Source organism: Symphalangus syndactylus, chromosome 5 (assembly GCF_028878055.3).
Source record: "Symphalangus syndactylus isolate Jambi chromosome 5, NHGRI_mSymSyn1-v2.1_pri, whole genome shotgun sequence".
Lineage (NCBI taxonomy): Eukaryota > Metazoa > Chordata > Mammalia > Primates > Hylobatidae > Symphalangus > Symphalangus syndactylus.
Genome location: NC_072427.2, coordinates 21,567,047 through 22,709,449, shown reverse-complemented (window position 1 = coordinate 22,709,449; position 1,142,403 = coordinate 21,567,047). Strand labels below are relative to the sequence as shown.

The following is a 1,142,403-nucleotide window of genomic DNA, read 5'->3' as shown; positions in this document are numbered from 1 at the left end:
TAAACTGGAAAATATGTATTGGAGAAGGATGTCAGGCAGCCCGGAGATTCACAGGAGGGGTGTAGGGAACAAGGTGGAGGGGATGAGCAGGAATTAGGAATCTGAGCACTGAGATCCACAGGGTGTCCAGGAATAGCTTGATTGGGATGTGCTGGCTCTGCCACTGAACACTGGTCATGGCTGCCAGAATGAAGGCTGCCCTTTCAGGCAGTCACTCCAGCTGCAAAGTAGCAAGGGCAGGATCTGATTGGTGGATTCACTCCATGGCAGATTTCCCCACTATAGGAAGAAGCTTCAGAGGTTAGGCAGCCAAATTATATATATATATATTATATCATATATATAATATACACATTCTTTAATAGATATCATGTTAGAGAATATATAATATATATTACAGAATATATATAAAAATAATATATATGAGCAACAACAAATGCCCATTAAAGTGTATTTGGGTATCCTTAATCTCTTATGTCTTTTATTTATTTTTATAAAACTATAAATTTTCCTCCTGAGTATGGCTTTGGTTTCATACCTTGTTTTCGTGAATAATATGGATCTCCTATTTTCTAAATAAAACTTGTCATTACAGTTCTGAGTTCCTCTTTGATCCAAATGTTATTCAGGACAATTTTTTAAAAAGCTTTTCTAGGCCGGGCATGGTGGCTCACACCTATAATCCCAGCACTTTGGGAAGCCGAGGCGGGCAGATCACGAGTTCAGGAGATCAAGACCATCCTGGCTAACATGGTGAAACCCCGTCTCTACTAAAAAATACAAAAAATTAGCCAGGCATGGTGGCGGGCACCTGTAATCCCAGCTACTCGGGAGGCTGAGGCAGGAGAATGGTGTGAACCTGGAAGGCGGAGCTTGTAGTGAGCCGAGATCGCACCACCACACTCCAGCCTGGGCGACAGAGTGAGACTCGTTCTCAAAAAAAAAAAAATACAAAAATTAGCTTGGCATGGTGGTGCACGCCTGTAGTCCCAGCTACTCTGGAGGCTGAGGTAGGAGAATCGCTTGAACCCAGGAGGTGTATGTTGCAGTGAGCCGAGATCATGCCACTGCACTCTAGCCTGGGCGACAGAGTGAGACTCTGTCTAAAAAAAAACAAACAAACAACAACAACAACAGCATAAAACCTTTTCTAGGTGGTTTGATTTTAAAAAATTTATTCTATGTTAAATTCTAGACTTGTGATACTATCGTCAAATAACATGTGTTGAAAGGTTTTTTTTAAACATAGCCTGTTATGTTTCATTGTAGACACATATCATAGAGGCTTGAAATACTGTTCATTTTTCCATTTCTAATGTACAGTTTTTTAGTTCATCTGTAACAAAAGTGTGTATTCTACACAGCTTCTAGCTCAGAGGAAGATTTCCAAGTCATGCTAGCTGGAGCCCCCTTGGCCAGCTCAAGGCTTTCCCCTTCACATCACCATCACCCTTCAATCTCTAAGGGCCCACAGCTGTTCTGTTTAGGGAAGGGGGGTACAAGTGTATACAAGTGTCCTGGACTGTTTGACAGATTTGTCTACATATGGAATGAAATTGATGGGGACTGGGAAGTGTCCTGAGGCACTGACACACATCCCTCTGAACTGAAGGATTTTGGGGCATTTGGTGGTCTTCACAAGTCAATGACAAGAGGGACACTGTGGTTGTCTCTGGCACTCTGCCAGATGGCCCATGTTCTGGCAGAGGTTTGAGTGTTCTCTTATGCTCTTTTTCTTTTTTAATTTTCTTTTTTTTGGAGATGGAGTCTCGCTCTGTTGCCCAGGCTGGAGTGAGGTGGCACAAACTTGGCTCACTGCAACCTCCACCTCCTGGGTTCAGGTGATTCTCCTGCCTCAGCCTCCCAAGTAGCTGAGACTACAGGCATGCGCCACCATGCTCAGCTAATTTTTTTTGTATTTTAGTACAGACGGGGTTTTCCTGAGCTGAGGCAATCAGCCCACCTCAGCCCCCCAAAGTGCTGGGATTACAGGCGTGAACCACTGCTCCTGGCCTATGCTCTTTTTCTTGTGGTCCTTGACTCACCTCCTTTCCCTTTTCTGGTCCACAGAGCGCTATGCTAGTGAGTACTGACATTTATCTGTCTTATGCCTAGGCCAGCTTTTGAGTCTAATGAGTATTTGCATTCCTTGTATCTGGTTCTGTAGCGAGTGACTCATATCTATCTGGAGGGCAGAGTCAGGGGGCAGAAGAATTCTGGTTAGGGATTAGAAGGGGAGGGAAGCATGCTTATTAATATTCAAAATTCCCATCATATATCTCATAAATCAGGTCTGAGCATGTTCGAATGCTCTGTGTTCCAATATTTTTCTACTTTATTCGTCAAAGATAGAGAGGTACTATATTCTACTCTACAATCTCTTGCTACAATTGTGATTAGGTCTGTTGCATCTTATATTTGGGACTTTTGCTCTAAACATTTCAGTGCTATGGTATTCTGTTCATAGGTATTTATTATTGTCATATCTTCCTTGTCAATTTTTTCTTTTATCTGTAGAAAAAAACATATTTTGTCCTACTTACAGCTTTTTGCCTTCTATGTTACTTTGCCACGTACCCATATTTGTATCCTTACTTTTTGTGTATATGTGCTTCTTATGTCTTAATTGGTGCTTTACTTTTGGCCTTTCATTTTGTTGTAGACACGTGCTCTTATAAACAGAATAAAATTTAATTTTGTTTCTGGACCAAAATATGTTTGCCTTTTCCTAGAGAGATTTAAGCATTTATATTTATTACAAAAAGAAAAATATTGTCATTGTGTGGTACGTTATTATTTTTCTTCTATGTAGTTCCTTTTTGGGTTTTGTTTTGGTTTTTGTTGTTGTTATTGTTGTTGTTGTTGTTGTTCTGAGACAGAGTCTTGCTCTGTTACCCAGGCTCTGGAGTGCAATAGCACAATCGTGGCTCACTGAAGCCACAACCTGGGCTGAGGTGATCCTCCCACCTCTCTCTCCCAGGTAGCTGGGACTACAGGCACATGCCACCACACCAAGCTGATTTTTTTATTTTTTGTACAATGGGGTCTCACTATGTTGCCCAGGCTGGTCGCAAACTCCTGGGCCCAAGTGATTCTCCTGCCTTGGCCTCCCAAAATGTTGAGATTATAGGCATAAGCCATCATGCCCAGCCATTGTTCTTTCTTCTATCATTATTATCTATCTATTACTCAGATTTTCTTTGCTTTTTCTTCCTCTTTGCTTTTGGAAATTATTCATCTAATTTTTACTCAATGAGTGATTACCACTGACCTAAAATATATTTGAATTTATATTCTCTATCAGCATCAATAATTAAGCACTTTATGGAAGCCACGGCATGACTAGAATGAGCCATGGTCAGAGCACATCCACTAGGGCCACCTCATCACCTCCTTCTACTCAGATCGCCTCCTGCTCCATATGAGAACCCTCAGGCAGAGACCAGAATGGGCCCAGTACCTTCTGTCTGAAACAGCAAATGAACCGGGGGAGACTAGGGTGCAGAGTGTTGGTTTTAAGACACAGGGGCAAAGATGGAGTGAAGGCAATTTAAAAACAAGTTTTGAGATAAAAGAATTATGAAATTGTTTTAAATTCAAAATATTTTCATAAGTATATATTTTCTATTATACAATAACATTTAAAGAAAATTTGGAAATTATCAAAAAGTAAAAGGGTGGAAAAACTACCTTTGGAATCATATTTGAAACAATTACTCTTAATATTTTGGTATATTTTTTCTTGTAGAGTATTTTTCCTGTAAAATTTAAGCATAACAGTGACATAACTATGTGTACTATATTTTCTTTGTTCTCTTAGTTCACTGAGCATTTCCTATATTGTCTGGTCTTCACACACAACATTTTAATGACAACTTAAACCATTGTAGATATATCAAATTATATTTGATTATTTTCCATTAATACACATTTAAATGTTCTCACCTCCCATATTTTTCCTGATTTAAATAATGCCGCATTAAACATCTTTTTCCATATTAAAGTTTTCTTTCTATATTTAGGAATGGGCTTTCCTTAAGATGGACTCCACTCTGAAATGTAAAATTAGTGCATCAAAGAATTCGAACAATTCTAAATACTATATATATATATAAAATGCAGTTTTCATTGCTCCCATGATACACAGTTATTAAAGAAACATCTTTAAAAAAAAAAAAAGGCCAGGAGGAGGAGAAAGGAGGCAAAGAAACATGGATATGGGATTTGTGTCTTCCACTTGCCTTGAATTGAATTTAATGTCATTAAAAACTTCATTGGCCAGGCGCAATGGCTCACGCCTGTAATCCCAGCGCATTTTGGGAAGCCAATGCGGGTGGATCACTTGAGGACACGAGTTGGAGACTAGCCTGGGCAACATGGCAAAACCCCTGGGCGACAGAGCGAGACTCCGTCTCAAAAATTAGCCGGGCGTGGTGGTGCACACCTGTAGTCCCAGCTACTCACGAGGCTGAGGTGGGAGAATCGTTTGAACCTGGGAGGCGGCGGTTGCAGTGAGCTGAGATTGCGCTACTGCACTCCAGCCTTGGCGACAGAGTGAAACCTGTCTCAAAAAAGAAAAACCACAAAAACAACAACAACAACTCATCAACCTGTAGCCTAATACAAGCTCCAGATTGCAGTGCCTGGCAGACCTCAGAGAGCCAAGTTCAAATACTGATGCCTTCTATTAACCTTAAAATGTTAGCTTAACCATGACCTCCCTACTTCTAGCTTTCTCTTTCTCTTTTTTTCCTAAAAAAAAAAAAAAAATCTCTTACCCAAACTTTATTCTCAGGAGGCCTCCTGGGTTACTTGTGCATGAAAGGGTGGGGCTTTGGCCCACTAACTGCATTGCAGTTGTGCAGTGTGCCAAGTATTTAGATAAACCAGATCTAGAAGCATTATTTCTCAGTTGAATTCCCTCACATACCTGGCTGCAGCAGAAAGCTGAAAGCACAGATACTGTTTTTGCTTTCCTTGTAACTTCATAGGTGGTTTTTTTTTCCCCCACATCTGGAAAAGATGTGTGCCCACCAATGAGGTAATAGCAGACATGATGAATCCCAGATGTTGAACATGGCAATTTGCCTTGAACTCACAAGATCACAACTGGGAACAAATGTATAGATTTTCTTTGCTTATTGTTTTACATGAAGCTGAGGGAAAATCAATTGACAGTTAAGAAAAGGCCAGAAAGACTTTTCATTTTAAAATGTAGAGGAAAAATCTGAAGTATTTTTATTTGTTTAAAAATGAGGATGCGGCAGGGCACGGTGGCTCACGCTTGTAATCCCAGCACTTTGGGAGGCCCAGGCGGGCGGATCACGAGGTCAGGAGATTCAGACCACGGTGAAACCCTGTCTCTACTAAAAATACAAAAAAATTAGCCGGGCGTGGTGGCGGGCGCCTGTAGTCCCAGCTACTCGGAGAGGCTGAGGCAGGAGAATGGCGTGAACCCGGGAGGCGGAGCTTGCAGTGAGCCGAGATCGCGCCACTGCACTCCAGCCTGGGTGACAGAGCGAGACTCCGTCTCAAAAAAAAAAAAAAAAAAAATGAGAATGGGTCCGGGCGTAGCGGCTCCCCCCTGTAGTCCCAGCACTTTGGGAGGCCGAGGCAGGCCAATCACTTGAAGCCAGGAGTTCGAGACCACCCTGGCTAAATAGCGAAATGCTGTCTCTACTAAAAAATACAATTAGTTGGATGAGGCCGGGCGCGGTGGCTCACCTTTGTAATCCCAGCACTTTGGGAGGCCGAGGCAGGCGGATCACGAGGTCAGGAGATTGAGACCATCCTGGCTAATAAGGTGAAACCCCGTCTCTACTAAAAATACAAAAATTAGCCAGGAGTGTTGGCAAACGCCTGTAGTCACAGCTACTTGGGAGGCTGAGGCGTGAACCCTCAGCCTTGAGGAGAATGGCGTGAACCCGGGAGGCGGAGCTTGCAGTGAGCCGAGATCGCGCCTCTGCACTCCAGCCTGGGCGACAGAGCGAGACTCCGTCTCAAAAAAAAATAAATAAATAAATAAAATAAAATAAAATAAAATACAATTAGTTGGGTGTGTGGGTGTGGTGGCACTTGCCTGTAAACCTAGCTTCTTGGGAGGCTGAGGCACGAGAATCACTTGAACCCAGGGCAGAGGTTACAGTGAGCTGAGATGGCACCACTGCACTCCAGCCTGGGTGACAGAGCGAGACTCTGTCTCAAAAAAAAAAAAAAAAAAAAAAAAGGATGGGGTAGAGAGCACACTGCACAAGTGCTATGCATCTCAATAGTAAAGGCAAAAGGGAATTAATGCAGGTCATAGTTATCTACAATGCTTGACTCTGCTTTTCCGGAACCTATCAACAAACATTCAGTTAGAATTCTGGGCCATGCTGTAACTCCATTTAGTTTTTGTTAATTACATAGGTACCATTTTACATTTCCATATTTTACCCCAGAGGATTTATTTTTCACTTCTACTAAAGAGATGCATAAAAGTTTGTGTTGGGGATGAGGAATTAGCCGAGCGACGCAGATGGCGTTCATAAACCCCTGCTGCCACCTTGTGGTGTTGCTGAGAAGCGACAGAGGTAAGCCTTTCTGAACCATGAGTCCGTAGCGGTTAGTTTCATGTCATTTACTTCTAACTTTTAAAAAAGCACACTAACATCTTGAGTCTTGACACAACAGCTCATTTTAATGGTGTGGCATGCAAAAATGTTGCCACAGAAATTTTCAGTTCTTACTGGAAGAATCTGAAGAAGAGCTGTCCCATCGCTATGGCATTAGCCATATAGGTAGAAGAACACATAGAAAATGGTGTCATGCTACCAGAGGAAGAATTCCGAGAAAAAGGAAGTGGCCACTAGAGTCAATGGTTGCAACAGCAGCCCCCGGCCAGGCGCGGTGGCTCCCGCCTGTAATCCAGCACTTTGGGAGGCCAAGGCAGGAGGATCACTTGAGCCCAGGAGTTCAAGGCAGGAGTGAGCTATGACTGTGCTCCAGCCTGGGCAACGGAGAGAGACTCTGTCTCTAAAAATCGACAAAAACAATAAAAAGCACACAATGCCATCATTTTCTATCTATTCCCTCTACTCACTTTATTCCCTTCCATAGCACTTTATCTACCTGATATTTTAGTATATATGTATATATATATATATATACACATACATATATATGTTTTAGATTGTCATTTATCTCCCACTACCAGAGTGAGTGAAAGCACTATTAAGCAGTGCTGCCCAATAGAACTTTCTATGATGATGGAAATGTTCTCTATCTGTGCTGTCCAATACTGGCAACCACTACCCAACTGTGGCTATCAATCACTGAAAAGTTGACAATGGACGCTTTCGTTTTGAATTTAATTTTAATTAATTAAAATTTAAATAGCTACACGTGGCTAGTGCTACTGTGTTGGACAACGCAGCTTTAGAAGGGCAAGAGAATTAATCTGCTTTATTTACTGCAGCCTCCCAATACCAGAGAATAGCTGGAGTCCTAGAGCTGCTCAATAAACATAAATATTCAGTTAATGAATAAATAAATAACCATGAATAGAACAGACGAGCACCTAAAGTAATGTACCACATTTAACATGAAGTTGGGGGTGATGATTAAAGAGGAGTGGTGGTAAAAGTAGGTGGTGTTGAAGGGCCAAGAAAATGTGAGAGGTCATTGTCATGCTGTGCATTCAGGGGGATGTGAGCAGTGGTCCTGCTAGTACTGACCTCCATGGAACAGTGTGTTTGCTCTGCAGCCAGAGGTTGCACTAACAGCTGAGAATCCTGCCGTGATGGTCAGCAGCGGAGGGAGCACAGGAAATAGGGTCTTCTCGTGGGGACATCTGGCCAGGTGTCCACAGCAGCTGTCACAAAAGACAGGAAGTTCCCATCTAATGTGGCCTTGTCCCTGATCTTGTGGGAGCCCTGGCCCCTTAAGAGCACTATGAGATTGATAACAATGTCCTCACAGGTGTTGTAGGACCCAAGGAAGCTCTGTTAAATGCACGAGACATTTAATTAGTAGCATTATTACCTATGGCTTGATCCTTTCCTGTTCACTGGTCAGGGTTACATAGAAATCTGTGGCCTTCATTGGCCATGGGAGATTGCTGCCCTAGATCCCATAGGTCCAAGCTTGCTTAAACTCCTCTACCTGTCTACTCCAGGCACCAACTGGGACTAATGCTTTAACTGTGCCAATTGTCCCCATTCCCCTTTGAGAAAAAATGTCAAATTCTTTTTATAAAATATGCTAAATGAATGCATTGAAGATACCAATCATCAAGACTCAGAGGCAATAGTTATGGAATTGTATTTTACTAAATTATTCTAAGAAAATCCAGAAAGAATGACACATTTAATTTTAAGGCCAAAATGTTTGCTGGGCCACTAAAAAGTGTGCTTTTTCCACCCATTTTTCTATGAGTCGTAGAAAAAAAATAAATCCCCAGATTGACTTTATATTTCTCTTTTCAACTGTCCTTATGAAAAGAAATTGTGGTTCCCTTTTAGTGTAAGATGCTGCTGCATTTGCAAATGTAGCAGCAATGTACTTAGCATCTGGTATTTCAAGAATCTCCCCCTTGTGTTATGTGTGCCTCTAATCATACAAGAAAAGTTTAGGCAGTGTCTATCCCTGAGATGATTTGTATTTTAGTGAGTCTATTGCTATTAGGATTATGGTCTATAGGGGGCAGTGAGGGACCTGAAAGTGAAACAGCGGCGCTTTAAAATGCACACTGTCCAGGGTGATTCCGTCGCTCTCTAAAGCAGTGCTTTACAATCTTTAATGTGCACGTGGATCCCCTGGGGCACTGGTTAGAATGCAGGTTCTGATTCCCTGGGTCTGCACGAGGGCCCAAGGCCTGAGCCTCTGCATTTCCACCAAGCTCCAAGGTGATGTCAGTGCTGCTGGTCCGGGACCACAGTTAGTAGCAAGGCTGTACGTGGCAAGTCCCCATCAGTCTCACAGAGACCCAGGATGCAGTTTTTCTACTTAACACACCTTCGTTACATGAATAGTGAACATGCACAGCCAACAGCTCCTGAGTTCGATAAATTGAGTGGATGGAAAATAGCTGAGTACCAGATATGTCTTTCCCTTGGCCATGGGGATGGCACTTTCTCTCTTCTGGGTTAGCATCTCTGCTGGTAAACTTTAGAGGCTGATATCATCATCACTCTGGCCCTGGTGAGTATAAAATTCTGAGCCTGATTTTGCCAGATTTTGTCCAAGGAATAGAATATGCCCCAACCCATGAAGCACAGAACTAGTTGCCTACAGCCACCTTCCATAGCCCAGGCCATAGGAGGCCCCTGGATATGCGAGGGGAAAGAATTCACAGTGTGCACAGAACATGCCAGGCCCACAGTGCACTGTCATGGCCACTCTTTGAGATATGCATGACCAAGTCAGGGATGAGGAGACAGAGCTTGGAAAGATGAACTGTTACACAACAAAATGTGATTGACTCGCCTCGCAGGCTGTGGCTACAGAAGCCCGCACATTGGCCTGGAGAGAACCAGGACCTGGGTGCACTTGACTATTCCTTGTTCTAAAGCACACTAGGTTTCATTCATTGGTTCATTTATTTGACACATATTTATTAAGCACCTAAGAGTGTCTGGCCTTGTGCTGGGAGCCAAGTCAGTAGAGATGAAGGTTTTTATTCTATAGAAGCTCACATTTGAAACACATGGGCAGGTTTCCATAAAGTGTCCCATGTGGTCTTAGGAAAAGCAGGAGTCTAGAGAAGTGGCTGGAGTCTAGTGAGTCCCTGCCTCTGACTCCTTCAAGCGCTTTTTCCTGACCGGAGAAATGCAAGACTATTCATTTGGTATTACATGGTGTGTATTTGGAGACTGGATTACTTTGTGCCTTAATGTGATCTTTATTTCACCGTAGTGACGGATGGCTTTATTCTCCTCCCTACCAGATCCCGAGCTGGAAGATTTGGCTTAGTAAGCCTGTGTTAGACCCACTGGCACGGTTCCATCCTTGTGGCTTTGCCTGACTCCTGACCCTTTCTTGCCCACTCCCACGGGGGAAGGAGAGCCAGTGCAGCTGAAGTGATGGAGGACTTTCAGGGTGCCGACGCACACACTCCGCACCCAGCCTCCTTGTGCTCTGCCAGCTCACTCTGATCAAGCTTCTGGAAGACAAAGTTTACCTTGCCCGCTTCTGTACACACACACACCCCCCAGCTAGTACAGAACCTGACAAACTCTGCCCACACACAAAACAATTTTTGAGAAGCCATTGAATGACTTAAAAATCTTACCCATGGGTTTGCAGAGCAGGAAGGGACTGACTTTAAAGTTCATTTTGTTTTGGGCAAAACTGATGTAAGCTGTTAGAAATAAGGATACTGTTTACCCCTTAGGAGAGGCAGTCCTGACAGGAACGGGTCACAATGAAGCCATAGGTGCCGCTAATATTGAGTTCTCAGTCTGTGTGCACACGAGGGTTAATTCTGTGAGTCCGTTGAGTCCTATTCTTAAAATATGTGCACTTTTCTATATGCATGAAGAAACTACATTAAGTTCATAGCTTTTGACTACATCTAGCAGCAAGTTTTAAAAGAGGAATTAAATAATAATGCTTAAATCAATGACAATGCACAAATGCAGGGAATTTTCTCCTTTGCAGGTCCATCACTTCTGTTTAAAAACAAAACAAATCACCAATCACCTAATCCTGGCCACCCCGGTGCAATACATTTAAGGCTCAAAACTTCAAAAACAACCCGTCCTCTCCTGTTTTCCATTCTACTTTTGCCCTTCCCCCGACTGACACTTGTTGGGATGACCTCACCTGATTTCTATATAGAAAATTGTGTCCAGCTGGTGTTAGTTCCCTCCAGCCCCCTCATCTCCACTTGAATGTGATTCTGGGAACCTGCGTTTTCCTCTCATACTTCCTTCTGATTGTGAGGAAAAGGACCCCCATCTCCTCTTCTCTCTGCAGCTCACTTCCAGGAAAGTTTGGCCCTCACACATCCCCCTAGGAGGGGAGCATGCCCGCCCTAAGGCAGCAAATGCTGGATGTTCCAGACCTGGCCCCAACTCATTTTCCAAGTTCTTCAATTTCAGGAAAATAATTTGAGGCTCTTCTCTACCTTTGAAGGACATTGGTAGGGTTGTCTCCTGGGATCTGTGAGTTTATCTTTTATACAATCTTGACCCTTTGATTTTTGTCTTACATTTTCTTGATTTCCCAATATGGGGCCTAATTTTAAGTTCTGGAAGTTTGGATGTTCAGGCTCTTGCAAATAATTTGATTGAATGGACTGAAACACTCGAGTTTCCCTGAATACCTCAAACTTCTTAACTCTCTAAACTGGGTACTTTGGTTATATAGTCTCAGAGTCCAAGGTCCAGCTCTTGTTTTTCTGTTCTTCACAAGACCCAGATAAAGTGTGTAGGAGAGAAGTACCAGGTGCCACCCGATCTGGGTCCCGACTTGCTGGAGGGCCCTGGAGAAGCTGTTTGCGTAAAAACCAAAGCATCCATTCCCTTAATGACACATTGTTCTAAAATTTACAGCTGTATGATCTATTCTAGTTCACATGTGACATGAGATTCCCACAGGCATTTAACCTAGGGAGTGAAGTGTAAGTGTGCTTCCTTGAGTAGGCACCTTGTTCAGTGCACAACCCACGCTTTTGGAGATTTGGGGTAACTTTTGATGTCTTTCTGATTCCTCTACTTTTGATCATATCAATAACTATTTTTTAGCCAATCCTTCTAAGGGTACTTCAACTTTATTTTCATGTCTCTAGTACATATTTAACAAATTTCTAGAATTTATATCCAATATATCAGATGTATGTCTTTGAAGTGTCTTATTTCCACTTTGCTGCCTAAAAATTGATTTTATAGAACTCGGTACACCATAGGAAGCTATTAAGCAAATCGTGGCATACAGAGGGTTAATACCAAATTAATGAGGCTGCCCAGATAGAATGAAAAAAGGCAAGAGCTATAACACAAGTTCTTTCAGCTCCTTTGCACTTTTATTTATTTATTTGTGTACCTTTAAAAACAAAGAATTAGGGATCATAAAATTCTAATTGATACATCCAACATTATTTGCTTAAATTTAAAAAATATTTTTGTAATTTTTTTCCCTCCTCCATTTTCTTCCTAGAGCCCACCCCCTCCAGGCTAAGATAATTGAACAAGATGCTCATAATATTACCCAAGTCTTAGAAGAAGACAGACACTCTTCAGGATAATAAAACACAGGAGATATGCCAACAGCACAAGATATCTGATATATTTTAGGTAATCCACCTGGAGACCAGATGACCATAATGGCCTTTTTCCATCCCACCAGCAGGATCTGAGGCTCCCTTTACCCTGTCTCCAGCAACGGATCTGGACAAAACAGGAAAATCCACTCCAAAGGGCTAATCCACAGATTGACAATGCATAGCCAGGGCCAGGGCCCAGGGAAAAGATGAGGGGTAAAAGGGCTGAGAGCAAGAGATGGGACGGAAGAGATCCAAGGGCATCTCTTTCTGCTTCTGCACTGACAGAGTCATTGTGGACTGCGAGCACAAGTGGAAGAGATACTGAGAAGACAGAGAAAGACGATTGACTATAAAGCGTGCCCCCAAACTTGGAATAAGGCCTACTACTCAGAAATGGTACATGGGGATGAGCCGAATAGACTATTCCTTAACCACTCCTTTTACTCCAAATACAATCATGACAAAACAACACTTTGGTTAATAATGGACCACATATGCAATGGTGGTCCCATAAGATTTTAATACTGTTTTTGTTTCTTTGCTGCTTGTTTGTTTTTAAAGACAAGATCTCACTCTGTTACTCAGGCTGGAATGCAGTGATGTGATCATAGCTCGCTGCAGCCTCTAACTCCTGGGCTGCAGCGATCTGCCCACCTTATCTCCCAATAAGTAGCTAGGATTACAGGTGCAAGCCACCACACTCAGCTAATTTTTTAAAATATTTTTGCAGAGATGGGGTTTCGCTATGTTGCCCGGGCTGGTCTCAAATTCCTGGCCTCAAACGATCCTCCTGTCTTGCCTCCCAAAGCACTGGGATTATAGGTATAAGTCACTGCACCAAGGCCTAATACTGTATTTTTAGTGTAGCTTATTTATGTGTAGATACACGAATATTTACCATTGTGTTATAATTGCCTACAATATTCAATACAGTAACATACTGTACAGGTCTGTAGCCTAGGAACAATAGGCCACACTATATAGGCTAGGTGTATAGTAGACTAGACCATTTAGGTTTGTGCACGTATGAAGTTTGCATGATGATGAAATCACCTCATGATGCATTTCTCAGAACCTATCCCGATTGTTAATTAAGCATGACTTTAGACCGATTCTATCACTTGAACAATGAAGTTAAGAATTGACTGAAGGAAGTTTTCTCTTAACCAAGGCAGATGGAACACACATGTTTACCTCCACCTCTTCCCAAAACCTCATAGAAGGACACTAAAGGAATAAGAAGGAGAATAAGAGAAATGACAGACTAGAGATGTCAATCAAATTTGGGAAAATGTAAAGCAATTGTATGAATGGTACCAACTTAGCTGTGAAAGCAGAAATCTGACTGCCTTCAGGGGGAGAGAAACTGGTAAAAAGAAACTGACTCCCAGCCCAGAAGCCTGAGAAGTTTCAGGAATTGAGACACAAGCACTTGAAAAGGGAGAGGACAGGACGGGTTAAGCAGTGCGAGTGAGTCCCTAAAAGCAGAACTCACTCCAGGAGGGCTGTCTGTAACGGAAAATCAGGAAACTCGGATGTTACTTAAGTGTGTGTGACAGCATCAGAAATGTGTAAGAGTTGTTTCAGAATGTTTGGGGTGGAATCAGTGATAATTAATGTCTATAAAACTCAGTAAATAAAAAGTAAGACAATTATTTAAAATGGTATAAGTTAAATAAAATCATAATACATGCTCTAGCTATGAACAGTATTTTCATAATCACAATGACAATACAAAATCTTCACTCGACAAAAAAATGTGATATAGGCTGGGAGCAGTAGCTCATGCCTGTAATCCCAGCACTTTGGGAGGCCAAGGTGGGCAGATCACCTGAGGTCAGAAGTTCCAGACCAGCCTGGCCAACATGGTGAAACCTCGTCTGTACTAAAAACACAAAAAGTGAGCCAGGCGTGGTGGCAGGCACCTGTAGTCCCAGCTACTCGGGAGGTTGAGGCAGGAGAATCACTTGAACTCAGGAGGTGTAGGTTGCAGTGAGCCGAGACAGCACCACTGCACTCCAGCGTGGGCGACAGAGTGAGACTCCGTCTCAAAAAAAAAGTGATCTAACTACATTGAGAGGACGGGGAGAGGGAATGTATGGTGGTTTAGAAAGCATAATAGAATTTCAATCGTAAAGTCAATAGATGATTTCTAAAATTTCAAAAATCATAAGCAGTAGTATAAACACGTTGTGTAGAAATATCAAGATTTTAAAAAGAGAGACAGAAGAAAAACTTAGAAGAGTTTAAAGCATTTCTTCTGAGTGGTGAAGATGGGAAGCAGAAACTGAGGCTCCAGGAGACTAGAGTAGAGGACTGCCTACTTTCCTATAAGTCACTCAGTATCATTTGTCTTTTAAAATTATGCCCATATATTGCTTTGGTCAGAATTAAATTACCTTTTAAAAGGGAATTTGTTAGACTTTTTTTTTAATGAAGTGTGTGTGCACATGCGTGTGTGCTTTTGGTTGAGAAAGAATTAGACCACCACTTTGCTGCTCCTAATCACCAGCAGGTATGTGGAATTCTTCAGGGTATAAGAGGGGGATTGGAAGAGACCACAACATGTGACCAGCCTAGCAGCAGACCAGTAAGACTGATTTGGTCTGCCGGCTACTCCTTCCTTTCCTCTAACTTAAAGTGCATAGCTGCCTAGAATTAGAGAGCTGTGACACAGGGTCTAGATATATTTGTTTGAATTCCATGCAACTGAGCCAAGAGGTACCTGCTTTGGAAGCTAAACAGATTGGTTCTCAGGGATGAAAATAGCCCCAAGACATGTTGCATGTAGGGAGAAAAGATTATTTAGAGCTAGCAGTGGTATCTGTGCTAGAGCTACTGAAAGGGCACCTGGTTTGAGAATAGATGTGTCAATTGAGGACTGGGATCACACCTTATTTTGCAACATGGAAGATGCTTCCCACACAGGCCTCCCAGAACACATGCAAGAGGAAGTAGCCCATAGAAACTAGTGGGTACAGCTTCATTGTAGGGTGCAATTGTTTTTTAAAAGTTGAGCCAACTTTTAGAGGGATGGCAAATCTATAAACAAAATTGAGCTGGCTTTCCACATTTGCTGGTGTAGTGACTAAGTGGGCTTCTTGGGTGCTTAATTAGTGTTTACACAGTATTTTGTTCATCCTTATTTTTAACCCATATATATATATCCTTGTTTTAAAGTGAGTTTCTTATAGATAACATACAATTTGTTCTTCCTTTTTAAAATTCAATCTGACAATATCTTTTAGTTGGAGTGCTTAGACCATTTACATTTAATGTAATCATTAATAAGGTTGGGTTTAAATCTACCATATTTCTATTTGTTTTCTATTTTTCCCATTTGTTCTTCATTCCCTTTTTCCTCTTTTTCCATCTTCATTTGTGTTATTACTTTTTAGGATTCCATTTCATTTCAACAATTGGCTTGTCAACTATAGCTTTTTGTTGTGTTTTGTTTTAGTAGCTGCTTTGGATTTATAATATTCATCTTTAACAGCATCACGGTGTACCTACAAATAATATTCTACCACTTCACATATTATGTATGAAACTTACCACAGTGAACTTCTATTTTTCCCTCCCATCCTTCGTGTTCTTCTTTTCTTTTTGTCTATATATATCATAAACTACATAATATACTTTATTTTATTTGCTTTAAACAGTCAATTATACTCAAAATAAATTTTTTAATGAAAAAGTGTATCTTTTTTTTTTTTTTTTTTTTGAGATGGAGTCTCGCTCTGTCGCCCAGGCTGGAGTGCAGTAGTAGCACGATCTCGGCTCACTGCAAGCTCGCCTCACTGCAAGCTCACGCCATTCTCCTGCCTCAGCCTCCCGAGTAGCCAGGACTATAGGTGCCCACCACCACACCTGGCTAATTTTTTGTATTTTCAGTAGAAATGGGGTTTCACCATGTTAGCCAGGATGGTCTTGATCTCCTGACCTCATGATCCACCCACCTCGGCTTCCCAAAGGGCTGGGATTACAGGGGTGAGCCACTGCGCCTGGCTGTGTATCTTATACTTACCCATGTTTACCATTTCCAGTGCTCTTTTTTCTTTTTCTTTTGTCCAAGTCTCAATTTCCATCTGGTGTTATTTTCCTTCTGTCTAAAAAAATTCCTGTTATATCTTTTGTGGTGCAGGTCTACTGGCAATGAATTATCTCATCTTTTTTGTGGGAAAAAATTTTATTCCACACTTATTTTTGAAAGATATCTTCAGTGGATATAAAATTCTAGGTTGACAGATTTCTTTCAGCACTTGAAACAAGCCATTCCATTTTCTTCTGGCTTGTGTATTTTATAACCGGTAATCTACAATTTTTCTTCTCCTAGCTTTGTTCCCTTGTTTGCAGTGTTCCTTTAATTTCTGGGGATCTTTTGAATTTTTTTAATCCCTCATTTTCAGCAATTTTACTCTGATGTTCCTTACTGTAGTTTTCTTTGTCCTTTTGGGGGTTTGCTGAGTGTATTAGCTCAACAATATACCATAGATTGGTGGCTTAAATGAAAGACATGTATTTCTCCCTGTTCTAGAGGCTGGGAAGTTCAAGACCCAAGGTGCTGGTATATTTCGTTCCTGGTGAGGGCCCTCTCCCTCATTTGCAGATAGCTAACTTCTTGCTGTGTTTTCACATTGAAGATAGAGAGACATAGAGAGAGAATGAAAGAGAGGCTACACATGAGAGAAAGCAAGCCCACTCTGGTCTCTCTCTTCTTATAAGGACACTAACCCCATCACGAGGGGCCCACCCTCATGAACACACCTAAACCTAATTATCTCCCAAAGGCCTCCACCTCCAAATGCCATCACATTAGGGGTTAGGGCTTCAGTACATTCACATTCACATTCACACAGAACACATTCAGTACATAACACAAAACCTCTTGGATGTGTGTTTATGTTTTTAAATAAATTTGGAAAACTTGGGACATTATTGCTTCAAATGTTTTTTATTCCCTCTCCCTTTCTGCAACTCCTATTACACAGTTCTCACAGGCTTTTTCTCAATGCGGTTGTGTCTGCCTTCTAGTAGAGTGATTTTTTTCTTAGAATCATTTACTGAGTTTTCTGCACTATTTTTTTTTTCAATATTGTGGTGAGTTTTCCTTCCCCATTTTTTTCCATTTTTTTTTTTTTTTTTTCAGATCGAGTCCCACTCCGTCACCCAGGCAGAGTGCAATGGCGCGATCTCAGCTCACTGCAACCTCTGACTCCCAGGTTCAAGCGATTCTCCTGCCTCAGCCTCCCAAGTAGCTGGGATTACAGGAGTGTGCCACCACACTTGACTAATTTTTTTGTATTTTTAGTAGAAACAGGGTTTCACTATGTTGGCCAGGGTGGTCTCGAACTCCTGACCTAAGGTAATCTACCCACTTTGATCTCCCAAAGTGCTGGGAGTGCAGATGTGAGCTACTGCACCCGGCCTTTTCAAAATATTTTAATGAGAAGCCAGTAGAGGCTGCATTGGGAATTGCTGACCAGATATTAATTTTGAACCAGAAGTTACCATCTTGCAGCCAGGCACAGTGGCTCACGCTTATAATCCCAACACTTTGGGAGGCCGAGGCAGGCACGTTATTTGAGGTCAGGAGTTTGAGACCAGCCTGGCTGACATGGCGAAACCCCGTCTCTACCTAAAAAAAGGAAAATTAGCTGGGCATGGTGGCACACGCCTGTAGTCCCAGCTACTCCAAGGCTGAGGCAGAAGAATTGGCTAAATCTGAGAGGCAGAGGTTGCAGTGAGCCGAGATTGTGCCACTGCACTCCAGCCTGGGTGACAGAGTGAGACTCCTTCTCAAAAAAAAGTTACTACCTGCATTTTTTATTATTTTTAAAATTTCTATCTCATTTCCAACAATTATTTAATGCATGGACTTCTATAATTTACTTCTTCATTGCAATTACACCATTTACTTATGTAAAAATATGTTTCTTGTTCCATTACAATTTTTTTTTTTTGAGACGGAGTGTCGCTCTGTCGCCCAGGCTGGAGTGCAGTGGCACAATCTAGGCTCACTACAACCTCCGCCTCCTGGGTTCACGCCATTCTCCTGCCTTAGCCTCCCGAGTAGCTGGGACTACAGGCATGTGCCACCACACCCAGCTAATTTTTTGTATTTTTAGTAGAGACGAGGTTTCAGAGTTAGCCAGGATGGTCTCAATCTCCTGACCTCATGACTCGCCCACCTCAGCCTCCCAAAGTGCTGGGATTACAGGCATGAGCCACCGCGCCCAGACTAATTTTACCATCTTGTTCTCTGCTTTTTACCTGCTAAGCTTCTTTATTGTTTCTTGAAATGCTCATTTCCCTCGAGTTCCATGTTTTTCTTCCTTCTCTGCTTGCTCCTTCTTAGTCTCATTCACAAGCTCCTCTTTCTCTATCCATTCCTAAAATATTGGGATTTCTCAGGATGCTTCCTTGGCTCTTTTCACTGTATATTCTTATTATTTGGAAACATCTCGTCTATTTCTTGGACCTTAATTATTATTTATATACTGTTCACTCCAAAATCTATATGTCTGGTTGTGATAATAGGCAAGTTACTTAAATCTCTCGTTCTGTTTCTTTGTCTGTAAATTGGAGGTACTATCTCATGGGGACATAGTAAGAATTAAGAGAATTAACAAAATACTCAAATTCATACCTAGCTCTTAATAAGCACTACATGAGCGTTAGGCATGATTAATATTGTTGTTGTTGTCATAGCTCTGAGCGATCTCCTGAGCTGTAATTTACGTGTGCGAGAGTGCTGTATATCACTAATTGGATGTTTCATAAGCATCTCAAACCCAACATGTCTGTTAATGACCTCATCATCTTCTCTCCCAAACTTGATTCTATTTCAGTAAATGTCACTGTCTGGCTGCCCAAACCAGAAACATGGTTTTCGCCATGACTGCCACATATAAAAAGCCATAACTACAGTGAGTCTGCCCTACTTTGTACACTTTCCTGTGTGTGCACACATGTACGTATGCACACATATGTGTAAATGTGTATGAACAGTAGGCAGCTTTTCATACATATAAATTGAGTGAGGGGCCTCGGGTGGTGGAAATTATATTAGACAGTTGGAAAGAGGCATGTTCAGCAAATGGGAAGTCGTTTAGAGGCAGAGAGCTGAGTAGAAAGTTCAGGATCAGGTTGAGGGGATTATAATTCAGGTAGGAGGAGGGGACTGTGATCCTTTAACCTGGTCCAGTCTTGGTCTATTGTTATGCTAATGTAGTTGCATCTACTGTAGCCTCATTTGGGTGAGTCTGGCAGTGTCAGCTGTTTAGTAGGTACTGCTTGGAGACGGGATTTGATCCATGGAAAAGGAATCAATAAAGTAAAAAAAGAAAAAAAAATGGGATTAAGCACCTAAGTGAGGAGACAAACATCTAGATGACTTTCAAAGTACTGTTGGAAGAAGCTCTCTGACTAAAATCTGCAAGGCTGGACCAGCCACCTATGTGGTAGGTTGTGTGGACTGTGTCTCTAGACTGAGAGCTCGCAGTGCTGTGAGCAGATGACTGTGGGAGAGGGTACTGGCCCTCGTGCCTCCGAGGGCCCAAGACTGTGATGTCCCATATGAAGAGTGAATGAAGGCCGGACACTGGTTTAATGCACCCATTCAGATGTGTAACAGTTCTCAGAAGACTCAGAGAAAATGGTAAGGACACTAAAATTTTAGAATGGAATAGAAAAATCTGACACCTAGAAACAATTTTCTGAGTTGGCACTGTTCTTTCCCTATGCTATGCCCATTTATTTCTTGTCTCAGTAATTCATCAAGACCTGCTTGTCCCATTCCAAGTGATTTCTGTCATCCCCCTAAGAGTTTAGTCATATAGGACTGCATTTGGGCAACGGCACAGTCAATTGCTTTTCTATTAAGGATGTGAGCATCCTTACTTACATGTGCACACACGGACATGCCAAAAATACCAAACTCATTAAGCCCAATTAGCACGATCCCTAAGGCGCACACACATGGTCACCTTACAGGTTTGGGTGGATCATCCATTTCCTCCCGTGAGTTTTCCTGCCTCCCTGCTCTACCTGTCATAACAGTCGCTGTGGCCTGTTCATTTCCCAGTGTGCCTTACAGGAAACTGTTTGACCCGCACGGTCTTAGAAAATTTTGTTGCCCATAGTGTGCTGCGTCTTCCTGAAGAAGGCAGCAATGTCCCAGCACAAATTCAAGTCCTCAAAGAGGGAAACATTCACAAGGATTTGATTAGATGATTTTATTAGATAAAACTTTGCCCAATATGAAGTCTCCTCCCAATTTCATACATGTCCCAAATCCCTTAACAATGAACCAGATCCCATGAGCCAAACAAAGAACCAGGAGTGTTTAATTCACCTAATTTTCTTCCTTAACATTCCATGGCAGATGTACCTATCAGGCTTCCTGCAATGTTTTGCTGTACCTGCAACCCTACAACCTGATAGAGGCCTTATTAATTCAGCCTCTGAATTAATAGGACAACGAGGACAATTCAGATCAACCCGATTATCTAGGCAGAGAAAAACCACTCTGTGAACAACCACCATTGGCTTTCAGAGGGAATACCAGACCTCTCCCAAGAAAGGGGGCCCACTTCAAATATTTACTGTCTCATTGTGGAACCCAATAGGATTTGCTTCAATTCTGAGTAATCCTCCTTTAAGATCCCCTGCACCAGGTGGATGATGGTGTCTTAGTTTTGTCTCCATAGTTCACACATCCATGGGAAGCAGATTAGATGAGTGAGAAATACTCATTTTTCCCATCAAGTATGCTCGCCCCTGCCTCCCAGTAGAGCTAAGAAATGATTTGAAAGATGGAGATTGGAAAGCATTGCAGGCAGAAGTAGAGCATGTGCAAAGGCCCTGTGGCAGAAAAGTCCACAGAGCTGAAGGGAAATCAGCGGCCTGGGCCACAAAGTCAGAGGAGGCATGGTGTGAAATGAGGCTGGAGCAGTAGATGGAACCAGACAGTGTGGGTCCTGTTAAAGACTTGGGTCTGAACGCAAAATATAAAGGGAAATCATTGAAAAATTGTAAAGCAGTAAGCAGAGGAGTGGCCTGATCCTATTGGCAGCTTCTGTGGAGGAACTCTGGGATGGAGAACAGATTGGAGGGGCGCTGGTGTGAAGGCAACGTTTCAGACATTAGGGTGGGTGAGTTGAGCCAGGGCAGTCTGGGAGGTAGAGAGAAGTGGACGGATTCCAGAGACAGTCTCAGGTAGAAGTGACAGAATTTGGTGATGGATTGAATGAAGGAAAGGGGGTGTCAGCCATGATTCCTCACCCCTGAGGCTGCCAAGAGCTTAGCTCAGCTTTTCTCCTTCTCAGCTGCCTTTTCTGGAACATGCAGATCCTCCAAAGGGAAAAGTAGCCCCAGATGCTAAGCTCATATTTCAGGTGTTCCTTTGCCTCCAAGATCTCAGCTCTATCATTTTTCACTGCTTTTTGGGGGGTCTCCGATGCCTCAAGAAAACTTTAGTCCAGTTTTTCTAGTTGTCTATGGGAGAGGTTTGGCCTAAGTTGCCTGGCCTGTCCTTAGCTGGAATGGAAGATGCAGCCTATGTGGTAGTCTATGTCCAGCTCAGCGACTCCCTCTCTCCCTCTCCTTCCACGCCCTCACAGAAATTACTGAGCTCTGAGGGTCACGAGACACAAATCCTTGCCCAGACCCTACCACTCGCCTTCCCCAATCTTCCCCATGATCCTGGGCACGCGTGTCCCCTCCCCACTGTGAGCCTGTTTTCCCACGTGGTGTCTTCTTCCAATGCCTCGTGGCGTGAGGTGGGATGCAAGTACACTGTGATGTTTGTTTGGGGTGATGTGACCCACAATCTGTCAGACCCCTGTGTGAGCCACGTTCTGTAGTCTCTGCCACTGGCTCTGACTCCAGAGACTGAAGCCGGTCAGGCTCTATGGAAACTTTGAGGCAGCCACTCCACACAGTCTGATGTTCCCGGAGTCCCTTCCAGCCTCACAGTGGCAGATCCAGGTTTCATGGACCTGAAGCTTATATAACTTGAGAAAGTTATATCTCTTACATGTCTTTAAGAAAAAGAATACTACAGGACAAATACAAAGTCAGGTATAAAAGTGAATAGTTGGAAAAGCAAATGTCAACAATTCAAATTTAAGAGCTCATACATATCTGGATTAATCTAGGTTCAGACAGAAGGCACAATTCACAAAGGGATTTGGACAGGTAAAATTTAATATGAAGAGAATGATTAACTACTAAAGGGTAAAGAGAACACTAAAGAACACAGGGATCATGGTTAAAGGGCACAGCCATGACCTCCAGAGCTGAGAGTACTCATGGAAAAAAACAAATTTGGAAGAACCCCTCCAGGGCTGAGATTCAGACCTTGATAGAGAGTGCTGTGGGTGTGGCCCACTGATTGGTGTTGAAGTTTGCTGAGGTGTCACAGGCCCAGTCAGGCAAACAGTAAAACCACCTGCTGAAGTGTGCACTAGACTTGCTGGGAAGCCACCCACAGTGGGTACTGGGAGGTTGCCTATCAGGGTACTAGGGTACCCTGGTACCACCCTCACAGACACACTCAGGAACAACACCTTGCACCTTCAGTCCAATCAAGACGACTCAATATTAACCATCACAAGTCTACCCCTTGTCAACCCTGTCAGAATTCACTGGAAGCTACCCGCTGGGATGTCCCTGAAACTTGCTGGGGTAAGCACCATGGGGTGTGGCCAAAAGCCCCAGAAACAAGAAAATAAGAAAATGCACCAGAAACAGGAAGAGAAGCTCCTTTGTCCTCCAGTGTCCTTTCAGCGTCCTTCTCTGGCAAAACTCCACATTATGCCAGCTGGTAAGGGAGCCACGTTAACAGGGTCTGGTTCCAGGATCATAAGGCCGAACAAACAAGGGTGGGTGAGAGCTGAGAGGCAATAAACTGACAACTGAAACAAATGCAAACCAAAATCACAGTGAGATAACCTCACGCCTGGTGGGATGGCTACTATCAAAAAATCGAAAAATAAAGATAGCAAGTGATGGGTGAAGATGTGGAGACAATGGAACCCTCACACACTGTTGGTGGGAATGTAAATTAGTATAGCCATTATGGAAAACAGTATTGAGGGTCCTCCAAAAATTAAAAGTAGAACTACCACGTGACCCAGCAATCCCACTTTTAGATATAAATCCAAAGGAAATACAATCATGATCTCAAAAGATACCTGCACTTCCATGTCCATCGGAGCATTATGCACAATACCTAAGACGTGGAATCAGGCTATGTGCCCCTCAGTGGATGAACAGATAAAGAAATTGGGAGGCCGAGGTGGGCGGATCACTTGAGGTCAGGAGTTTAATACCACCCTTGCCAACATGGCAAAACCCCGTCTCTACTAAAAATACAAAAATTAGCCAGGCATTATGGCAGGCACCTGTAGTCCCAGCTAGTCAGGAGGCTGAGGCAGGAGAATTGCTTGAAGCCGGGAGGCGGAGGTTGCAGTGAGCCAAGATCATGCCACTGCACTCCAGCCTGGGCGAGAGAGCAAGACCCCATCTCAAAAAAAAAAAAAAAAAAAAAAGAAGGAAATCCTGCCTTTTGCAACAACATGGATGAAGCTGGAGGACATTATGCTAAGTGAAATAAGCCAGACAGAGAGGGACAAATACTGCCTGATCTCACTTATATGTGGAATTTTTTTTTAAGTCAAATAAAAAAAACAGAGTAGGATGGTGGTTACTAGAGGCTGGGGGAAAAGGTGTTGGTCAAAGGGTACAAACTTTCCCTTATAAGATCGTTAAGTTCTGGAGATCTAATGCCCAGCATGGTGACTACAGTTAATATTGTATACTTGAAATTTGCTGGCCAGGCATGGTGGCTCACGTCTGTAATCCCAGCACTTTGGGAGGCCGAGGCAGGCAGATCACCTGAGGTCAAGGGTTCGAGACTAGCCTGACAAATATGGTGAAACTCCGTCTCTACTAAAAATACAAAAATTAGCTGGGCGTGGTGGCAGACACTTGTAATCCCAGCTGCTTGGGAGGCTGAGGCAGGAGAATCACTTGAAGCCGGGTGGCAGAGGTTGCAGTGACCCAAGATTGCACCACTGCACTCCAGCCTGGGCGATGAAGCGAGACTCCGTCTCAAAAAAAAAAAAAGAAATTTGCTAAGAGAGTAATCTCAAGTGTTCTCACCACATGCTCAAAAAGGTAACTATGTGAGGTACTTGATATGTTAATTAGCTTGACTGTGTTAATCATTTCACGATGATATGTGTATATCAAAACATCACCATTTTGTTTTTTGGGTTTTTTTTGTTTGTTTTTTTGGGTTTTTTTTGAGACGGAGTGTTGCTCTGTCGCCAGGCTGGAGTGCAGTGGCATGATCTTGGCTCACTGCAACCTCCTCCTCCTGGGTTCAAGTGATTCTCCTGCCTCAGCCTCCCAAGTAGCTGGGATTACAGGTGCCTGGCACCACACTCAACTAATTTTTGTATTTTTAGTAGAGACGGGGTTTCACTATGTTGGCCAGGATGGTCTTGATCTCTTGACCTTGTGATCCACCTGCATTGGACTCCCAAAGTGCTAGGATTACAGGTGTGAGCCACCGTGCCCAGCCGATAATGAGCTTTTTTTTCATATGTTTGTTGGCTGCATAAATGTCTTCTTTTGAGGATTGTCTGTTACACTTTTTGCCCACTTTTTGATGGAGTTATTTGTTTTTTTCTTGTAAATTTGTTTAAATTCCTTGTAGATTCTGGATATTAGACCTTTGTCAGATGGGTAGATTGCAAAAATTTTCTCCCAATCTATAAGTTGCCTGAAAGACATGCACATAAGAAACAGTACAAGGTCATCAGGTGATAGGCTCCTAATTTCTTTTAAAAAGATCCAAAAATGAATTTGTACAGAATAGGGGCTTTTCACTCACTTTGGGCTTTTATACCTCTCAGAAAGAATAATGTGAGAAGTAGGATAGTCTCTTACTTAAAAGTAAAAGATCACTATTTTTGGTTGTCTGAGATTCGGAGACATTTTTCTTTGTTCAGGCAAATCCCTCTCACCCTTCCTCCTTATGAGGGCACCAGCACCATCCCTGACTAAGTACCTTAGTGGTCTCTGAGCGTCATTTGTTTGTGCAAGTACAGGAGCCAAGATACTGGAAAATGACTTTAAAAACTCTTCTGTGGTACCAAGAAACTCACACAAACTCACAGATTGTATAGAAGAGCGTGTGTCTTGAAGCAGGGTTGGGTGAGGGTGAAGAATGAGAAGAGAAAGGGGCCTGCAGTGGGCGTGGAGAGATGGCAACAAGGTTGATAATACTTGGTGACATGTTAACCAAAACAGCATGGTACTGGTACTAAAACAGACATATAAACCAAAGGAAGAGAACAGAAACCTCAGAAATAACTCCACACATTTACAACCATCTGATCTTCAACACCCCTGACAAAAACAAGCAATGGGGAAAGGATTCCCTATTTAATAAATGGTTCTGGGAAAACTGGCTAGCCATATGCCAAAAACTGAAACCAGACCCCTTCCTTACACCTTTTACAAAAATTAACTCAAGATGGATTAAAGACTTAAATGTAAAACCCAAAACCATAAAAACCCTAGAAGAAAATCAGGCAATACCATTCAGGACACAGGCATGGGCAAAGACTTCATGACAAAAACACCAAAATCAATTGCAACAAGAGCTAAAATTGACAAATGGGATCTAATTAAACTAAAGAGCTTCTGCACAGCAAAAGAAACTACCATCAGAGTGATCACATTACGCTTAAGGAGCAGTTTGAGAAGTGAGGCAGCCTCTTGGGATAAACATCTAGACCCCTCTCCCAAGGGACTATTTGAGAGGCAACAGCAGTCACCACAACTCCAGCTGGTTATTTATTTTTAAGGACACGGTTTCACGAACATAAAGTCATATCACATAGAGATATTTTTATCTTCTTTCATCAACCATATCACTTCTTTCAAACATAAAATAAGTTTTGAAACAGGTACGACTGTGGTCATAATCAATATTTCTCCCCGAGCTAAGCCTACTTCAGAGAACAGTGCATATTGGCAGGTTCTGCTCATATCTGACAATGCCAGACAGCAAAGCAGGAGGGCAACGAATGATTTTTCCAGGCTCGGTTCCCACCCTCACCCCAACCCATCCCCCATTACAGGATCTGCATTCTGGGCCGCTCTCACTTGGATGGAAAACTGGAAAAGTTTGGCATGTTGCTAACTATGTTGTTATTCATGGTCCATCCTCCACCCACCCACCCCCGCCAGCTTTCCTATAGGTTCCTGGGTATAAAACAGCACTTATGGGTACCGAAAGTTTAGGGACTTTTTAAAAAGTTACTCTTAGTGTGGGCTTGGGGACAGGGAATAGGGGGAGCATCCATCCCATGGAGAGGGAAACAAGGCCCATAGAAGTTTACTTGCTTCAGCCAAGTCTCTCCCTGCCACCTGGTATTCTCAGGTCCAGCTATGCCAATCTCCCTACATTCTCTGACATCTTATTTATATTTATATTTTTTCCTCTATCACAAGAGAGAACTCAACTATCACTCAAAATCCAGACGCAATTTTAAAAATAATTAATTATAATTTTACAATTACTTTTTTAAATTGTATGATTTAAAAAAAAAAAAAGACAAACTGGGCTAGGCACAGTGGCTCACGCCTGTAATCCCAGCACTTTGGGAGGCCAAGGCGGGCGGATCATGAGGTCAGGAGATTGAGACCATCCTGGCTAACACGGTGAAACCCCGTCTCTACTAAAAAATACAAAAAAATTAGCTGGGCGTGGTGGTGGGCGCCTGTAGTCCCAGCTACTCGGGAGGCTGAGGCAGGAGAATGGCATGAACCCGGGAGGCGGAGCTTGCAGTGAGCCAAGATCGCGCCACTGCACTCCAGCCTGGGCGACAGAGCGAGACTCTGTCTCAAAAAAAAAAAAAGACAAACTGGAAAAATATTTGCAATTTTTATTACAGACAATGGGCTTCTATTCCTAATATATTGAGACCCTAAAAATTCTACATACCAACAATATCTAAATAGTAATATACTAAGAAAAAAAATACCACTTGCAGCAGCCACTGGTGCCTTGGAGCGCCAGAGAAAGGCTGGGGAACAGGTGGAGGTGGGAGAATCCGTGCGCTATGCTTTACCGCTGGGCCTTTGTCCTGGGCTGAACTGTGCCCACCTTTCCCCCAAATTCATATGTTGAAGATCTAACCTCCAGTACCTCAGAAAATGACTGTATTTAGGATAGTGTCCTTAAGGAGTTAACTAAGTTTAAATGAGGTTACTAGGATGTGTCCTAATCCAATATGACTGATGTCCTTCTGAGAAGAAGAAACTTGGACATTCACATGCACAGAGGGAAGACCATGTGAAGACTCAGGGAGAAGGCAGCCCTCTGCAAGCCATGCAGACAGGCCTCAGGAGAAACCAGCCCTACCAACACCTGCAGCGCAGACTTCAGCTTGGAGGACTGTGAGAAAATAAATTTCCGTTGTTTTAGGCCGCCCACACTGTGGTACTTTGTGATGGCAGTCCAGGTAAACAAATAGAGTCCTGAAGTAGCCCTGTTTGACCTAAAGAATCACATAAGAGGCTGGGCGCGGTGGCTCACGCCTGTAATCTCAGCACTTTGGGAGGCCCAGGCGGGTGGATCACCTGAGATGGGGAGTTCGAGACCAGCCTGACCACCACGGAGAAACCCCATCTCTACTAAAAATACAAAAAACTAGCCAGGCGTGGTGGTGCATGCCTGTAATCCCAGCTACTCAGGAAGCTGAGGTGGGAGAATAGCTTGAACCTAGGAGGCGGAGGTTGCAGTGAGCCAAGATCACACCACTGCACTCCAGCCTGGGGAACAGGAGCAAAACTCCGTCTTGGAACAACAACAACAACAACAACAACAACCACATCACACAAGACTCTCTCTCATCTTCTATCTTCATGTCTCCCACTTGTTGGCTTTCCTGGGAACATGGCCACTGGCAGATTTTGTGTCCCAAAAAAGGGTTCTGGTAGGTCCAACATAGGTCGAATCTCCATTGATTGACCAATCGCTTGAAAGGTGTTGTTGAATGATTGACTCAGGTTGGGTAAAATGCCCACTCTCTACCAATCAAAGGTGCTACCTGCCACTGACACTCAACTTGCTACTTTAAAGCAAGCCAGAGGCCGGGCATGGTGTCTGTAATCCCAGCACTTTGGGAGGCCGAGGTGGGCGGATCACGAGGTCAGGAGATCAAGACCATCCTGGCTAACACGGTGAAACCCTGTCTCTACTAAAAACACACAAAAAAAATTAGCTGGGCATGGTGGCAGGTGCCTCTGGTCCCAGCTACTCAGGAGGCTGAGGAAGGAGAATGGCATCAACCCAGGAGGCGGAGCTTTCAGTGAGCCGAGATCACGTCACTGCACTCCAGCCTGGGTGACAGAGCGAGACTCCGTCTCAAAAAAAAAAAAAAAAAAAAAAAAAGGCAGAGTTCCCACCTGACATTTGCTACTCTCTGACCTTCCAAAGTGCCACCCTGAGCAGAGCCACTTACATGAACAGGTGAGAGAGTCAATGACCAGTGGACTCTGGAAATCCAGAAAGACATACAAGGTCCCAAAATGTCCCCCTTGACCACAACTATTCACTATGTCTCAAATATACTCTTGGCATGTTGCTTTTTAGAGCATCTCCTGCTATGCACCTTCTTTTAAAACACACACACTCCTGGTAGTGGTTGCAGGAGGAACTAAATGTTACTATGTTATTAATTTCTTGGTTGCCTTCTTTTTTCTTTGTAGGAGAATCAGAGAGTCCTAGAGACTGTGGGGAAAGTCCAAGCAAAAGGGAAGTGAGGTGCAAGAGTTTCACAAACTTAAAACTTTCATTGGACTACCTCTGCCTTTGAGCAGGAAAAGTTCCAGGAAAGGACTTTTTCAGGTAAAATACAGAGTCATCATCAATATGTGGACTTCTCATTTGAAATGGCACCTTAATCTAGGAGTCCTGATGTATTCCTAGATTTATAAAAAGCAAAATTCACAAGTTCTTTATAATTTTGCCTCTCTTGATACTGTAATTTAACTATGTTCCCCAAAAGAAAAAGCCAAAGAAATATCACAATATACAGCTTCTATCTCCTACCACCAATTTAAAGTTGGGTACAAAAGCCCTATCTTTCCCAGATCACCAGCTTTTAGAAGTTTCTCGATTTCAAGGTTTTATTTGTAACAAGTGGCAGCCAACTTCATGTGGCCTGGTCATCCACTAGGATGCAGCTGTGGAAAGCAGGCTGAGAATGGACCTAAACCTAAATGGTGATCAAGTCCCAGGAGAGCAACTTGGGCAAATGATGGCAAAGAGGGTGACGGGAGTGGGCAAGGGGTGGGGTCAAAGGAACTGGGGCTAAGAATTTGAGAAAACGAGGCCGGTATGGCAGGGACTCCCTTCTGCACCTGGCCCTGGCTAAAGTTGTGTGCTGAAGTGATTTGGCAGTGCTTCTAAAAATGTCTCCATGGATCCCCTGGTGGCTTCTCATTCTCCTGGTTGACTTATTTAAAATATAGATTCCTGAGCTACCCCTCATCCAGAGCCACCTTCCCCAACCAGACTCACTGAATCCAAATCTGTAGGGTCAGGGCTCAAATAAAAGCATTGTCACAGCACCCCCACAATGATTTTTATGTATGCAAATTTTTAGAACTTTCCTGAAGTAGAGGTTTGCACTTTCAGAGAATGTAAGTAGATGTACCTAGGTAGAGGGGTAGTCTTGATATCAAAACAGCAATCAAGAGAAATATTTTTCCAACTTAGCAGAGCTGGAAAATCTTGCCCATGAACCCCTGTTTCATGCCCAAAACTTAGCTTTTCCAAGCTCCCCATTCCTGGTCTCCTGGTATTCCTGCCCAAGGCTCAGCTTGACTCCTGCATTCTAGACATGAGGTGGGAAGTCCTCAGATTCTCCTCCCACAACTACATAGGGACTTAGAGCAAGGTCACTCCTCCTGGAAGACCGGCCTAGCATGAGGTATTCCTATGCCAACTCTGGGCTGTTTGCTCCAGCTTGTTGAGTGGGTTATGTGGTTATTTTGACTCCCATTCTGTGTGTATTTCTGCTGGTGCAGGGGAACTGACTCCCTGGCCTCAATTGCTGCCTTTTGGAATTCTTTTCACCTGAACCATGTCGGGAAACTATTCTTTGCCTGGCTGGATATTTGCTTGAGACTCCATCCAACCAGCCTCATCCTAAGTGCCTATCAAGTGTGAAACCTAGTACTTAGTAGTTGCTCAATCAAAATGTGTGGGAAGGATGGGTGCAGGAATGGGCAGATGCATGGATAGATGGATGAATTGATGGATGGGTTGATGGGATGAATTGACAGATGTGTTGCCCCTTCCCTTCTAACTAGCCCCTTTGCCCACCAGATGGGGAGATGGCACTGATCTAAGGTGAAGTCACAAGACCACAGCTCTGTATTAGTAATGCTGTCATTCTTGGGCAGCCTCTGGTAAACCACTTCCATTAGGGCAACAAGAACAGCTATGTAACTTTAGACCACCAGCCTGTGACTCCAGATGATGGAGATAACGGCTGTCAACCCCCAGATCCAGGCTATTCCTTTGGGTGGCTTACAGGGCCCATATTCAATAACAAATTGATCCCCTCTATGCTTCACTTTGATACCTTGAAACATGGCCTCATTCTGAGGCTCATTATGTAGCCAAATTGAAACTTTAGATCTTTCCACATGAAAAAAAAATCACTGCAGTTGCAAACATTAAGCATTTGAAGGAAACCAACCACACACTTACTCAAAAGAGCTATGTCTCAGCTCCTCCATCTGCAAAACTAGGCCCAGTCCCCAGATCCCTCAGGATGAACCAGCAGCTCCCAATGCCAGGAAAGTGCTTCAACAACATCAGGTGAGCTGTACAAATGAGAGGTAATTTGACAAGTCAGCCAGCACAGAGCAGCCAGTCAAGTCAATGCAGAGTGCGCTAATGCACTTAAAAGCCCAGAAGCAAGCCCAGGCTGAGTAATAATGGCCTAAACACCACCAGGGATTTCCCAAGTCTAATTTCCAGCCCTGATGGCATGGTGTTCCATCTCCATTGGGCTAATTAGGGCCCGGTGGAGACAGAATCTGACAGAGAGGCTCACCCTGGCCTTGGTCTAGATTTATGGGGAAGAGAAGTTGCCAAGAAGGTAAATTAGACATCAATGGGGCTTCCCCCAGGATGACAAGGTCTCGGGGGCATTAAGACTGTGAGATTGGAAGTGACTATAGATCGATGCTATGCAGAGAGACTGGGAGGTGTGGGGGTTAGCGTAAGGGCTTTCCCGTTTGCTAACCATGTGGTCCTGGTCCACGTCACCATTCAAATCCTTAGTTCCTTCATCTGTAACATATAGCTGATGTTACCTAACTCAAAAGATCGTTGTGAAAAATGAAATATATATAAAATGGTAGTATTGGGTCTGGCACAGAATGACTACCCAATCAATGGTGGTTATTTTTAGATTGTGTTGTTGTTGATATGTTCTACTGCAGTGAAATAGTCACACAATTGATCAGCTCTGAGAAGTGAAGATCTGTTTATCATTCAGACCTAAAGACTCAGCCTAGTCCTGAATGGGACATATGCTACTCTGGGGAAGACATATTTACATAGGATGTATCTGTCTACGATGGCCACTTTTTTCATCAGCTTCCTAAAATAACCAGCCTCTTCAGCCAGAATTTAGGCCATTTATCTCTCCTCCAAGCATTCCATAATATCAGCTCTGGATGCTTCTCCCCATTTCTAAGCATCCCTTTCCCACCAGTGCCATGAGCCACATTGGGCCAACAGCTAGGAGAGCCAGGTCCTATGCTGCCTCCAAGTACAGAGGAGCCCACGCCTCTCTCCTCATCATCCTTATTGCCAAATTTTCCCAGAATCAGCGTATATACCTAATATCCCTGTTTCTGATCCTCTGCTCTTATCCAGCTGCTGGAGGTTGGAGTTATAATTTTCAGCTCAACGGAAGTAGAGCAAAGAACTTTCTACTGACTACAGCTGTCCAACATATATAGACATATATATACATACCTACATGCATATATGCATTGCAAGAGAGAAAGTCAAAGGGTCAAAGTCTGTAAGCTTGATGTAACTCAAGCTTACATCAACTTCATACATTAGAAGTCATTATTATTAGGATTTTAATTCCTCCTCAAATTAATCTATAGATTAATATCAATCAAAATCCCAAAGGACATTTTTGTGGAAACAGATGGGGTAATAATAAAATATATGCAGAAATGCAAGGACCTAGAGTAGTTAAACCAACCCTGAAAAAGAAGAACAAAGGTTTGAACCCAGAAGACAGAGGTTGCAGTGAGCTGAGATTGCGCCACTGCCCTCCAGCCTGGGCAACACGAGACTCTGTCTCAAAAAAAAGAACAGCTTTAGGACACACACTACCTGATTTCAAATTTTACTATAAAGCTACAGGACTCAAGATAATGTGGTAGTTGTGCAATAACGGAAAAATAGGTTAATGGAAGAGAACAGAGTCCATAAATAGGCCCACAAATACAAAGACAATTGATTTTCAACCAAGGCACCAAGGTAATTCAATGAAGGCAAAGAAAGTCTTTCAATAAATGGAGCTGAAACAATGGGATAAACGTACAGAAAAACATATGAGCCTTGACCTCTATTGTAGACCACACATAAAATTAAATTGAGATTGATTATAGCTCTAAATATAAAAGCTGAAGCCACCAAGCTTTTAGGATTAAAAAAAATAGGTAAAGATTTCCTAGAACGGACACATAAAGCACTAAACATAAAAGGAAATTTTGATAAACTGGACAGCATTGAAATCAAACTAATCTGCTTATCAAAAGACACCATTGATCAAGACCAGCCTGGCCAACATGGCAAAACCCCTTCTCTACAAAAATACAAAAATTAGCCAGGCATGGTGGCGGGCACTTATAATCCCAGCTACTTGGGAGGCTGAGGCAGGAGCATTGCTTGAACCCAGGAGGCGGAAGTTGCAGTGAGCTGAGATTGTACTACTGTACTCTAGCCTGGGTGACAGAGTGAGACTCTGCCTCAAAAAAAGAAAAAAGAAAAAAAAAAGACACCATTGAGAAAATGAAATGAAAAGGAGAATATATGTATTGTAATTATTTTTCTCCACTGTATTGTAACTATTTTTCCGAGAAATGGTTACGACACATATATTTAACAAAAGACTTATATTCAGAATATATAAAGAAATCCTATAAATCTGTAGTGAAAAGGCAAACAACCCAATTAAAAACGGCAAAAGATTGAACAGACAGGCTGGGCACGGTGGCTCACACCTGTAATCCCAGCACTTTGGGAAGCCAAGATGGGCAGATCATGAGGTCAAGAGATCAAGACCACCATGGCCAAAGTGGTGAAACCCGGTCTCTACTAAAAAAAAAAAAAATACAAAAATTAACTGGGCGTGGTGGTGCATGCCTGTAGTCCTAGCTACTCAGGAGGCTGAGGCACAAGAATCACTTGAACCTGGGAGGCAGAGTTTGCAGTGAGCTGAGATCACACCACTGCACTCCAGCCTGGTGACAGAGTGAGACTCTATCTCAAAAAAAAAAAAAATTGAACAGACATTTCATAAAAGAAGATATGCAAATGACCACTAAGCACGTGAAAAGATGCTCAGCATCATTTTTCATCAGAGAAATGCAGTGACAGTCATCATGAGATAACATCGCACATCCACCAGCATGGCTACAGTGAAAACCATTTACAACTGCCGAATTTTGGCAAGAATGTGGAGCAGCCTGAACTCTCATCCATTGTGGGTAGGAAGATAAAAGGAAACAACTACTTTAAAACTGGTTTGGCAGTTTCTTATCATGTTAAACATACAACCATTCTATGACGTGCTAGGTATTTACTCAAGAAAAGTAAAAACATATTTCCTTAAAGAGATTTGTATGTGAATGTTTATAGCAACTTTATTTCAATAGCCAAAACAATCAAATGTCCATCAATAGGAGAATGGATAAGCCGAATTGTAATATATTTACATAATGGGCTATGTCTTGGTAATAAAAATGAATGTAACAACTGATACATGCCATAACATGGCTGAATCTCAAAAATATTATTTTGCATAAACAAAGCCAGATGCTAAAGAGCACATACTATATTTTCCATTTATATGAAGTTCAAGAACAGGCATAAACAGGTGGGGTGCAATGACTCATGCCTATAATCCCAGCACTTTGGTAAGCCAAGGTGGGAGGATTGCTGGAGGCCAGGAGTTCGAAACCAGCCTAGCCAACATAGCAAGATCCTGTCTCTACAAAAATTTTTAAAATTATCTGAACACAGTGGTGTGTTCCTGTAGTCCCAGCTATTCGGGAGGATGAGATGGGAGGATCACTTGGGCCCAGGAATTCGAGCTTACAGTACAGTCTCTATACAAAAATAGAAGAGACATGATTAATCTGTGGTGATAGAATTCAGAACAGTAATACCCTTGAGGCACAGGAATTTACTAAAAGGAGGCATGAGGGAACTTTATGGGCTGATAGAAATATTTTATTTATGTCTTGATTGTATGATAGTTACATGGGTATAGCATTGATCAAATCTCATCAATTTTGCTGTATGTAAATTTTACCTAGCAAAGAAAAAGACCCTTAAACACATATTTAATTCTAATTAGCAGGTTGGCTTTTTCACAATGGGATATGTTAGCAATTCAGAAGCTACTTTCTGAATTCTAGGCTGGAGAAAATTAGTAAATTTATGAGGAAAATGGAAGCCAGATTTCTCACTGCTGAAGAGAGTTACAAATATGGAAAGGGAAATCCCAGAATAAATCTTGTAGTGTTGGGTTGGAATAGAGGTATCAGTATGAATGATCTATACTATATGCCTTTTAATTTATAGATATAAATACAGAGCTAGAGATTGGTAGGTAGGTAGGTAGGTAGGTAGGTAGGTAGATAGGTAGATAGGAGAGGGGGAGAGAGAGAGAGAGAGAAATAATGGCTCCTTGGAGAAAGGGCTAATTTCAGGGATGGGGCAGGGAAAGTGCAATATGGACCTGAAACATCTTGTTTCAACAGAAAAGACTGATGTGTTCTAAATATGATGGGAACATGTCTAAAGGACACAGGAGCCTACCTGAAGAGGCTCCCACTGGCCAAATCTTAAACAACTTGGGAATCAAACTAAATAATTATGAGGAAACAATTTGAGCATCAGATTGGATGAGTTATTGCCCACTGAATAAAATAAGAACCCACAAGTCCACTCTGATTTAAATATATACACACAGACAGTGTTTCCTTACACATAGAGGAAATAATAAACATGGAAGGAAAGACAGAGCTTTAAAATTATCAATGGATGCTGGAATTATTGGGTAGGAGTTTGATAAGTAACAGGATATTTACATAATCTCAAAATATCTCCGCTAAATTACTAATCACAAAAGGAAAATAATAACTTTAGGAAAAAAAATTTGGTAGACACCTGCTTAACAAAGTGGTCAAAGTTAACATCATGAATACTGGGACAAACTGACATCATGTTATGATACACAGACAGTGACACAGCATCATACTGTGGCGTGTCTGCCAAAAATGAAAAAACCTGGATCCAGTCACAAGGAAACAGCAAACAAACTTCAATGGAAGAATATTCTGCAGAATAACTGACCTCTACCTTTCAAAAATGTCGAAGTCACAAAAAGCAGAAAAGACAGAGGAACTGTTATAGATTACAGAAACTAAAGATTTGTGACAACTAAGTGCAAAGAATGATTCTGGATTAGATTCAGGACCAGAAAAGAATAACTACAAAGGACATAGTTGGGACAATTGACAAAAGTGAAGGCGGACTGTGGATTGATAGATAATTTTGTATCACTGTTAAACTTCCCTATTGTTATCACTATATTATGATCATTAAGAAAGTGTCCTGGTTCTTAGGAAATACATGCTGAAGCATTTAGGAATAAAGAAGCCAGTGTGTCTGCTACTCACTCTCAAATGGTTAAAATAATAATAGTAATAAGCATATATACGATACATATATGAGAGAGAGTGATTAAGCAAATGGGTGCAATATACAAACTGTTGGTGAATCTAAAGTATATACAGGAGTTCTTTGTACTACATTTGCAACTTCTCTGAAAATTTGAAATTATATAAAAATAAAAAGTTTTTTAAATTAGTTCTTTTGACTCTGGATTCTTCGTACTTACAGCAAGAATGAATTTTTTTTTTTTTTTACTCCATTCCCATACCTCCAAACTCATGGGGGAAAAAATAAAGAAAAGAGGTGATCTTTGATGAGTCCAAGCTGTCCAAGTCTATGAATCTAGATAGAGACAAGAGATCCTGCAGAGAGCTGCCATGTATCTCAACACATGAGAATCTCCACCTGGGTCTCTCGGGAAGCAGAATCTGAGACAGCATTGAAAATACAGGACCTTGGTAGGGTGCGGTGGCTCACGCCTATAATCCCAGCACTTTGGGAGGCCAGGGTGGGTGGATCACGAGGTCAGGAGATCGAGACCATCCTGGCTAACACGGTGAAACCCTGTCTCTACTAAAAATACAAAAAAAAATTAGCTGGGCATGGTGGCGGGCGCCTGTAGTCCCAGCTATTCGGGAGGCTGAGGCAGGAGAATGGCGTGAACCCAGGAGACAGAGCTTGCAGTGAGCGGAGATTGTGCCACTGCACTCCAGCCTTGGCTAGAGAGCGAGACTCCGTCTCAAAAAAAAAAAAAAAAAAAAGAAAAGAAAAGAAAATACAGGACCTTTATTGGGGAGTGTTTTATAGGAATCATCACCTGGGGAAGAGGAGAAAAGGGAGCAGGACAGGGCAGAGAAGGGAATTGAACTGTAATGCTGTCTTGACAAAGGCCTCATTTCTACCCACAGGGATCTCTGGAGTTGGGATGGCCCTTCAGAGATGTCCTGAGTTCAGGCGAGGGGGCTGGACTTTTTATTTGTTTGTTTATTTATTAAAGAGACTGAGTCTTGTTCTGTTGCCCAGGCTGGAGTGCAGTGGTGATCATAGCTCACTGCAGCCTCAAATTCCTGGGCTCCAGGGATCCTCCCACCTCAGCCTCCCCAGCAGCTGAGACTACAGGTGAGTGCCACCACACTTGACTAATTTGTTTTGTTGTTGTTGTTGTTGTTGTTTTGGTTTTTATTGTTTGTTTGTTTTGAGATGGAGTCTCGCACTGTCACCCAGGCTGGGGTGCAGTGGCATGATCTCAGCTCACTGCAAGGTCTGCCTTCCAGGTTCACGCCATTCTCCTGCCTCAGCCTCTCAAGTAGCTGGGACTACAGGCACCCGACACCATGCCTGGCTAATTTTTTGTATTTTTAGTAGAGATGGGATTTCACCATGTTAGCCAGGGTGGTCTCGATCTCCTAACCTCGTGATCCGCCCGCCTCAGCCTCCCAAAGTGCTAGGATTACAGGCATGAGCCACCACGCCTGGCCGTTTATTATTATTATTTGTAAAGCTGGGGGTTAGGGGGTGCCTACCATATTGCTGAAACTGATCTTGAACTCCTGGCCTCAAGTGATCCTCCTGTCACGGCGTCCCAAAGTGCTGGGATTACAGGTGTAAGCCATTGGGCCCAGCTGGGGCTGGACTTTTATATCCCTGCATCAACCACCCATTGGATACAAGCTTCCCTAGGAAGAAGGCATGACCCTGGGCATCGCAACTCTCTCCAGACAAGGCAATTCAAAGAAAGCTGACAGCTGAGGGCTGCTTGCCAGCAGCACTCCTAGCCACTGGACAAATAAGTCCTTTAGTCCTGAGCAGGGATCTGGATGTCCATTATAATGTGTTTTTTAGAACCTCGGAATGAGCAGAGTATATATTCTCCCAAAAGTAACTGTCATCCTTGTGAAAAGGTCCTTTGGGATAGAGGTGGAGGTCCAGCGGGTTCTAGTTCAATGCCATGGGCCATTTCTATATTCTAAGTTGATGATGCGGCCAACAGGAAGAGGAAGGTAATAGAGGAAAGCAGGATGAAGGGAGATGGGGGACAGTGATGGTCGGATCACAACAGAGGGAGACTAGGACTTAAAGGACTGTTCATTAGCAACCACAGACTCCTGAATGCTGATAGCTGGGGGGAGAATTACCCCAAGGGCAAAAAAAAATTAAATGAGAGAAAATTGGAGACCCTAAAACTTTCTACTATATTTTGGTAGTTAGATAACCACATTCAAAGACAAAGATGAAACATAAACAGGATCGTTGCATAAAAAATGCAAAGTAAATCACAATAGAAATTATCCAAAGACATAGGGGAAGAGTTTCTACAAACAGTCTTCCATTATCTCAATAAAATTATGGGACAACATGATTTCTCCAAAAAGAAAGAAACTGAAGAGAAGAGATGCAACAGACAGAAGCATCTCCCAAGGTGGAGATGACAAGACAACAAAGAAAGATGAAAAATGAGCTGCAGACCTTGGGAAAGAAATGAAAAAAAAATTACAGGGCCATGTAATTTTGGCTGAAATGTGGTAGAGTTCATGTGGATACATTTAAGGAAATCATCCAAAATGAAACAGAAAAAATAAAGATATTTAAAATTATTGCAGAAATATAGATATGGAAAGCAAAGGAAATCAAACATGTAACTAATCTGATGTTCCTAAAAAAGAGAACAGAACAAAACCAAGATATCAAAGAAACTTTTTACCTGCATTGAATACATAAATCTTGAGATGCAAAGACCCCCCCGCCCCAAGGGAAGAAAATGATACAGAATGACTAATACCAAGACATACCCGGGTGAAGAGAATAAACTTGAATTGTAAAGAAAGAATCTTGGCCGGGCACGGTAGCTCACGCATGTAATCTCAGCACTTTGGGAGGCCGAGGCGGGCGGATCATGAGGTCAGGAAATTGAGACCATCCTGGCTAACACAGTGAAACCGCGTCTCTACTAAAAATACAAAAAATTAGCCGGGCCTGGTGGCACACGCCTGCAGTCCCAGTTACTTGGGAGGCTGAGGCAGGAGAATCGCTTGAACCAGGGAGGCTGAGGTTGCAGTGAGCCGAGATTGCGCCACTGCACTCCAGGCTGGGTGACAGAGCGAGAGTCGGTCTCAAAAAAAAAAAAAAAAAAAAAAAGAATCTTATGGGCATCCAGATGGCAAAAGCCAATCATAAACATGGATGGATACAGGAAGTCATGCTGTCCCAGTATTGATGATGTTAACTTATGATCACTTTGTTAAGAAGGTGTCTACCAACTTTTTTTCCTGTAAAGTTATTATTTTCCCCAGAAACACTTTTTGAGAAATGTCCACAAAAGTGTAGAGAAAATAAAAGGTTAGTAACGAAGTTTATAACCAGCCAGAATGTCCTGTAAATAAAAAAGTAAAAGAGCAACATTCTCAAGTATGCAAGCAAAAACTTAGGAATTATAATACCCAGGAGATGAGTCAAAAGAAGCAACCCAGGAATAGAAAAATAAGTTGAGAGGATTGATGTTGAGCATCGAAATCATTTAAATAATAGTAACTAGTTAACATTTATTGACCACTTATGTGCTAAGCATTGTTTTGAGCTTTATAGGTACTAAAACATTTAATCTTTACATTAACTCCATAACGTAGATACAATAACACCATCTTGCACAACTCCAGTGGATACCATTGATCCAGACAGAGGGAGTTGTTTGCCATGTTTGGTTTTAGGGTTGGGGTTTTAGGTTTGTTGGTAAATAGAAAGGAACAAGCCAAGGCAGGAGAAGGAACAAGAGAAGTTACAGAAAACAGAATCGTTAGAACAAATCCTCAGGAAAGACCCAATTCAGAAGCAGGTGTGAGAACAGACTTAGGAAGATGCAGATACATTTCCAAGCTAAGCAGGAAAGTGAATATAAAGCACTTTTAAATAGCAGGCAAGGAAATCAGACAGTGGATTCACGGACATCTAAAAGCTTAAAAATATGTTTGAATTGAGACAAAATTCTCAGCCGTTCCAAATCCTAGTTCATTTTGTGACTTGTGAACATAGGTGAGTTTCTTTCACATGGTACAGAAGACACAGTAAGGAGCTAGACATGCCAGAGGTGGTGTGGGGTGAGGCCCTGACACTTGTTGGCCAAGAGTGGGCTTGTCACAAGTCCTGGCTGGGCTCCCAAACCCCACGCAGAGCAGTGAGCCTTTCCAACATCACAACCCAGCGAGCAACTTGTCTTGGAGTCAGGACAATGTAGTAGCTCAGCTCTTGTCACTTTCCAGTCTGCCTTTGAACCTGAATCTGAGGGATTGGCAGCAGCCCATGTAGACTGACAACAACATTCTTCATGTTTTACTAATACATTTTTCTCTATTACTTTCTTGTATATTCAAGATTCTCAAAACTAATTGATTTTATCAGAGCCAGGTAGCAACAAAAAGTGGGACTGAGGGGAACAACATAATTCAGTCACAGTGACTGCCTGAGGTTCCAGGCTTTTCTTCGCACTTGGTACTGGCAAGTTTTACAGCAGGAACACAGCTTCCCTCCCTCTTCCTTAACAGGGCCCTCCTTCATGCTGTGGGGTACACATCCTATTTCAAGGAGTTGTGGATTTCGGTCCCTTTTAAAATCTTTCATACCATTTTCTTCTTATGCCAGGGCTTCTTAACCCTAGCACTAATGACATCTTGGGCTGGATAATCTTTTTTTTCTTTTTTAGACAGAGTCTTGCTCTGTCGCCCAGGCTGGAGTGCAGTGGCCTGATCTCAGCTCACTGCAAGCTCCGCCTCCCGGGTTCACGCCATTCTCCTGACTCAGCTTCCCAAGTAGCGGGGACTACAGGTGCCCGCCACCACACCTGGCTAATTTTTTGTATTTTTAGTAGAGACGGGGTTTCACTGTGTTAGCCAGGATGGTCTCGATCTCCTGACCTCGTGATCCGCCCGCCTGGGCCTCCCAAAGTGCTGGGATTATAGGTGTGAGCCACCACGCTCGGCCTGGGCTGGATAATGTTTCGTTGTGGCTGAGAGTGGAAGAGGTTCTGTCCATTATAGAATGTTTAGAAGCATCCCTAGCTTCTACCCACTAGATACAAGCAGCACCTCAAATCCCACCAGTTATGACAACCAAAAATATCTCTAGATAGTGCCAGATATCCCCTCGGGGCAAAGTTGCCTCTGGTTGAGTACCACCATCTTAAACTGAAATCTTACAAAACATTTTAAACATTTTGTAACTGTTACACACTCTATAGCCAGGCTATTTACTCCCAAGTCAAAGCTTTTGTAAAAACCTGGGGATGAGGTGTAATCCCAATGTTCAACTGTCTCCCTAAGCATCTACCCATCTCTCTGTATTTGCAAATTACAATGCTCATTGATCCTTCCTTTTATAGATTCCATTATCCATTCATATTTTGACTCTAAGAGATGTTTGCTCGAATCGTGTCTGCTGTGTCTAATGGTCTCAGTAATTGAAAAGCTTCCTGCCAGCAGGCATTTCCCACTATTGACCGTGGTGCTCTGGAAAATGTATGCTGCTCTTCCAAGAGTATAGTTGGGTTCCCCACTCCATTCCAAAGCTTCAGGTGTCATCTTTTCTACAAACAATGTAATTGGGCATTGAGAGTTTGTATTCACTTTTTGGAATTTTAGTCTCATGGAGATGCTGAGCAGACAGTTCCTCATGCTGCAGCTCCAGGATAGAAGAAGCAGCAGCAAGGGGATTTCTGGATTGAAAGTAACAGAAAAAGATTATTACCCTTTCTCTGCCTTCTCCTATCCATTCCAAATGGGTTTTCTTTTCTTTTCTTTCTTTTTTTTTTTTTTTTTGGAGATGGAGTCTCACTCTGTCACCCAGGCTGGAGTGCAGTGTTGCGATCTTGGCTCACTGCAATTTCTGCTCCTGGGTTCAAGAGATTCTCCTGCCTCAGCCTCCTGAGTAGATGGGATTACAGGCATGCGCCACCATACCCGGCTAATTTTTTGTATCTTTAGTAGAGATGGGGTTTCACCATGTTGGCCAGTCTGGTCTCGAACTCCTGACCTCGTGATCTGCCCGTCTTGGCCTCCCAAAGTGCTGGGACTACAGGCGTGAGCCACCATGCCCGGCCTAGCCTTTCTATTTTCTTACCCCGTCTACCAGCAGTGAAAATAATGGAAATAAGGCGCCTATTTGTGGATAAAGGAGAGAAATTCTGGGAGAGTAGTTTAATCAGTCTCTTCATTCCCAGAACTGGTACTGACAGCCAAAAGGGAAGAACTGGGAGGAAGCAGATGTTGTTTTCCAGGAAGGATGGTCTGGGTGAAGAGCCGGTACAGGGCAGGATGGGGGTCTACTGGCACAGTCTTGGCAGGCAGCACCTGGGGTCCAGAGCAGACAGGTTGTGCGGGAGGGCAGTGGACCCAGGGAACCACATCCAGCATGGCCCTTCCTCAGCCACATGCAGCAGCTTGAGCTGGAGTGGAGGAGACAGGTGGATGTGTCAGACGCAGACTCTCAGACATCTCAGGCTTACAAGGTCTGTCCTAAATAGTTAGTCCAACCTCTGGCTCAACACCTGCATCTTATCCCAGCACTTATTGAGCATGTCCATCATTACAGGTCCTTTGTTGAGCACGTTTTCTCCCTTGGAAAGAAAACAGCCCTGCCAAATTGTGAAAAATAAAACACACACAGAGAAGACTTATTTTTATTCTGCTGTGAAGGTACACCCAGCAATATGATTTTTAAAAATGATTATGTGTGGACAAGTAGTATACTGCCTTTATTCAAAGGCTGCTTTAAAACCCAGAGATCAGTGCGGTCGCTCATGCTTGTAATCCCAGGACTTTGGGAGACCAAGGCGGGCAGATCACCAGGTCAGGAGTTTAAGACGAGCCTGGCCAATATGGTGAAACCCTCACTCTACTAAAGATACAAAAATTAGCTGGGCATGGTGGCACGCGCCTGTAATCCCAGCTACTCGGGTGACTGAGGCAGAAGAATCACTTGAAACTGGCACTTGAACCCAGGAGGCGAAGGTTGCAGTGAGCTGAGATTGGGCCACTGTACTCTAGCCTGGGCGACAGAGCAAGACTCCATCTAAAAAAAAAAAAAAAAAACCCAGAGCTCTATATCCTCTTTGGTTTTTGAATGTGGAAGTGTTTTCTTTCTTCTGTAGACATCTAAAAAGGTAAGATCCTCTGGCCGAAAAATTTCCACACATAATGCTATACTTCTAAATGGATTTATGAAAAGCCTCAGAACGTTTGCTTTCTTGCTGCTGCTAAAAGCTGCTGTCTATGATGTCTCTGCCCTGCAAAAAATGTGGGGTTTTATTTTAAAATTAGATCCTCTGGTTAATTTAAAGATTATGCCAAGTGTATGTTCCAAATCCCCTCATTCCATCTGACCTGCAGGAACACATCTGCTCCGTGTTTGCCCCACCCCGACTTCTGACGGTGGCATATGTCTGATTCCTTTGATTAAAGAGAAGCGTTTGTTAGAATGTCATGTACAGTATATCAAAGGAGATCAGGCACCCGTCTGCAAGTCAGATGACAAAAGGAGTGATCAGGACGGGTATGGCTAAGCAGACGCTGTGAAGAGCCAGCTCAGGGGAATGAGTCATAATTTGGAAAAGTGTTTGTTAACGATGGTTTTGGTAATAATCACGCACAAGTCCTAGGGTCTGCAATGTTCAGTAGAGCAAAGTAATTTCCCAAACATCCATCTGTCCCAGGTACAGAACTCCAACCAAATTGTAGAACAAGCATGGCAAGGGAGATTCCACAACATTTGGCAATAATTTTCGAAACTGAGGTTTGTCCAGCTGTTCGGTAGATGGATCTAGATTAAGAAAGTGCCTTACCTTTAATCAAAGCATGATGAAAAGCTTTGTTTCTGAACAGCAAGGCTGCCTGAGAACATCATTTCCTTTGTATTCTAAAGAAAATATACATTTTCTATATATTTTTTAAATTTCTATAGTAATTGGCTTCCACACTGGCCTATCACTCTGACTTTCTGTATCTCATGGGATGTGTGCTGTCCACCTTGGTGCTGAGAGATGAGAACAGAAATAATGCTTCCTGGCCAGGCATGGTGGCTCACACCTGTAATCCCATCAATTTGGGAGGCTGAGGTGGGCGGATCACCTGAGGTCAGGAGTTCGAGACCAGCCTGGCCAACATGGTGAAACCCTGTCTCTACTAAAAATACAAAAATTAGCCAGGTATGGTGGTGGGTCCCTGTAATCCCAGCTACTCGGGAGGCTGAGGCAAGAGAATCTCTTGAACCCGGCAGGCGGAGGTTGCAGTGAGCCGAGATCGCACCATTGCACTCCAGCCTGGGCAACAAGAGCAAAACTCCATCTAAAAAAAAAGAAATAATGCTTCCTGCACAGAGCTACTTTTAGGACTGCTAAATCCTCTCTACTCAAAGTGTGAGATTCTAAGTTTCCTGTGGAAACTTGTTAGAAATGCAGAATCTTGGGCCTCACCCCAGATCAACTGAATAAAAACCCACATTTTTTTTTTTTTTTTTTGAGACGGAGTCTCGCCCTGTCACCCAGCCTGGAGTGTAGTGGCATGATCTCGGCTCACTGCAAGCTCCGCCTCCCGGGTTCACGCCATTCTCCTGCCTCAGCCTCCCGAGTAGCTGGGACTACAGGTGCCTGCCACCATGCCCGGCTAATTTTTTGTAGTTTTAGTAGAGACGGGGTTTCACCATATTGCCCAGGATGGTCTCGATCTCCTGACCTCGTGACCCGCCCACCTCGGCCTCCCAAAGTGCTGGGATTACAGGCGTGAGCCACTGCGCCCACCCGAAAACCCACATTTTAACAAAAGGTCAGCTTTGTAGGTCCCAAGATTGGACCTTTTCAGATATTCTTTACTTTTCGTGGCCTGATCTTTTTCATTAGAGGAAATGATTTTCTGCCATTTATTAAAAATACAAATCAAGTACTTTGTGAACTGTTTTTGTGTGCCACTCTTTTTTCAAAACATGCTTAGTAAGTGACTAATGACCAGGTGCAGTGACTCCCGTCTGTAATCCCAGCACTTTGGGAGGTGGAGGCCGAAGGATCACTTGAGGCCAGGAGTTTAAGACCAGCCTGGGCAAACTATCAAGACCACATCTCAAAAAAAATTAAAAAATAGCTGGTGTGGTGGCATGCACCTGTAATTCTAGCTACTCAGGAGGCCAAAGTGGGAGGATCTCTTGAGCCCAGGAGGTCAAGGCTGCAGTAAGCCATGATCACACTATTGCACTCGAACCTGGGTAATAGAGTGAGACTTCATCTCCAAAAAAACAAAATAAATATAAAGCAGGTATTTCGTGAACTGTTTTTGTGTGGCACTCTTTTTTCAAAACATATTTAGAAAAGGACTAGTATGTGTCGAACCCAATACTAGAGGTTGGGATGAAACAATGACTGTAAAAGAATCTGCCCCTGGGAACTTCAATTCTACTACAATTGATGTATTTTAGAGAAAGCCTTTTTTTTTCTCTCTGAGACTTTAGGGTCACATATCTCTTCTAATGCTTCTGTGTCCTCTCTGTTTCCTGGTGGGCCATCTTTTAACAAACAGTGTCGCAGAGTGGAGAGTGGCTGGGGTTCATGGCTGTCTGTCCTTGGCCCTTTGGGAGAGCTCCTCCGTGCCCCATGGGTGCTGGCTGCAGCTGCTCCCTTTCACACCTGAAGCTGGGGGCAAGTTTCCTGTTCTTCGTTCTCTGCAGGCCCCCATCCCAATTCTCTAGGCAACTCGAAGATCCTCAACCCAGCACGGCTAGGGAGAAATGCTCCCTTGCACGTATGAATATTGTTTTCAGAATATCAGGGAGAAAAAGCAGAATGCTCTTCTGGGGCTTAAGTCCTGCCTGTGCATAAAGCAGCAAGGAAGCTCTAAGGGTAGATTTTAGGGGTCTCCTTTATCTTAGCCCTGGCATCCTCTACTGAAGAGAACAGTCTTACCCTCCCACCTCCCCTTTCTTTGGCAGGGGCAGCCATTTACATGCTGTGGGAAAGCCAGAGGCAAGGCACCGCTAGGAGGGAAATGGTTAGTCCTGCTGGCAAAGCAGTGAGCTAGGGGCCGTCGGTGGGGGACCAGCCAAGGCTGTTTCTCACTTAGGGTTTTTTTTACACTAAAAGGCACAGAGGAATTCTCTGTTAATCCAGCCCCATTGGAGTTGTATTCAGTACCAACTCCTCCCAGGTTCTGACACATGCTTAATTCTTATCCCGAGTTCCTGAAGCTGATGGAGATTTTGTTCTATTTATAAATCTTCATGGATATTTAATAGAAATATGGGAGAGAGAGCCCAGGTGTTTTTACTTTACTCCATCCGTTTTTACAAAATCAAGGGACTGCCTCTAAAGAAAATAAACAAATAAATATTGATAAAAAGCACTTATTTAACACTTTAAAGAGTGTCTGCTTTAAAACAAAAGCCAAAATTACGTTAAATGGCAAAAAGCTAGAAGTAGTCCCTCTAGGCAAAGGAACAAAACAGAGATTCTCTACTTCCTTCCTTCATTCTTTTCTTCCTCTTCAACAGTTATTGAGCATCTACTGGCTCCCAGATGCTAAGTGCTGGGATACAAAGTCATATAAAAATGATGCCTGCTCCCAAGGAGTTTACTATCTACCAGTTACCATTGTCATCCATTTAGGAAATTTCTTCTGATGCAATAAGCATTAAACCTGGGAGACCAGATTTAAGACAAAGCTTTCAGAGAGGGAGAAGTCAGAGTATAAGGATAGCAAGAAGCACCGTTCTTCGTTTCTTCACCAAGCCACTGGATCGAGCCAGCCCTGAAGCCCACCATACTACTGCCGGTCTTCAGAAGTCAAATAATCCCTTTATTGTTTGGGCTACTTTCAGTTGAGTTTTTTGTTTCTCGACCTTGAACAAAACCTATACACAGGGGATTTCTTTCCTGGAAAAGAGACAGGGCTAATTGACCTCTGAGGACACTTCCTACCTCCAAACATTTCACAGGCAAGTTAAACATCCCCATCAAAGATCACGCCTGGGCAAACAAATTACATATTTTACTCTAAATTCAAGAAGCTAAAACGGATACTCAGACCCTGTGGGCTTTCCGAGTGCTTTCTCCTCAAATAAATATGTGTTGCTTAAAGGATTAAATACAGTCTGGGGAGCAGATAGAAGGAAGAAGAGGCTTGGCTAAGGCCTCTGAGATTCGATAGTTAACAATACACTTAATTTGCCCAGTGTTTGACACTGTCATAGCAATGCCCCATTTGCTTATAAATTTTGTCTTGTTTGGCAGCAGCAGCCCTGCTGTTTCTCAGACACGTCAGTATCCCGGCCATAAATGATTAAGGTCTCAGAAAACCTAGGGTCTACCTTTCCCTTAAATCCCTTCAGGTGACTTCCCAGTGTTGTAGGCAGCCTCCCCATCACGTGTATTTTGCACACAGGGTTCATGCCAGAGCCCTACAGCGGACTAAAAGAATGTTAAGTTCTGAGACTCAAGATAACAGTTTTGTTTGTTTGTTTGTTTTTGAGATGGAGTTTCGCTCTGTCGCCCAGGTTGGAGTGCAGTGGCACGATCTCAGCTCACTGCAATCTCCACCTCCCAGGTTCAAGTGATTCTCCTGCCTCAACCTCCCAAGTGGCTGGGACTACAGGCGCCCGCAACCACGCCCAGCTAATTTTTTGTATGTTAGTAGAGACAGGGTTTCACCATGTTGGCCAGGATGGTCTCGATCTCCTGACCTCGTGATCCACTCACCTCGGCCTCCCAAAGTGCTGGGATTACGGGCGTGAGCCACAGTGCCCGGCCTATTTTTAAAATAAATAAAAATAAGTGAAAACGTGATTGCCCACATGAATATTTTCCCTCCATCTTGGTTCTTTTATCTTCTCTGGCTGAGAGAGTGAACTGAATCCTGAACCTGAATTTCAACCTAAGTATGCTCGTTATAGTTCCCAAAATGCCAATGCCAGGTCCTGTTTCTTCCAGAGCATGGAGGTGGAAAGGAATTTGTCTCCCCCCTTCTCCCTTCCTTCCTTCCTTCCTTCCTTCCTTCCTTCCTTCCTTCCTTCCTTCCTCCCTCCCTCCCTTCCTTCTCTCTCCTTCCTTCCTTCCTTTCTCCCTCTCTCTCTCTTTCTTTCTTTCTTCATTTCTTTCTTTCCTCTTTCTTTTTGAGACAGGGTCTTGCTCTGTTCCCCAGGCTGGAGTACACTGGTGCAATCATGGCTCACTGTAGGCTTCACCTCCTGGGCTCAAGCAATCCTCCCTCCTCAGGCTCCGGAGTAGCTAGGACTACAGCCATGCACCACCACGCCTGGCTTTTTTTTTTTTTTTTTTTTTTTTTTGAGAGAGAGAGAGATGAGGTCTCACTATATTATCCAGGCTGTCATGAACTCCTGGCCTCAAGTGATCCTCCTGCCTCAGCCTCCCAAAGTGCTAGGATTATAGGCATGAGCCACCAGGCCTGGCCGAATTTTTTCTCACCAGAAAGAATTCAGGGGGGTCCTGTGGGGATCCTGGGATTAACAGAAGGCTTCGGGAAAAACAGTAGGGAAGATGTCAACACAACTTCAGCAAACTCCATACTTCCTAAACCCATACTTGCACACTGGGACCTGAGGAGGGGGTCCTTGGAGCCTCCAGAAGGTTCCTCTGAGATGGGAGTGCTTCTGTAGCAAGCTAAAAAAGAGCTGACAGGCCGGTATTAGACCACAGCCTGTAGGCCCCTTGGTTCTTTCTGGGAAGATGAAAGATGGAGGAGAAGCTCAGATCATCAAGAATGGTGGAGCAGGCCAGGCACGGTGGCTCAGGCCTGTAATCCCAGCACTTTGGGAGGCCAAAGTGGGCGGATCATGAGGTCAGGAGTTGGAGACCAGCCTGACCAACATGGTGAAACCACGTCTCTACTGAAAATACAAAAATTAGGCGGGTGTGGTGGCGTGAGCCTGTAATCCTAGCTATTCAGGAAGCTGAGGCGGGAGAATCGCTTGAACCCAGGAGGCAGAGGTTGCAGTGAGCCGAGATCGTGCCTTTGCACTCCAGCCTGGGTGACAGAGCGAGACTCCATCTCAAAAAAAAAAAAAAAAAAAAAAAAGAATGGTGGAGCTCAGGGCTGGCAGGCTTCAAGAGAAGCCATTTACTGTCCCCTATGTGGCTCCAGTCACACATCCCTGCCTGACAACCCCAAGACCCCCTTTCTTCATACAGCCTCAAACTGGTGGGCATCTGAATATAGTTACAGAGTGGTGACAGTCTGCTCCTAGGCAAAGGCTGGGATCATTCCTCCTGAAAGCATGTTTCAGACAAGCCTCAGCCTCATCCCCATCTTCCTCCCCTATTCTATAACCAAAGCTATCTGGAATCTAATGGCTTTGCATGATGCTTAGCACACTTTGAAGGGCTCGGAAATGCCAGCCACTGTTGCTGTTGTGTATATGTCCTTGCCAGCTGTACCAATACAAAGTGTTGAGGGTCACCAAGGACCTACTTGCACATGGATGGTTTTTCCCAAGCATGAAGCCTTGACATCTGTCGGTCATCTTCAACTCCCTTCACACTTCCATAGACAACAAATCACCAAAATGCAGATTTGCAAAAGGACCCAAAGATAACAATGTGAGCAAGCCCTTTCCAAGGTCTCTGTGCTATTCCCACCCCTGGTCAGCAGGTACCCCTGCCTTGACCTGGTGACTCTCATGGAAGGGAACTGCAGTTTGTCCCTGCAGAGCCCGGGGTCCCATGTCTATTCCCTTCTCAGAAGACTCTATTCAGGGACCATATCTTGTTCCCCTCTCTGGCAGCTGCTGTGCCAGGGGAGTGGCTGCCTCTAGTGCCAGCCATCACTCTGCTGCTGTAGGAACTTGGGCTCTGCTGCCAAATGCTAAGGTGGGACTAGCTGGGAATCTGCCTGCGGCCAGGGAAGAACTATTCCACACCTTCGGTCCCTCCAGAGAGCCACCATCTAATGCCTGTGGTCCACCGGGCAGTGAGGACACACCGTAGAGCAGAGGCTGCATCCTCAGCCAAAACGAGTTTGGGCCCTAGGAGACCGATATGAATACTGAAACATCTGCCTCAGGTATCGACTCCCTTGTACCTGAGCTGAGGGAGGGCTGCAGAGGCACAGATGATCCAGAATTGTGGATAAAGGATAGAACTTCTGTGTGGTGATAATGTGTGTTTGCCCTATGCTGAAATTGTATATGCCCTGGAAATTCGCTTCAGATATAACGTTGGAGCATGGAACCAACGTCTCCACGTTTTCTATCCAGCCTCCCCACTGCCTTCCAAGCAAAGGGATAGAGAAAGAGGGTGCACATTGATCCTTGTGTTCTAAGATGTCTCCACCTGCACTTGAGTTAGAGAAGTTGATTTAGCACCCAAAACTTTAAGTGCATGTCCTACAGGTTTTAGGGGGATCCATAAATGATAGTCTCTTTTTCTCTCACAAGTACAGAACCAGCTGATAAATATAAGACAGATGAAACAGGTGGATAGAGATTTAACCCATCAGCTTTATGATTGAAAAACGAATTGGAGAATGTGTCTTTAGATTCATGGCTGGAAGGGCTTAACAGCACTCCCCATATATACCCATCCATGTGGCCCCTGGCCAGACTTTGGGACCACCCATGCAGGGAACATTCAGGTCAGGAACAGACACCTCATCCAGGATGGCAACTTAGTACCTGTCTTAGGTGAGAAGGAAGGAGACAGGCAGAGCTTTTGATAGATTAGTTCCTTCCCATTGAGAAATGTGGACCAATATATGTCAGCCTCCAATCAGATAACTCACTGCACCCTCAAGGACAAAGTAGGGGGTGGGGCTAGAGGCTGAGAGTGTCCCTCTAAGGCAAGTCCCTGAAAACATGAGGCAGGGGAAAGGAGGGCCCTCACCAAACACACGTGAAAGCCAGGTTTGCCTTATAAGCTGACAGAGAATTATAATGATTCTTCCAATAACAGCTGTTAACATTTAGAAAGTCAGAGGAGTCTGTGGTCAAATGCTGTTATTCTGCTGTCAGATATGGGCAGAGCAGGTCATGGGGCAGAAGAGCTGAGTTACCCCTGGCACTACCTGATAGAGAGTTCATCTTTTTCCTTTGCACACCATTCAGCTCTAAGGTCATTACCCAAAGCCAGGGCAGCTGTGGCTGAGCCTAGGTTGGGAGCACAGAAAGATCTTATCTCTATGAGCACCTGCCTAGCCACCCTCCCGACTCTTCACTAAGTATGCATGGAGCCCTTTGGCAAGCACTGCCTTTGCCTGATAAACTCATCCTCATCCTTCAGTCTCAGCTCATTAGCTCATTGGTTACTTTCTCAGGGAGGCTGTCTCCTGACACCCTTACCCGGCCTCCTCAAGCCTTTGCTATCCACTGCCATAGAACTATGTTCCTCTCCTTTAGAACATTTATTTGGGATGTGGTTTTGTGTTTGCTGGTGTGATTCTTTGGTCAGTTTCTCTCAGCCCCAGTAGGCTATCAACGTTGGGAGGATAGGGACCATGCTTGGTTTTGCATTCTGTTTTAGCCCTATCAGAGTTCTTGGCACATACAATAGGCTCAAATAGTTGTGGAACAGTTGAATAAGTGAAGAAGTGAATGATTTACTACCAGACCAGAGAATGGAGATAAAACCAGTCTGTTAAAACACAGCAAGACTGGAAAGAATGACACAGAGGAATGGTCAAGAGCATGGGCTCTCAAGGCACTACCGGGATTCAAATCTCAGTTTTCAGCCAAGATTAGTAGTGGAAGCTTAGGCAAATTCCAAAACGTGGCCTCAGTTTCCTTTCCTAGTATCTGAGGAAAATCACGGGGCCCTCTTTATAGGATTGTAGTGAGGGTGAACCACACATAAAGTGGTTAAAACACACTCTCCCAGCACAGAGTAAACAGTAAACACTGGTGAATATTGTTCTTCAAGGAGGGAAGCGTGATAGTGGGCAGGTGGAAGTTGAGAAATTTCCAATAGAACTTCTTTTTTTTTTTTCCCTCAAGAAGAAGGTGAGGTTATCTGTGGGTGATGGGGGAGATGAAAGAGATGGAGAAGGAGAATTGAAATGACTATAAGGAGATTGGGAAACGGAGCTTCAGGGCCAAGTTGAAGGCCCAAGGGAGGCTGAAGACCATGAATTTGGAGCAAGACCAACCAGTGGAAATGAATTTCCCCAGCAGCTCTCAGAACCAGAGAGAAGAAGCAGAAAAAGGGACTGGGGTTTCATAGAGTAGAAATCTCAGAATTAAAAACGGGGCAGAGACAGGATATTGGCAAGAAGCAGGATCTGGTACACTTAAGAATTTAGTGTATGATAAAGGTGACATTTCAAATAAGAAAGTAAAAGATTATTCAATAAATAATAGTGAAGCCATTGGGTAACTCCTTTAAGAAAAGGTAAAAGTAGATTTTTGCCTAATATAGCATACCAAAATAAATTATAGATAAATTAGAGTTGAAAATGGAAGGAAAGAAGGAAGAAAACGAAACAAACTGTAGATGACAATTTATATGACCTTGGAATGGGGAAGGCTTCCCAAGCACAACAGCCAATTCAGAAACCATAAATTAATACATTAATATGACTAAAGAAAATCAAAAGCCTCTGTATGCCAAAAAGCTATGAAAATTAATTCTTAGAGGACAAACTGGGAAAAACATTTGAATGTGAATGAGCAAAACTGGATTTGTAGCTTCAATATATAAAGTTTCCTTTCTAATCAATAAGAGATGAAAGCACAAATGGAAAAATAGACAAAGGACATGCATAGGCATACATTAAGGAGGAAATGAAAATAGTTAATAAACATAAAAAATCAAGGAAATATTAATCAAAACAATCATATCTTAAATCTTTGGAAAAAGGATTGAGTGCTCAACAAATAATGTTGAAAAACTCGGCCAAACTTTTAAAAAGCATTAAATTAAGTCCTTATCTATGTCAGACATCAAAATAAATATAAGAAAAATTAAAAGTTTAGGCCAGACAGAGTGGCTCATGCCTGTAATCCCAGCACTTTGGGAGGCCGAGGCAAGCGGATTACTCGAGCCTAGGAGTTCAAGATCAGCCTGGTCAACATGGCGAAACCCCATCTCTGCCAAAAATACAAAAAACTACTGGGGCATGGTGGTGCGTGCCTGTAATCCCAGCTACTCAGTAGGTTGAGGCATGAGAATCACTTGAACCTGGGAGGCGAAGGTTGCGGTGAGCTGAGATTGCACCACTGCACTCCAGCCTGGGCGACAGAGCAAGACTCAGTCTCAAAAAAAAAAAAGAAAGAGAAAAAATAAAAGTTTAAATGTAAATGAAAAAATTATAAAAATGAAAGGAGAATTGAACCTTGAGGACATTATGCTAAGTGAAATAAGCCAGTCACAAAATACAGTATTCCACTTCTATGAGGTACATAGAGTAATCAAAATCATAGAGACAAAAAGTAGAACAATAGTTGCCAATAGCTAGAGTCAGAGAGGAATGGGGAATTACTGTTTAATGGGTGTAGAGTTTTGGTTCTACAAGATGAAAAGGGTTATAAAGATGGTTGCACAACATTACGAATGAACCTAATATCACTGACTGTACACTTAAAAATAGTTAAGATGGGCTGGGAGCTGTGGCTCACGTTTGTAATCCCAGCACTTTGGAAGGCCGAGGCAGGTGATCAGGAGGTCAGGAGTTCAAGACCAGCCTAACCAATGAGGTGAAACCCTGTCTCTACTAAAAATACAAAAATTAGCTGGACGTGGTGGTGCACACATATAGTCCCAGCTACTCAGGAGGCTGAGGCAGGAGAATCGCTTAAATCTGGGAGGCAGAGGTTGCAGTGAGCTGAGATCGTGCCACTGCACTCCAGCCTGGGCAACAGAGTGAGACTCCGTCTCAAAAAAAAAAAAAAAAAAAAAAAAAAAAAAGGTTAACATGGTAGACTTTATATTACATGCATTTTACCACAATAAAAAACATTTGGGAAAATAAATGGAGGTGGAATGGAAAATTATGTTCTTATATTCTTGATATAGAGGAAACCTTTCTTGAAGTAAGTTGATGTAAAGTTGATAATCTTGACTACATAAAAATGTAAAGCTTCTATAAGGCAAAAGAGTGTTTAAAGTTAAAAGACAAATAGGGATAAAGTCTTCATGACATGACAAGCAAGGGGATAACATTATTATATAAACAGCTCCTAAAAATTAATAAGAAAAAACTGAACACACCTAGTAGTAAATGCCCAGTGTCTGGTCAGCATAATAAACAATGTTATCAACAGTTAATTTACAGACTAAGAAATGAAAATAGTGAAAAGATATTTTACTTACCCTTACTAATAATCAAATAAATGGGAATTTAAACAATTAAAGAGTAGCATTTTCTACTTTCAAATCGACAGAAAGTTAAAAAGATGGAGAATACCAAATTTGGGTGAGGGTGTGGAGAAATAGGCATTCTCATCCTTTGTAGGTGAGGGTAGAGATTAAAATAATCTTCCTGGAGGGCAATTTGCCAACATATTTTAAAAACCTTAAAAATGTGCATACGATTTTACCTGTGACCAGCAATTATCTTCCTTGGAACTTATCCTAAGAAATTCATCGGTCGGGCGCGGTGGCTCACGCTTGTAATCCCAGCACTTTGGGAGGCCGAGGCGGGCGGATCACGAGGTCAGGAGATCGAGACCACGGTGAAACCTCGTCTCTACTAAAAAATACAAAAAATTAGCCGGGCGTGGTGGCGGGCGCCTGTAGTCCCAGCTACTCGGAGGGGCTGAGGCAGGAGAATGGCGTGAAGCGGCGGGGCGGAGCTTGCAGTGAGCCGAGATTGCGCCACTGCACTCCAGCGTGGGCGACAGAGGGAGACTGCGTCTCAAAAAAATAAAAATAAAAAAAATTCATCATGTATGCATGCGTAGATTTGTTTTTTTGTTTTTTTGTTTTTTTTTTTTGAGACGGAGTCTCGCTCTGTCACCCAGGCTGGAGTGCAGTGGCGCAATCTCGGCTCACCGCAAGCTCCGCCTCCCAGGTTCACGCCATTCTCCTGCCTCAGCCCCTCCGAGTAGCTGGGACTACAGGCGCCCGCCACCACGCCCGGCTAATTTTTTGTATTTTTAGTAGAGACAGGGTTTCACCATGGTCTCGATCTCCTGACCTCGTGATCCGCCTGCCTCCGCCTCCCAAAGTGCTGGGATTACAAGCGTGAGTCACCGCGCCCGACCCGTAGATTTGTTTATGGATAACAGTTGTAAGCAAGCTTAATGTCCAATAGCAGGATTGGTTAAATGATTTTTGGCAGACTTATAGGAAGGAATACTAAACTACCGTTAAAAAATAGTGTAAAAGAAAATTTACTGCCACGTGAAAAGATTCATGATATATTCTTACATGGATAAAGTAAATTGCAAAACAATATGTGTAACATTTAATGTAAAAGAGTGGTTACCTCTGGGGAGCCAGTTGTTTTTACTTTCTTTTTGCATTTTTTTTACATTGTCCATTTTTTTAATAAACAAATACTGATTTGTAATCAAAAGATACATAGTAAATGGTTTTTGTTTGTTTGTTATTTGTTTTTCGAGATGGAGTCTCGCTCTGTCGCCCAGGCTAGAGTGCAGTGGCGTGATCTTGGCTCACTGCAACCTCCTCCTTCCCGGGTTCAAGCGATTCTCCTGCCTCAGCCTCCTGAGTAGCTGGGATTAGAGGTGCTGCCACCACACCCAGCTAATTTTTGTATTTTTGGTAAAGACAGGGTTTCACCATATTGGTCAGGCTGGTCTTGAACTCCTGACCTCAGGTGATCCACCTGCCTCGGCCTCCCAAAGTGCTGGGATTACAGGCGTGAGCCACCGTGCCCGGCCGCTATTTTAAAAATTATTGTTTGGAGATACAAACATTTAAGAAATAAAACGTCATATTCTAAAATACTCCAGTTCTCTAAGATCTCTCCAACCTGTGGGTATAAATGGAGACACATTATGAGTCATCATTCCTGTTTCGATATCTCTGGACCCATTTGCTGAGCTATTCTTCCTAGTTCCCTCAAAACCTCCTCATCGAGTTACTTCTAGGAGGAGAGTTGGGGTATCACGCTCGCCTTCTTGCGCTCCATCCCTGTCCAGGTCTGCTGCTGTGAAGCCACTTGAGGGCGCCTCCCCACTGTGACTGTGACACTGTGACCAAAGGGACCTGCCCAGACAGGATGCATGCCTGGGGACACTCTCTCTCAGCTCCAAATAGCAAGCTAAGGCACCTGGTGTCCTCACCTGCTGAGCCCCTGCCAGAAGTAAGGAGATGTCCCCCTGTCCCACTTTGGTCACACGTTGACACTTGGACTCCATTATCCCCCAGAATCCTACCACCTCCCCAAACATTCCTCCCACTCTTGTCTTCAGCCCTTCTCTTGATCAACCAAACACAAGGGTGCTGAAGTCCAGCCCCATCAGAGCCTCCTGTTTTTGAGACTTTCTTAGCCTCCCTCTTGCCCCGACCCCTACCTCCCATACTGGCTTAAGACCCCTCTGTCCTGTAGCCAGAAAAGACATGGCACAAGCACTAGGAAAAATCATATGATTAGTCTCTCCCAGTTTAACAGTGGACAAAGGTTTATTGCACTCCTACTGTGTGCAGAGAACGTTGGACATGGGGATGAGCACACCCGCAGGAACTTCCACCCAGCTCACAACCCAGCAGGGAGGGGTTTGTGTCACATTCATCATCTGACTGGGGAGAGACAGAGTTTGTGGTGAATACCCACATTCTTAGCCTAAGATTCACCTGCTAATTGCATCTTCTAATGTTGTCCAAGTTTTGCTAGGTGACACCTCCTCACTCCAAGGAAGCTGTGCCTTCCTTAGGGTAGCCCCCAGGGCACCTTGTTGCCAACAGGCCTCAGTTTCCCTAGAGATCTCGGTTCCTACACTAACTGCCAAGCACTGGAAGGGTGGAACCAAGATGGGGCACAGTGGGGCCAGTGCTCAGGAAAGCAGTCTCCTCTGGGGCAGAGAAAGCCCGCCAGAGAACATGCCCGCCGACCTGAGCTCCCTTTCGGCCATTGATGAGGAAACCTGTCCCACGTCTGCGGCAGCGATGAGGCCTGGAGGGCAGGGCCTGGCGCTGCCTGGCAATGAGCGTCCCAGGTATTTGGTGAGTCCGGGAGCCCAAGGACTGGGCATAGGGTGGGGCCCGTCTCCAGTCAGCGTTGAAGGGACAGGAAATTCCTATTGGCAGGATGACCTCATGCTGACAGTGCTAGGGCGCGGCCGACAGGGGTTAATCTCTGAGACGCAGTGCCTTGTCCCAGGACAGGGCCCAGGCCACCGCCCGCGGATTCCTCAGAGGAGGGTGCGAGGAGCGTCTTTGGAGGCTTGGAAGCTTAAATTACTTGCAGACTCCAGAGCACGGATCCCTTTCATTCGGGCCACCGCTCATCCAACCCCTTCTTCCATGCCCTCGTGTTAGGTTTTGGGGCTCTCCTGCAGGTGCCTAGGGAAACTCGGATCCCGCACCCCACAGGGCTGTAAAACCAGCTACTTCCCGTGCAGCCCAAGTTCCGCAGGGCTTGGAGGCAAGGTGGGTTCCCTCTGCTGGTGCACTCCCTGTCCTTGCCTCGGACCAGGCGGTTCCCCGTAACTCAGGAGTCCGCGATCAGGACTTGCTCAGCGCGGGAACGTCCCCTGCAAGACTGGGGACTGCGGCCGGGACACTTGGGCCAGGGCCAAGGGCGGGGTTGCGCGGTCTCCACGCTTGGCTTGGCCTGGGCCGCGCAGTCGGTGGTGTTGCCAGGTACTCCTAGAATCGCCCCGCGAGTGGTAGGCGAGAAGGTGCGGGTGGGGACGAGACGTGGTAGGGGAGCCTTCTGGAAAAGGCGGTCGTGTCTCAAGTCCCGCCCCCTCCCCCCACCACTCCCAGGTGCAGGTGGTGTGTGTGCCTCAGTGCAGACCGGCCCAGGCCTGTCAGGACAAGAATCTCCCTCCTCTTCACCCCCACTCCGTTCCCCAGTCCTCCTTGGTCCCTCCCCTTCCCAGTGAGATGAGAGAAGCCACTGGGCACTAAGCATCCATCGGGGGTGAATTGGGGGGCAGGGCGCAAAACAAGAGGCTTCCTTTCTCAAGTTGGGCTTAGAGAGCGCTACAGTTGCTGTGGGCTTCCATTCCATGTTTGTGATCTCTACTGGTATGCGACATGAATGCAACGATAGACAGATGGGCCGAAGGATGGATGGATAGACTGATGCCCTGACTGTCCTCCCTGCCTCCAGTCCAGGTCTGAAGAGGTTGGGAAGCAGCCTCCCCATCTCTTCCAGTCCTGGAAGGGAAGAGGAGCCAGGAGCAAATTCTCTGACTCCCCCCAGAGCATGTAGGAGGGGCGGAGGTGGAGTGAAAGGTGACCTGACCTGGCAGAGGGAGGTAGTAAAAGCACTCTTGCTCTTCCAGGAAGGCAGCTGAGAACTTCCAGTCACAGAAAAATGGGAAATGGAGCATGGAGTGTCTCAGACTAGAGAAGGAACCCTGGGGAGGTTGATGCTTGGGCAGAGGTGTTAGGGGGAGGTGAATTTTAAGCCTTTAGACTTTGTCCGTTTAGTACTTGCTTTTATTTATGGTTCCTTAGATGCTTAACCTGAGTGATGTCTGTAAAAGATGTAACTCTTCTAAGCAATGAGGAAAAATAGGGAAGGAAACAGTGACTGAGATCTAAGCAAAACGCCTGGAGAAAGCAAATAGGCCCAGCACTTGCCTGCAGTTTCCTGAGGCTTTGTTCACTGCTGTGTCTTCAGCAACTAGAACAGTGCCTGGCACATAAAAGACCCCCAGTAGCTATTTGTTGAATGAATGAATGAGAAGGGAGGAGAACCTCCAGACCCACCTGTTTCCATCTCTCAGCAGAGTCACCATCTTGCTGTGAGCCAGTCCCTGACTCAGCCTGGCTCTCTGCCAGGAGTCACTCCTTCTCATCCCCTTGGCCATTAATAGGAGGTTGCAGTGAACGCCACTGCAGTCCAGCCTGGGCAACAGAGTGAGACTCCGTCTCAAAAATAAATAAATAAATAAATAAATAAATAAATAAATAAATAAAACTCCACCGATGGCTGCCATGCAGCAGGAATGGCAGGTGGTGGGGCAGATACTGTGAGTCAGACAGAATCTCTGCCCTCTGGGCATTCCTCGTTCAGTGGGGAAAATGGACAAGAGACAGATGTCAACAGTGGGGTGAATTGTGTGGGTAGAGTATGTGCATGCCTGCACAGGGGGACATAAGTGACAGGGGCTGTGTAAGCCCAAGGAGACCTCACCCAGTACTTAGGAGCAGGACTTTGTGAGTTCCGGGCAGATCCAGGCTTGAATGCCAGCTCCACCCTGGTATAACATCGGGCAAGTTACTTAAGCTACACTTCATTTCTTGTCTACCAAATGGACACGATGCCCTCTTCACAATCTGGTGTGATATGAAATTGATATAATACATGCTAAATGCTCAGCCAGGGCCAGATACTGAATGTTAGTGATTCTTGTTAAGGTAGCATTCTTGTTAAGGTATTAAAGAGAAGGTGACATGGCTTAAAGGAGGACAAGGAGCAAAAAAGAGAGTAACTTGGTGACTCTAAGTGAAGTTAGGGTAACTAAGCATGCCTGTAGAAGGAGAAAAGCTAAGAGAAAGGAGGGAAAGAGAAAATTCCCTCCGAGGGAAAGAGAAACAGAAAGAGAAAATGTCTGATGAGAAGAGTAGGCTTGGGTTTCATGGGATGAGATGGAAAGGAACCTACCAGGAAAAGAATAAGAATTAATGGGACCTGTCCAGAGCCCAGTTATTAGGCTGAAAATCTAATATTTTAATGAGCCACTCAACAGTGTTCTAGTTAGGAGTGAGAGCTAAGAAGGCAAATAATGGGGCTAGTCTGAAAGTGGAGCTGAACGGGAGGTGCTGGAGGAGGAGACAGGCCTAAGAGAGAATCCTCGGTGTGTTGTTAAACAGATTGACCACCAATCCAAGGACTTGGCACAGAGCCTGGCATGTAGTAGTGATCCCATAAATATTTATTGATGCATGCATAAAGGAATACACGAGATAAACCTATTCTCTACAAAACCATTGAAGACAGATGTAGGGGACTCTGATCATTGTCTACTAGATCTGTTTGCTAACAGAAGGACCGACCCCAGTGCCTCGACCTCAGGACAAGCACCATGGTTGGCATAAAACATTTAGAGTAATGCTGTTCTCTTTTGTTTTGGTCAATGAGACATAAAGGAATTTTGGAGCCCAGCCCTCCGTCAAAAGACATGGGTTTTTTTGTGTCTACTCTCTCCTTCCACCTTGGGCCATTAGTGCAAAATATGATACCTGAAGCTTCAGCAGCCTTGTTGCAACCACAGAGAGACAAGCAATGGACAAAAATCCAATGTGCTGGGAATGGGACAGTATAGAAACAGAAAGACCAAGGGTCCTCGACGGCACGGATGAGCTGCACCAGTCCTGGCACCACCTAGCTTTAGACTTCTTGTTAAGTAAACGATAAATGTCATTTTTGATTAGGCCATTGGTGAGTTAACTGTTACTTCCAGCTGAACACATCCTAACTGATACAATGGGCAGGGCCACCGTGTTATATAATTCCTGTGGTAATCTATATGGAAGTACCCCAAGAGTTGTGTAGAATGGCCTCTTGTCAACTGGTGATGACTGATAGCCTGGGAATAGGACCTTAAGGTTTTGAGGACTTTGAAAAGTGGGTTTATAAGAACGCAGAAGACAACACTTCAAGCTCCGAGGTTCCCAGGATTTTCTCTCCTGGGGATTTTCACCACCTCTATTCCTGGGCCCTCCCTCGCCCACTCACCGCCTACAGTTTCTACAGTTCAGCCAAAGAATTAGGAAGTCAATCATCTTCCTTTGCCTTGAACCTGCAGTCTTCACTAATGACTCTCTAGAGTCTCCATAACTTACTTTGGGGAGGTACCCCTCCCCTTCCACATGGAGAAAGGCAGGCACAGCCCATGCAGACCATACTCCCCTTATGGCTAGCAACCTTCTCGTGGCTCCTTCTGCTGAGGGGTGGAGGAGGAGGTAGTCTCCGGGAGCAGGATTGGTCCTTGCATGTCCCAAGATTAGTGGCCACCCTTGCTGGCAGCCCCCTGGATTCACTCAAGATTGAGCTGCTTATTAACTGCAATTCCAAGACAACAGGAAAATCCCTGTCTCTCATCCTCTTATTGTCTTGATTAGTTATGTTTTGTACCTGTGGGTACATATTCAGAGTCACACTGGCTGCATGTTCAGCTTTCTCTCCCTACCAGATTAGAAAACTTGCAAGTTGGTGGTGCAACCATACAATATTTAATGACTATTTTAGTACTTGGGGTCAGATTTCTCTTCTGTATATATGCACCATGGGTCTCCTAACCCCACTTTAAAAAATTACTGTCCTACTGATCATTTTAGTCTAACTTTGGAATGGCTGTGGACTCTACGTGTGTGTGTGTGTGGTGGAAAAGTACTTTTGGATTGTCTTAATTTTGTGAAGGACTAAAGTCTCCAGGGACCCTAGACCAGCCCAGATGAACAATGTAGTTCCAGTAGGAGGAACTGAAATCCTAACCACAAAGTAATTCTCCTGGACCTCCTTGTCCTCACTTGTTCCTTTCCTGTAGCATGTAGAAAGCTACCTTGTGGGCCTGGCGCAGTGGTTCATGCCTGTAATCCCAGCACTTTGGGAGGCTGAGGCAGGAAGGTCACTTGAGGTCAGGAGTTCAAGACCAGCCTGGCCAACATGGTGAAACCCCATCTCTACTAAAAATACAAAAAAATTAGCCAGGCATGGTGGTGCATGCCTATAGTCCCAGCTACTCGGGAGGCTGAGGCAGGGGGATCACTTGAACTTCGGAGGTGGAGGTTGCAGTAAGCTGAGATCGCACCACTGCACTCCAGCCTCCTGGGCAAAAGAGTAAGAAACTCTGTCTAAAAAAAAAAAGAAGAAGAAAAAGAAAAAGAAAGCTACCTTGCTGGCACAGGCCAAACCACCATTGCATCATCAGGACCCAGCACAGTGACAGGCACCCAGCAGGTCCTCAATAAATATTTAAGGAACATATCAATGTTGACATCAAGCTTATTCAGCAGTGTCAGAATCTGTGGTTAAAATCCCTTGCTTTTCCTAGAGAGTATATTAACGATAGCTAATAATGTCATAGATAGAACATCCTTTGCCTAAGATACATAGAGATTAATTATTTAAGTCCATATAAATAACTACAATCAAGTAGGGAAGGAGTTGAAAGGCATCATTACGATATTTCAGATGGAAGTCACTGTTGATCTGGGAGAGGGGCAGTTTCAGGAGGACTATTGAGAGAGGAGATCAGATCTCTGTGGGTTGGGAGACAAATGGGGAACCAGAAGCTTAGAGAATCCAGGACAGACAAGTCTTTGAAGATGCTTCATTGTGAAGGGAGAAAGGGAGCAGATTTCTCAGGGCATCTGGCATTTTTCTAATGCCCTTCTCTTCCATTCCTTCCCCTACCTGGCATCTGAAACAATAGAAGTCAAGTCAGCTTAACAAAATGCACCCAGAAATATCACCCTGGGCCGGCCTCCTCACCCTACCTGACCCCCAACAGAAGGAAGACAGCGTAGCAAAACATCATGCTTTGTATGAAGATTCAAGTCTTCTGAAAGTTTCCTCTTTCCTCCCTTCAAAAAGTCCTACCTGGTCATTGCCTCAGAAACAAAAGAGCAAGTAGTATTTTCCCTTTTAGTCCAAAAACCCCTGGAGAACCTGACGGTAGTTACAGAAGGGGAACTGCCTATAATATGCAGATGCACAAAATATTACATCTATCAAACAGGGCTCAGACAAATCCCTGACCTCAGGGCTAGGAATCACGACTCTCGAACTACTGCAAGAAAGAGGGTGCCCTAAATACATATTGTCTGGAAGATTCTGAAGAAACCTCCTTCATTGCTCAAAGAAAGCCCATGGAAGGAAGCTTTATGAAATTCACAAATTTACTCTGCTTCCCTTGTTAAATCCATAAGGACTCCCTAGGGGAGGGAAAAGTTTAGGAACTGGTTCTCAATCAGGCACAGGTGTGACTAGGCTCAGCTCCACCCCATCTCCTGAAACGTGGGTGGAGATGATGCAGGATTTCGTCTGGCCCCCCAGCTCTGAACACTGTCTGCTCCACTGGCTAAAAGGAGGCTGCCAGTCTGGCAGGGAAGCCAGGAAAGGGGGCTTTGGCTCTGGAGCAACAGCATGCCTGCAGGTGGAGAGTCAGCATTACGCAGGGGTCCTGGGGCCAAGTATACTGGCACCCCCCAGGAGAAGGGGATATGACCACACCTTCATCCCTCTAAGCTACACCTTCACTGAGTCTTTGTACCTGCAAAGTCTTTGTACCAGGCTGAGGGTAGCCCAGGAACTCAGCTTTGTTTACCTGAAGATTATTTTTTTCCCCTCCAGTAGTTTTACTTCTGTCTCCTCTTTAAGCTAAAGTTTTCAGGTCCTTGGGTAGCTTTTTGGAGGCTTCTGTACAAATGTTTTTGACAGTGAAAGCTACCCGTAACATCTTGAATTAGAAATGTATATTTTTAAATCCCTAATTGGTTCAATACCAATATGGAGAGACACACAGAGACACTCTGCTAAGTGGGACCTTTACTACTGGAACGTGGAATTTAATACGTTCATCATTTAAATCATTAAATTCTCACCAAAACATGCAAAGCAGCAATAGATTCTGTTAACCAGTCATTTTTCCTGATCCTGGAACAGCCCGGCTCTGAGCCTGAAAAGGTCTGCTGCTGTGACTTCCCCCTTGTTCAGGGAGACGGTGTCATAAGGTGGTCTTAAAGTGCAGGTTGACCTTTGCTGAGTCCAAGCTCCAACACCCCGAGGTAGGAGTTCCTGGAAGTCACCTCCCCTCTCTGAGGCACAGTGTGATGGAAAGGACAGCATCCAGCTTGCAATACTGGATGAATTAAATCAGACACAATCTACCACACACCCACCACAGTGCCTAGCATTTCAATAAGGGTGCTAAGTAGATGTGATTTCTCTGTAAGCTAGAAGGGGTTCTGTAGGAGTGCTGGACCACACACGAGGCTGGCTCAGGCATGCTTTTGCATTTGTGAGGCAGAGACAGCAGATGGCACAGCGCAGGGCAAGGCAGGGCAGACACGTGGTTCTAGTGGGTTAGCAGCAGGCAGCTCCCCTTGCTGAATCTCGGATCTCTATGTGGTTTGTGAAGGGACTGAGGCAGGAGGGGGAGGCTAGGGCGGAATTGTAAGAGCTTTGCCTTCAGCAACTAAAGAAAGGACACCTCAATTAGAAAGAACTGTCTGGAATGTAGAAAGGTCAGGAACTTTGGGGGAAAGTAGTCGAGTCATTTTGGAATTTATAGTTGAAGCAAGTGCAGCCTGGGTTGGGTAGGGGAGGTTTCTGAGTGAAGCATAACTAGGCTTGAATCCTAGCTTGACCAGTTAGCTGAGGGAGGGTGAGGGTCAGTTGCCTCATTGGAGGAGTGAGAATAATAACACCTACCCTGGGGACTGTGATGAGATTATGCAGGCAAGGCACCTTGCTCAGTAGCACCTATCACTCTCGGGCAACAGTAGGTCAGGAATCCCTCGGGTCAGGAAAGCAGAATGCCAAACACTTTGGAGAAAACACGGGTTTAACCATGGCTTTACCTAAGGGAAAATATTTCTTGAAAAAGGAAATACTGGAGGTAACATTTTGAATAATGCAAGTTAGTACCAAGTTAGGAAAGCCATATGGGAAGTTCTTTCATTAGCTCAGGTATTAAAAGCCCATGTCCCACAGATGGAAGGAGGTCACATTTCTTCTTCTTTGCCACTCTCCCATCTTCCAACTTGCCCTCTACCCTGCTTCCCCATTCAACTACCATCCCACCTCTCCCCCTACCTTGTTCAGTGACATTTATTCAGTGTCTACACTGTCTACACTCACCTGCCACTTAATCCCACCTCAACCAATCCGCCCACTCCCCCACCCCTCTAAGGCTGCCCTTGCCAAGGTCACACAAGGACCCACAGCCTCTCCATACATACTTCTTACCATCTCTGGCCTGGGCAGCATTTCTGTTCAGTTCAGAAAACATTTATTATATACCTGCCCTGTTCAGGGCACAGGAAATACTCAAGTGACTGTCTTCCTCTTTCTTTTGTTTTGTTTTTTGTTTTTTTTTTTTGAGATGGAGTCTTGCTCTGTCACCTAGGCTGGAGTGCAGTAGCACGATCTCGGCTCATTGCAACCTCTGCCTCCTGGGGTTCAAGCGATTCTCCTGCCTCAGCCTCCTGAGTAGCTGGGATTACAAGCACCCGCCATCAGGCATGGCTAATTTTTGTATTTTCTTGTAGAGATGGGGTTTCACCATGTCAGCTAGGCTGGTCTTGAACTCCTGACCTCAGGTGATCCACGCGCCTCAGCCTCCCAAAGGGCTGGGATTATAGGCATGAGCCACCGCGCCCGGCCCACTTCCTTTTTCTTAAAATTCCCTTGACTCTTGACTTTTACAGCACTTTCCTTTCTTCCTCCCGTCTCTTCTGCAGGTTCATCTTGCCCAGTCACTCTTTAAGTGGACTTCCATCTTGACTCCCTTCTAATCCCAGTTAACAGATTCTTTCCAAGAAAGTTCACCATCAAATCCAGCCCAGATCTCTCTACTCAGCTGTTGACCTTCATTTCCTGCTTCCAAGGGACATTTTCAACTGAGATCCAGGGCACCTCAGATTCCACTTATCCAATTTCACAGGCCCGCTGGTCTCACCACACTCTCTCATAGGTTTGGTGGGTTTTAGAGCTATTTTCCTAAGACCTAGGAGACCTAGGGCAATCTCCTGTTCTCTGCTCCCCGTTCCCCAGCCTCCCAGCCCCCTTGCCTGCTGCCCCTGCTGTCTGGAACAGGCTTCCTCCCTCTTAAACTGGCTCCTATTTTCCATCCTCTCGGGCCTCCTCGTGGAAGGCCCCTCAAAATTAGCTGGTTGACTTGTTAGAAATGAAGGTTTCTTAGGACCCACCTCGAACATCTTTTCAAATTTTGAGAGGGAAGGCCCTGTTTGTACATTTTTACGAAGCTCCCCAGGTAATGACAATGCCCTCTCAAGTTGAGAACAAGAGAAAAAAGAGAGGATACATTCTAGATGAATTACAAGCACCAGTGGGTAGGATTTAACAATTGTCTGGATACAGAATGTGAGGGAGAGGGAAGAAAGAGAAGTCCTCCAGAATTTGAGGCTGGGAGAATGACATACCAGTGAGTGAACTATAGGAGCCCTAAAATGATTTTTTGTGGGTGAAGACATTAAATTCGGTTGTTTTACCTTCAGTTTGCCACGCTAAGGAGACCTGAGTAGAAAATGAATGAAAAACATTGCCAAGGTCCTTTCTGAAATTACTCGTGTAAATTCAAAACTATCTTTTATTGTTTTCCTTCGTCTAATGTTAAAACCCAAGTTGTAAACCCAAATGAAGGGATAATACAAATGATCTTAAAGTAGACAGATCTGTGTCAGTGTTGACTAGCAAAACGGGAGAATACCTGGAATTGAATTAAAGCATGAGCTGTAAAAGAAGCTGCTTAATTAGAGCTCAAACTTATCAGCACATCTCTTTCTCTAAGTATTTTCTAAAACAATTATCCTAATTTATGTTTTTGAATTACAAAAGGAATAGGTACCCCTGAACTCTCACCTGCCACTTGCCAAAAAAAATTAAGTCTTCTTGGAGAGTCTGTTGAAAATGGTGTCTTGTATTGGCACAGATGTTTATTTGTATTTTAAAATAAGACAACACAATGTATTGATAAAGTCTACCTCTACAGAATCAATGCCATGGTCATTGAAATGCAAGATTAAGGAAAAAGTGTGTTTCCTAATTGTTTATACTATAAAGTTACTCCATTGAAATCTGAACCCTAAAATTATAGTTCAGTCTTAACACGATCTAGCAATATAGAAAATTATAACTGAATACAAGGTTTAAAGTTACAAAAGAGAATTAGAAATATAGCAACTGAAGCACTGATGATTAAAGAAAACTCTATTGTAAAGACCCAGCACTGAGTGTTTTATGTTAACATTTGTTATTTCAAGACTTGTGCTTTTATAGATATGAAAGTATTTAAATTTGCTGTTATATTCTTTATGGCCTTAAATCAGCAAAGCTTCTCCATGACCAGAACCAAATGTTATTTTCTAAAGGAAAGAGCTGCAGGATCAGGGAAGTGTCAAGCAATTCATCAGAAGGAGGAGGACAAGAAGCCAAGACAAGCCTTGACTCTTTAGGGCATAGTGGGTACTTAACCCTTTATCATAAAATATAAACACTCTTTTTTTTGAGATGGAGTCTCGCTCTGTCGCCCAGGCTGGAGTGCAGTGGCACAATCTCGGCTCACTGCAAGCTCCTCCTCCCGGGTTCACACCATTCTCCTGCCTCAGCCTCCCGAGTAGCTGGGACTACAGGCGCCTGCCACCATGCCCAGCTAATTTTTTGTATTTTTAGTAGAGATGGGGTTTCACTGTGTTAGCCAGGATGGTCTCGATCTCCTGACCTCGTGATCCACCTGCCTCTGCCTCTCAAAGTGCTGAGATTACAGGCGTGAGCCACCGCGCCCGGCCATAGACGCTTTTTTTAATGGAAAGAACATTTTCTGAATTCATATTTTCTTCTCAGTTTAAAGAGAATTTGAAGTCCTAAATTCAAGTTTAATAACCAGAGATAGAACAGATCATTAGAGCTAGCAATCAATTGCAGGGTCCTCCTTTACAGATGAGAGTGTGGGATGGGGCAACAGTGAGCCTAGGTCAGTGGCAGAGCTAGGAGCACCTCCCTGGGGTCCCAGTGCCCTCCCGCATGTGAGCTCCCCCATGTGAGGCCGTCATTTGGAGCCTTCTACTTCCACGCATCCTTTTTTGTTTTTTGAGACAGTCTCTCTCTTTTGCCCAGGCTGGAGTGCAGTGGCACGATCTCGGCTCACTGCAACCTTTGCCTCCCAGATTCAAGTGATTCTTCTACCTCAGCCTCCTGAGTAGCTGGGATTACAGGCATGTACCACCACGCCCAGCTAATTTTTGTATTTTTAGTACAGATGGGGTTTCACCATGTTGGTCAGGCTGGTCTCGAACTCCTGAGCTCAGGCAATCTGCCTGCCTTGGCCTCCCAAAGTGCTAGGATTACAGGAATGAGCCACCACGCCCGGCCTCCACGCATACCTTTAAACTGAACAAAGGCAGTGCTTCTCATTCTTAAGGTCTCCAATGGACACCATCAGAATTAACGTTAACATGTCCAAATCCTGGAAATAAAATATAGATGGTAAATTTTATAATGCTCAATCAAAATTTTAATTTTTTAAAGCTAAAACATTCATCTCATGACTGAACAATTTTCATTTTGAAAAGTTCAGTTGTGTATGTGTGAGTTCATGATGTCATAATGGAGATTGGGTTCAATTCAATAAAGAGATATGAAACACCTATGTATTGGCCCCATTCTAGAGACGGTGGAGGGCAGAGAGAAATGACATGGAACTAACCTTAAGGAATGCACCATCTAGCCAGGAGACAGACATACAGCCAAATATGTAAGACAGTGGGATAACTCTAGCGGAACAGTTGTCTGCTGGAACCAGCTAGCCAGAGCCCATCTCTGCAGTGAGTGTGCATCTCTTCCCAAGTCTGCTTTTAGCATCTTCACATTCATGGCTTGAAGGTGGCCATGGTGGGAGTATTTACACCACAGAAATCAGCAAATGCTATGCATCAGAGCTCTAGGAAGGCCAATTACGAAACACAAGCATACGACTGGATAGAAGGCGTCAGAGAAAAGGCGAGTTTTGCAGAATGGAAATCTCAGTTTGGTGAGAGCTTTGGATGCAGGAGTAGGCAGTAAGACGAAGGGATGCCAGCTAGAAGGGATACATATATAGAGGCATAGCATGCTTAGGAAAAAAAAGTAGATAAGTGGCTCTCAAACTTAAATGTCCATCAACATCACCTGCAGGACTTGTTAAAACACAAATTGCTGGGCCCTGCCCCCCAGATTTTCTGGTTTAATAAATCTGGGGTAGGGCCTGAGGATTTGCATTTCTAACAAGTTCTCAGGTGATACTAATACTGCTGGTTTGGGGCCCCCACTTTAAGAATCAACAGAAGTAGATGATGGAATACTCCATGCCATGCCAAAAAAAAAAAAAAAAAAAAGAACCTGGGATTTCCTCTAGCTCCTCACCTTTTAAAATGTGTTCCAGGGGCCAGCAGCATCAGCATTTCCGGGAGCTTATTATAAAAGCAGACTCTCAGGCCCCCACCTTCAGACCTGTTGACTCAGAATCTACAGTTTAACAAGATCTCCAGGTGATCGTTATGTGTGTAAAAGTTTGATAAGCACTGCTCTATCTAGCCCACTGGTTCCCAGCCCGGGCCTGCACATTAGAATCCCCTGGAGAGGCTTTTCAAAAGTACTTGTGCCCGGGTGCCACTGTAATGCACTTGATTTAGGATGGAGCCAGGGCATGGGTATGGTTTCAGAGCTCCCCAGGTGATTGTAATGTGCAACCAGGGCTGAGAACCACCGCTATAGGTGTCACCCTCAGTTAAGAGAAGAGCTCCCCATCAGGGCACTGTTTTGAACATTCTGTGATGGAAGTTTGAAAGAGCAGCCAAAAGCTGCAAAGCTATCACTGCCTGCTGAGAACAGAACTGGAGCAGGGGCAGGCAGATTACTCTCTTTCATGCTTCTCCCCTCTCACCTCACAAATCTCTCTTCCTTTTGCTTGCCTTTGACCTCCTATTCTTTCAGTTTCTCTTTTGCTCTCCTTTAATGATATATAATATTAGTTAATTTAAAAATTGGTTATATAACTATATATTAATTATATAGTAGTTAATATAAAAACACTTTCCACATGAGCGTATCATTTTAGTATGTAAAACACTGAAATGTATATAGTCGACCCTTGAACAACATGTCCACTTATAGGCAGATTTTCTCCTGCCTCTGCCACCCCTGAGACAGCAAGGCCAACCCCTTCTCTTCCTCCTCCTCCTCAGCCTACTCAACGTGAAGATGGTGAGGATGAAGGCCTGCCTTTATGATGATCCACTTCCACTTAATGAACAGTAAATATATTTTCTCTTCCTTATGATTTTCTTAATAACATTTCATTTTCTCTAGCTTACTTTATTGTAAAAATATGGTATATGATACATATAACACACATCATATGTGTTAATCCACTGTTTCTGTTATCAGGCTTCAGGTCAACAGTAGTTAAGTTTTGGGAGAGTCAAAGATTAAACCTGAATTTTCAACTGCATGGGAGTAGGTGTCTCTAACCCACAAGTTGTTCAAGGGTCAACTGTATTTAGTTGTTGTTTTTTTTTTTTTTTTGAGACGGAGTCTCGCTCTGTCGCCCAGGCTGGAGTGCAGTGGCGCGATCTCAGCTCACTGCAAGCTCCGCCTCCTGGGTTCACGCCATTCTCCTGCCTCAGCCTCCGGAGTAGCTGGGACTACAGGCGCCCGCCACCGCGCCCGACTAATTTTTTGTATTTTTAGTAGAGACGGGGTTTCACCGTGGTCTCGATCTCCTGACGTCGTGATCCACCCGCCTCGGCCTCCCAAAGTGCTGGGATTACAGGCGTGAGCCACCGCGCCCGGCCTGTATTTAGTTTTAACATATGGAATGTTATTAGATAATATGAAAAGGAGATAGCTTAAAAGCCCTTGTATTCTGAAAGCTACATGGCTTTCATGTGCCATTTTAATAACAAGTAAATTGAATGTTTTGGATTTCTGTCTCTAAAACGAAACCAAAACAACTACTAATTGAGATGCTTTGTATTTGCATATGGCCATTGACAGACCCGCCCCCCGCCCCCAGCCCCAGAAACACACCTCAGAATTTGACCCTAATCGAAGTTCTCACCCTATTTTAGGGCACATGTCTATGCAGTGTGTACTACGAGAGCACACTTAGTGCAGTTAGATTATGTAGTCTTCTGGGACAGTTTGGCCATTCTAAGGGGCTTCGCCATACAATAAAAGCCATTAGCACTGAACTTCAAAGACATTAGGCTAAGTGAAAGAAGGCAGACACAAAAGACTACCTATTGTATGATTCCATTTGTATAAAATGCCCAGAAAAGTCATATCTATAGAGACAGAAGGTAAATTAGCGGTCACCTGGGGTGGGAGAGAGAAATAACTGCAAATGGACACTGCGGGTTTTTGGTGGGGGGAGGGGATAGAAATGTTCTAAAATTAGATTATTCCTATTGTGACGCAATTCTATAAATATATTCAAAAACTATATAATTGTACTGGTAAAATAGATGCATTCATTGATATGTAAATTATACCTCAATAAAGCTACTTAAAAATAGCAAATAACTAAAAAATTAGCACTAAATATTTCTCCACCTTAAAATAAGTTCTTTCACCCTCGTCCTTTTCTAGTAATATCCGGTGAAGAGGAAGGAGCAAAATGGTTTTAAGGCAGACTCACTTATTTAAGAGAAGTATATATTCCCATTGCCGGTGGTTTGATACCATTTTTATTTGCTTTCAAGTACTCTTGAGGTCTGGCAAGGCAAGGAAAGGAGGGAGAAGGGGGAAAAAAGGAGGAAAGTTTGAAAAGAAATAAAAGCTATCGAACTTTTTTTTTTTTTTTTTGAGACGGAGTTTCGCTCTCGAACCTGGGAGGCGGACGTTTTTAAAAACAGCTGCCTGGGGAAGCGACCGGACGCAGGGGAAGGCTGCGCTGCCGGAAAGGGTTAACCCCGCGGGCGCCGACATCTGGCAGGAGCGAGGGCGTTGGCAGAGCCCGGTCCGCCCGTACCAGTCTGTACAGGGGAGCTGTCCCGCCTGCTGATTTATCATTCCCTAATGTCACGGGGATGGGATGTTGAAATTGTGGCTAGAATGTGAAATACGAAAAACACGAAGATTATGATTTAGCGTCTGGGGAAGATCAGCGTTAGCCTACAGAACAGCTTGTAAACGGGAGGCATCCTTGGCCCTCGCCTGTGGTTTTTGACTCCAACACTCAAGCTGGGGATCTGGGCGGGCAGAGCGTTCTTGGGTTAGAGCAGACAGAGGCAAAAGTGGAATTAATAAGAGCAAGACCACTTCTGTGCTGCTATGGGGATAGTGCGGGCGAGCGCCAGGAGGACCAAAGTAAATTTTAATTAAACAGAGACCTGATGTTGAAGGATAAATAAAACAACGTGGGGTGTAAACAGCTTAAATCAGGGATTCAAATGACACCTGCGGGTGTCTAGACATGAGGTTCATCCTGATAATTTATAGTCTCGGAGAAGATGCAGATGAGTAGGATAATATCTGCAAATTTTGCTCCTTAAAAGAAGTAATAGCTTGAATTTTAAGGAGGTACTAAATAAGGGAACTAAGTGGGAGAATGATTTTAACAGTTATCCGTGGAGGAAAAGGGGTTAGCAAAGAAACACAAAACTACATGTGTGTAAATCTTGCATTAAAAAAAGTAAAAGATTAATGCTTTGTGTGATTTCTTTCTTCCCTCCTAGGATTTACATAGTGTGTTGAAGTTTTTCTTTTCTTTCTTTTTTTTTTTTTTTTTTTTTTTTTTTTTTGCATTTCCACCTTTCAGCATGCCCCTATTTAAGGGAAAAATGCAGTTTCCACATTGTTTGTTGGTTATCAAAATAAGCGCTGACAACCGTTCCCTCAATGCTTACGGTTTGTTTTAATTACTTCCTGTCATACCAAATGCATCTACCATATGGATTTTAACAATTGGCCTCAAGACATGGGCGTGCTGCGTTGAAAGTTAAACAGGACAGCTTGACTACTGAATCTTGAGGTTCATTCATTTATTCATTTATTTATTCATCCAGAAAAACTGCTGCCCCAGGCACTGTACAGAAATGAACAAGTCTGCCTGCCTTCACAAAGCATGCTGTCTGCTCAATGGGATGATATGAAAAGTGTGTGTGTCTGTGTGTCTGTGTGTGTTTGTAGCTGGTAGCCAGCTAGAGTACTGAGTCCATTTTGCAACAATAGGCGGAAATATATATAAAGGAGTTATTTTTCTGTCCAGCAATATCGGGCAGTGGAACTTTGCCAGAAGTCAGTATTTCAGATAACTGAGGATAATCATTCTTAAGAACCAATCAAAAATTGTAAAAGAATGTTTGCTGGGAATCATTCTAAAATATAGCACTTACTCCTCTGCCTTCCTTTTATTTGGTCATGATGACCCTTGACTACAGTTGCTTTGATACAGGGAGTCAGGGGCCTGGGAGGTTTTTGTTTACTTGTGTGTTTATTGTATGTCACAGTTTCATCCTTATTGCTGTGTGATTTGGGGCCATTAACCTTGCTAATTGTGCTTCTTCATCTATAAAAGGAGGGGGTGTACTTCACTAGAAGTTACTTAAAGGCCTGTTCTAGTTTTGATGTTTGTTGCTTACCTTGTGCCATCAGTAAAGTCCCAGTGCCTTTACACCGTGGAAGGTATCGCGCTCCTTTGGAAAATGCCCCTAGTATGTGATGACATGGGACCCTTGTTAGGATCAAGGCTTTGCTTGTTAGAATTGTGTCCAAGGTACCTGTAAACATGTTCTGAGGGAGGCTGTGTGAAGCTCTTGGAGGTTTCCAGGTCATGAACTTGACAGCCGTTGTGAACTTGTTAGGATGCTCACAGGCTTTTTTTGTTTGTCTGTTTCTCTCGCTCCTATTTATTTATTTGGCTTATTTTTGCTTTCAGTCATAGTCTGGAAAATTGAGGTCACTTTAAACCATATCTCTAGATAAATGGAGTATAACTACACATATACACCTTCCAATTGTGCTATTACGAGGCAGAGGGAAATTTTTCCTACTGTGCATCTCTAAATTTCCAGAACAATGGCACAAAATACATTCCACTTTTCTGTGCATCAATTTAAGTTAACTTCTTCTCTAAAACTGCTATCAAGGAATTCAGCAAACATTTACTAAGTAGGCACCTTCTCTGCTCCAGCCCTGGGAGAGTTGCTGAAAATAGATGAAAAGCCTGGTCCCTAACAGGGTGAAGTTCCCTGGTATATGCAGCTCACTGGCATAATGTCATGACACAGCCCTGCACGGCCCGCTGGTCTCACCACACTCTCTCATGGGTTTGTAATTCAGATGCATTTGTATGTTTTGCCCCAGATAAAGACCTAAAGAGTGCAAGTGAAACCCCAGTGTTCTGTTAAAATAGAAAATATGTTTAATGTTGCCTATATTTATGCCTTCTCCAGATATTTTATAATTAAAGGGTTATTGTTATTTGCTATCATAACAATATGATATAATTCATGATTATTGTGGAAATTTTGGAAAATACAGAAAACTTGAAAAAAGGGAATAAAAATCTGCATGAGTTGCCCCCTTAGAGGCAACTACTGGCAACATTCTGGCCTATTTCCTTCAGGTCTATATTCTTACTTACTGAGGCACTGTGCTAGTGACACTGCAATGAATGACTGCATCCTCCTCTCAGAGCTCACAGCTTAGAGACCTTGTGTTAAGTGTGATGACCTGGAAGTACAAAAAGTAAGTAGGACGGACTTGACCTCGGGGCACTTCCATGGACTCTGGGTTTAGGAAAGGGTTTCCAGAGGGAGAGACATTTAAGTTGAGACCTCAGGGCACTTCCATGGACTCTGGGTTTAGGGAAGGGTTTTTAATTGAGGGAGGGACATTTAAATTGATACCTAAAGAATCAAGGGAAGTTGTCCAGGAGATGTGAAGGGTGGCAATGGGGGGAAGGTGTGAGTGAAACGTGGCTTTGGGGTGACTGGAGGGCAGAGGGCAGGGGCCTCCAGGAGGAGGAGTGATAAGAGATGGTGCTGCGGAGGTAAGCCAGGCCCCAGGCTTATCAACCAGTTATTAATATTCTGTAGCAACAACTTTGGGTCCTGAGTCTTTCTGGTTTTATTTCATTTTAGATTCTGCACTTCATACCATAGCATAAGCTTGTTTCATAATAATATAAATTATTTTAATGGATATATAATATTCCCTCAATGGATGAGGCATCATTGACTTAACTGTGCCCCTTTTGTTGAAGATGAATCTACCAAGAATTTAAAACAAAAAAAAGAGTCTTTTTTTTTTTTTGCTTCACATTCCACTCCCCTTGTAGTTCTCCATGGTCTCCAGGTAATGGTAAAACTGGAACATTCTAAGCAAGATAGATATATTCATGCTCGTACCCCAAATCAGAATTTCGACCATCAACCAGAATCCACTGCCTCATGATTCCTGGCAGCAGCTTTCAAATTCCCTTCCAGAAGTAGAATCAACACAGCTTTCATTTCTTCCTCTAAGCAGCCCACTCCTGCATCCAAAGAAAGATAAATGCACAGAACCAGTTTCTAGGTAGTACCAAGTCCCCTCTTCCTTCCTCCACTGGTCTCCCCCTCCTCCCCTTACTCTAAAAAAAAAAAACAAAAAAACTAGGATCAGAATCAATTGACAAAATATCAACCTTTTATTAAATAAAACACTTTAGAAGAAAGAATCATCGCAGACAAAAATCGTGTATGACGAAACACACTCTTTCATCCCTCTTAACCCAGGAAAGTTACGAGCACTCATTCATACCTTCATTCATTCGTTTATTCAACAAGTACTTATTTGGTGTTAGGCCACCCTCTGAGTATAGAGTAAGGGCCAAAACCAACCTGGCTGCTGCCTTGCAGACCCTACAGCTGAGAAAGGAGTCTGACATTCCACAAATAAACGTATCGGCAAGCATTTTATGACCTATGGTGGTAGGTGGTGCTATGAAGGTAAACAGATGTGAAGGAAAAAGCATAGCAAATCTAAGGAACTGGAAGGAGGCTGTGGCTGTGCACAATGAGAGAGTGGAAGAATGTTGTCAAATGAGCCAGAGAAGTTTTCTCAATTTTTTTCCTCTTTCTCCTTAGGATAGCCATAGAACGTCTTATGGGAGATGGAGTATTTCTGCCCATTTGGAAACTAAAAGGTTCATCTTCAGATTGGGTGGGCTTGGCAGTGGGGCAGGGGAACACTTCATGTCACCTTCGATTCCTTCAGCCTCCTATTTCCTTTGGTCTTTAAGGCCCTGAGGGTCAGTAGCCTGGTTATGAAGGCAGCTCTCAGGAAAATTAAAATACTAAAAGCACACATGAATGAAGAAGTTCTGTTTATGTAGGTGCCATTTATGTACAGCTCATTGATTTCCCTTCTGTTGGTTGTTCTTAAAAAGTATCTTGTGAAGATAGAATGTTAGTGTAAGCACAGTTGTTAATATTAATGTTATATTTGTATTAGTTTGTTCTCATGCTGCTATAAGCTGCTATAAGGACAGGCCCGAGACAAACCCGGGTAATTTGTAAAGAAAAGAGGTTTAATTGACTCACAGTTCTGCATGGCTGGGGAGGCCTCAGGAAACTTTCAGTCATGGCAGAATGCACCTCTTCACAGGACAGCAGGAGAGAGAATGAGAGCAGAATGAAGGGGGAAGCCCCTTATAAAACCATTGATCTCATGAGAACTCGGTTACTATCATGAGAACTTGGTTACTATCATGAGAACAGCATCAGGGAAACTGCCTCCATGATTCAATTACCTCCCACAGGGTCCCACCCATGACATGTGGGGGATTATGGGATTACAATTCAAGATGAGATTTGGATGGGGACACAAAGCTGAATCATATCAATATCCAACACCTGCAGATTCGCAGAGAAGTAAGATTACCTTTAGACTGTATTATTGATGTACTCTGCCTAACCAAAGCAGTTGGAACTCTTTTGGTTACAAGTGATAGAAAACCCAGCTCAAGTTGGATTAAGCAAAGAGGGAATTTGCTGGCTCATGTGACTGGATAGTCCTGGGCTAGGGTTAAGTGTCAGGCGCAACTTAATGTGGGGGTCAAACGATATTATTACTACTCAGCACAGCTCTGTTCTTCCCATGTGTTGACTGTTCTCAGACAGTATCTCCCCTCGGGGTCAGAAGGCAGCTGCTGCAGCTCAGCTTTAAATCCCGTAGTGAAAAGGGAGCTGAAGACAACCACTGCCCACCCCGGGAGCTGAGGGGTGGAAGGAAATCCACCCAGTGCATATGGCTGAGGGTGACGGAGGCAAGGGCCCTGCAGAAAATGCAAAGTATTGAACTTTTTTTTTTTTTTTTTGAGATGGAGTCTCGCTCTGCCGCCCAGGCTGCCGCCCAGGCTGGAGTGCAGTGGCGCCCAGCTCACTGCAAGCTCCGCCTCCCGGGTTCACGCCATTCTCCTGGCTCAGCCTCCCGAGTAGCTGAGACTACAGGCGCCCGCCACCACGCCCGGCTAATTTTTTGTAGTGTTTTGGTAGAGACGGGGTTTCACAGTGTTGCCAGGATGGTCTCGAGCTCCTGACCTCGTGATCCGCCCACCTTGGCCTCCCAAAGTGCTGGGATTACAGGCGTGAGCCACAGCGCCCGGCTTGAACTTTTCTTTTTAAGAAGAAAGGTAAATCCATCTAAGAGTCCTCCTGCCCCCTAAACAAAAAAATCACTATACTTAAAACCTAAAGTTTGATAGAACCCATTTATGTTACTTGATAGAAGAGAAACTCAGAGAATGGGCCTTTGTTACTTTCTCAGGAAGCTGAGTTACAAGTTGAATGTGGGCATCCTCCTTTCATTTTGTACCATTTATTTTCAACCTAACAGAATTTCCTTGAAATGTTCTGATATTTGCTGGGCACCCTTACCCAGCTACCAGTACCAATCCAGACTTACCTTATTTTTATGTATCTCTTATCATTTCATTTAGACTGGGAGGAAGGGCCATGTCACCCTAAAAACTGAGTCTACCATTTTTCGTTCATTCAACTTTGAAACACAGCTTGTCTTCCTGTTTGCAGTTGTGAGGGAGCGAAAAATGTAACATTGTTTGCAAAACGTTTCAAATACTGGAGACTCAGTAACATCCCATTTCTGGCAACACCTAGGGGAAAGGAGGAAGCAGTAATGAGCAAAACCCTTCTGGGGAAAAGAGCACAGGAGATGAAGTGTGAGTCGTTACTCCTTGGTGATGCAGGGTCCAAGCAAGTCAGGGCTTCTGAGGGAGGCTGCTGCCAAGGGCTCTGACTTGCCTGCCCCGTGGGCCAAGGCTTGCCTTAGCCACAATAGTTTACTATGCCCAGACAAAAAAGGAAATTCATGAACAGAGAGCATGTCAAGTGTATGGCCACTGCCAAGAAAGAGAGCCAGAATCTCCTGGTCGGGCTTCTCCTTGGCCTTTCCACTTTCACGAGGGTGGAGCCAGGCCAGGTGAACCAACCTGAGCACCTCTGGTACAAGCCTGCAGCTTGCTTGGGAAAGTGAGTGCTTGCAAGGGCTGCTTATGGCTCCTCAGCCTGAATGAGGATGCCCATTTTCACAGAGCTGTGTGTATGCTGTGAGTCTGCCCATCCAGGTTTGCGGGCAGAAGACATGTATGCCTTCTTTGGAGGGTGTGGAGGCTGGACGTGGCTTTCTCCAAACTGTTTTACCTTATTTTTTCCTGTGATGCCCGTCTGCATAGCATCTGCCCTTTCAAGTCAAGAGGCTTGCTGGAGAAGATACTGAGGGGCCACATAACGAGGGTGGAGCCACACAGTGTCACTTAGAGCTTAAGGACAGTCAGCACCTCTGGGCTTAGACTAGATAGAACCCATTTGTGTGATATGACAGAAGAGAAACTGATGGTATAGAAGGTCTTTGCTACTTTCTCAGGAAGTTGAGCATCTTCCTTTCCTTTCTTGCCAAATTCAACTTAATTTATGAATTTGGCTGAGCCTGACCCCTTACCATACCTTGCCCACTTTCAGGCAGACCATGCACCAACATGGGGAGGCAGGCACTGGAATACAGAAATGTTTGCTGAGGCCGTTTGATGTGCAGGAACATCCAAAGGATAAGCTTGGGGCCCTGATTCCTTTGCTAACTAGGTGGGTGGCATTAGGTGACTTTCTTTCCCTCTATGGGCCACATTCTCTTCAATAGTAAAATACGTAATGGTCAAAATGATTTTCATGGCCTGTATAATTCTGACATGCTAAGATAGGAGACTGCATAAAAACTCACAGTTACCTAAATCACCATTCTAAGAGGAAACAGGAAAATGTGGCACCACTGGAAGTTCTCTTTCTCCCCCCAGGGCCATTGCACAATGCTGGAAGTGATGTCTGTCTCCCATGATAGAGTGAGCACCTCCCTGATGGGGCTGGGCATGGCATGGGGCTGCACATCAGCATGGAGGCCTGGGCTCTCTTTGTACTAGCAAAACACCCAAGGTTCACTTGGATTCAGGGACCATCCCTAACCTGTGGGAGGTACCACATGGAAGACAGAGAGATATAGAAAATACAGTCTCCACCCTCAGGATTTCTAGCTAATCTGAGCTTCTTCTAGTTATTCAATGCTTCTCCTTTTTCTTGTTTACTTCTAAGCTTTACACATGCTGTGGTCTCAGCCTGAAATGCTCTCTTTGTTGCCCTGTTACTAGGACTGCTATGTACAGCTGTGCAAGTTTCATGCTGCATAATTCTAGGTCTATTTACATAAATGTATATGGTGCCCTCAGAGATGTGCAGTGTACAACTTATACAACTGCACAGCATGGCTCTAACTGCCACCTCCACCCCATTTCCCCTATCTGGGTGTAGCTCATACTCATCTGTTTTCAGCTTAGTTATTACCTTTCATTTCCTTCTGACCATCTTCGTTTCTTCCTTCTCTCCCTCTCTCTTCCTGTCTCTCACATTTGTTGACCACCTACTTTGTGCCAGGACCTGTGCTAGGAGCTGGGTATACAACTGTAATAAAGAGAGTCCCTGCTCTTGTGAAACATTTATATTGTTCTTCTTCCAGGAAGCCTTCCCTGACTGCACCCATAATTGTATCAGGTGCCTGCTGACTGACCAATGAACAGCTCTCACCTGTGGACCTTGTGCCCTAGAATATAGGGCCTCTGGTCTGAAGGAAATCTGAGGGTAGGAGGGGTTGGGGGAGACTGAGCTGCAGCTCCATTCCTTCCAGTTTCCTGTCCTTAGGAGTGCCCTGGGGCATTTATGAAGCTCATTAGTAAAGTATCAATTAATGTGGGGCCCAGAGCGTGGCTTCTTCCTGCCAGGGAGGCCACAAAGTTCCAGAACGTCCCAGGCAGGAATGGGGCACCACCCAGGCCTGCCTCCTGGGGCTGCAAAACAATCCCTAATGAGTCCTCTCCAGGGGAGGGTGAAGTCACCTGCAAGGAGGCAGCTGAGCCGAGGGTGTTCCCCAGGAGGCTTAAAATAGCCGGGCTCCCTCCACAAATGCCTTCCCAACACTGTTTAGGATGGCGAATGCCAGGAAACTAATGAATCTGAGCTTAGTGAATTAATTGTTGATGAAATAATGTGAATAGTGTGCTTCCTGTTCATCAGTCTCTACAGAAATTAATTAGCCCCACTTGGCAGCAAACAGGATCGAATTTTCAACTTAATTTATGAATTTGGCCAAACTTTCTATGGGAAGTCTTGCCTGGAGGACCTTCCATGGCTGCTTCATGTCCCAACAGGCCTTGCCTTTCATAGAAGACATGATTGCTTTAAGAGAGTCCCAACCAGAGAAGAGGACGGTGGAGGAGGGAAGAGGGGAAGGTACGAATGAACAGAGGCTTTGATTGTGAGGCTCCAGCCAGACCCACGCTTCCTCCTGCCTTCCTGCCTCAACCCTCCCCGGTGGACCCCTCACCAGATGAAGGTCTGTTAGCTGAGCTGGGGGATGATGACTCAGAGCAACGGGGCTGACTTTCAGGCAAGGCCTGAGTTTGGTTTTAATTATGCTGTGCTGTGTGCATGAACTAAAATTGCAGGATGATGTGAAAGAAAAATAAATCTAATGAGAAGTATATTTTTTGGACTATTTTTAAATTGAGTTTGGGGGCGGGGGGCATCTTCTTGGGTCTGGAGAGACTAATGTGAGGAATCGGCTCCTATGGGTCATGAATTAGGGCCTTGATCCTATATGCCCCTGAGTGGAACCCAGAAGAGCTGCTGGCTCTCGTGAGTGAGCAGTCAGCTTTTGTCACCATGCAGGTCAGGCTCTCTGACTGTGTTCAGGAATCCCAATCAGACATCTCTGCTGGGCAGTCGAGAATCCTATGTAGGCCGGGCGCGGTGGCTCACACCTGTAATCCCAGCACTTTGGGAGGCTGAGGCGGATGGATCACCTGAGGTCAGGGGTTCGAGACCAGCCTGGCCAATGTGGTGAAACCCCGTCTCTACTAAAAATACAAAAATTAGCTGGGCGTGGTGGCGGGCGCCTGTAATCCCAGCTACTCAGGGGGGCCGAGGCAGGAGAATTGCTTGAACTCAGGAGGCGGAGGCTACAGTGAGCCCAGATTGCACCATCGCACTCCAGCCTGGGGGATAAGAGCAAGACTTCGTCTCAAAAAAAAAAAGAAAAAAATCCTATGTAAACCACCACTAAGCAGTGACTCCAACCTCTCCAGTGTTGGAAACACTTATGTGACAGAGTGTGTGAATGCCTGTCTGTGTGGTGTACATGCTTTTCCTTTTTCTTTTTTTTTTTTTTTTTTTTTTTTGACGGGATCTCACTCTGTCCCCCAGGCTGGAATGCAGTGGCATAATTACGGCTCATTACAGCCTCAACCTCCCAGGCTGAAGCAATCCTCTCACCTCAGCCTCCTGAAAAACTGGGACCATAGGGATGTGCCACCATGCCCTGCTAATTTTCAAATTTTTTGTAGAGACAAGGTCTTGCTACGTTGCCCAAGCTGGTCTTGAACTCCTGAGCTCAAGCAGTTCTCCCACCTTGGCCTCCCAATGTGCTGAGGTTACAGGCATAAGCCACTCCACCCAGCCAGCACATACTTTTTTATGTTCCAAAAACACTAGTTTTATCATGGAAAGCCTGTGAACCACTGAGTGAAAATAGGAGGGAAAGGAATGATGGAATGTGTTCTAATCTAACCAAAAAGTTCTCACCAGCCTCAAGAGTCAGGATGTGTTCCTACTACTTAGAATCATTTCCACTACTTAGAATTATTCAGTAATTCTGCCAGGCGCGGTGGCCCACGCCTGTAATCCCAGCACTTTGGGAGGCCAAGACAGGCAGATCACGAGGTCAGGAGATTGAGACCATCCTGGCTAACACAGTGAAACCCCGTCTCTACTAAAAACACAAAAAAATTAGCCAGGTGTGGTGGCGGGCGCCTATAGTCCCAGCTACTCAGGAGGCTGAGGCAGGAGAATGGCGTGAACCCAGGAGGCGGAGCTTGCAGTGAGCCAAGATCGTACCACTGCACTCCAACCTGGGCAACAGAGTGAGACTCTGTCTCAAAAAAAAAAAAAAAAAAAGAATTATTCAGTAATTCAGCCATTCATTAAGCCTTGAGGATACAGCAGGGAATGTGCCCATGAAGCTTAGAGTTATTATGAACACAGATATAAGCTTTCAGTTCTGGTTTTCCTATTCTATTAAAACTTAGGCACACATACCCCTGATTCTAAAATTTTTTTAAAGGTAACACCCCCACAAAACCAATAAATACTAGATAATGGGATATATTGGAAAAAGAACAGGATGTAGGGATAGGCTGGCTCTTCCACCTACTAGCTATGTGACCTTGGACAATTTATTTACCTTGTTCTTTGGCAAAATGTTCTTTCTTTCTTTCTTTCTTTTTTTTTTTTTAACAGAGTCTCGCTCTGTCGCCCAGGCTGGAGTGCAGTGGTGCGATCTCGGCTCACTGCAAGCTCTGCCTCCCTGGTTCACACCATTCTCCTGCCTCAGCCTCCCGAGTAGCTGGGACTACAGGTGCCTGCCACCACGCCCGGCTAATTTTTTTTGTGTTTTCAGTAGAGACGGGGTTTCACCATGTTAGTCAGGATGATCTCGATCTCCTGACCTCGTGATCCACCCACCTCAGCCTCCCAAAGTACTGGGATTACAGGCATGAGCCACCACACCAGGCTTACAAAATGTTCTTAATACCACTTAACTGTAAAGTCACGAGGATCAAACAGGATCCTAACTGAAACTGACTGCTTTCTTAGACCAAGGTTACCATAGTTTTCTTGCAAAGGGCCACAGAGTAAATATGTTATACTTGGTAGTCCTGTTGCAACTATTCAGCTTCACTGTTACAGCATAAAAGCAGCCATAATACATACACACCATGGAATACTATGCAGCCATTAAAAAGAACGAGATAATGTCCTTTGCAGGGACATGGATGGAGCTGGAGGTCATTATCCTTAGCAAACTAACGCAGGAACAGAAAACCATGTGGTAGCATGTTCTCACTTATAAGTGAGAGCCAAATGATAAGAACACAAGGACACAACAGAGGGGAACAAGACACACTGGGGCCTATCAGAGGGTGGAGGGTGGGAGGAGGGAGAGGATCAGGAAAAATAACTAATGGGAACTAGGTTTAATACCTGGGTGATGAAATAACTGTAAAACAAACCCCCGTGACGCAAGTTTACCTGTGTACCCCGAATTTAAAAGTTAAAAAAAATTATAAAAATAAAAGCAGCCATAGAAAATACATAAATGAATAAGTATGGCTGTGTTCCAATAAAACTTTATTTATGGATGCTGAAAAAAAACTTTATCATGGGCTGCATTAATGAACTCTAAGTTCTATATTAGTTTCTGGGGTTTTTTTTTTGGGTTTTTGTTTTGAGATGAAGTCTCACTCTGTCGCCCAGGCTGGAGTGCAGTGGCACGATCTTGGCTCACTGCAACCTCCGCCTTCTAGGTTCAAGTGATTCTTCTGCCTCAGCCTCCCGAGTAGCTGGGACTACAGGCTTGTGCCACCACACCCGGCTAATTTTTGTATTTTTTTAGTAGAGACGAGGTTTCACCATATTGGCCAGGCTGGTCTCGAACTCCTGACCTCGTGATCCGCCCGCCTCAACCTCCCAAAGTGCTGGGATTACAGGCGTGAGCCACTGGCCCGGCCTAGTTTCTCTTTTTTAATGAAATGCACACTGCCTGACATACATGTACATCATGATTATCTCTCTCACATGCATGGCTATTTAAATTTGTATCTGTACAGATGCCCTCAATTTAATCCAAAAAGATTATCTACTAAAGGGAGACAGAATTAGCAACGTTTCATGAAAGATAAGGAACAGGAGGAAGCCTATTTGCTCATGACTTTGATGATTTGTAGGTGCCCTTGGGTCCCCGAGAGGAATCTCCTTGCAGGAAATTTGATTCTTACTGAGAACTCAAACCTAGATGCAAGGAAGGACTCGCCTGGGTACCCAGATCTGCTGCCATGGTCAGAAAAAGCATATATTAAATGGAGCGTGCTGGAACCGGAGTAGGTGCCTACCTCCTTCCTGTAGGCGTTTGCAGCTGCAACCAGACTACCCTTCCCTTTAGGAATTTGTGATGTTATTACCAGCTCACTCTATGACCTCAGGCTGTGTCTGCCCTTTGTTTACCTTTGTTCTCAAACTGCCAGGTATATAATTCCATGGTTCCCTCAGGTAGCTTCTTGGGAGAAAGTAGATTGCATAAACAAAGGTGTGTATAGCCACCATGGGAGTTGGAGCGCCTAGGCAAAGCATTTGATGTGCTAAAGGAACCAAAGCATGGTCTTCCTTCAGCCCAACTTCCCAGCTAAATTGACAAGTCACTGTTCTGCAACAAATGTCCTTTACTTTCTTTCCCCACCCTCATCCCCATTCCCATGCCTTTACCCACTCAGGGCCTGTTGCCTGAACCTCCATTCCCTGCCTTCTCAGATGAAATGCCTTTCAGGCCCAGCTCACATGCTACCTCAACTCCATGAGGGCTGCCTCTATGGTATTCTCTCGAGGTAATTTCTTTCTCCTTTCTGGCACTACATCACTCTTGAAATGCAGCCATTTGCATACTGTCTCACCTACAAATTGCAAAGTCCTCACGAGAAAGACTGTGCATTCTTAATCTTCTTTGTCCTCTATTGTCTTAACACTGAAGAACTCTGTCTTATTTGTTCTGTCTACATCACCCTGGGAATATTTGAGGACAAATTACTGTTTATAGAATATGATGAAATTTAATGAAAGAGGTCTTAATGTTAAGTCTGATTGTGCTGAATATCTAAATATTTTTCTTGACTGAAAGCAAACAAGCAGAGTGATTCCCTTTAGTGCCCTATCGCCCAGAAATGCGAATTAGTAATGTTTCTCTGTCTTCCCTCCCTCCTTCCTCATTCTTTCTGCTATTTACATATTACTCCAGCATAGAAAATGGAGACCAGGAGTTGACAATAAGAGCCCAGAGACCAGGGTTCAAATCCCAGCAGCTATGTCTCTTACTAGCTGAGTGATCCTGCACAAGCCATTTAATTTGCCTGGGCTTCAGTTTTTGCACTGTAAATAATGCCATCTGTCTTGCCTATCTCCAGAATGGCTGTGAAAGTTAAGTGAGATGGTATACATGCAGGTACTTTAAAACGGTGCAGTGTTTTCACTGTGTAAAAATCATTGAGCTGTATAGTTAAAACGTGGATGTATATTATATTTTAGTGAAAGCTTCTTTTTTTTTTTTGAGACGGAGTCTCACTCTGTCACCCAGGCTGCAGGCTGGAGTGCAGTGGCACGATATCGGCTCACTGCAAGAGCCGCTTCCCGGGTTCACACCATTCTCCTGCCTCAGCCTCCCGAGTAGCTGGGACTAAAGGCGCCCGCCACCAAGCCCGGCTAATTTTTTGTATATTTTTTAGTAGAGACAGGGTTCCACCGTGTTAGCCAGGATGATCTCGATATCCTGACCTCGTGATCCGCCCGTCTCGGCCTCCCAAAGTGCTGGGATTACAGACATGAACCACCGTGCCTGGCCAGTGAACGGTTTTTTATAGGACTTTGTTCAGACATTTTCAGTTGCGTGGCTATTAAACTGATTGCTGAAGAAAAAGGTGAAAGAATGATTTAAAGTTAGCTTTCAGTCATTAATAGTCTTGAATAGATATTGAGTTTATATGGGAACTAGCCATTTCACTGTACTGAGACAACTCCACATTTTGTTAATTATTACTTCATAAATAAATCTCAGTGTTTTAATTTTACCCTATTCAAATACAATAGAACTACCTTTTGGTAATCTGGGAACTTGTATTTGAAGTCCAATTTAGGAGCTCTTTGTGGAAAAGTATATGATAGAGTAAAGCATGATTTATTATGTTACTCATAAATTTTGTCTTTAAAATAATGCCTGGGATAGACGAGCTATTATAATTGTTTGATTTTTGTTTGTTTACTGCTATATACTCAGTGCTTTGTACGGTGCCTGAAAAACTGTCCCCATTTATTTGAGAACTAAGGGGTACCCAGAACCCGGGACTTTCAGTGTTAAAAGCTGGAAAAGTCCTGGGCAAACTAAGATGATTGGCACATGGAAGATGCTGATATATTCGTGAAAGGAAAGGAGGGAGGAAGGAAGGCAGGCAAGAAATTGGTGAATAAATTTTGGTACTATAGAACCCTCCTTTCCTTGAAATTTTCTAGAACTATATGTCATGTGTGCATATTTTAAATGTTTTAGTACTCATATTTAAAAGCCACTATGCTGCACTTTAAACACCATTACCTGGTAAAATGCCCTCAACAAAGTGGTTACTGTTTGGCAAATATTCCACGGCTAGGACCACAGGCAGATGTAGAGATGTGGAAGCTACACACTTTAAACCCAATTGTCCCAATTCTTTTCTCCTGACTTAAGGATTTAAGTACTTAAAAAAAAATTATAAACCAGAGAGAAGACGCCCATGGAGACTTTACTGTATCCATGGACAATTAAATTCTAAATGCAGAGTTTTGAGTTTGATGTTGTTCTCCTGGTTAAAGGCATGTAGGGCTGGAAGAGACCTCAGAAACCCCTCCAGCCCCTTCTATTACCAAAGGGTAAAGTGAGTCCAGGGTGGGCCAGTGCTGGCCCAGGTCCCCTTGGCAAGTTGGTGGCAAGGCTGGGCTAGGAAGATCCTCTGTTTTTCTCTGTAGGGTGCATAGCACATCCCCATATTGCCTCTTCCTTTGATTTTCACTGCACTTGTTCTCCTTGCCTTCAGCCTATGGCACTTTGGATCAAATTATGAAATCACTTGTCAGATTTGAGGATTTCCTGTGCTTCCAGGGCCATGCACACCTACTTCTATTTCAAAACTAGTTGCTCTTACCTAACCCAGCCTCCTAAAAACTCTCCAAAAAATTGGGTACTGTACAGGTCTAATGAGGGTGCCTGAGAATAAGCAATCTAAAAGCATTTTATCCATTAATCTCCAGTGACCAGATGTGGGTTTCTACTCCTAATTTGGGGGTAAACACTGATGAATGGGGTCCTACAAATGGGCTGCCTTCTGAACCTGTGAATTTGATATGACTGTGAAGAGGAACAAATGAAAGTGGAGTGAATATACAGAACAGAGGTGAGAACCAAGCACAATAGAAGAAAGATTAACATAGCAAAACCAACAAGTCTCAAGACAAGAAGATAATAAGCTCAAAATTACAACACAAGTAATGAAATAGTGGACACCACTGTTATGGACTGAAAGTACGTGTCCCCCTAAAATGTATTATGTTGAAGCCCTAACCACCAATGTGTATTTGGAGATGGGGATTTGGGGGAGGTAATTAGGTTTAGATGAGGTCATGAGGGTGGGATCCCAAAGATGGAATTAGTGTCCTCAGAAGAAAATGAAGGGAGGCCAGAGCACCCTCCTTCTCTGCCATGTGAGAACACAGTGAGAACTGTCTGGCTGTAAGCTAGGAAAACAGCCAGACTTTGATCTTGGACTTTCTAGCTTTCAATACTGTGAGAAAATAAAATTTTGTTGTTGAAGCCAATCCACCTGTGGTATTTTCTTACGGCAGCACAAGCAGACAGATGCAACCATATACACAATTCTTCCAACACCCTGGCCTCTTAGCTCCTTGACTTCTTATTCCCTGTGACCCTGCATTCTAGCCTACCTAATCACCCACTGCTATCTAAATCACCTGGACTAGGGACTCGCCACCTTGACTGCACATCAGACTCACCTAGAAAGTCTAAAACTCAACACCTGGACATCACCACAGCCCATTGGAATCAAAGTATTTCACAGGGTGGGGCCTGTTATTTAAAAGTTCCCTGGGTGATTCTAGTGTGTGGCCATGATTGAAAACCACTGCAATCACACTCAAGCAAGTTCAAATCAATAAAATGACAACCTTATATAAAATTAGGCAAAGAAGCTGGCGTGGTGACTCACACCTGTAACCCCAGCACTTTGGGAGGCTGAGGCAAGAGGATCGCTTGAGCCCAGGAGTTCAAGACCACCCTGGGCAACATAGTGGATCCCCATCTCTACAAAAACATACAAAAATTAGCCAAATGTGGTGGTGTGCACCTGTAGTCCCAGCTGACTACACTCAGCCAAGTGAGGTTGAGGTGAGAGGATCACCTGAGCCTGGGAGGATGCGGCTGCAGCGAGCTCTGATCTCACCACTGCACTCCAGTCTGGGCAACAGAGCGAGACCCTGCCTCAAAAAATAAAAATAAATTAAAAATTAAAAATAAGCAAAGAATATAAACAAGGAATTTAGAGAAGAAATGCAAATGGTTAATAAATGTGTGGGGAAATGTTAATGTTTAACCTCAATAGTGATCAGGGAAGTGTAACATTAAATATATATATAGATTTTATATTTCATATATAAATATATACATTTTATAAATATATGTAATATATTGTGCCATTTTAATAATGCAAAAGCCTAGTAATTGTAGCAAGTTCAATAATTGTGGTACATCCACATAATGAAAAATTATTCAGCTACTGATAGAAGGGAGTATAATTGTATGTATTGCCATGAAAGATACAATATATATCTATACACACATGTATCATATGAGGAATAAAGCAAATCACAGAATAATGTTTCGTATAATCTTACTTTTTTTTTTTTTAGAGATGGGGGGGTCTCACTATATTGCCCAGGCTAAACTCGAACTCTTGGGCTCAAGCGATCCTCCTGCCTCAGGCTCCTGAGTAGCTGGGACTACAGGCACATGCCACCAAGCCCAGCTAATCCCATTCTTGGTTAAAAAATGCTCTCATTACATGCGGAGAGACACATAGACTTATATAAGCGTAGAAGACTGTCTTAAAAATCCTTTAATAGTAATTACCTTTAGGGAGTTGGAAAGGAAAGTGGGGACTTTCACATTTTGCTTTGTATTTTGTGACTGTTTTTACAATAAACAAGCATACGCTATTTTTGTAGTGTAAATAGTCTGCTGTGAGCACAAACAGAAGCTTTACAAAGAAAAGCTTTCTGTGCCAGAAGGTTGGGGCCGTTTCAAGGCCATCTTTTTACCATAATTTACCCTTAAAAAAATAATCTTTTGGCCGGGCGCGGTGGCTCACGCCTGTAATCCCAGCACTTTGGGAGGCCGAGGCAGGCGGATCACGAGGTCAGGAGATCGAGACCATCCCAGCTAACACGGTGAAACCCTGTCTCTACTAAAAATACAAAAAATTAGCCTGACGTGGTGGCAGGCGCCAGTAGTCCCAGCTACTCGGGAGGCTGAGGCAGGAGAATGACGTGAACCTGGGAGGCGGAGCTTGTAGTGAGCTGAGATTTCGCCACTGCAAAAAAAAATTAATAAATAATCTTTCAGGAAATCTCACAGATAAGAAAATTTTGGGAAAGGTGTTGTTTTCTCCAAATTCCTTTTTAGAATTCTCCTCATTTGGAAAATACTGCTGTACAGGTAGGTGATTTGTTCCTGGTATAGAAATTCCCAACCTGGATATTTTGCCATTGATGTTTCTGTTATGGGGATGTGAGGAGAGTCCTCCATTGCTAAAGATTGAGGAGGAAAATCAGACTGTAAATGTGTCATGAACTGGGAAGAAATGTATGAATGCCACAGAGCTGGAGGCTTATGTTCAAAGCATAAGGTTTCTGTCAGAAAAAATAAGGAGGCTGGGCGTGGTGGCTCACGCCTGTAATCCCAGCACTTTGGGAGGCCCAGGCAGGCAGATCACGAGGCCAGGAGATCGAGACCATCCTGGCCAACATGGTGAAACCCCGGCAACAAAGTGAGACTCTGTCTCAAAAAAATAAAAAAAGGAGAATGTAGAAATGGTGCTGGGGAAGTAAATAGGTTTCATCTCACAAACACATACAATCTGTGAATTGTGATGCCTGGGACTCAGGTTGGGAAGGCTTTAAGGCCATATTGTGGCTCAACTGTAAAGTCCTCAAGATCAACTGGTAATTTCTGCCATGGACACAGGAAGGGACAATGGGGATAACACATGTAGTATAGTACTCATGGGAAAAAAAGCAAGAATTAAGAATGATGAAAGTTTACCTTTAGGGTGAAAGATGCAGTGCTGATTCCTTTTATTTATTTTTATTTTCTATTTTTTTTTGAGATGGGGTCTCACTCTGTTGCCCAGGCTGGAGTGCAATGGCATGATCTTGGCTCACTGCAGCTTCTGCCTCCCAGATTCAAGCCATTCTCCTGCCTCAGCCTCCCAAGTAGCTGGGATTACAGGTGTGCACCACCACACCTGGCTAATTTTTGTATTTTTACTAGAGACAAGGTTTTACCATGTTAGCCAGGCTAGTCTCGAACTCCTGACCTCAGGCAATCCGCTTGCCTCCGCCTCCCAAAGTGCTGGGATTACAGGCATGAGCCACCACGCCCGGCCTGATTCCTTTTAAATTTTGCTCCATAAAGAACAAATAAATGACACTCTGCTATCATAACTCAACAGTTCAGAACTGTAATTGACAGTAATCAAATGACTTCTCTGTGCTCCACATCTAGCATAATGGTGTAATGCTGAGATTTGAGTTCTTGAAACAGCCACATGCAACTTAAGAATGATGATCTGAGTTCATATTTAATTTTAGTTCTCTTAATAAAGAGGTATTCAGAAGTTCTCATTAACCGGCTGATGAAAATGTTCATGGTTCTCTGTGCCAATTTAAGCAATAAATATTTATTTTTACTGAGTCCAAATTGCAAAAGAAAGGAAAGGATAGGAATGGAACCCCAGAGAGGAGGAGCTGATGGTCTGGAATAGGTACAGAAGTTCCCTACTTAAAAAAGATTTTCCATATGCTCTACACCAGTTAGATTAATCCAGCTGAAAATTCAAAAGCCCTCAGAGTCAAACCTCATTCCAGGCAGTTGTTTGCTGATGTCAGCACTCGGAGAAGAGGAATTTTGATTGGGCAAAGAAGTAAGAAAGACTTTAACCTCACTTGGCCACCTTTGCCACCACTGTTCTCCATTCCTCTCCATTCCCCTACATGCTAAGCATGCCTTGCTTGCTTCCTTGACACTTGATGCTCTCACAGGCTTCCACATTGCGACACGTGCGTTTCCCTCTGCCTAGAACGATCTTCTCTACTAACAATTTCTATTCACTTAACTTCTCAGCAAAGTCTTGCCTGATTCCCCCAAATATGAAGGACAGTTAAGAAGGAGAATACTTACTTTGTTTTCCCCTAAAGTTTTTTTGCACTGTCTCCCAGGTCCTTTTGGAATAACACAAGTAGCTTATGTGCAAGGAACACTTAGCACTCCCTTGAGGGCGCAAGCCACTCAAGAGCAAGAGCATATCCTCATCCTCATTTCCTTACGATGCTTGGTGTGGTTTAGTGCAATAATCATAGACTCTTTTGCTGTGTGGGCACTCTAAAATATATTCTCAGCAAATGCAAAGAGCCAGCTATGGTTTGGTTTTTCTGCAATATAAGAATTTACAAGGGGAAAAAGAGTGACAAATTTAACTGTATGGGGGAAAAGCTTTGAGAAATAAAATAACATAGATTTAAAAGGAAAGCCTTTTTTTTTTTGAGACAGAGCCTCGCTGTGTCGCCCAGGCTGGAGTGCAGTGGCCCGATCTCAGCTCACTGCAAGCTCCGCCTCCCGGGTTCATGCCATTCTCCTGCCTCAGCCTCCCGAGTAGCTGGGACTACAGGCGCCTGCCACCATGCCCAGCTAATTTTTTATATTTTTAGTAGAGACGGGGTTTCACCTTTTAGCCAGGATGATCTCGATCTCCTGACCTCGTTATCCGCCTGCCTCGGCCTCCCAAAGTGCTGGGATTACAGGCAAGAGCCACCGTGACTGGCCTAAGGAAAGCCATTTTTAAGTATTTATGATAGACTCAATTTTAAAAATAAAGACTGGTCAAATACGCAGGCAAGTTACTGAGTAAATAGAAGTTTCAAGACAAGTATATAAGACAATTCAGGCTGTGTGATATAGCTATTAAAATTAGGATTACATAGACTAATAGAATGTTATATATATATAATTTTTTTATTTTTGAGACGAAGTCTCTCTCTGTCACCAGGCAGGAGTGCAGTGGCGTAATCTCAGCTCATTGCAACCTCCACCTCCCAGGTTCAAGCAATTGTCCTACCTCAGCCTCCCGAGTAGCTGGAAGTACAGGTGTGTGTCACCACGCCCGGCTAATTTTTGTATTTTTTATAGAGACAGGGTTTCACCATGTTGGCCAGGATGGTCTCAAACTCCCGACCTCAAGTGATCTGCCCACCTCCGCCTCCCAAATTGCTGGGATTACAGGCGTGAGCCACCGTGCCTGGCCTGATAGAATATTTCTATGAAGCGATGTTAAGGGAAATAATACATTAATTATGGCACCATAGATAGAATTTATGCATGAACAAAGGGCATATTATAAAAGTACATACCCCAAAATAAAAATAAAAACAGAGGTGTGTTTTTATTTAGAAGAATGAGATCATGGGTTATTAACTGCTTCTTTATTACTGTTGTTGGTATAATAAATAAAATTGGGGAGGAGGAACACAAGGTGAAAAATCTCACTGAATGAATTAACAGTTAATCATATCTGTGGTGTGGGCTCTTAGTTGAACCTTGTAAAGAAGGTATTTCTTTCCACTGGGGGGTCAACTTACTCTTAATTTTTTGAATTTTAAATTCTTACATATTTTTTAAAGACATAAAAATTCTCTGAAAAAGGATTTTCACTTCCAGCAAGGGGAGACCTGCTTAAAACTGGGTAATAGTAAGGAAAATAAAACTGTTTGAAGTTGTGCAAGAGCCACATGGGCAGTGAACCTGAGGGGCCAAGATCCCGGAGAGGAGGGAGACACAGACTAGCAAGCCTGCTGGAGGCACCACTCTTGCTCTTGTCAACTCTAAGGCAACAGCTGAGAGACTGGGCACTAGGTACTGCACAGAAAGCTGTGAAGGAACAACTGAGAAGCTGGGTAGAGCTTACTGCAGTCTCATACAGCTGGGAGGAGTAAATATTCAGGACCACCAGGAAGAAACGGCCATGCATGGTAAACACTCAGGATTTCATTTGAAGCCCCTGAAGAACGGAGACTCTAGGAATAAAGGAGACTTGGAAGTAGGCTAGTACTCACTAAGACAAGAGCCCAGCCTTGCCTCATGGTAAAAGATACTAGCACGCTTCTTGTAGTAGTAACTGATAGAATAAGTAGACAAAACATAAGTAACAATATGGGAAGATTTTAACAAACTCGATCTGATTACACACACACTTTATCTAATAAATGCAGAATGCACATTCTTTTTTAAATTTTCATTTGAGATTCAGGGGGTACATGTGCAGTGTCTTACAAGGGCATATACTTATGCTGTACTGATCTCATCACCCATATAGTGAACCCATTAGTACCTGATAGAAAGTTCTTCAGCCTTTGCCCCACTTCCCTACCTCCCCTCTTTTGGAGTCTCCAGTGTCCGTTGTTCCCATCTTTACGTTCGTGTGTACCCAATGTTTAGCTCCCACTTATAAGTGAGAGCATATGATATTTGGTCTTCTGTTTCTATGTTAATTTGCTTAGGATAATGACCTCTAGCTGCATCCATGCTACTGCAAAGCACATAATCTCATTCTTTTGTATGGCTGCTTAGTATTCCATGGTGTGTATCTACCACATTCTCTTTATCCAATCCACTGTTGATGAGCACCTAGGTTGATTTCATGTCTTTGCTATTGTCTATAGCAAATCCACATTCTTTTCAAGTGTACATGGGAACACTTTTCCAAAATTGACCATATAATGTTGGTTCAAAAAAAAATTTATTTTTGAGACAGAGTCTCGCTCTGTTGCCCAGGCTGGAGTGCAGTGGTGCAATATTGGCTCACTGCAGCCTCTGCCTCCTGAGTTCCAGTGATTCTCATGCCTCAGCCTCCCAAGTAGCTGGGATTACAGGCGCACATCACCTTGCCTGGCTAATTTTTGTATTTTTAGTAGAGACAGAGTTTCACCATGTTGGCCAGGCTGGTCTCAAACTCCTGACCTCAAGTGATCTGACCGCCAAGGCCTCCCAAAGTGCTGGGATTACAGGCGTGAGCCACCGCACCCGGTAGGTTCAAAAATTAAGTCTCAACAAATTCCAGCATTTTGGGGTATGTCTTTTGTTTTTTGTTTTGAGATAGGGTCTTACTCTGTCACCCAGGCTGGAGTGCAGTGGTACAGTCATGGTTCACTGCAGCCTCAACCTCCCAAGTTCAAGTGACCTTCCCACCTCAGCCTCCTGAGTAGTTGGGACTACAAGTGCATGCCACTACACCCAGCTAATTTGTTTTTATTTTTTGTAGAGACGGGGGTCTCCCTATGTTGCCTAGGTTGGTCTTGAACTCCTGGGCTCAAGTGATCCTCCCACCTCGGCCTCCCAAAGTGCTGGGATTACAGGCATAAGCCACCACACCCTACCCAGAGCGTTGAAATTATACAGGACATGTTCTAAGATCACAGTAAAAATTACTTATAGATTAGTATCAAAAACATAACTTTTTAAAATTCCCAAATGTTTGGACATTAAGTAATATACGTCTAAATAACCTATAGGCCAAAGAAGAACCACAGTGGAAACTGTAAAATAATTTGAATTAAATGATAATAAGTATATGACATCACAATGTGTGGGATGCAGCTAAAGCTAGGCTTAGAAGGAAATTTATGACTTTAAATGCATATATTAGAAAAACAGAGGTCTGGCCAGGTGCGGTGGCTCACGCCTGTACTCCCAGCACTTTGGGAGGCTGAGACGGGCAGATCACGAGGTCAGGAGATCGAGACCATCCTGGCTAACACGGTGAAACCCTGTCTCTACTAAAAATATAAAAAAATTAGCCGGGTGTAGTGATGGGCGCCTGTAGTCGGGAGGCTGAGGCAAGAGAATGGTGTGAACTCAGGAGGTGGAGCTTGCAGTGAGCTGAGATCGCACCACTGTACTCCAGCCTGGGCGACAGAACAAGACTCCGTCTCAAAAAAAAAAGAAAAAGTAGAAGGAAGGAAATGATGAAAATAAGAGCAGAAATTAATGAAGTAAAGAAACAAAGAACAGTTGAGAGATCAAATAACCAAAAGTTAAGTCTATACAAAGAACAATAAAATTGATAAATCTGTGGCAAGATTAATCAAGAAGAAAGAAGGCACAAATAAATCAATATCCGGAATGAAAAAGGATACATCACTGTAGTTGTCACAGGCATGAAAATTCTCAACAAGGGAATCTCTCAATCTAATGATATAAAATAATGATGCTAAATTTGAAAACATTTTAAATAGAAATAAAAATGGTAGAATTACTTGAAGACCTCAACAGCTTTTTTTTTCTGTTTTAAGATGGGAGCCTAGATATGTAAATATTACTTCATTAACCCTGGCTTAATAAGGTACTCAATATACTTCTCACGGCATTTAATATCTGGTAAACCAGGGACATCAGCAGTTAGACTTCAGAAAAGATTAAAAATTCCAAAAATTATACAGTATATAAGCCCAAAAAGCTCGAGAGCCTCTTATCTGGACCTCACCTTTAAGGTCGACTATACCTGAAAATATTCAGGAAGAGACTGTGGCACCCCAAATTTCCTCAATCACCAATTAAACTGTCAGTATAGCCTTGTAAATTTTTGTACATATTTCTGGTGATAGCTTAAATAGCATTAAATCTTTGCTGTGCTATGTGACTAATTTTGAACACCTCTGCAATTAAAACATAAAATGGAGCACGATGTTTTGATTTATAACCATTGTAAGGGTACTTGTCACTGATTATCGTTCAAATTTTTGTTAACCACCTCATGACATTAGGCATTACAGTTTACAATCACGCTGTTCATCAAAATGTTTAACTTGACGGGACAGTAAAGCCCTTTAGATCAGTAACCATCCCTTGAATATTTTAAAAACTCACCTTTTGAGTACAAAAAGCTAAATCAATTCCCTTTTAGCTCTGTGCTTTTCAGCATAGGGGTCCTCTTCTGAATAAAACAATAAATAAACTGAGGTAAAAAATAGCTGAGCAGTATGGTGTGTTCATGCTCGGTGTGCCACAGTAAGAACCTGACAATCAATTTTAGTTCTGATATGTAATTATCGTAGTTCTAAATGTAACTGAGAAAACTTGGGTAGGTCCCTTCCCCTGCTGGGCCTCAGTTTCCTCATCTGAGAGACCTGACAGGAACGTTCCAGGTGATCTTTGAGGGAGGGGTCTACCTAAGCTCAACATCAGGGGCACATCCCCTCTTAGTGGGGAAAGCAGTGGAGACTCACTCCCTAAGGCTGGCCCCCAGGAAAACGTGCTCCCATAGGTATCTTGCTAGCCCTAGAGTTAGGTGGGCAGACTGGGGGATGTGAAAACAAAGGCCCCTCTTCCTTGTATTTAAATACCCTGATGTGCAGCAATGTCTTCAGGTGACTCTAAAGCCTCCTCACCCCTACTCCATTTATCTACTTCAGAGTATGAGGAGTCAGCTTGTCCCATTGTCTTAAGGGCCCTTATATTAGGGTTCTCCGGAGAAATGGGACATATAGAATGTGTAGAGAGTCTGAGAGATTTATTTATTTATTTTTATTTTTATTTATTTATTATTTTTTTGAGACGGAGTTTCACTCTTGTTGCCCAGACTGGAGTGCAGTGGCACAATCTCGGCTTACTGCAACCCCTGCGTCCCAGGTTCAAGTGATTCTCGTGCCTCAGCCTCCCGAGTAGCTGGGATGACAAGCACGCACCACCATCCCTGGCTAATTTTTGTATTTTTAGTAGAGACGGGGTTTCACCTTGTTGGCCAGGCTTGTCTTGAACTCCTGACCTCAGGTGATCTGCCCGGCTCGGCCTCCCAAAGTGCTGGGATTACAGGCATGAGCCACCATGCCCGGCTGAGAGATTTATTTTAAGGAAAAATAAATCTCATGGATTATGGAAGATGGCAAGTCCAAAATCTGCAGGATGGACCAGCAGCTAGAGACTGAGGGAGGAGCTGATGTTGGAGTTGAAGTCAGAAGTCCATCTGCTGACAGAATTCCTTCTTGCTTGTGGGAGGTCAGTCTTTGTTCTGCTGAGGCCTTCAACTGATTGGATGAGGCCCACCCATATTATGGAGGGTAGCCTGCTTTACTCAAAGTCCATTAATTTAAATGTTAATCTCACCCCACAAAAAAAATACCCTCACAGAAACATCCACAATAATGTTTGACTAACTACCTGGGCACCATGGCCCAACCAAATTCACATAAAACTAACCATCACAAGTCTACCTCTTCTCAACTTGGCACCGACACACATTTCCTTAAATCATACTTAATCTCCAAATAAAGATAGTAAAAGGTCATACTTCTACCTAACATGATACAACTATCCTGCATACAATCAAAGAGGCACCAACCCTTTCCCCAGAAGAGGATGCAAACTCCTTGAGTGATGTTTACTCTTCTCTTTGATATCCTATAACTTAAATACTATGATGGAAAGCTAACAATACTTAAATTCTGTGATATAAAGTCAATACATCTTATGTTACATGATCAAAGAATAAGAGGAAGAAAGAAAGATATTTGTACACACACATAAACATATAACAAAATGAGGAGGAAATGCTTATAACAATTACGGTCCTCCGTTCTGTAACTGACCACATGGTCACAGCTGGTATTTATAACAACCTTCTTCCACTACTCATTCCATATTCCCTTTACCCTCGGCAAGCACCTCAGCTGGTCATGGTTCTTTACCTGGTGATGGTGACTTAAACTTTCATTCCTCAAAGTTCTGAGCCATGAGTAGTCCTGCCTGGATTGGGTTTTTGTACGAATGTTCCTGGCTTTATAATGGGGCTCAATTTACAATGGCTTATCTGCATATAGTCCCGTGGCAAGTTGAGGAAAGCACTGAATACCTATTGCTTTGCATGGTAAAGTCTAAAAGTCATAAGTCGAACCATCATAAGTCAGAGACTAACTGTAATTTTCTATTGACTTTAATCACAGAGCATGCTAATACTAAGACATGCTGTAAGGAATCTTATGTATTCCAGACATACTCTTCCTTACCTCCATTATGGAGTAGCAGTCCAATCTCTCCTTTGTAGTCAGGATCAATCACCTCCACAAGCACAGTAACTTTCTTCGCCTGTTAATTTAGAGGTCTGAGAAGCCCAAAGTGGCCAGGTGGCAGTCTTAACTTCTCATTGAATGGGATCATTGCTGTCTCCTGGTGGAAGTATTCCTCCGCTTAGACGTAAGACATTTAGGCTAGCAGAGCAAAAAGTCACAGGGACAAAGGAAAAATTTTGTTCATGGGTCACTAGGGGTGACAGTAACTGGTGCCACTCTCATTTCCACCTCTTGATTTCTGGACCTGCGATTCCTGGCTATGGGAGAAACAGTACTAATAGTGGACACTGATTCTGAGCATATACAGCTTCCTGGAGAAACTTGCCCCAGCCCAACAAGGTAATGTCACCTACCTGGCTCTGTGACTGAGTGTTCTAAAGGCCATTCCACCATCCTATCAATCCAGCTGCTTCAGGATGGCGTGGAACATGGTAAAACCAGTGAATTCCACAAGCATGGGGCTCATCACCACACTTCATTCAAGTGAAGCAAGTTCCTCAATCTCACAGTTGTGCTGTGTGTAATACTATGATGTTGGATAAAGCATCCTATAAGTTCACGGATGGTATTTTGGCAGAAGTATTGCATGCAGTGGAAGGCAAATCCATATTCAGAGTAAGAGTCTATTCCATTAAGGATGAAATGTTGGCCTTTCCATGATGGAAGGAGTCCAGTGTAATCAACCAGCTGCCAGGTAGCTGGCTGGTCACCCCAGAGAGTGGTGCCATATCAAGGAGTCAGTGTTGGTTTATTCTGCTGGCAGCTTGAGCACTCAGTGGTGGCTCTAGGCAGGTTGGCCTTGCTGAATGAAAGTCGTCGTTGCTGAGCCCATGCATAACCTTCATCCTTGTCACCATGGCCACTTCATTCAGGAGCCACTGGGCAATGACAGAAGGGGCTAAGGAAAGAGGCTGACTGATAGCCACAGACAAGTCATCTTAGCCACTTGATGATCAAAATCCTCAGCTGAGGCCACCCTTCGATAGGCATTAATATAGAATACAAATATCTTCATATTTTTTGCTCATTCATAGAGGTCTATCCACATACTTCTTCCCCAAATTTTCTTGTCACCAGTTTTCTAATCATGTTCCTTCCAAGTTCCTATCAAGCCAAACCATGGCCACAGCCATGAATCAGTATAGAATCGCATGTCCGACCATTCTTCCTTTTTTTTTTTTTTTTGAGACGGAGTCTTGCTCTGTCGCCCAGGCTGGAGTGCAGTGGCACAATCTTGGCTCACTGCAAGCTCCGCCTTCCGGGTTCACGCCATTCTCCTGCCTCAGCCTCTCTGAGTAGCTGGGACTACAGGCGCCCGCCACCACGCCCGGCTAATTTTTTGTATTTTTAGTAGAGACGGGGTTTCACCGTGGTCTCAATCTCCTGACCTCGTGATCTGCCCGCCTCGGCCTCCCAAAGTGCTGGGATTACAAGCATGAGCCACCGCGCCCGGCGACCATTCCTCCTTTCAACCACAGTGAACGACCAGGTACATCACTCAAAGTTATGCCCACTGGGAGGACTTCCCTCCATCACTGTCCTTCAGGGATGATTCAGAAAGGGACAGGCACACAAGGCCCACCCTATTCCAGCGCCTGATTACTTCTCCAGCATCACCTGTTATCATTGGCCCCTGAAATTCCCTGCTGGAGTCCCCAGAGACACTTCCTCTTTCCAGACTTTGCCATGTTCTTTAGTAACTCTAGGCCTTCATCTATTCATTTATTCATTGATTCATTTGTTCATATGTTCAGTTAGTGTGCATCATTGGTGGGAGGACAACTTGGTCTTCACAGAAAAAATGTGTTAAATAAGTCAGTACATCAACAAACAATGACTGGTGAAATAGGGAATGTGCTGGGACAGGGGAACAAATACCTAATCTATGGGGTCAGAAAAGACCTCCCTGAAGAGGAGACATTTAAACTGAGATCTGAAGAATGTGTAGGCATCAGCCAGGTGAAAAGAATCAGAAGGATGTTTTGCCAGAGGAGGCAGGACGTATGAAATTCTGGAAGTCAGAGTCACTGTGATGAAGCTCCAAAAACCAAAATGAGCGCAGCAAAACTTGAGTAGAAAATGTCAGGCCGGGAGCGGTGGCTCACGCTTGTAATCCCAGCACTTTGGGAGGCCGAGGCGGGCGGATCACGAGGTCAGGAGATCGAGACCACGGTGAAACCCCGTCTCTACTAAAAATACAAAAAATTAGCCGAGCATGGTGGCGGGCGCCTGTAGTCCCAGCTACTCGGAGAGGCTGAGGCAGGAGAATGGCGTGAACCCGGGAGGCGGAGCTTGCAGTGAGCCGAGATCGCGCGCGCCACTGCACTCCAGCCTGGGCGACAGAGCGAGACTCCGTCTCAAAAAAAAAAAAAAAAGAAAATGCCAGGGAAGAACAGTAACAACTGTGGCTTAAGAGGTGCGTAGGGCCAGGCCCTACAGCCTTGTAAGCCATCCTGAGCCGTTTCAGAAGCTATTGAAGAGCATTCAGTGGAGGGGATTGACATAGATTTGCATTTTAGAAAGATCATTCAGACATGTAGCAGGGAATATGCATTGGAGGAGGAGAAGGAAGAGGAGGACAAACAATGGAATAGGGAGACATGAGACATCTGGAAGCTGATATAATATTCTAGCCAATCCAGGCGCGGTGGCTCACGCCTGTAATCCCAGCACTTTGGGAGGCCTAGGCTGGCGGATCACGAGGTCAGGAGTTAGAGAGCAGCCTGGCCAACATGGCGAAACCCCGTCTCTACTAAAAATACAAAATTAGCTTGGTGTGGTGGCACACGCCTGAAGTCCCAGCTACTCCGGAGGCTGAAGCAGTAGAATCGCTTGAACCCAGGAGGCGAAGATTGCAGTGAGCCGAGACCGCGCCATTGCACTCCAGCCTGGGCAACAAAGCGAGACTCCGTCTAAAAACAAAAAAATTCTAGCCAAGAGATAATAGAGGCCTGGGAGATATGGATAAATTTTAAAGATATTTAGTAGGAGACATACAAAAACTCGATGAATGATTAGATGTGGAGGCTTGGGGTCATGCAGGAATATTTCTAGGTTTCTGGTTTAGGCAACTGGCTGAAGAGTGAGTCTCTTGCTACTGAGGTGTTCACTGTTTATTCCCAGAGCCTGGGAAGTATTTATTAAGAGAATCAATGAACGAATGGAAGAATACCGACAATCATTTTCAAAGGAGATGAAATGATGTGTTCAGTTTTGGACGTGGTGGGCTTAAGGAATCTGTGGGATATCTGAGTGGAGAAATGTCCATGAGACCATTGTATCTGCAGGTCTGAGCTCTGGAGAGAAGCTTTGGGCACAGCCTTCGCAGTGCTATGCCCTGTGTAGAGTGGGAATAACAGTCCCTCCTCTGCTTCAGATCCCCATGAGAATCAAATGAGGGAAGACGACAGTGGTGCTCTGAAAATAGCCATATGTTGGAGGAAAGGTTTAGGCTTAGAACCAGCCAAACCTGATTTTAATCTGCACTTATCTGTTTATGAGCTGTGCATCCTTGGGTAAGTCAATTAACATCTCTGAGCCTTGGGTTTTCATCCACAAAATGGAGTAGATATCACTTCTCTCCTAAGGTTACCATGAAGCTTAGGTTAACTAAGCTTCCTTTGAATCTAGTGTTATGTAAAGGCTCAAAATGGTGTCATCACAATTACTGTTTTGCAATGTGTAATAATGTCCTTAGTCCTGTCCTTTTTAATTATTTTGAGGAGTTGTAACTTTGAGTCTATCTATCCTCCACCCACTCAAAATGTCACATGCACCTCTGTTTCAACAATCTTCTTACCTTTCTCCCTCATATCATAGCTCTACCCTGTGTCTTCTTCCATAGGCCAACTAGACCAAAAATGGTAACATGTATGTGAGCTTCATATTGACATCCTCCATGAGGAAGAGATTCAAAGCTAAGGTTCTAAAGTCAAAAGAACTTGCTTCAAACACCCAACTTCACCACTTGTAGGTGGGTGACCTTGGGCACATCATTTAAACTCTCTAAAACTCGGTTTCCTTGTCTGTAAAATGAAAATAATAACAGTGCTTACCTCACAGCTCATAGGAAGAAACAGAGAAGGCTAAGAAAATGTGGCACATATACACCATGGAATACTATGCAGCCATAAAAAAGGATGAGTTCGTGTCCTTTGTAGGGACATGGATGAAGCTGGAAACCATCATTCTGAGGAAACTATCACAAGGACAGAAAACCAAACACCACATGTTCTCACTCATAGGTGGGAACTGAACAATGAGAACACTTGGACACAGGAAGGGGAACATCACACACCAGGGCCTGTCGTGGGGTGGGGGCATGGGGGAGGGATAGCATTAGGAGATATACCTAATGTAAATGACGAGTTAATGGGTGCAGCACACCAACATGGCACATAGATACACATGTAACAAACCTGCAGGTTGTGCACATGTACCCTAGAACTTAAAGTATAATGATAATAATAATAGAAGAAAAGAAAGTGGCTCACCAAGGAGTCTCAACTCATTGAAGGTGAATATTGTTTTATCTGTATTAGCCTGTTCTCACACTGCTAATAAAGACATACCTGAGACTAGGTAATTTATAAAGGAAAGAGGTTTAATTGACTCACAGTTCCACATGGCTGGGGAGGCCTCACAATCATGATGGAAGGCAGAGGAGCAAAGTCACGTCTTGAATGGCAGCAGGCAAGCAGAAGAGAGTATGTGCAGGGGAACTCCCCTTCATGAAGCCATCAGATCTCGTGAGACTTATACAGTATCACGGGAATGGCAGGGAAAGACCCACCCTCATGATTCAGTTACCTCCCACCAAGTCCCTCCCATGACATCTGGGAATTATGGGAGCTACATTTCAATATTTGGGTGGGGACACAGCCAAAGCACATATCAGTATCTAAAACCTGCCACTAATTATGTTCCATCAAACCCCTTTCCTGTTAGATAGTAGCACCCTTAATGATATTTCATTCTGGTTCTATAACTTCTTGGCCATTTTTTGCTTTCTCATTTTTATTGTTGTTGTTTTTGTTTTAAGTAGCCTTATTTCAATCCTTTGGATTAATTCTTATTCAATGAAAACCTACATATTCTGAAAGCTGGCTGCCTGGATTGGAATCCTGGCTCTGCCACTTACTAGCTGAGAGCTTTGGGCATGTTACTTAACCTCTGTGCCCCAGTTTCCTCATCTGTAAAATGGGGATACTGATAGTTGCTACCTCATAGGAACACTGCCAGGGTTAAAGGGTCAATATGATTAAGGTGCTTAGAAGAATGCCAGGCACACGAAGTAAGTGCTATGAAAGTTTTGCTATTAGTATACCAAACTCGAAGTCCTCGTCCTCTTCGCCAGGCAAGATTAGACCTGGGCTTTGTCTACTTACAGTTCTGGTGTTCGCTTCCATCATCCTTTCTTCTCCCTCAGTATTACCAGAATAAGGCCAACATTGGGGCCTGCAGGAAGAAGTAAAAGAGAGTTGTTGTCCCATTTGACCCAGCAAGGAGACATTCTCTCCTATCCAGCAGTAATGCACTATGCATGGGCTTGATGCTGACCAGTGGTGCTTCTGATAAGCCCTCTAAGGAGAGCCCCCTCCTGTGTACCTCCCATAGCCATTGATGGTCCTTTTATACTCTTGGCTTATATCTTCCCGCCACAGCTCACGGCATCCTGCTACATGCCTCAGATGTTCCACTGAGTAGTGGTCACAGGCTCCCAAACTCACCTATCCTTGGTAGCAAACTATTATGCCCATTGGCATATGCAGAATCAATTTTATGTCCCAGCTGGGACTGAAACTCCAGGCTAGGGGACAGGAAGATGGGTCTTGCCCTCTCTCTACCCACAGCCCTCACCAAAAAATATCTCACCCCAGGGCTGTTCACCCACACCCTGGACACTGCTGCATCAGACTGAATTAAAGGCTCACTGCTTCTTGAACAAGCAAGGAGTGTATAAAACTCATATCCTGCCAACTAGACAAGGGTTTCCCAGAGGGCTGCCTCCCTTGGCTTAAAAAAGGGAAGCAGCTCCCTTGGCTCCCCCAATAGGCCAGATCTGTCTTCCTCCAGGCCTTTCCTTACAGCCAGCATTGCGGGGTTGGGGCTGGTGGAGTGATGCCCACACATTCTAAAAAAGTGGTTCCCCCAGTAGCCCCATGCCACAGTTCCCTGACGCTAGAAAGTAGGGTCCTTGGCTGGGTGCGGTTGCTCACGCCTGTAATCCCAGCACTTTGGGAGGCAGAGGCGGGTGGATCACCTGAGGTCAGGAGTTCCAGACCAGCCTGGCCAACATGGTGAAACCCCATCTCTACTAATACAAAAATTAGCCGGGTGTGGTGGCGCATGCCTGTAATCCCAGCTACTTGGGAGGCTGAGACAGGAGAATTGCTTTAACACAGAAGGCGGAGGTTGCAGTGAGCCACACTCCAGCCTTTGCAACAAGCGTGAAACTCCATCTCAAAGAAAGAAAGAAAGAAGAAAGAAAGAAAGAAAGAGAAAGAAAGAGAGAAAGAAAGAGAGAAAGAAAGAGAGAAAGAAAGAAAGAAAGTAGGGTCCTTGATCCCTTTCTTAGTTGCAGGCTTTGGTTACCAATTTAGGTACATGACATACAACACCATCCTGTGACATATAATTTTTTTTAAAAAAGAATTTGCACATTGTTTTCAAAGCATATTTGAATGAGTAAATGAATGAAAACCAGTCATATTATAAACCCAGATTATAAATATAATAATAAAGTCATAAATTGACAAAAATAATAAACTATTATAAATATGATCATTGTATAAATAATATTTAAAGGCCAGGCGTGGTGGCTCACGCCTATAATCCCAGCACTTTGGGAGGCCAAAGTGGGCAGATCACAAGGTCGAGAGATGGAGACCATCCTGGCCAATATGGTGAAACCCTGTCTCTACTAAAAATACAAAAATTACCCGGGCATGGTGGCGCACACCTGTAGTCCCAGCTACTCGGAGGCTGAGGCAGGAGAATCACTTGAATCTGGGAAGCAGAGGTTGCAATGAGCCGAGATCGTGCCACTGAACTCCAGCCTGGTGACAGAGTGAAACTCCATCTCAAAAAAAAAAAAAAAAAAAAAAAGAACTTATTCATGTAGCCAAACACCACCTGTTCCCAAAAAACCTATTGAAATAAAAAATAAATTAAAGAAAAAAAGATATCAGAGTCTCTGAAATAGCTAGTTTTTAAACATTTTTAAGATCTTCCTATGGTCAGGTAATTGATGAATTTATAAATGTCACATGACTGAAAAGAATATGAAATCTCTGATAAAGTCAAAATGTTTCTTTCATATAATTATTAGTCCAAATTTTTTATTTGTATTAATTTAAATCCTCTTCAGTGCTGTCCAATAAAGCCACATGTTATTTTAAATTTTCTAGTAGCTACTTTAAGAAATGTAAAAATAAACTGGTAAGATTAATTTTAATAGATTTAACTCATATCTAAAGTATATTTTCAACATGTAATCAATATTTTAAAATATTAATGAGACATTTTACTTTATTTTTTCATACCAAGTCTTCGAAATCCAATGTATGTTTTACAACTTAGAGCACATTTCAATTCGGACTAGCCATATCTGAATGGTCAATAACCTAGTGACTATGTGGCTAGTAACTACTATATTGGACAGTGCACCTCCAAATCCTTGGTTGTTTTTTTTCTACTTGTGCTTTCTTTATATATTTTGAAGCTGTGTACAAAAGTTCATGGATGGACAAGAACAAAACAAAAAAATTATTCTTTGACCATTAATTCTTTAGGCTTTGAATTCATTTTCATCTCATATTAATATTGGCACAACTGTTTCTTGGTGCTAGCACTTCCCGAGTTAATATATACTTTTTGTTTTCTTTTTTTCTTTCTTTTTTTTTAGATGGAGTCTTACTCTGTCGCCCAGGCTGGAGTGCAGTGGTGTGATCCAGGCTCACTACAACCTCCACCTCCCGGGTTCAAGCGATTCTCCTGCCTCAGCCTCCTGAGTAGTGTGGAGCACCCCACCACAACGCCCAGCTAATTTTTGTACTTCTGGTAGAGACGGGGTTTCACCATGTTGGCCAGGCTGTTCTCGAACTCCTGACCTCAGCTGATCTACCTGCCACAGTGCTGGGATTACAGGCATGAGGCACCACACCCAGCCAATATATACATTTTCCACTCCTTTATTCTGCAACTTTCTGTCACTTTTTAAAAATGTGTGTCCCTTTTAAACAACATACAACTGCATTTTGTTTTGTTACCCAGAGAGTTGCTATGTTTTAATGGAAATATTCACCAAATTATATTGATTCTAAATAGTGGTATATTTGGACTTGTTTTGTTCATACACTTGTACTTTTTATTTACTGTGCTTTCTTATTATTTCTTTTCTTTTTTTCCATTCCTTACTTTTGTTGGATAAATCAAGGGTTTAGGTGTTCTGATTTTTTTTTCTCTTTTGGCAGTTTAACAATGACATATCCTATTTCTGTTCTTCCAGTAGTTACTGTCACGTGTGTCCGTGAGAAGAGAGTCCACCAAACAGGCTTTGTGTGAGCAACAAGGCTGTTTATTTCACCTGGGTGCAGGCGGGCTAAGTCTGAAAAAGGAGTCAGCAAAGGGTGGTGGGATTATCATTAGTTCTTATAGGTTTGGGATAGGCATACAAAGTACATTCTCAAGGGCGGGGAGAATATTACAAAGTACCTTCTTAAGGGTGGGGGAGAATATTACAAAGTACTTTCTTTTTTTTTTTTTTTTTTTTTTGGAAACGGAGTCTCGCTCTGTCGCCCAGGCTGGGCTGGAGTGCAGTGGCGCAATCTCGGCTCACTGCAAGCTCCGCCTCCCGGGTTCACGCCATTCTCCTGCCTCAGCCTCTCCGAGTAGCTGGGACTACAGGCGCCCGCCATCACACCCGGCTAATTTTTTGTATTTTTAGTAGAGACGGGGTCTCACCGTGGTCTCCATCTCCTGACCTCGTGATCCGCCCGCCTCGGCCTCCCAAAGTGCTGGGATTACAACCGTGAGCCACCGCGCCTGGCCTAAAGTACTTTCTTAAGGGCTGGGGAGAATATATCATATCAGCTAGGGTGGGGCGGGAACAAATCACAATGGTGGCATGTCATCAGTTCAGGCTATTTTCACTTCTTTTGTGGATCTTCAGTCGCTTCAGGCCATCTGGATGTATACGGGCAGGTCACAGGGGATATGATGGCTTAGCTTGGGCTCAGAGGCCTGACAGTTACCTTTTTTTCAGCAAAGAAAGCAAATAGTTTTATGTCCAATTATATGTGACTGTCAGTTGATATGATATGTGACTGTCAGTTGATAACTACTTATTTTATCCTCTTTTGTTATTGTTATCTTTAATTTTAACTAATTTTAAGTTACACATATATTTTCTCCCTGTGAAAAAAAAATAAAACATTACAGATTTAGTCAAATTCCTCCTTGACTACATCCCCAGTACAAGTCCCTTCTCAAGAAGTAATGGCTATATGTAAGTTTAAAATATATTTTATGACTGTATATGTACATGTACACATGTATGTATGAGTGTATGTGTGAATGTATGTATATACACACATATACGTACATATGTGTGTGTATATCCATCCACCAAATGAAAGATTTTCTGTAACTTCATTTCTAGGAATTTATCATGAAGAAATAGTTGAATAAGTTGGCAAATATAGATATAAAAGAACGTTTCATAACCACATTGTAAAATATTTTTATATGCTAAATATTCACTAACAGGGGAATGGTTAAATAAATTGTGGTATATTCAAATATTACATCAAAAATGATATAATATATTCTTAAATCCATTGACATAAAAAGATGACTAAATATATTCTCAAATTTTAAAAATTCAAGTTACAAACACACACACTCATGTGCATACCATCAAAAGGATATTCACCAAAATATAGTAATACAGTGATTACTTCTGACAGCTAAGATTCCAAGTGAGTTTTTACTTTCATATTCTTTTTTTTCTTTTTGAGACTGAGTCTCGCTCTGTCGCCCAAGCTGGAGTGCAGTGGCACGATCTCGGCTCACTGCAACCTCCACCTCCTGGGTTCCAGCAATTCTCCTGCCTCAGCCTCCCGAGTAGCTGGGATTACAGGCACCCACCACCACACCCAGCTAATTTTTGTATTTTTGGTAGAGAGGGGGTTTCACCATGTTGGCCAGGCTGGTCTCGAACTCCAGACCTTAAGTGATCCGCCCACCTCAGCCTCCTAAAGTGCTGGGATTACAGGTGTGAGCCATCGGCGCCCGGCCTGCTTTCTTCTTTAATATTTTATACTGATCAAATTGTCTAAAATGAGCATATATACATGTTATACTCAAAAAAATTTGTAAAAACCTCATTCCCTTCCTTCCAAAAAAATCTTAAATAAAATATAGAAAGACGAAAGAAAGAAAGAAAAAGAAAGAAACAGAACGAGAAAGAGAAAGAAAAGAAAAGAAAAGAAAAGGGAGGAAGGAAGGAAGGAAGGAAGAGAGGGAGGGAGGGAAGGAGGGAAACTCCCCAAGGCCACACAGCTGTAAGTGCCACAGCGTGAGTGCAAACCCAGGAAGGCTGGCTTCACAGATCATGCCCTTAATGGCTGCACTACTATTCAGAAGCAGTGATCCAGTAAACATTTAGCTTCCTATGTAGGGCTTTGCCATTTTTATTCCAAATTCAGGGGCAGATTATGAAGCCAAACCCTGGAGGACAGAGACTCTGAGCTCAGCAGCAAACAATGCCCTCAGGCAAAAGAAATAAGGCACAGTTCTCCCTGGATGAACATACTGAAGCAGACATGGCATCACTTCCTCTAAGAACATCTTTTCTGCCCATCTCCTCCTTGTCAGTTCTTCCATCAGGAAAATGGGCACATATTAATACAATGTGCACCCATGGCAATAGATGCAAGAGCTAATTAGTGCCTGAAACGCATGTCAAGATTCTCTGCTAGAGGTGCTATAATAAGGGCAAAGTATTCTCATATAAATTCCAGTTTTGCATCCTGTGGCCTGTTCCTCTCTGGGCAGGAGGTGGTGCCCTGTCTTGTTGAGATCTGATCTCTAAATGCAACCATGTGTTTTCTTTCATCCAAATGACTGTGCTCATCTCAGGAGCAGCCTTTAATTTTCTTCTTGGAACCGACGACCATCCTTACTTACAGCAACAAAAGGTCCCCAGGACGGTGAGGTAAGATTTGAATTAAGATACCTTGGCATATTCCACTCCACAGCAATTAACAGGCAACAGGTTTTTAGCAGCACCCACTCTCTTCAGAGCAGCTACCTTTTGTCTTAAGAATCCCTGTCTATCATGTTATCAAGTTGTCCTGATTAAGCAGCCCCCAGTGGCTGGCTCTCTGCAAGGTGGTAAACCAAGTAAATGTCACGGATGGGACCTCTTCCTCCAAGGGCCCACCCTTATGGGATAGCCATGGGGTTATCCGCCTGGCTCCACATTGGTGACTTCAAGTACAGCCATGGCCACATGATTCGGAGGGGATGGCTATCCAGTTGGCCCATGATCCAGTTTCTTCCTTACTCTCATCTGCCACTTGGCCACTGTTGTTCATTAGCATCTCTCCCAGGAGTAGAGGAGAAAAAGGAAAGGAGAGCCAATATTTGCTTGTCCATCTGGCTCCCCATCAGCAACTCTGGTAAGTGTGTAATCTGATGGAACCATGGTCCAAGGTAGAATTTGGACTCTTTCCCTCACCCTGCCCCTTGTCAGGCATGTGAACTCCTGTTATGGCTTCAAGTCCCAGCCTTCTCTCAGGCCCCCAGGCAGTCAGAAGTTAGTCACTCCCTCCCTGGCTCCTGGAGACCCTCTCCAGGACTTGAGAACACTCATCACATTGTGTAGTAATTATCAGGGCCCTCGTCTGTCTACCATTGGATGGGAGCTCCGCGAGGTTGGAGCTGCATTCTTTCATCAGCTTAAGTCCCAGAGATTCTAGGCCCAGTGCTTGGCCATGACTGGAGTGTAAGAAATGTATGTTGAGTGCACAAGTAAACCTAAATGGCCCTTCTTTACCATTTTCTCAGAAAATCAAGAGTTAATACTCCAAGGGATTTTATTTTATTTTTTATTTTTTACTTGTTTGTCTGTTGCTTTTAAGAAAACAACATCTCAGGATTTCTGGAGACAGGCAGGGTGTTTTAACAAAATGATTCATCTCATTTATTAAGTGAACATTTTTTGACTTTCTGTGAGTACTGGGCACTATCTTTGGTGCTGGGGAAGCAAAACAGACAAAAACCTGCCTTGGGGTACTAACATACGAGTGGTGATATTTTTTCTCAGGTACTGGCATTCCTCCATAGTTTCCTACCTTATATTTACCTCTCTAGCCCTTTTCCCTGAAGACAACAAACCATCTAACCGGTTTCCACCAAATAAACAAAATAACCAGGGTACAACTATAAAATAAATACATATGTAAAATAGTAGGCTCCCCTTTTGGAGCTTTCAGTGCCCCCCCGCCAAATCCATGCTGTCAACTAAGGAGCTTTTTAGGAGACAAGGTGTCAGAGGAAGGCAGCAACCTCGAAGTGCAGGGAGAGCAGACAGTAGGACAGTGAGTGAGACCTTCCCCGAGCTCTGATCACCTCATTAGACACAATGGCAGCCAAAGATGGTTGGGGTCACCCAAGGAAAGACGGGGCACTGCCCTCATCCCATGCCCTTCAGGGTTCAGGCTTCCAGAGCCTGGACATCTCCACTTGTACTCCCTGGAATGTGGAGACAGGGGCCTCCCTCACTGCAGTCCAGATGGAAGCTGATCTCTGAGAGGCCACTCATGGTGAGTGAGTGAGGCCTCACAGCCAGGCGGTGAGGTTGAGCTGAAAGAAGAAAATTTCCTAAAAGTAAAACCCAGACCTTCACTGGGCACGGTGGCTCATGCCTGTAATCCCAGCACTTTGGGAGGCCGAGGTGGGCGGATCATCTGAGGTTGGGAGTTCGAGACCACTCTGACCAACATGGAGAAACCCCCATCTCTACTAAAAATACAAAATTAGCCAGGCGTGGTGGCACATGCCTGTAATCCCAGCTACTCGGGAGGCTGAGGCAGGAGAATCGCTTGAACCCAGGAGGCGGAGGTTGCGGTGAGCCGAGATGGCACCATTGCACTCCAGCCTGGGCAACAAGAGCAAAACTCCATCTCAAAAAAAAAAGAAAACAAAACAAAAACAAAACCCAGACCTTCTTGAAGACTACTCTGAGATCTTAAAACGCACATGCATACAGAGAGGGGGAAGAGGGGCTGTGTATATTGTCTAGGGAGGACAACAAAAAGAAGACCTGGCAGTGGAGATGGAGGAAATAGACAGGTTGAGGAAATAGGAATGGGAACTGTGTTCTAATAGTCAGGGTTCTCCAGAGAAACAGAACCAATAGTGTGTTGGGAGTGTGTGGGTACATTAAGAGATTTAAAGAATCGTCTCACGTGATTGTGGGGGCTGGCAAGTCTGAAATCTGTAGGGCAGGCTGGCAGGCTGGCAACTACAGTAAGTTTCTGTGTTACAGTGTTGAGGCAGAACTCCTTTATCTCTGGGAAATCTGTCTTTACTCTTAAGGCTTTCAACTGATTGAATGAGGGTACCCAGATTATTGAAGGCAATCTCCTCTACTTAAAGTCAACTAATTGTAGATGTGAAGCATATCTACGCTAGCGTTTGACCAAACAAGTGGGCACCATAGCCTAGCCATGCTGATACATAAAATTTAACCATCACATGTGAAAATTAAGTGAAGTCCTATGGGTATTAACAGCATGAAAAGAGTCTTGGGATGATGACAGTGAGGAAACTGAAACTTGTAGATAGGGACCCATGGGACAGGGGTGGGGAGCATGAGAAAAGGTTAACTATAAGCTCCTCACTTTGCAGATTAGCTGAAACTGTAAAAGGATTTATTCAGTCCATTGCACCTAGGTGATCAGGGAAGCTCCTCCTAGGCTGGCATCTTGCCTCTAGCTCCGTGTCTGAATCCAGCGTGCAGAGCCTGGTTTTGAGTGGGGAGGCAGAACAGGAGAATAAACCACCTTTGATTCTGCCTGAGTCAGGTCTTTAAAGGGAAGATCATTTAGTTTATCTAAAGAGCTGTGAATTCCCACAGCCTTAGGCAGACTCATTCCAGTGTAAGCACAAAAACAAATTCTAAAGCCAAGTAAATGACTGGTGATGAGCCACAGGTATGTATTATCATGACCATTGCTTTACCCTGTGAATTTTCTCTGTGAAGGGAGGGGAATCCACCCCAAAAATATGAGATTTAGACAACTTTTTGGTGACTGTTTTTAGTGCTTGGTACTGAAATGGTGACTGGCAGACAGGTCAATGCACACAGTGTACTGCTGATGACCTAAAGGAAAGAGATACATTATGCATGACAGTTTCTCTGCTGCTTGCAGTTCTAAGGATCAGCTTTTAAGCAACCAGGGCTATGATTATATAAAGGAAGATCTTTGGGTAGACACGAAGGCCATAGTTTTTGATGAGGTGAAGTGATGACTGAAGTCGATTTGACTTTCCCAGCATCTAGGTAGAAGGAGAACATGTGTGTGTGTCTTTGCCAAAAATGGCAGCCTAACAAGTCTATCGAGGGTGTCCTCATGCAGTATCAGTGAATTCTGCACAGGCTGGGAGGTCTGCAGATGAAAGCACTGTGGAGTAGAGCCCTCCATGGCCTGGTTTCTGAGCAATTGGTGTGAACAAATGCTAAGAAATATTTCCACATCTACCCAACCATATTTGCCCATGAAAACTACATACCATGACTTCTGCCTCAGTACAATATTTGCTGCTATTGGCCAACCAAGGGGTCGTGTGTATGTATAGGCTGCCCTGGGGTGTCTCTGTCCTTGTCTCTTCATCCATGTGTCTTTCTCTGAACGACATTATGTGTGGTTGCCTGCTTCCTCTCAAACACACAGAAGTGTGTGTGTGTGTGCATGCACTTGTGAGCAAGTAGGCATACACATTTCCTTCTCTTTAATCAGAGCAGGTAGGATTCTTGCAAAGTCTGTCTCAGTCAGTTTAGAATATTGGGACAAATTCTACACTCAGATCTTTCTGTAAAGGGGAGGGGCAGGTGGAGGCCTTGGAGGCTTACCAAGGGGCACAGAGGCAGCATGGGCTCCAGGCAGCATGGGCTCCAGGACACAAAACTCAGTCACTAAACAGTTTTTCCCAAACAGCCTACCATGCAGTTGCATTTGAGATTATTCAAAATAACATGGAGCAAAAAGGCACTGCACCCATGTTCCCTGGCAGCTCATTGAGGTCTCTTGACACACTGCTGGGTACAGGAAGGGGCGTTTCTGCCACTCCATGTAGTTTAAGCACAGATGTTCCAGGCAGCCTCAGAATCAAGCTGACACATCCCACAGCATGACAACTATGGCGCGAGGTTCTCAGGAAGGGCTGAGTGTGAGCATTAAGTCACTGAGCTCTGTTACTGTTTAACCAGCCTCAGCCTGCGTCGTGGTGACACACATCTGCTGACTGGACGCATCAGTGCATCGCGCTGTAGGCTGACTGGTGGGCCATGCTTGAAAGACTCCTGGCATGTGCCCCTGCCTGCATTCTTCACTCCTGACTGAAAGCATATGCTCTACACAATTGGGACAGTGTTAGCATGTGGGTCCGAGGCAGCTTCCTACACATCTGGCTTAGGCTGGTTGAATCGCTTCCCCTGGGAGGGTGGCTTCCAGCTCTGTGACATCTGGCCAGTGGCAGGAAGTGTCTAGATTCATCCCAGAGTGAATTTTATCTCCACATGCTTTTCCAATTTCATCAGGGCCTCCTTGCTACATTCCAAATGACATGTCCACATTTGCCATGGACAAGAATGACAGATGGAGAAATATAATCTTTGACCCTTAAAAGTCGGTTACGTTTTATAAGATAAGAGCTTGGGCACAAAAGGTATTATAGGAGAGAACCCCAGAGACAGCTTGAAATATCACATAAGTTATACATGATTTAGCTTTTGGAAATAAAAGCACCTACCCAAACTGCTGGCATAGCAAAGCAATGAAAACAGCATTTAAAATTTTTTTCTTTTTTTATTGAGGCATAACTTACATAAGAGTAAAATGCACAAATCTCAAGTGTGCCCCTTGATGACTTTTTGATTTTTACACATGCACATACCCAAGAAGCCACCACCCAGACCAAGGTTTAGGACATTTCCAGCGCTCCAGAGTCTCCCTTATTCCCCTCCCTTCACGGTGGACAGCCCACCTGCAAAGGTTCTTACTGTTCTGGTCTCTATCACCATAGAGGCATTTTTATTTTGGAATCTTACTGGTTCAACAGATATCTCATCATAACACTCTGTAAACTTCCATGCACTTGCATGAAAAGTCAAGTTTCAGATGAAAAGGTTTTGTAACACTCTATGCTCCAGCATGTGGCCATCTTCTCTTCCTATATCCAGTGTTTCACAATTGAAGAAGAACCTATTCCTGGAGGAAAACTTTTTTTGTCTTTAGCTATGAGGGAGAATTCTGGATTTGTTCTTGTTTCTGAAGCCCATCAGTATCTTGCAGCTGTGTTCATGCATTTGTAAATGTATAGCCACATGCCTTTAGGTCTCCCCTCTTTGAAGGACACCCAGGCCCCAGGCCAAGAACCCCAGCTCTCAGCCTTGCTCTGCCTCTTCCTGGGTCTTACACCCAACCAGGAATGAGGCCCTCGTTGCAGCTTGCTCTTCAGTAAAAAAAAAAAAAAAACGCTTAGTCAGACCCAAAGCTAGTTGCTGCAGGCCCCATTTGGTCCTCAGGAAATACCAAGAGAAAAGGCTGCAGGAGAGAGGATTAAACCCTTCTAAGTGTTCGGATACTGTATATCTAACTTCAGCAGCTGTTTCATTAGATTCAGTGGGCAAAGCTCCCCACTTTGCCTGACCAGCTGCTCTCTCTCAGAAATCCCCATTGTTGCAAGGAACTGACTTGAGGTATACTCATCTTAGCAACACGGACACACCTTTTCTGGGGGATTAGCCTCTTTGCCACTCTTCTTTTGTTTTTAGATGTGAAAGCAACCACTGGGAAGGATTTGGGTTGAGTTTTGGGGGGCAGGGGAAGGGGGCCTTACCCACAGGAAGGAGGCAGTGCTGATGGAAGAGACCTGAAGAAGGAATCTCCACGGAACCAGGACTGCTTCTGCCCAAGTACAGCACTGATGCTCAATGGGACCCTGGATAGGCCACAGTTTCTCCACCCCCAGTTCTCCATCTGTAAAATGCGGTGCTTAAGTGAGACCAGGCTATTGTATAAAAAGACTAAATGCAGAGCTCTTTGGCTTAGAGTAGGGAGTGTGGGTTTTTGTACTTCCACTGTGTGTTTAGCACTTCCAGGAGGACTTAGGCAACATGGGACTCAATAGATAACCAAAAATTCCTACAAATAGGAGGGAGAGGGCATGCTTTGCCATGTGTGAAAAGGGTAGACTTTTCCTTCTTGGTGGTCACTGTCCACACATGCCAACTGCCAGCAGAATGACTTTCCAGAGCCTTGTAGTATTTCAGGGGCTGGTCTTTTGGTAAGACAAGAACATCCCAGAGAGAGAACATTCAGGGATGTTCCTTGTTGCTGTATCATGGGATCTTTACTCTCAGACCAGGGCCTTGCCAGCATGCCAGTCTACATAACGGGCTCTGGTCACTGAGCAGAGGCTATCTTGTTTAGAAATCTACTGAGACAGAACTTTGTCAGAATTTTAAAGGCAGCAGAAAGAATTACTCCATTTGGTCTTTTTATCTATCAGGCTGCTCTTATCCAAGCACTTCATATTACTGAGAATTAAATTCATCTTGTAAAATGTGCCCCATTTTTGCAGCTTCCAGAATGATTAATCCTATTTATATATATATGTGCTATAATGCAAATACTCTACAACATAGTGGGTTCTGATGTTCACATCCATTTTTGCCCCCACTGAGGCTCTCAGCTGTATGTGGAAGGAGAATTCTCTCACATGCTGGTTGCATCTTGTTCTGTCATTGTCTTGAGTTTATATCATCCCCATGTCCTCTTCTGGCCCTATGCCATGCCACATTCCACATGGATAATGAGAAAGTACCCCTCATGGTTGTTCACTGCTTTCACATCAATAGCAAGGGGCTCTATCTGTCTATCCATAATTGCTCAGAGTTTACACTCTAAGCACATCTTCATCAACACAATTGATATAGCTCTGGGTAGACCCATACATAATGGCTATTGTGCACATGCCACGAGTTCTGGTATGCACAATGCAAAATGTCCACTACATGGCTCCATCAGTGCTCTGTCTTTGTGCCATTCACTTCTTGCCCATAAACACTTGCTTCATTCAGCAGTCCACATCTCTGATCACCACTGTGACCATGAGGGAGGTTTTACAGCATCTGTTTTTTTGGTGAAGGGAACTATTTCCAGGCTGAGAACAACTTGAAAATATCACCCCCACCGTGCAGATATCATCAACTTTACCAAGCTTCCTGTGGCAAACATTCCCAGGAATTTGTTGCTTAACCATTTCACAACCACCCTCTGTGGGCTGCAGTACTATATAAGATCATTTGGAATTGGTCTGTTTCGGACCATCCTTCATTTACTTTCATCCTCAGTGGTGTGGGACAGTGACTTACACATAGAATTGATATTCAATGGATGAATGAATGAACTTAGCATCTTTTAACTTAAATCAAGTCTCAATTTCAGATGGTGTTAGTGAAAAATAAAGCTGCATCTGAAGTTAGGTTTATTTACTGTAAAAAAAAACCGCCATGCTCTTTAACAATGGGGATGTTGGTGGGAAGAGTGCTGGATGACGACTTGTTTTTAATTCCTCTGATATTCATCAAATCCTTTTAATGAAGTGGGCTATTTATAGATAATGCCAACCTCTGTGACTTTTCTCATTTCCACTTCATCCCCAATTCTGAGTGTCTACTTATGTCTATTATCCAGGACCCACCCTCCAGGAACCCCTCCTTGATCTCCCTGAACTCCCCTCATCAAGGCTTCTCCTCGACTTTTATGGCATTCTGCCCTACATCCCAGCCCCCGGGGGTCCTTGCCCTTTCCGCTTGCTATGCTATGAGAAAACTCCTGGAGAAGAGGGCAGGGTTCAGAGCTTTGCACACCATGGGCAGTCAGTGAACAAGCAGGAATGAGTGGTTCCAATGGGAAGCATTTCGTGCTGCCTTTTAGTAGAAGTAATTCAGATTAGCTACTGGAAACATTTATTTAAATTATTTTTACGACATTCTGTTTCTTCTTTTCCATATTGGAAAAGTAAACCATAGAAGATAATCTGCATATTTGTTTGTCAATCTTTGGACGTACCTATCTTAAAACTTATTTTTATGTGTTCCTAGTTGAACTATTTGTAATAGGCCAAAACTGGAAACCATCCAAATGCCCATCACTAGTAGAATGGATAATAAGTAAACTGTAGGATTTCACACAATAGAATAACTGCCCCTGTAAGGCAATTATAATGAGCAATCTACAATTACATGCAACAATTTGGATACATCTCATAAACACAATGTTGAATAAAAGAAGCCAGGAACAAAAGAGTATGATTCCAGTTATTCCATTAAGGAATAAAACAGGCAAAGCTCTTTGCTGCTAGAGGTCAAGATACCCTTTGCAAGGGTAATGACTGGAAGGGGACCTGAGGGGAGTTTCTGGGTGTAATAGTGAATTTTTTCTTGATTTGTGTTCTGGCTACACAAATTTTCAGTTTGTAAAGACTTGTTGTATGTAACACTTATGATATGAGTACATCTCTCTGAGAAGATCTCTGCCACATACACTGTCTCTGGAGAGATCTTGGCCTGGGTCCTTCTTTCCAGATAGATGTCAAGAACCAAAAGGTGTCAGGACTCAAACTCTGCCAAAATGGCACTGTATCCATGTGTTATCTATTGCTGTGTAACAAATTACCCAAACGCAGTGTTCTAAAATAGCAAACATTTATTATCTCATAGTTTCAGTTGGTCAGGAATTTGGGAGTGACTTAGCTGTGTAGCTCTGGCTCAGAATCGTGCATGAGATTGCAGTCAAGGCACTGACGAGGGTTACAGTTATCTGAAGACTTAACAGGGCATGTGGAATCCACTTCCAACAGGACTCATTCACATGGTCAATGGCAGGAGGCCTCAGTTGTTCACCATGTGGATCTCTCCATATGGCTGCTTGAGGGCTCTCACAACATGGCAGCCGGCTCCCCCCAGAACAAGTGAGAAGGAGCACAAGGAAGAGCCACAATGTCTTTGATGAGTTAGTCTCAGAAGCTATACACCATCTTTAATACCATATTCTATTCATTAGAAACAGGTCACTAAGTCTAGCTCACCCTCAAGGGAAGGGAATTAAGGTCTACCTTTTGAAGCGGAAAAAGTATCAAAGAATTTGTGGACATATTTTTAAAACCACCAAAATCCACCCTCTGACCACAAATTATTTACATTCTTCCCATATGTAAAAGATACTCAACATCTTCCAAGGCCACCAAAAGTCTCATCCCATTCAAGCATCAGCTGTAAGTCCAAATCCCATCATTTACATCAAGTCTAGATGCAAATGAGGGTCCTCAGTTGTAGTTCCTTAAGTACAGCTATTTGGGTACAAATCCTCTCAATCCGAAGACCTGTGAACTACAGATACAGCTATCTGCACCCCCATCCACACACACCCAACATATGATGGTGGGACAAACATGGACACCCACTAGAGAAGCTCCTGTTCAAAAGGGGGTAAAACAGGAGGCATGCAGAAGTTACTGGTCTGTAGCAGTTCTGAAATCCAGATGGGCAAATGTTGGAAATTCCTTGATTAGGATTCAGTTCTATTGCTGCTCAATGGGGATTTTCACGACTTTTGGCTCCATCCTCTGGACTCTTGGTCCCACCCTCTGGTTTTCCTTCCTTTTTCATGAGAAGTAACCTATGTTTGCAGCTGCATAGTTATCTCAGCTTGCTTCTCACCAACAGAATTCTTGGAGTCTAAAAGCCTCTTTTTATTTTGTACTGTCTCTGTCCCTTTCAGTCCAAGTGTGATTTTTAAACCAAAATGCAGTAGAAGCGATGACATAGCTCCTGAATCTGAGATGGAGGAACCTCTCTCCTGAGACACAGGCCTCTGATGTGAATGTACCACTCCATTTCAAAATGGCATCTGACCACCACACCCCAATGCACCCTCTCTTGACTTGTCACTAACATGCCCATGAAACATGGGAAGAGACTTTTTCAAAAAATTCACAGTGTTGAAAACAAAGACAATAAAAAGACAAAACCTTGGAATAACAGATATTAGACATGGCAGACAAAGAAGAAATTGTATAACCTTACTTTAATTTTCAGCTCATGGAACGATCTGGCTTTGCTTCTCAAAACAGAATCTAACAAAAAGAGAAGAAAGATATATTTGTACCTTCTTTATCATCACCAGAAAACCAGGAAGCTAGCCCTCCACCTATGTTGGGCACTGTCCAGTAAGGGCTCTTCTGCCTTTGCACACATGCGTGCACACACACACACACCATCCAGTACAACTATCTCTGCACACTCATACAGATATGGATGACCCTGGCAGTAAGGGTACCGGCACAGGATGACACATATTATAAGTCCGGAGATGTGATTTCCACAAGTGAGGCAATGGAGACAAAAGAACCCTGGTAAAGGCCGGGCGCGGTGGCTCACGCCTGTAATCCCAGCACTTTGGGAGGCCGAGGCAGGTGGATCACAAGGTCAAGAGATCGAGACCACCCTGGCTAACATGGGGAAACCCCGTCTCTACTAAAAATACAAAAAAAAAAAAAATTAGCCAGGCATTGTGGAGGGTGCCTGTAGTCCCAGTTACTCGGGAGGCTGAGGCAGGAGAATGGCGTGAACCCGGGAGGCGGAGCTTGCAGTGAGGCGAGATTGGGCCACTGTACTCCAGCCTGGGTGACAGAGCAAGACTCCGTCTCAAAAAAAAAAAAAAAAAAAAAAAAAGAACCCTGGTAGAGGTGCATACTGCGAATTGCAGTTTTTCTACTCTGTAGTAATTCAGAGTTTGAAAGAAAATTAAGAGCACAAGAACAGGGAAATTATGATAGGCCCTAAAACTAGCTAAAATAGAGAAACTTATAAATAAAATAAAATTGGATAGAATCTATGTCTTAAAAAATAATAATCTAGATCTAAAACTCCACACTGAGTTCGTAAACAAGAGAGATAGAGGCAAGGATATTTTAAAATATCAGTTAACTATTGACCCTAACAATAAAAAAAAAAAAAAGTGTGGGTAAAGGAAGACTTCAAGAAGGCTTTAACAACTTATAAAATTAGAACATGGATATATGTTCCAAAACACTAGACTTCAGCCAGAAGAATTAATAAACCTAGGAAAAAAACAGGACAGTGTTAAAGAAGTGTAATAAGGTATATCAGTGGTTCTCAAAAAGTTGTGCATCAGAGTCACCTAGAAGCCTGATTAAAACAGATGGCTGAGCCCAGGCCCACAGGTCATATAATTCAGTAGGTCTGGAGTGAGACCTGAAATTGGTAGTACTAACAAGTTCTGAGCTGATGCTAAAGGTCAGACCACACTTTAAGAATCACTGAGATACACTATGCCCCACTAGAACGTGTATTATAAAATTACAATAATTGATGAATGGATAAACAAAATACATCCATACAATGGAAACTATAAAAGGAACAAAATATTGATTCATTCTACAGCACTGATGAACCTTGAAAACATTATGCTAAATGAAAGAAGCCAGACACAAAAGGCCACATATTGTATAATTTCATTCACATGAAATACCCAGAATAGGCAAATCCCAGAAAGCAGATTTGTGGTTTTCAAGAGCTGGGGGTGGGGGGAATGAGGAGTGATACTAATGGGCGTGGGGTTTCTTTGTGGGGCAACGAAAATGTTTTGGAATTAGATAGTGGTGATGGTTGAACAACCTTGTGAATATACTAAAAACTACCAAATTCTACACTTTAAAATGGAAATTTTTATGGTATAGGAATTAGATCTCAATTTTAAAATGTACCCATACAGATTACCAGAAAAAATATAAGGTAGCTCGCTATATATTCTTGGTGCAACTAAAGATTGGAAATAAAAAGGAAAAGAATATAGATTAGACTCCATGTGTTCAAAACAACTTAGAACAAAATTAAAATGTAAATAGTAAACAAAACAATATTTGCAACAAATATGGCAGCATTAATAACCGGACTCTTTCAGAGTTTACAAATAAATAGGTACAAAAGAAAGAGACTAACCCCTCCACAGAAAAAACAAACTAAGGACATGAATGGTAGTTCTTAAAGCTAAAATATACATGGCTAGAAAACATATGTCATTTTATTTGTTAAAATTTCAATAGCTTTAGGGATACAAATGGTTTTTGGTTACATGGATAAAATGTATGGTGGTGAAGTCTGGGCTTTCAGTGCACCCATCACTTGAACAGTGTACACTGGTACCCAACAGATAATTTTTCATCCCTCACTGCCTTTCCACCCTCCCCCCTCTGAGTCTCCAATGTCCATTATACCACCCCATATTTTAAATATTCAATCTAGTTAGCTATCAAAATATAAATTAAACTGGGCCAGGCACAGTGGTTCGCACCTGTAATCCCAGCACTTTAGGAGACTGAGGCAGGAGGACTGCTGGAGGCCATGAGTTTGAGATCAGCCTGGGCAACATAGCAAGAACCCATCCCTACAAAAAATTTTAAATAAATTAGCCAAGCATGCTGACCTGCACCTGTAGCCCCAGCTACTAGGGAGGCTGAGTCATGAGGATCGCTTCAGTCCAGGAGTTTGAGGCTGTAGTGAGCCACTGCACTCTAGCCTGGATGACACAGCAAGACCCTGCCTGAAAAAATAATATGTTAAACTAAGATACTATTTTGCCTAATAGGTTGGCAAAGAATTAAAAATATATATATTTCATAGGTGAGAGGTTCAATGGTCCAGACTTCGAGGCAGACAATCTGGCAACATGCATCTGAAACCTTAAAGTGTGCATATAGCCTTTGACTCTGCAATACCACTTACATGAATTTCTACTAAGGAAATTGTTAAGGATATGTCCCAATAATCATCCTCCAGGTGGCTGATGGACAACCCTGTTGAAGATTTCAAAAATCAGAAAGGAGCTGTGTGTTAAACAATAAGAGTTGTGTTAAAAGATGGTCCATCTAGTAAATAAAGTATTATCCAGTCATTAAAAATGTTGTTGATTAATATCTATTGCCATGGAAGGATGTTCATGATATATTGTTAAGTAGAAATAGAGGTAAGAAAATAGTAAATGCAGGCCGGGTGTGGTGGCTCACACCCGTAATCCCAGCACTTTGGGAGGCCAAGGAGGGTGGGTCACGAGGTCAGGAGATTGAGACCATCCTGGCTAACACAGTGAAACCCCATCTCTACTAAAAATACAAAAAATTAGCCGGGCGTGGTGGTGGCCGCCTGTAGTCCCAGCCACTGGAGAGGCTGAGGCAGGAGAATGGTGTGAACCCAGGAGGTGGAGCTTGCAGTGAGCAGAGATCACGCCACTGCACTCCAGGCTGGGCGACCGAGCAAGGCTCCATGCATCTCAAAAAAAAAAAAAAAAGAAAAGAAAAGAAAATAGTAAACGCAGTGCGAGCCAGCTTTTGTCATAAAAGCTGTATATGGGATGTAAAAGATCCAGAGGGCAGTACACTTAGGCATCACAGAGGGTGTCTCTGGATAACGAGAGTAGGATGAGTTTTTCTTCTTTTAAGCTGTTTTTTTCTGCAAGCACTACATAGAGCTTTTGTAATACAGAAGCAATTACTTTCACTTTTTAAAGGAATGGAACATCAAATTGAGGTGGATACTCCATTTTGTGGGATGACACTGATGCACAGAAAATGGAGACCAGGAGCAATGCTGCAAACCACACAAGAAAATACGGATGGCCTTAGGAGTCCCATTCCTTCTGCTTTATTCCTACAGTAACAGCCCATGATTCTGCCAGCCAAAGATGCTCTGCTCCTGGGAAAACTTGTCAACTTTAAGGAAAAGATGCTAAAGAGTTATCATGTGTTCTTAGAGAGACTTCTGTTTCTTTGGATAGAATTTAGAGACCCAAAATCACTGAGCAAAGGAGTGGATAACAGTATCAAATTTGAGCAGTTTAATGAGACTCAATTTCCACTAACAACAGCAGCTAACATTTATTCATCACTTACTACTCGCCAAATATTTCATATATATCAACTCATATATATAATCCTCATCACAACATATAAGCTAGGTACTGTTACTATCCCTGTCTTAGAATGAGAAACTGAGACACAAAGAGATTAAGTAACTTGCCCAAGCTCACAAGATTCAAATCTAAGCATTCTGGCTGTAGAGTCTTTTTAGAATCTCTCTTTTTTTTTTTTTTTTTTTTGAGATGGAATTTCGCTCTTGTTGCCCAGGCTGGAGTGCAATGGCACGATCTTGGCTCACCGCAACCTCTGCCTCCCAGGCTCAAGCGATTCTCCTGCCACAGCCTCCCAAGTAGCTGGGATTACAGGCATGTGCCACCACGCCTGGCTAATTTTTTTTTGTATTTTTAGTAGAGACAGGGTTACTCCATGTTGGTCAGGATGGTCTCAAACTCCCAACCTCAGGTGATCCGCCCACCTCAGCCTCCCAAAGTGCTGGGATTACAGGTGTGAGCCACCGCGCCTGACCTAGTATCTCTTTAACCACAACTCTAGACTTCTGGGTTCAAACATCTTGCCATTATAATTTGGGCAAGCTTCTTTGCTTCCTCAAGGACTCTTCCTGATTGCCTAGAGAAATATCCTGCATCATCTCTAATCTATCTGCTCCTGATCCTGGAAATATGGGATTCCTTGGATCTTTGTCTTCTTCACTATCCCCTAATCCCATTGCCCCATGGGTTCACATCTGAGGAGCAAGATCGGGTTGGGAACCACTGGGCTTTTGGGATGATGAACCTTCACAGGACAGTATCCTGGCAGGGGGAGAGGGGGTATCAGAATTTGCAGATAAAGTCCCCAGTCTCTCTCATCACCTGCAACATGCTGGACACACTGAGAATCAGAGCCCATTATAAACCCCAAGCTGGTCTTGAATTTTCAGTTTTGTCTGAACTTTCAGAAAGTAAATTCATTCCATGACAATGTTGGGGGAGCATGGGAGCAGCCCACCTGGGTTGCAGGGAGTAAGAGGCTGCGTTGTCCTGTAGAGAATTTAAAAACAATAAAAGAGCTAACTAAAAGTCTCTCTGCTTTTTATTATCTCCACGCACCAATTCTGAATAATATTAGCAATAAAAGACCACTTCTACCGACCCTTCCCATCTTGGTACACTATGACTTTCATTTTTAGCTTTTCTTTTGTCCTACCATTTTGTTAGTCTGACCATCAACCCCCAATACCCTCATTCTTCACTGGAGTTCTTGGTATCTGAAGTGATGAATGAAGAGAATACAAGTCTTTATTTGGGAGGAAGAAAGAGGAGTGGTCTTTAAAGCCCATGTCTGCCCTCTTTTCTCCCCACAGAGGTGTCTGGGAAAGAGGAGCTGGGAAACCAGAAATGGGGCCCAACTTCTGTCTTTTCCCTGAGGGCAGACATTGTCCCCAAACTTGGAGTGAGGCTCATGCTGGGAAAGGGAGTGTCTCTGAGGCCCAGCCCTGATGTCCCAGCTTTTCTAAAACTTTCCCTGTGCCCCAAGGCAGAGTTAGTCACTTCCTTCCCCTGCTCCCACAGCACTTTGTACATACACCCCTTTGTTGGAGCACTGGGCACATTGAGCATTTTTTTTTTTTTTTTTTTTTGAGACAGAGTCTCGCTGTCGCCCAGGCTGGAGTGCAGTGGCGCGATCTCGGCTCACTGCAGGCTCCGTCCCCCGGGGTTCACACCATTCTCCTGCCTCAGCCTCCTGAGTAGCTGGGACTACAGGCGCCCATCACCTCGCCCGGCTAATTTTTTGTATTTTTAGTAGAGATGGGGTTTCACTGTGTTAGCCAGGATGGTCTCGATCTCCTGACCTCCTGATCCGCCCGCCCTGGCCTCCCAAAGTGCTGGGATTACAGGCGTGAGCCACCGCACCCAGCCAACATTGAGCACTCTTAGATCGCCCCACTCTCCAGGGAGCTCCCTGAGGGCAGGAACTTACGTGTTCATCTTTGTTCCCTGGTTCTGACACACAGCAGATGCTCAAAAATGTTCAGTTGGATAGAAAATGCAATCACAGGCCAGGTGCGGTGGCTCATGCCTGTAATCCCAATACTTTGGGAGACTGAGGTGGGCGGATCACAAGGTCAGGAGATGGAGACCATCCTGGCTAACATGGTGAAACTCCATCTCTACTAAAAATACAACAAATTAGCTGGGCATGGTGTCACACGCCTGTAATCCCAGCTACTCAGGAGGCTGAGGCAGGAGAATCGCTTCAACCTGGGAGGCGGAGGTTGCAGTGAGCCAAGATTGCACCACTGCACTCCAGCCTGGGCAACAGAGCGAGACTCCGTCTCCAAAAAAAATAAATAAATAATGAAAAAGAAAAAGAAAATGCAATCATACACTGTATCCATCTTCCCTCATGAAACCCTGCCTGCTATCAGCTCATGATAAATATGTTCCAGAGTGAGGCATCATTCATTCATTCATTTATTCCACTTATACTTGTTTCTTCTTATGTAACTATCATTATAGTAAATTGCTTTTTACTGTTATTGATCTGAGTGATTTCATTTGTTAAAGATAGTAATTTGCAAACTGATAGAGGAGTAGCAATTCAATGCAAAATGAGTAAGTTTCCGGAAAGAAATTCAGAAATTACAGAAGGGAAGTTGATGATACTAATTTGCCCTGTAGGGACTATGGAGACCTGCAGAGGAAATGGAAGAGGAAATGGAGTTTGGATCATCCTCACCCAGGAGCAAAATCTGATGGGAACTGTTGTGACCCTGTGATAAGGACTTTGTTGAAGTCTCAGTGCAGTAAGAGAATTACTTACTAATAACGGGTGGGGATGAGCTGGGAGGAAAATGTGACAGGACTCGTTCAGCCTTGTCCAGGCCACACCCAGTTTAGTCAACGACTTCTGAACCCTAAAGACATTAAAGGAACACAGTGGAGGTTGTACTTGGGACAAGTGGCAGGTAGTCAAGCGAGAGGCTTAAAAATAAAAATACCACCCTGCTCCTGCAGAGGAATGAATGCAATCCTCTTTACCCAGTAAAAAACACCCCATGCTGCTGCAAAGATTGTCTTGAAAAGAGAGCCATCCTGAAGAACATTTGATGGTTTTGCTTAAAGAATGAGCAGCTGACCTGATCTACTTCCTTTCCTTTAAACAGAAGAACTTGTACAATACTTCAACAATAAACATGTCAGCAATAATCACTGTGAAAAACTTTTTGCCAAGATGAAATTCAAACCTTCATAGGCATGTGCTGTGGTAGCATTCAAAAATATATTTTCTAGGTATCTGAAAAGAAATGTAAAAGCATGTAAAATAAGTACACAAAAGCCAATTAACAATAGCATCTGGGGGAAAGAGAATGGAATGTAGGGGAAATCCTTGGGAAGCACACAGCTGATAGCTTCAGCAGCATTTCCTGAGCTTTGGCTTTGACCTATTCTGAGAACCTTCCGGGGCCTCTCAGGCAATATTACCACAGACAGGGTTTGCAAACCAATGGCTCATGGGCCAAATCCAGCTCACAGCTGTGTTTCATTTGGCTGGAACAGTGAATTCACTTTTTAAAAAATGTTTTTAATTGATATATAATCGTTTTACATATTTTGGGGGTACATGTAGTGAATTCATTTTTTTAAGTTGAAAATCTTTAAATAAGACATGTGCTTTCCAGTTTACCACAGTCTTCCCTGCTCCCAATTGTGTGACACTAACTCATCCACATGACCTGCCAGACCCTTGTGGGCATCTAGGACTGTGACCCCTCCATGCCCTAGACTCTGGTTCTCAAACTTGACTGCCCACTGGAATCATCCACAGGAGCTGTGGGAAATACCCATGTCTGGGTCTCAACCCTGAGATCTTGATATAACTCACCAGGAGTGCAGCTTGGGCAGCAGGAATTTTAAAAGCTCTCCAGGTGATTCTAATGTGCAGCAAAATGTAAGAATCATTACCCTCGAGAAAGGAAACTAGCTGAAAATCTATGACCCCAGGGTGTGTTCCACAAGGCACACTTTTCTCCAAATTAGCTGTTTCTCTTTACCTGACGCTAGGCCACACGGACAATGGAAGGGGCACCTACCTCACCAAGACCCTCACATTCAATCTACCCTGATGGACTCCAGGCCAAACTCCCCAAACTATCCCTGGTGATTTGGGAGATAATGATCCCTTTTGAAATGATGGGTTAGGGCCATTTTCTAGAGCTTTTAGTAGTTGACAGGTGATTTGGCCACAAGCACAGAGTCAATCATCTTGTATTAGGCATGAGGCGCCTTTTCATTTGATTCATATTAGATTTATAACAACATCATGAAGAAGGTATTACTCTCCCATTTTATAGATGGGAAAATGGTGACACTTAGCTCTGGGGCTATAAAAGCTTTATCGTACACTCAATAAGTCAGGCTATGGTTGAGTTTATTTCAATAAACATTTGGTGGCTCTTACGAAGCCTGTGGAGAGCTACATCCCAGAACAGCCCTGACAATTGTTTACAGCCAGCATGTGCTCTGATTGGTCAGTTCCTGTGTCACACTGGACAGTAAATACTTGAATTTAGAGTCATTGGACTTGTATTAGGCACCAGACAGTTTTATCATGTCTTTTACAACTAAAGTGATAAGATGTGGTCCCAGTGCTTCAAGGCTCAGGCATCGAAGGGGAAACAGACACTGAAAACCTTGCAATAGGATGTAATGCATCATAGAAAAAGATGGAAACTGACTGGGTGCGGTGGCTCACACCTGTAATCCCAGCACTATGGGAGGCCGAGGTGGGCGGATCACCTGAGGTCAGGAGTTCCAGACCAGCCTGACCATCATGGAGAAACCTCGATTCTACTAAAAATACAAAAAAATTAGCCGGGTGTGGTGGCACATGCCTGTAATCCCAGCTACTGGGGAGGCTGAGGCAGGAGAATCGCTTGAGCCTGGGAGGCAGAGGTTGCGGTGAACCAAGATCGTGCCATTGCACTCCAGCCTGGGCACAAGAGTGAAACTCCATCTCAGAAAAGAAGGAAGGAAGGAAGGAAGGAAGGAAGGAAGGAAGGAAGGAAGGAAGGAAGGAAACTGAGTGTTACGAGAGCATCAAGCATCTATCTCTACCTCTGCAACACCAAAGAAGGCTCCACACAGCAAGAGATATTTAGATCTACATCTTGAAGGATGAGTAAGAGTTTCTCAGGCAGAGAAGTGGGTAGGTGGGTGAAGGTACTTGCTGAGCAAAGGCACGGAGGTACACCAATGCACAGCACGTTAGGAAAACTTGGCTTGGAGTCAGGAAAAGAAGATTCCCTTGAAGGTCAGTTTATCCTGCTTATCTATAAACTTAATGGTTCCGAATGGCCTTAATTATTTTTTCAGTATTTGGACCGTCAGGCCTGTTGTAGGTGAGTTTCCCAGCTGCAGAGATAGAACTCACTATTGTGGCAACATCCCTAGTCTTTTACCGAGCACCTTTCCCCTTTCATATAGCATTCCAGAAATCTGAAAGTGTCCCTTATCTCTAGCAGAAAGTAATCTATTTTTCTCTCCCACTACAGTCAAGAGTACAATGGCATTGCCAATTATCTTATATTAGCTGATGCCAATGGCAGCATTATTTTTTTAAAAAATCATAGGAAGACATGGAAATCTCAGAAAAGGAACACACAATGTAACACTAATACTTTGGATATTTTTTTTTTTTTCTTTTAAGATGGAGTCTCGCTCTGTCACCCAGGCTGGAGTGCAGTGGTGCTATCTCGGCTCACTGCAAGCTCCACGTCCCAGGTTCACGCTATTCTCCTGCCTCAGCCTCCCGAGTAGCTGGGACTACAGGCACCTGCCACCACACCCAGCTAATTTTTTTTTTTTTTTTTTTTTTTTTTTTGTATTTTTAGTAGAGATGGGTTTTACCGTGTTAGCCAGGATGGTCTCGATCCTGACCTCGTGACCTGCTCGCCTCGGCCTCCCAAAGTGCTGGGATTACAGGCGTGAGCCACTGTGCCTGGCCTGGATATTCCTTTAAAATTGTCTTGAGACGACTATAATCTGTCATTCCACTAACACATTAGTGTCTGTAATTCCTCTTAGCATGTCTTTTAAAATCCATCCTTTGTACCTTACTGTGGACATCTTTTTTAATGCTATGGAATACAGAAATTGTGGATTTTTAATATTCAGACTTAGTGAATTATCTAAATGAGCTCACAAAAGGCTTTCATTTGATCTAATTATGGTTACACCTTCCAATGCATCATCAGAAGTAGCATTGTCCAAGATCAGCCAAGACGTCTGTGCATGAGCCTGCTCTCCCCTTTTCACGTGCATGTGTTTTAGCCTGGAGTGATGTACATGACTTTGATATTCTTCAATATTTTCAAGCGGGAAGGTCTGTACAAGATTAATTACAAACTTAGGGCCTAGTGTAACCCAGTCTCTCATTATCATTAATGAACCTCTTCTTCTGTACTAAGAAGAGACCTCTAATTGGGTTTATTTCTTAGAGTAGGTATAAAGGTATCCCTCAGAAGTTTACTGTGATGATCCATTATGTGAAGTCAACCTGCTAATCTATGCAAACTGGAGGATCCACTGAGAATAATAATTTTTTGTCACATTAGTCTGTTGGGGGAAGCCACAATGAAAATCTACTGCATCATAATATATACTTGGTTCATTAATCTGTAAGTAGAACTTGGCTTTAAATAATTCATGATAATAGCCCTTAATATACTAGTTTACTGTGGCATATTTTGTATCAGTAATGGAGATCTCCATCCTTTAAGAACATATTACAATTCTCCACTATTAAATCTTCCCTGAGAGGTGGGGTAAGAGCCTGACCAGGACTTTCATGGGAATGTCATGTTTGCAGCATAATAATCAAGCTTTACTGTTCTGAAGAGACTTTCATCCTAAGGATCTCAAAGCACTTTATGAGCCTTCATTAGTGCCAGGAATACCCTGAAGGCACCAGGGTTTTACTATCTTCATTTTATAGGTGAAGAAACAAGACCGGCTGATGAAGTGACTTGCCCAAGGTCACATAACCTATCAAAAGGACATCTTGGAGGGCACAGGTAGATTTAAGTGGTGACTGTTTTTCTTCAGCCTTACAAGACACTATTCATGTGTCTTTTGAGCTAGAGAACCATGGCCATGACTTTCAATGTTTAGGTGATCTTCATCCATCCTCAATCCCCTTAATAGGCCCTCAGTGCCTGCTGAAGGGAGGAATAAACCATAGTCTTACTGGTGCTTCCAAGTCAAAAAAATTCCTTATTAGTTACTCAAAATCTTTTATTTGAAATTTCTCTCCCACTATTTATGGCTTGTGGAAGACTCTTGTGAAGTATGCTAAATATGCCACTGCTATCACTTTCACATTTGCACTCTCTAAGAAGAATGGAGTGTTTGGGAATGCTTATTCTTAAGAAAAGCGATTTCCATCTCCCATACATATTACTATAGGATTGTAATAAAGGACTTTTACTTGTTATATTCTGCTGTTGCATTGGAAAGTTCTAAATAATTAAGTAGTAGGTTTCTCCTTATAAATCTGGCTCTTCTTTCTAAACCCTCAAGCTTCAAGAAAATTGAGGAGCTTTTTAAAAATTACTTTTTATTGCTGGTGACATCTATAATATGGGTCCTACTTTGAGGTGGGGGAGGGGATCTTTTTTGTTTGTTTTGCTTTAAATGTGTGTATTTGATCCCAGCTCAGCTTTACATTTAAACATTTTAAAAGTGCATGCACTCCCAATTGTGTGGAATGCCAGGAAACGAGTTCATTCTGCGAGGAATGAGCTTTCAGCTCTGTCCTTTGTGACAGATTCCAGAGCGTCTCTACCTTAAGGCAGGCGGGTCACCGGGCAGCTTCAGTGACCCCCTCCTAACCTGTACCAGGCTGCCGGCAAGCACTCCTGTCAGCTCTGTTTACTCTGGCAAGACTGATGGCATCCAGGTGGATTTCCCAACCCCTGTGCCTCCTCATTCTCCGCCCCCACTTCTCCTCTCCAGCCCACGACCATGGCTGCATTTGCCAATGGAATAGTTAGGCAGTGAGTTGCTGTGCAAAACTCCCATCTGTGAAAGCAGCTTTTCTCCTGAGTTAAATCACTTGCTTTGCATCTAATGTGTGTAGGGCCTCCACCTGATCCCCTCCTATCCCCATCACCACCCTGAAGTGTCCTCTGAGCTTTAGGAAAATGTGTCCTGGTGCTTGTTACTGCTCCTGCATTTCCCTAGATGAAGTCACTCGCCTGGGAGGGCTGTGCTGTTAGGCAGATAATCCTGTTAAGCATCTGGAGGGCCTGGTCAGGAGATGTTCAGCTCAAGAATGTCAGAAGTAGATAGAATGGTGCTGGAGGTGGGCTCCAGGGGCAGTGCTGAGGGTAAACAGGCTGCTTCCCTTCTGGACATCAGCCTCGGGTCTGCCAGCTCCCCATCGCCAGCGATAAGCTGCTGACCATAAGGAATCGTGATTAGTGGATGACTGTTAACATGTTAAGCTAGACCCTCGAATGTGGCACTAAGCCCTAGAGACTCAGACATGAGTAAGACACGGTTCCCAGGTAATGTGTGTGGAGGTGGGGGAGGAGGCGGTGAAGTGAAAGGGCAAGGTAGCAAGGAAATGATGTGTTGCGGAATCCAGAAAGGGGATGATCCCCGAGGAGTGGAGGGGCTAACTGAAGGAACAAAAGTGATCAAGGCCTGGGGAGAATGGGGGTGTTCTGGACAGGAGAAATTACACAAGCAAAGGTGCTGAGGTGGGAACATGCTGTGTTCAGGGAAAAACAGGGGGAGGGATATGGCTGGTGCAAGAGTTCACACGGGGGAGTAACGGAAGAGTAACTCTGGAGCCAGGGTAGGGCCACATGAAAGGGCCTCAAGTGCCAGGCAGAGAGGTTATTCAGCAAGCAAAACTAAAAAAAAAAAAAAAAAAAAAGAAGTTCTAGAAGAACTAGCCAGGAAGGTGGGAGGGTGACATGATCCAGGTGGTGTTCTAGAAAAATTAATCTGGCATTAGCTAGAGACTGAAAGCAGGAAGCTGTTTGACTGTGGTAACCCACATAGGGCTTGACATGGGCTGGGCAGTGGCTGCTTAACTTATTCGTGGTTCCCCTTGCTGTCTAGTGCGTCCTTCAGCCCCTACCCTCTATACCCTTCTGTGGCTAACTTCATTCATTCCTTAGGTCTTGGCTGAAATGCCACTTCCTCAGGGGAGCCCTCTCTGACTGACCCCAGATATATTCCTACAGAAGCCCACTTGCTTTCTCATAATACCCCATTGTGTTGTTTTGTGTTTAAAAAAAAATCATAATCTAAAATTTACCATCTTAAACATTTCTAAGTGTAGTTCAGTAGTGTTAACTGTATTCACATTTTTGTGCAACCAATCTCCAGAACTCCTTCATCTACACCCATTAAAGCACAACTGCTCATCTCCCCCTCCCTCTAAGCCTCTGGCAGCCATCATTCTACTTTCTCTCCCTACGAATTTGATTACTCTAGGGACTCATATAGTATTTTTTGTTTTTTTTTTTGAGACGGAGTCTCGCTGTCGCCCAGGCTGGAGTGCAGTGGCGCGATTTCGGCTCACTGCAGGCTCCGCCCCCCAGGATTCACGCCATTCTCCTGCCTCAGCCTCCCGAGTAGCTGGGACTACAGGCGCCCGCCACCTCGCCCGGCTAATTTTTTGTATTTTTAGTAGAGATGGGGTTTCACTGTGTTGGCCAGGATGGTCTCGATCTCCTGATCTCGTGATCCGCCTGCCTCGGCCTCCCAAAGTGCTGGGATTACAGGTGTGAGCCACCATGCCTGGCCTAGTATTTGTTTTTTCATGGGTGACTTATTTCACATAGTTCAATGTCCTCAAGGTTCATTAATCTTCAGCATATGACAGGATTTCCTTCCTTTTTAAGGCTGAATAATATTTTGCGGTATGTATATACCACATTTTGTTTATCCATTCATCTGTCAAAGGACATTTGCAGACTTTTTTTTTAAATAAAACAAACTGCTAGATAGAACAGAACAGAATTAAAACATCAGAGTACCTTCTTGTAATAAGGATAAATATTGAGAGGGGGAGTCACTTGTCAGAACTCCAATATAATAAGATTAGCAAAATAGGGAACACATTTTATATCATATACCCAGAATTTAGGGACACAAACCAATTCCTTTTTCTATCCTGTATATAGTGCAAGTATCAAGGCAGGTATTGATGAACTTATACGTCTAACTCTTCTTACCTTAAACTGCCACAGTAGAAAATGAAAGTGAATTGAGGAGTGAAAAGTACTATTTCTCCTGGCCACATTTTCCCAGGCATTTTTCATTCTGTGACATTCGCATCCTGGCTAGGTAGGCCCAGTCCTCTTAGCTGTATGACTCTAGAGGCTCTCCGAATCAGAATGCAGTTCTCTGTTACTCAGCTTCATTGACCACTGAAGTCTGGGCTTAATTTCTAATATGAGCCCCAAAGTTCTTTCTTTCCCAATGCGCTTCTGATCTGTGCCCCCAGCATCTTATGTTAAACCTTGGACTGGCATCCCATTAGAGGAAGGGGTCTAAGACAACTCTCTGAAAAGTTTTTACCTTGCAGCTACAAGTATTTAATACATAAGCATGAGGGAGGACACACACATTCATACATACACACACAGAGGCAGACACGCATACAGCCTGGGGCCTGTGAAGCAAAGAGGAGACGTTGCAACTATTCCTTGGTGACTGTGGGAGGGAAAAGAGAAGATATGGGTGACCATCACCTCAAATCTTTCTTCTAGTCGTCGGCAGAGACGTCATTCTTCCCCACCCCACTCCTATACTACCACCTTGTTCTGGCTGTTACACATATGTTACACTGGACACAGAATAACACAAATGTGCACTGAGGTCCAGAGCCTTTCTGGGTGCAGAGGAAGCCTCTGCTAACCTATTTCTAGCACACTTGATTGGCCCTAGGCCATGGTACTGCACTGGTCCAGGAGCAAAGTCATCAATAAACATCTCTGCCTGAGAGACTCAACCAAATCTGTATAAACAAGAACTGTGAGCTTGAAATAACGTACACTGGTAGTTGTTTAATATAATGGTCACATCCCTGGACATACAGCCACAGTTCAAAGATTCATAAGGCATTTAAGTTTGTATCTAAGCAGTGGTTGGGAGGATAATGTATAATATGATTATGCTAATTTTCAATGCAGATAATAGAAAAGTCAAAATTAAAGAATTATATCTAATGCTTATTGTAAGTGAATGCTCAAATTGTTACTGGAAATCAGAACATCTTATTGAAATGTAGAGACACTGAAGATATGAAATTGATACTGAAATTTTAATATAAATTATGCATGGAAGCAGGAGTTAGTCAAAGCTGAGTTGTTTCTACTTTGAGCCCCTCTCCAACTCTAAACACATGACAGTGATAGATAAAATGTAGAAATAGAATACTAAAAATTTATAGCCATGCTTGAAAGGAAAATAAGCACCTCCATGGACTAGAAACTTATGAGAAATGTAAGCTTATAAGTGGTAAGCAGAGTTGGTAGGTTGAAAATTACTGCATGAGAGATGGAGAATTGAAGCCAGGATTATTGCAGAACTGCACAGATCCAAACACTGGGCAATGAGATGACTTTTCTCTAGTCCTGGACGTAAGGTGAACTTTTCCCCATCTCCGTAGGTATGTTACTTTTTAAGAAACCATAGGTTCCGGTGGCACGCTTAGTATTTTTTTTCAGGCTTAATTAGTAGGTAAGAATGTCCCACCTTAATCTCAATTTTATGTGGTTATCTTGGGTCTGGTCCCTACTCTTGCATGAAGTTCTAAATCAATAATCAGTAGGTGAATTCATTCCAGTGAAATGGCAATAATACAGCTCTCTAAAAATGACATTAAAATACCATTTTAAGGACTTCAAAAAAAAGTGAAATAACATTCATAAAAGAATAAAAAGTTATGAAACAAAACAGGCAGAAATTACATAACAGAAATATGAAAAATAATTTATAATAAATCTTAGAAGTAAAAAAAATTCCTTGATGTAAAAAATAATTGGGTCTAATGGACACAAAAAGAAAAGTAGCGGGAGATAGTACCAGAAATTTTCCAGAATTTAGCACAGAAAAATAAAGATAAAAAATAACCAGCAGCAGTTCAGAAACCCAGGTGATGGGTAGAGAAGTTTCAGCATATGTCAAGAACAGTCTGGAGTAAGAGGGTAGAGATAATAAGGGAGAGTAATAGTTAAATAACTTTTGGCTGATAATTTTTCCTAATATCGTATAAGCACACCAAATGCCAATCAGAATAATCAAAATAAGCCATTCCTAAACATATCATTATAAAACTGCAGAAAACCAAGGATATAGAGAAAAACAATAAAGCTATGTAAGAGGCAAGACAGACTACTGGCAACAGAACAATGGTTAGACCAAGAGCAGAGCACTCATCAACAATATCAGAAACCAGATTTTTTTTTTTTTTTTGAGACACAGTCTCACTCTGTCACCCAGGCTGGAGTGCAGTGGCGTGGTCTTGGCTCACTGTAACATCTACCTCCCGGGTTCAAGTGATTCTCGTGCCTCAACCTCCCAAGTAGCTGGGACCACAGGCGTGTGCCACCACGCCCAGCTAATTTTTGTATTTTTAGTACAGACAGGGTTTCACCATGTTGGCCAGGCTGGTGTCGAACTCCTGACCTCGTGACCCACCAGCCTCGGCCTCCCAAAGTGCTGGGATTACAGGCATAATCCACATCCGGCCTGGAAGAATTTTAATGGAAGAATTGTCTTCATCAGTGTGCTGAAGAAAAAATACCATCGGCCAGGTACGGTGACTCACGCTTGTAATGTGAGAACAAAATAAAAAGCTACTCAGATTTATAAAGTCTAAGGGCATTTGTCATTCGCAGATCCTCACTGAAAAGACTACTAAAGGATTTACTTCAGCAAGAAGAAAAGTAAGCCCAGAGGAATGGAATAGGATGCAAGGAAAGACAGAAAGCCCCAAATAAGAAAAAATATATTGATAGATTAACTATTGACTGTACATTTGGACCTGATGTTACCTGAAGAACCATAAGAAAAAAGGTGAAACATGAGCCAAAACGAAGAAATAATTCATCAGCATTATTAAGAAAGAACTTGGTATGCTCTAGATTCTCTTTGCTCAGCCATGCGGCAGAGAGATGAGTGACCTGCATCTATTGATTGATATACTCTAGTCTTATTCCCAGAAAGATTTAGGTTAGCTAACCTGCGACTATTCCTGGTCTGTCCTTCATTTTCAGAACCAAGTGCTTCCTAGGGGAGTCACTGGCAGCTTTTAATTGAACCTTTGGCACTAGTCCCAGGGAGAGCTCTCCATGTGGATGAGGGTTCATTTTTTTTTTTCCAACAATCCAGTCCCTCAAGTCTTCCAGACAAATACAGTAAAGACTGCAAAAAAAATGCAAAGGAAAAGGGAGCATGGGATATATGAAAAAATTTTACAGCATTAAAGAACATGTAAGACTTCCCCAAAGGAAAATTTTCCTCCTAAAGTAGGTTAACCTGAAGATAAACCTGCTTTATGTTTCAATGAGATACAGGAATTCATCACATCAATCAACGAACAGGTCAGCATAAAAGGAGAATGCAACAAAATTATATCCATAATAGCTGGAATTGGGTCTCCATAAAAAGCAGAATTAAAACTACAGAAAATCTTTTCATCCAAATAAATGATAGTGTCAAGAGTGTTATACCAAACACAAAATAAGTCAACAAAATATTTTAAAAGGAACAAAAGAAGACAATAGATATGAAGAACAGGACACTGACCTGATAGCCAACCTGTGGATAAAACATTCCTGATAAAGAGAAACAAATGGTTAAGACTTAATTATCAAAGTTTTCAGAATTAGGGGTCTGGAGGGGGAACCCTGATATTAGAAATCAAGAGGACTTACTTTATCTGAGATAAGAGCAATAAAAAGGGAACAATATTAATATAAATTCTGGTGAATTCTATAACCCAAGAGATAAAAATACACCTGTAAGTTGATAAGAGTTTGGGGAGGGTGAACAAGGATTTAAGATCAGTCTTGCTGCCTTATATATCTCTTCTGAAACTGTCAATGAAACTATTAGTTGGTAAGTTATGATTAAAAAGAAATAGTGATCGTCACTGATATTAAGTTTCAGAAATAAGTATAAAATGCTCATAATGTTTTTACAAGTAACAGGGAAAGAGTATAATTGGTGTCTAAAATAATTAATACAGATATTGGAATAAAAGGAAAATGACTTTGAAAGAATAGAGACAGGAAGTTTTCTACTGTGGTTTGCAGCATCTGAGATGGCTCCCAATGATTCCTTCCTCCTGATGTTCACCCTTTGTGAAATCTCCCCTGCAGGGTGGGCTGGACCTACACTGTCTTCTAGCAAATAAAATACAGCAAAAGTGATGGGATGTCACTTCTGAGATTTGGTTACAAAAATATTCTGGTTTCCATCTTGCTCACCACCTCTTGCACTCTCTTGCTTGAGCTCTCACTTGCTCTCTCTTTTTGTATCTCTTCCTGCTTTCTCTCTTGCTTGCTCTAAGCACTGCCATGTTGTGAGCTCCCCCCTGGATAGACCCATGTAACAAGAAGCTGATACCTCTGGCAAACAGCCAGCCAGAACCTGATGCCTTCCTGCCAACAGCCATGTGAGTGAGCTTGGAAGTGGATCTTCTGACGCTGCCAACAGCCACATGAGTGAACTTGGAAGCAAATCCTCTCCTTGTTGAGCCTTGAGAAGACTGCAGCCCCAGCCAACACCTTGATTGCTGACTTACTAGCGACCCTGGACCAGAGGACCCAGCAAAGCCACATCCCAAGAGATAATAAATGTTTGTTGTTTTAAGCCACTCAGTTTTAGGATAATTTGTTACACAGCAACATATAACTAAAATACCTATTATCTGATTATATTTTAAATTTTAGAAAAATGGGGAGAGGGACAAAAAGTAGAGGGAAGCCCTGAAGGGCACAATATTTCTTTTTTCCGTGAAAGTGAGCCGAAAGATACCAGTTTTGATTAAGAACAGAACGAAAACTGTCTAAGATGTTTTAAGAAAATTATTACTAGGTTAGCAATATGGCGATTGGCTTCCAAATGTCTAAAAGTAAACAGAATATATTGCATATGCCAGCATGAAAATAGAAAAGAAACGCTGAGAGAACAAGTACTAAAATCTCTGAAGTCAGAGCAAGTGAAACAATTAGGCCAGGTACCAAGGAATCTCAGGTTAGTTTTAAAAAGAGGATCCAATGATATTTACTTATTTGATGAGCAAATAACTATTGAGTGACCACTGAGCTAACTGTGGTAAACAAGTCTGATTCAATCTGATGGAAATACAAACAAGCTATTATAACACAGAATAGTAAGTGCAACAAGAGGGAAGTACAGGACAAATGAAAAGTTGATCAATATAACTTTTCCTATCTTAGTATTTTTAACCCCTTTTGTTTTAGACCACGCTTGTCCCACATGTGGCCAGGACGGCTTTGAATGCGGCCCAACACAAATTCATAAATTTTCTGGAAACATTATGAGACATTCTGCCTCTTTTTTTTTTAGTTTATCAGCTATCGTTAATGTAAGTGTATTTTATGTGTGGCCCAAGACAATTCTTCTTCCAATGTGGCCCAGGGAAGCCAAAAGATTGGACACCCCTGTTTTAGATTATGTCCATATCAGCACCCCACTTCCAGGGAGCCTTCCAAGATTCCTAAGCCCTAACTATAAAACACACACACACATACACACACAGATGACTGCAGTGAAAGATTTTAATTCATTGTTATTGGGCTGTGTCAGATTAAGTAGAGTATGTACCAAAAAAGAATTAGAGAACATGAATAAAATAATTTTAAGGTACAATTAATAAATTATACTTTATTACTTTATGAACAAGAACTTATATTTTTAAATAAGACTCTCTCAATAAATTCAAACAAGTAGAAATTATATTGGTCATAATTTCTGATATGTAATAAAGAGAAATCATAAAGCTTAAGACAAAAAAGTCATTAAAAGATTGAAAAGCCTTATATGACATCTGGTTCAAAAAAAAATAATAAAGATATTTTAGAAAAAATTATTACGGAAACATTACATAAGCAAATATAGGAAATGTGGTTAAAGATATACTCAAAATTGAATTTATGAAGTGATTTTTTAAAAATAACTTAGCATTCAATTTAAACTTCTAGAAATAGAACACAAAAGAAATCCTAAGAAAATAAGAGTAGGGAAATAATAAAGATAAAAGAAGCAGACTTGTTGAGAGAACAAATAAAACAAGCAATATAGTAGCCCATCTAAGAGAAAAGAAGGAAGCAAAATTAGAATTGAGAAAATTGATATAACAGTAGCTACAATGTCTTTTTTTTTCTTTTTTTTGAGACGGAGTCTCACTCTGTCACCCAGGCTGGAGTGCATAGCGCGATCTCAGCTCACTGCAACCTCCACCTTGCGGGTTCAAGCAATTCTCCTGCCTCAGCCTCCTGAGTAGCTGGGACCACAGGTGCATGCCACCACACCCAGCTAATTTTTTGTATTTTTAACAGAGACACGGTTTCACTGTGTTATCCAGGATGTTCTTGATCTCCTGACCTTGTGATCCACCTGCCTCGGCCTCCCAAAGTGCTGGGATTACAGGCGTGAGCCACCACGCCCGGCCTTAGAATATCTCTTTAAGTTGGTATATAATTATGAATTTTGAGTTTTGAATTTAAAAATAGCAATTAGGTGATCATTTCTCCCTAAAAATAAAATAATGAAAGTATAAGAAACAGAAAATGTGGAAAAGTGTAATAGAGGAAAACAAACAGAAAAAAAAAACTATTAAAAAAATTAAAAACCCTCTATCCCCACTACCAGTATCAGGAATCCAGGTGAGCGCTGTCAAATCTTAGAGAAAGATAATTTCCATGTTTTAAAAACTTTGCCATAGCACTGGGAAAATGGGAGATGCCAAATGATTTTACAAATTAAACATGTCAGTGGACTCCAGGCTTCTTTGACTTACATATACACTTGATTATAGACCAATTTCACTTATAAATACGGACACGAAAACCTCAAGTAGGATAGAATTCCACAGGACATTAGAAGGAAAGTCTACAAGTCAGTCTTTGAACAATCTTTTCTTGAACAACTATTATTGGGCACAGATGATACACTGAGCACTATGTTAAACCCTGGGAAATAACAAATTAGTAAGATATGGTCCTTGCCCTCAAGGAGTTCAGATTCTAATGGAGAGGGGACACATAAAAGAACAATTAAAATAGTTAAACGCAAATGAAATCTATTCAGAGTACAGCCACGGACTGGAGTCACGTAGCCCATGAAGGAAAGATAAAACAGGGGTCTATTAGCAAAGACTTCTTGAGAACAGTGTGTTTGAACTAAGTTTAAAGGAGGAACAGGAATTAGCTAAAAGCCAAGTGCAGGGAGCATTGTTCCACCTCAGCAGGTGAGGCTATTGCCAGTAGAGGAGATAGGAGTAAAAGCATGGAGGCAAGAGATTGTTTAGCGCTTACAAAGAACTATTAAGTGTTCACTGACTATAGGCCTAGGACTGTGCCTGTTTTTCATATTGTGCTCATAGGATCTAAACCAATGCCCAGCACCTAGATTTATGGATCATCAGTTATGGTTGAAATCATGCAACAAATGAGGTATCAAGACAGCGTATGAAGTATTTTTTAAAAAAAGAAAAGAAAAAGGTAGCTGAAGATAGAACCTGAGCCTGAGGAACACGAAAAGAGCAAGTGGAGGAAGAGGAGGCCATTAAGGTAATGGAAAATGTCCAGTGAGAGAGAAATGAGGAGAACCAGGAGGCTAGGAGTCATGGAAATCAGGGAAGAAGTCCCCAGAGACTAGTACAGCAGAGAGGGGCAGTGCAAACAGCTGAAGATCGCCTATTAGATTAGAAATTGGGGAATCTAGGCATCAAGGATAGACTACTTCCAGGCTGGGCGTGGTGGCTCACGGCTGTAATCCCAGCACTTTGGGAGGCCTAGGCAGGCAGATCCCTTGAGGTCAGGAGTTCGAGACCAGCCTGGGCAACATGGTGAGACCCCCCCCCCCCCGCTGCCCCCCACGTCTCTACTAAAAATACAAAAAATTAGCCGGGTGTGGTGGAGTGCGCCTGTAGTCCAAGCTACTCGGGAGGCTGAGGCAGGAAAATTGCTTGAACCCAGGAAATGGAGGTTGCAGTAAGCCGAGATGGCGCCATTGCACTCCAGCAAGGGTGACAGACGGAGACTCTGTTTTAAAAAAAAAAAAAAAAAAAAAAAAAGGGGGTATATAGACTATTTCCAGAAGGTTAGCCAAGAAGAGATAGAGAGGTTAAAGGAATGTTGTTTCTTATTTTTAGGATTGCTTCAGTTATCTGCTTCTGCCCAGCAAACCACCCGGAAGCATACGACTTTTTAAAACAAAGATTTATTATTTCTCAGAATCCAATCAATTAACTAAGTAGCTTTTCTTCTGGTCTCTCCTTTGGTCACTATTCAGACTACCTTTAGCTGGTAGGCCAACTGTTTGGGCTAGTTGGGACTCGAGGTTTCTCTCCATGTGCTCTCAGAACCTTCCTCTCAAAGTGGTCTCTCACGCTCTGGAGCCGATTCCACATGGCCATTCTCTCCATTAGGACAGCCTGGACCTCTCACAACATGGTGGCTGGGCTCCAAAGGGAATAATCCAGGAGAGATAAGCTCAGTGTGCAAGCAATTACTAAGCTTCTAATGGTAGCATACTTGCTAATGACCATTAGCCAAAGCAAATTACATGATCACGGCTAGAGTCTACACAGGAAGGAACACAGGGATGAAGTGCAGGGGGATGGTTGTTTATCCTTTTAATTGTCCACTATATAAGGGTATTTTAGAATTTAAAATGTTTATAGGCTAAGGAACTAATTGAAAGGGAGATGCTGAATGCACAATAAAGAGAGGCTATTACTAAAAGGGTCCCAAAAGGTATGGTGGATGGGCGAGTGAGGGGGATGAACACCATCCTCTGAGCCTGGTGGAAGAGAGATTTAAAATGGGTTATGTATGTATTTCAGTTTAATCACTGAGGGGAACAGAAAAGGGAGTTGTTCATGGAAATGTAGCCCTGGGGTAAAGACTTGGAATTTGTGGTAACACCAATTCTGCCATCATTTTGCTTCTCCATCAATACTCAAGTGTGCATGTTGAGGCTGAAAAGGCTGATTACAGCATTGATCCAGGTTTAGAATTTGGTTGGTGGGTGCTGCAGAAGGATAATGGTGCCAGGAATCATGGGTTACTGGAAAGGGTAATTTGATAGAAAATCCAGGAATTGGGTGCAGTAGCACATGCCTGTAGTCCCAGATACTCAAGAGGCTGAAGGGCAGGAAGATGAGACCACAGCCCCAGATGAGGAGAGAACAATGAGATGTTGGCAAACTGGCTAGAATAACACTACAGGACCAGCTTCCTTGGATGTGCCTTGAAAAGACATGCGGTGTATTTCCAATAAGTAAATCCCTCTAGGCATTGAGTGCAGGAGTTCAAATCCAGCCTGGGCAACTTAGCGATTCCATCTCTAAACAAACAAAAATGAATGTTGTTAAAAAATATAAAATAAAATTCAGGAATTAATAAAGGTTGAAGGGGGTGGAGTGTTCTAAGCCAATTCTCAATGACTGCAGTGAATGATGGAAAGTATCCAGGAAGTGACAGTGCTGCTGAAGGGCTGCTCATGAGTACAAGGACTGGGTCCATTGTATCCCCAGATGCAAGTACAGTGCACATAGAATATGCTCAATATTAGGCCAGGCAAGGTGGCTCATGCCTGTAATCCCAGCACTTTGGGAGGCCAAGGTGGACTAATCACTTGAGGTCAGGAGTTTGAGACCAGCCTGGCCAACATGGTGAAACCCCGTCTCTACTAAAAAATACAAAGAAATTAGCCCAGCATGGTGGAGCACACCTGTAGTCCCAGCTACACGAGAGGCTGAGGCAGGAGAATCGCTTGAACCCAGGAGGCAGAGGTTGCAGTGAGCTGAGATTGTGCCACTGCACTCCAGCCTGGGCGACAGAGGGAGACTCCATCTCAAAAAAATAAATAAACAAAAATAAAAATACAAAAATTAACCGGCATGGTGGTGCACACCTACAGTCCCAGCTACTTGGGAGGCTGAGGCACGAGAATCACTTGAATCTGGGAGGTGGAGGCTACAGTGAGCCGAGATTGCGCGACTGCACTCCAGCCTGGACAACAAAGGAAGACTACGTTTAAAAAAAAAAAAAAAAAAAAAAAAAGTCTGGGCGTGGTGGCTTTCACCTGTAATCCCAGTGCTTTGAGAGGCTGAGGTGAGCAGATCATGAGGTCAGGAGATTGAGACCATCCTGGCTAACATGGTGAAACTCCTTCTCTACTAAAAATACAAAAATTAGCAGGGCGTGGTGGCAGGCGCCTGTAGTCCCAGCTACTTGGGAGGCTGAGGCAGGAGAATGGTGTGAACCCAGGAGGCGGAGCTTGCAGTGAGCCGAGATTGTGCCACTGCACTCCAGCCTGCGTGACAGAGCGAGACTCCATCTCAAAAAGAAAAAAGAAAAAAAAGATGCTGTTCAATATTAGTAATAATTTGTGGAATAAACAAATAACTTTAATTCATCTCCCTCATTTTACAGATGAGAACACTGAGGCCCCCAAAAGGGTAAATGTATTGTTCAGTCACCAAAGCTAGTGTACACCTAGCCAAGGCTTCCTACTTCCTTACAAAACCATACCCAATGTGGAAGTCTTTCTCAACATTCCCAGAGGCAGCTCATTATTTTATTATCTCACAACCATTTAAGTGGCATTTGTCATTGTTTGGATGAAATATCTTTGAATGAATACAGTTGAATGAATAAAGGGAGTGATTAAAATCTTCCTTGAGGCCTAGAGGGATTTACTTATTGGAAATACACCACATGTCTTTTCAAGGCACATCCAAGGACTCTGGTCCTGTAGCGTTATTCTAGCCAGTTTGCCAACATCTCATTGTTCTCTCCTCTTCTGGTACTGTGGTCTCATTTTCTTTTAAGACTCAGAAAATCGGGAAGAAACACAAACACACACACACACATTATCAGCTATCTACCCATAGTCACTATGGATTTTTCCAGACTCCCTAGGATTAAAGAAATTAATGAACTTTCAGCTGAATAGGACAGAGGCTTTTAAAACCTTACCAACTACTATCCTTAAAGAAAAATGGAAACATCTCCCCCAGAGGCTATTGTCAGTTATGGAATTCAACTTAAGGAGGAAGGTGGTGACATGCTCCTCTTTCCCACTGGACCAAAATTTCAAAGCTTCAAATGTGTGGTAAATCCAACCAAAGATAAAGATTTGCAGGTGTTTTTTGCATAAAAGCAAGAAGGGCAGATGTATCTGAAACGTGCTTCTAACCAAATACGACATCTGCAATCCATTAGGGGTGTCCTGATGAAGGAAAGTGAGAGGAGAGGTTCAGGCAGAAAGCCTGCTCTGTACAAACACCAGCCTGAGGATGTGTCCAACCCTGTCAGAATCTCAGGACACCAAGGTCCTAAAAGAGGTGACCATTCTGGGGCAAACTTACATTTTTGCCAAATAACCCAGTTCCTCTTCTTTCTTGCCTTCTATCAAGTTATCTTTGAAATGCCAGTGCCTTCTCTTTACTCAAGTACACCTACATGTTTTAGTATTTAAGACTTGGCAGCCACCTCAGATAAAGAGAACACTCCCTGCTTTGAGTGTGCAGACCTTCCTTTCCCAGCACTCACGGAGAGCGATCTGTGTCCTGATTCAGCTATTTACACTCCCACAGAATAAAGCAGAATTGTCACCACGAACATTACTTGCAGGTTACTCAGTGGTTGTTATACGCCTGTCCTGGACTCCCAAGAAAAGCCACTTTTATTAAAGTGTTTGTAGCAAAGCATGTTGCAAAACATCCATGGCTGTGAAAATGACTCCAAGGTATGTGATTCCTAGAATGGACATTCAGAAGGACCCTCAATTTTGTTCATGTATAGGATCCATGGTCAGGACTTGCTTCAGACCTCCCTTTGCATGTCTTACATTGAGCTTCAGCAACTGGGCTCAAATTAAACATAGCGTGTAATTGGAGTGCTCCTTAAATGAATTCACTCAATGAGCATACCAAGTCTGTTTCCTGTATAATGTCTCTTACTTGCTTACTGGCCTTTTGATAAACCATTAGAGATGGAGCATTTTGTTAATTACTAAACTCCTGGTGACAGACAAAACTGGCCTGTTAAAACTTGTGCTGTAATTTGAGGATTAAAAGCCACACCTCTGGGAAACATCAGTATCAAAACTGATTTGATGTTGGAGACAAGGCGTAGAAGCCACAGTTTGACAAAGTAGATTTCCAAGCACAGTTAGCAATTACATTTTTAGAAGTCTTCTATTACGCCATTTACAAGAAGGTACTTTTAAGGATCTACAAGTCAGGAATATGTGTTTAAATCTCTTCATTTATAAATGTATAGGTAAAGCCCACATTTAAGAAGCACCTACAGTGCACAGAAGAGCACTGTGCTAGATACAGCAAAAATCAGCAGTTCCTGGGCCGGGTCCGGTGGCTCATGCCTATAATCCCAGCACTTTGGGAGGCCGAGGCAGGCAGATCACTTGAGGCCAGGAGTTAAAGACCAGCCTGGGCAACATGGTGAAACCCCATTTCTACTAAAAACACAAAAATTAGCTGAGCGTGGTGGCACACACCTGTAATCTCAGCTACATGGGAGGCTGAGGCATGAGAATCGCTTGAACCCAGGAGGCAGAGGTTGCAGTGAGCCAAGATCACACCACGGCACTCCAGCCTGGGTGACAGATCAAGACTCTGTCTTGAATAAAAAAGGCCGGGCACGGTGGCTCATGCCTGTAATCCCAGCACCCAGCACTTTGGGAGGCCGAGTGGGCAGATCACAAGGTCAGGAGTTCAAGACCAGCCTGGCCAACACGGTGAAACCCTATCTATACTAAAAATACAAAAATTGGCCGGGTGTGGTGCTAGGTGCCTGTAATCCCAGCTACTCCAGAGGCTGAGGTAGAATTACTTGAACCTGGGATGCAGAGGTCGCAGTGAGCCCAGATCACGCCACCGCACTCCAGCCTGGGTGACAGAGCAAGACTCTGTCTTGGAAAAAAAAAAAAAACCACAGTCCCTAACCTCCTAAATTTCATAATCCAATGAAGAAAATGTTATTAAAAAATCAAAGTATGTGGTCAGTGCATTTCTGGAAAATATTTTACTTAACAGTAAGGAAAAAACTAATGATTACAGCATCAATGTACTTTTTTTTTTTTTTTGAGACGGAGTCTCACTCTGTCGCCCAGGCTGGAGTGCAGTGGCGCAATCTCGGCTCACTGCAAGCTCCGCCTCCCGGGTTCACGCCATTCTCCTGCCTCAGCCTCTCCGAGTAGCTGGGACCACAGGCGCCTGCCACCACGCCCAACTAATTTTTTTTGTATTTTTAGTAGAGACGGGGTTTCACCGTGGTCTCGATCTCCTGACCTCGTGATCCGCCCGCCTCGGCCTCCCAAAGTGCTGGGATTACAAGCGTGAGCCACCGCGCCCGGCCGCATCAATGTACTTTGATTGGAAAAATCTCTTCACTTGACCCAGGGTTTGTGGATTGAAGGTCTGTGTCAGGAGGTTCTCTCCTAATCCTCCATCACCAATGTCATCTAAAAGTGCAAATAATGAACAAAGACTGTTATGACAGAGAACAGTTGGTATTTCACTTATCCTTCATCCAGAATAATCTTCCAGTAAAACTGAAAGTAAGTTTCTATATCAGTTGAGAAGCTTTCTCTTAAAAATAAGAAAAAAACCCATCTCAAACTGGCTTAAGTGACAAAAGTGATTTAATTTTTCACAGATCCATGAAGGCCAAAGGCTTCAGGGGTGAATCAGAGCTCCAGCTGAATTCCTCTATAACTCTCTCAGCTCTCATCTCCACATGTCAGCTCTATTCCCAGCCCGATTTACCTTTATTATTCACAAGATGCCAGGAACAACAGGGATTACATGTTATCCTTTTTCACCCCTATGGGAAAAAAAGAACTTGGCATTTCATGCCCATCAAACAAAAGTTCTGAGCTTTAAGCTGACTGGACGACCTGGAACCAATTCCTGTGCCCAGGAAAATACCTTGGTGCTGATTGGTTTAGGCATGGGTCACCTGAGCCAATCACCTATGGGACTGGGGTTGATTACCCAGAGAACATGGCTGCTACACTGTGGAGAAGGAATAAAAGGAAGGGTGAAGAGGCCAGTTACACATCACACTGCCTGCTATAATCTTTTTTCATGCACAGCCTGGATTGCTAATTATTTTTTTATTCAATATCAGACATAAACTCTATAAAGGGGAATCTGTTTTCTATAAAATTTCTAAGTCAGACATTTAAAGATGGTTTTACTTTTTCAAAAACAACAAAATGGGTAACTCAAATTTTTTTTGCAGAGTTCTCTCTTCCCTTAATATACAAAAATTATCCCCCTAAAAATGTTTTTGCCATTTGATATCAGTGAGAATGATTCAAAATTTGTCCTATAGCCCATCTTTCCTAACCCTTTTATCCTCAGTTTCCAAAAGCGATATGACCTACCAAATATATCCTCCTTCACCTTGGATAATGGATCATTAAATCTGCAGAAGACACCATGTTCCAAGGCATAATGAACTTTAAAAGTTTTCTGATATATGTTCACCAGCCTCCCAAAACCCATCCAAGCAGGACCTGTCCTGCCTCATGAAACTCACCCCAAATTCACCAACTCAATCTGTAAAGTGCCTAGTTTAAGGAATTTTCAACAACTAAGTATTTCTTCCACACGTGTAGTACTAAATCAGAGATGTCCAATCTTTTGGCTTCCCTGGACCACATTGGAAGAAGAATTGTCTTGGGCCACACATCAAATACACTAACACTAATGATAGCTGATGAGCAAAAAAACAAAACAAAAAACAAAAAAACTCGTAATGTTTTAAGAAAGTTTAAGAATTTAAACTTTGAATGTTGGGCTGCATTCAAAGTTGTCCTGGACCACATGTGGCCCACAGAACTTAGATTGGACAAGTTTGTTCTAAACAAAGTGTCCAGAGATAAGTTAACCTGTGGTATTTTCTTCCCACTGCCTTGGTGATGAAAGAATGAGTTGTCTGGAAGGCAAGCCATCGCCTTCTTGTGACTGTTGCTGACTGTTTAAAAGCCATGGACAACAGCCTAAATGAGAAGCTAACCTCACACACCCCAGACATACCAAAGCAATGGTAGCCAAACTTTCAATATTTGTTCCAAGCATTCCACTTGAAAAAATCATTGTAAGCCTTCAACTTGTCTGTTTCAGAAATGAGAATTTTCTGGTTGCAGAAGATGCCACTGAGGCTCACAAGTTGCATCACTGGCAGCCACATTCAGGCAAGCAGTAATTACGAATCAGGCCTGGGTTTGTTTTCACTTTGGAATTTACTACTGTATTTATCACTTCCTCACTGACACCAACTCCCACCACCCCCTTGAGATTTGGCAATCTTTGGCAAAACCCAAAATGCCAAGCACAGTGCATTCGCCTCTGTGTAGCATGACCTGCAGGGTATTTTGCTCCCTTCAACCCCAGGCCTTGTGTGAGAGATTGAGGAACAGCAACAACTTTTTGCCACCAAAACCCTGGGCCACATTTGGGATGGCCTCTTGTCCTCTCCCTCAAAAGGGAGCAGCCCTGGAGCTGAAGAGGGGAAATTGTTGACACCTGTGCCAGGTTTGTGGCAGGCCAGCCTGTCCCCCAGCAGACAGCTGCGTGGGGGGGCCAGTTTGGCCCAAGTGCTGCTTAGTCAGGCTCTAACACCGAGCCAAGCTGCAGATGTGCCCAGACCTGCCGCCACCAGGTGTCTGTCTCTGGGCCGGGAGGTGACGGCACAAAGGTGACTCTTGCCTCCTGCTGTTTCCTGACACCTCAGAGGAATGTGGAGGACTCAGGAGAGGACACCGCAGAAGGCCACCGACAGGGCCACTGCTCTCTGCCCACCCTGCTATTTCAAAAGCCTTTGCCTGCCCTGCCCCTTTGGCCCTCACCCTGTCTTTCTGCCAACAGCCCCAGGGCTGGCTCCTCCTCCAGGATGCTGGTGGGCTCAAGTGAGAGGCGGCTACCTCCTCAGGCAGATTACCTGCTTGCCTGACCTGCTGTAGTATCGTGACATTCCCACTGTTAGTGCCCAAACCTCTACAGCTAAAAGGTGTTTTTTTTTTTCTAATATGATTTCCATGATTAAAAATATTCTTTAAAATTTTTTTCAAGCTCATCTGTCCCCACTGGGGAAAAACTGCTTGTGAGATTTAGTTTCCTAAGAAGAGGCTATTCTGTATTTAACAGAATTATTTATTGACAACCAGACGGGGTCTTCTAGGGTGTCAATATTAGAAAGGTTTACCTGCCCATTTGCGGACTTCAGATCCAACACAAAAAGGTTGTGTCTAATCTCAGTGTGTTTTTCGAGAATTCCATTTAAAACTTAGGGAGGTTATAAGCTGTTTTCCATCAGGAGTGATGTTCACGCTACAAATATTTATTGCACATCTATTATGTGCTACAATCCCAGGCCTCAAGAAGACATTACTATATAGCAGAGTGTGGAAATGAATAGCACATTGGCCAGATTCAGCTCGCAAACATTTTCTTTGACTCATACTGTATTTATCAAAAATTTGAATGAGTTGCCAACTTTTAAACATCAGAACATTTACAGCTTCTCTTGAAAACTCAAGAAATCTGGCAAAACTGAGCCCACATTCCTGGCTGATGACAAGTAGAGTAACTACTGCCCACTTCAGACAGGCACTGGCTCTGGGTTCACATGGCCCCCCACCTCCCCACTTCCCCCTGACTCAGCCTGCCCAGCCCCTCAGCATTTGTCATTGATTCTCAGGATGGAGAGTGACAACACATTCACTCTGGGAAATGCCTCAGTCAGAGACACAGCAACCCAATCAAGCTGTGCATCTCAGAAGAGCTGATTCTTACCTCCTTATCATCAGGTCACAAAGATTTCATTATTTTGTATCTTCTCAATCTTTCCAATTTTTAATAAAGCTTCTTTTAGTCCTTGATAATGTAAAGTTAGGGAAGACAGTCTATTTTTACCACTTGCCAAGACAAGGAACTTACCACAAAAGAAAATGGCAAGGTTGAAACATAGAAGCAAAACGTGAGGACTTTGCAAGAGCAGGACGGGCTCTCAGAGATGCTCTCATTTGCCAGATGAAAAAGGTGAGGTCTAGAGAAGGGAAAGGCCATGCCAGACCCCACTGGTAACCCGTAGGAAAATAGGAAGATGGTCTGGGTAGTCTTTAGCCAGCCAGTACCACACTCCTGTCTACAGGCACAGGTGGTTTCTCTGTTCCTGTTTCTACTTACATTTCCAAGGAATGGCAGAGAAGCCCATCAGACCTCAGAAATAAATTTGAGGACTGATTTCAGAGGTCACATGGTACTATTAGGTACATGATTTAAAATGAACCTGCAAAAGATTAATTAGTAATTTTTATCTCGACCTACTGATTCCCTATATGTCGGTCTAAATTGTCATATTTGAAAAAAATGTATCTGTCGATCCCAACGGTACATGTTGGAAGAGGCAGCTTGTTTTCATGTTTTCAAATTATGTACTGCCAGAACCCTTCTTGTGTTTGTAGCTAGGAATAGAGTTACACAGTTGATTCTGATATTTGTTGCTAGCAGAAAGTTTTACTAAAACACATATAATTTAGTTGCAATTAATCTAAAGATAATGACCAAAACCTTCAATTGGACAGATTAAAGTTATTTAAGTGGGCCACCGCCTGGGATATAGACATTGTGGTGTATTTACAATAGGCATAGGTGGCATTCAGTAATATTGTAATCAAGGATCTCTCTTGGTTATAATATTATTGTAGGTAACAAATTTACGTTAATCCAAAAATTGGTTTTAGATGCAGCAGAAAGGAAAGGGGGTAAGGGTTTGCAGAACAGAGACTATTTTATTTAGTCCTACCAATCTGGCCTGAGACAGGCTTTCATATCTGCTTTTATAGAGAAGGAAAGAGGGGCCAAGAAAGCTGACTTCCTCAGCCAGTTTCCAGTTGCTAGGAATGAGCTATCCCCGGGTCACTCTGACTGCAAAACCAGAGGTTTATCTGCTACCGTATCTCATAGCACAGAAGCCACTAAGATGAGTAACGACCAAAGGAGTTAAGACAAGCACACATCACAACTAGGCTACAGAATGCAACTGGCACGATGAAAGCAGCAGAAAATAGCGCCTGGGGGTCACAACAGGGCAAAAGCACATCGAGTGGAGGCCTGGTGGATCAGGGAAGGTTTTTGAGATGTGGTGACATTCCAGAAAGTCCTTGAAAGATGCACTGTGTTACAACAAACAGAGAAGGAGGTGCTAGAAGAAAGGCCTCAATACAGGGGCACGGAGGAATGAGAGGTAACCAGTTTAGATGCGGAATGAAGCTAGCAAAGCTACACCATGAAGTTAGCCACGTGAAAAAAAAAAAAAAATGAATCTCCCCCTAAGGCGAGGTCCATCACGTGAGGCCAGGAGACTTCAAGCCTACAACGAAAGGCGCCACACATCAGGCCCAGGACACTCACCTGTGTGTCCACCCCGGGAGAGGCAGCAGGACCCGCTGGACCCCAGGACGCCCAGACAGCCACACTTTCTTCCTCGTACACTCTGTTCCCTCCTTTCCCTTCTGTTCCCCTCAGAAGCCTTCCACCTGCCTGTGCCTTCCATAGCCACAACCAGGCACACTCTGGGTGGCTGAGGGCAACTCATTTCATCTTCCTTTTCCTCTCAGAGAGGGAAGGAAGAGCTTTGCTTCCTTTTCAAGGATCGCCACCAGCAGCAAGGCAGGTGGAAGAAACTGGGGAAAGAGGAAGCAGGACCCCCGCCGCCCCGCCAAGTCTAGCCTTTACAGACTCCTTTTAAGAAGCTGTAGAGGCTGGGAGAGGCCTGCCCTGCCCCGGGGCAGCAGAAACCAGGGCGCCGCTGCAGCAGCTGTGGGCGATCTCCGTCAGCTCCTGGGCTCCAGGATTGTGCGGCCTCAGCCCCTCCGCGTCTGCTCTCGGGGCCACCACCTCCAGTTGGCTTCTCCAGGGCACTTCATTTCATTCCGTCCCTAGCATCCAGTAAGACGCGAAAAACTTAATCCCATTTTACAACTGAAGCCACTGAGGCCCAGAGAGCAAAGCCATTTGTCCTGGGAAAGTGGTCAAGCTGGGACTTTAACTCTTCAGACCACCCAAGGGAAGGTGTGTGTGTGGGGGGGGGCGGTGGGGGGGCTTGAGTTCTTAAGAAAACCTCCTGGCGACCCCCTTTTTCCACATCCCAGGACGCTCGTCCCGCACTTTCTCAGGAATGAGGTTTCTGCAGGCGAGGGCGGCGCTGCTTTCTTCCTCGGCGGCAGTGAGACCCCGAGGACGCCCCAGGGTAGGAGGGGAGGCCGAATCATCTCCTGAGAAGAGCGCCAGAGAACTTCAGAGCGTTTCGCCCTTCCCCAGGAGAGGCAAACACCGACACGTCTGTGTCTTTTACCAACAAGTGCCTTCAAGCCCGGCGGGGGCAGACACCTCCGCGCCGGCCGCCGGCGAGGTCTCCGCGGTCTGCGGGGGCCACGGCCTCGCCTCAGCTGCGCTGACTTAGGGCGTTATCCGGTCCCCGGGCGGGAGGCGGCCTCCCGGGCGGCGCAGCAGCGCCCGCAGCGTGGGGCGACCAGGCGGTGGGCGGTGGGCGGAGGGGGAGGGGCGGAGGGGCGTCCCCGGGGCACAGGGGGCGGGCGTGCGGGCACACGCGGTGCGCGGCGGGGGCGGCCATCGTGCGGCGCAGCCTGGGCGCTTGGGGAGCCGCCCACTTCGCCGGGTCGCGCCCCGACGGCCGGAGCGTGGATGCGGCGGCGCCCGCCGAGCCGGGGCGGACGCGGGGCGGCCCGGGCCGGGGAGACGCGCCGGCAGCCCCGGCACCGCAGCGGTCGCAGGATGGCCGAGGTAAGCGCGGCGCCCTCCGCGGGCGCGGGGACTCTCTGTGCGCGGGGCAGGCGGCTCGGGACGCCGCTAGGCTCCGGCTCCCGTGGGTACCTGAGGGCCACCTCCCGAGGGCCACCTCCCGCGGGCCAGCTGGCTACCTGCACGGCAGCGCGGCCCCGAGGCGCCGCGGGAGGGACCGTGTTCTCCGGTCGGGAGAGTGGGGGGGGCGCTGGGACCCGTCCCCGCCCGACGTCCCGGAGCCGGCAAACGGTCTCGGCGCCGGGGCAGCGGGCGCGTCGGAGGTGTCGGCGGGCGAGGCTGTGGAAATCGGCGGCGGCACTCGGCGGGTACCCTACACGCCACTCCCCGCCGCCCACACCCCAGACTTCGAAAGCCCAGGACGTTAGGACTTGCTGTTTCCACCTGTGGGGGTCCACCCCCTTTTTTTTTTTTTTCTTTTACCTCAGAATTTGTGAAACAGCTGATATTTCACACCGGTCGCCTTTCTCCCCGGGGATTGTTTCTCTGCAGAACGGGGCGCGCGGCAGCCTCCGGTCACTCTGAGGAGAACTGCGGAGACGGGCGGGTGGCCGTGAGGAGGCTCCCGTCCACTGCGGGACAAATCTTTTGTAGAGTAACAACAACAACAAAAAACAAACTTAAAAAACCCACAAGAACAAAAAAACCCACGACTGAAAATCGCTATTTAGACAGGTCCGGTCCGAAAGCGTACGGGACATAGACCGAGCGTTGACCGTGTGCGGGGCACATTTGACCAGCTTCACTGCGGACCGTGGAGTCCTTGTCGCGGCTCTGCGCGAGGTGGCCCGTCTTTCAGAAAGCGCTGGGACGGGGCTAAGGCGCCTGGGCTCCGGAGTGGAAGCCGGGCCGAGCCGCGTCCGCCGCCCCGAGGTTTCCCTGGATTGACAGGAAGTGGGCCTGGGCTGCGGAGCCCGCGGCTGCGCCCGCCGCTGCGCCCGCCGCTGCCTGCAGGGGTTTGCAGGGATTTGCATGGGAAGCGCCGGCACGGGAAGCCCCCGGCCCCCCGACTTCGAGCTCCTTTAACAGTCCCGCCCAGCCTGGCCTCGGGACCTGGGAGCGCGTGGCTCGCCCGTCTCGGGAGCGCCCCGTCGGTTCCGTGCTGGGAGCCGGGCGGCGGCGGCGAGGCTGGGGGCCGCGGGCGGAGGAAGAGGAGGCCGCTGCGGGGTCTCCCGCTGCTCCTCCGGAGCCGCCGCCCAGACCCGGAGCCCCGCCGCCGCCTGGCTTTGCCTGAGCTCCTCAGGATTTGTCAGCCAGATGTGACAAGATTGTGGCGAGGCGAGTGAAGGAGATCTGATATTAATCAGCGCTTAGCTCCGAGCCAAACTTTCTCAAATGCGGTGTAGAAACATGTTCTTCTCATTTAAGGCATCTCTTTGTGGCTGCGGGGCTGCCACTGCTCCGAGTCTGACAGTTAAGTGGAATGCCATCTCCCAGCCTTAATTTTGTGAGTGAAGTTGTGTGCGGTTGGGGGGTGTGGGACATCAGACGCTCGGGGGTTCGGTAACGTCCCCTGGTTTTATGGCTGTGCTCGCCGCAGTCCTCTGAAGGCCAGGGCATTTAAATCGGCCCAGACGCCTGGTCTCAGCCAGGCCTCTGCTGTTAACACTTAAGGGGCCTAAAAGAGGCCCCACCGGTGTCCTGGGAATCCCTGTCAGAGAGAGAGAGGGAGAGAGAGAGAGAGAGTGTGTGTGTGTGTGTGTGTTTGTGTGTATGAGGGAGAGAGAACGTGTTTCTGCATAGGACCACAGAGCAGATGTAGCAATAATTTTTAAAAAAATACATTCTTTTCATCAAAGCGACAAGATTTTGGCTTGACAGTAAGTGAATTGAAAAACAGCATTTGGCAGATTTTTTTTTATTCGCTGTTTATTGTTTTAATTTGCTATTCGATTTTATGGTATCTCTTCTAAGATTCTAAGAGTCTTCGACCCTGAGTTTGCAAATACGTGTTTATATATTGAAACTTTTGTTCAGTGATGGATACACTGACTCTCTTTTCAGTGATCCCTTCCCAGATTCGTTGATACATATTATTAAAACCTTGTTAAAATAGTTTGTCAAAATAAAATTTTGTACATCATATAAAAGAACATTACTTCAGATGTTCCAAATTATACTGGATTTGATTTGCTCTTTAAAGAGGTGTGAAAAGATAGCTTCCCCTTTTGTGATGATGAATTTTGAGAAATAACTTTATTCTTTTTGGCATACTTTCAGATGGTTAAAACGAATAAGATACGAGTCATCGTTTGATTTCTCATCTAATAAGTTTGCTAACTAATTTCACTAAGAAACTATTACTATTTCAAGTCAACTGTTGGTTGAACGTGTTCCTGTTGTAGTTAAATGCTGAGAAGAGGTGGTGAAATCTTCACCTAGCACACATGCTGCTCACACTTTGGGAACTCGTAATTATTATGTTCAGGCATCTGCATAATTTAATTTGAATATCATCTGTACCTATAGTGTCCTTTCAGGCTAGTAAGGATTTAGGGACATTCTCCTCCTTCAGAAAGTGGTTAAAGTTCTTTGGCCATTGATATCTACAGTGATCTGTTTGCTGTGGTTATAATTCACATTAGAAATATTGACTAACATGAAGTAATTGCCTTGGAAGCATGAAATTTACTAGAGGGCTATTTTATTTTTTATTGCATCTCCCCCACGTAGCAGTTAGGCCTGCATCCCAGGCCCATGCCCACTTTCTGTACCTCAAGATCATCAGGTTGGAAAGACGATCCAACCCGACAGATGAGAGAGAAAAGCCATACAGGTTTCCCTGTGGAACAAAATAATTGTCCCTAAGTACACATTTGTCATTTATGAATGCCTAGGGATAAGTATAAACAGAGGAACATTTTAAAAGTTCAATTTGTCAGTAAAATTAAACTGCAGCTTATGGAGTGGGGGGCAAAAGTGTCTTTTAGCTTCTGTATGTGGCTTTAGAAGTAATTTTGATGTGGCCATTAAAAGGGATGCCCTGAAGGTTCCACAGGGTAAATTACTTACAGGAGTGTGCTTCACCCCAGGGTGAATTTTCTCCTCTACAGCTGTCACTTAGAGTGGGTTACTTTTGTCAGAAGCTGTCCTTTTTAGAACTGAAAATACCTTAGCTAAGGTAAAATCTCAATGATGAGCCACCCATCTTTTTGGTATCTAAAATCAAGATTTAGGGAGTTGGTACTTTTAATTACCTAATTCCAAGTGTTCTACTGCAGTTTTTGTTTCTTTATTTTTGATGACTTCTCTGAGAGATGTTAAAGATAACTGGATTCTGCTCAAAAGAAGCATCTGGAAAGCATTTCTTTTTCCTTTTAAACTGGTTTCCACCTGAAAACCTTATTTCTGCATATCTTGTCATCCTTTGAAGTCCTTTTCCTAATTCTGGAAATTCCAAGATTCCATTGTGGCACCATTTCTCCGCACAGACCCATGCCTATTTTAGCCAAAGAAGGTGGGTATAAACAGAGAACAGACTTGTTTCTCCAGGGTCCAATTTGGGGCCTTCTCAAACCTCACATAGTTAGTTATAGGCAAACAGACTGTCACTCTTGCCGTCCACACATGGACTCATTATTATAAACCAGCCTAACAAATCACAGGAGGACTCTGCCTTGGGGATAATTTCATTCAACTAATGTGAAACAAAAGAGAGATGGAGAAGTAAAATGTGAGGGTCAGGCCAAACAGCCCTGTCCATAGGGAAATAGTTGCCTCAGGTAAACTCTTAATTCAGGGTTCTAACATTTTTTCATATAGTTAGATTAGTTTGATTGTCTCCTCCTACAGATTATTTGTGTGATCCTACCAAATACTCAAACCTCAAATTTTTTTTCTAGCTGTACATCAGCTTCCGGAAGTGTTGTCCTTGTTCTGTAGTCCTCTAATTGTTTCTTGCATTATTCATTATGAAGGTAAAATTTTTATACTGTCAACTCTTAGCATTTCATGATACTTCACGCTGAATTTGAAGAAAGGGATCAGGATGGCATAATTAACTAAGTTTGATCTTTTCTTTTTAAAAACTTAGTTTCGAAAACCTAGTTCTCAATGAATCCCCAAAAGAATGTTTTACAAAATTTTACTTAGAAATGTTCACAATTTCGTCTTTATTTTGTATCAGCAGCAGTAGTGAAGTTGCATTGCTTATGTAACTTAGGTAAAATTACGCTAAAGTGTGTGTTTTGCTCTGTATTTTTTTCCTCAGGCTGATTCAACTATGTTCGGAAAGTTCCCTTTACATGCAATTAATATCTTTTGGTTTTTTGTTATCAAAGGTTTCTAAAGATTACCTCTGAGGTTTCCCAAATTTAGGTTATAAAGGAAAAAATATATCCATATAATTTACATTTCTGTACAGTTCTTAAATTTTTTTAAAGAAGAAATATTTGGCTTGGCTTTTAAGGTAATGTTTGCATGTTTTTCAGCTATTTCATATATTTTCAGTTTTTGAAACTAATAATTTTAAGAAAAAAAGCACAGACATTAAATTATTTTGGCACAGAGTTTATACTTTGATTCATAGACATCAAAAGAACAAGTATTTTCCCCATCACTGTCTTTGAACTAAGCAGCTAGAGAACACTACAAATGTGTCATGCATACTTTAAACTCACAGGCAGACTCAGCCCAATATCTGTCACTTGAAGGAGCTCTACCTCCCACCTGCCCTTTCTCTGCCAGACCCTTCTCCATGCCCTCAGTCTTCTTTGGTCTCTCATTTCATCCTCATACTTGCAGTGAGAAACCAGATTTTGTCCATTCTCCTTTAGTGTTGTGTTTATATTGCAAATGCTGACTACCTGGTTTCTGAGGCTCCCCACATCCCCTTTTAACCATGCTTGTGGTAAACAGTGCCTCCCCATTGTTTAGAAAGCTAATGATCCTATGAACCCAATAAAGAGACTCCTAGCTGCTCATCTGGACAGCCCAGGCCCACCTTATGTTGTCTTTCAAGGTAGGTCTCACTGCCCATAACAGAGACCTGTGCTCTGTGGCCCAGGCTCCTTGGCCTGACACATATGTACATGATAAGCTTTACTTTGTACCTAGGCTTGTGTTATTTCTTGCATGCACTGATGAGAGCATGCCTTCTTCCGGGAGGAAGCCCTCTCTGGCCTCTCTGTACAACCTTGACTTCTTCATTTCTCCTATCTCACTCAAACTATTTAATTTGGGGGAGAGTAGGAGTTTGACTTATTTTTTTCACTTTTTATTATAGAAGATTTCAAACAATCAAAATTAGAATGAAACTTGGTAATGTGTGCTTGGGGTTTCAACAGTTACCAACTTTGGGCCAGTCTCATTTCATCTGTATTTCCTACCCATTCCCCCCATCATAACCAACGCTAGATTACTTTAAAGCAAATCCTAGGCATTATATAATTTCATTCATATATTACAGTATGAAGCTCTAAAATACAAAGGCTCTTTTTTTAAAAAACCAGGGCAATATACCATATAGCACCTAAAAAATTAACAATAACTGTAATGTCATTAAATTTCTAATTGGCATTCAAATTTCTTTGATTACCTGATAAACTTTATATTACAGTTGGTTTCTTCAAATCAGGATTCAAGTAAGGTCCATACATTGTCTTTTTTAATATATAGGTTCATACTTTACTTTTTTCCTTGCAATTTATTTATTGAAAAAGCTGGGTCATTTATCCTGTAGAGTGCTCCCTGGTCTGAATTTCAATGATTATTTCCTTGTAGTATCATTTAAACATTCCTGTATCTCCTGTATATTCTTAAATTGAAGTTGAGTAAGAGGCTTGATCCAATTCAGGTTTGAACTTTTTTGTCAAGAACACCAGATGTGTGGTGGTATGTATCCTTCAGTCCAGAGGCAAATGGCCTCCTATTTTTCATTAGGAGTTGTGGAATGGTGATACTCTAGTTCTTCATTTATTTGATCCACATTCAGAGAGAATCTTTGTCTCATCAATGATTTTTTTACCCTGAAATACAGGTTATATAGCAAAGGATACATACTTGATTTTTTTCCTTTACCAATTTTCAGAATAGTTAGTTGGTTTCCTAGCATTTTCTAAAAGTGGCCAATGAGTTTTGTTTGTTTTGAGTATATTTTGAATTCCTAGATTTTAACACAGTGAATGACTCATGCTAATTTTTGACAAATCATATTCTCTACTCTGCTGTTTTTGACCAACCCAGTTGTGTGATTTTTCTTGCAGTCATACAAGTCTTCCCTAGTGTCAGACACTGGGAATTACTCATCTTTGTATCTCTATGAAGCTCCGCATGGTTATCAAGTATATGGTAGATGCTTTAGAAACAAACAAATAAAAACCTTGTTAAATAAATGATTATCATTTTCTTAAACTATTAGTGGAAGATGATAGCATGATGTGTTGAGTGTCTGCCCCATGTGTGTTTCTCAAGGTCAGCTAGAGTCCGACACTCTCACCTGCAGATAAGCTGCCTCACATTAAAGGACTTGGTGGGTTTCACCTCTGTTCTTCCCGGTTGTCCTTATTACTTATTTGGCAAAGGGTGATACTATTTTTCAGAATCCTAGTTGTACCTCTGTGGGTTTGCATATGTAAGAAAAACAATGGGAAACTTGAAAAAGTGGAAGAAGTGAGTGGAAAGTGAGAGGTGGGAAGGTAAGGAGAAAAAAAAAAATCCAGTTCTAATAAGGAAAGTGAGAAGTGCAGAGGCGGAGCAGCTCCAAAGAGCAGTGGGGTAGAGAATTAACTCCCACCCTTGAATGGTGCAGTTTCCTAAACCAGGAAGGCTAGCTCTGCAGCCACAGAAAGAGTAAGAATGACAATTTCACAACACGTTAAGTGAAGCCAGGCTCTCCACCTAGACACCAAAGGTACCCCAGCTGCTTTAAAAGATGTCTTGTTTTATGTGTCCTGATTGGCAGTTTTTGATGTGCACGTTAGCAACAATTATCTATATTCAACATTTAAAAAGTACTACTTAGAAAAAACTGGCCAGGCGCGGTGGCTCACGCCTGTAATCCCAGCACTTTGGGAGGCCGAAGTGGGCAGATCATGAGGTCAGGAGATAGAGACCATCCTGACTAACATGGTGAAACCCCATCTCTACTAAAAATACAAAAAATTAGCCGGGTGTGGTGGCGTACGTCTGTAGTCCCAGCTACTCAGGAGGCTGAGGCAGGAGAATCACTTGAACCTGGGAGGCAGAGGTTGTAGTGAGCCAAGATCCCACCACAGCACTCCAGCCTGGGCGACAGAGCCAGACTGTCTCCAAAAAAGAAGAAAACTGAATCAGGAGTTCAAGACCAGCCTAAGCAACATAGTGAGACCCCCCCGCCCCCCGTCTCTAGAAAAACATTTTTTTTTTTAATTAGCTGGTTATGGTGGCATGCGCCTATATGGGGTTTGGGAGGGCGAATAAAGTGGGTGGATCCCTTGAGCCAGGGAGGTAGAGACTGCTGTGAACAGTGATCACTGTCTTCCAGCCTGGGTGACAGAACAAGACCCTGTCTCAAAAAAAGAAAATCCTGAAGCATGTTTATTGTAAAGCTTGGTGGCTGTTAAAAAGTGATTTGTGGTTTGCCAGACTGGGTTTTTTAATTTCAAGTTGAAGAGTTACGATTTTTTCCACTGAGAATCTGGCATAGCCTTAGAATCTCACACGTAAGAGAGGACCACACACTCTAAACTTAACTTCGGTAATCTCTGCTGGTGAGTCATTTTCCACGTGGTTTTTACATGGCCCTCTCCATAGTCAGCTGGAAGATCAATGTGTAAACTAGGAACTGCATTTGGCTGCAAATTAAAAGAATTCCTAAATAATAGTTGCTACCCTTTCTTCTCAGCCATCCTTAGGGCATGACCTCGGTGTTGCCTCATAGTCACAAAATGGTATCTGAGCTCCTGCCATCAGGTTCTTGTTCCAAAAAAGAGGAAGAGGGAAAGGCAGACAGGTCTTACAGTAGAGTCAGCTGCTATTTATGAGGAGTTTTCTACAATACTTCACCCAGCAATTTGTATTGTATACCATTGGTCAGTACTTAAGTCACCTCACCACCGAGACTTGGAAATTAAAGTTCTTTTTACTAAGGCATATTGGGGAAAAAGATAACTGGGGGAAAAAGATTAATAATCAGTAAGCATAGTACAGTTCTCTCATTGATTTGTTCAATCATTCGTTTACTTTCTCAAATAATACCAATGGAGGGCTTACCAAGTAACAGGCCCAGTGCTAGGTGTTGGTTTGGAGTTTTAGTTGTTTCATTGCCTCTTGCAGGAATGATTCATTGTGAAGCAACTTTTATAGGGGCTTTTTACCTTAGATATTTTTGGTAGCTCTGTGCAGAGTCGGACCACCAGGGCCCAGAAGACCGAAGAACTTGCTTGCTGTGGGTCTGGCAGCAGTAACAGTCTCACTGTTTTGATTGATCGCTTCAGCTCCCCATCTGTGTATCCACATTAATATGCCTAACAGGCCTCTGAGGTAGGCAGGAGTGGGTTTCCAGCCCATGTGATAGCCAAAGGCACCAAGGCATGGAGCTGAAGCTTTTACATGGCTTAAATGGAAGTAAGACATAGGTTGAGGCCAATCCTAGGTTTTACTACCTCTCAGTGAAAGGTGCTCAGTGAGGTGAAGGGGAAGGAGCTCCCCCACCCTGCAGCCAGAGATATCTTTTTAACAGGGAGATTATATTCATTTCATACATTAAAAAAAAAAAAAAAAAAGACTTACTGTTAAAATCCAGACTCCTTCACCTGCCCCACAAGGTCCTATGCAGAGTGGTCTCTGACACCTCTCTTATTCCCATTTTCTGCTAATAACCTCACCAACTTCACTCCAGCTACATTGGCCCCTTAACTGTTTCCTGAACACCCATCTCTATTGTGCCTCAGAGCCTTTGCACTTGCTATGCCTTCTCCCTTAAATACTTCCTCTCTCTCCAGTCTGCACATGACCAACTCCTTGACATGCCTTGGGACTCAATTCACATGTTACCTCCTCCAAGGCTCTTGATGATGACTCAATGTAAAACATTCTTACTCCTGTCTCTATCCCTCCATGCCACCCAGTTAAATCATTAGCATAGCTTTCTTCTTAGTTCTTTTTTTTTTTTTTTTTTTTTTTGATACGGAGTCTCTGTCGCCCAGGCTGGAGTGCAGTGGCACAATCTCGTCTCACTGCAGCCTCCGCCTCCCGGGTTCAAGCAATTCTCCTGCCTCAGCTTCCCAAGTAGCTGGGATTATGGGCATGTGCCACCACGCCTGGCTAATTTTTATATTTTTAGTAGAGATGGGGTTTTGCCATGTTGGCCAGTCTGGAGCCGAACCCCTGACTTTAGGTTCCCTGCCTTGGCCTTCCAAAGTGCTGGGATTACAGGCGTGAGCCACTGCGCCCGGCCTCTTCTTTGTTCTTTCATAACACTTGCCTTACTCTGAAATGTTACTGTTTGTTGTTCATTTCCTGTCTCTGCCCTCAGAATATAAGCTCCTGAAGGTAGGGACCTCATCAGTTTTGTTCAACATTTTAATCTGTAGAATTTAGAACAATGCCTGGCTCATAAATGCTCAGTAAATACTTATTCAATGAATGAAATGTCTTTACTGTGTGGAACTTTAATGTCCTCATCCGCAGAATGTGTATGATAATACCTAACTCTGAAAGTGGTTGTAGGAATTAAATGAAACTATAACTGTAGTTAGCACCAAATACTGATATTTCAAGGCATAATCCTCCCCTAGTATCCAAATTTGAGACCATCCCGGTAGCCTGTAAGTTCTTCACCTTCCTCATCTATAAAATGGGGATAGTAATACCTAATCTCCCCGGGTAGTTGTGAGAAAGAAATGAAATAATACTTGTACACTGATTAGTACAGTTCGCACATGTAATAAATGCTCAATAAGGCTCACCAACTGTGTGACCCTGGGCATGTTACAAATCTTCCATAAGTTTAAGTTTCTGAGAATAATTCTCCCCTCACAGTACTGTAGTGAGGTTTAAAATAGATCACATGTTAAACCATGTTAAAAAGCAGATGCTGGAAGGGTGGCTAATCTACCTACCATTGAACTCAGCCTTGTCCGGTAGAGCTTTCTGTGATGATGGAAATGTTCTATATCTCCACTGTCCAGTAGAGTAGCCACTACCTACATGTTGCTACTATGCACCTGAAATGTGGCTAGTGTGACCAAGGGGCTGAATTTTACATTTTTTTTATTTATTTCTTTTGAGATGGAGTCTCACTCTGCCACCCAGGCTGGAGTGCAGTGGCGCGATCTCAGCTCACTGCAAGCTCCGCCTCCCAGGTTCACACCATTCTCCTGGCTCAGCCTCCCCAGTAGCTGGGACTACAGGTGCCTGCCACCACGCCCGGCAAATTTTTTGTGTTTTTTAGTAGAGACGGGGTTTTGCCGTGTTAGCCAGGATGGTCTCAATCTCCTGACCTTGTGATCCGCCCGCGGTCTCAATCTCCTGACCTTGTGATCCGCCCGCCTCGGCCTCCCAAAGTGCGGGATTACAGGCGTGAGCCACCTTGCCTGGCCATTTGATTTGATTTTAATTAACACAAATGACTCCCGTCAAAGGGCCAGTGCTGTGAATCTGGGAACCCCAAAATTCCCTCTTCCCCTTACCAGTTAGTCCCCCAGGAATATACCCCTGGGTTTGTCTTCAGTGAAATGAAAGTATATGCACATACGAGAGATGAAAACAGCCTTGAACTAAACAGTTTTTATTCTGAGCTCAATTCAAATCCCATGAGAGGCCTACTCTGTCCGGCACTGAATATCTATGTATATACCCAACTATGTGCCTAGCCTGACCACTGCCAGGAATTCAACTCAGCATCTCCTGACAAGAGGCCTGTGGTAGCATCTCCTCAAGCCAAAGGTAGAACAGGGTGTCCGAGAGATGAAGTGGGTCCAGGAGCCTGCCTAAAAACTAGGTCATAACTTTCTATCCCAAGACTGCAAAACCCAAACTTCCATCACATACTAGGTGTGTCAGTAGTTTTTAGATAAATGAGAAAACGATAGTTACAAAAAAGCAAACCAAGATTTTGAATGTTGATTTGTAGCACATCAGTGATTAATAACAATTCTGAAAATAGTCTGATTAAGATGAGTGCGTTAAAAAGCAATAACCGTGTCTTGATGAGTTCAGAATGTTGTAAACATCTGCTTTATGTTTCTGAAGAATGGAACAAGAATGGATTCCAAAGGCTATATACATTTTAAGAGTTTTCCGTTTTGATTTACATGAGTACTTTTTGTCCTGTAATTAGAATATTTTCGTTTAATTTCATTTTAGAAGTTTTCATTTATCTTTAGATAATGGTGCTGTAATTTTACTATGTCGTGGAGTTCTAAGATGGGTGGAAAAACCCAAGGGCCTTGATATTGGAAGTTTTCTTAGACACTGTAATTAGCTTTTTTAGTTCATAAATAATTCCTCTGAGATTTATTTCTATAGATGTTTAATGAGCTTTATTAAGCCTTATTCAAATGGGCCCATGGAGAACCACAAGAATATTTCTCATAAAGCTGCATTCATTCATTGAATTATAGACAAAATTATTTAAAATTGTCCCGAAACTGAAGCTAAAATTGTCCCCAAACTAAAACTATAGGCCCCAAATGTCCATGGGGGTGGTATAGGCCCCCCCCAAGGGCATTTGGCAGTGTCTGGAGACATTTTTGGTGGTCACAACTGAAGGGTAGGGTGTAACTGGCATCTGGTTTGTAGCAGTCAGGGATGCCGACCAGACGTCATACATACAGAACAGCCCCTCACTACAAAGCATTATCCAGCCAAAATGTCAGTAGTGCCAAAGTTGAGAAAACCTGACCTAGGTGACAAGAGATGCAAAAAATAAGTTTCAGTATTAATCTATGAAATGTGCTTGGAATTGTTCCCTCTATGATTTTGCTGTGCTGAACCTGAGACAGTCACCTGTTTTCCTGGGTTGCATGAACCTTTTGAGCAGAGTCGTCAGGAAGCATGTGCTTAAGGACATCTCTACTTCTGGTTAAAGCAGGTCTTATTTTCCAAATAAGCAAAATGTGAATTTACGCATATAATTCCAACATCTTGTTTTTAAAGAGTGAATGGGGCCTGGTGCAGTGGCTCACACCTGTAATGCCAGCACTTTGGGAGGCCGAGGCAGATGGATCATCTAAGGTCAGGAGTTCGAGACCAGCCTGGCCAACATGACAAAACCCGTCTCTACTAAAAATACAAAAAAAAAAAAAAAAAAAGCCAGGTGTGGTGGTGCATGCCTGTAATACCAACTACTCAGGAGGCTGAGGCACAAGAATCACTTGAACCTGGGAGGTGGAGGTTGCACTGAGCCAAGATTGTGCCACTGCACTCCAGCCTGGCCAATGGAATGAGACTCCGTCTCAAAATAAATAAAAATTTTAAAAAAGGAATGGCATTTTGAGGGATATAATCCAAAATAAGAACTTTTCTCCCTTTTAAAATTTTTCTGTAAAATGGTCATATTTATAGAATCAAGAATCAAGATTGTGAAATATTTCAGAGGTTTAGTACTGAGTGTACTGGTGCTATTGAGAATGTAGCAATAATTGGTTCATCCGTGAGCTGATGTTCAGAGGGTTGCAGCCAAGTTTGAGGTGCTGGACAACGTTTTAGGTGTATTACAAACTAAGTTAATCGTGCCTTTTAGAATTTTTGTTTTGACAATGTGTAATGTAAATTCAACCATCACTCACTTGTATCCTTTAACTTACATTCAAGGTAACTGTATAATTATGTATATAGGTATACTTACATAGATGTATACTGTTCATGTATTTAATACATTTGTATGTGTATATGCAAGTAGAAACTCTGTAACCAAAAAGTAAAATAATTTCTGTCATTAGAACAGTGTTTCTTGATTTTTTTCATTAACCTCCACACCTAAGGAGATTTTAGACATTTTTTCCTAATTGTGCCTCTCCAAAGAAATTTTAGTATGACACCATTGCGATATAGGTTTATGTATGTATGTACATCTGTATTTATACATAGAGTAATTCTTTCACCCCCCCCAAGACCAATTTTTATTCCTTTGGGGATGATAGCATCACCCTTGAGAATCCATGCATTATTAAAGTGAGTGTTAATCACATGGAGTTCTTTGTATTATACTGTACAGTTTACAAGAGCAAAACCTTTTCTCCCACATCTCCTGTTTTTTGGTAGCCTCTTGAATGGATTAGGTAATGCTGTTGCTATTTACTGTACACCTCAGTTATAAACAGCCCTATTCCGCATCACCTGAAAATGCCTAGCTGCAGCTGTGTTCAAACCCATTCTAGTCCAAAATAAATCGTAGAAGATAGTCAAATCATGAAAAATTTAACCTGTATTTAAGCAGGGTCACTGGTTTTTTTATTTTGTTTTTTGAGGCAGAGTCTTGCTCTGTTTCCCAGGCTGCAACCCCTACCTCCCAGGTTCAAGCGATTCTCCTGTCTCAGCCTCCTGAGTAGCTGGGTCTACAGGTGCATGCCACCATACCTGGCTAATTTTTGTATTTTTGGTAGAGACAGGGTTTCACTATGTTGGACAGACTGGTCTTGAACTCCTGACCTCAGGTGATCTGCCCACCTCGGCTTCCCAGAATGCTAGGATTACAGGCGTGAGCCACTGCGCCCAATCTGTGTTTTAATAACATTTTTATTGAGATGTAATTGACATACCATGACATTAACTTACAGAGTGTACAGTTGAGTGGCTTTCAGTATATTCAGAGTTGTGCAGCTATCACTGCTATCTAATTTTAGAACATTTTCATCACCTCAAAAAGAAACCGTGGTCAAAATTTGAAACTTCTGTGCTTCAAAGGATACCATCAAGAAAGCGAAGATAACCCAAGGATGGGAGAAAGTGTATGCAAATCATATATCTGGTAATGCACGTGTATCTAAAATATATAAGGGTCTTGTATAACTCAATACTAAAAAGGTAAACAACCCAATTTAAAAATAGGCAAAAGATCTGAAGAGACATGTCTCCAGGGAAGACATACAAATGGCCAATGAGCACATGAAGAGATGCTGAGCACCATTCGCCATCAGGGGAATGCAAATGAAAACCACAGTGAGATCCCACCCACAGTCACTAGGATGGCTCTAATCAAAAAGACAGACAATAACAAGTGTTGACAAGGATGTGGAGAAATTGGAACCCTCATACGTTGCTGGTGAGAATGTAAAATGATACAGCTGCTGGCCAGGCGCGGTGGCTCATGCTTGTAATCCCAGCACTTTGGGAGGCCAAGGCAGGCAGATCATGAGGTCAGGAGATCGAGACCACGGTGAAACCCCATCTCTACTAAAAATACAAAAAAATTAGCCGGGCGTGGTGGCGGGCGCCTGTAGTCCAAGCTACTCGGAGAGGCTGAGGCGGGAGAATGGTGTGAACCCAGGAGGCGGAGCTTGCAGTGAGCCGAGATTGTGCCACTGCACTCCAGCTTGGGCGACAGAGCGAGACTCCGTCTCAAAAAACAAACAAACAAAAAAAGATACAGCTGCTTCGGAAAAGTTTGGCGGTTTCTTTTTTTTTTATTATTATTATTATACTTTAGGTTTTAGGGTACATGTGCACAATGTGCAGGTTTGTTACATATGTATCCATGTGCCACGTTGATTTCCTGCACTCATTAACTCGTCATTTAGCATTAGGTATATCTCCTAATGCTGTCCCTCCCCCCTCCCCCAACCCCACAACAGTCCCCGGAGTGTGATGTTCCCCTTCCTGTGTCCATGAGTTCTCATTGTTCAATTCCCACCTATGAGTGAGAACATGCGGTGTTTGGTTTTTTGTCCTTGTGATAGTTTACTGAGAATGATGTTTTCCAGTTTCATCCATGTCCCTACAAAGGACATGAACTCATCATTTTTTATGGCTGCATAGTATTCCATGGTGTATATGTGCCACATTTTCTTAATCCAGTCTATTGTTGTTGGACATTTGGGTTGGTTCCAACTCTTTGCTATTGTGAATAGTGCCGCAATAAACATACGTGTGCATGTGTCTTTATAGCAGCATGATTTATAGTTCTTTGGGTATATACCCAGTAATGGGATGGCTGGGTCAAATGGTATTTCTAGTTCTAGATCCCTGAGGAATCACCACACTGACTTCCACAATGGTTGAACTAGTTTACAGTCCCACCAACAGTGTAAAAGTGTTCCTATTTCTCCACATCCTCTCCAGCACCTGTTGTTTCCTGATTTTTTAATGATGGCCATTCTAACTGGTGTGAGATGGTATCTCACTAAACCACTGCTCAATGAAATAAAAGAGGATACAAACAAATGGAAGAACATTCCATGCTCATGGGTTGGAAGAATCAATATCGTGAAAATGGCCATACTGCCCAAGGTAATTTATAGATTCAATGCCATCCCCATCAAGCTACCAATGACTTTCTTCACAGAATTGGAAAAAACTACTTTAAAGTTCATATGGAACCAAAAAAGAGCCCGCATCGCCAAGTCAATCCTAAGCCAAAAGAACAAAGCTGGAGGCATCACGCTACCTGACTTCAAACTATACTACAAGGCTACAGTAACCAAAACAGCATGGTACTGGTACCACAACAGAGACATAGATCAATGGAACAGAACAGAGCCCTCAGAAATGATGCCGCATATCTACAACTGTCTGATCTTTGACAAACCTGACGAAAACAAGAAATGGGGAAAGGATTCCCTATTTAATAAATGGTCCTGGGAAAACTGGCTAGCCATATGTAGAAAGCTGAAACTGGATCCCTTCCTTACACCTTATACAAAAATTAATTCAAGATGTATTAAAGACTTAAATGTTAGACCTAAAACCATTAAAATCCTACAAGAAAACCTAGGCAATACCATTCAGGACATAGGCGTGGGCAAGGACTTCATATCTAAAACACCAAAAGCAATGGCAACGAAAGCCAAAATTGACAAATGGGATCTAATTAAACTAAAGAGCTTCTGCACAGCAAAAGAAACTACCATCAGAGTGAACAGGCAACCTACAGAATGGGAGAAAATTTTTGCAACCTACTCATCTGACAAAGGGCTAATATCCAGAATGTACAATGAACTCAAACAAATTTACAAGAAAAAAACAAACAACTCCATCAAAAAGTGGGCAAAGGACATGAACAGACACTTCTCAAAAGAAGACATTTATGCAGCCAAAAAACACATGAAAAAATGCTCATCATCACTGGCCATCAGAGAAAGGCAGTTTCTTAAAACATTAAACAAGAGTTACTATGCAATCCAGTAGTTCTACTCCTAGGACTATACCCAAGAGAAATGAAAACGTGTCTACCATATTCTTGTACATGTTCCTTTTGGGGAAGATGAAAATGTTCCAAAATTAGATTGTGATGATGGTTGCATAACTGTGAATATGCTAAAAATCATTGAATTGTACACTTTAAATGGGTGAGTTATATGATATGTGTGAATTGTATCTCAATAAAGCTGTTTTTCTCAAAGATGAAAACAAACCAAACAAGAACACACTCCAACTACTTCCCACTAGCAGTGACTTCTTATCCATACCCTCCTCTCCACAGCCCCAGGTAATTACTAATCTGGTTTCTGCCTTTATCAATTGGCCTGTTCTTGACATTTCATGTAAATGGAATCATACAGTCTGTGACTTTTGTGCCTGGCTTCTCTCACTTAGTACATAATATTTTCAAAGTTCATCCATGTTGCAGCATGTATCAGTATTTCATTACTTTTTATTGTTCAGTAGTATTCAATTGAGTGGATATATCACATTTTGTTGATCTGTTTGGATGTTGGGGTTGTCTCTACTTTTTGGCTATTGTGAATAATCTGCTATGAACATTCATATACAAGTTTTTGTAGACATGTTTTTGGTTATTTTGGGTATATACCTAGGAGTGGAATTTCTGGGTCATATAGTAACTCTGTGTTTAACTTTTTGAGGAACTGCCAGAATGTTTTCCAAAGTGGCTGTACCATTTTACAATCCCACCAGCAACCAATTTTTAAGTGGAGACTGACCATATACTCCTTAAAATGAATTTCCCAAGTCTTCAGCTAGATTCTCCTTTCCCTCTCCCCCATGCAGGGCCACATAGTCCCTCAATTGGCAGATTAGAGGTTTAAACCTTAATTGTAAGGCTTTTTTATCCCTCCTCCAGATGCGCTTGTGCGCGCGCACACACACACACGCACTTCCCAGTTTCAAGACTTGTGAATCATACAAATTCTACTCCGCAGCTCTTCCCAGGAACCTCACTGACAAAGCTGCTTTGAGGGCTTTTTCTGTTTAATAATAGATTATATTCTTCAGGACTGTACCTCCTTTGAGAAACTCATCTTAAAAATATACGTGAAGCTTTGTGGGTTTTGTTGTTGTTTTTGTTTTTTTGAGAGGGAGTCTCACTCTGTCGCCCAGGCTGGAGTGCAGCGGTGCAGTCTCGGCTCACTGCAACCTCAGCCTCCCGGGTTTAAGCGATTCTTCTGCCTTAGCCTCCCAAGTAGCTGGGACTACAGGCATGTGCCACCACACCTGGCTAATTTTTGTATTTTTAGTAGAGACAAGGTTTCACCATATTGGCCAGGCTGGTCTTGAACTCCTGACTTCGTGGTCCACCCACCTTGGCCTCCCAAAGTGCTGGGATTACAGGTGTGAGCCACCACGCTCAGACAAAGCTTTGTTTTTAATACTAGAACTTTGTTGGACATGTACATCTCTATTTTCAATTTCAGCTATATTTTTGTACACTCTATACCCCCACATAAAACATGGCACCATAACATGCAAGGGGCATTGACGCAAGGCTTGTTCAGCCTGTGTCTGTCTCTGACAGTCACATAGTTCAGTGAGTGGCATCAGGGAATCATCCTCAGTGTAGTCAGCTGTTACATGTTCTCAAATCTTATTTGTATTTTCAGCTTCTACCATATCTGTGGGTGGGGGGAAATAAATTTTATATGTAGATTACTCTCAGTTCAGATTATTCTCCCTTTTACTTGTTCCAAGACAGCTTCTGTATACTTCCCAGGGTTGCTGCTTTGGTCAACTTAGAAATTTGGTGAAAATATGTTTACCCTTTCTATGACCTTAATAACAGTGCAGGAGATTTCATTCTAACCCATAATCTTTTCTTATAAAAAGTTCTGATGTTTAAACTCATTCTTGAATGTGGAATATCTGTGTAATGTCTTCACGGTCTCCAGGTGCAGGGGTGGCTGCTCATCTTTCCAGAGTACAATATACACCTCTGGGTCTGGCACACAGTGAGCACATATTGCTCAATAAATGCTGCCGAATGGAGGAATATGTTTTGTTTGAAATACAATGAATGTTTCACACATCACTTACATGCTCCACATACCTGTTTTCTCCTCTTTTTCAGGCTATCAGCTGTACTCTGAACTGTACTTGCCAAAGTTTCAAACCCGGGAAAATAAACCACCGTCAGTGTGACCAATGCAAGCATGGATGGGTGGCCCACGGTAACTTTATTTTTCACCCTCTCTTGGCCTGTAGTGTTACCTCTAAGTAACTTAGAGTTATTCAGGAACTGATTTAGTATCTTAAGAATGACAACTAACTAGTAAACTAGTAAGTTACTAGCATGTCCCAGGTAATAGGCTAAGATTCAAAGAGTCTTGAATCTTAACTACTCTATATGGGAAGTGTCTTATTAACCTCATTCTAAAGATGTAGAAACTAGTGCTTCAGTGCTATCGTTCTATAATGATAGAAGTGTTCTGTTCTATCTAATACAGCCTCTAGGCTAGAATTGCCAGATAAAATATAGAACGCTCAGTTAAATTTGAATTTCACATAAACAACAGATAATTTTTTAGCCTAGGTATATCCCAATGAATATTTTTAGTATATTTATATCACACCCATTCATTGTATATCTCAAATTTACATTTGGATTTAACTGGGCATCTTTTTTTATTTGCCAAATCTGACAACTCTACAGTAGTCACTTGTGGCTACTGAGTACTTGAAATGTGACTAGTGTAACTGAGGAATGGAGTTTTAAATTTTGTTTAATTTTAATTTAATCTAAATGTAAATAGCCATATGTGACTGATGGCTATTACACTGGGCAGTGTGGCCTTAGGGGGGTTAATTTGTCAAGCCCCACAACTAGAAAATGTCAAGCCCCACAACTAATGCTCAAACTCAGATCTCTCAGATTCCCAAACCCAGATTCTTTACCCCCAGACTCTGTGCTTCCTGATTAGCTATTCTCTTGATTATGCACCTCCCACCTCAGTTTTTACCCCTTTTCCTTATTCCTTCCTTGTTTGTGACTATTCTCTCCTTAGCGAGGCCACGAGAAAGGGAGAAAAGTCTCAGGCTAGTTCATTTATTTTAGAAGTTCCTGTAAATAATTTGAAGTTTCATAGCTATTAAGGTATTTAATCATTTGTATATTCATGTATTTTCTGTGGAATAAATAACCAAGAATTAGTCCTAACCTACTTTTTTTTTGCAGTGTTTCTCTTACAATTAGAACTTTTCAAAATGACATTTCCTCAATTTGATTTTTCAGCTCTAAGTAAGCTAAGGATCCCCCCCATGTATCCAACAAGCCAGGTGGAGATTGTCCAGTCCAATGTAGTGTTTGATATTAGCAGCCTCATGCTCTATGGGACCCAGGCCATCCCCATTCGCCTAAAAATCCTACTGGACCGGCTATTCAGTGTGTTGAAGCAAGATGAGGTTCTCCAGATCCTCCATGCCTTGGACTGGACACTTCAGGATTATATCCGTGGATACGTACTGCAGGTACAGTAAACATGAACATTGTCCTCCTAGGGTGTTTTCTGAAATTTGTGCCCATATAACTGACATAACCCAGTTACCTCCCAATGCTACAGCCCTTGGTGGCCATCTTTCCCTTTAATACTTCTTTTCTAATGGCCTAAGCCCCTACCTCATGTTCTTGGGAGGAGTCCAAGGCTTTCCTCCAAGATATCTATGAAGCTTTAGGAGCATTACATATTCTCTGATTTGGCTTTTACTAAACTACCTCTTCCACAATAAACCATTTGCCCCATTTCAGATGCTCCCTCCATGTCTTTCATTAGTCCCAAACTACTTACTGACACAAGATGCAGTCTGTATCAGATTTTACTGAGAGTTTGGGATTGAGAAAGGGAACTTACATGAACCACACAGCAAACAACTTACAATTTCATAGCACACCTTCCTGTTCTTTAAAGCCTTCTGCCATCTCACTGATGTTCTTCCTTCCTAGGCTCTATTTTTATGATATTTCTGTGTTCATGTATGCATTTGCTCATTCTCAATCTCTCTCTCTCTCTCTCTGTCTCTCTCTCTCTCTATATATATATATGTATGTGTATATGTGTGTGTGTGTGTGTGTGTGTGTATATATATATATACATATATATGTCTCCCTCCTTCCCTCCCTCCCTCCCCACACCCCAGTTTTCTTTTGGCATCTTCATATATTCTCTTCTTTTCTCCAGTATTCCAAGCCCTTCATCCTCTCTGTCCTCTTTATTTTGCAGAGTAGTTTACCTCTGTTCCCAGATTATGCTGAGTGTGTAGGCTTCATGTTTCATTTCCAAAGAGGCTATCAAGGTGTTTCTAGAAGCAAAGAACATGTTTCCTGAGATGAAGCATCATTCCTTTAAGATATGAAACAGCTACAGCATTATATTTTCTTGCCATTACGCCAGAAAATGTCAAAGTTTGGTAAAAATTTCAATGAAATGGGAGGCGAACATATTTCCAAGACCAACAATAGATGTCAGTCTTACTGAGGTAGGCCATGTAATTAAAATGAACACTAAAAACAATTTTATAGACTCAGACCCTCTCCCAATAATCTTAAGCTTAGGCATATTATCCCCATTTTCCAGTCAAAAAACCAGAGGCTTAGAGTGCCTCAAAATCATGCTGAAAGTCATTTCACTAGTATGTGGCAGACCCAGAATTTGTACTCACTTCTTTTTAACTCAAAAGACCATAATCTTTCCCTGTAAAAATGTTTGCTCACCTCTAGTGCAGGACGCCCAGCAGACTAGAAACAACTGTTTATGTAGAGTAGCATTATGATCTTATGTTATGACATAGATCAATATTTAATGATCCTAATAATCTTGCTTTCTAGTGTTAGGATTAAAAATATGGAATCAATTACCTTGAACCTCTAGTGCATGAAAAATTTATGATGTTACATTCTTCATCATCTTCAAAACTCTTACATGCACTGTGAAAAATCTCAGTAGGCCATCAAATACATGTTCTGTGATAAAATATTTATTGTAGTTTTGGGAAAAGTTAGGCCTTGCTAGAGTTTGAAAGATCTCCAACACTCCCGTGTAATTACAGCCCTGCTTTGTGAATGTGCGCAGTAAATCAATACAAGTTCATTTGTTTTCTGATGTTAGTTGCTTAGGAAGATTATTAAACTTGCAGCAAATGAATACTTGAGCTGTATCTAGGCCTGATTGTTCCATCTATTCTCTTTAGATAAAGAAGCTACTATTGTTCAAATGATACATATTTTAATTTTAGCAGGGAAAATTATTATGTCTAATGCTAGACAAGCAATTGGTCTGAAATGAGGTAAAAAATAATCACTACATTTACCTGACTTCAGCTTGAGTAATATGATTTTATTTGTCTCTTTTGCACCAATTGTAGGACTACTGCTAATATTTGTGCAGCTTATGTTCTGCACAAAGCTTCTGGCCTGGGAGAATAGGGTGAGCAGGGACTAAATTCCCCAAAGCCCTGCATTCATCTTTTCCCTATATGCACAAAAGTATCCCATAGTCTAGTGGACTACATTTTTAGAGGAAAGGGTAAGGAGTTGTAAATTGATCACACTTTTAACATCTGGTTTGGGTTTAGGATGCATCAGGAAAGGTGTTGGATCACTGGAGCATCATGACCAGTGAGGAAGAAATGGCCACCTTGCAGCAGTTCCTTCGTTTTGGAGAGACCAAATCTATAGTTGAACTCATGGCAATTCAAGAGAAAGAAGAGCAATCCATCGTCATACCACCTTCCACAGCAAATGTAGATATCAGGGCTTTCATCGAGAGCTGCAGCCACAGGAGTTCTAGCCTCCCCACTCCTGTGGACAAAGGAAACCCCAGCAGTATACACCCCTTTGAGAACCTCATAAGCAACATGACTTTCATGCTGCCTTTCCAGTTCTTCAACCCTCTGCCTCCTGCACTGATAGGGTCATTGCCCGAACAATACATGTTGGAGCAGGGTCATGACCAAAGTCAGGACCCCAAACAGGAAGTCCATGGGCCCTTCCCTGACAGCAGCTTCTTAACTTCCAGTTCCACACCATTTCAGGTTGAAAAAGATCAGTGTTTAAACTGTCCAGATGCTATTACTAAAAAAGAAGACAGCACCCATTTAAGTGACTCCAGCTCATACAACATTGTCACTAAGTTTGAAAGGACACAGTTATCCCCTGAGGCCAAAGTGAAGCCTGAGAGGAATAGCCTTGGTACAAAGAAGGGCCGGGTGTTCTGCACTGCATGTGAGAAGACCTTCTATGACAAAGGCACCCTCAAAATCCACTACAATGCCGTCCACTTGAAGATCAAGCATAAGTGCACCATCGAAGGGTGTAACATGGTGTTCAGCTCCCTAAGGAGCCGGAATCGCCATAGTGCCAACCCCAACCCTCGGCTGCACATGCCGATGAACAGAAATAACCGGGACAAAGACCTCAGGAACAGCCTGAACCTGGCCAGCTCTGAGAACTACAAGTGCCCAGGTTTCACAGTGACGTCCCCAGACTGTAGGCCTCCTCCCAGCTACCCTGGTTCAGGAGAGGATTCCAAAGGCCAACCAGCCTTCCCAAATATTGGGCAAAATGGTGTGCTTTTTCCCAACCTAAAGACAGTCCAGCCAGTCCTTCCTTTCTACCGCAGTCCAGCCACACCTGCCGAGGTAGCAAACACGCCTGGGATACTGCCTTCCCTCCCACTGTTGTCCTCTTCAATCCCAGAACAGCTCATTTCAAACGAAATGCCATTTGACGCCCTTCCCAAGAAGAAATCCAGGAAGTCCAGTATGCCTATCAAAATAGAGAAAGAAGCTGTGGAAATAGCTAATGAGAAAAGACACAGCCTCAGCTCAGATGAAGACATGCCCCTACAGGTGGTCAGTGAAGATGAGCAGGAGGCCTGCAGTCCTCGGTCACACAGAGTATCTGAGGAGCAGCATGTACAGTCAGGAGGCTTAGGGAAGCCTTTCCCTGAAGGGGAGAGGCCCTGCCATCGTGAATCAGTAATTGAGTCCAGTGGAGCCATCAGCCGAACCCCTGAGCAGGCCACACACAATTCAGAGAGGGAGACTGAGCAGACACCAGCGTTGATCCTGGTGCCAAGGGAGGTCGAGGATGATGGCCATGAACACTACTTCACACCTGGGATGGAACCCCAAGTTCCTTTTTCTGACTACATGGAACTGCAGCAGCGCCTGCTGGCTGGGGGACTCTTCAGTGCTTTATCCAACAGGGGAATGGCTTTTCCTTGTCTTGAAGATTCTAAAGAACTGGAGCACATGGGTCAGCATGCATTAGCAAGGCAGATAGAAGAAAATCGCTTCCACTGTGACATCTGCAAGAAGACCTTTAAAAATGCTTGCAGTGTGAAAATGCATCACAAGAATATGCATGTCAAAGAAATGCACACATGCACAGTGGAGGGCTGTAATGCTACCTTTCCCTCCCGCAGGAGCAGAGACAGGTAAGGCATCTTTAGGCAATCATTTTTTCTAAGGCAGTGGCTCCTCAAGTTTAACATCATCAGAATCACCCGGAGAATTGTTAAAACACAGACTTCTGGGCCCCACCCTAGAATTTCCACTTTATTAGATCTAGGGTGAGGCCTGGGATTTGGCATTTTTAACAAGTTCCCAGATGATGCTGATGTTACTATTCTGGGGGCCACAGTTTGAGAAACACTGTTGTATGAATTTTCATATTTCAACTTTCATGAATACAAGTTCCCAGATGATGCTGATGTTACTATTCTGGGGGCTACAGTTTGAGAAACTATTCTATGAATTTTCATATTTCAACATTCATGAATTTTTACTTCCAAAAACCTAACCTAATTTGGCTGCAAAACCTGACCTGAAGTGATGTGAGGCTACTTGTAATCTTCTTTAATCTCCTTTTGTGTGGATTTATAAATACATATGTAGTACAAATAGTAATGGATTTATTATAGAGCATTAACAATGTTTCATTATATGCATTATTCTGCCTGTCTGAAGTCTGAGAAATTCTGAACTCAGAAACACATCCGGCCCCAAGGGTGTGGGATAAGAAATCATGAACTACAGCTGGGCGCGGTGGCTCATCCCTGTAATCCCAGCACTTTGGGAGGCCAAGGCGGGCAGATCACAAGATCAAGAGATCGAGACCATCCTGGCCAACATGGTGAAACCCTGTCTCTACTAAAAATACAAAAATTAGTTGGGCGTGGTGGCGTGCGCCTGTAGTCATGCCCCAGCCACTGGGGAGGCAGAGGCAGCAGAATTGTTTGAACCCGAGAGGTGGAGATTGCAGTCAGCTGAGATCATGCCACTGCACTCCAGCCTAGCGACAGAGCGAGACTCCGTCTCAAAAAAAAAAAAAAAAAGAAATCATGAACTAGTTGTCAAATTAGCAGGTTGAGTAAAGCGTAAACAACTATTTGAATAAGAGTGAGAAGGGAGCTTTTTAAATAGCCACTATAGCGTCCCAAAACGTGACTCATTTTCATTTGATAATATGAAATCCATAGAATAAAATATTTTCCTTTATTTCTAGTTACCCAGCTACATTTGAAAGGAAGAATCACTGCTTGATTGAAGATTTTTTAAATATTAAGATATAAAAGAATAAAGGTGATTGGCAGGTTGTTTCAGGGACTGTGATTTCTGGTTGAAAGATCCTGAGTTTTCATGACACACACACACAGGCAAACTGTTTACAAAGTCCCCCGCTATAGAGCATATCTCATCACCGTGGGGATAGCACTGGTGTTACTGTCTTGCTTGTGCTTTTCTTCATGAACTTGAGTCACTTAACCACTCTTCAGGTCACCTTCCTCCCCAGCCTATAAAAGGAAGAGCAAGCATACCAAAAGATGGCCCCAGGAGGCTTATGGAAAAGATCAGCTGCCTGATGAAATGGAATATGATAAATGTTAAATGGTACACTGAATATTAAAATGCTACATCTGCAGAAACAAGCTTGACTTGAAGCAGTTCAGCACCACCACTTGGTCCAAGTTGTAATGCCTAATTTGTTAAGAGGGTAAAAATGTACAGACTCCCACACACATTCCTGGACAGGGCTCATAAGAACATACTCATTGTCTTCAGCAAAGAGGATAGAGCACAGGAGATATTAGTTAAATGTTTATATTAAATCAGTGTTTCTAGTGATAGGATGTTGAACCAAACCACCAAGGTACCCTAATTAGTGAACTAGTCCTTCTCCTTCAGCCTCCAAGAGGAGGAGTGTTTGTTCATGAATAAGCTGTTGTTATAGAGACAGTCATGTTGGTCATATTATCTTTGATATTTATGATACTGTTCTACAATATCTACTAAATTAGAAGACATATTGGATTCAAGATACTTTTTCATTTGATATTTATTTTTTCATAGATTTAATATTTCCTTATGTTCTGACCCATTTGTATTAATAGATCCGAGCCTTCCCCCACCACAACAGGAAAGCATCTTGCGTTATAAATTAAAACCGCTAATTAGTCTGGAACTTGAAATGCATTTTACCTAGAATCTATGATTTAAGTTACAGTATTTTAAATTTGACTTTGTGGGCAGGCCCAGACCTGACACCATTTCTCTCAGTCAGAGATTGAGAACCACATTCCTGTAGGGACATTTAACTTCTCTTTGAGCCACTGCTACTGCCAGCAACAGTTACCAAGACCCATCAGGAAGGGACTGGGACAACACCCTGGATGCTTATTTACCCAGTGAATATTAAGAACTGTCTATGTTAGGTGCTGGGGACATAATCCCTGCCCACAGAGGCCTTCTGTAGTGGAGGAGACAGACCAGAAACAGGCAATTACAGTTGAATATGATTACTAATGCAGTGAAGGAAATGTAGGCCGTTGTGGGCACATGGGAGGGCACCTTGAGAAGTTAAGGAAAGCTTCCTGGAAGAAGGGATATGTCTACAACAGTAACTCTGAAACGTTTTGGTCTTATAACCCCTTTACAAATACTTAAAACCTAAGGTTACTCAAGAGCTTTTCTCTATTTGGGTTATATCTATCAAAATTTATCATATTAGAAATTAAAAACTTAAAAATTGTAAAACTTTAAATTATATATTAACATATGTTTATGAAAAAAAACCTACATTTTCCAAAGCAAAAATTCAGTGAGATGAGTGGCTTTGTTTTACATTTTTGTAAATCTCACTAATGTCTGACTTCGTAGAAGACAGCTAGATTCTCGTATCTGCTTCTGCATATGCTCTGTTGCAAAATTGTATCAAGTAGCCTCTGAAAAACTCCACTGTTCACTCATGAGACAATGAAAGTGAAAAAGGCAAATAATATCTTAGTATTATGAAACTTTGACTTCAGGAACCCCCCGAAAGGGCCTCAGAGATCACTAGGGGTGCTCAGACCACACTTTGAGAACCACTGTTCTCAACTAATCAAAATAGAAGCCAAGAGGAAGAGTTGGAGGAGAGAGGTAGAGGTTGTAGGGTTGAAGGGAAGAGATGGAGACATGGGCAGTGAGTACAGGATTAGCAGAGTCCTAGAAACCAAAGCCTGGCACATGATCCAGAGGGTTTTTACAGTTGTAGTAGTTAGTGGTCTTAGGGGACATGGCACCTCAGGAAATGTATCTAACCCTCTAAGGCTTGAGAGGAGCAAGAGAGCCCACAAGTTAGCCATTAGTATGCATGGAATACTCAGGAGTTGAGTATGAGGCCCAGAGGTTTGCTTTGTTCCAGTAGGGACCTTTCTTTACAAGGTTCCAATAAAAGTGTTTGTCTTTCTTTTTAACTACTTGTATGTACTGGAACCTGTACATCAACCCAGTGTCTGGTTTTCTGTCGGCACATACCAGCCCCTTCAACCCAGAATGCTGACATAATCACAGGGCAGAGCTGGAGTTAAGAAGGGCTGCTTGCAAAGTGGGTGATCTGGGAGTATAATTCTGATTATGTCCAGAAAATATGTGTAAGGGAGTAGAAGACAGAAGTTGAACAGTAAATTTTGTACATTTTATAAAACATGATTAAGCTTCCCACACACATTGTCTTTGGGGATTTAAAAAGTTCAATTCTTAGTTATTTTGGTGAAGGTGTTTTCCCAACTTGACTCTGCCATACATTCTGATATGTATATGTATTGGGGGAGTGTTTTCTCTATTTGGAATAATTCTCCTATCACCTTTAAGATTGTAAGCCCCTTGGTAAGGACTTTGCTTGTCAAAAGTTAGCAGAGGATTTCTGAGGAAGACCAACATTGATTTACAAGTTACTTCCAAATGATAACATATGACTAAAAGGCATGTGTCATAATGGATACTCATGATCTGTCCTTCGAGAGTAATCATTGGGTAGAAGATTGGTGGTATGCTTATTCTGCTGCATTTGCAAAACTTCTGTCTGGTATAGGATAGTGAAACGTTACAAATATGAACTAAACTACATACACACACAATTCTAGCCAATCGGATTCTCAACCACACTTTTAGAATTTTTGGGATGAAGTGTATGTCAATGCTGTAGACCAGTGCTATCCAATAGAAATACGAAGCAAGCTTCATATGAAATTTTAAATATTATAGCCACTGTAAAAAAGTAAAAAAGCAGATGCAGTAAAATTTAATAACATTTAATCTCAGTATATCCAAAATATTATCCTTTCAACATATGATACTAGCCACATTTCAGGTGTTCAGTATCCATATATGGCTAGTGGCTGTCATTGGACAGTGCAGCCCCAGAAGGTAATGTTTCCTGATTTCATTGAAATCAAGTCCTCTTCTTAGTTCCTTATAGTTTGTGACCAGTTTTCTCCTGGGATCTCCTGGTTCCAGTGTCCTAGTTAAACTGGTCTAGTTGATGTAGTCTAGCCATTCTGGGAGACAGACCAGAAATAGGCAATTACAGTTGAATGTGATGACTTCTACAATGGGGGAAGTGCTGCTGTGGGCACATGGGAGGGCACCATGAGAAGTTTAGGAAAGCTTCCTGGAAGAAGGGGTATGTCTAAACCAGTAGCTCTGAAACAGTGAGCTCATTTACAGAAAGGACATGAGGTACAGAAAGTACATCAAACAGACAATGGAAATCAAAGAAGACTACATATTCTCAGTTTCCAGACTGTCAGCTTTCCTGGTGAACACTGACTTCTGACAAGCAATGAACAACAGTGGGTCCGTATCCACCAGACAGGTGTTACATCCCATGGGGGCCTACCCCCTTATCATCGGTGCTCCCATACCACATGTTTTTCCTGGTATCTACCAAGTCTCTCCACTCAGAATGATGACTGTTTCTAAAACAGCCCAACCCATTACTAACCATCTTTTCACTCTTATAGACACAGCTCAAACCTAAACCTCCACCAAAAAGCATTGAGCCAAGAAGCATTGGAGAGCAGTGAAGATCATTTCCGTGCAGCTTACCTTCTGAAAGATGTGGCTCAGGAAGCCTATCAGGATGTGGCTTTTACACAGCAAGCCTCCCAGACATCTGTCATCTTCAAAGGAACAAGTCGAATGGGCAGTCTGGTTTACCCAATAACCCAAGTCCATAGTGCCAGCCTGGAGAGCTACAACTCTGGCCCCTTGAGCGAGGGCACCATCCTGGATTTGAGCACTACCTCGAGCATGAAGTCAGAGAGTAGCAGCCATTCTTCCTGGGACTCTGACGGGGTGAGTGAGGAAGGCACTGTGCTTATGGAGGACAGTGATGGGAACTGTGAAGGGTCGAGCCTTGTCCCTGGGGAAGATGAGTACCCCATCTGTGTCCTGATGGAGAAGGCTGACCAGAGCCTTGCTAGCCTGCCTTCTGGGTTGCCCATAACCTGTCATCTCTGCCAAAAGACATACAGTAACAAGGGGACCTTTAGGGCCCACTACAAAACTGTACACCTCCGGCAGCTCCACAAATGCAAAGTACCAGGCTGCAACACCATGTTTTCGTCTGTTCGCAGTCGAAACAGACACAGCCAGAATCCCAACCTGCACAAAAGCCTGGCCTCATCTCCAAGTCACCTCCAGTAACAAGATGGCAAACCAAGTATGCTCAGATAAGCTTTTTTCATAATTCAGGAATAAGGTAGTCCATAGAAATGTTTCTGTTTCATATCATTTGGGACGAGTCAGGCAAAAGTATTTGATTTGACTTTATAGTTTTCCACAGCACAATGAGCAAAAGACAAAACCTTGTGGGAAGATGACACTGGGGCAGCCCATCCTATTTTTCTTAGCCCAAGAGGTCTTTCACTGATACAAGGAAAACTTGCAGAAATGCAGTTTTTCCCAGATTTGTTTACATGTTACCTGGGACAGATCCAGGTCTGCAGATCGACACCAGTGGGCCCAGGACCTGGGGGTGGCTTTAAATGAGGCTTGCAGTGTTAAGGGTCTTGGATCAGAAGGGTCCTGGGGAAGAAGACTCACTGTGGACAAGATACCAGTCCCTAAGATAGCATTTTCAGTTCCTTCTTCAATTAGTTTGAAATCCAGACCTGAGTTTGGAAGACTGACTTTTTAAGACCATCCCTGTGTTTGGAGTGGATAATTGTCCCTCCCCTCAGCCCTGCGCCAAAGGTCTCATATGTTACCCCAGGGAGTTTTCAGAGGATTGGGTTGGCCTCTAACATGTTCCTTGTTAATTCTTGTTCTGTAACATGCATTCAAGTAGCTAGGGGAAAAATATCTCATGCACTTAAATAACAGTCTTCAATTTAATTTAAAAATATTTCAATAATATTTAATTTGTGCTTATGTGGTGTTTGGTGTTGAGTGCAGATATTGCACTGTGTCACCTCTGGATCTCTGCTCAGAAGCTGAACAAGTGATGACCTAAATGTCAAAATCACCACTCATTTTCATTTGGTGAACTTCAAAGTCTGTTCTTTTTGGTCACCTGTGGAATGAATGCAAGCATGATTTTGGCAGGAACATTTGTACATATTCTGCCATAGATAATGTGGTTCTGATGGTTGTTGTGTATTTTCAGTATCACTGGATCCCTCAGTCTTCACCCTTTTATAAATGTATAAGATTAGGATGAACTTTTGAATTTACTTGGAAAAAAAGTAGGACATTATTGCCATATTGTATGTCTTAATATTTAACTTATTCTGAAATATATTCCACACTGTTACATACATTTTCCATTGTAGAAAGGAAGTTCAGTCAGTCCTGTGGAATGAAACCATCTCCTGAAATTCAGCATTTGCAGTATTCTAAAAGCCTGTGTAGGTACAAGGACATTGATTTTGTATTCAGAATTCAAGTTAACTATCTTTTAAATTCGTGGTTGATGTAAGTAATAAAAAACATTCTTAAAGAAAGTTGAGGGTTATAAGAAGATATTATTTCTGTGGTCTAAAGGTTAAAAAAAAAAGCCAACAACCTATTACCAATTATTTCAACTTCTTTTCGTTTTAATAAATGTGACAACTTAAAACTTGTTTCTATTTAAAGTGAGATGTATCTTTCAACTGTTTAGTTACTCAGCTGTTTAATATTCCAGTTTTCCCAAAGTGAAAAGATTTGTATACAAATATTTTCTATGATTTAATAAAAATATATGGCACACCTTTTGTTTGAAAAGGCAAACATTTGTAAAAATGGTTTTGTCATATGGGCTGCGTTTTGTACAAGTGTATATCCTTATGCACACACACAGAGATGCATTATGAATCTGACAGAGCTGAAAAACCCTGGAGGGTGGGGGAGAGTTTGGTGGACAGGGAAGAGTGTCAGTAACTACTGACACATCAAACAAAAATTGCAGAAATTAATGAGTTCAAAAAGAAATGAAGTGGTTACTTCATTGGGAGGAGGATTTGGCTGTGCTGATCTTTTATCAAGAAAAATACAGCCCGGGCCCGGTGGCTTACGCCCGTAATCCAGCACTTTGGGAGGCCAAGGCGGGCAGATTACCTGACGTCAGGAGTTCGAGACTAGCCTGGCCAACCCTGTCTCTACTAAATATACAAAAAATTAGCTGGGCACAGTGGTGCATTCCTGTAATCCCAGCTACTTGGGAGGCTGAGGCATGAGAATCACTTGAACCCGGGAGGCAGAGGTTGCAGTGAGCTGAGATCGCGCCACTGCACTTTTGCCTGGCAACAGAGCAAGACTCTATCTCAAAACAAAAAGTGATTTAAAAAAAAAATACAGTGCTATCAAAGAGAAGTCTCCAAATGCTCCAAATAGAGTGCAGTGAAAAAATTTAAGCCTTTTCTTAAAAATGCAGGTTTTAAAAAAAAACAGATTTTTGTAACTTAATTTTTTCACCTTTTTTTCTACTCTTCCAATATATAGATAGGAGTATGATCCTATCTAATCCAGCCCCACTCTCGGTTGATGTTCTTGCTTCATATTTAACTGGGATAAAAGTTATCAGAGGGAAATTAAACACATCTACCATCATCTGTACTGTTCTCCCCCTACTCTAAGCCCTATCTCCTTTCTGAATGATTGCAGTTGCCTCTTAACTGATCTGTTGTTTCCATTCATACATTCTACAATGGCCAAAGTGGTCCTTCTAAGATGTACATCAGATGATGTAGTGCCTCATCTCAAAACCATCCAGTGGTTTCCCTTAACAGTTAGTATAAAATCCAGTCTCCCAAGGCCTACAGCTTTGTCATTTGGAAGCTTCCCACCCCTGCTACTTCTCCATCCGCTTTTCCCACTAGTCTCCTTACATTTTATCTGTTACCAGCTTTATCTTCCTTCTCCCACAGTTCTTCTAAAACCACTTTGCAAGATCCCACCCCACCAACTCTCCATATTAACAGTAGCTGGCCTCACTTCCTAGTCTCGGATAATTGAGAGACCTCCTCCCCCACTGCCCACCACCTCCTTTTCGGTTTGTGTATAATGACACCCATCTTAATGTGGTCACATCTGCCTCAACCTCCTGAAAATCCACCTCATGCCTGGTGGGCCGTTCACAGTAAGCTGCAAACATCTCTATGAGAAAGTTACTAGGATCCCACCACCACCCATTTTGCTGTCACATCCAGACCCATCATGATCTCCCTGGGCTCAACACCTGTCATTGAGGGATCTGAAATTCCCTGACTCAGCCTTTCTGGTTTTATCCACTTGTGCCTATAGGGGGCTGTGTTTGGGTCCTGCATGATGCCGATGCCAACAGGGCTAAATGTGCATGGATTTTATTAAGATAAATTACTTAGAGATAAAATGGCCAGGCGGGGCGCAGTGGCTCACGCCTGTAATCCCAGCACTTTGGGAGGCCGAGGCAGGTGAATCACGAAGTCAGGAGATCGAGACCATCCTGGCTAACATGGTGAAACCCCGTCTCTACTAAAAATACAAAAAAATTAGCTGGGTGTGGTGGCAGGTGCCTGTAGTCCCAGCTACTCGGGAGGCTGAGGCAGGAGAATGGCATGAACCCGGGAGGCAGAGCTTGCAATGAGCTGAGATCGCGCTACTGCACTCCAGCCTAGGTGACAGAGCGAGACTCCGTCTAAACAACAACAACAAAAATCATATATATATATATAGAGAGAGAGAGAGAGACAGAGAGAGCGCCAAGGAAAGCTGGGAGAGCCAGCCTGTGCAACACAGTTTTGGCTCTCAGTGAAGGGGAGAGGGAGGGAAGGTCAGGTGAAAGTATCCAAAGCTGACACAGTCTGAGGAAGTTCAGGAAGGCCATAAGGAGCCCTTGAGCCAAGGTCAACCATCAGAGCAGTCCTGCGTCTCCGGGGAATGGGTTCCCTGCAATTATATTCCTGCCATGATCAGTCATTGGCTTTGAACAGCCCATGGGAAGGGTGCCACAGAGCAAATGTTAACAGTGGATTTCAGAGTATAGTAGGGGGAGCCCTTGGCCAAATCTTACTTTTCTAAAGCCCCTATGTGCTGTTCAAGGTGCATTCAAACCAATACTTAGCTTTTCTCTGGACTCAAAAGTTTCCCTATTCTTTCTGAAGCCTGATGCCCTCACTTCACCCCTTTAGCTGCCTCAAGGGTGTGGTGCCAGCCCTTCTTTCCCATTCATTATCAAACTCATCCTTTCCATCTCTCTAGGATGGCTCCATCTCTCTAGTCTATGACATTTGCAGATCTCTCTCATCTTAATGATTAAAAGAAAAAGACAGCCTTCTGGACCCTGATCACTGATCCCTTCTAGTGATATTCTCTCCTCCTCCTTCTACAGCCAAGGACCTTAGAATAGCAGATTTTGCCTCTCCCCTAATCACTGCACTCTTGTTTCTTCCCCTTACCCGTTAGGGCCCCTTACCATTTAGGAAACCAAGGTTCCCAGTGACTTTCTGATGGCCACATCCAAAAGGACACATTTGGTTCTTTCGTGTCCCCTAGTCTTGTTCTTGACCTTTTCCTCTCCTCACTCTCATGCTTTCTCCTAGGTTGTCGCATTCATTCCCATGACTTTACTGTCTGTAGGCTGGTGCCTCCTAAGTCTACCCCTCCAACAGAGTCCCTCCAGAGCTGCACTCCTGACTAGCAAATACCTGCTGGATATCACAGAATAATCCACAGCATCTCCAGCCCAACTTGTCCCAAACTCAGTTTGTCATTTCACCACCAATCAACCATTTTCCTCCTGTTTCCTTGGATTGAAGAATGGTGCCACCACCCACCCAGCCAACCCAAACTAAAAAACCAGGGTCAATACCAGGTACGGTTAAGAGCATGGCTCTTCAGGTCCAACCCTCCCCCACGCTGGGGTCAAACCTTGGCTACTCCACATACTAAATGAGTGGCCTTGTCCAAGTCACAGCTTTCTGGGTCTCAGTTTCTTCGTCTGTATAATGAGGATAAAAACAACGCCTGCAATCCCAGCACTTTGGGATGCGGAGGCAGGCGGAACGCTTGAGGCCAGGAGTTTGAGACCAGCCTGGCCAACATAGTGAAACCCTGTCTCTACTAAAAATACAAAATTAGCCGGGTGTGGTGGCACACGTCTGTAGTCCCAGCTACTCAGGAGGCTGAGGTACAAGAATCACTTGAACCCCGGAGGCAAAGGCCACAGTGAGCCGAGGTCACACCGCTGCACTCCAGCCTGGACAACAGTGCAAGATTCTGTCTCAAAAATCAAACAAACAAACAAAAACAGTCTCACCCCTCCCCCCAAAAAGAAAAGGTACTGATCAGAATTAAAACACCCATACAACAATAACAAAATAGTCTGTACTTTAGTGGTTTGTGATGAGGCTCAAATGACAAGGTGTTTATGAAGCACTTAATGCCTGGAACATAAGCACTCAACAGATGTCAACTACAATGTCTTCATCATCATCATCATCATCATCATCACTATCCTAGGCTTCTTTTATTTCATTCCCAATAGCCAGCAATCAGTTGCCAAATCCCAAGTCTACCTACCAAAAAACACTCTAAAATTTTACCCCTTTTCATGTGCGTAATCAATGTTAGTTCAACAAGACGATCCTCTCCTTCTTTCTCTTCCTTCTCTAAGGCTATCTCAGCAGCCTTTTGACTTACTCTCAAATCCATCCTTCGGATGACATCCCCATGGGGTTCTACAGTAACAGAAGATCCTTCATGACCGTGCCTGGCCTTGGCAAGGTCCTTCATGACTATGCCTGGCCTCGGCAGGCTGACCCCAGCCCTTGTTCCACAGTCTCAGAGCTGGTCAGCTGCCTATGGCCATGCGTGTATTGCTGGCTCTGCGGGAGCTGCCTTTCCAGTCTCTGACCCACTAACCCTTGAGCTTCCCCTTGAGCCTCAGCTCAGGTATCGTCCAGGAAGCCTCTTTTCACTCCTTCCCCCACAGTGCTGGGCGAGCCTATGGCACCATGTGGTCGAGGTTTGCTTACAGACTCGCTTTACCACCGCCCCCCAACCTCATTTGCAGTCCTACTGTCAGCACTCCCCCATCAACAAGGGGCTTTACCCATGGCCTCCAATTTTCAATCAACAGATCTAACAAGAACCCACCTACTATGTGCCTAGCACTGTTAATCTATGGTGGTAAGTATAATATACACTGTCCCTGCCCTTGTCCACAAGGCTCTGAAAATGTATTTACACCCTACCCTAGCAAGGGAACAAGAATATACGGGCATAGATATGGCAGATTGTCTATTTTAGGTTGTCTTTTTCCTGAGCGACCTAATTCACTCACATCCTGATTTTGCCTGATTTCTTAAAATCTACTTCTATTAGAAAAGTTTATAAGCCACTGATTCTTTTTTTCCTTTATGATAAAATTTGCATAACATAAAATTTACCATTTTAACCATTTTAAAGTGTACAGTTCAGTGACATTTAGTCCATTCACAATGTTGTGCAACCATCACCTCTATCTAGTTAAAAAGCATTCCATCACCCCAAAATAAAACCCTGTACCCATTAAGCAGTTTTCCCCTAGCAGCAGCCCCTAGCAACCACTAATCTACTTTCTGCTTCTATGGATTTGCTTATTCTTGATATTTCCTGTAAGTGGAATCATAAAAGCCAGCCTTTTGCAACTGGCTTCTTTTACTTAGTATAATGTTTTCAAGCTTCATTCCAGTTGTAACATATCATTCCTTCTTATTGCTAAATAGTATTTCATCATGTGGATATGACATATCCATTTTAATTTGTTTATCCATTCATCAGCCAATGGACATTGGATAGTTTCCATTTTTTGGCTATTATGAATAATGCTGCTATGAACATTCATGTACAAGTTTTTGTGTGGACATATGTTTTCAATTCACCTGGGTATATACCTAGGAGTGGAATTGCTGGATCATATGGTAACTGTGTGTTTGACTTTTTGAGAAACTGCTAGACTGTTTTCCTAAGGTCACTGATTCTTAAATATAGCTACACATTGGAATCACCTGGGCAACCTTTAGGACGTGCTATTTCCTATGTCCTACCCTCGGAGGTTCTGATGTAATTGGTCTACTTTGTGGCCTGGGAAGGGGGAGTTTCAAAGTTCCCCAGGTGATTTTCCCCAGTCTGGGTTGAGAATTTCTGATATAGACGAAGGGGACTCAGAGGTGCTGTTTGCATCAGTAACTCATGAATCTGCCCTCTGAAGTCAGTGTTTTTAGATCTGTTTGATTGTGAGAATTTTCTGGGACACTTAATAAAAATACATATTCTGGGCAGGTGCAGTGGCTCATGCTTGTAATCCCAGCACTTTGGGAGGCCAAGACTGGAGGATTGCTTGAGCCTAGGAGTTTGAGACCATCCTGGGCAACATAGCGAGACCTCATCTCTACAAATAATAAAATTAGCTGGGCATGGTGGCACATGCCCGTAGTCCCAGCCACTCAGGAGGCTGAGGTAGGAGAATCACTTGAGCCTGGGAGGTTGAGGCTGCAGTGAGCCATGATCACACCACTGCACTTCAGCCTGGGCAACAGAGTGAGACCGTCTCAAAACAAAAAAACAAAAAAACCAAAAAAACAGAAAAAAAAACCTAGGCCCTTCTTCTGGAAATGTCCTAAGTAGAGGGTCTCAGAAGGGTACTGGGAATCTGAAGGTTCAACATACACTTCAGGTGTATTTTATGATCTGGCAAATTTTGAAGCAATATCTTAGATCCTCCTTGTTTCTTAAAATGTGGGCCCTGACCAGTATTGTCAGTATCACCTGGAGCTTGTAAGCAATGCAAATTCTAACAACTAAATCAGAACCTGCATTTTAACAATTCTGCAGTGACTGTAAGCACATTAATAACTTAGAAGCACAGTGTTAGACTACCAACCTCAAGCAGTATAGTCCCCAAACAAGCGGTTCTCATACTTGAGCATGCCTTAGATTCTCCAAAAGGCTCATTAAAACACAAGTTGCTCCCAGAGCTTCTGATAAAGAAGGTCTGAGGTGGGGCCCAAGAATTTCCATCTGTAATAAATCCCTGGTGGTGATGATGTGCCACACTGTGGACTACACTTTGAGAATTTCTGGTCCCTCGTCTGGACCACAGTTTCTCAAACTTGGCACTGTTGACATTTTTGGACCAGATCATTCTTGTAGGGAATTTTCCTGTGTTTTGTAGGATGTTCAGCTGCTTCCCTGGTCTCTCTACCCACTAAAATGCCATAGCACCCCCAAAATTATGACAACCAAAAATGTCTCCGCACATTGTCAAATATTCCCTGATGCGAGTGGGTGACAAAATAGCCCCCAGTTGAGAATCACTGGTCTAGACTCTTGTTAAAAGGGAAAAGTCCTGCTACTCATTCTGTTCATGGTGAGAAAAGACTCAGTCCCTCACTTGGGCAGCCTCTCTCAGCCTCTCCTCCCACCTCTTCCGATGCTGGGGCATCTACAGGGGAGCTTGAGACCCCTGAGGGAAAACCCCTTTGGACCAGAATTTCCTCATCTGGGGAAATGAGAGCCTGTTCTCAGCTCCCTGGCAATTGCGGGGCTAGAAGAGAAGTGTCTGACTGAGTCTCTGGACACCAGCTGTGCATTCCTGAGCAGGTAGCCCAGGCTGTCACCCCCCTTCTCACCCACAACTCTTTTTTTTTCTTTATTTGTCGGTTCACACTGCCTCCACGTTTATCTATTGAAATGTGTGGGTTGTTCACTGTCCCTGTGCTTCTATCTACTTATTGAAATGTGTGCATGGTGGTTCACAGTGTCTCAAAATCTACATACTTATTGAAATGTGTGGTTGGCTCATTGTGTTTCAACGTCTTTTGCTCTTTATTCTGCAAGATATGCTCTGGCTGATCATTAAAGCCAGATTAGTCAGGAAACTTTAAAAGCAGCCACAGACAAACTGTTTAAAGAACAGAATGCCTATTGGTCACCTGATTCTTTTAAAACTACACCCTAGAAATCTGTGTGATTGGGAATTTTAATTAGTTTGAATGGCTATACTTATGTTCTTTGCTGAGAGCTAAGACTACTGAAAAAAAAAATTTTTTTTTTAAAGGAGCTTCCTAGCTTTCCAATCTTTGAGTCTGGTTAGCATTTCAGATTGTTAGGAAATAGTGCCCTCTGCTGGAATTACTTGGTTATTGCAATAGGCATTGTGGAGTCCTTTCAGACACCTCCGAGACGTATTGTATTTGGAAAGTCCCCTGGTGACCCCATGTACGTCTTCCAGTTACAAGGCTAGCTGAAAACAGGACATATTTTCTGAATAGTCTTAATCCTGCTTCCAGGAATTGAGTGCCTCAGCCTAGAACATTGGTTTGGAGTAGGTTTCCCACGGAAGCCTGCAACTCCCCAGTTTGGCATTTGCCTTCCCGGAGAAGAAGCTGAATCCAGAGCCCCTCCGGCTCACCAGCCACCCTACACGCGGAGGACTGATGTGGTGGAAAGAACACGTTTGGGGACTCCAGGGTCCTGGCTTCAGCTTCCACCTCTGCATATCCCTAGCTGTGGGGCCTTAAACGTCTCTAATGCTGGAGCCCTCATTTCTCCATCTGTAAAACTGCCGTTTCAGACTGTACTTTGAGGGATTCTAGGGAACCTCACAGGTGCCTCACAGGCCATTCTGGTGGGAGAGCTAAAGAGGAGATAAGAAGTAGCTTGGACAGCTCCCAAGCACCACACGAGCTCATTCCACTTCTATCTGGTTTCATGTACATTTAATATTTTGTTTTGTGTTCTGCTGCTAAAAAAGACAGAGTTTTCTTTTGAAAACCATGCAGTAGGTGACCTCTAAAATTCTTCCAGCACTTTCTCTGATTCCTACCCTGAGTGTTTCTGTGAGGAGGTGTGTCTGTGTGTTAAGTTGCTCTAACCTGCACCACCCTGCCCTGCTTTTTGAGCCAAGTTAAGAAGAATGGTAAGGGCTGAGGGTGTTCTCTGTCTTCTTCTTCCTGAAGAGCATCCAGCCCAAAGTAAATGTTCAGTATGTGTGATAAAAATGGCTCCTTCAAATTTATAGCCCTAAATGCCCACATCAAAAAGTTAGAAAAATCTCAAATTAACAACCTGACATCACAACTGAAAGAACTAGAGAAGCGAGAGCAAACCAACCTCAGAGCTAGCAGAAGACAAGAAATAACCAAAATCAGAGCTGAACTGAAGGAGACTGAGACATGAAAAACCATTCAAAAGATCAACGAATCCAGGAGCTGGTTTTTTGAAAAAATTAATATGGTAGACTGCTAGCTAGACTAAGAAACAAGAAAAGAAAGAACAACCAAGTAAACTTTGTCATTTACAGAAATACAAATAACCATCAGAGACTACTATGAACACCTCAATGCAAACAAACTAGAAAAATCTAGAAGTAATGAAGAGATTCCTGGACATATACACCCTCCATAGCTGAAACAGGAAGAAATTGAATCCCTGAATAGACCAATAACAAGTTCCAAAATTAAATCAGTAATAGGTAGCCTGCCAACCAAAAAAACCCCAAGGCTAGACAGATTCACAGCTGAATTCTACCAGATGTACAAAAAAGAGCTGGTACCATTCCTGCTGAAACTATTCCAAAAAATTGAGGAGGAGGGACTCCTCCCTAACTCATTCTGTGAGACCAGAATCATCCTGATACCCAAACCTTGTAGACACAACAAAAAAGAAAACTTCAGGCCAATATCCTTGGTGAACATTGATGCAAAAATCACCAACAAAATACTAGCAAACCAAATCCAGCAGCACATCAAAAAGCTTATCCACCACAATCAAGTAGGTTTTATCCCTGGGATGCAAGTTTGGTTCAAAATATGCAAATCAATAAATATGATTCATCACATAAACAGAACTAAAGACAAAAACCACATGATTGTCTCAATAAATGCAGAAAAGCCTCAATAAAATTCAACATCCCTTCATGTTAAAAACTCTGAACAAACTGGATATTGAAGAAACATACCTCAAAATAATAAGAGCCAACTATGACAAACCCACAGCCAACATCACACTGAATGGGCAAAATCTGGAAGCATTCATCTTGAAAACTGGCTCAAGACAAGGATGCCTTCCCTTTGCATTCCTATTCAACATAATATTGAAAGTCCTGGCCAGAGTAATCAGGCAAGAGAAAGAAATAAAGGGCATCCAGATAGCAAGAGAGGAAGTCAAACTATCCCTATTTGTGGGCAACATGATTCTATATCTAGAAAACCCCACTCGGCCCAAAAGCTCCTTGGACTGATAAACAACTTCAGCAAAGTCTCAGGATACAAAATCAATGTGCAAAAATCACCAGCATTCCTATACACCAATAACAGTCAAGCTGAGAGCCAAATCAGAAATGCAATCCCATTCACAATTGTCACTAAAAGAATAAAATACCTAGGAATACAGCTAACCAGGGAGGTAAAAGATCTCTACAAAGGGAATTCTAAAACATTGCTCAAAGAAATCAGAGATGACACAAACACACGGAAAAAATTCCATGCTCATGGACAGGAAGAATCGATATAATTAAAATGGCTATACTGCCCAAGGCAATTTACAGATTCAGTGCTATCCCTACCAAACTACCAATGATACTCTTCACACAACTAGAAAAACTATTTTAAAATTCATGTGGAACCAAAACAGACCCTGAATCGCCAAGGCAATCCTAAGCAAAAAGAACAAAGCTGTAGGCATCATGCTACCCAACTTCAAAGTATACTACAGGGCTACAGTAACCAAAACAGCATGGTGTTGGCACAAAGCCAGACACATAAGACCAATGCAACAGAATAGAGAGCTCATAAATAAGACCACACACCTACAACCATCTGATCCTCAACAAAACTGATAAAAACAAGCAATGAGGAAGATTTCCTTATTCAACAAATGGTGCTGGGAGAACTGCTAGCCATAAGCAGAAGATTGAAACTGGACCCCTTTCTTATATCATACACAAAATCAACTCAAGATTGATTAAAGACTTAAATGTAAAACCTAAAACTATCAAAACCCTAGAAGACAACCTAGGCAATACCATTCTGGACATAGAAACTGGCAAAGATTTCATAATAAACATGCCAAAACCAATTGCAACAAAAGCAAAAATTGACAAATGGGACCTAATTAAGCTAAGGAGTTTCTGTATAGCAAAAGAAACTATCAACAGAGTAAGCAGAAAACCTACAGAATGGGAGAACGTATTTGCAAACTATTCCTCTGACAAAGGTCTAATATCCAGCTCTATAAGCAGCTTAAACAAATTTACAAGAAAAAAAAATCCCATTAAAAAGTGGGCAAAGAACACTAACAGGCACTTCTCAAAAGAAGACATACATGTGGCTGACAAGCATAAGACAAAAAGCTCAACATCACTGATCATTAGAGAAATGCAAATCAAAACCACAATGAGATACCATCTCATAACAGTCAGAATGGCTATTTTTAAAAAGTCAAAAAATAACAGATGCTGGCAAGGTTGCAGAGAAAAGAGAATGCTTATACACTGTTGGTGAGAGTATAAATTAGTTCAACCATTGTGGAAAACAGTGCAGTGATTCCTCAAAGAGCTAAAAACAGAACTACCATTCAACCCAGCAATTCTATTACTGGGTATATACTCAAAGGAATATAAATCGTTCTATCATAAAGACACTTGCACGCATATGTTCATTGCAGCACTAGTCACTATAGCAAAGACATGGAATCAACCTAAATGCCCATCAATGATAGACTGGATAAAGAAAATATGATACCTATACACCATGGAATACTATGCAGCCATAAAAAATAATGAGATCATGTCCTTTGCAGCAACATGGATGGAGCTAGAGGCCATTATCCTTAGCAAACTAATGCAGAAACAGAAAACCAAATACCACATGTTCTCACTCATAAGTGGAAGCTAAATGATGAGAACATGTGGGCACAAAGAAGGGAAAAACAACAGACATAGGCCCTATCTGAGGGTGGATATTGGGAGGAGGAAGAGAATCAGAAAAAAATAACTATTGGGTACTAGGCTTAGTACCTATAGCTAACTTTATTATAAGAATACAGTGTCTAATATATGTAACATACAAAATATGTGTTTAACAACTGTTTATGTTATCTGTAAGTCCTCTGGTCAATTGTAGGCCATTAGTAGTTAAGTTCTGGGGGAGTCAAAAGTTACATGTGAATTTTCCATGGTGTGGAAGGGGTCAGTGCCCCTAGCCCCTGTGTTGTTTAGGGGTCAACTCTACTTCTTGTTGCTTAATCTTCTATTCTAGACATCACCTTTTTCTTCCTACTTGAAAAAATAAGGATTTAAGTCTGCTGTTTATAGACAATAACTTTCTTTAGAAAGTTATCACTATGCCTATTGAAATTCTTTAATTGAATCAATAGTAGCTGCTGGAAAAATCCAATTGTCTTAGTCACGAAAGACCCAAACCTCAATGTTAAATACCTGAGAGGCTTCCAAGCAAAAAGTTCAGGGATAAACTGAGCCAACTCCACTGTTTCATTACTAATAATAAACTATGTCGATTAATAAGTCCTTGTAGTCTTGAAAAGCACCATATAGTTTATATACAGATCATTTAATGCAGTTAATTTTCACATCAGCCCTGCAAGGGCAGCTCTGTTTTACAGGTCAGGAAGGAACATAACTGGGAGAGTTCCCAGGCTTAGTGTTTCTCCTGCTATACCACATCTCCTCTGGGCTCAGAAAAAAACGACACACAGGAAGTGAGAGCCCTCAGCTGTCTGCTCTTTCAGCTTTCAGAACCAATCCCTACTGTCCTTTCCTCCTTCGCTCTCCACTCTCCCTCTTCCTGAGCTGGGTCAATGGACCAAAACGTGGAGGCTTGCCTGAGTTTCTGGGTGAGCAGTTCTCCTTGGCTGGTTGGTCATGGGCATTCTACCCAGCCAGGTGCTCTTACTCAGCTCCATTTTCATTGCCCACAGCTTGGACACCACTCGGTTCTTCCAAAGCTAGTCAAGTGAGGACTCTGCTGGCCACTGACAGGGACAGCCTGAGGTCAGGATGTGCAGTAGGGTGTACCCTGAATAGTTTCCTGAAGGACAGGGAGAAAAAGCTATTGCACAATGCCTGAGTAAAAAAATAAACACGTAGAATAGTATGACTTTTGTTAAAGAAGGAAGGAGCTTCTCTGACCCAATATCCAAGCCACCAGAGTAGAGATCTAAGGATATGAAGAAGTCTTAGCTTTTCCTAAATATTGGGAATTTTTTCCTGAATGCAAAAGTAATACAAACTAATTGGAGGTAGGGCAGGGAGAGGTGCATGGAAACAGTAAAAGACAAAGATAAAAAAAAAGATCACTCTAATGCTACCACCCTGCCAGCATCCTTCCATCTTCCTCCTTTCTTTTGTTAAAAGAAAAAAAGTGTTTGTTTAATCATCTACTTTTCATTTTTATCTAAGTAACATATGCACATAATTTTTAAAGTCAACTAGCACCAAAAAGCTTTTACAATAACTAGAATTCCCTGACCCCCACTGCCTCCCTGCCTCAGTATAAATTAAGTTTATAATTGTATGCATTTATAGGGAACAAAGTGATGTTATGATTTATGAATACAAAGTGGAATAATTAAATAAGGCTAATTAACATATTCATCACCTAAAATACTTATAAGGTTTTATAGTGAGAACATTTGAAATTTACTCTCCTAGTAATTTTGAAATGTGCAAAACACTTAACTATATTCACCATGCTATGCAATAGATCTCAAAAAAAAAAAAACCTCATTCCTCTTGTCTAATTGAGATTTCGTACCCTTTGACCATCATTTCTCCATTTTCCCCTTACCCCACTACTTGGAGTTATGCTTGATTCCACAGCTTGCCCATTGTGGACAGTGCTACAATGACAATGGAAGTCCAGACATCTCTTCAACAAACTGATTTCAAGTATTTTAAGTAAATACCAATAAGTGGGATTGCTGGATCATATAGTAATTCCATTTTTAGTTTTTTGCAGAGCATCTATATAGTTTTCTATAATGGCTGTACTAATTTACATCCCCACCAACAATGTACAAGAGTCCCTTTTCTCCACATCCTCACCAACACTTGTTATTTTTTGTCTTTTTTATAATAGTCATTCTGACAGGTGTGAAATATCATGTTGTGGTTTTAATTTGCATTTCCCTAGTGATTAGCAATATCAAGCATTTTTTCATATACTCTTGGGCATTTGTATGCCTTCTTTTGAGAAATGTCTGTTTAAGTCCCTTGACCATTTTTAAATTATTTTGTTTGTTTGTTTTCTTGCTATTGAGTTGTTTGAGTCCCTTATATATTTTGTATATTAACCCCTTATCAGATATGTGGCTTGAAAATATTTTCTCCCACTCTGTAGGTTGTCTCTTCACACTGTCAATTGTTTCGTTAGCTGTGCAGAAGCTTCTTAATTTGATATAATCCCATTGTCTATTTTTGCTTTTGTTGCCTGCCCTTTCGAGGCCAAATTCAAAATATAATTGGCCAGACCAATGTTGTATAGTTTTCCCTCTATGTTTTCTTTCAGTAGTTTTACAGTTTCTGATCTTATGTTTCAATTCTTTATTCCATTTTGAGTTGATTTTCATACATGGTGTGAGATAAGGATCCAATTTCATTCTTCTGCATATGGATTTCAAGTTTTCTAAAACCATTTATCGAAGACTATCCTTTTCCAGTTGTGCATTCTTGGCAACTTTATTCAAAATCAATTGACTATACATGCATAAGTTCATTTCTGGGCTCTTTATTCTATTGCATTGGTTGATATGCCTATTTTTTGCCAGTACCATACTGTTTTAATTGCTATGGCTCTGTAGTATAGTTTTCAATTGGGTAGTGTGACACCTCTCCAGCATTGTTCTTTTTGTGCATGATTTTCTTGACTATTCAGGGGGTTTTGTGGTCCCATATGAATTTTAGGATTGCTATTTTTGTTTCTATGAAAACTGACATTGGAATGTTGATAGAGATTGAATTGAATCTGTAGATTGCTTTGGGTAGCATGGATATTTGAACAATATTAATTCTTCCACTGAATGAACACAGGATATCTTTCTATTTATTTATGTATACCTCAATTTCTTTTTCCTTTTTTTTGAGACAGAATCTCACTCTGTCGCCAGGCTGGAGTGCAGTGGCGCAATCTTGGCTAACTTCAACCTCTGCCTCCTGGATTCAAGCAATTCTACTGCCTCAGCCTCCCCAGTGGATGGGACTACAGGCGTGTGCCACCATGCAACCAAGAATACTTTACTCAGCAAATGTGTCTTTCAGAAATGAGGGAGAAATAAAAACTTTCCCAGACAAACAAAATCTAAGAGAGTTCATCACTACTAGACCTATAAATTGTCAAGGGATACAAATTACAAAATGATGTAAACTCTGACATTGAAAACAAAATATGTTTGTATGGGAGTAAAAGTAATTCATAAGCATACCCATATATAAGTTACAAGGGAATAAAGAAGCATATATTGGATATATCTAAAATATTTTATTCTGTTATCGGGGGAACCAGCCCCCAATATTTCAACATAGGTTCTTTCTATTTTCCCTAAGTGTCGGCCAGTCTGAGAAATAAAGAGAAAGATTACAAAGAGAGGAATTTTACAGCTGGGCCTCCGGGGGTGACATCACATATTGGTAGGTCCGTGATGTCCACCTGAGCCGCAAAACCAGCAGGTTTTTATTAAGGACTTTAAAAGGGGAGGGGGTGTATGGACAAGGAGTAGGTCACAAAGATCTCATGCTTTATAGGGCAATAAAGATCACAAGGCAAAAGGCAAAGCAAAGATCACAAGGCAAAGGCAAAATTAGAATTACTGATGAGGGTCTATGTTCAGCTGTGCACATATTGTCTTGATAAAAATCTTAAACAACAGAAAACAGGGTTTGAGAGCAGAGAACCGGTCTGACCTCAAATTCACAAGGGCAGGATTTTTTCCCCACCCTAATAAGCCTGAGGGTACTGCAGAAGACCAGGGCATATTTCAGTCCTTATCTCAACTGCATAAGACAGACACTCCCAGAGCAGCTGTTTATAGACCTCCCCCGAGGAATGCATTCCTTCCCCAGGGTATTAATTATTAATATTCTTTGCTGGGAAAAGAATTCAGCGATATCTCTCCTACTTGCACGTCCGTTTACAGGCTCTCTACAAGAAAAAAAATATGGCTCTATTCTGCCTGACCCCACAGGCAGTCAGACCTTTGGTTGTCTTCCCTTGTTCCCTAAAATCGCTGTTATTCTGTTCGTTTTCAAGGTGCACTGATTTCATATTGTTCAAACACCCATGTTTTACAATCAGATTTCATATTGTTCAAACACACATGTTCTACAATCAATTCATACAATAGTGGTCCTGAGGTGATGTACATTCTCAACTTATGAAGATAACAGGAGTAAGAGATTAAAGTAAAGACAGGCATAAGAAATTATGAGTATTATTTGGGAACTGATAAATGTCCATGAAATCTTTACAATTTATGTTCAGAGACTGCAGTAAAGACAGGTGTAAGAAACTATGACAGTACTAATTTTGGGAACGGATAAACGTCTATGAAATCTTCACAATTTATGTTCCTTTGCTGTGGCTCCAGCCAGTCCCTCCATCTGGGTCTCTGACTTTCTGCAATAGTTAGTGGTCTGGATCACCTTTTTTTTTTTTTTTTTTTTTTTTGAGATGGAATCTCACTCTGTCACCCAGGCTGGAGTGCAGTGGCGAGATCTCGGCTCACTGCAAGATTTGCCTCCTGAGTTCATGCCATTCTCCTGGGTCAGCCTCCTGAGTAGCTGGGACTACAGGCACCCACCAACATGCCTGGCTGATTTTTTGTATTTTTAGTAGAGATGGGGTTTCACCATGTTAATCAGGATGGTCTCGATCCCCTGACCTCGTGGAACATTACTTTTAAAAGCCAGTTGGCAGCTGGGCACAGTGGCTCATGTCTGTAATCCCAGCACTTTGGAAGGCCAAGGCAGGCGAATTGCCTGAGGTCAGGAGTTCAAGACAAGCCTGGCCAACATGGCGAAACCCCATCTCTACTAAAAATACAAAAAATAGCCAGGCATGGTGGCGGGCACCAGTAATCCCAGCTACTCGGGAAGCTAAGGCAGCAGAATCTCTTGAGCCAAGGAGACAGAGGTTGCAGTGAGCCAAGATCACGCCACTGCACTCCAGCATGGATACCAGAGCAAGACTATCAAAAAAAAAAAAAAAAAAAAGCCAGTTGGCGAGAGAATCTGGGAAATCTAGTTTGCAGAGACCAGCCCCAGTATCACATAGCAAAGCATAGAAAGGGGAATTTGAAGCTAAGAAACAATAGGTAAATAACTGGAACAGTTCTCTCTACTAAGCATTCATACACACTCTTCTGCTCATATTTTAAATTTCCAAGAAAAATAACAACTCCACGCCTCCACCTATCAAGACACAACCAAAGAACAACAAAGAAGTTCTCATCCTCTTCCCTGGAAAAGTAATATGCAAACTCATAACAGTCCCCATATCCATCTCTGTGTGATGCTACTTTCTCTTCTAGTTTAGTTGGAATCCCATGAGAATCATTTGGAACCTAATGACTAACAGTAACCCTTATCTAAAAAACAAGGGAGAAGTAGGGAGGAAAAATAATATATACAGATGTATATGTATATATCAAGCAAGGAAAAAATATACATAGCTGCTTCACCCCATTTCTGTACATGGTACTGAAGCTGTAGTTGTTATATAGAGCTTCCTATCTCACTGTACATTTCAGCCCCCTTTATCCTCAGCCAGTATCTCAACTGACCCAGATTCTTTGGAGTAGCCCAAACCTTCATTCTTGAAAGGTCTGATCTCCACTTGTCTACATTTAGTTTTTCATTAGCTTTTTCTCTACTGGACATGGTACTAAGAGGTACCCTAGAGAATCTACTGAGCTTTATTATGTATTAGCAACTAAATTCCCCTATGTAATTGGGATTACTCCAGCCAATACAATAACCTCCTTTGCCTGTTACTTGAGAGACATACAAAGTCCAAAATGGCCAATGGTAGTCCCAACTCATAAATAAAAAATGTAAATCAATTATGTTCCCTCATGGAAGCATTCCTCCCTGGAGAACTAGACTTCTAAGCCAGCAGAACCTTATCAAAGATAGGAAATAAAAATTCTGTGAGTGGGGCATTAGGGTATGCTCCCACTTCTACACCTTCGTCCCCAGACTTGAGTATTCTGGCTGTGGAAAAAATAGCACATATGTTGATTACTGGTTAAACACACACACACACACACACACACACACACACCATGTAGAATATATCCCAAACGTAAAGTGTTGTCTTCCGATTTATACTGTAATTGTCTTTGGTAGGCTATTTCACTGTTCTCTCAGGCCATTGGTTTCTGGGTGCTTGGTATGTGGTACAACCAGTAAATGACATGGGCATGAGCCTCGGTGACTCTTCTATTTCTGTAAAATGAATTATTTAGTCAGAAGTGATGTATGAAATACTTTGATGATGAATAAAGCATTCCATAAGTCTAGGGAGGATGGTGCTATCAGCATTGCAGACAGAAAAGATTAAGTCCATGTCCATATAATAATTGATTATTCAATGGGAACAAATTATCACCCACTCCACATTGGGGATCAGCACTGGTCTGTGCTGCTGGGAGGTGAGACATGTAGCAATGGTTGCTGGACCATCTTTGGTGAGGGAAAGTCTATGCTGTTATGCCCATCCCTGCCATCATGGCCACTTTGAACATGAGCAATTGAGCAAACATTGGGTGGGAAAGGGGCTGGCTAACCTCCTCAGAGCATGTCTTCCTGTCTACATGATTATTCTATAGTAGGTGCCCTTGGTGAACATCCACATTGGACACAAATATCCTCACACTCTGTGCACTTTTACATAGATCCATCCCCATATCTCTTCCCTAGATCCCTTATCACTGATTTGTCAATCTTATTTTTTCCAATGTCCCTGACCAACTGACCAATTCTTTAACCCCTGTCCATGGGCCAATACAGATTCTCTCCTCTGAGTATTTCACATTGACCCAGTTGCCAGTGAAATGGACTGCTTGAAGTTCTGCTAGGTGAGACAATTTCTCTTCAACACTGTCTTTCAGGAATCCTTCTGAGGTTGTAATGCTACAGCAGTTTACTTCCTGTTCGTACAAGTATCATTAGGTTTCAGTTTTTCTTCCTAAGCCGATTGGTAATAAGGAATTCACCAGCAAATTATAAGACTACATAGAGGGAGAGGAACAGCGAAGCAGGAGTAGGTGTCATATGTCATTTCTTTGTGCCTTCAGGTTTGCTTAATTTTGATCCCTATTATACATTTTTTTTTTTTTTTTGAGACGGAGTCTCACTGTGTCACCCAGCCTGGAGTGCGGTGGCGCGATCTCGGCTCACTGCAAGCTCTGGCTCCTGGGTTCATGCCATTCTCCTGCCCCAGCCTCCCGAGTCGCTGGGACTACAGGTGCCCGCCACCACGCCCGGCTAATTTTTTGTGTTTTTAGTACAGACAGGGTTTCACCGTGTTAGCCAGGATGGTCTCGATCTCCTGACCTTGTGATCTGCCCACCTCGGCCTCCCAAAGTGCTGGGATTACAGGCATGAGCCACCGCACCCGGCCTATACAATTTCTGTTTAATTAATAATTGCTGCTGTGAATGCTCACCCTTATTGCTTAATTAATCAGATAACACCTAGTTCATAAGAGGAAACTAAGATTACATGGTCACTTGATGTTCCATGGTTAAACAATCTAGCTTTACAGGAACCCCGTAAGAGCTAGTTCTCAACTGGAGAATGGGGCATGACTTTGCTTTCAAATCCTAGAGACCTGCTCTGTTATTCTCCTTCAGGGCTTTTCAGGAGGCCTCACTGAACATCTTTGTGCCATAAACCTATCAAGTACATCTGGCACATAAGGTCCAAGTAGCAAAATAGCTCGTCACTACAGCTTGGACCTAATGCCGAGATTTTTTGTGTTTGGAGACCCCTTCAAAACTGTCAAGGTACTGAGTTGGGGCACACTCAAATATACCATACATTGACCTCCAGAAGCAAGTCAAGCATTAAAAAGGAAACCTCTTTTTTAATGGTAGAAAGTGCAATTAGAGTAATATGTCAAGCCCTTTTAGAAGAGATATTCCAACATGCTTTAGGCCCATGAACTTCCAAAAACCTCTCTAAGTCCCTGAATTTGTGTGGTTTTTATCTCCCACCTTTTGGCACACATGTGTCTTAATATGACATCTAAGATACTAGCTACTTCCTGGTCATCAGAACCAGTCATCATTGTATCATTGATGTAGTGGGCTATTTTTTTTTTTTTTTTTTTGAGACGGAGACTCACTCTGTCACCCAGGCTGGACTGCAGTGGCGTGATCTCGGCTGACCGCAACCTCCACCTCCTGGGTTCAAGCGATTCTCCTGCCTCAGCCTCCCGAGTAGCTGGGATTACAGGCATATGCCATCATGCCCAGCTAATTTTTTTATTTTTAGTACAGACGGGGTTTCACTGTGTTGGTAAGACTGGTCTCGAACCCCTGACCTCAGGTGATCCACCCACCTCGGCCTCCCAAAGTGCTAGGATTACAGGTGCAAGCCACCGTGCCCAGCCTTATTTTGATTTTCTATAAAATGTTAAGACAACCATGATTTCTACTGATTAGGTGATGGTAGAGAGCAGGAGAGTTGACATGGCCTTGAAGCAAATGACGGTGTACCATTATTTCTGCTAGGTGAACACAAACTGCTTCAGGTGACTTTGCAAATTGATACAAAAATAAAAGCATATGTTACATTAATACTAAGTATGAGAAACTGAGTTGATTTGCTCCAGAAAGGATATTAGATCTGGAACGGCAATTGGCAACTTCACCTGATTAAGCATATGAGAATCCAGTATTTTTTTCCAAGATCAAACCACCTTCTCTTGCAGGCCAAACCAGCAAGGTAAATGGGGATGCAATATCTTTTAAATCTTTGATGATGGCATGACCTCTGAAATTCCTCCAGAGATGCTTTTAGTTTACATCCTGGTAGGGAAGGAAAGTTCCAAGGTCTTCTTCCAGTTGGCTTTTCCTGTCATAATAGTCCTCACTCAGTAGATCAGAGGGCCAATGTAGAGATTCTTACAGTTGCTGAATAGGCCTATTTCAATTATACATTCAAGAATTGTGTAAATAACCTAATTTTCTGTTAATTTTAGAATGTATTATTGAACAAAACACAACTCATGTGTCTAAAATGTCTCCGAAAGGTTGAAAGTCAAAGTATGGGCATAGACATAGTAGGCAAATGACAACATAAAGAATACCATCCTGGATGTGCACAGTGGCTCACGCCTGTAATCCTGGCACTTTGGGAAGCTGAGGTGGGTGGATCACCTGAGGTCAGGAGTTCGAGACCAGCCTGGTCAACATAGTGAAACCTCGTCTCTACTAAAAACACAAAAATTAGCCAGGTGAGGTGGCTCACACCTGTAATCCCAGCTACTTGGGAGGCTGATGCAGGAGAATCACTTGAACCTGGGAGGCGGAGATTGCAGCAAGCTGAGATCGCACCACTGCACTCCAGCCTGGGCAACAGAGCAAGACTCTGTCTGAAAAAAAAAAAAAAAAAAAAAAAAAAGGAAGAAAGAAAGAATACAGTCCTTAGTGCCCAGATTGTGATCTCTATATACCTTCACCCACTAAAAAGAATCAGGGCTTCTAGGATAAATGACTGATTCCACATCTGGGACAAGAAAATTAAAAGATGAATCTGAAACATCTGGTACCAGAAAGCAAAGAATGTCCAAAGACTACTATGATTGTCATGTCAAAAAGACTCATGATATAACTTGAAAGAGCACCCAAAGACCAAATATGGGACAATTTTGGTAGCAATTTAAAATGATTGTTTCCACTTGTTGACTGATGGGCATTTGGGTTGGTTCCACAATTTTGGAATTGCAAATTGTGCTGCTATAAACATACGTGTGCAGGTATATTTTTTGTATAATGGCTTCTTTTCCTCTGGGTAGATACCCAGTAGTGGGATTGCTGGATCAAATGGTAGTTCTATTTTCAGTTCTTTTAGGAATCTCCACACTGTTTTCCATAGTGGCTGTACTAGTTTACATTCCCACCAGCAGTGTAGAAGTGTTCCCTGATCACTGCACCCACACCAACATCTACCGTTTTTTGATCTTTTTATTATGGCCATTCTTGGAGGAGTTAAGTGGTATCGCATTATGGTTTGATTTGCATTTCCCTGATCATGAGTGATGTTGAGCATTTTTTCATATGTTTATTGGCCATTTGTATATCTTCTTTTGAGAATTGTCTATTCATGTCCTTAGCCCAATTTTTGATGGAACTGTTTATTTTTTTCTTACTGATTTGTTTGAGTTCCTTGTAGATTCTGGATATTAGTCTTTTGCCAGATGTATAGATTGTGAAGATTTTCTCCCACTCTGTGGGTTGTCTGTTTACTCTGCTGACTGTTCATTTTGCCATGCAAAAGCGCTTTAGTTTAATTAAGTCCCAACTATTTATCTTTGTTTTTATTGCATTTGCTTTTGGGTTCTTGGTCATGAAATCCTTGCCTAAGCCTGTGGTATATATATATATATACACACACACACACACACACACACACATATATATACACACCATACATATAGTATATGGTATATATATAGTATAGCATATATACAGTATAGTGTATATATATACTATATACCATATATATATACACCATATATAACACATATATGATGGAATACTACTCAGCCATAAAAAGGAATGAATTAATGGCATTTCAGCAACCTGAATGAGACTGGAGACTATTATTCTAAGTGAAGTAACTCAAGAATAGAAAATCAAACATCGTATGTTCTCACTGATATGTGGGAGCTAAGCTATGAGGACGCAAAGCATAAGAATGATACAATGGACTTTGGGGACTTGGGGAGAAGGGTGAGAGGAGCAAAGGATAAAAGACTACAACTAGGGTGCAGTGTACACTGCTCAGCTGATGCATGAATCAAAATCTCACAAATTATCACTAAAAAACTTACACATGTAAACAAATACCACTTGAATCCCAATAACCTATTAAAAAAAAGATGACTCAAAAAGTAATTCATTCTGATAAAAAAATAAATAAAAATGATGATTTCAATGGATTGAAATATATCATTCTAAATCCATGCATTCCTATAATAACACAACAAAAGAAAAAGAGAGAAATTAGTAGTTATCTTTGGTGAATACTAGAGAATCAACTCATTATTTTGCAATTATTATTATTATTATTATTTGAAATAGAGTTTCACTCTTGTTGCCCAGGCTGGAGTGCAATGGCACAATCTCGACTCACTGCAACCTCTGCCTCCTGAGTTCAAGTGATTCTCCTGCCTCAGCCTCGCAAGTAGCTGGGATTACAGGCATGCGCCACCATGCCCAGCTAATTTTGTATTTTTAGTAGAGACAGGGTTTCACTATGTTGGTCAGGCTGGTCTCGAACTCCTGACCTCATGTGATCCACCTGCTTCAACCTCCCAAAGTGCTGGGATTACAGGCGTGAGCCACCACACCCAGCCTGCCATTTTAAATAAATGGAAAAAATCAACCATTTATTCTGACTTTCCTACATGAATGGCACCTTGGGGTAACCAAATAGTTGATTAGGAGTTTTTTTTTCTTATAGAAGTATTTCAGTTTACAAATGAAGAAGTAATTATAGGATATAATAGTGTATATTTTGTAACCCATAATGAATTAATGGATCTATTAAAATGAGATATTAAACATCAAAAATCAGATAAATAGACATTTTATGCTGATTGATGGAAGTACATAACGCCACCTATGAAGTATTCTTGCCAAAATCTTAAACTTGAATCTGATCAAGCTTCTCTAGATATAAATACTAGGGACTGGGGAACACATTAAAGAACACCATGGGGATAAACTCTTCAAAATCAAGGCAATGGGAAACTGCAGAGAAATAATCTGATCTCTGACAAATGCATTGCAAGGAAAAGAAATACATGAAGTGGAAAGCCTATAGTTTAAATTACATAATTACTAGGTATGGGCTTTATCTGGCTCATGATTTGAATGAAAAGACCATTAACAAATTTATAAAATAATTAGGTGAATTTGAACTCTGGCTATTTTACTGAATGATATTAGGGAATTATTGTCAATTTTAAGGATGATAATGGTATTGTAGTTATTGTTAAGGGTCTTTATCTTTTAGAGATACACACTGAAATATTTACAGATGAAATTATATAATATCAGGGATTTGCTTCAAAGTAACCTAGGTATAAAGGATGTGTACAGAATACAAACAAGATTGGCCAACTGTTGATATTTGCTAAAACTGTATAATACAATGTATATCCATTATACTTGTTTCTTTTCATATTTTTGCACGTTTGAAAATTTCCATAATAAAAATCTTTAAAAACTTAGCCAAAAGAATACAAGGATAGTAATATTAAAATTGGGTAAGGTTAAATTAGATTTTAAAAGTAGTTTGCAAAACAGGGAGAGACTTTAAAATGTTAAAGGAAACAATCCACAGTGAAGTAATAGCAGTCATGAATCTTTCTGCAATAAATAAAATTCATAAGACAAAACTGCAGAAAATAATAAGAAGAAATTGCCAAAAACATAATAGCAGTAAGAGACTGTAAGTCATTTACTCTGCACATGACAGACACAATAGACAAAAAATAAGTAGGCCTATAAAGGCTCTGAATTATATAATCAATAAGGTTGAATTCTATATCCTGAGCATAGTGAATAATTTCTTTTTTTTCTTTTTTTATTAATTTTTTTTGCACACAAAACAATAAACATTTTCTAAAAATACATACAAACAAAAAGATGCATATCAAACATATTAGGAAGGTTGCACATGGGAAGATGGGAAATAGAAATGGGGGATGGGAATTAAAGAAAATAAATGAGAGAGGGACTTTGTATGGATCAATGATAATAACTCAATCCTCTATTTGACTAAGGAGAAGGAAGAGGAAGAAAAAGCAAGTGGGATAAAGGATCAGAAAGGGAGGAAAATAGAAAAAATTAGAGTATGACTCCAGGGTAGACCTGTTTTGTTGTCGCTGGGTTGGTTGGTTGGTTTGTCTGTTGTATTTTTCATATGTTTCGCCATGTTGGCCAGGCTGGTCTCGAACTCCTAGCCTCAAGTGATCAACCCGCCTCGGCCTCCCAGAGTGCTGGGACTACAGGTGTGAGCCACCACATCCAGCCCCCACATTGCGTCTGGCCTCCGTGGTAGACCTCCCAGATGGGGCGGCCGGGCAGAGGCGCTCCCCACATCCCAGACGGGGCGGCCAGGCAGAGGCGCTCCTCACTTCCCAGATGGGGCGGCCGGGCAGAGACGCTCCTCACTTCCTAGACGGGGTGGCCGGGCAGAGGCGCTCCTCACTTCCCAGACGGGGCGGCTGGGCAGAGGTGCTCCTCACATCCCAGACGATGGGCGGCCGGGCAGAGGCGCTCCTCACTTCCCAGACAATGCGCGGCCGGGCAGAGGCGCTCCTCACTTCCCAGACGGGGCGGCCGGGCAGAGCCGCTCCTCACTTCCTAGACGGGGTGGCGGCCGGGCAGAGGCGCTCCTCACTTCCCAGACGGGGCGGCTGGGCAAAGGCGCTCCTCACATCCCAGACGATGGGCGGCTGGGCAGAGGCGCTCCTCACATCCCAGATGATGGGCGGCCGGGCAGAGGCGCTCCTCACATCCCAGACGGGGCAGCCGGGCAGAGGCGCTCCTCACTTCCCAGACGGGGCAGCCGGGCAGGGGCGCTCCTCACTTCCCATATGGGGCGGCCGGGCAGAGGCGCTCCTCACTTCCCAGACAGGGCGGCGGGGCAGAGGCGCTTCTCACATCCCAGACGGTGCACGGCCGGGCAGAGGCGCTCCTCACTTCCCAGAAGGGGTAGCCAGGCAGAGGAGCTCCTCACTTCCCAGACGGGGCAGCCGGCAGAGGCGCTCCTCACTTCCTAGATGGGGTGGTGGCCGGGCAGAGGCGCTCCTCACATCCCAGACGATGGGTGGCCGGGCAGAGGCGCTCCTCACTTCCCAGACGGGGCGGCCGGGCAGAGGCGCTCCTCACTTCCCAGACGCATAGTGAATAATTTCAAGTACCAAAACATTTATAAAAATCAATGTTTTGTAAGGCCATAAAGACAACCTACATAAATTCCAAAATGTAGAATAAAATCTGACTCCATTGTGTTTTAATAATACAGTAAAACTAAAAATTAGGATCCAAAACAAAACAATCTTACACATTGCTGATAGAAATATAAAATGATTACAGCCACTGTGCAATATAGCTTGGCAGTTCTCTTTTTTTTTTTTTTTTTTTTTGAGACACAGTCTTGCTGTGTCGCCCAGGCTGGAGTGCAGTGGTGCAATCTTGGCTCACTGCAACCTCTGCCTCTCAGGTTCAAGCAATTCTCTTACCTTAGCCTCCTGAGTAGCTAGGACTACAGGTGCGTGCCACCACACCTGGCTAATTTTTGTATTTTTAGTAGAGACAGGGTTTCATCGGATTAGCCAGGATGGTCTCCATCTCCTGACCTCATGATCCGCCCACCTCGGCCTCCCAAAGTGCTGGTATTACAGGTGTGAACCACCGTGCCCAGCCAGCTTGGAAGTTCTTAATAAGGTAAGAATGTATCTATCACACGACCCAAACATTTCCCTTTTAGGGATTTGCCAAATAGAAAAAAAAGCACATGTCCATGCAAAGATTTATATAGAAATATTCATAGCAGCTTTATTTGTAATAACCAAAAACTAGATACCACCCTAAGTCCTTCAGCAGCTGAATGGATAAGCAAATTGTGGCATATTTGTACAATGGAATACAGCTCAGCAATGAAAAAAAATGAATGATGGATACACAGAACAACATGAATGAATCTCAAAATAATTATGTCGAGTAAAAGAAGCCAGACAAAAAGAGTACGTATTGTATGATTCCATTTACATGAAATCCTAAAAAATGCAAACTAATCTATAGTCACCGAGTAGATCAGTACTTGCTTGGGGAACTGGTGATTACAAAGCAGTATAGAAACTTTTGTGTATTATGAATATATCACCATCTTGACTATGTTGGTGCTTTCTTAGTTACATACATCCGTCAAAACTTATCAAATTCTATACCTTAAATATGTACAGTTTGTTGAATGTCAGTTATACCCGGTTTTTAAAAATCCTAGGAATAAAGTGAATATATAGGACCTATATAAGCTAAGCATATATCTATCATATGGATGTAAATAAATAAAATCTTTAAAACCTATCAAAAAACAGCATAAAATATGGCAAGGTGTAGTGGCTCATGCCTGTAATCCCAGCACTTTGGGAAGCCGAGGTGGGCAGAGTTGGAGACCAGCCTGGCCAACACGGCAAAACCCATCTCTACTAAAAACAGAAAAATTAGCCAGGTGTGGTGGTGGGTGCCTATAATCCCAGCTACTCAGGAAGTTAAGGTGGGAGGATTGCTTGAGCCCAAGAGGCGGAGGTTGCAGTGAACTGAGATCATGTTACTGCACTCCAGCCTGGGTGACAGAGTGAGAATCTGTCTCCAAAAAAAAAAAAAAGAAAGAAAGAAAAGAAAAAAAAAACTTAAAATAGACATGAACCAATACAAAGACAGATTTAATCTTAGATAGAGATGCTCAATTTCATAAATTTGGTGCAATAAAAAATCAATGAATATTGATTCACTTTTTTACTTAAGTTGAAAATAATTGCAAAATTATTCTAAAAAAAAACACATGAAAATGTCCCAGATATCCAGAAATAGAAGAGTAACACTGGTACAGGAATAGATAAATCAATGGAGGAGAATCAAGAGTACAGAAATAAACCCAAGAATAGACAGGAATCTGGGATATGATAAACAGTATTTCAGATCAGTGGGGAGATGACTTAATAATTGAAATTGTATAATGGCCTAACTATTGGAAAGTAGAGGAGTTACATCCACACACTCTCACCACCAAAAAACAATTCCAAAGAAATCAAAACTTGTATTTAAAGATGAAACTATCAAAGTACTACAACTAAACGTGGAGCGGGGGAGATTCCAAGATGGCCAAACAGGAAGAGCTCCAGTCTGCAGCTCCCAGCATGAGTGACGTAGAAGACCGGTGATTTCTGCATTTCCAACTGAGGTACCAGGTTCCTCTCACTGGGGATTGTCAGACAGTGGGTGCAGCCCACGGAGCAGGGTGGGGCATCCCCTCACCCAGGAAGCACAGGGGGTGGGGGAATTCCCTTTCCTAGCCAAGGGAAGCTGTGACAGACAGTACCTGGAAAATCAGGACACTCCCACCCTAATACTGCACTTTTCCAGCGGTCTTAGCAAACGGCACACCAGGAGATTATATCCCGCACCTGGCTCAGAGGGTTCCACGCCCACGGAGCCTCACTCACTGCTAGCACAGCAGTCTGAGATTGAACTGCAAAGTGGCAGCAAGGCTGGGGGAGGGGCGTCCGCCATTGCTGAGGCTTCAGTAGGTAAACAAAGCGGCCGGGAAGCTCGAACTCGGTGGAGCCCACTGCAGCTCAAGGAAGCCTGTCTTCCTCTGTAGACTCCACCTCTGGGGGCAGGGCATAGAGGAACAAAAGGCAGCAGAAACTTCTGCAGACTTAAATGTCCCTGTCTGACAGCTTTGAAGACAGTAGTGGTTCTCCAAGCACAGAGGTTGAGATCTGAGAACGGACAGACTGCCTCCTCAAGTGGGTCCCTGACCCGCGAGTAGCCTAACCGGGAGACACCTCCCAGTAGAGGCCGACTAATACCTCACACGGCTGGGTGCCCCTCTGAGATGAAGCTTCCAGAGGAATGAACATTCTAAAAATTCTAAAAATCAGAGCACCTCTTCTCCTCCAAAGAAACGCAGCTCCTTGCCAGCAACAGAACAAAGCTGGACAGAGAATGACTTTGAGAAGTTGAGAGAAGAAGGCTTCAGATGATCAAACTTCCCCGAGCTAAAGGAGGATGTTTGAACCCATCGCAAAGAAGCTAAAAACCTTGAAAAAAGATTAGATGAATGGCTAACTAGAATAACCAGTGTAGAGAAGTCCTTAAATGACCTGATGGAGCTGAAAACCATGGGCACGAGAACTACATGACACATGCACAAGCTTCAGTAGCCGATTCAATCAAGTGGAAGAGAGGGTATCAGTGATTGAAGATCAAATGAATGAAATGAAGTGAGAAGAGAAGCTTAGAGAAAAAAGAGTGAAAAGCAACGAGCAAAGCCTCCAAGAAATATGGGACTATATGAAAAGACCAAATCTACGTCTGATTGGTGTACCTGAAAGTGATGGGGAGAATGGAACCAAGTTGGAAAACACTCTGCGGGATATTATCCAGGAGAACTTGCCCAACCTAGCAAGGCAGGCCAACATTCAAGTTCAGGAAATACAGAGAATGCCACAAAGATACTCCTCGAGAAGAGCAACTCCGAGACACATAATTGTCAGATTCACCAAAGTTGAAATGAAGGAAAAAATGTTAAGGGCAGCCAGAGAGAAAGGTCGGGTTACCCACAAAGGGAAGCCCATCAGACCAACAGCGGATCTCTCAGCAGAAACTCTACAAGCCAGAAGAGAGTGGGGGCCGATATTCAACTTTCTTAAAGAAAAGAATTTTCAACCCAGAATTTCATATCCAGCCAAACTAAGCTTCATAAGTGAAGGAGAAATAAAATCCTTTACAGACAAGCAAATGCTGAGAGATTTTGTCACCACCAGGCCTGCCTTAAAAGAGCTCCTGAAGGAAGCACTAAACATGGAAAGGGACAACCAGTACCAGCCACTGCAAAAACATGCCAAATTGTAAAGATCTTCGATGCTAGGAAGAAACTGCATCAACTGACGAGTAAAATAACCAGCTAACATCATAATGACAGAATCAAATTCACACATAACAATGTTAACCTTAAATGTAAATGGGCTAAATGCTCCAATTAAAAGACACAGACTGGCAAATTGGGTAAAGAGTCAAGACCCATCAGTGTGCTATATTCGAGAGACCCATCTCACATGCAGAGACACACATAGGCTCAAAATAAAGGGATGGAGGAAGATCTACCAAGCAAATGCACAACAAAAAAAAAGCAGGGGTTGCAATCCTAGTCTCTGATAAAACAGCCTCAAACTCCTGAGCTCAAGTGATCCTTCTACCTCAGCTTCCCAAGTAGCTGGGAACACAGGCGTACATCACCACACCTGGTTATTTTTTTTTAATTTTTCATAGAGACAGGGTCTCACTATATTGCCCAGGATGGTCTCAAACTCCTAGGCTCAAGTGATCTTCCCACCTTGGCCTCCCAGGGTGCTGGGACTACAGATGTAAGCCACTGCACCCAGCCGAAATCTATCTCTTTAGGAGCTTTAGGACTGTTCACATTTCTCTTTCTTCTTATGTCAATTTAGTTAAGATGTGTTTTCTTGGGATATTGTCCATTTCATGTATATTTTCAAATGAAACTTAAAATTTTTAATGAAACTCAAAACTTAGAATTATCCACAACGGCCTTTTTGTTATTTTAAATATTTCTAAGATTTGAAATGATGTGCCCTTTTTCACCCTTCATATTTGTTATGTGTGCTTTCTGTACTTCTTTTGATCAGACTTGACAGAGGCTTGTCCAGTTTATTTTTTTTTATAAACCAACTTTGGGCATTTTTGATTCTGTCTTTGAAATATTTTTATTGTTTATTAATTTCTGCTCTTCATTCTTTCCTTCTCCTTTGTGAGGTTTAACTTTCTGTTCTTCATCCTTTTTTTCTAATATATGTATTTATGATTCCCTAAACAGCTTTAGCTCATCCCTCAAGTTTAGATACATTGTGTTCCAAATATTCACTTTTTAAAGCTACACACAAATTGTATTTAAGATCAATTTATTATTTTTTCCTTTTTTTAATTTTAGTTTTAGGGGTACCTGTGCAGGGTTTTTTTCACATGGATATATTGTATGATTCTGAAGTTTGGGATTCAATTGAACCTGATATCCAAATAGTGAACATAGTACCCAATAGGTAGTTTTTCACCCCTTGCCCTGTTCCCTCCCTTCCCCGTTTTCCAGTCCCCGGTGTCTATTTCTCCCATCTTTATGCCTGTGTGTACCTAATGTTTAACTCCTACTTACAAGTGAGAATTTATGGTATTTGATTTTCTGTTTCTGCATTAATTCACTTAGGATAATGGCCTCCAGCTACATTCATGTTGCTGTAAACAACATAATTTTGTTCTTTTTTATGGTTCCATAGTATCATAGTATTCCATGTATATGTATCATATTTTCTTTATCCAATCTACTGTTGATGGTGACCTAGGTTGATTCTATGCCTTTACTGTTGTGTATACTGCTGCGATAAACATGAAAGTGCAGGTATCTTTTTGGTAGAATGATTTATTTTCCTTTGGGTACATACCCAGTGAAGAGATTGCTGAATTAAATGGTAGTTCTATTTTTAGTTATTTGAGGAATCTCCAAATTGCTTTCCACAGGGGATGGACTAACTTATAGTCCCACCTATAAGCATTCCCTTTTCTCTGCAACGTTGCCAACATCTACTGTTTTTTGACTTTTTAATAACAGCCATTCTGACTGGTGTGATATAGTGTCTCATTGTGGTTTTGGTTTGCATTTCTCTGATGACTAGTGATGGTAAGCATTGTTTCATATGTTTCTGGCCTCATGTCTTTTTTTGAGACATGTCCTTTGCCCATTTTTTAATGGAGTTGTTTTTTTCTTGTTGAATTGTTTAAGTTCTCTATAGACTCTGGATATTAGACCTTTGTCAGATGCATAGTTCATGAATATTTTCTCCATTCTATAGGTGTCTGTTTCCTCTGTTGATAGCTTCTTTTCCTGTGCAGAAGCTCTTTAGTTTAATTAGGTCCCATTTGTCAAATTTTTTGTTTTTACTGCATTTGCTTTTGAGGACTTAGTTATAAATTATTTGCCAAGGCCAATGTCCAGAATGGTAGTTCCTAGGTTTTCTTCTAGGATTTTTATAGTTTTAGGTCTTACATTTAAGTCTTTAATCCATCTTGAATTAATTTTTGTATACAGTGAGAGGTAGGGGTCGACTTTCATTCTTCTGCATATGGTTAGCCAGTTTCCCCAGTACCATTTATTGAATAGGGTGTCCTTTCCCCATTGTTTATTTTTGTTGACTTTGTCAAAGATCAGTTGGTTGTAGGTGTGTGATCTTATTTCTGTGTTCTCTGTTCTGTTTAACTGGTGTATGTTTCTATTTTTTGTACCAGCACAATGGTGCTTTTGTTACTGTAGACTTGTAGCATTGTTTGAAGTCAGGTAATGTGATGCCTCTGGCTTTGTTCTTCTTTCTTTTCTTGAGACGGAGTCTTGCTCTGTCACCAGGTTGGAGTGCAGTGGCGCAATCTTGGCTCACTGCAACCTCCGCCTCCTGGGTTCAAGCGATTCTCCTGCCTCAGCCTCCCGAGTAGCTGGGACTACAGGTGCACGCCACCACACCCGGCTATTTTTTTTTGTATTTTTAGTAGAGACGGGGTTTCACTGTGTTAGCCAGGATGGTCTCAAACTCCTGACCTTGTGATCTGCCCGCCTTGGCCTCCCAAAGTGCTGGAATTACAGGTGTGAGCCACCACGCCCGGCCTTGTTCTTTTTTCTTAGGATGCTTTGGCTGCAATATTATTCAATTCAAAATCTATTTTAATTCCCATTGTGATTTCTTCCTTGACTCATAGGTTACCTTAAGTTAGGCAATAAATATATTTGTTTAATTTCCAAATATCTGGGAATTTCCTAGTTTTCTTTTTTCTTTCTTTTCTTTTTTTTTTTTTTTTTTTTTGAGATGGAGTCTTGCTTTGCTGCCCAGGCTGGAGTGCAGTGGCACGATCTCAGCTCACTGCAACCTCCGCCTCCTGGGTTCAAGAGATTCTCCTGCCTCAGCCTCCCAAGTTAGCTAGTATTACAAGCACACACCCCCATGCCTGACTAATTTTTGTAGTTTTAGTAGAAACAGGGTTTCACCATGTTGGCCAAGCTGGTCACAAACTCCTGACCTGATGTGATCTGTTTGCCTTGGCCTCCCAAAGTGCTGGGATTACAGGCATGAGCCACCGCGCCAGGCCCTAGTTTTCTTTTTGTTATTGATTTCTAGCTTGATTCCACGGTGGTCAGAGAATATACTATGCCTAATTTTAATAATTTGGAAGCTACTAGGACTTACTCTATTGCCTAGCATATGGACAATTTTGGTAAATGTTCCATGTGTATTTGAAAATAATGTGTATTCTGTAAATGTTTAGTATTTTATTCTAAATATATCGATAAGATTGTATTTATTATTTGTGTTGAGACATCTATATTCTTACTGATTTTTTGTCTACTTGTTCTATCAATTCCTGAGAGAACTGTATTGAAACCTCCCATCATAACTGAATTTTTCTATTCCCCTTTTAATTCTGTCAGGTTTTTTGCTTTATATATTTTGAGGTAATGTTATTAGTGTATATAAATTATTTTATTTTTTCTGGTGAATTGACCCTTTTATTTTTATGTAATGTTTCTTCATCTATAGCAGCATTTTTCAACTGTGCACTATTGACATTTAAGACACGGGCAGGAGAATTCTTTGTTGGGTGGGAGGTGCCGTCCTATGCACTGCAGAATGTTTAGCAGCATCTTTGTCCTCTACCCATTAGATGGTAGTAGCATCCTCACCCCAAGTTGTGACAATCAAAAATATCTCTAGACATTGCCAAATGTCCATTGGGGGGCAAAATAGCTCCTGGTTGAGAACCACTGATTTGTAGTAATGCTTTATACCATAAAGTCTACTTTATCTGATTTAGCAGAGCCACTTTCTATCGGTATTTCCAAAGTTTTTATTTTTCCATCATTTTACTTTCAACCTTTCAAAATTGTTGCTCAAGATATATCTCTTGTACAGTATAAAGTTAACTGTCTTTTTAATCAGCCTGACAATCTTTTAATTGTAATTGAATTATATCTTCCATTTACCTATAATGTAGCCACTAATTTATTTGGGTTTAACCCTATCATGTGACCATTTATTTCATATTTAATTATTCCATGTTCTTTCGTCTCCCCTTTCATGCCACTTTAGATTATGTGTTTTTTTCTTATTTTGTTATCACTCCATTAGTTGAGCATTCTTTTATTCTTTCACTGGTTATCTTAGAGACCACAACATATATCTTTAACTTATTAAAACGTAATATTCAGTAACCAAAACATCATGGTACTGGCACAAAAACAGATGCATACACGAATGGAATAGGATAGAGAATCCATAAATAAAGCTACACACCTATTAATACAACCATCTGATCTTTGACAAAGTCAACAATAACAATAACAAGCAATGGGGAAAGGACACTCTATTCAATAAATGGTGCTGGAATAACTGGCTAACCACATGCAGAAGACTGAAACAACCCGTTTGTTTTGCCATATAACTTTCATAAGTTTTAGATCCTTTTGCCATAGACAAAACCCAAGAGTTAGTTTTGTCTATGGCAAAAGGATCTAAAACTTATAAAAATCCTAGGAGAAAACCTAGGAACCTAAATGTAAGACCTAAAACTATAAAAATCCTAGAAGAAAACCTGGGAAGTACCATTCTAGACATCAGCCTAGGCAAATAATTTATGACTAAGTCCTCAAAAACAAATGCAATAAAAATAAAAATTGACAAATGGAGACCTAATTAAACTAAAGAGCTTCTGCACAGCAAAAGAAACTATCAACAGAGTAAGCGGACAACCTACAGAATGGAGAAAATACTCACAAACTATGAATCTGACAGAGGTCTAATATCAGAATCTATAATGAACTTACCAAGAAAAAAACAACAACCCCATTAAAAAATGTGCCAAGGACATGAACAGACACTTCTCAAAAGAAGACATACATGTGGCCAACAAATATATTTTAAAATGTTCAATATCACTAATCATTAGAGAAATGCAAATCAAAACCACAGTGAGATACCATCTCACACCAGTCAAAATGGGTATTACTAAATGGTCAAAAAACAATAGATGTTGGCAATGTTGAAGAGAAAAGGGAATGCTTATACACCGTTGGGAGGAATGTAAATTAGTTCAGTCTGGGGATTTCTCAAGTAAGTTAGAACTACAAGTCAACCCAGCAATCCCCTTACTGGGTATATACCCAAAGAAAAATAATTTGTTTTACCAGAAAGACACATGCACTGGTATGTTCATTGCAGCACTGTTCATAATAATAAAGACAGAGAATCAATTTAGATGCCCAGCAGTGGTGGACTGGATAAAGAAAATGTGGTACCTATATACCATGGAATACTATGCAGCCATAAAAAAAAACAAAATCATGTCCTTCCAGCAACATGAATGCTGCTGGGGACCATTATCCTATGCAAATTAACACAGAAACAGAAAACCAAATACTGCATGTTCTCACTTATAAGAGGGAGTTAAACATTGAGTACATGTGGACACAAAGATGGGAACAATAGACACTGGCACTCCAAAAGAGAAGGGGGAAGGAAGGGGTGAAAACTACCTACCACGTACTATAGTCACCACTTGGGTGACGAGATCATTCATACACTAAACTTTAGCAACACACAATTTACTCATGTAACAAACTCGCACATATAAACTCTGAACCTAAAACAAAAGTTTAAAATAATAATAAAAACTAAAATGTAATATTCATATTTTTGTCACTTTCTGTATTATTCTGGGACCTTAGACCTTTTTATTTCACTTACCTCAATCTCACTACTTGAGCGGGGACGGCCTGTAATCCCAGCACTTTGGAGGTGGAGGTGGGCCGATCACCTGAGGTCAGGAGTTCAAGACTGCCCTGGCCAACGTGGTGAAATCCCATCTCTACTAAAAATACAAAAATTAGCTGGGCATGGTGGCGTGTGCCTGTAATCCCAGCTACTCGGGAGGCTGAGGCAGGAGAGTTGCTTGAACCCAGGAGGCAGAGGTTGCAGTGAGCCAAGATGGCGCCACTGCACTCCAGCCTGGGTGACAGAGTGAGACTCCGTCTCATACAACAACAACAACAACAACAACAACAACAAAAAACCCTATTTGTAAATTTTTAATTCCCCATATATATAACCCAAGTAAGTGATCATTATGTAATTTTATAGTTTATTTTTCTTTAGATTTTTCTCAAATATTTATTCTATTGTTCTTCATTTTGTCCTGCATCTTGCTGTTTGTCTGGGATCATTTTCTTTCCACCTGACTAGCTCCCTTTAGTTTTTCATTTAGTGCAAGTCTGCTGCTGATAAATTCTCTAGGTTTATATTTGTCTAAAAATTGTCTTTCTCTTTTATTTGAAAGATAGTTTGCTTTAGAATTTTAGGTTGCTACTAGTTATTTTCTTTCTGCTGTTTAATCAGCTATCATTCTTTGTGCTGCACCTTTGAAGATAATGTGTTTTTGCCTTTGTCTTCTTTTTATATATTCTCATTGTCTATGGGTTTCAACAATTTTACTATTATGGTTGCTGGGTTTTTTTTGTTTTTTTTTGTATTTTTTCGAGACAGGGTCTCACTCTGTCACCTAAGCTGAAGTGCAGTAGCACAATCACAGCTCACTGCAGCCTCAACCTCCCAGGCTGACGTGATCCTCCTACCTTAGCCCCCCAAGTAGCTGGGACTATAGGTGCATGCCACCACTCCTGGCTTGTTTGTTTGTTTGTTTGTTTTGTTAGAGACAAGAACTCATTATGTTGCCCAGGCTGGTCTCAAACTCCTGGGCTCAAGTGATCTTCCTGCCTTGGCCTCCCAAAATGCTGGGATTATAAGCATGAGCCACCACATCCAGCCTACTATTATGTTCTTAAGAGTGGTTTTAAAAAATATGTCATGATTGATGTTCAAAATACTATTTAACCTATGGCTTGATATCCGTCTCATTTAATTTGGGCTGCTATAACAAAAATACCATAGACTGGGTGGTTTAAACAGGCATTTGTTTCTAACAGTTCTGGAAGCTGGGAAATCCAAGATCAATGCACCAGCAGAGCTGGTGTCTGGTGAGGGCACAGTTCTTGGTTTGCAAATCACCATCTTCTCACTGTATCCTCATATGGTAAAGGCAGAGAAAAGAAGCAAGCTCTTGGCCTGGCACAGTGACTTATGCCTGTAATCCCAGCATTTAGGGAGGCTGAGGTGGGCAGATCACTTGAGTTCAGGAGTTTGAGACCAGCCTGGCCAACAAGGTGAAACCTCGTCTCTACTAAAAATACAAAATTAGCTGGGTGTGGTGGTACGCACCTGTAATCCCAGCTACTCGGGAGGCTGAGGCAGGAGAATCACTTGAACCCAGGAGGCGAAGGCTGCAGTGAGCCAAGATCATGCCATTGCTCTCCAGCCTGGGCAAAAAGAGCAAAACTCCATCTCAAAAAAAAAAAAAAAAAAAGAAGCAACCTCTTTTGTATCTCTTCTTATAAAGGCACTAACCTCATCATGAGAACTCTATTTTCATGACTTAATTACCTCCCAAAGGCCCCACCTCCAAATACCATCACATTGGGGATTAGAGTTTCAACAAATGAATTGGGGGTGGGAGGACACAAATATTCAATCCATAGCTGTATTGTTAATCAGTTTTGGCATATTCATGACCATCACTGCTTCTATTCCATTCTCTCCCTCTCATCATCATTTGGGACTTCATATTAGATTTTTCACCATATCTCAGATAAAAAGAATACTAACTTACAAACACTAGCTAATAGATAGTTGGTGTGAGTCTACTATGTTCTTTTCTGTTTTTTCCTCCCTTTTTTTTCCCTCTGAGCTTCTGTCTGAATATTTTTCCTTTTGATCCATCTTCCAGATCACTAGCTCACTTCAGCTGTATCTAATCTGCTATTAAACCCTGCTTCTGTTATTTGTTTCTACATAACAAAACAGCCCCAAATTTTGTGGCTTAAAACAGCTGCCATTATTTACTTGCTCATGGTCTGCGATTGGGTAAGGCTCAATGATGATAGTTTGTCTCTGCCACATGGTGTTGGCTAGGATAGCTTAACTGAGGTTGGAGGATCCAACATGGTTTTGCTCACGTCTGGCTTCCAGTCAACAAGAAAGACTAGAAGAGTTGGGGACTGGCTGGGCCTCTCTCTCCTCTCTTTCATTTTTCATTCTCCAGGACCTATCTCTCTCCATGTGCCCCACTCCTCTTCCATACTAGCAAGGTATTTATGATTCTTTACATGGTAGGTCAGCACTTCGAGAGCGTGAAATAAAAGCTACTAGGCCTCTTCATGTCTAAGCCTCAAACTATCAAAGTGTCATGTCTCCCACATTGTTCACTCTACATGGTAGCCCTCCAGACGGTTAGATATAGATACCCTAGCCTCCTGTAACATACTTCATTTGGCATAGTTTTGATTCCTTCATTATTCCCCATGGGTCCTAGATCTAGAACAATGATGATACATAACCATACTTAACAAATATTTATTCAATAAATGAGTGAATGCTAATAATATAATTATAATCTAATGCTCCCTTCAGCAGCATATACACTACTATTGAAATAATACTAGCACAAATGGTAGGCAAACTTGCAAAACTCTTCAAACCTTTAATATCTTCTATATCTTGAACCTCCTCTCTCCAATTAGCTAGTAATTCAGTAAAATTACCCAGTTTGCTCCTCAGCCTGTGACACAACAGTGAAGGGGTGAGAATGAAAACAACCTCAACTGAAATAGTCCTTAGGCACACAGTCTCATGAGAATTCCTAGGACCTAAAGCGATCCCTTTTTCCATCCCCAAATAAAGTCCCAGGTAGCTCAAGCAATGCCTTCCAAGACCATTAACATTTCTGGGGTTATGACTGAGGTGCTATCTGTATCTCTACTTGGTGGCCTAAGTGCAGTTGCTGCTGTTACCCATCCCTACTCAGGCAATTCTGGCTGACCCCAACATTTAACCCTGACCCTCTCCCCTCATGGCCCATGTTGACTCTACGGTGCCTTTTACCAACTTAGAACTGCCCCTGATGCTCACACCAACATGGGAGTTGTCTCTCTCACTACAAGTAGTATATTACACTTCTTTTATTTGACTCTCAAGAGGGTGTCAATATCTTACAGACCTTTCTCTTTCAAGGAATATGAGACCAGTCCCCTGGGATTGGGTTGAAAGACATTTAAGAGATACCTCTAGTGGCAAAAGTAATGGAAATAGACTCTGATGCAAGGCCCAGGGAGCTCTCTTCTAACATGCTGAGTGTGTGTGTGTGTGTGTGTGTGTGTGTGTGTAACACCAAATTTTCCTGAATCCCTTTCTACAGTTCTTTTCACACCATGTAAACAACAACAAAGATAACAATATCAACTAACATTTAATAAGAATTTACTATGTGCCAGGTACTGTCCTAAGTATCTTATATATATCACCTCATATATAACTTGGACAAAGGAATAGATTTTAGGCAATTGAAGCATTATGGAATGGGTGAATTTGGGGGCAAGATTTGAAGGAACTGTTAGAGTTTTACTAGGAAGCTAAGTGAAGATATGAAAGGAGAAAGTGATAACAGGATCACGTCAACAACATACATACATGTGTATGATTGAGAAGAGGATGGCAAAAATAGATCAAGAAGCCAAAGGCAAGGAGAAGTACTAGCCCACAGGGATTTGAGGATGCTGACATAAAAAGTGATCAAAGAAAGTTGATATTATCACCATTTGTGAATGGATTTCCTTCTATGTTTCAGAAGTAAAATTAATGTATGCTATTTTGATATAGCAAATAGAGCAGCTCCTGGGGCCACACTGACTAAAATAAAATACATCAGACTCTTTTAATGGTCCTAATTATATCTCTAAAGAGTTACATATTATCTGTTAAATATTTGAGTAGAGCATTGTTCTGGAATAGCCACAGCTTAGTCCTTTGCATAAAGTGGAAGAACCAGTCTGAAAGCTCTGTCTGCAGTGAAAGCCACAGGGCAATGCTTCATCCCCAGTCACAATGTGTTGACAAGGTGGTCTGCATCCATCCCGGCTGCAGAGACAGATGGGCTCTTAGCCAAGAGCATTAGGAGATTCCTGATGACCAGCCAGAGGGAGCCCATGTGGGTATATTATTAAGTCTGACTTGGTTAGATGAGAGATTGAGAGTCAGGCAAATGATGTGTGCTGAGCAAACCTGAAACCAAAGCCTAGATTGGGAGAAATTTTCACCTTCTCAAAATTACCAAACTCCATCAATTATGCACTCTACTGGCTACTTCTCATTACAAACTAAAATTTCTCCTAGCTTTAAAAACCAGCCAGAAATCACAACAGAATAACTCTCCCTTCATGTTTTTTTAAGAGATGAGGTCTGTTGTCCAGGCTGGAGTGCAGTGGTGTGATCACAGCTCACAGCAGCTTCGAACTCCCAGGCTCAAGCAATCCTACAAGCGCACTCCACCATGCCTGGCTCCTTCATCCTTTCTTGCTACTCCTTCTCCACTGCTGGCAATGAGCAATGAGTTGTCTATACTGCCTCCACATTTTCACCTCTTACTCACATCTCAATCCACCACTCTGGTGTCTTCCCAATACCATTCAGTGAAACAGTTCCCAACTGTTTCATCAGTGACTGCTCAATCACCAGGTTCAACAGACTCATCTCCTTCCATATCTCACTTGACCTCCTTGTGGCATCTACCCAGACATTTCCTTCCTTCTGGAAAATATTTTACTCCTTGGTTCCTATGACACTACATTCTTCTTCTACCTGAACCTTAGATGTTGGTGTTACCTGGCTCCAAACTTGGGCACTGCTTTTCTCATTTTACAGTTTCCTGGGCATCCTCCATTATGGTTTCAGTGACCACTTACATACTGATATCACTCAAAAGTCTACATTCTGTCTTGACCACTTTCTCTAAGCTGTGTATTCAGCTGCCCACTAACTATCTCTCTGGATGGCCCATGGAAATCTCAACACGTCCCAAACCACTCAAGATCTCATCTCCAAACCTGCCCATTCTTCATGGATTTCTGCACCTTGGTGAGTGTCAAAACTAATCATCCTGTTGCTCCAACCAGAAACCAGGGAATCAGTTTCTACTCTTCCTCCTTCCTACCCACCTACCACCCAAAGAATCAGCAAGCTGTATCTCAGCCCTTGTCTTCTCTCTCCTGGGGAGAGAATATCAATGCAGGTCCTGCCCCTAGCCTCTCACCCTCAAGTCTAGTCCCATGCTGGCCACCAAAGTAATGTCTAAACCTGAACTGTGATCACGTCCCTCCGTTGCTTACTGCCCTCCCCTGGTTGGCTTCCAACTGACAACTTTTCCCCTCTCATTTCTCTCCTCTTCCCTATATCCACCCCCTGCCCACAGGGAGGCTGGACTGCAGGGGCAAGCAGGCAACAGCTAGGGCTTTGACAGCTAGTCAGAGGGATCTGAGTTTGACATATGAGGATACAGAAATCATTCCACAGCTTCATGAGCAATGTGTGACATCATGGCAGCTGCATACGGTAGGTTCTAGGAGAGAGAGATGTTAGCAGATTATTACAACTGAGGCAAAGGGGACCTAGACTCATCTTCCACGGTGAGAAAAGAGGAAAAAAAAAATGAACCTGTAGGACAGGTGAGTACAGGTCAATACCAAAAAAAAAAAAAAAAAAACAAACAGAAAATCATGAGATGCAAGTAGTAAGGAAATGCATTAGTAAAGTAATGTAAAAGCACTACTAACAAAGTAAACAATCCACAGGAAATCTAGAGACTTTAAAGCCCCATCATAGGAGGCCCAGCACCACAGAACAAGAGCAGGGGTTAAAACACACACACACACCATTCTACAGGGCCAGCGAGGGGGGGCGGATGGTGGGGAAAACTTAGCTTCTGTAAAAGGGAGAGAGGACAGACACAAATGAGAACTGTCTTGTGACAAGGTGAGGGCCACAGAAAGCAGCATTTAGGAGCTATGCCAGCTGACCCCTTAAAGGAGGTGGGCTACAGCATGATTAAAGAAGCAGCATTCATTCATTGGACAAACTCCAAACGACTCCTTGAATTATTTATTCTACTTACTCCTCACAAAAGGGAGTGTTAGGAAGATTCTCACTCTCAAAATGTCTTTGAAAGCAGCCAGCTAGGGAATTTAGAGTAAAATAGTGGTAAATGAACATGTTGTTCTAGAGCTAATGAACTGTATACGCACATAAATCTCCAGAAAGGGATGCTAATTTCAAAAACGTTGTCCAAAAGGTGGCCAGGATTGGAAACAAGTGACCGGCCAGATCAAGTCCTTTTCACAAACACTGCAGGCCTATGAAACGCACACAGAGAGAAACATAACCGCTTATGGACTTTGGACTCATGTGGATCTAGGTTCGAATCCCGTCTGTGCCATTCAGCAAATGAGAAAACCTCCCATGACTCCGATTAAATAGCTTGCCCTAGGTGGGTCACACGGCATTGTTAAGGGCAGACCTGGGGCGAGAATCCAATAAGGTCGCTGACTCCGGACCGGTGCTCTTTCCGGCAGCTTGGTGCCCAGCAGAGGGTCCCCTCGCGCCGCCGTCCCCGGGCCTGGAGCGCCTTTGTCCCCCACTCACCAGAGTGCACCCGCGGAAGTGGCTGGCTGGGGGTAGCCAGGCGGGGGTCGAGTCAGCGGGAGGTGGGCGTGGGACCGGGGGGCGCGAGTGGGGAGAACCCCCAGAGTGGCGCGGACGGGAGGGGAAGGGGGCGGCCGGGTGGTGATTGGCTGGGCTGCGGCAAGCAGCTCCGGGCCAAGAACAAAAGAGAACAGGCGGCGGGCGTCCTCTGGAGTAGGCGCTCCCGCCCGCCCGGCGCGGGCTTCGGTGCTGGGGGAGGACGCGCCCACCGCCCGCCCGCCAGCCGAGCAGCCGGGCTGGCGCGCTCGGTTTCTCCGCGAAAGCCGGCCGTGTACCTAGGAATTAACCGGCCGGGGCGGGAGGGAAGGGGAGGGGAGCGGGAAGCGGGGCGGGAGGGGGGGATGCTGAGTGCGCGCGAGAACAATAATAAGATCGTGTTTGCGGTCGCTGCCCGAGAAGGAATTCGGAGCAGACGCCAGGCCCGGCGCTCGCGCCGCGCCCGGGAGCCCGGGAGGGAGGCCGGCGGCGGCGGCATGAGGCAGGCGACGCGGCGCTGGTAAGCAGCGCGCGCGGCGGCGGCGGCGGCGGCGGGGACCTTGGCGCGGCCGGACGCGGGCTAGCGCCGAACGGCCGGGGGCTCCCCTCCCCCGCTGCCGGGCCGTGATTTGCCGGGCCTGCTGCGCCCCCCGCCCACCCCTTGCCTCAGCCGCCGCCTGGCCGCTTCCCCTCGTCGGAGCGGCCGCTAGTCCGCCCGGCTCCAGGCCCGCGGGGAGCGCGGCGCAGTCCGTCGGCCCGCGGGGGGGCGGCCTCCCGGCATCTTCGCGGCGACCAAGGACTACCAGGCAGGGGAGCGGCTGGGATGGCGCGTCCGCGGCCCCGCGAGTACAAAGCGGGCGACCTGGTCTTCGCCAAGATGAAGGGCTACCCGCACTGGCCGGCCCGGGTGAGTACCGCGGCCGCGCGCGGGCCCGCCCGCCCACCATTTTCCCGTTCATGATGGCGCGCCCGCCCCCTTTCCCCATCGCCTCAGCCCCGAGCCCGCAGCTCGCGGCCGGCGGTGGTGAGGGCTGAGGGCGGCGCGGCACGGAGAAGACGGGGCCGGGGCTGAGGCAAGGGCTCCCGGCCGCGCCCGCACTCCGCCAGGGCGGCCATCCTTCCGCCCACTTTCGAAGGCGGGTCCGGCCCCCGCAGGCCCGACGCTGCCTTCCTCTTGGAAAGCCGGTGCCGACCAGGAAGCCACGCCGCCGGGCAGCGGGCCTGCGATGGAGGCTTCGGCTCCGGGCAGGGTCGTTGGTGGTTACCTTGGGTCCCGGGCGAACGTCTGGGCAGGTACGGCAGCGGGGTGAACGGCTGTCCGCGAGCCGGCGAGTGCCGGCGGGCAGTAAATCCTGGAAAGTGGTAGTGGTCATCCAGAGGCCAGCGGGAGCCTCTTGGCAGTCATTCATCCATCCCTTTGCCTTCCAGACTTGTTGAGTTTTCCCTGAGCGCGATTCCCGGTGCCCCGCCTGCCCTATCATTGTCCCGGGGTACGTGCCTCTCTGGTGCCCATCGTTCTTTTAAACCGACCTCTGATAGCCGAGAGCTTGCAGCCTAGCTCTGACTGGTGGGTCCAACAAGCTTCTTGTGCCTTTCCACCTCCATATTTGTTTTAGGTAGAATCTCAAACCTTATTTTTGGCCTCCTGCTACAGTCCACAATAGCTCTCTCTTCCTATATAACAAGGTTGTCGTTGGGCTCTTTTTCTAGAAAGCATCTGCATGTAATACATAGCATTCACAATTTTTATTAAGCCCTTTGAGGAAGACACACAACACTGCCATGTATGCTTTGTATTTTAGAAGAAATCCCTTTTATTTTTATTTTTGTATGGTTGGCAGTTGATTGCTTGAAATAAGAAATCTTGTGAAAAGAAGGGTCAAGGCATTCTAGAGATTATATTGGTATCCTTTAGGAACGGAAACAGGCATGGAGAAAATTGGCATAAATATAATGTGAGCTCTAAAATGTTGTATTGTAGTCAAGTGAAGATAGCAAGACCAAGAAAAAAAAAATACACCCATTCACAAAAGGAAGTGACATCACGAGTGGCCAGACTGAAATTTAGTGAAGTTGAAGTAATGGATGGACATAATCACTTTTTAAATATTTGGTTTGGCACGATTGTCAAATGGAAAGAACACTAGGCCAGGAATTGGGGGACCTGGTGTCTGGTTCAGGCTCTGTTATGGACTAATCATTTCAACTGTCTGCATATCCATTTCTGCAACTATAAAATCATCTCTAGGATCCTTTCCAACACTAACAACCTCAGATATCAAGAGGAAAAAACAGTCTTATTCAGGTTCCAGTAGACTGAAAATAGCTTCGCATCTGAACTGTAGGTTGTCCTTAAGATAAGGCAAAGTTTTTTAAGGTAGAATAACTGGTTATTTTTTATGCTGTAATACAGTATTGCTTAGAGAGGCAACATTTGTGACTTTAGGAGTCCCTGAATATATTTGTGACTTCAGAAAATCCCAGAATCTGTTCGCCAAGTAAGAAATGTATAGCTTTAGGGCATATGTGTATAAACAAAGTCAAAGCCAATTAAAGGTTACTATTACCAGTTGGTCATTTCCTGGTAACATAATGGCTTTTTAAAATCTTCCCTTTGAAAAATATCTTCTGATAGTCAAAAAGAAAATAGACTTAAAATTTCATTAATATGTTGCCTGCACAGGTTGGCCACCTGTAGTAATTTGTGAAACAGAAAAATCCTACAGAAGTGGTCTTAGTTGTATATCTAATTGTACATAAAATTCCTGGAAGTGATAATTCCAAATCAATGCAAAATGGAAAATAAAATGAGGAAACAATTAAGTTTTTAGATAAAATAGGTACAAGAAAGAAAAATCTGTATCTATTCACATGTAACGAGCTCCTCAAGAAACAACCTAAGACTCAAAAAAAAGAAATATTATTTTCTCGTGAGTGGCATGCTGCAATTTCCAAAGGTAAAGGTTAGAAAAAGATTTGGGTCCCCTTTTTTACAGTGCATATACTTCACATATGTTTTCATTTTTTTCATCCCAATTATATGAGGCATTATTCCCATTTTACACCTAGTTATAGCTGTGTAGATGGTAATGTTATAAAATACTAACTGGGAAAAAAAGTCTTGCTTATTGAAATTTCAAATATTATCACTTGATACGAAGGCCAGTCATGTGGGGATTAGATACTGTGGGGCGCCAAGGACTCAAACTTAGGAGGAAAACCAGGAGGAAACAGATTTCAGAGTTCATGTTGTAGGAACGCACTTTGTGTTAGAGCTGGTTCGTGCAGGAATGGAGAAGCAACTTCCTTGCTCTAGGGAAGATGTTTGGTCCTAGGCAGCCCTTTGTGAGGAATGTAGGTCAAGAGGATTCAGCATTCCTACAGGTTGGATTCAGCTCTTGGCTGGGCTTCACACTGTGACCTTGTCCATGTTCTGTAAGCTGAGTTTCGGTTTACTCGTCTGTAAAATAAAGATAATTCTCACCTCACAAATACAGAGTATCTAAAAGCACCAAGTGATGGTACTTGTATATTCCTACCTTTTTCCTTTTTGAATTTCTAACTTTCCCTTGTATCACTACACTATTTTAAATTATTGTCAACTTTCAACTCAGATTTATTTTTTCCAGTATTTTATCCTGAAAAATTTCGAATATATAGATAAGTTTAAAAAATTGTACTGTGAAGACCCATTTATCTACACCTAGATTCTACAATTAAATTTCATTCTACTTGCTCTTTCATGCATCTGTTCGTATATCCATCCCCCTATCTACGTAATAGTTCCTCTTATTTTAATGCATTTCAAGGTAGGTTGCACACATCACCATAATTTACGCCTAGACACATGCATGCCATTAACCTAGTGGTTAATACTTTGAATGGATCCTTTTCTCTTTTGAGGTAAAATTTACGTAGAATGGAATGTACTTACTTTAACTGTACCATTCGGTGAGTTTGACAAATGTATACATTGGTATAATATAAATATACCTCTCTATATGATATATGTCTGATATATATAAGTATATGTGATACATATCAAATGTAATATAAATACATAAATACATTGGCATAATACCTACCAAGGTATAGAACAGTGCCTACGAAAGTACTCATGCCTCTTTCTAGTAGATTCCTGTCCTCCTCCTTCCTTCTCCCCCACTGTTCAGATGTATTATTCTAACATTAAATAGCAGCTGGCTGTTTCTTATCTAGTATGCCTAATTTTGTGTGGCTTTAAAAATTAGAAATTCATCTATGTTATGGATTAGCTAGCTTAATGCTAAAAAGTACTGAGGCTAAAACAAGAGTCTCTGAACGCTTTTGTTTGTGTACCCTGTTGGTAAAATAATTTGAGCATACATCCCTAATATATGTAAATTTTCTTTATACATACATGTACTTTCTGTTACTACTATGTACAGCATAAACTAAACACAAAAACTAAAAGGGATGACATGATGAAAACAATATGTTTTAAAATTTTCGTTGTGCAATATCGTTAACTAATAATATTATTACTTACAGGTTAAGTTCATGTTTTTTAAAGTCTTAATTTTTGGAATATTTTCTGCCTGCTTCTTGTGAGATTTGACTAGATGGATGGTCATTGTTCTTAACTTCCGAAGAGATTCTCTTTTTTTTTTTAAGACAGAGTCTCGCTCTGCCGCCCAGGCTGGAGTGCAGTGGCGCAATCTCGGCTCACTGCAAGCTCCGCCTCCCAGGTTCACGCCATTCTCCTGCCTCAGCCTCTCCGAGTAGCTGGGACTACAGGCGCCCGCCACCACGCCCGGCTAATTTTTTTGTATTTTTAGTAGAGACGGGGTTTCACCGTGGTCTCGATCTCCTGACCTCGTGATCCGCCCGCCTCGGCCTCCCAAAGTGCTGGGATTACAAGCGTGAGCCACCGTGCCCGGCCAGAGATTTTCTAGAATAGAAATGTCAGCTTAGACCTTTACCTTGTCGTTTGCTTGCATCTACATTACTAATATTATTTTTGTGTAGGAATCTTTCTCTTTTTTTGGCCACCTGTTCATTTGGTGAGAGCTAGTTCAGTTAGAAGTAGATATTCCATAGTGCTGCTCAACTGGGCACACACCAAATGGCAGTAAATCACACTATACCCAATGTGAATAAACATAACCATCTGAATAAGAATACTATTAATAGTGTCAACTTGCATATAAAATATTAGTAAAATTTACTTTTTAGCTAAAAGAGTAAGAAACTGAAATAGAAATTCTGTTTTCTTCCCATACCCCGCCCAAACCTTCCCCTGAGATGTGAGCACTCTGCTTATGTTACCCCCTACTTTAAAAGGTCAGAAAACAATATAAACAAAAAGCCTCAAAATTCTTGTGCTTTAACTAAGGGGCTTTTTTACATTTAAAAACTTTATATGAGAATTATAAACATTGCTAGTACAGTTTATTAATACAGCTACTTTAGAAAACTGACTTAATCTACATATGCTTACCTTGTGACCTGGCAGTCTCTTCTAGGCATATACCCAAGATAAATGAGTGTTTATATTCACCAAAATACTGTACAAGAATGCTCATACATAACAACTTTTCTCATGATAGAACAGGAAACAACCCAAATGTCCATCAACAGGAGAATGAGTAAACAAATTTGTAGTATATTCACGTAGTGGAGTACTATTTGACAATAAAAAGGAATAAATTACTGATACAGTGGTCACTGGTTTGCAGTGGGTAGAAAGGAGTTATTGAATAGGAGAAGGCACTGGAAATGTTCCCTTTCTTGATCTGGATGGTGTTACATGGATGTGTATGTATGTAAAAATGTATTAAGCTGTACATTTAAGATTTGTGCATTATACTGTATGAAAGTTATACCTCAATTTAAAAAAACACATTTTATATGAGTTAGGGGGAAAGGAGAACTAATACTTCTACATGGATTAAATTTCACTATTTTTAGCTTTCAGTGAGTTTTTTCTTTTCCTTCGAGTCCTCACTCCTACTAAGCTGCATCTTCCTATTCCCTTTTGACTTATTATAGAAACTTCATTTTCTACTTTAGAGCATTCTCTTTAGACTTTCTTTGAGTTCTGGTTTCAGCCCGTCTGGTTTGTTTACCTGCATCAGTGTCTTTCTCTTTCTTTAATATTAAATCACTGCTTATCATGTTTTTGATCTAGCTTTCTTCACCCTCTCACTTTGTAAAACATAAGAATGAAGCATTTGACCTTCCTATTTATACAGCTTCAAGAGCTGAACTCTTACTGAATTTTTGTTGAGCACCTACTCTATGTAAGGCACAGGGGTATAGTTTTTTCATATCTCTAGCAATAGATTAAATTTGCAGCAATTCTAAAACATGATTATGAAGTGTTTCCATACCCTTTATTAATATAAATATTTGTTGGGAATCTTCCTTTTCTGATCCATAGCACTTTCAGGTTTTTTGCATTTGACAGTGATCTACTGGAAGGTGATAAATTTATTTCTGGAGACCAGGCCACATTATTTTCAGAGAATCATTTGGAACTTCAGTTCTTTTTAATTTCAACATAAAATAAGGTGTTTATAATCTTCATTACTTTGGCGTAAGAAGTACATCAGTGGTTCGGTCCTGGCGCAAGCTCACTCAGCCTTTTTCCCAGGGACTACTTTCACTTTGCCAAGGATTTGGCAAATTGTCTCATTTTCTCCTACTTAATCTGGGAGCTAATAGGAACTTTAAACTTTTGATACCAATATGTACATTTTCCAATGCTTCCGTTTCAACCAGATGAGTCTCTGTTCCTGGCACATGCCCTTTGGAATTCTCTAATGACTACTGTTCCTTCATGATTTGGAAAATAATATTAATTCTCTGAAGTCAGGTTTCTACTATTAGAGATTGTATTTGATTCTTTTGGGAAATGACTGATGGTTTAAAGTTAGGTACAACTTCATTGAAAAGCCTGTTTGCATTAGAAAAGCATTATAGGCTTGTAAGTATAATAAATATAGTAGGAGACTAGCCCAAATATATTTATTTATTGGAGAAAGTTTTCTATTTCAAAAGTCTCAGATGTTAGAATCCAACCCACTGATGTAGTTATTCATCCACTACAAAAAGGTGTCCTAATCACTTGCAGTGCTACTGAAAGCATGTCCTGTGAATGTTGTCAGTGACAAAATAGGTACAGAAATTGAAATAAGAGTTTAGAAATTTTTAGAGCTGTTTGATGGAATAGCTTTGTGAATCTAATAATTGAGGCTTACATTTTGTATGTCTTTTTATTTTTCTCATAATTTATTTTTATTTTATAAACATCTGTTTGCAACGCATTAGAACTTTAAAAAAAAAAACTAGTCATTCACTATAGGTAGAGTAGAAGTACTGACTGTGAAGGATCTTTAAAGGTCAATAGTGGTCCTAGTACGTAAAACAATTTGCTCATATAGGGTATTTATTGACAACTATGTAAAAGGGGGAATGGATTGACCTTCATGTTACAAATACTAATTTCTCCTGCATAAAAATACCCTCATTAAAATAGAGGATAGAGATTGTAAATTATTTTTTTCTGTCTTCTTTTTACCTAGATAAGAATTTACCACAGTTAGTCTGGTAAATAACCACCTGTGTGGTCACAGAGAGCCACACAGAAGTGGAAAAAAAAAAGAATAAAGTAATCTAATGATTGGTGAGCACAAGCCTTCAGAATGACATCCTCCAGATTTCTGAGGAAGCCCTGCAATGAAGAGAAAGAGAATCAGACCAGGAGTTAAAAGACAAGTACTTCATTCCACCACTATCTTGGTTTGTTAGGCTGGGCATCTTTTTTATTGTGAACCTCTTTGTAAAATAGGATGGATGATAATTCTTACTCTTTCCCTTCTTCCTAAGGATCAAATGTTAAAATGAATATGAAAGAACTGTTTGCTAATTAAGTTCCAATTAAGTTACTAAATAATTATCTCCCAAGAAACACGAAGTTTCTTATTTATACAATGCAGGGAACGTAGTAAAGTCTCAGTAAATGCTTCTGTGGCTTGGAAGGTATGTTTTTCAGCAACTGCTGTGTGGCTTTATAATAGTGCGTTGGCTCTAGACTCTGGGAATTTGGGGACTTCCTGTTGTTACCCATCCTTTAGATTCCTGAGTGTGATAGGCCATTTATTTTTTTATTTTTTTGAGATGGAGTCTCGCTCTGTCACCAAGGCTGGAGTGCAGTGGCGTGATCTCCGCTCACTGCAAGCTCTGCCTCCCAGGTTCCTGCCTCAGCCTCCCGAGTAGCTAGGACTACAGGTGCCTGCCACCACGCCGGGCTAATTTTTTTGTATTTTTTTAGTAGAGACAGGGTTTCACTGTGTTAGCCAGGATGGTCTCATTCTCCTGACCTCATGATCTGCCCGCCTCGGCCTCCCAAAGTGCTGGGATTACAGGCGTAAGCCACCACGCCTGGCCTTTTTTTTTTTTTTTTTTTTTTTTTTTTGAGATGGAGTTTCGCTCTGTCACCCAGGCTGGAGTGCAATGGGGCGATCTTGGCTCACTGCATCCTCTGCCTCCTGAGTTTAAGCAATTCTCTGCCTCAGTCTCCCCGAGTAGCTGAGATTACAGGTGCCCACCACCACACCCAGCTATTTTTTTTGTATTTTTAGTGGAGACTGGGTTTTACCATCTAGGCCAGGCTGATCTTGAACTCCTGACCTCGTGATCCACCCTCCTTGGCCTCCCAAAGTGTTGGGATTACAGGTGTGAGCTCCTGCACCCGGCCTGTGATAGGCCATTTCTAGAAGTTCCACAGAGCTTCAGGATTTGGGGGCAAGATAAACTGGACCACATTAACATACAAAAAGGGTCTAAGAATAAACTACTCTTCTCATTTGATCATTGAAACTCATATTCTGAGTAGATTCTCTAAGTCTGAATATAGAGTCTATACAGCTACCCAGAAGTAGAGGTGTCAATGTAGGGGAGTCAGTGGTAGCTGCCAGGTTGCCTGTATGGGGACTGAAAAATTTGTGATCACATAGTAATAACTTCTCAGTTTCTATTGCAAAATACGAGATGAGAGTGGTTTTAAGTGATAGTTTCAGTGGTGGTTAGCACATATAAAAATGAGTTTCACAGAAGATTAAGGATTTTTTATGATGTAGACAGATAGGTCAGAAAATAAACTCAACTTCAGATCTCTATTTCCTTTTCCTTTGACACTGAAGTAGTACTTTATTATTAATAACATGTTTGATTTTGGAGGAAATGCTTGTTCAAAGGGAGTAGTATTATAAATTCAGTTAATCCTTTTAGAGTTATCATATGTTGAATGGATTGAAAATTAATTCCCTCTAGACCACTATTTGATGTTCCAAATGAAACCAACTAATTTAAAACAAGTTATAATTTTTCTTATCTCCTTCACTGGACTACTATATGATGATGAAGTCAATAATTTTGAAAAAAAATTTAGACTTTGGAAATGAGTTGTTGCTGATTGATTGCAGTCTAACGGCTTTCAGGTTTTTTGACTGTAATGTACAGTGAGAAATAAATATTAATTCCCATCCCAGTATGTGCACATGCGTGCACACACACACTCTGCTGAGATTTTTATATGATCCGTTTGTCCCCTCCAAAACTCATGTTGAAATTTTATCCCCAGTGTGGCAGTGTTGGGAGGTGGGGTCTAGTGAGAGGTGTTTGAGTACTGTTGCTGGTCCTGTGGTAGTGAGTTCTCCCTCTCTGGAGACTAGATTCGTTCTCTGGGAATAGATTAGTTCTTGCAAGAGTGAGTTATAAAGCAAGTTTCTTCCTCCTGTTTGGTTGCTTTTCGTGTGTCCACTTTCCCTTTGACCTTCTTTGCCATGTTTTGACTTAGCACGTGGCCCTTACCAGAAGCTGAGCAGATGCTGGTACCATGCTTGTACATTCCAGCCTGCAGAACCATGAGCTAAATAAAGCCTGTTTTCTTTTTTCTTTTTTTTTTTTTTTTTTTGAGATGGAGTCTTGCTCTGTCGCCCAGGCTGGAGTGCAGTGGCGCGATCTCAGCTCACTGCAAGCTCCGCCTCCCGGGTTCACGCCATTCTCCTGCCTCAGCCTCTCCTAGTAGCTGGGACTACAGGCGCCTGCCACCACGCCCGGCTAATTTTTTTGTATTTTTAGTAGGGGTTTCACCGTGGTCTCAATCTCCTGACCTCGTGATCCACCGCCTCGGCCTCCCAAAGTGCTAGGATTACAAGCGTGAGCCACCGCGCCCGGCCTGTTTTCTTTATAAATTACCCAGCCTCAGTTATTCTGTTACAACAACCCAAAATGGACTAAGATGCACCTATAACAAAAAAATTTTCAAGTTGTACTTACTATATGTGATACATTCTGATATTTTTATATTTCATTTTATGTTAAGTCAGGTTGCAACCTGCTAAATGAGTTTCATTACCTACAGTTTGAAAAACACTGGTCTGGTCAGTAGGCCAAAGGGAAAGTAGTCTCTGAGTTGTATGCGTTTATATAGAACAGAAGTTGGATTTTTGAGATGATAATTTGTTAACAGTCCTGAGCTTTTTATTCTGCTGTAGCCACAGTCTTACATGAAGGTCACACGAACATAAATTGCTTAAGCAACAGTGTATTAGGTCATCAAACTATCCAGGCCAGTATTTCCCCTGATCCCAAAAGGTTAGTTATATAGATTTTAATTCTCATCTTCCTTTTAATCTTTGAACTGCAAATATATCAACAACTATATATATAATTAATTGACTTCTTTTTTTTTTTGAGACGGAGTCTCTCTCTCTCACCCCAGGCTGGAGTGCAGTAGTGCGTTCTTGGCTCACTGCAAGTTCTATCACCCCCTCCCCACTCCCACCCCCAGGTTCTCCTGCCTCGGCCTCCCAAGTAGCTGGGATTACAGGTACCCACCACCATGCCCGGCTACTTTTTTAGATGTTTAGTAGAGATGGGGTTTTGCCATGTTGGGCAGGCTGGTCTCGAACTCCTGACCTCAGGTGATCCACCTGCCTTGGCCGCCCAAAGTGCTGGAATTATAGGCGTGAGCCACCGTGCCCGGCCTATAATTGACTTCTTAAAGGTAGTAAGTTCCACATGTTTGCTGACTACCAAGTTATATACAGTGTTTGACAAACTAGTGTTCCCTGGCTGATGATATTGAGGCTGTGGGGTTTTCCTGGTTTGTGGGACTAGACTGTGGAGGTATCAAGCTATCTATGACTGAAGATGACGAGCTTTTGTGAAGTTCAAAAACTTGAAGATAGGGCAGGTTTGTGGTACCCTTTAAAGTGGATGTAAAGTTTTTGCGATTACACGTTTCTAATGATTTTATATTTCCTTTTTAATTATTTTGTCCTATCAAAAAGATTACCTTGCTACTGTGAGATACAGCAGTCTGAGTAGAGAGAACCTAGTATTGATGATAGGAAGGCATTTTTCAATTTTTTAAAAGATAAATTTCTGAAAAGTTACTGTAAGCACAGTTTTATGTCTTACATCTGGCTCACTGACTCACATTAAATATGTAAAATGTTATTAGAAACAGACCCACTATACTATTATAAACGGAAATATTTTGAAGTAAAAGAATTAAGGTTAGATTAAATTTTATGATATGCCAGGTGTTCAAGAACTCTGGCTGTTCTCCAGCTCAGCACTGACCCTATCTTATGCTATGTGTGATGTCAGGGGAAGGGCAAAGCCTTTGGTAGAGTTATGAAATATCATGGTCTCCATTCTTCGTTTTGAGTAAGCTCCTGGGATAAAGATTTATTTAACTACAAAGGATCAGGTAACCTAGAACAAATGTGTCCCTTATTTTTATATTGTAAAAGCAAATGACAAAAGTAGTGCAGCTTAACAAGAGTGGGCATGCCCTAGGTCAGTTCTTTGTGCATCATCCTCAGATGTTAGTAGATACATTTACTGTTCTCTTCCAGCCTTTTCCCCTCATTTTCAGCAAATTGTTTTACCTTCATACTTCATAGAGAAAATAGATGCCAACAGGCTTGAACTGCACCTTCCTATCCTTTGCTTATAAATGAAAATCATCTCTCTCTAACCCTCTCTAATCGTCTTGGATTTTTGTTTCCCCCTTTTTGTTAATCAATTCTTTTTTTTTTTGTCTAAATCATTAACTTCTGATCTCATCTTCACTACCTTTCCCCAAGTATATTTTTCTTTTCTTCTGTTTCAAACTTAATGAAATAAAGTCTTACTTAATTTCTTTGAAATCTTCTTGAAAATGAAAACTTTTAAAGCTGATTTTCCTCAGGTCATATTTGGCTTCATGATGTAGATTTGAATAATTGGTGTTTTATAGTCATTTTCAAAATAGGTTTTGTGATTTTCATTTCTGAGTTGGCCCAAGAGATATTTAGGAGAGAATTTTAGGAATTACAACTGGCTGAAGAGTTTGTATGTAATGCTTTGTTGTTTTTTAATATGGTTACCTTGTAGTCTGATTATGTATCCTTTTTAACTATTTTAATTCATTTAGTTTTCATATGTGATCAACTTTTAAAAAATGTTTTTTGTATTCCTGAAAAGAAAGCTTCTTTAGGAGTCAATAAGTATATTGACTTAATAAGTCAAGAAATGTAATGGACAAATATAAATATATTGATATTTACTAATATATTTTTTTAAATTCTTAATGTTTATTTTTTGTCAACTACTCTCTCCAAAATGAAGAGGTATATAAATCTAACATATCTATTATATTTCTACATATCTGTCCCCTTTTTTGACCATTTATTTAATAAATGTCAGGGCTTTATTTGGCACATAAATGTGTATAACTTGTAACTTGAGGATGGAGTCAAAATATAGTGATCTGCTATTTCATACTTTCTAGCACATGAGTTATAGTACTTTGTTGGATATTAGTCTTGTAATCTGTTTTCATTTTTGTTTGTATTTCACTAATACATCTTTATCCAGCATTTGACTCAAAACTTTTCTGTTTTGTTTTAAGATGTAAGTATATGTAACTTAATTTTTTTAACCATTCCTAGGAGATTTTTTTTCCTTTTTTCATTCTTTGCCAAATTTTATAAGAACCTGGTTTTAAGCATTTAAGCATATAACATTCTTAATTTCTGTCATTGAAACTTTTACTTTTTAAATTGTCAGTTATTTCCATGTGAAGGTAGAGCTATGTGAATTGGGTAACATTAATGTTCTATCATTATAATCTCATTAGGTATTTATTGAGTATCTCTTCTCGGTTAGTAACTGTGATAGACTTAGCATTATAAAAATTAATAAGACATGATTTTACCATTAAAGAGCTTGAGATAGATTAAGGAACAGAAACATGTACATAGAGGAATACAAGTGCAATATATGTAGATCTCGATGACAATATTTTTCTTTTACTTTTTTTAAGAAGACACATTTATTCAGCATCATGATCAGACTATTACAGTTAGCAATCAACAGCATGGGTGCAAAAAAAAATCTACATTAAAAACCCTTTGTTAGAATGTTTTACACTTTCCACGTAACAGAAACTAAAATAACCTGTTATACAATTAGTCACAAATACAGTCCTCAAGTTTTTTGCCCAATATTTTTCTGAAATATGATGACAGGATTTTTCTATCTTTGCAATTAGACTAAATGAACAGGAATGAACTAAAACCGACTAAGAACATGGAAAAGAGAATACATGGAGACATTTTTAATTGGCAATTTATTACAAAAAGACTGGGTTTCAGCTTTTTTTGTTATATGACGTTGAAATGTAGTTTTTAGAACTGTCTACATTATTTGTAATACAACTATATAGTCTTACCATTCGAAAGAGATAACACTGCATCCTGAGTGAACCCTCCTTTACATTTTGTTCTATTGCTTTTTCCTTCCCTGCAGACAATTTCAAAGTCTTTAATGAAAATTTAAATGATAGTACCTTCTGAGACATAAGATTTAAGATGATTTTCAGTGTTGTTATTTTGGAAGGGATGAGAAAGCTAAAATGCATTAATCTCTTTTACCAACTGACTTGCTCAGTTACAGAGTAAGTAAGTGGAAGGGAACTGCACTAAAATTCATTGCTGTCTGCACCCACCTCCATAGGATGCCAGGAGGAAGTGAAAGGAAATAAGGAATTCACACTAATCACTTTGACAATTAGGCAGAAACCCTGAATTTATTTTAGGTAAAGAAAAGGTGAAAACCAGACTTGGAATAAGCTTTTTATGTGCTCATTGTAATTTAAAAAAAAATATTTAATTGTGGTAAAAATACATAGAATGTAATTTATACTATCTTAATAATCATTTTAAGTGTATAGTTTATGTAATATTAAGTACATTGTTTTGTAACCATCACCACTCTCTATCTCCAGAACTCTTTTCATCTTGCAAAACAAACTATACCCATTAAAAAATAACTCTCCGTTCCCTGCTACCTAGTCCCTGGCAATCACCACTCTACCTTCTGTCTCTATGAATGGACTACTCTGGGTACCTCATATAAATGGAATTATATGGTATGTGTTTTTTTGTGAGTGGCTTATTTCACTTAGCATAATATCCTTGAGGTTCATGTATGTCCAGATTTTCTTCCTTTTTGAGACTGAATAATATACTATTGTGTATGTGTAAAACATTTTGTTTATTCATCCATTGATGGATACCTGAGTTTTTTTCACCTTTTGCTTATTGTGAATGATGCTGTTATGAACATGAATGTACAACTATCTCTTCAAGACCCTACTTTCTGTTCTTTGGAGTATGTAACCAGAAGTGGAATTGCTGGCTCATATTGATACAGGACAGGTGAGCCCCCAAATTGGGGCTTAGCTTGGGAGGGTTCTTGGCTTTGCCCAGGAAAGAATTCATGGGTGAGGTGGTGGTGGTGTCAGTCAGCAACTTTTATTAACGTGGCAGTGTATAACAGCAGCAGCAGAGGTACTGCCCCTTGCAGAGTGCGGCTACCCTATAGGCTACCCTATAGGCAGTGTACCCAGAGTAGCAGTTCAGGGGCAGTTCTGCAGTCATATTTATATCCACTTTTAATTACATGGAAATTAAGGGACAGATTATGTAGAAATTCCTAGAAAAAGGATTGTAACTTCTGGGTCATTGTGTCGTTGCCATGGAAAGGGGCAATAACTTCCAGATGTTGTGCTGGCAATGGTAAATTGACATGGCACTGGTAGGTGTGTCCTATGGAGAGTTGCTTTTGTATTTTTCCTGTTTCTGCTAGTCTTCAATCTGGTCCAGGGTCTAAGCCCTGCCTTCTACTTCAATATGGTAATTATATTTTTAATATTTTGAGGAAACACCGTACTGTTTTCCATAGGAACTGCACCATTTTACATTCTCACCAACAGTGCACAAGGGTTCCAATTTCTTTACTTCCTTGCCAATGCTTATTTTCTGTTTTTTTCAAAGTAGGAATCCTAATGGGTGTGAGGTGGTATCTCATGGTTTTGACTTGCACTTCCTTAATGAGCAGTAACGTTGGGCATCTTTTCGTGTGCTTATTGGCCATTTGTATATCTTCTTTGGAATAATGTCTATTGTCCTTCGCCCATTTTTTAATCAGCAAAAACTGGTGGTGGTTGTTGAGTTGTAGGACTTAATCATATGTTCTGGATGTTAGCTTCTTATGAGATCTATGATTTGCAAATAATTTTTTCCCACTGCATGGATTGCCTTTTTTCACTCTTGATTTTTGTGCTTACTGTAATTTATTCAAATAAGCAGAGAACGGGACTCTGGAAGAGATGTCCCAGGACAGTGAGTTTTTATGGAAGTCCATATGTGGTAAAGGCAGGAGCGATGAATTAAGGTCCTGTGGTGACATTGTGTTACACGGAATAGAACAAGAGAGGAAGTTATTGGAAGATAAAGAGCTAAGACTAAAGACAAACCTCAGAAGGTTGCCCAGTCCTGTCCTTAAATGAGGCAATTGGTTAGAATCGAGAACAAAGAAAGTAAGGTAGTGTTCAGAAAATGCCTGTGTTTGATTATTTAAATGATTGAATCAGATGTTGTACATATAAGGTGGTCAAGATGGATTGGTTGAGCTACCACTTTTATTTGTTTCAAACAGGCATATCTTAAGACTCAAAACTTAAGATTTTGTTTTATGCCTAGAATTTTTCAAATTTTCCTGTGATGAATTTCATCCTTGAGACATAAACTGAAGGAGATTATTTCTGAAAAAATTATCCAAAAAATGCTGTCTTTTCTAGACATTTATGTCCCCAAAACCAAGTCTTAACCTGTACTTATGGAAATATTACAATTAGCGCATTCATTGTGCCTTTTTTCTTATTTTATTGAGAACTACATTGACTCATCAAAAATTAATATTAGCTTCCTAATCAAAGTACTCACCATGTCTGCTCTCTTAACTGTGGCATATATTGGTATTTTCTTCCTACTGTTTGCTTTCCATAATTAAATGTTTGTTTAGCAACCCTGTCAGGAGTGCATGTCTATCAAAATTTGTTTTGTTTTGTTTTTTATTTTTAGATTGGAACTTTTGGCAGAAAGTCAAAACTATCTTCATATCTGTATCCTTAGAAAGAGATGAGTTACAGGCCAGGCACTGTGGCTCATGCCTGTAATCCCAGCACTTTGGGAGGCCGAGGTAGGTGGATCACCTGAGGTCAGGAGTTCGAGACCAGCCTGGCCAACATGGTGAAACCCCGCCTCTACAAAAATACAAAAAATTAACCAGGCTTGGTGGCAGGCATCTCTAACCCCAGCTACTTGGGAGGCTGAGGCAGGAGAATTGCTTGAACCTGGGAGGCAGGGGTTGCAGTGAGCCAGGATTGCACTGTTGCATTCCAGCCTGGGTCACAAGAGCGAAACTCTGTCTCAAAAAAAAAAAAAAAAAAAAAAAGAGAGATAAGTTACAATAGGATGCATTTAACAGATGGTTCTAAATCTTTACAATGTTATTAATGCTACCATAGGTTAAGTTTTTGAGACATTTGGTGGATTATCATACTTGTGCTTTGATTCGGTGATTTTTGCCTTTTGTCTGGTATCAGTCTAGGATATACATCCAAAGATAACAAGCAGAAGAATCAATGTTACTGAAAATAAATTAGCCAAATAAATGACAGACTTTGAGGAACATATCCAGAGTATAACAAAAGAAAGTTTTCCTCACCTTAATAACAGACATAGTTGGAAATTGACAAGGTTTATAACATGTTAGATTCCAATACATACTTTAGTTAAAGTCTTAAACTTACAATTTTATATGTTTCCAATAAAAAATTGGGACAAACAGAATTAGCTTGTTGAGATTCACAGTTAACTGTTGGAATTTGGATTATATCTTTGGATTAGTATGGGAAGAATTGACATCTTAGAATATTGAGGCATCTAATCCGTGACTGTGGCTTATTTTTGTATTTATTTAGGCCTTCTTAAATGTTTTAAAATGGTTTTGTAATTTTCTGTACATATATTTTAGATATATTGTTAGGTATCTTTTAGTCCTTGCTGATTTTATAAATGTGTGTTTAATTATGTTTTCTTTTTATTTCTGTTCTTTCAAATGCGTGTATAAAGACAGCCAAAACAAGACATTTCTGAACAAGAAGAATAAGGTGGTGAGACTTGTCCTATCACTTATCAACACACAGAATTGTTCGAATGATAATCAATAGTAAATTAAGACCGCTTTTGGCTCAGGGAGAGATGTATTAACCAGCAGAATAGAAAGTGAATACAGAAACCGGCCCACAGATAGATGGAATTCTTGATATGGAATTCAAGATCAAGGGGAGGAAAGGAGAAACTTTTTTAAAAACACTGATATGATTAGTTATCCATATAGGTTAAATATCCATATGGGTTAACTTTCATAGTATCCATATGAAATTAGATCCTTAATTCACACCATGTACAAAAATTGTTTCTACATGGATAAAAGTGTGGAAAGCTTTTAGGGCCTGTGGGAAAATATCATTGTGTCCCTGGAGTAAGGAAGAATTTCCTGACAAGACATAGAAAGAACTAGCCATAAAAGGAAAGATTAATAATTGTGTACATCAAAATCAAGTGCTTTTGTTCACTGAAAAACCGTATATTGAAATTGAAAAGATAAGCCACAAAATGGGAGAAGATGCTTGCCATACATACAACCAATAAAGCTTTAGTATACAGAATGAGTCAGTAAGAAAAAGACAAAAGCTCAATAGGAAAATGGGCAAAAGACATGAACAGCCATTTCATAGAAAAAATACATATGGCCTATAAATATATGAAAAGATGCTCTGCCTCATAAGTAATCAAGAAATGCAAAGTATAAGATCAATATGAGACTGCCAAAAATTAAAAGGTTTGCCAGTATCATATGTTGAAGAGGATATGGGTGAACAGAAACTCTTATACAATACTGAAGAAGTATATACTGGTCCAACCCCTTTGGAAAACAATTTCACTTTATGTTGTAAAGTTGAATTTTGCATACTTTCTGACTTAGCATCTCTAATCCTGGTTGTACACTCTAGAGAAATACATATAACAGAAGATATGTACAAGAATTTTACAACAGGATTCATCATGGTGAACAAAATTTGTAAATGACCAAGCCTTTTTTTTTTGAGACAGGGTTCAGCTCTGTTGCCCAGGCTGGAGTATAGTGGCATAATCATGGCTCACTGCAGGCTTAAACTCCCAGGCTCAAGCAATCCTCTTACCTCAGACTCTGTGCCTAAGTAGCTGGGACTACAGGCACACCCACCACACCCAGCTAATTTTTTTGTTTTGTTTTGTAGAGATGAGGTCTCACTATGTTGCCCAGGCTGGTCTTGAACTCCTGGACTCAAGCAGTCATCCCACATTGGCCTCTCAAAGTGCTGGAATCATAGAACCCAAGCTTTTTGATGGAGGATGAAAAGTTAAATTGTAGTTATTGACATAACAGGATATTATACTGCACTAAATATGAATGAGCTACAGCTATACATTGGTTGCTTTCAATGTAGTTAATTGGAGTACCTTTGCAATTATCAGTGTCAAAAATAATAAAGCAATATTTACCCATTATTTTAAAAAAAAGATTGAATTCCCGCTGTATGCCAGATTACTGTTCTGAGTGCCAGGGATTTAACAGTGAACAAGATGGACACATCTTCTGTCTTCATGAAGCTTATGTTTTAGTTTAGAGGGGGAGATATGAATTAGTAAGCAAGCAGAGTAATTATGTAATTTAATGTAGCCGGGAAAGGTATGGAAAAAGATGAAGCAAAGTAAGAGGCTAGCATGTATGTGATATTGTCTGTGTGTTTCTGTATAACAAAGGAAGACTTTTGTGGAAATGTGACACTTCAGCAGAGTTGGATGTTCTGGGGAAAAAGTAGGAATGAGCTCAGCATAATCAAGGAAAAGCAAGAAGGCAAATGAGGCGCAGAGAGAGTGAGCTAGGACCTGGGGGAGAAGGACAGAAGATGAATTCAGCTAGGTAGACAAAGCCATATCATGTAAGGCCTTATAGTTTAGTAACAAGTTTAGAGTTTTTAAAGTATGATGGAAAGTCATAGGAGAGTTTTAAGCAGGTGAATTACATGATCTGATTTATATTCAGGGACTGAAGAATTGATTGTTGGGGGCAAAGGGAGGGGTGGGGTAGGGGAAGGTAGATTCAAAGGGCCCAGTTGGGAGGCTTTCATAGAAGTTTGGATGATAGTGGAGTAGATAGGGATGGGGTAGAGTAGCAGTGGATGTAGAAAGAAGTAGTTAGTTTGGTGACATGTTTTGGGGTATAATTGAAGGACACAGTGATGAATAAGATATGTCTGTGAGGGAGAGGAATAAATCAATAATGAATTCCAGGTTCTGGTAAGGGCAGCTGGATGGATGGTGATGCCCTTTACTCACATGGAGAATCTTGAAAGCTAAGTAGATTAGGCCACAAGATGTTAAGAGTTCATTTTAGAAATGCCAATGAGACACCCAATATGTGAGTCTGAAGCTCGTATGAGAGGTCTGGAGTTTGAAGATAGAAATATGAGACTCATCAACATACAGGTGGCATTTAAAACCATAGAACCAGATGAAATCACCAAGGGAGTAAGTGTAGGTAGGTAGAGAAGAGAATAGGGGCTATGAAAGGAGACTCATAAGAAGTGGATGGTAAGATAGGGAAAAAAATATATTACGAGACTATGGCATCCTGGAACCCGAGAAGAAAATATGTCAATGGATACATTACAAAGTGAATAAATATGCAGTGGAAATTGTACATATCAGATGAGTATATTATAAATTAATAGTTGTCTTTAAAAAATACTGTCATCCCAGGTTTTGGAAGGCCAAGGCAGGTGGATCATCTGAGGTCAGGAGTTCAACCTGGCCAACAATGGTGAAACCCCATCTCTACTAAAACATACAAAAATTAGCTGGGTATAGTGGTGATGCACCCCTGTAGTCCCAGCTACTCAGGAGGCTGAGGCGCGAGAATTGCTTGAACCAGCAGGCAGAGGTTGCAGTGTGCTGAGATACCACTGCCCTCCAGCCTGGGCGACAGAGTGAAACCCTGTCTCAAAAAAATAAATAAAAATAAATAACCCTGTAGGAAAATGCAAAAATGATATTAATAGGCAGTTCACTGAAAGGCAAATCCTGATGGCCGGTAAACTTATGAAAAGATGCTTAACCTCACCATTAATCAGGGAAATGCAAATTTAAAAGAGCAATAATGTCTAATGCTGTCAAAGATTGGAAGGGAAGTCATTTTCATACTCTGGTTGAAATGTAAATTATTATAGCCTTTAAAAAATGTGGTCTGGTAATATCTGCTAAAATGGAAAATACCTCTAATCTATGATCCAGCAAGCTCCTAAAAGTCTATCCCATGTAAATAGAAGCACCAGTGCATAAAAATGTGTGTTTACTGCAGCCTTTTCCTTTTTTTTTTTTTTTTTTTTTTTTTTTTTGGGATGGAGTTTAGCTCTTGTTGCCCAGGCCAGAGTGCACTGGCACGATCTCAGCTCACTGCAACCTCCGCCTCCCAGGTTCAAGCAATTCTCCTGCCTCAGCCTCCCGAGTAGCTGGGATTACAGGCATGTGCCACCACGCCCGGCTAATTTTGTATTTTTATTAGAGACGGAGTTTCTCCATGTTGGTCAGGCTGGTCTCGAACTCCTGACCTTAGGTGATCCACCCGCCTCAGCCTCCCAAAGTGCTGGGATTACAGGCGTGAGCTACCACGCCCGGCCACTGCAGCCTTTTTCTAAGGGGAAAAGCACTGAAAACAAGGTAAATGCCCATCCCTGGGGAAAGGTTAAATAAATTTTAGGTTATCCAATCACTGTATTATTATGCGGCCATTAAAAACAAATTAATTAAATTTATGGCAATTGACTGCAAGGACTTTTCATGATTCAGAGAATTTTATAAAGTATGATTCCTGTGTGTGTATTTGTGGTGCTGTGTGTTGAGAGAGAGAGACACAGAGTAGTCCTCCACAAAAAAAAAAAAAAAAAAAACTCTGCCCATGTAACATTTGTATATGATTATGTATATGAACATGGAGAAAAGCATACTTTGTTATAAGTAGTGATTACCTGGGGAAGAGCAAGTCTGGGGGAAGGTTTAGGGGTAAGCCTCCACTAACTCAATTAACAAACAAACAATGTCTCTGTTTAAAAAAAAAAAAAAGAATTTCCAAGAAAAGTAGCTTCTGTGACATACAGCCCATTTATGTAAAATACATGTGTGTATATATATGACATGAAAAGATAGTCACCAAAATGAGAATCCTAAAGTATAATTAATTTTTTAAAGTAAAATGCTAATTTGGGATATATTCATCACCATTTTTTTTCTCTTTTCAGTACTGGTTCAGATGGAGAATGCTAATATTGATGAGATAAATCCAATTTACAGATAGACTAAAGATAATTTTGTTTTTAAAGAATTATTTATTTTTCAATATCTTTATGGGGTACAAGTGGTTGTTGGTTACATGGATGCATTATATTGTGGTAAAGTCTAGGATTTTAGTGCACCATCACCTAAGTATGCATTGTACCCAGTAGGTAGTTTTTCATCCCTCGCCCCCCTCCCACCCTCTTCCCTTCTGAATCTCCAGTGTCCATTATACCACTCTGTATGCCTTTGGGTACCCATAGTTTAGCTCTCACTCAAGTAAGAACATGTAGTATTTGGTTTTTTATTCTTGAGTTACTTCACTTAAAATAATGGCCTTCGGTTTCATCCAGGTTGCTGTAGAAGATATTATTTCAGAATACAGAAAATTTTGAAATAAATTTACCGGATTACTATTTTGTGCTCTTCATTAACTTCTATTTGAACATCTATGTTCTTTTGCTGTCTTAGCTTTCCGTCTTTAACCAATAGTTTGAGTATAAACTAAATGAGACTTAGAATGGAAATTAGAATAGGTTAATATCAAATCCATAAGCAGCTAGTAGTGTTCAGTTGAGTGGTAAGTCTAACTGAATATCTGAATCATGAACACCCTTGTCTGGTGTCTCCTGCTTTGTTCTTGAACTCTTTTTGTAGTTTCTTCAGAGCTACTCCATAATAATTATATTTTGCTGTATAACAAGTTGCTCTAAAACATAATGGCTTAAAACAATACACATTTAGTCACGATTTCTGTGGTTCTGGAATCCAGGCATGACCGACCTGGATCCTCTGGCTCTGGGTCTCCCACAAGGGCAGTCATCTTAAGGCTTGACTAGAGAGTAGATACACCTTCAAGCTCACTTAAGTAGTTGTTGATGGGATTCAGTTCCTCATGGGTTGTTGGCCTAAGGGCCTCATTTCTTCATGAGATGTTGGCCAGAGCCTGCCTTAGGCTTCTTGCCATGTAGGCTTCAGAGAATAACTGACAACATGGCAGCCGGCTTCGTCAGAGCAGACAAGTAAGAGAGCAAGAGTCAGCAATATAGAAGTCATAGTTTTTTGTAACCTAATCTTAGAAGTGGCATCCAGTCCCCTTTGCCATGTTCCATTCATTATAAGTAAGTAACTAGATCCAGCACATACTCAGGGAGAGGGGATTTTATGCAAGGATAGGAATATCAGGAGTGGGGATCACTGGAAGCCATTTTAGAAACAACCTGCCACCTCCATCACCAGTGTTCCTGGGATTATCTCATCTTCACTTCTCAGTACAGGCAAATGCATCTCTCTTGAAGTGGTCACTTAAAACTCCCTCTTCCAGGGACATCTCATGGTATATTTTCAGCTTTTTTCTGCTATGGTCCTCTCACCTCTGGGTAGCCTCTTTGACAGGATTTAAGACAACCTCACACTGTCTCTAGCTGATGGTCTGTGAAAAACTTACATTCTTTACCACAAGAAACTCTGAGAGTGCGAGCCAGTCCCAGTGCAGTCACCCATTTCACTCTGCCATCAGACCAACTAACCAGAAAGTTCTGTGCTCTAAAGATTTCTTGGGCTTGAGTCAAATACCAGCATTCTATGACTTCTAGGCTCTTGAAGACTTACCTTAAGCTCTCCAAGCAGTCTTCTTAAAGCTTCTAGGCCGGGCACACTTTGGGAGGCGGAGACGGGAGGATTGCCTGAGGTCAGGAGTTCGAGACCAGCCTGGCCAACATGGTGAAACCCTGTCTCTGCTAAAAATACAAAAGTTAGCTGGGCGTGGTGGTGGGCGCCTGTAATCCCAGCTACTCGGGAGGCTGAGGCAGGAGAATTGCTTGAACCTGGGAGGCAGAGGTTGCAGTGAGCCAAGATTGTGCCACTGCACTCCAGCCTGGGCGACAGAGTGAGACTCAGTCTCAAAAAATAAATAAATAAAAGAAAAAAGGGTGCTGAGACCCACAGCATACACATAGCTTTTCCTAAAAATTATCTCCTAATAACCTCCAACTCTCCTCTTGACTTCTCCAAAACCCTTTGTTGTTGTATGAGAGTGAAAGTTTACAAGGGTCTTTACCACATTCTTTGCAAGTCTGGTAATGGTTACCCACCTCTTAATGGAAATGTATTATCTGTGGTCTTGGATTTTCCCTTGCAACTGACACTCGAGTAGTTCCATATTGACATCTCATTTCATCTGCCGTTTGCCTTCTTCCTGCTCTTTTTTTGAAGACATCTGCCCTGGGTAGTTTCCTGAAGTTATTGTAGCAATAAAAGTGATTACAGTACTACCTAATTTATTAAACCAAACAGTGGAACCTAGTAGAGAAGATGGAGGAAAGATTCATAAAGAATGGGAAAGGGAAAGGAAGAGGAAAGCACTAAGTACCTTATTTCAGATTAGAATAGATAAAATATTTTATAATAGTAATTGTATTATTAACATTGATTATATTGTATAAGTTGTTTTAATAGTGTTCTTGAAATATCTAATTATAGAATTAAGAATGAGGTATCTGAGTACCTTATTCATAGAATAAAGATAAACATGAAGAGAGAAAACAAGCATAAAAAGCCAGACATCATAGTACAAGCATAAATGGTTTCCATTTGGACTGATAAATAAAATCCAACAATATGTTGCTTATAAAACACTGACTTAACACAGATAGTAGAAGGCAAAAATTACCTCCAAATTGGAAAGCCCTATTTATCAGACTTGAATAAAACAAAGAGTTGGCAGTATTTATGTAAGAGAAAACAGAATTCAAGGGTAAAAAAGTTGATATTGCATATCATTTTTGTGTTAACAACTTAAAGCCCTCTGAAATTGACACCGAAAATAAAAGATGTGCCCAAATTGGCACAACTGTTATGAACTGGATTTACATGTATCTGAATTTAGCTTTCTGTACATGATTATCTTTCTTTAAATTTTTTGGTGGGAGAGGCAAGGCTTGGAAGATCTGAGTAAAGCAGTGAATTCTTTTCCCATTAAAATGAAATATATAAAATCTTGCATATGACTGGGGAAATTTTGCTGGAGGAGGGCCAGCTAAGAGTCATTATTGGGGAGATGGCAAAGGTAAGGTTAAAGTTCTGCGAATAAAAGTTCCTAGAAATTTAAACCAGGTTTAGAACTGGAAACCCCTACCAAACTCTTTGCAGTGGGAAGAGGTACTTTTTTTTTTTTTTTTTTTTTTTGAGATGGAGTCTCACTCTGTTGCCCAGGCTGGAGTGCACTGGCACAATCTCTGCTTACTGCAACCTCTGCCTCTGCCTCCACCTCCTGGGTTCAAGCAATTCTGCCTCAACCTCTGATTATAGGTGTGTGCCACCACAGCCAGCTAATTTTTGTATTTTTAGTGGAGATGAGGTTTCATCATGTTGGCCAGGCTGTTCTCAAATTCCTGACCTCTAGTGATCCGCCCGCCTTGGCCTCCCGAAGTGCAGGGATTACAGGCGTGAGCCACCATGCCCGGCCAAGGTGCTGTTTATATTCAATCAGACGGGTTCTCATTGGTTCAGTTTTTTGAGGGCCTGTTTAAAGGAGAAGTTGTAGACAGCAGGGCACAATAAATTTAATTGTCCAATTATTTAGAAATAATTTCACTCTACGATTTTTGTTTTTTTGAATGATACTTTTTCTGGGGCAGGCCCTGTGCACATATATTATTATTGGTTTCTTTTTTATTTTTATGTCATGGGGGTTTGGTGTACAGATTGTTTTGTCACCCAGGTAATAAACATAGTACCCAATAGCTACTGTGGTTTCAAGTGTAAGTCTTCTTTCATTTAGCATAGTGTTTTAAAGATTCACTCATGTTGTTGTATATATTAGTAGTATTCCCTTGTATGAATATGCCATAGTTGGTTTGGCCACTTTCATTAGGACACCTGGGCTATTTCCAGATTTAGGCTATTATGAATAAAGTTGCTATGAACAACCTTGTACAAATCTTTGTGTGGACATACCTTTTCATTTATTTTGAGTAAATACATAAAGCATTATAACACTTTAGTTTGTTAAAAGATATCCACAGAAGATACTACTTCACACCTACTAGAATGACTAAAATTTAAAAGACTGGCCATAAAAAAGCCATAAAAAGACTGAGAAATGGGAAATAACTGGTAGAGAGTACAGGGAAAATGTCTGAGATGACTTAAATGTTCTATACTTGATTAGGTATTGGTTATATAGGTATATGCATTTATCACATTACCAAATAATGAAATATACATTTGGGGTCAGTGTATTTTACTGCATTTAAGTTTTACCTCAACAAAAGTAAAAATAAACCCTAAAAGCAAGTGTGTTTTATGCCTGTTCAAAATAGAATCTATGTGGACAATTGCTTTGAAGACCAGGGGGGATTGTGGAGGAGGAGGGTGCAGCGTTGGGGGAATAAGCCAGATCAGACAACTTAATTTAAAATGTGACTATAAGGGCCGGGCATGGTGGCGCACGCCTGTAATCCCAGTACTTCAGGAGGCTGAGGCGGGCAGATCACTTGGGGTCAGGCGTTCAAGACCAGCCAGGCCAACATGGTGAAACCCTGTCTCTACTAAAAATACAAAAATTAGCCAGGCGTGGTGGTGCATGTCTGTAATCCCAGCTACTCAGAAGGCTGAGGCAGGAGAGTCACTTGAACCCAGGAGGCAGAGGCTGCAGTGAGCCAAGATCACACCACTGCACTCCAGCCTGGGCAACAGAGTGAGACTCCCTCTCAAAAAAAAAAGTGACTACAAGAATTAAAAAAGGAAAAAGGATAAACCCTGGAGGTTTAAATGAAGATCATAAATCAAAATGCCTCACTTTTAACTATTCGAGCTGTGTTTTTTCAGTTGTCAGAGACTACGCCTCTCCCCAGGTATACTATGAGGCTGAGTTAATGCCCCACATATATTCTTCCTCCAGAATCAGCAATGTAACATGCTAATGAGAGACCTCAGTAAATCATCTGGCTCATCCCCTTTATACAGCCTGCATACATCCCCTTTTCATCCGCTGTATACAACTTAGTTAAAAGCACTAAGTTCTAAGTATATCATGACCTCTCAAAATTATTTATAATTATTTTAAAGATTAAAATGACAATGTTTTTAAGGTCTTATTGAGTGAAAAAATGTCTGTAGCTGTAAGATTGTTCTATCACTAGTAGATGGTCGTTTTTATATATTTGAAGATAACTCAGCCTGGTATTTCATACATTTTTTCGAACTAGTATTTTGGAAGGTGTTTCTGTATCATCATGCTTGCAGTTCTTTTAACAGTGTTCTTTTCAAATATTAAATTGCCGGGCACGGTGATTCACGCCGGTAATCCCAGCACTCTCGGAGGCCAAGGTGGGTGGATCACTTGAGGTCAGGAGTTCGAGACAAGCCTAGCCAACATGGCAAAACCCTGTCTCTACTAAAATTAGCCGGCCATGGTGGTGCGCGCTTGTAGGCCCAGCTACTTGGGAGGTTAAAGCAGGAGAATCGCTTGAACCTGGGAAGTAGAGGTTGCAGTGAGCTGACATCGTGCCACTCCATTCCAGCCTGGGCAGCAGAGTGAGACTCCGTCTCAAAAAAAAAAAAAAAAATTGATAAGTTACATGTTTATTAAACAAACAGACTCATATTTTTAAAATTCTTTCCCCTTTCTCCTGTATGCATTTCCTTTTTCATACTGTGATTTTCCCTTCTGCCCCTACGGTAAATTTGTTGACTGATTTGCAGACTTCTCTTTATCCAAATCCATTTTTATAACAACATCACAAGTTTGGGTTTTTTTCCCCTTTTCTAATTTACCACACCTCATAAACTTTTTAATAGCCAAAATGTTTTTTTCTCTACACTTTTTGTCAGCTAGCCCAAAAAATTCTTCTCATTGGCATGCTCAGAGACAAGTTTGCTTGCCTTTCTTCCATTCTTTTCTTATGCATAGAGACTCCTTTATTCTATAACCTCATAATAATTTTTATTAGTAATTTGTTATTGAACATTATTCCACAACTCTCCTTTCTATTCCCCACCACAGCAGGGATTATGGATTCCCTCCATGTGTAAATGTGGGCATCGTCAGATCCGGAGTTAATCAGGACACTTTGGTCTTCCCTATTTTTTTTTTTTTTCCTTTTCCACTATTGAATCCTGAAATAAATTCCTGAGGCTAGGTTTGGCATCTACTGTTTCAGCTGTAGTCTTGGATTTCCACCTACCACCTCCCTCTGCCCCCCTCCCCACACACACACACACCCCAAGTGACAATCCTTATACTTCCCTCCTTACTTTCTCCCTTTCCCTTCACACACAACACACACAAAGAGCTGGCCAGGTCCGTAGGACTAGGCTTATAACATCATGCATTCAAGGGATATTTATTATGCATCTACCATTTTGTCAGGTACTGCTTTAGGCAGTAGTGCTACAGGGATGAACAAGTCTTCCCCTCATGGAGATTACTCTAATGTCAAGAGACAAACATATACTGAATATTAGAAAAATGCTAAAAATAAAAATCCATCAGAATAAGGGAATAGAAAATAATAGGGAAAGAGGTGCTACTTCAAGTTAGGTTGTAAAGGAAGTATCTCTGATGAGATGATATTTAAGCAGAGATTTGATTGGACTAAGGAAATAGGCCATGAGCACTTTTGAGAGAAGGGGCTTTTCCTATGGAGAACCTTGGTATCCTTGCCTAGCCCTCTGGCTCTTAGGACTTCTCACCGCCAACTACCATCTGGACTCCTACAATGAACAAAACCTCTAAGCTACCACACATACAAGTTTGAGCCATGTGGAATTTCCTTGCCTCTGTTTCCTAATTAGATTATCGTCATGTTGGTACCTATCTGTGTTTTAATCACCTCTTATTTACTCTATTGGTAAAGGAGGGATTCCCACCCTGTGGTTATAGGGATGGCTGAACACACAACACCCAACACTGGACAGATGAGACAGACAACAGTTTATTAGTTACATATACTCACAGCTTAGGAGAGGAGGACACTCCATGCTACATGGGCCACATGGGAATTGCACTCAGAAACAGAATGCCCCACCAGGGGCGGTGGGAGGCAGGTTTTGTAGTATCAAGAGGGTAAGGTACCACCTGGTTCCTACAGGAGAATGTGATTGGCTTATTTGAATAATACTACAGACTGGCAGAAAACTGAAGCCTGCTACTTGGGGATAAGTAGGAATTGTGCCTGTTCTCTTTGATTAGGAGGTTTTTTGGCTAGGGGTCTTTATAGGAGATAAATAAGAGTAGGGAGGAGAACTTGCAGATAGGCTCTCCTGACAAGGCAACACTAATATCAAGCTTTAGGTCTTACACAACAGTCTAAGCCTGATCCATTTTGCAGTGAATACTGTGAACTCAGTGACATTGGAAGAGTTAGAGAAGATTTGATCACTGATTTAAGGTAGGAGCATAGACATCTGAGAAAAAGAATTAATTGAAACAACAGTACAATGTTTTAAATAGACATAGAAAATGGTAACCCAATTTTTCTAAAAGAAACTTAGCTCTATGAGAAGTGAGGAACTTTTTTATTTTTTGAGACAGGGTCTCACTCTGTCACCCAGGCTGGAATGCAGTCATGGCTCACTGCAGCCTTGACCTCCTGGGCTCAGGCAGTCCTCCTACTGAAGCCTCCTGTATATCTGGGACCACAGGCCTACACCACCACACCTGGCTAATTTTGTTGTTGTTGTAGAGATGGGGTCTGCCTGTGTTGCCCGGGCTAGAAGTGAGGAACTTTTGTTTATTTAAAAACAAACTTCAGAGTATGACAAGAGTCAACACAAAGTTCAGGAGGTTATTCTAGTGAAATATATCATCTCTGCTACTTAAATTATTTAGAGGGTGAAGAGTAACTCTTACTATATCTTTTTAAGATCAGACAGAATTCTCCAAATTCTAACAAATTCTGTTAAAATTTGTTATTTTAACACAGAAAACAAAATTCTAGCTTTGTTTTAACAAATATTTGACATTAATAGATTCAGAAGCTTTCCCTTTTTAATCTTATGAAGAAATTCATTAAAACTGAGCCAACTTCAGCAATTTTAATATTTCATTGTGTGTTTTTGGACTGTTATTTGCAGTTATTATAGTTCAAAGCAAATACATTTTCCTTTCCATAAACCTTCACAGCTTTCAGTATTCATCCAGGTTTTGTCCTTCATTATCCTCTTCCACATTTGGAAAGAAACCCGGATACTTTATGAACAAAACTAATCTTTTCCCATTAATAAACAAAAAGATATCCATCATCTTGCATATGCAGTTGACTTCTGTACCACTATTGTTTTTAATATCGTCTCAATCTTCATGTTAATTGTAACAACCAAAGCAACTAGTTTCTGTTTCAGAGTTAAGTAACTGAGAAATTACGTCATATGAAATTGTTGTAGCAAACCAGTAAAGTTCATGGACATGCATAATACACATATTACACATCCTTTCTATATCTTCCTAAAGTGCAAAAATAGCCACTACATAACATATAAAAATTAAAAGCAAATACACACACACACACACACACACACTCAGTGACCAATGTTTTTATATTTCTATCTTAAAAATTCAAATATGCAAAGATTATCCATTAATTAACATGACTTAATGTAGGGTCTTGAAGTTAACTAGGAATATTAGAAATTATGTTTAACAAACTACAGAACATAATTACTGTTGAAATTTTTTAAAAGTGTCAGAATTCGAAGTTTATATTTTGTAATTCAAGTTTATATTTTTCTTAATCATTAAATGGAAGTAATGCTAGCTTAACAGTGGACCTTATATAAGAAGTTCGAAAGTGTTATTTGTGTCTTTATGAGGAAACAACCCAAATCTTATTTTAAAAAATAAAACATTTGCTTATATTACACACTCCATGGCAATTAAATTCAGACAAGGACAAATAGGTGTTTTAAAACCAAAAATTCATCAAACTAGTCTGATTTGTTCAAGGATTCACTTGGATTATTTGAATTTTGATTCTTATATAAAAATGCAAAATGGCTCACACCTGTAATCCCAGCACTTTGGGAGGCCGAGGCAGATGGATCACTTGAGGTCAGGAGTTCAAGACCAGCCTGGCCAACGTGGTGAAATCCCGTCTCTACTAAAAATACAAAAAATTAGCCAGGCATAGTGACACATGCCTGTAATCCCAGCTACACAGGCGGCTGAGGCAGGAGAATTGCTTGGACCCGGGAGCCGGCGGTTGCAGTGAGCTGAGATCGCACCACTGTACTCGAGCCTGGGCGACAGAGCAAGACTGTCTCAAAAAACAAAAACGAAAACAAAAAAAACACCTTCTAAGCTAGTAGTTTTTGTGAGAAGGGGTTTTTCTTAAAAGGATACCACATTTAATATAGTGTAGTTCTCCTTTAATAAAAAATAGGAAATTTGACATTTTGTACTTTTTTTTTAAAGAATTAGGGAAGCCAACTTGCACTGATGCATTTTTGCAATCTCAGTGCAAAAATCCTGCCGAGTTTGAGGAGATGCATGTTAATTACAAGAAATGAAAGCAACCCATCCGCAGGAACCACAGCAAGAGGATGAAATCTCTTATAATATGTATCAAAATCACCTGAAGGCTCCTAAAAACACTGATTCTTCCCCAAAGTCTATAAGCCTTTGTTTTGGACTGAGAATAAGCATTTCTAATGAGTCCCAGTGACACTAATGGTGAAGGTCCAGGGATGAAACTCTGAGAATAAGTTTTCTATGGAAAATGAGGCTACCTCTCCCCGGGCTCCAGTCCATGGGGCTGCAGATTTGCAGGCTGTAAGGGAAGAGCCTAAATTTCTAATCTGTATATCCCCTTAGTGTCTCTGCAGTGAGCAAAGCAAGCAAACAACGAAAATGCCACCACATTTTAAGTATTCAAAATTCAATTTTTTATTTCCTGAGGATTCTTATATTCATTTTATGTTAGATTTCTTAAGTCTTACCGATGTCTATAAACCAATTAAAAACAGCTTTTATTTTAAGAGATTTATATCTAATTTGTTAATACCCTTTCCAGAGGTAGGACAATGTTTCAGACTCAAAGAGGGGTAAAGGCTTTCTCAACTACAGTCACACATTGAAGCTTACCTTCAGGTGTGCAACTTCATATACAAGTGAAAGAAAACACAGGACACACATAGCAATCTAGATCTCAAAGGGCTTTTCTTCTTCCCAGTTGAAGCAAGACCTATTCCTCTACAAGCCAAAAGACTAGTGTATCAGATTCTTTGTCATGCTGCATCCAACAGAGATTAGGTCCCTATCATCCCATTTTAGGGAATAAACTTACTGTCTGTGCAGAACCAGAATCAGAACCAAACATGGTTAAGAATCTGTCTCATCTGGCCAGTGTTGGGTGTTGTGTGTTCAGCCATGAATGTTATAATGTGTGTGTTTTTTGTTGTTGTTGTTGTTTGTTTTTTGAGACGAAGTCTTGCTCTGTCGCCCAGGCTGGAGTGCAGTGGCACAATCTCGGCTCACTGAAAGCTCTGCCTCCCAGGTTCACACCATTTTCTTGCCTCAGCCTCCCGAGTAGCTGGGACTACAGGTGCCTGCCACCACGCCCGGCTAATTTTTTGTATTTTTTAGTAGAGACGGGATTTCACTGTGTTAGCCAGGATGGTCTCGATATCCTGACCTCGTGATCCACCCACCTCGGCCTCCCAAAGTGCTGGGATTACAGGCGTGAGGCACCGCGCCCGGCCAGCCATGAATGTTTTGTTGCATCAGAACAAAAGTAAAAATAGAAAGTCAGGAAAACAGAAATAGTAGAGAAACAGAAAGTCAATAAAAGTAAAGTTCTGTTGCCACTTGATAATCACTGTAGAAGCTAAGAAAAACTGTGCCTGGGAGGTGTACACTTTAAATGGCTTAGGAAGGTGTAGATACTTGAACATCTTGGTGTATTTCCAAAGTTGTCAAAGTATAATTTTCAAAAAAGTTAAAAACAAGTGAGTGCATGTCAAAACATTAAATTCATGAGGGAACCAGCGTAATGTTAAGGCTGGCATCTGTTTTTTACAATATTTGTTCCAGGGGGTACAAACTCAAATACTCAAAGAGGCTAAGCAAGCCATATAAATAAGGAAAGAAGACATTGACAGTGTTAGAGAGTGGTAGAGAGTGTGACAAACTTGAGAACACATTCTTTGTCTAAAGTGGGCAACTATGGTTGACCATCGTCAGCTAATTGTTACCATGTGGGAATGCAAGCTTAGTGTTGCTAGATTTTTTCATTTTCATATTTTTTTCACAGAAGTTATTAAGCTGGATTTTAATGTGAATCTTCTAGTTTTTAGGTGTTTGTAATTAATTCAAATGTTTAAAAACACTGTATGAGCCAAGCAAAACATATCTTCAGGCCATAAATGGCTTGAGAGCCACCAGTTTGCAACCTCTGCAGTAGATATTAGTAGTTATATAACATCATAGCAGAGGAAGAGCTTAACCAAAGGTGGTTTTTGTTTGAAAGAAGTTTCAAAAGATTATTTTAAACCTTTCACTTTGTTTCTCACAAGAGTAAAATAAGTGCATTATGTGATAATGTTTTATCAACTAGTAATTCGGTGCCTATCACATAACCATATACATTTTAAGTTTTATTTTTGGCCATTTAAAGCATAATGATTTTCTGAAGATCTGTTTCACAGTAATGTGAATATACTTAATACTGCTAAACTATACATTTAAAAATGGTTAAGTTGATACATTTTCTGTCGTGTTTTTTACTACAATTTATATTATATATTCAGATTCATTTTGAGTTTTTTTTAGGGTAGTACTCAATGTAACATATACAGGGTTTTTACAGAAGTTTTATAGTAGGTAATGGGAAATCCTGGGAACAAGGAGACATTTTGAAAAACTGTTACAATAGCCTTGCCAAAAGATAAGAACTTGATTTAGAGAACTAAATTTAGTAATGGGAATGGTGCTCACTTTAAGAGACATTTCAGGGGTTAAATTGATAGGGAACAGCTGAATGTGGGGCTTGAGAAAGTACTCAGAAGATCACAGTATGACAATAATTAAAGTAGGAAGAAAAACAGATTCAGAGGAAATTAATTCAATTGTAGACAAACCATGGAATTTCAGGACTTGAAGGAAATCTAGAGGTTACCTAATCCAACCATTTTATTTTACAGATTTGAAATTCAAGGCCCCGAGAGATTGATACCTTCAGTATCACAATTTAAATCAAAAGTAGGCTTACTTTAATAAGTTTCTAGACTGAAGGTCCATCTTTTCTTAGTATACCAGAGCATCTTTGCTCTGTGACAGATGGTTCATTCAGTTCAAAGATGAATTTGGGATGGTACAATAATCCTCAGGCTGTTGCCGTATGTTAGTTAAGAAGGCCTGCAGACTTCTTTAAGAGAATGGATACCAGAGCCTTTTTCTTATTCTTTAAACTGTAAGTGTGCCTCCTTTCCTATTTGTAGTCTTTTCTTGGGTTTAAGTTACTTATAGGACTTGTAAAGGAGATGGTTTGTAGATGTTTGTAATTTCATCCCTAGAGTTCAAAGGAAAATTTGAGGCTAGAGGTAGAGATTTGGGAGTCCATAAAAATAATGGCAAAAGTTAAAATCATCTAAGTGAATGGGGTTGCTTGGAAAGAGAATATAATTTCAGAGCAGATGAGATCCTGGAAATGAAATCTAGAGAAACATCCAAAATCACTAGATTAGAAAGAAAAAAACCAGAGAAACATATTGGTAAAAGTAGCTAGAAAATAAGAGAACCAGACAAGAGTACAGATGTTCCTCAACTTACAAGGGATTATGTCCTGATAAACCCATCTTAAGTTGAAAATATTTTAAGTCAAAAATGCTTTTAATACACCTAAGCTACCAAAACTTCATAGCTTAGCCTAGCCTGCCTTAAATGTGCTGAGAACACTTACATTAGCCTATAGCTGGGCAAAGTCGTCTAACACAAAGCCTATTTTATAACAATGTTGAGTATCTCACGTAATTTATTGAATACTGTACTGAAAGCAAGAAATAGAATGGTTGTAAGGGTATTTGAAGTATGGTTTCTACTAAATGTGTATGAATTTAGCAACATTATAAAGTTGAAAAATTTTAAGTCAAACCATTCTAAGTCAGAAACCATCTGTAGTACTGTGGAAACCAAGAGAAAAGAAGGTTGTCAAGAATGATAAGGGTTTGTTTTAGGCTGTTTTGTTTTGCTGCAACAAAATACAGGAAACAATACAGTTGACTCTTGAACAACGCAGGATTGAAGTTTGTGGGTCCACTTCTACGTGAATTTTCTTCCACCTCTGCCAATCCTGAGACAGCAAGACAACCCCTTCTTTTACTCCTCCTCAGTCTACTCATTGTGAAGACTAAAGATGAATACCTTTATGATGATCCACTCCCGTTTGATGAATAGTAAATATAGTTTCTTTTCCTTTTTTTTTTTTTTTTTTTTTTTGAGCTGGAGTCTATTGCTCTGTCACCCAGGCTGGAGTGCCGTGGCGTGATCTCAGCTCACTGCAGCCTCCGCCTCCTGGATTCAAGCAATTCTCCTGCCTCAGCCTTCTGAGTAGCTTGGATTACAGGCATGAGTTTTTGTATTTTTAGTAGAGATGGAGTTTCACCATGTTTGCCAGGCTGGTGTTGAACTCCTGACCTCAGGTGATCCACCCACCTTGGCCTCCCAAAGTGCTGGGACTACAGGCGTGAGCCACCACACCTGGCCTGATTTTCTTAGTAACATTTATTCTCTAGCTTACTTTACTGTAATAATATATAATACATATATAAAATATTTGTTAATCTACTGTTTGTTATTGGTAAGGCTTCATAGGCTATTAGTAATTAAGTTTTGGGGGAGTCAAAAGTTATATATGGATTTTCAACTGTGCAGGAGGTGAGTGCCCCAATCCCTGTTGTTCAAGGATGAATTGTGAAATTTATTTCTTCACAGTGCTGGAGGCGAAGTCCAAGAGGAAGGCACTGGCATCTTGTGAGGGCATTCTTGGTGTATCGTTACATGGCCAAAGACAGAAGGGCAAGAGAGAACCAACTTCTTTCGGTCTCTGTCCAGCCCCTTTATTTATAAGCATCGAAATTCATTCATGACAGAGAAGCCCTCAAGGCCTAATCACCTCTGAAATGTCCCACCTCTTAATACTATTACATTAACAGCACCTGAATTTTGGAGGGGAGCCCTTCAAGCCATAGAAGAGCCACAGAGAGGGCAAGAGGATATAGGCTGGGAAGGGGAATGTTACTGGTGGGCTTTGAGAAAATTACTTTAGTATTTTGGCGATAAATTTAAATTGCCATGGATGAGGAGAAAAGGGGAGATAAAAAGAGGAAACCACCATGTTCATACAGTGTTCTTTTTTTCTTTTAATTTTATTTTCAACTTTTATTTTAGATTCAGGAGAACATGTGCAGGTTTGTTATCTGAGTGTATTCTGTGATGCTGAGGTATTAGGTATGAATGATCCCATTACCCAGGTATCCAATGGTTAGGTTTTCATCCCTTGTCCCCCTCCTTCCCATCCCCTTTTGGAGTCCACAGTGTCTACTGTTCTCATCTTTGCGTTCATGCATACTCATTACTTAGCTCCCACTTACAAGTAAGAACATGCGGTATTTTGTTTTTCATTTCTGCATTAATTTGCTTAAGATAATGGCCTCCAGCTGCATCCATGTTGCTGCAGAGGACATGGTTTTGTTCTTTTGTATGACTGTGTAGTATTCCTTGGTGTATATGTACCACATTTTATTTATTCCACCACTGATGGGCACCTAGGTTGATTCCACATCTTTGCTATTATAAATAGTGCTGCAGTGAACATGAGGGAGCAGGTATCTTTTTGGTAGAACAATTTATTTTCTTTTGGATATATACACAGTAATGAGATTGCTGGGTCAAATGGTAGTTCTATTCATAAGTTCTTTGAGAAATCTCCAAACTGCTTTCCACAGTGGCTGAACTAATTTACAGTGCCACTAACAGTGTGTAAACATTGTTTTCTCCACAACCTTACCAACATCCATTGTTTTTTAATTTTTTAATAGTAGCCATTATGGGGTGGGGGGAGGGGGGAGGGGGAGGGGGGAGGGATAGCATTAGGAGATAGACCTAATGTAAATGACAAGTTAATGGGCGCAGCACACCAACATGGCACATGCATACATATGTAACAAACCTGCACGTTGTGCACATGTACCCTAGAACTTAAAGTGTAATTAAAAAAAAATAGTAGCCATTATGACTGGTGTATGATAGTATCTCCTTGTGGTTTTGATTTGCATTTCTCTGATGATTAATGACAAGTTTTTTCGTGTTTCTTGGCTTGTATGTCTTCTTTTGAGAAGTGTTTCTTCATATATTTTGCCCATTTTTTAATGAGATTTTTTTTTTTTTTTTTTTTTTTTTTTTTGCTTGTTGAATTGTTTAAATTCCTTATAGATTCTGGATATTACACCTTTGTTGGATGCATAGTTTGCAGATATATTCTCCCATTCTGTAGGTTGTCAGTTTGCTCTGTTGATAGTTTCTTTTGCTGTGCAGAAGCTCTTTAGTTTAATTAGGTCCACTGGTCAGTTTTTGTTTGTGCTGCAGTTGCTTTTAAGGACTTAGTCATAAGTTCTTTTCCAAGGCCTGTGTCCAAAATAGTGTTTCTTAGGTTTCCTTCTAGGATTCTTATAGTTTGAGGTATTACATTTAGAACTGTAATTCATCTTGAGTTAGGTTTTCTTATATGGTGAAAGTTACAGGTCCAGTTTCATTCTTCTGCATTTGGCTAGCCAGCTATCCCAGCACCATGTATCAAATAGGGAGTTCTTTCTCTATTGCTTATTTTTGTCCACTTTGTCAAAGATCAGATGACTGTAGGTATATGGCTTTATTTCTGGGTTCTCTTTTCTATTCTGTTGGTCTATGTGTCTGTTTTTGTACCAGTACCATGCTGTTTTGGTTAATGTGGCCTTACAGTATAGTTTGAAGTCAGGTAATATGATGCCCGCGGCTTTGTTCTTTTTGCTTAGGATTGCTTTGGCTATTCAGGTTCTTTTTTGGTTCCATATGAATTTTAGAGTAGTTTTTTCTAGTTCTGTGAAAAATGATCTTGGTAGTTTGATAGGAACAGTGTTGAATCTTTAGTGCTTTGGGCAGTCTGGCCATTTGAGCAATATTGATTATTCCAGTGCAGGAACATGGAATGTTTTCCCATTTGTTTGTGTCATCGGTGATTTCTTTTAGCAGTGTTTGTAGTTCTCCTTGTAGAGATCTTTCACCTCCTTGGTTAGATGTATTCCTAGGTGTTTTATTTTTTGTGTGGCTATTGTAAACAGGATTGCATTCTTGATTTGGCTCTCAGCTTGGATGTTATTGGTATATAGAAGTGCTACTGATTTTTTGTACATTGATTCTGTATCCAGAAACTTTACCAAAGTCATTTATCAGTTACCAGGAGCCTTTTGACAAAGTCTTTAGGGATTTTTGTTTGTTTGTTTTGAGATGGACTCTTGCTCTTGTCGCCCAGGCTGGAGTACAGTGTGCGATCTCAGCTCACTGCAGCCTTGCCTCCTGGGTTCAAGTGATTCTCATGTCTCAGCCTCCCAAGTAGCTAGGATTACAGGCACGTGCCACCACTCCCAGCTAATTTTGGTATTTTTAGTAGAGACGGGGTTTCAGCATGTTGGCCAGACTGGTCTCGAACTCCTGACCTCAAGTTACCTGCCCGCCTCAGCTTCCCAAAGTACTGGGATTACAGGCGTGAGCCACCATGCCTGGCCTAGGGTTTTTAAGATACAGACTCTATCATCAGCGAAGAGAGTTAATTTTGACTTCTTCTTTTCTTATTTGCCTTATTTCTTGAAATTCTTTCTCTTGCCTGATTGTTCTGGCTTGCATTCTAGTACTATGTTGAATAGGAGTGGTGAAGGTAGACATCCTTGTCTTGTTTCAATTCTCGAGGGGCATGCTTCCAGTTTTTGCCTTTTGGTATGATATTGGCTGTGGGTTTATCATATATGGCTCTTATTTTGAGGTATGTTCCTTCAATACCTAGTTTCTTGAGGGTTTTGATCATGAAGGGATTTTATCAAAAGCCTTTTCTGAGTCTTTTGAGTTGATCATGTGGCTTTTGTTTTTAATTCTGTTTATGTGGTGAATCACATTTATTGATTTCTATATGTTGAACCAACCTTGCATCCCAGAATTGAAACCTGCTTGATTGTGGTGAATTAACTTTTTGATGTGCTGTTGAATTCAGTTTGCTAGTATTTTGTTGAGGATTTTTACTTCTGCTTTCATCAGGAATATTGGCCTGTAGTTTTTTCCTTTTGTTGTGTCTTTGCCAGGTTTTGGTATTAGGATGATGATGGCTTTGTACAATGAGTGGAGGAGGCATCCCTCCTCAATTTCTGTGATTAGTTTCAATAGAATTGGTACAGTTCTTTTTTGTACATCTGGTAGAATTTGGCTGTGAATCCATCTGGTCTGAGACTTTTTTGGGGTAGGTTTTTATTACTGATTCAACTTAAGGATTCAATATTGGTCTGTTCAGTGTTTCAATTTCTTCCTGATTGAATCTTTCCAGGAATGTGCCTGTTTCTTCTAGATTTTCTTGTTTGTGTGCATAGAGGTGTTCATAATAGTCTGAGGATCTTTTGCATTTCTGTGGAATTGGTTATAATGTCACCTTAGTCACTTCTGATTGTGCTTATTTGGATCTTCCCTTTTCTTTGTTAATTTTATTAACGATCTATGGATCTTGTTTATCCTTTCAAAGAACCATCTTTTGGTTTCATTGATCCTTGCATGGATTTTTGGGTTCAATTTCATTCAGTTCCACTCTGATTTTGTTATTTCTTTTCTTCTTTTAGCTTTGGGGTTAGTTTGTTCTTGTTTTTCTAGTTCCTCCAGGGAAGGTGTTAGATCATTATTTTGAGATCTTTCTAGTATTTTGAGGTTGGTGTTCAGCACTGTGAACTTTCCTCTTAACACTGCTTTTGCTACATCCCTGAGATTTTGGTATGTTACATCTCTGTTTTTATTTATTTCAAAGAATTATTTTATTTCTTCCTTGATTGCATTGTTTACCTAAAAGTCATTCAGGAGCAAGTTGTTTAATTTCCATGTAATTTGTGGTTTTGAGAGATCTTCTTGGTATTGATTTCTGTTTTTATTCCACTGTGGCCTGAGAATATGGTTGGTATGATTTTTTATCTTTTATTTTTTAGTTTATTGAGACTTGCTTTATGGCCAAGCATGTGGTCTATCTTGGAGTATGTTCTGTGTGCAGATGAGAAGGATGAATATTCTGTGGTTGTCTGTTAGGTCCAAGTGTTGAGTTTAAATCCAGAATTTCTTTGTTAGTTTTCTACCTTGATGATCTATCTAATGCTGTCGTGCTGTCAGTGGGGTGTTGAAGTCTCCCACTATTATTATGTGGCTGTCTTTTCATTGGTCTGGAAGTACTTATTTTATGAATCTGGGTGCTCCAATGTTGGGCATGTACATATTTCGAATGGTTAAACCTTCTTGTTGAATTTAATTCTTCATGATGTACTACTGCCCTTCTTTGTACTGTTTTTTTTTTTTTTTTTTTTTTCTTGAGATGGAGTCTCACTTTGCCATCCAGGCCTGGAGGTGCAGTGGTGCAGTCTCGGCTCACTGCAGCCTCTGCCTCCTGGGCTCAAGCCTTCCAGGTAGCTGGGATTCCAGGTACCTGCCTCAGCCTTCCAGGTAGCTGGGATTGTAGGCGTCCGCCTGTAATCCCAGGTAGCTGGGATTCCGGGTACCTGCCTCAGCCTTCCAGGTAGCTGGGATTACAGGCGTCCACCACCACGCCCAGCTAATTTCTTTTGTATTTTTAGTAGAGACAGGGTTTCACCATGTTGGCCAGGCTGGCCTCGATCTCCTGACCTCGGGTGATCCCCCTGCCTCGGCTTCCCAAAGTGTTGAGATTACAGGGGTGAGCCACTGCACTCAGCCTTCTTTGTCCTTTTTTTTTACTGTTGTTGATGTAAAGTCTGTTTTATCTGAGTACAGCAACTCCTGCTCTTTTATATTTTCCATTCACATGGTAGATCTTTTTTCAAACCTTTAGTTCGAGCTTATGGGTGTCGTTACATCTAAGATGGGTCTCTGGAAGACAGGTGACAGGTAAGTCTTGTTTTCTTATCCAACTTGCCACTCTGTACCTTTTAAGTGGGGCATTTAGACCATTTACATTCAATGTTACTATTGATATGCAAGGTTTTGATTCTGTCATGAAGTTGTTGGTTGCTGATATGGTTTGATTTGTGTCCCTGCCCATATCTCATGTCAAATTATAATCCCAGTGTTGGAGGAGGGGCCTGGTGGGAGGTAATTGGATCATGGGGTTAGATTTCCTCTTTGCTATTCTTGTGATAGTGAGTGAGTTCTCATGAGATCTTCTTTAAAAGTGTGTAGCACCTTCCCCTTTTTCTCTCTTCTTCCTGCTCTGGACATGTAAGATGTGCCTCCTTCCTCTTCACCTTCCACCATGATTGTAAGTTTCCTGAGGTCCCCTGAAGCCATGCTTGCTGTACAGCCTGCAGAACCATAAGCCAGTTAATCCTCTCTTCTTTATAAATTACCCTGTCTCGAGTTCTTCTTTATAGCAGTGTGGGAATAGACTAATACAGTTGTTTTGTACTTTCTATTGTGTGGTTACTTTATAGGGTCTGCAGGCTATGTACCCAAGTGTGTTTTTTTGGTAACAGGTATTATTCTTTTGTTTCCATATTTAGAACTTCCTTGAGGATCTCTTCTAAGGCTGGTCTAGTAGTAACGAATTCCTTCAGCACTTGCTTGTCTGGAAAATATTTTATTTTTCCTTTATTTCTGCTTATGAAATTTAGTTTGGTAGGATATGAAATTTTTGTTTGGAATTTATTTTCTTTTTAGAATGCTGGAAATAGGCCTCCAGTCTCTCCTGGCTTATAAGGTTTCTGCTGAGACATCTGCTGTTAGCCTGCTGGGGTTCCCTTTTTATGTAATCTGCCCTTTTTCTCTAGCTGCCTTCAATATTTTTTTCTTTAGAGTTGATGTTGGATAGTCTAGTGACTATATGCCTTGGTGATGTTCATTTTGTATAGTATTTCACCAGTATTCTCTGGATTTCTTGCATCTGGATGTCTACTTCTTTACCAAGATTTGGGAAATTTTCTTGAATTATTTCCTCATATATTTTCCTGGTTGTTTCCTTTTTCTTATTCTCTCTTAGGAATGTCAGTAATTCTTTGTTTTGGTCATTTTATATAATTCTGTATTTCTCAAAGACTGTTCATTTTTTATAATTCTTTTTCCTTTATTTTTGTCTGCCTGGACTAGTTCAAAAGACCAGTCTTCAAACTCTGAAATTCTTCCGTCTGCTTGGTCAGTCTATTTCTTTTTTTTTTTTTTTTTGAGATGGATTCTTGCTCTGTCATCCAGGCTGGAGTGCAGTGGCACAATCTTGGCTCACTGCAAGCTCCGCCTCCTGGGCTCACGCCATTCTCCTGCCTCAGCCTCCTGAGTAGCTGGGACTACAGGTGCCCACCACCACGCCCGGCTATTTTTTTGCATTTTTAGTGAAAGAAGTGATTTTTAAAATGTGTCTGCACACAGGCGTGTCATGTGGCTTTACAGGGCAGACAGGAACAACGGGGGAAAGTCAGAGAAGTCAGTTGATAAGAGGTGGGTAGTGGAGGGTTTTATAAGCCATATGGGGACAGCTGCTCTTTCTTTTTTTTTTTTTTTTTTTTTTTTTTGAGATGGAGTCTCGCTCTGTCACCCAGGCTGGAGTGCAGTGGCGCAATCTCGGCTCACTGCAAGCTCTGCCTCCCGGGTTGGCGCAATCTCGGCTCACTGCAAGCTCCGCCTCCCGGGTTCACGCCATTCTCCCGCCTCAGCCTCCCGAGTATCTGGGACTACAGGTGCCCGCCACTGCGCCCAGCTAATTTTTTGTATTTTTAGTAGAGACGGGGTTTCACCATGGTCTCGATCTCCTGACCTCGTGATCCGCCCGCCTCGGCCTCTCAAAGTGCTGGGATTACAGGCGTGAGCCACCGCGCCCGGCTATTTCTCTAGGGGCTCTGATAGCTAATAATAACAGTTAACAACTACCTGTCATTTATTAAGCAACTGGTATGTGCTAGAGATTCTAAACTACCATTCATTTGCTCACAGCAACCCTATATGATGAGTGTCAGTAGTTATATGTGAAGAGATAAAGAAACTGCAGTTGAGTGACTGGCCCAAGATCACACAGCCAATAAGTGACAAAGTTGTACCCAAGACTCGTACATAGGTCTTGCTTCAAGAGAGTGACATACAGAGGTGGATTTACAATGAAGCTAATGAAACTTAAATTTCAGGGTTCCCCACTTGCTAGACGCCTATAAATGCTGGGAGTTGTCATGTTTGAGGTAGAGAGGGGAAGCTGAGGTATAACCAGAAAGCATTTCTATGTAAGCATTTCTGGGAACTTGCCTGATGGCATCTCAGAAGAAAAGTTCTGGCAGTTTTCTTGTGGTTTATTTTCTTCTTGTAAATACTCACTTTTGTAATTGAACATTATATGTCTGAAAGATGAGAAATTCAACCATCAGAGAAGGCCACATGAAATAAAATAGCATGCTTATAAACAACTCCATGCAGTTTCACACTGCTGAATCATGGCATGAGGAGAGAAAAGTGACAGGAGTTTAGACTGGTCAAAACCCTTTCTTGAAACATTCTAAGGAATAATGTATGTGTAATTATATAGTATTCTAAGGAATTTTGACTTTATCCTATCAGAGATTCTCAACCTCAGCTATAAGTAAGAATTGGTAGATCTGAGGAAGGAAGGGCTGAAATATCTTTATTTTTTTAAAGCTCCATAAGTGAGTCAGATGTACAGCTAGGAATGTTGCAAGCAATGAGAAGCTATAGACAGATTTGAAGTAAGGAAGTGACATAATCAGATGTGCATTTTCAAAGGGAATTCTACTTTAAATGGGTGGGAAGAGAGACTTGTAGTAGTCCAGGCAAGAGATGATGTCTTTTAATGACTGCATAATAGTTCATCAAGTTAAGTTTTTATGATTCTGTTATGCATTATTTATGTTTCTAGGGATGTATATGTATTCACTGTTACTCAAAAGAAGTACATCTTTTTGTATTCTTTTTTTTTTTTTTGGTTACTCTAATTTTTCACTAGGACAGATTCCCCGGAGTAATTCTGTTGAGTCAAAGGAAATGAGTAGTTTTGGCTCCTGCTTATAAATTATTATAGTGGTTGTAATCCATTCCTAGAGTTGACTTCCATGTGGTGGGCCAAATAGGAACTTTAGAATCATTTTGTAAAGTTCTAAAAAACTATTTGAGTTTTGATTGATTTTATTTTGAAATTAGCAGTAAATTATCAGAACAATGCTCACATTGTATTTATGATAACCACTCACTCAGTAACTAAATTTATCTTTCATAGATTGATGAACTCCCAGAGGGAGCTGTGAAGCCTCCAGCAAACAAGTATCCTATCTTCTTTTTTGGCACCCATGAAACGTAAGTTAGCAAAAATAGTTTCAACAGCTCTAACTTGAGTCTGCTATGCTACATTGTTATGGATGATCTCTGACATCTTACATCTTGTTAAAATCATTATAATCAGTTATATAAAATTGCCAAAGTTAATAATGTATTTTTGTTAATGTAAATAGTTTTCATGATAGAAGTCTTTGACTAAAAGCATATCTTCGCTTTTGAATGTCATTTGTGTTTCTGCTTAAATGTTGGTTATCACCCAGAAGTCTCCTCTAGGACAATTTTAAGTCCTAGAGTGGTTTCTATACCACTCCCAGTAATTTCTTCTATTGCTCTTATATATTTCCCTTCCAGAGAAGTTTTTTCCATTCATATTTCACAGAAAAAAGTTATGTTCTCTCTGGCTCTTTCACCTTGTTGGGCCCTCAAGGAAATATACCACCTTTTTTAGGTTTTCTAACTGTATTTGTTGGTGTACAGACTACACCGATGTAATAAAGGAACCTAAAAATACAATGTCTCAAATAGTATAGAAGTTTCTTTCTTTCTTTTGAAATAATTCAGAGGTAGGCAGGTAGATTGGGGTGGATAGACTACATTGCTCTAGGGACCCGAGCTGCTTCTGTTTTCTTGTCCTGTCATTAACTGCTAAAACAAAAAAACTGGCTCAGCAGCACATGTGCATCTTGCAGGCAGTGGGAAGGAGGAAAGAGAAGAGGTGAAGAACAAGTAGTTCCTTGTAGGGAAATGACAGGGAAGTTACATACAGTAGATCTTCACTTAACTTGATAGGTTCCTGGAAACTGCGACTTGAAACATCAGACAGCAGGCTGTCAACTAACTTCTTTTTGTTCAGTGTTGTCACAGTTTCCAAAAACCTATCGACATTAAGTGTGGACTTACTGTATATCATTTACACTTGCATTCATTCCAGTGACAAGAACTTGGTGATGTGGCCACATCTAGCTACAAGGGAAGCTGAGAAACAGTCTCTAGCTGGGCAACTCTGTATCCTGCTTTAAAAATTGGAAGGAATATCCAGTATAGGAAAAAAGAAGAGCACGAATACTGTGGAATAGTTGGCAATCTTTGACACACTGGAAACGGATATGGTTATTTACAACAAAAAACAAATGGAACAGAAATTGGAAATGTGGAGAAAAGCTAAAAACTGTCACAAAATTTTAAAGTCTTCAAATTCAGGGTCATCACTTATGTTCATTTGAATGTTAGTAGAGCCTCGCATGAACTTTCTTAGCTTGTTGTCTCTGCCACCCAACATCTTGCTCATTCTTGTCTTGAAAGAGAGTCAGGAGAAGCCTCTCAAGACAGACTTTCTTTCATGTGAAAAATAATTGTAATTTCTCTCAGGAAGTTTTACTTACTTTTGTATTATTTTTATGTAATAGACATTATGGACTATGCAACTGATTATGTTTTCCTCCTTAAGAGAGGTTGCTAGAAAGCTTAGAAATAAGTTTTACCTATAATAAATGCATAGGGCTTTATGATGCATATTTTTGCATTTTCCTTATTCCTGCCCCCATTTTGTTTTTGTACCATTGGTTTGATTTTTTTAGAACCCATCTCCAAGTGATCTGGTTGTACAGTAGTCTATGTGTGATTTTTTGCTGGTTTCATCATCCAGAAGCAGATTTAAAAATACCTGGGGGAGAATTAACTTCAAAAAACCTGTCATAACATTGATTCTACTGAACTTTTACTAAGTATTGGGTGTCCCTGAACCTGAGATTATACTTGTCCTGGCAAGTATGAATGTTCACCCTCTCTGAAGGCAGAAATTATGTCAGTGTTTCTTACTCTGCTTACACAGTGCTTAACACAGTGCCTGGCCCCTGGTAGGTGTTTAAAAAATAGCTATCAATTAAATTAAAATTAGTTAAATGATGCAGGGTAGGTATGTGAAAAGTGAGGTGAGCTTAACAAGAAGGCTACGTTTGGTTCAGCTAAAGGAGTACCCTAGGCAGGACCAGAATTTTCCTCAGAACATGACTTTGAATCTGTTGTAATTCTGAGGTAGGTGACTGGAGCCTCAAGTTCTTCTGCTTCTAACATAAACCCAGTAGTTTTAGTCTAGACAATTTTCAAGGAACCCTTAACATGGAAAAATACATCATCATCAGTGCATTCAGCTTTGAAAAAATGTATTTTCTTTTCTACGCTTAAAAAATTGTAAAACATACAGCAATTAACCAATTGAGAGGGGATTTGATTTATCCAATTATCTATAATCCAGAAAAAAACAGGGTTGTTTATCAAAAAATTACAACTTGTTTTAGAATAGTTCATTCAGGCTCCCTCTTGCCGGCAGTAGCTAACATGGCCAGTTGTCAGTTACAGTCATTCCTGCGGAATGCTAGTAAAAATGTATCATTTATTCATAAAAGAATGCTTCCTGTTAGCAGGAAGACGTCCATCTCATACATCCAAAAGTGGGACAAGATAAAAATAAAGAAGGCAAAAATTGTTAACTCTTTCATCAAAAAATAATGACCATTAGCCCTGACTCTTGTGGCATTATTACAGTATAGGCAGCTGAGTGCAGTGGTTCATGCCTGTAATACCAGCACTTTGGGAGGCCAAGGCTGGAGGATCACTTTAGCTCAGGAGTTCGAGACTAGCCTGGGCAATATAGTGAGATCCTGTCTCTACAAAAAATAACATTAGCCAGGCATGGTGGCTGTAGTCCTAGCTACTCAGGAGCCTGAGTTGGGAGGATCACTTGAGCCTGGAAGCCAAAGCTACAGTGAGAGACCCTTTCTCCCCTGCCCAAAAAAATAAGTATAGGCAAGCTCTGATTAGCATCAAGTAGCTGATATGAATACCAGGCAGCTTAGCCCACAGTTATTTCTTAAGCATAGAGTCAAAGACTGGGGAAGGTCAAAAGCTAGAGTCTAATAATTCACGACAAATTCCTCTAAAAGTGAAGTTGCCATACACAAAGTCCATTTATTGTGTTCAGTTTATCAAGCAAGACTTTGACTTGTTTTATTAAGATGTCCAGTAATGTAATAAATTATTTCTGGGTTCAATGAGGTGGAATCATGCTGACTGAGCAATTAAAGGTGAACAGTGAGGAAAAGTTTGGTGCTTCTTAAACTGCTCTGGATTCAGAAAGCTTACCCAGGAGTTTTAATTAACTTGAAGTTTTTGATCAGCTGGACAATTCAAGGGATCAACACTGAGACCCAGGCAGAAAATGGAATTTACAGAGATTAATAGTAAACTGTTAACCTCTCATCTGAAAGCTTTCAGTATCTTCTCTTTACTGATAATTTCCAAATTTACATCTCTAGCTTACACCTTTCCCCTCTACTCCAGAGTCCTCTCTCCAGCTGCCTTACATCTCCACTTGGATGTCTAAACTGAATTTTAAATGTAGCATTCAAAACTGAGTTTTTTGCCCCCAAATATTGTTCCCCCAAAAAATATTTCAATTTCGGTAAATACCAACTCCTTATTTCTCAGTCTAAAACCTTGGAGATGGCCAGGTGCGGTGGCTCATGGCTGTAATCCCAGCATTTTGGGAGGCTGAGGTGGGCGGATCACAAGGTCAGGAGATCAAAACCATCCTGGCCAACATGGTGAAACCCCGTCTCTACTAAAAATACAAAAATTAACTGGGTGTGGTGGCGCATGCCTGTAATCCCAGGTCCTCGGGAGACTGAAGCAGAAGAATCGCTTGAACTAGGGAGTCAGAAGTTGCAGTGAGCCGAGATCGTGCCACTGCACTCCAGCCTGGCGACAAAGTGAGACTCCGTCTCAAAAAAAAAAAAAAAAAAAAAAAAATCCTTAGAGGTATCCTCAACTCTTCCACCCTTTCTCACATATGCCATATCCAGCCCATCAACAAATCTTGATGCTCTTTCTTGAGAATGAATTCAGGATCTGACCACTTCTTACCAACAGTACTGCTTACACCCTGGTTCAAGTCAGCATCATTACTTCAGAAGCCTTCTAATTAGTCTCCCTGCTTCTACTGTAGCAACTAAGTCTTCAGTTTGTTTTCAGTACAGCAGCCAAAGTTATCCTATTAAAACATCAATTGCCACTTCTCAGAACCTTTAATGGCTTCCCATCTCACTCAAAGCCTTTATAGTAGCCTTCAAGGCCCTAAATAATCTGTGCCCCCACTCTGTTAACCTGTCTCACACCGGTCGTCCTTCACTCATTTCACTCTAGCCACACTGACCTCTTCTGTTTCTCAAACTTAGGAGGCACTCTTCCTCTCCCACCTGAGGGACCTTGTACTTGCTCTTTCTTCAACTTGTTCTTTTCTTTTCCAGGTAACTGCATGAGTTGTTCCTTCGCTTTCTTTGTTCTTTACTTAGCCATTCCCTTTGCCTTCCTTGATCTGTATGTCTATAATTATAAAATCCGTCTCCTATTCTTCCCATCCTTCTCTGCTTTATTTTTTTTAGCACACATACTGTATATTTTGTTTATCTTTTTATTGTCCAAACTCCCACCCCTGCCACTAGAACTTGTGCTCCAAGAAAACAGAGATGTTTGTCTCTTTGTTCCCTGTAGCTCCTCTGGAATAGTGCCTGGCACATTGTATTAACAAATGTTCAATCAATGTTTGTTGAATGAAGGAATATGTGAATCTCAGTTTGAAAAGTAAGCTCTAGGGGTGTCAGCCAGAACTGTGGCCTAATGCTAAAGACTCTGATTTGAATGCTCAGATCTATTAGCCAGGCTTAGAATTTGTTCTAACTTCTTTTTTTTTCTTGGTTATGATTAATTTAGGATGTGGTTTAAATTGGATAAGAGTCTATCTGTTTTGTCACTTCTAATTTTTTTCTTACTTAGTGCCTCATTAAACACTAAAATGATTTTTTAATTTGTAGAAATAATAGGCCGGGCACGGTGGCTCATGTCTGTAATCCCAACACTTTGGGAGGCCGAGGCGGGCGGATCACCTGAAGTCAGGAGTTCGAGACCAGCCTGACCAATGTGGTGAAACCCCGCCTCTACTAAAAATACAAAATTAGTCAGGTGTGGTGGAGCATGCCTGTAATCCCATACTTGGAAGGCTGAGGCAGGAAAATCCCTTGAACCTGGGAGATGGAGGTTGCAGTGAGCCGAGATCATACCATTGCACTCCAGCCTGGGTAACAAGAGCAAAACTCCATCTCAAAAAAAAAAAGAAAAGAAATAATAGTGAATAAATATACTAACGCGGTACAGTGGTGCCCCCTTTATCTGTAAGGGATACATTCCAAGACCTCCAGTGGATGTCTAAAACCGTGGATAGTATGAAGCCTATATATACTATGATTTTTCCATCTGATAACAGAGACAGCTACTAAGTAACTAGTGGGCAGGTAGTGCAAATATGATGGATATGCTGGACAAAGGGATGATTCATGTCCCAGGCAGGATGGAGTGGGCGTGAGATTTTATCACCTACTCAGAGGGGTGTAATATTTAAAACTTACGAAATGTTCATTTTCCATTGAATATATTTGGACCACAGTTGACTATGGGTAACTAAAACCACAGAAGGCAAAACCACAGTTAAGTGGGGAAGTACTATATAGAGAGTTAAAATCTTTTTTTATTCTAGTATTTATATTTTTACTGTGAATTTCACAAAACCCTTACTTATGGTAAGATTAATATAGATAAATCTTAGTTTAAGATGATGATTTAGGTGGCCAAAGTAGACATATTTAATTCTACTTATGTAACTAAAAATCGGTTTTTAAATGAAGATATTGATAATTTAAAAGTAAAATCAAAGTAGCGCAATCCAGGTGGCTGGCTTGTGTGCTCAGCTATCCATTTTTTCTGCCTTGATGTGTCTAAAACACCTCATAATATGTGCCTAACTTGAAGGGTTTATATGTACTTTAGATTTGTTTGCTATAGTATGCTCTGACGTCTTCACTGATATTGATGTTTAAAATATCTTACCTTTGAAGGTCAGTGTGTCAATTCTATTTCTAATATGTCTCTGCAGTGCATTTCTAGGTCCCAAAGACCTTTTTCCATATAAGGAGTACAAAGACAAGTTTGGAAAGTCAAACAAACGGAAAGGATTTAACGAAGGATTGTGGGAAATAGAAAATAACCCAGGAGTAAAGTTTACTGGATACCAGGTAATGGCTTACTTCCTTGTCACTTGCTGTATCTCACTTCTTTGGTTTTAACGCTTTTTCAAATCTTATACGTCCTTTCTACTAATAGTTACCTTGAAGTCAGAATTCTTTTTGACTCCAGTAGCATTTTGGATTAAATGTAATTCTTAATCAGAAGAGTTCAAATCAAGTGTCCATTGGAAAATTCAGTTTGCAGCGCTTTGTTTTTGAAAATCTTCTGAGTAAGCGGAACCCTTTCAAATTAAAACAGAGTAGTTCTTTTCAGGGTTTGTTCTTTGCTATTTTTTCAAAAATGTAATCAGCTAATATTTTATTATTTCTTAGGCAATTCAGCAACAGAGCTCTTCAGAAACTGAGGGAGAAGGTGGAAATACTGCAGATGCAAGCAGTGAGGAAGAAGGTGATAGAGTAGAAGAAGATGGAAAAGGCAAAAGAAAGAATGAAAAAGCAGGCTCAAAACGGAAAAAGTCATATACTTCAAAGGTTACTAAGAAACTTCTCATTGTTATTAATGTTATAAGCATATCCATTAAACATTTTTAGATTATTTTCCATGTGTTTATTGGGTACATAGAAATATACTAAATTCTATGGAGCCTCTGCCTTTAGGGACAAAATACAGCAGAGGGAAGTCAGGTAACCTTAGATATTAGAGCAATCTGACTATTGACTCTTCAGGGCTGATTTGGCCTGAAAATACCACCTTTTTAGTTGGAGGAGAACTGTTCTTTAGTTAAGGATATATGAGTAGCTTTGCTTCGTACAACAACCTCCAGACGAGCTCTAAAGAATTGAGAAATGTAGGAGACACCCTATAATTCAAGACTATGTCTATGTACTATATGTGTAAATGCATCACATGTAACTTAACTATGGGGTTCTAAGAAATGCATCATGGCTGGGCGCGGTGGCTCACACCTGTAATCTCAGCAGTTTGGGAGGCCGAGGCAGGCAGATCACAAGGTCAGGAGATCGAGACTATCATGACTAACACGGTGAAACCCCGTCTCTACTAAAAATATAAAAGCAAAATTAGCTGGGCGTGGTGGCGGGCGCCTATAGTCCCAGCTACTCAGGAGGCTGAGGTGGGAGAATGGCATGAACCCAGGAAGCGGAGCTTGCAGTGAGCCAAGATTGTGCCACTGCACTCCAGCCTGGGTGACAGAGCGAGACTCCGTCTCAAAAAAAAAAAAAAAAGAAATGCATCATTAGGCAATTTTGTCAATGTGCAAACAACATAGAGACATAGAGTATACTTACTCAAACGTAGGTGGTACAGCCTACCGCATGTCCAGGCTTCGTATATGTGGTCTGTCAGTGACCAAAACATTACTATGTGACATGACTGTAAAAAGATATATTTTTACTTGTCATTCTGCTTCAAAGAATATGCTTTGGCTGTTTATTTATTCAGTTCTTTTATTTCCTGATCACCTAGTCTATTCCAGACACCAGACTAGGTATACAGTGGTCAGCAACTCCATTCCTGCCTTCACATAAATTATAGTACAACAGAGAGTGGGGGTAGCACACAGTAATCACGTAAATAATAAGTTGTGAAAGGATGTGAAGGAATTGAATGGGAGCAGGGGGACCTAAAATAGGTCCCCTATTTTAGATAGGGTGGCCAGGGCTTTCTGAAAATGTGTGGTTTATGCTGAGACCTCAAAGAAGAGAGTGGGAGGAGAAGCCATATATGGCAGAGGGAAAGGAATGTAGCAGCAAAGCTCTGAGGCAGGGAAGAGTTTAGCATGTTTTTCCTGTATTGAAAGAAGGTGTGGCTGGAGAATCATGACCAAGGGGGAAAGGCTGGCAAAGGCCTAATAATGCAGACTTGTAGGCCATAATGAGAAATTTGGATTTTATTCCAAATCTAACAATACTTGAAGATTTTAAACAGAGGAATGACATGATCCTAGATTTACAAATTGAAAATCTAGGTTTTTTCATATGGTAATTCAGAAATACAATTGAAAGAACTCTGAGATTGTGAAAATTATTCACCTTTTAGAAACTGAAAGCAAGATAAATGGATCCTTGAAGACCAAAGATTGGTACAGGTTTCACTATAATTGGTCTGTCACATGATTGAATACCTGGATAAGTTACTTCTATTTAAATTCTGGTATTTAGTGGCTGAATATACTTAGGAAACTCTAAAAACAAGTACCTAGAGTTTATTAGACTATCAGTATTTATTTTGGCAGTATATAAAATCTTACTCAACTGGCATACAGGCAGAATTGTGTGAATGCAGTATTATTTCCTGTGTACCTAATGAAAAACATGTGATTGCCTTGGATGGGGATAAAGTTTGCAAATGACGACAAAGTAATTAGAATTTTTCTTGTCAGACTTTATCTTCCATTGCAATTATTTTTTTAAGCTGAATTTCTGTTAGCATTTTGGACTCCATTTAAACACCTACTTGAATTGATTTTACTTAATTTATGATTGCCTGCTGAGCTTCCACCTAATGTGTTGTGCAACCCTAAATTATCTAAGCTACCTAATGTTGCCTAGGCATTTAATAGTGTGGATATGTGGCTTTTAAATGCCTAAATGCCATTATTTTATTGCTTGTTACAAAGACCAAAAGTAATGGGGCTCCACCTGGGTGGACTTAAAATTTAAAGCAGAGAAAGGGTAAAGACACACTTAGCTTACTAATGTTTATCTATTTTAAATTAAGGGATCATTTCCTTTGCTTTCCTTGAAGATTACAACTTCATGATCATTTAATAGCCTTTTGGCTGGGCACAATGGCTCATACCTGTAATCCCAACACTTTGAGTGGCTGAGACAAGTGGATCTCTTGAGCCCAGGAGTTTGAGACCAGCCTGGTCAACATAGTGAGACCTCATCTCCACAAATAATAAAATTAGCCGGGAGTGATTGCTCACACCTATAGTCCAGCTCCTTGGGAGGCTGAGGTGGAAGGATTGCATGAGCCCAGGAGGTCCAGGCGAGTACTGAGCCATGATCATGCCACGGCCCTCCAGCCTGGGAAACAGAGTGAGACCCTGTCTCAAAAGGGAAAAAAAAAAAAATAGCTTTTTATTTTTAATATCAATGAAATAACCTAGCATAATGATTCTCAAACTGTTACATGTTTTAAAATTACATGGAAGATTTATAAAGACAAGCTTACATTGTTTGACAAGCTTGCCACATTCAATAGTTATACTATGTTTACTAGGAGAACAAAAAGTTTTTCACTTTTACTATCATTCTTGATCTTAACTGGAAACACTCCACATTTGTATCATTAAATCCCTGTTTTCCCTTCTTGTAAAAAGTAAAAATCACCACATTTTAACATGACATTTTAGGCTTGGTTGGTAGTTTCAGTTAAGTAAAATAGAAACATTGTTGAACCCCATCCCCAGAATTTCTATTTCAGAAGGTCTAGGGTGGAGTCTAGGAATCAAATTTCCAGGTGAGGCTTATCCTGCTGATCTGGGAACCACATTTAGAGAACCACTCGCCTAGCATAACTTCATTGTCCTCTTTTGCTTCTCAAATGCTTTTTAAAAAACAAATATGGTGATTTTTCCTTTTTTTTTTTTTTTTTCCTTTGTCTTGAGACAGGGTCTTGCTCTGTCACCCAGGCTGGTGTGCAGTGGTGCAATCTCGGCTCACTGCAACCTCTGCCCCCTGGGCTCAAGCTACCCTCCCACCTCAGCCTCCCCAGTAGCTGGGACCACGGACGTGCATCACCACACGCTGCTTTTTTTTTTTTTTTTTTAGTAGAGACCGGATTTTATCATGTTGCCCAGGCTGATCTCAAACTCCTGAGCTCAAACAGTCTGCCCGCCTCAACCTCCCAGAGTGCTGGGATTACAAGTGTGAGCCACTGCGCCCAGCCAGGTTTTATGTCTATTTCTTAAGAGTTGAATAGTCTTCCTTTGCATGGAAAATTAGTGGCTCACAAACTTTTTTTTTACTACATTCCAGTTGGGTAGAGGAAAAGGCCCCACACCTGTCTCCTCTACCTCACCTGATTTCAGTTTTCTAAAGAAAACGCTCAGTAATCATAATGAAAAGTCATGCTATAATAGATTTGAGGGAGATTATATGTCTTCTCTCTTCAGCAGTAAGGCTATGGATTATTCATATTTGAGTCATAACAGATACTGGAAAATCATAGGTCAAAAATATTTTGCATACAAATTATTTCCTATGTACAATAGGACTAATGAGAGCCGCACAACAAACTAAAATGATGTTGATAGACCACCAGTAATTTTAGTTTAAAAAAACAAAGATAGCAAAAATCAAACACACAACCAATTTAAGACCACACTGATAAAACCGAGTCCTTCTCCAAAATTACAGGAGTTTCAGTAATCTGAAAAACTTTTCAAGGTTACCAAACAGAGCTTGGCAGCCAGATTTCTTCATAGAATACTAAATGCTGTGACTCATTAATAAAACTCTAGTAATGCCCTAATTCTATTCTGTATATCCCAAATACATGCCAAATTGTAATACTTATAAACTAATTTATAAGGTTACTCATAAAGATCCTCTGTGAGCATTAGAAATTTTAGGGAGTTGTTCATTATTATAAGAACTGCCAGGGGCCGGGCATGGTGGCTCACGCCTGTAATCCCAGCACTTTGGGAGGCTGAGGTGGGCAGATCATGAGGTCAGGAGATCGAGACCATCCTGGCTAACACAGTGAAACCCCTTCTCTACTAAAAATACAAAAAAATTAGCCGGGTGTGGTGGCGGGTGCCTGTAGTCCCAGCTACTCAGGAGGCTGAGGCAGGAGAAGGGCGTGGTGTGAACCCAGGAGGCAGAGCTTGCAGTGAACTGAGATAGCCCCACTGCCCTCCAGCCCGGGCAACAGAGCGAGTCTCCGTCTCAAAAAAAAAAAAAAAAAAAAAGAACTGCCTATTGAGGACTGTTATTTGAAAAATTACTATATAAAGCTGTTGCTACATTTTAATAATTATAAGGAGAAAGTGTTTCACTTTTACTATTGTCATTCTTGATCATCACTTGAAATACTCCACATTTGTATTATTAAATCCCTGTTTCCCTTCATGTAAAAAGTAAAAAATCACATTTTAGACTGACATTTTGAGCTTGGCTGGTAGTTTCAGTTAAGTAAAATAGAAACAGTTTAATTATATATTCTGACACACAGCTAGAGGATGTTTTCTCTTTGTTTGTGTTTTGTTTTTTTGAGACAGAGTCTCACTCTGTCACCCAGGCTTGAATGTCACTGCAACCTCCACCTCCCAGGTTCAAGTGATTCTCCTACCTCAGCCTCCCAAGTAGCTGGGATTACAGGCCTCCCGCCACCACACCCAGCTAATTTCGTATTTTTGGTAGAGACGGGGTTTCACCATGTTGGCCAGGATGGTCTCAAACCCCTGAGCTCAGATGATCTGCCCGCCTCAGCCTCCCAAAGTGCTGAGATTAAAGGCGTGAGCCATTGCGCCCGGCCCCAGGTAATTTTCGTAGTTTTAGTAGAGACGGGGTTTTGCCATGTTGGCCAGGCTGATCTCAAACTCCTGACCTTACTTAGGTGATCCACCCGCCTCGGCCTCCCAAAGTGTTGGGATTACAGGCGTGAGCCACCATGCCCGGCCTATGTTTTCTCTTTGAAAGTTGCATTTTAAAAAACTGATTATCTGAAGAAGCTTCAGTTTGCTCATTCGTTTCTGGAAGACCAGAAGTAACTTGGCAAAATCAGTTTTGCCTTACCTCTTATTTGCAATGTGCTTGAAGAGTCTTAAAATGTCTCAAAGAGGAAGTGTAGAAAAACACTATATTTTACTTTCTTAAGGCGCACAATTGGGGCCAGCTTTCTATAATTTTAATGCAATGCTGCCAAGCAACTCTTGAGGCAAACTAATTGTATTTTCATCTTCCTCTAGAGTTCATCTTGTTTTCAAATGCAAGATGACAAGGAAAAGGGACTGGTTCACCAGTATGGCCTTGAGTTCTTAAATAACGCTCCATAATTGAAAAGATTAGTTTATATCAAACAGTTTTGTCAAGATGATTCTGGGTATCCCATTAGCCAAACAGCTTCAAGTGGTGTTCCAGCAGGAATATCTATATATTCTCTTAGACAGTTCACCTCACTTCTTTCAATTTCCACTACTATAAAATGATGGGGAGGACAAGATGACCTTTAGGGTACCTTCCAGTTCTGTAGCCTTCTTAAGGTGGTGTCCATCCAGCTGTATTTATTCATTGACAGTGTTCTAGGTACATTAATCTTCATTTTCTGCTTTTAATATCACATTGTTGGAAATAACTAAGAGGTCACCTAGCCCACTTCTGCTTCCTCTCCAGCTAGTTAAATCAAGGCCCAATGAGGTGAAATGATTTGTCCAGTGTCACCTAGCTCAGCCTTGGCATACTGCATGTTGCATCAGTATATCCTCTATCAACCACTAAGACTAGATAGATGCAAGTCAGCTATTTCTGCATCTCTTACTTGTACATTTGGATTTCTGCTTTTGACTGTAATATTTAACTTGTCTAAACATTTAGAAATCCTCTAAACAGTCCCGGAAATCTCCAGGAGATGAAGATGACAAAGACTGCAAAGAAGAGGAAAACAAAAGCAGCTCTGAGGGTGGAGATGCAGGCAACGACACAAGAAACACAACTTCAGACTTGCAGAAAACCAGTGAAGGGGTAAGGATGTGCTTATAATTTCTCTTACCTTCTGTTAGAAGACATTTTGCTTCAGATTCAGCATCCATATGTCAGCATTAGTAAACATTGTGTTGATAAATGGAGAAGTATTCTCAGCCTATTATATGCATCCACTCAGCTCTTTAATATAATCAATTTAATTCTTAGAGTCTGAACAAAAGAGCCAGGTGAGAATTATACCTGCCTGTCAATTTGGATCTCTATGAACAGGTTTATTTTTCTTTATACTAACTTTAGCAACTTTAGAGTCTTTTTAAAGTACAGTGTGAAATACTGAAATTATGAAATGCCACCTCAAAATTCAACAGTTGTATTTCTTTTATCACAAAATCAATGGCATGTTCAAAATAGAGTATTACATACTGCTCCTTCTTTCCCAGAAGCAGTGTGTAATTCAGTGTACCCATGAGGACTTTAAATATGCAAGCAATGTTTGAATATTGATATTTAAAGTACCCCTAGGGACAAATTTGTCTACGATGACTCTTCATAACTTTCGTTAACCTTTGTTAACTTCAAAGCACAGGTAAGTCCACCTTTGTAAAAAACTTGGTGGAGGCAAATTTTGCCCCCATGCATTTTCCATGAGTCTTTCCTCTATGAAGACTAGTTACACAACGTCAAATCATTTAAAAATAATGACCTAAGAAATTTATCTGGTTTCGGCTGAGTTCTTGCCTGTTTGTGTCAGTCCTGTTTACCTCTCAACTCTTTTCTTCCTTCATCCCAGTTATCTATAATTACTCCCAAAGTATTATGATTCTGATTGTTCTCTTATTCCTCTCACCCAGCTCAGCCCTACTGTGTCCTCTGCTTATCTTCATCCTCTTGACTTTTCTTTAATAAGTAGTCCTCTGTCATTACTTTTGCCAGCAGCCTTCCCAGGGACATATACCTGCCAACAGTCACTGAGAGCTTGAATACCTGGCTCACTTGATTTTCTTTTTATTCCACCTGCTACCTTTATGTCAGGTCGCTTCAGTATGCAAATAGCAACAACTCCAACAATTTCTCTTCCCTTTACTACCAAACTTATTTCTAGATGCACTTCTCATGACAAAGGAAGAGTTGTCCTACCCCCTTAATACTCAGAATGTGGTCGGTGAACCAGTAGCATCAACATTAGGTGGGAGCTTGTTAGAAATGCAGAATCTCAGACCTGCCGCAAACTCCAGATTCTGAATCAGAATCTGCATTTTAACTCAACTCCAAGTAATTCATATGCACACGAAAGTCTGAGAAGCACTAATTTACATCTTTCTATTGTCGTCATTCAGAATATTATCTCTTCCTGTTTTCTCCAAAGCATACCCAGTCATTTGTCCCCTTCTTCTATACCACAACTTCTTTTCCACTGGCTCCTTCCCCCTGCCTATAAACAGCCTAAGGTCTCCCTTAATCTTGACAATACCTCCCTTCAATCTTACGTTCTACCCTTTTCACTTTTCCCTTCATCTCTAAACTTCGTAAAAAGAATGATCTTTTCTCCCAGTCTCCATTTCCTCTCCTCCTCCTTATGACTTAACCCATTGCACTTATTTCTTCTTTGACCACTTCATTGAAATTGCTCTTGTAAAGGTTCCTAGTGATCCTCTCCTTGCCCAATCCAACGTCTCGTTTAGTCTTCGTTTTCACCTCTGCAAAATTTAATACCATCAGACATTTCTCCTCCTGACTTTTCCTCCAGGTTACCAATCTCTTCCGCTTCTTCTCCCTGTTCCTTCTTAGTCTCTTTCTAGAGCTCCTTTCTTCAGTCTGACTTGGCACACTTGTACTCTGAAAACTTCTTGTGTTCATCTTATCCATTCACATGATTTCAACTTTACTGATTACGTTTTCATTCTATATATCCTATGCATTGTAGATTCATTGTTCTAACCACTAATAAAACCATTTCTTCTTGAAAGCACCTTAGAACATAATAGCTGCTACTACCTAGCACTAGTATCCTGTGTGCCACATATTGTGCATGCTCTGCCTGCATTATCTCATTTAATCCTCATACAAACTTCAGGAGGTAGGTGCAGGTATTGCTTTTGCTTTTTAGTTGGGGAAACTGAGACTGAAAGAATTGGCCTAGGATCACACAGCTAGTAAGAGCTCATGTGGGAAGCAAGAGCCTATTTTTAATGATATATTTGTTATGTACAAAATAATATATATAAATATAAGGTTATAAACTATAAAGTGACCCTACCACCGAACCTAAAAACTAGAACATCACAATTAACTTGTATCTATTTACGTATTCTTTCCAGTCCCTCTTCCTACCCAGAGATGAGCACTAATGTTGTGTTATTTCCTTTTCTTTTTAAAATGTTTGCCCATGCCTAACATATAGGTGTATACTTAAACAGTATATTGTTTAATATTACTTATTTTTAGCTTTTTAAAAACTTCTGACATTCACTCAGCACTGTTTTCCCAAGATTCCTTCATGTGGTTATGTGTAGCAGTAGTGTATTTTAACTACTGTATAATAATTCAGTTTTATGGGTATACCACAACTTATTTATCCAGTCTCCTATTGATAGGCAATTGGGAATTGGGTTGTTTCCAGCTTTTTGCAATTATTATTATTGTTATTTTATTTTATTTTTTTTTTTCGAGACAAAGTCTCACTCTGTCCCACAGGCTGGAGTGCAGTGGTGCGATCTCGGCTCACTGCAAGCACCACCTCCCAGGTTCACACCATTCTCCTGCCTCAGCCTCCCGAGTAGCTGGGACTACAGGCACCCACCACCACGCCCAGCTAATTTTTTTGTATTTTTAGTAGAGACGGGGTTTCACCCTGTTAGCCAGGATGGTCTCGATCTCCTGACCTCGTGATCTCCCCGCCTTGGCCTCCCGAAGTGCTGGGATTACAGGCGTGAGCCACTGTGCCCGGCCAGCTTTTTGCAATTATTATGAACTGTGTGGCTGTGAGCATTCTCATGCCTGTCTCCTAGTATATGTGTACAAGAGTTTATTTAGGATATGTAACTAGAACTGAAGATACTGAGTCGTGAGTTGATGGATTTTAACTTTACAAGATAATGCCAAATTATTTTCCTTAGTAGTTGGACGTTCTCACTAGAGGTGTAGAAGAGTTCCCTGTGATTAACTTGGCATAGTCAGGCTTTTTAATTCTTGCCAGTATAGTGAGTATAAAATGGCCGTTATAGTGTTAATTTATAATTATCTGATTAATGATAAGGTTGAGCTGCCTTTCATATTTGTTGACCACCCATGTTTTCTCTTCTGTACAGTGCTTGTTTTGGGTTTTGTCCATTTTCCTATTGGATTTCATTTCTTACTGATTTGTAGGACTTCTCTACATACTCTGGATTCTAACTAACATGGATCGTCACATTTCTTGCAGATATCCTCTCCAAGTTTATGGCTTGTCTATTCAATTTCTTTCTGATATTTTTAGCAAACAGACTTTTTAAGTTGTATTGTATTGTAGTCAGCTTTATCAAACTTTCCTTTTATGGCTAGCATTTTTCTGTCTTGTTTAAGCATAACCATTTGAACCAGCACCATTTATTGCATAGTCCTTCCTTTTTTCTCTGATCCACAGTGCATCTGTCATATATTCATAGGTCTCTCTCTGGGTTCTCTATTCTGTTCTGTTAGTCAATACCACACTCTCTTAATTATAGTAGCTTTATAATGAGTCCTGATATCATGTAGGGCTAATTGCATAGTTTTAGTTTTCAAATATTTAATAGTCATGGTTTGGGATAGAAGTTCAAGGAAGGTCTTTTTTTTCTTGATGGGAGAATTTACATATGCTAGTAAGAATGATCCAAGTCAGAAATGATCACAAAATGATAATGTAAGAAAGAATTGCTGAAGCAGTGTCCTTTAAGAAAGCAAGAAGGTAGGGCCAGACGCAGTGGCTCACACCTGTAGTCCCAGCACTTTGGGAGGCCGAGGCAGATGGATCACGAGGTCAAGAGATTGAGACCATCCTGGCCAACATGCTGAAAATACACCATACTAAAAATACAAAAATTGGGTAGGTGTGGTGGTGTGTGCCTGTAGTCCCAACCACTCGGGAGGCTGAGGCACTAAAGTCACTTGAACCCGGGAGATGGAGGTTGCAGTGAGCCGAGATTACATCACTGCACTCCAGCCTGGTGACAGAGCAAGACTGTCTCAAAAGAAAAAAAAAAAAAAAGAAGGTATAAGATCTGGTGCACATCTGGAGTGGAGGGGCTACCTTGGTTCATCCATTAAATTGGAAGGAAAGGCAGAGTATTTGGGCACAGATACAGGTAAGTAGATACTTGGGGTGAGAGCTTGTAGAAATTCTTACCTGATTGCTTCTATTTTCTTAAGGAACAAGGTTAGCATTTGAGACTGAGAATAGGAAAAAATGCGGGAAGATTCAAGAGAGAGAAAAAGGTAGAAAATAGTCATTTAGAAGAATAAGAGAATGAATGAACTTGGGAAATGAAGTGGAATTGCCAGGTAATACTAAAGGCTTACTTGAGGCCAGTGGTCTTGAATTTGAAGTGAGAGGGGTCACAATGGTTGTGTGTTTTTCTCCAGGCATATTCAATTATTCAGTCACAGGACAGAGAATTGAATTTAACTAGAATTAAGGTTTTCACAGAGAGTAGGGTAAAGAAGATTAGAGGCCAGGGAATTAAGGATGTGTACAAGGATTATAACAATGGACCATGGAATCCAACATATGTTAAGAGGAAAGATGTAAATGAGAAAGGGATAGAGTCAATAGATTTTGAGTATGAGCTGGAAATACAAATGGTGATAGAAGAGTGAAGTATTTGAATAGAATCATGGAAAGGTTGCAGTAGTTGCCAATGACAGTGCAGGTGCTACTAGTATTTCTAGTGGGACACTTAATTCTTCATTGTACGAGCACTGTCTACATCACAAGACATTTAGTACCTGTGGCCCCTGTGCATTAAATGCCAGTAGAACCCCAGAGTTCTTAATAATAACCTAAAATGCCTACATAATTTTGCTTTCAAAACAGTGGCTTAAGACAGTATTTACAGTTACTCCCAGTGGTTGTGAATCACTTGTCTTAAGAAAGAACCATGGACTATGGGAGGCTGAGGTGGGCCAACCACCTGAGGTCAGGAGTTTGAGACCATCCTGGCCGATATGGTGAAACCCTGTCTCTACTAAAAATGCAAAAATTAGCTGGGCATGATGGTGCACACCTGTAGTCACAGGTACTCGGGAGGCTGAGGCATGAGAATCGCTTGAACCCGGGAGGCAGAGGTTGCAGTGAGCCAAGATCGAGCCACTGCATTCCAACCTGGGCAACAGAGTGACTCCATCTCAAAAAAAAAAAAAAAAAAAGAAGAAGAAGAAAGGGAGAGAGAGAGAGAGAAAAGAAGAGAAAGAACAAACCATGGGAGCGAGTGACTGAGGTAGGGTCTTAGAAGACAGGATCTTTGGCAGAGAGGACACCAAGGAACTGAGATACCAGAATGTTAGAAAGATAATCTATGTGGATATTGAAATCACAGGAATTATGATGAATGACAGAGGGCCAGAAGTGAAATCTTTAAGGAGTAAGGAGAATAATCCAGGGAGTCTGTAGATGATTGCAGTAAGGAGGGGAGTAGCTTAAACTGAGATTCAAAACTGGGAGGCTTTTATTTTCAGGGAATGTGAGGCACAGGGGAGAGAATGAATAGCTTATAAATAGTAGGGAGGAGCAAGAAGGACACCTTCTCCACCTCCAGGGCAAGTAGTAGTATAAGAGCTGTGGGAGAGAACAGAGCTACCATTTGAGAGGGTTACAGGGAAAGAGGCAGCACTGCCCTTAGAAGAAAACAGGTTTTAGTTAGAACAAGTTGTTGAGTGGAATATCTTGGGAATTCAGATTGAGAATATAGGAGTTTTGCTAATGGCTAACTGTGGTTTTCAGGGGGCCCAGTAGAAGAGATTAAAGAATGGGATGGGGGGTTCTGTTGAGAAATGAGGCCATAAAAGGACCTGTGCAAAGCTGACTGGGGATATGAGTTCAGGTAGTGATGGGTGCTCTGGAGCCCATCTTGTAGTATCCAAAGTAAGCTAGAATAAAGGGCATAATGATAAAAAGCCTGATGGCCTCAAAGCAGATGATGGGTTGATGTTACGCATATTGTTAAGGGAAAGAAAGGAGATTTTTACGAGGGTCCCTTTTTGCTACCAGAGGCTCTCTGAGTACTTCCTCCCTCCTGCCACTAGCAGAAGGAGACAGAAAGGAGCAGGCACCCTTATCTAGAATACCCGGAGTTCCTTCGATTCATATGGATAGAAGGTGAAAGTTACTCATCTGTGGCCAGGAGGACACCATGCACTGATTGGCTTACACCTGCTGTATTAGTTATCTATTGCCATGTAACTGAAACCTAGTGACTTAAAGCAGCATTTATTATCTCATCTTTTCAAGACTCATCAAGAATCCATTCAGGTGCAACTTGCTAAATCCTCTGTCTCTGGGTCTCTTGCAAAAGGAACTGAGATACCAAAATGCAGTCCAGGTGTCAGCAGGGACTCAAATCATCTTAAGGCTCAACTGGGGATGGATCCTCTTCTAAGATCACTCAAATTGTTCCTGGCAGAATTCAGCTCCTCACGGTTGTTGGACTGGAGGCCTCAGTTCCTCATGAGTTGTTTCCCAGAGGCCTCCTCTGATGCCTTGCCCCATGGATCTCACCATGAGGCAGCTCACAGCATGGCAGCTGGCTTCATCAGAGTAAGCAGTAAAGTGTCAGCAAGAGAGAGTGCTGGCAAACAGAAATCAGTCCTTTGTAACCTAATCTCAGAAGTGACATCCCATCACTTTTGCTTCATTCTGTTTATTACAAGCAAGTCACTAGGTCCAGCCCACACTCAAGGGGCAGTGATTACACAAGAATGTGATGTAGAGATACCGGAGGCAGGAATCATTGGAGACTATATCAGAAGGCCACCTATCCGTAAACCAACTACTGATACAAGAGGATTAGAACTGGCTCACACCATTCAGGTTCTCCAACCCCTGGAGCTGGATTCAGGTCCCTAAATCACAAGGCTACCACACAGCTATGGCATCTGCCTGTAGTCCAACTACTTGGGGGGCTGAGGCGGGAGAATTGCTTGAGCCCAGGAGGGCTGCAGTGAAAGATACTAGTGGTGGGCAGCCTTGTCTGGTGCTGACGATTGCCTGGCAGTCAGTGGAGGGCAAGTTCTGAGAATCGTGCCGTATCGGTAAATTGGGACTTACAATTTGTAATTATTCCAATATATTTACTAGAGATCATTTGGAAAACAGACCCTCAAATGACAATAAAGTCTTAAATCATTAAAAACAAACAAACAAACAAAAACACAAGGTTACCACACAATTGGAGGGAGGGACAGAGGATAAACATTGGGATGATAGCTACAATGTTTACCGTAAGGATTTACCATGTGGCCATGTCTTTATTCTTCTGACCCTGAACCCGTTCTTTCTACAATATGGTGGCTGCCGCCTTATATCTCCCCAGTACCCCACAAGATTAAGTCTGTGTTCCTTATTCCACATCATACAGTGCCTTTCACAGCTGACCCCAGTTTATCTTTGCAGTCTTACCTCTCACCATTTACTTTCATTTATTCTTGGTCTCAGGACCTCTTTAATACCATTAAAAGTTTGTTTGAGATGGAGTCTCACTCTGTCGCCCAGGCTGGAGTGCAGTGGCATGATCTTGGCCCACTGCAACCTCCGCCTCCTGGGTTTAAGCGATCCTCTTGCCTCAGCCTCCTGAGTAGCTGGGATTGTAGGCACGCGCCACCTCGCCCAGCCAGTTTTGTGTTTTTTGTAGTTAGGATTTCACCACGTTGGCCAGGCTGGTCTCGAACTCCAGACCTCAAGTGATCCGACTGTCTCAGCCTCCCAAAGTGCTTGGATTACAGGCGTGAGTCACTGCACCTGGCCCCCTTTAAGGGGCCTGTAATCTCAACACTTTGGGAGGCCAAGGTGGGTGGATCACCTGGGGTCAGGAGTTCAACACCAGCCTGGCCAACGTGGTGAAACCCCATCTCTACGAAAAACACAGCATTAGCTGGGCATGGTGGCATGTGCCCGTAATCCCAGCTACTCAGGAAGCTGAGGCAGGAGAATTGATTAAACCCGGGAGGCGGAGGTTGCAGTGAGCTGAGATTGTGCCACTGTACTCCAGCCCGGATGACAGAACAAGATTCCTTCTCAAAAAAAAAGTTATTGAGGGCCCCAAAGAGCTTTGTTTATATATGTTATCGTTAATGATATTTATTTAATTAGAAATAAAAACAAATTTTAAAAATACTTAATTCATTTAATGTAATAATAAATCCATTACTTAAATAGCATTTTTATAAAAATAAGATTTCACAGAAAAGTTTGCAGAATGACATTTTTACATTTTTGCAAATCTTTTTTTTTTTTTTTTTTTTTTTTTTTTTATTCTTGAGACAGAGTCTTGCTCTGTCGCCCAGGCTGGAGTGCAGTGGCGCAATCTCGGCTCACTGCAAGCTCCGCCTCCCGGGTTCACGCCATTCTCCTGCCTCAGCCTCTCCGAGTAGCTGGGACTACAGGCACCCGCCACCACGCCCGGCTAATTTTTTTGTATTTTTAGTAGAGACGGGGTTTCACCGTGGTCTCGATCTCCTGACCTCGTGATCCGCCCGCCTCGGCCTCCCAAAGTGCTGGGATTACAAGCGTGAGCCACCGCGCCCGGCGCAAATCTTTTTAATGTCTGATTTGATAGAAGACAACTAGATCCTCATATCTATTTCTGCATTCTCTTTATTGTAATATGTAATTGTGGTTGAAGGTATATGAAGAAAATCTGGTATTATACAGATATTTAATTGAAAAATGGTGATGTGAGTATCTTAATAGTCTTGCCTTTTTTTTAACTTCTGTTTTAGGCTCAGGGAGTACATGTGCAGATTTATTATAAAGGTTAACTCATGTCACAGGTGTTTGTTGTGCAGATTATTTCGTTACCCTGGGTTCTAAGCCTGGTATCCAATAGTTACTTTTTCTGATCCTCTCCCTCCTCTCCTTTACCCTCAAGTAGGCCCTAGTGTCTATTGTTCCCCTCTTTGTGTCCATGAGTTCTCATCATTTAGCTTCCACTTATAAGCAAGAACATGTGGTATCTGGTTTTCTGTTCCTGTGTTAGTTTGTTAAGGATAATGGCCTCTAGCTCTATGCATGTTCCCACAAAAGACATGCTCTCACTCTTTTTAATGGCTGCATAGTATTCCATGGTATGTGTGTACATTTTCTTTATCCAATCTGTCATTGATGGGGATTTAGGTTGATTCCATTTCTTTACTATTGTATATAGTGAGTGCTGCAGTGAACATTCGCATGCATGTGTCTTTATGGTAGAATGATTTATATTCTGTTGAGTATATAACCAGTAATGGGATTGCTGGGTTGAATGGTAGTTCTGTTTTTAGCTCTTTGAGGAATTGCCGTACTGATTTCCACAATGGTTGAACTAATTTACACTCCCACCAGCAGCATATAAGCGTTCCCTTTTCTCTGCAACCTTGCCAGCATCTGTTATTTTTTGACTTTTTAGTAATAGCCATTGAGTTGTGTGAAATGGTATGTCACTGTAGTTTTGATTTGCATTTCTCTAATGATCAGCGATACTGAGCTTTACTTCATATGCCTGTTTGTCTAGCACTTTGAATAGCTTTCCCCCAGTTAGAAAATATAGGTTCTCTGAATTACTTGGGTCTTCCAAATATTCACTCATTTCAGTACAAAATGTTTTTAATCACATTTTTAATATCATTATCTCATCAGAAAAGTCTTTAAGTATTGGGGCCAAGTTTGGTGGCTCACACCTGTAACCCCAGCACTTTGATAGGCTGAGGCAGGAGGATAGCTTGAGGCCAGGAGTTCAAGGCTGCAGTGAGCTGTGATCACACTGCTACACCTAGCATGGGCACAAGAGCAAGACCCTGTCTCTAAAAAAAAAAGTCTTTAAATATTGGAAAACTGTCAGTCATGGAGGATTTGAAATTCTAGTTTTCACTAAACACTCAAATTTTATCATTGGCAAAAAACAGTTGTTTTTCTGGAAGTAATAAGTTAACTTATTTGTTATAATGTGCCAAATTGCCGAGTCTGCATAGCTATATTGAATATTATCATTCCTTCATATCAAAATGGTACTCCTTGAAAAGATCCTTATGGCTTCTGTTGTTTCATAGCTTCTGCTTATAGTGTTCTGGGTATCCTTCAGTTTTGCTGCCAGCCTACAGCTTCTCAGTGTGCCTCACATTTAGATACCTCCAGAGAGAATCTGATTGGATTCTCCAGCCAATATCTAATATAGGGGTGCATGGCAACCAGTGCATAAGGAACCATTTGTGGCTGCTTACTCAGAGGAGACTTCAGATCTAGGAGACAGTCAGAGTACCTTGTCCAGAATATATACCATGATGAATTAGCAAGATGCAGTTTTCAATACATGGATGCAAAGTGATTATGGTATGAGCATTTTTTAATCTCAGATTTTGTAATTTGCTTTTGCAAAGCACTCATTTTACAGCACCTTGTTTAAAGACTCCAAAAAGCATGTCCTTAAAACTATAGTCACATTCTTGGTGCTCCCTTCCCTTTGTTTGGGGTATTAATACTACTCTGAGGCTGCCATGGGACCACCTGTTCCAAAAATATTCTTTGATGTGGATTGAGTAGTTTTTACTGTGATTATTCTACCAAGATAAACATAGAATTTATTGCCTTTCACAGTAATAACAAGAAAATATTGTTAAAGAAGGTTTTGGCCGGGCACGGTGGCTCACGCCTGTAATCCCAGCACTTTGGGAGGCCGCCAAGCCAGGTGGATCACAAGGTCAGGAGTTCAAGACCAGCCTGGCCAACGTGGTGAAACCCCATCTCTACTAAAAATACAAAAATTAGCCAGGCGTGGTGGCACACACCTGTAATCCCAGCTACTCAGGAGGTTGAGGCAGGAGAATCACTTGAACGGAGGTTGCAGTGAGCTGACATCACACCATTGTACTCCAGCCTAGGTGACAGAGCGAGACTCTGTCTCAAAAAAAAAAAAAAAAAAGTTTCTTTGGTTGAATAACAATTTTTCATTGTTCTAATGGGTGTCTTCCTCCTTCACAAGGGAGGAAGATCCTCCAAAGTATCTGTGAGTATAATCTTATAACTGGTGTTTTTGTTAAGAAATAATTAGGAGTCACCAGGCACTCCATTTTTTAAGTTCATAAATTTCAAACATTTTTTTTTTTTAAAGATTTACTTCCTCATTTTGGTAGGGATGGAAGGATAAAAAGTATATTTCTGCCATCTTAGGGGGATGGAAGTTTTGGTAACTCTCTCTCCTTTGAAGGTCCTGGAATCGTTTATTATAATATATACCGTTTAGTATACATGTTGGGCTGTCTGAATGAGAACATACCCATGAGTGTGCACATGTGCTTACAAACACGTTCATTCATTCAGTGAAATTAAGAGTGGAAGCGAAGCAGGCTGTTTTTAGAAAAAAATATTTGAGGCCTGAGTTCCCTCTTTCATTCATCCCATGAGGGTATTACTAGGGGGTTTAATATATTTGGGTTAATTATGAGAGGGAAAAAATAGCATCCTTTGGGGAAATAGAACCAGACACAATTTAAAGTGGGACCCAAATCGAAACAAAGTTCTTTTATGAAACAAATGTTTTATTTTCTGTTTGTCACACGGATGCCATCTAAATTTTAAAAGAAATCTAGGCTTCCTCTTATCCTTTATGTTTTTTTTAAAAGCAAGAAGTCAGAGACTTTGTACATCTTGATTAACTCTTACATTTGAGCTATGTGTCACAAGTAATTAAGTTACAAATATTCTGAAGATTAATTGGTGCACACTCTAAGTGCTTTTTAAATTTTACACAGCTTACCTTTCTGAAGAATGTCCTCACAAAGATAGATTATATCAATTTCTCCACTGATGATGTATTCCAGCAATAAACATAGTCCTAGAATTGTAGAATGTGCACTGCTGCACTCTGTCCTAACAGACAGTAGACAAGGTTTATAATTTTTTTCTATGGGGCACTAAAAATACCCTAGTATTTCCTTTAACTTTTTGCACTGACAGGTCTAAAGCAAAGCCACAGAAGCTGCTCTTGCTCAGTAAGTATTGTTAATGCTGCAGTGCATATTAAAATTTCAGAAAACCCAATTATGTACTATCTAGGTGTGGATAGCTCTCATTGTTAGTATCCTAAATCATCTAAAGGCTTGTTTTCTTTCTTTTTTTTTTTTTTACAGACCTAACTACCATAATGAATGCTGCATATTAAGAGAAACCACAAGAAGGTTATATGTTTGGTTGTCTAATATTCTTGGATTTGATACGAACCAACACATAGTCCTTGTTGTCATTGACAGAACCCCAGTTTGTATGTACATTATTCATATTCCTCTCTGTTGTGTTTCGGGGGGAAAAGACATTTTAGCCTTTTTTAAAAGTTACTGATTTAATTTCATGTTATTTGGTTGCATGAAGTTGCCCTTAACCACTAAGGATTATCAAGATTTTTGCACAGACTTATACATGTCTAGGATCCTTTTATTAAGGCAGTTATGATCATCATTTTCCTGCCTTGACCCCACCATCATCAAACACTCAGTTAAATATAAATTAACATTTTTTAGATGACCACTCAACATAATGCTTAAGAATGGAATTTCCTCTCTGTGACAGAGCCCAGGAATTAATTCCTAAATACATAATGTTGGTATATTGAAGACGAAATTAAAATTGTCCTTCAGTTTTGAGGCCATGTGTAAAGTTTAACCATATTGTAAAATATCTATTCCGTATTAGAAATAGCTAGTTGACAGCTTATACTTCTCAAAATTCATATTGTTATGTACACAAACTAAGTTTCTATATGTGAAGTTAGTGAGTCTTTTTGTGTTACTCCAAAATAAAGGCAATGATTTATTTTTTTCCCAGTGCCAATACAATTTTGAGCTAAGCACTCAAGGTGGATACTTTACATTTTAAAGCTGGAATCAGCAACAGCCCTATGGGAAACCAGACAAAGCATTGACTTTTAAATGTAGACTTTTAAAATAAACTGTTTTCTTTTGGAACTACACTTAGAATAGTTAATATTCATCCTTAAACCATTATTATGTGTACATTATTGTTGCTATTGTGATAACAGAGAATTTTATTTATTTTTATGCCAGCTTATATTGTGAGAACACAGTCAGTCAGTTTGGGTTTTATCAATCCTGTTAATGCTTGTCCATGGAACATCTTTCGCGTATTCAAGGTTTGTAGTTGAAAAGTTTACTGTAAAAAAATCAAAAACAAAAAAATGTATTGTTTTTACAGAATAAATTTATTGGAATGTGTACTGGGAGTAAGATTTGAGGTTGTAAGCAAACTAAGTTAGTGTAATTTGGCTTCATATATGTAACGTGAGGTATTAATGTAATTCATATATTAAAGCAAAAATTGTTCACAGCAAGCTGACAATAGAATCAAGTGCAGGTGAGGGTTTTCTTTTTCTTTCTTTTTTTTTTTAAACACTCTCTGGGTTTTAGATTATTTGAAAACACTGTAGGGGATGATGGGGAGATGACTACATGATTTGCTTACACATACATATTTACCAGCCCAGTGGACCCTAGATTTTGTAACTTGATATTATCCATGCATTGATTTGTATCCCATTTTCTTTTGGTTTTCTTGGTGAGAGCTAATAAAAACATGAGAAAATGTGAGCAGACCTAAAAGCCTAGGGCCATTAATAATGATGATAATGATGATGGCAGCTAAGGGTATGAAAGCACCAGTCCATTTATCATTTCAGGGCACAGTGAGGAGGTGGTTGTTTGTATTTTTGGTGTGTTCCTTTCATTTAGTAAATACTGGTTTTCTCTAGTATACTCAACATACAATCCCAAACAAGAAAAGTTCATAAAAAGATAGTAAGGATGTCAATCTAATACTTTTTCCTTAAAAGGTACTTTTTAATTTTGAATATTTGAATGTATTTTTTAATTAATGAAATTTAATTAATCAAAAGACCTCTGCATTGCTCACACTGAAACATAAGGGGAATGTAGATGACATTTTGAATTGGAATATACAACTCACAAATTTTCTTTAAAAGCATTTTATGTGTATATATGAAATGTTTCAAATTTAATAATATTTATCTTCATAAGAGGCCAAAAATAATTTTATTAAAAATATACACAGAAATACAATATAAATATTTCCAGCCACCAATAAAACAAGTGTTCATTAAGGATAGAGATAAAGTTATTGATCCCTATTTAGCTGTTTAAATTCACACAAAAATATTTAGTAAAATTAATTTTCTTAAAACAGCAGCAAATAATAAACTCCTTGGGAAAACATTTTTCAAACAACATTTAAAAATATTCTGATGATTTGCCTTTTACATTGAGGTTAATAATGAAGCATATTCATCTTATTTGCAAAAGTTACTCCTCCAGTCTGCATTCATTGTTTTGAATTTTTTAATATGCACAGGCCATATTCTCTTTTGAACAGTTTCATTTCATGCTCACTACTATTGGCACTAAATTGTAATTTTTTACACTTATAATTATTTTATACGTCAAACAGAATATTGAGATGGATGATCAAGTTTATTCACAAATGATTTTGAATATATTTCTTTAAACAAACTTTCTCAAGAATTTCCATTTTCCTTCAAAAAAAATTTACACAATACCATATAGCTCACACATACAGTGCAGAGCAAGAATGTACATATTCTTAAGTATTCATGTATGAGAAGAGAGTGAAATGGGACAAAATATTAGTACCAGTATAACAAAAGTTAGTAATTTAGAAAGGAAGAACATGAAGTAATATTTTTATTCCACTTTTTCTTCTGCCTTTGTTTTTATGAAGAACTCTGGTTTGTAGATACAACGATAGGCCAAGAGCTGAGGAAGAACTCCATATGCTATGTTTAATGCTAAAAAAAGGATTTTTGCTTCTTCAGGGACTCTGTAGACATAAGCAGTTCTAGCATGAAGAGATGCACCAATGTGAGAAAACTGAGCCTGTTGCATTAAAAAAAAAAAAATTGGGTAAGCATGAAACGTGTTCAATTGGACGCATGATGAGTTCTGAATGGTTCATTCAGGCTACGTTTCTGTGCCCTCAAAACCAGTCTCACCTGCAGACAAAATACCTTCAAACAATCCGGAGTCTCTAATGTCAGAGTCTTTCATTAAATGTAGTCTTTGATTAAATTTAGGGCCATTCTTGATATGACTGTTCAAATAAAGTAGATATTATTTAGTGTAGTTTTATCATGCCAGTTGTATTTTTTAACCATCAAGTGCCCCTTACCAAACATTAGTGGCTCAATCTAATAGAAAAATCTGAATAAAATCTCAAATTTTTTTCTGATTTGCATTCTGGAGATCCTACATACAGACTCAGTTGTGGTTCACAAATTGTGTTCCAATAAAAATGAAGAAAGTGCAGAGTTTTTAAAAACTAAAATATTTTTAGCATAACAAACTATTGAAAGGGAAGCACTGGGGGGACCTCAGCTTCATTTATCAGTCTTTCATCTACTCCTTGGAGCAAGAGCTCATACCCTTTCCCTATGTGTTTTTTGTTTATTCATTTATTCATGTATTTGTTTTTTCTGCAGCTTTTAAAATATTAAGGGTTGTTTGTAAGATAAGTTTGTTACCAACTTGGGTGGAGGTAGGAGTACGGTTGCTCTTTGTAAAATGGCAAATGTACATGCAGGCAACCTTTTTAAATCAAATTATAATTTATTTAGAAGTATGACTTGTCAGCATTATCTGCATTTGCAAAATGACCTCCCTCTCTACTTATATACTTGTTCAGAAAACACATTCAGAATGTGCCAATTGGTCTTTTTTGATACTTTTCGCAAGCACAGAGGAAAACCGTATTGGAAAGGGTAAAACAGACCACAGCAGGATTAAAAGCTCCTGTCAGAAAATTTCCTCAGAAGGCTTGTATCATTACAAAATGTACCCCTGGAGTCTGCATTTTCATATTTTGCTGAAATTCAAGATATACATGAATAAAGGATTGGGAATCTAAATGTAATAAGTAGTAAATTATCAGTTCATCAGGATCAAAGAGACAAAAGACTGCACTATAGAGAAGGCATAGAAGTAACAAGAATGAAGAACTAGATAATTTGCTTTAAATACATATAAGTTATTTTACATTTCCTTCCATATGAAACCAATTTATTCTGCTGAGTGATTCACAGATAAAGGTGTTACTTACCACTTGACTTCCCCATGACAAGAAAAGGACAAGTTTTTTTAAGCAGCATCTTTATGAATTTTTTATCAGTGGCAGATATTTTAATGGGCTGCATTTTTACAAATTCCTGATATATTCTGGTGACCTGTGGTACATTTTTGCTACTCTGGAGATAGAAATTAAATTAGCATGATGTATTGCTAAGGACCAACATGTGGATTGTCTACATTGTGATCTATGAGGCACTGAGAGGACTCGGCCCTCAGATACACCTCCCCTGGGTAGATGCCCAGGCAGAACTCAGCAGATGTATTTGTATCTCTGGGCTCCAAGGACAAAAAACCTTGAGAGTAAAGGGCACTTTCAGGGCTGCCCTGAGGAGGTGCTTTCTGGACATTCTAGGAACTCTGAGCAGGAGCATGGCTCCCGTACTATTTTTCCCTAGGGCCTGTTTTGAATAATAGTGTTTTTCTGAATATATAACCAAGCATTTTCTTCTAGACTAGAAGCCAAATTTGATCCCTGGTTTTCAGAAATCTGAGTTTGGTGGTTCTGTCTTTATAGATACTTGTACACATCACAAAATCACCAAATTTGGGGAAATGCTAACCATACTTTGAGAGAATAAATATGAGCAGTTGTGCCTACTTGCATAGCGAAGCCTGCATAAAAAGTCAGTGATTCCGTAGGCTCTTTTCCTGCACTAACCAGTGCAGTTAATACCTCATTTTCATGAACAGCACACTCGTGGCAACATTAAATGAATCATGGCCGGGTGCAGTGGCTCACGCCTGTAATCCCAGCACTTTGGGAGGCCAAGGCGGGTGGATCACCTGAGGTCAGGAGTTCAAGACCCGCCTGGCCAACATAGTGAAACCCCATCTCTACTAAAAATACAAAAAATTAGCTGGGCGTGGTGGCAGACGCCTGTAATCTCAGCTACTTGGGAGGCTGAGGCAGGAAAATTGCTTGAACCCGGGAGTGGAGGTTGCAGTGAGCCAAGATTGTGCCACTGCACTCCAGCCTGGGTGACAGAGTGAGACTCTGTCTTTAAAAAAAAAAAAAAGATTCATGTCTTCAGATTAGATTGTAAGCCCACTGGGCAGGTACTGTGTCTAATGTTTTGTGTGGCACCTATCACATTGTTAGAGCTCAATAAACGTTCAACAACAATGGACTTGTGACTGTCAAAATACAAAAAGGGTCTACAAAGCATTTCTCTATTTTTGTATGTATTTTAGTAGGCCTTTTTATTCAGAATTATTAAACAAGGCACAAAAATTTTAACATTCATAATCAAAAGAGGCATTTGTATGTGAGAGAAGAACTCTAAGGCCAGTTGTGTGCAGCTCCCAGTACTGCTCATAGTCCTAATGGATGTACTTATGGTGGCTACACTTCTAGCTGAGTGAGCACCTGACTATAGCTTTCTCTAAGGCATAGGATGTTAAGTGTTCAGGGTTCTGAAGTTCAGAAGAACAGTCTCACCTGAGGAGGTTTCTCTTCCTAAGCACATAGCTAATAAAGGGCTGCAGGTTGTCTCCTGGGTGATGTTCCCAGCAGCACAAGGCCTCCCATGGCAGGACCTGAAGAGCTCAGCCTGAGCCTGTGCTGGGGTCAGGTGGCTCAGTGAACTCAGTGCTGCTGAATTAACAGGAGGCCCGGGATTACAGATATGAGTTGTTGATCCTAGAAATTTCTCCAGAATTTAGCAATGTGAGGTTGAGTCCCTAATAATTTTTCTTCCACTTCATTCTAAATCATTTTCACCTTGCAGAAATTATTAAGAGATATACTCTGATTTTTTTTTTAAGAATGGATGATTGGAATGGCAAATGAAACAATAAGGTGAACAAAAGTTAAATTTTAAGAGCTGTTTTCTTACATGTATAGAGACAATCTGTAAAGGATAACTAAAAAAGTTAATCGTGGTTCCAGAAGGAAGAACTGAAAGAGTGTTATATGTCCATGTGAATATTATAGGCAGAAAACTTAGGTGACCATTGGGATGATAGCCAGGGTCTTTTGCTAATACAGTATAAATAGCTAATGTAGAACTGTGTTATCTTTTCTTAGAGTTTTCGGAGCAACATAGTTTATTGGTTCAGAACACTGACTTTGGAACTAGACATCCAGAGTCAAATCACAGCTCCACCACAAACCAGCCCTGTGGCCTTGGGTAAGGTGTGGAACCCACCTCATAGGTTGTTATGAGGGTTCAGTGAGGTGATGTTTGTGACATGCTTAGACAGTGTCAAGCACTTGGGGCTATTCTGTAGACACAAAATACAAAACTGAAATACCCATTCATGATCTGGTGCTCAACTCTGTAGAAAACCTGGGCCCTTTGTTTTTAGATCCTCTTGACCTTTTGACCTTTTTACTGTGAGTGTCTCCATGAAAGGATAAGTACATAAAGATGTTAAATCAGTATAATTTAATACTAAATAAAGATGTTGAGCAATGAGTCACACCAGAAGCAAATGAAGAAAACAAGATTTGCATTAGCATCCCCACTAACCGTGTTCAACCTAAACCGTTACTTTCAGATTTTTCTTAACGTCTCCATGAGGGAAAAACCATATGAAATTTACTTCCAGGCTGAGCGTGGTGGCTCATACCTGTAATCCCAGCACTTTGGGAGGCCAAGGCAGGAGGGTCACTTGAGTCCAGGGGTTTGAGACCAGCCTGGGCAACATAGCAAGACCCTGTCTCAAGTTAAAAAAAAAATTATAAAAAAAGAAATTTACTTCAGTAGAGTTAACTCTTCACAACCAAATTATTCATACATAAGTTTCCATATCTCTTTGTGAGAAAAAGACATGGCATAGCACCTAATAGCCAGGGAGTTAGAGAGTCTGAGGGCAGCACCTGACTGAAGTAACTGAACCTGCTTCGCTGGCTGTGGGATGGCAGGCTCCTTACCAAGCCCGTGGTGAGTCTGTCCCAAAGCTTTCAGCCAGTTTCTTTGTTTTCTTGGTAACTATATACAATACACATAATTTAATTAGTTTGTCTTCAGGTTAATCTTCTGAACAACATAAGGCATATCCCCAAACTCTTACTTGGAATCTTCTACCAGTAATAATAGCAATAAAGAGTTACATAGCTGTTATGTGCCAGACACTGTTCTAAGCCCTTTACATATATTACCTCATCCAGCCCTCACAGCAATTCCATGAGAAAGCTACTGTTATTATCCTCACTTTACAGAAGAGGAAACTGAGGATCAGAGAGGTAAAGTAGCCAAGGTCATTGTGCTCATCAGCAACTGGCTAGAATCTGAACCAGTTCACCTCCAGAGCTTATGTTCCTAACTATATGAACTCTACTGGCTTTGACTTTTTTTCATTTTCATTGATATTTTAGCAGAGAAAATGCTTCAATTGATAGGAAATGCTAATAAGTGGATCTAACCAGCCTATAATGCCTTTCAGATTACACTTGCAGCTTTAATCCTATGGTTTGCATTTCATATGAAAAGATACTTGGGTTATGAGTAAGTCCCCAGTGGAACTCTTTGGTCTAAAATGTGTCCTGGTTTCATTTTATTCAATCTTCTTTTACTCTTTCTTTGATCTTTTGATTTCTGAAGGCAGCAGATTTGGCAGACTCCTACATGGTCTGAAATCAAGGCCCCAATAACTACTCACTCTTTTTTTTTTCTTTTTTTTGAGACAGTCTTGCTCTGTCACCCAGGCTGCAGTGCAGTGGCGTGATCTTGGCACACTGCAGCCTCTGCCTCCCGGGTTCAAGCGATTCTCCTGCCTCAGCCTCCCAGGTAGCTGGGATTATAGACGCCCACCACCACACCCTGCTAATTTTTTGTATTTTTAGTAGAGACGGGGTTTTGTCATGCCAATTGGCCGGGCTGGTCTCAAACTCCTGACCTCAGGTGATCCACCTGCCTGGTCCTCCCAAAGTGCTGGGGTTACAGGTGTGAGCCACTGCTCCTGGCCACTACTCAATATTTCTTCCATTGGCCTATACTGATTTAGAACTTTTCAAAGGTGTTTTTTTTTTTCCCCTAAGTTGCATAGATTCTTGAGAGTTTGCTAGATGTTTCAATAAAAGTAAGTTTTAGTAAAGTTAGTGGGATCATGAATGCATAAGGCTTCTAAATAAGAATGGCAATTTTAGCAAGCAAAGATGCTTGCTAAAAAAAATGCCTTTTTTTTTTTTTTTTGTGGTGGTGGTGGGGGAGACAGGGTCTCTCTCTGTTGCCTGGGCTGGAGAGTGCAGTGATGCAGTCTCGGCTCACTGCAACCTCTGCCTCCTGGTTCAAGCGATCCTCCCACCTTGGCCTTCCTAATAGCTGGGACTGCAGGCATATGCCATCATGCCAGCTTAATTTTTGTATTTTTTGTAGAGATGGGGTTTTACCATGTTTCCCCGGCTGGTTTCAAACTCCTGACTTCAAGCAATCCACCCACCTCGGGCTCCCAAAGTGCTGGGATTACAGGTGTGAGCCACCATGCCTTGCTGGAGAGTGCTTTCTGTGACGAATGTGTCAGATACTCCCATAAGATGAGACTCCATTTCATAAGCAAGTATTTGCTAAGTACAAAACAAATAACATAATTCAGTATTCTGGTCATATGTATTGTTTTGTTGCAGCATGGCTTCTAACTTTTCCTTAGCCTACACACTGTAAGTAGGTAGATATTAAAGCTCAGCCAAGAGCTATGGGAATCAGACCCATAATTCTTTACTCAGTCTGTCTTCACCTGCTGGGCTGGGAGAGACATCCTTCTGACATTTACAGGATCTGGTCCTTAGCCTTAGGCTCTGGATCTGGGCATTCACCATCAAGAGAGGGGCTTCAGGCTGCCTTATCAAACTGGGTAGTGATGGATAAGCCCCAGGGTTCCTGACATCTGACACGAATGAGGTAATGCCCCCTGCGGCTGCCAGCTGCTCTGTAGTCCACACTGCCCTTCTCAGAACCACTTGGCTGGAGTAATAAGTGCCCATCTGCAAGCTTAGCTTCACCAACAGATTAGGGTTTGTCTTATTGCTACAGGCTTACCACACCCATTTTCCTCTAAGCTATGACCTTCCTAAGCTTCCTGACTGTTGACCCTGGCCATGTGACTAGGCTTTTGCCTAGGTTTTCCTTCTGTTTCCATTTGTCTCCTGAGACTTGACCAGGTCCAACATCTGGTCTCTTTAACCAGCCTGCTGGCTGATGACACTTAGCATTCCTGCATCAAGGACTGGTTCCAGGCCTACCAGGCACATGGCAGGCAGAGGAGGCCTGATTGTGCAGGCAAAGCACACAGGTAATAGGTGTCAAACTGAACAGTTGTCAAACTGAACAGTCTAATCCTCTAAAGAAAGGGCTGGCAAGAGTGAAGTGGGTATGCGGCCATCTGTCCTGAAGGATACAGGAGAATAAGGCAGGGGAACCAGGCCAAAAAAAAAATCTAAGGCTTTCTCTGCCCTCAGACCTGCTGCATATGCCCACAACTCAGTGTTGCCCTGGGTTATTCCCTGGAGAGGCTCAGCCTAATAAAGCCCTACTTGGCCCTCAGAGTCCAATTCAGAATGTCACTGCCTTCAACCCACAAGGTTCTCCAACACCTCGTACTACATACAGTCTTTTGTGCTGTAGGACTCTGTGCCGTAGTTCATTGTTTGCATGGGGTGGGTGAGATAACACAATAGAGAAGAATATGAGCTTTGGAGTCAGACAAGATTTCATAACCCTATTCTGCCATTTAATAACTGTAATCTTAGGCAAATAATTTCAGGTGGACTGAGCCTCAGCTTCCTCATCTTTAAATTGGGATTTTTTTTCAAAGCTATTACAAAAGATAATATTATATGTCCATTGTGCTGTTTATTCTGAGGCAGGCAGGAAGACCACAGTCACCAGCCTCCCCTCAGTTGACCTGGTGCCAGGCCTGGACCTTGAAAATATCCCACGTGATCTTTGCATAAACAAGAAATAAAATTTTATTGTGTTAAGCTACACTGAGTATTTGTTACAGCAGCAGAGCACATAGCCTATCCTTAGACAAATAGGTAAGTAAAATTTTTAATGTGGTTTGCCTGGCACGAAGTAAGGTAATGAGAGCTCAGACTAGTGTAGGGGCAGCGAGCTGGAAAAGAAAAAATGGGTTGGAGAATCACTGGAGTAAAACTGGACCTGGTTGGGTGTGGTGGCTCACACCTGTAATCCCACCACTTTGGGAGGCTGAGGCAGGAGGATTACTTGAAGCAGGCATTTGAGAATAACCTGGGCAACAAAATAAGATTCCATCTCTTTAAAAAAATTAAAAATTAGCTGTGTGCAGTGGTGTATGTCTGTAGTCCCAGCTACTCTGGAGACAGAGGCAAGAGGATTGCTTGAGCCTAGGAGTCTGAGGCTGCGGTAAGCTATGACTGTGCCATCACACTCCAGCCTGGGAGATGGAGCAAGACCCTGTCTCTTTAAAAGAAAAAAAAAAGACTGAGTGGTGGTCTAGATGTAGAGGATGAGGAGTGTAAATAATTACTCCAAGTTTCTGGCTTGAGTTGGTGGATGCAATTGGACTATTTACACAGATAATGAAAAAATGGAAGAGAGGTTGTGGGGAGGATCAGGTCCTATTTTATATATTAAATCTGAGGTGCTAGTGAGGCATGCAAGTAAAAAGACTGAGTTTGGAATGAAATACAGGAGTCTGGGAACAGTGTGGGCTGAAGGTAGAAAACTGGAAGTTATCAGCTTATAGTTGGTATTGAAAGATACAAAGATAAAGACCTAAAATACAGAAATAAACCCCAAGCACTGAGGAATCGGGTATTTAGGGGTCTGCAAAGGAAAAACAACCAGCAAAGAGCAATAAATGTTAGTTCTCTTCCTTCTTAAGCCCCTCAAGGAAAGGACAGGAACCATTACTTCTGGATGCTACATCAACTTTTTTGATACTACTATGCTAATTTTATAATTAAGAATTACCTCAAACTGAAAGGATTTAATGCATTGACCCCTTAAATACTATATTTTTCAACTATGTGAATTCTAGTATGTCTTACGATCATGGTTATTATACCATGCATATAATTGACTGTACAAGCCTACAGTTTCTGGATGAACCTCATTCTTATAACTGCTTGAAAAGAACAAGATGAAGCTAATGTTTTTAAACGATAAGTTCATTTGTTTTATTTCTAGTAAGAACAATGAAATTAATTTTCTTCCTTGTTCAGAAGATCGATTTGTTTTGCTAATTATCTTGTAAAAATGTGCTTTATGTTATGTGTGAAGTTCTCCATAGATAATTTCATTTTCAGTTAAATGCAGTAAGCATTCACTGAACACCTACTCCAGGCCAAATATTTGGCAAGGTGCCAATGGAAAAGGAATGAAATGACAGGCTCAGAACATTTTTTAAACCAGTTTCCCTGGTTCTGTATAGCATAGTGTAGTGGAATTCTGAAGTCTTTAATTTGGATGGACATTTTGAAGGTGACAGCTCTCAATCCTTTTTTAGTAGCCATGGTATTCAGAGATTGTGAAACAGTCCTATAAAACAACAATGCCACATGCTGGGTGTGTAACCTTGGGCAAATCATTTAACTTCACTGGACCTCAGTTTCCTCATCTGTGTAACTGGATGGCACATCTACCATATAGTTATTGTGAGATTTAAATAAAATGTACTTGCAGAAATGTCTTCTGAAGAACTGCAAAACAAAAGGTGACATGTCTAATAGCTATCCCCTACTCTAAAACACTGAGCAGAGAAGTTTTTCATATATTCAACAACTGACACCTAGACCACAAGTAAACCTTCTCAACAGAATATTCTTAGTACCTGAGCCAGACCTCCAGCATGTATCAATGTGATGTCAGGCATCCAGGAACATCCAGGAACCAGTAAGCCATACAGTGCAGTCACAAAGTAAGGAACAGAATAGAACATATACACCAGCATCTGTATTGAACAGAGAAATAACATCATCAGCAAATTGGCAGTTAACTTGGCCTGACTAAAAAGTACAAGAAAATAAACATTTTCATCTTTGAAAATATTAATTCCTATTTCCTATATGGGACCTTTTCTTTTTTTACTTTTATTTTTATTTATTTATTTATTTAGGTGGAGTCTCACTCTTGCTCAGGCTGGAGTGCAGTGGCACGATCTCGGCTCACTGCAACCTCCACCTCCCGGGTTCAAGCAATTCTCCTGCCTCAGCCTCCTGAGTAGCTGGGATTACAGGCACGTGCCACCATGCCCGGCTAGTTTTTTGTATTTTTTCAGTAGAGATGGGGTTTCACCGTGCTGGCAGGCTGGTTTCAAACTCCTGACCTCGTGATCAACCTGCCTCAGCCTCCCAAAGTGCTGGGATTACAGGCATGAGCCACCGCACCCAGCTGGGACCCATTTTTTAAAAAGAAAATTAATTTTAGAAAAATCTTAGGCTTCATAACTACTTGACCTGAATTTTAGGATAAGCAGCAGGATCCTTTAGATAGGGCTCTTGAAATTGCGTATATAATCGGCAGAGCTCAGATGGGCAATCCAAAGCAATCTAAGGACAAAAAATAAACTCATTATAAAAATACAATCACATCTGGTTCTTAGGTTTGCTGATAAGGCTAAATGTGCCAGGTTTAGTCACAAGCTGCTTTGCTATTTAACAAAACGTATGCATTGTAGAGGCTCATCAGTGATGGAAATATTTTGCAGATTTTTTCTAAGGAGATTAAGCAAAGGTTAATTATGGTGCAGGAAATGGAAACTAATGCCCTATTCTTGGGTACCTTTCAGATATTCAGAGTTTAAGTATCTAGGTTTGGCTAGCCAAAGCACAGCTTGCTTTAAATTATGAGTTTCACTTTTCTTGGAAATAACTAGCCCACTATTCCCTACAGGAAGAAAAGTATATTTCTACACCAAATTCATCTTACTATGCATTGCAAGATTTGAAAATGGCACCCTCCTGTCTCCAGTGCATCATAGAGTATATGGCCTTTGGAGGCAGTAAAAGATGATGATTTGAAAGCAGGGTCCTCTTGCCGGAAAGTCTCTTTGGCACCTTACTAGGTCCCCTCTGAGTCACCTTCCTCCCCTCAGGCACCATTCCTCAGGTCTTTGGCCATAAATGTTGTCCCACCTACATGGCATATATGAACACAGGCCAATGGCAGAGTTGGTAAAAATGGCCCCAATCCAAAAGCCCTACCCACCTTGCATGCACCCCCACATATGCACACATTTTTCTCATGTGCACAGGGAAAGGGATATGGACGTGCAAGAATACAGGTGGGGCCCACTATTTTTTGTTGTTTGAACTTTAAGAATTACAACAAACTAACCAAAGAACAGTTTCAGTGGCCCTGTGGTCTAAGCAAAGCTATGGCGTTGCCTTCTTCTCTTCACCATTCCCCTCCTCCTGTTAGCCAACTCTCCTCCAGAAAGTTTCTGACATTTCACAGATAAAGATAACTCTTAAAACAGCTTCTCGCCCTGAACCCAGCCTGCTGCACAGGCCCCCAGTAGCCCAAGACCCTGAAATGATAAGAGTCACCCACATGGGCTTACACTTGCCACTCTACTGTCCAACTGTTGCACGCCAACAGGCTTAGAATAGAAATTGTCACTGAAGCTGAATATAATTAACAATATAATTCTAAACTTACCAAATTCATTTCTACTAAGAAGAAATCATCAAACTGGGACATTGTGAAGGATCACTGATCAATAAAAATCCTAACAGTAATCATTTACTATGTATAAGAGCCTCTACCAAGTGTTTGATGTACATTATCTAATCTCCAAAACAATACTGTTAAGGTAGGTAGTGTTATTTTACAGAGAGGAAAACAGAGTCAAAGAGGTTAAGTAGTTTTTCCAAGGCCACACAGCTAGTAAGTGGCCAGGATTCTAACTCCAAAGCCTGTGAGGGTTTTTCCTAACCTCTGCAGTAAAATATTAATAAAGAGAAAATAGAAAACATGAAATGCCCACGTGCCCTTAATGTATTTTAGTCACATCAATACAAAGACTCCAGGCCTGAGATGAATTTACTCAACACTACTCTTATCAGTGAGACATTCCCATGACCCTACATACACATGAATTGTTGAACTAGTGCGCCTTCCTCAACCCCATTGCCCCTACTCCTGAGAACACAGGGATGCTCTGTGCCACAGTTGTGTTGCCGTCCTAACGTGCCATCCTTACCAAAGATATTTACATTTAAATCAGAAACATCAAAAGAATAAAAAAGAGAGACTCTGATGGCTGATTTTTTAGATGCCCTAAAACAGGGAGGAAGATGCTTCTGAGTAGAGCTTGATCTAAGGACGGGAGGAGGTGACAGCAGGAGGCTGGGGTCGGGAGCAGCAGGAAGCAGGTCCAGGGCTCCAGGCTTTGATGGGAGGAATGGTTTGTTAGTTCACTAAGAAGTCTGATGGAAAAACAAAAACATATTTCTAAGTTTTTTTCCATTTGGAAATGTGAATAGTATCACAATGTTATGTTATTATGATCTGTTATGCTTACCAAGCCTCTGAACAGGCAAAATCCAGTTGCCAGGAGGAGACACACGACCAACATTAAATCAAATGGTCTTCTCAGCAGGTCTTTCGCTTGGGCTTCTTGAATAACCTAAAATAGAGTTTGTACCTAAAGAGCAGGCCCAAAGTGCCAAAGAAGAATCTGAAATCTGAAACATTAAATGTCATGATGGTGGATAAGAGAATTTTGAAGATTCACAATTTATATCATAAATCACTGGCCATGGAACTTTAGGAAAATCATTTCCTTCCTCAAGTCTCAATTTCCTTATCTGTGAAATGAAGAATTTGGGCTAAATGATCTCTTGAAGGGCCCTTGTAGCTCTATGAGTCCACTTTTTTTCTTGAAATGACATTTTAATGATAAGAAATTCTAAAGGTAAACCATATACCTGCCACACCACTATTAAAAGTTGGTATACTTTTCCAGTAATACATGTAAATAGATATAGTTACATACACACACACATACAACATACATATATACACATATATCTACATTTTTCACAAAACTAGGAACAATTTTATATATAAAATTATTCCTGTATATAAACAATTCTGTATTTGTTCTTTTGCCCTCAACATCTGCCTATATTATAAACACTTCATGTTTTAAAATTTTCTAAAGGCCGGGCGCGGTGGCTCACGCTTGTAATCCCAGCGCTTTGGGAGGCCGAGGCGGGCGGATCATGAGGTCAGGAGATCGAGACCACAGTGAAACCCCGTCTCTACTAAAAATACAAAAAAAAAAAATTAGCCGGGCGTGGTGGCGGGCGCCTGTAGTCCCAGCTACTCGGAGAGGCTGAGGCAGGAGAATGGCGTGAACCCGGGAGGTGGAGCTTGCAGTGAGCCGAGATTGCGCCACTGCACTCCAGCCTGGGCGACAGAGCGAGACTCTGTCTCAAAAAAAAAAAAAAAAAAAAAATTTTCTAAAACTGAATACCATATGGAAACACCACACTTTAGCCATTCTCCCACTGTTGGATATTTAGGCATTTTTCACTGTTATACTTAATGTAATGATGAACAACTTTGTAAATCTTTGGTGGTATCTGTGTGATGATTTCCTGAGGATAGGGCTCTAGGAGCAGAATTATTGGGTTCCAGAATTATTAAGGTTGATAACATTGCCAAATTGCTTTGCAGAGCAATTCTGAATTTATGTTTCTGTCGGCACTGTATGACAATGCCTGCTTGGCCCTGGCTGTCACTGTGTTTTCACATTAAAAATAATGATAAGCAAGTCTGCATGCCTCATGGCATACCTACCTGTTGACACACTGACATGGAACCTTTAAAAGCAGTGGAGCCGGGACTAAGGGTGGACTGACTATTTGCTTTTTCTTTTTAACAGCCACCTCTTTCCTCAGACAGATGTAAGAGAGTACCAGCTTTCAGTGTGCCAGCCTGAGTTTACATAGCAGGTGTCTAAATGTTTACAAATGAAGTATTTGTCAATTAAAATGTATTTTAATGAATTATATTGAAAATCTTTTGTAAAATGAATAGTCGTATTCTGATTATCTCTAGTAATTCATATTTTCATATATCAGTTTTGCTTAAAAGATCTTGCTAAATGATCTAATACCTAGAAAAGGAAAAGAAACAGAGAGAAACTAGCTTAGAAATGAAGGCCTTAGCAGAGTATCTGCCAGGCTAGTGTTGTTTCACCTTGACTACCTTGGCTGTGAATGGAAGGGAGGTGTCTCAGATGTCCTGTAGCCAGTCTCCATGGACCTGGATCTCTGGAGTCAAGATTGTATGGCTGTGTAGACTACCTTGAGGAGCAGTATCCCTCCAGTGTCCTCTTGGGGTAGTAAATGCATAGGTGTCACAGAGGAACCCAGGTGCTCAAAGTCCGGGCCATTAACAATCCTAGATGAACCACACACTATGGACTTCACTTAACACACCAATGCAGAATCTGATGGTTACAGCCAGTGTGACCACTGGCACAGGAAGCTCCCCAAAGTATGGCCTTGCCAACAGAAGCAGATGTATTCAGACAGAAACAGACCTTCTTGCCCACATTAATTAATATGTAAGCTAATGATACATAATCAAAACAGTCACACTGTTTGGATGCCCCAAATGCTCCAGTCCACAGAGGCACAGTTCAATTCAGTGGCCAGTGGATGCGAAAGAACCCTATGAGTTTGAGAACAGGGTACATCAAAACTTAATAAAATCACCTTTGAGGGGTAATTATTATTTTCTGATGGCTGATTATAGATTCTGAAACCAGCCCAGACAGGAAGACAAGTATATGGTATGCTTAAGAAAAAAGCAGGGCAAATTCGTGTTCCATACTTCCCTATTTAAAAGAGAGAAAGAGAAAAAAGTTACCAAAAGCATATCTAACACAAGTAATATTTAGGATACCTCCCCATCTCAGGTCATCTAAAATTTTGCTATGGGCCAGACAATATTTTTAATGAGGCCAAATTAAAAAGGTCAATTTAAAATACTAGATTGTATTAACAGGCATGTCCTATCTATAGTAATCTGCTTGAGCCCAGGAGATCAAGGCTGCAGTGAACTATGGCTGTACCACTGCAACCCAGCCTGGGCAACAGAGTGAGATCCTGTCTCAAAAAATACATCTAGATAGATAATCTATATATGTTTGTATATATCTATCTCCATATATATATATACATCCTGATTTCCTGCCTACATTAATAATGTACTTGTAATTTCCAAGTACATTTTTGGAGTTCTCATAGTGTGTCAGGAGTTAACATATTTGCACACTAAATATAGCCATAAACACCATACTCACTCCCTTGAGATCCTTCTAAAAAAACAGGAATCCCTGATAACTTGACTGCCAAATTGTTCAATGCACACGTCTGAAAATTGCTCAAAGCACTTCTTAAAAGGTATTTTTTTTAAAGGTGAGAAAAAGGAATTATTCTGCAAAACAGGTTTTTAGTAAGCTTGGAATCACTTGGTTCTATTATAACTAAAAGAGCTTCTCTATTTAAAAACAAGCCCCATTGTTTTAGAAAAGGAAAGTGAACTTTAAGATAAAGTTTCTTACCTACAATGTTTCCTGGCACAAAAACAACAACACTCATAATAATAGATCCAACCCAATATAGGCCAATGGTTCTATAAGTTTCCCTGTAACAACAACAACAAAAAAATCTTGACTTGGTACATTTGTCTTAGAATACTAAGCAAAAAATGATCCTCAATATTATTTTGTATTCAAACTAGTAAAGTACATGAATCAAAACATATTGAATCGAGAGGAATAAATCAAACACAAGGAGCCCTGGTTATGTAACTTCATTGCCATGTGATATACTATAGAACCTTCTTCATGTCCTTTTAAATAGGAAATTATGCCTGCTATGTCTTCTGTTAAACTACAACATGATCATCCCTGCCACAGGACTCCTGCATTTCCCTATTGTGTGTGCAACTCAACAGCATGAAAGGAAAAAGAAAGTTGAAAGAAGAAAGGAAATTGGATCCATATTTTTAATCATTATAAGTGAGTTATACTTACAATGATAATGTTAAATGGACTTTTCCTGGGGTCACAGAATTTTGGCCAAAGCCCCAAAGGTGAAGACAAGTGACATGTACCCCATGTTACAAAGGAGCTGCTAGACATATACCCCTAATCTTCAATGCTGACAAAAAGTTCCTTCAGGCCGGGCATGGTGGCTCATGCCTGTAATCCCAGCACTTTTGAGAAGCTGAGGTGGGCGGATCACTTGAGGTCAGGAGTTTGAAACCAGCCTGGCCAACATGGTGAAACGCCATCTCTCCTAAAAGTAAAAAAAAAAAAAAAAAGAAAATTAGCTGGGCATGGTGGCATGCGCCTGTAATTCCAGCTACTCAGGAGGCTGAGGCAGGAGAAATGGTTGAACCTGGGAGGCGGAGGTTGCAGCGAGCCAAGATCGCACCACCGCACTCCAGCCTGGGCGGCAGAGTGAGACTTCGTCTCAAAATAAAAAAAAAAAGTTCCTTCAATTGATAACCCCAGTAACCCAAACTCCACACTATGTAACAGGCTATGAGAAATTCAAAAGGAAATTCTCTGAAGGGAAACAAGGAGAATACTGTGTGCGTCCTGCCCCACCCCAGCCCTCAAGCCAAATGTAACCAGACCCCAAGAGGCCCATTCACAATGACTGGGATTGTAAACAGGAGGACAGATAAGAATGAGCTGGAGCCGGGCATGGTGGTTCACGCCTGTAATCCCAGAACTTTGGGAGGCTGAGGCGGGCAGATCACCAGAGATCAGGAGTTTGAGACCAGCCTGGCCAACATGGTGAAAAAAATGTTTAGATTTATGTACTAAAAATACAAAATTTGCAGGTATAGTGGCACACGCCTGTAGTCCCAGCTGAGGCATGAGAATCCCTTGAGCCTGGGAGGTGGAGATTGCAGTGAGCCAAGATTGTGCCATTGCACTCCAGCCTGTCTCAAAAAAAAAAAAAAAAATGAATTAGCTGGAGCTGACCTTGAGTGCACGTTGGGAGTGAGGGAGACAGTTAGTTAAACTACATTTCAACCTTGTATGGGGCAAGAATGCATGACTTTCTGTAACCCAGAAGCAAGTGGAGGCCTGAGAAGACGGCTGGACTTGAAACATTTTGAAAAGATCCCTCCCCAAAGGGTGTACCTTCTGGGTTACAGGGGCCCCAGCAGAAAAAAAGCTGTGGGTGTGCCACCATGGGCAGAAATTCAGCCCAAGAGCACGTCGTTCACTTCAGGGATTAGTGCAATGCAGAAGCTCCTGTGGTTGGGGTCTCTAAAGAACTCACACGTGTGCCTCCCAAGACCAAGCTAGCATATCATGATGGGGGTACCAATACGCAAAAAACAGAACCTTTCACATAAGACTCTGCCCCTGTTCCTTTAATCCCTTGTACATACACATCCACTGCCATGGGGCCAGCTGCAGAGTGAGATGAGAGGAGTGAACGGACAGGCCATGTAGCCAAGCCTTAGTGCGAGCCAAGCCGCAGAGCTATGCCTGATGTGGGGAAGGACAGAAGCTTTGAACCAAAATGAGATTGCTGTTTGGAAATTTTGAAGTTTTGAAATGAAGTTTAAGATGTGCTTGGCTTTAATTGCTGAAAATAAAAATTATTCTTGTAAGACAACATAATCAGAAAGCTTAAAGGGTCTGCCCGAGCTGTCACCATGCGAGGGAGCAATTCAGAGGGACATTGTACCACTGTCAAAAGGCAGTGGTACAAGGAGGATAAAGCCACGTCTGATGCACACCCATGGAACTTATATTCATGTCCAGTATACCTGCTTGTGTATCTGCCTCTATGCATAACGTTTCCTTACATACCCGCTTATCGGTTGCTAAGGTGGCAAAGGCACACACCAGGTGAACTGACTTACTCCCATGCTATGGCTGCCACCATCACCAGGTACATCAGATAATGAGCAGAGCCATCCCAGTAGCAGATCATGTGCCCATAGGCAGTGTTCAGATATGGTTCACCCTAAAGAAAGCATTAAAAAGAAGTCCACTTTAAATAAGACCTGTAAATGCAGAACATCAGACCTGTATTGCAAGTAAAATAAAACAGCAGAACTAACTTGTGTTCATCTGCTAAGATGAAACTATTTCTTCAAAATTGGTAGGAACGTGAAAATACAACTTTACACTGGAGCTGCCAAAACCAGGGTCTGGCCACAGAGGATGGAATTAGAGAATGCCTGGCCAATTGGCCCATGATGCATCAACATAGGTTTGTACTGTGATGCAAAGGCAGATGGCGTGATAGGCAATCCTGGCGGTATGGCAAACTCATGGAGACCAAGCCAAATCTTTGACAAAAGGTGCTTGGCAGTGACCAGAGAGGTGGCCAGGGACGACCCTGCTTTCCAGAGACAGTGGCTGGCCTTAATAATTCATGCTGATCCCTGGCCGGGCGCGGTGGCTCACGCTTGTAATCCCAGCACTTTGGGAGGCCGAGGCGGGTGGATCACGAGGTCAGGAGATCGAGACCACGGTGAAACCCTGTCTCTACTAAAAATACAAAAAATTAGCCGGGCGTAGTGGTGGGCGCCTGTAGTCCCAGCTACTCGGAGAGGCTGAGGCAGGAGAATGGCGTGAACCCGGGAGGCGTAGCTTGCGGTGAGCCGAGATTGCGCCACTGCACTCCAGCCTGGGCGACAGAGCGAGACTCCGTCTCAAAAAATAATAATAATAGTTCATGCTGATACCGTGGCTTGCTGGGCTGGGCATGGCACAGCACTCATTCCCCACATACCGACACATAGGCAGGCAGGCACCGAACTCAGAGCTTCACACCCAACCCCTCCTTCTACCTTCCCAACAACCCAGTGGGATGGACAGGATTGAGTCCATTTTACAGATGAGGAAACAGATGCTCTGAGAGATTACAAGACTTTCCTAAGGTCACGTAGCTAGTATACCTAGCAGAGACCAAGAAGAGCCATACTTCTCCTGGGCAAATGTTAATGTTATGAACACAAGATTATATGACAAACTACATTTCCCTTTTCTAGGTGGTTACATTTCCAGGTGGCTTCTAGAAAGTCACTGTCAATTTTCCGTGCATTTTTACTGTTGTTTTGGCCCCACCTTGTTTTCCTTTCCTCTTTCTCCCACGCTCATGCTGTCCTGGCTTGTTTCACGCTGTAAGATGCCTTAAATCCTTTCTACAACAAGGAAGAGTGCAGATCAACCAGCCCATCAATCAGCCAAGCAAGCAGGGCTTTCTCTTAAGTTTCATGCTCCCCTGGGGCAAGGACTGCTCTGTCATCTCTCCCACAGATCAAATCAAATTAAAATCAGAGGAGCAGGAAACAGAATCAAGGTTCTGCTTCTACACCCATGCCAGGCCCATGTCCCTTCTCTCGGACTTGCCCTGACTGAAGAATACATCCGATTTATGCTTTCAGACTTCCTTTGCTAACACACCTGGCTCTCTGAGCCAGTGCTGGCCTATCCTGGTAGCTTGATGAGCATCTTTAACTGCATGGTGCACAGGCCACAGATCCTTTCAACTCGCCTGAACTCTTAATTTATCAGCTTCTGCCCTCAACCAGCCTTCCATCTTGCCTCTCTCTCTCTTGCTCTCTGTACGTGTGTGTGTGTGTGTGTGTGTGTGTGTGTGTGTGTGTGTGTGTGTGTGTGTGTAGAGACAGGGTCTCACTCTGTCACCTGGTCTAGAGTGCAGTGGTGATCATTGCTCACTGCAGTCTCAACTCCTGGCGTCAAGCGATCCTCCCACCTTTGTCTCCCAAAGCACTGAGATTATAGGCATGAGCCACCAAGCCAGCCATGGCCTCTCTATATTAATAGTGAAACCATTCAGCTTACCAAGGTCAAAACCACATGGTCATTTTTTCATTCCTCATTCTCCTATGCAGTCTTTCAGCAAATCTATCAATTTTATTGCTACAATGTCACCCTGGCAATTCTCCCTCTTCTTCACAGTATTAGGTCTAGCCCTCAGTGTCCCTCACTGGACCACAACTACGTTCCCAAATGGTCTTCCTACCTCTGTCCCCTCCTTCCAACCCATGACACTCCTCCTGCCAGATAAAGATTCTCAAGGCCTGGCTCTTGGCCTGTTGCTCCTCTACTCTAAAACTCCCCAAAACTTGTCACAGCCTGCTGGACCAAGCCCCATCTCCTCTCTATCACAGCTGGGTCCCCAGAGCCTGGCCCTGCAGACGTTGCCACCACAGTTACACCCCAGTCCCCCTTCTGGTACCCCGTCTGCCCCAATGCTTACCACCCTTGCCAACTCAGCTTCCAGCCCTCTCATCAGCTGCCTCCTTCCTAAAACCTCCCTCCTCTGGGCTCCATGGCCCCACTCTCCAGGTTTTCCTTCTGCCTCTTGGCCTGCCCCCCATGGTCCACTTCAGGGGCTTCTCTTCTTCTAGCCATGGTCTCTAAATTCCCAAGCTCAGCCCTTTTCTCTCTCCACCTTCTCATAGGCAAGCCCCTCGCCTCTCAGACCTTCAGGTACCAACCACACTCAGATGGCCTGTGACTCTCTCTGCCAGGACTGCTCCTCAGAGCTCAAGACCTGCAAAGCCCTGCCAGCATCTGAAACTCCACCTCCCCATAGAAACTCAGCCTCATCCCTGCAGATTGGTGCCCCAGGCGGAGGCACATGGTCTTTCACCTCTCCAAGCCTTTGCCCAAGCTGTCCCTTCTCTCCGGAATTCCCCCTACCTCCCTGGTCCATCTGGAAATGTCTATCTTCCACTGCCATGACCATTTTTAAAATGCTACAGCAGTGTCACCAACTCAATAAGCCTTCCCCGACTGCACCCAGACTTAATTCCTCCTCTGAGTACTTCTGTGCCTGGAGTGAGTCTCTGTCACTGTGCCTGGGACAATTCCATCTCCCCACCCTATCAGGCAGGGAGCTCCTGGGGGGCAGGGAGCAGGTCTTCTGACCACAGAGTCCCCTTCAACAAATGTCTGCAGAAATAAATTCCTCCTCTCATCCCTCTCTGGTGTAAAAACAGCAGCATTCTTCCAAATTCCAAAGCAGGAATCAGGGCATTGTCTTAGGCCTCATCCTTCGCATCATTCCCAATTTGTCCCCAAGTCTTACTAATTCCAGCCACTCCGATTCTCTAAATTTCATCCCTCTCTCTACTTCCCATGCGCTGCCTCTGCCCAGCCACGTTTATGCCCCTGCTGGTCCCGAGGAAGCCTCCTGACTGGTGCCCCAGCTCATGGCACGGACCCTTCCCTGTAAGCCCATCCTTCCCAGAGCTGCCTGTATTCCTCACTGACTTAAAATCTTCCCTCACAGACAGGATAAAACCCAAACTCCCACAGTGTACATACAAAGCTCCCCATTATCTGAACATGGATGAAGAATCTGCTTTGAGCCCTGTTCCTCATTTCCTGTGTCACCTGGAATAAGTCACTTAACCTCTCTGGGGCTGGGTTCAGCCCACCATAAAATAAGAAAATAGGACTAGCTCTCTCAAGTACCAGTCAGCTATCCAAAGCTATGATTTGGGCAGCATGGTGGGGAGTGCCAGCCATCACAATCGAATGACTTCATCAAGTACCTCTGTGTTTGGTACTTTACAAATTTAAGACTGACTTGGGGTTTCTGAGATAGTCATGTATTAACAGACACACAAATACTAAATCCATTTAAGGTACCTTACTTATATTAAATACAAATAAAGGGGAAAAGCAGGTCATGTGTGGGGTCATGAGTGAGAGAAGCCGTGAGGGCTGAATGTTGGAGATAATTGCCTCCCGTGATCTAACCGTCCTTTCTGCTCCACTTTCCATGTGAATAAGTGACCTAAGGCTATTACAGGAAATGAAAGGCTGAGTATTGTACCTGTTCACACTAAATGAGAGGACTTCTGTGTGAGTAATGTGATCTGGGTTGTGGCCTTTTGGTTGAAACCTCATAATCACTAAGTGATCCCATACCTCTCTCAAGTAGTGTGTCATGAACCCGTCAATGATTCCATCTTGCTCCAGTCCTATGATGAGGTTCACCACGCTGGTAAATCCAAAAACTGCATACACTAGAGCAAAGAAAGCAGCAGTTTAAAAAGCAATAGCTCAGGAGACAATTACTACAAGCTTGGCATCAGCTAATAATAATGGAATGTTTTTCATGTTTTCCAGAAGATGCTGTGGACAATTATCGAGATAGACTAACAGAATACCCCTTCTACACACCCAGCTGGACCTCCACCTGTGTTCGCAGCTCTCCTCATCCCTGCCTAAGTACTCTCATCAAGGGAACACTCATCACGGGAGTGGAGAATGATGGTCACTGCCTGCTCAGTCACAGAAGATTCTAGCAGGCCAACTCCACCCATCCTCCACTCCCCTACAAGTGGCTGCCCAGAGCCAACCCACATCCCACCTGGGCAGTGTGAGCAAAGCCAGTAACTGAGTGGCCAAGGAAGCATAGAAGTGACCACTAAGTTTAAGACAGTGACTCAGGCTGGGCACGGTGGCTCAAGCCTGTAATCCCAGCACTTTGGGAGGCTGAAGCAGGCAGATCACCTGAGGTCAGGAGTTCAAGACCAGCCTGGCCAACATATTGAAACCCCGTCTCTACTAAAAATACAAAAATTATCTGGGTGTGGTGGTGCACGCCTGTAATCCCAGCTACTCCGGAGGCTGAGAAGAGAATTGCTTGAACCCGGGAGGCGGAGGTTGCAGTGAGCCGAGATCGCGCCACTGCACTCCAGCCTGGGCGACAGAACAAGACTCTGTCTCAAAAAAAAAAAAAAGACCATGACTTGACGACGTGATTCATCTCAATGATTCCCAAGCAGGCCACCTCACAGCGTGTCCAGTGTGGTTACCCTCTTCCACATGGCGTATCCTAGAGACAGACAGGTGGCTGATGTGCAAGTGACAATGGCTTTCAGAAAAAAGACTAGTGATGTTAAAAATGAATACAAGAGGGGGTAATTGAATATGACAGAAGGAAAGCTGTACCTGTCAGAGAATCTTACTAGAGTTGTGAGCATCTCCTAAATGGGCTTATAACTACTAGCAACAAATAACTAAGAAATAATACTTTTTAAACAGCAGGTGATCAAATTTAGTGCATGTTAGTTTGTCAAAGCTGCATTTTCAAGTTGTAACAAATTGGTGCCTTAGACTATGGGATGGGCATGGACAGTAGAAAAATCTGATGGTGAATATAAGAAAAGCTGTGAAAAAAGAAATGGAGAGGAGTGTGGGGATGGTTAATTCACAGAGAAGGGAAGCCGGCCTTGCCTGGAGTCAGTGGCCAGGAGTCCAGCATTCACATTCTCCCCAGAAGGAACAAAAGGCCACATGTGCCCTGTTTTGCAGATGTGCCTTCCCCATGCCTCCATGGGGGCCTTTGGCCCAGTTCTCACTGGCAGTGTCTCTTCCTGATGCTCATTTTTCAGAAGCCTCCCAGGTGATTAGCCATCATATGTCTCCAAGAAAGGAAGTGTTTGGCACATAATCTGCCAATGATTGCTGATGCCAACACAAGTGTCAGACACTGTGTTAGCAATGACAAGGACATGGTCTCTGCCTTCTAGTACGTGGGAGTCTGGCCTTGAGCCTCACCCTGAGGCTGCAGTGTGCTCAAAGTTGTAACAGACCAGGAAAGAGGGCTGAGGGTACAGGAGAGAGGATGCCCAGCCTTGAAGAGTTGGGAGAGACATCAGTACAGTTAATATAGGCTCCATGGAGTGGGGAGGAACAGGAGGGACAGATAGCAGCAGGAAACTCATCTGGAAAGGTACGCAAGGGCCAGAGCACAGGCCAGTGGAGAGAGCCAGGAAAAGGGATGTGGGCCTTGAAATCAGATGGACCCAGCTCATCTACTGACTGGCTGTAAAACCTTAGGCAAATTACATCATTTCTATAAGCTTCAGAGTTTCTTATATGTGGATTGGGAGAAGCTAGTTACTCACAATTCTTCTTTCCCACCCCACCTTTCCCAAGGCCCAGTGTAGGCAGAGAATGCTCCCTATGCTGTTGCTGTTGGACTTGGCCCTATGCCTCATCTCAGCCAGTGGAATATGGGTGGGAGTAAGATGGGGCAGCTCCAAGCCAAGGCCTTAAGAGCCACCACTTTCTTCTTACTAGCCCCACTGTGCCTCTGTATCTGCCATGAGAAGGGCATGCCTGGGAGCTGCTGGTCCAAGAACAAGGAGTCAGAGAACGGCCCTGAAATCAACCCACAGCCTGATGCAGAGTGGCCCCAACCCACAGACCTGTGAGCAAGAAAAATAAATGTTTGTTGCTGTAGGACTTGGGATGCATTTGATATGCAGTATTACTGAAGCAGAAACTACAGAACAAAATGCCCAGCAAGGTGCCTGGCACAGGAAGTGCTCAAAGGCCAGTAGCAGCTTGGCTGGGGCAGCATGCATGATGGAAGGGCATGGGCTTTAGGGGTCAACAGCCACACGACCTTTGCCACACTTCTTAGCATCTCCAAGCCAACTGCTTCACTTTCAAGTGGAGGGATGGTGAGGATTAGGTAAAAGCCTGCGGGCCACACAAGGTGCACTATAGGTGCTTGTCTCTATGGCAGGTTCCATTATTTTCCTCTTCATGCATATGTGCAGACCCAGACACCACACAGTTAAGTTCTGCACTAAGTCGGGGGGACTGCAAGTAGCAGGCTGAAGACAGGAAGCCCGGGAAGGAGCTGGCATGAGAGTCGAGGTCAGAGGTCAAAGCATGCTGGGGTTGGCAGGGTGCCCTGCCTGGCCTGGCAGTAACCCTCCACCGGGATGCCACCTGGGAGAGGGTGGAGTCCACAGCCTGAGAGGCAATAGCCAGAGGTGAGGGCCAGATTGTCCTGAAACACCCCTGCACTTGGAGCCACTGTTACCGAAGGGCTCAGAGTATTCACAACTAAGGAGGAATATGTGACTGAGGCCGAAAGGATTGTGTTATTAATCAGATACAAAAGATTTCCCTTTGTGGATACGTACCATAGAACAGCGGGTCCCGGGGTGGTTTTCTTTTGACGAGGACACGAGCCAGCAGTGCTACCAGGAACAGGATGAGGGCAGCAACCCCTACAATAGTCCAGGAACTGCAACGACCAGAACAGGGAGGTGGTCACTATCAAAATAAACACATTGGTGCCTGGAATTTCCTGACTATTGAATGCATTCGCTCCTAGTGCTGCATAATTCATCCATAATTCTGCCTCTGCCTGCAGCTCCCAGCACTGTAGAATTAGTGAAGTTTATCTGCAGCTCTTTGGCCCATCTGGGCTGCAGCCCATGACTTTCAGGGACTGAAGCCATCAAGTCCTCCTCATTCTCCTCTTATCCTGTCTCATGTGCACAGATGACATGTCTGGAGCTCCCTCTGCCTCACCCCACCCTGCTGCACAGATGGCCGCTACCCCACTGCCTCCACCTACACAGTCCTCTAACCCCTGCTGTCTAGCAGCTGACAGGCCTCACCACTGACTCTGCCACCTCCCTCAGGGCCAGTCAGAAACCCTCAGACTGAGCTCCAATGAATATATAGGCATTACAACTAAACATGCCTTCCAGGGGACAAGAAAGACCTTATGTTATGTGTACAATCAAATGGGCCAGAGAATGAGGCCAGGAAATCCATGGAGAAGGAGTCTGGACTAGACCTGAGGACAGAATGAAGATAGCCCAACACCCCAGAACCAGGGCCAACAGACCAGCATCCAACCCCAAACCATAGAAACCAAGGAGAAGCTTAGTTGAGCACATCCCCTAGACGTTCTACAGGAAAGGGAATGGCACCAAGGACAGCAGGGGCCAAAGCCACTACTCAGTGGGGCAGCGATAGGGCAAGAGGCTTGGTAGAGTTATCAGTCAGGAAACCGGGATCCTGGTACCCATTCTGTTGCTAACTGTGTTACCCGAGGGAAGTCACATCATTGCATCTATCTGTTTATTAATTAATTCAAAAACATAGCAAGGAAAAAAATGTATTGTGCACCCCTATGTGGTAGCCATTGTTGCAGGCCCTAGGAGACTGGATAAATAAGAGAAGTCCCTGCCTACATGGAGGAACCTATCTCAATGGACTCTGAGCTCTACCCCTAGGAGTTCTCTTGCAGTCCAACAGCAATACTCTCCCTCTCACACCTCCAGCACTGACAGGGCTTCCAATTCTAGACAAAATACTACCTGGCCCACTCCAATGGCCTGCTACACCAGGACCTCTTCAGCTTGGAGCAGCTACAAGCACCACTCCTCAGCTGAGACCCCTCCACACCACCACAGCCCAACATTGGGACCTTTGGAAAACTACCACCATCCCCTAGGAGAGAGAAAGATAAGAATAGAAGGAGGCAGGGAAGGGGGGAACAAATAGATGATGAGTGGATGGATAGATGGATGGATGATGGGTGAATGGATGGATGATGGATGAAAGGATGGATGGATGATGGATGGATAGATGATGGATGAATGGATGGATGGATGGATGATGGGTGAATGGGTGGATGATGGGTGAATAGATGGATGGATGATGGATGAATTGATGGATGATGGAGGATGATGGATAAATGGATGGATGGATGATGGATGGATGAATGGATAGATGATGATGAGTGGATGGATGGATTATGGGTGAATGTATGGAGGATGGATGGATGGATAAATGATAGATGGATCAGTTCTATGATAAGAATGAGGCTGGGCGCAGTGGCTCACACCTGTAATGCCAGCACTTTGGGAGGTCGAGGCGGGTGGATCACCTGAGGTTGGGAGTTGGAGACCAGCCTGGCCAACATGGTGAAACCCCGTCTCTACTAAAAATACAAAAAATTAGCCGGGTGAGGTGGCAGATGCCTGTAATCCCTGCTACTTGGGAGGCTGAGGCAGTAGAATTGCTTGAACCTGGGGGTTGGAGGCCGCAGTGAGCCGAGATTGTACCACTGCACTCCAGGTTGGATGACAAAGCAAGAGTCCCTCTCAAAAAATAATAGTAATAAATTAATTAAATTAAAAAAAAGAATGAGGGTGGCTGTTTCAATGTCCAAGTGAGAAACTGAAAAATAGGAGGTTTCTGGTGATTGCACTTCAGTGGTTGCTTCAGGCTCCTCCTGTGGGGATGAGCTGAAGAAGGAGGAATCCAATGTGGGTCAAGTGTATGACGCTGGGCTGAAGAATCCCATGAGGGAAGAGGTGGGTGTGCTGGGTCAGCTGACAGGCATTTTAATGGTGAACAGCCTGAGGCAGGTGGTGGTCGGGTGACAACTCCAGTCTTTACTCCTACCAAGGCCCTGCACTCACTGCCAGCAGGATCGCATGGCTGGTGCTCTTCTGGAGCAGGACAGAGCAGTGTAAACTGGTTCACAGCGTCCTCTCATGCTCTTAGCTCCAGGAGAGGAGGGAAGAATGAAGGGAAACGAGGGCAGCAGATTGTCTCTGACTCTTGGCACTGTCCCCAGAGACCCTCCTACAACAGCCAAGTGCAGTACCTGCTCACCACAGGGAGAAAGAGGTCCTGCAGGGACTCGGGGACAGGCAAGGGCTGCGACTAACCCCAGGATGAGAAAGTTGCTAGTCTTGTGGGGTGGGAAGGGCTGCTGATGCCCTTCTATGAACAGACACCTACTGAGAGGGGACATGCATGGATGAGTGTGAGCAGTATGTCTCTCTCAGTGAGAGAAGGAGACAGAACACGCTCAGTCCTTTCATGACCTCTCAATCTAATTTTCTTTTTCTGGTTTTCAGAGTTGCATAAAAGGTTTGGTGGGAAGGAAACTCGATTCAACAAAGTCAAACATACCTGAGTGCCTACGACGCACACGGCACTGGCCTGGGCAGGACAGTACAGAGGGCTGAGCTATAGCCGGGGCAGGTAAGTTCTTACCACAGGAAAGTAACTCTCGGGAGAAAGGTGCAAACAAGGGACTGAGGGGGCTCAAAGGAGAGAGAGGGAGGGTCTGCAGAAGGTAGAAGTGGCCATAAAGTCCAGGTGTGGCTTCAACAGTCTGCGATAGGAGGAAGGCAGCATCCCCGTCAGGGAGCAGCAGGAGTCCGGGCTAGAGGCTGGAGAGGAGGAGGAGTGGTCAAGGGGCAAAGGCAGGCTGGTGTGGCAGGAGCACTAGTGTGTGGGCTGGGACTGGGGGCTGAGGCCGAGAAACACGCAGGGGGGCTGGGCGGCGGGACTTGCACTGGAGCCTTTGTCATAGTCCAGGTCAGAAAGGGCCAGTGCCAGGGAGAACTGAAAGGAGGGAACACGACACTAGAGCCCCAGGACTTGTGGGGAAGCAGACGGTAGGAGGAAGGGAATGGAGAAAGAAGAGAGGAATCAAAGGCCACTGGGGTTTTAACCTGCAAGAGGACAGGAAGAATGGCTGACACTAATTATTCAAAACGCTGTAGTGCTTGCCAATGTGCTCCATCATGCACAGCAATACATAATTCAGTCTGTAGTCAGTAAATGCCATCACCATCTTCCCAGTGGCTGAGGCCAAAACCTAGGGCTCATCCTCAAATCCTCTGCTGCCATGCAACCCTCTTCAGTAAGCCCCATCTGCTCACCTTCCAAAATACCTACTACGCCCATCCAATTCCTTCCCCTGCACTGCTCTATTTCCCTGCCCGACAGGCTGCATTCCCAGATCTTCCCATAACTCAAGTGTTACCGCCTCCTAGAAGCCTTCCCTAGCCACCAGCCCCCTCCCCAGTCACCCTATTTTATTATCTTCATAGCATGTCACTATCTATGTATTAATGTTTGTTGATGTCTGTCTCATTACCTGCCTCCACAGCCTCTTCTGGCTTGTTCATAGCTATGTCACCAACACTTGGAACAGTGCCAAACACACAGTAGGCACTCAACATATCTTCACTGAACTGCCCATAATGCCATTTTGTGGAGCACAGCGTCCCCCATGCACTATATTGACAGGCATGTAATATTCGGTGGCCCAGAGCAGCTCCCTCCAGGGGCTGCCTCCAGAGACTGGGTCAGACCAAGGGCAGACACTGCTGGTGCCTGGTGAGCACTCAGTGTGGGTGCTGCCTGGATCAGGCGCCTGGCAGCTGGAGAGGAGGAAGTTACCACCCTATGTACAGACACTCCACGGCCTGACCAGCTGAAGGGGGTTTGCAGCCTACAGACTGATGCAATTTCCTTAGCACCAACAGCTGAGAAACATAGCAGGTTACTTCCTCCTCCCTCCAGACAGCAACCAACATCAGCAGGCACAGAGGCTGGCACCTGTCCCAACACCCAGCGACCCTCAGGCCTTCAGCTGCCCGCTGCAGGTTAGTCAGTGATCCCTGCAGTAGAGTGGGAGACAGGGCTTCGAACCCAAGCCCTGTCCCCCTCCATCAGCCCCACCCATTTCCTTCACATTGAAGTGTTCTGACTCTGCTGCCTGTCCCCATCCTACCCCAGCGCAGGCACTGGTAAGCACTTCTCCATTCACAAGGCCCCTTCATAAACAGGTCTCCGGGGAACCTTACAATAGGATGCACACAAAGTCCACTTGACCGGAAAACCGAGGCCAGACCACACCGTCAGTGCCAAAGCCAGGCCTAGAACCCACGTCTCTGCCTGTTGGTTCCGGGCTATTTCTGCTAGTCATTCACAACAGTTTCTAAAATTAATAAGAAATGATAAGTATGCGAAAGTCCATACATGGAAACGTTCCCGTGAGATGCAAAAAGAACAAGGCACAAACGAGCTGACACGGCCAGGTTCGTAGTGTCCGTGTTTGTTCCGCTCCCCACCGGCCCCTGGGCCCCCTCCAGGGCAGGGGCATGGCCGTATTGACCCCTGTGACCCCGGGCACCTGGCCTGGTGCTGGCACTAACATCCCGAAATGCGCCAGCCTGGGCACCTCAGGGCCCGGCTCCAGGACCCGGCCCGTGCGACCCCTGGGGCGCCCCTCTTGTCTGGCCAGGCGCGGGGAGCCCCTGCAGCCGCGAACCTCTGTCCCGCGGCGGACAGTCCCAGCCCCCTCGGAAAAGTTGCGAGGCTCCCGTCGCGCCGAGCCAACTCCCGCCGCCCCTCGGCGCGACCCCCGCCGCGCCGGCTCACTCACTCATGCTGGGCCGCCAGGTGGTTGAAGACATAGGTGACCGGGATGGCCGAGAGGGACAGCACGAAGACCCCGGTGGCCGCAGAGGCACTCATTGCAACCGCCGCGCCGCTCGCCCTTCACCGCATCCCGCTGGGCGCCCCGCCCCAGCTTCCGGCGGCGCCCGCGCCCCCTTGGCGCTTGCCCTTCGAGGCGCCCCAGCCGCGCCCCCCGCGTGGCGCCCTCAGCGGCGTCCCCTCAGCGGTGTCTCCTCCGCCCGCCCTCCCAGCCCTCAGCCGTCCCCCGCGCCCGGCCCCGTCGCCCCAAGTGCGCAGGGCCGCGGTGCAGTCCCGGGAGGCGTCCTTGCAGTGCTCCTGCCAGGGGCGCCACGGCTCAGCGGCGAGCGCCCGGCGGCGCCGAGGGGCGGCGACACCCCCGCGCGGGGACAGGTGCCCCTGGCGGCCCGCGCTCCGAGGGAGGGCCCGGGGCACGGCCGGGAACCGGTCATCGACAAGCTGGAGAGGCGCGGGGCTGAGCTGCTGTCCGGGAAAGGTGGAACCAGGTCCGAGTATGTCAGAGCAGGAAGGGCCCGCGGGATCCTCTATGGGGGAGCCCACGGCCCAGAAGTGGGAAAGGACAAAATGCCCCTGAAACCTCGGAACCTCTCCGCTCCAGCAGCCGCCCGCGGGCAGCAGGCACAGCCCCTGCACGGAGCCGGGAATCCAGTTTTTAAGCCCTGGCTCTCCACTCACCAGCTGTTGACTTTGGTCAAATTACTTAACCTCTCTGTCTTTTCCCTTATCTGGGAAATGGGGATAACCCACTTCATAGTGTGACTGTGGGGTTAACTGAGTTCATACCTACGAAGCGCGTTATCCTGCGCTGCTCATTACACCATCTCCTGCAATTCTTTTTTTTTTTTTTTTTTTTTTTTTATTGAAATGGACATAAATGCTGAGACTTTCTAAGAGACTAGAGCGCCATTCATTGCTATTCCAGGAAGCATTCCTGGAGGCCAGGTTGCCACCAGCCAGCCTGCACTGGGCCCTACAGGGTACAAAGACTGGAAGATAAGCCTCTCCCTCTGAATGATAGATGCCTACGAGTATGGAAAACATTGTGTGTCAAGTGTTGTGCTGACTACTCGAGCTGGCTATCCGAAGGGCAGTGAGTTCCAGGAGGAGAACAGCTCAAGCAACCGAGAGAGGTACCGGCATGTACTTACTATCTTTACAACTTCCAGGGAATTTAAGAGACCATTTATGTGTTTTTGCTGTTGCCATTTGAGGGGTTTGTTTTTATTTTTTTTAATTTATTTATTTTTTTGAGACGGAGTCTCTCTCTGTCGCCCAGGCTGGAGTGCAATGGCGCAATCTCGGCTCACTGCAAGCTCCACCTCCCGGGTTCACGCCATTCTCCTGCCTCAGCCTCCAGAGTAGCTGGGACTACAGGCGCCCGCCACTGCGCCCGACTAATTTTTTGTATTTTTAGTAGAGACGGTGTTACACCGTGGTCTCGATCTCCTGACCTCGTGATCCGCCCGCCTCGGCCTCCCAAAGTGCTGGGATTACAGGCGTGAGCCACGATGCCCAGCCTATTTTTATTTAAATTTTTTTTAAGACAGGGTCTCACTCTGCAAACCAGGCTAGAGGCAGTGGAGAGATCAGGGCTCACTGCAGTCCCCACTTTCCCAGGCCAAGCCATCCACCCAGCTTAGCCTCCTTAGCTGCTGGGACTACAGTCTCGCACCACTTCTTCTTTGTAGAGGCAGGGTCTCACTATGTTGCCCAGGCTGGTCTCAAACTCCTGGGCTCAAGTGATCCTCCCTCCTCAGCCTCCCAAAGTGCTGGGATTACAGGTGTGAGCCACCGCACCTAGCCTCTAAAAGACCATTCGGCTCATTTTAGACATGAGGAAAATGAGCTACAAGGAGGCTATGACCTGCTCCAGGGACACTCCACTTTTCAAAAGCCAGTTCTCCTAATCCCTCATCCTACTTCTTGTTGAAGGCTTCTCCAACTCTAAGTGCATAACGATAAAGCCTTGGCCCACACTGTGACATATCCAAAGTTTCTCCAAGAGGTGTCCTCACCTGTTACCTGCACACACCCTCTTCCACCCCTAACCTTCACCACTCTCCTTAAACTCCTACTTCCTCCCTGACAAGAGACACCTCCTCCTAGACCTCTGATCTCCCAGCCAGGCTCCCAAGCCAGCCCATCCCTTCCATCAACACCCAACCTTGTTGCATCAATCTCAGAGCTGCTCCCTCAGAGCCCACAAGGGACCCAAGTGACATGGCAAAGTTTCAAGGTATTGTGATATACATATTGGGAATTACATGATTTTTTTGTTGACAACAGTTTCTCTCTTAATGCTGAAAATATGAGTGGTCAGAATGCTTGTAGTTGGGAAGAGTTTTTCACAGGAACCTTCCCTGGCTTTTGGGATAAGTGAACCCCTCTGGCTACCCTGGATCCTTCCCCTTAACCTAGACACATGCTCAAGTATCTTCCAATTTAGAAATCTGCTCCCTGAACCTGAGTGTCCTGGGGGTTTTTTGTTTTTTGTTTGTTTGTTTGTTTTTAAGACAAAGTCTCGATCTTTCACCCAGGCTGGAGTGAAGTGGCATGATCTCAGCTCACTGCAACCTCTCCCTGCCCCCCACCGGGTTCAAGCAATTCTGCCTCAGCCTCCCAAGGAACTGGGGTTACAGGTGCCCGCCACCATACCTGGCTAATTTTTGTATTTTTAGTATAGATGGGGTTTCATCATGTTGGCTGGGCTGGTCTCAAACTCCTGAACTCAGGTGATCCACTCACCTCCATCTCCCAAAGTGCTGGGATTACAGGTGTGAACCACCACACCCAGCCCTAAGTGTCCTCTTTTGCCTACTATCTTCTGTCGTTTCTTTCTCAGACACAGTTGGTTTTAATGGCCACATCTATGATGCTAGATCCCAAATAACAAGCCCTGACCTGTTATTCCCTTAGCATGGCTGCCTGGGCATCCCGGCGGCACCTCACAATGTCAAAACTGAATTCCTCATTTCCTCAAGACACACTCCTGCTTTATTTTATCTGGTGGCACCACGATTCGCCCACTCACCCAAGCCAGAAGCCTGGGAGCCATCAGTTCCCACCTTTCCGGAATTCCTTTTGTTACACAATTCTCCCAGTGTGACTTTCCAAATATCATTCAAGTCTGTTTGCTCCTCCCCATCCACGCCTCCTCTTAGTTTTGGTCTACACTGCCTCTTATCTAAACATGTCCTAGTCTCCTCCCTCTGATTCCTGCCTCTGACCTCAGTTGACTCAGCTGCTGTAGAAGGCCTTACCTGACCGCCCTCCTGCACTTTCGCCTATCAAGCGCCCTGCTTTATTTGATTCAGAGTACTTTTACTATCTAAAATTATCTGGCTTACACCTTTGTTTACTGGTCTGGATCTCTCCTCCATGATAATGGAAGCTCCTTGAGGTTGGGAACCTTCTCTGGCTCGTTCATTGTTCCATTCCCATCATCTAGATTAATGCCCAGTACATAAGAGATGCTCGAGAAATATTTGTAGGGCAGGCGCAGTGCTTCAGCCTGTAATCTCAGCACTTTGGGAGGCCAAGGCAGACAGATCACTTGAGGTCAGGAGTTTGAGACCAGCCTAGGCAACATGGTGAAACCCTATCTCTACCAGAAATACAAAAATTAGTCGGGCATGGTGACGTGTGCCTGTAGTCCCAGCTACTCAGAAGGCTGAGGCACAAGAATCACTTGAACCCAGGAGGCGGAGGTTGCAGTGAGCAGAGATCATGCCACTGCATTCCAGCATGGGTGATAGAGCAAGACTCTGTCTCAAAAAAAAAAAAAAAAAGAAATATTTGTTCAGTGAATGAATGCTCTAGATCATTATTGCTCAACAGAAATATACTGTGAGCCCAAATGTGAGCCACATGTATTATTTTATTTTTATTTATTAGTTTTTTTTCAAGACCTAATGTCACTCTGCTGCCCAGGCTAGAGTGCAGTGGTGCGATCTCGGCTCACTGCAGCCTCCACCTCCCTGGTGCAAGCAATTCTCGTGCCTCAGCCTCCCAAGTAGCTGGGATTACAGGTGTGTGCCACCAGCTAATTTTTTGTGTTCTTAGTAGAGATGGGGTTTCTCCATGTTGCCCAGGCTGGTCTTGAACTCTTGACCTCAAGTGATCTGCCCAACTCGGCCTCCAAAAGTGCTGGGATTACAGGCGTGAGCCACTGCACCCAGCCACATATATAATTTTAATTATTCCTGTAGCCACATCAAAAAGTTTTAAAGAAACAGTAAAATTATAATATATTTTATTTAGCCCAATATATCCAAAAGATTATCATTTCAACAAGTCCTCAACATGAAATATATTAATGAGATACTTTATAATCTTTTTTCATTCTGAGTCTTCAAAATCCCATGTGTATTTGACATAGCACATCTCAACTCAGACTAGTCTTATTTCAAGTGCCCAACAGCCACATGTGGCTAGTGGCTTCTGTACTGGATGTGGCAGCTCTAGACTTTTTTTTTTTTTTTTTTTTTTTTTTTTTGAGACGGAGTCTCGCTCTGTTGCCCAGGCTGGAGTGCAGTGGCGCGATCTCGGCTCACTGCAAGCTCCGGCTCCCGGGTTCACGCCATTCTCCTGCCTCAGCCTCCCGAGTAGCTGGGACTACAGGCGCCCGCCAACACGCCCGGCTAATTTTTTGTATTTTTAGTAGAGACGGGGTTTCACCGTGTTAGCCAGGATGGTCTCGATCTCCTGACCTCGTGATCCGCCCGCCTCGGCCTCCCAAAGTGCTGGGATTACAGGCTTGAGCCACCGCGCCCGGCAGCAGCTCTAGACTTACCCCTCCTGTCGTACTGACCTGGCTTCAGTTGTGCTCTCTACTGTTGTAAAATTAGATGTGATAATTACATCACTAATCAATTCATTTTATCAACAAACATCCTCAGAGAGTCTGCCGTGTTTCCATCATTATTCTAAGAAGTGAGCATACAAAGATGAATTACAAATTGCCCAAGAGAGTCATTGGTAGCTTGATGGGGATGGCATTGAATCTATAAATTACCTTGGGCAGTATGGCCATTTTCACGATATTGATTCTTCCTACCCATGAGCATGGAATGTTCTTCCATTTGTTTGTATCCTCTTTTATTTCATTGAGCAGTGGTTTGTAGTTCTCCTTGAAGAGGTCCTTTACATGCCTTGGAAGTTGGATTCCTAGGTATTTTATTCTCTTTGAAGCAATTGTGAATGGGAGTTCACTCATGATTTGGCTCTCTGTTTGTCTGTTATTGGTGTACAAGAATGCTTGTGATTTTTGTACATTGATTTTGTATCCTGAGACTTTGCTGAAGTTGCTAATCAGCTTAAGGAGATTTTGGGCTGAGACGATGGGGTTTTCTAGATATACAATCATGTCATCTGCAAACAGGGACAATTTGACTTCCTCTTTTCCTAATTGAATACCCTTTATTTCCTTCTCCTGCCTGATTGCTCTGGCCAGAACTTCCAGCACTATGTTGAATAGGAGCGGTGAGAGAGGGCATCCCTGTCTTGTGCCAGTTTTCAGAGGGAATGCTTCCAGTTTTTGCCCATTCAGTATGATATTGGCTGTGGGTTTGTCATAGATAGCTCTTATTATTTTGAGATACGTCCCATCAATACCTAATTTATTGAGAGTTTTTAGCATGAAGGGTTGTTGAATTTTGTCAAAGGCCTTTTCTGCATCTATTCAGATAATCATGGAACCAAAAAAGAGCCCGCATCGCCAAGTCAATCCTAAGCCAAAAGAACAAAGCTGGAGGCATCACCCTACCTGACTTCAAACTATACTACAATGCTACAGTAACCAAAACAGCATGGTACTGGTACCACAACAGAGACATAGATCAATGGAACAGAACAGAGCCCTCAGAAATGATGCCGCATATCTACAACTATCTGATCTTTGACAAACCTGACAAAAGCAAGAAATGGGGAAAGGATTCCCTATTTAATAAATGGTGCTGGGAAAACTGGCTAGCCATATGTAGAAAGCTGAAACTGGATCCCTTCCTTACACCTTATACAAAAATTAATTCAAGATGGATTAAAGACTTAAATGTTAGATCTAAAACTATTAAAATCCTACAAGAAAACCTAGGCAATACCATTCAGGACATAGGCGTGGGCAAGGACTTCATGTCTAAAACACCAAAAGCAATGGCAACAAAAGCCAAAATTGACAAATGGGATCTAATTAAACTAAAGAGCTTCTGCACAGCAAAAGAAACTACCATCAGAGTGAACAGGCAACCTACAGAATGGGAGAAAATTTTTGCAACCTACTCATCTGACAAAGGGCTAATATCCAGAATCTACAATGAACTCAAACATATTTACAAGAAAAAAACAAACAACCCCATCAAAAAGTGGGCAAAGGACATGAACAGACACTTCTCAAAAGAAGACATTTATGCAGCCAAAAAACACATGAAGAAATGCTCCTCATCACTGGCCATCAGAGAAATGCAAATCAAAACCACAGTGAGATACCATCTCACACCAGTTAGAATGGCCATCATTAAAAAATCAGGAAACAACAGGTGCTGGAGAGGATGTGGAGAAATAGGAACACTTTTACACTGTTGGTGGGACTGTAAACTAGTTCAACCATTGTGGAAGTCAGTGTGGTGATTCCTCAGGGATCTCGAACTAGAAATACCATTTGACCCAGCCATCCCATTACTGGGTATATACCCAAAGGACTATAAATCATGCTGCTATAAAGACACATGCACACGTATGTTTATTGCAGCACTATTCACAATAGCAAAGAGTTGGAACCAAACCAAATGTCCAACAACGATAGACTGGATTAAGAAAATGTGGCACATATACACCATGGAATACTATGCAGCCATTAAAAAGGATGAGTTCATATCCTTTGTAGGGACATGGATGAAACTGGAAACCATCATTCTCAGTAAACTATCGCAAGGACAAAAAACCAAACACCGCATGTTCTCACTCATAGGTGGGAATTGAACAATGAGAACTCATGGACACAGGAAGGGGAACATCACACTCCGGGGACTGTTGTGGTGTTGGGGGAGCGGGGAGGGACAGCATTAGGAGATATACCTAATGCTAAATGACGAGTTAATGGGTGCAGGAAATCAACGTGGCACATGGATACATATGTAACAAACCTGCACATTGTGCACATGTACCCTAAAACCTAAAGTATAATAAAAAAATAATAAAAATAATAAAAATAAAACTCAAAAAAAAAAAATTGCCCAAGAGGACCACAGACTAGTATGAGAAAGACATGTAAACAATTACCATATAATGCAATAAAAAATATATAAGCCAATTGCTATAGGAAACAGCAAATTTGGTCTGGAGGATCCAAGAAAAGCCTCAGAAGGAAGTGAGGCTTTAGACTAGCCTTGAAGAACAAGTAGAAGCTGGCCAAACAGACACGGAAGAGGTTGGGCTTTCCAGGCAACACAGCCAAAACGTGTTAAAGGCAGAAAGAAATGTGTGAGAGAGCTTGCCACTTTATGAAGTGCAAGTAGTTTGTACTGGTTGGAAATACTGGAATGTCGTGTGTGAGGGGAGCTGGCAGGACGTGAAGATGAAGAGGGATCAGGGGCTCAATCTCAGAAAAGATTATAAATCTTAAATTATTCGTATATGAGGCCGGGCGTGGTGGCCAGCACTTTGGGAGGCTGAGGGGGGAGGATCACTTGAGGCCAGGAGTTGGAGACCAGCCTGGGCAATATAATCAGACCCCATCTCTACCCCCCTGCCAAAAAATTAGCCAGATGTGGTGGCACACACCTATAGTCCCAGCTACTCTAGAGGCTGAGGTGGGAGGATTACTTGAGCCCAGGAGGTCAAGGCTGCAGTGAACCATGATTGGGCTACTGCATTCCAGCTTGGGCAACAGAATGAGACCCCATCTCTGAAAAATAAAAAATAAACCCTATAAGTGGGAGGAGGGATGGACTTGATCAGAGTAGCATCTTTAAAGCTCTGTCTGGTAGCTGGCATGGACCATGGTTTACAAGGAAGAGGGATAGGAGGCAGAAAGAACAATTAGGAGGCTCCTACAATTGTCCTGGCAAGAGGGGATGGGCCCTGAACCAAGGCAATGGCAGTGAGAGGGAAGAGAAGAGGAGGACACAGGTGTGAAAGATCTGGATAGGAATTGGAGACAGCTGGGAGGAGGGCACTACAGGTGATTTTGGTTGTGGACATGTGGGGTTTTCAGTACCCAGGGGCTCCCAGGAAGAGCTGTCAACTGTTTGGATACTCATCTGTGGCACCAAGAGAGGCACAAGCTACAGAGAGTTTGGGGGTCATTAGCAAGAGGTGGGGCTTAAAACAAAGGAAATGAATCAATGTCCCAGGAAGAGGAGAGAGCCAAAGAGAATGGTGAACAGAAGCCACTTCAGAGGGGTCGGTGAGCTCTGCCACCAGCAGAACAGCCATGGGCATCTGAACTCAATAACAGAAACATCCAACAGCCCAACACTGAGAGCTGCTCCCTTAGAGCCCACAAGGGACCCAAGCGACATGGCAGTGTTTGAGGTATTGTGATGTACGTATTGGAGATTACATGATTTTTGTTGACAAGTTTCTCTTAACGCTGAAAATATGAGTGGTCGGAAGGCTTGTAGTTGGGAAGAAGTTTTCACAGGAAACTTCCCTGGGTTTTGGGGTAAGTCATAAACCTAACAAATATAATCTGATTTTGTGAAAATATAGTATTCTGTAGATTAAACAGTAATTCCATCAATTCTATCTCCTGTAATCCTCACAACAGCTGTCTGAAGAACATAGAGCCATTTATGGATGAAGAAACTGGGGCTGAAAGAAGTTAGATGACTTGCCAAATTCACATGTCTAAGAAGACACAGGGCAAACTTGAATTCACATCTTCTGACTTAAAGTAGCTAGACTCATGATATCACAGCTGACCCCCAGCAAAGCTCCATGCCCAGCACCTTAGACAATGGTGTTTGGACACGCTTTGATTTGATCATTTGACTCATTGCCCAGGAGATTAAGGTCTGAAGTTCTGCTCAGTGTAGGTCAATTTCAAAATCATTGTTTGAAAAAGGGTTGTATATAGCTTTTTAAAAAGGCATTCAGGCCGGGTGTGGTGGCTCACGCCTGTAACCCCAGCACTTTGGGAGGCCCAGGTGGGCGGATCATTTGAGGTCAGGAGTTCAAGACCAGCCTGGCCAACATGGTGAAATCCCATCTCTACTAAAAATACAAATATTAGCTGGGCATGGTGGCACGCACCTGTAATCCCAGCTACTTGGGAGGCTGAGGCATGAGAATTGCTTGAACTCTGGAAGCAGAGGTTGCAGTGAGCCAAGATCGTACCCACTGCACACCAAACTGGGCGACAGAGCAAGAAAGACTCCATCTCAAAAGAAAAAAAAAAAAGTCATTCAAACAATAAAGATGTTTTTTGATTTTTGTTTTCTGCTTTTAAGGAGCATCGATCTTGCAAGCCATGAAGGCTAATATTGCAGCTGTGACGAAGCATCGAATTTGACTCCAAGCTTCCTGGAAGCAAAAATAGAAACATAGAGGCTGTACAATGCCGATTACCTGAGAAACACACAGTGTTTTGTAAGGCAGATTCAAAATCACTGACTTAACTGACTAATCAGGAATTAAATGCAAAGCCCCCACCTTACCATGCCTGTTTCTGCCACAGAGGGGAAGTGAAAGCAGAACTTTGAGGAGCTTGGTCACATTGGAAGCAGGAACAATGGAAGAGTGGGGCTGGGCAGATTAATGATCTTCAGGAAAAGTTAAGTGGAAGTCAGCTTTCACGCTTTAGCCCCCAGCTCCTGAACATTCATTCTCTTCCCCTCATCACATGCTTCCATTCTCCTTTTTCGAAAAATCTTTTTGATAAAAGTTGTATTTGTGTACTTATGAAAGGCTACCCACTCTAGATGAATGTGCAAGAGGCAGTTAAACAGATTGATCTATGGGGTGTATAGGGACAGAACAAATGATCTGAGAGAGACCAGGGCAAGGATGATGTGCTTAGTGTGTAGGTCACTAGAATCCTCTCTGAAGAAGAAACCAGGGAGGGCCCAGCCCACCTGAAAACAAACTCTGGAAGAATCTCTCAGTGCATGGATCTCCCTAAGTCTTTCCAGCAACCCCAAGTGCTGTGACTAGGGCTGCAATTATTAACACGGGTTTGAAGGGGGTTGGGGGTAAAGGTGGCTGTGTGTCCAACCCCTAACATGGTGCCAGGCATACAGCAGATGCACAATTAATGTTAAATGAAGAGGAGAAAGGAGAGATGAAGAAAGAAAACGGGGAAAGGGTGGAAGGAAATCGAGAGGGAAGGAAGGAGTTCTAAAGAAAAAGTAATATGAAAATAAAATGATGGGAGAGGTAAAGTTAGCATGTCAAATGTTTTTCAAAGGTCTTGTGCAGTTGCCAGAGGAGGTCTGCAATTTTGTCCTGGGTTTCCTAGCAACCAAAGCAAGGAGGGAAACATAATCAGTTATAACATTCACAGTGTCCATAAGATAAAAACAGATCCGTTGCTCAGAAAAACTCTTCCCTGGCTCCTCTTAAAGGGAACACCATGTCATATAGTTTATCCTCAGCAACATTTCTGCAATAAATATAGAATCAAATTCTGAACAATTGTCTCCCAGAACATCCTCAAGGCAGGTGATTGGCATATTGTCAAGTGCCACTCAGGACACTCAAGTGGTCAAAACAATTACATACAGAAAAGCAACTTTCTGAAGTTCTGGCTTGTTTTCAGTGATACATTTTACAATATCTGGGAACAAGGATGAAAATGCCTTCCTGGCACCCACACCATCACTTCTAGTCCAAGCCCAGGACAAACATCACCAAATGATCACTGAACTTTTTCCTGTTGAGACTGGACATTGCCTCATAATCCTTTCCAACTGTACCCATTATAGGGTTCTTCTCCCATGCCAACTTGAATCTATCTGCCAGCTCTGATCAAAGGGAATTGGTGAATATCCTTCAAGCAATGCTCTATGAATATTATTTCATATAATAAAGCTTGAATACAAATGAGGCAAGAGGAAGTGTGCAGTTATAGTGGCTGGCAAGAAAGAAGAAATATTATGTATTGATAAGTAAGGATAAAATGTAATGGTTTGACAAGCAAAGAAATGGATAATTTGACATTCTGTATGAAAAAGGTGAATTAGAACAAGGACTAAATCAAAACTCAATGTTGCTGTAGCGTCTAGACTGTTCCTGGGTATGTATCTCTCATACATACACATACATGCACACACACATTTTTTTCCTTTTAGAGACAGGGTCTTCCTATGTTTGCCAGGCTGACCTTGATCTCCTGGGCTCAAGCAATGCTCCTACCTCAGTCTCCTGAGTATCTGGGACTACAGGTGTGCACCACCAATCTCAGCTCTGTTTTATTTTTTAAAGAAGAAAAAACACGGTACTTGAAAACACGAAAAGGTTCTACCAGTGGACCAGAAAATGTGAAGGATACATAGAAGATTGTGCTGTTACTTTGGGTGCCCCTAATAAACAGCATCTCTCCTACCACTTGACTTTGAACTTGGCTATGTAATTTGTTTTGGCCAGTGAGACATTAGGAAATGTAAGCAGAGGCTTATATAACTGCTTGTACATTAGGGTTTAATCCTCTTAGAATGCACCTTCTTGGAACCTAAGCCACCATGCTGTCAGGAAGCTCAACCAGCCATGTAGAAAGGCTAACATGGAGAAGAACTAAGGTCCCTGGCTGACAACCTGAATTGAGATCCCAGCCAGTAGGTATCACTAAAAATTAGCCATGGGAGGATGTCATGAACCTTTCAACACCAAATAAAGCAAAACAACTGCATAATCAACCCCCATGAGAAATGATACTTTTTTTTAATGTTTTAAGCCACTAAATTTTGGGGTGATTATGCAGCAGTAGGTAACTGAAAAATACAAAACAGCAATGGAGAAAGAATAGAGGATTAAGACTGAAGCACCAAAATTCTTCCTAAGGGAGATAGGTCTAAGATCAGAGTCAACAAATGCGAAGAGTAGAGGGAGACTTTGGATGATCATTCAGGAACAGCACTGAGAATAGCTCATATAGTCAACTCTTATCCTCTTCTCTGCATGAACATGTAATAACTAGAAGCAATGGCTTTCACACTCAAGATTAATCAGGAAAACTGCATTTTAAAGAAAGTGGACAAACTTCCTAAGGAGTGTTTTTTGCTGCTGTTTTGCTTTTTAGAGACAGGGTCTTGCTCTGTCACCCAGGCTGGAGTACAGTTGTGCAGTCATAGCTCACTGCAGCTTCAAATTTCTGAGTTGAAGTGATCCTCCCACTTCAGCCTCCAGAGTCTTGGACTACAGACTTGCACCACCACACCTGGCTAATTTTTTGTAGAGACGAGATCTTGTTATGTTGCCCAGGGCGGCTCATGGAGTGTTTGAAGCGGGGTATAGGGCTTGAGAATGAAACAGAACCCAGTTTGAAATACTAAAGAGATCTACCCCTCAGTGGAGGCTAAAGCCCACTTGAACTACTGTGAATGTCTCTAGCCTGACTGTTTGCTTCTCCTTCAGACACCCTAAAAGGATTTCTATCTTTTGATAGGCCCCACCTACTTACAAAGAACCCTCAGATGATTCTGTCAGCCAAGAAAGGGGCCTAACATGACTTACACATCTCTGCAAAGACACTCATGGAAACTACCATACTAATGAACATAGTCCTTTATTCATCAATATAAACAGAAAACCAAAGATTGCAAATATATTAGGAAAACCAACAGCATGGAAGAGAAGATCCAAGTTGGACCAACAGAAAAATTGACCTTGGAGGAAACAGATAATTTAGGAAAGAAAGACTTTATAAAAATTGTCTTAAAAAAAAAAAAAGAAACAAAGAAACTTGCACATTTTTGTGCTAGGTTTAAATTTTTCACTACTATAAACCATGTTGTAGTGAACATCCTTGTACTGCTTGCCTTGTGTACATGCTGAGGAGTTTCTCTGGGGCAATGATGTGTAAAAAGCAAAAGGGCCAGCTGCTGGGTGTCTGCACGTTGTTTGGAGCCTCCTTATACTTGGTCGGTCCATCGCTTCTCTGCTCTTTGGCTGAGATCAAGTGTGTACTTGATCAGTCCGGGACCAGCTCCAGCCAGTGGATAGTCATGAGGAAGTATGATTAGACAAAGAGGATGTGATCTAATGGAAAGAAACTGAGGGGAACTCAGCAAGTCCTGTTCAGATTCTTCTTGGCATCTCTTCAAGGATTAGGATGTTCCTAATGCCCCTTTCCCCTGCACATAGGAAGGGTACTTCTGGAGTGAGGGTTTTACGATTCACTCCGGAGAAGGGCAAGAGGGAGGTGAGAGTGACCTTACTGATTCTGCTATTTTCTCAAATGCCAAGATGCTATCTTTTGTGGTAACATGTCCTGAACCTCATCAGGAGAGAGTGATTAATTCAGCCAGGGAGGCAGGCTAGTTAGATAGAGACTGTGAACCCTGAAAGACCAGGGCAGAGAGTGCCTTTCAGAAGAAAGGTAGAGCAGGTAGAATGGCCCAGATGCTATAATCCCACAGCATAATCTAGGAACTCCCAGCCACCTGGCCGAGGGAGGAGTTAGTGAAACTTTTTTTTTTTTTTTTTTTTTTTGAGATGTAGTTTCCCTCTTGTTGCCCAGGCTGGAGTGCAATGGCGCGATCTCGGCTCACTGCAACCTCTGCCTCCCAGGTTCAAGTGACTCTCCTGCCTCAGCCTCCTGAGTAGCTGAGTAGCTGGGATTACAGGCACCTGCCACCATGCCCAGCTAATTTTGTTGTGTTTTGTTTGTTTGTTTTTGAGACGGAGTCTCACTCTGTTGCCCAAGCTGGAGTGCAGTAGCCTGATCTCGGCTCACTGCAAGCTCCGCCTCCCAGGTTCAAGCGATTCTCCTGCCTCAGCCTCCTGAGGACTACAGGCATGCACCACCATGCCTGGCTAATTTTTGTATTTTTAGTAGAAACGGGGTTACACCATGCTGGCCAGGCTGATCTTGAACCCCTGACCTCGTGAGCTGCCCGTCTCGGTCTCCAAAAGTGCTGGGATTACAGGTGTGAGCCACTGCGCCCGGCCTAATTTTGTATTTTTAGTAGAGATGGAGTTTCTCCATGTTGTCCAGGCTGGTCTCAAACTCCTGACCTCAAGTGATCTGCCCGCCTTGGGCTCCCAAAGTGCTGGGATTACAGGTGTGAGCCACCGCGTCTGGTTGGTTAGTGAAACTTTTTTTTTTGTTTGGGACAGAGTCTCGCTCTGTCGCCCAGGCTGGAGTGCAGTGGCGCGATCTCAGCTCACTACAACCTCCGCCTCTGGGGTTCAAGCAATTCTCCTGTCTCAGCATCCTGAGGAGCTGGGACTACAGGCGCCTGCCACCACCCCTGGCTAATTTTTGTATTTTTAGTAGAGGCGGGGTTTCACCCTGTTGGTCAGGCTGGTCTTGAACTCCTGAACTCAAGTGATATGCCCACCTCGTCCCCCCAAAGTTCTGGGATTACAGGCGTGAGCCACTGCGCCTGTCCTAGTGAAACTTTTTTTTTTTTTTTTTTTTTTTTGAGACGGAGTCTTGCTCTGTGCCCCAGGCTGGAGTGCAGTGGTGCGATCTCGGCTCACTGCAAGCTCCGCCTCCCGGGTTCACGCCATTCTCTTGCCTCAGCCTCCCGAGTAGCTGGGACTACAGGCGCCCGCCAACACGCCCGGCTAATTTTTTGTATTTTTTTAGTAGAGACGGGGTTTCACCGTGTTAGCCAGGATGGTCTCGATCTCCTGACCTCGTGATCCGCCCGCCTCGGCCTCCCAAAGTGCTGGGATTACAGGCTTGAGCCACCGCGCCCGGCCCCTAGTGAAACTTTTAAGCAGAGGAGTGACATGCTCGGCTTGGCCATTTTAGTAGCTTAGTCTGGTAGATATGTAGAGAATGAGGTGAGGGAGTGTGAACTAGGCAGCAAAGAGCTGAGAAGAGCAGTAATCTAAGCTACAAATGAATGGGTCTTGACTATGGCAGCTGCAACGAAAGGAGAAAGGAAAGGTTAATCAGGAATCAAATCTAAGAGTTTGATGATTAAATGGATGTTGAGAAACATGGACCACAGAAGAATTTAGGGATGACAGCTGGCTGGGAGAAGGAAAAGGAAAGGGAAGTAAAAGGACTAAGGTATAGTGAGAGATGCTGAGAGCTATTTGGGTTCTTCTCTGAGGCCTGGAGACAAGGTCCTCCTTCCTTGTGCTTGTGGCTGCCCAAATAAAATCAGGTTTTATAAACCAGGGAAGAAAGGAGAAAAAGATGTTGGGTAGTGGTTATAAGACAGAAACTTGTTATATGCTTGATGCATTACTTTCAGTGCCTGTCTTGATTCTCAAGCAACTCTACAAGGTACTGTTTTCATTGGGAACACATGAAGTTACAGGTAACAGAATGCATACATCTGGTTTAAGCCATGAAGACATTTGAAAATCTGACATAAGAATCCTGGAGAAAGAAGTTTCCTTTTTAGCTGCAGTGGCTCAAGGATGTCATTAAGAACCCGGCCTCTTTATGTCTTCCTAATCCTCCTTCTCAGCATGTTGGTTTTTCACTCTTAAGCTTGTCAACACAAGGCTTTTTCCTCTCCGGGCTTTTATCTTTAACTAGGCTGCAAGAATCTTTCCAAAAGCCTGCTTCCAGACTCTTCCATCTCATTGGCCATAATTGGCCACATGCTGAGTTCAGAAGCAATCTCTAGCAGGGGAACGGGCTAGGCTTCAACCAATCATGACTTTTCTGTGAGGCCTGGAGACAGGTATTCCTTCTTTGTACATGTTGTGGCCCAAATGAAATCAGGTTCTATTAACTAGGAAAGAAGAAGAAATAACTGTTAGGTAATGGTAGTAAGTCATATTTCCAACCTTCAGAACATCTGAGGAAAGGGGACAAAAAGAAAAAAGAATTGACCCAGGTCAATCTCCTAAATGCTTTTTTTTTTTTTTTTTTTTTTTTTTTTAGACAGAGTTTCACTCTATTGCCAGGCTGCAGTGCAGTGGCACGATCTCAGCTCACTACAACCTCCACCTCCCAGGTTCAAGCGATTCTCCTGCCTCAGCCTCCTGAGTTGCTGGGACTACAGGCATGCACCACCACGTCCAGCTAATTTTTAGTACAGATAGGGTTTCACCATATTGGCCAGGATGGTCTCAATCTCCTGACCTTGTGATCCACACACCTCAGCCTCCCAAAGTGCTGGGATTACAGGCGTGAGCCACCACACCTGGCCCAATCTCCTAAATACTTATTGATGGCATTTACAATCAGAAAGATAACAAAAAGCCCTTATTTATGCAATAATTTACCAGGATATAGCTGATCTGTCAGCTATGTAATTACTGAAGTATAAACGAAGCTGTTTCCTGACCTCTTTGTGTAAGTGATATCCTGCATGCATCACTTAAAAACCTCCTATGTCCATTTTGTGCCAGGGTGCATCCTAATGTGGCAAGAGAGGACCAGGAGCTGCACTGGTGGTCCTCAGCATCTCTGTGCTTGGTCCAAGTCTCAATATCATGTGTATCTTTCGAATTCTCAGTAAAGGCCAATACTGGACAAGATTACTGACTCCTGTGAGTCTAACTGAACAATCTGACCTTTTATGTTATCCTAGGTAGGTAAACAACAATGTTATTATCCCCATTTGACAGAAGAAGAAATAGAAACCTAGCAAGGTTTAAAACCTTGCCCAGGCTGGGCACAGTGGCTCACGCCTGTAATCCTAGCACTTTGGGAGGCCAAGGCAGCCAGATCTCCTGAGGTCAGGAGTTCAAAACCAGCCTGGCCAACATGGTGAAACTCCGTCTCTACTAAAAATACAAAATTAGCTGGGCGTGGTGCCATGCACCTGTAATCCCAGCTCCTCAGGAAGCTGAGGCAGGAGAATCACTTGAACCCAAGAGGCAGAGATTGCAGTGAGCTGAGATCGCACCACTGCACTCCAGCCTGGGCAACAAGAGAGAAGCTCTGTCTCAATTAAAAACAAACAAACAAAAATCCTTGCCCAAATTCACCTAGCTATTGATGAGTAGACCAGGATAGCAGGTAGCAACCCGGGCTTAGCTAGTTTCTACCACAGCATGTGGCTAACTGGTTGGTGGTGCTATTCCCTGAAACAGGAATGTGATGAAATCATTCCCCTCATCTCTGGACACAACTGTATGACATACATAGCACATTTCTGTCACATTCTTATATAAATGATCTGTTGAGGCCACAGGCTATCGTCAGAGAGCCAGACATTCTTCCCACTTCACTACCAGGATTTTGGCTGGATTTTTTTTAAGGTAGCAGAAATTTACTTACAAGGAATTGAAAGAGGCTCCAGGGAAGGAGATGTAGTCAGTTCAGTTTGACATGTCTGTAGGACACCAACAGATTTCTAGACGTTTGAATATTCAAAACAAGTATTATGCTAAGAATGATCAGCGCTGGAGATACGGCTTTGGAGATCACCAGCACTAGCTGAAATCATGGGAATACATGAGATTAAGCAGAAAGTGGGTTGAGAGTGGGAAGTAGACAGCCAAGGATGGAAGCATGGGTAATACCAGTGCCCGAGGTGGAGCAGAAGAGGAGGTTGTGATACAGCAAACTGAAAAGAAAACATTAGAGAAAGACAAGTGTGAAAAATTATAAAACTGTGTTACAAATTCCAGGTAAGGAGAGTTTCAAGGAGTGAATGGTCAACCACCAAGCCCAGTGAGGTCAAATAACATGACAGAAAAAGACTCATGGACTTGGCAGGTAGGAGATCACCAGCCAGTGGCCTTAGAGCCACTCAGGGGAGTGGTGGCCAGAGCCAGACCACAGCGGCATGAAGACTGTGAGGAGATGAAAATGTGGAGTGAAGAAACTTTGATAGGAAGGAAGAAGAAAGGAAGACACTCAGAAGCTAAAGCAGAGGCTTTGAGGACATGTTTTTCTGTTAGGGAAATTAGTTACGTGTTTGTGGATATCAAGGAAAGGAACCAGTGGAAATGGAGACATCAAAGTCACCAGAAAGGAAATGGACAGGCCAGGCACGGTGGTTCACGCCTGTAATCCCATCACTTTGGGAGGCTGAGTCGGGTGGATCACCTGAGGTCAGGAGTTCGAGACCAACCTGGCCAACATGAAGAAACCCCATCTCTACTAAAAATACAAAATTAGCCAGGCATGGTGGTGCATGCCTGTAATTGCAGCTACTTGGGAGGCTGAGGCAGGAGAATTGCTTGAACTCGGGAGGCGGAGGTTTTGGTGAGCCAAGATCACACCACTGCACTCCAGTCTGGCCAACAAAAGCAAAACTCTGTCTCAAAAAAAAAAAAAGAGAAAAGAAAAGAAAATGGACAGGTAGTTTAGCAAGACAGCAAGGGAATAAACTCAACAGCAAAGGTGGAAAATTTAGCCTTGAAAAGAAGGGGAATTTCTGAGGCTGGAAGCAAAGAGATAAGCAGACCTACTTATAGCTGGGTTGATTTAGTTTCTGTTGGCTGGGAAATGAGTAAAGATGGGCAAAGTTAAATAAAATGTGTTCACATAATCAGTCTGGTCTATATTTATTTCCCTGTAACCAGAGAGGCAGCATATTCTAGCATCATAGACTCTGAAACCCAACCTGCTGCTTTGAATTTTACTTCTGGCCATGACATGCTTTTTCGTGGAAGGTCATATTTATATCACTGCAGTAGAATCACAGCAACTGTGCCTAGTCTTCATAGATTATTTAAAAGATTCAGAACATGTGGGACAGATAACTTCAGCTCTTTGAAGTCCTTGGAGCCCTATTATTATTTTTATTAACACAACAACAGCCTTGATAATGTGGTGTAAACTGGCCTAAATTTAGTTATTTATCTTATATTTGACTGCATCGAAGCAGTAGGTAAGACAGCTAATAATAAAAGCACAACTGGACAGTTAAAATGGATTAAGAAGAAAAACAACTATGACAAAGATGTAAACAATAACAATTACAGAAATGTAAATTTGAAAAATGAGGCATCTTGTGTTAAACAATCAAAGGCGAAGTCAAATTATTAAATCCTTGTAGGGTAGACTTTAGGAAAAGAGTAATACAGAAATCGCCAGTCAGTATTGAAATTGGTTTGGTTCTTTGAATACTTGCTAACATTTGTTGAGCACTTACCCTACATTGGGCACCGTTCTATTATGTATTCATCTCATTTTAATTTAACCCTCTGAGGTAGATCATGTTACTATTATTGTCATTCCTATTTTCCAAGTAAGGAAACTAGGGCACAGAAAGGTTAAGTAAATTGGCCAAGGTCTTATAGCAAATAAGTGGCCCAGCTGCAATTCAAAACCAGGTAGAGTGACTTTACAGCCCTTGCTCTTAACTAATACTCTAGATCTGCAGTTCTCAAATGGGTCTCACGGACACTCCACGTTCTTAAAAATTATTGAGGCTTTCATGATAAAACATTCAGCAAACTAGGAATAGAAGGAGACTATCCTCAACATGATGAAAAACACAGCTAACATCATACTCAATGGTAAAAAGCAAAAACTTTTCTCTCTTTTTTTTCAGATGGAGTTTCATTCTTGTTGCCCAGGATAGAGTGCAGTGGCGCGATCTTGGCTCATCGCAACCTCTGCCTCCTGGGTTCAAGTGATTCTCCTGCCTCAGCCTCCCGAGTAGCTGGTATTACAGGCATGTGCCACAACACCCGGCTAATTTTGTATTTTTAGTGAAGACGGGGGTTTCTACATGTTGGTCAAACTAGTCTCGAACTCCCAACCTCATGTGATCCGCCTATCTCGGCCTCCCAAAGTGCTGGGATTACAGGCATGAGCCACCATGCCCGGCCAACTTTTCTCTTAAGATCAGGAATGAGACAAGGATGCCTATTTTCACCACTGCTATTCAACACTGTACTAGAACTCCTAGATGGAGCAATTAGCCAAGAAAAAGAAAAAAAAAAAACCTCCAAATTGGAAGGGAGGAAGTAAAATTATCTTTATTAACAGATGACATGATCCTATATATAGAAAACCACAAAGAATACACACACACACACACACACACACACACACACACAAAACTCCTACAAAAAGGCTGGGTGTGGTGGCTCACGCCTGTAACCCCAACACTTTGGGAGGCCAAGGCGAGCAGATTACCTAAGGTCAGGAGTTCGAGACCAGTCAGGCCAACATGGTGAAACTCCGTCTCTACTGAAAATACAAAAATTAGCTGGGTGTGGTGGCATGCGCCTATAATCCCAGCTACTCAGGAGGCTGAGGCAGGAGAATTGCTTGAACCTGGGAGGCAGAGGTTACAGTGAGCTGAGACTGCACCACTGTACTCCAGCCTGGGCAACAGAGCAGACTCTGTCTCAAAAAACAAACAAACGAAAACCAAAAACACACAAAAAAAACTCTTTAATGTCTGGCTTAATAGGAGACAGCAGGATTCTCTGCTTCCGCATTCCATCTGTTTCAATATCACAAGTCAAGTAGCCTTTGGAAAACCCCACTGCATGCTCCTGAGACAATGAGAGTGAAAAAGGCAAAAATGTCTTAGTATTTTTATGAAAGTGCTTTTGACCTCACAAATCACTTGAAGGGTCTCCATTGATCCTCAGGACCCCAGACCATATTCTAAAAACTTCTACCACATACTATATAGACAGGGACTGCTTCATGGACATAGGACAGGTGCAGTCTCACAGGGCTCTGTGCTCTGAAGAGACCCCATTTGAGGTTTAGTGCTTTGCAGTTGCCATCTTGAAAAATTCTTAGTCATTTTATCTTCTTTTTTTTTGAGGCGGAGTCTCGCTCTGTCACCAGGCTGGAGTGCAATGGTGTGATCTTGGCTCACTGCAACCTCTGCCTCCCAGGTTCAAGTGATTCTCCTGCCTCAGTCTCCCAAGTAGCTGGGGCTACAGGTGTGTGCCACCATACCTGGCTAATTTTAGTATTTTTAGTAGAAACGGGGTTTCCCCACATTGGCCAGGCTGGTCTCGAACTTCTGACCTCAAGTGATCCGCCCACCTTGGCCTCCCAAAGTGCAGGATTACAGGTGTGGGCCACTGTGCCTGGCCCTTAGTAATTTGATCTTTGAATCTGTGTGTTGTAAGTGAAGTCTGATGAAACAACAGGGCATGCACTGGAGCTTGCACCCTGGCTCATGGAGGGTCCCACCTCCCGCTGCCTCCCCGCTTCCCAGGGACCAACCCAAGCCACTTGCTTCCTGCCCCCTGGTGCATTGGGCCTCACTTGGCCTGTCTCCCCAACTCCTGCCCAGCAACCACTGTCACCCTCCATCTCTGGTGGGAACCTTGGCACAGGAACCAGAAGGTCAGAGTTGGGCACAGGCACCCAGGTTGTAACTCATGGGAAGGCATGGCAGCAACCTACCTCACCCAGACTGGCAATGCCATGATGCGTTCAGTACCAACTCTTAAGGTATTTTAACAGATGTATTATACATCTATAGCAACTATAAAGGTATTTTAACAGATGTATTAGTTATTAAAATCAAAAATATAAACTAGGCTGGGCATGGTGGCTCACACCTGTAATCCCAGAACTTTGGGAGGCCAAGGCAGGCAGATCATAAGGTCAAGAGATCGAGACCATCCTGGCCAACATGGTGAAACCTCATCTCTACTAAAAATACAAAAATTAATTGGGCATGGTGGCGCACGCCTGTAGACCCAGCTACTCGGGAGGCTGAGGCAGGAGAATTGCTTGAACCCAGGAGGTGGAGGTTGCAGTGAGCCGAGATCATGCCACTGCACTCCAGCATGAGCAACACAGAGAGATTCTGTCTCAAAAAAAAAAAAAAAAAAATATATATATATATATATATATACTAAATGATTGATAATAGAAAAATTTTTCTATTGAAAATAGAAAAACGACCTAGAAAAAGTAGTTTTTTCTTCATCTCCTACTATATCTCCTCCCCTAATATTCACCATCTCAGCTCTTATCCTTTGAGAAGTCCTAGAAAAAAATCATGACCACAGAAGAAATGAGCTCTCCTGGGGCCACATTCCGGTTTCTAGATATATTTCCCACTAAAGGGAACAAATGGTCCTGGGAGAAAGGGCTGATTCCAGGTCTGGGAGAGGAGATGTACCTCTTGGCGTACTACAAATCAAGGAAGTGCTCAAAGACCACTGCCGTTGTGTCAAAAGACTCAGAAACCCAGGACCTAGAACAATGCCTGGTAATTAAAATGCCTAGACACTGAAATTGAAAATAAGCCCATGTGGATGTGTGCAGGAGGGAATAGGGAACAGTGTTTGCTACCTGCTCATTCTCTGTATTCAAAACCTTATGGCAAGGACGGTGTTACTCATCTTCTAGCTGAATACCCGATGCATAGCTCCAACAAAATGGCTATTGCTTGGGTGGGTGGATAGATGATTAGACAATGAATAGAGTGAAAAAGTAAGAGAAATTATAAAAATTGTTTAACTACTAAATAAAATATTGTGGGGAGTTCCAGCGCCAGGAGCTTTCTTCTCAAGTTATTCTATTCAAATATATACAAAACTTTCTATCATAAACTACTTTCAACCGTAACAAAAGTCTGCAAGGTGGGAAAATCAAGGAAAAATAAACAAGAGAAAGAAAGAAGGCTGTGAATTTATTCATGCCATACTCAGAAGTGCTGAAGAAATGTTTTATTTCTCTGTAAGTGATCTGATCTTTTCTTTTTTTGGGATGGATTCTTGCTCTATTGCCCAGGCTGGAGTGCAGTGGCACGATCTCTGCTCACTGCAAGCTCCGCCTCCTGGGTTCATGCCATTCTTCTGCCTCGGCCTCCTGAGTAGCTGGAACTACAGGCACCCGCCACCACGCCCGGCTAATTTTTTGTATTTTTAGTAGAGATGGGGTTTCGCCATGTTAGCCAGGATGGTCTCGATCTTCTGAACTCGGGATCCGCCAGCCTCGGCCTCCCAAAGTGCTGAGATTACAGGCGTGAGCCACTGTGCCTGGCCAAGTGATCTGATCTTACCAGGTCCCACCCACTAGGTAACAGGGAAAAAATGTATTTCAGTCTATCCCACTGCAATTAGTTGAAGACAAGAATGTAACCAATCCATTTAAGTAAGGCTACCCCATAAGCAAAATGTCTCAGCCTCAGATTCCTCTCTCCACTTCCAGCTTATCTCTAAGGTAGCATCTGGGTCTACAGAGAAGGGGCCGATGTCACTTTGAGATATTGTGGGTTTAGAAGCCTCCCTTGGCTTCATGTTGGCCCTTTGGTATGTGCAGGCTGGTGATCACTGAGGGGCAGTTGGACCTGGCCCTGGTGTTCTGGGGTCCACAGCTAATCTCTGAAGTTGGTCTAACCAGCTTTGTTCCTCTCGGTCAGAGCTGGAGGGCCACTCTCCAGCTGGCTCAGCCTCACCTTGGCTTTCACTGACCCCATGAGCTCCACTGAATTACTGCCACATTGTCCATCTGGCCCCTGACCAGGAGGTCGAGCAATAGGGTCACCTCACCCTCTCCCAGCAGGTCCATGGCTCTTCATTCTGCATTCCTAGGAGCTAAAAGAGGCTCGGGAGCAAACACCAGCTCTTCTCCCTGGCCACCCTAATGTTAAACCAATCACCTTGATAAGGAAGCCAAATATTCACTCTTTCCTGCTCTGGGAAGATAAGCCTTCTGTCTTACAGGAGGAAAGCTGCACAGGAATATTAAGAGGGAAATCAAGGCTGGGTGCGGTGGGTCACGCCTGTAATCCCAGCACTTTGGGAGGCCAAGGTGGGTGGATCACCTGAGATCAGGAGTTTGAGACCTGCCTGACCAACATGGAGAAACCCTGTCTCTACTAAAAATATAAAATTAGTCGGGCGTGGTGGCACATGCCTGTAATCCCGCTACTGGGGAGGCTGAGGCAGAAGAATCGCTTGAACCCAGGAGGCGGAGGTTGAGCTGAGATCACGCCATTGCACTCCAGCCTGGGCAACAAGAGCGAAACTCCGTCTCAAAAAAAAAAAGAGGGAAATCAAATACATCACTTTATTGTGTGCACAAATATTGTCATCGTTACTCAAGCAAGCAAAAAGTAATTTAAGGACGCTGACAGTAAAAAGCAATAAGAGCCTAAGGAATATCTCTTAACTAAATCTTCCAGAAGAAATGCAAGAATTTAGAGAACAAATCTCCAGTTCTTTTTTTGAAACTTCAATAAAGTCTAACATATACACAGAAAGGTGCATGAATCCTGAAGTGTATAGCTCAGTGAATTTGCAAAAGTGGATAGCTCTTGAAAGCACACAAAGAGATGTTGGACATAATGAGCTGCCTGAGTAGCGATACTCAGACCCCAAAACAGAACAGTAACAGCACCCAGAAGCCCAACTCTTGTCATTTCCACACCTTGCCTTCTGACACCATAGATTAGGTTCTTGTTTTTGCACTTTATGTATATAGTACACACTCTTTGGGATCTGGCTCCTGTTATCCAATATTATGTTTGTGAGATTCATCTATGATGTTGCATTTCATGGCTCATTTTCATGGCTGTTTAGTATTCCTCTGTGTGAATATACCACAATTTCTATTTTCTACTGAAGATGAACACTTTAATAGTTTTTAGTTTTTATTACAAATGATACTCTTGTGAACATATTTGGACATGTCTTTTGGTGAACACAGGTGCATATTTCTGTTGGGAATATCCCTAGGTCACAGATTATATTTATGTTCATCTATAGGTGATAATGCCAAACAATTTTCCAAAATGGTTGCACAAATTTATACTCCCACCAGGAGAGTATAATATGAGTGTTCTGATTGTTCTATGTCTTTGACAACACTCATTATTGTCAGCCATTTAATTTTTAGCTATTGTGGTTCTGGTGTAGTGGTATCTCATTGTGGCTTTAATTTGCATTTCCTTGATGACTCATTACGTTGAAGATCTTTTTGTGTACTTATTGGCTATTTGAATGCCTCTTTAATGAAGTGCTTGTCTTTTGCCCATTTTCTGTTTGATTGGCTTCCTTTCTTTTAACAATTTACACATTCTGGTTGCCAGACCTTTATCAATAAAGATCTTTTCCAAGACAATGGTATGCCTTTTCCTTCCCTTAATTGACATCTTTGATAAACAGAAGTTCTTCATTTTAATATAGCCTTATTTATATTTTTTTCTTTTACAGTTAAAGCTTTTTATTTCCTTTTTAAGAATTTTTTGCCTACTCCAACGTGTCCTATGATTTCACCTATAAGATTTTTTTATGCCTTTCACATTTGGATTTCTTGTGTGAGGTTCATCATTTATAAAAGAGATAAAGGGAGCATACACCCAAGAGCAATAAGGCCAAGATTTTAAAAAATTTATTATAAAAAAATCTATGATAGACTATTTAAAGTCATCATTAGAAGTGGAAATCAAAATTGACATGGTAGAAAATCAATCAGCAAAACAAGTCTAATTTGAGAAACATTCAGAAAAATGAAAGAAATCTACAAAGAAAAACATACAGTAAAACAAAAAATAAAAAAATACTAAACTATAGTGTGCAGAATAGCTTACGTGTAGTGTATTTTATGAATTATAAATGTATATTTCTTTACATTTTAACATCTCTGAAATTTGAATGAATCTTTTTTTTTTTTTTTTTTTTTGAGACAGGATTTTGCTCTGTCTCTCAGACTGGAGTGCAGTGGCATGATCTCAGCTTATTACAACCTCCACCTCCCAGGCTCAAGTAATCTTTTCACTTCAGCCTCCTGGGCTGGGCACGCCTGGAATCCCAGTGCTTTGGGAGGCTGAGGTGGGTGGATCACTTGAGGCCAGGCGTTCAAGACCAGCCTGAGCAACATGGTGAAATCCTGTCTCTACTAAAAATACAAAAGAAATTAGCCGGTGTGGTGGCATGCACCTGTAATCCCAGCTACTCCGGAGGCTGAGGCAGAATTGCTTGAACCTGGGAGGCAGAGGTTGCAGTGAGCCGAGATTGCACAGCTGCACTCCAGCCTGGGTGACAGAGCAAGACTCCGTCTAAAAAAAAAAAACGGAATTTTTGAAAGAGAAAGGTGTAAAAAAATAAGTGTAATGTCAAAAGGAGGAGGAGGAGGAAGAGGAGGAGGTGGAGGAGAAGGGATGACCAAAAATAGTGACTTCAATACGTTAAGTAAATATGCTTATTAGTATTATTGTTGCCTCTAAATAAGCTGTCCTCAGAGTGTCCTGCCTTCTATTTCCATTTCATTAACAAATCAATCTCCCCTGCACACTCCTCTTTATGTAACAAGCCCCTGGACATAATTTACTTAAATATGAACCAACATTTAGTTCAGTTCTACTGGTCCAAGCAGAGGCATACTCTCACAGAGCCAGAAGAAAGGAGGAGAAATTTTGATAGAAGATGACACATTCAGGGAGTCCATGAGAGCATCGTGGGATCTGGAGTTTGTAAGAAAAATGGTGGGATGGAAGTAAATATAAACCATGCCTAGAACCCTGGTGCCAGCCAGTGCAACAGATGCTTGGGTTAAGAAGCCAAGGCTCTTTGGAAGCTACAAACCTCAGCTTCCTCCAGTCATCCCAAGAAAACTGGATCCGAAGGAACGTTATTGCCTCAGGGAACCTAGGAACAGGAATTTCCCGCCTCTTCAATCCAAAAAGATAAAGGGCACAGATAGACAGTATCTCCTGTTCCCACCCACACGTCGAATTCATCAGGGAAAAGGTGCCAAGAATCTGTTTAGGATAGGTAGACGTGTCCCCCATCCCTCAGATGGGTGACAGACTAAAATTGTGTATCAGCTATTAAATAAATTCTAACTCAAGCCCAGAAGAGTGGCTCCCAGGTGAGGCAGAACAGAGATATTTACTCTAACATGGAGATGAAGCATGTCTGAAAAAGAGCTAGCGAACTGAGAGAACCTGAGTGGACCTGGGGAACTAACAGTTCCTTCTTTCCACTCATCTTTTTTTTTGAGATGGAGTCTCCTCTGTCGTCTAGGCTGGAGTGTAGTGGCACAATTTTGGCTCACTGCAACCTCCACCCCCAGATTAACGCAATTCTCCCTCAGCCTCCCAAGTAGCTGGGACTACAGGTGTGCACCACCATGTCCAGCTAATTTTTGTATTTTTAGTAGAGACGGGGTTTCGCCATGTTGGCCAGGCTGATCTCGAATTCCTGACCTCCAGTGATCCACCCGCCTCGGCCTCCCAAAGCGCTGGGATTACAGGCATGAGTCACCGCACCTTGTCCCTTCTTTATCCTCTTCTTGAAGAAAAGATCTGACCATTGAGTCATGGGAGTGACGTGTAAAGAAGAGAACCTCTCAGAGAAGGATGAAGAAGAGGCAGCAAACTCACTTAGCACTGCCACTCAATGGAGTGTGGCACAGTGGGGGAGCCATCAGTGAATGTGGCTGGGCACAGACAGCTGGGATAGGAGCCTGAGACAGAGGGGATGGTCGAGGGGATGGTCAAGGGGATGGGTGAGGACAGGACAGCAGAGAAGGAAGTCTGAGCAGCTCTGTGCTGAGTGTGGCAGGCAGATGGTAGGAAATCTGAGATGGGGGGGTCTGCACAGTGGGGAGACGGGGTGGAAAGATGGGGGGATCAAGCTGCTTCACACTAGGGGTGACCCTTTTCCTCTTTGTTCACTTGTGTAATTCCTAGGGCCATGCCTCTGGAAAAGGCTTCTCAGAAACTCTAGATCTTGGAGAAAGAGGGAGTGTTGGGTCTTGGGGCTTAGGTCAACCACATCTTTCTGAAAAGTGTGAATTCTCAGTTGAAAAAAGGTGAAGTATTGGGAGAAATTAACCCTATGGGCTCAGAGATCTTAGAAATCAGACTCTACGGCCGGGCGCGGTGGCTCACGCTTGTAATCCCAGCACTTTGGGAGGCCGAGGCGGGCGGATCACGAGGTCAGGAGATCGAGACCACGGTGAAACCCCGTCTCTACTAAAAATACAAAAAATTAGCCGGGCGCGGTGGCGGGCGCCTGTAGTCCCAGCTACTCGGAGAGGCTGAGGCAGGAGAATGGCGTGAACCCGGGAGGCGGAGCTTGCAGTGAGCCGAGATCGCGCCACTGCACTCTAGCCTGGGCGATAGAGCGAGACTCCGTCTCAAAAAAAAAAAAAAAAAAAAAAAGAAATCAGACTCTACTGTGTGTTAATGTTACAGTAAAGTGTGTCGAAGGCTGGGGCGGGTTTTAGACTTATAGGAAGGAGCTGGGCGCAGTGGCTCACGTCTATGATCCCAGCACTTTGGGAGGCTGAGGTGGGCAGATCACCTCAGGTCAGGAGTTCAAGACCAGTCTGGCCAACATGGTGAAACCCCGTCTCTACTAAAAATACAAAAATTAGCCAGGCTTGGTGACGCGCACTGGTGGTCCCATCTACTTGGGAGGCTGAGGCAGGAGAATCGCTTGAACCTGGGAGGTGGAGGTTGCAGTGAGCTGAAGTCGTACCACTGTACTCCAGCCTGGGCAACAGAGTGAGACTCCATCTCAAAACAAAACAAAACAAGATTTGTAGGAAGGGCAATGTTGGGACCCCTGGCTTTTATCCTGCACTTCTTTCCTGGAGCTCAAACTCGGGTCATGGGCATAATCGCAGCCTTATGAATAGAGGATATTATTTTACATGCTTATCGGTCTCTGCTGGATCTGTGAGTCTTTTTCTGCCTTTAGCTTCTTGACCTTAGCTTCTATTTATACCTACAATACTCATCCTTTCAAATAGAGGGTAATTCAATAGCAGCTATATTTTCATGCACTCGCTGAAATATAAAAATCCTAAGGGCATAATAATTGCCTTTTATGCTTTTTAAATGTCTTATCTTTCTTTGGCATTAAATTATTTTCCAAAATAGATTTCTTCCTTCTTCTTTCTCCTGACTGCCTTTTCTAGAATTTTACTCAATGTTTTTTGCCAATAGGTCTTTTTCTTATAAGTCCTCACATTTGTTCTAATTATAAACTAGCACACATGGTGACATATATTACTTTCCTAGGCTGGATTCCAGAAAGCAATGACAAGCAAAGAAAGAAGAGCTCCAACGTAAGCTGAATTTAGTCTAGGGAATGACAAATTGCCTTTGCTGCTGCATTTTTATTTTTTCAAATCCACTAAACATCAAAAGAAGTTTTATTTCTAGCTGAGCAGGCTCCAGTGGGCTTCCCCCTTTTCTACTAAATTATAAGCTTCTTCAGGGTGAGTAACATGTTCTAGTCATCTTTGGAATCTCACCTCTAACTGCCTTGCAATGAGCATCGAACTGAATTAAATTGCATTTAATCAAATGAAAGGTGAAACCTAACAGCATTTCAGAGGAAGTCAAGGAAACAAACTGCATTCTATGGCATAGACATGCCTAGTGTCCCTGCTATAGTTGACCAGGTGGATAATTCAAAATTTGTATATAGTCAAATCTCACAATGTTTTTATTTAAAAAAGAAAAAAAAAAAAAACCTCTTTCTCTAAAATAAGAAAAGTAATAGATTGGGAGGCTGAGATGGGCAGATCATGAAGTCAGGAATTCGAGACCAGCCTGGCCAACATGGTGAAACCCCATCACTACTAAAAATACAAAAAATTAGCCGGGTGTGGTGGCAGGCACCTGTAATCCCAGCTGCTCAGGAGGCTGAGGCCGGAGAATCGCTTGAACCCGGGAGGCAGAGGTTGCGGTGAGCTGAGATTGCACCATTGTGCTCCAGCCCGTGCAACAGTGCAAGACTCCATCTCGAAAAAAAAAAAAAAAGAAAAGTAACAGGAAGTGGGGGAAATCACCCACATTCCCATTATCCTGCAATACATCAAATTGATAACAGTGGTCCTACTTTGTCTCTTTATACACATATATGTGTGTGTGTATGTGGCATTTAAAACAAAATGGTATACTCTGAGCCCAAAAGACAAAATGGTATGCTACATGTCTCGTTCTGTAGCCTGTTTTTACTTAGCATTATGGGTTGAGAATATTTTTTCACATCAATAGAATTTTTTCAACAGATATTTATCATTCCATCATATGATTGATTGTACCATAATTTAGTTAACCACTGATCTAAGTTGTTTCTATTTTTAAAAATCTTATAATGCTTTGATATCTTTGTTATTGTTGCTTTTAACTCTACACTCAGCTCTTATTTCTTTAGGATACCATAGGTAGAATTACTGGAACAAAAGATATGTAGGTTTTAAACTGTGGGCACATTTCTGAATTGCTCTTCAGAGAGGTTATACTTCCGTGAGTTCCCCGTTTGTGTCTTTTGCCCATTAAAAAAGAAAGTATTTGTCCTATTGATTTGTAAAGGCTCTTTATATATTAAGGATGTCATGCCTTTGTCATAAATCATGCAAACATTCTTCTCAGCTTGTGTTTCTTTTTAATTTTATTTTGCTTTATTTTTATTTTTACTTTATTTTATGTTTTTCTAATCCCAGCACTTTGGGAGGCTGAGGAGGGCGGATTGCCTGAGCTCAGGAGTTTGAGACCAGCCTGGGCAACATGGTGAAAGCTGTCTCTACAAAAATACAAAAAATTAAACAGGCATGGTGGCACATGCCTGTAGTCCCAGCTATTCGGGAGGCTGAGGCACAAGAATTGCTTGAACCTGGGAGGCAGAGGTTGCAGTGAGCTGAGATTACACCACTGCACTCCAGCCTGGGTGACAGATCGAGACTCTTTCTCCAAAAATATATAAAATAAAAATAAAAATACACAGCACTAGAAGCTAGTCTATGGAAAATCCTTCAAAGTATAAAGTTGTAAACAAAGGATTTGATTCTTATTAACACTTGGTCAAAACAGAAGTCTTCTCCTTTCAGGAACATTCTTGATAATTTATTGATTATAACCATACCCTTGTGTGACAGGAATCGCACAGAATAGAATTTATCAGATTCCTTGTTTGTAGGGCACAATTTTTTTTTTTTTTTTTTTTTTTTTTGAGACAGAGTCTTGCTCTGTCACCCAGGCTGGAGTGCAGTGGCACAATCTCTGCTCACTGCAAGCTCCACCTCCTGGGTTCACGCCATTCTCCTGCCTCAGCCTCCTGAGTAGCTGGGACTACAGGTGCCTGCCACCAGGCCTGGCTAATTTTTTGTATTTTTAGTAGAGATGGGGTTTCACCGTGTTAGCCAGGATGGTCTCAATCTCCTGACCTCATGATCCACCTGCCTTGGCCTCCCAAAGTGCTGGGATTACAGGCGTGAGCCACCACACCCGGCCTGTAGGGCACAAATTTGTAGCAGTTCTCTGAATGTCTGATACAGCTCAGACAGAAAAGAAACACCTGACCTCAGGCGATCTGCCCACCTAGGCCTTCCAAAGTGCTGGAATTACAAGCATGAACCACTGCACTCAGCCTATTCCAATGTTTTATTATCACAAATAATCCTGCACTGTTATCTGCTGTGGTTTGGATATGGTTTGTTTGGCCCCACCAAATCTCATGTTGAAATTTGATCCCCAGTGTTGGAGGTGAGGCCTGATAGGGTGTTTGGATCACAGGGCAGGTCCCACATAAATGTCTTGGTGCTATTCTCATGGGAGTAAGTGAATTCTCACTCTTAGTTCTCATTAGAACTGATTATTGAAAGAGCCTGGCACCTCCTCCCCTCTGTCTTGCTGCTTCTCTCACCATGTGATCTGTACATGCCAGCTGCCCCCTTTGCCTTCCACCATGAGTAGAAGCAGCCTGCAGAACTGTGAGCCAAATAAACCTCTTTTCTTTATAAATTACGTAGCATCAGGTACTCCTTTATAGCATCCCAAATGGACTAGGACAGAAAATTTGTACCAAGGGTCGGGGGTTGCTAGGAAGATACCTGAAAATGTGGAAGTGGTTTTGTAACTGAGTAACGGGAAGACGTTGGAAGAGTTTGGAGGGCTCAGAAGAAGACAGGAAGACAAGGGAAAGTTTGAAACTTTGAGACTGGTTAAGTGGTTGTGGGCAAAATGCTTATAGAAATATGAACAATGAAGGCCAGGCTGATGAGGTCTCAGATGGAAATGAGAACTGGAGCAAAGGTCACCCTTGTTAAACTATAGCAAATAACATGGCTGCATTGTGTCCATGAACTAGGACTTTGTGGAAGGCTGAACTTCAGAGTGATGACCTAGGGCATCTGGTAGAAGAAATTTCTAAGCAGCAAAGCATCCAAGACATGGTGTGGCTGCTTTTAACAGATTATGAGCAGATATAGGAGTCAAGGCATGATCTAAAATTAGAACTTAAAAGGGAAGCAGAGAATAAAAATTTGGAAAATTCTCAGCCTGGCCATGTGGTACACAAGGAAAGAGCATTTTCAGGTGAGGAATCCAAGAGCAAAGCTGAGCCACCACTTGTTAGAGAGATTATCACAGATAAAAGGGAGGCAGGTGCTTGGGCCGGGTGTGGTGGCTCATGCCTGTAATCCCAGCACTTTGGGAGGCCAAGGTGGGCAGATCACAAGGTCAGGAGTTCGAGACCAGCCTGGCCAACATGGTGAAACCCCATCTCTACTAAAAATACAAAAATTAGCTGGGCATGGTGGCACATGCCTATAATCCCAGCTACTTGAGAGGCTGAGGCAGGAGAATCACCTGAACCCAGGAGGCAGAGGTTGCAGTGAGCCAAGACCATGCCACTGCACTCCAGCCTGGGTGACAGAGCAAGACTCCGTCTCAAAAAAAAAAAAAAAAAAAGAGGCAGGTGCTAATAGTTAAGACAATGGAAAAAGTCCCTGAAGGCATTTCAGAAATCTTCTTCAAGGCTGTCTCTCCCATCACAGGCCCAGGGGCCTAGGAGGACAGAATGTTTTGGGGGCCAGGCCTGGGGTGCTGCTGCCCTGCAGCCACCTTTGGACTCTGCTTCCTACATTCCAGCCCCGGGTGCTGCTCAGGCTGCCTATCCAGAGGATGCAAGCCATAAGCCTTGGTGGCATCCACGTGGTGTTAAGTCTGCAGATATGCAGAATGCAAGAGTAGCAAAGGCTTACATTTCCTTGTAGTTTGATATGTTTCATCAGTATGGAAATTTTCCAGCGAGTATTTTTTCAAATGCTCTTCTGCCTCATTCTCTATCATCCTTCTATGACTCCGTTATACATATATTAGTCCTTTTCACTTTGTCTCATGATTAACAGAATTAACAGACATATGTTGTTTCCTATGTATTTATTTATTTATTTTATTGAGACGGTCTCATTCTGTTGCCCAGGCTGGAGTGCAGTGGCATGATCATGGCTCACTGCAGCCTCCACCTCCTGGGTTCAAGTGATTCTCCTGCATCAGCCACCTGAGTAGCTGGGGTTACAGTTGGACACCACTATGTCCAGCTAATTTTTGTATTTTTTGTAAAGGTGGAGCTTTGCCATGTTGCCCAGGCTGGTCTCAAACTCCTGGCCTCAAGCAATCTGCCTGTCTTGGGCTCCTAAAGTGCTGGGATTACAGGTGTGAGCTACTGCGCCCGGCCTGTTTTCTGTATTTTCTATGCTTTTTTCTCCCTGTGTTTCAATTTAAACATTTTCTACAGGCTTGTCTTCCAGTTACATTAATCCTCTGTTCTGCTATATCTAATTTGCTATTAAACACAAATTAGTTATTAATTTGTTATAGTACTTTTTCAGGTCAAGGATCTCCATTTGACACTTCTGCACAGATTCCAATTCTCTGGTAAAATTCTTCATCTTTTTTCTATCTTTTTCATACAGTAATTACAGTTATTTTATTTATTATTATTATTATTATTATTATTTTTTTTTTTTTTTTTGAGATGGGATCTCACTCTGTCAGGCCCAGGCTGGAGTGCAGTGGTGCGATCTTGGCTCACTGGGACCTCTGCCTCCCGGGTTCAAGTGATTCTCCCACCTCAGTCTCCCAAGTAGCTGGGATTATAGGCGCCCACTACCACGCCCAGCTAATTTTTTGTATTTTTAGTAGAGATGAGGTTTCACCATACTGGCCAGGCTTGTCTCAAACTCCCAACCTCAGGTGATCCACCTGCCTCGGACTTCCAAAGTGCAATCATAGTTATTTTAAAGTCCTTGTCTGATAAATTCAATACCTGAATCCTATAGAACTGATTCCATTATCTTCTCTCTCTCTCCCTCTCTCTCATCTTTTCAATATGCCTTATAATTTTTAATTTTCTTGACAACATTGTAGATGAAAAAGTGTAGGACAACACATATGTCTTCAAACAGATCACCTTGAACCTGTCAAGGATTAGTTTTAAGCTATTGAATTTTGTTCTTACTAGTAAACTATAATTCTTTTTCTAGGGCATGTCCCTATGGGATTTCAGCCAAAAGTTTCGTGTTTGCCAAGGCTCTCCCATCCTGGTGGAGCTTGAACTATAGCCTCCATCTCTCCAGCACTGTGCAGCACATAGAAGTCTCTACTTAACTCTTAGTCTCTCAGCTGCCATTGTTTCTCCCTGCACAGGGCAGCTTAGAAGTTACCCAATAGCATGAAGTGAATTTGTATGCAGATTTTTAGATTTATGTCTCTGCAGTTTCCTCATTTCCAGGACTTTCCCCTGGTTACTTTGGCAGCCTCATACTCTGTCTCCTTATTTCTTTCTGCTTGGGAAACAAGCAACAAATTAGAAAATGCCTTCAGAGGAAAAGTTAGAGTGAATCTCACACACTTCTTTTAAGGATCCTGATCCCTCAAGTCTTATCTGTATCCTTTATTCTTTTTTTTTTTTTTTTTTTTTTTTGAGACAGAGTCTCACTCTGTCACCTAGGCTGGAGAGCAGTGGCGCAATCTCAGCTCACTGCAACCTCTGCCCCCTGGGTTCCAGCAATTCTCCTGCCTCAGCTTCCCAAGTAGCTGGGATTACAGGCGCCTGCCACCACACCCAGCTAATTTTTGTAATTTTAGTAGAGATGGGGTTTCACCATCTTGGCCAGGCTGGTCTTAAATGGCTGACCTCATGATCCACCTGCCTCGGCCTCCCAAAGTGCTGGGATTACAGGCGTGAGCCACTGTGTCCAGCCATCTTTTATTCTTTTTAAAAAAATTCATTTATTTATATATTTTTTGAGATGGAGTTTCATTCTTGTTGCCAAGGCTGGAGTGTAATGGCTCAGTCTCAGCTCACTACAACCTCCACCTCCCGGGGTCATGCAATTCTCCTGCCTCAGCCTCCCAAGTAGCTGAGATCATAGGCGCCCCCCACCACGCCCCGCTAATTTTTTTGTATTTTTAGTAGAGATGGGGTTTCACCATGTTGGCTAGGCTGGTCTCAAACTCCTAATCTCAGGTGATCTGCCCGCCTCGGTCTCCCAAAGTGCTGCAATTACAGGCATGAGCCACTGGGCCCGGCCAGCATCTGTTATTTTTTAATATTGACAAAAACTCCCTTGACCAAACATTTTAGTCAGGCTCCTTAGGACTTTTTTCTCAACTAGGCCTCTACCTTGGCCCATATCTTGTCTTTGGCCTGCCCAACCCAGTCTTAGAAAGAATCTCCCCACCCTTAATGCATCATCTTAGTAATTTTCCACCCATTGACCCCCGCTTCACTTTATTCATTGGCTATAAATGCCCAGCTGTTGACGCTGTTTTCAGAACTGTGCCTGATCTCTCTCTCCTGTTGCAATGCTTCCACTGCAATCATCTTGAATAAAATCTTTCTTACCATTTTAACTAGTGTCAGAATAACTTTTTTCTTTCTTTTTTTTTTTTTTTGAGATGGAGTCTTGCTCTGTTGCCCAGGCTGGAGAGCAGTGGCATGATCTTGGCTCCCTGCAACCTCTGCCTCTCAGGTTCAAATGATTCTCCTGCCTCAGCCTCCCGAGTAGCTGGGATTACAGGCATATGTCACCATACCCAGTTAATTTTTATATTTTTAGTAGAGATGGGGTTTCACCATGTTAGCCAGGCTGGTCTCAAACCCTGACCTCAGGTGATCTGCCTGCCTTGTCCTTTCAAAGTGCTGGGATTACAGGTGTGAGCCACTGCGACAGCCCAGAATAACTTTTTTCTTTAACAATGCCTTCAAACAGTTGTTTATACACACACACACACACACACACACACTCCAGCTTGTATAGTTGTTTTTGGTGGGAGGGTTAGATAAGTTGGTACATTATGGCTGAAACTGGAAGTCTACTTACTTCTATAACAAACATGTATTATTTTAAACATTTCCTTTAAAACAATAATAACATGTTTAACTAGCTCATCTGGAACCAGTCTTCCCTGAAGGTTATTATTTTGAAAGTTTTAATGTCCTGTATAGATAATTGAATTGTCCAGGTTTTCTAGACGAGTACATTTCTTTGATATTTTCAAAGCCACTAATAGAATTACTCATATTTTTAAACTCCATAATTATGTTTATATATCCTTTCTTATGTCCAATTCTATGTTTTTTTAATCTCTTTCCTTTTAAACTAGCTAGTATAGTATACTACAGAGTGTGATCTATGAAAGGCCTGCATTAGAATACCTGGGATGACACTTAAAAGTAGTAAGTGAATTAATTTTCTGAATCATCAATGGATGCTGAAATCAGTAGGTGAAAGCTTTTTGGGGAAACAGACTGGTCAAACAGTCTTAGAGCATCACCCTCATGGATTACTTATTACATAAGAATCATACACCTTCACAATGGAGGGATCTGACAGTCACAGCCTCACCAGGTCATCAAGCTTAGCACCACCAACATACGCTTTCTGAAGTGAGGCAATGAAGTACTTAACATCACCAGCATATTCTTGCCTAAAATGTTTAACCTGGAATCTAACCATGAATCATACAGAATCCACCAGACAAATCCAGATTGTGGAGCATTATACTCCACAACTCCCTGGACCTTCAAAGAAGTCAACACAGTCAATAATATGTGAACATTGATTTGATCCTGGATTGGAAAAAAGGTCATTTGTGAAGGATATTTTTGGCCAGGTGCAGTGGCTCATGCCTGTAATCCCAGCACTTTGGGAGGCCAAGGCAGGCAGATCATAAGGTCAGGAGATCGAGACCATCCTGGCTAACACGGTGAAATCCCATCTTTACTAATGACAGGTGAAGCCAACTGGACTTCTGGGTAGGGTGAGGACTTGAAGAACTTTTCTGTCTTACAAGAGGTTTGTGAAATGTGCCAATCAGTGCCCTGTAAAAACACACCAATCAGCACTCTGTGACTAGCTAGAGGTTTGTAAAATGGACCAATCAACACTCTGTAAAATGGACCAATCAGTACTCTGTAAAATGGACCAATCAGCATTCTGTAAAATGGACCAATCAGCACCCTGTAAAATGGACCAATCACAACTCTGTAAAATGGACCAATCAGCATTCTGTAAAATGGACCAATCAGCAGGACATGGGCGGGGACAAATAAAGAAATAAAAGCTGCCCCCTCCCCCCACCCCCCTCACCCCAGACAGAGGTTACAACCGGTTGGGGTTTCATTCCATGACATAGGAGCTTTGTTTTTTTGCTCTTCACAATAAATCTTTGGGTCCATGCCATATTAAGAGCTGTAAAACTCACCAGGAAGGTCCGCGGCTCCATTCTTGAAGTCAGCAAGACCATGAACCCACCAGAAGGAAGGAACTCTGGACACACTAAAAATACAAAAAAAAAAAAAAAAAAAAAAATTAGCGGGCTTGGTGGTAGGTGCCTGTAGTCCCAGCTACTCGGGAGGCTGAGACAGGAGAATGGCGTGAACACGGGAGGCAGAGCTTGCAGTGAGCGGAGATCATGCCACTGCACTCCAGCCTGGGCAACAGAGCAAGACTCCGTCTAAAAAAATTTTTTTTTTGAGACAAGTGGAGAAACTTAAATATTAACTGTACATTAAATATTATATATAGGACCAGGCGTGGTGGCTCATGCCTGTAATCCCAGCACTCTGGGAGGCCGAGGCGGGCAGATCACGAGGTCAGGACTTGGAAAGCAGCCTGGTCAATATGGTGAAACCCCGTCTCTACTAAAAATACAAATAATTATCTGGATGTGGTGGCACGCACCTGTAATTCCAGCTACTCGGGAAGCTGAGGAGGAGAATCGCTCGAGCCCGGAAGGCAGACTTCGTGCCATTCCACTCCAGCTTTGGCAACAGAGCGAGACTCCGTCTCAAAAAAAAATTATATATAGGTGATTTGATGATATGGTTAATTTTGTTAGGTGTGATAATGGTATCATTAGTAGCATGATGTCCCTTTGTCTTTAGGAATTGCCGGCTGGCAATGGGGAAGGGGTTGTGCATCCACTATTTCAGTCCCTACTACTTTAAGTCTCTTCCCATGCGCATTCCTCTCCCAAAGAAGTTACCATTCTAAATGCCTAACAGCTGGAAGTCCCCTCTGGTGGTTTCACAAGTGGAGTGATTTCACAGGAGAAACCCAGGTTTGGGGTTTACTATTTAGTTGATGGCATTTGTAATCTGTAAGGCTCTTCCTGCACAGAATAGGTGTTTCCAACTATACGTGTCTGGTCAAGGACTATTTCTTGGGTTTTCTACGTTCTGCTTTTGACAGCTAACTTAACTCAGGGCCTGCCTCACTGAAGGGGGGAAAGTAAGGGCTCTGTCCCCCAATCATGATGATCCACATTGTAAATACTGCCTGGGAAGGGATAATACAGCCTTTTCCATTGTGTGTGTGTTTTAATTTTTAATTTTTTAAATTTCAAGCTTAGGCAGTGGTTCAGTGCAAGGACTGAAAACAAGCGCTAGAAGGGAAGGTGGGTAGCACGAGGGGTTTCAAATACAGGGATGGAAGCAGTAGAAGGAAATGTGTCTTAGACTAGGAGCACGGAACCAAAGGATCAATTAGAAGGGAAAGGGACCTGCGGACCTGGGGAGAGGTCACTGGGGTTCTAAGCCTTCCACCTCTGCTTCCGGAATTTCCACGGGTTTCGCGGCCATCTGGAGCTGTGACTTCGCCACGCTTGGGGCACGGGGCTGTGGGAAGTCATGTCCCCTCCCCACGTGTTCCCTTGGCTATACTTTCCTGCCCCTCCACTTCCAGACGAAACACTCCTCGGGACAGGCCTTGGGACATGTCCTAGATACACAATGCGGGCGCTGGACTTGGTGATGAGGGGCCTGCAGAAAGAAAGAGGCAGGCGTGAGAGCCGCCTGCAGATCCACGATGCATCTTAAAATCCCAAATTCTCAGGCCCTACCCCAGACCTACTGAGTCAATACCCAGGGCACTGAGCCAGGGGGTGGGTGCCCGTAGGCCTGGTAGCACCCAGCCTGTAGAAGCTCCACCTCCGGGAGCGCTGGGCTAGGACCAGCTCCCCACGCCCCTGCCCTCGGGCCGCCGGGAGTCCAGTCCTGTTACACTTCCCGCGGCCGCGCACAGCGGCAACCCTGGCGTGCGGGGACGAGCGCGGTCAGGGAGGGGCCTGCGGAGGCGCGAGGCCCCCGGAAGCGCCTTTCCCGGAAGGCAGGGAGGCGGCGTCGGCCTCCGGAGGCGGCCTCGGCGATGGCGGCGGAGTTTTGTCCATAGCCTGGGCAACTGCGCAGCTGGAGGATGGCCTCGCTCGGGCCTGCCGCAGCTGGGGAGCAGGCCTCGGGGGCTGAGGCGGAGCCGGGCCCCGCGGCGCCGCCGTCGCCGCCCTCACCGTCCTCTCTGGGGCCCCTGCTCCCCCTGCAGCGGGAACCTCTCTACAACTGGCAGGCGACCAAGGCGTCGCTGAAGGAGCGCTTTGCCTTCCTCTTCAACTCCGAGCTGCTGAGCGATGTGCGCTTCGTACTGGGCAAGGGTCGCGGCGCCGCCGCCGCGGGGGGCCCGCAGCGCATCCCCGCCCACCGCTTCGTGCTGGCGGCCGGCAGCGCCGTCTTTGACGCCATGTTCAACGGCGGCATGGCCACCACGTCGGCCGAGATCGAGCTGCCGGACGTGGAGCCCGCCGCCTTCCTGGCGCTGCTGAGGTGAGCGGCAGCGCGCGCCGGGTCGGGCTGGGAGATCCCCGGGGCCCGGCCTGCCCCGACTTCCCGGATGACCTTGGGCTGGGCTCCTCTGATCCGCCCGGGGCCTCAGTTTCCTCCCGAGCCGTTGATGCTCCGGAAGGTCGAAATCGAAATCTGTGAGCCAGGACGGCTCAGTCGCCAACTAAACGTTCATGTCTTCATCCGGCAAGCGTGCGTTTTACCGTTGAAAGGTGTTTCGCATTCCAATTGTGGATTGTCGTTCAGGCTTCAGAATTAGACCAGTGGCAAGGATGGAAGGGCAGATCAGGTTGTCCTGATTGCCCATTTGCGAAGTTTTATGTTTTGGGGGGAAGAGAGTAGCTGAAAAATCTTGCAGGCGATGTTTTGGGGTTATTGTCGCCCCCCTCCCTCCGCTTTTTTTGAGACAGGGTCTTGCTCTGTCTCCCAGGCTGGAGTGCTGTAGCGCGATCATGGCTCACTGCAGCCTCGACCTCTCCGGGCTCAGGTGATCCTCTGACCTCAGCCTCCCGAGTAGTTGGGACTACAGGCACGCGCCACCACGCCAGGCTAATTTTTTTTTATTTTATTTTTGGTAGAGATAGGGTTTCACTATGTTGCCCAGGCTGGTCTCGGACTCCTAGGGTCAGCGATCCCCCCACCTTGGCCTCCCAAAGTGCTGGGATTACAGGCGTGAGCCACCGCGCCTGGCCACTTTTTTGTTTTTGTTTTTCATTAACGTATTAGTTGTCAAGACCCAGGAAAGTAAATACCAAAACAGATAAGTGAGGCTTTACCTGCTTTGTGTTTCTACACACAAGGTCACATTTGCTTATAAACGAATCCCTCCCTTGATGTTAGAATTTGCTTGTTGGTTATTTGAGGATAGTAGATTGACATCTAATGGAAAGATGTGATTGTCTGGCATTATTAGCTTTTAATCACAGCCATCCTGTTAGGGAGGCGTAAGAATTGTTTACCCCAGTTTCGCAAATGGGACTGAGTCCCAGAAGAGTCAAGTATCTTGCCCAAGGTAACAAACAGCTAACTCACACTGAAGACCATGTCTTCATACTAAGATGGTTTTAAATAGCTGCCTGAGTAGAACGTGTTGTTATCAAAGTGGGAGAGTCTTGGGTAGTACTGAAGCAAAAACAGGCAGGTCAGTGGGACAGAATTAGATACAAAGGCTCACAGTTGAATCGGAAAGATCAACAAGAAAATGAATGTAGAGTTCACACAACTAGAAACAAATACTAAGATTCCATTAACAAATGGATAAAGGACAGGATAGATAACTTAGAGAAAGAAAAAATACAACTAATTAACGAATGTCTTACCTGGCTGGTAATTAGGAAGTGCAAATTAAAAGACCTTGGTATTTTTTCCTTCCATTAATCCCACCAAAAAATTTAAAGGTAGTATCTGAACAGCATTTTCTGACAAAGATGGTGGTAAAAACCCTTTTGGAAAACAGTTTGGTGCTGTAGATTTTCTTTCCACACGTAAGAAGCATTCAAGTACAGCAAATTGTGTACCAGAATATTTACAGCTTTATAGTAGTGAGGAAGTAGTGAGCTGTAGGGAATGGTTAAACAGTGATAGGTTCACTTGATGAAATATAATGCAGTCACTAAATATGATGGATAGCACTTGAAACTGCACCATGATTACAACGTGAAAAGAAATGGAACAAACATATACCTAGAGACGAGGATAAAGGAAACATACCAAAATGCTAAGCAAAGTCATCTGGAGTAGTAAGATGAAAGTACCTTTTTTTCTTCTTTTCTCTCTGTTTCTGATACTTTCTGTAATTTAGTTCAATTTCATTTATAAAGGGGGCGGGGGAGAAAACCTCAAAAGCTAAAATCCAGGTCATTTTAGTTTAAAGTTCACCAGGAGGATTGGGTATAGTTCATTTGGGGTTTCTAGACTAGAAGTAGTTTTCAAAATGATCTGTGGGCCGTCTGCATTATAATCGGGGGTGCTTACAAAATGTGTAGACACCGTCCTCATTATATACCGTAATATTTGGAGGCGAGACCTTGGTAGCATTTTTAACACTCTCCCTAAGTGATACTTATACAAACTAAATTTGAGAACCACAAATCTAAAACTATTTTGAGGCAATTTTTTACTTTGAAAAAATATTGAGATTACTAGGATAAGAATGTAGAGGAAAATGCATATTTTAATATTTTCACTGAAGCTGCTAATTAGTGCTTTCCCATCAATAGAAAATAAGTTAATTTTAGAGTGTTTGAAATGTAGGACAGTGCAATTTTTTTTTTTTTTTTACATTTTAAAACATTTTTTACATTTTTAAACTTTTTTTTCAGTTTTACATTTTCAGGGTGTTTTATTTTCCTGGCATTGTATTTATTCTTCAGGTTCTGGTCATTGTTCTATTTTGAAACTGATATCTGGACTGATTTCTAAATTTAGTGTTGGCTGGCTGTGTAACATAGATGTTGTAGTTAGCTAATACGTGACAAAAAGATGCCTGATAGTACTTGCTAAGTTGGAAGAGCAGGTTAGTTTGGGCATACTTGTAAACATCTTGAATTAGTTAACATTACTTACAGGCTCATGAACTTAAGTTTGAAGCCCTTAAAGAAACTGCACTTTGAACTGCCTGACCTTTAACTGATGTTCTTCAGTTGTTTGACAAATACTATATGCCTCCCTTTTGGGGAGCTTGTGAAACAGCAAATGGCTGTTGTAGGTGTTTGGGATACAGCAATAAACAAGAAAAAGTCCTTGTCCTCATGAAGCACATAATCTAGTAAAGGAAAACTAAAGATACAATGTCAAGTACTGATGAATGTTTTGAAGAAAAATAATCAAGTTATGAGAGAAGGAACATTCTCAGCAAGGGAAAGCATTGTTTTAGGCACTAAGGATCTCCTATTGGAGGAACACAAGAGTGAACCAGTGTGCCTTGAGTACAGTAGAGGGAAGTGGTAGAAAATGAGGTCAAAAAGGCCAGGCAGGATGGTGCAGGGCTTTAGAGACTGAGCGAAGACTTTTTCAGCTGGTATTTGATGGAAAGCCTTTGGAGAGTTTTGAATGGGATTGGGAAGGCAGAGGTGTTGGCAGGAGGCTGTGATCTGATTTACATTAAAAAAAAAAAAAAACTCTTCCTGGCAGTGGTTGGAGTAAAATAAGCTGCAAGGTGCTAGATGAAGAGGCTTTTGCAGTAGTCCAGGCAGGAGGGGATGGTGAGTTGTACCATGTACCAGGGAGGTAGCAAAGGACATGATGAGACATGGTCAAATTCTGGATATATTTTTGAAGGTACAACCAAGAGAGCTTCCAAGACATCCAAGTAGGGTCATAGAGTAGGCAGAAATATGAATTTGGAGGTTAGGGAACAGCTTGCTGAACATAAATTTGAAAGTTAAGAGTGAATGGTATTTAAATCGAGAGATCAAGTGAGATTACCTAGGGAAGGAATGTAGATTGTAAAGAGAGGTACAAGGATGAGCTCTGGAGTCTTCGAATATGTAGAGATGTAGCAGAGAAAAAGCATAAAATGAAACTGAGAAGCAGCTGTCAGTGGAATTAGAAGAGAAAGAAGCAACATTGTATTCTGAAAGTCAAGTCAAAACATTTCGAGAAAGAAGTGGGAAATGTCGACTATGGAAAGTGGAAAGTGGTCAGTTATGTTAAATGCTATTGAGAGTCAGGTAAAATGAAGACTTTGAGTTGATTTTTAGTCTTGACAAGGTGGAAGCTATTGATAACCCTGCCGAGAGTGATTTCAGCTGATTAGAGTAGGTTAGGGAGAAAATGGGAAGTGAAGAGCTGGAGACAGGTAGTATAAACAATCCTCTCAGGAGTTTTATTGCAAAGGGGAACAGAGAATGACGTGATGGCTGGAAGGGGCATGAGGTAAGTGTTCTTCAGTATTCTGTCCTCAGCTGTCATCCTTTCTAGAGCTTTAGGCACTCACTCCCCCACATGTGTCTCCAAAGCTCTACTTAGCTCCAGACCCTCATTCCCAACTGGACCATCGCGAAGTAATGTTTTATACCCATGCAGATGGACATGTTATTAATAAAAATATCTGACATTTAACGAGTACTTACTGTGTGCCATAGATTGTTCCTAAGCCCCTTTGTGATCTCACTTAAATTTCAGGAAAATCCTTTGAGACAGGCTTACTTCTTATCCCCCTGCAATAGCTTTTGCCATATTAATGCTATAAATAAAGCAACCCCAAAAAGCAGTTATGTATTCTTGCTTATGATTCTGTAGGTCAGCTAGGAAATGACTTAATGGGCATAGCTCCAAATTGTACTTTCGTTTCACTCCGTTCTACACATTTCTTGTCCATTTTATACCATTCCTGAAAATTTTACCTGCCTCTCCATTTTTTTCTGCATTGCTTCAACCAAACTACCGCGTTTAGACTTAACTCTCTCCGTTCACCCTGTTAACAGTGATCTCTCCAATATTGGTATATTGTCATATAATTCCCCTGAATCTTTTAATGACTTCTTTTTACCTACAGGATGAAGTTTAAACACTTTAGCAGGTACATGAAACCTTTGTGATTTGATCTCTCTCTCTTCCTCTCCTCTCCGTCCACTCAGTGTTTCAACCCTAATTACTGATGGCCTTTTTCTTTAGTGCCTGCTTCTAAGGCCTCCTTACCTTTGTACTTCTCAGTCGTTCTCAGTCGTTCTGCCAGGGCTCCACACTTAATTACTACTCTTCAGATAATCTTCAGGCTTTACCTCCTCTATAAAAATTCCACCCACAGGCAAAATTGCACACTGGCTCATCTAATCTCTCACAGCATGTTTTAGTTAGCTGTTGCTGTAGAACAAATCACTGGAATACCTAGTGACTTAAACAACTGTTTTATTATCTGTTACAGTTGTGTGGGTTGACTGGAATCACCTAGGTGGTTTGTCATCTATATAGCTGTAGTCAGATAGCAGGTGGGGTTGGACTCATCTGGAGGTTTAACGCCGAGTCTGGGATGGCTGAGCCTTAAGTCTCAGGTCCTCTTCAGCTGGTCTCCACAGCAGGGTAGCTTGACTTCATGGCTCGTGACTCCCAGGAACACAAAAGCAGGAGCTGCCAGGCATCCTTAAGGTGTAGGTCTCAGACTGGTGCAATGTCACTCTGCCACAATCTGTTGGTTCAAGGGGCCCACACAGGGGCACCACAGATTCATCATGGGACAAATCTATGTAAGGGCATGAACACGAGAAAGCATGATTTCGTGGGGCCATCATTAAAGATTAGTTATTAGATATGAGTGCCTAATATATACTTCCATTATTAGGACATTACTTTTTAATCATTTCAGTACCAGACTATAGTCGTGTGCCGCATAATGGCATTTTGGTCAACAGTGGACTGCACATAAGATGGTGGACCCATAAGATTATAATACGGTATTTTTACTATGCATTTTCTATGTTTAGATACACAATACTCACCATTGTTTTAAAGTTGCCTACAGTATTCAGTACAGTAACATCCTGTACTGGTTTGTAGCCCAGAAGCAGTAGTCTATACCACATAGCTTAGGTGCGTAGTAGGCTATACCATTGAGGTTTATGTGAGTACCCTGTGATGTTTGCATGATGATGAAATTGTCGAACAATGCCTTTCTTAGAATGTGTCCCCATCATTAAGTAATGCATGACTTGACTGTGTAAGCTTTTTATGGGCAAAGCTATCTTACCCATATTTTTATCTCTAGGAGTATTATAGTGCCTGCTATATAGTCCCTTAATAAATGTTTTTGAGTAAAATGAACAGATAAGTAGTGATACAAAGTTTCTTATACATATCTTGTGATCATTCTTATATAAAATCAAGTTTTCACCTTAGGCTTTTAAAATTTATTTTATTTTATTTTATTTTTTGAGATAGAGTCTCTCTCTGTCGCCCAGGCTGGAGTACAGTGGCGCGATCTTGGCTCACCCAACCTTCGCCTGCTGGATTCAAGCGATTCTCCTGACTTAGCCTCCCGAATAGTTAGGATTATAGGTGTGTGCCACCACGCCTGGCTAATTTTTGTATTTTTAGTAGAGATGGGGTTTTACCATATTGGCCAGGCTGGTCTCAAACTCCTGACCCAAGGTGATCTGCCTGCCTCGGCCTCCCAAAGTGCTGGGATTACAGGTGTGAGCTACCGTGCCTGGCTTTAAATTTTTAGTTAGATTAAATATAACCTAAGTTTAAAAAAAAAAAAAAAAAAACTATTAATTTGGAGGGAAAATAGGACTAATTTGAGGACATGTAATAATTTTTCTGTGCTCTCATCCTTAGAGGTTGTATATGAGAGCTTAAATGGTCACTTTAAAATACAAAGAATTATGGTAATGTCATGTTTAATCTTTATATTTTAAAAACCTTGGCTTAGTTTTTTTAAAATATTATAAAAACTCTAATAATTAAATAGAATGTAAAGGAAATGTATACATATGAACCAAGAGGATTCTTGGATTTTTAAGTAACTTTTTTTTATTAGAAATGAAAATATTTTCCCTTTTGATGTTACATAGAAACCTATGCTGAATCGTCTAGTCAATTAACATGTATTTATTGAGACTTAAAAACATGCCCACAATGTGCCTGGTACTGTTTAAGAAAATAAATTAAAAATATAAGATACACAGAGATCCTTTTCTTATTGTTTATTGTCCAGTATTTATTTTTAATTTGCAGTGCACCCAAAAGAACTTAAAATGTCTTATAAGAAACACAAGGGTAAGAAATAAACTAGAGCCAAGAGTGAAGCTAATAGAAAAATGTATGCTGTCAAGCTGGGTACAGTGGCTCAGGCCTATAATCCCAGCACTTGGGGAGGCCGAGGCGGGAGGATTGCTTGAGGCCAGGAGTTTGAAACTAGCCTGGGAAATATAGCAAGACCTGTGTCTACAAAAACATAAAGCATAAAAAAAAATTAGCTGAGCATAGTGGCATGTGCCTGTAGTGTTAGTTACTCTGGAGGCTGAAGCAGGAGATTCACTTGAGCCCAGGAATTCGAGGATACAGTGAGCTAGGATCATGCCACCACTCTCCACCCGGTGTGACAATGAGACCCTGTCTCAAAAACAAACGAAATGTATGTTATAAGTAAGCTATAAACTTTGTTTTTGTTGTTGTTGTTGTTTTTGAGACGGAGTCTTGCTCTGTCACCCTGGCTGGAGTACAATGGCGCGATCTCAGCTCACTGCAACCACTGCCGCCCAGGTTCAAGTGATTCTCCTGCCTCAGCCTGCTGAGTAGCTGGGATTACAGGTGCCCGCCACCATGCTGGCTAATTTTTGTATTTTTAGTAGAGACGGGGTTTCACCAGGTTGGGCAGGCTGATCTTGAACTCCTGACCTCAGGTGATCCACCTGCCTTCGCCACCCAAAGTGCTGGGATTACAAGCGTGAGCCACCACGCCCGGCCAACTTTGTTTTAATTATCTGAGCAGCTAATTCAAAAAGAGAAACCTGGGTGGACGTAATTATTTATAGATTAAAAACAAAGCAACTGCTTAGGAGATGCACGAATCTGATAATTAAATGAGTTTTAAAAAAAATCCTGATGAGATCCCCTCATACAGAAGACATTGCTGTAATGAAGTATCTTCAATCTGTGTCTTCAGATACATACTTGTTTTAAAAAATGTTCCTTGATAGAAAGCAAAAGTATATTGCCGAAGTATAATTTGACAAAAGCAATTTGAATGGGAGATCTCACACAAAATAATCTACAAACATGATTCTCTCTTGTTCCTGGAGTGTACTTCCCACCGTCCTTTTAATCTTTTAGATGTAATCTCAAGCAGAAATTCCTCTACAAACCTTTTCCACATCTTCCTGAGTCAAAGCCCGCATTTATAGATTCTCATAGAACCATGTATAGGTTTGTGACACTTGTCCTCTTAAGTGTGATCTACTCAAGGGCAAATGGTGATAAAGGCCTCACATTGCTGCTCAGTTTTACAACTCTAGTAATTTTTACCTGACAAAAATAAATAAAGGCAGGCATGTAAAGACTTCTAGACTGCTACCTTGTCCTTCAAACAAAAATTTCTTTTTTTTTTTAATTAAAAAAAATTTTTTTTAATTCTCACTTTGTTGGCCAGGCTAGAGTGCAGTGGTGCGATCTCGGCTCCCTGCAACCTCCGCCTCCCAGATTCAAGTGAGTCTCCTGCCTCAACCTCCCAGATAGCTGGGATTACAGGCATGAGCCACTACGCCTGGCCTAAAACAAAAATTTCATAGTTTTCTAGTTTAAGAAAGGAATTGAGCATGCTGTTAGCATTCTCTCTCTCTCAATTAAAATGACTATTAAGAAATTTTTTAAAAATGGTAAGTCCATTACAATGAAGAGAAAAAGAGAGGTTGGAAGGGCCAACAGAGTAGAGAGGGACAGAGAAGTTGGAAGCTGGTTGATGGATGAACTAGAGTAGATGAATCTGGAGCCCAGAACCCAGAGCTTTCAAAGCCGCAGCGGAGCTGGAGTGCCTTTCCTGACAGAACCCCAACAAAGTTCTTGGCTAGGAGTTGGAAGTAAGGAGGGTGGAAATGAGAAGGTAGTGCTAAAACATGGAAATTAATTTAAAGCCTGTGTGTAGACCATCCCCTTAACCAGCTGTTCATGACAATGGACAGGCTTTTTGAGATAAATTGAACAAACTGCCTGAGAAGAACTGGGACTGCTGGGTATGGCTTTGGGACCCCAGGGTTAAGCTATCTTCCAATGGCTTTGAGGGGTCCCTGCCCTAGGGCTGGCTTCACACTCTAATGCCAGGTGCCAGTCAGCAAGCCTCCCACATACACAGAGCTCCCAGCCAACCTTTCTGTTTTGGAGATAGTATTATCTTGAAAACAGACCAGCTGCTTAGAATAGTGAAGTTGGAGACGGTGTTTAATCATCTGACATATAAGGAAAAGCAGAACGTGAATGACAAAGACCAAGAGAAACACAACAGCGGATCCTCAAGGAAACAGTGGAGAACTTTTAAAACTTTGTTTAATGTCATCTTGGAGACTTCAGAAAGTTTTTGCGTTCATCAAACCAGGACACGGTGCTGTGGAGAAAAAAGGAATGATCAAGAAAGAAGCAAGGATTCTTAGAAATTTAAACGTGATTGCTGGGGAGAAAAGTAGGAAGGCACCAGAAGATAATGGCAAGGAAATCTTCCAAAATGCAGAGGGAAATAATGATAAAAAATATGAGACAACATACAGATAAATAGCTAATATTTACTGAGGCAATTTTTTTGTCAGGCATTATTCAAAATGATTTGTGTTTTAATTTATGTTAATCCTCACAACAACATTATGAAGTAGGTGCTGTTATTCTCGTCTTTTTTGAGATGCAGGCATTGATAATAAGTCACATGGCTAGCAAGTGACAAAACAAGCTCAAACCCAAGCAGTCTATTTCCTCTTGGCCTTACTGTATGGCACTGAAAACAGTCAGAAGCCCAGAAATGGTGTGTTATGGTAAACAGCTCTCCTGTTTCCTCAGCCTTGGTTTTCTTATTAAAATGCAGGGAATAGCACCTTCCTTCTATGTGAGAGGATTAAATGAATTGGCATTTGTCATACGGCAGATACCCAACAAATGGTAGCTTTCTCTCTGGTTTTATTCATTCCCCTCCCTTTGGCCATGAGGGACTGTGCCTTACTTAGTTTTTAATTCCCTGTATTCATCACAGAGTTTGCAACGTAATGTGAAGTGATCATTATGAGGGTGATACAGTTGACTGAGGAGTCTCTAAAGGGAGTGTTCAGGGGAAAAAAGTATGTAAGAACAATGTGATTCTGAAAAACAGCACCTTTTCCTTTGAAAATGAGATATAGGGGAGTATACCTCCACTTGAGATAGTTGTAAAGATAACTGATCAGAGGAGGGCCAGGATTTGGTTAGGGTGGGGAGTGAGGGGGATATAACAGGCTAGCGTTTTCATTGTGCATTGTGATTATGGCCATAGGAATAAAATGAGGAAATTGAAAGGTGGAGGGTTAGGAACATGAAATAGAACTTAACTTTCATCACTCACCTCAGTGTAATAAAGAGTATTCTGAAAGAAGATAATGGGTTTTCTAAAACCTGTATTTTACAACTTGGGTCCTGGAAATACAAATATAGTAAGTGTTCTGGGAGCTCATATCTAAAGCTACTTGAGTCCGAGTCTTCCAGGCAAATAATCTTTTTTTTTTTTTTTTTTTTTTTTTTTTTTTTTTTTGAGACGGAGTCTCGCTCTGTCGCCCAGGCTGGAGTGCAGTGGCACTATCTCGGCTCACTGCAAGCTCTGCCTCCCGGGTTCACGCCATTCTCCTGCCTCAGCTTCCCAAGTAGCTGGGACTACAGGCGCCCGCCACCACGCCCGGCTAATTTTTTGTATTTTTTTAGTAGAGATAGGGTTTCACCGTGTTAGCCAGGATAGTCTTGATCTCCTGACCTCGTGATCCGCCTGCCTCGGCCTCCCAAAATTCTGGGATTACAGGCGTGAGCCACCACCCCGGGCCTGCAAATAATCTTAAAAAAAATTTTTTTTCTAAAGTGTTCTTACGTCTTTAAATATCACCAAAATGAAATAATGGTTCTTGCCGGGCGTGGTGGCTCACGGCTATCATCCCAGCACTTTGGGAGGCCAAGGTGGTCCTGAGGTCAGGAGTTCAAGACCAGCCTAGCCAACATGGTGAAACCCCCTCTCTACTAAAAATACAGAAATTAGCCGGGTACGGTGGCACACTCCTGTAATCCCAGCTACTCAGGAGGCTGAGGCAGGAGAATCTCTTTTACCCAGGAGGTAGAGGTTGCAGTGAGCAGAGATCACACCAGTGGACTGTAGGCTGGGCGACAGAACAAGACTCTGTCTCAAAAAAAAAAAAAAAAAAAAAAAAGCCAGGCACGGTGGCTCACACCTATAACCCTACCACTTTGGGAGGCCAAGGTGGGTGGATCACCTGAGGTCAGGAGTTCGAGACAAGCCTGTCCAACATAATGAAGTCCCATCTCTACTAAAAATACAAAAAATTAGCCAGGTGTGGTGGCACGCACCTGTAATCCCAGCTGCTCAGGAGGCTAAGGTAGGAGAATCGCTTGAACCTGGGAGGTGGAAGTTGCAGTGAGCCGAGATTGCGCCCTTACACTCCAGCCTGGGCAACAAGAGTGAAACTCTGTCTCACTCATTTTTTTTTTTTTTTTTTTAGAAGGATTCTCGCTCTGTTGCCAGGCCGGAGTGCAGCAGCACAATCTCGGTTTACTACAATCTCTGCCTCCCAGGTTCAAGCGATTCTCCTGCCTTAGTCTCCTGAGCAGCTGGGATTACAGGTGCACGCCACCACACCTGGCTAATTTTTGTATTTTTAGTGGAGATGGCGTTTCACATGTTGGCTAGGATGATCTCGACCTCCTGACCTCGTGATCCGCCCACCTTGGCCTCCTGAAGTTCTGGGATTACAGGTGTGAGCCACCGCGCCTGGCCGAAATAATGGTTCTTAATGCCGTACTTCTCCAGTAGCCTCAGCTATCTTAAGTATAGCTGAGAACTGGGCAGTAAGCACAAGGGTCTCCGAGGAGCCACAAAAAGGGGCCTAAAGATGATATGCACAAGTTCAAGTATAGTTTAACAAGAACCACCCAGGTCTTCACTGAGAATCTTAGCTTTTTCTCGTTTCTTTTTTTTTTTTTAATTTTATTATTTATTTTTGAGACAGAGTCTAGCTCTGTTGCCCATGCCGCCATGCAGTGGCACGATCTTGACTCACAGCAACCTGTACCTCCCAGGTTCAAACGATTCTCCTGCCTCAGCCTCCCGAGTAGCTGGGATTACAGGCATACACTACCACGCCCGGCTAATTTTTGTATTTTTAGTAGACTGGGTTTCGCCTTGTTGACCAGGCTGGTCTTGAACTCCTGACCTCAGGTGATCCGTCTCAGCCTTCCAAAGTGTTGAGATTACAGGCGTGAGCCACCGTGCTCGGCCTGTTTTTTTTTTAATATTAAGTTCCGGGGTACATGTGCAGGATGTGCAGGTTTGTTACATAGGTAAACATGTGGCAATGTGGTTTGCTGCACCTATCAACCTGTCACCTGGGCATTAAGCCCAGCATGCATTAGCTATTTATCCTGATGCTCACCCTCTCCCATTTTTCTCAGTTCTATAGGGCTGATTTATCTCTCGACCTACCAGTTAGAAGCAGTGAACTAGGAGGAAGGCAACACTGGGCTGCTAGATAATATTTTTAGAGAAAAATTGGACCTAAATACTACAAAGTACGTAGCAAGATGGAGTCATTTAATATATTATTAAGTTGCTTTATTCCTCCCAAGCCCCAGTACTCTAATCTGTGATCATTATGCTAATTCTGGGATAACAATGAAAGGTTAAAAGATGCCCAGAATAAGAAGGCAGTATTATCAAGAAATCAATGAATATTTTAACATTTAGAGATGTGACTTTAGTCACCTGCAGATTTACTTAAATGAAATGAGGGAAAGATAAGTGAACCACTGTTGTCCTAAGGAGCAGTGGGGTGCTAGAAAGAACTCTAAGGATGGCTTGGAGACACAGATTTGTCTCATGATTAAGTAATAATATTAATAATCCTCAGGATTAAGTAAGAATAAAATGAGATGATGTATGTGCAAATGCCCTGTAGATTGCAAAGGCTGATGCAGATTTATTTTTATTTCAATAGTTTTTTAGGAACAGGTGGTTTTTGATTACATGGATAAGTGCTTTGGTGGTGATTTCTGAAATTTTGGTGCACTTGTCACCTTAGCAGTGTACACTGTACCCAGTATGTAGTCTTTTATCCCTCACTCCCCTCCCACCCTTCCCCCCGTGAGTCCCCAAAGTCCATTATATCATTCTTATGCCTCTGTGTCGTGACACAGGTTTCAGATTATTTTTCAGTTTGCTCATTATGTTTTAAAATATTTTCCCAGCACTTTGGGAGGCTGAGGTGGGAGGATGGCTTGAGCCTAGGAGTTCAAGACCAGTCTGGGCAATATGGTGAAACCGTCTCTACAAAAAATAAAAAATTAGCCAGGTGTGGTAGTGCAAACTTGTAGTGCCAGCTACTTAGGGAGCTGAGGTGGGAGGATGGCTTGAGCCAGAGAGGTTGAAGCTGCAGTGAGCCATGCACTCCAGCCTGGAATCCATCAAGACCCTGTCGATGGATGGATGGATGGATGGATGGATGGATGGATGGGTGGGTGGGTGGGTGGGTGGATGGATGGATGGATGGATAGATAGATGAAAATATAAAATAAAATATAAGTAAATACTCCTCAGAAATTTAACTCTGATGGATTGCTTATCTAAAACATTACTGATCATCTCTGCAAATGTGCCAATTGCTTTCCAGATTTCTGTATTCAGATGAAGTTCAAATTGGTCCAGAAACAGTTATGACCACTCTTTATACTGCCAAGAAATATGCAGTCCCAGCCTTGGAAGCACACTGTGTAGAATTTCTCACCAAACATCTTAGGGCAGATAATGCCTTTATGTTACTTACTCAGGTAAGTAAATGTAGCTAAGGTATGTATCATTGTAGTTTTAAAGATGAGTAAACTATATATGGGCATTTAATATTTCCTAGAGAATTCTAGATTATAATTTTAAAGTATATATAATTATTTTTATAATACACATCAGGAAAATATGTCAGATCTGTAAGATTTTAGAATTGAAAAGTGTGTTAGAGGCCATGCACGGTGGTTCACACCTGTAATTCCAAGACTCTGGAATGCTGAAGCGGGTAGATCACTTGAGGTCAGGAGTTCAAGACCAGCCTGGCCAGCATGACCCCATCTCTACTAAAAATACAAAAATTAGCCAGCTGTGGTGGCGCGGGCTCGTAATCCCAGCTACTCAAGAGGCTGAGGCAGAAGAATCGCTTGAATTGGGGTGGCGGGGCAGACACCCTGGGAGACAGAGCGAGATTCCATCTCAAAAAAAAGCATATTAGAGTTAATACGGTGCTGAATCATACAGGTGAAGAAGCTAAAGCCTTATATATGTAAGTGGGGTGTTGCCACTCAAGGTTAGACAGCTATTTAGGATTGGAGTTGAGATTGAGATCCAGTACTGTTTCTACTTATGATTGAGAGTATGAGAGCATGAAATGTTACGAATGTCTTCGTTCTCAAATTTTGCTGGATCTCGAATAAAGATGAAATATAAGTCCTGAAAAGTTCTAAGATTAACGATCTTTGGACCTGTAATCTGGAAACTTGCTGATCTACTTCTGGAGGAGTTAAAGTTTTAGGTTTATGTGAAATATTCTTTTTCTGACATTTTTAAGTTTTCATTGAGTATAGGATCCATATAGAAAACTACATAGATTGTGGCTGGGCATGGTGGCTCAAGTCTATAATCCCAGCACTTTGGGAGGCCGAGGTGGGCGGATCACTTGAGGCCGATAGTTAGAGACCAGTCTGGCTAACAAGGCAAAACCCAGTCTCTACTAAAAATACAAAAATTAGCTGAGCATGGTGGCGCATGCCTGTAACCCCAGCTACTTGGGAGGCTGAGGCAAGAGAATCGTTTTAGCTTGGGAGGTGGAGGTTGCAGTGAGCCGAGGTTGCGCCATTGCAGTCCAGGTTGGGTGACAGAGGGAAACACTATCTCAAAAAAAGAAAAAGAAAAGTACACGTACTCTAAGTGTATAGTCTAATGAAATTTTACAAACCTAACACAACTGTGGAACCTTTAGCCAGTCCTTAACATATAGTATTTAGCATTTGTTATATGTGTGTAATCTGAGCTTTATACTTTGTAAATCAACAGTTTTTTTCTTTTTAGACAATGTTGTAATCCTATGTAAAAATTGTTTTTAAAATTCTAAGGTGATAAAATATCCCATTTGACATTAGTACTGGAAATAATTATTGATGGCCCCTAGCTCAACCCTCTCATTCTACAAACGGGAAAATTAAAACCTGGGGTAATTAACTGCCTTTCCAAACCTTCATAGGCTAGGTAGAGCTCTTGTTTTCCAGTTCAGTGTTCATTCTATCATTTAGAAAATGTTTGGTACCAGCCGGGCGCGGTGGCTCATGCCTGTAATCCCAGCACTTTGGGAGGCCGAGGCGGGCAGATCATGAGGTCAAGAGATCGAGACCTTCCTGGCCAACATGGTGAAACCCCGTCTCTACTGAAAATACAAAAATTAGCTGGGCGTGATGGCACGTGCCTGTAGTCCCAGCTACTTGGGAGGCTGAGGCAGGAGAATCACTCAAACCCGGGAGGCAGAGTTTGCAGTGAGCCTAGATCGCACCACTGCACTCCAGCCTGGCAACAGAACGAAACTCTGTCTCAAAAAAAAAAAAAAAAAAAAAGGAAAGAAACTATTTGGTACCTTTTAAAAACATCTTCTGTCATGAAGTATTTGTAGTTACAGAAGAAAGAACATTCTGATGTCACCTCTTCTTGGACATAATTATAGAACTCCACATATGCCAGATACCAAGCTATCCCCTTTACATATATTATGGCACTTACTCCTCACTATGATGCTGTGATGTAGTTTAATGTTATTATCCCTTTTTTTCTTTTTTCTTTTTTTTTTGAGGCAGAGTCTCACTCTGTTGCCCAGCCTGGAGTGCAGTGGTGCAGTTCGGCTCACTGCAGCCTCCACCTCTCGGGTTCAAGCGATTCTCCTGCCTCAGCCACCTGAGTAGCTGGGATTACAGGTGCGCACCACCACGCCTGGCTAATTTTTTTATTTTGGTAGAGACAGGGTTTCACCATGTTGGCCAAGCTGGTCTCGAACTCCTGACCTCAAGTGATCCACCCGCCTTGGCCTCCCAAAGTGGTGGGATTACAGGCGTGAGCCACCGTGCCTCACCTAGTATCTCCTTATCCCCTTTTTAAAGATGAAAAATGGAAGCTTACAGAAGTTAACATCTTATTACACTAGACAGCAGTGGTAAAACTAAGGTCTCACCTGAAATCAATAGTTGTGAAGGTTTAGTAATACTGATAATAATAGCAGAATGTACTGGGAGATGATTGTATGCCAGGCACCTTTCTCAGCACTTTGTGTACATTAATTCATTTAATCCTCACAGTAACTTTATGAGGTGTAGGTTTTCAAAGTAAAGGTTTTCTTATTATCACCATTTTTAAGTAAGGAAATTGAGGCACAGAGAGGTGAAGTAACTTGACCAAAGTCATATAACTAATAAGTGATATCTCTGTATTTTTTCCTCTTTTGAATTTGTCATTAAAATCTAATAAATAAGTTGATATTCATAAGATTCTTTATTGTCCAGGAGTTTTAATGCATGTAGAGACGATCACAACTATTTTTATTTTAAAGATGAGATATAAATTCAGAAACCAATAAACTAAACTTTGGCAATTAAAATGCAGATTCTGGTTCAGTAGCACCAGAATAGGGCCTCAGAGTACATTTCTAACAGGCATTCAGATGACACCAGTGTTTCTGGAGCAGATTTTGAGTAGCAAGGGTTAACAGGTGTCACTATGAGAAAAAAAGAACTTTTCAGTATCTTGTTGGTCTGAGATTCCAATATTACATTTTTCACTGGTGGGGTCATGTGAATTAGCCCATAAATTGTCATGTGAAACTTCTTGTTCCTGCCAAGTGAGTCATTTGAACTGAGCATGTTCATTTACTTAAGAGGGCCTTTGCCAGCTTCTCTCTAAAGCAAAGTGCCAGTATACTGTACCAGCATGATTTATAGAGGGAAAAACACTTTCTACGAAGTGTTATCAAAGATAACGCCAAAGTCAAAGTCAGTTTTGAGAACATTTATTTCACCCTAAATAGCAGCAATAGATTCCATAGGAAATTTGATATAGCCTGTGTAAGGAGTGACAGACATTTGCTACCCTGAATAAGATAATTTTTATAAAAAATTGTTTTTCCTAGAGTGAAAGATCAATTTTAATATGAACACCAACTAAAAATATAGTTGAGTTGGCCAATTAAAATATCTTTTGAGGCTGGGCGCAGTGGCTCACACCTGCAGTCCCAGCACTTTGGGAGGCTGAGGTGGGCAGATCACGGGGTCAGGAGATCAAGACCATCCTGGCTAACACAGTGAAACCCCGTCTTTACTAAAAATACAAAAAAAAATTAGCCGGGCGTGGTGGCGGGCGCCTGTAGTCCCAGCTACTTGGGAGGCTGAGGCAGGAGAATGGCGTGAACCCGGGAGGCGGAGCTTGCAGTGAGCAGAGATCACGCCACTGCACTCCAGCCTGGGCAACAGAGCAAGACTCTGTCTCAAAAAAAAAAAAAAAAAAATCTGTTGATATTAGAATTTCACTTATAAAAATGTACTGCTTCATACTTTGAAAATATATAACTATGATCCTAGACTAGATGCTGTAATAGAAGGAAAAATGTTATTAAAAAACGTTGTTATAACTGCCCGGCTAGCTCAGTCGGTAGAGCATGAGACTCTTAAAAAACGTTGTTGGGGCAAGTGACAAAACTGAAATACAGCCAGTGGATTAGGTAAAGATACTGTATTGATGTTAAATTTATCAAAATTAATTACTATGATTATGTAAGAGAATATCCTTAATCTTAGGAAATTTAAGAGTAAAAGCCCTCCAAGCCTGGTGGCTCACGCCAAAAATCCCAGCACTTTGGGAGGCCGAGGTGGGCAGATTGCTCAAGTCCAGAAGTTGGAGATGAGCCTGTGCAACATGGCGAAACCTTGTCTCTATTAAAAAATACACAAGACAAGCACGGTGCCCATGCTTGTAATCCCAGCGCTTTGGGCAGGTGGATTGATTGAGGTCAGGAGTTGGAGACCAGCCTGGCCAACACGGCAAAACCCTGTCTCTATTAAAAATTCAAAGATTAGGTGGGTGTGGTGGTAGGCGCCTGTGGTCCCAGCTATTCAGGAGGCTGAGGCAGGCGAATCCCTTGAACCTGGGAGGTGGAGGTTGCAGTAAGCCGAGATTGTGCCACTGCACTCCAGCCTAGGTGACAGTGAGACCTTGTCGCCAAAAAAGAGAGTAAAAGGCCATGATGTGTGCAACTTACTCTCAAATAGTTTAGTCTCTCCTCCCAGATAGATATGTGTGTGTGTGTGTGTGTGTATATGTGTGTGTATATATATATATATATATATATATATATATATATATGGAAAAGTAATAAATGAGGCAGTGTTAAATTATACTTAGATAAATCTGTATAAAGGGTATATGGGTTTTCATTGCAGTATCTTTACAACTTTTGTATAAATTTGAAATTCCAAAGTATTTGTGTGTCTAAATAAAAAAGGTACAGTTAAAAAAAAATAAGGAAATTCCAAATGAAAAATATTTTGAGGGAAAATTGCATGAGATAGATTTAATATTTATTAATACACGTTTTTTATTTAGTGCTAAAATGTATTTAAAATTTGACAAAGCAAATTATTGTAAACAGGCTCAGTGTATAATCTAGGAAGTGCATTTTCAAACATTCAAGTATTTTATACATATTTTATGTTATATGTAAATGTTTTTAAATATATATATAATTTTTAAAATATATTTAAATTAAAAAAATTAAAGCCAGTGTGTTTAATGTTTTCTTCTCTCCCTCATAAAGCACATGATAATTGTTTAGATATTTATCAGTTGTTCAGTAGTATCTGAATTACTGAATACTTTAAAATGAGTTTTACTTTAAAATTAAATGAAGAGTCATCAGTCATGCCAAATAATTGGTGTCATTTATGATATGGTTAATTAATTGGCAGAATTCTCAGAAGGTTTCTGCCCAAGCCAACATAAATACCTTTGGGCATTTAGCGTTTGCCCATCCTCTAAAATGTAAAGAGAACTGACCCCAAGCCAGAATGAAAGATTGGTCATTGGCATGCCTATCATCATACCTCCTTTTTCAGTGTTTCGGCTTTTTAAAAAGCTTGCTTGAGTTTGACTTGGATTCCCCCTGCTTATAAACTGTTTTTTTTTTTTTTTTGTAGGGGAGGGTTATAACATACGTATTGATAAAGCACATACTGTAAGCTTGACTTCTAACATCTTAAAGCCAAAATTAGTTCTTCTGGAATTATACAGTACATATTCTTGCTCATTATATATTCTGGCTTTTTTGCTCATCATTAGGTTTGTGTGGTTCATTTATATTGGTTTGTGTAGTTGTAGATTGTTCATTCTCGTTTTTGTATAATATTCCGTCATGTGAGTTTTATGTATTTGTTCTTGTGTTGTCAGACCTAATTTTGCTTAGGTTCCCAGAGCTCTCATGCTCTAAAATTCTTGTACCCTGTTCTGTCCTCAAAATCAAAACAGGCAATGGAAGAGAAAATCTGATATTTGTACTGTTGTGCTTGACAATTGATATTATAGTTTAGTGAAAAGACTATAAGATTTAAGTACTTGTTTTGCAACATACTTAACTAGATGATCTTAAGCAAGTCACTGTACCTCTCCAAACCTCTGAAAATGGGATAATAATGTAAGCCTTATCTAACATAAAGGGTTCATTAAGGATCAGAATAAGTAATGTATAAGAAAATAGGCTGTACACACACACACACACACACATATAAGCACACAAAAATAAAAATAACAGGATTGGTAATGTGAATTTGTTCTTATTTCAGCAGGGCATTTGTATTTTTAGCTTTTCATTTCTGATTGTAGAATGAAAAGTTTTAAGGATATGTAGACATTATCATGTGTATTTTAAGTAGATATTTTTACATAATTAGCAATTATAACTGTTGACAATATTAACTTCAAATATGTACAGCCTGAAGGTAAAATAACTATGAAAGTTAAATAACTATCTCTTTATATGTTTAGGCTCGATTATTTGATGAACCTCAGCTTGCTAGTCTTTGTCTAGATACAATAGACAAAAGCACAATGGATGCAATAAGTGCAGAAGGGTTTACTGATATTGATATAGGTAAGTTCGCCATGAAGTAAATTGTTACATTTTAAGTACAGTTAATGCCTTACTTGTCAGCCTTGTTGGAGAAGGACCTATTTTTAAATCAGTGGCTTTCCCAAATGATTGAAGTCTCTCTAAGAGTTTTGCTTTCTTTTGTTTTGGTGAAACTATTTCTAAAAGTCTTAACTACCTCATTGCCTGTTAAAAGATTTCAAATCAAATAAATATTCATTGAATGCCCACCATATGCATGGCATTATTCTAGGGTCCATAGGAAATATAAAAAAGAGTAAGAGGTGAATTGTCTTGTTAAGGAAACGTCTAATTGGAGAATCAAGGAACAAATATTTTAAAATTAAGATTTAAAACGCTAGTAGAAGAGAGGGTATTAATACCTGGGTGATGAAATAGTCTGTACAGCAAACCCCCATGACACAAGTTTACCTGTGTGACAAACCTGCACATGTACCCCTAAACTTAAAATAAAAATTAAAAAAAAGAGAGGACATATGGTAAAATGTGATTTCTGTCTTTTCTAAATTAGGTATGTAGAAAATAATTACTATGCAAATCCAGAAAATGGAGCAATTACTTCAGATTGCAGTAGTGTTAGGAAAATTTTGACAGAAGAGGTTCTGCTATGAGCCCTAAAGAATGGATAGTACAGTAGGTCCATGAATAATGTTGTTTCATTATAATGTTGATAAGAAAAAAAGGACTCCTGGCGGGGGCCACGATCTATAGGGTTTACATGTTCTCCTATATCTTCATGGTTTTCTCCAGGCACTCTAGTTTCCTCTCACATCCCAAAGATGTGCATGTTAGGTTCTTTGGTGTGTTGAAATGGCCTCAGTCTGAATGACAGTGTGTGTGAGTGTGCCGTGTAATGAAATGATGTACTGTGTGGGATTGGTTCCTGCCTATACCAAGCCACTGGGATAAGCTCCGGCCACCTGAGACTCTGAACGGGAATAAGTGGATTGGAAAATGATTTATCAAGTAAAAATTTGTAAAGTATATGATAATCATACAAATGTTTGATGATAAATGACATAGTATGAAAGCGCTCGGCAATCCCACTATGTTATTTGCTTTTGAACTGCGTTGTGTGGGAGGTGCTCCTCAAAATTTTCACTTTGTAAACGTTTATTCCTGGATTTAACCCACCACCACTATGACCACTGTCACTCACTGATTCACCAAAAATTGGGTAAATGATTCTCTTTCTTGTCTTTATTAATCTTTCTAAAATGTATGTATAGCTCACATTTATTTCACTGTTTAATTTAGAAGTGCTTTGAGTCTTTATTTAGAAGCTTGGTGGTATTTTTGTGACCAGAAATATGCCGTAGGAACTTAACTCTTGTTTGTATCAGTTAGCTCATGGTAAAATTGCTTTCGTTAGACATTGTTTCATTTGAAGTCACAGTTTCCAAGAACCCATACATTGAGGACTTACTGTGTTTGGATAGTGGAGAGGGGAGGGCATTAGTGGCAAGTAGAACCTCAGGAAGAAGTGTATAAGAGGAAGGATGTGCAAAGCAGGTTAAAGCCAGGTGATAGAGGAACATCTAATGATAGGCTAACAATGTACATTTTGTCTTGTAGGAGAGTAGAGAGACCTAATCCAGGCCTATGGCTTTAAATACTATCTTTATGATGATAACCTAAAATATGTATCTTCAGTCCCTGTCTTCTTCTGGGCTACAAACTCATATACCCAACTGTCTACTTGACATTCTCATTTGGAGATTTTATAGGCATTTGAAACAGAACAGCTAAAGGAGAACCATTGATTCCCCATGCTGTCTGTTAGGTCTCTTCTGTTCCTTTCCAACTGTTTTCAGTCTTCCTTAACAACACCACCATGAACCTGATTGGGCTAAAAACTCCAGTTATTCTTGATTATTATTTCTCTCATACCCCACATGCGGTCTTATCATCAGGTGCTCATGGCTCTACTTTGAATATGTATCCTGAATCTGACACTACTTACCATATCCGTGGCTACCACCTAGTCTAAGCCACCATTCTCTTTCGCCTGGATAATTGCAGTGGTCTCTTGTAGTCTCTCCTTTCATCCAGTCTTGCTCCCATACACTCCATTCTCTACATGGCAGCCAGAATGATCTTTATAAATAAAAAAAATCAGCCCATATAACTTCCTTGCTTCCAGTGTCTTCCCACTGCTATTTGCATAAAATTTAAATTCCTTATAAAAGCTCACAGGAATACAAGGCCTGTGGAGTCAGGCCTTGTATTTGTCAGGCTGTGGTAAGAAATAGACCCAAAAGTGCAGACTGGCTCAAACACAGAAGTTTATTTCACGCCCATATAACAGACCAAGGGAGTATTATAGTCAATAGGTAGTTCTCTCTTGTTGTTCTGTCATTCCCTGGAGCCTAGCTATTATCTGTGTTTTGCTGGCAGATGGGAGAAAGTGTGGATAGGGAAAATACCCACAGATTAAAAGCCTTGACCCTGATATAGCACCTACATTTTGGCTGTTATTTTATTGGTCCCATTCAGTTGCAAGATCTCACCTAACTTTGGAGAAGCCAAGAGATGCAGACTAGTCACACCCCAGGAAGAAGAGAAAACATCTTTGGTAAATAGGTAGAAGTCACTACCTGCATCTGACTTTGTCTCCTACCATTCTCCCCCTGATTCAAGTCCCATGTATGCCGGCCAGGATTATTTATATTGCATTCTTTTGCATTTGCTATTCCTTCTGATGAGAATCCTTCCCCCCTGAATCTTTGCATCTCAGATTAAAGGAGACCTGAGACTTCAGACCTACTTAATTAGATACCGTGTTCCCCTAAGCAATCTCTATTCCATTACTCTTGCTCTGATTTATTTTCCTTGTAATACACATTGCTCTCTGAAAGTCTTATCTAGGTACTTGTCTATATATATATATATATATATATATATGTTGATTTTTACTTTTCTCTCCTAAATTGTAAACTCCTTGAAGGCAGGGACTTCATCTTGTGTACAACTGTATCACTAGCACCAAAGACAGAAGAATATAGTACATGTTCAGCTGATATTTGTTGATCAACTGGACTGACTGGCTGTGTCTAGAATAATGCTTTTTCTTCCCATCTTGGCTGGCTCTCACGCAGTCTTAAATCTTGGCTAAAGTGACACTTCCATATGACTCATTTTTTGAGAGCTGATACCCCACCCTCCTCCATTATACTTGGTATATTCCTCTGTTCTAACATCCTGTTGTTAGTTGATGTATTGCACAGTACCTTAGGAACAATTAATACACTGCTTATAATATACTGAAGGACAGGGACTAAATCAGATTCCTCCCCAGCACCTGCATGTGGTGTCTGTTGAGTACTGGATATTTGAGAGCCCTAAACACTGCCCAAGTTGTTGATGAAACATTGCTTAATCCTAAGATTTCCTCCCTGTTAGGGGCTGTCAGATGCTTCATTTGTTCTTCAGTGTGTTCTCATCTGAAGTATTACTGCGTGCATCTGGGTAACTTATACCTTATAAATAGCTCTTAAATTATGCATGCTCTTGGAGCCTGAGAATCTTGAAGTACGTGCCTTGTACAGGGTAGAAGCCAATAAATATTTGGTCATTTGATTTGACTCACGGTTGTTTATATGAAAACTCAATATTGTGTTATATTTATGAAACAATCTGCTGTGTTTTTCTGATCTTTATTTGGTTCTGAGCTTTAACTTCGTACTTTAACACATCTGCCAGTAGAAGACCTATGTGTTTGTCTTTCTGCCCCATAGACTAGTTTGTTTCAAATGTACTTGTTAAAAATTGGTAAATAATTAAAAAACATTTTTTATCAATGTTATTATTATTATTTTTGGTTTTTTTGGTAGAGACGGGGTTTTGCCATGTTGCCCAGGTAGGTCTTGAACTCCTGGGCTCAAGCCATCTGCCCACCTCAGCCTCCCAAAGTGCTGGGATTATAGGTGTGAACTATTATGCCCAGCCCCAAAAATTGGTAATTCAAGAGAAGACTGGGAGCTGAAAGGACTGCCTTCAGGAGCTTTTTACAGCTGTCTTATATTCTCAGGATGTTTTTTCTCCTCTGGGATTTGAATATGTGTTCTGGAGGAAGAGATACTGTTTCTTACAGCCTTTTGCTAAAGGAAGAAGAAAATTTATCATGTTGATAGAATAAAATGAATTTACGCCAAGGGTAGTATGATGTGCTTTTTTTTAGTAATAAAGTTTATGTGTTTATCTCTGCGGAAGTTATTAGCATACCAAGTGGAGACATGTAGGTTCAAAGTCTTCTGGTTTTCCATCAAATGGTTGTGGCATATTGATTGCATTTAATTTACTTGTGAAAGGGCTTCATGGTGCCATAGTTTATACTCATCTGCTCAGCTACAATAAGAGATACTGAAGTTTGATTTTTTAAAAAAAATTATGTGTAACCAGTTTATTTTTAACATGTTATTAAGCCTCTACTGTGTTCTTGGGACTATGATACCTTTGCTAGGATATTACTTATGTTTGATATTAAGCAAATATTTGGCTCCTAGAATGTGTAGACCATTGCAGAAAAGTTTTTTTTTTTTTTTTAGACAGAGTTTTGCTCTTGTCACCCAGGCTGGAGTACAGTGGCATGATCTTGACTCACCGCAGCCTCCGCCTCCCGAGTTCAAGCGATTCTCCTGACCCTAGCATCCCAAGTAGCTGGGATTACACGGGCACCTGCCACCACGTCCCGCTAACTTTTGTATTTTTTGTGGAGACAGGGTTTCACCCTCTTGGCCAGGGTAGTCTTGAACTCCTGACCTCGGGTGATTACTCGCCTCGGCCTCCCAAAGTGCTGGGATTACAGGAGTGAGCCACTGTGCCTGCCCATATTGTAGAATAGTATTTAAAGAAATGTTTTTCTAGGCCGGGCGCGGTGGCTCACGCTTATAATCCCAGCACTTTGGGAGGCCGAGGCGGGCGGATCACGAGGTCAGGAGATCGAGACCACGGTGAAACCCCGTCTCTACTAAAAATACAAAAAAATTAGCCGGGCGTGGTGGCGGGCGCCTGTAGTCCTAGCTACTTGGAGAGGCTGAGGCAGGAGAATGGCTTGAACCTGGGAGGCGGAGCTTGCAGTGAGCCGAGATTGCACCACTGCACTCCAGCCTGGGCGACAGAGCAAGACTCTGTCTCAAAAAAAAAAAAAAAAAAAGAAATGTTTTTCTGATATGTGTTTATGGATAATGTAATCATATTTAATGCTTTAATTGATTTCTGCTGTGTGTAAGTATAGCATGCTCATTTTTATTTAAATTTAATTTAAAGTATAACTATTAGATATTTCATAGAAGTGCCTATTTTATCTAGGCTCTTTAGAGATTTTCCTATCCATCTAGAAGGGTCGTTTTTTAGGAACTGGGGTATTTATTATTATTATTTTTTTATTAGCACAAACACATTTATTTATTAACCAAAGGGATGATCCTAATTAATCCCAGACACTTTGAAATAGCCGCATGTGAAATGTTTGTGATAAAGATAATTGAACACAGTAATGAAAAAAAAACACTATGGAGATTTGCTCATTGAACTGAGCTTGGTCATTCTCTTAGTTAACTCCTGTCCAAAGTGATGATGGAATTTTTATTCTACTTTTTCACAGATCCGAGTACAGGTGACATTGTTTGTGACACAGTCCACCACTAATTTCCCATCTTTCAATTTTCTTTTATTGTGCTTTCCTTCCCACCCCACTCCTGATGCTGAACCAATGCACCATATGTAAAGTTGCAGACAGTCTGAGTTTTTCTGCCATCAGCTGTGCCTTCTTCAAACTTCCCTCCCAGGGTACAAGAAAACTGTGTTGTTTTCAAAGTGCTCTCAGTTTTTATGGTGAGGTTTTTGCCATCACAAGTTATGATACAATCTGGCTTGGCCATTGCGTCCATTTTTCGCAAAGCAGTACCCATTCCTACTCCTTCGTGTATTCATCAAAGCGTTTGCTGTCCACCAGGCTCCATCTTCCACCCAGCTGCTGAACTGTGGCCATGGTGGGCGCGGGCGAGCGGGCATGCAGAGCGGGGTTGGCGTGGGCAGCATGCTGTCGAACTGGGGTATTTATTTTGACCCTTTGAGAAATCTAAAACATGTTTTATTTTACCTGCCTATATTAAACAATATATACTGGATATAATTTAGGATTCTTGCGATTATTAATGCTCACTAAGTATCAGTTACATTATTATTGTACAGTGAAGCCCTCAGGTCTGTGAAGTGTTGTTTTTTTAAAAAACTCTATAAGACCCTTGATAGCTATTCTTTTCAAGTGCTTAACGTCTTCTTTTCACAAATTTCCTCTTTTCTCTATCCCTGTTAGAGTGCAGTTTATCATTTCGTTCTAGTATATTAGCCTCTAAAGCCTTCTGAACTTATTGCTTCTGGGCTGTTAGAACTTAAAAGTAACTGAGCTTATTTTAATTTTGCCTGTCATAAGAGGAAAAGCGTTCTGAGTGAGGACCTGAGGTACAGGCATGACGTTTATACTTGGATGTCAAATAGGAATTTCAAACTTAGTATGTCTAAAATGAAACTTCAGCTCTTTCCCCACCCCAAACCTGTACCTCCTATGGTCTATCCCATCTTGGTTGATGCCACCCTCATCCCTCCAGTGCATAAGCTATATAAACCTTGCAGTTATTCTTGACTCCTCTCTTTAAATCACACCTGACATCCAATCTGTTAGGAAATCTAATTGAGTCTTCCTTCAGAATACATTCCAAATATGATCAATTTTCACCACTTCCACTGCTACCCTCCTTGTCCAGGCCACCATCCCTGACCTGGATCGATGCAAGAGCCTCCAATTGATACTGTCTCCACTATAGCCTCTTCTCAACAGAGAAGCCAGGGTGATCCTTTCAGAACATAAAATGTGACAACTCAGAACCCTCCAGGCATTCTCCATGTCACTTAGAGTAAAAGCCAAATGATCTACAGGGTGCTACATGATTGCCCCCTCTCCCCACAGCCTCTGGCCTCCTTGCCTGCTACTCTTCCCTCCTGCTAACTCCACTCCACCACGTTGGCCTCCTTACCATTCCTCAGATATGCCAGGCACACTTTAATATGAGAGCCTTTGTACTTTTAGTCCTGGAATATTCTTCCTCTAGGTATCTATTTGGCTTACTCCCCCACTTCCTTCAAGTCTTGCATAAGTGAAGCCTGCCTAAACCACCCGATTTTATTTTATTTTATTATTTTTTGGCACAGTCTCACTCTGTTGCCTGGGCTGGAGTACAGTGGCATGATCATGGCTCACTACAGCCTCAACCTCCCGGGCTCAAGTCATCCTGCTGCCTCAGCCTCCTGAGTAGCTGAGACTACAAGTGCATGCCACCATGCCTGGCTAATTTTTAAAAACTTTTTTGTAGAGATGGGGTCTCACTATATTGCCCAGGCTGGCCTGAAACTCCTCGGCTCAAGCCATGCTCCTGTCTCAGCCTCCTAAAGTGCTGGGACTATTGGCATGAGTCACCATGCCTGGCCCATTCCTATTTTAAACTGCCATTTCTGATTCTCCTTAACCTGACGTATTTGCCCCCGTATATCATCTAAGATACTCGAATTTACTTGTGTTTATTTAATCTGTTTCTCCTCATTAGAATGTAAGCTCCATGAGGGCAGGAATTTTTAACTTTTTGTTCAGTGATACATCAGTGCTGACTGGGCGCGGTGGCTCACACCTATAATCCCAGCACTTTGGAAGGCTGAGGCAGACAGATTGAGACCAGGCTGGCCAACATGGTGAAACCCTGTCTCTACTAAAAATACAAAAATTAGCCAGGCGGGGTGGCCCATGCCAGTAATCCAAGCTACTCAGGAGGCTGAGGCAGGAGAATTGCTTGAACCTAGGAGGCAGAGGTTGCATTGAGCCGAGATTGTGCCTTTGCACTCCAGCCTGAGCAACAGAATGAGACTCTATATCCAAAATATATATATATATAATTGCCTAATAGTACCTGGCACATAGTGAGTGCTTAATAATAAATATTTACTGAGTGAACGAATGAATTATAATCTGTAGACTTTAAGAATTTCTGTAATTAACTTGGAAGCTTTTTCTGTGGCTTGTTAATCTTATTCTGGATAGTTGAGTTTACTTGTTAAATGGCATAAATATATAAGGAGAGTACTGTATCTTAATATTGCATGTATGGTAAATAATAAATTGATTGTTAAACTGATTTTTATGGAACACTTTGGAGTTTAAGTCCTTTAATTATTTAGTATTTTAAAGTAGAAAGTCTGTAGTTTTAAGTATCTAACCTATTTTTTGTTGAGATCTGAAAACTTAATATAAGTGTGTCTGTTGGTATTGCTTGGTTAGAGAGCTAAAATATTTCTAATTGGGTTTATTTTGTATTTTGCCTATAGATACACTCTGTGCAGTTCTAGAGAGAGACACACTCAGTATTCGAGAAAGTCGACTTTTTGGAGCTGTTGTACGCTGGGCAGAAGCAGAATGTCAGAGACAACAATTACCTGTGACTTTTGGGAATAAACAAAAAGTTCTAGGAAAAGCACTTTCCTTAATCCGGTTCCCACTGATGACAATTGAGGAATTTGCAGCAGGTAAGCGTATAAATTCACCAAAATCTATTTGAAACTGTTTTAATAGTCTGTCAGGGCTGGGCATGGTGGCTCACACCTATAATCCCAGCACTTTTGAGAGGCCGAGGCAGGTGGATCACTTGAGGACAGGAGTTCGACACCAGCCTGGCCAACATGGTAAAACCCCGTCTCTACTAAAAGTACAAAAAATTAGGCATGGTGGCGGGCATCTGTAATCCCAGCTACTCGGGAGGCTGAGGCAGGAGAATCGCTTGAACCCAGGAGACGGAGGTTGCAGTGAGCCGAGATCATGCCATTGCGTTCCAGCCCGGGCGACAGAGCGAGATTCCACGAGACTCCATCTCAAAAAAAAAAAAAAATTCTATCAGTCTCCCTGTGCCAGAGAGGAAAAGAAGCTGTTATTTATTCAGTACTAATCACATGACAAACCTATATGCGAGTGTATGATTTCGTTTAAGCCTTTCAAAATTATATTATCCACATTGTATAGGTTAGAGAAGTGAAGCTGGGAGAGGTTGAGTGCCTTACCCCAGGTTATGACAGATCTTTTTGACTTTTTTTTTCTTTTCTTTTTTTTTTTTGAGACACAGTCTCCCTCTGTTGCCCAGGCTGGAGTGCCGCGGCACAAACACATTTCACTGAAGCCTCCACCTCCCAGGCTCAATCAATTCTCCCACCTCAGTCTCCCAAATAGCAGGGACTATAGGTGCACACTACCATGCTCAGCTAATTTTTAAATTTTTTTTGTAGGGACAGGATTTCACCATCCTGTCCGGGCTGGTCTTGAACTCCTGGGCTCAAGCCTCCCAAAGTGCTGGGATTACAGGTGTAAGCCACCACACTTAGCCTCTGTTTGACTCTTAAGGTTGATGATGCTTCTGATTAAAATCAGACAGATCTGTTTTGAGTCTCCATGACCACTTATGACCTGTTTTCATTACCCATATCATAATTGACTATTATCTACCTTTAAATCACGGCCAGGTTGATTCAAAAGAAAGAAAAGTCTCTTTTTTTTTTTTTTTTTTTTTTTTGAGACAGGGTCTCCCTCTGTTGCTCAGGCTGGAGTGCAGTCGTGTGATCTTAGCTCACTGCAACATCCACCTCCGGGGTTCAAGCAATTCTCACACCTCAGTCTCCTGAGTAGCTGGGATCACAGGCGTGCACCACCACAAACTAATTTTTGTATTTTTAGTAGAGACTAGAGTTTCACCATATTTGTCAGACTGGTCTCGAACTCCTGACCTCAGGTGATCTGCCCACCTCGGGCTCCCAAAGTGCTGGGATTACAGGCGTGAGCCACTGCACCTAGCCCTCATGATTTTTTAAAAAATAATTTCAACTTTTATTTTAAATTCAGGGGGTAACGTGCAGATTTGTTTCATGGGTATATTGTGTGATGCTGAAGTTCGAGGTACAATTGATTGCATCACTTAGGCAGTGAGCATAGTATCCAGTAGTTAGTTTTTCAACTCTTTTCCCCCTTCTGTCTCTTCCTCTTTTCCCCTTTTTAACAGTCCTCAGTGCCTATTGTTTCCATCTTTATGTCCATGTGTATCCAATGTTTAGCTTCCACAAGTGAGAACATATGGTATTTGGTTTTCTGTTTCTGTATTAACTCACTTAAGATAATGGCTTCTAGCTGCATCCACGTTGCTGCGAAAGGCAAGATTTTGTTTTTTATGGCTTTATAGTATTCTGTGGTGTGTGTGTGTCCGTGTGTGTGTATGTGTGTGTATCACATTCTCTTTACCCAGTCTACCATTGATGGGCACCCAGGTTGAGTCAGTGTCTTTGCTGTGATGAACATATAAGTGCATGTGTCTTTTGGTGGAACATTTTATTTTCTTTTGGATATATAACCAGTAATGGGATTGCTGGGTTGACTGGTAGTTCTATGGTTTTTTTGTTTGTTTTTTTGTTTTTTTTTTTTGAGACAGAGCCTCACTCTGTCACCCAGGCTGGAGTACAGTGGTACAATCTCATCTCACTGCAACTTCCACCTCCTGGGTTCAAGCAATTCTCCCACCTCAGCCTCCCGAGTAACTGGGACTACAGACGCCCGCCACCACTCAGCTAATTTTCATATTTTTGGTAGAGATGGAGTTTCACCATGTTGGGCAGGCTGGTCTTGAACTGTTGACCTGAAGTGATCCACCTGCCTCAGCCTCCCAAAGTGCTGGGGTTGCAGAAATGAGCCACTGTGCCCGACCTCAGTAGTTCTGAGTTCTTTGAGAAATCTCCAAACTGCTTCCCACAATGGCTAACCTTATCTACATTCCCACCATCAGTGAATAAGAATTCCGTTTTCTCTGTAGCCTTGCCAGCAACTGTTTTTTTTTATTTTAATAGGCATTCTGAGGAGTATGAGATGGTATCTCATTGTAGTTTTGATTTGCATTTCTCTGATGATTAGTGATGTTGAGGATTTTTTTCATGTTTGTTGGCTGCCTGTATGTCTTCTTTTGAGAAATGTCTGTTCATATTTTTTGGCCCACTTTTTATGAGTTTTTTTTTTTTCTTATTGAATTGTTAAAATTCCCTATAGATCCTGGATATTAGACCTTTGTCCAACACATAGTTTATGAATATTTTCTCCCATTCTATAGGTTGTCCATTTGTTGGGTTGATAGTTTCTTTTGGTGTGCAGAAGCTCTTTAGTTTATTTAGGTCCTACTTGACAGTTTTTGTTTTTGTTGCAATTGCTTTTGAGGACTTTGTCATAAATTCTCTCCCAAGGCCAGTGTCCAGAGTGGTGTTTCCTAGGTTTTCTTCTAGGATTCTTATAGTTTGAGGTCTTACTTTAAATCTTTAATCCATCTTAAGTTAATTTTTATGTATGGTGAAAGGTAGGAGTCCAGTTTCATTCTTCAGCATATGGCTAGCCAACTTTCCCAGCACCCTTTATTGAATAGAGGGGTCTTTCTCCATTGCTTATTTTTGTCAACTTTGTCAAAGATCAGATGGCTGTAGGTCTGCAACTTTATTTCTGGGTTCTCTTTTCTGTTCCATTGGTGTATGTGTCTGTTTTTGTACCAGTATCATGCTGTTTTGGTTACTGTAGCCTTATAGTATAGTTTGAAATCCAGTGGTAATGTGATGCCTCCAATTTTGTTCTTTCTGCTTAGGATTGGTTTGGCTATTTAGGCTTTTTTTTTGTTCCATGCGAATTTTAGAATATTTTTCTAGTTCTGTGAAAAATGATGTTGGTGGTTTGATAGAAGTAGCATTAAATCTGTAGATTGCTTTGGGCAATATGGTCATTTGAACGATACTGAGTCTTCCAATCCACGAGCATAGAATGTTTTTCCATTTGTATGTGTCATTTGTGATTTCCTCCAGCAGTGTTTTATTGTTCTCCTTGTAGAGATCTTTTACTTGGTAAAAATGTATCTAACCAAGATGTATGGATGTAAAAATACCTGGTAGAAATACACCTTAGTTAGATGTATTTCTAGGTATTTTATTTTCTGTGTGGACATGGTAAATGGGATTGCATTCATGATTTGGCTCTCAGCTTGAACGTTATTGGCATATAGAAATGCTGCTGACTTTTGTACATTAATTTTATATTCTGAGGCTTTACTGAAGTTCTTTATCAGTTCCAGGAGCCTTTGGTGGAACTTCTTTTTTTTTTTTTTTTTTTGAGATGGAGTTTTGCTGTTTGTTGCCTAGGCTGGAGTGCATTGGCACAGTCTCAGCTCACTGCAACCTCTGCCTCCCGGGTTCAAGAGATTCTCCTGCCTCAGCCTCCCGAGTAGCTGGGATTACAGGTGCCTGCCACCACACCCAGCTAATTTTTGTATTTTTAGTACAGACAGGGTTTCACCATGTTGGCCAGGCTGGTCTCAAACTCTTGACCTCAGGTGATCCGTCCTGTCTCGGCCTCCCAAAGCGCTGGGATTACAGGCGTGAGCCACCACACCCGGCCTGGTGGAATCTCTAGGGTTCTCTAGCTATAGAAGCATATCATCTGTGAAGAGAGATAGTTTGACTTCTTTTCTTATTTGGGTGCATTTTATTTCTTTTTCTTTCCTGATTGCTCTGGCTGGGACTACCAGTACTATGTTGAATAGGAGTGGTGAGAGTGAGCATCCTTGTCTTTTTCTAATTCTCAAGTGGAATGCCTCTAGCTTTTGCCCATTCAGCGTGATGTTGGTTGTGGATTTGTCATAGATGGCTCTTGTTATTTTAGGGATATTCTTTTGATGCCTAGTTTGTTGAGGGCTTTTATCATGAAGAGATGCTGGATTTTATTGAATGCTTTTTCATGTCTATTGAGACAGTCATATGGTTTTTATTTATAACACTATTTCATGATTGTTTTGAATTGTAATACTTTTTATTTTTCGATTTTATTTTAGTTTTAGAAATGAAGTCTTGCCATGTTGCTCAGGCTGGCCATGAGCTTCTGGGCTCAAGTGATTCTTCCACCTTCATTCACCTCTTAGCCAATGTGCCTGGCTGAATTGTATTTCATTATGCTTATTGGCCTTTTTATTTTCCTTTAGATTATTCATGTCTTTTGTTGTTCTGTTGGTGTGTTCAAATTTTGTTTTACTGGTTTATCTTACATTGATTCTTTGTGTATTTATTATGTATTCCAATTTTTTTTTCTGACTTATACTTGTTCCAATTTTCTCCAAGATTGTTTTTGTTTTTGCTGATAAGAATCAGTGTTTGGGTTTTTTTTTTAAATAAACTTTTGAAATTAAAGTTTAACATCCATATAGTAAAATGAACAAATAAAGTGAACATACTTATTTAACCAATTTATCCTACTGTACTAGTACCCCAGAAGCCTTTGTCATGACCCTCTAAGTCACTAATCTCCCTCTGAAAGGTGACTACTTTGTCTTCTCTAAATTAGTTGTGTCCATATGTAAACTTTATAAAAAGGAAATCATATATATGGTGTGTATTCATTTTTGTGTGGCTCCTTTCTCTTAACATTATGCCTGTTAGATTCATCTATGTGGTTGAGTGTGGCAGTAGTTCATTCTTTTTCATTGCTTTATAATATTCTGTTATATGACTGTGCCATGATTTATTTATCCATTTTACTGTTGTTGGATATATGGATTGTTTCTGTTTGGGGACCATTGAGGCCATTCTTGTACATGTGATTTGGTATACATACGTAAACATTTCTGTTGGATATATATGAGTGGAAATGCTAAGTCATGGAGTGTGCATATGGTCGGCTTTAGTAGATCCTGCCATCCTGCCAAACAGTCCCTTAAAGTGGTTGTAACAGTTTACACTCATCAACAAAGTGAAGAGACGTTAGAGTTCGTTTTGGTTGCCCACATCCTCTCCAATACTTGATATTGTCAATTTTTGTAATTCTAGCCATTTATGTGGATGTGAGGACATATTTCATTGTGGTTTTAAATTTCATATCACGGATGATTAATGATGTTGAATATGTCAATAATTTTTTAATTTAAATTTTTAATTTTTTAATCCAGACTTTGTCTTTTGTCTGAACTGTTTTGGTTCACTTACATTTAATGTAATTACAGATATATTTGGGTTTATGTTTACCATCTTGCAATTTGTTTTCTATTTGTCACTTCTGTTTTTTGTTTTTTTTTTTCCTTTCTTGCTTTCTTTTAGAGGAATCAAGCTATTATTCTTTTTTTTTTTTTTTTTAGGTAATGATACAGTTTTCCCCCTTATTCTGTGAATATAGTGAACTACATTAATTGATTTTCCAATTTAAACCTATTTTGGATTCCTTACGTAAATCAGACTTGGTTGTTATGCATTATCCTTTTTATATATTACTGGATTTAATTTGCTGAATTTTAAATGTATTTTTATGACTACTAAATGAGAGAAATTAGTCTGTATATATATTTTTTCTTGCAATGAAATTGTCAAAGTTGTCCTCATACAAAAGTTAGAAATATTTCCTTTTTTTCACCCAGTGTTCAAGAGTTTGTATTATTAATTTTCTCCTGGAACCAACTTCTGGCTTTATTAATTTTCTCTATTATAGTATGTTTTCCATTTCATTACTTTCTGCCTTTTTCTCTATTACTTTCTTTCCTTTCTTTGCTTTTAATTTGCTGGGGTTATTTATTTTATTAGTCTTTGTGACTTTTTGAGATACTTAGAAGGTCAACCTATATTCTTTTTGAATGCATATATTTAAGTCTATATTTTTTCTCTCAGCATCCTTCCCCCCCACAGTTTTTGATATGTGTATTTTCATTATCATTCGATTAAAAATTTTTAATTTTTGCTTTTTTTTCTTTGACTCATAAATTATAGATAACTTAATTTCCAAATAGTTGAGATTTCTTCTTGTCTTGCTCTTGCTGATTTCTGGCTTAATTCCAGTATAGTCAGAAAATATATTCTATATCATTTCAACGCTTCGGAATTTGTTGTTACCTGCTTCGGCCCAGCATATGGTAGTTTTATTTATTTTTTATTATTTTGTTTTATCTATTTTTGAGACAATGTCTCACTCTGTCACCCAGGCTGGAGTGCAGTGGCATGATCTTGGCTCACTGTAACCTCCACCTCCTGGGGTCCAGCGATTCTCCTGCCTCAGCCTCCCGGGTAGCTGGGATTACAGGCACACAGTGCCATGCCTGGCTAATTTTTATATTTTTAATAGAGACAGGGTTTCACCATGTTGGCCAGGCTGGTCTCGAACTCCTGACCTCAGGTAATCCACCCACCATGGCCTCCCAAAATGCTAGGATTACAGGCATGAGCCACCACGCCTGGCCCATACGGTAGTTTTAATAAGTATCCATGTATACTTGAGAAGAATGTATTCTTCTTTGTTATGTGCAGAAAAACCTGAATAGTCCTGTATCTGTTCAACAGATTGAATACTATATCTATGAAAGGAATATATACTAATGATCTTCAAATTTTCTATATATCTATCTATCGATTTGCTTTTTCATTGTTCTATCAGTTACCAAAAGAAGTAGATTTAAATCTCAGGGTGTGTTTGAGAATGTGTTTCCTTTTGGTTCCATCAGTTTTCTTCTTTATTTTAGGTACATTCAAATTTAGGATTTTTTTTTTTTTTTTTTTTTTTTTTTTTTTTGAGGTGGAGTCTCACTCTGTCACCCAGGCTGGAGTGCAGTGGCGCGATCTCGGCTCACTGCAAGCTCCGCCTCCCAGGTTCACGCCATTCTCCTGCCTCAGCCTCTCCTAGTAGCTGGGACTACAGGTGCCCGCCACCACGCCCGGCTAATTTTTTGTATTTTTAGTAGAGATGGGGTTTCACTGTGGTCTCGATATCCTGACCTCGTGATCCGCCTGCCTCGGCCTCCCAAAGTGCTGGGATTACAAGCGTGAGCCACCGTGTCCGGCCTTTATTGAATTTGCTTCTTTATCTTTACAATCTATCCCATCGTAAATCTTATTAAACTTATTGTGGGTTTTTGTTCTTTATTTTTTATTTTTTTGAGACAAGAGTCTCCCTCTGTCACCCAGGCTGGAGTGCAGTGGCACAATCTTGGCTCACTGCAACATCCACCTCCTGGGTTCAGGCAATTATCATGCCTCAGCCTCCTTAGTAGCTGGGACTACAGGTGTGCACCACCACACCCTGCTAAATTTTGTATTTTTAGTAGAGATGGGGTTTTGCCATGTTGGCCAGGCTAGTCTTGAACTCCTGGCCTCAAATGATCAGCTTGCCTCAGTCTCCCAACGTTCTGGCATGAGCCACCACTCCCGGCCTAAACTTCTTGTTTTAAAGTCTTTGTCTGGTATTGGTATGGTTTCTCAAGGTTTTTTAAATTCTATATCTTTCTCATCCTTTTAGCCTTACATTATTTTGACCATGTCTCTTGTAAGCTTCATTTTTAAAAAATTCAGTCTGACAGACTTTGCCTTTTAGTCTATTAAACTTTCTTTTTCTTTTCTTTTCTTTTTTTTTTTTTTTTTTTTTTTTTGGTGTAGACAGTGTCTCCTCTGTCACCCAGGCTGGAATGCAGTGGCATGATCTCCGCTTACTCCAGCATCAGCCTCCTGGGCTCTGGGCTCAGGTTATCCTCCCACCTCAGCCTCCTGTATTAAAGATTCTTTTATTATTATTTTAGTGGGTTGCCCTTGTTATCACGAGACTATATCCTTATTGATTTTTAAATTAAATCTTAAAAATTAAAATTTTTAGGTGGGGCACAGTGGCTCATGCCTTTAGTCCCAGCACTTTGGGAGGCTGAGGCGGGTAGATTGTTTGAGTCGAGTTCAAGACCAGCCTTGGCAAAATGGCGAAACCCTGTCTTTACAAAAAAAATTTTTTTAATTAGCCTGGAGTGGTGGCATACACCTGCAGTCCCAGCTACCTGGGGGGCTGAGGTGGGGATTACTTGAGCCCAGGAGTTCAAGGCTGCAGTTAGCCGTGATCTCACCACTGCACTCCATACCTCGGCGACAGTGAGACCCTGTCTCTAAATAAATAAATTAAATTAAAATTTTTAAATTAAAATTTTCTACACAATATAAAGGCATTATTGATACTTTTGCTATATTTAACCTTCTCTAGCCTTTGGTGCTACTATTTCATGTATTTTAATGTTTCATATGTTACAAAGCCCACAAAACATTATTTTTAAAGTCAATAATCATTTTGATTTGCCTATATATTTGCCCTTTCAGTTATCTTCATTTTTTTTCTGTATGACCAGATGTATGCTTCTATCTGGGAACATTTCTGTTAGCTTGAAGAATTCCCTTCAGTATTTCTTTTAAAACAGGTAGGATGCTAACCAGATTCTCTCAACTCTTTTTTTCTTTCGTCTAAAAACATCTTTATCTTATCATTTTTTTTTTTTTAAGAGATGGGGCCCTGCTATGTTGCCCTGGCTGGAGTGCAGTGGCTATTCACAGCCTCAAAATTCTGGCCTCAAACAATCCTCCCACCCCAGCCTCCTGAGTAGCTGGGACTAGAGGGGCACACTGCTGAGCCCAGCTTGCCTTCATTTTTGAAGGACATTTTTCTGGGTAGAAAGCTCAAGGTTGACAGTTATTCCCATCTATCATTTGAATGCAATTCTATTCCTTTTTTTTTGTTTTTTTTTTTTTGAGACAGAGTAAGACTCTGTCACCCAGCCTGGAGTGCAGTGGCACAATTTCATCTCAGTGCAACCTCCACCTGCCAGGTTCAAGTGATTCTCCTGCCTCAGCCTCCCGAGTAGCTAGGATTACAGGCACCCACCACCGTGCTTGGCTAAATTTTGTATTTTTAGTAGAGACAGGGTTTCACCATGTTGGGGAATGGTACCCAACATGTAGGCTTTTATTGCTCACCTCCCTCCCACCATTCCCCCCAAGTCCCCAAAGTTCATTATATCATTCTTAGGCCTTTGCTTCCTCATAGTTTCTTAGCTCCCACTTATAAGTAAGACCATATGGTATTTGGTTTTCCATTCTTGAGTTACTTCACTTAGAATAATGGCCTCCAAGTTCATCCAAGTTGCTGCAAAGGCCTTTGTTTCGTTCTGTTTTATGGCTGAGTAGTATTCCATGGTGTATATATACCACATTTTCTTCATCCAGTCATTGGTTGATGGGCATTTAGGTTGGCTCCATATTTTTGCAGTTGCCAGTTGCCGCTATAAACATGTATGTGCAAGTATCTTTTTCATGTAATGACTTATTTTCCTTTGGGTAGGTATCCAGTAGTGGAATTGCTGGATCAAATGGTAGTTCTAATTTTAGTTCTTTTTTTTTTTTTGGAGACAGAGTCTCGCTCTTTTGCCCAGGCTGGAGTGCAGTGGCGTGATCTCAGCTCACTGTAACTTCTGCCTCCCAGGTTCAAGTGATTATCCTGCCTCAGCCTCCCGAGTAGCTGGGACTACAGGTGCACATCACTGCACCCAGCTAATTTTTGTATTTTTGTTAGAGATGGGGTTTCACCATGTTGGTCAGGCTGGTTTCAAACTCCTGACCTCGCGATCTGCCTGCCTCGGCCTCCCAAAGTGCTGGGATTACAGGCATGAGCTACCACCCCTAGTCCTTTTTAGTTCTTTAAGGAATGTCCATACTGTTTTCCTTAGTGGTTGTACTAGTTTACATTCCCACCAGCAGTGTAAAAGATTTCCCTTTTCACCATATCCAAGCCAATATCTATTTTTCTTTTTTTATTTTTTAATTATGGCCATTCTTGCAGGAGTAAGGTGGTACCTTATTGCGGTTTTAATTTGCCTTTCTATGATAATTAGTAATTAGCATTTTTTCATATGTGTATTGGCCGCTTGTATATCTTCTTCTTTTTTTAATTATACTTTAAGTTCTAGGGTACATGTGCACAACATGCAGGTTTGTTACATACGTATACATGTGCCATGTTGGTGTGCTGCACCCATTAACTCGTCATTTGCATTAGATATATCTCCTAATGCTATCCCTTCCCCCTCCCCCCGCCCCACAACAGGCCGTGGTGTGTGATGTTCCCCATCCTGTGTCCAAGTGTTCTCATTGTTCAATTCCCACCTATGAGTGAGAACATGTGGTGTTTGGTTTTTTGTCCTTGCGATAGTTTGCTGAGAATGATGGTCTCCAGCTTCATCCATGTCCCTACAAAGAACACAAACTCATCATTTTTTATGGCTGCATAGTATTCCATAGTGTATATGTACCACATTTTCTTAATCCAGTCTATCATTGATGGACATTTGGGTTGGGTCCAAGTCTGCTGGGTGAAGGATATGAACAGACAACTTCTCAAAAGAAGACATTTATGCAGCCAACAGGCACATGAAAAAATGCTCATCATCACTGGCCATCAGCGAAATGCAAATCAAAACCACAGTGAGTTACTGTCTCATACCAGTTAGAATGGCGATCATTAAAAAGTCAGGAAACAACAGGTGTTGGAGAGGATGTGAAGAAATAGGAACACTTTTACACTGTTGGTGGGACTGTAAACTAGTTCAACCATTGTGGAATAGACAGTGTGGTGATTCCTCAAGGATCTAGAAGTAGAAATACCATTTGACCCAGCCATCCCATTACTGAGTATATACCCAAAGGATTATAAATCATGCTGCTATAAAGACACATGCACATGTATGTATAGCTTCTTTTGAGAAGTGTCTCTTCATGTCCTTTGCCCACTTTGTGCTGGGATTATTTGTTTTTTTTCTTGCTGATTTGTTTGAGTTGTAGGTTCTGGATATTAGTCCTTTGTTGGATGCATAGTTTGCAAATATTTTCTCCCACTCTGTAGGTTGTCTGTTTGCTCTGCTGATTATTTATTTTGCTATGCAGAAGTTTTTTAGTTTAATTAGATCTCATTCATTTATTTTTGTTTTTGTTGCATTTGCTTTTGGATTCTTAGTCATGAAGTCTTCACCTAAGCCAATGTCTTGAAGAGTTTTTTTGATGCTGTCTTCTAGAATTTTTATGGCTTCTTAGATTTAAGTCTTTGATCCATCTTGAGTTGATTTTTGTATAAGGTGAGAAAGGAGGATTCCTGGCATCCATGAGGAATAGCATTTATTCCTGGATCTAAGTTTTGACTAATTAATGCTTTTAACATTTTAATTAATGTGTTTAACCTCAAATGGATTTATTGAAACTTTAAAATATATGCAAAAATTATATATGCTAAGATTTTTTTCCCTATTTTTATGTTACATCCTCTAGATTTGAATTTATGTTAAGTGGAGTATTCCAAAGTTAGGAATTAAAATCAAATTCCTTTTTTTAGGTTTATGTTTTTATTTCCATAGGTCCTGCTCAATCTGGAATTTTGTCAGATCGTGAAGTGGTAAACCTCTTTCTTCATTTTACTGTCAACCCTAAACCCCGAGTTGAATACATTGACCGACCAAGATGCTGTCTCAGGGGAAAGGAATGCTGCATCAATAGATTCCAGCAAGTAGAAAGCCGCTGGGGTTACAGTGGGACGAGTGATCGAATCAGGTATCTGTTATATTGGGGATATGGGGGTAGAGTGGGGGTAGCAGTTACCATTTGGCCTTTTTTATATATTATGGGAGATAATTAACCAATGTTTCATTTTATACTTCGTTTAATACACTTTTAAGTTAAGTTAATACAGGAGTCAAGAAGTCACTGAGGCATCCTGCCCTCCTCACTGATTTATGAGTGAGGGTGACTTCTTAAGAAAAAAATAGAGTAAGAAATGATTGGGTTGGACCTTCTGTTATGTGATTTTTTTGTTTTTCCCCAAGATGGAGTCGCTCTGTCACTCAGGCTGGAGTGCAGTGGCGCGATCTCTCACACTGCAACCTCCGCCTCCTGGGTTCAAGCGATCCTCCCACCTCAGCCTCCTGAGTAACCTGTAAGGCATGCATCACCACACCCAGCTAATTTTTTTGTATTTTTAGTAGAGACAGGGTTTCACCATGTTGTCCAGGCTGGTCTCGAACTACTGACCTCAAGTGATCCACCTGCCTCAGCCTTCCAAAGTGCTGGGGTTACAAGGGTGAGCTACCACACCCGGCTGTTACATGATTTTTGTTTGGATCACCACTGCCAGTGGGCTGAGTTCTAGACCTTAATTGATCAAACATTATTTTTACAGGCTTAGGGCTACAATTAATAAATGTAACCTTACTATGTTTAGTGTGAGCTTTTTCTTTGCATACATGTTGCAGGGAAAATATCTCAATATACATTTATAAAAGCTTTGAGAAAAAAATCAAGAATCTTGAAAAATGCATGCACATAATCCTGTTGAAGAAACTGTCTTTGCTCTACTGTGTTTCTTTAGGTTGAATGTCAAAATAGAATCAGTGCCAGTTTTCACAAAACATGACTTTTGGATTTTCATTTATTTAATAGCACTTCAATATAAAACTGGAAATTAACAAGTTTGTTAAAAAAGAAAAATCTGGTTGGATGTGGGACTATTATAAATCTCGAGTTAACATGGAAATTAAAAATGTACTTGTAGACTATTTAATAATAATTCACAATAACTATATGTAAAAAATTGTAGGATGAGGCAAAAGCTGCACACAAAGAAAACGTAATAACTACTTATAGTAAATAGAGTAGAAATCAATAATTTAAGCATTCACCCCAAGTAGCTAGAAAACAAATAGCAAAAGAACTATAAGAAAAGAGGAAGTAAATAGATAAATGTAGAAAGTAATGAATTAGAAATAGTAGAATTCATAAATCCATAAGCTGGTTTCTTTAAAAGACCAATAAAATAAATAAACCTCTGGCAAAGGTAATAAACATTCACATTTAGAAGCAAAAATGGGAATATAATTATATGCTGACATTTTTATTTTAATTCTGGGTTTATTCTGTGCTAATAAATTGAACATGTTGATGGAATGGATCATTTTATAGGCAAATATAAATTATCAAAATTGACTGAAGAAGAAAGCCTGAATAGACCAATTACCATGGAAGGAATTAAAAGTTATCAAAGAACTGTCCCTTCACAAGGTGGTTTTTACAGGTGAGTTTTGTCAAATCCTCAAGGAACAGTTAGTTTCCTTGAGCATTAAAAGAATAAAATACTACTTGGTTAATTATTGAAGGAAGCATAACCCTTATATAGGAATCAGACAAGACAAAAACAATTCTAGATCAATCTCAATATAAAGAAGAAGTTTTGTGTAAAACATTAGGATATTGAATCTGTACCTTAGAAGAATAACACTGTATGACCAAACAGAGTTTATCTGGAGATTGAAAGAATGGCTCAGTGTTAGGAAATGTATTAGTATAATTCTCACAACAGATCAAAGAAGAAAAACAATTTGATTTCAATAGATGTCAGAAAGGCTTTTGATAAAATTTCACCTTCCTTCCAGGTATAATTCTTACTAGATTAGGCCTAGAAGAATACTTATTTGACATGCTAAACTGTTGAAACCTCAAGATAGAGATGCGTACTATCCTTGCTGTTTTCAGCAGTGTTATTATAATTCTGATTATTTGCTAATGGCATTATGTACATTAGTAGTTCACAACTCTATCAAACCCAGTTCTTTTTTTAATAAATATTTTGTAATTCCTACTTTACTAACCTGAAATAAAATTCATAGATAATATGCTTTATACATTTTTTAATTGATAAGTGAGCTAGTTATAAAGGGGAAATACATGTAATTGATAGTAAAATATGTAGTTCAATACATAGACTTTGGGCAGGACAACACTAGAAGGCAAACTGAAGTAGTCAGTTGCTGTACATATATGTATCACCAGGATGAGACAGTTTCAGCTGCACAGTACAGGCGTGTTATGTCTTAAATATCATAAGCAGCATTGCTGCCACTTATGTTTTCTTTAATGGTTCCAGGTAAAAGAGTATATATAGTTGGTTCTACTCATGGTGTCTATTTCTGAACTTGCCTACTGGCTGAAATTTATCTGTAACCTGTAAAGTCAATATTCGGGGCACTTTCTTAGTCGTTTTCAGCAAAGACTTTAGTTGCCAGACCAGCACGTTTCCAGCTGCGGCTGAACAAGGCAAGGCTCTACTTTCCTGGTTCAGCTCTCCTACAGAGGTGGAGATGGGGAGGGGCAGTGCAGTGGAGTGCAAGAAACTCTGGCTCTTGGGCAGGTTGAATGGGGCTTGAATCCCAGCTCTGGCACCTCTTAGTGGGGCAGCCTCAGACAAGTCACTTAACACTTCCAAACTCTGTTTTCTCTTTTGTGGAATAAAGAAAATAGAATATACTAGGACAAGATGTTTGTTTGTTTGTTTTGAGATAGAGTTTCGCTCTTGTTGCCCAGGCTGGAGTGCAGTGGTGTGATCCTGGCTCACTGCAACCTCCACCTCCCAGGTTCAAGTGATTCTCCTGCCTCAGGCTCCCAGGTAGCTGGGATTACAGGCACGTGCCACCACACCTGGCTAATTTTGTATTTTTAGTAGAGACAGGGTTTCACCGTGTTGGCCAGGCTGGTCCCAAACTCCTGACCTCAGGTGATCCACCAGCATCGGCCTCCCAAAGTGCTGGGTTACAGGTGTGAGCCACCACGCCTGGCTGGATGAGTTGTTTTTAGGATTTAAGATTATAATCTATGTGAGGTGTGTATATGTGTGTATATGTAGACATACACACACACACACACACACACACACACACACACACACACACACATGTATTTCCCCTAGGAGCAGTGGTTTAGTATTTGCTAATTCTGTATATTAAATATAACTTCCACAGATAATGAGAATTGACTGTATATTCCTTCTTTTTATATGGTAGTTGCCTCTTGTAAAAGTCTGAATATTAAAATTGCACCAAAAGGCCAGGCATAGTGGCTCAGGCCTGTAATCCCCACACTTTGGGAGGCCGAGGCGGGTGGATCACCTGAGGGTCGGGAGCTCGAGACCAGCCTGACCAACATGGAGAAACCCCGTCTCTACTAAAAATACAAAATTAGCCAGGTGTGATGGCACATGCCTGTAATACCAGCTACTCGGGAGGCTGAGGCAGGAAAATCACTTGAACCTGGGAGGGGGAGGTTGCAGTGAGCCGATATTGTGCCATTGCACTCCAGCCTGGGCAACAAGAGCGAAACTCTGTCTCCAAAAAAAAAAAAAAAAAAAGCACTAAAAAAATCTGGTTTATAAACAAAATGGAATGAGGTTCAAGGCTTGTACTTACAAACAGATTTTTTACCTACATGAATTCTGGCAAGACACTTAAAAGTTGATTGAGTTATGGGAGACTGTTCTATGCATTTCAGGAAGTCTAGTTTCCTTAGTTCCTTGCCAGTAGTGCCCCTAAACCTCTGTGAAATTGAGTATGCCTCCTTGGGAGTGGAACTCGTTTTGAGAACAACTGATCCACCTAGGTAACCTCAGTGTCAAGCTAAAAAACTACTAGAACCAGTAAAAGAGAATAGTGGCCACTTATAAAAAGTATATTTAAAAACCATTGGTGTTCCTGTATGTCATCAAAATTCAGTTACAGAGATGAATAATGGTGACAGTTGTACAATTATATGAATATATTTAGTGCCATTGAACTGTACACTTAAAAATGGTTAAAATGGGCTGGGTGTGGTGGCTCATGCCTGTAATCCCAGCACTTTGGGAGGCCGAGGTGGGCAGATCACAAGGTCAAGAGATCGAGACCATCCTGGCTAACATGGTGAAACCCTGTCTCTACTAAGAATACAAAAAATTAGCCGGGCGTGGTGGCAGGCGCCTCTAGTCCCAGCTACTTGGGAGGCTGAGACAGGAGAATTGCGTGAACCTGGGAGGCGGAGCTGGCAGTGAGCTGAGACCGGCGCCACTGCACTCCAGCCTGGGTGACAGAGCGAGACTCCATCTCAAAAAAAAAAAAAAAAAAAAATGGTTAAAATGGTACATAACTTTACCACAAAAAAATTATAATGTAAAAGAATTTAGTTATAATTGAGTAAATATCAGTAAATATTTTGAGTATTATGTTACTATTACAGTATGTTACTATATTATAGTAATTTTATATATCACAATATATATTGAATATTACTGTAGTATTGTGAATAATCCCATTCATAACAGTAACATAGTATTAAGTAGTAGGATTAAACCCAGTAAGAACTATAAAGTACATTAGCTTTATGAAGAACGAGAAAGTTTTGAGTAGAATCAGACTTTAATAAGGACAGTGTCTTCCAAATTAACCTATGTATGTTAGAGAATTTCTTTCAGAAGTCACATACTATTTTAAGTAGTGGAGAGTGGCCTGGCAAAATTCTTTTTTTTTTTTTTTTTGTGACGGAGTCTTGTTTTGTTGCCCAGGCTGGAGTGCAATGGTGAGATCTGGGCTCACTGCTACCTCCGCCTCCTGAGTTCAAGTAATTCTCCCTGCCTCAGCCTCCCGAGTAGCTGGGATTACAGGCGTCTGCCACCATGCCTGGCTAGTTTTTGTATTTTTAATAGAGACTGGGTTTCACCATGTTGGTCAGGCTGGTCATGAACTCCTGACCTCAGGTGATCTGCCCACCTCAGCCTCTCAAAGTACTGGGATTACAGGTGTGAGCAGCTGCACTCGGCTGGCAAAATTCTTAACAGTTAATTTGGAAGAGTATATGTTTCTCTTTTAATAAGAGTAATATAGATGACAAGACAAAGTATTGTAAAGCTATAGGAAGTTAGTGTTGTATGGAACAGACTATAGGTGTCAGAAACTAACCTAACATAAATGAACATTTAGAAAATGATATGGCCAGGTGTACTGGCTCACGCCTATAATCCCAGCACTTTGGGAGGCTGAAGTGGGTGGCTCACTTGAGCCCAGGAGTTTGAGAGCAGCCTGCACAACATGGTAAAACTCCATCTCTACAAAAAAATTCAAAAATTCGGCATGGTGGCATGTACCTGTAATCCCAGCTACTTAAGAGGCTGAGGAAGGAGGATCGCTCAAGCCTGGGAGGTTGAGGCTGCAGTGAGCTGTGATCTCACCACTGCACTCCAGCCTGGGCAACAGAACAAGACCCTGTCTCAAAAACAAAAAAGAATATGATAAAGGTGAGGGAAGGATTAACCACTGGGAAAATTAAGTTAGATCCTTACTGATCCCATGTACCTGTATTCGTGTAAATTAAAATTTTAACATTAAACAAAACAAACCATGAAAGTGCTGGAACAGGTGAATGTTTATGTACTATGAGGATGAGGTAGACCTCTCTAAACTTGGCATATATCATAATTTTGAAAACAGATAATTGAAAAGTTTTAAGTACAAAATCACCATAAAGTTAAAAGATGAGTGACAAATGGGAAACTTATTATAGTGGATATTACCAACAAAGCATAAGTAACTATCATCTATATATAACGTGATCTTTTGAATCTACATTAAAAAGACAAACTCATCTGTAGAGAAAAATGAGAAAAGAACATGAGTTGGGTATTTCATTAGAGAGAAAATCCAGTGGGCAGTAAGCATAGGAGCAAATGTTTTACCTCAATAATCAAATAAATAGGCTGGGCATGGTGAGTCACACCTGAAATCCACGCACTTTGGGAGGCTGAGGCGGGTGGATCTGTTGTGCTCAGGAGTTCCAGACCAGCCTGGGCAACCTGGCAAAACCCCATCTCTACAAAAAAATATAAAAATTAACTGAGCATGGTAGCGTGTGCCTGTAGTCCCAGCTACTTGTGGGGGCTGAGGTGGGAGGATCGCTTGAACCTGGGAGGTTAAGGCTGCAATGAGCCGAGATCGTGCCATTGCACTCCAGACTGGTTGACAAAGTGAGATCCTGTGTCAAATAGTAACAATAATAATCAAAGTATAAATGGAATTTGTCACTATCAGTTTCTCAAAGGCAAAAGAAAATGAAAAATATTCCTGGTTGATAAGAATGAGAGAAAAATGATCCTTATACCTTATGGGGTATAAAATGTTATCTTTCCAGAAAGCAACTTGACAATGTTTACCTAAAGCCTTAAGACTGTGCCTTTTGACTGGGTGTGGTGGCTGACACCTGTATTCAAAACATTTTGGGAGGCCAAGGCAGGAGGAGCACTTGAGCCCAGGAGTTCAAGATCAGCCTTGGCAACATAGTGAGACCCCGCCTCTACAAATAATAATTTTTAAAAAATTAGCCGCATGTAGTGGCATGCACCTGTGGTCCCAGATACTCAGGAGGCTGAGGCAGGAGGGTCACCTGAGCCCAAGAGGTTGAGGCTGCAGTGAGCCATGATTGCACCACTGCTCTCTAGTTTGGGTGACAGAGCAAGACACTGTCTAAATAAAAAAAATAAATTTTTTTTAACGAATGTGCCTTTTATTTTCATCAGCAATTCTACTTCTAGAAATTTATTCTAAGGAAAATAATTAAGGCTTCATAAAATGATTTAGCTATAGGATTGTTCATCATGGCATTATTATATAATAATAAAAACTGCAAATAACCTAGATTATCCAACAAGGCATTAGTTAAATATAGTGAATTGGTAGTATTTTTTTTACCATTTTACATGAAAAAGAGGTTACAAATATATATAATTCTTTTTTTTTGTTTGTTTGTTTTTTTTTTTGTTTTGTTTTTTTGAGACGGAGTCTCGCTCTGTCGCCCAGGCTGGAGTGCAGTGGCGCAATCTCGGCTCACTGCAAGCTCCGCCTCCCGGGTTCACGCCATTCTCCTGCCTCAGCCTCTCCGAGTAGCTGGGACTACAGGCGCCCGCCACCACGCCCGGCTAATTTTTTGTATTTTTAGTAGAGACGGGGTTTCACCGTGGTCTCGATCTCCTGACCTCGTGATTCGCCCGCCTCGGCCTCCCAAAGTGCTGGGATTACAAGCGTGAGCCACCGCGCCCGGCCCACAAATATATATATATTCTGATATGATTTTTAAAATTACATAATATGTTCATAGAAATGTAACTGAAAAAGAAATATAAAGGATTAAAAAATGTAAAGGGTTAGCAAGGGCTATCTCTGGATTTATGGAGGCTTTAAAATTTTCCTCTTATTTAGCTGCATTTTCTGTTTTTTTTTTTTTTTTTTTTTTTTTGAGACAGAGTCTCGCTCTGTCACCCAGGCTGGAGTGCAGTGGCGTGATCTCGGCTCACTGCAAGCTCTGCCTCCTGGATTCACGCCATTCTCCTGCCTCAGCCTCCCGAGTAGCTGGGACTACAGGCGCCCGCCACCACGCCCGGCTAATTTTTTGTATTTTTAGTAGGGACGGGGTTTCACCGTGGTCTCGAGCTCCTGACCTCGTGATCCGCCCGCCTCGGCCTCCCAAAGTGCTGGGATTACAAGCGTGAGCCACCGCGCCCGGCCAACATTTTCTGTTTTTTTAAGCACAATATATTATTTATTTATTTATTTATTGAGATGGAGTCTTGCTCTGTTGCCCAGGCTGGAGTGCAGTGGTGCAGTCTCGGCTCACTGCAACCTCTGCCTCCAGGTTCAAGCGATTCTCCTGCTTCAGCCTCCTGAGTAGTTGGGACTATGGTGCACACCACCACACTCAGTTAAATTTTTGTATTTTTAGTAGAGCCAGGGTTTCACCATGTTGGCCAGAATGGTCTCGATCCCCTGACCTCATGATCCACCCGCCTCAGCCTCCCAAAGTGCTGGGATTACAGGCGTGCGCCACTGCACCTGGCCTATTTTTTTTTTTTTTTTTTTTTTTGAGACGGAGTCCCGCTCTGTCGCCCAGGCTGGCACCATCTCGGCTCACTGCAACCTCCGCCTCCCGGGTTCTAAGCAATTCTCCTGCCTCAGCCTCCCGAATAGCTGGGATTACAGGGGTATGCCACCATGCCTGGCTAATTTTGTATTTTTAGTAGAGATGAGGCTTCACCATGTTGGCCAGGCTGGTCTCGAACTCCTGACCTCAGGTGATCCACCTGCCTCAGCCTCCCAAAGTGCTGGGATTACAGGCATGAGGCACTGTGCCTGGCCTACTTTTTTATAATAAAAAATGATAAATAACATATTTTAGAGCCAGGAGTGGTGGCTCATGCTTATAATCCCAGCAACTCAGGACAATGAGTTGGGAGGATCATCTGAGACCAGTTCTAGACCAGCCTGGGCAACTTAGTGAGACTCCATCTGTAAAAAAAAAATTTTTTTAACTAGCCAGGAATGGTGGAGTGTGTCTGCAGCCCAGCTACTTGGGAGGCTGAGGTGGAAGGATCACTTGAGCCCAGGAGTTCAAGCCTGTGGTGAGCCATGATTGTACCACTGTACTCCAGCCTCGGCAATAGAGCAAGACTCCATCTCTTTAAAAAAAAATTACATGTTTGTAAGTGTTTAAGGTGATCTTACTGTAACAGATGTTTAAAATAGTACTGTTATCTAGCTTATAGGGCTTTTACGATGACTAGAGGAAATAATTCTGTAAAGAACTGAAGTTCAGTGCCTGGCATACTAGGAAGTACTCATGAAGTGGTATTGATGAGTTAGTAGTGTTACTAATAATTGAAGGTGTTGCTGAAAATGTTGAGAATTACTCAATGTAATTTTGTAACGTAAGACATTATAATTATGTCAGATTTTACAGGTTTTTAGTTCCATATGTATTATTATTATTATTATTATTTGAGAAGGAGTCTCGCTCTGTTGCCCAGGATGGAGTGCAGGGTCGCCTGCAACTTCCGTCTCCCAGGTTCAAACGATTCTCTTGCCTCAGCCTCTCAATCAAGTAGCTGGGATTACAGGTGCCTGCTATCATGCCCAGCTAATTGTTATATTTTTAGTAGAGACAGGGTTTTGCCATGTTGGCCAGGCTGGTCTCAAACTCCTGACCTCAGGTGATCCACCTGCCTCAGCCTCCCAAAGTGCTGGGATTGCAGTGTAAGCCACCACACCCAGCCTCAGTTCCATATGTATTTAATGTCAGTTTTTATACATTTACAAAATGGAGTAAGATGGGTCAATATTTCTTAACTGTTATAACCACACTGGACTTGTTAATTATTCTAGTTAGGAAACTGCATTTGAATCCTGTCCCAGCCCTCTGCTACCAGTATTCTGTTAGAGTAGCCCACTTTCCTCACAGCTCTTGTTACAATTTGTAATTATTTCTTTCTTTCTTTCTTGTATTGTCAGTGTCCTCCATTAGACTGTAAGCACAATGCAGGTAGAAGCTGTCTTGTTGACCATTACTTCTGCAGTGCCAAGCCTAGTACCTAAATATGATAAGCCCTTAGTAAGTATTTATTGAATTGATAATTGTCATAGTTTGAGATGCTGGGCTTCAGTCCTAATGGCTGACATGTCTGCGTTCATGAAAAAGATGTACAAATATTTGGACTCACATAGCACTAAAATTATCGTTACAACAAAAGTAGGTATTTAGGTTAAATTCTTTTACAAAACCAATTCTTAGGTTCCTCTTAAGTTCAAATCTACTCTAGAAAGCTTTTTGGTAAGCAAACAGATGACATTTCCAAGGATATCTAATTTGTTTTCCTTTTTATAAGCAAAACTGGATGTTCCAGGTTACACTTAAAAAAAAATTATAACCCTTCAGAATATGAACACATGGGATTAATTATATTTTATTTTTGGCTTCTCTCAGGTTCACGGTTAATAGAAGGATCTCTATAGTTGGATTTGGCTTGTATGGATCTATTCATGGCCCTACAGATTATCAAGTGAATATACAGGTACAGTTTCCTCCCCCACCATATATCATCTTGAAATAACACAAACAGGTAACTTTACAATAAGGTATTGTTTTGACAGAATCCAAATTTCAATATAATTGTCAAAGCAATCAGAAGGCCCCTTAGTAGCATTGTAAGCATAAAGAGTTCTGTTTTAGAGTTGATCTAAAAAGTCTGGTTGCAGAAAATTCGGGTCCTTCACAAAAGCAGTAGCATATAAGGAGCTCTTCTTTGTCCAGGAATTCCTTCTATTAGTACTTCCTGCTGTGCAATCTTAAAACATCCTCCTTCCTTTTTCATGGCCCTTTCAACTCTAGGACTGAAACTAAATTTCTCGTAACTGGTGTGAGCATCCTGTGACTTCCAAGGGGCTGAGCAGACCCTGCTTTATTCTTGGTTACTTTTTTTTGAGACAGGGTCTCACTTGGTCGCCCAGGCTGAAGAGCAGTGGTGCGATCACAGCTCACTGCAGCCTTAATCACCCAGGCTCAAGCAATCCTCCCACCTCAGCCTCCCAAGTAGCTAGGACCACAGGTATGTGCCACCTCGCCCAACTAATTTTTCTTTCTTTTTTTTTTTTGTCTCGCTGTGTTGCCCAGGGTGGTCTTGAACTCCAGGGCTCAAGTGATCTTCCTGCCTTGGCCTCCCAGTGCATTGGGATTACAGGCATTAGGCCCCTGCTTCATTTTTTTTTTTTTTTTTTTTTTTTTTTTTTTTTGAGATGGAGTCTTGCCCTGTTGCCCAGGCTGGAGTGCAGTGGCGCGATCTTGGCTCACTGCAAGCTCCACCTCCTGGGTTCACGCAATTCTCCTGCCTCAGCCTCCCAGCACTTTGGGAGGCCAAGGAAGGTAGATCATGAGGTCAGGAGTTTGAGACCAGCCTGGCCAATATGGTGAAACCCCGTCTCTACTAAAAATACAAAAAAATTAGCTGGGCATGGTGGTGCATGCCTGTAATCCCAGCTACTCGGGAGGCTGAGACAGGAGAATTGCTTGAACTGGGACCTGGGAGGCAGATGTTGCAGTGAGCCAAGATCACGCCACTGCCTTCCAGCCAGGGCTACAGAGCGAGACTCCGTCTCAAAAAAAAAAAAAAAAAGACACCAGACTCCTTGTGTACAAACCGAGGGAGGACATCAGGATTATAGGTACATTAAAATTATGACGTATAAATACTATGAGTAAAATAATAGAAACAGTCTGAGCGCAGTGGCTCACATCTGTAATCCCAGTACTTTGGGAGGCCGAGATGGGAGGATTGCTTGAGCCCAGGAGTTCAAGACCAGCCTGGGCAACAGAACACGATCCCATCTCTACAAAAAAAAATGAAAAATTAGGGCTGGGCACAGTGGCTCACACTAGCACTTTGGGAGGCTGAGGTGGGCAGATTGCTTGAGACCAAGAGTTGGAGACCAGCCTGGCCAACATGATGAAACCCTGTCTCTACTAAAAATACAAAAAAATTAGCAGGTGTGGTGGCGCACACCTGTAATCTCAGCTACTCAGGAGGCTGAGGCACGAAAATTGCTTCAGCTTGGGAAGTGGAAGTTTCAGTGAGCCGAGATCTCACCACTGCACTCCAGGCTAGGCAACAGAGTGAGAGTCTGTCTCAAAAAAAAAAAAAAAAAAAAAAACACACACAGAGATTGCTAAGGGCTTTATATTACTTTCTATAGTTTGCTTCATTTGGTTTAACTTAAATGTAACTTGTCTCTTAAAAATTACAGATCATTGAATATGAGAAAAAGCAAACCCTGGGACAGAATGATACCGGCTTTAGTTGTGATGGGACAGCTAACACATTCAGGGTCATGTTCAAGGAACCCATAGAGATCCTGCCCAATGTGTGCTACACAGCATGCGCAACACTCAAAGTAAGAGTCATGCACTATGTTCCAGATGGATTCCTCTTGCATGTTGCAGAATGTGTGTTTTAGAAGCTGAGAGTCACTGACAGCTGAGCCATTTATAAAGAGGGGGGAAAAGAAGCTGGGAGCTAAAATGTTGCACTGCCTTCCGAAAAGAAGTGCTTCTTCCCACAGCTCTGTTCTGAAAGAAATAGCTCGTCTGAAGAAGTAGCCCTTTGTTTCAGTAAGCAGTTGAATGTTTGGCAGAAAATAAAAGTTATTTTTGTAAAATCTTTTCACTATTCCTTAATAGCTGGGCTCTGCATTCAGTATTTTTATTCATTAATTAGTTTTTTGGTAAAAACTTCATTTTTCTCTAAATGACAGCTAAAATTTTATATAGGAATGATAGTGAAATGTAATGGAACATTAATCTAATTAAAACACCACATTAAACTGAGTGCTTATTAAATGAAAATTACTAAGGAACCTTTTGTTCTCATTTAGGGTCCAGATTCCCACTATGGCACAAAAGGATTGAAGAAAGTAGTGCATGAGACACCTGCTGCAAGCAAGACTGTTTTTTTCTTTTTTAGTTCCCCTGGCAATAATAATGGCACTTCAATAGAAGATGGACAAATTCCAGAAATCATATTTTATACATAATTTAGCATTATAATACATCTTGGCTAAATAGTACCATACAATCTAGTGTGAAAAACATAAATGGCCACAAAAAAGTAGTTTGAGTGTTATGAATATTTATAATTGTAAGATAAGAAACAATTTCTTGGAGATAGAAAAATGTTTATTTAAATCTTTGCATGATTTAACAGATTTTCCATTTTCTTACAACTTTAAGAGAAAAGAACTGGGTTTAATGGTTTAAAAAAAAGCACAGCTTTTTCAGCTTCATCTTGTATAATTTCATAGATTGGCTGACTTAGGTCTTTCAATAGTTTGGGAATTGAAAGATTCTTGTTATATATAGCTAGTTTGGGTTTGGTTTTGTTTTAGCTATTTTGAAGGTTAGGTGAGATGGGCAAATAGGCTTAACTATTTTGAAGGTTGGATGAAAAGAGATGGGTCAGTATTCCTACAGAATTCTTATTAACTCAAATAACTAAATTTCAGAAAATTAAGAAGCTGACTTTATATTTGGGGGTTTGAAATATCTTGTTGTTAGCATTTGTAATAATGCTAAAAAAGGCCTAATAAAATGCCCAAGAAAATATTCAGTGCATTTATAGAGAAGGATATTTTGTAGTAGTATAGTAATGTGTTACGTAGTACAGTTTTAAAGCTATAAATGGAATTTTGTGTAAATTCACAAAAATGTGATATAAACAGGATCTAAGACTGGATTCCCTGTCACTAAACTGCACCACTATACCTGTCTGTCTGTGTGGGGGACACTGCTGATGATTCCCAAGATTGAGATGATGACGGTGATGACGACTGGGTGAACAGCCATCACTTCAACATTGTGATAATCCTGCACAGCCAGAAACCGAACAAAATACTAACATTTCCAACAACTGCTCTGACATTGTAAAGAGATCCAACAGAATCACTCCTGCTGAAAAATACGCTTTCTGCCACCTACACATTTCTATCTAGGAAGTAAAATTTGCTTCATGGTCATGACCCTATTAGTCACTGTTACAGCTGTGTTGGGGATAGGAAGTATATCTGGCAGATTGACATTTATACACTTTTTTATAAAGCAGATTTTAAAATATAGTAACATTCATTTTTTTCCCTTGAAAGTGATTCTCTTATAAAAAATGAAAGTGGAGTTCAAGGTATATCAAATCGTTGTGGAAGGTGATTAAAAATCAAAATTCTTTTAAATATCAACTTAATTTTTTCTAAATAAGATATAAGAAATTTTCATCTAAGGTAATATTTCACTTATATTGTCGAGAAGGTAGGTATATTGGTGGCTGAGGTCTCTTGAAATTGCTAAAGGGAAATTTTTCTGTGGTAATGCTCTTATGGATATAAACCTCAGTTAAATGGAATTATCTATGGGATGTGTGGTTCTGGTTAACTAAAAATTAACCAGTAAACACTGTGTAGTAACCATTATAGAAAATACTTCTGTCTTAAAAAATATGATATGCCAGAGATGAGTTAGTGTTTCTTGATGTTGGAGACCTTTTAAATGCCTCATCTGTTGTACTGAACAATTGAAACTGCATGCAGCCATAAAAGGGACAAGAAACAGAACTGTTTACTAACTTTGGGACATCCCCTGGAATTTTTAAAAATAAATATATATATATATATATATAACTCTTTTATGTCATTTGCCTTTTCCTTCTAAAAGTGAATATAAACAGAATTTTGATTTGTTTTTTGTTTGTTTGTTTTTTGAGATGAAGTCTCTCTCTCTTGCCAAGGCTGGAGGGCAGTGGTGCAATCTCAGCTCACTACATCCTCCACCTCCTGGATTCAAGCTATTATGCGGCCTTAGCCTCCAGAGTAGCTGGGATTACAGGTGCCCACCACCACACCCAGCTAATTTTTGTATTTTTAGTACAGATGGGGTTTCACTATGTTGGCCAGGCTGATCTCGAACTCCTGACCTCAGCCGCCTCGGCCTCCCAGAGTGCTGGGATTACAGGCGTGAGCCACCACGCCTGGCTGTAAACACCATTTTGGAACAAAGGTTCTAGTTAATTGAGGTTTAACTTTATGGGAGTAATGCAGTACAAAATACAAATACCTCACTGCTGACTTAAACCAGTTCATAGGAACTGCAGCCATAACTGCCGCTGCCTTTTGTTTCTTGATCACTTGTGGCCTCAGGTTTTTCTCCCCTGTTCTAATCTCAGGAGGTGGAGGATGAAGAATGTGGGAGAATCCAATAAATAGTCTTATTTACTGTTAGAGTGTGACTGTCATCTTACAGCTGTTTATTAATAATAACTATCCAAGTGACTACTATGTACTAGGCTCTGCAGTAAGTACGTTACTACATTCTTACTTGTTTCTCACAGCATCAGTATAAGGTAAGTACCCATTTCACAGGCAAAGAAATTAAAAGGTCAGCTAGGCTGGGCACGGTGGCTCGCACCTGTAATCCCAGCAGTTTGAGAGGCTGAGACAGAAATCACTTGAGGCCAGGAGTTCAAGACCAGCCTGGGCAACATAGACCCTGTCTCTGAAAAATAAGAAAATTAGCTGGGTTGTGGTGGCACGTGCCAATAGTTGTAGCTGCTTGGGAGGTTGAGGGGAGGATTGCTTGAGCCCAGGGGTCCAAGATTACAGTGAGTTATGATAGCACCACTGTACTCCAGCCTGGGCGATAAAGCAAGACCCTGTCGGGGCAGGAAAAAAAGTGTTATTAAGTGGTGGGAGGTGGAATTTAAACCCATTTACGGAGTTTTGCTGGGTCCAAAAATAACATGTCACCATTCTCAAACTTTGCATTGAGACCCAGAAAGATACTTGACTAATCTATATTTACTGTAAAATATACTATTTTAAGAAAGTGTGATATTCCAGTATCTACCCAAGAAATCGAGATTACTTGCATTATCAGAGTGTTGATAGTAGTACCTGTAGTTCTTTAAAAATTATTTTTAACCTGGGAATAAACTTGGAAGACATTAAAGAGAGCAAGGTCTTCAATGTGATATGTGCAATGTATTTAAAACATTGTCCCACTTTTTAGTGCTTCTTCAAACCACTTTCTACTTCCGGTTCTAGTCATCCAGATTCAAGACCTGGAACTGTCCCCCAATTAGAAAAAACACTTCCTTCACAAGAAGGATGGTACCATCGCAATCCCAGCCCCAACAACCAGCCCCAGAGCTACACGGTGTATTTATTCACATACACCTTGTTTATATGCTTTTAAAAATCCCTTTTCCTGTTTCTCCATTGCGAGTTTTTAAGTAGAACTCTATTTAAAACAAGGTAAAATGAGGCCTGTAGTTGCGCAGCTACTGAGGAAGCTGAGGCAGGAGCATTGCTTGAATCCAAGAGCTTGAGACCAGCCTGAGCAACATGGCGAGATCCTGTCTCAATAAAATGTGAACCACCACAAACATTTATAAGGGGTTTCCTGCCATTTGAATGAGTCCCTGTGTTTTCCCTCACCGTTAGGCAGTATGTCTTCCCACTCTGCCTCTCTCTCCCTTCAAGAGGCAGGGATGTGGGCAGGAGCAACAAGTCAGGTGCAGTTTGGTGGCACATGGGGCGGATGGCTTTTCTCCTCCCCACTGGTGCAATGAAGTCCTCATACCCCCTACTCCTGAGTCACATGTGGGAAAGGCTGAATGGTTTGCAGCAGGGCACCTCTTCGCTCTCCTCACCCATCTAGCCAGATGCCATTGTAACTCACCTTCACAGACGTCCCCTTTATTTCCATGACAACTGCCAAACCTCTAATTGAGGCTGACTTGACTTCACCCAAAGCAGATTCTACAAATGACTGCTATATAATGCTGGTTCAGCTTTTATGCCTCAATTCTTAACTGATTTCAAAGAAGGGAAATAGTGTTTTGGTTTAACACCTGGCTCACTTTCTTCTGCGCAAGCCTTTGTTCTGCATGGCCCCAGTGGCCATGTGGACAACCCAGCTACACCTAGGTTTCCAGTTTCTTCTTTACCTCCAGCAACTTAACCATTCCTTATCGTGGCCACACCATATACCCTATCATGATGTGGAATTGCTCTACATCTGAAATAGTAAATTCAGACATCCCACTCTCTGGCCACAACCTTTGTGTTTCTTCCAGCTCTCACTCACATTCCAGTTACACTCGTTATTGAACCTGAAGACTGCAGCCCCTTGTCCTCTCTGTTCTTTTCTTCTTTACTTCCTTCTCTACTCTACTTTTGGTCTCCCTCAACCCCTCTCCTCCTTTGGTCTTTAATCACTTTAACCATTTCATCAATAACCCTCAACCCACTTATATATACCTGAATCAATCCAGTTGTCTGCCTTATCTTCAACATCCTGACCGCTTTGGTAGTAGCACTGGGGCCAAAAAAAATTTTAATTAAAAAAAAAAAACTTCTTAGCAGGCATTTAAAGTAACATAACTATAGGCCAGGCGCTAGCTCACGCCTGTAATCCTAGCACTTTGGGAGGCCAAAGTGGGTGGATTGCCTGAGCTCAGGAGTTCGAGACCAGCCTGGGCGAAATGGCAAAACCCCCGTCTCTACTAAAAATACAAAAAATGGGTGTGGTGGCACGCACCTGTAGTCCCAGCTACTCTGGAGGCTGAGGCAGGGAGAATTGCTTGAACCCAGGAGGCGGAGGTTGCAGTGAGCCGAGATTCCGCCACTGCACTCCAGCCTGGGCAACAGGTTCTTCCCATCCCCCTAACTCTGTCTCAAAAATAAATAAAAATAAAATAATGTAACTATAAATTGGGATCATGATGATTTCATGGTCTCCCTTAACTGTCTACCGCTGGGTGAGTTGCAATAGCCAGCCCTTTGCCATTCTCAAGAGTCCCAATACACCCTCAACACCTCCCCCACCCTTAGTTATGAAAGAAATTCCACCTCCCATTACCAAACCTACAAACACAGCTACATGTCCACCTAAGCTTTCCCTTAGGAAGGAAGGAGTGTCTAAGGCCTCCTGTAGTGAAGTCAGTCTCTACTTGAGCTCAGATCCTACCTCTTCAGGAACCACCCTCTGCTATAACCTCTCCTGGCTCTTTCCTACCAATCTTCAAATATGATAAAAATAAGTCTCTGAATGTCATGTGCCCCTCCAGATACAAATTGCTCCTTCGCAGTGAAGTCACTGGATTATTCTCTACAATTATCTCCATTTCCTTCTCTCCACTGAAACTGCCCTAGCCCGGGTCACCGACACTGCCCTGATTTCTAAATCTTGTGGCCAATTCTCAGTCGTTACACGTGACATGTTCTCTCTGGAGCGTTCATCACTGTTGATATTCCCTCTTGAAGCGCCCTTCCTTAGCTGCCGTTACACCGTACTCCTACCTGTTCAGTGTCCTTTGGTGACTTCTCTACCTGCCCTTGCTGTTCTAACCTGGGCCCTCGTGCTCTTTACACACTCTCTCATCCATTTCCATAGCTTCAATTGCCATCTGCTTTCAGAAGATTCCAGAATCTCTATCGCCAGCCTTGATTTCGCAAACTCCAGTCACATATATTCAGTTACCCCTTTAATATTTGTACTTGGATGTCCTGTGGGCATCTCAAACTCATTATGTCCAAAGCTGGACTCCTCACCTCGGCCTCCCAAACCTGTTCCTTGGGCCCCAAACCTGGGCATTTCCTCGACTCTTCCCCCTTATTCGCACATGCAGTCATTCCCAAGTTCTGATCATTTCAGTTCCTGAAGATCCTTGGAATGATCAGCGCTCCACCCTCCCTGCGGTTACTCTAGTTCAGGCCACCCTCTCCCATTTAGGGGGCGGATCTCCCTATCTCTGGCTTTTCCTCTGTCGGCCACAGTGCAGCCGGTGTCTTTCTAAAACCCAACAAATTGGACTGCTAATCCCTTGCTTGAAAGCCTTCATTGACTCCATGATCTTGCCGCTGCTGATTTGTTTCATGTCTCGCCATACCACATGTCGCAGTGTATTTCCTCTTCTTTTACATTGTGGGATCCGCTGCGCCTGGCACAAGGTAGGTGCGCCATCGATACGTGCAAGATTCACAAGGGCCAAGCCGGCACGAGGCTCTCTATTGACTTGACGGCCACAGGCAGCAGCGTGGGATTCTGCATCTGCTGCTTGGCTGCGGGAGCGAGAAGACACTTGGCCCTGTGCACTCCTTGCTGCGCTCTCCAATTCTGAGAAGCGACAATACCTTTCTTTCCCCGATTAGGAAAGAACACCAGAGGTGACACACTTTCCTATCAGCTGAGGGGGGTGGGCCATGACACGGTAAGGCCCCAGATCCGCAGCTCCACTTCCTGGGGCCAGTTCCAGAACAAAAGAGGCTCGCGCATGTTCTGCGGCCACGAGACTCGCTCCCGCCGGCCTTAAGGTGTCGCCCTCGGGCCAGAGCGGATGCGCTGGGCCCTGAGGCCGCTCCTGCCCGCTACCTGCGCAAGCGCAGAGGGCTCTTCCGGCGCCTTCCCAAGCGGGGATGCTGCGGCTCCGCAGCGGGCTGAGGCATCTCCGGGCAACACCCAATAGTCGGGGCTCCACTCGGCTTCCTCTTCGCGCCGAGATGCCTAAGAAGGCTGGTGCGACGACCAAGGCCAGTAGCAGCTCCCGTGGCAGGAGAGGGGTGGGCCTCAGGGGTACTCGTTGAGGAGTGCGGGAGAAGCGGGGCCCGGGGGTGAGTGGAGGCACTGCCAGCGGCTTGCCGTCTCTCAGTTCCGGGGCTCAGGACAGCCGCCGCCACCCCCAGAGCTGCGGCTCCTGCTGCGGTCGCCCCGCCTCAGTAGGCTGCGCCGCCGTCCACCCGGTGACTTCTGAGCGCTGGGCCTGGCGGCAGCCGATCAGTCCTTGGGCTGCGTGTGCTGACCTTTGGCCTCCTACCCGCACTCCCAGTCCAGCAATTCATGTTCCAGCAGCGGCATGACGCCTGCGCTTCTCCGGGAGGCTGTATTCTGCTTTCTCCTCCCTTACCTTGGCTGATCGCACCCCTTCTGTCAGAATACAGTACTCTCGTTTCTACCATCTTTGTATGGCCAACCCCAGCCCGTTTCTCAGACTCAGCTCAAGCACTGCCTCCTGCTGGCAGCATTCTCCAGTGCCCCAGTGCTGAGCTGCTTGTGGGGTAATGTTCTGTGCCTATCTCATCGGTGCACTTAGCACAGTGTATCATAATTTTGTATGTTCTTTCTCTCTCGCAGCAGTCCGAGCTCCTTGAGAGCAAGGACCATGTACCTTTTCATCTTTACATATCCATTGCCTACATATTTGTTGAATGAAAGTTCCTAGCACAACCCCTGTCCCATAACAGGCCTTTAACTATCAAGCACTATTGTTTTTTCCTCCCTTTCCCCCAACACGCACACATACACACTTTCACCAACATTTATTAGCTCCGACTGCGTGAGATACCATGATGAATAATAAAGTATCCCTGCCCCCAAGGAACTGGAAATACAAAGCAGAGGGAGGAACAAGCATTAAGGTTTAGAAGCCAGAGTTAGGTTTTCTTGCAAGGGGGGAAAAAACACTGTTCGGTTGATGGGAATGCTTCGTGGGGAAATTGAGTAGAGCCTTGAAGGTTGTGGGAAAAGCGTTCTAGGTGGCCAGAAGTCCCTGGACACCACTGATGAGCCTAGTTTGTCTGTTAAGGGTGAAAGGGGGTAGTGGAAGAATCAAATTTAATGTGTGGGAAAATATTTTGTAACCTGTAAAGTTGTGTGGTTGTCGTTTTAGGGTAAAAGCCAGAGCAAGGAACCAGAGAGACCACTTCCTCCCTTAGGTCCTGTGGCAGTTGATCCTAAAGGTTGTGTCACCGTAGCCATCCATGCAAAACCTGGCTCCAAACAAAATGCTGTAACAGGTATACCTGAACACTGGGGTGGGATTCAAGTGTGAATCAGGTGTCCCCTACAGCCCTCCTTTGTTTTGGTTAGCTGAAAGCTTATTCTATGACAGTTGATTTTTCACATCTGCAGTTAGAGGCTTCTCCATTTAAAAATTCTAGATTCTAATGTAAAGGTGTCTGAAAGTGAATATATCTTTAAATCATGCCAAGTTACACGAAAACCATTGTATATTTTCCTTTTTAAAAATACGGTATTTTAGAAAGGACAGTTATGGAAACTTGTGTGTAGTCTAGATTATTCTTAGTTTGTCCTGTTCCAAAACTGGAGACATTGGCCAGTGTAGTTTAATGATCACTGGCCTAAGGAGAGGGAGAAAACTTGAGATCTGAGACCCGTGATCAGTTCCTGTGCGAATTTGTTTTAAATCAAAACAGTATAAAACATTTATGGGCCCAGTTTTTTCATCTGTCAGATGAGATCGTTGGACTAAGAGGCTTTCAGGCTATTCTCTGGAGTGCTGGAGGTGCCTCAGGAATCAGCTTTGGACAAGGGGGAGGCCAGGCAGACAGGGCTCCTGACTAGCTATGTTTACATTTGTTTTACATATTGGGATTCTAGAGAAAATTGGGGGAAAGGGATTCTAAAGGAGAAAAGTTCAAAAACCATTGCTCTAAATTCTTTTGAAGGTCTTTTTCACCTCTAAAGCTCTGTATTTCAAACCATTTTTAGATTTTGAAAGGAAAACCACAACATTGATGTGCTAGACCTGGTTTATGCTGATGACCAAGTTAACTCAGCCATACCCTCCTTGGCCAGCATTTTCTAAGTAGTGGGTGTGGACACTGTCTACTGTTGGAGTATTATGTTTCATTAGATCTAAAATGGGAGGCTGGGTACCATGGCTCATTTGTAAAATGGAGATAATGATGGTACTAATATCTTCATAAAGTCATTATGAGGATTAAAGAAGTTAGTATTTGTAAAGCCTTTAACACATTTGTGTGTGCTTAAAATTAGTGTATAGCAAGTGCTCTGTAAATATTTGTTAAGTAAACATTAAATTTTAAAAACACTCAAGATATATGTCACATAAGAGGTGAACCTAGTCCAGGGCTCTCATTTTCCTGATGAGGAAACCCTGCACAACCTTGTACAATCTAGTAAGCTGCGCTGTCCATGCATTTCCTCAGTGACATTGATGAGGCTGAAGGCCATCTATGACTCCCTGCCTGGGGCTTTTCACATACTAGGGGCAATTTCCAGTTGCCTAAATCCAGTATATTCCCCAGGGCCTATCTTGTAAGCCTATCTTGGTCAGCAAGATTGGGTAAATAACTGTTTTCTTCTCTGGATTTATTTCCTGTAATGGTAGGGCCATTTTTATCATGTTCATGTTACTTAAATGTGATTAATCATTCATTTCTTCATTCAACAGTTTTTAATTGAAAATCTATGTGCCAGGCAAATGCAAAAACTCTTTTACAAAATGTCCTTGCTTCGTGAAGAAAAAGAACTCCTTAAGGATAAAGTCCACACTGTTTTCATTCCAGATTTGACAGCAGAGGCTGTAAATGTAGCTATCGCAGCACCTCCATCAGAGGGAGAGGCTAATGCTGAGCTCTGTCGGTATCTTTCCAAGGTCCTAGAACTCAGGAAGAGTGATGTGATTTTGGATAAGGTAGGTCTCTTTTTTTTTTTTTGAGACAAAATCTTGCTCTGTCTCCCAAGCTGGAGTGCAGTGGCGCAGTCTTTGCTCACTGCAACCTCCACCTCCTGGGTTCAAGCTATTCTCCTGCCTCACCTTCCTGAGTAGCTGGGATTATAGGCGCATGCCACCATGCCTGCCTAATTTTTGTATTTGTAGTAGAGACGGAGTTTCACCGTGTTGGTCAAGCTGGTCTTGAACTCCTGACCTCAAGTGATCCACCTGCCTTCTCTTCCCGAAGTGCTGGGATTAGAGGTATGAGCCACCATGCCCGGTGGTCTCTCTCTTTTTAAACATCTTTAATTATTTTCTTTTTTTTTTTTTTTTTTTTTTTTTTTTTTTTTTTTTGAGATGGAGTCTCGCTCCATTGTCCAGGCTGGAGTGCAGTGGGGCAATCTTGGCGCACTGCTACCTCTCACTCCCAGATTCAAGCGATTCTCCTGCCTCAGCCTTCCAAGTAGTTGGGATTACAGGCACCCACCATCAGGCCCAGCTAATTTTTGTATTTGTAGTAGAGACAGGGTTTCACCATGTTGGACAGGCTGGTCTCAAACGCCTGACCTCAGGTGATTCACCCACATGGGCCTCCCAAAGTGCTGGGATTACAGGCGTGAGCCACTGCACCTGGCCTTATTTTATTTCTTTTTTGAGATGGAGTCTCACTCTGTTGCCCAGGCTGGAATGCAGTGGTGTGATCTTGGCTCACTGCAACCTCCGCCTCCCGGGTTCAAGCAATTCTTCAGCCTCAGGCCTCCCAAGTAGCTGGGATTACAGGTACCCACCACCACACCCAGCTGATTTTTGTATTTTTAGTAGAGACAGGGTTTCATCATGTCGGCCAGGCTGGTCTCCAACTCCTGACCTCAACTGATCTGCCTGCCTCAGCCTCCCAAAGTGCTAGGATTACAAGCGTGAACCACCATGCCTAGCCATCTTTGATTATTACATATTAATAATGATTCATAAAATACTGATTTTTCTTTGTCTTTTTCAAATAATTGGGAAACTAGTTGTTTATAACTTTTATATTTACTTAATCGCAGAAATCTGTAAATTCTTCCTGTTTAGTCTCCTTCATGCCTGCTGCCTTAATCCTTACTGAGACTGTCCACACTGTGTGCTTATGCTTCTTCACTGCCACCGTTGCCAGCGTTTTCTCCGTTCTGAATTCATTCCTGAACCTGCTGTCAGATTAATCTTGCTTACCTCTCTCATAGTTTAAGTCATCACCACACTAAATCTAAAGCAATTCCTATTGTTAGTCATCTCCATGAGGGACTCCATGATCCCCCACTTTGTCCTTGCTTGCTAGGAGAAGCTCATTGGGAAGATAGAAGGTGCATATGATGTCATTAATATGGTTTTGTACTAGGGGTGGATATCAAAATCACCTGGGAATGACTTCTAAATACGGATCCCTGGGTATCACTCCAGGCTTCTTGAAATAGAATCTGCAGGACGGGGGGCCAGCCATGTTTGTATTTCTTAAAGTTCTACTTGTTTTCCAGTGCTATATTATGTAGCTCCTATCCAGGTTCCAGCTGGCATTCACAGTCATTGATTAACAGACTGCACCTAAAAATCTATTTGAATGCCCCCCACTTGTGGCAGGTCATTTCTGATTTTTGGCTAGTGTTCATGGTCTGACGTTTGCCTGAAAGGTGTTCCTCATTATTCTGCATGTTCAAATTCCACCCATCTAAATAAACCCCTTCTCAAATTTTATCTTCTTTAAAGGCTGTGTTTGAAAACAAATCCTTTTTTTTTTTTTGAGACAGAGTTTCGCTCTTGTTGCCCAGGCTGGGGTGCAGTGGCACGATCTCGGCTCACTGCAACCTCTGCCACCCCCCACACCCCGCCACCCCCGGTTCAAGTGATTCTCCTGCTTCAGCCTCCCAAGTAGCTGGGATTGGAGGTGCGCGCCAACACGTCTGGCTAATTTTTAGTAGAGACGGGGTTTTGCCACATTGGCCAGTCTGGTCTCGAACTCCTGACCTCAGGTGATCCACCTACCTCGGCCTCCCAAAGTGCTAGGATTACAGGCGTGAGCCACCACGCCTGGCCAACAAATCCTTTTTAAAGTTGTTTTAAGTGGTTGTGAAATCGTGGCACTTGGATATGTGGCTACTTTTTGTTTGGAATTTTCAGAAATGTTTAACAACATAGAGAATAGCAATTTGTTTATATTTATAATTTACTACGAAGTTTATATAAAATTGCAATATTTATTTTGGTATTTTAAAGATGATTTTCATTTTTAACTTAATTGCTTGAGACCAGAATATCATTTTTTAGATTTTTTTTTTTTTTTTTTTGAGATGGAGTCTTGCTCTGTCACCCAGGCTGGAGTGCAGTGGCGTGATCTCAGCTCACTGTGACCTCTGCCTCCTGGGTTCCAGCGATTTTCCTGCCTCAGTCTCCTGAGTAGCTGGGATTACAGGCACATGCCACCACGCCCGGCTAATTTTTGTATTTTTAGTAGAGATAGGGTTTCACCATGTTGGTCAGGCTGGTCTTGAACTCCTGACCTCATGATCCACCCACCTTGGCCTCCCAAAGTGCTGGGATTACAGGCGTGAGCCACCGTGCCCGGCCCATTTTTGAGATTTTAATGTCCAGCTTTTATTATAGAAATTAATGTATGAAGGTAAAAACCCTGGAGAGTTGTTAGTACTAACAAATGTTTAGTAACAAATGTTAGTAAGGAAGAATCTAAGAGATAGTCTTTGGTTAGACCAGAAGTAACCAAGAGAAAGCCATCAGGAAAGCCCATTCATTATACAACTGAGGTCTGCTATCTCTAATAGCATTAGAATGTGCTAAACAGTAAAGTATGTTTTTTCTCTTTTGGTCCAGGGTGGTAAATCTCGTGAAAAGGTGGTGAAGCTTTTGGCTTCTACAACTCCAGAAGAGATCTTGGAGAAATTAAAAAAGGAAGCCAAAAAAACATAAAAGCAAGAAATGAGGCTGGGCACAGTGGCTCATGCCTGTAATCTCAGCACTTTGGGAGGCCGAGGTGGGCGGATCACCTGAGGTCAGGAGTTCGAGACCAGCCTGACCAACATGGTGAAACCCCATCTCTATGAAAAATACAAAATTAGCCAGATATGATGGCATATGCCTATAATCCCAGTTACTCGGGAGGCAGGAGAATCACTTGAACCCGGGGGGTGGAGGTTGCAGTAAGCCAAGATGGCGCCATTGCACTCCAGCCTGGGCAACAAGAGTGAAACTCCCTCCCCCACAAAAAAAAGAAATGAAAAATACATCCTTGAGAAACTTTTTTATTGCTAATGAAGAAGAGGCTGTTAAATAGAAAAATATACTACATGCACAGAAGAACATGGGGGACATATATATATGTATATATTCGAATAAGACTCCAAAAAGTAGAAATTTAAAAAGTGCTGTACATTGAATTGGGTTCTAAAATCCCAAACCCCAAACAACCTGGAACATGTTACTCTGATTTCATGGCGTTGTAAAATAACAGAGCTGTAAAGAATATTCAAGATGACCTGATTTAACACCTTTCCTTCTGTTGCGAGGGGCTTTTGATTTCCTATATCCAGAAGTTGAGAGACACTCAAGATTGTACCATGCAAGCTAGCAACTAGAACCCAAATCCTTGGACTCCTTGTTGAATGCAGTTTTTCTAGATTGTAAATTAAAAATCATATCTCCACAACGGTTCTGGAATTCTGGGGATTGTTTTCTAATCCAGTTTATAAGTGACAGAAAACCTGTTATGCTGCTTTGTAGTCTTACTTTAAATTTTAAAATGCTTATTTAAATGTAAACTTTTTTTTTTTTTTTTACATCTTTTAAAGATTATATTGACCGTTTTGTGGAAAAAGTAAAGAAAAATCATGACTTGTAATTAAATGTGAATTATAATTTTTGAGAAGTCACTGAATTTTCTTCTTCCTCAGTAATAATTTATAATCAGCAAATTCAGTAGTTTTTATGAATCTCCAAAGATCCTTAAAAGAAAAAAAGAGGACTTGGAAGCTATTTTCAGTATTTGTAAAAGCTTGTCAGAAATTACATCTATATTAAAGTTTCAAAAGCTAATAATATATTTTTACAGATTCAGGTCAAGTTATAGTAATTTATTAAGGTAAATAAATTAATTTCCTTTGCTGATCAGAAGAGCTGATTTGCAGTTGTGCGCTTTGTCCAGCAAGTACATGAGAAAGATGTATTGATGGACCAAATCATTAAAAACAAAATCCACAAGGAAGAACAATAATAAAAATTCCTGATGTTAGCTGGGCATGGTGGCTCACGCCTGTAATCCCAGCGCTGTGGGAGGTTGAGGCAGGAGGAACACTTGAGCCCAGGAGTTCGAGACCAGCCTGGGCAACAAAGTGAGACCCTGTATCTGTCTCTGTCTGTCTCTTTATAGATAGATATACATAGATAGATTTTATATATAGATATATATATTTATATATAAGACCTCATATATAAGAAGTCCAGGCTGGGTGTGGTGGCTCACACCTGTAATCCCAACATTTTGGAAGGCCGAGGTGGAAGGATCACCTGAGGTCAGGAGTTTGAGACCAGCCTGGCCAACATGGTAAAACCCCATCTCTACTAAAAATATAAAAACTAGCCAGGCATGGTGGTGGGTGCCTGTAATCCCTGCTACTCGGGAGGCTGAGGCAGGAGAATTGCTTGAACCCAGGAGATGGAAGCTGCAGTAAGCCCACACGGTGCCACTGCACTCCAGCCTCGGCGACAGAGTGAGACTCCGTCTCAAAAAGAAAAAATCTCAGAGAGTGAAAGAGAAGCCACTTGTCTATTACAACACTTAACTTGTACCAAATAGGTATCAAGGGCAAGAAAAAGGTGGCTTATGTGAGATCACAGTGCACATTAATGGCAGAGCTTGGTTTAAGCCCAGCTGCTTTGTCTTCTAAACTGCCATATACTACTGCCTGCAAATGTGCTTATGTTTTACATGGTCTTAAGAGCTTTTCCAACTCTTTTTCAACACCATTTCAGTGTGTGCTGTAAAGCCGTTTTATTTGTGGATTTTACATGGATCACTGTTAGAATGTCATAAAATGATACCATAAAAGATCAACTTTCCTGGCTGGGCGTGGTAGCTCACGCCTGTAATCCCAGCACTTTGCGAGGCCAAGGCAGGTGGATCACCTGAGGTCGGGAATTCGAGACCAGGCTGACTAACATGGAGAAACCCTGTCTCTACTAAAAATACAAAAAATTAGCTGGGCGTGGTGGCGCATGCCTGTAATTGCAGCTACTCAGGAGACTGAGGTAGGACAATTGCTTGAACCCAGGAGTTGGAGGTTGTGGTGAGCCGAGATCGTGCCATTGCACTCCAGCCTGGGCAACAGCAGCGAAACTCCATCTCAAAAAAAAAAAAAAGATCAACTTTCGGTTGGGCGTGGTGGCTCACGCCTGTAATTCCAGCACTTTGGGAGGCTGAGGCAGGCAGATCACGAGGTCAGGAGTTCAAGACCACCCTGGCCAACATGGTGAAACCCCGTCTCTACTAAAAATACAAAATTACCTGGGCATGGTGGCACATGGTTGTAATCCCAGCTACTCGGGAGGCTGAGGCAGGAGAATTGCTTGTGAACCGGGACCCAGGAGGCAGAGTTTGCAGTGAGCCAAGATCACACAACTGCAAACTGTGCTCCAGCGTGGGCTACAGAGGGAGACTCCAACTCAAAAAAAAAAAAAAAAAAAAAAAAAAAAAAAAAAAAAACAAGATCAGGTTTATTTCCTTCCCCTGAATCTTCTGCAGTGCCAGTTTCATCCTCAGGCCCACTTGCCTCATGTAGACAAAAGGCCTTTCATATTCATATTCACGTATCAACCCCTCCAGTAGGAGAAAAGGCCACTCCTAGGAGCTCTGGTATTTTCCAAAAGCTTTCAGTCAGCCTTCCCTTATATCAGCCCAAATCAAGTCACATGAAGTTTCTAGGCCAGCCCCTGTGGTCAGGGAATGCCATTCTATAACACAAATTCCCTAAAGCAGTAATTATAGAAGAAAGAATTACCCTAATTGTTCCAGGCCAATTAAGGCCCATCCTAGAGGTGGAAATGGGGTCAGCATACTCAGAAGCAAAGAAGTAGAGAGAGTTGGATACCTGAATAGAATTGGGAAAAGTTACAAAGAGAGGAATGGATGCTGGATAGGAACCACCAGTTTCTACTACGATAACCTACTTACTTCATTTTAAACAGTGATATTTTAAACGTGGGAACATTTTGCCTAGTGAGGTTTTTTTCTTTGAGAAACATAGCAGTATCTTTTAACAAAGAAGACATGGTGACACTTTGTCATCAAAAACTACTTTGGGGCCAGGCATGGTGGCTTACGCCTGTAATCCTAGCACTTTGGAAGGCCAAGGCTGGTGGATCACCTGAGGTCAGGAGTTCAAGACCAGCCTGGCCAACATGGTGAAACCCTACCTCTACTAAAAATACAAAAATTAGCTGGGAGTGGTGGTACATGACTGTAATCCCAGCTACTTGGGAGGCTGAGGCAGGAGAGTCGCTTGAACCCAGTAGGCAGAAGCTGCAGTGAGCCGGGATTGCGCCACTGCACTCCAGTCTGGGTGACAGAGTGAGACTCTGTCTCAACAACAACCAAAAAAAATAGAAACAAAACAAAACAAACCACTGTTGGAGGTAGGAACTGGCCCAGGGGCTGTATTCCTAGAATATGATTCCCTTTTCCCCACTGCAAACGAGGTAGTCTTCAGCAGTCTCGCAATTAATTGTCTCACACAGGACTGTTCCTACTGTTAAGAGATCACAGCTAAGGCTTGGGCGCCTTGACCTGCTGTAGAAGCTCAGTTAATGTACTTTTCATCATCCGAGCCCTGGTCTTCCCCTGTGAATACTGAAGTAGACCCAGTGACCTAGTGCCCAAGACACAAAATATTCAGCCTCCATAACATTCATCTAATAACATGATTCTAGCTTTGCGCACTCGCGTTAAAGTGAGTACTGGCTAGGCAGTCTATAGTGACTTGATTACGCTGCCTTTCTTGTCCTGTGCTCTCCTGAGAATCCTGGATTTGAAGCAGCCCATGAATAAGGTTTGAAAAATATTTATCCAACTATGCTGACATATGATGTTCTAGCACTGCATCTGTCATCTATCACCCGCACCTTAATAAACGATAATTACTTGGGCAAACATATTAATCATTTATTAACTTGGGTGCTTACTTGACAGACACTGCTAGGTGCTTTGCCTACGCTGTACTTCAACAGATCCTGGGAAAGAACAGCCTGGCTCATTATGCCCTGGAGGCAGGAGCAGAGATTTCAGACTCCTGATTTCTGTGAGCCATTCCACACTTTCCTCTTGGTTAGGAGAGGGACAGCAATAACCAGAGGATGGAGGTGGCACCTTTACAGTGTTTAAAGTTCCAGACACCTAGGCCAGGTGCAGTGGCTTACGCCTGTAATCCCAGCACTTTGGGAGGCTAAGGCGGGTGGATCACTTGAAGTCAGGAGTTTGAGACCAGCCTGACCAATATGGTGAAACCCCGTTTCTACTAAAAATACAAATATTAGCTGCGCATGGTAATGCATGCCTGTAGTCCCAGCTACTCGGGAGGCTGAGGCCTGAGAATCTCTTGACCCCAGGAGGTAGAGGTTGCAGTGAGCCAAGATCATGCCACTGCACTCCAGCCTGGGCGACAGAGATTCTGTCTTGAAAAATAAAGTTCCAAACACCTAAATGCTCAAACTTTAGGAGGCAGCTCTCTGGGCTGTGGGCTATCAGCATCCCCCTCCTAGATTCCAGGGATTTGGTTACATAGTCCTGTAGCTGTAATGCAGAATACAAATTTTAGAACCCACGTGGCCCCAAATTCAAATTGCTTTAATGCATGTAACTAGTGACTAAAAACTTAGAATTTCCATTTACATCCAAGAGGTGGCACCGTAACACAACAGCAGAAAGCCACACAAACTGAAACTCGGTTCCTTTTGTAGTGAACAGCGCTATTAGGTAGACTACATGCTCACACGCTGTGATCCTTCTCATCTTCTCAGAGCCATTCCTTAAGCTTAGTCCCCTGTATCTTAAATTTAGCTCAGGCCAGAGTGCTGTTAACTTGGGGCCAGCTGGGTACGTGAGAGTCTCAGCCCACTGCCATGGTGGAGTCAGCATGGTCTTGAGTTCCTTCCTTAACCCTGCAGGTTTCAGAAATCCACGTAGCCAGTGTTTCTGAAAATGGATCTAGGCTGGGCAATTGGCAAGGAGCTAATTTCTAATCAAGATGCCAGCTTATTAACTTGAGTGAAGAACACAACTGCCAAATAGACTGTATAGTGGGATCTGCTGGTGAGAACATTCTGTCCCTTTGGGAAATCCCTTTAAGAGAATCATCATTTGAAGGCTGCTTGGAGAGCTTGGAATCAGAGCCAGGGAAATTAGGGGCCAGGGTAAGGGAGCTATGACCATCTATAGCTCCCATTTCTGCTGCAGGGATGGACCTATGGTATCAGCCAGCCACAGAAGGTCCTTTGGGACAACACTGGAGATAACGATCCTTCATAGCACAGGAACTCCCTTTTTCTAGGTTGCAGGAAGACCACCTATTTCTACCCACATAGGCATTCCTCAGACAATCCTTATAATTTAGTTATTAAGGGTTTTTGCATTTTATAATCCTGTCTGCCTCAGGGTTCATCAGTCCCCTAAGATAGAGTTTGGGGAGGGAAGAATCCCCAAACTTTGCAGCCACAAGTTACATACTCCCTGGTCATTTCTACAGAAAACTAATCTGTGATGTGTTTTTACTATCACAGTGACGTTCAAACTGTTTCAAAGCCTTAGGTTTCCCCAGAAATGCCTACGGGGATTGGGGCACTGTGGACAATAAGGGAGTGAGTCAAGTCAACAGAAATGCTAGCCTTTAGTTCTCTTCTACAGCCGTACTGGGTGGCGTGTACACGTGATAGCTGCTCATACCACATGTGGCTATTGAGCACTTGAAATGTGGCTAACATAATTTAAAAGTAAAAGGTAAGGCTGGCCATGTTGGCTCACGCTTGTCATCCCAGCACTTTGGGAAGCTGAGGTAGGAGGATAGTTTGCGGCCAGGAGTTTGAGACCAGCCTGGGCGACGTAGTAAGACCCCATTTCTACAAAAAAAATTAAAAAAGTTAGCCAGGCATGGTGGCGTGTGGCTGTAGTCTCAGCTACTTGTGAGGCTGAGGCAGGAGGATCACTTGAGCTCAGGAGTTCAACGTCGTAGTGACCCATGATTGCGCCACTGTACTCCAGCTTGGGTGACAGGGCAAGACCCTGTCTCAAATAAATAAAAATGAAAAACAAAAGCATAATAGAAATAAAGACCATGTTGGAAACAGTGCAACAGAGAAGAGGCTGAAAACAGTATGAAATTTAGAAGGCAAGATAGAGAAGAGTGAATAAAGGAAAATAACAGCTATAGAAGTCAGTTAAAAAAATAATAATAATATTATTATTTGAGACGAAGTTTCGCTCTTGTTGCCCAGGCTGGAGTGCGGTGGTGCAATCTTGGCTCCCTGCAACCTCCACCTCCCAGGTTCAAGCAATTCTCCTGCCTCAGCCTCCCTAGTAGCTGGGATTACAGGCCTGAGCCACCACGCCTGGCTAATTTTTTTTTTTTTTTTTTTTTTTTTTTTTTTTTTGTATTTTTAGTGGAGACGGGGTTTCACCATGTTGGCCAGGCTGGTCTCAAACTCCTGACCTCAGGCGACCCATCTGCCTCGGCCTCCCAAACTGCTGAGATTACAGGTGTGAGCCACTGCATCTGGCCAAAATTATTCATTTTTGTATTGTTTCACTTTTTATATTTATTATTTTGTTATTTTATTCATTTATTTATTTATTTATTTATTTATTTATTTATTTATTTATTTATATTTTGAGACGGAGTCTCGCTCTCACCCAGGCTGGAGTGCAGTGGCGTGATCTTGGCTCACTGCAAGCTCCGCCCCCCGGGTTCACGCCATTCTCCTGCTCAGCCTCCAGAGTAGCTGGGACTACAGGCGTCCGCCACCACGCCCGGCTAATTTCTTTTTGTATTTTTAAGTAGAGACGGGGTTTCACCATGTTAGCCAGGATGGTCTCGATCTCCTGACCTCGTGATCCGCCCGCCTTGGCCTCCCAAAGTGCTGGGATTACAGGCGTGAGCCACCGCACCCGGCTTTATTATTTTGCAAACACACAAGTTGAGGAAATTTTAAAATGAGGAAAATACACACACAAACAACAAAGCTCTAGCCATTAGCAATTAGAACAGCTTTATTTACCTAATTCAGACAAAGGGGCTGGAGATTCTTTAGGGAGTTAAAGGCACTAGCAGTGGAAAAAAACCATGAGATCATCTTATCATCCCCTGAAGCTGTCTCAGGAGGAGTCACTGAAACCCAGAGAAAATCTAACTGGTAATTAATACATAGGGCTCTTGTGTCCCTGAGGGAAAGGAGTGAAAACACCAACTGAATTAGCTCATACATGGGGCTGTCTGTGCCCCTTAGGGAGAGGAATGAAAGCAACTGAAATCAGCCCATCAGCCCATGAAGACACTGGTGAAAGATATGCGAGTTGTCCTTCTTGCACCTAAGCAGCCCACGGATAACTCACTCTTATGTACGAACCTGACTGACTGGACTAGCTCAGTGCCTAGCTCAGTGCTGCATACTTTATGCTCTCTCTTAATCCTGCAATGGGGCAGTCGAATCACATATTAGCTGTTTTTTTTGTTGTTGTTTGTTTGTTTTTGAGACGGAATCTCGCTCTGTCACCCAGGCTGGAGAGCAGTGATGTAATCTCGGCTCACTGCAATCTCCACCTCCTGGGTTCAAGCGATTCTCCTGCCTCAGCCTCCCGAGTAGCTGGGATTACAGTCATGTACCACCACACCCAGCTAATTTTTGTATTTTTAGTAGAGATGGGGTTTTGCCATGTTGGCCAGGCTGGTCTGGAACTCCTGACCTCAGGTGATCCTTCCACCTCGGCCTCCCAAAGTGATGGGTGTTTACAGGTGTGAGCCACCGTGCCTGGCCAGCTGTTCTGACTGAAGGCTTGTCTTCTTCGTTAACCTGCTCCTCCTATTTCATCTTGTAAATCTTTAAATCTGAGGGGTATTATCCACAGCTCATCTCCACTTTTCTAATCTGACAGTACTGATAATTGAATTCCTCAGAAGCAAGATGTTTCTCTGGCACCCGGAGGCCTCTGCAGTGTCACGACAGCTGAAGTGTCACTTCTTCCTCATCCTGGGCACACCATGATGTGGTGCAGCCCCACTGACTGGGACCCATGCAGCCAGCCTGGCCCAGGGCCACTCTCTCCCAGAATGTCCACGAGTCAAGGGATCTCTACTTCCATCCTTATTTTCCTCAAAAGCTGGTCCCAGCAGTAATCGACCAGACTTCTAGAAAAGAGGAGATATCTGCTCTCAAGGCTGTTGTGGGCTCCAGTGTTGCAATCTACTACTTGAATCTAGTTGTTTATTTCATTCTATAATAATTTAATATAGCAGATGTCAGGAGAAATCTTTGTTTAGATATTATGTCATATCTGGATATATCTGAATCCTAAATAATTAATGTAAACATTAACAATATTCACTTCTGCCAATGTCAAGAGTATTTTCTGCTATTTGGCTTAAATCAATTTTAAAATTTGAGAGTTTTAAAAGCATATCTTTCTGTGTTCACAAATAAACAGAACAAAGATTCTTTGAGTACCTTATATAATTTTTCACACAGAATTAACCAAAGCCTTATTTAATATTTCAAAATCCTCACTTATATATATTAAATATGTGTCTTTGGTTAAAATGCAAGATACTGAAAGAAAAATTCAAATAGGCATTTCAGTGAATAGTTTACATATAATATCTCATTTGTCTGACATTACAAAGTAAGTACTTTCACAACTAACATTTCCAGCTAACTAAAGTCCAATAATAATAGAGGCCACCTTAAACTGGGAGTATTTATTTCCTATATTGCCTAATTAAAAAAAAATCCTTTCATTATAGATAATTGTGCTAATTAGAAGAAGTCAACAGTCTACACAGCCAGATCTGTGTTTGGATTGGATGAATCAAATGAAATAGGAAGTCTAGGAAAATTTTTAAGGTATAAAAAAAAGTGTATTTAGGTTTGGCTTGAACTTGTTTAAAATAAATAAAATTTTTAAAAAACATTATATTTAGAAAACAAGTATAGTTCTTTTATGAGAGTTCAAAATTAGTGCTGTCAATAACCTGATTCAGGGCAAATGATCATTTCCTTCAATTTTAACATTCTAAACTTAAAGCTGACATTTTATTACCCTTAATTCTATCATAAAGTCCTATATTTTTCTTTAGGTGAATAAAATACAAGGGATAATTACATATTTGTCTGTTGAGCATTATAAGGAAAGTGGCTTTGGAAACAAAAACCATGCTAGAAATCTCCCCAGATGTCTTTTTCCTATGTGGTTTCAAGAACCCCAAAACTATTCTCAGAGCAATGACTCAAGTTTATTACATTCTGTATAACCCCAAGTCCACCTAGCACTCAAAAACAAGACACAAACAAAAAACTCTCAAAGTCCCCAGCATCCTGTTCTCAAAAGGACATTAATCTGATGTGTTCAGTAATTAACATTTGACATTCTAAATTCACTACCAATTTCCAAATGGCAAATGTTATTCATTTTATTTTAATTTATGTATTTATTTATTTTTGAGATGAAGTCTTGCCCTGTCACTCAGGCTGGAGTGCAGTGGCACAATCTCGGCTCACTGCAACCTCCACCTCCCAGGTTCAAGCGATTCTCCAGCCTCAGCCTCCCTAGTAGCTGGGACTGCACCACCATGCCTGGCTAGTTTTTGTATTTTTCATAGACAGGGTTTTGCCATGTTGGCTAGGCTGGTCTCGAACTCCTGACCTCAGGTGGTCCACCACCTTGGCCACCCAAAGTGCTGAGATTACTGGTGTGAGCCACTGAGCCTGGCCAAATGCTACTAATTTTAGCTCAACTTTTATACAAACCATCTTCCACATTTGAAGTATTTATTTTCTGAATGAGATAACTTGCTTTCCTTTGCTAATTCACATATGAATTAACATAAGGAAACAATCACAAATCCTTAATTCTCAACGTCTCCTGCCTTACCTCATCTTCTGCCCGTTACTCTACATCCTTTATGTCAACACTACGCTTTACAATTTACCAAATACTTCCCTCCCGTTGATTCAACAAATGTTTATGCAGCACCTATTATGTCCCACTAGGGGTTTAATGATCACAACTCTATATTCTCAAGATCTTCCTTTGATTATTTATTTTTATAATTCTGTGAGGGTGGCAGGGTGGGTATTGTCCCCATTTTTACAGCTGAGCCAATAAGCTCAGTGTTTACATGATTTTCTCAAGGTCACATATGTTTTAAGCACAGAACTGGAAGCTAGGACTCCTTATACCTAATGCCATATGTTATTATAACAGACTACTTGAAATTAATTCTGTTTGACACTATTTTAATTGTTTTCACTCTTAAATTATCTTTAAGCTTTTTTTCATGTTATTTTTCTGTCTTATGAAGCAGAAACTGTGCCTTTTATTTCTTCCTGGTTTTAAGCAGATGGGGGGCAGGGGTACAGTCTGGTAGTAACTGCTGTTAAAAGACAAAAACCATAACAACATAGATTATTCATGCAGCATGCAGAATTAACTCATGTTGAAAGGAGGTTTCTTCCCATTTTTTCAAGCAGGGCTGATACTCAGGACACATGTAGCCTAGCTGTGTTGGGTGTTAAAACACTTAAATACTGTTGGAAAACCACCTCTCTTCTGAGCTTCCTGAGAAGTACTCCTCCAGTGCTGGCCTTGGACCCATATGTCTCCCTTTGTGTCAACAGCTGGCACAGCACAGAATCCTGACCTAAAGCTAAAGTCAGCTATACTGTCCCAACTACTGATCAGTGCCTGTGCTTTCTCAGGTGATGATTTTATAAATTTTTTTTTTTTTCATTTCTTTGAGACAGAGTTTGGCTCGCTGCCCAGGATGGAGCGCAATGGCACGGTCTCAGGTCACTGCAACCTCCACCTCCCAGGTTCAAGTGAGTCTCTTACCTCAGCCTCCCAGGTAACTGGGATTGCAGGCATCCGCCACCATGCCTGGCTAATTTTTGTATTTTTAGTAGAGACAGGAGTTCACCATATTGGCCAGGCTGGTCTCGAACTCCTGACCTAGGGTGATCTGCCCATCTCGGCCTCCCAAAGTGCTGGGATTTCAAGTGTGAGCCACCGTGCCCAGCCTGTAAATCGTTACTTTTGAGAGACAGCATCTATCTAGCCCAAACTGGAGTACAATGGCATGATCCTAGCTCACTGTAGTCTTGAACTCCTCCTGGACTCAAGGGATCCTCCTGCCTCAGCCTCCTGAGGAGCTAGGACTACAGGCGTGCACCACCACACCCAGCTAATTTTTAAATTTTCTGTAGAGACAGAATCTTGCTACATTGCCCAGGCTGGCCTTGAACTCCTGGCTTCAAGTGATCTTCCCACCTCTACCTCCCAGAGTGCTGGGATAACAGGTGAGCCACCATACCCAACCAGGTGATATTTTTGATAACACTTCTGCTTTCAGAGAAGATCCTGGGGTGTAGTCAGGACATTACTATCTAGGCTAAATATCTGTAGTATCAAATCCTATTTTTATATAACAGCACTGGCTTCTTGCCTAATGATATAATTAGGGAGGTACAGGGAAAACCCTTACTGTTAAAATTGTATTTGCATCTTAGTGTGAATGCCTGACTTATTAGGTCATTTCCAATAACATAGTTACCTGAGAGGATGGCTCTTCAGGAAGGAAGAATAAAAGGGAGAGGTAGATGCAGAGCATGAAGTACCTGGAGAAGTCAACCTTGAGGGCCTAGAGTGGGGTGCTAAGAGAGAAGGCAGTAAAAAACAGGTTTACGAAGATGCCTTTTTTTTTCTTTTTGAGATGAAGTCTCGCTCTGTTGCCCAGGCTGGAGTGCAGTGGCATGATCTTGGCTGACTGCAACTTCCGCCTCTGGGCTTCAAGCGATTGTCCTGCCTCAGCCTCCCGAATAGCTGGGATTACAGGCATGTGCCACCACGCCCAGCTAATTTTTGTATTTTTAGTAGAGATGGGGTCTCCTCATGTTGGTCAGGCTGATCTCGAACTCCTGACCCCAAGTGATCCGCCCACCTCAGCCTCCCAAAGTGCTGGGATTACAGGCGTGAGCCACCATGCCCAGCTGGAAGATGCCTTTTTAAATATTGTTGTTTTGTTTTGTTTTGTTCTTGTCACTCTAATAAAGTCAGGAAGGTGCCTGTTAATTCCTTTGATCTATGTTGAAATTTGCACTCTTAATGTTACTCTTAAACCAAATAAGCCCTTTTCAATAGATATGAAGGATAGCATTAAAAAAACCCAAAAATTTCATTTCACCATATTAATAAATGGGCTAACTGCCAGAACTTGGGAGTGAAGATGCTTAAATTTTTTTAAATTTTTATTTGAATGAAATCATTGTAATAATCATTAAATGATTTGAAATAGAATGATCTCTGTGAAAGGAAGTTTATAGCATCACTATTTATAGAAGAGAAAGCAGCAGAGGTATGCATCTGGAAGTGAATGTAACATTGTAAAATCAGCCCACATTAAATACCAAAAAAGTAAGAACAATCAAAATGCAGCATTTACAGGACTAAAAAGGAAAGTGAGAACAGTACAGAGTTAAACTTTCGTATGTGTGAATTTTGACCTGCTATGTTGTTAGCGAAAAGCCTTAAGTGTTTGTATAAAATGATGTGTACCCTTATCCCAACACCACCAGATCAAGACACAAACTGATAATGATTCCTTCCTTATTTTACAGCTTTATTACTGATTTCCCTCTAAAAAGAGACTCAAATGTGGAGCTGACTCATCTATAGATTAAGGAATCACAAAGTACCATAGTCACGTAACAAAAGCAAAAAAAAAAAAAAAGCAATTGTTTTACCTTTCAACTGCTGATGTTATGTACAATCTATCACAAAAAGCATAGCTGTGCATTCATGAGCTGATTATGTCAACCTCTAGAATTTTAGAAACGAGCACATCTAAGCATATGGATACTCTCTTACCTTACAAAGTAAAAGCATTTTCTATTTTAAAATTTTTATTTCTGTGTAAAACAAAGAATTCCTAGAGGTCAAATAATATACCAAACTCAAAGCACTATTAAGTCATGAAACAAAGAAGATTCTGAGGTAGAAGTCAGCAATATAATCCACAATTTCAGGTATTCCCAGCAACCATCGCATCTCGCAAGTAAGATCTATTTTTTTTTTAAAGTCTCAACTTCCAAAAAATCAATAATCCATTCTGTAAAATCAGATGTAAAACTATGACCAACAGAAGACACCCAAACTTTTGTCATGGTAACAGAGTAAAGGCTTTTACTAAAAGCTGCCAACATTTCTATCAGTAGTAACCGTAAGGAGGCCGCTGGTTGTAACCATAATGTCCATACTGCTGGGGATAGTAAGGTTCTTGTCTGTGTTGCGGGTAATTGTTACCCCAGGATCGTCCATGCCACTGATTGGATCGATTGTCACTTGGCCACCCCCATCTGTTGTCCCTGCCTCTGAATTGTCTGTTGTCTTGCAACCTACAACAATAAAACAAAAAAGGTCTTTAAACTTCCCTTGTTAAAAAAACATATGACAAACCCATAGCAGTGCTTCTGGTTTCTCATTCTAATACACAATAAATAAGACTAAAAAACATTTTTCACAATAGAATGTTATAGCGCCAGTTATTCAAAACTTTCCTAAGATTGAAATCATTCTTCCAGTATTATACTAGGTACACTTTACAGAGACATAGGCAGACTATATAACCAATAGAGAATAGTTCCAAATTAAAGTGAAATCTATTCAATTGTACAAAAACGGTATGGTAATTTATTACTTTGACTATTTTGAATTATTAAGTAAAAGTAACTTCCATTTGTAAACTTATTCCTAAAGTAAAATTGAAACAGTATTTTCTTTATGGAATTAAACAAGTTGTAGAAAACTCTAGGTTTTTAAAGTAGATTTGCATTGGAAATATTAGTCTACAGAAAAACATCTAAAAACAAGAAAACACACCACGCTTGAACAGCAAGGAAAAAATATATGGTGCTGAAAAAATATTAAAGCAAATATTTATCAGAAACGATGTACCAGGTACTGTTGTTAGGTACATACCAAAAACACTGGTCCCTGCCCTCACTGGCCTTCCAGTCTAGCAGATTAAAGCTATCCTTTGCCAGATCAACCATCCGCATTTATTCTTTTGAATACACACCGATTGCCTCTGTTTCTTTGGTTCCCACCAGCTCTGCTATTCCATTCCTCAACAATTGGAGGAGACTCAGGAGGGCGTTTCAGGTATTCCTGATACTCCTTGTCATTTTCTGTGAATCTACTAGCAAACATCTCTTCAAAATTTGGAACAGCTTCGGCAGTGTCAGTCATTCTGAAAATCTGTACAGTTTTAAAGACATTTCCATTAAAAAAAATTAAAAATTAACAAGAAGTAAGCAATTTTTAGGCAGGGTATTCATGGAAGTCTTTGTGTGCTTTCAGACTTGTCATATTTTAGATATTGAATTCAACATTTTTTTTTTTTGAGACAGGGTCTCTCACTCTGTCACCCAGGCTGGAGCACAGTGACACAACCTCGGGTCACTGCAGCCTTGACTTCCCTGGCTCAAACAATCCTCCCACCTCAGCCTCCCAGGTTGCTGGGACTACAGGTGCATGCCACCCACACCCAGCTAATTTTTGTATTTTTTGAAGAGACGGGGTCTCGCCATGTTGCCTAGGCTGGAAGTCTTGGGCTTCAGTGATCCTCCTGCCTTGGCCTCCCAAAGTGCTGAGATTACAGGCACGAGCCACTGTGCCTGGCCCAAATTATTTTTCTTACTTTATTAACTTCCAATGAAAGGTTTTGGACAAAGAGATGTGACAATGGAAGCTACTGTGATAACTTCATTAGTCTGCCTTTCCTCCAAACATATGCAAATATTTGTAACATTTATACTACCTACTTTCACTCCAACAAAATTAAACCAAAATTATTGTTGAATTGCAAGAAACAATATGTAGATTTTTTTTTTTTTTTTTTTTTCCCCAGACGGAGTCTTGCTCTGTCACCCAGAGCTGGAGTGCAATGGCACGATCTCAGCACACTGCAACCTCTGCCTCCCAGGTTCAAGCAATTCTCCTGCCTCAGCCTCCCAAGTAGCTGGGATTACAGGCATGTGCCACCACACCCAGCTAATTTTTGCATTTTTAGTAGAGATGGGGTTTTGTTGGCCAGGCTGGTCTTGAACTCCTGACCTCATGATCCGCCCGCCTTGGCCTCCCAAAAAGTGCTGGGATTACAGGTGTGAGCCACTGCACCCAGCCTTTTTTTTTTTTTTTTTTTTTTTGAGAAGGAGTTTCACTCTTGTTGCCCAGGTTGGAGTGCAATGGCACGATCTCGGCTCACTGCAATCTCTGCCTCCCAAATTCAAGTGATTCTCCTATCTCAGCCTCCCGAGTAGCTGGGATTACAAGTGCACGCCCGCCCGCTAATTTTTGTATTTTTAGTAGAGACAGGGTTTCATCATGTTGGCCAGGCTGATCTTGAACTCCTGACCTCAGGTGATCCGCCTGCCTCAGCCTCCCAATGTGCTGGGATAACAGGCATGAGCCACCATGCCCAGCCTGACACTCTTACCTTTCAGGCTATTGCTCTTAGTATGCTTTATCAAATACCAAATATCAAAGACTTTCAATGTGTCTGGGATTGGCAAACTATGTCAAATTCTCAAATCCAAGGAATGAGTTTTAAATAAATTCAGCTAATTAAAATCATGCCTAGAATTCTATTGGGATCACAGAAATCACTAAAAACATGACCCATACCTAATCCAGATGGGCAGTAAAAATCATAAGGCAAGGAAAAGGTGCTACTCCATTTTTATGTTCTCATATGTTCTCCCGCGACTCCCTACCCACACTCAAGTAAACAAATATCAACTGTATTATTACTGAGAATGAAATTTAAATAGAATGTTAATCGACCCAAGCTTTACTTACCCCAAAGATTTGAGGCAGCTGTATTGCTTAATGTTTAGGTTGTTTAAATCTGTGGGAGGAAAACAACAAACTTGACTTTATTTAAGGAAACTCTCAAAAGGTGTTTGGGGGGAAGGGTGGCGCATAAGAGTCTTACTCAAGGAAAGAATTGGAGTAAAAATGCTCTAAGGCCAGGCGCGGTGGCTCATGCCTGTAATCCCAACACTTTGGGAGGCCGAGGCGGGCGGATAACGAGGTCAGGAGATCGAGACCAGCCTGGCTAACACGGTGAAACCCCGTCTCTCCTAAAAATAGAAAAAATTAGCCGGGCGTGGTGGCAAGTGCCTGTAGTCCCAGCTACTCGGGACGCTGAGGCAGGAGAATCGCTTGAACCTGCGGGGCGGAGGTTGCCGTGAGCCGAGATCGCGCCACTGCACTCCAGCCTGGGCGACAGAGCGAGACTCCGTCTCAAAAAAATAAAACAAAAAAGGTGCTCTAAAGACTTGCAAAGCTAATATTCCAAACAGGGAACTGGTTCTCAAGAGCAAGAAGCTACAAGATTTGTCCTCTGGGCCTTCAAAAGCAAAACAGTTCAAGTATGAATAAAAAGTTCATAATATGTATGTTCTTTTAGGGTAAGCCTTTCAGATTTGTACTTGAACACTGCTAATTTATTCACCACAAATAAAACCACAAAGAACTTTGGCTGCGGGCGACTAACCCTGGAAATAACCAACCAGAATGGGGTTTCGCTGCCCTAGGAGATGAGCCCGGGGAACAGACGAAGATGCAGACTGAAAACAACTGCGTTTTCCAGTCCGTCCTCAAGGTACATCACAGCTTGCTTACCAAGGTTCTGGCAGATTTGCTCCCTTCCGAAGCACCTTATACCTCCAGAAGTGAGGGATATTACGGGCCGTGAGAAGTAAATGGGTTTCGGTCTAGCAAAGCGTACAGATCACCGCACAGGGGGAGGACACCTCGCTGGCCACCCAGCTCGGCCGCCCCGCTCCCTCCTCCCGGGCGTCCGGGGCGACTCACCCGCCAAGGGCTATGTCTATCCAGCTCGGGCCAAACCCCGCCGGCGAGACACTGAGAAGCCCAGGAGAGGTGGCCTCTGGCCCACCACACCGTGGAACTCCAGACCACTCCACTTCTCCAATGTAACGGAGCGCCTTCCTCTAAAATCCGACAACCACCTGACTTCCGCTTCCGGCGGACTAAAGTTGAAGGTGCCTGTGAAGTCTCGCGATAACTAAGGCTCTCCGTGTGGCTCGCTTTGCAACAGATCGCTTCTTCAAATGCTCGCACAAAGCCCAGAGCTCGATGAGGTGTGGGCAAGTAGCTGTCTAAACGTGGATGATGCCCTCCATGCGCTTTCAGCCTGCCTGGTGGCTGGGCAGTCGAAAACGTCGCCGTCTATTAAGCTCCTTTGACTGGGAGCAGGTGACGGGTAGAGACGGAAGTTCTGGAAATCACCGGAGAAGGGAGGGAAGGGCTCCTTCCGGCCGCCTGCTCCCGGAGTCTTCGTGGGGAACGTGAGGTGAGAGCAGGCCGTGAAGAGTAGACACGACTGATGACTTCAGGGATGCTACACCTTTCTCTCCTGCCTGGGCAAGCCTCGGTAGTAAGATTTCCGTAGTCCGTTTTGTATGTGGTTTTGCAGAAACATACCCCCTCTCTGCTCCAGCTTCAGTCGTCAGTATCCAGCTACTTCCAAAAGCCTTGCCCATGTCTTCTGGGATGTTCAGCAAATGTATAAACACTTAATATCCCGACAAAGCTTGGCCCCTTCCATCCCAAATTACTTCCCAGGCTATGCACCCGTTTTTGTTAATACAACCAACTTGGAAACTTTGATGTCAGATTTGATGCCCTTTCTTTCCATGCTCCAATCACTTGCCAAGTCCTGTCGATTGTACCCCTACAGTAATTCTGGCATCTTCTTACCCACTGCCCCCACCTAATCAACGTTCTCATTACCATCCCCTGCACGGTGTCAGTGCAGTACCTTTCTCATTGATGTCCTGCCTCTAGCGTCACTCTGCTATACCTGCTATAGGTGTAGCCATCTTCAAGCACTACCGTGATCCAAAATAGCTAATCCAATGGCTCTCTGTTGCCTGTAGATTAAAGGTCCAGTTTATTAACTTGGGTTCAAAACTTTTTTTATTTTCTGCTGTTCCCCCTCCATTCTCCCTCAGTCAGTGGTAAACCAGACCCTGTGAAGTACTTCATGCATAAATTATTACATTTTTATAGATTGCTCATGTCCGTTGCATGAAATACCTGTCCCTCCCCCTTATCTCCAAATGTTGAAATTCTTTCCATTATTTAAAGCTTTGTAAAGTGACATCTCCACCTAGAAATAATTTTTCTTTCTATTGAGAGTCCATCATATTTCTGGAACTTCATGTATTTAGTTATTACCACTTTCTAACTTTGAACTAAAATTATTTACTTGCAAGTCTTTCCCCCTATTAAACTGTAAACAGGCCTTTATCTAATGCATTTCTACATTCAGGAGTGTATAACATTGTGCTTTTTTTGTTTGTTTGTTTCTTTGACACAGGGTCTCATTCTGTTGCCCAGGCTGGAGTGCAGTGACGTGGTCATGGCATACTGCAGCCTCAACTTCCTGGGCTCAGGCGATCCTCTCAGCTCAGCCTCCGGAGAGCTGGGAGTACAGGTGCACACCACCACCCTGCTAATTTTTTGTATTTTTTGTAGAGATGGAATTTCGCAGTATTGCCCAGTCTGGTCTCGAACTCTGGGCTCAAGCAGTCCACCCACCTCAGCCTCCCAAAGGGCTGGGATTACAGGCCTGAGCCTCCGAGCCCAGCCCCACATTGTGCTTTTTCCATGACATTAGCACTGAATAAATGTTTGTGGAATGAATGATAGAACCATGAATATTCCAAGTAATGTTTTAGAAACATTAACCTAGCAAAAGTGTATAGGATAGTATGGATGAGGGAATAGGATAGTCTTGGTGTTGGGTAGTAAAGGTAAGAGGTGTAACAACCAAGGTTACAATAATTGAATAAAAGGCCAGGCACGGTGGCTCACACCTGTAATCCCAGCACTTTGGGAGGCCGAGGCGGGTGGATCATGAGGTCATGAGATCAAGACCATCCTGGCTAACACGGTGAAACCCCATCTCTACTAAGTATACAAAAAATTAGCTGGGCATGGTGGTGGGCGCCTGTAGTCCTAGCTACTGGGGAGGCTGAGGCAGGAGAATGGCGTGAACCCAGGAGGCGGAGCTTGCAGTGAGCAGAGATCACGCCACTGCATTCCAGCCTGGACGACAGAGCAAGACTCCATCTCAAAAAAAAAAAAAATTATAATTGAATAGTACTATCCTGGAGCTCCAGTAGTGCAATTGGTTAGCGCACAGTACTTATATAATTAGTACTATCCTTAGTTACTGAGTGGATGACGAGAGAAAAACATTGGTAGAAATCAGGGAAGGAGCTGAGTGCGGTGGCTTACTCCTGTAATCCTTGCACTTTGAGAGGCCAAGGCAGGCGGATCACTTGAGGTCAGGAGTTCAAGACCAGCCTGACCAACATGGTGAAATCCTGTCTCTACTAAAAATTCAAAAAAATTAGCCGGGCATGGTCGTGGGCGCCTGTAATCCCAGCTACTCGGGAAGCTGAGGCAGGGAGAATTGCTTGAACCTGGGAGGCAGAGGTTGCAGTGAGCCGAGATTGCATGACTGCACTCTAGCCTGGGCGACAGAGTGAGACTCCATCTAAAAAAAAAACAAAAAACAAAAAAAAAAAAAAGAAAGAAATCAGGAAAGGCTCCAATTCTTTGAGCCTGGGAAATTGGGGCTGAAAAGGAATATCCATAAGGTAAAGTGGGTTTAAGGGAAAAATGAACTCAGAGCCCAAATACATTTGTAAAATTTGAAACACTGGTGAAATATTCGAGAGAAAATTTCCAGGGAGTTGTTAGAAATACAAGACTAAATCTCAGGAAAGAGAGGCTCTGCCCAGATATGTAAATGTGTGAGTAATTCATGAAGAAACAATGGTTGAAATCACTGGTGTACAGATGCTCCCCGACAGGATGGTTTGACTTAACGATTGTTGTACTTTACAGTGGTAACATGTGCATTCAGTAGCAGGGTACTTTAAATACCTATACAAACATTCTGTTTTTCACTTTCGGTATAGTAGTCAATAAATTATATGAGATATTCAACACTTTATTATAAAATAAGTTTTGTGTTAAATCAGCTTGCCCAACTATAGGCTAATGTAAGTGTTCTGAGCATGTTTAAGGTAGGCTAAGCTAAGCTATGATGTTTGGTAGATTAGGTGTGCTAACTGCATTTTTGATTTAATGATATTTTCAACTTATGATGGGTTTATCTGGGCATAACCCCGTCAAAAATCAAGGAGCAGCTGTATATGATCTTTTCAACAGGGAAAGTATTCATAGAGAAGAGAAGGCGACCAAGGCCTATCCCTCAGGACATACCCATATTTAGGAGACAAGAACAGGAAATAGAAAATTTGAAGAGGGGCAGTGTAACAATTGAAAAACTAAGAAAAATGCTTCCGCACCTAGTATCAGGAATCAAGGAGGATATTTGGAAAGGGGCTTCTTGTAGGCTAGTTTGCTTGTTTCCTTGTGACCATTATTGACATTATTTGTAAGTATTGAGGACTTACCCAGGAAAGAATATACAGATTGGGCATCCCTAATCCCCAAATACAAAGTACAAAATGTCCCCAAATCAAAAACTTTTTGAATGCCAACATGACACTCAAAGGAAATGCTCATTGGAGCGTTTTGGATTTCAGATTTTCATAGTAGGGATACTCAACTGGTATTTCTTTCCTGTAAATTTGTGTGTGACACTTAGGGGCCTCTAGGCCTCTGAGAGTTTCTGTGAAGAACTCTAGGTATTCCAGCAGATTTTCAGATTTTCAAATGAAATTTTTTTCTGCCCACCAATGTCTTTTCATACTCTGATATCTTATCGATTATTATGTCTCATGTTCTGACAACAGGAAATCTGTTTCATGAAGGGGAATTTTCTAGATAACTGACACTCAGACTTTAAGCATCAGAAATTTTTTATTGAAACCATTTTTGATGGAAATGTTTGCAAAATGTGGCTCTTACCTATCTGGTATAACCAGAATATATGGGCCATAATTTAATCTTTGCTTGGCAACTAAAAGTCACTATTAAAGCATCAGTTATATTCTTCTGGATAGTAATATCCTTGGGCCTGTTGATGTGCATGAGAAAGGTTACATCATGAAATTTATAGTGTTTTTTTCTACTAATTGTAGACATTTTGTTTTACTTAAGCAGATGTATTTTTTAAATTGTGGTAAATATATGTAACATAAAAATTATCATTTTAACCATTTTTAAGTGCACAGGTCATTGACAGTAAGTACATTCACATTGTTGTGCAACCATCACCACCATCCATCTCCAGAAATTTTTTTGTCTTCTCACACTGAAATTCTGTGCCCGTTAAGCCATAACTGTATTTTCCTCTCCCCTCTGCCCCTAGCAACCACCATTCTACTTTGTCTTTATGAATTTGACTACTCTAGGTACCTCATGCAAGCGAAATACATTATATGCCGTTTTGTGACTGGCTTCACTTAGCATAAGGTCTTCAAGGTTCATCCACATTGTAGCATGTGTCAGAATTTCCTTCCCTTTTAATGAATAATATTGCATTGTATGTTTACACCATATTTTGTTATCCATTCATCTATTAATGGACACTTGAGTTTCTTCCTCCTCTTGGCTATTATGAATAATGCGTCTGTGATTATAGATGCACAAATATCTATTCAAGTCCCTGCTTTCTATTCTTTGGGTATATACCCAGAAGTGGAATTGCTGGATCATATGATAATTTTATTATTAATTTTCTGAGGAACCACCATAGTTTTTCCATAATGGCTGTGCCATTTTGCATTCCCAATAGCAGTGCACAATTACTCATAACTTTAAACCTTAGTTTGACCCAATGATCTACAGGCAAAACACACCAGCAGAAAGTCCTGGGGAATCCTGGCATCAAAAGAACTCTACTTTCAGAGGCCATTCGTGATCTTGGACAATAACCACTTTAAAGACTAAAGCTGAGGGTCAAGAGGTTATGCAGTTTATCCAGGGGCACAGCTGGTAAATGAGCCTGTCAAATGGGATAGGAAGAGGGAGATATTGGGCAGCTTGCAGTTGCCTGTGTCTTTGGCCAGTGCATCCTGTGCTCTTGCAAGTTGTGCCTGCAATTATTCTCTCTTCTCTGTTTTCAACTCTCCCTCTTTACTGGCTGCTCCCACCCCCACAGTTGCTCAAATTTCTTCAGTCTCAAAACAAAACCGATACCCTGCCCTCAATCCTGTATCCTCTTCAGACTATCTCGGATCTCCTTTCCCCCCCGAGATGGGTATTTTACAAAGAATACTCCACATCTGCAGTTTATACTTCTCTACCTTTTCTATTCAATTCAGTCAAGTTTCTGCCCTTGAGTACTCCACTGAAACCACTCTACTAAAACCACCCTGGCAAAGTTCACTAGGGAAAAGTTGTCCCAGGGCCAAATTCAAGACTCTAAAATTGTCGGCATATTTCATATCTGTGCAGTATTTGACGCTTTTATCTCCTTCCTCCTTTAAACCTTCTCACTTTGTTTCCAAGTTTCTCATGATTCTCCTCTTCCCTGGGTCACTGTTTTCTTATTGTTCTGTATTATTTTATGTGATGGTCAGTCAGGGGTGGCCACAAAAGGAGATATAGGAGAGGCTTCGAAAAACAAAGTTCATTATACTCACAGGTCCTGGAGATAGGAAGCACAACACGCCACGCAGAGCCACATGGGAAAGACACCAGGTTAGTCAGAGGCAGAACACAGGAGCAAGGGGAAAGCGTTAGGCCAGAGCCTTTATTGGAGTTTCATTAGGAAAGGAAAGGCAGGTCAGGGTAAACATTTTAGGATTGGCTAGTTTGAATAATTTCAGAGGCCTCTAAATTATAGGGATGGTCCCTAGTTGCCTGGTACCTGGCCCTGGGGTGATTGAGACAGGAATATTGTCTTGTGGGGTGTATGGGCTATATAGAGGGGGTATGGCTCTTGATTGGTTGGTTTGTGTATCACAGGCATGCTCTTGGCCAGGTCCTTTTTTAAGACATCAAAACATCATAATATATAACTCTTAGTGGTATATAACAAAAAAAAATGATTTACAGAAATTTAGATATATATATGTGTGTATATATAAACATACATACATATATATAATACACTTCTCTATCTCTGTCTCTTTGGCTGATTCCCTCTTCCTCTGCCTGCCACTTAAATGTTGGTATCCCCATAACCTTGCCTGTACTCTGTGTTGCCTATGCAGACTATCACTTTTGTGGCTTCAGCTTCCATTTCTGTTCTGATGACTCAATGGCTATCTCCAGCCATCTATCACATATGAGCTCTAGACTCATAAATACTCCTGCTTGCTAGAAATTTCCACGTGGATGTCCAACAGGCATCTGCAGCATGTGTCTAAATGGGAGTTCATCTTTCTTCCTGAACCTGTTTATCTACCTCTCTTTCCATTTTCAGAGAATGCTTCCTCCCAGTTTCCCTTGCCAGAAACCTAGCAGCCATCCTGGACTCTTCCATCTCTCTTACACCAGATACTCAGTGTCTCCCTAAGTCCTGTGAACTTCAGCTTCTGACTGAACTTTCTCTTCTGTTTGTTCATTCCTCTTCATTCCTTCATGTCACCCTCTTAGTTACAGCCCTCATCATTTTTCACACAAACCAAGGTGACAGTCTCTAACTGGTCAGTCCCTGTATCTAGCCTTGCTCCCTTCCAGACCCTTCTCCATTCTGCTAGTAGAGCATCCTTTATCATTGTGAAACATACAGAAAATAATTGATGATAATATAATTAATTGTATATCTATCGGCTAGCTCAGAGTAGCTTGATTATATCTAGGCCTGGATCCATTCACCTTTCAGTGATTCCTAATTTCTTCTAGGGTACAATCCAAGCTCCTTAGTTTGGAATGCGCAGCCGATCAAGATTCAACTCTGTCTTATTGGTCCAGTCTCATCTCTTGCCACTCTCCCTGTATTAGTCTGTTCTTATGCTGCTTTATTAATAAAGATATACCCAAGACTAGGTAATTTATAAAGGGAAGAGGTTTAATTGACTCACAGTGCAGCATGGCTGGGGAGGCCTCAGGAAACTTACAATTATGGCAGAAAGGGAAGCAAACACGTCCTTCTTTACATGACGGCAGGAGAGAGAAAAGTGAGAACCAAGTAAAGGGGGAAGCCCCTTATAAAACTGTCAGATCGTGGCCAGGTGCAGTGCCTCATGCCTGTAATCCCAGCACTTTGGGAGGCCAAGGCGGGTGGATCACGAGGTCAAGAGATCGAGACCATCCTGGCCAACATGGTGAAACCCGGTCTCTACTAAAAATACAAAAATTAGCTGGGCGTGGTGGCACATGCCTGTAGTCCCAGCTACTCAGGAGGCTGAGGCAGGAGAATCGCTTGAACCCGGGAGGCAGAGGTTGCAGTGAGCTGAGATCACGCCACTGAACTTCAGCCTGGGGACAGAGTGAGACTCCCTCTCAAAAAAATAAAAAAACTGTCAGATCTCATGAGAACTTACCCACTATCACAAGAATAGCATGGGGGAAACTACCCCCATGATTCAATTACCTCCCTCCCACAATACATGGGGATTGTTGGAACTACAAAATGAGATTTGGGTGGGGGCACAGCCAAACCATATCACTGCCTAAATGAACTAAATGCATACCCATATCAAACTGTTTAAAGTTATTGGAAGACTTCGTACTGTGTTGTACACATGCTGTCCCTTCTGTTTACAGTGCCCTCCCCACTCTGGTCTACCTGGTAAACAGCTTTTTCAGGTGATCTTCCATAATCATCCCACTATTGTCCCCACCTCCAAGTAGAATGGATTATTCTTTCCTTTATATCTTTCATATACCTAGTCATGCATTTATCACAGGAAGTGAATTCCTGTGAGGAATTGTAATTTGTTTACATCCACCTATATTATAAACTCCTTGAGGGTAAGGCTATGTCTTTCACATCTTTAGCGATGAGCATAGAGTCTGGCAATCTGATACATAGTTGGTGCTCAGTTAATATTTATTGGTCTTGCCCCTGCCTTCCTTTCCAGGTTTGTTTGTTTGTTTGTTTGTTTCAAGATGGGGTCTCCCTCTGTTGCCCAGGCTGGAGTGCAGAGGCACGATCTCGACTCGCCGCAACCTCTGCCTCCCGGGTTCAAGTGATTTTCCTGCCTCAGCCTCCAGAGTAGCTGAGACTACAGGTGCCTGCTTCCACGCCCAGCTAATTTTTGTATTTTTAGTAGAGACAGGGTTTCACCATGTTTGCCAGGCTGGTCTTGAAATCCTGACCTCAAGTGATCCACCTGTTTCAGCCTCCCAAAGTGCTGGGATTATAGGTGTGATCCACCATGCCCAGCCTTCCAGTTTTATTTTTGACTAATTTTTTCCCACTTCCTCTCCCTTCAGTCAACATTCAACTATATATAAAGACTCAGCCCACCTCTTGTACATAACACATTTGTTCCCTGGACTCCCTTTTATCAGATAACCATTCACATTACCTTATTGAATCTGTTTTGATGCTCCTCTTTCCTGCTAGAGTGTAAGTGCTAAGAGTCCGGGGGCCATGTGTGGTGTCTCTTCATCTCCAGCACCTAGCACTGAGGCTGACACACATCAGGCACTGAAGAGATGTTCATTAACGTAAGAGTGAAGGACTTGGACTTTCCAATTTCTAAGGTCTCTTCCAGCTCTAAAACTGATTTGAGGCTCTGAAAATTGTGACATAATCTAAAAGTTTTCTCTGAGCAGATGGTCACAACAGTTGAAGCACCAATTTAAGCAGTTGGCAAATACGAAGGTAAACATTTAAGAAAGTTAATCAGAATGAAGGTGAATCCTTCAACAAGACTGGAAAATTAACAAAACCATATATCCAAGTAGTCCCAGGCACCCTGTTTGCACCCATGGTGGGTTCCATATGTTCCCTCTGATAACACATGTGCCTTGGGAGCTTCTCAGAAAGGTGTTTAACAACCTCCCTATGACCAAACCACCGTTGGCTAGAAATGAGCTGCAAGCACTTATTTCTCTGCAACAAAAATTACTTTTTTTTCAGCACTTTGCTATAATTTGCTTGATTTTTGTTAACGCAAAGTAAGATAATTTATTTAATATTTGTGTTCAGGTATAATCCTAATCTAAAGATTCTTAGGATTTTTTTTCACCCCACAAACATTGCTATACAATATATTTCTGGGCTTAGTGTTGGGGGAGTGAGGAGAGTTAAAAAAATGTGGAACACAGCTGGGCACAGTGGCTTATGCCTGTAATCCCAGCACTTTGGGAGGCTGAGGGGGGGCAGATCACCTGAGGTCAGGAGCTTGAGACCAGCCGGGGCAACGTGGTGAAACCCCGTCTCTACTAAAAGTACAAAATTAGCCAGGTGTGGTGGCGCATGCCTGTAATCCCAGGTACTTGGGAGGCTGAGGCAGGAGAATTGCTTGAACCCTGGAGGCGGAGGTTGCAGTAAGCCAAGATCACGCCATTGTACTCCAGCTTGGGCAACAAGGGCAAAACTCTGTCTAAAGAAAACAAACAAACAAACAAACAAAAAAAAAACCACATAAATCTTAAGATCTAATTGTAGAGTCAACCAGAAGATAGTTATGATGGTAATATATGCAGTATATAAAATAGTGTGGCCTCATTCCTATAATCCTAGCACTTTGGGAAGCCGATGCGGGTGGATCACCTGAGGTCAGGAGTTCGAGACCAGCCTGGCCAACATGGCAAAACTCCCGTGTCTACCAAAAATACAAAAATTAGCTGGGTGTGGTGGTGGGTGACTGTAATCGCAGCTACTTGGGAGGCTGAGGCAGGAGCATCACTTGAACCTGGGGGGCAGAGGTTGCAATGAGCTGAGATCGCACCACTGCACTCCAGCCTGGGCAACAGAGCGGACTCCATCTCAAAAATAAATAAATAAATAGTGCATGATAATCTAATGGGATGCACGGACAGATAATTGCAACTAGGTATATAAGTATGGAGGTACTTCAGGGTAAAGGAAGAATAAGAGGAAAGTGAAATTAGCCCTGAGAAATTTACTGAAGAAGGTGATTCTGCAACAAGCATATACATAGAGTGTGTGTACACACACACTATATGGATTGCCAGAAGTGAGCTCCTGTGAGGAATATGTATTCTTGGGTGCAGAGGATGCAGACTGACCATTCTTTTTAAATGTATTTTATTTAAATTTTTTTTATTTTTAATTTATGTGGGTACATGGTGTATATATTTATGGGACACAGGAGATGCTTTGATACCGGCACACAATGTGAAATAAGAACATCATGGAGAATGGGGTATCCATCCCCTCAAGCATTTATCCTTTGTGTTACAAACAATCCAATTACATTCTTTTAGTTATTTTAAAATGTACGATTAAGTTATTATTTACTATAGTCACTCTCGTGCTATCAAATAGTAGGTCTTACTCATTCTATTTTTGTTGTACTATTTAACTATCCCCACCTTCCTACCATGCCACTACCCTTCTTAGCCTCTGGTAACCATCCTTCTACTCTCTATCTCCATGAGTTCAATTGTTGTGATTTTTAGATCCTACAAGTAAGTGGGAACATGCAATGTTTGTCTTTCTGTGCCTGGCTTATTTCACTTAACATAATAACCTCCTGTTCCATCTATGGCGTTGCAAATGACAGGACCTCATTCTTTTTTACGGCTGAATAGTACTCCATTGTGTATATGTACCACACTTGGTTTATCCAGTTGTCTGTTGATAGATACTTAGATTGCTTCCAAATTTTAGCTATTGTGAACCATGCTGCAGCAAACATGAGAGAGCAGATATCTCTGATATGCTGATTTCCTTTCTTTTGGGTATATACATAGCAGTGGGATTGCTGGATCATATGGTAGCTCTGTTTTTAGTTTTTTGAGGAACCTCCAAAATGTTCTCTATAGTGGTTGTACTAATTTACCTTCCCACCAACCATGTATGAGGCTTCCCTTTTCTCCACATCCTCACCAGCATTTATTGCCTGTCTTTTGGATATAAACCATTTTAACTGGGGTGAGATGATACCTTATTGTAGTTCTGATCTGCATTTCTTTGGTGATCAGTGATATTGAGCACCTTTGCATATGCCTGTTTGCCATTTGTGTGTCTTTTTTTTCTTTTTGAGATGGAGTCTCTCTGTTGCCCAGGCTGGAGTACAGTGGTGCGATCTTGGCTCACTGCAATCTCCGCCACCTGGGTTCACGTGATTCTCCTGCCTCAGCCTCCCAAGTAGCTGGGATTACAGGTGCCCACCACCACACTCAGCTAATTTTTGTATGTTTAGTAGAGACGGGGTTTCACCATGTTGGCCAGGCTGGTGTCGACCTCCTGACCTCAGGTGATCCACCTGCCTCAGCCTCCCAAAGTGCTGGGATTACAGGTGTGAGCCACCACGCCTGGCCTGTATGTCTTCTTTCAAGAAATGTCGGCTGGGCACAGTGGCTCACAGTGGGTCCTAATTCTTTTGTAGAATACTCTTCAGAGACAGACTCCAAGACTGCTGCATTTCCCTGTGGGCTGACTCACAGAGCTCTTTACTAGTCTTCTCTCCCAAGTGCCCTCAGGGAGCCCCTGTGTAATATCATCCCAGTCATATTTGGAATATGAACCATGACCCTTACTCACCTAGGGAAATATGTCTCTCTCCTTAGATTGGAGCATGTTCATTCTAATTAGACATTGTCGTGTATTGACTCTGTTTTCACCGTGGTAGGTAGAAGTCTGCCGCTCCCATAGGTGAGTGGAGAACCTTTGCTCTATGGAGACCTTTAGTATTTTTTTTTTTTTTTGAGATGGAGTTTTGCTCTTGTTGCCCAGGCGGGAATGCAATGGCACAATCTCAGCTCACTGCAACCTCCACCCCCCGGGTTCAAGCGATTCTCCTGCCTCAGCCTCCCGAGTGGCTGGGACTACAGACACGCGCCACCACGCCCGGCTAATTTTGTATTTTTAGTAGAGATGGGTTTTCTCCATGTTGGTCATGCTGGTCTTGAACTCCTGACCTCAGGTGATCCACCCGCCTCTGCCTCCCAAAGTGCTGGGATTACAGGCGTGAGCTACCACGGCTGGTCAATCTTTAGTATTTTTAAGTGGGAAGGACATTGGCTTAATTTTTTCACCCAGGCTGAAGTGCAGTGGCACGATCTCTGCTCACTGCAACCTCCGCATCCTGGGTTCAAGTGACTCTCGTGCCTCAGACTCCTGGGCTCAAGTGATTCTCCTGCCTCAGCCTCCCGAGTAGCTGGGATTACAGGTGTGCACCACCATGCCTGGCTAATTTTTGTATTTTTAGTAGAGATAGTGTTTCAGCATGTTGACCACGCTGGTCTTGAACTTCTGGCCTCATGTAATCCGCCCACCTCGGCCTCCCAAAGTGCTGGAATTACAGGCGTGAGCCACCATGCCCGGCCAGACATTGGCTTTAGATGGATGCAGATGACCTCAGTGACTTTGCCGAGATACTTCTCTGAGCCTCAGTTTCCTGATTCCAAAATGAGATTATAATGATTTTATGAACTATGATGTGTTTTCTATAGCCTAGATGATAAGCATTAACAAACAGTTGCACTGTTTTCCAAACCAAAATAAAAGACTCTAACTTGGCTTGACAAGGGAGAGGTTCTAATACAAACATTTTGTCATTGTCCTATGAAAACAACCATGTTAAAATGTGAAGACTACTGGCGCTACCATTATGTAGTAAATATTGAGCATTTACTACATGCCAGGCACTGGACAGAGCTTCGTATTTATATTTACTCATTCTCACAACAACCTACCTGGCTACATATTATCCCTCTCTTACAATCCAGGCTCACAGATGACGGGCAGTTATGATAAGCAAGCAGGAGAAACGAGATTTAAAATCAGTTTTTTTTCCAAAGCCTGTGCCCTGCCCATGGAAGGGATACTAAGGAACCTGCAGAAAAACATATTTGAGCCATATTTCTGAGACATAGGAGCTGGATGGCAGGCTGGTCAAGATTGCTCTGTGGTGAGAGACGAGAATGCAGATGTTTTGTGGTTTTGATTGAAGCAAGTCTGTTTGCTTTCATATTAGACACTGCTCCAGCCAGAAGTTGGAGCCTGTTGGGGTTCAAGAGACAACCTGGACACAGTTGATAGTTCTTTTTACTCTGACTTATTCCTGAAGCTGGAGAAGAGCAGTGCAAGATATAAATGAGACAAGGAGGCAGGGAGGCTCCCTGTTGCCTGCCTCTTTTGTACCTCATGGATGTATACCCCAAATTTAATGATTCTTGAGAACTCACAGAGAGTAAGATGTCCACCAGGTCCAAAGCATGTAGAACTGTGGGCTCACTGCTTAGCACCCAGATACAACTTTTACCTCCATATAAAGCATTTTGTTACTCAGAAGGCCACGTCATTTGGGGTTATTATCCATATCTGAGGCTTTGAAATGCCTGCTGTGCCAGCACTTGAAGCAATCTCCATTTTCTTGTACCTCTACTGCAGCGCCTAAGAATTTTCTTTCTTTCTTTCTTTTTTAAGGCAGAGTTTTGCTCTCGTTCCCTAGGCTGGAGTGCAGTGGCGCCATCTCAGCTCACCGCAGCCTCCACCTGGGAGGCCGAGGTGGGCAGATCACCTGAGGTCAGGAGTTCGAGACCAGCCTGACCAACGTGGACAAACTGCATCTCTCCTAAAAATACAAAATATTAGCCGGGCGTGGTGGCACATGCCTGTAATCCCAGCTACTCAGGAGGCTGAGGCAGGGCAAGAATTTTCTATTTATTTCCACTCAGGTGCTTTCCATGGCTGACCTGGCCATGGCCTGCAACAGACACACTGGCATAAAGTTGCATTCTATTGTAAAACTTTAAGAATATAATTTGTGGCCGGGCGCGGTGGCTCACGCTTGTAATCCCAGCATTTTGGGAGGCCGAGGTGGGCGGATCATGAGGTCAGGAGATCGAGACCACGGTGAAACCCCGTCTCTACTAAAAATACAAAAAAATTAGCCAGGCGTGGTGGCGGGCGCCTGTAGTCCCAGCTACTCGGAGAGGCTGAGGCAGGAGAATGGCGTGAACCCGGGAGGCGGAGCTTGCAGTGAGCCGAGATTGCGCCACTGCACTCCAGCCTGGGCGACAGAGCGAGACTCCATCTCAAAAAAAAAAAAAAAGAATATAATTTGTATTCTTAGCCAGAAGGGCACCTCACCTTCAAGTAGAGGTGCAGGAGTTCTTGGATGGTTAAGGCCAAAATTTTCTTCAAAAAAGAAGCTCTGATAGAGACATAAAGCAGATTTGTGATTGCCTGGGTTAGGGTAGGATAGGGATTGACTACAAATGAGCAGTAAGGATCTTTTTGGGCTGATGGAAATGTTCTGAAACTACATAGGGGTGATGGCTGCACACTCCATAAATGTGCTACAAATCATGATTTGTACACTTACAATGGGTGAATTTTATGGTAGGTAAATGATACCTAAGAGCAAAAGAAGGAAGGGAGGACACTAGCAAGCTAACTTGAATATACAACCTTGAAGCACTTGGTTGAAACCCCAGGATAATATGGCACAGAGAATAGAAGAGGAGATTTGGGCCTGGAAAACCTTAAGGGCAGGAGTTAATGATTAAAATCTTAGTGTCCAGACATATACCTTTGAGTAGTCTGTGTCCTGATGTACCTCTTGGAAAGATGACAGTCATAATATTACTATTGGCTGTGGCAGAAATAGCTAGTTCCCTCCCCCTCCCCCATATCAGTTCTGTTCTGTCCTTGCACAGTAGAGGAAGGGTTTTGAAGCACTGGCCCAGAACTGGACTGATTTTAGCACAGTCAGAGATTAATGGCAAGAGCCGTAGTTTCTTGCTTCCAAGAATCCTCTAAAATCTATTTAAAATTTTAAATAAATTCTCCACTGTAAGGTTGTTGCATCTAAAGAGAAATGTCAAAGTGAAGCTGGCTATCCATCCAGGCTGGATAGTGACACAATTACTAAAATTTATTTGAAAATGGTGCCAAAATAGAAAAAAAATGATACCTGCCTTCTTAACAGCTTCTGTTTATCTTTCTCTGTGTCTGTGTATGTGTGTGTGTGTGTGTTTGTGTCTGTCTCTCTTGCTCTCTCTCTCTCGCTCTCTCTCTCTCTCACTATCTCTCTTTTTCTCACCTGATTCAGAATTCTTGAGAAAGGATAGGAATCACCAATGTTAGAAACAAGAGCCATGCCCCAGTGCCCTGTGGAAGTTAGGACTGTAGGAAGGAGCACATGAGCTTCCTCTTCCCTACCCCCCATAATTTAATTTTACTTACCTGCACCTATGGCACGATCCAGAGCCCAATCTTTAGCTGAAAACATCCACAAATCCAGAGCTGCTCATTATCAAGAAATTATCAAGAATTGGCTTATGTTAACCAAGCTCATGATGTTCTCAGTAAACAGGTACCCGTGTATTAATTTACAATGAGGAATACATCTTCCCTTTGAATGGACTATTTTCTTCCCATCAATAATTCAAGGAGTCCCTTCCTCATGTCTGGGTATCCGGGAGTTACCAGGGGCCATGGACTATGGCTTTTCACCTCTGTGTCCTCAGCACAGGCTCTGGAACACAGCTGGTGATTAACAAATATCTGCCAAAGGGAATTGAATTTTGCCAGGGATAAAGCTTATTTATCTTGGGCAATTTTTAGTCAAACAGGAGCTGGAGATATTTTTACCCACATATTATCGTAGTCAAAGGCTGTTTCTTAGCCACAACATCCATGCAAAACAGCATGGCAAGAAGAGGCCATTTTTTTCTTACACAGCTGACTCCATTTTAAAGAAATTTTATCTCAGAGGATTTACCTAGCAAGATATCAATCTACTTCATTTTGTATGTTCTCTTTTCCTTTACATTCGACATGAATGCTATAAAGGATTCTACTACGGCACAGGTAATAATAGCAAACACAACTATAGTTTCCACTGCCCATCCCTGAAATAGATTATTCAGTAGAAGAAGAGCAGTGTTGTCATTTACTGAGTTGTATGGCAAGTAAGGATCAAAACCAAAGATAAAAAAAGAAGTATGAGTCAGTGGAATCCAACTTAGCCTTGATGGTAATGTGAGGCACGTTATTAGGTCCATTTTCAGGGAAAATTACATTGTTTGGAAGGAAGTGTCCTGTCCATTTTTCAGAGCCCTAGTGATGAAATCACTGGTGGTAAGAAACCTCTCTCAGGCCCCAAAACATAGGCCTGTCCTTCTCTTGGGCCCTCTCAAATCATCTGCTGATCTAGATACTCCTAATAGTCCCCAAGGCCTGCTGACAGCTCTGTCCTCCCCCTGCCTCAGGCAAGAAGAGTTTCTGGTCAGGTTGAGTAGGTCTTGCTCAAAATTCTTAGTAGTCATGACCCTGCTCTCTCTGAGGTCAGTGTGCGCAGGACACTCCCCTTGACCTCTTCTCATTCTGCATAGTGTGCATGTGCAATTGTATCTATTCCTATGGCTTCAGCTACCACTTATAAGCTGGATGGAGTCTTTGCCCCTCACTTATCATGTATGATCCTCACAGTGTTTAGGCATGAGTTATTTCTCACATGATAATCCTCTCTCACCCCCATCAGATATCCTATGTCTCTTTTCATCCAGCTGTTGTGTTCATTTCAGTTAAACAAACATTTATTGCATGTGTTTGGCAGGCATCTTCTGTAGTTGTTGAGGATACAAAGGTTCTGTTTAAGTGAATCTTCCTCTATTTTATTTATAGAGTTTTTTATTTTTATTTTTACTATCCAGTAATTGTTGGAATTTCTAAAGTGTTAACTTTCAGTTACTGTTCTCTTTCTATCCCTGCATCTTCCCTAAGTTTATTTATTACTATGGTTTCAATTTCATAAAGATAATTTTCAAATAAAATGTCTGGCTCCATGTCTTACCTGTCTCATTTACTGTATGCACTTAGATGTCTCTTTGTCTCTTTAAATAAACATTTATTGTAGCTTTAGTTCCTGGATCTGTAAAATGCAGAAGTGAATGAGAAGTGTTCCTCGGTCAGTAGGTGTATGCGAACCTACCCACAAAGACTCAAGGAGCTTAGAGGCTGAAGAAAGAGGCTGACAAACCCAGCTTCTCAGAGGGAAACATTTCATAGGGACTTATGAACAGAAGTGATGTCTAGGCAGCCATGAGAATCGTAGATCCCCGCATCCGCCCTTTATAAATAGCAATCTTTTAGGGTAAAGACGTGCAGCTGGTCATGTCTTCAGACTTTCTTCCAAGAACCATGACCACTGGGGAGGTTAGGTAAGCATCTTTATGAGGGTTTATCTATGTACAGCACTGTTTCAAGATTTTACTGCAGAATACTTTTGTGTGTGGAGATCAAACATCATGGCAGTTTCGCTTCAAGATGGCGTGACTCTTGCCATGCAGTAGGCCGTTTTCCTACAGGGAGCTATTAAGTTAGGGTGTATCAATACAGTGCAGTTTTAAGCAGCTATTTAACATGCTTACAAACAATATGGATAATTCTTCTGCTTCTCTATCCACTTTCTAAATTTCATCAATGAGAATCCCTTTTCTAATAGGAAAAAACATGAGAGGACATAAGTGATGTGATCAATTATGTCTTAGAGAATAAGGTGGAAGAGAGGCAGCAGTTTGCTGTCACCTTTGCCAACATCTGCTAGCCAATCCCCCAATATTTCTCAGACCACTTTACTTTAGATCTCTTTTTTTCCTTCCAGATAGTCTGGCTGTGAAGGCAGCTGAGATTATGATCAGCCTTGAAGCTGAAACCTATAGTTTGTCTCCACACTCCTTCTCAAAAGAAAGTACTTTTTAGACTTTGAGCTGCCTAGGAACAGGACCGTATTTTGTTAATTTCTATAGCCCCAAAGCACTTAACAGTGTGTGAAACACAGTCTGAAATGATGGAATACTATGCACCTGTAAAAGGAAAACTCTTTTTGTTCTGTTATAGGGTGATCTCTGAGATAAGTGAAATAAGGCCAACTGCAGAGCAGTGTGTATAGAATACTACCATCTAGGTAAAGAAAGAGGAATTTTTAATTTCTGGAAAGATGCCTCTGGATAGGGAACTGTGTTGCTGGGGAAGGGGTGAGAGGGAGGCTTTTCACTGAAGACCCTTTTAAACCTTAAACCTGTGAATGTTTTAGTGATAAAAATAAATAAAATTTAAATCTAAACAAATGTGTTGAATTTATCTGAAATATCCAGAATAGGCAAATCCATACAGACAGAAAGCAAATCAGTGGTAGCCAAGGGCTAGGGGAGGAATGAGGACTGACCGACTAACTGGGTTTGAGGTTTCCTTGTGGGGTGATAAAATATTCTGGAACTGTATAGTGGTGATAGTTGCACAACATTGTGAAAGTACTGAATTCCGCTTTGGTTAAAATGGCCGGCCATGGTGGCTCATGCCTGTAACCCCAGCACTTTGGGAAGCTGAGGCGGGAGGATCACTTGAGCCCAGGAGTTTGAGACCAGACTGGGCAACACAGTGAGACTCTACCTCTACAAAAAAGAAATAAAAAATTAAAAAATGATTAAAATGGTAAATTTTATGTTATGTGAATTTTGTCACAATATGTTACATATATTTTTGAATGAGTGAATACATGAATAAAATACCTGTTATATTTACACATACACATTAAATGGCCTGCCTGTGCAGCGAGATATCTCTGCTTTGTGGAGTGTTTTTTTTTTTTTTTTCCTGAGACAGAGTCTTGCTCTGTCACCCAGGCTGGAGTGCAGTGGTGCGATCTCGGCTCACTGCAACCTCCGCTTTCTGGGTGCAAGTGATTCTCCTGCCTCAACCTCCCGAGTAACTGAGACTACAGACGCCCGCCACAACGCCCAGCTAATTTTTGTATTTTTAGTAGTAGAGGTGGGGTTTCACCATGTTGGCCAGGCTGGTCTCGAACTCCTGACCTCGTGATCCACCCACCTTGGCCTCCCAAAGTGCTGGGATTACAGGCGTGAGCCACTGTGCCTGGCCTGCTTTGTGGAGTTTTTAATGGAAAATTCCAAACATACGCAGAAGTAGAACAGCATAATAAACCATCACATACCTACCACCTACCTTCAACAATTAGCGACTCATGGCCAAACTAACTCCATTTATACCCTGACCTACTTCCCCACACCCACTAGATTGTTTTGTAGCAAACTGTAGGTATTTCAGCATGTATCTCTCAATGGTAAGAGCTCTTTTTTGAAAACTTACATTATCATACCTAAAAAATTATTCCTTAATATAAGCAAAGAATGGTGTTCAATTTTCACAGATTTGAACATCTCACAAACATCCTTTTTATTATTTAGTTATTTATTGAGACAGGGTCTCCCTCTGTCACCCAGGCTGGAGTGCAGTGGGGCAGTCATAGCTCACTACAGCCTTAAACTAACTCCTGGGCTCAATTGATCCTCCCGCCTCAGCCTCCCAAGTAGCTGGGACCACAGATGTGTGCCATCATACCCAGCTAATTTTTATTTTTGTAGAGACAGGGTCTCACTATGTTGCTCAGGCTATTGTTGAACTCGAGCAGTCCTCCCGCTTTGGCCTCCTAAAGTACTGGGATTACAGGTGTGAGCCACCGTATCCAGCCACAAACATCCTTTTTAGAGTTGACTTGTTGCTTTGTGGTTTTAAAGAGACCAAACTACTTTTCTCAGAACTGACCTAGTAAGTTCATTCTCAGCCATCATGAAATCTTGAGGAAGTTAAAGTTTCTTATGTGAAGATGACTGAAGTTGGACAAGATGCTATTAGTTTCATTCACACTCACATGTTTTCCAAAGAGTTTCTGAGAAACAACTTTGCCCACTGTAACCCACAATGCTGTGTGGCAGTAGATGTCAGTCATGAAATGCCAGTGAGACCACTGAAATCCTAATCCGAGAGGTCCCAGGTTAGCACTGCAAGTCACCAGGAGGAACCTCTCTATTTTACCTCTTAGCTATTAGTATCTTAACATTTTCCTGCCTTTGTTTTGTGCAATTCTGGGTGACTCCTTTTTCTGCTGGAGGATCCTAGTAAAATTCACTTTTGCACATTGTCCAAACTGGTATCCTAGGTTGTCAACCTCCCTAAGAGTCAGGGAGCAACAGGGTGTGCACTGGAGTCATAGGCTACAGCTAAGGCTGTCTTAAAGAAATTGTGAAGTTTGACTGTTTTCTTTCCCCCTCCTTTTATTCTGTTTTTATAATATACTTACTGACCCACATAGGCATGTATTTCTGTATAATCTGTTACAAGGTTGACTTGATTCTTTTATTTTCCTCTTTCTCCATGTTTTAGTGAACTTTCCCCTTCACCTTGGGCCTGTTACTCTCACCTATACCTCCACTTTTCCTCTCACATACTTTGGGCTCCAGCACAATGGCTCCCTTCAGCTTATGCTTACTCCTTCCATTCACCCCTCAATTCTACCATACTCCCAATGCCAACTTTGTTATACCCTCTAAAGTGACCCTTCTTTTTTAGGGGACAGAGTCTCACTCTGTCACCCAGGCTGGAGTGCAATGGCACAATCTTGGCTCACCACAGCCTCGACCTGCTGGGCTGAAGCCGTACTCGTGCCTTAACCTCCTCATCCTCCAGTAGCAGGGACTACAGGTGCACACCACCATGCTTGGCTAATTTTTGTATTTTTTGTAATGATGGGTTTCGCCATATTGCCAAGGTTGGCCTTGAACTCCTGGGCTCAAGCGATCCTCCCATCTCGGCCTCCCAAAGTGCTGGGATTACAGGCCTGAGCTACCACGACTGGCCCCATGACCCCTCTTTTATCTGCTGGAAAATAAAAAAAATGGGCTTTGAGGACCCACTTCTCTTCAGGAGCCAATGCACTCTGCTGCTTGATAATAGCCCAATGTGTGCCTTTAATTCTCACCACAGCCTTTGAGAGGAGGTACCAATATTGCCCATTTTACAGCTAGGGAACTTGAGGTACAGGGAATTTAGGTAACACATCTGAGGTTAATAAGTATGGGAGGCCAAATACAAATCCAGACAACCTTCTCACTTAACCACTATGCTCTACCCCTTAACCCCAAGAAGTGATTTTTATGGTTATAGAGAATAGTACCTCAGAGGTAGGAGATATTCACCTGAGATCAAGCAAAGTAGCAACTGCTTATTTCTATTAGGTCAGATTGGCTCTGGGTAACAGTATCTTTTATTTCAGCATTTCCTAAAATGTTCTCTGGAAAACTACCTAAGGTTTAATTGTGAATAAATTCATCTAATTTAGAAAATATAGGCTGGGCACAGTGGCTCATGCCTGTAATATCAGCACTTTGGGAGGCTGAGACGGGAGGATCACTTGAGGCTAGTGGTTAAGAGACGAGCCTGGGCAACATAGTGAGACCTCGTCTCTACAGAAAACACAAAAGTTAGCGGGTGTAGTGGTGTGTGCTTGTAGTCCCAGCTAATAGAGAAGCTGAGGCAGGAGGATCCCTTGAGCCCAGGAGTTTGGGACTGCGGCGAGCTAGGATGGCACCACTGCACTCCAGCCTGGACAACGCAGTAAGACCCTGTCTCAAAAAAAAGAAAATATAGTACATTGTGTTCATTTATTGGAATTTCCTAAGTCTACATTGACATATTAAAGGTCCTAAAAACAGGCTGGGCGCGGTGGCTCAAGCCTGTAATCCCAGCACTTTGGGAGGCCGAGGCGGGCGGATCACGAGGTCAGGAGATCGAGACCATCCTGGCTAACACAGTGAAACCCCATCTCTACTAAAAATACAAAAAATTAGCCGGACGTGTTGGCGGGCGCCTGTAGTCCCAGCTACTCGGGAGGCTGAGGCAGGAGAATGGCATGAACCCGGGAGGCGGAGCTTGCAGTGAGCCGAGATCGCGCCATTGCACTCCCGCCTGGGAGAGAGAGCAAGACTCCCTCCGTCTCAAAAAAAAAAAAAAAAAAAAAAAAAAAAAAAAGGTCCTAAAAACAAAGAATAAAGAAACTTACTTCACTTTGTTTAGCATAGTATTTCCCAAACCTATGGAGTATGGAACCTTTTCCTGCTGCATAACACTTGTTGGCTTCCCATGGAAACACTGCTTTCTGTAAACTTTCTGAAGTGAAGATAAACAGAGATTATTTCAGAAATTGTGTTTTGTTTTGTTTTGTTTTTTTGAGATGGAGTCTCACTTTGTCACCCAGGCCGGAGTGCAGTGGTGCAATCTCGGCTCACTGCAACCTCTGCCTCCCCGGTTCAAGCAATTCTCCTGCCTTAGCCTCCCGAGTAGCTGGGATTACAGGTGTAAACCACTGCGTCTGGTTAATTTTCATATTTTTAGTAGACACGGGGTTTTACCGTGTTGGCCAGGCTGGTCTCAAACTCCTGACCTCAAGTGATCCGCCCACCTTGGCCTCCCAAAGTGTTGGGATTACAGGCGTGAGCCACCATGCCTGGCAGAAATTGTGTTTTAATTAAAACAAAGCCTAACTGGCTAAATTAATAGGTCCAGCTTGACCTATAAGAAATAAACAGTTGCTTAATTAAAACATCTGAATCTCTAGCCAAATGGGATTCACCAGCCTGTTTTATCATAACCCTTTCTGACCTGGAGGAGTTTTAGGAAGGGAGTGGTGATGATACAGTTGTGCCATATGTAGGCAGGGGGACGCGCTGGAGCAGGCTGAACATGAATGAACCTCCCAGGCTCCATTCGGCAAGCTTGTATCAGGAGGGCCCCAAGGTGAAATTTCAGCTCTGACAATTATAGTTGGTGTCCAGTGTCTTCCTCTGTAAACACTGACCTCAGATTTGGTAGATATAAACTGCCCAAGTTATTTCCATAAAATGACCCAGCTGGATCTAAAGGTAGAATCTAATGTCACCAGCTATCTGTAGTCATTTCCTAATTAATATCTGGCCAAATAATACCTGGTTCTTTAGTTCTAAATTAGGACTACATCTCATTGTCAATGCTCAGTTGTAGGGAAGCAGCCAGGGCATGGGGCTGCCAGAACTTGGGATCATCCAAGGCTTTTGGCAGCAAAGGTGGAAGTAAGAGGCCCTGCATGGAGGATGTTGGAGGAGGAAAGGCCAAATTTGCAGAAGCAGCAGGCCCATAGGAGTTTTGAGGGTTGGTAAAAGCAGCCAGTGGTCTGAGGAGCTCCCAAGATCCCATGGTAAGACTGCCTGGGAACCTTTACCTTCACAGCTCCAGGCAGCTAGGTCAGCCCCTCTTTGCTAATGGAACACTCCAGTTCATTCTTTCCCAAATTTGCCTTTTGTAAGAATCACTCCAGGTGCTTATTAAACATGCATATTCCCACACCCCATCCCAGAAGTATTGAATCGGAATGTTTAATGGATGCCTGTGTGATTCATACGATGAGGCCAGTTTGGGGAAACACTGTTCTTTCTAGTTGCTCAAAGGCTCTTACTCAGTAGTAATGGGCTCAGTCTATTCCTCCTAGTGCTTTTGTTTCCTATCAGCTAATTTTTTAGCCTGACTGGGGACTCCACAAGGGTCCGTGTCATTTCAGAAGAGATGGCAGGCCCAGTGTGGTGGCTCATGCCTGTAATCCCAGCACTTCGAGGGGCTGAGGCAAGAGGATCACTTGAGCCTAGGTGTTTGAGACCATCGTGGGCAACATAAGGAGATACCATATCTACAAAAACTTAAAAAAAAAAATTAGCTAGGCTTGGTGGCATGCACCTATAATCCCAGCTATTCGGGAGGCTGAGGCAGGAGGATTGCCTGAGCCCAGGGGTTCAAGACTGCAGTGAGCTATGATTGCACCACTACACGCTAGCCTGGGCAACGACAACAAGAAGACAAGGTTTCACCATGTTGGCCAGGATGGTCTCAATCTCGACCTCGTGATCTGCCTGCCTCAGCCTCCCAAAGTGCTGGGATTACAGGTGTGAGCTACGGTACCCAGCCGGCAAGGCCTCATTCTTATTTTCTTTAGGACCTCTGGCCAAGGTCAAGTCTAGCCTGATGTTGGGTCCCAGCTAGACTAAGTTTATGTTTTCTCCCTTTTCTCTTGGTTAGCTTTACCCCTCTTGTTTTAATGAAAAGTAGTTTAGAAGTGGTTTGATGGACTGATATTGCTGTCACTGTGGTACATTTTATATTAAACCTCTTATCTGCTTTAATTAGCCAAGAGTATGAGGCATATACTATGTTCAGAATTAGGAACAAAAAGTGAACTAAGCATGTCCCCACTTTTTTTTTTTTTTTGAGACAGATTCTCACTCTGTTGCCCAGGCTAGAGTGCAATAGCACAATATCGGCTTGCTGCAACCTCTGCCTCCCGGGTTCAAGCAATTCTCCTACCTCAGCCTCCTGAGTAGCTGGGATTATAGGCGCACGCCACCAAACCTGGCTAATTTTTATATTTTTAGTAGAGACAGCATTTCGCTGTGTTGGTCAGGCTGGTCTCAAACTCCTGACTTCAGGTGATCTGCCTGCCTCAGCCTCCCACGGTGCTGCAATTACAGGTGTGAGCCACCATGCCTGGCCTCTGGACATTTTTTTTTTTTTTTTGAGGTCTCGATCTCCTGACCTCGTGATCCACCCGCCTCGGCCTCCCAAAGTGCTGGGATTACAGGCGTGAGCCACTGCGCCCGGCCTGGACATTTTTTAAAAGTTTGTGTGGGCCGGGTGCAGTGGCTCACATCTGTAATCCCAGCACTTTGGGAGGCCGAGGTGGGTGGATCACCTGAGGTCAGGGGTTGGAGACCAGCCTGGCCAACATGGTGAAACCCCATCTCTACTAAAAATACAAAAATTAGCCAGGCTTGGTGGCAGGCACCTGTAATCCCAGCTACTCGGGAGGCTGAGGCAGGAGAATCGCTTGAACCAGGGAGGCAGAGGTTGCAGTGAGCCAAAATTATGCCTCTGCACTCCAGGCTGGGCGACTCTATCTCAAAAAAAAAAAAAAAAAAAAAAAACGGCCGGGCGCGGTGGCTCAAGCTTGTAATCCCAGCACTTTGGGAGGCCGAGGCAGGCGGATCACGAGGTCAGGAGATCGAGACCACGGTGAAATCCCGTCTCTACTAAAAATACAAAAAATTAGCCGGGCGTGGTGGCGGGCGCCTGTAGTCCCAGCTACTCGGAGAGGCTGAGGCAGGAGAATGGCGTGAACCCGGGAGGCGGAGCTCGCAGTGAGCCGAGATTGCGTCACTGCACTCCAACCTGGGCGACAGAGCGAGACTCCGTCTCAAAAAAAAACAAAACAAAACAAACAAAAAAAAACAAAAACCAAAACAAAAACTTGTGTTGGTTTGGGATAATGGAAAAGTTCTGGAGATTGATAGTGATGAGGATTGCACAATAATGTGAATACACTTAGTGCCACTTAAATCTACACTTAAAAAGGATTAAAATGGTAAGTTTTATTGTTATGTATATTTTACCACAATTTAAAAAAAAAGCTTGTTTAGGAGACAGTATATCCAAGAACCAACTGAGGAAGGCATTTTTACAAAGTGATAAACCAGTGAAGCACAGGAATTTAAAGGGATACTTGAGTAAAGTAGATTAACACTCAGCTTTTGTGATGGTTTTGAAGAAGGTAAAGAATCAGTAGATTGGAGAATTATGCAAATGGAGAGATGGCATGTGCCAAGAGAACAATAAGTCGTATGTAATTGAAAGCAAATTTCTAAAAGGAGGGCTCTGTTACAGAGGCAACCCTCATAGTACCCCCCAACCTGTGCATGAGAAGTGTTTGCTGGGTAGATGAGGGGATGAGGAACCCAAAGAAAATGGTGAAAGAGGAAATCTATATGAGTAAGTGGGGACTGTAAGAGATTAACCAGCCTCTTGCTTTGTGTGAGTAGAAGCATATTGTCTTGATTCTAAGTGACTTTCTGGAAACTGTTGTGGTATTGTAGCTCGGAAGTGACAGAAAGGAAACTCCTGGAGACCCTGCGGGGCAAGCAGTTGGAGAGATGGTGGAAATGCCATCTTACTGGTCTGCTCATTTGGGGCCAACAGCCAGATAAGGCATCTCTGCCCTACACAGGAGCTGGGAAAGAGCTGGAGGTGGACCTTGGAGCAGAAGCCAGCTCTTACAGGGAGCCCAGCACAGGCCAGGGCTTTGTGGAACAGACAAAGTCTAAAGCCTGCTGGGCAGCTGAGGTGAAGGTAGCTTCCCACAAAGGTGTTCCTCACTATGAGGACCCCAGATTTGCAGAAGACCTCACATAGAACAACTGGTGGATCAGCTGAAGCAAAGATTCTAGGAACCAGAACTACCGAGGCCTCCCAGATGGGGCTGGAGAAGAGAGTAGGAGTGGGGCCGGGTGCCTGATAAGCTAACCATGCCAGTCACACCATCTGCAGCTAGGCTGGCACATAGTAGGTGTTCAGTAAATATTTGCTACATTTGGATTGAAAACCCACTTATTTCTATTTTGTATTAATTGCTTTTTGTTTGTTTTTGTTTGCTCTTAGTATACTGGCAAGGAATTATCTCGTTTTTTTAAAAGTTGATATTTAATTCAGTGAAATCATGCTGAAGGGGGATTGATCCACATTAGAACAGAATGGCCCCTTGGATACTAACGGCCACTTTTTCATCCTCACAGGCTCACTTTCCTCCCTGGTGATTCCCTCAGTGTCTCCCTCAGCCCCACCTCCGTTTGTTCAACACACACTTCCCAGGTTCAGATACTGAGTTGCTGATGGCTCCTCCCGAGTCTGCCTTCCAAGCTGTGTGCCTATAATATCTAACTGCCCGCTGGACAGCTCCTCGTATTTGTTCCTCAGATTCCTGCATCTCAGCATGTCCAAAATTGCACTCATTATCTCACTTCTCTGACTTGCTGCTGCTGCTTCTCCCCCTCTTGAGAGGTATCACCCTCTACCCAACTTCTCCGGTTGGAAGCCTCAGCTATATATGACTCCACCATTTTCTTAACTCATCCCTAGTGTTGCTGAGTCTCCCTCAGGCATGGCTCTCAATTCCAGCCTCATCCATCTGAACCTGACCCATGCTAACTTTCCAGATATAAACACAGGCACCTTCTCGTTCTGCTGTTGCCAATCAGAGGCAAATAATCCTTAGAACGCCAGGCTCTCTCAGAGAAAGTTAGGCGACTTCAGAATTAATTCCTTCTGCTATGTGTTCACAGGAGATACTGCACCTCCCTGGCCTTAAATATTCTTTGGATTTCTTAGTTCTTCTCTGGTACCCTAAATCTCATACAAGCCCAGCCAGTGAGCTGGCTGTCCTCCTTTTTGTTCCACCAGTTCCTAAACTCTTGGGGCTCTGGGTATCACACCTACTTCTCTTTGAACACCAAGACTTGGGCAGTGGTTCTCAACCCTGGCTGCGCATCAGAATCAGAATCAGTTTAAAGGATTACCGATGCCTGGGTACCACTCAAACCAATTAAATCATTCTTTCTGGAGGTGGGGCCCTGGCACTAGTATTTTGTCAAGCCTCCAGAGGTGATTTTAATGTTCAGCCAAGGTTGAGAATGACTGGTTTAATGTGTATACTTCCACCGTCTATGCCTTGGATCCTCAGAACTGTGCCCACTCTCCAGACCGGCCCTTTCAAGTTCTTCTCCAAGAATTGCTTAACCTGCAATGACTGTGCTCTGCCTTCAACTACCTATTATCCAACAGCCACTCTGTGCGTGCCAATGGGAAACAAATATAACTATATGCTGACAGTGGGCAGTGTTATGTTTTGGCCACCACCCTGAATCTATTTACCTTGATTTTCCTCTAGGTGTCCACCCCAGTCCTACACCCGCTTCATGCCTTCTGTGAGAAGCTGCCTCCACACCTCAGCCCACACTGAGCCAATCAGGACATTCCATTCCCCTGGCCACAGTGATGGGCTCAGGAATCGGCCTGTGCCCCAAGGCAGGGCAGTCAGACACAGCGAGGGTTAGTTCGGAGACTTTGGCTTGACCTGTTTGGGAATTTGCTAGACTTGAATGTGAGATGGGAGTCCAGAAGAGAGCTTACCTGAGGATGGAGCCAAACAGAACAAGAAAACCCCAGGGAGGGACCCTGCCCTTGAAGACCATAGTCTAGTGGAGAAGACACCTGTTGATAGGGGTAAAGTTGACAATGAGTGTGACAGCTCAGAGCATGGGGCAGCATAATCAGGATGCCCCTGGGGGCACTTGCAGCTGGCTGGGCTATTCGTGTGGTCATTTCTATTTCTGCCTCTTGGAATTGAATTCTGCTGGGAGGCAGCCAGTGAGGTCCAAAGTCCTCTCCTCAAGGTTGTTGGATTGTTTGATGATTGACTCTCCACCCCGTTCCCAGCAGCTGCAGCTTCCCAGGCCCTTGCATTGCCAGAGCTCCCTGGCTCTTCTCTCTAATCAGGCTCCCAGCCTCTCTGGGGGCTGATTAAGACACTTCCTGTCCTTCCCCAATCTTGGAGTCTTGCTAAGATCCTCCTGACAAGCTTCTCCTGCCTCCAGCCTGCCTTTCCACAACCTTCTCCCGTCTGCTGCCAGAGAAGCTAAGACACAAGTCTGATCATGCCACCCTCCTACTTCAAAACCTCCACTAACTCCCTGAGGCCTCAGAATCAGGTCCAAACTCCTAACATGATCTGGAGGTCTTTCGCAGAGTGGTCCCAACTTACCTCTTGTTCCTGGCCACTTGCCACCACGTTGTTGAGCCAACCACATGGACATTCTTGTCATTTCCTGCATAAGTCATGGCCTTTAATGCCCCCGTGCCTCAGCATGTGCTGGTCTCGTTGCTGGACATGGAAATGATCTTCCCTCCTGCACATCCTTGAGGACCCAACTCATACATCCCCTTTTTGAAGCCTTCTGCAGGAAGTACCTTGTTCATACCTTGGTTACATTATATTTAGCTTATTGTTTAAGGACACAGACTGGCTCAAAATAGGTGCTCAGTTAAGATTAAATAAATGGGTAGGCTGGGCTCAGTGGCTCACGCCTATAATCCCAGCACTTTGGGAGGCTGAGGCAGGCGGATCACGAGCTCAGGAGTTCGAGACCAGCCTGGCCAACGTGGTGAAACCCCATCTCTACTAAAAATACAAAAAATTAGCTGGGCATGGTGGTGCATGCCTCTAATCCCAGCTACTCGGGAGGCTGAGGCAGAAGAATTGCTTGAACCGGGAGGCAGAGGTTGCAGTGAGCGGAGATCGCGCCACTGTACTCCAGCCTGGGCAACAGTGTGAGACTCCGTCTTAAATAAATAAATAAATAAATAGAAATGGGTAGATGCTATCAAAATCTCTGGAGACATCCAGGACACATGGACTTAGGAGACCCCTGGATGGGAGAGGCAGAGGACGGATGGGACTGTTGGAAATCGTTTATAGCTCACCTTCCTAAGGGCAGGCCCTTGGCCTGATTGGAAACAGCAGGGGCTAGGGTTGGTGGTCCCATACTGATCTGTTGTCATCTTAAAGAGACAGCCCATAGTCTTCTCTGATCCTTAGGTGCTCTGTAGAGGGGTCCTGAATCTATGGAGGGCTCTAGATACAGATTGGCAAAGTGTTATCTGGCAGGAAGTACACAAGCTGTTTCCATGGTGGGGGCAGATTGAGAATCCTCAAACTGTACTAAATTTTAAAATGTTGATTATATAAGAACCATTTTGACAATATTAATTCAGTCACAATAAATGAAAATTTCACCCTAGTTCCACCATTATAGCCAGTAATAATAATAATAATACCTGTAATGTATTGAAGATGTACTATACTAGGGACTGAGCTAAGCACTTTACAGATATGATTTCCTTCACTCCTTTTTTTTTTTTTTTTTTTGAGATGGAGGCTCACTTCTGTTGCCCATGCTAGAGTGCAGTGACGCAATATCTTGGCTCACTGCAACCTCTGCCTCCTGGGTTCAAGTGATTCTCCTGCCTCAGCCTCCCGAGTAGCTGGGATTACAGGCATGTGCCACCATGCTTAGCTAATTTTTATATTTTCAGTAGAGACAGGGTTTCACCACGTTGGTCAGGCTGGTCTTGAACTCCTGACCTCAGGTGATCTACCTGGCTCAGCCTCCCAAAGTGCTAGGATTACAGGTGTGTGCCACCACACCTGGCCTCATTCACTCTTCTTAATAGTCCAAAGAGATATCCCCACTTCGTAGATGAGAGCACTGAGGCTCAGAGAAGTTAAAAACTTGCCCATGGTCACCGATAGTCAATGGTAGAGCCAGGACTTAATGCAGGTCTGAGTCTAATACTGATGCCTTTACCCTGTATTCCTTCTGCCATCCTAATAAACTTTTTCATTTTCTATACTCCAGGCCTTGTCCATATATTCTAATTTTACATAATTATACTCATAGCACAGCTGTAATTCGGATTATTTTACAAACTTAACTTTATATCCTAATACACATCCCATCCACCAAGTCCTATTGAGTCTACCTCTAAAATATCTATAATCTGTAATCCACTTCCCTTCATCTCCACCCTTATCTTTTGTCTAGAGCCTCTTAACCAGTCTCCATGTTTTACTCTTGTCCTCTTCATATCCCCTCTTCTCCCAGGAGTGAGTGATATTTTAACAATATAAACCAGATCATGGCATTCCCCAACCCATCAGTGGGTTCTCACTGCATTTGAATAAATCGCAAATCCTTAATCCAGCCAAAGGGCCCTGCATACTTCACTCATGCTTTGCTAAGCTCACTGCACTCTAACCACGCTGGCCTTCTCCCAGCTCTTCAAAACAGCCTGATTCTCTACCACCTCAGGGCCTTTGCAGTTTCCTCTGCTTGGAACCCTCCCCTCATGCTCCCCATGACTGATGCTTCTTTGTCTTCAAGCCTCTTCTTTTTTTTTTTTTTGAGATGGACTCTCACTCTGTCACCCAGGCTGGAGTGCAGTGGTGCAATCTCAGCTCACTGCAACCTCTGCCTCGTGGGTTCAAGTGATTCTTCTGCCTCAGCCTCCTAAGTAGCTGGGATTACAGGTGTGTACCACCATGCCTGGCTAGGTTTTGTATTTTTAGTAAAGATGGGGTTTTGCCATGTTGGCCAGGCTGGTCTTGAACTCCTGGCCTCAAGTGATCTGCCTGCTTTGGCCTCCCAAAGTGCTGGGACTACAGGCATGAGCCACCACACCCCGCCATAAGGCCTCTTTTTAAATGTCTCTTCAACAGGCCATTCCTGACCACCCTCCTCAACCTGTTAGGTCTCCTATTCACACAGATCATAGTTTATATATTTGTGTGATTATTTGATTAATACCATTCACACAATCTTATAGTCCAATGACAGAAGGACTTGTCTGTTTTGCTGAGCACTTTATCCCTAATGCCCAACACAGTGCCAGATACACAGCAGGTGATCAACATTTATTGAAAGAATAAATATGTTTCTATGTTACTCTACAGGCTTCACAAATATAATCTAATAGCTGCATAATACCAGACAATTATCCCTTTAATTAATGGCTTTAATAAGACATTTGTTTCATATGCAGTTGAAAGAACTGACCTTTTATGGTTAGAAGAAAAAAAAAATGTTTGAAGTCCCTGGACCAGCCATACCAGAAATCTGAGCACACTAATAATAACATTATGCATGTACATGGTGAGCCTAATTTTGCTGTTGAAAGTAAAACTACAGGCCGGGCGTGGTGACTCATGCCTGTAATCCCAGCACTTTGGGAGGCCGAGGCAGGCAGATCACGAGGTCTGGAGATCAAGACCATCCTAGCTAACATGGTGAAACCCCATCTCTACTAAAACTACAAAAAAGTAGCCAGGTGTGGTGGCATGCGCTTGTAGCCCCAGCTACTCAGGAGGCTGAGGCAGGAGAATTGCATGAACCCAGGAGGCAGAAGTTGCAGTGAGCCAAGATCGCACCACTGTACTCCAGCCTGGGCAACAGAGTGAGACTCCGTCTCAAAAAAAAAAAAAAAAAGAAAGTAAAAATACGTAGATTATCGGTTTTGAAATCAATTTAGTAGGTTATGAGCAGTACTGCTTTTAAAAATAAAACAGAATGGGCCGGGCATGGTGGCTCACGCCTGTAATCCCAGCACTTTGGGAGGCTGAGGTGGGCAGATCACGAGGTCAAGAGATGGAGACCATCCTGGCCAACATGGTGAAACCCCGTCTCTACTAAAAATACAAAAATTAGCTGGGCATGGTGGCGCATGCCTGTAGTCCCAGCTACTTGGGAGGCTGAGGCAGGAGAATTGCTTGAACCCGGGAGGCGGAGGTTGCAGTGCCCTGAGATCATGCCACGGCACTCCAGCCTGGTGACAGAGCAAGACTGTCTCAACAACAACAACAACAACAACAACAACAACAACAACAACAACAAAACAGAATGATGTCTGAATGCCTGCCTGGCAGGTGAGAGGATAAAGATTGTTTTATAAAACTTTTTGTTTCTATTTTATATCGATATACCTATAGACATAGTATGTATGTGCTGAAGTATGTATCAGGTTGCAGGTTGTAGTGTAAAATATATTTCTTACTGTGGATTGTAGTTTAAAAAAAAATGAAAAACTCGGCCGGGCGCGGTGGCTCACGCCTGTAATCCCAGCACTTTGGGAGGCCGAGGCAGGTGGATCACAAGGTCAGGAGATTGAAACATGGTGAAACCCTGTCTCTACTAAAAATACAAAAAAAAAAAAAAAAAATAGCTGGGCGTGGTGGCATGCACCTGCACTCCCAGCTACTGGGGAGGCTGAGGCAGGAGAATCGCTTGAATCTGGGAGGTGGAGGTTGCAGTGAGCTGAGATCGCGCCACTGCCACTGCACTCTAGCCTGGCTGAGCAGAGTGAGACTCCGTCTCAAAAAAAAAAAAAAAAAAATGAAAAACTCTGATTTCAGTGGCTTGCCTTTGAAGTTATTCGAACACTTCAAAATCCTCAGGTATTACCTGATAAATGACTTGTTCAGTGTTCTACAAGCTCACTTTTCTGATATTGCTGATTACTATGCATGGAGGATTTGGAAACTCCCAAGATTATTTTATTTTCTACAAACTTTTTTTTTTTTTTTTTTTGAGACAGAGTCTCGCTCTTTTCACCAGGGTGGAATGCAGTGGCATGATCTCGGCTCGCTGCAACCTCTGCCTCCTGGGTTCAAGCGATTCTCCTGCATCAAGCCTCCCGAGTAGCTGGGAGTAGCTGGGACTACAGGCGCACGCCACCACACCCGGCTATTTATTTAATTAATTAATTTATTTTTTGAGACGGAGTCTTGCTCTGTTGCCCAGGCTGGAGTGCAGTGGTGCGATCTCGGCTTACTGCAAACTCCGCCTTCCAGGTTCACGCGATTCTTGTGCCTCAGCCTCCTGAGTAGCTGGGACTACAGGCGCCTGTCACCACGGCCGGCTAATTTTTTTATTTTTATTTTTAGTAGAGACGGGGTTTCACCGTGTTAGCCAGGATGGCCTTGATCTCCAGACCTCGTGATTCGCCCGCCTCGGCCTCCCAAAGTGCTGGGATTACAGGTGTGAGCCACGGCACCCGGCCAATTTTTGTAGAGGCGGGGTTTCACCATGTTGGCCAGGCTGGTCGCGAACTCCTGACCTCAAATGATCCACCCACCTCGGTCTTCCAAAGTGCTGGGGTTACAGGCGTGAGCTATCGCGCCCGACCTGCCCCTTGACTTTTTTACTGTCCTGAGATGCCAGGCTTATGTGGACAGTGTGTTCTCAGCAGAAGATGATCCCGTGGAAGGCCCGGGGGATGAAGGTTAGGTTAGTCCCAGTGCCAGCCTTTGGTAGAAACTCAGGACCTGATAGGTAGAAAGGCGACAAAGACAGCCTGCTCTTCTTCAGGTTCTACTTTTGCCAACCTAATTCACCTCGCTCTAAGGATAAAACCAAGCTTGATGAAGCCTCCTTAAAACTGGCCCTTCAGGTGGGAGCCGTCATCTCATTTTTATCCAGGGAAGAGCCCAGAACACCTGCCGCGGGCTGTAGGCTCTTCCCTGCCACGCTGGCTTCCAGAATTTCACGGTGGCGGGCACCTTAAGGCCACTCCGCCGGGCAACTGGCAGGATGATGAAGGTGGGCTTTAAGGAAGAGCACAGCTATGCCCATCTCAGACTCTGGAGACCCGAACGAACTCTAATCTGAATGTGTGACCTTGGGCAAATCACTTACCCTCCCCAGGCCTCGGTTCCCTTATCTGCAAAGCAAAGGTAGCCCTAAAGTCCCCACCAGGTGCGAATGGGACTTTCAGTCCATCAGGCAGGATGTTGGTGGCACTGCGCCAGGTCCCCGGGTCGGCGTGGGGCGGGGGCGCGCCAACGCAGGGCCGGCAACAAGGACTGGGTGGCCCGGGAGAAAAGCGGCGACTGCGCGGCGGCGCGGGGGACGGCGCACACACTGCTGCGCCCCCCCCCCTCTTGGCTCGCTGCCGCGGCCCGGGGGCCACGAGGTTACGTAAGGAGCCGGGCGGGGAAGGCGGGGCGGGCACCGCCCCAGCGCGGCCGCCCAGCCCGCGGCGGCCCAGCCCCCGCCCGCCCGCGCCTGGCGGCGGTGGCGGTAGCGGCAGCAGTGGCAGCCGCGCAGCCCCGCGGAATGGAGCGGCGCCGGGGCTGAGCCGGGCGCGCACGGGCCGCCGCATGTGCCGCGCGGGGAGCGGCTGCCGAGCGGGCGGAGAGCGAGCGCGAGAGGCCCCGTCGGAGCGGCCGCCAGAGCAGCGCCGGAGATGGGGTGAGTGAGCCCGCGCCGCGCGCTCTCCGCGCGCCCCTCCGGAGGGACTGCGGGGCCGCGGCTCTCGTCCCCGGGCTCGGAGCCTCCGGGCGGGCCGGCCCCCGCCTCCCTAAGCCGGAGCGAGCGCACATTCGGCGCCCGGGAGCCTGGGGTCACCTGACCCGCGCCCCCCGCCGGGGCGCGCGGACACCCAGCGGGGGCACCCTGGCCTGGCGCGGAGCCCGTGGCCCTTCCCCTCCCATACAGCCCGGGCGCAGGGGCACCTGACGGGGACCGGTGCCCTGGCCGGCCTCCTGCCTCGGCCATTCCCCGGTCTCTTCGCCCCTGGGCGCAGTCAACTCCAGGGCCTGTGTGAGTCTAAGCAGTTTGTCGTTCTCCACGTTTGGATTTATTACAAGCAAAATGGAAATCCAAGTTTTCCTGGAAATAATAAAATAATAATAAACCTCCAGCGTAGGAATAGTGGACTTTGGATCTGCTTTGAGATGCTGAAGATGATGGAAGTCTATAAGGAACCTAGGTGAGGCTTCAGTCTTTGAAACAACTGAGTAGATGCTCAGGAGGGAAGTTGAAATACTCCGTCGAAGTGACTAATGCTTCTGAGTATATAAAGTAATTTAAGCTTTCCCCTCGGCGTCTCTCTGAGCAGTAGGCTCTGTGAGTCTGGGAGCCACTGTGCTAATAGCACAATAACTCCTTACATCTGCTCACCCTATTTGGGCACAAGTTGATGGTTTGCCATACGTATTCAGGGGACACTTATGTCCACTTTACAGATGAGGAAACTGAGGCCCAAAGTGGTTCGGTGACTTCCCCCAGGCTGTATAGCTGATGAGCATTTGTGTAGCAGGGGGACACTTAGTCGGCAGTGACCTTGCCACTGCCTGACACGTGGGCATGGAGGTGGGTAAGTGAACCAGAGTTCCTAAATCTCTCTGTTCCCTGCTGCTGAACCCAGCATTCTTCCAACAGCCCTTCGCAGGACTCAAATGCTTCTGCTCCGAGGGTCTAGAGATCTTGCTTTCCTGTTTGGGATGGGTGGGGCCTGGGAAGGCAAGAGTGCAGTGGAAGGAGCAAGATTGTCCTAGTGCCTTGGCTTAGCCCCCCTGGGTCAGTGGCTTTCTTGCACCGTACTCCAGGTAAGTTTCTGGAGTCATTTTGCCCGGTTAGTCTTAGCCATGGGAGCTGCAGAGTGTGTGAGGGGATCAGAGGCAGGCCAAGAGGAATTTTGAGGAATGGAAGTGTGAGGACTGTGGGCCAACATGAACTGGACATGACAGAGGTAGGTGACAGAGAGGAGGAGGCGAGATGAGCAGTGAGGGCTGAAGAAGTTTGCTTACATTGAGGAGATTTCACATGAACAGCAACTGTGGGTGATTTTACCCAGAGGCACCCAAGTTGGCAGGCCTTATTTCTGTAACATTTCCAGTGAGTCCTCAGTGGACTGTGAAAAGGCTGATCTGTGAGCAGTGGGAGCCTTTGAGGTTCTCAAATTTCATACTTTAAAAAAATGTACAGGGAAAAAGGAGTTGGCAAATGTAAGGTCTCAGGATGGAAGATAAAAGGGATCTGGTAATTTTAACTCTCTTTCTGGCCCTCCCTCCCCCTGGCCAACACAAAACCAATCCACCGTACTTGTGTGATCAAAAACAAGTACTGAAACTCTGTGGTTGAGATCAAATAGTTCTGTGGAAATGAAAATGTTTACTCATAAAACCTTAAAGAAAATGTCAAAAAATAATTTTTGTTTGTGGAGGAGCAGGGAGGAGACGCTTGGGGATTTTGTTTAAACACAGAATATGTCTTTCATGTAATCTTAACATCATCCAGTAAATGTATATATTACTCACTTCTCGTAGGTAAAGGCTGGTTTGTAACTCCTACCTACCTCTGCCATTTTTAATAGATCCATGTCTTCTATTATTTAGTGAAAATACAAGCCATGGTCGTAAATTGAGATGCAGCTAAGGGCTGGGGAAGCAGTTCAGACAGGAGGGTGGAGGGAGCTGTTTTAACTGAAAATAGAACCAATGTCATCCTTTCTGAGAGTTGTGTAGGATGGAGGGGGAAGAACTTTTTGAAAGGGCAGCTAGTAGAAAACCTTGCTGCGATCCTACAGCTTCATCATGGCTCTGCTGTGTAGACAGGACTAGGATTTAAGGGAAAAAAAATAACAAACTATCTGAGTTTACCTCCCCCGCACTTGAGATGCTTCTCCTCCTTCAAATGTTCACTACCATTTCCCACTTCTCTTCTGCGAAGTGTTCTGTGTTAAGTGTGGTCTTTCCAGTGTGTTTGTGTTCTTACTCCCTAAGGCAACAATTTCATACCTATTCCCCTTTCCAGACCTCTCCCCTTCCTATGCACACCCCTGGCTTCCTTTTCAATTGACAAGATAGACACCTTTGACCAAGGGAATGTCTTCATTTTGCCACCACCTAGTCTAGTATGCAGCTGCTGCTACCTTTTCCTACCTGCCTGCTGTGCTGGATGACCAGTCCCTCATCTCTTCCTACTAGGGGCCCCTTCTTCTGGGGTAGCCTCCATTCCATCCCTTCCTCATCCCATCTTTTCAGAGATTGTCTCTCCTTCCTAACCACCTTTCTCTCCGGGGTCTTCTCCATCAGTATAGGAGCATACATCTGTCCTACAGAACTTTCTGCACTGCTGGAAATGTTTTGTATCTGCGTGGCAGCCACCAGCGCATGTGGTTATTGGACACTTGAAATGTGGTTGTTGAGACTGAGGACCTGAAGTTTTAACTTAATCTAAATTTAAATAGCCACATGTAGCTAGTGGCCACCATATTGGATAGCATAGCTTTAGTTTCTCTCATCTTAAAAAGGAGCTCTCCCTCCCTCCTACATCCCTCTCCTGTTTCACTTCTTTGCTCTTCTTCACCTGAAAACACATCAGAAGATACATCCAAACCCACTGGCTCCATTCACTTTCTCCTGCCATTTGTTCACTCTCCATACTCCACAGTCTTGCTTCTGCCTCACCTCTGCACCAAAACTGCCAGGGCCTTGGGTGGCCAGGGGGTTGCCAGATCTCTGCCTCACCTCACTTCACCTGTCTCTCAGCAGCATTCCTCACACATGACCACTCCCTCTCCTCAAAACAACACCCCTCTCAGCTCCTCTGGCCCCGCTGTTTCCTGCTTTTCTTCTTACTCCTAATCATGGGGTTGCCCAGGTACTGGTCCTGGTTCCTCTTCTCTGTCCACACTGTCTTCCTAGGTAATACTGTCCCACCCGCAACTCCTCCCCACCCTCCCGTGGCTTCAAATGCCATCAATATGCCCATGATGCCCACACTTTAATTTCTAGCTCAGATCTTTCTTGGAGCTTCTGACTCTCGTCAATACATGGAGCTCTTGATATGCCTTCCAGTTCTCACCTTCCTTCCGTCTTCCCCATCCCAGTCAGTGGCCCTACCATGCACTCATTTGCCAAGAGTCATCCTTGAGTCCTCTTCTCCACCTCTCACATGGAGGCTATCAGTTTGTCCTGTGCGTTCTACTTCTGGGATATATCTGGAGTGCATTCACCTCACCCCATAGCCATAGTTCCCACTCTAGCCACCATCACCTCCTTCCTAACAGGCCCCCCAGTATCCACTCTGGGTTGTCTGCAGTCCATTTTTCACACAGGAGCCTGAGTGACCAGCTTTTAAAATCATAAATCAGATCATGTCATTCCCCTTTTTAAATACCTCCCGCTGACCAGGCACTGGCGCATCTCCCCCTGCCATGCTGCTGTGCCCCTCACTGTGTTCTGCTAACGTGGATCTCCTTTCCTTTTCTTGCCCTACCTGAGATCCTTGCACTTGCTGTTTCCTCTGCCTGGAATTCTCTTACCTTCCTCTTTCCTTTCAGACTTTGGCCTCAGGGTCACCCGTTCAGGGTCTTTCCTGCCATCCTGTCTAGAGCACCCACCTCCAGAACTCTCTAACCCAGCCCCTTTTCTTTTTTCTTTTTCTTTTTTTTTTGGGGGGGGGACAGAGTCTCCCTCTGTCACCCAGGCTGAAGTGCAGTGGCCGGTCTCTGCTCACTGCAACCTCTGCCTCCCAGGTTCAAGTGATTCTCATGCCCTAGCTTCCTCCTGAGTAGCTGGGATTATAGGCATGTGCCATCACACCCAGCTAATTCTTTTTTTTTTTTTTTTTTTTTTTTGAGACAGAGTCTCGCTCTGTCACCCAGGCTGGGGTGCAGTGGCGCGATCTTGGCTCACTGCAAGCTCCGCCTCCTGGGTTCACGCCATTCTCCTGCCTCAGCCTCCCGAGTAGCTGGGACTACAGGCGCCCGCCACCATGCCCAGCTAATTTTTTGTATTTTTAGTAGAGACAGGGTTTCACCGTGTTAGCCAGGATGGTCTCAATCTCCTGACCTCATGATTCGCCCGCCTTGGCCTCCCAAAGTGCTGGGATTACAGGCATCAGCCACCATGCCCAGCCACACCCAGCTAATTCTTTTGTATTTTTATTAGAGACGGGGTTTTACCATGTTGGCCTGGCTGGTCTTGAACTTTTGGCCTCAAATGATCTGCCCACCTCAGCCTCCCAATGTGCTGGGCCCCAGCCCTACCTTTGTTTCCTATAATTGCTCACCACAGCATGCCTGTAAGCATGCAGGTGTTATTTACTTATTTATAATCGTCTTCCCCCAGTAGCATCCCAAAAGGATAGGGCCTTATCTTTTTCACCATTGTATTCCAACACCTAGCACAGTGCCTGGCACCAAATAGGCCTCCAGTAAATAATTTTTGATTGAGTTAATACTTGAATGTTATGGGCAGCCTTGCTTGGATGCTGGCCTGGAAGTTGTGATAATTTTTGGGTTAACTTTTTTTTTTTTTTTTTTTTTTTTTTTGAGACGGAGTCTCGCTCTGTTGCCCAGGCTGGAGTGCAGTGGCGCGATCTCGGCTCACTGCAAGCTCCGGCTCCCGGGTTCACGCCATTCTCCTGCCTCAGCCTCCCGAGTAGCTGGGACTACAGGCGCCCGCCAACACACCCGGCTAATTTTTTGTATTTTTAGTAGAGACGGGGTTTCACCGTGTTAGCCAGGATGGTCTCGATCTCCTGACCTCGTGATCCGCCCGCCTCGGCCTCCCAAAGTGCTGGGATTACAGGCTTGAGCCACCGCGCCCGGCCTTGGGTTAACTTTTATATAGCTTGCTTAATTGGGAGTTGCAAGGGCCAAGAGAGAAAGAGATCACATTTGGATGCAGCTTTCTTTTAACATTAAAGCAAGCCATTTAGCTTTTATTGTGACGTGGGTTAATTTTCGGGCTGTCTGCTGTCATTTGAGTACTGGAGTTGTAAATTACCTTTTTACTCTCCTGCAAAAGACTAACAGAAAAGCCAGCTTGTCTGCTGTTGTGACTTTTAGCTGATTTTGTCAGTGTTTACAAATAAGATCTACTGTATTACTGTTTGGCTTCATTTTATCCTCACTTATTTTGTTCAGCCAAGATTACCTTGCCATGTACGGGTGCCACAATCTTGGTTATCTAACACCTCGGGTTGCCTTTTGGTACTCTATACCGATTTACTTTCTTTTGATATTCATTCATTCCTTCTTTAATTTTCCATTCCCCCTGAATCACACCAGACTCTGTAGTTCCAACAAATTATAGGGCTGTTCTTTGGGGTTTGAGTTGACTACAATAGATACAGTCTCTCAGATATGTTGAGGTGAGTTTGTCTTCTCTTGGTCCTGCGGGTTTGTTAAACTTCACTTTCTAATGTTCCTTCAGTCTGTACATTGGTCAGGCAGTTGGCAAGTGCTGTAGGCATCCAGAGATGAGCAGACCCACTAGTTAGTTCCTGCCCTTGGGGAGCTTATATTTTAAAAAGGGAGATAAACTACATACACAAGTACCAGCTTTATATGTGAAATGCTGTGAGAGTAAACACAATGTTATAGTCCATTGGGTGTCACAGGTGGTGGTGGGGAGGTGCCTATCTATTTGGGGAATTGAGGAAAGATGCCATGGTACATTGTGGGGAGGACAGATGCTGTGGTACACTGATGGTTACACAGCCATCCCCCTTAGTGTCTGAACTGGAAGAATACACAGAATTTGGAATGGAGTAGGCACTAAATAAGTAGATATTGAATGAGTGTGTAAATAGGTGTGAATGAATATTCTCTTTCGGTTGACTTTCTTTGTTTTTTTTTTTTAATAAAATACAGTTTATTAGATAGCAATAGGATAAGGAAGGGGACTAGAGGATGTTGCAGTAGGATAGAGATTTTAGATGGGGATCCAGTTAGAAGACTTCACTGAGAAGGAGGCATTAAAGAGCTGAAAGGAGGAGAGTGAGCCATGGAGGTGTCTGAGGGAAGTGTTCCTGGCAGTGTGAATAGTGTGAACAGCAGGTGTAAAGGCCCTGAGGCAGGGGCATGCCTGGCTTGTTCAAGAAATAATAAGGAAGCTGGTATGGCTGGAGCAGAGTGAGCCAGAGAGAGCACGAAGGTGAAGAGGTCAGGGAGGTAGCAATGGCCAGACCAGCCTTTGGGTTGACTTTTACTTTGGGAAGATGCCATCATTCTTGTTGGAAACTGCCCTGAAGTTTCTGGTCCAAGGGTTGTTAGGAAAGAATAAAGGCATGTTTGCTGCTCGCACAGTTCCCTGGAAATATCAGGGCTGAGTAATTCTGCTGAAGCGGGATGCTGAGCGAGCACATGGTTTATTTTTGATGAATAGACTCAGCGATTTGTGTAAATTATTAGGTTTCTTTTCTGGAATGGCTTCTGAGGAGCTTAGAGTTAAATGTGTGGTGACCCTTAGCAGATTTATCAGACCTCATCCATTACCTTTATTTCTAGCTCAGTGTGATGGCTCTACCCTTATTTTGTCTTTACTCTTTATCATCTACCACTTTTTTTTTTTTTAATTTTTTTGAGACAGAGTCTCGCTCTGTTGCCCATGCTGGAGTGCAATGGTGTGATTTCGGCTTGCTGCAACCTCCGCCTCTTGGGTTCAAGCGATTCTCCTACCTTAGCCTCCCGAGTAGCTGGGACTACAGGCGCCTGCCACCACGCCCGGTTAATTTTTTGTATTTTTAGTAGAGATGGGATTTCACCCTGTTAGCCAGGATGGTCTTGATCTCCTGACCTTGTGATTTGCCCGCCTTGGCCTCCCAAAGTGCTGGGATTACAGGCGTCAGCCACCGCGCCTGGCCATTCTACCACTTTTTTTCTTTTTCTTTTTTTTTTTTTTTTTTAAACAAAGGGAAAATAGCTTTGCTTTTTTCTAATTATAAAAAAACTACATGTTTATACTGAAAAATAACAGCATAAAGAAGGAAGTGAAAATTACTTGTCATCCCACGTCTTAGGGATAACCTCCATCAGCATTTCAATGTCTGCCTTTGTACTTTTTTCCACGTATATATGTCTGTGTGTGTCTAGATGTATGTCTACATAGAGCAAGTCTATTTTTAACAAAATGCAATCATTTTATACATCTGTCTTGTAACAATTTTTCCAACTTAAAATATCTTGAGTGGACATCTTTACATGCCAATAACTATAAAAATACCTCATCATTTAAATCCACACCTACTTCTAATTTGTCATTTTGCTAAATCTTATACATCTTTGTAAACCTATTTAAATCCTTTCTGGAACAAGACAGGCTCTTTTTTTTTTTTTTTTTTTAAAGACATTTTAACAATTTCTTAAAGCAGTTGTTTGCTTTAAATGAATTACTGACGGAAAGAAATGGTAGAGGAGACCAAGATCACAATTAACATTGGGTAATTTGCAGTGCCTGTGTAATTTGGGTGAGTCACGGCTCCTTAGTGAATCTTGGTAAGAACATCAAGGATTCATCGTTGTTGCTAAGGGTGGTTGGTGGACCGAGACCCAGCTGCTCAAATTGTTTCTCCTTGTTTGGAAATATCAGGGCCGAGTAATTCTGCTTTAAGACTTGGATGAGAAGGATCTTTGCAAGCAGAAAGCACCCATGCCCATACCTCGAAGGCCCCCTTCTGCTTTGTAGGCTCTTTGGTGTATATCACACCCCCTCCTTCAAAGAGAATTCCCCCAGTGAGCCAGTTGGCAGGGATGTATACAAAAGGAAGGACATTATATTTCCTGCTTTAGTATGAAGGGAAATCAAAAATTTAAAAAAAAAAAAACCCTGGGCAAATCCACTGAAATGTCACCACAGCCTGCACAAACATCTAAAACCTTTGGATAAAGAACTTCTCTTTGATGCACGGGGTGGGGCTGAGGGCAGGGACCCCTTTTCCATTTGACAAGAAAAACTTTCTTCACCTTTGTCAAATGTGAACAGCAGTCAAATAGCATATTTACAATAGAGAAAAGGCATTTTTCTGAATGTTAGAAATCTGTGGTGTCCTGACTTTATAGATCTTGAGAGTTAGACTTTGTTTTTTCCTCCAGGGTGAAAATAAATTGAGCAAAAAGAAGCATTGTGAGGAATTGGGGCAAAAAGCTTCTAATTTGCATTGGTTTTGATCCACTGGTCTTTTAAGCACTGCTTGTTATGTGTCTGCATTTTCTAGGTATTGCGCACACAGGCTGCCCCCAAGTCGTATTTATAGGTTTGGAGGTGAGAGCTGGCATCATGATCCAGTTTCCTAGCGGGGTGCGTTTTGTGTGGGAAGAACGGCAGGATGGGAGCCTCTGAATGCATGATGAAGACTCCAGTAGTTCTGCCACCGGGGTGCTGTTAGTCATATGGTATCATTCTGGTAGAATTTATTTAAATTATATTTCAAATTAGCTTGTTAGAATAAAAATACGCTTGTGGGGAACACATTTAGACATTTGTCAAAGACTAGAGAGATTTAAAAAAAAAAACATTTTTATTCATAAGCCTGGTTGATAGTCTTATTATTATTCCTCTGAGGAATTGGAGATGGTAGAGTCCCCACCCCTGTGCAGACAAGCTTAGGATGAGGCTTTGCCACCAGCCAGAGGAGTCAGGGTGAGAGCCGTGTATTAAAAAGAAGCTCTTGAGTACACAAGTGGCTCCCAGTCAAAGGAGGGCCGAAGCGAGGGCAGGTCCCAGCTTTGCAGGGGCTCTAGGAGGCCCCTTTCTTTGCCCTGCCTGGGGAAATCTCTGTCCAGATTACCAGTGAGGGGCAGGCTGAGTCCAGTCTGCCTTTAGTCCTCCTTTTGCTCTGGGGGTAATCTTGTCTGTGGGTTGTGGGGTGGGTGGTATCCACAGGGACCTGATGAGTGAGGAATATTGCAGCCCCACTGCCTGGGCAATGGATCCCTTTTGGGATCTCTAATTGGGAAAGCTTTTAATTGGAGTTTTTAGATAAATGGAAAAAAGAGTTGTTTTGGCTTGTGTCCTGTGGGAGCTGGTGACAGAGAGGGTCCTCATGGGGAAAAGGAATGGAGCCTGTTCCAGGTTGCTCCAAAGACAAGGAAAAGGAGCTCCCAGTGGAGGTGGCATCAAGGCATATTTCAGCTCACTTGGTATGAGGAAGAGCTCTCTAACTCCTCCAAGTGGACTGAGCGTAGACTCAGCTGTCTCAGCTGCATTGTCATGGAGGACCATTGGTTGTGGGGGCTGGGAAGGATGGTTCAACACATACAGCTCAAGCCCCAGCCTTCCTCACCCTCACTGGCTGTGTGAGCTTAGATGACATATTTTCTCTCTCTAAGCTTCACTGTCCTCATCTATTAAATGATTGAGGTGATTAAATAGAAAATGTGTATAAAGCATTTAGCACAGTGCTGGACATATAAATACTCAATAAATGGTGGCCAAGTTTATCATCATTATCATTACCACTGCCATCATTTCTTCTTTGGGTGGGAAGTTGGCCCTTTGGGCACCGTCTGGAGTTAGGTGGTTGGGGATGACATGTGCTTCCATTCCCTCATCCTTAATCCCCTTGGGCACTCTCTGAGTCTTCAGCCACTCTGTGCAGCTGCCTTCGAGACGACCCAGTCACTCTGCTGCCAGTCCTGAGCAGTGCCAGAGTTGGCTTCCAGTCATCAGGTGACTCAGGCAATCTGAGGCTTGCCCTGTGAAATGTCGCCTCATACTGCTAAGCCTCTCAGGTGGTGTGGGTGGAGGAATGTCACCAGCCAGAGGATCAGGAAGGCCAGGAGAGTGAGCTGACCCATGTATATCAACAAGAAAACCAGTCTGCCAACCAGTTGCTTTTATAGGGAGGTGCAAGTGTGGACAAAGTTAAGTGGTTTCTCCCCATTGTGGCATCAGACTAGGGATTTGTGTTGCTGATCAGGGAGCCCTTCATTGATTATTTGTATATGCATTCACTCATTCATTCAACAGTTACCTACCTGTGTCAGGCATTGTTGTGGGTGCTCGGAACACAATGATGGACATCGGTGGCTCTAGGATGCTTACAGGCTAGTGGAGAAGTTGGACATCAAGTAAACACTGCCCAATGGATGGGCATTGGAGGATGTTATACCAGGGGCCATGTCGACTAGTCAGTAGTTTCAGGGTCCCTGTACGTCTCTGGACTCCCATCCTTACTCGTGTGGATCTGAATTCCTTTTTGATCACCCTTCATCGGTTTGTCAGCTCTTTTATCTTTCTTGATCCTTTGGCCAATGACCTCACCTGAATGTTGAATACCTTCTCTGGGCTAGACACCAGGAAGACAGGTCATAAGATGGAGTCCCTGCCTTCCTGAGGGAGATGGCTGGTGAGCAGGTAATTAGGGCAATGAGATAAGCCTGTTATTGAAATATGAACATGGATAGATGCTTAACTGTGTACGAAGTTAGAGAAGACTTCCTGAAGGAGGTGACATCCAAGCTAAGTCTTGAAGGATAAAGAGGAGTTTCTCAGGCAGACAAAATGAGGAACAAGGCATTTAGGCAGAGAGTGTTGCCCAAGGGAAGTAGTGAAGTATGCAGGTCAAGAACAGGGACCTTGGACTCAGTCTTTGCCTGGCCATTCACTGCCTGTGTGACTGGAGCAATGTACTGACCTTTGAGTTTCCATTTCTTCATCTGTGAAATGAGAATAATAATAGTATTATACCAATGTTGTAGGGTTGTTGTAAGGATTGGATGAAACACACATGTTGATTTACATTAGCTATTAGTAATAGGCATGGAGATTGAAAAGAATGTGGAGTAGAAGGTGAATGTGGAGAAAGACTTGGGAAGGTATAGGCATGAAGGAGAGATCTTTGGGCTAAGGTGTTGGGAGTTAATCCTGTGAGTGGCAGGGAGCCAGCCATAGGTGAGGCTGGAGGTCAGGGGAGCAGCTTGTCCTGGTGTTGAAGAATGAAGCCTGACCTGGGCATCAAGCAGTGGGCTTGGAGAGGAAAAGGTGACTTGGGGTGAGAGGCAGGAACGCACTATACTGTATGGACTTCAGTCTGTAGGCAGTAAGGGAACATTTTCAGTTTTGAAGAGAAGAATAATGCTTGTTTTAGGACTTTTTTTTTTTTTTTTTTTTTTGAGACAGACTCTCACTCTGTCGCCCAGGCTAGAGTGCAGTGGTGTGATCTCGGCTCACTGCAGCCTCTGCCTCCCGGTTCAAGCTATTCTTGTGCCTCAGCCTCCCGAGTAGCTGGGATTACAGGTGTGTACCACCACACCCAGCTAATTTTTGTATTTTTAGTAGAGAGGGGGTTTCACCATGTTGGCCAGGCTGGTCTTGAACTCCTGATCTGAAGTGATCTGCCTGCTTCGGCCTCCCAAAGTGCTGGGATTACAGGTGTGAGTCACCGTACCCAGCCAGGAAGATTATTTTAGAGATAGTAATGAAGGGTAGTATGGAGATTGGAAGGAAAGAGACCTCATAGGAACTGGTCACACTCCAGGCAAGAACTGAAGGGATAGAGAGAGAAAGCTGATATAGCAGATTTATATAATGTAAACCTTGCCTTGCTCTGTAATGGATCTGAGGCAGCTTCTAGGATTGTATGTAATACTGTAAAAGAGAAAAACATATGGAAGATTCCAGACTCCTCACTGGGGGTGAGAGTTAGATCTTTTTTTTTTTTGGAACAGGGTCTTGCCCTGTCACTCAGGGAGTACACTCCAGTGCAGTGCAATCATAGCTCACTGCAGCCTCAACCTCTGGGCACAAGCGATCCTCCCACCTCAACCTCCTGAGTAGCTGGAGCTGCAGGCACATGCCACCATGCACAGCTAATTTTTTTTTTTTTTAGACGGAGTCTCCCTCTGTCACCCAGGCTAGAGTACATCTCAGCTCACTGCAAGCTCTACCTCTCAGGTTCACACCATTCTCCTGCCTCAGCCTCCCGAGTAGCTGGGACTACAGGCACCTGCCACCACGCCTGGCTAATTTTTTGTATTTTTAGTAGAGATGGGGTTTCACTGTGTTGGCCAGGATGGTCTCAATCTCCTGATCTCGTGATCTGCCTGCCTTGACCTCCCAAAGTGCTGGGATTACAGGCGTGACCCACCACGCCCAGCCCATGCAAAGCTAATTTTTTATGTTTTGTAGAGATGGGGTTGCACTATGTTGCCCAGGCTGGTCTTGATCTCCTGAGCAATCCTCCTGCCTTGCAATTCTTTCATATATAGTTGCTAAATGAGGACACAATTAAGCTATCATTTAATGAGAACTTGGTAGGTTGGAGTCACTATGCAGAGTGCTGTCTATGCAGTATCTCATTTAACTCTCACAACAACCTCCCCATTTTCTTTTTCTTTTTTTTTATTATATTCTAAGTTCTAGGGTACATGTGCACAATGTGCAGCTTTGTTACATATGTATACATGTGCCATGTTGGTGTACTGCACCCATTAACTCGTCATTTACATTAGATATATATCCTAATGCTATCCCTCCCCCATCCCCCCACCCAACAGGCCTTGGTGTGTGATGTTTCCCACCCTGTGTCCAAGTGTTCTCATTGTTCAGTTCCCACTTATGAGTGAGAACATGCGGTGTTTGGTTTCCTGTCCTTGCGATAGTTTGCTCAGAATGATGGTTTTTAGCTTCATTCATGTCCCTACAAAGGACATGAACTCATCCTTTTTTATTGCTGCATAGTATTCTATGGTGTATATGTGCCACATTTTCTTAATCCAGTCTATCATTGATGGACATTTGGACAACCTCCCCATTTTCATAGTTGAAGAAACTGGGCTTAAGAGATTCAGTAGCCTACCAAAGCTGTCAGTCAGGACATGGCAGAGTTGGAAACCAAGCTTGAGCATATCTGAGAGCAAAATTCATGTTCTTTTTTGTTGTTGTTGAGACAGAGCCTTGCTTTTTCACCCAGGCCGCAGTGCAGTGGTGCAGTCTTGGCTTGCTGCAACCTCTGCCTCCCAGGTTCAAGTGATCCTCCTGCCTCAGGCCCCCGCGTAGCTGGGACTACAGGTTTGCACCACCACACCTGGCTAGTTTTTTTTGTATTTTTAGTAGAGACGGGGTTTTGCCATGTTGGCCAGGCTGGTCCCGAACTTCTAGCTGCAAGTGATCCGCCCACCTTGCCCTCCCAAAGCGCTGGGATTACAGGCGTGAGCCACCGTGCCCGGCCAAACTTCCGGTTCTTAAGATGCACTTTCTGGAGACCAAAGCTCCCATGGGAGTCATGTGGTGGATGGACTCCGCTCTTGGTTGTTAGGATGAGAGACTGCGAGAAGCTGAGTTACCATTGATGTGTATGTTTCTAGGCTGTGCGGCTGATAGTGGTGATGTTGACTGAGATTGGGAACGTAAGAGGAGACGCAGTTCTTTTGGGGAAAATGAGAGTTTAGTTTTGGGCGGATATGGTGACTTTCCACTTGTCCAGGCTATCCATAGCAAGTATAAATTCAGCTCTAACACTCAGCAGTTCAGATAGAGTCAGAGATACAGATCTGGGATCCATCACCTCTAAGATGGATTTGACCTCCTAAGGAGAAAGAAAGTCAAGAAGGATAAAGATAGAACTCTGGCCAAGGCCTGCAATTGGAGGGAAGGAAAAGAAGCAGGTGAATGAGACCGAGAGGTGATGAGACTCAGAGGAAGGCTAGAAGAGAGAGGGGTTGCAGAAGCCAGGGGAGAGGAGGCTGAAAAGGGAAACATCCTCAACAGGGTCAGGGGCCTCAGAAAGCTTAGAGGAGGCGGGGAACTGAGACTGTTAAGTACCTCTGTGGGAGCGGGAGTGTTAGGGCACTGAGGGAGTTTGAGAGCAGCCTCAGCCAAATGTGAAAACACAAATCCATTTGCAGGCAAAATGCATTTAATAAGTGAGTATGTGAGGAGCTGGTGGAGAAGCCTAGCTGATGATGAAGGTAGCTTGAAAGTGAGTCAGCGTAGAAGGACCACTGATGTTTGTTTCATAAGTTGAGGATGTTGGGAGTCTGAGGGTAAAGAAAAGGGGAGATAGAATGTCTTAGAGAAGGATGAGAGGCAGTGAGGTTGGAGGCAGGAGGCAACTAGAGGAAGACCTGAAGAGGAGTGCATTGTCCTCAGAGACCAGGCAAGGTGCAGGTATAGAGGCATTTGGAGGCTGTAGCCAAAAGAGGGGCATGGGAGCTTGATCAGCTGGCATTTTCTTTTTTGGGGGGGGATGGTGTTTTGCTCTGTCGCCCAGGCTGGAGTGCAGTGGCGCGATCTCAACTTACTGCAACCTCCGCCTCCTGGGTTCAAGCAATTCTCCTGTCTCGGCCTCCCGAGTAGCTGGGATTACAGGTGTGTACCACCATGCCCAGTTAATTTTTGTATTTTTTTTAGTAGAGACGGGGTTTCGCCATGTTGGCCAGGCTGGTCTCAAACTCCCGACCTCAGGTGATCCACCTACCTCAGCCTCCCAAAGTGCTGGGATTATAGGCATGAGCCACCATGCTCAGCTGAGCTGGCATTTTCTTCTCTGTGTGAAATAAGGGATTGATCTGAGAACTGGAGGGTAGATCAAGAGGGAAAATGGGTTGATAAAGTGATTGTAGGGTTGGGGCGGGGAGTGAGCTGAGGCAAATACTGACTAGGGAACAGCCTTCAGGGACCGGTTGAAGATTGAAGACTGTGACTTTGTAAAGGTGCCAGTGGCCACTGGTAGATGGTGTGCCAACATGCCAGGCAACCAGGGAGTAAGAACAGATGCAAGCAGTCCCAGACTCAGAAGGTGGGTGCATAGAGACGGCCACCCTGATCGGACTCGGAGTGCTTTGCCATCCACAGCCCTGGGCACGCCATGTGGGAGGAGGGAGAGCCTGCTCTGTCTCCATCGGTCACCTCTTTGCCCTCACTTCTCTGAGTTGCCAGTCATTGTTCTGTTGTTAATAATTCTTCCAGACCCTTTCTGAAAAATGCATTAAAATTCTCACCAGCATGACCTCTTTGAGTAATGAGATCTGTAAGTTTATTAACCTCTGTGAGAAGTGGGTTTTCTTGCTCCATGGGAGCGGATAATCTCATGGAGGGAACCAACATTAATGTGCTGACCTGGAGGGCAGAGGCAGTGTGGGGGCGGCTTATCTGTGTCCCTCCCCACTCTCTGACTTAACGTGTGTCTCATGGAACTCAGGGAATATGGGCTGATTGCTTCTGCACATCACTGTCCCTCAGCCCACTCAGTCCAGCAGCAGCCCAAAGTCAGAGAAACCAAACCATAACAAAATCTGAGTTTCTGTCATTGAGTCTCATTCACTAAGTTTGAGAAGGGGAAAGCTGAAGGTGAGAGCATGAAGTCTTATGCAGAGAAGAATGTCTAGACTGCGGGTCATTCACAGTGGCCTGGGAACCCATTGGAGTTGGGAGGGACAGCAGGATATTTGCTGTATGACTATGTTGAAACACATCCTCTGTCATCCCAATGTTGGCCTTCACATGTGCACATGTCATGGATGTTTCACATGAGCTAAGTAGTGATGATTCATGATTTCATCCTCATTAGTTGGATATTTCAAGCCTGCTATAACCTAACCCAACCTAAGTCTTGTGTGTGCCCTCAATATTTTTGGTCCAGGCCCCTCTATATTGTTTAGCACATAAAACATTTAATTATAATATGAAGTTGTAATCTGTGACTCCCCCACCCTTGCCTTCCAGACCAGCTCTGTCTAATAGAAATAGGAGAGCTGGCCGGGCATGGTGGCTCACACCTGTAATCCCAGCCCTTTGGGAGGCCAAGGCAGGCAGATCACTTGAGCTCAGGAGTTCATGGAGAAACCTATCTCTACAAAAAAAAAAAAATATATATATATATATATATATATATGTATATATACACAAAAATTAGGCATGGTGGCATGCATCTGCAGTTCTAGCTACTTGGGAGGTTGAGGTGGGAGGATCGTTTGAACCTGGGAGACAGAGGTTTCAGCCAGCTGAGGTCGCACCACTGCAGTCCAGTCTGGGCAACAGAGCAAGACCCTGTCACAAAAAAAAAAAAAAAAAAAAAAAAAGAAATAGGAGAACCATGTACGTAATTTTAAGTTTTCTAGTATCCACATTAAAAGAGTGACAAGAAACAAGTGAAATTAAAATTTTTATCCAGTATACCAAAAATAGTATCATTTCAACATGTAATCAATGGTGAGCAAAACAGACACCATCCCTCTCTGTGTGGAATTTACATTCTAGTGAGGGAGACAGCTCCACCTGTCCCTGGCCCCTCCCCTGAAAACACAACCTGTAAATGGATCCACAAATAAAATAACTGCAGGTTGTGCTTAGTGCCAGAGGGAAAGAAGCAAGGGCTGAGACCGACTTTAGAATGTGTGGTTGTGAGATGCCCCTCTGAAGAGTTGGTGACATTTAAGCTGCTACCGCAGGTGCAGAAAGGGAGCAGAGCATTCTAGATGGAGGAAGGAACAGGTGCAAAGACTGCAAGTAGGAAGGGGATGTCTGGAATGTTTGAGAGACTGAAGTCAGACCAGCAGGGCAGGATTGCAGCGAGTGAGGGGAGGGCACCCTGTCTCAGATTGGAGAAAGACGTACGCGAGGACAAAATTGAGCTGAGGCATGGACTGGTGGTTTTATTTGATGGGCAGTATGATTCGATAAGAGTGAAAGGTTTTTTTTTTTTTTTTTGAGACGGAGTCTTGCTCTGTCACCCAGGCTGGAGTGCAGTGGCGCAATCTCGGCTCACTGCAAGCTCCGCCTCCCGGGTTCACGCCATTCCCCTGCCTCAGCCTCTCCGAGTAGCTGTGACTACAGGTGCCCGCCACCACGCCCGGCTAATTTTTTGTATTTTTAGTAGAGACGGGGTTTCACCGTGGTCTCGATCTCCTGACCTCGTGATCCGCCTGCCTCGGCCTCCCAAAGTGCTGGGATTACAAGCGTGAGCCACCGCGCCTGGCCAAGAGTGAAAGGTTTTAGTATGGCTGCAGCATGATCCTTCTTCAGATTTAAGAAGAGCACACTTCTGCTCTGTGGGGGATGCAGTGGAAGGGGACAAGAGTCGAAGGAAGCAAGGAGACCCATCGAAGGTCTCCAGGTCAAAGCGGTTGCTGGCTGAGGCTGAGAAGGTCGCAGAGGAGACAGAAGTGGGTGGGTTCTACAGAAGGCTTGCAGATGGCTTTGTGAGAACCTTCAGGTGAATGAGATATGGCATAAGGGATGAGGGAGAGGGAGGGAATAAAGAAAACCCCTTTGGTTTTTAGGTTATGCCACTAGGAGATGTGGGGAAGCCTGGAAGAGGAGCAAGTTAGGATGGGGGTGTGGGCGTCAAATTCAGTATCAACAGGTTCAGGTTGAGGGGGTGAGTGGAGGTGGAGTTGGGGAGGAGGCAGGTAATTGTATGAATCTGGGGCTCAGCTGAGAGGTCAGCTGGGAGAAGGCTAGTGAGGTCACCCAGAGAGGGAGGGCAGGCAGAGAAGGAGAGGGCTCAGGATTGAGCGTGTAACACCCATCCTTTAGGTGGCCACAGGGGAGGAGGAGCCAGCAGAGAAGATAGAGGAGAAGTGGCCAGTGAGGTGTGGTGGCCTCAGGGTGGCCAGTGGAGAAGTGTCCCAAGCAAGAGAGTTTGGGCATTGGTTTGAGCGCTGCTGAGCCCCATCCGTGTTGAGATGGGTCCGGGAGCCAGGTGGGTTGGAAGGTGAGTGCGAGGCTGGGGAGCAGGGTTGTGTGGACCATGTTTTGAAGAAGTTGACTGTTAAGGGAGCAGAGAAATAGGACCATAGCATGAGAGGCCGCAGGTGCGGAGAGAAGCATTGAAGGCAGGAGATGCAGCAGGCGAGGTGTGAGGGGAGCGCTGCCCAGTTGAAGGCGGGGGACAGAGGAGCCCAGGCCTTGAGAAGACGAGAGGCTGTGGTTCAGAGCCCCAGGGAAGGAGGCCACCATGACGGAGATGCAGGCGGGATTAGTGTGGTGGGAAGACAGAGTTCCCATCTGTGGCTCCTCTTTTCCATCTGAAGTATGAGGCAGGGTCATCAGCAGAGAGCGGGAGGAGAAGGTGATGTGAAATTGCTGTCTGGGAGTGGGCGGCAAGCCTACCAGAGAAACACAGGCCTGCCGGCCACTGCAGAGTGACAGTTTGAGGTCAGAGAACATGAATTTAAAGTGAAACTTGTCCACCCTGTTTTGACCTTGCCCAGTGGCGTGGGTGTGGGCGTGGAGGAAGCAGATGGCAGAAGGCATCAGGCTGGGGTTCGGCCAGGCTGGGGGGCAGGATCCACCAGGGATTGGTAACCATGAGAGACCATGGGATGGACATGGGCCCTCCCAGGGAGAAAGGGAGGCCAGGAGGTGGCTGGTGGAGAGGGGAAGTAAATCAGTGGCCTGGAGGTCTCTGCGAGATGGGAAATGTGTGTGCGGGGAGCTGGGAGGATGGGTGGTGTGGGCGGGAAGCAAGGGATCTGCAGCTCATGTTTTAAGGTGATGGAGGATTCCAGGGTATGACTGTGGGTGAGGGTCACTAAAGGAGCATGGGGAAGGAGGCATTGGAGTGGAAGAGGCTGAGGAACTGAGTCCAGGGTGTTGAGGGTTATCCCTGTGGATGGTGACAGGTGGTGGGCGGAAGAGGAGGCTGGGCCAGGAGCTGAAGTCCTTGGTGGGTGGCAGAAAATAATGTGGAGGCAGGCGAAGGTGGGTGGGAGCAGGTGGCTGAATGACCTTGCCTCCAGGGCACAGAGGGACTGCATGATGGGGGCCACCAGGATACCCTTCCCCCTCCCTTTCTGTTCTGCATATGTAGGGGGCAGTGGGGAGTGTTGCTCTCAGGGACTCACTGGTTTCCAGTAAGGCATGAAAGTGAAGGGAGTGTTCTGGCCAGGGATGCTGAGGTCTGCTGATTTCCAGAAGGTTTCCCGTGAGTGTGGGAGGATAGGGAGCGGGAAGGACCGGCTCAGATTTGGGAACATCCAGGGCAGGGAGGACCCTGCATGTTGCTGGGTGGCAGGGAAGTGTGGTGTCCACCCCTTCCCAATGTAGAGTGATGGCACCTATTCATGTCTTGGGCATGGGGAGTGGGGCGGGTCTTTTGTGAGTGTGAGAGAGACTTGGGGATTTCGAGTGGAAGGTGAGCTCCCTGTGAGTCAGCCCTGGTGATGTGGTTGCCAGGATGCTGCCTAAAACTGAAGACCTTAGTGAAGTGAGAAAGCACTGTAGGAAAGGAGGCAGTGGGCCTGCCCCGCTCCCATCTAGAACCCTGCGTTTGGTTCTGGGCACCAGAGGTCCCCTGAGTATAGATGTGTGGAAGGACATTTGGAGGAGAGAATGCAGAGCAGGAGGGGTCTGGGCATGTTTCTGTGAGAATGATGAGAAGGCAGGGTTCTTGGCTGGGTGCAGTGGCTCACACCTGTAAACCTAGCACTTTGGGAGGCTGAGGTGGAAGGATTGCTTGAAGCCACAAGTTCGAGATCAGCCTGGGGTGACATAGTGAGACCTCTTCCCTACCAGTCGTTTTTTTTGTTTTGTTTTGTTTTGTTTTTAATTAGCTGGGCGTAGTGGCATGCACCTGTAGTCCCAGCTACTCAGGAGGCTGAGACGGGAGAACTCCTTGAGCCCAGGAGGTCGAGGCTGCAGTGAGCCATGATTGCACCACTGCACTCCATCCTGGACGACAGAGCAAGACCTTATCTCAAGGAAGGGTTCTTAATGTGGGGTGTGGGGTCTCTGAATACCCCTGCCCATCCTATGGAGAGTTGTAGGTAAGTGTGTGCTTTTCTGGGGAGGGTGTCCATAGTTTTTTTTTTTTTTTTAGTCAGATTTTCAAAGGGGTCCTTGATCCAAAGGAGGTTAGCACCACCTGTTTAAAGGACTTGGGCATACTTAGCCTAGAGAAGGGACAACTTGAGCTGACAGTGAGGGCACGGGGTGGAGAGAGCCGCCCCCCTGTAGATTACCAGCTGCCATTTGTGATGGGGAGCTTGCTCTGTGTGGACCCACCTGGCGGGGCTCAGATCAGTGGGAGGGAGCCCAGCTTTGGCTCTGTGTGGGCATCTGAGGGAGCCTAAGAGAACCTCTCACAGTTGGGGTGTGCACAGGGCAGGAGGTGGGAGGAGAGGGCCTGTGATGCTGCCAAAAGCTTTGTCCAAACCTTGTTCTGAGGAGTAAACAGCTTTGAGCATTGCTGGGTTTTCCTCGTCCTCAGGGAGAGTGTCTTGAGGGCCGAGCTTTGCGGGAGTGAGGAAGCCCTTGTGGAGGCTCAGGGGTGCGGCTCAGGAGGCAGTGCATTAATTCTCACCTTAGGGAGCGCACCCTCAGCTTGTCTTGGGGACTCAATTACCCCTCTATGGTGTGAGAATACTGTTCCGTATGGCATTGCCTTGGGGTGTGGTGGGTAGCTCTTCCCCACATCTTTTTTTTTCTTTTCTTTTTTTTTTTTGAGACAGAGTCTTGCTGTGTTGCCCAGGCCCAGGCTGGAGTGTAGTAGTGTGATTTTGGCTCACTGCAACCTCCAGCTGCCAGGTTCAAGCGATTCTCCTGCCTGAGCCTCCCAAGTAGCTGGGACTACAGGTGCACACCACCGAGCCTGGCTGATTTTTGTATTTTTAGTAGAGACAGGGTTTTGCCATGTTGACCAGGCTAGTCTCAAACTCCCGACCTCAAGTGATCCACCTTCCTCAGCCTCCCAAAGTGCTGGGATTACAGGCGTGAGCCACCACACCTGGCCCTCTTCCCTACATCTTACTCAGGGGAATGAGCTCTCCTGAATAGACCCTTACTTGCCCACCTAGATGGTCTCTAGCATTGGGCTGTCTTCCATAATATGGATGGAGTTGGGTGAGAAGAGTGCTGAATTAGGCTCCCCAGGCCTGGGTTTGAGCACAGCTTTATCTTGTAGTGGAAGGAGGCCTGTCTTCCCCTCACCCAGTGTGTTCCTAGTGATGGTTAGGGCTCCTATCTTTCTTTGGCACCAACAGAATCAGATTCAGTAAATTTAAAGTGATTCCTGTGAGACAGAACTGCTGGTTAATTGAGTTTGACTTTGTGAGAGTGTCCTCTCCTTTTCTTTTCTTCTGTCAGTTTTGTTTTGTTTTGTTTTGGTTTTGGTTTTTGAGACGGAGTCTCGCTCTGTCACCCATGCTGGAGTGCAGTGGCGCGATCTCGGCTCATGGCAACCTCTGCCTTTCGGGTTCAAGCGATTCTCCTGCATCAGTCTTCTTTTTTTTTTTTTTTTTTGAGACGGAGTCTCGCTCTATCACCCAGGCTGGAGTGCAGTGGCGCAATCTCAGCTCACTGCAAGCTCCGCCTCCCGCGTTCACGCCATTCTCCTGCCTCAGCCTCTCCGAGTAGCTGGGACTACAGGTGTCCGCCACCATGCCCGGCCAATTTTTTTGTATTTTTAGTAGAGACGGGGTTTCACCGTGGTCTCGATCTCCTGACCTCATGATCCGCCCGCCTCGGCACCCCAAAGTGCTGGGATTACAAGCGTGAGCCACCGCGCCCGGCCTCCTGCATCAGTCTTCTGAGTAGCTGGGACTACAGGTGTATGCCACCACACCCAACTAATTTTTTGTATTTTTAGTAGAGACGGGGTTTCACAGTGTTAGCCAGGATGGTCTCGATCTCCTGACCTCGTGATCTGCCCACCTCGGTCTCCCAAAGTGCTGGGATTATAGGCATGAGCCACTGCACCTGGCCTTTTTTTTTTTTTTCAAAGCAGGCATGCTTCACCAAGGATGAAATATTCTGGAAAACTGGAATTGGAATCCCACAGCCTGATTGAAAGCCATATCACTGGCTTCAAGAGAGGGAGCTAAAAAAAGCTACTCCTTGGCTTCTCCCATGAATTTTAAATGCTCTGAAAGCTTTGCCTTGAGAAGGAAACAATGCCTCATGCCTTAAATAATTAAGTGGAGTACACTAAGAATGGCAGTGTCAGCCCAGGCTGGTCACACTGTGGACCCAGGGGGCCTGTCTCTCAAGGGCAGAGCTCTGTGGGTGCTGGACGAGGTCGTCCTCATAGCAAAAATTGGTGCAGCTTCAAATACTGCCTTTTAGGCATTTGGTGAAATTGGCATAACCCTGGAAATGTCATAAAAGAGGATGAAGGTGGCGTGTGGTAGAATGCAAGCTTTTTTTTTTTTTGATACAGAGTCTTGTTCTGTTGTCCAGGCTAGAGTGCAGTGGCTAGATCTCGGCTCTGTGTGGGCACCTCTCACAGGCGGGGTGTGCACAGGGCAGGAGGTGCACAGGGCACACTGCAAGCTCCGCCTCCTGGGTTCAAGTGATTCTCCTGCCTCAGCCTCCCAAGTAGCTGGGATTACAGGTGCACACCACCACACCCGGCTAACTTTGGTATTTTTAGTAGAGACGGAGTTTCGCTATGTTGGCCAGGCCGGTCTCAAACTCCAGACCTCAAGTGATCTACCCGCCTTGGCCTCCCAAAGTTCTTGGATTACAGGCGTGAGCCACCACACCCAGCCAGAATGCAAGTTTTCTGCCGAGAGGCTGCATCTGTCAGCTGTTTGTATCAGACCTGTGAATTCTTAGCTGGCCTTAATTTGCCCCTCCACTGCCACATGACTGTCCATGTGGGATGACTGTGGGCCAGGCCCAAGTCTGTATCCTCCCAACAACTATAGTGTTGGCAGTGGTTTCTCTGTACACTTGGTGGAAACTTCTGGAGAATCTGTGCAGGGAAAAGGCTACTTTATCTTCAGGCAGAAGACCCTCCCTTCAGGGGCAGTGCTGGCATCTCAGAGCTGCTTCCTGGCTGTCTGTGCACTCTGTGATTGCACAGGACGCTTACCTCTGAGGCAGCAGGATGGCATGCTGTACAGACGTCAGGTCATGCCAGGCGGTCCTTGTGGTACCTTACATGGTTTCTGTGGAAGAGTGAGTTCTGCCAGAGTAACTAATACTTATTGACTCCCTTTATACGGTATTTCATTTAAGCTTCACATTTTATGGATAAACTAGAGTTGAGAGAGGTGGAGTGACTTGTTAAGGTCACACAGCCAGCACACAGAGTTGAGCTGGTGGTTATGTGTGTGGTCCGACCGTGAGGCAAGTCACCCAGAGGGTCACATTTTGTGAGACTTTTATAGTTCCAGGAGAAAAACAGCCTTTATTTCAAAAGTACAACTTGAAGTCTAAAACCAAAAGCAGAGATGTGCCTTAGAAAAGCTGTGTTAGGCGGGGCATGGTGGCTCACGCCTGTAATCGCAGCACTTTGGGAGGCTGAGGCGGGCGGATCACCTGAGGTCGGGAGTTCAAGACCAGCCTGACCAACATGGAGAAACCCCATCTCTACTAAAAATACAAAATTAGCCGGGCGTGATGGCACATGTCTGTAATCCCAGCTATTCGGGAGGCTGAGGTAGGAGAATCACTTGAACCCAGCAGGCGGAGGTTGAGGTGAGCCAAGATCCTGCCACTATACTTCAGCCTGGGCAACAAGAGCGAAACTCCGTCTCAAAAAAAAAAAAAAACTATGTTAGCATACCTGTAACAGGGTGGAGGCTAGTAGCCGAGGCTTCCTTCCTTGATGTTTTTTTGTTTGTTTGTTTGTTTGTTTTTGATAGAGTCTCACTCTGTCACCCAGGCTGGAGTGTGCAGTGACGCGATCTCGGCTCACTGCAATCTCTGCCTCCCAGGTTCAAGTGATTCTCTTGCCTCAGCCTCCCAAGTGGCTGGGATTACAGGTGTGTACCACTACACCTGGCTAATTTTTGTATTTTTAGTAGAGATGGGGTTTCTCCGTGTTGGCCAGGCTGGTCTTGAACTCCTGATCTCAGGTAATCCACCCGTCTTGACCTCCCAAAGTGCTGGGATTACGGGCGTGAGCCACCGTGCCCAGCCTCCTACAGATTTCTTTTGCCCGGAACCTGCTAAGCCGTTTTCCTTGTCTTCCGTTTCTCATCCATCTATCTCCCAGCTTCTCCCTGGTCCTTTTTCTCAGGTTTCAGCAGAGGTTCTCAGAATGATTTAGTTCTTTGATCCTGTTGGATTGTATGTTATGATCACTTCTATGAAGGTATTATTCAGATTACATGGTAGGAGTCTAAATCTCAAATAAATTAAGCCTGTTAGGCTGGGTCTATGATTGGTTGTATTGATACTAATCTTGACACACAGCAGGGTTGTAAGCTCTCCAAAGCCCACAATGCTCACCCTCTTTTTGGCCTTGAATCAGAATCTTTTCCATACCCAGCAATGATTCACACTTTAGATGGTCGTCTGCGTTGTTGATTGTCTCAAAGATACATGACAGCTTTTTTTTTTTTTTTTTTTTTTTTAGTTTTTATTTTTTTGCCAGTTGTTGCAGCTGTTTTGTTGTAGCTGGGGCTCTCCTGGCTGTAGTAGGATTTATCTGTTGGGAATGTGAGAGGGAAGGTGCTTTTGTGATGTGGTTTTCAGGACTGGTTTCTCAAATCAAACAGCATTTTATCTCCATAAAAGTTGGGAGTTTCAAACTCTATCCTAGGTGAGAGGTGAGACTGACTTTGAGCAGTGAAATTTGGTTCTTTATGCATCTTACAAAAATCAGTTGTTCGATTTATTTATATGCCCTTTTTCTTGGAGCAAGTCTACCCATTAAAGGCTTAACTAACCTAGTGAATAACGAATGCAGCTTGATGAGGAAGTTACAGTCTAAAATTATGATCTGAACCTAGATAGGATCTTGTTAAGTATTTATTCCTGGTTATTCATGGTCTTGGTCTTCTAGGTAATCTGTTTTTATTTTTTATTTGCTTTTGTTTTCTAACCAAAAGAGAGCTAGAGTAGGTAATCTGTTTTTAGAATGAAAATTTTTAGGAAGTCTTTGGAACTGTTCTTGGTAACAGGTAAAAACCATTTCCCCCTACATCCATGCAATTAAATATTTGCATGGTGGAAACAGAAACCAGTCTGTGTGCTCAGACCTGTCATGTTCTAAAGGCTTCCAATGTTTTGTGCTTGGGGTTATCAGAATCAACAGCTTTATTTAGGTTACGTGTGTTGCGGTGGCCGCCAGTGGGAAGAGAGCTGCATCCAAGCAGTCCAGGTGGAGGTTACCCTTGCACACAATAGATTTAGCCCAGTAGTGCACTTCTGGCTGGTCTTTAGGCCAGCAGTGCATTTCTAGCAGAGAAACCACTGCCAATACTGTAGTGGTTGAGAGGATACAGAGTTGGGCTGGGCCCGCTGCCGTGCAGGGGCAGAAGTAGCCTAGTGGTGCACTTCTTTTTTTGTTTTGTTTTGTTTTTGTTTCTTTTTGAGACGGAGTTTTCGCTCTTGTTGTCCAGGCTGGAGTGCACAATGGCACAATCTCAGCTCACTGCAACCTCCGCCTCCTGGGTTCAATCAATTCTCCTTCCTCAGCCTCTGAAGTAGCTGGGATTACAGGCATGCACTGCCACTCCTGGCTAATTTTTTGTATTTAGTAGAGACGGGGTTTCACCGTGTTGGTTAGGCCGATCTTGAATTCATGACTTCACATGATCCACCCGCCTTGGCCTCCCAAAGTGCTGGGATTACAGGCGTGAGCCACTACGCCCGGCCAGCAGTGCACTTCTTACATCCTAACTTTGCTCCTCCATTCACGCAGTTAACTAATATTTACTGAGTACTCGCCCCTGTCCTTGTAGAGCTTACAGTGTAGCAAGGAACATGGGAATTGAATATTATAAAAATAATTACTCAATTATTGAATATAAAATATATAAATTGCAGTGTGGTTTCCAGGACTGGTTTCCCAATCAGGCAACACTTTATCGCTATAGAAGTTGGGAGTTTCAAGCTCCTCCGTCCTAGGTAAGAGGTGAGTAATTATTACAAAAGTAATTCCTCAATTATAATTCACTCATTCAGTGAGTATTTGTTAAGTATCTAGTGTAGGCTAGGCACTGTTCATAGGAGTGATGATGTCCATGAACCAGACAGACAAGAATTCTTGCCTTTTGAAGCTTACATTTTAATGAGACATGCAATAAATGAAAACAACAAATAAGTAAATTTCATGGCATGTTAGAAGGTGGTGAGTGTTGTGGGAAACAACAGAGGCAGGTGTCGATGACTAGGAGTATGGGCTGGGCTGGGTGTGGCATCGTATGTGCTACAGCTTGAATGTTTGTGTCCCCCACGGATTCATATGTTGAAATCAAATCATAAATGTGATGGTATTAGGAGGCGGGGCCTTTGTTGGGGTGATTAGGTCATAGGAGTAGAGCCCTCATTAATAGGATTAGTTTCCGTCTTAGTCCATTTTGTGCTGCTGTAACCGAATACTACAGTCTGGGTAATTTGTAATGAACAGAAATTTACTTACCATTCTGGAGGCTGGGTAGTTTACTATCAAGGTGCAGGCATTTGGGGAGGGTCTTGCTTGTCATCACATAATGAAAGGGCAAAGAGAGAGAAAAAGGGATGGAACTCACCCTTGTATAATGGCATCAGTCCTCCCCATGAGGGTGAAGCCCTCATGGTCTGATCACCTCTTCAAGGCTCTACCTCTTAATACTGTTACAATGGCAATTACATTTCTTTCTTTCTTTCTTTCTTTTTTTTTTTTTGAAGACAGAGTCTTGCTCTGTTGCCCAGGCTGGAGTGCAGTGGCACAATCTCAGCCCACTGCAACCTCCACCTTCTGGGCTCAAGTGATTCTCCTGCCTCAGTCTCCCGAGTAGCTGGGATTACAGGCGTGTGCCAACACACCCAGCTAATTTTTGTATTTTTAGTAGAGACGAGGTTTCACCATGTTGGCCAGGCTGGTCTCAAACTCCTAAGTTCAGGTGATCTGCCTGCCTCGGCCTCCGAAAGTGCTGGGATTACAAGTGTAAGCCATCCCACCTGGTCCGAAATTAAATTTCAACATGAGTTTTGGAGGGGACAGACAAACTAAAGCAGGGTCCTTATAAAAGAGGCCTGAGAGAGCTGCCTTGCTGCCTCCATCACATGAGGATACAGTAAGAGTATGCCATCTGTGAGTCAGAAAGTGTCCCCTCACCAGACACCAAATCTACTGGCACCTTGACTTTGGACCTCCAAGCTATCAGAACTGTGAGAAATAAATTTCTGTTGTTTATAAGCTATACCCGGCCTCTCATATTTTGTGATAGCAGCCCACGTGGACTAGGACAGTGTGTGTCAGGGAGTGGGATATATGACATGAAGATTATAGATGGGTTGGACTTACTGGTAATGAAAGATTATGACAGGGAGTTGGAGAGGCGAGAGAAGAGAAGGTCAAGAACTGAGCCCAGCTGGAAGAACCATCTATGTGTGTATCGAAATCACAAAGAATCAAGACAAGATTAGTATAGGAGAGAGGGACTGTGATCTAGAACTCAAATCATTGAGAAATGAGGGGGAGTATCATGGGGATTGTGGGTGACAGAGTCTGATGACAGGAGATTCAGGGCTGGGGAATTTTAGGGAGGGGGAAGAGAATTATCTGGAAGGGGCAATGAGGAGCCTAGAGGTCCAGCTGTGAAAATGTTCTGAAGGAGAATTATGGGGTGCCATGAAAGCAAATAATAGGTATCTAACCTGGTATGGAGGGGCTGGAAAGGCTTCCCTGAGGAAGTGACATTTGAGAGGGTGGTGGGTCAGGCTAGAGATCAAAGGGAAGAAGGAACTCTTAAGGGTTACACAGCCAAAGGGAAGTTTGTCTGAACAGTTCTGGGGGCTTAATGTGGACAAGGAGCTTGAGAGAAAGAGGATTTCCCAAGGTAGTGCAGACTAGCTCCAGCCCATCTATAATCTTCATTTCATGCATGCCACTCTCTGAAACTGACACACATGGTCCTAGGCAGTTCAGGCTGCTATCATGGGAGGAAGAGACCTGTTGTGGTAGCTGGTGGCTACAGAGAGACCCAGGGGACCATGTGGAGGTTCTGTGTGGCCACCCAGGGGGCTGGCTGTTGAGGCACCAGGTCCTGCCTACTGCCTCATCTGACTGACCCCATGGCTGGTTGATGAATATGGTCTAAACAGGCCTGAGAGGCACCTTCAGGGGCTGTGAAACCTTGGGCTGGAACCTGGAGGTTTTGGGAACTTAAGGAGTATTTTTGGACTTTCTGCTGAATGGGACTTTGGGAAAGGCTGTGGAGATCCTATTGATGAGAGGATTGGGATTTCTGAATCATTCCTTAAGGCCTGAGATGACAGCTTTGGTAAGGGATGGATAAGAATGAACCTGTTTACCCCAAGATCAGCTGAGCACCTCAAGGGCTTCAGCCTAAACATAGTGGTAGGGGGAGAGGAAAAGGGCTGAGGTAGTCTGGGAGAAGAGTGGGTAGAACAAAGGTGTGGGAAATAACTGATGATAGGCACAATGGAACAAAGTAAAGGGACCCTGGAGCATCACGTTGGGCTTAGGTGACTATCACTGAGTAGCTATGTGTGGCTTTGGGCAAGTTACTTAATCTTTTTCTCCTTTCTGTTTTCCTCTGTGAAATGAAGTATAGATGCCGATTTCTCAAGGTTGTTGGGAAAATTGGGTGAGATGTATGTCAGTGCCCAGCATGATGCCCAGCACACAACAGGTGATCAATAAGCACTAGAACCTCCAGGAAGTACCTTTTCCAAGGTTCTGCTGAGATTGCAGGGAGTGGATCTTAGCAAGCATTGCTGTATGACCATGGAAAGGCATTTTGTGTTTAGAAAACAGATCTCTTAGGAGCAGACTGTGAATTGCCCTGAAGCCCTAAGATGTAAATGTGCATGGAAACATGTCAGTCTGAGGATGGAAGCTTGAAGAAGATAAAAGTGAAGTCGGGAGAAGTCTACACACACAAGCCATCTGGCCCTTTGGAGAAGATAAGTGACATGTCCCTGGTGCATGGGAACAAGCAGGGGCTGTTCTGGGGCCAGACTCAAAAAAAAAAAAAAAAAAAGGCCAGCACACATGGGCCCCAGCTGTCTAGACACCTGCTGGCAGCCTCATTCTACTAAAAGTCAAGCATTGAACCTTTTCCAAAGGGACAATAAACTCTAGAAGATCCAGTACCATAGCCCCACATCTGATTGATCTTAACCCGTTACCCACACAGCAGCCAGAGCACTCCAGAGTGACAGGAGAACGTGCCGGTTTTCTGTTAGCTGTTTACTTCTGTGTGCTGAAGACCTACCAGTACTCTGTACTTTTTCTTTCCAAACCCAAAGAAGTATACAAAGAACTTTACTGGGTGCTTGCTCCCATCACCTCTTGTTCTCTCTTTCTCTATCTCTCTATGTCTACACCCCTCTCTCTCACCTCTTTGTTGACACATTTCCTGGGTGCCGAGCTCTGTCTCAATTGTGGCTAAGACATGGCACATAAGATGTAATCATGACCCTTAAATTTACCCTGGTAGAGCTGTGCTTTACAGCCTCTTTCAGACCAGGCAGGGCGCATTGGGAAGGGTCACTTGTACAGCCGACTGGGGAAAATGAAGGAGGTTGATGGTAAGATCAACCATAAGCCAGGGCTCCAGCTGTCAGGCCCTGCCAGGAGCCGAGAGGGTCAGTGTACCTCAGCATACCCCTGCGTGAGTGTGGGTGGGTATGTGTACACTTGCATGTGTGCATGGGAGGAAAACATTATCTAGCGGTTCTGCTGTAGAGTGTGTTCTCAGCTCCCAGTACTGTCCAACAAAGAGCTGCTGTTTGCTTTTTGAAATTACACAGGGTCCCACTAGGCAGGAGCTGGTCACTCTGAGCCCTCTGAGACTGGAGTTCACTCAAAGCCTCTGGCCACAACATCAAGCACCTTTTTTTTTTTTTTTTTTTTTTTTTTTTTTGAGGCGGACTCTCGCTCTGTCACTCAAGCTGGAGTGCAATGGTGTGATCTCAGCTCACTGCAACCTCCACCTCCCAGGTTCAAGCAATTCTCATGCCTCAGCCTCCTGAGCAGCTAGGACTGCAGGCACGTGCCACCAGGCCCCTCTAATTTTTTGTATTTTTAGTAGAGATGGGGTTTCATCATGCTGGCCAGGCTGGTCTTGAACTCCTGACCTCAGGTGATGCCCCTGCCTCAGCCTCCCAAAGTGTTGGGATTACAGGCGTGAGCCACCGCGCCTGGCCCAAGCACCTCTTTTGTCAAGGCACTACAGGGGCCCCAGAAATGAAAATCTAATCCCTACCCAAGGGGACTTGCAGCCCAATTTGGGGGGAACACATCTCTAGCTACCCAAAGATGAGGCTGAATAACATATGAGGGCCACGAGTGAGGTATAGAGAGAACTGGTATCCAGGGAGAGAACCCAGTCTGGTGTTGGAGCCAGGTGCCTCTGATGGAAGAGGTAACCAATTAGCACTTTGCCGAAGGGTGGTAGGATTCTGACCTGGGGGTGGTGGGCTGAGTGCAGGGGTGACATGAGCAGGCAGCATTCTGGAGGAAGGCACGGCTCCTCAGAAAGCACAGGTATGGGGTGAGCAGGGACGTCTGTTAAGCCTGTAGGTTGGGTGCAGGGATTGATAGGGAGGAGATGACAAAGTTAGGTGGAGACAAAGGCTGAGTGAGGACTTGGATTTTGGCTCAGAAGGCTGCCTTCACAACCTGTTTATGAATAGCTGGACAGGTGGACACCTGTGGTTGGTTTGAATGGAGTGCAGTTGGCCCTGTGTAGTACAAGGGAATCAAGCATAAAAAAAGGCTCCCTTCACTTGTGTCTCACTCGTTTGAGGTTCACAAGGGCTAACTTTCTATTGAATGTGGCCTCTCTCGGCTTCTTCCGAGCCAGCATATACCTAGTGCCGCTGGGCTCTGTAAAGCTGCGGACACAAACTATTTTTGTGCTCCTTCAAATGCCCATGTTTATTTTTAAACTTGAGCCTTTGTAAAGCAGGGAGGTGTGATGCAGGCTTTACTTTTGAGTAAAAAGTTTCTCTTGGGCTGATAGAACCTGCAAAAAGTGTTCTTGATTTAGAGTTGTGCATTTTTTTAATGCCTCAATGCCTGTAGTCTGGCATTATAGGGAAGGCCATGGAACTCATTTGCTTTAAAACAAATCCTGGAAAGAGGAAACCCCACATATGTTTGCCAGTTCCTTAAAGTGTCCTGGCAGATCTGTGTCAGGGGCAGTGGTGCTCATACAAGGAAGGTCTTTCAGTGTTGGACGTGGGGTGGGTGTGACAAGCTGGGATGTAAATCTGAATGTGCCAAGCCCACCTCCAGCCTCCCACCAATAGGAGCCCTTGGACAAGGATCTTAGAATAGAATATCTGTTATCTTTTAAGCGTATGCAAGTTATAACTGAAAAATGAATAAGATTAACTTAATGTTCAAGATGGAGGATTCAGCACTTGTGCTTATTTATACCTTCTCTCCCCAGAACCCATTAAAATGATAATAAGGAGATTATGAAGAGCATAATCCCAGGACAGCAAAATGAATGGGAGGGAATTATCAGTAGTTGAGAGATTACAATAAATTTCTGGACCATAGAAAGCTAGTGGAGGAAAGGCAATGTCAGAAATATAGTACAGAGGAGACCAGAGGCCAGAGTCCGAGTGGAAGGGCGACAGGGAGTCAGGGTAGTCTGCCCTGCACAACCCTAGAGACCCTCTGAACCGAGCCTGCAGGTCCAGCAAGGGCAGGAATGAGAAGTGGTGCTGAAGCTGGGGCTTTAATTGGAGGTCTCAGGTAATACTCCTGCCACAGGGACACTGTGCATATCAGCGGGATGGGGAACGAGTGGACTCCACTGGCAGAGCCAAGACTGGGAGTGTGGATGTTGGCATTCTAGAATAAAGTCTTCCTTGGTCTGGCATGCATCCAGGGTAGGTGGATGGTATTTGGAAGCATGGTATCAGCTCAGATCAGCGTGGGGAAAGGGGGAAAGTGTGGCGTGCTCCAGCACCAAGGAGTCTGGAAGAGGAGGAGGAACGAGGAGAAGCAGCTTCTCATCAGAAAAGATGACAGGAGAAGAGTGGAGCAAGGCCTGCACAGTGGCACATGAGGGAAAACCTTTTTTTTTTTTTTTTTTTTGAGATGGAGTCTCACTCTGTCCTCCAGGCTGGAGTGCAGTGGTGCGATCTTGGCTCACTGCAACCTCCGCCTCCCAGGTTCAAGTGATTTTCGTGCCTCAGCTAGCTGGGATTACAGGTGTGCGCCACCACGCCTGGGTAATTTTTTGTATTTTTTGTAGCGATGGGGTTTCCCCATGTTGGCCAGCCTGGTCTTGGACTCCTGACCTCAGGTGATCTGCCCACCTCGGCCTCCCAAAGTGCCGGGATTACAGGTGTGAGCCACCATGCCCATCTGAAAATCATTTTTTTTAATCCATTTAAAACAATTGTTTTAAGCTGAGTGCTGTGGTAGTCGCAGCTCCTAGGGAGGCTGAAGTAAGAGGATTGCTTGAGCCCAAGAGTTTGAATCTAGCCTGGGCAACACAGTAAGACTTTGTGTCTTAAAAAAAAAAAAAAAAAAGATTGTTTTACGCCCAGTGTGGTAGGCTAAAAAATGTCTCCCATAGATTATATCAGATACTAATTTCTGAACCTATGTTACCGTATATGTTAAAGGGTCTTTGCAGATATGATAAGTTAAGGACTTTGAGATGTGGAGGTTATCCTGCATTATCCAGGGCCCAGTATAATCACAAGTATTCTGAAGAGAGTAGCAGAGGGAGATTTTACTACACACAGAAGAGAGAAGAGGATGTGAGAATCTCTGCAGAGAGCTTTGAAGATGCTTTGCTGCAGGCTTTGAAGATGGAGGAGGAGGCCATGAGCCAAGGAACACAGCTCTAGAAGCTGGGAAAGGTGGGGCAGTGGATGCTTCCTTAGAGCTTCCAACCCTAGAGCCTCTGGAGGGAGCATTGCCCTGGCGGCACCTTGGTTTCAGCCCAGTCAACTGACTGCGGATTTCTGCCCTCCAGAGCTGTGAGAGAATAAATTCCTGTCATGTAAGCCCCCAGGTTTGTGGGAATTTGGTACAGCAGCCCTAGGATACATCCAGCCAAAACCAATCAAATATAAGGGGGAAAGTAAAGGCCATTCCTGATGTGCAAGGACTTAAAGTTGACCTCCCGCTCATCTTGAGGATCTACAACAGCAAAACAATGGCGAAGACTATGAAGGAGGTTATGGACGGGGGAAGTGAGCGAAAAGAACTGATGGCTTCTGGACGCCCACTGAAAAGAACTTCTGGACAGATGGCTATGAATGGGCCTCAGAAGCATTCACTCCAAATTACACCTGGAAGTTACTGGCTCCAAGAATATCTTGAGGACAGAGACTGGAGCAGATTCCAGACAATGGACAGAGTGAACAAGCTGGAAGATACTAGGGTTATGGGAAGACGGGCTGTGTTTCTTTCCTTGATAGAGAAGGCAATAGGAAAACATCACAAAAATTAAAAATTATCACAAGGATGTCGTGTTTCAAATATGAAGCGTACGAAAGGTACCGCCTGCTTTTGAACAACTGGGAGAGTGCTAGAAAGGAGAAGCTTCTCTCTGACCTTGATACTAGGAATGTTTTCCTGTGAGTAGCACTCTGCTGTTGACATTGGAACTGTACAGAAAGAACTATAATCCTGGCATATTTTTTGCCTCTGCAAGGAACAATATTTATATAGTCATAAGAATGTTCTTTTTTAAAAGGGTTACATAGTACTCTATTGTGTTAATTTATTCACTTGATTCTTCCTGGTACTGGATGTTCCAATTAATTTCTGGTTGACCTTTTTGTAAATAATGCTCGAACCTGAGGTCAGTTTGATCCGTGAAGCCTCTTTGTTGGGAGAGCTGGATATTTGAATTATTATACTAGTAATGTATGATTATGTATGAGAAGGGGCTCCACATGCAAGAATGATGACTGAATTCTTCAGGGAGGTGGTCGATTGGCTTACCTAATGACTCTCCCTCACTGGGCTGAGCTGTTTGTGCTGGGCGTCTGGCCAACAGGCCAACCTGTCCTTGATCCTGTATGGGCGAGCAACCCATTGTGACTTCCCTGAGTAAGGCCTGAAGGCAGAGAGGGGTGTTGGGTGGAGCAGGCATGCTAACTCACATGTCTGGTATAAATGGGAGAGACCTGAGCTTGTTTTTGCCAACAGAAGAGATCCAGAAGCACAGAGGGGCTATTGGTGTAATCTAGGTCAGTGTTTCCCAATCTTTTTAGTGTCATGGACACATGGAAAATATGTTTACAGCACCTCGGCAAATGGACAAGACAGTGCCCAGCCCTGGGACTCCTGTGGCCCAGGCCCTGCTCTGCACCCTGAGGGTTGAGATCCCCTTCTCAGCAGGCTACTTCTTCCCAGCCCAAGTGACATCTTTGTACAAATTAGGAAAAACGCTTCTTTAAGACACCTTCTGGAAATCTGTGATCTGCCAGGCAATTGATGTAATGAGTCTGCACATCTTTCATGATTGACACTCGGAGTTGTGCACTGCACAGCCATTTGCAGGGCTGAGCTCAACACACCTGTGTGTGGCCCATTGGAGGACACTGCTAGGAAGGAGGCTGACAGCCTGGGCTGCTGAGGAGAGGACAGCGAGGGAGATGTTCCTGCTGTGTGCTGGATGTGAGATTCCCAGGTTTCTGCCATAGTGACAGATCCAGTGGTGTGAGTCACTGAAATAGGGGTGCAGGGAGAACAGCAGCAGGGAGGTAAGGTGCAAGCATGGGGTTCAGGAGAGACATCTGGGCTGGAGGTACATATTCAGGTGTCATCACATAGACATGTCCTCAAAGCTGTGGAGGTGAGTGTGGAGGGGAAACCCCATGGAGAAGAACTAAGGGAATGAGCACACACCAGACCACCTGGCCTCACCTGCTGAGGTGGGGCCTGGTACTCAAGTAGGACACGGAAATGAGGCCCTGGTAGGAGAGAAATCTGAGCACTGTGGTATCCTGTCCCATGGGCACTGTCCCAACACGATCACACTGTCCTGAGAATAGCATCTGCCTGCTCTAGAGGATCTCTGGCAAAGACCTCTGGCTGTGACACCTGAACCCCAGAGCACCGTGGCCTGAGTATCTGCACCCTCAGGTGCTGGAGTTTCTGCACCCAGTACTCATCCTGAGTCACTGCCAGTGAGTGCTGTCTGGGAGGGATGGCGTCTATGTATCTCTGTGTCCCTAGGGTCAAGTGTTAGATTTTTGAAGAGTTCTTATGAGAGAAGACACCGGGACTTTGATGAGTGCGTAACGTGGCTCGGGCAATGCTGCCTGCTCTTAGGCCCTAGTTACCTCTGGGCCATTTGCTGCCCAGGTGTTCTCCATGATCCTGCTCCGAGCTGCTCCTCGGAGTAGATGGTCCAGCTGAGGAGCAGGCTGGCCCAGTCCTGCAGGGCTCTGGTCTCAGCAGCAGTCTTGCCCCTCAACTATAAGGATTTGGGGCCCCCACACCTATCTTAGACCAGATGAGGTTGATTTCACTTTTGCCCTTGACATTGTGGGAAACAATAGAGACGAGTTTTGCCTTGCTGGGCACATGTGATATAATTTTAAAGCCAAATAATCTAGTTTAGCAAGTATTTTGGGCCTACTGTGTGCATAGGGCTGCAGCATATGAAGGTCTGGTGGGAGGCACACTGTTCCCAAGTGTTTACAGCAAGCTCACCATGGCTCTAGAACAATGGGTTTATTCTTAACTAGTTTTCCTTCCTTGAAGACTTCCCTTAAGTTCCTCAATCTCATAATATTCTAAACACGTAACTTCTCCCTCTCACATACACTGGGGTTTGCTGCTGTCCCCATGGGGGCAGATCTTCCCCTCTTGCACCCTCCTGCATGTGTCTTTGGTATCATGTGCCATGTCCTTGGGTGCGAAGGAAAGGGCTGTTCCAGCAATTCCCCCCCAGGGCCCTGGGAGAGGAGGGACAGGTGCCCGTGCTATTTCCCCAAGATAAAGGGCAGCTGTTCTGCTCTCAGCCTGCTCGAGCTGGTAACATACCTTCACTTGTGGCTGGACTCCTATCAATTCTTGAGGCCACCTTGGTGATATCCTGCAGATTAGAAAGCCATTTGGCGGTTATATGTGACTTAGAGCAATGAAGAAATTAGGAAATAAATTACTCTTAAATTCTGCCTAGAAGGGCAAACTCAATAATGGGATTTATAGGGAAAATACAAATCAGAAATGGGTACTTCTTGTTCAGTGGGTTAACTGTGAGTTAGAAAAAAACAAACAAATTTTTAAATGAGGGCTCTGGGCCAGGCGTGGTGGCTCACGCCTGTAATCCCAGCACTTTGGGAGGCCGAGGCGGGCGAATCACAAGGTCAAGAGATCGAGGCCATCCTGGCTAACATGGTGAAACCGTCTCTACTGAAAATACAAAAATTAGCTGGACGTGGTGGCGTGCGCCTGTAATCCCAGCTACTCGGGAGGCTGAGGCAGGAGAATCACTTGAACCCAGGAGGCAGAGGTGCAGTATACCTGAGATCGCGCCATTGCACTCCAGTCTGGCAACAGAGTGAAACTCTGTCTCAAAAAAAAAAGAAAAAAAAAATGAGGGCTCTGGCTCTTTCCAGAGCAGCCCATACTTTGGGCCAAGCAGCTGGCAACTAAGGGCTCAGCTCTTGGTGCTAAGTCCCCATCCAGCTTGTGTCATCTTTGTCCCTTTGCCATCTAAAGCTCTTGAGAGTACTTAACCTCTCCCCCTCTGCCGACCCTGGTGTTTGGAGCTCTCTCACGCCTGTTCTGTTTGGTCCAGCTGGTTCTGCACTTGACCTTTAGATTGGGAAGCAAGAGACACTGGCCTCTCTCTTGCCTGGATATGAATTCTCATTGCACCAAGGCTGTCTGCACGTCACATGCATGCAATAGACCTATTCTCAGTCCTGCCAGAAGACCCTCGCTTTAGGGTCACCGTTTTGTACCCCATCCCATGCACACACAGGTGCTCAGACAGACAGGTACCAACCTCACTGGATTCTGAGGCCGTGGCTGTCTCATTTCCTGGGATATTCTTGGCACCCAGCACAGCTCTCCTTTATAGTTGTGGATTAAATATTTGTTAAGTTAATATATATTTGTACACATATTTATAAGAATGGGAGCAGAGGATGATGCTATTTTGCAGCTCGCTCTTTTCACTCCACACTCCTAGTGTTGGCTAAATATTTTTGGAATTCTGGAACGTATGAATTCTTTGTTTCCCCCATTATTTTGTTTCCTCTGAGGCAAGAAGTTTCAAGTGACACTCAAGTCCTTCAAGGTCTGGCTAATTCTATTTGGTAGGGAAGGGGACAGAAAGTTGTAGCTAGGCTGGGACTCAGCAACACTGGGTGGTCTCTTTATTTTGTAATAGTGAAGTATAGAATAAATCAGAATACATAAAGAAACGAAGACCATCTTTCCATGTGAGCAAATATTTACTTATAATTTTGAAAGGCCAACTGATACTTTTTGCACGGATATATCATACTTAATTTAACCAATCCTCAACTTTGGGGCATTTAGTTTATTTACAGGTTTATTTTTGTTTGTTTATTTGTTTTTGTTTTTAATAAGCAGCTCTTCAGTGACTATCCATTGGCATAAGTATCTTTGTATATCCTTATTTATCACTTTTGAATAGATTCCAAGAAGTGGAGTTGTTGGGTTGAGGAGTACGCAGTTCTAAGGCTTTATTTATTTATTTATTTATTTGAGACAGGGCAGCTCACTGCAGCCTTGAACTCCCAGGCCCAGGCAGTCCTCCCACGTTAGCCTCCCAGCAGCTGGGACTACAGGCACGTGCCATAATGCCTGGCAAATTTTGTTTTTTTGTTTGTTTGTGTTTTTTGTAGCAAAGGGGTCTCCCTGTGTTGCCCAGGCTGGTCTTCAACTCCTAGGCTCAAGTGATCCTCTCGTCTCAGCCTCCCAAAGTGCCTGGATTACAGGCATGAGCCACTGCACCCAGCAGTTCTGAGGCTTTTGATGTGTGACGATAAATTGCCTCCCAGCGAATTCTGTCAAGGTATAGTACTCCAACAGTGGTGTAGAAGAGACAGACAGTGGGTTTTTTTCAGTCTTCTTAAAAAAATTATGGTAAAATTTATATAACATAATATTATGATAACATAAACATTACCATTTTAGCCATGTTACATGTATAGAGTTCCGGGCATTAAGTGCATTCACATTGTTCTACAACCATCATCACTATCTCCAGAATTCTTTCAGCAGTTGATTTTTTTTTCAATTAAAAAAAATTGAAAAAATTTTCAGTTGAGCCTTGAATTCCTAGGCTCAAGCGATCCTCCTGCCTCAGCCTCCCCAGTAGCTGGGACTATAGGCAAAACACACCATCACACCCAGTTAGTTTTTGTATTTTTTGTCACATTATGTTGCCCGGGCTGATCTCAAACTCTTGGCCTCAAGCATTCGTCCCACTTCGGCTTCCCAAGGTGCTAAGATTACAGGTGTGAGCCACTGTGCCCACCTCCATCTGTCCTTTAAATGCACACCCTTTGCAGTTTTCTCTTTGGTGCCATTGAGCTATTCTTCACAGTTGCTCTTCCTCGCCTTGTCCTCCTAAGGACTCAGCCCCGTCATTATCTCTGTGAAGCCATCCCCGACCTCACCAGGAGTTGCTCCCAGCACACTTTGTGGTTGTTTAGTAAAACACACATAAAATGTACCACTTAAATCATTTATAAGTGTACAGTTCAGTGGCATTAAGCATATTCACAGTGTTGTGTAGCCATCACTACTCTCCATTTCCAGAACTTTTCATCATCCCAAACAGAAACTTTGAACCCATTAAGCAATAACTCCCCATTCCCTCCTCCCCCAGCCACTGGTAATCACTGTTCTACTTTCTGTCTCTATGAATTTGACAATTTGATTCATATAAGTGGACTCATAGAATATTTATTTTGTGACTGGTTTATTTCACTTAACATATTTACAAAGTTCATCCGTGTTGTAGCATATAGCGAAGTTTTTTTTTTTTAAGATGGAGTCTCACTCTGCCACCCGGGCTGGAGTACAGTGGCATGATCTTGGCTCACTGCAAGCTCTGCCTCCTGGGTTCACGCTGTTCTCCTGCCTCAGCCTCCCAAGTAGCTGGGACTACAGGTGCCCACCACCATGCCTGGCTAATTTGTGTGTGTGTGTGTGTGTGTGTGTATTTTTAGTAGAGACAGGGTTTCACCATGTTAGCCAGGATGGTCTCGATTTCCTGACCTCGTGATCTGCCCGCCTCAGCCTCCCAAAGTGCTGGGATTACAGGCATAAGCCACCGCGCCTGGCCGACTTTCATTCCTTTTAAGGCTATTCGATTCTATGTGTATGCCACATTTTGTTTATCCATTTATCTGTTGATAGACTTTGGGTCATTTCTACTTTGTGGCTGTTGTGAGTAATGCTGCTTTGAACCTGGGCATACAAGTAGCTGTTTGGGTCTTTGCTTTCAATGCTTTTGGGTATATACCTAGAAGAATTGCAGGGCCACGTGGAAATGCTGTATTTAACTTTTTTGAGGAAGCACCAGTTTTCCACAGCCCTGTACACGTTTTGAATAAATGACCAGAAAAGAGATGGCACCTGAGAATTCCCAGGGAGCCAAGATGAGGGACTGGCAGTGGGGGATTCTGGAGGAAGGGTCCAGGATGGAGGGACTACAGCAAGAACATTTCCTAAGGCATGCAAAGCTTGACTGTGTGATCTGCTGTCTACCATCAGTAGTTCACTCTTCTAAGCAGGGGTTTGTGTTGCTTTCAGGAAGGTGGCCTGATAGAGTGCTGCTGTTGGGATGAAATTACAGAAGCAAGAACAATGGCAGAAATAGGGAGAGGCACGCTGTGTGCTCTGGGCCGCAGGCAGTAGGTCAGACTCTCAGGCCCTGCTGGCAGGCACCATTGGTTAGGAACTGCATGGGGTTTCGAGATGCAGAAGATAAGTTCTAGAAGGATCTGGAGCTCCCCTCTCCGTGTAGCTCAGGCTTCTTCAAGATGATCAGACTATATCAGGCAATGTTTGCTGTTAAAAAAAAAAAAATCAGACTAACTTGGAGGCAAAGTAATAAAAGTGGATGTTCTCCTTGGGCACTGGTGGCTGCTATAACCACCCTCTCCAGGGCACAGGGATGCTGAGCTTTAACTCCATCATGGCACTTCATAAAAGCAGAGAATGGCAGAGTCCAGTATGACATCTTCGTCGTCTTTGAAGTATGGCCTGCCCACTATCTGCAGGTTTGCTTGTAACTTCCAAGGCTGCACCGCATAAAAACCATTTGCTTCGCTGTTACCTGACTCCCTCTTGTCTCTCCACACCCCAGTTTTCTGTGTTTTCAGTACTTCTAAGATCATTATTTAAAATTTTCCTGTTAATAAGAGACCCTGAAATAGGTAACCTAGTGTGTGAAGTTCCCTCCTTGGGCAGCTGCAACCCAAGAAAGTCATTCGGGGCCCAGAACAGTCACACACACAGTCTGCCCACTTAGGGTATAGGCTGCCTTCAGATAGGTACATGGTTGTTCCTTTAGAGATGTGCCCGGTATCCGTCATCCTTCACTTCACACCCAGTAGGATGGCTATATCAAAAAGACAGACAATAACAAGTGTTGGTGAGAATGTGCACAAATTGGAACACTTATACATTGCTGGTGGGAACATAAATGGAGCAGCTGCTTTGGAAGCCAGCCTGACGGTTCCTCAAAAGCTAAACATAGAGTTATACTATGACAACAATGCCACTCCTAGGTATATATACCAAGAGCTAAGAAAACATATGTCCACATAATTATAGTATATGGATATTCATAGCAGCATTATTTGTAATAGCCAAAAGATGGAAACAACCTTAATGTCCATCAGCTGAAAATGGATTAAAAAAAGTGATATATCCATACAATGGGCTATAATACAGCCATAAAAAGAATGAAATACTGATATATGTTGACATGGATCAACCTCAGAAATATTATGCTCACTAAAAAGAAAAGCTAGATATAAAAAGCCACATATTGTGTGATTCAATTTATATGAAATACCTGAAACAGGCAAATTCATAGAGACAGAAAGTAAATTAGTGGTTGCTAGGGGCTGGGGGAAGAGGAGAATGATTGCTAATGAGTACGGGGTTTGAGGGGTCCTCTGAAAATGCCCTGAAATTAAGTAGTGGTGATGGTTACACAATTCTGTGAATAAAAAGCCACTGAATTGGGGACTTTAAAAAGGTAGATTTTATGGTGTCCAAATTATATCTCAATACAAATAACTTTAAAAATTATTCATTGTTTATGTGAAATTTAAATTTATTTATTTATTTTTTGGGACAGAGTCTCACTCTGTTGCCCAGGCTGGAGTGCAGGGGTGCGATCTTGGCTCACTGCAACCTCCGCCTCCTGAGTTCAAGTGATTCTCCTGCCTCAGCCTCCTAAGTGGCTGGGATTACAGGCACTTGCCACCACACCTGGCTAATTTTTGTACTTTTGTAGAGATGGGGTTTTACCATGTTGGCCAGTCTGGTCTCGAACTCCTAACCTCAGGTGAGGTCCTGTCTCGGCCTCCCAAAGTGCTGGAATTACAGGCGTGAACCACCGCACCTGGCCATGAAATTTAAATTTAGCTGAAAGTCCTGTCTTTTTATCTGCCAAATCTGGCAACTCTATACTTGCCAACTGTTTTTGTAAATAAAGTTTTATTGGAACACACACATATAGCCATTAGCCTGAGAGACCAACTGATAGTGTAAATGAAAACATAAAAACTCTTTTGAGGTGTGTCTGCACCTTTGGTTTTATGTTTTACACTTTTTGTAATTGACTTGGCAAGTTACCAGCTCTTTACACCATGCAATCTAATTTTAAATTAAAGTGATTCCTAGGAAAATAAAAACAGCTTTTTTTTCCTAAACCTAAATTCAGAGTGGTAGCCGTACATTTACAATGACTGGCTTCTAGAGGTGGTACTAGGGTACTTCTTGCTGCTACCTGGAAACCTGAAAGGGTAGGTACCTGGGAACCATAAAACCAGTTTGCCAAAACTAGAACTAATTTGCAAGTAAAGGAAAAAAACAAGTCCTAGACTTCTAAGTTTTTAAACTTTGAACAATTTTCTTAAGTTATAAAAGCACAGTTATCCTTTTTGAAGATTTCTTTGTTTAATTTGCTGATGGTAATAGGGAGAGAGAACTAGATTCTCTTTGGGCGGGTTGAGCTGTCTAAGGTGGCAAAGGGATTCTTCCCTGCAGTGGCATCTTACACCTATAATCAACATAGCATTCCTTTAACAGGCTGCTATTAATAGCAAAAAGGCACTCTGCACACGTTATCACATTTAATCTTAACAAACCCTTAAGGTGGTTATATTAATGTCCCTACCTCACACAGCGTGAAGGGACTTAGCCCTGAAGCACTTCCTCCCTTACTCCTTAAGAAGAGAAACGGAAAAGTTTTGTGGAGCAGCCTTCCTCTTGTTTAACTTTGACCCTGACAGAAAGAGTCCTGACAGAAACCAGACTGAGACAAAATGAAGAATGTTTTCATACGTTGCTGAGACAAAATGAAGAATGTTTCTGAGGAGAACAAAAATCACCTGGTGACCATTGAACAGGCCCCGGAGACAAAAACTCCCATCTGAGGAATTTAGAAGGGAGCAAAGACCACCTGGTGACTATCAAACAGGCCTTCGGAGGCAAACTCCTTATTTGGGAAATTAGAAGTAATTGCACTTCCCTTTTATCTAAAGCAGGCATCGGGTTCCAGATTTCTTTCCCCCAAAATTTATAAGTCACTAGGATTTCTATACATCTCCAGAATGCCATGCCAAAACGTGCTGTGCAACCGTTGCTGACATTAAGGCACCAGAATTACTACAGATGTAATCATTTATCATGACCTGCGTGGCTAGTATGGTCCAAATTACCCTCAAGCTCCTGCCTTAAGGTCCATAAATACCCCTAAGGAAAAATCCATCATGAGGCGTTCAGTCCTCTCACGGAGTCACCCCACTGGACTCCTCTGCAGCCTTCCTTCTTTGTAATAAAACTTCTTCAAGCCTATATGGTTGTCAGTAAATTCTTACCAACCCATGAGTCAACCACTTTACCATGTGGGGGCTCTGACACTTCACCTGGCAGTATCATCTTTTTAATGTGTATTTGAGATGTCTGTCACTTTCTTTACCTTTCTCAGTAAAGGCAGGGAAACAAGTTAGCCTTTTTTTTTTTTTTTTTTTTTTGAGACAGAGTCTTGCTCTGTTGCCCAGGCTGGAGTGCAGTAGCATGATCTCAGCTCACTGGAACCTCCACCTCCAGGGTTCAAGTGATTCTCCTGCCTCAGCCTCCTGAGTAGCTGAGATTACAGGCACACGCCACCATGCCTGGCTAATTATTTTTAGTAGAGACGGGGTTTCACCATGTTGGCCAGGCTGGTCTCAAACTCCTTACCTCGGGTGATCTGTCTGTCCCGGCCTCCCAAAGTGTTGGGATTACAGGCATGAGCCACCGCACCCAGCTGAAACAAGTTAGCTTTTAATATGATATGTAGCTGTAGGATACAGTAAAATTCCTCTTCAAAGGTTTTAGCCTGTTAACTTCCTTTAAAATCCAAGAGTGGAAAAGTTAAGTACAATGAGTTCTGAGTTCCTCTTCAAAGAACCAATATGTCAGTATGTTCAGCTCCCCAGTTCTTTGTTCTCCATTTTAAAGTTTAACTTCCTTGTTCTTTACACCTCCTTGCCCCTAGCTTCAGCAAACGACTCCTTCCTAGCCTCTACTACCTGCTCTGACCTTGTCATCCTTGGTCACCTGCTCTGTTCTTAGTCATCCGTTCTGTAACCATCCCTCCCGCCAAAACTACTCACCCTGCCACTCCAATTTGTACCCCTGTCCTCTTTAAAATAGCCAATCGGAATTAGCTTAGAGTGTGCAGTCCAACCCTAGCCAACAGGGGAAAGACACAGCAGTAGGGACTAACTGCCTTAGGAAGAAGACCCCTTTCCCCTCCTTTGTTGGGTGTGCTCTCGCCATTGCTCCATCTGTGAGATGCACCGTTCTATAGAAGTAAATTGCCTTGCTGAGAAAACTTTTGCCTGAGTGCTGTTTTCACTTCGCAGCACTGAGCATTTACTTCCAACATAGCCAAATGGTTTTTTGGAACGATCAATCAACCTGAATGATCCTGAACTTCTTTGAGTTCCAGTACTCTTTCCCGGCTTTCCCACTGTGTTCCTGGCCCTGTGTTCATCCAAAGATAGTTCCTTTTCTTGCCCCTGACCTGGGTGCCTCCCTGGTTTGGTTGTTCCTCTCCTCTTTTCTCTCTGCAGACCCTCCCTGAGTGTTTTCATCCACTGTGATTTCTTCTCAGCTGCTGCTGTGGGCTCCCTGGTGTTGTCTTCTAACACTGCAGTCACCCCAAAATGAAATTCCACTCACTCCCCAACATCTCTTCCAGTTGGTTCACAGGCAAGGCACACCCAGCATGACTAAAATCTCCTCTCAGTTGCCCAAGCCAGACAATTTAGAGTCACTGAGTCTTTTTTTCTCCTTCATCCTCCATGTTTGATCTTTCTTTTTTTAAAAAAACAAACAAACAGCAAAACAGCTGACTAAAAGAAAAACTTAAGACAAAATAAATTTAATGGAACAATTACTGAATTGGGCAGCCCTCAGAATCAGAAGAGATTCAGAGAATTCCACCCTACAGTGTGGACATTGAGTATGTATGGACAGAAAAGGGCTGAAGAAAGCAGAAACAAGAAAGAACAAAAAGCAGATGGTTGTTTCAAAGTTACTGTCCCTATAAAGGTTAAAGTGGAGGGAGCCTCCTTATCATGTCAGATAAAACTGGCCTGTGTGTGGATTTGGCTGTTATCTGTCCTGATTCCTTGAAAGACCAGATAAACCACTTAGTTTTGACATGGTCACCTGGAACTTTAGTATAAGTGACTCCATTTTGGTTTGGTCTGTTGGGACTGAGTGCAGAAGCTCAGTCTGAATCTATGGCCTCCTTTAAGTTTAATACAGCTTTATTGAGATATAATTCACGTAATATACAATTCACTTGTATAAAGTATACATTCATTGATTTTTTTTTCTACTGTAATCAGAGACTTTAGAACCACCACCACAGTCTAATTTTATAGAACACTTTCATTCCCCCTGAAAGAAAGTCAGAATCCATTAGCAGTCACTCCCAATTTCCTCTACCCTGGCTTCCTATCCTTGGACAGCCACTCATCTACTTTGTCTCGGTAGGTTTTTTGCCTATTCTGGACATTTCATATAAATGGAATCATAGAATGTCTGGCCTTTTGTGACTGCCGTCTTTCACTGAGCACAATGTTTTCAAGGTTCATCCCTGTTATAGCCTGTATCAGTATTTTATTTCTTTTTTATTGCTAAATAATACCCTATTATATGGATACACCACATTTTGTTATCCATTCATCTGTTGATGAACATTTGAGTTGTTTCTACTTTTTGGCCACTCCTATTATTGATTTCTAGTTTAATTCCATTGTGGTATGAAAACAGACATTATATAATTTCTATTCTTCTAAATTTGTTGAGGTGTGTTTTATGGCCCAGAATATGGTCTATCTTGAATGTTCCATGTCACTTTGAAAAAGAACATGCAGTCTACTCTTGTTAGATGAATAGTCTGTAGGTGCCAGTTATACCCCATTGGTTGATGTCATGATGTTGAGTTCAACTATGTACTGATTTTCTGCTTCTTTGAATCTGTCCCTTTCTCCCTTTCTCTCCCTTCCTTTCTCTCCCTTTCCTTTCCCTTTCTTCTTTTTAGATAGGGTCTGGCTCTGTTGCCCAGGCTGGAGTGCAGTGGCGCAGTCTTGGCTCACTGCAACCTCTGCCTCCTAGGGGGTTCAAATGATTCTCATGCCTCAGCCTCCTGATTAGTTGGGACTGCAGGTCCTCGCCACCATGCCCAGCTAGTTTTTTGTATATTTTTAGTAGAGACAGAGTTTCACCATGTTGGCCAGCCTAGTCTCAAACTCCCGACTCTCCAGTTATCTACCCTCCTTGGCCTCCCAAAGTGCTGGGATTATAGGCATGAGCCACCGTGCCCGGCCTCGGATCTGTCCATCTCTAACTAAAGGATGTTGATATTTCCAACTATAATAGTGGATTCATTAATTTTTTTCTTGTAGTTCTGTCAGTTTTGGCATGTATTTTGACACTTTGCTGTTAGGCACATACACATTAAGGTTACGTCTTCCTTTAGTATTGGCCCCTTTATTATTAGGTAATGACTCTCTTTATCTCTTATAAGTTTCCTTGCTCTTAAGTCTGCTCTGTCTGAAAGTGATAGAGCTACTCCTGCTGTCTTTTGACTAGTGTTATATGGTGTATGTTTTTCCATCCCTTTACTTTTAATCTATATGTGTCTGTATATTTAAAGTGGGTTTCTTGTGGCCGGGTGCGGTGGCTCACGCCTGTAATCTAGCACTTTGGGAGGCCAGGGTGGACGGATCATTTGAGTTCGGGAGTTCAAGACCAGCCTGACCAACATGGAGAAACTCTGTCTCTACTAAAAATACAAAAAATTATCTGGGCATGGTGGCCCATGGCTGTAATCCCAGCTACTTGGGAGGCTGAGGCAGGAGAATCACTTGAACCCAGGAGGCAGAGGTTGCAGTGAGCTGAGATTGAGCCATTGCACTCCAGCCTGGGCAACAAGAGCAAAACTCTGTCTCAAAAAAAAAAAAAAAAAAGTGGGTTTCTTGTAGTCAGGCCTTATTTTTTAACCCACTCTTACAATCTCTGTCTTTTGTGTGTTTAGAACATTGACATTTAAGGTGATTTGATATCATTGGATTAATATCTGTCATATTTGTTACTGTTTCCTATTTGTTGCCCGTGTTCTTTGTTCCAATTTTTTCTTCTACACTTTTTCTGCCTTCTGTAGTTGTAATTGAGCATTTCATATGATTCTATTTTTTCTCCTTTCTTAGCATATCAATTATACTTCTTTTTTTATGCTTTTTTACTGGCTGCCATAGAGTTTGCAGTATACATTTACAATGAATCCAAGCTCACTTTCAGATAACACTATATTGCTTCATGGGTAGTACAAGTAATTTATAATAACATTAATCCTTACTCCTCCATCCCATCGCTTATCCTGTCATTCATTTCATTTACATATAAGCATATATATATACATACATATTCAAATATATTATTATTTTGATCATACTGTTATCTGTTAGATCAATTAAGAATAACAAAAAAGTTTTTATGCTACCTTCAGTTATTCATTCTCTGATGCTCTTTCTTTATGTAGATTCAAGTTTCTGTCCTATCTCATTTTCCTTCTGTCTGAAACACTTAACATTTCTTGTAAGGCAGGTCTATTGGCAACAAACTCCATCCATTTTTGTATGTCTGAGAGTCCTTATTTCTCCTTCACTTTTAAACAATAATTCCTCAGAGTACAAAATTCTAGGTTGGTGCGTGCTTTTTTCTCTTAACACTATATATTTTACTCCATTCTTCTCATTTGCAGGGCTTCTGAGAAGTTAGATGTCATTCTTTGTTCTTTTGTAGGTAAGGTGTTTCTTTCCTCTGGTGGCTTTTTTCAAGATTTTAAATTTATTTTTGATTTTCTGAAGTTTGAATGTGATATGCCTAGGGTATAGTTTTTCTTGGCATTTATCCTGCGGGGTGTTCACTGAGCTTCCTGGACCTGTGGTTTGGTGTCTGACGTTAATTTGGGGGAAATTCTTAGTCATTATTGCTTCAAATGTTGCTTCTGATTTTACTTTCCTTCTTCTTCTAGTATTTTTATTATGCCTATCTTATACCTTTTCCAGTTTTCCCTCAGTTCTTGGCTATTCTGTTTTTTGGTGTTTTTTTTTTTTTTTTCAGTCTTTTCTCTTTGCTTTTTAGTTTTGAAAGTTTCAGAACTTCCAATCCCTGAGCCTTCCAAAAGCAGTTTAACGCTGCCTTGAAGACTGAGAGAGATTCTTTGCTCAGCCCTGTCCTGTCTACTAATGAATGCATCAAAGGCACTCTTCGTTCTGTTACAGTGTTTTAAATCTGTAGCATTTCTGTTTGATTCTTTCTTAGAATTTCCATCTCCTTACATTATCCATCTGTTCTTACATGCTGTCTACTTTTTCCATCAAAGCCCTTAGCATATTAATCATCATTTAAAAAAATTCCTGGTCCAATAATTTCAACGTGCCTGCCATATTACGACTCCGGTTCTCATACTTGTTCAGTCTCTTCAAACTACTTTTTTTACTTTTATTTTATTTTTTTACTTTTGATGTGCTTTGTAATTTTTTGGTGAAAGGTAGACATGCTCTCCTGGGTGAAGGGAACTGCATAAATAGGCCTTTAGTAATGTGGTGGTAAGGTCCGGGGGAGGGGAAGCATTCCATAGCCCTATGACTATGTCTCAGTATTTAGGTGAGTTTGTGCACCTGGACGGTGAACTTTACCAATGCTTCTCAATTATTTTCTCTCCGCTTAGGTAGGACAGGATGGTTGAAGGGGGCTGGAGTTGGGTATTTCCCTTCCTCTGGCTTAGTTGGGTGCTGATAGTACCCCAGCTGATTGGGCCCTGGTAAATTAGTTTCTCCTGAGGGCAGGCCTTGTTAGGAAGAACAGGTGCTCTGGTGTATTTTAAAATGGCTGCATTCCCCTCCCCTTGCCTCAGGCATGAGGGGATTTTTCTCTGATGCTCACTGTGAAAACCTGGTAAAACTCCTGGAAGTAAAACAAGACAGTGGGCAGGCCGCCCTTTGATTGGGTCCCTCTGGAGTTTTTAACTCTTGAGACCTGCCCCACACTGAGTCTTCAGCAATTCCCCAATTGTAGTTCAGGTTTTCCTGCCCTGGGACTCATTTCCACAGAGGTCTCTGCTTATGGCTTTCTGCTCTGGTAAGTTGTGATTCTCGTTACCTGCTTGTCTCTCCAATTCTGGGGGCAGTGGTTTGCCCTGTAACAGAGCGGAGAAGAGGTGTTGATTTTTCCGTGTTGTTTTTTTGTTTTGAGCCAGTCTCACTCTGTCGCCTAGGCTGAAGTGCAGTGGTGTGATCTTGGCTCACTGCAGCCTCCACCTCCCAGGCCCAAGCGATCCTCCCACCTCAGCCTCCCGAGTAGCCGAGATTACAGGTGTGGGCCACCACGCCAGGCTAATTTTTGTAGTTTTAGTAGAAACGGGGTTTTGCTGTGTTGGCCAGCCTGGTCTCGAACTCCTGGCTTCAACTGATCTGCCCGCCTTGGCCTCCTAAAGTGTTGGGATTACAGGCATGAGCCACCACGCCCAGCCCCCCAGCTAATTTTTCTTTTTTTTTTTTTTTTTTTTTTTTGAGACGGAGTCTCGCTCTGTCACCCAGGCTGGAGTGCAGTGGCGCAATCTCGGCTCACTGCAAGCTCCGCCTCCCGGGTTCACGCCATTCTCCTGCCTCAGCCTCTCCGAGTAGCTGGGACTACAGGCGCCCGCCACCACGCCCGGCTAATTTTTTTTGTATTTTTTAGTAGAGACGGGGTTTCACCGTGGTCTCGATCTCCTGACCTCGTGATCCATCCGCCTCGGCCTCCCAAAGTGCTGGGATTACAAGCGTGAGCCACCGCGCCCGGCCAATTTTTCTATTTCTAGTAGAGATGGGGTTTCACCATGTTATGCGGGCTGGTCTCGAATTCCTGGCCTCAAGCCATCTGCCCTGGCCTCGTAAAGTGCTGGGATTACAAGGAGTGAGCCACTGCGCCCAGTCTTGTTCAGCTTTTTACTTGGTGTGGGTGTAGGGGTGTGTGTGTGTTTAGACGGAGTTTCGCTCTTGTTGCCCAGGCTGGAGTGCAATGGCGCAATCTCGGCCCACGGCAACCTCTCTGCCTCCCGAGTTCAAGCGATTCTCCTCCCTCAGCCTCCCGAGTAGCTGGGATTACAAGCATGCGCCACCACGCCTGGCTAATTTTTTTGTATTTTTAGTAGAGACAGGGTTTCTCCATGTTTGTCAGACTGGTCTCAAACTCCCGACCTCAGGTCATCCGCCCGCCTTGGTCTCCCAAAGTGTTGAGATTACAGGCGAGAGCCGCTGCACCCAGCCTTTTACTTGTTAAAATGGAGTGGCGACTTCCAAGCTTTTCACGTGCTGGACTGGAAACTGGAAATTGTCCCGACGCCATTTTGAAATCTCAGGAACCCACTCCCTTCCTTCAGTCCCTACCGCTCTAGGTCAGGCCCTCATCTCCAGGTGCCTGGATGATTGCGAAGTGCCTCAGTAATAGCTTCCGGTCTCTTCTCCCTTCAGCCCGTCTTCAATAGAAGTGCCACAGTGATCCCTCTAAATTGTAGTTCTGATTGTGCCACTCCTTTGCTCAGCATTTTCTAAGTTTATTTTACTGTGGAACAATTTACATTTTGAAACACTAGTGGAAGATCAACCGATCATAAAATATAACAGACTCTTAGGTGGACAGCAAGATATGGTCTCACAGATGAATTAATTGCCGGGAGATTATTCACATTTGTATGTGAATGCTTTGTAACAGAATAAAACAAAATTATTTTCAGCTTAAGAACAAAGTATATAAGTAGACATCTAATTTCATTTTTATTGTAGATGAATATAAAAGCCCTCAGTATTTAAAATTGAGAACATTATTTTTCCAGTCCTTTAAAAAAAAAACCGTATCTAGTCAATATTAAGAATAATGTTTCCAAGTCATACCCTCATATCAGGTATGGCATGACGTCTTCCATAATTTGTTTCATTACAGTGTAATACGAAAATCTTTGCACACAGATGTGTTATAGCAAAAGGAAGAACACGAACTGTTCCTTCGGCAAGATTTTGTGCTCTCTTGAATTAAACTGTCTCAGAAATCATCAATCCTTGTGACTTGGGCAGCATACCACCTGGTTTTTTAGAAATCACTTGGATATTGGCTGGGCAAAGTGGCTCATGCCTGTAATCCCAGCACTTTGGGAGGCCGAGGCGGGCAGATCACAAGGTCAGGAGTTTGAAACCAGTCTGGCCAATATGGTGAAACTCTGTCTCTACTAAAAATACAAAAATTAGCCAGGCGTGGTGGCAGGTGCCTGTAGTCAGCTACTCAGGAAGCTGAGGCAGGAGAATCACTTGAACCTGGGAGGCAGAGGTTGCAGTGAGCCGAGATTGCACCACTGCATTCCAGCCTGGGTGACGGAGAGAGACTCAGTCTCAAAAAAAAAAAAAAAAAAAGAATAGGAATAAATCTCACAGCCAGATACACGAAAGAGTACATATGCTACATGATTCCACTTATATAAGCCAAAAAACTGACAGAGCTAACCTGTGTTATTTGTAGTCAGGAAAGTACTTTTCTTGGAGGGTTAATCACTGGAAAGGAATGTAAAGGGAATTCTAGGGGGATTGATAATGTTCTTTTTAAAAAATCTGGGTGCTCATTACAAGAGTATTAGTTTGTGAAAATTCATTGAGTTATATACTTATGATACGTACATATCTCTGTATACACGTTGTACTTCAATAAAAAGTTTAAAAAAAATCACTTGGATGTTTGGATGTTTTCCAATTCTTGGCTTGTGGAGTTCATATGTGAATTATAAACTCTGCTTTTTGTTTAAAACTTCCTTTGTTCATGATAGATTCAGGCGGGATGAATTTTTATAGTATAAATGTTAACCATACCATCTACAGAATAAAATCACAAATATATGTTGAAATCTTGAGACAAGATTCCTTCTGTAGACAACATACTGTGGATAGAAAGTAACCATCCATGCAGTGGCTGGTTTGTCAGTGCAAGAATACACCTGTGTTGTGGCTAACACGACAGATACCTGTGTATTATGCAGCCCCCAAGCTATTTCCTGGCAGCCTTGGCTTGAGAACACTTCTTGAAGGTGATAGCACATAATTATGAGAATGACTATCCAAATACTTTTAATGTTTTTCCTACATGTATGTCTTTTGGAATGTATTTGGAAGAGAAAATAGCTCCACAGAGCACATTAGGGAGATGCTGGCCCCGAGATAAAGACTGATTTCCTTAGCCTGGTGCTCAGGCTCCATGGCTATCTGGTTTTGGCCTTCCCTGCGACCTCATCTCATATCACCTGCTTGCTGTGCCACACAGTGGCCCTTGCTGATCTCTGAGTGCACCTCTGGTGCCTGAATAGCTGTTTCCTCCCTTATCTGCTAAACCTAGCAGATTTGCTGGGCTCTAGGCGGAGGTGGAGGGAGATATATGTGTGGAGGTGGGAGAGGGGTTTCTGTGCAGGGGTTCAGGGGTGCTGTTTGAACATAGGAAGGCATTGCTATGTTGCTAGTGAGTTTTATTTTCTCTTCTGTCCCTGTCCTAGACTTCCCCTTCACTTCACTCATCCTGCCGCCATAATGTTCACCTATCCTGCATCCTCAGAGAAGCCTTACCTCTCCGCTCTGCACTCCCCTGCCCATATTTGCTTTCCATCTCAGCTTTGCTTCTCCACAACTCTGCCTGTCTCCCTCCTGGCTATCCAGGTCCTCACCCACTGCCCTGGGCCCATCCAGCCCTTTTGGAGAATCGGGACCCTTTTCCAAAGCACATGGGAATGGATCTGATGGCTCCTCTGGGGCAGCCCTCAGCCTGTGAACCAGCCCCAGAACTTAGTCAAACTCACATCTCAGGAGGACCAATAGGAGAATGTATGTTCAAAGCTCCTTAAAAACTGTCAGACACTCTAGGAAATAAGGTAGTGTCATTAATAAAGCCTGTCAGCATTCATCAGGGGCACTTGCCTTATCCATTCCCTGGTGTAAATGTGACCCAAAAAGGGAATTCCTAGTCAGAGGACTAGGAGGATTTGTGACAAGTATTTTCTTCTATCAGATCACTAATTTATCAGGTTTGTTAATTGGGCAGTTTGGGGGCAGGAAGAAAATAACTTTAATAGAATGGGGCAGCTGTGACCTCCTTGAAGGGGCTCAGACCAGGCAAGGAGACAGACATCTGGCTAAGGTCCGGCAGATGCACTCTTCTAGGTAGTTGTGCATTGTTGTAACAGGATTTCTGTGTCTCCACTAATGAGCAATACTGCCTGTGTCATGCACTCACCTCTTTGGGCTTCTATTTCTGGACTCTGTGCTCTTCCATTATTTGTCTACTTATTTGCTAAGACCTTCCACCTTGTTTGCTATAACTTTATAACAATATGTTTCAATATCTGAGATGGCTAAAACTCTTAATTGCTTTTCATTTTCAGAATATTTTGGCTGTCCTCACATAGAGTTTTCCATATGAATAACCCTGTCTAGTTCTAAAAATAATACTATTTTTATTATGTTAGATTTATATATTAATTTAGGGATAATTGACAGCTTTGTGTTGGCTTTCCCATTTAAGAATATGTCTTATTAAAGTTTTCTTCTGTGTGCATCAGAAGTTTTTGTTCTTATTTTATTTATTTATTTGGGTTGTTTTAAAAATGGGTCTTGCTATGTTGCCCAGGCTGGAATGCATTAGAAATTCTTAGGCGCAATTCTAGTATGTACTAGAGCCTGGTCTCAAGCCATACTCCTGCCTCAGCCTCCTGAGTGGCTGGGACTATAGGGGCACACCATTGTACCTGGCTTACTTTTATTTTCTAAACATAGATCTTGCATGCTTCCTAAATAGATTCCAAGAAATTGTATCCTTTTGGTTGCTACTGTAAATGGGATTTTTGGCAATCTATTATTACATATTTTTTATTTTGAGACGGAGTCTCACCTACTGTGTCGCCCAGGCTGAAGTGCAGTTGCATAATCTCGGCTTCCTGCAACCGCCGCCTCCCTGGTTCAAGCGATTCTCCTGCCTCAGCCTCCCAAGTAGCTGGGATTGCAGGTGTCCACCACCACACCCAGCTAATTTTTATATTTTTAGTAGAGGTGTGTTTTGCCATGTTGGCCAGGCTGGTCTCAAACTCCTGACCTCAAGTGATCCGCCCATCTTGGCCTCTTAAAGTGCTGGGATTACAGGCATGAACCACCTTGCCCAGCCAGACAATCTGTTATATTTTCTATCTGGTTGTTTGTGTATTTAGGAAGGCTACTGATTTTATTTATTAGTGATTTTATACCTAGCCACCATACTGAATTTTAATTACTATACTCACTTTTTCAGTTGATTTTCTTGGGTGTTCTCTATGTGCAATTCTATTATCTGCAAATAACAATAACGTTATTGTGTGGATTTTGTATAAAAGTAGAACTCCAATATGCTTATAAGTTAGATTCTTTGCATGGGAGGATGTACAAGAAAAAATTTCTGTCCACATCTCCTTTTTCCTTCATTTCTCTGTCCTGGGTTCTGAGGATTTGGCCCTGCTGGCTGGCATAGCCTGTTGACCACCTAGAGTGTGGGTCAGGTGCCAGATGAGCCCATGCTTCCAGTCCCTTGTGATGGGTGACCAGTCAAGGGCCTGGGTCTTCAGAGCACAAATCAGACTTAACAAGATGCTATGACAGTACATGAAGGGACAGTCAAGGGAGGATGTGTTGGGTCCAGTGATGGGCACATGCTTTGGCTGGGATGTGTGAAAGTACAGATGATTCAGAAGTTCTAGAAGGAAAGCGGCAGAAGCCCTTCTGGTGAGAGGGCAGGGCCAGGTGGTCAGGGGCCAGCCTGTAATTCATGCAAAGCACTGGGAGCTGGTCCTGTTGGGGACAGAACCGGGGAAGCCTTTGCAGCTGGGCAGGCAGAGCGTGACCCATCTGGACTAGAGGAAGACCTGTCGGTTGGTGTAGTAGATGGTGTTTGGAGGGGTTTAAGACTCAAGACAGATATAAACTAATTAGGGTACCTTATGAGACTTTGTAATACTGTAAAATAATGTCTGAAGGGTTTGTTTTAATTCAAATCAAATAGAAGTAGGAAAAATAAGAATTTTGATATTTTGTAGGTTTATGTCAGAAAAAGTGTGGAGCTAAGCATTGCAAGTGAAGAATTATAAGTTAAAACATCATTTTTCTCTCTCTCTTGTTTCTTTGCAAAAAGTAGTCATGCTAATTCTTTGCAGAATTATTTCACATGGAGCTAGAAATTGTTCAAAGCAGGAGTGGCCTCTTTGCTGAGTGGTTTTCATATTCCAAACATACATATGTTGCACAGAGTATCTAATTATTCTTGGGAACAATTACTGTCAGGTTCTAGAATGTGTTCAATGAACAGCAATTGGTGTTTATTCAGCTCTAAAGAGACTATGCAAGGAATGGTAGGTTATATTGTCTGTCTAAAGAAGCGTTTTGCCATCCGGAAACATCTGCTTTCTATTTAAAGCACTGAAGAAGGAATGAAAGTATATTTGAAATTTACTCTCTGAACATTGAACATCAAAGGAAGGAGAATAAATTTGGATATGAAGGTAATTTCTGTCCTCTGATACACTCTCTCCAGCTTTTCCCTGCTGGGAAGGAAACACAGGTTGGAAAGTTCTGATTCTCTTACATCTGTCTATTTATATTGATTTGCACGCTGAAGGAAATGACTTCTGTGTCCTACTTCTAGCTCTTTTGCTTTCTCAAGTGAAGCAGAATACTCTTTCAAAGCCAGGGTCTGCTTTTCTGAATTTCGTGGTGAGGTCTGTATTTGGATTTTGCCCATAAAGGTGTTAAGATTTGTTGTTCAGTTTGCCTGAAGTGATCACGTGATCCTTGGTTTTCTGTGTGGATAGCCCTGCCCACTCACAGCCCTGTTGGGAGGATTAAATGAGAATATGTACGGTTTGCTTGGTGTGTAGTAAGCTTTCTGTGAAGGACAGTGCCTCTTCTATTGCTACATAATAAACTGTCACATACATAGCATCTTAAACCACATTTCTGTGTGTCTGGAGTCCGGTATAGCTTAGTTGGGCCCTTTGCTTCAGGGTCTCTTGCAAGGCTGTAATCAAGGTGTTGACCAGGGTTGGAGTCTCATCTGAAGGCTCATATATGGAAAGATCTGCTTCCAAGCTCATGTGGTTGTTGGCTGAATTTCCATTCCTCCAAGGGAGTTGGACTAAGGGCCTCAGTTCCTGTCTGGCAGTTGGCTGGAATCTTTCCTCAATTCCTTGTAAGGTGGATCTCCCTAATATGGCAGCTTGCTTCATCAAAACCAATAAGGTAATTTATTGAGAGAGTCTGGTAGGAGACAGACGTCATAATCCTATGTGACTTAATTACACAAATGACATCCCATCACCTTTGCCATATTCTGTTGGTTAAAAGCAAGTCACAGATCTCACCCACACTCAGGAGGAAGGGATTCCATAAGGGCATGAACACTAGGAGGTGGGGGTCACCGGGAGCCACATCCGAAGCTGCCTACTACAGACAGCTATTATTATAGGAAGAGAGAATAACTTAATGGTTAAGAGGGAGGATTTCCATGTCACTTAGAAATAACATCAAATCGCTGGGTGCAGTGGCTCACGCCTGTAATCCCAACACTTTGGGAGGCCGAGGCAGGTGGATCATGAGGTCAGGAGTTCAAGACCAGCCTGGCCAAGATGGCGAAACCCTGTCTCTACTAAAAATACAAAAATTAGCCGGGTGTGGTGGCAGGCACCTGTAATCCCAGCTACTTGGGAGGCTGAGGCAGAGAATTGCTTAAACCCAGGAGGTGGAGGTTGCAGTGAGCCAAGATCATGCCACTGTACTCCAGCCTGGGCAACAGAGCAAGACTTCATCTAAAAAAAAAAAAAAAAAGAAGAAATGACATCAAATCTCAGACCTGTCATGTACTGCATGACCCAAGTCAGGTTACCTGGCCTCTCTGAGTTCGTTTCCCCACCTGTTCAGCCCCTTCCCTGTAGGATTGTTGCAATTTTAAAGTAGAGAGCGAGCCTAGCAGAATGGTAAACACTCAGTAAAGGTCAGCTACGAGCTTTTCTTCTCCTTGCCTTTTTTTTGAAATATCATTAGACTTTTTGGATTGTAGAAGAATAGCATGGAACTCCCCAGTGCCCCCAGACTTGGTTATTCATGTGAAATCCCAGAGCGGCGGGTAGTTTCCTGCCAGACTGGCCGTGCAATCCTCCCGTTTGCCCAGGGGCTCAAGGATGAGGAATGCAGGTCTTTGGCCTCTGGAGGGCCATAGCTTCCTGCCATGGTGACTACCTCAGAATGGAGCTGCCAGGATGCCCTGCAGTACCCCTCCCAGGTCTCTGTGCCTCCCCCCACACTGGAGCAGCCACTTGCCCTGCAGCGAGCCTGACCATGGTGACCAAGAGTGTAGCCAGGTGAGCCATTGTGTTCTCCCAACATCCTTGCATTTCTACTTGGGCGTCCCGAGGGCAGCCCACCATGATTTCAGTCCATCCACAGAGCTGAGCAGGCAGATTTGGAGATGGAGCCCTTCTTGTCTGCTCACTTTGACCCGGATCATGCCGAGCAGACAGCCAGCTGCTGTGCCTGTGCCTGGTCAGGAAGCTCTGCCATCTTCTCGGCTCCCTGTGCCTTCCCCTCCATCTCTCCACTTTGCTTTCCTCACTTCCTCCCTCCTGTAGGCCTCAGGGACAGAGAGTGCTTGCGGAAGGCCACTGCTGGGCCACCACAGGCCGCACTCATCTCCACCCTCCTTCTTGACCAGAACAGCTCTGCCTCCCCTTGCCCCTTGCCCCCATCCTTTGCATCCAGAGACCCTGTTCTTGGTCCTCCTGTTGCCCCACCTCCAGCCCCCCTACAGCTGTGGGAGAACTTTCTGGAGTCTTCCTGTGTCATTCAGTCACCAGTGTCGTTCTGGAGTAGAGATGCTGGCTCTAGGGGCCACTTCTTTTTTTCTTTTTTAGATCATCTGATTAATGTGAATGTCTCCCCAGCTTCCTTGAAAGTAAAAATCACCTGGAGTTCTTAAAAATGGAGCCCCTTGGGCCCTTCCTTGGAGGGCCATGTTCAAGGAGGGGCTAGGATGGGGCCTGGGAACATGTATTTTTAGTAAGTGTACCAGCTAATTCCTGTCATGGAGATATAGGGAACACTCGTCTAAGCATGCCCAAACCCAGACCCAATCCCTCTTTTCTGGTGTAGGGAATAGGGGGGAAGATCTGAAAGTCTGGGTCACTTCCCAGGAAGGCCTTCTCTAACCCGTGGGCCCCCAGCCCAGCCCATTTAGTGCTCTGACAATGAGGAAGAGATTGTAGCATAATTTGATTCTTCAAAAAATGTTCTGTAGTTACTGCCCTTTAAATCGCTCCTTCCTTTCACATGCAGGAGAATACTGTGTGAGGAAGTGTTTTCCTTCATGGTGTTGTACTTAGATGATTAGCAAAATATGGTACTGGGCTGAGAGTGGCACAGCTGGGTGATCCAGACGGCAGACTGGATTATATCATGTGGATGGGATATGAGGGCTTGCATTGATATGCACACACTCCCCGTCGGCTGGCCTCTCTTGACAACAGATGCGGGAAATTACAGTGAGAATCTTCCTTTTGTTTCTAACAGCTGTCACCCAGCTGCTGGAAGGGTGTTGGTTTAGCATCGTGTGGGTGAACTCGGTCTCTGTTGAGGGAATAAAAATGCCGTAGTAATCCACAGCCCCAGAGGTACTTGTCCTGCTCCAGGGGACCTAGAAGGGAAGTTTCAGGGAGGAAGGAATGCTGCTAGTCTCCGTTCTGGAATGCTGGCCTCTGTAGACAGCTGCATTGAAGCAGCATTAATAGCATGCCCGTGGAGAAACAGGCATAAAGAAGATTGCTGCATTTCTTCAAAACCACAGTTGATGGTTGATGCTGCTTGTGTTACTCAGTAGCCCTTATATGAGGCTCAAATGGCAAATTGGTTTTCTAGGAAAAGTTTCTCAAGAGCATTCTTAAAATTTTAATAATGAGTATTCTACAGTCAGGATGGATTCAAAGACTGCTTCACCTAAAATCATTCCATCTAGAGACTGGAACACTTAAAATTCTTTTCCCTTTGATTTTTTTTTTTTGTATCTTGTCTATGTCTCTTTTATGTTATCTCTTTTGACATAAAGATTTAAAAAATTGTCTAAGTTACGTTTTGATTTAATTTTGTCTCTAATAAGTACTTATTAAATCTGTAGCATTTTATAAACAATGGGACTTTTTTTTTTTTTTTGAGATGGAGTCTTGCTCTGTCGCCCAGGCTGGAGTGCAGCGGTGCAATCTCAGCTCACTGCAAGCTCTGCCTCCTGGGTTCATGCCATTCTTCTGCCTCAGCCTCCCGAGTAGCTGGGACTACAGGCGCCCGCCACCACACCCAGCTAATTTTTTGTATTTTTAGTAGAGACGGGGTTTCACCGTGTTAGCCAGGATGGTCTCAATCTCCTGACCTCGTGATCCACAATAGTGGGACTATTTTTACACGTTGATGGCTTTTTTTCTATTTGTATCTTATTTTGAACACTTAAAGGATTTTTGAGCCAGTTTGTGTAAAGATACTTTCTTCAAAAATAAATATATTTTGTGATAAGTCTGTGTCATTTTGCATTACTTTAGGAAGTAGATAGCATACGAAATACAGTGAAATCCATTACAGTTTTTATTCATCTGCCTTATTTCTAAATGCTTATTGTCAAAATCTAATTCCCCACTCAACAGAAAGAAACATAGATAATTTGCAAATTTGGTGAATCACATAAAGTGCTTTAGGCATGTGGAGTGAAAAAGCAACAATATAGAGGCAAGAATAGCAGAAGGGATGGATTTGATGAATTCTACATAAAACTCAAAAGGTTTATGAGTTGGAAACATCAAACTTGAAGGTTTGGTCAGGTTGTTGAATGGTTCCAGAAGTAGACTGAAGAGATACAGAGATAAAAAATAATTCTATCACATTACCAGGTGCAGTGGTTCATGCCCTATAATGGCTCATGCTGGGATTATATCCCAGCACTTTGAGAGGCTAATGTGGGAGGATCACTTGAGATCAGGAGTTTAAGACTAGCCTGGGCAACACAGAGAGATCCTGTCTCTACCCACCACCTCCTCGCAAAATTAGCCAAGTGTGGTATCACATGCCTGTAGTCCTAGCTGCTTGGGAGGCTGAGGCAGGAGAATTGTTTGAGCCTCAGAGATCCAGGCTGCAGTGAGCTATGATTGCATCACTACGCTTCAGCCTGGGCAGCAGTGAGACACTGTCTCTTAAAAAAAAAAAAAAAAAAAAAAGCCAGGCACGGTGGCTCACACCTATAATCCTTGCACTTTGGGAGGCCGAAGCAGGCGGATCACGAGGTCAGGAGTTTGAGACCAGCCTGGCCAACATAGTGAAACCCCGTCTCTACTATAAATACAAAAATTAGCCAAGCGCAGTGGCTCACGCCTGTAATCCCAGCTACTCAGGAGGCTGAGGCAGGAGAATCGCTTGAACCCAGGAGGCGGAGATTGCAGTGAGCCGAGATCATGCCACTGCGCTCCAGCCTGGGCAACAGAGTGAGACTCCATATCCAAAAAAAAAAAGATAAAATTATATCATTCATAAATTACTGCAAATTTGAGAAGTACTTAATAGAAATATAACATTAAGCTGCAAATGGATTGGAAAATCCTAAAATTGTTGCAGAATCCCCCAAAATTTGTCACAAAATTCTAAAAAATCAATTGGTTCCAAAATCCTAAAAATGAAAACAGGATGTCAGAAAAAGTATAGGACACTTGACAGGGATTCAAAAACACTGAACAAGGAGTTGCCTTTTAAGCAAATTGTTCATTGCACCAATTGCCCTGCAGTCTTAGGGGATAACAGCTAAGTGGAATGTGGTTTGCAAAAACTACTCACTGGTGTCTCTTTTTTTCTTCTCTCTTTGCTTTTATTTTAATTGTCTTCATGCATATGTATGTTTCCCTATAAGCTATTTAAAATCTTTTGGGGCAGTAGGTGGCCTAGAAATCATAAATTATACATTAAGTCATGTTCTCTCAACTCACACGCCCACTCTCTTATTGCAGAGAACAGCCCATCTTCACCACCCGAGCGCATGTCTTCCAGATTGACCCCAACACCAAGAAGAACTGGATGCCTGCGAGCAAGCAGGCGGTCACTGTTTCCTACTTCTATGATGTCACAAGGAACAGCTATCGGATCATCAGTGTGGACGGAGCCAAGGTACCACCCCCTCAGCTGATTTTAACACTCTTAGTTGCTTATTTCTCATCCAAGATGCACCCAAAATCCTGCCATCTTAACACATAAGTTACTGTTATAATGTCTGTGTAACATATTCTGTTCTTTTTTCATTTAAACTTATGGTAAATGGGGAAGAAAAAGATTTCTCTGTTACCATTGTCTTCATAACTAACATTTTAATGCCTGTATAATAATTCTACCGACAGCCTATAATGCTCTTAATTTCCCCCCTGTGGTTGGATATTTAAGTGGCTTCCAATGTTTTGCTATTATAGATAATGAGCATCTTCATGTACCAAATATCCTCATTTGTTCACATACCATTGCTTTCTTTTGAATAGTCCTTAGGATAGATTCCTAGAATATTATGGGGCAAGATATTAACACTTTATGGCTCTCGACGCATATTGCCAGGTTGTTTTCCAGAAGGGTTCGTTCTTCCAGCCTGTATGAGAGTGTCTGTTATTGCACCCTTGCTGGCATTGGGTATTCTGTCTAGTCGGGTTTTGGTGTTATTAGGCATAGGAGTTGAATTTTATTAAGTGGTTTTGGAGTATTTCTTGAAATACATATATATTTTTGTTATTCTGTCTCCCATGATATTTTTGCCACATTATCATGGGAATAGAATTAAGAAAGGGATACCAGCAGAAGTAGCACTAAGTCTTTTTAAAAAAAAAAAAAAAAAATAGACCTGCTGGTTTATGGTCTTTCTGTCTTCATCCTGCTGTACATTTTTTACGTGGATTATCTGCTGCCACCTGGAATTCAGTGTATCTAAAGCTGAATTCCCCTTTTTGTCCTCTAAACCACCTCTCCATTTTTATTCCCCAATCATTCGGGCTAATAAAGCGAAACAGAGTCCTTCCTCTTTAAGTTTGTCAAGTGAATCTGCCTTTGAAGTGTCACCCACTCGTGCCTGCTGTTTTAAGACCGTAACTCTTGTCCTATCACAGTTTCGCCTGGACCCCTGCAGTAGCTGCCCCATCTCCCACCTGCAGTCTAGTCTGACTTCTGCCTCTAGGTCAGCCTTCCTATGCAACAGGAAGCAGGGGAGTTGGGGGCTGGGCAATAGAATGGGCCCTGGGTAGAGGCTTCTCCCTGCACTCCACAAGCAGAAGGCATGGGGAAGCCTCCAGGGAAGCTCTCCCAGGGAAGGCACAAGAGCCTGCTGGTGCCTCCTGATCTCTTCAGGAGATCAGGGCACTTCAGCCCATGTTCTCTAAGTGACTGCTTTGTGCCCTTTCTCTGCACTTTGGCAACTGCAGATAAAGGTGGCTTGACCCTGGTATCCTCTTGCTGTCCTTTCTAGTTGCCACAGCCCTTCTTCCTCAGGAAGGGACCCCAGAAATCCTCATTTTACAGCTGAGGTCTAAGGAGAGGTAATGACCTGGCCCAGGTTCATGCCTCTGGGGAGGCTTGGTAGGCTGGGGCCGGTGCCTAGTTAGTTGCACACCAGTTCCTGGTTTGTCAGGTTGCAGCAGGCTTCGCCTGGTTGGTAGAGGAGAGTTTCCTGACACATATCAGGCGGGTAGTGTGTTATCTCCCTCCACTTCAGAGATGAAGGAACTGGTCTTTCTGCCTAAGCAAGCAGGATGATAGTAGGATGATAGCGCATCCCAGGATCTGGTGAGCAGTAAGGAAGTGTGCTAGTGCCTGGCACGTAGTAGGTAGGCACCTCGTGTTTGATGGGGGAACATCTGAAAGGTGCCTTTATTTTTTTCCTTCTGAGAGACATAGTGATGCCACAGTTGTAATTACCACTTCTCTCCTCTGCGCTTCTGTGCTGGAATTGCCTGGACTCTTTCCAGGATGTTCTGACAGCAGTGGTGAATCAAGCTGACCTGCTTTCTTTTATCTATAGATTCTGTCGGTTCATCTGCCATCCTTCGATGGGTTTGTACTTTTGTCAGTTCAGTTATCCAAGGATATATCGGGCTTAAATATAGATAAAATGACTTTCTTAGAGCAAGTGCTTTAGTCCTATTAGCTGAGCTTTTAGTAATTTGTCAAAGTGTCAGCCACTGTGTCGTTATGGCTCTGCAGTTCCTGAAGGCTGGACAATGTGGTGGGGTTCGAGCCAAATATGACAGTTATGAGAAATCAGATGGGTGTGGGAGGGTGGGCTAAGCCCCTGGCTGTGGCACAGCGCTAGTCCAGGCTCAGTGTGGGGGAGTCATCAAGCTATAGACTCGCTTACAGGCTGGGAATCCAAAATCTAGGCCATGGGGTCAAGCTATAGACTCACTTACAGGCTGGGAATCCAAAACCTAGGCCATGGGGTGCTGCTGGAACTCAAAGCCAGCCAGAGGATCTTGGACTACCCTTTCTATGGTGCCCAGTCACCTGGTTTTTTTTTTTTTTTTTTTTTTTTTTTGAGACAGGTTCTAACTTTGTCGTCTAGGCTGGAGTGCAGTGGCACGATCTCAGCTCAGCTCACTGCAGCCTCCACCTCCCAGGATCAAGTGATTCTCCCACCTCAGCCATCCAAGTAGGTGGGATTACAGGTACCCACCACTATGCCTGGATAATTTATGTATTTTTAATAGAGACAGGTTTTGCCATGTTGGGCAGGCTGGTCTCAAACTCCTGGCCTGAAGTGATCTACCCCTCAGCCTCCCAAAGTGCTGGGATTACAGGTGTGAGCCACCACGCCCTGCCGCCACCGCATGTTCCTGCCTTAGTGCTGTGGCACCAGAGATCCATGACAGAGCCTCGTTCTGCAAAAGGAAGCCTCTCATGAGGGAACAGAAGGCCCCAGGAAGTGGGGAGTAGGGATGGACCTCAGTTTTTTAATTACTATAGTTGGCATTCAGGGATTGGGGATGGGAGCACGTATCCTGTCTGGAGAACCTGACCACACTGCACTGGAAAGTGGTCCCAATGCAAACTCAGCCCTGCTGGGCCCTCTCTCGACCCGGCAGGCAGCAACCTGTAAACCCAGCAGCCCAGGTCTAGATCAGACCCTGTGCCTTCAGCTGCTCCACAAGTCGGGTGGGCATGGAGAGAGAACCCTAGAGTGATAGCAACTGTTGCTGCTGCCTGGTGCCCCGCAGCTTGCCCCTTCCCCACCCATCACTAAGGTCCTCATCTCCCTGAGCCCAGTCTCGATCCTGCCTGAATACTCCAGATGGATCGCCTGCTGTCTGTAGACTGGAATCAGGTGTAGTGTGTTGAGCTGACTGCTGGGCATCTGTGCTGATGCCAGTGCCTTCTCCTTATGGGCTCTTGTCTGTTGCCCTTACCCACCCTCACCCCCATCTCTGTTCAGTTGGCCTGGTTCCACTTCTGTTCTTATTCCTGAGCATCTATTCTGGTTCCATGTTCACTGGCTACCCAAGCCTGGAGCCCTGCTCCCTGCCCAGCTGCACATCCCAGGCCTCATGCATGTCGTGGCACCTCAGGCAGACCACTTAGGCATGGATGCACCTGGGCTGGGGGAGTATGAACACTTTCTGATGTCCTCATTGTGTTCTACCACACTGGGTCAGCCCCACTTTGTTTTAGGCCTTTGATCCCAAATGTTGGTCTGAACCATGGTGACAGGTGGTCAGATGCGTTTAGCTTTTGGGGCTGTGTCTTAGCTCATGGGCTGCATCTCTGTGACCTTGGGCAGGTCTAGTGCCTGAGTCCTGCCTCTCTCTGTTGGCTGGGCCACATCAAGTTTATTACTTTGAGCTTCCGAGTGGTACTTCTGGGCCATCCGCCCTCTCAAAGCAGGAGGCTGTTGTGGGCTAGAAGGGGAAGCCGCCTCCACTCCTCCCCAGGGAAGGAGTGGATGTGTTTCAGTAAGAAGTGGCTGGTGTAGAATGGACTCAGAGGTCATTCTGAGCAAAGGCCACATCAGATTCAGCTTCTGTATAAACTGTGGGCAGCCAAAGAGCACAGGCTCCTTGAGAAGGAAAGCTGTGGCCAGCAGCTTTAGCAGCTGTCATTCCATGCTAGGCACAGCCAGCTCCTCTGCCCTGTCCAAGCATGTGCTGTCACGCTCTACCTGGGGAGGGATGCATGGACAGCCTCTCCTCCCTCTGGAAGCAGTTGGTGCTACTCATCACAGGAAGATCTGTACTCAGACCTGTTCTTTATTCTTAAAACATGAAGACATTTCCTTCTTCCCTGGGACAATATTTCATGTGTCAGTTCCAGCTGTTGTCTAAAGACATGAGTGGGTGGGAAAACTTCAGTGTGTTGCCTCAGCATTGCCCAAGCTCTAGGGGATTATGTGGATCCATGTCAGTGTTGGGGCTGCCAGGAGACTATGAGGTCTTTGAGGATGGCAGCCATGCCTGGCTCATTGTTGGAGTTCCAGCACCAAGCCAGGGTGGGCAATGCCATAGAAGGGGGTCGGGGGATGAGTGGATGATGAGCTCAGGCCTGGCCACCTTCTCTCCAGGCCTGTGGCAGGTATACTGTGTCCACAGAAGGACAGCAGGCAGGGGAAGGGTTACTGCCAAGGGGGGACCCAAGGATCCAAACCTTGGGTTGTCCCTGTTTATAGACACTGGACAGATGGGAGCCACATGAGGGCATCTCCCCACTCCCAGCTTCTCCGAGCACTGCTATAAACCATGTGGCACATGCCAATAGGCATGTCATTTATGGTGAGTTTTTAGGCAGAATGGCCAACTCCATTATAAAGAAACTCTATTTTCAGAGCATTGGTTAATTGAGCCATCACAGCACTTGATTTCATTGTGCTGTTGGCACTCTTTGCAGACTGAGTTAATCACTGCCATCCTTATGAGAAACTGCCTGCCTGTGGACAAGACTTGCCTGAAGCAGGTGCTTCTCCTGGGAGCTCTGGATGACTCTGCTGCCCTTGGTTCTCAGTTATTTATAGGACCACAGAAACCTGTATTGGAAGAGACCTTAGAGGTCATCCATTCTACAAATATTTAGCCACACCTGTTGTGTTGCAAGTGCTGCCTGATCGTGATGGTTCGGAGGATACCAGCATCCAAAACTCTGACTTATTTGGTATTTTCTTTTGGGAATGTAAAATTACTTTCAGGAACACATTCAGGCTCTGCTCGTCCACTCATCATTAGAATTCACTCCTTTGAATAAGTATAGAGCACCTTCTGTTAAGGGAGCAAGCATAAGGAAGGTTGCAAGCACACAGTGGGTTTTCAGTGAATGTTTCTTTTCTTCGCTGTCTGTGATTTGTTGTTGTTGTTTTAAATTTTTAAAAAGCACCTGTTAATAACTACTCTTGGAGCAGGCAACATGTCTTTTTATTGCTGTAACTCAGTCCCAGTCTCTTGTGGAAAACTCCTGGGTTCATCCAACTTCATCTCCCTGGATTTGGGAAAGACTTTTCATGAAGGGAATCTGATGGGCCTGTCTCCCCCTGCCTGTTTCATGAGCAGCTTCCTCTGAAATCCAGAGCAGGTGAGACTAGAGACAGGAGGAGCTTAGCATTTTGCTGCTTCCAAGCAGCTCTTGATTACGTGTGTTTTGTGCATTTTGTGACAACTTGGTCCCACCGATCTGCAGGACTGGGTCTTTTACTAGGGTGGCTTCTTTCTCTGTGAAAGTTTTAGAGATGACTCATGCAAAAAGAAGGTGTACACAGAGATACCCCGTATGAAGCTTATGCCTGGGGTGCTTTAGCACAGCCGCTTCTCCCTTCTGGGCTTTGGTTCCTTCCCCCAGATCCGTTCTCCCCTCTCTCCAGGGGGAAACAGTTCTCATTCTGCTAAGTCATTCTGCTGCATTGAGGGCACTCAGCTGTGCCCTCATCCTTCACACGCTCACCCTTGGCTCCCAGGGCTGAATTCTTCCTTGGTTCCTGGCCACCTGTGGCAGGTGTACTGCCAACTCCTTCACCTGCTCTTCCTTGGTTGCTTCCTTAAGTCAGCCTTCTGCCCTGGGCCTCTTCTTTTCTTCCACCAGATGACACTCTCCACCCGGTGACCCCTTTACTTCTCATCCCTCAGTTTACTCAAGTCTTGCATCTCCTCTGATGCCAGAACCCACAGGTCCAGCCACCTCCTCCGTCCCTAACACAATTTTCCAGTGTCTCCATGGGCGGGAATGGTACTACCTGCTGTTTTCATAAGCCTCTGCCCACTCTGAAGATTAGCTTCCCTGACAACTTTGTTATGGGTTTGTAGACTTTATTTTTAACCATTGGTATTAATAGGTACTATTCAATGTCTAATAATAAAGCAAACCCATCTGTACCCACCACCCAGTGGAAGTACATCTTTCATTAATACTTCAGAAGTCCTTCAATGGGCCTTTCCCTAATGAGATGCTCTCCCATCCACTCCTCAAGAGATCACCACTCTCTGTTAAGAGTGTAGTAAGCATTCCCTTGCTTTTCTGCATAGTTTTGCCACGCCCGGCTAATTTTTTTTTTTGTATTTTTGGTAGAGACGGGGTTTCACCGTGGTCTTGATCTCCTGACCTCGTGATCCACCCGCCTCGGCCTCCCAAAGTGCTGGGATTACAAGCATGAGCCACTGCGCCCGGCCTGTTACTCAGTTTTACCTGTTTTTGACCTTTATATGAATAGAATCATACTAGAGACTCATAATGTATGTGTTCTTTTGTAATTTCCTTTTTTTTAATTTAAATTTTTAAAGTTAAATTTTTGTGATTCATCCATGCTGATCAATTTGGTTAGCCTTGGTTAATTTTCCTGCTGGATTAGTATTTCATTGTATGGAAATACTACAGTGTGTTTATTCTGTTGGTAGTGGACATTGTTTTTGCAAGTTCTACTGTAGGTAAAATGCTGTCAAGCAGCATTGCATGCTACAGAGAAATCTTTTGTGAAAGGAAAAATCAACCAATGCAGCAAATATTGTTTTATTTTAAGAAATTGACACAATGACTCCACCCTTCAGCAACCACCACCCTGATCAGTCAGCAACCATCAGGATTGACACAAGTCCCTCCATCAGCAAAAAGATTACAATTTGCTGAAGGTTCAGAGGTCCTTAGCATTTTTTAGCAATAAAATATTTTAAAATTAAGGTATGTACATTTTTTTAAGACAATGCTATTGCAAACTATGATTTCTTTATTTTCTTTCTTTCTTTTTTCTTAGAGGTAGGGTCTCACTTTTGTCACCCAGGCTGGAGTACAGTGGCGCGATCACGGCTCACTGCAGCCTTGACCTCCCAAGCCCCAGGTGATCCTCCTGCCTCAGCCCCCTGAGTAGCTGGGGCTATAGGTGCACACCACCACGCCCTGCTAATTTTTGTATTTTTAGTCGAGATGGGGTTTTGCCATGTTGTCCAGGCTGGTCTTGAACTCCTGGGCTCGAGCAATCCATCTGCCTTTGCCTCCCAAAGTGCTGGGATTACAGGCATGAGCCTGCAAACTATGATTAATATATTCAAGGAAACAGAGGGAAAACGGACAAAATAGGTGAAAGGAAGGAGAATACTCCCAGAGTCTTAGAATTTTTTTTGAAAGGGCCAAATGGACATTCTAGAACTAAAAAATAACAATGTCTGAAATTAAGATAACAATGGATAGATTTAACAGCAGATTGGAGACATCAGTGGCCAGGATTAGTGACCTGGCAAGCAGATTAATAGAAAATACCCAAATAGAATCAGAGAGAACCAAGAATCAGGGAAAAATAATTGATGAGTGTAAAAAATATCAGGCATGGCCAGCATGGTGGCTCCTGTCTATAATCCCAGCATTTCAGAAGGCTGAGGCAGATGGATTGGTTGAGCCCAGGAGTTTGAGACCAGCCAGGGCAACATGGCGAAACCCCATCTGTACAAAAAATACAAAAATTAGCTGGGCATGGTGGTGCACACCTGTAATCCCAGCTGCATGGGAGGCTGAGACGGGAGGATCATTTTAGCCCAGGAGGTGGAGGCTGCAGTGAGCCATGTTTGTGCCACTTCACTCTAGCCTGGGCAACAGAGCAAGACCCTATCTCAAAGAAAAATGAAAGACCTAGCATGTCTGTAATTGGAGTCCCAGAAGTAGAAGCAAGGAGAGAGAATAGAGCAGAAGCAACATTCATGGAGAGAATGAGAATTTTCTAAAAACTGATGAGTCTACAGATTTAAGAAGCGGAATGAACCTCCAGCCGTCGTAAATAGACTTAGCTCTTGAAATCAGTCCGTTGTTGCTTTGTAAGTAAGACATACATTATATTCTTTTTAGCCACTTATTAGTTTTGTGACCTTGAACAGGTCCCTTCACCTTGTTAAGCCTCAGTTTCACCATCTGAAAAAAATGGGGATTAAAGACTGTGAAAAAGTGCCCTAGAAACTAAGTTTTAAAGAAATAGCAGAGTGTGTCACCATTGTTATTCCAGCTTGACTGCCTCTGGGACAGCCTGTTTGGGGTGAGCTTAAGAGCCATGTCCTATACTCTGGCCAGCCTCTTTCCACTGCCTTTCAAGGGGACTTGGGGTGTGGTGACTGACCTAGGGGGCATAGGCCTGCAGTGAGGTAGCAGCAAGATTTAAAATGAATCCAGTTTCTGAGTGGATGTAGTCATTGCTTTGTACTCCCAGGATTCTGGTAATTGAGAGATGACCAGGGTTGGCTTTCTGGGGTCACGTGATCCATCCTGATCCAGCTCCCAGCCACACACCTTCCTTAGGTCTGCCTTGATTCCACCATATCTCCCCTGCTTGGGGCTGAGCCAGAATCCCCCCACCCTCCAAGGTCCCATAGCTTTCCCCTACACTTGCCAGTAGTTTAGATCTGCATTTTCCACGCCCTGCTTCCCTGCCCCCATCTCTCGATAGTGTCCAGTGACAGTAGGCAGATCTCTTGACTTCTCATGTTGCATTCAGTTTTCCAGATGGAAAACATTTGGTAAAATGTCCTAACTCACATGGACATTGGCATTATGGAAGGGTTATTATAAAGAAAGGAAAAGTCAGCTGGACCGTAGCACATGAACATCAGTACTTCATAGATGGGGAAAAGAAGAGGGGCAGTAATGTTTGTTTCCTTCATCGTGTATAAAATGAGAAGCAACATGATATAGAAGTTTATAGGACAAGTCTTGGAGTCAGACAACTGGGTGTTTATCTGTAGAGTCTCCTACTGGCCAGCTTTAATGTGTTACCTTAAACAAGTTAGTTTAACCTTTCCCAAATGTCGACCAGGTGCGGTGGCTCACACCTGTAATCCCAGCACTTTGGGAGGCCAAGGTGGGCAGATCACCTGAGGTCAGGAGTTTGAGACCAGCCTGGCCAACATGATGAAGCCCCTTCTCTACTAAAAATACAAAAAATAGCCGGGCGTGGTGGCGGGCGCCTGTAATCCCAGCTACTCAGGAGACTGAGGCAGGAGAATCACTTGAACCTAGGAGGCGGAGGTTGCAGTGAGCCTTGATCATGCCTTTGTACTCCAACCTGGGTGACAGAGCAAGACTCCATCTCAAAAAAATCAAACAAACAAAAAAACTTTCCCAAATCTCAGTTACTTCTGTGAAACGAAGAAATAGTCATATGCATAGACTCGTTGTAAGGTTTAAGTGAACTAATATAAATGAGGCACTCAATAAGTGTTCAACAAATAGTAATTGCTGTTGTTAGTATTCTAAAAATTATTTTACCAGCTAAGCTAAGGTTTTCTCTTGAGCCGGTGGCTTATCAGCAAACTCAATAGTCTGATAGATAAATGTAGATCTAGCGATAGCAATGATACTTCTGTTACTACTGACAGCTGTCACTTACCGTCTAGATCCCTTTAGTTAAGGCAAAGGTTTGTATCTGGAAGGTCTGTCCTTTAGCAAAATAGTAGACTCAGGTTCCTAACACAGAAAGCAAGCCCTATGCCATTCAAACTTTTTTCTCTTCTCTGTTTTATCAGTTACAAGGAAAGTGTTCTGAGTTGACCATTGAGAATAAACAACCTTAGTAAGTAAAATTGCTGGTAGGTTCACTCTTTAGAATATTTACTTAGATTGCTCTTATTCCCTGTTCAGATCATCTGATGGGGAAGCAGCCAGTGGTTATTGCTACCCTGCCCTTACATAGACGCCCAGTAATCCTTTATTTCCAAGAGTATTTTTCCTGAGTATTTCTTAGAGTCTTAGGGCTTCCAGTGATTTCTACTGAGTAAGCCATTGTTGATATTTTATAACCCTTATCAATTGTTTGATGTCTTTGCCCTCTTCCTGACTACTTGCCATTGAAAGACCAGGAACCTTGACTCATTCATCTTTGCATCTTTGATTAGCAGAATGTCTGGTGTATAGTAAATGTTCAATAAATGTTTGAATGAATAAATGTACTATGTGCTAGATATTATCTTCTTACCCTTCCACCTCAGATTCATCCTCTACCCTTCTTGACACTGCTCTGGTCCCTGAGGGGCTAACTTGCAGACATCAGTGGGCTCCCAAGCCCTCTGGCTTCTAGCTGGGTTTATCCAATGGCAAGTGGAGATCAAAGGGAGAGAGGCGAGGGTGTTTGCTCCCCCAGTTCCCCACTCCTGTGAGGTTGCCATGTGCTGTGTCCCCCAACAGAAGGTAACCTCTCTTTTCAAGGTAGCTTGCTCTATGTGACCCCTCCCCCTCCCAGGGTCTGTAGCCTCTCCATCCACTCGTTCTTTTAGGCCAAGGAGTGGTGACAGCTAGCACCAGGCTGCTGCACCATCCTTACAGATTCCCTGTACCCCACTCACATCTGTATAATTAGTTTGTCAATTAACCCTCCACAAATTATCCTAATTGGACTGTACCTGCTCCTTCCTGTTGGGAAGGAGCAGGCCTCAATTGGTTATAGAGATTTTCAATTGTTTGAGTTGGACACTGGGGCTCCAGGTGACTCATAAAGCGACATAGTGCAGTTCTTCTGAGAATGTGGGACATGGCTAGCCATTAAGGGCACTCTGATGTGTGGCAATTTTGGGGAAATAAATAGTAGTTCGGGAAACTATTCTTTGTTTAGGAGAGACTTTCTCCCACGGATAATGTGTAAGATCTTATTTTAGACTGACTGTTAAGTCTCTGAAGTTGCCCCTTTTCATGGTTGTGTATCTGACTCAGCATGGGTTGTTCCAGGAGAATTCGGGACCAAATTTAACAGGGCAGGGGATGCAGACTTGAAGCACTGGCTTTGCCAACAGAAGACTTTCTAAGGAATGACTTTGTCTCATTCAACGTTTAAATTTTCACTCTTCGGGCTGTTTTTCTGCAGGTGATCATAAACAGCACAATCACACCGAATATGACCTTCACCAAAACGTCACAGAAGTTTGGGCAGTGGGCCGACAGCAGAGCCAACACGGTGTTTGGTTTGGGGTTTTCCTCTGAGCAGCAGCTGACAAAGGTAACGTGGTCCTATCCACAGTGCAGTAAGTCCCGCATCAGATGCCATTCTCATCAGTGATTGCCCGCCAAGGGATAGTGCCCTGGTCTTTGGTTTCACTCCTCCTGGCATCACGGGGCCGCCAAAGCAGAGGCCCTTTTGAAATACCAGGTTCACTAAAGTCATCTGGGGAAGGGAAATTTGTATCTAACAAATGCTGCTTTGGGGCCTGAAGTTGCAGTGTGGCCAGTCCATCTTCCCCTCCAGGTGTCAGGCACTGCTCCCTGTGCCCGGCGGTATCAGCGCACAGACTGAGCACTGGCTTGTGTGCCAAAACCAGATCCGTTGGGTTTTCAGGACTCTGAGGATTAGGTGACCTTCCTGTGTGAGGGACAGTTATCGGAGGGTTGTTACTATAGGACTTCCAAGGAAGAGACTGTGTTCCTGCCGCCAAGAATGCATCTTGATGAAATAAGCATGTTACCCCTTTTGAAGTAAGGCACACTTTGTCTCTGACAGCCATCAACATCAGTGACTCTGTGGTTGGAGCTCTTGGGGAGTAAGGTGATGCATAATGGAAGCTCTTAGCTCGGACTGCCACGTGCCTTAAAATGCCACACAGTGGTGTGTGTTTGTTACTTTTTTTCTAGGGAGAGGATTGGTAGCTCCAAGTCACTTCTCCAAGGGGCCTGGGACAAACTCATTGGATGGTTAGAAAGGTGTTGAGGAGCAAATCATGGCTGACCACAGACTTGGAGAATCTCAAGAACTGAGGGAATAAACTGATTGCCTCTGAGAGGCCTTACTCAGCAGTTTAAAGGGGCTGAGAGCCTGTTTTAGAGACTACATTTCCTTTTAGGGTGGTAGAAGAGCCCTTTGTAAGTATTGAGGATATTTTGGTTTAAGGTAAGACTGACTAGTTTACAAGTCAAAGAAATTTATTGGAAGAATGTTGGAGTCTGTCAAGGAGTGCAGGGGAGAGTTGCAAATCCAGGGAAGGGCCAGAGCCAGACTTGCTTCTGGCAGCTTGGCTCTAAGAATTGTTTTTCTCTAGACCCTTGCTGTGAACATCTGACTGACTGGCTGGACAAGTGCTGACCCAGCCTCTGCTCTGCTGACACCATCCTCAGCACTGAGGATGCAGAGATGTGGCCCTTGTTCCAGGGCTTCACAGATTTCCAGATTCTTGGGGAATTGACAGAGTTGCCTAGAACAGACTTGACTGCTTGGGTTACTTGTGTGTATTGAAGACAATTTTCAAACAGGGGGAAATCAGGGTGAGTCAGGAAGCCTCCCACAGCAGGGGCCTGCTAACTTGTCCCCTTCCTTTGTCCAGTGTGTGTGCATGTGTATGTATACTCACATATGTGTGTGTACACACACTTCTAAGGAGGTCCCCAGCGCACAGATCTGGCCATCCCATACCCAGTCACAAATGAGCGCCCCAGTGGGGATACCCCACAGACTGTCCTCCTCTGCATCCCAAGGTACTTCCATGAGGACTCTGTTTCCTTAGAAGCCTGAGAAGCCCAAAACGGCCTGGAGGCACTCTGAGTATCCATCCTTGTGCCGCCGTCTCACAGAAGCATTCTTTCCTGGGTGCTAAAACCTCCAGATCACCAGGGCCTGGAAACATGGACAAAAAGCAAAAATCTCGAGGGCAGGTCATTGGAGATAGTTATGGGAGACGTCCTCTCCGTCCACAATCCCTCAGTTCCTGGGCTTGTGTGCTGTGATCCTGGACGTTCAGCAGGCACGAGTGCAGCACAGTTCTGCAAGGCCTGCCGCTTCTGGCTGATACGGTACCTGGGAGGAGCTGAGAATCCTATGGCAATCAGACTCTTGCTTCACTTCATATGCAGAGAAGTGAGTTCTCTGCAGCCTCACTTGGTTTGGAGCAGTGTCGTGTGGGATAGAAAGTATTGGGTAAATCGTTGGCTGATAGGGCTAGCAGAGGCATGGCAGTCCACAGTGTCTATTCTGGTGATGATAAATCACTCTTCCCCTGGAAGCAGGGTCCCAATGGAATCAGCCTTCACCAGGATGCTGGCTGGTGCCTAGAGGTGTGATGCTTGGTGTGGGTCACTGTGTTGGCAGTAGGATGCTCAGCAGGGCCAGGAGTCAGGGTGGCCGTGGAGAGCAGGAGTATGTATTTTGAAGGCCATTTGGTGCCTTTCCCCCTGGCACCATGGCCAATGTGTCTTTAAGTCTTTTGAGCAAGTACCAGGCTGCCTGGAGAAAGTGAATGACTGGGTATCCATAGAACAGCCCTTCCTGCCACCTAGTTTGAAATACTCTCTTTTGCTGTAGAGGCCTCTGAAGAGCGTGCAAATGGAACGTGAGTATTTTCAGGCTCTGGTTCCATTTGGACCCATTGATGTTGCTGTTTCTGAAACCTCTTTGTCACCTTGTTTCTTCCTGGTTCCTCCTCACGCAGCTAGGCCCTTAACCATTCCTGCTGAGATGTCAAATCCAGGCCACCTCTGCTGTGCATGTGGCACCATGAGATGTTCAGGGTTTGCCCACAGGGAGGATTTCCCTTTTCCATCGTCTGCCCGACAACAGGACAGCTGGAGGGAAGTCGTGGTGCTGTGACGTGTGTGAGGGAAGCTGTGGAGAGTTCACTGTTGATGGAGTGTCCAGGATTTTCGGGGTGGGTAAGGCTGCTAAGGTCCAGCCTTGGAAGGCTTTATTGGTCATGCCAGAGCTTCTGGACTTTGTCTTATGGCCTGAGAAGGGTTTTAAGACCAGAAGGAAAATGCTCAGATTTGCATTTTAGGTAGAATTTTTTCTGGCAGCAAGTCAGATTAGATTGTTTTAGTCCAGGGTAGAACTGATGAAGGGTTAAGAGTTGGAGAAATTTTTAAAAATACCGACGCACAAATATTGGCAAAACTGGGGTGAACAGAAGAGGAAGAAGAGATTCTGGGGTGATGAGGGATGGAGGGTGGTGAGGCCGTTTTCTGAAACGGGGAAGAGGAACAAGAACAGGTGCTGTGAGGAGCAGAGAGAATTTGTTTAAAGCAGAAGCAAATGTGATGGTGACTTGTTGAAAGAATAATTAGCTGGAACCTCTGTCTGAGGGGGTAATGAGGGTGTACATCTTTCCCTCCTGAAGTGTGGTGCTTGGTGACGAAGGGTGTGTTGGGAACTCCCTTCCCCTCAGCCGAGTGGCTCCTTCCCACACCTGCCTCATATGCAGGCAAATAGGCTTGGGTGCTTCTGTCCAAGACGTGGTCCCTGGCAGGCCCGTCCTGGTCATGTGCTCCTGATCCTTCCCAGGGCTGGAAGTTCTTCCCGGAACCCAAGGATGGTTTGAGAGAATCACTCACAGCTGCCTGGAACAATTTCTTCAATCTTTAAAGGAACCCAAACAGCTAGGTGGAAAGGGGGAAGGTTTCTATGAAAAGAATCGACAGCAGGGAGAACTCGCCATGAAAACCAGAACACATTGTCCAAGTTAAATGCTCTGTGCCTCTCTGAGAACTGAAGAGACCTTGAGCTGTGCCAGCTTCCAGGGATGGCCACCTCTAATTTTTCCCAGACAGAAGAAAATGTCCTATCATTAAGGAGGAGTGTACCATCCTCCCAAGCCACTCAGCCTCTGGTGCAGTGCTGGAGTTCTGCTCTGTGCCCACAACCTCCATCGTCACAAAGACTTGTCAAAGAAGCCCTCAGATAACCCCTTTGTCCAAATGTTTCAAATCAACTTCTTCCCCTGCTCTGAAGGAAATGATTAACCACACACTGATAAATTATCATGAAGTGAGTCTGGCCATCTCAACAAGTGACAGCTAGCACAGAGGAACTTGGCCTCGAGGGCTCCCAAGGCATGTGCTGAGGGGACAGCCAGGCTGAGTATTCCTGACTTCCCAGAACAGCCACCCACAGCCCTGTAGGGGAATGGTAATCAAGCACTATAACTAGGCTAGAGAAAGGAACACTAGTGTGGACACTTTCATCTAAGAACACTATACATACTTCCCTCTCTACCCCCCAGAAAGAAAATAGATGCCTTGGTCTTAACTGCTCCATTATAAGGACTATTTCCCAACCACAGTCCAAAAAGTATTATTACAGGGCAATTTCCTGCTCTTTAGATAGGCTGTCCAAAAATAGTAGAAGCTGTGTTTTCTCAGAAGTAAACTGGGACTCGTCTGTCCACCCACTGCAGAGGACATAAAACCCCAGCCTACTGAAGGAAATTGAAAAGGGACTTGCATATGCTGATAAGAGAAGAGCTTACGAAAGGAGACAGAAGGAGAAACAAATGTAAGAAGGAGCCAGTGGTTAAAGTTTAGTTTCTTTCTGGCATTTGACCTCAAGTTGTCACTGTTCTAAGTTTGGTTCCATCTTATTCGTTACAGACAGAAGGAAACACATTCTGCCCTTAAGGGGGAGCGACCTAGGATGGCGTTGCCAGTGCACTGTGGTTGATCTGGCCAAACGCCGATACATGCATGGCATTTGCTTTTGACCCATTTCAGTGATTTCATGTATAATTCAAATCTGTCCCCATATAGTCACTTTATTCACTCAGTATCGTTGTAAGAACATTGTTTTATCTCCTCCCTTTCTGGGTCCTGATTTAACAGCTAATTTTTAAAATGGAGGATATTAATAATTATTTTGACATGTTTTAGGTAGAATGCTTTTGGCTGCAAGTAACAGGTAACCTCATCACAGTGCTTAAATACATGGGATAATTTCTTCTCACGTGAAGGAGAAGTCCGGAGGCAGGTGGTTGCTGGTACAGTGGCTCCATGATGTTGGGTCTGATGATCTGCATGGATTTCATTTTTCTTTTTTCTTTTATTGGCCTTTCCTTTGTGGTGATAACATGGCTTCTCAAGCTCTACCCATCACACCTGCATTCTTGGCGAGAGGGAGGAGGAAGAGGCTGGTACCACAGCAACCCCCCCTCCCCCCGCCCCCGCCTGGTAGACTTCTTGGGCCCCGTTATCAATGCTGGGTCCCTAGCCCATTCCGCTACCCCACCAAAAACCAGGGAAACGGATTTCCATGATTGGCTTAGACTAGCTTTCATTCTCTAGCATCTAGGAAATTTCCTGCTCTAGAAAAACTTGAGATTCTGTTAAGCTACCGGGAAAGAAACAGATTTTGAATAAACAAATAGTAGTGTTTGCCTCAGGTCTTCAATGGCTAAGGCCAAAAGAGCCACAAATGAAATCAAACAGTAATGGTTTCATTTTCTATTATAATAATGATTTTGTTTAAAATTATTACCACAATTTTCATAAGTACCAAAAAATGACCTTAATGAAGATGTGAGAATTTTGCAATACATTTTAACAACCTTTGCAATTTGAATATCCTTTGATCCATGGATTTCATTGACAAGAATCTATTCGAAGGAAACAATTGTAACTGAGTATAAGGATATCAGTACAAAGATTGCAGTGTCATTTATAACAGAAAAAAAATTTAAAAGCCCTAACATCCAGTAGTAGGAAATTGGTTAAACTGCAGTGTATCCTTCAGGGTAATATGTAGCGATCAAGATGTGTAATAGAGGCTGGGCATGATGGCTCATGCCTGTAATCTGAGCATTTTGGGAGGCCCAGGTGGGTGGATCACCTGAGGTCAGGAGTTCGAGACCAGCCTGGCCAACATTGTGAAACCCTGTCTCCACTAAAAATACAAAAATTAGCCAGGTGTGGTGGCAGGCACCTGTAATCCCAGCTACTCGGGAGGCTGCAACAGGATAATCACTTGAACCCGGGAGGCAGAGGTTGCAATGAGCAAGATCATGCCACTACACTCCAGCCTGGGAGACAGAATGAGACTCTGTCTCAAAAAAAAAAAAAAAAAAAGATGTTTAGTAGAAGATCATATAATTGCATGGAAGTATTAATATCATATTGTTTATTTCAAAAGGGGCCATAAAATGAGATATATAATCTATTTTAAAAGAAATGTAGGTGATGAATGCATATATACAGACAGAAAAATATCAGAAGATTATGTGGTTTGTTCTTATCTTGGATGATGGTGTTGCAGGGCAGGGGAGCTCATAAATTGGGGCTCCAACTGGGAAGGTTCTTGGCTTTGCCCAGGAGGGAATTGTGGGGTGAGTTGGTGGTAGAAGAAAACAGCTTTATTGAGGTGGCAGGGTTATAGCTCTGTGGCTGCTCCTGCAGAGCAGGGCTACCCTGTACGCAGTGTGTCGAGAGGAGCAGCTATGGGGCAGTTCTGTGGTCGCACTTATACCTACTTTTAATTACGTGCAAATGAAGGGGCAGGTTATTCAGACATTTCCAAAAAAAGTGTGGTAACTTCTAGGTCATTGCCAGGGAATGAGTAAACTGTCATGGCTCTGGTGAGCCCATTAACCAGTCTTCCGTCTGGTCCAGAGTTGAGTCCTGCCTCCTACCTCAATGGGACTGTAGGTCTAAATATATATATATAGTTGGGCACAGTGGCTCATGCCTGTAATCCTAGCACTTTGGGAGGCCGAGACAGGCGAATCACCTGAGGTCAGGAGTTTGAGACTAGCCTGGCCAACATGGTGAAGCCCCATCTCTACTAAAAATACAAAATTAGCTGGGCATGGTGGCACATGCCTGTAATTCCAGCTACTCAGTAGGAGGCTGAGGCAGGAGAATCACCTGAGCCCAGGACGTGGATGTTGCAGTGAGCCAAGATTGTACCACTGTACTCCAGCATGGGCGATAGAGCAAGATTCAGTCTGAAAAGGAAAAAAAAAAATACATATATATATATATATATATATATATATATATATATATATATATCATATATATTATAAATAAGTTATATATATAACTTATGTAACTTAAAAGTTTAAAAATATATATTTTTCCAGATCATCTCCCTCCTCTCACCCTCTACTCTCCAATAGGCCTCTGTGTGTGTTGTTTCTCTCTATATGTCCATGTGTTCTCATCATTTAGCTTCTACTTATAAGTGACAAACGGGATCTAATTAACCTAAAGAGCTTCTGTACAGCAAAAGAGACTATCAAAAGAATAAACAGACAACCTACAGAATGGGAGAACATTTTTGCAAACTGTGCATCTGGCAAAGGTCTAATATCCAGCATCCATAAGGAACTTAAGTTTACAACAACAATAATTTAAAAAACCATTAAAAAGTGAGCAAAGGCCGTGAACAGACACTTTTCAAAAGAAGACATACATGCAGCCAACAATCATATGAAAAAAATATTTTTTTCTAAATTGTATTTTCCAAATTTACAAGCATATATATATATTTTTTAAGACTAAGGGGGAAATATTAGAAAATGCAAGACTTGGAGGGAGGCGATTTTTCACCAAAGGACAATTACTAGGCGGCTCTCATGACTGGCACTTTTCTTCTGCTAGTTGGAGGCTTTGAGAGGAAGTTTCTCTCTGTCATTCTCCTAGGGCCCACTGGGTTGTTTCCAGTGTTCCATATTTGTAGACAATGCTGGAATTAAACATCTTGGTATTGAGGGCCTTTTTCCCCCCATATTCTCAATTACTTTTGCAGAATAGTTTCCTGGAAGCAGTATCACTGGGTCAGTAGGTATGAATGTTTTTTTTTCACTAACAAGACATATTTCCAGATAGTTTCTCAGTGGGGCTGCACAATACACAACACTACCAGAAATATCTTGCCAGCACAGGGAATCTAATTGTCTTTAGGGCTTGCTCATTTCACAGGCAAACAATGGTACCTCATTATTTTGATTTACATTTCCAACAAGGCTGAATGGTGTTTTCTATAAGTTGTTATTGCACTTTTTATTCCTGCATTTTGCCATTTATCTACTGGGCTTTTCATACTTTTCAGTTTGTACAAACTCTTGCCATACTAAAGAAAATAGCCCTTTTTCTGTTGGTACTAGCTTAGCTATAGATATTTTCCCAAGGCTGTTGTTTCCCTTCTTGTTTAGTTTTTTTTTCCTTTTATATTCAAAAGCTTTAAATTATTATGTAGTGAAGTCTGTCACTTTTGTGGGTTTTAAGAAATTTCTTCCAACTTTGGAAAATTATCCACCCACCTCTCAAGCAGAAGCTTGATACATGCTCAGTTCTGTTTGCATCCAGAATTTTTTTTTCTTCAGAAGCATCCTGATTTTTTGAAGTCTGATTTTCTTTTTCTTGCCCCTTTAACTCATCAGTAATTTATCATGCTACAGGTTTGTGGGATTTAAATTCATTTCCCTCAATCTACCAAAGTTATCTCAGTTATATGTTGAATAATCTTCCTCATTAATTTCTGTTTCCCCCTTAGTCATAAGCTAATTTTTTATATAAAAGGTGAGGCCCATTTCTCACCTGTTTATTCTGTTCCATCATGCATCTACTAATACCACACCTTTAAAAATGATTATTTATTTAAAATGTATCTGATAGGGTATATTAGTCCATTTTCACACAGCTGATGAAGATATACTCAAGACTGGGCAATTTACAAAAGAAACAGGCTTATTGGACTTACAGTTCCACGTGGCTGGGAAGGCCTCACAATCATGGTGGAAGGTGAAAAGCATGTCTCACATGACAGATGAGAGAAGAGAGCTTATGTGGGGAAACTCGTTTTTAAAACCATCAGATCTCCTGAGACTTACTCACTATCATATGAACAGCACAGGAGAGACCTGCCCTGATGATTCGGTTACCTCCCACCAGGTTCTTCCCATGACATGTGGGAATTGTGGGAGTTACAATTCAAGATGAGATTTGGGTGGGGACACAGAGCCAAACCATATCTTTCCATCCCCTCCCAAATCTCATGTCATCACATTTCAAAACCAGTCATGGCTTCCCAACAGTCTTCCAAGGTCTTAACTCATTTCAGCATTAACTCAAAAGTCCACAGTCTAGTCTCATCTGAGACAAGGCAAGTCCCTTCTGCCTATGAACCAGTAAAATAAAAAATAAAGTTACTTCCTAAGTACAATGGGGGTAGAGGCATTGGGTAAATACACCTATTCCAAATGGGAGAAATTGACCAAAACAAAGGGGCTACAGGCCCCATGCAAGTCCAAAATCCAGCAGGGCAGTCAAATCTTAAAGTTCCAAATGATCTCCTTTTATTCCATGTCTCACATCTACGTCACACTGATGCAAGAGGTGGGCTCCCATGGTCTTGGGCAGCTCTGCCTCTGTGGCTTTGCAGGGTGCAGCCTCCCTCCTGGCTGCTTTCATGGGCTGGCATTGAATGTCTGTGGCTTTATCCAGGCACACGGTGCAAACTGTTGGTTGATCTACCATTCTGGGGTCTGGAAGACGGTGGCCCTCTTCTCACAGCTCCACTAGACAGTGCCCCAGTGGGGACTCTGGAGGGCTTCGACCCCACATGTCCCTTCTGCACTGCCCTAGCAGAGTTTTCCATGAGAGCCCCACCCCTGGAGCAAACTTCTGCATGGACATCCGGACATTTCCATACATCCTCTGAAATCTAGGCAGAGGTTCCCAAACCTCAATTCTTTTTTTTTTTTTTTTTTTTTTTTTACTTTTAAAATCTTTATTTTTTTTTTTTTTATTATACTTTAGGGTTTTAGGGTACATGTGCACAATGTGCAGGTTTGTTACATATGTATCCCATGTGCCATGTTGATTTCCTGCACCCATTAATTCGTCATTTAGCATTAGGTGTATCTCCTAATGCTGTCCCTCCCCCCTCCCCCCACCCCACAACAGTCCCCGGAGCGTGATGTTCCCCTTCCTGTGTCCGTGAGTTCTCATTGTTCAATTCCCACCTATGAGTGAGAACATGCGGTGTTTGGTTTTTTGTCCTTGCGATAGTTTACTGAGAATGATGTTTTCCAGTTTCATCCATGTCCCTACAAAGGACGCGAACTCATCATTTTTTATGGCTGCATAGTATTCCATGGTGTATATGTGCCACATTTTCTTAATCCAGTCTATCGTTGTTGGACATTTGGGTTGGTTCCAACTCTTTGCTATTGTGAATAGTGCCGCAATAAACATACGTGTGCATGTGTCTTTATAGCAGCATGATTTATAGTCCTTTGGATATATACCCAGTAATGGGATGGCTGGGTCAAATGGTATTTCTAGTTCGAGATCCCTGAGGAATCGCCACACTGACTTCCACAATGGTTGAACTAGTTTACAGTCCCACCAACAGTGTAAAAGTGTTCCTATTTCTCCACATCCTCTCCAGCACCTGTTGTTTCCTGATTTTTTAATGATGGCCATTCTAACTGGTGTGAGATGGTATCTCACTGTGGTTTTGATTTGCATTTCTCTGATGGCCAGTGATGAGGAGCATTTCTTCATGTGTTTTTTGGCTGCATAAATGTCTTCTTTTGAGAAGTGTCTGTTCATGTCCTCTGCCCACTTTTTGATGGGGTTGTTTGTTTTTTTCTTGTAAATTTGTTTGAGTTCATTGTAGATTCTGGATATTAGCCCTTTGTCAGATGAGTAGGTGGCAAAAATTTTCTCCCATTGTGTAGGTTGCCTGTTCACTCTGATGATAGTTTCTTTTGCTGTGCAGAAGCTCTTTAGTTTAATGAGATCCCATTTGTCGATTTTGGCTTTTGTTGCCATTGCTTTTGGTGTTTTAGACATGAAGTCCTTGCCCACGCCTATGTCCTGAATGGTATTGCCTAGGTTTTCTTGTAGGATTTTAATGGTTTTAGGTCTAACATATAAGTCTTTAATCCATCTTGAATTAATTTTTGTATAAGGTGTAAGGAAGGGATCCAGTTGCAGCTTTCTACATATGGCTAGCCAGTTTTCCCAGCACCATTTATTAAATAGGGAATCCTTTCCCCATTTCTTGTTTTTGTCAGGTTTGTCAAAGATCAGATAGTTGTAGCTATGCGGCATCATTTCTGAGGGCTCTGTTCTGTTCCATTGATCTATGTCTCTGTTGTGGTACCAGTACCATGCTGTTTTGGTTACTGTAGCCTTGTAGTAGAGTTTAAAGTCAGGTAGCGTGATGCCTCCAGCTTTGTTCTTTTGGCTTAGGATTGACTTGGCGATGCGGGCTCTTTTTTGGTTCCATATGAACTTTAAAGTAGTTTTTTCCAATTCTGTGAAGAAAGTCATTGGTAGCTTGATGGGGATGGCATTGAATCTATAAATTACCTTGGGCAGTATGGCCATTTTCATGATATTGATTCTTCCAACCCATGAGCATGGAATGTTCTTCCATTTGTTTGTATCCTCTTTTATTTCATTGAGCAGTGGTTTGTAGTTCTCCTTGAAGAGGTCCTTCACATCCCTTGTAAGTTGGATTCCTAGGTATTTTATTCTCTTTGAAGCAATTGTGAATGGGAGTTCACTCATGATTTGGCTCTCTCTTTGTCTGTGATTGGTGTACAAGAATGCTTGTGATTTTTGTACATTGATTTTGTATCCTGAGACTTTGCTGAAGTTGCTAATCAGCTTAAGGAGATTTTGGGCTGAGACAATGGGGTTTTCTAGATATACAATCACGTCATCTGCAAACAGGGACAATTTGACTTCCTCTTTTCCTAATTGAATACCCTTTATTTCCTTCTCCTGCCTGATTGCTCTGGCCAGAACTTCCAGCACTATGTTGAATAGGAGCGGTGAGAGAGGGCATCCCTGTCTTGTGCCAGTTTTCAGAGGGAATGCTTCCAGTTTTTGCCCATTCAGTATGATATTGGCTGTGGGTTTGTCATAGATAGCTCTTATTATTTTGAGATACGTCCCATCAATACCTAATTTATTGAGAGTTTTTAGCATGAAGGGTTGTTGAATTTTGTCAAAGGCCTTTTCTGCATCTATTCAGATAATCATGGAACCAAAAAAGAGCCCGCATCGCCAAGTCAATCCTAAGCCAAAAGAACAAAGCTGGAGGCATCACCCTACCTGACTTCAAACTATACTACAATGCTACAGTAACCAAAACAGCATGGTACTGGTACCACAACAGAGACATAGATCAATGGAACAGAACAGAGCCCTCAGAAATGATGCCGCATATCTACAACTATCTGATCTTTGACAAACCTGACAAAAGCAAGAAATGGGGAAAGGATTCCCTATTTAATAAATGGTGCTGGGAAAAAGCTTATCTCCACCATGATCAAGTGGGCTTCATCCCTGGGATGCAAGGCTGGTTCAACATATGAAAATCAATAAATGTAATCCAGCATATAAACAGAACCAGACAAAAACCACATAATTACCTCAATAGATGCAGAAAAGGCCTTTGACAAAATTCAACAACCCTTCATGCTAAAAACTCTCAATAAATTAGGTATTGATGGGACGTATCTCAAAATAATAAGAGCTATCTATGACAAACCCACAGCCAATATCATACTGAATGGGCAAAAACTGGAAGCATTCCCTCTGAAAACTGGCACAAGACAGGGATGCCCTCTCTCACCGCTACTATTCAACATAGTGCTGGAAGTTCTGGCCAGAGCAATCAGGCAGGAGAAGGAAATAAAGGGTATTCAATTAGGAAAAGAGGAAGTCAAATTGTCCCTGTTTGCAGATGACATGATTGTATATCTAGAAAACCCCATTGTCTCAGCCCAAAATCTCCTTAAGCTGATTAGCAACTTCAGCAAAGTCTCAGGATACAAAATTAATGTACAAAAATCACAAGCATTCTTGTACACCAATAACAGACAAACAGAGAGCCAAATCATGAGTGAACTCCCATTCACAATTGCTTCAAAGAGAATAAAATACCTAGGAATCCAACTTACAAGGGATGTGAAGGACCAAACCTCAATTCTTGACTTCTGCGTATCTGCAGGCCCAACACCATGTGGAAGCTGCCAAGGCTTTGGGCTTGCACCCTTTGAAGCCATGGCCCGAGCTGTCCCTTGGCCCCTCCTAGTCACAGTTGGAGGAGCTGGGATGCAGATCACCAAGTCTGTAGACTGCACACAGCATGGGGATCCTGCCAAAGCTTGGGGACACAGCTAAACCATATCATACGGCTTATCCTATCTCATTATATTTTAAGCTTACTGTCTGAAATTTTCTTTTTGATTCTCACGTGTTTGAATGTAAACAAAATCAGGCTGGGCGCGGTGGCTCACGCTTGTAATCCCAGCACTTTGGGAGGCCGAGGCGGGCGGATCACGAGGTCAGGAGATCGAGACCACGGTGAAACCCCGTCTCTACTAAAAATACAAAAAATTAGCCGGGCGTGGTGGCGGGCACCTGTAGTCACAGCTACTCGGAGAGGCTGAGGCAGGGGAATGGCGTGAACCCGGGAGGCGGAGCTTGCAGTGAGCCGAGATTGCGCCACTGCACTCCAGCCTGGGTGACAGAGCAAGACTCCGTCTCAAAAAAATAAAATAAATAAAATAAAATAAAATAACAAAATCTTTTTGTTAGGTAGACTTGGAGCTCCTTTGAAGACAGGAACCAAGTCTTTTACATGATTTTTTTTCCTAAAGTGAACAGGGCTGTGCAAGCCTAGAACTTGTTTATTCACTGAACAAACTTATTTGTACTGTCCCTGCTTTCTGCCAGGTGTGGGAGGAGGGTGCAAAGAGGAAAGATGTGGACCCTGCCACAAAGGAGTTCATGATAATGATGTTTTTCCTTAAGAGGTCCCCAAAAAGAAAAGATGAGGGAGGCTTTGTTCATCCCTGCTGGACCTCGTGTTTTAAGCAACAGGTAATGTGATTTTCCTCTGCCAGCATTGCAATAGTTAAATATGAAGCCTCCCCAGCTGTGGCTTTATTGACAGGGTCTGCAACACAGGCCAGAACAGAAAGACTGCCTTTACTGCTTACCCTAGCATGCTAGGTTCACCTACATCTGTTATCTGGCAAGGTTTCCTAAAGTAGACCACTGTTGTCAGCATTGTGAAGATACTCAGAGGATAGCCTGTGCTGAGAAGTGAGTTCTCAATAAAACCTGCAGAATTGTTGGTAGCCTTGCAACTTGATAGTTTTTGTTTGTTTTGTCTGCAACTATATTTAGCTCTTACTTTGTAATACATACCAGCATTATCACAGGCTATTCTCTGTTCAAACGATGAATTTTCTAATTAAAATTGGCCACCTTGTCAGTGACGATAAGCTAGTGAGTGATATGATTGTCCCAGGACTTGAAGAATTGTTTTATTATGGAACTATTAAGATATTAATAAAAAGTAGAGGGCATAGTATAACGAACATCCATATACACATCACCTAGATTTAACAGTTGTTAACATTTTACCACATTTCTTCATCTCTTTTATTGTTTTTGAAGTACTTTAAACTGTAAGCATCAAGACATTTCACTCCTAAATACTTAGTATTCATCAAAAAAAAATGACACTAAGAGGTTTTGGATCTTTTCGGTATGGATTATGAAGTTTTCCGTGGATTTCTTTTGTGGTATAGCCAAATTTCATTTGCTATTTTTGTATTAGTTTGTTTTTAATACATCATCATCAAACTAGCTTCAGTAGCTTAGATATGGGTTCAGAACTGACCTTGCCCAGTGCTGTTTACTGGAATATACATCCTTATATTCATTTAATAGCAAATAAAATTCTTCTGGATTTATACAGAATGTATGGGCCTAAAATGGATGCAAAATAAATAAAGGTGGGTTCTGAATACCAGCATGAGTGAGGTTAATAAAAGCCTTAATAACTATTCTTCATGTTCAGTTTGCAGAGAAATTCCAGGAGGTGAAAGAAGCTGCCAAGATAGCCAAAGACAAGACGCAGGAGAAAATCGAGACCTCAAGTAATCATTCCCAAGTAAGACATTTGTCTATGAAGTAAATCCCAGTGGTGTTGGTGATAGGGACTCTTTGTTCCTTGTCACTTCTGGCCAGAAATAGGGAATTTTGACAATAGGTCATTTTGAAGGCTTTTTCAACTATTAGCCTGATCACAGTGACATGTTTTTATGAGACTCTTGAATTTTTTAGGATGTGGTACTGTATTTCTGACAGAAAATGGTTGATGAGATTCAAGTTAATGCACATCCTGGCCCCAGAGAGACATTCTGTGGTCACTGTTTAAATGCCAGTGGCGAGGCAGCATGTCTCCTTGCTGTGCTGGGAGGTGAGTTTCTATGTAGGGTACCTTGTGCCCACAAGAGAGAGACTTGATGTCAGACAGCCCTTGGGTTCATCTCCGGTTTTAACAGAGTTCAGGTAGAAGATGTTATTCCAACAGCTCTGTCTTAACAGAGGAGATCTGGCTTGGCCAGGAATTGAATAATCTGTCTAAAGTGTGATGATTGACTGAAAAGGACCTATTTTGACCTGAAATCAACACACCCACTTTCTTGATGTCTAGATTAGTATATGTGGTGGTGGGGGGAGTCTTGACCTAGTGACAGGGTTATATGTAGAAAGCCAGGGAAAGGGAGACTTCAGGAGAGAAGACTTAGGGCCAGCAGTAAGTGTGATGTATTAGCAAGATAGCCAGGAGTCTGCCTGGTGGCGGCTAAGGCGTGCTGTGGGAGGCGTGGGGATGTGCTTGGAGATACTGTGAAGACCTATAATTCTTCATTACTGGGTAATTTATTATTTATTGGCTATTTGTTTAATTATTCTTGAGTAGTTGGTGGACGTTGGAAGTGTGTTGTGCCTGTTGATTTGGATTTCACCTGAAAGGGTCGGCTTGCTTGCAGATGGTAAGGCAGGCAGGGAGGGACTGAGGGCAGAAAGATTGTCGAGGGGGCTATGAAGGAGAGAATAGCTGGGCCAGGGAAGCCCGGGGAGGGGGTTGTAAATGAGGACAGCGTGCAGGAAGAGAACCAGGAGGCCTGGGCATCTTGAGCAGTCAAGATCGATGGTCTAAACTTGACCTCAGCCTCACGGGGCAGTAGCTGCAGCCTCTGGTGCACAAAGAAGCAGTGGAGGGAGGAGGGAAGATGCTGGAGTCCTGGGAAATAGGCCCAGTTATGAAATGGGAGCCAGCAAAGAAGACAGGGAGGGAGAAATTCCAGCATCGCTGAACCCCAGGAGGGAGTATGCCCAATATGTCGGTGCTCAGAGAGGAGGGGAGAGAATGCTGAGAGGGACCTTGGGTTTGTCAGCGCTGTGGCCGACCCTTGGGACAGGAGATTTGGTGTGGCTCAGGATGTTTCACAAAGGCAGAACCTATGTCTGCCTTGAGTTATCTTCCCAATCACTTGTTCTGGCCTCATCATATAAAATATGCCCACATGGACCTATGGAAATGCACGTGAATTCGATTTCAGGTAACAGGAACTTTCCCGAATCTTTCTAAATAATCTTTAATATGATCTAAGTGATACCATTATTTGATTAATCTCTGAGGATCTGTGAAATTCAGCATCTGAAATTGTCCATGGTCTAGAAAGTTTCTAATATACTATCTTTTTCAGAATACCGCATAGTACAGTGATATCTTTGAGTTTAATATCTGAATTTCTCTAGATAAGATTTTGTTTTAATATTTACCCCCTCTCAAAAGTTTGTTTTATTTATTTGAGACGGAGTCTTGCTATGCTGCCCCTGGGCTCGAGTAGTCCTCCTGCCTTGGCCTCCCAGGTAGCTGGGACCACAGGCATAAGCTAAGTATTTTAAACCTTAAAAATACATGTATACCTAATAAGATGTTATTTAATGTGTATGTATTATTTAGGAATGACTTTTTGTTTCTAATCTTTAGCTGTATTTACCCTTCCTGATACTTCCCCAGGTATAGAGGTTATTGTATGTATTTTTTTAAGGCTGGGTACAGTGGCTCACACCTGTAATCTCAGCACTTTGGGAAGCCGAGGCCAGTGGATCACCTGAGCTCATGAGTTCGAGACCAGCCTAGGAATATGGCGAAACCCCATCTCTATTAAAAAAAAAAAAAAAAGAGAAAAACTGTTTTTTTTTTTTTGTTTTTTTTTTTTTTTTTAAGACAGAGACTCAATCTGTTGCCCAGGCTGGAGTGCAGTGGTGCAGTCTCAGCTTGCTGCAACCTCTGCTTACTGCAACCTCTGCCTTCCAAGTTCAAGGGATTCTCCTGCCTCAGCCTCTCTAGCTGGGATTACAAGCATGTGCCACCACAGCCGGCTAATTTTTTTGTATTTTTAGTAGAGATGGGGTTTCACCATGTTGGCCCAGGCTGATCTCAAACTTCTGATGTCAGGTGATCTGCCTGCCTCGGCCTCCCATAGTGCTGGGATTACAGGCGTGAGCCACTGCACCCGGCCCTTGTATGTTTTTTAAAATTAGTAATCACACAACTACTTGGTTTCCTGAATCTCTTAGAGTATGAACACTTTGATTAAGTTTTCAAAATAGTTGGATATTTAAGCAGCCTAAATCCAAAAACGCTTAATGTGGGGCTGTTTTGTGACTATAAATGCAATACATGTTTATTGTATAAAGGAAAAATGTACCATACTATGAAGAAGGAAATAAAAATCATCTACCTTCTCACCACTTGAAGATATTTTGTTAGTGTTTTGGTGTGTATCTTTCTAACATAGTTTTCCAGTATATATTTTATATTATACCTTTTAACTTTATGTCATGATTATTCATTTTCAAAACTGTTTTAATGACCGGACAGCATTCTAGTGTTGGTATCACAGCTTATTCGGTTAACCTATAATTTGGGACATCTATATTTCTAATTTTTCACTAATATAAATAACACTGTGATGAATGTTCTTGCATATCTTTGTGCATTTGGTGGTTTCTGCATAACTTCTTGAAATGGAGATATTGGGTTAAAGGTATGGACGTTCTTAAAGCTTTTGATGCATACCACAAACTTAGCCTGCAGAAATATACTATTCTAACTCCCACCTGCAGTGAATAAGGCTTTTTCTTCCCTCACCCTCATCAGCAAAGCTTTGTTAATTTGACAGATGAAAAGTCTTTCTTTTCTTTTTTCTCTTTTCTTCTTTTTCTTTTGTTTTCTTTTCTTTCTCTCTCTCTCTCTCTTTCTCTCTCATCTTCTATCTTTGAGACAGAGTCTCACTGTCTCACCTAGGCTGGAGTGCAGTGGCGTGATCTCGGCTCACCGCAACCTCTGCCACCCAGGTTCAAGGGATCCTCCTGCCTCAGCTTCCCCATTAGCTGGGATTACAGGTGTCCAATTTTTGTAATTTTAGTAGAGACAGGGTTTCACCATATTGGCCAGGCTAGTCTTGAACTCTTGACCTCAAGTGATCTGCCTATCTTGGCCTCCCAAAGTGCTGGGATTACAGGTGTAAGCCACCACGCTTGGCCTTCATTTTGTATTTCTTTACTAGTGAGATTAAATATTTTTATGTTTATCGATTGTATGCTTTTCTTCTTTTGTAAATATCAATTACCTACCCCCTTTTTAAGTTAAGGTGTTCATCTTTTATGGTATTGATTTTCAAGAGCTTTATTTTTAAACACAAAAAATTTTGAACATATGCAAATCTAGGCATAATTGTATAATGGACCTTCCTGTACCCATAGGTCAGCTTTAACAATTAGAAAATTATAACCAGTTGTTTAATCTATGCACCTACTCATTTTCCACTCCCCCCATATTTTAAAGCGGATGTTTCATTTCATCCATAAATATTTCAGCATGTAGCTGTAAAAGATGAGGACTCTAAGAGCTTGTCAATATAGGAAAGATATCAACATTTTTTTTCTTTTTTTTTCTTTTGAGATAGAGTTTCCCTCTTGTTGCCCAGGCTGGAGTGCAGTGGCACGATCTCAGCTCACTGCAACCTCCGCCTCCCGGGTCCTGCCTCAGTCTCCCGAGTAGCTGTGACTACAGGTGCATGCCACCACACCTGGCTAACTTTTGTAGTTTTAGTAGAGACAGGGTTTCACTATGTTGGCCAGGCTGGTGTCAAACTCCTGGCCTCAGGTGATCTGCCTGCCTCCGCCTCCCAAAGTGCTGGGATTACAGGCATGAGCCACCACACCCAGCCAACATTTTGTTTTTCATATGTACTGCTGCATATATTCCCACCCCCTCCCCACCCCCGGGTTTTTGTTTCATTTGAATTTTGTTCACGGCATTTTTTTTTGAAATTCAGAAATTGAAACTTGGATTTATACACCATTCTCTTCTAGTTTCTTCCTTTGTCCATGTGCTTATTTGAGGCTAAATAAGATCTTTCTAAGGTCTTATCTAGCACCAGATGAGATTTCACCTCTACGTGGTATGACTTACAGAAACACTTGAACATATTCATAACAACACTAAGTAGTGGGGAAGGGAAACATCAGGACCTGGTTCTTGTTTCTTTGATGAATGTGTTCATCTAACTCTCCATAGCCCCAAGATATTTAAGTTGTCTTCTTTTCTAATATGTGCTTTTTCATTCCTTGTTTCTAACAGTCCCTCCTCCCTTGTGGCTTCTGCCCTGTGGTATTTCAGGAGACCAGGTCTCCCAAGTTTGGTAGGTTTCTCCATAAGGCATAAGTAAAAAGGCTCTGAGCACTGGCCCAGGTGTTCCCTTGTCAGTAAAGCACACAGACTTTATGAACTCCACATGGTCTCTTCAGTGCCTTTTTCTTTGTCTTGATAGTCTTTGTTAGGTTTTGTTTTCTTTTTTGTTTATTTAAAAAAAAAAAAAACTTGTTTGTCTTTTGCTGCATTCTGGTTGGATGAGTTGGTTCGTCCACACTCGTAAATAGTTTCTTATTATGCCTAACTTGCTGCCAATGTGGGGACAAGCAATAATGTGTGAAGATAATTCACTTTGGCCAGGAATCTGGGTGTGAAACCCCATCTTCTACTCAGGCATCCAGTGTCAATGGGACGGACGATGAAAAGGCCTCTCACGCCGGTCCAGCCAACACACACCTGAAGTCTGAGAATGACAAGCTGAAGATTGCCTTGACGCAGAGGTAAGGCTGTTTTAAAGTCCAGATCCTATTTTCTCCACCTTCAGCACTTCCCTAGAAGCCTTTCTTGCTGGACAGGGTTTCAGGAAATTGGGAGAGAAAACTTGGACCTGCTTGGAGCATGCACTCTTGTCTCCTGGTGAAAGGAAGGCCAGCTGGCTTCATGGCCCTGCTCTGGCCAACCACATCAGCATCCATTTGTGTGTGTGTGGGAAATAGACAGTGTGTACGTGTGAGAGAGATGGTGAGTATGTAAGTGTGTGGAGAGAGGGCGAATGTGCGTGAGTGTGGTAGTGTCAGAGTGTGTGTGTTAGAGTGTGTGTGACTGAGTGTACACGTGTGGAGAGCGGGTGTGTGTGTGTGTGTGTGTGGATGCACCCCTGTGCTTGTGCTTTGTTTTGTTTTTGAGGAGCCAAATTTATCATTTATTTATCTACAACATTGACTCTTGGCCAGGCATGGTGGCTCCTGCCTGTAATCCCAACACTTTGAGAGGCCAAGGCAGGCGGATCACTTGAGCCTAGGAGTTTGAGACCAGCCTGGGTAACATGATGAAATCCTGTCTCTAGAAAAAATATTTTAAAAACTAGCCAGCTATGTTGGTGTTTACCTGTAGTCCCAGCTACTCTGGAGGCTCAGTTGGGAGGATTGCTTGAGCCTGGGAGGTGGCAGAGGCTGCAGTGAGCTGAGATTGCACCACCACACTCCAGCCTGGATGACAGAGTGAGACTCTTGTCTCAAAAAAAAAAAAAAAGAATTTTGAACATCTGAGAAACACATGTGAAAACATAAACTATTAAAATATGAAATCATACAAAACTCAGTCACCTATATATAAAAAAGTCATGTGGAATATATATTTGAAGAAGGGATCCTTTACAATATGAACTAGAACTATAAACTATATAGAAATAAACTTAAATATACAAGATCTATGTGAAGCAAACTTTAAAATGATTTCAAGGTTTATAAAATAATTGTTTAATAAATAGACATTCTGTTGGGAAGTGGCAAAAAGCCTTGATATTTTAAAAGTATCAGTTTCTCCTAAATTGATCTATAAATGTAACACAATCCCCATAATGATATCAGTAAGATTTTAATTTACTGGATGAGCGGTGCTTATGATTTTGTATCTTGAGAGTGTGGAGCATTCCCCACAGGCTGGGCTGGGCTTCGTGATGTAGGGCAGTGCCATGAGCACACCCAGCGCTTTCTGCTGGCCAGGGGTAGGGGTTCAGCAGGCTTTCCCCAGTCTCCCTCAGACCGAGAAGCCCCCCTCCTCAGAGTTGCCCGTTTAAGATCTGTATTGACCGGGCGTGGTGGTACATGCCTGTAATCCCAATGCTTTGGGAGGCTGAGGTGGGTGGATCACTTGAGGTCAGGAGTTCGAGACCAGCCTGGGCAACATGGTGAAACCCCATCTCTACTAAAAATACAAAAATTAGCCGGGCACAGTGGTACATGCCTGTAATCCCAGCTACTCAGGAGGCTGAGGCAGGAGAATTACTTGAACCCAGGAGGCGGAGGTTGCAGTGAGCCAAGATCACACCACTGCACTCCAGCCTGGTCAACAGAGCAAGACTCCATCTCAAAAAAAAAAAAAAAAAAGCTGTATCATCTTAGAAGCTGTTTTAGCTCAGGCTGCTATAACAAAACACCATGAACTGGGTGGCTTAAACAACAAACCTTTATTTCTCACAGTTCTGGAGGCTAGAAAGTCCAAGATTAAGGCACTGGCAGATTTGGTGTTGGTGAGGGCCTGCTTCCTGGTTCAGAGACCACAGTCTTCTCCCTGTGTCTTCACAGGTGGGGAGAGGAGGTGAGCTCTCTGAGGACTCTTGTAAAGACCTGGATCCCATTCATAAGGATTCCATCCTCACGCCCTCACCTAATCCTAGTCACCTCTCAACACCCGCCGCCCCCCACCCCCAGCCTCCTAAGACCATCACATTAGGGGTAGGGTTTCAACATATGAATTTAGGGAGGTCTCAAGCATGCGGTCCATAAGAGAAGCGTCATTTTGAAATTCCCCCCATTTTACAGATGAGGAAACTGAATTCCAAGTGACAAAGTGACTCCTTGCCCAAGGTCACATGGCTAGTAAACTTTCCATCACCTCAGTCGGCCCGTGTTCCACTCAAGGCTGCACTCACAGTCTCTTCAGGAGCCTACCAGAGGCAGCCTGTTCCCTTCCACAGCTAGAGCTGCCACAGAGTTGGCACCCACCTCTCCAACTCAGCTGTCCCAGCTGTGATCTGACCTAGGAATTCCAGAAAGCACATGTGACCCTCAGATCCAACCACCTGCCTCTGGACTGTGACTCTTTGTCAGGTACTTCAAAGGACAGAACTGTGACCAGTCTCTTTTCTTACTCATCAGGCAATTGTGAGAGCTTTATTTATTTATTTTTTGAGGCAGAGTCTCTGTGACCCCAGCTGTAGTGCAGTGGTATGATCATAGCTTACTACAGCCTTGAACTCCTGGGCACAAGTGATCCCCCTGCCTCAGCCTCCCAAGTAGCTGGGACTACAGGTGCACGCTACCACACCTGGCTGATTTTTATTTTTATTTTTATTTTTGTAGAGATGAGGTCTTTCTATATTGCCCAGGCTGGTCTCAAACTCCCGGGCTTACCAAGTTATCCTCCCTTCTTGGCCTCCCAAAGTGCTGGGATTATAGGTGTGAGCCACCACACCCAACTGAGAGTTATTTTTGGTTGTTTAAGTCACAGTGGGCTGCCTGGGTGAAAATGTTTCACCCCTAAAAATAAATGTTTTCAAATCCGAGTTTAATGAGCAAGTGAGGTACTACAAGAATGGTCAGGAAGCTATTTCCCTAAATTAGTTTAAATTCTCAGTCATCAACTCTAGAATTCACCAGATAAGAACATTTTATTATTTCTTCAGTCAGTGGTGTTTGAAAGTGAAAGTACATATTTTCCAAGTCCTCGAGGTCCTCGAGGTTGTGGGATAAAAGATAACAGATCTATTTGGACACCCCATTGTATTTACTTAAAAAATTAGGGAGAGCCTTTAGAAAGAGCACTCTCAGCCAGGCAGAACCTCCCCATGGGCTTGTCACGTGCAGCTCTGCCCTGTCACCTCCAGTCACATTCAGCGCCACAGATGTGTGGGCTCCCTAGCAAGGACATGAAGGAGGGTCAGAAGAGAACAATGAGGGGAACCTGATTCCAGTTTGGTTTTGTTTTAAACATCCTCCTCGCCAAGCACGTAGAATCAGATGAAACATGAGGCCTTTGTGGTGACAGCAGAGGTGTCCCTCAGATACCTGGTCTCCTCATACCCCAGGGGGGATATGGGCCAGCCAGGGCTCCCTCCAGATCCCCTGTCGTGCCCCCAGGGCACTGATTTCCAGTCACCGTCTCCTGTCTCCAAGCCCCAGGCCCTCAGATCTGGATTCCTTCAAAGGCTCTGAGGAGGCACATGTTACAGTGGGACCATTATTGCCCTGAGCCAAGCTGTTGGCTTCTTGCTTGTTTAAACCCAGCGTCCTGGAGGTGTCCATGGCTTTCATACAGTTCTTGAAGGTCACCCGGTCCACCCATGAAACTCCTTTCAGGAGGGAGCAGGGCAGCCAGTAAGGAGGAGGGGGTGGGCCTTTCCTGCCCTGCAGCCCTCATGCCTAGCTGCTTTGTCTCTTCATTCATGAAGAATTGTGTTTTGTTTTCTTTCTTTTTTTTTCTTTTCTTTTTTTTTTTTTTTTGAGATGGAGTCTCGCTCTGTTGCCAGGCTGGAGTGCAGTGGTGTGATCTCGGCTCACTGCAACCTCCACCTACCGGGTTCAAGCGATTCTCCTGCCTCAGCCTCCTGAGTAGCTGGGACTACAGGCGCCCGCCACCATGCCCAGCTAATTTTTTTGTATTTTTAGTAGAGACAGATTTTCACCATGTTGGCCAGGATGGTCTCGATCTCTTGACCTAGTGAGCCACCCCGCCTCGGCCTCCAAAAGTGTTAGGATTACAGGCGTGAGCCACCGCTTCCGGCCCAAGAATTGTGTTCTCTTCTAAGGTGATTCTTTAAGAAAATAGACCACAGGATGACATGTTCACACCAGAGAGAGGGGCCAGTCCCTCCTGGCCCTGGATCAGGGCAGCCAGACCCACCTGCCAGCTCACTGTGGGGAGAGGGCGTGGACCCCCCCAGGGGTGTGCTGAGGGGTGGCGGAGTCCCCTTCCCCAGGCAGGCGGAGGCGCAGCCAGACGGGACAGCACCCACCCTGTTGTCATCGCCCATCCCCGTCCTGCAGCGCAGCCAACGTGAAGAAATGGGAGATCGAGCTGCAGACCCTTCGGGAGAGCAATGCCCGGCTGACCACAGCGCTGCAGGAGTCGGCAGCCAGTGTGGAGCAGTGGAAGAGGCAGTTCTCCATCTGCCGCGACGAGAACGACCGGCTCCGCAACAAGGTGGGTGCAGTGGGTGCAGTGAGCCCCGAGGCCAGCTGGTGTGGGCAGTGGGAGATGGGGGCACCCACAACCCTTTTTCTCCACCCCCAACTTTGCCCTTATCCCCATGGCCAGAGAAAGACTTGCTGCCTCTCCCATGGGAACGTCCCTCCCCCTCCTTGCCTTTCTTAGTAGGAATTTAACCACGTACATAACTGACTCATTACCTTTTCTGGTTTTATTTTCTTTCTTTTTTTTTTGAGATGGAGTCTCACTCTGTCACCCAGGCTGGAGTGCAGTGGCGCGATCTCAGCTCACTGTAGCCTCCTGTCTCCCAGGTTCAAGTGATTCTCTTGCCTCAGTCTCCCAGGTAGCTGGGATTAGAGGCGCCTGCCTCCATGCCTGGCTAATTTTTGTATTTTTAGTAGAGACAGGGTTTCACCATGTTGGCCAGGCTGGTCTCAAACTCCTGGCCTCAGGTGATCCACCCCCCTCAGCCTCCCAAAGTGCCAGGATTACAGGTGTGAACCACTGCGCCTGGCCAGACTCGTTACCTTTTCTGAACCAAGTTTTATAATTCCTCTTACTGAGGAGAAGACAAACTGGAGGTGTCAGCCCTGTCTCTCGCAGAGTGCCCTGCCTCAGCATTTCTGTGGTTCAGTGACCCTCCGTGGAGGAAGGGGACCCAGAGGGTAGGTGAGAAACAGACTTGGGAGATGGTGAGCTGCGCCTGCTTGGAAGTCCTGCTTCCATTCACATTATTGTTTCTAAACATGTAAATTTGGAGTTGAGAAAAGAATTACGGTGCTTGAGGTGTGAGGAGGGTAGACAGGTGCTGACCTGTTGTACGCCCTCTACTCTCTGACCTTGACATCCTGGCATTTTGATTTGTTTGAAAATGCACCTGTAACCTTCCCTGTCGTTAGTCACACTCTAGTTCATAAGGTGCTTTTGGGGTGGCCAGAGACCCCCCATTGAGGTCTTGAGGTTTCTCTGCTAACCTTGTTTTGATGGTGGTTAATCCTCCCACTGTAAACACATAGGCTTTGGAGTATGCTCCGTCAGTGCAGGGTTTTAGGGGGACAGGTCCCATTTAGATTGGTGTTCACTCCCCCTTGACCCCCTTTTCTGCCCTGCCCTGCCCAACCTGGAGGGCCCCTGCATCCCAGCCCTCTGTCACACTGTCTTACTTTCATGCTATTGCCACATAAAAGTGTCTTGTATCATTTTTTCATCTCGGTGCTGACGGTTGGGCACCAGGCCAGTTGCTGACTTTGCACGTTCCCACCTGAGGCCTGGCAGATCTGCCTGCCAGAGGGATCGATTGCCCTGTCTTGCATTTTCAAGAAAAGAGCTGAATTTCTCACTTTGGTCTCAGTCTGATAGCCAGCAACAGTGCGGGGGGAGTGGAGGAAGAGCATCATGCACAACTCGCCCCCTTGGAGGCGTGTCGACCTCCCTGGGTCGACATGTCACAAGCTTGCCTCCCAGGGTTGGAGGTGGAAGTTGGTGTGGTTTCCAGCAGCAGCAGGGGCTGGGAGTTCGGACCCCAAGGCTTGGTGCAGGCTGCCTCTGGGAAGTGTCCTTGGTGCCCTTCATATGGACTGTTGCTGCTTGTTCCGGGGGACTTCATCACTACAGTGCTTTTGTGTTGCATGTGGGGTCCACGCCTGCTGTCCACTCTGCACACACATTTTGGCCCCCAGCATTCAATGGCAGTGTGAGAGTACCAGTCCCTTGCACCCCTGTTCCACACAGGTAACTGTTTTGTGGGGTCAGCCTTGGGAAGGAGGGAAATATGCGATGTAGGGATTTGCCATTCAGCCTTGGGGAAGAGGCCCACAGGCCAGGCCCCTTCCACGTGCATCCCCAGGGGAAGGTCACCTTGATTTATAATGTTCGAAATGTCATTGCTTCCCTTTTCGGCAGCCACTGTACCATGAGGTTGCTTGATTTTCTACCCTGCTGGCTTAAACCATTGAGTTGAAACAGAATAATGCAGGACATGATTACAGTGGTGTAACAATTATTCTGGGGAAAAGCAGGTCAATTCAGGGAACACTTGGCCCTTGCTTGTGATGGGTCCTTAAAGCAAATCTGAATCTATTCTTCACGGCCATGAGAGGAAACCAGAAGCCCAGAGCATCTTGAAGGCAGGCTTTATTACTTATTTGGCTCTGCTGGTAAGATGCCTCTGTAAGGCATCATGTGCAAAGCAGGTCCCATGCAAGCGGCGCAGGCAGCCCCATGATGGAGCTGCATGGGGTTTGTTCATAGCCACAAAGAAAAACTTGTAAGTGGATTAGTTTAGGATTTATTTTAAAAGAAAATAGAAGCGTAGCTGTGGTGATCTCTTGCTTAATGACTAATGTAAGCTGGCATCCCTGCTTTCCTGTGTGGTGTATATTGAAGATTGATGAGCTGGAAGAACAATGCAGTGAGATCAACAGAGAGAAGGAGAAGAACACGCAGCTGAAGAGGAGGATTGAGGAGCTGGAGGCAGAGCTCCGAGAAAAGGAGACAGTGAGTAATGGTGCTCCGAGCAGGGCCCCTTGGCATCCTCTTGGCCTTGCGGGGTGGCACACAGCAGGTGTCTTGGGGCCTATGACTGGCCCTGGCAGCTGCCTGGATAGCAGCATGGAGAGAGAGCTGGGAGCCACAGCAAGGTGCAGACAGGCTGGAGCAAAGGCCTCCCCATGACCTCTGCCGCCTCCCCGTTACCCCTATTCTATAGCTGGTTGTGCAGATCCACAAGGGAGTTCAACATTTCACAAGACACTGAGATGCGTTTGTCGTCTGTCCTCAGAAGTTGAGTTTTGCTGTTTTGCTGCCAAATTAATGCCACTAGAGACCCATGATGTAACCACTTATTTTCTTTTTTAAAAAAATTTAAAATGTATTTATTTTATTTAAGATGGAGTCTCACTATGTTGCCCAGGCTGGTCTTGAACTGGGCTGAAGCATTCCGCCCACCTCAGCCTCCTGTGTAGCTGGGACTGTAGACACACGCCATGAGAGCACCACACACGTGTGCCCACCACACCTCAGCCCAGCTCCCGGCGCCAGCCACCTGCACTCGCCGCCACCATGCCTGGCCTACAGTCATTTATTTTCTAGGGGGCAGACAGTTAAGTGCACACATGTTGGAGGCCGTGCGCATGTTACCAAACTCTCTAGGTCTCACTTCCTCCACTTGTAAAACAGAAATCGGAAAAACATCTGCCTTGTGATGTGTGGTGTGTGTGACAAGGCATGTGACACACTTCGCCCTTGAAATTCCCTGAGATGAAGTATTCGCGTGGTCACTATCACTGTCTATGCAAACAGGACAGGTTCCCAAAGCTGCTTCCACGAGCGTGCACACGTTGGTGATTTTCAAGAATATATTTTATCTGACTTGCTTTCATGTTCTATCTCAAATTTCTTTCACGTAGGAGCTGAAAGATCTCCGAAAGCAAAGTGAAATCATACCTCAGCTCATGTCAGAGTGCGAATATGTCTCTGAGAAGCTAGAGGTACGTGGGTGGGAGGCACAGCCGTCCTGGCTCAGACGAGAAGGCACAAATGTCATGGTACTTATTTTCCTGCTTCCTATCACTTTCACACTGAGAATGCTGAAGGAGAGATTTTCTGTTCACAAAAAGCTGGCGGTAACTGCATGCCAGATGGCACCGCATCCACCCCTGCCCTCGGGGCAGACTCAGCAGCGTTTGTCTTTTGGTTTTTCCAGTTCTATGAAGGTTCCTGTGCGTCACCACAGTGTAGACGACTGTTTCCTCGCAGAACCCTGGTGGGGGTGAGGAGCAGGGTGGGTGGCCTGAGAGCCCAGGGTCAGGGTGTGGGGCCACCTCAGCCACTCCCCTGCCAGTGCCGGCAGGCCTTCCTCCGTATCCTCAGATTTCTCATCACTAAAATGAGGATTTTCAGGGCTTCCTCCACCTCGGAGGGCCTCTTCCCTACAGGTCCTCTGATACACACACGGCGCTTCATGCAGTTACATGACCCTGGAATTGGTAACTGGTTCCTGTGCACATGTTCAGAAAAGTCTCCGTTTATTCCCTCAACATAAAGCTCTTATTTGATATGAAGAGTTCAAGGCTTATGGCTCATTTAAGGACTCACAGCTGTCCTGTCTTTGGGAACCTGCTTGTGATTTACCTAGATGTGCCTCTGTAGGCTTGTGGGGCCCAGCGCCACAGAACATCTCCATGGTAACAGCATCAGAGGGTGCACAGACTGGCTGTCCCTGAGTCATTGGCATGGCCAGTCCTTCCTCTCCGAGGGCCAGAGGCTGGCCTGGGGCTGAGGAGGCCACGCCTCTCTGTGGGACCAGGGGAACGAGCCACTCTCCCATCTGTTCTGTCTCTTAGGATGGAACTGAAATGTGATCTCTGCTAGCCATGCAGACGGGGATTTCAGACTTTCCCTGCTGGGCCCTGTGTGAGGTCTCCCACAGGCAGGACTCTGCATTCTGCCTGCTTTGTTGGGTCTTGGGTTTTCAGGCTGGGTGTTGGTCCCTCTGTGCGAGAGCAGGCAGGAAAGCAGGAGGTCACTGAAGTGCCTGCTGCTTCCCTTCTGATGTCTTGTCACAGGCTTCTGTGCTAGGGTAGCATGTCTCTAGGCAGCTTAAGCCCTGGCCGAGGCCCTCAGGTTGGATGGAGAATGGTTGGTTCAGCTGTAGCAGGTTTTGAAGGACGACTCTCGTCACTCAGTTTTCCAGACCCTTCTCCCTTTTGCTTTGCCAGGCGGCAGAGAGAGACAATCAAAACCTGGAAGACAAAGTGCGTTCCTTAAAGACAGACATAGAGGAGAGCAAATACCGACAGCGCCACCTGAAGGTGGAGTTGAAGAGCTTCCTGGAGGTGCTGGACGGGAAGATTGATGACCTGCATGACTTCCGCCGAGGCCTCTCCAAGCTGGGCACCGATAACTAGGGCTGGCTGAGGCCCAGGCCCTGCCCGTGAGTCCCAAGCGTGTGTGCGAGACCAGATAGCTCTAGGACATTCTTCTGTGTGCATTGCTTCTGTAAACGCAGGCGCAGTTTGTCGTGTTTCCAAACCAGTTGTGCCGTCCACTCACTCCTTTCCAGAATAGAAATCTCCTCTCGCTTCTCTGGCCTTGTGAGGTTGTGGACAACTGGAAGATTCTGACTCAGGAATCCAGAACTAGGTCTACCTTCAACATTTATGCAGTCAGGGCAGGGATGTTTATATCTTTCATAAGGGCTGTTGCAACCATATGAACTGAAAACACGCATTTTCTAATCCAAATATTGATATTCTTTACACCAAGCCATCAGGCTCCTTTTATCAAATAACATTCAGAGTATTTGAATGTCCACCAGGCACCAGCCCCGGGGGGCACAGAGAGAACAACATTCCTCTCTGTCAACATTGAGAGGCTTTAAAACAACTGTTTAGTTGTTTAGTGGAAACTTACTGAGAGATGGAAAACAAGCTTCTGGTGGGTGCATTTTCTGGCCCGGGAGTTGCCTGCATCCACGATACTGCCCCCCTGCCCCCCAGTTTGTATGGTTGCAACAGTGTTCCTTTTCTTGGTTTTAATTTCTGAGCAGATGATTGTGCTGTGGGAACAGCACACAGTGAGGGTGCCTAGCACAATGTCTGGCACAAAGTAGGTGCTTAATAAATATTTGTTCAATTAAATGTGTACACAGAATTTAGTGTTTTAATCAAATCCCACAGCAGAGCTGGGACCCTATCGAATGATGCACCATCTTTGCTGTGCTGGGTAGTTATCAGACATGAATGCCACTGTCCGGTCAAACCCAAGCTGGGGCTCGGGTGGCCCTGGGGCAGGGGGGGAGAAGGGGAAGTAGCAGGAGCTGGTCTCAGGCCCCTGGAGCCCATCCATGATGCTCTGCCCCTGGGGCTCTCCAGACCCTCGAATCACCTTCTTCCCTAGGAATGGTGACCCAGGGATTCCAGGTATAGGGGCTGGCCAGGGCTTGGGACCTAGGGTAGGATTATTTTATGGGTCTGGACAACTGGGAAGAAATCGCAGGCATTTTGGGGCGGGGAGGAGAGAGAGAGCAGCTCAGCCGACAAGCCTTGGCCCTCATGACAGAGGTGTTCCACCCAGCTCTGCCTCCTGCATTTCTCAGTTTCTCCTAGGGAAGGGACTGTAGCCATAAACCTCTCCTCTCTCACAGAGCTGCTCAGTGGGGCCAGCGGGCCTGTGGGTGCTGTTGGCATCCTGCCCTGGCAGATTGCCCGTGTGTGGCAATATGTCTTGAATCCTTGGCCCCACACATCTCTAAATGCCTTGAGCAAAGGGGAGGCTTTGGTGCCCCCTTACCCCTTTGAGAACCACCTAAGAGGACTACTCCTTCTAGAAACCTTCTCCCATGGACACAGTTAGAGTTTCTCCCTGCTGAATTTGGATTAATGAGCAAACAAACCAAGGAAGGAGGGAGATGGGGTCTGCACGCAGGTGTCCTGGGCCCCAGGGTGAACACATGAGTCCTCCTGCTCTCCTTCCCTTCCCCTCACGGAAACACCTCTCTGAGTTGGGGAGTCTTGTTTGGGATGCGGATAGAAGGGAAGGCTGGGGATCTGGAGCACCAAGGCACTTTTAGAGGAGCTCCCGCAGGGTGAGTGGGGGCTTTGGTTGAGTACACAGGGCTCTTGGCAGACAGGAGGTGGAAAGCGTGGCCAGCCCTCTTTGTGATTCGGGCTAGTCTGCTGCTGGCCTTGCCCTTTCCCCAGAGCTCCCGATGGCTCTCAGGACAGTTGGTAGCAGCTCCCTACTGGCTGCACCAGGAGATCAGAGAGCCGAGCTGGCTATGAGTCAGCCCGTGGCCCAGCAGCAGGATAAGGGGATTCTCAAGCCAGTCTGGTCTGCCCAGCAGCAGGCTGGGTGTGTGGCTGCCTGGGAGCAGCGGACACTGGGTTCCAAACACCTTCCACTTGGGTCTTCAGATGACCTCTGCCTCTATCAGGTGACTTATGAATCTAGAAAGAGCCCTCTTGACTGACAAGAGAATGCTCAGGTGACATATGCATAGAATAGTTACTAAAGCCACTTGTGCATTCTGATAGCAGTGACTTTATAAAACCCCAGAAGTGGAGGTGTAGAAAATGTTGGAAGAGCCATTTCCACAGTGGGCTGCTGTGCAGTCGAGACCCATGATCCCAGCTCACCAACCACTGAACAGTGTGGTGAGCATCCTGTGGGCAGCAGGTGAGGAACTTGGATTCCTCCTGCTGTGTGTCCAGCTCTACAGCTGCTGCGGCCTGGAGCTAAGAGTAGTAGGGACTCCCTTAAAGGGAAAGGTAGGTTGGGCTTGGCCATGAAAGCACAACAGCTTTTATAAAAGCACTGAACTTTCCATTCCTTCTGCTTTTCTCTGAACATCTTAGTGTCTTTTCATTGACTTGCTTTTAAAATAATGGCCCTGGAGCAACCTGGACGGTGTTCCCTTGAGCTGGCGTGACATGCCCTCGTTTATTCTGACATCCAGCCCAGTCTCAGTACTGTTGTCATAACCTTACGCCAGACTCAGGCAGAACGTAAGCCATTCACTTGTGAGCATCGCAGCCGCTTGTGCTGCCTGGAAGCTGCAGGGCCAGGACTGCATTTTCAGTTTGCAAATGAGGTCTCCTGATTTTGGTGTTTCCAAGACTGGCTGCTATACCTTGATAAGCTTTCCTTCTGCCTCCATGAAACCTGGTGTCTAAAAGAGATCAACTAAAACTTGGAACCCTTTAACCAAGAGGACCTTTAAAAATAACCTTTCATTCCAGTCAAGACCCCCAGCTGGATGCATTTTAAAGTTGGGAGTGGCAAGGAAGCCTTCCTAATGCCGCCCAGGGAACGTAAAACCACCAGAGCAACAGGTTGGGACAGTGTGGTCAGGCCTTGGAGGGAAAGAGAACCAGTATCCACACAAGACCTCGAACTTGTGTGGCCCCTCGGTTTCATTTCTCCTGCCTGCCATCACATTAGACTTTAATTGGGTGAGAGAACAAGGCAGAGACTGTCACCTGCATTTTGCAGATGGGAAGTAGAGACAGAGAAAGTGACACGCCCAGGGTCACCCAGCAGTGACCAGCAGCGTGGACTCTGCATCCAGGTCTCCTGGACCTTGAGGCAGTATCTTTTGAGCCATGCCACTCTAGTCCCTTTGGTGACCTGTGGGTGCCAAGAGAAAATAATTCTCTTATATTCTGATAAAAGCATATTACAATTATATTATTTTAATATGTGTCCACAGCAAAGGACAGTTTACAAAGATGTGAATCCGAATGACATTTAGGAATGTTCGTTATAAACGGTAAGTTCCACTTTGGAATGATTCTGGTTTGGCAGGAACCTTTCCAAGAAAGTTGGTGAAAATGATGCCTCTGCCTGTGAGGCCAGTTCTATGGAAAACAAACACACCCTGAGTTCTTTATTGATGGCTTTAGTGGAGGCAGAGCAGTATGTTCAAAACAAGTGGGAGGCCCTAAGATCTCAGGAATGGAAACAGAGTTCTGGCTGGGGGTGGCGTGTCCACTGCCCGCCCCTTCCTGGAGATGCACTCCTTTCTGGCTTTCTGGGGAGGGAGCAGCCTTGCTAAGTGGTGGGAGCAGCTTGAATGGGACCTGATCAACACCCAGGAAGACTGTGCACAGAGGGCAGTTGGTCTCCAGCCTGCAGGCCCCATGAGCACAGCCTTCATGGTGGTAGACAGGCGCCTGCCTGCTGTGGACTACATTTGATGCAAAACATCAAGAAAAGGGTGGAACATAAGACAGTGAATATGCCTCCCAGAAACATCATGATCTGTCTATTTTAACAGCGCTCTTTTTCTTTAGAAAAGTCTCCTTCTCTGTAGAAACCAGGGACAATTTTGGATGAGAGCCAACCACAGGACGTGCTGGGGACCTTATGGTGGGACCTCACGTGTGGCCAGGTGCACCTTTGGGAAGAAGGCAGATGTGATGTGACTTAGCACAGGCACTCAAAAGAGGGAGCCAGCCACTGGTCTTTGCTAATATCCAGAAGTGGATTGTTTGTTCCATTCATCCTTCTAGAAGCTAAATTCTTTCATTGCCTTGAGACATCACTAGATTTTGAAGCACTTGCAAGCTAGAAGCTTGCAAGATCAATGTCCATGTATATTTTGAAATGATATGCATGCCTTCAAAGGACCCTAATTTCTGAGTACATGGCTTCCCCAAAGAAACAGTATATATTCTGGAGATGATGGGGGTTTCGGCACGGAGAGGGACTCCTGTCTAATCTAGAAATGTGTGTTACTTACATGCCTCTTCCATGTACCGATCTCAAGAATATGGGTTTTCTAGTTTGGCTTTAAACACTACCCAGGCAGGAAGGTGGCTTTGGTAAGAATTTTGAGCTGGATGAAATGTTCTAGTGAACTTAGGACTGTGTGTGTGCGCACGCATGTGTATGTGTGTGTTTGTGAAGAAACGGCAAAAGGGGAAGTGGGAGAAACACTAAGGAAGAGTTTTTAATGAAAAATATGTATACCTAAGAGGAGACTTTATTTTCTATTTCTGGTGGTGATGTTCTATGTTCTGGAATCCATTTACCGGAAGAAGAGTTTGTGGATCTTTTGTTTGAAGTGGAATTGTACAGTGCCCTACTCTCTTTGACAGTGCAGAGTCTTGCGGCAAAGGGTCTCTGGGCCCCAGAGACCCCCAGGGCACCTGGCAGGAGCCCACAAACCATGGCAGAGTCCCAAGTGGTGTATGTTTTGGCGAGTGATGGGCAGGACTGATGATTCACAGCTGTGGGGCTGTGCTATTGTTTTTACCCTCTTGTACTGCTTTTAATAGGAAGTCCCAACTTTACATCAGTTGTGAGAGCAGCGTCTTATGATGTGACAGGCAAGAAGACATTCCTTGCGTCAAATATAAGAGTTTAATGAGAAGAGTGGAGTGGATAAGTGAACTCTCCCAAGAGTACTGTTTTTTTGTTTCCCTTTTTAAATGCTTTTTTGGTACATAAATAATACTTTTTTTTAAAGAAATTCCAGCTGAGTGGGAAAAAAACCAATCACCTGTTATTATACCATCTAATTATAACCACTGTTAACATTTTGGTTTTTATCTTTTCAGACTTTTTTCTATGCATCTGTGTGTGTTTTATTACTTTTTCCGTGAAATATAATCATATTATACATACTGTTTTATAACTTTTATCCCTTTTAATGCTATATTGTGAATAGATTTCTATATCAGTAAATATGTAATTACATTATTTTTAACCTCTATGTAGGTTGTACCTTGGATACTTAGGTTGTTTCCAATTTTTTTACTGTTGTAGTCAAGGACATAATGAAGTGCTTCTAACATCCTTGTGAACTTTTCAGAATATTGACTTAGGGTAATTTTCTGAAGTTATTACTGGCTCAAAAGTACGTGCCTCCCTATCTGCGGCTCCTTTCCTTCTGAGGCATACAGGACTTCACCCTCCATCCCCCTTGTACTCTATTCAGGGTCCTGTGACTAATTCTGGCCAATGAAATGTGAGCAGAGGTGACATATGAAGCTCCAGGCAGAGACTGAAATGCCCATGAGTAGTTCCGCAGTGTCTGTCTTCCCTTCCCTCAGCAAATGCTGATGTCCCAGGGACAGAGCCTCTGTCAAGCCTGGATCCCTGAGTGACTATGTGGAACAGCCCCCTTCTCCCTTCATGTTACCCTAACCTGCCATCCTGCATGGACGTGTAGCATGAATTAAAAAAATAAACCTTAGGTGTTAACCACTGCGATTTCAGGGTTAATTGGTTAACTGCAGCATAACATACCCTGTTGCAACAATAAAAAAGTATGCACATTTTTAGGACTTTTAATATGTATTGCCTCAAATTGCCTTCCAGAAAGACAGCCCCAATTATACTCCCACAGTGTGTGAGTGTGTACTGCTTCCTCTTTAACACTGGAGTTACCCTGGGGACAGAGAGCTAAAAAAAATTTTTTTGGGTTAAAATGTAACCCTTTAAGGTGTTCAGCAGTATCACTGATTTCTAAGAGGTTTATTTCATAAACGTAAAACAAAAATTTTAAGTTGCATGTATGGCTTTTTAAAAATGTTTAGACATTAAAAAAACACCTTTTAGTCAAGTTTATCTGTTACTTTTTTTTTTTTTTTAATGGTTGCTACCTATGCTGTCATGCTTAGGCAGGTCTTTCCAATTCTTTTTTTTTTTTTTTTTTTTTTTTTCTGGGACGGGGTCCACCCTGGCCCCCAGGCTGGAGTGCAGTGGCGTGATCTCGGCTCACTGCAACCTGCGCCTCCTGGGTTCAAGCAATTCTCGTGTCTCAGCCTCCCAAGTAGCTGGGACTACAAGTGCATGCCACCATGCCCAGGTAACTTCTTGTATTTTTAGTAGAGATGGGTTTCGCCATGTTGCCTAGGCTGGTCTCGAACTTGAGCTCAGGCAATCCACACACCTCGGCCTCCCAAAGTGCTGGGATTGCAGGTGTGAGCCACCAAGCCCGGCGAGGTCTTTCCAATTCTGATTGCAAGGTTGTATAAATATTCACCACTGTCTTATTCTTGTACTTTTATTATTTCTTTCTAAACAGTTAAATCTCTGATCTGGCTGGGCATGGTGGCTCATGCCTGTAGTCCCAACACTTTGGGTCGCCAAGGTGGGAGGATCACTTGAGTCCAGGCATTTGAGGTTACAGTGAGCTTTGATGGCACCGGCGCACTCCAGCCTGGGGAACAGAGCAAGACCCTGTCTCTAAAAAAAATTTTAAAAACCTCTGATCTATCTGGAATGTATTTTTTAAATTACCCCAACACTGTTTATTGGGAAGTCTATCCTTTCTGTATTCTATATGAAATCCCATTTTTACCATACACCTAGCCCTTCTGTTGGGTGCCAGGATAAGCACCCTGGCCTCGAGTGTGCTATGAACTCTTTATTATGGGTTGTTATCTTCCTGCACATTCTAGCACTGGTACCACATTGTTTGGATCGCCATAGTTTTGGGCTAAACATCCCCATTAAACTTTTTAAAAACTTGCCTAGTATATTGTGCATGCCGGGCACAGTGGCTCACGCCTGTAATCCCAGTACTTTGGGAGGCCAAGGTGGATGGATCACCTGAGGTCAGGAGTTCGAGACCAGCCTGGACAACATGGCGAAACCCCGTCTCTACTAAAAATACAAAAAAAAAAAAAAAAACTAGCTGGCTGTGGTGATGGGCACCTGTAATCTCAGCTACTTGGGAGGCTGAGGCAGTGAACCCAGGAGGCGGAGGTTGCAGTGAGCTGAGATAGCACCACTGCACTCCAGCCTGGGCGACGGAGTGAGACGCTGTCTCAAAAAAAAAAAAAAAACCTTCCAAAAGAAATTTGAGATAATTTTGTAACATTTAGAAAAATTAGAAATTGGATTGAGTAAAATTTACATATTTTACACAAGAGGACTAACATCTTTATAATATTTAACCTTTCATTTCAGTAAATTTATAATGTTTTATGTCTCTCAGCCTATCTTTTCTAGTATAGGTGATTTTTTTAGTGTGGTTACTATTGTAAATGAGATCTTTTCCCACTACTTTAAAAAATGAAAATTAAATCTATCGCTTTTATGACTTAAAACATTAAATAAAACTTATGTTAAGTGTAAACATTATTTAAAAACATAATGTAGAAAATTAAAGTCCCCCATAATTAAAATCCCTTTCCCCCAAGAAAAACAGTCAACAGTTGATGCATATTCATCAGTTTTTTCCTAAAGTATGTTTTAGCTCTTTGACCATATAAGACAACCCTTCTGCTGTTAGCATTTTTCTCTTTGTAATAGATCTTCCTATGTCAGTACACATCAATCTACCTCATTCTTACCTCTGCATAAGAGAGTACTGTGTGGTTGTATAATAGTTTAACTTGGCGATTCGTTATTTATTTTGTAACTAGCCAGTTACTGAATTATTCTAAAGGTTTTGCTGTTGTTAATTTCTTTTGCCTTTTTCAGTTGGGCAATAGTTCTGGGTAGGTTGATAATTTTATTCCCATATTTGTAATCTTATTTCACTTTCTCAACTCATCACATTGACCGGTACTTTTAGAACTATGTTAAAATACACTTACATAATTGTGCTGATATTGTACATTATTTTATATATATATTTTTTTTACTTAGAAGAGTGTTTCTCCAAAACTATAAATTTGACTCTTAGTGTAAAATAATCTTAATATTTCAATTATACATTAAGCTTATGCCCTCTATTTCTAGTTTGATGAAAATATTATCAGTAATGGATGTTGGGGTTTTATTAAATGGCTTTTTTCCACATCTGTCAAGATGATCAACTGGCTTTTCTCTATTATGACTTTAGATGAATCATTTTAATAGATTTGCTAATGTTAAGACATCTCTGCATTTCTACAAAAATCTGATATAGTCATAGTATATTATTCTTTTAATATACATCTCCTTTCAATGTTAACAGTGGTTATTTATGATTGGTTGGTCCACAGTAGATTTTTGTGTTTCTTATCTGTACTTTCTAATTTTTCTACAAAGATCGTGTATTACTTGTATAATAAAAATAAGAGCTTTAAATTGTGAAATTCTTTTGGATTTGGTTTTCTCATTTTATTATGGAATTTTTCATACCTAAATAAGATGAATAGTTGTGTAATTTTTTTTCTGCTTTCTTTGTCAGTTATTGGTGTTTGTTAGCTTCTTAAAAAAATTAAAAAGAACGTGGGAAGCTCTGTTTTTCTATGCCCTGGAAACATTTAAATATTTAGAATTTTTTGCTCTTTGAAGTTTTTATAACATGTATGAAACTGTCCAAATCTAGTGCCTTTTTAGGAAATATGTTTTGTTTTGTTTTTTTTTTCAATTTTTTTCATGCTCATTATTTTCTTCAAACTTTATTTCTATTCTGTAAGTTTTTGGCAATTTAAATTTTCCTGGCTAAGCACAGTGGCTCATGCCTATAATCCCAGCACTTCGGGAGGCCGAGGCAGGAGGATCGCTTGAGCCCAGGAGTTCACAATCAGCCTGGGCAACATAGTCTCTACTAAAAATTAGCTAGGCATGGTGGTGTGCGCCTGTAGTCCCAGCTACTCAGGAGGCTGAAGCAGTAGGATCACTTGAGCCCTGGAGGCCGAAGCTGCAGTGAGCCATAAGCATGCCTGGGACACAGAGCAAGACCCTTTCTCAAAAAAAAAAAAATTTTTTTTTTTTTTGTTTTTTTTTGTTTTTGAGACAGAGTCTCGCTCTTTCGCCCAGGCCGGAGTGCAGTGGCGCAATCTCAGCTCACTGCAAGCTCCGCCTCCTGGGTTCACGCCATTCTCCTGCCTCAGCCCCACCCCGCCCCCCAGCAGCTGGGACTACAGGCGCACACCACCACACCCGGCTAATTTTTTGTATTTTTAGTAGAGACGGGGTTTCACCATGTTAACCAGGATGGTCTCGATCTCCTGACCTCATGATCCGCCCGCCTCGGCCTCCCAAAGTGCTGGGATTACAGGCGTGAGCCACCGCGCCCAACCAAATTTTTTTTAATTAAGTAAATTTTCCTAAATAGTGATTCTGTTCTGATTTTCAGATTTGTTGGCCTGGAGTTGTAGTATGCTGCTTTCTCATTCCCATGTTGTGTGTGCTTTCCCTTTGTTCTCATTAGTTTTTCCAGAATTAGTCTGTTTCATTGATCTTTTCAAATAACCAACTCTGAGATTTGTATCTTAATTTACTGTTTTACTATTTCATGATTCTTTTGGTTTTGTTCTTAATTTTTTCCTTTATTATTTTCTCACTTTCCAAAGTTACATGCCATTTTAACTTTTTCTTCTTAATAAAAGACACAGTTACTAACATTGTAAGGTACGACTTTTCCTCTGAATACATCTTTATCCGTATCCCTCAAATTTATATTTAGTGTTCTAAGTTATAAATAATTTATAATTTCAGATTTGACTTTACTTTTTACTGGAGTTTTTTGAAGTTATACTTTTAAATTTCCAGGTAGTTTATTTTGTTGTTGTTTTTAGCATTTCTTACAAACTTCTAGTTTTATTGCCTTGTCAAAGAGAGTATGGCCTGTACAATTTGTGCATTTCGGAGATCATGGATGTTTTCTTGAGACCTAATAAATTTTTAGTTTTAATACGTATCCCCAGGAAACCGAAGAAGAAAGTATATTCTCTGAAGGGAAGAAAATCCAATCAGATATATTCATTTGACCTTATAAAGTATAATATTATGGACCTTTAATTTTAATTTACTTGATTCATTAAGACTAAGAAAGATATGTTAGTCTTCTATTGTTGTATTTCTGTCTGTTTCTTTTGTTTCTAACAGTTTTTGCTTTGTTTCTTTTTGATGTTATTTGGCAAATGTTCTTTTTATATTTAAGGGAAAAAATATTTTCCTTTAAAGACTTGTATACCTTTGTGAATTTTACCTGATTTTGTTGTAATAGTTTCTGTAGAAATACATAGTTCAGTAAAATATTTGTGTCTGTTTTTAAGTCAACAGAAATCTTTCAGAAGTCCTTTGTATCTTAACAAGATACTTCAGAAGTTCTTGATCTCCCTAAGTAGGCTAATGTCCTTGCAGGCTGCAAGAGTGGTAGGGGGGGCTGGGGCGTATTAGGCTTTGGGGTTGAGTGTGCCAATGTTTCTGGTTCGTGCTTTGGGGCAGCCCCCATGCTTAGGGATGTTTAGGGGATGCCTGCCCTTCATCTGGTCATATTCTGCCTCAGTAGGGCCCACACAAAGGCAACCTACGAGGCACTTTTCTTCTGTGGGGAGTAGCCTTCTGAGAAGGCAGCAGAATGTAGCTTTATGTGCCTGGCTATTGGGGTAAAAGCTAATCTCAGAGACTCATTCCACCGGAAAAGATTTTGGTTTTTTTTTTTTTTTTTCTGTAGAGTCAGAGTCCTGCCATGTTGCCCAGGCTGGTCCTGACTCCTGGGCTCAAATGATCCTCCTGCCTTGGCTGTCCACAGCGCCAGGATCGCAGGTGCAAGCCACCACACACAGCCCCCACCAGAAAAGGTTTTTCCAGAGCTGTTGGAACAGGCTATTCATATGGCAAAGTCTGTATCAAACACAGAACCAGCTTTTCCCAAATGTGTAGTAGTGGTGAATCCCAGCCCTCAGCTCAAGAGTAAAAGAAACAGGACCTTCTATGTTTTTCCTTCATTCAGGTGAGTGTTGATTTTTGAGCCCCTGTTCCACCAGGCTCATGCAATTTGACTTAGCTCCAGGACTCCCCTTTCTCCAGAGGAGAGTCCTTTACAGTTCTGGGGAGCTTACACATTCCAACATGTTAAGGGGAGGGGATCCACGTCTGCTGAGATATCCCCATTTCCTACCCCGCTGGATACCTCATCCCTCCATCCCATGCTTGGGACATAGGAATTAGCTGTTCTGTGCCGTAGGAATCTCCACGAAGCTGTACTTGGGCCGGACTGCCTGGGCCCTCCCTGTAGCCATGCCCTGTCTGGCGCCACAAAGACTTCATTTAACTTGAAGGGACTGCTAGATAAGCCAGATGTGTGTTTGCACGGGAGTCAAGACCACTGAGTGGAAATAATTCTGTGGCTGCCACCAATGCTGTTTGCATTGCCGAGAGCCACAATTCTTCTACCCTCTACTTCCCAACAGTGGCCCCACTGCGCCTGCCAGAGTTGTTACCATCTCTGTGCCCTTTCTCTTATTGCACAGTAGGTTACACAGTCTTGTGCTTCTCCATCTTGCCATGTCATCTCTTCACTCTACCGCTGCTCTGACCAGCCCATACCTACCCCGTTCCCTGTACCCTCCAGGATCTCCTCTGTTTTCGTATTCCTCTAATGCAGAGCTGCCAGAGGCTTCTTCCTGAAGCATGGGCAGATCAGGTCCTAGGACACTGCAGGCTCTTCCCCTGCCTGCCCAGGCCTTGCTGTGCGCACCCTCTGTATTCTTCTTGCTTATGCTGTTCCACTCCCTGGAATCCTTTCCTGCTTCAACCCCATTCCTCTTTTAGGCCCCAAAGGCCCCAGCCCTCCGGATGAAACTGAACCACTACCAGGGATGGGGGACTTGTGCCTCTTCCATCGTCCTTTTCATACTTACAGCTGTTAAATCATTCATGTTTTCATTTAGCAAATATTTATCGTGCACCCTTATGCCCAGGCCCTGGGTGGGAACACCACGGTAAGACTATTACTTTCCCCAGATCTGCTCTGTTCCAGTGGAGGGGTGAGCTGCTCCATTGCAGGCGTTCATGGAACTCAGCTGATGGGGCATTTCTGAGGCTCCCCTGCAAGGCAGAGCTCTCATAGGCGGCTGAGGACAGGGGCCAGTCTTCTCCAGACCTGGGATGACCTGGAACATTCTGAAGACCTCATGAACACCAGGCTTCGGGATCGCTGACCCCAGGAGGAGCCCACGGTGGCTCTAAGTGTGCCTGCTTCGCTGTTCCTGCGTCACCAGCCCACTCAGGTCCTCTGACTTTTGTGTAGTAGCATTTTTCTAAGGACAATCTGCAGAGTAGCTGCTTCAGAGCTATTTGTGTTGCCGGCCCATCCCAGAAAAACCTCCTAGATGAGGACCCTTGCATTCTGGGCCTGGAAATCTTCATTTAGAACGCTCCTTTTACTAGACAGAATAATGGTCCCCAAAGATGTCCACATCCTAATCCCTGGAACCTGTGGCTATGTTACCGTAGTTGGCAAAAGGGCCCTTCAGATGGTGAGATGATCCTGGATTACCTGGGTGGGCCCAGTCTAATCACACAAGTTCTCAGCAGCAGAGAACCTTTCCTTGGGTCAGAAAGAGATGTAATGATGGAAGAAGGGTCAGATACGATGCTGCTGGCACTGAAGGTGGAGGAAGGGGCCACAAGCCAAGGAACAGGGGCGACCTCTAGAAACCAGAAAGGGCAAGGAAATGGCTTCTCCCCGGAGCCTTTAGAAGAGAACACAGCCCTGTCAACACCTTTATTTTAGCCCAGTGACCCATGTCAGACTTCTGACCTACAGAACTGTAAGATAAGAAATTTGTCTTTAAAGCAGCTACTTTTGTGGTGATTTGTTATGGCAGCAATAGAAAACCAATGCACTCTCACGTGCTTTTACACACCCTATGGTCTGAGAGCCTCTGCCCCATAAATCCACTCAACTACGTGGGTTTCACATGCCATGTGGCCTTTAACCAATAACCTCCTCATTCTGGCTGCTGTTACCACCTGCTTGATTCCCTAGTTCAAATTCTGAAGACAGAGAATGGACAAACAGATGAATACACAGGTCCGACTGGCCCAGCTCATTGCTTTTCATTCCAGGACAATCCATAGGATTGGCTGTGCTAGGAGCACATGCCAGTCTTCCTTTGGCTGGAAGGCCAGACTCCCAAGACAAGGTACACAGCTGTATAGGAGAGAGAGGTCAGAGAAGACCTAGCGGAAAATGCTGTGGGGTTGAGACCTAAGGATGGGCATGGGTTTGCCAGGACATGAAGGGTGCAGGGAGAATTCCAGGCACTTATGCTTAAGAGAGCAGGCCCTTTGGGGGCAGACAGGAAGCAGCATGGTATTGCTGGACTAAAACCTGTGGCAGGGGCAGGGGCTGCCCAGGGGAGGCAGCCAAGTCTCTGAGGGTTTTGTCTGCCAGGCTGAGGGGCTACCCTTACTGCATGGGCTGGAAAGCCAGGGAGAGGTGAAGACTGGCAGTGCTTTGGAGGCCGATTGGAGAGCTCTGAAGCTGGGCAATAGGAGACACTTGTCCCTACTTCCTTGGCTCTGAATTCCCTGAAGCCAAAGTCTGGATTGACTTCAAGGCTTGGCTGGAAAAAGCAGGAAAAGGGAAAAAGGAAGGAGAGAAGGTTCCAGAGGAGGAAGGGAAGTGTTGATGCACAGAAGACACAATTGGGCCAGGAACTTTTATTGTGAGAACGTTCTTTTGAAAAGGATCCTTTTTTCAAAGGCCTCCTGTGTTTGGCAGCCCTTAGAAAACAAATTCTGAGAATTATTTCAGCCTGATTAAGCTTGCTGGCATCTCAAATACTGAAATTATAAATATGTAATTACAAACAATGCCAAACTGCAAAATATGCATAAGAAAAGTCCCACAAAGTTCTGATTTTGCTACTTTGTCAATTCCAAATTCTTTCCCTAGGAAGTTTGATGCTGAGCTTGGCCTGTCTGTGGTGGGGAAGGAGGCCTGGGCCACAGCCACTGGACCTGTCTCTGGGATCTGGACCTGATGCCCAGCGAGTAGCCCGCAGGTTGCGTCCCCCACTGGAACACCCCTGGGAACCCGGGTGGGAGCGGTGGGTACAGGGACCAGTGCAGTTAGGGCTTAGGCCCATCAGGCCCAGGCCAGTGCAGTGAGGCACATTCATTCATACACAGGAGTTGGATTTGCATTCTGAAAAGGTAGCACACATGACAGATCCATGGGCAACCTGGCAGTGGCCATGCCACAGAGGGAGGCCCAGGGTGCAGCTGCTGAAAGTGACTCACACCCCTCCCAGCTATGCCAACTGAGGCCCCTCAGGCTGCTGTGTGCCAGAGTTAGTTAAGAAGACACTGGAAGGCCGGGTGTGGTGGCTCACGCCTGTAATCCCAGCATTTGGGAGGCCAAGGTGGGCGGGTCACGAGGTCAAGAGATCGAGACCATCCTGCCAACATGGTGAAACCCCATCTCTACTAAAAATACAAAAATTAGCTGGGTGTGGTGGCGCATGCTGTAGTCCCAGCTACTCGGGAGGCTGAGGCAGGAGAATCGCTGGAACCCAGGAGGCAGAGGTTGCAGTGAGCCGAGATCACTCCACCACACTCCAGCCTGGTGACAGAGCAAGACTCTGTCTCAAAAAAAAAAAAATTAAAAAAAAAAGACACTGGAAGTAAGAAAATTTCTGTTCATATATCAGGACTTTCTTCGGAAACGAAGTGGATTCCTTTTGTTCTGTGGAAACCCAGGATTAACATCACCAGAGTGAGGGTGATGAGGTTAGTGGGGATGCTTGCAGTCTGAGAAATGAATGGACTGCTTTGCATCGGTCCCTTCCCCTTTCCTGATTTTAAAAATTTAATTTTAAGGAGAAAATACTTCAGCATGAGACCAGTTCCTGAGGAAAATAACACTATTCCTCCATCCTTAGTATTCACTTAAACAAATGTTTAGCTAAAATTTTATTAAAAACTTTAAGCCCACCCAGACACGGAAGGCTTTGCTTTTACAGCAGCTAAGGTGTGTTTTCATTACCCCATGAGTGATGCTAATGCATTGTAAATAGTTCTTTATTAGGAGTTTATGTAGTGCTTGGTGCCTAAATTTCATTTAAATATTTAAAATAACTCCTGAATATAAGCAATTTATTCTGATTACTGATAAAATAACATTCACATTCAAACCTACAAATCTGAGAAATCACTATTCCATATGCACAGAAGGCCACAGTCAGTAGTCTAATACTGCTGCTTACCAGAGTAGTGTAAACTTCTTTCAGAATCAGGGAACAATTCTAGATCACCCATGGTGAGAAATAAGTGCTCTTCTCTTAGGCCAGTGACACTTCCGATGGGTCTTGACATCCCACCTATGGGCTGGTGTGTGAAACTCTCATCTCTACTTCCCTCCCCAGTTTTAAGAGTCACCGTGTCACATAAAAGCTCCAGCATCGGCCAGGCACGGTGGCTCATGCCTATAATCCCAACACTTTGGGTGGCCAAGGCAGGTGGATCACGAGGTCAGGAGTTCAAGACCAGCCTGGCCAAGATGGTGAAACCCTGTCTCTACTAAATATACAAAAATTAGCTGGGCGTGGTGGTGCGTGCCTGTAATCCCAGCTACTCAGGAGGCTGAGGCAGAGAATTGCTTGAACCTGGGAGGTGGAGGTTGCAGTAAGCCAAGATTGTGCCACTGCATTCTAGCCTGGATGACAGAGTGAGACTCCGTCTCGAAAGAAAAAAAAAAAAAAGCCGGGTGCGGTGGCTCACACCTGTAATCCCAGCACTTTGGGAGTCTGAGGCGGGAGGATCACGAGGTCAGAAGATGAAGACCATCCTGGCTAACATGGTGAAACCTCGTCTCTACTAAAAAATTCAAAAAATTAGCTGGACATGGTCGTGGGTGCCTGTAGTCCCAGCTACTCGGGAGGCTGAAGCAGGAGAATGGCGTGAACCCAGGAGGCGGAGCTTGCGGTGAGCCGAGATCGCGCCACTGCACCCCAGCCTGGGAAGCGGAGCTTGCGGTGAGCCGAGATGGCGCCACTGCACCCCAGCCTGGGCGACAGAGCAAGACTCCATCTCAAAAAAGAAAAAAAAAAAAATGCTGCAGCATCCCACACAAGGCCCTGCTGCTCTTCCAGGGTGTTATGTGGCCCATCTAGCAGCACCCTGTTAGTGTGCTTTTCAATAGGTCTTAGACTCACCCACTTTATTCAAGCCTGCTGTGGCGGGTGCCTTTGTCAAACTTGAGCCTAACCGTCCCACTGGCCAGGGTCCTGCTCGTCACTGTCCTCCTCAGAGTCAGCAGACACCCTCTTGATTCTCTGGAGCGCAGCCTTGATGCTCCTCTCAAGGTCACTGGTGCGTCTGCTGCCGGTTGGTTTGCTGCTGGGGTTTGGGCCAAGATCAGGATGAACTTTCTTCAGTTTGACCCCTTGCCTTATGGCAGCCAGAATGTGCTCATTGATTGAGGCGTGGGGAGGGCGTACCGCCGGCACTTCTACCTTCCGGAGAGGAGCTCTGCCATGCCTTAAGGAGGCCAACACTTCATCCATAGATCCTGAAATTGAATAAGCAGAGCTAGTACTATCAATAAAACACATTCCTTTCCCAGGACATTATTGCTATGAAATTGTTAAATCTCACATCAGTTAACACCATGATTTAAACAAATAATCACTTCATTAAGCAAATGCCTTGATTACCTGCTAACAATAAGCTCCCTGGTTGAATCCAGGTTAGCTGAATAGCTCATGTTTTAGCTTAACCACTTCCTTTCTGCTAACTTCTTCAAATCCATAACAACTGACAGGAACAGGCATGCACTTTTGTTAGAATGACTGTTTTTCAAGACAAATGTGATCTGTCCCTCCCATCCTGAAGAGTGTTACAGAGGCCTGGGGTGGAATAGTCTCACCCACTGTGCATGACCTGAATACCTCTGAAGCTGTATCTCCTTCATTACCCTGTCCAGCTAAAAGAAATGTTTAAAAAAAAAAAATTTATCCTGCTCAATTTAACTTCAGTCTTGGATATTAGACAGTGATGATTCATTCTATGACAATGAAGTGAGTAGGTTTCTACACATGAAAAGGCTTAAAATCTTTAACCGGCAACTCAATGAACCGCCACCGGAGGGGTGGCGCTGGCTCATTTTTCTGTACATAATGTGTTTAATTCCACCTACATTACCCTGAGGTGGCTTACATACTTTATTTTTGAGGATGTGAAATGCTGTCAAAACACAATTAGATCAGAGCTTCAAGGCGTTGGTGAGGAGAAGCTATTTTTCACTCTAGCACCTGGAGACCCCTGAGAGGGTAAAATCTTTTATCGCCTGCTAGAGACAGGCCTGACTGTGGCCACCAATTTAGAGATCTTCCAGGTAAGCCTTCAAGATTAATAATCAATTCTAGTTCAGGATTGAAAGGCCACACTGTGGCTAACAAAAGGCTATTTTGCTTTGGATTTAAACCTATACCTTCTTATTACAATTTCTTTCTGAGGGTAATGAGACAGGTTTCACAATCAAGGGCATTCTCTGGTGCAAATTCACACTTTCTTATTCTTTCCTGTGAATTAGCAGCGTTTGTGAGTTGAACAGAACTTCCCAAAACCATGTGCATTAAATCTGGGCTGGGAATGTGGCACCCCACAAAGATCTGCCCACTTCCAAAGTCCGATCTATACATAGCCATGCGAACTCTTTACTTTTCATTCACAGGACAGTTGTTGCAAACCCCATGGAAACAGGCCATTGGGTCTCCACCTAATATTTGAACATTTTCATTCGTACCTGGTTCTAGGTACAGTGAAGCTCTGAACTCAGAATAGCCCGATTGCTCAATTAACCAGAATCACACTTTGGAACTGTTATATCATTCATAACACCTATTACAGTAACCTTGCACGGTTTAGGTGGAGGTGCTTAAGCATACTTTTAAAAACAAATTTACATAAATTTTGCTAGGATTCATCTAAAGTGCACACACACACACCCCAAAGCAGTAGGCTCCAAGTCTAGGCAGATTTAGGCCATTCTCAACACTTAATGTCTAAAGCCATAATTCGAATTCTGAGTGAGAACTATAGCCCTATTAAAGAAACTGTCAAGAGTATTCGGTGTACTGCACTTGCCAAGACAAGTGGCCCACTTTTTCTTCCTGTCCCCTTACACTTTAGAAAGATTTCCAATAGTAAGGGTCCTCAGTGTGCTAGTCAGTCTGCAAGAACAGCCTTCTACATTCTGGCTAATATGCCTCTACAGTAATTTCCAACCAGTATTCTGCTTAAAATACAACAACTGGATTATATAAAGGACTCAGAGATGCAAGAGTAAGCATAATTTAAAACAGTATTGAAAAGTATTCCAATGGGAGAAATCAAATACATACTGAAGTCTTAAGAAACTTCAAATAGGTTGAACAACCTCAGAAATCCCAAGTCATGTGATCATTAAATGTATAGAGATGGTTTCTTCAAACTGAATTAACACTTATGAAACCAGATTTAGGCTATACTATACCAACTTTCCAATAAAATAATAATGATACTCAAGACAGCAAATGCTGGAATATTTTAAGGCTATAGAGAATTATAAAAATGATTTTAATTTGAAGATGATGGCTTCTGAAGCTAGAATGCTTCAACAGCTTAACAGCTCATGGGGAGCAGGGACAGAATTCCAGTGGATTACCTGGAGATGAAAAACTTTCCAAGGAGTCACGTGGTCGCTCAGCAGGTGATTCGCACACTAGAGGACGTGGCTGGTCATCTTTCACTGGAGCCCAGAAGCCTAAGTTCTGATGAGTTGCAGCTTGAGAGGATGAGGACAGAGCAGGGAGAGGAGGGGGTGGGGGGGGCGGTGGCGGTGGTGGTGGAGGAGGAGGAGGTGGTGGCAGTGACAATTCCTCATTGGATTTGGAATGTGTTTGATCACCAACTGGAACAAAAATCTGGACAGGGATATTTCCATGACAGTTTTGACACTTGGGGCTTTTCACATTATCAGCTTCCGACAGGGGAACACCTCTAGTTTTCCTAGAGGACTGGTGAATTACTGACACTGCGTGGGAAGCTGGCAAGCACGTCTGCTGGGAAAGGTCACCTGGCAGGTTTGGAGTCACAGGTTCTGGGCCAGAGGTGTTTCGGACAGATTGAGCCAGGCGTTTCTGAAAATGAAAAACTATGGTGAGCAATCTGCCACAAATGCAAACCATCAAAATGCTGAAACTTTCTAGAAATCTATAAACACATGCGTTTCTATGCATGGATGGTCTAATTCACAAAGTGACTCCTTGTTTGTACAGCCATCCTTGCTACCTAACCCATTTTTCATGGATTAAAAAAAAGATAAGCATTTATATCCTTTGATCAAGTATTACCTTCTCTGTAATAAAATGAAGATATGAAAGTATACGTAAGAGGAAAATAGTCATCAATTTTTAGTATGGAAAACTAGAAATGCTAAAATACGAATAATAGGATATTCACTGAAAAAATTATGACAAATCTATTCAAAATATTAAATAGCCGGCGACAGAGCGAGACTCCGTCTCAAAAAAAAAAAGCCATAAAAAGTAATAGTACAACGCCTGAAACATTTGGATGATAGTGTTCAATGAAAACCAGATATAAAATAATATGTGTTATGATTAAAAATAAGAGAAGTTCTATGAAAAATGCCAGCACAGTCGACATCCAAGTGGCAGCTATAACAGAGCCTGTGGATATTTCTTTTCTCTTACTTTTAGGCTTAAGAGTTAATTTCATAATTTAAAAAATGTAAATTGAAAAAGTTCTGGTCTTTCAGTTATTCATTTGATAAAGAAACACCTAGTCCTACAAAGAGCTAATCTTGAGAGGAGGTCCCTAAAGAAGGCACTGATTAGCCAATAAAACATAAAATGTAATACTATGACTCATTAAAATGAACTAGCGCTATACATATTAACATGAATATATCTCAAAAACCTAAGTTAAAGAAACCGGCAAAGGATGCGTTCAGTATGATCCTATCAATGCAAACCTACACACACACACACACACACCATGCAATCCATGGTAAACTCAAGGAGTATTTCCATTTCCCTCACTTTCTGCTCCTTTCAGGACAAATAGCAATGTCATGGCGACAAGCCCCCAAACCTCCCTGATGCAGACACAGCCATGCAGCTGCCGTCCTGCAGCCTTCTGTCAGAGACCATGCCAGCAGAATTAGAATCCCAGAAACTGGGCCAGAGGGCTAAACTCCAGGGGTCATCCAACTGATCTGCATCCAACTGATCAGATCATCCCTGATGCTGGGGTTTCCTGAACCACCCAAGGATACCGTCTGTGGCATCCCGGCTGTAGCATGTCACTGTGACTCTGGACTGTTAAGTTCTGCCTTTGTTTTTTTTGTAGAGACGGGGTCTTGCTTTGTTGCCCAGGCTGATCTCAAACTCCTGGGTTCAAGCAATCCGCCTGCCTCAGCTTCCCAAAGTGCTGGGATTACAGGCGTGAGCCACGGCGCCTGGCCGAGTTCTGCCTTATATTGCACAGGCAGTCTGTCCACCCACGATAAATTAAATCCTTTACCTCGTACAGCCCTTCAGATACTCAAAAAACTTCCTTGATCACAACAAATATCATGTATCACATGGTTTTATTTCTAGTTTTCTCCCTCTCCTACTTCCTCCCTTCCAAATGTGCTCAAATTGGCTATGTCCCCTTTAAGGGTGGCACTTCTTGGTAAACACAGAACTCCCTTATTCTACACAGGATGCCCATGAGCTTTCATCACACAGGTGGCTCATTAAACTGAAGGAAACTGAATTCTTAAATTCTTTTACCCAAAATTTAAGCCACACAGACTTTCCTGTCACCCCATGCAAGTGCATACCTCCATATGGGCTTTTTTGGACTAGAAAACCAGTAATTTATCCCTTTGGGGTGAACTTGTTAGCGTTTAACTAATTGTTCCAGTTTCGCTGGGAGCTTAGGAGGCCTGATTCTGTCATTTTAAATCTGCCTACCCCTCCCATTTTCATATCACACACACATGAAAAAGTAATCTTCTGTATTGCCAAACAATTCCTTGATCTGAGTGAGGGCTGAGGAGATGGGCTGGTTGCCCTTGGATCCCTTCCTCCACACTGACTTCATTCTGTTCATCGAAACTCTCTTGGTGATAGCGACCAGCCAGTTCCTCTCCACCTCAGTGGCTCTGCGTTCATCTGGTATTCATGCAGCTCCTTCAATTCATGCTTCCCGCTGCAGTTCACACCCAGGCCCCGATCCAGGGCAATCACATCAGAATTTCTATGGGAGGGGCTGGGCCTTAGTACTTAGAAGAAGCTCTCCAGGGGATCTGGATGTTTTGCCCAGGCTGAGAAGCCCTGTGTGGCTCTGGAGTAAGACCCGGCTTCAATTCCTGCTGTTTAACCTTGAACTAAGTTGTGTAACCAACCATTCTGAACCTTGGTTACTCATTTGTAAAGTGGTGATGAAACTATCTCACAAGGCTGTTTCAAGAACTAAGTCAGGGTGAATTTCACGTGCCTAGCATGGTGCCTGGTATACAGAAGGCATCTGATACCTATTCCAGAATCTTTTCTGGGATAAAGTGGGTTGTTTCCTTTTTGGGGGCTACAATAAACTTGGGTCTTTGTGAAGGGGCTGGGGAATGAAAGCAGGTCTATGTATTATAGTCAGTAAATTCAATGATATTCTTAAATAAGCCCCTATTTACTTTTTTTTTTTTGAGACAGAAGAGTCTCACTCTGTTGTTCAGGCTGGAGTACAGTGGCGCAAGTTCAGCTCACTGCAACCTCTGCCTCCCAGGCTCAAGTGATTCTTGTGCCTCAGCCTCCCAAGTAGCTGGGACTACAGGCATGCGCCACCATGCCCAGCTAATTTCTGTATTTTTAGTAGAGACAGGGTTTCACCATGTTGCCCAGCCTGGTCTCAAACTCATGACCTCAAGCAATCCGCCCACCTCAGCTTCCCAAAGTGCTGGGATTACAGGCGTGAGCCACCGTGCCTGACTCCCTATTTACGTTGTTTTAAAAAACCTATTTACCGGCCAGGCACCGTGGCTCACGCCTGTAATCCCAGCACTTTGGGAGGCCGAGGCGGGCGGATCACGAGGTCAGGAGATCGAGACCACGGTGAAACCCCGTCTCTACTAAAAAAATACAAAAAATTAGCCGGGCGTGGTGGCGGGTGCCTGTAGTCCCAGCTACTCGGAGAGGCTGAGGCAGGAGAATGGCGTGAACCCGGGAGGCGAAGCTTGCAATGAGCCAAGATTGCGCCACTGCACTCCAGCCTGGGCGACAGAGTGAGACTCCGTCTCAAAAAAAAAAAAACCTATTTACCTTTAATGTCTGAGGTGATGGATATGCTAATTACCCTGATTTGATCATTACATATTATATACCTGTATCAGAATATCACACTATACCTCATGTGTGTGTCAATTAAAAATAAATGATTGTGTCAATTAAAAATAAAAGCAAAAAATTATTTTTTGAATCTTCATAGCAGCTTTTTTTAATTAAAGGAATTTATCTCTAATAATAAAGTCAACAAATAGAAAAAAAAAATTACAGACTCAGGATCATTTTGTGGAGGAAATACAAATGTAGGCCTAGAACAGAGGGCATAAAAAATAACATTCTCATAAGTATATACTTCAAAAAAAAAGAAAAAAGAAAGTTGTAGATATCAAAAAAAAAAAAACACTAAATTTTACTTTTAACAGGGCACTTTCACTACACTTATATCACAATGCTGCCTGGATAACATTTTAAAGAATTGTTTATTACAAATGAGGGGAAATGCCAGCTAAAGTCAAGGGAGTTGAACAGTTTTCAGTTTTCCCTGCCAATCTAAACCACCAGTGCCAGTTAGGACTACTCAGTGAGGAGTGCAGAGCAGGAACCCAAGCGTGTTGTGATGTCAAAAACAGCAGTTATTTTATATCATGGGTTTTGAATCACTGATATTCTATTTTTTTTGTTTTTTATTGATATACCAGAAATAATGGTATTTTTTAAATGTTTCATGTTCTGAATGACCTGTTCTCAATACTTTATACTTTCATCTTTTTTAGGGTGGTCTTCATTTATTTCCCCAGAAGTGTAGATGAGGTGATTGTTTATAGAACTTACATCTTTAAATGATCTCAATCGTTGGAGTGTTTTTTGACGTTCTCGGTTGATCCATTCTTTTTTCTTTTGCTCCTCTTCTTTTATCTTGTCTCTTTTCTATATTTAAACAAATGTATATTTGTAAATTGCTCAACATTACAAAAAATGTCTTGGCATACAATAAAAATGTCTCGACAAAGAAAGAGGCTGTACCCCAACATTACCACCCCAAGGCTGTGCCCAGGCTGCAGGCCTGGAGGCTAATGGCTGACAGCTGCAGGTCCAGGGCAGCGCAACTCCAGTTTCCACAAGTCTAGGCCTGCATGTCACGCTACACAAACATAGAACATTTTCCTTCGGAGGAGACTCACCATCTGAATACTGTGATGCTGACGAGAGTATCTTATGCTTTCTTCAGCCTGTTGCAATCTGAGCCGATGATTTTCTTTGCACTGATCCTGGTGGAATAATACAAATCACCTACATGGTTTTTAATATTACCCTGGTATAGCATAGAAGGTTAAAAGAAAAAAGCACTGCATTTGGGCTGTAGTGTAAGGCATTCATTAATATTAGTTCTGGAGCGGCCCAATGGTACTGTCTCCTCCACAGTCTATGAAGAGGGTTGCCTGGCTGCTTATGGAAATAATTTGTTCCCAGCAGAGTGCTTTAAGAGATGAAAAACAATCCGCCAACCATGAGAGGACATATAGGCAGCCCCCATTCTTAAATGGGATGTGTCCTAACAATGTTTTAATGTGATTGTTTTAAACACATTTCCCCATAACATTATAAATACTCATCACATTTCCAGGCACACCTACGGAAGCAGAGCGACCTACAAATACCTGAAAAATTCTGTTTCACCTGTGCTTAACCACGCACTCTACCAATATATAATATGCTATATGCACATAAAATCCTTCATCTATGTAAAAAATAATACAGTAATACAGATAATACTAACATTTACTGAGTAGGTTTTAGCCTCAATGCCAAGTACTTTTCATGCCTTATGGTACTTTATCCTCACATGAAATTTGTATTATTACCACTATCATCTTTTTTTTTTTTTTTTTTTTTTTTTGAGACTGAGTCTCACTCTGTTGCCCAGGCTGGAGTGCAGTGGCGCCATCTCGGCTCACTGCAACCTCCACCTCCCAGGTTCAAGCGATTGTCCTGCCTCAGCCTCCCGAGTAGCTGAGATTTATGGGTGCCGCACCGGCCTATCATCCTCTTTTAACAGATGAGAAAAGTGTGAGCTCAAAAGAGACTTAAGTAATTTGCCTAAGGTCACATGGCTACCTAAGTGGCCAAGCTGTGATTTGAATCCAAGTTGATAGCTCACCTCAACTACCATTCTATTAACTGAGTGCCTTCCAAATTCCAACATTTCCAGAATCAGTGGAAAGAGCTCCTCTAAATGGGGTAGGGGGAGTGATTATATCTTGAGAGTGAAGGTTAATGCTCCAAGTCTGGATAAGAGAAGGCACAGGAGCATTTTATATATATATACATATAACACTGCCAAGGAGGTGGAGGCATCTGTTCATCCACAGCACCATGGGAGTGCCAAAGGAGACTCCTCCTGGGGCTCATGCGTTTTCTGAAATATGGAGCAAAGGGCAAATGCCTGTATATCTTCAAATCCCCTGAATAACAGTTCCTAAATCCAGAAGTACAATTCTTAAACACAAACATGCAAAGAATATACTCTTCTAACAAAGTTTTTTATTTTTTATTGGAGACAGGGTCTTGTTCTATCACCCCAGCTGAAGTGCAGTGGTACAATCATAGCTCACTGAAGCCTCGACCTCCTGGCTTCAAGCAATCCTCCGGCCTCAGCCTCTTGAGTAGCTGGGACTATAGGTGCGCACCATAGAGATGAGGTCTCACTCTGTTGTCCCTGGTCTTGAACTTCTGGCCTTAAGTGATTCTCCCACCTCAGCCTCCCAAAGTGCTGGGATTACAGGCATAAGCCACGGCACCTAGCCAAGTTTTTTTTAAGTATTTGTATTTACATGGAAGAGTAATGAACATTTTCATAAGCTACGAAAGTCACAATTTTCATGTTAATTCTAATAAGGAAAGTATAGTATAGTAGGCTGGGCACAGTGGCTCACGCCTGTAATCCCAGAACTTTGGGAGGCTGAGGCAGGTGGATTGTTTGAGGTCAGGAATTCAAGACCACTCTGACCAACATGGTGAAACCCTGTCTCTACTAAAAATACAAAATTTAGCCGGGTATGGCCAGGCACTGTGGCTCATGCCTGTAATCCCAGCACTTTGGGAACACAAGGTGGGTGGATCGCCTGAGGTCAGGAGTTCAAGACCAGCCTGGCCAACATGGTGAAACCCCGTCTCTACTAAAAACACAAAAATTAGCCGGGCGTGGTGGTGCGTGCCTGTAATCCCAGCTACTCAGGGAGCTGAGGCAGGAGAATAGCTTGAACCCTGGAGACGGAGGTTGCAGTGAGCTGAGATTGTGCCACTGCACTCCAGCCTGGCGACACAGCGAGACTCCATCTCAAAAAAAAAAAAAAAAAAAAAAAATTAGCTGGGTGTGGTGGCAGGTGCCTATAATCCCAGCTACACAGGAGGCTGAGGCAGGAGACTCACTTGAACCTGGGAGGCGGAGGTTGCAGTGAGCCGAGATCACGCCACTGCAATCCAGACTGGGAGACAGAGCGAGACTCCATTTCAAAAAAAGGAGAAAAGTATAGTAAATATGAGTAAATACATATAAAAGTCTATGAAAATGATATATATGAGCTTCCTTTTCTGTCAGAAAAAATTACATTTCTTAGAGTTTTTATGTATTCGTGGATTTTTAAAAATTAAGAAAAAAATCACCAAATATAAGGTCTGAGGTGAGCTGAATATTGTTATCTGTAATTGTTTTGTGTACTCAATAATTTATAGTAAAATATATTTAGAATTGTTATAGTTGGTTATTAGAAATAGAGTTTCTACCTATTATGGTTTTTAAAGTACCTGTGGTCCAGGGGCAGTGGCTCACACCTGTAATCCCAGCACTTTGGGAGGCCAAGGTGGGTGGATCACTTGAGGTCAGGAGTTCAAGACCAGCCTAGCCAACATGGCAAAACCCCATCTCTACACAATATACAAAAGTTAGCTAGGCGTGGTGGCGCATGCCTGTAAACCTAGCTACTTGGCAGGCTAAGGCACGAGAATCGCTTGAACCTAGGAGGCAGAAGTTGCAGTGAGCCAACATCCACTCTAGCCTGGGTGACAGAGCAAGACTGTCTCAAAAAAATAAAAATAAAGTGCCTGTGTATGCAATGGGCATTCAACAAATAGTTGTTGAATGAATAAATTAAAACCTTGAGATTTGCTAAATGCTTAAATCCCAATAGAAAAAAAAAATATTTTTAAGAAAAATATTTAAAAGCATTTTAACTATAGCCATGGATAAGTACATAAGCACACAAAAAAGTAATCACTGTATTGGTAAAAACCTTATTTCAATACCTCTTTATCCTTCATACAAGAATAAATCTCTGGAAAAGAAAAGAAAAGAAAGCCGCTCTGAGTGTACCTACCTTTCTACTCCGGAGAGAGGCTCTTTTGGCACAGATCCTGCCCCGTTTAGACTCCAGCTGCTGGCACTGCCTTCTGAGTTCTTTCACTTCCAAATTCTTATCATCCTGCAGCCCCACCACACAGTCAATGACTTTAAGTTCCTCTGGATTTTCACATGGATCGTAATAGACAACTTCATCCTGTTTTTCTGAAAATGTATTAATGATTGTTTAAAACATATTTTATTATTTTAAAAAATGCATTGAATTTTTTTAAATGTAAGGAAAATAAAGATCACTTGTAATCGCACCACTGAGAAGCACGATTAACATATATAAAAAATATATGTATATGTAATATACATGCACACGTGTATATATACATGACTATATACATGTATGTAAGTAGCATGTGTGTGTATATACATGTAGTGTATGCATGTATATATACGTATATATAGACATACGTACACACACACACACACACACACATACATACTACTTACATAGCTACACATACCAATGGAGTTCTAAAAGAACATTTTCCATGGGATGGAAATACATTTTTAGGCCAGGCACAGTGGCTCACGCCTGTAATCCCAGCACTTTGGGAGGCCAAGGCAGGCGGAACACCTGAGGTCAGGAGTTCAAGACCAGCGTGGCCAACACGGCAAAACCCCGTCTCTACTAAAAATACAAAAAGTAGGCACAGTGGTGCGTGCCTATAATCCGAGCTACCTGGCAGGCTGAGGCAGGAGAACAGCATGAACCTGGGAGGCAGAGGTTGCAGTGAGCCAAGATCTTGCCACTGCACTCCAGCCTGGGCAACAGAGCAAGACTCCATCTCCAAAAACAAAAAAAAATGAAAAAAGATAAATTTTAATGGCAGCATAGTATTCTCTAATTTAAGCAGTCCATGTTGTTAGGCTGTTCCAATGTTCCATTATTATTCATTTCACTGTGATGAACATCCCTGTATAAATCTTTGTGTACACTTTTTATCACTTCCTTAGCAGATAAATATTTAAGGATCTTCATACCCACTGACAAACTGCCCTCCAGAAATGCAACTTATATTCTACCAGCAATATATTATTAAGATGTCTTAGTCATATATAATCTTGATTACATATTGATTTTTTTAAAGTCATGCTTACTGTAACAAATTCAAATCCTCCAGAAGTACATGAAACAGTGAAATTTTCTTGCTCCTTCCCCAAACCTTCTGAGTCATTCTCAGAGGAAAAACATTATGAACAATTTGGCATGCATCCTTCCAGATTAACTTCTTTTTTTAATGTAATTTTTCCCCTAAATATGTAAAATGCTTATAACCTGCAACTACTGCAAAAAATTCTGAATACTCAGGATTAAACTAAAAGTTCAGGATCTATGTGAAGAAATTTATTAAACTTGGAGGAACTTTAGGAAAAAAGATTTAAATAAATGGAGAGACACATACCATGTTCTTGGGTAGGAAGATTCAAAATTGCAAAGACCACTATTCTCCCCAAAGTAATCTCTAATTTTAAGCAAAATCACAATCAAAATTCCAACGAGTTTTTGTTTTGAACTTGATTCTAAATTTCATCTGGAAGAATAAAGGAGTGAAAATAGTCAGAAAACTTGTGGAGAAGTAATGGGGGAGGTACTTGCCTTACCAGACCCTAAAATGTGCTTCCAAGGTACAGTCATGGGAACAGTATGGAGCCAGCAGCAGAAGCCACTCACAAACCAATGGAGAACAACACAGAAACAGACCAAAGTCAATCTAATGTTTAACTTGAGAAATGTTAAACATTTAGGGAAAATTTTTTTTAAAATCAATGATTGGGACTGCTTAATAATTTGAGGGAAAGGTTCAATTCCTACCACAATCAAAATAAATTCCACCTGGACTAAAGAATTAAATGTTTTAAAAAGCAACATCATAAACATAGGAAAAGAAAACATAAGTATATATTGACATAATTTTGGGATAGGAGAATATTGCCAGACATAACACTAAAAGCAGAAACCATAGGGGAAAAAAATTGATAAACGCAACTTCATAAAAATTAAATATTTCTGCAAGGCAAGAAAACGCAAATGACAAGGAGAGATTATTTGCAACATATGACAGACAATAGAGGATATTATTCTTAATGTGGAAAGGAAATATTCCAAAGAAAAATGGACAAAGACTATGAATAGGCATTTCATAAAATAAGTACAAATGGCTCGTAAACATACAAAATTTTGTTCAATATTCACTCATAATTAAATAAATGAAAATTGGAAGACTGCCATTTTCTCTGTCAAGTAAGCAAAAATGCAAAAGAATGGCATGAGTCTGGGAAACATACACACTCATATTCTGCTGATGGGAGCATCTTTTTTCTTTTTTTTTTTTTTTTTTTTTTTTGAGACAAAGTCTTACTCTGTCACCCAGGCTGGAGTGCAGTGGCACCATCTCGGCTCACTGCAATCTCCACCTCCCAGGTTCAAGCGATTCTCCTGCCTCAGCCTCCCAGGTAGCTGGGATTACAGGCGCCCACGACCATGCCCAGCTAATTTTTGTATTTTTAGTAGAGACACGGTTTCACTGCATTGGCCAAGCTGGTCTTGAACTCCTGACCTCAAGTGATCTGCCCCCCTCAGCCTCCCAAAGTGCTGAAATTATAGGCGTGAGCCACCACACCCAGCCTGGGAGCATCATTTTAAATGTACAACCTATCTAGAGGGTCATTATGTAGTATGAAATTTAGAAATCAGAAAATATGGAGGTGAGGAAAAATGTATCTCAGATGATTACTGTATTGTTATGTATCAAAATGTAAAATATACATTGCCCTTGACCCAGTAATTCCATCCTTAGAAATTTATTCCAAGGAAATAATCTGTCCTATACTCAAAGACATGTGTAAAGTTCACTACACTACTGTTCAAAACACCTGAAATTTGGAAATCACGGTATATCCGTATAATGGAATACTATGCAGCCATTAAAATTTTGATACTTTTATTATTCACTGAAATAGAAAGACAGTTATTATGTATTAAATGAAAAAGAGACTATTATGCATTATATGCCTATGTCAAAATATCTCCTGTAACCCATAAATACATGTATCTACTATGCACCCATAAAAATTAAAAATTTTTTGAAAAGATGTTACTGAACTGGTTATGTAGTTTTGGTTAAAAATTTCTATTTTTATATATCAGCATATTTTTAAATCTACAAAGTTATACAGCAAATTGTTACCACTAAGTAGCTCTCTTTTCTTTTTTTCCTTTTTGAGATGGAGTCTCGCTCTGTCGTCCAGGCTGGAGTGGAGTGGCACGATCTTGGCTCACTGAAACTTCCGCCTCCCAGATTCAAGCCATTCTCCTGCCTCAGCCTCCCAAGCAGCTGGGATTACAGGCACGTGCCACCACACCGGACTTTGTGTTTTTAATAGAGACAGGGTTTAGTATTTTTGTATTTTTAGTAGAGATGGGGTTTCACCATGTTGGCCAGACTGGTCTGGAACTCCTAATCTCAAGTGATCCGCCCACCTCGACCTCCCAAAGTGCTGGGATTATAGGTGTGAGCCACTGTGCCCAGCCAACCACTAAGCATCTCTAGATAATGGGACTGGAGTAGTAATCATTTTTCTTTCTTTGTTTTGCTATGTGTTAACAATGAATATATTATTTGAATAATAAACCACTGAAGGAAAACTAGGAAATTTTCAGATGTTATAATTTACAAAAAGTAATTGATAATATGGTCTGTATTTCCTTAAATTTATAATTTAAACATTGTAATCTATATACTTAAATATAAATTTTACCTTTTATAAGTCTTTTAAGAGAGTCCAACTGTGTAGTAAGCAGTATTTCTTCGTTTTTTAACATCTCAAATTTAACTTCATATAGTTCTAATTGAATTTCATAAAATTGAATTTCTAATTCATCTACAACATTTGTATTTTTTTCTTGTTCTGGAAGATCTTCCATCTTATTTTCATAGAAAAAAGAAAAATAAGTTAAAATAAATTAGTATATTAAAAACAAACTTTAGAAGCATTCTAGCTACTTTCTATTCCTTGTTCAGTACTAAATATAACAAAGCAAATAGGAAAGAAACACTTTTTCATTTCATCTAGTGATGCAAATACTTTATCTCATCCTTGAAACAGAGGAAAACATTTAGGTTCTGAGAAACATAAATGGCAATGAGGTACTATTATGTATTGCATATTGGTGTCCCCCCAAAAATTCACATGTTGACACTCTAATTCCCAATGTGATGTTATTTGGAGGTGGGTCCTTTGGAATTAATTAAGTTCAGATTATGTCAAAAGGATAGCACCCCCATCATGGAATTAGTGCCCTTATTAGAAGAGAAAGAGGGATCACTTTCTTTCTAAACATACACACAGAGGCTGGGCACGGTGGCTCACACCTGTAATCCCAGCACTCTGGGAGGCCGAGGTGGGCAGATCACGAGGTCAGGAGATCGAGACCATCCTGGCTAACACAGTGAAACCCCATCTCTACTAAAAATACAAAAAAAATTAGCCGGGCGAGGTGGTGGGCGCCTGTAGTCCCAGCTACGCGGGAGGCTGAGGCAGGAGAATGGCGTGAACCCCGGGGGGCAGAGCCTGCAGTGAGCCGAGATCGCGCCACTGCACTCCAGCCTGGGTGAAAGAGCGAGACTCCTTCTCAAAAAAAGAAAAACATACACACAGAAGGAAGGCTATATGAGCACTCAGTTAAGAAGGCAGATGTCTACCAGACAGGAAGAGGATCCTCACCAGACAGTGAATCTGCAGGCACCTTGACCTTGGACTTCCCAGCCTCCAAAACTGTGAGAAATACATGTCCGTTGTTTAAGCCACCCAATCTGTGATATTTAATCTTGTTATAGAAGCCTGAGCCAACTAAGACAGGTGTTTACAGTGTTTTCTGCTTTAAAGTCATAAGATTATAGGAAAAAATTTAAGTGACTATGCAGTAAAGTATCTCTCTGATTATTTTAAAGGTGTACTGAAAACATTGCTGGATTGATTTTCAAGTACAGTACCCATTTCAATACTGAGCTCGGTGTTACTACAAAGTGAATCCTACAATATGGTATTTTGAAACATCTTAACCAAAGGAAAACTTTATGTCTAACTTTCCATAGAAGATAGTGTTGGAATAAGTGAAGAAAAGAAGCTCTTTAACGATGCCTAGAAAGAAAAGTGCTATCTAAAAATAAAAGTGTGCTTTACCACATGGTCTCACTTATAAGTGGGAGCTAAGTAATGTGTATACAACACAGTGTGGAATAATAGACACTGGAGACTCAGAAGAGTAAGAGGGTGGGAGGGGGATGAGAAATATTTAATAGGTACAATTACATTATACAGGTGATGATTACACTAAAAGCCCAAACTTCACCACTACACAATATATCCATGGAACAAAACTGCACTTGTATCCTTTATTTATACAAAATGTTTTAAAAATAAAAGTGTATTTTTAAAACAAAATTCCATTTATCTTTGTCTTACCTTTCCCTGAATTTCCGCTCTTTTGTGATTTAAACACAACTCTTTTGCTCTCATGAGTTGCAGAGTCTCTCGAGCTAGCACTAGCTTAAGTTTTTCCAGCCTGGGAGTTGCTGTGGCCCAGGCAGCCTGACCAAATCTCTTCGCATCCTGTTCCATTTCCTTCTGCATTCCTGTTGGATTATAAAAATAAAATATAATTATACCTCATTAAAAAGGGAAACATTTATCATGAGCTAATCCTTTTTTTATTGCCTCCATACTACCTGCAGAACATCCTTTTTAAAAGAAATTTTATTAACTTTTTTATTATTATAAAAATAATACATGTTCCTTGATATAAAATTTCAGGTATTCCATTTTTAAAAAGACAATAAGTCATGATCTCACCTAGTTGAGGCAACTGCTTCTTATATTTTGGCACGCTTACTTCCATATTATTTCTATGTCTAGCTAGACAGACAGGCTCATATGGATAGTTTGACCAAAAAACCAGGATCATCATTCTGCTTTATATCTTGTTGATTCTGCACAATATATCAGAAACTCTTGCCACTCATAAAAAAAAATCAAGAATCATGCTTAACAGCTACGTGGTTTTCTGTTTTATTAATGTACCATAACTTAACAAACTGACAGACATTAAGTTGTTTCCTATTTGGTGTTTTTATCAACAATTATTTAAGACTAAAAAAAAGTCCTTCATCCAGCCCACAAGCCCCTGCATGGTCTGACCCCTGCCTGTCTGGCCAGCATATTCCCTCATACCACATTGTCTTGCACTCTCTGCGATCCAGCCCTGCAGGTTTTCTTTAAGCTCCTATTTGCCAACTTCCCTCAAGCCAGGGGACCTTTGGCAGTGCTATTCCTTCTGCCTGGAACACTCCTCACTTTTTGTTTTCTCTCAACTTCCATTTACCCTTCAGATATTGGGGCAAGCGCCACTTCTCAGAGGCCTTCAGTGACCACCACCCTGATCAAGCCCAATTTCTCTCTCACAGACCCTCAGAGCCCATGTCTCTCTTCTTTGTGCCATTTATTGTCACTGCCATTTTCCATGTGCTTCAATGAATAGATAATTAAGATTTCTCTCCCTTCACCAGACTGTACAATGTCTCTTAACGCTTGACATTGAATTCTCAGCACCTAGAAAACATAGTGCTCAAATGGTATTTGAATAACATGACAATCAATTACATGTATCTTCGTATAGCATTTTTTAAATTATCACCTGCTAATGCTTTTACTGTCTCCTTAAAATAATTCACTGTGATATCTTGAATAGAGACGACAGCTTCTTCAGCCTGTCTGGTCCATTCTTCAGCTTCTTTCTCCAGGGCAACTACCCTTCTAGGACCTAGGTCATCCTCATCCAAAGACTTCTACAGACAGAAGGGAAAATTGTCTTAGTAAGAGCTAATAGTTATGTAAAGCCATTAGGAAATTGAAAGGAAGTTGGTCACATGGATTAATTTAACTACACTACTACTCAGTCAATTAAATTTTCATTCATTCAGCAGTCCCTTACTGCATATGAATAAGGCTTTAAGCTGAGCACCACCTGGAAGACAAAAGGACACTCTGGGGCATAAAGGGGAAAAAAAAAAAACCCACTTTCACTTCACATGCCTAGAATAACTTTTTCTAGAGAGGAATGTTGTCAACTTATGCTTCTATTAATAATAATACACAATTGTTTAAATGAGTGATCTGTGTTGTCAAGCACTCAGCACAGGGCCTGGAACACAGCACTTAAGTGTTAGTTGTTACCGTTTCTTTTAGGGAGATGTAATATAATCACCTAAAATATAGTAACTGTATATTCATGCTTATAATATGTACTGGTATTGGACTGAATGTTTGGGTCCCCCCAAAATGCATATGTTGAAGCCTAAATCCCCAGTGTGATGATATTTGAAGATGAGGCCTTTGGGAGGTAATTAGGTCATAAGGGTGGAACCCTCAAGAATGGGATTAATGCCCTTATAAAAAGGAGACACAGGATCTCTCTTTCTCTGCTCTTCACCATGTGAAGACACAGCAGGACAGTCATCTACAAATTAAGAAACTGGCCCTCACAAGACACTGGATCTGTGAGCACCTTGATCTCAGACTACCCAGCCTCCAGAACTGTGAAAAAAAGTTTTGTTGTTTATAAGCCACTAATCTATGGTACTTTGTTATAACAGCCTGAACTAAGACATGTACTGCTATGTCATCCAAGGATGGAATTTTTCTTCTACGAAGCATAAGAAATATGTACAAGTTAGCCGACAAGGAATTACAAATCAAAACCATAACGAGATACCACATCACACCCACTAGGATGGCTGTAACCAAAGAGACACACAGTAACAAGTGCTGGTGATAATGTGGACAAACCGGAATGCTCATTTACTGCTTTTGGGAATATAAAATATGCACCCACTTTGGAAAACCGTCTGGCAGTCTTTCAAAAGGTTAAATGTTGAGTAATCATAGGACCCAGCAATCCTACTCCTCAGTACGTACACAAGAGCAATGAAAACGTATGTCTACACAGAAACTTATGCACAAACATTCATAGCAGAATTATTCATAATAGCCAAAAGGTGGAAACAACCCAAATGTCCATCAGCTGATAAATAAAATGCGATATATCCGTACAATGAATATTACTCAGCAATAAAAAGAAATGAAATCCTGATATTTGCTCCAACATGGATTAGCCTTGAAAACATTGTGCTGAGTGAAAGGATCACATATTGAATAATGCTGTTGCTATGTCCAGAGTAGGGAAATCCAGAGACAGAAAGTAGATTGGTGGTTGCCCAGGGTTGGGAATGACTAATGGATACAGGGTTTCTTTTGGGGGTGAAAATGTCCTGAAATTATATAGTAATGATCACAGTACAACTTTGAACATACTAAAAATCACTGAATTGTACATTATATATATATACATATATAATCTGTGAATGGTATCTTAAAACACCTTTTATGAAAAACAAGCCGGGTGCGGTGGCTCACGCCTGTAATCCCAGCACTCTGGGAGGCCGAGATGGGTGGATCACGAGGTCAGGAGATCGAGATCATCCTGGCTAACACGGTGAAACCCCATCTCTACTAAAAATACAACAAAATTAGCCGGGCATGGTGGGGCACCTGTAGTCCCAGCTACTCGGGAGGCTTAGGCAGGAGAATGGCATGAACCCAGGAGGCAGAGCTTGCAGTGAGCCAAGAGCCAAGATCGCACCACTGCACTCTAGCCTGGGCGAGAGAGCAAGACTCCATCTCAAAAAAAAAAAAAAAAAAAAGAAAGGAAAAATACAGGCCGGTGTGGTGGCTCATGCCTGTAATCCCAGCACTTTGGAAGCCCAAAGGTGGGCAGATCACCTGAGGTCGGGAGTTCGAGACCAGCCTGACCAACATGAAGAAACCCCGTCTCTACTAGGCTGAGGCAAGAGAATTGCTTGAATCCAGGAGGCGGAGGTTGCGGTGAGCTGAGACTGCGCCATTGCAGTCCAGCCTGGGTAACAAGAGCAAAACTCTATCTCAAAAAAAAAAAAAAAAAGAAGAAGAAAGGAAAAATGTATGCAAGAAGTAGACTTTCCAAATAATAGACTTTCAAAATAATGAACAGAACAACTTTATCCACAGGTTAGAGTGGCATGAGTCTCATCTAAACGTGATACTATTTTTATAATACAATCATCTAGCAGGGGTCATGAGATTATATGTGGAAAGATGGCCCAGTGCAGGGTGCAGAAACCAAGAGACCTCTTAGGTGTCTTCTGATTCCTGTTGTTGAGACCCAAGGCAAGCTATTTAACTCCTCTGGACTCTAGATTCATTTGTAACACTGGAATAAGAATGCCTTTTCTGAATGGTGTCACAGGGTTGTTTGATGGCTCAATGAAGCAAGAGCAATAACAGCATTTACTAAAATTTAAGTTACTAAATTACAATCTAGGGTCCTGCTATTTAAATTTTCATCTTATTTTAAGAAATCTGCATAAGTCCTTAGAGGAAAACAAGCTGAAGCAAATAAACATCACATCAAAAACAATTCATCAGGCTGGGCGCAGTGGCTCACGCATGTAATCCCAAGCACTTTGGGAGGCTGAGACGGGTGGCTCACTTGAGGTCAGGAGTTCAAGACCAGCCTGGCCAACATGGTGAAACCCCGTCTCTACTAAAAATACAAAAAGTTAGCTGGGCGTGGTGGTGCACACCTCTAATCCCAGCTACTCAGGATGCTGAGACAGAAGAGTCGCTTGAACCTGGAGGAGGTTGCAGTGAGCCAAGATCATGCCACTGCACTCCAGCCTGGCTGACAAAGGGAGACCCTGTCTCAAAAAAAAAATTCATCGCCAGAAAAAACATTTAACTCTTTCAAATCTGTAGGAATCTTAAGCTATTAAGATGACCAATGTAAATGTCTTCATTTTCTATCAATTTTAAATATAAACTCAATATTTACACATAAGGATGAACTAGGAATAGTGGCGTATGCCTGTAATGCTGCACTTTGGGAGGCCAAGGTGGGCAGACAGCTTGAGCTCAGGAGTTCGAAACCAGCCTGAGCAACATGGCAAAACCTCATCTCTATCAATAAATAAGTAAATAAACAAACATAAGGGTAAACCCAAAGTACAAACAGAGACTGAACATTAAGTGTAAATAATGAAATAATTTATGACAAATAGTAAATCTGATAAAGTAAAAATTAAAAAAAAAACATACCAAAATATCAAGCTTACATAAAGTTGCAACTTCTCGCATAGCCCTAAATGGCTGCAATAAGTACTGGAAGAACATGGTTGCCACGGTAACCAATTCCTGGTACGCTTCATCTTCCTCTTGGTAAACGTTCATTAATGCTACCATGGTGTTGGCTTTTCCGTGTCCTTGAATAACCTAGAAAGCAAATGTGAATAAAGCTCGAGTCAGGACAGTATATTTAATACATACCCAACAAACAAAACTAAACAAAAGAAACCTTCATGTTCTCAACTTTTAATATATCAATTTTAAATATTGATTAAATATGAAAATGTTATCATCCTCCATCAAAAATGCCCAATAAAACAAGAATGGTTAAGAAAAGTATGATATATCCATGGCAGAATATTATTACTGTAGTCATTCAGCACTGTGCTTCTGAAGATTGTTTAATAACATGGAGACTTTTGGCCAGGCATGGTGGCTCACACCTGTAATCCCAGCTACTGGGGAGGCTGAGGCAGAGAATCGCTTGAACCTGGGAGGCAGTGGTTCCAGCCTGGGCAACAAGAACGAAACTCCATTTCAAAAAAAAAAAAAAAGGAGACTTTTATAATATTAAATGCAGAGACAGAGTGCAAAACAATCTCAACTATGTGCTAAGTATGCAGCGAAAGGGACCCAAAAGAAGGTTTGAGGTTGTGGATATTTTTTCACTTCACTTTTCTGACTGTAAAGGTTTTGTGAGGCCGTATTCCTTTTTAAAAGCTCATAAGGGCCAGGTGTGGTGGCTCACACCTGTAATCCCAGCACTTTGGGAGGCTGAGGCGGGCGGATCACGAGGTCAGCAGATGGAGACTATCCTGGCTAACACGGTGAAACTCTGTCTGTACTAAAAATACGAAAGATTAGCCGGGCGTGGTGGCCGGCGCCTGCCGTCCCAGCTACTCGAGAGGCTGAGGCAGGAGAACAGCATGAACCCGGGAGGCGGAGGTTGCAGTGAGCCAAGATGGCGCCACTGCACTCCAGCCTGGGCGACAGTGCAAGACTCCATCTCGAAAAAAATAAAAATAAAAATAAAAAAGACCTCATAAAACATTACAGAGCTGTCTCCAAGTACTTCAGCATGTTAATTCTCTTAATGCCCCAGGTTAATATTCCCATGAAGCCCTTAGCAGTCAACTCATTTACAGAGCCTCAACTGTGGTTCCAGTCTCTGCTGGTTACTGCTTCTGCTGCAGGGCAGAAAATAAACTGAACAGTGTATAATCTAGGTGGACTCACTTGGTAGGAAATTATTTTAATCCCAGAAGAAGAGAAATAAAATAAAATAATATAGATTTTTTTCAACCAATACATTCTTAAATTCTCCTATTTCCATCCTTCTGCTTAAGGATAAAGTGATCTACTTTCAGCTATAGTTTTTTATCCAGGTCATAATATTATGGGTTGTTTTTTTTTTAAGTGAAAGCCTCACTGAACAAAATTAAAACACACACGCAAAAGTAAACTTAAGGCAAGTGATACATTTCAGCCTTATTTCTTAAACTACTCAGAAAATATCCAGAGTTAAACATTCAGCTTCATTTTATATATCCTAGCAATACTAGCAAATGGTTTAATTCTAGAATCAATTGCTTTTCTATTCTAAATATTAAAATTATATATTTGAACATGTTTTGAATTTAAGCTTCCCCTCCCAATCCCTCATTTTTAAGTTCCAGATAAATATGTGAACTACACTAATGTGAACAGCTAGCTCAACAGTATGAACTACATTCATGCTATAGTACCCCAGAGTGAACTTAAATTTGGGAAAACTATAATTTTTCTGATAGTATTTACCACAGTAAAATACATCATATACATGTTCGATTTTAAGGAGAAACCACCTATCTCTGTGAGAAACCGAGTGTGTAAAAAAACAAGTCTGATACAAAATGATATCATTTTTGAAACTCCCCTGTGGGTTCCTCATATCCTAAGGTGAAAATGATGAAGTTGAAGATCAAACGCTGACTGGCCTGAAACTCCCCTGTGGTTTCCTCATATTCTAAAGTGAAATCAACACGAGAAGTGGATGTGTAGATATTTACACATAAAACCCACAGTACAAAAATGACCCCACTAACGAGCTCCTTTTATAAAACCATTTTAATTTAGAAAGCTTATTCTATATTTAGCTTAGGCTGAATTCTTCTCTTCACTTCCCCTTCCTCAGAAGAATGCACAGAAAAAAATCATTCAGGTTAATAACAGCAGTGAGCCGAGACTCCAGCCTGGCTCTCCTTAGTAAACTGTGGGTGTGGATTTAGAAGGCATATTTTCTCCTAAACCCTTCTGTGAACTTGTACTTCCCCCTCCCCTTAGGTTCAGTAAGTTTACCACTTATATAATTACTCTCTCTCAAACTACCTCTTTCAAGCTTAAAAGGGCACTAATGCGGTTATTCCAAACTGATGAATAAAGTTCACCTTCTGCCGGCTTTCCATTTGACCAAGCATATATTACTTAAAACAAAACACCCTATCTCCTAAAAGCCATTTCTTCCTCTAAACCATTTTATCCCATTTGCGACGTCCCCTCATACACAGGAATTGCTTACATTTAGTCCGTGTTATTTTTTCCTACATGGATGGGTTGTTTTCAGTTTTGCTTGCAATATTTCTGGCATTTCCTGTTACAACATCGTGCTCTGCCAGCATCTTCAGGGCAAAGGTTGGGGGCCTAGCCCAGCTCCCAGCTGCAGGTACACTAGGCTCTAACTTCGCTTGTCCTCTCTGCAGACCCTCCCGCAGCTCCTGCCGGTTTCCCGTAGCGGTCCCGCGCAGGTGAGGGCACCGGGGAGCCCGCGGCCTTCTCGGCCCACCGGCTCCTCCCCGTCAGCCGTCAGCCAGGGCTCTCGGCGCCGGGGGAGCCTCCCACACGGTCCCAGGCCACCGAAGCGCGGACGAAAGCCGGCGACCCGGCCTCGCTTACCTGGCGCAGCCGCGCGTCCGCCTCGACCCACCGCCCGCGCATGGCCCGCTCCCGGAACTCGCGCGGGCTCTCGCAGTCGGCCGCGCCGCCCTCAGCCGGGAAGAGTGCGTCGCGCACAGTCGCGCCGCCGCAGCCGTCGGCCGCCGCGCCCAGATAGCGCTCCAGCTGCCCGCACAGCTCCTGCAGCGCCGCCTCGCCAGGGCCCGCGCGCGTCGGCCACAGCAGCGCCCACAACCCGAGCCCCAGACCCCAGGCCCCGCCGCCGCCCACGTCCAGCTCCGGCGGCAGCCGCGGGAAGCAGCGCTCCAGAGGCGGCCACAGCGCCGCCAGCTGCCGGTGAGCGCCGCGGAGCCCCGCGGCCGAGAGCAGGCCGGCCCAGCTGGGCGGGGACACGGCGGCCTCGGGCTTGGGCTCGGGCTCGGGCCCCAACCGGTCCCCCTCGCGCCGCCGCCGCTGCTGCGCGGTGCGGTCGTGACAAGTCACGGCGAACTTGCCCTCCGCTCCGTTCCAAGCCACCAGGAAGCGCAGCCGGTGTCTCTCGGGCTCGGCAAAGAGGCCCTCCCGTACCGGCACCCAGCCCTCCAGGCTGTCAGGCTGCTCGTCCTCCATGGCTGTCGGCGGCAGCGGCCCTAGGGCTAGGCGGACGCGGGCCTGGCCTCCTCGCACCGCCTGTCACGGGACAGTCCAAGCCAAAGCATTTTTCGCTGGAATCGAAACCGCGTCAGTGCCCCAGCAGCGCCCTGGCCCCCGGCACTTCTGATTGGCTGGCTGCCGGAGGTAGGGCTTACAAGAGGCATTCGGGGTTGGTTGGGTGATAGACGAGAGGGGCAGCGACAACCAATGAAAAGGTGAGAAGGTCTCCCTCAGGAGTCAATCATCTCGCAACCTGTTCAGGAGTCCGGGAAATACAACTCTTGCCTCACCTTTTCCACCCAATACATATAGACGTTGGAAAAATATCTGTTGAATCGGCGAGTTATTGTATTAGTCTCCCACACTAAACTATGAACTTCTTGAGAACAGGGACCAAGCTGATTTTCTTATCATCAGGGCCCTATTGAGTACATGGTTCCCGCCCTCAAGAATGTCACAAATGTGCTGGGGAGATGAAACATAAACTCAGTAGTCATTTATTGAGGGCCTCTAAGTGCCAAGTACTGGGCAAGAAGCCACAAATTTATTTTTGTCAATTCAACAAACTTTTATTGAGTGTCGGCTGTGCATCAGTATTGAGGGGGTGGAGTAAGGGGGAATTCAGGGCACTGCAGCTCCCAACCAGGGTGTTTAAATACGATCTGTGTTCTAACTCTTCACTTTAGAGTTAAGGAAACGGAGGCCCAGACAAACTTAAGATACACCGACACTCAGGCTCGACATGACCACCTGGCTACTGAAGGCCTGTTTAAGGAGATAATCGGGAAATCCAGTTTATGTGTCAGGGTGGAGCTAGATCTGTTCATGCAACAAGGACCAAGACGGCCCTAGTCTCTGCCTAGGAAATGTGCAGTGTAGACTGAGAAATACAGTCCATGTCAGCTCCCATCCTGGGAGTGCACTGAGACAGGTGGTGGGAAAGGGGGGAGGAAAGGAGGGAGATGCCAGGAAGCTGGGATCAGGAGCCCTTTGCCAAAGCAAGGCCTTTGAGGTGTTGATTCGGGAACAAGTGAAAGTGTTTGTGAAGGTTTTGAGCTGGGAAAAACTGCAATCAGAATTTGTACTTGCTGTTATCCCCAAGGGTAAACAATAAGCAAACGAAAAAATCAGGGCAAAGCTAAAGCTCTAGTTAGGGCATCTCTCTGCCTTGAAAATGACCTCAAGAAATCTAGGAACCTCTGTGGAATGCAACTTGAAGGTCGAAAGGTGCCTTTGTCTGAAGGTCTGTCCCCTTTTCTGCCTGCTGCCGGTGTGAGGGTTGGGGATTGGGCCCTGGGACTCAGTCACTCAGTCTTCTTGGAGAGATAACCTTTTAGCTGAAGTGATTGATTTTCCCCTATTTTTAATATACTATTTTAACTAATACGATTTACGTATGATTTTTAACAGTCTGTTTTAAATATCTTTCTTGTATATTCCTCACATCTTTTTACGATCTGCTTTATACTGTGTTATCATTTCTATTAGTTTTCTAATCTATTTGGTTTTTCAAGAGAAAACTGTCAATCTTTCTAATTATAAAAGTGTCGTGGGTGGCTGGGTGCAGTGGCTCACACCTGTAATCCTAGCACTTTTGGAGGCCGAGGTGGGCAGATCACTTGAAGTCAGGAGTTCAAGACCAGCCTGGCCAACATGGCCAAACCCCATCTCTACTAAAAATACAAAAAAAAATAAAAAAGAAAAGAAAAGTTAGCCAGGCATGGTGGTACATGCCCTGTAATCCCAACTACTCAGGAGGCTGAGGCATGAGAATTGCTTGAATCCAGGAGGCAGAGGTTACAGTGAGCCAAGATTGCACCACAGCATTCCAGCCTGGGCAAAACAGTGAGACTCTGTCTCAAAAAAAAAAAAAAGAAAAAAGAAAATTATGCTCTCTCTCTATATTAATATATGTCTTAGTCCAGTCAGGCTGCTATAACAGAATACCATTGAGTGGGTGGCTTATAAACAACAAACATTTATTTCTTATGGTTCTGGAGGCTGGAAAGTCCAAGATTAAAGCACCAGCAGATTCAGTGTCTGGTAAGGAAGGGCCTGCTTCTTGGTTCATAGATACCTGTATTCTTACTGCATCTTCACATGGCAGAGCTTTCTGGGACCCCCAGTGTAATGGCACTAATTTTATTCATGAGGGCTTGCCTTCATGACCTAATCACCTCCCAAAGGCCACATTTCCAAATACCATCACATTGGGGATTTGGTTTCAACATGGGAATTTTAGGGGAATATAAACTGTCTATAGTATATGTATATATATGTATGATGGTTAATTTTAATGTGTCAACTTGATTGGGCCACCACGTGTTTAGTCAGACATTATTCTGGGTGTGTGTGTGATGGTGTTTCTGGATGAGATTAACCTTTGAGTCAGTAGACTGAGTAAAATGGTTGCCCTCCCTCATGTGAGTGGGCCTCATCCAATCAATTGTTCTGAATAGAACAAAAAGCTTGAATAGGAGGGAATTCTTCCTGCCTAACTGCCTGCAAGTGGGGATATGGGTTTTTTTCCTGCCTTCCAACTCAAATGGAAACATTGGCTCTCCAGGGTCTTGAGCCTGCTGGCCTTTGGACTAGAACCACACCATTGGCGCTCCTGGATCTTTCGCATGCTAACTGCAGATCTTGGGACTTTTCGGTCTTCATAATTACATGAGTCAAATCCTTATGATAAATCTGTTTCCATACATGTATACATTCTATTGGTTCTGTTTCTCTGGACAACCCTATTACACTGTGTGTGTGTGTGTGTGTGTGTGTGTGTGTGTGTGTGTGTGTGTGAGAGAGAGAGAGGAGAGAGAGATTATACTGTTACACTGGTCTGTGGGCTCAAAATCAAAGTAGGAATTTTGCAACACACCCCACAGTTAACACTCACTTTTTTCCTCAACACCTAGACTCTTTCAATTTCTTAACAGAGTCAGAATTTTGGAAGAAAAGAATATTAGCAATAAATTGTCATTTTAAAAATTATTAAACTAAAGCTTAGAGAAATCGTCAGTCACAGTCCATAATGAATGTTTTTGGCTGGATAGTCCCATCTCTATGCCATACCATGGCAAGTAAAAAAAAAAATGTTTGCTTAAGGCTTATATGGGAAGTGTGTCCTGTGCTTTAATTAGAAAAGTGCCCCCAAAATGTTTTTTAACCTTTTATGGTTCATGAGCACCTCTGAGAATCTATTGAAACCTGTGAGTTCTCTTCCCGGAAGTGATTCCATAAGGACACAAACATAATTTTGCATATAATTTTAGAAACTCATTCATGTAGCCCCTGGCAATTCCTGAGCCATAGCTAAAGAAAACTTGCTTTAAAGTGTTAGCTGTACAATGATATGAAAGGGCTCAAATCAGCTTTACAGGCACAGCACACTTAAAAATATCTTATGGCATTTCCTACATTTAAAAAACAGGCATCCACATTATCATTAGTATTATTATGTTTTTTAAGAGGCAGGGTCTCTGTCACCAGACTGGAGTACAGTGACGCAGTCACAGCTCACTACAGCCTCAAACTACTAGGCTCAAGAGATCCTCCTGCCTTAGCCTCTGAAGTAGCTGGGACTATGGGCATGAACTGCTGTACCTAGCGCCACATGATTATTTTTAATTTTTGAGACAGGTCTTGCTCTGTCACCAGGCTGAAGTCCAGTGGTGTCATCAGGGCTCACTGCAGCCTTGACCTCTCAGGCTCAAGCAATCCTCCCTCCTCAGCCTCCCGAGCAGCTGGGACTACACACGTGCACCAACACTTCCAGCTAATTTTTTTATTTGTGGATATAGGGGTCTCCCCATGTTGCCAAGGCTGGTCTCAAACTCCTGCAATGGGAATAGCTTCAATCAAGCAAGGGGAATCAAGTGATGGGAATCCTGGCCCTACAGTGGGAATCCCCAGAGAGTCCCCATGAGAGAGAGTCAGAGCTACGCATACTCCAGGCCCAGAGAGCCTGAGGCCGGTACCCACTGTGATGTCTACCCAAATAGGAGCCATCTTATGGCTTCAGCCCTCCTGCCCTGGCTTCTAAACCAGCATCTCCGGGAGGAATGTGGGGAGGAGAGGCCAACTCCATGCGTCCTTTTCCAGGGCAGGCTTCCTGCTAAAAAGGCCCACTCTGGGAAAGGGAGAAGATTTGACACTGGCTAAACCAGGTTTGGCTTTTTGATTAATGTATTGAACTGGACATTCAATTCCTGAATTTGAGATGCTGACTTCAAGTGACTTTAGGACTATGTGTCACCTAAGAGGGAGAAGAAAGTCATCGGGTCTGCTGGATTTTCATCCAAAGAGGGGAATAATTCCCACCTGGAGTACAGTTTAAAGGAATATTGGGAGAAAAAAATAAAGTTGAATTTGATTGCCTCCAGAACTGTGCTTACCCAGAACACTTTGGAAGAAGCCCCCAGGAAAGCCCTGGTGGAAGGCGCACAGCCCAAGGGCTCTCAAGAATCTCCTTCCAGGCCGGGCGCGGTGGCTCACCCCATAATCCCAACACTTTTGGAGGCCGAAGCAGGTGGATCACAAGGTCAGGAGTTTGAGACCAGCCCGGCCAGTATGGTGAAAGCCCGTCTCTACTAAAAATACAAAAATTAGCCAGGCATGATGGCGGGCGCCTGTAATCCCAGCTACTCAGGAGGCTGAGGCAGAAGAATCGCTTGAACCCGGGAGGCGGAGCTTGCAGTGAGCCAAGATCGTGCCATTGCACTCCAGCCTGGGCAACAGAGCGAGACTCCATCTCAAAAAAAAAAAAAAAAAAAAAAAGGAATCTCCTTGCTGGGCTTGCCGTGACAGTCCCCAGCCCTCTCCACATGGCCAGCCATCTGAGACCCATGGTAAAGCCACAAGTCTAAAACCCCTCACAGCACAGGAAGTAACTCAGAGCACAGCATGTGACCTCTCCTGGTGACACTTGAGTAGTAAGAAGTGGCAACTCAGCCACAGCAGGTCTATATTTGGACCTTCACTCATGGCAGGCCTGTTGCTATTTGCGGCTGTAGCCAGCTCGTGTTACCATGCAGCTTTGATGCCCCACTTGCAGAACTCTGGTGTAAAATAGGCAGGGGTAGCCTGTGGGGCATGCAGAGGTCACCAGGAAGGAAAGCCTGCTGAACACGGATTCAATTTTCCAGCAGAACTCCAGGTCCTCTGAGTTAAAGGAAGCATTTATGGACACTTAGCAGGCAAGTTTTGGGGTAGTCATATTCTTCCAATGCAAATTATATTATTAGAAACTCAATGCTGCAATATTAATGCAATATCTTTCCTGTAGGTGGGAAGAGATATCATGGTAAATTGCAGATGTTTAAATTACAATAAATAGTGTAAATGTTTTCCATGCCTTCTTAAAGCAAGAATTCGCATTAACTGAACATGATGTTGGGACAGGATGTGAGAGGCTCTGATGAAGGCAGACAGGGGCTGGTGATTCTTATAATGTGTCTTTAGGATATCTGTAGTGCTGGGGCCTGTTTGTTAGAATCATTTGCTAGAACAGTTTGGAAATACAGATGTTGAATATCATCTGGCTATACTATTGCATTGTAAATACATTTTATTTAATCTGCGTGTACATGCTGACAAATAATAACTTCATGCATTGATTCAAATACTAAAAAACAGCATCGTAATTACTTTTCACTTGTTATGCATACAGCCTCCTCCTATAGAAAGTTTTCAGGTTTGGACAGTGTCTGCAAAGCTGATTTGAATCATTTCGTTATCACTGTAACACTTTAAGGCAAGTTTTCTTTTGCTGCTATGGCTCAGGAATTGCCAAGGGCTGCATGGATGAGCTAAAATTATATGCAAAGTTATGTTCCTGCCCTATGGAATCACTTCTGGGAGTAGAATTCACAGGTTTCAGTAGATTCAGTAGATATGCCCATGACCCATAAAAGGTTAATAAACAAGCCAAGTGAGGTGGCAGATTGCATGAGCCCAGGAGTTCAAGACCAGTCTGGGCAACATAGCAAGAACCTGTCTCTAAAAAAGAAAAAAAAAACATTCTTGGGGGACTTTTCTAAGTAATGCACAGGGATACACCTCCCATATAAGCCTTAGGCAAACATCTTTTTTATTTAACTGCTTCCCTATGGCATAGAGGAAAGGGTATCCAGCAAAGACATTCATAAGGGACTATGACTAATTACTTCTCTAAGCTTTAGTTTCACCATTTATAAAATGGCAACTTATTGTCAACCTTCCTTTCTCCCCAAATCCTGATTCTGTTAAGAAAGAGTCTAGGTGTTGAGGGGAAAAGTGACTGTTAACTGTAGGGTGTGTTGCAAAATTCCTACTTTGACACTGAGCCAGTTTGTGTTGAAACCAGTTTGTGTTGTGTGTTCAAAGGGCAAGTGCCAGCTTGAAAGCATGTGTTCTTATTTGTATTTGCACTAAGTGTTTTCCAGTCTTCTTGCTTGTGTCTTTCTGACAGTTCAACTTGGTGTTTCACATTCCAGCTTCTGGTTGAAAGAATTTCTCATGATGATTTATTGGTCATACAGAATCCTGGCTATTTCCCTTTGGGTAGCACACGGGAATGTAAGCATTATTTTTAGTGAACTGCTCCTCTGTCTGTAGATGGTGTGATTTAATGGAAGCCTGGGTTTGAATCCAAGCTCTTCACCTGACTGGTTGTGTGTCAGGTGAAAAGCTTGGATTCAAGCACAGGGCTAAATACAGAGTAGCCCAGATAAATTTTTGTAAAAGAAAATTGGCTATAAGCAAGCCCTTTATCCTCACAAGAACTCAGTTTTGCCATCCTAAAATCAGGAATTTTTTTTAAACATCCATGACCTGCTGAATAAAATCAGGAAATTGAATTAGATGCTCTCCAAGGGACCTCCATCCCTAGAATACCATATCTCTGCCTGGGCCCCCCGGGAGAGGAATGATCTCATAGCTGATGTCTGTACGTGGTTATGAGGCTGTTCTGCTTGGTGTCTTCTTTCATCATCGGCTGTTTTCAAGGGACAAATATTCCCACAGTGGCCATGGATGATTCCACACTGCTGTGGTCACTCTCCATGAGTGACCAGGTAGAAGGCTTCTAGCCCAGGTAGGAGATACTAAGGTACGAATAATGATAATGATAGTAAGAACAACAACAATAACAGCAGCTAACACTTATTGAGGACTTACTTTAAGCCATATACTATGCATAAAGTACATTATGTTATTTCATCTAAATGCCAACCTTATGAGGTAGACACTATTAATAGAGCTGTTTTATAGCCCATTAAAGTGAGGCCTAGATAGATGATTTTCCTGAAGTCATACTTCCAGGATGTGGCAGAAACAATGCAAACACAGGACTGAATCCAGAGGGCAGTGGTCTTGGGGAGCAGGGAGGGGGGACAGGAAAAGGGATATTACCTAGAGATTCAAGAGGTAGAATCGGAATCAGCATGAATTGGTTATTAATTAGATTGGGGGTGTCAAGGATGAGCTTCTGGTCTCTGGTTTGGTGCTGGAGGGGGTGGGTGTCATGCTCTCATTCATGGATAGTAGCAAAGCAGTGGCCTTCATGGAGGGCCATGTTGGATGAGTAGGGGTTTAAGAAGCACTGGTGAGATGGGGAAGAGTGGGAGCTCTCAGCAGGCAGGACAGTCTGAGCCAGGGCCTAGGGTGAGTCTCACATGGAAGACCCTGAAAGCAGCCAGAAGGAACAGAGGGTGACCGCTAGGGAAGGTGGGGCTGCTTGGGGAGTATAGAGCTATGGCATGGGGCGGGGGATCTGTGGTGCCCAGGGGAGTTGGGACTTGCCAGGAATGGAGCCCTCAGAATGCAGGACATGCAGACATACCACTTCTGCCTGAACAAAGCAATGTATGCTGTATAAGCTATGCTGCTATCCTGGGCAGGGACACCCCTGAGGAAGAACCATGGTGCACGCAGTCAGCAGACTGTAGAGACAGGAGGGTTTCAAGCAAGATTTTGAGCCACAGAGGGAAATAGTGGGATTTTGGCACAGACTCTGTGCTTTAGGAAGGAGAAGTACTCTGGGGTCCCAGGAAAGAGGGAAAGTGGCATCTCTGAGAAGTTGTGCATAGCCCCAGATGGGGTAATAATCCCTTATTCACTTGTCTGGAGCCTCCTTGAGACCAGCAACTGTGTCTCATCCATTGTACCCCCAGCGCCTAGCCTGGTCCTGTTCTCTTGAATTCACACCTCACCAACTCCATGAACATTCAGAGCTGGGGCAATGAATGATGCCCAACACCACAGACCATGCATGTGGTAAGGTTAGTCAGGGTCACAGAAGGACCTAGGGTTTCACCAGATGACCTCTGCATGGGTGTAGACTTTCCAGGTCATTCCATGTTGCCCCATAACACACTGGCTCCAGGACTTCTAACTCTGCCATGACCAGATGGAATCTATAATGCCCCAGGAGCAGAGGCAGCAACCAGGAGCCCCGGTGGAGTAGAAATGAGGAACTGCTTCTAAGCTGGGGAGACCTGCTGCTGCTGTTGCTGGCTGATAAGAGGCCCATGGAGAAGAAACATGACCCTCCCATCCTCTCAGGTTCTATTTCCAGAGGTACTTGTGCTCAGCTTCATTCTCCTCCTCTTCCTCCCCCATGATGCCAAGTAAGAGCTCAACCCAGCTGTTAATGATAAGACATTATTTCTATGCAATGTGGGTAATTCTGATTAGCTGGGCAATCCAACATACAGGAGCGTGAAGGCAGGATTCAGGGCCTCTTAGGGCAGAAGGCTCTGATTACTTTGTTGAAAATCATCCACTACAATAAAGGATTCAGGATGAGAGAGGAGGCAAAGTGGTGTTTCCATAGCTGGAAGGGAACTTTGACCTTGGGAACCATCGGAGGGAAACATGGGCTAAAGTGCAGGCAATGTGCATGATACCCAGGAGGAGCTAGCAATCCCTTGGGTCTGGTATGTATGGAGGGGGAGACTTGCTGGTCCAGCTCAGCACTGGTTTTGCTGGGATGCAGATTCAGTGTGAGAAGAAGTTGTGCCCTAGTTCACTTGAAGCCACACTTCTCCAGCCCTGTGTACAGGCTGCATTAGTGAGGATGAGCCAGGACTGCCCCAGCCAGAGCCTAATGGTGGACAGGTTTCTTAGTAGTCACCGCCCCATAAAGAAAACCCAATTCTGGAGTCTTCATAAATCATAGATGCTGTGGAGGCAAAACACTGGCCCTGGGGCCTGGAAACCACTGGCTTTGCAATGCTGCCTCTGGAAACCTACCTCCACTCATCCTTCTCTCCATCTAGGGGTGGACCTGATCCTGTTTGTGGTCCCAGGTGTCCTGGACCAAGACATGGTGGAGCTGGTGCCTTGTGTGCCTTAATCCTGCATAGTCATGGTATCTCAGCCTCAGCAGGTGTTACTGAAGTGATATTTACCACTATCTTCCATGTGAAGAGTTTTGGAGCATTGGAGAGTGGGAGAACTTCAAGAGCGATGTTCCCAAGTCTTAGAGTCTCAGGAGTAAGGTTTCCTTATGAGGATCCAGATCTCTGAAACCAATAACATACATGGCATTGGGTTAGGATAGCAGCATCTTTGTCACCTAATGACTGCTGGAAGTCGACCTCTCTATGTGGTGCTGATAGAATACCTAGAAAAACAGCATCCCGTGGACACTTCAGAGTGAAGAGAAGAGAGAAGGTCCCCAGGGGCTCACCAGGGCTGAGTCCATGTAGTCACACTTCCAGATCCCACCTCCCCAACCCGTCTACCATTAGAGAAGGCTGGTTGGTTCTTGTGTTTTTGTCTTGCTGTCAGAAAGAGCCAGGGTGAGCCCATGGAGGGAAATGTGAGGGATTTCCAAGGCGGGGTGTAGCCATGATTAACTGGGGGAGTGATATTTGGTACGGAGCCCCAGATGAAATTAATAAGGGCCCCTCTGGGTTAAGAGCAGGACACGGTTCCATCACTGGGATCCAGAACCTCCTATTCTTGGGTCAAAATGTTACCAGCATCCTGGGTTCTTGTAATCTCCCAGGATAGAAATCAAGAGAGATCACCAGACACAGCAGCAAAGAGAAAGTTTATTTTAGCTTGTGCACAAGGAAGCTGGCACTGAAGAAGAAAAGAATGGGCTGCCCTTGGGGGAGTAGTGTGTGGGTTAGTTTTATAAAGTCTTTCTATAGGGAAGGGTGACATCGGGGCATGTGTAGGAGAGTTTTTCTAGTGCTTGCACAGTGGCTCAACATGCTTCTTCATACATTATATGTAGCATTAGCATTTTAAATCGCCACCCCAGGTGTGATTTTTAGCATTAAAATGAAGAAGGGGTAAATATAGGTTGGAGTTTAAATTTAACTGCACATTTGGGACTCCAAGGAAGTCCCTAGACCCCTGAAATAGGAGCTTATGGTCATAGCGGTTATAGGTTCTTGGGTCTTTTGTTACTGATTGGCTGGGAGTTAGATAAGCAAGAGCCTGACTGAGGGGCGTTTTTTTTTGTTTTGTTTTGTTTTGTTTTAGACAGAGTCTCGCTCTGTCTCCCAGGCTGGAGTGCAGTGGCATGATCTTGGCTTGCTGCAACCTTCGCCTCCCAGATTCAAGCGATTCTCATGCCTCAGCCTCCTGAGTAGCTGGGATTACAGGCACCCACCACCATGCCCAGCTAATTTTTGTATTTTTAGTAGAGACGGGGTTTCACCATGTTGGCCAGGCTGGTCTTGAACTCCTGACCTCAGGTGATCCGCCCACCTCAGCCTCCTAAAGTGCTGAGATTACAGGTGTGAGCCACTGCACGGGGCCGACTGAGGGGTTTTTATCATTTTCCTCCAGACCATCTTAACATAGGAACCTAACTAGCCTGCCTGTCTCAAATCCTTCCTAAATGGGCCAGATGTAGAACTGTGTTGGCACCTCTGCTCTCCTCATCCCTACTCCTAGCCTTTCCCTGTTCTTGCAGGACAAAGCTTGGAGGGCACTGGGGCAGGCAGTGAGCAGAGCCTGGCCGGTTGTCCCCAGGAAGGAAGGGGGAGGTCCAGGCCATAAGGGCAAGGTGTCATCTCTGACCAGAGGCAGAGTTCTTCTCTGAGGACCCAGGGCAGAGTTCTTCTTCCTGAGGCCATGGGTAACTTGGCCTCCACAAATAAAGGCTGAGGAAGAGGGATGAAACTGGAGGCTTACAGCAGGAATGTCCAGGGAGGGCAGAGGGAAGGGCAGGCAGTCAGTTCAGAACATCACAGACATTCATGGCAAGAGTGTAGAGAGGCTGAAGAAGGTGGGTTTTCTGGAAGACTGTCCCAACCTCTCATGGGCCAGCTGGGCATCCAGGCGTCTTCTACCTTACAAGGTAGACCAGCAGAATAGGCACCACTTAGAGATTTAGAAATGCAGTTTTCCAGACCTCACTCTAGACTTTCTGACTCTACATTTAACCAGATCCCCAAGGTGACGTGTGTGCAGGAAAGTTTGAGAAACCTTGTTGAGAGGAGGAGTTCTGGCAGGGCTGGTGGGAGGACACCCCTCTAACAGGCAGCATACAGGGGCTGCCGTGGAGGTGACGTCACACCACATGGTGAGTTGGGGAAAGAGAGAGGCAATGAGCTCCATCTGGTGGTGCTGAGTTCGAGGCGGCTGCTGGAGGGGGCGGCTCAAGACAGCAGCTGCGCCTCTGAGCCTCTGCCTCTGCATGGGGCACAGGTTAGGGCCAGAGACATGGATTTGGAGCCCTCAGAAGAGACGGGGACATAGAAGCTGTGAGACTGGACAAGATCAACTAGAGCAAGTGGAGAGTGGGAAGAGGGCCTAGAATGGAGGTCGAGGGGATGCCTGCATATAAAGAGCAGCCAAGGGGAGGAACTTGGCAGAGATTTCAGCAGTCAGTGGCCTAGGGGAAATCCCAGCTGAGCCGGGGGAGACAGAAGGGTCAGTAGGATTGAATGGCATGGAGCAGTCAGGAGAGCACCAGAGAGGGTCCATGGATTTCAAAATTAGGCCATGAGAAAATGTTATATTAAAAGGGCAATCAAAAGCGGAGATAGGCCAGGTGCATTGGCTCACACCTGTAATCCCAACATTTTGGGAGACCAAGGCAGGAGGATTGCTTAAGCAGGAGTTTGAGACCAGCCTGGGCAACATAGTGAGACCATTGTCTCTACAAAAATTACAAAAATTAGCCAGGCGTGGTGGTGCGTGCCTGTGATCCCATCTGCTCGGGAGGCTGAGGTGGGAGGATTGCTTGAGCCCAGAAGGTCAAGGCTGCAGTGAGCTGAGATTTCACCACTGCACTCCAACCTGGACAACAGAGCAAGACCCTGTCTCAAAAAAAAAAAAAAAAACAGTGGAGATAGTGGAAAGAAAACTTAATGCCTTTTTAAAAATATAGTTTGGGAAGTGGCTATTAAAAGGACAGTCTATCAGCAGAAGTGACAGTCCATCACTGCAGAAAGTTAAACAGAGCTGATAGGGGAAGCCGCTGAACTTGTTGACTTCTGTTTTCTGTGTACAACTGTGGAACAAATAGGGAAGACAAACAGCTGGCTGCTAACTTTGATCACATAAATGGAAGTTAAGGAAAACTGGATCATAAAAGTGATGGATAAGGAAAAAACAGTGCTAAACCATATCTTAAAATATTTTGCTTATTTTTCTCAAAACATTATATATATGTCATGTTAAAATAGTTTAATAATATTCGTTTTTTTTTTAAAAGGCATTAAATTTACCACAATTTTTTAATGGGGGTAGGCATTAGGAACTGGATTGTGATGATGGCTGCACAATTTGGGGAATTTACTAAAAATCATTGAATTGTACACTTAAAACATGAATTTTCTTCCTTTCATTCTTTCTTCCAACAGGGTCTTGCTCTGTCACCCAGGCTGGAGTGCAGTGGCAAGATAATAGCTCACTGCAGCCTCAATCTTCCAAGCTAAAGTGATCCTCCCAGCTTAGTGTCCGGAGTAGCTGGGACTGCAGGCACACACCACCACGCTGGGCTAGTTTTTTTTTTTGTTTTTTGTTTTTTAAATAGAGGTGAGGTTTCTTTTTGTTATCCAGGCTGGTCTCGAACTCCTAAGCTCAAGTGGTCCACCCAACTTGGCCTCCCAAAGTGCTTGGATAACAGGTGTCAGCCACTGTACCTGACCTGTAATATTTTTCTGTGCTTGGAAAGTCTTTTGTTGGTCATCTATGATACTTCTCTACAAAAATACAGATGTATAACTTGAGATTTAAGATTTTCTTTTATTCTCCTGGGACCATACATCTCTGAATAGTAAACTCTTTTTTTCTTTTGGATGAAGTTACCAATACAACTTCTAGTCACATGTAAGCAAAATAACATAAATATATTACAAATTTTGGTAAATAATAATAATAATAATTATTATTATTATTATCTTTGAGACAGAGTCTCACTCTGTCACCCAGGCTGGAGTACAGTGGTGTGATCTTGGCTCACTGCAACCTCCGCCTCCCAGGTTCACGTCATTCTCCTGCCTCAGCCTCCTGAGTAGCTGGGACTACAGGCACCCGCCACCGCGCCCGGCTAATTTTTTGTATTTTTAGTAGAGACGGGGTTTCACCGTGTTAGCCAGGATGGTTTCGATCTCCTGACCTGGTGATCTGCCCACCTCGGCCTCCCAAAGTGTTGGGATTACAGGCGTGAGCCACCGCGCCCGGCCAATAATTATTAAATGAAAAATAAAATGGAAATGCATCTCTTAATGAGGTAGATGGAGCTTTTCTAAAAAAGTTGACTTGTGTATCCATTGATGAAAATTACATATTTTAGACTGCAACAGGAATTGGGGTCAATTGTCTTTCTGCTTTTCATTTTGTTGATGTAAGCACCGAGCAACCTTGCTCAGCTACATAATCAAACGTTGATGGAAATGAAAGTGTTTTATTATAGCAATGTCACTCACATTTTTTAACTCTTTCTGAAATGTGTGTCAAAAAGTATCTAGTGATCTATCATGAAATATTATTTTTAATCATATATTAGCTGACAATTTGATTAGATCCTCCTTCAACTTTATTGAAAGCAAAGAACTGGAAACCACTCAGCTTGAAAACAAATTTTTTCTTATGCATTCATTAATGTCATTCACCCTCCATCATTGATAGCAATACTTCAAATTGTCCTTCCATTTAGTCCCCTGGAGGTTTTTTGTTTTGTTTTGTTTTTTAATTCCCAAGCAATGAAATCTTACAGCGCAATGAAATATTCAGGACAAGTGAGAGGTATAGATTTACTTTTGTAATAAGGAGAAGAAGGACTATTGTGAAAAAAGAATCTACAGGAAGCCTCAAATGCTGGCTCCTTCCCAGGCAGAGCAGCTCTGGGAAAGATTAAATATGAAGTTGAGCATCTGGGAGCTGATCCTCCTGAAGCTATCTATACCCATGTACCCCTTGGAAAGTGTTCGCATACAGATTCCATAGCCTGAAGAGTGATGGTGGAAATGCCACCCTTTGACGGAGTCTGGAGAGGGAAAGGGGAGAAAGAGAGAATAGCAGCTAGCAGAGAAAGCTGGGTGGAAAGTTTATTTTTAGTCTGGACAATGAATTAGTCATCTATTGTGGCATAACAAATTATTTCAAAACTTGGCAGCTTAAAACAACAAATATTTATTCTCTTGAATGGTTTCTGAGGGTCAAGAACCTGAGAACAGTTCGTCTGGGTGATTGTGGCTCAGGGTCTCTCATGAGGCTTGGTGACCACTTTCCCTTGGTCCTCCTAATACGTCTTATGCCTGCGGCAGTACTGCCAACTTCTTCAGCTCACCTGCCAGCCAACCTTGGTTCACCTGTGTTTCCATATGTTTTTCTTGCTTGTACAGCCACTGGGGACCAGCTCTGGCCAGGACAATTCCATTTGCCATGATGTAGGTTGAAATCACAACTTCTCCCGGGCACAGTGGCTCACGCCTCTAATCCCAGCACTTTGGGAGGCCGAGGTGGGTGGATCACGAAGTCAGGAGTTTGAGACCAGCCTGGCCAACATGGTGAAACCCCATCCCTACTAAAAAATACAAAAATTAGCCGGGCGTGGTTGCGGGCGCCTGTAATCCCAGCTACTTGGGAGGCTGAGGCAAGAGAATCACTTGAAACCAGAAGGCGGAGGTTGCAGTGAGCAGAGATCGTGCCACTGCACTCCAGCCTGGGCAACAAGAGCAAAACTCCGTCTCAAAAAAAAAAAAAGAAAGAAAGAAAGAAAAAGAAATCAAAACTTCTTCTATGACATTTGAACTCCCTGTGAAGTTTATCCTGTGTTAGAGTTTTTCTCTCAGTCTTAGAGTATCCTTTAGTGTCCTCTTCATAATTACTCTCCTATCATAACTCTCCTATCATATAATACTTTTTTTTTTTGAGATGGAGTCTCGCTCCATCACCTAGGCTGAGGTGAAGGAGTGCAATCTCAGCTCACTGCAACCTCCGTCTTCTGGGCTCAAGAGACCCTCCTGCCTCAGCCTCCTGAGTAGCTGGGATTACAGGCGTGTGCCACCATGCCTGGCTAATTTTTTTGTATTTTTGGTAGAGATGGGGTTTCACCATATTGCCCAGGCTAGTCTCAAACTCCTGAGCTCAAATGATCTGCCCACCTCAGCCTCCTAAAGTGCTGGGATTACAGGCATGAGCCACCGTACCTGGCCTAATACTCCTTTAGAGTGAACTGTCTTCCTCTGATATAGCCATAAATGCCTATATTTAGTTCTGATAGACTTGTAGATGATAATCTTCTAACCTCTGATTTATTATCCTACTAGGAAGTTGAGAATTGGAATGTTCCTTCTCAGGTTCTGGGGAAGATTTTCTTTGGGGGCGTGTTATATTGTTTCGTAGGAAATGCCATTTTGTTATACGGAAAAAAAAATCATAGCTTGAACTCCTCCAACAAAGTGTTGTAATTAAGAAATTCTTAGGAATCTTGTCCTGATGAATCAATTAAAAATTAATAACAATATAGCCAACTCTATGTTGTCTGCAAGATACACACGTTAGATTCAAAAATACAAATAGATTGAAACTAAAAGGATAGAAAAAGATAAATCATGTAAACAGCAACCACAAGAAAGCTAGAGGGGCTGTACTGACATCAGAAAAAATGGATTTAAAACAAAAAAGTGTTAGTAGAGATAAAGAGGGTTATGCTATCATTAGAAAAGAGCCAATCTGCCAGACACGGTGGCTCACACCTGTAATCCCAGCACTTTGGGAGGCTGAGGCGGGCGGATCACGAGGTCAGGAGATCGAGACCATCATGGCTAACACGGTGAAACCCCGTCTCTACTAAAAATACAAAAAATTAGCCAGGCATGGTGGCGGGCGCCTGTAGTCCCAGCTACTTAGGAGGCTGAGACAGGAGAATGGCGTGAACCTGGGAGGTGGAGCTTGCAGTGAGCTGAGATCATGCCACTGCACTCCAGCCTGGGCGACAGAGTGAGACTCCTTCTCAAAAAAAAAGAAAAAAAGAAAAGAGCCAATGCATCAGAAAGATAGGACAATTATATATGTATATGCACCTAACTACAGAATACCAAAATATTTCAAGCAAAAACTGACATAAATGAAGGTAGAAATGGAAACTCTAACAATAATAGTTGAAGACTTCAATACTCTGCCTTTGGTAATGGATAGAATGACTAAGCAGAAGACCAACAAGGAAATAGAAGACTTAAATAATACTATAAACCAAATGGACCTAACGGACATCTATATTAACACTCTACTCAACAATAGCAGAAGCAGAATACACATTCTTGCCAAATGCCTATGGAACGTTCTCTAAGATAGACCATGTGCTAGCCCATAAAACAAACCTCAATAAATTTAAAAGGATAGAAATAATACAAAATATGTTTTCTGGTCACAATGGAATGCAAATAGAAATCAATAATACAAAGAAAGTTGGAAAACTCACAAATATATGGAAATTAAACAACACACTTCTCAATAACCAATGGGTCAAAGAAGAAATCAAAATGGAAGTTAGAAAATACTTTGAGATGAATAGACATGAAGACAACATGAAAACTTGTGGGGTACAGCAAAAGCAGTGATTAGAGGAAAATTTATAGCTATAAATGCCCATATTTAACAAGAAGAAAGATCTCAAATCAATACATTAAAAAACTGGAAAAAGAAGAGCAAACTAAACAAAACAAGCAGAGGAAGGAAATCATAAGTATTAGAGTGGAAATTAATGAAATAGATAATAGAGGCCGGGCGCGGTGGCTCACGCTTGTAATCCCAGCACTTTGGGAGGCCGAAGTGGGCGGATCACGAGGTCAGGAGATCGAGACCACGGTGAAACCCCGTCTCTACTAAAAATACAAAAAAAAAAATTAGCCGGGCGTGGTGGCGGGCACCTGTAGTCCCAGCTACTTGGAGAGGCTGAGGCAGGAGAATGGCGTGAACCCGGGAGGCGGAGCTTGCAGTGAGCCGAGATTGCGCCACTGCACTCCAGCCTGGGTGACAGAGCGAGACTCCGTCTCAAAAAAAAAAAAAAAAAAGAAATAGATAATAGAAAGACAATAGGGAAAATTAAAGAAACCAAAAGCAGATTATTTGAAGTAATCAGCAAAATTGACAAACCTCTAGTCAGAGGTTTGACCAACAGAAAATGAGAGAAAACTCAAACTACTAGAATCAGAAATGAAAAAGGGGGCATTACTACCAAGCATACAGAAATAAAAAAAGATTAAAAATAAATACCATGAACAATTATTTGAATAAATTAGATAATTTAAATGAAATAGACTTTTCCTAGAAAGACACAAAGTCCCAAAACAGACCCAAGAAGAAATAGACAATCTAAATAGGCCTAAGTAAAGAGATTAAATTAATAATTAAAAAACTAGCTTTTTCCAAAGTGAATTCAGGGCCCCATTGCTACTTATGCTATATTTTGACATACCTTTCCTTTCTTATTTTGTAAACTTCCTGGAAAGCCATCTTCACTAAGTCTCTGCTAGTTTCTGTATGTGTGGTTGGTAGTCATGGAAGTGACACATAAAGTAAGCCAGAAGTTTGGTGGAATGTGTGAGAAACTGTTTTGTGCTTTTATGGATGTCATACTTGACAATACATGTATAAGTTACTAATACATGAATTGATGCTAAATATATCTTCCATTTGAATTCCTTTTTGATAAAGTTATTTCTTGATTTGAAAAAAAAAAAAAAAAAACAGCCTGGCCAGCATGGTGAAACCCCGTCTCTACTAAAAATACAAAAATTAGCCAGGCGTGGTGGCAGGTACCTGTAATCCCAGCTACCTGGGATGCTGAGGCAGGAAAATCACGTGGACCTGGGAGGTGGAGGTCGCAGTGAGCCGAGATTGTGCCACTGCACCCCAGCCTGGGTGACAGAGTGAGACCCTGTCTCAAAAAAAAAATTAATAATAGAATATTAATACACCACCCACAAAGAAAAGTCTAGGACCAGGTGGCTTCACTGGTGAATTCTACCAAACGTTGAAAGAAGCATTAATAACAATTCTTCACATACTGTTCCAAAAAATAGCAGAATAGGAACACTTCCCAACTCATTCTATGAGACATATTACCCTGATACCAAAACCAGAGAAAGATAGCACAAGAAAAAAACCCCAAAACTACAGGCCAGTATTTGTTAGGAATATGAATTCAAAATTCCTCAGCAGAATGCTAGCAAACTGAATCTAGTCACATATGACAAAAACTTACGCCAGACACGGTGGCTTATGCCTGTAATCCCTCTTAAAAAACAACAACAAAAAAGAAAAATACTAAGCATTATGACCAAGTAGGATTTATCCCAAATTTGGCAATGGATTATTAGACATGACCTCAAAAGCACAAGCAGCAACAACAACAAAAAAATAGATAAACTAGACTTCATCAAAATTAAAAACTTTTGTGCTTCAGGGGACATCATCAAGAAAATAAAAGGACACCTCACAGAATAGAAGAAAAATATTTGTAATTTACATACCTGACAGTGGACTAGAATCCAGAATACACAAAGAACTCTTAGAGCTCAATAACAAAAAGGCAAATAACCCAATTTAAAAATGGGCAAAAGATTTGGAGAGGCATTTCTTCAAAGCAGGTACACAAATGGCCAATAAATACATGAAACTAACATCATTATTCATCAGGGACATGCAAATCAAAACCACAATGAGATACCATTTCATAACCACTAGGATGACTGTAATCAAACAGTCAGATAATAACAAGTACTGACAAGAATGTGGAGAAATCAGAGCTTTCCTACACTGCTGGCAGGAATGTAAAATGGTGTAGACAATTTGGAAAATAGTTTGATGGTTTTTCAGAAAGTTAAACATAAGTTACCATTTGACCCAGTGATCCCACTCTGAGGTGTTTACTCACTCCTAGGTATATACCTGCAAGAGATGAAAACATATTCACACAAAAACTTGTACAAAAATATCTTTAGCAGACTTATTTAAAATAGCCAAAAGGTAGAAACAACCCAAATGAAATGGGAAACCACCCGAATCAACTGATGCATGGACAAACAAAATATGGCATATCCACCATACAATGGGATATTTTTCTGGTCCTAAAAAGGGAATGAAATACTGATACATGCTACGACATGGATGAACCTTGAAAACAGTATGCTCAGTGAGAGAAGCCAGTTACAAAAGATCACATACTATATGATTCCGTTTATAGGAAATGTCCAAACAGGAAAATCAATAGAGACAGAAAGTAGATTAGTTGTTGCTTAGGATAGGGGAGATGGGGGAATGCTGGTGGTGATAGCTAAAGGGTACAGTGCTTCTTTTTGAGGTGATAAAAATGCTCTAAAATTACAGCCGGGCGCAGTGGCTCACTCCTGTAATCCCAGCACTTTGGGAGGCTGAGGTGGGCAATCCCTTGAACTCAGGAGTTCAAGACCATCCTGGGCAACATGGCGTGACCCCATCTCTAAATAAGAATTCAAAAGTTAGCCAGGCACGGCGGCGCATGCCTGTAGTCCCAGCTACTTGGGAGGCTGAGGTGGGAGGATCACCTGAGCCTGGGAGGCAGAGGTTGCAGTGAGCCAAGATGGTGCCACTGCACTCCAGCCTGGGTGACAGAGGGAGACCATGTCTCAAAAAAATTTAAAAAATTTAAAAATACATGCTGTGAAATTGACTATGGTGATCACCGCACATATGTGTGAGTATACTAAAAACCACTGAATTGCTGGGCATGGTGGCTCACACCTGTAATCCCAGCACTTTGGGAGGCTGAGACAGGCGGATCACAAGGTCAGGAGATCGAGACCATCCTGGCTAACATGGTGAAACCCCATCTCTACTAAAAATACAAAAAATTAGCTGGGCATGGTGGCGGGTGCCTGTAGTCCCAGCTACTCGGGAGGCTGAGGCAGGAGAATGGCGTGAACCCGGGAGGCGGAGCTTGCAGTGAGCTGAGATGGCACCACTGCACTCCAGCCTGGGCGACAAAGCGAGACTCCGTCTCAAAAAAAAACAAAAACAACAAAACAAACAAAAAACAAAACCACTAAATTATACACTTTTAACAGGTGAATTGTATGGTATATGAATTATACCTCAATAAAACTGTTACAAAAAAGAATTAATAAAACACAATGGGCCGGGCACGGTGGCTCACGCCTGTAATCCCAGCACTTTGGGAGTCCGAGGTGGGCGGATCACGAGGTCAGGAGATCGAGACCATCCTGGCTAACACAGTGAAACCCCGTCTCTACTAAAAATACAAAAAAAAAATTAGCTGGGCATGGTGGCGGGCGCCTATAGTCCCAGCTACTAAGGAGGCTGAGGCAGGAGAATGGCGTGAACCCGGGAGGCAGAGGTTGCAGTGAGCCGAGATCGCGCCACTGCACTCCAGCCTGGGTGACAGAGCGAGACTCCATCTCAAACACACACACACACACACACACACACACACGCACACACACGCACACACACAAATGGCAGCTCTGTGCCAGGAAGAAAGCATGGACTTTGGAGTCCAACCGACTGTGTTAATCTGGTTCTCCAAGAAGCAGGCAAAAGATGGAAAAGAATTTTATTAGAGGAAACACCTGTGTGAGCGATAAAATGGGGAGGCAGCTAGGAAAGGCTGGGAGAGCTGCCAGACTATGATGTAAGTCTGACCCTGGCTGAAGGAGAGCAAGAGGGAAGGTTCCAGGAAGATTCAGGCAAGTATCCTAGACTACCATGCAGTCTAAGAAAGCCTTGGTGAGGCTGTCAGGGAATCCTCCAGCCAACTCCTCTGGCCGTCAGAGAACTGTTTTTGTTTGTTTGTTGTTGTTGTTGTTGTAGTTGTTGTTGTTGTTTGAGACGGAGTCTCGCTCTGTTGTCCAGGCTGGAGTGCAGTGGCATAGTCATGGCTCACTGCAACCTCCGCCTCCCTGGTTCAAGCAATTCTTCTGCCTCAGCCTCCCGAGTAGCTGGGATTACAGGCACCTGCCACCACGACTGGCTAATTTTTTGTGTTTTTAGTAGAGACGGGGGTTTCACCACGTTGGTCAGGCTGGTTTCGAACTCCTGATCTCATGATCTGCCCACCTTGGCCTCCGAAAGTGCTGGGATTACAGGCACCCAGCCTTCTGTTTGTATTTTAAGAGACAGGGTCTTGCTATGTTGCCTAGGCTGGTCTTGAACTCCTGGGCTCAAGTGATCCTCCCACCTTAGCCTCCTGAGTAACTGGAACTAGAGGAGGGCTCAGAGGAGTTCTGTATCAACCAGAAATGGATCTGCCTTAGAATCCCTGGCTGTGCTTGTCACTGGATGGCAGATGTTTGTGGCAAGCATGCTATGCAGCAATGAACCTCAGAGGGCAACTGAAACCTCCAGTCAATTACACTCCCTGTAGTTGCATATCTGTGAAGCACAGTCTCATAGCTGCCACACCGATTAAGGCTCAAATCCCAGTTCAACAATATACTAACTGTGTGGCCTTGCACAAGATACCCTCCCTGAGACACAGTTGACTCATCTACAAAATGGGGATGATAGCAGTGCCTGCCACATAGGGTCAATGTGAGGATAATGTATACATAAACTGCCTACCACAGAAAAGGCATATGATAAGTGTTCAAGAAGTAGTAGCTATTACTAATATTGTATTTACTACTACTATTATTGTTTTTATTATATCCTTCTAGACTTTATGTATTTCATTAAAATAGTGGACATGATGTTCTACATATAATGGGCGTTGTTTATTTTGCTTAACATATTGTATGTCTTTTTCCAAGTTATCATTTGCTCTCCATAAACATTTTGAAGGCTGCTTTGTATTCGATGTAGTGTACATACCCGAGCTTACTTAGCCCTTCTCCTAATCATTAAACCTTTTCAAAAAAAGAGTTTTTGCTACTTAAAAAAATTCTGTAGTGGGCATTTTTACATAAAATAATTTTTTCCTTGTATTTGGGATTTTTCCTCAAGGTTCCAGAAGAGGATTACTAGGTTAGAGAGAGTGTGGACAGGCTACAGAGTATGAACACATTTTTTTTTTTTTTTTTTTAGACAGAGTCTTGCTCTGTCGCCCAGGCTGGAGTACATTGGTGCAATCATGGCTCACTGCCTCAGCCTCCCAAGTAGCTGGGACTACAGGCATGCACCACCACACCTGGCAAATTCTTAAATTTTTTGTAGACATGGGGTTTCACTATATTGCCTAGGCTGGTGTCAAACTCCTGGCCTCAAGCAATCCTCCTGCCTTGCCCTCCCAAAGTGCTGGGATTACAGGCATGAGTCACCACACCTCACTGAGAGTGTGAACATTTTTAAGGTTCCTGACCCAGGTTGCCAAGCTTGCTCTTCAGAAAAATGGGGCCAGTTTACATTCCAGCCGGCAGCATATGAGAGTGCTCACTCCACTGTCCCCTTATCCAGCCGGGGGTATCACTTTTGATATTTTTAAATATTTTCTAACTGAAAAGGCAAAACAGCATCTACTTATTTGTTCTGTCACTTTTTTTTTTTTTTTTTTTTTTTTTGAGACAGGGTCTTGCTCTGTCACCCAGGCTGGAGTGCAGTGGTGTGATTTAGGCTCACTGCAACCTCCAACCCCCAAGGCTCAAGTGATCCTCCCACCTCAGCTTCCCAAGTAGCTGGGACCATAGGTGCACACCACGTGGCCTGGCTTTTTTTTTTTTTTTTGTATTTTTGGTAGAGACAGGGTCTTGCCATGTTGCCTAGGATGATCTCGAACTCCTGAGCTCAAGCAATCCATCTGCTTCAGCCTCCCAAAGTACTGGGATTACAGGCATGAGCCACCACGCCAGGCCTGTTCTGTTACTTTTAAGTACAGTTTTTTTTCAAATGTTTTTGTGCAGGTGCTATCACATACAAAAGTAATTGTTTTGTGAATTGTCTGTGCACATTCATCTATTGAGATGCCACTTTTTCAATTAATTTATACAATTTAAAAATAATAGACTGGGCGCAGTGGTTCATGCCTGTAATTCCAGCACTTTGGGAGGCTGAGGTGGGTGGATCACCTGAGGTCGGGAGTTCCAACATGGTGAAAACCCATCTCTACCAAAAATACAAAAATTAGCTGGGTGTGGTGGCACTTACCTGTAATCCCAGCTACTTGGGAGGTTGAGGCACAAGAATTGCTTGCACCCTGGAGGCAGAGGCTGCAGTCAGCCGAGATCATGCCACTGCACTCCAGCCTGGGTGACAGAGTGAGACTCCATCTCAAAACTAAATTAATAATAATAATAACTGCCTGAGATGCTTCCCATTCATTGTTTTGCCTTTTAAGTTTTTTCTAATGTATAAGGGATTTTGTTGGACATACCTATTAGACATTTCTTTTGTAATTTCTTTTGTCTCTTTTTACCTTAGAAAGCCAATCCTCCCATAGAAAACAAATTTTTTTTACAGATGGTTCAAAGTGAAACCACGACTGAACTACACAGATAATTTTTTAAAGTTTTGTATGAGTAGAGCCCAATCTAATGATCATCTACTGCAATGCCCTTTTCCAGAACTGATTTTCCTCCTCCTTTTGTGTTCCAGGGCCCAGATATTCACTATTAAGTGTCCAGGAAGGATCTTTCTTATATAAACGTGCTTCTGACGACTTCCAGAGTTACAATGGAGGAGGAATTGGGGGAGGAACTGGGGCTGGACAGGTCTACTCCCAAGGATTTCCACTTTTACCACATGGACCTGTATGACTCTGAAGACAGACTGCAGCTCTTTCCAGAAGAGAACACTAGGATGAGGAAAGAAGTAGTCCAAGCTGAAATGGCCAATGAGTCAAGAGGAGCAGGGGACGGTAAGGCTCAAAGAGACCTTCAAGAGGAAGTGGACGAACTTGTCCACTTATACGGACTTGAAGATGATCATGAATTAGGGGATGAGTTTGTTGATGAAAACATACCCAGAACAGGGGTTTCAGAATATCCTCCTTATGTGATGAAGAGGAGAGACCCAGCCAGGGAACAGAGAGACTGGAGACTTAGTGGAGAGGCAGTGGAGGTCAAGGATCTGGGCTTCGGAGGGTGGGGGTCGGTAGGCCAGTGCCAGGACTTGCGGGAAGCCTATAGGTACACACACGGCCGTGCCAGCGAGGAGTATGAATGCTATGTCATCCCCGAGGAAGAGGATGAAGAAGAAGCTGCTGATGTCTTCTGTGTCACTTGTAAGACTCCAATAAGAGCTTTTCAGAAGGTTTTTGATGAACATAAGGAGCATGAAGTGATCCCACTCAATGAAGCACTGGAAAGTGCCAAGGTAAACAGGGTCTCCTTGGTTCTTCTCTGTCTTGATATTGCTTTGGTATCTGAAGTACATATGCAGGGAATACTCTAAAATGCCTTCTACAAGAGTGAGAGAAGATGTAACATTAATACCTTCTTTGTGATCCTCTGTTGGATAGGATGAAATTCACAAAAACATGTACAAATTGGAAAAGCAGATAATCGAGATGGAAAACTTTGCAAATCACTTGGAGGAGGTTTTCATCACTGTGGAGGTAAGAGTTTACTTGAAGTCTTCATCAGACTCACACTTCTTCCATCAATGGCTACGTCAAGCAGCTGTTTCTGGTATGAGCTAGAGAATTTGTTTTCTTAGAATGTGAGGGGTCACCACTGCCCCTCTTCCCTCCCTTCTTTCACTGACCTCCCATAGCACCTGGGCGTGGATGTCATGGAACCGATTACCTTTCAGCATTCCCTGCTGAACTATAAGCTCTTGGTGTGAAAGCTGGGTCATCTGTCTCAATATCCCTAGTCCTACTACATGGTATGTTTCAGAGCAGGCATTTTATACGTGTTTGTTGCATGAGTAAATAAGGTAGAAATTTCCCAATCACAATCCCTCTCCTTCACTGGCTTCATTTTCTCCTAATCTCCCTTTACCCAAATCACCAATTGTATGTGATTTAGACCCTTATTTGAATTCTTTTTTTAATGTATACTGTTTTCATCATTCAACTTGACAGACCCTTATTCTAACAAAGATGACTTCACGGTGGCATCATCCAGTGAAGACCCTCATTTGAGCCCAGGTGGTGAAGAGGGGACATCCTTCCTTTTGCCCTTGTCTTTTTGGGTTTGTTTTGGACCTCTTTTTTGGAGTAGAAGGTCTTAGTGAGAATCCCTGGGTTGCTATCTAGTGCATTGGCTGAGAAACCAGAAACAGTGGAGTTCCATGTTGTTTCCTTGGTTTTGGGAGTTGTTAATTTTAGGCCTTTGGGGGTACCTATAATGTTGACTATATAAAGTCAGGTGTAGACCGTCAAACATTTTTTTGTTGTTCTAAGGGGCAAAATACCCACTTCTGCCAATGATCACTACTCAAAGGAATATTTTTAGCTCTGCATGCATTTAAAAAATAAATTTATGGCTAGGCCCGGTGGCTCATGCCTGTAATCCCGGCACTTTGGGAGGCCGAGGCGGGCGGATCACCTGAGGTTAGGAGTTTGAGACCAGCCTGGCCAACATGGTGAAACCCCATCTCTACCACTAATAAAAAATTAGCTGGGCGTGGTGGCATGTGCCTGTAGTCCCAGCTACTTGGGAGGCTGAGGCAGGAGAATTGCTGCAACCCGGGAGGTGGAGGTTGCAGTGAGCCAAGATCACACCACTGCACTCCAGCCTGGGCAACACAGCAAGACTCCATCTCAAATAAATAAATACATTTATGTGTTGCTTTTGTCTAGTTAGCAATTTCCAGACTTTTCTGAGAGATCAGTAAAAGCTTAGAATTCTAGGATTGGAAAGGAGTTTCCATCCTTTGACAGCCCCTCTCCCTCCCAATCTTGACATGGGTAAGAATGTGAGCCTTGATCCAGATGCCAAGACAACTGAGATAGAAGGTGTGGCTCTGTAACTTCTGTCCACTAGTCATATTGGCCCCTAGAGCCACACAGAATAAGACTAATTCCTCTTTCATGGTTCAGCCTTGACAAGGCATTGCAGGATACCCATCCCGTTTTTGATAAGTGTTCTTTTCCTCAGCTGTTATCTATTTCTCATAAGATTAATAAGTTTCCATGCCTGTCACCAAACATGCCACAGTCCCCTGTGTGTGCCCTAGTAGATAGATGGTACACCACTGTAATGCCAGAGCTCAACCCAACCTTCCAGATGAGGTCAACCAGGACTGAGGAGCTCAGGACTTGCCCTCTCTCTTCTCTTCATGCGGATGCTCTATTTCTATTAATGCAGCCTCGGATGGTACCAACAGGAGGATCTCACATGAATCAACAAAGCCCCAGGCCCATTTCCCATGAAGCTAGACCTTTTCCACCCCCAATCTTACAAGGGAGGAGAGCTATTGCACTAATCCCCCATGGAAGACACAGAGAAGGGGCAAACCCTTCCACTGCCAAGCATAGGGTGGTGGTAGAAGGGGGTAAGTGTACAATCCAAGACAAAACTTCTTACATTGGCCGGGCACAGTGGCTCGCGCCTGTAATTTCAGCACTTTGGGAGGCCAAGGTGGGCAGATCACTTGAGGTCAGGAGTTCGAGACCAGCCTAGCCAAGATGGTGAAACCCCATCTCTATTAAAAATACAAAAAAAATTAGTTGGGCGTGGTGGTGGGTGCCTGTAATCCCAGCTACTTGGGAGGCTGAGACAGGAGAATCACTTGAACCCAGGAGACAGAGGTTGCAGTGAGCTGAGATCGCTCCACTGCACTCCAACCTGGGCGACAAAATGAGGCTCCATCAAAAAAAAAAAAAAAAAACTTCTTACACGCTGCTCTGCCAGCTTACTCTCAGATCAAAGTCCCTTCATCCTCAGTGAGGACTCTGTGGCCATCCTTTCATACTTAACACTGGGAAGTTCATCTATTGCCTTTCTCTCTCTTCCATCATTCTGAGCAAGTCCTGCGCACATAGCAGGTGTTCAGTAATTACTCCCTGAATGATTGATAAGATCCTCTTCCTTGGAAATATCCCCAACATCTGATGAGGATGACATCCATCAGAGCCTGCAGAGCTCTGGGGACAATATAAGCAATATATACTCTACTAATATTAATATTTTTCATCTACTGTGCTCCTGGATTAATATTGTCAGAACCCTCCCTCTGCCCTCCTGCATCTTCTCATCTGTAAGCAGTGCCACCAGACCACAACCCTTGTTCCTCCTTTGCCTTCATTTCTCCCCTAGTTGATATGATCCTAATTGATTTAATCTTGATATTTGTATGATCCAAGCACCAGGGAGTGAAGAGGAGCCTCACGAGATGTTAAGAGCTCAGGAGGGAATGATAGATGGGAATCTCTCAGGGAAAATATTTCCACATTAAGGTCCAATATCGGGCAGAATCATCACTGATAATCTCCCTGGTCACTTGTCATGGTGATAGAAGGTAGTTGAAACTGGAAGTGGATTGCAAAATGCTGCCAAGAGAGAAAGCAGTGCTTTTGTTTAGATTATTCCTGGAGTCTAGGCTGGAGAAGCCTATGTTCCAGCACCTCCAGCTTCCATTCCAACATCCTGACAAGAGATGAGACGACAAAGTAGAGGAACTAAAATAGTTCTGATAGGCACACATTTTCATTTCTCTAATGACTCTAATCAGGCTGGGCTCAGTGGCTCACGCCTGTAATCTCAACACTTTGGGAGGCTGAGGCAGACGGATCACTTGAGGTCAGGAGTTCAAGACCAACCTGGCCAATATGGTGAAAGCCCATCTCTACTAAAAATACAAAAAATTAGCCAAGCGTGGTGATGCACACCTGTAATCCCAGCTACTCAGGAGCCTGAAGCAGGAGAATCACTTTAACCTGGGGGGCGGAGGTTGCAATGAGCCGAGATTGCACTACTGTATTCCAGCCTGGACAACACTGTGAGACTCTGTCTCAAAAAAAAAAAAAAAAAAGACTCTAATCAACACACTACATGCGCTGAAATGATGACTGAGATCAACTGTCTTGCAGGAGAATTTTGGAAAACAAGAACAAAACTTTGAGTCACATTACAACGAGATCTTGGAAACACTTGCTCAAAAATATGAGGAAAAAATACAAGCTCTAGGGGAGAAAAAGAAAGAGAAGCTGGAAGCCTTATATGGACAACTGGTCAGCTGTGGAGAAAACCTAGATACTTGCAAAGAACTGATGGAAACAATAGAGGAGATGTGTCACGAGGAGAAGGTGGATTTCATAAAGGTCAGTAATGAAACAAAATGAAATAATGAACATAAAGGAAAGAGATGGAATTATAAACGGAAACGACAGTTATGGCTGAGGTAAGCTAGGTTGTCCTCTTTCCTCCTGGAGGCATTGGAATTGACTTTAATGGCCAGTATCCATTTGATTCCACTGGATGATCATGATGGGGAGGCTGTGGCCCAATCTCTCTGCATGGCTTCCACATGAGTGGCCAGGCGGACTCACAGCGCAGACTCTCTCCCTCCCCCAGCGCAGAGGCAGCACCAGTCTTTGTTCCTCTGTTCTGGTCACCCAGATACCTGTCCCCTCATCCTGGAGCTAAGCTGAGCAAAAAACCGTGCTCTAAGAGTTTTTGTTGTTGTTGTTGTTTTGTTTTGTTTTGTTTGAGAGAGTCTCACTCTGTCGCCCAGGCTGGAGTGCGGTGGCGTGATCTCGGCTCACCGCCAGCTCCGCCTCCTGGGTTCATGCCATTCTCCTGCCTCAGCCTCCCTAGTAGCTGGGACTACAGGCGCCCGCCACCACACCCAGCTCATTTTTTTTTGTATTTTTAGTAGAGACGGGGTTTCACTGTGTTAGCCAGGATGGTTTTGATCTTCTGACCTCGTGATCCGCCCACCTTGGCCTCCCAAAGTGCTGGGATTACAGGCTTGAGCCACCGCGCCCGACCAAGAGTTTTATTATTATTATTATTATTATTATTTTGAGATGAAGTCTCGCTCTGTTGCCCAGGCTGGAGTGCAGTGGCGCGATCTCAGCTCACTGCAACCTCTGCCTCCCGGGTTCAAGCAATTCTCCTGCCTCAGCCTCCTGAGTAGCTGGGATTACAGGCGCCCGCCACCACGCCCAGCTAATTTTTGTATTTTTTTTTAGTAGAGACGGGGTTTCATCATGTTGGTCAGGCTGGTCCCGAACCTCTGACCTCGTGATCCACCCACCTCGGCCTCCCAAAGTGCTGGGATTACAGGTGTGAGCCACTGCACCCGGCCAACAGTGCTCTAAGAGTTTTCTGGCCACCTCAGATGGCCCCTTGGAGCTCTGGGGAGAAAGTTGTCAAGGCTGAAAAGGCACCTTAAATTTCCCAGTTACAAGTGTAGCAATTAAAAACCTTATTTCACAAACTCAGACATGCAAAAAAAATCCATTTCCTAATTTTCTTGAAAACAAATTAAATCTGACCCAACCCTCTACATGGCTAGGCTGTGGGAATTTCAATCTCAGTCAGAGCCGGGGTCCCCTTTCTTCACAAGGTGCCACAGGAGTAGGGGGAAGATGTGGTGTCCAGGGCGTGGGGGAGGGGCCTTCAGCCTCCAGAGCTTCCTGGTTGCTAAATATGGCCGCCACATTGTCCAAGCATACAGTCGCCCCTCAAAGCCCAACCATGCCTCCTTTCTGCTGTGCTTGGGGTGAGGGACCAGTGAATGAAGCTGGAGAGCAATTTGGCAGGCACTGCAAGAACCATCAATGCTCGTACCTCTTGAACTAGTGGGCCCACCATATGCAGAACATGGAGAAAGTGATAAACATGAAGGTGGGCTTCTCACTGTTATGTATGATGGTGAAAAATTGGAAACAACAAAATGTCCAATAGTAGAAGAACCATCAAGTAAATGATGGCATTTCCACTCATTAACTGTTCACAATTAACTGTTATACAAGTGTTCAAGTTGATGGCCCAAAAGACCATTTACAACACAGAAAGTGCTTACATAGTGTGGGTTTTTTGTTGTTGGTTTTTCTTTTGAGACAGGGTCTCGCTCTGTTGCTTGGGCTGGAGGACAGTGGTGTGATCATAGCTCAATGCAGCCTTGAACTCCTGGGCTCAGATGATCCTCCTGCCTCAGCCTCCCAAGGAGCTGGGACCACAGGCATGTGACAAAGTTGATGGGGAAAAGCAGTACTGTGGTATGGAAGAAAATGCACAGAAATAAGGGTGGTTTTGTTACGGTATAGGATACAGCTGGGCTTTTTAAGTTTTTCCTAATTTCCAAGTTTTCTTCTATGTTTATGTTATTATATATATTATATATAGTTATATCAATTATTATATAGCTATCTTATGTGTATAAGATGTAACAATATGTATTATTACATATATAGTTATATCTATCTATATATTTATAACAATATGTTGGTAAAAGAAATTTATTTCCAGCCAGGCACGGTGGCTCACGCCTGTAATCCTAGCACTTTGGGAGGCTGAGGTGGGCAAATCACAAGGTCAGGAGTTGGAGACCAGCCTGGCCAATATGACAAAATGCTGTCTCTACCAAAAATACAAAAATTAGCTGGGTGTGGTGGTGCGCGCCTGTAATCTCAGCTACTTGGGAGGCTGAGGCAGGAGAATCCCTTGAACCTGGGAGGCGGAGGTTGCAGTGAGCCGAGATTGCACCATTGCACTCCAGCCTGGGCGACAGAGCAAGACTCCATTTAAAAAAAAAAAAGAAAGAAAGAAAAAGAAAAAAGAAATTTATTTCCAAAATCAACTTAATATTTTCTCCTTTTCCTTTTTAGGATGCAGTGGCTATGGCTGACAGGTAATACATTTGTTCTAATATCTATTTCCTTTTTTTACTTTTTTCAACTTTAGTTACCCAAATAGACTCAGTTCCATTTGGTTATATGGTTCCAGTTTCAGCTTTTGTGTCAATCCTGATTAAATTAGCACTGGCTTTGGAATGATGGTGTGCGGTCACTAGGAGCATCTAGTATTGAATCTCAGGATCTCAGGGCTAGTAGGGAGCATGTATGGTGAGGCTCAGTCAGCAAGCCTGTGGGCAGCTCTCCTCCACAAGCCCCTCATTTCACCAGAAAGAACTGAGATCTGTGGAGTACCCCCAACATCCCCGCGCTATGCCTGGACCCAGACCGTCCAGTTGCAGAAAGTGTGCACATTTTAGAGTCAGACAGATAGCAGTTCAAATCCTGCTACCCTCATGACCTTGGGCAAATCCAATCAGTCTAGAAGCTACCTTATCTACAAATGAGGATAGCTTTGTGAGAATCAAATAAAATAAATGTCCATAAAGCAACATGAACATAGAAGTTTCATAATGTAAGGGTTAAGTGCAGGGATTTTGGCAAAGATGAAACTGGTTTCAAATTCTTTTTTTTTTTTTTTTTTTTTTTTTGAGACAGAGTTTCGTTCTTGTTGCCCAGGCTGGAGTGCAATGACGAGGTCTCAGCTCACTGCAACCTCTGCCTCCCAGGTTCAAGTGATTCTCCTGCCTCAGCCTCCCAAATAGCTGGGATTACAGGGGTCCCCCACCATCCTGGCTAATTTTTTTGTATTTTTAGTAGAGACGGAGTTTCACCATGTTGGCCAGGCTGGTCTCGAACTCCTGACCTCAGGTGCTTTGCCTGCCTTGGCCTCCCAAAGTGCTCAGATTACAGGTGTGAGCCATTGTGCCTGGCCCTGGTTTCGAATTCTGCCTCTGCCATTTACAAACCTTGTGACTGCCAGGAAGCAGATACAAGGAGACCCCGAGTCCCATGATCAGCAACTTGAGGGCACTTGACCATGTGGAGAGGAAGCCCGGGGAGTCTGGACCCTCAGTACCTCTTGGGCCTGGAGCGACTTGAGAGTGGGAACTCCCAGGTTAGCACCTAAGAGATCTTCCAGAGGGTGTGGTTCTGGATCTTGCTGGCAGATCGCCCTCTACCCACCCTCTGACATGGCCTTACCCTTTCTCCTCTCCCTCAAAGGCACAAACCAATCCCACCCATCCCCATTGATGACCCCTAGGTCAATCTCCAAAAAAGATGGTAGATGGCAGCCAGCAGCTGTTTGTAACTAAATGAAAGTTCAGCAAAGAGTCCCTCTTCGTTTATGACAGTGACTCAGCACTATAGATATACCCTAAGGAGAATGCCCCTCCATTCTAGTCAGCGTGTCTTTTTATACCAACAGACTCAGGAAATTCCTGAAAACAAAAACAGACATGGAAATCTCTGCACAGCCTGAGTTTGAAGACCAGACCTTGGATTTCTCTGATGTGGAGCAGCTGATGGGCTCCATTAACACCATTCCAGGTGCTCACCCGTGTGTGTACTTCGTGGCAGGCTCAGACTACCCAGAGCTTTTTTCTTTCTTGCAATGAGAACACTTAACATGAGATCTATCCTCTTAACAGATTTTAAAGTGTACAATACAATATTGTTAAGTACAGGTACTGTGTTGTACAGCATACCTCTAGAACTTACCCATCTTGTATAACTAATCTTTGTATCCACTGAGCAACAATTCCCCATTTCCCCCTTCCTCCAAGCCCATGGCAACCACCATTCCGTTCTCTGCTTCTAAGAGTTTGAGTGTTTTATATACCGCATGTAAGTGGAATCATGGAGTATCTGTCCTTCTGTGACTGGCTAATGTCACTTAGCATAATGTCCTCAAGATTCATCCATGTTGTCACAAATGGTAAAACTTCATTCTTTGTTAAGGCTGAATAATATTCCATACGTATACACACACATACTTTTAAAAATTCATCCATCTATTGATGGACGTTGAGGTTGTTTCCATGTCTTGGTTATTGTGAATAATGCTGCAATGAACATGGAACACAGGTATCTTTGAGATCTTGATTTCAGTTCTGGTGAATACATACCCAGAGTGGTATTACTAGATCATATAATAGTTCTGATATATATATATATATATATATTTTTTTTTTTTTTTTTTTTTTCAGAGACAGGGTATTGCTATGTTGCCCAGGCTGGCCTCAAATTCCTGGGCTCACATGCTCTTCCCACCTCAGCCTCCTGAGTAGTTAGGACTACAGGCACACACCACCACAACCAGCTTATTTTAAATTTTTTGTGGAACCACCACACCGTTTTCCATGGTGGCTGCATGATTTTACATTCACACCAACAGTATATAAGGGTTCCAGTTCTCCACATTCTCACTGTTTGTTACCTTTCACTTTTTTTTTTTAAATTGAGACAGACGCTTGCTCTGTCACCCAAGCTGCAGTACAGTGGCGTGATCTTGGCTCACTGAAACCTCCACTTCCCAGGTTCAAGTGATTCTCCAGTCTCAGCCTCCTGAGTAGTTGGGATTACAGGCACCCGCCACCACGCTCCGCTAATTTTTTGTATTTTCAGTAGAGACAGGGTTTCACTATGTTGGCCAGGCTGGTCTCAAACTCCTGACCTCAAGTGATCCGATTGCCTTAGCTTCCCAAAGTGCTGGGATTACAGGCCTGAGCCACCGCGGTCGGCCTCCTTTCGCTTTTTGACAATATCATCCTAGCAGGTATGAGGTGATATCTCATTGTGGTTTTGATGTGCATTTTCCTGATAACTAGAGAGATTGAGCACTCTTTCATATACAAGGTGGCTATTTATTATGTCTTCTTTGGGGAAATATCTATTTAAGTCCTTTGCCCATTTTTTAATCTGTTTGGATTTTTGCTATTGAGTTGTAGAAGATTCTTATTTTTTTTGTATACCAGTCTCTTATCAGATAGTTTGCAAATATTTTCTTCTATTCTGTAGGTTGTTTCTTCACTCTGTTAATGGTTTATTTTGCTACGCAAAGGCTATTTTAGTACGATGTAGTGCCATTTGCCTATTTTTTGTTTTGTTGCTTGTGCTTTTGGTGTCAAATCTAAGAAATCATTGCCGGCCGGGCGCGGTAGCTCACGCTTGTAATCCCAGCACTTTGGGAGGCCGAGGCGGGCGGATCATGAGGTCAGGAGATCGAGACCACGGTGAAACCCCGTCTCTACTAAAAATACAAAAAAAATTAGCCGGGCGTGGTGGCAGGCGACTGTAGTCCCAGCTACTCGGAGAGGCTGAGGCAGGAGAATGGCGTGAACCCGGGAGGCGGAGCTTGCAGTGAGCGGAGATCGCGCCACTGCACTCCAGCCTGGGTGAAAGAGCGAGACTCCGTCTCAAAAAAAAAAAAAAAAAAAAAAAAAAAAGAAATCATTGCCAAGACCAATGTCAAGAAGCTATTCACCTACGTTTTCTTTAAGAAGTTATATAGTTTCAGGGTTTTATATTTAAGTCTTTAATAATATATTTTGAGTTTACTTTTGTTCTGGTGTAAGATAGGGATCAAATTTCATTATTTTGCATGTGGACACAGTTTTCCGAATGCCATTTGTTGAAGAGACTATCCTTTCCCCATTTTGTGTTCTTGTCATCCTTAGCAAAGTTCGTTTGGATGGGTTTATTACTGGGCTGTCAATTCTGTTTCATTGGTCTATGTGTCTGTCCTTATGCCTGTACCATACTGTCTCAATTACTGTAGCTTTGTAATATATTTTGAAATCAGAATGTGTAATGCCTCTAGCTTTGTCTTTCCCAAGATGGCTTTAGCTACTTGGGTTCTTTTGTGGTTCCATATACATTTGGGGATTTTTTTTTTTTTCTGTAAAAAATGCTGTTGGGATTTTGATAGGCATTGCCTTGAATCTGTAGATCATTTGGCATAATATGGACATTTTAACAATATTAATTCTTCCAATCTATGAATGCAGGATACCTTTCCATTTTTTTGTGTCTGCTTCAATTTCTTTCATCAGTGTTTTATAGTTTTCAGTATACAAGTCTTTCACCTCCTCAGTTAAGTTTATTTCTAAGTATTTTATTCTTTTTGATGCATTTTAACACTATAGATCAAATGGACCTAACAGACATATACAGAACATTCCATCCAACAGCAGCAGAATACACATTCTTCCCAAGCACACATGTAACATTCTCCAGGCTAGATAACGAGTTAGGCCGCAAAACAAGCCTTAACAAATTTAAAAAGAATGAAATCATATCAAGTATCTTTTATTGTTATTATCATTACTATTTTGAGATAGGGTTTCGCTCTGTTGCCCAGCCTGGAGTACAGTGGTGTGATCATGGCTCACTGCAAACTCCAACTCCTGGGCTCAAGAAATCCTCCCACCTCAGCCTCCCAAGTAGCTAGGACTACAGGCCCATGCCACCATACCCAGCCAATGTGTTCAATGTTTTTGTAGAGATGAGGTCTCACTATGTTGCCCAGACTGTTCTTGAACTTCTGGTGTCAAGTAATCCTCCTACCTCAGCCTCCCAAAATGCTGAGATTACAGGCCTGAGTCAGTCTGCCTGGCCTCAAGTATATTTTATAACCACAGTGGTATGAAACTAGAAATCAATAACAAGAAAAAATTGGAAAATTCACAGATATGTGGAAATTACACAACACACTCCTGAGCAATCAAGGGGCCAAAGAAGAAATCAAAAGGGAATTTTAAAAACCCTGAGATAAATGAAAATGAAACAAAACATACCAAAACTTATGGGATGCAGCAAAAGAAGTGCTACAAGGGAAATTTATAGCAATAAGCACCTACATTAAAAAGAAAGAGCTCATATAAACAACCTAACTTTACACCTCTAGAAACTAGAAAAAGAACAAGCTAAGCCCAAATTTTGCAGAAGAAAGGAAATAATAAAGATTAGAGCAAACATTACAAAAAACATCATATATGACATCCCACAGCTAACATCATACTCAGTAGTGAAAAGTTGAAAGCTTTTCCTCTAAGATCAGGAACAAGACAAAGATGCCCACTCTCAACACTCCAATTCAATGTAGTGCCAGAAGACCTTGCCAGAGCAATTAGGCAAGAGAAAGACAGAAAGGCATCCAAACTGAAAAGGAAAAAGGGAAATTGCCTCTGTTTGCGAATTATATGAATTTTTTTTTTTTTTTTTTGAGACAGAGTCTCACACTGTCACCCAGGTTGGAGTTCAATAGTGCAATCTCAGCTCACTGCAACCTCGGCCTCCTGGGTTCCAGCGATTCTTCTGCCTCAGCCTCTCGAGTAGCTGGGACTACAGGCACCCGCTACCATGCCTGGCTAATTTTTTATATTTTTAGTAGACACGGGGTTTCACCATGTTGGCCAGCCTGGTCTCAAACTCCTGACCTCGTGACCCACCTGCCTCGACCTCCCAAAGTGCTGGGATTATAGGCGTGAGCCACCATGGCCAGCCAGATTATATGATTTTATTGTAGAAAACCCTGCAGACTCCCTGAGCTTTGAGTAGGAAACGTCAAAGTCTGAAAAAAATCATAAAGATTTAGAAATAGGGCCAGGCGCGGTGGCTCACGCCTGTAATCCCAGCACTTTGGACGGCCGAGGCGGGTGGATCATGAGGTCAGGAGATAGAGACCATCCTGGCCGACATGGTGAAACCCCGTCTCTACTAAAAATACAAAAATTAGCTGGCTGTGGTGGCACACGCCTGTAATCCCAGCTACTCAGGAGGCTGAGGCAGGAGAATGGCTTGAACTTGGGAGGCGGAGATTGCGGTGAGCCGAGATCGCACCACTGCACTCCAAACTGGTGACAGAGTGAGACTCCGTCTAAAAAAAAAAAAAAAGGATTTAGAAACAAGTATTTTTTCCCTCTAACTTCCTATTTTTGTCTTTAGCTCATAAGTGAGTACAGAGGCTGACCTCTCTGAGGTTCCTCCTGGGTATCTGTTTTTAGCATAGTGGTTAAGAGATGGGCTTTGGAATTCTATGGAGCTCGTGAGAATCCCAATGCTGCCACTTCCTAGCAGTGTGACTCTGGACAATTCACCTAACCTCTCTGAGTCTTGGTTTTTTCATCTGTAAAAATGGACATCATAATACCTCATAGGAATATGGTGAGAATTAAATGAGATAACTTATGTACAACATATTACATGGTGCCAAGTAGCTCTTTAAAGTATTATTGCTGGCCAGGCGTGCTGGCTCATGCCTGTGATCCCAGCACTTTGGGAGGCTGAGGTGGCCAGATTGCTAGAGCCCAGGAGTTTGAGACCAGCCTAGGCAAAATAGCAAGACCCTATCTCTACAAAAAAAAATCTTAAAAATTAGCTTGGTGTGGCAGCGTACACCTATAGCCCCAGCTACTTGGGAGACTGAGGTGGGAGGATTGCTTGAGTCCAAGAGTGAGGCTGCAGTGAGCTATGATTGGCCCACTGCACTCCAGCCTGGGTGACAGAGTAAGAACCTGTCTCAAAAAATCGAAATAAAATAAAATATTATTGTGATTACTTATTTATAAGGATAGTCTGTAATTCCTCATTTTTCAACTGCTTGCTTTCCCTTTCTCACCAACACTGAACAACATGATTGTGGACAATGTTGTGTATAGCATTTTAGGTTTTCTCCTTGCACAGTATTTTTGTTATAAAAATTGAGTCATTCTGTTTTGAAATCTGCTGTTTTTTTAGCAAAATAATTTTGATAGATATTTTCTCACCCTGATAAATTCTTTTACAATATCACTTTAGTGCCTACATATTTTCATTTGTTTATTTAATCCTCAATTGTTGGATACTGGGGTGTTTCTAATTTTTTTTAACATTGTAAACCATACTGTAATGCAAATCTTTAATCATAGATCTTGGGGACCATTCTTAGAATCACCGGGTCAAGGAGAGATTTCACAGAGCTATGATGTCCACTGGATGGTTCTTTTCCCCATCTAGGAATGGTGCTGCCCAAATAATCATTAGTCATTGGGAAGGAAAGGCACTGTTGCCCAAATCCGTGCTTGAGAAGCAGCGACATTTTTCTTCACCTTTCTGTGTCCAGATCTCACATAAATCATCACCTTCCCGCCTGCATCTAGTGCTTCCTGAGGGGTTTAAAGCTCCCAGAACCATCCATTTTCTTACACTGCATCTCCAGGTGAAGCTGTATTTGACAGTGTCTAGCAGGGCATCTGTTGTGAACCCTGGACTTTGTCATTGGGGATATAAGTTATTTGTCTTCCTCCTCACCTCTGTCACATTATGATCTTTCAGCCCCTGACCAGAAAGCAAAGGATGAACCAAAACTAAGTCAACTCCTTTAAGTTCAGCTGTGCTCTTACATGGGTTGATCAATTTCAACCTTTGAAACTAAGGATATTAAAAGTCTGGGATGGAGATGCTGCCATAGGAGAAGGATTATGGAGGAAAGGACTGGGCACAAGTGGCTCACACCTGTAATCCCAGCACTTTGGGAGGCAGAGTCAGGCAGATCACTTGAGGTCAGGAGTTTGAGACCAGCGTGGCCAACATGGCGAAACCCTGTCTCTACTAAAAATACAAAAACTAGCTGGGCATGGTGGTGTGTGCCTATAGTCCCAGCTACTCGGGAGGCTGAGGCACGAGAATCACTTGAATCGGGATGTGGAGGCTGCAGTGAGCCGAGATTATGCCACTGCACTCCAGCCTGGGCAACAGAGCGAGACTTTGTCTCAAAGAGAGAGACAGAAAGAATTATGGAGGAAAAACACCACTTGTTCTTATTCTTGATTGTGTGTGTGAGATTGTATAGGGGTGGGGGAGATAGAAGTACTCACCTACAGAGAAGAAAAGTATTCACTTAGTAGGTGGACTCTAAAGATGTTGGTTCTGAAAAGCACAATTGGGCCACCCCCATCTTCTCTCACTAATGTGGGAGACGTTCCCTGGATGTCCCCTTTCCCCACACCATCAATGAAAGCAGAGCCTCCTTGTTGAAGGCTTCTTTCTCTCTGCTGAGGCAGCAGTGCTGTGATCCTGGTTGTCCTGCCTCTTTAGGTGCCACGGAAGGGCCAGAGCACCCACAACCTGAAGCAGGACTCGCAATCTATGCCTTGGCCTGAGTCCCTGTCACCGACCCCTGCTCCCTAAGCTCATCTGCACTTGTCAAAGCAAGAATAGATATACTGGTTGTGTTTTGCAGACTCATGGTTCAGAGGCTGTGTGTCCCCATCCTTGTCTACTCTGGACTTTCTCTTCCATTCCCAAAGGCTGTGGATTCAATGGGGGGATCAATAGTCATGGGAAAGGGGCCACTCTTACCCCACACCTCTATTAGAGGTTCCTCTTTTTTTTTCTTTTCTTTTCCTAGCTCCTTCTGCTCCAGTCATAAATCCACAGGTCCCTAACTCAGCCACAGGTTCCTCAGTCCGAGTGTGCTGGAGCTTATACTCCGACGACACTGTGGAGAGCTATCAGCTGTCCTACCGGCCAGTGCAGGACAGCTCACCTGGGAAGGACCGAGCAGGTGAGGCTCTGCCAGGAACAAGCCCATGCTCATGGGAATGGTTCAGGCCCCTGAGGGGCCTGGGCCGTCTTCCTGGCAGTTGGGATGGTAGAGACAGGATGGGTCTACACATGCAGAGGATTGGATGCAGGCAGGTGAACAGGGCAGAAAGGGCTAGCAAGGCGCGCTGGGGCCTGACTGGGGAGGACAGCAAGGCAAGGTGAAGGGGTCTGGAGCATATCTACAGCCATTGGGTCAGAGTTGTCCCTGGGACCAGTCTCTGGCTGCCCTGTGTGCAGGAGGGGACAGGGGTGCCCCTTGTCAAGGAGGCCCTGCTGAGCTGGCTGGGTTCTAGCTTGTCCTGGCATCTGAGGGTCAGGCTGGTGCTCCTGTCACAGCAGCCTTGTGCTGCAGGAGAAACTGGAGGATTAATCTGCAGATGCCATGAGGGGTGAGGGGGCCTCTGCAGCCTGGAAGGGCTGCTGGTGATCAGCTCCACATTCCCAGGAGGAGACAACTCCTGAGATGGCCCCCGGCCTCCACTCTGGGCAGCTCTTGGCCAACATTCTTTTCCCCGGAAATGGGACTGGCTGGTGTGGGGTTACAGCTGGGGTAGGGCCCCCCACACTACAATAATCAATAAGCCATTCTCTCTTAAGGAGGGAGGGTCAGACAACAGAAGAGCCCCAGTTGAACATCTGAAGATTTCAAGGGATCAGGGCCATCCTGACAGCGCCTGTCCTGGGCATGTGGGGTTGGAGTGGGATTGCTGGAAAGAGACTTAGAGATCTCCATTTTAGGGATGAGGAAACTGAGACTCAGAGAGAAAGAAGCTGTCTGTGAGGACACAGTGAGTTATGGCAGAACGAGGATGTGAATCAGGTGTGTAGGCGTCCTGCCCCAAGTTCCGCTCATTGTACCAGACCATGCAGGTGGAGGGCTGAGTTTCAGAAGCTGAGGATGGTGTTTCTGCCCAGGAAAGAAGGGGAATTCTTGAGAAAAGTAAGAGTAAATTTAAGTGATGATGAGGGAGGGTGAGAGTGGTCAGAATAAGGACTCAAGAGGACATGGAGAGGGGCGAGGAGCTTTGAAAAGGGAGGTTGGGGACTAGGAAGTCAGACTTGATTAACCCCAGCTTTTGCCACAAATCAACCCTGTTAGCACCCCCTGCAGATACACAGAAGCCATTGTATTGGGGCTGTGTCATGGCAATCTATAAAGATCTTTCAAAGTGACCATTTTGCTATAAAGGAACTGATATCGGAAGGTAAATTAAGGAGTTATCACTGCCTTTCAAGATTCTGGGGAAGTCTGGAGTTGTGTCAGTTTTTGCTGCATAACCAAACCCCCTCCCCACCCCCACAACTTAGTGTCTTAAAATAACAAACATTTATTATTTATTTATTATTATTATTATTTGAGATGGAGTCCTGCTCTGTCGCTCAGGCTGGAGTGCAGTGGCACAATCTCAGCTCACTGCAACCTCCATTTCCCAGGTTCAAGTGATTCTCCTGCCTCAGCCTCCTGAGTAGCTGGGACTACAGGCAAATGTCACCACGCTCAGCTAATTTTTTGTATTTTTAGTAGAGATGAGGTTTCACTGCGTTAGCCAGGATGGTCTCAATCTCCTGACCTCGTGATCCACCTGCCTCAGCTTCCCAAAGTGCTGGGACTATAGGCACGAGCTACTGCGCCCGGCCCTATTATTTCTTGTAATTCTCTGGGCTGGCCAAACAGTTCTATTCTGAACCACTTTGGGTAGGGCTGGTTGGTCTAGGATGGCCTCATTTACTGTCATCTCAGATAGGATAGCCAGGAGGACTTGGGCAGCTGGGGTCTCTCTCCCTGCGGTCTCACATCCTCCAGGAGGCTGGCCTGGGCTTGCTCACATGGTAGTGGAAGCATCCCCAGCAGCAAGAGGGCTAGCCCCTGTGCACCAGCACTTCCCACGCCTCTGCTTGCATCGTTTGCTATTGCCCCATTGACCAAAGCTAGTCACATAGCTAAGCCCAGTTTCAAGGAATAGAGAGAAGGAAGGAAGCTCTGAATGGAAGGAGCAGCAAAGTCATGCTGCAGAGGGAGTGCATACAGGGATGGGAGGAATTTATAGCCAGTTTTGTAATCTACTACTGTGGGATTTGGCATAATAAATTTGAAGCCACTTGGCCAGTTTTTAGGGTTGAATTCTTATCTTTTTTTTCCCCAGAGTTTACGGTGACCATCAAAGAAACATATTGCTCAGTGACAAACCTTGTGCCAAACACCCAGTATGAATTTTGGGTCACAGCTCACAACAGGGCTGGCCCCAGCCCCTCTAGCGAGCGTGCAGTGTACATGACAGGTAATGGGCTACTCATTTCCTATAGCAGGGCTTTCATTCAAGGGGACACAGGAGTCATGGGTTTCTAGACATGGCAGGGCTCTTGATTTCATTCAGAAGGGTAGGAAGAGCTGTGTATATTTTTTTCTTTTATTTCACACACAAAATCTACATGCCTAGTTTGACAGTGACATTTTCTTTTTCTTTTTTTTTTGAGATGAGTCCCGCCCAGGCTGGAGTGTAGTGGCACGATCTCTGCTCACTGCAACCTCAGTGATTCTCCTGCCTCACCCTCCCAAGTAGCTGGGATTACAGGTGTCTGCCACCACGTCTGATTTTTTTTTTTTTTTTTTGTATTTTTAGAACAGATGGCGTTTCGCCATGTTGGCCAGGTTGGTCTCGAACTCCTGACCTCAAGTGATCCACCCGCCTTGGCCTCCTAAACTGCTGGGATCACAGGCGTGAGCCACTGCACTCAGCCGACAGTGACAGTGACATTTTCTGATGGTTAGTCTCAAAATATAAAAAACTGCTACTCTTGGTCACACTGACATTTAAACCTTGCAACCATCTTCTACTTCAGGAACATCTGGAAGGGATTCCCTGATTTCCTTTTTATTGCACTGAATCTCTTTTGTGGGAGGAAGAAGGTGGCTGTAATGTTTGTCCATGGCTCTGAACAAAATGGCTGGAAATGAACACAACAGTTGTTCATCTCTCCCTTTCTCCCATATTTAGCACCTTCTCCCCCCATTATTAAAAGCAAAGAGATAAGGAGCTGTGAAGAGGCTGTGCTGATTTGCTGGGAGTCTGGGAACCTGAATCCTGTGGACTCGTACACTGTGGAGCTGACCCAGGCTGAAAGTCCAGACGCCTCGGGTGTAACTGAGTGAGTCATGAGGGCATTTGCTGGGCACAAGAGCCCTGACACCTGATACAGTGACATGGCTTAGGAAGTATATGGAGTCTGAAGAGAAGGTTGGCATTTTTGATACGCAGGAATCTCAATTTTTGGTTGCTTAGTGTTCATGAGAAGTAGCTGGAATGCTATTACTGAAGGTGAATGATGAGTGAATGAATAAGTTGGTTGAACCTCAGGTTTTGTTGTTGTTGTTGTTTTAGCTCAAGTAAGGTTTCCCATTCATTCATTCATTCATTCAACAAGCATTGAGTGCCTGGGTGGTGTCAGGTCCTGTGCAAGGCACTGGGAACTAGATGGACAAATTTCCTGCCCTAATGGGGTTGACAGTCTGGTGGGGAAATAGACAAAAGGCAAGAAAACAAACCAATGTGTAAAATATGCAGTGCTAGGAAGGAAAAAGAAATGTAATGAAACAGAGAATGGTGGTGGAGGTGAGGATCCACTTTGGATAAAGAAGATGTTTAAACTGAGACCTGAACAGATGGAAAAGATTGAGCCCCAAGAACAGCGAATGCAGGGGTGCTTCGGGGGGAGGGGGCTGCATGGACACAGGCCCTGGGGCAGACGTTAGCTGCTGGAGGAACTAAAAGACCCACCTACCTAGAATTCAGAGAGGAGAGGGTGAAAGCCATAGGCAAAAACAAAAGAGATTGCAGCTCAATGTACAAAGAATGTTTCATCTATCATAGAAGACTGTCTGGAAGCTCATGTTCACCCTTCATTCTCAGAGAGCTGGAGGGGTTCACAAATTGATAAGGGTTGGACTCAGTGACCACAAGGGCTCGCAGAACCTATGCGTTTACAGCAGCCTACGATGGAGGAGGCATAGGTTTCCCTCTGGTTTACAGAAGTTTGTGAAAGGGGATGAACCACCCAGGCAGGCCAGTACCAGCCACCAGGACCAGGGGCTCCCCTGCTGTGGAACACAGCGGTGCACTGCCCTGGAGCTGGAGAAATGAAGAGGGGTTGGTGTCAACTGTTAGGGAAGCAGATTCTTCTATGCTAAATGCCAGGCTTGAAACGTGGCCATATGCCACCCATCCATCTGTTCCAGGTGGAATCTGTGTGTCCATGGCCACATGGAGGCTGACTTTGGTAATCCACTCTGGAGATACTCAGGAGTGGGGCAGTGTGTCCAGTGGTTCTGGCCATCGTAATGGTTCAGGTTTCCTTTGCAATTTATGCTGATACTTTAGGAGCACTTGACACCTGGGACCAACTCACAAAGATTAGGTCATCAGAGGGCTGGTCAGTAACCTGAGAGATGACCTGAGAGCTGGTGTGTATTCTTCCAGTACAAATCCAATCATGGCGACCCATTGCTGAAGAAAAGGCAAAACTCCTGCACAGGCTCTGGCCCCTTCCTGCCTCTCCAGCTCCTCCCACACCAGCTCCCCTCCCTCTCAAGCTCCCACCACATTGGTCATGTTTGAGTTCCTCCTACTTTTCACACTCCTTCCTGCCACAGGGCCTTGGCACATGCTTCTCCTATGTAGGAGACTCCTCTGTCCCTCTTTCTTCCAGTTACCTCCTCAGCATTCTTCAGAGCTCTGCTCAAAAGCCATCCTCCCCCCACCATTATACACTACAGCACACTGTCAACTTGTCTTGGTTACCATCTTACATTCCTTCCAGTGATTGCCTGAAGAATGCTGCTCTTCCCATCTAGACTGTAAGCTCTATGAGGGCAGGAACTACATTTGTTTTTCCTGAGGGCCTCCCTATACAGTGCCTGGAGCCTAAGGAGTTTAGTTAATATTTATTGAATGCATAAGTAAAAGTGCCCCTCTGGCCCAGAGCTACAGCCTGAAGATAACCTGGACAACTTGGCCTCATCTAGGTGAGGGTGTTGTACTGGTAAATGGGCATCATCCTAAAGACTTCTCTTGCCCACTGGACTGACATGGGGGTTGGCAACCGCAGCAATATAAACAGTGGCAATTATGAGCTTGTATTTCTGTATAGTACAATTTAAATAGATTGGATTATTTCCAATAGGCAGCTGTTCTCAGGGGGTTAACAGTAGTTAACCCTTTCAGCTCCAGTCAGAATTGTTTGTTCATAAACATTAATCAAGGACCTTTTTTTTTTTTTTTGAGACAGAGTCTCACTCTGTCACCCAGGCTGGAGGGCAGTAGCATGATGATCTCGGTTCACTGCAACCTCCAACTACCAGGTTCAAACAATTCTCCTGCCTCAGCCTCCTGAGTAGCTGGAATTATAGGCACCTGCCGCCACACTTGGCTAATTTTTGTATTTTTAGTAGAGACAGGGTTTCACCATGTTGGCTAGGCTGATCTCGAACTCCTGACCTCAAGTGACCCACCTGCCTCAGCCTCCCAAAGTACTGGAATTACAGGCATGAGCCATTGCACCTGGCTGAACTGAGGGCCTTCTATGGGCCCAGTACTGTACTAAGAATAGCGTTACTCAGCCCCTGACCTCAGAGACATTATGATCCTAACAGACGGACAGAGACACACTGGATTCTACTGCATGCACACTCCATGATGCAGTGTTAGCCATATGCCAAGCGCGGTGCTGGGTGCTGGGAAACCAGAATGAGGGACTTGGAGAGGAGACAGCCACAAACACAAGAAGTAGCAACGCAGTGAGAAAAGCAGACCAGAGACTGTGGGAGGGAATGCAGAGGGGGAGCCAACACTTCTGGCTGTGCTGCTGTTAAGTGTGGGTCAGAGGACAGGAGCGCGAGAGTGAGTTAAACCTTCCAACTTTGAAAGGGATGCCTGGTGCTTGGGCCCGGGTGTCCTAGCCCCATTCTGACTGCAGCTCTGCTTCCTTGTACAGGTCTGTTGTGGGCATCCCGACCTGCGCGTCCCTGGTGCAGCTGCAGCCGGGGCGGAGCTACATTATCTATGTGCGAGCCCTCAACATGGGGGGCCCCAGCGTGAGGAGCGAGCCAGCTACAGTCCACACCATAGGTCTGTGCCCCAGCCCACACAGTCTCTGGGACCCAAAGTGGCCACTCTGTGGCAGACCCAGTGCTGCTATGACTTCACTGGGAAATTGATGAATATGCACAGATGTGGACATGTGGCAAGTCAGGCCAGAAGGAGTTCAGGGGTGTCCCACACTGCCCTAATTGCAAGTCAAATGGATCATTAAGAAGTCCCTCAATTCCTATTTCCCTTGGCAAATAGGTTAGAAATTCTTATCCATATACAGGCATTACAGCTAGAAGTGAAGAGCACAGCCTCTGGAATCAGAGGGGCTTGGGATTCAAGTTTAAGTTCTATCATTTGCCAGCTGATTTCTTAACCACCTTGTGCCTCCGTTTCCTCATCTACAAAATGGAAATAGTGACACCTGTTTCTAAGGGTCGTCGTGAGGATTGAACGGGATACTAGGCACACAAGACTGCCCAATGAGTGTTAATTGCCATCCTTGTTAACTGGACGCCTATTACTAGGCCAGGTCCAGGCTTAGGTGTATCCCACACGAAGCTAAGCCAGCGACCACCGCCCACGTGGAGAAAGCAAGTGATTGGCTGCGGGTCTTCTGTGTGTTCCTCCTCCCACAGGAAGCTACTTTCGCCTAAACAAGGACACCTGCCATCCCTGGCTGACCATTTCTGAAGATGGACTTACAGTCGTACGAAGTGAAAGGAGAACCCCCACCAGGGAGCTGTCACCCAGCGACACTCGCTTCACCAGGTACTTTGTCAACCGCTCACAAGGGTGTTCTGTGAACTTCCCAAAGGTGCACTGTTACTCAGGTCAAATCCGAATATGGCACGGAGGCAGCCTTGAGGGAAAAGGAGTCCTAGAAATGAGTGAGGAGGGAGGAGCCTAATGGGGAGGGGACCCAGAGGAGTGTGGGCAAGAGGGGTCCGGCAGGTGCGGGCAGAAGAGCCCCCTGGGATGGTGAGGTCAGGGGAGGGCACGGTCCCCTGGGAGGGCATGGTCCCTGGGTCCTAGGCTGCCAGAGCTGGAGCAGCCAGAGGTCATGAGGGTGGGACAGGAATTACTAGTGGAGGGTGTCCAAGTTCTTGGCATTCTGAACAAAGAATTGGACAAAATGCACAAACAAGGCAAGGAAAGAGGCCAGGCACGGTGGCTCATGCCTGTAATCACAGCACTTTGGGAGGCCGAGGCAGGCGGATCACCTGAGGTCAGGAGTTCGAGACCAGCTTGGCCAACATGCCGAAACCCCATCTCTACTAAAAATATAAAAATTAGCTGGGCATGGTTGTGGGTGCCTGTAATCCCAGCTACTCGGGAGGCTGAGGCAGAAGAATTGCTTGAACCTGTGGGGGCAGAGATGGCACCACTACACTCCAGCCTGGGCAACAGAGTGAGACTCCTTCTCAAAAAAAAAAAAAAAAGCAAGTAAAGAATGAAACAACAAGAAAAAAAGCAAGTGAAGAATGAAGCAACAAGAGCAGAGATTTATTGACAACGAAAGCACACTCCACAGGGTGGGAGTGGGCCAAGCAAGCGGCTCAAGGGCCAGGTTACAGAATTTTCTGGGGTTTAAATGTCCTCTAGAGGTTCCCACTGGTTACTTGGTGTACACCCTATGTATATGAAAAGGCTAAAGTGAAGTTACAAAGTCATTTACTTGGTGTACACCCTATGCAAATGAAGAGGATGTTTCCTGCCGTGCTGAAATACAAAGCTATTTACTTGGACTTAGAAGGTTGGGGTTTTTCCATTTAATTTAGTTCTAGGAAGTCCTTAGATTCCCTGCCCCCAGACCCTGTTCTCCTGCTTCACAGGGGTCATGCTGTAGGCTAGTGGGAGAACAGAAACAAGGACCCAGGTCTCCCACCGGTCAGCCCAGTGCTCTCTCTCCTGCACTGTGGTACCTTACAGCAAAACTCCTGATGGAAAACTGGCCATGGAGTGAGTCTGTTCCAAAGTTGGGGAAAACCATAATTGTGCTGATGCATGACCTGTGGGCGGGGTGGCCCACCAAAGAGGCTGTCTGGCTGGTCCAGCTATTTCTAGAGTTTGGTACACAACACATGTTGAAATTACTTACATATTCCTTACTTCTTTCCAAACTTAACCGACAAAATAAGGGGCAAATAAAAACACTGAAATAGAAAAATCAAAGCAATGGGAGAAAAGAAAGGACACAGGCTAACTTCAAGGGCTAATTCAGTTTCTAGGATTAAACATAAATATGGCCTCTCAGCTTCCTGATATCCAGGGCAAAAATAGTTCTTGGTAGGTTGATTTTTAGAGTCAAGAGGATCTTCTAGGGAAGCAAAGGGACTCTCGTATTAGGGCTGGAAGGGCCACTGATGGAAAACTATCCAGCCTCCTTAGCTGGGTCCTGGCTCTTCCTCTGACCCTGGCTTCCTGCTAGCCTTTTTACTGCACATGGGTTAAGCAGCTACTGTATGCAAGTGTCAGTGTGAAACAGCAGGTGCAGAGGAAAAAATTTTGTCCTTTCCTCCTCTGCCCTTTCAACCCAGGTTTGGGGGGTGTAGAGAGGAGTAAGAAGCAATAAAGGTATTGCCTGACTGGCACCAAAGCAACATTTAAAGCTACTCTCATGGGCATTGTCATAAGCCCCTCTGACTGCAGCTGTGGGCCCAGGCAGTCCCCCTCCCTACCCTTCAACCTTTGCATCCACACAACTCTAGCATCTTTCTGCTGAGGTCTCTTTGACCCTCACAGGAAGCCCTCTTGGACAGGACCCCCTCAAAAACAGCACTAAGACAGCATCCCTGTGGTGGTTTCCAGTCACACCTGTTCCTGGAAAAACACACACCTTAGATGAGGCCACTGCTACTTCACTCTTCCTTTGTGTGAATAAGAAAGCTCTCTGGGCAGACAAAGCCTCAAGCATCTTCAACTTCAATCCTTTGTTGTTACACTGAAAAGCTGTGAACCCAGTTTTTGGCTCTCTCCTTCTAAACCTCTGCCTAGGGGGTGTATTTCTAACATCTCACCATGAAATACAGGAGTTCTTTACACCCATTGTTTGATTCTTGGCTTTTGGGGATCCAGCCAAATTGAGTTAGAGAGTCCCATTTTAATATCCTGTTGCCAATATATCTGTTGCCCTGTGAAACACTGTGCTGTCCTGGGGGATAAAGAGATGAAGATACAGTCCCTACCCACCTAAGACTCAGATCTCAAGTTGGGGAGACGTGCGTGCAAAAGGCACACATATTAAAGGTAAGGTAGATTTATGGACAAAGCATTGTAGGAGTCCCAAGGACAAAGACTTGGAAGGACAAAAGCATGAAGGATAAATACGAGTTCTCTAGGCCAACAAGGCACATAATTGCTTTGTACATATACATATGAAAGAAGCCGGAAAGATAATGTTTGGAGAAATATAAGGAATTTGGTATGTCTGCAGTATAGGATCCATGAAGGGAAGAGGTGGAAGATGAGGCAGGAAAGTCGGAGAAAGTCCAATACACACACAAAGTTTGGATTTTATCCTCTATGTGGTGAGAATTATTGGAGGATTTAAAGCAGGGGAACAAGATCAGATTACATTTCAGAAAGATTCCAGTGCATGGTAGAACGTGAGCTGGGGAGGGAGAGGGAAAGGCAGAGGCAGATGGGAAACAAAGAGACCAGAGAGGAGACTATGGAGGGCTTGACTACGCGGCAGGGTGGGTGAGAGGAGCCAGGGAAGTCAACTGCTGTTGAGCACATAAAACCAACAAGGCTAGGTGGTCACCTGTTTAAAGGGCAACAGAGAGGGAGATGAGTCAGAGACTATCATATTGCCATATTTATAGAGTGCTTACCAAGTGCTAAATGTATTTCATCTCATGCAATCATCCTAACAGCCCTGTACTATTATCAATCCCAGTTGACGGATGAGAAAACTTAAAACACAGAGAAGTAACTTGCCCAAGAGTATAATGCTATTAAAGGTTGAAGCAGGAATCAAACTAGAAGGTGAGCTTGTAGCCACTACATTATTCCCGTCTTAGTTTTCCATCAAGGGGTTACCGGGTAGATAATGACTCTACTAACCAAAATGGAGATGTGAGAAGTATGTACCCCTCCCCACTACACCCTAAACTTTGGTAGATAAGAGGGGTGGGAATATGACTATTTCCATTTGGGACATTTGGAATTTGAAACAACAGGTGGAAATGTGAGTCTGGAGCTTGAAGCAGAGATGGCCTCATTTTATAGGTGAGGTAACCGAGGTAGAAGTTAACCAACATGCAACTTCCTTCCCAAAGCTTTGCTCGGGTAGTAAGAACTTGGGGTTTTGAAAGTAGAGAGAAAATTTTAAACTGAACAAGTCTTTCTAGGGATGTTGAGGGCTATATATATTTTGGTTAATGTAGGAGTCTCCTGAAGAGGGTAGAACATTCACTTTGGAGATACTAATATAATTTGATTTTCACTGAAAACCTTCCTCTGTTGATACTTTGCTGATGTAGAACAGAACATAACTCTAATCTTTGTCAGTATAATTGTTCCCAGTGCAACCTTGGAGGTAGATTTTAATGATCTGTGAGAAATCTGCTATCTTGTTCTTCTTGGGCTGGCCTCTGAATTCTTGTCTTCCACCAGGAGTCATCCCTAACATGATGGCTACCTCAAAGGCCTTCCATGTTCATTTAGTACCATAAGCAATGGTGGTGAACTTCAAGCTTATGGTTCCCTTAACCGTGCTGTGTTGTGTATTTTCAACCCTTTTCTTTTTTTATGAACAAGTGAACCAAACCTTTTTCTACAAAAGCCCCATTTTAAAGAGCAAACAAAACTTGTTCTGTTGGTTTAGTGCCTCCTCCTCTCCCATTACCAAACAGTATCATAATCTCTAATCTTCAGCATCAGCCCACTGAGCTTTGAGAGCTAAGGGTGCTTTAAAAGTTAAGCATCCAGAAGCACCTACCACCACATTCGTAGACCACCGACTGATTGATCCCAGCAACTGGCGTCACTGACCTGCACAGCCAGGCTTGGGGCACCCCAGATCACACATGCTTCCACTTTCTAAAACCAGGTGTGTTGCTGTCATGGGAAATCTAATTCCAGTCCGAGGGCACCATTACTGGGAGGTGGAGGTGGATGAGCATTTGGACTACACAGTTGGTGTGGCCTTTGAAGATGTCCCTAAACAGGAGGATCTGGGAGTAAATTGCCTCTCCTGGTGCATGAGGCACACATTTGCATCATCAAGGTAAAGTAAAATCTGGATACTCACAATTAAAATTTGCTTTTGAAAGATTACAGCAAGACCTTTTCACTAGCAATAATTAAGACACACGTTATGTTTTACAAATATTCTAAGACATTTCAGGAGTTGCTGCCAGCCACTTTCCCTAAAGTCCAAGTAAGAGGAGAAAGAACAGCTTTTCTCTGAGCTAAAAATAGCTAAAATTTATGGAGAATTATGTGCCAAGTACTCTTACATGCATTATCTCATTTACTTCTCACAATTGTGTTATCTCATTTTAAAAATCAGAATGCTGGGTACGGTGGTGTGCACCTGTAGTCCCAGCTACTCAGGAGTGAGGTGGGAGTATTGTTTGAGCCCTGGACTTCAAGGCCAGCTTGGGCAACATAGCAAGACCCCGTCTCTAAAAAAAATAAATAAATAAACAAAAATAAAAGAATAAAAAGAAGACCACACCTCACAGCAATTAGATAATCCAAACCACATGGATTTGGAACTTGGATTCAAACTCAAGCAGTCTGGCTCCAAAGATTTCATTCCTAACCACTTAAGTGATTGATTTTTCATTTCTGTTCACCTTTAGTATTAAGCCAATAGTTTGCTTTGAAGCCCCAGTTCCATCTTTTTAAGTAAATGTGGGCAAGAGGCTTAGTAGTTATGGCTAATTCTGGTTTGCTCCTGCTGCTGGGCACTCTGTCTTTATACAAGGAGTAGTTCCGTATAGTGGGGAAAAAAAAGTCTCATGAAGCCCAGGCCAATGAATAAACTTTCAGACTTAGAAGGCCATGCTTACAACCTTCCTTCACCTCAAAAACTGAAAAACAAGACCCCACACTGCTTTCCTATCATACCTTATAAAATGGGGCCTCTGACCCTCCTTGGTTTGATGAATCCTATTAATGTTTATCCAATGTTCTCTGCCCACGATCTTCTATCATGGTTATTTACACATTATGTGTCATGCCCAAGCATAAGTGGGAAGACCAACTTCCCCCCGATAATAGATGAAGACTCTAATGAAATCTACTAAACCTCACACCCAGTTTGGGAAATCCAAGAATTACCATACACTGAGGCAGATCCTTTATTTGGGGATTCTGCCTGAAGTAAGACTAAAGATCAAAGTCTGTTCTTTAGAAAGGCAAGAACAAGGGGCAGAGTAAAACTAAGGGAGCATAAAGAAAGCCTAGAAGTCCGTGTGTAGGGGGAGGAATAACGGGGGTAAGAAGACAGAATAGAAGAGGGGTGGAAACAGAAGAATGACAAAGGAAGGGCAAAAGCTACAGGCCAAATGCTAGAGCCAAGCCAGTTTCTTACAGATGTAGAGGTGTGTGTGTGTGTGTGTGTGTGCGCGCGCACGTTACAAGTGGAGAATGAAGGTAAGGTATCCTAGGATAAGGTCTCCTAGCAGACTTGCATTTTTGGCTCATAGTATTAGACTCTATTGGTGGTAGCAGAGAAAGTAGAGGAAAGGACTCATATAGCTTCTGGCAGCTGCTTAGTTAAAATAAGGTGAAATGGGCTAGAGACAGGCAGGCTTCCTCTGACACGTTTAGATCATATTCCAAGTGCTTATCCCAGTAGCCTAGACTAGCCTGTTGGAGAGCTCTTCAAATATCTGTAGGTAGCAGGGTTAGGAAATTCCTGTGACAGGTTTTGATCTCTGCCATTTTTCAAAGTACACAGGATGCAGAGCATGGATAGTGATATAATATTGATTGGTAACAGGCCCACTGGCTACCCACTCAATTTGAAAGTTTAAGAACTGGAGTAACTGTGCATAGAAGAGCTTATACCAAGAGGCCCATTTTATCACATGGAAAATCACAAGGTTCCCCATTTCAAATGTCTAATCCAAATTTTAAAAACATGTTCTATTCTTATGCTAGTTTAGATGCAAGAGAGTTCAGGATGCTATAGGTAAATTTCTTAGGTTAAGAGATTGCTAGAGAAAAAATGATGTTTGAAAAATGTTTCGGCCAGGAGCAGTGGCTCACACCTGTAATCCCAGCACTTTGGGAGGCCAAGGCAGGCGGACCGCCTGAGCTCAGGAGTTCGAGACCAGCCTGGGCAACACAGTGAAACCCTGTCTCTACTAAAAATACAAAAATTAGCCGGGCTTGGTAGTGCACGCCTGTAATCCCAGCTACTCAGGAGGCTAAGGCAGGGGAATCGCTTGAATCCAGGAGGCCGAGGTTGCAGTGAGCCGAGATTGCGCCACTGCACTCCAGCCTGGGTGACAGAGCGAGACTCTGTCTTAAAAAAAAAAAAAAAAAAAAAGAAAACGTTTCTTAGGACAAATTTTAGAAAAGAGATAGTTTAGAGAATATAGTTTTAGAAATGGCTTGTCACTTTGGTAGTCATTTAATACTAGAAAATAGCAAAATCACAGGACTATGAATAAAATTAGTATGAAATGTTCTATAAATAGTCAATCTATAGAATTACTGAAACTTTATTATGTCAAATTTAATTTTCAGGCATAAGTATGAATTTCTGCACAACAGAACAACTCCAGATCTAAGAATAACAGTTCCACCAAAGAAGATTGGCATTCTATTAGACTATGAAAATTCAAAGTTGTCATTTTTCAATGTGGACCTTTCTCAGCATCTATATACATTTAGTTGTCAGCTTCACGAATTTGTGCATCCCTGTTTTTCTTTGGAAAAGCCTGGGTGTCTAAAAGTACATAATGGCATTTCAATGCCAAAACATGTCACTTTCTAGTAGAACATTCTGATGTCCAGTTTCCTGTCTTCCATGCCTACCCCTCTCGCAGCCACTCACGCCTTAGCTGGCTGAACCGGCATTTAAGCACCATGTACCCAGCACAATTTATGGCTCATGCTATTATCTGACAGACTGGTGTGCTGGTGCTCATTTCACCCAACCTGGATTCTAGTCCTGTGTGCTGCTACCTGTGTGCTGCTAGGATAGTCATTACCAGGCCCAGCTGTAACATAAAGGCTCAGACTAAATGAACTCAAAAGTCTTTAAAGCTGTCAAACTGTATTTGTGTATATGCAAAATATCTTGAGTTTCCAGGACCTAGAGAGCTTGGGAGAGGAGGAGGGTAGTCTTAATGGCTCCAGCAGCACCAGTACATCCATGCACTTCATGAGTCAGCCAAGAATACACTTGAGAAGGTGAGAGGCTGTCTGTAGAGAACCAGGGAAGCTGTGTGCCCTTCTCAATGTCTTCTACCCTCGTTTTCCCAATAGTGAGCAGCACTGTGGTGAGGTCTCTTCCACTGTGTACTTTATATAATACCCTGTTCCACTCTTACACAGTATGCACCACTCTCTAATTTTGAAATTACCTCTATAATGCCTAATTCCATGAAGGGAGGGACAGTGCCTGTTTTGTTCATTGCTAGATCACCAAGGGCTAACACATAACAGCTGTCACCAAGTATTTGTTGAATAAATTAGTATCTTCTTCAGCCACTGCTCTTTGGCCTCTTACTGCTCTCCATGTGAAGGATGGCAGGGCTCTTTCAAAACTATAGCAAAGGGCCTATGGCCAAGAAATGGGAAAAAACCTAAAATGGAGGCAGCGTGAAAGAACAGAAGGGCATCTGTGGCATATTAGCAAATGCGCAACAATTTTTTAAAAGAAATTAACAGCCCACCAAAGGGCAAAGCTGAGCACGGGAAGGAAGACTGATCTCTAGCTAGGCAGCTTTCAGGCATCCTGCCTCACTGCCCCCAGGACATTCTGTGAGCTCAATGCCCAACTCCATCAGCTACATTCCTGGTTCTCCCATTCAAGTTTCCAGTTGCCACTTAAGCTCTGCACACATAGCATTTTCAAAGCTTGTGAATGAAGCTGCAGAATAATTCCATTTGTGAAGCAATTACAATTCAGTATCATGTCCCACAGATGCCTCTAAACCCAGATATGCCCTAATCTCATCATTTAAGGTTTTGTGTTTAAAAAAACAAAAGTCCAATTTTATGTTTTCTGGAGAAACCCCATCTCTACTAAAAATACAAAAAATTAGCCAGGCATGGTGGTGGGCGCCTGTAATCCCAGCTACTCGGGAGGCTGAGACAGGAGAATTGCTTGAACCCAGGGGCAGAGGCTGCAGTGAGCCGAGATTGTGCCACTGCACTCCAGCCTTGGCAACAAGAGCGAAACTCTGTCTCAAAAATAAACAAACAAACAAAAAACCTCTGATGTTTTCCAGCACATGCAAAGTCTGACAAACTGAAAGACTCTCATCTCCTACTAAACTCTGCCTACTGGTATAAATGGCAGCTCAGATTCCTGAATTAACAATTCACACTGACAATTTAATAACTCGTTATAAACACACACACCTATCCTGCCAAGCTGGACTGTCTACTCTGAAACAAGGGACAGCAGATGTAAGCACAGAAATAGTTTGTTATAAACAATTAAAAGATACATATTATGTATATTTAACAATGTTCTTGGCCGGGTGCGGCGGCTCACACCTGTAATCTCAGCACTTTGGGAGGCCGAGGCGGGTGGATCACAAGGTCAGGAGATTGAGACCATCCTGGCTAATACGGTGAAACCCCGTCTCTACTAAAAATACAAAAAATTAGCCAGGCCTGGTGGCAGGCGCCTGTAGTCCCAGCTACCTGGGAGGCTGAGGCAGGAAAATGGTGTGAACCCAGGAGGTGGAGCTTGCAATGAGCCGAGATGGCACCACTGCACTCCAGCCTGGGCGACAGATCAAGACTCCATCTCAAAAAAAAAAAAAAAAAAAAAAGTTCTCAGCTACTGAAATAGAAACTATTAAGTAAGAAACAGGATATCACAGAGAAGGCAAGTTTGAATTCAGGGTTCTAATAGGCTTTATGGAATACTACACGTTTTTTTTTTTTTTTTTTTGAGACGGAGTCTTGCTGTGTCACCCAGGCTGGAGTGCAGTGGCGCGATCTCGGCTCACTGCAAGCTCCGCCTCCCGGGTTCAGGCCATTCTCCTGCCTCAGCCTCCCGAGGAGCTGGGACTACAGGCGCCCGCCAACACGCCCGGCTAATTTTTTGTATTTTTAGTAGAGACAGGGTTTCACCGTGTTAGCCAGGATGGTCTCGATCTCCTGACCTCGTGATCCGCCCGCCTCGGCCTCCCAAAGTGCTGGGATTACAGGCTTGAGCCACTGCGCCCGGCCTACTACACATGTTAATATGAACACGGATAAATGGATTAAAAACTCAACACCTATAAAGTTTTAATTAAATTTTTATTTGACCAAGAAAAAACTGTCTAGAATTGTCTGACATTTAAAATCCACTTAAAGCAGATTAGCAACTTCTAGTATCAAATTATTCAGCATTAAGAGCCTTTGTTGAAACATCTTTCTCATTTATTTAGAAGAAAAACATCTAGAACAGAACCAAGCAAAACTTTTGTATTTTTGTAAAAAAATCTCAATTCCTGAAACTACTATAAACAATGTACTGAAACTGTATTCAGCAAGGGACAGGATTTACCTCAAGGCCATGTTCACCTGCAACCTGCTGATAAGTCTGTTAAAAAACAAAGCAAAAAAGGAGTTTTTAAAAATTAGACCACTGTAGCCACAATCCCTAACACTGGACAGTTAAAACAAAAAATATCAAAATCTGTTCTTTTCTTAGCTTTACCTGTATCACTTTATAACTCCTGAGAAAGTCATTCACATAAGCTGTGGCCTCCCCACCTTAACAAACGGGAAAAAGAATATGTAAAACCACCACAGAATCTTGGTGTAAACGAACATGGGTTTAGTAATATAGAGTACAGTATTCAGAATTTAAGGCACCCTTACAAGTCAGAATTGGTAAGTTGGTTTGAGACTTGCAATCTAAAATGACACTGATTTCTGATAAAATTAAATAACTTTTATTTAGAAAAGTGTGTTTAATAAATTACTTCCTGCTGGTTCAAATGACACACAATCACTTGTATACATCCAATAAGATATTTCTGAAGTGTATACTTGATCAAAAGTAAAAAGCAGAGCAAATGCATGGGCAGTGGGGCCTTTTTCTTAATACTTCTCATCCTCCAAAATCTGTTAAAATCATCATCTTCCACAACTCACACACTGGAAGCTGTCCACAGCACAATTCACTGTGATGTGGCATTCTGTAAATAAGACTGTATTGGTCTTGATGCAAGGAGGTTCAGCTACCAGACTGCACTATAAGAAAAGTCCTCTCCTCAACTTACCAAGACAACTTCTCCAATTTCTAGTCACCTTCCTATCAATTAGTAGAGCAAGATTCTCACATGTTCACTATGTCTTTCTCCAGTTTTCTCATCTATAAGTGTACTACTCCTATTTTCTATAGAAAGACAATGGAAAGTGTGTAATTGCTGTTGGTAGATAAGTAGGTCTTGAATTTATTTTGCAAACAAGACCTGTTCTATCTACCTTTTCATTTAGGAGGCTAAAAGCAGAGTCAGCTTGATTTCAAGGACTCTATTTTCTTAGTCTCCAGAAGAACATAACTTAATCCAGCTTTTAAAACACTGTCCTTTAACATGTCAAGATACTCAAAGATCATTTATAACTTCAAGCTATAGGAGATTAACTCTGTACATATGCTTGTTTCACTGTAACCAATGGTTAATTAATGCAAGAGAAAAGTTTGTTATTTGGAAAGAAGACCCCAGCTGGTCAGCCTCTTTTCTGTCATCAGGAGGTCCCCTGGAAGGAGTATGACTATGACCTGGGCACAACAACTGCCCCTAAGTTAGTACTTATTTTAGAGTTGCTACTGAACAGGTGGTGGTTCTTGTCAAGTGTATCACGTCTGACTACTTTACTGCTTGTTTTCTGCTATCACCAATTCCAGAAAAAAAAAAAATTAAGCCCAACTCACTAATTGATTGCTTTTTCATTTTCCCAGACTGTGACAGAATCATGGTTTTTAGCTCTATTTTCACCTTACTCAAATCCTGGAGGAGTTAAACTAACATTTATTTGAAATGTTACAAATTAGCCTGCAGCTGATTCAAACAACATGTAGTCACTCAGACATAGCCAATAAAAATATTTTGGTAGTATAAACTTGGATTCTAACCTTGCTGTCTTTCCTACTCTCATTCCTAAGTCTAAATGTTAGGTCTCTTGCTTGAAAGGAATTTAAGAGATGCCCTTAAATTCAAACAGACTGGATCGCAGAAAGGAATATAATCCATTCACTGGAAAGTACACAGCCAACAAAACTGAGATTTTCCAACTATGCACTGTAACAATGCAGAAACACAGTTTTAGAGATGGCTTTACTGGGTATATATATTGCTGCTGGTAGACCCATCTATTATTCTGCCACCCAGAAAGATTCTTACCCTCCTACTTCATTCCAAACATTCATTTAATTTAAAGGTGACAGGGAGAGGGAAGGAAAAAACAAGAAGCACGATCCAAAAGTAAGAACAGTACTCTGGAGAAAGGTAAAAGATACTCAACACTGTTTTTTGTACCATTTACGATTTATAAATCAGCCACAGAGTCCTAGGCACCCAGAATGGACCTCCCCTTCCTTGTCTACCTAATGCCTGTATAGCTCCAAAATCACCTCTTGGAAACACTGCCTTATTCCTCCCCCTCCCAGGAGAGGTTAAGTGCCACACTCACCTCTTTTAGATTACTTAAGTGGCTATACTGCAATCATTGACTTGTGTCTGCTCCACTTGACTATAAGCAAATTGAAGGCAGGGTTTGTGCCTTCATAATCTCTCAATGATCCGAAGATGGAAATAACTGCTTTGTGCTTTCAGGGAGCTCATATAGCTGCAAAGAGAAAAAAGACATCAAATTATCTTCCAAATCAAAGGAAAAGCCTCTTTATTAGAAAGCAAAGCAGCTTTCAAATTTGTGTGTGCCTGGGGAGTAGAAGGAAACATTAAAAATATGAACCTGCCGGGCCTGGTGGCTCATGCCTGTAATCCCAACACTTTGGGAGGCCAAGACGGGCAGATCACCTGAGGTCAGGAGTTCGAGACCAGCCTAGCCAACATGATGAAACCCCGTCTCTACTAAAAATACAAAAATTAGCCGGGCATGGTGGCACGGACCTGTAATCCCAGCTACTTGGGAGGCTGAGGCAGGAAAATCGCTTGAACCCAGGAGAGGGAGGCTATTCATGGCTTCCCCACAATGAACATCTGGTTGAATGAGCTCCTCAGTACTTCAGATATCCCCTATGTGATGTGAACAGTTTTTCAATATTTGCTAATGTATGGTTTTCTGGGCCTCAGGCTCACTTACTTTCTTCACAGGCTTGCCACTTTCCTACAACACATTTCCATTTCATAACATGAGAGAGATGACTGCAGTAATGCACAAGACACTTAAGCCACACAAGCACCAAATGTAAGATTACTTAAAACAGCTGAGGTTTGACTGCAGTGCACTCTACAGAATCAGTTTTCTAGGGTGAGCACATAGCTTGTTCACTGAACCCCAGGCCGTTCTGTGTAAATGTATGTAACAGGCAATGAAAGTTCCTTATTCACATATTGTTACTACACATTTGTTGCTAAAAGGGAAATGACAGAAGCGACGTGACAGACTCATCTCCATCTATAAACTATGGAAGATGTAGATGACTGACACAGTTCTAACTCCTAACACACACAGATTTTGCCTTTCACGGATTTATACTGTATGTAGACGTACATTACCACCCTCTTCACTCCTCCTTGCAACTCCCCATCAACCTCGTAAAAAAAGACGAATTGTCTAGCAATGGAAAGAAACAGTATGGTGTAGAACAAATAATTCCGGGCTGAAAATGAAGAAATCGCGCTTTCACTCACGGCTCTGTTATTAACAAGCTGTATAATTTTCGGCCTATCTCCCCTCATCATGCTTCAGTTTAAGCTAAAAGGAGGGAGATGACCAAGATGGTTTTGCTCTGCTTCTGACACCAAATGACTGCCAGCAGATTCAGGAAGCTTAAGAATTAGCAACTCCGTGTGTGTGTTCTAAAATTAATGCAACAGGTGCTGCTGCCTCCAGCAGGCGTCACCGATTCAGAATGTATGGGTTCTCGCAGGCCCTTATGGGACACAGGACAGCATAACCTATGTGAAAACTGTAAACTTCAGTCTGGTGAATGCATACTTCTCTTTTCCGCATTTATACTAACCTCAGCTCCGTGGGCTACCAAGCTCGTTCTTCAAATGAGGTGGAGAAATGTAAGCGCGATGAATGAGGCCCAGGTCGCTGGTGGCGCTGAACCCCCAAAAGATACAGCGACAGATGCAAAGACTCCTCACCTCTACTCCCGTTCCCAGCCGCATCCTCTGAAACCTGATACGCCTGCCTGCCTACCAGGACGCTGCTGTCACTGGCTCTGCTGGGTGGCCAGAGACACGACTTACTCCACGCGACAGCCCCTTCAACGTCCCACCTTCCTAGTAAATCCCCTCTCCTTCCGGCGGAAAAGCCCTTCTCGTTTCCTGTGCGTGAGAGGAAGTCCCGCCCCACGCACCAGCGTGATCTTACTGGATGCGCCGAGGAGCTTCGCGCAGGCTCAGAACCGATCAGGTAGTTGACGTTATCCAGGAGAGTCGCGTTGGACTCAGGGAAGGCCTGCACAGGATTCGGTTGTTGCTGGGTCCGAAGGCGGTAGGGAGTGGAGAGAGGGCCGGGAGTCGCTCAGCGGGGTCTGGGAGAACGACTTGCAGATTCACATCTCCTCCGCCCGCGGATGTCCTCCGGGGAATTGAGGCTTCCTTCCTCAGCTGCCCTTGTTTCTCTCTTTGCTCCCGCTGCCTCTTGTTGTATTTGGTTTCTTACTATTTATGTAGCCTCATTGCTTGCGGTTATAATGGCCACCACTTTACTGAGCATTCACTGTACAAGCATCTCGCAGCAGGTGCTCATAAGCGTCTGGCAATTCTTGGCCACTGCTGGAAGCCCAATCGTTCTTTTACCATGGAAGGGATTTGAGAGCCTACGTAATCCTGTACTCTAACATCCACATGGTACTCTCGGGGCTAGGGAGATAAAGTAGAAATTGAAATTGCCGTTATATTAGTTTTCTGAAGCTGCCATAACCAAGTACCGCACACTGGATAGCTTGAAACAACAGATACATTTTCTCGCTTTCTGGAGTCTAGAAGTCGGAAATCAAGATGTCAGTGGGGCCTTGCTTCTTCTGAGACTCTGAATAGAATCCTTCCTGCCTCTTCCTAGCTAATGGTGGGAGCCAGCAGTCATTGGTGTTCTTTGGCCTGTAGCTGCGTTACTCCATTCTTTTCTCTGTTATCAAATGGTATACTCCCTGGGTGTCTCTGTCTCTGTGTCTTTTATAGGGACACCAGTCCTGTTAGGTAAAAGGCTCACCTTACTCCAGTATGACCTGATCATGACTAATCACATCTGCAATGACACTCTTTCCAAATAAGGTCACATTTTGAGGTTCCAGGAAGGACATGAATTTTGAGGGCGACACTAACCAACCCAGTACAGCTGTTAAAGTTCTCAAGAAGTAGACAAACGAAGACTTGACAAATGTAGTACAAGTGGATTCAAATTCAGTTCAGTTTTATCTGAGTGTTCATAGACATTCGGGGTATCCCTTTAAAGGATGGGTAGGGGCCCGGCGTGGTGGCTCACGCCTGTAGTCCCAGCACTTTGGGAAGCCAAGGTGGGCGGATCAGTTGAGGTCAGGAGTTTGAGCCCAGCTTGGCCAACATGGCGAGACCCCACCTCTACTAAAAATACAAAAATTAGCCGGACGTGGTGACAGGTGCCTGCAGTCCCAGCTACTTGGGAGGCTGAGGCAGGAGAATCGCTTGAACCTGGGAGGTTGCAGTGAGCCGATATCGTGCCACCGCGCTCCAGCCTGGACAGCAGAGCAAGACTTGGTCTCTAAATAAATAAATAAAAAATACATGGTGGGTAAGATTTGAATGTGCCATCATAGACTGTCAGAGACAGCATTCTGGGCAAAAGAAATGTCACAGACAGGAAGCACGGGTTGAACTGTAAAATAAATTAGGTTAAAGCAGGAAAGATCTTCACTGCATGCTGAAGAGTTTGGAGCCTATTCTTTATATAAAATTAGGAGCAAATCAGCATGTTTCAGCAACTTAGTTGTGCTTTGAAGATTAATTTACCAGTTTGGGCCAAGCCTGCTTTGCATTTCTTGCTCCAGCTTAAGAAGTCTTAAATCGTATCATCTGAGCATAACGTGCTGTTTTCATCCTAGTGTCTCTGCTCATCCTGTCTCCTCTGCCTGGAATGCTGCCATGGAGCTACGTAACATTCACTTGTCCATTTTTTTTTGTCCTGGAAATTGTATTATAGCATGGTGAGTTGAGTGGGGAGAGAAAGTTCTTCAACTCATTTCACAGCATTAGTATCCCTGTAATACCAAAACGTGACAAAAAACACGAGAAAACTACAAGCCAAACTCAACGTAGATACAAAGCTCTAAAATAAAGTTCTATCAGGAACAAGAAAAGGTTTATCTCAGAAATGATTTAACATTAGGAAACCTGTTACTATAAATATTGTATTAATAGTTCAGAGGTTTAAAGCTACGTGATTATCTCAATAACAAAATATTTTTGAAAAATTCAATAGCTACTTTGACTTAAAAGAAAAATCTTTAAGCAAATGGGGAATGAATAGCAACTTGATAAAGGACACTTATCAGAAAGCTATAATAACCATCATACTAAATAAACAGAAGCATTCCCATTACTTTTAGGAAAAATGAGAATACTTTTACTGCTAATGTTCAACATGATGCTGGATTTTCTAGCCGATACAATAAAACAAGGAAAAGGCAAAAACATTAGGAAAGGAAGAAATGAAAATACTATTTTCAGAAAATGTAATTTTCTTTCTAGAAAATAGAATGCAAGGACAACCTACTAGATGGTACAGCAAGGTGGCTAAATAAATTAACGTCATAACTTACATTTTTTGTATATACCAGTAATGAAATAGAAAAAAGGGAACTCATCCAAAGGTGCCAAATGAAGTACCTATGACTACACTGATAAAAGATGTATGAGACTTATGGGAAAATATGAAATATCATTGAAAAATATTAACGACTTAAGTAAATGGATATTTCATGTTCCAGGATAGAAAATTTTAGTATTCTAAAGATATCAGTCTATTGTAAATTAATAAAAATTTGATATAGTGCCTATAAAATATTAATATTATACTAATAGGATCTTTCCAAATAACTCTATTTGGTCAAAGTATATTATTATTTTGACACACTATTAGGTTTCATTATTTATTTAGGATGTTTATTTAGAATGAGTGATATTGGTACATAGGAGGTTTTTGTACTATATTAATTAGCTATTGATACTTAAAGTTATACTAGATTTCTTAAATTTATTTGTATTTCATATTTGCCTATGGTCTGAAATAATTTAACTTTAGAATGATCTGCTCTTTTAAGGATGCAGAACTCAGTTATGAAATTATTATATAGTATTATATGGTGTGTTTTAAACCATGTAGTCTACTCTCTTCTGTGGTAATTGGACTATTCAACTTCTCTACTTTTTCTGGGATCAATTATGACAATTTATATTGTGTTTAAAGTCATTAATCACAAGTGGGTTTTGGATTTTGTGAAATACTGTTGCTGCATCTATAGTCATGATTATGGGATTTTTCTTCTTTAGCTTGTTGATGTGATGATGGGTTACCTTCATTGATGTTTGAATGTTGAACTAGCTTTCCATACCTGGGATAAATCCCACTTGGTGATTGATATGGTTTGGCTCTGTGTCCCCACCCAAATTTCATCTTGAATTGTATTCCGATAATTCCCATGTGTTGTGGGAGGGACCCGGTGGGAGATAATTTGAATCATGTTGGTTCCCCCATACTGTTCTCATGGTAGTGAATAACTCTCATGAGATCTGATGGTTTTATCAGGGGTTTCTGCTTTTGCATCTTCCTCATTTTCTCTTGCTGCTGCCATATAAGAAGTGCCTTTCGCCTCCTGCCATGATTCTGAGGCCTCCCCAGCCATGTGGAACTCTAAGTCCAATTAAACCTCTTTTTCTTCCCAGTCTCAGGTATGTCTTTAACAGCAGTGTGAAAACAGACTAATACAGTAAAAGTGTATAATTCTTTTTCTACATTGTTGGATTAAATTTGCTAATGTTTTATTGAAGATTTTTGCATCTATGTTTATGAGAGATATTGGCCTGTCATTTTCTTTTCTTTGTCTGGTTTTGGTATTAGGGTGATGTGGGCCACCTAGAATTAGGAAAGCCAGGCACAGTGGGTCACACCCGTAATCCCAGCACTTTTGGAGGCTGAGGCGGGTGGATCACTTGAGGTCAAGAGTTTGAGACCAGCCTGACTGACATGGTGAAACCCCATCTCTACTAAAAATACAAAAATATTAGCCGGGCGTGATGGTGCGTGCCTGTAATCCCAGCTACTTGGGAGGCTGAGGCAGGAGAATTGCTTGATCCCGGGAGGTGGAGGTTGCAGTGAGCTGAGATGGCACCATTGCACTCCAACCTGGGTGACAAGAGCGAAAATCCATCTCAAAAAAAAAAAATTAGTAACGAAAGATTCTCTCTACTTCTATCTTTTGAAAGAGACTATAGATAATTTGCATAATTTCTTCCTTAAATGTTTCATAGAATTCACCAGTTAGACCGTTTGGACCTGGTACTTTCTGTTTCTGAAAGTCATCAATTATTGATTCCATTTTAAAAATAGATATAGGCCTATTCAGATTGTTTCTTCTTGTGTGAGTTTTGCCAGATTGTGTCTTTCAAGAAATTGGTCCATTTCATTTAGGCTATCAAATTTATGAGCGTAGAGTTTTTTTCTTGTTTTTGTTTTTGGGCATAGAGTTTTTATCACCCTTTTAATCTTCATGGGATCTGTAGTGACGTTCCCCTCTTTCATTTCTAATATTAGTAATTTATGCCTTCTCAATTTTTTTTGTAGTTAGATTACTAGAAGTGTTTTGCTTTTATTGCTTTTTTTCAAAAACAAGCTTTTTGGTTTCAATGATTTTTCTCTATTTTCTGTTTTAAATTTCACTGATTTCTGCTCTAATTTTTATTATTTGTTTTCTTCTACTTACTTTGTATTTAATTAACTCTTCTTTTTCTGTTTTCCTAAGGTGAAAGCTAAAATTGATTTTAGATCTTTCATTTTGTCTAATATATGCATTCAGTGGTGTTAATTTCCCTCTAATCACTGTTTTAACTGCTTCCCACAAATTTTGATTACGTTTTAACTTTCATTTAATTCAAAATATTTTTAAATTTCTCTTGAAATTTCTTCTTTGGCTCATATGTAAGTTAGAAATATATTGTTTAATCTCCAAATATTTTGAGATTTCTAAGTTATTTTTCCATTATTGATTTCTAGTTAAATTCCATTGTTGTCTGAGAGCAGACATTGTATAATTTCTATTCTCCTAAGTGGGTTAAAGTGTATTTTATGGCCCAAAATGTAGTCTCTCCTGGTGAATGTTCCCTATGAGCTTAAGAAAAATGTGTATTTTGCTGTTGTTAAATGAAGTTGTCTACAGATGTCAATATTATCCAGTTGATTGATGGTGTTGTTGAGTTCAACTGTGTCTTTACTGATTTTCTTCCTGCTGGATCTGTCTATTTCTGATAGCGATACGTTGAAATCTCCAACTATGACAGTGGATTCATCTGTTTTTCTTTACAGTTCTATCAGTTTTTACCTCACATATTTTGATATTATGTTGCTAGTCACATACACTTTAAGGACTGTTATGTCTTCTTGGAGAAATAACTTCTTAATCATTACATAATGCTTCTCTTTATCCCTGATAACTCCTCTTTTTTTTTTTTTTTTTTTTTGACTATGTCTTACTTTATTGCTCAGGCTGGAATGCAGTGGTGCAATCACAGCTCGTGGCTCACTACAGCCTTGACTTCTGGGGTCTGGTGATCCCCCTACCTCAGCCTCCTGAGTAGCTGGCACCACAGGCGTGCGCCACCATGCTCAGCTAATTTTTGTATTTTTAGTAGAGACAGGGTTTTGCCATGTTGCCCAGGCTGATCTTGAACTCCTGAGCTCAAGTGACTCACCTGCCTTGTCTTCCCAAAGTGCTGAGATTACAGGCCTGACCCACTGTGGCTGGCCTATCCCTGATAACTTTTCCTTCATTGAATTCTGCTCTGTCTGAAATTAATATAGCTATTCCTGCTTTCTTTCTTTCTTTTTTTGTTTTTTTTTTGAGACGGAGTCTCGCTCTGTCACCCAGGCTGGAGTGCAGTGGCATGATCTCGGCTCACTGCAAGCTCTGCCTCCCAGGTTCACGCCATTCTGCTGCCTCAGCCTCCTGAGTAGCTGGGACTACAGGCGCCTGTCACCATGCCCGGCTAATTTTTTGTATTTTGTTTAGTAGAGACGGGGTTTCACTGTGTTAGCCAGGGTGGTCTCGATCTCCTGACCTCGTGATCTGCCTGCCTCGGCCTCCCAAAGTGCTGGGATTACAGGTGTGAGCCACTGCACCTGGCCTCTTTCTTTTATTTATTTATTTTTTTTACTTGACATGGACTGCCTGAACATCCCACTGCTTTCTTTTGATTAGTGTTAACATGGTATATCTTTCTTTTTTACACATTTCCTCTTAATCTATATTTGTCTTTAAAGTGTGTTATTTTGTACACAATGTATAGTTGGATCTTTTTTTTTTAAATTTACTCTGACAATCTTTGTCTTTTAGGTGCATTTAAACCACTGATATTCAACGTGATTATTATTATTCTTTTTTGAGATAGTGTCTTACTCCCATTGCCCAGGCTGGAGTGCAGTGACATGATCTTGGCTCCCTGTACCCTTGACTTCCTGGGCTCAGGTGATTTCTGCCACCTCAGCCTCCCAAATAGCTGGGACTACAGGCACACTAAGTCCCATTAATTTTTTGTATTTATTTAGTAGAGACAGGGTTTTGCCATGTGGTCCAGGCTGGTCTCAAACTCCTGGGCTCAAGTGATCCACTTGCCTTAGCCTCCCAAAGTGCTGAGATTACAGGCATGAGCCACCATGCCCGGCCTCACAGTGATATAGTTGAATTAATATCTATCATATTTGTTACTGTTTTCTATTTGTTGCCCATCTTTTTTTTTGAGATGGAGTCTAGCTCTGTCGCCCAGACTGCAGTCTGCAGTGACATGATCTTGGCTCACTGCAACCTCCGCCTCCTGGGTTCAAGCAATTCTCCTGTCTCAGCCTCCCAAATAGCTGGGATTACAGGCACACACCACCACGCCTGGCTAATTTTTATATTTTTAGTAGAGATGGGGTTTCGCCATGTTGTCCAAGCTGGTCTCGAACTCCTGACCTCAGGTGATCCACCCACCTCAGCCTCCCAAAGTGCTGGATTATAAGTGTGAGCCACCACGCCTGGCTGCCCTTGTTCTTTATAACTATTTTTGTCTTCTACTTTTTTTCTGCCTTTCGTGGCTTTTTTTTTTTTTTTTTTTTTTTGAGACAGAGTCTTGCTCTGTCGCCCAGGCTGGAGTGCAGTGGCCCAATCTCAGCTCACCGCAATCTCCACCTCCCCAGGTTCAAGTGATTCTCCTGCCTCAGCCTCCCAAGTAGCTGGGACTACAGGCACATACCATGACGCCCGGCTAATTTTTGTATGTTTAGTGGAGACAGGGTTTTGTCATGTTGGCCAGACTGGTCTCAAACTCCTGACCTCAGATGATCCACCTGCCTTGGCCTCCCAAAGTGCTGGGATTATGGGCATGAACCACCATGCCCGGCCCTTTTTGTGGCTTTAACTGAGCCTTGTATGGAATCCCATTTTTATTCACTTGTTACCATATCACTTATACTTCTTTTTTTACTTTTTTTTTTTGGAGATGGAGTCTCACTCTGTCGCCCAGGCTAGAGGGCAGTGGCGCGGTCTTGGCTCACTGCAACCTCCACCTCCCAGGTTCAAGCGATTCTCCTGCCTCAGCCTCTCAAGTAGTTTGGATTATAGGCGCCTGCCACCATGCCTGGCTAATTTTTTGTATTTTTAATAGAGACAGGGTTTCAACATGTTGGCCAGGCTGGTCTTGAACTCCTGACCTCAGATGATCCACCCACCTCGGCCTCCCAAAGTGCTAAGATTACAGGCGTGAGCCACTGCACCCAGCCCCCTCTAGTTTCTTTCAGGATTTTTTTCTTTATCTTTGATTTTCTGTAGTTTGAAAATTATATGCCTGGTTGCAGTTTTCTGTTTTTGTTTTTTCTATTTATCTGCTTAGTGTTCTCTGAGCTTCCTGGATCAGTAGTTTGGTATCTGACATTAATTTGGAGAAACTCTCAAGTCATTATTCTTTCAAACAATATGAATAATTTATTCTATTCTTTTATTTTTTCTCCTTCTGGTATTCATAATATGCATATATTATATCTTCTGTAGTTGTTCCATAGTTTTTGGATAGTCTCTTCTGTTTTTTTTTTGTTTTTTTTTTTGTCTTTGTTCTCTTTTATTGCCAGTTTGAAAGCTTCCTATTGGCTGGACATGGTGACTTAACGCCTGTAATCCCAACACTTTGAGAGGCCAAGGCAGGTGGATTGCCTGAGCTCAGGAGTTCAAGATCAGCCTGGGCAACACAGTGAAATCCCGTCTCTACTAAAATTCAAAAAATTAACCGGGCATGGGGTGTATGCCTGTAGTCCCAGCCTGGGCAACATGGTGAAACCCCATCTCTACTAAAAATACAAAAAATTAGCTGGGCGTGGCATCATGCGCCTGTAGTCCTGGCTAATCGGGAAGCTGAGGCAGGAGAATTGCTTGAACCTGGGAGGTGGAGGTTGCAGTGAGCTGAAATCACACCACTTCACTCCAGCTCAGGCAATGAAGTGAGACTCCATCTCAAAAAAAAAAAAAAAAAAAAAAGGAAAAAGGTTTCTGTTGATATATCATCATATATCATATCTTTCCTCACCATGTCCAGTCTATTAGCCCATCGAAGACATTTCTTCATTTTCTATTCACAGTGTTTTTTATCTCTTGCATTTTTTTGGTTCTTTTTTGTTTTTATTTTATTTTGTTTATTTATTTATTTTGGAGATAGAGCCTCACTCTGTTACCCAGGCTGGAATGCAGTGGCATGATCTCGGCTCACTGCAACTTCTGTTTCCCGGGTCTGGGTTCAAGAGATTCTCGTGCCTCAGCCTCACAAGAAGCTGGGACTACAGGCAGGCACCACCACCCCCAGCTAATTTTTTTGTATTTTTAGTAGAGACAGGGTTTCACCATGTTGCCCAGACTGGTCTCGAACTCCTGAGCTCAGGCAATCTGCCCCACTTCGGCCTCCCAAAGTGTTAGGATTATAGGTGTAAGCCACCGCTCCCAGCGTCTTTTTGGTTCTTTCTAAGGATTTCCATCTCTCTGTTTACACTGACCATCTGTTCTTGCATGCTGTCTACTTTACCCATTAAAGCTGTTAGTATATTAATCAAAGTTGTTTAAAATTTCTTGTCTAGTAATTCCAACATTCCTGCTATGTCTGGTTCTGATGCTTGCTCTGTCTTTTCAAAATGTGTGTTTTGCCTTTTAGTTTGCCTTGTAATTTTTTCTTCATAGATGGACAGGATGTACCGGCTAAAAGGAACTGCTGCAAATAGGCCTTTAGTAATGTGGGGGTAAGGTGTGGGGAGAGGGGAAGTATTCCTCTATGAACCCTGTGATTAGGTCTCAGTCTTTTAGTGAGCATGTGCTTCTGGAATGTGAACTTTACAAATGCTTCTCAGTTTTTTTCTTCCCCCTTAGATGGGACAAGATGGCCAGAGTGGGCTGGAGTTGGGCATTTTTCCCTTCTCCCAGGCCAGTTAGGCTCTGATAAAACTCCAGCAATTTAGGCTCTGATTAAATATTTCTCCCGAGGGCAGACTTTGTTAAGAACAGCATGCTCTGGCATGTTTCAAAATGGTTCTTTTTCTTCTTCTCCTGCTAGAAGCATCACAAGATTTTTCCTTAATATTTATTGTGAGAACCTGGTCAAACTCTTGGAGGTAAAACTCACAGAAGCTTGGGTTCTCCCTCCCCTGTTTCTGGTTTCTCCTGGAATTTTTGACTTTCAGACTTGTCTACACCTAGCCTCTGGCAATTCAATTACAGTTCATATTTTTCTGCCCTGGCATTGGTTCCTTTGGAGATTTCTGCTCTGGGTAGCTTGTGACTTTTGCACATACCTGTCTGCCTCTCCAATTTTGGGGATAGTGGTTTGCCCTGTGACCTCACTTTTCTTCTGGATTTAAGAAAAATTATTTCAGTTTGTTAAGCTTTTTTGTCTTTCTTTTTTTTTTTTTTTTTTTTTTGAGACAAAGTCTTGCTCTGTTGCCCAGGGTGGAGTGCAGTGGCGTGATCTCACCCATCTTTATTTCACATGGGAAGTATTCCTCAAATGTTTGGAGTGGGGGGGGTCTTGACTGTTTATATTTTTTAATGAAGTAATAAGTGGATTATGAGCTCTCTTGTGTGGAACTTGTCTGCTGGCCAAGATGATGGGACAGGAATGCTGATATTTTACTGTAATGGGTAGAATGCAGGGGATTTTCTATGGAGCCCTTAGATTATTTACAGAATAACGTTTCAGCGTGATGTGTGAATGTATGGGAAGTTGTGGATGGTCTCTGTTCCTCCTATCACACCCTCACCCTGGGGGTAGATTCTTGGCTGTAAGGCATTCTGCATGCAGAGGTGGAAGGGAAGGAAAACTGTTTCCTATGTGGAATCTTGGCCTTATATCTCATTCCTGTACTCAGTTGTCTCTGATATTTCCTGTTTCTGGAACCTTCTAGCATTCCGTAGTGTGAAATGTTTTTTCCTGGGCTATATCTCCCACCCTCCGCAGTTTATTCTGCTTCTCCCCCATCAGTTATCATTCCTTCATCAGCTATCTTCCAAAATTTCTTTGAAATCTCTGATCTACTAAATGATCTTTTCCCCATTCTCTTGTTTAGATCTTTATGTTTCTTTTCCCATTCCTTTATTTATATCTTTATGTCTCTTTTTATTTCTTAAGTATGATTTTAATGAAATCTTAGGAGGGTGAGATGATAAATCAAGTTTTCAATTCTAACAAGGCAAAAACAAGCTCATCAAGTGTTCACTAGTTGGGTGCTGTGGCTCACACCTGTAATCTCAGCACTTTGGGAGGCCGAGGTAGGGCAGATTGCCTGAGCTCAGGAGTTCAAGACCAGCCTGGCCAAGATGGTGAAACTCCATCTCTACTAAAAATACAAAAATTAGCCAGGTGTGGTGTTGGGCGCCTGTAATCCCAGCTACTCGGGATGCTGAGGCAGGGAGAATGCTTGAACCCAGGAGTTGGAGGTTGCAGTGAGCCTAGATCACGCCACCGCACTCCAGCCTGGGAGTCAGAGTGAGACTCTCAAAAAAAAAAAAAAAAAAAGTTCACTGATTAAATTATGGTCTATTCATACAGTAGAATACTAGGCATTCATTTAAAATGATGCAAGCAGGCCGGGCGCGGTGGCTCACGCCTGTAATCCCAGCACTTTGGGAGGCCAAGGCAGGTGGATCACCAAGGTCAGGAGTTCGAGACCAGCCTGACCAACATGGAGAAACACCATCTCTACTAAAAATACAAAATTAGCCAGGGGTGGTGACGCATGCCTGTAATCCCAGCTACTCGGGAGGCTGAGGCAGGAAAATTGCTTGAACCCGGGAGGCAGAGGTTGCGGTGAGCCGAGATTGTGCCGTTGCACTCCAGCCTGGGCAACAAAAGCGAAACTCTGTCTCAAAATAATAAATAAAATAAAATGATGGGAGCAGCCGGGCACAGTGGCTCACACCTGTAATCCTAGCACTTTGGGAGACCAAGGCAGCTGGATTGCCTGAGCTCAGAAGTTCGAGACCACCCTAGGGGAACATGGTGAAACCCCATCTCTACTAAAAATGCAAAATATTAGCCCAGCGTGGCATTGTGCACCTGTAATCCTAGCTACTTAGGAGGCTGAGACAGGAGACTCGCTTGAACCCGGGAGGCAGAGGTTGCAGTGAGCCGAGATCACGCCATTGCACTCCAGCCTGGGTGACAGAGCGAGACTCCCTCTCAAAAAAAAAAAAAAAAAAGGCCAGGCATGGTGGCTCACACCTGTAATCCCAGCACTTTGGGAGGCCGAGGTGGGCACACTTGAGGTCAGGAGTTTGAGACCAGCCTGGCCAACATGGAGAAACCCCATCCTTACTAAAAATACAAAAAATTAGCCAGGCATGGTGGCGCACGCCTGTAATCCCAGCTACTTGGGAGGCCGAGGCAGGAAAATTGCTTGAAGCCAGGAGGCAGAGGTTGTGGTGAGCTGAGATCACACCATTGCACTCCAGCCTGGGCAACAAGAGTGAAACTCCTTCTCAAAAAAAAAAAAAAGATGGAAGCATATATTTGTATTTTGAGCATCAATAACTAGGTAAGAGAAGTGCATTTTTAAAAGCAATGAGTTATAAAAGTACAAATTAGATATATATACATGACTAAGGGGTAGGAGAGTCCAGTTGTAACAATGGCAAGTTCTAAGAGATAAAATCCTAAGTTCTTTGTTTTTATTTCTGTGGACATCTCTGTGTCTTCTTGACTCTTTTATAAGTAGCATGTTTTTAATAATCAGAATATATATAAATCTATTTTTGAAGTAATATAATGACTAGCCTGGTACATAAAATTTTGCATACATCTTGACTTCTTTAGAATTAGTACCCAGGTTTAACTTATTTAGTTAAAAGAATAAATTTTTTTGAAACTTCACATACCTATTTTCAAATTTCCTCTTCAGAAGAAGTGCAAATGCATATTCACCAGCAGTGTTGGACAATGCCACTTCCCTTGGCCCTCACTAGAACTTTCTAAATCCTTAGCCAGTTTGATCAGTTAACACCTGTGGTTGCTTCTGATGAGTCATGTCTCATGTGATCAGCATTCAAGAAATTACTCCTTTCAAACTGGCTGTCCATATTCTCCAAAGTTTTGTTTTTAGCTCTTTCTATTGTGAACATTTATTGTCTGTCTGGTTTATCTTCTTATAAGCAGTTATCAAAAGTTTAATTAATATTTGGGGTACTTCTATACCCAGTCCATAAAAGTGTGACAACTCCTGAACTCAGTTAATCAGGTTTCAAAGTGATTTTTCCTGTGGTTGAGACAATATAGGGAGGGAATTAGGATTTGGGGATTTACAGTCAGACTGCCTGGGCTCAAATCCTAGCTCTGTGACAACTTACTGATTATAACCTTAGTGTAGTTAATGAACTAGACCCAGTTCCCTCAGCTATATAATGAGGACTAAGTCAACCTCTGCATATAAAAACATGACACAGTGCTGGGACATAATTCTCAAAGGGGTACTGCTGAATAGGTACAATGCTATGCAATGAATTGTGACCCCCCAAATTCATGTGTGAAAGCCCTAACCCCCAATATGATGGTATATGAAGATGAAACCTTTGGGAGGTCATTATGTTTAGATGAGATCATAAAGGTGGGGTCTCATAATAGTTTTAGTGCCCTTAAGAGACACCAGAGAACTTGCTTCTCTCTCTCTCTCTATCCCCGCCATGCAAGCACACAGCAAGGAGGAGGCCATCAGCAAACCGGGAAGAGGACCCTCACCAGGAACCACATCTGCCAGCACCTTGATCTTGAACTTCTCAGCCTCCAGAACTGTGAGAAATAAATGTCTGTCGTTTAAGACACCCAGTACATAGTACTTTGTTATAGCAGTCTAAGCTAACTAAGATGTACAGTTTTGTTATTAGCATTCTTCATGGGGCCTGAGAGTCTTATGAGAAATAAAAGGGAGGTAATAATAATAGACCATGACAGATGGGTTAGAAATGCAGGTGAAAGTAATAAATACAGAGTGATTGACGTTGATGCTTTTTATATATCTATCGGTGTTTACCCTCTAGCGTGTTTCTCTGGCAACTGTTCTCCCTAGCAACAAAAACCTGGTCTGCCTGAATTTGGTGCTAATTTTGCAGAAGATTATGGAGTGAGGTTTCTATATGAGGCTGAGTCATCCTGACTGTAAAATGGAGGTCCTGGAGTATGTATTTTTTTTTTTTTTTTTTTTTTTTTTTTTTTTTTTGAGACGGAGTCTTGCTCTGTCTCCCAGGCTGGAGTGCAGTGACATGATCTCAGATCACTTCAAGATCCGCCTCCTGGGTTCACGCCATTCTCCCGCCTTAGCCTCCTGAGTAGCTGGGACTACAGGCACTGCCATCACGCCCGGCTAATTTTGTTTTTGTATTTTTAGTAGAGACGGTTTCACCGTGTTAGCCAGGATGGCCTCAATCTTCTGAACTTGTGAGCTGCCCGCCTCAGCCTCCCAAAGTACTGGGATTACAGGTGTGAGCCACTGCGCCCGGCTGATCCTGAACTATGTATTCTGTGGCTTTCCTTCTAGATGGTATTTACTGTGTAGGGATTCACTTAATGGATGAGAAAGCTGGAATCTGTATGGATTTAGTAAAAGTTGAATTCTAAATGATTCATTTTTTTCTATTGGAATTCTGAGGAAATTTTTTATCTTCATTATAATCATTATAATGTAAGTTTTTCTTTTCTTTTTCTTTTTTTTTTTTGAGACGGAGTTTCGCTCTTGTTGCCCAGGCTGGAGTGCATGGCACGATCTCGGCTCACCGCAACCTCGGCCTCCCGAGTTCAAGCGATTCTCCTGCCTCAGTCTTCCTGAGTCCTGGGATTACAGGCGCACGCCACCACACCCGGCTAATTTTGTATTTTTAGTAGAGATGGAGTTTCTCCATGTTGGTCAGGCTGGTCTCAAACTCCCGATGTCAAGTGATCCACCCATCTTGGCCTCCCAAAGTGCTGGGATTACAGGCGTGAGCCACTGCACCTGGCGTAAGTTTTTCTTATCTTTCCAAGAAGACTTGCTGGTTTGTAGAGTTTTCCTTTTGTGTAAAAATACTCCTTTGTTACTAAATCAGAATTAAAGTATTATAAAATTTTCTACCCACAACACCATTAAGTTAACACCAACTACTTTAAGGTTCATCTGTTCATTTTATATGTGAACAATTTTATTCACTTGTTTATTCATTCAACATTATTTTTAAAACTTATTTTAATATTGCTACTCACTTGTAATATTCATGTAGTATTCTATAGAACCCCACTGTCTCTGACAGGCACATAATAAGCGCACATGTCATATCTCTGACATAACATGTGCGGCTAGTGAATGCCAGGCAGACCTCTCAAAGCAGTGCCCAACAGAGCAGGTAGTTTATCTACCAAAAGATGAGGTCCAGCCTTCAGCATTTTTAGGTTAAGAAGCTCAAGATTTGTAGTATTTAGATATTTTATTTTGATATATTGATTTAAATTAACCAATTTGACAAGAAAGGCATGAAACTTCCAGAATATAAATGAAATGTTATCAATAAATATAACTAGAAGGGAGAGGAGATTTGGAATCTATGAACATCTTTTTTAAATTTAATTTTTAGTTGACAAATATTAGTATTTGAACTTTTTTTTTTTTTGAGACAGGGTCTCACTTTTTCGCCCAGGCTGGAGTGCGGTGGTGCGATCTCGGCTCACTGCAAGCTCTGCCTCCCGGGTTCACGCCATTCTCCTGCCTCAGTCTCCCAAGTAGCTGGGACCACAGGCGCCCGCCACCACGCCTGGCTAATTTTTTTGTATTTTTAGTAGAGACGGGGTTTCACCCTGTTAGCCAGGATGGTCTCAATCTCCTGACCTTGTGATCCGCCCGCCTTGGCCTCCCAAAGTGCTGGGATTACAGGCATGAGCCACTGCGCCCGGCCTAGTATTCGAACATCTTAATGGATTCATTTTCCTCTGGAAGGAAAATCTACTTGGAACTTTGGGTAACTAGATGACCATTTACTTATAACACAGGGAAGGAGTTAAATCATTTTTAACACAGACCATCAGTAACTTTAACATATAAATTAACCTGTTATGAAGTCTATTGATCAGAGTTATTTCTGGAGGTACCCTATCCCTCTGCTGTCTGAGATGTGCCCTGGGATTCTTTTGTATTGAGACAGGGTCTCTGTCACCCAGGCTGGAGTGCAGTGGCATGATCATAGTACACTGCAGCCTCAGCCTCTCTGGTTCAAGTGACCCTCCCACCTCAGCCTCCTGAGCAGCTAGGACCACAGATGTGCACCACCACACCAGGCTAATTTTATTTTTTATGTTTTTGGTGGAGATGGCGGGGGTGGGTCTCACTATGTTGTCAAGGCTGGTCTCAAACTCCTGGGCTCAAGCAGTCCTCCTACCTCAGCCTCTCAAAGTACTGGGATTACAAGCATGAGCCACCACACCTGGCCTACATTGGTATTTTTTTTTTTTTGAGACAGGAGTCTTTCTTTGTCACCCAGGCTAGAGTGCAGTGGTGCAATCTCACCTCACTGCAACCTCTGCCTCCTGGGTTCAAGCGATTCTCCTGCCTCAGCCTCCTGAGTGTCTGGGACTACAGGCATGCACCATCATCCCTGGCTAATTTTTTGTATTTTTAGTAGAGACGGGGTTTCGCCATGTTGGCCAGGCTGGTCTTGAACTCCTGGCCTCGAGCGATCCGCCCGCCTTGGCCTCCCAAAGTGCTGGGATTACAGGCATAAGCCACTGCATCCGGCCTGCACTGGGATTCTTAACTGGATCCTGGGCTGATTGTTTTTCCCACAGTAGCAATGGGGTGGGAACTTATTAGCAGATAGACTAAAGAAAACTATCACCTGGAACGTGTGCAAATGAGAATTTAGCAAATGTGAAATCTTTCCCAAGAATGCCTTTAAGAGGCTCCAGACTAAGAGCAGAAGCAGAGTGGAAATAGGACTGATATCAAAGGGGTAATTGAAAGACAGTCTATCAAACCACTTTGTGCCAGTTGATGCTGTGACTCTCCCTACTCCAATCTTATATAGAAAGTGGCTAGCTGCAGCAGTCACTAAAGGAAAACTAAACTAAAAACCAAAATTGAAGGAGTCACTCTTCCCTAAAGAAAATGATCTGCCTTGGGAACAATCCAGTTTCTAGTGTAGGTAAGCTCTTCTCATTTTGGCAGTTGGAAGGGCCCTCCTTTCTGCCTTCTGCCTGTGTACCCTAAAAAGAAGCCTCCTAGTTGACACATCCACCATATATATACAAAGTTCACATTATCCCTCCTATTCCAGAGAGAAGTCAGCTATGAAAATTGAACCCACAGCAACAGATGAAACTCCAGCAGCTACCTAGTCATTTAATTATTTATTTTTAGATACAGGGTTTCATTCTGTCACCCAGGCTAGAACGCAGTAGTGTGATCATAGCTCACTGCAGCCTCAAACTCCTGGGCTCAAGCAATCCTCCTGCCTCAGCCTGCTGAGTAGCTGGGACTACAGGTACGTACCACCATGCCCAGCTAGTTTTTTTTTTTTTTAAGACAGAGACTCCCTCTGTCACCCAGGCTGGAATGCAGTGGCACAATCTCGGCTCACTGCAACCTCTGCCTCCCGGGTTCAAGCAATTCTCCTGTGTCAGCCTCCTGAGTAGCTGGGATTACAGGCACATGCCATCACACCCAGCTAATTTTTGTATTTTTAGTAGAGACAGCGTTTCACCATGTTGGCCAGGCTGGTCTCAAACTCCTGACCTCAGGTCATCCACCCACCTCAGCCTCCCAAAGTGTTGGGATTACAGGCATGAGCCACTGCGCCTGGCCCCAGCTAATTTATTTGTTGAGACGAGGTCTCACTATGTTGGCCAGGCTGGTCTCAAACTCCTGGCTTCAAGCAATCCTCCTGACTGGGCCTCTCGAAGTGTTAAGATTACGGGCATGAGCCATTGCGCCTGGCCCTAGTCCTTTGTTTTTATGCAAATCTTCTTAAATGTTCAACCCAGATTTACTAGACATTTGAAGAAAACTAACAGCAAGTAAGAAAAGGGCCTTACTGAACAAAGAGAGCTGTTCCCAGGGATTACAACTTATACAAGAAAAAGAGAAAACTTTGGAAAAAAATTTATGTATCTATGTATACTAAAAAAATTAGTATCTATGAAGAGATTTGAGGATATTGCATCGTAAGTCAAGAATAGGTTGCTATGGAAAAGGAACAATGCAAATAAGAGAACTCTTAGAAATTAAAAACGATTGTCAAAATAAAAATTTAATAGTGTTGGGATAACAAACAAAAACATCCTTCCCCAAAAGATCATTGGAAAAAATTATGTTAGTCTAGGATATCTACTAACTAGCTAATAGAAGTTAAGAAAAAAAAAATCAGGAAAAAAGTGGAAGCAAAGAAAAATAGGAGAACAAATAGTTCCAGTAACTTGGAGATACATGTCTTTATATTGAAAATGTACCAAGCATAGTAAATTTTAAATACACACACACACACACACACACACACATATATATACACACACATATCTGTACACACCGCAAATTTAAACACACACACACATACATACACAGAAACCTGTTACCGGAAAGGAGTCCCGATCCAGACCCCAAGAGTGGGTTCTTGGATCTTGTGCAAGAAAGAATTCAGGACCAGTCCATAGAGTAAAGTGAAAGCGAGTTTATTAAGAAGCAAAGGAATAAAAGTTGGCTACTCCAGAGGCAGAGCAGCAGCTTGGGCTGCCCCACTAAGGATACTTATAGTTACGTCTTCATTATATGCTAAATAAGGGGTAGATTATTCACAAGTTTTCCAGGAAAGGAGTTTAGTACTTTAGAAAGTACTAAAACTAACTTTAGAAAGTTAGTTTCCCGGAAGTAACCGTTCCTCCCCTTTTAGACCATATAGGGTAACTCCCTGACATTGGCATGATATTTGTAAACTGTCATGGTGCTGGTGGGAGTGTCTCCAAGCATGTTAATGTATTATAATTAGTGTATAATGAACCGTGAGGACAACCAGAGGTCACTCTCGTCACCATCTTGGTTTTGGTGAGTTTCAGTCAGCTTCTTTACTGCAACCTGTTTTATCAGCAAGGTCTTTATGACCAGTATCTTTGCTGACCTCCTGTCTCATCCTGTGACTTAGAATGCCTAACCTCCTGGAAGTGCAGCCCAGTAGGTCTCAGCACCTATTCAAGATGGAGTTGCTCTGGTTCAAATGCCTATGACAAATCCTTCAAGATTTTGGAATAATAAAGATTAAAGGAAGAGCCTAAAAGTTTCCAGAGAAGGAAAACAGAGGTTACCTAAACAAGAATGAGAATTGAAATGGCATCTGTTTTGTCATCAGCAAAAAGGTATACAAGAAGATACTGAAGCAGTATCTTCAAAGTCGGAACAGAAAGTTGTTTGAATCTATAATTCTATACCAGACAAATACATGAAAGAGTAAAATAGATATTTCAGAGATGCAAGAACTCACATTTATTTCACTTCTACATTTTTCTGAAAAAAATTTAAGGATATACACTGGAGAGAATGAAACATGTGAGCTAGTAAAAAGGACCCAACCTAGGAATGCAATGAAAAGAAATTCCAGGATGTTATCTTTGCAGAAAGCCTAAGAAATAATGGATCCTCATTTGAGCAGGATTCCAGAGGGTCAGCAGAATGCATTGAAACAAAAAGTAGATTCCAGTTAACAAATAGTTAAGATTAAGAAGCTAGATGATCATCACCAAAAAACGTAACAGTGTATGTTTCATTTTCTCAAATAAAGAGGTTAATAAAAACACCAAGGAAAGCATAGTTTTATAAGAACATGATAGTCCACATACAAAAGTTAGGCCAGGTGCAGTGGCTCACACCTGTAATCCCAGCACTTTGGGAGGCCAAAGTAGGTGGATCACTTAAGGTCAGGAGTTCAAGACCAGCCTGGCCAAGATGGTGAAACCCCGTCTGTACTAAACATACAAAAATTAGCCGGGCGTGGTGGCAGACACCTCTAATCCAAAAAAAAAAAAAACTTCTCTAGGAGATTTTTTTTAAATTTAGTTTTAATTATCTATATAATTTTGTGTGATGTGAGATAGGGACGTTTATGTGGTGTGAGATAGGGACCCAGTTTTATTTTTCACTTTGATTTGATAATCAGTAGTCCCAGATCTAGTCATTAAATGACTATTCCTTTCCCCCCGATCTCCAATGCCCCCTCTGTCATATCAAGCGTGCATATGTGTGGGTCTGTTTCTAGGACCTCTAATTTGTTCTATCGATCATTTTGTTTAATTTTCAACCAATACCAGAGTATCGTAATTACTATAGCTTTGTCATAATGATACAGGAGGTAGAAAGAAATTACTTAGGCAGATAGTGAGGTCAACAGTCTTCAGCAGAGCTTTCCCGTCTAACAAAAAGTAGTCCAAGAATTTTTTTTTTTTTTTTTGAGACGGAGTCTTGCTCTGTTGCCCAGGCTGGAGTGCAGTGGCGCGGTCTTGGCTCACTGCAAGCTCCGCCTCCCGGGTTCACACCATTCTCCTGCCTCAGCCTCCCAAGTAGCTGGGACTACAGGCTCCTGCCACCATGCCTGGCTAATTTTTGTATTTTTAGTAGAGACGGGGTTTCTCCTTGTTAGCCAGGATGGTCTCAATCTCCTGACCTTGTGATCCGCCTGCCTTGGCCTCCCAAAGTGCTGGGATTACAGGCATGAGCCACTGCGCCCGGCCAAGAATCATTTTTTTCCTAACAAAGAGCAGCCTGACAAATCAAGCTGCAAACATAACTAAGGAAGCTAGAGGCTTGCATGGGGAATGCTGGCAGCTGTGCCAATAGAAAAGGGCTACCTGGGGGCCAGGCATGTCCACCATGGAGGTTCCATCTTCCCTTTTTTTGTTACCATGTGTACAGTAATAGATAAATGGGCAACATGGCACAGCTCAGGCAGAGAACCAGCCAGCATAATAGAAGATTAGGGTGGGGGCTACCAGAAATTCATGCCCTATGCAAATGGCACACCTGGTATAACCAGTTTTTTGCACCCTACATAAATCAGACACCGCCTGTTCACCAGCTCATCTATAAAACCCCCTGCATTTCACCACAGAACTGGAACCTATTTTTCCAGGACCCCTCTCTGTAGCAGAGAGCTCTTCTCTTTCTTTCGCCTATTAAACTTCCACTCTTAACCTCATTCTTTGTGTGTCCTTGTTCTTGTTCTCTGTGGCAGTGGGACAACGAACCTTGGGTGTTATTCCAGACAATGAGGCTGTTTCAATAAGACTAGATAGTTGATAGAATAAATCCTCCCACCTTACTCTTCAAGAGTGTCTTGGCCACTCTTGGCCCTTTGCTCTTTTATTTGCATGTTAGAATCTATCAAGTTCCTGGCCGGGCACGGTGGCCGACACCTCCCAGGTTCAAACAGTTCTCCTGCCTCAGCCTCCTGAGTAGCTTTACAAGTACCCGTCACCACACCCGGCTAATTTTTGTATTTTTAGTAGTGACAGGCTTTCACTATGTTGGCCAGATTGGTCTCGAACTCTTGACCTCATGATCCACCTGCCTTGGCCTCCCAAAGTGTTGGGATTACAGGTGTGAGCCAGCGCACCCGGCCAGCTGTTTCTAAACATAGGGTTGTTATCATTTGGCAGGAGAGCAGCAGGTGCAGCATATAGGCCACATCCTTACTCCCATGATAACAAGCCACTTCAGCCCCTGATTGACTGCTGGTCGGGTCTCCGTTTCAGCCAATCCTTCACGGTGTAGCCAATTGGAGGCTTCTACAGGGCACCAAGGGGTGTTGCTAGGTTCCTTTAGCTTAATAAAAACCCTAATTGAGGAGGCTCTTGAGCCGCTTGCATGAGCCCACTCCCACTCTGCGAATTGTCTTTAATAAACCTGTGCTTTTACTCTTCCTGTGCTCCATTCTTTTGTTACTTTGTTCAATTATTTTTTTTAATTTTTTATTTTTGAGACAGAGTCTTGCTCTGTCACCCAGGCTGGAGTGCAGTGGCACGATCTTGGCTCACTGCAGCCTCTGCCCCCCCAGGTTCCAGCGATTCTCCTGCCTCAGCCTCCTGGGTAGCTGGGATTACAGGCGCACACCGCCACGCCTGGCTAATTTTTGTATTTTTAGCAGAGATGGGGTTTTGCCATGTTGGCCAGGCTGGTCTGAAACTCCTGACCTCAGATGATCCACCCACCTCGGCCTCCCAAAGTGCTGGGATTACAGGTGTGAGTCACTGTGCCCGGCCTTGTCCAATTCTTTGTTCAACACACCAAGAACCTCAACAACTCTATCCAGTAACAATACCTTTTCCACTCAAATCCCCAAACATTCTAAATGTGAGTGTTCAGATGTTCCCATACTTGTGTGAGAAGATCCAGGATAGTGATCAGTTCTCTATTTTTCCCGTTGGGACCTCAAACCCACAAATAAAAGCACATGTGGGAATTCCATAGAAGATCACTAAAGGTTCTCCCAAGTTCAACACAGATGAACCAATCCATTTGGACATATATACATTCATGGTTACATACAGAAGAAAATGCATTCTCTTTTGAAGAGGCCAGATGATGGTAATAATCTGTGATACGACACAACTTTAGAGGAAAATTTGTTCTTAATTGCTTAGTCCCTGTTGCTTGGTTGGGAAGGGAGGCATCTGTAGCATTCCCCTGGAGGCAGGAATCAACTATGGAATCAACAGTCAAGAACAGAGGGATAGACAGGTAGGTCCTCTATGCTTTTCCTAGGCTCTAGGAAGCATCAGTAAGTGAAAAACCACAGTTTTGTCTGGATGCTATAAGAAAAGTCCTGTGTTACTATTGGGGAAGATTGATGTGATAATGGCAACAAAGATAGTGGTGATGACCTTCCTTATTTGAAGACCTCTACATGTATTCTTTCAGAATGGTCCTAAAGAGAGGTAAGAAATGAGGCTTTATGAGAACCTGTCAGGACTGAAACTTCATGAAGACGTGTGTCCTGCTCTCTCCACAGCCCCATCAGCCAAACAGACTGAAGTGCCTCTGTGTTGTTACCCACAGGGTTCAACTGCAGAACAGCTGAGTTGTGTGCCCTTTGAACCTTAAAGTTAAGACCCTTAACAGTCATTCTAAAATGGTTGTCTGTACTCTTCTTTTGAGAGGATCAAATAAATCAATATTATAGCACTTTGAAAGAGTCTAAAGTGGTGTTATTTACCAGTGAACGTGAATCAAGAACTAGAGTGGGAGAAACCTTAATCCTTAACCTACTTAAGTTAGGAAGGGAGATTGGAAAGGATGGCTAGGAACAACCTAACTCAAAGGATACTCAAGTGTCAATCACTCTTTTATGTCCCTTCTTTTGTCAATCACCTCAATCACTCTTATGTCCTCTTCTTTTTGTTCTTCCCACCACTGCCTTAATGAACACATTCGTCATTTAATTATGCATTTGCCCTCATCCAGCAACCCTAAAAAACTTGCTTTCTCTGTTTCCAGTATCTTTTATACTGGCCCCTCGTTATTCTTTCAAACATATCTAGGCCAGGCGCAGTGGCTGACGCCTGTAATCCCAGCACTTTGGGAGGCCGAGGTGGGCGGATCACCTGAGGTTAGGAGTTCGAGACCAGCCTGGCCAACATGGTCTCTACAAAAATACAAAAAAATTAGCTGACCATGATGGTGGGTGCCTGTAATCCCAGCTACTCGGGAGGCTGAGGCAGGAGGATCGCTTGAACCTAGGAGCCGGAGGTTGCAGTGAGCTGAGATCATGCCATTGCACTCCAGCCTGGGCGACAAGAGTTGAGACTCCATCTCAAAAAAAAAAATATCTCTATCTATCTATCTATCTATCTATCTATCTATCTAATTACACAACTTCTATGGCTTAGACATCTTTATTGGCTCCTTAGGGAACTGCAGGATGGATTAAGTTATCTCCATGGTATATAAAGTCCCTTCCACTCAGATTTCAGCCTTATTAAATGTTCTGTAAGAATGAAATATTAACATATAATGGATGCAATCAATAGACACAAAGCCACATACAAGAAATAATACCTGATTATTAGCTAATCAAGTCTATAAATACCATGAATGGAGGCCAATAACACAAGCTCTAGGGTAACTACCTAGCAGAGCTAGGGACCTTGGGCAGTTGCTTAGCCTTTCTTAATAGGGTCTTCAGCTGTAAAATGGGGATACTTTTAGCAGATGATTTTCCACACTACACTCGAACTCGTAGAGTAAAAATAAAAATCTCTTTTCCAATAGTTAAGCCCCACACAGCTGAATCAACAATGCCATGTCTCAACATACTGGCTCCTGAGGCAAATAAAAAAAATGTGTGCCCCATACACTTTGTAATATATTCTTAAATGGTTACTTTTTTCAGAACACTAAAGTGGTTGAAAAATATAGAAAAACTGAAAAGTGTATTAAAACTCACAATGTTATTTAACTGTTTTGTTTACCAAAATAGAATAATGTATTACAATTTTAGATAAAAATTATTTAAATGTCTCCCTGGCTGCTGCCAGACCACACTTGACATTGTCCCATCATTCCCCTGACAGATCACAATGGAAGCAGAAATCACCTTGCTCATTGTTGACAATAGCTTTGCCATGTGCAAGTCTGCCTTTGCTGGGGACAATGCCCTCAAATCACGTTCCTCTTCATTGTCAGGCACCCCTGGCACCAGGGCATGATGGTGGGCAGGGGCTAGGTCTCCTATGTGGGCAATGAGGCCCAGAGCAAGCAGCATCCTGACTCTGAAGCACCCCATGGAGCAGGCCTCCTCACCAACTGGGACCACATGGGGAAGATCTGGCACCATACCTTCCACAACAGGCTGCACGTGGCCCCTGAGCAGCACCTGGTGCTGCTGACCGAGGCCCCCGAACCCCAAGGCCAACAGAGAGAAGATGATTCAGATCACATTTGGGGCCTTCAATACCCCAGTCAGGTACAGGCCCTTTCAGGTCACCCTGTCCCTGCATGCCTCTGTCAGCGCCATTGGCACCATGGGGGACTCAAGCGATGGGGTCACCCACACTTGCCCATCTCCAGGGATACAGCCGCCCTCCCCTAGTCATCCTGTGTTTGGCCCTGGCTGGCCAGGACCTGGCCGACTACCTGGTGAAGATCCTCGTGGGGCCTGCTACAGCTTCATCACCACAGTGAAGTGGGGTATTGTGCGTGACATCCAGGAAACGCTGTGCTATGTTGCCTTGGACTTGCAGTAGGAGATGGCCACTGCCGTGTCCTCTTCCTCCCTGGAGAAGAGCTACGAGCTGTCCCATAGCCCGGTGGTCACCATCAGCAATGAGTGGTTCTGGTGTCCAGAGGCGCTGTCCCAGTCCTCCTTCCTGGGCATGGAATCTTGCTGCATCCAGGAGACCACCTTGAACTCCATCACGAAGTGTGATGTGGATTATCTGCAAGGACCTGTACGACAATGTGGTGCTTTCTGGCAGCACTGCCATGCACCCGAGCATCACACACAGGATGTAGAAGGAGATCACTGCCCTGGCACCCAGAACCATGAAGATCAAGATTGTGGCTGTCTCCGAGCACAAGTATTCCATGTGGATCAGCAGCTCCATCCTGGCCTCACTGTCCACTTTCCAGCCAATGTGGATCAGCAAGCGGGAGTGCTACCAGTCAGGCCCCTCCACTGTTCACCACAAATGCTTCTAAATGGACTGTGACGAGATATGTAGCCTGTGCTGCCTGAGTCAATTCAGAAGTATAAATTTGTCCCTGGAAAATGTATACATCTCATGCTAGCCTTAAGAAACTGGAATAAGCCTTTGAAAAGAAATTTGTCAGGCTGGGTGCGGTGGCTCATGTCTGTAATCCCAGCACTTTTGGAGGCCCAGGTGGACGGATCACCTGAGGTCCGGAGTTTGAGACCAGCCTGACCAACATGGAGAAACCCCGTCTCTACTAAAAATACAAAATTAGCCAAGCGTGGTGGCACATGCCTGTAATCCCAGCTACTCGGGAGGCTGAGGCAGGAAAATCGCTTAAACCTGGGAGGTGGAGGTTGCGGTGAGCTGAGATCGCGCCATTGCACTCTAGCCTGGGCAACAAGAGTGAAACTCCGTCTCAAAAAAAAAAAAATGAAAAGAAAAGAAAAGAAATTTGTCCTTGAAGCTTGTATCTGATGTCAGCACTGGATTTAGGATTTGTTGCTGATTTTGACCTTGTATTGAAGTTAACTGTTCCCTTGGTATTTAATACCTTGTACTTATCTTTGATTTAAACCCTTAGTACATGTGGCTCAGTCACTTCATAGCAGAGGTGAGAACATGCTTGTGGAAGAGAAGTCCGTGGCTTGGTAATTCTGCCTGACCTGCAGTCTCTCCATCTGTGCAGGGTACTAATGTGTCGGAGCTCAGTGTTCTAGAATTTGTCTAGAGACTGGCAGGAGCTCCTCCACCAGTTGTCATTTCTTTCTTGCCGATCTGTGTTGCCGGCCTGTCAGGGTTGGAGAAGTCCAAACCTTAGGACCCAGTTACCTTTCTTTCCTGATGTTTTCCTGCCAGGACACCGGTAGGCTGTTACTTGCCTTGAGCTGGAAGAAGTTTGCATTTACACTGTAAATGTATTCATTGTTTTCATTGATGTAAGGTTTTTATGCATAATTCTTAATTCTTTAAGAGATGACAACAAATTTTGGTTTTCTTTTTTTTCTGTGGCCAATCTATTTTTAACAACAATCCCAAGATAATTCAGTGGGGGAAAAGACCATTTCTATAAATGATGCTGGGACAACTGGATATCCACATGCAAAAGAATGAAGTTGGATGCCTACCTCACACCACATAAAAAATTAACTCAAAATAGATCAAAGGCCTAAAAGTAAGAACTAAAATTAGAAACTCTTAGAAGAAAACGTAGGTATACATCTTTGTGACTTTAAAGTAGGCAAGTTTCTCAAATATAACATCAAAAGCAAAGCATTGGTGGGGCATGGTGGCTCACCCCTGTAATCCCAGCATTTTGGGAGGCCAAGGCAGGTGAATCACTTGAGGTCAGGAGTTCGAGACCAGCCTGGCCAACATGGTGAAACCCCATCTCTATTAAAAGTACAAAAATTAGTCGGGCGTGGTGGCCATAGTCCCAGCTACTCAGGAGGCTGAGGCATGAGAATCACTTGAACCAGGAAGTGGAGGTTGCAGTGAGCCGAGATTGCGCTACTGCACTCCAGCCTGGGAGACAGAGTGAGACTCCGTCTAAAAAAAAAAAAGAAAGCTCTACAAATGGCCAATAGGCATATGAAAAGATACTCAACATCATTACTCATCAGGGAAATGCAAACCCAAACCACAATGAAATATTACTTCACAGTTGCTAGAATGGCCATAATAAAAAATACACATAAAAGCAAGAATTGGTGAGGATGTAGAGAAACTGAAAGGAAATGTAAAATGATACAGCTGCTTTGGCAAGCAGTTGGGTGTTTCTTTTTTTTGAGACGGAGTCTCGCTCTGTCACCCAGGCTGGAGTGCAGTGGCGCAATATCGGCTCACTGCAAGCTCCGCCTCCTGGGTTAACGCCATTCTCCTGCCTCAGCCTCCCGAGTAGCTGGGACTACAGGTGCCCGCCACCACACCCGGCCGCAGTTGGCTGTTTCTTTAAAAAGTTAAGCAGAATTTTCATATGACCCAGCAACTGCACTCTTAGGTGTATACTCAAGAGAATTGAAAACATATGTTCAAACAAAAACTTGTACATGAATGGTCATAGTACCATTATTTATAATATTCAAACAGTGGAAACAATCCAAATGCCTATCAACTGATGAATGGATAAACAAAATGTATATACATAAAATGGAATATTATATGTTCATTAAAAGGAATGAAGGCAAGGTGCAGTGGTTCATTCCTGTAATCCCAGTATTTTGGGAGGGTTAGGTGAGAGGACTGTTTGAGCCAGGAGTTTGACACCAGCCTGGGTAACATAGTGAGACCCTCTCTCTATTAAAAAAAAAAAAAATAGCTGGGTATAGTGGCATGTGCCTGTGATCCTAGCTACTTGGGAGGCTGAGGTGGGAGGATTGTGTGAACCTGGGATGTCAAGGCTGCAGTGAGATGTGATCACGCCACTGCACTCCAGCCTGGGCAACAGCAAGACCCTATCTCAAAAAAGAAAAAAAAAGAATGAAGTACTGGTACATGGTACAACATGGATGAATCTTGAAAACATGCTCAATGAAAGAAGCCAGTCACAAAAGGCCACACATTATGCAATTCCATTTATACAAAGTGTCCATAATAGATAAATTCATAGAGACAAAAAGCAGATTTGTGGTTATTAGGGAAGGAGAGAATAGGGGAGTGACTGCCTAATGAATATGAGATATTTTTGGAGGGTGATGAAAATGTTCTGGAATTAGATAGTAGTGATGGGGCCGGGTGAGGTGGCTCATGCCTGTAATCCCAGCACTTTAGGAGGCCAAGATAGGTGGACCACCTGAGGTCAGGAGTTCAAGACCTGCCTGGCCAACATGGTGAAACTCAGTCTCTATTAAAAATACAAAAATTAGCTGGGTGTGGTGGTACGCACCTGTAATCCCAGCTACTTGGGAGACTGAGGCAAGATAATCACTTGAACCCAGGAGGCAGAGGTTGAAGTGAGCTGAGATTGCGCCACTGCACTTCAGCCTGGGCGACAAAGCGAGACTCTTTCTCGAAAAAAAAAAGATAGTAGTGATGGTTATATAACCTTGTAAACATACTTTTTAAAACTCCAAATGAATTGTACATTTTAAAATGGTGAATTTGGCCAGGTGCGGTGGCTGGGATTACACCTGTAATCCCAGCACTTTGGGAGGCCAAGGTGAGTGGATCACTTGAAGTCAGGAGTTTGAGACCAGCCTGATCAACATGGTGAAACCCTGTCTACTAAAAATACAAAAATTAGCCGGTGGTGGTGCATGCCTGTAGTCCCAGCTACTCGGGAGGCTGAGGCAAGAGAATCACTTGAATCTGGGAGGCAGATGTTGCAGTGAGCCAAGATTGTGCCACTGCACTCCAGCCTGGGCTACAGACACAGATTCTGTCTCAAAAAAAAAATTAAATAAATAAATAAATAAAATGATGAATTTTATGGCATGTAAACTATATTTCAATACAAATAGCAAAAGATTTGAACAGATACTTCACCAAAGAGATTATATAGATGGCAGATAAGCACATAAAATATGTTTAACATTTATTAGGGAAATGCAAATTAAAACCATGGTGACAAGAGGAACCCAAAGAGACATGATGACTAAATGTAATATGGTGCTGGGATGGAATCCTGGAACAAGCAAAAGACTATAGCCAAAAACTTAAGGGAAGCTGAATAATGTATGGACCTTAGTTAATAATAATGTATTAACATTGGTTCACTAATTGAGACATGTGGACCATACTAGGTATAAGATGTTGAAAAGAGTTAGTTTTGGGGGATGGTAGAACTATTCTGTATCTTGTGATGCATCTATACATATGTTAAAATTCATAGAAATGTACAATTCAGTAACTGACATTTACTGAATGTCAATTAAAAAATAAAATTTAAAAAATGACATGGAGGAACTAGAGAGAATTCAAGAGCCCATAGAACCTGGAGATTTGACCCCAGAAAAAAGAGAGGTGCACTGAATGAGATCCATGTTTCCAAAGTTTTCTGTTTTCTTCTTCTTCTTTTCGTTTTTTTTTTTTTTTTTTTAAATTGAGACGGAGTCTCACTCTGTCGCCCAGGCTGGAGTGCTGTGGCACAATCTCGGCTCACTTTAAGCTCTGCCTCCTGGGTTCAAGCGATTCTCCTGCCTCAGCCTCCTGAGTAGCTGGGACTACAGGTGCATGCCACCACACCCAGGTAATTTTTTGTATTTTTAGTAGAGACGGGGTTTCACCGTGTTAGCCAGGATGGTCTGGATCTCCTGACCTCATGATCCACCCACCTCGGCCTCCTAAAGTGGTGGGATTACAGGTATGAGCCACCATGCCCGGCCAAAGTTTTCTTCTTAGGGACACCCCAGTCTACACACTGTGAGATGCTAGAACTCATGCACAAAGCTATAGACTTCTCAGCTTAAGATATTGGTGGAGAGGCCAGGCACAGTGGCTTATGCTTGTAATCTCAGCACTTTGGAAGTCCGAGGTGGGTGGATCACGAGGTCAAGAGATTGAGACTATCCTGGCCAACATGGTGAAATCTCGTCTCTACTAAAAATACAAAAATTAGCTGGGCGTGGTGGCACATGCCTGTAGTCCCAGCTACTCGGGAGGCTGAGGCAAGAGAATCGCTTGAACCCGGGAGGTGGAGGTTGCAGTGAGCCAAGATCACGCCACTGCACTCCAGCCTGGCGACAGAGTGAGACTCCGTTAAAAAAAAAAAAAAAAAAAAAAAAATTATATATATATATATATATATATATATATATATATATATATATATGTGGCTGGGCGCGGTGGCTCACACCTGTAATCCCAGCACTTTGGGAGTCTGAGGCGGGTGGATCACGAGGTCAGGAGATGGAGACTATCCTGGCTAACACGGTGAAACTCCATTTCCACTAAAAATACAAAAAATTAGCCAGGCGTGGAGGCGGGCACCTGTAGTCCCAGCTGCTTGGGAGGCTGAGGCAGGAGAATGGCGTGAACCTGGGAGGCGGAGCTTGCAGTGAGCCAAGACCGTGCCACTGCACTCCAGCCTGGGCGACACAGCGAGACTCCATCTCAAAAAAAAAAACAAAACAAAGATATTGGTGGAGAAAGTTCAGGGTTTCTAGAGCAACTGCAAATTGATGGAGGATATCTCTGAAAGGAGGAATCTTCAGAGACAAGATTCCCAAAATCTATGCATGAAATGTCTTCAAATTCTTGGATAACCCCTTACTACACATCCATGAAGTGAAACTCCAAGGAGCTCAGTAGAAAGCAGTAGTTGAAAGGCAGAAGGAACAGGGCAGGTGTTTCAGTTGCTGCATACTCCAAGGGGGGCAGAATTTGTGGTTCAATTTTCAGAAGTTTAAAGGGGCTTGGTAAATGCCTTGGACTGTCTACTGAAATCCCATAGAAGTCACACCTTAAAAGACTATATCCCAGGATGAAGGAATTCATCATAATAATGGGGGTAAAACTTTTAATAGAATCATCATAAAAAAGAGTTAAATTAGGATTCCACAAGTTTGACGCCTGCTAGTACAAAAATAAACATTCTTTAGGGGAAGCTGAAAGAATCCAGAATCTCTACACTGTATCATACTCAATGTCCATTATACCATTTTTTGGTGGGGGATGGGGGCTGGGCTGCAGTGGCGTGCTCTTGGCTCACTGCAGCCTCCACCTCCCGGGGTCAAATGATTCTCCTACCTCCACCTCCCGAGTAGCTAGGATTACACGCGTGTGCCACCATGCCCAGCAAACTTTTATATTCTTAGTGTGGACGGGGTTTCACCATGCTGGCCATGCTGGTCTCAAACTGCTGACCTTGAGATCCACCTGCCTCAGCCTCCCAAAGTGCTGGGATTACAGGCTTGAGCCACCTCACCCGGCCACAATTTTTTTTAAATCCTAGGCAAGAAGAAAGAAGAGGAAGAGGAAGAGGAAGAGGAAAAAAAGATAAAAACAGAAAGAAAGAAAATGTAGGTTGGGTGCAGTGGCTCACAACCGTAATCCTAGTACTTTGGGAGGCCAAGGTGGGTGGATCACTTGAGGCCAGGAGTTCGAGACCAGCCAGGCCAACATGGCAAAACCCCGTCTCTACTAAAAATACAAAAATTAGCTGGGCGTGGTGGCTCATACCTGTAATCCCAGCTACTTGGGAGGCTGAGGCACGAGAATCACTTGAGCCCAGGAGGCCAAGGTTGCAGTGAGCCGAGATCATGCCACTGCACTCCAGCCTGGGTGACAGAGGGATACTCTGTCTCAAAATAAAAGAAAAAGAAAAAAGAAAGAAAATGTAATTCGACAATAAAAACGTCAATGGAAATAGATACCAAGATCAGCCAAATATTGGGGAAAAAAACTTTGAGGCAGATATGGATATTTACAAAAGACTTTAAAGAAGATAGCGATAATGAATAAATGGATAGAGAGTTTTAGCAGAGAAAAGAAAATTTGAAAAAATAGAAATTCTAGAACTAAAAATTAAAATAATATATTCAATGTGTGAGCTTAACAAGAAAATTGGGGGTGTCGGAAGAATGGGTCAGTGAAATCAAAGAAACATTGAGACACATCTTTCTCTGAAAACAATTGACCTATCGAACAATACTAAGGTAGTGGTATTTATTGGAGTTCTAGAAGAAGATGGGAAAGAAAATGGGGCAGAAAAAAACTTTAATGAAATAATGGCCCCAAATACTCAAATTTGGTAAGAGATAAAAATTTACAGATTCAAAAATCTCAGGGAACCACAGATAAATATGAAGAAAACCACTCCTATTCACATCATAATGAAACTACTGAAAACAAAGATAAAGATAAAATTTTGAAAGCAGCCAAAGATAACACATGACAATTTGGAGAACAACAACTTGAAGGATCATTGACTTCTCACCTGAAACTATGAAGTATAGATATACTGGAGAAAAATCTTTAAAGTGCTGAAAGAAAAAGGACAGTTAATACAGAGTTCTATGTCCAACAGGATGATAAATATAAAATAAAGGTGTTTTCGGGTAAAACTAAGAAAATTCATTGCCAGCAGATCTACACCACAAGAACTGCTGAAGGAAATTTTTCAGGCTAAGGAGAAATGCTATCAGAGAAAATCTTAGACCTTCAAGAACGAATGAAATCTTAGATTCGAGAATGAATGAAGAGGATCAGAAATGGTAAATATGTGAGGAAAAGCAAAATACTTTTTTATTCTCACTCTCTTTAAAATGCACAGGACAGCTTAAAGCAAAAAGTGTAACATTTCTGGGGTTTATAATGTGTGTAGTTATAATATATATATGACAAATGCAGCATAAAAGATGGGGCAGGAGATGGTCGTAAGTGGACCTATACAGTTGCAAAGCTTTTATGTTTCATGTGAAGTCATACAATAATATCTCTAAGTAGACTGTGAAAAGTTAGGTAGTTATATCACAATCTCTAGAGAAACCACTAATATAAGACAAAGAGGTAGAGCTAAATGTCAGCAGATACTTAAAATGAAATTCTTTTTTTTCTTTTTGAGACAGGATCTCTCTCAGTTGCCCAGGCTGGAGTGTAGTGGCAGGAACCTGACGGGGCTCACTGCAGCCTCAACCTCCTGGGGTCAAGTGATCCTCTCACCTCAGCCTCCCAAGTAGCTGAGATGATAGGTGTGTGCCACCACACTTGGCTAATTTTTGAAATTTTTTGTCAAGGTGGGGTCTCACCATGTTGCCCAGGCTGGTCTCCCAACTCCTGAGCTCAAGTGATCCTCCCTGCTCCACCTCCCAAAGTCCTGGGATTATAAGCATGAACCACCACACCCAGCCAGAATTCTTTTTAAAAAAATTCAAATATGCCAAAAGAGGACAAGAAAGGAAGAACCAAGAAACAAATATCAGAAGGCAAAAGCTGAAAACAAATAAATAATGATAGACCTAAATTCAACCATATCAATTATTACATTACATATCTATGGACTAAACAGCCCAATTAAAAGGCAGAGATTGGCATGGTACAGTGGCTCATGCATATAATCCCAGGACTTTGGGAGGCCGAGGCAGGAGTATTACTTTAGCCCAGGAGTTCAACTCTAGCCTGGGTCACATAGCAAGACCCCATCTCTACTAAAAATAAAAAAATGAAAAAAGTAGCCGGGCATGGTGGCATGTGCCTGTAGTCCCAGCTGCTTGGGAGGCTGAGGTGGCAGGATCTGTTGAGCCCAGGAATTTGAGGCTGCAGTGAGTTATGATCATGCCACTGCACACACTAGCCTGGGTGACAGAACAAAAAACTTTCCCTTAAAAAAAACAAAAACAAACAAACAAACAAAAAACTGAGATTCACAAAATGAAAAAAGCAAGAGATATATTTTAAACATAAAGACATAAAATAGATTGACAGTAAATGGATAGTAAAAGATATAGATGCGAATAGTGAGCATAATATCAGATAAAATAGACTTCAAAGCAAAAAGTATTAGCAGAGATACAGAGGAACATTCATAATGATAAAAGACAACAATCATAAAATATTTAACATGACAATTTAATCTCAAAATCCACAGAGCAAAATTTGACAGAATTAATGGGAGAAATAGATGATGCCACGATCATATTTGGAAGTCTTAACATCCCTCTCTTTTTTTTTTTTAGATGGAGTCTTGCTCTGTCGCCTAGGCTGGAGTGCAGTGGCATGATCTCAGCTCACTGCAACCGCCGTCTCCCGAGTTCAAGCAATTCTCTGCTTCAGCCTCCCAAGTAGCTGTGATTACAGTTGCCTGCCACCACGCCCAGCTAATTTTTGTATTTTTGTGTTTTTTATTTTATTTTATTTTTATTTTTGAGAAGGAGTCTTGCTCTGTTGCCCAGGCTGGAGTGCAGTGGCGCAATCTCAGCTCACTGCAATCTCCGTCTCCTGGGTTCAAGCAATTCTCTGCCTCAGCTTCCTGAGTAGCTGGGATTACGGGCACCCGCCACCATGCCCAGCTAATTTTCGTATTTTTAGTAGAGACAGGGTTTCACCATCTTGGCCAGGCTGGTCTTAAACTCCTGACCTCATGATCCACCCGCCTCGGCCTCCCAAAGTGCTGGGATTACAGGCATGAGCCATGGCACCCGGCCAACATCCCTCTCTTAACAACTGACAGAAAAACTGTACAAAAAATCAGTGAAGTCATAGATGATCTGAACATTATCAACTACCGTGACCTAATTGATATTTATAGAATACTATACCCTAATCTGCAAAATAAACATTTTCAATTACATATGGTATGTTCATGAGAGTAGACCATATGTTACTCCATAAAGCAAGCCTCAATAAATTTAAAGGGATTTAAATCATTCACTGTTTGTTCTCTGACCACAACCTGGGCATGTGGCAGGCATCTGAGCACACTGGGGGTCAGTGGAAGGAGAAGAGCCAGTTCAGAGAGGAGGCACAAGCAGGTCTGGGTAGGACTGAACACCAGGAGGATTGAAGAGGGGGTGATGGGGGCACCAATTACCCACCTGGACCCCAGCCTCAGAGCTGCTAGGAGGAAGGACTGCTGCTGTCAGACTGGCCTGGGCAGTGATGACGAACAGGGCCCCAGGGCTTCCCTCTTGGTCTCTTTATCTGCCTGAAGGGTGGACAGCTTGTCCTTCCTTCTCTAGCCACGGAAGAAGAACATCTAGCAAGGTGTGAGCATGGCCACTGCAAGGTGAGATAATTGGGTTGGGGGCTCAGATTTAAGTGGGATTGCTCTGTGCCAAGAGGGAAGGGATAACCAAAGGCTCTGTATGGGAAGGAAGAAGGGCTGAAGCAAGGTGTGCTAGGGAACTGCCTACTCCCTGATGCTTTTTCCTGCTGAAGGTGGCTGGCTAGGAGCAGTGATCCCAAAGCCCTGCCTTCCACAGAGGGACACTTTGTCCAAGGTTAAATGGAAAGGTGAGGAGAGGAGCTGACAATTTAGGGTTGTCACTAAATTGGGTTGACCCCACTGGTTGGGGTCCTGCAGGGGCCCAGTTCTGGGGAAAGGCAGAGCCCTGGGCTTCAGAAAGACTGCCTGTCACCCTGACACCCAGCTGCAGGACCACCCTCATTACTTTGCTCTGTTGAAAGCCTCAGTCAGGGTGAGGGGAGGAAGAGCTCAGGCCCCCAGCAAGAAGTCCTCATAGGGTGGGTGGCATGATCAGGCCAGGTGCCCCAGGAGTGGGAGTCTCTGTTCCCTGGGCTCTTACAGCTCCAAGGCCTTGCCCCCTTTTCTTTCTCACAAAGAAAACGGTGGCTTGACTCAGCAAAAACTAAGGAGAAGGGTAGCTGTTTCTCCAGGTCAGGAAGAATATGGGGGTCAGCACTTCCTGGCAGTTGGGTCTGGGGAAGGGGGACCTCACATGCCAGCAGTGTGAGAAAGGTGATACTGTACAGTGGTGAAGGACACGGGCACTGGAGCCAGACCACTTGGCCTGAATACTGGTTGTGCCACTTACCAGCTTGTAACCTCTCCAAGCCTCAGTTTCCCCATCTGTAAAATGGGAAGTATAACATCATCTGCTTCAAGTCATTATTGTTAGGGCTAAATGACGCTTTAGCACAGCTTTTGGCAATAAATCATTATGGATGGAGCACCAGGTGTGGACCTACATCCTCTATCTGAAGGAGCATGTCCTAATTAGACCTAGACTCAAAGTCTAGCGCCCAGCTGATGGTGGCTGAAGTGCCTCCCCACCCCCACCAGCACTGGGGAACTTTCAGAGGGAGAGTCGGGGTGGGGCCCTGCTCCCCAGGGCCTTTCCATCTAGGTGATTCCCTGAGAGCTCTGGGGCAGAGGTCACAGGGAGGCCGCCAGCCTCTGAGGGCCCATTGTTCTTCTCTGAGCTGGGAAAGATGTATTCTCCCCACCCTTCCTCTCCACACCCACATCTGCATGCTTAGGGGCAGACTTTAGATAAACAAACCTTGCTGGCTAGCCTTACCCAGCCCACAGAGAGCTCTTACTGCCTCACAATGGCCCTGTGATGTCCAGCCCTTTGAGCTTATTGTCCCTAGTTCACAAGAAGTTGAGGCCCAGAGAGAGGAAGGGGCTGGTTTGATGTCCCATATAGAGAGGTGGCACAGCCAGGGCTGGGTATCCCAGTCCCGTGTCATGTCCAGCATTTTAGTGCAGACTCACATGCACATCAAATGCACAACCATGCACTGACAGACAAACAGTTCCACAGGAGGAGTGCACAGCCAGAGGGAGAGAGGAGAGAGGCTGGACAGCCTCTGTCCTCACCTCCTCAGTGGCCACGTGGTGACGGCTGGAGAAGTCTTCAGCTTGTCTTGTCCTCTCTGCAGGTGGGGTGCCCACTGCCTCAACAGGGGCCAGAACAGTCTGCCCTCTTCCATAGCTGTAAACCTCTGCTTGGCCCAGCAGGAGTGAGGGTAGAGGGGAGTAGGGTTCAAGGTGCCCTCACTACCTAGTAGATGGTAGGAGGGCATGACCAGAAACCAAAGAGCTGTTTACATGACTGAGTTCTCCCTGTGGCCTTCTGAGATTGCAGGAGATGGAAAGGGGGAGACCGGATCCTAGGGGAACCCAATATTCAGGTTTTCCTGGGTTCCTGAGATGCAAGGTTTCCAATTTTAACACATGGGAAGTTGTAGGCAGACTGGGATGAGTTGGTCACCTGGGTCTTCCACAGCTACCAGTCTGAGAAAATGAGACTGACCCAGTAATAAGCAGAAGATTTGGCTGGGCAAGGTGGCTCATGCCTGTAATCCCAGCACTTTGGGAGGCCGAGGCAGGCAGATCACAAGGTCAGGAGTTCAAGACCAGCCTGGCCAACATGGTGAAACCCTATCTCTACTAAAGATACAAAAATTAGCCGGGCGTGGTGGTGGGTGCCTGTAGTCCTAGCTACTTGGGAGGCTGAGGCAGGAAAATCACTTGAACCCGGGAGGCGGAGGTTGCAGTGAGCCGAGATCGTGCCACGGCACTCCAGCCTGAAGACAGAGCAAGACTCCATCTTAAAAAAAAAAAAAAATGCAGAAGATACTATGGAATGGGCCAGGAGAAAAAGGAAGGATCAGGGATGGGAGAGACACAGTGAGCCACACAGTAGCTGGCATTCTGCATGGTGGGCCTGGGCAGCCTGGCTCTTCATTTGCATATGGGTCTTTCCCACCCCAGTCAAATCTGCTGGAGCCAATTCTGCTCCCTTCCAACAAAGATGCCCAGACACCTGGCGGTAGTGTGTTACTTCCTGCTCCCAGCTTCTCTAACACCCCTGGAGAGCTCCATTACCACAGGTCTTACCTTCACCCACTTTCCCAGGCTCTTAGATCAAACATCAGGCACAGTGCAGGCAATGGGGCCATCCTCCCAAGTCCCAAAAGCCTTCTGTTTCCAGTAGAGATGGGAGAAGCCTGAACTAAGCAGGTTTCTCACTTCCTTATGGAGGAAGAAGAGCTAAGAGAGGTGACTGATTTTAGTACAAAGGGCACAGGGCACAGAAACATGCAGGAATACATTAGCTGCGTGTAGTCCAGTGATGTATAGCCTCTGTAAACCTGTTTCCTTATCCTGAAAATGGGGACATTGTTCCTATCTTGTGATTGTATTAAGCATCAAATGAGCAGCTGCTCAACAGAGGTTGCTGGAGAGGTTCTTCTCCACACAGATCTAGGAGGAGATGCTTGTCCTAGGTCCAAATCTCATCCAGGTTTCCCTATTTTTTCAGGTCTTCTGCTCAACTCAGGCACCAGCCGACACCCACCCAGTCCCTGGTGTTGCTTTCAGGAGCAGTGGCAAGATGGGAGCTGGTTGGGGAAGGGGATCCTAGAGCAGTGGGGAGGAGGAGAGAATGGAATGGCTGGACTTTGAGATGAGAAGACAGTTGGATGGGGAGGAGGTACCATTTGCTGGAACTGAAGCGTTCTCAGTAGGGGCTCGAGGCAGGATGTATCTGTGATATCTGGACCTCTGGAGTCCCTTAAGCACAAGGAGGCAAGTGTGTGGCAGTGAAGACATTCTGCCTTGGGCCAAGCCCAAGACAGGTCTCCCTGAGCCCTGGGCAGACCATCCGACCTATGGTCAGTGGAAGGACCCACCTCCTCCCTATCCCGGGCCTGTGTAAACGCCAGGAAGTCAGGTTCCTTTCTCCATGCAGGCCCTGACTGGGGCAGTCAGCACCATTAAGTTCTACCTCTCTGAGGCTTCCCTGGGTCAACACTTCGAGGCTGTGTAGTTGGAGGGTAGGGAGCCTGAGCCAGGAGACCTCTTCCTGTTCAGGCTGATGTCCCCCACCTGACGCTGGTGCGGGGCCCACGTGGGCGTATACTGCGGCCATGGAGAGATCATCCACTTTGAGGGTGAGTGCCTCCAGCAGAAACACAGGCCCAAGTCTGCAGAGGCTGCCCCACCAAGCCACGCCCCACCTGTGAGCTGGCTACTCGGGGATAAAGACTGAAGTCCCAGGCTGGGGGTACGTGTCTCTGAAAATAGGGTTTGGGCACTCAGGGTCCCTGAGGTCTCGGGAAATGGGGGTGCGGGATCACAGGGCATAGGACCTAAGCCTGGCTCTGATCCGCACCCCTCTGGCGATCCCCGCAGGCAAGAACTCAGGAGGCTGTGGGCTACTGGGAAATTTCTGAGCTTCTGGAAAGGCATCGTATCCAAACAGGGGCAGCGGCCGCTGCTGCGCTCCTGCTGGCTCGTGCTGCGCAGAGTGAGCGAAGCGATGGACGCGGACCCACCATCCTATCACTCCACGCGCAGCAACTGTGAGCACTTTGCACTGAGTCTGCTCGCCCCAGGTCCCAGCCTGGACCCCCGGCAAATAGACGGGAGCTCCAGCAGCTCGGTGAGTGTTGCCCAGCTACCTACACAGGACCCATCCCACCTCCTGAGCAGACTAGCCAAAGCGCCTTACAAACGCGCAACTGCAAAATCCAGGCCCTTCTCTCCCTATTCCCCACCCAGGCCAGTTTTCTCCAAACTCAAGATCCACTTTTCTCTGGCAGGCACAAAGCCACCAGAACCAAGTAGACCCACCCACTTGTCTAGGTTATCCCAATAGAACCTTCCCATTACCCCAATAGAACCTTACCCCAGTAGAATTACCCCCAGTAGAACTTCTCTACTGAGCCAAGCTCCACCTTTCTGGGCCCCACTCCTTCCCAGGTAGGCCCGCCAATTGTGGCCATGGAGACTTCGGGATGCTAGTTACAGACTAAGACTCAGGCCTTAGGAACTCCTCCAGCCCCCATGCCCAGCTAAGAGACTCCAGCCACCTAAACTGATGCCCCAAACTCGGGCCCAACTGGATCCTACCTCTTCCCCCAGCCCAGTTCACTACTTTCCATCTGATCCAAGCCCTCCTTCCTTGGGCCTAGGGGTCTCTCGGGCTAAGGAGCTAAACTGGAGGGCTCACATGACTCAGGAGTCCTGGAGGTCACATCAGACCCTTTCTCTTCCTTTTCAGGTGTCAGTGGACGTGGACGTGTCCCCGGATTAGGCATGACCTTGGCCCTCCTGGGTGGACGTGGAGGCTTCAGAAAGATTCATTAAACTACTTTCCAAAGTTTAATGAGATGTTCACCGTCCTCTATATCCTGTTCCCCATCTCTCTAAGTCCCCAAGGGCTCCTCGGAGCTCCCTGACCTTAATTCCTTAAATTCCGCCACCTCCAGGAAGCTCCTCGGCTTCCTGCTGCCAAGCCAGATTTTGTAGGAAAGGTGGGGCGGGAAAGGGAGCGTCCTCAGGTATCTGAGGCCAGTCCTCGGGTGCGGCCTCTTCCCGCTCTAGACCCCTTCCCGCTCTAGAACCCCCAGCCTGCGGGCACAGCCTTCTCTCCAGATCCCCGCTTTCCATCCACGGCGTGGGTGAGCATCCGCGCGTGCGTCTAGGGAGAGCGGAGCCCCAGAAGACCGTCCCGCCGAGGCCAGGTAGTAGGGGGTGGGGGCAGGTGTTCCGCATCCCCTGGAAGACGGTCCCAGCGTCCGTCCAGCAGCCTCGCCCACCTTCAGATCTGGAGATGAGCCAAGACGCTTTAAAGGGCAGAAGACTCCCTGAAGAGAGGGCATTTCCTAGGGATGGGCGGGGCCAGGCCCTGCCGCACCGCCCCTGTCACCTCCTCGCGGACACGCCCTCCGCTCGGCTGGCGCCGGTGCCTTTAAGACCTCAGCGCGCGGCCCTGATTGAGAAATCCGCGCGCAGCCTCCGCCGCCGCACACTGCGATCTCTGCTGAACCCCTGCCGCGCCGCCGCCCTCGCCAGCCCGAACCGGACCAGCCCGCGTTCCCTTCCTCGGCTTCAGCCGGCCTCCGGCCCCGCAACCTCCTCCTCGGCGAAGTCTTCCTGGCCGCCCCATGTCGGCCGCCCCCGCCTACAGCGAAGACAAGGGCGGCTCCGCTGGCCCCGGGGAGCCGGAGTACGGCCACGACCCCGCGAGCGGCGGCATCTTCTCCTCCGACTACAAGCGGTGAGGGAGCCCGCCAGGAGGCTCGCGGGAGGGCCGCGGCCGGGGCCGGGGCGAGGCGCGCGGGCACCATGGACAGCGCCCGGCCCCAGCGCCGGCCCCGCCCCGGCCGCGCAGACCGGAACCCCGCCCGGCCCCCTCTTGCGGCCTGGAGCCCCGGCCCAGCGCGGGCAGCGCTGGCACCCCGGCCCCAGGGGCCGCCGGCCTAGGACACGGCGGGGGGCAGATAGGGGCTGGCGGGGGATAGGCCAGCTCAGTTTCGAGAGGAGAAACCCTCCGGTTCCAGGTGTTTCTCCGGTTTGCGGCGTTGCGTTACGGGTTCCCTTCCTTTTTCGTGCTAGGCGGGTTGGCTTCCCAAAAATGTGGGGGAGGGGTCTGAGTCAGCGAACTTGAGTTTGAGCCTGGGGCCTCTTCAGGAAGGCGGGCCCTGGATGTGCTTGCACAGCCTCCCAGCCTGGCCCTGCTGCAAATTCATTTCCCCTCCCTCTGGTCCCCATCTCCATCTGACCCTCACATTCCTGCTCCTGGCATTGCCCCTGTAGTTCAGCTCCACCTTCACGCCCTCCCCCACCTTTGATTCGTTCGTTTGTTTCTTCATTTGTTTATTCGTAAATTCTGCAACAAGCATTCATGAAAAGCCAACTGTGTCGAGTACTGAACTAGTCACGGAATACAACTGTGAACATGAGACCCTTCTTGTCCTCAGGTTGCTCTAGAGGGGAGCACAGATGAAGAAGCAGTCAGGGACAGTCGAGTGTAATGGGGGCAGTGGGAGCAGGAAGAGGACCTAGTCTCTGGCGCCGGAGAGAAGGGAGACAGGAGCGTGAGGTATGTTCCAGGCAGAGGAAAGGGCTTTCAGGAAGGTTGAGAGCCAGGCCACAATCTGTGTGAGCCACTGGACCAGAAAAGAGGGTGAGGAGGACTCCTGAAGGATTCTAAGCAGGCGACATAATCAGATTTATATTTTAGAAGGATGTCAGGCTGCTGCATTGTGGAGAAGAGATTGGAAGTGGGCCAGATGAGCGAGGTGGGTCTTGAAGTTCACAGGCCTGGCATGATTGTGGCCTAGACCAGGGGAGAGGCAGAAGATTTGAGGCGTGGAAGAGGTGGAAGCCTCAGACCTGATGATTAATTGGATATTGGGTGGGGGTTTAGAGGGACGGGGGAGAAGATGAGGATTTTCACGCACGTCTGTGTGAAGAGACCACCAAACAGGTTTGAACAATAAAGCTTTTTAATCACCTGAGTGCAGGCCGGCTGAGTCCGAGAAAAGAGTCAGCGAAGGGAGATAGGGTGGGGCCATTTTACAGGATTTGAGTAGGTAGTGGAAAATTACAGTCAAAGGGGGTTGTTCTCTGGCGAGCAGGGGACACAAGGTGCTCAGTGGGGGAGCTTTTGAGCCAGGATGAGCCAGGAGAAGGAATTTCACAAGGTAATGTCATCAGTTAAGGCAGGAACAGGACATTTTCACTTCTTTTGTGATTCTTCAGTTACTTCAGGCCATCTGGATATATACGTGCAGGTCACAGGGGATATGATGGCTTAGCTTGGGCTCAGAGGTCTGACATTCCTGTCTAATTTTGTTAAGAAGAAAAATAACATAAAATAGTGTTGAAGTGTTGGGGCAGCAAACATTTTGGCAGGGGGGTGGTATGGAGAGATACTGCTTCTCCATAGCCTTGAAGGGCTGCTTCGAGCGGGATTAGGGGTGGTGTGGGAACCTAGAGTGGGAGAGATTAAGCTGAAGGAAGATTTTGTGGTAAGGGGTGATATTGTGCGGTTGTTAGAAGAAACATTTGTCGTATAGAATTATTGGTGATGGCCTGGATATGGTTTTGTATGAATTGAAAAACTAAACGGAATAAGAGAAGGAGAAAAACAGGTATTAAAGGACTAAGAATTGGGAGGACCCAGGACATCCAATTACAGAGTGCCCAAGGAGGTTCAGCATAGCCCTGCTAGCAAAGTTTATTTACTTTAAGAGGGAGTTAAGACTGGCAGTTTGGGGACAGCACCAGGAGATGTCAGCTGTGATGGTTTGGAGAAACAGCGTAAACCAACAGTGTAAATAAGAGCAGGGCATGTATGAGTAGTTGAGAACGGTGAATAGAAGTATGACTAGTCAGAAGATAGTAGGGATGACAAGTTTTTTTGGGTGCAGTCCAAGTTGGTCTGGTGTCTGGAATGAGACTGGGGCCTAATAAAAAGGAGCGTCCATACAGGAGCTCCAATGGGCTGTACCCTGCAGTATTCCGAGGACAGGCCCGAATTCTGAGAAGGGCAAGTGGTAAAAGTATTGTCCAGTCCTTTTTAAGTTGGTGGCTGAGCTTGGTGAGGTGTGTTTTTAAAAGACCATTAGTCCGTTCTACCTTTTCTGAAGACTGAGGTTGGTAAGGGGTATGAAGGTTTCACTGAATACCAAGAGTCTGAGAAACTGCTTGGGTTATTTGACCAGTAAAGGCTGGTCTGTTATTGGACTGTATAGAGGTGGGAAGGCCAAACTGAGGAATTATGTCTGACAGAAAGGAAGAAGTGACCGCAGTGGCCTTCTCAGACCCTGTGGGAAAGGCCTCTACCAAGCCAGTGAAAGTATCTACCCAGACCAAGAGGTATTTTAGTTTCCTGACTCGGGGCGTGTGAGTAAAGTCAATTTGCCAGTCCTGGGCAGAGGCAAATCCCCAAGCTTGATGTGTAGGGAAGGGAGGGGGCCTGAACAATCCCTGAGGAGTAGTAGAATAGCAGATGGAACACTGAGACGTGATTTCCTTGAGGATAGATTTCCACAATGGAAAGGAAATGAGAGGTTTTAAGGGGCAGACTAGGGGCTTGTAACCTACATGGAAGAGGTTACGAAATGACGAAAGAATAGAATGGGCCTGTGAGGCTAGGAGGAGATATTTTCCTTGGTCTAAGAACCATTTGCCTTGTGTGGGAAGAGATTCATAGGTGTAAGTTTCGTTGGGGGAGTAGGTGGGAGTGACTGATGAGAAGGAGAAAAACTGGCCTTGAGGGACAGAAGTTGGAACGCTAGCTGCTTTTTTTAGCTACCTTATCAGCATAAGTGTTGCCCTGAGCGATGGGATCTGACGCCTTTTGATGGCTCTTGCAGTGAATGACTCCAGCTTCCTTTGGAAGTAAAGCGGCCTTGAAAAGAGTTTTTATTAAAGAGGAATTAATGATGGAGGACCCTTGTGTAGTGAGGAAACCTCTTTTTGCCCATATAACAGCATGGTGGTATAGGATATGGAAGGCATATTTAGAGTCAGTATAAATATTGACACATAGTCCTCTTGCAAGACTGAGGGCTCGAGTTAAGGCAATGAGTTTGGCTTTCTGAGAGGTAGTGGAGGGGGGCAGAAAGTATATGCGTCAGGTGTGAGGAAGAAAATAGATTTTGGAAGTTATGAGAACTGTAGAGAGTGAGTTGAGCATAGTTTGTGATTTTGAGGGCCCCTAAAAGTATTAAAGCAGCGGCAGCTGCTGCATGCAGACACGAGGGCTAGGCCAAAACCGTAAGGTCAAGTTGTTTGGACAGAAAGGCTACAGGGCGCAGTGCCGGCTCTTGTGTAAGAATTCGACCGCACAGCCCTGCACTTTGGCTGTGTGTGATGAAAAAGGGTTGGGATGAGTTAGGGAGAGCTAGTGTGAGAGCACCTTCTAGGGCTATTTTTAAGGAATGGAAAGGAGTGGCAAAAGGATTTAGGATCTCTAGGGCTCAGCTAGGTTTGCTTTTGTGAGTTTATATAATGGTTTAGTCAGGATGGTAAAACTAGGTATCCAAAGGTGGAAGTACCTAACCATGCCTAGGAAGGAAAGGAGTTGTTGCTTTGTAGAAGGGATTGGAGTTTGGGAGATTAGCCGGACATGATCAGCAGGGAGAGCACGTGTGTTTTCATGAGAATTATGCCAAGATAGGTAATGGATGAGGAAGAAATTTGGGCTTGACTGAAGTAATGGGGGCTGTCTGTGAAGCCTTGCGGCAGTACAGCCCAGGTAGTTTGCTGAGCCTGATGGGTGTCAGGGTCAGTACAAGTGAAAGCGAAGAGAGGCTGGGATGAAGGGTGCAAATGAATAGTAAAGAAAGCATGTTTGAGATCCAGAACAGAATAATGGGTTGTGGAGGGAGGTATTGAGGAGGAGAGTATGTGAGTTTGGCACCGCGGGGTGGATAGGCAAAACAATACAAGGTGCAGATCCTGAAATAATTGTAAGACTTGTCTGGTTTTTGAACAGGTAAAATGGGGGAACTATAAGGAGAGTTTATAGGCTTTAAAAGGCCGTGCTGTAACAGGCGAGTGATAACAGGCTTTAATCCTTTTAAAGCCTGCTGTGGGATGGGATATTGACATTGAGCAGGGTAAGGGTGATTAGGTTTTAATGGGATGGTAAGGGGTGCATGATCAGTCGCCAAGGAGGGAATAGAAGTGTCCTATACTTGAGGATTAAGGTGGGGAGATACAAGGGGAGGATGTGAAGGAGGCTTTGAACTGGGGGAAAAGGTGGCAATGAGGTGTGGCTGTAGCCTAGGAATAGTCAGGGAAGCAGATAATTTAGTTAAAGTGTCCCGACCTAATAAGGGAACTGGGAAGGTGGGGATAACTGAAAAGGAGTGCGTAAAAGAGTATTGTCCAAGTTGGCACCAGAGTTGGGGAGTTTTAAGAGGTTTAGAAGCCTGGCCGTCAATACCCACAAGAGTTATGGAGGCAAAGGAAACAGGCCCTTGAAAAGAAGGTAATGTGGAGTTGGTAGCCTCTGTATTGATTAAGAAGGGGACGGACTTACCCTCCACTGTAAGAGTTACCCAAAGCGTCTGTGATGGTCCAGGAAGCTTCCCAGGCGATTGGGCAGTGTCCGTCCTCAGCTGCTAAGCTGAGATTTGGGAAGGTGCCAGTCAGGCAGCCTTGGGCCAGAGTTCCAGGGGCTCTGGGAGTGGCTGCCGGGTGAGTTGGACAGTCCGATTTCCAGTGGAGTCCCACACAGATGGGACAAGGCTTAGGAGGAATCCTGGGCTGCGGGCATTCCTTGGCCCAGTGGCCAGATTTCTGGCACTTGAAGCAAGATCCTGATGGAGAAAAAAAGAAGGTCCTGTAGGAATGCTTGATTGCTGCAGCTTAGGCATTTTGGAGTTCTTTTGTGCTGGAGATGTGGCTGGGGTTTGTCTCACAGTGGAGGCAAGGAATTACAACTCAGAAATTCATTGCTACTTGGCTGCCTCTACTCTATTATTGTACACCTTGAAGGCGAGGTTAATTAAGTCCTGTTATGGGGTTTGAGGGCCGGAATTTAATTTTTGGAGTTTTATTTAATGTCGGGAGTGGATTGGGTAATAAAATGTATATTAAGAATAAGATGGCCTTTTGACCTTTTAGGGTCTAGGGCTGTAAAGCATCTCAGGGTTGCTGCCAAACGAGCCATGAACTGGGCTGGGTTTTTATATTTGATGAAAAAGAGCCTAAATGCTAACTGATTTGGGAGAGGTCGGATAAAGGAAAAGGAGCATTAACCTTGACTATGCCTTTAGCTCCAGCCACCTCTTTAAGAGGAAATTGTTGGGCAGGTGGGGGAGGGCTAGTCGCAGAACAAAACTGTAAGCCAGACTGGGTGTGAGGAGAGGAGGTGATAGAAGGATTATAGGGTGGAGGAGCAGAAGCTGAGGAAGAATTGGAGTCTGATTCAGCCTGGTGGGGAGCGACCTGAGGAGCATTCTGGGGATTAGGTGAGAGGTCAGATGCGTTGGTAGAAAAGGAAGATTAGAAGATTGAAAAGACTCAGCAACGCTTGGGGTTGGGACTGAGGGGACAGGCGGGAGGGAAAGGAGGATTTGGGATGAGTGGCGTTGAGAACAGAGACTAGGGAGGGACAGATGTGTAAAAGAATGCCTGGACATCAGGCACCTCAGACTGTTTGCCTATTTTACGACAAGAATTATCTAGATCTTGTAGGATGGAAAAATCGAAAGTGCTGTTTTCTGGCTATTTGGAACCATTGTCGAGTTTGTATTGGGCTTAAGCGGCATTGCAAAGAAAATAAGGCATTTAGCTTTTAGGTCAGGTGTGAGTTGAAGAGGTTTTAAGTTCTTGAGAACACAGGCTAAGGGAGAAGAAGGAGGAATAGAGGGTGGAATGTTGCCCACAGTGAAGGAGGCAAGCCCAGAGAAAAGAGAGGGTAGAGACACGGAGAGAAGGGGTGGCGGGTGCTTGCCCCCCAGGAAAGTGGAGAGAAAAGAGAGGGTAGAGACATGGAGAGAAGGGGTGGGGGGTGCTTTGCCCCCCAGGAAAGTGGAGAGAAAAGAGAGGGGTAGAGACACGGAGAGAAGGGGTGGGGGTTGCTTGCCCCCCAGGAAAGTGGAGAGAAAAGAGAGGGTAGAAACATGGAGAGAAGGGGTGGGGGGGGTACTTGCACCCCAAAAAGTGGTATTTGCCACTAAGGGTGAAGGATCAAGGCAGGCGTCCCCGTGGTGATCACACAACTCTGAAACGTGGGTGAATAATCAAGCAGGTGTCCCTGCAGTGATTAAACACCAAGGGAAGACTGTCTTCCTGAGTCCGTGATTGGTGCCAGAGTTTTGGGTTCATGGATAAAACGCATTTCCTGTCTCTACCAGAAAAGGAAAGGAACCAAAATTAAGAGAAGGGAGAGACTGAAAGATGGCACCAAGATTGAAAGGAAAAAGAGGTTGAGGGATAGTGAGAGAGGTTGGAGAAGAGAGTAAAAAGAGGCCGCTTACCTGATTTAAAATTAGTGAGATGTTCCTTGGGCTGGTTGGTCTGAGGACCCGAGGTCATTAGGTGGATCTTTATCATGGAGCAAAGAGCAGGAGGACAGGGGATTGATCTCCCAAGGGAGGTCCCCCGATCCGAGTCATGGCACCAAATTTCACGCATGTCCATGTGAATAGGCCACCAAACAGGCTTTGTGTGAGCAATAAAGCTTTTTAATCACCTGGGTGCAGGCTGGCTGAGTCTGAAAAAAGAGTCAACGAAAGGAGATAGGGGTGGGGCCGTTTTATAGGATTTGGGTAGGTCATGGAAAATTACAGTCAAAGGGGGTGTTCTTTGGTGGGCAGGGGCAGGGGACACAAGGTGCTCAGTGGGGGAGCTTTTGATTCAGGATGAGCCAGGAGAAGGAATTTCACAAGGTAATGTCATCAGTTAAGGCAGGAACAGGCCATTTTCACTTTTGTGATTCTCCAGTTACTTCAGGCCATCTGGATATATACGTGCAGGTCACAGGGGATATGATGGTTTAGCTTGGGCTCAGAGGCCTGACAAGGATGTTACTCAGGTTACTAGCTCCTGCAACTGGATGGATGTTGGTGTTATTCAGTGTAATTGGAAATAAAGATGTTACAAGCAAATCTGTGGAAAATTAATGTTGAGCCCAGCTTTGGACATATTGAGATTGTAAACTCTGAGGGACATACTACCCTATTAGGTAGGTGGATATTACGATTTGGGTTCCAGGAGAGAGATTAGGGAATTATTAACGTATGTATGTTAATTAAAGCCACAGAAGTGAAGATAACTCAGAGAGGAGGTATAAAATGAGTTCAGACACTGCACAGGTCTGAACCCTGAAGACACCAACATTAGAGGTGACCAGAGAACAGTGGAAAGTGTTTCAAGGTACCCAAGAGTTGAACTAAAGGCTGAAAGAAAACAATGTAATTTCAAGAAGGAGGGAGTGGTCAGTAGTTTCAATGCCCATTAAGGTCAAATCAAACAAGGAAAAAAAATAATGACCATTGGTTGACAAAGAAGAGCTCAATTCCTTTCTACTCTATTCCCCACCTCCTGCCCTTGGAGACACATTCTGGCAAAGTAAGGAGAACAGGAGCTAGATTATTTCTTTCCCAACATTCTGTTGTGGATGATTTAAAACACAGAAAAATGAAATGAATAATACAATGAACACATGTATATCATCCATCTAGATTCAACTGTCATTGACATCGTACCATATTTGCTTTATCTAACCATCTATTCGTATACTTTTTTTGGTTGAACCATGTTAAGTTGCAGAGATCATGACCCTTCGACCCCAAATTCTAAATCGGCATCTAAAGCCAGATTAAAATGAATAAAGGAGCACACAGGAAGTAAGTAGATAAAACAGTGAATGGGAATTTTGCTTTCAAGAAATTTGACTGTAAAAGAGAAAGTTGCTGGAGGAGAACCTCAGTTCAAGGAAGTTTGTCTGTTTTGTTATTTTGGGTTTTTTTTTGTTGTTGTTTCCTAAAATGTATGACTCCATATTTTTGTTTATTATTAATATTAGGCGGGAGAGCCTAGAGCAAGTTTAACTGCTGATGGGAAGGAGCGATTGGTGGGAGAGAGGCTGAAGGGAAGAAAGGAAGTACAGAACGCTGAGTGATGGGAGAGGAGGCTTACTGAGCTGGGTGGGAGGACTAGCCTGGGAGCAGGGAGGACCAGCTCTGCCCAGAGGGAAGAGGGCAGGAGGAGAGGAGAGTATAAATGCAGATGGAGACTGGGTACAGTGGCTCATGCCTGTAATCCCAGCACTTTGGGAGGCCGAGGCAGGCAGATCACTTGAGATCAAGAGTTCGAGACTAACCTGGCCAACATGTCGAAACCCCGTCTCTACTAAAAATACAAAAATTAGCCAGTTGTGGTAACGCATGCCTCTAATCCCAGCTACTCAGGAGGCTGAGGCAGGAGACTCACTTGAACCCGGGAGGTGGAGATTACAGTGAGCCGAGATGGCACCACTGCACTCCAGCCTGGGTAACAGAGTGAGACTCCGTCTCTAAATAAATAAAGAAGTAAATAAATGCAGATGAATGGGAGTCTGGGGCAGGGAGCTGCAGGGGATTTCATCTAAAGCCTTTCCCTTTTTTGGGAACCAGGTAGTGAAGCCGTAAGGGCAAGGCTGGGAATGGGGACTTGAGGGTCAAAGGGGTTTCAAATACAGTGAATAAAGCCAACCAGGCCGGGCGCGGTGGCTCATGCCTGTAATCCCATCACTTTGGGAGGCTGAGGCAGGCATATCACCTAAGGTTGGGAGTTTGAGACCAGCCTGACCAACATGGAGAAACCCCGTCTCTACTAAAAATACAAAAATTAGCCGGGTGTGGTGGTGTATGCCTGTAATCCCAGCTACTTGGAAGGCTGAGGCAGGAGAATTGCTTGAACCCAGGAGACGGAGGTTGCAGTGAGCCGAGATCACGCCATTACACTCCAGCCTGGGCAATAAGAGTGAAACTCCATCTCAAAAGAAAAAAAAAAAAAAGCTACCCACTACTGGCAGTCCAGTGGCATTGGAGACCAGTGGGACAAGAGGGCCAAGGATGTGAGAGCAGTTGGAGGGACAGACACAGGGGTTGCGGGGGAGGGTGCTAGGAGGAAGTAGAGATAAGAGAAGGTCGATAGGAAGGAATAAATCAAGTATTGGCTCTGGAAAGGCAGGTGAGGATTAAGATGCCTAGGGTCAGTGAGAAGAGGGTATATAAGATTTCTCAGGAGGCTGCAGTCTTATTGTGGTGGTGGCATTGGAGCTGAAGAGGGCATCTCTCACCTCTCTATCAACTCCACTGACCCTCTAGTCCCTTGCCCAGAGACTAGGGGTAGGCTTGGTCTCTGGTCCCTGCCCTTCTTTCCCTCCGGAGGCCTTGTCTCTGAGCAGTGAAGAGGAAACCGGAGCCTCCCTCCCTGCCAGTGTCGGGTTACCAAGTTTTGGGGGCGGGCCGTCTGGTGACTGTGACAGGAGCCCCAGCGTCCTGGCCAGCTCAGTCCCTTCCTGGAGAAGGACCTGATGCAGCGATTCCTGCAGCTCCCGGGGGCTGTGGTGAGGCCCGGGGTCAGAGGGGCCTGCGGAGCTGATCAAGAGGCTGCTAGCCCTGTGCTGGCTCCCGAAGGAGGGCCCCCGCCCTGGTACCAGGCCTTGGAGCCTGAGGAGCTTCGGTGGCTGCAGGCTCAGGAGGAAGACACGACCCCAGAAGCATCTCTGGAAGGACCTTGCCCAGAGGCCGGCCAGAGCCAGAGCCAGAGCCGGAGCCAGAGCCAGCCACTACGGTATAGAGGAACCCACAGGAACCCCCTACCCACACAGACAGGAAGGCCAGGGATGGGCAGTTGCACTCTCAGCCCAGACCCCTTCAGGTCCCACCTTTTCCAATGGAGGCTTAGGCTGGCATTTAGGGTCCAGGCTGGGCGGAGAAGGTGGTCCAGGGGCACAGTATGGGGGCTGAGGGTATGAGTGAGGAGAGATGAGGGGCTTAACTCCCTGGAGGCTCTGAGGGGAGGAGGATAGTAAAATACTTGAGAGTTGACGTCCTACCTTGACCTTTTTCTTCCCACAGACCCCCACTGGAGTAGGTTCTGGATGAGGTTTGGGGACAGGATAAAGCACAGACAGGGTTTGGCCAGCCACTGCCTGCCAGTGGACTGGAACTTAGGTGGTAAGAGGTGGCAGGGAGGTGTATATCAAGGAGGTGAGCATGACTGACCCCCAGTGCCATGCTGGACCCCCTGGCTGGCTCCAGCCACCCCCAGAAGAGTCCCTCAGACTAGATCAGACTAGGGGTCAGGTCAGAGTGAGCCGCAGCAGTGTAAGGGGATCTGACTATGGGAGATAATGTTTCATGGCCTTAGGGTGTTGTTGTGCCTTAGTCCCTGCTTCTGTCTCTTGGGAACGGAAGCTGGTGGGAGTGAGGACGAGAGGCCCAGGGCGGTCTCACCTCAGGTGGTGGCTGCGGTCTGTGTCAGTGCATATATTCAACAGTCAATCTTGCCTGTGCTGGCTGCTTTAGGCCCAGTGGTCCTGCCCTCTTTCATTCCCCTTCTCCTTCAGGGGCCTGGAATGTACTCACTAGGCTGGGTGGGGAGGATGCTCTGGGGTGTGTGCATTTGACAGGCGCATGTGGCATTTTTGGGTGTGGTGAGGAAGGGAATACCCAGAGTTAAAGGAGATTGGGCAAACTTGGCCCTCCTTCCACGGATGCTCAGGGAAAGGACGCCCAGGGAAAAGCCGTCCCAGGGTGACTCCTCAGAAAGAGATCAGAGGACCCTTGGGGCTGGATATATTTGATCTTAGAAGCCTACATTTATCATCAAAAATCTCAACTAGGAGTCCACTGACCATTTTGGTGAATGAGACTGGAGAGGCCAAGTTTGGTCCAAGTTGTCTGTGTATTAGATGTGATGTGGCGTGTGTGTGTGTGTGTGGGGGGGACATGTGTGGGGTGTGTGTGTCTCTACGAGGGTGTGGGGGAGCGGGGACAAGTCTTGTGATATATGTCTGTGGGGGACATGTATGGGATATGTGTGTCTATATGAGGGTGTGGGAGAGTGGGGAGAAGTCTCCTGGTGCTATATGTCTGGGGGGTTTGTAGGTGTGTAGGTGAGTTGTGTGGGTGGTTTATGTGTGTAGAGTTTTTCTATGGGAGGTGTCTGTATGTGGGGGAGTGTGTTTCTCTGGGTGTTATGTAGGCAGGATTTTGTGGGTGTGCGTGGATTTATGTATGAATTCTGCTAGTGTCTGCGGGGCCTGTAGATATGTTTGTATGAGCTGTCTGTGAGGTGTAGGTATGTCTGTCGGGGGACATGGGAGTGTCTGAGGTGTATGTGGGTGGTATCAATGTGTAGTTGTCTGTGGGGTGCGTGTACAGAGGATCCTGGCGTGCAGTGTTGTGCATTCGTATCTCAGGGAAGGTGGTGCCCAGCTCTGTCATTGTTCCTAGGCCCTCGGTGCTGCCCAGGCCTACCCAGCTTAATGGTCTGTACCTATGCCCATGCCCCAGGTGTCCTGAGCTCAGCCTCCTACCCACTAAGAAACTCACAGTCTGGTCTGTGTTTGGGAGGGTAAGAGGGTGATTGTCTTCTGGCCCTGGCCTGACCCTGGGAGAGTAGAAGGTGTCCTCTGATTTGGGGGGCATCCCCCCAGGTGGGGGAATTTCAGATAACATGATGGGGCTGGATATTTTCTTCTGTCCTCACATGACAGATAGCGAGGGCCTCAGATAATGCTGGAAGGCATCATCTTTCTATTTTGCTTTCCATCAAAAATCTCTTTAGGAAAGACAGTTTCTAACATTCTTGGGATAGTAACTTCTTAGTGCCCCTCTTCTCATTTGACGTTAGGTACTCATGCATTTCTGCAGTCCTGTGACTAAGGCGCGGGTTGTGTCGCGTTCCCTTCCTCTCAGCGTTCGTCACTCATTTCTCAGCATTAGCAGCAGTCATTTGCCTTTTTATGACTGTTATCATGCTCTTCCCTCTCCTAACAGTGCTATCTCCAATTTCTGATTTTCTGTCATTTCTAAATGTTGCATGTCTGTGACTAAATTTGCACACATTGATTTTTTTTTTTTTTTTTTTTTTTTTGAGATGGAGTCTCGATCTGTTGCCTAGGCTGGAGTGCAGTGGCATGATCTTGGCTCACTGTGCAAGCTCCGCCTCCTGGGTTCACGCCATTCTCCTGCCTCAGCCTACCGAGTAGCTGGGACTACAGGCACCCACCACCACGCCCGGCTAATTTTTTTTTTGTATTTTTTAGTAGAGACAGGGTTTCACCACGTTAGCCAGGATGGTCTCGATCTCCTGGCTTTGTGATCCGCCCGCCTCGGCCTCCCAAAGTGCTGGGATTACAGGCGTGAGCCACCGTGCCCGGCCTGATTTTTAATTTTTATCACTGTGATATTTCTCAAGCTGGGTTCTTATGCCTGGGTCAAAGCTGTGGGTTATCAGAGTGTCATCTGGGAAATCAGTGTGTGTGAGTCCCCACACACAGCTGCTCACCACATTTTGGAATTGTCTTGGCAACATATGAGTTCATCAGTTTCACACAACTCTATCAGCTATATATAGACACATTTTTTTCATGCGTTTATTCACAATTCTCTGATCACTTCTTGATCACCAGTTCTGCATCCTCTGAGTATGGTTAGCCACATTGTTCACTGCACAAGGGCATCTGGCCAAGGAATACCAGCCCATGCTCCATGCACGGAACGGGGAGCAACAGCTCAGGGCTGTGTCTACCTGGAGGGGCATGCAGATGGCAGATGGGCTTGTAGCAGCCCTGACAGTGAATGCTGGAGAGAGACCTTATACATGTATATCAGTTCCTTTATTTTTTTGAGATGGAGTCTCACTCTGTCACCCAGGCTGGAGTGCAGTGGCGCGATCTCGGCTCACTGCAACCTCTGCCTCCTGGGTTCAAGCGATTCTCGTGCCTCAGCCTCCTGAGTAGCTGGGATTACAGGTGTGTGCCACCATGCTCGGCTAATTTTTGTAATTTTGGTAGAGATGGGGTTTCACCATGTTGGCCAGGCTAATCTCGAACTCCTGACCTTAAGTGATCTGCCCACCTTGGCCTCCAAAAGTGCTGGAATTAAAAGTGTGAGCCACCACGCCTGGCCTCTATTTTGAATATTAAACTTTAATTTACCATACCCCAAATATTTTTCCTTTTGTTGCTATTATGGGCTGAACTGTGTCCCTCCAAAATGCATATGTTGAAGTCCTAGCCCCCAGTACCTCAGAATGTTACCTTTGAGGTGATTAAGTTAAAATGAGGTTATTAAGGGGGGCCCTAATCCAATATGACTGACTTCTTTATAAGAAGAGGAAATTTGGATCTAGGCATGCAGAAGGAAGACCATGTGAAGACAGAGAAGATGGTTGTAAGAGACAGAAAAACCCAAAGTGTGTTTCTCCTACTCTCATACACACCACTCACCAGAGAGTGCTTCACCTCTGGCCACAAAAATGGGTGGAGATTTCTCCCCACCAACAACCTGTTCTCCAGTGGACACTAACTGGGTGTTCTCTAATTCAAGTCAATCTAGTGTTAGATTTTTTAGGTTAAGGGCTCAGTGCCACAAGACTGCCTTCTGCTTCAGATGCCAATTCCAAGTGCTAAGTTGTCACCTATAATTCTGACCAACTGGCTATAAATCAGGGGTTCCCATGCCACTCTCCTTGGGTTCAACTCTGTGAGTGGCTCACAGAACTCAGGGAAACTACTTATATCTACCCATTTATTATAAAGGATATAGACAAACACCACATGAAGAGATGCATAGGGAGAGGTATGGAAGGAGGGGTGCAGAGCTCCCATGCCCTCTCCAGGCACCCCACCCTCCAGGCACCTTCACATGTTCCACAATCTGGAAGCTCTCCAAACCCTGTCCTCTTGGGTTTTTATGAAGGCTTCATGATTGATTGCATCTTTGGCCATGTGATCAACTCAACCATCAGCCCCACTCCCCATTCCCCAGAGGTCAAATAGTGGGATTGAAAGTTTCAACCCTCAGCTGGGCACAGCAGCCCATGCCTATAATCCCAGCACTTTTGGAGGCCAAGGTGGGTGGATCACTTGAGGTCAGGAGTTCGACACCAGCCTGGCCAACATGATGAAACCCCATCTGTATTAAAAATACAAAAATTTGCCAGGTGTGGTGGTGGGCACCTGTAGTCCCAGCTACTTGGGAGGCTGAGGCAGAAGAATTGCTTCAACCCAGAAGGCGGAGGTTGCAGTGAGCCGAGATTGCCCCACTTCACCACTCCAGCCTGGGCGACAGAGCAAGACTCAGTGTCAAAAAAAAAAAAAAGAAAGAAAAAAGTTCCAACCATCTGATAATAAAAGATACTTCTATCACCCAGGAAATTCCAAGGGATTTCCATGTCAGATGTTCCTCTCACTCAGGAAGTTATAAAGGTCTTAGGATCTCTGCGTGAGGAACTGGGTGGAAGACCAAATATTAGAACAGAAGTTCTCCTAGCATCCCTATCGTCAAGAGTTTTAGGAGCTCTGTCTCAGAAGTGGGGTATAGAGACCAAATATATATTTCTTTACAATATCACAAGAACCATCTACAAGCCAAAGAAAGAGGCTATAGAAGAAACCAACTCTGCTGACACTTTAATCTCAGCCTTCCAGCCTCCAGAACTGTGAGCAAATAAATTTATGTTGTTTAAGCCACCATCTGTTGTACTTTTTTTTTTTTTTTTTTTTTTTTTTGTTTAGAGACAGGTTCTTGCTCTGTTGTCTAGACTGGAGTGCAGTAGCACAATCATAGCTTACTGTAGCCTCCAACATCTTGGTGCAAGCGATCCTCCCACGTCAGCCTCCTGAGTAGCTGTGACTGCAGGCACGTGCCACCATGCCTGGCTAATTTTTTTTATTTTTGTAGAAAGAGGATCTGACTATGTTGCCTAGGCTGGTCCCAACTCCTGAGCTCAAGCAATCCTTCTGCCTCAGTCTCCCAAAGTGCTGGGATTACAAGTGTGAGCCACCATGCCTGGCCTGTGGTTCCTTGTTATGGTGGTTCTAGGAAGCTAGTATAGTTGCCCTATTTTTCTCATAAATTTAGTTTTTAGATATCAAAGTTTAAAAATTAAATCTAGGCCTGGCACAGTGGCTCACACTTGTAATCTCAGCACTTTGGGAGGCCGAAGCAGGCAAATCACTTGAGTCCAGGAGTTTGAGACCAGCCTGACCAACATGGTGAAACCCTGTCTCTGCTAAAAATACAAAAATTACCCGAGCGTGGTGGTGCATGCCTGTAATCCCAGCTACTTGGGAGGCTGGGGCAGGAGAATCACTTGAACCCGGGAGGCAGAGGTTCCAGTGACCCGAGATTGTGCCATTACACTCCAGCCTGGGCAATAAGAGCAAAATTCCACCTCAAAAAAAAAAAAAAAAAAAGTGCTGCAAAGCAGTTGTCCCAATAGCATTTATTTAAGAGGGGCAGGGGGTGGGGGGCAGGGGCTGGGGGGAGATTCTTACTGGTTCCTAATTTATCAAGTTAGACATTTTATGAAATTCCCCCCATGACCTTTGACCTTATGTTTTTAACCTGGTACCAAACAGCTTTTATCATCGTCTCGTAGTTTTATGTTTTGAAGTCCAAGAGGGTGAGTTGTCTATCATTGTTTCTTTTCCCAAAAATTTTCTTTGGAGTTCTTACCTGATTTTTTTTTTCCAGATGAATTTTGCTGTCACTTAAGTTTGACAAAATGTTCCCTTTGAAATTTCGATTTTTTGAAATGAAGTATGAGATCTAAAAAAAGAAACCTGTGTATTGGCTCAGCACTACCCTTACTCCTCTCAGCCAAGTGCAAGGGATCACTTACTCAAGTCTTTATTCATCCCACTAGAGTTTAATAACTTCCTCGAATGGCTGTTCAGTGTTCAGCGACAGGTCTGGCTTTTGTTGTGAGGACATCTATGGAGTCTCTGGGACCCTTCCAGTCCCTGAAATCAGTTTGGTCTGAGAGGTCAGGACTTGGAAACATACTGGAGGCAGGGCAAGGGCACCCTGCTCTTGTTTTGACATCTACCTCTTTTCGCTGTTCCTTCTTATCCATCCAACTAGTCCTTTTCCCTGAGCCGGGTCCATACTTTCCCACCCCAGGCCCTTCCTCTTGTTTCCTGGCTCTCTGTTCCTGGCTCCATTCATTTCCTACACTGCTGTATCAAAAGTACCACAATTTCTCCTCGTTCCCACAATGCAGTACGGCTGAGCGCCTCAGAGCCCGCGGGACGCTGCGGTGGGGGGGTCGGGGGAGGGGGCATTGGACGGTGCGGATGTTGTGCTGGGCGGACGAGCGCATCTACATGGTCAACCTTCCGACCAACGTGCGCCAGAAGGATGTGGAAGACCTTTTCTACAAGTACGGCCGCATCCGTGAGATCGAGCTTAAGAATGGGCACTGCCTTGTGCCCTTCGCCTTCGTGCGCTTTGAGGACCCCCGAGATGCAGTGGATGCTATTTATGGAAGAAATAGTTATGATTATGGGCAGTGTCGGCTTCGTGTGGAGTTCTCCAGGACTTACAGAGGTCGGAGTGGGTGGCCCCGTGGTGGGAGGAATGGGCCTTCTGCAAGAAGATCTGATTTCCGAGTTCTTGTTTCAGGACTTCCTCCATTAGGCAGCTGGCAGGACCTGAAGGATCAATGTGAGAAGTTGGGGATGTCTGTTATGCCGACGTGCAGAAGGATGGTGTGGGGATGGTTGAGTATCTCAGAAAAGAAGACATGGAATATGCCCTGCCTAAACTGGATGACACCAAATTCTGCTCTCATGATAGTGAAACGTCCTACATCCGAGTTCATCCTGAGAGTAGCACCAGCTATGGCTACTCACGGTCTCTGTCTGGGTCAAGGGGCCGTGACTCTCCATACTAAAGCAGGGGTTCCCCACAGCAATTCTCTCCTTTCAGGCCCTACTGAGACAGGTGATGAGAATTTTTTCTTTATTTTTTAGGTTAACTGAGCTGCTTTGTGCTCAGAATCTACATTCCAGATTGAGCATTTAGCATCTTAGGAAGTTGTTTTAATTTTTTTTTTTTAAAGAAGAAAAAAAACTACATAATTTCTACCAGGGCCATATTAGCAGTGAAACATTTTAAACTGCAGAAATTGTGGTTTTGGTTCAGAAACAAGTTGTATATTTTTCACTCCTGATTATGGGTAAAAAATCAGTTCTGTCTTTGTGGGTTGCTCTGCTATGGAGATCAACAGTTATTGTGACTGAGTTGGCCCATTCTGCTTAGAAATATATTTTAAACATTTAGAAAAATGCTCATCATCACTGGCCATCAGAGAAATGCAAATCAAAACCACAGTGAGATACCATCTCACACCAGTTAGAATGGTGATCATTAAAAAGTCAGGAAACAACTGGTGCTGGAGAGGATGTGGAGAAATAGGAACACTTTTATACTGTTGGTGGGGCTGTAAACTAGTTCAACCATTGTGGAAGACAGTGTGGCGATTCCTCAAGGATCTAGAACTAGAAATACCGTTTGACCCAGTGATCTCATTATTGGGTATATACCCAAAGGATTATAAATCATTCTACTATAAAGACACATGCACACGTATGTTTATTGCAGCACTATTCACAATAGCAAAGACTTGGAACCAACCCAAATGTCCATCAGTGATAGACTGGATTAAGAAAATGTGGCATGGCTGGGCACAGTGGCTCACGCCTGTAATCCCAGCACTTCGGGAGGCTGAGGTGGGCGGATCACAAGGTCAAGAGATTGAGACCATCCTGGCTAACACGGTGAAACCCCGTCTCTACTAGAAATACAAACAATTAGCTGGGCATGGTGGTGGTGGGTACCTGTAGTCCCAGCTACTCGGTAGGCTGAGGCAGGAGAATGTCGTGAACCCAGGAGGCGGAGCTTGCAGTGAGCCGAGATAGCGCCACTGCACTCCAGCCTGGGCGACAGAGCGAGACTCCATCTCACAAAAAAAAAAAAAAGAAAAGAAAAAGAAAATGTGGCACATATACACCATGGAATATTATGCAGCCATAAAAAAGGATGAGTTCATGTCTTTTGTAGGGACATGGATGAAGCTGGAAACCATCATTCTGACCAAACTATGGCGAGGACAGAAAACCAAACACTGCATGTTCTCGTAGGTGGGAATTGAACAATGAGAACACTTGGACACAGGGTGGGGAATATCACACATCAGGGCCTGTCGTGGGGTGTGGGGAGGAGGGAGGGATAGCATTAGGAGGAATACCTAATGTAAATGATGAGTTAATGGGTGCAGCACACCAACATGGCACATGTATACATATGTAACAAACCTGCACGTTGTGCACATGTACCCTAGAACTTGAAGTATAATTAAAAAAAAAAAAGTTTAGTAATTGAAAAAAAAAAAAAAGTTCCACAGTTGGGTTGCTTGGAACAACAGGAATGAATTGTCTCACAGCTCTGGAGGCCAAAAGTCCAAACTCAAGGTGTCGGCAGGACCATGCTCCCTCTGAAACCCATAGGGGAATCCTTTGCCCCTTCTAGCTTCTGGTTGTTTGCTGGCAATCTCTGGCATTCCCTGGCTTGTAGACGCATCTTTCCAATCCTCTGCCTTCACATGGTAGTCTCCCTGTGTCTGTCTCTTTAAGTGGCTGTCTTCTTTTTTTTTTTTTTAATTTCAATTTAATCTATTTTTTGTAGACACATTGTTTCACCATGTTGCCAGGCTGGTCTCGAACTCCAGGGCTCAAGTGGTCCTCCTGTCTCAGCTTCCCAAAGTGCTGGGATTACAGGCATGAGCCACCGCACCCAGCCCACATGGCTGTCTTCTTATAGGAAACCAGACATACGGGATTAGAGACCCACTCCACTAGAGTAGGATTGCATTTAACTAATTACATCTGCAACAACTGTATTTCCAAATAAGGTTAGATTCTGAGGTACTAGGGGTTAAGACTTAAATATATCCTTTTTAGGAAGGACACAGTTCAACCCATAATATTAGATGACCACATGTTTCCCCTGATCTGTACTTTACTTGCTTCCCCTGGCTCTGGTCCCTCCTCGGGTCAGGTCCTGCCTGAGCCTCCCCTGGCCATGTCCCTTATTTGTGCCTGGACCCTCCTGATTAATACCCCATCCCCACCCTTGTGCCTTCAGCTGACCTCTTGTACCTCCCACCAGGCATGATGACCTGAAGGAGATGCTGGACACCAACAAGGATTCTCTCAAGCTGGAGGCCATGAAGAGGATTGTGGCGGTAAGAGGGGAAGGAGGAGGCTTCCCTCGGGGCGGGGCCTGGGTGGCCAAGAGCAGCTCTCCTTAGCTCCTTGTAGACCTTCCCTCTAATTAGTGCTGTCCCTCTTCCCCTACCTTGGCCCCACCACCCAGATGATTGCCCGAGGAAAGAATGCTTCAGACCTGTTTCCTGCGGTGGTGAAGAATGTGGCCTGTAAGAACATAGAGGTGAGCACTGCCTGGTGAGGGATCGCTTGTCCCCACCTCCTCCAGGACCAAACTCAAGCTTGGGGTGAGGAGGGAAATGATTAGCCCCTGGGGGCCCAATCTGCTGAGAAATGTCTCTGAGCCAAGAGAAGACAGTGTCTCCATGTCCCTGAACTGGATGTGGATCAAGGTAAAGGACTTGGATACACTCAGGGGTGCTCTCCCCCACTGGGAGAATTTGTCCCCATGGACCATAGCTGGCTGGGGAGATGACATCCCAGGGGTAGGGGGGCGGGCACAGGTCCCTGCTGAGAAGCATTCTGCTGAGAAACCTGCTCTCCCCAAGGTGAAGAAGCTTGTCTACGTGTACCTGGTACGCTACGCTGAGGAGCAGCAAGACCTGGCCCTGCTGTCCATCTCCACCTTTCAACGTGGCCTAAAGGTCAGGGGTCTCAGTTTGCCTCCCAGGGCCTGGGCCTCGTTGGCGCTGTATCGGAGGAGTAAGCCCGGGGAGAGGCCATGAGCATGGGAGCGGGCTCTGCAGACCCCTTCCTACCTGCCTAAAGTTGGGAGGGTCACAGTCAGGAGAGGCCAGCCAGACCCTCAGAGAGTGGAAGCTGGGCTCAGAAGGGGCATAAGAGATGAAGTGGGTACCCAGGGCCCCTGCCTCTCTTCCCAGGAGCCTGTGGTAATGGCTGCTTCTAGTATGAACCACTTGAGCCCCTGGAGAGTGGAGAGTCTCTGGCAATGGAGAACCCCTCAACCCTCACCCCGCTTTGTGTAAAGGTGTGAATTGTGGTCCATAGCCAGATAGAATTCAACCTTTAGCAGTGGCCTGAATCCCCCACACCATTCTCACCTTTTGTTTCATTTTGCCCAAGGCCTCTAGTTGGATTTACATATGTTAGGTGCATGTATAAGTCTCCCCTAAGGGCTTTTCTGGTTGGTCTAAGATATCTTGAGGGTAAAGACAGCCATTTCAAGGCCATTCTCTCTCTCCATATTAGAGTTTTCAGCTCTGATTACAACCATTAACTCCCCTATTTTTGCATACCTTTATTTATTTATTTATGAGACAGGTTCTCACTCTGTTGCCCAGGCTGGAGTGCAGTGGTGCAATGGTGGCTCACTGAAGCCTCGATCTCCCTGAGCTCAGGTGATTCTCCCACCTCTGTCTCCTGAGTAGCTGCGACTACTCAGCGTGCACCACCATGTTTGGCTAATTTTTTTGTAGTTTTTGTAGAGACGGGGTTTCACCATGTTGCCCAGACTGGTCTTGGACTCCTGGGCTCAAGTGGCCTCAGCTTCCCAAAGTGCTGGGATTACAGGCATGAGCCGATACTCCTGGCCTGGATACTTTTAGTTCAAATTTCTGTGAGAGAGATTGTGAAAGGTCCAGCTCATCTTTTCATATCCAGAAGTTCTGTAGGTTGCTGGGTAGACAGGATTGCTGCTCAAATCCAGGGCCCACCCCTTGTCCAATCTGCTATGGCCAGCAGGAGGGGTTGACAGTTGGCTTCTTTGGGGTGAGGGTAGAAAGCATGGTCACTTGAATATACAGTTCATTCATTTAGTAAATACTTGGGTGTCTCTATGCCACACATTGTGCTAGATTTCTTTTTTATAAGTCAAAACCATGGAATCCATCTTAGATTGGCAAGTAATCTTTCTGTTTGAGTAAGGGTTAAGTATAAAAACTAATCTGAAATTGTTGTACAGATTTTCACCTGTAGTCTCTACCAACTGACCCTTTCCCCCTTTTAGAAAACCAGAGCTCATTTAGTCCAACTCAATGTGATAATTTCTTTCTGCAAAGTGCCAAATAGTATTTTAGGTTTTGTAGGCCTTATAGGCTCAACTATGCAACTACTCAATTTTGCCCTTATGGTGCAAATGCAGCCATTAACAAGTGGGCGTGGCCGTGTTCCAATAAATCTCTAAAAAACAGGCAATAGACAGATTTTATCCAAGGGCTGTAGCATGCCAGCCTTTGCTCTAGAACATCTCTAGCAGGTCATCTTTTCTGATAGGGACCTGACTCCTTCATAAGGCAACTTGCTCCATCTCAAGACAACTACCACTATTTGGGGTGTTTTTAAAACCATTCTATTTTGTTGAAACCTCCACAACTATAATTTTTAAAAATTGATTTCAGGCTGGGTGCGGTGGCTCATGCCTGTAATCCCAGCACTTTGGGAGGCCGAAGCAGGTGAATCACAAGGTCAGGAGTTCAAGACCAGCCTGGCCAACATGGTGAAACCCCATCTCTACTAAAAATACAAAAAATTAGCTGGGCATGGCGGCGGGTGCCCATAATCCCAGCTACTCAGGAGGCTGAGGCAGGAGAATGGCTTGAACCCGGGAGGCAGAGGTTGCAGTGAGCCGAGATCATGCCACTGCAGTCCAGCCCAGGCGACAGTGTGAGACTCCATCTCAAAAAAAAAGAAAAAAAAAAATTGATTTCAGGCTGTACTGCATTATGACTGCGCCTGTGAATAGCCACTGTACTCCAGCCTGGGCAACATAGGAAGACCCCGTATCTAAAAAATAAAATAAAATTTACTACAGGTTCACAAAAGGCATAAAGAATAATATAATGAATATCCATAAGAAACGACACATTTCTCAAATAGCCAAAGCCTCCTATATATCTTCTCTCGTTTATCATTCATAGGTATGTATTTATTCCTGTGCTAGTGATTTGCATATTGTTAAGCAATATAAAATGTTTTGTAAATGGTGTCATCATACTATATATGTATTCCTTTAAAACTTGTTTTCTTTATTGTTGTCACTGGCTTTTGGTCTCTCCTGCATGTTGGAACGAATCATTTCAATCCAGCCTTCTCCCTTCTTTCAATCCTAGCCCAGGCTAGGGCCGTGTTCACTTTCTTAGGAGATCCCTCATGGAATCAAACCTCTGACTAGCAAGCAGATAATCTAGGTCTCCCTACGTCCTGTCTTTGGTCCCTTGAATCCCCTATGAAACCCTACTCTATTTCATTTTATTGGTTTAGCACAGGGTCCAAACCAGGGTGATTCTGAATCTTAATTATGTCCCTCCTGATTTTGTGTCTTCTTTCAAGATACTGATAAGCTATTTGGACCAGGGCAAAAGACTGAGGCATAGCATGTTTCCAGGTTGACGTTGATCTGTTAATAAGCCTTCCCCAAGTACATTTCACCAAGTTGTAGACCCACCTGACTGTACAGACAGCTGGCATTTTTCTATCTTGTTAGGAAGGATCTTATTCAATAGCAATAAATAAATAAATAAATAAATAAATAACACCTTTCATGTGCAAAGGGTTGTGGGTGACACAGAGATAAAACATGTGAATTCTGCTCTTAAAAACGCTTGGCTATTAGGTGAAACAAAAGGCCTACCTAAAAAATAGCAATGCAGGAAATGCTATGAGACTTCCACAAACATATCACTGAAATCAAGATACAAAGGACTAATATCCACCCGCCTAGTTACCCCATCAAAAAGGAAAACAGATTTTTTTCATAACTTTCTGTGAATCTATAATCATTTCCCAAATAAAATGTTCACATACAAAAAAGGAAAACAGGTTTCAGCAGTTGATGTGACTGTTTGTCTCTAAGAAAACAGAGACTCCTTCCTTTTCAATAAATGTTTCTAACCCATCTGTTTAAAAGTCAATTCCAGAATTTTGTCAGGAATTAGCATCAATTTTACCTGCAATTGTGAGGATCTTGTCTTTCTCCATTTCAGAAAGTCAGGGTAACATCTACCCTTCTTTAGTGTTCCTATTCCCGTCATTCTCTAAGATTAATAGTACAGGCACACCTCATTTTATTGCACTTTGCAGATATTGCCAGATATTGTACTTTTTACAAATTGAGGGTTTGTGGCAACCCTATATCAATCAAGTCTGTCAGTGCCATTTTTCCAACAGTATGTGCTCACATTGTGCCTCTGTCACATTCTGGTAATTCTCACAATATTCCAGACTTTTTAATGATTATTATATGTTATGGTGATCAGTGATCTTTGATGTTACTATTGTAATTGTTTTGGGGTGTCACAAACCATGCCCAGAGATGAAAGTGAAATTAATCAATAAATGTTGTGTGTGTTCTGACTGTTCCCCCATCTCCTTCACCTTGGGCCTCTTTATTCCCTGAGACACAACAATATTGAAATTAGATCAATTAATAACCCTACAATGGCCTCTTAAGTGTTCAAGTGGAAGGAAGAACCACACATCTCTCACTTTAAATCAAAAGCTAGAAATGGTTAGGCTTAGTGAGGAAGGCATGTTGAAAGCCATGGTAGGCTGAAAGCTAGGCCACTTGCTCCAAACATTTAGCCAAGTTATGAATGCAAAGTAAAAGTTCTTGAAGGAAATTAAAAGTGCTACTCCAGGCTGGGCGTAGTGGCTCACCCCTGTAATCCCAGCACTTTGGGAGGCCGAGGCAGGAGGATCACTTGAGACCAGGGGTTCAAGACCATCCTGGGCAACAGAGCAAGACTATCTCTACAAAAAATTTTTTTAATTAGCCTGATGTGGTGGTACGCACCTGCAGTCTTAGCTACTTGGGAGGCTGAGGTGGGAGGATCACTTGAACCCAGAAGTTTGAGGTGCTACTCCAGTAAACACATGAATGATAAGGAAAGCAAGACAGGATTATTGCGGATACAGGAAAATTTAAGTGGTTTGGGTAGAAGATCAAACCAGCTACCACATTCCCTTAAGCCAAAGCCTAATTCATAGGCAGGTCTTAAATCTCTCCAATTCTATGATGGCTAAGAGAGGTGAGGAAGCTACAGAAGAAAAGACGGAAGCTAGTGGAGGTTGGTTCATGAAGTTTAAGTACAGAAGCCATCTCCATAACAAAAAAATGCAAGGTGAAGCAAAAGTGCTGATGGAGAAGCTGCAGCAAGTTGTCCAGAAGATCTAGCTAAGATCGTTGATCAAAGTGACTGTTCAATAACAGATGCTCAATGTAAATGAAACAGCCTCTTACTGGAAGAAGATGCCATTTAGCACTTTCCTACCTAGAGAGGAGAAGTCAATGCCTGGCTTTAAAAAACAGGCTGGCTCTTGTTAGGGGCTAGTGCAGCTAGTGACTTTAAGTTGAGGCCAGTGCTCATTGACCATTCTGAAAATTCTGGGGTCCTTAAGAATTATGGCAGATCTCCTCTGCCTGTGCTCTATAAATGGAACAACAGTGCCATGACAGCACATCTGTTTGCAGTTACGGTTTACTGAATTTTTTAAGCCCATTGTTGATACCTACTGCTTAAAAGATTCCTTTCATAATATTACTGCCCATTGACAATGCATTTGTTCACTCAAGAGCTCTCTGATGGAGAAGTACAAGGAGATTAATGATTTCATGCCTGCTAACCCAAGATCAGTTCTGCAGCCTATGGATCAATGAGTAATTTTGACTTTCAAGTCTTATTATTTAAGAAATACATCTCGTAAGGCTAGAGCTGCCATAGATAGTGATTCCTCTCATGGATCTGGACAAAGTAAATTGAAAACCTTCTGGAAAAGATTCACCATTATAGATGCCATTAGGAATATTCATGATTCATGGGAGGAGGTCAAAATATTAACATGAACAGGAGTTTGGAAGAAGTTGATTCCAAACTCCATAGATGACTTTGAGGGGTACACTACTTCAGTGGAGGAAGTAACTACATATGTGGTGGAAATAACAAGAGAAGTAGAATTAAAAGTGGAGCCTGAAGATGTGACTGAATTGCTGCAATCTCATGATAAAACTTGAATGGATGAGGACTTGCTTCTTATGAATGAACAAAGAAAGTCCTTTCTTAAAATGGAATCTACTCCTGGTGCAGATGCTGTGAACATTGTTGAAATGACAACAAAGGATTTCGAATATTACATAAACTTAGTTGATAATGACAAGTTAATGGGTGCAGCAAACCAACATGGCACGTGGATACATATGTAACAAACCTGCACATTGTGCACATGTATCCTAAAACCTAAAGTATAATAAAAATAAATAAAAAATAAATAAAAAATAAAAAAAAACTTAGTTGATAAAGGAGAGGCAGAGTTTAAGAGGACTGACTTCAATTTTTTTTTTTTTTTTTTTTTTTGTAGAGACAGGGTCTCCCTATGTTGCCCAGGCTGGTCTTGAACTCCTAGGTGCAAGCAATCCTCCTACCTCAGCCTTCCAAAGTGTTGGGATTACAGGCACAAGCCATCACGCCCAGCCTACATTGTTTTTTTAAGACATAATGCTATTGCATGCTTAGTAGACTACAGTATATTGTAAACATAACTTTTTTTTTTTTTTTTTTTTTGAGGTAGGATCTCACTCTGTTTCTCAGTCTGGAGTGCAGTGGCATGAACATATATAGCTCACTTCAGCCTCCAACTCCCTGGGTTCAAGTGATTCTCCCACCTCAGCTTCCCAAGCAGCTGTAACTATCAGCATAACTTGTATGAACCAGGAAACAAAAAATTTATGTGACTCGTTTTAGTGCGATATTTGCTTTATTGTTGAGGTCTAGAATCAAACCCACAATATCTCCGAGGTATGCCTGTAATATATAGCTGCTGCTGCTGATAGTGGGAAGACAGTCCTAAGCCCCATGATCACAATACAGTGTAACGAATGCTTTTATACGTTCTGTATAGGATGCAATAGGAATAAAGAGGAAGGGCTTGGGGACGGGCGTGGTGGCTCACGTCTGTAATCCCAGTACTTTAGGAGGCCGAGGTGGGCGGATCACTTGCAGCCAGGAGTTCGAGACCAGCCTGGCCAACATGGCGAAACCCCATCTCTACTAAAAATACAAAAAATTAGCTGGGTGTGGTGGTGCGTGGCTGTAGTCCCAGCTACTCGGGAAGCTGAGGCAGGAGAATAGCTTGAACTCAGGAGGCGGAGGTTGCAGTGAGCCGAAATTGCACCACGGCACTCCAGCCTGGCAACAGAGTGAGACTCCATCTCAAAAAAAAAAAAAAAAGGAAGGGCCTACACCCCTATTTTGTTTTAAACACTGGAAGAACAGCAGCTTTTGCAATGATTTCTGGGAGAAAGGAGTGTAAGGTTGGACTCCGGAAGGGAGACCAGCTTGCATCTGCTGGGCAGTCACCTCAGGCATTAAAACAGACATCCCCCAAAAAACCCTTACAAGGAACAGGAAATGTTTCAGGTGTTTCAGCAACTTTAGGTGTTCTGAAAGTTTTTCAATCTTTCTGGAAGTGAAGCTACCCATTGCAACACCTGTTCAGGTGTCAGATGTCTGCAACCAGAGCCAAAATTAAGTGTCCCCCAGGTACCCATCACTGGCACACTATCCAGGCTCCAGTCAAGGGGCAGGGAAGCAAGAGCTGGTGGTCGCTGGGGACAGTGATTTCCAAAGGTGTGGCCTCCCCCCATCAGGGCACCTGGTGCCCTTTCATAGCTCTGCCTCCACCTCTGCCTTTAGGACCCCAACCAGCTCATTCGTGCCAGTGCCCTCCGTGTCCTCTCTAGCATCCGTGTGCCCATCATAGTGCCCATCATGATGCTAGCTATCAAGGAAGCCGCCTCGGACATGTCACCCTATGTGCGGAAAACAGCTGCCCACGCCATCCCTAAACTGTACAGGTATGCCCCAGCCCTGTCCCACGCTCCCCAGGAGGCTGGCTCCTAAGTTCCCAACCCGCCCCTGGCCTTTCCTAAGTCTTGCCTGCTGCTTCTCAGAGGGTTTGAGGAGGGTAGTTTGGGGGACTGACAGAGATGGAGGAGAACAAGGTTGGGGTGCAGGAGGTGAGCATGGCTTGGACAGATATTGGGAAGGCTGGGGCTGAGAGTGACAAATTCCCCTCGCTGATTTCTCCCTCAGTTTGGACTCTGACCAGAAGGATCAGCTGATAGAAGTCATTGAGAAGCTTCTAGCTGACAAGACTACGGTGCGTGTATAGGGGCGCTCCGGGAGGGGCGGTGACCGGACGCCGGCCTTCCACCCTTCGCGTTCACCTTCTCGTCTTTGTTCTTTCCCCAGCTGGTGGCGGGCAGCGTGGTGATGGCCTTCGAGGAGGTGTGCCCGGAGCGCATCGACCTGATTCACAAAAACTACCGGAAACTCTGTAACCTGCTGATCGACGTGGAGGAGTGGGGCCAGGTGGTCATCATCAGCATGCTCACTCGCTACGCCCGCACGCAGTTCCTGAGCCCCACCCAGAACGTGAGTGGGCCCAGCCCGGGCAGAGCGGGCGGAAGTGTGTCCCGGGGAGGCGCCCACAGACCCGTTGGTCTCCCCGTCCAGGAATCCCTGCTAGAGGAGAACGCGGAAAAAGCCTTCTACGGCTCAGATGAGGACGAGGCCAAGGGCGCGGGGTCTGAGGAGACGGCCGCCGCGGCCCTCCCCGCCCGAAAGCCCTATGTCATGGACCCCGACCACCGGCTGCTGCTGCGCAACACCAAACCCCTGCTGCAGAGCCGCAGCGCCGCGGTGGTCATGGCGGTGGCGCAGCTCTACTTCCACCTGGCGCCCAAGGCGGAGGTGGGCGTCATCGCCAAGGCGCTAGTGCGCCTGCTGCGCAGCCACAGGTGCGCTCCGCCCCCGGCCCCGCCCCCTCCCTCGCCTCACGCCCGGCCCCACGGGCTGCCAGGCTCCGCCCCCTCACGCCCAATAGCCGCTTCCACCTCTGCCCACCCGCTCCACACTGACCGTAGTCTTGCCCTCCGCGCTGGTCCTCTCCCTGCAACGACTTGCCCCACCTTTTCCCCTCCTCCGCTGACCCTTGCCCCAACCGAGAGGCCCGGGGTGCTCTGACCCGTCCTCTCCGCAGTGAGGTGCAGTACGTTGTGCTCCAGAACGTGGCCACCATGTCCATCAAGCGCCGGGTGAGCCTGCGACCGCGGCCTGTCCTCGCTGTCCGAGGGCCGCTTCTGCGGGCACTGGAGGCGTTGTCGGGGCTGGGACCGGGGCCGGGGAAAGGGAAGATGGAGGAGTACCCTGGCTGTGCAGAGGATGGGGCAGGGGAGGCTCCAAATACAGGTAGGGAGCAGGGCCTGGATTCTGAGCGGCCGCTGAGGAGATGCCCAGTGGAAAAAGAGCTGGTCAGGTCTGAGATGGACGAGGGAAGACTTGAGGAGTGGAGGGCAGTGGTGAGGAGGGAAGGATCCTGGGCGCTGGGTCAGGATAGGAGGGGTGTCTCTGGGCAGCGAGGCAGGCCTGGGGCTTCGGTGGAGCTCCCTGGCTGCCTCTCTTGTGCCAGGGTATGTTTGAGCCCTACCTGAAGAGCTTCTACATCAGGTCCACCGACCCCACCCAGATCAAGATCCTGAAGGTGAGTGAGGGACAGAGGTGCATGTGCCTCCCAGCCCTCCCCACCCCATGTACCCACTCAGATAACTCACAGTGGCCCCCCTGGTGCCTGCCTATTTCTGGGGCTCAGCCCAGGAGCCCGTGACTGCCCCAGCTGGAGCTGTTTGTTCAGGGAGCTGGGCTGAGGGTCATGGAGAGAAGGGAACTGCTCTTTGCCTAGTACCTGGTATACACCTGCTACTCTTCATAAATGAAGTAACCTGATATCACCTCATAATAATCCCAGGATGTGTACATTATATTCCTTTTATAAAAATATAGACTCTGGCCGGGCACAGTGGCTCACGCCTAATCCCAGCACTTTGAGAGGCCGAGACAGGCAGATCGCCTGAGGTCAGGAGTTCAAGACCAGCCTGGCCAACATGGCAAAACCTCGTCTCTACTAAAAATACAAAAATTAGCCAAGCGTGGTGGCAGGTGCCTGTAATCCCAGCTACTTGAGAGGCTGAGGCTGGAGAATCGCCTGAACCTGGGAGACAGAGGTTGCAGTGAGCTGAGATTGTGCCATTGCACTCCAGCCTGGGTGACAAGAGTGAAACTCCATCTCAAAAGAAAAAAAAAAACACTCTGGGAGGTAACTGCTCCAGGTCACATAATTCTGCTGACTCCAAGGTTCACGCTTTTCTCTCCCACCCACGGTGTTATGGCCCCCACACACCTGCCCCCTCACACTCTCCTGCAAACATTCGCGGACAAGGAAAGTGGCAGGAGCCCATACCTCCATTTGATTCCTGCTCTGCTGCCTCATTATTGAGTGATTTCCTTCAGCAACAGTTAATCCTCCTAACCCTTGTGAACATCCACTATGTTCTAGGGGTACATGATGGAGCAAACTAATCAGGGACCCTGCCTTTGTGGAGCTTACAGATGTGGGGAGGAGGAGACATTAAGCAGTTAATCACAAGGCAAATGTAAAAGTCCATTTACAAAATATGGAAGAAAGTGTGGAGAGCTATAAGGGCATAAAATAGGGAGACCTCATCTAGTCTGGTGCCAGGGAAGTTTTCCTGGAGGATATGAGACTTGAGCTGAAGCCTGAGAAATGAACATGAATTATGTGGGGACAGAAATGGGAAGAACTGCTCCACGCAGAGGAAACAGCATCTGTGAAGACCCTGGGTTAGAAAGTGGAGTGGGATTGAGGCCTGGAAGACAAGGGGGAGAGTGATGGGAGATGGGAGGTAGACAGCAGGCAGATCATCCAGGGACTTACAGACCATGGTGAATACGATGGTCTCCATCCTGAAAGCAATAGGAAGCTTTACGTTTTCAATGCAGTAGGGAGGTGATATGGTCATACTGTAAGCATACTGTGTAAGGAATCCACTTAAGAGGCAAACTGGTCCTCTTGCTTTTTAGACACGTTTCATAACCTGTCAATTCCCTCATCAGTCTGAGGATGATGCAGGGCTGTCATGAGGATTGTTTTCTGGTCTGTGAAGTGTATTTGGAATGAAAGCACAGAAAGCCCACTGGCCACCCCACCCATTTTCTGCCTCTCCACTCCTCCCTGCAGCTGGAAGTGCTGACCAACCTGGCCAATGAGACCAACATTCCTACTGTCCTACGGGAATTCCAGGTACAGGCCAGCTCCCAGCCAGAAGGGCCTGGGAGAGGGGCCCATCAGATCCTTGTGCCCTGGTGGGTCAAACCTCCTCTTATGAGCCCAAAGCTGGAGAAACTATTATCTTACATTCCCGTTCCAATGTGTTTGGCTAGCTTTGGGCCAAGGAATCACTGGATTGGGGGTGGAGGTGTTGCCCCCTTTCCTAAGTCATAGTCACCGGCATGATAAGCCATAAAATGAAGGGCCACAGCCTTCTTGAAGGTCACCCTCAAGCCTGCAGAGTCACTGAGGGATTTCTTTGTCATATCCCACAGACCTATATTCGCAGCATGGACAAGGACTTTGTGGCAGCCACAATCCAGGCCATTGGACGCTGTGCAACTAACATTGGCCGAGTCCGTGACACCTGCCTCAATGGCCTGGTGCAGCTGCTATCCAACCGTGATGGTCAGTGTTTGCCTGAGTATCTAACCGTGATGATCAGAGGGTGTCTGCCTAGACACAATATGTATCCATTGGTCTGTCTGTCTTGATCAGGGCCCAAGTGTTCCTACACTTCTGAAGGCTGCTAGAGAAGTGAAGGGGGTTGAGAGAAAGAGCCAAGAGTCTGGGGCATTGCAGGTGTGTCTGTCCACCTGAGTGTGGCCATCTGACTGTCTTGGGGTCCACACACTCATTTTTGTTCCGTAGAGCTTGTGGTTGCAGAGTCAGTGGTCGTCATTAAGAAATTGCTACAGATGCAGCCAGCACAACATGGAGAGATCATCAAACACTTGGCAAAGCTTACAGACAACATCCAGGTGAGGGAGAAGCCATATTTTCACTCCCCACTTCAAGGTCCTCCCCATGATTTCAAGACTGTATAATTAAATATGCTAGCCTTATCAAAAGTAACTTCCAAACCTTAGGTCTTCAGGTGGAAGGAGGAGAGACACTGGACCATATGACCCTGATCTTGTTACCCCGATTTGCTTTCCCTTTGGAGACCCTCAGTGAGCACCGTGGACTTTACTGCTACTCTTGCTTTTTCTCTAAAGCTCTGGCCAACCATGGTTGAGTGACAAATCTTGTGTTTTTCTATTGCACTGCTAAGCTGAAACATCTAAACAAGGCATTCCCAAAGATTCCGGAGAGTAACATGGAAATAAAGCACTGAGGGTACAATGAATCCAGAAAGTCAATCTTTTACATCATGACTGACTTAGGGTCTTGAAAGCTCTATGCTAATGAAGCCCTAGGGAAAAGGGGAAATGCTGTCCAGGAAATGTCTACTTTTAACCTCTCTCTCTCTCCCACCACCCCAAACTCCCATTTCCAGAGAACCCATAATACAATAGGCCAGCACAGATGAGGAGTGCTGTTGCCCTGGAAGTCCACAATCCTACCCACCCACTTTCCCATATTTACCCATCTTCACTCCTCTCCCACAACCACAGGTGCCCATGGCCCGAGCCAGCATCCTGTGGCTCATCGGAGAGTACTGTGAGCATGTCCCCAGGATTGCACCTGATGTCTTAAGAAAAATGGCCAAGTCATTCACAGCAGAGGAGGATATTGTCAAGCTGCAGGTTATCAACCTGGCAGCCAAGCTCTACCTGACCAACTCTAAACAGGTAAAGATTAAGAGATGACCCCCCCAGATACTCTGGTCCCCAGAAACTCCCTAGACAGTATTCTTTTGGCCCTCCCTAGGCAGGGCTGAACTCTAGCTCCTATTTTGGAAAAGAAGAATCAGGGAAGGTGGCTGGTCTGCCCACATAACCAATGCTACCCCAGTGCCCACAGCTATTCTGGGGACTCAAAGACCTTGTAGTGCTGGTGGTCACTGTTGAAGAGACTCTCCTATGAAGCTGTGACCTCCAGTCTGCTAGTACAAGAGTCCTGTCTGCCACCTTGGAACTCTGGGGCTGTGAAGAACCACAGTTGATTGGGATAAGGGAAGGGCCCCACAGTGGCAGGTACTGATGGGAGAACATGCATCCCAGATGTGGTCTGTGCTTCTTCCCAAAGCTTGACAATGCCTGGCCAGTCTGCCAAAGATAAGGGGGTGAGTCTCTGCTTGGGCTTGGGTGGTGCTGGTGGCCACTGTCATTCCCAAGGTGAAAGGTTATAAGAGATACATAGCCAAGGATGAGGCTCAACTAAGTTGTAGTATCAGGGTGTTCAGAGCCTCCTACCTGTCTCCTGAAATGGTTCCAGGAGATTCTCCTAAAATGAAGCATAATGTGCTGAGCTTTTCAAGGTGTCAGGAACATCAAACACCATGACAATTTCCACACTCTCCCACTCAGTTAAGCGGGACAGGGATTGGCAAACTACTGCCCATAGGCTGAATTTGGCCTATTCCTGTTTTTGTAATAAAGTTTTGTTGGAACACAGCCCTGCTCATTCATTTACAAATTACCTATGGCTGCTTTTGTGCTACAACAGCAGGGTTAACTACTTGCAACAGACTGTATTGCCCACAAAGCCTAAAATAGTTATTCTCTGGCCCTTTTATAAAGACTCTGCCAATCCTTGAAGCAAAACATCTGGCTAGGTGGCTGGGGTCTACAGATTTATAGCAGGGATATCCCCTGGAGACTCTAGCATCCCTGCCATGTCCACTGTGCATGGGAGTCTTTGGATGGTGGCACTTGTCTTTTTCAGTGGCTTCTTTGATCCATTGTGGCCAGAGTGAGCCCCAGAGGCTCAAGCTGAGGTAGGCAGGGCCACCAAGTGCTGGGACTCTAATCAGGAGTCAGAAAGGACAGCAGCTACATGTGGAGACAACTGATCTGTATAATTAAATATGTTAGCCTTATCAAAAGTAACTTCCAAACCTTAGGTCTTCAGGTGGAAGGAGGAGAGACACTGGACCATGTGCCCTGACCTTGTTATCAGTGTTGTGGGCAAAGCTGATTGGAGAGAGAAGTTAGAGGGAGAGAGAGCACCATGGGGAAGTGTTCAATTGTTGAACAAATATTTGTGTACTTCCTTTGTTCAGGTGGGAGGAAGGAGCAAGTGGGAGGAATGTTTGAAAAGATGAAGCAGCCTGGGTGGGGAGCCACCCAGGTAGGTGGGAGTCTGACATGCTCAGCACTGAGCCAGAGTCCTAAACCCCAGGATGGTGAGGTTGGCATGTTTTCATAAGCCTGGGCCTGTCCGCATGGCATTTCCCCAAGTTGTTACTGTAAGCTACATGTGCATTTGTTCATTTATTTAACATATAGGCCTACTATTTGCCTGGTACTGTGCTGCGTCCTAGGGATATGACAATGAGTGAGACACATTTACAGGCCTCCAGATACTCACAGCCAAGTAGGAGAAACAGGACAAAAATAAACATTTTAAACACAGCAGTAAGAGCTGTCATCAGGGTTGGCACAGCGAGCTGTGCGTATATACAGCTGAACCCTCCCCTAGGAAGGACCCCTGTCAGGGCACCCAGAGTAGGCTGTTCAGGCAAATGGACATTCATCTCCAGGGCGCCCTTCACCTGAAAGTGAGTTTTTGCAGACCCCCTAGAATGGTTGATTCAATAAAGATTTTTGTCCTCCCTTTCTTTCTCCTTTTTTCCCAGCCTCTTCTGGGAGTGGTATAGAAGGGGGAGTCCCTGGTGTACTAGGAGGGAGGTGGTTTGGATGCAGACATGACCATGCTTACAAAACAGTAGTGATGCTTCCCATCCTGGGACCATGGGTGGCAATCTGCCCAGCTAAAAGGCCACAGTAATCTCAGTCCTTCTCTCCAATTTGGACATGGCCCCACTGCATGCCAGATCCTGGCCCAGGATGAGGCCAAGGAAATGACCAAGATGAGGCCTCTGCCCTGCTATTGATCAGCAGATAATCAGATTCTAGACCAGAGGCCACAGAGGCATAACATGCAGGCTTAAGCAGGCGGTGGGGGAGCAGGGGATTGGTAGTCAAAGTGGCTATTACATCCACCTGGATATAGAACCTGGGGAAACTGCCTAGCAAGTTAGTTTGCTTTTATATGTCAGGTGAGATGTGTGGCAGGAGGGTCTGCCAGAGGCACAGTGGGATCTACAACCCTCCCATGTGACCGCCTTTACAGTGAATGGAAGATTCTGACAAATTTTGCAGAATTGCTTTTAAAAACGTAAACTTTTTTAATATTCTAAAGATAATACATGCTTATCATAGAACATTTGGAAAACTCAGAAAATTATAAGTTTAAACTATTAATAAGTCCACCACTTAGAAGACCACCATTAATTTTATATTTCCTTATTTTTTATTCCTACATATAGTCATTCAGAAGTTGTACATTTGTCTATTATCCAATATTTTAAACTTTTCTGCTTCTTTTCAGTGCTTTAATATTTAATACTTTTTTTTTTCCATTCACATTTCAATTAAAATTTTCACTTAGAATGTTCTCCAGGCTGGGTTCAGTGGCTCACACCTGTAATCCCAGCACTTTGGGAGCCCAAGGTGGGTGGGTCATTTGAGGTCATGAATTCAAGATGAGCCTGACCAACATGGCAAAACCCTGTCTCTACTAAAAGTACAAAAAAATTAGCTGGGTGTGGTGGTGTGCTGAAATCTCAGCTACTTGAGAGGTTGAGGCAGGAGAATTGCTTGAACCCAGGAGGTGGAGGTTACACTGAGCTGAGATGGCACCACTGCACTCCAGCCTGGGCCACAGAGCAAGATCCATCTCAAAAATAAATAAAAATTAAAAAGAATTTTCTCAATTTTTTTCTACTTTCACATTTTTAAATGAATTGTATTAGTTTTCTGCTACATAATAAATTACTATAAATTTGGTGGCTTCAAGCAACACACGTTTATTTTCTCAGTGTCTATGGGTCGAGAATTCAGGTATGGCTTAGTTAGATCCTATGCAAGGCTACAATTGAGGTGTTAGCCAAGGCTGAGTTTTTATCTGGAGGCTGTACTGGGGAAAGGTCCACTTCCAAGTCACATGGTGCCAGGATCCACTTCCTTGCAGTTGTAGGATTGTGGCCCTGGCTTCTTGCTGGCTGTCAGCTGGGGACTGCCCTTGCCTTCTAGAGGCCGTCCTTAGCTCATTGCCATATGGGCCTCCCAACACGGATGCTTAATTGCTCCAAAGCCACAAGGGAGAAAGTCTCCAGAGCCAGTCTGCTAGCAAGACTGTCTTCTTTTTATTTTTTAATTTTTATGGGTACATAGTAGGTGTATATATTTATGGGGTATGTGAGATATTTTGATACAGGCATACAATGCATAACAATCATCAGGGAATGGGGTATCCATCCTCTCAAGCATTTATCTTTTCTTTGTGTTAGAGACAATCAAATTATACTCTTTTAGTTATTTTTAAATGTATAATAAATTATTGTTGACTGTAGTCACCCTGTTGTGCTGTCAAATATTAGATCTTATGCATTCTGTCTAACTATAATTTTGTACCCATTAACCATCCCCACTTCCCCCTACCCACTACCCTTCTCAGCCTCTGGTAACCATCATTCTACTCTCCAACTCCATGAGCTCAATTCTTTTAATTTTTAGCCCTCACAAGTGAGAACATGTGAAGTTTGTTTTTCTGTGCATGGCTTATTTCACTTAAAATAATGACCTCTAGTTCTATCCATGTTGTTGCAAATGACAGGATCTCATTCTCTTTTATTCTTTTTTTATATTACTACATTGTGCATATGTACCATATTTTCTTTATCCATTTGTTGATAGACACTTAAGTTGCTTTCAAATCTTGGCTATGGTGAACAGTGCTGCAATAAACGTAGGAGTGCAGATATCACTTCAGTATGTTGATTTCCTTACTTTTGGGTATATACATAGCATTGGGATTGCTGGATCATATGTTAGCACTATTTTTAGGGTTTTTTGGTTTGTTTGTTTGTTTGTTTGAGATGGAGTCTTGCACTGTCACCCAGGCTGGAGTGCAATGGCATGATCTCAGCTCACTGCAACCTCCACCTCCCAGGTTCAAACGATTCTCCTGCCTCAGCCTCCCGAGTAGCTGGGATTACAGGCGCCTGCCACCAGGCCCGGCTAATTTTCATATTTTTAGTAGAGATGGGGTTTCACCATGTTGGCCAGGCTGGTCTCGAACTCCTGGCTGCAAGTGATCCGCCTGACTTAGCCTCCCAAAGTGCTGGGATTACAGGCGTGAGCCACTGCACCTGGCCTATTTGTAGTGTTTTTTTTGTTGTTGTTGTTTTGTTTTGTTTTTTGAGACGGTGTTTCACTCTTTTTTCCCAGGCTGGAGTGCAATGGCATGATCTCGGCTCACTGCAGCCTCCGCCTCCTGGGTGCAAGTGATTCTTCTGCCTCAGCCTCCCAAGTAGCTGGGATTACAGGTGCCTGCCACCACGCCCGGCTAATTTTTTGTATTTTTAGTAGAGACAGGGTTTCACCATGTTGGCCAGGATGGTCTTGATCTCTTGACCTCGTGATCTGCCCACCTCGGCCTCCCAAAGTGCTGGGATTACAGGCGTGAGCCACTGTGCCCGGCCTATTTTTAGTTTTTTAAGGAACCTCCAAACTGTTCTCCATAGACATTCCCACTAACAGTGTACAAAGGTTGCCTTTTCTCCATGTTCTTGTCAGCATTTGTTATTGCCTATCTTTTGGATATAAGCCTACTTGGGGTGAGATGATATATCATTGTTTTTTTGTTTTGTTTTGTTTTTTGAGACGGAGTCTTGCTCTGTCACCCAGGCTGGAGTGTGCAGTGGTGCGATCTCGGCTCACTGCAACCTCTGCCTGTGTGGTTCAAGTGATTGTCCTGCCTCAGCCTCCTGAGTAGCTGGGACTACAGGCGTGCACCACCACGCCCGGTTAATTTCTGTACTTTTAATAAAGATGGGGTTTCGCCATGTTGGTCAGGCTGGTCTCAATTCCTGACCTCAGGTGAACCGCCTGCCTCAGCCTCCCAAAGTACTGGGATTACAGGCATAAGCCACCGTGCCTGGCCTTTCATTGTAGTTTTGATTTGCATTTCCCTGATGCTCAATGATGTTGATCACCTTTTCATATACGTGTTTGCTATCTGTATGTCTTCTTTTGAGAAATGTCTATTCAGATCTTTTGCCCATTTTTAAATTGGATTATTGAATTTTTTTTCCTATTGAGTTGTTTGATCTCCTTACATATTCTGGTTATTAATCCCTTGTCAGATGGGTAGTTTGCAAATTTTTTTCTCCTATTCTGTGGCTTGTCTCTTTGTTGATTCCTTTGCTGTGCAGAACCTTTCTAACTTGATGTGATCCCATTTGTCTACTTTTGCTTTGGTTGCCCGTGCTTGTGGGGTATTACTCAAGAAATCTTTGCCCAGTACAATGTCCTGGAGAATTTCTCTAATGTTTTCTTTTAGTAGTTTCATAGTTTGAAGTGTTAGATTTAAGCTTTTAATCCATTATGATTTGATGTTTGCATATGGTGAGAGATAGGGGTCTGGTTTTATTCTTCTGCATATGGATGTCCCGTTTTCCCAGCGCCATTTATTGAAGAGACTCTCCTTTCCCTAATGTATGTTCTTGATACCTTTGTCAAAAATGAATTCACGGCCAGGCGTGGTGGCTCATGCCTGTAATCCCAGCATCTTGGGAGGCCAAGGCTGGTGGATCACCTGAAGTCAGGAGTTCAAGACCAGCCTGGCCAACATGGTGAAACCCCGTCTCTACTAAAAATACAAAAATTAGCTGGGCGTGGTGGCACGTGCCTGTAATCCCAGCTACTCGGGAGGCTGAGGCAGGAGAATCGCTTGAACCTGGGAGGCGGAGGTTGCAGTGAGCCAAGATCGCGCCATTGCACTCCAGCCTGGGGGACAAGAGCGAGACTTCATCTTCATCCCCCGCCCCCCAAAAAAAAGTAAATGCTACTGATTTTTTTTTTTTTTTGGAGACGGAGTTTTGCTCTTGTTGCCCAGGCTGGAGTGCAATGGTTTTTGTTTTTTTTTTTTTTTGAGACGGAGTTCTCACTCTGTTGCCTGGGCTCTGGACTGCAGTGACACGATCTCCGCTCACTGCAACCTCTGCCTCCTGGGTTCAAGCAATTCTCCTGCCTCAGCCTCCCGAGTAGCTGGTATTACAGGCATGCACCACCATGCCCAGCTAATTTTGTATTCTTAGTAGAGACAAGATTTCCCCATGTTGGTCAGACTGGTCTTGAACTCCTGACCTCAGGTATTCTGCCTGCCTCGGCCTCCCAAAGTGCTAGGATTACAGGTGTGAGCCACCGCGCCTGGCCAATGCTACTGATTTTTTTTGAGAAGGAGTCTCGCTCTGTCACCAGGCTGGAGTGCAGTGGCGCCATCTTGGCTCACTGCAATCTTCACCTCCCGGGTTCAAGCGATTCTCCTGCCTCAGCCTCCTGAGTAGTTGGGACTACAGGTGTGCACCACCACATCCAGCTAATTTTTGTATTTTTAGTAGAGACAGGATTTCACCATGTTGGCCATGATGGTCTTAATCTCTAGATCTCACGATCCACCTGCCTCAGCCTCCCAAAGTGCTGGGATTACAGGCATCAGCCACTGCACCCGGCCAATGCTACTGATTCTTATGTGGATTTTGTATCCTGCAACTTTACTGAATTTGTTTATTAGTTCTATTAGTTTTTTGGTGGAGTCCTTAGATTTTTTAAATATAAGATCATATCATCTGCAAACAAGGATAATTTGAATTCTTTTCCAATTTGGATACCCTTTATTTCTTTCTCCTGTCTGATTGCTCTAGCTAGAACTTCCAATACAGAGTCTTCTTAATAAAACATAATCATAGGATCATACATAGTCATATACCACCTTTGCCATATCCTGTTGGTTGGAAGCAAGTCTCAGGTTTTGCCCATATCCAAGGTGAGGGATTGCACAAAGGCATGAACACCAGGAGGCAGTTACTGGTGGGGAAGACCTTAGAATCTGTCTGCCACATCTATCTAGAGCTTAAACTTACTCATGTGTAATGTGTGAATTGAGGATGTATTTCAATTTTTTTTAATAGCCAGTTTTCTAAGCATGATTAGCTGGCAGCTGCAAGGTAGCATGTACGTTGGCATAGGTTATGGAAAGGGAGTCAGTGTTTCCCGCTTAAAATTCCTCCCTGACAACTGGAGCCTGTTGGTGAGGGGGAGCCTTGTTCTGTTCTTGGCATACTGGAGTGTATCTCAGAGGCCTTCTTGAACAGCCTGTAATTCCTGCACATCCTGGCTAGATGAGGTGCGGGTCTTGGTGGTGCACACAGGATGCCACAATCCACAGGGAATGGCCCCTTGGGGTGGAGAAGGGTAATGAATTATTATAGACAAATCCTGCAGTGTTGAGGTGGTGGGCCAGCCCCTTCTTGTGTTGGTTGTTAACATGCAGTTAAGGCTGTGGACAGATGGATCCAAATACCAAACAGTTCTTTCTAGAACTAGGCAAGGACTTGAAGGAGGGAGTCTGTGATCAGCCAGCTGGGAAATCTGTGGAGGAAGACATTGTCCAAACCAAAAGAGGGATCAGCAGCCTCTTGATAATCCACCATGTTGGTAAGGACATCCACTAGCCCTGGCCATTTAGATGGTGTCTGGCCAAGAGGGGCAGGTTGGTGATGAAATCTGTTGTGATGGCATCTTATTTTCATATTTTTAAGTCTATTCTATTAGGGGTGCATGGGATTGGGATTGCTTATCTGTGACTATAACAGTATCGGAGGTGCTGCTTTGCTGGAAGGGACTGAGCTGAAGAGGGCTTGTGGGCCAGATTGGAGGTAGGAATGTGGAATCACAGTGGCTCTCTAGAGTGGTGTGGGGCAATTCTGCCATAGCAGCTGCTCCGACTCTGGGTCAGCATCTGAGGGGCTTTGCCCCTTATGGACATCTGCTTGATGTCCCTGCCAGATTAGCTGGGTTAACCATGTCCAAAGCTGCGTGTAACAGTATGTCACCATAAACCTCAGGAAGAAGAGAGTCAGTTCCAGGCTCCCTCCTGCCAGCCCCTGATGCCCTTGGGCATTCTGGTTGTTGACTACTTGGTGGTTTTGATCTTGGTCACAAGCAATGGAAACATGGAGACCTGGGCCAGGGCAGGCTCCTTATGTCAGCAGGTAGGCAGTGAAGGGAAGCAGATGGGGTGCAGCTCCAGCAGATGCAGGCCTAGGTGCAGTACTGATGGGTTCCTTGGCCTGGGAAAAGCCCCTTAATGATCCTGCTTCTTTTCTGTAAAATGGGGGCAATAATGCCTACCTCTCAGAAGGCTTGGGGAGATTAGATGAGCTAGTGTGGAGCACCTAGCACAGAGTTGGTGCCAGAAGGCACTTGATAAGTGATGGCTGCTACCACTGTTGCCATGTTAAGGCAGGTTAGATTAGGCCAAGATCATGGCAGAAATGGAGAGATTTTAGGTCTGCAGTTGTAGCTTCCCTGACTGCAGACTGTGAACCCTACATGACCTTGGCAAATGCATGGGCAGCTGCAGTTTGCCTTGATGTCATTAGAAGCTTCCAGGGAAGGATAAAGACCTCTGAGACCCCTGGGCTGCTCAGAATCTACTAAGTGGGTGGATAGGGCATGAGGGAGGCCCCTGCCAAAGGGACCCGTTTAACCGCCCTGTCTTTTTGTTGTCTAATTCCCCCTGGGTGGTGGAGCCTGGAAACTGAGGTCCAGCAGAGCATTCCAGACTTCCACATACCCTGCTGCCCTGGAGTAAAGAGGCTGGACAGGCCTGGAGTGGTAGGGACCACAAACCTAGGGAAGAATGGAGTCCAGAGCCAGGAGTGAGGAAGGTCCAAAAGGAAAACCTCTTTTGTTGGCCCAAGGCCAGTTGTCAAAGTTGGGATCATCAGGAAGCATGGCCAGAGAGATGAGAGAAAATTCTGAGCCCTGAACAAGGGCAGGTGGGGAGGGACAGCTGGGTGGAAGCAGCTGGTCCTAAGCAGGGAGAGGAGACATTCTGCCTGCAAGTGTCGGCTTAAAGAATCTGTTTCTGAGCCTCCTGTGTCCCCACCCCCCCGTCAGCTGACCCACCTCTTCCTGTTCCTCCAGACCAAGCTGCTGACCCAGTATGTGCTGAGTCTGGCCAAATATGACCAGAACTATGATATTCGCGACCGGGCGCGCTTCACCCGGCAGCTCATCGTCCCTTCCGAGCAGGGTGGGGCCCTCAGCCGCCATGCCAAGAAGCTCTTCCTGGCACCCAAACCAGCTCCAGTCTTGGAGTCATCCTTCAAAGGTGGGAACTGAAATCAAGGGTAACCTTCCTAGGGGAATGGAAAGGAACTGGCCAGAGTCTCTGCCCCAGACCTTCCTGAGGCCCCTAGCCAGGCACCAGGCTTCTTTGGGCAGTCCTGCTCCCTGGCTCACTCCTTTTGTCCCTCCTGTGGCACCAGGAATTACTCTTTCACCTGCCCACAACCACTGCCAGCATCATCTCACCTGAGGGTCTGCCTTCCCAGCCAGGATGGACTCCTGCCTCCTCTCCTCTCAGGCTCCCTTTTCCATCTCCCTCCCTGAGCAGACACTAGGCTTTGGAATACATACCAAGATCTTAAATACCAAGGACCCAGGAAGGCAGAAAGCAAAACAACACACAAAGGAGAGGTGTATATTTTTATAAAGGTCCTGAGAAAGCAGTTGCCTGCATTCTGTGAGCCTAGTCACTACAGTCAGTTCAAATCCCAGGCCCCACGGCTTCAGCCTTGCCTCTGTTCCTGGGCTTGGTCCTTAAGGCCTCTTTTCCCAAGACAAGGGCCCTGAGATGGGCCTGGGAGGGAAGGGTCCTCCCGCTGCCTCTCTGGACCCCAGGAGTGGAAGCCAGGAACCTACACAGAAGAGAGCCTCCTTCACAAAGCTCAGTTCTTCTGGGTATCTTTTCATTCTTTTTCTCTTTCCTGGACCTCACGAATGGGGAGATTCTGAGGGTGGGCATAGCTTTGAAATTCTCCCAGGAAGAAGGCAACAGTCCCTTTCTCCCCGACACCATCCTCACTCACAGGCCTGTGCTGCCCTCCTCCAGCGGTGCCTCACCTCTGACCTGGACTTCCACACACTCATGCTCTGACTGTTCATCCCTCCCCGCTAAGTCCAGAGCCTGACTAGACGTGCTTCCTGAGCAGACAGGCCGGCAGCATCTGTGGGCCCAGAGTCTCCTCCTGCCCACCTCTGTAGGCTACCTTTCCCTGGCCCTCAGTCCCTGCTCTGGCCTGGCCAGACAGCCTTTTCTTCCAGCAAGTGGGCCTAAAGGTGCAGTCAGGGTGGAAGAGCCATTAGGGCACACATCCATCTCTTTCCCCTACCCACCTGGGAAGACCCAACCAGAATCACGACCCAGCCCCACCTGGGAAACAGCTCTCAGAGCTTTCCCTCACTGCTGCTACCTGCCTGACCTCTAAACCTATCCCTAGACCGGGACCACTTCCAGCTGGGCTCACTGTCCCACCTGCTCAATGCCAAGGCCACAGGCTACCAGGAGCTCCCAGACTGGCCGGAGGAAGCCCCAGACCCATCTGTGCGCAACGTGGAGGTCAGTGGGATGGAGGGTTGAAGTGTGTGTCTGTGTGTGTGTGTGTGTGTGTGTGTGTGTGTGTGTGTGTGTGTGTCTGTTGGTGGGGGCAGACAGAAGGGAGCCCTGGCAGTGCCGGCCCAGCCCTCCTAACACCCTCCCCCACACACACAGGAAGAAGATCTCTCCCTTATTGAGACTCACGTGGGCCTGTTGGGCGAATACACTGAGGTCCCACCTTCGTGTGCCGTGTGCTATCTCCCCTGCCCTGTCTGTGTCCCTCTGCTTCCCCTGTGTGCTGTGCTCCTGGGCCTTTCCATACTCTGTTTCCACCTTGGTTTGGCAGTGCCCCTCTGTGAGCAGCATTCCTCCCCTCCATGGACAGTGCCCCTTTATTCCTCCTCTGTTATTCCCTTTGTGGGACAGACCAGGTAGGGCCTCATGAAGAGGTGGAATAAAGGGTAAGGGCTTGTGCCTGCCTTCCTTCTCCCCAACCATGATGAAATGACCCTGCACCCTACCCCCATCTCCAGGTACCTGAATGGACCAAGTGCTCAAATCGGGAGAAGAGAAAGGAGAAGGAAAAACCTTTCTACTCGGACTCTGAGGGGGAGTCAGGCCCCACGGAGTCCGCAGACAGTGGTGAGCAGATGGCAGAGCTGGGGTCCTCTGTGCTCCGCCCGTGTATCTGAGTGACTGACTATATGAGGGGTGTATGTATATGGTCGTGTGTCTAGGGATGTGTGCCTGCTTGTGAATTCTGTTTGTGCACCTGAGGGATTCATGTTCCACGTGTGTGTGCTTGTGCAGGTTTCTATCCATGGAGTCTATCTGTGTTTCTGTCAGTTCAGCTTGCATGTAGGGCTGGGGGCAGGTCAGAGAGGTTTGAGGGTTCAGTACTGAATGTGAAGGTGGAACCCAGGTGTCTGCTCCAGACCGAAGGAGGCCTGCATATGAGGGAGGAGGCCTCATATTGTTCCTCCACAGACCCTGAGTCTGAGAGTGAATCGGACAGTAAGAGCAGCAGCGAGAGCGGCTCTGGGGAGTCCAGCAGTGAGTCCGACAATGAAGACCAGGATGAGGATGAGGAGAAAGGGAGAGGCAGTGAGAGGTGAGAAGGGAGCTAGCCAGATGGCTGGTGGGGTTCAGGGAGCTTTCCTGGAAAGAAGGGCTAGCAGTGAGCCTTAGCCAGTCTCCTAAGAGCCCGAGCCCCTCATGAGCTGGCTGGGGCTGTCAGCTCACGTGACGACTACTTTGGCTGGCTGCAGGAGATCTCTGAGGCCTCATGGGCTGGTTTGGAGAAGCAACCAGGGGCCTGGAGCCTGAGCTGGCACAAGCTGGCTTCAAGCTCTCATGGGGTCCCTGCTATAGGACCTCAGGTGTGAACCCTCCTGGCCCAGGCTCTCCACTCCACTCCAGCTTTTCAGCATTTCTGCTGCTTCTGTGAAGCAAGGAGGGAGTGTCCAGGCCAGGCCTGAGCCCACCTTTCCCACTCTCCTTCAGTGAACAGAGTGAGGAGGATGGTAAGAGGAAGACAAAGAAGAAGGTGCCAGAGGGAAAAGGAGAAGCGTCATCCTCTGATGAGGGCAGCGATTCCAGCAGTAGCTCATCAGAGTCCGAGATGACATCGGAGTCCGAGGAGGAGCAGTTGGAACCTGCCTCCTGGAGGAGGAAAACAGTGAGAGCCTTGGGGCAGAGTCAGGGTGTGCTCATGGGCCGGGGCCCTCCCCAACCTCTGGGCCAGGCCCAGACATCTGTCTCCCTACCATCCAGAACATGACATCTTCTACCCAACCCAGAACATGCCAAGGTGCTCCCCTTCCCCACACCCACATCCCATTTTTCTCTTTCAGCCTCCCAGCAGCAAAAGTGCCCCTGCAACCAAGGAGATCTCCCTACTTGATCTAGAGGACTGTGAGTTTGGGTGGTAAAAGTCACAGGGGAAAGGAGGCCTGGGGAGCATGAATTAGAACGGCCCATAGGGACTCTGGATCAGGTTCCTCAGGTCTTGTGGGAGCAGGGGAGCAAACAGAACATATCTTCAGGCCTGAGAGGGCAGCAGGGCTGACCTCCCCAGGTCTGGGGTTGAGGTCTAGGGATGGGTATTTTGCCAGAGCCTCCAGGCAGCCATGTGCCCCCGCTGTCCATGGTGCTGAAATGCGTGCTCCTTGATCCCTAGGCTCCCTGCTCAACCCAAGCCACCTCCACTTTGCCTCCTCATAGTCTTATCTACTCCCACAGTCACCCCTCCCAGTGTCCAGCCTGTGTCTCCCCCAGCAATTGTGTCTACCAGTCTGGCTGCTGACCTGGAGGGCCTGACACTCACAGACTCCACCCTGGTACCGTCGGTGAGTGGGATGGAGGAGGGGACTGGGCTGGGGCAGGGACACATCCCTGTGCTGCATCCTATGGTGTGGATGTGTGTGGGGGGTGGGTGTGATGGAGGATCTGATAGCTTTGAGTCCCAGTTGCTGGATGGCCCTAGGGGACAATGCTGGGACAGGCTCTCTCCGTCTTGCTCAGTTCTGTCCTTCCTTACCCCTCCACTCTAGCTTCTGAGTCCAGTGTCGGGTGTTGGGCGGCAGGAGCTGCTGCACCGGGTAGCTGGCGAGGGGCTGGCTGTGGACTACACCTTCAGCCGCCAACCTTTCTCCGGGGACCCCCACATGGTGTCTGTGCACATCCACTTCTCCAACAGCTCTGATACCCCCATCAAGGGCCTGCATGTGGGCACTCCCAAACTGCCTGCTGGCATCAGCATCCAAGAATTTCCCGAAATTGGTGCGAAGGGCTTTGGATGGGGTGGAGGAGGAGGCTCCTGGGCAGAGTCAGTCTTTCTGTGGTTGCTGATACCCTCCTTGTGCCAGGCCAGGGGCCAAGCTATAGGGGCACAGAGATAGCATCTAACATGATCAACACTCTGGTGGACAAGACAGATTATGAAATAAGCAAGTTCACATCAGGGCAGGAGGTGCTTGCAGCAGCAGATTTGGCCCTTGGTTGTTTCAGGACTAACTTAAATGTGGTGAGGGTGAGTGGGGTAAAGGGTGCTTAAAGTTCAGGAGGAAACCAGGACCAGTCTCTAGGAGCCAAAAAAGCCAAGATTCTGTAGAGGGCTGGTCAGCTGTGACAGTGGAGGGGAGAGCAGGGCTTGGCTGGGTTCTAGACCTATCAGGTGATGGTGGCCCTCCCTCTCCCCTTCACTGCCTTATACCACTTCAGAGTCCCTGGCACCTGGAGAATCTGCCACTGCTGTAATGGGCATTAATTTCTGTGACTCAACCCAGGCAGCCAACTTCCAGCTGTGGTATGTGCCCAACTCGAGGTGGGGGTGAGAGGATGGGCTGGAAAGGGACAGGGTAACAATGAACTGGAAATGGAGGTGGTGCTTAGTGGGGATACATCATGATTGGGTGGGTGTGGAAGCCATCTCAGGCCCTCATTCCTGACCTCACTCTGTCACTGCCTCCAAGCTGTGCCTCTACACAGGGTGGGAGGTGAGGGGAGAGATGACGGCCTTAATTCTTCTCCCTCTGTTTCCTCCCACCCTTCCCAGCACCCAGACCCGACAGTTCTACGTCTCCATTCAGCCACCTGTTGGGGAGCTGATGGCCCCTGTGTTCATGAGTGAAAATGAGTTTAAGAAGGAACAGGGTGAGTGCTCCCTGGGAGTGGGCAGAGAGGGAAGTATAGAAGCTGACTCCAGAACGTCCAGCTTGGATGGTAGGGAGAATGGTGTGTCCTTCATCTAGACCAGGGGTCAGCAACCTTTTTCTGTAACGGGCCAAAGATAAATGTTTTAGGCGTTGAGAATCATGTGGTCTCTGTTGCAGTTACAACACGACTGTGGCTGTTGAAACATAGAAACATCCACAGACAGTATGTAAATGAATGAGTATGGCTGTGTTCCAAGAAATTTCCATTTATATTTATAGATACTGAAGTTTAAATTTCATGTAATTTTCATGTGTCATGAAATATTAATCTTTTTTTTTTTTTTTTCTGAGATGGAGTCTCGCTCTGTCGCCCAGGCTGGAGTGCAGTGGCGTAATCTCGGCTCACTGCAAGCCCCGCCTCCCGGGTTCACGCCATTCTCCCGCCTCAGCCTCTCCGAGTAGCTGGGACTACAGGCGCCCGCCACCACGCCCGGCTAATTTTTTGTATTTTTAGTAGAGACGGGGTTTCACCGTGGTCTCGATCTCCTGACCTCGTGATCCGCCCGCCTCGGCCTCCCAAAGTGCTGGGATTACAAGCGTGAGCCACCGCGCCCGGCCGAAATATTAATCTTTTGATTGCTCCCCCAACACTTAAAAAATATTAAAAACATTGTGGGCCATATAGTTGGTGGACTGGATTTGGTCTGGAGGCTGTAATTTGCAAAACCTCTGGCCCAGAAGAAAAAGAGTGGCTTGGGCAAGGGAGGAGGGAAGATCACGGTTAGTTTTGGATAAGCTGATTTTGAAATGCATTTGGGAAATTCAGGAGGAGCTATTTAGCATGCAACTGAAAATATGGGTCTATGCCCAGGAAACACTTTGAAGCTGGAGTCATGAGCATATAGGTGGTAATGGAAGCTGTGAATATGAATGAGATCACTCTGGGAGGTGGGAGAAAATAGGAAGGCCAAGGACAGAACCTTGGGGGAAAACCTGAATTCTGCAGAAGACAGAGGAGGGGAGGGATAAGAGAAGGAGCACAGGGAGAGGTGGGAGGAGAACCAGGAGACACAACAAGGCAGAAGGTGTCTGCAAACCACAGTTACCGAAGACCTTCAGAGTCAGCATATAAAAGGCTACTGCCAACCTGAGGGAGAGAGGGTCATTGCTAAAGGAGGGACAGAGGCCAATTGGCAGTGGGTTGAGGGAGACCACGGCTCAAGTAAATGGAGTCCTCTTTGGAGGACTTTAGCCATGAATGAGGAGGGAGACAGGGCATTGGCACGATGAAGGATCTCGCTTCTGGAAAGGATTTTTTGGAGACGGGGACACTTGAACAGATTGAAGGAACAAAGACAAGAAAATGTTATTAGTCAGGAATGAAGGGGATGGAAGAAACAGGGAGAGGGATGTCAGTTTCTAAAAGGAGGTGAAGAATGGGGGAGCAGTGGAGGGAGGAAAGAGGCTGAAGAGAAGACTGCTGGTGTGCAGGAGGGCAGATGGAGGAGCTCCCATGGGGGCCCTGGATCATGTGAGTGGAGAGAAGTCAGCCCTGCAGAATGGGGAGTACTGGGGGTGCTGTGAGGGTTTGGGGGCTTCAGGAACCCTGGCTAGGTCTGGAGCTGCTGCTGCAGAAGTACAATTAAAAATGTACCTGTGAATGCTGCATGTGACTACTGGATTCTGGCTGAGAGATCACAGCAGCCATCTGTGATCTTTTTGTGAGGGCTTAGCCTCCAGGAGCTGAGTGGGATTTGAATGTGGGTTGGAGGTCCCCCCAGGAAAGATCAAAGGGTGTGAGGTTCAGGATGGGCGAACTTCTTAAGAACTGACTGGCCACTCTCAAGGGGCTGGTAGCCCAGATGTCTGATGGAGGAAGCGCCAAATCAGTCTTTGGTAACAACATGGATAAAGGCCTGGGTGGGAGGGGTAGAGAGGCTGACAAAGGGTTCCTGAGGGAGGGCCCAGTCTGAGAGGGAAGTTCCCTCTCCCCAAGACTGATGATTTAAATTCTGACCTGCCCTTTGCATACCTTCCCAGCCTGGGAGAACTTGATGCTCAGTAAGCAGACCCAGGTGCTGGCCTCTGTACCCACCACGGCCTCTGCCCTCATGGTGACCTCTACCCCCAGGAAAGCTGATGGGCATGAATGAGATCACAGAGAAGCTCATGCTGCCAGACACCTGTCAGAGTGACCACATTGTGGTGCAGAAAGTGACTGCCACTGCCAACCTGGGTCGTGTTCCTTGTGGGACATCTGATGAGTACAGGTACTAGGCCACCAGTAGAGGGGAAAATGATGAGCATGGGGGCCCTGGTTTGAAGGAGGAGCCCCAGGCGCTGATCCCCTTCCAAACACAGTCACCCTTAGCAGCTCTTCCCCACCCCTTCTACTCCCACCTCAGGTTTGCAGGGAGGACACTGACTGGTGGAAGCCTCGTTCTGCTGACCCTGGATGCCCGGCCAGCTGGAGCTGCCCAGCTGACCGTCAACAGCGAGAAAATGGTGATTGGCACCATGCTGGTAAAGGATGTGATACAGGCTCTGACCCAGTGACTTCCAGATGCTGTGGAAGACCTCTTTGGCTCCCATCTATACCTCCCCATGACATCTGGGCTGTCAGTCCCTCTCATCTTTCTCTCTCTCTCATCCTCCTCCTCATGCCAGATAGCATTCAGGGTGTCCTCCCTCCCTCTGGAGGACCAACCCTCCCCTAATCCCCTCCCCATGGGTTCCTTAGTGATCTGTGCAGAGGGAGATGGCAGCCACTCCCTTCAGTCCTTCCAGATTTCTGTAGCTATTTATGTAGCAGGCTCAATAAAATGTCTTCTCTCTAGCTGCTGGCTCACCTTTCCTTCTAGGGGTCTGTCAGGAACAACTCTCGTTGAATCCCAAAGGTGACCATCTCTGGGTCAGGATGCCTAGGAGTCTGTAGGCATCTTTGTGAAAGAGACATCTGGGCTGGGATGGGAAGGCAGAGCTGGAAGAGCACCTTGGTCCTTTTTATAGCCTCTGCAAAAACAAGTCCTCTTCAATGGCTGGCAGACTCCCTTAGTTCTTCTTATGGTCCCTTGGGAAGGAAGGACTCATAACATGGGGACTTCCCCAAACACAGGTGCTTAGTTCAACATATGTCAATTACCTCCAGTTAGGGGGCCTGGAGGCCCCACCTGACTGGGGTACTGACCCACTGGTCATCTTAGTGGAAGAATAGAAGATGTATAACTGTACTTTTCAAACCACTTTGTGGCAAGTCACCTGGGGATCCTATCACACACAGATTCTATTAGTAGGTCTAGGGTGGGGTCTGAAATTCTGCATTTTTTTTTTTTTTTAAGTGAAAGCAGCCAGGCGTGGTGGCTCACACCTGTAATCCCAGCACTTTGGGAGGCTGAGGTGGGCCAATCACGAGGTCAAGACCAACCTGGCCAACATGGTGAAATCCCGTCTCTACTAAAGACAAAAAATTAGCTGGGCATGGTGGTGCGCATCTGTAATCCCAGCTACTTGGGAGGCTGAGGCAGGAGAATCGCTTGAACCCAGGAGGCAGAGGTTGCAGTGAGCTGAGATCGTGCCATTACACTCTAGCCTGGACGACAGGGTGAGACTCTGTCTCAAATAATAATAATAATAATAATAATAGTAATAATAATAATGTGAAAGCAAGTTTATTAAGAAACAACAGAATGGCGACTCCATAGGCAGAGCAGCAGATTCTGTATTTGTAATAAGACACCAGCATCTGCTTACACCTGGAACAAACCTGGTGGGTGCAGTGGAGGTCAGGGCTCTCCCTGACACCTTTTCTGGTGAAGAAAGAGGCTGAGTGAGCAGTGGTTCTAAAACGTATAAAAGGTGTTCCATTAGGATGTGTTCTGTACCCTCCCGCCCCCTGCAAAGTCTATGATCAAATAAGTTTAGGAATCTTGGATTTAAGTGAAATAAGTTCATTTCCCACAGGTCTTCCTCAGAACTTTTACTATGCCAATGTACACTGTGACCACCTCTCAGCCTTCAGTGTTACTCAAACTTGGTTTTGATTTTTGAACACCTTCCTCACAACATCTTGATTGACTGGGTTACAAGGAACACACTCCAGTTAGTTTGAGATGTTGTACCTCAGCCTCTGATCCTCTGTGACCAAGACTCTAGGCCCTTGGCCATACTGTCCCACAGCCCTGCCACTTAGGCATCCCTCAGCATGTCTGTTCATGGGTAAGATGGGGTGAAGCAGGTGTGGCTGTCCTCTCACAGAAGGAGAACAAAGACAGTGCCAGGGGACAGCCCTGCTTCTGGCTCCAGGGACTTGCTGGGCACTGTGACACCAGAGAGCTGCTGGAGCTGCTGCTTCCCTGAGAGCCTGGGGCCCCAAAGTCTCCCTGGGATCACTGTTTTTGTCACTGCAGATTCTGAGATGGTCCTCCAGTCAAAAGTAAGATTCAGTCTTACTTTTGCCTCTGAATCAGCACTACCCACAGCACTGACAGAGGGTGAGGGTGATTTTCTAAGAAATTTGAAAAAGGACCATCAGAGAATCCCTTATCCACCTTTATTCTATATCAAAAGCCCCAGAGTAGAGCTGGGCATGTGTCTGTGGTCCCAGCTACTCAGAAGGCTGAGACTGGAGAACTGCTTGAGGCCAGGAGTTCAGGGCTGTATTGCACTATTATTACACCTGTGAATAACACTCTATCCTGGACAACCTAGCAAGACCCTACCTCTAAAAAAAGTCCCCTTTTTAAAAAATGGGATTCTATAGGAACCAGAAGTGCAAAAGGCAAGTCCCTTAACATTCCTCAAGTACAGTCCAGGTTCCCAGAACCTCCTGGAAAGGGCACTGGGATTTCCAACCCTGAGAGTCCAGAGAGTTGGAACCTTCATGGCTCTGTTGGTGTCTCTGGAACGTGTCCCAGGCTTTGGCATTAGCAGTAGCAACTCTTCCTAAGGAAACGGTTCTGGTGTTTGACCGAAGAGAGAGGCAGGAAGCAGGACAGCAAGGTGTGGGCAGGGGAGAGTATGACTGCAGAAGGAGCTCAGCAGGGAGTGCTGTGCTGCTGGTGAAGGCTGGGCTGGGAGATTAGTGGGGCAGCAATTTCCCACCCAGGAGGAGCATGGGGCCTGTTCTGTGCTGAGTGAATGGTCTGGAGTGACAATCTCAGTCACAGAGGAAGGGGGAGTGGTTGCCCCAGCTCTCATCCCAGCCCAGCCCATCTCTTCCAAGGCCATACCTCCCACAACCCTACCACATGAACATCCCTGAGTGAGTGTGCAGGGATAAAATGGGGGCCTGCCCAGCACTCACAGGTGGAAGGAGGTCAGACCTGCAGGGGCTGGGGGCCCCCACATCCCCCGGGGCATTTTCCCCAACCCATATCATATTCTGTATTTTATCACTGGCCCAAGTCTTTGCCACTGTGGTGACACTTTGTCTCCAGTTTATTAGGGGCCTGGTCACAGAGTGTCTGGATCTGAGTTGGCAGGGAAAATGCTTCCCACGAACAGCCTTTTTTTTTTTTTTTTTTTTTTTTTTTTTTCTGTTTTTTTTTGGGAGACAGAGTCTTGCTCTGTTGCCCAGGTTGGAGTGTGGTGGCACAATCTCGGCTCACTGCAAACTCCGCCTCCTGGGTTCAAGCAATTCTCGTGCCTCAGCCTCCTGAGTAGCTGAGATTAGGGATTACAGGTGTGTGCTACCATGTTTGACTAATTTTTATATTTTTAGTAGAGACGGGGTTTCGTCATGTTGCTCAGGCTGGTCTCGAACCCGACTCGTGATCTGCCTGCCTCAGCCTCCCAAAGTGCTGGGATTACAGGCGTGAGACACCGCACTCAGCCTAATTTTTTGTATTTTTAGTAGAGATGGGGTTTTGCCATGTTGGCCAGGCTTGTCTCAAACTCCTGAGCTCAGGCAAAACACCTGCCTCGGCCTCCCAAAGTGCTAGGATTATAGGCATGAACCACCATGGCTGGCCAGTCATGAACAGTTTTGATGGGACAACCAGGGAACTAGCCCAGGGTTGTGGGATTCAGGTGGGGCCCAGGACCACAGGACGAACTGGGAAGCACTCTTAGGACTCTGCTGGTGCAAAGGAAGGGCTGCAGAAAGTGGCCTGGAAGCGGATAGAAGCACAGGGACTGGCACAGAGGCAGTGACAAGGATGGGGTAGTGCATCAGTAGGGACCTAGGAGGTCTGAGCCAGACCACAGGGCTTGATGGGTCAGAGGACAATGAGCTCAGGGAGGGGCTGGAAACTGGAATCTAGTCCAGATGGCTTCAGAACAGTGCCCAGGCAAATGGGCAAGAGAGACAGCTCCAGTTTCCAGCCAGGCTGCATCACCTGGCTAGCTGCAGTGGCTGGTGACCCGGGGGAACAGATCCATTTAGAGATACCAAGGAAGCCACTACAAGGACCCTGGAGTTGCGACATTAGCTGTGCCCATGCTTGAACTCCCATCTATCTGGCGACTAAGACAAACCCCTGCACTAGTTCAGCCTATTCTGCTGGGCATCTTGAGAGTCACCTCCCCATAGTGTATCTTCCACATCAAAAGGATGGGTGTTGAGGGTGGAACTCAGAGTGGCAGGACTTTCCCTGTCCTGGCTTGGAAAGGAAAGGGAAAACTGGAAAATTCTGACCTACCAGAGGACCTCGGCTTGGGTCTTCCTTCTGTCACCACCTGGTCTTTTGGCTCCCAGAGTCAAGAGGATGGTGAATTGGTCCCTGGGAGGGTGGAGCCCAGGTTGGGATATCCTCAAGGAAAAGAAGCAGTGTGTACCTTTTTGGGTCTTCTACTTGATGGCTCTGGTTTGACCCCAGTCTCTCTCCCTGCATAGCCAATCCCACTGATCTGTCTAGTAGAAGAAAGCACTTAGGGCTGAACTTTTTGATCCTGACCTTTGGGAACCCCCATTATTTTCCCATTACCAATTGCCCCCTTGCTGCAGAAGATGCTGTGGTGTCACTGAGGCTTTGCTTCCCTATGGCATCTGGAGAACAGAAAGAATGCTTCTCTCTGTCCAGGCCCCAAATACATTACGCCCCTGGCTTTGGGAATATTAAAAAAAAAAATCTTAAGTTTCAGTATTTAAATTTATGAATCTGTAAACTTATATAATTTATAAATTTATGAATATTTAAGTACAGTATTCCTACATAAAATTGTACAGATCACAAGTGTTCAACTTGATGCATTTTCATAGACTGAATAACCCATGTAAACAGCATCCCCCAAGAAAAAGTGTGGCAGCACAACTTCCTCATGCCTGCTTCCAGTTTGGGGCAGTGTTACATTTTGCTGAGAGATTAGAGAGTCCTGAAACAGTTTGACACCAGGCTCCAAGTGGCAGTGGGATTCCAGAAGGCCAACATGGAGTTGTGTCCAGCAATGCCAACACAGTGGCAGATGCTTCTCTTTGGGGCTACTAGGGATGTGTTAACAGCAGCCTCTGTGGGGAGGGGCAGGGTATGTGGAAATAGGAGGGTTGTCTTGTTTTGGCTGCGAAGAATGTAAGGAAACAGCTATGGGGGAAGACGAATTCTTGAGAGCTTGGGCAAGGTGACTTTGATCTAGTCTTGGATGTGCCAAGATCCCAGCATCTGTACCTTCAGAGGGAAGTCAGGGAGGGAGAGGTGGGGTTGATGTTTCTCATGGGTACCAAGGCAAGACCAAGACCCTGGACTCCTGACCCTCACCAAGAAAAGTTGCATACTCTCAAGTAAATCTCTGAATGTCTCAATTTCCCCAGCTGCAAAACAAAGGGGATGGCCTCTCCGATTCCCATGTCTCTGGGCATCCACTAACCCATTACAAGCATCTCAGGACAACCAGCACTCACCTTCAACCTCCAAGATACTCCCCAATGATCTTTGCTACCTGATATCTGTATCCTTGTGTCATTCCCTCCCACATATTATCAATGTTGGTCTATGTGAATAATAGGATACAAACGATGGTATGTCATTTCTGAGATTAGGTTATAAAATTCTTTGCACCTCCATCTTGGTTGGTCTCTTCCTCTCAAGCCAGCTACCTTGTCTTGAGCAGCACTATGGAGAGGTCCACGTGACAAGGAACTGAGGCTTTTGCCGGCACCCACTTGAGTGAGCTTGGAAGCTGATCTTCCAGCCCAAGGCAAAGCTTCAAGTGATTGCAGTTCTGGCTGACATCGTGACTGCAACCTCATGAGAGATTCTGAGCCAGAACCCGCCAGCTAAGCCATTCTCTGATTCCTGACTCCCAGAAATTGTGCAAGATAATAAATATTTGTTGTTTTAAGCTGCTTAGCTTTAGGTGTAACTTAATAGCAATAAATAAATAATACAATCCAGCCTTCCACCCATCTCCTAGGTTGTTGGGAAAGCCCTCAGGGAGCCTGGATCCCTGACTCTGGCCTTCAGAGCACTCTGCTCCCACATTCAGTGTCTGAGTGATGTGCCTGAGTTGGCTTCTCCTGGCTCATGAGGGCTGACTGTTATTACACATTCAGGAATTTTGTGAGCCAGATGATGTCACACTGACAATTTGAAATCAGCCGTAGTGGGAGTTTTTATGCCATGGAAAGAGACAAATGCTACAAATCACTTCCCTCCCCCAGCCAATTGTCAAACATTTACCAGCACATCACTGCCCTTAATTATCCCCATCTCTGTCTCTTTAAAATATTATTATGTATTTCAAGTTTAAAGACTATCATAACCACCTGTATACTAATCATCCAACTTAAGAACTGAAGCACTTATCAGTTCAGTGCTCATCAATTCAATGTCCCCCACACCCCTCATTTCATGACTGCTTCCTTTCCCACCTGAAGCAAATCATCATTCTGAATTTTCTGTTTATCAATGCCATCCTTTTTTTTTTGTACTTTTACTATATATAGATGTGTTCCTAAACAATATATAGTACCATACTTTGTGATGGTGGTGGGTACTACATGTTTTCAAATTTTATATAAATGGCATCTTAGAGTATGTTTTCTCCTACATCCTGCTTTTTCACTCAATATTGTTTGTAAGTCATGTTGATGTGATCTGCTGTATTTCATTTACTTTTACTTATATATAGAATTCCATCGTATGACTATACCATAATTTATTGATCCACTATCCTGTTGGTGGGCATTTAAGGTTATTTTATTTTGTTTTTGTAACTATTAACAAAACAGCTACAGACATTTTTACTCATGTTTCTTAACATGTATAAAATTTTCTCTAACATATTTTCCTAGGAATGAAATTGCTGGGTCATAGAGTATACAATTTTTCAACTTAACTAGAGAATCCAAATTGCTCACCAGAGCTGCTATACTTCACATCAATAATATTTCTAGCAGCTTTATTCATGATAGTCCCCGAAGTGGAAAGAATTCAAATTCCAATCAATAGGAGAATGCAGAAATAAATTATGGTGTATCTATACAATGGAATACTACTTAGCAATACAGAGGAACAAACTACTCCTACATGCAACAATATGGATGGATCTAACAGGTATGTTGAATGAAACAAACCAGAAATTATACGAAGTCTAGAACAGGTTAAAGGAATCTGTAATGAAAAGCAGTAAGGATAACGGTACCTTGAGGAGGGAGGTATAAAGTGAGAAGAGGCAGGAAGGAACCCAATGGGGGTTCTGGAGAGAATCTATGTCTCGATGCGGGTGGTGGTTACCTCGGTATACACTTAAGATTTGTGCACTCTGGCCGGGCGTGGGGGCTCACGCCTGTAATCCCAGCACTTTGGGAGGCCCAGGCAGGCGGATCACAAGATCAGGAGATCGAGACCATCCTGGCTAACAGGGTGAAACCCTGTCTCTACTAAAAATACAAAAAATTAGCTGGGCGTGGTGGCGGGCGCCTGTAGTCCCCGCTACTTGGGAGGCTGAGGCAGGAGAATGGCGTGAACCAGGGAGGCAGAGCTTGCAGTGAGCCAAGATCTCGCCACTGCACTCCAGTCTGGGTGACAGAGCAAGACTCCATCTCAAAAAAAAAAAAAAAAAAAACAGATTTGTGCACTCTATGCATTGTCTTCTCTCCATTAAAAGATGTGAAACATAAAAGATGTGAAACATAAAAAGCACACACCAAAGCAGCTGAACTAGTTTACACCCTCACTGGCAGTGATCCTGCTACTGGGACAGTGAGACTTGATCATTTTTTTCCATTTGAAAAGTGTGGCATGGCATCTGATTGTGGTTTCATTTGCATTTCCCTGGTTACTGATGAGGGTGGGCATCTACCAATGTTTATTGGCCATTTGGATTTTCACTTGTGTCAACGGCCTATTCTCATTTTTTGCCCATTTTTCTGTGGAGTTGTGTTTTTTCCTCATTGATTATAGAAGTTCTTATATAGTGTGGAAACTAGTTCTTTGTAAATACATGGATTGGAGGTATCGTCTTCCAGTCTATGGCTTGTCTTTTCAAGCTTTAAACAATATCTCTGGCCGGGCGGTGGCTCACGCCTAATCCCAGCACTTTGGGAGGCTGAGGCGGGCAGATCACGAGGTCTGGAGTTCGAGACCAGCCTGGGCCACATGGTGAAACGCCATGTCCACTAAAAATACAAAAATTAGCTGGGTGCGGTGGCAGGTGTCTGTAATCCCAGCTCCTCTGGAGGCTGAGGCAGAAGAATTGCTTGAACCCGGGAGGCTGAGATTGCAGTGAGCCGAGATCGTGCCACTGCACTCCAGCCTGGGTGACAGAGCAAGACTCCGTCTCAGAACAAACAAACTCTTTTAGTAAACCAAAGTTTTTAATTCCAGTGTGGTCAAACGTATTGTCTTCCTTTATATCCTGTGCTTACTGTTCCAAGTTTACAAAATTCATCCACAGGCTGAGGTAAAAAAAATTCTCCTATATTTTCTTCTGAAAAAATTCTAAGTAAAGCTTTTCAGAATTGTATTTTTGACTTACTTCTGTGTACAATGAAAGGTGGGGCCGATCCACTTTTTTTTTTTATTTTTTATTTTTGAGACGGAATCTCGCTCCGTCACCCAGGATGTAGTGCAGTGGTGAGATCTCGGCTCACTGCAAGCTCCGCCTCCTGGGTTCATGCCATTCTCCTGCCTCAGCCTCCCGAGTAGCTGGGACTACAGGCGCCCACCACCATGCCCAGCTAATTTTTTGTGTGTATTTTTAGTAGAGACGGGGTTTCACCGTGTTAGCCAGGATGGTCTTGATCTCCTGACCTCATGATCCGCCCGCCTAGGCCTCCCAAAGTGCTGGGATTACAGGCATGAGCCACCGCGCCCGGCCTCAATCCACTCTTTTATCCCACTTAAAAGGAACTTGAAAAAACAAAGAACATGGTTTCTTCTGTACAGAGCTTGGCAAAACTTGAGCAGAGACTGTGTGTGTCTACCTTGTGGTCTTGAGTTCTTGAGTGAATTCCTTTTCTTATCTTTTGCAACCAGGAAATTATTTTCTCCCATCAAACTTCTCTCTTCTTTTAGCTCTCTGCCTCCTGCAGAAGCACTGAACACCTGAGCATATAAAAGACTACAGGGTCCCTCCTGTCTCCCTAGTACATATATTTAAGATGTAGTCCAGCTAATTATAGTTGGACTTAAAATCAGTATTGTAAGTCTGGGGCCTGACTGCAGAGACAGTGCCAGGCATAGCTGGGCTCAAAGGCTGTTTGTTGACTGGAAGAATAGATAATGCTGCCTATTTGTTTCTGCTACTTCTGCCAGTGACCAGCTGTGGGGACTTGACCAAGTCATTTAATATATTCACCTCTGTCACTTTCCACACCCTGCCCTGTGGATTATGGTCACCTTCAGAGGGACCGTTCTTCCTGTATGACCTGCAGGCCTAGCCAAGTCCAGGTAGGGAGTAAGGACTTGCCCACACCTGAGGTCATGACTGCATTTGGTCAAAGTTACCTCTTCTCTCAACATCTGCAGTCAGCTCTTAGGTCATTCACAGATAAGCACACACATAAGCACGCTGGAAGTTTTATTCTCACCTGGTTAAGACTTCAGGCTCTGAAACCAGAAGACTGCCTTGGTTTGAGTCCTTGCTCTCACACTTTTAGCTGGGAGTCTTTTGGCCGGGTGGTGGCTCACGCCCCTTTTGGCAAGTTACTTAACTTCTTTGAGCTTCAGTCTCATCTGCAAAATGAAATAACATAGGTAAAGCACTTAGAACTTTACCATGCGCACAGTAAGTGGTCAGTGAAAACGAGCTATTATTATTACCTGCAACAGAAAGTTTAAGGAGAGAGATTTTAGGCAGCAGAAGTTTCTGTTCCAAGTCTCTTGAAAGATGCCTTCATTTTCTTATGGTTGACAGTTTTGAAAAATGAAAGGGGCCTCCAGACACCTGCTCCCTTGGGCACTATTCTGGGTTTCAGATTCTTACCTTGCTCAGCTTTTGGGTCAGAGAGGAGGAAAGGATGTCAGGGATCACAAACTGGCAGCCAGTGAGCTGCATGAGGCCCCTGGACATGCTGGGCTTGGCTCTTTTCATTTGGATTAATAACCAACATTAAAATTCACATTCAAGATTTCACTTAAAAAAAAAAAAGTACTTCCAGCTTTTCTTGAAAGATCTGACTGGGCTGGGACCTCGTTTCTACATGGTGCCCACCAGCTAACAGCCCTTTTGGGTGTGCCTTGGGCCTTCAGTGCTGTCGCCCACCCTCACTTGGCTCCTGTGCTGTAGGCATCTGGGTGTGGCACCCTCTCAGAAGCAGCTGCCCTACGGTGCTTGTGGGCCAGGACAACACTTGGGTAGGCTACTCCTGGAGAAAGCATGGCTCAAGAGGGAGGGGTCCCAGCGAAGTTTCTCCTGCCTTGTCTCTGTAGAGACAGAGAATGCATTAATCATTCTGCCCATGACCTCAGCAACCCAAAGAAGCTCCTGTAAGTAGACCAAGTGGATGGAGGCTGGCCAATTCCCACTGTCACTCACCCCCTCATGGACTTCTACTCTTACGCTCACCACCCTTCCCCCCTTAATCCTTCTGAAACACTAGACTATACCATCAGCTTCCTCTTTCTCCATTGCCTCAGGCAGAAACTGACAGTTACCTGCCCCTCTCCCCTTAGCCATTAGATCAAGCCCAGGAAGATGGCGGCACCATCCTTCCTAAGTGCCAGGAGGGGACCAGAGCATAGTTAATGCTTATTAAACAGTATCATGATAACACGACACATGTGAAACACTTAACAATGTTCAATAAACTCTGGTCGCTTTCCTCCCCACTCCAGTCCCTTGCTTTCCCCCTTTTCTGTCTAACCTCTTCTATGTCTCCAGTAACTCCTTAAAACAGACCTGACAACTGCCAACCCCTTTTACAATTCTCTAATAGTTTTCCTACTGTCTGCAGAATAAAGGCCCCTTACAAACCGGGCCCAGGCTTCCCTCCCGCGGTATCAGGTCGCATCATCCTCAGTCCTGGTCAGAGGGAGCCGCTCGGTGCCGTCCTCCCTCTCTGCCTTTGCTTGGTCTCCCGCCTGGAATGCCATCTCCACCTCTGCGTTTGCCTGAGGTTTCCGGTCCGCCCCTGCTCCAGGTGCCCCAGGACGCCTGCCCTGGAGCCCTCGCCCTATTTCTGTGAAACTTTCTATCTCGGTGTGTCGGGAGCGCCGGAAGCGGTTTTCCCGGAGAACTCCGGTCTAAAGAGGACCAGTGATGTCTTTGGAACTTTCTGGAATGTCCTGACTCGCGGCCCCCTCTGCAGCGCACGGAGCAGTGGGTCTAAAGTGAGTGCGCCTCCTGCAGCCCGGGGGCTACGGTTCCGACCAAGGATGCAGGGCTGGCTCTCGCCCTGCAGAGATCACTGGAAGAGAAAGAGCGCGGACACGAGGCTGTACTGACGAAGCGATCGCCGCCGCTCGCAGGGGCTTGTAAATCGTGCCCTCTTTCGTTAAGAGGGAAACTGAGGCCCAGGGCAGACAGTGAGTCGGCTAGGGTCACTTAGGTGATAGCGCGCTCAGGCTTAGGTCTCTGGCCCCCCAGGAGGCAGCTGTGGCCAGCAGCGGCGGCGGTCCCCGCAGGGTTCCGGGTGGGCGGCGGAGCCCTCCTCGGCTCGGCCTGCTAGGAGGGGCGGGGCTCGAGGGGGCGGAGGCGAGGGCCCGGGCGGGGCCGACACAGGTGCTCCGCATCCGGCCGGGGGGCGGCTCCGAGGAGCGGCTCGTAGGAGCTTCATAAGCTGCCGGGGTGCGGGGCTGCGCGCGGCCCGCTGCAAAAATAGTGCCCACGTGCGTGCGCGTCTCTCGCCCGCCGGCTGGCCGGCCAGCCCGTCAGCCCTGCAGGGCCACACCGGCCCCATGGCGTTCCCGCTGGTAAGAGCCGCCCGCCGCTCGCCTGGGCGGGGCCGCGTCCCGGCCACAGTAGCTAACGGTCCGCGCGCAGCCGGGTCCGGCGCCGCGGTAACCCCATCCCCCGCCCGGTGCGCGCGAGTCCCGGGCGGGGCGCGGTCACGTGCCCGCGGGCGTGGGGCCTCGTGGAGGGGTGGAGGGCGAGGGGGGCAGGGAGCCTCCTCGTGACTCAGGGCCTTTGGGCTTAAAGGCGCCGCAGCCCTGCGGGGGCGGCCGGTGAGGCCTCCGAGCCGCACTGCGGCCTCGAGCGTCTGTCCAGACGGGAGCTGACCGGACATAAAGGAGCACCGGCGCCCGGAACGTTTCTTTCTCACACTGCCGTCGCACGGGAGATCCGAAGCCGCTGGCGCTGGAAGCTCACGCCCCCTGCGGGTCTCTTTAGCACCCGGCGCGCGGTGGGGGGGGCCCGGGCGGGACGGGGCGGGGCTGCTGACGGCGTAGACCCCGTGCTCCGTGGAGAGCCCCACGACGGCGCCCACGACGGCGCGGCGGTCTCGGCCCCTTTAAGGTGGAGGGATCAAGCCCCTCGTGCGGCTTCCCAATCCCGGGCAGGTCACGTGGCTTCACACCTTCGCTTGGCGCCGGAGAGGGAGTCATGGGGGCGGGGCTGGCCAGGTAGTGTGGCGCGAGGGCGGAAGACTGGCGGGGCTTAGTGCCCGGGAGACCCGCGGGGCTGGCGGCTTTGAGGTGGGTCCTGGGGGCATGGGCGGGAGAGGGGTAGGTTTGCAGGCTGCGGAGGTGGCGTTGGCGGGGAGCGGCCCGAACCCACTCTGGGCTGTGCTGTCCAGACCCGCAGCCTGGCGAGCGGGTGCATGTGGCCTCGCGTTCTGGTCATTCTCCTCAGTGCGGGAAGAGGCCAGGTGCCCAGACTCAGGGGCGGCCTCAAGTTTGGCGGAGCAGCGGCTGGGGCCCTGGACGGGTCGCTCCCCCTGATGGCGAGCTGGTTGGGCGGGCCTGTGCCCGCCTGGAGTCACCTGAGTGTGGGGGGACTCACCCACAAAGGGGCCCTCACCTTGGGGTGTCCCACCCGGCGTCATTCCCCGGGGCTTTTTCATGTCGTGGGTTCCTCAGCGGTCGAGTCGACCGAGGCTTTGCTGCATCATTCCTAGAGGACCCAGGGAGGCCAGAAGGCTCTGTGAGCGGCCCTGCGCTGACCCCGTGACCGAGAAAAGCCAGGCAGACCCCTGGACTCTTGGGCGCCTTCGTGGGCACGCGCTTATTTTTCGGGGGCACTTTGTTCCCTGCACCTCTGGCTCCTTGCACCGTCCTCAGCTGGGGGAAGAGAGTCGGGAGCCGAATTCGCTCTTAGAAGCCGGGGTGCCTCCCGCTAGGGCCGCCTGGGAGGAGGCCGCGTCTCTCCTCCCCCGCCCCGCGCCTGCAGCCCCGGCCCTGACTGACGCCGCATTTCTTTGGCAACCGCTTCCCTTGGTCTCCCTGGCTACCGCCCTGCTTCCCCGCTCTCTCTCCTGGCACCTGAGTCAACTACTGGGCTGTGTCGCTGGTGGGGAAGAGGGGCAAGTGGGTGGGGTTCCTATTCTGGAAGGCACAGGTGCACCGTCTGCCTCTTGGCTGCCCCTCAGGTGACGGTGCGGTCCCTTGCCAGCGGGAAGAGTGTCTGCTAAGGACAGTTTGCACCCTGAGGCTCATGTTCCCTTTGAGTCTAGGACACATGCTGGGTTAAAAAATAAAAATAAATTCAAACAGGACTCAATCTTGGAAATCTCAAGTTGGTGATTGTTTTTCTGGTTGGTTTTTTGCATAGTTAGAAAAGCTTGTGGAGCTCAGTGGAGCTGCTAGCTGTCGGAAAACCCTGGGGATGGTGTTTCGGGGATTCATCACTGGTCTTTTATTTGTCCCCATTGAGCTGGCTTGGAGCTGAACTGTAATCCCAGAGCACGTTGCTGTAGAGTTTGGCTTTTTATTTTTTTATATTTATTTATTTATTTTGAGAGGGAGTCTTGCCCTGTCACCCAGGTTGGAATGCAGTGGCGCGGTCTCGGCTCACTGCAACCTCCGCCTCCCGGGTTCAAGCGATTCTCGTGCCTCAGCCTCCTGTGTAGCTGGGATTACAAGTTCGCGCCACCACGCCCGGATGATTTTTGTATTTTTAGTAGAGATGGGGGTTTCAGCATGTTGGTCAGGCTGGTCTCGAACTCCTGACCTCGTGATCCGCCCGCCTCGGCCTCCCAAAGTGCTGGGATTACAGGCGTGAGCCCCCTCATCTGGCCGAGTTTCGCTTTTTAAATTTTTTGTCACGGCGATTTAAACTTTGGGTGGCCTGGTAGTGCCTGCTCAGTTTATAGAAGTAGGATTTGGAAGTTGACTACTCTGTGTATAAGTCAACCTTTGTAATAAAAGAGTATGGCCGGGCGCCATGACTTGCGCCTTTAATCCCAGCACTTTGGGAGGCTGAGGCGGGCAGATCACCTGAGGTCAGAAGTTCAAGACCAGCCTGGGCAACAAGGTGAAATCCCGTCTCTCCTAAAAATACAAAAATTAGCCAGGCGTGGTGGTGGGCGCCTGTAATCGAAGCTACTTGGGAGACTGGGGCAGGAGAATCGCTTAAACCCAGGAAGTGGAAGTTGCAGTGAGCCGAGATCCGCCACTGCACTCCAGCCTGGGCGACAGGGCGAGACTCTGTCTCAAAAAAAAAAAAAAAACAAAACTTGGCTTCCCCCCTCCGAACGGTTTGTCTTGTCAACAACTCCCTGGTCTGGGCTCCCATGTGTGGGTGGGAGGTTGTGCCAACCTGTGCAGCACATCAGAGGTTGGAGAGCTGATGCCTGTGATGAATAATCATGGAAACGTTTGCAGTTTGGGTTAGGCCATAGGCATTTGATAAAGGAATGGTTCTATGGGCTTTTTTTTCACTGTAGTGCACAAAACAGTGCCCATGAAGCAAAAAGTGGAGGAGGAAGATAAAGTAGTAAGACTCCAGGCTCAGCACCAAACTTACTAGTGACCTAATGATAATAGCTGCCTTAATAAGCATTTTCACTGAGCACAACCATTAATTTTATTTTTAGTCTTCAAACTCAAACCCTATAGGGGCCAGAGGTAACGTAAATGAGCAGAGGAGGAGGAAAGAAAGGTAATGGCTTCTGAACTACAGAGTATATGCCTCTCTGAAAGGAGCAGCCACTAGCTGATTGTTGCCCAGCAAAAATGTGGGTCCAGAGTTGGTGGATCTTTGACTTGCATCTAAACTGGCTATCTCTATTTTGATGAATCTCTTGACTTTTAAATGTAGCGTTAAAATTTTTTTTTTTTTTTTTTTTTTGAGACGGAGTCTCGCTCTGTCGCCCAGGCTGGAGTGCAGTGGCGCAATCTCGGCTCACTGCAAGCTCCGCCTCCCGGGTTCACGCCATTCTCCTGCCTCAGCCTCTCTGAGTAGCTGGGACTACAGGCGCCCGCCAGCACGCCCGGCTAATTTTTTGTCTTTTTAGTAGATATGGGGTTTCACCGTGGTCTCGATCTCCTGACCTCGTGATCCGCCTGCCTCGGCCTCCCAAAGTGCTGGGATTACAAGCGTGAGCCACCGCGCCCGGCCCGCGTTAAAAAAATTTTAAACACTATGGACCAAATGTAATGTCTTTAATGTTGGATTCAACCTGAAGGCTAGTTTGGAATCTGTCTTAAAACATCCCTTTTGGATTTCCCAGCTGTTTTGCAGAAAAGGAAACAGGCTTTAGAAATCAAGTCACAAGGCTGTTAAGTGATGGAATTGAGTGTGAACCTAGGTCCTTCTGGTGCCATAGCCCAGCCTATTATGTGTGTTCTGTTATGTCAGAGGATCAAGGGGTTATTGTGGCGTACATTCTAGAAAAAAGGTGGTGGTCTGGGCGCTGGTCACATTTATAGGTAAAGTGAACCTTAACTGCATTGGCAGGAATCCCAGTTGCTGTAGAAGTCAGTGTGGGTCTTCTGAGTGTTAGTACAGCAGTGCTGATGTTAGGAGGAATGTGCTGTGTCTATCATTCCACAATGTATGTCAGAGCAGTTAGCTGATCCTAAGAGCCGGAGGTCTGGGGAAGTCAGGCTCCTCCCACTGTGGGGGTGACCCTCCCAACTCTCTGCACAAAAGACTCCTTTTTTCAGGACAGTTAAAATTTCAGTAACTTTTTCGGTCTTAGGCAAGGCAAATTTGAAATTATATAATTGTTTTAAGACCTGTAAAAGTAAAATGGAGCTTACTAAATCTCACCTTGTCTGTCTTACCTAAGTTTCCCATAATGCTGTCTCTTAGATTTCCAGGAAGAATTAATAAAGGTTAAAAAAATTTTTTTTAAAGCAGTATGTGGTAAAATCTTCTGAGATAAGCTCCCAGGGCATAAAATAGCCCTGCCTCAGAAATGAGGGGCTGGGGTTTCAATTCTGGATAAAACTTAGAATCCCAGCATTGTACAGAGCCACACTTACAGATGTAAGGGGTATGTACATTTTTTTCCTGTATTGCATTTTCAAGGATTTTTTTTTTTTTCTTGAGATGGAGACTCACTCTGTTGCCCAAGCTGGAGTGCAGTGCTGCAGTGTCGGCTCACTGCAACCTCTGCCTCTGGGGTTCAAGCAATTCTTCTGCCTCAGCCTCCCAAGTAGCTAGAACTGTAGGCGCGCGCCACCATGCCCGGCTAATTTTTGTATTTTTACTGGAGATGGGGTTTCACCGTATTGGCCAGGCCGATCTCGAACTCCTGACCTCGTGATCTGTCCGCCTCGGCCTCCCAAAATGCTGGGATTACAGGTGGGAGCCACCGTGCCCGGCCACATTCCCAAGGATTTAAAGGAGTAAAAAGCATATTCAGAGCTTTTGCTAAAGATTCTTTTTCTGTGAGAATGTAAACTCAGACACAAGCTAGATAGCTTTCTTACCTGTATCCTGGAAAGTTTTTGGAAAGATGAAAGCTTTAAAATATTACCTGCCTCTAGCTGCTTCTTAGCAACCTTTACCAGCAAAGCACTCAGCTATGAGTTCAGTGTTTGTGGATTTGGGGGTGTGGAGTGTGCTGGGGAGGGGAAGGGTGAGGTGATTAAAGTAGCTCTCTGCTGGTATTATTTTTGCATTTATAATGTTAGGTGTTGTCTGTGCAAGCTTTCTCATTCATTGGTTTCAGGTCCCTTAGCTAAATGATTATTTTCTAAAGTTATGTTTATTTTAAGGGAAAATTAGAGTATTTGTACTTTTGGCTTACAGTTTGAGACAGAAATGCACACCAGACCTAAGTATTAATGTTTAGACTGTGGTCTTTAGTAGCTAGTAGTGGAGGCAGTAAAAGAATCATGGGATCAAATAACAAATTATTTTCTCTGCTATGGAAAAGTTGTGCTAATCTCATCCTGTTCTGCAAATCTGCCTTTCCTAGGCGGGATATAAACTGTACTGACTGAGGAGAATTTGCCAGAAAGCCCCTCTGAGGCTAAAGGGTAGGAAGGGGTTTGCACCTAGAGGTTATGGTAGAGGAGGTTATGTAAGAATTTTGCTTCTCGTTTGAATTAAGACCAAGAAGCACTGATTGCACCCTTTACCGTTTCTTAAGCCTTTTAAGATTTTATTAAGATTTTTTTTGAGACAAGGTCTCACTGTGTCACCCAGGCTGGTGGGCAGTGGTGCAATCACAGCTTACTGCAGCCTCAAAGCCCTCTGGCTCAAGGGATCCTTCAGCCTCAGCCTCCGAAGTACCTGGGACTACAGCCATTTAACATGCTTGGCTAATTTTTAAAAAATTTTTTCTTTGAGATGGGGTTTCACTATGTTGGCCAGGCTCATCCTCAGCTCAAGCCATCCTCCTGCCTCAGCCTCCCAGAGTATTGGGATTACAGGTATGAGCCACCATGCAGGCTCTTAAAGCCTTTTGGTCACTATGAACTTTGCTTCCTTTGTACCCAACATTGCAGTTTTGGAAATGCCCTTAGTTTTTTCCTGCCATTGTTGCAGCCTGTTTTAGAGTGTCTCATCTTCTGTGACCACAGATTCCATAGACTAAAAGTTTTTATGTTGAAGATAGGACCCGCCCCAACAGTGCATTTCTCAATTATAGTAAACTAGCTGAAAAAGATTGAACTGAAACGTGTGTGGTGTATGTAATATTTCATATTTTCATAGGAAAATTATCTGACTTGCTGTAAGAAGTTAATATCCAAATTTCAGAGTGCTAAATTCACATCGTAGATGTAATTTCCAATGAATTTTGTTAGGTGTCATTTTAAAGCCCAGTGTTAGGGATTATTTTGCCACCCTAATATATAATGTAGTTTTGATTAACTTGGACCTTGGAGGATTCCTGACTGAATGGGGTTGAGCTTTACTTTCAGTAGTTCAGGAGAACACTTAGGCGTGGGTAACCTTTGAATTCTTTTTTTTTTTTTTTTGTATTCCTGAATGGTGGAACAGTCCTTTTAAATTATAGTGAGTTAACACTCTTTGTTTTGATTTATTTAAGGCATTCATGATGAGTTCCCTTGAGGTAACAGGAGAATCCCCAGAGGGCAGGTCTAAAGTTTGGTTTGTATGCTAAAAATGGGTCTTAGTTGCAAGTAGCTATTGATTCTAGGAGTAACTTAACTAATAGTGTTACTGGTTTCTTTATTCTTGGCCAGCATAATATGCTGCTTTATGTACCATCCTGACAGATTTAGCCCCACTGCCTACAATCCCCTTTGATAAAAGTGTGGGAGTAGCTCTCCTCTGTTGGAAGAGAACAGTTACTTCGAAGGGCAGGTTGGTTTTTTTGTGTCTTTTTACAGAACACTTAATCTCTTATTACTTAACACCTGTGCTCTCTGCATTCTGGCTTTGTGCTCCTGCGTTCTGGCCCTGACACCATCTGTCTGTCTCCCGTGTGTCTGCCCTTTCTCCTGAGGCTTTTTGTTTTTGTTTTTTTAAAGCTGTAATCTTGGAATTGTTTTGAAGCTCAAAAGGTGTTAGAGACCTGTCTCCTACATATAACTTGGAGTTGACATCAAAGCCAGATTATAATCTCTGACATCCTCTTTTCATGGACTAGGAGAATTAAGTTTAGAATGAAAAGTGATTACTCTAATTTTATACTGTGAGCAGGGAGTAGAGACAGAACTGGAACCCAGGTTTTCTCATTTCTAGACTAGTACTATTTGTAAAATTCATACACTCTCACCTCTGCTGTGTTGGTCTCTTATTGTACTTAAAATATCCATTTGGTTTGTAAGACTATGGCTTCCCTTTTTTTCTTTCTTATCTGATCAATCTTGTCTTGTCTTGGTACTTGCAGGCTTCCTTTTCTCCCCAAATGCCACATTCTTCACAGTTCAACCCTGTTGGATCATTGCTGTCTCCTTATATATACAGGAGGCCCATGTGTTCCTATAGAAGCACCAGTTGACTGTTGTGTGCCCAAGTTTTAGATTGAGCTCTTTAGCCTTGGTTGTTCTGAAGACTTATACTTCTGATTGGACTACCGAATACATGTATCTATCTGAGGTATGTTAAACCCAGCAGATATAAAAACAGAACCAATTTCTTCCTTTTCCTCATCAGAAATAACATCAGAAGTAGGCAGGTAAAAGATTTAAAGGTTATTGCCAAAACAGGCATAGTATAGCGAGTGGGAAGGACATTCTAGGCACAAGGAACAACATGTATAAGGACAAGGAGATATGAAACAGGGCTGTTTTTAGGCAACTAGAAGTACAATATTGCTAGAATTTTAAGCGCAAGGGGTACTAGCTTATGACCTGGTAGTCCACTTGTGTTCCTATGTGCAAGAGAAATGAGTACATGTGAGTATAAAAAGGCATGCACAAGAATATTCACAGCAGTTTTATTCATAATATTCAAAATCTGAAGAAAAAGCAAGCCGGTTGTGGCACCTGTAGTACCAGCTACCGGGGAGGCTGAGGCAGGAAAATCCCTTGAGCCTAGGAGTTCAAGTCTGGTCTGGACCACATATCCAGACCCTGTCCCTAAAAAATAGGGCAAAACAACAAACGCCTGTTATGTCGGGTCCCCCAAGACAGTGCCCAAATTAGATGATTGACTAGGAAGATTCACAGGACTCAGCATATAGTGGTACTCATAGCTAAGCTTACAGCTAAAGGTTACGGAGAAAAGCCATCAAAGGGAAAAGGCACGTGGGGTGAAGTCTGGTACAAGCTTCCAATGTTCTTTTCCCGGGAGAGTTAAACAGGACATAGTTTAATTCCCCCACAACTGACAACATATGTAAAACGTTGCCAGTCAGAATAGCTTGTTAGGCACCCAGAGAGAGACGGAGAGAGAGTTGCGTGTGTGTGTGTCTGAGGACTGGTTAAATAGGTAGCCTCTGCCTGAAATGTACCAAAATTTCAGACTCCAGGAGGAAAGCTGATGTTCAGCATAAACCATATTGTTTGTTCATTTGGGTATAGTAAGTCACTCAGTTCTGGGAATGGTGGGAACTCAAAATTTAAGTTCCCAGATGGTAGCTAAAAGACACCAGTCAGACCTGTTACTTTAAATCTTTTCTGTACACCCTTGAGCAGGAATATGGATAAATACATATATCCACATCTATTAATATATAGCACAGTAATAAAAACCATTGTTCTATACTTTAATGTGTAGACATGTCAGATACTAAGTGGGGAAAAAAAAGCCAAACCCAAAAGAATACTTACATGATTGCATTTATAAGAGGTTCAAAAATGGGCAAAACTAATTGGTAACAACAGAAGCCTGAATAGTAAACTCTTTGGGGGATAGCGTGGGAAAGGGCACAGGGGAACCTTACAGAGTGTTGGAAATGGTCTGTATCTTGCTGTGTGTGGTGGTTGCTCCAGTATATACAGATACGTGAATCTTGATCAAGATACACACAACTATTGCCCTTTTATTGAGAGAGAACACACAACAGAATAAAGTGGGAATAGACTAGGAGGGATCTAACTTGGCCACTAAGCTGAAGGCAGACCATGAAGGGTTTTATATGCTGTTGATAAGGAACTTCGCCTTCACTCTGTGGCAGCAGTTCTCCAAGCTAGGTCTGTACCTGCCTAATGTGGTCACCAAAACCCTTTAAGAGGCCATAAAGTCAGAAGTATTTTTATAATTCTAAGACATGGTTGATTTCTGCTCCCCCACCCCACTGTGTTGACATTTGTACCGATAGTGCAAAAGCAGTGGGGGTGGGTAAAATGGCTGGCACTTACTTAGGGGGAATCAGGGCAGTGCCATTAAACTGTAGTAGCAGTCATTGTATTCTTCATGGTACACATTCCCAGAAAAGCCAGTGTCACTTACAAATATCCTTGAGGAAGCAGTAAAATTAACTTCATTACATCTCAGCCCTTGAATATATGCCTTTAATATTCTGTGTGACAAATGAGAAGTCAGTATAAAGTACTTTTGCTTCATATCCAAGTATGATGATTGTCTCAAGGAAATGTGTTTATGTGACTGAGTTTCAAGAATAAGCCTCTTTTTTTCCTTTGAACACCTTTTTTTCTTTACCAGAAGAACAACTAACAAACTATGGTTATTCAATTTTGGGTATTTGGCAGACATTTTCTTGAAAATGAACCAAGTAAGCCAGTCACTTCATAAGAGATAACTCACTGTATTTGTTGCCAGTGATACAATTTGAGCACTGAAGAAAAAAATAAGAATTTTGGAAGACTTTTATTGGCCGCCACATGAGCTTGACGCTTGCCCCAATACTTAAAGTCCCCTGGTGAGATTGGTGGTACTATTTACTATTAACTAGTGTGTCAACGTTTGTTAGATTTGCATAATTCAAGCCAATATTTGTCAAATGACTAACAAATCAGATAGGAGTAAAAGATCCATCCAAAATGCAAGATTGACTCATGTGTTTTAATGTAACAGCATATGAAGAATACATATGGTTTCAGATTCCATATTGTAACTAATCTTTAAGAAATGACCATTTGTTGAGAATTTTGGTGTAGTATTAATAGTCACAGTTATCTGAAAATGATATTAAAATACTCCTTTTTCCAACTACGTATCTGTGTGAGGCTGGATTTTCTTCATATACTTCAGCCAGAATAACACATGACAACATATTAAATACAGAAACAGACCAGAAAATCCTGCTATCTTATATTAAACCATATACTAAAGAGATTTGCAAAAATGTCAATGCCACTCCATAAATTTTTTTTGTCTTGGAAAATGATTGTGTTAATATGTAATCGGTTTTTTTAATGGTTAATAAATCTACCCCTTTTTAATTTCTAATGGGTGAATATTGATATGACCTACTTAGACAAAAAGCTCTTGAGTAATTAAAATTAAAATTACTTAAAATTACCTCAGTAATTTTTAAGAGTATAAAGGAGTCCTCAGACCAAAATGTTTGTGGACCACTGCCCTCTGGAGTAGGTGATTAGATTTGTACTTTCCAAAGATCCTGTAAGAATATCCAGGCAGGAATGAAGACCTCTTAAAAGGCTCAGGAAATGTCCATAGGATTTGATAAGGCACAGTGAACTTGGTTTGAAAAAAAGTGTTTCAGAATAGCATGTGTGGAAAGGGAGAGAAGCATCTGATGCTTGCCTTCGAGGATTAAAGAGATAAGTAAAGGCTGTAGAGATGGGGTACTCTGTACGGAGGGCTGATGGGGATGCTAGGGAAAGACAGGCTGGCTACTAGAGGGAAGAGCAGGGTTAAGAAAAATTATAAACATGGGAGAGAGCTGATCATGTTTACAAAGGTGTGAGAGCTGTGGCAGGGATAACCAAGAGGCCCTGAGGGTATGAGAAAAAATGGACTCCAAAATTGCTTTTTAAATAGAAAGAAGGATAGTAATGGAAGCTGTGTCAAATTGGTGAGGGCAGGAGTAGGGTCATGTAGACCAACTGTCCGGAGCCTTTAGTTTCTTTTATTCCTCAGGAGAATTTATGAGACTCTGTCATTCTCACATTACAAGTAAAAAGACCTGCTTAGAGAAATTGAAAATCTTGGTCAAAGTTCCCCAGTTAATGGAGCACTGGGGCTTAAATCAGAATCCCAGACTCCAAGTTCCCTCTTTCTTCTGCATCAAGGCAGCCTGAGAAGCATTATATGGAGAGGTGATGAAGACCGGGTCCAAGAACAGCTCTGAGACAACTCTGGAGCCTTTGTTTTTTTATTGATGTGGAATGGTCTGTGGTCCAAACCTAAAACCCCAAATCCCAAAATGACTTTAGTGGCTGAGAATTTTGACAGGGAGAAGAGGTAGAATTGATGAATATTTCTCTTGATGTATCTAAAATCTTAAGAAAGGAGTCACTACCATTTATGAAGGTTATGAGTGAGGTGGTAAAAATACCTATGACAGGAGTGTGATACGGGTCTGCCTTTCATGTGGTATCTGTATTGAGTGCCTGCAAATGCAGCAGATACTATTCTGGGGCAGTGCTGAGATACAGGTTGTGAAGGACCTTTATAGTTTATCAAATTGGTGAGCTAACAGTCCATACAGTTAGCAGTGTGACAGGTAAGTGATGAGAGTTACAATTATAGTGACCATGTGCTTTCAATATTCTTGAGGTGTTTTGGTATGAAATATTCTCTAATGTCCTCATAAACCTGTCCTAAATTGTAGTATTTCCTCTTCCACACTGAGTTAAGAGAGCAAAAAGAATATTGGACAATAGATGTACCCTATGAAAAATGAAGAATAGCCAGAGATGGAAAGGGAGAGCCAGGAGAAAGTGATTCCTGACTTGAGTGGAGAATAGCTGAAGGGTTGGATCCTACAAAAATGCAGAGTAAGATAGACTTGAAGTATCAGTTGAATTTGTCAGCTATGAAGGCATTAATTTGGGAGCAGTTGTTTAGTGTCTTTTTGGGGAAGGGGAGAGATCAGTGCTGGCAGGACGTTGTGGATTGAGAGGATGAACAGGAAGTTAAATAAAGATCATATATTTTCAAGAAGGTTGATAGTATAGCAGAAGAAAGACGGCAGTGAATTGGGAGGATATTTTAAATCAAGGAAGATGTGGTGGTGGTTTAAGGTGAAAGAGTCTTGAACATACTGACAAACTGAAGGAGCCAGTGGAGAAGAGAGGAAAGTCAGATGATGCAGGGAGAGGAGATCTTGTATCTGTTGATGGATTTATCTTAATGATACAGGAAGGAGGTTAGGACCTGTAGCTTTATCTCGTTTATTCCTGGTGAGCCTTCCTGTCCAGCCCTGTTGGACTACTTTGTTTTCTTGAATTTGCTGTGTTCTGTATCCTCTCTGTGCTTGTTCTCTGTGTTAATGCTTTTTCTCATGCCTCCTTATTGAAATTCTGCATTTTCATTATTCTCTAGCCAAAACATCTGAGTTGTGAAACCATTTTAGACACCCTGATTTATTCCTCTCTTCTGTAGCATTTTGTGCTTGATCTCCACTTAGCTAACTAGATTTGTTTCTTTTTCCTACCTAATTCTCCTGAGGGCAAGGAGTATGTTTTTTATATATTTATCTGTAATCTTAACATCTAACCTAGTGGGTTGTCAGCATTTATGAAATAATATTAGATTGAACTATGTGAAATTGCTATTTTATTGGTCGAAAAAGGTAAAATACTGACAATTTCATATGGACCAACCTGATAAATTTTTATTCCTGGCATTGTTGCATTGAAGACTTGAGGTAGGACCAAGGAGAAAAACACAGAGAAGCATCTCTCAGGAAACTATAGAGTCATTGAAGTAGAGCCAAAATCTGGCTTTGAGTGAGCTGGTGACTAAAGCAAATAGAGAAATTTGGCTAGAAGACTTACATTCTTCCATAAGGAAAATGTATTCTTCATGGGAATCTGTAGCATTTCCTGATCTGTGGTCTGAATGACACTTCTCTAAAGGAGTGTTCATATAAGGGCTCTTCAAAGTCATAATAAAGAATATGCCCAAAATCCTGAGTATCCATACTATAGAAACTTTGTTTAGCTTTATTATTGGTATAAAACTAAAGGCAGGCCAGGCTTGTGGCTCATGCCTGTAATCCCAGCACTTTGGGAGGCTGAGGCGGGCGGATCACCTGAGGTCAGGAGTTTGAGACCAGCCTGCCCAACATGGCGAAACCCCATCTCTACTAAAAATATAAAAAGTTAGCTGGGTGTGGTGGCACGTGCCTGTGGTCCCAGCTACTCAGGAGGCATAGGCATGAGAATTGCTTGAACCCAGGAGGCGGAGGTTGTGGTGAGCCGAAAGTGTACCATTGCACTCCTGGGCAACAGAGTGAGACTCTGTTTCAAAAATAAAAATAGAAAAAAAAAAAGGCAAATTGCCAGAGTACATCTCAGCAGAACCAGTTATTTGGGGCATCTAAGTATATTACTTTCTGCTACTCTGGCTTAATTAAAAAAACAAAGTCTAAATGTTCAAGACCAATGCATTTAAAAAACATCTGATTAAATGGAGAAAAAATACTTGAGAAAAATTTGTAGTGTGAACACATTTTTGTCAGGAGGATTACTGCATTCCAGTCCATGAGACCCCAGTTTTAGAACTCTCTCTGGAGGACTGAGTAAACCTTGGGCCCTTGAAACAGTCTTCTATAAATTTCTCAACTGGCCATTAATCCATTGTACATGATTAATAGTAATAGTCTTGAAAGGTCTTCAGCATTGGTATTATGTTGTCGATTAAAGGCAGACTGAATAAAAATCAACCCAGAGATGGTAGTTGGCATTCATTTACGACAGGTGAGTATCCCCAGATAAAGATTTTGAGCTGCCAGTGTGGCCATCCTATCACAATGCTGGGTCTGGGGAGTATGATATTTAAAGGCAGGGCCAAGGTTTCCAAATTAGATAATTGTTCATTTCTTCTATACAAATAAATATAAAATTTGGGGATCTTATTCTTTAGCAAACACATCTACAAAGTGTAGGTTCAGATTTTTAAAGAAAAGGTTATGAGTGATACTTCCGAACCACAGATGGGAAAAAAAAAACTCAGTTGTATGCTAAAACAAGTAAATAAGCTTCTTGATGAACTCGGCTAGGATGAATAAGTTGAAACCATACCTCTGAGTAACAGTGATATAATTTAATAACTTGTTTGGAATTAGACATCTGCCACTAATAAGGTATTTATTGAGCATCTCCATGTACTCTATGTATTTCTGACTACTACAAAGTCTGCAAGGTAGGTGCTACCCTCTTTTTTTTTTTATACCTTTAGGTAACCAAGGCTCAGAGTGATACCTAAGTGGTAGACCTGGTGTTTGTATTCCAAAGCCTGTGTTCTTTCTGCTTTTCGAAACAATGATTCCCACTTTTAAGGAGGAGGAGGAGGAGGATTTTCCTTTGTGGAGGAGGGAAATGCTTTTCTTCAGACTATTTCCCTCACCTTTGTTGTCCTAGTTGATGATCATGGCTATAGGAAAACAGTTTCATGATAGGAGTGTCAGCTCTTATCTATTGGAGAGAAAATTGAGGCCTGATCTAAAATAACTTGGATTAGGGCCAGGCGCTGTGGCTCATGCCTGTAATCCCAGCGTGTGGGAGGCTGAGGCAGGCAGATCACCTAAGGTCAGGAGTTTGAGACCAGCCTGGCCAACATGGTGAAACCTTGTCTCTACCAAAAATACAAAAATTAGCCAGTCATGGTGACACATGCCTGTAATCCCAGCTACTCGGGAGGCTGAGGCAGGAGAATCACTTGAACCTGGGAGGCGGAGGTTGCAGAGAGCTGAGATTGAGCCATTGCGCTCCAGTGTGGGTGACAAGAGCAAAACTCTGTCTCAATTAAAATAACTTGTATTAGGTGAGTTTCCTCAAAAGCCATTCTTTCTAACAATAGGTAGGTAGAACTAATTTTATCTTGAGGGTATTTGTCTCTATATCATTAGCATTAAACAAAGAATTGTGTTTAAATTAATTTTTTAATTAAAGAATTGTTTTTGTTTTACAGCATTGCCAAGTAATTCTTCCTGTTGACTCCTGATTTTCGGTAGTATTTAGGTTTGCGCTCTATTAAGTCTCTGATTTATCTTAAAGCCTTCTTTCCTGTTGACAGTAGAAGACCAACTAAAGGTCAAAAAAAGCTACAAATGACCTCACTTTATGGCAAAATATGCTAAAAATAAGGGCAGGAACTGTCAGGCAATAGTAGAATAACCAAGAGAAAAACATTTTTTCTCATGGTAAAACATTGGTCTGAATGCAGATCTATACATTGATGAAAGTTCAGGTAGACTACACAAAGTAAATGGGTCTGTGAGTATTGGGTGGATAGTAGGTTTCTGTTTTGAAAATGAGGAACTATGAATTAATTTAACTGGACAGTTTAAAAGGATCAGTATTGGCTAGATGTGGTAGCTCATGCCTGTAATCCCAGCACTTTGAGAGGCTGAGGCAGGAGCAGCGCTTGAGCCCGGGAATTCAAGACCAGCCTGGGCAACATAGCGAGCGAGACCTTTTCTCTGAGGGGAAAAAAAAAAAGTTAAAAAAAAAAAATTAGCTGGGCATGGTGGCGCATGTCTATAGTCCAGCTACTTGGGAGGCTGAGGCAGGAAGATTGCTTGAGCCCAGGAGATCAAGGCTGCAGTGAGCTGTGATTGCAGCACTGTGCTTCAACCTGGGGACAGAACAAGACCCCATCTCTTAAAATGTGTGTGTGTGGTGTGTGTGTGAATATACACAGTACACATGTCGAGCAGCCCTAATCTGAAATGCTCCAAAATCTGAAACTTTTGGAACACTGATATGTCACAAGTAGAAATTAGACACCTGAATTCATGATGGGTGACAGTTAAAACACAGTCAAAATTTAATTTCCTGTACAGAATTACTAAAAATATTGTATAAAATTAACTTCAGGCTGTATGTATGAAGTATATACCAAAAATAAATGAATTTGGCTGGGTGCAGTGGCTCACGCCTGTAATCCCAGCACTTTGGGAGGTCGAGGTCGGCGGATCATGAGGTCAGGAGATCAGGACCATCCTGGCTAATATGATGAAACCCCATCTCTACTAAAAATATAAAAAAATTAGCCGGGCATGGTGGTGGGCACCTGTAGTCCCAGCTACTCGGGAGGCTGAGGTGGGAGAATCCTGTGAGCCGGGTAGGCGGAGCTTGCAGTGAGCCGAGATCGCACCACTGCATTCCAGCCTGGGCGACAGAACGAGACTCCGTCTCAAAAAAAAAAAAAAAGAGAAAAAGAAAAATAAATGAATTCTGTGTTTAGACTTGGGCCCTATCCCTAAGATAGCTCATTATGTATATGCAAATGTTCCAGCTTCCAAAAAAAAAAAATCCAAATCTGAAACACTTCTTGGTCATCTCAGCATTTCTGATGAGGGATACTGAACCTGTAGTGGATTCAGCCCTTAGGTCTATTTGAATCATATCTCTTGTCTTTTAATTAAGCATTTTAAGTCAAATGATTAAGAGGAAGAGTTAGGGGGTGCCAGGAATGGAAGGGCCTGGAGTCTTCAGAGAAATAGTTGCCATAGGTTTTTGGTTTACTTAATGAGCCAATAGATCCTTCCTCAAGGATCCCTGTGGTGGCCTCTGAATAATAATAATGATGCGACTGATAGTATTCATTGGTTTAGCACATAATTATATGCCAGGCCCTATGCTAAGTACTTTATGTGCATTAATTCACAAAAAGCCTTATGAGATAGTATTAGTTTTATCCCTGTTGTACACAAAGGAGTGTAGTAGATCTGTTCGCCATCTGACAGTCCTGGCTTTGATTTTTTTTTTCCTTCCAAATTGGTTAAGGCAAACATTGGTAATTATAGGATGAAACAGTTTGGAATATACATTGAACACCTCATTCACTTTTATTGTAATTATAATGTCATCTTAAAATAGAGTTCTGGCTTGATGTATGTGAGAGAAGGGGAGGGAGGCATGTCAGATATCATTTGCCTTGATTTGGGAAGTTGTGTATGTTCCTAACAGGTTAGGAGTAGGGCAGGGTGACCAGACAGATTCCTAAATTAGATTTTTTTTTTCAGGCTCCTTGAAATAGTAAGATTTCCTTCCTCTCCTAAGGAATACCTTTCTCCCAGACTCCCAAGTCTGCATCTGTTCCCTAGACTACTGTGGTACTTTCTCACTAATCCTTCTGCCACTTATTTGTCATGTAGTTGCTGGTGGTCTCCTTCTAAGACTCACTTTATTTACTTGCCTTTAGATGTGGCCAGGATCTGGAATCCATATATATATCCTTATATATATATATAGTACTTTTATTACAGTAATTAAAAGCTAGGTTAATTTTTGTGTATTGAAAAGACACAATTTTGTGTATTGAAAGACAATGCTGACTCCTTAATTTGGCATATGAGGCTTTTCCAATTTTCTCTCCTATACCTAATGCTGTACCACACTGGACCACTTTTGATAATGCCTCTCTACTCTCTTGTGTTCTTTAGAACTTCCTCTTTACCCCCATTTCCAGGCACATTCTGTCCCTCCAAGCCTTGGCTTGGAGAACAATGTACGTTTACAGCACGTTGTAGTCTGTGTTACGGATGTTTAGCATTCCTCCTACCTCAGCTTCCTGAGTAGCTGGGACTACAGGCATGTACCACCATACCTGTCTAATGTTTTGTATTTTTTGTAGAAACAGGGTTTCGCCATGTTGCCCAGGCTGGTCTTGAGCTCCTGCCTCCCAAAAGTTCTTTTCCAGACTTCAAAACTTTATTTTGGTTTAGTCTGTGTCTAATCTGCTGCCCCTTGGGGTGCTCACTATAGAGAGCAGGCAGTTGGCTAATGTTTATTAGGCAGTGAAGAATGAAGCATGTAGCCTTAAGATATGCAGATTGTGCCAGGCAATGGCACGTGCCTGTACTCTCAGCTACTCGGGAAGCCAAGGTGGGAGGAGCACTTGAGCCAGGAGTTTCAAGTCCAGCCTGGGCAACACAGCGAGACCTCCTCTCTGCAGGTTATAAATATTTGCATCTTAGCTTTCATGAAGTTGCCTTCCTGAAATTGAGAATCAGCTTAGAAATCTACAGCTGTGAAAAGGGCCTTGTGTGTCACTGGATTTAACAGTTCTCAATGGCACCACTCTAGAGAGCTTGGGAAAACAACCTTGCAGGATTGTGTATTTTGGTCGTCTTCACAGTTTGCAGAGGGTACCAGTCTTTTCAAGAACTTGAGGCTGATGTGAGGCTCACGTTTGTCCTTTTAAGGTCATCCTGCAGAGTTGATAAAACTGTAAATGCTCTTGGTCATTCTCATGCTTACTTGGATTTTAGTAGGCCAAACAGAATGACATCAGGCCTCTTCTTGTTTTGTTTTGACGTGACCAGCTTATGAGATATTAAGTGCCAGTTTCCTTACTTGGTCTGTTTTTGTTTGTTTTCCCCAAGATAATTGAGGATAATAGAACTGATGAGGCAGGCTCCCCTTAAAAAACTCAATCTGTCAACCAATATTTCATTGCTTCTTATGTTGGGCATTGGCTATGGAGAGTGAGGGAGACTGGAGTGAAGAATGGTACCTACATTTCTGCTTTGGGCATCTGGTGGATGGTAGTGTTATTTACCAAGATAGGGAATACCAAAAGAATAGTTTTGGTGTAAGGGTTCATGATTTTATATATGTATATATAGGAGTTCTTTTTTCATTCAGTAATGTCTTACCCATCTTCTCATGCCAGTTAATAAAGTTGCATGTACTAATAATGACCACATAGAGTTGTATAACTTAATCAGTTTGGGTGGTTTTACCACTGTTGGTACTTACCTCTCTTGTATTCAATAATTAATGTTTGTGGATACAAATTAGCAGCTACTGTATGCCGTGCAAAATGCTTTACATATGTCATCAAAAAGTTGGTATCCCTTTTCCATTTCACAAATGGGGAAACTGAGGCATAGAGGTTAAGTAACTGTGATATCACCCAGCCAATAAATGGCAGAATGAAAATTTTTAAACAGCTGTATTGACCTAAAGTCTACATACCCTAAAGTTCACCTTTAATGTACAGTTCATTGGTTTTTAGTCCAGTTGACTCTTGGACAGTGTGAGAGTTAGGAGGACCAACCCCCACAGTGAAATATCTGTGTTTAACTTTGACTCCCCTAAAACTTAACTAATAGCCTGCTGTTGACCGGGAAGCCTTACCAATAACATAAACAGTTGATCGCATATTTTGTATGTTACATGTATTTTATAATGTATTCTTACAATAAAGTAAGCTAGAGAAAAAATGTTACTAGAAAATCATAAGAAAAAATATATTTACTGTTCATTAAGTGGAAATGAATCATAAAGATCTTCATATTTACTGTCTTCACGTTTAGCAGGCTGAGGAAGAGGAAGGATTGATTGGTCTTGCTGTCTCAGGGGTGGCAGAGGTGGAAGGATGTGGAGGGGATGGAAGGAGAAGCTGGCACAGTCAGTGTAACTTTACAGAAATAATTTCTGTCTGACTTTTTGCTTTTTCATTTCTGTAAAAATGTTTCTACGTGGTACCAATCCTAATTCCACCATTTATGTTAGTTTCAGTGCCTGTGTAATAAAAGGGTCCATATTGTAAAAGAAGTCAAAAGCAGCCTTGAATAATCGGAACCCTTTTGCCAGATCATCTAATGTCAATATGTTTTCTGGCATTGCTACTTCAACATCGTCTTCCTTGTCTGGCACTGGTTTGGAGCACTCATCTCTATCAAATTGTCTTCTGCTAATTCCTCTGGTATGGTGTCTGTTAACTCTTGGATTTCTCCAAGATCCATGTCTTGGAAATCTTCACTCGCAACCTTTTTTGTCATATCTACAGTTTCTTTCATGATTTCCTGTATTGGATCTGTGGTAAATCCTGTGAAGTCATGTACAACATCTGGAAACAGTTTTTTTTTTTTTTTTTTTTAGCAGGAATTTATTGTTTTGGGCATGATGGCTTTCATGGATTTTTCTGTAACAATGATGGCATTGTCACTGGTGTAATTCTTTTAGACTTTCATGACCTTCTCTTTGTTGGGGTTCTCTTCCACAGCATTAACAATCCTTTCCGTAGAGTAGCATGTGTAATGATCCTTAAAGGTCTTTATGACCCCTTGATCTGGAGGCTGACTTAGAGATGTTGTATCTGGGGGCATGTATACCTCTTTGTTGTTGAATTCATGGCATTCTGGGTGGCCAGGGGCATTGTCCAGTATTAAAAGAACTTCTGAGTACCTCGTTCATCATAAACACTCATTAAAGTGTTTTTATATATTAAAAAAGTCCTTTACTGGCAAGCTACTTTCTGACTTCAGGAACAAAATATCAATTGAACCAATTCAGAGAACGGGTTCTTGTCCAGACCTTCTTGTTGTACAACCGAAAGACTGGCAGCTGGTGTTTACCTTTTCCCTTAAGGCCCAGAGGTTAGCAGCTTTATAGATAAAGGCAATCCTAATCATAAACCTGTCCATATTTGTAGAGAACTAGTAGAGTTAGCCTACCCCTTTTTGCCTTAAATCCTGGTGCTTGATTCTCTTCCTTAATAATATCCTTTGTGGAAATTTTTCCAAGAATTGGCCAAGAATATTTTGGTATTTTTTTCTTACAGTTCGGAGTACTTAGCTCATAGTAAACACTCACTAAGTGTTTTAATGTATAAAGAAGATACTTAAGTCCTTCCTACTTTATCTAATTCATAATGTGGAGAGAAAGGGGGTCATAAAGGAGTGTAGAAAACCTAAATATCTTTTTTTTTCTGTGTCTAGGAAGAAGAAGCAGGAAGGATAAAAGATTGCTGGGACAACCAGGAAGCACCTGCTCTCTCCACATGTAGTAATGCCAATATCTTTCGAAGGATAAATGCCATATTGGATAATTCTCTGGATTTCAGTAGAGTCTGCACTACACCTGTAAACCGAGGAATTCATGATCATTTGCCAGGTGATTTAGGTTTGAAAACTTGAACGTGGTAGGCATCTGTACAGATCTGCTACTAGGTAATGCATGTAAGAGGTCTTCCTTGGAAAGCTTATGAAGAACAATGTTGAGTTGCCGGCAATACTTGCCTTTTTGTGGTTTAGTTTATGGATTGAATCCCTCTCTGGGTGAAGACTGCCTTTGATTAGGATGTGTAAACCTACTTTATGATACACAGAAAGGTTGGGGAAGAAAGAACAAGTCACAGATTACACAAGTATTTATATAAAGAGATATAATGTGAATCACATATGTTACAGATTTTCTGGTAGCCATGTTAAAATGAAGATACAGATGAAATTAATATTTTATTTAACCCAATATATTATAATATGACAACATTTTATTAATATGAAAACTATTAATGAGATTTTTTTGGTTAGTACTACGACTTCAAAATCCAGTGTGGATTTTACAAGCATATCTCAACATGGACATTTCAGGTGTTTAGTGGCTACTGCACTGGACAGTGTAGCTCTCGAATGTTTTAAGAGCTTTTAAACATGGGTCAGCACACATTTAGTTTCTATGATCTATTGGATACTCCAAGGAATAGTGGAGATAGAGGGCAGCATCTCCTGAAGTTGACTCTTTCCAAGAGGTGTGGATGTCCTAATGGTGTTTCATTTTGTGGGAGTTGCAACCCATTATAAGAATGTTGAAGTGTTTCGGGTTTGAGTTATTTATTTTATTTTATATTTTCTTTTTCTTTCTTTCTTTCTTTTTTTTTTTTTTTTTGAGACGGAGTCTCGTTCTGTCGCCAGGCTGGAGTGCAGTGGTGTGATCTCGGCTCACTACAACCTCCGACTCCCTGGTTCAAGCGGTTATCCTGCCTCAACCTCCCTAGTAGCTGGGATTACAGGCACGCGCCACCACGCCCAGCTAATTTTTGTATTTTTAGTAGAGATAGAGTTTCACCATGTTGGCCAGGATGCTCTCGATGTCCTGACCTTGCGATCTGCCTGCCTTGGCCTCCCAAAGTGTTGGGATTACAGGCGTGAGCCACCGCACCCAGCCTTTATTTTATATTTTGTTTTTCTTTCTTTTTTTTTTTTTTTAAATTGAGACAGAGTCTAGCTCTGTTGCCCAGACTGGAGTGCAGTGGTGCGATCTCAGCTCACTGTAACCTCCGCCTCCTGGGTTCAAGCAATTCTCCTGCCTCAGTCTCCCAAGTAGCTGGGATTACAGTCACCCACCACCACACCTGGCTAATTTTTTGTATTTTTGGTAGAGATGGGGTTTCGTCATGTTGGCCAGGCTGGTCTCAAACTCCTGACGTCAGGTGATCCACCCACCTCGGCCTCCCAAAGTGCTGGGATTACAGGCGTGAGCCACTGTGCCTGGCTTGTTTCAGTTGTTTTAGATGAAAGAATATATGTTTAATTTTTAAAAATGGACCTTGAAAACAATTAGCAACAATGGGGATTCTCAAAACAAGGACTGATAATTACAGTCGACCCTTGAACAACACTACATTGAACTGTGCAAGTCCACTTATATGCAGATGTTTTTCAACCAAAGCTGGAAAATGTGGTATTCAAGGGATGTAAAACCCGCATTTGTGGAGGGCTGACTTTTCTGGTATAGGTGGGTTCCTCAGGACCAACTGCGAGACTTGGGTGCGGATTTTGGTATACTTTAGGGGTCCTGGAACCAATTCCCTACATACACCAAAGGACAACTACTGTTTTTAGTTGTAAATTCTTTTATTTATTTTTTAACTTGGCCTTACAAATAATTCCCACAAAAATGCAGGAGTATGTGAGCGTTAAATAGCTTAATGTTTGAGGGAGAGGCGTATTAAGGGAGTGACTAACTTGTGGCATTTGCTTTTGTCGTACAGGAAGGCAAATGAGAGAAGGGCATACTTGGGGGTGAGGGTGGTTTTTGTGTCTTCTGACTTGTACAGAAGAAAAATGTAAGTCATGAGCTAGCCCAATTCTCTTTTAGTTTATGCTGAGTTAAAAGTTCAGGGAGTCATCTTTCTTAGTTCTAATACATGTTCTGTTTTTCTCCTTTGAGAAAATAGCGTGTATTATGTCCCAGTAAGAATGACAGGCCAGGTGTGGTGACTTAAGCCTGTAATTAAGGCTGGAGCAGGTGGATCACTTGAAGCCAGGAGTTTGAGACCAGCCTGGGCAACATGGTGAAACCCCGTCTACAAAAAAAATAGAAAAATTAGCCGGATGTGGGGTGTGCACCTAGTTGCAGCTACTTGGAGGGTGAGGTGGGAGGATCACTTGAGCCTGGGAGGTCGAGGCTACAGTGAACTGTGGTCGTGGCACTGTGCTACAGCCTGGGTGACAGAGCAGGACCCCTGCCCACCTCCGCCAAAAAAAAAAAAATGACACTCAACAATGACTTAAACCTCACTGGGTTGTTTCAGAGATGCTGGAAACTTTTCTAGTTTACAGGAAAATATTTTTCAGCTAATACTAGGGTTGGACTTAAGGGAAAGGACCCATGATTGGTGGGAGAGGAGCTTTCAGGAGTGTATGTTTGCAACTGTCCAGGGAGCCCAGTGACTTCACTGGTAAGATGCCAGAGTCTGGTGAGGATGTTGTTACCATTATACTCTGCCCAGGGTCAGTAGCCGAAGTACAAGTGAAAGACTTCTCGGGCTCTTCATCTCCTTCTCAGCCTCTTAGAACCTTCTAAGAGAAGCAGGAGGAAGATCTTGAGGAAACTGGGAAACCTGGGTTCTAAGCTTGACCCTGGGCAGTGAGATAAAGAGGTCAGTTTTCCCAGCTGTAGGACAGAATGGTACCTGCTCAGCCTGCCTCACAGGTTTCTTATGGGGCTCAGATGTTAAGACATTACTGCAGATTTAAGGGAACTCAAGGAATTGTAGGAAGGGTTTCTGTCAAAGGTAGCTGATGTTCTTGAGCCCTTCACATATACCCAGCCCCTCCCTTGTGTGGTGAACTCTCTGTGCTTTCCACTTGTGATTCACCTCAGGGCTGTGGGCCTGTATTCTCGAATGGTGAAACAAGGATGCCTGGCCTACAACAGAGAGCATTTTTTTCTGTGTTCACCAGCAAAAATACCAACCTTGTGATTAATGAGGAAGTAAACTAGGATATATATTTTTCCATGAAGAACCTTAAGAAATAACCCAAACTTGTAGCTTCTGATCAAAAGTAATTTTGTTCCTTGAAGGAAGTAATCAGAATTATGAAAACCTAAGATCGTTTATGGACAGCATTATAACTAGGGACAATTTGGCAACAGAATGTTAAGTAAATGATAGGAGAGCTATACCATGGAATATCATGTACCATAAATATAATGTTTATAGAAGACTACTTAATGGCAAAGAAAGATAACTACAGTGTCTGAAATGAAAAAAAGCAAAGTGTAAGACAGGTATAAAAAAGCAAAATATAAAAAAGCAAAGTGTAAAAAGAATGGCCTTAAATATATATGCATAGAAAAACACTGGAATGATAGAAATGTGACACTGAAGGTGGGTAATAGCAGAAAAAAATTATGGGTAACTTTTTTTTTCCTGAGACAGACTCCCGCTCTGTTGTCCAGGCTGGAGTGCAGCGGCGTGATCTCGGCTCACTGCAACCTCCAACTCCCGGGTCCAAGTGAGTCTCCTACCTGTCTCCTGAGTAACTGGGATTACGGGTATGCCCCACCACGCCTGGCTAATTTTTGTTTAGTACAGATGGGGTTTCACCACATTGGCCAGGCTGATCTTGAACTCCTGATCTCAAGTAATCCACCTGCCTTGGCCTCCCAAACTGCTGGGATTATAGGCATGAGCCACCGCACCCGGCTGGGTAATTTTTTTCTGTATACTTTTCCTCACTAGTTCTTCTAAAACAAACGTTTTGTAATACATTTTCAAATGGTGTGTTTCCTAACACAGTGTTTTACATTGCTAGTTGCATGCATAACGCAGTTGATAAAGCATCATTGGAAAAGTGCTGTGATAGGGTCAGGGAGAGGTTGGTTTGGTTTGAGAACTAGGAAACACTTCTGGTTAAAGCAGCGTTTGAAGTAGGCTTTGAAGAGAATTAAAATTGCTTTAGTCTTAACTGGATGTTGAGTAGATTATTTTTTTTCTGTTGCCCCAGAATTGGCCATTAGGGCCCAAAGCTGAGAATAAAGAGCTGTTAAGTGACCTGTGGTATAATGAGAATCCCTAAGAGGTGGGACCAGATACCTCCTGCCAGGGCTTACCAAAAGGTCACAGAGCTGTCCCTCCTACCACAAACATTAGCTCAACCCTTCCCTGGCTTATAAAGAGGATCACATAAGGAGGGGGTAGCATTTGAAGTGATTCCCTCCCTGTCCGTGGAGGAGGGTGGGGTAGGATGTGGCTTTGTCATTCAAGCCAAGCAAGAGGGTCTTCCAAGAGAAGTATTTGTATAGATGGAGAATGCTTCCAAGAAAGAAGACAAGGTTGAACCCCTGGTTAGGCAGCTGACTTGCTGTCTGTCCCTGACTGAATAGAGATTAATGAAGAAGAGATGTGGGCTGGGTGCAGTGACTCATGCTTGTAGTAATCTCAGCACTTTGGGAGGCCGAGGCGGGCAGATCACTTGAGGTCAGGAATTTGAGACCAGCCTGACCAACATGGCGAAACCTTGTCTCTATTAAAAATACCAAAATTAACCGGGCATGATGGTGCGTGCCTGTAGTCCGGGAGGCTGAGGCAGGAGAATTGCTTGAACCCGGGAGTCGGAGGTTGCAGTGAGCCAAGGTCGCACTCTGTATTCCAGCCTGGGTGATAGAGTGCGACTCTGGAGAGAGATGTGGCAGGGCGGGGAAAGAGAGTAGCTGGAGCATCTGAATTGCCCGTTTATATACAAGAAAGTTGTGACTTGCTGTGGTTTAAGAGGGTTTTGCAAAGGCCTGAGCTTTTGGGCTAGTACCCCAAAGCTAGCCCATGTTGCATGATGGGTGGCAGGAGCTAGGGTGGGGCTGGAAGTTCAGGCCAGAGCTGGATTTCCTACCCCAACTGTCTAGTGGAGATGACAGGGGTGCCTGCCACCTAAAGGGCCGTCACCACATTCCCTAGTCCTTTAAGCCATAGACCTTTTGGAATCTGTGAGGAATGGAGAAAATGGGCTGCAAATGGACATGTGATTTAAGCATTAATGCATCGAGTTGTTAGTAACAGTGTCTGTAAAGATGTGAAAAGTGGTGAAACATCATTAAGGGATGTCTTAACTGCTATATGGGTAGGGAGACAATATTTAGGATGGAGGCAATGGTTAGAGGAACAGTTTCATATTAACTCACCGAGATGCCATTTCTCAATAACCAGTTAAAATAGCTTGGAGGTTTAGAAGGGAATTGATTAGCCAAAGCAGTCCTAAGTAAGGTTTAGGACTGATATGTTGATTTAACAGTTTTTAAAAACTGAAATATAATACACATACAGGAAAAGTACATGCTGTATCATAGGCGAAGAGCTCCAACTTTCCCAAACTGAACACAACCATGTAAGCAGCTCCCAGACCTAAATAGACTGCTGACTTTTAATGTAGGACCAAAGAATTGTATAGTTGTAGCCCAATGTTAGATTTTTTTTTTTTTTTTTTTTTTCTGAGACGGAGTTTTGCTCTTGTTTCCCAGGCTGGAGTGCAATGGTGGGATCTTGGCTCACTGCAACCTCTGCCCAGGTTCCAGTGATTCTCCTGCCTCAGCCTCCTGAGTAGCTGGTATTACAGGCATGTGCCACCACCCCCGGGTAATTTTGTATTTTTAGTAGAGACGGGGTTTCTCCATGTTGGTCAGGCTGGTCTTGAACTCCTGGCCTCAGGTGATCTGCCCGCCTCGGCCTCCCAAAGTGCTGGGATTACAGGCGTGAGCCACTGCTCCTGGCCTGGATTTTTTTTTTTTTTTTTTGAGAGAGACATGGTGTCACTATGTTGCCCAGGCTGGTCTCAGACTCCTAGCCTCAAGCAGTCCTCCTGCCTCAGCCTCCCAAGTTGCTGGGATTACTGGCATGACTAATGTTGAATTTTTGACTGAGATGGTTTCACTTCTTATTGTACTGGATCATAAACCGTATCGTCACTAAATTGTCTGAAAAGCTATTCCAAAACAAAGTTTAATACATTCAGTCCCATCTTGCAGGAAATGATTGAAATTACTCTCATGAAGTCTTGTTTCCCACAAAGTAAACTTTTATGGAACCTTACTATGTGGCTGTAACAGTTAAGTGATAACGATTTAACTTGTGTTGTTGAAGTTAACTTACAGAAAAGTATGAGTGTACTATTCACTGAATTTTTATCTACTGAACACATCTTGTGTAACTAGTCACATGTAGAGGCAAAAATTAAGAATACACCAAAATTCCCCTTGCAGTCCTTTCAGTCTCTAATTTACAAAGGGCAATTGTTATGCTAACTTTTTATTTTTCTGAGATGGGGTATCACTCTGTCACCCAGGCTGCAGAACAGTTGCATGATCATAGCTCACTGCAGCCTTGAACTCTTGGGCTCAAGTGATCCTCTTGCCTCAGCCTTCTGAGTAGCTGGGACTGCAAGCATGTGCCACCATGCCCAACTAATTTTTTTTTAAATTTTTGTAGAGACAGAATCTTGCTGTGTTGACCAGGCTGGTCTTGAACTCTTGGGCTCAAGCAAATTCCTTGCCTTGGCTTCCAAAAGTGTTGGGATTATAGGCATGAGCCACCACACCCAGTTCATGCTGAGTTTTAATTGCATAGATCAATTGTGCCTGATTTTGAATTTACATAAATGGAATCACAGATATGTACCCTTTTTTTTTTTTTTTTTGGAGACAGAGTCTTGCTCTGTCGCCCAGGCTGCAGTGCAGTGGTGCAATCTTGGCTCCCTGCATCCTCCGCCTCCCAGGTTCAAGGGATTCTTCTCCCTCAGCCCCCCAAGTAGCTGGGACTACAGGCACACGCTACCACACCCAGATAATTTTTGTATTTTTAGTAGAGACATAGTAGAGGCATACTAGCCATATTCACCATATTGGCAAGGCTGGTCTCAAACTCCTGACCTCGTGATCTGCCTGCCTCGGCCTCCCAAAGTGCTGAGATTACAGGGGTGAGCAACCGCACCCGGCCCAGATATGTACTCTTTAGCTGTGAGTTTCATCCATGTTGCAGCTAGTTGTGGGTCATTCATACCTGTTGCTTTACAGTATTCCATTGTATGAGTGTAGCAGTGCTTATTCATTATACTGTTAATAGGCATTTGTGTTGTTTCCAGTTTGGGGCCATTGTGAATAGTGCTGCTATTATCTTTTGGTGAATTAATTTCTCTTGGTTATCTTCGTAGGAGAGGGATTGTTGGGTCATAGGGTATACATATGTTTATCTTTGAGATGCTGCCAGTTTTTCTCAGTGGTTATACCAGTTTACACTTCCAGTGGTGTGCGATGGTTTGGGTTGTTTCATATCCTCATCAATAATTGTACTGTCTTTCATTTTAGCCATTTTGGGGCGTATGTAGCAGTATCTGTTGTGGTTTTAATGTTCATGTCCTTGGTGACTGATGAAGTTGAGCACATTTTCATGTTTATTGGCCTTTGGATATCCTTTTTCTTGAAGTGTCTCTTCAGGCCTTATACTCATTTTTCTTAGGGTTATCTACCTTTTTCTTGTTTACTTGTAGCAGTTCTTTATATAGGCCACATATGAGTTCTTTGTCTGAAATATGTATTACAATTATTTTCTTCGAATCTGTGATTTGTCTTTGTACTCTTAATTGGTGTCTTTTGGATAACAGAAAACTTAAATTGTAATGAAGTATAATTTGCTGACTTTATTCCATTGTGTTTAATGCTTGTGACCTGTTTAAGAAATATTTGCCTATTCCAAGGTCATGAAGGTAGTATATATTTCTTTTCAAAAGTTGTTTTACCGGCCGGGCGCGGTGGCTCACGCTTGTAATCCCAGCACTTTGGGAGGCCGAGGCGGGTGGATCACGAGGTCAGGAGATTGAGACCACAGTGAAACCCCGTCTCTACTAAAAATACAAAAAATTAGCTGGGCGTGGTGGCGGGCGCCTGTAGTCCCAGCTACTCGGAGAGGCTGAGGCAGGAGAATGGCGTGAACCCGGGAGGCGGAGCTTGCAGTGATCCGAGATTGCGCCACTGCACTCCAGCCTGGGCGACAGAGCAAGACTCCGTCTCAAGAAAAAAAAAAAAAAAAGTTGTTTTACCTTTCACACTTAGATTTGCAACCCATCTGGAATTTTGTTTTGTACATGGTATAAGATAGAGGGGGAAGATTAATTTTGTTCTGTGTGGATAGCCAGTTGACTCAGCATCATTTTGGTGAAAGAAGATTCTTTTAAATTGTATTGCCATGTTGCCTTTCTCATAAATCAGGCATCCATAGTATGTGTACAGTTGCGTTTCTGGATACTCTCTTCTCTTCCATTGATCTATTTATCTGTCCTTGTGTCTTAATTATTGTAGCTTTATAATAGGCTTTGATGGTAGTGAAGTCCTTCAACTTTGTCTTTTTGGATTCTTGGCTTTTCTTGGATCTTCACATTTCTATATAAATTATAGATTCAGCTCATCAGTCCAAGCTCCACCCCCCGCCCCACATACACAAAGTTCTACTGGGATTTTGATTGGGATTGCATCGAACCTATGAATCAAGTTCTGGATAATGGATATGTTGACAAGTCTTCCAATTCAAGAAGTTGATATATCCCTTTGTTTATCTGGTCTTTAAAAATTTTCTTAGTGTTTGTAGATGTCTTGCAGATTCTTCAAGTTTATCTCTAGGTTTTGATGGTATTTAATGCTACTGTAAAGGAGTTTTTTGTTTGTTTGTTTTTTAGTGCCATTTTCTGTTTGTTTGCTGCTGTGACAGCCCTATCTAGTGCTGGCTCCAGAAGTAGATATTTCAGGTTTTGGACATTTGAGTCCCTCTTATGTGCGAATTGTTTGTGGTAACCTGTCTCCCAAATAGTCTGTAGTTTTGAGATGTGAGTTAGTTTTATTGCTTTTGTTCATCTGTGAGTTTTAGAGGATATATGGAGAGATTTGGATCCAGGCAACTGCCAATTTTCTATAGGAACCAAGAAGTCTGATTTTGCTGATCTTGTTTGAAGAATATATATATTCTATCTCATATATACATACATATGTATTGTGCATTTGTCAACGTGTATATGAGACAGAATATACATATGTGTATATATGTGTGTATACAATATATATATTGACAAAATATACACAAAAAGTGTTTTTGCCTCTTAGAATGTCTAAAATTGAGAAGACTGACCTTACCAAGAATTGGCAGGGATGTTGAATATGTTGAATAACTGAAACTGTCAAACTGCTGGTAGGAATGCAAAATGGTACAACTATTTGGAAAACAGTTTGGCAGGTTCCTTTATTTATTTATTTATTTATTATTTTATTATTATACTTTAGGTTTTAGGGTAGATGTGCACAATGTGCAGGTCTGTTACATATGTATCTATGTGCCATGTTGGTTTGCTGCACCCATCAACTCGTCATTTAGCATTAGGTATATCTCCTAATGCTGTCCCTCCCCCTTCCCCCCACCCCACAACAGTCTCCGGAGTGTGATGTTCCCCTTCCTGTGTCCATGAGTTCTCATTGTTCAATTCCCACCTATGAGTGAGAACATGCAGTGTTTGGTTTTTGTCCTTGCAATAGTTTACTGAGAATGATGTTTTGCAGTTTCATCCATGTCCCTACAAAGGACGTGAACTCATCATTTTTTATGGCTGCATAGTGTTCCATGGTGTATATGTGCCACATTTTCTTAATCCAGTCTATCGTTGTTGGACATTTGGGTTGGTTCCAAGTCTTTTTATTGTGAATAGTGCCACAATAAACATACGTGTGCATGTGTCCTAAAAGGTTAAATGTTTACCTACTGTAAGACCCAGTGGTTCCACTCTTTTTTTTTTTTTAATAAGCTTACATTTTAGTATAGCTTTCAATTAATAGAAAAGTTACAAAGAAGTTACAAGTTATTAATAGAATTAATAACAATTAATAGAAAAGTTACAAAGATAGCATAGAGAATTCCTGTATATCCTATACCTAATTTCCCCTATTTTGCTAACATCTTACGTTAGTATTGTGCATTTGTCACACCTAATGAAGCAGTATTGATACTGTAGTCTGTATTTTATTTGGATTTTCTTAGTTTTTTGTTTTTTTGTTTGTTTGTTTGTTTTTTTTGAGACGGAGTCTCGCTCTGTTGCCCAGGCTGGAGTGCAGTGGCGCGATATCGGCTCATTGCAAGCTCCGCCTCCCGGGTTCACGCCATTCTCCTGCCTCAGCCTCTCCGAGTAGCTGGGACTACAGGCGCCCGCCACCACGCCCGGCTGATTTTTTGTATTTTTAGTAGAGACAGGGTTTCATCGTGGTCTCGATCTCCTAACCTCGTGATCCGCCTGCCTTGGCCTCCCAAAGTGCTGGGATTACAAGCATGAGCCACCGCGCCCGGCCCTTAGTTTTTACCTAATGCTTTTTCTGTACCAGGATATCACATTAGTCATCATGTGGGCTCCTCCAGACTGTGGCAGTTTCTCAGATTTTCCTTATTTTCGATTATGTTGACAGTTTTGAGTAGTATTGGTCACACTCAAGAGAAATGAAACCATTTATCCATATACAAACTTAACACAAATGTTCATAGCCTCTTTATATATAATAGCCAAAACCTGGAAACAACCCAGATGTCCATCAATAGATGAATGGATAAACAAATGCAAAGGAGTACTGCTCAGCAGTAAAGAGGGATAAACTATTGATGCTACTACAACATGGATGAATTTCAGGATAATTATGTTCAGCGAAAGAAGCCAGACAAAAGAGTATATACTACATAATTCTGTTTGCACAGAATTCTGTCAAATGCCAGCTAACCTCTAGTTATAGCAGGGAGATCAGTGGTTGCCTGGGCAAGAGGACTCAGAGGTAGGTAGGAAAGGATTTCAAAAGGGCGTTAAACTTTTGGGGCAGAATTTGAGGATAAGTGGTCAAATAATGAAATAAATAAACTTTTGGGGAAGATGGATATGTTTATTACCTTGACTTTTGGTGATGGTTTCGTGGGTATGTAGGTTGAAACATATCAAATTCTACACTTTAAATACATGCAGTTTATATGTCAGTTATGTCTCAAAGCTGTTTACCTTTGTAAACATAGTTATCTCTGAATGGTAGGATTTAAATGCATATATTTGCTTTTATAGGGTTTTTTGCTTTTAAAAATTTTAACTAGCCTGGCCAACATGGTGAAAACCTGACTCTACTAAAAATACAAAAATCAGCTGGGCGTGGTGCCGTGCACCTGTAATCCCAGCTACTTGGGAGGCTGAGGGCAGGATAATCACTTGAACCCGGGAGGTGGAGGCTACAGTGAGCTGAGATCGTGTCACTGCACTCCAGCCTGGGCGATGACAAGAGCGAAACTCCGTCTCAAAAAAAAAAGAAAATTTAAAAAGAGGAACATAAAATAATGTATCTACCACCGATCTTTAACAAATGTTAAGATTTTGATATGTTTGATTCAGACCTTTATTCAGACAATATAAACATCAAATAAAAATTTTGCACTTAAGTGTACTCTTTTCCTCATTTCCTAGAGATAACTCTCCTGAAGTTGGTGTATTTCCTTTCCATCTGTGTTTTTATACTTCTCTGTGTATGTCCATAAACATCGTTTTACATTTTTATGTAAATAAAACATACACTGAAGAAAATGCACAAAGTATATAACTGGGTAAATTGTCACAAAACAAATACACTCATGCTCTCAAGCTCAAATCAAGAAATAGAATGATATAAGCAACTAAGAAGACCCCTCATGCCCCCTCCTAATTGTCATATGTTTTAAATCTTTATGCAAAGAATATGACATTATCTTCCTGGCATTTGCTTTTTTCCATGTATCATATTTATAATGTGTACATATTGATAGTTATTTGTAAGTAAAATCAATACATTTTAATTGCTTTGTAGTAATATTTTACATAAATATATACAATATTCCTCTTGGTAAATGTTTAGGTATATATTTTTTGCTGTATTTAGGTAAATATATATTTTTTGCTGTTATAAACAGTATTTTGGTGAACATCCTTGTTTATGTCTCCTGTTCCCACATCACAAGAGCTTCCTTGAGTATGTACCTAGAAGTTAATTGCAGAGTTTGGTATACTGTCTTCACACTTCAAGTTGCTGGGTACATTTTCAAAGTGCATTTACCAGTTTATAATCCTGCTAGGATTTCATGAGTTTTCAGGCACATTCCATGTAGACTCTAGATATTGTCATACTTCAAAATTCCAGTTGATATAGCTGTAAATCCAACTTGATTTTGTTTTCTTTATATTATAAAATATTTTCTGAAGTTAAAATAACACGTGTAGCATATATGATCTGGCATCAACCCAGAGTAAGTTTCTAGAATTGTGTCCCAGGGTTCTTTTCCTTTATGCCATTCTGTCTGCTGTTTCTTGACATTCCATGCATATTATATAATTAAAATCATTGACTTTAGATGAAGTTGTGCAATGAATGCTTTTCTGCTACATAGTTTACAACTAAATTGACTGTCTTCCTAGAAAAAATTATTTTATTCAAGGTTGGCTTGGTTGTCACTTCAGAAACTTTATCACACTGTCCTGCCTCCAATGTTCTGTAGTCTGTCAATCCGTGAGATGAAGCAAGGTCCTTCTTGGCTCTTCCTGTTTATTTGTGGATCCATCATGTGGTGTTGTAAACATATACATTCTTAAAACAGGACGATAGGGTACAGTTTTGAAAAAACATTGTTTGTCCATTTCATAATAAACCCAAACAAAGACAGGGTACAGGCTCTGAACGCAGATGACCTGAGAACAAATTCTGGTCGTGCTACTTACTTGCTGTGACCTTGGCTTACACTCTGAGTTTAAATTTCCTCTTTAGACACATAGGTAGAAATAGTACCCATTTGTAGGGGTTTTGTGAAGCTTAAATAAGATTTGTATTGAATACTATCTACAATGATGCATAGAACTGCACTTACTAAATGGTGATAGTGATTGTGATAGTGTGGATATATAAAGATGCAGTTGTGAGAGCATTGGCTGAGGTCATACATGTATACACACACACATTTATATTTTAAAGAGTTGAACCAGGTTTTCTGTTTAGACTGTAAGTCTCTTGAAGAATATGTAAGGACTAGGTCTTAAATGTCCTTGGGTTTCGTTTCTTTTCTTTCTTTTTTTGAAGATCTTTTGAAATAATTGGATTTCTAATCCTCAGTATTGGGCCTGGTGCATGTTACGTAACATTATACAATGGCTTAATGAATACATTCTCTCAAACTGAGTGCCTAAGCTGAAAAAGGCCCTCATTTTGTGTTCAAATTGTACTCCCCCCTCCACATTTGGTACTGATAGTATCTAGGAATTTACTTGCAGTTTTGTGTGTGTGTATGTGTACACAATCGGTATTTATTTAGATTTCAGTAATTTTTACTGATTACTTAGGTTATCATTGTGTTTAATTCTTGGACTAGTTTGATAGACTTTTCCAAATTGTTAAACATAGAATATATGGAAACTTGAATAAAACACCTGTATATTTTAATCAGTTATACAGCAGACACCCACATAACCACTACCCAGTCAAGAAACAGAATATTACAGCTGAGTGCAGTGGCTCATGCCTGTAATCCCAGCACTTTGGGAGATTAAGGTGGGAGGGTCACTTGAGCCCAGGAGTTTGAGGCTTCAGTGAACTATGATAATGCTGCTGCACTCCAGCCTGGGAGCAAGACCCATATTTTTATATGGTTAAGAGTGACGAAGAGGATGCTGGGAGCCTCCCAAGGAGGCCAGTCCCTTTCCAGCAGCCCCTCGGGCCGTTCCGGGTAGGGGGTCTTAGAGCCCCAGGTCCCACCCAGGGTGTGTGTCTCTCTCCCAGTGGGCTTCCCCAGGCGTCAGCAAGGCCACCGGTTGGCGGAGGCGTGCCGGCAGGGACTCAGAAGCAGCGAGGCCGAAGAGGATCCTGGTAGCCTCCCAAGGAGGCCAGTCCCTTCCTGGCAGCCTCCGGGGCTGTCCGGGGGGGGGGGACGCGGGGGGAGTGGGGTCGTAGAGTTCCAGGCTGTCATCCAGGGTGAGTGTCTCTCTCCCGTGGGGGACTTGTTTCCAGTCTTAGGGGAGGGGTTGTGAGTGAACGTCTCAGCATTTCTCCTTTAAATATGCTGAAGTTTTTGCGAATGTTTTTTATCTGATTAAGAAAGTTCTTTTCAGACTTTGCCAAGAGGCTTTTAAAAAAAGAAAATCTGCAGGATGCAGTGGCTCATGTCTATAATCCCAGCACTTGGGGAGGTTGAGGTGGGCAGATCACTTGAACCCAGGACTTAGAGACCAGCCTGGGCAATGTAGTGAAACCCCATCTGTACAAAAGTACGAAAAGCCGGTGTGGTGGTGTAGTCCCAGTTACTTGGGGCTGAGGTGGGAGGATCGCTTGAGCTCAGGAGGCGGAGATTGCAGTGAGCCAAGATCGTGCCGCTGCACTCCAGCCTGGGTGACAGAGCCAGACACTGTCTCCAAAAAAAAACAAAACATAAAATCATGAATGTTATTAAATTATATCAGTTTTTCTGCATCTATTCATTTAACTTTCTCCTTTATTCTATAGATGTAGGAATAACATTCAGGAAAGAATACCAGAGTAAAGCCAACTTTGTGTTCCTGGAATTAACTCAAGTTCATAATATATTTTATTTAGTATATTGTTTGGATTTCGTTTGTAAATGTTGTCTTTAGGATTTTTGTATTCATGCACATAAGAGATAAGCTTGTAATTTTCTTTCCTTAAAATATCCCTGGTGTCAGAGTCGTTAGCTTCTTGAAGCAAATCATTAGCTTCTTGAAAAGTTTTTTTCTTTTTTCCTGGCTGTTCTTGAGAAGAGCTTGTGTGAAATTTATAATAGTCTTCCTTAAATTTTGCTATAATTCATTGCTGAAGCCTCCTGGGCCTGGAGTGTGTTTTTGTTTGTTTTTGTTTTTTTGAGGAACAGTTTTTAAAATGTGGATTCAGTTTTTTTGTTTGTTTGTTATTGTTTGTTTTTTCTTTTTTTTGAGACAGAGTCTTACTGTGTTGCCCAGGCTGGAGTGCAGTGGTACAGTCTTGGCTTACTGCAACCTCCATCCCCCAGGTTCAAGCGATTCTCCTGCCTCAGCCTCCTGAGTAGCTGGGATTACAAGCACCTGCCACCTGCCCAGCTAATTTTTGTATGTTTAGTAGAGATGGGGTTTCACCATCTTGGCCAGGCTGATCTTGAACTCCTGACCTCATGATCCACCCGCCTTGGACTCCCAAAGTGCTGGGATTAACAGGTGTGAGCCACCATGCCTGACCCAGTTTTTAAAATACAATTATCCAAATTTCTGTGTTTTTTTTTTTTTTTTTTTTTTTTTTTTGGACAGACTCTCGCTCTGTCACCCAGGATGGAGTGCAATAGTATGATCTCAGCTCACTGCAACCTCTGCCTCCTGGGATCAAGAGATTCTCCTGCCTCAGCCTCCCAAGTAGCTGGGACTACAGGGGTGCTCCACCATGGCTGGCTAATTTTTGTACTTTTAGTAGAGATGGGGGTTTCACCATGTTAGCCAGGCTGGTCTCGAACTCCTGACCTCAGGCAATCCGCCCGCTTCAGCTTTCCAAAGTGCTGGGATTATAGGCATGAGCCACCGCACCCGTCTCAAAATTCTATTTCGTCTTCTAAGTTTTGCTAAGTTGTGTTTTTCTAGGAATTTCTCCATTTCATTTAAATTTTCAAATTCATTGGCATAAATGTTTATGTAAAAGCTTCTTCTGATGTTTTAGAATTTTCAGCTTTTATTTTATCTTATTTTTTGTATATATTTTTTTAGTGGAGACGGGGTTTCACCGTGTTAGCCAGGATGGTCTCGGTCTCCTGACCTTGTGATCCCCCCACCTTGGCTTCCCAAAGTGCTGGGATTACAAAGTTTCCAGTATTTCTTAACATTACATTTGCTTTTTTTGTCTGTGTTACTAATCTTTTTTTTTTTTTAAATAAACTTTTGGCTTTGACTCCCCCCATTCTGTTACACATTTCTTTTATGTGTCATTTATTTTTTTTCCTATTGTTTTCTTTGGGTTTGATTTACTGTGTTTTTTTTTTTAAACTTACTGAGATGAAAATTATTAGATCATTGTTTTTTGGGGTTTTCTTTTTTTTTTTTCTTTCAGACGCGATCTCTTGGGCTCAAGTGATCTTCCTGCCTCAGCCTCTTGAGTATCAGGGACTGCAGGCGTGTGCCACCGTGGCTGCTGGCCAACTTTTATTTTATTTTATTTTTTTTAGAGATGGGGTCTTGCTGTGTTGGCCAGGCTGGTCTTGAACTCCTGGCCTCAAAGGGTCCTCCTGCCTCAGCCTCCCAAAGCATTGAGATTATAAGCATGAGCCACTCTGCCTGGCCTGCTATTGCCATCTTAACAATATTAAGTCTTCTAATGCATGAATCGGGGATGTCTTTGTTTTAATTTATTTCAGTGATTTTTTAGTTTTCAGTGTTCAAGTCTTGTAATTTATTCATAAGTATATTATTTGTAATGCTATTGTAAGTCAAACTGTTAATTTTATTTTCAGATTGTTCATTGCTAGTGTTAGAAATAGAGCTGGTTTTTGTACATAGATGTTTGTGTGTATTTGTGATTTCTTAGGATTTTTTACATCCAAGATCATGCCTTCTGGGTGTATCATCTATAAAGATAGTTTTACCTTTTTTTCCATGTAGATGCCGTTTGTTTCATTTTCCTTCCTAATTGTGCTAGCTAAAATCTTCAGTACAGTTTTGAATAGAAGTGAAGAGAGCAGACTTCTTTCACCATTAAATATGATGTTAGATGTGGGTGTTTTTGTAGGAGCCCTTTATCAAGTTGGGGATTTTTTTTTTTTTTGAGACTGGAGTCTCACTCTGTCCCCCCAGGCTGAAGTGCAGTGGCATGATCTTGGCTCACTGCAACCTCTGCCTCCTGGGTTCAAGCAATTCTCCTGCCTCAGCCTCCGGAATAGCTGGGATTACAGGTGTGCGCTACCATGCCAGGCTAATTTTTGTATTTTTAGTAGAGATGGGGTTTCATCATGTTGGTCAGGCTGGACTCGAACTTCTGACCTAGGTGATCCACCCGCCTTGGCCTCCCAAAGTGCTGGGATTACAGGCGTGAGCAAGCGGGCCCAGCCTGAGGATTTTTCTATTCCTAGTTCATTGAATATTTTTATCATGAAAGGGTATTGGATTTTCATCAAATACTTGTCTGTGTCCATTGAGATGATCATGTGATTTTTTTTTTTACTTTTGTTATATTAATATTATATTTTATTGTTTTTTTTTTTTTTGTTACAGTGAACCAACCTTGTCTTCTTGGGATAAACCCCATTTGGTCATAGTGTGTAATCCGTCTTAGATGCCACTGCATTTAGATTAATAAACAGATAGGTCTGTGATTTTCTTTTCTTGTGGTCTCTGCCTGATTTTGGTATCAGGGAAATACTTGCTTCATGACTGAGTTGTAAAGTGTTCCCTCCTCATCTGCTTTTTGGAAAAGTACATGTGAATAATTGGTATTTATTCTTTTTTTAGGTTTTTGGTAGAATTCACCAGCGAAGCTTTCTTGTCTTGGACTATTCTCTGGGAAGTTTGTTGATGACTAAAACAGGCTTTTTGTTCATTAAAGGTGTATGCAGATTGTCTATTTCTTTGAGTTAGTTTTGGTAATTTGTGGCTGTAGGATTTGTTTATTTCACCTATGTTTTCTGATTTGCAGGCATATAATTATTCATAGTAATTTTTTTCTTTTTTCTTTTTTTCTTTTTTGCGACGGAGTTTTGCTCTTGTTGCCTAGGCTGGAGTGCAATGGGATGATCTCAGCTCACCGCAACCTCCACCTCCCAGGTTCAAGCGATTCTCCCGCCTCAGCCTCCCAAGTAGCTGATATTACAGGCATGTGCCACCATGCCTGGCTAATTTTGTATTTTTAGTAGAGATGGAGTTTTTCCATGTTGGTTGGGCTGATCTCGAACTCCCAACCTCAGGTGATCCACCCGCCTCAGCCTCCCAAAGTGCTGGTATTACAGGCATGAGCCATCGCAGCCAGCCCATAGTAATTTATATTCTTTTTTTCTTTCTGTAAGGTTGGTAGTATTGTACCCACTTTCATTTCTTCTTGGTTAATCTAGCTCAAGGTTTATCAATTTTGCAGATGTTTTTCAAAGAACCAACTTCTGGGTTTTTTTTATAGCTTTTCTAGACATTATTTATTTTGACTTTATTCTTTGTTGCTTCCTCTACTTGCTTTGTGTTTATTTTTTCTAGTTTCTTTAGGTAGAATGTTAGGTTATTGATTTTTAATTACTGTTGTTATTTATTTATTTTTTTTTGAGGCAGGCTCTCGCTCTGTTGCCCAGGCTGGAGTGTAGTGGCGTGATCACAACTCACTGCAGCTGCGACCTCCCAGGCTCAAGCAATCCTCCCACCTCAGCCTCCTGAGCAGCTGGGACTACAGTTGTGCACCACCATGCCTAGCTAATTTATATATTTTTTTGTACAGGCGGGGGTCTCTCACTATGTTGCCTGGGCTGTCTCAAACTCCTGGGCTCAAGTGATCCTCCTACCTCAGCCTCCTAAAGTTCTGGGATTACAGGTGTGAGCTACGACATCCGGCATAATCTTTAACATAGGATTTTACAACTTTCCAAGTATTATTTTCATTGCATGCCGTAAGTTTTAGTATGGTGTGTTCCTTTATCTCAAAGTATTTTCTCATTACCCCATGATTTCTTCTTTGATCCATTGATGAAGAGTATGTTGTTTAATTTCCACATGTTTTGAGAATTTTCCAGTTTTCCTTCTGTTACTGACTTCTAATTCTATTCCTTTGTGGTTGCAGAATGTACTTTATATGATTTCAGCCATTTCACATTTATTGAGACTTCATGGCCTAACATATGGTCTGTCTTGGAGAATATTTCATATAAACTTAAGATTGTGTATTCTTCTTTTGTTGATTGAAATATCTTGTGTCTGTTCTAGTTGGTTTATAGTGTTCAAGTATACAGTTTCCTTCCTGATACTGTCATCTTGTTCTATACATTAAATAAATAAATGAAAATAATCAATGATCAGGGTAATATTAGTGAAATGGCAGAATAAGGACCTCTGACAATTCTTCCCACATAAAAACCAATGAGAACATTAGCAAAAAATTGTCACAATAAACTTTGTCAGAACTCTGGAAATTAAACCAAAAGCTTACAGAAATCTGGGGAGTATTTGTTTAAAAATTAAAAACAAGATAGCTGAATCTTGGTAAGAACAACATTCTTTGTGGCCTTTTAATTTGTATTATTTTCATACCTTCATCCCTAGCTCTACTATAACCCTGAAAACCAGCAACCTGCATCGCAGCGAAAATTAGCAGCCTGGAAGCCACGGAAAAGACAAAACAGTTGGAGCTCAAGCCCCATCCTCAACGAATTGTCATTACTTGACCTTTTACATGGTTACACACAAGGCCCCACTTATGTGGCTGTATTTGACCTACCTCCGAGCTCACCAAGCACAGCCAGACATTTCCCATTTCCCAGGGAAAGTTTGTTTAAAAAAAAAAAGCAGAGGCAATTATTAAGTATCCCAGGTGCCTGAGGCATTAGGCAACAGTTTAGGAACTCAACAGGCTAACCAAAAAAGCTCAAAAGGCTGGGGAATGAAATATGAGGCTTTATAAAAAACTCAATATATTCCTGGGAATCTAGGCTAACCTGCATGCTTGAAAGAAAGCATTAGATTAGAAGGCCCTAAGCTCTCTCTCCTGGTTAACCTTGAGGCTCTGTACAAACAGGAGGTGAAGAATACTGCAGAGTTGTAAACTGTCTGGCTCAGTGTGGAGGGCATACTGGGCCCCTTGTCGAAGGCTGGGAAACTTACTGGTTCTAAGCATGTAAGGCAGTTTCTGTCCATCATTACTGAAAGTGCGCTATTGATGTTTCTGCCAGTAGTGTTACTGTTGAAGTATCTGTTTCTCCTATCATTTCTGTCAGTTTTTGTTGCATATATTTTGGTGGTCTGTGTTAGGTTCACTGGTGTTTATAATCGTTAAATTTTTTTGATAGATTAACCCTTTTATTATAAAATGCCCTCCTTTATCTCTAGTAACAATTTGTGTCTTAACATCTGTTTTGTCTGGTAATAGGTACAGTTATTCTACCTCTCATTTGGTTATTATTTGCAGGGTATACTTTTTTCCATCCTTTTACTTTCAACCTATTTGTGTCTTTTGCGTCTTTGTTTTTTTCCTTGAGACTTGAGTCTCGCTCTCTCACCCAGGCTGGAGTGCAGTGGCACGATCTTGGCTCACTGCAACCTCTGCCTCCCAGTTCAAGCAATTCTCCTGTCTCAGCCTCCCGAGTAGCTGAGACTACAGGCACACACCACCACACTTGGGTAATTTTTGTATTTTTAGTAGAGACGGGGTTTCACCATGTTGGCCAGGCTGGTCTTGAACTCCTGACCTCACGTGATCCACCTGCCTCAGCCTCCCAAAATGCTGGGATTACAGGCATGAGCCACCGTGCCCAGCCCTATTTGTGTCTTTGAGTCTTAAAGTGTATCTCCTGTTGTACAGTATATATTTGGATCATGCTTTTAAAAAGTCCCTTCTGTCAGTCTGTCATTTATTCAAGGGTTTGATCCATCTACATTTAATATAATTGCTGGTAAGATAAGATATACACCTGCCATTTTTCTATTTGTTTTCCATATGTCTTGTGTCTTTTCCCCCATTCTTCCATTACTGCCTTCTTTTGTGTTAAGATATTTTCTAGTATAAAATCCTATGACATTTTAATTTCCTTGTTTCTTTAATTTCCTTGTCGTTCTTATATATATGTTTCTTTTTTTTTTTTTTTTTTTTTTTTTTTAAAAGAGACAAAGTCTTGCTCTGTCACCCAGGCTGGTGTCAAACTCCTGGCCTTAAGTGATCGTCCCACCTTGGCTTCCCAAAGTGCTGGGATTGCAGGCATGAGCCTACTATGCCTGGCCTCTTTTACCATGTATTTTTAAATTATTTTCTTAGCGCATGTGCTGAGACCTAGCTTTTTTTTTTTTTGAGACGGAGTCTCGCTTTGTCACCCAGGTTGGAGTGCAGTGGTGCCATCTCAGGTCACTGTAACCCCTCAGCTCCTGGGTTCAAGCAATTCTCCTCCTTCAGCCTCCCGAGTAGCTGGGATCACAGGTACCCATCACCACGCCTGGCTAATTTTTTTGGTATTTTTAGTTAGAGACAAGGTTTCGCCGTGTTGGCCAGGCTGGTCTCAAACCTCTGAACTCAAGTGCTCCGCCTGCCTCAGCCTCCCAAAGTGCTGGGATTACAGGCATGAGCCACCACACCTAGCCGGAACTAGCACCTTAATTTATATTAACAATCTAGGTCAAATAACCAATTTTATTTTCAATAGTATACAGAAACTTTGCACCAGTATTGCTTTACTTTCTCCTCCTCTTATGCTGTTAATGTAATACAAATATGTCTTTTTTTTGAGGTGGAGTTTTGCTCTTGTTGCCCGGGCTGGAGTGCAATGGCGCGATCTCGGCTCACCACAACCTCTGCCTCCGGGTTCAAGCGATTCTCCTCCCCCAGCCTCCCAGGTAGCTGGGATTACAGACATGCGGCATCACACCTGGCTAATTTTATATTTTTAGTAGAGACGGGGATTCTCCATGTTGGTCAGGCTGGTCTTGAACTCCCGACCTCAGGTGATCTCCCCACCTCAGCCTCCCAAAATGCTAGGATTACAGGCATGAGCCACTGTGCCTGGCTGCAAATATGTCTTTATACATGGTGTGCCTATCAATACAGATTTATAATTAACTTTAGCTATCTTTTATCTTCTTCCTAGCTTTAAGATATAATTGACAAATGAGAACTTTATGGTGTACAGTGTGATGTTCTGATATATGTATACATTGTGAAATGATTAAAGCTAATATATTCATCACCTCACATATATTTTTGTGGTGAGAACATCTAAAATCTCAGCAAGTACAACTATAGAATACATTGTATAGTTGTATACAACTATAGTTAACCATCATTCTATACAATGGCTCTTCAGAACTTTTTCATCCTAGTCAAAACTTTGTACCCTTTGACCAATAGCTTCTTATCCCGCCCCCATTCAGTTATCTTTGAAGTCTGATAGGAGAAAAAAACAGGCAAAAATATACTCTCTTTTATATTTACCTATGTAGTTATCTTTTTTGGTCTTCTTTATTACTTCATGTGGATTAAAGTAACTGTCTAGCATTCTTTCACTTCACTGGGAAAGATTCCCTTTAGTATTTGTTGTAGGGGAGGTCCGCTAGTGACAAACTTTCTTTTTGTCTAGTAATGTCTTAATTTCTCCATTTTTGAAGGATCATGTTGCTGACAAAAAATTCTTGGTTGAGTTTCTTCTTTTAACTCCCTCAGTATGTCATCCTACTGCCTTCTGGCTCCACAATTTCTGGTAAGAAATCAGCTATTAATGTTATTGAAAATCCCTTGTATGTCATATATGATGATTGCTTCTCTCTTGCGGTTTTCCCCATTCTCTGTCTCTGGATTTTGACAGTTTAATGTGTCTTGGTGTAGGTCTCTTTGAGCTTATCCTGCTTGCAGTTCATTGGATTTTTTGAATGTGTAGATTAATGTTTTTCATCAGCATTTTCTGCCATTATTTCTTCACATATTCTTTCTGTCTCTTTCCCTCATCTGCTTTGGGACTTCTAATATGTGTATCTTGGTATACTTGACTGTATCCCAGATGTCTCTGTGGCTCTGTACTTTCTCGTCCTCAGACTGGATAATCTCCATGTCTGTATCTTCAGCCTTGCTGATTCTTTTTCGTTTTAAATCTGCTGTTGAGCCCCTGTAGTGAATTTTTCATTGCAGTTATTATACCTTTCAGCTCTAAAATTTCTAATTGGTTCTTTTTTATATGTAATTTCTGTCTCTTTAGTAATATTCTCTATTTGGTGAGACATTATTCTCATACTTTAGTTCCTTGGATATGGTTTCTTGTTTCTGTCTTTTTTTTTTTTTTTTTTTTTGAGATGGAGTCTTGCTCTGTCACCCAGGCTGGAGTGCAGTGGCGCGATCAATCTCGGCTCACTGCAAGCCCCGCCTCCTAGGTTCTCACCATTCTCCTGCATCAGCCTCCTGAGTAGCTGGGATACAGGTGCCCACTACCATGCCCAGCTAATTTTTTGTATTTTAGTAGAGACAGGGTTTCACCCTGTTAGCCAGGAGGGTCTCAATCTCCTGACCTTGTGATCCGCCTGTCTTGGCCTCCCAAAGTGCTGGGATTACAGGTGTGAGCCGCCGCACCCGGCTTGTTATTTTGTTTTTTGTAGCAATGGAGCCTTGCTGTGTTGCCTAGACTTGGCTTGAACTCCTGGCCTCAAGTGATCCTTCCTTCTTGGCCTCTCAAAGTGCTGGGATTACAGAGCCATTGTCCACAGCCAGATATGGTATCCTTTAGCTCTTCAAACATATTGAAAATAGCCGGAGTCTTTGTCTAATACATGTAATGTCTGCTCTTTGTCAGGGACCATTTTTAGTGATTTTTTTTCCCCATGAATGGGCCTTACTTGTTTCTTTGAATGTCTTACAAATTTTGTCTTGAAAATTGGACATTGGAAATAATGTAGCAAGTCTGGAAATCGGGTTATCCCTCCTCCACAGGCTGAAGGGTTGTTTGTTGTTATTCATTTAGTGGCTTTTCTCAGCTAGTTCTGTAAACTTTGCATTTTTTTTAACACGTGGCCACTGAAGTCTCTGCTTGGTTATCTTAGTAGTCAGCTAATGATGGACAGAAACTGCCTTACATGCTTAGAACCAGTAAGTTTCCCAGCCTTCGACAAGGGGCCCAGTATGCCCTCCACACTGAGCCAGACAGTTTACAACTCTGCAGTATTTTTCATTTCCTGTTTGTACAGAGCCTCAAGGTTAACCAGGAGAGAGAGCTTAGGGCCTTCTAATCTAATGCTTTCTTTCAAGCATGCAGGTTAGCCTAGATTCCCAGGAATATATTGAGTTTTTTATAAAGCCTCATATTTCATTCCCCAGCCTTTTGAGCTTTTTTGGTTAGCCTGTTGAGTTCCTAAACTGTTGCCTAATGCCTCAGGCACCTGGGATATTTAATAATTGCCTCTGCTTTTTTTTTTTTAAACAAACTTTCCCTGGGAAATGGGAAATGTCTGGCTGTGCTTGGTGAGCTCGGAGGTAGGTCAAATACAGCCACATAAGTGGGGCCTTGTGTGTAACCATGTAAAAGGTCAAGTAATGACAATTCGTTGAGGATGGGGCTTGAGCTCCAACTGTTTTGTCTTTTCCGTGGCTTCCAGGCTGCTAATTTTCGCTGCGATGCAGGTTGCTGGTTTTCAGGGTTATAGTAGAGCTAGGGATGAAGGTATGAAAATAATACAAATTAAAAGGCCACAAAGAATGTTGTTCTTACCAAGATTCAGCTATCTTGTTTTTAATTTTTAAACAAATACTCCCCAGATTTCTGTAAGCTTTTGGTTTAATTTCCAGAGTTCTGACAAAGTTTATTGTGACAGTTTTTTGCTAGTGTTCTCATTGGTTTTTATGTGGGAAGAATTGTCAGAGGTCCTTATTCTGCCATTTCACTAATATTACCCTGATCATTGATTTTATTTTCATGTATTTTTATTTATTTATTTAGTTTTTGAGATGAAGGGTCGCTCTGTCGCCCAGGCTGGAGTGCAATGCATGATCTTGGCTCACTGTAACTTCCACCTCCCGGGTTCAAGCGATTCTTCTGTCTCAGCCTCCTGAGTAGCTGGGATTACAGGCGCCCACCACCATGCCCAGCTAATTTTTGTATTTTTAGTAGAGATGGGTTTTCACCATGTTGGCCAGGCTGGTCTCAAACTCCTGACCTCAAGTGATCCATTCGCCCCGGCCTCCCAAAGTGCTGGGATTACAGGCGTGAGCCACCACGCTCGGCCGATTTTACATACATATATTTCTGCATGCAGGGTCTCGCCCTGTCACTCAGGTAGTGGCACAGTCATAGCTCACTGTAACCTCAAACTCCTGGGTTCAAGCGATCCTTTCATCTGAGCCTCCCAGCGCACTTGTATAACAGGCATGAGTCACCATTCTTGGCCCGTGGTTTTTAATCTTTTTAATACGTTACCAAAGACTATAAATTTCCCACTCAGCATGGATTTAAGTGCATTTTATGAGTTGTGAAGTCTTTTTTTTTTTTTTTTGGAGACAGTCTCGCTCTGTCAGCCAGGCTGGAATGCAGTGGCACGATCTTGGCTCACTGCAACCTCCGCCTCCCGGGCTCAAGCAATTCTCCTGCCTCAGCCTCCTGAGTAGCTGGGATTATAGGCCTGTGCCACCATGCCCGGCTAATTATTATATTTTTTTAGTAGAGACGGGGTTTCACCATGTTGGCCAGGCTGGTCTCGAACTCCTGACCTCAGGTGATCTGCCCGCTTCAGCCTCCCAAAGTGCTGGGATTACAGGCATGAGCCACCGCGCCCGGCCGTGAAATCTTTTTAATTATCATTTAGTTGACTATTTTCTAATTTCCATTGGATGTCTTGTTGGTCCCTGAGGAAGTGTGTAGTACAGCTTTCAGGTATTTGGGACTTTCTAGTTGGCTTTTTGTTGTGAATTTTTATCTTAATTCCACTATGATCATAGAACATCCTCTAACATAATTTCAGTCTTTAAATTTGTTGAGGCTTGCTTTATAGTCTAACATATGCTCTACTTTGTTAAATGTTCTAGATATACTTAAACAAACAGTGTACTGAGTAGATGTTGGATGCAGTGTTCTGTTTATGTCCGTTAGGTCAAATTTACTAATTTGATGTTTCAGATTTTCTATATTCTTTTTTGCAGGGGGAAGATAGGCTTATTCTATCAGTTACTAAGAGAAATGTGTTAAAATCCCTAGCTTTTGTTGTGATCTCAATTATCTCTCCTTTTAGGGTTGTTGTTTGGCTTTATTGATTTTTGTATGCTTTTATTAAGTTTTAGAATTATATCTTTGTGGATTGATCCCTGGATACTTATGAAATGCATTTCTTTCTCATGTTTTTGCCTTAAAGTTTACTTTGATACCTGTTTGGTTACAGCAGCATTTTTGGTGCTCGAATGGCATATCTTTTCTCATGTTTTTCAACCTGTCAATCAGTGACCTTATATTGTAAGACATGACCCTGGAAAGCAGCATATAGTTGGGATATTGGTTTTTAGTCCATTCTGCATATCTTTATTTATAGTTCTGAAATAGAAAAAAAAAATTTTTTTGATGGGGGGTACAGGGTGTCACTCTGTTGCCCAGGCTGGAGTGCAGTGGCACGATCTCAGGTCACTGCAACCTCCGCCTCCTGATTTCAAGCGATTGTCCTGTCTCAGCCTCCTGAGTCTCTGGGATTACAGGCGTCTGCCACCACGCCTGGCTAATTTTTGTATTTTTAGTAGAAACAGGGTTTAGTCATGTTGGCCTGGCTGGTCTGGGACTCCTGACCTCAGGTGATCTGCCCGCCTTGGCCTCCCAAAGTGCTGGGATTACAGGCGTGAGCCACTGTGCCCAGCGTAAAAAAATTTTTTTTTTTTTTTTTTTTTTTTTTTTTTTTTTTTTTTAAAAGAAAACCACATTAGAAGTGACAAGTTGTACGGCCAGGCACGGTGTCTCATGCCTGTAATCCCAGCACTTTGGGAGGTCAAGGCGGGTGGATCACCTGAGGCCAGGAGTTCGAGACCAGCCTGACCAACATGACGAAACCCTGTCTCTACTAAAAAATACAAAAATTAGCTGGGTGTGGTGGCACGCACCTGTAATCCCGGTTACTCGGGAGGCTGAGGGAGGAGAATTGCTTGAACTCGGGAGGTGGAGGTTGCAGTGAGCAGAGATTGCACCACTGCACTCTAGCCTGGGCAATAGAGCAAAACTTTGTCTCCAAAAAAAAAAAGTGACAAGTTCTGGGTTCTTTAAAAAAGTGGTTTATGACAGAGGATGAAGAACCCACCCAACCCAACCTCCCCCCCTCCAAAACCATGTCGTTTTGTTATTCTTAAACCTATCATCTTTACTGAGTCTTCTTTGTTCTTCATCTTCTATTCCTTTTTCTTTCTTCCACGGCCTCTTGGGCAAACATATATTTACTGATCTTTTTGTGGCTACGTCTAGGGATTACAGCATGTTATCATTGACTTACTAGCATCTAAGAAATTAGTCCTTTCATCACGTCCTAGAAAATGCAAGGACCTTATAGAACTTGTTATCCTTCCCCACTTCTTTTGTGCTGTTGCTACTGTACATTTCAACTGTGTATATATTTGAACCCCAGAAGAAAGTATCTTATATAGTCATTATTTACTTAGACTTAGGTGTGTCCTCTTTTCATTGTTTTTTTTTTTTTTCTCTGAATTTCTGTGTTTCCATGTGGGTTCACTTTCCTTCTGCTCAAGGAGCATATTTAATGTTAAAGATGAATATTTTTATTGTGAGTCTGCTGGCAGTGAATGATCTTTATCTTCCTTGAAAATCTCTCATGTTCATTTCTTAGGATGTATTTGGTGGTTACACAATTCTTGATTGGCATTTTATCATTTCACTCTCCATATACTGAACATGTCAGGCTTCAGTGGTTTTCAAGTCAGTCACTCTCTTTTGAAACCTTTTTCTCTCTTTTGTTCCTTGTTTGTTTTAATTATCCCTTTGCTTTGTGATGTTTCACTCTTAGTTTAAATATGGTTATCTTTTTTTCTTCCTTGGGAGTTCTTGGGTTTCTTGTATGTATAGACTGGTGTCTTTCATTACTCAATTTACAACCATTATCTCTTCATATATTTCCTGTGCCTCATTTTTCTTTCTCTTCTTTTGGGACTCTGTAATTAAATATTTATTCTACTTTCTCATTCTATCTTTTGCATCTTTGGTATTTTCTACTTTTTTGTGTCTCTTTTACTTATTGTATACATTTTGGTTCTATATTCTAGTTCACTGCTTTTCCCCTATTTTACCTCATTTGGCTGTTAAACTCCATCTTTGAGGTTTTAAATTTTAGAGATCACAGCAGGAGATTTTGGGCCCCGGTTTTATTCTGGTTGTAGGTACTCTGGGGGGGTCCCAGCTTAATGTGGATAGACTGTCCTATTCAGTTCCCTTCTTGGGTATGTTTTGAACCTTGACTTCTTTTCCTTTGCTTCTTGGGGCCATAGAACCATCTTTGCTGAGATGGGCAAAGAGATTCCATCATGGACTAAAAATGACTTTTGTGTTCTGGTATTGTGCTTTTTTGAGGTGGGGAGAGGGTTTCCTGGTTTCTAGTTGTTGTTGTTTGTTTTTGTTTTAAAGAATTTGGACTAGTAGTTCTATCCTGTAAGATTTCAGGTGCTTTTAAGATGATGTCCCTCTTTATTGTTAGCATTTTTTTTTTTCAGGAAGAAGGTTAGTTTGAATAACTTTGCTAGCCTTTATTGGAGGTGGAACTCAAAATAGTTTAAAATTCTGTTGTATTTCAGTATTTCAATGTTTTAATTATCCTCTAGTACTAGTACCTATCGTGAAGGGTTACTGTAAAGATTAGTGTGATGGTATGAGCGAAGAGCCTAGGAACGTGTCCAGTTGAGTAGTACTGAGGAGTGTTTCCAATCTTCTTGTATTTTTCAACATTTTTATTCTCCTGCATAATATTTTAAGAGAACTGCTTTTTCTTTCCACCTCATTATTAAGTTTTTCATTTGTGAACATTCTACCAATCAGACCATTTGTCAGCTTTATTTAATCAAATTTTAACTTCCGAGGTCTCCAATGGATCATCTGGTGTCTTTGGGGGAATTATTATTTATTTTAAAACTTTGTTCTCTTGGCTTTATTATCCTTCATTTCCTCAGATATAAGAGTTAAAATTTTTTAACTTTTAATTTTTATGGGTACAGAGTAGGTGTATATATTTATGGGAAAGGTATAGGTTTTATGTTAAGGTTGCTGCCACATTGAATCTCTTGGTTTTCTGAAAATATTTGGTCAATATTGGTTGTAATTTGTATTTTTAAATGGCCTTTGGTTTTTTTGTTTTTGTTTTTGTTTTTGAGATGGAGTCTCACTCTGTCCCCCAGGCTGAAGTGCAGTGGTGTGATCTTGGCTCACTGCAACCTCTGCCTCCTAGGTTCAAGCAATTCTCCTGCTTCAGCCTCTCTAGTAGCTGGGATTACAGGTGCGTGCCACCATGCCCGGGTAATTTTTGTATTTTTAGTAGAGGTGAGGTTTCACCACATTGGCCAGGCTAGTTTTGAATTCCTGACCTCAGGTGATCCACCCACCTCAGCCTCCCAAAGTGCTAGGATTACAGGCGTGAGCCACCATGCCTAGCCTAAATGACATTTGTTTTTGAATGCCTGAGAAACCTTGTGTGCAAATGCTGTGTAGGTTTATTCTAGCCTGTTCTCAGGATGGGAAGTTACAAGGGAGAGATGTAATAGTAGCAAAACTTCTGGATATGTAGTCTCATCATGCCACCTGGATATCATCAGGTTCCTGGTTCACAGGTGAAGTAGTAGAACCAGCCTGTCTGCTTCTACTGGGCTCCTCCAACTCAGTCATTGTCAATAGTCCTATAGGTAACTCCTTTTATACACCTCTCTAGCTGTGTAATATCTGAAGCAGCTCTCCTATTTTGTAAGTCTTCTTTCAACATTTCCTCCTTCCAGTTTGAATCCATCTGTCTTGCTAGTTTTTGTTTTTTGAGGCAGGGTCTCATTCTTGTCATGCAGGCTGGAGTCGAGTGGTGTTGGAACAGGAATTAAAAGAAATTTAAAAATGTGTAAGCAGAAACTCAGTTGTATGTAAGAAAACACAATTCCCCCTGAAAAACAGAAAGAGCTGGAGTTCTTTAAAAATTAACTGCCTGTTTTTCTGTGGCTAGTGAGCCTTATCTCTCCTCCTTTCCCAAGCATTGTGAAGACCCTGTTTCTCTAGCTGTACAGCTGAAAGTTCACTAGACAGATAAACTCAAGCCGTAAAACATGTTTTTCCTTGGAAAGTAAGAAATCATTTAATGCATGTCTCAATTAATTAAATAACCATCTTTGTTTCTTGCTTCTGTAATATGCTTCCCCCTGCACAGATCTCCCCTGCCCCACGAAATGCTTAAAACATAACTTAACTCTTTGTTCAGGGCTCAGTCCTTTGGATGTTAATCCAACTGGGCCGGTGCACCTAATTAATAAATATCCTCCTAAACCCCATCAGTCTCTCTGATTCCTTAAGAAATCCTGCTACATTTTGATCACTGCTCATTGCAGCCTCGACCTCCCAGGCCCAATTGATCCTCCCACTTTAGCATCCCAAGTAGCTGGGACTACAAGCATGTGCCACTACACCATCTTAACTTTTTCATTTTTTTGTAGAGATAGGGTCTCCCTGTGTTGCCCAGTCAGATCTTGAACTCCTGGTCTCAAGCGATCCACCTGCCTCAGCCTCCCAAAGCACTGGGATTACAGGCGTGAGCCAATGTGCCCAGCCTATATTTCTTGTTTTTAGGATTCTTTGTGATTTTGGCACACCAAGGATATCCTTTTTTGTTTTCTAATATGGTTACAGATTCTTTAAAATTGACGTTTTAGCATTGGAGGATGAAGGGGAAGCTATAGCATGTATTCATCCTGGTATCTTAAGCCTGTCATGAGTATGTTTGCTTGTTGCTAGATTGTCTTCCATATTAATGACTTAAATATGTCAAGAGGATGTATCAAAACTACTTAACAGTTCATATCCTCTTCTTGCCATGTAAACAAAACTACATGCTTCTTGGGTATCTTCTTGCTATAAATAATACTGTAATGGACATTTTTTTTTTTTTTTGAGACAGAGTCTCCCTCTGTTGCCCAGGTTGGAGTGCAGTGGCACAATCTCAGCTCACTGTAAACTCTGCCTCCTGGGTTCAAGTGATTCTCATGCCTCAGCCTCCCGAGTAGCTGGGATTACAGGTGTGCACCACCATGCCCAGCTAATTTTTTTGTATTTTTAGTAGAGACGGGGTTTTGTCATGTTGGCCAGAAGTTGAAACTCCTGGCCTCAGGTGATCTGCCTGCCTCAGTCTCCCAAAGTGCTGGGATTACATGTATGAGCTGCAGCGCCTGGCCTGTAATGAACATTTTAATGAACTATTTAGTACATATGTTTTCCAAATTTGGCTTTTTTTTTCTCAGATGAAAAGCTTATTAATACTTGGATTTGCAAGTTAAATCTTCTCATGTCAGAAGTTTATTTGCAAGTGAATTCGGTCAGAATATTATGCCATCAAGAGAATAAATCAGTCCAAGTTTCACCACGTGCTTGTCTTAACTGCTTTATTTTTCATGAGCTTTAGTAAAAATTAGACCTAATTGTTTTTTTGAATCCTTCAGGAATAGGATTGTGATTCTGTGATTGTTAGGATTGTGATTATGTCTCAAGTTGCTTTTAGTCTAGGGTTGCTTTCTTCATCTGCCCCCTGCTATAAATTTTTTTAGAAAAGTAGGTCATGTGTTCTATGGAATTATCTGCAGTACAGATTTTACTGACTGCATTCCCATGGCAGTACTTCACATGTCCCTCGGCCCCCTGTAGTTTCTGTTAATTGGTGATTATAGCTAGAGACTTGAGCAGACTTAGGTTTGACTTCCTTAGCAAGAATACTTAGTAGGTGATGCTGAGTACTTGTTTCTAATGATATCATCAGGCATTGACGGTCACTACCTAGATACATTAGGGGTTGCCAAATAGCAGTTTTCAAATTCTCTGTTCTTCATTTATTAGTTGATACGCTTTTTAAAAAATAAACTTAATTTCATCAACTATTTGGTAAACCAGAAGAGAACTTTTCTTCAAATAATCAAGCACAATTAAATGCTTATTTTTCTTTACTTTCTTTCATAATATTAAGCTGATTCTCTACCATTCTCCAAAGTTGACCAGTAAGTTGTTTTTTAGTATCATTGTGAACTCATAGATTTTTAATGTGTTTGATGTATCTTGATCCATTGCAGTTACCCTTTTTTGTTTAGATCGTCCAATCTTTGAACAGTGGAGCCTCTTTACACCTGGTAGGATGCCTGTAGCAAAAAGGCAGTAACAATTGTTGATCAGGATGTAGAAAAAGTGAAACTCTTATACATTGCTAATGTGAAATGTTGCAACTGTTTTGGAAAACAATTTGGCGGTTACTCAAGTTTAAAGAATCACCACGTGACTCAGAAATTCACTCCTTAAGAGAAATGAAAACGCATGTTCATACAAAAACTTGTAGGTGGGCATTTGTAACAGTGTTGTTCATAATATCCCAAATGTGGAAACAATCCAAATGTCTATTAACTGGTGATGAGTGGATGAACAGAATGTAGTACAGGCATACCACATATTATTGTGCTTTATCACACCTCGCAGACACAGCGTTTTATACAAATTGAAGGTTTGTGGTAATCCTGTGTTGAACAAGTGTGTTGGTGCCATTTTTCAAAAAGTATGTGCTTACTTCATGTTTCTGTGCCACATTCTGGTAATTCTTCCAATTTTTCCAACTTTTTTTACTATTACTTTGCCACTATTGTAATTGTTTTGGCATGCCACAAACCATTCCCATGTAAGATGGTGAACTTAATTGATAAACTTTGTGTATGCTGTGACGGCTCCACCAGTCGGCCGTTCTCCTGTCTCTCTCCCACTTTTCTTGGGCCTCCCTATTTCCTGACACACAACAAAATTGAAATTAGGCAAATTAATAACCCTACAATGGCCTCTAAGTATTCAAGTGAAGGGAAGAGTCACATGTCTCTCAGTTTACATCAAAAACTAGAAATGATTAAGCTTAGTGAGGAAGGCATGTCGAAAGCTGTGGTAGGCCGAAAGTTAGGCCTCTTGTTCCAAATAGTCAAGTTGTGAATGCAAAGCACAAGTTCCTGCAGTAAACTAAAAGGGCTACTCCAGTAAGCACATGAATGATAAGAAAAGCAAGACAGGCTTTTTGCTGATATGGGAAAGTTTGAGTAGTCTAGATAGAAGATCAGATCAGCCACAACATTCCCTTAAGCCAAAACTTAATCCAGAGGAAGGCCCTAACACTCTTCGGAGAAGGCTGAGAGAGGTGAGGAAGCTGCACAAGAAAATTTGGAAGCTAGCAGAGGTTAGTTCATGAGGTTTTTCTTTTTCTTCTTTTCTTTTTTTTTTCTTTCTTTTTTTTTGGTTCATGAGGTTTAAGGGAAGAAGCTGTCTCCATAACATAAATATGCAAGATGAAGCAGTAAGTGCTGATGGAGAGGCTGCAGCAAGTTACCCAGAAGATCTAGCTAAGATCATTGGTAAGATGGCTACACTCAACAACAGATTCTCAATGCAGATGAAAACAGCCTTCTCTTGGAAGAAGATGCCATCTAGGACTTTCCTAGCTAGAGAGGAAAAGTCAGTTTCTGGCTTCAAAGCTTTGAAGAACAGGCTGATTCTCTTGTTACAGGCTAATGAAGCTGGCAACTTTAAAGTTGAGGCCAGTGCTTACTGACCATTCTGAAGATTCTAGGGGCCTTAAGAAACATGCTAAATCTACTCTGCTTGTGCAGTCATGACAGCACATCTGTTTGCACTATGGCTAACTGAACGTTTAAAGTCCACTGTTGAGACTTACTGCCCAGACAAAAAGGGATTCCTTTCATAATATTACTGCTCATTAACAATGCACTTGGTCACTCAAGCTTTGATGGAGATGTACAGGGAGATTAATGATTTCATGCCTGCTGACACAAGATCAGTTTTGCAGCCTATGGATCGATGAATAATTTTTACTTTCAAGTCTTATTATTTGAGAAATACATTTCATAAGGCTAGAGCTGCCATTGATAGTTATTCCTTTGAGGATCTGGGAAAACCTTCTGGAGAGGATTCATTATTCTAGATGCTGTTAAGAACATTTGTGATTCATGGGAGGAGGTAAAAATATTAACATGAATAGGAATTTGGAAGAAGTTGATTCCAAACTTCATGGATGACTTTGAGGGGTTCACTACTTCAGTGGAGGAAGTAACTACATAGATGGTGGAAATAGCAAGAGAAGTAGAATTAAAAGTGGAGCTTGAAGATGTGACTGAATTTGCTGCAATCTCATGACAAAACTTGGGATGAATTGCTTCTTACAGATGAATGGTTTATTGATAGAATCTACTCCTGGTGCGTATGCTGTGAACATTTTTGTTGAAGACAACAAAGGATTTAGAATTTCCACATAAACTTAGTTGATAAAGCAGAGGCAGAGTTTGAGAGGATTGACTCCAATTTTGAAAGTTGTCCTGTGGTAGGTAAAATGCTATCAAACAGCATCACATGATACAGAGAAATCTTTCATGAAGGAAGAATCGAACTATGCAGCAAACATCATGGTTGTCTTATTTTAAGAAATTGCCACAGTTAACCCAGCCTTCAGCAACCACCACTCTTATAAGTCAGCAGCCATGCACATTGAGGCAAGACCCCTCCACCAGCAATAAGATTATGACTCACTGAAGTCTCTGATATCAAATTGTTAGGATTCTTTTTTCTTTTTTTGAGACAGAGTATCACTCTGTCGCCCAGGGTGGAGTGTAGCAGCGCAATCTTGGCTCACTGCAACCTCTGCCTCCCAGGTTCAAGTGATTCTCCTGCCTCAGCCTCCCGAGTAGCTGGGACCACAGGCATGTGCCACCATGCCCGGCTAATGTTTTTGTATTTTTAGTAGAGACGGGGTTTCACCGTGTTAGCCAGGATAGTCTCGATCTCCTGACCTCGTAATCTGCCCACTTCAGCCTCCCAAAGTGCTGGGATTACAGGCGTGAGCCACCGCGCCCGGCCCAATTGTTAGGATTCTTTAGCAATGAAGTGTTTTAAAATTATGTACTTCTTAAAAAGACATCAATGCTATTACACATTTAATAGACTATAATACGAAAATTAACTTTTTTTTTTTTTTTTTTGAGACAATATCTGGCCCTGTCACCCAGGCTGGAGTGCAGTAGTATAATCTTAGCTCACTGCAACCTCTGCCTCCCAGGCTCAAGCCATCCTCCCACCTCAGGCTCCTAGGTAGCTGGGATTACAGGAATGCCCTACCATTCCCTGTATTTTTGGTAGAGATGGCATTTCACCATGTAGCCTAGGCTGGTCTCAAACTCATGAGCTCAAGCGATCCGCCCATCTTGGCCTCCCAAAGTGCTAGGAATACAGGCGTGAGCCACCACGCCTGGCCTAAAAACAACTTTAATATGCACTGGGAAACCAAAAAGGTTGTGACTCACTTTATTGCAATATTCACTTTGAGGTGGTCTGGAACTGAACCTGCAATATCTCCAAGGTATACCCATATATCCATTCAATAAAATGTTATTTGGCAATAAAAATAACTGAAGTTCTGGCTGGGCATGGTGGCTTCTGCCTGTAATCCAAGCACTTTGGGAGGCTGAGGTGGGCGGATCAATTGAGCCAGAGTTCGAGACCAGCCTGGGAAATATGGCAAAACCCTATCTCTACAAAAAATGCAAAAATTAGCCAGATGTGGTGGCACACGCCTGTAGTGTCAGCTAATTAGAAGGGTGAGATGGGAGGATGGCTTGAACCTGGGAAGTGGAGGTTGCAGTGAGCCAAGATAGTGCCACTCGCACTCTAGCCTGGGTGACAGATTAAGACCCTGTCTTAAAAAAAAAAAAAAAAAAAAGTTCTGATACAAGCTAAAACAATGATGAATCTTAAAAACATGCTAAGTGAAAAAAATTTTAAATATTGTATGATCTAATTTATGTGAAATATCCAGAAGAGGTAAATCTGTAGAGACAGAAAATAGATTCATGGTTGTCTAGGGGTGGGAGAGGTTAGAGGGAAATGATAGTCTCCTGAAAAGGACATGAATAGACACTTTTCAAAAGAAGACATACATTTGGATAACAAGCATATGAAAAAAGCTTTATAACTGATCATTGGAGAGATGAAAATCAAGCTGGGCACAGTGACTCATGCCTATAATCCCAGCACTTTGGGAGGCCGAGGTGGGCGGATCACCTGAGGTCAGGAGTTTGAGACCAGCCTGGCCAAACATAGTGAAGACCTGTTTCTACTAAAAATTAAAAAAATTAGCTGGGCATGGTGGCAGGCGCCTGTAGTAATCTCAGCTACTCAGGAGGCTGAGGCATGAGAATAGTTTGAACCTGGGAGGCAGAGGTTGCGGTGAGCCGAGATTGTGCCACTGCACTCCAGCCTGGGTGACAGAGCAAGACTTCGTCTCACAACAAAACAAAACAAAAAACAAATGAAAATCAAAACCACAGTAAGATACTATCTCACACCAGTCAGGATGGCTACAATTAAAAAGTTAAATAATAGATGCTGGCAAGGTTGTGGCGGGGGGGAAAGGGGATGCTTACACACTTTGGTGGGAATATAAATTAGTTCAGCCGTTGTGGAAAATAATGTAGTGATTCTTCAAAGAGCTAAAAACACAACTTCCATTCAACCCAGCAATCCCATTACTGAGTATGTACCGAAAGGAATATAAATCGTTTTACCATAAAAACACATGCATACATATGTTCATTGCAGTGCTATTCACAATAGCAAAAACATGGAATCAACCTAAATGCCTGTCAGTGGTAGGCTGGATAAAGAAAATGTGGTATGTATACACCATGGAATACTACACACAGTCATGAAGAAGGAGATCATGTCCTTTGCAGGAACATGGGTGGAGCTGGAGGCCATAATCCTTAGCAAACTAATCCAGGATCACAAAATCAAATACCACATGTTCTCACAACTGGGAGCTAAATGATAAGGACATATGGACACAAAGAGGGGAACAATAGACACTGGTTCCCATTTGAGGGTGTTGGGTGGGAGAAGGGAGAGGATCAGAAAAAACAAGCATTGGGTACTAGACTTGACACCTGGGTGATAAAATAATCTGTACAACAAATTCACGAGTTTACTCATACAACAAACCTACACATGTATCGCTGAACTTAAAAAAAATCCCCAGAGAGCGACTGCTGAAAGGATACAGATTTCTGTCTATGGCCATACCACTCTGAGTGTGGCTGATCTTGTCTGAAAGGATACAGGTTTCTTTTGGGGATGATGGAATGCTCTAAAATTGTAACAATTGCAGAATTCTGGATGTATTAAAAACCACTGAATTATATAATTTAAATATGTGACCAAGGAGGAAAAAATATGTGTAATGGGTAACAGAAGGTTAACTGTCTTAAATTACAGAGTTTTCTTAGGAATTAATGAGACTAACAACTTTTTTTCTTTTGTCAAAGGGATGAGGGGACACATGAAAAAACTATTCTGCACTTCTTTTAGTCGACACTAATAAATTCTTCTAGATGTTGTGAATACAGACGTGAAAAGGGCAGACACTGTGTCTGCTCTCCTGTAGAAAAGCTATGAAGAAATATGGTGGAGTAGAAACAAAAGTTGTCCCTAGTTATCTGTAGGGAATCCAAGACCTCCTGTGCATACCCAAATCCACAGATGCAGAAGTCCCTGATGTAAAATGGTACAGTATTTGCACCTAACCCATGCATGTCCTCCATTATATATACTTTAAACTATCTCTAGATTACTTATACCTAATGCAGTGTAAATAGTTATACTGTATTGTTTCGGGAATACTGACAAAAAAATCTGTACGTTTAATATGGACACATTTTAAAAAATATTTTTGATCTGCAGTTGGTTGAATCCACAGATGTGGAACCCACAGGTAGGGAGTGCCAGCTGTAATACAGTTTTCTTTCTTTTCTTTTTTTTTGGAGATGGAGTCTCGCTCTGTTGCTCAGGCTGGAGTACAGTGGCGCAGTCTCGGCTCACTGCAACCTCTCCTGCCTCAGCCTCCCGAGTAGCTGGGACTATGGATGTGTGCCACTATGCCTGGCTAATTTTTGTATTTTTAGTAGAGACAGGGTTTCACCATGTTGGCCAGGCTGGTCCCAAACTCCTGACTTTAAGTGATCCACCCGCCTCTGCCTCCCAAAGTGCTAGGATTACAGGCACGAGCTACCACGCCTGGCCACAATTTCAAATTATACTCAGCAATATGAAAACTAAGCAATGGGATGTGATAAGGAATGATTAGGATGAGGGCAGGGGTTAGTGATTAAATTGCTGCCCCACATACAATTGAGGTCTCTCTCTCAGAAAGTAACATTTAAGCTGAAGACTGAATAACAAGTAGTCAGCCATTTAGAGGAACTGGTTTAAGGCCAGAGCAGGAGTATTAAGCAGAACAAACAGCAGGGCCTTGGTGTGGGCCTGAACTTGGGATGTTTAAGGGGTACAGGGCTTTCCAGGGGGTAGGAAGTGTTGAATGCTAAAGCACAGATAACATAGGAGGCTATTGCAGTAGTTCAGGTGAGAAGTGTGTTGGCTTGGACTAGTATAGTAATAATAGAGACAAAATAAGTGGACAGATTTTGTGTAAATTTCAAGGTTAGGTTCAACAAGACTTGATTGTGGGGAATGGGAGAGAGGAATCAAATTTTTTCTGGCACGCTAATGTGGATCTATTTTCTAAGATGGGGAACACGATGGGGAAAAGGGGGACAATTAACATGAAAGATACTCAATCTTAAGAACATACAGTAGACTCCTTGTCCTTCAGCTCAGAATCCCATCATTGATTTAAACAACGGGTTCTATTTACTTGTCAGGTTCATAAAAAGTAAAATTTGGCAAGGGTGCAAAGAAATAGTTCTCATATCTTTGGGAATTTAAATGGGTGTGGCTCTTGGGGCAATTTTGACCAACATCTATCAATTTTAAATGTACTGGATTGTAAGGTGTATGCATTTAACAAGTATGCTTGCCCAAGTAAGTCAAGATCAATGTTGAGGGATGTTCATTGCCTTGTAGAAGAAATAAAAACTACTAGAAGCAGCCTGAATGCTCATCAGTAGAGAAATGGTTAGATACATCATGTTCATGGAATGGACTGCCATGCTGCCATAAAATAATGAAGTTGATTTCTGTATACAGATATGGAAAGAATTCTTAAAATACTTGAAAAAAAGATGTGAAATGGTATATTTGACCATTTGTGCATATATTTTTAAAAGCTATGTGTATACATGCTTGTATACACAAAAGAATCTTTGAAAGATATCTCTGGGGTAGGGAATTGGGTGAAGATAATTCTTAATATCTTCCTTATTTGAAGTTGTACGTGCTATTATTTTATTAACTCTTTTTTTTTATTTTTTTTGAGACGGAGTCTTGCTCTGTCGCCCAGGCTGGAGTGCAGTGGCGCAATCTCGGCTCACTGCAAGCTCCACCTCCCGGGTTTACGCCATTCTCCTGCCTCACCCTCTCCGAGTAGCTGGGACTACAGGCGCCCGCCACCACGCCTGGCTAATTTTTTGTATTTTTAGTAGAGACAGGGTTTCACTGTGGTCTCTATCTCCTGACCTCATGATCCGCCTGCCTCGGCCTCTCAAAGTGCTGGGATTACAAGCGTGAGCCACCGCGCCTGGCTATTTTATTAACTCTTAATGTGGGGATGAACCTCCACATTAAGAAAACCTTTGGGCCAGATGCGGTGACTCACACCTGTAATCCCACACTTTGGGAGGCCAAGGCAGGTGGATCTCTTGAGCCCAGTTTGAGACCAGCCTGGGCAATATGACAAAAAAAAAAAACAAACAAACTAGTTGTATGTGGTGGCATGTGCCTGTAGTCCTGGCTGCTCCAGGGGCTGAGGTGGGAGGATCGCTTGAGCCTGGGAGGCAGAGGTTGCAGTGAGATGAGATCACACCACTGCATTCCAGCCTGTGTAACAGAGCCAGAGCCTGTCTCAAAACAAAAAACAAAACAAAATTTGGCCATTATCCTTATAGTAGAATCTTAGAATTACTGAACTACTTCTGAATGTTTGTACTTAGGTATAAACATACTCTTAAAACATATGACCAAATAGCATCCCAGAAAGGTTTTTTACTGAATTATTTTCTTAAGACGCTTATCTTTCTTTAAATGTACTATTTTAGGGGATTTCTTTTTTTTTTTTTTTGAGACAGAGTCTCGCTGTCGCCCAGGCTGGAGTGCAGTGGCGCGATCTCGGCTCACTGCAGGCTCCGCCTCCCGGGGTTCACGCCATTCTCCTGCCTCAGCCTCCCGAGTAGCTGGGAGTACAGGCGCCCGCCACCTCGCCCGGCTAATTTTTTGTATTTTTAGTAGAGACGGGGTTTCACTGTGTTAGCCAGCATGGTCCCGATCTCCTGACCTCATGATCCGCCCGCCTCGGCCTCTCAAAGTGCTGGGATTACAGGCGTGAGCCACCGTGCCCGGCCTAAATGTACTATTTAAAATATATATTGTGAATTTCTTTGTCACAGAGCCATACCCAGATTTTAATTTCTTAAAATTACCTGAATTTTTTCTGAGTAGTTTACATTTGCTATAAGCAATTTGAAAATTTCAGTAAAGATTGATACGTGCTACTACCTGTAGTCTACTTCAGTTGTTTTTGATGACTTTGAGTTCTCTCCATATTTCTGAATATCTTCATGCAGCTGTAGTCTTGCCTTGTATACAACTTACTCTCTTTCCCCAACCACTTAAGTATATTCCTTTGTCGTATGCTGAGGTATGCATTTTAATAGCTAAGTTGGTAGTCCATTTTGACAGAATAGTTACTTTCAGTTTTCACAATTGATTGCATTCTGACAGGCATCTTTGTAGGTAAATCTTTCTTAGCATTTATGAGTATTTAGAGAGATTCTTATAATACAGTTACCAAGTTGAAGAGTTTTGATATTTTAAAAATTCTTGATGGTTAAATTCTTGATGGAGATACTATCCTTCTGTGATTCTCTCAGCAGTTGAAGAGTCCTGTCTCACCATATACATAGAGAAGAAAAAATTACCTAAATGGCTCATCACCATTGAATATTGTAACTGTAATTTTTCAGGTTTGGTAAGCAGAATTCTCATTTTAATTCCCATTTTCTTTATAAGTAGAACAGTTATTTTTTCTATTAGTCTTTTAAATCTTTTCCTATGTTGAATTTCCTGATAATCTTTTTTACAACTAGGGGGTGGCAACTATTGAAACTGTCTTAAAGACAATTGCAATTCCTTCCCTGTTGCAAAGTTAAAGATATGTAGTGTGTTAATTCATTGTCATCTAGATCCTAATGAATAAAATCCCTTGGGGAAAATGCTATAAGTCAGGCTTAGGGCAGCAGACATCCTTACTAGCAACTTTAACTCTTTAAAATGTTAACAAAGGCTAGGAATAGTAATCATCTTGAATTCACACCTGTGCAATTCCATGTCCCTAAGTATAGAGGGAAGTATATGTGCACGGTATGTGTGAATCTAAATTTAGAATAGCTGTGAAACCAGCCTGAACCTACAATTTCTTTAGATTCTTTCCCGATGAACACAGAAATACAAACTAACTGTAGGTGGTCTACTCATTTTCATGCAGATTGATTGAAGTTAGTTTTTACTAGCAGTCTGGCTGACCTGGACAAAATGTAGCTTAGGTAACTTTTGGTTCCGACCAAAAACGCAGAGAAGGAGAGATCAAATTTATTTTATGTAATCTTTTTTTTTTTTTAAAGGAAAATAACATTTAAAACTAGAGGCCTCTGTAAATAGTCTAGAGTTTAAAGCACTTTAAATGTAGTGCTTAGAAAAGTACAACAAAATTATTTTTAGAGTATTCTTTCTTTTAGGGTATTTCTCTTTCTAGAGGACAGTAAGAACTGGCTTATTGATGTAAAGGAAAAGCCACAGTAGAAGAACTCATTCTTAAAGAGGACAAAGGATATAAACTGAAAATTGATAGCTAGTGGCTTTTTTTTTTTTTTGTATCTGAAAAAAGTGCTTCAACCTTCCAATCAAATTAGATTAACATTGCAAATGAGGTTAACAGATATCTGAAAGGCATACTTACCCAAGGAAATTCTAACTACTGTTCCCCCATTAGGCCAGAAACCACCTTACATACTTTTGTGTCCTGATGTCTGTTTCCTTCCTAGCACCTCACTCACAATTATACTTTATCACTTACACCATTATCAGGTTTTTCTCTGCCACTACAATAGCAAACCCAAAAAGACAACAGCTGTAACTGTTTTTTTTTTTTTTCTTCACTTATATCCTGGTTGCCTAGCTAGTGCCTGACACTCAAGATTCTCATTTATTAAGTAGTGTATTTTTTAACCTATCATATTGGCAGAACTTAAAGTTGAATAGTACCAGTGTTGGTAACAGTGTTCACAAATGCATAGAAAATGGTACAAAAGGAATATCTCAAACTGTTCATTCAGTGAAGAGAGTAGGATTGAGGACGAGGAACATTGCAGAGATGCGAAAGTGATCGTCTTTTATTTATTACTTGCATGCTTTTTTAAAAAACAAAATGGAATTTTACAATATAATTGTATAAAGGGCGTGGTGGGGGAAGGGCTTGGGTTTTGAATGAGATGAGTGCATAGCTTGGTCAAATTGCTTCACCTTTTTTGTGCCATGGCTTTAATGCTTGTAAAATGGATGTAATGCCTGTCTTCTCCATGGGGTTGTTTTGAGGAATGTGGTGATAGTTGTAAGTTGCCTAGTTCTTCCTGAACTTCAAAAATAAGTTTTCTGCTCTTTTTCTCCCTTGAAAAGTAGAGAATGTGATGTTTCATTTAAATTTTGAAAGTCCAATTCTGCATGGTACCATCCCCATCTGCTGGAATGTCCAGACTTTGCCACTGAAAGCTTAACTGTTGGTTGTGTCTTGATCACAGTCTGGATTACTTCCACTTTGGAGAATGTGGTCTAGTTTCCAAACGTAGATATGTTGCATCATTTTGTCTGGAGAATAAATTAGTACATTTATGGGGGTAGAGGGAACTATGCAGAGATGAGCACTTAAGGCTTCTGGAATTAGTACTGGGGGAGGGTCTACTGTGAAATAAAGGGCTTCCACTAAATGGCCTCCAAAGTCCCTCTTATTTTTAAAGTTTTGTGGCTTATTTAAATTTATGATCCTAATATCATTTTGTCATTGAACTCCTGATGTCAGATTTAAAATCTAATATGGGCTTTTATCTGCAAAAACTACTCGTTTATTTAGGGGATGTTGTCACCTTACCCAGCTTAATAGCTTGCATTTTTTTTTCTTGTTACAATATGTTCACTGTAAAAAAAAAAAAAATGAAGAAAACAGACAAATTAGGAAAAAAAAATTACATCATCTTACCCAGAAATAACTATTGTTAACATTTTGTTGTATCTCTCCAGTTTTTTTTTTTTCAAACGTGTATATTAAATATTTTGAACACACTATTTGCCTCTTTATCTTTTATCTTTCTATGTTAATTTTTTATATCTCTTTTCAAGGCTACATAGCATTTTACTGTGTAGATAGATTTATTATGGGGTTTTTTTTTTTTTTTTTTTTGACAGAGTCTCGCTCTGTCTTGCCCAGGCTGGAGTGCAGTGGCATGATTTTGGCTCACTGTAACCTCCTTCTCCCAGGTTCAAGCGATTCTCCTGCCTCAGCCTCTAGAGTAGCTGGGATTACAGGTGCCCACCACCATGCCTGGCTAATTTTTGTATTTTTAGTAGAGATGGGGTTTCACCATATTGGCCAGGCTGATCTTGAGCTCCTGGCCTCAAGTGATCCACCTACCTTTGCCTCCCCAAGTGCTGGGATTACAGGTATGAGCCACTGCACCCAGCCTGCATTATGGGATTCTTAACCTGGGTACATGGATAGAATTCAGGGGGTCCAATAATTTAGACAGGTAAAAACTTGTATCTTTATGTTCAGTGATGTTTAACTGAAATGTAGCTTTTTTTTTTTTTTTTTTTGAGATGGAGTCTCGCTGTGTCACCCAGGCTGGAGTGCAGTGGTGTGATCTCCACTCACTGCAAGCTCTGCCTGCCGGGTTCACGCCATTCTTCTACCTCAGCCTCCTGAGTAGCTGGGACTGCAGGCGCCCACCACCATGCCCGGCTAATTTTTTGTATTTTTAGTAGAGACTGGGTTTCACCTTGTTAGCCAGGATGGTCTCGATCTCTTGACCTTGTGATCTGCCTGCCTTGACCTCCCAAAGTGCTGGGATTACAGACGTGAGCCACCGCGCCTGGCCGCGTTTCTTTTAACTGTAAGTTGAGGCAACAAGTCACAATATTAGCAGGACCTAATAATTTGGTATCAATAGGATGATCAGACAATTCATATTCATTCCTTTACAGGCACTGTACATATCTTGACATTTATTTACTATTTCAGTATTATTACTATTTTATATGTTTTGAAACATGTTTCTTAGAAGGTTTCATTGGTTTTAGCAGACTGCCAAATGGTTCATGATATAAAAAAGGTTAACCAGTTTTCGTATTTTGGAGTTTGTTTAAATAGGTGCCTATTTTATACACTAATAAGTACCTGAAGTTAAAGCTTTTGCCTGCATCTGTGATTATTTGGACATAGGATAAATTTCTAAAAGTAGTATTTCTTTATCAAAGAATAAATATCTTTTGAAGCTTTCAATGTTTTTGTCAGATTACTCTCCAGAATGTTATACCAATTTACCCTCTATATGGAAATACCCTGCCTTCCTGTTTTAAATAACTAGCTTTTATATTCTGTAGATGCAATTGTGGTTGGCACTTTAAAGGGTCTCCAATTTAATGTACTGTTTAAGGAACTTCTGCAGACCCCAAATTTGAACAGTGTAGTGTCAGGTAAAGTAATGTTTCATTGTGTTTTGGTTATACTAGTTTTACTAAAACTAGTTGTTACCTACAACCTAGATGGCATGTTGTATTCAAGGACTCTGAACCAGAGTCTTCAGGATGGTCTGCTTCAGAACTCCCCCATACCATAAGCAATAGATTGGATGATGCCAGCCTTGAATCAGCAGTCGTCTTTTTTGCTCTCCATGGGTAAGAAGTAAAATTATCACCTTTGAAAATAATATATGCACATGGCAGCGAAATCTTAGAAACACCAGAATGTGAAATTGACTTTGTGCTGAATAAGTAGCAGATTGTGGAGAGAGTAGTGGGGAGGGTGAGGGAGTTAGTGTTAAGAATTAAACTCCTACAGCACTTTGGGAGGCTGAGGCGGGCGGATCACGAGGTCAGGAGATCGAGACCATCCTGGCTAACATGATGAAACCCCATCTCTACTAAAAATACAGAAAATTAGCCGTTGTGGTGGCCGGCGTCTGTTGTCCCAGCTACTCAGGGAGGCTGAGGCAGGAGAATGGCATGAACCCGGGAGGCAGAGCTTGCGGTGAGTCAAGATCGTGCCACTGCACTTCAGCCTGGGCAACAGAGTGAGACTGCGTCTCAAAAAAAAAAAAAAAAAAAAAAATTGAACTCCTAGTATGATGGGATAGGTTTAGTACACAGCATGGGGACCTGAGTGCAGAAAAGGGATCCGTTGCTAACTTACTGATAAAACAGGTCTGAGTAGGGTTATTATGTATGAGTGTAGACCTGGGTCTAGAAAGTGTCCCATCGTGGGAGAGAGGTCGGGGTATCAGTCCCTGTATTTGAGACCAACAAATCGAGATTTGGATCTTACTTCTGTCTTTTAGTAGCTTTGTTGCTTATGGCCATCTCTGAGCCTTGTGTGCTTTCTAGTAGAAAAAGATGGGAGGTGGCAAGGAATTTGACAAGGTGGTCTTTACGCTTCTTTCCTGTTTTCTTTTGTGGCTGACTTTCTCCGCTGGTGCCAAGATATTAAGGGCTTTTGTCCCAGAGATTTTTATCCTGCATGCAGTAGTTACTTGTTTGGTCTATCCTTGCTAAAGGGCCTGAATTACGCAGAACACTCTCATTTGTAAAAAATCAAACACCCAATTAGAACTTTAGTAAAATGTGGGGTATGTTGGAACGCTGTTGATACAAAGCTCATAGAATAGGAAGGAATCACTGGACAGCTAGGGATACTGAATCTGTGGCCTCCAATTTTGCCTATTTCTGTCTTTCCTCTGCTCATTTCCCAGTGTGAGTTTCATTATCTCCTTTTGCAGAGTTGCCAGTTATGAGAAAGGGTATATGCTCACATCCTTTGGCATCATGGACAATCCGGAAATAGTTCTTCTTCCATTATATACAGTTAGAAAAATCTCAAGGAAAGATACCCACCTAGCTTGGCTGAAGTCATGCCCATACCTGGACTGGTCTCTGTAGTCATGGGGATGGGTAATTCTTGCCCAACTTGAGTCAGATACTTACCTATGGGACCATCACTGTAACCATTGAGGTAGAATGCTGCAAGAAGATGCCATTGTCTTTAGGACCACTTGGATGGCAATTCAACAAAAGCAATTCAACAAAAACCTGGTGTCGGGGAGATTTTTAAAAACATTGGGGATTCATGAATTAGGCAACAGCAATCTTCAAACGTTTGTGTACAACCTAATTTTTTAAAAAATGTACATCACAATGAGATACCAGTTTACACCTGTTAGGATGGCCATTATTAAAACAAAATGTAAATTGTCGGCAAGGATATGGAGAAATTAGAACATTTGTGCATTGCTGGTGGGAATGTAAAATGGTACTGCTGCTGGGGAAAAGAGTATGGTGCTTCCAAAAAAAAATTAAACATAGAATTACCATATGATCCAGCAATTCTCCTTCTAGGTATACACACAAAAGAATTGAAAGTGAGGACTTGAACACATATTTGTATGCTAGTGTTCATAACAGTGCTATTCACAATAGTCAAAAGGTAGAAACAGGAAACAACCCGTGTCCATCAGTGGATGAATTGGATGGATGAACAAAATGTTGTGTATGATGCAAAATTAGCAGCTTTAAAAAGGAAACCTGGTACAGTAGTGCACACCTGTAGTCCCAGCTACTTGAGAGGGTGAGGCAAGGATCATTTGAGCCCAGGAGTTTGGGGCCAGCCTGGGTAACAGCAGAATCCTATCAGTGAATGAATGAATGCATGCATGCCAGGCATTGGCTCATGCCTGTAATTCCAGCACTTTGGGAGGCCTAGGCGGGTGGATCGCTTGAGCCCAGAAGTTCAGCAACAGCCTGGGCAACATAGGGAGACTTCCATCTCTAAAAATTTAGCCAGGCTGGTGACATGCACCTGTGGTCCCATCTACTTTAGAGGCTGAGGTGGGAGGATTGCTTGATCCTGGGAGGCTGAGGCTGTAGTGAGCCATTATTGTGTCATTACATCCCAACCTGGGTGACAGAAGGAGACCCTGTCTCAAAAAAAAAAAAGAAATTGGGGATGTACTGCAACATGGAGGAACCTTGAAGACATTATGCTAAGTAAAATAAGCCTGATACAAAGGAAAAATATTGTATAATTCCACTTACGAGGTCCCTACAATAGTCAAATTCATAGAGACAAAGTAAAATAATGGTAACCAGGGGCTAGGAAGAGAGGATAGTGGAGAATTAGTGTCTAATGGTACAAAGTTTTAGCTTAGGGTAAAAAAAGCTCTAGAGGTGAAGAGTAGTGATGCTTGCACAAAAATATGAATGTACTAATGCCTTTGAATTGTATGCTCAAAAATGGTTAGAGTGGTAAATTTCATGTATATTTTACCACAAAAAAATTTTTAGTACAGGGTACCCCTTGCATATTTAACTTGGTATTTACATTTTTATTATAAGTGAAACTGTAGATTTGCAATAGTAGAGAGATTTTGAGACCTATTATCTATTTTAAACTATGTAAACCAGTTAACAGGGGAAAACTTTTCATTATTTCTTTTTTCTTCTTCTTCTTCTTCTTTTTTTTTTTTTTTTTAAGACAGAGTCTTGCCTTGTCTCCAGGCTGGAGTGCAGTGGCGCGATCTCAGCTCACTGCAACCTCCGCCTCCCAGGTTCAAGTGATTCTTCTGCCTCAGCCTCTTGAGCAACTGGGACTACAGGCGTGTGCCACCATGTCCAGCTAATTTTTAGTATTTTTAGTAGAGAAGGGGTTTCACCATGTTGGCCAGGATGGTCTCGATCTCTTGACCTTGTGATCCGCCCGCCTTGGCCTCCCAAAGTGCTGGGATTACAGGCGTAAGCCACTGTGCCTGGCCCATTATTTCTTTTCTCCTAGTATTTGTAGTCCACTTCTCCCGCTGAGTTTTATCCTAATGTAATATTTTGTGCTTGAGAGTCTTTTGTTGATCACATGTCATCCTTCTCTGTAACAACAAAAGTACATAAACTGAAATTTTAAATTATTTCCTGTGTCTCAAAGGTGATAATGACGATTGGTAGGGCAATTAAGACAATCTAAATGTTATAAATCTTGGTAAAATTTTATTCTTTAATAATTGTTTATTGGAAATGCATGTTCTGTTTTTTGTTTTTGTTTGAGACAAGGTACCTGTTGCCTAAGCCAGAGTGCAGTGGCACAATCATGGCTCATCGTAGCCTCAGCCTCCTCAGTAGCTGGGACCACAGACGCACGCCACCATGTCCAGCTATTTGTCTTACTTTCTGTAGAAACGGGGTCTCCCTGTGTTGCCCAGGCGTTCTTGAACTCCTGGGCTCAAGTGATCTTCATGCTTTAGCCCCCTAAAGTGTTGGGATTATAGATGTGAGCCACCACACCTAGCCTGGAAATAGTTTTTAATGACATAAATTGAGATCTTTTAAAATCTCATGTAATTTTAAGGCTGGGCACGGTGGTTCATGCCTGTAATCCTAGCACTTTCAGAGGCCGAGGTGGGTAGATCACCTGAGGTCGGGAGTTCAAGACCAGCCTGGCCAACATGGTGAAACCCTGTCTACTAAAAGTTCAAAAATTAGCTGGGCATGGTGATGCATGTATATAATCCCAGCTACTCGGGAGGCTGGAGCAGGAGAATTTTCTGAGCCTAGGAGGTGGAGGTTGTAGTAAGCCAAGATTTTGCCATTGCACTCAGGACGACAGAGTGAGACTCTGTCCCAGAAAACAAAACAAAACAAAACAAAAACCATGTAATTTTGTATGACTGACTTATTGCTGGAATGACTTGGGTTTTTGTTTGTTTGTTTGTTTTTGTTTTTGTTTTTTTGAGACAGAGTCTTGCTCTGTTGCCCAGGCTGGAGTGCAGTGGCATGATCTTGGCTCACTGTAACCTCCGCCTCTTGGGTTCAAGTGATTCTCCTGCCTCAGCCTCCTGAGTAGCTGGGACTACAGGTGCACGCCACCACACCTGGCTAATTTTTGTATTTTTTAGTTGAGATGGGGTTTCGCCATGTCTGGTCTCGAGCTCCTGACCTCCAGTGATCCACCTGCCTCGGCTTCCCAAAGTGCTGGGATTACACCTGTGAACCACTGTGCCCACCAACTTGGGATTTTCAGCACTGTATATATACATTTTGTTTCCATAGGTTTGTGCCCGAGTAAACTTGTTCACATAAAATAAGTAGATAGGGAATGAACTAGTTCATACAATTCTTTGATTTAGTTCTGTGCAAAAAACTAGTCATGTATTATTATTTTTAGTCATCTACTGGCTGATAGTTGCATTCATTCCTCCTTCATATTTGTTGAAAAGAAAGAACTGAAAACCAGCTAATTTGTGAAAAGATTTTTTACCTAGTCATACCAGATATGGAATTACTCAGTTTCCTAACTGTACCAATAATGCTTTATCAATATAGCTTTTTTATTTTTTATTTTTTTTGAGACGGAGTCTCGCTCTGTCGCCCAGGCTCGAGTGCAGTGGCGCGATCTCGACTCACTGCAAGCTCTGCCTCCCGGGTTCACGCCATTCTCCTGCCTCAGCCTCCCGAGTGGCTGGGACTATAGGCGCCCGCCACCACGCCCGGCTCATTTTTTGTATTTTTAGTAGAGATGGGGTTTCACCGTGTTAGCCAGGATGGTCTCGATCTCCTGACCTCGTGATCCACCCGCCTCGGCCTCCCAAAGTGCTGAGATTACAGGCGTGAGCCACTGCGCCTGGCCCAATATAGCTTTATCAATGCCATATTTTTTCAGATGAGGCTGAATGCAGTGGCTCACACCTGTAATCCCAGCATTTTGGGAGGCTGGGGCAGGCAGATCACTTGAGCTCAAGAGTCTGAGAACAGCTTGGGCAACATAGCAAGACCCTGTCTTTACAAAAGTATACCCCCCCCAAAAAAATTAGCTGGGTATGGTGGCATGCACCTGTAGTCCCAGCTACTTGGGAGGCTGAGGTAGGAGAATCACTTAAACCTGGAAGTCTAGTCTGCAGTGAATTGTGTTTATGCCATTGCATTCCAGCCTGATGGAACAAGATTCTGTTTCTAAAAATCCATCTCAAAAAATAAAAAAAAGCAGATTTGAGGTTACTACTATGTCTGTCCTTCACTTAGACACACCTTAACTCAGTATACTTAAAACACTGAGAAAACTTAAAATAGTTCTTGTGCAACATTTGTAGGAAATTTAACAAAATTTTTTTTAAGTTAGTTTAAAAATACACTTTTGCAGTCAGGCACAGTGGCTCACACCTGTAATCCCAGCACTTTGAGAGCCTGAGGTGGGAGGATCCCTTGAGCCCAGGAGTTTGAGACCAGCCTGGCCAACATAGTGAGACCCTGTCTCTACAAAACAATAAAAATAGTTGGACATAGTGGTGTGCCTGTAGCCTCAGCTGCAAAAACAAAACAAAGCGCACCTTTGCCAACATGCTATTTAAAAACGATTTTATCTTACCATTTGCTTTAAGTATGTTTTGTCAAAACCATGGGCCTATAGATTTAACTTTATTTACAGAAAAAAATGTCTACTATAATACCTCATTTAATGGAGTCAGTTCTGTTTTTGGAGACAGGGTCTCACTCTGTCACCCAGGCTGGAGTGCAGTGGCATGATCTCAGCTCACTGCATCCTCCATCTCCTAGGCTCAAGCGATCCTCCCACCTCAGCCACCCAAGTAGCTGTGACTACAGGTGCGCACCCACCATGCCTTGCTGATTTTTCGTAATTTTATTACAGATAGGGTTTTGCCATGTTGCCCAGGCTGGTCTCAAACTCATTGGCTCAAGCTATCCACCTGCGTTGGCCTCACAAAGTGCTGGGACTACACGTATGAGCCACTACACCCAGCCTGAAGTCAGTTCTTATTGTCAAACCAATTAGTTCAGTCAGACTTTCATTTTTTCAGAAAAAGTCTGACTTTATTTTTTTCTCAACATTTTATTAACATTTTCAAGCATACATAAAATCTAAAAGAATTACAAAGTGAACGCCTGTAATACCACCTAGATTGAACAATGAACGTTTTGTCATATTTGTCTTATCACATATCTTTAAATTGTAGACATTGGTACAATTTACCCCAAAATCCTTCAGCATGCATATCATTAACTAGTATTCAATATTATATTTGTTTATAACTTTTTTGAGGTAAAATTTATATGCAGTGAAGTGCACAAATTCTAAATGTGTCATTAGATCCATTCTGACTGATGTATCCCCACTCTCATCAAAATATACACACTGTTAGCATCACCTCAGCTACTTTCCTTGTACCCCTTCCTAATCTACCCCCCTGCTTCCTGCCAGAGGCAACCACCTGATTTTTTTCACCATTTATTAGTTTCGTCTGTTCTAAAAATTCAAATAAGTGGAATTATATACATATGTAACTTATGTACGGCTTTTTTCACTCACCATAATTATTGTTGCCTGTATTGTTCCTTTTTATTGCTGAGTAATAGTATGGTATATGCATGTACTACATTTTGTTCTGTTGATTCTCACATGGACTGAATCCACGTTTGGGTGATTATGAATAAAGCTGCTATAACTATTCTTGCACAGGTGTCTTATTAGACATACACTTTTACTCCTCTTATTTGAATTCCTAGGAGTAGAATTTCTGGGTCATAGGATAATATGTGTTACTTGTGTAAGAAATGGGCAGACCATTTTTCAACATGGACGTATCTTTTCTCCCATTGAAAAGGAAGAAAATATATAAGTGTTTTCATAAGTACAAGGTGGATGTACCATTTATAGTAATGAAGCTTTGATTGACAACATCGAATGTTGGCAACATGTGGTACAGTCTTTTTAATTTTAGCCATCTAGTAGGTGTGCAGTAGTGTCTCACTGTGGTTTCAACTTGGATTTCTTTGACTAATGATGTTGAGCACTTTTTGAAGTTCTTATTGGCCATTTATATAATCCTCGTGAAGTGCTTTTCAGATTTTGTGCCTTTTAACAATTGAGATTTTGTTAACTTTTCAATTAAGATTTCTTTTACTGATTTGTCAGATACGGTTGTGGGTATTTTCTCACATATTGTGGCTTGCCTAATTATTTTCTTAGTGGTATCTTGATGAGCAGAAGTTTTTTGTTGTGATAAGGTCAGCTTACCAATTTTCTCCATGATCATTGCTTTCTGTACTCTACATAAACCCTTGCTTCTATGCACTCCCTCTCCCCTACCAAGTTACAAAGATAGGTTCTTAGAGAAGCTTTATAGTTTATACTTAGCTTTCACTTTTACGTCTCTGATATCTACTAAACTAATGTTTGTATATAGGTCAGAGTTTATTCCCTCCTCCCCATATGGTGTTCCAGTGCCATTTATTAAAAAGTTTTTTCCCAGTGAATTGCTTTAAGTCTGGTATATTGGGATTACACAGATGTGCAGATGGTCCCAGACTTAGGATGGTTCAACTTAGGTTTTTTGACATGATGATGGTGTGAAAATGATATGCATTCAGTTGCAACTGTACTTTTTGAGTATCCATATGACCTTCCTGTTTTTATTTTCATTACAGTATTCAATAAATTACATGAGGTGTTCATCACTTTATTATAAAACAAGTTTTGTGTTAAATTATTTTGCCCTACTGTAGGCTAGTGTCAGTTTTCTGAGCACAGTTAAGGTATGCTAGGCTAAGCTGTAATGTGCAGTAAATTAGATGTATTTAAATGCATTTTCAATTTATAATATTTTTCAACTTACAGTGGGTTTATCAGACCCTAACCCCACTGTAGTTGAGGAACATCTGTATATTAATTTTGTGGGTATCACTTTTTAGCACTGTTGAGTCTTCCAGTACATGAACATAGTTTATGATTTTTTTTTTTTTTTTGAGACCGAGTCTAGCTCTGTTGCCCAGGCTGGAGTGCAGTGGCACGATCTCGGCTCACTGCAACCTCTCCCCTTCCTGGGCTCAAGCAATTCTCCTGCCTCAGCCTCCTAAGTAGCTGGGACTGCAGGCATGTGCCACCATGCCTGGCTAATGTTTTTTATATTTTTAGTAGAGACAGGGTTTCACCATGTTGGCCAGACTGGTCTTGAACTCCTGACCTCAAGTGATCTGCCTGCCTCGGCCTCCCACAGTGCTGGGATTACAGACTTGAGCCACTGCACCTGGCCTCAAATATTTTCTTTAATCCTCACAAAACACCTAAAAGATGGCTACTGTTGCATCTTTAAAGAAGAAAAGATGCTCAGAAAGACAGTGGCAGACCTGGTGAGCAGAGCAAGGTCTTGTCAGTCATCTAAAGCCGTTGATTTTTCCAGCCTGCCACACTAATGGTTTTAACAGGTATGGCCTGCATTGAGTTGGATCTAGTGAAGGAATCCTACAATGGTAGTGAATCTTTATCTGGAAGAAACAACAGATTGAGGAATGTCTGGATAAGGAGGAAGGTGAGGTCTGTGGTGGGGGTTGTAGGGGTGAGGGTAGAGTTATACTGTGTGTAGAACTCCACGCTCCTGGATGCATGTAGCCATTTGGTCTTAAATGGGTTTAACAGACCTGTTGCTCAGGCCTGGGGTCTTTCAGCTTGGGGTGGGAAGATTGTGTTAGTTGTATACATCAGTACTGTTCAAACTTTTGAGATGGGGACTGCTTTGTCGCCCAGGCTGGAGTACAGTGGTGCAGTCATGGCTGTCACTGCTGCCTTGAACTCCTGGGCTCAAGCAGTCTTCCCAAAGTTCTGGGATTATAAGCATGAGCCACCACACCCGATTGTTCAAACTTTTTTTGCATACATATATATTAACTGGGGATCTTGTTAAAATGCAGATCTCAATTCTGTCAGTCTTTGGTGGGGCCTGAGACTCAGTATTTATAACAAGCTCCTGGTGATGCTCATATTGCTGGTCGGCCACACTGTATTTTGAGTAGCAAGAGCATAGTTGATTCTCTCCTCGTGAGGGATGGGGGTAATCATATGCACAGTCACCCTGATTTTAACGGGTAGAGAATGGCTGCTTCTAGACATAGATGCCCTCAGATTGGGGTATGAGGGGATTATATAGATATTTGGCTTGGGGGGAATAGATACTTAAATATGGATGTTTTTGAAGGAAGCATTACGCTTTGGTAATTAATATGTATGGGTGAAGTCTAAAGTATATCTTAGCTTGAGGGAAGGGTGAACATAGAGAAGCAGGAGGGAGTAGTCAGGGGTAGGGGCAGCACCAGCATGGGAGATTTTTGCTAGGCCTTTGCCTTGATGAACAAGGCTTTGACAAACACAGATAGGGAGCAAGCAGAATATCTACAGCCAGCAGGAATAACGTGGATGGATGACACAGCAGCAAAGCTTTAAAAAAAAAATCTCCAAAGGAAGGAGACTGATAATTTTCCCTTCTAGGCTATGCCTGAGTGCTTCAGGGTGTACTTCAGGAAGTTCTGAGCAGCTATTTCTGTGGCAGCATTATTCTCTCGACCCTGCCATGGGAGGTCCCAGGTGGGCATGCTTCCCGTATCTGCTTGCTTCTCCTTGCAACAGGGGAGAACAAGCAGGTGGAGTGCTACCAGCCGAGTCCAGGTGTGAGCAGCCTGCCTGGTGAGTCTGGGCCTGTTGCCCTACCCTCCTTTATGAGGAAGAAGCCCAGTGACCCCGGGCTCATGTTGGAAAAGCACCAGTGTGGGAGGAGATGGCAAAGAGGAAATGGCGGAAGCTCCAGAAGCTGAATTTTCTTAGTCTTTGTTGCTAGAACTGTGAGTGGCCACAGAAATAAAGCATTGGTCTTGTGCAGCACCTCTGAGAGAGGGCCTAAGCGTTAGAGGCATCAGTGGCCCTCACGACTGCCCTGTATCGTGCTCAGGGCTCCTGGAAGGGCAAGAGAAGCAATATTGACAGAGCTAGGTGATTAAGTTTCAGAGTTTGGTGTTTCTAATAGGGCATAACAATACTTAAGAAACTGTTTCTCTTGGTTTGTCAGATGCTGCTTTGAGAGTGTTTCCTCAGCCTGTGCCTACAGTTGCAGGAGGGAGGAGAGGAGCTGAGCCGCTATATCTGCTCATGACTAATACCCACCTTGTTGGGATGAGGGAACCTGGGCACAGGGATTATCCTAGTCAGGGCAGGTCTCACTCTGGCATGTGGGTGGTGGGCCATGTCCTGTGAGGTGTACCTGGAACAGCCCAGTGACTTTCCCCCACTCTGCCAAAGCTTACCTCCTTTCTCTGTGATAAACTGCTCTAGACAAGCCTGGAACACCAGGTGTTGTTCCCCAGGGTCCAAGTGTACAGTGTTTTTCTGAAGGTTATCTTGTTCCTCAGTGGTAAACACTGCTGTGTCAGGGTGCTGCTCAGGGGCCACTTGGAGCACAGATTTTTGCTAGCAGGACTGTGAAGCTTTGCATTGGGCTGCAAAGCCAGGGCTTGAGCCAGCAGCTGGAGAGAGTCCAGAACTAGAGTGTTTTTGGGTTTGGGGGTGGAGAGCAGGGGGAGGGAAAGGGAGGGGCAGGAGGGCAGAGCCACACGAGCAGGCAGTCGGCTGCTTTGGCTCTGCTGTCAGCGGAGAGGACTTCAGTCGTGCGTGAGGGCTGCTTGGCCACCATTGCTGGAGACCGGAGGGCGCTGCCTTGCAACCCAGACTTACCAGCACTGCACCGGGACTATTCCAAGTAGCTGTTGTGCTGTCTTTCCCCGGGAGGCAAGTCTCCTCCCTGTCGTCCCCTCCTGCTCCTCCCCCGTTCTGTGAGGGATGATGCCGCTCTCGATTGCACGGCTCAGCCGGCTGATGTCACTGGCAGCGGGAAGCATCAGCAGCCTGATCACATGCTGGCCCAGTCTGTAATGCAGACGGGATAGGGGTGTGTGTGTGAGGGGAGGGGGCCTGTATGGCAACTGCTCTTGCCCCAGCGCCCCCAAAAGTGCAGAGGCAGCGGCTGCAGCATCCGGCCAGCTTGGATGTCTGGCCTGTGAGCCTGGGGAAACTATTATTAATAATATTTACTTTTGATAATATTGGGGAAAACAGCCCCTAACTCTGAGGTTTCTGCTGTGCTCCTGTCCAAAGCAGACTTCCAGGACTCTGAAGAAACAGTTACAAGCAGGATGCTTTTCCCAACCTCTGCGCAAGAATCTTCCCGTGGCCTCCCAGATGCAAATGACTTGTGCCTTGGCCTGCAGTCCCTCAGTCTGACAGGCTGGGACCGACCCTGGAGCACCCAGGACTCAGATTCCTCAGCCCAGAGCAGCACACACTCGGGTGAGTGCCAGAGAATGAGTTGGCTGGGGTAAGGGGATGCATGGGGGTGGTGAACGAAGATATCCACAGCAACAGTTGTTCTGTTCCCCTTTGCATCACTCCCCACCATACACACATACAACATGGAGCTGTTTTGCAAGAGATGGAAATGGTAGCTGTGAGTGTGGCAGGACAGATGGCTCCGCGTAAAGGCAGGCATGGCTCTTCCACTTACCCTGATAAATTCCCTGGAGTTGTTAGTCTGCACCTGGAGTGGCCCTGAGAGGGTCCCCAAGGTGATGGCCTTATGCAGAAAAGATCCAGCTAACCCCCTGGTGCCCAGACCTGTCTTGGAGATGATGAAGCAAAACACTTTTAGGTGGGGGAGGGGAGTTAAGGGGTTGATTACTGGATGACCAGAATTACTCAGTGGTTTTAAAAACCAGGGAGTTATATGAAGAGTGAGTGGTCTCTGAATCATGGCAAGGGAAGGATTTTAACCCCAGATGAGGCTGGATAATGCACTAGGATATTTGGAATTGACTTAACATAGGGTTCAGAGCATTGATCCTGGAAAGGGGTAGGCAGGGTAAGTGGGGTGGGGTAACTCTCAGCTATAGAATCTTTTTTTTTTTCCCTTTGTGTTGAGAGTGACCAGCTGGATAAAAGAAGAGCCACTCCCCTTTAGGATCCCTTGTCTTCTTGGTAGGGTTCAGTGGGGACAAACTAAAGGGACTTCTTGGCAGACCCCCCTTAAATTGCTTCTGCTCAGGCCTTCTGTTACCTGTTTATTTCCCTCTTGTGGTACAAGGAGGAGGGTTGCCCAAATACAAGTCTTGGAGTATTCAGGAAGAAATATGAACTTAAACACTACGGGTATACTTACAACCTACATATTTTGCTTTATGTAAATTATAATAAAGAGGTATTGGCAGCAGATACTCTAGGAAAATGAAAAGGTGGTAAGGGGCAGTAGGGCGCGGGGGAGGGGGTAGTACAGCCATTCACTGTTGGTGCTGACAGTGGGAAACACCAAGCCTTCTGTCCTTCCCTTCCCTCCCTGGTCCAGGAACCGGCAGCCATGGCAGCAAGGTACTGTCTTGTTGATTTCTGTGGCCTCCACCCTGCTTGGCGCAGGTCTTTTTTTAGAATGCGTTGCAGAGCCTGGGCCTGTTGTGTCTGTTAGGCATTTTAATGCCCAGTTGTTTTGGTAAAACCCCATTTAGGAGAGGAGTATTGAAATTGTTTTATGTGGATGGGGAGAGCTTTACCTTAAGTAACTATCTCTGGGTTAAGATAGGGTTTCTTGAAGTACTGGCCTTCTGCTGACTCAGGTTTTTCCAGAAAGGTCAGCAACTACCCTGTTCCCCTGGGCAAGGAAGTATGGTATACCACTGTTTGGTATTCTATGCCTGAAGACCACGGTACTTTGTTTTGTGTATTCTTGAAGCCAACCTTGGTGGCCTATGAAGCCAGCCTCCCCTGTCCTCACTTCCACTGTATCTGAGCAAAAGATAGAAGAGCTCACAGAGCAGATGGGCACCTGTCTGTGGGCGATCAGTGTTTGACCAAGGCACTGTCTTTCACTGGCATCAGGTTGAAGTATAGCCCTTCTTTGGCTCTGGTTCTCTAAGCTACAATGCTCTTTCTGAAATACATTATAGCATTGGGCCCATAGAAATGCAGGTGTGCCCCACTGGGGGCTTGGAGAGCTTGGTCTGAAAGTTGCTATGAAATTCAGCTATTAAAAGTAGCTTGGATCTAGTCATAATATCCACAGCTTCTCCACCACCTGAAAGGCCTGTGCTTGTAGCTGTTTGTCTCTGAAATAGAAATGGTTTTTCTTTTCCACTTTCCATCCCAAGCATTTTAGTGACAAATATTACATGATTTTGTGGACCAGGGAGGACTGCAGCCTGAGCCTCAGAATTCATAAGGACCAGAACCAGAGTTGCCCCAGCAGTATGATCTGGCTGTGTAGGCAGGTTAGTGTGGGTATGTTTTCCTTTCTAAGGGTTGAGGACACACCCATCCCTAATCGTCATGTTGCCTTTGGTTTTGGAGCTGTGGTGACAGCCATTGCTCTTCTTTCCCTGGGCTCTGGGCCTTCTTGGAAAGCCCACATGAGGGTACTACCTCCTGGAGTAGGATGCAGTCCTCCCACCAGCCAGCTGCAGTGCCAGATCGTGCACCCTCACCAGCAATGCGGGAACATGCAGCCCACATTCCAGTGCCTACACTGTCTTTCCGTCTGAAAACCAGCTAGCTCAGTTGCTTCAGTGAGGGAGGAGGCTTTCAACAGTTCTGGGCATTTTCGGGGTTATCCTTGCAGATACCCTGTTACACTGTTGTCTCTTTGTAGAGACCAAGATGCAAGCTTATTCCTTGAGCTCTGCTTAGTGATATATTGCCCAAGGCAGCTGTGGCATCACATCTGACCATCTTCTACCACTCTTAAGTAATGAGCAAGATTGGAGATAGTAGGGCTGTTGGCTAAATTCATTTGGCAAACATCGAGCATTCGTTGTGTGCAGCACTGGAAGTACAACATTGAATAAGATAAAATTGTTACCTTTAAGAATCTCCATGGCTATCAAAGGAAAACAAATGAGGAAGTATACCGAGTGCTGCATGATAGCTGCTATGATAGGGGCTTTCATTTTTTCCCCTAAGGATTTTCTTCATTGTAACAACCTTTCATTGGATTCTTAGCTTGAGGCTGGTACATGGATACCATTCTCCAGGGGCCAGAGTATTTCTCCTATCCAGATTTCCTTGGCCTCAGAGTCCTGCAAGAAGACCCTGGGATAGAGTCTGTTTTTGAGAACTGTACCTGCAAGGCCTGCATGGGCTTGCTTGGATGTAACACTTTGTGGGGTCCTTCTCTTCTAGACTGTGCCTACCCCGAGGCACCACCCCTTGATGGGGAGGAAGCCTTTTGGGGCAAGATGAGTGTTATAAGTGCGTTTTTCTCATACCCTAGTGCTGCCCTTTCTCATATCCAGGGCTACCCTTGTCCTGCTTGCAATGTCTTAAGATCTGTAATGGAACAGAAGGGCTGTGGAAACTGTCCTCGGTATCCTGGAATGGGGCATGGAGGGACTAATAACCACCATTTATCGACTATTTTTTGTGCTAAGTACATCACATGATTTTAATGCTTGCACAGATGAGAAAATAGGTTCATGGAGGTTACAAAGTGCCCAAAGTGACACAACTACTGGAAGACTCAGAATTCTAACCCAGGTCTCTGGTTACAAAACTCATATGCTTCCTGACCTGTGGTCCTGTTAGCAGAACTCTAACATATTGGGTGAGAAAACTTAAAGTAACCATATACTACTCTAGGGGCTATTCAGCTAGAGGTGATGTGCTCCCTTGATGAGATCTCTGAAGGTGAGGGCATGTGGTAGACAGTTCCAGCCCCATCTTGATCCCTGAGTCTCAGCTCATCAGCTGTACCACCCGCTGGATTTGTCTTCCTGCCTTCCCCTTTGCGACTCTTTTGTGTGCAGCATTATGCAGCAGAAGAGTGAGGTGACTGAGACTACTTTGGGGGACCTGGAAAGAAGGACTACCTTAAAGATGCCTTGTACAGAAGCCCAGTGGGCAGACCAGATGTGCAGTCTAAGGATGCCAGAGGGCATGTCTGTTTTTTCCCACTCCCCTTTAGAAGTCCCTTGAGGACTAACCTGTTCACACTCTGGTTTTCTTTTCTTTTGTTTTCTTTTCTTTTTTTTTTTTTTTTTTTTTTTGAGATGGAGTCTCACTCTGTCGCCCAAGCTAGAGTACAGTGGCCTGATCTCAGCTCACTGCAACCTCTGCCTCCCGGGTTCAAGCAGTCCTCTGCCTCAGCCTCCTGAGTAGCTGGGATTATAGGTGCCCACCACCATGCCCAGCTAATTTTTTTTTTTAAGTAGAGACGGGGTTTCACCATCTTGGACAGGCGGGTCTTGAGCTCCTGACCTTGTGATCCACCCGCCTCGGCCTCCCAAAATGCTGGGATTACAGATGTGAGCCACCGTGCCCGGCCCACACTCTGGTTTTCTACCCTAACTGCTAATCAGTTAATGGAATGTTCCCTGTGCTGTGTCACTTACAGGCTCCCCATTGATCTGTAGGCTAGATCAGCCTAAGATGAGTGGGGAGTCTTAAGCAATTTTCCACTGAAGCTTATTCCAAACAACCATTCTGAGGTGACATTCAGAACGGGATTAGGTCTCTCTTATGTGGAACATGGACTTCCTCGGCCCAGCCAAGGTCTCTTGTAAATCTTCCTCAACTCCCAGTTCTCCACTGCTGTATTCCCAGCAGTAGAACAGTGCTTGGCTAATGGCTAATACATATTTTTTGAATGAATGATGAGTGCTGAGCCACTGTGTTTATCCTGGGCGTTTTTTAACTGCAGAGTTCAGACAAGGTCTCTCCCATTCTTCTGCCTCCTGCTTGTGTTGATTTAGCTGGATGGACAGATTCTTCAAAGATCAGTATCTTGGGCCCTGTAACTTCTAGGGGACGGTGATGTACTTATACAAAGTTTTCATCATACAGTGGAGCATGAGCTCTATTGTGGAGTCAAGTAGTCTATTTGGGAAAGCTTTCAATGCAGAGAGAAGGGAGAACCTGGGAAGCAGTGTGGCCAGATGAGAAAGAAGTTGAGGTGGTTAGTGACAGGGGCAGGATGTGTGCTGACCTTACAAGGGACATGAATATGTCTTTTCTACAGGTAATGGAACTTGCCTGATGATCAAGACTGGGAGTTATACTGGGGAGAAGGGCTGTGTTTGTCACTAACTTGAACTTGCGGGATCCACAGTCGGGGGGAATTCCACACTCTGATTACTGCCACAGTAGAGATATGGTATAGAGTTGCAGATTTGGGGTCACAGGCAGAGTGGTCTGTTTTCATACCTGGAATGAATGCTACTCTCCCCTCTTCCTGTTCCTTCAGAGAGATCCTGAGTAAGCAACCTAGAACCAAGGATGGTGATAGGGAAGAAGGGTTCCAGGTATACGCCCTTATATCATAGGCTAGAAATAATGGCTCCTGGTCTGGATTTTACCCATTAGATTTTTTTCCCCATTAGACTATTTCCATTAGATAACAAGCACCTGACCATCATGTCTTGGGGCTAGTCTCTCCTTCAGCTAAGCTCAAGCTCAGATGGTCTTATAATGCAGGCATTCAGTGCCAGGCTCTTGTTGCCATTGCTAATGCTGCCATCACACTCCAGGTGCCTTTGTACTCTTGGGGAAGGCTTCCGAAAATTCGAACAGTGACTCAGCTGTAAAACCGACAGGAGCTGGCATAGAAGGGTGAAAGTAGAGAAAATTAGCAATCAGTCTAAAAATATTACTGCTGATTTGGTCTCTTATACCCTCTGAGGTAGCATTAATGAACTGGAACCCTCTGCCAGGTCTCCTCCTCCCCATGACTTCCCTGAGAGATATCTGTAGCTGATTTCCTGCCAGCATGTGAATGGGGATGGGTACCTCTGTTCTAGGAAGAGCACAATGTCTTACCCATTTTTAGAAGATAGGAATTTGCTGGACACTTGGACACCAGAGCTGGAGGCACTTGGTAAACCTCAGACTTTCCATGATCTCCTATGTTCTGGAGGCCAGGAGAGAACAGAGCAAAGAGGTCAGGGCCTTGGCCATTATTGGAGATTGACTCTAGAACTTCTCACCACCTCTCCCCCTCCTCTAATCCATCTAGGTTAATACTTGACATTTGGAATTATGAAGTTGTGTGTCCCATGATGGGGAGTGGACTTTGAGATGAGACACTGGCCTGCATTATAAAGGACCTGTCATTTCCACTGGATTTTAGTTTGTGTGGCTTAAAGAGAATGCCTTTCCAGTTAGGTATGCTCATGGCTTTGAATATAAATGGGAACAGTCTAACGCTAGCTATTTTGCTCCTTTCCTTCTGATTCCCAGCTGGTGGAAATCGGTGCTGTGTACTCAGCAACCCTACATAGGGCAAGTATGGTCTCATGAGCTGGGAGCAAGACAGGCTTTCTTTATTGAAATGAGGTCCCCCCACTTCCCTTTGTCTTTGCTGCTTTGCTGCTTTCTTTCCATTGTCTTTGCTGCTTTCCTTCCTTTGATCTGTAGACACTCAGAGAACTGCCTGGCCAGACCCTGTAGAGGTACAATCAGGTCACTCTAGGGCATCTGACCATGGGTGGCAGTTTCCACAAAATTCACTTGTTCTGTGGGTTGAAGGAAATAGCAAACCAGCTGGCAAGTTCTAGGCCTCTTGCTTCTTGGTATCTTCTAGTCAAATTTACAGTATATCCCTTCTGATTTAATATTTGCAGGAAACTGATGCATGGAGATGCTGACATCCCACGTGTTAATTCTGGGGCACCCTGATCCTATTCTCTAGGATGGCATTGCCCCTTTCTGAGCCATCAATCCAAGTCCTTTCCCTGTTTTTCTACGTGGTTGGTATATAATTCAGTGAGACATTCTTCCTTGCTCCTGTACTTGAATGTAGGAGTGTATTGCAGTGGCCCTGAAGATCCCAGTAGAGTCTGGGGAGGATTGATTAGGACAGAGTGTTTTCCACCCTGCCCCTCCTCAAGCAGAGGAGCTTTCTTCAACCTTTTTCTCTTTGAAGAAATTGAGACTCAGGGAAGAAGTACTGTCGCAGATGTGATGTGGTGAGTCACTGTGGTTTTTAAACCTCTGTTTTGGAGATGGGCTGGGTAGGGATGAGTTAAGGTTTATTCCCCTAAATCTGTATTACACTCTAAGTCAACATTGTGTCCTTAGGCCGGGCACAGTGGCTCACGCCTGTAATCCCAGCACTTTGGGAGGCTGAGGCAGGCGGATCACAAGGTCAGGAGATCGAGACCATCCTGGCTAACACGGTGAAACCCCGTCTCTGCTAAAAACACACACACACAAAATTAGCTGGGTGTGGTGGCAGGTGCCTGTAGTCCCAGCTACTTGGGAGGCTGAGGCAGGAGAATGGCGTGAACCCTAGAGGCAGAGCTTGCAGTGAGCTGAGATCACGCCACCGCACTCCAGCCTGGGCAACAGAGCGAGACTCCATCACAAAAAAAAAACAAAAAAAAATTGTGTCCTTAAATTGAATATCCTTGATAGAAAAGGGTAGAGCCTCAGCATACTGGCTCTGTGGAATATGTACTCTCTGTCTTTCAGTAGAATTCAGCAGTCATTGTTCACCTGCTTTTTGCCAGATGTTGAGCTAATTGCTATTGGAGTAGGGTGGTAAAGATGGGTCTTGGTATGCTTGATTGAGAAGGCACAACTTTTTACACATGTGGGCCTGCAAATATCTATGCAGATTTTTTTGAGACTTTAAAAAGCATGTTTAAAAGAAGATTATTTCTTCTAATAGAGACTCCAAAAGTACTCAATTACTATCTTATCCTCTGGGATCCTAGTTCCTATTACTTGTGCTTGATTTCCCTTTGCTGATTAGATAAGTTACCTTGAAAGAGGCAAAGCCAAATGGGAATTGACTTGTTTTCCTTCCTGTCATTAAAAAAAAAAATGGAAATAATTTCAAATTTATAGAAGTTATACAAATAAAATTATACAAAGAATATTTGTAATCCTTTTTATCCAGAACCTCCTATTGTTGTTGTTCATTTTACCCCATTTGCTTTATCATTTGCACATTCTCTCTCCATATATCAATACATAATTGTTTTCTGAATCATTAAGAGGAGAGATAATTGGCCCAGGCACAGAGGCTCACACCTGTGATCTGAGCACTTTGGGAGGCTGAGGCAGGAGGATTGCTTGAGCCCAGAAGTTCAAGACCAGCCTGGGCAACATAGTGAGATCCTGCCTCTACAAAAAAAAAAAAAAAAAAAATTAGCCAGGCATGGTGGCATGCCGCTAGCTACTTCGGAGCCAGAGGTGGGAGGTTGAGACTGCAGTGAGCTGTAATAGTGCACCTGCGCTCTAGCCTGGGTTACAGAGGGAGACCCTTGCTCAAAAAAAAAAAAAAGAAAAAGAATAGAGATGATCTTACATACATTCATATGTAACAAAACAGTTAACTTTAGTCAATTTAAAGTTGATAACACTACTTTGATTAAACTGTCATTCATATTCCAGTTTTGTCAAGTGACCCAGTAATATCCTTAAATCCTTAATAACGTTTTTCTCTTTCTGCTGTAAGTAGGCCCTTTCTCCTTTTGGTTTTGCTCAGTATGAGCTTACAAAGTCCCTTGGGTTGTCTTGAATGTTTTTCACAGTGATCAGCTTGTTCTAGCCATCACTTTTCCTGAAACTGTGATAATCCTTACCACTCTTTTTTTATATTCTTATTTGTTCATGGTTACTGTGTCTGTCTTGCCTCTCTGTGTTGTCCTCCACTCCCACCAAGTGTTTCAGAGAGAAGGAACTGTTAAGTAAATGTCTTATATAGCCATGTTGATTTCTTTATCTGATGCCTTTTTTTTCCTCTTAAAGTATTTACCATTTTAGTGTGAGAACTGTATTTAAATTATAACCTCCAGTCTTTTTTTTTTTTGAGACAGGATTTTGCCCTGTTGCCCAGTCTGGAGTGCAGTGGCACGATCATGGCTCACTGCAGCCTCAACCTCCTAGGCTCAAGTGATCCTCCTGCCTCAGCCTCCTGAGTAATTGGGACTATCGGTGCATGCCATAATGCCTGGCTGATTTATTTTTTTTAGAGACAGGCCTTGCTATGTTGTCCTGGGTGGTCTTGAACTCCTGGCCTCAAGCGGTCCTCCTGCCTCAGTCCCCCAAGGTGCTGGTATTACAGGCGTGAACCACTGCACTTGGCCATAACCTCCGGTCTTTAAGTCAGAGGAAATAATTATATATGAAAGATGTTTGGATGTGATAAGGCAATTGATTAGGAATTTGAAGTAGCAAGCCTCGGGTTTGTATGGATCAGTGCTTCTAAAACTTAATGTGTATACACATCTCCTGGGGATCTTTTAAAAATGCAGATTCTGATTCAGGTCTGGGGTGGGACCCAGAATGCATTTTTAATGAGTTCCTGTAGTGGCAAGGCCCTAGATAAGATTTAAGACCCGAATACTCTAGGTCCTAAAGCAGGGACTTCTGGTAGGGAAGATCAGTAGTCTGTAGTTGATGGTCTTACAGGATTCAGACAAAGGAAGAGTGCTGAGGAATGTGAAGACAAACAGATATGAAGTCCTAAAGATTTAAAAAAAAAAAAAAAAAAAAGTAGCTAGTGAATGGTACTTGGAGTGGGAAAGAATCCAGTCTCTGTCACTCATTAGCTGTTACTTTTACAAACTGACTGCCCCAAGTCTTGGTTTCCTTTTGTTAAGATGCAGTAGTAATCGCCACTTCTTAGGATTTGGTGAGGACTGTTTACCTAAAGTGCTTCTAACACAGTGTTTGGCATGTGCTAGACGTTCAGTAAGTTGTTAGAAGCTTAACTGAACCTGGTCCAGACTGCGGAACAGATGAATGACCATGAACTGTGAGCACTTCAGGAAGTAGAGTTCGTTAGTGACCAACGTGGGTTTTCATGCCATTTTCTACTTAGACAGGTTTATTGCCAGATTAGAGGATCACTACAGAGATAATTCCTAGCTTTGTACAGGAATTTGACAAAGCCTCAAGATACCTTTGTAGGCACAGTAGAGAACTTTCAAGTTAGCGGAGGTAGATGGGTTTGTGGCTGGTGAAACAGGTGTACCAACACAATAGTGAATACAAATTGATGTGAATGAGAAAAGGGGTCTGTAGTGCTTACCATGTTGCTTTTTTGATCTTTCCAAAATACTTTTTAAAAAAACCTTGGGTGAGGACAGTTACCAGAGCCCATACTTGCCATCTTTGGTGTTTTCAGACACAAGCCTTTGGGACAGCATCCCCTCTTGAGTATTTTTTCTGGCATTCTGCTTTATGCTGTTTCTCCCTTGACAACTCTCAGAGCTCTCTGCTGTGCCACTTGAAACTCCCCTTTTCCAAGGTTAACAAACTGTCTTTCTTCTTTTTACTGGTGAATGCTCCCCCTGTCTTCTGCTTTAGCTGAAGACTTTTTCTTTAAGATGCTGCTATGCCAAGTAGAGCCTACTCATTGTCCCAGGTCTCTGAAAATCTCATTGTTTAACTCCAGGCCCAGTTATCACCATCGGTCTCTTTAGTGTCCACATGAATGACTTATCTAATATTTCAAACTTCGCACATCTAAGTCAGCCACCTCTAGTTTCATACTCTGGACCTTGCCATCCTCAGAGCTCTTAATCTTCAATGTCCCACCTCTTCGTGTTTATGTTGTCTGCCACCCTCATTCCTCTTATAGCTATCAACCTATTAAAATCACTGGTTTTCCATTTATTTGCTCCTGATCTATTGACTTTGTTCTGTCTTTAGCCTATAATGTATGACCCATTCTTCATTTCCTTTGTTGCTGTTATCATCAATTCTGTTGTCCCATTTATTCCTTCATACCCCCTTGGGGGAACAAAATCATAGCTCTGTATGGCTCCAGTGTCCATCCAGGTATCTGAGCTCTGCTGCAGAAAATCCTTTAAGTCCAACTTAGTTTTCCTCTTTGCTGGACACTGGTTCCTACTGGTACTTTTCCTTAGTTTCCCTGGTCAGCCTTCTTTGCTATCCAGCAACAGCTCTGCAGATCCCCTTTTCCATGTCTCTCAGTTACCCTTAAGATAAAATCATGCTGGGTGCAGTGGCTCATGCCTGTAATCCTAGGACTTTGTGTGGCTGAGGTAAGAGGATTGCTTGAGCTCAGGAGTTCGAGACCAGCCTGGGCAACGTAGTGAGACGCTACCTCTACTAAAATTTTTTTTTAAATCAGCCAGATGTGGTAGATATCACATGCCTGTAGTCCCAGCTGTTCTAGAGGCTGAGGTGGGAAGATTGCTTGAGCCCAGGAAGATTGAGGTTGAAGTGAGCCACTGCACTCCAGCCTGGGCAACAGAACTAGGCCCTGTCTCAAAAAAAAAATAAATGACAATAAGATAAAAACTATTTAACCTAGTTGTCAGGGTTCTTCGTGATTTGAATTGTTACCTCACTGTTCATCATCCTAACTTGTTTTTGTGAAATGTGGAAAAGGATGAGGCCCTCCAGGGCATTGGTACCACTTTTAAGACCAATGCATGTGATCTATTGATTTTTCACAGTGCCTCTTTGCCAGGCTTTGCAGCATTAGGGTGGAACCTTGAATAAAGTCTTCACATATTGTGCCTTCTCAGGGCATGGACTCTGCAGGCTTTGATTTTGGATTTCTTTCAGGCAGGAGTTTGTCAAGGAACTTTTTTTTTTTTTTTTTTTAGACAGAGTCTTGCTCTGTCTCCCAGGCTGGAGTGTAGTGGCGCAATCTCGGCTCACTGCAGCCTCTGCCTGCTGGGTTCAAGCAATTCTTGTGCCTCAGCTTCCCGAGTAGCTGGGATTACAGGCATGCACTTCCACGCCTGGCTAATTTTTGTGTTTTCAGTAGAGACAGGGTTTCGCCATGTTAGGCAGGCTGGTTTCAAACTCCTGACCTCAGGTGATCTACCTGCCTCAACCTCCCAAAGTGCTGGGATTACAGTCATGAGCCACCACACCCGACCAAAGGATTATTTGAGAAGTTTGTCAAGGATTATTTCTGATGGTTATCAATCCAAGCATTTTGAGACACTTAATTTTAGCATACAGTTAAATGTTAGAGCTTTGAAAACTGCTTCAAAAGGCAGTTTCAAAGTTAGGACTATTTCCTTGAAAAACAAAATGCTAAACTAACTCCTTGCTGGATGTGATGTGGCTCCACCCTACCCACATCCCACAACATACATACATATTAGACTGGCTAGATATAAGAAGATTGACCAAACCAGGTGTTGGCCAGGTTGTAGAGGGACTGAAACTCTCATCACTGCTGGTGGGAATGTAAAATGGTGTAGTTCCATCTACTTCGAAAACAGTATTATGACAGTCTCTTTAAAAATTAAAGCTATTTTTACTACAAAGTAATAACTAGATAAATAGATATATCTACAGTTTCCCCTGTGTTAAATGTTAAGGATACACCTACCATGTCTTATCCAAAAGGGGAGGTCATACACCCAAAGAAGAGTGGGCTGGTCTGGTCCCATATTAACAGATGTTTGGGATCTTGTTTATATGTTCCATCAATGGCATGTGTGTCTGGTACCCTGAAAGCATGCATTGATTTTGATTTCAGTCTTGAGAGGTTTATTCCTGCTTCTTGGGACTCCAGCTCCAGACAAGCATTCAAACTGACTTAGAAGCCTGGGAGGAAACCAGCTCTGGGTGACCTGTGTTTCATTTCATTGCTAGTCAGGGCTGAAGTGGGGCCAATCACAGCCAGTTATTGAGCACTTACACATATTATTTTGGTTTTACCTCAGCCATTTTGAGGTGAATGTTCTCATTCTTCAGATGAAAAAAAAAAACTTCAAATTAAGGCTTCTTTCCTAGATTTAGCACACCCATAGCTCCATGGCAAAGCCCTCTTATTCCTTATCCTCATAGATAGAGAGTGTGCTTTGCTTAGGTTCCCCAAGGCCAAGTGTGGAAAACGTTGCTCTTTTTTTGTTTCATATTTAAATATTTATTGTGTTCTGGGTGCTACTGTGCTGAGCTCTTTCCATCTGGTATCTAATTATTGAGCTGTCCTAACAATGTTATGAAATAGTTGATACTCCACCCTAGATGCCAGTGAGAAAATAGAGGGTCAGAGAAGCTAAGTGAGCTTCCCGGAGCTCACAGACATATACAAGAGGTGTCAGACACAGGGTTTCATCCCAAGTTTGTCTTAAGTCAAAGAATGGGCTTAACCATGTCATTCTCCTTCCATCCTAAACATTTCAAGTTCAAGGGTACATTGAAGAGAATCTGTATATGCTAGAAGTTTGCATTAGTGAACCTCTCACATGAGGTGGTATGCTTATGCTATACCAGATTTCTGGGGTGTGGCCTGAAATTCTATATTATAGCATTAGAAAGGTGGGAATTCTTCTAATAAACAAATTGTCAGGCAGTAAAGATGAAGTATGTTTTGGGATTTCTAACTGTGCTGTAGGTGTATCCAGGCATTAATAGCAGCTGTGGCCAGGGTCCCCAGTGACAGTTTCCTAAGTGCTGGCATTGACCTTTTAAGCCTGGGTAGAAGAACCCAGCAGTTTTGCTGCTACTGTAACAGCAGGAACTCTGATCTTCAGTCAGCCTGTAACTTCCTCTAACAGGGCCCTTGTGGCAAGGTCTCAGAGCTGGATATATATCTGTTCATTATATTGTATTTTGCTGGCATGCTTTTAGTGGTCTTGCCTTTGGTATCTCTTGTTGGGTGGCTGTAGGAGAAGAAAGAGGCTGTTGGCTGCAAAGAAAACTAAGAGGTCATGAGGTTTCCTTTTTTGTCCTCCTAGTACTGAGCATGCTCCATAACCCACTGGGAAATGTCCTAGGAAAACCCCCCTTGAGCTTCCTGCCTCTGGATCCCCTTGGGTCTGACTTGGTGGACAAGTTTCCAGCACCCTCAGTTAGAGGATCACGCCTGGACACCCGGCCCATCCTGGACTCTCGCTCTAGCAGCCCCTCTGACTCAGACACCAGTGGCTTCAGCTCTGGATCAGATCATCTCTCAGATTTGATTGTATGTAACTCATTTGGGAAAGGGGGGTTGTGGGTGGAATTGCCTGTGTGTGTCCAAGGGGAAGGAGGGTACAATATCTATGGGATGCCTGTCCCCTGGAATGCGGGCTGGGAGATGGGATGAGGGGAGGACATTGTGGACATTTGTAGAGTTCTTACCCTTAACAGGGTAGAGGATGCTTTGAAGACCCATTGAGCAGTACATTTCAGGACCTGAGCTCAGGACTCTCATTTTACTAGTTACTCCAAGAGTACTGGAAAACACTTAATTTCAAAAGTAAATGTGAGGGTCCTGACAGTGTTCTGCTTCTTTACCTACACGGGGTGCTTTCTTTAGCCCTTAAATGGTGTCATTTATGTACTTTGATATATGATATCTCAAAATTAAGTAATAACTTAAAAAATTTTTAAGTAGTAATTAGCAGAGATAGGATTTTAATCCAGATCTGACTGTAGCTCCTATATTTTTTCCACTGACCCATGTCAGCTTTCAATTCATGCCATGATGAATCTATGAAACATTGCCTCAGTTAATTTTTGCATTTCACATTCCTTATCTACAGTCATGTATGATGCGTGTGGTCTTCATGCTAAGTGGAGTTGGCAAATGAATTAGAATAGGTAGGGGATATTATAGATAGAGTAGTACAGATAATATAGATAGGGGATAGTAGAAAGTAGAAGTAAATACAGGTGGGATTGGCAGTGAGAAATTACCCCAAAATAAGAATACAGTTTCAGATGCCTTATAAGCATTTTTGTTGCCAAATCTCCCAAGCTGAATGTGCAGTGAATAGAATGGCTTATTTTACCACCTTCTTCTCTTCCCCATACCCAGGACTGGCAACTTTGGTTGTGATCGCCTGTCAGCCTGTCCTAGAATATGGAAGTTGGCGATGGTGTTCTCACTGCCCATTGGTTTTATCTGTTAAGGCTGCATTTCTAAAAGGGCAGTCACATGCGGGTCTCTTTGCTTCTCTGGGCTGCAGTTACCTCTTCTGTAAAATGGGGTCAGATATGGTGCTGGTAGTTCTGTCTATATTACTTAGATTGGACTCAGTCTTGGAAATTTATCTCATGACTAATATTTGGGGATTTTAAAATATTCTGTCAATGAGTTATTTTGATAATGTTTCATTTCACAAACATACATTAGAATTTAAAGGTTTGACACAGCTTATGGTGTTCTGATACATTTATGATACAATGCAGAGCTCTCATAGGTAGCATTTTTGGCATTCGACTTTCTAGGAATCTGACCAAAGAAAACACAAAATATGAAGAAGCTACATCTTAATTTTTATTTATGGTTCTGAAAACTTGGAAAGTATATATATAACAGGAAGAGTATGGGTCAGTGAGATGTACTTTGTTCCCTAAATAGAATATGATAAATGCATTTTAAATGGTTATAAAGACTGGCAATGTGGAAAAATTGTTGAATGAGGAGAGAAGGAGCATTTGTTTAAATTATAGTATAACTAGAACTAATCAAAATTGCTCAGGAAGAAAGTCTAAAAGAATATATATCAAATGCTAAATGTCTATTGGATGTTTTTAATAATTTCTATAATGTGATTATTACTTTATAACAAAATTATCCTTTAAAACCCTGTCTTCCTTTTTCCTCCCCTAGTCAAGCCTTCGCATTTCTCCACCTCTGCCCTTCCTGTCTCTGACAGGGGGTGGTCCCAGAGACCCTTTAAAGATGGGGGTAGGGTCTCGGATGGACCAAGAGCAAGCTGCTCTTGCTGCAGTCACTCCCTCCCCAACCAGTGCTTCAAAGAGATGGCCAGGAGCTTCTGTGTGGCCATCCTGGGACCTCCTCGAAGCTCCCAAAGACCCCTTCAGCATAGAGAGAGAGGCTAGGCTGCACCGACAAGCTGCAGGTGAGTGTGCCTTGAGCATGTGTGGGGCCTGAGGCCTCATTTTGGGAGCAGAGAGGAAGTAACCTTAGTTCACACACTTGTGAACTGTCTAGAGGAGGCTTGGTTGCATGGTGAAGTCTCCAGATCTGCAAAGAATTATCTTTCTGTGGAGTAAATACTAATGGGAACAAATTCAGGAACTTCTTGAGGCAGAGTGGAGAGGAAAGAGGCAGGTAATCTGGCACATGCATGTGCCACAGCATAGGGAGCTGGCTCTGTCTCTCACTTGTGCCATTCCGTGGAGACTGGCTGTGTGCTGCTCTTGCTTTTACTTTTTCCATGGGTGGATGTCCTCAAGAGAAACTGTGGAAGGGATGTCCAGCATTTTGTCTACCCTCCCCACATTCTAATTCAAAGACCGTCAGACACAACTCATGCTGGAGCTTTCTTCCCCGAGGCTTTCTGATTGGTATACTCAGGGATGCACTGGGGAACGAGGGGTCCATTTGTCAACCTCTTAGGTAAGGAATGTCATCAGATGTCCTGGTCTCTTAGGAATCCTTAAGGTTCTGACATTTAAATTTAATCTTAGGCTGGCCTGGGTGGCTCAGCACTTAAGCAGAGGCATCAGGATGGCTTGAGCCGAGGAGTTGCCCAGCCTGGGAAACATAGTGAGACCCCCATCTCTATATATTTTAAAAGGTTTAAAAAATAAATTATCCTAAATATGTATTAAATATGTTTTTCATCTTTGTCTAGTACCGCTTCAGAGAGATGTTCATTAACCACTGGCTCTTCGGAGGTCCTGAATTTGATGACTAAGTTAGTGTTAGTTTCTCCATTCCATTTGTTTCCACAGGCTTCAGTGTGTCTGTTTGCTCACAGAGTTGGGCTGGATCTCATTCTCCTCTGATAGTGCTGTGCCCTGTTCACCTAATGATTTTGGCAGCCCATCTTTGTACTTTCTCTGGTGCCATTGTTTTCCTGTGAAATGACTACCATGCTTTTGGATGAGACCATTATATTCTGTTTTTGTCGTAAAAGATTGCTGACATTGCCCAGTTTCTTGCTGTAGCAACACGTTGGGCCTATTCCTTTTAGGAAATGTCCTTCCACATCTTTGTCTTGAATGAAAATGATAGTTCCTTTCATTGGCTGTCTGCCTCTTTGCTGAAAGAGGAGGGTGAAATAAATGGGCAAGAACTAGCTAGTCCTTACTAAGGTCAGTCTCTGATTTGGAAAGGTACAAACAGTGGGGACAGGATTGAAGACTGATTCATTACGTTACCATGTTGGCATCAAGGAAGGCCCATTGTCTATTTGGGTGCTATAAAGATGAGTCTGGCTTGGAACAGTTGTGACATTCTTGTCTTACTGGGTTGCCAGTGCTGGTTTTTATTGGCAGTGTCCTAACTTCTGTGATTCATGAGTTCAGAGCCAAGACAGAGAAACAGAATAGAATGTTTCTCATTTGAACATTGGGGAGAAGGCCCATTTGTACCAGTAAGCCTGTAAGATGTTGTATTGCTCTGTTTATTTTCAAGTAATTATGAATTAGTACTGTAAGCAATAACAAGATAAAACTGCTTTGTGGTTAGCATATTAGTTGAATGTTTGAAAATAACATGGGGTGTAAATTTTTACCCTACACATCTGGTTTGGTATTCCTTTCAATTTTAGTGGGGACAGAATTAGCAAAGTAGGATTATCATACTTGACTGAGTAGATTGGTGAGACATAGGTTTCTTGCTTTTCAGAATAATCATGGATATTCTCTCAGGCATCTGGGCAAGGACTGTGGCCAGTCGGGTTCTTACTGGACAAGTTCACCCTGGGGAAGAGCGGTGGCTTTGTTGATTCTCTAACCTCCCCTGTTTATCTCTTTGCCATCTACCAAAGCTGTGAATGAAGCCACCTGTACCTGGAGTGGCCAGCTTCCTCCCCGGAACTATAAGAACCCCATCTACTCTTGCAAGGTGTTTCTAGGAGGTGTTCCTTGGGATATTACAGAAGGTGAGCTGTCTCTAAGACCTCCTGCTTTAAGAGTTGAAGGGTGGGGCATGTCTTTCAGGAGCATGAAACTTGGAATTGAGGCCAGGGGCTGAATCCCCCGCCTGAGCTCAGGGTATTACATGAGTAATATCCTCATGAGTGTCACTCAGACACTCCCCTCAGACACTCCCTGAGGGGAGAGGTGCATTTCATAGACCCCCCATAGTGCTCCTATGTCGGGAGCTTACACCGGAGATCAGCATTCATTTTTGAGTTGTCAGTCAGTGGGGATGAGCCAGGGAGGAGAATGCTGGTGATTCTGTGTTTGTGTTTTTACTGGGAAAGATGGTTCCTCAGCTTCTGCCATTCTTTTCTGTCTCTTTGCAGCTGGATTAGTTAACACCTTCCGTGTTTTTGGCTCTTTGAGTGTGGAGTGGCCTGGTAAGGATGGCAAGCACCCCCGGTGTCCTCCCAAAGGTAATATGCCTAAAGGTAATAAAGACATGGTAGGAGCTTTTTTTTCCCTTCCCTAGTACATAACTGCACCTAGGGGTGCTGGGATGTCACAGCTGCATGTTGGTAACATGGTGGGCACTCCAGGGCACAGACCTGTCATCTGTCAGCACTTTCTCTTCAACCTAACACATCCCTCTGTTTCTTCTGAGCTAATGTGCCATCTGTCCAGACTTACACAGCAGTGGGAGTTGCCTCTGAAACGCCTTCCTTGTACACTTCTCTCTAAACCTGAACCCAAGCAGCACCTTTCCTCTCAAAATAAGGCGTTTGAAAAGCTTTCCCTTGCCTGCCTGTCCTGCCCAGTTACGTTGTTGCCTGACCTAATTCTGAAGTCCCTTTGGAGTTGGCAGGAATGAGGACCAAGCATCTGATTCCTCACTGGTCTGAAATGAGATCCCTTCCCTGTAGAAAGGAGCAGGTGCTATTTTCACCCTGCCCCATCTTCATTGAACTGAACTAATGGTTTAAGTAGGCGTTTAAAGCAATACCTGCCATCCTTCCTGCCCCCAGGAAAGCCTGGCTCTGCTGACCTGAACATGCTCTGTGTTCTTGCATAGAGAGCTGTGGTAATGGTGGGATCCTCTGTCTCAGCTTGCCAGTCCTTTCCTTCACCAGGGTGGGAGGGAGGCCCACAACCCGGGGCATCTGCATAGCAAATGCTTCCACTCAACAAGACTTTTCAGGAGTAAAACAAAAATGTATCTTATACACAAGACCTTCTTTCTTGGAAGAAACGCCCTGCTGCAAAGCCAAGGCTGAGGATTGGCCACCTAAGGGATATTAATGTGAGTTTTCCTCTCATTGGGAATAGGGTATGTGTATCTGGTCTTCGAACTAGAGAAGTCTGTCCGATCCTTGCTTCAGGCTTGCTCTCATGACCCGCTGAGCCCAGATGGCCTGAGTGAATATTATTTCAAGATGTCCAGCCGAAGGATGCGCTGCAAGGAGGTGAGTTAGCATGATGTCCTTTCTGGATCGAGGTTCTTGGAATATTGAGGCACTGGATTTTCTTGGGGTAGGTGGATAGGCAGGCTGCAGGCAAGGAGTATTCCTGCTGAGGCAAGAAGGCTTTTCTTATCCCACAATAAAATAGCAGTATCCTCTCAATTACATAAAAAAAAAAAAAAAAAAAAAGCAACCTTTGGGCCTTAATGGGGTGTGTGCATGCACACATGCGCATGCCTGCCCATGGTAATCAAACTGTCTCCCAGTCTTTATTCTACTCTTCTTTCTTGTAGCCAACACTTTGGTTTCAAACCTCTTGTCTTAGAAATGAAATTGAGAACAGCAAACTTCTCTACTTGGACTTAACTGATAAACCTACAGCTGTTTTTCCCTGGTCCTGCCCTTCCTGTGCCTTGTGACCTCCCAGTCTGTGGGGGTGAATTCCTCTTTAGCCCACACCCACCTGTGGGTCACTTCTTCATTCTTATTCAGGGCTTTATTTAGTTTTGTGGGTTTTCCCCAAAAGATTCTCTCTTCCTATGCCTTTTCTAATATCAGCGTTATGTATCCTTGGCAGCATGGGTCTCTAACGAGTTTATCTCACCTGGGCATCTCATTGCACATTCTTGGGCCTTATCCCAGACTTACTGAATCACTCTAGGTGGAATTTAGGAATCTCCAACTGAACAAAGATCCCCAAGTGGTTCTAGTGGATAGTGTTTGAGAACCACTTGTCAAAGCAAGTTTTGAGCTCAGGAATCAGTGTGGTGGTAAAATCAGATTCGAGAGCACACAAATTTTGTGACATTGGACTAGATATTTAATATCTCTGAAACTTTGTTTCCTCTTCTCTTCTATAAAATGGGAAACCAAAATGCCTATTTTAGTAAAAAAGATCAGTGGTTGCCAGGGGTTTAGCAGGAAGGGATGAAGAGACATAGCACAGAGGATTTTTAGGGCAGTGAAACTATTCTGTATATGGTGGATACATGTCATTATACTTTGGTCCAAACCCATAGAAGGTAAAACAAACACCAAGAGTGAACTCTGATACAAACCATGGACTTTGGATGTTGATGATGTGTCAGTATAAAAAAAATGTTCCACTCTCATGCGGGATCCTGATAGTGGAGAAGTCACACAAGTGTGGGGGCAGAGAGTATTTGGAGAATCCCTGTACTTTCTGCTCAGATTTACTGTGAACCTTAAAGCTTCTCTAAAAAAATCTATAGGGTAAGAGGAGAAATGCCTATTTTATTGGGATGGTTGCGTTAGATTTAAAATAAATCCGTATAACAAAGCTGGCTCTTGTTCTGCGTTAGTGAGAGGGCAGGCTCGTCCTCTGGCTGCCCACAGTGACCCACAGCTTCCCTACCTTCTCTGCTTCCTTACTGTGTGGAGCTTGTGTAGTCTTCCCACCTTAGTATGTTCTAGGACTTAATTAACATGCTCCTTTTTCCTCCCCTCCTGCTTTCACAACCAGAGATGGCCATGTGCATATCACAGAGCCCTTCCCCTTCCTCAGTGCCCTGTAGACACTATCCTGTCTCTCATTCCCTCCTCATCACCTTACAGGGATTTAATCTTTCTTTCATTCACTGGCTATAGGCTGATGCGGTTCTCCTTACTCTCTACTTTTCTTTTTCCTTTGTGTTCCCCTCCCCGCCAGCACCAATATAGCCAATATAGCCAATCTTTGACTCCCTACTTCTTTTCTAGTTCAGATAAATGACTCACTTTTGTGGCTCCTCTCACCTTTAGACCCAGATTCACCTTTCTAGCCTCATGTCCCACCTGAGCCCCACCTTCCTGTGGGATCCTCCTTCGGGATGTCCTGTAATCCCAAACTCTTTTGTGGGCAAAATGGGCTTTTTCATCTTCCAGTGAAATTGGCTCCCCTCTCGTAACTTCTGCCAGGTCCTCTCATCCCAAGACCGTGTAGGCCCAGCACCTACCAGGCCTGATTCTTCCTTGCTTGCCCATCCTGCTTATGCTGTCTGAGTACTGCAGACTCTTCTGTTGAAGAATCTCTTTGGTCTTGGCCTGTTCTCTGCTCGTTGCCACCAGCCTTGTCCAAGTCTTAATCACCTGTTCTTTGAAACTACTGTTTTTGCCTCGTTGCTGGTTTCTGCCTCAGATCTCTTCCTGCTTCAAGACATATTTTTAGATCTTCACTTCATTCTGGAATCCTCCACCTGCTCTACAAGGTTTTGTTCCAGGTTCAGGAGATTCAGAGGCAAAGGACATGGTCAGCCCCAGCCCTTTAAGACTCCAGGGATCTTGTTATGTGACTTTCTACCCAACCTCTCTCCAGTCATTTCCACTGCTCTGGCACAAACCCTCTGAAGCCTAGGTTGGGCCAGTAACCATCTCATACAAATATCGTAAGTACTCCCACCCCTCTGTGCTTCAGGATCCTAGCCTTTAATTTCTCTGTGAGTCCTTCCTTTCTTGAGGACTTCAGATTATGCTCTTTTCATCAGTGTCCACAGCCCTTTGTTGGAACTACACAGTTGGAGGTTGAAATACAATGCTGGGCTCCTGGGTTTGGTCACATGGTACTTCTTTGCTTACTCTCCAGCATGAGTGAGTACTGTGTCCACTTCTACCATTCTGGACACATGGACTCAGTAAAATTCAACTCCAGTTGGGGTGGAGTCAGGGTGGTTTATTGGACGCCTGCATGCCTAAGATTGGGCAACAACACCTTTTCACCCCTGTAAGGGCCTTAGCTCAGCTTCAGTATCTCCAGAGCGTGTACCTTGCCATGCAAGCACCTCTCTCTCTGTGGCTCTCTGCCAGGGCTGATACACCTTTGGGTGGTTTTCAGGTGCAGGTGATCCCATGGGTATTAGCCGACAGTAACTTTGTCCGGAGCCCATCTCAGAGGCTTGACCCCAGCAGGACGGTGTTTGTCGGTGCTCTGCATGGAATGCTAAATGCTGAGGCCCTGGCAGCCATCTTGAACGACCTATTTGGTGGAGTGGTGTATGCCGGGATTGACACAGATAAGCACAAGTATCCCATTGGTAAGTGTCCCACTTCTGTGTGTGAAAGCTTGGTTGGCCCCTGGGAGTAGACCAAGATTGTGATACTTCCCCATGGGAGTGAGGAGAGAGGCCTGACCCAGGTCTGCAGATCAGCATATACCAGCACCATAATATCTTTTTCTAGACAAGTCACGAGTACTGGCCCTTCTGTATCTAGCCCTCTACCCACCATCTCCCACGCAGTGGGAGAAAAAGCAGTTGGAGACTACAGGAGGTGATAAGAAGTGAGAGTGAGGTAGGAACTTTGTTGGAAGCTTAGAGTTCACAGCGAAACCATTTGAACAGACAACAGGTACTATTTCATGAAAAGGCTGCAATTCTCTGAACTTGCCTGGTTTCTTTTATTAAAAGTTCTTGAAAAGCTCTGGCATTGTCTAAGGTCAGAGACCAGGTCAGGCGGGAGGAGGACTTCTGAGTGAGTCAGGCAACAGAGTGTGCTTTCCTAACTCAGAAGTCTGTGGGCCTAACCACTAGGTTTTGATCAGCTCCCCTGAGAAAGGAGGTCAATTTGCCAGTCCTGGCAAAATGTCAATGATGGGGTATGGAGGTGGAGCAGAGCCTGACCTCTGTGATTAAGATGTGGCTAACCCACCTCCCCAAATGCTTAGTCTTCACACCCACACTGAATCTGGTCAGGAAGGAGCACCACGTACTCACCAGTGCTGTGCAGCAGATTGAGAACAGGGACTTCAGAAGCCGCAAGAGCGGAGGAGGCACTTGGCAGGATGGGGCTTCTTCCAGCTCTCTTAATAGGTCTCCAGAGTGCCTCCAGGCTAGGAGAGGTTCAGTTCAACTGCTGGGCTTACCCTTCAGACAAGTGTTCTATCTGCATCTTAGCTTCCACTCTGAATCCTTTAACCTTAACCTATGCTCTACCTGCAATGAAGGAGTCCCTTCTCTTGCCTTCCCATCTTGATCTGCAAATTCTTCCCCCATTCCTGAATGGTTCACGCTAACATGACCTCCACTGTCAAATATGGTACGAATATGGTACCCACCAGCTAAATGCGGCCCCATTGAGTTTCGGAAACACAGCTGTTGTCACATTTGGAAATAGTATTATTAACGTATAGGGTTAAATAAAACTTTTTTTTTTTTTTTTTTTTTTTTTTTTGAGATGGAGTCTCACTCTGTTGCCGTGCTGGAGTGCAGTGGTGCTATCTCAGCTCACTGCAACCTCCGCCTCCTGGGTTCAAGTGATTCTCCTGCCTCAGCCTCCTGAGTAGCTGGGACTACAGGTGTGCGCCACCATGCTCAGCTAATTTTTGTATTTTTAGTAGAGACGGGGTTTCACCATGTTAGCCAGGATGGTCTCCATCTCTTGACCTCATGATCCGCCCACCTTGGCCTCCCAAAGCTCTGGGTTTACAGGTGTGAGCCACTGTGCCTGGCCAATAAAATATATTATTAAAATGAATGTCACCACTGTTTTAAAATTTCAATGTGACTACTAGAAAATTTAAAGTTACATAAGGGCTGACCGTGATGGCTTACACCTATAATCCTGGCACTTTGGGAGGCCGAGGTGGGCAGATCGTTTGAGTCCAGGAGTTCGAGACCAGCCTGGACAATATGGTGAAACCCCGTCTCTACAAAAAAATACAAAAATTAGCCAGGCATAGTGGCTCATGCTTGTAGTCCCAGCTACTTGGGAGGCTGAGGCAGGAGATTGTTTGAGCCTGGGATGCAGAGGTTGCAGTGAGCTGAGATCATGCCGTTATACTCCAGCCTGAGTGACAGAGGGAGATCCTGTCTCAAAAAATAAATAAAGTTAAATAGTAGCTCACATTATATTTCTGTTGGACAGCACTGGTATCGTAAAGGGTTTCCTGCATTTTAAAAGAGTAGCATTAGGCCAGGCTCGGTGGCTCACGCCTGTAATCCCAGCACTTTGGGAGGCCAAGGTGGGCGGATCACAATGTCAGGAGATCGAGACCATGCTGGCTAACGGTGAAACCCGTCTCTACTAAAAATACAAAAAATTAGCTGGGCATGGTGGCGGATGCCTGTAGTTCCAGCTACTTGGGAGGCTGAGGCAGGAGGATGGCATGAAACCGGGAGGCAGAGCTTGCAGTGAGCAGAGATTGTGCCACTGCACACCAGCGTGGGCGAAAGAGCAAGACTCCATCTCAAAAAAAAAAAAAAAAAATAGCATTTGGGAGAATTTGGTTAGAAGGGAAGTTTGTGTCTGTTGTCCTAGGATCTGGTCGTGTGACTTTCAATAACCAACGGAGTTACCTGAAAGCAGTCAGCGCTGCTTTTGTGGAGATCAAAACCACCAAGTTCACAAAGAAGGTGAGTTGGCTGGTTTATGCCCTTACTCTGGGGTATATGAGAGGGGTTTGGGCAGTTACTACCCAGGGCAGGCCTGAGACCTGAAGCTGTTTGTGCTGGGTGTGTTTAGGGAAGTGAGCCAAACTCCTGAGAATTAACATTGAAGTTAGGGTTTGGGAGTGGGCTTGGTCTTTGTATGCCCAGGAGGAAGGGAACTGGGACTGTTGAGCCTCTTCAGTGTGTAGGGTGCCTTCCCTCACTGTGGTATTTCTTTGGCATTGCTAAGTAGCCTGACTTGCTATTTTCCAACATTTCGGGAATCTTCTGCACACTTGCCTATATTGATAATTGATAGAGGGCTGAGGTACAGTTTGCCAAGAAGATCAGGCATTAAGGTGCGTGGTTGCCTGAATCCCAGAGGCATCCAGCCTGACTCTGCATGGTATATGAGTCTGTCCTCTAGAACCCCTTTCTGTACTTCAGGCCCATAATTCTCTCCAAGCCTCCTTTAAAACAGGCAAATATCCTGCATTCCGATATCCCGCATTCCTGTGTGTGGCCAATAATGTGCCCTTCTTCTATAGCCTATCGAGCCTCCTGGTAAGAAGAGCCACTTCCATCTTCTTATTTTGCCTTTGTGCAGGTTCAGATTGACCCCTACCTAGAAGATTCTCTGTGTCATATCTGCAGTTCTCAGCCTGGTCCTTTCTTCTGTCGAGATCAGGTGGGTCTGATGTCTATGAAGTCCCTGCCCTCAATTAAAAATTGTTGACTGGGCACGGTGGTTCACACCTGTAATCCCAGCACTTTGGAATGCCAAGGTGGGAAGATCAGGAGGACCAGCCTGGCCAACATGGTGAAACCCCGTCTCTCCTAAAAATACAAAAATTAGCCTGGCGTGGTAGCATGCACCTGTAATCCCAGCTACTTGGGAGGCTGAGGCAGGCAGATAGCTTGAACCCAGGAGGCGGCGGTTGCAGTGAGTCAAGATCACACCACTATACTTCAGCCTGGGACAGAGCGAGACTCCGTGTCAAAAAAAAAAAAAAAGTTACGCCAAGTTCATGACATTGGATGTTGGAGTTCTGAGGTACCCTGTGGTGTCTGAGAGCATGGAGGAGGCAGCAGTAATGTTTGCTGAAGGTCAGACCAGGGACAGACACACTTTAGATAGCTTGATCCAGAACTCTTAAGAAAATATGTTGAATTGAGTCTTTATACTTTGGCCTTTTTCTTGCCTGGGATGTTGCTATGCAGTATGCCACTATTGCTGAGAGGTGGTTTTGTAGATGATAGAAGCCTGGCTGGGTGTGGTCAGCAGCACGTGGGAGCCAGGCTCAGCTGCCTAACCCTGAGACCTTCTAAGTGGATTTTTCTCTACTCGAGGGCCTCGTCCTCCTTTACATCTGAACTTCTGGATGACTTTGATATTTGCACCTGGGCTGTACCCACAGGTGTCAGCGACAGGCAGAAAGCAGCGAGGTGGCTTTCTATTGAATGCTCCTGGGTGATGGAACGTGGATCTGGATGTGTTTGGCAGTGCTTCTCAAATCTTAATTACAGACACATCACCTGAGGATCTTAGATTCTGATTCAGTGGGTTTGGGGCGGACCCTGAGATTCCATGTGTCCAACAAGTATCCAAGTGGTGTCAGTGCTGCTAGTCAGCATCATCCTTTGACAGGTATTAGGGGAAGTCTGGGACCTCTTAGGACACCAGCAGCAGTCCATCCATGCTTAGTGGGTGCTTTTTAAATTTTATTTTTTATTTTTATTTATTTATTTTTTTTTGAGACGGAGTCTTGCTTTGTCGCCCAGGCTGGAGTGCAGTGGCGCAATCTCGGCTCACTGCAAGCTCCACCTCCCGGGTTCACGCCATTCTCCTGCCTCAGCCTCTCCGAGTAGCTGGGACTACAGGCGCCCGCCACCACGCCCGGCTAATTTTTTTTTGTATTTTTAGTAGAGACGGGGTTTCACCGTGGTCTCGATCTCCTGACCTCGTGATCCGCCCGCCTCGGCCTCCCAAAGTGCTGGGATTACAGGCGTGAGCCACCGCGCCCGGCCCTTAAATTTTATTTAAAAATATTTTGCAGTGATGCCATTGATCAGATTTGGAGTCTCTGAATATGGTTAAATTGAGGCTCTCAAGTGAGAGTTTGAAGTTAAGTTTGGATTGTTAGCTAAAGCCTCAGACCAAATATCTCTCTCATCAGCCTCATCTACCAGGCTTTTATGGATCTGGATCTTTCACAGATAATCTCCATAGTCAGATAATTGCTCAGAGATTAGTGGCTTGCTTGAGGTTACACAGCAGCCAAGAGATGGGACTAGACTGAGAAACAAACCCAGTCACCTCTCCTCACTTAATGGGAAGAAAGCAGGATGTTGCCTAGCATTAGAATTTTTAGTCAGTGTCTTTATACATTCTCCACGTTAGCAGCCATGTGATACAACTACTCTGTAGGAGTTGAGAAGGGCAGGGGAATAGGAGAGCAGCTGTCATGGTTAGAGGGGTAAGAGAAACTAGCATGGTCTCTGCACACACTACGAGCCCAACATGTTTAAGTAAGGGGACCCGTAACAAGGATGGTGGGTTTGCCATAGTTAATCAGGCTTCTGTGTTGAGGTGAGAGCGCTCCTATGGACCATCTCTTCTAACCCACAGAGGCCATTGGGAGTCTCCCACCCCTTCTCCAAACAGAACAAGCAGCTTATGCAACAGCTTCTGTGTCTGGTGCTGACACAAGCATGGCATCCTCCTTTTTGTTCCCCCAACCCAGGTCTGCTTCAAATACTTCTGCCGGAGCTGCTGGCACTGGCGGCACAGCATGGAGGGCCTGCGCCACCACAGCCCCCTGATGCGGAACCAGAAGAACCGAGATTCCAGCTAGAGGAGCTGGCCTTGCCCAGTGGCCTGTGGCGCCCGAAGCTGGCAGGTCAGGCAAGCAGCTTGCACCACCCTGCCACTGGCGACCAGGGAGCTGGCTTCCCGAGGACAAGGGAAAGTTGTAGTCACCTTTGCACTTGCTGAATCTGTCTTTGTTTCTGCACTAATTAATGCACATTGAGTTTTGTCGGGTTTTGTTTTCGGGGGTATACCAAGGGCAAGGACCCTCTGGCTTACCCTCCAAGCGACTCTGTAGTTTTCCCAGATTTTAGTTCCTCATTTTGCAGATGAAAAGCGAAAAAAAAAAAAACAAAAAAACAAAAAAAAAAACTACGTGTCCAGAAGGTATTGAGGTATTGACACGGATGCCTACACCTAGGTTTATTTATTAAAAGCGCTTTTTTACATTCCTTGCAATACTGATGGTGATGATGCGCAGGTCTCATTGGTTTCATTCTTGCAGTTGCCATACAGTGCCTTTCCATTTATTTAACCCCCACCTGAACGGCATAAACTGAGTGTTCAGCTGGTGTTTTTTACTGTAAACAATAAGGAGACTTTGCTCTTCATTTAAACCAAAATCATATTTCATATTTTACGCTCGAGGGTTTTTACCGGTTCCTTTTTACACTCCTTAAAACAGTTTTTAAGTCGTTTGGAACAAGATATTTTTTCTTTCCTGGCAGCTTTTAACATTATAGCAAATTTGTGTCTGGGGGACTGCTGGTCACTGTTTCTCACAGTTGCAAATCAAGGCATTTGCAACCAAGAAAAAAAAATGTTTTTGTTTTATTTGAAACTGGACCGGATAAACGGTGTTTGAGCGGCTGCTGTATATAGTTTTAAATGGTTTATTGCACCTCCTTAAGTTGCACTTATGTGGGGGGGGTGGGGTTGATAGAAGTTTTTAATCACAAAGTCACAGGACTTTTTTCTTTTGTAACTGAGCTAAAAAGGGCTGCTTTTCAGTGGGGGCAGATGAAGGCTCACAGGAGCCCTTTCTCTTAGAGGGGGCAAGTACCCTTCCCTTATATCTTTAATTTGAGGAATGTATGCGATAACAGTTGCAGTTGACTGAAATGCCACTGGAATTTGAAAACTTGACTTTTTTCTTTCTTTCCTTTTTTTTTTTTTTAAAAAAAAAATACAAAAAAACCCCACAAAAACTACTTGCCCCTCCTAGGGAAGCTGTGTGCCAAAGAACCAGTGTCATAACCCCTCCCTCCTGCTGAGCTGACGTTGCATTGTTGCATATCCCAGCTACTCTGTGGGTTTTGTGAAGCTGTGTGTGAAGTCTCTACCTCATTGTAGTATATGCAGGCAAGACTGCACTCTCCTACAGATGTGTGGAGTAAGCTGTGGTGTAGTTTTTTTGGCACATAATAAACACGTTGCAGCAGAGTTCTGGTTTTGTCTCTGTGTTCGAGGTCTGGGAGCAAGGGACTAACGTGGGGAGTAAGGGGGTAATGGCACAGCCACAGCTTGTTTCCTTGGATTTCTGTGATGGGATCCTGGCTCAGGATAATGGTGGGACTGTGTGGGAGACCTGCCCTGTGAGTACTTCTTGGTCCCTTCCATCATCAAATATACTTTGGAGATGCCTCTCCAATGGGTGGGTACTTCTAGCCCAAATATAAAAAGTCCTCATATCTTAGCTTCTCAGGGGTCCTCACAGCCTCCAGGCTCAGCTTGGAGAATGCTGGAGGCACAGCTGCTCACGTGCCAGCAGAAGCCACTTGTTCTCAGCTTCTTCTGGAAGCCTTGGCCTATTACTTCTTCAGAGGCTGTTCATCCTCTTGGACCCACCTATAATGACCCAGTTCCTTTCTGAGAGGGAGTGATTTGGTTTTTGCTGTTGAGAGAGCCCTATCGACTGAACTTTCTCAGAGCTCACAGGATTTGTGGCAAGGTCTGCTGATTTTTTTTTTTTTTTTCAGTCGGCCTGGGCCCAGCTGTTGGACTGATTCTTTGGGAACCTCTAATTTAGTCTGAGGTGGAGGGAACCTGCATACTGAAGCTGTCTCTTCTGAGAAAGGTGCAAGAACTATTGGGCAAGGTGGGGGAGTCTCCTCATGAGATGTCTGGCCGGGCGCGGTGGCTCATGCCTGTAATCCCAGCACACTGGGAGGCCAAGGTGGGTGGATCACGAAGTCAGGATTTTGAGACCAGCCTGGCCAACATGGTGAAACCCCTTCTCTACTGAAAATACAAAAAATTAGCCGGGTGGTGGTGGCAGGCACCTGTAATCCCAGCTACCTGGGAGGCTCAGGCAGAATTTCTTGAACCCAGGAGGCGGAGGTTGCTGTGAGCCAAGACCATGCCACTGCACTCCCAGCCTGGGCGACAGAGTGGGACTCCGTCTCAAAATAAATAAATAAATAAATAAATAAAATTAAAAAAAAAAAGGAGAGGCCAGACTGGGCACAGTGGCTCATGCTTATAATCAGCACTGTGGGAGGCTGAGGCAAGAGGATTGCTTGAGCCCCAGAGGTTTGAGACCAGTCTGAGCAACATAGGAGACCCCATCTCTACAAAAAAAAATAGCCATGGTGGTGTGTGCCTGTGGTTCCAGCTACTAGGGAGACTGAGGCAGGAGGATCATGTGAACCCAGGAAATCGAGGCTGCAGTGAGCTGTTACTGTGTCACTTCACTGAAGCCTGGGCAACTGAGCAAGACTCTATCAAAAAAAAAAAAAAGGCTGGCCGGGTGCAGTGGCTCACACCTGTAATCCCAGCACTTTGGGAAGACAAGGCAGGCGGATCACCTGAGGTCAGAAGTTGGAGACCAGCCTGGCCAAAATGGCGAAACCCCGTCTCTACTAAAAAAAAAAAAAAATACAAAAATTAGTCGGGCGTGGTGGCGCACGCCTGTAATCCCAGCTATTTGGGAGGCTGAGGCAGGAGAATCGTTTGAACTTGGGAGGCAGAGGTTGCAGTGAGCCGAGATCGCGCCACTGCACTCCAGCCTGGGCGACAGCAAGACTCCGTCTCAAAAAAAAAAAAAAAAAAAAAGCCTGATCTTTCACTTCGGGCCTGACAGCAGCTTGATTGGAAGTTTGCTCCCGCAATTCTGAGATTCTGGCCTTTTCTTTTGTCCCATTGCTACTTTTGCTGCCAGGGTTTTCTGTCCTTCAGGTTTCCATCCCCAATCAGTTGAGAGTCCGACTGTACCCAAGGTGCGTCGAGGAATGAGGCACAGCCCTGGGCTGCTTAACTCATCCAGCCTGGCCAGCTCAGCCTTCCCGTCAGGTGGGAGCCTAGGACTACTGTCAGCCCAGGGAGCAGAGTTGGAAGAAGGGGGCAGGGCCCTACCTAGGCTGCGGCCCATCGGGGCAGCCTGCGCTGGTGGCTTCGGAAGGCCCTGGTTTGAGGATGGGTATGGCAGGAACAGCTTGAAGGTAGTGGATGGAGAAGGTGCCTGAGGTGTTGGGAGCTCTGCTGGTGAGTTGGGCCCTTCATGTCAATGTTAGGTTGCTTACGTGCTAGGCGCTGTTCAAGCACTGGGAATTAGCTTAACAAAATGACCATTACTGTCATGGAGCTCACCCCTAGTTGAGAAACATAAGCTGAATCACACGGCAAGTGCTAGGAAATATAAGCAGGGATAGTGAGGGAGTTATTTTACCTAAGTTTGAAGGGAAAGCTCTCTGATACGGCGACATTTGAGCAAAGGCCCGGAAGAAATGAGGTATGTCTCGCCCAGTCGCACCCCGTCTCTACCTGACAAGTCTCCGGCTCGCGGACTGAGTGGGGGACCTGGGCAGCCGCCATCCCCCACTTCCTCATTGTTCCACGGCCCTGGATCCCCTTCCTTTCTCGGTCCTCCCGAGTACTGGATGCTTCTCTCCCTGGCGTGTGTGGAAGAGATGGACAGCTCCTACGCTATAGCACATCACACGGGCGGTTCCATTAAAAATCAGGTGGGGAAGAGAAGCAAGCCCAAGTCAACGGAGGGGAGCGGGGAGCGGAAAGGGAGGAGCCGTCGGGGCGGGACAGACACCCTGCCCACCGGAGGGGCGCGCCGCCGCCGCTCCTGCTCCACTCCGCCAGGGGGCGCTGTGTGGCTCCCGAGTAGGCTCAGCGCGCACGGGGCCGGGCGGAAGCGGCTTTCTGGCCTAAGCTTTAATAGGCCTCGCCTGTGCTTCCTGTTTCCTCTTTTACCAAGGACCCGCTAACATGGTAGGTGTTTTGGCTCGAGGCCGCCATCCTCCACAATCGTCCCCCATCTGCAGCTTCCCGCGGTCCTCAGCCCACAGAGAGAGGCCCTGGGCCGGGCAGGCGCGGAGCCCTGTCAGGCTGGAGCGCAACGGGCCGGCGGCTTCCGCATTGAGCCCGGCGCCCGGTACTGTGCAGCCGGGCCCTCTCCGACTCAGTGCAGCCGTTGGTCCCCAACCACACCTGCCGGGGCTCGGCGCCGCACTCTTCCCACAAGGTTGCGCTGGCTCGTGAGTGATCCTGTCCTCTCCACCCGCAGGGCCGCGTTCGCACCAAAACCGTGAAGAAGGCGGCCCGGGTCATTATAGAAAAGTACTACACGCGCCTGGGCAACGACTTCCACACTAACAAGCGCGTGTGCGAGGAGATCGCCATCATCCCCAGCAAAAAGCTCCGCAACAAAATAGCAGGGTGAGTCGGGGCTTCCTCGGCCTCCGGGGCCCCGCGATCTGTTTGTGTGCTCTGCCGCCCTCCGATTCGGGAAGAGACGGTGCCGTGGTGGTTTCATTAGCCTGAGACTCCCTGGTGTCCCGGAGAAGGGCTAGAACTCTGCGTGTGCAGGATTTCTGTTGTGAACTTAGGCCTGTGTCATGGCTGGCCGCGGTGACACTGGGTCGAAGGTAGCCACCGTCAGACCTCTTGCCTTGAAACTACGTTGCTTTTAGTTGTCAACTTTCTTCTCTTTTCTTTCTTTTTTTTTTTTTTTTTGAGACGGAATTTTGCTCTGGCGCCCAGGCTAGAGTGCAGTAGTGCCATGTCGGCTCACTGCAACCTCCGCCTCCCGGGTTCAAGCGATTGTCATGCCTTAGCCTTCCGAGTAGCTGGAATTACAGGCACGTGCTACCACACTTGGCTAATTTTTGTATTTTTAGTGGAGACGGGGTTTCACAATGTTGGCCAGGCTGGTCTCGAACTCCTGACCTCAAGCGATCCGCCCGCCTCGGCCTCCCAACTTGCTTGGATTATAGACGTGAGCCACCGCGCCCGGCTGCGTGTCAGCTTATAATGCGTTCTTCACAGTTGCAGTTACTGTTCGAGAGATTTATAGGAATATGGCCTGGAAGAATAGTGCCAAAGTCAACGTATTGCCAAATTATGTGAATTTGAAATTGGAAGAAAATGAAGGCTGTGAAGGGTCGTGAAACTGCGGGGCGGGGCAGTTGATCATGAGGGAGAGTTTGAATAGAGTGAGAAACCAAAGGGAAGGAATGCTCAGGCCAGTGGAGGTTCTATGTGTAGGAGGTCCCAGGATAGTGAGTCGTCTCCCTTCTCACTGTGGAAAAGAACTAAAGCGGGTATTTACATATCCACATGTGCTGAGTACCAGGTGGGAGTTGATTTGTCTTCCTACTGTTCTCTTTGGCTATGTGTACTTTGTAGCTATGTCACGCATCTGATGAAGCGGATTCAGAGAGGCCCAGTAAGAGGTATCTCCATCAAGCTGCAGGAGGAGGAGAGAGAAAGGAGAGACAATTATGTTCCTGAGGTAAACTTCCTGGTTATTTGGGCTTCTGGTTAATCCTCAAATAATAAACCTGTGGGTTCCTGGCTTCCAAAGGGACCTCAGCTGAATCTGAGGAGACCTTTTATCCATACATTCCATAACCAGCTGTGGGTGCCAATAGGCTCCCTATGAGTTTCTTAGCCTCCATTCTGCTCTTCTGGAACCAGTTAAGTCTATTCCATATTTCATGAGAGCCCTTAATAATGTTGATTTGATGACTGCTGTTGTGGCTTGATTGTTTGCACCTAATATAGTATTCTTTGGTGTAAACACAGACTTCAAGTGTTCTGAATACTGAATAAGGGCATGGGAAGGTAAGACCAGAAGAACAGGTCATCGGGGTCTGTAATACTGTAAGAGACTGCTCGCCTTTTAAGAGGAATGCTATCCTTGTGCAGCTCCTCTTCCCCATATTTAAGAACCTGGAGAGAGCAGGAGAGGTGAGTGATAATCTCATTGATTGGTATTTTGACTCTACCTCGTTTCCTTCTAGGTCTCAGCCTTGGATCAGGAGATAATTGAAGTAGATCCTGACACTAAGGAAATGCTGAAGCTTTTGGTAAGTGTTTGCTGGATTCCTAAAGTGGTATTTCCCTGGTAAAAAGCCATCAGTAGGTCTTGTTATCCAAGGTCACCCAGCTAGTAAGTGGCAGAGTTGGGAATCCCTTCTAAACTTCTAGCCACTAAACTGGACTGCTTTCATAAGGGGTGTAGCGGAAGTTGTGTGCATTGAGTTTGCTCGCCGCAAGATCATGATTCCCAAATCTAGTGGCTTCCAGGACACCTTTTCTCTCTTGGCTGCTTCTGTTCTTGGTTTTATAGCTGGCTTACGTTGCCCCTTTTGTGTCAGCCCTGGCTGAATCTGCCTGCTTTTCTTCTGTGAAGGCATTCCTTTGGTGTCTCCATGCTAACCACTCAGAAATGAGCTTTGGTCCATTTCCAGGTACATACAAGGCACTACTTAGGTAGTTCACGAGTATCTTCATTGCACTTTGATGTTTTTTCTGTGGCTTGTCTTTTTTTTTTTTTTTTTTTTTTTGAGACGGAGTCTTGCTCTGTCACCCAGGCTGGAGTGCAGTGGCGCGATCTCGGCTCACTGCAAGCTCCGCCTCCCGGGTTCACGCCATTCTCCTGCCTCAGCCTCTCCGAGTAGCTGGGACTACAGGCGCCCGCCACCACGCCCGGCTAATTTTTTGTATTTTTGGTAGAGACGGGGTTTCACCGTGGTCTCGATCTCCTGACCTCGTGATCCGCCCACCTCGGCCTCCCAAAGTGCTGGGATTACAAGCGTGAGCCACCGCGCCCGGCCTCTGTGGCTTGTCTTAGTCCTTTTGCATACTTTGGTGAAAGCATGGGCTTCAAAATCCATTGGGCGGTTGGTGATTTTGAACAACTTCATTTTTCCTATTTTTATGGTGATTAAATGTTTAAGACACTCAAAAAGGTAATAGCAAAGTGAACTCACATGTACTTTCCCAGCTTCAGAAAAACATCACCAGTACAGCTACAGCCCCGCTATGGGTCTTTTCTTCCTGAAATAACCACTGTGCTGAATGCAGCTTTTTTGTTGAAACTAAAATGGGTTTCTGAGGACCAAATAGGACATGAAGTTCCAGGTATAAGGTGGGCCCTTTGGCTTCTTCCCCTGCCTACCAGCCTGAACTTGTTTGAGGGCAGGGTCTGCACTTGCCTCCCTCCGTTCTGCTTGATGCCTTGTGTACTTGGGCCCTTCACAAATGTTGATTATATTAGTCATAGCTCTTACCCGGGGCTGGTCCTGGAAAGCAAGTGGCACTGTGTATTCTCAAAGTGACAGAGTTTTGCTTTAGAGGACATTTGGCATTGTCCAGACACGTTTTTGGTTCTCATAGCGAGGGAGTACCTGCTAACTTATAATGCGTAGAGGCCAAGGATGTTGCTAAACTTTCTGCAATACTCAGTACAGCCCCCTTTAACAAAGAATGTCCAGTCCAGGATGTCTACGTTGCCAGATTGAGAAACGGTGTTTTAGAGTGGTTGATAGGAAGGGGTTGTGAAAACAGATACAAGTGGCATGGTACATTGGGTAAAAGTCATAGAGTAGTAAATGGGGATACCACATGGTCAGGTGTGTGTTGAAGGAAGATCACTCTGGAAAAATGGGAGGCACTGCGAACCCTGTTGGCTCTTAAAGGGTCCTTCAGGTCGCCTCTGAACCCCCTTGAGAGTGCTGTGGCTCTAGGGGCCTCTGTTTTCTTCTGGGGTCCACCCACAGATCTCACCAGTAACTGCTCACTGAATCCATTTTCTCATTCCAGGACTTCGGCAGTCTGTCCAACCTTCAGGTCACTCAGCCTACAGTTGGGATGAATTTCAAAACGCCTCGGGGACCTGTTTGAATTTTTTCTGTAGTGCTGTATTATTTTCAATAAATCTGGGACAACAGCCTTGCCTGTGTCATCTTTGCAGTTGTGTGTGGGTAGAGGAAAGGCAGGAGTTCTCAAGGCAACACATCAGCTGGCACTTGCCTGGGGTTCAGGTGCTGCTTCATCTGGTTTATGGGGAGTGTGTTCACCAGAATTTAGTAAAGGAGCAAGAGCAAGCCTGAGTGTGTCGAGAGTGGTCTGCCGTATGAGCCTGGAAAGATGCTTTGACAGCTTCCCTGGGTCTTCAGCCCCTGCTGGGTACACACAATTTGGGCCAACTTGCCCACGTTCAGAAGGTAGCAACAGGATTATCGTGTATCAGGGTTTGACTTTTCTTTCAGTGGGAGGTAGGATGATGTTGAGCCCAATGCCTAGACTATAAGAGATCTCAAAATGTGAATAAATGTGTATGGGAAGATCGATACTGGGATGCTTCAGCCTAACTGGAGGCAGAGCTCAACCAGCTGCGACCTGGGTGGACTCCCCCGGACACTGAGCTTTAGGATCTCTGTCGCTGTCAGTTAACCGCGTGTGTGTGTGTCTCACAGGAGCTGGGCTGCACTTGGTTGGTTCATGCCCTTGCATATGAGGAAAGTTGTGGGCTCCGTGTTTCTCCAGTGGGACAAGGAGCTGTTGCAGAGCCAAGCTTAGCTGGATGGGTGTCCAAGAGAACAGGCAGGGCATGGTGGCTCACACCTGTAATCCCAGTATTCCAGGAGACTGAGGCGGGAGGGATTGCTTGAGCTTGAGAGTTGGAGACCAGCCTGGGCAATAGCAAGACCTTCTCTCTACTAAAAAGGTAGAAAATAAGCTAGTCATGGTGATGTGCATGTGTAGTCCAGCTACATGTGCTTAGGCGGTCGGAGGGCTGCCTAAGCCTTGGAGGTGGAGGTTGTGATGAGCCGAGATCATGCCACTGCACTACAATCTAGGCGACAAAGTGAGACCCTGTCTCCAAAAAAAAAAGTAGTCAGAAAGTGGCAAAGCTCTGGCCTTAAAGTGATTCTTGCGTATCTATTTCTGTCAAGCAGATAAATACAGCAGATATTTTTAATGTGTTTTGTAACTTAATTTTTGTATAATCTCAAACTTACAGAGAAGTTGCAAGAATAGTACAAAGAACACCCAGGTTTACCAGTTCACATTTTGCCTCAATGGCTTTATCTTTTTTTCTGGGGGGAGATGGAGTCTCACTCTGTCACCCAAGCTGGAGTGCAGTGGCACAATCTTGGCTCACTGCAACCTCCATCTCCCAAGTTCAAGTGATTCTCCTGCCTCAGCCTCCCGAGTTGCTGGGATTACAGGCGCTCACCGCCACACAAAGCTAATTTTTTTTTTTCTTTTTTGAGACAGAGTTTCGCTCTTGTGGACCAGGCTGGAGTGCAATGGCGCGATCTTGGCTCCCTGCAACCTCCACCTCCCAGGTTCAGGCGATTCTCCTGTCTCAGCCTCCCAAGTAGCTGGGATTACAGGCATGCACCACCACGCCTGGCTAATTTTGTATTATTGGTAGAGACAGGGTTTCTCCATGTTGGTCAGGCTGGTCTTGAACTCCTGACCTCAGGTGATCCACCTGCATCAGCCTCCCAAAGTGCTGGGATTATAGGTGTGAGCCACTGTGCCAGGCCATATATTCTTTATACACACACACACACACACAACTTTTTATATTCAAGAAAATCTATAACATTTTTTCTTTTTTTCTTTATTTTAACGATTTATTTTTTTAAATTATTATACTTCAAGTTCTAGGGTACATGTGCACAACGTGCAGGTTTGTTACATATGTATACATGTGCCATGTTGGTGTGCTCCACCCATTAACTTGTCATTTATATTAGGTCTATCTCCTAATGCTATCCCTCCCCCAACCCCATGACAGGCCCCGGTGTGTGATGTTCCCCACCCTGTGTCCAAGTGTTCTTGTTCAATTCCCACCTATGAGTGAGAACATGTGGTGTTTGGTTTTCTGTCCTTGCGATAGTTTGCTCAGAATGATGGTTTCTAGCTTCATCCATGTCCCTACAGAGGACATGAACTCATCGTTTTTTATGGCTGCATAGTTTTCCATGGACACACAAAACTTTTTTTCTGCTCCACTTGAAGTTAAGTTGGAGATGTGCCCATTTACTCCCAAATATTTCAGTATTACTTCCAGAACAAGAACATTATTTTATATAACCACAATACAATGATCAGTCAGGAAATGTAACATTGATATAATACTATGTAATTCAGTCAGTCCTTGGTCACATTTTGGTCACATTCACAAAATGTGAAAAGTCGGTTGATTTATTTTGTCCTTCAATTTGGGCTTTAGTAGCCGGGACCACAGGTATAGACCACCATGCCTAGCTAATTTTTAAATTTTTTGTAGACATAATATCTCCTATGTTACCCAGGCTGGCCGTGAACTCCTGGCCTCAAGTGATCCTCCCCACTCAGCCTCCCAGAGAGCTAGGATTACACTAGTGTGTGAGCCACCACATTCAGCCATGTACTCTTATATCTGTTAATCTGTTAGCCAACCTTTGGCTACCCCCTCCGCCTTACTCTTCCTCACCTCTAGTAAACACTATTCTAAGCAAATAGATCTTAAAGGAGACCACCCAGAACCTGGTAGACTCCTATATGGCCATTGTCAACAAGACAGTGTGGGACCTCATGGTTGGTCTCATGCCCAGGATCATCATGCACCTCATGATCAACAATGTGCATGCACTGCCCCATGGGGGCAGGGGGTGACTGTGGCACTGGGGATGGAGGTGGCCATGTTGGCCTGGGAGAGATGCGGACCAGCCCTATGGGACCAGGTCCAGGGAGGGAGGCACGGTCAAGACCAGAGCTGTCCCATAGAAATATAACATGGGACTGGGCACAGTGGCCCATCCCTGTAATCCCAGCACTTTGGGAGGCCAAAGCAGGAGGATTGCTTGAGCACAGGAGTTTGAGACCAGCCTGGGCAACATAGTGAGACCTGGTCTGTACATAAAAATCTTAAAAATAGCTGGGCTTGGTGGTGGCACATGCCTGTAGTCCTAGCTACTCGACAAGCCGATGTTGGAGGATCACTTTGAGCCCAGGAGGTTGAGGCTGCGATAAGCAGTGATCTCACCCACTGTACTCCAGCCTGGCGACAGAGTGAGATCCTATCTCCAAAAAAATTTTTAAAAACTGAGTAGACAGTTGTGCCGGTGGCATGATAGGTCCTGAGTCCCCTTCCATATCTGTAACCTTGGACAGGTGACTTTTCCTCTGGACCTCAGTGTCCCCATCTGAGTGAGAAAAGGCAGTGGGGAGGCAGATCTTCGAGTCTAAGTGATGTAGAAGCTGCATCTGAAAAGCCATACTCGGGGCTCTAAGCCCAGTGCACAGTCCCAGCAGGGCCTGGCAGGGCAGCCAGGGCGGCACAGGCATCAGGTTCCACCCTCCTTCCCTCTTTGCCCACTCTCAGACCAAGGAATTCATCTTCTTGGAGCTGCTGTCCAACCTGTACTCGAATGGGGACCAGAACACGCTGATGGAGGAGTCTGCAGAGCAGGTACAGCGGGGTGATGAGATGCTGTGCATGCACCACGTGCTGACAGAGGCGCTCAGCATCATCAGCGACATCAACACGATCACCATCAGCATGCCCATGGGAGCCTGTGGATGACTCCTGGCTGCAGGTGCAGAGCATCCCGCCTGGACGCAGATACCAGGGCCGGCCCCAACGGTCCCAAAGTCCCCAGCCTCCATGACTGAGCCTGGGGGCTCTTGGAACGGGCTCCATGCCCAAGCTGGCAGACATGGGTGGTCTCTGGAGCCATCAGAGAGGGCAGAGAGCTCGTGGTTTATGGTGTAGGGGCTGGGAGCTTGGAGGGGGTTGTGTGTGGGGCTGGATTCTGAGGCAGCCAGAGGCCTAGGAACATCATCCTGGGCATGCCATACCTGTCGTGCAGTCTGAGTCATGCTGCCGGGGCAGGGTATCCAGCTCCCAGCCTGGGAGTGCTGAGAGCCAAATCAGATTAGGGTGATACTCAGGGTCCCACCTCCTCTATTTGTTGGCGATCCAGTGGTGATCTAGGATAAAAGCCTGAGAGTCCTTATATGCACGGTCATCCCACAACACACTTCACAGGCCAGGCAGGGACACACAGCCCCCATCCCTCTCTCTGATACCGTCATAGCTGCCAGTGTGTGACCAAAGGCAGGGTCCCTGGCCCCCGCTGAAGCACTACTGCCAGCCAGTGGGCTCATGCACCTTGGCCTGTTGCTCCTAGAGGTCACCTATGCTATTCAACCAAGGGGACCACAGTGCCTACTGGCCTGGCTGAGCTTTGTCCAGTGAGCCTGCCCACCTCTCCTGCCACAGACTCTCCCTCTTCTGCTTTTCCCTGCAGGAAGGGCCCATCCTCACCTATGTGACCTGCAGTCCCCCAACAAGCTGAGGCTCCCCTCTTAGACTTACTAGTCTATGGCCAGTGGCATCTGGCTGCCTGCCCTCCCTGCCTCCCCCAGGGTCCTCTCAGAGGGTCCTGGGCTTTCTGATGGCCCAAAGGGGCCTCCGGTGCTTACTCCAACCATCCATCCCCTTTAGCTTCATCATCCTGGTTCAAGCAGTGTTCCTTCCCTATCAGGCCTGGTGGCTGTTGCTTGGGGCTCCCCAAGGCGAGGGGTGGCCCTGGGCCAGTGGGTTGGAAGACAGGGTGACCAGAGAAAAGGGAAGCCTGAGGGGGCTGAGCATTGGTCTGAACTGTGGGTACACTGCCTGGATGCCACGGGAGAGGCGTGTGTGGGGTGTGGAGGGCCGCTGCAGCCCCCAGGCACTACCTGTGAAGCTCCGGCTTCTCCCTCCATCCTGCTCCCCTTTCCCTTCCAGCCCCTTTTCCAGGAACCTTACTACACACCCGCACCTGGGCCCTCCCCTCCCCAGCCCTCCCACAGCTGCCGAGTCACGCCCATGCTCTGCACTTGCCTCACCAGCAATCCACTCGCTTTTCTCTCCTGTTCTCTCTGCTTTCTCTCCACTTACCAGCTGATCGGGTCAGGTAAATCCATCCCATCCTGAGAGCCCCAGGCCCCACTTTGACCTCTAAACAGATCCCTCCTCTTCTCAGAGACCTCCCTTTCCAAGCCTGCCTGGGCGGGTGTTCTGTGACTTGAGAGTGTCTCCCCCAGCCCTAAAGCCAGCCCCCTTCATCTGTGACTTAGTCTGTTGTAGTGGTGAGCTGACACATCCAGGTGTGACCATTGCTGAAAATTTGTGCCCCCTCTGTGGTATGCCCCTGCCCTGTTCTATAAATAGCCATATATATATATATATATATATATATATATGCTATATATGCATCTACACATGGCCGACCGCCCCACCTCTAGCACTAGGAATAAGTCCCTGTGCTGTTCTTTTGGAGTCTTGTGGCCCAACAAGAGAAAGCTGTCCCCTGACATCGCCCCTCCAAAGTGTGCCACCTCCAGTGAGCCTCCCTGTCATGCCTGGCCTGTGGACAGCGAGCCCCAGCTATCCCTCCTACCCTTCACCAAGCATGGGGGTGCTGTGCAGGCAGCCGTGTGGCCTGACAGTCTCTACCAGTCCTGCTGTCCCTCGGCTGAGAATCACACCCATTTCTGGAAGGCAGAGAATGTGTCCTCTACTGGCTGTGTTCTCTGTGGAGCTCAGGGGAGGGGAAAGGCCAAGCCATTTCTAGGGTGCTGTTGGGCGCAAGTGAAAAGGCCACATCCTTTCCAAGGGACACTTTTCCTGGAAAGTCCCTGGAGCTTAGCTGGCTCTTATCCTGTGAAGCCGGCTCTGGCCACTAGGGGGCAGGGTCATGATCTCAGCCTGGAGGGAGACTGAGTGGCAGCCGGCATTCTGGAGGGACAGACAGAACAGGCCACCATGTGCACTGGAGGGACAGACAGAAAAGGCCACCCGGTGCAGACAGGAGAGGGAGGCAAGGGGACAGAACGGAAGATGCCTGGGGTGGATGGAAGTCAGTGCCCTTGGGTGCTGGTATCTCTCTTCCTGGCCACTGCTAGATCAGGCTTCTGAGCCTGTTGGCTGTCAGGGCCGGACTGTGCCCCATAGTGCCACGGCAGTCCCCGTGACGTCCACCAGGTGTCACCAGGCAGCATACAGGTAACAGGCCTGGAAGATCCCCAACAGCCCAGCTGGACATGCTCAGACACTCTGGGGCTCCTCATTCAGTGGGACAAACTCCAAGACCCAGTGAAGGAAATGGGAACACACCAGGCTGAGCAGTATGGCTAAATCCATTTATTCCAAAATCAAAAGCAAAATAAACAGGAGTCGCATCACCAAGGGAGCCAGGACCCCATCTCCGCCTCCTTCCTCTGTCCTGTGCTAGCAATAAATACGTTTCCCAGATGCAAATAATTATTAGAACCTCCTCCCCATATGCCAGCTCCAACCTCCACTAGGTACGATAGAGGGGCGGCCCCACCCCCCAGAATATACAAAATGTTACGCAGATACAATATATACACTGGGGAAGCGGGGGTCACCCCAGCAGCCAGTGCCCTCGCCTGGTCTACTGTTAGCCCCACTGTCCCGCCTCAGCTGCCTTTCTGAATAAGAAGATGGGAACCCCCCTGAGGGAAAAGTTGCTTTGGTGAGAGTAAGGAGGCTATCAGACCTCCTCCAAACAAACTGACTCCACCAACCTCTGGCTCTTAAATAACAAGCATCATCGTCCAGAAATTTAAGGACTCAGCCCTGGTTAACGTGGCAAAGGGTCTGTCTCCCCCCATTAGACAGGGGTCTTGTCTTGCTACCCTAATGGTAAAGGGGAATGGTGACTGGGAAGGGGTTGTAGGGACATGGTGGGGGCGGAGACCCCAGACCCACTTCTCCAGGCTTATGCTGACAGGGGCCTGCTTTTATTTATTTTTATTTATATCCCGTGACTTTTTTTTTAATCCCATAACTTCTTTTTCATAACTTTTTAAATAACTTTTCATACTTTTTTCTACTTTTTTTGACACGCTTTTCCATATTTTTTATCCCATAACTCTTTCATCCCATAACTTTGTTCTTTTAATAAACACACTTATATAGTTACAATTTTGTAAAAATAAAAACAGATTATCTCATGCCAAGCGTGCCCATTGTTTGCACGCTATAGTATTTAATACTATAGTTTTCAAGACACACAAAATTTTAAGGCAAAAACAGCACTTTGCAACAATTTAATAATTTATTACATTACAGTAACATCACAGCAGCCAACAATGCCACTTTAGGCAAAAGTCAGTATTTCCATTATACATTCTGTTTGTAAGAATTCATAAATAGGTAAAAGTCATTCTAAGAAAACTTGGCAAATAAAGCTTTGGACTGGAATTGGCATTTCTTTCTCTACTTTTCCTTCCCCTGGTTTCTTTCTTTTAAACTACAGTATTCATCTTTAAAATGTTTTAACTTATTTCAAAACATGAAGATAGCAGTTACATTTTTGAATGGTTATATTATTTTAAAATGACTAAGATAAAGTTTTAGAGAAATTATTTTATGGATAGGGCTGATTTACATTTTCACATTTTCAAAAAATTACCTTTGGTTTTAGAACTGATTTTTTCCATTTCGAGAAAACCTATCAGGTTTAATCAAATACTTTAAAAATAATTATCCTATATTGCAGTCTTTAGATAGGTGTTTTGATTCTTTACTTTCTACAGAAATTCACATTTATTCAGTTAAACTCACATTTTAAAATTCTGTTTCTGATGATCTCTAACCTTCTAATGTTGCCTTCGAAGCAAATTGAAAGCTGCCTTTTACCGAATGAGGAAGAGAACAAATACTTGGCTGAATGAGGTATTGCAAAAGACTGCATGCGCTTTGAAGAAAGACTTAAGTTATTGTCACACGATTTCTGTTTTTTTTAGCTTTTTTTAAACATACGACAAAATACCTACACAAAGAGTGGTATTTCAGTTAATATAGTACATTTTTCAGATTGACATTCAGCTTAAATATGCCCGTATGTGATTTAATCCATAGGCACCTGATGAACACATTATTGTCAGATTGGTTACAGATGCTAAAGGCTATCTGAAGGTCATTCCTAGTCATTTATATGTGTCAGGGTAAAAGTGAAGTGATTTGAACTATAAAAATACCCTTGAAATAATTTATCAATCTATTAGGTAAACCCAGTTTCAGAATGATAAAGAAAAACTGTTAGACTAAATAATGTGGTTAATTAACAGTGGTAGGATTTCTAGCCTGAGGGTTTAAAATGGACTTAAAGTAACTGTCTTTAAATTGAACTCAAAGAATACAAAAGCGGCAAGTTCAGAAAATAAAAGGCAAGAACAGGACCTTAAGTCCATTTTAAACCCTTGGGCTGGAAATCCTACCACTGTTAATTAGCCACATTATTTGGTCTAACAGTTTTTCTTTATCATTCTGAAACTGAGTTTATCTAATACATTGATAAATTCATACAATTTGGAAGAGTCAGTTGAAGTCACAAGGGCTCAATATTTGCACTCTTTCAGTGAATGCAGGCAATTCTCTTATTCAATCTGTAAAACCCTATTATTGATCTCCTATTAATGTCATATTTATAAAAGTATCATGAGGATGCCAAATGCTAAAAATGGAGATGGTCTAGTAACTAGAAATGCCCACCCCAGGGAGTGCAGATACATCTCTCCCTACGTCCTAATGATATGATGTATTTTGGAACACAGACATTAGAACTTCATGAAGTTTTAGCTGTTGATTCTTTCCCAAGCATCATCCAGTTATGATTTAGGCAACATATGACTGAAATAATTCATTGATCATGCACATTAACATAAATGTTACACAAAATATGCCTCTAACTGAAACTGAGAGGTATAAAAACATATTTCACTCTTCGTAAAGAACTTTGTGAGGAAATATAACTCTGTAATTGTATAGACACTTTTCCTCATAACACTTTGACATTCACAAACAGTAGATTGCGCTGCAGTTTGTAAACATTTTAAGTTGCATAAACTTCTCCTTGATTTTCAAATGTAGTATAATACTGTCTACTAAAACTCCTTTTTGTTTCAACTAAGTACTCTCACGTATATTAGTTTATAATAACGTTTCTTATTATTTTTAAAGTGTTTTCCATTCAAGGAAAAGAAGTAAATTCCTATGTCAGATGGTTGAAGACTAGGCATTAGCCAGAGAGGTCTAGATGGTAAAATCCATCTTCTAGCCTCAAATAAGCTCCATGAACATAGAGGAATGCCAGGTGTCACACAGCTTTCCTTCACTCGAATTCATTCTTGACTAGAGCCCGTATGCCTGTTCCAGGGACATTTAAACTCTTCAAGGATTTCTTCTGATCTTGAAGAATGCCAGCCAGTGCCCTTTTGTGGACTGGGACATGTAGTCATGTGACTAAAACAGGGAACATGAACTCTGACTTTAAAATGTATTGTACATACAAATGCTCTAAGCTAGAAAAGGTTTTCCACATCCACAGTCATGGTGGGAGCCTTTCATTCTTCAGAAATAATCCTTTTTTAAGTCGTCAAGAAAGAGTACAACTGCCACAGCTCATGATGCAATATCTTCATGAGCCCAGAGCAACATACAAATCCTAGGGGAACTACCATAGTACAGTGCTCATTCTTGGCACCGGAACAAATGAAACATATTCTATCCTGCACACACCTGCCAGAGCAGGCCACTCTCCTCTTCTGGGAGATTTAAAAAGCTCCCCAAAATGTTATTACTCCCATCCCCAATACACAGAAAAAGGGGGAAAGGCTGTTTCCAGTGCTCCGCCTTTAAACAGCTGTAAATGTCAGTACTCACAGTGGCATATTACAAAGTAATAAACTGCTCACTTGAGGGCAAACCACATATTGAGCTAATGAAGAGCTCGCTGTGATTAGGATTCGATCAAACATAACAGCAGAACATAAGCAAATTTTATCTGAATTCCGTAATGAATATACATGCTGCACTAACATTAAAAAAAGCATGGCATCCTATCCCAAACCAGCAAGAACAGTTGAGTGCATATAGTGGGTCTTTGTGTGTTTGAACTCCCACCACATAAGGGCAAACTCAATATGCATGCTAACGTCCTATAATTATCAAATTTAAAAAAATGCGAAAGGATGCCAGAGTGAACACGAGGGAAAGACCCACTCTCCTTTAACTTTTGAGAAATAAATTTAAACTATAAATTAGAAACACAAGTAAATTTAAACTATAAATTAGAAACACAAGTAAATTTAAACTGTAAATTAGAAACACAAATAAATTTAAACTATGAATTGGAAACACAAATAAACATAAGTGGCTCTAACTTTCAAATGAAGTAAATGAATTGTGTAGGAGATTAGCCCCTTAACTTTTTTTTTTTTTTTTTAATTTCTTGACCAGCTCTTCGATGATGGTGATGTTTATTTCCCTGTTCTCGGCAGCCCGAAAAGAATGGCATGCAGCCTCTCCTGCTCCTCCTGCCGCCTCTCCTGTACCAACAGCTTCTCCAGCCAAGCCTGGGTGCTCCTGGGGAGTCCTGCATTACAGAAAGCAGCTGCTGGATCTGCTGTGCAGTGAGGTTGTCATGGGGAGAACCCTCCCTGTCCTCCCTGGTGCAGGCTCCACGCTATCAGTGAGGCTCACCTCATAAAGATCTTCAGAGAGAGGGAGGGGGGTGGGAATCTGAGCACAGTGCCAGCCTCCCCTGCTCCTGACTGCCCACCCCACCTGAGGGCTCTACTCACCATGCTGCTTGTCAGCAACACCCCAGCTCCTGTGGGATTGGGGCTCCTAGAGCGGTACACGAGTACTGGTGTGGCTGCTGCTGCAGACTCTGAGCCTCTTGGCTCTTCAGCTCCACCTGCAGGAAGACCCTGGGCATGAGGGCATGTGGTGGCTGGCTTCCAGATTCCTGGCCCATTAATAGGGTAGTGAGGGCACTGTGGGGCTCTGTGGCCTGCCCACGCCCCTGCCCCCTTGCTCCAGGCCTAAGAGACTGCCTCCCTTGCCTAGAACCCCATGCCTCCTTCCCTAGCCTTAAATCTCACGTCCTTTTCCCCAGCATTTAAACTGTAGGCCACAGACTGATGGAAAAGCAGGGGGAGCCAACCACCATCTGCTAAGTGTGCTACATGCCTCATGTTTCCACGTATTATCTCATGTAATCCTCAGCACCTCTGCAAGGAAAAGGCTAACTTCCTTTTGAAGTTAAAGAAACAGAGACTTAGAGATGCAAAGTAGTTGAATTATGACCAGTGGAACCGAGGTCAGAATCCAGTTTGAACCTAAGGAGCCTTTTTTGTTTTTCTGTTTTGTTTTGTTTTGTTTTGAGACAGTGTCACTCTGTGTCCCAGGCTGGAGTGCAGTGGTGCGATCTCAGCTCACTGCAACCTTCACCTCCCGGACTCAAGTGATTCTCGTGTCTCAGCCTCCAGAGTAGCTGGGATTACGGGCATGCACCACCAGGCCTGGCTAATTATTTTTTTTTTTTAATTTTAGTAGAGATGAGCTTTCGCCATGTTGGCCACGCTGGTCTCAAACTCCTGACCTCAAGTGATTGTCCTGCCTCAGCCTCCCAAAGTGCTGGGATTACAGGTGTGAGCCACCACACCCGACATAAGGAGCCTCTTATGCCACTGTCTCTTCCTCTGTGATTGGGGGGCTCCATGCCTCTAGCTGGGATGATGATGTCCAGACATGGGAGGAGCCCAGGGTTACCCACCTCTAAAAGTCAGAGGGCAGGAAGCAAGAAACAGTCATAGGACTGCCCTGGAGGGTGCTGGGGTCACCTGCCCCCAGGCTGCAGCTGCCTCTGGCCTGGCACCTCCCCTCCCCAGAGGCTGGTGCCCGCCTCCCAGCCCTTCTTGGATGGGTCGGAGGTTACCATCTCTTTCAGCTCACCCAGCTTCTTCAGCTCCTTTCCTTGCTGCTCCCACTGGAGTGTGCTCTTGTTCTCGTTGTTCTGGACAGAGAGAAGCAATCAGTGGCCACCCACTAAAACTGGAGACCCCAGAACTTGGTGTCTGCCTCCCATGGCACCGGGAAGGGTGGAGGCAGGTTAGAAAAATCATCCCCTCTCTCCCACAGCCATCAGAGCAGGGCTCTGGCTCACAGGTACCTTTAGAAGTACCATTTCATGTGAAGGCTACAATGCCCCATTTTACAGGTGGAGAAACAGAGGCCTTGAGGGCTAGGGAAGAGGGCAGCCTCCCCAGGTGGGGCAACGCGCCAGCTCCTCGCAGCCGCTGTGTGGCTCGGCCCGCTGCTGCAGCATCCTCTCCAGCTCCCGCAGCCTCTCCAGCTCCCGCAGAGTCTCCTGCTGCCACAGCCTCTCATCCTGCTCCCGAAGCCTCTGCTGTTCTAGCACCTCCTCCACCTCGACGACCAGCCTCTCCTGCTCCTCCAGCCGCCTCTCCTGCTCCTCCTGCCGCCTCTCCTGCTCCTCCTGCCGCCTCTCCTGCTCCTCCTGCCGCCTCTCCTGCTCCTCCTGCCGCCTCTCCTGCTCCTCCTGCCGCCTCTCCTGCTCCTCCTGCCGCCTCCCCTGCTCCTCCTGCCGCCTCCCCTGCTCCTCCTGCCGCCTCTCCTGCTCCTCCAGCCGCCTCTCCTGTTCTAACAGCTTCTCCACCTCTTCCAGCAGCCTCTCCTGCCCTGGCAGCTTTTTCTGTTCACACAGCCTCTGCTCCTTTTCAAATAGCCTCTCCTCTTGTTCACAGAGCATGTCCTCCTGTTGATGTATCCTCTCCTCCTGTTCATATAGACTCTCCTCCTGCCTCTTGTTCAGGAGAATCAGCATCTGATTGTTTTCCACCTCGGCCTCGAGCTGTCTTCCCACACTCTCCAGCTCCTTCCTTAGGTGGTTGGTCTCATCTTGTAGCTGCTCCACCTCAGAGGGCCCTGCTGGGGGCTCTGGGGCCAGGGGTTCAGCTGAGAAAGGAAGCAGACAATAAGGGCCTCTGGATTCTCAAAAAAAAAAAAAAAAAAAAAAAAAAAAAAAAAAAAAAATCCACCCTTTGGTTCACAGCTCCTCCTCTCAGGCTTCCCAAACTTGGCCTCACTGCTAATGATTCCTCACACCCGGATGGTAGCCAGTCTTCCAAGTCACTTTCAGCTAGAGAGCACTGTGGGTGGCTGACAACGGGCATTCCTCCCTCTTTACTGATGGGGACACTGAGGCTCATGGAGATGACAAGACTTGCCGTCTCCTGGCACAGACCTCTTTCCCTCTGCCTCAAAGCCCTTCCATCCACCCACCTCCCTGGGGCATTCTAAGTCACCCCCACAGCCCTCTGATGCCACTCTTGCTCCCAGGTCACACCAGCCCCATCTTACCCATCTGGTTTTTGTCTGGCCAGCCAAGACTCACATCCCCAGGTGAGTGGTAACCACCAGATATGGCTGTATCAGGGCTATTGCCATTGATTTTATTTTTCCTGTTAGCTCCTGCTGGAGTGCCAGGGCTCTTCCTCTGCCAATATTTTAACTGTGGGAAAAAAGAGCAGTAACACTCATGAGAACCATCAGCCCCTACAGCCACATCCTCCTTTACAGTTTTGACAAAATACTCTTATACACCATCTGATTTAATGCCACCAGCAACTGTACAAGGTGTTGTCACAATCATTTAGTGACTGAGAGGGATTGATACCATGGATAGGAAAAAAAAAGAAAGAAAGAAAGAAAAAGGAAATACTGGAACTTAAACTCAGTCCTCTGACTCCAAGCTCTGGGGTTTTGCCATGAATCAGCAGCTGCCAGGGACCAAAACCAGGGGCAGAGGTAGAAAAGTAAACATTAAGCAGGCAAGAACTGTAGGCCGTGTGGTTTAGAGTCATACATCCTCACACATCTGTCAGTGTGAAGAAGTGCGCCAGTACCTCTCACACTTTCATATCAACGTGTCCTCATGGCAGAAGGCAGCTTTTCTGTTAAATCTGGGAATTTATCAGAAAGAGGACAACCCAAGCCTCATTTCAGAGAGAAGTCTGGTATACACTTGGAAACCTATGTGTCTGTCATCTCTAAGTACGTTAATGATTTTTCTCAAGAGAATCAAGGGAAAATGATGCTTCAGAAAGATGTCCCACATTTATCCTGTGGCACTCAAAGTACCCCAGGTTGAGATGATATGAGGAAGATTCAAGCTGTCAAGTTCAGTTTCCCAAGATCTATTCCACAGAAGATGGGCAAATCTCACTTCAGAGACCACTGACTGAAGGGCAGTCTGGTCCCAGAAGCGTGGAGAACTCAGAAAAAAATGTTAAAGTCTCTCTGGAAAGTAGAAGCCTGGGAGAAAACCAAACCAAACCCATTCTCCCATTGCCACCCAGAAATACTGTCAATGTTTTCAGCTCACAGGGGAAGTGGAAGCTTTTCCCACTGTCAACGTCTATGTGAAGGGAGTAAGGCAGCCTGAGACCTCTTGCTTCTAGGTCGCATAGTCCCCACTCCCCTTCCAGCTGGAAATTTATGCTGCAACCAGAGGAACCAGAAATGGGGTGAGAAAACTTAGGGGACTGGGTTGTAAGACCAAAGGCCAGTCTTGCAGCAGTAATGACAGTTCCTAGGGGGACTGTGACATCACTACATTCCACTCCTCCCAGGGGAGGGGACCACATCAGCACGATGCCCGAGTAGCCGCTCCACGATGGGGGAGGGAAACACAGGGTTTTGACCCAGGTCCTCGGAGACGTCAGCCCAAGAAGCCCAGGGAGGTCGAGCTTGGGGCGGCAGGAGGGGAGGGCAGAGTCTGCAGTAGGGAGCCCCAGGAGTCACCAGCCCTAAGTCACCCAGGGATGACTGGCGAGGGTGGGGCCTGGGGCTGGAGGACCCAGGTCCTGGGAGACACAAGCCCCGAGAGCCCAGGGAGGTTGGGCTTGGGGCAATAGGAGGTGAGGGCCGAGTATGGAGCAGGGAGCCCCAGGAGTCACCCGCCCAAGTCACCCTGGGGTGATTGGCAAGGGCAGGGACTGGGCTCCTTGCTGAAGGGGTGGGGCTGACTGACAAGACTTTGGTCGGGGGAGCCCAGAGGAGCTGGGGTTGGGGGGCCCAGTCTGGTGTGCCTCGGGACTGGTATGGACTCTGGCACCGGTCTTGTCACCAGAGGGCGTCTGTGGCTGGGTTGGGGGCCATGACCTGGGGCGTTTTACCTTTTTCTTGGCTGCGGCCAATTTCCCCTGTTGTGTTTTTCCTGACATTGCGGGGTGCGGAGGGAGGCGGGGTTGGGGCCACCTCAGCGAAATCCCAGTGAGCACTGCTGAATGCCTCCAGTCACCTACCAGGCAGCTGTGCGACTGAGCCACAGGAGGCGTAACCAGGGCCCCACTAGAATGCAGAATAGGGGCGTGGCCTTAATGCTCCAAGCCCATTGGTCAGTGACAAAGATGAAAGGGAAAGGAGGCGTGGCCAGGCAGCAGCATGTCCAGAGGGATCTGTGGCATCATAAGGAAAGTGGCCCATGCAACCGCTGTCCCTGCCCACTCAGAGAGAGGGGAGGGGCCACCCATTCTGGGAGAGGGGAGGGGCTGGCTTTTGCTTTAAAAGCTTTAAAACTGTAAAAAGTAAACTTTAAAAAATATATGTGTGTATACTTTATATATATGTGTGTCTGTGTGTGTGTATCTATGTGTTCCTCCAGAGCTGTCTTCATTATCCAGCTTCTATGCAAAGTCTGTGATTTTGGTCTATATTTTTCATCTTCAAATGGAGCACAAGAATTACCAGTATTACTTTAACTGAGATATAGATCCTATAAAAATGGAAAATCCATAGCATGCTTGATGATTAATGAAGCTGAATATAGTATCCAACATCACAGTAAGACAAAATAAGCACAATGATTTCTCTTTTTTGGAAAGATGTTTGTCTTATTCTCCTACATTATTGTTAAGATTTCTTTTAAAAACAAGAAACATGTCTAATATCTTTAAAAACACAAAGCTTTTGGGCCGGGTGTGGTGGCCCATGCCTGTAATGTTATCACTTTGGAAGGCCAAGGTGGGTGGATTGCCTGAGGTCAGGAGTTTGAGACCAGCCTGGCCAATATGAAGAAACTCTGTCTCTACTAAAAATACAAAAGCTAGCCAGGCGTGGTGGTGGGTGCCTGTAATCCCAGCTATTTGGGAGGCTTGAGGCAGGAGAATCACTTGAACCCAGGAGACAGAGGTTGCAGTGAGACAAGCTCACGCCACTGCACTCCAGCCTGGGCGACAGAGCAAGACTCCATCTCAAAAGAAATAAAGTAAAATACAAAGTAAGTAAGAACACAAAGCTTTCAATTTAATAAGCACTTAGAGCTCTTTACCGGTTTAAAACAAATACAAGGCCCATTTTTCTAGAATCACCTGGCCTCTCTAAGCCTTGCAAAGGAAACTGAATTTCTCACTTGATACCTGGCTATGACTTGCAATCATGAAAGCCAAGAATTGTGTTATGTCACTGTGTATTGCTTGTTACCTGAAATCCACACCAGGCTGGGATCAAGGGTTGAATCTTTCATGATTTTCTCCATAACATGTGTGCTTCTTATCCCAGACCAAACTAAGCTTTTTTCTAGAGTTCTACAATTTACAGTTAATAGACAAAGAGTGGTTCTCAAAATGTCTATGGACTAGCAGCACCAGCAGCACCTGAGGCCTTTTTATAAGTGCGAATTCTCAGGCCCCACCCTAGACCTGGTGAATCAGAAACTCTAGATTAGGGTTCAGCAATCTGTGCTGCAGTAATCTCTGCAGGTGTTCAAGAACCTTTGGCATACAACGGGTAGTAAAATGTGTTTCCTTCTGTAGGTCCAAAGCCAGGGTTACCATATGTTCTGCCTTGTTATGAAACAATGACATGCAATTAAAAGACATATATCTCCTTCCTACTCCCACCCTCCATCCGATGTGTTTTATTTTTATGAGTTCAATAAGAAAACAAGTGGCCATCAGAGATTTAGTCTAAAAAGTATGTTTACAAGTGTCCGTTCTCATCCAGCCTGATCTCCTACAAAACCATTTACATCCTCTTACATCTCAAGTTTTAAAAAAGTATCTTCACAATGTAAGACTCAGGCATACTAGCAGTTCTATAATAAAACACCAAGTAAATCAGAATGTCCAACCTTACTAGAGAGGAAAAGTGGAATCGTTGGCTATATTTTCAAATTGCATTCAACAGGAAATTTAAGTTTTGAATTTTTTTTCACCTTCATACTTCCAAGTTAATAGAATTAAATCAGAATATGCCATTCTTTCAAAGCCTCTAGCCAGGCAAAGTTTTACTGTATTATTTCTTGCTTTCAATGGATATAAAGCAGGTTCCTTGTAGGCACATTCTGTATACCTGCAAAGATGCAGAACTAAACAGTTCCATCTGTTCAATATTAACCCAAAAGTCCTGTAAAGCTCAGATGGTGAGTGTAATACTTCAGCACTGGCCCAAAACCTCAAATATGAGAAGATACCAAGAACACCACTAGCAAACAAAACTAAACTCTCGGCCAGGAGCAGTAGCTCACGCCTGTAATCCCAGCACTTTGGCAAGCCAAGGTGGGAGGATTACTTGAAGTCAGGAGTTCAAGACTAGCCTGGGCAGCAGAGCGAATTCACATCTCCACAAACATTTTTAGAAATTAGCTGGGTGTGGTGGCACACAGCTGTAGTCCTAGCTACTTGGCAGGCTGAGGTGGGAAAATTGCTTGAGGCCAGGAGTTCAAGGCTGCAGTAGCTATGATTATGGCACTGCACTCCAGCCTGGGTGACAGAGCGAGACTTAGATAATTACATTTTCTCCTGCTCCTGTTTACACTAAAATCACTAAGTTAAAAGGCTTTCAAATTTGGCAGGATAAAAATTAAGTGAAATGTGACTTTGGAGCTTGGCTAGTGAAGGAAAGAAAGAAAAAAAAGTAAGAAAGTAAGGAAGGAGGGAGGGAGGGATCAAAGAAAGAGAAAGAAAGGAAAGGAAGAAAGAGAGAGAGGGAAAGAAAAAGAGAGAGAAAGAAAGAAAAAGAGAAAAAGAAAGAGGAAAGAAAGAAGAAAGAAAGAGAAAGAGAGAGGCAGGGAGGGAAAAGAAAAGAAGGTAAGAACGGAAAGCAAGAAAGAAAATGAAAGCAAGGAAGGAAGGAAGAAGAAGAAGAAAGAAAGAGACAAGGAAAAGAAAGAAAAAGAAAGGGAAAGGAAAGGAAAAAGAAAAGAAAAGAAAAGAAGGAAGAAAAAATGAAATGACAAATTACTTACTGGGAGAAAGTTTTTTTTAACCTCAATGACAGATAAAAGGTTTGTATCCTTAGCCTATAAAGAAATCTTTAAAATTACTGAGAAAAAAAACAAATGATTTTCAACCGAAAATGGGCAATGGAGAAACTGGCACTTCTCACAAGAATAAAAATGGCCAATGGCATATGAGAAGATTCAAAAGCACAAGAAATCAAAGCAATGTCATGAAAACAATGAGATTTTCTGTATAAAGGCAGCAAAGATGACAAATGGAAAGGGGAACCTGGAGCTCTGTCCTTGTTGGTGGGAGTAAAACCTGAGTCACTTTTCCTGGAGAATAATTTGAAAATTTCTATTAAAAACCCTAAAAATTATTTTCCTCCAGAAATTCTACTTCTATGAATTCAGTCCAAAAATGTTTGCTCGAGCCCATTAAAATGTATGTATAAGAAAATTCACCTCTGGGGTGGTAGTAATTAACTTAATATACAGCCAGCTATTAAAAATGATGATGCCAGGATATATTTACTGCCACAGAAATGTGCCCAAAATATAGTAAGTGACAGAAGACTATATATTACAATTCTACTTTTTAAAAGGTTTATATGCATAAAAACATCTAAAAAGCAACAAACCAGAATGCTTTGAGTGGCAAATTAAAGATTTTTCTTAATATTTGTCATCCAAATTATTACAAAAAGAATGATTTCCTTTATAATCAGGGAGAATTGTTATTTTCATTTATTTATATTTAAATCTCTTTTCTTTTTCTGATTTTTTTCCTCCTGTATGTATCCCACGTAGGCTAGAATCCCTGCCTCTTGAGGTAAATCAGCCCATTTTTGGGAGGTGCACTACAGAAACCTGCCCCAACTTCCTTTTAAGAGATCTGGAGACATTTTTGTTTCAAATCGTTCCATTGTTCTCAGATTATTTTGTTTAATATATGAAACTGAGGAAAAGACAAAAGAAAGGCTGACTCCCTACCCTCCTGGGGCTACTCTTCCAATTTTTGCTGCTATTGTTATGTATTAATATTCACTGGGTACTAAAACGATGGGCAGCCCCTTACAACATTTGTTCTTATCTCTTTCTCATAATCCTACTTCATTCCTTCATTCACTTATTTTTAGAAGGGTCACGTGTACAAATACATAGTTCAGAAAATTTTTAAATACAACTACCTATAAAAGTATGTGGCCAAATCCCATTCACAGTCTTATTCTCCTTCCACAGCCAAACACCTTTAATTGGTTTCTTATATATCATTTCAGAATTTATCTTTGCAAATACACATGTATATTCTTATTCTACTCTTCTCTCTCAACACAAAAAGTAGCATACCATGCATACTATACCATTCCTTGTTCCTTTTAAAACACACACACACACACAATATATGTGCGTTCTTCTACGTGAGTACAGAGGTCTTTCTCATTCTTCTTTACAACCGCACAGTATTCATCGTTTGGAAGTACCACCGTTTACTTAACCAGTTCCCTGTTGGTGGACACTGAAGTCATCCCTATCATACTATTACAAACAATAATACCAAGCATAACCACCTACACACACCAAGTTCGTTTCTGAATCTGCCTTTGATGAAGCCTCTATTTGAATCACAAGGTCACAAGGCTGAATAGTTAGCCCCTTTTTTAGTTTTCATTATGTACACAGGAGTATGCAGCAAAAGACTCCCTTGGGCAAAGCAAATGTGCTCTTTGGGGATTTACTTCATAAAAATAAATGGATAAACAGAACACCAAGGAGAACCATTTCTATTTAACCATGCACATGTATGTATATAATACATGCATATGCATAGAAACTATACAATAAATCCATCAAAGCATCAAGCATTGTCTCAGTATGGTGGATCTATGGAGTGCTTTGTAGAAAGCCCTCCTTGCCTATCAATTCTTTCTAGTTTCAAAACAGTGAATATGTGCTGTTTCTGCAATATAAAATTTCAAAAAATGTTAACTCAAATTAAGCTGGATACATTCCTTCAGTCTGGCCTGTATTTGTATGGTGCTCCAGAGTGCTCAAATATCACTTCATTTAAAAAATTTATCTATTTTTTTTCAAATATAGAGACAGGCAGGGTCTTACTCTGTTGACCAGGCTGGTCTTGAACTCCTAGATCCTCCTGTCCCACTTCCACCTCCCAAAGTGCCGATATTACAAGTGGGAGCCATCACGCCCGGCCGGCTTCATTTGAGAAATCTTTCCCCAGCACTCCATGTATTATGAATAATTCCTTTCTTCTTGTTTAGATAGCATCTTAGTCATCTCTCTATTACCTCACTTGTCACATGATAATCAGTTGCTCACCCATCCGTCTCCCTTGATTCCTCATGAGCTCCTCCAGAAGAGTGTGATTTTCAGCACCTGGAGAAGTGTGCAATACACACATGCTTCATACGCAGAGAAGGACATGATATCACTACCGTGTTATTATTCCCAGAATTCAATGCCTGCATTTGTAAATTGTTCAGATACTCTGCCAACAACCTGAGAATGTTATGTTTTTCCCTAAAACGTCCATCCATTACTGAGTGTCTAAGGTCATAGTTAATTCAATTGCGATGCGACCTCTGGCCAAGCCCACTCGTAGTTTTTATTTTAGGTGATTTTTAATTTTAATTTTTGATTTTGATAGTTCCCTTTTTGGTTTTTAATCTAGCAGTGTTTGGTAAACTTCAACATCTCTATATTCCTGTGTCTTTGCTCCTACTTGTCTCTGCTTGGAATAATATCTCAAGGTTTTATTCACCTGGAAAAAATTTCTACTCACCCTTAAAGTATCAGCTTAAATAGGCCGGGCATGGTGGCTCATGCCTGTAATCCCAGCACTTTGGGAGACCAAGGCGGGCGGATCACCTCAGGTCAGTAATTTGAGACTAGCCTGGCCAACATGGTGAAACCTTGTCTTTACTAAAAATACAAAAAATAGCTGGGCATGGTGGTGGATGCCTGTAATCCCAGCTACTCGGGAGACTGAGGCAGAAGAATTGCTTGAATCTGGGAAGCAGAGGTTGCAGTGAGCTGAGATCATGCCATTGCACTCCATCTTGGGCGACAGAGTGAGACTTCACCTCAAAAACAAACAAACAAAAAACAGCTTAAATAATACCTTCTCTGAGAAGCCTTTATATCTTCCTATTCTTTCAGTAAGAGTTGAAAATTCCTCAACTCTTGAAACATTTGTGCCTCTATTACTATGTATCAGGCACTGAACTGAGTGCCTATGATAGAAAGATGAAACTGTAGGCCCTGCCCGCATGGAGCTCATGGTCTAGTGTGGAAAACAGCCATATGAACAAATAACCACACCTTAGGTCTTCAGAGCTCAAACCCTATCCTAAATACTGCTAAATTAATATTCTGTGAGGTTTTGAAAGTCCTAGGGCCAGAGACGATATGGCTGTTTGGATGACTTTCCATCCAAGTTAACATTCGGCCCTCATCCTCAAAGGTGATATGTGTGTACCTCTTCCTGGCAACCCACCAGGGCTAACACATCATATCCCCACTTTTGAATTTAGGAAACAGGCTCAGAAGTCCAAGAGCTTGACCAAAGTAACTCAGCTGTTAGGTAGAAGAACCAGGTCAGTATGATTCTTCTTCAATGTCCTGCCAATTACATGGGCAAGTGGCCTCAAAATCAACAAAAGACAAGTAGAGGTTGACATGCATCAATGGAGAGAGGCTCAAAAGGAAGAGTTTATACACAAGAATAGAACAGAAATGTTCTGCAAGTATGTCTGGGAATGTGAAGTAGGAGGTGGCACACCAGATTTCACCTTGGTCAAGTGAATCTATAATTCCAACCTGGGCCTCACCCCTGAGCTCCAGACTTAGCTATCTGTCTTTCTCACTCTAATATAAAATCCACAGGGCAGGACTTAATCTCTAGCTTGTTCACCACAAATTAATGCAGAGTCTGCTTTATAGTAAGTACTTAATAAATAAATAAACTATCAAGGAAGCTAAAGAAACTTTCCACACTCTTGGGGGAAGGGATTACCATGCAACAGACCCTAGCAGTTACTTACAAATACAGTTGACCCTCGTTATTTGTGGATCCCACATTTACAAATTTGCTTACTTGCTAAAATGTCTCTGTAATCCCCAAGTTACTACTTGTGGAGCTTTCAAGGTGATTCACGGATATACACATAGTAGTGAAAACTCTGTCACTCCTTGCACACATCCCAAGCTAAGGTCAAGTAAGGTGACCCTTGGTCTTCTTGTTTCAGCTCTCATACAAAGATGACCTGAGGACAGAGACAGCAGAGGGCAGTGCAGTGTGGTGCAAGAAGCTGTGGCTCTGGGGTCAATTGGACGGGGTCTGAATCTCAACTCTGGCACCTGTTAGTGGAGTGGCCTCAGGCAAATCACTTAACACTTCTGTACTTCCCTTATTCTTTTGGAAAGAAAAAATTCAATCTACCAGGGTGAGTTGTTTTTAGGAATTAAGATTATAACCTATGTGAGATATGTATATATGTACATATTTATCCTGGAAACAAAGGCTCAGTATTTGATTAATTCAGTGTTCCAGGAAACTTTATAGAATATTACTGCTGCAAATAATAAGAATTGACTGTAATTATTTATAAAGAAGGAACAGAGAGATGTAGACACAATAATTGTTTGGATGAGCTAGAGCTTTGGAAGAAACAGAACTTCACCAAACACATAAGTTGTGGAAAAGGCTTGCAAGGAGAGAGAATGGCACCTACAGAGAGAGAGGTCCAGATGGTGGAAGAAAACAGGTAGGTTCAGGAAATGGCACTTAGGAAGTCTAGAGCAGTAGAAGATGAGGCCAGAACACGGTGCCACAGCGCTTCTCTGCACTCTGTATACACCCTGTACTGCAGAACCTCACTCTCTGCATTGGATTCTTGGTTTCTAGTTCTCTCTTCCATTAAACTGTAAGTCCCTCAAGGTCAAGGTCTGTAAGGAGAAATCATAGCTACAGTCCTCTAAATTTGCAAAGAAGTTATTATTAAACACAGATACACCCAAAAAGACTGTACAAAAATAACGTCGGATTTCAACTGCAGTCATAGCAATTCACAACTGGTATAGATTTAAAACTTGTCGAGGATTTTTCTCTAATGACTGCTGTAACTCTGTCTTAAACCCTTTTTATTGTTTTAGACACCCAGACATTTGTCAGAATGTCTGGGAAAAACATTCTAAAACAGCAAGAAAGATCTTGGTCTTTTTAGTGTAAATGATTGATTGGTTGATTGACTGAGTTGGGGTCTCATTAGGTAGCCCAGGCTGGTCTGAAACTCCTAGGTTCAAGCAATCCTCCTGCCTCAGCCTCCCAAGTGGCTGGAATTACAGGTGCACACCACTACGCTGGGCTCTAGTGTGATGTATTAACAAGGCTTAAACATACTGTCCATTAGACAAGGCTGCCACCTCAGAGTAAAGATTTCTTTTAATTCACTCTAATAGACTTATTTCTCTACATGCAAGATAGAATTTTACCATAGTAAAACACAAGGAAGCATATTGATATACATATATGTTACAAACGGGATAAAGAAAGCAATATAATTTTCTCCACAAAAGCTTGCAAAACCCTGGCCAAAACCAGTAAACAGGATGCTAAACTCACAGCTTACCTTTCTCCACTGAGACCTAGGAAAAACAATTCCAGTTTTTGTACAGTCACAAAACTAAGCATTGTGAGAATTTACAAGATTTGGTAAACTTGTATATTCCCCCCACCCCCATACACAAGTAGCCAAAGGAGCCTATCAGTCTTACCCCAACACTTCAATCTCCTCCAACCTCCAAAACAAAACCCTCACTGTCCAATATCTGAATTTATATTTTCAAACATCTAAAATCTTAATCAAAACTAAGAGCACTGCATTAGCTTTTCCCCCATAAAATTCTTGGTATAATATTACTTAGGCACAACACAGTTTGTACTATTATCTAAAAACATACGGATAGAACCAACATTACTAGAAACCAAACGAATATACAATGAAGGTGACAAGGGAACAGGGAGTGTTTTTTTTTTTAACAGATTCAATGCTGTTATTCTCCACTTATAGGTTGGATTTGATCAAATCACATCGTGCTGTACAGCTAAGTATGTCCTATATTTTCTAACAAAGTAGGGTAATAAATTATTTATTGAGGACCTGTTTGGTACACAGAGGCATTCTAGAAGCTGTAAAAGACTTGATTCTTGCCGTCAAGAAAGTTTCAAGGTTGGAGACAGCCTGACAGAAGGTAGTCAAAAGCAAATACTTCAAGCACTATCCATCACAACTACCTTAGGTATTTACTTTACCCTTCTACAAGTCTCTGAATATTTCCAGGCCCCCTTTACTATCTCCAATGGACTCTATGGCTCAACATTCTTTATACCACAGGCTTTCATGGACTTCACGTTATTATTGAATCAACATTCCTTTCTATCTGCCTCCTTCACCAATTAAAATTCCACTTTACATCCAACCACCACTTTGGCTTTGAAGCCGCTGCCTGATATTGACACTTCGTAGATGTAATATGACTATACCTACATGCCTCTATCTACTGATGAGGCTCCTACTCTCTTAGTATAAATAACGCCACTGACTTCCAATCAATTACTTTTGATGATATCTGAAATATCGGATAATATCCGACAATACTCCCAAAGCAAATAATGAGTGATATTCTCTCAAATATATGTATAATCAAATGTGAAATGGATGAGTAGATGGGGAGGAAATTAGACTCAGAGACTGTATTCAGGCCTTTGTAGTGGCATTTATTTGACATAATTATGCATTTAAAAAATAAGTTAAATTGTCATCAGATCAGTCTGAAATTTATAGAGGCTTTTGTTGGTGAGAAACATATTTTACATATAATCATTTACCCATGGGAATGCTTTTGATTAATGTTATCTGTTAAAGACTTCAGTTCACAATATTTCCACTGTTAATAGTATACATCTTTTTGGAGCTGATCTGGAGAAGTCGAGGACCACATACTAATTGCTATTTGATGTTATTCTGGTAGGATAATTGATTGGCTTTGGGTTGTGGGGAGTTGGAATTTGAAGGCAGGTCTGAGTCTAGAGATCTTGCTACTGACTTTTGGCAAGTCTGTTGATTGTGTCTTTGGAAGTGACTTTAAGTGCCTTATGGAAGGCCTGGCACGATGGCTCATGGCTGTAATCCCAGCACTTTAGGGGGCCGAGGTGGTTGGATCATTTGAGGTCATGAGTTCGAGACCAGCCTACATGGTAAAACTTTGTCTCTACTAAAAATACAAAAAATTAGCCAGGTGTGGCGGCACATACCTGTAGTCCCAGCTACTCAGGAGGCTGAGGCAGGAGAATCACCTGAACCTGGGAGGTAGAGGTTGCAGTGAGCCGAGATTGTGCCACTGCATTCCAGCCTGAGTGACAGAACAAGACTCCATCTCAAAAAAATAAATAAAATTAAATAAATAAACAAATGGAGTATACGTTATGACTGTTCTGTACATTTCCAACAGAATAATAGTAACATCACAGAACATCCTTGGGGCATTGTTTCTATAAGTTTGGGGTCATTAATAGTTACTAGGTTAAAAATGTAATAAATATATTTAATAGAGGTAACAAATTAATAAATAAATTTGGGAAATGCTTGGTAAATTCAACAGGACTTCTCAGAACAATGAATTTTTATATGGCCAATGAGGAGAGAAGCCATTTCTCTTACTGTCTTCTGTCTCTGAAGAGGAGGAGGAAGTAAAATTTGAAAAACAACAGGAATAAAGTCAGTGGCAAGACCAGCCGGTGCCACTGATGACCCGGCCTGAGGTTAAAAGATTAACACCCCCCACCCAACTCTAACCACATGTGCTCTCAATCCATCACGACCCTTTCACGTGGAACCCCTTAGAGTTGTAAACCCTTAAAAGGGCCAGGAACTCTGTCTTTGGGGACCTCGGCTCCTAAGATGCGAGTCTGCCGATGCTCCCGGCTGAATAAAAACCTCTTCCTTCTTTAATCAGGTGTCTGAGGAGTTTTGTCTGTGGCTCGTCCTGCTATATTTGCTTGATTCCCTGACCAGGAAATGAGGTGATTAATGGACAGTCGAGGCAGCCCTTTAGGCCGCTTAGGACTGCCCTGTGAAACATTCCTGAAGGGGACTCTGACCAGCTCCAGCGACACGGATCTTGAGAGCGCTCCCAGGTAGCCAGTTGCCCTGGTGGAACGCCTCATCAGAGCAGTGTGGGGCAGGCCCCCGCGGAGGATCAACGCAGTGGCTGAACACCGGGAAGGAACTGGCACTTTAAGTCTGGACATCTGAAACTTGGTAAGACTGGTCTTTGGAACTTGCCCACTCCATTTGAGTGGAAGCGTGGCCTGATCACCCATGGCCTGATCACCGGCATTTTGGTTCTTGTTTTTGACTTGACTTGAATTGCTTGATACTTTGGTATTGGTTTCGACCTGGCTTGGATTTCAGGATACTCTGATTTTGGTTTTGATTCTGGTCTGGTGTAACATGAAAAAGTGTGTGTGTGCCCTTTTTACCCGTTCTTTGTTCTGTGGTGTGCGTGTGGTGTGAGCGTGGTGTTTTGTCTCGAGGAAACATGGGTCAGACACAAAGTAAGCCCACTCCACTAGGAACTATGTTGAAAAATTTCAAGGAGGGATATAGTGGGGACTATGGGGTTACTGTGACACCAGGGAAACTTAGAACTTTGTGTGAAATAGATTGGCCAACATTAGAAGTGGGTTGGCCATCAGAAGGAAGCCTGGACAGGTCCCTTGTTTCTAAGATGTGGCACAAGCTAACTGGTAAATGATACCTAGACCAGTTCCCATGCATAGACACTTGGTTACAGCTGGTGCTAGACCCCTCCCACAGTGGCTAAGAGGGCAGGCAGCAGCAATACTAGTAGCAAAGGGACAGATAGCTAAGGAAGGATCCCGCTCCACCCGCCCAGGGAAATCAACTCCTGAAGTTCTGTTCAACCCAACATCAGAAGATCCATTGCAGGAGATGGCACCAGTGATCCCAGTGGTGCCCTCCCCTTACCAGGGAAAGAGCCTCCCCACTCTTGAGCCCACAGTGCTTGTGCCTCCGCAAGATGAGCATATCCCTAGGGCACCCAGAGTAGATAAGAGAGGAGGTGAAGACTCGGGAGAAACCCCTCCCTTGGCAGCTTGTTTATGACCCAAAACAAGGGGATACAAATGCCCCTGAGAGAGCAGCGGTATACTGGGATAGATGAGGATGGTCATGTGGTGGAGAGGCGTGTTTTGGTGTACCAGCCCTTCACCTCTGCTGACCTTCTCAACTGGAAAAATACCCCCATCCTATACTGAAAAGCGACAAGCTCTAATTGATTTGCTCCTAACTATTATCCAGACCCACAACCCCACCTGGGCTGATTGCCAGCAGTTGCTCATGTTCCTCTTTGACGCAGATGAAAGGTGGAGAGTGCTCCAAGCAGCAACTAAGTGGCTAGAGGAACATGCACCAGCTGATTATCAAAACCCCCAGGAGTATGTAAGGACCCAGTTACCAGGAACTGACCCCCCAGTGGGACCCAAATGAAAGAGAGGATATGCAAAGGCTAAACCGAGACAGGGAAGCAATCTTGGAAGGATTAAAGAGGGGAGCTCAGAAGGCCATAAACATTAACAAGGTCTCTGAGGTCATTCAGGGAAAAGAAGATAGTCCAGCACAATCCTACGAGAGACTGTGTAAGGCCTATCATATCTATACTCCCTTTGATCCCGAAAGCACTGAAAATCAGTGCATGATTAACATGGCTTTGGTTAGTCAAAGTGTGGAAGACATTAGAAGAAAAGTGCAGAAACAGGCTGGGTTTGCAGGGATGAATACATCACAAGTATTAGAAATAGCTAACCAGGTGTTTGTAAACAGGGATGCAGTAAGCCGTAAGGAAAACCACAAAGAGAATGAATGTCAGGGCCAGTGAAACACCAACCTGTTCGCTGCAGCAATCAGAGGGGTCCCCTCAAAGAGGCAAGGGAAGGGGGGCCCTGGGAAAGAAACTCAGCTTGGCTGTCAGAGTTTGCAGCGTAACCAGTGTGCTTATTGTAAAGAAATAGGACACTGGAAGAACAAATGCCCTCTGCTAAAAAGAAAAGGTGACTCAGAGCAGGAGGCCCCAGACAAGGAGGAAGGGGCCCTGCTCAACCTGGCAGAAGGGTTACCGGACCGAGGGAGACCGGGCTGAAGTGCCCCCAAAGAGCTTATGGTCAGAATGACAGTCGGGGCTAAATACATTGATTTTCTTGTAGGTACCGGTGCTGAACATTCGGTACTAACTGCCCCGGTTGCCCCCTTCTCCAAAAAGACTATTGACATGATTGGAGCCAAGGGGGTTTCAGCAAAGCAAGCTTTCTGCTTGCCCTGGACTTGTACTGTAGGAGGACATAAAGTGATTCATCAGTTTTTGTACATGCCTGACCGTCCCTTGCCCTTGTTGGGAAGGGACTTGCTTAGCAAGCTGAGAGCCACCATCTCTTTTACAGAGCACAGCTCTTTGCTGCTAAAGTTACCCGGAACCGAAGTCATTATGACACTTACGTCCCCCAAGAGGAGGAATGGAGACTTTTCTTAGCTGGGCCAAGAGATAATGCCAGCTCTGGCTAAGCTGTGGCCAAGAGTATAGATGGAAGACAACCCTCCAGGGTTGGCAGTCAACCAAGCCCCCATACTCATAGAAGTTAAGCCTGAGGCCCAGCCAGTTAGGCAAAAACAGTACCTGGTCCCCAGAGAAGCTCTTAAAGGTATCCAGGTCCATCTCAAGCACCTAAGAACTTTTGGAATTATAGTTCCTTGTCAGTCTCCATGGAACACTCCCTTCCTGCCTGTTCCCAAGCCAGGGACCAAGGACTACAGGCCAGTACAGAATTTGCACTTGGTCAATCAAGCTACAGTGACTTTACATCCAACAGTACCTAACCTGTACACATTGTTGGAGTTGCCGCCAGCTAAGGACAGCTGGTTCACCTGCTTGGACCTGAAAGACACTTTCTTTAGTATCAGATTAGCCCCTGAGAGCCAGAAGCTGTTTGCCTTTCAGTGGGAAGATCCGGAGTCAGGTGTCACTACTCAGTATTCTTGGACCCGGCTTCCCCAAGGGTTCAAGAACTCCCCCACCATCTTCGGGGAGGCATTGGCTCAAGACCTCCAGAAGTTTCCCACCAGAGACCTAGGCTGCGTGTTGCTCCAGTACGTTGATGACCTTTTGCTGGGACACCCCATGGCAATCAGGTGCACCAAGGGAATGGATGCCCTACTCCGGCACCTGGAGGACTGTGGGTATAAGGTGTCCAAGAAAAAAAGCTCAGATTTGCCAACAGCAGGTACATTACTTGAGATTTACTATCTGACAGAGGGAGCACAGCCTGGGATCAGAAACAAAGCAGATCATTTGCAATCTACTGGAACCTAAGAGCAGAAGGCAGCTGAGAGAATTCTTAGGAGCTGTGGGGTTTTGTAGCCTGTGGATCCCAAACTTTGTAGGATTAGCCAAGCCTTTGTATGAGGTCACAAAGTGGGGGGACAAGGAACCCTTTGAATGGGGATCCCAACAGCAAGACTTTTATGAGTTAAAGGAAAAGCTTATGTCAGCCCCAGCCCTGGGGCTACCTGATCTGACAAAGCCTTTTACATTATATGTGTCAGAGAGAGAAAAGATGGCAGTTGGAGTTTTAACCCAAACTGTGGGGCCCTGGCCGAGGCCGGTGGCCTATCTCTCTAAACAACTAGATGGGGTTTCTAAAGGATGGCCCCCATGTTTGAGGGCCTTGGCAGCAACTGCCCTGCTAGTACAAGAAGCAAAGAAGCTGACTCTTGGGCAAAACCTGAACATAAAGGCCCCCGATGCTGTGGTGACTTTAATGAATACTAAAGGACATCATTGGCTAATGAATGCTAGACTCACCAAGTACCAAAGTTTGCTCTGTGAAAATCCCTGTATAACCATAGAAGTTTGCAACACCCTAAACCCTGCCACCTTGCTCCCAGTATCAGAGAGCCCTGTCGAGCATGATTGTGTAGAAATGTTGGACTCAGTTTACTCTAGCAGACCTGACCTCCGGGACTAGCCTTGGGCATCAGTAGACTGGGAACTATACGTGGACGGGAGCAGCTTCATCAGCCCACAAGGAGAGAGAGGTGCAGTGTATGCAGTGGTAACCCCGGACACTGTTGTTGAAGCCAGATCATTGCCCCAGGGCACTTCAGCCCAGAAAGCTGAACTCATTGCTTTAATTTGGGCCTTAGAACTCAGTGAAGGTAAGACTGTAAACATTTACACCGATTCTCGGTATGTCTTTTTAGCCCTTCAAGTGCATGGAGCATTATATAAAGAAAAGGGCCTATTGAACTCTGGGGGAAAAGACATAAAATATCAACAAGAAATCTTGCAATTATTAGAAGCGGTATGGAAATCCCACAAGGTGGCAGTTATGCATCGCAGAGGACACCAGTGAGCTTCCACCTTGGTGGGTTTGAGGAATTCCCGCGCTCACTCAGAGGCTCGAAAAGCAGCATCTGCCCCCTTCCAGGCATCAGTCACAGCCCCTCTGCTCCCTCAAGCACCTGATCGTGTGCCTACTTATTCTAAAGAAGAAAAGGACTTTGTCCAGGTAGAGGGAGGACAAGTGATGGAGGAAGGATGAATTCGGTTACCAGATGGGAGAGTAGCTGTGCCACAGCTGCTAGGAGCTGCAGTTGTACCGGCTGTGCATGAAACCAGCCATCTAGCTCAGGAGTCACTTGAAAATTTGTTAGGCTGGTATTTCTACATCTAGCATTTGTCAGCCCTTGCAAAATGGTGACACAGCAGTGTGTTACCTGCCAACAGCATAATGCAAGGCAAAGTCCAGCTGTTCTGCCCGGCATACAAGCTTATGGAGCAGCCCCCTTTGAAGATCTCCAGGTGGACTTCACAGAGGTGCCAAAGTGTGGAGGTAACAAGTATTTACTAGTTCTTGTGTGTACCTACTCTGGGTGGGTGGAGGCTTATCCAACATGAACTGAGAAAGCTCCTGAAGTAACCCATGTGCTTCTTCGAGATCTTATTCCTAGATTTGGACTGCCCTTATGGATCAGCTCAGCTAACGGGCTGGCGTTTGTGGCTGACTTGGTACAGAAGACGGCAAAGGTATTGGGGATCACATGGAAACTGCATGCTGCCTACTGGCCTCAGAGTTCTGGAAAGGTGGAGCAGGTGAATCAGACTGTCAAAAATAGTTTAGGGAAAGTATGTCAGGAAACAGGATTAAAATGGATACATGTTCTCCCTATGGTATTTAAAATGAGATGTACCCCTTCTAAAAGAACAGGATATTCCCCTTATGAAATATTGTATCATAGGCCCCCTCCCATATTGCGGGGACTTCCAGGCACTCCCTGAGAGTTAGGTGAAATTGAGTTACAGCAACAGCTATAGGCTTTAGGAAAAATTACACAAACAATCTCAGCCTGGGTAAATGAGAGATGCCCTGTTAGCTTATTCTCCCCAGTTCACCCTTTCTCCCCAGGTGATAGAGTATGGATCAAGGACTGGAGAATAGGCTCTTTGTGCCCATGGTGGAAAGGACCCCAGATTGTCATCCTGACCACTCCTACTGCTATGAAGGTAGAGGGAATCCCAGTCTGGATCTACCATAGCCGTGTAAAACCTGCAGCACCTGAAACCTGGGAGGCAAGACCAAGCTCGGATAACCCTTGCAGAGTGACTCTGAAGATGACAACAAGCCCTGTTCCAGTCACACCCAGAAGCTGACTGGTACACGCATGGCCGAAGCATGAGGAAGCTCATTGTATAACTCCTTTTTCTTAAATTTTGGACTTGTACAGTAAGGACTTCTACTGACCTTCCTCAGACTTGAGGTTTAAAAGGGACTTGTGTGTATAATGCCACCCAGTACAAGGTATGCAGCCCAGGAAGTGACCAGACAGATGTGTGCTATAACCCATTAGAACTACTTAATCCCCATTGGAAAACAGGAGGGTATGTAACTCTAGGAGTCAATGGAGCTGGACTGGCAGGAAGACCTGGGTAGTGTAGACAAGAGTGAGAACTCCCACTAGTGAGTGAGGTTCTCAAAGGGCGGAATGAGGAGAGAAGCCATTTCTCTTACTGTCTCCTGTCTCTGAAGAGGAGGAAGAAGTAAAAGTTGAAAAACAGGAATGAAGTCAGTGGCAAGACCAACTGGTGCCACTGATGACCTGCCCTGAGGTTAAAAGATTAACACCCCCCCCCCACGCACTCTAACCACATGTGCTCTCAATCCATCATGACCCTTTCATGTAGAACCCCTTAGAGTTGTAAGCCCTTAAAAGGGCCAGGAACTCTGTCTTCAGGGAGCTCAGCTTTTTTTTTTTTTTTTTTTTTTGAGATGGAGTCTTGCTCTGTCACCCAGGCTGGAATGCAGTGGTGCAATCTCGGCTCACTGCAAGCTCCACCTCCCGGGTTCATGCCATTCTCCTGCCTCAGCCTGTCCGAGTAGCTGGGACTACAGGCGCCCACCACCACGCCCGGCTAATTTTTTGTATTTTTAGTAGAGACGGGGTTTCACCGTGGTCTCGATCTCCTGACCTCGTGATCCGCCTGCCTTGGCCTCCCAAAGTGCTGGGATTACAAGCATGAGCCACCGCGCCTGGCCCTGGAGCTCAGCTTTTAAGACGCGAGTCTGCCGATGCTCCCAGCCGAATAAAAAACTTCCTTCTTTAATCTGGTGTCTGAGGAGTTTTGTCTGTGGCTCGTCCTGCTACACCATGATTGTGTTTTTTTGTTTTTGTTTTTGTTTTTTTTTCAAGGAGCATTCACAAGTCTTTGTAGTACACCAGTTTGGGAACTGTTGGTGTAGGAATCAGGATAATTAGAATTTGGACTATTCCAGGGAAAAGTTGTCACCATGTTCAAGGAATTGTTCTTAGTCTTTAGTCTTTGTATATATCAGAATTACCTACAGCAAATTAACAAGCAAAAATATAAGAATTGGGCCTTAGCTCAGGCCTAACAAATCAGAATATCTGAAAAATATGGGTGTGGATAAGCTTCCAGGTGATTCTGTGTACTCCAGAGACTGAAAACCACTCAATTACGATAGGCATTTTCACCCCTTGCTAAATGAATTTTTAATTCCAGTTGAGTATGCTTCTGTTTTGTTTTTCTTGGGCCTGGTCCAGAGACTAGACTGTTGCTATAATTAAGTTCGATTTTATCATTCTTCCCAGTATCTGTATCCCGATTTTCAGGTTCCATTTCATCAGTGGGACAAACTTACAGGTCAGTATAGGACAAGTTTTAAACATTAATGGAAAAGAGATTGTATTATATTGATATTGTCCTTCTAACCTGGCAGCCTTGAATTTAATTTAGAAAATGCCTCTATTTCTAATTGTACCTTGGTTTTGATATATTTTACTATTAGGAATCACATACATACTTTTCCTCTTTTCTTGACTTCCTTGTCAACTAATACATTTTTAAAGCTTCTGGTTAACTTCTAATTACAGGTAAGTGTTGTTTTCCATTTGCTTAACAAGCTCACTGAGGGTTTTTTTTTTTTTTTTTTTTTTTGAGACAGAGTCTTGCTGTGTTGCCCAGGCTACAGTGGGATGGTGTGATCTTGGCCTACTGTGACCTCTGCCTCCCTGGTTCAAGCGATTTTCGTGCCTCAGCCTCCCCAGAAGCTGGGATTACTGGTGCCTGCCACCACACCCAGCTAATTTTTTATATTTTTAGTAGAGATGGGGCTTTATCATGTTGTCTAGGCTGGTCTCAAACTCCTGACCTCAGGTGATCTACTTAATTCAGCCTCCCAAAGTGCTGGGATTACAGGCCTTAGCCACCATGTCTGGCCACTTCTCCCATTTTTTACAGGGTAGTCTTTTTGAACTTCTAAGAGCTCTTTAAAATAGTAAAGCCCTGCCATAATGTTGTTAAAAACCTAAGAGATAAAATGTGTAGTAACATGCTTTTCTTAACATTAATTGAAAGTGTTTTTTAATCAGTCTGTATTTTCACAAAAAGGACAAAAATAAAAGATTTAGAAACAAACTGTACATAGAAAGTACATATACCCTGAAGCTCCCAAGTGATTGTGAAGGAGTCACTTCCAAACCCTTTGTTTGATTCTAGCTGCAGCATATCATGAGTGATGAGACCTGTGTGTAGGTGACAGACCTTTACCTGGCAGAAAATAATAATGGGGCCAGCAGAGGCCAGCCGAACACGCAGAACTCAAGAAGCCTCCTGGAGTCAACGTATCCACAGAAAGCCGAGCAGCTAATGTCAGATGAGAAATGTTTTAAGGTGAGAATTGCTCAAGTAGTCAAAGACCTTGCTGGTGATGATGTAAGTTGTTAGGATTCTCTGAATCGGAAGTTAAAGCCAGGATACTTTGACCCCGTGATTCTACTCCTGGAACTTTTTAGAGTTCCTAATGAGTTCACCACAGAAATGCAAAGTGGAAGAAACTATCGTCCTGGACAATCTACTTTCTTTCTTGCCTTAAAAACAAACAAACAAAAAGCTAATTATATATGATTTTTACAATTTTGTATTCTTTTCTCTGAACATTTTTCATAGCATGCTTTGTAAATATTATTGTTAGAAAAATGTTGGTACATGAAATCCATGGTCATGGTCATTACAGAAAAGGAAACATAGGCCTGGCACACGGCTCACACTTGTAATCCCAGCACTCTGGGAGGCCGAGGTGGGCAGATCGCTTGAGACCAGCTTGAGCAGCACAGAAAAACCCCATCTTTGCAAAAAATACAAGAATACAAAAATTAGCCAGGTGTGGTGGCATGCGCCTGTGGTCCCAGCTACTCAGGAGATGGAGGTGGGAGGATCGCTTAAGCCTGGGAGGTCAAGGCTGCACATCACTGCACTCCAGCCTGGGTGGCAGAGCAAGACCCTATCTCAAAAAAATAAAAGAAAAAAAATGCAGTTAACCAAAAAAAAGTCACTTTAAAATTCTTTCCTGAAATTACCACTGAAGACATTTCTAGACTTTTCTGTGCTTGAGTATATATTTTGAAAGAGTTTTATACTGGACAAATGGTCTTTCACTTTTTTTTTTTTTTTGAGACAGGGTCACACTCTGTTGCACAGGCTGGAGTGCAGCCGCGCGACCTTGATTCACTGCAACCTGTGCCTCCTGGGTTCAAGCAATCATTGCGCCTCAGCCACCCTAGTAGCTGGAATTACAGGCACGTGCCACCACACCAGCTAATTTTTGTATTTTTAGTAGAGGTGTGTGTCAGATCCCAGGGTCCAGGTCCAGCCCATGGTGAAGTCTGAGGGGAGCGGGTGGGTGAGCAGAAAGAACACTCGGGGGCGGCCATAGGCAGGTGAAAGATAGTTTTATTCAGCGGCAGCTCTCACTAACAGCTTTCTAACACTAGCTCTCTTATTAGCAGCTTACCCTTAAACTGTTCGCTTGTCTCAGTGGCTTGAGCCAGCTGCCCCCACACACAGCTGCGCAGCCAAGTCTTTCTTGCCTTCAGGGTCAGCAGCTTAACTCTTTCTCTCCCTGGGCATGAGCAAGCCCAGCTGTGTCCTGGCTCCCTCCCATCTGTCTGCAAGATGGACAGCTGTGGCTGTCTTTCTCTGGGTGCCAGTGTGCTCGTCACATCGAGCCATGTTGAACCAAACTGAGCCAAGCCCCGAAGAGCCATGTCTCTTATGCACAGCGTCAACATGGCAGTTATACCTTTTACAGACAATAGTGGCATAAAGCCAGGTATGAACTTACACAAACAGGTTACAAGTGGAGCTGTGTGCTTGCACGCCAAACTCGTGAGTCACGCAGGCCTGGATATCTGCCTCGGCCTATTCCTTCACCAAAGCACATCCAGGTACCTTACAATGTGGTTTTGCTTTGTTGGCCAGGCTGGTTTCAAATTCCTGGACTCAAGTGATCTGCCTGCTTCAGCCTCCAAGTGCTGGGATTACAGGTGTGAGCCACTGCATCCTACCGGAAATGGTGAAATGGCGTATTTTTGCTCAATTAACATTTCTGGGTCTTTAATGTCTTTTCTATGGCTATTTGATATTCACTTTATAGAGAATTAATGCATGCATTGTTGGACATTTAGGTTTTTTCCAAGTTTTCACCATTATATTGGATAATTATAAAAGCAAACAGTTGGAAACAACCTCGATGTCCAACCCACTATGGGGATTGGTTAATGACATCCTGTTATGAATACTGGAGACATATTTTGGAATTCTTAAAAATAAATTATAAATTGGAAAAATGCAAGGTCTGCCCCCAACCAAACTATTTTGGAAATAACTGTATTTGTGTGTATATATTATATTCTTGCCAGGCTGTAAGCTTTACTAGCAGAGAGGAATTTTTAAAGCTTTAAAAGAACACTGAGCTAGATCTAGCTTCTGGCTCTGTGTGTTTATTGACTAGTGGTGTGCCTTGAGAAACCAGAACTCTCTGAATTTCAGTTTTGTCTCTGTGTAAATGAAGAAGGTTGAAATAAAAAAAATCTCAAGTTTCCTTCCAGGCTCTGATCTTCTCCATGTGATTCTGATAGTTACCTCATCTGCAGAAAGCCCTTAGGGTAATGGCACTGAGAATCTCAGGGTTCTGAAAGGGAGATCCATGTGCCATCACCATTGATAGTTGTTTTGTTCAAAACATGTTTTGCTTGCCTCTATTGGTGTGTTGCCTTTAAGTATGGATTTTTAAAAATCACACAAATAATATTAGTGGAACTCAGAATTTCAGGAACTTCATATACAATTGGTGCCATTATTACAACACTTTTTTTGTTTTGTTATGTTTTGTTTTTGAGACAGGGTCTCACTCTATTGCCCAGGCTGGAGCGCAGTGGTATGCAGGAATGCCAGCAGTTTTTAGCTGATACAACAGATCCCTGGAGGTCAAGGGATCCTGGTTATCACTCTAGCCTTCCCACCAATTAAGTTAATTACATCCACGTTGTTGTTGATGGTGAAGTGCCACCACCTGGCATCTGCTGTTCTCACCTTCCACCATTCCCACTGACACCACAAAGCCTGGTCTAATGGCAGCATCTCCTGTTGTCAATCCTGGCCTAAAAAGGATAGTGCCATTGAGTCTCCAAAAGATCCAGGTGCCCTTCTCACTAGTGCCTTCCTTGTTAACCTAGCGAGGGGAGTTCCTGTGAGCCCTCCAAGGGCACATAGTCAAGTGGTGGATTCTGAATCTGCTGGCATATAACGAACCATTCCAACATTCCTGCCCCCCTGTACTTTCTGACTTATTTGATGCTTTGGGAATGCAGTTGTATATTCTCCACCTAATTCACTGCAGCAACTGTTACATCCATATGTCAAGGAGCCACTCCAGCAGTGTGTTAGAGTCCCCGGTGTCCTTGCCAAGCCATTAAATCCTGAGAGTGCCCCCAGGTCAGTGTATTCTCGTGTATAGAGCCTTTGGTCTCCCCCTGGTCCAACACCCTTTTGTCCACTCCTCCACCTCCTCTCCCAGATTCTGCCAGTACACACTAGCCCGCCTCTGCAACATTCTTGGAAAAAAAAAATCATTCTCCCAGAGCAGGTTGTGCTTGTGTCCTTGGGCCATGATGAGGAATGACCATAGCCTGGTGTCAATGTGGGGCAGCAACGACGACACACCTCATCCTGCTGTGAGGCCTTGTTGGAGCTTCTTTGCCTAGTCTCCAGGCAAGGGGCAGTTGCTCTTCTCTTAGCAAGGAAAGGGGGCTACTTCTTTTAGACCAGAGCATTCCATGGAAACTGGAAGCTCAAAGTTCTCAGATGCATCCACTTAAGTTTTCCCGTAGCAGATATCATTCCTCTACTCTCCTCTCCATTCTTCTCCTCCCTCCCCTCCTTTCCTCTCTTCTTTCTCTGCTTTTCTCTTTCTCTTTTTCTCTCTTTCTCTTTGTTTTTCTTTCTGAGATGGGATCTCACTCTGTCACCCAGGCTGGAGTGCGGTGACATGATCTCAGTTCACTGAAACCTCTGCTTCCCAGGCTCAAGCGATGCTCCCACCTCAGTTTCCTGAGTAGCTGGGACCACAGGCACACGCTATTACATCTGGCTAATTTTTGTATTTTTTATAGGGATGGGGTTTCATCATGTTGCCCAGCCTGGTCTCGAACTCCCGGGCTCAAGTATCCTCCTGCTTCAGCCTCCCAAAGTGCTGGGATTACAGGTATGAGCCACTACACTCAGCTCTCCTTTTCCTTAAGTAATTCTAAATAAAAACAAGACTAAATCATAAAATTTTTGTTTTTTGGGAAAATGACACAAAATTTCCATGACACCTGAAATTAAAACAGTTTGTTTCTAGATTTTCTGCTGTGCATGTGCATGTGTGTGTGTGCACATGCTCATCCTTTGTTGGTGCCCTATGTGTGGACTTGCTATATCTACTGGGTCAATCTGCACAGTGTCTGACTGCACAATTTCCAGCACATAAAAGCTCTACACAGCAGTTGAGACTGCAGCAGCAGTCTCCTCCTGGATTTAGTTTGAAATAAACTGTCAGGCTGTACTTGTGTGAGAAACTGACAATTTTCAGCAAGAAATTTCCAGATGAGGCCTGTCACCCTCTGGTGTAACTCTAGGTCCTGCATGGCAGGGGAACGGGCTTTGGCTAGAGGCTGGGTCAAAATGGCTGCCCTGGAACGGCACATTCCTGTCCCAGGAGGGAGCTCTGTTGGGAGCATGAGATGGACCAAGAAGACCCATCCATTAGGAAAGTGGCCCTTGGTCTGTCCAGTTTTAATGGAGGAGGGTTGTTTGTGCAATGACCAGTTTTGATGGGGGAACTAGTCGGGAACATGGGCATTGTCTTTCCCATGTGTGCCCCCGGGGGCCCACACTTGAGGGGTGAAAAGTTCCTGGAGATGGATCAAGAGTGGTGTACATGTCACAGCTGCCCAGGCTGGGCTCCTCCCACCACCCCTCAGTCCTGCCCTCTGGAACCCTGGGCAGGCTGGCGGAAGTCCTTTTCTTGGTCTGGGCTTCTGGCCAGGATTGCTATTGTTTCCTATTATCCATGTAGGGAAGGCTAATTTGAAGATTCTGAAACTAGGAGAATAGCAATTGATCAAGTGAACCCAAGATGTGACTAAAACTATCTCTGATGGCAAAGCCTTTGATGACAAAGAGCCTGGCTTATAGAAAGATGGCCCTGAGCATGGCACCTCTGACCAAATCCCTCACTCTGACCTACTGAGCATATAAGCCCAGCCTTGCTCACAGTCGGGTCTGAAGGAAGACGTCATGGAGTCCACGTGACAACTGTACTTTCTGTGTGCGTGTCACAGCTGATTCCACCCACAATGTCCTCTGCCCCAGCCAGCCCAGTCCTGCCATGCCCTGCCATTGCAGTCAGAGCTCTTTGGGTGTGAGTGACAGAAAAATCACTTGAGATGGCTTAGGCAAGAAGAGAAGTTCATTGATCAGTAAGTTAGCCACGCACAGGGCAGGGAACAGCTGGGCCTCAGGAATACCTGGACTCAGAGTCACCAACGCTGTCAAGATTTGCAGGTTCCTTCCCTTATCTCTGTCTCCACGTCAGTCTGCAGATCAGTTCTGTGCTGTCAGAGCAACTTTCTTCACAAGGTTGGAATCAGGCTGTTGGCAGCATGAGGCTTCCATCTTCCTAGCTTTGCCCCCAAGAAAGGATGGGGGTCCTCTCCATTAGTTCCTATTCAGAAAATTCCAGAAGAAAGTTTCTGCTTGGTCTGGTCTGGATTGGCTGGGTAGCTGGAACACTAGAACTGCCAAGCCCTCTAGTGTCATGTGGTTGAAGTAGGGTGGGGAGATGTATTAGTCAGTTCAGGGTGCCGTGCCAAAATACCACAGACTGGGTGGCTTAAACCACAAACATTTATTTCTCACAGTTCTGGAGGCTGGGAAATCCAAGACCAAAGTGCCAGCAAGGTAGTTTTCATTCTGAGGCCTCTTCTTTTTTCCCGTAGGTGGCTGCCATATTCTGTGCTCCCATGACCACTTCTTTGTATGCACATGGAGAGAGAGTGAGTGCACTCTCTGGTGTCTCATCTTATAAGGACACTAATCCTACTGAATCAGGGCCCCACCCTTAGGATCTCATTTAACCTTAATGACTTCCTGAGAGGACTTATCTCCAAATGCAGCAACACAGAGGATTAGGGCTTCAATGTGAATTTGGAGGAGTCAGAGACATTCAGACCATAATGGGAAGAAAGAACTATTCAGGAAAAGAAGGGGTGCAGTGGCCAGAAAAAGGGGGCAGATAAAACTTCAGATGCTCTCCCCGTTTCCCCCACTATGCAACACACACGCATCCCTGCCTTTGCCCCTTCTCCACAAGGCCACTCCCCACCCTATGATTATTTACCTCCCTCCTGTCCTGCTCTCTGGAGCTACCCCTTCCCCTAAGTTGTCCTGTGGCTCACAGAATGCTACATGCAGGTAGGTGCATGTAAATGTAGCCCAGAACTGGGGGCCTCCTGGACCATGTGTGTCCTGAGCCCCACCATGGGACTGGGCAGGAAGTGGGTCTCACCCATGTCTCCTGTCCTCAGGCAGAGCCTAGCCCTGGGACGTGAGCTCAGTGGGCGCTGCAGCTTTGTTGGATTTACCTCAGGCACCCTTTCTCCCCATCCACTTATAAGGTTCCCAGGGCCTTGATACCTCTGTCCTTGGAAGAAAAGAATGAGATTACCCAGCTCACATTAACCTGCTGGTAGCTTCCCACAATAGAAAGACATGATTTTCTTTTGTTCTTTTTCTTTTTTTTTTTTTTTTTTTTTTTTTTGAGACGAAGTCTCACTCTTACACCCAGCCTGGAGGGCAATGGCACAATTTTGGCTCACTGCAACCTCTGCCTCTCTGGCTCAAGCGATTCTCCTGCCTCAGCCTCCCGAGTAGCTGGGGCTACAGGTGCGTGCCACCACACCTGGCTAATTTTTTGTATTTTTAGTAGAGATGGGGTTTTACCATGTTAGCTAGGATGGTCTCGATCTCCTGACCTTATGATCCACCACCTCAGCCTCCCAAAGTGCTGGGAACAGGCATGAGCCACCACACCTGGCCAGAAGGACATAATTTTCTAGTTCAAAAGTGTTGGGGTGATCAGGCCCAACACCAGGCCATGGGGGCTCCAAAGTCCAGCGGGGTCAAAGGAATGAGAAAAGACAAGAGTGCATAAAGTGGGTCCAGGGGGCCACTGCTAGATTGGAGGCTGTGAAGGTCCCGAGCTCTGGGAGCCCATACTATTTATTGGTGATCAAATAAACAAGCAGGTGGTGAGGACATGTGGATGTGGGGGTAAACAGGTGAGGGTGTGGGGACGTGGGGGTAGAAAGTTACCGGTGCATCAAGTGTAGCTGTGATGGTTTTGCATTTTCTTTGATGCATATAGAATATGCTCTGCTGCTTGAGATAATGGAGAACATGTTTACAAGCCTGGGAGAGCAACCAACAAGTCTGTGCACATTCCAGAGGCTATGAGGGGTTTTATGCCCTGAGCCCTGGATTCCATCGAAGCCACAAGGGATTTTATGCCCTGGGCTTAGATTGTGGTGCAGCAGGGCAGCCTTCTACCTTTTGGCACAGAACTTGGTGTTCCAAAGGCCACGAGGGGTTTTAGACCCTGGACCCCGGACATGTTCCAAGACTCTTTTGTATTATGACAGACAAGCCAGTCCTGCCTCAGCTCTTATACCAACAAAAAGCATCTACCAAGTGACTAGCACAGTGAATGAAGAAAGACCTGCAACAAGGCACATCACTGAGGAATTCTAGAAAACCAAGGGTAGAGAGAAAATCCTAAAATCTTCCAGAGAGAAAAGACAGGTCATATGTAAAGAGCCAAGACTTCTCATGACACTGACTTCTTCCCAACAACACTGGGAACTAGAAAATAATAGAGCAATATTTCCCAATGTGAGGAGAAGTTATGTTTAAAGTAGAGCATCACATCCAGCCAAACTAGTAATCAGGAGTTGAGGTAGAATAATGACATTTTAAAATATGTGGGGTCAGAAAGCTTGGCTTCCATTCACTCTGTCTCAGGAAGCCACTGGAAGATGTGCTGCAACACAATGAGAGGATAAACCAAGGAAAAAGAAGATCTGGGGCCAGGGAACAGGAGATGCACACAGAAGAGGCAGCAGGAAATTCACACGATGGTGCAGAGACATGCCAGGATGCCAGTCGTGCCATGGGCTGAGAGCCGAGTCCAGTTTGGAGCAGAAGGATGGAGGGCAAGGGAGAGAGGGAAGCCTTCAGGAAAATAACAGGGCTAATACAGTATCCAGTGTTTCTTAGTTTTCGGATAATTATCACTAGACATTTAATAGATAAGTTGGAGCATCTGAAAAAAACAGTAGGTAATAGGTACAAAAACATATAAGCAAATGAAGGGAAAATATCTGAAGCAATTATTAACTCCAGGGGAAGTAAGAAATGAAATGATTTTAGTGCAGGACTTGGCTGAGGGAACAATATTTAGATATCTACAAGAATGTAAATCTTTTTGATTTCACAAGATTGTGATCCAATCAAACTGGTAGAATGGAGACAAGGAAATTGTTAAGATCTCATAAAGGAGGTAAATCCCTATACTTTGCTATGCCAGGAAGTCGACAGATACTGAGGGAAACAAATCAAGAAATGGCAACGTAAACGTTATTTAGAAATATGATTATAAATACCAGAGGACATAGCAAAATGAGTTTAAAGTGATGGCCTCTGGGAATTAGCACTCAAAGGCAAGAAAGGAAAGGGCACAAGAAATGGTTTTTGATATAAGCCTTCTGTCACCATTTTGTCCTTTTCTTCTTGTTTGGTTTTTGTTTGTTTCACTGAGCATTTCTTGCTCCAGGTACCATTTTGTTCATAACTCTGTGTATCTAGTAATTTGATCAGAATTAAATATAATGTTAGTAAGTTCTGGAGATCTGTTGTACAGAATGATGACTGTAGTTAATAATAATGTATACTTGAAATTTTCTAAAAGAGTAGATTTTTTGCTTTTATTATTATTTTTAACTGACACAGAAGTTGTACATATTTATGGGGTATAGTATAATATTTTTATACATGTATACAATGTGCAATGATCAAATCATGGCAATTAGTGCCTCCACCACCTCAAGCATTCACCATTTCTTTGTTCTGGGAGCATTCAAAATCCACCCTTCTAGCGATTTGAAAATATATAATAAATTGTCATCAATTATTGTCACCGCATAGTGCTATCTATCTATCTAACTATATATAGTTATCTATATATATCTAGATATATAGATAACTAATATATATATCTAACTATATGTATATATATTTTCCTCCTATCTAACTATATATATATATTATATATAAATATATATATTATATATATATAAATATATATATTTATATATATATTATATATATATTTTTTTTTTACAGTCAGGGTCTCACTCTGTCCCCCAGGCTGGAGTGCAGTGGCACAATCACAGCTCACTGCAGCCTTGACCTCTCAGGTTCAAGTGATCCTCCCACTTCAGCCTCCCGATGTTCACTTTGAGCACTTGGATTAAGGTATCTCTGTCAAGTTTCTCTACTGTAAACTTTCCCCTTTGTAATTGTGAGCAGATATTTTGAGGCAAAATATCTGTTCCTCATTAACTTTTTGCCCACTAGCTTTAGCATCTATTGTTGATATTCAAAATCCATCATTCCTTTTATATTTATTCGTATTCTACTGTAAGAAGAGATTATTTATTCCCAGCAAACGTTTGTATTTGTGTGTGGCGGGGGAGGGTAGAGCATTCTCAACAAATACTCTTACCTTCTAAATACTGCTCTGCATAAAGAAGCCCCTCCCCTAGGTCTGGTGTTAATGGTGAGGAAAGGATTGGGCTTTGTGTAAGTATGGCGGGGCGGGGAGCTGAGACAAAGGGGAGCTTACACAAAGCCCAAACTGAGAAAAATTACCACTAACGATGAAACTGGGCAGCTTGCTGTGATACTTCCCACACTCCTCCACTGGGGGGCGATGTCATTATTTTCATCTTCCCAGCTCGCCCACCTAGGAAACCTGCACTAGGTAACTTAGATACGAAGTAAGGGAGGGGCAGGGACGGGCGGCTGCACGGGGACTGCGGGAAGCAGCTGTGACAGTGTTCCAGCTGTGCTGGGTAACCTCTCTAGGCTTTGGTTCTTTCCTCTAAAACACGCTAATCATAGTGCTAGTTAGAGCTACCTGAGGATCTCATTAAACGCAAATGATCAGGCCCCGCCCCCACCCCCGCCCCCAGGGGCTGTGATTTGTGTTTCAGTTTGGGGCGGTCCCAGCACAGGTGTTCCGAGTGCGCTCTCCGGGCAGTTCCGTGCTTTGCTGGGTACTCTCGGGGGCTATCCTCCCAAATTCTATGCGTCAGAGTAGTGCTGTTGGCATAAACTAGACTGTCTTCTGCTTTCTGTTTCACGGATACAGTGCTTGCTGAAGATTGAAAGTGCCCTCAGAAACTTTTGGAGGTAATTCTTTTTTCCCATATCTTCGTTCGTTATTGTCAACAAACAAAAGTTAAATAATTCTATAAAATGAGTACATGTTATAGATTTTTTAAATTTATTTTTATATTTTGAGACAGAGTCTTCCTGTCGCCCAGGCTGGAGGGCAGCGGTGTGATCTCGGCTCACAGCAACCTCCACCTCCCAGGTTCAAGCGATTTTCCTGCCTCAACTTCCCGAGTAGCTGGGATTACAGGCGCCCGCCACCACGCCTGGCTAAAATTTGTACTTTTAGTAGAGACGGGGTTCACCATCTTGGCCAGGCTGGTCTCGAACTCCTGACCTCAAATGATCCGCCCGCCTCGGTCTCCCAAAGTGCTGGGATTACAGGCCTGAGTCACTGCGCCTGGCCAAAGATATTTTTAAAAAAACTCAATTGGGGGAACTGAGATGTTATAATCAGTTCAAAGGAGAAGTCAAAGAAGGACAAATTAATTTGGAGTAAAGTAACGTTGAAATGAATTTATAAATGGACACAAAACTAGCCTCTTCCTTCTACAGTGGGGAAGTCAACTGAAGCTCTATTGGAACAATCTCATTTGCAAGTCTCTAGATGGGAATTTTCTGCATGCTCTCAGGTATCTACAACTTACAAAGTTGCAAAATCGCTTGAAGGCAGTGGAAGGTTCAGAGCCCCTGTAGAATCTGAATCAGAACCCGGGTTATTGCTCTTATCAGTGCATAGTGTTTCACCGAAGCACACATTTCCCCCCATATCTATACATTCATATATGTTTCCTGTATTGCCTATGTCATCACTATTTTCCATTTTATTAGTATGTAATTGTGCATAGTTTTCTCTTGTAACTAGGAAGATTCCAAATCTATTATGTCTCATATTTAATAGTCTTCATTTTCTGAATTAAACGTGTCATGCGACTATTTTAGCGATAGTTTCAAAGAACCAGCATTCAGAGTTCTTTCTCCCTTCCTTCCTCTTTACTTGAGGTTGTCTCTTTTTCCCATTAGAACTTGTGAGAAATAGGAATAATGCTTATTTTCTCTCTTCAACTGCGGAGTTTGGCAAATGATAGCCAGCTGCTTGTTTGTGTGTGAGCCAGAAACTAAAAATGGCTTTTTAATGTTAGTTTTTATTATTTTTAAGACCACCCTCTAGCAGGTGTATAAAAATGTCTTTTGCCTTTTTTTTTTTTTTTTTTTTTTGAGACAAGGTCTCACCCTGTCACCCAGGCTGGAGAGCAGTGGTGCCAGGGTGTGTTTCAATATGGCCACGTTCCAGTAAAACTTTATGGGCACTGACATTTGAATTTTCACTGGCCATATTCTTCTTCATCTTTTAAACATTTAGAAATGTAGGGCATGGTGGCTCAGCACTTTGGGAGGCCAAGGCAGGAGGATTGCTTGAGGCTAGGAGTTCAAGACCAGCCTGGGCAACATAACGAGGATCTGTCTCTACTAAAAGTTAAAAAAAAAAAAAAATTAGCCAGGTGTGGTGGCACGCTAATTTTAAAGTCCCAGCTACTTGAGAGGCTAAGGTGGAAGGATCGCTTGAGCCCAGGAGTTCAAGGCTGCAGTAAGCTGTGATGGCTCCACTGCACTCCAGCATGGGCAACAGAGTGAGACCCTGTCTCTAATTTACCAAAAGAAAGAAGGAAGGGAAATGATTTTGAGTGGTTTTCCTTGGCTTTTGATGAGTCAAGAGATGTTGCCAGTACTGCTCAAAGTGTCAATGCCAAGTCTGAAGAGACTGAGAATTTGGCTTTATGAGTAATCTACATAGAACAACTATGGGTGAGAATATTTTTAAAGAAAACTAGAAATCACTAATTCAGTGTAACCTGACGTGGGAATCTGCTGAACTCTGGTACAGCTGGTTGTAGCAAAAGTATGTGTGGAGCAGAAAAAGTCTCATTTGGAGAAATTCCAAAGCTTGCAAAAATGTAGTGTTTAAAACTCACGGTTGTCATTATACTATTCATCAGATACCTTGTGGAAAATATCTACATTATGGATAATGGAAGTGAACTTCATTTCCTCTCATTTAACTATCATCAATTCTATGAAATTTGGTAAAGTGTTGTTTTTAAAGTGTGATAAAATGTAATTATCATTTTAACCACCCATAAGTGTATAATTCAGTGATGTTAAATGCATTCATGTTATGTATCATCATTGTGTATACTCAAAAAACTTTTTCGTCATCCCTCTTTTTCCCAACTTCATTCTTTTACCTGTGGAACTCCAGTTAACCCAGCACCATTTGTTGAAGAGACTGTTCTTTCCACATTGAACAAACTTGGCACCCTTGTCAAAAAGTCAGTTGGCCACAGATGTACAAGTTTATTTCTGAACTCTCAGTTCTATTTCATTGGTCTATATATCCATCCTTATGCCAGTATCACACTGTTTTTTTTTAAATTTTATTATTATTATACTTTAAGTTTTAGGGTACATGTGCATAATGTGCAGGTTTGTTACGTATGTATACATGTGCCATGTTGGTGTGCTGCACTCATTAACTCGTCGTTTAGCATTAGGTATATCTCCTAATGCTATCCCTTCCCCCCTCCCACACCCCACAACAGTCCCCGGAGTGTGATGTTCCTCTTCCTGTGTCCAAGTGTTCTCATTGTTCAATTCCCACCTATGAGTGAGAACATGCGGTGTTTGGTTTTTTGTCCTTGCAATAGTTTGCTGAGAATGATGGTTTCCAGTTTCATCCATGTCCCTACAAAGGACATGAACTCATCATTTTTTTATGGCTGCATAGTATTCCATGGTGTATATGTGCCACATTTTCTTAATCCAGTCTATCATTGTTGGACATTTGGGTTGCTTCCAAGTCTTTGCTATTGTGAATAGTGTGGCAATAAACATACGTGTGCATATGTCTTTATAGCAGCATGATTTATAATCCTTTGGGTATATACCCAGTAATGGGATGGCTGGGTCAAATGGTATTTCTAGTTCTAGATCCCTGCGGAATCGCCACACTGACTTCCACAATGGTTGAACTAGTTTACAGTCCCACCAACAGTGTAAAAGTGTTCCTATTTCTCCACATCCACTCCAGCACCTGTTGTTTCCTGACTTTTTAATGATCGCCATTCTAACTGGTGTGAGATGGTATCTCATTGTGGTTTTGATTTGCGTTTCTCTGATGGCCAGTGATGATGAGCATTTGTTCATGTGTTTTTTGGCTGCATAAATGTCTTCTTTTGAGAAGTGTCTGTTCATATCGTTTGCCCACTTTTTGATGGGGTTGTTTGTTTTTTTTCTTGTAAACTTGTTTGAGTTCATTGTAGATTCTGGATATTAGCCCTTTGTCAGATGAGTAGGTTGCAAAAATTTTCTCCCATTCTGTAGGTTGCCTATTCACTCTGATGGTAGTTTCTTTTGCTGTGCAGAAGCTCTTTAGTTTAATTAGATCCCATTTGTCAATTTTGGCTTTTGTTGCCATTGCTTTTGGTGTTTTAGACATGAAGTCCTTGCCCATGCCTATGTCCTGAATGGTATTGCCTAGGTTTTCTTCTAGGGTTTTTATGGTTTTAGGTCTAACATTTAAGTCTTTAATCCATCTTGAATTAATTTTTGTCTAAAGTGTAAGGAAGGGATCCAGTTTCAGCTTTCTACATATGGCTAGCCAGTTTTCCCAGCACCATTTATTAAATAGGGAATCCTTTCTCCATTTCCTGTTTTTGTCAGGTTTGTCAAAGATCAGATGGTTGTAGATAAGCAGCATTATTTCTGAGGGCTCTGTTCTGTTCCATTGATCTATATCTCTGTTTTGGTACCAGTACTGTGCTGTTTTGGTTACTGTAGCCTTGTAGTATAGTTTGAAGTCAGGTAGCGTGATGCCTCCAGCTTTGTTCTTTTGGCTTAGGATTGACTTGACAATGCGGGCTCTTTTTTTTTGGTTCCATATGAACTTTAAAGTAGTTTTTTCCAATTCTGTGAAGAAAGTCATTGGTAGCTTGATGGGGATGGCATTGAATCTATAAATTACCTTGGGCAGTATGGCCATTTTCATGATATTGATTCTTCCTACCCATGAGCATGGAATGTTCTTCCATTTGTTTGTATCCTCTTTTATTTCATTGAGCAGTGGTTTGTAGTTCTCCTTGAAGAGGTCCTTCACATCCCTTGTAAGTTGGATTCCTAGGTATTCTATTCTCTTGGAAGCAATTGTGAATGGGAGTTCACTCATGAGTTGGCTCTGTGTTTGTCTGTTATTGGTGTGTAAGAATGCTTGTGATTTTTGTACATTAATTTTGTATCCTGAGACTTTGCTGAAGTTGCTTATCAGCTTAAGGAGATTTTGGGCTGAGACAATGGGGTTTTCTAGATAACAATCATGTCATCTGCAAACAGGGACAATATGACTTCCTCTTTTCCTAATTGAATACCCTTTATTTCCTTCTCCTGCCTAATTGCCCTGGCCAGAACTTCCAACACTATGTTGAATACGAGTGGTGAGAGAGGGCATCCCTGTCTTGTGCCAGTTTTCAAAGGGAATGCTTCCAGTTTTTGCCCATTCAGTATGATATTGGCTGTGGGTTTGTCATAGATAGCTCTTATTATTTTGAGATACATCCCATCAATACCTAATTTATTGAGAGTTTTTAGCATGAAGTGCTGTTGAATTTTGTCAAAGGCCTTTTCTGCATCTATTGAGGTAATTATGTGGTTTTTGTCTGGTTCTGTTTATATGCTGGATTACATTTATTGATTTTCATATGTTGAACCAGCCTTGCATCCCAGGGATGAAGCCCACTTGATCATGGTGGAGATAAGCTTTTTGATGTGCTGCTGGATTCGGTTTGCCAGTATTTTATTGAGGATTTTTGCATCAATGTTCATCAAGGATATTGGTCTAAAATTCTCTTTTTTGGTTGTGTCTCTGCCAGGCTTTGGTATCAGGATAATGGTGGCCTCATAAAATGAGTTAGGGAGGATTCCCTCTTTTTCTATTGATCGGAATAGTTTCAGAAGGGATGGTACCAGCTCCTCCTTGTACCTCTGGTAGAGTTCAGCTGTGAATCCATCTGGTCCTGGACTTTTTTTGGTTGGTAAGCTATTGATTATTGCCACAATTCCAGAGCCTGTTATTGGTCTATTCAGAGATTCAGCTTCTTCCTTGTTTAGTCTTGGTAGAGTGTATGTGTCGAGGAATTGATCCATTTCTTCTAGATTTTCTAGTTTATTTGCATAGAGGTGTTTGTAGTATTCTCTGATGGTAGTTTGTATTTCTGTGGGATGGTGATATCCCCTTTATCATTTTTTATTGCGTCTATTTGATTCTTCTCTCTTTTCTTGTTTATTATTCTTGCTAGTGGTCTATCGATTTTGTTGATCTTTTCAAAAAACCAGCTCCTGGATTCATTAATTTTTTGAAAGGTTTTTTGTGTCTCTATTTCCTTCAGTTTTGCTCTGATTTTAGTTATTTCTTGCCTTCTGTTAGCTTTTGAATGTGTTTGCTCTTGCTTTTCTAGTTATTTTAATTGTGATGTTAGGGTGTCAATTCTGGATCTTTCCTGTTTTCTCTTGTGGGCATTTAGTGCTATAAATTTCCCTCTACACACTGCTTTGAATGTGTCCCAGAGATTCTGGTATGTTGTGTCTTTGTTCTCGTTGGTTTCAAAGAACATCTTTATTTCTGCCTTCATTTCATTATGTACCCAGTAGTCATTCAGGAGCAGGTTGTACAGTTTCCATGTAGTTGAGCAGTTTTGAGTGATTTCTTAATCCTGAGTTCTAGTCTGATTGCACTGTGGTCTGAGAGACAGTTTGTTATAATTTCTGTTCTTTTACATTTGCTGAGGAGTGCTTTACATCCAGCTATGTGGTCAATTTTGGAATAAGTGTGGTGTACCACACTGTTTTGATTACTGTAGGTTTGTAATTAATTTTGAAGTTGGAAACTGTGAATCCCCTCAAGTTCTTTTTCAATATATATATTTTTTTGGCCGTTTGAGCTATGTTAGTTTTCTAGGGTTGCCATTAAAAAAATACCACAAACTGGCTTGGTGCAGTGGCTCACACCTGTAATCCCAATGCTTTAAGAGGCTGAGGCAAGTGGATCACCTGAGGTCAGAACTTCAGACCAGCCTGGCCAACATGGTGAAACCCCGTCTCTACTAAAAATACAAAAACTAGCCAGGTGTGGTGACATGAGCTTGTGGTCCCAGCTACTTGGGAGGCTAAGACAGGAAGATCACTTGAACCTGGGAGGCAGAGGTTGCAGTGAGCTGAGATCTTGCCACCGTATTCTAGCCTGGGTGATAGAGTGAGACTCCATCTCAAAAAAAAAACACAAAAAACAAAAAACAAAAACCAAAAAACAAAATACCACAAACTGGGTTGCTTAAACAACATAATTTTATTTTCTTACAGCTCTGGAGGCCGGAAGTCTAAGATCAAGGTGTCAGTAGGTATGGTTTCTCTTGAGGCCTCTCTCCTTGGCTTTCAGATGGCTACTTTCTTGCTACATCCTCATACGGTGTTTTCTTTGTGTACTTGCATCACTGATATCACTCAATGTGTCCATTGAGTGACACCTAACAGCCTTATTTTAACTCAATCACCTTTTTTTTTTTTTTTTGAGACGAAGTTTTGCTCTTGTTGCCCAGCCTGGAGTACAATGGCACAATCTCGACTCACTGCAACCTCCACCTCCCGGGTTTAAGCAATTTTCCTGCCTCAGCCTACCAAGTAGCTGGGATTACAGGTGCCCGCCACCACGCCTGGCTAATTTTTGTATTTTTAGTAGAGACAGGGTATTTACCATGTTGGTCAGGCTGGTCTTGAACTCCTGACCTCAGGTGATCCACCTACCTCAGCCTCCCAAGGTGCTGGGATTACAGGCGTGAGCCACCGTGCCCGGCCCTCAATCACTTCTTTAAAGGTCCTATCTCCAAATACAGTCATATTCTGAGGTACTAGGGGGTTACAGATTCGTGTGAATTGAGAGGGCAGGAGAACACAATTCAGCCCATAACATAAGCTCCTTGCAATTTCATATGAATTGAAGATCAGATTTTCCATTTCTGCAAAAAAGGCTTTTGAAATTTTGTTAGAAGTTGCTTTGAATCTGTAGATGGTTGTGGGTGTACTGATATTAATTCTTTCCATTCATTAACACAAGATGTCTTTCCATTTATATAGGCCTTTCTTGATTTAGGACTTTCAGGAATGTTTTGTAATTTTCAATGTACAAGTCTTTCACTCCTTAGTTAAATTTATTCCCAGATATTTCATGCTTTTAGATGATATTGTACATGGAATTACTTTTTAAATTTCCTTTTCTGATTGTTCAATACTGGTATATAGAAACACAACTAGTTTTTGTGTGTTGATCTTGTACCCTGAAATTTTGCTGAATCATTTATTTGCTCTAGGAGTTGCCTTACATTCTTTGGGATTTTCTATGTATAAGATCATATTGTCTGTGAATATAGTTTTACTTCTTTTTCAGTTTGAATGCCTTTTATTTCTTTTTCTTGTCTAATTGCTCTGGCTAGAACTTCTAGTACAGGCCTGGTGCAGTGGCTCGCACCTGTAATCCCAACACTTCAGGAGGCAGAGGCAAGTGGATCACTTGAGCCCCAGAGTTTGAGACAAGCCTGAGCAACGTGGCAAAACCCTATCTCTATAAAAACAAAAATTAACCCAGGTGTGGTGGCACATGCCTGTGGTCTCAGCTTCAGGAGGCTGAGATGTGAGGGTCACTTCAGCCCAGGAGGTCGAGGCTGCAGTGAGCTATGATGGTACAACTGTACTCCAGCCTGTATAACAGAGTGAGACCCTGGCAAAAAACAACAACAACAAAAAGATAGAAACTTCCAATACAGTGTTGAATAGCACTGGTGAAAGCAGGCATTTTTGACTTGTTTGTGAAGTTATGGGAAAAACTTTCAGTCTTTTACCATTGAGTATGATGTTAGCTGTGGGCTTTTCATAAGTGCCTTTATTGTGCTGAAGAATCTTCCCTCTATTCCTAGTTTTCTAAGAATTACTTGTTAAATAAAGTTCTGTTTTTAATTCTGAGAGTTTTTTTCATGAAAAAGTGTTGGCTTTTGTAAATGCCTTTTCTGTACCAATTAAGATAATCATTCTACTAATGTGATGTGTTATATTAATTTGATTTTCTTATGTTGAACAACTTTTGCATTCCTGTTACAAATTCCACTTGGTCATGATATGTAATGTGTTGTATTTGGTTTGCTAGTATTTTGTTTAAGATTTTTGTATTGATATTCATAAGGGATATTGATTTTTATTTTTTTCTTTTTTATGTCTTAATATGCCTTTGTTATTAGGGTAATGCTGGCATCTGAATAAATTAGGAAGTATTTCCTCCTCTTTGAATTTTTTTGGAAGTGTTTGAGAAGTATTGATACTAATTTTTCTTTAAATCTTTAGAAGGCTTCACCAGTGAATCCATCTGGTTCTAGGCTTTTCTTTGTTGAGAAGTTTTGATTAAATGATTTTACTTGTTATATATCTGGTAAGACTTTCAATTTCTTTTTTGAGTCAATTTATGGAATTTATGTGTTTCTAGGTATTTGTCCATTTCATCTAGGTTATCCAATTTTTGGTGTATAATTGTTCATAGTATTCTTATATAATGCTTTTTATTAGTTTGTTCAGAAATAATGTACCTGCTTTCATTTCTGATTTTGATTATTTGCATATTTATGTGTGTGTGTGTGTGTGTGTCAGTCAAGCTAAAGTTTTGCCAAAATTGATGTTTTTCAATAAATTAACTTTTGGTTTTATTGATCTCACTATTGTTTTTCCATGATCTATTTTTATTTATTTCTACTCTAATCTTTATTTCCCTCTTTGTGTTAGCGTTTGGTTTAGTTTGCTCTTCCTTTTCTTGAGCCTTAAGGTATGAAGTTAGTTTATTGATTTGGATATTTTTTCTTTTTTTTATGTAGGCATTTACAGCTGTACATTTCCCTCTGAATACTGCCTTTATTGCATCCTATAAGTTTTGGTATGTTGTGTTGTCATTTTCATTTGTCTCTAAGTGTTTTCTAATGTCTCTTATTTCTTTGACCTATAATTTGTTTAAGAATGTGTTGTTGGCCAGGCGCGGTGGCTCAGGCCTGTAGTCCCAACACTTTGGGAGGCCGAGATGGGTGGATCACCTGAGGTCAGGAGTTTGAGACCAGCCTGGCCAACATGGTGAAACCCTATCTCCACTAAAAATACAAAAATTAGTCAGGCATGGTGGCGGGCACCTGTAATCCCAGCTACTTGGGAGGCTGAGGCAGGAGAATCGCTTGAACCTGGGAGGCGGAGGTTGCAGTGAGATGAGCCCATGCCATTGCACTCCAGCCTGGGTGACAGAATGAGACTCCATCTCAAAAAAAAAGAATGTGTTGTTGGCCAGGTGTGGTAGCTCACACCTGTAATCCTAGCACTTTGGGAGGCCAAGGTGGGTGGATTGCTTGAGCTCAGGAGTTTGAGACAGCCTGGGCAACATGGTGAAACCTCATCTTTATAAAAAATTACAAAAATTAGCTGGCCATAGTGGTGTGTGCTTGTAGTCCCAGCTATTTGTGGGGCTGAGGCAGACGGATCACTTGAGCCCAGGAAGTGGAGGTTGCAGTGAGCCAAGATCATGCCACTGCCCTCCAGCCTGAGAGATACAGTAAGACCCTGCCTTAAAAAAAAAAAAAAAAAAAAAAAAAAGTGTTGGTTAATGACCATGTATTAGTATTAGTGGATTTTTTCCCCTATTATTGATTTTTAGATTTATTCCATTGTGGTCAGAAAAGATACTTTGTATGATTTCAAGCTTTTTTAATTTATTGGGACTTGATTTGTATTCTAACATATGGTCTATCTTGGAGAATGTTCTGTGTACACTTGAGAAGAATGTATATTCTGCTGTTACTGGGTGGAGTGTTCTATGTATGTCTTTAGGTCTAGTTGGTTTATGGTGTTGTTCATGCTTTCTATATGCTTAATCTTCTGCCTAGATTTTCTATCCATTATTAAAAGTGGGATGTTGGCTAGGTGTAGTGGCTAATGCCTGTAATCCCACCACTTTGGGAAGCTGAGGCAGGAGGATCTTTTGAGGCCAGAAGTTTGAGACTAGCCTGGGCAACATGGCAAGACTCCATTTCTGGAAAAAAAAAAAGCCAGGTGGTGGTGTGCACCTGTATTCCTAGTTACCTGGGAGGTTGAGGCAGGGGGATTGCTTAAGCCCAGGAGTTGGAAGCTGTACTATGATCACACCATAGTACTCTAGCCTGGACAACAGAGCAAAACCCTGTCTCTAAAAACAAAACACAACAAAAAGTGGGACATTGAAGTCTACAGCTATTATTATAGAATGATTTCTCCCTTCACTTCTGTCAATATTTGCCCCATACATTTGGAACTCTGATGTTTGGTGAATATATGCGTGTAACTATATAATTATATATAATATATGCTTATAATTATATAATGTTGATGAATCAACTTATTAATAAATTAATTATTTATTGATATATAATGTCCTTGTCCCTTGTAATAGTTTTTGGCATAAAGCCTGTTTTGTCTGATATTAGTATAGCAACCCCAGCTCCCTTTTGGGAACTATCTGCATGGAATATCTTTTTCTATCCTTTCACTTTCAACCTGTGTGTTTGAATTTAAAGTGTGTTTCTTGTAGACAGCATGTAGTTGATTCATGTTTTTAAAAACCCATTTTGTCATTCTCTGTCTTGATTGGAAAGTTCATCTATTTACATTTAAAGTAATTACTGATAAGAAAAGACTTCTGCCACTTTGCTATTTGTTTTCTATATATCTTACAATTTTTTGTCCCTTGTTTTCCTTTTGTATTTTGTTAATTTTCAGTAGTGAACCATTTTGATTCCCTTTTCATTTCCTTTGTGTATAGTCTGCTGGTATTTTCTTTGTGAAGAAGACTACAGTAAAATCAAATTTTACTGTGGGGCTTACATTTTCCATCAGTATTAGTTTGCTAGGGCTGCCATAACAAAGTACTGTAGACTGGGTAGTTTAAACAACAGAAAATTTATTTTCTCACTATTCTGGAGGCTAGAAGTTGGAGACCAAAGTGTCAGTAGAGTTGTTTCTTTCAGCACTTTAAAATATGTCATCCTGTTGCCTCTGGACTCCATGATACCTGATGAGAAATTGGAAGTAATCTTATTGAGGATAATTTGTACACGATGAGGTGCTTCTTGGTGCTTTCAAGGTTGACTTTCGCTTTCAACAGTTTGATTTTGATGTGTTTCAGTGTGGGTCTCTTTGATTTTTATCTTACTTGAGATTTGGTGAGCCTCTTGGTTTTGCAGATTCAGGTCTTTTATCAAATCCAACCCAGGGCTTTTTAATTTCTCTGTTTTTATTTTTGTTTATTTATATTTTATTTTCAGTTGAAAATCTCTAGGGGTTTCTTTGAGGTTTGGGGCCCTATTGTCAGAGGCATGTGAACCAGAGCAATTCCATCTTAAATAGGAGCTGGGCAAAATGAGGCTGAAACCTACTGGACTGCATTCCCAGATGGTTAAGGCATTTTAAGTCACAGGGTTAGACAGATCAGCACAAAATACAGGTCATAAAGACCTTGCTGATAAAACAGTTTGCAGTAAAGGAGCCTGCCAAAACCCACCAAAACCAAAATGGCAATGAGAGTGACCTCTGGTTGTCGTCACTGCTACACTCCACCAGCACCATGACAGTTTACAAATGCCATGGCAACATCAGGAAGTTACCCTATATGGTCTGAAAAGGGGAGGCATGAATAGTACACCCCTCGTTTAGCATATCATCAAGAAATAACCATAAAAATGGACAACCAGCAGCCCTCGGGGCTGGTCTGTCTATGGAGTAGCCATTCTTTTATTCCTTTACTTTCTTAATAAACGTGCTTTCACTTTGCAGTGTGGACTCACCCTGAATTCTTTCTTGCGTGAGATCCAAACCCTCTCTTGGGGTCTGGATTGGGACCCCTTTCCTGTAAGATATTTTTCTGTCCTGTAACACTATGGTTTAAATATTTTAAATATAGATTAAACATAATAAATACTTTTGTAGAAGAAGTTAAACACTTTTTTCATTTCTTATGAATAATCAAAGGGTTGTAATCTGGGTTAGCTCATAACAGATTTGTTTTTTCATTCTGTATGTTCATTATCACAAACCATTTCTCATTTGAAGGAAGGATGTGACTAGTGTTTTGGGGTTCTGGCTTGCAGGGTACAGTGTTTCTTTGGGTTGATGGAACCCTTGTGTGATATTGTGAAATACATATAATGGTCTTCATCCCTGTTTCCCAACATATAACTTGTAAAACACTTGGAATCTCTGGAGTTACGAGTGTCTCTTCTATGCTAATGAGATGACTGGTGCCTGGGGCCCTTATAGCTTCCAAATAGGGGCTGGTTACAGGAAAGACCAAGGCATGATTAGAGGGTTGAGGCTTTTGGCTCCACCCACCAACCTGCAGGGAGAGGAGAGAAGCTGAAGGTTAAGGTGACCACCAGCGGCCAATGATTTAATCAGTCATCCCTATGTAGAGCTCCCAAACAGCTGGATGCTCCTTATCAGGCTGAGGAAGTTCCCTTTTATTTATTTGTTTATTTATTTATTTTTATCATGACAGTGTTAAATCTTGTCAAATGCCTTTATTCTTTCTGTTGAGATAACCGTGTGGTTTTGTTTTTTTATCAATGTGGTGTATTATATTGATTGATTATTGTATGCTTAACTGATCTTGCATTCCTAAGTTCCACCTCGCTGTGATGTACAATCATTTTTACATGTTGCTGCATTCAGTTTGCTAGTATATTATAGAGGACTTTTATGTTCAATTAATAAGAGAGATGTTGGTCTGTAGTTTTCTTGCGATATTTTTGTCTGATTTTGGTATCAGGGTAATACTGGCCTCACAAAATGAGTTGGAAGGTGTTTCTTCCTCTTCTGTTTTTAGGAAGATGTTGAGAAGGATTGGTGTTAATTCCTTTTTAAATGTTTAATAAAATTCAGTGGTGAAGCCACCTGGTCCTGGGCTTTACTTTATGGGAAATTTTTATATTACTAATTCCATCTTCACTTGTTATAGGGCTATTCAAGTTTAACATTTCTTATTGAGTCCTTTTCATTAATTCATATCTTTCTAGGAATTTCTATGTTATCTGGGTTATCTAATATTTAGCATACAATTATTTATAGTATTCTCTTGTAATCCTTTTTATTTCTGTAAGGTTGGTAGTGATGTCCTCTCATTCATGCTTTTAGCAATTTGAGTCTTCTCTCTTTTTTATTAGTCTAGCCTCTTTTCTTTTCTTTTTTTTTTTTTTTTTGAGACGGAGTCTCGCTATGTCCACCAGGTTGGAGTGCAGTGGCGTGATCTCGGCTCACTGCAAGCTCCGCCTCCCGGGTTTAGGCCATTCTCCTGCCTCAGCCTCCCGAGCAGCTGGGACTACAGGCGCCCGCCACCACGCCCGGCTAATTTTCTGTATTTTTAGTAGAGACAGGGTTTCACCGTGTTAGCCAAGATGGTCTCGATCTCCTGACCTCGTGATCCGCCCGTCTCGGCCTCCCAAAGTGCTGGGATTATAGGCGTGAGCCACCGCGCCCGGCCTAGTCTAGCCTCTTTTCTATTAGTCAAAAATGGGGCCTTTCAGGTAGGGTTTCAGGCTTTGGTGAAATGGGGGTGGGAGGAAATGGGAAGGGTGACTTGTGAAAATACCTCATTGCAGCGCCTGTGTATTTTGCAAAGAAGACATTCATTAAGCCACGCTTCTCAGATATGAGTGTGCACGGGCATGAGGTGCTGTGTTTCTGGCCAGTTCCTAGAGGCACTGAAGCTGCTGGTCTGCAGACTCTGTTAGGTGAGGGGCTGGAGGGCTTTGCTTTCTTATTCATGGGCTTCTTTCCTTTGTGACTTGAGAACATCTAAGTGGAGTAAACAAGAGTATAACTCTATACACATGATCGTTCTTAACTTTTTGAAATTTCCTCTTTTTATAGCAGGACGAGACAAATTGTTCAAAAGTTTATTCAGCTTCTTCCTGAGCTTGCTGTGAGCTGATGACTTTACTAATTCCTTTCCTCATTGTTTCTGATCCTATTTCTTGGGGAAAAGGCTTCCTTGTGACACAGAAGCCAGTTCTTCCACATCCAGTTCTTTATTTGAAGAAGATGGGGGAGCAAAACTGCTTCCTACTTTTCTTTGACCTTTTCCTGAGGTTCAGCTAAAATGAGGTGGGCATATAAACCTTGGTCTTTTTCCAGGTTGGTAACTTTTGCCTCTATTTAAACTTTCATTTTTCTGCCTAAGTCCCTGAGGGACACACTAGCTGGCACACTCACCTTGTCCTTCAAAGTGGAAGATGAGAAGCTCTAGATGAGGGTGTAGGCCAGGAGGTAGGAAGTCTGGACATTGTTGCTCTGTTGCCCTCCAGCCCCAGGTGGCCCTGGGGGTCCTGGACCTCCTCCAGAGCTGCCACGTGGACTCTGACAGCCCAGGGTACTGCTGCGCTGTGCGGCTCTGCCGTTCTTCCTCTCCATCCTTGATTATTTCAAGGCCTGTGTCCTGTCCATGGAGCCAGACACAGCACAGACCCCAGGGGCACCCTAGAGTCCAATTCCAGCGGGCTCTGCTCCCTGGATGTCCACAGGCCCTGACACTCATTATGTCCAAATCCGAGTGGTTGTCTTCCCTGGAAAGTCTGATTCTGTCTCTAGCATTTCCTAGATACGTGACTTACACTACCTTCTCAGTCATTCTGATTTTATTTTATTTATTTATTTTTTTGAGATGGAATCTCGCTCTGTCGCCCAGGCTGGAGTGCAGTGGCACGATCTCAGCTCACTGCAACCTCCGCCTCCCGGGTTCAAGTGATTTTCCTGCCTCAGCCTCCCGAGTAGCTGGGACTACAGGCACGTGCCACCATACCCGGCTAAGTTTTGGTATTTTTAGTAGAGACAGGGTTTCACCATATTAGCCAGGATGGTCTCAATCTCCTGACCTCATGATCTGCCCGCCTTGGCCTCCCAAAATGTTGGGATTACAGGTGTGAGCCACCATGCACGGCCATCATTCTGATTTTAAGCCTTAGAACAGGCTGGGTGCAGTGGCTCATGCCTGTAATCCCAGCGCTTTGGGAGGCTGAGGCGGGTGGATCACCTGAGGTCAGGAGTTCGAGATTAGCCTCACCAATATGGTGAAACCCTGTCTCTGTTAAAAATACAACAATTAGCAAGGTGTGGTGGTGTGTGCCTGTAATCCCAACTACTCGGGAGGCTGCGACAGAGTTGCTTGAACTCGGGAAGCAGGGGTTGCTGTGAGCCGAGATCATGTCACTGCACTTCACCCTGGGCAGCAGAGTGAGACTCTACCTCAAACAAACAAACAAACAAACAAACAAAACCTTAGAACAAACTGCAAAAGTAATCAAATGGATTAAAGTTTGGGAAAAGCCAGAAAAGCGCAAGGTAGGAAATAAATCACCTGTAATCCCAGCCTCCAGAGAGAACCACTGAAAATGCCTGAGGGTATTTCCTTCCACTTCTTTTCCTAATCACACATTGCTTCCCCTTCCACGCTTCAGAAGCAATATGTGATTAGGAAGAAAAGTGGAAGGAAATATGTGTTCAATGTGTTTTCACTGAGTAACACAGCCTTGACGTTTCTCCATTTCACTGATTGGTTTTTTTAAATCATTATTTTTAGTGGCTGCAAAAAGCACCCTTTTGGAAATCATCTTGAATTTTTCTTCTTAACCAAACTGAGTCTTTCTTCACCTATTCTTGGGTATTGTGGTTGTTCCCAATTTCTCAACCTGATTCAACACTGCTGGGAGCACCACGCATAAATCTGTGCTGTCATCCCCACCCTGCTGTTTGTCATTTGAATTACTGTTGGGTTCCAACTGATGTCACACCTCCTTCCCCTCCCAAGCAAGCCCTAGCCTGGAGCAGATTTTTTTCCTTTACAATAGGTGAAATCAGCAGGTTTTTCTTATATGAACTTTGGGTTTTATGTCATGCCTTTTCTACTCTGAGATGATAAAAATATTTTCTTCATGGTTTCTTCTCATATTTTTATGTTTAATCTTTCACTTTTAAAGCATTGGCACATTAAGAATTTATTTCTGGCCAGGCACTTCTGTAATCCCAGCACTTTGGGAGACTGAGGCAGGCAGATCACTTGAGCCCAGGAGTTTGAGACCAGCCTGAGCAACATGGTGAAACCCTGTCTCTATAAAATACAAAAAAATGAGCCAGGTGTGGTGGTGTGCACCTGTAATCTCAACTTCTTGGGAAGCTGAGATGGGAGGATGGCTTGAGCCCCAGGTCAAGGCTGCAGTGAGTTGTGATTGCACCACTGCACTCCAGCCTGGGCAACAGAGCAAGACCCTGTTTCAAAAAAAAAATTTTTACTCCCTAGACACGTACCCAGTCATCCCAACACCATTTGTTGAGTAATCCATCTTTTTTTCATTTATGTGAAATGTCACTGAATATCAGTATGTTGATCACATACTGATTTCCTGTGTGTTTTGATTTATTTCTGGGCTCTGTTCAGTTTCACTTTTTCATCTAAAAAAGTCAGTGCCTCACAGTTTTAATCATGGCAGCTTTATATTTTCATGTCTTAGGGCCAGCCCTTTCTTTTTACCCTTTGTATTAGTTCATTCTCACACCGCTATAAAGAACTACATGAGACTGGGTAATTTACAAAGAAAAGAGGTTTAATTGACTCACAGTTCTGCAGGCTTAACAGGAAGCATGAGTGGGAGGCCTCAGGAAACTTATAATCATGGTGGAAGGTGAAGGGGAAGCAAGCACATCTTATCATAGTGGAGCAGGGGAGAGACAGTGAAGGGAGAAATGCCACATGCTTTTCCACCATCAGATCTTGTGACAACTCACTATCACGAGAACAGCGAGGGAGAAATCCACCCCATGATCCAATCGCCTCCCACCAGGTCCCTCCCCTGACACATGGGGATTACAATCCAACATGAGATTTGGGTGGGGACACAGAGCCAAACCATATCACTCTTTATTTCCAGAATTTTCTTAGCTCTTCTTCTCTGAACTGTTTCAACTCACACTTCTTGGTGTGGGCTTTTTTTTCCTCACATGAACCAATTTTCCAACTCTTTGGATACCAGCTGGATGTCCCAAATTCTATTCAGTTCTGACGCTATTTGGAGTTAGTGCAGACTCTTAAGTGAAGGGTTCAGTTCTACAAGACTGTGTCCACTTCAGGTGCCAATTGTAAGTTTGAGTCTCCCATACTTTTTTTTTTTTTTTGAGACGGAGTCTCGCTCTGTTACCCAGGCTGAAGTGCACTAGAGCAATCTCAGCTCACTGCAAGCTCTGCCTCCCGGGTTCAAGCGATTCTCCTGCCTCAGCCTCCTGAGTAGCTGGGATTACAGGCACACGCCACCACACCCTGCTAATTTTTGTATTTTTAGTAGAGAGGGAGTTTCACAATGTTGGCCAGGATGGTCTCGATCTCTTGACCTAGTGACCTGCCTGCCTCAGCCTCCCAAAGTGCTGGGATTATAGGCGTGAGCCACCGCACCCAGCTGAGTCTCCTGTATTTCTGAATGACTGCTATAAAGTCAGAGGCTTCCCACAACCCCTTCCTCAGATTCGATAATTTGCTAGAATAGCTCACAAAACTCAAGAAAACACTTTACTTACCATTACCAGTTTATTATGAAGGATACACCTCTGGAATAGTCAAATGGAAGAGATGCACAGGACAAGGTATGAGGTGGGTGTGGAGCCTCCATGCCCTCTCCAGGAACCCACCATCCCAGTACCTTGATGTGTTTATCAGTCCAGAAGCTCTTCCAACCCTGTCGTTCAGGAGTTTTATGGAGGGCTCCTTACCTAGGCGTGATTGATTAAATAATTGGCCGCTGGTAATTAACTCAAACTCCAGCTCTTCTCCCAGTCAGAGGTAGGGCTGAAAGTTTTAGTCCTCTAATCATGGCTTGATATTTCTGGCAACCACCCTCATCCTGAAACTATCTAAGGCTCTCTCCTCACGAGGGGCTGCCTCATTAGAACAAAACATGCTCCTATCACCCAGGAAATTCCAAGTATTTAGGAGCTCTGTGTTAGGAACTGGGGACAAAGACCAAATATACATTTCTTACTGCATCACACCATCACATACTATATGAACTTTAGAATGACTTGACTAAATTTTTTTCTTCGATTGGGATTCATGCTAAATTCATGGAACAATTTAGGTAAAAAGTGACGTTTTTACGAAATTAATTCACTCCCAAAATAAGGTATACCTTTACATTTATTTATACTTTTTTTTTTGAGACAGAGTCTCGCTCTGTCGCCCAGGCTGGAGTGCAGTGGCGCGATCTCGGCTCACTGCAAGCTCCACCTCCCGAGTTCACGCCATTCTCCTGCCTCAGCCTCCCAAGTGGCTGGGGCTACAATCCCCCGCCACCACGCCCGGCTAATTTTGTTTTTGTATTTTTAGTAGAGATGGGGTTTCACCGTGTTAGCCAGGATGGCCTCGATCTCCTGACCTTGTGATCTGCCCGCCTTGGCCTCCCAAAGTGCTGGGATTGCAGGCGTGAGCCACCGTGCCTGGCTGTTTACACCTTTAAGTTCCTCAGGAGCACTGTTCAAAATTCAAAAGGAACAAATGAGCAAATGGGAAAAGTTTCCCCGCCGTTGTAGGGAACAGGGACTATGTTCCCTGGTCGCTGTTTCCTTCCCACAGGCAGTCTGTGTTAGTGGTTTCTTGTGTATACATCCCACGATTTTAAGCTAATTTAGCACTTAAACAAACGCTTGCCTATGTGTATCTTATTTTGCATTATGCTTATGCTTTTTTCACTTATCAATATATCTTGGTAATTTTTTCATATCTACATGAGTTTCCTCATTTTGTAAAAAATGATACATGGCTTTGTGGGTTTTTAAAAATACGTGATTTTGGGGGCCAGGTGCAGTGACTCATGCCTGTAATCCCAGCACTTTGGGAGGCCAAGGCAGGCAGATCATGAGGTCAGGAGTTCGAGACCAGCCTGGCCAACATAGTGAAAGCCCATCTCTACTAAAAATACAAAAATTAGCTGGGCATAGCGGCGGGTGCCTGTAGTCCCAGCTGTTCGGGAGGCTGAGGCAGGAGAATCGCTTGAACCTGGGAGGTGGAGGTTGCACTGAGCCAAGATCATGCCATTGCACTCCAGCCTGGGTGACAGAGTGAGACTCCATCTCAAAAACAAACAAACAAAACTTGATTTTTAAAGGGCAGTTTTTAGGTTTACAACAAAATTGAGAAGAAACTTTTCAAAAGTTTTTGAGCTGTCTATGGGTGTTCCCCATACCCTCTGCCGTCCCCCATTAGCAACTCCCCCAGCAGAGTGGCACATTGGTTACAGCCGATGAACCTACTTTGACACATCATTATCACCCAGAGCCCCTAGTTTACATTAGGATTCACTCTGCTGTTGTACATTCTGTGGGTGTGGACAAATGTATAATGACATGTATCTACCATTATAGAGTATTTTCACTGCCCTAAAAATCTGCTGTGCTTGGCTTCTGTGTCCCCTTACCCCATGGCAACCACTGAGCTGTTTACTGTCTCTACACTTTTGCCTTTTCCAGGCTGTCAATAGTTGGAATCGTACAGTATGTAGCCCTTTCAGATCGGCTTCATTCACTTAGTAGTATGCATTGAAGGTTCCTCTGTGTGTCTTCATTCCTTGATAGCTCAATTCTTTTTAGTGCCAAATAAAATTCCATTGTGTGGATGCATCACAGTTTATCTATTCACTGACTGAAGGATATCTTGGTTGTTTCCAAGCTTGAGCAATTATGAATAAGGCCATTGGAAACATTCATGTGAGGGATTTTATATGAACATAAAATTTCAGCTCCTTTGGGTATATACCAAGGACATGATTATTGGATCATTTTGTAAGATTACATTTAGTTTTGTGAAAAACTACCAAACTGTCTTCCAATGCGGCTGTATCATTTTTGCCTTCCTACCAGCAATGAATGAGACGTCCTGTTGCTTCACATCCTCATCAGCATTTGGTGTTGTCTGTGTTCTCGAGTCTGGCCATTCTAACAGGTGTGTAGTGGTATCTCACTGTTGTTTTAGCTTGTGCTTCCCTGATGACATGTGGTGTGGTGCATCTTTTCATATCCCTATTTGCCATCTGTAGATCTTCTCTGGTGAAGTCTTTGTTAAGGTCTTTGACCCATTTTAAAATCAGATTGTTTTCTTACTGCTGAGTTTTAAGAGTGCCTTGTATATTTTGGATAATAGTTCTTGATGTGTATTTTGCAAATATTTTGTCCCAGTCTGTGGCTTTTCTTCTCATCCTCGTCACATTCTTTTACAGAGCAGGTTTTTAACTTTAATGGAATCCAGCTGATCAGTTATTTCTTTCACAGAGTGTGCCTTTATTGTGGTATCTAAAAAGTTTTCAGTATACCCATGCCCACCTAGGTTTTCTCTTATGCTGTCTTCTAGGAGTTTTACAGTTTTGCATTTTACATTTGGGCCTATGAGCCAATTTGAGTTAATTTGTGTGAAGGTTGTAAGGTCTGTGTCTAGATTTTTTTTTTTTTTTGTATGTGGATGTTCAATTCTAGCACAATTTAGTAAAAAAAAACAAAAAAACACAAAACTGTTTCATTGTGTTGTTTTGCTCCCTTGTCAAAGATCAGTTGACTATATTTATGTGGGGTCCATTACTTCTGGCGCTCTATTTTGTTCCATTGATCTATTTATTCTTTCGCCCTACCACATCTCTTTGAATACTGATAGTAAGTCTTGAAGTCAGGTAGTATCAGTCTTCCAACTTTGTTCTTCTCCAGTAAACTGTAAAATCAGTTTGTTAAGATCCACAAAATAGCTTGCTGGGGTTTTGATTGTGGTTGCATTGAATCTAGATGAAGCTGTGAAGAAATTACATCTTGGCAATATCGAGTCTTCCCGTCTATGAACATGGAATAGCTCTTCATTTATTCAGCTCTTGGATTTCTTTCATATAAGATTTGTAGTTTCCCTTATAAAGATCTTATATATATTTTGTTAGATCCAGGTTTATTCTTTTGGATTTTCTACATAGGTAATCATGTCATCTGCGAACACAGTTTTATTTCTTCCTTCTTATTCAGTATATGCTTTCTCTTCACTGGACTGCAGTCCAGTGTTGAAAAGGAAAGGTGACAGGGACCTCCTTGCATTGCTCCTATTGTTAGCAAGAAAGCTTCTAGTTTCTCACCATTCAGTATGATAATTGTGGGTTTTTCATACTTGGGATAAATCCTATCTGGTTGTGAAGTGTAATTCTTTTTACACATTGCTGGATTCTATTTGCTAATATTTTGTTGAGGATTTTTGTATCTAGGTTCATGAAAGGTATTGGTCTGTCATTTCCTTGCGATGTCTTTGTCTGGTATGTGTATGAGTCTGGCCCCATATAATGAGTTATAAAGTATCCCTTCTGCTTTGATCTTCTGAACCAGATTGTAAAAAAAGGGTATAATTTCTTCCTTATATGTCTAACAGAATTCACAAGTAAACCCATTTGAGCCTGGCATTTTCTGTCTTGAAAAGTTATTATTGATTTCTTTAATAGATATAGGCTTATTCAGATTGATTGTTTCTTGTGAGTTTTGGCAGATTGTGTCTTTCAAGGAATTGGTCCTTTTCTTTTTCTTTTTTTTTTTTTTTTTTTTTGACACTGATTCTCACTCTGCTGCCCAGGCTGGAGTGCAGTGGCATGATCTCGGCTCACTGCAACCTCTGCCTCCCAGGTTCAAGTGATTCTCCTGCCTCAGCCTCCGAGCAGCTGGGATTGTAGGTGCCCACCACCACACCTGGCTAATTTTTGTATTTTTAGTAGAGACAGGGTTTTACCATGTTGGCCAGGCTGGTCTTGAACTCCTGACCTCAAGTGATCCACCTGCCTCGGCCTCCCAGTGTTGGGATTACAGGCATGAGCCACCACGCCCGGCCGAATTGGTCCTTTTCATCTAGGTTATCAAATTTGTGGGTGTGGAGTTATTCATAGTATTCCTTTATCTTTTTAATGTCTGTGGGATCTGTAGTGATATCCTCTCTTTTGTTTCTGATATTAGTAATTTGTGTCTTCTTTTATTCTTAGTAAACCTGGCTAAAGGCTTACCAATTTTGTGGTCTTCTCCAAGAACCAGCTTTTGGTTTCATTGACTTTATCTCCTGTTTTTAATATCATTGATTTCTGGTCTGATTTTTTACTATTTCTTCTGTTTATTTTGGAATTTCATTTGCTCTTCTTTTTCCAGTTTCCTAAGGTAGAAGCTTAATTAATTGTATATGGCATTCTTTCTAATATACACATTCAATGCTATAAACTTCCCTCTAAACACTGCTTTCACTGTATCCCACAAATTTTGGTAAGCTGTGTTTTAATTTTCGTTTAGTTTAAAATATTTGAAAATTTCTTGAGGTTTCTTCTTTGGCCCATGTGTTAATTATGTGTGTTTTTTTGTTTTTGTTTTTGACACAGGGTCTCACTCTGTTGCCCAGGCTGGAATGCAGTGGTGCCATCATGACCGACTGCAGCCTTGACTTCCCAGGCTCAAGAGATCCTCTCACCTCAGCCCCCTGAGTAGCTGGGACTACAGATGCATGCCATCATGCCTGGCTAATTTTTGTATTTTTTGCTGAGACAGGGTCCCACTATGTTTCTCAGGCTAGTCTTGAACTCCTGGTCTCAGGTGATCCTCCTGCCTTGGCCTCCCAAAGTGCTGGGATTACAGATGTGAGCCATGGTGCCCAGCCCTAGAAGTAGGTTCTGTAATCTCCACATATTTTGACAATTTCCAATTGTCTTTCTGTTATTGATTACAGGTTAATTCCATTGTCTTCTGAGAGAAGATACTGTCTGATTTTTATTTTTAATTAATTAATTAGGAAACAGGGTTTTGCTCTGTTACCCAGGCTGGAGTGCAGTGGTGTGATCATGGCTTCCTACAGTCTCGAACTCCTGGGCTCATGTGATTCTACCACCTCAGCCTCCCAAGTAGCTGGGACCACAGGTGTTCACCTCCACACCCAGTAATTTTTACAATTTTTTGTAGAGACAGGGTCTCACCATGTTGCCCAAGCTGGTCTTCAACTCCTGGGCTCAAGTTGACCCTCCCACCTTGGCCTCCCAAAGTGCTGGTATTACAGGCACGAGCAATTTGCACCTGGCCTAATTTCTTTTTTTTTTTTTTTTTTTTTTTTAGACGGAGTCTCACACTGTCACCCAGGCTGGAGTCCCAGGCTGGAGTGCAGTGGCACCATCTCGGCTCACTGCAAGCTCTGCCTCCCGGTTTCTCGTCATTCTCCTGCCTCAGCCTCCCAAGTAGCTGGGATTACAGGCACCCGCCACCACGCCCAGCTGATTTTTTGTATTTTTAGTAGGGACAGGGTTTCACCGTGTTAGGCAGGATGGTCTTGATCTGCTGACCTCGTGATCTGCCCGCCTCGGCCTCCCAAAGTGCTGGGATTACAGGCGTGAGCCACTGCGCCCGGCCTAATTTCCTTTTTTAAGTGTGTTAAAGTGTGTTTTATAACCCAGGATATGGTCTGTTTTGGTGAATGTTCCATGTGGGCCTGAGGAGAAAGGGTAATCTGCTGCTGTTGGCTGACCTAGTCTATAGATGTCAGTTATATCCAGTTGACTGATAGTGTTGTAGGGTTCAACTATGTCCTTACTGATTTTTCTGCTAGCTGAATCTGTTTACTTCTGATAGAAGAGTGTTGAAATCTCCAAGTGTAATAGTGGATTAATCTTTTCTCCTTACAGTTCTATCAGTTTGGGGCTCATGTAGTTTGATGTTATGTTGTTTGGTGTATACATGTTAGGGATTATTATGTCTTGGAGAAATGATCCCTTTATCATCATCTAATGACCTTCTTTATCCTTGATAACTTTCCTTGCTTTTAAGTCTCCTCTGTTTGCAATTAATGTAACTACTCCTGCTTTTTTTTTTTTTTTTTTTTGGAGACAGAGTCTCGCTCCGTCACCAGGCTAAAGTGCCGCGGCACGATCTTGGCTCACTGCAACCTCTGCCTCCCAGGTTGAAGCGATTCTCCTGCCTCAGCCCCCTGAGTAGCTGGGACTACAGGTGTGCACCACCATGCCCAGCTAATTTTTGTATTTTTAGTAGAGACAGGGTTTCACCATGTTGTCTAGGATGGTCTTGCTTTCTTTTGTTTAGTGTTAGTGTGGTGTATTTTCTCCATCCATGTAATCTATGTGTTTTTCATTTTTGGGGTGTTTGTGTTTTTTTTTTTTTTTTTGAGACAGTTTCGCTCTTGTTGCCCAGGCTGGAGTGCAATGGCATAATCTTTGCTCACCGCAACCTCCACCTCCTGGTTCAAGTGATTCTCTTGCCTCAGCCTCCCGAGTAGTTGGGATTACAGGCATGTGTCACCACACCCTGCTAATTTTGTACTTTTAGTAGAGACAGGGTTTTTCCATGTTGGTCAGGCTGGTCTCAAACTCCCGACCTCAGATGATCCACCTGCCTCGGCCTCCCAAAGTGATGGGATTACAGACCTGAGCCACCATGCCCGGCCTGGCTTTTTAATTTTTTTTTAATGGGTGTGGCTCTCACTATGTTGCCCAGGCTGGTCTCCAACTCCTGGCCTCAAGTGATCCTCCCACCCTGGCCTCCCAAAGCCCTGGGACTACAGGCATGAGCCACCACATTTGGCGTCAATTATTTCTTCTGTTCTTTTCTTTCTGTATTTTCCCTCTGGTATTCCTATTACACGTATATTACAACTTTTTAGCTCCATAGTCCTTGGATATTTTGCTCAGTCCTATTCTCTTTAACTTTCAGTTTTGTAGGTTTCTATTTGACATGTCTTCAAACTGAGAGATTCACTCCTCAGTCATGTCCAGTCTATTAATAAGCCCATCAAAAGCACTTTTCATTCATTTGCAGTGTTTTTGCTATAAACAAAACAGTGCTTTCCTCCTCTCTTTGCTGGAAGTATGAGGGAATTTTCCTGTTATATTTACTGTGAGAATTGTGAAGCTCCTGGAGATAAAATTCACGAAAGTGCAGGGGGGCACCCCTTATAACCGGGTTCCCCTGGAGTTTAATTCTTAGACTGTCCACATTGAGCCTCCACCAATTCTTCAATTACTGACAGGTTCTTCTACCCTGGCACTGGTCCCCATGGTGGTTTCCACTCATGAATCTCTGCTCCAGTCAGACATAATTTCCTATATTTGTCTGCTGGTCTCTCCTATCTTACGGGCAGCAGTTTGACTTGTATCGTCACCTTTCTTACAGATCTAGGAAGAGCTGTTGATTTTTCAGGCTGTTTAGCTTTTTACTTGTTAGAATGAAGTGGTGACTTTCAAGTTCCTTACATGTAGATCTGGAAAATAAAAGTCTCCTCATTCTTTTTTACAGTTGCATAGTATTCTGTTGTATGGTCATACCCGTAATTTATTTACTTACTCCTCTTAAATGATAGACAATTTGTTTCCAGTCTTTTACTAATATAAGTAGTAAATAATAAATAATTTTGTAGACTATTATTTCCCAAGTGTGAATATCTTTAGGCTAAAATCCTGGAAGTAGAATTGCCAGGTCACACTGCATGTACATTTGCAATTTGGATAGATTTGGCAAATTTGTAATTAGGTTGTACTAATTATACTCACCTGCCATGTCATTTCCACACACTTTTTTTTTTTTTTTTTTTTTTTACCACCCGCCCCCCCCTCCCCCGAGAGAGTCTTGCTCTGTCACCCAGGCTGGAGTGCAGTGGCGCAATCTCGGCTCACTGCAACCTCTGTCCCCTGGGTTTAAGCAATTCTCCTGCCTCAGCCTCTGGAGTAGCTGTGATTATAGGTGCCCGCCACCACGCTTGGCTAATTTTTGTATTTTTAGTAGAGACAGAGTTTCACTATGTTGGACAGGCTGGTCTCAAACTCCTGACTCATGATCTGCCTGCCTCGGCCTCCTAAAGTGCTGGGATTACAGGCGTGAGCCACTGCAACCAGCCCACACATTCTTATTAACATACTATATTATCAAACTTTTTATTCTTTACTCATCTTAAAGGTGAAAAATATCTCAAATTGGTTCTAATTTGCATTTCGATTACTATCAGTGAAGTTTAGTATAAACTTTAAGAACCTTTTGTTTTTCTACAAACTTTCTGTTCATAATATTTTTAAATTTTTTCTACCGTACTGTTCATTTTCTTATATAAAAATTTTAAAAATCAGTATTATGGAAGTAAGCTTTTATAAAATGAATTACAAACATTTCCCTGCTTCTTTTGACATATTGTGATTTGTCACATAAAATATTTTTTTACTGTTGATTTTTTGTTTTTTCATATGGCTTCTGTTTGTGTACTACTTTCTCTGCTTAAAATATGTGCCTGTAGTCCCAGCTACTCAAGGAGGCTGAGGTGGGAGAACTGTTTGAGCCTGGTAGGTAGAGGCTGCAGTGAGCCTGATTGCGCCACTGCACTCCAGCCTGGGCAACAGAGACCTGTTTCAAAAGAAGAAAAAAAAACCCTAGCTGCCTTGGCCCTAGCTGCCTTTAAAAAATCAATGTACTTCACCACTAGACTTAATAAATGTTAACATTTTGCTGTGTCTACCTTTTTTTTTTTTTTTTTTTTTTGAGATAGAGTCTTGCTCTGTCACCAGGCTGGAGTGCAGTGGTACGATCTCAGCTGACTGCAACCTCTGCCTCCCGGGTTCAAGCGATTCTCCCACCTCAGTCTCCCAAGTAAGTGGGATTACAGGCGCCCGCCACCACGTCCAGCTACTTTTCTTTGTATTTTTAGTAGAGACGGGATTTCACCATATTGGTCAGGCTGGTTTTGAATTCCTGACCTCAGGTGACCCGCCTGCCTCAGCCTCCAAAAGTAGTGGGATTACAGGCATGAGCCACCATGCCCTGCCTCTGCTTTATGTATTATTTCAAAAATAGAAAATATACATAGTTCCCTCTGAACATCTCCCAGCCTCCATAGGTAACTGCCATTGTCAAGTTGGAGTATATACTTCTGGTCTTGATCAGAGTCCTTAATTTTGAGACTGGAGAACTCCTCTAGCTGGTTTTAGCTGAAGGGATTTATCACTGCAAGAGCTGGAGAAATAGACCCTTGACTGTGTTTCCTGGAAAGTCTCCTTAAAATCACACCTCAGGCTGGGCTGCCATGGTTACTGCTGTGGCTCCAAAGCCTTGTTGTTTCTGCCACAGTCAGGAAGCTGTCATTATAGCTGCTGGGTCTAGAATGGCATTTCTGACATTCAGAATTGATGCCCCAGTGTGGACCTTTGCTTTTTTCCATTTATGACTCAGTTCTAAATCAGTCTTGGACAAATGCCATCTGACAAGTGAACCTAAATTAGATATAAAAACCTGGGTGCAAAGGAGTTTGGAAGAAAGGCTTTTCACTCTCTTCGTGTGTACAGCAGGAGGCTAGGCAATATTGTACAAGCCAGTTCACAGTATTTGTAAACTTCCTGAATATTTGAATTTTTAGGTTCCTGCTATTAATTTTTACATGAGCATTAGTGTATTGTTTTGGGTTTTCAAAAAATTTACATAAACCACATCATAGTGCAATTTTGCCTTTTCATCAATATTATTAATCTTTCCCCCAGTCATCATCTGTAGCTCTGCTTCATTCTTCTTCACTGCTATACAGTTTACATATTAGTTATTTGTTGCTGTGTAACAAATTGCCTTAAAACGTAATGGCTTAAAACATTTGTTATCTCAGTTTCTGTGAGTCAAGATTCCAGGTGTAGCTTAGCTGGGTCCTCTGGCTCAGATTCTCTTGTGAGGCTGTAATCAAGGTGTCTCCTGGGAGAGTGGTCTCATCTAAAGACTTGACTAGGGCAGGATCTACTTCCACCTTACTCACGTGGTTGCTGGGAGGATTCAGTTCCTTGCTGGTTGTGAGCTGCAGGCTATCATTAGTTCCTTGACATGTGTGTCTCACAAGGCAGCTCACAATATGGCAGCTTGCTTCATCAGAGTAAGCAAACAAGAACGTGGTATCACCATCTGTCATGGGTAGAACAGTGTCCCCCTGAAACCTTAAAATGTGACATGTGGCAATAGGGTCCTTTCAGATGTAATTAGTTAAGGATTTTGAAGTGAAACCAGCCTGGATTTAGCATGGACCCTAAATCCAAGGACCAGTGTTTTTATAAATAGAAGGGAGGACACAGGTCCCACATTAGGCAATGTGAAGATGGAGGCAGATTGGGACGATGCATCTGCTAGCCAAGGAACATGTCAGCAGCACAGGATGGTTTCTCTCTCTGGGCCTACAGAGGAACCAACCCTGTTGACAGCTTGACCTCCAGCCTTACAGTCACAGGAAACATAAGATGATAAATTTACATTGATTTGAGCTATCTAGTTTGGTTCATATCTTTTGTCATATGTTACTTTTGTTTTGTTTTTTGAGACGGAATCTTGCTCTGTCATTCAGGCTGGGGTGCAGTGGCACGATCTCAGCTCACTGCAACATCCGCCTTCCGGGTTCAAGCCATTCTCCTGCCTCAGCCTCCTAAGTAGCTGGGACTATAGGCACACGCCACCACACCCAGCTAATTTTTGTATTTTTAGTAGAGATGGGGTTTCACCATATGCTACTTTTTTTACATGTAGATCTTTACAATTGATTTTGTGTATGAGTTTATACTTATTTCTACCACTGTCTTTTCTAACTCATGCATTTTCTTTTTCCATTTGTCTTTTATTGGTTGCATTAGTTGCATTTTATTTCTTCTTTGCTTTCCTGTGATTTTTCTTTTTTGGAGACAGAGTTTCGCTCTTGTTGCCCAGGCTGGAGTGCAATGGTGTGATCTGGGCTCACCACAACCTCTGCCTCCCAGGTTCAAGCGATTCTCCTGCCTCGGCCTCCTAAGTAGCTGGGACTACAGGCACCCGTGACCACGCCTGGCTAATTTTTCTGTTTTTAGTAGAGACGGGGTTTCACCACATTGGCCAGGCTGGTCTCGAACTCCTGACCTCGTGATCTGCCCGCCTCAGCCTCCCAAAGTGCTGGGATTACAGGCGTGAGCCACCATGCCCGGCCTGTTTTTGCTCAGCTTTGAAGTATTTCTTTGTGCTCACTGGTCTACAGTTTCACTTGTATGGATTTATTTATACTGCTTAGGATTCAATGTGCCTTTAAATCTGTGGACTTGTGTCTATCAAATCCTGGAGGACTCTGCTCACCTCCAGATGGTGTCTCTTCCTGTTCTCCCTTCTGGATCTCCTAATTGGACATATTTTGAAGTGTTTCTTTCTGCTCTCATATTTTATCTTTCAAATTTTCCATTTTTCTCTCTGTGCGGTATTCTAATTGAGTCCCTTCATTGTCTTCCAATTTACTAATTCCCTCTAGTTACGTCTGGTCTTCTGTGACACCTAGACATTGAAGTTTTTTGTCTGTTTCAATGACTATATTCATCATCTCTAGAATGTCTATTAACATTTTTTTTGTCAAATCTATTAATTTTTAAATTGTCTTGGTTTAGGTTTTTTTTTTTTTTGAGACGGAGTCTTGCTCTGTTGCTCAGGCTGGAGTGCAGCTCCATCTTGGCCCACCGCAAGCTCCGCCTCCCGGGTTGACGCCGTTCTCCTGCCTCAGCCTCCCGAGTAGCTGGGACTACAGGCGCCCACCACCACGCCCGGCTAATTTTTTGTATTTTTAGTAGAGACGGGGTTTCACTGTGTTGGCCAGGATGGTCTCAATCTCCTGACCTTGTGATCCGCCTGCCTCAGCCTCCCAAAGTGCTGGGATTACAGGCATGAGCCACCATGCCTGGCCCGGTTTAGTTTCTTTTTTGCTTATCTGTTTAAGCATGTTAAGCCTACTCATCTTAAAGTCTCTTTCAGATTATTTGATAATTATTACCAGCTCTTGGTGATGCAAATTCTATATATTGCATACACTGCTATCTCTGTCTCAAGATGGTCGAGTTCTTCGTGTGGTTTGTTTCCTTTCTTCTTTGCACCTGGGGAGGGGACAGAACTGTCTTCCCCGCTCAGTCCACAATTACCATCTCAGGCCAAATGTCTTAACATAGGACAAAGCCTTTGTTTCCTTAAACAGAAACTCCAAAGGGCTTGCCCTGTCAGCCCTCCAGTGTCCTGACATCTCTGAATGAGCACCTGGTACCCAGGACCCATCTCTGAGAGCCCTCTGTCAGTTCTCCAGTGTTCCTCTTATCTCTCAATACCCATTCAGAGGTACCAGGCAGTGAACAAAGGTTAATTCAGAGAACTTCTCAACATACTCATCTGGCCCTGTGTGACCTTGAAAAAGTCATTTAACTACCAATCTTTTCTGTAAAGTAGGAAATATTCTTTCTTTATTATTTAGAGACAGGGTCTTGCTTTGTTGCCGAGGCTGGAGTATAGTGGCATGATCATAGCTCACTGCAGCACTGAACTCCTGGGCTCAGGCAGTCCTCCTACCTCAGCTCCTAAGCAGCAGAGATCACAGGTGCATGCTAAATTTTTTGTAGAGATGAGGTCTTGCTACGTTGCCCAGGCTGGTCTTGAACTCTTAGGCTCACAATGTGCTGAGATTTCGGTCATAAGCCACTGTGCCTGACCTTTATTTAAAAAAAAAAAAATATTCTAAGTATTATGAGATAAAGAACTCTCCAAAAAGATAAAACATGATTTCTTAAAAAGAAATGGTTTAATTTCATTTTTATCTGGGAAAAAAACACAAATATGAGTTTAAAATGAAATGACAAACACATTGACATGTCAAGTGTCATTTTTTACGGTATTATGCTTATTCAAGGTGTGAAGATACAGAACCTCTTTATAAATTTCTAGCATCAAAGATTCCCACTGCAGATAAAAACAGGTTGGTTATAAAACGTCAATTCATTAAATATTCAATTTTTGTTCTTTGTTTTTATAAGGAATATTTTGTAGAAACAGTATAAAATAGACTTTTGGAAATTCAATTATAAAATTTTAGAAAAAAGTGTTAAGTCCTAATTTTTCTTTGCAAACCAAGAAGAGTCTAATTTTACCTTGGGGAGTTACCTGTGAAGTTCATTAGGCGGCTAGAGCTATTTCAGAGCCCTGGGTTCTATACAGTAGAAGCAGCCTTCTTTAGCACTTAGAGTAAGACCCCAGCTTTTTCCAATTAGCCTCAATCAGGAAAGTTTAACATACATGAACATTTCTATAGTGCAGTAAAAATGTCATTTTATATTAATTTGCATTATGAAAATAAGTCTGTATACCAAGTAATGCATAATGAATATGAATCATGTAAATTTGGTCACGGTATCTGAAGTTGGCTTTGGCTCTGAAGTATTTTTGAATTCATAGAAAATACTGAGCTTTTAATAAAATAAATAAAACATTTTAATTGATATTAATAATCAAGTTCAAATTTTCTTTTAATTTTTCATTTGCTACTCAATTTTAAAAGAGAAGTCACTCTCAGTAGTGTTCCAAAGTGAGTGATTGCACCTTCTATGATGTGAAAAAGTTGCTAAAGATCCTATTGTCATTAGCTGTTCTTAAATGCTGAATATAACTGAGAGAATTGTTTGTTTGCAATAGACATGCTCTGTCACTGGCAGGAAATCCATCAATACTCTTTGCAGGGGCACTCCAGACCTTGTGTTTTAGCAGAAAGCTGATGCAAACCATGGTCCTCATGTGCCTTTCTGAAGAGCTCCTGCAGCAGGCCCAGGCTACAGTGGCCAAGTGTCACTTGACGGTAATGGCATTGGATGGTGGCTGCAGAAGGTTACTGATGTCCCCGTGGGCTTTCACAGGCTAAGCAGATCGGGGGCTGTTCTGCCTAATACTGAAAGGACCAAGGAACTCTGGCTGCCCTCAGGAATTCCAAATGACCTTCAGGAACAAAGCTTCAGGACTCTGGGTGGTGTCTCCCACTATTCAGGAGGTGGTCGGAGGCTCCGCAGCTTCATTTCGTCCAGTCCTTTCCAGTATTTAAAGTTGTTGTCAAGATGCTGCATTAAATCAGGCAGGTCTACAAAGGCTGGAGAGAAAGATAGGAATGTGATATCCTTTCACAGCCTCTGTTTATATTTTAGGCTTTCTACTAAGAGCATTTTAAAGAGTGACAGATGGGAGCAGGCATCTGCGTGAGGCTAAACAGATCCGGGCAAACACACCCAGCAGCTTCAACGAGCCGTGGCTGACTGAAGTTAAACCCTGTCCTCAATGCCAGCACCTCCTCTCTGACCACCTGCTGAGCTGGTAACTCTGGTAAATAAAACAGACGGTGGCTAATCTGTTTAATTACCATTAAACCAGCAGCACCTTTGGGCCTGGGGTGTCAGAAAGCAATATGTAGTGTGCCCCCCCGCCCCCCGCCACCGATGGCCCGGCCCTTGTGTGTTCGCTGTCCCTTCACGCATGCTTCACATACACCAGCATCTCCTTTCACCGGCACCACATGAAGAACGTGCAGCCTGGGGACGCATGCGTCTCGTCTCAGTCCCAGAAGCAGTGAGCTGCAGAGCATGCAGTTTCCCCCAAAGCTGCAGCTATCTCCACTGCTTCAGTCCTTCTCCCCAGCCATCTACCCCGGTTCTACGGCCTTCTTGAGACATGGGTTTATTTCCTGACTGGATGTGGACATTTATCAGCCCTGTAGCCCCTCCTTTAAGGTGCAGCCCTCAGGACGAAGATGCACGTGGAATATCAGTTCTCTGATATTCTTTTGACAGACTCCTGTGCCCCACCTGAAGTTAAAGGAGGGTGACATGCATCAGTCAGAGACAGACCAGTCCTTCTGGTCTTGTGTAGAGTGAGGCTGGGAGAAGCAGGGGACAGTGGAGGGCAAAGGGCTGCTGTAGAAACACCATGGGTTTTGGAGCCAGCACGATTGGTTTTGAACCCTAGCTGCTCTACTACAAGCTGTGGGGCCCCAAGTTCAATCCCGTCATCTATAAAACAGGCATAAAGACACCTATGCCTGCAGGGAGTGTTAAGAAAGAACACCTAGCCCTCAGGGGCCCTCGGTGATGGTTCACTTCTCTCTTGTTCTTGAAAGCCCAGGCCCCAAATCATATTCTAGAGTCAAATGCACTCTATGCTATTTTACGGACGATTTCTTACCATCCCAAGCATCAAACATGTCTGTGATGAAGTAATCAATGAAAGAGATTTGGGATTTGGGGATGCTGCAGGTATTTCTGTCAAACACTGGCATCACCACAGGTAAGTCCTGCTGCTTCTCTTCATCAGTCTGCAAAGCAGAAAACATAATCAGGAGACCCCAGCATCTGGTTCCACTCCACCTAGGGGCAGCCCCTCACCCAGGGAGAGCTTCTCCTGGCAGCCTAAGGTGGCTTGTCATGGTGAGAAGCCAATCACCACCTCATGCAGCCAAACCATGTCTCATAACAGATACCAAGTTGTTCTCAGAATGAGGACTACTCCATGTCAGTGGGGTCTGAGGACACCCCAACTCAAGCCAAACTTTAAACATCTGGAAGCCTCCTTGCAGAAGCTCCTCAGGTGAGATCCCAAACATTATGTGTAGTCAGCCACTGCTCTGTTGTTCGTATTGACCTAAAGAAACTGAGGCAAAATTAATATAGAGTTTACAGGCTACTGGCCTACTACAGTCCACAGAGCAGGCGATTACTTAGGTCAGGGTTGGGAGTGAGACGTAACTGCTGTCACATTTCAATGCCTCTCTGGGTCTGACAACTAAAGGGGACTCACATTCCTCAAAGAAAAACATCTGTTCTTTTCTCGCTCCTATCACAGTCCAGCCGTCCTTCCACCTGGCTTGAAGCATCCCCACACAGGGGCCACTTTACAAGGAAAGGCCTAGTGGCTGCTTCTCATCTATGGCTGAATTCTTTTTTTGAAAAGGTTCTGAACACCCTTGAGATCCTGGATGTTAAAAAAAAAAAAAAAAAGCTCTGAGTATTTAGTCAAACTCTTCCACATCTTCAGGGTTCCAGAGAGACTCGCAAAAAACTAACAACATAATTAAGAACCTGAGGAAAAAGGCAAGTGTCCTGTTCGTTCTTTGATCAGGTCTCATTTTGGCCCAATGGTGCTGGAGAAAAGGGTGAGGTAAGGCCCATGGGGTGGTAATGAGGCACTGGAATGAGGCCAGAAGTCCTGAGTGCATTCTTTAGAGGCCCCTGTGGATGTGCAACCGGAATCGCTGCAAGATCCCTGCTGTGCCAGGGCGCCTGTGCTGGGAGTCAAGTCAAACGGTGGGGCAGGATGAGAACAGGGTGAGCACAGATGGAGTTAGGTAGGAGTGGGCTGGGGGGAGCAGCTCTTCCAGATGGGACCCTAGTACATGTGTGGGGCCGGATGAAGGGATGGTGGCTGTTGTGTTGAACACTAGCCTTTCTCCCCAGTGCCAGGACTGGAGGGGGTAGAGCCAGCCCTCTGGGGGTCACTCTGGGAGGGCATGAGGAGGTGTTAGGCCAGGTGTGGTAAGGGAGAAGGGTAGCTGAGTGCACAGAAGAAAGGCTAACCACTGAAGTCTCATCCCACTGTTGGCCAACTCACAAGATGTGTCTTCTACACTCACAGCTGAACTTCCAGCTCCCAAATGGCCAGCAGAGCTCACCCCATCACAGCCAGGCTTCTGGCAGCTGGCAGAACTCACTTGCAGCTCCTCCCCTTAGCCCTTGCTCCACAGGGCCTCACCATGGCTGCAGCACCTCGCCAAGAACGTTCCCATGCTTGCACTCACAGGCCCTCCAGAGGATGCCCGGTCAGAAAGTTCTCTTGTCCCAGCATCTCTCTACCCCCACCGCAGCTCTACAGCACCAGCTCCGGCACTTGCATGGAGCTCCCTAAAGTCACTGACTCCATTGCCTTTTTTCTGTGCACTCAGTCACCCTTCTCCCATCTTCTTTACTACACCTGGCCCGGCACCTCAGGCTCTCCCAGAGTGACCCCAGAGGCCTGGCTCTACCAAGTATTTGTGCACCTTGCTCTGTGCACAACAACTCACTCCAGCTCTCCATATGGGCTCTCTACTGGAGAGAAGCAGGCAAACCTCTGGAGGTTTTCCTAGGATGGCACCATACCTAGCACAGTGCCCAGAGGCACGTGTATGCTAGGTAAGTGTTGATGGCGCTGGGGACAAGTGCCAAGAAAGGGGCCTGTGTTCCCTGTTTTCAGGTGGACAGTGCTAGACTGTGGGACTGGGCAAAAGTCAGAAGAGTTCCTGCTGTTCTGGTGGTTCAGAATATGGGATTCATGTGCTTTGGTAAGAGAAGGAGTGGGGAACGCTGGCTCAGCATCCGCTGGCTGTGGTGACGGTCCTGCTGTTGGCCACACGCTGGCAGCCCCAGTGCTGTCTCAGAAAAGCAGTCAGCCCTACATGAGTCTCTGCCGTGGTATAGAGGGGAAAGGGTGGGGGCGCAGGTAGGGCCTTGGGTTCACAAGCCATGGGCCTGTCCAGCTCAAACAGCAGTGCCCTGGGTGGGGCGCTCTCCCGATGTGCCCTCCCATGGTCACGCTAGACCCTAAGCCAGCTCTCTCTGGGCAGCCATGGCAAGGGCTCCGTTAGCTCAGCCACTCAGTCATCCAGAGGCTGTTCTGTCTTTCTGCTCTCAGGGCCTGCCTTCCCTATTCACATGGAAGCAGCTGGCTGGCTGAAGGTCAGTGAAGACCCTCATGCTTAGATTTCTTCTCTTTGACCCAATGTGACAAATGCATGGAGCGTCCAGGGTCCCCGTTCCCTCCTGGAGACCACTGTTTACTAAGGAGACCAGCAAACTGTGGCCCATGCCCTCATCTAAGTCACCAGTGACAGCTCCACAGCTGTAGATGCTTCCTTTCTGTGACCCCACCTGCAAGGCAGGGTCTACAAGTTTCACATTTCACCGCTGTGCCCCAAGCGAAAATAAAAGACTGTACAACACCTGGCACAGAGCCAGGCAAGTGGTACTCAAGCCCCACTCCCCATGAAGTCAAGCAGCCCCAGCCAGAGACAGAAACCACAGATGCCTCTTCACCTTGCTTCAGGCCCTGGCATTCTTAGTATCCATGCTATTCAAGAGACAGAGTGGCTATAAGGAGTGAACTTGCAAACCTAACTCCACTGAATACAAGAAGCAACTGTGTCTTAATGTCTTAATGACTTTAAACTCAAAGCCTGAGCACTGGAGTAACATCAGTAATATGGTGCACTAGGAAGCTCCAAGTCCTCATTTCTCCATGAAACGAGAGACTGGCTAAAATAACCTTACAGGAACTCTGGAAAACAGTCAAAAGTCTACAGCAACCAAGTGAATGCCCATTCAAGAAAAGCCACATTCAAAACAGTAGGAAACTTAAAGGGATTTTCACTCAACCTTGCACTACTTCCCCAGCGTGGTACAATCTTGGTCTGGAGAAGGCAGCGGCCCAGTTTCCAGCTGTGTCCCTTGAACCAGAGGGAGCAGAGCAGGCCTTATCTGCAACATTCTGACAAGTCTGTGGGCTCCCAGGTACAAAAGCAATGACTACTGCTCAGGAAAGCTGCAGGGGGATGACCGATATGGATGCCTAAAGACAAGGGATTATGAGCGGAGACCAACACCAGATCATCTAAGGCCCTAAGGATAACCTCAGACAAGACATTTTGGGAAATTATGACATTTGAAAGCAGCTGTGTATATAGGGGAATTAAGAAGGGTATGTATATGCAGACCCAGGCAAGACATGCTCAGAAAATGTTTGAGAAAACTTTAAACTTTCATGATGGGTTAATTGTAAGGCTGAAAGACAGTTTTCAAAGACTAGGAGAGGTGGCCGTTTTTTAAAATGCCTAATTTTCAACAAAAATCACAAAGCATACAAAGAAACTAGAAAATATGGTACACTCAAAGGAAGAAAAACTGTCCCTAAAGATGTACAGGCACTGGACAAAGACTTGAAAACAACTGTCTTAAATATGCTCAAAGACCTAAAAACACACACACAGACCAGGAACTATAGGAAATGACAGGTGAACAACACAGAATATCAGCAAAGAGAGAAATTATGAAAAGTAACCTAACAAGCCAGGTGCAGTGGCTCACACCTGTAATCCTAGCATTTTGGGAAGCCGAGATGGGTGGATCACCTGAGGTCAAGAGTTTGAGACCAGCCTGGCCAGCATGGTGAAACCTTGTCTCTACTAAAAATACAAAAATTAGCTGGGCGTGGTGGCAGGCACCTGTAATCCCAGCTACTCAGGAGGCTGAGGCAGGAGAATCACTTAAACCCAAGAGGCAGAGGTTGCAGTGAGCCAAGATGGCACCATTGCACTCCAGCTTGGGTGACAGAACTCCGTCTCAAATTTGAAGGCTGAAAAATACAACAAATTAAACTTCACCAGAGGGGTTCAGTATGATTTGGGCAGACAGAAGAAAAAAGAATGAAGAAAAGTGAATAGAACCTAATGAATTTATGCGAAACCATCAAATGGACCAATACACATCTTATGAGTCCAGCAAAAAGAAGAGAAGGACAGAGATTATTTGAAGAAATAATAGCCAACAGGCACAGTGTTTGTAAGCTCAGCTACTTGAGAGGCTAAGGCAGGAGGGTTTCTTGAACCCAGGAGTTCAAGACCAGCTTGGGCAACACAGTGAGACCCCATATTTGAAAAAATCTTGGCCAAAAAATGCCATAATTTGGGGAAAGATATGAATCTACAAATCCAAGAAGCTAAATAAACTCCAAGTAGGATAAACCCAAAGAGATCTATCTGAGACACACTATAACCAAACAGTCAAAAGACAGAGGATCTCGAAAGCAGCGAAAGAAAAGAGACTCATCACATACAGGAGATAATAAGATGATCTGCTCATTTCTCAGCAGAAACCTTGAAGGCTAGAAGGCAGTGAAATTATATATATAAAGTGCTAAAAGATAAAAAACTGTCAACTGAAAATTCTGATTCAGGCAAACTGTCCTGCAAAAAAGAGGGAGGAATTAAGACATTCCTAGATAAACATAAGTTGAGGGAATTCATTACCATAAATGCTAAAGGAAATCCTTTAGGTTGAAATAAAAGGAAGCTAGACAGTAACTTGATATAAAGATCTCTGATAACGGTAAATACATGGGAAAATATAAAAAGCAGCATTATTACAATTTTTGTTTGTAACTTTACTTTTAAAAATGCATAAAAGTAATTTTAAATGTTAATGGGCGTATAATGTATAAAGATACTATTTGTGACATTTACAAAATGGAGTGGGGTGGTAGAGCTATATAAGAGTTCACGTATGCAATTAACGTTAAGTTGACATCAATTTAAAACCAACTGTTGTAACTTTAGGTTGTCCTATGCAATCTCTATGGTATCCACGATGAAACTATCTATAGAAAAAGGGAATCAAAATGTGCCATTACAAAATATCAAATAAGCACAACAGGAGGCAGTTATGGAGGAAGAGGGACAAAAAAGCTATAAGACATACAGGAAACAAAGTGGCAAAAGTCTTTCCCTATCAGTAATTATTTTAAATGTAAATAGATTCAACTCAAAAGCCACAGACTGGCAGAATGGATAAGAACACATGATCCAACTACATTCTATCTATAAGAAAATCACTTTAGCTCTCAAGACATACGTATATTGAAAATGAAAGGATGGAAAAAGATATGAAAATAATACCCAAAAGAGAGCTGGGGTGGGTATCCTAAAAGACAAACTTTATGTCAAAAACTGTTACAGGCCGGGCACGGTGGCTCAGGCCTGTAATCTCAGCACTTTGGGAGGCTGAGGCGAGCGGATCACCTGAGGTCAGGAGTAGAGACCAGCCTGACCAACATGAAACCCCGTCTCTACTAAAAATACAAAAATTAGCCAGGCATGGTGGTATGTGCCTGCAGTCCCAGCTACTCAGGAGGCTGAGGCAGGAGAATTGCTTGAACCTGGGAGGCAGAGGTTGCAGTGAGCCAAGATTGTGCCACTGCACTCCAGCCTGGAAGGACATTAATAAAAGGGTCAATTCATCAGGAAGATATAATGATTATAGGCATATAAGCACCAAATACCAGAGTTCCAAAATATATGAAGCAAACATTTATAGAACTGAAGGAAGAAACATATACTTCTAAAATACTGGCTGGAGACTTCAATGCTACACTTTTACAATGAATAGAACAATGAGACAATAGAGTTTGAACAATGCTCTAGGCCAACTGGACCTAACAGAATGTATAGAACATCCACCCAACAACAGTAGAGTATACATTTTTTTCTCAAGTGCAAATGGAACATTCTCCAGGATACAACATATGATAGGCCACAAAACAAACATTTATATTTTAAAAGGTAAAGTCATACAAAGTGCCTTTTCTAATAACAGTGAAATGAAACCAAAACTCAGTAATGGAAGGAAAACTGGGAAACTCACAAGTATCTGGAAATTAAATAGCATATGCTTTGATATAGTTTGAATGTCTGTCCCCTCCAAATCACATGTTGAAAAATAATCCCCAGTGCCGGAGGTGGGGTCTGGTGGGATGTGTTTGGGTCATGGGGGCAGCTCCTTCGTGAATGGCTTAGTGCCCTCCCCATGGTAATGAGAGATCTTGCTCTGAGTTTACAGGTAATCTGGTTAAGAGTGTGGCAATTCCCCCTGCTCTCTTGCCGTATGATACATCTGCTTCCCCCTTTGCTATGATCCTAAGCTTCCTGAGGCCCTCACCGGAAGCTGAGCAGATGTTAGTTCTATGCTTGTACAGCCTGCAGAACCATGAGCCAAAATAAACTTTTCTTTATAAATTACCCAGCCTCAGGTATTCCTTTATAGCAATGCAAATGGACTAATATACTCTTAAACAACCAAGGGGTCAAAGAAGAAATCGTAAGGGAAATTAGAAAATACTTTGAGACAAATGAAAATGAAGCACACTATGCCAAAAGTTATTAGATGCAGCAAAAACAGTGATAAGGGGGAAATTAACAGCTGTAAATGCCTACAAGACTTTAAATCAACAACCTAGCTTAACATGTTATGGAGCGATAGAAAGAATAAACTAAACCTAAAGCTAGCAAAAGGAAGGAAATAATAAAGAACAGAGGTATATAGAGAACAGAAAAACCAGTACAGAAAAAACAAAACCAAAAGATAATTTTTTGAAAAGATCAACAAGATTGACAAATCTTTGGCTAGATGGACTAAGAAAAAAAAACAAGACCCAAATTACCAAAATCAGAATCAAAGTGGAAATATTACTCCAGGTTTCACAGAAATAAAAAGGATTATAAGAGAGTACCATGAACAACTGAATGCCAACATAATGGATAAATTCCTAGAAATATGCAACCTACCAGGACTGAATCATAAAGAAACAGAATCTGAATAGACCAATGACTAGCAAGGAGATTGAATCAGTAATCAAAAACCTCCCAAAAAAGGATGGTTTCACTGGTTAAATTCTACCAAACATTTTGAGAAGAATTAATATCAATCCTTCTCAAACTCTTCCAGAAAAACTGAAAAGGAAGGAAGTACTTCCTAACTCATTCCATGAGGCCAGCATTAACCTAATAACAAAGCCAGACAGAGACACTACAAGAAAATTGCAGGCCAATATCCCCTGTAAATACTGATGCAAAAATCCTTAATAAAATACTAGCAATCCAAACTCAGCAGCATATTAAAGGATTATACACAATGACTATGTGGAATCTATTTCTGAAATGCAAGATTGGTTCTGCACATGAAGATCAGTGTGATATACCATATGAAGAGAATGAAAGGAAGATAAACCCAGATCTAAAATGGTAAATTTTACCATAAAAAAGAAAGAAAAAAGGAACTGCTAAACTGCTTCCCAAAGTGGCTGTAGCATTCTACACATCTATCACAGATGCATGCATTCTAGTTGCTCCACATATTCAACATTTGGTGTTGTCAGTCTTTCCCATTTTTAGCCACCCCATTGGGTGTGTAGCGGTATTTCACTGTGGTTTTAATTTGAATTTCCCAGATGACTAATGATGTTCAGCACTTTTTCATGTGCTTATTGGCCTTTCATAATAGCTTCTTTGGGGAAGTGTCTGGACAGATACTTGCCTATAATAAATTGGGTGGTTTATCTTTTATTACTGAGTTATAGTTCTTTATATATCTGTGGATACAGTCCTTTCAAATATAATTTGTAAATATTTTTCTCCAGTATGGCTTGCCTGCTCATTTTCTTAGCTGTGTTTGAATGAGCAAACTTTGTAAATTTTGAAGAAGTCTAATTTATCAAATTTTCTTTTTATGGTTGTTGCTCTTTTCTTTTTAAGACACGGTCTTGCTCTGTCACCTAGGTTGGAGTGCAGTGTACAATCATGGCTCACTGCAGCCTCAACCTCCTAGGCTCAAGCAATCCTCCTGCAACTGGGACCACAGGCATGTGCCACCACCACGCACCACCGCCACAGGCAACTAATTAAAAAAAATTTTTTTTCTAGCGATGAGGTCTCATTATCTTGCTGAGGCTGGTCTTGAACTCCTGGACTCAAGTAATCCTCCCACCTTGGCCTCCCAAAGTGCTGAGATTACATGTATAAGCCACTGCACCTGGCTGGTTGTTGCTTTCTGCATCTGAGAAATCTTTGTCCACTTTCGAGTCACTGAGGATATTCTGGTATGTTTCTCTCTACAAGCTTTATGGTTTTAGCTATTGTAGGTAGGTCTATGAATTTCTCTATGGTATGAGATAGGAGTTGTGGTTCTTTTTTTTTTTTTTTTGCATAGGAATATCCAATTATCCTAACACCACTTGCTGAAAAAATTTCACATTAGCCACTGATCATATAAATGTGATCTGTTTCTTGGATTTCTATTCTTTCCCATGGTTGTACTTGTTATCTTTATGCCAGCACCACACTGTCTTATTTTAAGTTTTGAAGCCAAACAGGGCATATCTTCCAACTTTTTAAAGTTTGCTTTGCTTATTCAAGATCCTTCTCATTTTCATATATAATTTAGAAACAGTCTGTAGACTTCTACAGAAAAAAAGCCTGCTGAAATTTTGATTGGGATTGCATTGAATTGAAACACCAATTTGGGTAGAAGTGAATGTTAACACTGAGCCTTCCAGTATGTGAACATGATATGCCTCACCATTTATTCAAGTGTTCATTAAATTTTTCAGCAATGTTTTATGGTTTTCACTGTAAAGTTCTGGTCATCTTTTATTAAATTTTTTCCTAATTTTAATTTTTTTATTTTATTTTCTACTGTAAATGGGACCGGGCTTTTGGTTTCATTTTCCAGTTGTTGGTTGCTAGTACATAAAATACAACTCACTTTTGTGTATTGAGCTGTGTCGTATGACATTGGTAAATCAAATCCGCTTATTAGTGCTAATAATTGTTTGTATATTCCTTAGAATTTTCTACATAAAATCATGTCATCTGCAAACAAAAGCAAATGTATGTCTTACTTTTTGTTCTTTAAACCTCTTTCTCCTTTGTCTATTGCAATGATGAGGACCACCAATACAAGGTTGAACAGAAGAGGTAAGAATGGGCACCCTTACCTTGTTTCCGATCTTAAGAATGTATTCAATATCTGATGCCATTAAATATAATGTTAGCTGTATGTTTTCTTTGAGACAGGGTCTCACTTTGTCGCTCAGGTTGGAGTGCAGTGACATGATCATGGCTCACTGCAGCCGCAACCTCCGGGGCTTCAAGCGATCCTCCTGCCTTAGCCTCCCAAGTAGCTTGGGACTACAGAAGTGCATCACTATGCCTGGCTAACTTTTATTTTTTTTGTAGAGACAAGGTCTCACCATGTTGCTCAGGCTGCTCTTAAGACTCCTGGGCTCAAGTGATCCTCCCACCTTGGCCTCCCAAAGCTAACAGCACTTTAAAGATGTTCCAGTGTTTTCTGGCCTTCATAGTTTTTGATGGGAAGTCAGAGGACATGAGAATTACTGTTTTCTTATATGTAATGTGCCACTTTTCCTCTGGCTGATTTCAAGATTTATCTTTAGCCTGTTAGCTGCCTGACTATGACACATCTGACATGGGTTAAGGTTCACTGCGCTTCTTGAATCTATATGCATATGCATGTGCATATACCCTCCACCAAATCTGGAAAAATCTTAGCCAGTATATTTCCTAATATTTTTTTCTGCCCCAAGAGAGGTTTTTTCTACTCATAAAGAATACGAAGACCAGATGATTCCTTTAAAGTACTTTCAGGAAAAAAATCATCAACCCAGGATGCTATATCTAACAAAAATATCCTGCAAGAATAAAGGGAAAATGAAATATTCTTAAGAAAAAAAATTTGTTACCAGTTACCATTTGTTACCTTGTAATATAAGGACAGAAGTTTTTTAGAACCCTATTTCCTAGTGTTAAGTCCATTATCTCGTATGATTTTATGGGTTTTAACTCTCTCTCTCTCTAGAAACTTAAAAGAGGCAGGATCTTACCTGAGAAAAATATTCTTCTGAAATGCGTGCAGCCCACTCGATGCAGTACTGCAGGGGTCGGCAGGGATTGGACACATCAGCACATTTAATCAGCATTCGTTTGATTAGAGTCCGGTTCTCTGGAGTCCTAAGCATAGTGCTTATCACTTCCTGATTTTTATCAGTTTCCTGAAACATGAGTGGAATTCAAAGCAATCAAAATGGGTCCCTTGGTGCCAAGCCCTCTCTTACTGGTCTGTCCCACTGTAAGCATAAAAAGAGCACTAGTCAGGATCTATAACGATCTCACAAAACAGTGCCAAGGATACTGTGAGCATTGAGCTTGGCCTCTCATTTTACCCAGAAGAAAACCAAGGCTCAGTGAGATTCCAACAGGACCGGAAGTGGAGGGTAGCACTAGGGGTTGGTATATCTGCCCTTCCCCTTTTCCTTGCCTCTTTCTTCTCTTCCTCTCACTAAATCTCACAGTTGCCTTTTTTTCTGTTCCACTCTCTCTCTCCCCCTTGGTAAGAACTCAAAGACTGGTTTTGTCTTTTATTATATTTATTAAAAAGAGTATGAGCTGAAAAAAATAAATTTCTCTGCCCTCACAAGAAATGGGCTCTTGTAGCCCAACAGCCTCCCTACTTCTCAACCCAGTCCTGTGATAGGGCAGATTTCCAAGATCACACCTAACATTTCTGATGGATAAAGGACTTAAGAGTCATTCTCTGTTGATCTGCACTCACAAGAAGATCTAATGGTAAGCATGAAAAGTATTATTTATTACATTTTACAAATGAGGACACTGAGACTCAGGGAGGTGAAGTGACTTGTCCAAAGCAACCAGCTGAGCCAGGATAAAAACTTAAGTTCTGCCTTTAGTCCCAGGATGCCTTCCACTCACAGTACCACATGCTGTCTGCATCCAAGGATCCCCACTGGATACGGATCAATTTATGATGTAATAGAACCACTATTTGTAGGCTCTCTGAAGATAATTCAGGTTAGAGGGTATTGGGGCAGAGAGCAATTAAAAAGACCAGAGGCAAGCAGGTCTCCTCAGTCTGATTCCGTGCCCATCAAGCAATATTCCAAAGGAGTTAGTCATATGATTTCAATAAGCAACAGCAGTAGCCTAAGAAGCCCTGATGGTCCCAGCTCAGAGGGAACAGACTGCCATCAAGACGGACAGGTGGCATCCTGACTCTAGGCTTCCCACGCTTCCTGGAGAGTGCCAAAATGAATACTACACCGGTGACACTTCAGTAGCTATCCTTGCTCCAGGTTTCCACTGTGACAAGCTCTGTGCTGACCCTTCTTTCTTCAGATCCGTTAATACATGCAGTGTGACTAGAGTTTCATACTGCCAGCCTGCAAACTATTCTCTTTCATCCTCCTTTCTCCTGCTCTGACCCACTGGATATTGATTTTCAGCCTCTCAGAAGTAACCCCACGTACTGACAACAGATGAGATGAGAACCACAATGTTAAGTGGAGCAGAGAACTCAGCTAGGTCTAAGGGCTGTCCAGACTAGACAGAGGAAACCAAGTCTGTGAGGTGTGTGGTTTCCTTCTGTGGCATGAGGTCAGCCAGGAGTGGTGGCCAGGTGACAATCAGCCCTATCCAGAATGGCAGGGCAGGAGCCAATAAAAGAGGCTGGTACAGGCACCTCTGTTAAAAGTCTTTGGAAAGAAAGTGAAGTCAGGGGCAGGCTGACGAATTGACAGAACAGGAAAGGGTGAAGAAACAGAGTTCTCAACATCAGGTTAAACCAAAGTGTCATGGGGTAATATGCTAGAAAACCAGGGCGTAGACAAAGGCCATGGCTAAACAAATGAGTTGCAGAAGTAAAATGGAGTTAGAAGTCAAGGAATTGTGATGCTAGCCTGCGAGGATAAGTCATCCCTGTGTGTGGCAAATACCTCAGGATGGGGATAGGAGCTGGGGAGGAGGGTAGGAGAGAAGACTGTCAGCTGCTGCCAACACGTTCAGTAAATGTGGGCCTCAAAGGAAGAGGGTTCATGAAAGAACATATTCTTTAAGTTGCTGACGACACAATGAATCTAGTATAATAGGCACCAGTTCTTAAGTGCCTACCATGTACCATGCTCATCAGTCCTATGCCTTGAGACTTATTATCCCCATTCTACAGATAAGCAAATGATGGGAGCTTGGGCCTGTATGCTTCCTCAGCTGGATTCTCCTGCCTGGTGAGAGGGTTGTTATCCTTGCCCAGCAGTTGTTGTGGACTCCATGCCTCAAATGTAGAAACAGGGGCAACAATAATGTCACCCTTGTGACACAAATACAGTGTCTTTCTCAATCCACACACTCCTCTAAGTGAGGACCAAGAGAGGATAGCTGCTGCTACCATGATATGTGTCCAGTGGGAGTGGCTAGAAAGAGATATCAAGGGCTCCAACTGATCACAGAATGGCAAAGAAGGGAGGGGGATATTAGTGAGAAAGGGTGCAGGAATAGTCAACCTGTCTAAAGTTAGCTTATCCAAAATCTGACCTTCCTTTCGAGTCTTCCCATCTAGTAGGATGTGCTAATTTTTTTCCTGCCAAGTTTTTCCACTTTAAATAACTTTTTAACCAATAAAAACTAAATTCAGTGAGCCCACTGTGACGGTTAATACTGAGTGTCAACTTGATTGGATTGAAGAATACAAAGTATTGATCCTGGGTGTTTCTGTGAGAGTGTTGCCTAAAGAGATTAACATTTGAGTCAGGGGGCTGGGGAAGGCAGATCCACCCTTAATCTGGTGGGCACAATCTAATCAATTGCCATCAAATATAAATCGGGCAGAAAAACATGAAAAGGCCTCCCAGCCTACATTTCTCCCATGCTGGACGCCCTCTGCCCTTGAACATCAGACTCCAAGTTCTCCAGTTTTGGGACTCAGACTGGCTATTTGCAGCCTATTGTGGGACCTTGTGATCATGTAAGTTATTACTTAATAAACTCCCCTTTGTGTGTGTGTGTGTGTGTGTGTGTGAATCCTATTAGTTCTGTCCCTCTAAGAGTCTAATAGACTCACTGAGGGAACCCTTCTGTGGCTGATATTGTAGCCCATGTGTCTCCATAACCCAACAGTACAAGGGCCCCAAACACAGGTTCTCTTTGCAATAAGTTTCCCTTACCCCATTTTCTTCTAGGGTTGCCAAGGGTTTGTTGATGCTGTTGACAAATTTGTTGACATGCTCAAAGTGCTTTGTCATTTCTGTGGCTAAGACCATGTCGATAATCCCCTGGCGCAGTGTCCGATAGTCATTCCTGTTTTCGATGACAAATTAGAGGCTGCTACAGATTACTGATCCAGACTAGACAGGTACTCCTGAAAACAATCTGTTATCCAGGTATATGTCCTCTGCAGCTATAAATCTAATGCCACTGAAAGTCACAAGGCACATTTTAAAAAGACGTGGAAGTTATGGGTTAGTGCCTAGATCGTTAGCAAGGAGAACCCAAAAAGAAGTTAAAACCAAAAGCTATAAGGCAAAACTTTATAGTTGCAGTGTTTATCTTGTCAATGAAGATAGAGATCTGTGGTTAGAAAGAATATACCCCACATGGAGGTACCTTGAGACCCAACAATTTTAGTGCCCATAGAATGTGAGGACCGATCTTCTGAAAGCCGAGAAATCATAGGGAGTACTTGATACCTCTACCTCTAACCCTTGCTTTTATTTTAGTACTTTAAAAAATTCATTTCTTGAAGGGGTAATCCATGTAATTCAAAATTTGAAGGCATATGAATGAATATGAAATAAAGTCTCTATTCAACCCCTTTTCTGCAGTTGAGCAGAAAACTTTCTCTGGCAAGTTAATAGGGTCTCATGTAGTTTTCCATTGATAACTATAAGCAAATATGAATAGAAACTACTTTAACTCCACCTCTGAAATACTAGAACATGGCAGAAGGGAGTTTTACAAAATCAAGAATCCTCTTCTTTAAAAATCCAAATTAGTAAGTATTCTTCATGACACAATGTTTTTTCGTTCTTCAACCGATATTCACTAAGTTCCTAGTATGTACCAACCACTGTGGCACTGAGGACACATATGTGACATATGACCCTTGTGACCTTACAGAGCTTAAGAATCTAATCAGACATTACACAAATAATTAAAAAATAATTATTAAATAAGAAATGTGATACGTGCTATGAAGAAATCTGGGATTGAATAATTAGAGGGTTTAACTTAGCATGAGAGATCAGGGAAGGCTCTGTTGCTCAAGCTGGAGTGCAGTGGTGTGATCACGGTTCACTGCAGCCTCAGCCTCCTGGGCTCAAGCAATCCTCCCACCTTAGCCTCCCGAGTAGCTGGGACTACAGACACAACCACCGAGCCTGGCTAAATTTTTTTTTTCCTTTTGTAGAGACAGGTCTCCCTATGTTGCCCAGGCTGATCTCAAACTCCTGGGCTCAAGTGATTCTCCTGTCTCAGCCTCCCAAAGTGATGGGATTATACGCATGAGCCACTATGCCCGGCCCACTGTATACTTTGTATACTTTAAATAGGTGAACTGTGTAAGATGTGAATTATATCTCAATATAGCTGTTTAAAAAAGATAGAGAGGGATCAACACACTCCCCAATCATTGTTCTTACCTCTCCATGTTTTTAAATATATTGCATTTATCATCTCCAGTGGTCAGCTGGAAGGCCAAGGCCGCATGGTGGCTCTCCAGCACAGCAGTGTCATTGTACAAAATGGCCAGCTCACTTCCAGCATTACACAGGAAGGAGTTGGTTCTCCCAGGGTGATCCACATCATGAATGGTGGCTGCAATGAGTGCAGCGACCTCATCAATTGGATCTAAAGTTTCCTGAAAACAAGAGAACTTTTAAAAACTGGGGTATGACATTGAAGGCAAGGAAGCCTTCTGTATAGTTTTCTTTCTCCCCTATTACTTCCAGGTAAGAATATTTCAGATTTCTAAGAAAAGCATACTATGTGAGCAAATCTAGTTTTCCTATCTCCACCCTGAAACAGTAATATTTCTGCATATTTGTTAGTCTCACACAAGTTAAGGACTTACCAAAATACAGGTGTTCTCAACAGATAGGAGTCACCTCCTCAGCCAGTCTTTCTCTAGACCCATCACAAAAAAAGTCCTTAGTCTGAGATATTGACTTAGACCAGCATAAACTAATATTAATAAAGGAGAGAAACAATTTTAAATAAAATTTAAAATAGGCACCACTTACATTAACTGGGAATTGGTTTAGTTTTCTTCCCCCTTTTAGTGCTATCTTTGTCAGGTTGATGTCAGAGTTTTGTGAGTTTGACAAAATGATCTGGAAGTTTTCCATCTTTTTCAAGACTCTGAAAAGGTTTATGTAATATGGGAAAATTCCTTAAAGGGCTAAAGAATTCACCTGTCCATCTGGGTCAGGAGCCAACTTTTGAAGAAATTAAATAATAATTTTAAAATTACTAAAATTATTTCCATGTTATTGGCCTCTTTGTTTACTTCTTACATCAATTTAATTTAAAACATTCCATTAAAACTATTTTAAAGCTTTTGATTTAGTACATATGTGTGAGGTACTTCTGTTTTCTGCTTTAAATTTGTATTTTTTGTGTCTCTGTATCTTAACTAGTTTGGCTAGAACATCTATTTTCTTGGTTATTTCCAAGAGCCACATTGGATTATCATTTTGCTTTTCCCATGTTTTTTTTCTTCCCTTTTTAAAGTAATGAAGGCATTTAAAACATAAACCTTTAAATATATAATTGGCTTCATTCTATAGGTTTTGATAGATAAGCTTCTCATTTTTGTTGTTTTCTAACTAATGTCATTTTGGTTTTATTTCTTTGTTGATTCCCAAATTATTCAGAATATTTTCTCATTTGTTGTAGCTGACATTTTAAATGTAACCATTAGTTATTCTATTTTATTGTGTTGTGGTCAGAAAATATAGCCTATGAAGTTTAGAAGTTCAACACATTATGTCCTAGTATAAGATCATTTTTGGAAATACCCTACAGACTCTTGAGATGTATAGCTAATAAATCAGCCTTGCAAATTTATTTAAATTGATTTAAATTCAATAATTTAAATTTTAAGTGCGCAAATAGTATGGTATGTGAATTACATTTCAATAAATGCTCTTTTTTTTTTTTTGAGACAAGAGTCTTGCTCTGTCACCCAGGCTGCAATGCAGTGGCATGATCTTGGCTCACTGCAACCTCCACCTCCTGGGTTCAAGTGATTCTCCTGCCTCAGCCTCCCAAGTAGCTGGGATTATAGGCCTGTGCCACCATGCCCAGCTAATTTTTCTATTTTTAGTAGAGATGGTGTTTCACCATGTTGGCTAGGCTGGTCTCAAATTCCTGATCCATCTTCCTTGGTCTCCCAAAGTACTGGGATTACAGGTGTGAGCCACCATGAAATTTCAATAAATGCTCTTAAAAACTGTTTTCAGTTAGCTCTCTAAATATATATTTGTATGTTGTCTATAGAGTAGTTTAAAAGCAATACAGCAAAAATTGGGTTCTTTATATGCTGAGCCATGTTGACACAGATGTCCCTCTGTTGTTACTTGTTTTCATAATTTAGAAAATAGTCCCCTTCTCTGGACACCTATTTTACCTACAGTCTGATTTTTTTCTGGAAAAAAAAAAAAGAAAAAAACCAGAAATAAGAACTAGAGGGAGCACGGAAAGTTCTGAGAAGGTTTATCCTTCAAGGTGAGGAATGAACACTTGTTCACTCCGTGTGCCAGATGTCATCTTCTACTTTGCTCTCTGCCAAATGCTAGTCCTGTGACACAGAGGAGGAAATGCAGCCAGGAGCCACTTGCCCTGGCCCTGCATGATTGCAGTCATCTTAGGCCCCAGCCAAGGGAACAACAGGTCAAGGGCAGAAGCTTCAGAAACTAAAGTGGTTTGGCATGGCCCAAAAGTGGCCTATGACTGGGGTACAGGAGAGGAAATGATGAGAGGAGCTCATTGTTGAGGTGAGTGTGGAGAGCTGTAAAGTTTAAAGTTTAAATCCTGAGGGAGGTGGGAAGCTGCTCCCGGGAATGACAATATCAGGTGTGCTGTGTCAGAAAGATCGCATGGGCAGTAGGGTAAGGGCATTCCACGGGAGGCCGGGCAGGCAAAAATTCTGGTTTGGAACTGCCCAGATGGGAAAGGATTGCAGGGGGCCTCACTGGGACAGCAGCAGGAGATGAATCTGAGAACATTTAGGTGTGATAGGAGGCAAGGTCAGATGATCAAACAGATGTAGGGGGTCGAGGAGTGGAAAGAACCAAGGATGACTCTCGGTTTCTAATCTGGGTATCTGGTTGGATAATGGAACCCTGGATTAGGTAGATAACCCTGGGTGGGAGCAGTGCTGGGAACAGAGATGATGAACTTGGCCTAAGAGCCCTGCAGACTTTCATGTACAGATGGAGGCCCTAGAGTGGGGATATCCAACAGTTACTTAGCTCTACTAGGGTACAGGCTTGGAGTGAGACCCCCAGAATAGCCCTATCCTGTCCTTGCTGGGTTTCTCCTCCGGGACCAAATCCTGCCTCTTGTACCCTCATGGAATGGCTGGGATTATGTCATGAATTAACACATCAATTTCCCAAAGCTAGCGTGGCCTCCTGCCTGATTCCTCGTGTGGCCTTGCCCTTCCTGTGCCAGGCTGCACACGTGAGCAGTCATGCTATGTATCTTAGTGGAGGCAGGAGCACTTGACTCTCCCCACTGCTCCTGCCCATTAAATGTGGCATGTAAACAACAACTCACCTTTATCCTCTCCTTGGAGAGAAAATAGGCAGTGGCATGAAGCACATCGGCAGAATGTGTAGAATTGTGGTAGGGATTGGAAGAATGATAATTGGCTTCGATAATTTGTAACCATGATCTTAGCGTTGACTCGGAGCAGTGTAAGAATTCACAGATTCCAAAGCGAGCAAACATTTTGAGACCAAGATAAATCAAAGGCCTACAGAGAGAAAAAAACCCCACAATATTAGAACAAAGCAAACAAACAGGCCAAGTGTTTGAGGCCTGATAGGTTCCAAGCCAAATTTCAGAGAGTGCAGGGCAGCAAAGTGGAGATTGCTTGGGCTGTGCTGGCCTCTCTCTGGTGGGGCCAACCAACTCTGGTTCCACTTCTTGCCCTCAGGGGACCACGATGCACGGGTGAGAGCTGGCTGTCCACAGCAGCTCTGACCTCAGCCTCGTTGGGGCTCCCGATTTGCTGGGGGGAGTTTGCTCATTCTGTCCTTCCAGGTTCAGCTTCCTACTTGCACTACTGGATTCCTCAAAATAACCCTTTCTCCAGGCTAAGCTTGTACCACCTTGAACACTAACCTCTCCTTTGGACTTGCTGGACCGATGCCATTGGCCAGACATCCTGCCTATAAGAAAACATTTCCTGAAAATGTCATATGAGCCAGACACTGCCGTATGCAATGGAATATTCTCAACACCCACCTTTCTGGAGGTGGGTGTTACAGTATGAGGGGTTTTCCCCTGAGGTGACCAGCTGGCCACCAAGTTAGGTTCTTACTTGAGAAATCACCTTGACCCAGCATCTGGCCCTTGCCTTTGAAGGCCAAGAAACTGGCTGTGTTGAGGCAGTATCCAGAAGTGATCACAGGACTTAAACTGACCTGCCTTAGCCCAATTCACATGGATGTAATGTCACTAGCATGTAAATCAGGTGCTCAAAGACTCATGTGCCAAGGGAGTATTCTTTTCCACTCTCCTTGGCTGTGCTGTGAGATGGGGAAGTAGAACGTATCAGAAGGTTAACTCAAGGGGCGCCTGAAAAAGTCAGGGGCTTATCTTGGGGACAGGTCGCCCAGACTGAGATGAAACCTGAGGAGCCATCCCATGGCCCAACCGAGCACACCTCTCCTGAGACACCCTTGGGGCAGTCCTGGCTGGAATCAGCTCTGTGGACCTCCCTTTCTTGTGTGCCCAGCCAACCATCACCTTTGGTTAACAGCTCTTCTCCCGCAAGGGAAAAAACTCAAGACAAAACCCCATTCCTGCTCCCACTCTCTGTGATCACACCCAGATGAGGATGACTGGGGCTTTGGGTGTCCCTATGCCTATCACCAACACAATAACCCAAAGCTGGGAGCAGCTCTTATCACATGTGTATGTGTTTCTAATAAATTTTGGTCCTAGGCTCTGAGCAGGTCTCTTACAGCAATTTTAACAATTACCACCTACAGGAGAAATATCTTTATTTCACGGAAAAAAGTCCTGTGCTACTTGGAGAAGTCACTGGCTCAGCTGCTTGCTTTCCATGAATGTGCCATCACTGTGGCCAGCAGACTCTCCCCCAGGCCCCGGTGACTCAGAGCCACCTGGTGCCCTGCTAATCCTTCCTCAGGGCCCCTCCCTGACCAGATACTAGGCTTGTGCACAATCCACACTCCTCAGGTAGCCTCCTCACACAGGCCCTGGGAATCTAGTTCTCCCTCTGCTGAGCTCTGCATGAACTCACCTATTGTGGGTGGCAGCCTCCAGTTCAAAAATATCAAAGTCCCAGTATTCCTCATTTTCCATGGCCCGAGCTATCCGTGGTGGGACATCCTCAAGGGAGATGGGAGTGATTATATTGCTTGAAACCATTTGAGTGTCTGTAAAGTGATGTAATTTGGAGAACAAATAGGCTTTAAAGGATTAACATTTTTTTTTTTTTTTTTTGAGACGGAATCTCACTCTGTTGCCCAGGCTGGAATGTTGTAGTACGGTCTCAGCTCACTGCAACCTCCGCCTCCTGGGTTCAAGCGATTCTCCTGCCTCAGCCTCCTGAGTAGCGGGATTACAGGCACCTGCCACCATGCCTGGCTAATTTTTTGTATTTTTAGTAGAGACAGGATTTCGCCATGTTGGCCAGGCTGGTCTCGAACTCCTGACCTTGTGATCTGCCCATCTCAACAGTGTGAGCCACCGCTCCCAGCCAGGATTAACTGTTTCTTAGGGAGGACAGTACTGCCTCAGGGACAGCTGCTTTGTTTCTGAGGCTTTATGACATACCAAGAAACTTGTTAATGAGGTGAAAAATTATTTTCATCACTTAAGCTAGAGTGCAGTATTATAGACAGCAATCTAAGAAATTAAAAAGGAAAAACTTACTTTTTGTTGAAAGAACATATTCATTCCCTGATAGTCTTCGCAAACCATCCTGATAAAAATCAAGGAAACAAGAAAAAGAAAAGTCACAACTATTCTTTCCTTCCTGGAAACTCCAGGTGGTCCTCCCACAGGACAGCTCAGGGCAGCCCTCTCCACCAATCCACTCAAGGCTGCCCTGGGCCCAGCAGGTCCACCCCTGTGATCGACGACTGACCTCAGTCACTTACTGGAGAGCACAACAGGCTAATTCTGGGAAAGATGGTCCTGGCCCTGTTGGAAGCTAAACTCAGGAGCAAGGTCAACACCTGGGAGGTGAGCTTGCATCTTTTGAGGGGTGGGTGGTCCTTAAGCCCAGCATTCTTGCTTGCACTCCAGGACCATTTGGTTTCTTAGGGACAACTCCACTCTGCCCTCAGTCCTTCTCCTCCATTTTCCGGCAACCCTCCTCACTCTGAGGACACGAGGCTTTCTTGGAAACATTAGCTCCTCTCTCACCTTGTAAGTGACCTCATTCCCTCCAGTTGACTCTCCTGGGTTCCTCACCACTGCTTCCAGACCACCTGGCCCAAACCCATACTCTCAGCAGCCCCTTTTCTCCAGTCCTGTGGCTGTTCTCATCTACTCGCCTCCAGGACACTATCCTACCCCATCCCTCATCATTTTCACCTCTTACCTACAGTCTGGAGGAGACTCTGTCTCAAATAGGCAAGACTACAGTGAGGTATTATCAGGATTGGAAACACTCTACCTTCTAGATTTCTGCCTGGAACCTTATTTTTATAAAATCCAGTGACTTCGGAAAGCAGGAATTGGGAGGGAGGTGGATTTTGCTTCTGACCAAGACAAAAGCTGACAGAGCAATGGAATAATCTGTGCTGCACAAAGTTGTCCCTCTCTTGTGAGAGCTCTACACCAGACATGCTGAAGGAGGCATCCAGGACCCCTCAAGAGTCTGTGGCACAAAGCCCCCTTCTACTGAAAGATTCCCAAAAACCCCTCTTTCCTACAGTCATCCAAATGTGTGTGGGATGCTTTGAAGGCCAAACTGTTGCACCCCCTGACACCATTTTAAATACATATGGCGGGAGAAAGACAGACTTTCTGTTCTACACTGTCCCAGTTTTGAAGATCTTTAATACAACTAAACAAGCTTTATTTAGATAAACTACCGTAGAAGCCCTAAGCAACACTGGAGAACTGGCTCAGCAGACTGTCAGGATTACATTCCTCCCTGCTCTGCTCCAAGCTAAACTCTCCCTAGGAGGCGGGCAGCAGGTGGGTGCTTGGCCAGAGAATAGCAGAACCCAGGCAATGGAGGAGAGTTTAGGTCTTGACCGAACCCTACAGAGCCCTGCCTGCCTCTTCAATGAGATCTGTTTAAGTGAATAACCTCTGAGAAAACAACCAAGAACAGACAGGCTCCAGCTAGGAGTCTAGTCAAATATACTTACAGACATTAAGCCCCCAACAAGGTCATTGGCATGGGGATCATCATCTTTAGCACCAAACTGTGGTGAATATAACTCAGTGGTTCTTAGAATTTCCAGCACACGGTCTAGGGCTTCTGTCACAGGCATGGGACTACTTTCCTGGGCAGCATTGATAATACTGATTACCTACATTTTGGAAAGAAAATACTTGAGTTTCATAACCTTAAAAACAATGGGAGAGCCAGGCATGGTGGTGCGTGTCTATGATCCCAGCTACTCAGGAGGCTGAGGTGGGAGAATTACTTGAGCCCAGGAGTTTGAGACTAGCCTGGGCAACAGAAATGTGAGAGCACATCTCTAAAAAACAAATAACAGCAAAAACAAAACAAAACAAAACCCAACAGGACTCAGTCTGGCCATAGTACTTAATACCAACTTAAGACTAGTTAAAATGCCCATGTCACACATCCTCTCTCTTCAGAGGAGGCTACTAGCACCATACAACTATGACAGCATTCTCATTACTGCGGGTCCCTGTTTCTTCTCATTGGAAATGATCCTTGGGGAGAACAAGGAGTATGTGTGCTCAATGGAGACAGACCACAAACTGCTTCACCTTGGTGATGGGCGCCTCAATTGTCATGGAATGTATCCGGGCCATGGAAGAGTGTCGTCTCTGGCTGGAAACTGTGGAGAAAGGGATGTACAAATCAGGGCGTGCACAGCCCTGGGCACCTGTCTTGACAGCAGAGGGCTCACTGTGCTTGGATGCATGATGAAGGGGCAGGATAGAACTGAGTTTGCTGAGCTTCCTTCCCATCCTAACAAGCCTGGGGTTCTGGCATAACCAATTCTGTTTCCTTCAGTTCTAGGCACCAGAATGCACATATGCCCCCATGGACTGAACTTCTGATGTCACAGGCCAGAGAGAAAACAGAGGAAACAATCTAGCAAGCCAAAGTCAAACAGCCTCTTTTTGTGTCTATGACAATAAGCCTTTATAATTATTTAGCTTGCCATTCTCTAGGAGTAAAAATGTTCTGGAAGACAATGCCACACAACGCTCTTTGTTTCATATATGGCAGGAGCAATACATTCAACCCACCAATAACTGAAACACACAAATTTCTGGTTAAATTTTTCAAGGTACCCTCTGGTGCTTCCCACTGTTATGTTTAATCTAGACTGATTAGGTAAATATCTTAAATGAGGCAGGCAGCAATTCTTAGGCTCTAAAGTTTGTTAATTTCTGTTGTTCCTGTCAAGATATGGTTCCTTTGGGGTGAGAAGAAGCCCGGGCAATATAGGCAGAAAAAACATTAACATCCAGTCCTGGGTATCTCCACAAACAATCCCATCAGGCTAAATGCTGCTTCCCAAAGATGTTACAGGACCAGGCGCTGTCCCAGAGACTGATGTGTCAACCTCATTTTACCAATGAAGAAACTGAGGCCCGAGGAGAGACACCGTCCAAGGTTAACCAATTCAGGGGGTCTCAAATGTTTTAAATTTGGGGGCCCAACTAGATTTCTTAAAACTTTGGTGATTATAGGATTGCCAACTTTCCATTTTACCCAACAAGGTCATTAAACCAAAAATAAAAACTGCTATTTTATCACTGTCATAAAAGGACTTGTTTTCATTTAAAAATAATTGACATATGCCTGTAACAAACAACAGAGATCTATTGTACAACATGGTAACTACAATTAATAACAACGTATTCTTGAAAATTGCTAAAGGTACATTTTAAGTGTTCTCACCACAAAAAAATGAAAGTGTATTAGGTAATACACATGTTAATTAGCCTGATTTAGTCATTTCACAATGTACAGATAGGTCAAAACATCATGTACATGATAAATATACATAATTCTTGTCAATTAAAAATAAAGGAACTAGAAAAAAATCAAACAGAGCAATAAGGTAAGAAAAAAAGTATAAAGATTGTCGTGACTGTGTATACAGAAAGCCCTGAAGAATCTATGAATGCACTCCTCTTCTTTTACAGTGAGTAAGTTTATCCAAGCTCCTGGATATACAAAGTCAATATACAAAAATCAGTTGTATTTCTATAACTATATACAATAAGCAATTGGAAATTTAAACAAGTAACACCATTACAATAGCATAAAAAAACCATCAATACCTAAGAATAAATTTAATTAAAGATTTGTATGATTTCTACAATGAGAATGTAAAACATTGCTGAGAGAAAACAAAGACAGCCTAAATAAATGGAGACATAGCATGTTCACGATTTGAAAGACTCAGTATTATTGAGATTTCAATTTTCCCTGAATTGATCTGCAGATTTAAGGCACTCTGAAAACAAATCCCAGGAGGGTGTGTGTATAAACTAAGAAGCTCATTCTAAGTGTCACATGGAAATGCAAAGGACCTAGAACAGCCAAGACGCTGAAGAAGAACAGCTACCTACTACCAGGTATCAGATATCAACACTTACTATGTAAATAACTGATTGTGATATTGGTGCAAGCGTAGACAAACAGAACAGTGGGACAGAATAGAGTCCAGGAACAGATCACATATTCGTAGTAACCTGATTTATAATAATGATGCTACTGCAAAAGATGTTTATTCAATATGGTGATAGACCAGTTGGATTTCCCCAGAGACAGAGGCAGTCATCCTTGATCTCTACCCTCACCAGATATAAAAATTTAAAATGGATCAAAGACCTAAAACAAAAGATAAAACAATAAAACTCCTAGAAGAAAACAAGGGAGAATATTTTCATGATCTTGGGATAAAGAACGATTTCTTTTTTTTTTTTTTTTTTTGAGACGGAGTCTTGCTCTGTCGCCCAGGCTGGAGTGCAGTGACGCAGTCTCGGCTCACTGCAAGCTCCGCCTCCCGGGTTCACGCCATTCTCCTGCCTCAGCCTCTCCGAGTAGCTGGGACTACAGGCGCCCACCACCACGCCCGGCTAATTTTTTGTATTTTTAGTAGAGACGGGGTTTCACCGTGGTCTCGATCTCCTGACCTCGTGATCCGCCCGCCTCGGCCTCCCAAAGTGCTGGGATTACAAGCGTGAGCCACCGCGCCCGGCCAAGAACGATTTCTTAAATAGGACACAAAAAGCACTAGTAATAATAGAAAACCTGATAAAATCAATTTCCTTAAGAACCTCTGCTCTTTGATTAAGAATCAAAAGATACGATTTAGCAGGGGAGAAGGCAAACAACAGACTAGATAAATATATTTCTGATACACAGATAACTCATATCTAGACGATATACAGAATCCTACAAACCAACAAGAAAAAGAAATACAATCCAACTATAAAAATGGGCAAAAGACTTGAACGGCACTTCAGAAGAGGATTATCCAAATGGCCAATAAAAAGGTGCTCAACTTCAGTCGTAAGGAAAATTAAAATTAAAACCACTGGAATGGCTAACATTTTAAATTCTGGTATTACCAAGTGTGGGAAAACATGGAACAACTGGAACTCTCACAGATGAGTGAGGAGAGTAACATGGTGCCATATGTTGGAGCTATTATTGGAGAATAAAACTGGAGAGCACCATTTGCAGCTGCTCTAAGGCCTAGCAATCCCACTCCTAGGGAGAAGATGAGCATATACATCCATAAAAAATGACCTGTATAAAAATGTTCATGGCATTCTTATTCTTAGCAGCCTCAAAATGGAAACAAAACTGCTGTCCATCAATAAGAAGATGTGTACACAAATTGTGGTATATTCCTATAAGGGAATACTACTGAGCAATAAGAAGGAACTATGACATACCTAACAACATGGAAGAACCTCGAAAACATGAAAGTGCAAGAAGCTAGACGCAAACAAACCATCCTGTATGATTCCAATTCTATGAGGCACAAGGAGAGGCTGAATTAATTTACGGTGCTAGCAATCAATGGTTGCTTCTGCATGGTTAATGATGTGTTTGTGTGTGTGTATTTTCTCTATCTATTTTGGGTGGTGATTACATGAGCATACAGAATTGTCAAAACTCATCGAAATGAAACTTAAGTGAATTTCACTGTATATAAATTATAACTCAAAAATCATAAAAATAAAACGTTATAAGAAAAAAATGTTTATTAAAACACAGAAATATACCAAGGAATCCAAAGGATCAACAAACATTAGCATGTGGTGAGTGAAGACTGTTCTGGGCAGGGACCTCAGCCCTGCTCTGTGCTGCTCCAGGACTGCAGAGGGTCTGGAACTGTAATCACGACAGCTACAACGAAGATGACGATGGCAGCTAACACTAACTGAGTCCCTACCCTTACTTACCAGGCACCACACACACTCATTTAATCCTCACACAATCCTCTGTAGACGCAAATTATCCCCACTTTACAGATAAGGCAATGGAAACACAGAAGTCCACCCTCAAGGCTACACAGAGAGTAGATGAAGCTGGGACTTGGACTGAGGTCATTCTGACACCAAAGCTTACAGTCTTCCCATAACCCCATACCGCTTCCTCACTGGCACCACCTCAATCCTGCCCTCAAAGCAGGGGTGTAATCTATATGGTCTTTCAAGTGCAAGGAGTACACGGCATGTCATCTGGGCCTTACAACAAATCTGTGAGGGATGAGAGGGTGGCATTTGATCCCTACTGTATAATCTTAGCTGCTATCACCTTGGAAAAGTTTGCCTTTTGAACCAGTACAACCAGCTCCGTATCCTTCTGTATTCATTTTTTGGGCCAAAGAATGTATACAGCTAGCAGGAATACCTGCCTCCACACTCTGTATAAACAATGTTGATTACATTTTAAAAACTAGGTCATTCAGGCCATGCACCTACATATTCTTTTTAAAAAGTATATTTCAATTAGAACTTAAATATTTGCTGAATAAGGGTCTTTCACAATTCCAAAATCAAGCTCACCTCTCTCTAAAAGTTTCCATGGCAAACTGCAAACCACGATGGGATAGATCTTTAAGAATTACCAAATGCAAACAATTACAGCAGATGAATCGGCATCTTCTGCTGTTACAGTTTAGAAAAGCAACTATAGAATATATGGGAAATGTATCTTTTTCCTTTTCTTTATTTTCTGATTCCATTAAAAGGCTCAGAATGGAGTCCATTGGCAGGAGTCCACAGAGAGGGAGAAATGGAACACTAGTTTCCAGAGGGTCCCCTCCTCTCCCAAGAATTGGAGATAGACAGGATGAGCCTGGGCAAGGCAGGGCAGGGCTCCATGTGTTCAACAGTGATTTGATCACATTTTTTTCTCTTGTCTTTGTCACTCACCTTCAGTTGCACGGGAGGCAACAGCTTTGACGTCTAGTGAGCCTTTTCTCCTGTCTTTATGTTTGCCTGTCTGATTATCTGTAGAAAGAAATGATAAATCACCTCTTCAAAGAGATTTAAACAACATATTAAGGAAGGTTACCAATTTAAAATTTTTTGAAAACTCTCAACTTTAAGAATTAAACATGTTTTAAATGCCACAGAAGTAAACACAGTACAGAGATGAAGACTATGAAAAACCAGTTTTACGGGGGTAGAGTTTCTCAAAATGTCCCACCAGGTACACAGATAAACAAGGGCTTTACAGTTCCAGATTATGTAATTACAGAGTCCCAAGTCGTAAAGTGACAACTGATAGAAATGACCTCAGGAGAATTTCTCCTATTATATTTCTATATAATTGAATAAAATGATGGGAAAATTTTGATCCCCACTCATCTTGCCCCAAAGAAAAAAAATCTTTTATTTTCTCTACAAAATAAGGACTATAATATTCCAGGGAAAACATTCTTCTCTTTCCTAGGGTAGTATGGTGAACACTTTTTGAGGTATATTTCAAATGATAGTTCATCTGCCTCCCTTTCACTCCCTCTTCACTACTCTCCTAGGCTTCAAACGGGGACTGTCTTTGACTCTTCTCTAATCCTGACCCCCACACCAATCACTGACAAGGCAACTGACTTACCTTCCTGACCCCTTCTCTGTGCACCTGCTGGGTACCATGCATCCCCATTTCACAGACAATGAAACTGGGAGCTGCTTTGCAGATGAGTGCACAGCAGGGTGGGCGCTGAGCTCAGCTCTTCCCACAGCCATGGAGTAGCTTCTCTGCCTTGTCTTGGCTTCCTCACTCGGAACTTCTCTCCCTGCTCATGGACAGGATCCGAATGCAGGCCCTTAGCACTTCCTCTGCACCATCAAGAAGCCTCTTCACCTGCTCTTTGCCTCTTTGCCCAATTAAACTAAATCCTCTTCTCTGTGGGCACTAAAGAGTGAATGTGTCAAGGTCCCCAATGACCACCTTTTTGCTAAATCTGAAGGCTACAACTCAATCCTTACCTGACCTGATGGTGGTACCAGACATAACGGATCCCTTTCTGGACACTCGTGCAGAGTCCACACTCTCCGGGTTTTCCTTCCACTTCTTACTACTACTTTCTAGTTTCTTTCATGATTTCCTCTTCCTCAGTACCCTTGGTGTTTCCAAAGGTGGTTTTTCAAAAGGTTCTATCCTTAGCCCTTCTCAGTCAACAAAACCTCCTGCGGAGTTCTCATTCCTTCCTACAGTTTTAATTAATTCCTATGTTGCCGTATTACCCCAGGCCTCTCTCCTGAGCTCCAGACTTACATCTTATCTTACCATTTACCACCTCATTTAGACACTCCTCAGGCACTGCAAATGAATTCATTATCCGCCATGAAGTCCTTATCTTTTTCCAAATCTGCTCTTTAACCCAGATCACTGAACAGCATGTACCCTAAGGTAGACAGAAGTCATCCATCACTTCTCCCCCTCCCCTCTCCTCTCCCTCCACTGGGTCAGCCAAATCTAAGGATTCCACCTCCTTAACACCTCCAGTCCATCCCCTGCTCTATCCCTGTCCAAGCTCAGACATTTGTCATCCTCCCTGGATTAATGGCCTCCCAGATTGGTTCCAAAACACCAACCTTACCCCTTTCAACTTATTCTCTGCAGGCAGCCAAGCGATCGTTGTAAAACAAAAATCCAACCAGATCTCTCAATCAAAACACTTCAATGGCTCATCCTTGTCTTTAGGATAAGATTCAAACTCCTCAGTGTGGCACACAGAGTCCTATGAGGTCTGCACCTCCTATCTCTATCCACCTTGAACTATTTATGATTTGTTAATTTGCCTCCCAAACCTCTATGATTTGGTACAAACCACTTACTTGGAAATGTACCTCTCCCATGCCACCTTCTTCACCTGGTTACCTCTGATCTTCTTTGAAGATGCAGTTCAGGTATCATAACTTTTGGGAAACCTTCCCTTAAAGTCCCTCCACACCACCCCAACAGTGCTGGGTAACAGCCTGCTTTATTGTCTTGCCTTCTTGCCTTCCTTGCTAACGTGAATGACTTGAGGTCAGGGACAGTTTTTCCTGTCTTTCCTAGGTGACCAGCACTGTGCCTACCATCTGCTAGAAGAAGCATATGTGTATAGAAGCTCAATACACACACATCTGCTTCACCAAAAACCTGCACCTTCCTGTGCACAAATCAAAGTTCTGTTAAATCAGCCACTCTGATTCTGTGGCTCCCCTGCTCAAAATCCTTCAGTGTCTCAGAGATAAAGAACTTCCTGGCATTCAAGGACAGGTAAGGTTGGCCTGCAGCAGCCTGCCTTTCATCTCTGTGTTTCCCATGAATGTGCTGCATCAGCACAACTGCTCTGCCTTCCATCTCTGGAACAGCCTTGACACCGGCTCCTTCCGTCTGAGACACGACACTGCACCCTCTCCAAGTGTTCATTCCTTCAAATTTCCCCTCTTCTCAACCACATGGAGCCGGAAGTGTGTCTCCTTCCTCTGAGCTTCATGATGAGTAATGTCCACATAGCCACCTGATGAGCCTGGGCTGGGAACTTATGATTATTTGTTCTTCCCTCTTTTATTCCACTCAACAAAACTTTACTGGGCACCCACCATGTGTGATGCCCTAAGCTAGGCATTAGGGAGGTGAAAATGAATGAGGTATGGTCCATGAACTCAAAAGGAGATGGTCAGTGGGGAAAAGGGTGGGTAAACTAGGAGTTACAGTAATAATTTTGAAGTTCAGGAGGAGCCCAGATGGGGAAGTGGCAGATTCTCAAGGGAGTAGGGGCAGAAAGGAGATGGAGTCTTGTAGCTGCAGCCAAGATGAGGAGGAGGAAGACAGCATTTCCAGGAAGAGGAAACTGCTTGTTCAGATGGAGCAGTGTGGCTGAAGAGGAGCAAGTAGCAGAGTGTGTATGAAGGACGCACTGTGAAAAGTGGAAAGAGACTAAGCAGGCTTTAATTTCTACTTGACTGTTTCAAAGTTACTTTATGTAAATACAAGATCCTCGTTTCCAAAAGCCCTGCTAAGCTCACTGCTCCCCTAGTCCCTGTAGCACGTTATAGATGATTCTAGCAATTTTCGCCCAGTGGGTAGAGATGGACCATGTCTCCACCCTGTCACCCCAGCGCCCAGCTCTCAGAAGCTCTCCTCAGGGAACACCAAGAGGTTGAAGATGAAGTGTGAGGCTTACATCCCAACGAGACTACCAGCTCCTGAAGGCGTGCTGCGCCCAGGGCCTCATGCTTACTGGGTGCTCAGAAAACACATACTCATCCTCAGGTATCGGGCCTGCCAGTGGAGAGAACACTAACTAGGCCTCCACAGCCAGGGCTTGGGCTCAGGATCACCTGCAGCTTCATGTCTCTGCCCTTGGCTTCCTGTTCTGTAAAACAGGGTCCATAAACTCTGCCCACCCTTTCAATAGAGAAAAATTAATAGCATTTCCTTGACCTGCTGGGTAAATCCAGGGAACCCTGGAAAAACAGTGGGGGTGATGAGAGAGGGTAACCAATCAGTACCCTTCAAAAACAGCAGCTTTCTCCAACTCGCATTAGCCCTGCAGCCTGGAAGTATGAGCTCCAGTTTGGATATGAGGAAGCCCAGGCCCCAGTATTTTACGTGACTTGCCCAAAAGTCATTCTGCCAGGACCACAGCACACTGTCAAAACATCTCCCCAGGCACTACCAACAAGCATTTGCAGAGCACTTACTCTGCAATGGGGCCACCTCCAAACTGCCAAGCCCACAGGACTCTCTGCACATGGGCCTCTGGTAACTACCTCTTCCTCCCAAGAAAGCTCACTTTCTCCAGGTGCAGACCAAATCTCCCAAGTCTTTTCAACGATCTATGAGGCCTCTAACAATGGCCCCAACCCTGGTAGCCCATGAGAACACCTGCAAAGTATGAGGCCTGGGCTCCATTCCATACCACCTGAACAAGAACCAGAGCCTGTCACATTACCAGCAAGGCCTGTCCTGACCACCTCCTCATCCCCTGCATGCCCAATCCCCTGGCTTTATTCTTCTCCACGGAACTTAGCACCATCTGATATACTGTATGTTTATTTGCTTACTGTCTACCTCACCCCCAGCTAGAAACACATCTTGCAAGCAGAGACACAGATGTTGCCTGGTGCACAGCAGTTGTGCACTGTGTTTGGATGAATGATGAATGGATGAATGGATGAATTCATCCTGCTCCTCAGTGCTCCCCTGGCCATTATTCACATGTCTATTATTGCTGGACTCCTTTCTTGGTACTCAGTCTTCCTGCCTCACTTTCTCTCTTCAGGAGAGTTGGCCCAGGACCAAAAGTTTTGGCTTATCACTTCAGATGTGGTAAGTTCAAATCTAAACTTACTATCCACTCCCTGTACAAACTTGCTCTTTCTTATGATCTTATTTGCACTTGTTATTTTAATTAATGTTATTCAGTGGCCAAGCTAAATATCTTGGTGTCATTCTCAAGTCTTCTCTTTATCCCACACAGCAAGCTGGTTCCCAAATCCTACTGATTATACTTAAGTAACTCCTGAATCCAGTCTCTGATTGGGCTCCTGAGGCTGGATTCAGGAGTTACTTTGTCTTCAATCTCTTTTCTCCGTGACTATCTTTCTAAGACCTGACCCTTTCCCATTTACCTATTTATAAAGATTCCCTTGGTCTTCCTCTGCCTACAGGATGAATCCAAACTGGCCTGCCCCAGCCTCGCTTCTCAATGCCTTTATGTGTGCTGCTCCTCCCACCTTGTCCTCTGCATGACCCCTACTTCTCTCCAGACACCAGGTCAACCATCATCATCATCATTGCTGGGAAGCATCCCCCAGCTTTTCTCCATCGTGGTACTACAAACCACAGCATATTCAAATTATTTTCTCCTGCCACCAGACAGTGAAACTCATGTTCACTTCTGTATGCTTACAGTCAGGCTCAGGGCCTGACCTAGAACTCAATAGACTGGACAGTTGTCACTACAATTTGGTGTCCTCAGTGAGCCAGTGTCACGTGAAAACAACACATGGGCCAGGGAAAAGGGAGCATCTATTGGGATTTTATTACTCTTTTGGATGCCCAGACCCTGAACCTTTCTTCCCATGTCTGGGGAGTACTAAGTCCTCTCACTATGGAAGGGAGAAGGCCAGAGACTCCATTGCTTCATACCCAGTTAGTGATAGAGTAGGTGACACAGGCCCAGCCAAATGAGTGCTTCCTTCCGAGAGTCTGCTTTTGAGTGAGTGAGGCAAGGAAGCGAGGTGTGAAGAAGCTATGCTACCCATGGTGAGAACAGCAACACCCTATACCCAGACCTCAACAGGGCCAGTGGTGCTCAAAGCTCAGTAGTGACAGCAGGGGCCCCCTAAGCACAGTGTTCCAATGGCATGCCTACGGCAGTGGGGACAGTTGCTCAGCTTCCCCAGGTTCCTGCCTCCTTTTCCAAAACCAGTTCTAGAGCTTTCTTGTCCAATCTGTAAGCAACCCTATTTCCTTCCAGAAAAAACTCCTTTTCTGCTGAAGAATTGATTTCTGTTGTGTGTAACCAAGGACTTTGGCTGGCCCATGGCCTATAATAGCTCCACCCTGCCTTCTCAAGTGAAGATGGCCAGTTGAGACCTTTGGACATAAAGCTGGTTATGGTAAGGGGGGAGGTAGGATGGGCAAGTGGCTCGTCTGGGTGGGATGGGTAAAACTCCTAAGTCAGCGTTGACCAAGTAAAACTACCAAATGGCCTGATACAAATGCAGTTTGGGAGATGCTCCCTGTGCCGAACATTTACTCTGACTGCATCCCTGACTCTGCCTCTCAGTCCCAGCTCTGCCATATCCCGGCTGCCCAACTCTAGGCTGTCTTTCAACTTTTTTCTTTTTTTAGACAGTCTTGCTGTCACCCAGGCTGGAGTGCAGTGGCATGATCTCAGCTCACTGCAGCCTCTGCCTTCTAGGTTCAAGCAATTCTCGTGCCTCAGCCTCCCCTGTAGCTGGGACTACTGGCGCGTGTCACCATGCCTGGCTAATTTTTTGTATGTTCGGTAGAGACAGGTTTTCACCATGTTGCCTAGGCTGGTCTCAAACTCCTGGGCTCAAGTGATCCACCCGCCTTGGCCTCCCAAAGTGCTAGGATTACAGGTGTGAGCCACCACACCTGGCTCATTGAACTTTTCTGAGCCTCAGTTTCTTCCTCTGTAATAAAGGAATATAAATAATAGTCATACCTACTTTACAGTGGTATTCTTTTTTTTTTTTTTGAGATGGAGTTTCACTCTTGTTGCCCAGGCTGGAGTACAATGGCGTGATCTCGGCTCACCACAACCTCAGCCTCCTGGGTTCAAGTGATTCTCCTGCCTCAGCCTCCTGAGTAGCTGGGATGACAGGCATGCGCCACCACGCCTGGCTAATTTTTTATTTTTAGTAGAGACGGGGTTTCTCCATGTTGGTAAGGTTGGTCTTGAACTCCTGACCTCAGGTGATCTGCCTGCCTCGGCCTCCCAAAGTGGTGGGATTATAGGTGTGAGGCACTGCACCCAGCCCTATGGTACTATTCTTAAGAGTTAAAAAAAAATGCTCACAACCAAGTAAAAGCCTGTGAACTTGCAGTGTAGGACTCTCCATAACAGGCCCACACGTGCTGCTTTCTACTCTGACTCCTCCAGCCCCGGCAATCTGGCTTCTGCCCTCGCCATTCTCCTGAAACTGCACGTCTGCAGATCACAGACGAGCTCTTGAATGCAAAGCGAAAGTTTTTATCCATCTCTGGCTCCATATCCCCCTCCCTCCCTATGTGCGCTTCAGCCCTGACCAGTCTTGATGCTTCCCATTCTCCCTGTCTTCAGCTTCAGCGACACTCTTCAGACTCCCTCCTCCCTCTAACCCCTTTCCTGCTTCTGTTTCCTCCTTCTCTGGAGGTAGGTGGTCTCTAGGAATCCACCTCACCCCTCCTCTCCTTTTCTTGCTGTTCTCTTCCACTGTAACCTCAAAGTTTCCATTCCCTTTTACCATCCCTGGTTTCCATCACTTCCACATCTGTGCTACTTGCTAATGCTTGGCTGGCCAGAAACATTTTCATCTCTAGTCCTAACCTCTTTGCAGAACACAGAAGCCAGTGCTCAGCAGGTACTCAACAGAAATCTGTAGAATAAACGGGCAAAGGGGTGAATAAACACACCCACCTGACTGCCCACCAGGACCTCACAGGTAGAGCTCTCCACATTCAACCTCCCCAGCCCTACTGCTACTTCCTGAATCTCCAGGCCCAGAAACAACCTTTTCAAGGACTTTCTTGCTTTTCTCTCCCTAGTCCCACACCATCATCACATCTGGCCTCTCTTCTCTCTTCCTACCGTCATCACCTTATTATTCCCTGGCCACTGTTTTCTTTCCTCTCAACCATGGCAATGCTGGTATTCTCTGGTGTCTCCATGTAATCTTACATACATGCTGTAAGAGCTTCTCAGAGCTCAGATGTCATCACGCTGCTCCCTGACTAACAAATCCTCAGAGACTCTCACTGTCTACAGATGAAAATGGAAACTTCTCACCTAGCATTTAAGGATTCTTATTGACCCAAATACCTCTTTCCCCACTGACCTTTTATACCCGTCAAAATTTAGTACTTGCTTTTTCTGGAACGTGCCCTGTACTTTCCCTCTTCTATGCCTGTTTTTATTGCTGGAATGCTTTCCTGCTCACATTTCTTTTCTTATTCAAATCCACCTCTCCCTGTCTAGAAGACTACCCACTGCCCTCTCTCATTCCTGCAGATCACTTCTTATCACTTGCTGTGTTCCTTTGTGTCAATGTGTCTCTCTTCTTTTCAGACTAAATCTCTGATTGCTCCTGGGGCGCCCATAAAAACTGTGCTTCAGAGCCCTGGTGTCAGTCCTCCTGGATTCAGGTGCTAGCTCTGCCACGTCCTAGATGGAGATCCTTGGGCAGATTATTTAAACTTTCAGTTTCCTTACCTGTAAAGAGAATTTCACCTAAAAATGCTTACTTCCTTGAGTTATTCTAAGGCTTCATTAAAATAAGCTGTACCTAAAGCACTCAGCACAGGTATCTTGTACACATTAAGTGCTCACAAAAATATGTAGTAAATGTTTCTAGAATGAAAGAATGAACTGTTCTGGTAAGGCAGAAAGCATATCACCAAGAGCATGAAGGGAAGTCTTCTCCTGAGAGGCTCTTACAGACCAGCTGGGCAAGCAGAGCACACTACTCAGGCAAAGCAGGGTGGCACACCAAGTGTCTCCATAGACACTTGACGGAGCACCTCCTGCCTGAAGCTGGAGTGGCCCTTCATCATCCCAGCCCAGCCCCTTCATCTGTGAGGGCCAGAACAGGAAGTGGCTTGCTGAAGCCATGATACGTTTGAAGGAAACAGGTGACTCCAAGCCAGGGAAATGCATTTGCAGTAAGAAAGCTATGGGGATGAGCAGATGGTGTCCAAGGCATGGTTAAGAAACACAGAGGTGAGGCAAGTGCGAGAGGCCCGGCTACCTCCCTGTAGGCCAGCAGTGCTAAGTGTCAGGACAGATGACGACGTCCCTGTTAAAGGCCTGTGGGATAAACACCCAACCCTCTTAAAGCATAAATCAGGTTATAAAACCACACTTCACATGAGTTCATGCATTTCAGTTGACCAGTCTTTCCCTCGCAGGCTCAGAGACCCACCCCAGGTCACCCGTCAGAATGCTCACAAGCGCTCAAGTCTTCTGTACAAGTGACTCATAAGCCAGCCTGGGGAGTCAAGGAGAGAAATTTTGCCACAGTCTGAGGAAAATCCCACCATTACACCAGGCAAGCTAGTTAAAGATCTGTTTTTATTTTTTTTTCTCCAAAAACTCAATGAACTCTAAGAATGAAAACGGGGCACCATACCTGTATGAGTATCAGACTGAACACATTCGGATATTTTCTCAGCCTAAAAGTGAATTTTAAAAGGCATTAGTTCTGATTGCTGAAAATCTTGCTGGAGTGTTCCTGGGGCCCCGGGGGCTCTCCTTACGGGGCTCTCCTTACGTACCTTATTGTTGCCATTGCACACTCTGATAATGGACACATAGTGTCTAATTTTTCTGCAAGTAAAAAACAATGCATTATTGCTCCTGACTCTCTAATTTGATGGGTATGTTGTTAATTTTTCATTATGAAAATGGCACCTCCCTTTTGCAATACACAAAATGCTCTGAGAACATTTCTTCTCACTGTGACCAAGGCCACCAATAAATAAACAAGAGATCACAAACATCCTTTGGCGTCTCTGTACAAGTGACTTCAGTAAAAATGACAAAATTCTTCCCAATTAATCATGAGACAATCAAATATACATGTTTTTTAAAATGAACTGCATGTTAACCAACCAAGAGCCTTTAGTTCCTTAACATGTTTTTATTTTCACAACCCTTTACATTGATACTTTTCTTCAAGTTCCAACAAACAATCTGCTCATAGTCACTGGTGGCCACAGCCGCAGGCCACACTGGGAGTTGAGGTTCACACTGAACATGGTTAGCTAGATGTCTAAAACAAAGCAACGAGGGCTTAGCTCAGAGGCTGCTGACTCTTCTCATTTATTTATTGTTCCTTCAGTTTTTTCACTTTTTCCCCTTGATAATCAAATCCCTATATACTTACCACAAAAAATTTGGAAAGGACATAAAAGGGCAAAGAATCAGAACAGAGAACCCACACAGATCCATCTCCCTGAGGCGATCACCAACTGGCAGCAAAGCCTGGTGACAAAGCACGTGAGCTGTGCAGTCAGTGCTGAGGTCTGCAGCCTGGCTGTGCCTCACGCCGGCAGCTGGACCCCTGGGCTAGAAACCTGACCTCTCTAAGCCTCAGTTTCCTCATCTGTAAAGTAGAGATGATCACAGTCCCAACCTCATAGGGCTGCAGTTAGGATGGAATGAAGTGGCATCTACCAGACACTGAGAACTGGCCAGGAAGGGAGGGGCTCAATTAAACAACAGCAGTTACTACAACTGCCACTGCCATACTTTCTCCTGTTCTTTTTTCCTTCTTTCCTTTACATGATTGAGATTAAACACTAGATATCATTTTACATTTTACTTTTTGCATTTAACATTGTATCATAACCTTTCTCATATTTTTTCTTTCTCCTTTTGAAACAGTGTCTTACTTTGTTGCCCAGGCTGGAGTACAGTGGCATGATCACAGCTCATTGCAGACTTGACCTCCCAAGATCAAGCGATTCTCCCACATCAGCCCTCTGAAGTAACTGACAGGTGTGTGTCACCACACCTAGCTAATTTTTAAATTTTTTGTAGGGATGGGGGTCTCACTATATTGCCCAGGCGGATCCCAAACTCCTGGGCTCAAGGGATCTTCCCACCTCGGTCTCCCAAAGTGCTGGGATTACAGGCATGAGGTAATTTAATTTTCTATGATCATCATTTCTACTTTTTCTGGCCCTCATCTTAGAACCTGTGAATATGAACATCATTTCTAATGGCTGCAATATTTTAGGTGTTCTATAATTCATATTCGTAATTTTCATCTTACCATATTATTTCTTTAAGATAGGTTTCTGAGATAAACTGTCCGAAATTTTTAGGCTCCTGATATATACTAGTTTCCAATCTACAGTCACATCTGTTTTATATAAGAATGTCCATAACTGTTAGTATTTAAAATATTTTTATCTAATTTGATAGGCCTTTGTAGAAATAATACATAGCCTATCAAATTAGATAAAAAATCTTTTCAATATAGGGAGTCTACCAGTCAGTATTATCATACAACTTACTAAAGTGACATTCTGACTTAAACAAATACTTCAGTTTCTTGTGTATCCACGCAGCTTAAACAAGACTGCCCAGAGTATGTTGGCTCTGGGCTGCAAGTGGAGGGTCAGACTGTAGCCATGAGGAAGTCACCAAGGAAACACTATGCTGGAAGGCCATTCTGTGATGACACCTGACCTTGACACTTCTGTCAGCAGTCCTTAACTTAAATATTCAAAGCAAATTCTGCAATAACCCAAAACACTGTATGCTGATTGATGTACTGGTTTTTTCCACTTACCCTCCCTGTCCAGTGACAGGTATTATCTTCACATTTTGTTGTACATTATCTCCATTTTTCTTTTTGGCATAGTAAATTCCTTGCCACTCCTATAAATGGAATGTAAGCATCGTCATACTTTGTGTTGAAAACATAAACCCAAGAACATTTTCCACTTCAGTTCTGATTCACTTACATTGCTAAAGCAATTAAGATAAAAAATGATCCCAACTCCAAACTGATTTCAGGTAATTGGACAATTCTTTCTTAACTTCTAAAGTCCATCTCCTTCTGAGTTGCTGACAAAAGTCAGGTCACCATAGTCTAAGTGGTCATATGTTTTCAGTGGCCATCTGCAGACAAGAGGGGTCCTGGACCCACAAATAAAGGGCACTCCCCCTCACTTCCTCCTCTCATAACTCCCACCTGCTGAAGTGGAAGAGGGGGCTTAGCCTCTGCCCCTGTGTTTGGGAGGGGAAGAATAGCCAGACTAGGGGCCAGAAAGGACCATTATGTGGCCACTACTGGCTTCTGAGGTGAACTAAATGGCTTGAGGCCCTTCTGGGATGTGTGAAGGTTTCACCCCCTACATATGGGGTGTGGAGGATAAGATAACAGCCAGGACCAAGCTCAAGTAAAACGATGAGACCTCAAAACCCAGGGCTGAAATCACGTTAGCTGTGCTCTCCTGATCAGACACAGAACGTGGGGATTCTTTCAGACAGGAAGTGCAGCCTGGGGAAAGAGGCCTACACAGAACAAGACCACAGCAAGAGAACCAGGCTGTGGTGACTCCCTTTATCTTGGGGTGGAAGGGAAAGCCAGGATGGAGCTGGGTTTTGTCACCATCCTAAAATGTTATGAATTCCTCCAAGAAATCACCAGGCCCTAAGCTATGGAAATCCCTAAAACCCCCAATAGGACACTGAACCCCTAGGGTATTCCATAACCTTTCTTAGCCTTCCAGAGTCCCTCAGGACCTAGAGTTGACCCAGGCCGGGTGTTGGGCGCCATGGCAGCCTTGTTGGCTTAGCTGAAGTTTCCTATCCAGAGCCCTACTCGAGGTCAATTCTGAAATATTCTTGTTTGGTACATGGCAACCTGCATCCAAATACCAATGGTAAGAGCTTATCTTCAGACTCCTCTGGGAAAGCAGATCAAAAAGAAACCAGAATACTCCAATAGAATCAAAGGATGATTACTGATGCTTACTAATTCTGAAAACAACGGGCACCAAAAAAGGGCTACATCAAAAAACAGCCAGAAAGCCCAGCTCAGTCCTTAGGTCACACTGGAGTAGAATGGAGGTATGGGCCTTAGTACAGTTCTGAGGGGGAGCTCAGCCCAGAGGACGAGGCTTGCAGTCCAAAACCACAAAGGACTAAACAGGGTTCCCTAGGCAGAAATAAGTGGGTTGTCCTCCATGTCCACAACTTGCATGTCTACCTTAGAAGGAAGGCTTCAGCAGACAGGTCTAAGGGTTACTTCTAAAGCTCACTATCAAGGGGAATATGGGAAACTGATTGTTTCACATTTGCAAAACTGTGAATATACTGAAAACCACAATATTGTATACTTTATTTATTTTTTGAGACAGGTTCTCGCTGTTCACCCAGGCTGGAGTGCGGTGGCACAACCACGGCTTGTTGCAGCCTCAACCTCCCAAGCTCAAGTGATCCTCCTACCTCAGCCTCCCAAGTAGCTGGGACCACAGGCACATACCACAACGCCCAGCTATCAAATAGTATACTTTCAACGGGTGACTTGTATGGCATAGAAATTACATCTCAATAAAGCCGTTACATTAAAAAAAGAGAGAGAGAGAAAAAAATTACAGGGACCAATTCAATCAGTCAGCATTTAAAAAAATATATTCAGGCCGGGCACAGTGGCTCACGTCTGTGATCCCAGCACTTTGGGAGGCTGAGGCGAGCGGATCATGAGGTCAAGAGATTCAAACTACCCTGGCCAACATGGTGAAACCCTGTCTCTACTAAAAATACAAAAAATTAGCTGGGTGTGGTGGCATGTGCCTGTAGTCCCAGCTACTCAGGAGGCTGAGGCAGGAGAATCGCTTGAACCTGGGAGGCAGAGGTTGCAGTGAGCAGCCTGGTGACAGCGAGACTCCGTCTCAAAACAAACAAACAAACAAACAAAAGGAAATATATATATATATTCAGGATTTTCTTGTCCTTTCTGAATAGACTTGGGTGACTGAGCGATCCCAAGTCAAGGCTAACAGGCCATTCCAGCCAAAGTTCCACAGTCCATCTAAAGGAGTAGGACAATTTAGGCAACGGCTTGGCTTGGGTAACAGAGTCAATAAGTTTTCCAGTCACCAGTGGAAACAAAAAATATTTACTTACATAAATATCATATAAGATTTAGTTCCAGCTGGGCACAGTGGCTCACGCCTGTAATCCCAGCACTTCTGGAGGCCGAGGCAGGCAGATCACGAGGTCAGGAGTTCGAGACCAGCCTGGCCAACATGGTGAAACCTCGTCTCTACTAAAAGTACAAAAATTAGCCAGGTGTGGTGGTAGGCGCCTGTAATCCCAGCTACTCAGGAGTCTGGGGCAGGAGAATTGCTTCAACCCGGGAGGCAGAGGTTGCAGTGAGCCAATATCATGCCATTGCACTCCAGCCTGGGCAACAGAGCAAGACTCTGTCTCGAGGAAAAAAAAAAAAAGATTTAGTTCCTGAGAATAATAACAGTCCTACCTTAGAATACTACCATGAAGATTAGGTTGGGTAATTCACGTAAACTCTTAGCAAAGTCCTGATATACAGTAAACATTCAGTAAATGAGCTGGTTTGGGTGCAGGTGGCTTGCACAGGCCTCTTTCTCCAGGCCAAGCTCCCCTCAGAACAGGAGGAAGACTATTACCTCCCTTCTGTCTGCTACAAGCTATGCACCAAGCTATTGATGCAGTCCCTCTTGGCACCCGTTGTCTTGAGAATTAAATCATCATCATCATCCAGCCATCCTATCCCCAGGGTGAGCACAGTGTGTGCACATGATAAACTGTCAAAGAACACTTGGGGCTTTTGTTACTGAATGGGAAAGGTAGGCTGAGGTTCAACTATAGAATCCTGGCAGCCAAGCTGAGGACTATGAGCTCTATGCTGAAGCAACATGACAAAATGATGACTCAGTAAGACTAATCAGGCAGTAGTGTATGGTGGACCGAGTGGAGATGGAGGATTCCGGACAAGGAGACAGAGTTACAAACTGTAACTCCAGAGTGTGAGAAGAAGGCCCTGAGCAAGGTCAGGCCCAGGCAATGGACCCTCAAAAGCAGGGGTTTCAGCCATCAATGCTTGCGGATTTGATGGAGGGGACCAACGGGCAGGAAGAGATCAAAACCATTTCAGGAATCTAAGTCAAAGCAACTGTGAGGTTGGTCCATGAGCAGAGACAGCAGGAGCTGGAAGAGAGATTGGGTTTTTTGTTTATGGGAGATGAAAGAAAACCATTGCTAGACAATTAAGATGATAGTAGGATGCTGAACCAGACCTTGGAAAAGAGGTTGACACTAAAACCAGATAAGTGTGAGATTTCTACACAGAGCAGAAAAGATACTTCAACAACAAAGGAACATTCTGGCAGACAACAGTAGGGGGCAAAGGCCAGAGTTCTGGTAAATCTGGGAGGAAATAGAAGGAAGAAGAGTAGGAAAAGGGGAGCCAGTGAGAGAGGAAGCCAAAGGCACAGGAGCTAATGAAGGTAAAAGTTTTGAAACGCTAAAGAGTTCTGCAGCTGCACATCATCATCATAGGTATCTAAGTAGCCACCATTTATTTGGCACCCATTAAATGGCAGAAGAACAACACACAGTTTCTGAGGGAGGGAAAAAAAAAATCATGATTTCTAAAAGAGGCCAAGCATGGTGGCTCACGCCTGTAATCCCAGCACTTTGGGAAGCTGAGGGAGGAGGACTGCTTGAGCCTAGGAGTTTGAGACCAGCCTGGGCAACACAGTGAGACCCCATTTCTAAAAAATATGTTTAAAAAATTAGCCAGGTGTGATGGTAGACACCTGTGGTCCCAGCTACTTGGGAGGCTGAAGTGGGAGAATCGCTTGAGCCTGGGAGATCAAGGCTGCAGTGAGCCAAGATCGTGCCACTGTACTCCAGCCTGAGTGACAGAGCAAGTCCACGTCTCAAGAAAAAAAAAAAGATTTCTAAAAGAGAAGTAACAATGTAAAGTTTAGGTATCTAAGAAGATGGGAGACTATGGGTTCTAGAGCCCTGATAGACAAGTCTTGGGGAAGAAGAAAAAAGAGAAGAGTCAGGTGGATATACATACAGGATGCAAAGAAGCATGAATGCGGGGGCTGGAAATCAACATACCTGTTATTTTTACCCAAAAGAGGAGCCACTGACAACAGTGGGCAGCAGGGGTTTGTGGAGATGGAAAATGTTTATAATATTCCCTGCTTGAACATCATCAAAATTTCTCTTCTGCCCCAAGAAGGTCCAACTTCAATATCCAACACCTAGCATCTGACGCTCCAAGGCCCCAACTCCTAGCCATCTGGCCATTTCTTAAGTCTCCATTCTGCAATGCTGGTCCCCAGCAGATGCCTGAATTCCCCTTCCTGATCACAGTGCACCGTGCCATAAGGCCTTCTGACCCCTCAACAAGCCCTGCTCCCTGGAGATGGAATTATGGATTCTTTCACCTCAAAACACAGGCCAGCTCAGAGGCCTGCCCTGCTGCCACGCTGCCCATAGACCAGCAGGTTGCTGACAAAGGTCGCTTTTCCATGCTCCCCAAAAACTGGGAAAAATGAAACAAATACCCAGGCTCTTTTCAGAAATAAAGCAGTACAGGTCAGCTGCAGTGGCTCACGCCTGTAATCCCAAAACTTTGGGTGGCCGATATCAGACTGCTTGAGCCCAGGCATTCAAGACCAACCTGGACAACATACAGAGACCCCGTCTCTACAGATAATTAAAAAATTAGACATGATGGTAAGTGCCCGTGGTCCCAGCAACTCAGGAGGCTGAGGTGGGAGGACTGCCTGAGCCCAGGAGGTCAAGGCTGTTGCACCTCTGCATTCCAGCTTGGGCGACAGAATGAGACCCTGTCTCAAGCAAAAAAAAAAAAAAAAAAAAAAAAAAAAAAAAGGAAAGCAGTATAGGGGTCAATAATTTGATGATGTTTCCTATTCTTTGCTCACAATAAGTATAATTTTAGAGAGCAGGTCTCTTGCTATTCAAGTTTGAGGACTTTTGTTACCTGGTGCCCAACAGCACAACCCCAGCAGAGGTGAGAGACAGTTCACACAGAACTGGATGGAGCCCAGCACTTATAGCACATCCCTTCCTTACCTCTACTTGCCCCCTCAGTGAGAGGGACATGGAATGCCTCAGTGGAGGTTCTGCCACATCAAGGTGTACAAGGACCATCCTGGTTCATACCCAGTTGAACCTCACAACAAAACCACTGGCTCATCCAGTAGCAGCAAGGAACCTAAATGCCAGGATTGAGGTGGCCATGGTAACGCCCCCACCATGGCTGCTGTGGTCTCGGATGACTGCTGCTCTGTGGCCTCCTTCTGAGTATGCTCTTCTCAACCATGGAAAGGAATACTTGCCCTCACCTACATGGTGCACCTGAGCACCTGAGGGTCTCTTCATCCAACTCAGCCTTCATACCTCTCTTTCTAGAGGACCTTCCACTCCCTCTAGTAAAAAAGTGAAACAAAACAAAAAAAACCAAAAAACAAAAAACAAAAACCATCCTCGACAGAAAAGCTGAAGGCAAAATAGAGCAGTGCCTACTTTTGTCATTCCCCTGGCAGGGCTTCACTGAGCCCCTGCAGCTGGCCTATTATTTCCTCGTTCTCACTTCAAGGCAATGTTGTGTGCTCAGAGACATAGGAAAGGCAAAGAAAAACAGGCCCATTCATGGTGTCTTCATGGGGTCCAAGATGAGTGGAGTATAAGCTTTGCACAGCACCCTGCCCCTGTGGTACGCTGCTGTTTTGTGCTACAAGATAGGCACTAGCCAAATGCCATAGGGGAGAGAGTATCACTTCCATCAGTGCCTCCACAGAGCAGGCAGCACAAGTCACCAATTTTTCAAATGTTTGAAATAATCAGATTAATAGTCTCTACCCAACTTCCAAAAGCAAAAAAAAAAAAAAAAAAAAAAAAAAAAAAAAAAAGTCCAGCAGAAAGGACCATGAATGATTGTGAAAAGCAGTAGCCTTTTCCTTCTCATCATATTTTAAAATCTGTCACAGTGAGGCACTATCAGAGGCTGTGGTTCAGAGAAATAACCTTTCAGACTGAGCCTGCCTTTCTTCTGCCTGTTTCTTCGGCACCATGATTATGTGACTTCTTACATTATTGAATAATGGTTACTTTTATTTGTCTGTTTCCAACCCTTGAATATGAGCTCTCTAAGGCAGGAATTTTTGTTTTGCTCTTCTTTCCATACCAGAATCTAGCACTGTGCCTGGCTAACAGAAGGCATTTTTAAAATGCTCAATGAATTAATGAGGCTTGGAGAAATCTTGGGCTCGGATGTCTTCTGAGAATGTGTTGCCTTACTGGCAATTCTTTACCCAGAACCATTTGCCAACATCTACAACTAAGAAGACCAATTATTAGAAAGATCAAGTTACTCACTTACTACAAAGATAAAAACAATGATTGTTAAGTGTCAATTCAAGTTACTTTGCTTACTGGCTAATCATATTATAGATTTTCTTGGCCCCAGTTTCCTCACCTGCAAAATGGATATAACAGGGATAACACTCCCTATACTTCCCTGGGCTGCTGGGAGGAGTAAGACTGAGATTACCTGGTAGTACTCAATGAACACTAAGTCTTCCTTCTCTCTGTGTTGTGAAAGTTAAAAAAGGTACTGACCTCTTACTTACCTTGCCTATCCTGATGCATGAATTTATAGTATCGAGCAAGTCAGCCTTTTTTTCATTTATAGGCACTTCTCCTAACTCCTCCCCTATTAATTCACCTGACTGATAGCCCATTGTTGTTTCAAATGCAGGATTTGCATACTGAAGGGAGACAAAAGAAAAAACATAAAGTGAATTAAAAGTCATTTTGAAAAAGAGGACAATCAAAGGTCTTCGACCTAAGCCCTTCAGGTTTTTCCCCAGAAAAAGCTCAGGAGCCTGGACCTCACCGTGGCAGTTCTGAAGCCATAAGCACATAACCCACGAAGAATTCTGGAGCCCAGACGAGCTTCTGCTTGGGTGATACCCGGCTGGGCTTTCTGCTATGTTCTCCTGAGGCTCCAGGAGGGCAGCAGGCCCACTCCCACTTCAACAGGGGCAGAGGAAGGGATGTGCACAGGGCCAAACCAGGAGCTGCTACAACAGGGCTGTTTAGATGGGGGGTGGGGGTGGGGGGATGATGGAATAAAGCACCAGGCAGAGTGCAAAACACTCAGGCTCTCCTCCCCCTCCACACATTGACCTCAGCAAGTCACTTAATCCCTCTGAGACTCTTATCCAGATATGGGAATGAAACATTTCTCTTGTCTCTTTCATATGGTTCAAATAAATGATGTGTATTGAAAGCAGGCTATGAACTAGGAAGTAATTACAAATGTAAGGCTTTATGGTTAAGTTTCAAATATGACTGTAAGATAAGCAGAAAATATATGGGAAAACTGTGCACGTGCTAATGATGATGATGATAAAACAATAATTGATACTATCTGTCAGGGTCTGTTTTCCTCACTGGGCACTATAGTAAACACTTCACATACATTAACTCATTTAGTCCTCATGACATCCTTACAAAAGGCAGGCTGTTGTTCTTACTAATATTACTTCCATTTCCACAGATGAGAAAGCAGATTGAGCTGGATTAAACAACTTGCCCAAAGTTGTTCAGCTGAAGCAGGATGGAGCCCAGGCCCGTCTGACAGCCTGTGCCCTCAAACACTGGCCCGTGCTGCCTCTCAGGGCACCAACTCAAAGTCAACACCATCAACTCTTCAACAAGGAAGTCACAAGTCATATTAAAGTGAAAGACTGGAGAGCCCAGAAGTAAAATCAAAGTGGAGCTAATTCTCAGACAAAACGAATGTTTTTTTCTGGTGCAACTCCCTTTTTTGCTGCTATCTGAAAACATTAAGCTACGTTGCCTTAAGTTACTTATATAAACCCACTTTGTTAATAATGTGTAATTTATTCAGTACTTACTAGGTATGTTATTTCTGAAACTTTTAGTTGTTTCTAGTGTATTTCTGTAAGTGCAAATTATCTTCAAAAACAGTGAGAAAGGTGAAAGACTCGCAGACCTTATGGTCAGAGCATTCCCCCTCGTACAACAGCACTACCCTCAAGCCCCCAGCAATCATCCTTTTCAGTAAGTCTCTCCTTGTTAAATAAACAAACTAGTGGAAATAATGAATGCAAATGTGGCATTTCTACAGGCATTTTCTAGCACCTTAATTATTAGTATGTTTTCTAATCTATAGAGAGCTTATTTTAAATTACATATTTTATTGATTTTGTTCTGATAATCCTCGAAGGAAAAACTGGTCTCCTGAACTTCAAAAAGAAAAAAAAAAAATCGTATTGGAGAGGTTCAATCCTAAAAGTTGGAAAAAACAAAACAAGAAATCCAGAAAGACAGATTTCCAAAATAACAAACCTGTATAATACGGTCTTCGCTTGTAATTTCAATTGCATCTTCACTGTTTTCTAATGCAGTGAATACTGAGTTACAAGCCCTTTATGAGTAAACAAAAAAAGGAATGATTAACGTAAATACTACAAAAACTAATAAAATCTTGGGTTATTACATTAACTTATTTAAATGTATTTTTTGTCTGATTTATAAGGAAGGGAGAAAATATTTTAAAACATAAGGAAGAAATAAATACCCCCCTGCAAGCCCCTCCATTAGGATCATCACTATGTACACACTGTGGCATCTTTCCTTCCAATGTGAAGGAAAGACACATTGGGCCAGTGAGCCAGGGTGGCCACACACCAGGGTCAAATCACAGCTCTTCAGCAGCTGTGGGACCCTGGGCAAGTGACTGAACCCCATCAAGCCTTCCCTCTCATCACCTTAGAGTCCTCACGAAGACTAAATAAGAGAATAGAGTCAAGAATACTGCACAGAGTGTGGCAAAGAGAAGGCAGTCAATCATTTGTACCTATTATTTTAAACAAATTATTTTCACAAAATTGAGGGCATCTAGAATGATTAGCTTTGCTTCCTGCTTTCTTCACTTAGCCTTCTTCTGTGAGCATTTTCTCACATCCTTCGTGTTTGAAAACTTTAAAATTATACAAGTAACGATGTTTATTGAAAAAAATTAGAAAATAAACATTAACAAAAATAAGTGGAACACTATATCACACCCACTTGAATAATAAAAAAGACAGTCGATAACATGTATTAGTGAGGAACCCTCCTACACTGCTGGTGGGAATGTAAAAAAACGCAGCCCCTTTTTGGGAAACAGCCCCATTATGTCCACACAAAAACTTATACACAAATGTTCATAGCAGTATTACTCAGAAAAGCCAAAAAATGGAAAAAACCCAAATGTCCATCAACTGATGGATAAACAAAATGTGGTATATCCATACAATGGAATATTATGCAGACATAAAAGGACATGAAGTCTTGATATATGCCATAACATGAATGAACCTTGAAAACCGTAAGCCAGTCACAAGGATCACACAGTGTATGAAATGTCCAGAATATGCAAATCTGCAGAGATAGAAAGTAGATTGGGCTGGGGGCGGTGGCTCACACCTGTAATCCCAACACTTTGGGCGGCTGAGGTGGGTGGATCACCTGAGGTCAGCAGTTCAAGACCAGCCTGGCCAACATGGTGAAACCCCGTCTCCACTAAAAATACAAAAAAAAGATTAGCAGGGCATGGTGACAGGCGCCTGTAATCCCAGCTACTTCGGGAACCTGAGGCAGGAGAATCTTTTGAACCCAGGAAGCAGAGGTTGCAGTGAGTCGAGATTGCACCATTGCACTCCAGCCTGGGCTGGGGATAATAAAAATGTTCTAAAATTGTGGTGACTGAAGCACAACTCTATGAATATACTAAAATCCTTTGAATATATCTCAATAAAGCTGTTTAAAAATAATAAGATCAAATAACCTGAAATCCCAATACCTAGACATCTCAACATTCTATTTTATAGAAAAAAATCTAATTATTTTCAATAAGCATTGAAAAATGTTCTAGGCATTAACTTGTACAAATGCATATGTAATACATATACAAAAACAAGATCATACTCTACAGTTTTATAATCTGCTTTTCTCACTGGCACACTATACATTAATCTTTCCACACCAATAATTGTAATTCTTTATCATCACTTTAAATAATATTCTAAGATTATATTATGATTTATTCAATAAATCCCCTATGACTAGACATTTAGGTTGCTTCCAGGTTTTTTCCTTGTATAAGTAATCTCCCAAAGAATGATTTTAAGATTCTCTGGCCTCAGAGGATGAAAAAAAAGAAAACAACTGCCTGCTTATAAAGTGCAGAGATACTACTAAGTAAACTCTGAAAATAACAATGCTGGCCAGGCACGGTGGATCACGCCTGTAATGCCAGTACTCTAGGAGGCAGAAGTAGGCAGATCGCTTAAGTCCAGGTGTTTACGACCAGCTGGGCAACATGGCAAAACTCTGTCTCTACAAAAAATAGAAAATTAGCTGGCCTGGTGGTACACATCTGTAGTCCTAGCTACTTGAGAAGCTGAGGTGGGAGGACTGCTTGAGCCCAAGAGGTCAAGGATGTAGTGAGCAGTGATCACACAACTGCACTCCAGCCCGGGCAACAGAGTAAATAAGTAGATAAATAAAACAATGCCTTTACATTATTGCTGGTATTACTAAACTGTCTCACTAAAGACAATAGCTTAGCCAATAAAAATTAGCTCATTTTTAGCATGTAAAAAAAAACCAGGAGATAATATGTAAATTATAGTTCAATAAAGCTGTTATTTTAAAAAAAAAAAAAAAAAGCAAAAAACACGCTGGGCACGGTGGCTCACACCTGTAATCCTAGCACTAGTCAGAGTTTGAGACCAGCCTGACCAACATGGTGAAACCCCGCATCTACTAAAAAATACAACAACAACAAAAAATTAGCCAGGCCTGGTGGCATGTACCTCTGTAATACCAGCTACTTGGGAGGCTGAGGTAGGAGAATCGCTTGAACCTGGGAGGTGAAGGTTGCAGTGAGCAGAGATCGTGCCACTGCACTCCAGCCTGGGCAACAGAGTGAGACTCTGTCTCGAAAAATCAAAAAATAAAATAAGCAAAAAACAGTAAGAAGTTCTCACCTCCAATATAACAAGCTTGGAGGAGATGGATCTGTGAGAAGCCCTACTGGGTTTTATCATACTTTTTTTAACTTTCGCAGATATGGTAAATAAAAAAATGTTAAATTATTTGCATGTTTTTATTAGTGAGGTTGAACATCTTTTCACATTTATTGGCCATTAATATCTCTTGTGAACCGCTTGAACATGTCTTTTAATATTTTTTCTAATTTTTAATTGATCTTTTTCAATTGATTAATCAAAGCTCTTCATGTATTTATTAGGACATTAACCTAATGTCTGTCCTATATGTTACAAACATATTTTTCCCAGTTAGTCATTTGTCTAAATTTTAAACATTATTTAAGGTTTATTTTAACTGTAGATAAGCTTAACATTTTTATGTTGTCTAATCTGATTATCTTCCTTTATAAAATGTGGCTTTTATAAGTGTTAGTTTATAATGACGTCATCATCCAATTATGTATGTCCACTTTTATTTTTTAGTACTTATGTAGTCCTACTTTTTCTTTTTCTTTTTTTTTTTTTTGAGACAGAGTCTTGCTCTGTCGCCCAGGCTGGAGTGCAGTGGCGCAATCTCGGCTCACTGCAAGCTCCGCCTCCCGGGTTCACGCCATTCTCCTGCCTCAGCCTCTCCGAGTAGCTGGGACTACAGGCGCCCGCCACCACGCCCGGCTAATTTTTTTTGTATTTTTAGTAGAGACGGGGTTTCACCGTGGTCTCGATCTCCTGACCTCGTGATCTGCCCGCCTCAGCCTCCCAAAGTGCTGGGATTACAAGCGTGAGCCACCGCGCCCGGCTAGCCCTACTTTTTCACATTTAAGTCTTTAATTCATTGGAGTTCATTTTGCGGGTAGGATGTGACATCGGAATGTAGCTTAACTTTCTTTCCAACTAGTGAACCAACTATCACAATTCTAGTCACTGAAAAGTCCACTTTTTCCTGTGTTGATTTAAAAAGCCATGTAATCATATGCTAAATTCTTTTTTTTTTTTTTTTTTTTTACTTTTTGAGATAGAGTTTTGCTCTTGTTGCCCAGGCTGGAGTGCAGTGGCTTGATCTCAGCTCACTGCAACCTTTGCCTCCTGGGTTCAAGTGATTATCCTGCCTCAGCCTCCCAAGTAGCTGAGATGACAGGCATGCGCCACCACGCCCAGCTAATTTTTTGTATTTTTTTAGTAGAGATAGGGTTTTCATCATGTTGGCCAGGCTGGTCTCGAACTCCTGAAATTAGGTGATACACCCGCCTTAGCCTCCCAAAGTGCAGGGATTACAGGCGTGAGCCACCATGCCCAGCCGATCATATACTAAATTCTTAAATATATCCAAGTCTGTTTTTTTTTTTTTTTTTTTTTTTTTTTGAGACGGAGTCTTGCTCTTGTTGCCCAGGCTGGAGTGCAATGGCACGATCTCAGCTCACTGCAACCTCCGCCTCCCAGGTTCAAGCGATTCTCCTGCCGCAGCCTCCTGAGTAGCTGGGATTACAGGTGCCCACCACCACGCCCGGCTAATTTTAGTATTTTTAGTAGAGACGGGGTTTCGCCATGTTGGCCAGGCTTGTCTCGAACTCCTGACCTCGTGATCCACCCGCCTCAGCCTCCCAAAGTGGGGGGATTACAGGCGTGAGCCACCACACCCAGCCTGTTTCTGGTTTTTATATTCTAGTTTACCAATCTAGCAGTGACACCCTTGCTTGTTACAGCTTTTTAGTGCATTTTAGTATCTGACACAACAAGACTCTATTTCTCTCAATTCTCTAGCCTCACATTTCCTTTCCCTTTATATTTTTATATCTCCCTGTATAATGGACATCATAATTTGGCTGCCAGCTGGAGCACAGAGAACAAAGCAGGGCATGATGGGAGATGAGGACAGAGAGGTAAGCAGTGTACAGACCACGGAGACCCTTGTAGGCTACATTTTGGAGTTTGGACTTCATCTTGAAGGCAGTGGGTGCCTATCTGGGGTGTCACAGAACAGGAACACAAATGGAATTATGTGTTACGTCTGTGTGGAGTATGAAGAAGGAGTCAAGACTAGACATAGGGAGACTAACTGGTGGTTTCAATAATCCAGGTAAAAAGAGAGGGACCTAGACTAAGAGTAGCAGTAGAGATGAAGATTAAGTGGACAGATTCCAAAAATTAGTAAGATCAATTGGACTTGGTGAGTGACTGGATTTAGGGATGTATGTAGAAGAGACAGGGGTTTTAGTTTAGGACTACAAGGTACATGACAGCTAAGGTAGACAGGAGGAAAAGGTTTGAGGTTACAGTCAGATTTAGAGATGGGAGAAAGAATGAATGCAGTTTCGAAAATGCGGATTTCAGTCTAAAGGACTATTTTTGCCATTTGCTGCTTACAAGATCTTGGGTGTAAGTCAGTTAACTTCCTTGGGTCTCAGTTTCTGATTCTTGATTGGATAAAATAAGCTCCAACATCACCTACTGCTCCAAAATTCTACTCTCCTCTGAGAGAGGGTAGTAGCCTAATTCACTGTGGGAGTGCTGCAGCCAGGCTGAGATGACCCAGGAGTGGGAAAAAAGCAGGCCCAAGGGCAACCATCTACCTTAAGTTTCCTTGCAAAATCTAGCAGCATAAAAATCTCTTTTGTATACCACACTAGCCTTCAAACACCTCTGCTCAGCAGCACTTCTCTGCTAACTCACACTCTGCCCGCTAATCATTCATTTCGTTTTGTCTATAAAGTACCTATCTTTCCTACACGTGGAACCCTGTACTGGTCCTTATTAATCTTGGTACTCCCATTCAGATCCCCTTTGACTGTCTTGGGCACATACAAATGAAATGATCCAATTCTCTCTTTGATCCCTCGTAAAGGAAATGTTAAAGAACAGTTGAACACCCAAGGAAGAAACCTAAAATGATAAGAAGCTGCTGACTTTATTTTTCTTTTGTCAAGCTGATAAAATTATATTAATTTTGGCCGGGTGTGGTAGCTCACGCCTGTAATCCCAGCACTTTGGGTGGCCAAGGCGGGTGGATCACGAGGTCAGGAGATCGAGACCATCCTGGCTAACACAGTGAAACCCCGTCTCTACTAAATATACAAAAAAGTAGCCGGGCGTAGTGGCGGGCGCCTATATTCTCAGCTACCCGGGAGGCTGAGGCAGGAGAATGGCGTGGACCCAGGGGGTGGAGCTTGCAATGAGCCGAGATCACGCCACTGCACTCCAGCCTGGGCAACAGAGCAAGACTCCGTCTCAAAAAAAAAAAAAAATTATATTAATTTTTCTGCTTTTCTTACTCTACAAAGAATGAGGCCTCTACTCATTTCACTTAAAAAAAAAAATAAAAACCCTGTTTATCAAGAGCAGATAAAATGCTTATTGTAGAGAAGAAAAAAATGTCACCTACCAGAGATAACTAATGTTAATAGATTGGGGGGGTGTATATTAAAACCGTTTTTTTCCCTTAGAAAACAAAACAGATAATCCAGCATATGCAGTTTGTATTCTGCTTTTTAAACTTACTATTATTTGGGGGCTCCATCTTTAAATGTGAGTCTCTAATCACTAAAATGACCCCTTATTAGACATCCAGGCAGACTCCAGAGTCTGCACGAGGGGAACTGCCACTCCATTCTCTCCAATCCCATTTCTGCAAGAGGCCATTTATGGCTCAAAAGTAATCCTCACAACTGAAGTTCTCACTTGCCATGCTGCCCTGTGTGGCCTGGAGGGCTTTTCAGAAGTGGTAGAATTACCTGAGTTTCAGTTGTGATCGCACCTCTCCAAACTCCAGCTGGAGCAGTTCATTGTAGCAGGCCATGATGTTGGGGTTTTCTACATACCTCTACAAACAGAAAGAGGAATTTTGTGGATAAACAAAAGTGCTTCTTCATTTGTGCCAATAAAAGTAACTCTTTAAACAAACTTCTCAACTTGGCAACTGAAATCTAAAAAATACTTTATCATTAATGATGAACAGATGAGAGAAAATTTATGGGCACCAAATTGGCTTTTTAAAAAATAGGGTTTAAGAATGCTTTTCCTTCTATCATTTAGTAGCCTTTCATCAAAAAAAAAAATGCTTTTCTTTCAGCATCGTCTGTTAAGAGCATTTTGGTTGTTTTCATGTCACTAATAAAGCAAGGCTAGAACATGTAGAGGAGGAAATTAATTAACTAAAGTCCTACTTATATTAGGCTTTCAGAGTATATTCAAGAACAGTATTTGGTCCTCTTTAAAGTCATGTAAGCTTACAACAAGCAAAAATACACTTGCATTTCTATTTGCACCTGTATTTCACAGGGGGATCCCTGACATGGGCAACATTTTCCTGAGCTAACCTCCAACAGTGGCTCAGTGAAGCCGACAGATGATTATCTTTCACAGCAGAGGAACTGGCAGAAGCCATGGATGGATTTGCCCAGTGTCTCTTATAGCTGTGGACATTAAGTATTTTGTATAACCCTTACATAGTGGAAATATCTCACGACAAAGTGAATTACATAGTTCTGAGAAGACAGACCCATTCCACCATCAAATTAAATACTCCATGAAGACATCTTAGCAGCCACTGTGTTCTGTCATATAGTTCTATTCAGATGTAAAAATATTTGTGAACATTACTCCCCCGTTTCTAAAGAGCTCTTTGCTTTTTACCTGCACAATAAGTGGACAATACTCTACCTGGCTGAAGAGGAAGCTGATGCCTAAGAGGCAGAGCTTCTGCAGATCACTATCTATAAGCCCCAGCCAGACCAATCTGGGACAGTGGTCCCCTTGAAGAGTTCCTTCTACTACCACGGTGAACGCAAATGACCCATCTGAACTGTGATCAGGGTCTTGTCTGGGTGTCAAGCAACCTAAAAATCTAGCCCTTGGTTCACGCCTTAAAAGCTGTATGATTGTATATGAGGCACCTAACATTCCTGAGCCTGCTTCCTCAACTGTAAAGCAAGAAAAATAATACTGTTCCTACCCAATGAAGGTCACTGTGAGAATAAAGAGACATAATGGGAGAAAGCATTTTAAGTACAAACTGCCGCATAAATGTAAAGAACGGCTACTGTCACCCCCACAGGGGAAGGCAAGACCTGTTGGCCAGGAGCATGATAAACCCTACACCTATAGGCCAAAACAGAGCCCCTTTCTTACCCAGAGGTCTGACAGAGGTGACATGCCTGCCAGCTCCCACTGACTGAGAAGGGAGGAGTATGCTAGACCTGCTGTCCACACCTCCATTAGCCAAGACCCCACGGGAACACCCAAAAACACTGGACAGGAACCCACTTCTGACTGGGCAGGGAGAGGGAAAAGAGATTTCTTGACACAGTGCTTGTGCCACTCCAGGAGACAAGGAATGGGGGTCTTGAGATAGACAGGGGTCCTCAGTTCCTCTGCAGGTAAGATCTTGGGATGTGAGGGCTGTGGAGGGAATGTGTATTTATCCAGTTTCACAAATGGATTCCCATGCATGCAATCAGACTTTTTACTTGGTCTGAATGTTATGTATCCACCAAACTTTTTTACTCCAAAAGCAGAAATCAAGGTAAAAAAAAAAAAACTAGCATGTGACCAAATGTACAGCATCTTGTTCCTGCTGTTTGCCCCCTCCCTCAAAACTTCTGTTTTGCTATGTGTGTCTAAACATTGTTCTTTTTATCTAAACAGCTCATCTTTCCTGCCCCTTGCCAACTTTTGTTTCTGTCCCAAGGATCCCACAGGGCATGGAGGGTGAAGAATCAGGTCCAGGGATCCTCAGAAAGGAAGCTTATTCCCTCTGCTTAAACAGCAGTTAGTCTCCTCTCCCTTAACCTCCTCCCATGAAAGAGGCTGGGACCACAAATCCTACAGACTTCTAAGCTAACTTAACCTCACTTTCTCCAAAGCGTATCACGCCCACAGCTAGGACCTGAGCCCATCTTTGCTAGGCCTCTCCCAGTGGTTGTCAACTCTCAGCTGCATATTAGAATTATCTGCAATTTGAAAAAACACCAGCATGCAGGCCCCTCCCCAGACCAACTGAAACAGACTCCCTAGGGACGTTATTCAGGTGATTCTAATGCGCACCCAAGCAGTGAGTCTACCGACTCAATGGCCAAATCCAATTGAGGAGGCTAGCAGGTCCTCCACCTACTTTTCAATCCTGAATCATGGCTAACCCACAAAATAGCTCATGCCCTTTCCTATCCCCCATCCCCTGTACCAGAGATATCATTATGGTGCTAGCTTGCAGATTCAAGCCTTGGCACCACCACCTATAGCCACAACTGGGAGAATCCCCTTCCTCTAGGTCTAACTCTTCTTCTCAATAACCTGAGCATCCTTTTGTCACACAAAAGTAAGAGACTCTGGATGAGATTAGTTAGCACTAATTAGTTAGTGGTCTCTGAGGACTGGTCGCCCACATGAATTCCTCACCTACAAAATGGTGAGCCTGCCACTACCTCTACATTTCCTAAGTCAGGTGCTTCTAAAGTGACTACTGTAAAGCTTCTGGGCTTTTTGTATGGACGTGTCCTCACAGGGGCGTGCACCTAAAAGTGGTTCCATTAAAGTCTTCAGGGGATTCCTTGATTAAGGTGTACAGGCTTGAAGGCAGCAAGAGTGTGTGTATCAGTTACTTTTCAAGTTAGCTCCATGATAACACAGTAATACTAAGAAAATGTAAGGACCATGATTTACTTGACCTTCTACCAGGATGCTCTTTCTGGTCCACAGAACTATGCTGATAGACTTCTTGGGCAGAATTTCAAACACGGCAGTCACCAAGCACAAATTTCCAACAGTGCATCTATGTACTTTCAAAGAGACCTCAAACAAACACAAGGCTTAATGACCTCATGCGGCTGTAGGTAAGCAAATAACCCAAGGCAGAGGGAATAATCTATCCCCTAAGTTTCACTAGAAAGTGGAAGCTTCTAAGGTTCTTGTTAAAAGGAATAGCCAGTTTTGCAGCCTTAGTTGCAAACGCAAGCAGCTTAGGGTACGTAAAGATCCAAAGATCTTTAGATGATGTAAAGATCCATAGGGGACTTCTGACTTTCAACCTGGGACGCCTTACTGCTGGCTGAGTAACTGTTCTCATACAATTTTACAGGGATTACTACAGGTCAGGGAATGGAGGCAGGTGCTGATGTGTGTCTATGTTGTGGGGGTTGTCCAAAAAGGGGGAAACACAAGAAAGCCACAACTACATAATCAATAACCTAATGTGTGCTTTTTATATAAAACTGTATTTACATATAAACTAAAATCTTAAGTTCCACCTAATCTGATATATCAATATCAATATCTGTGTTCTTTTTGTCTGCATTTACTTGCTACCTCTGTTCTTTTACTTAAGCTCCTTTATCACATTAAGTGTCTTATAAGTGTTATAGAATTGTACTTTTTAAACCCAATCTAACAGCCTATCTTTTAAAGGAAGAATTCAGCCCATTCATATACATTTGTTTTTATTCTTTCTTTTTTTTTTTGAGATGGAGTCTCGCTCCCATTGCGCAGGCTGGAGTGCAGTGGTGCAATCTCAGCTCACTGCAACCTCCACCTCCTGTGTTCAAGCAATTCTCCTTCCTCAGCCTCCTGAGTAGCTGGGATTACAGGTGTGCGCCACCATGCCCAGGTAATTTTTGTATTTTTAGTAGAGACGGGGTTTTGCCATGCTGGCCAGGCTGGTATGGAACTCTTGACCTCAGGTGATCCACCTGCCTTAGCCTCCCAAAGTGTTGGCATTACAGGCGTGAGCCACTGTGCCCGGCCTGCTTATATTCTTTCTATCTGACTTCGTGTTTCTCACTGATTTTACACTGTTGTTTCATCTTTCTTCAGCTTCCCAATTTGATCAAGTTGCTGTAAACTCCCTATTTCCTCTTGTTATTTTGGAAGTTTTATTTAACTTTCCTGTTTCATCAGTGGTTACCTTCCTTTTCATCATCTCAAAAGCAGACATAGATTTATTTACTATTATTTGAAAACAAGATACCAATTACCCCCAGAATAAAGTATCTCCCACATAGTGATGCTCTACTCTGAACATTTCCCACAAAGATGAATACTTTCTGGGCTCATTCTCATTCTGTCTCTTAGATAAGTCTGTAAGAATGCCTGCATCCTCCCCACAAACCTTACAAACACCTAGCGCTGACTAAGATAGTCTAGAATTTAAAACTGAGCTATTATTAAAATTCCTCTTTGGGTATGTCCCTTCTTTTAAAAGAATATTATATATTCTAGTCTATGTTTATCCATTTGGGACTGATCTTATACATATATGCGTTAAGTGTGGGCACATCTATAAAGAAAGACAGAGAGCCAGAGAAAGCAGGAGGCACCATGAAGGAGTAGGCACATGGCAGGGTTTATAGCTCACTACTTTTCCCTCCTCTCCTCTTCAAATTTCTGTTGTAGTTCATTTCTTGTATGGTTAGAGTCCCTTTCTGAATTATTTTCCTCAGACAGAACTCTTGGGGAAATATATCTCTGAATTTTATGTATATCCCCAAAAGAAAGGTTAAGCAATAACTTGGCTAGATACATGATTAGGTTGTAGTCGCTTTCTCCCTGTATCCTCTCATCAAACTAGACATTATTACTGTTTCATACAGTAAATACATATTTATATTTACCCTATATAGACCATTTTCTTTACTCATCTCTTGCATTTCAGACCTTCCACCTGGAATTCACATTCCTCTGGTTGAAGTATATCCTCTAGAATTTCCTTGTGAGGATCTGTTAGTTAAAATTCTCTCAATGTCCACATTTCCAAAAGTCTTTATTTCACCTTCATTTTTGAAAGATATATATGCTAGGTATAAAATTCTAGGAAGTTCTTTTCTTTCTTTTTTTTTTTTTTTTTTTGAGACAGAGTCTCGCTCTGTTGCCAGGCTGCAGTGCAGTGGCACAATCTCGGCTCACTGCAACCTCCAAATCCCTGGTTCAGGCGATTCTCCTGCCTCAGCCTCCCAAGTAGCTGGGATTACAGGTGTGCACCACCATGCCCAGCTAATTTTTGTATTTTTAGTCAAGACAGGGTTTCACCATGTTGGCCAGGATGGTCTCAATCTCCTGACCTCGTGATCTGCCCACCTCGGCCTCCCAAGGAAGTTATTTTCTTTTATTGCACTGAAAATGTTATTCCACTGTCTTCTGTTTTCCACTTGTTGCTGCTGAGAAGCTAGCTGTTAGTGTGTCAGTCTTTTGAAGGTAATCTTTTACCTGTGGCCGATTTTAAGTCCTTTTCTCTTTTTTTTTTTTTCTTGCAGTTTCACTAGGATGTGTCCACTTTTAAAATTTACTCTACTTTGGATATGTCAGAATTCATGAATCTATGAATTAGTTTTTCATCAGTTCTGGAAAATTTTCAGCTAGTAACTCTTCAAATATTTCCTCTGTTGTATCCTTCCTCTTCTCCTGGAACTCCAGTTATACATACACAACTAAAACTTCACACACTATCCTCCACATTTCTTCACCTGTCTAACTTATTTCCTGTCACTGTATTTCTGTGCTACATGTGACCTACTAAGTTTTAAATTTTTCAATTACTGTGTTTTCATTTCTTACAATTCAGTTTTGTTCTTCATAAAATTTGCTGTGCCACTTTTAATAGTTTCCTATTCCTTGCAGATATTTCCTGGCTTATCTTTTATTTCTTTACCTATAGTAAGCATACTTGCTTTATAATTCATATCTCATAACTCATCTCTGAGGGGTGTGAGGGTCCGTTACTAGGCTTTTTTCCCTGCTAGTTTTTCCTTGGGATGCCCTGTCACCTGGTGGATTGACTCTAGCTTTGACTGACTGCTGCCTGCTGCCCTTGAGCAATTATTTATGGAGATCCTCTGCAGGCAAAGATGAAGCTGTCTTCCTCTGGGGAGGATTTATATCTGCTTCTGCCAGGCACTTAGGAGTCCTACTCATCCAGAAAACTTGAAACTAAACTCATGGCTTGAGATTTCCTGACTACCTTGCTTATACTAACCAGGGCTACAAATCTGCCCAAGGGTCGGCCTTATTTAAGTTCTCTCTGTATGATTCCTAAGGCCTCATTTGCAGCCAGCTGACCAAAGCCCCAAGCAACCTTCTGGCTTAGAGAAACCAACAGATTGAAGCTGGGAGTGGAGAGAAAGAGAGCTGTGTTTGGGTTGCCTTATTTCCAGAATCCTTGAACTGGCTTAAAAAGTTGCATGTATACATGTCAGCTTCATAACAATACATCCTGTGGTATAATTTTTAGTGAATATGCCATTAAAAGAGATTTTATTATGTTTAGATGACTCTAGCAGGCATAGTTTTGAGAGACTAAGAATATGAACTGTTATAGATTAGATTAGCAGATTACAAAGTTAAACCAAACTGTAAAACAAGGACAGTAATTTTTTTTTTTTTTTTTTTTTTTAAGTACGACTGAGGCAGGTTCTCCTTATATTGCCCAGGCTGGTCTCAAACTCCTGGGCCCAAGGAGTCCTCCTATCTCGACCTCCCAAAGTGCTGGGATTACAGGTATGAGCCACCACGCCCGGCCAGACAATTTTTTTTCTTCAAATTAATTCAAAGCTTTTGCTGGGTACTGAATTGAGATAAAATAATTTCTCAAATTGAATTATACTTGTGTAACAAATAAGTGAGTACATACCCTTGTAAATCCAGCAGCAATGAAAGGCATTACGGACAACTCGTCTCTATCCACCCTTCAAAATAACACAGTAAAGAACATAGACATAGTTTTTATCAATTGCATCTCACCTCTTTTACTCTACTAATTTAAATAATACTTCGTTATGTAATGAGCACTTTTAGATGAGTCAGATTAATATACAAATTTAAAGGATAAAGTTGAAAACTGTTTTCTGTTTCAATTTCACATTTAGCTTTTTGGAATTATATATTATAATACTTGAAATACACAAACTACATTAATAGCAGGAATACAGGAGTGTCCATACATCTTTTTAATATATAAAATTTTTAATTTAAACTAAGTTAAATTTACTCCTATTTTCTTCTACTTCCATGTTTGTTTGTTTTTTTTTAATTTCTTTCTCCCCTACAGCTCAGGAAAAAACTTTAAAGGACATAGAAACATTTATTCTATCTATAAAAACATATAAGCTGAATAACATTAATTTGAATACTTGCCCTTCTCCTAATATATTTCTCTTCTTTCCTTACCTCCAATTTAAAGACAAAACCTAAGATTCCCCCATTTATGGGTAATTCAAATCCTCAGAGATATCTGGAGTTAGAAGGCCCTAGGAAGATACCCCTGGAAAACATTCATACTTTTAAGGAATGGAATTCTCTCATAGTTTGCCTGTTTCTAAAGTGAAAGGCAGTTTAAAAATCACAAAAATCTAGCATGAGAGCAGAACGTCCTTCCAGGAAGTTAACCGAAGAAGCAAAATAAAATAAGAAAGAATAAAGAAGAGAAGGCCACACTACAAAGGGGCATGCCTGACACAGCACGCAAGCTGTTATTTGGCCATCTGTTAAGAGCAAGTATTACACTGACACCTCAATTTCAACATTAAAAAAATGAAAGTTTACCTGCGTACTACACCAACAATAACTGTGTTTTCTGAGAGTTTTGATGATCTGATAGACCTTAAAAAAAAAACACAAAACTTTAAAATAAATATAAAAATAATCCTTAAAAACCAAATGTACTTAAACAATTACAACAATTGAAGTTGGAAGAGGGGTAGAAGGGAGAGTAAATGATCCTCTCACTCTGAATTCACTCACCTTCTTGCCTACTTGATTTTTCTCTCTTTTGGGGGCAAACTCCCATTCAGTGGACTGTGTTAACTAGAACAATTATGGAGTGTGAATTAACAGTTAACTAAGATGACATGCAGTCTACTTGTTCTGAACCTTTGTTAACCTGCATTGTTTCAGGCGGAGTATTTTCCCTAGTCTGTGCTTACATGAAAGAAGCCGTTGGTCTCTTCTTCCAAAGGAAAATGCAAGTTTATGTCTATTACCACAAGGTGATGGCTATGCTTACAATGGGGATAAGGGAGCCCAAGGGCTGGCTCCACTGCATTCTAAGGAGCACAAAGGATGAAGAGTTACTAGGTAAAATGGAGGCTAAACAACCAAAAATAATCCAAAACTAGGAAATGCAAGATATTGTAATCGGTCAGAAAGAAGAGCATCAACACCTCATGAAAAGGTTAAGAACAGAGGACTCGTCTAGAAAAGTACAAGAGACTGTTCGACTAAAGTTACCCAAAGAGTACAAGACTTCCCATACAGAGTGAACTCAACCCTGCAGAAGCAGCTTTAGAGGCCATGGGGAATGAAAATACAGTCAAAATATCGGAGCAGAAATAAATGTGACACAGAGTAGAAGAAAGAAAAGAAGTGCTCCACTGGAAATATGCAACGGCTCTGAACTCATCCTACACTGGGAGAAGAAAGGAGGCTCTAGAGAAGAACAACTCCACCGGAGAAGAAAGGAACTCACCCCAGACCCAGAGGAAGACGACTTATGTTGGAGAGGGACTCTAAAAGGAGGAGAATGTAGAGGAACATAACCAGACTGCCCTAGTCAAGTCGAAGGTGAGCTGGCCTCCTGGAGAATGTGTCTAGGATGGCACCGAAACCAGTCAAGACTGACTGCATTTGCTTCAGCTGTTAGTTCAAGGAATAGAACCACTTCTGAATCACAAAATCCAGAAAATAATTTGAGTGACTAGTTCTCAAGTCTCCCAAAGATGGTACACAACATAACCATTCCAGATGCGTAAGAGATTCATCATGCCCGATGGATGCCCCCATCTTTTTGAGACAGGTTCCCATTTGTCACTAGGCTGGAGTACAGTGGTGCAATCACAGCTCACTGCAGTCTTGACCTCCTGGGCTCCAGCTACGAGTAGCTGGGACCTCTGGCACAGGCCACTGGCTAATTTTTTTATTTTTTGTAGAGACAAGGTCTCACTACATTGCCCAGGCTTGTCTTGAACTCCTGCATTCAAGCAGTCCTCCTGCCTTGGCCTCCCAAAGTGCTGGGATTACAGGCATGAGCCAGCACACTCAGCCAAATGCCCCCGCCCCAGTCTTAGCAAACTTTTCTGTAAAGGGTCAGGGAGTAAATATTTTAGGCTTTGCAGGCCATATGGACTCTGTCACAACTACTCAACTCTACCACTGTAGCACAAAGGCAGCCACACATAATACACAAATGAATGGGCAAGACTGTGTTCTCCTTTGCCCATTCTTGCCTGTAGGCATTCGGGCTTCATTTTCTTATGGAATCCAGGTTGAGAAAGGCTGAATCTAACAACACATGCAGAATAGGCCAGGGGTAGGGAAGTTGCTCAGGAATGGAAAAGCAGCTCTAGGGACCAGCCAGTCTCTCTCATGCTCACCTCTTCCCCAACCCCTCAACATCCCTGCTTTTCTGTGTTCACTCTGTACTCCTCTAGCGTCCACCTGCCTATCCTCTCCAGAGGGAGCCAACCTAAGGGTGCTGCATGGCTCTGCCGGAAGACCCCTTGCAGACACGCCACCTCAGGGCTTACTGGCCCGGTGTCAATCTCCAGTTCAACCCTGGTCCGCCTGACTGGGGAGAGCAGGCAGGCTCAGCTTCCTGGGGAAGAGCTATGGGAAAGGCTGCTTAGGCCTGGAGGGGTCACTGGCACAACAGACACTCACAGACACAGCTAGTGCACTCATCACACCTGATGACTAATACTCATCCTAACACTGATCTCAAACAGGGAATAAGGCGTGACTCACAAATGGTATTTTCATCACTTCTAGTGACACTGTATCTGTTCTGTGTTTACATTTCCATCATATCACAGAGATTTGGAAGGAGAAAGGGCAAATTTAAACATGTAGCCATTTCAAACCAGCTTTCAGCTTTTTAGAAGAAAAAATCAAGATGGGAGTGATGTAATGGCAAGTAGGCAAGCATGTAGGTGATCTCAGCAGAAGCTTTGAATGAATTACTCCTATCTGGAGACACAAGAATGAGAAGCACTGGGTTAAGGATAAAGTGGAAGGGAGGACCTTGTTTACCTGGAGATAAGCCCTTAAAAACAGCTCTAAAGCTGTATAAAAAGGTAGAGACATATACTGGGAACTTTTCTGGTGCATATGAAGGAAGAACGGGCTAGAAAACAGAAATGTCAGGAAACTGAGTTGAAAAATAACATCCTTGCATTGGAATTCATGAAAACTAGGGAAGAAATTACTTGGCATTATTGAAATGTATACCTGAATGTTCAGGAAGTCAGAATTCAAGAAGGTGACGAAAAAGATGGAGTGCGATCCTGTAGCATGAGATTCTGAAAGCGGTGTAAGTACTCTGGGAAGTCCCCACCCACCCCACTTTTTTTTTTGAAACAAGGACTTGCCCTGTCGGCCAGGCTCGAGTGTAGTGGTGTGATCATGGCACACTGCAGCCTTGACCTCCTGGGCTCAAGTGATCCTCTCACATCGGCCTCTCAAATAGCGGGGACCACAGGCAAGTGCCACCATGCTTGGTTTATTTTTTGATGTTTTGTAAAGATAGGGTTTCACCATGTGGCTCAAGCTGGTCTCGAACTCCTGGGCTCAAGCAATCTGCCTGCCTTGGCCTCCCAAAGTGCTGGGATTAGAGGTGTGAGCCACCATGCCCGGCCTTACTGGGAAAGTCTTAAAAGCATGCTACTTGGCTTACCATTAGGAATCATTTTGGCCACACAAGATAGAAAACACCAGAGAAGAGTGGTTTAAATAGTATCTGTCTCACACATCAAAAATGTGCAGAGGGAGAGAGTCCAGGGCTGCCATGGACTCTGCAGGATCAGGAACCTAGCTCCTACCAGTGTTTCTCTACTATTGTTTGTACATGAGGTTTCTTCCTCATGGTCTAAGACAGATAATGAACACTAGACATAATGACCACGTTCCAGATAGCAGGAAAAAGGGAATGCTCCTTCCCTAAGGATACGTTCCAGAAGATACACATGATAGGTCCATTGGCCAGCTGTAAGAAAAACTAGGGAATGCAATCTATTTTCTAGGTAGCCATATGCCCAGCTACACATCAGAGATTCTGTTAATAGGAAAAGAATAGAAATGGATACTGGGGGCAACTACCAGACTCAAGCTACTCTAGGCAACTACAAATAATTCTGATAATGGTCTCAACACAACACTGGAAAAAAGGCCACATAATGGAGGCTCACTATAAGAACACAGCCCAGCCCTTTAATGAGTTAAGTTTTACAAAAGCACAACTCCATTACTTGTGCTTTGCTATTTTTCTCTGCCATGTGGAATGAGTTTCAGATGAAAAAGAATGGGATTTATAACAGTATAAAGGATCTGCACACCAAGGTGAATCAAGAAATTGTATAAAAGCATCTGGTGCTGAGTTCAATCTTGCTTCTGCATTCAACATAGATTTTAATTCTGTTAATGCGTTTTGGGTTTTCAAGTAGTACTTTTTTTATTTCCTCTATGTCCCTTTATGAGACCTTCCTTTTATTACAGAGACCTACTCCTGTTGCACCAAGAAATACCACTGCACCTCTTCTGAGTCCACTAAGCATATGTCTTCAAAAGGTTCTACAGTGTCTTATAAAAAGTAATTTTCTTAGTCTTCAGGGCTATTCTTTCCCGTCTCATTATGTATTGGCACTTTTCACGGGCCCCCCTTTTCATCCTGTTTACACACCCTTGAATGCAATGCGCATCTATGCAGGCTGAGAATTTGCCAACAAAGAGGGTCACAAGAGTTTCCTTAGCACCTCTTCACTGAACCCTTGGTGTCAGTAGCTGTCCTTCTCTTAGGTCTGGGCTGTAGAGCACATCAACAAGCACAGTTCGGGCTTGGAGAACACTGCCAGCAGGCATGCACAGGTCTGCTGCAGAGTGGGCTCCTGGCCTGTTCTCTGATTCTCAAACTAAACCTGAGAACTGATGCAATTTGCTGTTTTGAAACTGCATTATGTGGAGAACTGTCCTCATGTTCCTTATGCCTCTGTCCCTTCTTAAAACAGTAGGAAAAACCATGTCTGTCCACATCCCTCTCTTCTTTACCTTGGGTTTCTGAGTAGATGCAGAAAGTAAAGAATCAGGGGGCAGCAGGGATGGCAGGGGCTAGAGTGCAGGCCTCTGCCCAGCTCATAAAGCCTTGCTGCTCTGCTGGGGCTCAGTCATCTGTTTCTCTGGTCAGAGCAACTCCAGCACCCCAGGCTTGGCAGAACAGAGTGGGAGTAAAGCAAAGCCTGTTTCCATTGCCTTCCTTTATGGCCACTGGTATTTCAGCTTCAAAGACTGAAGTGTGCGAGGCACAGTTCAGAAACAGGCTTTGTTATTAGTCTCCACGGTGTGACAGATACAGTAGAGATCCCTATCCTTTTCTGTTCTCTCAGCTTCTGACCTATCATCTTATCTTTGTGCGTTTTTATTTATTATTGCTGTGGTCAATTTTTGTCTCTTTTTCCCTCTTCATGGGTTTTTTGATAGGAAGTTGGGAGGAGACATTGATATCAAGTGCCACAGTGGGAATATGAAGCCATACTCTGTTAGGAACTACTGGATGGCCTCTAGCAGCCTCACAACTGATTGATCTGCCTCATCTCCTCCAGTTTTCTACTCCATTCTCCACTTGGCAGCCAAGTGATTTTTCTATCCTGCTCGACACTCTCCTGCGCAGAATATATCAGTGTTTCAACTACCTACGGGGTAGAGTCCACAGCCTTTGGCTCAGCACACAAGGCCTTCATCATTTGGTTCACGTCTGCTTTTCCAACCTCCCCTGACACCCACTCCACATCTGCCTGACCAGCAGCCATCTAGCACTGAGCAGAGGTGCCCGGATGTCCTGCCTGTTTCTACACATGCTGCTCCCTCTACCTGGAACATTTTCTCCACCTTTTTTCCTTTCAAAACTCCTGCTCATCCTTTAAGATGCAACTCAAGTATCCTCTTGCGAAGCCCTCTTTGACAAAGGCACCCACAACACTCTGTGTAAACCTCTTCTGTGGGCACTTACAAGCCTATACCGAAATCACTCTTTCCCTGCTAAAGTATTAGCTCCTCAGAGACAAGAAGCACATCTTACTCATCTGTGTAGCTCTAGTACGAAATGCAGTGCCCAGACCTGAGGAGACTTGCAAAGTAGGGTTCCTAAACTGGTAGATTTGGAAATATAAGAGACATAGAATATTTGCTGTTAGCAAGGCATCTCATGAGGAGTGTAAGGAGTTCCAAATGCCCCCAACAGAGAGATATAGGTGAATGCTAGTCATTTAGACAGATCAACAACCGATGAAAAGCTCTTCATAGGCAGTGCTGATCAGGTATCCCAAAAGGGAAGATGAAGAGAAGGACAGAATTCTGCAGGGCTAAGGTCTCAAGAGCCATGTAAGTCAGCTCAGAGACAGGGCAAGCTGGTTCGGGGATGGGGAGCCTGGAAAGATTTCTTGAACAGTCCAAAGTGGGCAGGCATCCTTAAAGGGATGATCTTATGGGAGATAAGCCAGGTAAGGGCCAGAATGAAGACAAAACTGATTAGGAAAATAAATCAGGGTCTGCTCTTGCCTCTAAAAAACTCACTACGATTAGCAAAAGGACCCACCCCTACCCCAAATTCTCACCCAACAAGATGGAGATGACGTGGTAGAAAACAGCTTGTGAGAAACACTTGAGATTCTTGGCCAAGGCTGTTATGTGGCCATCAGGAAAGAAATGTGATCGGGGATTACATTTGTAAAGGCCTGCTCTCTCTGGCTAGCACAGTGGAGGGGACTGTTCTGCTTACTCGTCACTGGTTCCCCCAAACCTAGTGTGAGGTTTTCGGTTCTGGAGCCATGCTTACAAGGTCTATCAATCAGAAAATGGTACTCAGGGGAAGCACCCTTGATGCGGTGGGAATATGAAACCAGGATCTGTTAGGAGCCACTCATAGCAGTAAGGGTGTGCTCAGTTCAGAAAAGAAAAGATGTCTGAGTGGAGACACAATTCCTGTCCTCTAGTGTTGGAAATCCATTCTGGGGAAGAGGAATAATAGATCTGTTCTAGCAATCCTGTGGGCCAACTGTGGACAAAGTTGGGTTCAATATAAAGCAGAGCTTCTAAATCTCAGGGTTTCACTTAGTGAGCCCCAGGTCCTGAGGAGAGGCTGGATGGAGAGTGCTAGGCACTTCATAGAGAGGCACATCTGACATTCTCTGCTTCTCTAAAACCATATATTAAAGCAATCTAGTTCCCATTCTTTACTTTAAAACTACATAAAATTGTTATTTACATGATGAAAGAACTCTGATTAACTATAGTGCTTATGGAATTTGGTATTTATGTGAGTTTTTAACTAAGCATGTAACATTACTTTTTTTCATTGAAATATTTCAGATCCTCTAGTCTATAAGCTTATAAAAGACAAGAACTTCATTTTATAACTTTCAGTCTAAAACATTCTCTTGTACACAGCTCAATAAAAATCTGCCAAATGAATTAATCCTATTTGTTTAGAATATCCCTAAAATGTATAGCAAGAGTACATTTTCTTCCCTTAAAAAGTGGAACATAAAATTAATGTTATGTTTCTTTTACCATAGTTTTTAACAGTGGAGCATAACCAACACAATTTAATTTTTCTTTTACAATACAAGATGCTCTAGTAGTCACCTTTAAAAGTATGAACTTCCATTGCCTAGCACATACCTGTGGCTAAGCTTGGGCCTGGACAAGACTGGGAAAGAGGCCAAGTTTTCTCCAGCCCCTCACCCTGTCCTCCCTTTTCTATCTCGACAGCCATTTGGCCCACCTTAGACACCTCTACTGCCTTGCAACATTCCACCATGACTACCAAGCACCATGTAATTTAGGTATCATCTTCCCTTCCTCTGAGTGGTATCTATTCAATGTTAGGGATAAAAGGGATACTGGAAACCAAGTGTTCCAAATTTACAGCTGAGCTAAAACATCCCCAGAGAAGGCAGACTTACCCAGAGACAAGCAGCTATCCAGGAAGAGCCAAACAAGGACCTGGACCTCCCTCTTTCCTGGCCAGAGCTCTCTCCATTTCTCTTGGGCTGCAAGCCCCCATGAATGTGCTGGGTGACTGGCCAGACGACATGTCAAGAAATCTGGGGTAGGGTGGGCACAGTGGGGTGGCTCACACCTGTAATCCCAGCACTTTGGGAGGCTAAGGCAGATGGATCACTTGGGGTCAGGAGCTCAAGACCAGCCTGGCCAATATGGTCAAACACTGTCTCTATTAAAAATACAAAATTAGCCAGGCATGGTGGTGTGCGCCTGTAATCCCAGCTACTTGGGAGGCTGAGACAGGAGAATCCCTTGAACCCTGGAGGCGGAGGTTGCAGTGAGCTGAGATTGAGCCATTGCACTCCAGCCTGGGTGACAGAGTGAGACTCTGTCTCGAGAAAAAAAAAAAAGAAATCTGGGCTACAATGATAATGGCTTATTGTGAAGTCAACTAGATTGAAACAGATGAGGAACATAGGCACATTTCAGGCACTAGATCAAGGCCACAGGAGAAACTACTGGAGGCAAGTCATGGAAGGGTAAACGCTATCTAGTCTGACTACCAGGAGTGTGGAGTTCTACCACCAAGGAAACAAACCCATGTTGACATCACCACATAACCCACAAATAATCTTTTAATATGTTATCATTTGCTTGTCACCTCAATTTTTAACCCACGGGTTTTTAATCTACTTAGCTTATATCTTTTCTCTCTTTTAAAAGTCAAGATTTTAAATGTCCTTAAAGTTAATATGTCATAAAATTTTATATTTACCTTGCTTCCATCAGCAGCAAATAACTTTCTTTAAAAGGCATTTTTTAGATTTAGGTCACTACACAGAATTCTCTCATAATATTGACAATGTGCAAGTATTATAAATAAAGCCCATTCATCAAACATTAAAAGACAATTTTCAAAATGTTTAACTTTGAAAACAATCTGAAAAATTATAATTCTTACTGCACTAATATACAAGTGATACTTGTGGTTAATTACATTTTGGGTTTCACTTTGGCCCTTAATAATTCCTATTATTCATATTTTCTTACTGTTTCAAGTAAAGTGAAGCAAGACAAAACAAAAGAGATATACATCAGTCCTATGAATAGTGAGGTTCTAATATTTTGTTTATTTTACATGCATGGAAAGCAACTTAAAAGAGAGAGTGAGTCTAATTTAATCTATTTCTAGGCTGCATGTATTGTCGCAAAGGCCAATGGGACTATTTAGGCCCGAGTCTTGGGCTTACCTGCACAGTGCCTCTGCATCCAGCTGTCGAGGATTTCTGTGGTCTATGATGATAATGTCATGATGTTTATCCAGGAAACAGGCAAGGACAGCCTGAGCCTCCTTGGTAACTGTACACTTAAACCCTGCTTTTTCACATGCCCTGCAGAATCCATTACATTGGTTATCTTCTTTGGTAAACACTAAAAGTACCTGAATCAAAAGAGCACAAACACTTTTTTAAAAAAGGATGTTAGAATTGTCATTTCTTACACTTTTTTCTTCTTGAGACAGAATCTTGCTCTGTTGCTTAGGCTGGAGTGTAATGGCACGATCTGGGCTCACTGCAACCTCTGCCTCTCAGATTCAAGTGATTCTCCCACCTCAGCCCTTCCGAGTAGTTGGGCCACAGGCACGCGCCACCATGCCCAGCTAATTTTTGTATTTTTAGTAGAGACGGGGTTTTGCCATGTTGGCCAGGCTGGTTTCGAACTCCTGGCTTCAAGTGATCCTCCCACCTTGGCCTCCCAAAGTGCTGGGATTACAGGCATGAGCCACCACGCCTGGTCAGAATTGTCATTTCTATGTGTGTGTGTGTGTGTGTGTTTTGGGGGGATGGTGGGTGGGCGACAGGGTCTTCCTCTGTTGCACGGGCTGGAGTGCAGTGGTGTGATGTCAGCTCACTGCAACCTCCACCTCCAGGGTTCCAGTGTTCTTGTACCTCAGAACCCCCAGTGGCTGGGAGATTACAGGTGTGCGCCACCGTGCCCGGCTAATTTTTGTATTTTCAGTAGAGATGGGGTCCCTCCATGTTGCCCAGGCTAGTCTAGAACTCCTGGGCTCAAGTGATCCACCTGCTGTGGCCTCCCAAAGTGCTGGGATTACAGGTGTGAGCCACTGCCCCTGGCCATATGCCTATATTTTTGCTAAGAAACCCACCAGCAGAATTCAACAAAGATTTAGTTAAGCATTTTATCTAGAAACTAAATGAATTAAAACACATTAATATTTATTTTAGCTAAAAGGAAGTTAACTGGGTAAGTTCTCAGATGGTGAATGCTAATATCTTGGTGAAATTATTGGAATACTTAATCCTATAATGTATTGAAATGTTTTGACTCAAGATTTTATGCAATTCCTCCAAGTTAAAAAAAAAATTGCTTTGATTAAAAGAAGAAAGATTTAAAGTAGACCAAAATGTGATACTTCAAAGCCTATCAGTTAAGTGACACAGTCACCAGGTGCAAGAGGTAGCATCTGTGCCTCTGACCAGGACAGTGGCTGGCTGTCCAAGACAGGGGCTGGCTGCCCCGATCACGTCAGTCCTGGCCTGGAGCAAGTGAGGCCTGTATCCATAGCTTCTTCCGTATCCAGCCAGCCTCCCTTCCCTCTTTCTCCCTGCTATTCCCACTCCCAACCTGGTTCAAGAGCACCAGTGCTCCATCTCTTCAGAAGCAGACTGACAATGGAGCAACAGTGGTAAGAAGGAGATGGGCAGCCTGTGAAACAGACTGCAAAGCTATCAGAAACCCTCCTAAGGCTTACTTCTTCCGAGTTTACTCAACTACACAAAGACCATACATGCAAAGAAAGAACTAAGAGCACACATTTCTGTCAGCACTTTTCACATATTTTTAAATGTAATAGTGAATGAAACGTGTTTATGTGCGGGAAGCCTGGATAACTTGGCTAAATTTCAATTGGCTGATTTCTGTCTCATATTTTGAATTAGATAAATTACAGATATCTTCTCTCTGATAGAGCTGATTCAGCGACATTGAAAAGACAACCTTTTTACTTTTTATATTGGAAAATTTCAAATCTACAGAAACGTGCATGAAAATGAACACTAAAGATGCCCTTTCTCTACATTCATCAATTAACATTTTGCCACCTTTGCTTTGCTTTCTCTCTCTCTCTCTAAACACATACATGTACATACATACAATTATACACATTTTTTGTTTATTGCTGAACCAATTTTTTTTCTTTTGTTTGTTTGAGACAGGGTCTCACTCTGTTGCCCAGGCTGGAGTGCAATGGTGTGATCATGACTCACTGCAGCCTTGACCTCCCGGGCTCAGGTGATCCTCCCACCTCAGCCTTCCAAGTAGCTGGGACCACAGGCACACACACCCCCATGCCCATCTAATTTGTTGTTGCAGAAACTGGGTCTCCCTATGTTGCCCAGGCTGGTTTCAAACTCCTTAAGGACTCCTCAAGCTCAAGAGATCCTACTGCCTCAGCCTCCCAAAGTGCTGGGATTATAGGTGTGAGCCACCGTGCCTGGCCTATTGCTGAACCAATGAAAGTAGGCTACAAACACTTCTTCATCTCTAAACACCATAATGTGTATTTCTAAGAACAGGATATTCTCTTATATAACTATAATACTGTTACAGAGTTCAGGGAATTTAACACTGATCCAAACACTATTATCTAAATGAAAGACTATTTTAAATGTGTAAATTTAGCTCCACCTCCACCCTTTTTAAAGAAAATCAGCATGTGAAAAATACAGCATCGTTTGTTATTACCTGAAGTTGATTTTGATGAAATCTCATGGGGCCAAACTGCACATCAGCTACTGCTACCTGTAAGAAAGAGATCTGCTTAAAAATGAAAAAGACAACGGAGAAAGTGAAGCTTAACTTTTTCTCTCTCTAATCAGTGCCAGAAATGAAAGCGAAATTTCTATTCTAGAGGCAAATAAAGTAAATAGTAGATAAATGAAATGATTATGAGGAATCCTAAGGATCTCCTTATAGCCCCCAGGAAAAGTGGGGAGCAGGAAAGGAGAAATAAAATGAATAAAATGAACGTGATTCTGGCTTTGCCTTTTACTAGCTACATGTGACTTTAAGTGAATTAATCTTCCTCAGCCTCAATTTCTCATTTGTTACAAAGGCCAAATGAGATGACAATATAGAGAGCCCCCCAATAATAGATACTAAATAAATGCGGATTCCCTCTGTGCCTATTTCCATTTTTTTCCTGATGGACGATGAAATCTTACACCTAAATGGCACATGAGTAATGCAATCCAGCAGTCAGAACCGTGGAATGTCATTGAAAAATGGTTGACACTTTCCATTTTACAGAGGAGCATAATAGCACTTACTGATACGTACTTACCCATTTGAGAATGTAATGCTAAATCAAAGATAAATGTAATATCATAACCCAACCCCAATGAGTAATAACAATCACAGCACCAATGGAAGACTCAGTGTGTTCTGGTTACTGTGCTAAGGGCTGAACATGTGTTATTTCACTGAATCCGACAGTAATGTGGTGAGAGTTTATAGCTGGAAAACTGAAGTTCTAAGTATCCTGCACTAAGGTCACACAGCAAGTGGCTGTGCTGGGATTCCACCCAGGTTTGTTTAGCTCCATACACTGTGCTGTAAACTCAGGACCACTAGAAGATTTGAATAGCCTGTATACAACACAAATGGGCCCAAGGAAGGGAGAAGGTGGGACTGAAATCCAGCTCCAGGTGATGAATTCTGGCACTGGGCTGCTACCCAGGGGAAGAGACACATTTTGTAACATGCCCAGAGACTCTGTAGGTGTTGATGAGATCCCAATCTAGGTCTCTATGTGATGGTATGATTCATCACAGCAACAGAAGAACTAGATCCATAAGACTTCCTACAAAATGTTTCCCAACTGACTGCCCCCCCTCCAATCTCTCCCCTCAAGCAGTGACCTATTCTAGTTAACACATTATGAAGTTTGCTTAGTGATGGGAGAAAAATCCACATATATTTTTAAGCATGAGAAGCTGATGTCTAGTAATTATGGGCCATTAGCTCAGTTTCTGAATTGCTTTGTAATAATTTTATCTCTCAGAAGGCATAAAAAGAATGAGGGTCCCTAATATTCTAGACCAAAGACTGAGGAGGAAGATTCTTCAGTAAGGTGAAAGAGTCAGGAGAACAGACAGTGCATGGTATCACCTATCCTCTTGAGTTGTGTAACTATGGGCCAGTCTCAAACTGGTGTAACTGGATGCCAAAGCCAGAATTTCTATGAGGGAAGATGGTCCAAGAGGTCCACGGGAGAGTCTTAAAAGATGGATTTAGAGAAGACAGCAGAGTAAGAAGCACCAGGAATCTGTTTCCCCACCTAGACAATATTGCACTGGCAGAATATGTCTGATATAAGTATTTTAGGAACAATTGAAGACTTGCAACTTCCAGGGGAAGGCTTGGATGGTAAACCGCAGTTAATTTTAGCTCTTAGCACATAGCAGGTACCCAGGCCCATGGTGGGCAGCTGTGCATGTGTTCCTAAAGCAACCTGCACACAACTTGCAGGACCCAGGGAAGGCAAAAACAACCATGTCCTCCAAATATCAGGGATCTGTGCTCTGATCACTGATTACAGAGGCGCAGACAAAGAAGGGGTGCATTGTTGCACTTTCTCCCATTGTTGCAAGCCATTCCCCCTCCAGCTGAAGAGAATTCTAGGAGATTTAAAGGGCTAGTGCCCTTCCTCTCCTTTCATTTTTCTCTTTTATCCCCTTTGAGAGTCAGACATTGGGGACTAAGGCATTCAAAAGCAATGGCATATACAGGGAAAATCAGAAAGTGATTATGCAAGCCTAGGGAAAGGCTTAGAGAATGCCTGAGAAGACCTTAAGTTTACACATTAGACTGATCCTTGGCACAGAGATGGCCTACCACAATTAAAAACAAAACAAAACAAAATAATAACAGCAAATCCTGGGGAAGACGGAGAATATGATTTCCAGAGTTACCACATTATTAAATCCAAATGTCCAGTTTTCAACACAAATTCACAAAGCATACAAAGAAACAGGAAAGTACAGCCAATTCAAATGAAAGAAACTAAATCAACAGCAACCATCCCTGAAAGATACCTAATGGCAGATCTACTAGACAAAGACTTTAAAACAACTTCAAGATGCTAAAAGAACTAAATAAAGATGTGGAGAAAGTCAAGAAAATGACGTACGAACAACATGAAAATATAAGTAGAGAGATGAAAAAAACTAAAAAGAAACCAAAAATAATGTCTGGAGCTGAAAAGTACAATAACTGGAATGAAAAATTCACTAAAGAGATTCAAAGGCAAATTTGGGCAGGTAAAAGAAAGAATGAGCACACTTAGAGAGGGGACAATTGAAATTATCGAGTCTGTGAAACAGAAAAAAGCTTTAAAAAAAAATAGTGAACAGAGCTTACAGCACCTGAAGGACACCATGAAACAAGCTAATATATGCATCATGGGAGTCCCAGACGCTGAAGAGAAAGGGAAAGAGAAAATGTATGAAGAAAATATCCCAAACTTGATGTAAGACATAAATATAAATATCCAAGAAGCTCAACAAACAATAAGTAAGATGAACTCAAAGAGACCCATACCAAGACACATTATAATGAAGCTGCTGAAAGACAAAAAGAGAATCTTGAAAGCAGCAACAACTGGGTGTGGTGGCTCACGCCTGTAATCCCAGCACTTTGGGAGGCTGAGACAGACAGATAACCTGAGGCCAGAAATTTGAAACCAGCCTGGCCAACATGGCGAAACCCTGTCTCTACTAAAAATACAAAAAAACAATTAGCTGGGTGTGGTGGCGGGTGCCTGTACTCGCACCTACTCTCGAGGCTGAGGCGGAGAATCGCTTGAACCTGGGAGGTGGAGGTTGCAGTGAGCTGAGATCGCACCATTGCACTCCAGCCTGGGCAACAGAGAGAGACGCCATCTCAAAAAAAAAATAAATAAAAAAGAAGAAAAATAAAAAAGAAAGCAGCAAGAAAGAAGCAACTGGTCACATACAAGAAATCCTCAATGAGATTATCAATAGATTTCTCATCAGAAACTTTGGAGGTCAGCCAATTGTCAATCAAAGATCCTATATTTGGCAAAACTTCATTCAAAAGTGAGGGAGGAATTAAGACATCTCCAGAATGAAAAACAGAAACAAAAACAAAGTAAAACAAACAAACCAAAAAAATTAAGGGAGTTCATTACCACTAGATATGCCCTGCAAGAAGTGTTCAAGGGAGTCCTGCAGGGTGAAATAAAAGGACACTAGACAGTAACTCAAAGCTGTCTGAAGAAATAAAGATCTCAATAAAAGTGAAACCATGGATAATTATAAAAGCTATTGCTATTGTATAAATGGCTTATAACTCCTTTTTTTGGTTTCCTACATGATTTAAGAGACGAATACAGTTTGGTGGAAAAAAAAATCATTGGTCTAAAAGGAAGTATTATTGTAACTTTGGGGGGTAACTCTACATTTTGCATTTTATTTCCTAAGTAAGAGACATTTGAAAGTATTAGTGTATGCTTTTGGGCACACAATGTACAACTGTCCCTTGTTATCTGTGGGGAATTGGTTCCAGGAACACCCATATATATGAAAATCAATGGATGCTCAAGTACCTTATATAACATATTCCCACTCTCCTCTATGCTTTAAATTGTCTCTACTTACTTATAATACCTAATACAACGTAATGCTATGTAAATAGTTCTTAATGCTGTATTATTTTACATTTTTTATTTTTATTTTTTATTTTTTCCTAAATATTTTCAATCTTCAGTTGGCTGAATCCATGGACATGGAACCCACCAATATGGAGGACCAACTACATAAAGCTTTAATTTTGTGACATCAATAACTGAAAAGGGTGGGAAAAAAGCAGTATAGGAGTAGAATTTCTGTATGTTATTGAAGTTAAGCTGGCATAATTCAAATTAAATATTTATATAACATTAAGATGTTAACTATAATCCCCATGCTAACCATAAAGAAAGTAGCTACAGAATATACACAAAGGGAAATGAGAAAGGAATTTAAATATTGCACTACAAAAAATCAACTAAACATGAAAGAAGACAGTAATTAAAGAAATGGAAGACAAAACAAGCTATGTGACATATAGAAAAACAAATAGCAAAATGACAGAAGTTAAGTCCACCTTTATCAGTAATTATTTATTTACTTTTAGGGACAGGGTCCTGCTGTATCACCCAGGCTGGAGTGCAATGGCATGATCATAGCTCACTGTAGCCTTGAACTCCTGGGCTCAAGAGATCTTCCCATTCAGCCTCCCGAGTAGCTGAGACTACAGGTATATGCCACCTCATCTGGTTAATTTTTAAATGTTTTGTAGAGACACGGCCTTGCTTTGTTGTGCAGGCTCAGTAATTACTTTAAATACAAATGGATTAAACTCTCCAATCAAAAGACAGAGATTGGCAGAATGAACCCATCTATATGTGGTCTGTAAGACATTCACTTTAGATCCAAAGACAAAAATAGAAAGTCAAAGGATGGAAAAAGATATTCTAATAGTAATCAAAAAACAGCAGGGGAAGCTATACTAACATCAGACAAAACAGACTTTAAACCAAAAAAGGCTATAAGAGACAAAGGAGGACACTATATGTTAAAGATTCAACAGAGTAACAAGATATAACAATTATAAGCAATTATCTACCCAATGACAGATCACTAAAATATATAAAGTAAAAACTGACAGAATTGAAGGAAGAGACAGTTCTAAAATTATAGTTGAAGACTTCAACACCCCCCTCTCAATAATGGCTAGACTTAAGCAACAAAATAAACTAACAAGATCTAATAGACATATACAGAATGTGCTACCCAACAACAACATATACATTTTCCTCAAGTGCACATGGGACATTCTCAAGGACAGACTACATGTTAGGCCACAAATCAAAACTCAATAGATTTTAAAAGATAGATGTAACACAAAGTATCTTAAGGATAAAGTGAGAAATCAATAACAAAAGTAAAACTGGAAAATTCACAAAATCGTGGAAATTAAACAACACAATCTTAACTAACAGATCAAAGAAGAATACACAAGATAAATTAGAAAATACTTGGAGATGAATGAAAACAAAAACGCAACATACCAAAACTTATGGGATGTAGCAGCAAAAACAGTGCTAAGGGGAACATTAATAGCTATAAATACACTAGAAAACAAGATCTCAAATCAACAACCTAACTTTATAATTTAGGGAACTAGAAAAAGAGCAAACTAAACCCAAAGCTAGCAGATGGAAATTAAGATTAGAGCAGAGATTAATAAAATAGACAATAGATAATATAGAAAAATCAAGGAAACCAAAAGCTGGTTCTTTGAAACAATCAACAAAATTGACAAACCTTTAGCAAGATGGAGAAAAAAATAAAAATGACTCAAATTACCAAAATTAGAAAGGAAAGTAGGGACATTGCTACCAATTCTACAGCAATAAAAAGGATTCTAAGAGAGTACTATGAACAATTATACACCAACAAATTGGATAATCTGGATAAAATGGACAAATTCCTAGAAATGCAAAAAGTACCAAGACCAAACCATAAAGAAACAGAAAATCTGAATACATCTATTACTGGTAAGGAGACTGAATCAGTAATCAAAAATCCCCCAACAAAGAAAACCCCTGGACCCAATGGCTTCACAGGTGAATTCTACCAAGCATTTAAAGAACTAATACAATCCTTCTCAAACTTTTCCAAAAAACTGAAGAAAAAGAAACACTTCCTAACTCATTCTATGAGGCCAGTATTACCTTGATACCAAAGTTAGGGCCAGATGTAGTGGCTCACACCTGTAATCCCAGCCCTTTGAGAGACTAAGGTGGAAGGACTGTTTGAGGCCAGGAGTCAAGACAAGCCTAGGCAACATAACGAGACCCTAACGCTACAAAAAAAAGAGAAGAAGAAAAAGCTGGTCATGGTGGTATGCACCTATAATCCTATCTACTCAGGAGGCTAAGGGAAGAGGATCATTTGAGCCTAGGAAGTCGAGGCTGCAGTGAGACAAGACTGTGCCACTACATCAACTTGGGCAACAGGGCAAGACCCTATCCCTTAAAACAAAACAATCATGCCACTGCATTCCAGCCTAGGTAACAGAGTGAGACTCTATCTCAAAAACAAAACAAACGACAACAACAGAAGACACTGAAAGAAAATTACAGGCCAATATCCCTTATAAACATTGATGCAAAAATCCTCAACAAAATACTAGAAAACTGAATTCAGCAGCATAATAAAAGGATTATACACCATGACTAAGTGGGATGTATTCCTGAAATGCAAGGATGTATCGACATATGGAAATTGATCAGTGTAATACATTATTGTACAGAATGAAGGACAAAAGCCTCATTCATTATACCTCAAATAATGCAGAAAAGGCATTTAACAAAATTCAGTATCGTTTCATGATACAAACACTCAACAAACTAGAAATAGAAGGGAACTATCTCAACATTTAAAAAGCCACGTACGAGCACAGGAGGTTCCAAGATGGCCGAATAGGAACAGCTCCAGTCTACAGCTCCCAGCTTGAGAGACACAGAAGATGGGTGATTTCTGCATTTCTAACTGAGGTACCGGGTTCATCTCACTGGGGCTTGTCGGACAGTAAGTGCAGCCCATGGAGCATGAGCCAAAGCAGGGAGGGGCATCACCTCACCCGGGAAACGCAAGGGGTCAGGGAATTCCCTTTCCTAGCCAAGAGAAGCTGTGACAGATGGTACCTGGAAAACTGGGACACTCCCACCCTAATACTGCACTTTTCCAACAGTCTTAGCAATCCACACACCAGGAGATTATATCCCACGCCTGGCTCAGAGGGTCCCACGTCCACGGAGCCTTGCTCACTGCCAGCACAGCAGTCTGAAATCAAACTGCAGGCAGCAGCAAGGCTGGGGGAGGGACATCTGCCATTGCTGAGGCTTAAGTAGGTAAACAAAGCGTCCAGGAAGCTCGAACTGGGTGGAGCCCACCACAGCTCAAGGAGGCCTGCCTGCTTCTGTAGACTCCACCTCTGGGGGTAGGGCATAGCTGAACAAAAGGCAGCAGAAACTTCCGCAGACTTAAACGTCCCTGTCTGACAGCTTTGAAGAGAGTAGTGGTCCTCCCAGCACGGAGTTTGAGATCTGAGAATGGAGTCTGCCTCCTCAAGTGGGTCCCTGACCCCCAAGTAACCTAACTGGGAGACACCTTCCAGTAGGGGCCAACTGACACCTCATACAGCTGGGTGCCCCTCTGAGATGAAGCTTCCAGGGAACGATCAGGCAGCAACATTTGCCGTTCTGCAATATTTATGGTTCTGCAGCCTCTGCTGGTGATACGCAGGCAAACAGGCTCTGGAGTGGACCTCTAGCAAACTCCAACAGGCCTGCAGTTGAGGGTCCTGACTGTTAGAAGGAAAACTAACAAACAGAAAGGACATCCACACCAAAACCCCATCTGTAGGTCACCAGCATCAAAGACCAAAGGTAGATAAAACCTCAAAGATGGGGAGAAACCAGAGCAGAAAAGCTGAAAATTCTAAAAATCAGAGTGTCTCTTCTCCTCCAAAGGAACGCAGCTCCTCGCCAGCAATGGAACAAAGCTGGAGAGAGAATGACTTTGATAAGCTGAGAGAAGAAGGCTTCAGACGATCGGTAACAACAAACTTCTCCGAGCTAAAGGAGGATGTTTGAACCCATTGCAAAGAAGCTAAAAACCTTGAAAAAATATTAGACGAATGGCTAACTAGAATAAACAGCATAGAGAAGACCTTAAATGACCTGATGGAGCTGAAAACCATGGCATGAGAACTACGTGATGCATGCACAAGCTTCAGTACCCAATGTGATCAAGTGGAAGAAGGGATATCAGTGATTGAAGATCAAATGAATGCAACGAAGCGAGAAGAGAAGTTTAGAGAAAAGAGGGTAAAAAGAAACGAACAAAGCCTCCAAGAAATGTGGGACTATGTGAAAAGACCAAATCTATGTCTGATTGGTGTACCTGAAAGTGACGGGGAAAATGGAACCAAGTTGGAAAGCATTCTTCAGGATATTACCCAGGAGAACTTCCCCAACCTAGCAAGGCAGGCCAACATTCAAATTCAGGAAATACAGAGAACGCCACAAAGATACTCCTTGAGAAGGGCAACTCCAAGACACATAATTGTCAGATTCACCAAAGTTGAAATGAAGGAAAAAATGTTAAGGGCAGCCAGAGAGAAAGGTCGGGTTACCCACAAAGGGAAGCCCATCAGACCAACAGCTGATCTCTCGGCAGAAACTCTACAAGCCAGAAGAGAGTGGGGGCCAATATTCAACATTCTTAAAGAAAAGAATTTTCAACCCAGAATTTCATATCCAGCCAAACTAAGCTTCATAAGTGAAGGAGAAATAAAATCCTTTACAGACAAGCAAATACTGAGAGATTTTGTCACCACCAGGCCTGCCTTACAAGAGCTCCTGAAGAAAGCACTAAACATGGAAGGGAACAACCAGTACCAGCCACTGCAAAAACATGCCAAATTGGAAAGACCATCAAGGCTAGGAAGAAACTGCATCAACTAATGAGCAAAATAACCAGCTAACATCATAGTGACGGGATCAAATTCACACATAACAATATTAACTTTAAATGTAAATGGGCTAAATACTCCAACTAAAAGACAAAGACTGGCGAATTTGATAGAGTCAAGACCCATCAGTGTGCTGTATTCAGGAGACCCATCTCACATGCAGAGACACACACAGGCTCAAAATAAAGGGATAGAGGAAGATCTACTAAGCAAATGGAAAACAAAAAATAGCAGGGGTTGCATCCTAGTCTCTGATAAAACAGACTTTAAACCAACAAAGATCAAAAGAGACAAAGAAGGCCATTACAGAATGGTAAAGGGATCAATTCAACAAGAAGAGCTAACTATCCTAAATATACATATGCACCCAATACAGGAGCACCCAGATTCATGAAGCAAGTCCTTAGAGACCTACAAAGAGATTTAGACTCCCACACAATAATACTGGGAGACTTTAACATCCCACTGTCAACATTAGACAGATCAACAAGAGAGAAAGTTAACAAGGATATCCAGGAACTGAACTCAGCTCTGCACCAAGCGGACCGAATACACATCTACAGAACTCTCCACCCCAAACCAACAAAATATACATTCTTCTCAGCACCGCATCACACTTATTCCAAAATTGACCACATAGTTGGAAGTAAAGCACTCCTCAGCAAATGTAAAAGAACAGAAATTATAACAAACTGTCTCTCAGACCACAGTGCAATCAAACTAGAACTCAGGATTAAGAAACTCACTCAAAACCGCCCAACTACATGGAAACTGAACAACCTGCTCCTGAATGACTACTGGGTACATAACGAAATGAAGGCAGAAATAAAGAGGTTCTTTGAAACCAATGAGAACAAAGACACAACATACCAGAATCTCTGGGACACATTCAAAGCAGTGTGTAGAGGGAAATTTATAGCACTAAATGCCCACAAGAGAAAGTAGGAAAAGATCCAAAATTGACACCTTAACATCACAAATAAAAGAACTAGAGAAGCAAGAGCAAACACATTCAAAAGCTAGCAGAAGGCAAGAAATAACTAAGATCAGAGCAGAACTGAAGGAGATAGAGACACAAAAAACTCTTCAAAAAATCAATGAATCCAGGAGCTGGTTGTTTGAAAAGATCAACACAATTGACAGACCGCTAGCAAGACTAATAAGAGAGAAGAATCAAATAGATACAATAGAAAATGATGAAGGGAATATAACTACCGATCCCACAGAAATACAAACTACCATCAGAGAATACTATAAACACCTCTACACAAATAAACTAGAAAATCTAGAAGAAATGGATAAATTCCTGGACACATACACCCTCCAAAGGCTAAACCAGGAAGAAGTTGAATCCCTGAATAGACCAACAACAGGCTCTGAAGTTGAGGCAATAATTAATAGCCTACAACCAAAAAAAGTCCCATACCTGACGGATTCACAGCTGAATTCTACCAGATGTACAAAGAGGAGCTGGTACCATTCCTTCTGAAACTATTCCAATCAACAGAAAAAGAGGGAATCCTCTCTAACTCATTTTATGAGGCCAGCATCATCCTGATACCAAAGCCTGGCAGTGACACAACAAAAAAAAGAGAATTTTAGACCAATATCCCTGATGAACATAGACACAAAAATCCTGAATAAAATACTGGCAAGCTGAATCCAGCAGCACATCAAAAAGATTATCTACCATGATCAAGTTGGCTTCATCCCTGGGATGCTAGGCTGGTTCAACATACACAAATCAATAAATGTAATCCAGCACATAAACAGAACCAAAGACAAAAACCACATGATTATCTCAACAGATGCAGAAAAGGCCTTTGACAAAATTCAACCAGCCCTTCATGCTAAAAACTCTCAATAAACTAGGTATTGATGGGATGTATCTCAAAATAATAAGAGCTATTTATGACAAACCCACAGCCAATATCATACTGAATGGGCAAAAACTGGAAGCATTCCCTTTGAAAACTGGCACAAGACAAGGATGCCCTCTCTCACCACTCCTATTCAACATAGTGTTGGAAGTTCTGGCCAGGGCAATCAGGCAAGAGAAAGAAATAAAGGGTATTCAATTAGGAAAAGAGGAAGTCAAATTGTCCCTGTTTGCAGATGACATGATTGTATATTTAGAAAACCCCATCGTCTCAGCCCAAAATCTCCTTAAGCTGATAAGCAACTTCCGCAAAGTCTCAGGATACAAAATCAATGTGCAAAAATCACAAACATTCCTATACACCAATAACAGAGAGCCAAATCATGAGTGAACTCCCATTCGCAATTGCTTCCAAGAGAATAGAATACCTAGGAATTCAACTTACAAGGGATGTGAAGGACCTCTTCAAGGAGAACTACAAACCACTGCTCAACGAAATAAAAGAGGACACAAACAAATGGAAGAACATTCCATGCTCACAGATAGGAAGAATCAATATTGTGAAAATGGCCGTACTGCCCAAGGCAACTTACAGATTAAATGCCATCTCCATCAAGCTACCAATGACTTTCTTCACAGAATTGGAAAAAACTACTTTAAAGTTCATATGGAACCATAAAAGAGCCCGCATTGCCAAGACAATCCTAAGCCAAAAGAACAAAGTTGGAGGCATCACACTACCTGACTTCAAACTACACTGCAAGCCTACAGTAACCAAAACAGCATGGTACTGGTACCAAAACAGAGATATAGATCAATGGAACAGAACAGAGCCCTCAGAAATAATACCATACATCTACAACCATCTGATCTTTGACAAACCTGACAAAAACAAGAAATGGGGAAAGGATTCCCTATTTAATAAATGGTGCTGGGAAAACTGGCTAGCCATATGTAGACAGCTGAAACTGGATCCCTTCCTTACACCTTATGCAAAAATTCAAGATGGATTAAAGACTTAAATGTGAGACCTAAAGCCATAAAAACCCCAGGAAGAAAACCTAGGCAATACCATCCAGGACATAGGCATGGGCAAGCACTTCATGACTAAAACACCAAAAGCAATGGCAACAAAAGCCAAAATTGACAAATGGATCTAATTAAACTAAAGAGCTTCTGCACAGCAAAAGAAACTATCATCAGAGTGAACAGGCAACCTAGAGAATGGGAGAAAATTTTTACAATCTACCCATCTGACAAAGGGCTAATATCCACAATCTACAAAGAACTTAAACAAATTTACAAGAAAAAATCAAACAATCCCATCAACTAGTGGGCAAAGGATATGAACAGACACTTCTCAAAAGAAGACATTTATGCAGCCAACAGACACATGAAAAAATGCTCATCATCACTGGCCATCAGAGAAATGCAAATCAAAACCACAATGAGATACCGTCTCACATCAGTTAGAATGGCAACCATTAAAAAGTCAGGAAACGCTGGGAGGCAGAGGTTGCAGTGAGCCGACATCTTGCCACTGCACCAGCCTGGTGACAGAGCAAAACTCCGTCTCAAAAAAAAAAAAAAAAAAAAAAGGTGGAGCCAAGATGGCCGAATAGGAACAGCTCCGGTCTCCAGCTCCCAGCCCCAGCGACACAGAAGACGGGTGATTTCTGCATTTCTGCTTGAGGTACCGGTTTCATCTCACTAGGGAGTGCCTAACAGTGGGTTCAGGACAGTCGGTGAAGCGCACTGTGCGCGAGCCGAAGCAGGGCGAGGCATTGCCTCACTTGGGAAGCGCAAGGGGTCAGGGAGTTCCCTTTCCTAGTCAAAGAAAGGGGAAACAGACGGCACCTGGAATATCGGGTCAGTCCCGTCCTAATACTGCGCTTTTCCAACGGGCCTGGAAAACGGCACACTAGGAGATTGTGTCCCACACCTGGCTCGGAGGGTCCTATGCCCACAGAGTCTTGCTGATTGCTAGCACAGCACTCTGAGATCACGCTGCAAGGCGGCAACGAGGCTGGGGGAGGGGCGCCCGCCATTGCCCAGGCTTGCTTAGGTAAACAAAGCAGCCAGGAAGCTCCAACTGGGTAGAGCCAACCACAGCTCAAGGAGGCCTGCCTGCCTCTGTAGGCTCCACCTCTGGGGGCAGGGCACAGACAACCAAAAACTCAGCGAGAACCTCCACAGCCTTAAATGTCCCTGTCTGACTGACAGCTTTGAAGAGAGTAGTGGTTCTCCCAGCACGCAGCTGGAGATCTGAGAACGGACAGACTGCCTCCTAAAGTGGGTCCCTCACCCCTGAACAGCCTAACTGGGAGGCACCCCCCCAGTAGGGACAGACTGACACCTCATTCAACCAGGTACTCCTCTGAGACAAAACTTTCAGAGGAACTATCAGACAGCTGAATTTGTGGTCTCACGAAAATCCGCTGTTCTGCAGCCACCGGTGCTGACACCCAGCCAAACAGGGTCTGGAGTGGACCTCTAGTAAACTCCAACAGACCTGCAGCTGAGGGTCTTGTCTGGTAGAAGGAAAATTAACAAACAGAAAGGACATCCACACCAAAAACCCATCTGTACATCACCATCATCGAAGACAAAAAGTAGACAAAACCACAAAGATGGGGAAAAAACAGACCAAAAAAACTGGAAACTCTAAAAAACAGAGCACCTCTCCTCCTCCAAAGGAACACAGTTCCTCACCAGCAACGGAACAAAGCTGGATGGAGGATGACTTTGATGAGTTGAGAGAAGAAGGCTTCAGACGATCAAACTACTCTGAGCTACGAGAGGAAATTGAAAACAATAGCAAAGAAGTTAAAAACTTAGAAAAAAAATTAGAAGAATGGATAACTAGAATAACCAATGGAGAGAAGGGCTTAAAGGAGATGATGGAGCTGAAAGCCAAGTTTCGAGAACTACGTGAAGAATGCAGAAGCCTCAGTAGCAGATGCGATCAACTGGAAGAAAGGGTATCGCTGTTAGAAGATGAAATGAATGAAATGAAGAGAGAAGGGAAGTTTAGAGAAAAAAGAATAAAAAGAAATGAACAAAGCCTCCAAGAAATTTGGGACTATGTGAAAAGACCAAACCTACGTCTGATTGGTGTACCTGAAAATGATGGGGAGAATGGAACCAAGTTGGAAAACACTCTGCAAGATATTATCCAGGAGAACTTCCCCAATCTAGCAAGGCAGGCCAGCATTCAGATTCAGGAAATACAGAGAACGCCACAAAGATACTCCTCGAGAAGGGCAACTCCAAGACACATAATTGTCAGATTCACCAAAGTTGAAATGAAGGAAAAAATGTTAAGGGCAGCCAGAGAGAAAGGTCGGGTTACCCACAAAGGGAAGCCCATCAGACTAACAGCTGATCTCTCAGCAGAAACTCTACAAGCCAGAAGAGAGTGGGGGCCGATATTCAACATTCTTAAAGAAAAGAATTTTCAACCCAGAATTTCCTATCCCGCCAAACTAAGCTTCATAAGTGAAGGAGAAATAAAACACTTTACAGACAAGCAAACGCTGAGTGATTTTGTCACCACCAGGCCTGCCCTAAAAGAGCTCCTGAAGGAAGCACTAAACATGGAAAGGAACAACCGGTACCAGCCCCTGCAAAAACATGCCAAATTGTAAAGACCATCGAGGCTAGGAAGAAACTATAGCAACTAACGAGCAAAATAACCAACTAACATCATAATGACAGGATCAGATTCACACATAACAATATTCACGTTAAATGTAAATGGGCTAAATGCTCCAATCAAAAGACACAGACTGGCAAACTGGATAAGGAGTCAGGACCCATCAGTGTGCTGTATTCAGGAAACCCATCTCACGTGCAGAGACACACACAGACTCAAAATAAAGGGATGGAGGAAGATCTATCAAGCAACTGGAAAACAAAAAAAGGCAGGGGTTGCAATCCTAGTCTCTGATAAAATAGACTTTAAACCAACAAAGATCAAAAGAGACAAAGAAGGCCATTACATAATGGTAAAGGGATCAATTCAACAAGAAGAGCTAACTATCCTAAATATATATGCACCCAACACAGGAGCACCCAGATTCATAAAGCAAGTCCTCAGTGACCTACAAAGGGACTTAAACTCCCACACAATAATAATGGGAGATTTTAACACCCCACTGTCAGCATTAGACAGATCAACGAGACAGAAAGTTAACAAGGATATCCAGGAATTGAACTCAGCTCTACATAAAGTGGACCTAATAGACATCTACAGAACTCTCCACCCCAAATCAACAGAATATACATTTTTTTCAGCACCACACCACACCTATTCCAAAATTGACCACATAGTTGGAAGTAAAGCTCTTCTCAGCAAATGTAAAAGAACAGAGATTATAACAAACTGTCTCTCAGACCACAGTGCAATCAAACTAGAACTCAGGATTAAGAAACTCAGTCAAAACCGCTCAACTACATGGAAACTGAACAACCTGCTCCTGAATGACTATTGGGTACATAATGAAATGAAGGCAGAAATAAAGATGTTCTTTGAAACCAACGAGAACAAAGACACAACATACCAGAATCTCTGGGACACGTTCAAAGCAGTGTGTAGAGGGAAATTTATAGCACTAAATGCCCACAAGAGAAAGCAGGAAAGATCCAAAATTGACACCCTAACATCACAATTAAAAGAACTAGAAAAGCAAGAGCAAACACATTCAAAAGCTAGCAGAAGGCTAGAAATAACGAAAATCAGAGCAGAACTGAAGGAAATAGAGACACAAAAAACCCTTCAAAAAATTAATGAATCCAGGAGCTGGTTTTTTGAAAAGATCAACAAAATTGATGGACCGCTAGCAAGACTAATAAAGAAGAAAAGAGAGAAGAATCAAATAGATGCAATAAAAAATGAAAAAGGGGATATCACCACCGATCCCACAGAAATACAATCTACCATCAGAGAATACTACAAACACCTCTATGCAAATAAACTAGAAAATCTAGAAGAAATGGATAAATTCCTCGACAAATACACCCTCCCAAGACTAAACCAGGAAGAAGTTGAATCCCTGAATAGACCAATAACAGGTTCTGAAATTGTGGCAATAATCAATAGCTTACCAACCAAAAAGAGTCCAGGACCTGATGGATTCACAGCTGAATTCTACCAGAGGTACAAGGAGGAACTGGTACCATTCCTTCTGAAACTATTCCAATCGATAGAAAAAGAGGGAATCCTCCCTAACACATTTTACGAAGCCAGCATCGTCCTGATACCAAAACCTGGCAGAGACATAACCAAAAAAGAGAATTTCAGACCAATATCCTTGATGAACATTGATGCAAAAATCCTCAATAAAATACTGGCAAACCGAATCCAGCAGCACATCAAAAAGCTTATCCAACATGATCAAGTGGGCTTCATCCCTGGGATGCAAGGCTGGTTCAACATACGCAAATCAATAAATGTAATCCAGCATATAAACAGAACCAAAGACAAAAACCACATGATTATCTCAATAGATGCAGAAAAGGCCTTTGACAAAATTCAACAACCCTTCATGCTAAAAACTCTCAATAAATTAGGTATTGATGGGACGTATCTCAAAATAATAAGAGCTATCTACGACAAACCCACAGCCAATATCATACTGAATGGGCAAAAACTGGAAGCATTCCCTCTGAAAACTGGCACAAGACAGGGATGCCCTCTCTCACCGCTCCTATTCAACATAGTGCTGGAAGTTCTGGCCAGAGCAATCAGGCAGGAGAAGGAAATAAAGGGTATTCAATTAGGAAAAGAGGAAGTCAAATTGTCCCTGTTTGCAGATGACATGATTGTATATCTAGAAAACCCCATTGTCTCAGCCCAAAATCTCCTTAAGCTGATTAGCAACTTCAGCAAAGTCTCAGGATACAAAATTAATGTACAAAAATCACAAGCATTCTTGTACACCAATAACAGACAAACAGAGAGCCAAATCATGAGTGAACTCCCATTCACAATTGCTTCAAAGAGAATAAAATATCTAGGAATCCAACTTACAAGGGATGTGAAGGACCTCTTCAAGGAGAACTACAAACCACTGCTCAATGAAATAAAAGAGGATACAAACAAATGGAAGAACATTCCATGCTCATGGGTTGGAAGAATCAATATCGTGACAATGGCCATACTGCCCAAGGTAATTTATAGATTCAATGCCATCCCCATCAAGCTACCAATGACTTTCTTCACAGAATTGGAAAAAACTACTTTAAAGTTCATATGGAACCAAAAAAGAGCCCGCATCGCCAAGTCAATCCTAAGCCAAAAGAACAAAGCTGGAGGCATCACGCTACCTGACTTCAAACTATATTACAAGGCTACAGTAACCAAAACAGCATGGTACTGGTACCACAACAGAGACATAGATCAATGGAACAGAACAGAGCCCTCAGAAATGATGCCGCATAGCTACAACTATCTGATCTTTGACAAACCTGACAAAAACAAGAAATGGGGAAAGGATTCCCTATTTAATAAATAGTGCTGGGAAAACTGGCTAGCCATATGTAGAAAGCTGAAACTGGATCCCTTCCTTACACCTTATACAAAAATTAATTCAAGATGGATTAAAGACTTATATGTCAGACCTAAAACCATTAAAATCCTACAAGAAAACCTAGTCAATACCATTCAGGACATAGGCGTGGGCAAGGACTTCATGTCTAAAACACCAAAAGCAATGGCAACAAAAGCCAAAATCGACAAATGGGATCTCATTAAACTAAAGAGCTTCTGCACAGCAAAAGAAACTATCATCAGAGTGAACAGGCAACCTACACAATGGGAGAAAATTTTTGCAACCTACTCATCTGACAAAGGGCTAATATCCAGAATCTACAATGAACTCAAACAAATTTACAAGAAAAAAACAAACAACCCCATCAAAAAGTGGGCAGAGGACGTGAACAGACACTTCTCAAAAGAAGACATTTATGCAGCCAAAAAACACATGAAGAAATGCTCATCATCACTGGCCATCAGAGAAATGCAAATCAAAACCACAGTGAGATACCATCTCACACCAGTTAGAATGGCCATCATTAAAAAATCAGGAAACAACAGGTGCTGGAGAGGATGTGGAGAAATAGGAACACTTTTACACTGTTGGTGGGACTGTAAACTAGTTCAACCATTGTGGAAGTCAGTGTGGCGATTCCTCAGGGATCTAGAACTAGAAATACCATTTGACCCAGCCATCCCATTACTGGGTATATACCCAAAGGACTATAAATCATGCTGCTATAAAGACACAAGCACACGTATGTTTATTGCGGCACTATTCACAATAGCAAAGAGTTGGAACCAACCCAAATGTCCAACAACGATAGACTGGATTAAGAAAATGTGGCACATATACACCATGGAATACTATGCAGCCATAAAAAATGATGAGTTCGTGTCCTTTGTAGGGACATGGATGAAACTGGAAAACATCATTCTCAGTAAACTATCGCAAGGACAAAAAACCAAACACCGCATGTTCTCACTCATAGGTGGGAATTGAACAATGAGAACTCATGGACACAGGAAGGGGAACATCACGCTCCGGGGACTGTTGTGGGGTGGGGGGAGGGGGGAGGGACAGCATTAGGAGATACACCTAATGCTAAATGACGAGTTAATGGGTGCAGGAAATCAACATGGCACATGGATACATATGTAACAAACCTGCACATTGTGCACATGTACCCTAAAACCCTAAAGTATAAAAAAAAAAAAAAAAAAAAAAAAAACCCTGAAATAAAGACAAAAAAAAAAAAAAAAGTCAGGAAACAACAGATGCTGGAGAGGATGTGGAGAAACAGGAACACTTTTACACTGTTGGTGGGACTGTAAACTAGTTCAACCATTGTGCAAGACAGTGTGGCGATTCCTCAAGGATCTAGAACTAGAAATACCATTTGACCTAGCCATCCCATTACTGGGTATATACCCAAAGGATTATAAATCACGCTGCTAAAAAGACACATGCACACATATGTTTACTGCGGCACTATTCACAATAGCAAAGACTTGGAACCAACCCAAATGCCCATCAATGATAGACTGGATTAAGAAAATGTGCTACATATACACCATGGAATGCTATGCAGCCATAAAAAATGATGAGTTCATGTCCTTTGTAGGGACATGGACGAAGGTGGAAACCATCATTCTGAGCAAACTACTGCAAGGACAGAAAACCAAACACCACATGTTCTCACTCATAGGTGGGAATCGAACAATGAGAACACTTGGACACAGGGTGAGGAACATCACACACCGGGGCCTGTCGTGGGGTGTGGGGAGGAGGGAGGGGATGGCATTAGGAGATATACCTAATGTAAATGATGAGTTAATGGGCACAGCACACCAACACGGCACACGTATACATACGTAACAAACCTGCATGTTGTGCACATGTACCCTAGAACTTAAAGTATAATAATTTTAAAAAGCCATGTATGTGCAGCCATAAAAAGGAAAAAGATCATGTCCTTTGCACAAACATGAATGGAGCTGGAAGCATTATCCTCAGCAAACTAACAGGCACAGAAAACCAAACACTGTGTGTTCTCTAAGTGGGAGCTGGATGATGAGAACACACAGACACGTTGGGGGAACAGCACACACTGAGGCCTGTGGCAGGTGGAGGGAGGGACAGCATCAGGAAGAATAGCTAATAGGTGCTGGGCTTAATACCTGGGTGATGGGTTGATCTGTGCAGCAAACCACCATTGCACACATTTACCTATGTAACAAACCTGTACATCCCTAAGTACCCCGGGACTTAAAAATTGAAGAAAAAAAAATTTTTTAAACAAAGTTTTTAAAAAGCCATGTATGAACAAAACCCACAGCAAACATCATAATGAATGGTAAAGGACTTGTCCTGTAAGATCAGGAACAAAGCAAGGATGCCTGCTTCTTCTATTCAACATAGAAAGTCCTAGCCAGAACAATTAGGTAAGAAAAAGAAAAGACAGTCGAAATAGAAAACAAGAAGTAAAATTATCTTTCTTCATTTGTATGATCTTATATGTAAGAAAACCCTAAAGATTCCACACACACATACACAAAAGCCTGTTAGAACTAATAAAGTCAGCAAAGTATCAGGACACAAAGGCAACACACCAAACAAGTTGCATTTCTATACACTAACAATGACCAATCTGAAAAGGAAATTACAAAAAACAATTCCAATTACAATAGCATCAAAAAGAATAAGGCACTTAGGAATTAATTTAACCAAGGAGGTGAAAGATTTGTACAAGTGAAACTACAAAATATTGCTGAAAAATTAAAAAGACTTAATAAATGGAAACATATCCCACGTTCACAAATTACAACACTTAATATTAAGATGTCAATACTACTCAGAGCAATATACAGATTCAATGCAATCCTTATCAAAATCCCAAATATGTTTTTTGAAGAAACAGAAAAACCCATTCTAAAATTCATATGGAATCTCAAGGGATCTCAAATAGCCAAAACAATCTTGAACACAACTGGAGAATTCACACTTTCTGATTTTGTGACTTACTACCTAGCTACAGTGATCAAAATAATGTGGTACTAGCATAAAGACAGACATAGAGACTAACGAACTAGAATAAAGGGCCCAGAAATAAACCCTTGTGTATAGGGTCAAATAATTTTTAACAAGGGAGCCAAGAACATTCAATGGTGAAAGGAGAGTCTTTTCAACAAATGGTGCTGGGAAAACTGGATAACCACATCCAAAGAATGAAGTTGGACCCTTATGTAACACCATATACAAAAATTTATTCAAAATGGATTGAAGACCTAAATGTACGACCTAATAAACAGAACTCTTAAAAGAGAATATAGGGTAAAATCTTCACAACACTAGACTTGGCAATGACTTTTTTGGATATGATATCAATGGCACAGGCAGCAAAAGAAAAAAGAGACAAATTAAACTTCATCAAAATTTTAAAATTTTGTGCATAAAAAGACATCAACAGCGTAAAAATGCAATCCACAGAACTGGAGAAAGTAATTGCCAATCATATATCTGATAAGAGAGTAATATCTAGAATACATAGAGAACCCCTACAACCCAACAACAACTCAATTCAAAAATGGGCAAAGGACTTGAACAGACATTCTTCTCCAAAGGAGATATATTAATAAAAGAAAGGGCCAATAAGCACATGAAAAGATGCTCAATATCAATAACCAGTAGGGAAATAAAAATCAAAACCACAATGAGACACCACCTCACACTACTACCAGAAAATAACAAGTGCTGATGAGAACATGGAAAAACTGGAACCTCTGTGCCCTGTTGGTGGAAATATTAAATGGTATAGCTGCTGCAGAAAACAGAATGGCAATTCCTCAAAAAATTTAAAAAATAGAATTAACATATGATCCAAAAATCCCCTTTTGGTTATATATTCAAAAGAATAAAAAGCAGTGATTCAGACAGATATCTGTATGCACATGTTCATAACAGCATTATTCATGATTTCTAAAACATGAGAACAGCCCAAGTGTCTAATGACAGATGAACAAATAAACCCAGGAGTGGTAGCGTGTGCCTGCAGTCCCAGGTACTTGGGAGGCTAAGGCAGGAGAGTCACTCGGGCCTGGGAGTGAGCTCAACACAGTGAGATCCTATTTCTTCCTTAAAAAAATAAAGAATAAATGTATTTTAAAATGTGGTATATACATACAATGGAATATTATTCAGCCATAAAAAGGAAATTCTGACATATATGCTATGGAACAGATGAACTGTAAGAACATTATGCTAAGTGAAATAAGCCAGTCACAAAAAGACAAATTCTATATGATTCCACTTACATGAGGTACTTGGAGTAGTCAAAATATATAGAGAGAAAGCAGAATGTGTTTGCTAGGGACAGGGGGAAGGGAAGAATGGGGAGGTTCTTGTTTAATTGATATATTGTTTTAGTTTTACAAAATGTAAAGAGTTCTGGAGATAGATGGTGATCACAGTTGCACAACATTATGAATGTATTTAATACCATTCAACCGTACACTTAAAACTGGTTAAGATGGTATATTTTACGTTATGTGTATTTTACCATATTTTTTAAAATCAGGAAAAAAGGAGACATCTGGTCTGTATAATCATTTTCTTTTTTATTTTTTGAGATGGAGTCTCACTTTGTCGCCCAGGCTAGAGTGCAGTGGCGCGATCTCAGCTCACTGCAACCTCCACTTCCTCGGTTCAAGCAATTCTCCTGCCTCAGCCTCCCAAGTAGCCAGGACTACAGGCACAAGCCACCACGCCTGGCTAATCTTTGTTATTTTTAGTAGAGACGGGGTTTTGCCATATTAGCCAGGGTGGTCTCAAACTCCTGACCTCAAGTGATCTGTCTGCCTCAGCCTCCCAAAGTACTGGAATTATAGGCGCGAGCCACCGTGCCCAGCTTTGTTTTATTATTTTTTAAAATCAATTTTCAAGTGCTTGAAATGGTCTGTATAATCATCATACTCTCACGGTACAGGAAGGAAAGCAAGAGGCTCTGAGAGACCAATTTGAATGATGAGTTTTTTGTTTGTTGCACCAGCATTTAATGAACAAGTTTAAAGCAATGAGCAAATGAATGAGACTGACCTATTGCTTGGAGAATGCAGTGGAACTGCTCAGGAAGAAGAAAGGAAGAAAATAACAGGAAGAAGAGAAAGAAAATCATTTTGCTGATTTCCTGCAGTATGGGGCACAGTTTCATCAGAGAAAGCAGAAAAAGCATAAACTGGAGGGATGCTGCTACTGCCACAATAAAGCAGGGTCAGAGAGCCACTTGGGTCGTTTATATGAATTGGTGTCTCAGTCTCTGACAGAATACTCATGAAATTTACTAAGAAGGATCAAATAGATAAAAAATAAAGTCTGAATGGAAAGAAAGAAAATATTTATAAATATTAGAAAAACACGATATACTAGGTTACCAGAAAAAATCCTTAAAATATATTCCTAAAGTAAAAACTGTATAGTTTTTATCCTTCAACAAAGCAGTCAAACTAGGAATTAAAAACTTAAGTTTAAGCAACAACAAAAAATCCTGCCTCCTCAGAAAACTTAAAAATATTAACTCACAACAGTACTGAATCAAAGAGAGATATGCAAACTATGCCTACAGTTAACTTGGAAAATAAAAGTGAATATTATGTAGTAAGACTTACAGGATACTACTGCTAAATTATAATGAGAGGCAAAATCTATAGTCTAAAACCTTTTTGTCACAAAATAAATAAGTATACTAAGCTTTCAAATCATTAAGTTTGAGAAAATCAACAGTACAAACTTAAGGAAACCAGTAAGGAAAATAAAGACAATAATAAATTGTTTAAATATTAATGACCAGCATGAGTAAAAAGTATGTATATATATATATTTACATAGTGTTGGTCACAAGCTGAGGGAAAAGATAAAAGTCTGGATAGCTCAGGGCAAAAGGCTCATTCCTCCTAGGTAAACAATCCTGAATATGTGGTCTACACCAAAAGCTGGTGAAATAACTTGATTTGTACAAAGGACAGCATAAATTTATGATGTGAACTTATAAAAGTAACTCACCTTTGGATTTAAGAAATAAAGGCAGCTATGGGTTCACTTTTAAAAGATTTAAGACTATGAATTTTGCCACGGTAAAATTCTAGCAATATCATTTTAAAACGTTCATGTTTCAGCAATTCCTTTTTACCACTGAACGCTTACTTTATTTACTTAACTAGATGGCATTTAACCTTACATCCTGTCTACGGGGTATATCCGGCTCTCAGGACCTCTATGGAGCAGAGTCTCCTAACAGCCGGACAACTACTTACCACTGCTCCCCCCAAAATAACCACCACCAGGAAATCTGATGACATTACTCAGCGAGCAGACGTCAGCAGTGGGCCCTCAAAGAGTAAACAACTTCCTGACTGCTCTAGAAAAGAGGACTGGAACTACTGGAATTCTTGTATCCATCCTTTCTTTATGTATGGAAATCATAATCAAACTGACCTAAGGCTTCAGGTCACAGCCCTCTTAATAATAATTTATTCTTCACATTAATATTTACAAGGGAATAGTCATTTTCAAATCAATTTAAATAGCACAGCTTTGATTTCACCTTTCAGCTTTAAAAGCCACTGACATTTTTAAGCAATATAGAAACAACAGTATGTTCAATAGCTGATATCAGTAATTATACACGTTGTTAAATTTAATCTTTTATACTTTTAAATATTAGTGAATGTATTAAGATTTGTTATTTAAAAAGGTTTTAAGATTAGGATATCAGATAATATGATGGTGTCGATTTGCATTTTAATATTGTAAAGTAAAATTTTTTGTAAATATGGTTGACAGATATATGAAACAAATTATTAGAAGCTTTGATTTCATTTGCCTAACTGATCTAACATCATGTAGATGTGGTATCAGAAGGCAAAGTTATTATGTTACAAATCTTGATTGGGGTGGGTGAGAAAGAAAATAGATATACAATTCCAACCTATGCAAAATTTCTACTCCCCTCTACCCTCCCTATCCCTTGCCTGCTTTGTTTTTATTTCTTAGCTCCCAATCACCATTTGGTATACTACATATTTTATTATCTATCTTCTTTTTTGTCTGTTTCTCCCACTGGAATATAAAGTTCTATAACAACAGGGATTTACCTGCTTTATTCATTACTATATTCCCAATACCCAAAACAATGTCTGATACATGGTATTCAAAAAATATTTTGGAATTAATGTGCAGTCAACAGCTAATCTTTTTAAACCAATCATTTATCTAGAAATTATACTCATACCAGCTTATTACATAAATATATGTATGTAATACAGGACTTATAGTTTTCAGAGTAATTTCATAGGTACTTTATTCCATTAAGAAACAGAAAGAATGGCTGGGCGTGGTGGCTCACGCCTGTAATCCCAGCACTTTGGGAGGCCGAGGCGGGCAGATCACCTGAGGTCAGGAGTTCAAGACCAGCCTAGACAACATAGTAAAACACTGTCTCTACTAAAAATACAAAAATTAGCCGGATGTGGTGGGTGCCTATAATCCCAGCTACTCAGGAGGCTGAGGCAGGAGAATCGCTTAAACCTGGGACCTGGGAGGCAGAGATTGCACTGAGCCGAGACAGAGCCACTGTACTTCCAGCCTGGGTGACAGAGCGAGACTCTGTCTTTAAAAAAAAAAAAAGAAAGAAACAGAAAGGAGAATCTTACGAAGAGCCTAAGTCCTAGGAACTACAAAACAATCATATGATCTGTCTCTTTTTTTCTTCATCCCTTTATTAGAAACAGAAAGTTATCCTGGGGTCAATTTACATTAATTGTATACAAAACCCAGGAACTACAGTAAAGACATAAATCCAATTTTGGTCTGAGCCATACTATCCCTTCAGGCTTTCCATGTGCAACCAGTGACCATCTGTTTCTCTCTCTGGACAAAGAGAAATAATGTGATCAAAGGGACACAGCCTGGGAAGAGTCAGGAGATACCACTTCTTAGGTGTGGAAGAGTCTAAATCCAGACACTTGTGGACCACCTATTACTGTAAGACAAGTGCAGTGCTAGATACTAGGAGTACAAAGAACCTAATCCTGTCCCTTGGGTAGTAGGAGAGGAAAATGTAAATAACAACATGGTCCAGTCAGTTTTAATAGAAAAAAGTATCTAACACGTAAATACTTTGGATCCAATCATATTTAAGTCCAATTTAGTTCTTACCTTATGAGTAAGGTAAGCTCATCAACTCCATTTTATTGATGAAGAAGCTGACACTCAGAGAAGTATGGTCAAATAGTTGGTAAGCAGTAGTTGCAGGAATGGTACGCAGTTCTGTCTGAATTTAATTCCTGTGATCTTTTCATGCTCTATTAGGAAAAGTCTAAAATAAACTGGCCCTAATCTATACCTAGCTGGAAAAAGATCAAGAAACTGGAAAACAGCATTTATCCTTCTGACATTTTTTTTTTTTTTTTTTTTGAGACAGAGTCTCGCTCTTTCACCCAGGCCAGAGTGCAGTGGCGCAATCTCGGCTCACTGCAAACTCCGCCTCCCGGGTTCATGCCATTCTCCTGCCTCAGCCTCCCAAGTAGCTGGGACTACAGGGGCCCGCCACCACGCCCAGCTAATTTTTTGTATTTTTTTTTTTTTAGCAGACACGGGGTTTCACCGCGTTAACCAGGATGGTCTTAATCTCCTGACCTCGTGATCCACCCGCCTCGGCCTCCCAAACCTTCTGACAGATCTTTACTGAACATCCACTATGTGCCAAATGGTCTCCTAGGCATTGAGGATTCAACAGACAGCAAGACAGATAATACCTCTATGTAACAACAGGGAAAGATGTGATGGACAGTAACTGAATCAGAGTCAAGGAAGGCCCCTCTGCGGCAGCAAATGCAGGAGGTGAGATCTGAATGACAGGGTGTAGCCAACCATGCAAGATGTGGAGGAAGGAGTACCAGGCAGAGGAACAGCTAGTGCACAGGACCTACAGTGGAAATAAGGTGGGACACTGGAGGAAACGAAGAGGAAGAAGGTCAAGAGATGAGGTTACAGCTAAGCAGGGGCCATACAAAGAACGTCATGAGATAAAGTTACAGCTAAGCAGGGGTCATACGATGCAGAGTTTTCTAAGGCAGGACAAGACATTTGAATTTTATTCTAAATTTCATGAAAAGCCGCTTAAAGGTTTTATACAAAGAAGTGACATAATCTGATTCTTCTTTCTAAAAAAGATGTCTTTGGCTGCCAATGGAGAATGAACTACAGGAGGATGAGAGTAGAGGCAAGACCAGTAAGGAAGCTTCTGCAGTAGTCCAAACAAGAGAAGATGGTGGCTTGGCCTGGGGCTGGCCACAGAGATAAACAGATTTAGGATGTGTTTTGGAGAGAGTGATCAGGACTTGCTGATGGACAGGACACTGATTCCATCACTAAGATCCACTGATTCCTAGACCAGAGTTTTGATTATCTGATTTACAGTTTTCTATCAGTGTTGCATGGAAATTTGGGGCTCTGCAAAGCATCTTAGTAGAAACTGATGTGCATCTGCTTGGTCCTTTCCAGATCCACCCACAAGATGGCACCAAGGTCTACTCTTGAGGCAAAGTTCTCAGCTGCTTTCCCTGGTTCTCTCAAACTCTTTATCTGTCCCCCACTGTCGTAGTCGCTTTTTCCTTCCCTCACCTGTTCCTAATTTTCCCATCAGTCGATTTAAACAGTAAATATTTACTGTGAACCTTTTGTATGTTACTCTGACTGACTGCAAATTCTAGTTATATGCTAGGGTGAAACCATACACGTCCTTTTTTCCCAAACCCATAGTGTTGGGCAAAAAATGATATCCGGATTAAATGAGCTATTTCAAGTAGTTACCACAATGCCTGACAATGAGTAAATGCCCAATAAATTCTAAATATCTACATCAAATATTTTCCAAGAAGCTTCTGCTATGAAATTATAATTCTATAATGCACATACATATTACAAGGCATTTTTTAAACTATTTTTCCAAAGCACTATTTCTTTCAGAACACACTGGCCGGGCATGGCGGCTCACGCCTGTAATCCCAGCACTTTGGGAGGCCAAGGTGGGTGGATCACAAGGTCAGGAGTTCAAGACCAGCCTAGCCAATATGGTGAAACCCTGTCTCTACTAAAAATACGAAAAATTAGCTGGGCGTGGCGGTGGGCACCTCTAGTCCCAGCTACTCGGGAGGCTGAGGCAGGAGAATCACCTGAACCCAGGAGGCAGAGGTTGCAGCGTGCCAAGATCATGCGACTGCACTCCAGCCTGGGCGACAGAGCGAGACCCTGCCTCAAAAAAAAGAAAGAACCATTAATTTCATGATACGTTGAAATACTGTACAAAGTAGGATCTAGTTCTTAAATATCATGTTAACGTATTAAATACAGGGGACAAATATAAGTTTTCCTGAAATGCTAAAATTACCTTTGAAAGTAAAACTAGTAAGAATTAACCCATAAAAAAATGAGAATAGTCAACTATAGGAGAGATAACCCAATCCCTGAGATCTTCAAACATGTCACTGAGATCTGAGGATCCTCAAATCCAATGTGGCAATCTGAGGTATAACAACATGGAGGCCAGACTAGAATCTACCTCTTCCCTCCACCCTCCCAAAAGACAAAACTGATCACTTGACTATTCATCTGTCAGAATGAAAAGGGGGGTCTACAGGCTGCCCCAGGGAGCAGGGAGCCAAAGGTTGAGAACTCAGTGCTATTTATTTAACTCCCTTCTAAAGAAAAACTGAATTCAGTAGGCATGGGTGATATGGATACCGAATCAATTGATTAACAAATTAGCAGCCTGCCTCTCTCTCAGATGAATCTATTTCAGGCACATTTACATTTGTCAATCACGTTTCTGTAACACACTGTACATTCAGACAGCAGAGAGCCTTGTTTGGAGGTTCTACAGCTGTTTGCCTGCCTACCTGATCACTACTAGCATCCTGACTGCAAAGGCCAGCCTAGGTTTTATTGGGTTGGCTAATGAACTTTAATGAGATTTAAGGAGATTACAATGAGAATGACAATCCACACAATCGAATTATCTAGAATCACCCACAGTTCCCATAACCAGTATTCTGGAGGTTAGACAGATACGGGGTTTGAACTGTGACCCTTTCTGAAAAACTATGAGTTTCTTCACTTTGCTAAGCTTCACTTGGAAAATAGTGATTGTGAAGATTAAATGAGTAACAGATATGAAGCACTCTGTACAGTACCCGCCACACAGTTAAGTGCTCCATAATGTATAGCCATTACTACTGGAAGTGGATGCACAACCATTCATAAAGCCCCTACTTTGGTTCTAGAAAAAAGAAGGCATCCTTGACCAGGTAGGGAAGCTAAACATGCTATCTCTGTCATAGCTTTGGGTAGAAAGTGAGTTTTGAGACTGAAAGCTATCTGAAAAAAATCTGCAACAAAAAGTAAATTGTTAACCCCAGTCTCCTTCCTGTGTTAAACTATCAGACCTTCTGAATGCTGTCCTCAACCTGAGGCTCTACTGTTAAAACCATCTCTTGGCTGGGTGTGGTGGCTCATGCTCGTAATCTCAACACTTTGAGAGGCTGAGGTAGGAGCATCACTTGAGCCCAGGAGTTCAAGACCAGCCATAACGAGATGCTGTCTCTACAAAAAATTAGCTGGGCATGGTGGTACATACCTGTAGTCTACTAGAGAGGCTGAAGTGAGAGGATCAATTGAGCCAAGGAGTTTGAGGCTGCAGTGAGCTATTACTTCGCCACTACACTCCAGCCTGGGTGACAGAACAAGAAGACCCTGTCCCCTCAAAACAAAAAACAAAACACAAACCTCTGAGTTTTCTTTTAAGAGGGCTATACAAGTATTCTCAGCAACTAGCAACTGGCCTATACTATTTTTTATAAAACAAAACAAAACAAAACAAAAACACTGTTTTTTTTTAAAGTTTCTTTTTGGAATTTTACTACTAATTATGTCTAACTCTAAATTTCAAATAATCATCTCAGAAAAATCAAGGAAGTCATTTGCTTACATCCAAAAGAAAACTGAACTTGGGGTTTCAGAGGAGAAACTACAGGAAAGAGAGGTAAGTATATAGTAAAGGAACTAACAACATCAACAAAGAATGTGAGAACTCCTGGGGCAGATGAAGGCCTTCAGATCAAGGATGGGGGACATTAGGGATGGGGATGGAGGTGAGGCCCCAGCCTTGGACAATCATTGCCTGCCCCTTCATTGCAAATAGCAGCAACAGCCCAGGCTGAAGGTTTAGAAAACAAGGTTTAGGAAACCTAAACCTCTCCTAAGGGAGACCGTCTCTTCCCAGGGCTGCATCTTCCTAAGGGTTTAAAGGCAAAATTTTGACCAGAAGTTGTCTGGTGTTTATATAAGAAAAAAATGTGTATTTATGTGCCCCCAAATGAATACATTTTTAACAAAATGGTGGGCAGAAAGTCTCAAATTATAATCCAAATACACTTGTTAGAACATCGTAGTAGTCATAAGTGCATAAACATTTTGAAAAGCACAGACTGTCAAAGACGATGTGCATCTCCACAGCTGCTGGTGCAGGGGACATCCAGCACCATCCTCCGTGGGGCTGCTCTTGGTCTTCCTATGGCAGGTCACGAGAGAGCAGGCAAACGGTTCTTGCTGGTGCATTCAAAGCAAACACTTGCTAATAAGCAATGTCTGATAACAGAAAATGATGTTTTAAGCATTTTACATCATACCAGACTAGACTACTACTTTACTAAGTTTCAGTTATGCTGTAGGAAATAGGTTTGGGGTTGAGTTGACTTGTAATGAATCGTATTTTTTTCCCATTAAAAATAACAAGAAATTGCTTCTGCTTGACATTTTCACGTATAGCATCTGATGTTCAGGAACCAATTACTGAGGTTTGGCCTAAAATGCCTGCACTTGCAGAAGTGATGAGCCTGGGCCTATTCACAAAGATCTGTAAGGGGACATATGTCTGTCTAGAGTTATGTGTGGTGGCAGGGAGTTACAAGCATTCTCAGTATATCTAACTAGGGGATAATAATATGATGAATCTTAAAAACATGTCAAATTAAAAAAAAAAGACAATGAGATCTACAATACAATACCATTTACATAAATTAAAAATACATAAGCACGGTCGGGTGTGGTGGCTCACGCCTGTAATCCCAGCACTTTGGGAGGCTGAGGCAGGCGGATCACAAGGTCAGGAGATCGAGACCATCCTGGCTAACGCGGTGAAACCCCCTCTCTACCAAAAATAGAAAAATTAGCCGGGTGTGATGGCGGGCGCCTGTAGTCCCAGCTACTCGGGAGGCTGAGTCAGGAGAATGGCGTGAACCCAGGAGGCAGAGCTTGCAGTGAGCCAAGATTGCACCACTGCACTCCTGCCTGGGTGACAGAGCCAGACTCCATCTCAAAAAAAAAAAAAAAATACACAAGCACATAACAATATATACTTTAAATGAACACAGAAGAACAAAATTACATACATTAAACACACTAGAACAGGTGCCTAGAGAAGAAAGGAAAAGGCAGTACATAATCAGAAATAAAAAGAGGAGACTTGAGGCAAAAATGTTTTTTCTTTGTTGTTTTTTTTTTCTTTTTTTTTTTTTTTTTTTAGAGAAGAGGTCTTGGTGGCTCACGCCATAATCCCAGCACTTTGGGAGGCCAAGGTGGGCAGATCACTTGAGGTCAGGAGTCGAGAAGAGGTCTTGCTATATTGACCACGCTGGCCTGGAACTCCTGGGCTCAAGTGATCCTCCCGCCTCAGCCTCCCAAGTAGCTAGGACTATAAGCGCACATCATCACACTCAGCTTCTTTTTTTTCTTTAACATATCCATCACCCCAAATATTTATCATTTCTTTATGGTGAGAACATTTAAAATGCTATCTCTTAGCTATTTTGAAATATACATTATTAACTATAATCTCTTTGCTATACAATGAATCACCAGAACTTGTTCCTTCTATCTAAATGAAACTTTGTGCCCTCTGACCAATGTACCCTCTTTTCCCATCTACCACTCCCCTACCCTCCAGCCTCTGGTAACTATCATTCTCCTCTTTACTTCTAAGTTCAACTTTTGTATATTCCACATAAGTGAAATCGTAGGGTATTTGTCGCTCTGTGCCTGGCTTATTTTACTTAGCAGAAAGTCCTCTAAGTTTATCCATGTTGTCACAAATGACATAATTAATTTCCTGCTTTTTAAAAGGCTGAATAGTATTCCACTGCATGCATATATTGCATTTTTTAATCCATTTGTCTGTGGATCAGCACGTCAATTGTTTCTACATCTTGGCTGTTGTGAATAAAACTGCAATAAACACAGGAGTACAAACAGACTTCTCTTTAACACACTGATTTCAATTCCTTTGGATATATACTCAGAAGTGGGATTGCTAGATGGCATGCTAAGTCTATTTTTAGTTTTTTTTTAGGAACCTCCATACTGTTTTCCAAAGTGACTGTATATATGTACAGTACTACTAACAGCGTGTGAAGTTTCCTTTTCTCCTCCACATCCGCACCAACGTTTATTTTCCATCTTTTTTTTTTTTTTTTTTTTTTAGGCAAGATCTCACTCTGTCACCCAGGCTGGAGGACAGTGGTACGATCACAGTTCACTGCGGCCTCAACCTCCTGGGCTCAAGCAATCCTCCCACCTCAGATTCCCAAGTAGCTGGGACTACAGGCATGTGCCACTATTCCTAGCTAATTTTAACTTTGTGTTCTATAGAGATCAGGTCTTACTATGTTGCTCAGGCTGGTCTGGAACTCCTGAGCTCAAGCGATCCTCCAGTCTCAGCCTCCCAAAGTGAGGGGCTTATAGGCATGAGCCACTGTACCCAGTCTTGTCTTTTTTTTTTTTTTTTTTTTTTGAGATGGAGTTTCGCTCTTGTTACTAAGGCTGGAGTGCAATGGCGCAATCTCGGCTCACCGCAACCTCTGCCTCGCGGATTCAAGCAATTCTCCTGCCGCAGCCCCTCAAGTAGCTAGGATTACACCTAGCATGCACCACCACACCTGGCTAATTTTATATTTAGTAGAGACAGGGTTTCTCCATGTTGGTCAGGCTGGTCTCAAACTCCTGACCTCAGGTGATCTGCCTGCTTCGGTCTCCCAAAGTGCTGAGTTTACAGGCGTGAGCCACCGGCCTCAGCCTTATCTTTCGTCTTTTTGATAATAGCCAATCCAAAGGGTATGAGGTGATATATTTCATTATGGTTTAATTTGCATTTCTCTGATGATTAGAGGTGTTGAGCTATTTTTTCATTTATCTGTTAGCCATCTGTATATCTTCTGAGAAATGTCTATTCAGGTCCTTTGGCCATTTTTTAAGTTACATGTTTTCTTGTTATTAGCAGTTTGCGTTTCTTATATATTTTGGATATTGGCCCCTTATCTGATGTGTGATTTGCAAATATTTTCTCCCAGTCTGTAGCTTGTCTCTCCATGCTGCTAATTGTTTCCTTTGCCGAGTACAGAAGCTTTTCAGTTTGATGCAATCTCATTTTTCTATTTTTGCTTTCACTGAGGCAAAGATTTCTTAACCAGATACGAAAAGCACGAATCATAAAGGAAAAGACTGATAAGTTAGATTTCAAAATTAAGAACTTCAGGTCATCAAAAGACCCATGTAAAGGTATGAAAAAGTAAGCCACAAAGTTGGAGAAAGTATCTGCAAAACGTAAAACTGACAAAGAGCTCATACCCACAATATACAAATAATGCCTGCAGATTAATAAGAAAAACACACACACACACACACACACACACACACACACACACACACACACACAACCCAACTGGAGAGAGCCTTGCAGAATTAGATGACACTAATACGCAAGAGCTAAGGATAACTCAATCTTCTTTTTCTGAATTCAACTAGCAAAAGAAAGTGAGCTCATCAACAATTTTTAAGAATTTTATTAAAATGTATGTCAGCAGGAAATTTGAACAGATATTTTAAATTTTATAAAACATAACAAATATGACTAAAGTATCTTCTATTTCAAGAGTATTCTTGGGAGAAAATGGAAAAAGAAGTATTTGCGTCTACAATTTGTGTATCTACAAGGGGAAATGAGTTACTTATGCAACTACTACACAGTAGAAAGCTTTGTTTCCATAGAGATTATGACACAACTGATTTAAGCCTTAAATTAGAATATTCCGATTTGAATTGAGAAATGATCTTTTTGTCTAAATGAATAGTGTATTCAGTGCAAATAAAAGCTCTGCACATCTGCTGATATCATTTCCTCTTTACTTCAGTAATAAGAATACATCCACACCAGTCCCAAAAAGGCATTCGTATCCCTAAAATCTCACAAATGAGGTTTGAAAATAAAGAGAATGACATATTTCTACAGGATATACAAAAATACTGGCCATAAAGAATCATCACGAAACATTTTGAAATATCTTTCTGCTCATTTCACATTATAATTAAGCCTCAATTCAATAATTAAAAATGACCAATTTAAATAAAGTTCAAATCAGGCAAAACTAATCTATAGCATATTTTGTGGGGTGAGAGGTAATCAAAAGGGAATACAAGGGCATCTCATGGGGTCCTGGAATGTTTTTTTTTAATATGGATGGTTACATTTGCAAAAATTCATTAAGTTGTACATTTATGATTTATGCATTAAGTTTAACTTTGTTACTTTCATAAAAAGAGTTTACTTTAAAAAGAAAGTGATCAGGCTGGGTGCTGTGGCTCACACCTGTAATCCCAGCACTTCGGGAGGCAGAGGTGGGCAGATCACCTGAGGTTGGGAGTTTGAGACCAGCCTGACCAACATGGAGAAACCCTGTCTCTACTAAAAATACAAAATTAGCTGGGCGTGGTGGCAGATGCCTGTAATCCCAGCTACTTGGGAGGCTGAGGCAGGGGAATCGCTTGAACCCGGGAGGTGGAGGTTGCAGTGAGCCGAGACTGTGCCGTTGCACTCCAGCCTGGGCGACAAGAGAGAAACTCCGTCTCCAAAAAAAAAAAAAAAAAAATCAGTCCAGTATCTTAAGAGCACTGCAAACTTCGTTTGAAGAAAAGACCTCTCTCTAATAGCAGGACCAGTTGCAGGGGCAGCCTGCCACTGGGGAAGAAGTTGGGGGTGGGGACTGTTCTGTCTCCCTCACTTCCTCCCCAATCTGCGAGTTGCTGTTTCTGAGGCAGGGAGGACAGGAAAGGGTCAGAGAAGTCCCTGACCAGTGCTGTTAGAAGATGACTTCTCATTCTTGGGGCCTGATGGATGTTTAAAGCTCTTTCTCTTAAGAAGCATTTTTGTGATGTCTCTAGAGATTCTTCTACTGTGTCCCTCCTGCTGCAACTTCCTTTAGATGGGCAGCTGAGGCAGTGCCTCAGCTGGCTTTTCTTGGTCCTTTCTCCTTTTCTACCAAAGTGCAGATCCCACAACCTTTACTGCTGGAGTCCTCTCAGCCTGATGAGCTAACATCTTGGGCAGGAACTCTTTTAAGAATGACCCCAGGTCAACATTCTACCTGGATCCTGCATCTGTCTTTAGCCAAAGTGTATGTGTGCTCACAGCCTTACTCTCTGAGCACTAACGTTTTGTTTGGTGCGAGGGAAGGGTTGATGTATACAGGTTCAAGTCCACTAGGCTTTAGGAATAAAGTAGCTCTGCTTCCTGGCATATGTACTCTGTCCTTCAATGTCTCTAACATGGTTAACTACTAGGGTGTTTCCTGTTTATGCCCCCATTTTAATCATGGGAGCCTCTAAGACAGCATCCCATTCACTGCTCAGATATATGCTGGCAGCCGGGGTCTTTGAATGCATGTAGAATAGAGTAGTACCAAGAGGAAGCAGGAAGAAGACAGGGAATGCAGTACCTGACTGCTGTTAAAAGTAGCACCCACATAAACAGAGGAATTTGGATGGCTGCCAGGGTTAATGAGGGGTGGACCATGAGGAAGGCAGTAAGTCTTCCCATTTTCTATCAAATTGCCAAGGGTGATATTTCTGTTTTAAAATATGTTTTTCAATCCAGTTCCATAACTTCTAAATATGTGCCCCACTAGGCCTGTTTTTTGGTGTTGCGAGTTTCAATCTCAGATCTGTTGAAAATTTGGAAAGGTGGCGTTAGCAACTGCTAGATGTCATTTAAACTAGAATCTCCATGTGTGCTATTGTTGTCTGTTACATATGCACACTATTTCCATGAAACCAAGGAATGAAGGCAGCTTTGGTTCTGAGGGTGAAACAAAGGAGAACATTAAATACACATATTAGGGGATCACATATTATGACACTTCAGACAGTTGGTCTGTTTATATTCCAAGAACTTCTAAAAACAAAATATATTTTCCTGGTCCTTCGGAATAGCTCTTGAGAAAAGAACTTCATCAAAAACTCCAACATAACTATTCAAAGTAAATAATAATTTGGTCTTTCCTTTTTTAGTTTCATTCATTTATTTATTAGTTCTGAATTTTTAATTTTTTCAGAGGAATGAAACTAATCACCTTAAACAAAACACTAAGTACCTTCACTACAGTTGGCTGAGTGGAAAAAGAAAATCACTTTAAAAGTTAATACCCAGGGCCTGGCGCGGTGGCTCACGCCTATAATCCCAGCACTTAGGGAGGCCGAGGTGGGCGGATCACCTGAGGTCAGGAGTTTGACACCAGCCTGGCTAACATGGTGAAACTCCATCTCTACTAAAAATACAAAAAGTTAGCTGGGCGTGGTGGCAGGTGCCTGTAATCCCAGCTACTTGGGAGGCTGTGGCAGGAGAATCGGTTGAACCTGGCAGGCGGAGGTTGCAGTGAGCTGAGATTGTGCCATTGTACTCCAGCCTGGGCAACAAGAGGGAAATTCTGTTTCAAAAAAAAAAAAAAGAAAAAAAGGAAATACCCAGAGGTGACGTGCTGCTCCTGCTGACCCCAAAGCTTCTGAAATACCAGGTTTTGAGTTGCCTCTTCTGTCAGAGAAATATATTAGTGGAATATAAGGTCTGACTTCTTGATGACCAAGACTGTTGTAACCCCAACTCCCATTTATATTTATTGGTATGTCAGGTATCTGTCCATTGTTTGTTACCCCTTGTAGAGGCTACTTTCCTTTGTGCATGTATTTTGATATTTAAGATAATTGATATTTTGTCTAATGTTACTTATTTATAAATCTCTATCAACCTTTATTTAGATAGTATCTATTTGACCCCCATGAAAATGATGAAATTAAAATATTTCTGGGCCAGGTTTGATGGCTCATGCCTGTAATCCCAACACTTTGGGAGGCCAAAGTGAGAGGTTCACTTGAGCCCAGGAGGAGTTCAAGACCAGCCTGGGCAACATAGTGAGACCCTGTCTCTAAAATTAATAAAACTAAATAAATAAAATATTTTATTCTCCTGCACCATCCTTTTGCTAACCTTTTTTAGTCAGTTATATTAACTCTTACCATTTAGCTTTGTAGCTGTAAATATACCCTATACCTCTATTAGTTCATTGTCAGCTTTAAATGGTACCCTTTGAACCTTAGCTATTAACGATGAGGGAACACCACTCTTACTTTACCTCCCATCTTCTTTCCCCTCTCCTCTCACAGGTGGTTAGTTATATGACCACACACCGTCAGGTCATATAACCTTTACATTCTGTTCTACTGTATCAATCTCCACATTTATTTTAACCTACAGTTAGAGGGTCAACACTCATTGCCATATACTTTGCTGTAGTTTTTCCAGTTATCTCTTGGTGGACTGAAGTTTATCTTCGACTAGATTCCTCAAGAAGGGTTCATGAGAATATTCTTTCTTGATTTCTAACATTGAAAAATGCATTTGTTGTTTTTATATTTAAAAAACAATTTCATTGAATATAAAATCCTTGAGTCACACTGACTTTCCTTACGGAGTTTCTCACTGTTGCTCCAGTGTCCTCCCATGATTGTTAATAATATGGAGGAGTCAAAATTTCTCCTTTACTAAGTGACTTGATCTTTTGGCCTGGCTGCCTGAATGATTCTTTACATTTAAAATCTAATAATCCTACTGGGAGATGTTGCAAGGCTGGCCACTCTATGTTAATTTTTCCAGAGCACAGTGTGTCTTTTCAAACTGTAGATTCAAACTTTCTCTTATTTCTGGAAACTTCTTGATAAGTTTGTCCACTATTTGTTTCCTTCTTTAGGGAATTTTTGTGTTTTTTTCTTTTTTTTGAGACCGAGTCTTGCTCCATCGCCCAGGCTGGAGTGCAGCGGCACAATCTTGGCTCACTGCAACCTCTGCCTCTCAGGTTCAAGCGATTCTCCTGCCTCAGCCTCCCGAACAGCTGGGATTACAGGCGCCCGCCACCACACCCAGCTAATTTTTGTATTTTCAGTAGAGATGGGGTTACCGTATTGGCCAGGCTGGTTTTGAACTCCTGACCTCAAGTGATCCGCCCATCTCAGTCTCCCAAAGTGCTGGGATTACAGGTGTGAGCCACCGGGCCTGGCTTGGACCAGCTATTTGAAGATTCATTTGGGAGAGGAGCCAGGGCCATATTCAGGAGAGTAGTTCTTTCCTTTACTTGCAAGCCTGTGTGTATATATGCACACAGGGTTGGGGAAGGTATTCTTGAGCCTCTCTCCCCCATCAACCAAAAGCAAAAGGCAGCCATGGAGCTGTTCACAGTGTAGTCTCTCCTTCCTGCTACCACAAGGTCAGAGCTCTCCCTACAAGTACTACTTGGCTAAGTCCTCATTCAGTCCAGCCTCTTCTGCATCCTGGAATCAAACTAGCTGCAGGGAAGCACCTGCCATCAGCTTGTGTGCTCATTTCCACTATTTCAAATGAAGCATTTGGTTTTGAATCCCAGGGTGTGTCCCTTACATTGGAAAATGTCTCTCTCTTTTCCTGAGATCTGTAGTCCCAAGCGCCTTCGGTCTATTTCCTCTCATACCCTGGTTCAATCTTTGAAGAACTCATTCTACTCATTTTCTGGCTTCGGGTTTCAGATATCTCCCAATTTCTTCAAAGATGGAGTTTTCATTTCTGTTTCTTTCTCTCCTAGCTGCTAGGGATAATTTCCCTGGGGAAGATGGAAAAAGGCTGACTTTACCATGTTCAAATCTTAAGTTGTACTTTTTTCCTCCATAAACAAAATGGCTTAAAAAATTTTTTTGAATATGAAGTAACACATGGTCACTCCAAAATCCAGACAATATAGAAAGGCTGCAGAGGAAAAAAGTAAAAAGTGATTACCCGAAATCTCATTACCCTAAAGTAATCCTTGTTAACATGAGCACATATTCTTTGATTTTTTAAAATGCATTTAAATTGACCTTTTTCCCATGCATTTTTCCACTTAAAACTGAGTATTTTCTTGAAAATACAGATCTAAATTATAATTTTAATAGTTATATGATACTCGAGAGAACTTCCTTTTAACTAAGAGTATCATAAGACACTGAAATGTTTAAACTTTAAAATAAACATCCCATAAACCAGAAGTCATGCCCCTTAAAGATCAAATTTTCCACATTTTAGTTTCCTTGTAAATCAGAGAAAATGAGGGGTTTATTCCACAGACTTTAAGAAATAGAACAAGGAAGCCTAGGTCTTTAAAATCTAGGTAACCAAGGGTTCTTTTTAAAAGTTACTGTTTCCATGACCTTTGTTCCCAGTATAATAAATACACTGTATTTTCTTTCCCTGGTTTCTCATTTACAAGATAGAGAAAATCCAAACAAAATTATCCAACTCTTATACCATGGATGGATAACATCTACAGGTTATTAATCAAGAAGAGGGTCAAGAGAATTACAGACTGCTCCTTTTACATCTAGAGGTGAGCCTGTACTATGATGTCAAACAAGGGAATGTGTGCAAATTGCCTACTGTCTGTGAGTTTTCATTAAACTGTCTTTTCTAGTCCATTTCCTTAATTAACAGAGACTTAGAGCTATACAAACACTGAACCTCAAAGCTGGCTATGGCTGTGAAGTAAAGAGAGAAAACATCTTGTTCTTTCACTGAGCAGACCTTAGAGACAACAACTTTTTCAAAGTAACATCACCTATACAAATGAGCAAACCTCTACATGACAAAGCACTGGTGTGTGCCAGGGAACAAAAATCCTAAGTGAATGTTATTCGCAAAAATATTCCAACAAGTGTCTGAGGGTAACCTGTAGGTTAGGATATACCCCTTACAAAACTGGGCAACCCTGGATTCAGCAATAAGCAGGCAGACACAGGAAGAACTGAAACTAGAGGCGGCCAGTAATCAGCCTCTAGCGATTTATGAATAGTAATCAGGCCATCACCACCAATAACAGCATGTAACATCTGGATGTTTACTATGTACCAGAGAACATATTAATCCTCACATCAACTCTATAAAGTAGGAACTGTTATTATTATTCCTAATTATAGATTTGGAAACAGACTCAGAGAGGTTAATCTACTTGTCAGTCACACAGCTAGGAAGCAGGGGTGTGGACTGAGAGCTGTACTCAGTCACTGCATGGTATTGCTGCATATGCTATAAACAGCTATGCAAACTCAGAAGACAGTTTAAGTGATTCTGACTGAGATGGTCAGAAAAGGCAAGAATCAGGGTAGGTCTGGAGCAACAGGGCAGGACTCAGGCAAGCAGAGAGCCAAAGGTCCACGTGAACAAAAGCATACAGGCGAGGAGAGCAATGGCAGGGTTTTTGATGGCACATAGATGATGCTAATCCCAAATCTCCCTCACCTATCTGTAAGATGGTGTTATAGAAACTACAAGACAAGCTATGTGAGAGACAAAGACATAGTAGTCTAGTCTTATCTCTGCCTCTCATCATTATGTGGCCTAGGCTAGTTACTTATCCACTCCAGGCCTCAGTCTAGTCTGCCAAATAAGAAATGTGATGGGCTATCAGATTCAGTTTTAGATAACATAGTAGCTTGTGTATTTTATAATTTATAATCTCCTAATATATACAGATTTCTTACAAGAAGGATATGAAGTTGATAATAATCAGCAGGTTTAGATGTAAAATTGTCGTTTATTCATTTCAACATTTATAAAGCACCTTTTATGCACTAAACTTACACTAAGTATTGACGTTATAGAAATAAAAACATAAATCCCATCTTCCAGAAGCTAAATATAGAAGGATATAAAAATATAAACAGATAATTACAACACTTTGTGAATGTTTAACAACAGGAACTTGTACAGAGTGTGACTGAAAAGTAACTGATTAACTCTGCCCAAGGGAAAAATCACAAAAGTTTTCCAAAGGAGTGGAGTGATGCCTGAGGTTAAGGAAAAGTGGGGCTCTGCCAGATAAGAAGAGGGAAATGAACATTTTAGAAAGAGAAAATATTATGTGCAAAGGCATGGAAGTGTGAAGCCACCAAGCATGTTAAGGAATAGTAAATGACTAAGTATGGTTGAAATGGAAGATTCCACAGTAGATGAGGCTGCAGAGGGGTCAGGGTCAGATGACAGAGGGCCTTGTTGGGTCTCAGCAATTAACAGTGCTGCAGCCAGGCAAGCTCTTAAGTGCCCAGGCACAAATACCAGGTAAAAACAATAAAACTAATTCCAGACACCAAGAGCTCTCAGGTTTTTAGAGCTGCTCCTACATTCCTCACTCTGATTATGCATAGCACTGGAAGTGAGTGACTAATTCTCACTTCTCACAGGAAAAGGAAACTAGTGACTGTGGCTGGGAGACAAAGAGGCTATGGCTAGGAGATCATACCAAACTGGGCCAGATTCAACGGAGGCTACAGGGGCAAGACACAACCTCAGGTTCCAGGAACTGAAGATATTCCACAAGCAGGAGACAAAAACTCAGGCAGAATCATGCCCTCTGTTTTCAACACTTCTAGGAATTTACAAAAAGAAAGAGAAATAAAATGGTTGTGGGACTCTAATTTAGAGTACAGCTAGAGCTGACCTATGGAAGTAACCAAAGGGAGGCTGAAGCTCAATGCAAGTGAGAATTATGCCTCTGACAGCACCTGTTGGTCACATTCTCAACATCATTTTTCCCTTGACAGCAGTGGAAGCCACCAGATGCTCCTTCTGCAACCCTCTTTAGAACAGAGCAGAGGCACACAGAACCCCTGGCCAGTGGGACCTGAGGGGAAGCCTGATGGGGAGAGGTGGAGACTTCTTTCTCCCAGTTAAAAGAGTGTCCCCCTTCCCACCTGCCTTAGACATTGTCATATGAGTGACACTTGACTTCTAGACTCTAGACTTCTTATTTGAGAAAAGTAAGTCGCTTTTTAGTTCTGAATGCTGTTAGTTGCAGCTGAAGGGTCCTAACTGATACCATCTAACACTCAGAGATGAATAATGGCAGAATGTGCAGCTTCAGAGAAGGGTCCAGTCCAGCAGCGTCAGGCACCAGAAAATGTTTCTATCTCCAGGGTTTTATAGACTGTGTGTTACTATTGCATTTTCTTGTAATTTCACTCAGCATCACATATATACAAATTCATGTAGAAAAGAAATAAATAGAAGTAAAACGTGTATTTGGGAAGATGGATATAAGGCAAACATAACAGAGGTAATAAGCTCAGAAAAAAGCCTTTGGTAGAAAATAGCATTGTCTCTGCAAATTTGTGACTGATGCTCCAAGTTTAAGTAAAGTCATTTAAAAAAAAAAAAAAAAAAAAAAAAGACCCGTGAGGACAAAACAGATCTGAAGGGGTCTGAACCAAATACAATGGAAGAAGGGAAAGGCATTGAAAACAGGAAAGAGATGTAAGTTTCCGATGGTAGCCAACACTAACTTATTGAGAAAATATCTTTTAACAATAAGTTGGGTCATTAAAAAATAGTCCTGGCTTCAGAGAATCCTACTACCTATGGTTAATATAAGAATATTGACAAAACATCGGCTATTATTAAACAACAATTTCAGGGCTGGGCTGCCTAAAGGAAGTATTAGCTATAAATACAAATGGTTCAAAAAAAGGAGAGGCCTTTTTTTACTACAGGCAAATAAGAATTCCTAAATGCCCTCTCCAAAGTAGTTTGCGTGGTCTTCAGCTTGACGAACATTTCTTTTCTGTACATTTCTCTCTCTCGACAGATTACTTGGTGCGGCCATCAATCCTTTTTGTTGGACTGCAATTTAACTCAATATTTACTGAGTCTTAAACATAGGCAATGAAATATGCTGCATGCAAAAGAAGATTAAAAAGTGAGTTAGACACAGTGCTTAATGCTCTCAAGTAAACCACAGGTGATTGGAAAGGACAAGAAAAATCCACAAGACAGAGCAGATGGGAAGTCTTCATTGTGCTGGGAGGTGTTAGGAAGGGGTTAGGGAGGAGGTATTTGAGATGAGGATTAAAGAACAGGCAAGATTTTCAGAGGTAAAATGGTAAAGAAGTTAAAATGCAAATAAATCACACAACTAAGAAAGCAAGTGACTTTTTTCTCTATCAAATTGCAAAACACAAGGAATAGATAACACTTTTGTAGGAGTATAAACTGGTACATTTGGGAAGGACAATTTAGCAGTACAAAAATTTTTTGTTTTCAAAATGTCCATGCTGGGCGGGCGTGGTGGTTCACACCTGTAATTCCAGTACTTTGCGAGGCTGAGGAGGGAGGATCACTTGAGGCCGGGAGCTCAAGACCAGCCTGGGCAACAAAGCAAGATCTTGTCTCTACAAAAAATAAAATAATTAGCCAGTTGTGCCGGCACACACCTGTAGTCCCAGCTACTTGGGAGGCTTAGGAGGGAGGATCGTTTGAGCCCAGGAGTTGCAGGCTGCAGTGAGCTATAATCACACCACTGCACTTCAGCCTGAGCGATAAGAGCAAGACCCTGTCTCTAATAAAATAATAAATAAAATAGGTTCATGCTCTGTGATTTAGCAGATCAAATTACATAGGTATCTCCTAATGAAAATCATAACATTGTGTACCATTGTACATATATATTCAAAGAAGATTTTAAAAAAATTTTAAGAATCATGATTACAAAAAAGATTTAGTTGTATATTAATAGATGTTCACCACAGCATCGTTTACCAGTTAAATGTTGTCAGCAATGTTAAGTGTTCAAATACTATTTCTATACAATGTAACACTATGAAGTTTTTATAATAGAAGTACATTAATTGACATGGAATGTGTTCATCTAAGTTTAAAAAGTAGGTTTCAGAAGTGTACTGCAACAGCCCATTTGTTTTTTAAAATGTATACATATCAGAAAAATGACAGGAAGGATATGCAACCAAAAAAAAAAAATCAGTGGTAAATAATACCCTCCTCTACATGGTAAAATAACAGTTACCTGTATTTTCTGGTTTTCTAGAATAAACACGTATCATTTTAATAAGAAATAAAAGCACAGAATTGTGTAAATTTTCTAAAATATGTGAGCAAAATTTACCATTTAATCGCACTATTCCCAAAAATCGTTTTGCAATGCAATGTTTTATAAGATGACAGTAAATGCCATTGCTCAGTCATCTTTGCACATTTCCTTGAAAGGGTAGGAATAACTAAATGCAGTAAGTCACAGCAAGGGGAGGAAGGCAGATTGTTCTGGCAACACACATAGCATGTCTTTTCTAGCAGACCCCAATCTCAGTATTTCCTTTTGATTTCAACACTGAAGGTAGAAAGCTTTTCCTGAGATTGTTTTACCACAGACACCACCTTGCTCAGGCGAGGTAGCTCTCTCTCTATTATTATGAATAGTTCTTGGGCTTCCAGATTGCAAAATATTTTCTGACTGTCTCTAAAAAGAAGTATGTCCTCTTCATTTCACATTTGTTTGCTACTCTAGGAAACTGACTGGCAAAAATTGGACTAAAATTTTAAGGAAGTTTTGACTCCTGGCCCAGACCACAGCCCATTCTGCAGCACACTGACTCTCCAAGTCTGGTCCACAGTCCAAAAAGGCCTTCAGGGAGTCCTGGAGGGCAAAGAAAACAGGTCCCAAAGGACTTTTTGTTCTTACAGGCAAAGGACAATCAATTCCTTAGGTTCTCATCTTTATAACAAAGAACCACACAGTAGTAACCTATTAACTGGGTATTAAGAGATAAAATTTGGTGTTCATAAACCAAATTAGATGTTACTACAGTTAAGCAGTGTTTTACAAAATGTTTTTGTAGACCACAGAAAGAAAAACGTTACCTCATAAACCAGAACACGCAGACACACATAACTGAAACACAAGTTTCACAATGCCTTTTTTGACTACATGAGGCACTCTGTTATTCTATATTCTAACTTATTTTATTTTTTAAATTTAGTTTTTTTGTTTTTTGTTTTTTTTGTTTTGTTTTGAGACAGGGCCAGGCTGGAATGCAGTGGTATGATCATAGTTCACTGTAGCCTCAAACTTTTGGGCTCAAGCATCTATCTTGTTTTAAAATGAATTTGTAGTAGTTTTAAAAACAGCTACAAATCTTTTGACTCTCTACCCATTGACAGATGGGGATACAGATCTCCATCTCTCTATCTCCAATTCCCTTGAATCTGTGCAGGCTTGAGATGGCATCCACAAATCCAGAACAGAAGTGATGCCATGTGACTTCAGAGGCAAGGTTATTATATGTCCTTGTTCTCTTGGAACACTGGCTCTCTGGATGCTTCCTCTGGGGAACCTCTCTCTTGGAATCCAGCCACCACACTGTGAGAAGCCCAGACCACATGGAGAGTCTACATATAGGTGCTCTGGTCATTGGTCCCAGCTGATTCCACTAGCCTTCAAGGCACCCCAGCCCAGGCATCAGATGTGGAGTAAAGGAGCCTCCAAATGATCCCAATCCCCAGCCATCACGGAACAAAGACAAGCCACCCCCCATTGTACCCTGTCCAATTCCTGACCCATAGAATCCATGAGCATAATAAATGGTTACTGTTTAATGTCACTAAGTTTGGGGTGGTTTGTTTCACAGCAATTCAACTGGAACAATAGTGCTAGGCATAATCTGCTAAACTGATGTCATGACCCATTAGTAGGCAGTTTGACAAACACGGGTTCAGAGGTCACTAATTCCATATTTGAAGCCTGGCACTCAACTGTGCTGAGTTTCCACTATTGAATCTGTGCATATTCATACAAGTTGAAATTTTTGCAACTAGGGATGGATGGGATGGGTGTAGTGGGGTAAAGCAGATTATAGAGTGTTTTGCCCCATATATATGGTCAGCATCAAAAAGGTGTGAGGCTCACTGGGAACAAACCTGAAGCTCAAAGGTGGGCCACACTGTTCTGGCCCGAGTCTCAAGGTGTTCCTGGCTTCCTAAGGATAACCTGATGTCCTTGTGCCAAAGCAGACACTTAAAGACTCCAGTGCCTTACAAAGACTTTTTGGTCTAAAGGTTGCCTATGTACCTCTATCCACTTCAACACTGTCAGCCCTGACTACAGTTTCAGGCTTTTCTGTTAATGAGTAACTTTCATCTAAATATAAACTCAGATTAATCTGTTAAGGATTAGCAGTCTAAAAAAGGAGGGGGGGGATGATAAGAAGCATTTCTGGTAGATGGAGAGTGTCCAGAAGGCCTGGGCCCAGAGAATTTAAGTGTAATTGGTTAACTGGGCTTTGGGTTTCTTTCTTTAAATGTCACTAGTTATGCTAATAACACAGTACTGCCCGCCCCCACACCCCTACCCACCCCCCTAGAAAAAACAGGAAATTCATGAATAGGACAGGACTCCCAGGAAAAAATGCTTGGGAATGGGGGCACTGAGGAAACCTCCCAAGTGAAAGGGAAGCTCTTCAAGCACCTCAAGAATGTAGGTCACTTCAGGGAACTGGCTTCAAGGGAGTGCCCCTTAAAAGCAAAGCGATCCAGTTCAAAGGGGTAGTGGGAGTAGGGGTTGGGGGAGCCTCAAGTCAGAATTCAGGTGACTTCAAAAAAAAAAAACAGGTCTGATCCAGGACTTAAGGTGGCCTTAGGATGTGAACAGCATAGTTATATTACATTCTTGGTGACCACAAAAGCAAGAACAAACAATTCTCAGTCTGAAACAGTGAAAGAAAAGGTTTATCTGATTTATACACAGCATGTTTGCCCCAACCCATAATGGAAAAACACCAGAAAAATCTAATTTGTTTGTTTTCAATCTGGATATGCTGTTGTTCAATGCACTTTTTAACGTGTAATGCACACAGATCGTTGAATTTCTGCAAAACTGTATCTGGAGAATTGGTAAGCTAAAGCTGCTGTTCAAAAGAATGACTAACAACCACAACAGCAGCGGCGGCCCCATTAACACATCTGAGCCAACAAACACCAGCATGAGACACACTAGAAGCAGAGAAACTAGAATGAACAAGTTCGAATTTTTGCCTAGCACATAGGTAACTCAGTAAGGGTCAATAGGGGAATGAAATGCATGGGGAAACTACTGGGAAATTTTGGACAGCTAAGGAAGACTGAGAACAAAGAAGTTTCTTTTGACCCCCTCTGCTGAGGGTAGAGAAAAGCAGAAGGGAAGTTAATGTAACAAAAAGCCTAAGCAGTAGGAATAATAGAGGGTGTAAAGAAAAAAAAAAGCCTACGCAAGATGAAAGACTGACTGGCCCACATAGAAATTAGTTGGTCACTAAAAGAGAAACAACCTGCATGGAACTTGGCTAAGGCCAAACTAAGAAAGGGGCTTGTAACTTCAGAAAAAGATTCAAGATGAGCTGACAAAAGAAAGTCACCTATTAAGGAGAGAAATTACAAACTAGACCAAATTCACTTCTTAAATGGCAATTTCATATAGTTCAACCAAATATATGCCAGGTACTGTGCCAGGGATGCAAAGATACAGTCCCTGCTTTCATCAAGGAAGTTATGGTCTAGGGGAGGGAAGGACAGCAGACAATGATGATATGGTATGATACCTGCTAAGTTAGAGATAAGCACAAGGAGTATAGGGACAGACAGACAGATCAGAGGGTTCAAGAAAGATTTCCTGGAAGAGGTGATCTCAGAGCTCAGTCTTAAAGGGCCAGCAGGAGTTAGCCAGGTAGAGAAGGTAGGCAAGGGAGCTACAGGAAGAAGAAATACAAGCAAAGACCCAATGACCAACTTTTTTTTTTTTGGAAATCTGAGCAAATTCCACTCTTCATAGCATCAAGGCATCTCTGGAGGCTGTGGACAGCCAGTTCCATCAAACCTCCAGGTCCAAACCATCCCTGATCCCTTGGCAACCAAAATGCCATCTTTTCAGTGTGTTCATGCCATCTGGCCTCAATACTTCATTCCTGCTCAACTCTCCCTCCTTCCCTGAACACTTGGAACACTGTCATCCCCCCTCCACCAATGTCCTCCCATCAATCTGGTGGTGTCAATGTCCACATAAATAACCCATCCACCAATTTCAAGTTTCCTCACAACCCAGTGATCTTCACCTTACCCTGCTCCACTCCAGACCCTCATCAGCCGGAAATGTCCCACGATGAAAATGCTAAACTCCAATATTCTACTCTCTAATATTCCTATTCTGCTAGCAGTCTTGAACCTAATTCCTCCTCCAATAATTCTCTAACCTCCTCAAGACATTCACTCTTTTACTCTCTCTCCAATCCCACCTCCCCAGTTCTATATAGACCACCACGGAGTCACAAACCACTTCTCCAAACAAAGTCCTACCCTCTCGTCCCACTCTCTGCTCTCCTACCTCCCTTGCCTTCCCACCACAATATGTGGCAAAGCCCATCCCCAACCAACCCAATTACTTCCTATGCTTCTCCACCTGAGCTGATAACCACTGCGGGAGAGAATAACAGAGCCTTGCAGACTGAGGCCACCAACAATTCATGGTCTCTACCACCAGCAGCCTAGAAATGTTTTGGTGAACCCCAGACAATGCTCTTATACCCCACAACACTTTCCCTATTCAACGACGTCCTCAATACCTGTACCTGCTCACTCTTAGGACACAATCTCACTCCTATTTCACAAAGCAAAATGAGGCAATTAGGGAACAACTCCTTCAAATGTTTGCCTACTCATAACCTGAAAAACAGTAATGTTCCCTTCCCTTCATTCCTTCCAACTTCCTCCTGAGTGTCCATTCTCTTGCCAAAAGCTAACCCCATTACCTAGGTCTACCTTTTCAGGGAAGCTCCCTTAACAGTCCCCTTTGTCTTGATCATTAATCTCTCCTACTCATTCTGTCCCTTTAGCATGTAAACATATTCATATATCTTCATCTTCCATTCAACAGAATATTCTCTTGATCCCATTAGATATAAATCTGGCTGGGTGCAGTGGCTCACGCCTGTAATCCCAGCACTTAAGGAGGCCAAGGTGGGCAGATCATCAGAGGTTAGGAGTTCGAAACTAGCCTGGCCAGCATGGTGAAACCCTGTCTCTACTAAAAATACAAAAAAAAAAAAAAAAAAATAGCTGGGTGTGGTGGCATGCACCTGTAATCCCAGCTACTCTGGTGGCTGGGGCAGAATTGCTTGAACCTGGAAGGCAGAGGTTGCAGTGAGCCGAGATCATGCCACTGCACTCCAGCCTGGACGACAGGGGCAACAGAGCAAGACTCCGTCTCAAAAAAAAAAAACAACATATATATATATATATATAATATAAATCAATGACACTACCATGCCATAGCCCCTTCTGAAAAATGCCACCTTGCCTGGCTTATTCTAGTTAATATGATCTGTGTTAGACATTACAAAAAAAAACCACTTCCAATATCTAGACAAAGCTGCCTGGGTGGACTGGTGCTAGACCTAGAAGAGAGCAGACAGGCAGAGGCAGGGTGCCCCGTCCAGCACGGGTGAGAACTCGACCCACCCAGGTCCTGTACAAGGAGATGAACAAAATGTGAAGCATCCATGTCTTTGGACCAATGCTGAGATCTAGCTGCCCTTTTCTACAAAGCTGCTGTACATCTCAGCTGAAAAGAACTAAGACAAACCCCAAGTGGCTGAATAACAAGCTGTCAAAACATGCTACCCATGAGTTAAAATTCACCATTTGGCAACTATCAGTGGTATTAGCTATTTCAGATAAAAATGACCAATGAATGTTAAAACTAGTTGGTGAAAGCTTAATGATTAACAGAATATGTATATAGTCTTAAAATACTTCCCCATAAGATATTTATTCATTTCAAAGCAGAAAATACTAAGGAAACCTGGCAGGCACCACCTTAAGTGATCATAGTGAAAATCATCAGTAATGGAACAAACAGACAGAATGTGCCTTCTGATATGATGCAGTAAGGAGGACACACAACCTCCCTTTTGTGGTATTCCCACCAAATGTGCACAACCTGAATCTATCACAAGAAAACGAGAGACAAAGCAAACATAAGGAAAATCCTACAAGATAACCATCCTGTACTCTTCAAAAACATCTAGATCTCAATGGACAAGTACTTCAGAATTGCCTCAGGCTGAAGACTAGAGAGACACGACAATTAAATGTGTGATCCTGGATTGGATATGAGATCAGAAAATAACAATATTTTTTTTCTTCTGCTGTTGTCTTAGTCAGTTTGAGCTGCTATAACAAAATACCTTAGACTAGGTAATTTTTTTTTTTTAAGAGCCAGGGTATTGCTCAGTTGCCCAGGCTGGAGTGCAGTGGCACGATCATAGCTCACTGCATCCTTGAACTCCTGGGCACAAGCAATCCTCCCACCTCAGCACTACCACCACCCCCAACCCCAGTAGCTAGGACTACGGGCAAAGGCCACCGTGCCCAGCTAAATTTTTAATTTGTCTTTAGAGATGGGGTCACATTATGTCACCTAAGCTGGTCTTGAACTCCTGGCTTCAAGCAATCCTCCTACCTCAGCCTTCCAAATTGTTGAGATTACGGGTGTGAGCCACCACACCAGGCTTGGGCAATTTATAAACAACAGAAATTTATTTCTCACAGTTCTGGAGGGTGGGAGGTCGAAGATCAGTGTCTGGTGAGGGCCTGCTCTTCATAGATGGCACCTGCTATGTGTTCTTACAAGGCGGACAGGAGAACAAGCTCCCTCAATCTTCTTTTTTAAGGGAACTAATCCCATTTACAAGGGCTCTGCCCCCATGACCTAATCACCTCCCAAAGGCCCCACCTCTTAATATCATTGCACTAGTGATTAGGTTTCAACAAGAATTTTGGGAGAACACGAACATTGAGACCATAGCAGCTACAAAGGAAATTAGTGGGACAACATGAGTAAGGTCTGTGGTACCTAACAATACTGTAACAATGTTAATTTCATGATCTTGATAACAGTATTGATAATAGAGAATGTTCTTATTTTTAGGAATTGATACACTGAAGGGATGTAAAGGGGCATCGGGTATGCAACTTACTTTAAATGATGAAGAAAATAATAATAATATGGATACATACAGACAATAAATAGAAGCACATGGTAAAATATTAATAACATTTGGGCAATCTGGGTAGAGACTATGCAGGAATTCTTTGTACTTTTTTTTGTAAATTTTCTCTAAGTCTAAAATTATTTCAAAATTTAAAAAAATTTTTGTTGTTTTGTTTTGAGACAGAGTCTCGCTCAGGCTAGAGTGCAGTGGTACGATTTTGGCTCACTGCAACCTCCGCCTCCTGGGTTCAAGCACTTCCCGTGCCTCAGCCTGCCAAGTAGCTGGGATTACAGGCACGCACCACCATGCCCAGCTAACTTTTGTATTTTTAGTAGAGACAGGGTTTCGCCATGTTGGCCAGGCTGGTCTCGAACTCCTGACCTCAGGTAATCCACCCGCCTCGGCTTCCCAAAGTGATGGGATTACAGGCATGAGCCACTGTGCCGGGCCCTTGTTGTTTTCTTAAAAGCCCAGAGCTGTGAGAAGTATGAGGAAAAACTCGCCAAAACCACAACTGTGATTGAAGGACTTCAAAATACTACTCTCCTCCTTTGGCAGACAGATCACATAAAAAATAAACACAGACAGGGAATTGAGAAGATTAGTAATCTTGTGCCTAAGAAAGAATACCTATTATTTGCCAATGACCATGATCATTTAAATAAAGGGGCAACCATAAACCTCCCTCTTTGACTCATTTCTGACTTTACTGGTGGCTCCATTTGTAATGTAGATCACCAACCACTCTGCCTGCAAAGTGCCAGGAGAGAGACTAAGAAGAATTCTAGTCACAGGAAGCCAAAAAAAAAACAAAACAAAACAAAAACAAAAACAAAAAAAAAAACTCCCCCAAAGTTCTCCAAAGACCCAAGAGCCTTTTTGAAACATACACATTGGCCAGGCATGGTGGCTCATGCCTGTAATCCCAGCACTTTGGGAGGCCGAGGTGGGCAGATCATTTGAGGTGAGGAGTTTGAGACCAGCCTGGCCAACATAGTGAAACCTCGTCTCTACTAAAAATACAAAAATTAGCCGGGTGTAGTGGTGGGTGCGTGTAGTCCCAGCTACTCGGGAGGCTGAGGCAGGAGAATCACTTGAACCTGGGAGGTGCAGGTTGCAGTGAGCCAAGGTCATACCATTGCACACCAGCCTGGGTGACAAGAGCGAAACTCTGACTCCAAAACAAAACAAAACAAAAAAACCCCCCAAAAAATAATGAATAGTATTAAGAAGCCAAGCACAGTGCTCCTGTAATGCCAGCTACTCAGTAGGGGCTGATGTACGTGGATCGTTTAAGCCCAGGAATTCTAGTCCAGGCTGGGCAACACAGCGAGACCCTATTTCTTTAAAATAAAATTTTAAAAGTATTAAGAACACTCATAAACCCACCATTCAAATCAAAAATTTTTTAAATGTTGATACATTTGCTACATCTATCTCTTTTTTTGGCTATAGTATTTTCAAGAAAATCCCTCACATTTTTCACCCCTAAATACGTCTATGTGTGTATGTAGATTTTTCTACTCAACCACAATTCCATTTTCACACCTAACAAAATTTAAAAATAACCTCTTAATATCATCTATCACTCATATCCATTTCCCTTACAGAAGAGTTTTTAACTCCTAAGTTCCTCACACCAAAACCTTTTACCCCAGCAAGTTCACGATAGTGAACTGCCCTTAGCTCCAAAGGGCAACCTCTTTAGAGATGGAAGCACGGAGGCAGCAAGCCTTAACCAACTACACCTCCCAAGTAACTATACTGCTAGGAGAGTCTATAAAAAAGGACAATTTCTACATGATGCAAAAACACCAAAATCTGTTTTTAAAACAGAGGAAAAATATTTTCATTATATAAAGAGTAAATAACCTTAATGTAAATGGTACTTACACGCCAAAGTAAAAATGATCCAAGAGCATTAAAAATGGCAAAAGTGGAAATATCAATTCCAAAAAATACATTTAAAATATTCTTACTAGTAATCAAATAAGTACATATCCATATAATGACTTGCTATTTGCCATCCAAATTAGCAAAGATTTTTTTGAAAAAAGAAATCATACTGGTAAAAATGTGGTTCTGCAAGTGGGTAAAATGGAGAACCATTTGTCATTATGTTCCAAAATCCTTACTCTATTTCCAGGAATTATCCTAAAGAAAGCATAAGATATACACACATAATTATAGAAACAAGCATTTCATGGCAATGTTACTTACTCCTAATACTAAGAAAAAGATGATGCGAGGGCTAACCATCTACCCAATAGTAAGACTGGTTAAATAGATCATGGCTTGCCCCTAAGATGGATACTAGAGATTGATGTCGCTTAAAGTGTGGCCTGTGGACCAACTGTTAATAATCCACAATGAAATAAAGAGTTTAAGCCAGAACGCAGATCAACCACGAAAATTTTTTAACAAGAAATCCTCAAGGAAGAAATCAGTAAATGAATGTGTTGACTTACATCTGGCATAGACTCATCTTGTCCTGAAACAGTAAGAAACAGTTTATCTACATGACTATTTTAATTAGTACCACTACAGACCCTACTTCCAAAATATATCCCAAGTTTGCTTATATCCCTCCACATCTACTGCTACCATGAAATCCAAACTACTTCTCTGAAGAGCTACAAAAGTCCTGTAGTTAGTTAGCCTACTGCCACTTCTGTTTCTCTACAATCTACTTTCCACTTGGTAGCCAAAGTGGTTGTTTTGAGATGCTCATCAAACCATACTAATTCTGGATATTATAACTACAGAATTGAGAGTAGAAATAATTACAATATTTACCACCACCATCCTGGGCATATCTCACCCATACTTTGAAAAGAAGCAAAAAACACAAAAACTTTCTCCACATAATTTCCTCCCATTATTCCTTTTTTTTGTTTGTTTGTTTTTGAGATGGAATTTTGCTCCTGTTGCTCAGGCTGGAGTGCAATGGCGTGATCTCGGCTCACTGCAACCTCTGTCTCCCAGGTTCAAGTGATTCCCCTGCCTCAGCCTCCCTAGTAGCTGGGATTACAGGCGCCCACCACCACACCCGGCTAATTTTTATATTTTTAGTAGAGACGGGGTTTCACTATGTTGGCCAGGCTGGTCTTGAACTCCTGACCTCAGGTGATCCACCCGCCTCAGCCTCCCAAAGTGTTGGGATTACAGGCGTGAGCCACCGTGTCTGGCCTTATTCCTTTTATTCAGTGTAAAAGTCTGCTAAATATTAATGGGGAAAAACTAGAACTTTCCTGACAAAGTTAGAAACAAGATACACTATTTTGTATAAAACACTATCTTCTTTATTATTTTAACACTGTATTAAAGATACTATCCAATGCAATAAGAGACTGCAATTAGTGGTCTAAAAATTGGAAAAGAGGTAAAACTCTATTTACAAATAATATAATGATATGTCTGGAAAACCCCAAAGAATTTATGTGCTTTGTATTAGAAATCAGAGAACTTAGCAGGCTATGTAAGAAACATATCAAAATCAACAGGCTTCGTTTATTTAAAAAAAAAAAAAAAAGAGGAAATTCAGTTAGAAACATAATGGAAGAGAAAATCCTACTTATGAAAGCAAAAAATAATAGAATATCTGGCATAAACTCAGTAAGGAACTCTATGAGGAGAGGCATAAAAACACTCCCAAAAAACACAAGAGATTTAAACAAGTAAAAAGACATACCAGGTTCTTGTATAAGAAGATACAACATCACAGTGATGTCAGTTCTCCCTATACTAATTTGTAAATTTAATACAACCTCAATAAAAACAAAAAACCTTTGAGTTTTCTTCCCACAGCTAGACAAGCTGATTATAAAGTTCATCTATAAAAACAAACAAGCAAGAACAGCCAGAAGATCCTGAAAAGGGAAAGAAAAGAGAGAGGAATAGCCTTGCAAGATATTCTTATAAAGCTCTACAATTAAAACAGTGTGGTAGTGGCACATAATTAAAGAGAGACTAATGGAACAGTACAGAGAATCCAGAAATGAACTCAATTATGAATGGAATTTATCTCAAATCAGTGTGGGGGAATGAACAAAATAAGTGGTGCTGAGAAGAATTCCATAGCCATATGGAAAAAAAGATTAAACTGAATTTATTCCTCATATCATACACCAAGATGAATTCAAAATGGATTGGAGATTTAAATGTGAAAAATAAAACCACTGAGTACATGGGTAAATATTTTATAACATGGAGTATGGAAAGCTTTCCCATTATGACTCAAACTCCAGAAAACATTAGGGAAAATAGTGTTAGAATTAATTACATAAAAATTTAAATTTGCATGACAAGTCATTTTTTAAATTTTATTTATTTACTTATTTTGAGACCAAGTCTTGCTCAGTCGCCCAGGCTGAATTACAGTAGTGTGACCTCAGCTCACTGAAACCTCCACTTCCCGGGTTCAAGTGATTGTTATGCCTCAGCCTCCCAAGTAGCTGGGATTACAGATGTGTACCAACACACTCAGCGCATTTTTGTATTTTTAATAGAGACGAGGTTTTGCCATGTTGGCCAGGCTGGTCTCCAATTCCTGGCCTCGAGTGATCGCCCACCGCAGCCTCCCAAAGTGCTGGGATTACAAGTGTGAGCTGCCACGCCCAGCCAACAAGTCATCTTAAAATAAAAAGAGAAATGAAAATATTTGCAATACAGAAAAAGATGCCAAAAATGGAAGGAAAATACAAACGATCCTTTGGAGAGAGTCTAGAGTGATATGGACAGATAGTTTACACAAAAAGGAATGCAGAGTTTAAACATGTGAAAAGATGCTCAATCAATCTCAATCATGATTGAGAAGTAAAATGACAACTAAAACTATAGTGAGATATCACAAAATATTCTATGGCAAGGCAGTAGAGAAATAATACTTTCTGATACACTGCTGGTAAAAATTCAGAATGGTACAACCTTTATAGAGGGAAATTGAGCAACACCTAGCAAAATTCACATTAAAAAACAAAAAAGATGACTCTCAGCACTTTGGGAGGCTGAGACAGGTGGATTGCTTGAGCCCAGTAGTTTTGAGACCTGCCTGGGCACCATAGTGAGACTCCGTCTTTACAAAAAATACAAAAATTAGTCAGGCGTGATGTGGTCCCAGCTACTCAGGAGGCTGAGGCAGGAGTATCACCTGAGCCCGGGAAGTTGAGGCTCCGGTGAGCTGTGATTGCACCACTGCTCTCTAGCCTGGGTGACCCTGTCCAAAAAAAAAAAAAAAAAGACTTACGCACAAGGTCATATAATAACTTAGGGAAACAACTCAAATGTTCAAATGTTCACCAACATGAGCTGGTTAGCTAAGGTATAGATAGATCAACCCAGTGGAGCACTGTGATGCTAAAAAGGGAATGAGGAACTGATTCAAACTATTAATACAACATGGATGAACCTTGAAAACATTATGCTAACTGAAAGAAACAAGACACAAAGGCCAGAAATTATATGATTTTACTTAAATCAAACGTTCATTGGTAAATTCAAAGAGACAGAAAATAAATTAGTGGTTGCCAGAGGCTGGGGGTGTAGCGGGTAAATGGGCAGGAGGCAATGGGGAGGGACTGTTAATAGGTACAGGGTTTCTTTGATGAAAACATTCTAGGATTAGTGGTAATGGTTGCACAACTTTGATTATACTAAAAAACCAATGAATTGTCTACTTTATAAGGGGGAGTATATGAATTATATTTCAATTTTTTTTTTTAGGAATGAAGAATTCCTCCATAGACAACTATGGAGTGATCCCAAGGATATGCTGTGAAGTGAGAAAGGCAAATCAAGAGTACTATGTACAGTATGCTACCATTTCTCTAAAAGGGGTGCAAATATACGAACATCAATATAGGTAATAAGAGCAATTGACTGAAACATATCAAATACATTAAAATCCTTAACTTCATAATAATACGAATAACATTTAACAGTATCCCCTTTGAAGGATACTAGGAAGTCAAATCATTATTCTGAAAACTGGTATAGTAAATGGAGAACAAGAAACAAGCATTTATCCTGCCTATGCTATTCAAACTTTATCACATAGTTAATGAGAGGAGTTTCTCTTTATAGAGGTATTTATTAAATGAAAAAGTAATGAGAGAATTAGAATATCACCATTTGCCACCATATCACCACTAATGAATGAAAGATGTGATGACTGTGGCCAGGACTAGTGGCCTGCACCTGTACTTCCAGCTCCTCGGGAGGCTGAAGCAGGAGAATAGCTTCAGCCCAGGAGTTTGAGGCTGCAGTGAGCTATTATCATGCCACTGCACTCCAGCCTGGCAGCCTGGGTGACACAGCAAGACCCTAACTTAAAAAAAAAAAAAGAAAAGTAAAAGAAAGAAAGAAAGGAAGAAAGATGTGATTATCATCACAAGATCATGTATAATCTCCACCCTGAATCAAGGCTGGTATATGTAATGCATAAAATACAGTGGAACTGACAATATGTAGTCTAGGCTAGGTCAAACAGCGCATTGTAGCTTCTGCTTTGACTTCCTGGATCACTTCTCTGTGCGAAGCCAGGGGGTACCTGAGCAGCCCTGTGAAGCTGACACACATGGAGAGGAATTGGGCCTTTCCTCAAAACCCAAAACATCCTGCACTAACTTGGCCAATCATATGAGTGAAGCACCCTGGAAGTGAATCCACTGGCCCACTAAAGGTTTTGGATGACTAAAGACCCAGCCAACACCTGACTGCAACCTCAAGAGAGACTATGAGCCAGAACTATTGAGCCCCACTTCTCTCAAATTCCTGACCCAAAGAAACAGTGAGAAATAAATGCCTATTACTGTTTTAAGCCAGTAAACTTTGGGGTAATTTGTTATGCAATAAATACAACATAATTCTACTTTTGTACATGTTATAAATTTTCCACAATAAAATATTTCAAAATACTAAGTTGAGTAATTACAGACAATCCTTTAAACACAATTCCTTTATTCTTGCAAGCACATATAATAGATTAAATTGAAGGAGAGGAAGAAAGAGCTAATAAAAATTTGTTCCTTTTCTAGCTCACTGCCTTAAAAGTATCATTTATCACATTATCTCAGTTAATCTCAAAAACTCTAAAAGATGGAATTCATTATTCCCATTTTGCAGATAAGTGATGCTCAGAGAAGTTAATAACTTGTTAAAAGTGCACAGTGGTAGACACAGGGTATAGAAAGTCTCTGTTTGTTCCACCACATCTCAAAGCCTTTTTGACCTTGTAATTTCTCTATCAAGCCCATCAGGACCAAAGTTGCTAAGGTCCAAATCTATGAATTTTGTTATGTAAATACTACCTTCCATCCCTTACAACACATCTCTCTGCTTCCCCTTTTCTCACCAACAAATGCAGGGTCATTTAGTGTAGCCCTTAATTCTAAGCAACTAGAAATTGCTGAAGAAAGAAAAAAGCGACAAGAGTACAAAGCTCCATTTAATATCCCCAGATTTCTGTTTAACTGTGGATGGGGCTGTTCTTCAGGAAACGATTATTAGAGTTAACAGTGGATCAGGTTCTCCAAAATTCTCCCACTCCCCCTCTTTTGTTTCCAAAGTAAGAGGGTGATTATACAAGCCAATATAATAATATTATATTTCCTTCTTTGTTCCCAAGGGTAAATTGTATAACTGGGTATTATATAATCATTTATAAATCATCAAAATTAATTTCCAAATAAATTCTTAAAAAGAAAGCCCTAATCTACTTTTCAGAGTCTAACAATACTGTATGTTAAAACCACTATTTTTCTAACAATAAAGTTGAAGCTTCCATTTTAGGCAACTGCAATTTATTGAGTTTTTATAATTTTTTACACATTGACAGACCATTTTACATTCAAAATTTAACTAAACCTTGACAACTATCACCATTTTACAAATAAGAAAAAGCTAGGGCTCCAGAAGGTTATGAAACTTGCAAAGGTCAAAAAGCAGGGAGAGACAGGGTTGAGTTTTGGAACAGTAGTCTCTGGCTCCAAACCTGTCTTCTAACCACATTACACAAGAAGAAAAAAACCCTACGAAAATCATCCAGCAAATAAAGTGTAATGTAAATGTCTCACCTTAAATTCGTCTTCCTACTGGGCCAATCTGAACATTGCTTTTGGCTTAATTCTGTCAGGTTAGAATGGTAAGTGAGAACGTGCCACTTCCCCATATCTAACTGAAAAAGAACGACTAAAGTTCAGAGAAAAATCAACATAGAGGATATTTATGATACTTGCAAAGTTGTTTCTAAGAACAGTTTGGAAGGAGGGAATGGGGAGGACAGCCAAGATTTCAAAACAAAGGAGAGAAAAAGGAAATAGGGACTCTGAAACTAACTTCCAGCACACATTTCTCAGACTTAAAATAGACTTGACCTTAGGATCGTCATGAGAAAAGCCAGAACAAATGAAGTCATCATATATAAACTGTTCACTCTCAGGAACACGGACTAGTGGCAACACAGAACTAGGTTAAGGGACACTGATTAGCCAATAACTGCTCCCCTCTTTCAGCTGAGTTTTCCTACAGGTCATACTTTAAGGCTATTAAAGTCACTATTATCTCAAAAATGTTACATGCAACCTCACAGGGGCTCCAACCTCCTACTAACCCTAATTAAAAGTTGAAATGGATGACAGAAAAAAAGACTGTTCCCTTTGAAGTCAGTTCATTCATTCGACAAGTACCAATGAGCATAGGCACTGTAGTGGTCCCTAGAGACATAATGACTGGCATAAATAGGCCCAGCGTCCTCAAGTTTAAACATCAGGAGAGGCAATCAAATACACAGACATGTGAACTCCTAGCTGTGGTTCAGGACAGGGTGCCCACAGAGGATATAACAGGGAAACTACACACTCCCTTCTGTGTGTAAGGAAGAGAGGGAAGCAGCTTATCAGAGAAGGTTTCCACAAGGATGAGTAGTATTTCACAAAAAGGAAGTCAAACTGTTTGAGAATGAGGCTAAAGCACATGCTAAATCCCTAAGACCAGAAGGGACATGTGCATATGAACATGTGGCTCAAGTATAATAAACACTGAAAGTTTTTTTGATGGACATTTTTATTGAAGGTTAACATGCTTACAGAAAAGAATATAAATCCTAAGTGTGCAGCTTGGTTAACTATCACAAAGTGAACTCACCCATATAATTACCACCTAGGTCAAAAATAGAACATTCAAAAGCCCTCAAGCCTTCTCCAAATCACTACCTCTCCCCTTCCTCAAAGGTGAGCCCTATCCTAACTGCCAACACCATAGTTCTGCCTGATTTTGAACTTTGTATAAACTAAATCATATAGCATGTAATCTTTTTTTGTCTGGCTTCATTCACTCAACATGATGCTTATGAAATTCATCCATGGTGTTGCATGTAGCAATGATTCTTTCATTTCCATTGCTATAAAGTATTTCATTGTATGCTTATATTACAGCTTATTCTTTTGATGAACTATGGGGTTATTTCTAGTTTTTAGCTAGTATGACTAACACTACAATGGACATTCTAGTAGTGACTTTTGGTGAACATATCTACACATTTCTGCTGGCTATATAACTGGAAGTAGAACTGCTGGTGAGAGAACATGCATATTTTCAACTTCAGTAAATATTGCCAACAGTTTTCCAAAGTAATCTTGCTAATTTACATTCCTGCTAACAGCATGTGACATTTGTTTTTTGTTTAGTTGGTTTTTGTCATAACAGACAAGATAACCTACCACAGTCCGGAGAAAATCTAAACTTTTGATGAAAACTGGCCAGGAAAAATACAATGGCGAACAGTCCCTTCTCCAGCCTGAAATCCTTGTGTGTACTTCTTTTCACGAATTTTATTATTTACCAACCAAAAGTCCTAAATTTTACAACGGGTATGCTCTTAGGACAACAAATTCCATTACAAAGAGTGATCTGTAACATCCTTATTTCTAGGTCATAGAAAACCATGTGTAGGAATAGTATTTTGTTGGTCTGATTATAAACATTCTGTATTACGTACAGTCCAAAAGGATTTTCTAGTAGTCACTTTGAAAAGACTTTTTAGTTTTTACATTTCTTACATTAACAGGTAGAAGAGAACTAAAATTGTCTCCATAGGTCAGTTTTTTAGACTGCCTTTGCCCAGTCACAAAATAAAAAATACTCTTTTCCACTTTGAATATCGTCAGACCCTAATCACACACACACACACACACTCTTACACACTAACACACCAGGAAGTGAAGAAAAAGGGCAGAAGTTGTGTGAAGGACACTTCCTTCTTTTTTCTTTTTACAGGACTCAAAACTTATACCTCCCAGGGGCCCAGTGTCAGAACAGAAGCCCTGAAGACAAGGGACAGACCAGCTTGGGAGAGATGCCTGGGAAGCCTCACAGGCTAACTAAGGTGGAATAGGTGCTGAACTCGAGACACAGGGAGAGGGAGGCTCTCTCTGTACCCCCAGCAGACAATGTTGGCAGACTATGCCTCAGCGAGATTCAGCAAATGCAGATGGCTCAGCAGACAGGGGCAAGGTGGAATAGGGTGGGATGAAGGCGGTAATGGAGGATTCAGGCAGACTAGAGGAGGGAGGAAGTTCATGTCAGGTGATAGGCTCGCATCCTTGGGGCCTGGAGTCAGAAAAGGGTTTGGCCGAATGCAAAGACCTCAGCTGTGGGGAAGCTGGAGTACTGACAGGTAGCCAGGATAAGGTATAAGAGCAAGACCTATACCTGGCAGCAGAATTTAAAATGGGAATGTGTCCACAGCCACAGGGCCAAGTTATTAAAAATAGGGCCCAGAGTGTGGAACTAGAATGACTTTAACTTTCTCCAACTGAACTGGGGGTGGGGGATGAGTTACACAGTATGGAGGAAGGGTCTGATGAGGGTAAACAGATCTAGCCAAGGTTCAAGGAGAAAGGCAGTAATGGAGTCTGACAGAGTATTATGGGTATCAGCAGATGGAATTCTGAAAATATATTGAAGCAAATATAATTAACCCATATTTCACCATCACAACACTGCCAAGTTCCCTGGCTTCTGATCCGTCCCTGAGCCACGAACTATGCAGGCACAGAGACTGTAGGGAAAGTCCTGGAATAGGACTTTCTGCAAAGGCCACAGCTGCCCTCCCCAGACCACTCCCTATTAGAGGGAGCCAGCTTCTGACTCCCCCACTGTCACTCCTAGATACCCTGAGGCTCACAATACACAGCAATGCCAGTCTTGCCACCTTCTCTTGACCTCCAAGTCACTCACATTCATTAAGGACCTCAGTGCTTCAAGCTCACTCCAAGTAGTACCATCACCCTGGGCAAGGTCAAGGTTCATATGGCAAACCAACCACCTCACACTTCCCTTTAATTCTGACTATGACCTGCAGTCCAACCCCACTCCACTACAGGCATCACTGCATGGCCATACTTAGGATGTCATTTGGCAGAATGTCCAAGAGCTCTCTCTGACCACAAATTCCCAATTCATCAGTTCTCCCTCATACATATTCGCATTTATAATTATTTAAAAAATAATAATAGGCAACACTCTGGGAGTGTTTACTATGTACTCAACACTATTGGGAGACTCATTTAATCCTCCCAGCACTCCTGTGATGTACGTATTATTCTCATTTTATATGACTTGAAATCTGAGACACAGACAGGTTAAGTAATTTGCCCAAGGTCTCACAGCTATAAAGTGGCAGAGCTGAGATCTGAAAACAATGTGGTGGGGCACCAAAGTATGTGCTCTTTTTATTTTTTACGTTTTATTGAACATACACAGAAAGTACACACAGTGTAACTGTACTAATAGATTTATTTTTGCAAACTGAACGTACCTGTATAACCAGCACCCAGATCAAGAAGCAACATTACCAGCATACTAGAAGCCACCCTGTGTCCCCTCCCAGTACCACTGTGCTGAATTCTAACAGCACAGATCAGTTTTGCCTGCTTTTGTGCTACTGTGTCTGGCTGCTTCTTCAGTCTTCACTTCTCACCACCACCCATGCTGAATCGTATTGAGAAACTCCATCTAGTAGGCACTGCTCTAAGCATATAATCATTTGGCCCCTTTAACTGACACTGCCTGGCCCTATCTCATCTGTTCTCCTAGTCACCCTCTAATGCTTGTCCCTTCTATCAAACCCAAACCCACATCCCACACTTTTGCTCTCTCATCAGTAGCTACTGGACATTCTGCAAAATGCAAAACTCCAATTCCAGATCAGTCTAACTGTCTATCTTTCACCTATGTACAGAAGAATGGCCAAACACTGCTAAAGAAAAAAGATCACACAGCTTGCAGAATGGTAATTAAATGCACAATGTCCCACCACAGCTGGACACCAAGTGCTGCCGAGGGTGCCTTCTCCATGTCCCCAACCACTCCTTCTCTCCGTAGCAACTAGTCCAAATTCCAAATGTTCCCTCTTCTCAAGTACATGTCAAAAGTCCCTAATGCCAGAAGGGACATCATATACATATGCCCTAATCTCATCCTCCCACTCTCAGTACAGTAGCCTAATCCCCTCCTATTTCAGTGAGCAATCCTAAAAATGTTTACCAAGGGCAAGTTTAAAAGGCAAACCAGGAAAAAAAAAAAAAAAGTTATTCATCACGCATGACAAATAGATTAACATTCTTAACTTTTAAAAAGTCTACACAAATTAAGAAGAAAAACTCCATTTTTCCAATAGGAAAATAGCTTACGTAACAGACAATATAAAAAAATTACAAATGGTTGATAAATATACGGAGAAAGACTGATATCCATTTCAAATCAACTTAATGTAAATAAAATTGGCCAAGTTAAAAATAGGTAATGCCACATTCTTCCAGGGAGAGTAAATGTTAATTCCCAAATCAAACTAACTGAGTGCCTGGACCATGTACTTTAGCCCCACCTGGAATCTGTGTATGGCATCCTGCCCTCAGCTTGCACTGAGAGACATTTACTACCACATTTATGATGGCAACATTGTTCAGAACCTTGTCCCTCTCAAAGGACCCACGAGAGTAATTTCTTTAGGTCTGAGCTCAGAAACTGTACTTCTCCTGAGTCATTTGCTAGTTTTAAATCTCCAGAATTCTGGAACTGTTTTCGTATTTGGTGAGGCTGTGGAAGCTCAGAGCTGAACGTGTGACCCAGCCCCATGGCAACCATGCATGCCCCTGTGGCATGTGTTTCCACATACTGACCTCACTCCTGACTTAACTGGTCAGTTCTCGCCATGTTCCCTTGGCCCAATTTCCTTTTTTTTTTTTTAAACCTATTATACGTATTTTTTAAGTTACTTAAACTCTTCTTGAAACAAAACGAGAGAGGACAGTCCTAATACTGAGGTTGTCTCCACTCTCCTGTCCTCCATATTCTGAGAGGAATGAATCAGGCTGGACTTTTACAGTTTTCATTTGTCACCACAGGTGTGTAAGGTACCTGTGTCCTGGGCTAATGAATTCTGGTTGTGCAAATTAGCTTAAGCAATAGTCCCTAAACACCAGTGATTTCTAATTGCCTTACTAAATACCATATAATTCTCTCAAAATGTTCTTTTAGGAACACCAGGGGGCATATTTTTCAAGATGGAGGTGCTATAAAATCAACAAATTTGACAAGCTATTCAATTCTAAAATGGCCTGGAATATTTAACTCAAAATATTAAAAGTTCCTGTAATAACAGCTGGGCACAGTGGCACATACTTGTAATCCCAACACTTAGGGAGGCCAAGGCAGGAAGACTGAGTCCAGGAGTTCAAGACCAGCCTGGGCAATATAGTGAGACCCTTTCTCTACAAAAAAATTAAAACATTAGCCAGATGTGGTAGTGCATGGCAGCAGTCCCAGCTACTCAAGGGGCTGAGGTGAGAGGATCATTTGAGCCCAGGAGCTCAAGCTGTGATCATGCCACTATAGTCTGGGTGACACAGCAAGACCCTGTTTCAAAAAAAAAAAAAAAAAAACTTCTTATAGTAATATAGAGATAATACCCAGCTATAAACCAAATGCATACTGCAATGTGTATGATAAATGTATTCTATATACTTCCTAGATGAAAAGACAAACTTTAGAAAAGTCACTAAAACAAAACAGGAAAAAAGTCCAGTCCATATGATTCCATTACGGTGGAAGATAAATAAAATGTCATAATGTATTCTTCAAAGGAACTTTGTATCATTCAATCCAGAGAGAAATCATTGTCTAAAGGTGAAAAAAAAAAAAGAATATTAAAAAATGTAATTATCCCCACTCTAATTCCAGGGAATAGGGAAGTGAAACTAAGATACATCCATTCAGACCCAACTTGGTTGTGTTCAAGTATTCAAAGAAACATCATAGAACTGATAGCAACGAACAGAAGCAGAACTTAGATATTCAGATTGCATCCTTTCTCTCTCCCTGTTCCTCTTCCATTTTATTGGTTGTATCAGCCAGGATGCTTATGGTTGCAAGTAAGAAAATCAATCTTAAAGTACTATGTGATAGAGTGGATTTACTGCCTCATGCTAACCAGAGTCCAGGGTCAGCTCTTGCAAGCTTCAAGAAAGGTTTGGTAGGACTTCACTCTATGGGTTTGCAATTCTCTAAGCCTGTTCTCACCCAGGAGTTGGCTTTGTTCTCACTGTGGGGGGTTGTGAGGGAGGTGGGAGGAACATCTTCCCCCAAACACTCCATAGTCTGATTGGGACAGTTTCTATGACATACCTGCCCCTGAACTAGTAACTGGGACCAGAGGAATTCCATGTCCTGCTCAGCTTGGGCCTGGGTTATGTATCTATTACTGAACCAATAAATGGGGCAAGGAGGTTGCTGGGGCCCACCCTGGAGCCGGAAATGAGCTCAATCCCACCCAAACTACACAACTACTAAGCATGGCAAAGGGGAAAAGGGGAAGCAACAAATGTTATCAAAGAAGCTGTGGCAGAGGCTGGCTTGCTGGCTGCTCAAACTCAGTTCCTCTTCTTATTGGGCACACAGCTAGATTGTATTTCCCAGCCTTCAGTGAAGGGTGGCCACACGGCCAATGGAAAGTAAATAAACTGACATGGACCACTTCTAGACCTGGCCGTTAAAAACCTCTCACTCATGACCCTCCATGCTCTTTTCCCCTTTTGGGAGCTTGTCCATATAGACAAGCATGGCAACCTTGGTAACCACATGTTGAAGATAAAAGAGCCACAGATAGAAGGAGCCTTAGTACCTGAATCACTGCTTTGAGAAGAGTCTTCCACTCTTCTCTAAGGACAGGGTAAAATGAGAAGTGATGAGCAATGCAGGGTAATTAAATATCTCTTAGGCAGGCTACACGAAGTAAGGGAGGTCAACTGGGAAGCTCTATGTCAAACCTTGTTGAAATTTTCCTACAAATTACCTATTCTTCTCTTAGCAAACAGAGTAAGTGGAAAAGTTCTCTAACAATTCAGAATACAAACTGCCTCAGAGTCAGATTAGGAATAAAAACTATCATTACATATAAAAGTATTATTAATTCTTACGCTGAAAAGCGTTTGGGGCCTGGGCTGAAACCCAGTGCAGGGACAGCTATTGTACTGATCAGTACCCTCACCTCCTCTGAGGGGTGCTCCCCCTCATTCCAACTATCTTGTTCTGTGAAAGTTATTGCCCATCGCAGAGGTCGTCCACTGGCTGCTGGGGTGGGCAGGTGTTTCCAAGCCAGGCCCATCTTGGTTTTTCCCTAGGATTTTCAAATTGGAATTAAGGGAAGAAGCTCTCTACTGATGAAGCTATAAAATGTGAGGCCAGGAGCTATTGATGGATATTGTTTCCTGTTGAACAGCAAAAAGCAGCCCAAAGAAACAAAGATGGCACCAATGACAGGGAAAGATGGAAAAAGAGTCCTGGTTTCATTTGTACCAGAGGCCAGCATACCCATGTCCTTCCCTTGGTCTGGTTATGTAAGCCAGAATATGGTGATCCACAAATTCCACTTCTGGCTTCAGCTAGTTTAGAATGGATTATGTCACTTACAGTCAAAAGAAACCTGACCAATATAATCAGGAAACTTGTCTGAAAAAAAAAAAAAATTCATGACATCTCACTAAACTCAAAAAAGTAAAATGAAAAATACAGAAATATCAAAGTATAGTTGTGATTATGAAATACATATTTTGGTCTTCTTCCACAATTCCTTGCTTATAGCTTATCTTTTGTTAAAATATTTAGTCTTTTGTCCTGAAACAGCTCTGGAGCAGCTCCAGGCCAATAAAGGTGAAAGAAGTGACTTCCGTTATTCATAACAAGCCCCTTCCACAACACCGGAGTTTATGCTAATGAGGTGATTTGTGGAAAGCCCCTAGATAACCACAAGATGGGGTGCTGGTTACCGCAGCAAGCAACCATAGGATTAAAGGGTTGAGATTTCCAGCATACCTCCCCCATCTCCCCCAGGAAAGATGAGAGAAAATGGGGACCGCTTCTCGGCCTTTTGGCTAAGATCAAGTGAAGAGGAAATGGGTTGAAAGTCGAGCTGATAACCAATGGCCGGTGATTTCATCAACCATGCCTATGTAATGAAGCCTCCATAAAAATCCAAAAGGATGTGTCCAGGGACCATCCAGGTTGGTGAACAAGAACACATCCACATGCCAGAGGGTGGCGCACCCAACTCTACAGGGACTGAAGCTCCTGTGCTTGGGACCCTCTAGACCTAGCCCTGTGTATCACCTCTTTGTCTGTCTGTTCATTTGTATCCTTTAATAAATATATCCTTCCTAATAAACTGGTAATCTAGTAAGTAAACTGTGAGCCAGTCTAGCAAATCATCAATCCCAAGAGGGTGGTCATGAGCACTTCCAATTCGTAGCCAAGTCAGACAACAATTAGGGGCAACCTAAAGACCTACTACTTTCGACTGGCATCTGAACTGGGGGGCAGCCTCATGGGACTGAGTCCTTAACCTGGAGGGTCTACACTAATTCCAGTCAGAATTGAATTGAACTTTAGGGCACCCAAGCTGGTGTCCACAAACTGAAAAGCTGCTTTACATGTGTGGGAGTTTTTCAGGAGGCCAATGCAGGAGGATCACTTGAGGCCAGGAATTCAAGACGAGCATGGGCAACATAGCGAGACCCCATCTCTTAGAAAAAAGGTAGAATTTTGAAGAGGTGAACCTTTAAGGTAACCTCAAGCCCCCTGGATTGTCATAGGATTAACTTAGCTCATGCACAAAGTACTTAGAACAGTGCCTGGTATGCAGTAAACAGTCAATACATGACAGCTTTATCGTTATACCAGTCTTAGTTATTTCCAGGTTAGTGACCCATGCTTTAATAAGGTGTCACAGCTAGAAATGTGTCAAGCTGATCACAGAAAGTGTGTTTGTGCCACATACTCACACTGTGATCTCATAATCCAACACTCAGCAGTGCACCATCAAATCCAGAAGATCTTTGATTTGTAATGACGTCTTCAGGTGCCCAACAAGGTGAAGCCACTTCAACAACCTCAGATCCCTCCTGGAGTTCAACAAGGATACCCAGTACCAGCCACCATGCTCCTCCAGTCCCTAGGATATCCATCCATTCTCCACGACCTTCCTCCACTCTCTGGGTCCTCAAGGCCATAGTGAAACAGTCAGGAGGGAAAAACTGTCCTACAGCAGACCACAGGAACCTCTCCATCCTCTGAACATGCATGACCTTGACAGTTGGAACCCTTTATTCTATCTTAGTCTTTCCTTTTAGTTTTTGTAATGGAATACTGCAAATACAAAAAAAGGGGGGGGGGCATTTTTTCCACACATAAAATCTTTTAACAGTTACCTACTTCCTTCTTAGCGCTCTACCTTCATCGAGGTTTTTTTTGTTAATTACACTGATTAAATTGGGAAGAAATTCTTGCGGAGCACTGGCAAGGAAACTGCACCATCAAAAGTCCAGAAGTTATCAAGTCCCTGGAAATGTGAGTACTCAAGGCATTCAGTGTGTGAGGCACAGGAAGAAGCTGGAGAGGGGGCAGGAACCCATCGGGCTGGGCTTTACGGACCAAAGAAAGGAGTCTGAATTTGGCAACTGGGAGTTACAGGGGGTGTTAGACAGGGGAATAGAACAATCATATCTGCATTTGCTCACTCTGCTCCTTTTCTGAACCTCTGCTTGCAGGGTACAGATCTCCTAGACCTCTGCATGTGGGTTGTGGTTATCTGGGAATTAGAAAAATGAGGTCTGAAAACAAGTTTTTCAGAAGAATGGATAAGGTGGGATAAAAATTCCAGAAAATTTCCTCATGAGGAAGAAAAACAAGGCAGATTATTTTAGCTACCTGGCTCTACAGTGGTAGAGAAAGCTAAGAAGGCTGAGGGCCAGAGCAAAGCCCTCACTGCTACCATTTAGAAACCACTGACTCCAAATGGACCTGGTGGGGAGGAGCCAGGGCCCAGTTCACATGCCATGCTTGAAGGTCTTTCCAGAGCCTAGCCATGGGACAGGTACACTTCTCCGATTAGCCAGGGCCTGCACACTAGAAGAACAAGGCCAGTTCATAATAACCCTGACCAGAGACCACCTCCAGCCAGCCTACATTATTTTACTACAGCAGAAACTGAGCAGAGTAAGCAAAGCTAGCCCTATAAACAACTGAACCTAAACCAAAACCATGTGATTACCCAAGAGATTCAGTGGGATCTGAAGCTGTCCTACACTGCAGAAACATTCTTGGCCTTGTAAGACAAACACAGCTTCTGGCACTGAAAACTGTTTTTTGGTTTACAGGCCAGAAAATCAGTGCACCCCTGTTTATTTTTCCATTATCAGTATATTCAGCAGCACTGAAAGGATTATAACACAGCTTCCTTCTCCAGTGACCCACTGGTGAGAAAACAAAATTCTGGTTAATAGGCAAAGAAAAACAAGAAAAGTCTGTCACTTCTAAGGTGCATTAACAGATTAGAAGGTATCTTCCTATACCTTCTCTCATGTCCACATTTTATATACAAGGAACTGTGGCTCACAGACAAGTTATTCAATTTGCTCCAGCTCACACAGCTAAATAAGTACCAAAGCCAAAGAGAAAGCCCAGAATTTGAACGCAAGTTTTCAGATTTCAATTCCCCCGCTCTTTTTAACTGTATTGCAGCAACAATATGTTTAGATTTCTATACAGGTTTTATAAAATCAAGGGGGCAGTGGAAACACACACACAAATTAGAGGCAAGCCTGTGGTCTTGTGAGCTTATCATCTCAAAAGGGAGGCCAGCCGGGTGCGGTAGCTCACACCTGTAATCCCAGCACTTTGGGAGGCCGAGGCAGGTGAATCACGAGGTCAAGAGATGACGACCATCCTGGCTAACATGGTGAAACCCCATCTCTACTAAAAATACAAAAAATTAGCTGGGTGTACTGGTGCCCGCCTGTAGTCCTAGCTACTCAGGAGGCTGAGGAAGGAGAATCGCTTGGACCCGGGAGGCAGAGGTTGCGGTGAGCCAAGATTACACCACTGAACTCCAGCCTGGTGACAGAGCGAGACTCCATCTCAAAAACAACAAAAAAACAGCAACAACAACAAAAAAGGGAGGCCACATCTTATTCATCATCACATTATCAGCAAGTGTCTAGTGCAGTTCCTAGCCCATCGTAAGCACCAAACGTTTGCTGAATGAATGAGGGAATATTTTATTGTTCAATAAAGAATATGGGCCAGGAGCGGTGGCTCACGCCTGTAATCCCAGCACACTGGGAGGCCGAGGCAGGCAGATCACCTGAGGTCAGGAGTTCAAAGACCAGCCTGGCCAACATGGTGAAACCCCATCTCTACTAAAAATACAAAAATTAGCTAGCTGTGGTGGCGGGTGCCTGTAATCCCAGCTGCTTGGAAGGCTGAGTCAGGAGAATCGCCTGAACCCAGGAGGTGGAGGTTGCAGTGAGCCAAGATTGCACCACTGAAATCCAGCCCAGGTGACAGAGCAAGATTCCGTCTCAAAAAAAAGAATGTGACCTATCAGGAAAATTTACCAAACTGGAGTTCTCTGAGTAGATGGGAGAATTGACAAGAGAATACCTACTATGGAGTTCAAGAAGTCACACTAGAAAACCACTAAAACAATTTCTAACTCATAGTGTCTGAAAACTAATCTCATTAGAGATTAGTGTCTAATGGAAGAACTGATTTTTAGCAATATTGAAAACAAGTATATGTTTGCTCATATAGTCAACTATCAATTATCTCCACAGAGGTGTTCTGTGCCTTTTGAAAATACTGCTGGCCCACAGGGTTTTATCCCTGCCTTCTTCATCCCAACGAAAGCCTTTACTATAATTCACCTCACGGGAAATTTTTGGCTTTTTAAGACCCTATTTCTTAATTCCAGAATAACAAAAAGACAGGGCATAATGATTTGGGGAGAAAAAAGGAATAAGACTTCCTGTTTTTACCTAAAAATGTTAGGGCAGTAAACGAAGCTGATCAAAAATACAGTTAATGACTACATATTAATAAATACTGTAGTTTTCACTGCATGCCAACTCCAACCCCAAATGTATGGGTTACAAACTGAGATGAAAAAATAGGTATCTGTACATGCATTCAAAATGAAAACAGAGCCATTTTGCAATAATCTAGCAACTCCTCTAATGACATCCAAGTTTAGAAATTCCAAGTGTTCAACTTCTTTATTGCTTCTGATACAGTAAAGCCTGCTGGACAAGGCTACACTTTGCAAACCTGAATTAGAATGCAAAGTCTGAGGCCAGGCCATCTCAGTGACCAAAGGGAGTGAAGTAACTGGTTCACTTCCCATGAATATAAAAGGTGCCATGGGATAAAGGACAAGCGTTAGCTTGGGGTTCTTGTCCCAGCTTCACCAATACTTGCAGTGTGATCTTGCACCTGTCTCACAACTGCCTTAGGGGTTCGATTTCCTCCTCCATAAATTGAGAAAGTAAGTTGGATATGGTAAAGTCAAAGGTCCCACTCAGGAATTAATTCTTAAGAAAATGGAAGATTTCAATAAGTAAATGTAACTTATCTAAAGCCAAGTTTACACATAAAAAAATTTTAATTTAGGGCTTTTTCATTACAGACTACCCTAAAATGTTTTAAAACCTGAAATTAAGACTTACAAGTAGATTCTAAGAATAAATCCATGTCTTTGTGCACAAAGCCTTATAAAATTGTACCCATCTTAAACCTGTTGTAAGACATACATGGCCGGGCACGGTGGCTCACACCTGTAATCCCAGCACTTTGGGAGGCCGAGGCGGGCAGATCACCTGAGGTTGGGAGTTCAAGACCAGCCTGACCAACATGGAGAAACCCTGTCTCTACTAAAAATACAAAAAAATTAGCCTGGCATGGTGGCATGCACCTGTAATCCCAGCTACTTGGAAGGCTGAGGCAGGACAATTGCTTGAACCTGGGAGGTGGGGATTGCGGTGAGCCAAGATCACACCATTGCACTCCGGCCTGGGCAATGAGAGCAAAACTCTGTCTCCAAAAAAAAAAAAGATGTACATGGCAACATGGCAGCATTAGTACCATCATATAAATATTCTGAAGAAATTAATAACATGGGAAAATGGCTGCAATTTATTATTAAATTTAAAAATCAAGGCTGGGTGCGTTGGCTCATACCTGTAATCCCAGCACTTTGGGAGGCCAAAGTGGATGGATTGCTCGAGCTCAGGAGTTCAAGGCCAGCCTGGACAATATAGCAAGACCCCATCTCTACAAAAAAATATAAAAAATTAGCCAGGCATGGTGGTGCACGCCTGTAGTCCCAGCTACTTAGGAGGCTAAGGTGGGAGGATAGCTTGAGCCCAGGAGACAGAGGTTGCAGTAAGCCAAGACTGCACCACTGCATTCCAGCCTGGGTGACAGAGTGAGACCCTGTCTCAAAAAGAAAAAAAATTATAATGGAAAAAAGCTTATAGAATAAGTATGTGAAGAAAAAAATACTTACATACAGCTATACAATATGTTCATGTTTTAAGCTAAGTATTACTTCAAATGTGTCAGAAAGTTAAAAAAACTTTAAAGTAAAAAAGTTACAGTAAGCTGAGATTATTGAAGAAATAAAAATTTTTAAAACAAATTTAGTGTAGCCTAAGTGTACAGTGTTTATAAGGTCTACAGTAGCACACAGTAATATCTTAGGCCTTCACATTCACTCACCACTCATTTACTGACTCACTGAGAGCAGCTTCCAGTCCTGTAAGACCCATTGATGGTAAGTGCCTTATATAAGTGTACCACCTTTTTTTTTTTTTGAGAGAGTCTTGCTCTGTTGTCCAGGGTGGAGTGTAGTGGTGCGATCTCGGCTCACTGCCATCTCTGCCTCCTGGGTTCAAGCGACTTTCCTGCCTCAGCCTCCTGAGTAGCTGGGATTACACGCATGCGCCACTATACCCGCCTAATTTTTGTATTTTTAAGTACAGATGGGGTCTCACCATGTCGGCAAGGCTGGTCTTGAACTTCTGACCTCAAGTGGTTTGCCCGCCTCAGCCTCCCAAAGTGCTGGGATTACAGGCATGAGCCACCATGCCCAGCCCATTTTTTATCTTTTATACTGTATTTTTATTATACTTTTTCTATGTTTAGATACACAAATACCTGCCAAGCATGGTAGCTCACGCCTGTAATCTCAGCATTTTGAGAGGCTAAGGCAGGAGTATCCTCTGAGCCCAGGAGTTCAAGACCACTTGGATAACACGGGGAGGCCCTGTCGCTTTTTTAAAAATTTTAAAAATCAGCCAGGCATGGTGGCATACATCTATAGCCCCCGCTACTCAGGAGGCTAAGGTGGGAGGATCACTTGAGCCCAAAAGTTTGAGGCTGCAGTGAGGCTGCCACTGCACTCCAGCCTGGGCAACAGAGTAAGACCCTAGCTCTAAAAATACTTAAATTAAAAAAAATTTTTTAAACATTACCTAAAAAAAAGAAAAACATACTTGAGGAAAAAAATTTGCAATGCACAAGAGGTCAAAATTTAACATTCAAACTTATTAAAAAGTTCTTTTAAGTAATAATTTAACTTCTAAAACCTAAATAGAGATATAGGCAACAGACATGAAAAATTCACAGAAGAGGACGTTCAAATGTCCAAAACATACTTGGGAGAAATAAAGAGTAACAAATAATAAATGAAATAAGTTCAAACTAAAATACCAATAAAATACCACCTCTCACAGTCAGATTGATGAATGCCCCATAAAGCACTCTCACATGCACCTTATGAAATAAAAATCTGACCACAAGACAGGGTAAAGTAGTGCATGCCTATAATCCCAGCCACTCAGGGATTTTTTAACTACAAAATCTTATCACATTTTCCTGGAGGGCAATTTAACAATATTTATCATGAGCTTTTAAAAGTTAATCATGTAATATTATGAACTACTGAGACATGAAACATAGATGAATCCCAAAAACATAATGCTTAGGGAAAGAAGTCTTACATGAGTACATACACTGGGCATGGTAGCTCACACCTGTAATCCCAACACTTTGGGAAGCTGAGGCAGGAGGACTGCTTGAGCCCAGGAGTTTGAGACCAGCCTGAGCAACATAGTGAGACCCTGTCTCTACAAAAAAAATTTTTTTTAATTAGCCAGGCGTGGTGGTGCGTACCTGTAGTCCCAGCTACCCAGGAGGTTGAGGTGGGAGGATGATCACTTGAGCCAGGGAAGTCAAGGCTGCAGTTAACTATGATCACAGCACTGCACTCCAGTCTAGGCAACAGAGGGAGACCCTGCCTCAAAAAAAAAAAAAAAAAAAGGTACATACTGTGTAACTCCACTCACATTAAAATTAGAACAGGCAAAACTAATGTATGCTAAGAAAAAAATCAGAGGGCTGGTTGCAAGAAGAGATTTTCCAATAAGGAGCATAATGAAACTTTCTGGAATGAAAATAATGTTCTATAACTTCATAGAGGTTTGGATTACACAGATATATGTATGCATTTGTCAAAACTCAGCAAATATACACTAAATATTTGTGCATTTCATTGTGTGTAAATGTTGCTTCAAAAGGAAAAAACCTAAACAAATATCAAATTCATGCTGAAATATTTAAGGGGAAGTATAGTATACTAACATTTACAATTACTTTTTCTCCCTTTTTTTTTTTTTTTTGAGACAGTTTCGCCCTTGTTGCCCAGGCTGGAGTGCAATGGTGTGCTCTCGGCTCACTGTAGCCTCCGCCTCCTGGGTTCAAGCGATTCTCCTGCCTCAGCCTCTAGTAGCTAGGATTACAGGCATCTGCCACCATATCCAGCTAATTTTTTGTATTTTTAGTAGAGATGGGGTTTCACCATGTTGGCCAGGTCTTGAATTCCTGACCTCAGGTAATCCACCTGCCTCGGCCTCCCAAAGTGCTGAGATTACAGGCATGAGCCACCGCTCCCATCCTCATTTGCAATTACTTTCAAATATATCAAAGAAAAAGGAGTATGATAGGTAGAGGAATGGATACATGGATATATGTGATAAAGCAAGTACAATAAAATGCTAATGTAAAATACAGGCATTGGGTATACAGGGGTACCCTGTGAAAAATCCTTCAAGATTGCTGTATTTTGAGATTTTTCATAAAATGTTAAAAATACTAAAAAACAGTAAACAGCCACAAGACAGCCTTCTGGAATGCTAGAAATGTTCCATCTTGATTTGGGTGGTAATTACATGGGAGCATGAGGAAAATTCATCAAGCTGTACACTTAGGGATTTTGTACACCTTGGCTGATTACATTTATAACTCAATAAAAAGTGTTTTTAATAAACAGCCATCAGAATAGGACTTTAAAGTGAGTATAATTAATATCCTCAAAGAGATAAGGGAGTATGCTGCAACCGTAAAACATGAAAAAGCAATTAAGAAAAAAGAGCAAACCATAGATTGAAGACAAAAACTCAAATTTAAAAACTCAGTGGGCTAAAGAGCTGAGTAGACCTTGAGGAATGAATTTGTGACTTAAAATATTGAGCTAAAAAATCCTCCCAGAAGATAGCACACAGAGAGGGGAAGTAAAAGAAAAGTAAAGAGACATGGAAGACAGATCAAGATGCGTCTCAATCTATCTTTTGGAGGGAGCTGCAGAAGAGAAAATGAGAAAACTTAAGGGGACAACATTTAAATAAATAATAAATGCCTCCCAGAACTGAAAAACAAAACTGCTTAAAAAATATTTTTGTTTTTTGCTTTTTAAGAGACAGCGTCACACTCTGTCACCCAGGTTGGGTAGCAGTGGCACAATCATAGCTCACTGCAACCTCAAACTCCCAGCCTCAAGCAATCCTCCCACCTCAGTCTCCTAAGTAGCTGGGATTACAGGCGTGCACCACCATGCCCAGCTAATTTATTTATTCATTTATTTTTTTATAGAGAATGGGGGTCTTACTACGTTTCCCAAGCTGTTCTCAAACTTCTGGCCTCAAGTGATTCTCCCATCTTGTCCTCCCAAAAGTGCTGGGATTTACAGGCATGAGCCACTATGCCCAGCCCAAAAAAGTTTTTAATTACAGTTATTTAAAGCAATCTACATGGATGGAAGGATACACACCACCATTTTAAGAGACATTATCTCCGGACTGCAATTTAAGTGATTGTAAAATTTAAGTGATCCTTGCTTTTTTTTTTTTTGAGACAGAGTCTCGCTCTGTCACCCAGGCTGGACTGCAGTGGCGCGATTTCGGCTCACTACAAACTCCGCCTCCTGGGTTCATGCCATTCTCCTGCTTCAGCCTCCCAAGTAGCTGGGACTACAGGCACCTGCCACCACACTCAGCTAATTTTTTGTATTTTTAGAAGAGACGGGGTTTCACCGTGTTAGCCAGGATGGTCCTGATCTCCTGACCTTGTGATCCACCCGCCTTGGCCTCCCAAAGTGCTGGGATTACAGGCATAAGCCACCACGCCCGGCCGATCCTTGTTCTTTTCTATACGTTTCAAGTTTTCTACAATGAATATGACTTTTACAATCAGGAAAAGTAAAAGTTTATTTTTATAAGATGAACTCAGAACCAAAAGACAAGAAAGGTTTTTTAAAAACTCCCTAACTTCGCTTTCCTCTGACTTCTCCCTTACGCCATTACAGTGAACCTGTGTCTGTAAGTGGTCACCACAAACTTGAACAAGTCATTCAATCTCTGAGTTTCTGCTTCTTCAGGCCTTGAACAGGGAAAATAAAATCCCTCCTTTCCACCTCCCCATGGTTTGGGGAACATCAAATGAGATGAGGTACAAAAATAGCATTTGGTAAACCATAGAGCACTGTACAAATTGTGGCATGTTATCACAGTCCTTCTAAGCTGGTAAACCCCAACCTCTGAGTCACCCTCCACTCTCCGCCCTTTCACTCACCAAATCCAATCTGTCACTAGTCAGTTTTTCCTTCTCTCATTCCCTCCTCTCCCAAACTACTGCACTAAGTTAGTCATACCTGGTCATACCTTGCGCCTGAACCACTGCAATAGGTCCTGCATAGTGCCCCACCTCTAGCTTTCCCTCATCACCCCACCTACTGCAATTTTTGCCTGAAACCTAATCTTCATGAAACATGTTTATCCTTTGACTACCCCACTGAAAATGAAATGCCTTTGGGAGTTCTCTGAGGTTTATAGGATGGACTTCAAACTCCTCAACCTGGCTTTTAGACCTCCCCTCCTATCCCTGGTCAGCCTCCTCATAATTGGAACATGCACCCAACCCCCGTACCCTTCCTTCCTCTTATCCAGAGAGATATTTTCCACTTACCCACATCCTCCCAGTCTTTTAAGCCCAGGTCAAACCTCTCCCTCCTTTCCTCTTTCTATAACTTATGACCAATCCAGACCAAGCTCTTGCCTCCACAATCCATCCCCCAAGGTGCCATCATCACTTCCAGGTCAGAGACCTACCCGACCTTTCCAGAAAGGACTAATTGTTCCCTGAGAGGAGGGCCTGTTATCCTCCTACAGCCTCTATATTAGGCACTCAAATTAACATGTTAAACATTTAAGTCCTCAAAATAAACTTTATTTGCCTGAACTGATTTTATGATAAGTTTTAACACTTATGTGTGTGTTACTATATATTGTTTAGCTATTAATCTTTTTTTTGTTGTTAGAGATGGGGTCTTGCTATGTTGTCCAGGCTGATCTCAAACTCCTGGCCTCAAGTAATCCTCCTGCCTCAGCCTCCCAAAGTGCTGGGATTACAGGTGTGAGCCACCACTCCCAGCCTATCAATCTTTAAATAAAAAGAATTACACCTTATAGATTTTTTGATGGCTTCTTCTTTCTCTCCACATTAAGTTTTTGAGATTTATCAAAGTTAATATCTACAGCTATAATCCATTCATTTTTCACAGCTGTGAAGTATTCCTTTCTTTGAACATATCACAACTTGTTTATCCATTATGTTGTTAATGGACATTTGGGTTTTACAGGATAGTTTGGAATTAAAAGAAGTGCTGCTCTGAAAACTCTCGTACATGTTTCCAGGAAAGGTATATAAGAGTTTCTATGAGAGAAGCTGCTATGCCACAGGGTCACATGCTCAACTCTACCTGGCAATGACAATGAGTTTTTCCCTAGTAGTTGAACTAATTTACACCTCTACTTAATGTTGAGCAGTTCCTCAAAATACTGCCAACCTTTTAAATGTCTGCCAATTTGATGAGTATAAAATGTTATTTCATTGTGGGTTTAATTTGCATTTCCTCGATGAGGTTGAAAATCTTTTCATATAGTTATTAGCTATTTGGTTTCCTCTTAGTGCTGTGCCTGTCCCAACCTTTTCCAATTTTTCAACTGAGTGATTGTTTTCTTATTGACTTTTAGGACCTCTCTGAATACTAATCCTTTATTGGTACTATGTATTGCAAATGTCTTCTTCCAGTCTGCAGCTTTCCTTTTCACTCTCTTTTGATGAGAAGTTCTTTATTTTAACGTAGTTGAATTTATCAACCATTTCCTTTATGTAAATGCCTTGTGTAACTTGCTTAATCAGTCCTTCCCTACCCAGAGGTCATAATATTTATATTTCCTTTTAATAAAAAAGTATTAAAATAAAAACTTTAAAAAGATAGTAATACAGTAAATGAACAATAAGCACACGGAAAAAGTACTCAAAATCATCAGCCATCAAGGAAATACAAATCAAAACCACAATGAGATACCACTACACACCCACCAGAATGGCTAAAATTAAAATACTGATTAACACCAAATGATGGGAAGGATGTAGAGCAACTGAACTTTTATTATACATTGTTGGCATGAGTGTAATATTGGACAACTATTTTGGGAAAAGGCCAAGCAGTTTCTTAAAAAGCTACACATATACCTATCCTATGACCCAGGAATTTCACTTCTTGGTATTTAACCAAGAGGAATGAAAGCATATGTCCACAAAATAATGTATACTAGAATATTCATAGCAGCTTTAGTCATAATAGCCAAAAATTAGAAACAGCCCTAGTATCCAACAACAAAAGAATGGCTAAGTGAACTGTGGTTTATTCACATAACAGACTACTTTAATTAGAAAAAAGAACAAACTACTGACTCGTGCAGCATAGAAGAATCTCAAAAACATTATGCTGAGTGAAATAAGCCTTACAAAAAAAGAATAGACTGTAAGGTTCTATTTACATGAAATCTAGAATAGGCAAAAATAATTTATAATGGAAAAAATTCAGAACAGTGGTTGCTGGTGGCTGGGGGTAAGAATGGAGAGGGAGCACAACAGAACTTTTGGGGGTGATTATAATATTGTGTAATTCTGTATCTTGATAGAAATTTGCAGTGCATAGGCATATACATCTGTCATATCTCACAAATGCTACACATAAAATTTATACATTTTACTTTATGGCATTTTCACCTTTAATAAAGTAAACTTTGAATTTATTTAATTTTGAATTAATTTTTTTTTGAGATGAGGTCTTGCTATATTGCCCAGGCTGGTCTCGAACACCTGGGCTCGAGCAATCCTTCTGCCTCAGCTCCTGAGTAGATGGGACTACAGGTGTGTGCTACCATGCCCAAAGTTCAAATTTTGCGCTCTAGTACTTGACATACATACTGAAATATTTAGGGGTTGAGTATACTGATGTGTGGAACTTACTTTGAAATGAATCCAAAAATAAAATGGGTTGATGGATGGATAAAGGAGTGGACAGATATAAGGCAAATATAGAAAACTGTTAACTGCAGAATCCAGATGGCAGGCATATGAGTGCATAATTCTCTCAACTTTGCTCTACAAAAATTTTTACAAAATATTGGAGAAAAACAAAACTGTATTAAAAATGAGATCTGCATTAAGAAATAGATATATTTGAACCAAGTTTGCCTTTGAGAAAGGTTCTCATAAGAAAATGGTCAATCCTTACATGTGATAGTGTCTTGGAGTTTACAAAACACTTTCACACAGATTATTTTTAGTTATCCTCACCAGAACCCAGGTATTCTAGCTTCATTCTGTACTTGAGAAAACTCAGGATCAGGAGTTGCCAAGTATCACATAGCCAAAGCCTGATGGAGCTGGACCCAAAACACACATCTGGCTCCTCCTCCTATAGTCTTTTAACACCTCACTAGGGAGCTGCCATCAACACCAAACCTTTGCAGACAACCTGGGAACTGCTGACGTGCCACCAGCGCTTTGGGTTATCCTATAAGCAGAGTAAGAGGAAGTGAAGGAGCTCCTGTACTCCCTAACAGGACATGAAAGGGAGATGGCAAGCAGTGAAAGAGGATGAATTCAAAACGGCAAAGGTCTATTTCCAACCAATACAGAATAAAAGCACTGGCAAAGCCCCCCATCCCAAATTATTTGAGGTCACCCTCAAAGTTCTGGGAAATCTGCAACGTCCTTCCTGTCTGTGTGGATGGCCAAACTACATATGGTGCCTGTAGCTAAGACATGCAATACAAACTTGTCAAAACAGCTCTCTGACATGATACTGTACCACTCTTTACCACACAGAGCAGAACAAAAGTAGAACAGAAGGAGGGGACCCAGGAACATTGCTCAACCGTAACTCAGCCAAAATTAGAGGCAAAAGCTTTACTAATCACCCCACAGATTAATCACTGGCTTAAGGGTATTTTAGCTTTCTGTTAAAACACAGAACACACCCCAGCAACTTTTGTGAAATCTAAACAAGGTGAGATAGACTCGTGGAACATGAATAAAAGCCCTTTCAGCCTTAGAAACTGGTGTGCTTATCCAAATATTTACCAAGTGTGCCAAGCACTTTGGGAACTATAAGGAAACTAGGATACAGTGCTTGCCCTCAAGCAGCATATAATCCAGCAGAAGGCTGAAGACAGAAATCCTAGGCTCACAGGGATACAAGAGCAGGTCCCAAGAGCAAAGAAAAGAGTGCAAGCCAGCCAAGGGCTCAAGGAAGCTTTTGGCTGGGCCTTGAATAACTCTTGAGAAGATAGGTACATGCAGCACTGGTGGGGGAACAGCACTCTAGGCAAAGGACAATGGAAAGAACCAGCTCCTGGGGAACTCTTGGTAAGGCAGGCTGCCTGAAACCTGAGCAGGAGAAAGGGGAAAGGAAAAAAACTCCCAAGGGATGCCCTCCCAACTCATTTCAGACAGCAAAGAGGGCAGATCGGAGGGCGTCACAAAATATCTAGCTTCAGGAGTTAACTGGGACAGGGCTGAAGATGACTTCAACTTCCTCAAACACAGGAACCTAAGGTAGAGCTGTAACCAACTTCCTCAGTAAGTTGAAACTTAACAAAATCCTGATAATGCAGATTCAGTTGTCCTGTGAAATCTGTAGCTTAGCAGAAGACCAAAGAATGGGAAATGCAATGAACATAGCTAGCTAACAGAGAGCAACAACCTAGCAGGTGAGAGCCAGGACCAGTGGATTTGAATCTCAGCTTAAATGTATGACCTTGGACAAGTTTCTAACCTCTGGTGTCTTATCTGCTAAAGGGAAATGATACCTGCCACCTCACAGGGTTGAAAGGATTAAATGAGATAACATCTTTAAAGCATAGTCTAACATGGTGCTTGCAACACAGAGGGCATCCAAGAAATGGTGGTTATTACTAATATGAATAGTTTGCACTCTAAGAACTGCAGAATCCATCACCTCCTACTGCCTCAGCGTACTGAGAAACCAGGATGAAGCCACTGAGCTTGGGTAAGACTGAGGGCTTACTCATGTCCTAAGTACTTCTCCCTCTGTTCTTTTTTTTAAATTTTTTAAAAATATTCTATCCTTTAAGGTTATTCTGAGATGTCTGCCTCACCCTGTGTCCTCACATCATGAACCTTCTCCTATTTAAGAACCAATCCGAGGCCAGGCGCAGTGGCTCACACCTGTAATCCCAGCACTTTGGAAGGCCGAGGCGGGCAGATCACCTGAGGTCAGGAGTTCAAGACCAGCCTGACCAGTATGGAGAAACCCCGTCTCTACTAAAAATACAAAAAAAAATTAGGCGGGCATGGTGGTGCAAGCCTGTAATCCCAGCTACTCGGGAGACTAAGTCATGAGAATTGCTTTGACCCGGGAGGCAGAGGTTGCGGTGAGCTGAGATCACACCATTACACTCCAGCCTGGGCAACAAGAGCAAAAAACTTTGTCTTAAAAAAAAAAAAAGGAACCAATCCAAATGAGCAAGCTATCCAAGGGAAAACCAGAGTCATAAGCCACTTCACAGTAAACATTTGTGCCAGAAGGGACCACGGGCTCTATCATAAACCTTGCCTCAGCAAGGCGACGGTCAAAGCTGGTCAGGGACAAGTTTAAGGTGACAGAATTGTGACAATGTCTATCTTAAGAATCACAAAGTTATGGTGGCAATGACAGTAAGTACTAAAAAACATATGCTATAAATGTGAAGTATTTTATGTATGTAAAAGGAATTCAAGAAAATGAATAAAGAAATATCTTTCTATATACTGAAAAGCACAAGAACACAATGATGAGGGAACCCACAACCCCTGAGCTCTGGAGATAAACTGTAGTCACTTATTATGGCAGCAGAAAGTTTGGTCTCATTTTTCTCAACTACACTTTCAAAGGGAAACTTTCAGTAATTCCATATAATCTAGCAAGGGTCAAAGACCCCTAGTGGAGGAAAAAAATCAGTCAGGTCACATACAAAGAGAAAATTGCTTTAGTTTAGCCAAATATAATCAGTCGGGCACAGTAACCCACACCTGTAATCCCAGCACTTTGGTAGGCTGAGGCTGGGGGAATCACATGAGCCCAGGAGTTTGAGCCTAGCCCGGGCAGCATAGCAAGATCTCGTCTCGACAAAAAAACAAAAAAAAAAAGTTTAAAAAACTGGCCATGTGTGGTGCGCACCTGTAGTCCCAGTTACTTGGGAGGCTGAGGTGGGGGAATCACTTGAGCCCAGGAGGTCAAGACTGAGTGAGCCATGGTTGTGCCACTGCACTCCAGCCTGGGTAACAAAGCAAGACCCTGTCTTAAAAAAAAAAAAAAAAAAAAAAAAAGTTTGACTAATCCACTTTGTAAACTAGGAGCAGGCAATAAATTTTATTCCACTGCTAAGTAACATTTCGAAACCACTAAACTTTAGTTGACTAAGATGGCAAGAGTGGCCAGTTTTGCACAGGAAGGTGGGCTAGCAGAAAAAAACAAGGAGGAAGATGGAAGTGGGAGGGGAGGTGATGAAAAGTAAGAGAAAAGAGGATGGAGGAAGCAAATGACAGAAGCAAAGGGAAACAGAAATGGACCAACTGGAGAATGTCTGAGATTTTGAGTGAGTGCCGACAGCAGTAACACTTGATTAGAGGCTGGCGTGCAGCTCTACTATTATCTATCACCTTAGCTGCACTAATCCTTACATCTTTTATTTATTTATTTATTTATTTATTTATTTATTTATTTATTTATTTTTGAGACAGGGTTTCTGTCTGTTGCCCAGGCTGGAGTGCAGTGACGCGATCTCGGCTCACAGCAACCTTGAACTTCTTAGCTCAGGTGATCCTCCCACCTCAGCCTCCCAAGTATCTGGGACTAAAGGTGTACAGTGCCATGCCCAGCTAATTTTTTTTATTTTTTGGTAGAGACGGAGTCTTGAGATGTTGTCCAGGCTGGTCTCAAACTCCTGGGCTCTAGCAATCCTTCTGCCTTGGCCTCTCAAAGTGCTGGGACTATAGACATGAGCCACTGCACCCAGCCTCTTTAATCTTTCTTTATAGGGAAATCTACTCTGCTTAACAGGGTAGAAATATATTATTCCCTGGGTACAGTGCTCTGAAGAGCAATAACCAGAGATTTCCACAAAACTAAATCCAAACTTCACAGCCTCTACTCTAGTTAAAACTGGCTTCTATTTCTACTTACCTGGCCTGGGTGGATTTTCAACTTCTACAGCCTGGTTCACAAAATTCTCTAATTCAATATATGTTTATGGAAGGCCTGCTGTGCATCAGGCCTGGGGGATACAGCAGTGAACAAAACAAACATGATTGCCATCTCACAGAGTTGACTGGGGGGGGTGTGGGGAGCATCAGTCATTAGCAGTGCAGTGGGTGTTTGCAAAAACGAAGGTGGGGGGTGAGCATAGGGTCTCTAACAGTACATGCAAATCTTTCAAGGGCAACTCAAGTCCTGGCTAGGGAAAGAGGAAATGGGGTAAATCCAAAGACTGGCAAGAAAATATTAAAATGTTACAGTTAATGCTCTCACACTGATTAAAAATAAACAAAACTCTAAGTGTTCAAACTGAACACAGCATTCATTATCTGTAACCACATAAACTTAAACTCCCGAAATGAATAAACAGCCAGAGGGTATTTTTAGTAATACTTAAATAAGTTCATACAGACAACCCAGCCTAATATATTACAAGATCTAAAGTACCTTTGGAATCATTAAGAAGCAAATTACATTCGCTGAGTTTTACTGTTAATTATATTTCTTGTACTTTGAATACTGGTATCTCACATAAAGAATCAGGTCTTAACATGTGGCCTGCCTGACATATACCTCAAGAAAAGGGCTCCACAATCAACTAGTTTAGGAAATGATGTACACTCTAAAAACCACTTGGAGACTCACAGATTACTTTCAGAAATTAGTTATCTTACAAGCCCTACATAAAAGAACTCTGCTGAACTTAGTCTGAGCCAGTATAGGCCGCATATCTCTTATCCCAAATGCTTGAGACCAGAAGTGTTTTGGATTTTGGATTTTTTTTTGGCTTTTGGAATATCTGCATTATATTTACCAGTTCAGCATCCCTAATCTGAAAATCCGAACTCTGAGATGCTCCAATGAGCACTTCCTTCGAGCATCATGTCAGCACTCAAAACAGACTTTGGAACATTTCTCATTTTCTGATTTGGGATATTCAACCTGTATTTCCCAAAAACTTACTAGACCATGGAACTCTTTTCTCATACAATACTTATTAACAGTCCACATATTGCTCCATGGAACACATGCAGGATACACTTCAACGCAAAGTACATAGTGCTTAACCTGAAAACGCAATTAGTTATCAATCTCCCACTCACACTGATAAACTGGTATTTACTAAATGCTGTAGGACTATAAAAGCATCCCCCAATGAATTTCTTGTTGAAATTCACTTAAAGATATGCTGACTTACTGTTTTAATAAGAAATTTTGTAATGAATTAAATTGCATGTTGAGATGTTAATACAAAGAAACTAATTTTATGATTTAATTTTGCTAAATTGCTAGCAGTTTACCTTCTCTGAACATGAATTTCCAGAGTATAGTTAATACCTTAATTTAAAAAAATTCATTCTCAAAGAAAAAATATCAGACTAGAAAAAATGCTGACATTTACCTCTGCTCTACTGACATGCCTAAATGCAAATATCTGTAAATGAGACATCAACATGTACAGTTCATGAATAACAACTATGGGGCTATTATTTCTGTGGTTGTGGTGTTATAATTTATAATTTGACTCCTGCTCTGGAAATACTATTATTTTGAAGTCTACATAAGAGGCTTTATGAAATCAAATTCCAATGACTGAAAAAGTTTCATCATTCAGTTAACAATTTTTAAAGAAATCAGTAAACATTTATTTAGTACCTACTACGTGTATGCCACTGGGTTAGGCACTTTAAGAATGAAAGTATTTTCTGAGCCCCCAACACAAGACAATGGTCTGCCAATAGGGAAGAATGGCTGAAATACTTAAAAACTCTGGGACCTAAAGGCACTGCGACAGCACAAGAGCAAGCTGCTGCTGCACTGGGGAGGCTTACAAGACACCTAGGTGAATTTTAGGACACCCAGCCCATCACAAAAAAAGCCTGCAAGACACAAGGGCCTCTTACTAAAAGGGCTACTTTGGTAATCTGAAAATATTACATTAGCCTGCAAAATAACCAATGTTAGATTTGGACTGAAAACTTGAAAGCTGTTAAAGTTTCCATATGCACCTGTGTAACGCTTTTTTAAAGCCAGTTAGGTAGGCTTAACACATAGCTTAACATTGATATTAAGAGCACCTTGAGTTAGTAAGTCTAAACCATCAGAGGTTTCTTTAAGGAATCTATAGGAGAAGGAATTCAATTTCTGATAATCAGAACAAAGTTGAATTTTCACTTAGGGTATGGGAATGGTGGGGAAATCACTTCAACTATGTTATGCAACACTGAAAAAGACTTTCCCCTTTCATACAGAAAAAGTATCACGACGACTGCCAGAAATGTAAGACAAAGTACAGCAAACTATATCCCTCAAACTTGGGACGTTCAGCAGTTCTCAACAAGCGAGGAAAATCAAACAAAGTTTGCAAATTACTCTTTCAAAAACTGGTCGTGATGAGAGGGATGACAGCTGATAATCTGCAGCCATGCACGAATTTTGTTATTGTTGTCTTTTACTGGTTTAACAAAACATAAACCAACGCATGAGTTCCAGCTTAAATTCTGAAATGAGAGAACTGGAAAGCTGCTGCTGTGCGCCTTAATGATCACGTTTTTCTTTTTCCTTTTTAACTTTCCTTTAGAAAACCTCAACAAAGACTAAATAAGCCAAGACAACATGCGCTGGAGAAGACACGCAAAGTAAAAAAACAAAAAACCCCAGTCACAAAATGTCCCAGTAAGTCGGCTTAATAAAAGATTAACTTTGTTCTGCTGAATGCTTCAAAAATCGCGTTTCACAGTATTTTCTAATTACGCATGCTTTAAATACAGTTTGTATGCTAATAAACGTGGACCTCAAATACATGTGCAATGAAGCAAAGCTGATGTCCCAGATTACATTCTAATAGTCCCGAAGAAAATGGTAAACTGCAACTGCATGTGCAAAGTTGACAGAGGGAAAAGAGTGGTGAGGCCAGTAGCCCTTCCCTTTCTACCACAGGAAAATAACAAAGTTCACACTGATTTAACACTGCAGGGGCGCGCCAGAATATGCTGGGGGTTTCCCTCAAACACCCGCTCTTGGAGAGGAAACTGATGCAAGCGCCTCAGTCAAGTTCACAGCGGGTCCTGCCGCTCCGGGAGTCGGATGTGTCCAAGGAACCGACGCCGCGACACAGGCGGCGTCCTAATCGCAACCCTAGGAAACCAGGGTCGCGGGACCTCGGTCGGTCCTTCTCTGAACCGCTGCCTCGGCAAAGCGGGCGACTGGTGTCAATCAGAACCATCCAAAGCGGGACAAGAGGACACGGAGGCCCGGGGTGGGAGGACCCCGCCCGGCCCCTGCGGGAAAGTTGCTGACTGGCCGGGCCCGAGTTTCGCGGCGGCCCCAGAGTGCCCGGCGCCCCTTACCTTCTTGCCACTACCGTCGCGAGGCTCCGACTCCAAGAGGCCGGCGCCGCGGGTCCGGGGCAAGGCGGCCGTCTTCTGGCCCTGCGGGAGGCGCGGCCCGCCGGACAACAGCGGCGGTGCCGCGGGGCTAGGCGCGTCCTCGGCCGCCAGGCTCTCGGAAATGTGGATGCTCGGGGCACAGCCCATGCTGGCGGCGCCGCCGCGGACACGCTGGCGGGTAGCCGCGATCCGGTCAGCAAACGGCCCACCCGGCGCCTCGGGGCCGCCGCGGGCGCCGTGTCATCGCCGCCTGGGCGGGCGGCGGCGAGCGCGGATCTCGCGTCAGGAAACGCGGCCGCCCTTTTATCGCGGTGCGGGCGCTGCGGCGGCGGCGGTGGGAAGGGGGCGCTGAGGCGGGTGCCGTGCCGAGGCCGCCCCTCCGAACATGCCCTTCCAGAGGCAGGAGCCGCCGGCCGCCTCCCTCACATCGCCGCGCTCGCCTCGGCCGCGCTTCCGGGGAAATACGGGGGAGGAGATTTGCGCTCTCGTTACCCAGGAGCGGCTGAGTCCACGCCGCCCTCGCCGAGCTGCGGCGCGACCCCCGGGGGAGGCGAGCTCCCGGCCGCACCCGGCCCCGCTCCCGCTCCCGCCGCCGCCTCCCCGGCTCCAGACTCCGCCTAGCTGTGGACACCCACGCCGCTCCGCCCGCTGGGCCGCCGCCCCGCGGAAAAGCCCCCCCAGGCCGAGCGCCGGTGGGGGACAAGGCTAGTCTTAGACGCTCCCGCTGGCCGGGGTTGAGGCGCGGGGTCCGAGGGAAACCCCTCGGAGCGGCCGGGCCACGTCCGCCGGGGTAGGGAGGGGAGCAGCTCGGCTCCAGCGGGGCCAGGGGCCGCACCGTCTAGAAGCGCAGAAACGGCTGCGCGCACCCAGGAGTTGCTGGCGGTATGGCTCCGGCTCCGTGATCCGGGCCGGGTTTTGCCGGCAGCGTGCCGCGCCCAGCCCCCAGCGGTGACCTCCAGCGGGTGCTGGCGTCAATGCAAAGCAGCTGGGGCGCCCGCCACCTCCTCCGGGCGCCGCCCGCAACTGAGCATGCGCGACCACGACCCGCGCGGCGCCCGACTGGGCTACCCAGAGAAGGAAAGAGACTTGCCCAGGGACCCACAGCTACCTCCGTCTCGAGGCCACCAGAACCCCGACCGCCAAATTCGAATTCCGGCTCCGTAACTTGGCGGCTACATGACCTGGGTGGGGTCACCAAGTGTGAGCCTTGGAGCTGTTACCCAGAAAAGAGGCCGGTGGAAGGCCCTCCTTTGCGGGGTAGTGAAAGTCAAACTAGGGCGCCGCGCCTCGGGTCCCGGGTGGGTGGGGCCTGGGCGGCTGCGAGAAGCCGCAGTCCACGTGCGCGCCCTCGCACGCCAAAACCTGGCGCGCCACGCCTCGGACTACACAGGCGCAGGGGCGGCCGCTAAGCTACAGCACGGGGCAGGCTGCAGGTGCCCGTCCTCCTCTCATTTTAACCAAAGGGCTAGTCGGGCGTCCGAGACCCCAAAGGCGGAGCCAGGGGAAGGGGCGTACGCATTGCAGGCCTGGGGCCCATGAGGACCCCAGACACGCATACAGCCACCAGCTTGCTGTGTGAACTTGGGCCAGTCACTTAACTTCTTGGTGGCTGGGGCTCCTCCCCCACCAGCTGGAGGGCGGTGCCCCTGGGCGTCCATCACGTATGCTGTAGCGGGCTACCTCGGACCCCCGCCAGTCTTCCCGTCCTCCCTGGGCTCCGCGTTTGCGGAGACCCTGGTGCGGTGCAGCCGGCTCCTTCCTGTCCTCTCCGACCGTCCACACCTTTCCTAGCGCGGCCCTGGAGCGACCCTGAGAGGCAGCCACTCCCACTTCGGGCCCGGCTGCTGTAAAGACCCGGAGGCGTGCTGCGGGCTGGATTCCCTGCTGTCGCGCTGGGACAGCAGCACAGGTTCAGGTGCCGGTTCCGTGGAGCCTCGATCTCTGGCCCGAGCAGGGTAACCCGAGAGCACGTTACTGGCCAAACTGCCCCGAACCACTGGCACGTGGCTCTATTACCAAGTTTAAGCACATTAAGCAATATTAATATTTATGCCTCTCTGCCTTATAAAAGTACTACTGGCTTGGTGAAGATGTCTTCTGGCTTAAGATGTCTTAAAAAACAAAGGAAAAGATTTTTAAACATCACTCCTTATTCCGCCTAAATCGTAGAATTTTTTTCCGCCTTTGCTCTGCAATTTAGAGGTCTTTTTTCCAGGTAGAATCTGGAGCTCTGTAAATAAAGGATACTTCATGGAGAAAATGCTTGGAACCACCAGAGTTCATGGAAGTTTAAAGCGCGACCTCTCCTCCCCGCCCTGCAGAGAAGTCCGGCCTTGACGACTCCCGGCGCTGACCTTGCCGCTTCTGGGGCTCCAGGCAGCTCTAGTCCTCTCGGCCCTCCCCTCCTAGGCAGGACCTCGGCGTCCCGCCTCCCTTGTTAGTCCTTGGGCCATGCACCAAATGAGGGAGTTGGGGACTAGGGCTGGGGGATCAGCTGGCCTGAAAAGCCCCGTGTGCACCGCCCCACACCTCGCTGACTGCCCGGACTGCCTTGTGCTGTCCTGAGCTGGTCACTTACCCTCTCTGTTCCCAGAAAGCTGTAACTAATTTCCAGCTCTGCAATTCTGGGACCCTAGAGACCTGGGGCTATGAATG

At 43.3% G+C, this 1,142,403-nt stretch overlaps 14 protein-coding genes, 6 long non-coding RNA genes, 1 other non-coding gene and 2 pseudogenes across 63 annotated transcripts; 11 read left to right on the top strand and 12 right to left on the bottom strand.

Moving 5' to 3' along the window:
* Positions 1-153,909: 153,909 nt before the first annotated feature.
* Positions 153,910-184,905, top strand: BNC1 (basonuclin zinc finger protein 1). 4 transcript variants are annotated; one of them, XM_055277414.1, is made up of 5 exons: positions 153,910-154,044; positions 172,445-172,544; positions 173,606-173,841; positions 175,942-177,806; positions 182,655-184,905. In XM_055277414.1, exons 1-5 carry the CDS (start codon positions 153,946-153,948, stop codon positions 183,337-183,339), a joined length of 2,985 nt encoding a protein of 994 aa, XP_055133389.1. In that variant the 5' UTR covers positions 153,910-153,945; the 3' UTR covers positions 183,340-184,905. The 4 variants fall into 4 exon arrangements, with proteins under 4 accessions (XP_055133389.1, XP_055133390.1, XP_055133391.1 ...); XM_055277415.1 differs by lacking the exon at positions 153,910-154,044 and adding an exon at positions 155,153-155,475; XM_055277416.1 differs by lacking the exon at positions 153,910-154,044 and adding an exon at positions 155,392-155,509 and having other exon boundaries at positions 182,655-184,877.
* A 24,046-nt stretch (positions 184,906-208,951) lies between these two features.
* On the bottom strand, positions 208,952-209,974 carry LOC134736701 (uncharacterized). The gene is made up of 2 exons (XR_010120956.1): positions 209,712-209,974; positions 208,952-209,562 (listed from the first exon to the last, which is right to left on the bottom strand). It is a non-coding gene; the product is annotated as an uncharacterized lncRNA (long non-coding RNA).
* Positions 209,975-227,255: 17,281 nt separating this feature from the next.
* On the top strand, positions 227,256-323,250 carry HDGFL3 (HDGF like 3). Of its 3 annotated transcripts, none has more exons than XM_055277429.2 (6): positions 227,256-227,751; positions 271,117-271,193; positions 277,159-277,297; positions 277,622-277,780; positions 283,814-283,960; positions 296,252-301,416. In XM_055277429.2, the coding sequence occupies exons 1-6, from the start codon at positions 227,668-227,670 to the stop codon at positions 296,255-296,257; spliced, it is 612 nt and encodes a 203-aa protein (XP_055133404.1). In that variant the 5' UTR covers positions 227,256-227,667; the 3' UTR covers positions 296,258-301,416. The 3 variants fall into 3 exon arrangements, with proteins under 3 accessions (XP_055133404.1, XP_055133403.1, XP_063494688.1); XM_055277428.2 differs by lacking the exon at positions 296,252-301,416 and adding an exon at positions 320,384-323,250 and having other exon boundaries at positions 227,515-227,751; XM_063638618.1 differs by lacking the exons at positions 227,256-227,751; positions 296,252-301,416 and adding exons at positions 234,446-234,602; positions 320,384-323,250.
* TM6SF1 (transmembrane 6 superfamily member 1) lies at positions 298,155-328,493 on the bottom strand. Of its 6 annotated transcripts, XM_055277423.2 has the most exons (11): positions 328,272-328,493; positions 323,203-323,306; positions 320,183-320,280; positions 316,129-316,232; positions 313,796-313,878; positions 312,945-313,066; positions 310,739-310,843; positions 308,670-308,762; positions 308,045-308,164; positions 304,673-304,796; positions 298,155-299,041 (listed from the first exon to the last, which is right to left on the bottom strand). In XM_055277423.2, the coding sequence occupies exons 1-11, from the start codon at positions 328,361-328,363 to the stop codon at positions 299,004-299,006; spliced, it is 1,083 nt and encodes a 360-aa protein (XP_055133398.1). In that variant the 5' UTR covers positions 328,364-328,493; the 3' UTR covers positions 298,155-299,003. The 6 variants fall into 6 exon arrangements, with proteins under 6 accessions (XP_055133398.1, XP_055133399.1, XP_055133396.1 ...); XM_055277421.2 differs by lacking the exon at positions 304,673-304,796 and having other exon boundaries at positions 298,600-299,041; positions 313,796-313,902; positions 328,272-328,446; XM_055277422.2 differs by lacking the exon at positions 304,673-304,796 and having other exon boundaries at positions 298,600-299,041; positions 328,272-328,446.
* A 12,430-nt stretch (positions 328,494-340,923) lies between these two features.
* Positions 340,924-368,343, bottom strand: LOC134736582 (uncharacterized). Its single transcript, XR_010120658.1, has 3 exons — positions 367,104-368,343; positions 365,797-365,870; positions 340,924-344,178 (listed from the first exon to the last, which is right to left on the bottom strand). It is a non-coding gene; the product is annotated as an uncharacterized lncRNA (long non-coding RNA).
* Positions 367,689-422,858, top strand: BTBD1 (BTB domain containing 1). Of its 2 annotated transcripts, XM_055277411.2 has the most exons (8): positions 367,689-368,188; positions 381,541-381,697; positions 387,981-388,086; positions 396,481-396,678; positions 408,390-408,582; positions 418,627-418,714; positions 420,441-420,587; positions 421,068-422,858. In XM_055277411.2, exons 1-8 carry the CDS (start codon positions 367,788-367,790, stop codon positions 421,224-421,226), a joined length of 1,449 nt encoding a protein of 482 aa, XP_055133386.2. In that variant the 5' UTR covers positions 367,689-367,787; the 3' UTR covers positions 421,227-422,858. The 2 variants fall into 2 exon arrangements, with proteins under 2 accessions (XP_055133386.2, XP_063494684.1); XM_063638614.1 differs by lacking the exons at positions 418,627-418,714; positions 421,068-422,858 and having other exon boundaries at positions 367,788-368,188; positions 420,441-420,586.
* LOC129482141 (fatty acid-binding protein 5-like) lies at positions 393,457-394,131 on the bottom strand (annotated as a pseudogene).
* A 586-nt stretch (positions 422,859-423,444) lies between the features above and the next one.
* Positions 423,445-448,001, top strand: C5H15orf40 (chromosome 5 C15orf40 homolog). 6 transcript variants are annotated; one of them, XM_055277403.2, is made up of 5 exons: positions 427,610-427,766; positions 428,903-429,029; positions 430,566-430,693; positions 445,219-445,309; positions 446,627-448,001. In XM_055277403.2, the coding sequence occupies exons 1-5, from the start codon at positions 427,653-427,655 to the stop codon at positions 446,647-446,649; spliced, it is 483 nt and encodes a 160-aa protein (XP_055133378.1). In that variant the 5' UTR covers positions 427,610-427,652; the 3' UTR covers positions 446,650-448,001. The 6 variants fall into 6 exon arrangements, with proteins under 6 accessions (XP_063494692.1, XP_055133378.1, XP_063494691.1 ...); XM_063638621.1 differs by lacking the exons at positions 445,219-445,309; positions 446,627-448,001 and adding exons at positions 432,499-432,635; positions 433,577-433,655; XM_063638622.1 differs by lacking the exons at positions 445,219-445,309; positions 446,627-448,001 and adding an exon at positions 441,894-442,925 and having other exon boundaries at positions 423,445-427,766.
* RAMAC (RNA guanine-7 methyltransferase activating subunit) lies at positions 446,608-451,071 on the bottom strand. 2 transcript variants are annotated; one of them, XM_063638625.1, is made up of 4 exons: positions 450,888-451,029; positions 449,868-449,916; positions 448,087-448,265; positions 446,608-447,403 (listed from the first exon to the last, which is right to left on the bottom strand). In XM_063638625.1, the coding sequence occupies exons 3-4, from the start codon at positions 448,254-448,256 to the stop codon at positions 447,217-447,219; spliced, it is 357 nt and encodes a 118-aa protein (XP_063494695.1). In that variant the 5' UTR covers positions 448,257-448,265; positions 449,868-449,916; positions 450,888-451,029; the 3' UTR covers positions 446,608-447,216. The 2 variants fall into 2 exon arrangements, with proteins under 2 accessions (XP_063494695.1, XP_063494696.1); XM_063638626.1 differs by lacking the exon at positions 449,868-449,916 and having other exon boundaries at positions 450,888-451,071.
* Positions 451,072-451,096: 25 nt separating this feature from the next.
* On the top strand, positions 451,097-587,897 carry HOMER2 (homer scaffold protein 2). Of its 6 annotated transcripts, none has more exons than XM_063638615.1 (9): positions 451,097-451,177; positions 546,640-546,796; positions 557,955-558,086; positions 572,670-572,762; positions 577,686-577,825; positions 582,092-582,248; positions 584,640-584,750; positions 585,662-585,742; positions 586,973-587,897. In XM_063638615.1, the coding sequence occupies exons 1-9, from the start codon at positions 451,173-451,175 to the stop codon at positions 587,159-587,161; spliced, it is 1,065 nt and encodes a 354-aa protein (XP_063494685.1). In that variant the 5' UTR covers positions 451,097-451,172; the 3' UTR covers positions 587,162-587,897. The 6 variants fall into 6 exon arrangements, with proteins under 6 accessions (XP_063494685.1, XP_063494686.1, XP_055133375.1 ...); XM_063638616.1 differs by having other exon boundaries at positions 451,104-451,470; XM_055277400.2 differs by lacking the exon at positions 451,097-451,177 and adding an exon at positions 485,432-485,633.
* LOC129482139 (uncharacterized) lies at positions 522,348-546,688 on the bottom strand. Its single transcript, XR_008657621.2, has 3 exons — positions 546,619-546,688; positions 539,869-539,915; positions 522,348-526,344 (listed from the first exon to the last, which is right to left on the bottom strand). It is a non-coding gene; the product is annotated as an uncharacterized lncRNA (long non-coding RNA).
* A 13,185-nt stretch (positions 587,898-601,082) lies between the features above and the next one.
* WHAMM (WASP homolog associated with actin, golgi membranes and microtubules) lies at positions 601,083-627,993 on the bottom strand. Of its 2 annotated transcripts, XM_063638608.1 has the most exons (11): positions 627,267-627,993; positions 624,309-624,482; positions 620,815-620,965; positions 619,587-619,756; positions 617,880-618,045; positions 614,083-614,270; positions 610,891-610,977; positions 610,541-610,636; positions 606,085-606,559; positions 603,893-603,948; positions 601,083-603,773 (listed from the first exon to the last, which is right to left on the bottom strand). In XM_063638608.1, the coding sequence occupies exons 1-11, from the start codon at positions 627,873-627,875 to the stop codon at positions 603,744-603,746; spliced, it is 2,202 nt and encodes a 733-aa protein (XP_063494678.1). In that variant the 5' UTR covers positions 627,876-627,993; the 3' UTR covers positions 601,083-603,743. The 2 variants fall into 2 exon arrangements, with proteins under 2 accessions (XP_063494678.1, XP_055133366.2); XM_055277391.2 differs by having other exon boundaries at positions 601,083-603,948; positions 627,267-627,991.
* Positions 627,994-629,857: 1,864 nt separating this feature from the next.
* On the bottom strand, positions 629,858-688,294 carry LOC129482136 (uncharacterized). 2 transcript variants are annotated; one of them, XR_010120654.1, is made up of 8 exons: positions 687,997-688,294; positions 686,481-686,636; positions 684,499-684,554; positions 684,346-684,381; positions 647,194-647,246; positions 642,640-642,873; positions 637,131-637,402; positions 629,858-634,981 (listed from the first exon to the last, which is right to left on the bottom strand). It is a non-coding gene; the product is annotated as an uncharacterized lncRNA (long non-coding RNA). The 2 variants fall into 2 exon arrangements; XR_008657615.2 differs by lacking the exons at positions 629,858-634,981; positions 637,131-637,402; positions 642,640-642,873; positions 647,194-647,246 and having other exon boundaries at positions 684,077-684,381.
* On the top strand, positions 632,993-682,321 carry FSD2 (fibronectin type III and SPRY domain containing 2). The gene is made up of 13 exons (XM_055277392.2): positions 632,993-633,094; positions 651,879-652,598; positions 652,744-652,839; positions 656,263-656,493; positions 659,008-659,030; positions 660,404-660,525; positions 667,367-667,522; positions 669,708-669,842; positions 670,560-670,710; positions 673,552-673,685; positions 674,285-674,417; positions 678,703-678,879; positions 681,357-682,321. Exons 2-13 carry the CDS (start codon positions 651,957-651,959, stop codon positions 681,604-681,606), a joined length of 2,250 nt encoding a protein of 749 aa, XP_055133367.2. The 5' UTR covers positions 632,993-633,094; positions 651,879-651,956; the 3' UTR covers positions 681,607-682,321.
* LOC129483767 (small Cajal body-specific RNA 15) lies at positions 685,212-685,338 on the bottom strand. The gene has a single exon (XR_008658263.1). It is a non-coding gene; the product is annotated as a small Cajal body-specific RNA 15 (non-coding RNA).
* Positions 688,295-688,395: 101 nt separating the features above from the next.
* Positions 688,396-723,554, top strand: LOC129482137 (uncharacterized). 5 transcript variants are annotated; one of them, XR_010120656.1, is made up of 4 exons: positions 688,404-690,168; positions 701,426-701,526; positions 702,476-702,727; positions 710,649-711,490. It is a non-coding gene; the product is annotated as an uncharacterized lncRNA (long non-coding RNA). The 5 variants fall into 5 exon arrangements; XR_008657617.2 differs by having other exon boundaries at positions 702,451-702,727; XR_008657618.2 differs by lacking the exons at positions 702,476-702,727; positions 710,649-711,490 and having other exon boundaries at positions 688,396-688,478; positions 690,067-690,168; positions 701,426-702,111.
* A 4,374-nt stretch (positions 723,555-727,928) lies between these two features.
* On the top strand, positions 727,929-778,338 carry AP3B2 (adaptor related protein complex 3 subunit beta 2). Of its 4 annotated transcripts, XM_055277384.2 has the most exons (27): positions 727,929-728,826; positions 748,250-748,325; positions 748,457-748,531; positions 748,857-748,952; positions 755,955-756,115; positions 756,354-756,420; positions 756,513-756,695; positions 756,777-757,060; positions 757,303-757,357; positions 757,732-757,803; positions 759,358-759,420; positions 759,723-759,855; positions 760,099-760,208; positions 760,845-761,021; positions 770,391-770,577; positions 771,749-771,867; positions 772,021-772,077; positions 772,380-772,488; positions 772,834-772,957; positions 773,350-773,524; positions 773,700-773,760; positions 774,088-774,194; positions 774,399-774,627; positions 775,069-775,153; positions 775,403-775,500; positions 777,634-777,772; positions 777,908-778,338. In XM_055277384.2, the coding sequence occupies exons 1-27, from the start codon at positions 728,714-728,716 to the stop codon at positions 778,056-778,058; spliced, it is 3,306 nt and encodes a 1,101-aa protein (XP_055133359.1). In that variant the 5' UTR covers positions 727,929-728,713; the 3' UTR covers positions 778,059-778,338. The 4 variants fall into 4 exon arrangements, with proteins under 4 accessions (XP_055133359.1, XP_055133360.1, XP_055133361.1 ...); XM_055277385.2 differs by lacking the exon at positions 772,021-772,077 and having other exon boundaries at positions 727,930-728,826; XM_055277386.2 differs by lacking the exons at positions 748,857-748,952; positions 772,021-772,077 and having other exon boundaries at positions 727,930-728,826.
* LOC134736579 (serine/arginine-rich splicing factor 9-like) lies at positions 745,080-746,018 on the top strand (annotated as a pseudogene).
* Positions 778,339-787,440: 9,102 nt separating the features above from the next.
* Positions 787,441-789,628, bottom strand: LOC129482138 (uncharacterized). 2 transcript variants are annotated; one of them, XR_008657620.2, is made up of 3 exons: positions 788,853-789,628; positions 787,700-787,871; positions 787,441-787,612 (listed from the first exon to the last, which is right to left on the bottom strand). It is a non-coding gene; the product is annotated as an uncharacterized lncRNA (long non-coding RNA). The 2 variants fall into 2 exon arrangements; XR_010120660.1 differs by lacking the exon at positions 788,853-789,628 and having other exon boundaries at positions 787,700-788,298.
* A 27-nt stretch (positions 789,629-789,655) lies between these two features.
* On the top strand, positions 789,656-895,670 carry CPEB1 (cytoplasmic polyadenylation element binding protein 1). 4 transcript variants are annotated; one of them, XM_055277395.2, is made up of 13 exons: positions 790,273-790,513; positions 809,246-809,438; positions 810,454-810,628; positions 866,956-867,144; positions 880,512-880,738; positions 882,374-882,626; positions 884,505-884,618; positions 884,985-885,074; positions 885,925-886,061; positions 888,889-889,087; positions 891,309-891,403; positions 892,026-892,106; positions 894,163-895,670. In XM_055277395.2, the coding sequence occupies exons 2-13, from the start codon at positions 809,343-809,345 to the stop codon at positions 894,271-894,273; spliced, it is 1,767 nt and encodes a 588-aa protein (XP_055133370.1). In that variant the 5' UTR covers positions 790,273-790,513; positions 809,246-809,342; the 3' UTR covers positions 894,274-895,670. The 4 variants fall into 4 exon arrangements, with proteins under 4 accessions (XP_055133372.1, XP_055133371.1, XP_055133370.1 ...); XM_055277397.2 differs by lacking the exons at positions 790,273-790,513; positions 809,246-809,438 and adding an exon at positions 789,656-789,790; XM_055277396.2 differs by lacking the exons at positions 790,273-790,513; positions 809,246-809,438 and adding an exon at positions 789,656-789,790 and having other exon boundaries at positions 884,985-885,089.
* Positions 895,671-898,322: 2,652 nt separating this feature from the next.
* RPS17 (ribosomal protein S17) lies at positions 898,323-917,950 on the top strand. 2 transcript variants are annotated; one of them, XM_063638619.1, is made up of 7 exons: positions 898,326-898,448; positions 898,744-898,895; positions 899,865-899,970; positions 900,482-900,547; positions 905,848-905,934; positions 912,778-912,955; positions 914,543-917,950. In XM_063638619.1, the coding sequence occupies exons 1-6, from the start codon at positions 898,446-898,448 to the stop codon at positions 912,952-912,954; spliced, it is 591 nt and encodes a 196-aa protein (XP_063494689.1). In that variant the 5' UTR covers positions 898,326-898,445; the 3' UTR covers position 912,955; positions 914,543-917,950. The 2 variants fall into 2 exon arrangements, with proteins under 2 accessions (XP_055133358.1, XP_063494689.1); XM_055277383.2 differs by lacking the exons at positions 905,848-905,934; positions 912,778-912,955; positions 914,543-917,950 and adding an exon at positions 902,286-902,417 and having other exon boundaries at positions 898,323-898,448.
* LOC129482126 (golgin subfamily A member 6-like protein 10) lies at positions 912,305-917,632 on the bottom strand. Its single transcript, XM_063638617.1, has 5 exons — positions 917,523-917,632; positions 915,706-915,856; positions 914,278-915,300; positions 913,122-913,237; positions 912,305-912,913 (listed from the first exon to the last, which is right to left on the bottom strand). The coding sequence occupies exons 1-3, from the start codon at positions 917,568-917,570 to the stop codon at positions 914,567-914,569; spliced, it is 933 nt and encodes a 310-aa protein (XP_063494687.1). The 5' UTR covers positions 917,571-917,632; the 3' UTR covers positions 912,305-912,913; positions 913,122-913,237; positions 914,278-914,566.
* A 59,856-nt stretch (positions 917,951-977,806) lies between the features above and the next one.
* On the bottom strand, positions 977,807-1,141,575 carry PDE8A (phosphodiesterase 8A). Of its 7 annotated transcripts, none has more exons than XM_055277382.2 (22): positions 1,141,429-1,141,575; positions 1,052,455-1,052,511; positions 1,049,940-1,050,130; positions 1,041,247-1,041,303; positions 1,040,336-1,040,390; positions 1,033,455-1,033,543; positions 1,027,040-1,027,118; positions 1,025,293-1,025,430; positions 1,018,419-1,018,507; positions 1,016,395-1,016,446; positions 1,016,250-1,016,292; positions 1,007,322-1,007,399; positions 1,002,675-1,002,745; positions 1,002,080-1,002,244; positions 1,000,629-1,000,677; positions 999,994-1,000,129; positions 998,277-998,475; positions 995,138-995,355; positions 993,665-993,797; positions 990,536-990,703; positions 980,243-980,372; positions 977,807-979,157 (listed from the first exon to the last, which is right to left on the bottom strand). In XM_055277382.2, the coding sequence occupies exons 2-22, from the start codon at positions 1,052,479-1,052,481 to the stop codon at positions 979,051-979,053; spliced, it is 2,274 nt and encodes a 757-aa protein (XP_055133357.1). In that variant the 5' UTR covers positions 1,052,482-1,052,511; positions 1,141,429-1,141,575; the 3' UTR covers positions 977,807-979,050. The 7 variants fall into 7 exon arrangements, with proteins under 7 accessions (XP_055133357.1, XP_055133351.1, XP_055133348.1 ...); XM_055277376.2 differs by lacking the exon at positions 1,141,429-1,141,575 and adding an exon at positions 1,140,857-1,141,121; XM_055277373.2 differs by lacking the exon at positions 1,141,429-1,141,575 and adding an exon at positions 1,139,710-1,140,350.
* Positions 1,141,576-1,142,403: the final 828 nt, after the last annotated feature.

Coding starts and splice junctions, on each gene's coding strand:
- CPEB1 (XM_055277394.2), top strand. CDS start 809,343: ATGTTTTCTGGCATTGCTACTTCAACATCGTCTTCCTTGTCTGGCACT. Junction 882,627..884,504: donor GCTGCACCGACAAGCTGCAG/GTGAGTGTGCCT, acceptor CATCTACCAAAG/CTGTGAATGAAGCCACCTGT. Junction 889,088..891,308: donor TAAGCACAAGTATCCCATTG/GTAAGTGTCCCA, acceptor CTGTTGTCCTAG/GATCTGGTCGTGTGACTTTC.
- PDE8A (XM_055277373.2), bottom strand. CDS start 1,139,895: ATGGGCTGTGCCCCGAGCATCCACATTTCCGAGAGCCTGGCGGCCGAG. Junction 1,002,245..1,002,674: donor TTGAGGCGCCCATCACCAAG/GTGAAGCAGTTT, acceptor TCCAAAATGTAG/GTAATCAGTATTATCAATGC. Junction 980,373..990,535: donor CAGAAGAATATTTTTCTCAG/GTAAGATCCTGC, acceptor TCTGCTTTGCAG/ACTGATGAAGAGAAGCAGCA.
- AP3B2 (XM_055277384.2), top strand. CDS start 728,714: ATGTCGGCCGCCCCCGCCTACAGCGAAGACAAGGGCGGCTCCGCTGGC. Junction 771,868..772,020: donor CATCTGTGCGCAACGTGGAG/GTCAGTGGGATG, acceptor CCACACACACAG/GAAGAAGATCTCTCCCTTAT. Junction 773,525..773,699: donor CCTCCTGGAGGAGGAAAACA/GTGAGAGCCTTG, acceptor TTTCTCTTTCAG/CCTCCCAGCAGCAAAAGTGC.
- BTBD1 (XM_055277411.2), top strand. CDS start 367,788: ATGGCCTCGCTCGGGCCTGCCGCAGCTGGGGAGCAGGCCTCGGGGGCT. Junction 381,698..387,980: donor CCTTTATGTTACTTACTCAG/GTAAGTAAATGT, acceptor TTATATGTTTAG/GCTCGATTATTTGATGAACC. Junction 388,087..396,480: donor GTTTACTGATATTGATATAG/GTAAGTTCGCCA, acceptor TTTTGCCTATAG/ATACACTCTGTGCAGTTCTA.
- TM6SF1 (XM_055277421.2), bottom strand. CDS start 328,363: ATGAGTGCCTCTGCGGCCACCGGGGTCTTCGTGCTGTCCCTCTCGGCC. Junction 320,281..323,202: donor CCGGGACCCGCTGTTCTATG/GTACGTATCCAC, acceptor TCTTTGCTCTAG/TGTATGCAGTTTTTGGATTT. Junction 299,042..308,044: donor ATGCTGGAGGTCTGGCTCAG/GTACTAAGAATA, acceptor TTAATGCAACAG/GCTCAGTTTTCTCACATTGG.
- HOMER2 (XM_055277399.2), top strand. CDS start 486,119: ATGCTGAAGATGATGGAAGTCTATAAGGAACCTAG. Junction 546,797..557,954: donor TCAGTGTGGACGGAGCCAAG/GTACCACCCCCT, acceptor GTTTTTCTGCAG/GTGATCATAAACAGCACAAT. Junction 584,751..585,661: donor AGCTCCGAGAAAAGGAGACA/GTGAGTAATGGT, acceptor TCTTTCACGTAG/GAGCTGAAAGATCTCCGAAA.
- C5H15orf40 (XM_063638620.1), top strand. CDS start 427,653: ATGCTGCGGCTCCGCAGCGGGCTGAGGCATCTCCGGGCAACACCCAAT. Junction 427,767..428,902: donor AGGCTGGTGCGACGACCAAG/GCCAGTAGCAGC, acceptor TTGTCGTTTTAG/GGTAAAAGCCAGAGCAAGGA. Junction 430,694..441,915: donor GTGATGTGATTTTGGATAAG/GTAGGTCTCTTT, acceptor TGAATTCCTCAG/AAGCAAGATGTTTCTCTGGC.
- HDGFL3 (XM_055277428.2), top strand. CDS start 227,668: ATGGCGCGTCCGCGGCCCCGCGAGTACAAAGCGGGCGACCTGGTCTTC. Junction 277,781..283,813: donor AAAAGTCATATACTTCAAAG/GTTACTAAGAAA, acceptor CTAAACATTTAG/AAATCCTCTAAACAGTCCCG. Junction 283,961..320,383: donor TGCAGAAAACCAGTGAAGGG/GTAAGGATGTGC, acceptor CATGTTTTCCAG/AAGATGCTGTGGACAATTAT.
- RAMAC (XM_063638626.1), bottom strand. CDS start 448,256: ATGACTGACACTGCCGAAGCTGTTCCAAATTTTGAAGAGATGTTTGCT. Junction 447,404..448,086: donor CAAAGAAACAGAGGCAATCG/GTGTGTATTCAA, acceptor TTATTGTTGTAG/GTTGCAAGACAACAGACAAT.
- FSD2 (XM_055277392.2), top strand. CDS start 651,957: ATGGAGGAGGAATTGGGGGAGGAACTGGGGCTGGACAGGTCTACTCCC. Junction 656,494..659,007: donor AGAAGGTGGATTTCATAAAG/GTCAGTAATGAA, acceptor TTTCCTTTTTAG/GATGCAGTGGCTATGGCTGA. Junction 667,523..669,707: donor ACCTGGGAAGGACCGAGCAG/GTGAGGCTCTGC, acceptor TTTTTTCCCCAG/AGTTTACGGTGACCATCAAA.
- LOC129482126 (XM_063638617.1), bottom strand. CDS start 917,570: ATGTCAGGAAAAACACAACAGGGGAAATTGGCCGCAGCCAAGAAAAAG. Junction 915,857..917,522: donor TGGCCGCAGCCAAGAAAAAG/GTAAAACGCCCC, acceptor TTTTTCCCACAG/TTAAAATATTGGCAGAGGAA. Junction 915,301..915,705: donor GCCAGACAAAAACCAGATGG/GTAAGATGGGGC, acceptor TTCCTTTCTCAG/CTGAACCCCTGGCCCCAGAG.
- WHAMM (XM_055277391.2), bottom strand. CDS start 627,875: ATGGAGGACGAGCAGCCTGACAGCCTGGAGGGCTGGGTGCCGGTACGG. Junction 624,483..627,266: donor CGGACGCGCGGCTGCGCCAG/GTAAGCGAGGCC, acceptor TTTGCTTTCTAG/GTTATTCAAGGACACGGAAA. Junction 606,560..610,540: donor GATTGAGATCATTTAAAGAT/GTAAGTTCTATA, acceptor TTTCATTTTCAG/AAACGCCTGGCTCAATCTGT.
- RPS17 (XM_063638619.1), top strand. Junction 899,971..900,481: donor GAGACAATTATGTTCCTGAG/GTAAACTTCCTG, acceptor GTTTCCTTCTAG/GTCTCAGCCTTGGATCAGGA. Junction 900,548..905,847: donor AGGAAATGCTGAAGCTTTTG/GTAAGTGTTTGC, acceptor GCCCACTCTCAG/ACCAAGGAATTCATCTTCTT.
- BNC1 (XM_055277414.1), top strand. CDS start 153,946: ATGCGGCGGCGCCCGCCGAGCCGGGGCGGACGCGGGGCGGCCCGGGCC. Junction 172,545..173,605: donor GCATGGATGGGTGGCCCACG/GTAACTTTATTT, acceptor TTGATTTTTCAG/CTCTAAGTAAGCTAAGGATC. Junction 177,807..182,654: donor TCCCGCAGGAGCAGAGACAG/GTAAGGCATCTT, acceptor TCACTCTTATAG/ACACAGCTCAAACCTAAACC.